Here is a 926,388-nt window from a genome sequence, read left to right as displayed (position 1 = left end):
TGCACCCATTAAGCAATAACTCCATCTTCCCCTCCACTCCTTCATCCGCAGCCTCCACCCCTGCTAACCTATAATTTACTGTCTGTCCCTATGAAATCCGCTTCTTCTACGTAGTTTGTACAAGTGAGATCATACAATATTTGTCCTTTTTTGCCAGGCTTATTTCACTCAAAATGAAGTCTTCAAGTTTCATTCATGTTGTAGGATATATCTGAACTTTATTCCTTTTTACAGCTGAATAATTTTCCACTGTGAGTATATACTGCATTTTGCTTATCCATTCATCTGTTGCTGGACAGTTGGGTTGCTTCCACCTTTTGGCAATTGTGAATAATGCTGCTACAAAAACTGCTATGGAAATATCTGTTTGAGTCCCTGCTTTCAGTTTTTTGGTGGAATATACCAAAAAGTGGGATTGCCAGATCATGTGGTAATTCTATTTTTAACTTTCTAAGGAACTGCCTACTGTCACTTGCTCAGGCACCCAGGATTCCATCTCTTGTTTCAATAAGGAAATCACGTCTGGTTTAGGAATGGAGGATCCCCCTGTGGCCGCTCCTATGGTCCTCTAACAGCACATCTTAGAGCAAACACTCTGAACAGGGGCCACCAAGCCCTGTTTGAGAGGCCCCCAGGAGGAAATGTAGATGGCACGAGAGGCAACTCTAGGTGCCAGGTCCCTTATGGTTATTGTTTCCTTGATCCTCATAACAGCCCTGTGAGACAGGTCTCAGATGAAAAAGAATTAAGCCCAGAAACATGGAGGGACTTCCCCACACAGCTGGAAACAGGATTAAAAGTCTGCCAAGCTTTCTCTCTCTAAGCCCAACTCGGCAAATACATTCATTAACCTCCCCCCACCCCCCACAAGGGACATGCCTCCCAAGGGAATGAATCTTCCAGGCAAGGTGGGACATGATTCCCAAGAATGATCCTGGCACTGGCAGTGAAGGATTGAAAATGCCTCCGTGACCAAAAGGGGGTGAGAAAAAAAGAAAGGTCACAAGCTGAGGTTACAGTGGCTGAGAAATCCCAAATAGAGTCAAGAGGCTATCCTGAAGGTTTCTCTTATGCAAGCTCCAGCTAGACATCCCAAATGGCCACAGTATGCCATGCCCTTACCAAAAGTAGTCCCCAAATACCTAGGTCCCTACCTGAGATTCTATAAAAGATGCACTCACTAAGTTTTATCTCTCAGAAACTTAAATCCACCAGTGTTCCTATACTAGACAAGTCCTAAAACCCAGAAGGAACAGCCTTTTTAAGATCAACAATCAGATGCAGCCCCCTTCTCCACACTGTTGACACCCCCTTTCAATATGAACAAGTTACGGTGCTCACTGCTTAGACACCCCTGAAGATGGAGAAAGAGATTAAGTGAGGGGAAGGGGTAGCAGCAAACAAGATAAGATTAAACAAAGGTCTATGAATACTGAAACTTTGTATAGTTACATATATTTTTTTGGATGCTGGGGTGTTGGAATGGCTGGAAGGAGGTAAATGACGTGGTGGAACTGTGGCCTATAGCATCCTTTGGGATTTGCTCTATGGCTGCTCGTTGAATTGTTCCTTGAAGGTCTTCACCTCTCTGTATATGCCTTGTGTGCCAGTTCGATGTATTATGTCCCCCAAAATGCCATTATCTTTGATGCAATCTTGGGTGGGCAGATATATTAGTGTTGATTAGATTTTAGAATCCTTTGGGTGTTTCCATGGAGATGTGATTTAATCAACTGTGGACAAGACCTTTGGTTGGATAATTTCCATGGAGGTAGGGAGGTGTTGCCCTACCCATTCAGGGTGGGTCTGAATCAAATTACTGGAGCACTATATAAGCTCACACAGAAGGAGCAATCTGCTACTGCCAAGGGGGACACCTTGAAGAATGCACAGGATTTGAGAGAGGAACTGCAGTTCACAGAGACATTTTGGAGATGGCCTTTGAAAGCAGACTTTTGCTCTAGAGAAGCTTAGAGAGGACTAATGCCCCAAGAGCAACTGAGAGAGACATTTTGGAGAGAAGCTGAAGCCTAGAGAGGAACGTCCTGGGAGAAAACCATTCTGAAACCAGAACTCTGCAGCAGATGCCAGCCACACGCCTTCCCAGCTAACAGAGGTTTTCCAGACACCATTAGCCATCCTCCAGTGAAGCATTAGCAAACCGGAACACCTTGTATTGCATAATAAGGAAAGAACTGAAACTGTGGAACTGTAGCCCATAACAATTGTTGAAATTACCTATATGGCTGCTTGCTGAGCTGTACATTGAGAGATGGCACCTTTCTGTGTGTATGTTATATTTTACAATTAATGGAAATGGCTGAAGTTGTGGAATTTTAACCCATGACATTCTTTGAGATTTGCTCTCTAACTACAGTTATGAAATTGTACTTTGCAAGTTATCACTGTTATGTATATAGGTTAAAGTTCACAATAAAAAAAAATTTTTTAAGTCTGCCAAGCTCCCAACCCCATGCCCAGTTCTCTTTCTTAGACATCACGAAGACCGTTCTTGACATATTCCTAAACTGCCTCTAATGATATGCAAACACCAGAAGGTGTTGGAAAGCAGCTGCCATGAAAACTATGAGTAAAAAGCAATGAAAACAAGCCCATGAATTTAAGCCAAATTTCTCTTCCTCTAAAGGAAATAATGCCAAGAACATGTGCAAAGATGCCCATATGGGTTTCCTAGAGGAAGTGAAATAAGTGTGTCCCTCCACATCAAAATAAGGCCCAAGCTATTTGGCAGACTCCAGCAGGCTCTGAACTGCAAACTGGGGCCCAACAAAACACAGAATTCGAGGAGTGGGGGAAAACCTAAGAAGACAGCCAGCCCCACTGTCTTCTTAAGGACCCAAGAGATGCTGGGACCTGATTGCTCCCCTAGTTCTACCAATGGAGCCCATGACCTATGCTAAGCCAGTCACCACCATCCATGCCACTGCACATTGATTACGTAACGGGTAGGTTTAAGATCTAAACCAATCCAAACAGCATGAATTTTAAGGCTATTGCTGAGCACAGTTAAACAAAATTGTTCATTTTGCTACTGGTCATGAAGGAAAAAGCATGCAGCCTTAAGACCTACTGCTACTGGCAAAACTATTTTGGAACCTGGAGGAAAGCTAACCTATAGAGGAGCATAATGCCACAGAAGTAAAGACAGGGATGAAAAAAACTGACTTTTTGATAACTTCATTGAATTGCTGGATCAAGCTTCACTTTGAAGCTACATTTACCTCTAGTATTTTTTTGTTGAATGTATCAATACATTCACTTTTTTTTATTTAATACAGTTTGAATTGAACTTTCTGTAAGTTGCAGTTTAACACATGCTAACTGACCCACACACACACACAAATGGCCAGTGGGGCAATCTAAGCACACAGCTGCACAGCTGTGTAGTAGCACAACTGAGACCAGAAACTCAGTCTAGTGCTGTATCTACCATACTGCTCTGCCACTTACTTTACAACCATGATTAATAATTGTAGTAGTATTAATAATAATAGAATCAATTATCATTTACTGAGCACTTACTATGTGTTAAATATTTCACATGTATTTACTCCATTCAATCCTCACTACTCTGAAGTTGGCTCTATTATTATTCTCATTTACTAATGAAGAAACGGGCTCAGAGAGGTTAAGGAATTTGAACGTGATCAAACAGCTAGTAAGTAGTAGAGTAGCAATCTGAACCCAGAACTTTCTGACTGCTGCACTTAAGAACAAAGCCAGGGACTGCCAAGTTAAATGTGTATGTGGAGCCAAGTAGAATAAAGAAATGTGTGAAGCTAAGGAAGAACTATGGCAAACCAAAGAATACATGCCCAGTCTAGAGGAAGCAACTATGTCACAACTCTAGAGATTGCTACCATATAGTGGGAATCTGGGTCCAGTAGAATTAGACCTAACTCTTTTCCAAGAAAAGTTGAAAATCCGAACTTGTATGTGAAATCTCCCAATTTTTATTCTGTGAAAACTAGTTAAATATTTAATAGACACCATGCAGGCCAAATCAAACAAGACTTATCTGCTGGATTTGGCCCAGGGGTCACCTATGTGCAACCTCTCCACTAAATTCTTTACTGATTTTCCCCATTAGCAAATGGCAGGCTAGTGCCTGGAATATTATGCTGCATGAAGGCCATCTGCTACTGAGATATAATAGCTAAGTTTGTAATTACACAATTTATTAATTTGCTGCTCAAATGTCTAAGCCTACCTGCAATGGTTTTGAAGATACCACTAAATTAGAATTGAGGAGTATAATGGTGGCTTGCAAAATACAGCTGAAATGGGTCATCACTACAGATCCTACAAACACTTAAAGGGTGATAAGGAGAGACTATGAACAACTTTATATTAATAAATTCAACGACTTAGATAAAATGGACAAATACCTTGAAAAAACACAACATATCAAAACTGCTGTATCAAGAAATAGAAAAAACTGTAAGCCCAAGTGACTTCATTGATGAACTCTGTGCAGTATTTCAAGAAAAATAAAACTAATCCTACATAAGTTCTTTCATAAGATAGAAGAGAAAAGAACACTTTCCAAATCATTTTTATGAGGTCATAATTTCCCTGTTAGTACAATCAGACAAGGACATTATAAAAAATAAAATTGGAGACAAATATCTCTGATGAATGTAAATGCAAAAATATTAGCAACTCAAATACAGCAACATATAAAAGTCCTGACCAAGTAGGGTTTATCCCAGGAATGCAAGTTGGTTTAGCATCGAAATAATCAATACAATTCAGTACATTAGCAGAATAAGGGAGAAAACCAATATGATCATTTCAGTAGATGCAGAAACAGCATTTGAAAATAAAATCCAATGTTCTTTAACAATAAAAACTGCCTACAAACTAGAAATAGGAATGAATGTCCATAATCTGATAAAGGACATCTGCCCAAATCCCACAGCTAACATCATACTTAATAGTAAAAGACTGACTGTTTTCCCCTAAGATCAGGAACAAATATAAGGATGTCAAGTCTTACCACTTCTATTCAGCATTGTACTGGGGGTCTTTGTCATGCAAGAAAGAGAAATAAGAGTCATCCATATTAGAAAGGAAGATATAAAGCTGTCTTCTTTTAGATAATATGATTGTCTATGTAGAAAATCCAATGGAATCTACCAGAATAGTACTACTACAACTAATAAGTGAGTTTAGCAAGGTCACAGGATTCAAGACCAATAGATAAAAATCAGTTGTATTTTGTTATGCTATTAATGAACAATCAGAAATTGAAATTACAAAAGCAAAGCCGAGGCGGGGCAAGATGGCAGACTGGTGAGCTGTATGTTTTAATTACTCCTCCAGGAAAGTAGGTAGAAAGCCAGGAACTGCGTGGACTGGACACCACAGAGCAATCTGACTTTGGGCATACTTCATACAACACTCATGAAAACGTGGAACTGCTGAGATCAGCGAAATCTGTAAGTTTTTGCGGCCAGGGGACCCGCGCCCCTCCCTGCCAGGCTCAGTCCCGTGGGAGGAGGGGCTGTCAGCTCCAGGGAGGAGAAGGGAGAACTGCAGTGGCAGCCCTTATCAGAAACTCATTCTACTGATCCAAACTCCAACCATAGATAGACTGAGACCAGACACCAGAGAATCTGAGAGCAGCCAGCCCAGCAGAGAGGAGACAGGCATAGAAAAAAAACAACACGAAAAACTCCAAAATAAAAGCGGAGGATTTTTGGAGTTCTGGTGAACATAGAAAGGGGAAGGGCAGAGCCCAGGCCCGAGCTCAGGCCCTGAGACGAATATGCAAATCCCGAAGAAAAGCTGATCTCTCTGCCCTGTGGACCTTTCCTTAATGGCCCTGGTTGCTTTGTCTCTTAGCATTTCAATAACCCATTAGATCTCTGAGGAGGGCCCTTTTTTTTTTTTTTAATCATTTTTTCTTTTTCTAAAACAATTACTCTAAGAAGTCCAATACAGAAAGCTTCAAAGACCTGCAATTTGGGCAGGTCAAGTCAAGAGCAGAACTAGGAGAGCTCTGAGACAAAAGGCAATAATCCAGTGGCTGAGAAAATTCACTAAACACCACAACTTCCCAAGAAAAGGGGGGTGTCCGCTCACAGCCACCATCCTGGTGGACAGGAAACACTCCTGCCCATCGCCAGCCCCATAGCCCAGAACTGCCCCAGACAATCCAGTGTGACAGAAGTGCTTCAAATAACAGACACACACCACAAAACTGGGCATGGACATTAGCCTTCCCTGCAACCTCAGCTGATTGTCCCAGAGTTGGGAAGGTAGAGCAGGGTGAATTAACAAAGCCCCATTCAGCCATCATTTCAGCAGACTGGGAGCCTCCCTACACAGCCCAGCAGCCCAGAACTGCCCTGGGGGGACGGCACTCACCTGTGACATAGCACAGTCATCCCTCAACAGAGGACCCGGGGTGCACGGCCTGAAAGAGGGGCCCACTTGCAAGTCTCAGGAGCCATACGCCAATACCAAGGACTTGTGGGTCAGTGGCAGAGACAAACTGTGGCAGGACTGAACTGAAGGATTAGACTATTGCAGCAGCTTTAAAACTCTAGGATCACCAGGGAGATTTGATTGTTAGAGCCACCCCCCCCCCCTCCCTGACTGCCCAGAAACATGCCCCATATACAGGGCAGGCAACACCAACTACACACGCAAGCTTGGTACACCAATTGGACCCCACAAGACTCACTCCCCCACTCACCAAAAAGGCTAAGCAGGGGAGAACTGGCTTGTGGAGAACAGGTGGCTCGTGGATGACACGTGCTGGTTAGTTAGAGAAAGTGTACTCCACGAAGCTGTAGATCTGATAAATTAGAGATAAGGACTTCAATTGGTCTACAAATCCTAAAAGAACCCTATCAAGCTCAGCAAATGCCACGAGGCCAAAAACAGCAGAAAATTATAAAGCATATGAAAAAAACAGACGATATGGATAACCCAAGCCCAAGCACCCAAATCAAAAGACCAGAAGAGACACAGCACCTAGAGCAGCTACTCAAAGAACTAAAGATGAACAATGAGACCATAGTACGGGAGACAAAGGAAATAAAGAAGACCCTAGAAGAGCATAAAGAAGACATTGCAAGACTAAATAAAAAATGGATGATCTTATGGAAATTAAAGAAACTGTTGACCAAATTAAAAAGATTCTGGACACTCATAGTACAAGACTAGAGGAAGTTGAACAATGAATCAGTGACCTCGAAGATGACAGAATGGAAAATGAAAGCATAAAAGAAAGAATGGGGAAAAAAACTGAAAAAATCGAAATGGACCTCAGGGATATGATAGATAATATGAAACGTCCAAATATAAGACTCATTGGTGTCCCAGAAGGGGAAGAAAAGGGTAAAGGTCTAGGAAGAGTATTCAAAGAAATTGTTGGGGAAAACTTCCCAAATCTTCTAAACAACATAAATACACAAATCATAAATGCTCAGCGAACCCCAAATAGAATAAATCCAAATAAACCCACTCCGAGACATATACTGATCACACTGTCAAACACAGAAGAGAAGGAGCAAGTCCTGAAAGCAGCAAGAGAAAAGCAATTAACCGCATACAAAGGAAACAGCATAAGACTAAGTAGTGACTACTCAGCAGCCACCATGGAGGCGAGAAGGCAGTGGCACGATATATTTAAAATTCTGAGTGAGAAAAACTTCCAGCCAAGAATACTTTATCTAGCAAAGCTCTCCTTCAAATTTGAGGGAGAGCTTAAATTTTTCACAGACAAACAAATGCTGAGAGAATTTGCTAACAAGAGACCTGCCCTACTGGAGATACTAAAGGGAGCCCTACAGACAGAGAAAGAAAGGACAGAGAGACTTGGAGAAAGGTTCAGTACTAAAGAGATTTGGTATGGGTACAATAAAGGATATTAATAGACAGAGGGGAAAAACATGACAAACATAAACCAAAGGATAAGATGGCTGATTCAAGAAATGCCTTCACGGTTATAACGTTGAATGTAAATGGATTAAACTCCCCAATTAAAAGATATAGATTTGCAGAATGCATCATAAAAAATGAACCATCAATATGTTGCATACAAGAGACTCATCTTAGACACAGGGACACAAAGAAACTGAAAGTGAAAGGATGGAAAAAAATATTTCATGCAAGCTACAGCCAAAAGAAAGCAGGTGTAGCAATATTAATCTCAGATAAAATAGACTTCAAATGCAGGGATGTTTTCAGAGACAAAGAAGGCCACTACATACTAATAAAAGGGGCAATTCAGCAAGAAGAAATAACAATCGTAAATGTCTATGCACCCAATCAAGGTGCCACAAAATACATGAGAGAAACACTGGCAAAACTAAAGGAAGCAATTGATGTTTCCACAATCATTGTGGGAGACTTCAACACATCACTCTCTCCTATAGATAGATCAACCAGACAGAAGACCAATAAGGAAATTGAAAACCTAAACAATCTGATAAATGAATTAGATTTAACAGACATATACAGGACATTACATCCCAAATCACCAGGATACACATACTTTTCTAGTGCTCACGGAACTTTCTCCAGAATAGATCATATGCTGGGACATAAAACAAGCCTCAATAAATTTAAAAAGATTGAAATTATTCAAAGCACATTCTCTGACCACAATGGAATACAATTAGAAGTCAATAACCATCAGAGACTTAGAAAATTCACAAATACCTGGAGGTTAAACAACACACTCCTAAACAATCAGTGGGTTAAGGAAGAAATAGCAAGAGAAATTGCTAAATATATAGAGACGAATGAAAATGAGAACACAACATACCAAAACCTATGGGATGCAGCAAAAGCAGTGCTAAGGGGGAAATTTATAGCACTAAACGCATATATTAAAAAGGAAGAAAGAGCCAAAATCAAAGAACTAATGGATCAACTGAAGAAGCTAGAAAATGAACAGCAAACCAATCCTAAACCAAATACAAGAAAAGAAATAACAAGGATTAAAGCAGAAATAAATGACATAGAGAACAAAAAAACAATAGAGAGGATAAATATCACCAAAAGTTGGTTCTTTGAGAAGATCAACAAGATTGACAAGCCCCTAGCTAGACTGACAAAATCAAAAAGAGAGAAGACCCATATAAACAAAATAATGAATGAAAAAAGGTGACATAATTGCAGATCCTGAAGAAATTAAAAAAATTATAAGAGGATACTATGAACAACTGTATGGCAACAAACTGGATAATGTAGAGGAAATGGACAATTTCCTGGAAACATATGAACAACCTAGACTGACCAGAGAAGAAATAGAAGACCTCAACCAACCCATCACAAGCAAAGAGATCCAATCAGTCATCAAAAATCTTCCCACAAATAAATGCCCAGGGCCAGATGGCTTCACAGGGGAATTCTACCAAACTTTCCAGAAAGAACTGACACCAATCTTACTCAAACTCTTTCAAAACATTGAAGAAAATGGAACACTACCTAACTCATTTTATGAAGCTAACATCAATCTAATACCAAAACCAGGCAAAGATGCTACAAAAAAGGAAAACTACCGGCCAATCTCCCTAATGAATATAGATGCAAAAATCCTCAACAAAATACTTGCAAATAGAATCCAAAGACACATTAAAAAAATCATACACCATGACCAAGTGGGGTTTATTCCAGGCATGCAAGGACGGTTCAACATAAGAAAATCAATCAATGTATTACAACACATTAACAAGTCAAAAGGGAAAAATCAATTGATCATCTCAATAGATGCTGAAAAAGCATTTGACAAAATGCAACATCCCTTTTTGATAAAAACACTTCAAAAGGTAGGAATTGAAGGAAACTTCCTCAACATGATAAAGAGCATATATGAAAAACCCACAGCCAGCATAGTACTCAATCGTGAGAGACTGAAAGCCTTCCCCCTAAGATCAGGAACAAGACATGGATGCCCGCTGTCACCACTGTTATTCAACATTGTGCTGGAAGTGCTAGCCAGGGCAATCCGGCAAGACAAAGAAATAAAAGGCATCCAAATTGGAAAAGAAGAAGTAAAACTGTCATTGTTTGCAGACGATATGATCTTATATCTAGAAAACCCTGAGAAATCGACGATACAGCTACTAGAGCTAATAAACAAATTTAGCAAAGTAGCGGGATACAAGATTAATGCACATAAGTCAGTAATGTTTCTATATGCTAGAAATGAACAAACTGAAGAGACGCTCAAGAAAAAGATACCATTTTCAATAGCAACTAAAAAAATCAAGTACCTAGGAATAAACTTAACCAAAGATGTAAAAGACCTGTACAAAGAAAACTACATAACTCTACTAAAAGAAATAGAAGGGGACCTTAAAAGATGGAAAAATATTCCATGTTCATGGATAGGAAGGCTAAATGTCATTAAGATGTCAATTCTACCCAAACTCATCTACAGATTCAATGCAATCCCAATCAAAATTCCAACAACCTACTTTGCAGACTTGGAAAAGCTAGTTATCAAATTTATTTGGAAAGGGAAGATGCCTCGAATTGCTAAAGACACTCTAAAAAAGAAAAACGAAGTGGGAGGACTTACACTCCCTGACTTTGAAGCTTATTATAAAGCCACAGTTGCCAAAACAGCATGGTACTGGCACAAAGATAGACATATAGATCAATGGAATCGAATTGAGAATTCAGAGATAGACCCTCAGATCTATGGCCGACTGATCTTTGATAAGGCCCCCAAAGTCACTGAACTGAGCCATAATGGTCTTTTCAACAAATGGGGCTGGGAGAGTTGGATATCCATATCCAAAAGAATGAAAGAGGACCCCTACCTCACATCTTACACAAAAATTAACTCAAAATGGAACAAAGATCTCAATATAAAAAAAGCACCATAAAACTCCTAGAAGATAATGTAGGAAAACATCTTCAAGACCTTGTATTAGGCGGCCACTTCCTAGACTTTACACCCAAAGCACAAGCAACAAAAGAGAAAATAGATAAATGGGAACTCCTCAAGCTTAGAAGTTTCTGCACCTCAAAGGAATTTCTCAAAAAGGTAAAGAGGCAGCCAACTCAATGGGAAAAAATTTTTGGAAACCATGTATCTGACAAAAGACTGATATCTTGCATATATAAAGAAATCCTACAACTCAATGACAATAGTACAGATGGCCCAATTATAAAATGGGCAAAAGATATGAAAAGACAGTTCTCTGAAGAGGAAATACAAATGGCCAAGAAACACATGAAAAAATGTTCAGCTTCACTAGCTATTAGAGAGATGCAAATTAAGACCACAATGAGATACCATCTAACACCGGTTAGAATGGCTGCCATTAAACAAACAGGAAACTACAAATGCTGGAGGCGATGTGGAGAAATTGGAACTCTTATTCATTGTTGGTGGGACTGTATAATGGTTCAGCCACTCTGGAAGTCAGTCTGGCAGTTCCTTAGAAAACTAGATATAGAGTTACCATTCGATCCAGCGATTGCACTTCTCGGTATATACCCGGAAGATCGGAAAGCAGTGACACGAACAGATACCTGCACGCCAATGTTCATAGCAGCATTATTCACAATTGCCAAGAGATGGAAACAACCCAAATGTCCTTCAACAGATGAGTGGATAAATAAAATGTGGTATATACACACGATGGAATACTACGCGGCAGTAAGAAGGAACGATCTCGTGAAACATATGACAACATGGATGAACCTTGAAGACATAATGCTGAGCGAAATAAGTCAGGCACAAAAAGAGAAATATTATATGCTACCACTAATGTGAACTTTGAAAAATGTAAAACAAATGGTTTATAATGTAGAATGTAGGGGAACTAGCAACAGAGAGCAATTAAGGAAGGGGGAACAATAATCCAAGAAGAACAGATAAGCTATTTAACGTTCTGGGGATGCCCAGGAATGACTATGGTCTGTTAATTTCTGAGGGATATAGTAAGAACAAGTTCACAGAAATGTTGCTATATTATGTAACTTTCTTGGGGTAAAGTAGGAACATGTTGGAAGTTAAGCAGTTATCTTAGGTTAGTTGTCTTTTTCTTACTCCTTTGTTATGGTCTCTTTGAAATGTTCTTTTATTGTATGTTTGTTTTCTTTTTAACTTTTTTTTCATACAGTTGATTTAAAAAAGAAGGGAAAGTTAAAAAAAAGAAAAGAAAAACAAGGAAAAAAAAAAGATGTAGTGCCCCCTTGAGGAGCCTGTGGAGAATGCAGGGGTATTCGCCTACCCCACCTCCATAGTTGCTAACATGACCACAGACATAGGGGACTGGTGGTTTGATGGGTTGAGCCCTCTACCACAGGTTTTACCCTTGGGAAGACGGTTGCTGCAAAGGAGAGGCTAGGCCTCCCTATGGTTGTGCCTAAGAGCCTCCTCCCGAATGCCTCTTTGTTGCTCAGATGTGGCCCTCTCTCTCTGGCTAAGCCAACTTGAAAGGTGAAATCACTGCCCTCCCCCCTACGTGGGATCAGACACCCAGGGGAGTGAATCTTCCTGGCAACGTGGAATATGACTCCCGGGGAGGAATGTAGACCTGGCATCGTGGGACGGAGAACATCTTCTTGACCAAAAGGGGGATGTGAAAGGAAATGAAATAAGCTTCAGTGGCAGAGAGATTCCAAAAGGAGCCGAGAGGTCACTCTGGTGGGCACTCTTATGCACACTTTAGACAACCCTTTTTTAGGTTCTAAAGAATAGGGGTAGCTGGTGGTGGATACCTGAAACTATCAAACTACAACCCAGAACACATGAATCTCGAAGACAGTTGTATAAAAATGTAGCTTATGAGGGGTGACAATGGGATTGGGAAAGCCATAAGGACCACACTCCACTTTGTCTAGTTTATGGATGGATGAGTAGAAAAATAGGGGAAGGAAACAAACAGACAAAGGTACCCAGTGTTCTTTTTTACTTCAATTGCTCTTTTCACTCTAATTATTATTCTTGTTATTTTTGTGTGTGTGCTAATGAAGGTGTCAGGGATTGATTTGGGTGATGAATGTACCACTATGTAATGGTACTGTAAACAATCGAAAGTACGATTTGTTTTGTATGACTGCGTGGTATGTGAATATATCTCAATAAAATGAAGATTTAAAAAAAAAAAAAAGGGTATGGAACAAATGAAATAAAATTACATGCAAAAAAAAAAAAAAAGCAAAGCCACATATATTTACTATCAAAGGAAAAAAAGCAATGCCATCTACAAGAGCATCAAAATATTAAGCATTCAGGAATAAATCTGACAAAAGACGTAAAAGTCTTCTACACTGAATATCATTAAACATCACCGAGAGAAATTTAAAGAAGACTTAAATAAATGGGGAGACAGTGTTCATGGATCAGAAGACTCAATCTTTTAAAGTGTCAATTCTCCCCAAATTGATCAATAGATTCAATGCCAATCAAAATCACAGAAGGGTTTTGTTTATTTAGAATTGAGAACTGATTCTAAAATTCATATGGAAATGAAAAGGACCTACTATAGCTAAAACAACTTTGTAAAAGAAGAATAAAATTGGAGGACTAACACCACCCGATTTTGAATCATATTATAAAACTACAATAAACAAGACAGTGTAGTATTGACATAAAGATAGACAAATAGACCAATGGGATAAAATATAAACAGTGCTGGAACAATTGGATATCCATATGTAAAAAGAAATAAAAAGAACTTGGTACCATACTTCAAAGCATATATAAAAATTACCTCAAAATAGATCTTAGACCTAAATGTAAAACCTGAAACTATTAAATTTCTAAAAGAAAATATAGGAGAAAACTTTTATGACCTTGGGTTAGGTAAAAATTTCTTAAATAGTATTACCCTAAAAGTACAAATTGATAAATTAGACTTTATCAAAATTAAAAACTTCTGCTCTTTGAAAGAGTAACCATTAAGAGAATGAAACGACAAGCCAGAGAATGAGAAAAAAATATTTGCAGAGTTTATATTTGATGTAGAACTTGTACCCAGAATATATAAAGAATTCTCAAACCTCAGTAATAAAGAAATAAACAAACCATTTATAAATAAGCAAAGATTTGAACAGACACTTCACCAAAGAATAGATGCTCAACATTATTAGTCATTAGGGAAATGCAAATTAATTCCACAATGAGATACCACTATACACCTTTTTAAATGGCTAAAATTAAAATGTCTAACTATACCATGTGTTGGCAAATATTATCAGTCAGGGTTCTCCAGAGAAACAGAAATAGGATGCACACACACACACACACACACACACACACACACATTTTAAAAAGAGATTAATTTTAAGGCATTGTGGTGGCTGGCAAATCCAAAATCCATTGGGCAAACTGGCAGGCTGGAAATTCAGAAAAGAGTTTTATCCTGTAGTTTTGAGGCAGAATTTCTTCCTCTCTGAGAAAGCTCTGTTTTTTGCTCTTAAGGACTTCAGTTGATTGGATGAGGCCCACCACATTATCGAGGGTTATCTTCACTTATAGTAAACTGATTGTAGAAGCTAACCGCATCCACAGAATACCTTCATAGCAACATCTAGATGGTGTTTGGTTAAAGAACTGAATACTATAGCCTAGCCAAGTTGACACATGAAATTAACCATCACAATGAGGATATGGAGGAACTGGGATTCTCACTCACTGCTAGTGAGAATGCAAAATGGAACAACTATTTTCAAAAAGTTTCACAGTTCCTTAAGAAGTTTTACATACACTTACCACATTATCCAGCCATTTCACTCCATTTCAAGAGAAATGAAAGTATATGCCCATACAAAGACATGTACACAAATGTTCACAGAAGCTTTATCTGTAACAGCCCCAAACTGAAAACAACCCAAATGTCCAAAGAAAGGTGAATGGATACACAAAGTGTGACATGGCCATTGTTTTCATTTCCTAGGCTGCTCCAAGCAGATACCATGAAATGGCTTGGCTTAAAAAATGGGATTTATTCACTTACAGTTAGAATCCGGGAAAATGTCCAAATCAAGGCATGATCAAGGTGATGCTTTCTTCCAGAAGACCGGCTGCCAGCGATCCCTGGCTCCTCTGCCACGTGGCCAGGCATGTGGCGGCATCTCCTGGTCTTTCCCTTCTGTTCTGGGTTCCATTTCAGCAGTTTGCTCCCTGTGGCCCTTCTCTTTCCCCCTCCCCCTCTCCCTCTCCTTCTCTCTGTATTTATTATTCCATTTATAAAGGACTCCAGTCATAGGAATAAGACCCATCCTGAATGAGGTGGGCCACACCTTAACTGAAATAGCCTCTTCTAAAGGTCCTATTGACAATGGGTTCATGCCCACTGGAATGGATTAAGTTTAAGAACATGTTTTTCTGTGGTACATACAGCTCCAAACCACCACAGCCAGAGAGGAATACTACTCAGCAACACAAAGGAATGAATTATTAATACACACAATAGCATACCTGAATCTCAGAATAATTACTCTGCATGAAAGAAGCCAGACAAAAAAAGAATGAGTAGTGTAGGATTCCATTTATATAAAATTCTAGAAAATGCAAGCTAATCTACATAGTGCTAGAAAGTGGATAGGTAAGTGGTTGCTTAAGATGAGGCAGGGGGAAGTGAGGCATGTATAGGGTGGAGAGGAGGCATAAAAGAGATCACCAAGGGGCAAGAGGAAACTTTAGGGGTGCTGGATGTGCTTATTATTTTGATTGTGTGATGGTACCACAGCTGTGTACATGTGTCAAACATATCAAATTGTACACTTTAAACATGTGCAGTTGATTGTATGCCAATTATATCTCAATGAAGCTGTTTTCAAAAGTTGGATCTGGGGTCCCAGAACATACCACCGATACCTTTCCTTGGTGACACCTCTGAGACCTACCCTTCTCAAGAAGTACTTTCAGTTAATAAGCCTTATCATCTTACCCTCCCAGGTCTTTCTCTGGCCAGCTCATTCCCACCCAGCATTCTCCAGCTACATCCCATCACCCCCCAGCCCCACCTGGCACACACTCACCCTTAAGCCAGGTCAGGCCCATCCTGCTCAAACTTTCCCTCCACCATGAGCCATATTCAGCAGGTGTTGAACCACGGGAACACCTGAAGGGGACAAGAATTTTGTGGGTGAGGGGTTGGAAATTAAAAATCCAATTCTCCATCCACCTAGCCCCGACTCCCTGTCCAATCCAAGAGGCCAAAAACCCTTACTTTTAATGCTGACACAGGATAGGCAAATGCTCAGGGAGAGGTTGAGAGACAGACTATTGCAGATTCTACTGGGGAAAGCAACAGAGGGCCAGGAGAGAAAGCAAAATAGGGAGAGAAGAAAGCAGGGGGCATAGGGGGAGGTAGAGGAGGAATGAAATAAATGAGCTTATAAAATCCTTACATGATAAATGTTAGCCCATTCAAACCAATCTGTGTCCTTCAGGAGGTTAATGTTCAGTTGGGGAAACACAGGGCAGAGGTAAAATACAACTGTAACAAAATTAAATAATTTTGGAGAACCAAGAAGGACCTGTGAAAGGGGGCGTTCTGATGAGTGGCCAGAGCAGGACGTGAAGGGAGAGGACCAGCATTTTTTAAACTCCTCCTCCTACCCACCCAGCACGTTTAGGACAGAGCCTCACTGAATGTCAAGACGGTCCTCTGTGCCAGGAATTTAAATAACATCCCCATTTTCCATATGGAGACAGCTCAACGAGGTGAATTCACTTGCCCAGTCACACTGACAGTAACGAATAGATACAGAATTTAATACTGATAATAAGGGGTGAATGAGTGGGCCGTGACTGGGTGGGGACCAATGTGGGAGACCCTGGAGGACAATGTTGAGGATATGGTAATCGTCGGGAGATGAAAGAGGAAATCGAAGACGGCAGGTATGACGCAGAAGCTCCGTCCCTCCACGTCCTTTCAGAAAACAGCACAGGAGAGTTCCGGCCGGCCAAGGGGGCAGCGGCTGGGGAAGGGTGTGGGCGGCGTGTGCCGTTCGCCTACGCGCCGCTAGATGGCGCAGGCGCCCTGCCGAATGCGCCGCTGGATCCGCGGCGTGGGCTTCCCTAGGGGCCAGGAACGAGCCGCTCTAGGAGAGCACAGCCCACTAGCCGGGACCAGGGGAAGGTTGACTCCACTGCTCCTAACCCCTCGGCCCGCACTTGCTTCCTGGGCCTGAGATCTGTGCACTCCCAAGGCCCCGCGCTTGGAAGGGCCCCGCGCTTGGAAGGGCCTGGCGCGTGGCTTAATGTTCTGCTGCCACCGTCCTGAAATTCTTAATTTCTTGACAAGGAGACCCCCATGTTCAGTTTTTGCACCAAGCTCTGCAAATTATGTAGCAGGTCCTGCCCGGGGTGGGGGTGGGGGGCTTTATTTTAGTGCACTTTTCCATCGGGACTCATTTATGCTTCCTTCGCTGTATCGCGTGGGGCTGGAGATCTGATCGATCCCGTTTTACAGATCGAGAAACCGAGGCTCAAAGAGATGAAAAAGACCTGTCCAGGCTCGCACGCTGCGCCTTTATGGACGCGAAGCAGCGTCTCTGACTCCAAGCGCAGCGTTTTTTCCTGCCCATCTCAGTGGCTACCGCGGCCGGCAGGGCCTCGCCCAAGATGCCGCCAGCCGGGCGGAGAGACTCCTTGAGGACCTCCAGTAATGGCGGGGAGTGTGTGGCTCGGCTGCTGTCACTCAGAGGCCGGGGAGGGGCTGGTGTGAAAGAGCAGGTGGCAGAGGTATCCCCAGGCTCTCAATTTCTTTTTTTCCTTAGGAATTCCTGGGCAGCCTGGAGGAGGAGACAGCCCTCCCAGCCCAAGTCTGGCTTCTGCCTCCTGGACAGACAGGCAGCCACAGTCTCCGGCCATCCCAAGCAAGGATCTGCCCTCAGAGCAGCACCTCTGCAAAAGAGCAGGGGAGTGGTGCGGAGTGGGAAGGTGGAAGGGGGAAGGGGGAAGGGGTCTGGCTGGAGGGAGTGAGACAGACCAGAGCTGGAACCTGCCTCCCTTCTTTCCAACTGCGTGACTTTAGGCAAGTGGTCACTCTCAGCCTCCCCTTCAAGGTCAGGAAAATGAGGGTAAGATTCTCAAGGTTGCCATGAGGATAAAATATTTAAAGTGCCTGGTGACCAGTGGGGGCTCAGTAAATGTTTCTTGATTTACATTTGGTTTTTGTCACAAAGGCGGCTGGGGAGTGTCTGCTGTGGAATCTCTGCGGCGGGGCAATAGGCCAGGCCTGTGGCTTTGAACGTCTTGAAGGAGGGCTGGGGGGGGGGGGACTGAGGAATGTGGTCCGTTGGGTCACCGGACCAGCCCCCTCAGGGCTGGCTACAGAGACCTGCACAGCTGCCTTCCATGCTGGTGGGAGCCGCAGGGAGGCAGATGGGCAGAGGCCAGGCCACAGGGGGGAAGGGAAACAACAAAACGTAATATTTCCACTGTCCTCACATGATGGTACAGCCCTGGGCTGTTTTCGGAGCCTTTTCACATCCTTTACCTCATTTGATTCTCCACCCAGGGCCCCCCATCCCAGGAAGCCAACAGAGCAGGCTCATCACCCCACTTTACAAATGAGGGTGGTGAGTGATTTGTCATGGTCGCAAAGGTGACACAGCCCGGGCCAGGAACTTGACCCAGTCTCCTGGCTCTTGATTCAGCGTTCACCTCACTGCTGCAGAGACAGGGTTCCAAGGACCTGGGGTAAAGGGTCAGGAAGGGCAGAGCAACCCCTTTTGTTTCTCCATCTGCCAGACCCACAAAGGAGTGAGCGTTGGAGTTGGGGATTTGGAACTGGAGAGCGAAAGAATCCCCTAATTCTAGAGCCTGTGCCCTCCTCCAACTGCAGGCACTTAGCTGAACCAGAATGAGAGTGGTCTCCAACCTCACTGCTGCCATATACTTGCTGTGTGACCTCAGGCAAGCAACCCCACCTCTCTGAACCTGTTTCCTCATCTATAAAACAGAAATAATACTTACCTCACAAGAGTAGTATAGGATGGGGGAAGGCACATGGGTTTTGCAGTCAGACTCAGTTCACATTCCAGCTCTGCCAGTTACTTGCTGTATGATCTTGAGCAAGAGTCTAAGTCTTGGTTTCCTCATCTAAACAGTGGGGATAAGACATCCTGCTTAAGGTTGTTGTAAAGATGAGATAATAGCTATAGACAACCAGGCACCTGGCTGTTATAGGGGTCTCTACTAGTCAGGGTTCTCTAGGGAAACAGAACCAACAGGAGATATCTGTAAATATGAGATTTACAAAAGTGTCTCATGAAACTGGCGATGTACAAGTCTGAATTCCATAGGGCAGGCTGCGAGCTGGCAACTCCAGTGAAGGTCTGTGATGAACTCCCCAGGAGAGGCTGGCTGGCTGAAGAAAAAATGAAAGTTCTCTCTTCTCCCCTAAAAGTCTTCAACTGATTGGATTAAATCCAACTGATTGGATTCTCTCGTTGCAAAAGACACTCCCTTGGTTGATTGTAGATATAATCAGCCAAAGATGCAATTAATTGACTGATGATTTAATAAACCAGCCTTCTGGTTTATTAACCAGCCACAAAATGTCCCCGCAGTTAACGGTTAGGCCAGTGCTTCAGTGCTTCCTTCACCAGACAGCTGGGCACCATCACCTGGCCAAGTTGACCCATGGACCCAACCATCACAGGGTCGATAACATTAAAGCCTCATCCCACCCCCAGAAGAGGAGGCTGGGAGGTGGCTGCTGCTGCATTTTGCTACAAAGGCTACCCCAGGACCAGGCCTGGTGCCTGCCCTGCACCCAACTACCCCAAGGCCCAGGCAAATCTGGTGCCGATCTTCCTGTGCCTTCATTTCCTCATCTGTAAAGTGGGGCTAATGATAGTGCCTATCCAAGTGGGTTGTTTTCATGATTAATATATTAATTCATGAAAAGCCCTCAAAGTGCTTGCTACATAGGAAGCACTTGGTTATAAAAATAGAAAAATAATTATTATAATGATCATCATTGATGGGTCCATTCTGTTCAGCTGTAAAAGAGTGATCCCACCTGCCCTATGTAATAAAATCCCAACTCCTTAGTCAGGCATAGGAGGCCTTTCATGACCTGGTTCTCACCTCCAGCTCATTAGGATCTGCTGACACTTCTTCCCTAGGATCCTGTATTCAGCTAAACTCAACTACAGGCTTCTCTCTTTGATGTCAACAGTGTTTCCTAAGCCCATACCCTTGCACATACTGCTCCCCCTTCTTGGAATGCTCTTTCACCTTGCCCATAGGCAAACATCAACCCACCCTTCAAGACCCTAGATAGTGTCGCTGCTACTGAGAATCCTTCCCGACCTCAAGCATGGCTGACTTCTCCTTTCTTCCATCTCTCCCATGCACTGAACACCCCCATCCAAGCTCATGCCCCACTGCTGCCATGTCCATGTCCCATGGGACCATGAGCTCCTAAGGGAGAAGATCCTTCTTGTGTATATCTCCCACACACCCACCCAGTATGTGGGTTTCCCAGTGTCTCTGAACAGTTCTAGGAAACAACTCTACTGGAACACCACCATCACCATGTTTAGAGACTTGCTTGTTCGTTCTGTCCCTTTTAATGTTGTGTGCCCTCAGGGGTCCTCTGCTAGGAGGGGGAATGAGATCAGGAAATGGCATTTATAGAGCACCTGCTATGAGCTAGCCAGTCTTCTAGGTATTTCACATACTTTAATCTCAAATTTGCCCACAGGTCTACGGCTATTACGTAACAGGTACACGATCAGGTATATGTTCATATACATATACAACAGTTCTCTACCCTAAAAAACAAACATAATCTTATGGGCCTACAGGATGACCTGATGGTTAAGAGGGTAACTTTGGCATCAGGCCGGCTCTGGTGCCAGCTCTGTCCCTAATTAGTTGTGAGACCTTGGACAAGCTGCTTAAGCTCTCTGTGCCTCAGTTTTTGCATCTGCAAAATGGGGACAAGGTAGCCATGGAGATGAGTTGCTGAGACCTCCTTCAAGAGAACCTACTATGGGGAGCATAGTTGTCTGAGTAGTCCATGAAGAGGGTTCAGAGTGGGGGGAAATGACATTAATGTGACCACCCCACATGAGCCTACGAGAGAAAAATGCTAGAAGTGGCAGCTGCTGGAGGAAGGATCCCGCGATCTCCCAGGCTGTACCCAGTCAACAACTGAGCACCAAGTGAGTGTGACTGCAGGCCCAACCCCTGCCCGACACAGAATCCCTCTAATGAGCAACTTTTGCAAATGTCACCTTCCCATCAACCTGGCTGTGATTTTCTCAGAAGTGCACTGCTGTCAGAGGCTTTTCCTACCCAATCTTTCCTGCCCTTTTACAGCTGTTGGACCTTCCTCACCCTCCCCCTTTATCCTTCACAAACATTCTGCTGTATAAATCTCTTGCACATCTAATCCATCTTGGCATCTGCTTCTTAAAGGACCCTAACTAACACATGAAATAGTAATAGTGAGTGGGTTGAATTATGTACCCTGACAAAAATATGTTCTTAATCTTAATCTACCTCCCTGTGGGTGTGACCCCATTGTAAATAGGACCTCTTGAAGATGTTATTTTTAGTTAAGGTATTGCCTGCTGAATGAGGGTGGGTCTTAATCTGGATTACTGGAGGCCTTATAAAAAGAACCCAGAAGTCATTGAAGCAGGAAAGGTGAGGACATTGCCATGTGATGGGAGGCAGGGATTCAAGACAAGGAACCCCAAAGATTGATGGCCGCTAGCACCAGAACATAAAGACTTCGGGGAAACAATCTTGCTGGTATCTTGACTTGGGATTTCTTCTAGCCTCAAAACCATGAACCAATAAATGCTTGTCATTTGAGTCAAAACCAGTTTGTGGTATTTGTGATAGCAGCTCAGGCAAACTAAGACAAGTGCTTTCACCAGAGGCTCATTGTGAGAAATAAACTAGCTACTCAATGTAAAGTGCTCAGAACACATAGTGAGCACAAGTGTAGCTATTATCATCACTACAAACAATATCCACTCACAGATTTCTCTGCTGGCAGAGGGGATTTCTCTGATGCTCCCTTAGAGACCTAAGGAAAATGTAATCTTTGCCAAAGGTGTCATTTCTCATTCCCCATAAGCCAGTTTCATACAGGCTACCAGAATCTCCTCCCTCAGACACAAATATTTGCAGGATGTCAGAGAGAATATATTCAAGGATTAGCTCATACCTTTGCACAAAGAGACATTGGCTGAATCAACAAATCATACAACCCAACCTAAGTGTGGGCATTTTTCCTCTCTGGGCTTTGGTTTCCTTGTTGATGGGTGACAGGGTGTGCCAGTTTGAATGTATTATGTCCCCCCAAATGCCATTATCTTTGATGTAATCTTGTGTGGGCAGACCTATCAGTGTTAATTAGATTGTAATTCTTTGAGTGTTTCCATGGAGATGCACCCCACCCAAATGTGGGTGATGACTCTGATTGAATAATTTCCATGGAGGTGTTGGCCCGCCCATTCAGGGTGGGTCTGAATTCAATTACCGGAGCCATACAAATGACCTGGCAAACACAAGGAACTCAGTGCAGCTGAGAGTGACATTTTGAAGAGGAGCTACAGCCAAGAGGGACACTTTGAAGAAAGCACAGGAGCTGCAGATGAGAGACAGTTTGAAGACGGCCGTTGAAAGCAGACTCTTGCTCCGGAGAAGCTAAGAGAGGACAAATGCCCCAGGAGCAACTAAGAGTGACATTTCTGAGGAGCTGCAGCCTAGAGAGGAATGTCCTGGGAGAAAGCCATTTTGAAACCAGAACTGTGGAGCAGATGCCAGCCATGTGACTTCCAAGCTAACAGAGGTTTTCCGGACACCATTGGCCATCCTCCAGTGAAGGTACCCAATTGCTGATGTGTTACCTAGGACACTTTATGGCCTTAAGACTGTAACTGTGTAACCAAATAAACCCCCTTTTATAAAAGCCAATCCATCTCTGGTGTTTTGCATTCTGGCAGCATTAGCAAACTAGAACACAGGGATTGGGGGAGATGATATCTAAGGTCCCATCTGACTGTAGCATTCCAGGAGGAGGACATCTGTTTGCCTCTGTCTGCTGTCTGTCACCTCAGTCACAACCAGCCCTCATCTCTCCTTCTCCCAGCTGTGCCTTTTCGTGCCGCCCACTCTGTTCTGAGTGAGGTGGTCCCAGGTGTATGAAGACCACAAGCCATGCAGGGCTGGGCTCAGCCAACTTTCCTTTCCTCTGGGGTTGGCACTCCACAGACAGACAAGGTCAGGAATGGTGGTTTGTAGAAGGAAGGAAAGGCAAGCCATTGGTCACTTACTTTGTCCTTGTAATTTACATCATGAACACCTGGAAAAACTTCCCCATTTGATAGAAAGTTTTCCTTCAGGTTCCTCTTCCTCCCCTCCAGAATAAGCATCCCTGACCTCAGGGATGCTCATATGGGGCCAGACACAAAACTCTTCTTTCCAGTGCATTCCCTGACATCAGCACTCCGAGGGGACTCCATAAGAGAAGTGCCTGGATCTCCACCTTCCTCCGAGTCCCTCTACTCCCCAAACTGAATTTCCCACTCTCAGGGGCAGCTTACTCTGGATGACTGTTCCAAGTGTCAACCACCTAACCCCTCTCTTCATCCCCAAGGGACCATCCCACATGGACCACCTGCCTGGATTGCTACCACCTCCACCCTGACACCAAACTCTGCACATCTTCCAGGACTTCCTCCCATCACTTATAGCCAAAGACATCTCCCCCAGATGCATCTATAATTTGGACCATCTCTCTGCCTCCTGAGCACCCGTTGCTACAGTGTCAACCAGTGGAGGTTTTAGTCTACACAAGCCTATGGAACTGCTGTTAATGAAAAGTGTGGTGTTAATTATTTCTGAAAATTTTAAGCCCCAAGAAACATAAGAAGGCTCTAGATGGCTCATAACATGAAGGAAAGCCGTCCCCATTTTTTTCTGGCTGAAAGTTAAAACTTCTTATTGAAAGAAGGTCAGTGTTAAATGACAGCTGTCATAGTGCCAGCCATGAATCTTTCTGTCTTTGCTGTGGTCTTAAATGCCCATGAGCAGCCAAATCCTCAGGTCAATAGAAGGACAGACTGCCAGTAGAACCACTACCAGCACGTCAGCTATCTGATCCGAATGCTGCCAGTGTGGTGTGGGGTGTTGGGGATGAAGAATTTGTAGTTAACCTTTACAAATTGCCACACAATCAATTATGACAGTTCTTTAGATATATCCAAACAATTATACAATCAATAGGTCTTAAATAACAATCCCTCTTCTGTTAAAAAAAACTGACCATCTCAACCAATAGGAAGGGGTGAAGGGTCACGGGGGAATAATGGGCTTTTCAAACAGACCCAGTGCTGAACTCTGAGTCATTGCTTACCGGTTAAGACCTAGGCAAGTTGCATAACCTCCCTTAACCTGCTTCCTTGGCTGGGAAATAAAAGTGGTGATACTTGCCTCCCAGGGTAAATGAATAAACACAAGGCAAACCCTAAGGTGGAGGTTGACACCCAGCAGGTACCAAGAAATGTTAATTTCTCTTCCTCCCACCCTCCCATCACCCCCCACCCACACTTTGCCCAGAACCCAGGAGGTTTCTAAGTAAACCTGCGGAATTTAAGGTACCGATAACAACCAGCATGGTGATGCCCTTTCCCTCTTCTCTGCTCGGTGCTAAGTACTCTGGGTGAGTGTTATTGGCTCATCTAATCTTCCCAATAGCCCTGAGAGATAAGTGTAAGATAATCATATCCTCATCTTAAGGAGGGTGAAATTAAGGCAGAGAGAGGTGGAGACACTTGCCTGATGTCACCCAGCTAGGTAATGGTGAAGTCAACCCTTGAACCCAAGCCACTGGGCTCTAAAGCATGTGTAACTATCTTGCTATCCCACCCCCTGAGCCCCAAGACAGTGGAGGTTAGACATCCAAGCTCAATCATTCAAAACAAAAGTAGCTAAGCCGAGAAGGTGCAGCATCCCAGAAGCTCACATAAGAGGGCAGAAACTGACCTTCCTCACCAGAGGAACAGAACTGACACAGCCTGTAGTTGAAGCATGTCCATCCTGAGAGGCTTGCTTCCCAGACAGAGAATTGGGAGGCAGAAGCACAAGGTCTGGGGGCCCCATTGTAAGACAGGGCCTGGAACCAAGGCAACTTAATGAAATGCCTCATCAAAGGCTGAGACAGGCCCGTGGTCTCCCAGAGATGTGGGACGCTGAGCAAATCCACTTTTTAGGATATGTGGGTGCACAATGGAAGGCTCCAAGTAAGAAATAACTGCTTACATTTTTTGTGCATCTACTGGGTCCCTGGCATGCATTCTCTCATTTAAGGCTCACAATGACTCAATGATGGAGGCATTATCCACTTTTACTGGCAAGGAGGTGAGGGCTCATTGAGGTAAAGGGATTCACCCAACTCATAGGGCCACAGGAGGCAAGTCCATTCTGCCTCCAGATCTCACTCTCCTCTGCCAAATGACACTAGTGCACTGGTTCCAGAATCCATCTTTGAAGGCAGCCAGATGTCTCCTGCACCTACCTGCCCCTTTCATTCCCACTCACCCCAACCCAGACACACTGGTGCACAGTCCTGACCCCAAGGAGCAGGCTCTCCCGTGGGGTCAGGTTGCTTTGGAAATTCCTTCGAGAGTGGCGCCTTGCGAGGGAGGCAGACAGACATCTGCAGGGGTCATATTTGCACACAGACAGAGCATTGCCAGGAGGAAGCCACATGCCTCACCTCCCAGCTCATCTACTCCCAGCTCATCTAATTGTAGCCAGACACAGCCAGATGCAGTCACTATTGTGTCCCAAAAGCCCTCGGGGGCTGATGGAAGCTCTCACAACAGCTGCTACAGCGCAGGCCATCTGCAAGGGTCTCTCTTTGCAGAACACTTAACCCTTCTGAGGACCCTCAGGGCTAAGGGATGCCACACCCCCGGTGAGAGAGATATTCCAGAAAAGAGGGCCTCTCGGGAGAGCTGGATGAGTCAGAGCACTTTCCCCTACTCCATTGTGCTTCGCAGGGAATGTGGGAAGGTGGGAGAGCATGAACCTCTTCACTCTTCGGCACAAACAAAGGAACACACCCAACACCTACAATACACCCCCAAGCAAGAAAAGCCTCAGTCCCAATGGCATGGGTGAAGGCCCAGCAGACCCCTCAAGGCTAAAGGAGGAGGCAAAGCTGCAGGGCCCCAGCCTGCAATGAGCGTGCAGCACCTGGACCCACCTTCTCTCAGGAGGGGCTGTGAGTTCCCAGGAAATGAACAAAAGGCTCACACAGCCATCCCGGAGGTGAGATGTCCCCTGGCAGCTGCCTCTGACCAGAGGCCTTTCATGAGTTCCCGCTCAGTCACAACCCCCCAGATGGCCCAGGGGGTATTGGCAGCTGACAAGATTTTCACCCAAAGACAGGTTGTGGTTTCACTGGAGAAAAAGAAACCCGAGTCGGCTGACTTCCCGGGCATTCTGCCTGAGGCTTCATCCGAGTAAACGAGGCTGTCGGAGGTGGCATGCAGGTGGCCCAGCCTGCTGCACCGGAAGCTGCCCCGCGTGGGGGTGCCGTAGTGCCCCAGACACCACTTTAGCAAGAGAGGACCTCCCACGGCCAGGGTCCTGGCTGACAGGCCACCCCATGACAACACCTGGCACCCTTCCTCCACTTGCAGCCCCTCTCCCTCCTGCTTCAGGACTGAGGGCAGGACTCCTGCTCCCTTTTCTCTGCCCTAACAGGGTTCCTGCACCCAAGGGCCTAGCTAAACACAGTCTGAGGGCCACATGGGTGACTGGCTTCCCTCCCACTTGGGGTGCTAGGTACAGAACACATGGCAGCCATCACATCCCTGCTCTGTGACCTCAGACAGGTGATGAGCTTTTCTGAGCTGCAGCCTCTTCATCTGTAAAATGGGAATAATTATCTACATCAAAAGATGATCATGCATATAAGGAATAGGCAACTCCATAAAGACAGAGAGCAGAGTAGTGGTGACCAGGGGCTGGGGGGAAATAGAGTGAGGCAGTGACTGTCTAATGGGTACAGGGTTTCTATTTGGGGTGATTCAAAATAAAAATAAATTTGTTTTAAATTAAAAATCTAGTACTAGATACTGGTGATGGTTGCTCAGTTTTGGGAATGCACTAACTGCCACTGGATTGTAGACTTTAAAATCGTTATAATGGTCAATTTTATGTTGTGTGTATTTTGCAACAGGAGGAAAGAAAAAAAGTTATTGTGAGATTCCATGAGATAAAGGTTGAAAAAAATGTTGATCACAGAGCCTGGTACATAGTGGGTCCTTAATGGATTTTGCTTTTCTTTCCTCCCTCAGACCATCAAACTAAATTGTATACAACACACCCCTCTAGACCTACCCAGGGTTTACCTACACAGATTGCCTTGCTATTTGGCTACCTGCTCTGAGCTGCTAATACTATGACTCCAGAGGGGTTTTATAAAGCAAAGCTTTTATTATTAGGAGAGAGTGTCAGATTCTGCCACCACTACCCTCCTGCTGGTAATGACATTTACCTGCTTCACTGGTCAGGTCCAGAGAGCCATATCCCAGGGCTGAATCCAGCCAGAGGAGGGTAAAAGTTTGCCTTGGTATCAAGGCCAAGTACTTCTCTCAGTATCTTCTTCTCAGTGTTTGCACAACAAAAGTTGTCATCCTAAAATAACAAAAGTGATCATTATCGGGAAGCAGTTCTCCATGCGTCTCACGTTCCAGCACATCTTGTGAACAGAGATACCGCCTTGGTTTTAGACTACTTTTCAAGAACGTCATATGGTGAACAGCCTTGGAAGATAGCAATACTTGTCTCCCTCCAAAGCAAACGGCAGGCATGCTTACCATCTGTTATAAAAGATCAGGGTTCCTTAAGCTCAGGGTTCTTCTCCTTAGCACAGTCCATGGCCCTCTTTGGGTCACCCCATGGGAACTAGGGCTCAGGGAACTGGCACAAAATGCATTGCACGTAACAAGGGCTCAGTTAGTGTTTGTAATCATCATGACTTGCCTCTCACTCCCACTAGGTTCTAAGCTCCTTGAGTGTAGGCAGCGTGTTTTATTTGTCTTTGACTCTTCATGGAATAAATACTACTAAGTAGTTGCTGAATGAATTAATGAGTGGATGGATGGATGCATGGATGGATGGATGAATGGAGAGAGCCTCCCCTTCTCCCCATCTAGCAGTATTACCATATCCTTCCCCTTCCATTCCAGCGGCTTTCCTAGCTCTTGACACCATACCTAGTATTTTAACCACTTACATTGCCAGCTATTTGCCTGGCTCTCAGCCATCTGATGTAGATGATAAGACCCAAATACTCTGGCTTGAATCTGATTGTCTGGGGATCCTGGTTCCTTTCCCAGGACTGCATACTTCCCAAACCAGCCCTGTCCTGCCCCAGCATGTCTTATACTCAGCCTCTTTCCCATCTTCATGATCCATAGTTCTAACGTTCACAATAAGACATCCATTAAGGTTGCCAAACCACAAATTGCTGGTTACCACTGAGCCAGCCAGGAGGGATGTCTGTTTCTCAGGTTCGTTCCTGTTAGGCCAAAGGGGGGTCATAGTACTGGGCACATAAGAGATGCTCTGTTTATATATATTGAATGAATGAATCAATGAATGAGCACTAAATTAAGACCGCCTTCTTACACTGTTTAAGTCAGCCTCCTTTGCAATAGGACTCATAAATATAACCAGAAGGAGAAGAACGTGAAGTATCACTCCAGACATTCCTTTTGGCTCAGCATCGACCTGGCAAATGAAATCTCCAAAACGGAACAGCAATGACATTCAATGTGACAGCTGGCCCTCACCTAACGTGCAAGCCCCCGCCTCTGTGTACAGCTCCATCACACACTATATAAGATGTGTAAGATGATTACAAAAGTGTACCTGCTTTATATGCACTTGCAGCTGCAAACAGCTACTGACCTTATCTATAGCAGTGAAGAAAGGTTAGCCAGTTAGTGTCTCATCAAGGGAAGCCAGAGTGAATAGCTACTCAAGGTAAAGGCTTTGGGGCCTGTTTTTCACATGGCTGAGAGAAAATTTGGAACATGCAGTAGGCAAACTGAAGTGCTAAATCGATGGTCGTGGTCCTGGGTTCTTTGGTCATTCTATATTGCATCAGTTCACCTGAGGAGGACTAATTTTGTTGTTGTTGTTTTGGGCATGGAGTAGTTCAGAACAGTATTTAACTGGGTATCATCCACCATTAGATGCTTAGTGTTTAACAATGCATTTGTCTGTTTCTATATACCTCCCTTCATTTTAAAAGAGATTTGTGTCCACCTGTAAGAATTCATACGATAGGATAGAAGGGCCCTGCAAAAACACAGGCAGGGAAGTAAAACAAAATCAGGCATAGTTAAAAACCCCCAAACTGATTGCCTATTTGGACAAGGACATTGCAGTTCAAGAGAGCTCGGAAACATTGCTCTGGCCAGCTGTTGAACTGGGCCCCCCGAAATGGAAGGATTTGGTGTGGTTGCCACGTTTGAGGGCCTGGCCTCCCACATTTCAAGTCCAACAACTTGATTTGGCTAATGCCCTGAGAGCTGGCCAGTCTTTGAGAGACCGATGTCACTACCCAAACTCACAAGAGGCCATGCACAAATCAGAATGGCATCCATTTTGCTAATTGATTTTGAGAAATAGATCTACAAAAAGGAGGGGGGGGGGAGAGCAAGATGAAGGAGGAGGAGGAAGGAAGGAAGGGAGGGAGAGAGGGAAAGAGGGAGGGAGAGAGGGAGGGGAATTAAAGAAAAAATAGGTAATGATAGTTTCAATGGATAGATGATAGATAAAGGGTTACATGATAGATAGTTGATAGATGTCACTCTTAGTTGCACTTGGGGTATCTGTCCTCTCTTAGCTTCTCCAGAGCAAGAGTCTGCTTTCAACGGCCATCTTCAAACTGTCTCTCATCTGCAGCTCCTGTGCTTTCTTCAAAGCGTCCCTCTTGGCTGTAGCTCCTCTTCAAAACGTCACTCACAGCTGCACTGAGTTCCTTCCCTTTGTCAGCCCATTTATATGGCTCCACTGATCAAGGCCCACCCTGAATGGATAGGGTCACACCTCCATGGAAATTATCCAATCAGAGTTATCACCCACAGTTGGGTGGGGCACATTTCCATGGAAACAACCCAATCCAAACATTCTGACTTAATCCCCACTAATATGTCTGCCCCCACAACTCTGCATCAAAGAATATGGTCTTTCCTGGGGGACATAATGTATACAAACTGGTACAGGTAGGTAGGTAGATAGATAGGATAGAAAGATAAATGATTGATACATGATGGAAGGAGGAAGGAAGGAAGGAGGGAAGGAAGGAAGAAAGGAAGGAAGGAAGGAAAGAAGGAAGGAATGAACGAACGAGAGAGGGAGGGAGGGAGGGAGGGAAGGAAGGAGGAAACCAGAATAGTTATGCTACATGGTCAGTACTGAATCCTTATTCACTTTTTTTTTTCCATTTCATAGGTAAATTTATTGACCACTTAGTAAATAAGTTTAGTTTACTATAATCTTTAACATGACCAGTATCATTTTGCATATGATTTAATACTGAAGAGATATTGTCAGATTTATCTGGTACCTGTATGTGCAGTGCTTAATACTAATCAATGCACAAGTTTTTTTCCTGAACTGCATTGGGTGTTAAGCTTACAATACCATACATGCTATCCCTACATAGGATCAGGCCTTCGTGCTAATTGCTTATTCACTTTCAAGCAAATCCAAAAGGGAAGCCAAATATAAACAGAGCATCACTTGGGATGAAATCAAAGCCAAAGGAAGTGAGATGGGAGGAGAAGGGCATCACCTGGAACTGTGTTGAAGCCTCATGAACTACCCTACCCCACAAGAGACGACACCTTTCCAGTAACCTGAAAGCACACTCCCCTTGGAAGGTGCTGGATATACACCACCCAGTTCTTGCTATGAGTTCCCCTTGTGAAGGATCCAGGCTGACCACTCCACTGGCTATCTCGGACACTCTTCCGAGAGAATGAGATTCTACTGAGGACATGCCACCCTACTCAGGCCTCTCCCCTAGAGACATTGGAGGAGTCCGAGGCTTTCAAAAAATACTTCCAGCACCCTCTTGAGTGATGGCTGTAGAGGATTTCTTTCATTTTTTGCCATGTTGTCTCTCTCTTAGTTCTAAATGGTTGCAGGCATGTGTCTGTATGTGTGTGTGTCTGTGTGAGAACATCCACTCCCTCCGGTGTGAACAGTGTATTTATAGGTCCAAACACTAAAGATACTATTTAAAGAGCAGGGGCAGGCGCTAGCCTCAAGCAGGTGTTTTACATGGCTTAATTATGCCGTAATTGTCATAAGCATCAAAACAGTCCAGTGAAAAGTGCAAGTATTTAGTGAGATAGGCTGAGGTAGCAGCCAGTGACTATTGTTTTTCACTAATCCAATCCATTCAGTCAAAAGAAGGAACTAGCATCATGCACAAGCACTGCTAATGATTAGTCATCAGAAATACCAATATTTGGACTCAGTTTCCCACTCTTCTGGAAATGCAGACATCTGAAGTTCCCAGGCATAAGTGTCTCTGACCAATTATTTTAACAAAATCCAAGCAGATCACCATAACAAAAACAAGTACAAGCAATTGCTCTCTGACCAGAGAAAATGGATATAAGGCCATTCTCCTTCTGGAAGGAGTCAGGTTGCTAGATAAAATACGGGATGCCCAATTAAACTTAAATTTCAGATAAGCAACAAATAATACAATATTGGGGACATGCTTATTCTCAAAAAGTATCTGTTGTTTATCAGAAATTCAAATTTAACTGGGTGCCCTGTGTTTTTATTTGCCAAATCTGGCAACCTTGAGTAGGAGTGTGAAAGGAAAATTTAAGTTCATCCTTTTTAGTGAGTTACCCGTAAAACATACCTGCAGAGATGCCACAAACACAATAGTAAAAGATCCACACTGAAGAAGCAGCCAAGAGGCTGAGCAGGTAATCCGAGCTCTGAGGGGGTCAGAATAGCTATCACCCTGTTTTGTAAACTTCTCTGGCATGAAAGAGCAGCTCTGTGGTGGTTTGGAGCTGTATGTACCCTGGATAATGTGTTTTCAAACTCAATCCATTCCTGTGGGTGTGAGCCCATTGATGAGGTTGCTTCAGTTAAGGTGTAGCCCACCTTAAACAGGAGGAGCTTAATCCTATTACTGGAGTCCTTTGTAAGGGAATGAAATACAGAGGGAGAGAGAAAGCCACAGAAGGAGGAGCCAGAAGCTGAACAGCAAGGGAACCTGGAAGAGAAGTTCCACATGCCTTGCCATGTGACAAGCTAAGCACCAAGGATCACAGGCAGCCAGCCCCAGAATGTTACAATCTCTGGAAAGAAAACATTGCCTTGATGATACCTTGATGTGAATTTTCTTTTAGCCTCGAAACCTTGAGCCATTAAATCCCCATTGTTTAAGCTATCCTTTTGCCTGGTATGTGCTTGAGCAGCCAAGGAAACTAAAATGATCCCCCCACTAAGATGCTCTGAGCAAAAAGCCTGGCTTGGGGCCTCGTCTGTCTCCTTGGATGGTACAGGCAGCAGTGCAAGAAGGGAAGAGGGGCTTTCTCCACTCCTCCCACCTTCTGTTACCCTTTCCTAGGATGTGAAGACAAATCTTGCAGATGCTGGGAAAACATGGGTGACAAATCAACGGCCTGTGTCCTGGGGACCCAGATCATTCAGGTGGGCATCTGCACCAGTGCTTCCTCACCCACAGGTGCTCCATGGATAGACCATTCCATCCTCCAAGGACTCCCACTGCCCCATGTCTCCATGAGATCCAACACCAGCTCTGCCACTGGCCACAAGTAGGATCTGGAGTGATTTGCTTAAATTTGGGGGACCCCAGTTTTCCCACTGTGAAAACAAAGGAAAGTCTTTGATAGTTAGAAAAGTAGGAGGAAGAGGAGGTGAGTTAGGAGTCCCAGAACAGACTAGAAAAATAAAATTTAATGAAAGGATGGTATGGTGGGTAGAATTGTGTCATTCCCCTCCCCCCCCCCGACCTTATTTCAAAGTAGGGTCTTTGCAGATGTAATCACATTAAGGTGGGATCATACTGGATTAGGGTGGGCTCTAAATCCAATGACTGGTGTCCTTTTTAAGAAGAGGGAAATTTGCACACAGATACACACAAATGCAGAAAGTGGAGCAACGCAGCTATAAGCCAAAGAACGCCAAGGATTGTCATCCAGCAGCATAAGCCAGGAGAGAGTCATGGGACAGGCTCTCCCCCTAGAACCTCCAGCTCTGGTACCTTGATTTCCAACTTCTGACCTCCAGAACTGTGAGATCAGTTCAACAAAATAAATTTCTTTTGTTTCAAGCCACCCAGTATTATAAGCACTTTGTTACCGCAGCCCCAGGAAACAAAGATGGGTGGGATTAGGATGTTCCAGCTCTAGACATCTATGAATCTGTATCTGCATTTTGATATTGGCTGGAGAACTAAGAATTTCTTCCTATTAACTATTGCACACAGTCCATATGGAGCAAAAGGTATGTTCTGCACTGCTTTTCTTTCCAGCAGTGGGGAGTGAGGTTCGCTGAGGCTTCTACACTTTCTTAAAAGATCTACAGAGTTTATCATAAAACGGGGAAATGGGCAGCCGTCATTAGTCTGTAGCTGTGGCAGAGAGGTTTTCCCCACCTAAATCTTCCTGCCTGTCAGGTACCAATCATATACCTTCTCCAAATTGGGGCTGTTCTCTAACTGATGCACCATTTCCATGCTAAATATGCCAAACGGGTAGCTCTACCAATCAAATTCTCTATTGGCTCCAGGTTTTTTGCCCGATAAAGTCCAAACTTCTGGGCTTCTCCAAATGGGTCCCTCTTGATGCTCCCCTGATGTCCCCTACCCTGCATGTGTTCCTGGGACACACTGCCTCCCTCACAGCCTCTGGCCTTTTGCACAAACTGTTCTCTCTGCCCAGAAGGGCTTTGTGCTGTGGAGTGCAAGGAACGACACTGTCAATACTCCTTGGGTGGGGGCAAGGCACCTGCTTCCATTCTGGGCTCCAATCTACCTGTCAGAGACGAGGTTCCAGGTCTTTCTGTCAGGGTCGATGGTGCTGAGTCATCCTGGTGGAGGTTGGGGAAAGGGGAGGTGAGTCATTCGATTGTCCCCAGTCAGAGTCCCCCACTGTGCTGCTGAGCACAGTGGGAGAAGGTGGGGGAGGGAGCTGGTACTCTGCTCCGGTGACTGTCCCTGCCCCGTGGCCTTTTGCCAGCTCCCAGTGCACTTTCCCGAAAACCTGAGATGCTGCTCCAAACAGCATGACTCATGAGAAAATGGAATAAATCACTTTGCCCAAGAGCTGCTCAAACCGGGGCCCCGAGGTAGGGGGTAAGTGAGGGGTGTGGGGGGTGGGAAAGAGGCAGCCCAAATGGCTTATGTAACAGGCGCTCGCCAAGGGTAAGGAAGATTTAGTGCAGACGGCACCATTGGTGCCACCAGGCATGAGCGCCCAGAGAGCCACACTGATGACTCCAGGAAAACAGTCCAGAGAACCACGCCGGAAAGGGCTCGGTCTGCGCTCCTGAGAGACACCTCTCCCCCATTCCCACCCCCACCCCCCACAAAAACAGCCTGTGAGCCATCTCACTCCTCAAAGAGTTTGGGGGCACACTACGGGGGCCCTCAAGATGATTATCATCAGTTTCCCTCCATTGCCTTCCCCTCAAATAAATGACCCTGACTGCTCCCCACCCCCTGCCTGATTTTCTTGAGCTCAGTACCTATTTACAGGTGAGATAAGCCCAGACAGACACAAAACAGTCTAGATATGGAGACAACATCTCCCACTTCCCAGGGTCAACGTAACCTTCTCCAGATCTTTCCCTCCCAAACTTCCCATTGTTTACCCACAACTCCTCTGCTGGGACCCAGTGGAACCCAGAGCCATTCACGGTGCCCCTGGCTGCACCCACATCTGCTGCCAGTTCACGGGGCCATTTCCCTCCACACTGTCCTCAAACTCCCAGGGTGGGGCACAGAAAGAGCATGTACCTGCCTGAGGGACAGGGGGTCCTCAGTTCAAATCTCACCTCAGTCAGGGCTTTCTGTGTGACCTTGGGTTAGTTACTTGAACTTTGGACTATGTGGACTCACCTGTCAAATGGGGATACTATTACCTAGTAACAAAGCAGCCGGGCACCTGGGAGATAGTCAGCGTGAATTCCCTTTTATTTCCTCCACACCGGATGCCTGGATGCTTTTTGGCTTTCTAGTTTCCTGACCAAGGATCTGTGGGAGGAAAGAGTGTGGGCAGAGTTGGGGTTTGGAGAGGGAACTTATACACATGCCTTTTATGGCTATTTAACTTCTATAAACAAGAGCATCCAATATCCTAAAACAATCCACTCCCAGAAGCAGAGAGGGGCCAGGCCTACCATCCAGCTTTGGTTTTTAATAACTCTCCCCTCTCCTTGCTTCTCCTCCCTCTCCCCTTCCGTGCTCAACTACACCCAGGGGCTCTAAGATACCAGACATTACTCAGGGAGGCCAATGACCAATTCAAAATTACTCCATCCATTCAACGAACATTTACTGAGCCTGTGCCAGACGCTGGGCTTGGCTCTGGGGACTCAGGATGAACATGAGGGGCTCCCTGACCTCCCAAATTTCCCCACCTAGTGGCTTTTTGGCGGGGGAGTGACATATGTATAGGGGTGGGGGTGCAGATACAGACATGCAGGAGTGCACATAAATCATTACAATGTAACGTGATAAATGCTACAATGGACATGAATTCCAAGTACCGTGCTGGCACAAAGGAGGGAGGACACAAGTGCAGGAAGGTTGCACAGAGAGGAACTGGAGCTTACATGGTGGGGAGCACTTCACCAGGAGGCCTGGGGTTGAGCAGATGTATCTGTGGGGTTGTTCTCTTAGAATTGGCCATCTGTTGTGGGATTCAGGGTCGGGAATCAGAAGTAGTGACTGGTGCCGACTCCAGGAGAGCGATGCAGGAGAGGGATGTGATGGGGTGCAGGGCACACTGAACCCAGCACAGGGAGGCCTTGAACCCCACCTCAGAGCCACCACTGACAGCCACGAAGCCTCAGCTGCACACTCCACTCATCTGCGTTCCAGCAGCTCGTACAAAATGTGTTCCATACACATTTTTTGAATGAATGAATGAACAAATGAATGAACATTCTCATCTCTAAAATGGGATTGATGACATTTCCTCTAGTCATCCCACAGGATTATTGGTGGAGTGAATTGACACTATGCAATGGAAACCTCTATAAACTGTAAAGTGCTCTACAGATACAAGATTATCACGTGGACTGTTACAGTTAGTTGTCAGGGACAAAAACCACCTGAGGAAGCAGCTGGTGACAGTGCAGTGACTTCTTCCAGCTTTAGTTGAAGCTCTTAAGGGAAATCACCTCTGTGCAGAGTCACATTATTAGGATATTGGGCCTGTTATTGGAGAATTCTTTTACATGGTAGACTGGAACAAATCAGATGAGATTTTAGGTGGTAAGAACAGCAGCAGGATTGAGTGTATAGATAGTTGGGGTGGGGCAGATACAGAAGACTTATCCCATCTTGGTCTAACCCCACACCTTATGAGAAAGGGAAACCAAGGCCCAGAGAGGGCATAGTTTCACCAGGCTCAAGTAATAGCCATAACAGCTCACTTTATTGAGTGTGGCACTGTGACTAAGCATCTGCACACACACTAGGTTATTCACCCCTTACGACAACCCTGGAGGTAGGTGTTCTGATTACTTCCATTTTATGTATAAGAAAACGGAGATTCGCATAAGCCAAGCAGCTTGTCCCAGTCCACGTGGTAGGGGAGGGTTAGAAACCAAACCTCCTCAGATACGGATCTCTTTGTGGGAAGAAATGTGTTGTTTAATTTATTTGGAGAGAGAGAAGGTTTGACTAAAATGAAGATTATTGATGGTAGACATGGAGCATGGGAAAACCTGCGCTGATGTCTCTTACCTGGGAGTGAAAACATGTACAATTCAGTCTTGGGGCTCAAAAGCCTGTTAGCCCTGGCTCAGCTCATCCTCTGGAGAAAGGAATGCAGTTAGAGGTGCCATAATTCCTAGTCCTGCTCCCTCTCTGTCATTTGCTGACACCATCAATTCAGGGTTAATGCATGCCAGGACTGAGAGCTAATTATTCCACCATTACAGACATAAATTTCCCCTGGAGAACAGCCAGAGATGGGAGCTGGAGAGAAGAGAACGAGACAGAGGAAGGAAAGAGGCCACCTGGCTCTTGCAAATGGGAAAATAATACGGCATCATCTGGGGCAGACTCTCCCACCACTGGGTCACACTCTCCAGGAAATCTCAGCGTCTTTGGTGTTGTAGTGTCATGCCCCTCTTTGCCTGGCTGGGGAGGTTCTCCAGAAACATAAACCCCCCACTCACATCTGTCAGCATTAATGGTTTCTGAAAGAACTTATAGATAATCCTTCAATTCCACAATTTATTTAGTCCCTAGCCTGTGCCAAGCACTTGGATACAGGGAAGGGGGAGGGAGGTCAACCACAAGGATGAGTAATGCACAGTCCCTGCCTTCAGGGAGCTTTCAAATATTGGGGAAGACAAAAATGTGTCTAGTTACTTCTAGCTCATAGTTATATTATAGGGGCAAAGCACTATGGAACAGAGAGATTCATTCCAATCAGAAGGTTTGGGGAAAGGAAAGGCATTTGAGGTGTGTCTTGAAAGATAACTAAGGTTTTGAAGGGGGAAGATGGAAAAGGAAAGATATTCTAGTTGCAGAAAACCGCAAAAGCAAAAATGCAGAAATAAGGAAAAGATGGACTATGTTTGGTACTGCCTGGGATGTAGGGTGCAGCATGTTGAGAATAAGCTTGTAATAAGAACAATGTTTAAGAAAGCCAATTCAAAGAGACCACAGAGAGCCTGAAATGCATAGTATGAAATTTAGAATTCTCTACGAGAGGCAATGGGGAGCCACTGAAGGCTCCTGAGGAAGGGAGTGACATGATCAGATCTGCATTTGAGAAAGATGGCTATGGCAGTGCAGGCAAGATGGGAGCAAGTGGAGGCAAGACAACCAAGGTGGCAGCTCTTGAAGGACTCTACTTGGAAGAAATGGGAATTTTAATTGGTGGACATGTTGGTGACTTCATAAAGATCCTTTGAGTATAAGAGAAGCTTTTATCCTTCCATCTGAATTCATTTAGTGTCCCTTTTACTTGAAGACTGGTGGAGCTGGGAGATGTCTAGCAAATCATTTTTGCCTAAGCATTTCTGTTTTTGCCTTCCAAGTAGCAGGTAGCAAGAAGGGTGAACTGTGTTGTTAGGCCTGGAGCCTTCCAAGGTGAGTGATGGAAGGATTTGTCCTTTGGGAGAGATTGAGTTTGCAGGCAGAGAGGCTGCAGGCGGATAGACCACAGACAATGAGCCCCAGGGTGAGCGTCAAGAACTCGGCTGGGAAAGGGAGGTGGGTATGGTCTGCTCAGCCTTCAGCAGCCCCCTCAGCTCAGCTGCCAACCAGAAGTTCTGCCCACCAAGGGCAAGGAAGCAGAGCCGGACGAGCAGGACAGTGAGGTGGGGTGCAGCGACCAGGATGGATGGCCTGTCTCTGCAGGCCCTGGCAGCTTGGAAGGAAAGCTGTGCTCTGAGCAGCCCCCAGATAGGGTCTGGGTCAAGTGGACCCCTACTGTTGTACCCTTACCTATAGGGGAGAGATCAGCCCATTCCAGGCAAGAAGAGCCAGGCCATACTGGGTGGGCCGCTCTCCATCCAGCCTCTTTTCTGGGCCGTGGCTCTTTGGCAGGCTGCCTGGGGAGCCCTCGTGGGTTTTGTGAATGCCAGAAGCAAGCAGCAAAATGCCCACACCCAGAGACGCTCAGCACTCAAAAGCATCCCTCACGTTCCCCTCCGAAATGTTCTTGACCTTTTTTTGTCCAAACAACAATAATAGATTCCCATAAAAGCTACAACTAGGCAGAACAATACTGTGGGGAGAGGGGGGAAATTCCACTTTTGGTTGTGGGCCTTTTGGGCCTTTCATGTTATTTTTGGCTCATGAATATAAAGATGTCAGCTCAGAAACATGTTTTCAGATGAAAAGGCTGTGCCTGCAAATAGGGATGCACCTACTATCTTCTTTCTGAAATTCAAACTAGAGGGAAACAGAGGAAAGAATACAGATGTATGCATGCTTACACACATACACACGTGTGTGCACACACACAGTCTCTGAGGAGTGTTTTACACATTGAGGACTGAAGCAGCCAGTTAAGCAGAGAGGTACATATATGCAAAGTGGGGCAATTGAAGAGGATGATGGACTCAGAACCCCAACTTATACACACATGTAGTTCAAAGAGGAAGACCACTAGTGGAACAGATACACTTCTGAAGTCAAGATATCAGTGTGGTAGATTGAATCATGTATCCCAACAAAAGACATGTTCTTAATCTGAAGCTGAATTCCTGTGGATGTGAACCCACTGGAAATAGGACCCTTATAAGATGCCGTATCAGTTAAGGTGTGGACTCATTTGTGGACAGGATCTTCCACCATCCTATTTAGGTGCAAATACATTGAATGGAGGTGGGCCTTAATTTGTATTACAGGAGGCCTTACGGAGAGAAGCCAGAAGTCAGAGAAAGCCACAAGAAGAAGCCAAGAGTCAGCAGAAACAGGAAGAGCAGACTCAAGGAGAAAGAAAGAGTGCCATGTGATGGGGGGCAGAGATGCAAGCCAAGGAACCCCAAGGTTTGAGGCAAGCTGGCACCAGAACTCTGCAGACTTTGGGGAGAAAATGTGGCCTGGCCAACACCTTGGTGTTCAACGTCTAGCCTCTGAAATTGTGAGACAATAAATTCCGTTGTTAAGCCAACCCATTATGTGGTATTTGTCAGAGCAAAGCGGAGCAGCACTGGCAAACCAAGATAGCCAGGGAGATGCTAGGAGGAAGATCCTGGGAAGATCATGACAAAAGGAAAACGTGAAATTTGTTTGCTGTGAGTCCAGCAGGCTCCTCTGGAACTCCACTGGATCAGGCACCTTGCACGTGCCCAGTGATGCAGCCAGATGCTTTGCATGTTGCCAATGCTCACAACATAATTTCCCCCTTTTACAGGTGACAAAACAGAGGTTCAGAGAGGATGAAGTGGCTATCCATGTTTACACACTTGGGAAGTGGTGGAGTTGAGCTTTTAAAGTTCAATTCTTTTCTTGACACCAGGGTTTCTCAAAAGTGGTGCTATTAAAATGAGACAAAATAGTTTCAGTGGCTGAGAGATTTCAAATTGAGTCGAGAGGTCACTCTGGTGGACATTCTTATGCACTATATAGATAACACCTCTTAGGTTTTAATGTATTGGAATAGCTAAAAGTGAATACCTGAAACTACCAAACTCCAACCCAGCAGTCTGGACTCCTGAAGACAATGATATAATAATGTAGATTACAAGGGGTGACAGTGTGATTGTGAAGACCTTGTGGATCACACCCCCTTTATCTAGTGTATGGATGAGTAGAAAAATGGGGATAAAAACTAAAGGACAAATGGGGTGGGATGGGGGGATGATTTGGGTGTTCTTTTTCACTTTTATTTTTTATTCTTGTTCTGGTTCTTTCTGATGTAAGGAAAATGTTCAGAGATTGATTGTGGTGATGAACGCATAACTATGTTATCATACTGTGGACAGTGGATTGTATACCATGGATGATTGTATGGTGTGTGAATGTATTTCAATAAAACTGAATTTAATTAAAAAAAAAAAAGTGGTGCTATTAACCCTTTCGGCTGGATAATTCATTGCAGTGGAGATTGTTCTGTGCATTGTAGGATATTTAGCAGCATCCACAGCCTGTACCCACCAGATGCCAGGAGCACCCCTCCCTCCAGTAAGGACAAGCAAATACGTCTCCAGACATTGGCAAATATCTCCTGGAGAGCAAAGTTGGCCCTGTTGAGAACCATTGCTCTACATTCTGCTGCCTCCTCAACCAAACGCTGTCTTGATTCCCATCCCAGCCAATCCACAAACCTTACCAAGTGACCTACCTCTTTCCCTACATAACTAGTTCAACCCATGGGGCCTGGGGAATTTCCTCAGCAGCACCTCATTTGTGCAACATGGCAGCTCTGTGAGGCAGGCTCAGTCCACACCATCAAACTCAGGACTCAAGGGCCCTGGCCTACTAGCTAGAGATGGGAGCCTGGCTTGCTAGCTGGAGGCGGGATCCTAGCCTGCTAGCTGGAGATGGGATCCTGGCCTGCTAGACGGAGGTGAAATCTAAATCCTACTATTCTGACCGTCCTCCCATACCCCTCAGACTCTTTAACCATCAGGTATGCCTAGGTCCAAGCTCAGAGGAAAGCGAGGGAGAATGGATGGGCAAGGCTCATGCAGCTGTATTGGGTACTAAAACATTGAAACACAAAACTCATGGCCTGAACATCCTCTCTCCCCACTGGCCTTTGGCCTCCCCTTTCCTGGCTCCACCTCCATGACCCAGCAGCTACAAAGTAGTGCCTGGCACAGCAGAGAACATCCCAGATCCAGCTCTCAGGTTAAGGGAGGCTCCAAGCTGAACAGCACCACTGCTGTTCCAGTTGGTATCACTCCTGGTCCCAGGGGTCCAAAGTGACTCCAGGCGGAGGTGCCCCATGGGACTAAGAAAATGTAAAGGCCTCATAGTCCCTAGCTCCAAGCACCTTCTTGTCCTAGACCCTCTGACTATGTCAAACAGGTATCCCTGGAAATAATCTCATAAATAGTCCTGAACTCCCTGGGATCTGGGTGGGTCTTTGGATGTCCAAAGTCAGGGATTCATTCTTCCTTTGTACTTTGGCTGAAATACTCTCTGCTCCCACTTTCCCTAACTCAAAGAAAGCCAAAGTCTAGATTGACAGAGGTCCCGGGGAGAATAACTGAACTCCAGTAAGTTCATTGTGACTCCAGGTAAGTCATCATAGCCACGGTAAATTGGTGCCCCAGGCACTTCCACGTACAGGTACAGACCCACCACAGCCCGGGCCTCCCCCACTGCATTCTGCTGCCCAGCTGCCAGGATTCCACGTTGATCACACACAGCTTGCACAATAGATGCTCAGAATGTCTACAGGATTAAAATGGATTAAACTGGATTGAAAGGGCATATTAAGCCATGTGGCTCTTCCCCCAGCCTGACCAGCTTCCTGGGACTCATTTCCTTGAGCAAACTTCAAGGAGCAGTTTTCCAAAACAAGGATGAGGAGCCTGGGAGGAAGGGGACCCAGCTCTGCCAGGGTCCAGGGCCCAAGTTGTTCAGCACATTCCTGATCAAGAATCTGGCAATGTCCCCTAGTGGGATCTGCTCTGCGCAAACCACTGCCATGTCAGAGAATTGGAGGCCACTCAATGTGGTAGGAAGAGTCTGGAGAAGAGTCAGGGATCCCCATCTCTGACAGATGATTCACCTGAAGGTCACCTGGCCCTCTGTTTCCTCAACTCTAAAATAAGAACCACAGTCATAAAATCACTTTGAAAAAGATAAACTGCAATAAAAGCAAAAGTGGCAGTTATTGCCTGGGAAAGGTCTCAGTTGGCACAGCTCATGGAGAGGTGGCTCTTGGAAGAGCTGTACCAGCTTCCCACAGCAGCTCCCTGCCCTACTCTAAGAGTCATGGTGGAGGCAGGATAAGCAGGGACAGAAAGGGGCATCTGAAAACCCTGACAGTTCATCCATAAAGGCAGACACAGTGGGCGAGAATAAATCTGCAAATCCACCACAAGGACTCAACATTCTCTGTGTCAGAAACAGGCTTCAGCCATATGATATAAAGAAAGAATATGCCTGATAGGAAAAATCCCCTCTAGGAATTTATCCTGAAAAATACTTGAATATGTACACTAAATGATTTAACTTGTACGGTTAGTTAATTCAAACACCATAATCACATGGAACTTTGAATAGGAAGTGAGATCTGGTAGGTTTATACAGATTTGCATGAAATAGCAACACATCCCAAAGTAATTTGGGGAGAGAATAAAAGTATATATGCAGGGCCCCCCTGAGGAGCTGGGGGAAAATGCGGAAAAGTTGGACTTCCTCACCTGGGTTATTACTGATATTCTTACAAACATTGAGAACTGACAGCTTGTATGCCAAGCCCTCTATTTTGGTACTTACCCTTATGAAGCTTGTTACTGCAAAGGAGAGGCTAAGTCTATTTATAAGTGTGCCTAAGAATCTCCCCCAGAGTACCTCTTTGTTGCTCAGATGTGGCCTTCTCTCTCTAGCTAGGCCAACTCAGCAGGTGAACTCACTGCCCTCCCCCCTACATGGGACCTGACTCCCAGGGGTGTAAATCTCCCTGGCAATGCAGGATATGACTCCCAGAGATGAACCTGGACCCAGTATTGTGGGATTGAGAACATCTTCTTGACCAAAAGGGGGAAGTGGAATGAAACAAAATGTTTCAGTGGCTGAGAGATTTCAAATGGAGTAGAGAGGTCACTCTGGTGGACATTCTTATGCACTATATAGATAACCCTTTTTAGTTTTTAGTGTATTGGAATAGCTATAAGTAAATACCTGAAACTACCAAACTCCAACCCAGTAGCCTTGACTCTTGAAGATGATTGTATAACTATGTAGATTACAAGGGATGACAGTGTGATTGTGAAAACCTTGTGGATCGCACTCCCTTTAACCAGTATATGGATGGATGAGCAGAAAAATGGGGACAAATGGGGGGGGGATGATTTGGGTGTTCTTTTTTTATTTTTATTTTTTATTCTGATTCTGATTCTTTCTTGTGTAAGGAAAATGTTCAAGAATGGATTGGGGTGATGAATGCACAACTATAAGATGGTACTGTGAACAGTTGATTGTACACCATGGATGATTATATGGTATGTGGATATATCTCAATAAAATTGAATTTAAAAAAATACTTGCATATGTGCACAAAAATATATGTAAATATGAGGATGTCCATTATAGCACAATTTATAATGTGACAGGAAGCATCTAAACATCCATCGATAGGGGACAAGTGAAATAAGTTATGGCATATACAATCAATGAAATATTCTCCAATTGTTAAAAAAGAAAAGAGTAGGTCTATGGATTAGGATTCTCCAGAGACACACACACACACACACACATATATATATATATATATATATATACACACACACACATATATACAGGAGAAGCTGGAGGGCTAAAGTCAAGAGAGAAATTCTTCTGACTGCTGAAATCTTTTGTACATCCTTTAAAGCCTCCAATTAATTGGATGAGGAAACTCCTCTCTTTGCTTAAGATAGTCTCTTTGTTGATTGTAGATGCAATCAGTCATAGATGCAATCTACTGACTAAAGATGTAACTCCATCTACAAAATACCCTCACAGTAACAATCAGGCCAGGCTTTGCATGGCCAAACAACTGGACACCATAACCTAGACAAGTAGACACATGAAATCAGCCATCAGAGTCTATAAGTGTCAATATGGAGGGACAGGCAAGATATATTATGAAATAAATAACATAGGGCAGAACAGAATGTATGCTATCCCTCCATTTGTACAAAAAGATATAGACATATACATGCCTCATTCTAGGAACTTTCTGGGCATGTAAAAATACATATATACACACAAACACACACACATACACACATAAAACCATAAATTTTCTAAGGCAAAAGAAGGAATTGTTAACAGCAGTTTCTCTTGAGTAGAAAGACTGAGGATTGGAAGGAGAAAGGGAATTTTGATTTTTTTTTTTTTTTACTCCTTTCCCTCCTGAGCCATTGGAGTTTTTGTAATATGCTTGTATTGCTTTTATAATTAAAAAAAACTGATTAAGAATAACGTGTCAGTGTGTAAGGTGTCAGGTGTACATGAGTGAGGAGAGAGATGGCAGTTCTCAGAAGCTCTGCCCGTGCAGGGTAGGGGTATCTAAGCCGGGGACTTGGCCCACCCCGTCTGCTTCTCTTGGCATGGGCAGCACTGTGGTGGAGACAGAGGCGCTGTCCCAGCAGAACCCAGGGCCACTAAAAACCATAATAGTTCTATTGACTCCTTGGCTCCAGGACCAGTACATTATTTGTAAGGACCAGTGGAAAATGAAAATGTGGGTTCCCTTGTTCAAAAAATTATTAAGAATTTCAAGATGGTGACAGTGGAGCATTAAATCAAGCATAGGGCATGCGCCAGTTTGGATGTATTATGTCCCCCAAAACACCATGTTCTTTGATTCAATCTTGTGGGGCAGACATATAGGTGTTGATTAGATTGGAATCCTTTGATTATTTTCACTCAATCAACGGAGTGAAAAGTTTGACTGGATAATTTCCATGGAGGTGTGACTCCGCCCATTCAGAGTGGGTCTTGATTAGTTTACTGGAGCCTTATAAAAGCTCACAAACAGAAGGACCTCAGAGCAGCTGAAGCTTAGAAAGACATTTTGGAGAATGACACTTTGAAACAACATGGGAGCAAGCAGACACCAGCAACCTGCCTTCCCAACTAACAGAGCTTTCCCAGAGGCCATCGGCCATCCTTCAGTGAAGGTGCCCTACTGCTGATGCCTTTGTTTGGAGATTTGCATGGCCATAAGACTGTAACTTTGCAACCAGATAAAACCCCTTTATAAAAGCCAATCCATTTCTGGTATTTTGCGTAACAGCAGCATCAGCAAACCAGAGCAGGGCCCTTCTGAGCACAGGCCCTGTATGAGCACAAGTCACATGCCCATGAAGCTGCCCTGCCTGGCTCTGATTCCTCCCAGACCTGCTGAGGGTTAACCACCTCCCCACATAGCTCTGTCGCCAGGGTGTGAGTGTAGAGTCCCTTTGACAATTCTGTTTCCTTCACCAGCGTGTTTTCCTTGTTGACTAATTGCTGCCTATGTGCTGAAGTCTTTCAATCTAGACTTTGGCTTCCCCTGAATTAGAGAAGGCAGGCAGAAAATGCATGCAGCAACAATTGATTTGGACACTGTCCCTGCCCTCATGGAGCTTACATTCTAGTGGAGATAGTCAACAAACAGGTAAATACAGAATGCAAGTGGCTAGGGGAAAAGTAAACAAGGTAAGGGAATTTAAGAGTGCCAGAGAAGTGGATGGCTGGCATTCGGGTTTATACATCATCTCTTATGGGCTTGATTAATGTGAGTCTTTCTTTGAAAGAGGGATCTACAAACAGTATGCTGAATAAAGCACATTTCTCCCCTCCAGACAGTGGAAAAGGGTGAATTCCCCAAGGTAAATAGTGTCTGGCAGGCCTACCAAGAGCAGACAGCTGACTTCCCTGGGGACTTCTTAACCTGCCTGACATCTGCTTCCCACCTCACCTATTCATCATTTGGCCATTGCTGTAGTTGGTCAGCTCTGCCCAGTTTCATCAGGGTGGCCCACTCAGACTCCTCTACCAACTCCTGAATCTGCACGGGCCTCCTGAATCCAGGCATCAGAGAGTCTCAGGAACTAGTGCTTTATTTACCCTGTGGACCAGTGCTGGCTGGGGCATGGAAGGCAAAACTAACCCAGCTCTTGGAATGACTACCCTAATTGAGCCAAGATCAGTCATCCTCAGAAGGTGGTGTGGTGTTCCTACGGTGACTGCTCTTTCTGGAACAGGTTTGAGGGTCACTGATGGCAGGAGAGGTGCCACAGCCCATGCTGTCCAGCTAAGCAAGGCTTTCTGGAGGAGGCAGGGTTAAGGTGGATTCTGAAGTAGAGTTGACTCGGTAGCAGTGGGAATAAGGGTCTAGGGCCAGAAAGGCTGACTAGGCTGGAGTGACAAGAGGATGACAGAGGAGAGGGCAGGCTTTCTCCAGGCCACCAAGAGCAGGATGTGGCAGTCACAGAACCACCAAGAGTCAGAGCAGGAAGGGACCTAACTAAGGCTTTGCCTTCACTGTGCAGACAGGACGTGGAGAGGCAGCAGTGAAAATGCTGCAGCTGTGAGGTCAGGAGCTTCGTCCTGGAGGTGGCCCTGCTATGTGAACTGGGCCATTCACTTTCCTTCTCTGGGCCATTCCTTCAAACTCTGAAAAACAAGGGGCTGACAGTAGTTCTTAACAAAGGGTGCTTATCAGGGGAGTCATTTTATCATTTCTTGTTGGTTTGTTTATTTTTGGTTTTCAAAGTAAAGATGCCCTCATCCAACCCTGACTCTACTGAACCAAAACCTGTGTGCTGAATGGGGTGTTAGGAGCTGTGGCTCCGGCGGGGCCCTTGGTGGAGGAGCAGGGAGTGAACACACCCCAGCACGGTGCAAGGTCTGCCAAGAGAGGTCTGCACAGGCCAGGGCACAGGGAGAAGGGGGCGGGCTGCAGAGTTGTTTGGTGGGGAAGAGCATGCAGGGGATGGGCGTGTGTGCAGGGAACGGGGGGTAGTGAGCGTGTGTCTGTGTAAGAGTGGGATATTTGGAAGGGTGTGTGTATGAGGGGGAAGGGACAATATATATACGTGTGTATATTATGTGTCTCTGTATATGTGTGCATCTGTGCATGTGCATCCATGTGAAGTGTGTATGTGTCTGTGTGTAAAGAGTGTGTGTGTATTTGTGCCTTTGTGTGTGTGTGCCTGTGTATGCAGGATGTGTGTATGTGAGCACATATGTGAAGAGTGTGCATGCAGATATGTGTATATGCAGGTGTGTCTGTGTCTTTGTATGTGCACATGTGGAAAGTGTGTGTGTGTGTGTGTGTGTGTGTGTGTGTGTGTGTGTGTGTGGACAGTCTTTCTGTGCATCAGTCTGTGTTTGTGGAGGGGCAGAGAGGACAGCACTGGGTCTGGCTCTTGAGGAATGAGGAACAATTCAGTGGGTGGAAAATATTCTGGAAATGAGTGATGCCACGTGCAAAAGGCCTGGCTGGAGACATCAGCCCTGGGAAGGATTCTAAGTGGGAGCATCAATCTTTTGGGGAGCTGGTGGCAGCAAGAGGATGGTGCATCTGGGGAAGCCCAGGTAGGGGGACTAGGGAGACCACACCTGAAACGGCTGCACAAATGTTCCCAAGGCAGGTGCACGGTGGTGAGATTAGGGACCTGTGTTCTTAGGCTGTGCTTGGGATGGCATTTCCATAATATTCAGGGAAAGAGGGCACAGGAAAAGTCCAGAAACATTCCAGCAAAAAAAAAAAAAAAAAAAGGAATGGTTGATTTGTCTAACCTCAGAGGACCACGAGGCACCTCCAGAGTTGGCTGCCTGGTGCAAGCCTCGCCTCTCTGCTGAACTGTGTCCCTGCCTCTCCTGCACTCTCTTGTCCCCCAAATCCCTAGGCCAAGAGTCTCCAACATCTGTATTCTTAATGTGAGGGAATTCAGCTCAGTCTACCAATGCCATCGCCAGATTCGATGCCTCTTCTGCCTCAAGGCTCTAGCGAGGGCAGATCTCCTTGGCCCCAGGGTTCTGCCTCTTCCACCTGGAGGAAGGGGTGCTGAGCAGGACACAGAGGGAGTTCAGTCGTGGGAAGGGGCTGTGGAGCACGCAGGCGGGAGATCCCCCTCCACGCACCTTCTGCTGTGGGCTTGCCTGGCTGATAGAAAGGATGTGGACAGGGCAATCAGCCGCTTGCTGGTTTGCGTCTCTGGGCAAGATACTTCACTCCTCTGCCTCTCTGTTCCCTAAGATAAGAATCCTAAAATGCCAACAGCATGAATCACTGTGATTCATTCAACAAGTTTACAAAGTATGTTCTGGGTGCTGGAACATATCAGGGAATCCTACATCAGATATAGACACTTGCCTACACACAGCTGAGAGGAGAGATCAATAGATAAACAAGCAACATAATAAATGACTAATTATGGAATGTAGTAGAAGGAGATAAGATATGGGGAAAAAAAGAGCAGGGCCAGGGGGATGGAAAGGCCGGAATATGCAATATGGTTGTTGGGTAGAAGCACTTAGGAAGATACACTGCCCACCAGGTAGGAGATGGTATGGCTGAGCCCAGAATTGGGTGTGGGTAGATTCCATGACATAGCTGGGTCTGGCACTGTGGTGGTTTGGAGTTGTATGGACCCTAGAAAAACATGTTCTTAAATCTAATCCATTTCTGTAGGTGCGAACCCATTGTGAGTAGGACCTTTTGATGCGGTTACTTCAGATAAGATGTGACTCAACTCATTCAGGATGGGCCTTAATCATATTACTGAGGTCCTTTATAAGAGAGTGAAATTCAGACAAAGGAGGGAAAGAAAGCCACAGGAAGCAAGAAGCTGAAACAGAACCTAGAACAGAAAGAAGAAACCAGCAGATGCCGCCATGTGCCTTGCCATGTGGAAGAGGAGCCAAGGATTGCTGGCAGCATCTTCAGGATGAAAGCATTGCCTTGATCGTGCCTTGATTTGGACATTTTCACAGCCTCAAAACTGTAAACGAATCAATTGCCATTGTTTAAACCCAACCCATTTCATGGTGTTTGCTTGGAGCAGCCTAGGAGACTAAAATGTGGTGCTCAGAGGGTTGTGAGCAGTTCAGAATAGTCATCCTCTTTCTAACTGGCTGCTCAGCCTTCCAGCCTGGCCTGAGAGTGTCTCAGCAACAGGATCTGAATCTCATAGGTAATTTGGGACCTGTGTCTCCAGCCACCCTGCAACCCTCCTGGTGTCTGACTGTGGTCCCAGAGATCTCCCTGTATTGCCCACTGGGAAGGGTCTTGTGCTGGAATATGGCAGCTTAGAGACCAAGGCATCAGGCCTGGGGCATCCACCATCCCAGGGATCAGCAGGTTCAGATGCTTTCCCTGTTGAAAATAGCCAGGCACGCCACGCCCCTCGGTGACCCCAGGTCCAACACTGCCAATGTTCTGCTGCGGGTGGCATGAGCCCTGGGAGTTTGTCCTGAATTTCAACTTTACCCTGAGACTGAGAATGCAACTCCCCACTGCAGAGGGGAGCATGGCTTGATTTCACAAAGCTTCATGAAGGCAAAACTTAAAAGAGGACATGTGGTTCAGTAAAAAGAACACTAAGTGTGAATTCAGAGACCTAATCAATTAGCTGTGAACTTGGACAAGCAAATCAACCTCTCAGAAGTCAACTGACTTGATCAGTGGTTTTCAAAGTCCTTCCCCATCCCACTTCCATCTGAACCAGTCCACATTTACCTGTCTTACCTGCTGTGCTCCTAAGTAAGATTTATTTTTGGAAAATGAGAAGTAGGTTTTTTTACTAAAAATAGTTCAAAAACCCTTGAATGGGACAAGACGTTTATTTGGTGCGGGATATATATCTTCTACAGGTCACTAAATAATTTAATATGTACAGTCAGTTTATTCAAATACCACAATTACATGGAACTTTGAATAGGAAGTGAGATCTGGTAGGCTTGTAAAAGTTACTGTGAAATAGCAATATATCCCAAAGTAATTTGGACAGAGAATAAAATATATATGCAGGGCCCCCTAAGGAGCTTGGGAAAATGCAGAAATTTTGGACTTCCCCACCTGGGTTATTTCTGATATTCTTGCAAACATTGAGGACTAACAGTTTAGTAGGCTGAGCTCTCAATCTTGGGACTTGCCCTTATGAAGTTTGTTACTGCAAAGGAGAGGCTAAACCTGCTTATAATTGTGCCTAAGAATCTCCCTGAGTGCCTCCTTGTTGCTCAGATGTGGCCTTCTCTCTCTCTAGCTAACGCAACTCAGCAGGTGAACTCACTGCCCTCCCCTCTTTGTGGCACCTGACTCCCAGGGGTGTAAATCTCCCTGGCAATGCAGGATATGACTCCCGAGGATGAATCTGAATCTGGAAGAACATCTTCTTGACCAAAAGGGCAAAGCGAAATGAAACAGAATAATGTTTCAGTGGCCAAGAGATTTCTAATGGAGTCAAGAGGTCACTCTGGTGGGCATTCTTATGCGCTATATACATATCTCTTTTTATGTTTTAGTGAATTGGAATAGCTAGAAATAAATACCTTAAACTATCAAACTGCAACCCAGTAGCTGTGACTCTTGAAGATGATTGTATAACAATGTACCTTACATGGAGTAACGGTGTGATTGTGAAAACCTTGTGGATCGCAGTCCCTTTATCCAGTGTATGGATGGATGAGTAGAAAAATGGGGACAAAAACTAAATGAAAAATAGGGCGGGATGTGGGGATGATTTTGGAGTTCTTTTTTACTTTTATTTTTTATTCTTATTTTTATTCTTTCTGGTGTAAGGAAAATGTTCAAAAATTGATTCTGGTAATGAATGCATAACTAGATGATGGTACTGTGAACAGTTGAGTGTACACCATGGATGATTGTATGGTATGTGAATATATCTCAATAAAACTGAATGTAAAAAAAAAAAAAAAAAAAAAAAAACACCTTGAATAATAGATCCCAGAGGGCTTTTCCAGCTCTAAGATTCTATGATGCTGACTCTGGCACTTGGTTAGAAAGAGAAGAAAAATATCATCCTAGGGACAAGACCACTACACTATGTGTTGGGAACAATGAGAAGACAATTTCTACCTGAGAGTGGTAGTAGGGTAATGGGAGATCAAATTGTCTAAGTGGCATAAATCCTGACTAAAAATGGATTAAACAACAGATGCTTCATGGTTGACCAGCTCTTTACGTTTATCAGTGCCTTTGATCTTCACAACAACCCTTCAGTATTTTTCTCATTTTGCAGAGAAGGAAAACCAAAGCCCAGAAAGCTAGAGCTGTTCCAGGAGCCCAGGGCTTCTAACATCAAGTCCTGGACTCTCTCCCAAAGCCTAGAGGTACTTAAAGACTTTGCATCTTTGGAGGTGCTTGGCGGGGAACAAGGGAGGAAAGAATGGACTGAAGCAGTAACCTCTGAGGGATAGCTGGGAGAAGTGACAGGTCTCAGGTCCTACTACTTGGTTGAGGCCCTCATCAGAGCATGCCTGGACCACTGCCTCAGTTTCCTGCCTGGGCCCCTTTTCCACCAAATAGCTACCAGAGTGATCTTTCTAAAGCACTTTCTAAATTTGATCATATCACTTCCCTGTTTTAACTCCCTAATACCCAAAATATAAAGTCCCAACTCTTGGGCACAGCATTCAGAGATGATCATTGTTTTAGTTGCCCAGCTGCTAAAACAAATACCATGCAATGGGTTGGCTTCAACAATGAGAATGCATTGGCTCACAGTTTTGAGGTTAGCAGAAGTTCAAAATCGAGGCATCAGCAAGGCGATGCTTTCTCCCCAAAGACTGTGGTGTTCTGGAACTGGCTGCTGGCGATCCTTCATCCTTGGCTTTTCTGTCACAGGGCAATGCACATGGCGGCATCTTCTCCTTTCTCTTTAGGTTCCATTGACTTCCAGCTTCTGGCTGCTCCCTGTGGATCCTTTTTTTGTGTGTGTCCAATTTCCTTTTCTCATAAGAACTTCAGCTGTATGGGGTTAAGGTCCACCCTCATTCTGTTTGGATACAACTAATACCATCATCAAAGGTCCTACTTCCAAACAGGTTCACACCCATAGGGCTACAGGTTAAGCCCTGAACATGTCTTTCGTGGGGAACATGATTCCATCCCCAACAACCACGATGCCCCTGCCTAATTCTCCAACCTTGCCCAAGCCATGCTGAACTACAGCATCACACCCCCAGTACTCACAGTCTTCCCTCCACTGGGAATGCCCTCCCTCCCTCTGACTGCCTAGGAAGCCAACTCATCTTTCACAATCCAGATCAAGCAATCACCTCTTCTGTAAATTTCCATGATCCCCCTAACTCTCATCCCAGATAGAATCAAGCATCTCTACTTTGTGTCCAACTGCCTTTACTTCTATCCCTCAAACATATTGCCTCTATTTTTGTTGAGCTGGGCAGCATTTTAGCTAGTTTTTTGTAATTTATTTGACATAAAATTAACCATTTTAAAATGAACAACTCTGTGGCATTAATATATTCACAATGTTGTGCAACCACCACCTCTATCAGGTTCCAAAACATTTTTCATCATCCCAAAAGGAAACCCATTAAGCAGTCATTCCCTTTTCTTCTCTATCCCCTGCCCCTGGCAACCACTAATCTGCTTTCAGTCTCTATGGATTTGCCTATCCTAAATATTTCATATAAATGGAATCATACAATATGTGGTCTTTGGCATCTGGCATCTTTTATTTAGCATGTTTTCAAAGTTCACTGACATTGTAGCTTGTATCAGTACTTCATTCCTTTTTATGGCTAATATCCCATTGCATGGGATACACCATATTTTGTTCACAGGTTCTTCAGTTGATGGACATTTGGGTCATTTTCACTTTGGGGCTATTATCAAGAATACTATTATGAATGTCTGTGTACATTTTTTTATGCAAGCACATGTGTTTGGGATATATCCCTAGGGGTAGAATGATTGGATCATATGGTAATTCTATGTTTAATTTTTTGAGGAATACTTAGTTCCTATTAATCAAAAATATTTTCTTAGGGCTCATGTTACTTCATTTACTTAAGGAGTCATGTACTTCTCAGTTCCCATGTGTTAATGTTTCACAGAATCTCAGTTTTAGGCAGTAGAAGGATGAAGCAGTTGCAGAATGTACACTAATCATAGTTGGTAAATTATGGAAAGTCCTCCCCAGAGTCTGTTTTTGTAAATAAAGTTTTGTTGGAACACAACCATGTCCATTCATTTGACTTCAGTCTATGACTGCTTTTGAGCTACAAGAGCAGAGTTGAGTAGTTGCAACAGAAACTATATGGCCTGCAAAGATGAAAATATTTACTGACACCTGGATTAAATGGAAAGCTCAAAGGACAAGGACCGTGTCTGTTTTGCATCAGAACATAAGAGGCCCCTAACAAATAATTTTGAATGAATGAATGATGTGCATGTTCTTCCTTCAGAAAGGGGGTTAAAAAATTGGGTAAGACCAGTTATGGAAGCCACGTCAGAACCCTGGATGTGGGTTTTGGGAAAGAACTAGAGAGATTGGCAGTGTGTGTTATGGGAGGGGGCATGGATTAGCCCAGGTGTCCTCCACTTCTCTGGTAAGGGGAAAGTAGTTGTCTGACCTCTAAAAGGAGATGGAGTCCACATCCAGTGAAGACAGAGCAACCTCCCCTTGCCCCAAGCCAGGCTTGGATTTGCAATGCATCTTGGCCCACCAAGCCTTGAGAGCCAAGAGATGGAAGCCAACTGCCTCTTCCGCTGTGGAAGCAACTTCAAGAGGAAGTGCTGAAAGCTTGGGCTAGGTGTCATCCGTGGTACAAAGGGGAAGTGTCTACCCTGAGACTGCATCATCTGGGAGGCAGAAAAAGGGGCAAAGGAAGAAACAGGAAAGATAATTGAAGGGCCTAGAGGGTCTGATGGGAAACTTTATTAAGGAAAAAGAAAGAGGGAACAGGTGTTTACCTGGAGGGGAAAATTACAGAAATGAATTCCATTTTCAAAATGCTTAATTTCAAAGGACACCTTATCAGCACAGATGCACAGGGCTTTGGGCACCTGCACAGGTTCCTGAGTTAACAGTAGTCTAGAGCAGGGGTCAACAAACTCCAGACAGCTGGCCAAGTCCCACCCAACACCTGTTTTTGTAAATAAAGTTTTATTGGAACATTGCCTCACTGATTCATGTGCATATACCCTCAGCTCCTGGCACAGTCTTCTAAAGGTGTCAATGACTTAGGAGCTCAGAAGAAAAGACTGACTAAGAGAAGAAGAACAAAGCAGCAAAGGCTACAGAAACGCCAAGAGCCTCCAGGAGCCAGTGGGTGCAGCCCCAACCTCCATCAACCCACCCCCACCCCTTTAAGAAATCTCAGACTGTGGGGGTCTGGCTGACCCCGAGGACATGTGAAGTGGTCAAAGTCTAACCTAGGACATATGTTACTGTAGACACTGGAGGAGCTTGCAGACCAACCCTCCGCTGCTCCTCCAATCAGAACTCATTCCCTAGAGGAGGTGTTCCCACAAGGGGTTCCCTGAGCCCAAGGAGTTCCCCACCCCTGAACCCCCTATCCCTACCCCCCACCCCCACCGCTGTCCTCTACACACAGCTAACTCCTTCGCATCCTCCAGGAATCACCCTAAACATCATCTCTCAAAGGTGACTTTCCCAGGTCACTCCATCTAATCTGTCATTATCCTCTCTGCCGTTAACCTCTATTGTTGCACTCTGTTTATTTCCTTCAGAAAGGAAACTTTTATCACAAGTTGTAGCTAAATATCTGGGTATTTTATTTATTTACTGTCTGTCTCCACCTCGAAACTGTAAGCTCCAAAAGGGGAAGGACCAGGTAAGACTGAGTCAACAATTTTCCACCAGCCCTTAGTACAGTGCCTGGCATGGAATGGGTTGGTCCTCAGCTACATTAGTAACTGCATCAATGAATGAATGAAATGGGAAAGCATTCATCACAGCAGCAGTCCTGAAATTTCAGAATGTATAAGAATCATCCACAGTGTGTATGAATATTCAGATTCCTGGGCCTCACCTCTAGAGATTCTGGTTCCATAGGTCTGTGGAGAGGACTGGGAATGTGTGTTTTGAACAAGTATCCCTGGTGATTCCGATACAGGCACCACTGTGCAGGCCACACTTCGGGAACCACTGAATTTACTGCATGGTTTCTCTCCACTGCAGACATTGCCAAGAATGTTGCTTTTGCAACCTGCTGCTCTTCTTACCCCAATCTTTAAAGCACATAGAGTCTGAAAGTTTACACCTTGGAGCTGAGGGGAGGGCAGAGAGGGGGCAAAGGGTGAAAAGAGAAGGTAGGCATTTATTATTGTTAGAAATTAGAAGCAAATACTAGAGCTGATACACTGCTGTTACCCGAGTGTGCCATGCCAATGGTTGCATTCATTCATTGGCTCAATAGAATTGGAGGGGACCCACTATGTGACTGAGGTGGTGACCTTGGTATTGGGGATGAATCACTCAATAAAACAAAGTACCTGACCTTGGGAGCACTCAGCTCAGTGATGGAGTCAGGCAGGTCAATGATGTGCTGCACACAGGATGTGATGTCAGAACCAGGCTGAGTTTGACTAAAGTTACTTGGCCAGAAAGAGGGAAAATTACAGGGTATGATGGTTAAGTTCATGTATCAACTTGGCTTGGTAATGATATCCAGTTGTTTGGTCAAGTAAGCACTGGCCTGATTATTACTGTGAGAGTATTTTGTGGATTTAATTCATTAGTCAGTTGATTGCATCTATGGCTGATTGCATCTACAATCAACACAGGAGACTGCCTTCAGCAGAGAAGTCTCATCTAATCAGTTGAAGGTCTTAAAGGGAGAACTGATGATTTCAGCAGTTGGAAAGAAGAATTTCTCTCTCTATTTCAGCCAGACAGCTTCTCCCGGGGAATTCACTGAAAGCTTCATCAGGATTCCCAGCTTGTGGCCTGCCCTACGGAATTCAGATTTGCCAAGTCATGTTAGCCAATTCCTATAACACATCTCATAATATTTACCATATATATCTCCTGTCGGTCCTGTCAGTTCTGTTTCCCTGGAGAACTGTGACTAATACAAAGACAAAGACCAGTGCAAATTAGAAATGACCGCAATGTAGAAAGTATGTGGGAAGATGCAGCAAGAGATCTGTCCAGGAGAGATGGACAGTGTTTGCCAAGGAAACCAAGTTTAGTCTTGATCTGGTTAGAAATTACAACTGGCAGTTCACAAATGGGCTTAATTCCCTTGGCTGCCCAAGCAAATGCCATGAAATGGGTTGGCTTAAACATCGGGAATTTATTAGCTCCCAGTATTGAGGCTAAAAGAAAGCCCAAATTAAGTCATCATCAAGGCAATCCTTTCTTCCTGAAGACTGGAATCCTTGGTCCTTGGTCCTTTGTCTCTCACATGACAATGCACCTGGTCGTCTCTCCTGCAGGTTCCATTGAATTTCAGCCTTTTGCTTCCTGTGGCTCTCTCTCTCTCTCTCTCTCTCTCTTTCTCTGAGTTTCATTCCACTTATATACCAGTAATAGGATTAAGACCCAACCTGACTGAGGTGGGACACACCTTAACTGAAGTAACCTCATCAAAAGGTCCTACTTATAAGTCCACACCCACAGGAATGGATTAAGTTTAAGAACTTGTTTTTCTGGGACAGTACAGCTCTGAACCACCCAGGCATTTAGGCTGACTCCTTTTCTAGGAGAAGCTGCCTCACCAGAGAACTGAAATCAGAGAAGTAACTAGATGCCCTCTGAATTTTTACTATATCAGTCTGGTGATGTGTGGACGGTGGACAAGAGGAGAATGCAAAATTGGAGGCAAAAAGAACAGTCAGGGCCATCCTCAACAGTCTGATCCAAAGACATCATCACAAATACTAACATTTGTAGTGAGTGCAATGTAGGTGATATGTTTTATTATGTCTGTATATCTTCATGTTAACATTTTGCAGTACAACATTTAGAAGGTCGGGGTTTAAGTTTAAATTATTTTGATATTTGATTCTAATAACTCTCAGAATTGAAAAAAAGATACCTCAGTAAGGTGCAGGGATCCAAACAGACTTACTAAATCGCTGCATTAATTGTCCAGTCCTACTCACCAATTATGCGAAGGCTTTTGTTTAAATTTAGCTATACATTTCCATCTTCTCTGACGTCCATCTGTTGTTCTTGCAAACTCATCAACTGCATTTTTTTCATAAGAGTCTGAGAACCACTAAACTCTTCATTTGGAAGGTAAGGCAGGCGAAGTGTCAGCTCTACCATTTTCCTCTTTTTTGCATTATTAGTGTGATCTTCTGTCTGTTTCCCACCCCCCTACCCCTACCCCCCAACCCCCCGGCCCCAGGACTCTCTTTAAGTCCTTTTTCCATTTCTTTCAGGTTAATTTAGTTCAAACAAAGCATAAATCCATTTACCCTGGCCCCCGTGAACGACAGAAAGTCAAGTCATGCTGGAAGCAAAGACATGCATGGAGAGGCCAAGCCCCCCACGGCTGATGCCCCTGCTCCATCCTCCAGCAAGCATGGTATGTCCCAGCCCCTCTATATGTGACCTCAGACAGTTGGTCACGCAGACTAGGGACAGGCCAGTCTCCACCCACATAGTAAATACTGGTAAAATACCACGTCTTTTCCACTGTCTGAAGTCACAGACGTGCTAGTATTTTCTTCCCCCACCCAGAGGCTTGTCTTGGGCAGGGCCTGGTGTTGCTCGCCTCTCTTGGGAGTCGCTGTCTCAGAGGGGAGGAGATGTGAGCCATGGCATTGGCAGATGAGACAGGATGAGAAGGATGTCTCAGTTGGGGTTCAATCAGCAGCTGAGCAGAGGACGGGGGAAAATGAGGCAAAGTTGCCCCCAGAATTCCCAGCTGGAGAGAGTCACTAGGTGGGGTGTCCGGTTCTGACAGGCAGCATTTCTTGGAAGCATGGCTGCTGGATAGTCTTGTCCCACTGTGGTCCCCCAGATGACCCTTCTTTCCTTGAATTCTGTTCCTCTGAACTCCCCACCACCACTGAGAGGGTGTGGCTGATGGGAATCCTAACTCCTGGTTCCTCTTAGTGCTAGCTCTACACTTAGTGGCCCTGTGGCTCTGGGTACAGCTTCCTTGACTGCAAAATGAGAATAAAGGACATAATGCTTCATAGGATTATTATGTGGCTCAAATAAGATAAGGCACATCCACATGAAAAGACTCTGAAAACTGCAAAGCACTCTGTAAATGCACAGTATTATTATGACCTGCTATTATCCTGGAGGCATTTGTGATTTAGTCACGTGGAGAGGCATACCTGCTCTCTCTGACCTTTGTTTTTCTGGAACACATTCTAGGAGGGTGGGTATTCTTTTTTTACGCAGAGACTGGGGTGAGTCATGCGTGGGCAGTGCTTCTGGTAGTTGAATATCCTGAAATACCGCAGAGCTCAGGCATCCCAGGATCAGAGGTTATGCTGTGGAAACCAGGCAGCCCTGGACAGAGTAGAGGTGGTGAGCGCTCAGGAACCAAGGAGCAAGGCTGCCTGGGACCACCGGAGGGGAAGTGGGTTACCCTGGAAACTCCCCACTCTGGGCATTTCTTCAGTAGATGGGAAGGAAATCTAAGTAGAGGCTGGCACTAGACTGAAGCATTGTTTGGAACTCAGAGATAAGACCACTTATCACACCTTTATTAACTTGAGGTGTGGTTTGCTCTGGTCCCAGGTATAATCAACCTATTGACTTATTTACTGAGTCCCCCATGGAAGTACAATGCAAGTCCCTGCAATGAAAATGCTAACAATCTGATTGGGAGAGCTAAATAGAGGATAGATAGATAGATAGATAGATAGATAGATAGATAGATAGATCGAGAGATAGAGAGATAGATAGATGGATAAATCGATAAAGATAGATACTTAGATAGATTCTTGGATGGATGGTTAGATGGATAATTACAAACATGAGACGATCCTAACAACATCAGGAGAAAAAGAACAATAATTTAATGGCACATTTTATTGAGCATCTACAATGTGCCAGGTGCTTTCACAGATGCTATCACATCTGTCCTTCCTTTATCCTTGCGGCAACACTGTGAGAAATCATCATTCCCATTTTTCAGATAGGGAAACTGAGGTTAAGTAACTTGCCCAAAGCCATCCGATTAGCCAGTTGGAGGACACCCTCTTCCACTTCCACCTCCCAATTCTGAATTGTCATCGTTATTCTTGAGCCTTTGTTTTGTGTAAGGACATCCTGGAAATTCTGAGGAAAGTCTCAAACCACTTTCCATTCATTGGGAACTTGATTGTGATGGTTTGAAGCTATATGTACCCCAGAAAAGGTCATGTTCTTTTAACCCATTCCTGTGGGTGGGGACCTATTGGTGGGACCTTTTGATTGGGTTATTTCAATGGACATGAGACCCACCTAATTCAAGATGGGTCTTAATCCTCCTACTGGAGTCCTTTATAAGAGGATAAAGGACACACGGAAAACAGAGGGAAGCACACAGAGAAGCTGAAAGAGAAAAGCCAGAAGCTGAAGGCAATGAGACCGAGGAAAGAAGGACCACAAGACGTGGCCATGTGCCTTCCCATGTGACAGGAGCCCCAGATGCCAGCAGCCTTTTGTCAGGAAGAAGGTATCATCCTGTTGCTGCCTGGAGTGGGACATTCTCATGGCCTCAGAACTGTAAACTTGTAAGTTAATAAATCCCCATTGTAAAAGCCAACCCATTTCTGTTATATTACATTTCCTCAGCTTTGGCAAACTGAAAAACTGATCCTGGCTCCCCGGCCATTCCAGTTCCAGCCACCTTGCAGGTACCCAGGTGAAAGTGGGGCCTCTCAGGAGAAATGAAAGAGTTTTCTCCTCAGATTCCCAGGCCCTACCAACCAGCACAGAAATGTTTACAAGGCTAGCCCAGGTCCAGAGGAACAATAAGGAAGGTAGTTGGAGCCTGAGGCCTCTATGGGGTATTGTATGGGGAGATCCTTCCCCTCCTTCTACCACTCTTTTTTTTTTTTTTTTAGTCTTTTATCAATACTCATTTTATTTTTAATGCAATTTTATTGAGATATAGTCACATACCATACAATTATCCAAAGTATACAATCAATTGTTCACATTATCATCATATAGTTGTGCATTCATCACCACAATCAATTTTCGAACATTTTCATGACTCCAAACAATAAAAATAGAAGTAAAAGAATACCCAAAAACACCCCATACCCCTCTACCCCCCTATTATTCATTTACTTTTTGTCCCCATTTTTTTACTCATCTGTCCATACACTGGATAAAGGGAGTGGGAGCCCCAAGGTTTTCACAATCATACAAAGAATCGAGTATACTGGGTTGCAGTTCCACAGTTTCAGGTATTTCCTTCTAGCTATTCTAATACACTAAGAACTAAAAAGGGATATCTATATAATGTATAAGAATAACCTCCAGAATTACCTTTTGACTCCATTTGAAATCTCTCAGTCACTGAAACTTTATTTTGTTTCACTTCTCTTCCTCTTTTTGGTCAACAAGGCTTTCTCAATCCCACAATGCTGGGTCCAGGCTCCTCCGTGGGAGTCATGTCCCACATTGCCCAGGAGACTTACACCCCTAGGAGTCATGTCCCAAGTAGGGGAGGAGGGCAGTGAGCCCACATGCCGAGTTGGCTTAGAAAGCTTCTCACCCTCTTTTACCTCCTGCAGCTCCATCCCCCGGCCTCCCCACCCTCACCTGCCTCCCACCTCTTTTCCCCACCCCTGTCCCGGGGGGGATGGCAGAGATCTGGCAGGAGCTTGGCCATGCTTATCAGGAGGGAGGGAGGTGCCACTGAGCATCTTGCCACAGCCTCAGCTCTCTCCCAGGTCCCTCACTGCTTCCCACCTCTCTCGGGGTGCAATGTCAAGCCTCCAGGGAATTCCTTGTCCTTCCCACGAGGCTGGGGCCATGAGTGAGTTTCGGGGCCTCTGGCTATAGCGAGGGGGAGGACTTGGGGCTCAGCAAGTCACAGCACTTCTGTTAGGAGGTTCAACAGGCCACTGAGGAAGGAGGCCTCCATCTCTGGTGTGCTCGTCAAGGGGCTTTGCAGAGCATAAAAGAACCTTCTTTGGAAGGGACAGGGATTCTAGAAATCTAGCCAAATTTCTCCCAGACTCTCTCCCACCTCTTCCTCCATTGACCAGCCAAGCATCATTTTGGCCTGTAAATCTCTTTTTGAAACTTCCCAGTGTGGAAAACACTAGGTCCTGGGACCCGCCAATCTAAAGCATCTATAGATCCCAAAGAAGCTCTTAAAATGCACAACCAGGATTCAGTTCTAGAAATGCTCAAGTTCTCCAGGGAAGCTGAAAACCAGGGAGGTGAACTGCCTTTCGCAAGGTTAGACAGCTCACTCACATTCCAGTCCACCAGGATGGAGGCGTGTCCTCCAAATTCAGCACCTGGGGCTCATCTTCCAGGCATGGTGGGTGGAGTCATCCTCTTTACCTGACTCTTACAGGTCTTTGGGCTCGTGAGTCTTTTATGGCTAGGATCCAGGAGCACAGCTGAGACACGAACTCGGAATCAAATCCCCGGCAGCCTGCAGCCTGCAGCCACCGCCGACAGAAGATTCCCACAGAGCAGGTCAGAGCTCCGCCCAAGGGAGGAGCTGCAGAGGCTCCGCCCACCCCAAGTCTCAGCCCAGTCGGGTTCAGCAGCTGGGTCAACCCCGCAGACGGCTACTTCAGCAGCCAGCAGAGAGTGCCCCTGTGCCTGCATCCGGGGGGATCAGGGCTGAGGATGGGGAGAACCCTGGGGGCCCAGGAGATCATTCCCTTCCCGAAAGCTCAGCCCAAAGGCTGGAAGAATCTGCCTTAACGGAGCCCCCTGCAGCTGCCTGGTAAGGGAACTATTGGGCCCTCCTGGTTTTGGGGGGAGCATAAGGGAGGAGATCCTAAAACAAGTCCTGGTGGGACTGTGGGAAGGAGGCAGGGCCGAGAATTTGCTGATCCCCTACTTTGCACCGGGCACGGGTACCCTCTTGACATTGTGTGAAGAACCACTGGTGACTATCCCATTTTACAGGGGGGAAAACTGAGTCTCAGGGAGAAGTAACATGATCTCAAGCAAGTGGCTGAACCAAGAGTAGAGGCTCCTCTGTCTGACACTAGAGCCTGCAGGTGTTGCCCTCTGCTGCTGCCAACCAGCCAAGCCTGGTAGACATAGGGCACACGGGACAAGTTTATCTTCTGTGATTTTTCCTGAGGTGGACCCGCGGTAATCATGTTTTTCCTCCCCTCAACCTAACTGAGGCTCTACTTCTGCTCCCCAGCAAATGGTTCTGTCCACACCTAAGCAGCTGAGGATGGAAACTAAGGAGGCGGCTAGAGTGTGGCGAGTTTGGGATCCATAGTATTTACATGATGGAGATTCTGGGAACAGGAGTGGAATCCAACGCATATTGAAACGACACTGTTTCTCAGCCAGTCCAGGGAAAGGTGTTATCAGCCACCTAGGTGACCGTGTCCCAAACTGAGCACCCTAAATTCAAAACTACAGCTGGCTCACAGCCCGGGTGGCAGCATGGGGCCTTAATATAAAGAGCTTGAGCTTTGGATTCAGACACACCTGAGTCATTTAACTTCTCCAAGCCTCAGTTTTCCTATCTGTCAAATGGGTGTTAACAGCCCTCAATCTCTCTCCCTCCCATATCTTCCCGGGCTTCAGTGATTCCACTATGAAGGTGAGAATCCAGCCCTGTAAGTTGAGGATGGATTTGAGCTAGAGATCCCCTTAGGGTAAAGTAAGAGCACAATGTCTGCCCCTACTCAGGAGCTTCCTGGAGCCTGACAATCTGCTGCAGATGCTGATGGCTGCACAATCCCAGCCACAATCTCCACTGTGTTGGTGGTGCAAGGACAACCCTCAGGGTACTGCCCTTCAGTAACTCAGAGCATGGCTCCCCTAAATGCCATGTCCAGCATCTGTATCAGACCTGAGCCTCCCTTCAGGCTGTCTGAAACTCGGAGATTGGTCTCTCTAACACTTGGGGGGCTGGCACCAGTGGCACCCCTTAAGACATGCTGTAGATGCCCAGAGATGAGTTTGCTGTAAGAATCACCAAGACCAAGTGGAATCCAGTCCAGTTTGGAGATGTGGAGGCACGACTCCCAGATGCAGGGCAAAGAGCAGGGACCTGGAAGACCTGGATTCAAATCTCATCATGGCCACTTAGTTGCTGTGTGACCTCGGCCAAATCACTTCACCAATTTGAGCCTCAGCTATATAAGTTAACACCTACTGGGCAAGGTGGTCATGAGGATTAAATGAAATTAAACACTGATCATGGCACCTGGCACATAGCAGCCGTTCAAAGGACGTTCATTGCTTTCCCTGTTTCTTTCTTCTTCTGTTACAAAACAAGACATGCTCGGAAAACTAAGGAGAGCAGGCAGGGTGGAATAGCATCATATTTCTGGTTCTCCCAGCATGAGACTTCTTGGAGGAGGTTCGGAGGCCCAGAAGCTTCTCTCTTTCTAATGTACACTTGACCATAGCAAAAGCACTATCCAATAGGCGTCTTAGAGCCGAATCTTGATGGTTTCCCAGTGCACTTGACCCAGGGCAATTTCCTATAGGAGGATGAAAAGTTGAGAAATATTCCAAAATGAAGACAGAGCTAATTCAGGCCTGTAGGACAGGAAGGAAGAAGCCACAGAAGGGCCATGGGCTGGAGGGGAAGAAACTGAGCATAGCTAATAGGAGACTGCCTTGGGCAAGCCTCCATACCTGTGCCCACTTGGCAAATGCAACATCATCTTCAAGATTGAAATGACCCCCTCTATGACTTCCATCCTGACCCTGTCCCCTTGGAGTTGACCACTCATTCCTTTGCACACTGAGTATCTTTTTGCCCCTGTCCCTGTTAAAGGACAGGAAACGTCACTTTGTCGCTTGCACACCTCTTTCCTCCACTAGGCTGGAGCCATGGGGGTGCCTCATATGAGTTTGGTCCCTGGGAGGAGCTCATTAAACCTTTGGAAAATTGAAGTCGTGGGAGCTGTACCATGGGACCATCTTAAACTTGATGCTGGAGGCAGGGAAAGGACAGGGGCTGGGGAGATGGACTAAAGGAAGATGAGAACATGATCATTGATGGATAGATAAAGTTGATTTTATGGCTGAGTGATGAGTGAGAAGGAAAGCTTTGAGGGAGAGAAACATGAAAGTGCAGAATTATAGGAACTTAGCTATGTTCAAGGATGTTCGTTACTGATTGTTTAACAGTAAAAATTTGGAAATAACCTTGTACCCATAAATAGGACATCTGTTATATAAATGTTGGTACATTCATTTTATTAAATATCTTGCAGCCATTAAAGAGAATGAGGCAGATCTATATGAACTTCTCTGGAAAGGTGTTGTGATATTGGGAAGCAGTATGGGGCAGTGATTAAGAGTGCTTGGGTCATCTTACCTGGATTCAATTCTGTCCTTCACTTGCTGTATAATTTGGGGAACATTTCTTATCCTCTCTGAGCCTCAGTTTTCTCATTTGTAAAATGAAGAGACTAATAGTAACAACTTTAAAGAGTTGTGAGGATTCGGGAGGATGCAAGCATGTATTAAGTATTCAGTAAATACTTGTTATTATTGAGAAGTGAAAAAAGTAAGAAGCAGAAAATATGCATGCCATCTCCCCACTTTTCCTTTTTAATATTTTTCTTCCTGCAGAGATATATGTGTATATAAACATATATGCATGGAAAAGCCAAACTGTTAACAGTGTTTATCTCTGAGGTGTGAGATGGAGAGAAGAAATGAGGGAGGGACTTATGCTTTTAGCTTTATACACTTCTGTCTTGTTTTCATTTTTACCATGAGCATGTATTGGCTTTGTAATTAAAATAATATTTATTTAATTAATTGCTGACTTGCACCCTGAGCCCCAGAATGGATGTGGCTGGTTTACGGAGGAGGATACACTCCACCCTGGGGCTGCCTGGGAGGGCACCTCCCCCCATGCCTGGGAACCCTCACTGCACTGTCACCTGCATGATGAGCCCCAGGCCTACCTGCCTGGCTGCCCACCTGGTTTTTCAAAGTAGTATCTGTCAGCCCCTCCCAAACCGGAGGCAGCCAGGCCCGGGCCAGGCCTCCCTGAGGTCCTTGGGCACCCACGATGCTCACCCACAGCAGCTCCAAGGCTTAAAACCCCCCAGGAATCAGGTCTGGGCATGTCCTCATGCTGACAAAACACAGACCTTTAGCCAGTCCTGAGGGAAGAGAGCACCAGGCAGCGAGGCAGCCAGCTCCGGATTCCAAGTCTCCTCTGACATTCTCCAGCATGCCGTTCTTTCCTGAGTTTCTGTTTCATTTGTGAGGCAGGAGTTATCCTGCCCGCCCCACAGACCATTGTGAGGATGGAGTGAGAAGATCATCTGTGGGAAAACACCTAATGCATTACTTGGCACATGGAAGGTTCTCAGGAAGTTTTTATTTCCTGCCTACATAACCTGCTTAACAGGCATAGACCCCTGGGATAAATAGGAGGCTAGCAGGATCAGTCAGCGTGAGTGCAGAGTTGTGTCTTTCTTGGCAAAGTCACCACATTCCACGGCAAGCACAGTCTCGGGGCTCCCCAATTATGCAGCACAGAGGGGACTGGCTGCACTTCTGGTGCTGGTGAGCCACTCCCCAAACGAGACCTCAGCCTCTATTTAGGGTGGGCTTAAAGTGTAATCTGAAAAATGAAGTCACCCCCAGGTGATTGCAGGGAGCAGAATCTTTAACCAAAAGGGGTAGGAAGAGGCTGCTCCCCACAGGTGCTGAATAAATGCGGCGACTGATGAGCCTCGGGAGAGAGAAGCCGGGAGGGAGTAGGTGAGCCCTTTGGATTGTCTGCTCCCACCCTGCCTGATCTGTTTCCCCAGGTGATTCCTACTTTAAACCTCTGTGTGAGCGGCAACTCAACATGAGCTCCAGTCTACCCTTGATCTTCCTGTGTCTAAGTCTCTTCACTCAAAGGTGAGCTTTGCTACCCCAAAGTGGCCTTGGTCTGAATTGCTTTGTATATGGGTGCACAGCGGGAGGGGTGGAAGCTCTTCCTACTTATCTGGTCCATGCACCTCCCCAAAGCTCCTGGAAGCTTCCTGCTATTTAATCCCATCTAGACAACTCGAACTTCCAAAATGTCACAGATGGAAGAACCACCCCCCCATCTCTGTTGAGAGACAGTTAGGAGGTTCCCGAATTACCATGACATTCTGATTTATGGCAAATGGGTGGTGAAACAGAGTAGTGTCAGGATGTAAAATCAGCAGCTGAAAATTAGAAATTTTTCTTTGGGAAAGTCACCTCTGGTACAAGGACACAACACACCACACACACAAACACACACACACACACACACACACACACGTCCATGCAAACACAAGCTCCAGTTTATGTGTCGGCATGTTTCTGCATTCGTAAGCCAGCATGGGCAGTGAAATCCACTTTCTTTTCCAGGATGTGCGTCCAGGGGAGTCACTTTAACATCGAGGTCAGCAGAAGTGACAAGCTTTCCCTGCCTGGCTTTGAGAACCTCACAGCAGGATACAACAAATTTCTCAGGCCCAATTTTGGTGGTAGGTTATCCTTTTTGCCCAGGACCTCAATTCAAAAGGACAGGAATGGAGACTCTCTGAAGTGCAGGGTTTCAGGAAGTTTCAGGTGACTCTGTTTTCTGATCTGCAGCCTGCTTAATGATAATGGACGCTGCCAATGATTTTTCATGCTACCTTGGAGAAGGTGCTTTGTCTCTCTGCCAGCAGGATAAGGAAATACTTTTCCCCTTTGAGAGGGTTATAAGAACCTCCTAAGAACCTTTCTTGCAATGTCTTCCTTCTACCCCCACTTCCAGTGTCTATTCAAGGAACTCATAGTGTCCCACCCATCCCGACTCCCCCACCTGATCTTCCTGTCTCTAGCCTGCCCGCTCCAGGCTAACACTCCACCCTGCCACCTGAATGGCCCACCTGGGTCATTTGCCTGCTCAGAACACTTGAATACACTCCAACATCCTCAGGATAGAGTCCAGAGTGCTTTGCATGGCCCTTCCCAGCCCATCCTCACTCTGTCTTCCAGTCTCACTTTTCCCCCCCTTCCCCAAAATGCCTCCCCCCCCCCCCACACACACAATGTACCAGACTGGGCCCCAAAAGCTCTCTGATCTCCCTGGCCTCCATACCTGTGCAGAGGCTGTTTATTCACCTGGAACTGCTCCTTCCAACTTGCCCCCTGGCAAGATGCCAATCTTCCTTCACATCTCATAGCAAAGGCTGCCTCCTCTGGGAAGCCTCCCCTGATTCCTCCAAGCTCCATCCCTTTCTTTCACACTATTTTGAACACACCTCCAAATTATAGCCATTACCTTATTACTTTATGCCTGTAACTGGATCTGTGCCTGTCTCAGCGCTAGGCTGCAAACCCCTTGAAGGAGTCTTGCTTCATTTACCTCACTAATCCCAGCAGCAGCTCAGTGCTCCGCATATGGCAAGTTGTCAATAAATATTTGTTGAAAAGGATGAGAGATGGATGGAGGGAATGAGGTCAACTACATACCTCTTCACAGGGCCCCAGTCTCTCTACTTACAAAATGATAGATTGAACCAAGGTGTTCTCTAAAGCCTCGTTCTGTGGAGCAGAAAGTACTGGAAAGAGCCTTGGAGTTGAACAAACCTAAATTTGGTTCCTAGCTCTGCTGCAGGTGCCTTCACTTTTCTGAGCCTCAGTTTTGCTTTCTGTAAAATGGGGCTAATACCTTCTACCTCATGGGGAGGATTATATGAGGTGATGGGCAGAAGCATGAAGCACAGTACCAGCCACATTGTTGGGGTGCAGTCTATTTTAACCCCTTTCCCTTCCTGCCCCTCCTTTCAGATGATAAAATTCTCTGGTCATATCTGAGTGTTAGTTTGGGTCCTCTAAGGAGCAGATGTCAAGAGGGGATTTGGGGAAGCAAGATATTTCTTGAGGCCATGGCTGTGAGGGGAAATGGGCAGGAGGAAGGGTTGCTGGAAGAACTGTCGGGCTGTGACACAGGTCTGGCCCCTGGGCAAGGAGAGACGGAAGGAAGGAAGGAAGGAAGGAAGAAAGGAAGGAAGGTAGGAAGAAAGGAAGGAAGGTTGGGTGTGAGTGTCTTAGACTGCAGTACAGTTTTAAGTGTGTTCAGAAGGGAGTCCTTGAGCCCAATCACCCATCAGAGGAATCTGCTGTCTCTGCGCCTCCCAGGAACAGGCCTGCCTTAGTTTCCCTGCTCGAGCTCAGTCACTGGTTGGACGCAGAACATGGGAACAGAGGCCTCAGAGCAGATAAGATGATAGATTTCAGAACACAGCATATGGGGCCCTCAGGCAATCACACCCCTTCATCAGTTGGAGATCCAGCGATGCATTTTCATGGCATCCTATTAAAACTTGGGGTCTTTTGTTATGGGACCTATGGAAGGTTCAGATTACCCTGATCTTCCCAGGCCTTATTGAACGCTAATGACAAGCATCTGAGTCTGCACAGCTTGGTCAGCTCCACTCAACAATTTCTCTTGTGTGGCAAATCCCAAACCATTAGGCCAAGACGCTGGCCTTCTTGTTCACCTGTTCACTGACCACAAGATGCAGGGCCCTTGGGCAAGGTGCTCATTCCGAGAACAGGGAGCTAGGGGCAGACCCAAGGGGTTTGGGGAGCAGGACCAGCTGGAATGAAAATGGGGCTAAGGCTCCTCAGTCAGAAAGAGGGAATGGCACCACGCCCACACCCCTTGTTACAGACCTCCTGCCACTCTGCCTCTTAAAGAAGCCTACATCTGTGCAGTAGCCTGGAGGCCCATGGAGGGGCCATTGCTCTATATGATATCTGTTCATCCAGGTCCTTAAAACACAAGACCTCCATAGGATTTCTCAGAGACTAAGCCCAAAAGAGCAGTTTTGCAAGCAGCCACCAGAGAACACCTTCCAAGAATTGACATTGACCTCTTTCCCAGCAGAAAGCTGCCCTCTGGTGGTACAGCTTAATTTTATAACTCAAGGGGAAGAAAGAGCAAGCACTGGGCCTTAGAAAAGCCAGTTGAAGCACAGCCTGCACTAGACTGTCTAGAAACAAACTGAAAAAAAAGAAAAAAAAATGGGCTGGAGTTTTATGTGCTTTCCTTTCTCCACATTCCTCAGGGAGGACAACTAATACTCACCAACTCAAAACGGATCTTGCAACCTACCTAACACAGCCCCTGTTGGTAGGCACTAATAGCCCTATTTTATGGGTGAGAACACTGTAGAACAGAGAGGTTTAGCAACTCACTGAAGGTCACACAGCTAGGAAGTAACCAGCATGGGATTCAAATACCTCTTTCTGACCCCAAGCTCCTCTTTTTGACACTGCACCATGCTGCTTATAAGAGCAGAAAGCCACATAGCTCCACACTTCAGTACCTTCCAGCATCTGCCGTCAAAGACCTTCCCCTTTTCCACCAAGTATTAACACTTAATTATTTTTTAATTGCGTCAGCTCTAAAACTCCACTTCCAAATGTCTTATCTACAGTCCCTGGCTTGGTTTCCTTGATTATAATTAGGTAACTTTGTCTGATTCCTACCAATTAGATGCTTCTAAGCTTCTTTTAATTCCACCCCTCCTCTTCCTGGTTAATGCATTGTCACAGCCGCCTGCGGCACTGCCGGTAATTTTCAGCAAGAGAATGCTATTGCATCTATTAACCTGGTGAGTACAGTTGTTCCTTTTCCAAAAATAGTAAGACTATGGAAGAGAGAAGAAAATGACGGGAAATGCCATTTATTGAGTCCCTGTTGTTATCTGAGAGACACAGTGCTGGGAACTTTGTACAGATAACTATGTTTATGAGCACCTTCTAGATGCCCGTCTCAGCAGGCACTGCTCATACATTCCCTCTTGCTGCCACTGTGCAAAGAAGCGGTCATTTAACCTTCACCGTGACCTGTGTTCCAGTTTGCTAATGCTGCCATTTTGCAAAACACCAGAAATGGATCGGCTTTTATAAAGGGGGTTTATTTGGTTACAAAGTTACAGTCTTAAGGCCATAAAGTGTCCAAGACAAGGCATCAACAATAGGGTTCCTTCACGGAAGGATGACCAATGGCATCTGGAAAACCTCTGTTAGCTGGGAAGGCACATGGCTGGCATCCACTTGTTCCCAGGTTGCGTTTCAAAATGGCGTTCTCCAAAATGTTGCTCTTGGGGCGTTTTGTCCTCTCTTAGCTGCAGCTCCTCTTCAAAATGTCACTCTCAGTTGCTCTCAGTTCTTTCAGTTTGTCAGCTCCTTTATATGGCTCCAGTTATTTAATTAAGACCTACCCTGAATGAGTAGTACCTTGGAAATACATTGCAAGTATTTCCAAGGTAACACCTCCTTGGAAATATCCAAAGTCTTTCCCATACTTGATTGAGTCACATCTCCATGGAAACATTCAATCAATGGATTCCAACCTAATCAACACTAATACGTCTGCCCCCACAAGATTGCATCAAAGAGCATGGTGTTTTGGAGGACATAATACATCCAAACCAGCACACTCTGTGAGGTCCTTAGTGTGACCCCCACTTGCAGGAAACAAACTGTAGCTCTGAAAGATTTGGTAACTCTTCCAAGATCACAGAGCCGGGATGTGACAGAGCTGAGATTTAAATGCACATCTTTCTGACTCCTGGGCTTCCTTTCACATCACCGGCCTAAGGCAGAGCAGACTTCACTGGCAGGCTTCCGAGAATGGCAGCCCCAGGCCTCTGTCTTGAGAGCTAAAAAGACGGGTGCTTTCTGGAGTTTGGCCCACCTGCTGAGCCTCCAGGTTTGAGGCCTGTACCTGGGCCCAAGTAGGAAGGGTTCTGGAATTCTGAATGGTTCAAGGTTGCTGGAGAGTAAAGGAAGAGGAGGAAAATGTCAGGAGGTAGGTGAGAGCTCAATCAGGAGCAACCTCAAAAGCTGTCTTGTGGTAAATGTAGTTGCTAGAGCGAAAGGAAAAAAAAAAAACAATCTGTGCACAATCACTCCAAATCCCTTTTAAATTTCTAAATGATTAGTCCCTTGCAAATACCGCCTGTAAGAAATAGTAAATATTTCACCCCTGAGGGCTTTAAAGTATGCACTAATGACATACAGTGTGTTCTCTTTCATGTATTAGAATTGCTTTTTATTTTTGCACATTTTTCATAGAAAAGAAAGGAACACTACACACCTTGGCTACTCTGAGAGGGAGAAGGATAGAATTTAACCTTTACTTTATATACTTTACATTACTTAAAAATTTTCCACCAAGCAGTTCTTACTTCTGTAATTTACGTAAGCCATTCTTGTTTTCTCTTCATTCTCAGGAGAACCAGTTCAGATAGCACTAACTCTCGACATTGCAAGTATTTCCAGCATTTCAGAGAGTAACATGGTAAGTGTTATCTTTTTAGATTCCTCCTGAGGAGCTGCTCTGCTTTTTAGTGGAGATACTATCGAGCTACTCAAACACAGAAATTTCTAGAAAGACTGTCAGCCCTCCTCCATTCTGAATGGCAGAAGCTGGAAACCTATCCCTCAAATCCAGACAGTGAGAGATCTTATTATACAGAGCGTCTGACTATCAGGAGGAATTTGGATTTGAAGGCCAAGAGAAGGGAAACCAGGGAGTGGAGTGGTGCATTCGGTGAGGGATAAAAATTGAGGAAAAGAATGAAAGTGTGGTGGGGAAGCCTGGATACTTTCAACAATCATCTCACTTAAGAAAGCATGTTAAAGACAAGGTGGAACTAAAGGCAGTTAGCCAAGAGGGCCGCTGTGCATTCTGGATAAATCGTGGATCACCCAAGCACTGAGCCCACCAAGACTTCCACAGTTTGGTGGAGACTTTGTGACTTGGGACAAGAGAAGCTTTCAGACCATGTAAATTTAGGCATCAAGCACGGTCCTATGGGGTCTCCTTTGGCCACTGGGAATTATCTAGAATGAATGAAGTGGGCATGTTCTCTTATTCCTACCAGCTACCACCCTGAAACATAACCTTCTCCACGAATGTCTACTCTTGGTCTAAGTGGAGGTAGGGACAGAGAGTAAGACCTGACCCCCTTTCCTTCCATTTTTGGGGCGCTTCTGCCCCAACCCCTGATCCATTCCACTCCCACACCCTCAGGACTACACAGCCACCATATACCTCCGACAGCGCTGGACGGATCCGCGGCTGGTGTTCGAAGGCAACAAAAGCTTCACTCTGGACGCGCGCCTCGTTGAGTTCCTCTGGGTCCCCGACACGTACATCGTGGAATCCAAGACGTCCTTCCTCCATGAAGTCACTGTGGGAAACAGGCTCATCCGCCTCTTCTCCAATGGCACAGTCCTCTATGCTCTTCGGTAAGGGGGCACCTGCCACCACAGGGTTGGAGGGTGCATGACTGGAAGACAAGGCATAGATACATCTTGGACAGTTCTGACCAGCACTGTAATAGCCACTATGAGGCCTGACTCTCCCGTCACCCTGCTTCTTTGGCCCCCTTAGCAGAAGGGCACCCTCTCAACCCTGTTCAGTTCATGCATCTACCAAATGCCTTCTCTGTGCCAGGCTCTGTGCTGGACAGAGAGCTGAATATGACATTGTCCTGTCCCCAGGGACACAGACATACAAACAAAGGAATGCCAGGGAGTTAGGTGCCCCAAGTCAGGGATGGGGCTAGTGGTTTGGGGTGATGTTAGAGGATGCTTTCAGAGGATTCCGAGCTGGATCTTAAAATGTAAATGGGAGTTGGCAAGGGAAGAAGTGAATGAGGCAGCAAGAACAGGTAGAGGGGCCTGTGAGGAGCTTTCCTTTCGTGGGGCTCAGTGGAGCTGGGCTAGCTCCAAAATACACCTCAACTCATCTGTGCCATTTTAGTACAGGCAGAGGATCTAGATGCAGTGCCCCAAGGCCTCTGCCACCTGCAGCCACGGGCTCCCCTCTGTCCCCTCCCCAAATCCCTGAGGACAAAAGTCCTTCCAGCCAATCATTGGCTGGAACAGGAGAGGTGCCCCTTAGTAAGGTGCCACCCGGGGCAGCTCTTGGCAGAGGGCAAATTTCTGCCTCTCAAGACTCTGCAATCCTAACACACCCAGAGGCCTCAGGGAAAGGACCAGGAACCAGATATTCCCAGGGTGGATCTTTAATCCCATGTAAAACAGTCAGAGACTGACATTTTAAAACAAGGGTGGAGCTAATCAGTAAACTGAATTGTTCATCTGACACTCCTGAGATGCACCCAACACTCTTTTAAGAAGCCTAAGCAGATGTCTCCCTTGATCCCCCATCCCCACCCCATTACAGTCAAAATTAACGAATCCTTTCCAAGCATTCCCACAGCATATATGTGTGTGTACATGTGCCTCTGTCTATATCAGGGCACATTACATAGACTATCTTGTGTAAGAATTACAAATCATGGATGATGGCTGATATACTGGGTCTAGAGTCAGACAGGTTTGGGTACAAGTCCCTGCTCTGCCTCTCGGCAGCTCGGTGATCTTAGGCAAGTTACTCAACAACCCTTGCTTCTCCCAACAGCAAAATGAGAATAATAACATTTTCCATTTTACAGAGCAGTTGTAAAAATCCAGAGGGATCGTGCATATGAAGCACTTAGCCCAGGAACTGGTCCACGGTCAGCACTCAGTAAATGGCAGCTGTCATCATTCTCTGTCTCCCCCTAAGGGAGTGTGAGCTTGATCAATGTGAGAGTGATGACATAATCACGTCCACTTCCCCCAGGTACCTAGCACAGTGCCTAATAATTAAGAGGTGCTTAGTAAAAATGCGCAACATTGAAGAAAAAGGAAAATTAACATCTGTTGATTGGAATCTCCAGTGTGAGGGCTTAACTCACATTTAATTGAGCTTCTTGGGTCTGAGCCCCAAGAATCAGTGTCCAGTGCCCTCTGCCACTCTCCACTTCCTCTGCAACTTGGTCCCCTAAAGGAGAGGAACCTGTGAGCCCAGCACCGCCAGGACACCTGCACTGCAGTCCCACTTCTGCCACAAAGAGCTCTTTGAACCTAAGCAAATCTCTTGTCAAATGGTCACAACAGTGACAGTGATAGCTGTCTAGCTCTTCACAGGTTTTTCATGAGGATGAAATAAAAAACTAGATGTGAGAGCATCTCAAGCCAATACCTAATTCTGTTCAACAGTGTTATTGGAACTTTTGCCTCTGACTTGAAAGCATTCCAGCTTCCACCACCTGGACCCCAGGTTTTTAACACCGCAAACCCCAAGGATGCTCTGAACACAGGCTCCAAACCACACATCCACTTTAAGAGTCAAAAGGAAAGTCTTCTTGGGGTGGACCTTGGAATGGAGCATATACTTTCTATAGCATCCCCATAACACTCTTCTCGAACCCATTTTTCCTTTTTTAGAATCACAACAACGGTTGCATGCAACATGGACCTTTCTAAATACCCCATGGACACACAGACATGCAAGTTGCAGCTGGAAAGCTGTGAGTATATGTCCCCCAGATCCCTGAGACGGATTTCATGGGTAATTAGATCTGTATATTCATGAAGAGTATCTATATATAGTGGCCTATCTGCTCTTGATGTGGATTCATAATGGGTTCAGCCCTTCTGCCTGTGTTACAGAAAGATTTAGAGTGCTCAAAGAAAAACCTCCTAGTGTTACATTTTGGGAGGTAGGACTATTGTGAAGTGTTACCAAATATTTCCACCTTAAAGTGTCATTCCTGACAACCAAAGGAAATGCTTTGATGAGGTTAATGGCCTAGGCCAGGGGTCAGCAAACTCTAGCCTGTGGGCCAAATCCCAGCCACCACCTGTTTCTGTAAATAGTTTTATTGCAACACAGCCATGCCTATTTGTTTACATATTGTCTATTGCTGCTTTCAGCTTACAATGACAGACTTGAGTAATAGAGACTGTAGGACACACAAAGCCTAAAATATTAGCATTCTTCTTTGCTGCAGAGCTTCCAAGAGCTTTTAATAAACAAATGACATGAAATTCCAAGAGGGAGTGGTAGCATGTCTCAGACTTCTTTAACAGGGAATCTCGTTTCATGGAGTATTTTGTGCGACAACTGTTTTATAGAAAGCACTTGGTGATGAAAACTGATCTAGACTAGCCCGAATACCTAAACTTTTAATGTTTTATTTATGCCTATCCAGCTACGATCCTCAAAGATCCTATGAGTCCAGGTGAATTTGTGATGAATCACTCATGACCGTGATCATCACCCACCCCTCCCACTCTTTCCCCACCACAGATCGAATCAGCTACCCAACGCCATAGGAGCTGATGAAGAGGTTGTGGTCCTTTCATCAGTGCCCCTTTTCATTTGTCAGCAGATGCGTCCAGGGCTCCTTTCTTAGCTCCAGGAAGGAAAAGTACTGTCATTTCTAGAAAAACCTCACTGTCCTTCTCGGAGTAAGTGGAGAGGCTAATGGGGAAAGACTTCTAGGAAGAAGTAACAAATGTATTATATTACCTCAATCTGCTCTTCTCCTGGTCTCCTTGACAAAACAGGTTTTCATTAAAAAATAAGCTAATAATAGCAAAAGATCTTTTCCTGATAAATATGATAGCATCCATCTATTGAGTGTTTACTACAGGCCAGGCACTGTACTGGATGCCTTCCTCAGAGTTTTGTGAGTAGATATTGGTTTTCCCATCTCACAGATAAAGAAACTGAGGTTCATTATGATTTGGTACCTTTCCCAAAGTAGCGACACTGAGTCTTGAACCCAGACAGGCTGAGTTCAAAGTCTTTGCCCCAGCCTCTGACAGCTCTTCCACTGGGCTGGTGAGTCACATAGGGATTTTGTTCCAGTGGCTGGTTGGTGATCTGAGTTATCCATTTGTTCCTGAGTGTACTATAAAGTGCTTTTAAACAGCAATATGGAGATAATAAAAAGCTGTGAATAACTCCTTTCCAGTTTTTTCATCATTTTTCACCAAATTGAGTAACCACATGATGTTTCTTTCGGAGTTCTCTAATCCTGCTGGAATGGTAGATTGATTTACAATGTGATTAGCACACTGTGGATCCCCAAATATTCCTGTATCAGTTCCTTTCCACTACTTAGGACCAAGGCTAATGTTTTTCCTTTCTTGTATGTTCTAAAAACATTTCTTCATGAAAAGTCTTTCACCTTATCCCAACACCTTAGTTCTACACATTGTCCCACTAAAGTCTCCAGATAGTCTGGGTGGCTGGTTGAGTTCCCTCTGTCTGCACTCATTTGAATGCATTCGATTCATCCATTCAATTTAATGCCTATTTTGGGTTAGACCCTGTGGTAGATGTCTGCTGTGTGTGTGTGTATGTGTGTGTGTATCAATGTTTCAGTCCTCAAGAAGTCTACTGTCTAATGGAAGGGATACAACTTTAAATAATTATGATAGGATAAACGATAGCAATAAAAAGTTATGCTATTATGGAAGCCTGCGGGAGTCAGAGATTTCCTAGGAGAGGTGTCACTTGAAAATGAGACTTAGGAGATCAGTGGAAGCTGGCCAGGAGAGGTCAAGAGGTGGGACTCAGAATCTGTTAAGGAAGCAATAAAGAACACAGCAAAGGTGAGAAATGGCAAATAACACAAATGAATCATTGACATTTATCATGCAATGGCTTCCAGCTTTTAAAAGAAGTTACCTGATATATTTAAAGCTTAATATTGTAATGTCGGTAAATGGGCATCTAAACTGCTGTCTGGGATTTGCTCATGGTGAGGAACAAGAATTTATTCTGAGTTGGCATGTACCAAATTAATTCCCTGACATTGGTCAGTCGTCTCCATCAGTCCTAAGTAAACCACCCTGAGTTATCCACCAAAGTTGGGGAAGTGACACCTGTGACAGGTATCCAGGAAAAACAATTCCAAAATGTGATTTATGAAGGCATCAGACATATGGTTTGTGCAAGGGGAGAACTAGAGTCAAGAGCTGGAGACCAGTGGGCACTCCTTACTTAAGGACACAAGCACGCCAATATCCGAGAAGCACAACCATTAGGCAGCAGTGGTCATTTTTCAGAGGTAGACATTTAATTAAAGACTCAGGCAGACAGATTAATTATCTTATTGATTAAATGCATGCATACCCTTCTTGAAGCAATGCAGCTGTTTGGTGACTGAATAAAACTTGAGGTTATAAAAAAGAGAACTCATTTTCAGCCCCATGTGGAAAAGGCAGTTGCCCTTCATGGATTCTGATTGCGCACATCTCAAATCCCAGGAGCGAGATTCTCCTGGAAACGTCAGCACTCTGCTTGCACAAATACTGTCCCCAGGGAGCAGGGGATGCCTTCACTGAATGTTTACCGGCAGTTATTTGGGTACATAGCCCTCACCAGGGGTTTATTTGTTTGTTTGTTTTAACACCATCCCTATAAAAGAATTGATACTGGGCCACCCTTGCCATAGCCACCCAGGGACAGAACCATGATAAAGTAATGATTGCGAGCATTTACTAGTTGTAAAAGCAAAGTGCCCAACTAGGAACTCATATGACTCATTTTATAGGTTTATTTTTTATTTTTTTTGGTATACTAGGCCTATTTGGACAGCTAGCTTCATTACATTTTTTGTATTTCCAAGGGAAAGCTCATGGATCCTTTTTTTTTTTTCCTGGAAATCTCCAAAATCTACCCTAAGGGCTGGGAAATAACTCCTGCTGGATAGTGGATCCAATTAGCCAAGACTTTAACAAAATATTAGTCCTAACACTAACATCACATTTTCTAGCAGCCTTTGAAAATGAAGGCAGTAGAGTTTCGTATTTAATATCACAGGTACTGGGATAACTTGAGTTTTTCTCATCATTAACCATGTGAACCTTGGTGAGTAACAAACCTCTCTGGGCCTCAGTTTCTTCATCAGTGAAGTGGGCAAAATACTAGTATCTGATTCAAGGAGTTAATTTTTAACAACTTTATTGAGGTTTACTTTATATGCCATAGAATCCACCTGTTTTATGTGTGCAATTCAGTAATTTTTAGTAAATTTACAGAGTTGTGCAACCATCAACAATCCAGTTTTAGAATATTCCCATCACACCAAAGAAAGTCCTCATGCCCATTAGCAGTTGCTCTCCTTTCCCCCTTCTTCCCAGCCCCTGGTAACCACTAATCTTACTTTCTGTCTCCATGAATTTGCCTTTCTGGACATTTCATGTCATTGGAATTCTATATGTGGTCTTTTGTGTCAGGCTTCTTTCACTTAGCCTAATGTTTTTTTTTGTTTTGTTTTGTTTTTCATTTTTATTGAGATTGTTCAGATACCATACAATTATCCAAAGATCCAAAGTGTACAATCACTTGCCCCTGGGTACCCTCATACAGCTGTGCATCCATCACACTTAATTTTTGTTCAATTTTTAGAAACTTTTAGAAACAGACAAGAAATAAAGTGAAATATGAAAAAAGAAAAAAAGAAAAGGAAACTCTAAACCTCCCCTATCCCTAACCAACCCCCCTCAATTGTTGACTCCTAGTATTGATACAGTACATTTGTTACTGTTTATGAAAAAATGTTGAAATACTACTAACTGTAGTATATAGTTTGTAATAGGTATATAGTTCTTCCCTATATGCCCCTCTATTATTAACTTCTAATTGTATTGTCATACATTTGTTCTGGTTCATGAAGTGATTTCTAGTATTTGTACAGTTGATCATGGACATTGCCCACCATAGGATTCAGTTTTATACATTTCCATCTTTTGACCTCCAACTTTCCTTCTGGTGACATATATGACTCTGAGCTTCCCCTTTCCACCTCATTCACACACCATTTGGCGCTGTTAGTTATTCTCACATCTTGCTACCAACACCTCTGTTCATTTCCAAACATTTAAGTTCATCCTAATTGAACATTCTGCTCATACTAAGCAAGAGCATCTACATTTCTTCCACAAGGCAGGAGGGAGAGTCAAAGAAGGTAGAGAGGCAAAAGAAAGAGGAAAAAAAAAATGACAGCTAGGAAGCAGCAAAAGGAAAAATAACCTTAAATCAAAGTAGAATAAAGAATCAGACAATACCACCAATGTCAAGTGTCTAACATGCCTCCCCTATCCCCCCCTCTTATCTGCATTCACCTTGGTATATCACCTTTGTTACATTAAAGGAAGCACAATACAATGATTCTATTAGTTACAGTCTCTAGTTTATGCTGATTGCATCCCTCCCCCAATGCCTCCCCATTTTTAACACCTTGCAAGGTTGACATTTGCTTGTTCTCCCTCGTAAAAGAACATATTTGTACATTTTATCACAATTGTTGAATACTCTAGATTTCACCAAGTTACACAGTCCCAGTCGTTATCTTTCCTCCTTTCTTGTGGTGTCTCACATGCTCCCCATCTTCCTCTCTCAACCGTATTCATAGTTACCTTTGTTCAGTGTACTTACATTGTTGTGCTACCATCTCCCAAAATTGTGTTCCAAACCACACATTCCTGTCTTCTATCACCCTGTAGTGCTCCCTTTAGTATTTCCTGTGGGGCAGGTGTCTTGTTCACAAAGTCTCTCATTGTCTGTTTGTCAGAAAATATTTTGAGCTCTCCCTCATATTTGAAGGACAGCTTTGCTGGATACAGGATTCTTGGTTGGTGGTTTTTCTCTTTCAGTATCTTAAATATATCACACCACTTCCTTCTTGCCTCCATGGTTTCTGCTGAGAAATCCACACATAGTCTTATTAAGCTTCCTTTGTATGTAATGGATTGCTTTTCTCTTGCTGCTTTCAGGATTCTCTCTTTGTCTTTGACATTTGATAATCTGATTAGTAAGTGTCTTGGCGTAGGCCTATTCATATCTCTTCTGTTTGGAGTACGCTGCGCTTCTTGGATCTGTAATTTTATGTCTTTCATAAGAGATGGGAAATTTTCATTAATTATTTCCTCTATTATTGCTTCTGCCCCCTTTCCCTTCTCTTCTCCTTCTGGGACACCAATGATACGTACATTATTGTACTTTCTTTCATCCTTGAGTTCCCGGAGATGTTGCTCATATTTTTTCATTCTTTTCTCCATCTGCTCCTTTGCGTGTAGGCTTTCAGGTATTTTGTTCTCCAGTTCCTGAGTGTTTTCTTCTGCCTCTTGAGATCTGCTGCTGTATGTTTCCATTGTGTCTTTCATCTCTTGTGTTGTGCCTTTCATTTCCATAGTTTCTACTAGTAGGTTTTTTGAACTTTTGATTTCTGCCGTATACATGTCCAGTGCTTCCTTTACAGCCTCTATCTCTTTTGCAATATCTTCTCTAAACTTTTTGAATTGATTTAGCATTAGTTGTTTAAATTCCTGTATCTCAGTTGAAGTGTACGTTTGTTCCTTTGACTAGGCCATAACTTTGTTTTTCTTAGTGTAGGTTGTAATTTTCTGTTGTCTAGGCATGGTTTCCTTGGTTATCCAAATCGGGTTTTCTCAGACCAGAACAGGCTCAGGTCCCAGAGGGAAAAAATATTCAGTATCTGGTTTCCCTGCTGCTGTGTCTTAGAAAATTGCTCCACCCTTTGATGCCTCGGGTCACTGTGCTTTTCTGCCCAGCAGGTGACACCTGTTAACCTGTAATTCTTGACTGGTGTGAGGAGGTATGGCCGTGTTGCCCCAGGCTCTGGGGTCTGGTTCTGAATGGAAAGGGTCCCACCCCTTTCCTCCTAGAGAAGACAGACCCCTCAGGTGGAGGTCATTAGCATTTCAATGGTCTCACTCTGCTTGTGGTGTCTCCACCCTTCCCAGAGTCACAGCCCTGGAAACTAAAAATGACTGGGGCTTTCTCCACTGAGCCAAAAACTAAACAGATAGTCCCCTTCAGACCCAGTCCAAGACAACCCTCTGGCTCTCCCAGGTCAGTCGTCACCCAAAGCCTCTGTCTGTTTTTTGGGGCTGTGTACCTGTAGTGAGCAGTTCACACTCGCTACTTAAAACCCCAGTTGGAGCTCAGCTGAGCTGTATTCGCTTGCTGGGAGAGAGCTTCTCTGTGGCACCACGAGGCTTTGCAGCTCGGGCTATGGGGGAGGGGGTCTCCCGACCTGGTTCCACAGGTTTTACTTACAGATTTTATGCTGTGTTCTCAGGCATTCCTCCCAATTCAGGTTGGTGTATGATGAATGGATGGTCTCGTTTGTCCCCCCGCAGTTATTCTGGATTATTTACTAGTTGTTTCTGGTTTTTTGTAGTTGTTCCAGGGGGACTACTTAGCTTCCACTCCTCTCTATGCCGCCATCTTGCCTGAGTCCCAGCCTAATGTTTTTGAAGGTCATCCTCGTTGTAGCATGAACTAGTACTTCGTTCCTGTTTGTTGCTGAGTAGTATTCCTTTGTATGGATAGACAACATTTTATTTATCCATTAGTGATTGGAGGACATTTGGATTGTTTCTGCCTTTTGGCTATTACGAATAATGCTGTTTGAACATTCGGGTAAGAGTCTTGGTGTGGAATATAATTTTATTTATCTTGGGAAGATACCTAGAAGTAGAATTCTAGGTCACATGGCAAGTTTACATTTAAGTTTTTAGGGAACTGCCAAACTGTTTTCCAAAGTGTTTGAACCATTTTATGTTCCCACCAGCAATGAATGACCATTCCAGTTTCTCCACATCCTTGCCATTTGATAACGTCTGTCTTTTTTATTATAGTCATTCTAATGGGTACAAAGTAGTATCTTATTGTGTGGTTTTGATTTGTGTTTCCCTGATGACTAATGATGTTGAGCATCTTTTCATGTGCTTATTAGCTATTCATATGTTTTCTCAAAAAGATATTTTGAGGATTAAATCAGATGATGCTCTTATAAAGTGCCAATAAATGTAATTGCTCACTAAAAATAAATGTTATTATTATCATCATCATCACCATCACTGCATCATCATCATCATCCACAGGTCTTGGGATTAAAACTTCCTGAGTTATGATCCTGGTTCTGTTTTGTGCTTGCATTGTTATCTTGAGCAAGATACTTCCCCTCTCTGAATCTAAGCATTTTCACCTATAAAATGGGTAATACAATTCCTCAATTCTAAGGCACAAGCACAGGTTGAATCATTTTTTAGGAAAAAAGTAAGCTCTATTTTAAATATATAAATCAATTGTAAGACCTACCATGATTTTAGAAAATATGAAAAAATGTCCATTTTAGAATTGAAGAAATATAGAAATGTCTACCTTGCAAATATGTGAAAACATTAGGTATAATGTATAAAATATTTAACATAAATGTTTAATAAAAGATAGCTGTTATTATTATCAACTATACTCATAAAGCTGCATTGAGCGTCATCAAAAGCATGTGTTTTACAGACACCAATAAAGTGGCTGTGAGTTTTTTGTTTTTTTGTTTTTTTTTTTCATTTATGCCAATATGGAAATAAGAACAGACCAGTTTTAAAATGTCTGAGGTCACTATCAAAGCTGTTAGACTGTACTGAAAGGCAATATCTAGCATAGGCCTCTGTGTATTCATAGATATGTGTTCAATAAATACTTATTTAATGAAGGAGGCTGCTTCTGCAGGCTCGTCATCTACCAGGTCTATACTACCAGGTCTTAGCATAGGACCAGTTCTTGACTGAAGACAAATAGTCCTAGCAGTTCACATCTTTCTAAATAGACATCACAATTATGCTTGAGAGATCTTGCCAAATTTTGCATGGAATCATACTTAGACTTATCATTTAGACAGAGCTCGTGCTGCCTCCATTTCATAGCATTTTCCAGACCAGTCAATCTGTGGCATCCTTGCACTGACAATGGCACCATTTTATTTGCCAGGGGGCTATGATGGAAATGATGTGGAGTTCACCTGGCTGAGAGGGAACGACTCCGTGCGCGGGCTAGAAAACCTGAGGCTCGCTCAGTACACCATACAACGGTACTTCACCTTAGTCACCAGATCGCAGCAGGAGACAGGTAACTCGTAGGACAGAGTGTACAAAATACAAATAACCGAGGTGGAGGGTTGCACTTTGTCAGAAATATCATCTCCTCTCCTTTTCAGGAACCCCTCAGTAGGGTGATGGGAGGAGCAGGGATTGGGCTTGGTGCTTTTTTTTTTTTTTAACTGTTTTACTTTGAAATACATTTCAAACTTACAGAACATTTGCAAAAATAATACAAACCCCATACAGAGAACTCCAACATACTCCTCACCCAAATACCCAGACCCACCAACTTTTAACATTTTGCCACATTTTCCATATCACCATCCATCCATCCATCCATCCATCCATCCATCCATCCATCCATGTATTTTCTAAACATTTGAGAATAGGTTTATACATCATGCTTCTTGAACACTTAAGTCTTCCATGTACTTTCTCTAAGAACAAGGATATTCACTTATGTATCCACCTTAAGTACATTTATCAAGTTCAAGAAATTTAACCTTGATAGGCTTGGCACTTTTACCTGTACTGCACCCCATATTAAAACGGTTCACTGAGCAGCAGAGCTCTCAACCAGTTCTGAGACCCGGTCCTCTTTATCTCCAGATATTTTCTAATGATTGCTCAAATTCCATGGCTCCCCATGCATAAAACGTTTTAGCATTTCTAACTGTAGAACTGGTTCTCCACCACTCAAGGAAAAAAAATTAAGAACACAGTTCACAAATGAAGAAGACGTCTGTGCCTGACAACAGCACAGACACCCTAATTATTCTAAGCTTGGCAGGCAGGAATTACTTGTTAACTTTATTTGCCATTGGATCTCTTAATCTTAAGGATTTTTAAGTAGATATTTTCAAAAAGAGGTATGATTTAAATATAAGCCATTGGCTTTTTCTTCTCTGTTCCTCCTGATATTATTAAGAATGTTTATTCTCATCCATATTTGCACCCTTGAAAAGTACTATGTGTTTTAATTGAGCCTGAATTACATTAAAATCGTACATACAGCCAAATGATGACTACATAAAAAATAGAAACTGAAGACTGCATAAAGAAAAGACTGGAAAGAAAGTCGGTTTTTCGTATTTTTCTTATTTTCTGAAATTTAAGTAATTACCATATATTATTTTTTGTAATGGACAAGCTAATTTAATATGCTTTATTTAAAAAAAAAAAAAAACGAGTTCATAAATTGGAGTTACGCTATCATATATTTTACCAAATATGGATTCCTGGTTTTGGTTGTTGCAAAAATAGTTTTTATCTTTCAGAATTAATTTCAGATAAAACCTATCTACTTAAGATATGAAAGAAGGTCATTATTTGGTCAAATATTGATTCTAAGTGTTTTTTGTAACATTGACTTTCATCAAGGGAATGAAGCAAACATGTTGAATAATAGACAATCTCCGGACCAGAGAGCATAAAACGTGGTTTTCAATTTGGCTCTGCCATTAACTGTGGGTCTTTAGACAAGTCACTTAAAGTCTCTGTGCATCAGTTTCCCCACCTACAAAGTAAAATAGCAGATGCTCTCTAGGGTCCCATAAACCCCCCAAATTATATATTTTTTTATTCAAGCCCATATCTCTCGAGAGACATTTCTGTTGTTTTAGCTATTTAGGGGTATAATTGTAAACTCCACACTTTAACTGGGGGGGTTGGAAAGGTGAAGGGTTTGCACCCATTATTATTCCTGTCTTCCCAACTCCACTCTGAGTCAGACTTCTATTCCCAGAGGACAACCCTTTTGCCCTTCCATCCAGCCTACGCTGGCCATGACCATTCTCTCTACAGTTTGCTCACCTCCCCTTAATGGAAGCACTACAGGAGCATAGCTTGGTACTCTAACCCATGGGCATAAGTTTTGTGCTATGGTAGTCTATTTGCCACACAGAATACCATTAATGATAGCTCTCCATTACTTACATTCCCCACGTGGGAATATATTGATAGTTTCCTAAGGATTGCCCTGAAGTATTAGGGCAATCTGGATCTGGAGAGCTCCTGAAATCATCAAAAATTGAATTCCATGCATTAACATTTTGACATCAGATCTATTTCATGATATTCTTGGAAAATGGATCGCCACCTATAGGCTTTATTCAGCAGGTATTTATTGAACTACTACTTTGTGCCTGCAGGACTGAAAAGACTCAGGGTTTGCTTCCATGGGGCTCACCATTTAGTAGGAGTACTATGACAGAGAGAGGCACAGATGGGGGATATGAGTGAGAGGCATCAGCACCCCTAGAAATCTTGTTCTGTGCCTGTAACCATGATGTTCTATTTTGCTGAATAGCAGAAGGCTTGAATGTGAATATAGCTATGTTAAACATTCCATAGGGAAACCATCCTGCTTTGTGAGAAGACATTACTTCACATATCTTGTTTACCTTATCAGGAAACTATACACGATTGGTCTTGCAATTTGAGCTTCGGAGGAATGTCTTGTATTTCATTTTGGAAACCTATGTTCCTTCCACTTTCCTGGTGGTGTTATCCTGGGTTTCATTTTGGATCTCTTTGGATTCAGTTCCTGCAAGAACCTGCATTGGTAAGCAGCTCCAACAGGAAGTTTCCAAGTTCTGGCTTATCAGGTCTTTTTTTTTTTTTTTTCCTTCTACCATCGGTTTCAATGATTTTCACAAAGAAGTTCCAGGAGTTGGTTTCTTGAGAGTTTCCTTTACAAATTACAGAGAGAAAGAGGGAGGGAAAGAGACTGATTTTAGGAGTAGTGTTTTTTTTTTTTTTTCCATTTTTCTAATTTTAAATTCAGTTTTACTGAGATATATTCATATACCATACAATCATCCGTGGTGTACAATCAGCTGTTCACAGTACCATCATATAGTTGTGCATTCATCATCCCAATCTATTGTTGAACATTTTCCTTATACCAGAAAGAATCAGAATAAGAATAGAAAATAAAAATAAAAAAGAACACCCAAATCATCCCCACCTTCCCACCCTATTTTTTTCATTTAGTTTTTGTCCCCATTTATCTACTCATCCATCCATATACTGGATAAAGGGAATGCAATCCACAAGGTTTACACAATCACATTGTCACCCCTTGTAATCTAAATTGTTATACAGTCGTCTTCAAGAGTCAAGGCTACTGGATTGGAGTTTGGTAGCTTCAGGTATTTACTTGTAGCTATTCCAATACAATAAAACCTATAAAGTGTTATCTATATAGTGCATAAGAATGTCCACCAGAGTGACCTCTCGACTCCATTTGAAACCTCTCAGCCACTGAAGCTTTATTTCATTTCATTTTGCATCCCCCTTTTGATAAGAAGATGTTCTCAATCCCACGATGCCAGGTCCAGATTCATCCCCAGGAGTCATATCCTGCATTGCCAGGGAGATTTACACCCCTGGGAGTCAGGTCCCACATGGGGGGGAGGGCAGTGAGATCACCCACCAAGGTGGCTTAGTTAGAGAGAGAGGGCCACATCTGAACAACAAAGAGGCACTCAAGGGGAGACTCTTAGGGACAATTATAAGCAGGTTTAGCCTCTCCTTTGCAGTAACAAGCTTCATAGGGGCAAGCTCCAAGACAGAGGGCTCAGCACGTCAAGCTGTCAGTCCCCAGTGTTTGTGAGAACAGGAGTAGTATATTTTTAAAACTTAAGTTTTGCAACAACATATAGGGGAAAATATGATTAGATAGTTTTGCATACTGACCTCCCTCCAAGGAGAATACAGAAGGTAAAACACTTAGAAAATCACCTTTCTCAGAGCTATACAAAATGGAGAAGGAAACCCTATTCCAGAAGGTTACAGATCTCTCAAAATGTGGTATGTTTTATTCCTGCATCCTGTGCCCAGCCTGCCAACTCCTGAATGGAGACCATCTGCCAGTTAATGGTGGAAGATTAATTGGGCCCTGGCCATGGGAACATTTCCTGCCTGTTTTCCCAGGAGTGACCACTGTATTGTCCATGACCACACTGATGATAGGGGCCCGCACTTCTCTTCCCAACACCAACTGCTTCATAAAGGCCATCGACGTGTACCTGGGGATCTGCTTTAGCTTCGTGTTTGGGGCTCTACTGGAATATGCAATTGCCCACTACAGCTCCTTACAGCAGATGGCAGCCAAAGACAGGGTAAGAATTTTGCAGGCCTTGTACATCATTCACCCCACGTGCCATGTGCTGGTCAGTAGAGATGAACCAGACCTGGTTCCTGCCCTTGAGTGACTAAATTTGCTCCAGTGGTTCTTAACTTTGCTCAGGTGGGAGCATCTGGAAGTCATATCACCCCTTGAAACACATCATTCTTTTTGCCGAATGCAATGAGATACTAATATGTTTAATTTTCCAGCAGAAAATAACTGCTATCTGCATGCAACATAAAATCGCAACCACAAGAACAAGCATTCATGAAAAACCCGATATCAAACAAGATATGATCAACTAAATTCACAAGTGTTCAGACTAATAATACTTAGTCTTTAATCTTAGTGTTGCTTTCTAGTATTCTGAAGTAATTCAGGTAGTGGATTAGTGGAAAATGTATGGAAAAATTAAATGGCAACAAATTTCTTGATTAGAATATTTTTCTGCTAATTGGAAAAGATGGTCATTATTTGATGTGGTAGTAGAACACCTGGTCTAGCTCTCAGAGTAATAATAATGGCTATAATTCATTGAGAATTTACATGCACCAGGCACAGTAACAAACCCTTTGCAAATATTATGTCATTGAAAATGCTCCTAACAACCCAGTAAGGTTGTTAGTTCCACGTTATAGTTTCAGAATCTGAAGAATAAGAAGGGTGAGTGACTTCCCAGGGGGCAAACAGGAAGAGGTAGAGCTGGGATTCGAACCTAAGTCTCATTTACTCCAGAACCTGAACATGTATCTGTTAGTCCCACTTGCAGTGGGCAATGAGGCATGCTCTTAACTTTCACTCATCACAGGCCCATGGAATCCTGAGATTCTTCAGAAGCACAGTTTAAGAGACATTGGCATACTGAAGCTCATGCTAACAAGCCAAGAAAATGATAGGGATCCGATACAGAAGAGGTGCCCTTCTCAGCAAAGTGCCAGGAACCTACATGGTCAAAGAGTGAGGAAATTAAGAATCAGAGCAGCCAAATACCCACCAGCCTTTTCCTGTGTGTTTGACTATTGTGAACAATATTTCATGTGATATGTTACCCAAGTCCTAAAGGCAAATGACTGTGTGCTGGCCAAAGAGCAATGCAGATTTCATTTATTTTATTTGCTGTAGGCGTCCTTCAGGGGACAATGATTAATTACCCAAGATAACCCTGGATTTGTTGGATTGGCAATGTATTGTTGTGAGAGTAATAATAGGTGTGATACAAGACATTTACTTATAGAATGTCCTAGACACTTTATCAAGTCTCATTTAGTCAACCCAGCAACCCTCTCAGATGGGTACCATATTGTCCCAGTTTTACTGTTAAGAGGAATCTGCCACTCAGAAAGGTGAGGTAGCTCATCCAAGACCCCACACCTAGGAAGTGGCCTGGCCGAGGGTACACACCGCACCCCCTCTGACTTCACCATATTCACCACATGCTGTGCTGTTCCAACCATGTGGGAGAATGGCAACTCCCTGGAATTGCGGGGAACATCCCTATTTCTGTTTGAGTGGCAACGGACTTAAAATACTTCTCTTCTCTCTCATTTCTGTTCTCTCTCATAATCAATGAACCCCATCCTCCCGGGATAGAATGGAATGCATCAAACACCTCAGTCTCACGAGGTAGGTATTACATCACCATTTTGCAGGCAAGGAAATCAAGTCTTAAAGGGATTCACCTGACTAAAGTCATGTAATAGTGGATTTGAACCCAAGCCTGAGCATTAGCCATTTTCCTGCTCTGTATATCCAGAATGGACAAATGGTTATTCTTCCCGTTTTACATGCTGGTGACCTAGAGATAGATGGCTACAAACAAGATGACTCCCAAGTCTGGCTTGCCAGCCAATTTCCAAAGCACTGAATGCCACTCTTTATTAAATCTAATTATTCAATACTTAGGCCTCTAAACTTTTTATTAGCTGAGTATCCACTTATTTATTTTACTGAGTTGAGTCCTTCAGAAGCTAACTGCATTGTCTATGAACTAGGGGAAGGCAAAAGAAGTGGAGGAAGTCAATATTACCAACATCATCAACAGCTCCATCTCCAGCTTCAAACGAAAGATCAGCTTTGCTGGCATTGAAATCTCCGGTGATAATGTGGATTACAGCAACTTGACAATGAAAACCAGTGACAAGTTCAAGTTCGTCTTCAGGGACAAAATGGGCAGGATTGTTGATTATTTCACGATTCAAAACCCTAGTAATGTTGATCGATATTCCAAATTACTGTTTCCTTTGATTTTTATGCTGGCCAATGTATTTTACTGGGCATATTACATGTATTTTTGAGACTTGTACCTTGAATTTTGGATATATCATAGATCTTCGATAGGATAAGGCAATGATGAAATGGCATGCTAATCCAAGTGTGTTCACTAGCCTAATGGTGCTACAAGTGACTATATTAATATCTAAGCATTTCTCCACAAACACAAAAAATGGACCTCCAACCATTTCCCTGAGCTGTGTAGAAGTGCTAGCATTACAGAATCCTGTGATGAAAAAATCAGCCCATTCCTGTTTTATCTTTATGAAGGACATCCCTGTGGAGCCTGAGATTACAGAACTTCTCAGAGCTAACGATTTGCTCACTGGTTCCCTGGTCTGCATTTTTGACTTATACAAAAAATGAGAAGACCATTGCATATATTGGGTAACCCTCAAGTGCCATGGGTTGTTTCTAAATTAATAATACATGATATTTACTGAATCTCTGCAATGCTTATAAAATGCCTTGTTGCTTTTTTAGGGAGCAACATTTTTTACTTTTTATTTTTGATTAAAATGAAATGTGGCCCTAAGTCAATTCACTTAAGTCACTGCACTAACTTGATACTAAAATGAGTATTTATTATTTTTGTCCCCCAAAATCACCCCCAAATTCTGCTAAGTCCTCCCCTTGAAAAATCAAATGTAAGTGAAGAAAAATTATGTTTTTAATCTCAAACATAAATTTCTTGCTTCCAAGAAATAATGGATTCCCCAAACTGGAAGGACCCTGGGGTTTCAGCCCCTACTATATGTATCTTATCATTTTGCTATTATATGCACCAGTCCTACACAATGCTAAAGCTCTTTCCCCACATCAGGGATAAAAATGGAAGAAAAAAATTTTTTTTTTACTTATACTAGGCGTTTTAATATGAGCTATTTCATGAAGACTCTCAAAATCGAGTCCATTTCCTAGTTGCCTTTACTTGCATACTGGTGAAGTGCTAAAAGTACTGGGTTGACACATTCAGAGAGTCCCCTGTCATTTCTACTACGCTGACATTGAGCAACACTTTCCCCAGCAGCAAGATCCCTGCATCCTTCCAAGAGGAGCATTTATTCCTGTGTTATAATCATCAGGAGTGATGCTTAGCAGGTAATGAGCTGTATTATCCAGGAAAATTGACTTAGCTGAAGTAAGCTGGTCTTTGATCAGATCCCTGATCCTCCTGGCTGGACTGCTTTGAGTGACTCATCATTGCAAGAGCTGGAGAATGTGCCCCTGGGTGCAGAACTTTCTTAGTAATAATGGGACATGTTATAGAACCCATGTTCAGACTGAAGATGGGGTATCTTCTCATTTTAATATAAGAAGAAGCACAATTATACATCTCCCTCATGCTCTTCGGCCAAGCTCAGCCAACAGCACCACAACTGGTGATTTGTGAGTGTGTCATGGTGGAAAGCGTCCAGATCAGCCTCAATCATTTTAAAGAATCTTGCCATCTTCGACTCTTTTGCTCCCTTTTCTAGCAAATGCATGTCTTTAGCCTTCCTTTCAGCAATAAACCATTGCTTTGGAAGACCATTTCTCTTCTGTAGGTCCCTATATCCACAGGCTCTCATTCTTTTTCCTTTATGATAACGTCTCACAATTCAGTTTCTATGGATTTGATTATCTGAGTTTTTAGCAGTAAAATGTTTCAAATGGGGATGTGGAGGGGGGGAGTTTAAAAGAGGTGGAATGTAGTTTTAGAGTTCAATTGTATTTGTGATTTTTTTTAAGGCCTAATAGGAAATATTTCCTCTCTGAAATCCCACTCAAGCAGTATATAAACAAAAATGTAAAGATGTGAAACTGTGAAATAAATACACCATATGAGTTACCCACCAAATCAAGTAATCATCTATGGAATGAGTGTTGTACAATAACATATGGAAAAAATACATTATAGTGCAAATTCAGTGGGCTCACACTTTTCTATCCTCATGTTCCCCCCACCTGCGATAGTACACATAGACATTTGTGCCCATGCACACATGAGCGCACACATATTCACATTCCTTACTATTTCCCAATTTTTCAGTTGGCTAAAGCTGTCGGAATGCAATATACTAGAAATGGGTTGGTTTTTTCAACTGAGGACTTATTAAGTTGCAGATGTACAGTTCTAAGGCCATGAAAATGCCCAAATTAAGGCATCAAGAGGTTGATCCCTTCTCTGAGGAAAGGCTGATAGCATCTGGGGTTCCTCTGTCACATATGAAGGAAGGCACATGGCTGGCTCTGCTGAGTCTTCTCTCTGAGGTTTAGCTTCTGGTTTCTGTGGTTTTCTCCAAAATGTCTCTGGGCTTCCATCTCAGCTTCTCTGAGCACTCTCAAAATGTCTCTTCCTTTTATTCTCTCACAGAGGACTCCAGCAAGGAGAGTAAGACCCACCTTGAATGAGCAGGGTCACATCTCCGTGGAAACAACCTAATCAAAAGGTCCCACCATGGTAGGTCTGCCCCCACAAGATTGGATTAAAAGAACACAGTCTTTTCTGGGGTACATAACAGATCCAAACCAGCACACCTACCAAGGAAGATCAACACTGGTGACACCGTTGATGTTTTCATTTGACATAATTGCACCACAGCACTTGCCTCATAGTTAAACAACTAGGCCTGGAGATATTGAAAGATCCAATTCCCAGAAAATGTCACAAATTTCCTTCTATGTTGTTGCGTAATATTTTCATAGTTTGAGAATACACTTTGGGAAAAAACATTGTATCACTCTGGGCTTTATGTAAACTACAAATAGATCTGCCCATATATCCTACCTAAGATTCACTTTATTCACACATTTATTTCTTGGATGAAAATATCAAGACTAACCTCAGCATGTTTCCCAAGGACATGAAACTAAGAGGGGTTGGAAATATTCAGAGTCAAGGAAATACAAATTTAAGCTACCTTGTAACAGAGAATAATCAGTCCTATCAATATAGGAAGACACTCAATAACAATTATATGGCAGAGGTTTACCTTCAAATGAAACAGAAGCGGAAATGGAGAGATGAACATAGCAGAAAAGAGCTTGAACATCCAGTAGACCGTGAGCTGCAAATGATTACATGGTGCAGGGGAGAACCATTAGGAGAAAAAGTACAGTATGGGCTTCCAATGCCATGCAAGCACAGTGACAATCTGTAGTTAGGGGGAGTTTAATGTCCAGGGTCAAGATATGATCCTTCTTCAATGCTATGCATCACTCTTACACATACAGGGCATTCTTTTCAGCTGCTGACCTGTAGGAGGTGCTCATCAGCCCATAATACATTTACTGCCAGAGGCCCTTGCTTCTTTTTTTGTTTTTAATTTAATAAATTTCATTTTAAAATAAACTCAATTTTACAGGAAGAGTTGTAAAAACAGTACAAACCCCATACATAGAACTCCAGCATACCCCGACCCCCCTCCCCCGATACCCTGATCTACCACCTTTAACATCCTGTCACACCACCATTTCTTTCTTTCCCTCCCTCTCTCCCTCCCTCCCTCCCTATCATCCATCATCTATTGCTTTGTCCTCTGAACATATGAGAGCAAGCTGCACATATCTTTGAACAGACAATATAATTCACATATACCTTTCCCATGGACAAGAACATTCTTTTATGCAATCTCATTAAGTGCAGCTAAGAAGTTCAAGAAATTCAACATTGATACAAAGCTTACATTCTATGTTTCCTTTTGTGTGTATGTGTGTGTGTTCCATCTGTGTCCCTTTGAGCCTCCTCTCCTCCATCCTCAGATCCCATCCAGGATCATCCTTGGCATTTAATTATCATCTATTTAGACTGTCTATTTTTTTTTTCAATTGTGGAAACATTTATATAGCCTAGATCTTCCCATTCTACCCCCTCCCTAGCATTCCATTAGTGGGATTAATCACATTTAGAATGTTGCAATGCTATCACCTTCCTGCCATCCCTTTCTAGAAGTTTCCCTTCACCCCAAACAGAAACCCTACTCTCATTTCTTAACTCCCCATTGCCCCTTCCCCCACTTCTTGTAACCCATACTCTACTTTTCATCTCTATGGTCATATTCTCTGATACTTTCTTTGTGTTTATTGTGGGGCTTAAATTTAATATCTTAAATCTATAACAATCTTGTTTTTCTTTGATACCAACTTAACTTCAATAGGACACATAAACTATGTTCCTATACTCCATCATTCCCCCACCTTTATGTAGTTCTTGTCAAAAATTACATATTTTACATTGAGTCCAAAACCACTGATTTAGCATTATAGTTTATGTATTTTAGATCCTGTAGGAAGTAAACAGTGGAGTTATAAATCAGAATACAGTGGTATTGGTATTTATATTTACCATGTGATCTTTACTGGAAATCTTTATTTCTTCATGTAGTTTCAGTCAATTGTTTAGTGTCCCTTCCTTTCAGCCTGCTCAACTCCCTTTAGCATTTCTTATAGGACTGATTACTGGTGATGAAGTCCCTCAGCTTTTGATTATCCAGGAATGTTTTTACCTCCCCCTCATTTTTATCTTCCAGGTATTTGTGAATTCTCCAAGTCTCTGATGATTATTGACTTCTATTTGTATTCCATTGTGGTCAGAGAATGTGCTTTGAACAAATTCATTTTTTTTTTTTTTATTTATTGAGGCTTGTTTTTATGTCCCAGCATATGGTCCATTCTGGAGAAAGATCCGTGATCACTGGAGAAGAATGTGTGTCCCGGTGACCTGGGATGTAATATTCTATATATGTCTGTTAAAATTTTCTCTCTCTCTCTCTCCTTTCTTTGTTTCTCTGTTGGTAGGGCTCCCTTTAGTATCTGAAGTAAGGCAGGTCTTTTATTAGCAAAATCTCTCAGCATTTGTTTGTCTGTGAAAAATTTAAGCTCTCCTTCAAATTTGAAGGAAAGTTTTGCTGGATAAAGTATTCTTGGTTGGAAATTTTTCTCTCTCAGAATTTTAAATATGTCATGCCACTGCCTTCTCGCCTCCATGGTGGCCACTGAGTAGTCACTACTTAGTCTTACGTTGTTTCCTTTGTATGTGGTGAATTGCTTTTCTCTTGCTGCTTTCAGAACTTGCTCCTTCTCTTCAGTATTTGACAGTCTGATCAGAATATGTCTTGGAGTGGGTTTATTTGGATTTATTCTATTTGGAGGTTGCTGGGCATTTATGCTTTGTGTATTTATATTGTGTATAAGGTTTGGGAAGTTTTCCCCAACAATTTCTTTGAATACTCTTTCTAGACCTTTACCCTTCTCTTCCCCTTCTGGGACACCAATGAGTCTTAAATTAGGATGTTTTATTTTATTTATCATATCCCCAAGATCCATTTCGATTTTTTCAATTTTTTTCCCCATTCTTTCTTTTGTTCTTTCATTTTCTGTTCTGTGGTCCTCGAAGAGGCTGAGTTGTTGTTCAACTTCCTCTAATCTTGTATTATGAGTATCCAGAGTCTTTTTAATTTGGCCTACAATTTCTTTCATTTCCATAAGATCTTCTATTTTTTTATTTACTCTTGCAGTTTCTTCTTTATGCTTTTCTAGGGTCTTCTTTATGTCTTTTATATCCTGTGCCATGCTCTTCTTCATGTCCTTTATATCCTGTGCCATGCTTTCATTGCCTGTCTGTAGTTCTTTGATTAATTGCGCCAAGTACTGTGTGTCTTCTGATCTTTTGGTTTGGGTGTTTAGGTTTGTGTTCTCCATATCATCTGGTTTTATCATATGCTTTAAGATTTTCTGTTGTTTTTGGCCTCTTGGCCTTTGCTTTACTTGATCTCTAATATGTCAGAACTGCAGCTTGGTGGTGTACACTTTATCTATCTAACCAGCAGATGTTGTCCATGAGTCACCTATTCCCTTCAAGTCAGTTCTCCCTAACTTTGTCTTTGTGCTGTGTGGGAATCTGACTCTTTTGGGGTCCAACTGGTGCACTTAATTTGGGTGTGTTTTTGGTGCTGTCTGCCCTGAATGAGGGGCACGCGTCTGAGCAGTTAGGGAAGAAGGGCAGTTTTAATAATCAAACCTCAGGTGTTCCCAGAGATTTAAGGCTGTTCTCTGCCACTGACCCACAAGTCGTTGGTATTGGCATAGGTTCCCAGGGATTTCCAAGTGGTTCCCCCTTCCCTGCTGTGCTCTTCCAGGACTCTGCTGAGGGAGGGCCGCACCATGTCACAAGTGTGCGCCGGCCTCCAGGGAAGCCCTGGGACACCGGGCCATGCAGGGGTGCTCCCAGCCCACTTCAAAGATGGTTGAATGGAGCGCATTAACTTCCCCTTTTCCGCACGGCACCACCCTCCCAGATCCAGGACAATCAGCCGTGGGTGTATTAAAGCTCACTGTCCACAGCCGACACTGTGGTGTGTGCGCGGTGCTGCAGGAAAGACTCCCCATCACACTGGGCTTCCCAGCGCGACTCTGGGCTGTGGGTCCGGCCCTGGGCAGGAGTGTCCCCTGCCCACCGGGGAGATGGCTGCAAGTCATGCAGTCCTTTCTCCCTTTGGCTCCCCTTTGCTCCCCTGGGCCTGAGACAATCAGCAGCTGGTGTGGGAAGGGGTATCCTCCATGCCAGATACCAAGGCATTAGCCCAGCCCACTCCCACCATGCTTCACTGCACGGCTCTCCCTGTCATATCTGCAGCTGCTCCCGGGATTTTTTTTTTTTTTTTTAAAGAATTAGTCCGTCTCCAAACGCCAGCCCACCATTTCCCCACACTGCAGCATGGCCGAGGGACTTCAGCTGACTCACTCACTCGTTTCAGAATGCAGACTCCTGTTTTCACCAAATGCACGGTCCCTGTAGATTTAGCAGACCTTGTCTGGCTGGTGCTACTCTGAAACAGGTGTTCTGGGTCACTTTCTGGTTTTTATCTACTATTTTTCACAGAGGTGTTTTTTTGCCCTGTCTCACCTAGCTGCCATCTTAGGTTCTCCCCCCTTGCTGCTTAAAACATATACGGTTTTTTAAATGGACTTAAAAGACAAGGGGATTACACTACAATATATGGCCAATGTGATTTGTGTTTTGTACCAATGACTTTTTTTTTTTTTTTTTAATCATCATTTTATTAAGATATATTCACATACCACGCAGTCATACAAAACAAATTGTACTTTCGATTGTTTACAGTACCATTACATAGTTGTACATTCATCACCTAAATCAATCCCTGACACCTTCATTAGCACACACACAAAAATAACAAGAATAATAATTAGAGTGAAAAAGAGCAATTGAAGTAAAAAAGAACACTTGTACCAATGACTTTTTAAAATGAATGAAAGAATATTTAGATACATATTTCATCTGGTTTTGAACAATTTATTATACCTGTATACACACATATAAAATGCATGTAATTTTCAATGGATTTTGTAGAGAATTTAGATATCTAACAGATTGTGATACAGTGGTATATTGGGGTAGAAAAACATTGAGTCCAGTTTTGGTCACCACACTTTTAAGAAGGATGTACAAAATAGGAAAAGAGAGAAAAGTGATAGAGAGTGATTAAAATCATGAAACACAGGTGCAATAAGAAGGAACTTTTGTATCTTGAAAGCAAGACTGAGTGATAATGACTGTCATTACTATGTTCGAGAAAGGTTTTGTACAAGGGACATGCTGTTCCACAATGCCCATGAATAAATGAACTGAATAAAAGTAAATAGACTAAATGAACTTAAGAGAAAGTCAAATTGTTTAGAGAAAGAAAATGTGCAAGTTGAATATGCAATGCTCTGATAAACTTCCAGTCCCCATCTGGAAATTTCCCACGAGAATAAACAATCGTCTCCTTTGATTTTGCCACCCGTCTGCCTGAAAGCAGACAACTCTATTCTACCAGGTAATCTTGGGAGGTTGTAGATGCAGGGAGATGCCTCTGGCCACAGAAAATTAAAGTGTCACACAAAGTATTGCTAACATAAAATGCATGCCTAAGACCATTCCTGGCTGCTCATGAGGTTGATCTCTAAAATTATGGGGTTTTTTCACTGGGGACTTTAGGAGGAGTCATGTGATTCACAGCCTTCAGTGACTTGGATGTGGGATAGGCCTTGACCATCCAGTCTCATTACTTAAAATTGTGCCTTTCCAGAAATTAGAGACACAATACCATTTGGAAAACTGGAAAGGAGAACAAAGCATAAAAAGTGAGTTGCTGCATGATGGTCCAAAGTCCCTGTGATGTTTGAAGACATCGGCATCTACAAACTAGCTCTCTCTCCTGCTTAAGCCCAAACTAGAGCCAGGAACTAGAAAGGTCTTGAAGAATCAGGTGGTCCATATCCTGCATTCGTGGCCCAATTCCTGATTAAGCCAGGGCATCTTATTGTTAAAATCCTCAAGGAATAGGATGTCATACATCATCAGCTGAATATTCAATTTCATCTGGAAGTTTCTCCTCCTACCCAATACAGAAACTTGGGTAATGTGCTGTGTAGAAAAGGGTTAGCATAGCCGGCGTGACTGCTATCTTTAGAAAAGCCTGCTTGCAAGGTTGGCCTTGGCCAGAGTCTTGGAATTTGGATTTTGAGAGGGTCTCCCCACATCACCAACTGATAAGAGTGGCTCACTGTACCTAAACTGTTTGTACAAACAATGCAGTTTATGCTGAACATCTACTTTCCTTCTGGGAGTCTGGAATTTCGATATGTGCCAGGCAGAGGGTGACTACATGAACAGTCCCCAATAAAAACCTTGGGTACTGAGTCATTAGGAGCTCCCCTGGTAAACAGCATTTCACACATATTGTCATAATTCAATGCTGGAAGATTTAAGCATGTCCTGTGTGACCCCTAGGAGAAGACCCTTGGAAGCTTGCCCCTGGTTTCCTCCAAACTTTCCCCATGAATCTTTTCCATGAGCTCATTTTGCTTTGTATCCATTTACTTCAATATATATCATAGCCATGAGTATCACTATATGCTAAGTCCAGTGAGTCCCCCTAGTGAATGATCAAACCTAGGGATGGCCTTAGGGACCCCTGACACACTTGCCTTGGAGAAGTGTTTCCCAAACCAGGCTGCACATAAGAGTCACCGGTGGAGATGGATAACTGACAGGTCCCTGGGCCTCATTCCAGAACTATGAACTCAAGGTCTGAACTTTTCCAAGCTCTCCAGATGTTTCTGGCATGCAGCCAGATGGGAAGAAATATGCCAAATGGTGGGAAAAGAGAACAGCTGTATACAGACTATATTTTCTAGGAAAAAATAATATAGTGTGCCTGCCACATGGAGGGAGACAGTCCAACTGAATATGATTATTGAATATGAATAATGAATGGAGCATCCAGAAAGCAAATTTTCTCTTTGTCTCATTGAATCTTACAATTTAGTGCTAGGAAGGAACGGGACAACTTTTATCTCTGATATGAACTCAGCATGACAGAAAGGTGTCCAGTAATAAAGGGACAGGCAGGTGGATGGGGATGCAGTAGTGCTTCGCTGCACCCTCCCAGGAAAGCAAAAGTTAGATCACAGGAACCAAAGAGTTTGGCTTCTTCAGTGGGTAGGAGGGTTGGTTGGTTTGAATAATGCTTCTGAGGCAGCTCTCACAGAGGTCTGGGGTATGACCCCAAAGTCTCATTAAGAACTCTCAGCCTGACAAAGGGAGAAGACTTGGCTGACAAATGCAGGAACATCAGAGCAATGAGATAAAAGGGATTCTCCCCTCTTGGACTCCTTTCTCATTCTTACTATCTCTTTCTCTCCGTCCCACCAACTCAATCTACATCTACACCCAAGGCAGAGGCCTTGCAAGTTTAGCCAGAACTTGAATTACATTATGCTTATTTTCTTGATACTTGTTTAATTTCCAAATTTTAAGAGAAGTCTTGGAGCTGGCTTTTTAGGTGAACATTTTTATGAGCTCATTTAAACAAAATGTGGATATGAACATACAGAAACGTGGCATGACTGATGAATAAGCAGTTGGTCTCTATGAGAGACTTTTTTTTTTTAGAGGAAGTAGGCAAATATGTCCCTGATGAATTTTGCTTTTCAATAACAAGTTATTGAACCAATCCACCAAACTATATCTTGAAGAATCAAAAAGCTCTCATTCATAAATCAAATCGTATCTACAGAGCAAAACAAAAGAAATGAGAGAGGATGACAGTGGAAAGTGATAACCACAAATATCACCAATAAAAGTTAGACTCAGATGCCATGGCATTTAAAGCCACAAACCTTGGAATGTAATAATAAAGTAAATTTTTGGAGTGTAAAGAAGTCCCAGGAAAAATTACCCATCTAAAAGAATATGAGCTTTACCTTTTCTGGGTTTGTATATTTCTTGAATCCTAACAAAACATTCTAATCTATTTCACAGAGGGATTCAAAGTCAACTTCTCAACAAGAGAAATAGGACTTTATATATATTCTTGCAGTAATTTAACATAAACTATCAAGTTATTTTTTTCACACTTCACACTTATACCAAAAGACTAACCCAGTTTAGTTTCGTGCGGGAGCCCAGGAAAGACAGGGCAGAGACTGAGGCAATGCCATTAACTTAATCTCTATTTGCCTAAATTTCTTATTATGTCAAGTGTAATAAAAATATTTACTCTTCTGACTCACAGCGTTGTAGTAAGGTTAAAATTGAGATTATAAATGTGAAAGTATTTTGGAAATGTGTGATATAAATAGGTCCTAATTAATTTGACACCTGATTAGGCACTTCACAGACCTCTAGAACATTAGAATCTGGTCGGATCTAGGATATCATGAAGTCCAACCAGTGGATATGATAGATTCGTAGATCAGGATCACAGATGTCAAAGATGCATCCGACATCAAGCACAGGGTACAGCCAGGAATGGAACTCACATCTCCTAAGCCCAGCGTTCTTTCTGTTGATACCATCAGCAACTCAAATGTTTCTTTGCAGGTGATCTCATACTCTGTCTGTGCAGAAGCAGCACTGCCAGATTATAGCATCTACAGTATATCAAAAAGCCCCAACCCCATCAATATTTAATGGCTACCTGCGGCTTATGTCACGAAGATCTCAATCTGCCAGGGCCATTCTACCCCCTAATTTTGGAGGCAGTGGTATCTCTGGAATATTTGCCACAAAATCAGATCAGATCATTCTTCCCCAGAAAGGACTTAAAAAAAAAAAAAATCATTCTTTAGCCTTCAGGACCCAGCTTTTCACCCCTTCCTTCCCTCTAAAAGCCTCTGCAGCAGAGATCACAAAAGTTGGCATCCTGCCCCCAAAACATACCTCTGACCTGGTCAGTTGCTCCACGAACGCACTTAGCAAGAAAATCCTATTTCATTTCCACAGGGCCAAAAGATCTCTGATCATGAATCCTTTCGGCACTACCCAGGTGGATTGTTTTAAAAATGCATTTGTATGTATAAGCAATGCCTTCCATTGCCATGAATCTTTTGCATTTTTAAAGGTAAGTTGTATGTTCTGACACTATAAATGATAGTAAAGGTATTTCAAATTATCTCCCATTTGCTTACTGTATTAACCAAGAGCGCACATAAGGGCAATAAAGTTATATCTTTATCAGAAAAGCATACAGTGCTTCAGTAAGCACTGCACTATCACAGAACTTGTTGTCGGCTCAAAGTTTTATAATGTTTTCCAAATAGAACATAGGCATACAATAACTTTTATTCAGTTTGCTGCAGGAAAAGTGTTAAGAATAATCACCACAAGACAGTCTATCAGTGGTTTCCTCATTTTGCTTCTTCCCAGATATTTTAGAAAGAGTTGAGGTTATGAGTTGAATCCAAGGACCAGTTAACAGGCACAATTAATTATCAACTATGCACTAGGCATCTGTGCCAGTTTGGAGGTATTATGTCCCCCAAAACACCATTATCTTTGACGCAGTCCTGTGTGGGCAAATGTTTTAGCGTTGATTAGATTGGAATTCTTTGACTGAGTGTTTCCATGAAGATGTGACCCACCCAAGTGTTGGTGATGGCTCTGATTGGATAATTTCCATGGAGGTGTGGCCCCGCCCATTCAGTGTGGGCCTTGAATAGTTCACTGGAGCACTATGAAAGCTCAGACAGAAGGAGAAAGCTTGCTACAGCCAAGAGGTACAGTTTGAAGAAGGCACAGGAGCTGAGAGAGGAGCTTCAGCTTACAGTGACATTTTGGAGATGGCCTTTGGAAGCAGAGTTTTGCTCCGGAGAAGCTAAGAAAGGACAAATACCCCAAGAGCAACTCAGAGTGACATTTTTGAGGAGCTGAAGCTTAGGGAGGAACATCCTGGGAGAAAGCCATTTTGGAACTAGAACTCTGGAGCAGACGCCAGCTACGTGCCTTCCCAGGTAACAGAGGTTTTCCGGACACCACTGGCCATCCTCCAGTGAAGGTACCCAATTGTTGATGTGTTACCTTGGACACTTTATGGCCTTAAGACTGTAACTGTGTAACCAAATAAACCCCTGGCAGCATTAGCAAACCAGAACAGCATCTAACCTACCCTGTCTCTCATCCTGACAACAATCCTGTAAGATAAATATTATTAATCCATTTTGCAGATGAGAAAAGTGCTTCCATGAGATTAAGTGGCTGGTTCAAGGTTATACAGTTGTTAAGTGGCAGAACTGGGATTTGAACCCAGTTCTATTTGGCCTCAAGACCCCTGGTTCAGCCACAACACCATACTGTCTCCCACTTACAAGTTGTTAGAAGTCTCCAGAATCTGGATCTGCAAACAGTAATAAGAACATACTACCTTCAACTTCCAACCTTGGAAATATGCCCCGAATTTTCCATCTCCAAAACCAACTCACATGAGGGGTGAGAAAAAGCAAACTGATGCTGTGAGAAATTCCAACAGTGTACTGGAAAGGTTAAGAGCTGTGGCTTTGGCCTGAGTCAGCTTGGGTCTGAGCCCTGGCTCTGCCTGTGACTGGTTAGTTGCGTGACCTGACTTAACCTCTTTGAACCTTAAATCCTTCTCTGTAAAACAGGAAAAACAACCTCATAGTCTTGAATGATACAGTGTGTGCAAAGCACTTACAGTGCCTGGCATATTGTTGCATGCTCAATAAATGTTAGCTATATTTTATTGGAACTTCGGCTGTTAAGTTGCTATATAAAAATAAAAGACACATTATGGGTAAAAACTCACAGTCCTGGTTTAACTGCTTTTCCTTGGCACTTCCTGGCTCCACGCCCCTTGGTTTAAGAGTGCCTTAAAAACAAAGAGTGGGTATAAGCACTGGGTTTCTATTTTTAAGAACAGAAGCTCTTGCTCACTTTCTGCTAAAAATGAAGTCTAGGCAGATGGTCCCAAATAAATCCCATTAGATAGATTTCCCCTGCCAGTTTAAGTCAGAAATCGGTGCTGCTGAGAGGGTGAAGTTAGAGTCTACAGAATTTCTAATTAATACATTAGTCCCTGAAATGCAGACTCCACTTGTTGTGGGTTGAATTGTGTTCCCCCAAAAGATATGTTGAAGTCATAACCCCCCAGGGCCTCAGAATGTAAACTGGTTAGGAGATAGGACCATTACAGATGGAATTAGTTAAGATCAGGGCATGCTGCAGTAGGGTGGGCCTTACATCCGATATGGTGGCCTTACAAGAAAGGAGATAGAGAGAGAGAAGGTGGCTGAGTGAAGACAGAGGCTGAGATTGGAGAGTTGCAGCCACTATCCAAGGAAAGCCTGGGGCCACCAGAAGTTGGAAGAGCAAGGAAGGATCCTCCCCCTGCCAATATTGTTTTTTAAAAGCAGTTTTACTGAGATATATTCACATACCATCCAATCCATCCAGACTGTACAATCATTGGCTTTTAATATATTCACACAGTTGTGCATTCATCACCGCCATCAATTTTAGAACATTTTCATCACTCCAAAAAGAAAAACCCTATACCCCTCAGCAGTCGCTTGTCAATCCCTCTATCCTTCCCAGCCCTACACAACCACTAATCTATTCCTGTCTCTATAGATTTATTTATATTTACATTTTATATAAATGGAATTATACGATATTTAGTAATTTGTGTCTGTTTTCTTTCACATTTGCAAAATGTTTTTTAAAATTATCACTATTATTTTAAGTAGAGAAGTTGTAGGTTTACAGAAAAGTCATGTAAAAAATGCAGCATTCCCATATATCCCCCTACTGTTAACACTTTGCATTGGTGTGGTACCTTTTTACAGTTGATGAAAGAATATTAAAATAGTACAATTAACTATAGTGCATAGTTTACATTTAGTGTATTTCTACCATATAGCATCCTTTATTAACACTTTGTATTAGTGTCATACAATTGTTATAATTCATGAAAGAACATTCTTATACTTGTACTATTAACCCCAGGCTATCATCCACAACAGGGTTTACTGTGTTATGCAGTCCCATGTTTTATCTTCTAACATTCATTTTAGTAACACTCAAGACCCAAAAATTCCCCTTTCAACCACATTCACATTCATAATTAAGTGCTGCTAATTACACTCATGATAATGTGCTACCATCATCATCATCCTTTTCCAAACTTTTGCAATCAACCTAAATAAAAATTCTGTACAAATTAAGCATCAGCTCCCCATTCCCTACCCCCAATCTATCCTCTGGTAACCTATATTCTAGATTCTAACACTATGAGTTTACTTATTATAATCAGTTCATAGTAGTGAGATCATACAATATTTGTCATTTTGTGTCTGGCTTATTTCACTCAGCATAATGTTCTCAAGGTTCATCCATGTTGTTGCATGCTTCAGAACTTCATTCCTTTTTATAGCTGAATAATATTCCATCATATGTATATACGTTTTCTTTATCCATTCATGGGTTGATGGACATTCGGGTTGCTTCCATCTTTTGGCAATGGTGATTAATGCCACTATGAACATCAGTGTGCAAATGTATGTTCACATCTCTGCTCTCAATTCTTCTGAGTATACATCTAGTAGCAGGATTGCCAGGCCATAAGGTAATTCATTATTTAGCTTCCTGAGAACTGTCAAACTGTCTTCCACAGTGGCTGCACCATTTTACATTCCCACCAACAATGAATGAGTGTTCCTGTTTCTCTACATCCTCTCCAACACTTTAGTTTCTTGGTTTTTTTAACAGTAGCATTCTGATGGGTGTGAAATGATGTCACATCGTGGTTTTGATTTGCATTTCCCTAATAGCTAGTGATATTGAGCATCTTTTCATGTGATTTTTAGCCATTTGTATATCCTCTTTGCAGGAATGTCTACTCAAGTTTTTGCTCATTTTTAAATTGGATTTTTGTCTTCTTATTGTTGAGTTGTAGGATTTCTTTATATATTGTAGATATTAAACCCTTACCAAATATGTGGTTTCCAAATATTTTCTCCCATTGTGTAGGTTGTCTTTTCACTTCATGACAAAGTCCTTGGATACACAAAAGTTTTCAATTTTGAGGAGGTCCCATTTATCTATTTTTTCTTTCATTGCTTGTGCTCTGGGTATAAAGGCTAAGAAACCACTGCTTAACAAGATCCTGAAGATGCTGCCCTACATTTTCTTCTAGGAGATTTATAGTCCTGGCTATTATATTTAGGTTTATGATCCATTTTGAGTTAATTTTTGTATATGGTGTGAGATAGGATTTTTCTTTTGTATGTGGCTATCCAGTTCTCCCAGCACCATTTATAGAAGAGACTATTCTTTCCCCACTGAGTAGACTTAGCAGCCTTGTCCAAAATCAATTGACCAGCTTCAGGCCCATGTGCAATTGAAAGCAGAGGCATCCTTGAACTTTAAAGCATTGAACAAACTGGAAAATGCAACATACCACATACTGACATGAAAGAAAGAAGTCTATGTTTTTTAAAGAAAAGTTTTCAAAAAAAAAAAAAAATTCAGGTTGATTAAAGGAAAAAAAAAAGGCTCCGGTTTGTTTTATAGGTCTTAAAGTTCTGCTGTGCGTTCAATCGCCTTGTGTAACCGCTTCTCGCCTTCAGGCCAGATTCTTTTTTTTTCCGAAAGTCCATTTTACTTGCCTGGGATTTTAAAGCTCTTCTGGCTCACAACTCACAAGAAGTTTTCTGTGGTTTGTGACAAACAGAGATTGAATGAATATGTATTTAAAAAGGAATAAAATAAAACCATAACAGTCTACATCTGAATTGAGCTTTTTAATTTAGAAGCAATACTTACTTTAAAAAAAAAAAAACTGTAAAAAATTGTGGCTTTCCAACTTCCCTTCCATATCCCTCAGGCCTCCATGTTCAGAGAAGGCAAAAAGAATATGCATCCCTTCTCTATTTGTCCAAAGGTTCTTGAGAGTCTCACTTCTAAATAAAACAATGCAACATTTCATTCTGAGTTTTCCACTAAAATTTCCTTGATTATATGGCTAGAGGTATATAGTTAGGAATGTCTCCTTAACTTTCTAAGAACCCTAGTGCTCCATCATATTAACTGTCAGTATTTTTTGGGCATTGGGTTAATTGCCTAGGTACAAGTAGGACTTTGGGACAGGTCTCCTTGTGCTGTATTATAACATTTAGCTATATACTTGTCACTCTCTTTCTCTGTAGGTCCGCACACAATTCTTTACAGGGCACTTTTTTTTAATTAAATTCAGTTTTATTGAAATATATTCACATACCATGCAATCATCCATGGTGTACAATCAACTGTTCACAATATCATCATACAGTTATGCATTCATCACCCCAATCCATTTTTGAACATTTTCCTTACATCAGAAAGAATAAAAATAAGAATAAAAGTAAAAGTAAAAAAGAACACCCCAAATCATCCCATCCCCCATCCCACCCTATTTTTCATTTAGATTCTGTCCCCATTTTTCTATTCATCCATCCATACACTGGATAAAGGGAATGCGATCCACAAGGTTTCACTATCACACCATCACCCCTTATAATCCACATTGTTATACAATCATCTTCAAGAATCACAGTTACTGGGTTGGAGTTTGGTAGTTTCAGGTATTTACTTCTAGCTATTCCAATACATTAAAACCTAAGATTGCCCACCAGAGTGACCTCTCAACTCCATTTGAAATCTCTCAGTCACTGAAGGTTTATTTCATTTAATTTCGCATCCCCCTTTTGGTCAAGAAGATGTTTTCAATCCGACGATGCCAGATCCAGATTCATCCCCAGGAGTCATATCCTGCATTGCCAGGGAGATTTACACCCCTGGGAGTCAGGTCCCACAATGGAGGAGGGCAGTGAGTTCACCTGCCGAGTTGGCTTAGCTAGAGAGAGAGAGACTTGCCACCTTTTAAAAAAATATTTTTAAAAAATCAATTGGCCATAGGTGTGAGGGTCTATTTGTGAACTCTCAACTCAATTCCATTGGTCAATATATCTATGCTTGGGCCAGGACCATGCTGTTTTGACCACTGTAGCCTTGTAATATGCCTTAAAGTCAGGAAGTGTGAGTCCTACAACTTTGTTCTTCCTTTTCAAGATATTTTTGGCAATTCAAGATCCCTTACTCTTCCAAGTAAATTTGATAATTGGATTTTCCATTTCTGCAAAATAGGCTGTTGGAATTTTGATTGGGATTGTGTTGAATCTGTAAATCATTTGGGTAGGATTGACATCTTAATGCTATTTAGTCTTCCAATCCACAAACACAGCATATCCTTCCATTTACTTAGGTCTTCTTTGATTTCTTTTAGCACTGTTTTGTAGTTTTCTGGGTACGCATCCTTCAAGGCTCAGTTAAATCTATTCCTAGAAATTTGATTCTTTTATTTCCTATTGTAAAATAAATTTTTTTTCTTGATTTCCTTCTCACCTTGCTCATTATTAGTGTATTGAAACACGACTGACTTTCGGATGCTCATCTTGTTCCCTGCCGCTTTGCTGAATTTGTTTTTTAGCTCTAGTAGGTTTGTTATGGTTTTTCAGGACTTTCTATATAAAGGATCATGTGATCTGCAAATAGTGAAAGTTTTACTTCTTCCTTTCCAAATTGGATGCCTTTTATTTCTTTTTCTTACCTTATAGCTCTGGCTAGGACTTCTAGGTCAATGTTGAATAAGACTGGTGACAGGTGGAATCCTTGTCTTGTTCCTGATCTTAGAGAGAAAGCTTTCAATCTCTCACCATTTAGTACATTGTTAGCTGTGTGTTTTTTTCTTATATGCCCTTTATCATGTTGAGGAAGTTTCCTTCAATTCCTATCTTTCTAAATGTTTTTATCAAGAACGGATGCTGAATTTTGTCAAATGCCTTTTCTGTATCAATTGAGATTATCATGTGTCTCTCCCCATCATTTTGTTCATGTGATGTTTTACATTAATTGATTTTCTTATGTTGAACCACCCTTGCGTATCTGGGATAAAAACCAATTTGATACACACATGGTGTATAATTCTTTTGAAGTACTGTCGGATTCAACTTGCAAGTTCTTTTTGGGGATTTTTGCATCTGTATTCACAAGAGAAATTTTCTTTTCTTGTAGTATCTTTACCTGCATTTGGTATTAGGGTGATGTTGGCCTCATAGAATGAGATGATAGTGTTCTGCTCTCTTCACTTTTTTGAAGAGTTTGAGCAGGATTGGTATTAATTCTTGGAATGATTGGTAGAATTCACCTGGAATACAATCTCATCCTGGGTTTTATATGTTGGGAAGTTTTCAATCTCTTTGCTCATAATTGGTCTTCGAGGTTTTCTACTCTTGTAGAGTCAGTGTAGGTTGTTAGTGTGTTTCTAGGACTTTGTCCATTTCATCTAGGATTATCTAATTTGTTAACATACGGTTGTTCATAATGTCCTCTTATGATCTTTTTAAGTGGTGTCAATAGTAATGCCCCTCCCCCCATTTCTGATTTTATTTGCATCTGCTCTCTTTTTTCCTTTGTCAGTCTATCTAAGGGTTGGTCAATTTCATTGATCTTTTAAAAAAACCAACTTTTGACTTTGTTAATTCTATCATTTTTTAATTCTCAATTTCATTTATTTCTGCTCTAATCTTTGTTATTTTTTTCCTTCTGCTTACTTTGGGATTATTTTGCTGTTCTTTTTCTGGTCCCTCCAGGTGTACAGTTAGATCTTCACTTTTAGCTCTTTCTTCTTTTTTCATGTAAGCATTTAGGGCTATAATTTTCCCTGTAAGCATTGCCTTCACTACATACCATAAGTTTGATATGTTGTGTTCTCATTTTTGTTCATCTCAAGATATTTACTGATTTCCCTTGAAATTTCTTCTTTGACCCATTGATCGTTTAAGAAACCATTCTTCAACTTTCAAATATTTGTAGATTTTTCCAGTTCTCCACTTGTTATTGGTTTCCAGCCTCATTCCATTATGGTCAGAGAAGATGCTTTGTATGATTTCAATCTTCCCAAAATTATTGAGACTTGTTTTGTGACCCAACAAGTGGACTATCCTGGCAAACAATCCATGTGCACTTGAGAAGAATGTATATCCTGTATATCCTGCTGTTCTGGGGTGCAATGTTCCCTATATGCCTATTAGGTTAATTCATTTATCATATCATTCAAATTCTCTTTTTCCTTATTGATCTTCTGTCTAAATGTTCTATCTAATGATGATAAGTGGTGTATTGAAGTCTCCCACAATTGTTGTGGAGATGTCTATTTCTCCCTTCAGTTTTGCCAGTGTTTGTCTCATGTATTTTGTGGCACCTTGATTGGGTTCATAAATATTTATGATTGTCATTTCTTCTTGGTGGATTGTCTCTTTTATTAATATATACTGCCCTTTGTCTCATAACAGTTTTTGGCTTAACGTCTATTTTGTCTGATATTAGTAAACTACCCCAGTTCTTGTCTGGTTACTATTTGCATGGAATATCTTTTTCCACCCTTTCACTTTTTTTTTTTTTTTTTTGGTGTTTATTTATTGTATTTTTTTAAATTTTATTTTGAAATAAATTCAAAGTTATAGGAACAGTTGCAAAAACAATACAAACCCCATACACAGAATTCCAGCATTCCCTGACTCCCTCCCCCGATACCCCAATCCACTAACTTTAACATGTTGTCACACCGCTGTTTCTTTCCCTCCCTCCCTCCCTCCCTCCCTCTCTTCCTATCTATCATCCATCAACTATTGCTCTGTCTTCTGAACACATGAGAGCAAGCTGCACACATCCTTGAACAAACACTATAATTCACATATACAATTCCCATGAACAAGAACATTCTTTTATGCAATCCCATTAAGCACAGCTAAGAAGTACAAGAGATTCAACAATGATACGAAGCTTATATTCTATATTTCCTTTTCTTTATGTCTCAACTGTGTCCCTTTGAGCCTCCTGTCCTCCATCCTCAGATCCCATCCAAGGTCATCCTTGGCATTCAATTGTCATCTATTTAGACTGTCTTTTTTTTTTTTTTCCCCTCAATTGTGGAAACATATATACAGCCTAAATCTTCCCATTCCACCCCCTCCCTAGCATTCCATTAGTGGGATTAATCACATTTAGAATGTTGTAATGCTATCACCTTCCCACCATCCATTACTCGAAATTTCCCTTCACCTCAAACAGCAACCCTACACTCATTTCTTAACTCTCCATTGCCCCTTCCCCCATTTCTCTTAACCTATACTCTACTTTTCATTTCTGTGGTCATATTCTCTGATAATTTCTTTATGTATACTGTGGGGCTTAAAATTAAACTCTTAAATCTGTAACAATCTTGTTTTTCTTTGATACCAACTTAATTTCAATAGGACACATAAACTATGTACCTATACTCCTCTGTTCCCACACCTTTATATAGTTCTTGTCAAAAATTACATATTTTACATTGAGTTCAAAACCATTGATTTGTCATTAGAATTTGTGTATTTTGTATCATGTAGGAAGTAAACAGTGGAGTTACAATTCAAAAATTATTGACTTCTATTTGTATTCCATTGTGGTCAGAGATTGTGCTTTGAATATGTTCAATGGTGGTTATTTGTTTGTTTGTTTTAATTTATTGAGGCTTGTTTTATGTCCCAGCATATGGTCCATTCTGGAGAAAGATCCGTGATCACTAGAGAAAAATGAGTGTCCTGATGATTTGGGATGTAAGGTTCTATACGTGTCTGTTAAAATTCTCTATATCTCTTTCTCCTTTCTTTGTTTCTCTGTCAGTAGGGCTCCCTTTATTATCTGAAGTAGGGCAGGTCTTTTATTAGCAAACTCTCTCAGCATTTGTTTGTCTGTGAAAAATTTAAGCTCTCCCTCAAATTTGAAGGAGAGTTTTGCTGGATAAAGTATTCTTGGTTGGAAATTTTTCTCTCTCAGAGTTTTAAATATGTCATGCCACTGCCTTCTCGCCTCCATGGTGGCTGTTGAGTAGTCACAACTTAGTCTTATGTTGTTTCCTTTGTATGTGGTGAATTGCTTTTCTTTTTCTGCTTTCAGAAGTTGCTCCTTCTCTTCAGTATTTGCAAGTTTGATCAGAATATGTCTTGGAGTGGGTTTATTTGGATTTACTCTATTTGGAGTTTGCTGGGCATTTATGCTTTGTGTATTTATATTGTGTAGAAAGTTGGGGAAGTTTTCCCCAACAATTTCTTTGAATACTCTTTCTAGACCTTTACCCTTCTCTTCCCCTTCTGGGACACCAAAGAGTCTTAAATTTGGAAGTTTTGTTTTGTCTATCGTATCCCTGAAATCCTTTTCAATTTTTTCAATTTTTTTCTCCATTCTTTCTTTTGTTCTTTCATTTTCTGTTCTGTGGACCTCTAGGACACTGAGTCATTGTTCAACTTCCTCTAATCTTGTATTATGAGTATCCAGAATCTTTTTAGTTTGGCCAACAATTTCTTTTATTTCCATAAGAGCTTCTTTTTTTATTTAATCTTGCAATTTCTTCTTTATGCTCTTCTAGGTTCTTCTGTATGTCCCTTTTATCCGGTTCCATGGTCTTCTTCATGTCTTTTTTATCCTGTGCCATGTTTTCGTTCCTCGATTGTGATTGTTTGATTAATTGTGCCAAGTACAGTGTCTCTTCTGATATTTTGATTTGGGTGTTTGGGTTTGGGTTCTCCATATCATCTGGCTTTATCATATGCATTAAGATTTTCTGTTGTTTTTGGCCTCTTGGCATTTGCTTTGCTTGATAGGGTTCTTTCAAGTTGTAAAAAAAAAAAAAATACCAATCTAATTTTTCAGAAATACAATATGGTGGCATACACTTTCTCCAACTAACCAGCAGATGGCATCTGCGAGTCACCTATACCCCTCAAGTCAGTTCTCCCCAACTCTGTCTCTGTGGTGTGTGGGGAAATGATTTTTGTGGGTTTCAGTTGGTGAACTCAGTTTGGGTTTGTTGTTGGGGCTGTCTGCCCTGAATGTGGTGTGTGTGTCTGGGTGGTCAGAGAGGCAGGGCAGCTTTAATATTCAAACCTCCCAGGTGTTCCCGGAGTTTCAATGCTGTTGCAAGAGTCTAAGACTTCATTTCAGTTTTGTTCCAGATTTTCTCTGTCGCTGATCCACAAACCACCAGCATTGATGTAGCATCCCTGGGTTTTCCGAGCGGGCCCCCCTTCTCAGCTGTGATCTTCCAGGACCTCTGTTGAGGGAAGGATGTGCTATATCACTAGTGCGCATCATCCCTCAAGGGAAGCCCTGGGCTGCCGGACCGTGCAGGGGCGCTCTCTGCCTGATGCAAAGATTAGCCTATAATTCTTGACTGGTGTAAATTCTCAATGAAAGGCAGGTAGTAGAGCTGGGCCCCACCCCTTTCCTCTTAGAGAAGATAGATGCCCTAGGGGGAGGTCATTAGCATTTCAGTGGTCTCTCTCTGCCTGTGCTATACCCCTGTCTGGGTCACAGAACTGGGAACTGAAAATGGCTGATGCTTTCTCCACTGAGTCGAAAAAGGAACAGAGCTAGTCCGAGGCAACCCTCCAGCTCTCAAGGTTAGTCATCACCCAAAGCCTCTGTCTACTGGTTGGGGATTCGTACCTTGTAGTGAGCAGTTCACACTCACTAATTAAAACCCCAGTTGGAGCTCAGCTGAGCTATATTTGCTTGCTGGGAGAAAGCTTCTCTCTGGTACCACGAGGCTTTGTAGCTCAGGCTGTGGGGGAGGGGTCTCCCAATTTGACTCCACAGTTTTTACTTACAGATTTTATGCTGTGATCTCGGGCATTCCTCCCAATTCAGATTGGTGTATGATGAGTGGACGGTCACATCTGTCCCCTGCAGTTATTCCAGGTTATTTACTAGTTGTTTCTGGTTTTTTTTAGTTGTTCCAGGGGGACTACTTAGCTTCCACTCCTCTCTATGCTGCCATCTAGATCCTCTCCTCCACACTTTCACTTTTAACATAATTGTGTCTTTGGGTCTAAGGTGAGTCTCTGGTAAACAACATACAGTGATATGATGCTTCTTGATCCATTCTGCCAACCTGTGTCTTTTGATTGAGGAGTTTAATACATTATCATTCAGTGTTATTACTGTGAAAGCAGTACTTACTTCAGCCATTTTGTCCTTTGATTTTTTATATGTCATGTATTTTTTGTCTTTCTTTTCCTTTATTGCAACCTCCTTTTCTGTGTAGTTGATCTTTTGTATTGTATTTGCCTGATCCCTTTCTTGTTTCAGTTTCTGTATATATTTTAAATACTTGATTTGTGGTTACCCTTTGTTTCATATTACACAACCTACATCTATAACCTACTAATTTGAAAAGATGACAATTAACTTCAATAACATACATGTTCTCTGCTCCCATATCTCTCTGTTTCCCCTCTTTATATTGTTTTTGTCCCACTTTATCACTTTATGTTTTGCACATCTGTTATCAGGAAATAACGCCTTTTCCTTGTTCGATTGTATTCTGATTCTTATATGAATTAAAGAGTAGATTTGTAAATTGTGGATAAAGTACTATTGGGTTTTGCATTTACCTTTTTAGTTACCTTTACTGATGATCTTCATTTCTTCACATTACTCCAAGCCACTCTCTCCTGTCTTTTCGTTTCAACTTGCAGAACTCCCTTTAGTAATTCTTTTTTTAACTTTATTTATCAAAAAATTAAAAAACAAACAATAAAGAAACATTTCAAACAAAACAAAACAAAGAATAAAGAAAAACAAATAACCTAAAGTAGCTACTTTGCTTCCAACATGTTCCTACCATACCCCCCAAAAATTAAACCATAGTCGTTCCTGAGCATTCCCATAATATTAAGATTACCCTCCATAACTTATCTGTTCATATTAGATTATTGTTCCCTCTTTACTAGTTGCTGTCTATCGCTAGGTCCCAGACATTCTACAATGTAAAACATTTATTTTACATTTTTCACACCTTTATATATATAAATAAAATATATATATATATATATATATATATATATATATATATATATATATATATATATAATTCTTATATGGCAATTTTCTTGTTGATGAACTCTTTCAGTTTCTGTTTATCTGTGAATATTTTAAAACTCTCCCTCATTTTTGAAGGATAGTTATGCTGGATAAAGCATTTTTAGTGGGCCACTTTTATCTTTCAGTACCTTAAATACATCATCACTGCCTTCTCACCTCCATGGCTTCTGATGAGAAATGGACACTTAGTCTTCTTGAGAATCCCTTGTGTGTGGTGAATTGCTTTTCTCTTGCTGCTTTCAGAATTCTCTCTTTATCTTTGGAATTTGACATTTTGATTTGCCTTTACAAATATATCCTACTGTTTTAACAGTATTATATTTCTTGAAATACCACTTTGGCTAGATGATCTAGGGATAAAAAGGCATTTTGAAGACACTGGAATATATAAAGTTAAAGGGCTTCCCTTGCTGGCGTACTTCTCTGAGCTTTTAATACGCTAGTGAACAATATGAATATCTAAGGTAGTCAAAGTACACAGGGTTTTGTTTCCCTAACTTATTGAGAGTAGAACCCTTTTTGAGAGAAAAATCTATTAGAGTATCAAACAGATATTTTATGGAACACACCTGGAAATGCTGAATTGGGTTCTTTAGAAGCAAAATAGCAAAAAATAGAATTTGGAATCAAATATTTTTCAATATTGTAACTATTGAAAAATGCTGGCTATTATAAAGTAGTCTTTTAAAAACCTAATTAGTAAGGCATAAAACACATGAAAAACAGACCTGTCCTTAAACTCTTAGATGCCAACATTTTACTTGGGTCAACTTAACAGACCCCTGTCTCACCCGAGTGCATTCTATAGCTGAAGCCTAATGCAGTTTGTAGAAGAGTCCGGGTACAAGAAATGGAAGCTGGTGGAAACAACCCAAGTGGCCATCATGATCTATTCATCATCATGAATAGATAAACAAAATGTGGAATAATATTCAACCATACAAAGGAATGAAGTACTGAGGCAGGCTAAAATAGGGATGAACCTTGAAAACATTATGCTAAGTGAAAGAAGCCAGAAGCAAAAGGCCACTTGGTATATGATTCCATTTATATGACATATCCAGAATAGGCAAATCTATAGGGACAGAAAGCAGATTAGTGGAAAAAAGATTGGGTTCCGGAGGGAGTTGGTGAATGATAAAAGTGAGTGATAAGGAGTGATGAAAATGGTCTAGAACTAGATAGTGGTTTTGGTTGCACAACATTGTGAGTGTACTAAATGCCACTGAATTGTATACTTTAAAATGGTTGAAATGGTGAATTTTATGTAATGTGTATTTTCCAGTGAAAAAGTGGTGAAATGTAGAAAGAGGGAGCATGAGAGAGAGTGAGAGTGAGAGAGAGCAAGAGAGAAGAAAGAGAGAAGGAGGGAGGGAGGGAGGGAGGAAAGAAAGAAGGAAGGAAGGAGGGAAGGAAGGATAGTTGGAGTTCCCATTTAATGGTGTGTACTTTGAAAAAAGGTACACACTATATGTGGTGATATATACAGTTACAAATTAGACTCTGCTCTTCTTTTCCTTTTTCCCAAATAACTTAGCCTGGCATAAATCCTCTCACTGTCCTAGTAGAAAGAGGGGTTGCTACATTTCCTGCATCACAAATATACACAAAAAATATTAAAGCCCTCTGTTATCTGTCACCCTGGTTTCATGCCTAACTTTTCCCCAACCATTTTATCTTTTATTCTGTTTCCCCCAGACTACAGAGTTCCCATGGCTCTTGTCCTTTTATGCCATTCATCTGTGCTTGGAGAAAAGCTGCCAAGGCAAGGTGCTTCCCTGCTGTGCCGGTTTGAATATATTATGTCCCCTAAAAGACCATTTTCTTTGAAGTAATCTTGTGTGGGCAGACATATCAGTGTTGATTAGATGGTAATTCTATTGGTTGAGTGTTTCCATGGAGATGTGACTCAATCAACTGTGGACAAGAACTTGATTGGATAATTTCCATGCAGGTGTGACCCCATCCATTCAGGGTGGGTCTGAATTAGTTTGCTGGAGCACTATATAAGCTCAGACAGAAGGAGCAAGCTTGCTACAGCCAAAAGGGACACTTTGAAGAAGGCACAGAAGCTGAGAATGTAGCTGCAGATGAGAGACAGTTTGAAGATGGCTGTTGAAAGCAGACTCTCGCTCCGGAGAAGCTAAGAGAGGACAAATACCCCAAGAGCAACTAAGAGTGACATTTTTGAGGAACTGCAGCCTAGAGAGGAACTTCCTGGGAGAAAGCCATTTTGAAACCAGAACTTTGGAGCAGACGCCAGCCACGTGCCTTCCCAGCTAACAGAGTAACAGAGGTTTTCCGGACACCATTGGCCATCCTCCAGTGAAGGTACCCGGTTGTTGATGCATTACCTTGGACACTTTATGACCTTAAGACTGTAACTGTGTAGCCAAATAAACCCCCTTTTATAAAAGCCAATCCACTTTTTGTGTTTTGCATTCCAGAGCACTAGCAAACTAGAACACCTGCCTATTGCTGCATCCATCCTTAAAGAATCTTTGTGCCTTTCTTCTACCCATTCATCTTTTCCAGACCTGTGGAACTTCCTCATCTGCCAAAGATCCTCCATCACATTACAAAGATTTGAGATCCACAGAACACCAAGTGGTGTTCCAATGGGGGCAGTCTTTTATCACATCCGGGAAAACGGAGGATTTAACATGATTTGTTGATGATTTACAGGACTGGGAGCAGCGCCAAGTCAGCAGAGGCCTGAAAACCGCACACAGCAAAGACTTTTGTCCTGGAACGGGGGTGGGGGTGGGGTGGGGAATGGACTGCACCAGCTCACCTCAGAGCTGGGACCTAGCTGGAGGGCATGGCAAGGTGTTTGGTTTCTGAAATGGAAAGGAGACTTTTTTTCCTTTTTAATTACCTTGTTATGTGATAGAAGTCATAAGGTGAAAGAAAAGTATGAAAAGTTGCTTTTTTTATATACCTGACCTTCTGATTGCCTATATGTTTTAGAGACAGATAACTTCCTAATGAGACTTTTTATAATAAAGCTTTCATTGCTTTGAAAAATATTAACTTCTCCAGTTCTTCCAGGTAGATCAAACAGACTCTGAAGTTATGGTTACAATAGCCTAAAGATTTAGCTTCTCAGTAATAACAGGTAAGAGCTTTAGCATTGCCAGGGGCCAAAGCTATATTATTTGAAATGAAACCTCTCATAAATATCCGACTATAAAGTCACTATCTATCAACTACTGTTACATAAACAGGACAGAGCTAAATCTCCTCTGCCAATATCAGACCTGTTGTGATTTTGTGTCCAGAGCTCAAATATTAAACAAGCTCTTGCTCCATCGGCCAATTCAGGGAGCCACATTTGGTTTGGGGAAGCCACCGAGTAGGAGGGTCCAAGTAAGGAAGCCTGTTAAGGTCTGAATTCTTCATGCATTTCTCTCTTGCCAACAGCTTAGACCTCCTGGGTGTTGTAAAAGACGTGACCAACTCTTAAGAAAGAACACTGTAGTTCCTGGTCCCACTTCCTACCTCTCCTTTTCCACAGCATTCTCCATACTCTTGTGACAGAGTCAAGACTTGGATTTCTAGAGCCAAGCTGGGGCTCCACTTTCCTGAGAAACTGTTCTATGTTGCCCTCACTTGGCTCTGAGCATTTGTGGCCTGGTTCACTGCAGCTTTGTTCAGCACCGTGAATGCTGACGTGGAGTCTGTGGACCATACTTTGAGAAACACTGCCTGAAGCATGGGCAGCCATCAGAAGAATACCCTTCTAAGAGCAGGGATTGCTTTTATTGATCTTTTCACATCTTTTGTTCCAGGGCCTGGAACGTGATAGTCACATAGTAAACATACAGTCATCTAAACTCAAGCCAAGATTCCTTTTTCAAGCCAAAGGTTTTTAAGTTGGGAAGTAACATGAGTTTGGTTTTAGAAAGTGAACAGTAGTAGCTTAGAAGTTAGAGAGAAGGGAGTAGCGGCCAAAATCAACGAAGCTGTTAGACATTTTGCCTCCTCTAATTAGAATAAAAAAATACATTACACTAATAGCCACCAAATTGAGGTAATATTTATATGCCAGACACTGATGTAAAAGTTTTTCTTACGTTAACTCCTTTAATCCTCTCAACAACCTAAGAGGTAGGAGCTATTATTATCCTCATTCAAAGGTAAGGAAACAGAGACCCAGAGAAGTTAAGTCACTTACCCAACATCACTTGGCTAGTTAGTGGGAGGTATGATTCCAACCAGTCCATCTGGTTTCCAAGTTCAGAGTGCAAATCTCTTCCATGTGTATTATTTCAGTTAAGCCCCCCACCCTACCCCACCTGTGAGCTAGTGGCCAGTGTGGTGTCTTTCCTTGCTAGCCTGCTGTGCCAGTTTGGATGTATTATGTCCCCCAAAATGCCATGTTCTTTAATATAGTCTTGTGGGGCGATGTATTAGTGTTGATTAGGTTAGAATCTTTGGATTAGGCTGTTTCCATGGAAATGTGACCCACCCAACTGTGGGTAATACCTTTGATTAGATTATTTCCACAGAGATGTGGCCCCACCCATTCAACGTGGGTCTTGATTAGTTCACTGGAGCCCTATAAAAGCTCACCAACAGAAGGACCTTGGAGCAGCTGCAGCTAAGAGAGACATTTTGGAGAATGCCATTTTGAAATGCAACCTGGGAGCAAGCAGACACCAACCACGTGCCTTCCAAGGCTAACAGAGGTTTTCCAGATGCCAATGGTCTTTCTCCAGTGAAGGTATACTCGTGTTTATGCCTTGGTTTGGACACTTTTATGGCTGTAGAACTGTAAATTTGTAACCAAATAAATGCTCTTTATAAAAGCCAATCCATTTCTGGTATTTTGCATAACAGCAGCATTAGCAAACTGGAACACCTGCCTCCCTAACTTTGCCAAGGCTCTGGCCTACAATTAGAGGCTCACCAAGACCAAAACTTACTTGACATTTGTCTCATTCCCATGGGCTCACTGGGTCCATTTATTGGCTTTGGTAGTTTCACGTGTTGCCCATGCCAGGATGACACATTCATTCTTTCAACCAACATGCAAAGAGCCCCCACCCACTATGGGCCAGGCACTGTGCTGGGTGCAGGGCATAGAGCAGTCAACACACTTTCAAGGGCTCACTATCAAGGGGAAGACAGACAATAGAGAAATAAAGACATAAATGAATTAAATAATTACAGATCCTGCTTGGTGTCATTAAAGCTAATAAAAAGAGAATGTCATCTATAGGACAATGACCCAAAGGAATATTTCTTTGGTCCTGAGAATTTCAGGTGCTGTGACAAGTCACATAAGGAAGATATTTTGGAGCAACAATGTTTTTTTTCCATTGGGCACCTACATAAACCACTTCTTTTAAAAAGCAAATCTGATCTCACCGTTCCCCAGCATAGCATCTGTCAGTGGTTCCCTCCAGCCTTCTTCAGGATAAAGCCCTGCCCACCTGCCATTCTCAACATTATGTTAGGCCCTTCTCCTGCCTCCTTGTACACTACACTCCAGCTATTCTCAAGGCTAAGGGGTACTCATTGCCCTCCCCACCTGGAGGGCCTAACACCTTTTCCCCACCTTTTACCTGAATAACTCCTCTTTATCTTTCAAGCCTCAGACTAGATTCACCCCTTCAAGAAGCCATACCCACCCTAGACTGTGCTGGGTGCGTATCCTTAGCGATCCCTTGGCATCACCTCACTAGCTAAGGAAGTGAAATTGCAAGTCAAGGAACCTCATTTTTTTTTTTTTTAACCTTTGCACCTCCAGAATTGAGCTCAGGACCGGGCACTTGGTAAACCCTAAGTGTTTGCCGAATGAACAAAGGAATGAATGAACCACTTATTCTGCTTGTGTGGAGGGCATCCTCAGGGCAATGTTACTTTGAAAACTGGAAAGCAACGTGGAATCGTGCAACCATCTCAGAAAATGCTTGGCTCGCTCTGAGGGGAGGAAACTAGCCTGACTGCTCCCTCTGCGGCAATCAAGATTCGAAAAAGCAAAAGTTACAGAGGCAACCCCTGCAGCACAGATCAGTGGTATTTCCCAGGTCTTGCAAACACATTTAATTGCACACATGGAAAAGCATAGCATCATTATTTAATCCAAAATACAATAACAATAGATTGCGCATAGGGGTGCATAAGTCCCCTGTAGAGTATTTAATATGTATGTTGCCTTTACCCACATATATATACAGCCAAGGCAGCATGAATGGGGCCAGCCCGCTCTTGTGGCTTGGAAGAGAGAACGTGGATGCCTATGATTGTTATAACAGCAAATGGGGGGCAAACAAAAGAAAGCCCAAGGGTATAACCGTGACTCCATTTAAGACTAATGCATATCCTCATTTTAGTCCTCGGCAATAATCCCAAGAAATATCTGATGCTGTTGAAAGACCGCTGTCATCCCTGGTAGATACTCATCAATTATTATTAAGTATTGCACGGTTCAGGTCAAGATATAATATGTCTGAGAAAAACTGTGGCACCTCCTTTTAATCTTGCGTAGAAAACAATTAAAGTATATAAAGCACATTATTAAAATATGTAAAATTTATAATTTAATTATAAGATTGCATAGCTTTATGATCTAATAGTTCTGCTGTATTTTGCATATTAGTGAACAATTGCTTTCTTAAAGCACACAGTAGAATCATTTACTTGATGCTGAAGAATAAGTTAATTATGGATTCCCTGTATATGACTAATGGATTTAATAATCACTTTACTGTAGAATTAACTTATACTTCCCTGTGCTTATAGCACTAATGATGATATTCATAAAAGATGTATTTTAAAAAAAAACAAAACGTAAGATTGGCACAAAAAGAGAAGCCAATGTACAACTTGGTTTTGGAGCCAGCGGTTCTAAATAGATAGTTCCATGCCATCAAGGTCCTCTGCTTGGCTTGTAATAAATCATACACACCCTCTCTGCCCCCCACCTCCGCCACCAACCCTGCCTCCATTGCCTTTATTAAGGGAATTTATTTTATTTAAGGGAAGACGAAATGCTTGCCAGATGCATTTAGTGAAGCTCCTGATTTTTTTTTAGCTCTGTTGTGGGTTTTGATGAGGATTCCTCACTTCCGTCCTCTGCGTGGAGCACTAGGAAGCCCCTTATGTGGGACGGTCACGTTAGGATGCTCCAATCCCTCGTTTTGTCCTCAGTTTCAGCCTCCTGAAGCCACTCAGGTTTCTCCTTCAGGCAAAATGAACACTAGGGATGGGAAGAGAAGCAGGAGTTTCCTTTGTTTAAGGAGAATTCCTGGCACTGCGTTTCTCATCTTTGTACCCTTCCTTATCACCACCACCACCACCATCATCATCATCTAGTTACTCATTCTCATGGAGTTAGGCAATGGAAGACCTGAGCTTTATTCCCAGCTCTGCTGATTTACTAGAGGAAGTGACTTGGGCAAGTCACAAAACCTCTCCAAACTTGTTTCAATGGCTCTAAAATGGGAAAACAGGTTACCTCCCCCCAACTCTGAATGCACTTGGTCCATTGTCAACTCCTAACTCCGGTATCATTACAAGCCCCCTCCTGCCCAAACATGCATCACCCACAGCTGTATAAAATACTCTGGCATTTCTGGCATGGAGATTTTTAGATCCAGGAAGAAAAGAATCATGGCTTACACAAAAAAAGAATTATGACGTGCTGCACAGAACCGCTTACAAAGTATATGCTTACTAAACACATGTTCATGAGTTAAATACAGTGTAGATTCTTCATTCATGCCCTGAGGTCCCAAGGGATGGCAGTTTTCTTTAGGACAGGGACCACAGCTATGGCAGTGTGTCGTTCCAAATCTCTGTCTCTTGGCCTCACTCTACCACCAATCACTCCCAGCATAATACTCTGCCGACAGTGCAAAGGTTATAAATGGTGATGACAGACTGCCAGAAAATATGGTCTAGCCCTTAAGTGGAACTCAGGGGACCTAATAGCACCTTCTCTGGTCCCACTTGTGGTTTCTTCACTGTGCAGAAGCAAGGTATCGGATCCAATGTCCTGCCTCTGCAGTACACTAAAGGAGTTAACTAAACTTCTTTAAAATAAATATTTAAAATAAGTATTTGTAAAATACTGAGATGCTGTTACAAGACAGAGTTTCACAAAGTTTCACTTTTGTTTTATTCATAACACATAGAACATATTAGAAGAATTTTTTCTCATAAAAAAATATGTAACCCCCAAGCCCTTTGCCCAACTTCATGCTTTTTTCTCTTCCTCCACAACCTTTAGCTTTTGACCCTGTAACAATGTTTCTGAGTCTTTCATGTGTATGCCAATCACCGGGGATCTTGTTGAAATTTACACCCTGACTTGGCAGGGTCAGTGGGGCCTGAGATTCTGCATTTCTAACAAGCTCCCAGGTGAGGCTAAAGCTGCCATCCTAGAGCACACTCAGAATAGAAAGAAGTTGAACTTTCTGTGGATCACTCTCTGGAAATTATTTCTCTTTAATTTTATACCTGGAAAAAATGATAGTATACTTGTGTAATTTTTAATGCAAGAAACAAATGTTTAAATGCAGCAATTTCTACCACTCAGAAGTATTTTTATTATGTTTTCTCTTGAAATACTAAAACTACACTTTTTTTGGAGAATAAAATTGCTTCTTTTATTTCAAAATATGTAGGGGTGGGAAAGCAACATGAGAAAAATTGAGATCAGTTCCCCATGGATTTCTTCTGCCTGTGGGAAAACTACCCACCTTTGATCTCTATTTCACCTCCATGTCAGCTTCATAGGCCCTTCTCAATTCTCAACCTGCTCCACACACAGAAAGCAAACTAAATATATTGAGTGTTATTCAAATATAGCTGCTTCTGTGATTTCCCATTGTCTTTTGCCTTCCAAATGTAAAAAACATGGAGCCATGACTTGGATTTACATGCTACTTTATGCCTTACCTGGGGCTCGCGTGCACCTATTTCATAAAAGTAAGTTTATATTTGGGAAGAGAGAGAATTGCATAGTGAGAAGCAGATGGGCTTTGGAGTGAGACTCACCTGGGTACAAATCCTACTCTGCTAAGCATTCAATCTTGGGCAACATCTTTCACCTCTTTGCTTCAATTTTCTCATCAGTCAAATGGGGGAATCAGGTAGCTGTTTAAGGTTAGGGTTGTGTGGTTTCAAACGTAACTGACTAGTCCAACACTTGGAACACAAATAGAGGACACTTAATGTTTATTGTCTTCCATGCTCATGTCCAGACTGCACCTACTCCATCATTCCAGTATCTCTTGATTCCCGCTCCACCCCACCCACCCCTGTCCTGCCAGAGGTGTTCTCCAGCATGGCAACTAGCATCAGACCTTACCTCTTCCTTTCCTTTCTATCTCCCAAATCTTTCAAATTCCTCTGTAAAATCTGCTTTTTTGGCGAAGTCTGCATCTGGTATTTGACACCTAGATTTCAAGTGATCAAACAAGACACAATGACAAATCCAAGAAAAATGACACCGGCCTTTGAAGGAAACCAAAATCAATTCCCTTTCTGCCCTCTTCCTTGAGCTCCCTTCTTTTTCTGCTGTTATCTTACCTCATCTATCATACTTAGACAGAAATCCATATGTCTAGTTTAAATCACTGTTTCTCAGGCAACAGTGGGCCACTTAGCAAGAGTCTAAAGCAAGACAATGTAATATTCTGCCCAGAGTAATATTTGGTCAAAGGTTACTGTGTCAGAGTAGGTTAATTATTCTAAGCGGACTTATTTTCACTATAATTATTGATTGCCATCAATGAAAGAAAAAAAAAGCTGCTATTTATTAAGTGCCTTCTATTTCCCCTAGATGCTTATCCATACAGATCTTATTTCATCCTCATCAGAACACTGCAATAGTTTTTCTAATATTAAGGAAATTTTAAGATCAAGTCAGTGAAATTACTTCCCCAAGGTCATAAGCTGCTGAGAGACAGAGCCAAGATTCAAATCAGTGACTGATTATCTGCTTATGTTTTGTTACCGTTACTTTTTCAAAAAATTTTTATTGTGGTAACATATAAAACTAACATAAAATATGCCATTTTATGCATTTTTAAGTGTACAGTTCAGTGGTGTTAATTATATTCACACTGTTGTGCAACCATCACCACTATCCATTACCCAAACTATATCATCACCGCAAATAACAGCTCTGCTCCCATTAAGCAAAGTGCCCTCACCTTCTCCTGGTAACCTCATATCTACTTCCTGTCTTTATGATTTTACCTACTCAAGATATTTCATATAAGTAGAATCATACAAAATTTGACCCTTTGTGTCTGACTTATTTCACTCAACATGGTGTCTTCAAGGTTTATCCATGTTCTAGATGGCATCAGAACGTCATTCCTTTTAATCCCATTGTATGTATTATTACTAAAACTTTAATTTCACATTTAAAGTTAACCAATTAATACCTGCATATAATATTAAAAAGAGTCCCACAAGATTTAGAGCAAACAGCGGCAGTCCCTTGCCCCACCCCTCCCCACTGCTGATTCCCATTCCCCAAAGGAAAAGCTATTTCAACTCACTTAGCTGCTTTTTCTATTTACCTCTATATTTCATTTTAAATATGATTAATTGCATTTTCTTGATTTTTCAATTTTAGAATTGTGATTGACTCACTACTGTGAAAAAAAGTACTTAACACCTCTCAACCACCATGCACCTTCCCTCTTCCCTCCTAATATAGTAATATATGAATTTTTGGTTTGCATTGTTTTAGACATACAAGTATTATTCACAGCTGAATAAAAAAATAGCTGTATACCTTGATAATACTTCATTTCTTATACAACAGTTTTCCCTAGAATTAATAAGTGCATCACCATTTCATTTCTTTAGTATTTTATGTTTCCATTACTAATTCATCCTTAGCTCTCTGCTAGAGCCATAAAATACTAAATATCATCAAATGCTTCAAGTGATGTATCATTTTTCTGTATTTATATGTGCTTTCCACGCCCACCTCCACCCCAACATCCATCCTGGAGCCCTGAACTCCCCCCAGTCTGCACTGATCACTCTTGAGGTCTACATTACATTGAGCTGGGTTCCTGGTAGGCACTTTCGGACTGGAGATTCTTATCCTTCTGTTCTGGAAATTTTTCCTGTATGTTTTCTTTGATAATTTCTCTGTTCTCTATTTCTGTAACTTCTATTGGTTAGCTGTTGAACCTCTTGAATAGATCTTCTGTCTCAACTTTTCTTGCCCATCTTTTTGCCATTCTGGGCTACAGTTATAGATGCTTTCATCAACTTTTCTTTCCAACTAGTACATTTCTTATTTGTCGTGTTGCATTTTTCATTTCCAAGGTCTATTTCTTATTCTCTGAAAGTTTCTTTATTATTGAATCCTATCCTTGTTTTAGGAAAGCAAAATTTTATTTTCTCTCTCTAAGGATATCAATTAGTTTTTTTTTTTTTTTCTTAAGTTTTCTTCTGCTCTCCAAGTTTTCTGTTTCCATGCAGTGGTTTTCTATTTGCTTATTTGTACCTCATCTTTCATATGAGGAGACTTTCTTCAAATATTTGGTGATGCTTGGCTGTATCACTCTGTGGCATTCTTAATTATGAAACAGGAAACTCTGTGCATGGGCAGAACATGCAACTAGTGGACTTCTAAAAAGGGTGATAAAATAAGAGGGTGATGAAGTGGTGAGTCAGCTTTTACACTGGTTGATACCCAAAGTCATCATCCAAAGGTCATGTTTCCTGACTAGGTCAGTTTTCCCAGAGAAGAATGCCCCAGTTTCTTACTTGGAAGGTATAAACCTGCTTCCAGCATTTTGAGAGCCCAGAGAGAAAATGAGCTTGAGGCCTTGCTGTTCGGTATGTTGATTTTCACTTAATCTCCTTGCCCAGCATTTTATCCCTAGTCACAATTGAGCAAATCTTTCAGGAAATTAAATTCCTAATCTTTATATTTTAACATTTATTTTAGTTTGCTAAAGTTGCTGAAATGCAATGTATCAGAAATGGGTTGTCTTTTACAATGGGGATTTATTAACTTACAAGTTTACTGTTCTGAGACCATGAAAATATCCAAATCGAAGCATCAACAAGATGCTATCTTCTCCCCAAAGATCAGCTACCCGCAATCCTCAGCCCTTCTGTCACATGGTCAAGCACATGGCAATGTCTGCTGGTCTCTCCCTTCTTTCCCAGGTTTTGTTGCTTCCAGCTTCTGGCTTCGGTGGCTTCCTCTCTGTTTTTTGTGTGTCCTCTCTCAGCTTCTCTGGCTTTTTTCTGTGTCTTCTTTCTGTCTTTTATCCTCTCATAAAGGATTCCAGTAAGAGGATTAAGACCCACCCTGAATGAGATGGGTCACATCTCAACTTAAGATCCTACTCACAATGTGTCCACACCTATGGGAATTGATTAGCTTAAGAACATGATCTTTTCTGGGGTACATATAGCTTCAAACCATCACAACACCTACCTGGGAAGAGATCTTAGTGTTCTATACTTTAACTTTCCCAAAACATACCCCTATTTTCAGTCCCGCTCCACAGCCCTGTTTTCAGAGATTCATTTTGTTTTTAAGTTTTGACATTCTGGGGTTCTGCACTGCAACATGGCTAGCTTTTCCCACTGCAGATATCTAGGTTTCCACCTGCTCATTTGCTTTCCAGTTTCCAACATTGTGTTGATTTCTCTCATTTAATATTGAGCCCTCTCCTGTTCTCTTTGTGAGCTTCTGTTTTTTATCTTTTTACTCTCATTTTAGTGGGATTTGGGGAGAGATCAGTAATACATGCAAGAACTCATTTTACCACATTTAACCAGCAAACCCATTCTTTATTATTTTTAGCATGTATTTTAGAATCATAATGTTGTTAAATAATTGTCTAGAAATTCACTTGACCCTCAAATAAATGGAGACCTATTGGTTGGGACATAGATACTTTCTGGTATTCCATATATTATTAGCCTTGACTTATTGAACATGGTAGCCTAACTCTGATCATTATGACTAAAACAGACAGAGAGGAAGGAAGAGAGGGATGGAAGGAGGAAGAAAAAAGGAAGGGAGGGAGAAAAAAGAAAGGAAAGGAGGAAAGGGAGGAAGGAGAGAAGGAGAAAGGAAGTAAAGAAGGAAAAAAGGAAGGAAGGAAGGAAAGAAGGGGAAAGGAGGGAGGGAGGGAAGAAAGGATAGAAGGCAGGCAGGCAGACAAGCAGAAAGGAAAGAAGAAAGAACTGGAAGGCCTTTCCCTAAAATAAAATTTTAACTCACGCATGATAATGAGCTTTATACTTCATACAATTTTTCTTCATTAATATTTCTTGGGCTTCATATTAAGTTGTATAAAACAATTCTATTCTTATACAATAACTGTTTGGGGATTTGGCTTCCAGAACCTAAAGGAGGCAAAAACTACCATTCTACTGTCAAGGGTATGGTTCGTTTCCAACCCAAAGGCTGTCCTTATAAAAAGCGCATCCCAGAAGAGCATTTCTGGATTTTGAAATATTCTGTGTATCTTTTCTAGACTTGGAATCTGATGTCCATATTGGCTTGAAATCTCCCGGGGCAGATTTGTAATTTCCGGGGGGAGGAAAAGAGGAAACAAAAAGAAGAAGTAATGGGTACTTTTTTTTTTCTGTTGGCTTAAAACCAAAGATTCAAGGCTCATGTTCACTGCCTTTGCAACGACGCCTCTGATCAGCATGGTGGTATTTGCATCCCAGCCACATGGATTGCAAAGTCTCTGCACTTTGTTTCATGAGAGCTGGCTGAGATTATTCAGGGAAGGTGATGTGTGTAGAAATATGATTTAGAATGCTGCTCCCTGCCTGCAAATTGCCTAGCCAGGATTGTGTTGGATCAACGTGGCTGTGCATGGAATGTGGGAATGCAGACAGTCAACTCTGTGATTTGGACCGAAATGGATATTTCTAGTTCAGTGTGGGCACAATCTGTCATGGATCCAGGATGCAGAAGTGCTGATGGATGGAGAAATCCCCGAGCCACGATGGTCTGTGTGAACCAGAAATGCATCTGCGTGTCCGAAAGAAAAGCCAGTCAGAATGCCTGCAAGTTCAAGGAGCTATACGGGCAGAAGAGCACCAAAATTCGAATGAAACACAACCTTGTGAACCAGGTACTGCAACATTCTCACACTGACATTCACTGGAATTTTTTTTTTAAGAATAAAGGATATAGATTTCTGCATATGTTTCTCTATTTTCTAACATTGACTTTGTGTGTTGAAATGAGATATCATTTTATGACCATTATCAACAATATCTCAGTTATTAGATGTCTGGCAGTTCTAAAAGTCTCAGGGATGAGACAGTAGCTGCCCTGAGCTTGGTTTGGTGCTTCCTAGATAAAATTATACAAGGATCAAAAAATTAACCATAGTAGAGTTCAACTGTGTGCCTTCACTGAGTTCTAGCAAATGTTTCTATGTTTATATGTTTTGTAGCAATAATAACAGAATTTTCTATGTCTCCTCTACAGTTATCACATAAAATCAATTAAGTTTTTATTAAATGATGTTTAGATGGAATTAAAAAGAATAATAGGAAGGAATAAAGTTAAAATACTTTAATAAATAAGCGTGTATTTGTGTGGGCTCCAACACTTTTTTGAAAGCATGGACATGACAAATATGGCTGAAATTTTATTTCAGTGTGAGTCAGATTTATATAATTTGAAAGAGCTACGTGGAGGTAGACTGTAAATCTACATTACTAGGTAAGTAAATAGAAAAGACTTCCTGTCAATGGGAAATCATTTGCATTTATTCTGGTGCACTTAAGAGCCATGACAGGACACAATAACGTTTTTACAAGATTGCATTTTCCAAGATAGGATGAAGAAGCCAATGTAAACATAAAACTACTATACTGAATGGAAAAGATGAAGAAGAATAAAACAATTACAACAGCAACTTTTACAGAGATAGTTTTACAGCCCTGTATTAATATTATTCATTCTTCAAAAATGAGTGGCTCCAATTTCTTACAGATTTTTAAATGTCCTGATACATGCTCTTCAGAGCTCTAAATTGCTCATTAAACAATTTGAAGTATAATTCTGGAGATAGCTATTAATGAAATAGGGTAAGCCCAACAGTTCCTTCGGTATCTAGAAGCCACTCTGCTCTATCACATGCACACACTAAACACACATACTTCAGAATATAATTACTCCAATTAGTTTTTAAGAGTTCATTGGTGCAATTTTCCCTATTACATTTGTTTCTAACAAGCAAAAATTTGGGATCTCAAGAAACCAGAATGAAATACGGCTTAACCAGCACTGTCCCCTGAAGTGTGATAATGTCGGTACATTCTAATGCAGTGTTAGAATTGCCAATACAGATGCAGAGTTTACAGAACATTGCAGTACTGGATGTACTGAAACTCTAGACTCCTGAGAACTATGTAATTTAGCAATGAGAATGTTTTCTTGTAAGACCCACATGTTCAAAATAATATCTCCAATCAGCTGTATTCTGATAGTATGTATGTGTTGTGTTGTAAATGAGAAATAATAGGCATTTTTTCCCAGAGTAATGGAACTACACTGACATGTGAGGTAAGTTCAGCAATCCTGATATCATTATCAAATTTATTACTGATGATTATTTATTCATGACATTCGACTTTCCAACATCCACTATTTTTTTTTAAGCATTTTAAATTAGATAGCTCACTTTTAAGGCCATCCAGGTTAGTTTTCATAAATCATCATCATCACTTCTAATCATTGATTCACAACTTCTCTGTGGCATCTGAGCTTCCTAGGGTGATGCCAACATTTTGGGATTACAAAACCTTACCCTCTCCAGACTATAATCTCTACATGGATAATATCACTACTTGAAGGTAAAGTATAATAAAAGGAGTTCAGTGAGTTGGATTCTTTCTGAATCTTATAAGCCTTGAAAAAAATCACTATATTTGCGAAAACAGTTAGCCATTACTATGTTAATTTATATGAATACCTTCCTGTAATGGTCTAAATTCATGTGCTTTGCAAAATGACCAATTTACCAACATAATTACGATTTTCCTACATTCATAAGAGATAATTTCTGGTTATTTTAACATTCTGATAAATACACTTTGGCAGGAACAACAAGCTGAAATCCTTCAAAATATTTCCAAGTCTGCATCTTACTTAAGTCTGACTCAATGTTCTTCACCTAAATAGTACAAACCTAATGTGGTTTAACAGTCCATTGGGTACAATTTTCTTCAGGGTTTTGGCAGATAATATGATGAATTGAGTTTGAACTTTGATCATGCTGGGGATGTGGAAAGTCTGTGAGACCTTTTGAGGACAAGACAGGTAGATTTATCATGAGTGATTTTAGCGCAGGTTATTGTGGGTATATTAAGTTTGTAATATACAGGGAAATTAAAGGGTCAGCCCCACTGATTAATATGTGACATTAGCGGGAACAATGAAGTCAGTATCAGAGTTTCCGTTAGCCAAGAATAGAGTAATTGATCTGTGGACAATTCAGGATATAACCTAAATAGCTTTAATTCATTTAAGCCCGAGAAAAGTCTATTATTGTTAGCAATCATAAAGTATCCCCAAAACAGGAAAAAGAAAAAAAGAAAAGTATCACCAAATATTGGGAGCTTTTAGCACAAGCCAGGACAGAAATTTGGTGGTTGGGAGATCTAAGCTAACTCATCCATTCTTTATGAGTTTCTTGATATAAAATGTACTCCCTAATGTGGAGAAGCAACAATTCAACACCAGTCCACTTTGTTGTTTTATTTCTTATCCCATTTATTTTTGATTGGATGCCGACAAATGAATACTTCCAAGGGCCACATAGAGTAGCATTGTCCTTGGAAGGGGAATTTATGTGATTTCTGGTTTTTTATTTGGTGCCCTTGGCATTAACATTCCTGCTTACTCAGGGCAAAAAGAAAAATTACTTTAATGTTAAATTGACTGATGGCCCATTCAGATTACCTGAGATTACTTCTAATGAAAAAACACTTAATATTAAAAAATAGATGCTATGGAATATAAAATTTATAAAAGCTATCTGCTTTTATAAGACCATATCAGCCATTAAATAATTACAGTGTCAGCTTGTATGAATTGCCATGGAGACTGCAACAAATACATAGTTAAGTAAATGAGCAAGGCAATTCACAGAGCTGCATTAAAGATGGCTTGATTTTTTACCCGGGGCCATAACAGAGTCAATTTCCAAGATGTTGCATCATTTAAGATAAAACTGAGCAATGCAACAATGGTATTGTACTATTTTTCAGGAAGGATTTTTAGTGTACATAATTAAATATTAATTAAATGTATTTTAAAATTTTTATCCTCTAAATGGATAAAAATGCCCTCTGAAGCAACCGGTAGAAATTTAAGAATTTTTATGTGATTTTTTTAAAATAAAAATAACACAAATAGGGTTTACCATATTTCTTAGATGTCGTATTTCATTTCTGAATAAAGGATCTGTTTTAGATTTAGCTCCATTATGAAAATAAAGTCATAAAGCTAGTTATAATACAGAGACCAAATGGTGTAATGGAAAGAAAATATTTACTTTGTAGATAGACAAATCTCGTTTAAATCTGGGCTCTGCCATTTAATGATGTGACTGACTTTGAATAAGATGCTTAATTTCTTTGAAGCTACCTGCCAAATGAGAAAATATCTACCTCACCAACTGACATTGTGTGAGTCTTGCACAATGCTTGGTACATAAGTGTTCAAAAACAGTTACGCCTTTCTCTCACCCACAAAGTGAAAATTAGATCCTAGAGCATAGACTACTTTTTATCCCATATATTACCTTACAAAGAAAATCTTTCTATTTTTTTGATGTGGTGCTTTTTTTGGTTAACAGCTTTATTGAGATATAATTCATATACCGTACAATTCATCCATTTAAAGTATACAATTCAATGGCTTTTAGCATATTTACAGAGTTCTGCGACCATCATTACAATCAATTTTAGGACATTTTCATCACCCCAAAAAGGAGCTTGTTCCCGAACCCTTAGCCATCATCCTCAATCACCCCCTAACTCCCAGCCCTAGATAACCATCAATTCGCTTTCTGGCTCTGTGGATTTGCCTATTCTGGACATTTCAAATAATGGAATCATACGATACGTGGTCCTTTGCGATGAGCTTCTTTTACTCAGCATAATATTTTCAAGTTTTATCCATGTTATAGCGTGTATCAGACACTCATTCCTTTTCATGGTTGAATGTATATACAATATCCATTGTATGGATATACCACAATTTATTTACCCCATTCATCATTTGATAGGCATTTACGTATTTTCCACTTTTTGGCTATTTGTGAATGATGTTGCTATGAACATTCGTGTACAACTTTTTATATGAACATGTATTCACTTCTCTTGGGTATATACTTAAGAGTGGAATTGCTGAACTATATAATAACTTTTTGTTTAACAATTTGAGGAAGTACCAGAAAGCAGTTGCACCATTTTTCATCCCCACCAGCAGTTCCAATTTTTCCATATCCTCACTAACACTTTTATTTTCTGTTTTTTTTGTTGTTGTTGTTTGTTTAAAATTACAACCAATCTAGCGGGGAAGGATTAATATGTCATTGTGGTTTTGATTTGCATTTCCCAGATGGTTAATAATGATGAGCATCTTTTCATGTGTTTATTGGCTACTTATAGATCTTCTTTGGAGAAATGTATGTTTAGATCCTCTGCCCATGTTTTAATTAGGTTATTTGTTTTTTTTTATTTTTGAGTTGTAATAGTTCTTTATACACTTTATACATTCTGATACAAGTCCCTTACTAGATGCAAGGTTACTTTTTTCCCTCATTATTTCCTATTTTTAACTTCCCTACCCCTGTATAAGGGTCTAACTTACTCCAACACCTCTACTTGGCTTTCATTTTTACCAAGGTTTTCGGAAATTTTAACAAAATGCTTTTTCTATTCAAAATAGGCCATATGCAATTAATAGCAAGCACCTCTGAATAGGTTTATAACACACAGTTTCTTTGTTGTTGGGATTCTGCTTTTCGTGCTGTGTAAATACTTCCTATTTTCATAATAATTTTGGCTAGAAGTCTACTTACTATTTATGAGTACTGAGAAAACACCTTAATTACTTGTGCCAACTGCCTTTACACATGCTCAAACTATTTCAAAAAATATTTCTTTAGACACTAGGGTCGTTTTTGAGATATTTCTGACAAATTTTCTCTCTTACAGCTTCTATTATTTCTTTGCCGTCTATTGTAGTTTGCTAATGCTGCCATTTTGCAAAACAGCAGAAATGGATTGGCTTTTATAAAGGGGGTTTATTTGGTTACAAAGTTACAGTCTTCAGGCCATAAAGTGTCCAAGGTAAGGCATCAACAACTGGGTACCTTCACTGAAGGAAGGCCGATGGCATCCGAAAACCTCTGTTAGCTGGGTAGGCACGTGGCTGGCATCTGCTTGCTCCCAGGTTGTGTTTCAAAATGGCCTTTTCCAAATGTCAGTGTCAGCTTCCAATGGCCATCTTCAAAATGTGTCTCTCAGCTGCAGCTGCTCTCCAAAATGTCACTCTCAGTTGCTCTCTCTTGGCTGTAGCTCTGAGCTCCTTCTGTCTGAGCATTTGTGTAGGGCTCTAGTAAACTAATCAAGGTCCATGCTGAATGGGTGGAGCCACACCTCCATGGGAATTACCTAATCAGAGTTATCACCTACAGTTGGGTGGGTCATATCTCCATGGAAACAACCTAATCCTAAGGCTCCAACTTAATCAACACCAATACATCTGCCCCCACAAGGTTGCATCAAAGAACATGGCTTTTTCTTGGGGGATGTACCATACATACAAACTGGTACAACACCTTAAGATACAGAGAACTGCACTGGAAATAATGCCATTTTTGGTTGTGAAATGCTAGCCTACCCAATACCACCTCTGGAGTGGAAGAAAAAGGCAGACACAAACTATTCCTTAATGTGATGATATGTATATTTCAGTTTAAGTATGTCAGTTATTTGCCTAGCACACACAAGCACTCAATATATTTATTGATGCTATTAATGAATTTCCTTCCTGAGATCACATTTTATAATGTAAGTTTCAAATATTAAAATATTTCCATTTTAACTGTATCAGGCAATATAATAATTCCTTACATATTCAAGGTATTAGATGATTTACAAAATCAGTTCATATATATGATCTCATCAATTTGGCCTAAGAGTCTGCATGGGGTGATAGAGGAAAGAGGACTGTGCTGGTTTGAATGTATTATGTCCCCCAGAAAAAGCCATATTCTTTGATGCAATCTTGTGGGGCAGACATATTAGTGGAGATTAAGTTGGAACATTTGGATTAGGTTGTTTGCATGTGCCCCATGAAACTCTGATGAGATATTTCCATGGAGGCGTGGCCCCACCCATTCAGGGTGGGCCTTGATCTGTGGAGCCATATAAATAAGCTGACAAACAGAAGGAACTCAGTGCAGCTGCAGCTGTGAGTGACGTTTTGAAGAGGAGCTACAGCCAAGAGAGACACTTTGAAGAAAGCACAGGAGCTACAGGTGAGAGACAGTTTGAAGACGGCTGTTGAAAGCAGGTTCTTGCCCCGGAGAAACTGAGAGAGGACAAATATCCCAAGTGCAACTCAGAGTGACATTTCTGAGGAACTGCAGCCTGAAGAGGAATGTCCTGGGAGAAACACACTTTGAAACCACACCTTTGGAGCAGACTCCAGCCACGTGCCTTCCCAGCTAACAGACGTTTTCTGGACACCATTGGCCATCCTCCAGTGAAGGTACTCTACTGCTGATGTGTTACCTTGGATACTTTATGGCCTTAAGATTGTAACTGTGTAACCAAATAAACCCCCTTTATAAAAGCCAATCCATTTCTGGTGTTTTGCATTCCAGCAGCATTAGCAAACTAGAACAAGGATGAAAGGGGGTTATAGAAAGCTGTGGTGCAGAATTTTTCAAAGTGCGGCTCAAAGACTACTTGTTTCAGGGCCATCTTGACACCCTGGTGAAATGCCCAACTGCAGGACCCAACTGCAGCCATAAAGAATCAGGATTTCAGTGGACATGCTTCATGAATCTGCGTTTTTAAATAATTGTTCCAGATGACCCTCTAAGGACTTGACACTCTAAAGATTGACAACCACTAGTGCAGTAAAAATAAATAAGTAAATAAATAAATAACATAATATGCTTCAGGATGAATTAGACTGTGAGCATATTACCTTATTTGTATGTTCCTACCTTCTCACCTTTTCAGGGTTGTCTCTGAATTATTTAATAACAAATGTATGTCAAGGGCCCAACATATTGTGTTGCCCAGAGTAGGTATCCAACAAATGGCATTTATTATTAGGAGTCATTTTAACAATGTCTCTGGCATTATTCTCACAATAATGGATGGAGAAGCCATTTAAATGGAGGAAACAGTGTAAGCAAAGCCATGAGTGAGGACAATTGTGGTACAAAATACCGTAGTCTTTCACTATACCTGTGTAGACTATGAACGAGGCAGATTAATAGGTAAATCTGGAAAACTAAGATTGGGTTATATAAGAGGACCCTGAAATTCAGAGTACAGAGTTTGAATTTTTCACAGTAATCTGTGAAGACATTGAAAGGTTATTTATTTTATTTTCCTTTATATTTTACTTTCTATTTTGAAATATACTTTCAATCTTACAGGACAGTTAAAAAAAATAATGTAAACCCCATACAGAGAACTCCAACATAACCCAATCACTGCAGATATTGAGATCCACCAATTCTAACATTTTTTCACTTTTCCATGTCATTCTATCTCTATCTATCTGTCTTCTGTCTATTTTTCAATCCATTTTCTGAATACTTGAGTGTAGTTTGTGTACATCATGCTCCTTGAGCATACTGTATTCTTCAGCTTTGTTGGTTCCTTTTCATAATTTCCATCTCTCTATTGATAGTCTCTTTGTGTTCATCTGTTTTCTTGATTTCTTTTCGTTCTTTGTCTATGTTTTCCTTTAGCCCTTTGAGCATATTTAGGACCATTTTTTAAAGTTTTTGACTGGTACAACCCATGATCTGATCCTCCTCATTGATGGTTTCTAATGCTTTAATCTTCTCCTTTTCCTGGGCCATTGCCTCTTACTTCTTTGTATGTTTTGTAATCTTCTGTTGCAACATGGACTTTTTGATATGTTAATGTGTAATTACTGGAATTTAGACTGAGGTGTCTGTTCCTTAGCTTGTATCCTTAGCTGATGTTATGACAGAGCATTCCTTAAATGCCCGAAGCTAACCAAAAGAAAAGGGGGGGAAAGAAAATATCTTTTTCAGTCTTTGCAGATTGACCTGTGTAAGTGCTCTTCATCAGAGCTTACCTATATAATGAGTTTAGAGAGTAGCTCCAGGCCAAAGCACAGGGGCCTCCCTGATCCTTTCTGCTTCTGTGTCTTAACTTGGGCATGGGTGTGTGGCCCTAGGAATTCCCCCATTTACATGGTTCTTAATGTCCCTTCTACTCTAGGAAATAATTTCCTCATGGTCCTGGGCACCGCACTGTATGTCCTACAGCCAGCAACCCCTTGCCCTAGGCAGCATGACTTGTCTGACCTCCCACAGTATTCTGCAAGCAAGCTTTGTGAGCTGCCTTCTCCATACAGGACAACTTCCACAATGGTGATTCCCTCAAGCCACTATCAGACATATTGGGCCAGATATACATGCTTCCATTATGTGCATTAGGGTTACTCTGCTCTCTTTGGTACTGGTCCCAAGGAGCATGGGCCAGTTCTATGCTGAGCTGGTGAAGGGCTGAGGGAGGGGCTAGCCAGGGAGCCCTGATGTCCTACCACTTTTAAGTAGATTTTCCTTGATTCAGTGTTCATCCTGTCACTGCAGTCTTTAACTGTTTCCTGGAACTTTGAGAAAGATGTTTCTGCCAGTTGTTGCTGATTTTTCAAAGCTTCTGTGGAGGGACAGACCCTGAATCATCTCATTCCATCATCTTAATAATAAGGCCTCTGCATTATTATTATTTTTTTAAATTTTATTTTGAAATAAATTCAAAGTTATAGGAACAGTTGCAAAAACAATACAAAACCCTTACACAGAACTCCAGCATTCCCTGACCCCCCTCCCCTGATACCCCGATCCACTAACTTTAACATGTTGTCACACCACTATTTCTTTCCCTCCCTCCCTATCATCCATCATCTATTGCTCTGTCTTCTGAACATATGAGAGCTAGCTGCACACATCCTTGAACAAACCTTGTAATTCACATATACAATTCCCATGAACAAGAACATTCTTTTATGCAATCCCATTAAGCGCAGCTAAGAAGTACAAGAGATTCAATAATGATACAAAGCTTACATTCTATATTTCCTTTTCCTTATGTCTCAACTGTGTCCCTTTGAGCCTCCTGTCCTCCATCCTCAGATCCCATCCAGGGTCATCCTTGGCATTCAGTTGTCATCTATTTAGACTTTTTTTTTTTCCTCAATTGTGGAAGCATATATATAGCCTAAATCTTCCCATTCTACCCTCTCCCTAGCCTTCCATTAGTGGGATTAATCACATTTAGAATGTTGTAATGCTCTTTCCCACCATCCATTACTAGAAATTTCCCTTCACCTCAAACAGCAACCCTACACTCATTTCTTAACTCCCCATTGCCCCTTCCCCCATTTCTCTTAACCTATATTCTACTTTTCATCTCTATGGTCATATTCTCTGATAATTTCCTTGTGTGTAGTGTGGGGCTTAAAATTAAACTTTTAAATCCATAACAATCTTGTTTTTCTTTGATACCAGCTTAATTTCAATAGGACACATAAACTATGTACCTGTACTCCTCCATTCCCCCACCTTTATATAGTCTTGTCAAAAATTATATATTTTACATTGAGTTCAAACTCTAATGACTGATTTGTCATTAGAGTTTGTGTATTTTATATCATGTAGGAAGTAAATAGTGGAGTTGCAATTCAAAAATTATTGACTTCTATTTGTATTCCATTGTGGTCAGAGATTGTGCTTTGAATATGTTCAATTGTTTTTGTTTTTTTTCTTTTTTTTTTTAATTTATTAGGCTTGTTTTATGTCCCAGCATATGGTCCATTCTAGAGAAAGATCTGTGATCACTAGAGAAAAATGAGTGTCCTGGTGATTTGGGATGTAAGGTTCTATATATGTCTGTTAAAATTCTCTATATCTCTTTCTCCTTTCTTTGTTTCTCTGTTGGTAGGGCTCCCTTTAGTATCTGAAGTAGGGCAGGTCTTTTATTAGCAAAATCTCTCAGCATTTGTTTGTCTGTGAAAAATTTAAGCTCTCCCTCAAATTTGAAGGAGAGTTTTGCTGGATAAAGTATTCTTGGTTGGAAATTTTTCTCTCTCAGAATTTTAAATATGTCATGCCACTGCCTTCTTGCCTCCATGGTGGCCACTGAGTAGTCACAACTTAGTCTTATGTTGTTTCCTTTGTTTGTGGTGAATTGCTTTTCTCTTGCTGCTTTCAGAACTTGCTCCTTCTCTTCAGTATTTGACAGTCTGATCAGAATATGTCTCAGAGTGGGTTTATTTGGATTTATTCTATTTGGAGTTCGCTGGGCATTTATGCTTTGTGTGTTTATATTGTGTAGAAGGTTTGGGAAGTTTTCCCCAACAATTTCTTTGAATACTCTTTCTAGACCTTTACCCTTCTCTTCCCCTTCTGGGACACCAATGAGTCTTATATTTATACATTTTACCTATAGTATCCCTGAGATCCTTTTTGATTTTTTCAATTTTTTTTCTCCATTCTTTCTTTTGTTCTTTCATTTTCTGTTCTGTGGACCTCTAGGACACTGAGTCATTGTTCAACTTCCTCTAATCTTGTATTATGAGTATGCAGAATCTTTTTAATTTGGCCCCAAATTTCTTTTATTTCCATAAGATCTTCTATTTTTTTATTTAATATTGCAATTTCTTCTTTATGCTCTTCTAGGGTCTTCTTTTTGTCCCTTTTATCCTGTTCCATGGTCTTCTTCATGTCTTTTATATCCTGTGCCATGTTTATGTTCCTCCATTGTAGTTGTTTGATTAATTGTGCCAAGTATTGTGTCTCTTCTGATATTTTGATTTGGGTGTTTGCGATTGGGTTCTCCATATCGTCCAGTTTTATCTTATGCATTAAGATTTTCTGTTGTTTTTGGCCTCTTGGCATTTGCTTTGCTTGATAGGGTTCTTTCCAGTTGTAAAAAAAATACCAATCTAATTTTTCAGAAATACAAGTTGGTGGCATACACTTTCTCCAACTAACCAGCAGATGGCGTCTGCAAGTCACCTATATCCCCCAAGTCAGTTCTCCCCAACTCTGTCTGTGGTGTGTGGGGAAATGATTTTTATGGGGTTCAGTTGGTGAACTTAGTTTGCGTTTGTTGTTGGAGCTGTCCACCCTGAACGTGGTGTGTGTGTCTGGGTGGTCAGGGAGGCAGGGCAGCTTTAATATTCAAACCCCCTCAGGTGTTCCTGGAGATTCAAGGCTGTTGCAAGAGTCTAAGCCTTCATTTCAGTTTTGCCCCAGGTTTTCTCTGTCGCTGACCCACAAACCACTGGCATTGACATAGCGTCCCTGGGTTTTCTGAGTGGGCCTCCCTTCTCAGCTGTGATCTTCTAGGACCTCTGCTGAGGGAAGGCTGTGCTACGTCATTAGTGCATGTCATCCCTCAAGGGAAGTCCCGGGCCACCAGTCCATGCAGGGGCACTCCCAGCCTGATGCAAAGATTAGCCTATAATTCTTGCCTGGTGTAAGTTCTGAATGAAAGGCTGGTGGTAGAACTGGACCCCACCCCTTTCCTCTTAGAGAAGATAGATGCCTTAGGAGGAGGTCATTAACATTTCAATGGTCCCTCTCTGCCTATGCTATACCCTTGTCTGGGACACAGAACTGGGAACTGAAAATGGCCGAGGCTTTCTCCACTGAGTTGAAAAAGGAACAGAGCTAGTCCGAGGAGACCGTCCGGCTCTCCAAGGTCAGTCGTCACCCAAAGCCTCTGTCTACTTGTTGGGGATTCGTGCCTCGTAGTGAGCAGTTCACACTCACTAATTAAAACCCCAGTTGGAGCTCAGCTGAGCTATATTCGCTTGCTGGGAGAAAGCTTCTCTCTGGCACCACGAGGCTCTGTAGCTTGGGCTGTGGGGGAGGGGTCTCCCAATTTGGATCTGCAGTTTTTACTTACAGATTTTATGCTGTGATCTCGGGCATTCCTCCCAATTCAGGTTGGTGTATGATGAGTGGATGGTCACGTTTGTCCCCCTGCAGTTATTCTGGATTATTTACTAGTTGTTTCTGTTTTTTTTTAGTCATTCCAAGGGGACTACTTAGCTTCCACTCCTCTCTATGCCGCCATCTGCATTATTTTTGTTATAAAATTTTCAAGCTTACTCAAAAGTAAAGAGATTAGTATATTGAACCTCTATATACCCATCACCCAGATTCAACAATTATCAGAATTGCTACATTAATTCATCTATCCCTTTTCATTTTACTGTTTTCTTTGCCAAAATATCTTAAGCCAATTCCCAGGTTTCATGTTATTTCACCCTGCATCGCTCAGCATGCATCTGTAGAATATATAAACACCTTCTTACGTGATTATCATACCTAAGAAGATTAACAATATTTACTTATCATTATCCATCCCATAATCAAATCCCCCCAAATGTCCAAAAAATGTTCTTTCACTGTTTGTTTTATGAATTAGTCTTCAGATACAGTCCACACATTACAGTTGGTTAGTTTGTCTCTCAAGTGTCTTTAATCTAGAGAATTAAAGACCCCTTTTTATGTCATTGGCTTACTGCAGAAATCAGGTGATTTGCTCCTTTAGCATACTCCACATTATGGATTCATCTGTGGCCTTCTTGTTTTTCTGTTCTCTCAAATTTCCTAAATGTGGGTGCTTGTTCTGGAAGCTTATTTACCTTCAGGCTCAGCTTTTTGGGCAAAGGTCCTTCATAGGTGGTGCTATGAGCTTCGTATTGCATCACAGTAGAAGTCCAACCTGGGCTGGCAGTCCCACTTTTAGTGATGCTAATGTTGGCCGCTTGTTTTAGGAGGTAAAAGCCTGATCCCTCCATTGTAAAGTTCCCCATCACCTTTCAACTGATGATTAGTGACTGAATCAATACTTTCATTAGTGTAAAATGACAATCTAATTCTAGCATTCTATCCATGATTATGGGCTGGAATTCTTTTGTACAGAATTTTTCCTCATCAACTAGGGCTATTTAGTAAACTTCAAACACAATACTTATAGGAAAGGAAGGATAAATGCTAAATTCCTTCCTATTGCCAGTTTTCAGAGTGAAGAGTTAGTGTCCTAGTTGCTTTCAGTGGGTTCCAGTGAATTGTATTGCTGTTGTTTTGTCTTTTTTCCACTGTCATTATAAACTCACATTTTAAATATATAATGTGTTTTAATCAATTTAATTCCTTATTTTTCTTAAACTCTTTTTTAATATAAATTAAAACATAAGGACAGTTGCAAAAATAATACAAACCCCATATAAACAACTTCAACATACCTCCTCCCAGAAACAGATACACAAATTTTAACATTTGACGTATCATTCTATATACCCTTCTATCTATCAATCCATCATCTATTATCTACCATTGCCTACATATCTATCTATCTATCTATCTATCTATCTATCTATCTATCTATCTGTCTTCTAAACATTTAGAAGTAGGTTAAATATATCATACTCCCTGAGCACATAATATTTTCATGTACATTGCTTACAAACAAAGATATTCACATATGTAACCACTTTAAGAGCATTTCTCCAGTTAAAGAAATTTAGCTTTGAAATAAAACTTACAGTCTATTTTCCAATTTTTTTCATATGCCCCAATAATGTCCTTTTGAGCCTTTTTCTCCTCCATTATTAGATCCAGTCCAGGATCAAGTATTGTATTTAATTGTCATTGTCTCTTTAGTTGCTTTTTTAAAAAAAAAAAATTGTGGAAACATATATACAACATAAACTTTTCCACCTCAATGATTCACAAGCATACCATTCAATGGGATTAATCACATTTACAGTATTGTGGTACCCACACCACCATCCATTCCTGGAACATTTCCATCACCCCAAACAGAAACCCTACACCCATTAAGTATTAAGTCCCCATTCCCCTTTCTTCCCACCCTTGCTCCCCTCTAATCTATTTTCTGTTTCTATAAATTTGCATTTTCTAGCTATTTCATATAACTGGAATCAAAGCATATCCATTGCTTTGTGTCTGACATTTCACTCAACCTGATGTCTTCAAGGTTTGTGTAGTGGCATGTATCAGAACTTCATTCCTTTTTGTGGCTTCATTCATTTATTGATGTACGCTTGAATTGTTTTCACCTTTTGGCTATTCTGAATACTGCTGCTATGAACATTGTTTACAAATATCTGGGTCCATGCTTTTGATTCTTTCGAGTATATACCTAGAAGTTGGACTGCCGGTCATATGGTTATTCTATGTTTAACGTTTTGAGGAAACATCAAACTGTTTCCACAGTAGCTACACTATTCTACATTCCCACCAACAATGTACTATTGTTCCTGATTCCTTGCTTCCTCGCCAGCACATATTTTCCATTTTTTTAAATAACAGCCATTCTAGTGGGATGGGTAACATCTCAGAGTAGTTTTGATTTGCTTGTCCCTAATGGCTAATGATGTTGAGCCTCTTTTCAATGTGCTTATTGACTGTTTGTGTATCTTCTTTGGAGAAATGCCTGCACAAGTCCTTTGTCCATTTTTAAATTGGGTTGTAATTTTGTTGTTGAGCATTTCTTATTTTTTGATGCTTAATTCTTCCACTTTGGGCCAGTGATTGCCTGTTAAGATTTTTTTGGAAGAGCTGTAAGTGATATGCTCAAAGTGGTCATTTCAGATGATTTGCCCAGCAGCAGGTTGAGGTGTATTGAAGAAAGAAGAGACTGCAGGCATGTGGGACAAAAAGGGTGCCATGATAAGAGTTTTGGTCTGAGGAAAAAAGGCCCTGAACTCCAGAGGCAGCAGTATAAATGGAGAGAAAGTGTTGATTCAGGGGACATCAGGATTTACAGGTCTTAGCAACCAACAAGATATAGGATATGAAGGAGATGACGTGACCACACAATATCTAGATGGAGATTTCTAACAGGCAGGAAGAATTTTGAAACTGAAACTTTTTGAGAGGGTTTGGGCTGAAGATAAAGATTTTAAAGTTTTATAAAAATGGTAGCTGAAAAAATACAAGAAAAGCAGAATATAAGACCAAGATGAGTGCTAATAATAATCAGATCATTAATTTTCCTGTATGGAGTCAAACTGTGAGTACCTAGAAATTTAATACATCATTGCCAAAGAGGCAGAAGAATATGTATAACATGCTACCTTTAACCTAAGTTAGGATGCAAATAAAAAAAATAGTGGAAGGATAAAAACAAAAACGAATGGAAAATTTGACCTATGGGGGAGGAAGGGAACATAAATAAGATTTTACAAATATTTTATATAATAATAGAAACCCAAATTAAGGAAAAAGGGAAAAAGCAATCCTTAAAAATTGAAAACAAAATGAAATAAATTACCTAACTATATATCAAGCTGATGACTTTAATAACTCAAAGAAGACTTATTTCAAATGACTTTAAAACACAATAATTATATGATATATCCCTAGTGGGATATACCCTAAGGACAATAGGACAGAAAGAAATATTCAGTAATTATAATGTTCATAAAGTTATTGGTGTTTCAATTTTAAAACTATTAAATATACATTGTATGGTAAGTCAAATAATTATGTTAGTGTCATTCGAAACCAAGATTTGGGGCATTAAGGAAAAGAAATAAAAATAGAAAATAAAGAATTTAAGTAAAAATACTATAACTTAAATTTCAATTGGAAATAGTATAAACTCATGATGTATTTTTGTCTTTAAAACAAAGCAAAACTATTTCCTAGGTCTGAGCAATGAAAAGGCCTAGAAGAAATAGCCAACCCTACAGTAATTATCCAATTATAACAAGCATCCTTAGCACTTAGATTTTGGGCTCTATATATAATTTTCCACTAAGTGGATCTAGTGGGCTCTTTGGAGAAATGGCTGTTCCAGGTCTGGGGCAGGAGTGCAGAAATTGAGCCTGGAACATCTTGTCACACCAGAAAGTAAAGAAATTATCTGACTATTAGGGTCTTATCAACAGGACATAGGAATTAACTCAAAGGCCAAAAATAGGACAATTTAAGCATCAGAAAGTATAATGACTACAGTGGATTGTAATACATGAAATAGATTAAAAATTCATGTATTGATAATAATACTAAGAAAAACTCATTGGAGAGTTGTAATCACCCAAATCTGAAATGTGGGCAATTCAACAGTACAAGTAGCTTGCTTTCTTCAATAAATAAATGGCAAGGGAAATAAAAGCAGAGGGGAAATGAGTATAGGTTAAAAGAGACTAGAGAGTCATATCAACCAAGTGTAATATGTGGCCTTGTTTGGATCTTGACCAAAGAAACCAGATATAAAGATAAATGTGAGCTAATTGAGGAAACTTGAACACTGACTAGTCATTAGATGATATTAAGGAATTGTAAACAATTATAGGGGCTATAACAGAATTGCCAAAGGTGCCTGGCCATGGTAGTCCTTTTGTGAAATGTCTCTGCTATAGGCCATGTGCAAATGACCTGGTTTCAAACTGGGCCTTTGGTGACACTACACATTCTTTCCCAGTTTCAAATGTGCTGGGTCTGATAAACCATCTAGAAATAACCATTCCCATGTGGCCCACCTGCCAAATGGATCCTATCATCACCTTGTAAGTGAGTCCCTCCAGAGAAGGCTGTATCACTATACACAGTGGTCCACCTTTGTTCAATGCTCATGTTTAGCATAATCACATCATCACCTCCCTTCTAGGCAGGGTGACCAATGCTATACCCAGCCATGCTCTCCTCTGAATACTCTAAAATTTAGTTGTACATCCATCACTCACACAGGTTCTCCTGGCCTTCTAAGGAAGGTCAATATTTTTACTTTCCAGATTATCCAATGGGACCTTATTAGTTAGTTCATGGTAAGTGTTACTAGCATGTTTTCCCAGATAAAACTGCAAACTAAGGATGATGGTTAGGTTCATGTGTCAACTTGGCCAGGTGATGGTGCCCAGGTGTCTGGTCAAGCAAGCACTGGTCTAACCATTACTGCAAGGACATTTGTGGCTGGATAATAAACTAGAAGGCTGGTTTATCAAATCTTCAGTCAATTGACTGCAGCTGTGACTGATTACATCAACGAAGGATGTGACTTCCTCAATGAGAGAATTTAATCAGCGGGATTTAATCCAATAAGTTGAAGACTTTTAAGGGAGAAAGAGAGAGGACCTTCACTTTTTTGGCTAGCCAGCAAAGCATTTCCTGAGGAGTTCATTGAAAACCTTCATCGGAGTTGCCAGTTCGCTGCCTGCCCTACGGAATTTGGATTCATGCATCCTGCCCTGTGGAATTTGGACAGTTGCATGAGACACTTTTATAAAATCATATATTTACAGATATCCCTTGTTGCTTGTGTTTTTCTAGAGAACCCTGACTAATATAAGTGCAACACTAATGATGCCGACATGATGGGCATAGCTGTTAGTCCTCTTTGGTAAAGACAGTGTCTCAGAGGTTAAATTTTTTCAAAATGACTTCTGCTATTACAAGGAATCAGTCCTGGAAATCTCAGCATGGTTTTGCAGATTTTTTTTCTCTCTAGCCAGAGCAGGCAACTGCTAAAAGGATGTGGTTTCAATGATAATCAAAATTACCATTGACTAAATTTCTTCAAATGTAAGGACACGTCAATTGTTAGAAGTACAATTGCTTTACATGCCACAAAGAAAGACAATCTCTGACTATGTATAAATTAGAATTCTATTATGTACTTATAGAAAGATATCTTTTGGACTTATTTAGATTGTATGCTTATTCATTCTTGTGCATACATAAAGAGGAAGCTGAAGTGAAATGAATTGATTAAGATATCCCTAAAACTTTACATACAGAGTCTGAATCTCCTGAATCACTTTCAACTTAGGATTGTTGTTGTCTGTTTTTCCACTGAATATTGTCTGCTTGTCAGGTAGCAATTTTTAAAAAGAGGGCTCCACTATAGTCACTGATGCCCATTCTGCAATTTCTGAAGATGGCATCTTCTTGATCTTACCAGAAGCAGTCAACAGAAGGTTTTCCATCAAAAACCAAGACTCCTGTTCATTCCTCAAATGGTCCTAAGATGCTTCATAGACTGAAACACTGAAGGGTTGCATGTTTCTGGTCAGGCCACCAGAAACAATATCCAGGTTTACAAACATGCAGACATTGACCACTGTGTCTAGACCATCTCTGGTTCTTCATGACTCTAAAAGGTTACCCATTGTAAGATGAATCTTGACTTCAGAAATAATAATGTGAAAAAAATTTTGTATCAGGAATCAATAAAATACAGCATTATCCACTGTGTGATGGACACTAAACTTTCACACAGTATCAGATGTTTAAAACAACCTTGCGGGGAGGCGGGGCAAGATGGCAGACTGGTGAGCTGTATGTTGTAGTTACTCCTCCAGGAAAGTAGGTAAAAAGCCAGGAACTGCGTGGACTGGACACCACAGAGCAATCTGTCTTTGGGCATACTTCATACAACACTCATGAAAACGTGGAACTGCTGAGATCAGCGAAATCTGTAAGTTTTTGCGGCCAGGGGACCCGCGCCCCTCCCTGCCAGGCTCAGTCCCGGGGGAGGAGGGGCTGTCAGCTCCAGGAAGGAGAAGGGAGAATTGCAGTGGCTGCTCTTATCGGAAACTCATTCTACTGATTCAAACTCCAACCATAGATAGACTGAGGCCAGACACCAGAGACTCTGAGAGCAGCCAGCCCAGCAGAGAGGAGACGGGCATAGAAGGAAAACAACACGAGAAGCTCTAAAGTAAAAGCAGAGGATTTTTGGAGTTCTGGTGAACACAGAAAGGGGAAGGGCGGAGATCAGGCCTTGAGGCGCATATGCAAATCCCGAAGCAAGGCTGATCTCTCTGCCCTGTGGACCTTTCCTTAATGACCCTGGTTGCTTTGTCTATTAGCATTTCAATAACCCATTAGATCTCTGAGGAGGGCCGGTTTTTTTTTTGTTTTTTTTTTTTAAATCCTTTTTGCTTTTTCTAAAACAATTACTCTAAGAAGCTCAATACAGAAAGCTTCAAAGAATTGAAATTTGGGCACGTCAAGTCAAGAGCAGAACTAAGAGAGCTCTGAGACAAAAGGCAATAATCCAGTGGCTGAGAAAATTCACTAAACAACACAACTTCCCAAGAAAAGGGGGGTGTCCGCTCACAGCCACCATCCTGGTGGACAGGAAACACTCCTGCCCATCGCCAGCCCCATAGCCCAGAGCTGCCCCAGACAACCCAGTGTGACGGAAGTGCTTCAAATAACAGGCACACACCACAAAACTGGGCGTGGACATTAGCCTTCCCTGCAACCTCAGCTGAATGTCCCAGAGCTGGGAAGGGGGAGCAGTGTGAATTAACAGAGCCCCATTCAGCCATCATTTCAGCAGACTGGGAGCCTCCCAACACAGCCCAGCAGCCCAGAACTGCCCTGGGGGGACGGCACTCACTTGTGACATAGCACAGTCATCCCTCAACAGAGGACCCGGGGTGCACAGCCTGGAAGAGGGGCCCACTTGCAAGTCTCAGGAGCCATACGCCAATACCAAAGACTTGTGGGTCAGTGGCAGAGACAAACTGTGGCAGGACTGAACTGAAGGATTAGACTATTGCAGTAGCTTTAAAACTCTAGGATCATCAGGGAGATTTGATTGTTAGGGCCACCCCCCCTCCCCGACTGCCCAGAAACACGCCCCACATACAGGGCAGGCAATACCAACTACACACGCAAGCTTGGGACACCAATTGGGCCCCACAAGACTCACTCCCCCACTCACCAAAAAGGCTAAGCAGGGGAGATCTGGCTTGTGGAGAACAGGTGGCTCGTGGTCGCCACCTGCTGGTTAGTTAGAGAAAGTGTACTCCACGAAGCTGTAGATCTGATAAATTAGAGATAAGGACTTCAACTGGTCTACAAACCCTAAAAGAACCCTATCAAGGTCAGCAAATGCCACGAGGCCAAAAACAACAGAAAATTATAAAGCATATGAAAAAACCAGACGATATGGATAACCCAAGCCCAAGCACCCAAATCAAAAGACCAGAAGAGACACACCTAGAGGAGCTACTCAAAGAACTAAAGATGAACAATGAGACCCTAGTACGGGATATGAAGGAAATCAAGAAGACCCTAGAAGAGCATAAAGAAGACATTGCAAGTCTAAATAAAAAAATGGATGATCTTATGGAAATTAAAGAAACTGTTGACCAAATTAAAAAGATTCTGGACACTCATAGTACAAGACTAGAGGAAGTTGAACAACGAATCAGTGACCTGGAAGATGACAGAATGGAAAATGAAAGCATAAAAGAAAGAATGGGGAAAAAAATTGAAAAACTCGAAATGGACCTCAGGGATATGATAGATAATATGAAACGTCCGAATATAAGACTCATTGGTGTCCCAGAAGGGGAAGAAAAGGGTAAAGGTCTAGGAAGAGTATTCAAAGAAATTGTTGGGGAAAACTTCCCAAATCTTCTAAACAACATAAATACACAAATCATAAATGCTCAGCGAACTCCAAATAGAATAAATCCAAAAAAACCCACTCCGAGACATATACTGATCACACTGTCAAACATAGAAGAGAAGGAGCAAGTTCTGAAAGCAGCAAGAGAAAAGCAATTCACCACATACAAAGGAAACAGCATAAGACTAAGTAGTGACTACTCAGCAGCCACCATGGAGGCAAGAAGGCAGTGGCACGATATATTTAAAATTCTGAGAGAGAGGAATTTCCAGCCAAGAATACTTTATCCAGCAAAGCTCTCCTTCAAATTTGAGGGAGAGCTTAAATTTTTCACAGACAAACAAATGCTGAGAGAATTTGCTAACAAGAGACCTGCCCTACTGGAGATACTAAAGGGAGCCCTACAGACAGAGAAACAAAGACAGGACAGAGAGACTTGGAGAAAGGTTCAGTACTAAAGAGATTCGGTATGGGTACAATAAAGGATATTAATAGAGAGAGGGAAAAATATGGCAAACATAATCCAAAGGATAAGATGGCCGATTCAAGAAATGCCTTCACGGTTTTAACATTGAATGTAAATGGATTAAACTCCCCAATTAAAAGATATAGATTCGCAGAATGGATCAAAAAAAATGAACCATCAATATGTTGCATACAAGAGACTCATCTTAGACACAGGGACACAAAGAAACTGAAAGTGAAAGGATGGAAAAAAATATTTCATGCAAGCTACAGCCAAAAGAAAGCAGGTGTAGCAATATTAATCTCAGATAAAATAGACTTCAAATGCAGGGATGTTTTGAGAGACAAAGAAGGCCACTACATACTAATAAAAGGGGCAATTCAGCAAGAAGAAATAACAATCGTAAATGTCTATGCACCCAATCAAGGTGCCACAAAATACATGAGAGAAACATTGGCAAAACTAAAGGAAGCAATTGATGTTTCCACAATCATTGTGGGAGACTTCAACACATCACTCTCTCCTATAGATAGATCAACCAGACAGAAGACCAATAAGGAAATTGAAAACCTAAACAATCTGATAAATGAATTAGATTTAACAGACATCTACAGGACATTACATCCCAAATCACCAGGATACACATACTTTTCTAGTGCTCACGGAACTTTCTCCAGAATAGATCATATGCTGGGACATAAAACAAGCCTCAATAAATTGAAAAAGATTGAAATTATTCAAAGCACATTCTCTGACCACAATGGAATACAATTAGAAGTCAATAACCATCAGAGACTTAGAAAATTCACAAATACCTGGAGGTTAAACAACACACTCCTAAACAATCAGTGGGTTAAAGAAGAAATAGCAAGAGAAATTGCTAAATATATAGAGACGAATGAAAATGAGAACACAACATACCAAAACCTATGGGATGCAGCAAAAGCAGTGCTAAGGGGGAAATTTATAGCACTAAACGCATATATTAAAAAGGAAGAAAGAGCCAAAATCAAAGAACTAATGGATCAACTGAAGAAGCTAGAAAATGAACAGCAAACCAGTCCTAAACCAAGTACAAGAAAAGAAATAACAAGGATTAAAGCAGAAATAAATGACATAGAGAACAAAAAAACAATAGAAAGGATAAATATCACCAAAAGTTGGTTCTTTGAGAAGATCAACAAGATTGACAAGCCCCTAGCTAGACTGACAAAATCAAAAAGAGAGAAGACCCATATAAACAAAATAATGAATGAAAAAGGTGACATAACTGCAGATCCTGAAGAAATTAAAAAAATTATAAGAGGATATTATGAACAACTGTATGGCAACAAACTGGATAATGTAGAAGAAATGGACAATTTCCTGGAAACATATGAACAACCTAGACTGACCAGAGAAGAAATAGAAGACCTCAACCAACCCATCACAAGCAAAGAGATCCAATCAGTCATCAAAAATCTTCCCACAAATAAATGCCCAGGGCCAGATGGCTTCACAGGGGAATTCTACCAAACTTTCCAGAAAGAACTGACACCAATCTTACTCAAACTCTTTCAAAACATTGAAAAAAATGGAACACTACCTAACTCATTTTATGAAGCTAACATCAATCTAATACCAAAACCAGGCAAAGATGCTACAAAAAAGGAAAACTACCGGCCAATTTCCCTAATGAATATAGATGCAAAAATCCTCAACAAAATACTTGCAAATCGAATCCAAAGACACATTAAAAAAATCATACACCATGACCAAGTGGGGTTCATTCCAGGCATGCAAGGCTGGTTCAACATAAGAAAAACAATCAATGTATTACAACACATTAAAAACTCGAAAGGGAAAAATCAATTGATCATCTCAATAGATGCTGAAAAAGCATTTGACAAAATCCAACATCCCTTTTTGATAAAAACACTTCAAAAGGTAGGAATTGAAGGAAACTTCCTCAACATCATAAAGAGCATATATGAAAAACCCACAGCCAGCATAGTACTCAATGGTGAGAGACTGAAAGCCTTCCCTCTAAGATCAGGAACAAGACAAGGATGCCCGCTGTCACCACTGTTATTCAACATTGTGCTGGAAGTGCTAGCCAGGGCAATCCGGCAACACAAAGAAATAAAAGGCATCCAAATTGGAAAAGAAGAAGTACAACTGTCATTGTTTGCAGATGATATGATCTTATATCTAGAAAACCCTGAGAAATCAACGATACAGCTACTAGAGCTAATAAACAAATTTAGCAAAGTAGCGGGATACAAGATTAATGCACATAAGTCAGTAATGTTTCTATATGCTAGAAATGAACAAACTGAAGAGACACTCAAGAAAAAGATACCATTTTCAATAGCAACTAAAAAAATCAAGTACCTAGGAATAAACTTAACCAAAGATGTAAAAGACCTATACAAAGAAAACTACATAACTCTACTAAAAGAAATAGAAGGGGACCTTAAAAGATGGAAAAATATTCCATGTTCATGGATAGGAAGGCTAAATGTCATTAAGATGTCAATTCTACCCAAACTCATCTACAGATTCAATGCAATCCCAATCAAAATTCCAACAACCTACTTTGCAGACTTGGAAAAGCTAGTTATCAAATTTATTTGGAAAGGGAAGATGCCTCGAATTGCTAAAGACACTCTAAAAAAGAAAAACGAAGTGGGAGGACTTACACTCCCTGACTTTGAAGCTTATTATAAAGCCACAGTTGCCAAAACAGCATGGTACTGGCACAAAGATAGACATATAGATCAATGGAATCGAATTGAGAATTCAGAGATAGACCCTCAGATCTATGGCCGACTGATCTTTGATAAGGCCCCCAAAGTCACCGAACTGAGCCATAATGGTCTTTTCAACAAATGGGGCTGGGAGAGTTGGATATCCATATCCAAAAGAATGAAAGAGGACCCCTACCTCACCCCCTACACAAAAATTAACTCAAAATGGACCAAAGATCTCAATATAAAAGAAAGTACCATAAAACTCCTAGAAGATAATGTAGGAAAACATCTTCAAGACCTTGTATTAGGCGGCCACTTCCTAGACTTTACACCCAAAGCACAAGCAACAAAAGAGAAAATAGATAAATGGGAACTCCTCAAGCTTAGAAGTTTCTGCACCTCAAAGGAATTTCTCAAAAAGGTAAAGAGGCAGCCAACTCAATGGGAAAAAATTTTTGGAAACCATGTATCTGACAAAAGACTGATATCTTGCATATACAAAGAAATCCTACAACTCAATGACAATAGTACAGACAGCCCAATTATAAGATGGGCAAAAGATATGAAAAGACAGTTCTCTGAAGAGGAAATACAAATGGCCAAGAAACACATGAAAAAATGTTCAGCTTCACTAGCTATTAGAGAGATGCAAATTAAGACCACAATGAGATACCATCTAACACCGGTTAGAATGGCTGCCATTAAACAAACAGGAAACTACAAATGCTGGAGGGGATGTGGAGAAATTGGAACTCTTATTCATTGTTGGTGGGACTGTATAATGGTTCAGCCACTCTGGAAGTCAGTCTGGCAGTTCCTTAGAAAACTAGATATAGAGCTACCATTCGATCCAGCGATTGCACTCCTCGGTATATACCCGGAAGATCGGAAAGCAGTGACACGAACAGATATCTGCACGCCAATGTTCATAGCAGCATTATTCACAATTGCCAAGAGATGGAAACAACCCAAATGTCCTTCAACAGATGAGTGGATAAATAAAATGTGGTATATACACACGATGGAATACTACGCGGCAGTAAGAAGGAACGATCTGGTGAAACATATGACAACATGGATGAACCTTGAAGACATAATGCTGAGCGAAATAAGCCAGGCACAAAAAGAGAAATATTATATGCTACCACTAATGTGAACTTTGAAAAATGTAAAACAAATGGTTTATAATGTAGAATGTAGGGGAACTAGCAGTAGAGAGCAATTAAGGAAGGGGGAACAATAATCCAAGAAGAACAGATAAGCTATTTAACGTTCTGGGGATGCCCAGAAATGACTATGGTCTGTTAATTTCTGATGGATGTAGTAGGAACAAGTTCACTGAAATGTTGCTATATTATGTAACTTTCTTGGGGTAAAGTAGGAACATGTTGGAAGTTAAGCAGTTATCTTAGGTTAGTTGTCTTTTTCTTACTCCCTTGCTATGGTCTCTTTGAAATGTTCTTTTGTTGTATGTTTGTTTTCTTTTTAACTTTTTTTTTCATACAGGTGATTTGAAAAAAGAAGGGAAAGTTAAAAAAAAAAAAAAGAAAAAAAAAAAAGAAAAAAGACAAACAAGGGAAAAAAAAAAAAAAAAGAGTTAGTGCCCCCTTGAGGAGCCTGTGGAGAATGCAGGGGTAGTCGCCTACCCCACCTCCATGGTTGCTAACATGACCACAGACATAGGGGACTGGTGGTTTGATGGGTTGAGCCCTCTACCATAAGTTTTACCCTTGGGAAGACGGTTGCTGCAAAGGAGAGGCTAGGCCTCCCTGTATTTGTGCCTAAGAGTCTCCTCCTGAATGCCTCTTTGTTGCTCAGATGTGGCCCTCTCTCTCTGGCTAAGCCAACTTGAAAGGTGAAATCACTGCCCTCCCCCCTACGTGGGATCAGACACCCAGGGAAGTGAATCTCCCTGGCAACGTGGAATATGACTCCCGGGGAGGAATGTAGACCCGGCATCGTGGGATGGAGAACATCTTCTTGACCAAAAGGGGGATGTGAAAGGAAATGAAATAAGCTTCAGTGGCAGAGAGATTCCAAAACGAGCCGAGAGATCACTCTGGTGGGCACTCTTACGCACACTTTAGACAACCTTTTTTAGGTTCTAAAGAATTGGGGTAGCTGGTGGTGGATACCTGAAACTATTAAACTACAACCCAGAACCCATGAATCTCGAAGACAGTTGTATAAAAATGTAGCTTATGAGGGGTGACAGTGGGATTGGGAATGCCATAAGGACCAAACTCCACTTTGTCTAGTTTATGGATGGATGTGTAGAAAAGTAGGGGAAGCAAACAAACAGACAAAGGTACATAGTGTTCTTTTTTACTTCAATTGCTCTTTTTCACTCTAATTATTATTCTTGTTATTTTTGTGTGTGTGCTAATGAAGGTGTCAGGGATTGATTTAGGTGATGAATGTACAACTATGTAATGGTACTGTAAACAATCGAAAGTACAATTTGTTTTGTATGACTGCGTGGTATGTGAATATATCTCAATAAAATGATGATTAAAAAAAAAAAAAAAAAAAAAAAGAAAAAAAAAAAAAAAAAAACAACCTTGCAGGATGCTTGGCATTGTATTTCTAAAGTTCTGAGAGATTAAGTCATTTCCTTGGGTTAGTGAAGAAGGGGTGTGTGATGGTTAAGTTCATGTGTCAACTTGTCTAGGTTGTGGTATCCAATTGTTTGGCCAAAGGAGTACTGGCCTGATAGCTACTGTGAGCATATTTCATGGATTTAAATCATCAGCACATTGATTGCATGAACCAATGATTATATCTACAATCAACAAAGGAGATTGCCTTCAACAATGAGACAAGTTTCATCCAATCAGTTGAAGGCCGTGAAAGAAGAACTGATGATTTCAGATGTCAGAAGGGAGAATTCTAAGTTTACTTCAGCCAACCAGCTTCTCCTAGGGAATTCATCAAAACCTTCATCAGAGTCCCTAGCTTGCGGCCTGCCCTACAGAATTTGGCTTGCCCATCCCCACAGTTGTGACAGCCAATTCCTATTTAAAAAACCTCATAATATTATATTAATATATATAAATATTCCATTGTATGTATATTCTACATTTTATTTATCTATTCATATATATCTTTTCGGTTCTGTTTCCCTAGAGAACTCTGACTAATACAAGGATTCAGAATGCAAAGCCATATGTGACTCCACAGTTCCCTATAAATCATTCTGGGAAGGTCCCCATTAGTCTCAAATGATGGCTTCATAAGTTCTTGTAACAGATGATAAATCCTTTTATTCCACAAAAACAAAGGCTTACCACTTTAGCTGACACCTTAACACCTTGGTGCAATTTTAGGTAAATATGTTTGCTCTTGAAGGGGTATTTGATATTTAAGCCTATCTTTAAGTTAGGTGTCTGTAATACCAAAGTTTGTCTAGAGCAATCCTTGTTTATACCTGTTGATCCAGTGTAATTATTATTTTTTATTAGAGAAGTTTTGGTTTAACAGAACAATCATACATAAAATACAAGATTCTCATACACCACCCCACCACCACTTTGCATTGGTGTGGAACATTTGTTATAATTGATGACAGCATATTTTTATAATTGTACTATTAATTAAAGTCTGTGGTTTAACTTAGGGTTCACTGTTAGTGTAGCTCCATGGATTTTTTAAATTCATTTTTATTGAGATATATTCACATATCATACAGTCATCCAAAGTGTACAATCAATTGTTCAAAGTACTATCATATAGTTGTGCATTCATTACACCAATCAGTTTTTTGAACATTTTCCTTGTGCCAGAAAGAATTAAAATAAGAATAAAAAATAAAAGTAAAAAAGAACACCCAAATCATCCCCCCCCATCCCACCCTATTTTTCATTTAGCTTTTTTCTCCACTTTTCTACTCATCCATCCATACACTAGATAAAGGGAGTGTGATCCACAGGGTTTTCACAATCACACTGTCACCCCTTGTAAACCTACATTGTTATACAATCGTCTTCAAGAGTCAAGGTTATAGGGTTGGAGTTTGATACTTTCAGGTATTTACTTCTAGCTATTCCAATGCATTAAAACCTAAAAAGGGTTATCTATATAGTGCGAAAGAATGCCCACCAGAGTGACCTCTTGACTCCATTTGGAATCTCTCAGCCACTGAAACTTTGTTTCATTTCTCCATGAATTTGAAAAAAATTTTTTTATTCTCTTACCCTATATGCAATCTAACATCCCCCCCTTTTATCATATTCAGATATATACTTCAGGGCTGTTGACTGCATTCACAATGTTGTGCTACCATCACCATCATCCATTATCAAAATGTTTCTATCATTCCAACTAGGACCCCTATGCATTTTAAGCCTTAACTTCCCATTCTCTCTCCCCATCCCCTCCCCCGGTAACCCAAATTGTAGATTCTGACTCTGTGAGTTTGCTTATTCTAATTGTTTCAAATCAGTAAGAGCATAGAATATTTGTCCTTTTGTGTCTGGCTTATTTCCTTCGACATGATGTCTTCCAGGTTCATCCATGTTGTCATATGTATCAGGACTTCATTCCTTTTTGTGGCTGAATAATATTCTATTGTATGTATATACCACATATTATTTATCTGTTCACCAGTTGACGGACACTTGAGTTGCTTCCATTGTTTGGCAATTGTGAACAATGCCACTATGAGCATCGCTGTGCAGATATATGTTCAAGTCCCTGCTTTCAAGTCTTTGGGTATATACCTCATAGTGAGATTGCCAGGTCATATGGTAGATCTATAGCTAGCTTTCTGAGGAACTGCCACACTGTCTTCCACAGTGGCTGCACCATTTTACATTCCCACCAGCAATGAATGAGTGTTCCTATTTGTCTGCATCCTCTCCAACACTTGTTATTTTCCATTTTTAAAATAGCAGTCACCCTAATGGGTATAAAATAGGATCTCATTTGGTTTTGATTTGCAGTTCCCTAATGGTTAATTGTGTTGAGCATCTTTTCATGATTTTTCTGGACATCTGTATATCTTCTTTGGAGAGATGTCTATTCTTTCATCCATTTTAAATTTGGTTGTTTGTCTTTTTGTTGATAGGTATTTTTAAATAACTTTATTTTGCAGAAAACTTGCAGAAAAGTTTTAAGTACATTTGAAAGTTTTAAGTACGTTAAGGATGGCCTGATGACATCATCTCCAAATACATTAGCGTGCATTTCCTACAAACCAGGAAATTCTCTTACATAACTTCAATACTCCCATGAAATCAGAAAGTTAACATTGGTACATTACTGTCTTCTAATTCTCAGATCTCATTCAAGTTTTGCCAGGTATCCCAGAAATGTCATTTACAGCAGAAGGATCCAGTTCAGAATCATGAATTACATTTAATCATTGTTATCTCTTTAGTTTCCTTAGTCTGAGACGGTTCTTCAGTCTTTCCTTGATTTTCATCATCTTGACATTTGTGATGACTACAGGTCAATTTGTAGACTGTCTCTCAGGTTGGGTTCTCCTGATGTTTCCTCATGATTAGAGTCACAGTACGCATCTTTAGTGGGATAATCACAGAGGTGGCGCTGTGTTCTTATTGCATTTATCAGGTGGCATGGGGTTTAGGTTTGTCCCATTACCAATGTTATTCACATTAATCACTCAATTAAGGTGGTGTATGTCAGACTTCCCCACTGAAAAGTTACTCATTTTTGCTTTGTAATTGATAATTATTTTGTGAGAAACTACTTTGAGACTATGTAACTATTTCATTCTTTATCAAACTTTCAATTTACTCATTTATTTATATTGGGTTCCTATTTTATTCAAATGATTATAAATGTTTACCATCGTATGCTCAAATTGTCTTAGATTTGGCAAGCTGATCCTTCAAGCTGGCTCCTGGGTCCTTTTGATATGCCCCCTTTATTCTTTGAGGATCTCCTTGCTTTCAGTTCCTCCAAGGTGTTCCAGGCTTATCCTGTACGTTACATGCCCTGCTGTGAAATCAGCCATTTCTCCAAGGAACCCTAGTTCCTGTGAGTGGAAAATAGTATTTAGAAGTAAAGTTCTGTGTGCTCATTTTTACTGAAGTATAAACTCTCCCAGGCATTCTCAATAGGGATGTGTGTTGGTGCACCCACAAGCACACACACATGCCCCCCCCATACCTCTAAATTTATTTCTATTTTTAACTCTGTATTTTGAAATCCATGTTTTCATTGATACTGCCAATTCCAATCCAACACCACAGGGCTCCAGTTTTCTCCCTTTCCATATTTGTAAGTCCCTTCTGCAATGAGAAATCTGGATCCCATTCTTCTTTTTTTTTTTTTTTTCAGTGCTTTCTCAATCTCATTTGGTAAATACAGTAAAAGGAAGATTTAGTTTGCTCAACTAAGCCTAGCATAGACCTGATATGATTCAAATCTTTTGAAAGTCAGATGTCTCCATGAAAACACAGTGAATGGTTTCCTATAGGAAGTGTCCATGTGCGATACAGGGGAAGTTTTAACTTACTAATATTCATACATAGGACACAACTGTAGAAAAAAAGAGATACAATTTCATGATGAGATTTTAAGAATGTGTAAGTTAGGGGGTTGATCCCTAGTTTGTGCAATATATAACTTTTTGGAATGTTTAACAGACATATATCATGACTTGATTTGTGACTTGGGTTGTGGGTTCTTTTTCTGGGCATCTTTTGCTTGGCAGAGTTCCGGCAGAGCTCAATTCCTGGAGTTTAACAATCCTCTTCTGCCAGCTTGTCAGTCTATCTTGGATGTCAGCGTGAGTATTGACGATACTTGGAAGATCTGGGGGAGAGTGTTACTAAGTTGATAAAACATTTCTTCAGAAACACTCTGTGGTACCAGAAATTGCACTGTCCTAGAAATTCCTCCATCCATGAAGCCATTTCCTTCATGAAACCTTTGACACACTTAAACACCAGTTCTGCTCTCCTTAAGCACCAAGGAATAGTCTTTTCCTCTGACATATCATGCACCAACAAGAGAGGAATGCTTATTGTTGTGATGTCATGGGTACAGCAAACCTTGAGTATATTTCGGAGCCCCATAATGGCAGGATCACGAGCAGCGATATTTCCTGATTTCACATTGTCATCCACACACAGATGGAAAGCAACATGGATTTCTGAGAGATTAGAATGCCGTATAATATAAAATTCTCCACGTAAAATATTTCAGTAGTTTCTTTCAGAATTCTTAGTCTTATCATCACTTCCTCCTTTTCGGTTTCTGGAATCATGTGATTCTTTCAACTTATTCCTGCACTGTGTTCTAGCATAAAGAACCACCTGCTGGACAACTTCCAGTTGCTCTTCAATTCGGGGAAAATGGAAGTCAGTGCATTCTTAGCAAATGGTGGCAAAATTTCTTTTAATACCACTATATGAACTGATTCAATTATCTACTAGTAAAACCAAGCCACATAGAGATGTGGAGTAAAGTGACAGTGCTGGCTGGAGCCAATGGGGTTTCACACCACTTAGATGATTTCATTCCTGTTTACAGAAGTCTAGCATATCCGCTCTCAGCAGTCTCAAATTATGCATGTTCTTCAACTGGGCTCTAAGTAAATGGTAAAACTTTCTTCTAACTTTCTCTGTTCCTCATAAATCCTTCCATTTGCTTCTACAGATTCTCTGAACTTACTTGGCTGAACTTTAATTTCCTCACTGAGGGAGCTGTTGTTGGGGTTTTTTTAGAACTTGATGAAGTTTTATCACCCATTCCTGATACTCTTGCTTTTGGAAGGCAGTTGATTGTTTTAATTCATTCATCCACTTATTCTCTAAGTCTTGCTGGGATTCAAAATGCTGAGCAGCCAGTGAATTTACATCTTGATCTGTCAGTGATTTTCCCAATTCCTGCATCACTTTTTCCATTTCAATACCTCGTCTCTTCGCGTAATTTTTTCAGCTCCACATCTCTTTCACCAATCAGTTCTGATATACTAACAAAGTAATTATGTTCCCAATTTAGGAGAGTTTCAGAGGTGGGAGAATGGATTAGGTCATGGTACACTCTGCAAAATCTTCATCCCAGCTTCCGGCCTTGCATGCCCTAATGTGGTCTCAGCATACACTTTGGCCCATGTATTTGCCAACTGATGTAAATCTACTTCACCTGATTTCACAGATTCCAGTGATGCTTCAGCATTTCTATCATAATCTCTGAGGGATTCTTCTTTTATAAACTGGCTCAGAGCTTCTTTTAAGTCCTTTTCTATAAAGCAGGGTAAATTGTGAAGCAGCATCAGATGTCCATGCAAATGACTGGCATTCTCTTGAAAAGGAAATTGGAGGGGCACCCTCAGTTCAAAGCACTGACTTCCTACTTTGAATTTATATAGGAATTCCCTCTCTCTGTTGCAGAATCTTTCCCTGTTTTTCTTCATCTTTGGCAGGATTTCTCACCTAGCTCTGAAGTCCTAAGTGATCTGCCCTATTATTCTTACTATATTTATTTATTTGATCAATTCCCTGATATGTAACCAATTTCCCAATTCCATTGCCAGTCCCTCTCCTGCATGGACACCCTCTTCTCCTCACTTGGGCCCTGAAACCCCTCGTCATCCCCCCTCCAAAATTAACACTCTCCCCACCCTGCTCAGGTTCTGACCCCCTCATGCCTTGTATGTTGGTTTGAAGCTGTTATGTACCCCAGAAAAGGCCATCTTCTTTTAATCCATTCCTGTGGGTGCAGACCTATTATAGGTGGGACCTTTTGATTAGGTCATTTCAATTGAGATGTGACCCACCTCATTCAAGGTGGGTCTTAATCCTTTTTCTGGAGTCTTTTATGAGGCTAAAATACATAGAGAAGACCTGACTTGACATTTTAATCCAAATTATTTTTACTGACAATTCAACAGCATTGCTCTCGTTGATAAGACCTAAATGTATTTTATAGAAATCTTTTAGAAGACAGCACCAGAGAGCTCAGACAAAAAGCCCCCAGGGGAGTTGAGAGAGGAAGTCACTGAAGCCAGAAGCTGAAAGCAATGAAACCTGGGTGAAAAGGACAAGCAGGCACCAGCCATTTGCCTTCCCTTGAGGTGTCCCAGATGCCGACAGCCTTTCTTCAGAGAAGATATCGTCCTGTTGATGCCTTAATTGGGACATTTTCATGGTCTTAGAACTGTAAATTTTTAACTAATAAACCCCCATTGTAAAAGCCAACCCATTTCTGGTATATTGCATTCCGGCAGCTTTAGCAAACTGAAACACCTAGCTAACTCCCCTCCCATCCTGCATGGACACCCTTCTCATGCTCCTCGGATCCAAAATCCTGTACCAGGTCACCCCATTCCCCATGCATGGATATCCTCTTCACCCCAATGCCCTCCTCCCCTGCTTAATCTCTGACAGGCCAAGAAGGACCACCCTCATATATGGATGCCTTCCTCCCCTCACTCAGGCTCTGACAGCCTGTGCCAACCAGCCCTCCTACAGAGATGTCCTCTTCACCCTGCTTGGGCTCTGATACTTTGTGCTGGGCCACAGTGGCACCCATAATCCTCTTCTGCCACAGCTGGTTTGGGCCTTGCTCTACCCTACCTGATGGCTTTAGGGCTAGCCCAGACTAAGCATCAATATCTCCCTCTTTCTCACTTAATAGAGTTCTGGGTGACTGATACATTATAGGGTCAACCTATGTAAAGTCAACCTGGGAAAGAGTTTCTGAAAGCAATTTTCTTTTAAAATATGCCCTGAGGGCTAAATTTTGCTTTTTCTGCCTTCCCTATTTGCAGTGAACACTGGTAGTTCACTCACCATTGCTGCTATAAGCATTATTATAATAGTGAAAAAATAAGAAAAACCTAAATGTCTATCCATAGAGGATTCATTAAGTACATTATGGTATGCTTACACAGTGGAATATGATGGGGTTCTTGAAAGAAATGAGGTAGGTCTATAAAACTGATAATGAAAGACATGTACAATATTTTGCAAGGTGCAAAACAATATTATAGCATGATCTCATTTGTAAAAAGGAAAAAAAAAATGCCCACATAAGTACATGCAGAGACAAAGATCTGAAAGGATATATACTACCATATTAAGATTGGTTATATTTGACGGGTGCCATTCTTGGCAACATTTATTTTTGATTTTATACAACTCTACACAATTACAGATTTCTACAAAGAGCATGGCTTTCTTCTATAATCATGGAAAATGAAGGAATATTCATTTTAAATAAGTCACTGCAATTGAAAAGGGCCTAACGTGGACATCAGTATTAAATGATCTTCCCTAAGCTCCTCAGTATGATCTAAGCTAACCACGGGGATGGTGAGAGTGTGTGTTGGGACCAGGGAGTTTGGGAGTCAGAAGAAGAAAGGAGAAAAAAGAAATTTGAAGACATAGTTTTCCTTGAGGCATTCTTAGACTCTTTCATTTTTCGTTATGATAAGAGACTTGCCTGGTCAACTGGGTATCCTTACAGTAAATTTAAAGCATAACTCTTAGTAAAAAGAAAATGTTGAACCTTAAGGAAAGGACTTCCTTTCCTTGTATGAAATGGCATAGCTTTGGCCTGCTTGAAGTAATAATAATATGTGAGAGACCTGACTTTACATTTTAATCCAAATTATTTTTACTGGCAATTAAACAGCATTGCTCTCATTGATAAGACCTAAATGTATTTTATAGAAATCTTTCAGAAGACAGCACTTGAGATGCAGACATGGTCTATTACTGGGAAACAGCTGTGTACATAAAATGGGCTATGACTAGGGATAGCACTTTAACTGCACTATTCCTCTAGCATTTACACATTTTATGCTATCCATTTCTGTTTAAGACCACATTATTTAAAAAAATTAAATATATATTTATAAATTATTTTTAATAAATAAAATTATAATAAATAAAATTATTATATATATATAATTATATATACCTAAGTAATAAAATTATATAAAATATTTATAAATATATATGTAATATATTGTGCTGGTTTGGATGTATTATGTCCCCCAAAACACCATGTTCTTTGATGCAATCTTGTGGGGGCAAATTTATTAGTGTTGATTAGATTAGAATTCTTTGAGTGTTTCTGTGGAGATGTGACTCAATCAACTGTGAGTGAAATACTTGATTGGCTAATTTCCCTGGAGGTGTTACCCTGCCCATTCAGGGTGGGTGTTAATTGGATCACTGGAGTCCTATAAAGGAATTCACAAACAGAAGGACCACAGAGCAGCTAAGAGTGATATTTTGAAGAGCAGCTGCAGCTAAGAAAGGACAAAATGCCCCAAGGGCAACATTTTGGAGAACGCCATTTTGAAAAATCACCTGGGAGCAAGCAAACGCCAGCCATGTGCCTTCCGTACTAACGGAGGTTTTCCGGATGCCAATGGCCTTTCACCAGTGAAGGTGCCCTATTGTTGATGCCTTACCTTGGACACTTTATGGCTTTAAGACTGTAACTTTGTAACCAAATAAACCCCCTTTATAAAAGCCAATCCATTTCTGGCATTTTGCATAAGGGCAGTATTAGCAAACTGGAACATATATATATAATTTGCCTTATTCCAAAAAGGTAGCATTTGCCTGGTCAAGTTCATCTTCTCTAATTGGCCTTTCCCCACCATGTACACACTTATCTACCTGCTTTTTTAATGAGCATATCTTTGAGTCATCTCTTACACTTTAGGTCTGCTTCTTCATTATACAACAAGTGTTTTTTTTTTTTGTTTGTTTGTTTGTTTGTATTTTTTGCCGTTTATTCTTTTTTTTTTTAATCATCATTTTATTGAGATATATTCACATACCACGCAGTCATACAAAACAAATCGTACTTTCCATTGTTTACAATACCATTACATAGTTGTACATTCATCACCTAAATCAATCCCTGACACCTTCATTAGCACACACACAAAAATAACAAGAATAATAATTAGAGTGAAAAAGAGCAATTGAAGTAAAAAAGAACACTGGGTACCTTTGTCTGTTTGTTTCCTTCCCCTATTTTTCTACTCATCCATCCATAAACTAGAAAAAGTGGAGTGTGGTCCTTATGGCTTTCCCAATCCCATTGTCACCCCTCATAAGCTACATTTTTATACAACTGTCTTCGAGATTCATGGGTTCTGGGTTGTAGTTTGATAGTTTCAGGTATCCACCACCAGCTACCCCAATTCTTTAGAACCTAAAAAGGGTTGTCTAAAGTGTGCGTAAGAGTGCCCACCAGAGTGACCTCTCGGCTCGTTTTGGAATCTCTCTGCCACTGAAGCTTATTTCATTTCCTTTCACATCCCCCTTTTGGTCAAGAAGATGTTCTCCGTCCCACGATGCCGGGTCTACATTCCTCCCCGGGAGTCATATTCCACGTTGCCAGGGAGATTCACTCCCCTGGGTGTCTGATCCCACATAGGGGGAGGGCAGTGATTTCACCTTTCAAGTTGGCTTAGCCAGAGAGAGAGGGCCACATCTGAGCAACAAAGAGGCATTCGGGAGGAGGCTCTTAGGCACAAATATAGGGAGGCCTAGCCTCTCCTTTGCAGCAACCGTCTTCCCAAGGGTAAAACTTATGGTAGAGGGCTCAACCCATCAAACCACCAGTCCCCTATGTCTGTGGTCATGTTAGCAACCATGGAGGTGGGGTAGGCAAATACCCCTGCATTCTCCACAGGCTCCTCAAGGGGGCACTATATCTTTTTTTTTTTCCTTGTTTTTCTTTTTTTTTTTTTTTAACTTTCCCTTCTTTTTTAAATCAACTGTATGAAAAAAAAGTTAAAAAGAAAACAAACATACAATAAAAGAACATTTCAAAGAGACCATAACAAGGGAGTAAGAAAAAGACAACTAACCTAAGATAACTGCTTAACTTCCAACATGTTCCTACTTTACCCCAAGAAAGTTACATAATATAGCAACATTTCTGTGAACTTGTTCCTACTATATCCATCAGAAATTAACAGACCATAGTCATTTCTGGGCATCCCCAGAACGTTAAATAGCTTATTTGTTCTTCTTGGATTATTGTTCCCCCTTCCTTAATTGCTCTCTACTGCTAGTTCCCCTACATTCTACATTATAAACCATTTGTTTTACATTTTTCAAAGTTCACATTAGTGGTAGCATATAATATTTCTCTTTTTGTGCCTGGCTTATTTCGCTCAGCATTATGTCTTCAAGGTTCATCCATGTTGTCATATGTTTCACCAGATCGTTCCTTCTTACTGCCGCGTAGTATTCCATCGTGTGTATATACCACATTTTATTTATCCACTCATCTGTTGAAGGACATTTGGGTTGTTTCCATCTCTTGGCAATTGTGAATAATGCTGCTATGAACATTGGCGTGCAGATATCTGTTCGTGTCACTGCTTTCCGATCTTCCGGGTATATACCGAGAAGTGCAATCGCTGGATCGAATGGTAGCTCTATATCTAGTTTTCTAAGGAACTGCCAGACTGACTTCCAGAGTGGCTGAACCATTATACAGTCCCACCAACAATGAATAAGAGTTCCAATTTCTCCACATCCCCTCCAGCATTTGTAGTTTCCTGTTTGTTTAATGGCAGCCATTCTAATCGGTGTTAGATGGTATCTCATTGTGGTCTTAATTTGCATCTCTCTAATAGCTAGTGAAGCTGAACATTTTTTCATGTGTTTCTTGGCCATTTGTATTTCCTCTTCAGAGAACTGTCTTTTCATATCTTTTGCCCATTTTATAATTGGGCTGTCTGTACTATTGTCATTGAGTTGTAGGATTTCTTTGTATATGCAAGATATCAGTCTTTTGTCAGATACATGGTTTCCAAAAATTTTTTCCCATTGAGTTAGCTGCCTCTTTACCTTTTTGAGAAATTCCTTTGAGGTGCAGAAACTTCTAAGCTTGAGGAGTTCCCATTTATCTATTTTCTCTTTTGTTGCTTGTGCTTTGGGTGTAAAGTCTAGGAAGTGGCCGCCTAATACAAGGTCTTGAAGATGTTTTCCTACATTATCTTCTAGGAGTTTTATGCTACTTTCTTATATATTGAGATCTTTGGTCCATTTTGAGTTAATTTTTGTGTAGGGTGTGAGGTAGGGGTCCTCTTTCATTCTTTTGGATATGGATATCCAACTCTCCCAGCCCCATTTGTTGAAAAGACCATTATGACTCAGTTCAGTGACTTTGGGGGCCTTATCAAAGATCAGTCGGCCATAGATCTGAGGGTCTATCTCTGAATTCTCAATTCGATTCCATTGATCTATATGTCTGTCTTTGTGCCAGTACCATGATGTTTTGGCAACTGTGGCTTTATAATAAGCTTCAAAGTCAGGGAGTGTAAGTCCTCCCACTTCGTTTTTCTTTTTTAGAGTGTCTTTAGCAATTCGAGGCATCTTCCCTTTCCAAATAAATTTGATAACTAGCTTTTCCAAGTCTGCAAAGTAGGTTGTTGGAATTTTGATTGGGATTGCATTGAATCTGTAGATGAGTTTGGGTAGAATTGACATCTTAATGACATTTAGCCTTCCTATCCATGAACATGGAATATTTTTCCATCTTTTAAGGTCCCCTTCTATTTCTTTTAGTAGAGTTATGTAGTTTTCTTTGTATAGGTCTTTTACATCTTTGGTTAAGTTTATTCCTAGGTACTTGATTTTTTTAGTTGCTATTGAAAATGGTATCTTTTTCTTGAGTATCTCTTCAGTTTGTTCATTTCTAGCATATAGAAACATTACTGACTTATGTGCATTAATCTTGTATCCCGCTACTTTGCTAAATTTGTTTATTAGCTCTAGTAGGTGTATCGTTGATTTCTCAGGGTTTTCTAGATATAAGATCATATCATCTGCAAACAATGACAGTTTTACTTCTTCTTTTCCAATTTGGATGCCTTTTATTTCTTTGTCTTGCCGGATTGCCCTGGCTAGCACTTCCAGCACAATGTTGAATAACAGTGGTGACAGCGGGCATCCTTGTCTTGTTCCTGATCTTAGAGGGAAGGCTTTCAGTCTCTCACCGTTGAGTACTATGCTGGCTGTGGGTTTTTCATATATGCTCTTTATCATGTTGAGGAAGTTTCCTTCAATTCCTACCTTTTGAAGTGTTTTTATCAAAAAGGGATGTTGGATTTTGTCAAATGCTTTTTCAGCATCTATTGAGATGATCAATTGATTTTTCCCTTTCGAGTTTTTAATGTGTTGTAATACACTGATTGTTTTTCTTTTTTTTTTTTATTTATTTTTATTTTATTTTGAAATAGATTCAAAGTTATAGGAACAGTTGCAAAAACAATACTAACCCCATACAATGAATTCCATCATACCCTGACCCCCCTCCCCCGATAGCTCAATCCACCAACCTTAACATGCTGTCACATCGCTATTTCTTTCCCTCCCTCCCTCCCTCCCTGTCTATCATCCATCATCTATTGCTCTGTCTTCTGAACATATGAGAACTAACTGCACACATCCTTGAACATACACTATAATTCACGTATACACTTCTCATGAACAAGAACATTCTTTTATGCAATGTAATCCCATTAAGTGCAGCTAAGAAGTACAACAGGATCAACAATGATACAAAGCTTACATTCTATATTTCCTTTACCTTATGTCTCAACTGTGTCCCTTTGAGCCACCTGTCCTCTATCCTCTAATTCCATCCAAGTTCATCCTTGGCATTCAATCACCTATTTAGACTGTCTTTTTTTTTTTTTAATTGTGGGAACATATATACAGCCTAAATCTTCCCATTCCACCCCCTCCCTAGCCTTCCACTAGTGGGATTAATCACCTTTAGAATGTTGAAATGCTCTTTCCCACCATCCATTACTAGAAATTTCCTTTCACCTCAAACAGCAACTCCACCCTCATTTCTTAACTCCCCATTGCACCGTCCCCCATTTCTCTTAACCCGAACTCTACAATTCATCTCTATGGTTACATTCTCTGATAGTTTCTTTGTGTTTGCTGTGGGGGTTAAAATTAACCTCATATCCATAACAATCTTGTTTTTCTTTGATACCACCTCCACTTCAATAGGACACATAAACTATGTTCCTATACTCCTCCATTCCCCTACCTTTATATAGTTGTATAAAATTACATATTTTACACTGAGTTCAAAACCACTGATTTGTCATTAGGGTTTGTGTAATTTATATCATGTAGGAAGTAAATAGTGGAGTTATAGTTCAAAAATTATTGACTTCTATTTCTATTCCATTGTGGTTGGAGAATGTGCTTTGAGTATATTCAGTTTTTTTTTTTTGTTTTTTTTTTTAATTTCTTGAGGCTTGTTTTATGTCCCAGCTTATGGTCCCTTCTGGAGAAAGATCTGTGATCACTAGAGAAAAATGAGTGTCCTGGTGCTTTGAGATGTAAGGTACTATATATTTCTGTTAAAATTCTCTATATCTCTTTCTTCTTTCTGTTGTTTCTCTGTTGGTAGGGTTCCCTTTAGAATCTGAAGTAGGGCAGGTCTTTTATTGGCAAAGTCTCTCAGGATTTGTTTGTCTGTGAAAAATTTAAGCTCTCCCTCAAATTTGAAGGAGAGTTTTGCTGGATAAAGTATTCTTGGTTGGAAATTTTTGTCTCTCAGTATTTTCAATATGTCATGCCACTGCCTTCTCGCAACTTAGTCTTATGTTGTTTCCTTTGTATGTAGTGAATTGCTTTTCTCTTGCTGCTTTCAGAACTTGCTCCTTCTCTTCAGTATTTGACAGTCTGATCAGAATATGTCTTGGAGTGGGTTATTTGGATTCATTCTATTTGGAGTTCACTGGGCATTTATGCTTTGTGTATTTATATTGTGTAGAAGGTTGGGGAAGTTTTCCCCAACAATTTCTTTGAATACTCTTTCTAGACCTTTACCCTTCCCTTCCCCTTCTGGGACACCAATGAGTCTTAAGTTTGGACGTTTTATTTTATCTATCGTTTCCCTGAGATCCATTTCGATTTTTTCGATTTTTTTCTCCATTCTTTTGTTCTTTCATTTTCTGTTCTGTGGACTTCTAGGACACTGAGATGTTGTTCAGCTTTCTCTAGTCTTGTATTGTGAATATCCAGAGTCTTTTTAATTTGGCCAACAGTTTCTTTTATTTCCATAAGATCTTCTATTTTTTTTATTTAGCCTTGCAATGTCTTCTTTATGCTCTTCTAGGGTCTTCTTTATGTAGCTTATATCCTGGGCCATGGTCTTCTTGATGTCTTTTAAATCATTTGCCATGCTTTTGTTCCTTGATTGTATTTCTTTGATTAATTCTGCGAGGAACTTCGTTTCTTCTGATAATTTGATTTGTGTGTTTGGATTGGATTCCCCATGTCATCTGGTTTTGTCATATGCATTGAGATTTTCTGTTGTTTTTGGCCTCTTGGCATTTGCTCTGCTCGACAGGGTTCTTTTAATTTGTAAAAAAAAAAAAAAAAAAAAACCTATCTAATTTTTCAGAAACACTGTTTGGTGACATACACTTTCTCTAACTAACCAGCAGATGGCGTCTGTGAGTCACCTATACCTCTCAAGTCAGTTCTCCACCTTGTCCCCACGTTATATGGGGAAACGATTCTTGTGGGGTCCCGCCGGAGAACTCAGCCTGGGTGTGTTGCTGGAGCTGTCCGCCCTGAATGCGGGGCACTTGTATGGGTCATCAGGGAGGAAGGACAGCCTCAATATTCAAATCCCCCTGGTTCCTGGAGATTCAAGGCCGCCACAAGAGTCCAAGCCTTCATTTCATTTCAGCCCCACCCCCTCTCTCTCGATGTCTCACAAACCACCGGACTTGGTGTAGTGTCTCTGGGATCTCCGAGCAGGTCCCCCTGCCCAGCCGCAATCTTCCAGGACCTCTGCCGAGGGAATGCTGTGCTACGTCATCAGCGTGCGCCGTCCCTCAAGGGAAGCCCCGGGCCGCCGGCTCGCCTTCAGTCTTATGCAAAAATGTCCGAACGGGGCGTCTCCACACCTCCCTCCTTGCACAGTTCCTCCTTCCCAGCTTCAGGACAACTGGCGGGGCTCTGGGCTGTGGGCACGGCCCCAGGTAGGAGTTTATCCAGCCCTCCCAGGAGCAAGCTGCTAGCCGCGGGGATTCTTTTGGCTTCTGGCTCTCCATTCTGTTCCTCTGGCCCCAGGGATATCTGCAGTGGGCTATCTTCCAGGCCAGACACCAAGAGGCTGGCCCAGCCCCCTCTTGCCGTGTTTTACTGTATGTTTCCCACGATTGTAGCTGCAGCCGATCATACCTGCAGCCGCTCCTGGCTTTTCCCCCTTTTTCTTTTTCTTTTTTTTATTAAAAGAGCCCATCGGTCTCCAGACGCCAAACCCTGGCTTCCCCAGATCGCCGCATGGCTGCAGGTCTTCCAGCCAGCTTACTCACTCATTTCAGAATGCAGACTCCCAGTTTCACCAAGTATACAGCCCCTGGGAACTAGCAGATCTTGTTCACCTGGCACATCGCTGTAACCGGTATTCTGGGTCACTCTCTGGTCCTTATCTAGTATTTTCCACGGAGGTGTTCCTTAGCCCTGTCTCACCTAGCCGCCATCTTGGTTTCTCCCCTGATTGTTTTTCTTATGTTGAACCATCCTTGCATGCCTGGAATGAACCCCACTTGGTCATGGTGTATGATTTTTTTAATGTGTCTTTGGATTCGATTTGCAAGTATTTTGTTGAGGATTTTTGCATCTATATTCATTAGGGAGATTGGCCGGTAGTTTTCCTTTTTTGTGGCATCTTTGCCTGGTTTTGGTATTAGATTGATGTTAGCTTCATAAAATGAATTAGGTAGTGTTCCATTTTCTTCAATGTTTTGAAAGAGTTTGAGTAAGATTGGTTTCAGTTCTTTCTGAAAAGTTTGGTAGAATTCCCCTGTGAAGCCATCTGGCCCTGGGCATTTATTTGTGGGAAGATTTTTGATGACTGATTGGATCTCTTTGCTTGTGATGGGTTGGTTGAGGTCTTCTATTTCTTCTCTGGTCAGTCTAGGTTGTTCATATGTTTCCAGGAAATTGTCCATTTCTTCCACATTATCCAGTTTGTTGCCATACAGTTGTTCATAATATCCTCTTATAATTTTTTTAATTTCTTCAGGATCTGCAGTTATGGCACCTTTTTCATTCATTATTTTGTTTATATGGGTCTTCTCTCTTTTTGATTTTGTCAGTCTAGCTAGGGGCTTGTCAATCTTGTTGATCTTCTCAAAGAACCAACTTTTGGTGATATTTATCCTCTCTATTGTTTTTTTGTTCTCTATGTCATTTATTTCTGCTTTAATCCTTGTTATTTCTTTTCTTGTACTTGGTTTGGGATTGGTTTGCTGTTCATTTTCTAGCTTCTTCAGTTCATCCATTAGTTCCTTGATTTTGGCTCTTTCTTCTTTTTTAATATATGCGTTTAGTGCTATAAATTTCCCCCTTAGCACTGCTTTTGCTGCATCCCATAGGTTTTGGTATGTTGTGTTCTCATTTTCATTCGTCTCTATATATTTAGCAATTTCTCTTGCTATTTCTTCTTTAACCCACTGATTGTTTAGGAGTGTGTTGTTTAACCTCCAGGTATTTGTGAATTTTCTAAGTCTCTGATGGTTATTGACTTCTAATTGTATTCCATTGTGGTCAGAGAATGTGCTTTGAATAATTTCAATCTTTTTAAATTTATTGAGGCTTGTTTTATGTCCCAGCATATGATCTATTCTGGAGAAAGTTCCGTGAGCACTAGAAAAGTATGTGTATCCTGGTGATTTGGGATGTAATGTCCTGTATATGTCTGTTAAATCTAATTCATTTATCAGATTGTTTAGGTTTTCAATTTCCTTATTGGTCTTCTGTCTGGTTGATCTATCTATAGGAGAGAGTGATGTGTTGAAGTCTCCCACAATGATTGTGGAAACATCAATTGCTTCCTTTAGTTTTGCCAGTGTTTCTCTCATGTATTTTGTGGCACCTTGATTGGGTGCATAGACATTTACGATTGTTATTTCTTCTTGCTGAATTGCCCCTTTTATTAGTATGTAGTGGCCTTCTTTGTCTCTCAAAACATCCCTGCATTTGAAGTCTATTTTATCTGAGATTAATGTTTCTACACCTGCTTTCTTTTGGCTGTAGCTTGCATGAAATATTTTTTTCCATCCTTTCACTTTCAGTTTCTTTGTGTCCCTGTGTCTAAGATGAGACTCTTGTATGCAACATATTGATGGTTCATTTTTTTTGATCCATTCTGCGAATCTATATCTTTTAATTGGGGAGTTTAATCCATTTACATTCAACGTTATAACCGTGAAGGCATTTCTTGAATCAGCCATCTTATCCTTTGGTTTATGTTTGCCATATTTTTCCCTCTCTCTATTAATGTCCTTTATTGTACCCATACTGAATCTCTTTAGTACTGAACTTTTCTCCAAGTCTCTCTGTCCTGTCTTTGTTTCTCTGTCTGTAGGGCTCCCTTGAGTATCTCCAGTAGGGCAGGTCTCTTGTTAGCAAATTCTCTCAGCATTTGTTTGTCTGTGAAAAATTTAAGCTCTCCCTCAAATTTGAAGGAGAGCTTTGCTGGATAAAGTATTCTTGGCTGGAAATTTTTCTCACTCAGTATTTTAAATATATCGTGCCACTGCCTTCTTGCCTCCATGGTGGCTGCTGAGTAGTCACTACTTAGTCTTATGCTGTTTCCTTTGTATGTGGTGAATTGCTTTTCTCTTGCTGCTTTCAGAACTTGCTCCTTCTCTTCTGTGTTTGACAGTGTGATCAGTATATGTCTCGGAGTGGGTTTATTTGGATTTATTCTATTTGGAGTTTGCTGAGCATTTATGATTTGTGTATTTATGTTGTTTAGAAGATTTGGGAAGTTTTCCCCAACAATTTCTTTGAATACTCTTCCTAGACCTTTACCTTTTTCTTCCCCTTCTGGGACACCAATGAGTCTTATATTTGGACGTTTCATATTATCTATCATATCCCTGAGGTCCATTTCGATTTTTTCAATTTTTTTCCCCATTCTTTCTTTTATGCTTTCATTTTCCATTCTGTCATCTTCCAGGTCACTGATTCGTTGTTCAACTTCCTCTAGTCTTGTACTATGAGTGTCCAGAATCTTTTTAATTTGGTCAACAGTTTCTTTAATTTCCATAAGATCATCCATTTTTTTTATTTAGTCTTGCAATGTCTTCTTTATGCTCTTCTAGAGTCTTCTTGATTTCCTTCATATCCCATACTATGGTCTCATTGTTCATCTTTAGTTCTTTGAGTAGTTGCTCTAGGTGCTGTGTCTCTTCCGGTATTTTGATTTGGGTGCTTGGGCTTGGGTTATCCATATCGTCTGGTTTTTTCATATGCTTTATAATTTTCTGTTGTTTTTCGCCTCGTGGTATTTGCTGAACTTGATAGGGTTCTTTTAGGGTTTGTAGACCTATTTAAGTCCTTATCTCTAATTTATCAGATCTACAGCTTCGTGGAGTACACTTTCTCTAACTAACCAGCAGGTGGCGTCCACGAGCCACCTGTTCTCCACAAGCCAGTTCTCCCCTGCTTAGCCTTTTTGGTGAGTGGGGGAGTGAGTCCTGTGGGGTCCAATTGGTGTACCAAGCTTGCGTGTGTAGTTGGTGTTGCCCGCCCTGTATGTGGGGCGTGTTTCTGGGCAGTCGGGGAGGTGGGGTGGCCCTAACAATCAAATCTCCCTGGTGATCCTAGAGTTTTAAAGCTGCTGCAATAGTCTAATCCTTCAGTTCAGTCCTGCCGCAGTTTGTCTCTGTCACTGACCCACTAGTCCTTGGTATTGGCGTATGGCTCCTGAGACTTGCAAGTGGGCCCCTCTTCCAGGCTGTGCACCCCGGGTCCTCTGTTGAGGGATGACTGTGCTATGTCACAGGTGAGTGCCATCCCCCCAGGGCAGTTCTGGGCTGCTGGGCTGTGTAGGGAGGCTCCCAGTCTGCTGAAATGATGGCTGAATGGGGCTTTGTTAATTCACACTGCTCCACCTTCCCAACTCTGGGACAATCAGGTGAGGTTGCAGGGAAGGCTAATGTCCACGCCCAGTTTTGTGGTGTGTGCCTGTTATTTGAAGCACTTCTGTCACACTGGGTTGTCTGGGGCAGCTCTGGGCTATGGGGCTGGCGATGGGCAGGAGTGTTTCCTGTCCACCAGGATGGTGGCTGTGAGCGGACACCCCCCTTTTCTTGGGAAGTTGTGGTGTTTAGTGAATTTTCTCAGCCACTGGATTATTGCCTTTTGTCTCAGAGCTCTCTTAGTTCTGCTCTTGACTTGACATGCCCAAATTGCAATTCTTTGAAGCTTTCGGTATTGGGCTTCTTAGAGTAATTGTTTTAGAAAAAGAAAAAAGGATTAAAAAAAAAAAAATGGCCCTCATCAGCGATCTAATGGGTTATTGAAATGCTAACAGACAAAGCAGCCAGGGCCATTAAGGAAAGGTCCACAGGGCAGAGAGATCAGCTTTTCTTCGGGATTTGCATATGCGCCTCAAGGCCTGAGCTCCGCCCTTCCCCTTTCTGTGTTCACCAGAACTCCAAAAATCGTCTGCTTTTATTTTGGAGTTTTTCGTGTTGTTTTTTTTTTCTATGCCTGTCTCCTCTCTGCTGGGCTGGCTGCTCTCAGATTCTCTGGTGTCTGGTCTCAGTCTATCTATGGTTGGAGTTTGGATCAGTAGAATGAGTTTCTGATAAGGGCTGCCACTGCAGTTCTCCCTTCTCCTTCCTGGAGCTGACAGCCCCTCCTCCCACGGGACTGAGCCTGGCAGGGAGGGGCGCGGGTCCCCTGGCCGCAAAAACTTACAGATTTCGCTGATCTCAGCAGTTCGACATTTTCATGAGTGTTGTATGAAGTATGCCCAAAGACAGATTGCTCTGTGGTGTCCAGTCCACGCAGTTCCTGGCTTTCTACCTACTTTCCTGGAGGAGTAACTAAAACATACAGCTCACCAGTCTGCCATCTTGCCCCGCCTCTTGCCCCACAAGTGTTTTTAATTATAAAAATGAACAATGTACACCCTTAGAAAATCGTGAAAATGCAGAAATATTATGAAGAAAAAAGTCACTCATTAATTCTACCATTCATAAGATGCCATTGTTCACATTTGTTTGTGTTCTGTTCCATTCTGTTTTTTCTATGCCTTCTATTGTCACTTGACTGAACAATATATGTTTGCTTCTTACTTATTGTACAAAACCTTATAATATGGCATTTCCCATGTTTTTATAAAGCTATCCATAAACATAATTCTTAATGACTGTGTAGCATTCTGTCATTTGCTGCACCATAATTTACTTAACCTTTTCAGCTTTTCCCTATTATAAATCATTCTAAAATAAACACCTTTGTGTATAAATACATTTTGTTTCTTTTCCAATTTGGATTTTCCCTTATGACCACTTTCTAGAAGTTGGGTGAAGAGAATGAACTTTTTTGAGGTTCTTGATATATATTACCAAATTGCTTTCCGGAAAGGCTATGTGACTTTTTAATCTAATAGCATTGTATGTCTAGTGATATTTGGTCATATTCCTGCTTAGCTCTAACTTTAAAGTTTCATATTAACAGAATATTACTATTTTGTTTATATAATCAATGCCTTAAACTATTTGTTATTATTTGAAGGCACTTACATGAAAATAATATAAGGCAATATATGGAATAACATTTTACTGTCTTATTATTTGTGAAAATACTGGCATTATTAACATATAATAATTTACCTTTACTATTGCCAGTATGTTATTTAAATGTTAAAAGTATAAAACTAACTAAAGTATGTATAACATCCAGTATATATGTAATAATCAAGATTATGAAATAACTTATATCCGTATCACCAGTGTAGAATTTTTTTGTTGCTACTCTGGTTTCCCACTGGATATTTCAATAAGTGATGCTTAAGTTTAATGACGTGACAAGACAAAAACACAATTGAAATCATCCAACGTGAAAGAGAAACATTTATTCAATCGTTGTGTTTTGGAGATTTATGTAAGTTTTAATTTTGGGGGTGCATTCTACTATCTCTCTTACCTACCTGCCCCTCTGCTGGATTCTCAAAACTGACTGAGGTATTAAGTAATTTGGCTATGTGTAGACAATGAAACTGTATTTGTAGTGTAAGTTAAGGGATATGTGCACAAATGTTTTTCATGTTTTGTTTAAATGTACTAATGAAGTAAATGATTATCATAGGTTTTACATTTTACATATTGATAAAATAAGAATTTCAGTTAGATATTTAGAAGTTTCAGTCCTGCAATTTATGAAAACATGAACTAGAAATGCTGCTAATTTAGGTAATGTCACTGTCTTTCAAAACTCCCCAGAATGAAAAGGAGCAAAGAAATACCCAGCTTGATGGTTGTTTTAGTTTCCTAGGCTGCTTATAGCAGATACCACAAAATGTGTTGGATTTAACAGTGGGAATTTATTAACTTATAAGCTTACAGTGTTGAAGATGTTAAATGTCTAAATCCGGGCATCACCAAGATGATGCTTTCTTCCCAAAGAGTAGCTGCAGGCAATTCTTGGCTCCTCTGCCACATGGCAAGGCATATGGCAGCTTCTACCGGTTTCTCCTTTCTCTTCTGGGTTTTGTCTTGTGTCCGTGGTGCGTGCTCTCTCTCTCTCTCTCTCTCTCTCTCATTTCCCCCCCCCCACCCCCATACTCATTTCATTTATAAAGGACTCTGGTAATGGGATTAAGTCCCATCCTGAATTAGGTGTGTCACACCTCAACTGAAATAGCCTCATCCTATTTATAATGTGTTTACACCCACAAGAATGGATTAGATTTATGAACATGTTTTTCTGGGGTACACACAGTTTCAAACCACCACAACGGTAAATTTGCAAACTGAAAAGTCCTAGAATAATTTACTCTGATTAAAATTATAACCTAATTTCATGAAAATATCATTTTAAATATTATATTCAGAGAATGTTAAACTTGTTTGATAAAATAACAATTAGCATTTATTTAGCACTTATTTGTCAGGCACTAAGGACTTCATACATTATTAACTCATTTAATCATCACAATAATCCTATGAGGTAGGTACTATTATATGCCCATTTACAATGAGGAAACCATGACATAGAGAGATGAAGTAACTTTACCAAATTTACCAGCTAGAGTCTGTGTCCCTAAACCTTGAGTTCTACTGTCTTATATCATGCTATTTCTTATAAAATTCTATTAAGTATGGACTTACTGTCTCCTGATCTTAGAAATTACAAATCAAAACTTAGAGAAGTTAAATAACTTTCCTAAGGCACCAGAATTAGAAATGTTAACTGAATCCCTTGAAAAGGTATACAGATTAAAGAGCCATCTGTCTTTTCTAGAAGGCTAGTTACCATAAAAGAAGATAACTTTGTAATTCCTGAGGGCTCTAAATGTCCTTCCTTTAATTGAGTTTTATAATAGAAATGAATTATTTGATGACCTAAAGCATCTTCTGTGCTAATTTTAATAGCTGTAGTGACATAATTCTATCTTAAATATTATTAATTGACAAAAATGATTTGGAGTTGTAGGAATATTTTGTTGATAGAAAAGGATGGAAGAAAAGGTTAATTGAAAACAGAAATCTTAAGCAGTCACCTAAATTTAAGGGAAAAAACAATTCAATTTTCATTTCCAGAATTACCTGGTGAATGCACAGAACAGTTAGTATCCTCTGCTGTTCTTATCACAACTTTATATTTGTGCCAAGGATATTCTGGGGAAAAAACAAGGTCAGATGACCACACCCCAAAAATTGTTCCTCCCCAAGAACCCCGAGTTTGAGGTGACAGAAACGTCACCTTAAAACAGTAGTTTTAACACGGGATCTGACTCCCAAGGGTGTAAATCTCCCTGGCAACGCAGGATATGACTCCTGAGGATAAATCTGGACCCGACATTGGGGGATTGAGAACATCTTCTTGACCAAGAGGGGGATGCAAAATGAAATGAAATAAAGCTTCAGTGGCTGAGAGATTCCAAATGGAGTCAAGAGGTCACTCTGGGTTCATTCTTACGCACTATATAGATAACCCTTTTTGGGTTTAAGGTATTGGAATAGCTAGAAGTAAATATCTGAAACTATCAAACTGCAACCCAGTAGCCTTGACTTTTCTTTTTTAATTAAATTCAGTTTTATTGAGATATATTCACATACCATACAATCATCCATGGTGTACAATCAGCTATTCACAGTGCCATCATATATTTATGCATTCATCACTCCAATCTATTTTTGAACATTTTCCTTACACCAGAAATAATCAGAATAAGAACAAAAAATAAAAATAAAAAAGAACACCCAAATCATTCCCCCATCCCACCCTATTTTTCTTTTAGTTTTTGTCCCCAGTGTTCTACTCAAAGCTACTGGGTTAGAGTTTGATAGTTTCAGGTATTTGCTTCTAGCTATTCCAATACCTTAAACCTAAAAAGGTTATCTATACCATGCATAAGAATGTCCACCAGAGTGACCTCTCGACTCCATTTGAAATCTCTCAGCCAGTGAAACTTTATTTTGTTTCATTTTGCATACCCCTTTTGGTCAGGAAGATGTTCTCAATCCCACAATGCCAGGTCCAGATTCATCCCCAGGAGTCGTATCCTGTGTTGCTGGGGAGATGTACACCCCTGGGAGAGCCTTGACTCTTGAAGAAAATTGTATAACAATGTAGCTTACAAGGGGTGACTCTGTGATTGTGAAAGCCTTGTGGATCACACTCCCTTTATCCAGTGTATGGATGGATGAGTAGAAAAATGGGGATAAAAACTAAATGAAAAATAGGGTGGGATGGGGGGGGATTATTTGGGTGTTCTTTTTTTACTTTTATTTTTTATTCTTATTTTTATTCTTTCTGGTGGAAGAAAAATGTTCAAAAAATAGATTGGGGTGATGAATGCACAACTATGTGATGGAACTGTGAGCAGTTGATTGTACACCGTGGATGACTGTATGATATGTGAATATATCTCAATAAAACTGAATTAAAAAAAACACAAAACACAAAAACCAAACAAACAAAACAACAGTTTTAAGAGGCGGTTGAAGTTTAGAAGTTAGGCAAAGGCAAATGGCAGTTGAAATAATAGATGGTGGCAATTATGATAGGGAGGTCAGAAATTATCATTGGTGGTTGGGATGTGAGAAACACAGTTGAGACTGGACATCAAAATCTTCGGTGACCTTTGGTATGTGGGACATAGAAATAGATGTCATATAAAGAAAGGAGTCAGGAACTTGGTATATGGGAGTCAAAAATGGCAAGATGAGGCCACTGGGAATTTTAAGGTTTAGGAGTTGAGCTATGAGAAAGAGAGTTCATGGTATGTGGATAAGCCATGAAAATCAGTGGTCAGAATGGAAGTTGCAAACAGTCTGGTCATAATGGAGTAGCTTTTGTTAGATTAGTCCTCCCACTGAAAACAATGATAAAAATAGGATAAACGTATATAAAAACTCCTTTAAGCACTAGAGAACAACAAATGAATGCAGGACTTGAGTGGTCACAATCCTTGAGAGAATGAAAGGAGGAGAACTGAGATCCAAATTTACCTTAGCTTTTTCCCTGAGAGCACTTTCAAATTGGCAGCAAGGCATAACAGAACTAAATAGAAAGCAGCAGTCTCAGTAGGCTAGGAGCAGAGCTTGGAATTTGAGAATGAAAGCAGCTGAGATATGAAGGAAAAAATTCTAGAGGGGAGGTAATTATAGAGGTGTGAGTTCAAAAATCCATGCACAAATTCCCCTCAAATCATCAGCTGATTCCTAATATGTACATGTGCATAGAGAGACTCCAAGAAACCCAGAAGAGCAGCAGCACCTAAAGAGTTGAATGGAGATTTCAGCAGTTGCACAGTGCTGGGGAGGCAGACATTGGAGTTAAACTCCTACCAAGGTGACGGAGTCTTGGTAACCATCCCAGGTTTTTTAGTTGTAAGACCTAGTTAGGACTACAAGCTAGCAGTAAGGGCAAAACTGAAATAGATCAGCATTAAAAAGCCTAAAACCAAGCCTCAACAGGATTCACTGATCCACTGGTACTCTATCTGTCTACTAAAATAAGGAAACTTAACCGTCTTTGGAGAAAGATCACATCCATAGCCTCTACAATTTTTCTTCCACACTATCTGACATTCAGTAAGAAACTATGAGGCTTGTTAAAAATAAAGAGGACCAAATACCAAAAATCAGAAGGACCAGAAGTGATTCAGATATCAGAGTTATCAGATAGAGACTTTTAATGATATAATCAAAATGTATGTTCAAGAAAACAGAGGAAAGAGAAAGAATTTCAACCTGGGCCTTGGAATCTTTTTTTTTTTTAATGGTAGGGGAGGGGTCAAATGGAAATTCTGGAGCAGAAAATGTTATAACTAAAATAAGAATTTAATACATGGGTTGTATAGAAGCTCAGACAAAACAGAACAGAGTTGCTACTGAATGGGCGACTGCTCAGTAGAGAGTATCCAGATGAAAGCACAAAGAAAAAAAAAAAGACAAAAAATACAGCCAAGAATGTAAGAGACACATAGAATATAGCAAAAAGGTCTAACATACATGAAATTGGAGTTCCAGAAAGCCAGAAGACAGAAAAGGGGAAAGAAGCAATATTTAAATATTAGCTGAGAATTTTCAAAAATGAATGAAAAATATCAGATTCATATTTGGAAGCTTTATGAATCACAAGAGTGATACAGTCAAGGAACACAATCCTTAGTAACATCAGACTCAAACTGCTGAAGACTAAGGAGAAAGAAAAAATCTTAAAGCAGCTGGGGGGAAAGGGTGGGAAGACATATTACTTTAAAAGGAGCAACAATCAGACTGATGACTGACTTCTCAACAGAAGCAATGGAAACCAGAAGACAACAGAAAGACATCTTTAAAATGCTGAGATATTTAAAAACAAACAAACAAAAAGCATGTAATTCTATACCCAGCAAAACTAACCTTTCAAAAAATGAAGGTGAAATAAAGATGTTTTCATGTTACCAAAAGCTGGGAGAATTTGCCACTAGCAGACCTGAACTATAAGTACAAAAGGGAGATTTTCAGGCTAAAGGATGATGATCCCAAATGGAAGTGTGGCCCTTCAAGAAGAAATGAAGAGCACTAGAAAGACGTGACTTTGATCCACTTCTGCTCAAAGACATTCTCATTTGGATGCAATCATTTGGTGCAAAACACAAGTGCACATTCAATGAAACACACCCAAGGAGTAAGAGCTTGAGTTAGAATTTTTGCAACTTAACACTAGGTAAACACCGACAGTTTAATTTTAGCCCAAATAAAGTTAAATATTTTTAGAAATAATGGAAGCTGGGCTCTGGGAGTCAGGGGGCGGAGGCAGCAGTTAGCATTGGGGAGTCAAAAGTTATGACTCGCTGTTTGTGTCAATGGCACACAGGTACTATTTGCGGAGATGTGTGAGTCTGCAGGCATGATATGGATGCTGGGAGAGTAAGGAGTCAAGAAAGTCTGCGGGCAATTCAAAAATCAGGGATCATGGCTGACAGTTGGGCTGCCGTGGTTGTGTCAAAGAACATGTGCCAGGGGTCACGACCTACTGAGGTGGCGGTTGAAACCTCAGTTTCCCTAAAGCGGTTGGGATCCCTACGCCCAGGAGAATCCGTCGCTCTATGTCCCCGTCGCCCCGCCCCTTCCCTTCAAGCCCCGCCCCATTCGGCGCTTCAGGCGCTAAGGCCGCGCGTCGCGGAGGCGAAGAGCCAGCGGCGCAGGGACCCCGCGGGCGGCTGAGGCTTCGGCGTCGCCCTCTGAGGCCCCCGCCTCCGATCTCTTCCCTCCAGCGCTCGGGCCGGCCAGCCGGCGCCGCTCCCGGGAAGATGGCGCTGCACTTTCAGGTCAGTGCGCTCTGCGCCGCATTTACCCCGCTTCGCCGCCCCGGGACCCCGGCAGGACGCTGGGGTATGAGCACTGAGGGGCGAGGACCGCAGCACAGGCCTGTGGGCTGCGAGGCAGCGTCCCGGAACCCCTTCCCCTGCCCTCATCTCGGATTGGGGACCTGGAGGCACCATCTCGGGCTGCAGACTCCGAACCCGGCCTCGTGGAAGGGGCGGCCCGAGCCTGGGGGTGGTGGGCGGAGGGAGCAGGGGTCGGGCTCCGAACTCGCTCCTCCCTGGACGTGCGGATGCTGAGGACCCGCCAGGCTGGAGCCGGCGCTCCCGGGCGCCTCGGAACAGGCGGAAACAGCGTCTTTGGTGGCTCCCGGGCAGGTGGGAGCCCGAGCCGGGTGGGCTTTTGGCGCACCTCAGGTGGCCGCCGAGCGCCCGGGACCAGCCTGCCAGCCTTCCCGCCGCGTCGCCGGCCTCGGGTCTGTCGTCAGCTTTCCACAGTTGGAACCGAGCTCGAGGGGGGCCTGGGGTTCTCCGAGAGAACGGCGGCGGGCTGCTGGACTTCAATTGGCTAGCGGCGGCAGGGGCTGTATCTGGGGAGTTGCGAAGGGCTCCGCAGCAGCCTCATTGGAGGAGGAAACGAAGGCAGAGCGCGCGAGAGGGAATCGCAGAGATAATAAAGATAATAATACGCGTGCTTCAAGAGAAAGGCCAGTGTACTCTAGGGCTGCACTGTCATAGTCATTCAGTTATTCATTCAACAAACATTTATTGAACCCCCCCACTGTGTTTCAAGCACTGTGCAAAGTTCTGGGGATAGAGGATTGCAACAGTTTACTATCCTGGCTCTCATAGGGTTCACTGATAATTACAGTACATGTGAAAAATGTTATGATAGAATTATGCACAGGGTATCATGGGAGCATAGAAAACAGCAGTTACCCCAGTGTGTGTGTGTGTGTGTGTGTGTGTGTGTGTGTGTGTGTGTGTGTGTGGAAGGAGTGAGACAGAGCTGCTGTGCGTCTCAGACAAGGGATGCTTTGAGCTCCTTGCGTTTGTCCACTTATTTATTGGGTACCTTCTATGCTAGGCACCAAAGATAACAGCTATGAGCAAGAGAGTAGAGATCACGATCTCTAAGGGAACTTGTAAGTCTAGTAGATCTTGAAATAATTATTAGGAGTTGGTCAGGTGAAAAGGAACAGAAGGGAATAGAAGCAGAGGGACAGTATTATCCAAGACAAAGAATGTGGAAGAACATGGCACAGTGCTCTGGCTGGAGCATAAGGTTCATAAAAGAGGGAAGAGAGCAGGGGGAGGCTGTGGGTGACAGATGACATAGGAGAGGTAAGCAAATTCTTAATATGGTGACAGTGTGCACAAATCTAGATGTCACATTCCCCTTGTAGACTTCTTTGGACCCCCTGTGGTCACATTCCATTTATTTATGGATTCTCCAAAAGGGTCTTTTCTTTCCCACCAACCACTCTTCTGTTAGGTAATTGACAGCTCCAGGATGTTAGGGGCCAGGAGGCAGTGAGCCCCACAATTACATTTTGACTCCTTGCCATTTCTGAGGGTCCCCAGGTCAAAATAATGTTTTTATTGCCACTTTAGTAAATATGTCCTCTGGGAAATTTTCACAGAATGAGTCTCAAGGGAGGATTTAGAGAGTGTAAATAAGTAATCAGCTTTTCATAGTTCAGGTGTCTTGTGAGTCAATTAAAACAAAGGTGGAACTTTGGAGCTTTTTCAGCCTTGGACAGTTGATAATAATAAACCACCCGGTCCTGGAAGACTTCATTTTTAGGTGCAGTGTAGGAAAAATTAAAGGATGATGCCCAAACTATCATCCCATCCTGGTTTCCCAGAAATGAATTTCACAGCAGTTATGGACCAATGTAAGTCAGCCTAAAAGTGGAGTTGGACAGATAAAAGATAGGACAGTTTTGGGGTCCAGGAAAAGCTCTGAAACTTCTCAGTTTGAATTCTTTTTGGTGTGTGGGATCATATTGTTACATAGTTAAGAAGCGTTTGCTCGTTGTCATAACCAGTATTAGCATTTGTGTTTTCACAAGCTTATTGCAGATTTTGAACCCCACAGCTGTCTTCAGAGGTATGCATATATGCATTTTATTCCCAAAGACACTGAATCTGAGAACAGTTGTGACTTGCCCAAAGTTACAGGGTTAGAGTAGGCCCAATAACTCTAAAGTTCTGTTTTCTTTCTATTACCTATATTTTAATGGCACATACCCAGCAGAGTAGATTGTCATAAAGTATGCCATCAAGGTGGTTAGTAAAGAAGCTGATTTGTATAGAGTGAGGTTAGGGCACTGCTCTGCAATCTTTTTTTTTTTTTTAATTTCATGACATGCATAAAAAAGATAATTGGGTGGCTAATTGAGGTAAACTTCTTGTTCCAAGCTCTGCCTGGCTGACGGGTTGCTTGGTGGGCAAGGAAATCAGGATCCCAGACATACCTTTGTCCCATACAAGGCACATGAATTCTGGTTAGGAAGATGTGAGTTAGGGTATCTTGTCCCAAAGGATCTGGATTATCTGAGAGAAGGCAGTCCAGATGTGGGGACAGAGTGACAAAAGATATAGAAACAAGCAAGATGTAGTCACTTTAGATAGAACAGAAGGACATTGATGAGGATCAAGAGAAAATGTTAGGGAAAATTTAGGGGACCCAGTTGGTTGAGCATTTTTTGCTCTCAGGATTGATACAGATAGAGAAACAGGGACTGTAGCCTTGCTTTTTAATCCCCAGCCAGGTTACCTGATTTGATATAGATGTGAATGGAAACTGTTATTTTTTAGTGTGTTAGTAACATGATGAAAAGGAATTTGGGAAAGACCATCCTGACAATATGAATTTGAATGGGAAAAACTATAGACCAAGGCCAATATGGTCTTTTATAATTATCATTATCACTTATTATGAATCTGCTGTGTGCTACACCATGGGTTAGGCTTTCTTCCATCTTTTCTATTTTAATCCTCACAATTATTTTGGAAGATGGATATTTATTTGCAGTTTCAACAGTGAGGCTTAGAAAGGTTAAATAATTTGCCTAAGATTACTTAATAAGTGAGTGGCAGATTCCAAAGCTTGTGTCCACTCCATTGGACTGGTGGTTTTTCAATCTAACCATGATTCTTTCGAATCTAACCATGATTTTTCTAAGATCCTCTGAAGACAAGCAGGGCACTAGGTTGAAAATACTGTTCTATTGCTTTGATTTTCTTGTGAAAATCATGTGGAGGTGTTGAAGCTGAGTCTTGATAGGAAAAAGAATTGATAGGATTTTATGATAAATTAGGAATGGACTAAGGAAAGGGAGGAGCTGAAGATAACATCAAAGTTGTCAATCTAGATCCTAACCAAGAACAATGAAACCACTGAAAATAATGGGACAATTGAATGGAGACTTGTGGGAAATAGGTTCAATTCAGTTTCTGACAATTTGGGGTGTTTCTTTTCTTTTTTTTTTTTTTTGGCATCTTTCTGAATTTCTAAGTGGAAGAAATTTGTAGATAAAAAGATGGTGAACAGACACAGACAGAGTTGAAAGTGTCATCTGTAGGTAGAAGATGACTGAAGTAACAGGTGGCAAAATGGCATAGTATATGACTCAAAACTGACCATTTACTGTATGTTTGGTTTTGAACAACTTACATGTTTGATCTCTGAGCCTTAGTTTTTTCATCTGTAAAATGAGTTAGCTGAAAATACGTATTTTGTAGGTGTCTGTTGTTGAGGGTTGGTTTACCAAAAAAAATGGAAATGCTTTGTAAACTATAAATCATGAAAACAAGTATCCAGTTCATTGTAGAAGGAAGAATTCCAAGAGGCCCAGGAATAAGTCTTCAGAGATGCTCAGGAAAATGTAGTGAGGGGAGAAGCAACAAAGAGTATGTGGGAAATGAATGGTTTTGAGATGAAGGCAGTGTTTATTAATGATAATAAAGACATTCAATTCCAGAACAGGAAAGATATAGGGAAGTAACTGAAAAGAGCTTTAAGTTCAGTCAAGGGGGAATTTTTGTGGCTAATTTATTTATTTATTTTAATTGTTAGGAACAAAGCCTTATTCTTTTGCTCCCACTTTATTGAGGTATAATTGACATAAATAAACTGCACATATTTAATCTGTGTAGTTGGGTATGTTTTGATACACATACATGCATGAACACACACCTGTGAAACCATCTCCAAAATCAAGATAATCAGCATAGTAATTGGCCCCCAGTAGTAAATTTGCCCTTTTGTAATCCCTCCTTTTCCCCCTCCCTCTCTTCAGCCAGGAAACCACGATCTGCTTTCTGACCATATAGATTAGTTTACAATTTCTAGAATTTTATATAATAGAACCATACAATATACTCTTTTTGTCCACTTCCTTTCACTCGGCATTCGTATGTTGATAGATAGCCCTTAGCAGCATATGAAGAGCATGACAGAGATGTGTAGGAATTGCTGTATAGAAAGAAGCTACATCATTTTAGGGCCAGTTGTAGGTCAAGTACCAAGATCAGAGATGATGAGTTCAGGATAATTTGGAAGAGTCTTATTTATACTGTAGGCAGGATTACGTCCTTGCCTCCTAGTGTATGCAGGTTGCAAGGTGTTTGTTGATAATTACTCTATGGGAGGTAAGTGATGTCCAGTTCTCCTTGTTCCAGCTATTAGTTATTTATATGGGCTTCTGATAATTATTTTTGAAAGCTTTCAAAACCAGTTGGTATTATCCTTTAACACTTTGAGACTTACTGTGTCACACAGTTTGCTTGACACAGTTCATGTGTTTAGTCCATGCAGTGACCCTTACAAGGGTATTAGTATTAAGCCTTGTAGAAGCTTTAATAATGCAAACCTGATTTATCAACAAACCAAGAAGGGACTCATTTCTATGACATTATCATATTAACCAAATTCTCATAAATCAATATATAAAACTAAGATGCCAGCTTATCAGTTTACTGTGAAAAATATAATCTCTACTTATTGGCAGAATCTCTGGAAAGTCACCTACTGAACAGGAGATTGCTTGGTCAGTCAGCAATAGCCTCATTGTGAGTTTGTTAAATCTTTTGTATATTTAGATAATGCCTTTCCATTAGGGTAAGGGTTTTAGTGTATGTATCCTTTTCTCTAAAAAAGGCATGTGTTTCTCTAAATAGATCTAAATACAGTTGAGAATGACTTGATTTCCCCCCTCGTCTCAGTTTTTGTAAGAGAAAGTTCAAATATTTCCCCTTTATCACACACTACCTTTCATTTATTAATAATTTGAAATATATTTGGAAAAAAAGATTAAATGGTGACATTGTTGATTTAAACAAATACTATTTGAATACACTACTGACTTGTTCTCTCTTGAGGGTCTTTAAATCAGTATAGCAAAATAGACAATGATTTCCAGAACTTTTCCAGAATTCTTTCCAAATAGGTTTACTTGGATGGCATTGAATTTATTATTGCTAATATTTGTACTAATTTCCTAGGGCTGACATCATAAACTTGGTGCTTAAAATAATAGAAATTTAATCTCACAGTTCTACTGGCCAGAAGTCCAAAATCTAGGTGTTGGCAGAGTTGGTTCTTTCTGGAGCCTCTCAGGGAGTATCTCTTCTGTGCCTCTGTTTCTGGTGGCTGCTGGCAATCCTTGGTGTTCCTTGGCTTGCAGCTGCATCACTTCATTCTCTGCCTCTGTTTTCACATGGCATTCTCTGTGTCTGTGCTTGTGTTTCTGTGTCTCTGTGTTTTCTGCATCTCAGAGAATAACAACTAGCCTTTATAGTATGTATTGTGCCTGAAGTTACATGGCACTAACTCATTTAATCCTCCAAACAAATCTATAAGGTAGGCACCATTTTAGTCTCATTTTTGCTTCCTTTTGTTTTGTAAATAGTTAGGTTTTATCACTATCTCTGGTCCAGTTGTTTGCAGTCAGAGTCTACTTCTTCAAAGACTATTAGACACAAATGCATGAGGCAGGATCATTTTATCATTGAATTGTTTTAGGTTTTATCAGTTCTAAAATTCAGTCCTTCACATTAATTAGATGAAGGAAAATACTTCTGAGAATGATCATGAGAGGGAAAAAGGTAGCCCTTCTCTTTTTTGTATTTCTTGGAGGAAATATGAGACTTGAAATGTATTCATGAACTATAAATTTTCTATGCATTTTAGTATCATGTACAGTATTTAGTAGTACTGTCTGGGTGGGGGCAAAAGTTTAAATTGTGGCTCATTTGAGGTCATCTATCTTAATTCATCCACTTGAAACTTTTCTCTTGGACTTTTATTTTCACTCCAGCAAAAAATTCCCAAGTCTGGGATGCTGGATTAAACGTGAAGAGGGAAGTGGAAAATGCCAGAAAGCAGCAAAGAAGGAGAAAGGAGAGAAAAGAATAAAGGGAGCTAGAGGAAGCCTCATTTCAGTGTTACTTGAGTTATTTCTCATTGGAGAAGGTGTATTCATTTGAGGGAGTGTTTGAACTAGTGTAGCTGTAAGTCTGCCACTTAAGAATTCAGGCCAGAAAGAACAAAACATCACATTTCTTTAGAAATATCCTGACATTGAAGTCTGTCAATTTTTTGTCTGCCACTGAGTAATTCTCTAGTTCAGGTTCTAAAGGAAGTAAGTATTTTCTGTTGTTGTACTCATGCCTTCCACCTCCTTTTAAATCTTTTCTTTAGTTTTAGTAAGAGGCCTTTAGCAAGAATGCTTTTTAAGCAGTTCTTAAAAGCAAGAATTCTTTTAAGCAAAAAAAGATGCATTTTTTCCCTTCTTTCAGATTATATCCATGTGCCCTGTATCTTCAGATGAAATTATATTTATAAACAGAATGAATTATTCTTTCTGCTTATAAAATGGGGGCCTACAATAAGGCAGCTAGTTATTACATTGCTAGAAATAGTATGGGGTCAGTCACAGTTCCTGAAAATCATGATATAGTTGGCCTGCAGCATAAGTCGTTAGTTCAGAAGCCCCAAATCAGCTATATTTATAACTATCATTTCTTTTTTGAAGTCGGAGCAATTGAAATTTTTACAGTTTGAGAAAGAATGTGATTGGAATAGTATCTGCAATGCATGATCATTTCCTCACCTTCTCTCTAGCCTTATCTGGCATCTCTTCTTTGCTATCTATATGCCAGCCACACTAAACTTTCATTTCCTTGAAATGACTAAAACTTCAATCTGTGGTTATATTTTCTTTATTTTTTTTTTTCCACTCAAGTAAAATGTTATTACTTTTTTTCCTTCTCAAGAGTTTGGCTGAATTGGAAGTATTATGTACTCACCTTTACGTAGGGACTGATCTTACACAAAGGATAGAGGCTGAGAAAGCCCTTCTGGAACTTATCGACAGCCCAGAATGCCTCAGCAAGTGTCAACTTTTACTAGAACAAGGAACAGTAAGTATTTGATAATAGTGATTAACCATGAAAGATTACTAGATAACATGTTAGGGTTAACGAACTGGTGTGTATTCGCAATGATAACTGATAATGTCACATGCCTTCTTTCTGTAGTTTATCTCACTGGCAAAGAGATTAATTAGGGAAAGAATTGAAAAGTGTGGAGAGCAAACTTAGGCAACTTAAGGGAAAAGCCCAGGAGGTACATGTAGAAATGCCTTTTGTGTCTCATATCAGTGGACAAAAGTTACATTTTTAGAATGTCAACTAACACCTTTAAAAAAACATCTAGAAGGAAGAGGCAGGTTGTAATTAACTCTGCCATGTGAAGCAATGATTCGGAGTAATGCTAACTACTTCTTGCCTGTCTCCCTTTTATAAGTTCATAGCCATTCATTCAGCAATTATCTAGCAAATACTTAAATGTAAAACCAGGCACTATACTGTCTACTTGGGTTATGTACCTGCCTTATAGTAGCTCATGAAAATGATATGGTAAGCACTACAGTAAGAGATTGCATGGAGGTCAGCAAACTTCTTCTATAAAGAGCTGGATAGTAAATATTTTAGGCTTTGTGGGCTGAGAGGCAAAATCAAGGATGTTTTGTAGGCACTTCTATAATAAGAGAGAAACCAAATTTCCACAAGATTTTATTGACAATTCAAAATATAATAATAACTGAGAATAATTTTTTGTAATACAGGTCTAATGAGAAGAGTGGAATTATTTTCTGGGGGATAACATTTTATTTAAATGGGGTTTAAAGGTAGTGTTCCCTGTCATCAGTATTGATTGTAAATGTTCAGATGTTAATGCTGTTCTGTAATAAGATTTTATGTATTTCATCTTTGAAAATGCCATTTTTCAAAGATAGGTACTGTCAGATACTGATACCAAGCCATGAGCATATGGTTTAATTGAGCATATTTATCACTTAGAAGTCATTTATAGAGTTCTGTTAAATCTTCTCTAGATATTTACACTGAAAATTAATCACTTCCAGTTGAAGGTTAGGTGGAAGCTCTTCAGTTGCACAGTTAAATGGATTTTGAGGTCTGGAAATTTCATTTGCAGTTGTATCAGGGTCTAAGAAACATTACTGGAATTGTCGTATGAGCTCAGAAAATATATCTGCTACAAATTTGTGTGGTATTGAAGATTTAGCTACCTGTTTTAACTTTTTCCAACATAGGGAGTGCATAAAGCAGCTTGACATTACTTGTGATATAAACAGTGTTAGTTGTTATGGAAATGACTTTATTGCAGTATTAAGTTTCACATATAAGCACTAAACATTCTTTGTCTTTTAGGAAATTTTGTAATTTTAAGTGGAATTCATTAAGAAACATTATCAAATTTGCATCAAAAGCTAATTTACAAAGCTATTTAGTAATGGTGGTTGAAGGTAGTTTTTCTCATTTAGAAAAATTTCAGCCTCATCTGAGCTAAAAAAATTGCAATAAATTTTACCACTGTTAAGCTGTTGAATCACTGTATGGTCGGGAAAGGATATTCAACTTCTATTTCTGAAAGAAATTTGCAGAACTAAAGATAAAGTCCACAGAAGTGAATGAAGTCCATTGTTACCACTACAGGTTCATTAACACACGATAGATTTAAGTATTTTCTACAAAGTACCTGCTGATAAATAGAGTGAATAACCCTAGGCTTTTAATTTCTTACATTTTCACAAACTTTGTAAATTTTTCCAAATGAGTCCTTTTCTGCTTCACATGTTATTACCACCATCAGTTGTAACACTTCTTAGAAGATTCTACTTCAGGTGTCTTCTCAATTTATTTGAAAATAATCTAGCCTGTAGTTCATACACACTATTCATAGAGGATAAATCTACAGTCACTTCAAACTGGGCATTGACTTTTGGAATAAACAGTATTGGTAACAGTAACAATATGAACAATTTTATCAAGATCTGTCTACTCATCAAGAACCAAAGAAAACTCCAAATGATTTCCCTTGTTTTTTTTTTTTTAAGTTCATTTTTATTGAGATATATTCACATACCATGCAGTCATACAAAGCGTACATTCAGTTCACAGTACCATTATATAGTTGTGCATTCATCACCAAAATTAATTTTTGAACATTTTGATTACCACATACACAAAAATAATAAAGAATAAAAATTAAAGTGAAAAAGAACAATTAAAGTGAAAAAGAACACTGGGTGCCTTTTTTTTTTTGGCCCCCATTTTTCTACTCATTCATCCATACACTGGACAAAGGGGAGTGTGGTCCATTTGGCTTTCCCAGTCACATTGTCACCCCTCATAAGCTACATTTTTATACAATGGTCTTCAAGATTCATGGGTTCTGGGTTGTAGTTTGATAGTTTCAGGTATTTACTGCTAGCTATTCCAATTCATTAGAACCTAAAAAGGGTTGTCTATATTGTGCATAAAAGTGCCCACCAGAGTGGCCTCTCGGCTCCTTCTGGAATCTCTCAGCCACTGAAACTTATTTCATTTCATTTCACACCCCTCTTTTGGTCAAGAAGATGTTCTCCATCCGACGATGCCAGGTCTACATTCCTCCCCCGGAGTCATATTCCACATTGCCAGGGAGATTCACTCCCCTGGGTGTCAGATCCCACGTAGAGAGGAGGACAATGATTTCACCTGCTAAGTTGATTTGCCTTGTTTTTAAATTCACCTTTGATATTGAGCCAGAGTCCTCAACTCTTTGAGCATTTGTTTTTACCAAAAGGCTAGTAATCATGAACGATTTTATATTCTCAGCACATGTAACTTTGTCTGCTGTAATAAAGTGATGGCAATTTAATTAACTCAGTATTGTTAAACCACTTTCCTTGCTTGGCTAACAAATGAGCCACTTGGAGATTTAACTTTGGTTGCAGCCTCATTTTCATTTTTAATTTTTGTGATGTAAATCTGCTGTGATAAGGTGCCTCATTTTTTCTTTTCTTTTTTTTTTTTTTTTTACAACTCAGGAATAGATGTAATTGATATAAGAGCTTACAATCTAAGAACCTTTACCATAAGCCTTCCCCTGATAAAAAATACTCTCAAATTCAATTCTGAGTTTGCAAATTATAGTTAGTCCATATTAGTGAGGCACAATGTTTGCTCATTTCTGGTTTATGTCACTCAATGTACTATTCTCAAGGTCTATTCAACTAGTTGCATACCTCACAACTTCATTCCTTCTTGTAGCTGCTCAATGTTCTACTGTATGTATATGCCGCAATTTGCCATTCCATTCATCAGTTGATGTACATTTAGTCCACCTACATCTATTGCAAATCTTTTATAATGCTACAGTAAGTACTAGGGAGCAAATGTCCTTTCAGGTCCCTGCTCTGAGTTCTTCCAAGTATATACCAAGTAATGGGGTTGCAGGACCATATGGCAACACAATAATTAGCTTCCTGTGGAACCACCACACTCCCTTCCAGATGGGCTACAACATTCTACTTCCCCACCAACAGTGATTAGGTACTTCTCCATCTCCACATTTACTCCAGCCCTTGTATCCCTCTGTTTATTTGTTAAACAGTTTTGTTCACATACCACACGTTTCATGCTAAGTAAACAATCAAGGATTCCCAGTATAATCACATAGTTATGCATTCACCACCACAATCTATATGAGGACAATGCCATTTCTTCCATAAAGAAAGAAGAAGTGGGGGGCAAAGGAAAAAGAAAAAAAGACAAATGAAAAAATAAAAATATAATAAAATACAATAAAAACTCAGACATAAATACAGCACCAAGTATCACATACCCCTCCCTTATATCCACTTCTTACAGATACTATACTGAGTGCTACAGTTAATGGAAAGATATTATGTTACTGATAACTCTAAACTCTAGTTTGCATTGATTGTATTTTTCCAAAATACTATCCTGTTTTCAACACCTTGCAAAGTTGGAACTCATTTTTCCTCCCTCAAGGCAAAAATTCCTGTATTTGTGTATTTAATCACCATCAATTACCACTTTACATTTTACTAAGTTATACAGTCCCAGTCTTTATCTTCTGTCTTTCCTTTTGATGTCATACATGCCCCTAGCCTTCCTCTTTCAACTGTGCTCACAGTCATCTTTATTCAATGTACTTACAATACTGTGACTCCATCACAGTATTGTGCTATCCATTTCTGGATCTGTACACTCAATCCCGTTGTACATGGTATATTCCTTCAGCACCAAATGCCCAATCCCTACCCCTTTCTATGCCCTGATAACCTGTGTTCTCAGATTTAACTCTCAAAATTTACTCATTAAGGTCTGTTCATATTAGTGAGACCATACAGTATTTGTCCTTTTGCTTCTGGCTAATTTCACCAAACTAACATTCTCAAGGTGCATCCATGTTGTTATATGCTCCATGACTTTATTCTGTCTTACAGCTGTGCAATATTCCATCGAATGTATTCACCATAGTTTGTTTATTCACTTGTCTGCTGATGGACATTTGAGCTGTTGCCTTTGTTGGCAATTGTAAATACCACTGTAAACTTTGCTTTCCAAATGTCCATTTGTGTCCTAACTTACAGTTCCTACAAGTATAAAACTGTTAATGGGATTGCTGCATCATATTGTTATTTTATACTTAGCTTCCTGAGGATCTGCTGCACTGCCTTCCACTGTGGTTGAACCATTCTACATTCCCACCAACAGTAAAAGTGTGCCTCTTTCTCCACATCCTCTGCAACACTTGTAATTTTCTGTTTTTTTTTTTAATGGCCATTCCAGCAGGTGTGAGATGATATCTCATTGTGGTTTTGATTGGCATTTCCCTAAAACAAAGGTATTGGGTATAGTTTCATATTTTTTAAGCCATTAGACTTTCCTCTTCAGACAAGGGTCTGTGCATGCCTTTTGCCCCTTTTTATTTGGGTTGTCTTTTTGTTGTTGAGTTGTAGGATCTCTTTATATATTCTGGATATTAAACCCTTATCTGATATGTAGTTTCCAAATATTGCCTCCCATTGTATAGGCTCCTTTTCTTTTTCTTTTTTGAGAAAGTCTTTTGATGCACAAAATGTTCAATATTGAGGAGATCCTATTTATTTCTACTTTCATTGCTGGTGCTTTGGGCGCAAGATCTTGAAAACCACCCCGTTATCACAATACCTTTAAGATATTTCCCTACATTTCCTTCTAAAAGTTTTTGGTATTAGATCTAATTTTCAGGTCTTTGATACATTTTGAGCCAATTTTTGTATACAGCATGAGATAGAAGTCCACATTAATTCGTTTGGATATGGATATCCAGTCCTTCAAGCACCATTTGTTGAAGAGGCTGTTCTGCCCCAGTTGCCTTGGCTCAACTGCTTTATCAAAGATCAGTTGTCTGTAGATGAGAGGGTCTATTTCTGAACACTCAATTATATTCCATTGGTCAGTATATGTCTTTAGGCCAGACCATGCTGTTTTGACCACTGTAGCTTTGTAATATGCTTTAAAGTCAGGTAGTGTAAGACCTCCCATTTCTTTCTTCTTTCTCAAGATGCTTTTCACTATTTGGGGTATCCTGCCTATCCAAATAAATTTGATTATTGTTTTTTTTTCTTTCTGCAAAGTGTTGCCATTTTAATTGGTATTGCATTGAATCTAGAAATCAATATAGATATACTTGACATTTTAACTATATTTAGTCTTCCAATCCATGAACCCAGTATTTCTTCCTCTGATTTCCTTAAGCAATTTCTTGTAGTTTTCTGTGTATAAGTCTTTTACAGCCTTTGTTTAGTTAATTCCTAAATATTTGACTCATTTAGTTGCTATTGTAAATGGATATTTTTTCCTGATTTCTTCCTCATGTTGCTCATTACTTATTTATAGGGATACTGCTGATTTCTGGATGTTGATCTTGTACCATGCCACTTTGCTGTATTCATTTATTAGCTCTAGCAGCTTTGCTGTAGATTTTTTTGGATTTTCTAGGATCATGTCACCTGTAAACAGTGAGAGTTTTACTTCTTCCTCTCCAATTTGGATACCTTTTTTATTTCTTTTCCTTGCCTAATTGCTGTAGCTATAATTTCCAGCACAATGGTGAATAACAGTGGTGACAGTGGGCATGCTTGCCTTGTTCCTGATCTTAGAGAGAAAGCTTTCAGTTTTTCCCCACTAAGTATGATGTTAGCCATGGGTTTTTCATAGATTGCCTTCATCATATTGAGGAGAGATGGTCCCTTTTATTCCTATCCTTGTGACTGTTTTCATCGAGAAAGGATGCTGAATTTTGTCAAATGCCTTTTGTGCATCAATTGAGATGATCATATGGTTTTCCCCTTTGATTTACTGATGTGGTATATTACACTAATTGATTTTCCTATGTTGAACCACCCTTGCATATCTGGAATAAATCCCTCTTGGTCATGGTGTATAATTCTTTTAATGTGCTGATGTATTTGATTTGCAAGTATTTGTTGAGAATTTCTGTATCTATATTCATTAAAGACATTGGTCTATAATTTTCTTATAATATCTTTGGCTTTGGGATTTGGATGACATTGGTTTTGTAGAAGGAGTTAAGTGGCTTTCTTTCCTCTTCAACTTTTTGAGGAGTTTGAGCAGGACTGACGCTAATTCTTTCTTTAATGCATGGTAGAATTAACATGTAAAGCAATGTGGTCTTGGACTTTTCCTTCTTGGGAGCTTTTTGATGACTGATCCAATCTCATTACTTCTGATTAATTTGTTATGGCCATCTATTTCTTCTCAAGTCAATGTTGGTTGTTCATGCTTTCTATGAAGTTCCCATTTCATCTAAGTTGTCTAATTTAGTAGCATATAATTGCCCATAGAATCCTGTCATTATCTTCTTTATTTCTGTGGGGTCAGTAGTTATGTTCCCTTTCCCAATTCTGAATTTATTTATTTGTATCCTCTATTTTTTTGTTAGCCCAGCTAAGAGACCATTGATTTTTCTTTTATTTTCTCAAAGAACTGACTTCTGGTTTTGTTGATTATCTCTATTACTTTCCTGTTCTTAATTTCATTACATTTGAAGTCTAATTTTTCTGACATTAATATAACTAGCCCCACAATTTTATGATTGTGTTCATGAAATATCTTTTTCCAACCTTTAACTTTCAACCTATTTTTGTTCTTATGTCTAAAATGAGTCTTGTGTAGACAGCATGCAGTTGGATCATATTTTTAAATTCATTCTGCCAATCTATGTCTTTTTTTGGGGAGTTTATCCACTACCAGTTTAAATATTATTACTCTATGGACAGTAATTTCTTATAGCATTTTGTTTTCTGGACTTTCTGTGTCATATCTTATTTTTTTCTTTCTCTACTTTTACCCTTCCTGACAGTCTTCATTTCTACACTTTTCTCCAAACCTCTCTCTCTTCTTTTCCTATCAGCCTGTAGCCCTCCCTTTAGTATTTCTCATAGGGCAGGTCTCTTGTTCACAAACTCTCTCAGTGTCCATCTGAAAATATTCCAAACTCTCCCTCATTTCTGAAGAACAGTTTTGCCAGATGGATTGCTGTTCTCTTGCTGCTTTCAGAATTCTTTGTCTTTGACATTGGACAATCTGATTAGAAAGTGTCTTGGAGAAGGTCTATTTGGATCTATCCTGTTTGGGGTACTATGCACTTCTTGGACTTATAATTTTATGTATTTGATAAGAGTTGGAAAATTTTCAGAGATTATTTCCTCCATTATTCCTGCTTCCCCAAACACACAACCAGATTTCATCCTAAATGCCTTCATGATTCTCAAGATCATTTGATTGTAATCATTGCATGCATGTCACTGCCACCTCCCTGATCTTGCCAAATGGCAACAATGGATTTTACTCATCCATCCTCCTACCTCCTTGAAGTTCCTCTTGGGGGAAGACCACCCCTTTTTTGTGTAAATATGCCTCCCATGACTGACTGCTGTCTTTAGCATGCATACATCAATTCACTGACCAGCCATATATGCAAGCACTTGACAGATCACTGAAATACACATATATATATAAATATATATTTATATATATGTGTGTGTGTATATGTGTGTGTGTTTATATTGAAATATATATGTGTATCAAGGTAATTGAAACACACTCGATCATATAAGGGCTTCATGCTATGGAATGACAAATGGGCTCCACTGAAAGCTACTACAGAAGAAAAAAGGTGGGCTGGCTGGGGCATCCATCCTTCTTTCCAGGACACATGGCCCTAAGGCAACAAGAAGAAAGAAGGCCCCACCACCAGGACCTCACTGACCACCTCCACTCTCTTGGGCAGTGCCTCTGCACTCTGCACATGGTCCTCCAGGGTATTTAATCAGGCCATCTTCAGATCCAGGTAGTGGAGCAGCTCCATCCAGCATGACCACACTTCCTTGTGTAGTCCTCTCCTCCACTGCACCAGGGTTTCCTCCACTACACCAGGGTTGGCCCAGAGTGAGCCGGAGAGCAAGAGCAGCAGGAGGAGCACGCAGGAGCCTGTGGTCATCTTCCCTGTGGCGCCATGCCCAAGCACATGCCTGGTGCCCGGGGCCTCCAGCCTGGCTGCGTCTGCCACGCTCGCCGTCCAGGCTCCCCGGAGACAGGCCCAGTGGGGACGGTGGCGCGCTCCATTGGGACCGTAAGTCCGCCGGGCTCGTAGCCGCCCGTGCCTCTATTCCGCGGGATCCCAGTGGCAGGAGAAGCCTCGCAGCCACCCCCTCAGGTGCTCCGTTTTTAATCTTTTTTTATTTTTGTGATGTAAATCTGCTGAGACAAGTTACTTCGTTTTAATTTTTCTACTCTGTTGATTTCTTGTGAGTTGGGAAGATTATGATGAGTGCTTAGTCTGCTATTGTCAACATGTATTCTTTTAGGACAGCTATAGTGTCATTGTATAAAATGCTCAATGCTTTGCCATACTATTAATTAGTAATACTATACTATTAGTGTAGTAAGATGCATACTCCACTGTGCCTTAAAAGTCAGATAGTTGATGTCCACTAAATTTTTTTGTCTTGACATGTTGGATATGCACTGTATTCTGGTTTGCTAAAGCTGCCATTAAGCAAAATACCAGAAATGGATTGGCTTTTATAAAGGGGGTTTATTTGGTTACAAAGTTACAGTCTTAACTCCATAAAGTGTCCAAGGTAAGGGGTTACCTTCACTGAAGGATGGCCAGTGGTGTCCGGAAAACCTCTTTTAGCTGGGAAGGCACGTGGCTGGTGTCTGCTCCAGAATTCTGGTTTCAAAATGGCTTTCTCCCAGGATGTACCTCTCTAGGCTGCAGTTCCTCAAAAATTTCACTCTTAATTGTTCTTGAGGCATTTGTCCTCTCGTAGCTTCTCTGGAGCAGAAGTCTGCTTTCAAAGGGCATCTCCAAAATGTGTCTGTAAGCTGCAGCTCCTCTCTCAGCTCCTGTGCATTCTTCAGAGTGTCCCTCTTGGCTGTAGCAAGCTTGCTCCTTCTGTCTGAGCTTATGTAGTGCTCTAGTAAACTAATCAAGGCCCAAACTGAATGTGTAGGGCCATGCCTCAATGGAAATTATTTGATCAGAGTTATCACCTACAGTTGGGTGGGTCGCATCTCCATGTGTTCCAGTTTGCTAATGCTGCCTTTTCGCAAAACACCAGAAATGGATCGGTTTTTATAAAGGGGGTTTATTTGGTTACAAAGTTACAGTCTTAAGGCCATAAAGTGTCCTGGGTAAGGGGATACCTTCACTGAAGGATGGCCGTTGGTGTCCGGAAAACCTCTGTTAGCTCGGAAGGCTCTTGGCTGGTGTCCGCTTGCTCCTAGGTTATGTTTCAAAACGGCATTCTCCAAAATGTTGCTCTGGAGGCATTTTGTCCTCTTAGCTGCAGCTCCTCTTCAAAATGTCACCCTCAGTTGCTCTCAGCCTCTGTGTTTTCTTCCAAGTGTCCCTCGTGGCTGTAGCAAGCTCACTCCTTCTGTCTGAGCTTATGTACTGCTCTAGTAAACTAATCAAGACCCATGCTGAATGGGCAGGGCCACACCTCCATGGAAATTACCCAGAGTTATCACCCACAGTTGGGTAGGTCACATCTCCATGGAAACACTCAATCAAAGAATTACAATCTAATCAACACTAATACGTCTGCCCAAACAAGATTGCATCAAAGATAATGGTGTTTTGAAGGACATAATACATTCAAACTGGCACACACTGGTAATAAAAAGTACATATCATGTCACAGTGATAGCCATGGCATGACATCACAGCAGTTTATGGTGCACTGCATAGCAGTTGGAAGTGATGAGAGCACCACATATGGTCTCAGTCTCAGCTACTCAACTCTGCCATTGGAGTGCAGAAAGCAGCCACAGACAATATGTAAATGAATGAGCGTGGTTGTGTTCCAAATAAACTTTATTTATGGACACTGAAGTTTTGATTTCATATAATTTTCACATGTCAGAAAATAATTCTTCTGTTTTTTTTTTTTCTAACCATTTAAAACTGTAAAAACTATTCTTAGCTCATGGATAGGATAAAAACAGGTGGTGGGCAGGATTTGGTCCACAGGCCATTGTTTGTTGACCCCGGGTCTAGAGAGACAAAAAGAGTCTTTGCACGGAATTGCTGAGCATGGAATGAAGAGCTGAACTGAATTTGAAGGATGAACTGTGTTTAGAGCATGTTAGTTCAGTATTAAGAAAATTGGTGGCCAGAGAGGATACTGTAAGACAGGGGTGTGAAAAATTGGGGATGGGGAAGACATTGAAAGAACTGAAAGAAGGTTTTTGTGGCTAGAGAGTAGCGAGAGTGGAGGCAAATGAATTTGAAGGGATAGTCAGAAGCCAGATTATGCAGGACTCTGTAGAGTATGGTAAAGAGAATTTGATTTGAACTTGCTCATAGTCAGTTATTTTTCTGATTGCTTGTTGTAATTCGAGGAGTCTGTCTACACTTCCCTTATTCCCTTAACTACTGATCCCTTATGAGGGATTTTGTGTGTGTGTGTGTGTGTGTGTGTGTGTGTGTGTGAGAGAGAAAGAGAGTGAGAGAGAAAGAGGATTGTTAATTAATTAATTATAACCATTGTAAATCTGCCAGTTTGGAAAACTGGAAAATTTCCTATCACTGTTTAGGAAATGTTTCCATCATGGTATTTTGATTATTCTAATTCCATCTGTGATAATAATAAATAAAAATTTATTGTTCTTTACAGACATCCTATGCTCAGCTCCTTGCAGCAACGTGTCTTTCAAAACTTGTTAGTCGAGACTGTCCTTTACCTGTTGAACAGAGGATAGATATCCGTAAGTGGTTTATTATGCTTTTATAAAATTGCACTTTAAAAATAAACTCTTCCTTTTAAAATATGCTAGACTGTTACCAGATATTTTAGTTCACAAAATCTGCTGAAATGCAATATACCAGAAATGAGCTGGCTTTTAACAATGGGAAATTATTAGTTTACAACCTTACAGTTCTGAAGTCGTGAAAATGTCCAAATCGTGGCATCAGCAGGCAATGTGACAATCCTGGACTCTTCTGTCATGTGGCAAGGCACATGGTGACATCTGCTGGTCCTTCTCTCCCAGGTTTTGTTGCTTTCAGCTTATGTCTCTTCGTTCTGTCTGTGGCTTTTTCTGAGCTTTTGTGTCTTTTTCTCTGTTACCTTCTGGGTCTTTCTTTTTGTCTTCTTCATCTTTTTATAAAGGAATCCAGTAAGAGGATCGAGACCCACCTGGAGCATGCATCAACTGCGATAACCTAATCAAAAGGTCCCACCCATGATAGTTTTACAGCTACAGGAATGAAGAGCTTTAAGAACATGGTCTTTTCTGGGGTACATAACAACTCAAACCATTACACCAGGCATGCAGATTATTTGATTCTGACTTTTTTTTTTTAAGATGAGTAGTCTCATAAGTAAGTTTCCTTTCTCCATCCAATGATGAACACTGATGTGAGTTATGCAAAGCAATGTGAAATTTAAAAAAAATTGTGTATTTTAATAATAAAGAGCAATTGGTATTTTATAGTGTATATTTGCTAGGATTTGCACTATCTCATTTTATCCTCCAAACTTAGGAGGTGAGCACTGTTGTTATCCTCATTTTACGATGGAGAAAGTTAGATTTGGATGGGCTCTGTAACTTGCCCAAGGTAGTAGAGCTGTGGTTCAAAGCCTGGCAATCTGTGTGGCATACATGCTTTTAAAAGCCTTTGTCTTATCCACACATGCAAATAAATGACAGTAAATAAGTTAACTTTCCAGTGTTTCTTAGGGCGCTATATCAGAATCATTTAAGTCTTGTTTGCCTCATATGTTTGGCAGGTATAGAGAAGGATTTATCCATGCACTTAGGAACCTGTGTGCATAAGAATGCAAAAGGGAGAAATTTATGGTTTCAAAAATGAGAGTTCAAGCAGTGTAAATCTTAAGTCATAAAACATTGTGGTTTTGTGTATTTGTCTTATTTATGTTTCTAAAATGGGTACTCATTTAAAAAAAAGGGAATACTCATATAAGGAAATTTGGAAAAAAGAGGAAAGTAGAAACCTACAACGTGGGTATATCAACTTAAAACAAGTTTTGCATGTGAAAGTAGAAACTGTATTTTGATTGATTGTCCCAAACAAAGGTCCATAAACCAATATGCCCATTTGATATTTTCTTTGTATATATGGCACAGATCTGTGATTTCTGATCAAGACAGTGAGTTGGTATGCTTTAATAAGAACAGAACATTGCCAAAAATTTCAAACAAGAAAGGATGTGTTTCCTTTATGAGTTTCTTTTGTTTGACTTACCACTCTTGTTTCTATAAGCAGATTAGAATGTTTGTCATGACATGATATGTCTAAGAGACATGTGTCAGTAGAATAAGTGATATGTCAGATAAAATGGAAAATGCAGAGAATTGCCTCAGCAGTCACATTACCTTTATCAATTCCAAAATTCACTGTCCTTCCTGATATAGTCCCACTCTACATATCCTGTTATATCCCTACATAAACTCTATTGCCTCTGTGTGTCAACCACACTACCTTTATTAGTCTAATCTAAAATGGCTTGCTCATCCAGTTAAATACCATTCCCTAAGCCTTCTATTGAAGTCTCCTCATGATCTTGTCATTGAAGGGCCATCCTTAACTCAGATAGCCTTGTATCTTCGTTGGTACTAGCCTTAATTGTGCCAGGAAGTCTTCCCCTCATGCCACATTGTCCCTGCCTCTCTGCCTTTTCTTAGCTCGGAATGCTATCCTTTTCATCTTTGTTCAAATGAGAGTGTAGCAGTATGTTCACATTGCTTGGGAAGCACTTTGTAATTTCTAACATGCTTTATAAAACTCTGGGTATTGTTGTTACTGGCACATAGGCCTTTGACTCTCAGAGGGCCTCTAGTGCATAGTTTTCCAACTTGCTGTTAACTCTTAGCTGAGAGTTTTTCCAGCTGTTTGTGTTTTTTTATGCCCCCTGTGTCTTACTGAACATTTCCTCCTCTTCTTGGTGTGGCTTTTCCCTGTTGTCTTGGGGTGGTGAAGATGAGATTGCTATTGTGTTGCTTGATTGTTATCATTGGCATTCACTAAACTGGCACGATCTTGTAGTACATTTGAAAAGCATACCGTGAGAATATTTTATATAAAACATTTGGCTGAAATGGCAGAAATGAATTTTTTCCCACCTTAGATACAATGATTAGCCAGTACCTTTGGTTGAGCATTCTGAGAAGGTGTGCTTATTGGTACCTAGCTGTAGATATGAAACTTGAATTGGCTCCTATTTGGTTGTTTTATGATTGTGAGGTTGCCCTCCTAGTGGTTACCACTACTGATGTATGGGTTCCCCTCTACCCCCAAGTAAAAAATGTTCAAGATATTAGACATAAAAATGTAATTGATGATATGGGAATGGTTAGGTGTGACTATGACTCTTTAATGGGATTAAAAGTATCAGTGATGCATTAAAGGTGAACATGTTCGTAAGTGGTTGTTTAAAGGCATGCTACCCACAGAGTAGCACCACAAACCTAAATAAGCATTAGTATGATATACTTATAAGGTATGAGACTAGTGCAGAAGGTTAACAACAGAGTGGTATGGAAAAACTACCCGTTATGTATTAATGACTGTATTTAGTAGGAGTATCTTACCAACTCTACACTAATACTAAGGATGAATAATTAGCAACTGATAAGAGCTCTGGGATGTATTATGTTATGATAATTGTTTAAAGTTGAGATTGATGATGTTTGTACAACTAAGTGAAGATAATGTGAGAAACTGACTGTTTATCTTAGGATAGAATATATATTAAGTGAAGTTAGGAACCCATTACTTAATAAATCAAGCCCTTGACTTGAGACTTGCTCTTGTGAAATTTAGGGTTGTAAGTAGAAGGTTGAACCTTCCTATAATTATGCGTAAGAGGCACCTTCAGGAAACCTCTTTTGTTGCTCAGATGTGGCCTTTCTCTCTCTAAGCCCAAATTCATTCATTTCCCCCTCACAAGGGACATAAATCCCAGGGGAATGAATCTCCCTGGAGACATGGGACATGATTCCCAGGAATGAGCATGACCCTGGCAGCAAGGGATTGAAAATACCTACTTGACCAAAAGGGGGTAAATAAGAATGGTCACAAACTGAGGTCATAGTGGCTGAGAGATCCCAGATAGAGCCAAGAGGCTATCCTGAAGGTTTCTCTTATGCAAGCTCCAGCTAGACATTGCAAAATGGCCACAGTATGCCATGCCCTTACCAAAAGTAGTCCCCAAATACCTAGGTCCCTACATGAGATTCTATAAAAGATGCACTCACTAAGTTTTGTCTTTCAGAAACTTAAATCCACCAGACTGTTTTTATACCAGACAAGTCCTAAAACCCAGAGGCAGTAGCCTATTTAAGATCAACTATCAGATGCAGCCCCCATCCCCATACCATTGACACCCCCTTTCAATATGAACAAGTTAGGGTGCTCACTGCCTAGACATCCCTGAAGGTGGGGAAAGAGATGAAGTGAAAGGAAGGGGTAGCAACAAACAAGATTTAATAAAGGTCTATGAATACTGAAACTTTATATAATTTATATATATATATGTGTAGATAGATAGATAGATATAGATGCTGGGGTGTTGGAATGGCTGGAAGGAGGTAAATGACGTGGTGGAACTGTAGCCTATAGCATCCTTTGGGATTTGCTCTATAGCTGCTCATTGAATTGTGTCTTGAAGGTCTTCCCTTTCTGTGTACAAGGAAAGAACTGAAACTGTAGAACTGTAACCCATAACAATTTTTGAAATTACCTGTATGACTGCTTGTTGAGTGTATATTGAGAGATGACATCTTTCTGTATGTTATGTTATATTTTATGATAATGGAAATGGCTGAAGTTGTGGAAATGTGATCCATGACATTCTTTGAAATTTGCTCTCCAACCAGTCATGAAATTGTACTTTGAAAGTTATCACTGTTATGTATATATATTAAAATTCACAATAAAGAAAAAGAACTAAAAAGAAAGAGAAATATATTGTATAATGGCTTTGTATCCAGCAACCTTGCTAAAGTTACTTCTTCTAATGTGCCAGTTTGGTTGTATTATGTCCACCAAAATGCCATGTTCTTTGATGCAGTCTTGTGGGGGCAGACATATTAGTGTTGATTAGGTTAGAATCCTTTGATTGAGTTTCCATGGAGATGTGACTCAGTCAACTGTGGACAAGACCTTTGATTGGATAATTTCCATGGAAGTGTTGCCCTACCCATTCAGGGTGTGTCTTAATTCAGTCACTGGAGGTCCTATAAAAGTATTCACAGACAGAAGAACCTCAGAGCTGCAGCTTACAGAGGCATTTTGAAGATGGCCATTGAAAGTTGATGCTAACACTTTGGAGAAAGCCATTTTGAAGCCAGAACAGATTTTGGTACCAGGAGTGGGGTGCTGCTGAGTTTACAAATACCAGACATGTTGGAACAGCTATTTAAATGGATAAGGGGAAGACTCTGGAAGAATTGTGAGGAGCTTGATGGAAAAGGCCTAAATTGCTGTGAAGAGACTGTTTGTGGAAATATGAACTCTAAAGATACCTCTGATGAGTCCTTCAGCAGAAATGATGAATATGTCATTGTCAACTGGAAGAAAGGCAATCCTTGTTTTAAAATGGCAGCGAATTGGGCAAAACTATGTCCTGGTATCAGATGGAAGGCAGAATTTGAAAGCAACTAGATGTAATACTTAGGAGATCTCCAGACTATTTTTGGAGGATGTAGCCTGACTTCTCCTTGCAGCTTATAGTAAAATGTGACAGGACAGAGATAAACTGAAAAATGAACTCTTGAGTATGAACAAACCAGAAACTGATAGTTTGGAAAATTCTGGGCTTCCAAAAAATGAGACCCCAGAGGCTACAGCCCCACGTGAGGATTTAACCAAACATGGAACCTGACTGCCATTTTGACACAAGCCAGGATTGGAGATGGAGTTATCCAGAAAGGATTTGTGGAAGGTCCTATTGTCTGAAAGTTTTGACCCCTGTAAACTTCATGCCAAGCCAACAAGATTTTTGCAGGATCTGTATAGACAGATCCACTGCTGGTCTGGACTGGAGGGGATGGAGAAAGAACAAATCGAAGGAAAAGTTTCTTCAAAGACAGAGCCATGGAGATTGAGGTCTGGAGTCAAGAGGTTGTGGGCAGGGAGAGCAGAGCGGTTTGTCCCAGAGGCAGAGTGTGGGCTTTACACCTTGATGTTCAGGAAGAGTGCTGCCACCCCAGGCCTCGAAGAGGATGGAGCACATTCCCTGGGGATTGGGGAGAGCCTGGCCACCACCCTACTGTTACGAGAGGGGAGAGCCTTTGCTCTGGAGAGGCAGAGTCTGGGTGGCACCCTGATGTTTGAGGAGGATGGGGCTGAGAAGGTGGTCTCCCCAATGTGTGGATATGTTGAAGCACCCACCCCAGCATTTGGAGAGAAAAGGGCTGCCACAAAGGCCCTTAGAAAGGGTTAAACTCTTGCTCTCTCAAGCCCCAAGGATAAAACAGCGTTCTATAAATGACTCTCAGACTTTGCAATCTACTGAAATTTTCCCTGCAGGTTTTAGGAATTATTTTGGTCTTGTGAACCCTGTTTTCCTTTCGATTTCTCCTTATGGCAGTAGGAATGTTTATCCTATGACTGTCCCTCCTTTGTATATTGGAAGCAGATAACTTGTTCTAGGTTTCAGAGGTCCACAACTAGAGGGGAATTTTGCTTTAGGACAAGACCACACCTGTGACTGATTTTGATGGGATCTTATACTTACCTATTGTTACTGAAGTGATATGTGTGGGGATGAATGTATATTGTATAATGGAAAGATACATCATTTTGGGGTCCAGGGGGTAGAATATGCCAGTTTGGATGTATTATGTCCCCCAGAATGCCATGTTCTTTGATGCAATCTTGTGGGGGCAGACATATTAGTATTGATTAGGTTGGAATCCTTTGATTCAGTGTTTCCATGGAGATGTGACTCAATCACCTGTGGGCGAGACCTTTGATTGGATAATTTCCATGGAGGTGTTACCCCAGCCATTCAGGGTGGGTCTTAAATGAATCACTGGACTCCTATAAAAGTGTTCACAGACAGAAGGAGAAGCTGCAGCCAAGAGAGACACTTTGAAGAATGCACAGGAGCTGAGAGTGGAGCTGGAACACAACCTGGGATCAGCAGATGCCATCCATATGCCTTCCCAGCTAACAGAGGTTTTCTGGATGCCATTGGCCTTCGTTCAGTGAAGGTACCCTGTTGTTGATGCCTTACCTTGGACACCTTACGACCTTAAGACTGTAACTTTGTAACCAACTAAACCCCCTTTATAAAAGCCAATCCATTTCTGGTATTTTGCATAACGACAGCATTAGCAAACCGGAACACCTACACTCTGTGGTAGATTTCCTGTTTTTCTACAGAAGCAATCAGATAGTTTGTGAATAAAAAGTTTTTTCTTTCTCCCCCCTCCCCCACATAATGTAATTGAAGTAAGTCAACCAGATTTTATTTTATATTCAGGAAGCAGTGTCATCTTTTTAAGTTTTGTTATTGAAATAAAAGAATTCATGTGATAAACCTTAGGAGAATCATGCTATGATCAATAGAAGAAACCTCTCCAGGTCTTAATGCTAGGAAAATCTATGCTCCTTTTTAAAATATATTTTTATCTTATTTTTTGATTTGTGTAGCTGTATATGTTTTAATATTCATAAAAATTAAGGTTGAAATATGATAATTATGAGAACATTTTTATTATCAAATATTTTGCTTAATTGTCAAGAACAATTGTTGAAAGTGTTCTTGGATTGTGGAGTTGTTTCCATGAAAGCATTTTTAGTTAAATATTGAGGTATTTACTATGTACTGTGTCTTTTCTTTTTCCCAAATGGTATGCTGGCCTTTGGACTCAAAGTAGTAATTGAAAACTTCTTCCTTTTTATATATTCTTCTTGTATGTTTCCTGATAGACTTTATAGTGTATTAGTTAACTGACCTCAATTATCAATTCAGAGCTGAATTCACTACCCACTTTTACCAATTTTGGTATATTAATTTTATTACAAACTTTGCTCTTCTATTCTTACTTTCTTTGATTTCTGTACTTTAAAAAATCATATTATGCTATTTGTATTTTTGTATGCTGCTTAAACAGTACAGCGTACAGTCAGTTTCACCGTAATATGACCTATGTGTTCCTAAAAGAGACCATGGTATACACTGCTGTGGAATAAAAACCACAGGGCTCATGAGAGAACAGGGTTATGGATATGACGTTCAAAAACTTTGTCAGTGGCAAATTAAAAAAAAAAGGAATCGTATGGAAGTGTTAGCATAGTTTTGTAACTGTGATAAGAAATACATAAACACTACAATAAATATGATGTTTTATCTTGAAAAAGACTTTTTTGTTTGTGGAAGTGGACTTTAGAAGGGCTGTAGCTTGTGAGTTACTAAGAAGCAGTGGAAGAGAGATTATCTGAAATAGGATGGAAAATTACAGCACTGAATGAGGATGAGTATGCGGCTCATAGCACTTGGGGTGTACTACTGAGGTAACTGGTAGAAGTTGTGTTTTGTTTTGTTTCCATTTTCATTCACCTGAAGCTATTTCTTAGTTTCCCTTGTGATTTCTTCTTTGACCCATTGGTTATTTGAGTTGTTTAATTTCCAAATATTTGTGACTTTTCCAGTTCTCCCTTGTATTGATTTGTAGCTTCATTCTGTTATGGAATGGATATGATACACTGTATGATATAAATATTTTTGATTTATTGAGATTTGTTTTGAGACCTAACATTGAAGAATGACTCATGTGACCTAGAGGAGAATGTGTATTCTGCTGCTGTTGGGGTAAAGTGTTCTGTATGTGTGTGTATGTGTGTGTGTGTGTGTGTGTGTGTGTGTGTGTGTGTGTGATAAGTATAGTTGGTTAACAATATTGTTAAAATCTTCTATTTCCTTATGGATCTTCTGTCTAGCTGTTCTATCCATTATTGAAAATGGTTTACTGATGTCTCCTACTATTAATATAGAACCATCTATTTCTCCCTTCAAGTCTGTCAGTATTGCTTTACATATTTTGGGGCCCTGCCATTACGTGCATTTGTATTTATAATTGTTATTTTTTCTTGTCGAATTGATATCTTGACCGGTATATAGTGACCTTCTTTGTTCTTATAACAGTTTTTGATTTAAAGTTTATTTTATCTGATATTAGTGTTACTACCCTAGCTGTCTTTTGGTTACTATTTGTTTTTTTTTTTTTTTTTACATCCTTTTGCTTTCATTCTACTTGTGTCTTTGAATTTAAGGTGAGTCTCTTGTATACAGCATTATTGTAGGGTTATGCTTTTTTTAATCCGTTCTGCCAATCTCTTTCATTTGAATAGGGAGTTTAATCCCTTTACATTTAAAGTAACTACTGAATATGCAGGATTTTCTTCTGCAATTTTGCTATTTGGGCTTTGTAAATCTTATACCTTTTTTGTTCATCAGTTTTTCCATTAATGCCTACTTTCATATTTATTTGATCTTTTGTATTGTACTGTTTTGGTACCATCTCATTTCTTTCTGTATGTATTTTTCATTTATTTGCTTTGTTACCATGGGGCTAAACTTGAACATTTGAAACGTTTAACAATCACATTTGATTTGATATCGACTTACCATCAGTAGCCTACACATACACTTCCTGTACCCCTCTGCTCCCCCCACCATTTTGTTGTACTTGTTAAAAATTGTATCTTTATACATTGTATGTCTAAAACCATAGATTTATCATTAATTTTTATAGATTTGCATTTTAGAACCTTTGCTGGAGTTCTTTATTTCTTTATGCTGTGTCAGTCTTCTTTCTGGTGTTCTTTCCTTTTGTCTGAAGAACTCCCTTTAGCAGTGTTTGTAGGGCAGTCTACTGGAGATGAACTCCCTCAGGTTTGTTTATCTGGGAATATCTTAATCTCTCCCTCATTTTTTGAAAGACAGTCTTGATGGATACAAGATTTTTGGTTGGCAGTTTTCTTTCAGCACTTTAAATATTTCATCCTACTCCCTTCTTGGATCTATAGTTTCTGATGAGAAGTTGGAACTTATTATTATTGGGACTCCCTTGTACCTAACATGCTGCTTTTCTCTTGTAGCTTTCAGAATTCCTTTCTTGTCTTTGGCATTTGACAGTTTGACTGCTGTGTATCTGGGTGTGGTTCTCTTCAAGTTTATTCTATTTGGGGTTCATTGCGTTTCCTGAGTGTGCATATTCATGTCTTTCATTAAATTTGGGGAGTTTTCTGTCATTATTTCTTTGAATATTCCTTCTGCCCCTTTCTGTCTTCTCATTCTGGGACTCCTGTAATGCTATAGATTGGTACACTTGATGGTATCCCACAGGTCTCTTAGGACTCTATTAATTTTTTTAAATCTCTTTTCTTTTTGCTTCCCAGCCTGCATCATTTCAATTATCTTGTCTTTGAGTTCATTGATTCTTTCTTCTGCCAGCTTCAATCTGTTGTGGAAGGCTCTAGGGAATTTTTCATTTCAGTTATTGTGGTCTTTAACTCCAGTATTTCTGTTTGGTTCCTTTTTAATATTTCTGTCTCTTAATTGAGATTCTCCTATTGTTCATTCATCATTTTCCTTAGTTCTTTCTCTGTGTTTTCCTTTATCTCCTTAAGCATACTGAGGATCTTTTTTTTTTTTTTTTTTTTTTTTAAGTCTTGTTCTGGTATGTCCAAAATCTGGTCTTCATTGATGGTTTCTGAATTTTTAGTTTGATCCTGTAGATGGGCCATTACTTCCTATTTCTTTGTTGGTCCTGTAATCTTTTGATGCACAGTGTACATTTTAATATTTTCAAGTATTAACTCTGGGATTTAGTTCCTGAGCTGTCTTTTCCATATGTTTGTATTCAGCTAATGATATTACAGATTTCCTTGAGTGCCAGGAGCTAACAAAAGCAAACAAACCAACATGCAAGTACCTTTCACAGTCTTTGCAAATTGGCTTTACATTGACTGGTGCTCTCCTTTAGAGCTTAGCCATCCTATCAAGATCAGCCCAAGGTGAATGTGAGGTGCAGGGTCCTCTTCATCATTTCTGAGCTTGTCTCTTGTGCTTCCTGGTAGCCTTAGGATTTCTCCCGTTTACAGGAATTTGAATGTACTCTCTACTCCCTATGAAATAGACTTTCCCTCTGGGTGCTCTATTGTATGACTTAAAGCAGGTAATCCTTTGTCCCAGGCCACTTTGATTTAGTTGTTTCTTACACAGCTTTAGCTGTTGTCAGGCTTTCTTCTGCCTACAAGACAGATCTGGAAGGGCAAGCCAGAGATGAATTTCCTGATTCAGTCTTTCAGTATGCCACCTGATCGAGTGGCACTGATATACAGGCACCCCAGATTGTGCATAGGGGTTAGTTTGTTCCCTCCAGAATAGGGTCGGAGACTCACAATGGGAGTGTAGGCTGGCACCAGCTGTGCTGAGAAGGAGATCAGGAGAGGGCCAGCAAGGGTGCCACAAGCGTCTGCTACTGTTTTTCCAGTTGCTTTTTTCTTGATGCAGCCCTCACCCAGATACTGCAGTCTTTTAACTGTTCCAGAGTTTTAAGGAAGATGGTTCTGCCAGTTTTGCTGGTTGTTGAAAGACTCTTTGGGGGCATAGTACTCTGGACTGTCTTATACCACCATCTTGTTTGGCTAGAAAGCTGGTAGATAGATGTTTGAGATGTATGTATTTTGTGAATTCTTACATGATTTGGTTCAGTTGGTCTGGTTGCAGTTTTCTTTGTTCACCTAGCATTTTTTTTAATGGATGGAATCATGTAAAAAGAATAGCAACATTCACAGTCAGTATTGTTATATGCAGATTATACCCTAATAAATCAGTTGCATTGGAACACATTTGCATTTTCACAATAAACCTTATAACAGAATTGATTGTATAAGTATGTCCATATCTTGGGTAAAAGGATTAACTTTTTGCCAAAGAGCATATCACTGACTCCTGTTTTTGTTCACATGATTTACATTTTGTTAGTGAAAAGTTCATATGATCACAGAATATTTTCTTTATAGGAAACTACATCCTGAATTATGTGGCATCCCAACCCAGGCTGGCTCCCTTTGTCATCCAAGCTCTTGTTCAAGTCATTGCTAAAATCACTAAGTTGGGATGGTTTGAGGTTGAGAAAGATCATTTTGTTTTCAGAGAAATTATTGCTGATGTGAAGAAGTTTCTACAGGTAAGAAGGCATTATTGTTCTGGAACATTGCTACTTGCTTTCTTTGGTTTAGAATATTGCTTATCTTAAAGCTTTTGCTGTGTGGCTACCAGTCCCATATTAATTATGAACTATTCTTTGTCTTCAGATTCCTTTCTCTTTTATTGTTAGTAAAGAAGATCATTACTATAATTGTATAATTTCCAAACCAGAAGAATGCAAAATACAAGTTTCTAATTTCAAATATATGTTCTTTCATTTGTGAAATGTGTGTATTTCTATGTATTGCATGTATAAAAAACATGGATATAGTGCTTTTCATTTATCTGATTATACTCATTACAACACTGTGAAGTAGATTTTGTTTTGTAAATGAGAAAACCAAGGCTTAGAAAGTTCGTAATTTGCGTAAGATTGTATGAGCACCTAATAAAGCATAGAGATGTCAGTAAGTCTCCTAACTTAAGATTTGTATTTTTACATTTATACCACATTGACTGTCAGTTTCTCAAGATTATTTTCAACCTAACTAATAAAAATAATGTCCGACATACATATTTAATTTACACATTTTCAGGTATTTGGAGTCTGCCCACAAAAGGGCGGAGTGGGGCAAGGGGAAACTAATTTTAAATTGTGCCAGTGAACCTACTTGCTATCCACACAGTGATGATATGTTCTGGGGTGTGTGTGATATGGAAAACCAAAATGTGTTGTTGGTTCCTGCATGCTTCTTTCTAAGGAAGACCATTGCTCCCTGCTTAGTATGATTCTAATATTTAAAGATTTTTTCATACAAACATGATCCCTAATTGCAAGACAGCTACTTTAGTCAGTACTCAGCTGAAGAAGCAGAGACCTGTTAAAATTCTAGAGAAGAAACTGGAAGTGTTGGATTAATTGAGAGATTGTTCAGTATTGGTTTATTGGCAATTAGGGGTTATTTTGATTCTCTGAGATTTTACCCCTTACCTGGTAACTTTAAAAATTACTGCTATGTAAGATATAACTCCATTTATAGCACAATGCTGGAAACTTCAGAATATGAAATACTAGACTATACTGTTTCTCTTTTATTAATGTTGTTAACACCTTGGTTAACAGATATTTGATTTTCTCAACTTCACAGGATTAAGTACAATTTTAGCCCCGAGGAGATCAGTGTACACTGGGGAAAAGGCATAGTTCATTCAGAGACAGATGAGTTTCTTGCTTCAGAGTTGGTGCTTGTAATTTTGGCTAACACAATAGCATCCTCCTCTTGTCATTTACTAAGGTGCACATAGTTCATCAAGAGTCATTAAAGTAGGTAAGAATACACTTCAGAGTTCTTTTAAAATAACATCAGGGTTGAAACTGAACGGAATGGAATCATTCTTGATGGTGAACATTTCTCAGGCTCCCTCTTCAGTGGCTGCTGCATTCTCTTAAGTTGGGCTCTAGTGCTTAGTTTTGGAAGCTCAGAAGAAACAAAAATGTTTCATCTTCGAAGTTCATTATAGTATCACAAATATTTATCAGTTGCTTTCTGGGTATATGACTTGACCAAACCTTAAGTCATGAGAGAGGCAATTGACTTTAATATTTTAGTACCCTAAAATAGTATCACATCAATCCTGTGTCTCACACTCCCTTTATCCAGTGTATGGACAGATGAGTAGAAAAATGGGGACAAAAAGTAAATGAATAATAGGGGTGGAGGTGGGGGTTATGGAATGTTTTGGGTGTTCTTTTTTACTTTTATGTTTATTTTTTGGAGTAATGAAAATGTTCAAAAATTGATTGTGGTGATGAATGTACAACTATATGTTGATACTAGGAACAATTGATTGTATACTTTGGATGGTTGTATAATATGTGAATATATCTCAGTAAAATTGCATTAAAAAAAGGAAAGAAAACCACTATCACTTGGTTCCTTTGGGTATTAGCAGCTTCTGTGAGTATTGTCCTAAAAATTATTTTAAGGTGTGTAAAATCATTAATGGCCTGGAGTTTCAGGCATCTTCCTTTCTCTGTTATTTCAGTCTTATTGCTACCACACTCCAAACTTGTTTACGTGCTTCTTTTCTATTTATGTACCAAGGAGATGCTTTTGTCATCTAGGACAATGCTATTGAAATCGCTGGTCTACCAGGAGATAAGGAGCTTGGGTCAGAATGTAAATCAACATGATGCTTCCTTCTCTGAAAACGATTTGCTATGAAAAAAATGCCAGCCATGCTTAACAGTGTGCTTATTGACTTAGCTGTTTTATATTCTCGTGTAAGCTCCTAATCTTGTTACAGACTGGGTCCAAGCCATTCTCAGATTAGAAGCAACTGAGTTTACAGACTCCCAGCAGGTTCATGGACCAACAGTTGGTCAGTGAACCACAGTTTGAGTAACATTGATTTAGAGCACATACAGGATGTTTCAGTGAGTAGGAAATCGGTAGCTCAGTTCAGACATTGACTGTCCTGATGGGCCATACAGAACTAAAATACAAAAATTCTTGGACATTTCTTTGTTCATTTTTTTCGTTCTGAAATAATTTGAACTTAATTACACCTAGTGACCTAGTGTTAGTGGAATTCTGTGACAGAAGGAATGGCAAACTGTAAAATTAGGATTTGAAAAGTGTGTCATCTGTATTATTCATTTTAAAATGATTGTACTGAAATTGAATGTCACATTTACTATTTTCATAATTCCAGTGTGATTTTGTAATAGGGTAACTTGTTAGTAATGTGCATATGAAATCTGAATTTTGATTTGAAAGAAGATTTTGAGATTAAATTGGAAGCTGATTAAATTAAAAACTTTATGGATGGTATGAAACTATACTATGTTGATAGTCATGTATTTACTCCAGTGCATGGGGTACTTTAGATGCTTTCATTATAAATACATAATAAATGCATACACATGTACTATTAAATAATATTAAAAGGGCCTAAGTGATCTTATCTGAAATTAGATCCAAGGATTTGAATTAGGTACTAAGCTATTTATTAATTATTTAGTGAATGCAGCTATCTAAGTAGCCTTCAAGCATATTTATAGAGCTAGAAAGTATCTTTTGCTCATTCTTATTCATGATCTTATGAAAAATATTAAACTCAACTTTTATATTTTGAGACTTAGTTTATTAGAAGTCCAAGGTGCTGAAAACATTTTATAGAGCTTTTTCCCACTCAACTCTGTGTACCTAAATTTGTCCTTCAAAAATATGAGCTTTAAATTCTTTTCTTTTGTAGAACTCATAGTGATTTTTCTATATATTTAATAGATGTTGTGATATTTCCATATTTAATTATTTGTAAATATTGCCCAATTTACTCATTAAGAAACAATCTTATGTCTCCACTTATGCTAAACTTGGTTATTTTCTCAAAAGGGTACTGTGGAACACTGCATAATAGGAGTAATGATCCTTTCAGAATTGACTCAGGAAATGAACCTGGTAAGCCTTTCCATCTAATGGGGACATGAAATTTACTTTAGTAATACTATTTCTTTGCTGGATTTACTTGTGGCAAAATGTACAATCTTCTTTCTGTGGCATAAAACTCTGAATAATTTTTTTGGTCTGCTTTTTAGATGGGGTAGTTAAGTACTGGAACACTTCATTGTTGTTGAAAATATCAGCAATAGTATAAAGTACTGCAGAGAACAAAGAATTAGACATGGTTCTTGGTCCATGGGCAATTGGACAATTGTCCTTTTATTCTCTGTATATGTATTAGTATACTAGCCATAAGAAAGAAATTATATGCAAAAGAGAAATAAAGCTTTATTCACTTACAGATAAAAGACAGGCAATTTTATGAATTGATTCTCAACAGTGGGTTACTTAGCAGGACTCATCAAAGAAGAGGCCACTTGGCACTTTGCCATTTGCTGGCATGGGTTTTCACCCTGTACAAGAAGAATTTTCAGAAGCTACACCTACCCCCAACAGTCCTTTTATGAGCTCATCAGCTGAGCACATTATCACCTGCTTCTGTTCCCTTTAACACTTAACATGGTCATAAACAGAACAAAAACAGAAGTTGGGTCACATACAGAATAATCTTATAATTAAGGGAAGTGCAGTATTTTCATTAAAAACTATCACCATCCTGAGTGGTTTGTGTTTGCATGTGTGTGTGCGCCTATGTATTCATATACATATGTATGTATGTATATACAGAAAGAGCATGTATAACCAGGACCGCTTGCCAGCTTCCTTTGGAGTGATAGTATAGTTAATATGCACAAGAAAATATTCAGAAAAACTATTTTCTGCTTGTGTTCAATCAGGAATTAGAAAATGTTTCTAGGTTTATAGGAAGAATTTCTAAAATTTAAAGTGCTCTGTTATTTAACCACAACTCATCCACCCCAGAGTATGTGAAGATTTCTCTGCCTTATGTAGTATGTATGAATGTATGTATCTCCAGAACTAGTAATAGTACCTGCAACATAGTTATTTACTATGTTGTAAGGGATGTTATGATAGGGACCATGGCTGGAAACACTAATGCCTGCTTGTTTATTTGAAACATGGCTCTAATCCTGCCAGACTTTATAAATATGTCTAAAGAACTGTAACTTTCTTTTTTAAAAAATATAGTTTGAATAATATTGATATGGAAACTTAGTATGGAAATTTAAACTTCTAAAAGTAAAGAAAGTTGTCTTAAGAGCCCCCTGTACCTATTACCCAGCTTTTATAACCATCAGCTTTTTGCCAGTCTTAGAACTAGCAATTTTATTTAATTCCTACTTTACAGCTTACGTTTGCTGTGTTTAGGTTGTTGCTGAGAGAAAACTGGTTAATATGGAATTCTTAAATAAAAATGTAGTTTGAGAGTAGCCAAGTATCTTTTTAAAAATTATATAAACCATCTTAAACTTAAAAAAAGTTGTGACTAGGATAGAAAGGAGTTTCTCCCTCAGCCATTTGATGCTAGGTTACCAACGTGATTTCCCACCACCCTTGAGTACTTTAGTGTATATTTCCTACATACAAGGACATTCTCCTAGAAAACCACAATATCACCGTTAAAATGAGGAAGATAACACTGACATAATACTACCATTTAATCATCAGACCTATTCAAGTTTCACCAGTTGTCTCAAAAATGCCCTTTATAGCAAAAAGAACCAGTGTAGAATCATGCATCCCATTTAATTGTCATTTTTTTTTAGACTCAAACTGGAAAAATTCTTTAATCTTTGTTTTACTTCCACGACCTTGACACTTGTGATGATTACAGGCTAATTGTTCTGTAAAATATCCCTCAATTTAGGACTGTATGTATTTGGGATTGAAATGATACTGTGGGTTTCTCGTATCTATCAGGAAGTTTATTATTTGACTTGTCACATCACTGATGAAGTTCACTTTGATCAATTGATTAAGCTGGTCTGTGCCAGGTTTCTTCATTGTAGATTTGTCCTTTTCCCCTTTGTAATTAATGCATATTTGATGGAGGAGTACTTTAAGAATCTGAAAATACCATGTTCCTCATCAAACTTGCAGTATATTCATTTATTTTAACCAGTAGGGATTCCTGGTTTCCTGTTTTATTTAATAAATTATAATTCGTTACTAACATTTCGACGCTCCAATTTTCCCGATTTGACCAGTAGGAACCCTTTCAAGCTGACTTCTGTGTCTTTCTGACTTTTTTGTTGCCATTCTTTGAATACTTTCTTACATTCTGGTACAGCAAGATGTTCGAGTCTTATCTTGTATGTGACCAAGTGTCTTTTAAAGAAAGCTCCAAAGGCTGAAGTGTGACTTTGTATGGTGAAAATATATGACTTTTTGGAGACATTTTACTCAGCCTAATTTTATTACATTTACAATTTCAGCCAACATTTATTAAGTGCTTCTGAAGTAGGCAATAAGAAGATATATATTACATGATGAAAATCAAATATTATGGCTTTCAGATGTGATCCAGGTAAATTCAGGTAGCATCAATAACAGAATCTTTTAGGAAGACGATCTAAACTTGAGATTTCCTTCAAGTAAACAGGATTGTATAAATTGTCCTGCTTTCTTTGAAGCTAAATCTACTTTTCCTGGAGCATATTTAATATATAATCATCAGGAAGTAAAGTATCTGTGCCTACCTGATAGAGGCAGAGGAAGGCAGTCCAAATAGAGACATGGTCTGTCTTCTCAAAAAAAACCTTTTTTCATCAGTTGTAATGAATGTATCATCATACCAGTGCAAGGTATTAATAATAGGGCAGTATATGGGAATCATGTATTTTATGCATGATTTTTGTGTAAACCCTAACTTCTCTAATAAAAGAAAAACTAAAAATCTGGATTTTAAATGAATAACTCACGTAAAATAAGCATACTGGCCTTGTAGATAGCTCTGGCATCAGATGAGGATTTGTGTTTTAGTTCTGTCACCAACTTTGTGCAACGTCTTAACTTCTTTAAACTTAAATCCTCATCTGTAAAGTGAGAATGATATCTGCTCACATGGATCTTGTTAAAATTAGATAAGCTGCTAGTACAGGGTCTAGTGTGCAGAATGTGCTCAGCAAACATAAATTTCCTCTTTCCTTTTGCAGACATGGTGGTATTTAGAGGGCTGTCTATAAATACCAATTTTCTCATCTGTAAAAAGATTACCTCATGTATTAGTTATGAGGTTTAAGTGAAATAATGCAAGAAGCGTTATATTATTAATTTACATTAAGGCAAAACATTTTTAATGAATCAAGGGAAGTATTGTAGGAGAGACAGTCTTTGAAGTTTGATTTAAAAGAAGGGAGGAATGCTAGAAATGCTAATTTGAATCTTACATATTAGATAATAGCTTACAGTAACCACTTTCTATAATTGCTTCGGACTTCTTTTATGTTTCATGTTTCTATAAGTAAATGTGGCATTTTAAATATAGTCTAAATTGTATGTTGGAGTCCAGGGAATGTCAGATAATCAATTTTGAGCTCACTACTTTCCTCAAATCTATAAATAAATATCAGCAAGGGAAATGGTTTATTTTCTTCTTCCAAATAGCAAAAGGAAAAAACAGTAATGCTATAGCAACTGTAGACCATAGTGGTAATGATCATTTGGATATCAGACTTCTGATTTGTTTGCTTGCTTCCTTTTGATAATCAGGTATTAATAGTATAGTTCTGACCAGATTTTAAGTTAGAGGCTCAAAAGCTAGTCTTAATAATTTTGTTCCTAAAAACTATTTATCATTATCTAATAAAATATTCAGGGGGAATATACTACCATTTATGTAGTAAATCAGATTTCTTATTATAATTTTTCAGAATACCAAAGATACATGAACCAGTGAATCACACATGGTGTATATAGAACTATTTTTCTCATATAGTAGAATTTTTCTGTAACTAATTCAATTTGTTGATGTAGATCCTCGGAAAAAAATTCAAAATTATTTTAGAAATTACTCATTTTACAGAGATTGAAAAAGGAACAACTTCTCTGTTCCGTTTTCAAAAGTTGTTACCTGTCTAATGTGAAATACGGTGCATGGTTCAGGAGTTGATAGTCTTATTATCTCTTAATAATTTTATAATCTGTGAAATTATATTGCCTCTGTAAATGTGGTCAACTCTAGCTTTTAATTTTGGGGCCAGTATGATTTGTAGAAAGAACGTTGACTTGAAACAATCTAGAAATTTGCATTCTAATCCTGGCTCTGCCATTAACTCTTAGAGTAGCTGTGAGAAAATGGTTAGCCCAGTAGATTTTTAAAAGCTCTTTTAACTCTGTGCTTTATGATTCTTTAGTCATTATTTCCATTCATTTTCTTATTCATTAAATTTTGCTTTGCTCTTTTGTAGGTTTGGTTAAACAAATTCATCTTGATCTTTTTTAGGTTGATTATTCTAGACCTTCAGCAAAACACAGGAAAATATCTACCTCATTTCGTGACACTTCTCTCAAAGACATTTTAATGCTAGCATGCTCCCTTTTAAAAGAGGTAAGTTACCTTAGAATACTTAGTTAATTTTAAGATCTTCAAAATAATTTTTCAAATAGGTTTTTTTCTATTCTATCTTTTGAAGAGTTATTGCGGACTATCTTAATTTAAGTATAGTAGATGTGCACAAATTTGTAAGAGGTTCCGAAAAATCCTCTTTTACTCACTGGGGATATGATAAAGTAAAATCCGAAGGGAATTTAGTAACTTGTCTTTAGGTAGTAGTTTCATTGCCTTTCTAAAGGGTTTCCTTGTCAAATAAGGAAACCAAGGTAAATAGATTATTTCTCTGAAGGACTTCTGAAAGCCTTTAATATGCTAATGGCTATTGTGCTTTGCCAGGAGAGGGATAGAATAGTGTTCAGTAGAACACAATTTGTGAAACGCATGTAAGGTATGCTCAAATGATTTTAAAATTATTTTTCGTTTTTATTCACTTGTTTTAATTCTGTGAGATAGTAACATGATAACTGCCACACTGGGTCAGACCGAAAGACCCTCTGTTATCTTAAAAAATGTTCTTTTTTATTATGGAAAATTTTAACGGATAAAATGTAGTTACCTGTGAACTAATCAGGCATTTGACAACTCGTGGCCAATCTTGTTTCATCTTTATCCCTGTCTACCCATTTTATTTCTTTTTGTTTCATTTGTGAAGCAGGATCCCAAACTTCATGTCATTTCCTCCAGAAATATTTCACCATGTATCTCTAAAAGGTATAATCTTTTTTGGTTGTCAATTTGGACATTTTTGGGGATCAGGCTTTGCTCTCCAGAAGCTTTTTGAAGGAGGATTTTCTCTCCTTCCACATTCGGACAGTTCTGATAACCTTTGTTAGCTGAATATGGATCTTTTATTCATGAAGTTACCCCAGTTTTTCTTGAAGAAAATGATGCTTCCAGTTTATTCCAAGCACACTTTGAGCTGATGAATCCCATACCTTTGTACAGTTGTATAATGCAAAGTATTTGGCTCTTACAACTTTAGAAGGTGACCCTAAAGCATAAAAATTTTTATTCCCGTTTTACAAAATTAAATTTGAAAATAGTTTTACTGGAGAAATTTGTGGATAGTGATTTTACATTTTTTCTAATACACACAAACTCAGCTTTACCAATTTTTATTTGGCATTGAAGAATTATTTAAATTAGTGATGTGGAAATTTGTTTATTGAAATACTTTATAATGTTTTATTTGACTTTGAATTTTTTTTCAGGTGTTGGCTAAGCCTTTAAATCTTCAGGATCAGTGTCAACAAAATCTTGTAATGCAGGTTTTGAAACTGGTCCTTAACTGCCTTAACTTTGACTTCATTGGCAGTGCAGCAGACGAATCTGCAGATGATCTTTGCACAGTGCAGATTCCAACTACTTGGAGAACAAGTAAGGAAAAGTTCAGTATGAGGACTGGTCAAAATAAAAGGCACAGAATTAAGCAATGCAGTTACCCTATGCACAGTTATCTCTCTTTTTACTAGACAGTCGAAAGAGAGCTCAGAAAGATTTGTAACCCAAGGTCGCTGCTGATACCCAATTTTGAAATGTTTTCCCTGGTTCATATCCTAGTAACTTCCATATTTTGATTTTGAAAGAAAGAAAAGACATGGCTCTAGAGCTAGTGGGAGAAGCCAATCTGGGAGGAAAAATCTAGAGTTCTGTTTCGAAATTTCCAAATAAACAGAGTGGGAGAGGATGCAGCAGTTGGTAAGAGATGTCAACATGTTTTTCAAAGTTATAAACAGAGTGAATTAGAGTAACTGACTTAGAGTTGTAGCTTACATTCTTCCAGAGAAGGATACCAAGATAAAGCTAGCTGATTTGACTACACATATCCCAGAAAGATGATGGCCCTATGGTATCCCTGAAGTCAAGGGTGAGGAATGGGACTGAAGAGGCTTGGTAAGAAATTCTGTATTCTAGATAAATCTGTCAAGATGGAATACAGATTGCAGATTAGGGTTACCAGGGGCTGGGGGAAGGAGCAATGGAAGGAACCGCTTAATGTGTATAGTGTTTCATTTTGGAGTGAAGAAAATGTTTTGGATTTAGAAATGTACTAAATGCCACTGAATTGTTCACTTTAAAATTTATATTATGTGATGTTCACCTCAATCAGTTGTTTAAAGAAAATATTCTGAACAGACTCCCTAGGATCTTTATCACCTGTGCAGCTAGGTGACTACTTTTTCCCCTCTCTTCCCTGATTGCATTTCCTCCTTGCTTTCCAAGATGAGGGCTTTTTTCCTTTCGGAATTAAACTGGAGAGGCTTTAGATTCAGGGATACCTGGTATAGTAGAAGAATACCAGGGATTTAATTAAAACTAATATGGAAATCAGGGACGAATACAAATAATAGAGTAGCACTTAGTGTTCTATATCTTGGTGGATACATGAACTAATACATGTAATAATTGCATAGAAGTAAATATGCATCCATACACACACATTCACAAATGGGTACATGTAAAACTGGGAAATCTGAATAAGATTGATGGATTGTATCAATGTCATTGTCCTGGTTGTGATATTGTACTGTAGTTTTTTAAGAAATTATCATTGTGGGCAAGTGGGGAAAAGGGTACATGGGATCTCTCTGTATTATTACTTGCAACTTCATATGAATCTACAAGTATCACAAAAGTCTAATTTTTAAAAAATGGAACTTAGTAGGAGCAGTGACAAGGTGAGGAGTAGATGAAAATTCAAAAAGATATAATTAATATCCCCAGAGAGATAAAAAAGAAATGTATCCCTGAAACAAGAGCATGATACTGTTTTTTTTTTTTTTTAATTCAGTTTTATTGAAATATATTCACAAACCATACAGTCATCCATGGTATACAATCAACTGTTCACAGTATGATCATATAGTTATGCGTTCATCACCACAATCTATTTCTGAACATTTTCCTTACATCAGAAAGAATCAGAATAAGAATAAAAAATAAAAGTGAAAAGAGAATACCCAAACCATCCCCCCATCCCACCCTATTTGTCATTTAGTTTTTACTCCCATTTTTCTACTGATTTTTTTTTCAATTTTTTAACTTTGTTTATCAAAAAATTAAAAACAAGCAGGCAAACAACAACCAAAAGAACCCCACAACATTTCAAACAAAGCAATGGATTAAGGAAAACAAATAACCTAAAATAACTACTTTGCTTCCAATATGTTCCTACCATACCCCAAGAAAATTAATAAACCATGTCCAAACAGAGGAATAAGAAAAACAAATAATCTAAAATAACTACATTGCTTCCAACATGTTCCTACCATACGCCAAGAAAATTAACAACCCCTAAGAAAACAAAGGAATAAGAGAAAAAAAAACCTAAAATAACTCTAATGCTTCCAACATGATCTTACTATATCCAAGAAAGTTTACAAACCATAATCATTCCTGAGCATTCCCATAACATTCAGATTACCCTCCATAGTTTATCTGTTCTTATTAGATTATCATTCCCCCTCCACTAATTGGTATCTCTAGGTCCCCTACATTCTACAGTATAAAACATTGTACATTTTTCACAGAATTCACATTAGTGGTGACATACAATATCTCTCTTTTTGTGCCTGGCTTATTTTGCTCAGGATTATGTCTTTTTTTTTTTTTTTAATCTTCATTTTATTGAGATGTATTCATATACCACGCAGTCATACAAAACAAATCGTACTTTCGATTGTTCACAGTACCATTACATAGTTGTACATTCATCACCCAAATCAATCCCTGACATCTTCATTAGCACACACACAAGAATAACAAGAATAATAATTAGAGTGAAAAGGAGCAATTGAAGTAAAAAAGAACACTGGGTACCTTTGTCTGTTTGTTTCCTTCCCCTATTTTTCTACTCACCCATCCATAAACTAGACAAAGTGGAGTGTGGTCCTTATGGCTTTCCCAATCCCCTTGTCACCCCTCATAAGCTACATTTTTATACAACCGTCTTTGAGATTCATGGGTTCTGGGTTGTAGTTTGATAGTTTCAGGTATCCACCACCAGCTACCCCAATTCGTTAGAACCTAAAAAGGGTTGTCTAAAGTGTGCGTAAGAGTGCCCACCAGAGTGACCTCTCGGCTCCTTTTGGATTCTCTCTGCCACTGAAGCTTATTTCATTTCCTTTCACATCCCCCTTTTGGTCAAGAAGATGTTCTCCATCCCACGATGCCAGGTCTACATTCCTCCCCGGGAGTCATATTCCACGTTGCCAGGGAGATTCACTCCCCTGGGTGTCTGATCCCACGTAGGGGGGAGGGCAGTGATTTCACCTTTCAAGTTGGCTTAGCTAGAGAGACAGGGCCACATCTGAGCAACAAAGAGGCATTTGGGAGGAGGCTCTTAGGCACAACCATAGGGAGGCCTAGCCTCTCCTTTGCAGCAACCATCTTCCCAAGGGTAAAACCTGTGGTAGAGGGCTCAACCCATCAAACCACCAGTCCCCTATGTCTGTGGTCATGTTAGCAACCATGGAGGTGGGGTAGGCGAATACCCCTGCATTCTCCACAGGCTCCTCAAGGGGGCACTGCATCTTTTTTTTTTCCTTGTTTTTTTTTTTTTTTTTAACTTTCCCTTCTTTTTTAAATCAACTGTATGAAAAAAAAGTTAAAAAGAAAACAAACATACAATAAAAGAACATTTCAAAGAGACCATAACAAGGGAGTAAGAAAAAGACAACTAACCTAAGATAACTGCTTAACTTCCAACATGTTCCTACTTTACCCCAAGAAGGTTACCTAATATAGCAACATTTCTGTGAACTTGCTCCTACTATATCCATCAGAAATTAACAGACCATAGTCATTCCTGGGCATCCCCAGAACGTTAAATAGCTTATCTGTTCTTCTTGGATTATTGTTCCCCCTTCCTTAATTGCTCTCTATTGCTAGTTCCCCTACATTCTACATTATAAACCATTTGTTTTACATTTTTCAGAGTTCACATTAGTGGTAGCATATAATATTTCTCTTTTTGTGCCTGGCTTATTTCGCTTAGCATTATGTCTTCAAGGTTCATCCATGTTGTCATATGTTTCACGAGATCGTTCCTTCTTACTGCCGCGTAGTATTCCATCGTGTGTATATTCCACATTTTATTTATCCACTCATCTGTTGAAGGACATTTGGGTTGTTTCCATCTTTTGGCAATTGTGAATAATGCTGCTATGAACATTGGCGTGCAGATATCTGTTCGTGTCACTGCTTTCCGATCTTCCGGGTATATACCGAGAAGTGCAATCGCTGGATCGAATGGTAGCTCTATATCTAGTTTCTAAGGAACTGCCAGACTGACTTCCAGAGTGGCTGAACCATTATACAGTCCCACCAACAATGAATAAGAGTTCCAATTTCTCCACATCCCCTCCAGCATTTGTAGTTTCCTGTTTGTTTAATGGCAGCCATTCTAATCGGTGTTAGATGGTATCTCATTGTGGTCTTAATTTGCATCTCTCTAATAGCTAGTGAAGCTGAACATTTTTTTCATGTGTTTCTTGGCCATTTGTATTTCCTCTTCAGAGAACTGTCTTTTCATATCTTCTGCCCATTTTATAATTGGGCTGTCTGTACTATTGTCATTGAGTTGTAGGATTTCTTTGTATATGCAAGATATCAGTCTTTTGTCAGATACATGGTTTCCAAAAATTTTTTCCCATTGAGTTGGCTGCCTCTTTACCTTTTTGAGAAATTCCTTTGAGGTGCAGAAACTTCTAAGCTTGAGGAGTTCCCATTTATCTATTTTCTCTTTTGTTGCTTGTGCTTTGGGTGTAAAGTCTAGGAAGTGGCCTCCTAATACAAGGTCTTGAAGATGTTTTCCTACATTATCTTCTAGGAATTTAATGGTACTTTCTTTTATATTGAGATCTTTGGTCCATTTTGAGTTAATTTTTGTGTAGGGGGTGAGGTAGGGGTCCTCTTTCATTCTTTTGGATATGGATATCCAACTCTCCCAGCCCCATTTGTTGAAAAGACCATTATGACTCAGTTCAGTGACTTTGGGGGCCTTATCAAAGATCAGTTGGCCATAGATCTGAGGGTCTATCTCCGAATTCTCAGTTCGATTCCATTGATCTATATGTCTATCTTTGTGCCAGTACCATGCTGTTTTGGCAACCGTGGCTTTATAATAAGCTTCAAAGTCAGGGAGTGTAAGTCCTCCCACTTCGTTTTTCTTTTTTAGAGTGTCTTTAGCAATTCGAGGCATCTTCCCTTTCCAAATAAATTTGATAACTAGCTTTTCCAAGTCTGCAAAGTAGGTTGTTGGAATTTTGATTGGGATTGCATTGAATCTGTAGATGAGTTTGGGTAGAATTGACATCTTAATGACATTTAGCCTTCCTATCCATGAACATGGAATATTTTTCCATCTTTTAAGGTCCCCTTCTATTTCTTTTAGTAGAGTTATGTAGTTTTCTTTGTATAGGTCTTCTACTTCTTTGGTTAAATTTATTCCTAGGTACTTGATTTTTTTAGTTGCTATTGAAAATGGTATCTTTTTCTTGAGTGTCTCTTCAGTTTGTTCATTTCTAGCATATAGAAACATTACTGACTTATGTGCATTAACCTTGTATCCCGCTACTTTGCTAAATTTATTAGCTCTAGTAGCTGTATCGTCGATTTCTGAGGGTTTTCTAGATATAAGATCATATCATCTGCAAACAATGACAGTTTTACTTCTTCTTTTCCAATTTGGATGCCTTTTATTTCTTTGTCTTGCCGGATTGCCCTGGCTAGCACTTCCAGCACAATGTTGAATAACAGTGGTGACAGCGGGCATCCTTGTCTTGTTCCTGATCTTAGAGGGAAGGCTTTCAGTCTCTCACCATTGAGTACTATGCTGGCTGTGGGTTTTTCATATATGCTCTTTATGATGTTGAGGAAGTTTCCTTCAATTCCTACCTTTTGAAGTGTTTTTATCAAAAAGGGATGTTGGATTTTGTCAGATGCTTTTTCAGCATCTATTGAGATGATCAATTGATTTTTCCCTTTTGACTTGTTAATGTGTTGTAATACATTGATTGATTTTCTTATGTTGAACCATCCTTGCATGCCCAGAATGAACCCCACTTGGTCATGGTGTATGATTTTTTTAATGTGTCTTTGGATTCGATTTGCAAGTATTTTGTTGAGGATTTTTGCGTCTGTATTCATTAGGGAGATTGGCCGGTAGTTTTCCTTTTTTGTAACATCTTTGTCTGGTTTTGGTATTAGATTGATGTTAGCTTCATAAAATGAGTTAGGTAGTGTTCCATTTTCTCCAATGTTTTGAAAGAGTTTGAGTAAGATTGGTGTCAGTTCTTTCTGTAAAGTTTGGTAGAATTCCCCTGTGAAGCCATCTGGCCCTGGGCATTTATTTGTGGGAAGATTTTTGATGACTGATTGGATCTCTTTGCTTGTGATGGGTTGGTTGAGGTCTTCTATTTCTTCTCTGGTCAGTCTAGGTTGTTCATATGTTTCCAGGAAATTGTCCATTTCCTCTACATTATCCAGTTTGTTGCCATACAGTTGTTCATAGTATCCTCTTATAATTTTTTTAATTTCTTCAGGATCTGCAGTTATGTCACCTTTTTCATTCATTATTTTGTTTATATGGGTCTTCTCTCTTTTTGATTTTGTCAGTCTAGCTAGGGGCTTGTCAATCTTGTTGATCTTCTCAAAGAACCAACTTTTGGTGATATTTATCCTCTCTATTGTTTTTTTGTTCTCGATGTCATTTATTTCTGCTTTAATCCTTCTTATTTCTTTTCTTGTATTTGGTTTAGGATTGGTTTGCTGTTCATTTTCTAGCTTCTTCAGTTGATCCATTAGTTCTTTGATTTTGGCTCTTTCTTCCTTTTTAATATATGCGTTTAGTGCTATAAATTTCCCCCTTAGCACTGCTTTTGCTGCATCCCATAGGTTTTGGTATGTTGTGTTCTCATTTTCATTCGTCTGTATATATTTAGCAATTTCTCTTGCTATTTCTTCTTTAACCCACTGATTGTTTAGGAGTATGTTGTTTAACCTCCAGGTATTTGTGAATTTTCTAAGTCTCTGATGGTTATTGACTTCTAATTGTATTCCACTGTGGTCAGAGAATGTGCTTTGAATAATTTCAATCTTTTTAAATTTATTGAGGCTTGTTTTATGTCCCAGCATATGATCTATTCTGGAGAAAGTTCCATGAGCACTAGAAAAGTATGTGTATCCTGGTGATTTGGGATGTAATGTCTTGTATATGTCTGTTAAATCTAATTCATTTATCAGATTGTTTAGGTTTTCAGTTTCCTTATTGGTCTTCTGTCTGGTTGATCTATCTATAGGAGAGAGTGATGTGTTGAAGTCTCCCACAATTATTGTGGAAACATCAGTTGCTTCCTTTAGTTTTGCCAGTGTTTCTCTCATGTATTTTGTGGCACCTTGATTGGGTGCATAGACATTTACGATTGTTATTTCTTCTTGCTGAATTGCCCCTTTTATTAGTATGTAGTGGCCTTCTTTGTCTCTCAAAACATCCCTGCATTTGAAGTCTATTTTATCTGAGGTTAATATTGCTACACCTGCTTTCTTTTGGCTGTAGCTTGCATGAAATATTTTTTTCCATCCTTTCACTTTCAGTTTCTTTGTGTCCCTGTGTCTAAGATGAGTCTCTTGTATGCAACATATTGATGGTTCATTTTTTTTGATCCATTCTGCGAATCTATATCTTTTAATTGGGGAGTTTAATCCATTTACATTCAACGTTATAACCGTGAAGGCATTTCTTGAATCAGCCATCTTATCCTTTGGTTTATGTTTGTCATATTTTTCCCCTCTCTCAATTAATATCCTTTATTGTACACATACCGAATCTCTTTAGTACTGAACCTTTCTCCAAGTCTCTCTGTCCTTTCTTTGTTTCTCTGTCTGTAGGGCTCCCTTGAGTATCTCCAGTAGGGCAGGTCTCTTGTTAGCAAATTCTCTCAGCATTTGTTTGTCTGTGAAAAATTTAAGCTCTCCCTCAAATTTGAAGGAGAGCTTTGCTGGATAAAGTATTCTTGGCTGGAAATTTTTCTCACTCAGAAGTTTAAATATATCGTGCCACTGCCTTCTTGCCTCCATGGTGGCTGCTGAGTAGTCACTACTTAGTCTTATGCTGTTTCCTTTGTATGTGGTGAATTGCTTTTCTCTTCCTGCTTTCAGAACTTGCTCCTTCTCTTCTGTGTTTGATAGTGTGATCAGTATATATCTCGGAGTGGGTTTATTTGGATTTATTCTATTTGGAGTTCGCTGAGCATTTATGATTTGTGTATTTATGTTGTTTAGAAGATTTGGGAAGTTTTCCCCAACAATTTCTTTGAATACTCTTCCTAGACCTTTACCCTTTTCTTCCCCTTCTGGGACACCAATGAATCTTATATTTGGACGTTTCATATTATCTATCATATCCCTGAGGTCCATTTCGATTTTTTCAATTTTTTTCCCCATTCTTTCTTTTATGCTTTCATTTTGCATTCTGTCATCTTCCAGGTCACTGATTCGTTGTTCAACTTCCTCTAGTCTTATACTATGAGTGTCCAGAATCTTTTTAATTTGGTCAACAGTTTCTTTAATTTCCATAAGATCATCCATTTTTGTATTTAGTCTTGCAATGTCTTCTTTATGCTCTTCTAGGGTCTTCTTGATTTCCTTTATCTCCCGTACTATGGTCTCATTGTTCATCTTTAGTTCTTTGAGTAGCTGCTCTAGGTGCTGTGTCTCTTCTGGTCTTTTGATTTGGGTGCTTGGGCTTGGGTTATCCATATCGTCTGTTTTTTTCATATGCTTTATAATTTTCTGTTGTTTTTGGCCTCGTGGCATTTGCTGAACTTGATAGGGTTCTTTTAGGATTTGTAGACCAATTGAAGTCCTTATCTCTAATTTCTCAGATCTACAGCTTCGTGGAGTACACTTTCTCTAACTAAGCAGCAGGTGGCGTCCACGAGCCACCTGTTCTCCACAAGCCAGTTCTCCCCTGCTTAGCCTTTTTGGTGAGTGGGGGAGTGAGTCTTGTGGGGTCCAATTGGTGTACCAAGCTTGCGTGTGTAGTTGGTGTTGCCTGCCCTGTATATAGGGCGTGTTTCTGGGCAGTCAGGGAGGGGGGGTGGCCCTAACAATCAAATCTCCCTTATGATCCTAGAGTTTTAAAGCTGCTGCAATAGTATAATCCTTCAGTTCAGTCCTGCCACAGTTTGTCTGTGTCACTGACCCACAAGTCCTTGGTATTGGCGTATGGCTCCTGAGACTTGCAAGTGGGCCCCTCTTCCAGGTCGTGCACCCCGGGTCCTCTGTTGAGAGATGACTGTGCTATGTCACAGATGAGTGCCGTCCCCCCAGGGCAGTTCTGGGCTGCTGGGCTGTGTAGGGAGGCTCCCAGTCTGCTGAAATGATGGCTGAATGGGGCTTTGTTAATTCACACTGCTCTACCTTCCCAACTCTGGGACAATCAGCTGGGGTTGCAGGGAAGGCTAATGTCCACGCCCAGTTTTGTGGTGTGTGCCTGTTATTTGAAGCACTTCCGTCACACTGGGTTGTCTGGGGCAGCTCTGGGCTATGGGCCTGGCGATGGGCAGGAGTGTTTCCTGTCCACCAGGATGATGGCTGTGAGCGGACACCCCCCTTTTCTTGGGAAGTTGTGGTGTTTAGTGAATTTTCTCAGCCACTGGATTATTGCGTTTTGTCTCAGAGCTCTCCTAGTTCTGCTCTTGACTTGACCTGCCCAAATAGTAAGTCTTTGAAGCTTTATGTATTGGGCTTCTTAGAGTAAGTGTTTTAGAATAAGAAAAAAAGGATTAAAAAAAAAAAACAACAACAACAACAAAAAAAACGGTCCCTCCTCAGAGATCTAATGGGTTATTGAAATCCTAAGAGACAAAGCAACCAGGGCCATTAAGGAAAGGTCCACAGGGTAGAGAGATCAGCTTTGCTTAGGGATTTGCATATGTCCCTCAGGGCCCTTCCCCTTTCTATGTTCACCAGAACTCCAAAAATCCTCCGCTTTTATTTTGGAGTTTTTCGTGTTGTTTTTTTTCTATGCCTGTCTCCTCTCTGCTGGGCTGGCTGCTCTCAGATTCTCTGGTGTCTGGTCTCAGTCTATCTATCGTTGGAGTTTGTATCAGTAGAATGAGTTTCCAATAAGGGCTGGCACTGCAGTTCTCCCTTTTCCTTCCCGGAGCTGACAGCCCCTCCTCCCCCGGGACTGAATGTGGCAGGGAGGGGCGCGGGTCCCCTGGCCGCAAAAACTTACAGATTTCACTGATCTCAGCAGTTCCACGTTTTCATGAGTGTTGTATGGAGTATGCCCAAAGTCAGATTGCTCTGTGGTGTCCAGTCCACGCAGTTCCTGGCTTTCTACCTACTTTCCTGGAGGAGTAACTAAAACATACAGCTCACCAGTCTGCCATCTTGCCCCGCCTCTATGATACTGTTTTAAAAAGGAAGGTTGGGAGAATGTTCCAAACATGGTAGCCCAAGTAGAATATTCAGTTGGAGAGTTGGAAGATAAAGTTAAGGAAATCTCCCAGAAATTAGAACAAAAAAGCAAGGAGAGGTTTGATAAAAAAAAAAATACAAGAAAATTAGAGGATGAAGTTGGCATCTGTTAGGAATTTAGAGGATAGAGAAAACAGAAGGAAATTTGCAAACAAATGATGCCAAAAAAGTTCTCAGCCCTGAAGAACATAAATTTTCAGATTGAAAGGTCCCACCAGATACCCAGCATAACCAACTAAAAAAGATATACACTAAGCCCCATAATCATGACATTTCAGAATAATGAGGATCAAGCGAAGATCTTAAAATCTTCCAGAGAGAACAAGGTAATTCATCTACAAAGGTTTCGGATCAAAAATGGCAAAACTTACTTTGTGGCAGCATTAGAAGCTAGAAAACAATGGAGTAATATCCTCAGACATTTGAGGAAAAATTATTTCAAACTAGATCTAAATTACCAAATATAAGATGTAATAAAAACATGCAGACATGCAAGTCCTTCCCAAAATTTATTCCTTAAGTACCTTCTCTTAGGAAAGTACTTAGTATACAAGCTAACAAAGTAGTAGATAAGGAATCTGGGAAAAGAGGGCTTCAACACAAGATGACCTTAAATAGGTGTACAAAGAAGACAGTTGTGTAACAAATTTAGGGAAAAAGAGTCCAAGTTGAAGACTCAGGGAGATGGGGGTGGAAGAATGGAAATTTTGGATTATTTGATGCTATTGATCCTGTGAAAAATTGCATGAAGAAAATTTTGCAAATCTGTCAGCATTTGGAAAGAATTAGTGACAGATGTGCAACTAAGCACGGCATAGAGGTCTATGATGAAATCCAGGCAATGTTCAAAATGTGATATGATCATAATGTTCTCCTTGGCTCAGCTGTTAACATCATTTATGTAGTCGTAATAAGTGTAAACACTGAGAATTGATTTAACCTCAAAGTGTGATATAGTGAGTAGAGTTTTTTTTTCACTTTTTATTTTTGGACATCTGTATTTATTTAGATGTACAGCTTCTCGTATTACAGATACATGTTTGATTCTTCCATTTATTGTAGTAATGTTTCGTCATTTAAACTAAACAGTAAGAAGTCAAGACATTGTAGTCTTTTAGTAGCAAAAATTATGTGGAAGTGCTTTATTTATTTTAGCCAGTAAGAGGTGCATATTAGATTAAATAGTATAACTGTTGTTTTTCTTCCATACAAATAAAACTAGAAAATTCAATTCTGTTTAATTCTTTTGTTCTTAAGCTCTATGAGAACTCGCTGCATTTTGAACTTTCCTTACAGTGATAATTTTTTTTTATTATTCATTTTATTGAGATATATTCACATACCATGCAGTCATACAAAACAAATCGTACATTTGATTGTTCACAGTACCATTACGTAGTTGTACATTCATTACCAAAATCAATCCCTGACATCCTCATTACCACACACACAAAAATAACCAGAATAATAATTAAAGTGAAAAGGAGCAACTAAAGTAAAAAAAGAACACTGGGCGCCCTTGTCTGTCTGTTTGTTTGTTTCCTTCCCCCACCTTTCTACTCATCCATCCACAAACTAGACAAACGGGAATGTGATCCCTATGCCCCCCTCCCCAATCCCACTGTCCCCCCTCATAAGCCACATTTTTATACAGTTGTCTTCCAGACTCATGGGTTCTGGGTTGTAGTTTGATAGTTTCAGGTATCCACCACCAGCTACCCCAATTCATTAGAATCTAAAAAGGGTTGTCTATATTGTGCGTAAGAGTGCCCACCAGAGTGACCTCTTGGCTCCTTTTGGAATCTCTCTGCCACTGAAGCTTATTTCATTTTCTTTCACATCCCCCTTTTGGTCAAGAAGATGTTCTCCATCCCACGATGCCAGGTCTACATTCCTCCCCGGGAGTTATATTCCACGTTGCCAGGGGGATTCACTCCCCTGGGTGTCTGATCCCATGTAGCGGGGAGGACAGTGATTTCACCTTTCAAGTTGGCTTAGCTAGAGAGAGAGGGCCACATCTGAGCAACAAAGAGGCATTCGGGAGGAGGCTCTTAGGCACAATTATAGGGAGGCCTAGCCTCTCCTTTGCAGCAACGGTCTTCTCAAGGGCAAATTCCGTGGTAGAGGGCTCAATCCATCAAACCACCAATCCCCTATGTCTGTGGGCATGGTAGCAACCATCGAGGTAGGGCAGGCGAATACCCCTGCATTCTCCACAGGCTCCTCAAGGGGGCTCTGCATATTTTTTCCCTTGTTCTTTTTTTTAACTTTTTTTTTTTCTTAATCAGCTGTATGAAAAATAAAAAAAATAAAAAGAAACATGCGATAAAAGAACGTTTCGAAGAGACCATAACAAGGGAGTAAGAAAAAGACAACTAACCTAAGATAACTACTTTACTTTCAACGTTTTCTTACTCTACCCCAAGAAAGTAACCTAATATAGCAACGTTTCTCTGAACTTGGTCCTACTATACCCATCAGAAATTAACACACTATAGTCATTCCTGGGCATTCCCAGAACATTAAATTTATCCATGATAGCTTATCTGTTCTTCTTGGATTATTGTTCCCCCTTCCTTAATTGCTCTCTATTGCTAGTTCCCCTACATTCTACATTATAAACCATTTGTTTTACATTTTTCAAAGTTCACATTAGTGGTAGCATATAATATTTGTCTTTTTGTGCCTGGCTTATTTCGCTCAGCATTATGTCTTCAAGGTTCATCCATGTTGTCATATGTTTCACGACATCGTTCCTTCTTACTACCATGTAGTATTCCATCATGTGTATATACCACATTTTATTTATCCACTCATCTGTTGAAAGACATTTGGGTTGTTTCCATCTCTTGGCAATTGTGAATAATGCTGCTATGAACATTGGCGTGCAGATATCTGTTCGTGTCACTGCTCTCCGATCTTCTGGGTATATACCGAGAAGTGCAATTGCTGGATTGAAGGGTATCTCTATATCTAGTTCTCTAAGGAACTGCCAGACTGACTTCCAGAGTGGCTGAACCATTATACAGTCCCACCAACAATTAATAAGAGCTCCAATTTCTCCACATCCCCTCCAGCATTTGTGGTTTCCTGTTTGTTTAATGGCAGCCATTCTAATCGGTGTGAGATGGTATCTCATTGTGGTCTTAATTTGCGTCTCTCTAATAGCTAGTGAAGCTGAACATTTTTTCATGTGTTTCTTGACCATTTGTATTTCCTCTTCAGAGAACTGTCTTTTCATATCTTTTGCCCATTTTATAATTGGCCTGTCTGTACTATTGTCATTGAGTTGTAGGATTTCTTTATATATGCAAGATATCAGTCTTTTGTCAGATACATGGTTTCCAAAAATTTTATCCCATTGAGTTGGCTGCCTCTTTATCTTTTTGAGAAATTCCTTTGAGGTGCAGAAACTTCTAAGCTTGAGGAGTTCCCATTTATCTATTTTTTCTTTTGTTGCTTGTGCTTTGGGTGTAAAGTCTAGGAATTGGCCACCTAATACAAGGTCTTGAAGATGTTTTCCTACATTATCTTCTAGGAGTTTTATGGTGCTTTCTTTTATATTGAGATCTTTGGTCCATTTTGAGTTAATTTTTGTGTAGGGTGTGAGGTAGGGGTCCTCTTTCATTCTTTTGGATATAGATATCCAACTCTCCCAGCCCCATTTGTTGAAAAGACCATTATGACCCAGTTCAGTGACTTTGGGGGCCTTATCAAAGATCAGTCAGCCATAGATCTGGGGGTCTATCTCCGAATTCTCAATTCGATTCCATTGATCTATATGTCTATCTTTGTGCCAATACCATGCTGTTTTGACAACTGTGGCTTTATAATAAGCTTCAAAGTCAGGGAGTGTAAGTCCTCCCACTTCGTTTTTCTTTTTTAGAGTGTCTTTAGCAATTCGAGGCATCATCCCTTTCCAAATAAATTTGAAAACTAGCTTTTCCAAGTCTGCAAAGTAGGTTGATGGAATTTTGATTGGGATTGCATTGAATCTGTAGGTGAGTTTGGGTAGAATTGACATCTTAATGACATTTAGCCTTCCTATCCATGAACATGGAATGTTTTTCCATCTTTTAAGGTCCCCTTCTATTTCTTTCAATAGAGTTATGTAGTTTTCTTTGCATAGGCCTTTTACATCTTTGGTTAAGTTTATTCCTAGATACTTGATTTATTTAGTTGCTATTGAAAATGGTATCTTTTTCTTGAGTGTCTCTTCAGTTTGTTCATTTCTAGCATATAGAAACATTACTGACTTGTGTGCATTAATCTTGTATCCTGCTACTTTGCTAAATTTCTTTATTAGCTCTAGTATCTGTATCGTCGATTTCTCGGGGTTTTCCATATATAAGATCATATCATCTGCAAACAATGACAGTTTTACTTCTTCCTTTCCAATATGGATGCCTTTTATTTCTTTGTCTTGCCGGATTGCCCTGGCTAGCACTTCCAGCACAATGTTGAATAACAGTGGTGATAGCGGCCATCCTTGTCTTGTTCCTGATCTTAGGGGGAAGGCTTTCAGTCTCTCACCATTGAGTACTATGCTGGCTGTGGGTTTTTCATATATGCTCTTTATCATATTGAGGAAGTTTCCTTCAATTCCTGCCTTTTGAAGTGTTTTTATCAAAAAGGGATGTTGGACTTTGTCGAATGCTTTTTCAGCATCTATTGAGATGATCATTTGATTTTTCTCTTTTGATTTGTTAATGTGTTGTAATACATTGATTGATTTTCTTATGTTGAACCATCCTTGCATGCCTGGAATGAACCCCACTTGGTCATGGTGCATGATTTTTTAATGTGTCTTTGGATTCGATTTGCAAGTATTTTGTTGAGGATTTTTGCATCTATATTCATTAGGGAGATTGGCCGGTAGTTTTCCTTTTTTGTAGCATCTTTGCCTGGTTTTGGTATTAGATTGATGTTAGCTTCATAAAATGAGTTAGGTAGTGTTCCATTTTCTTCAATGTTTTGAAAGAGTTTGAGTAAGATTGGTGTCAGTTCTTTCTGGAAAGTTTGGTAGAATTCTCCTGTGAAGCCACCTGGCCCTGGGCATTTATTTGTGGGAAGCTTTTTGATGACTGATTGGATCTCTTTGATTGTGATTGGTTGGTTGAGGTTTTCTGTTTCTTCTCTGGTCAGTCTAGGTTGTTCATATGTTTCCAGGAAATTGTCCATTTCCTCTACATTATCCAGTTTGTTGCCATACAGTTGTTCATAGTACCCTCTTATAATTTTTTTAATTTCCTCGGGATCTGTAGTAATGTCACCTTTCTCATTCATTATTTTGTTTATATGGGTCTTCTCTCTTTTTGATTTTGTCAGTCTAGCTAGGGGCTTGTCAATCTTGTTGGTCTTCTGAAAGAGCCAACTTTTGGTGTTATTTATCCTCTCTATTGTTTTTTTGTTCTCTATGTCATTTATTTTGGCTTTAATCCTTGTTATTTCTTTTCTTGTGCTTGGTTTAGGATTGGTTTGCTGTTCATTTTCTAGCTTTTTCAGTTGATCCATTAGTCCTTTGATTTTGGCTCTTTTTTCCTTTTTAATATATGCGTTTAGTGCTATAAATTTCCCCCTCAGTACCACTTTTGTTGCATCCCATAGGTTTTGGTATGCTGTGTTCTCATTTTCATTCGTCTCTATATATTTAGCAATTTCTCTTGCTATTTGTTCTTTAACCCACTGATTGTTTAGGAGTATGTTGTTTAACTTCCAGGTATTTGTGAATTTTCTAAGTCTCTGATGGTTATTGACTTCTAATTGTATTCCATTGTGGTCAGAGAATGTGCTTTGAATAATTTCAATCTTTTTAAATTTATTGAGGCTTGTTTTATGTCCCAGCATATGATTTATTCTGGAGAAAGTCCCGTGAGCACTAGAGAAGTATGTGTATCCTGGTGATTTGGGATGTAATATTCTATATATGTCTGTTAAATCCAATTCATTTATCAGATTGTTTAGGTTTTCAATTTCCTTATTGGTCTTCTGTCTGGTTGATCTATCTATAGGAGAGAGTGATGTGTTGAAGTCTCCCACAATTATTGTGGAAACATCAATTGCTTCCTTCAGTTTTGCCAGTGTTTCTCTCATGTATTTTGTGGCACCTTGATTGGGTGCATAAACATTTATGATTGTTATTTCTTCTTGTTGAATTGCCCCTTTTATTAGTGTGTAGTGACCTTCTTTGTCTCTCAAAATATCCCTGCATTTAAAGTCTATTTTATCTGAGATTAATGTTTCTACACCTGCTTTCTTTTGGCTGTAGCTGGCATGAAATATTTTTTTTCCATCCTTTCACTTTCAATTTCTTTGTGTCCCTGTGTCTGAGATGAGTCTCTTTTATGCAGCATATTGATGGTTCATTTTTTTGATCCATTCTGCAAATCTATACCTTTTAATTGGTGAGTTTAATCCATTTACATTCAATGTTATAACTGTGAAGGCATTTCTTGAATCAGCCATCTTATCCTTTGGTTTATGTTTGTTGTATATATTTTTCCCTCTCTCTATTAATATCCTTTAATGTACCCATACCGAATCTCTTTAGTACTGAACCTTTCTCCATGTCTCTCTCTCCTTTCTTTGTTTCTCTGTCTGTAGGGCTCCCTTTAGTATCTCCAGTAGGGCAGGCCTCTTGTTAGCAAACTCTCTCAGCATTTGTTTGTCTGTGAAAAATTTAAGCTCTCCCTCAAATTTGAAGGAGAGCTTTGCTGGATAAAGTATTCTTGGTTGGAAATTTTTCTCACTCAGAATTTTAAATATGTCATCCCACTGCCTTCTTGCCTCCATGGTGGCTGCTGAGTAGTCACTACTTAGTCTTATGCTGTTTCCTTTGTATGTGGTGAATTGCTTTTCTCTTGCTCCTTTCAGAACTTGCTCCTTCTCTTCCGTATTTGACAGTGTCATCTGAATATGTCTTGGAGTGGGTTTATTTGGATTTATTCTATTTGGAGTTCACTGGGCATTTATGATTTATGTATTTATGGTGTTTAGAAGATTTGGGAAGTTTTCCCCAACAATTTCTTTGAATACTCTTCCTAGACCTTTACGCTTTTCTTCTCCTTCTGGAACACCAATGAGTCTTATATTTGGACATTTTATATTATCTATCAAATCCCTGAGATCCATTTTGATTTTTTCGATTTTTTTCCCCATTCTTTCTTTTGTGCTTTCATTTTCCATTCTGTCATCTTCCAGGTCACTGATTCGTTGTTCAGCTTCCTCTAGTCTTGTACTATGAGTTTCCAGATTCTTTTTAATTTGGTCAACAGTTTCTTTAATTTCCATAAGATCATCTGTTTTTTTATTTAGTCTTGCAATGTCTTCTTTATGCTCTTCTAGGGTCTTCTTGATGCTTTATATCCTGTTCCATGCTCTTCTTGATGTCCTTTATATCCTGTGCCATGGTCTCATCGTTCATCTTTAGTTCTTTGAGTAGCTGCTCTAAGTACTGTATTTCTTCTGATCTTTTGATTTGGGTGCTTGGGCTTGGATTATCCATATCTTCCGGTTTTTTCATATGCTTTATAATTTTCTGTTGTTTTTGGCCTCTTGGCATTTGCTTAACTTGATAGTGTTCTTTTAGGATTTGTAGACCAATTGAAGTCCTTATCTCTAATTTATCAGGTCTACAGCTTCGTGGAGTACACTTTCTCTAACTAACCAGCAGGTGGCGTCCACGAGCCACCTGTTCTCCACAAGCCAGTTCTCCCCTGCTTTGCCTCTGTGGTGAGTCGGGGAGTAAGTCTTGTGGGGTCCAGTTTGTGTACTAAGCTTGCGTGTCTAGTTGGTGTTGCCCGTCCTGTATAAGGGGCGTGTGTCTGGGCAGTCAGGGAGGGGGGCGGCTCTAACAAACAAATCTCCCTGGTGTTCATGGAGTTTTAAAGCTGTTGCAATAGTCTAATCCTTCAGTTCAGTCCTGCCAAGTTTGTCTCTGCCACTGACCCACAAGTCCTTGGTTTTGGCGTGTGGCCCCTGAGACTTGTGAATGGATCCCTCTTCCAGGCCTTGCAACCCCTGATCCTCTGTTGAGGGATGACTGTGCTATGTCACAGGTGAGTGCCGTTCCCCCCAGGGTGGTTCTGGGCTGCCGGTCTGTGTAGGGAGGCTCCCAGTCTGCTGAAATGATGGCTGAATGGGGCTTGTTAATTCCCAGTGCTCCACCTTCCCAAGTCTGGGACAACCAGCTGAGGGTGCAGGGAAGGCTAATGTCCACGCCCAGTTTTGTGGTGTGTACCTATTATTTGAAGCACTTCCGTCACACTGGGTTGTCTGGGGCAGCTCTGGGCTATGGGCCTGGCGATGGGCAGGAGTGTTTCCTGTCCACCAGGATGATGGCTGTGAGCGGACACCCCCCTTTTCTTGGGAAGTTGTGGTGTTTAGTGAATTTTCTCAGCCACTGGATTATTGCCTTTTGTCTCAGAGCCCTCAGTTCTCCTCTTGTCTTGACCTGCCCAAATTGCAAGTCTTTGAGGCTTTCTGTATTGGGCTTCTTAGAGTAATTGTTTTAGAAAATGAAAAAAAGTTTTAAAAAAAGAAAAAAAAAAGGGCCCTACTGGCAGATCTAACGCGTTATTGAAATGCTAAGAGACAAAGCCATTAGGGCTATTAAGGAAAGATCCAGGGGGCAGAGAGATCAGTTTTTCTTCGGGTTTTGCAAATGAGCCTGCGGGGCCTGAGCTCTGCCCTTCCCCTTTCTATGTTCACCAGAACTCCAAAAAGCATCCGCTTTTATTTTTGAGTTTGTCTTGCTGTTTTTTTGCTATGCCTGTCTCCTCTCTGCTGGGCTGGCTGCTCTCAGATTCTCTGGTGTCTGGTCTCAGTCTATCTATGGTTGGAGTTTGGATCAGTAGAATGATTTTCCGATAAGAGCTGCCGCTGCAGTTCTCCCTTCTCCTTCCCGGCGCTGACAGCCCCTTCTCCCATGGGACTGAGCCTGGCAGGGAGGGGCGCGGGTCCCCTGGCCACAAAAACTTACAGATTTCGCTGATCTCAGCAGTTCACGTTTTCATGAGTGTTGTATGAAGCATGCCCAAAGTCAGATTGCTCTGTGGTGTCCAGTCCACGCAGTTCCTGGCTTTCTACCTACTTCCCTGGAGGAGTAACTAAAACATACACCTCACCAATCCACCATCTTGCCCCGCCTTGTGAGTAGATTTTTTAAGAGAGGATGGATCATGTGGAGAGTGGTGGCAGTCGTAGGGTTGAGGGTTGAGTAGAGAGCTAAAGCCCAGCATATTGTCATATACTGTCATAAGAATTTAGTTGATATCTAAAATAAAAATGTCAGATCAAGGAATAGTAGTATTGCCTGTTATTTGGGAACTGGACATAAATATAGCTAAAACAGTTGAAGGGTATAGCTGGAATGAATTAGGGTACAGCTATTGTTTTTGTTATAGGCCTTTTAGTACCATTTGCTTTTTAAACACTGTTTAGATTATTTTGATACAATTGAAAATAGTAAGAAGATTCTCCCAGTAAGAACTACAGATGCTATATAGAAATGAGGAACATCATAGCTAGTTAATTCCTGTCTCTGTATATTTCTTCTTTCAAAGGAAAATCATTAGGAATTAAAAATTGTCCTAACTGAAAAGAGTGAACACCTGTGGAAGTTTTGAAATTCTAGGTTTGTTTGAACTGAAAATAATGGTATTAAAAAAAAATTTTTTTTTCCAGCTTTCCTAGAACCAGAAATATTGGATCTTTTCTTCAATTTGTATCATTCACTTCCACCTCTACTGTCTCAATTAGTAAGTAAAAATCATTCATTACTTTATTAAAGAATACCAGTGATCTTTATCTAATTGAAGTAAGGGGTGGTATCTATTTACTAAAAAGAAAAAATTCTATTATATGCTTGGTTGGGTTTTTCCACATTTCGTTATTACTTTCACAATAAGTTCTTAAATCTTCTGGGATGTATATTGCCTAAGCTTTTTGTCAGATTATATTTATGTAATATATATAGTGAATAGTCCTTCCATTTCAGGGCTTAGACCCAGAACCAGTAACTGTTGATTTAGCCCCTGCCCCGAGCCAGGACAACCTGCCATCCTCTGAGTGTATCTTCCTTCCTACTCAGACCCCTTCCCTTCTCTGGGCCTTAGTCTGGCAGTCTGCCATTCCACCTGGACTTTCCCTTCCCTTCTCTCCAACTCTTTCTTGAACCCCACCTAGTTCACGTCTTAGGCTTGACAGGCAGCCCCCATCAGATATCCTTGATTGAGAAACAAAAGAGATCTACTCACTTGATTTTGTGTTCATCACTCTGGTGGTTCATTTATTTTTTTAATCAAATTCTATTGTATGCACACCCCCCCCCCCCAAATTCTTGAAACTCTTTGTTTATTCACAATTTTGAGAATATAAGCCCCAACTTTGTGGAATCTAAAACAGACAAGGCAAGATTAAAAAAGAAAAATGTCACCAGTCTAGTATGTTGGTTTGTACAGGTAAATGAAGAAATTCTGTATGGCCATTTGCTGAGAAAAGATGTTCCAGATTTGAAGTATATACATCAGCAGTATCTTTGTGTATATATGTTATTCCCTAGGATGGAGGAACAGGTTCACAAAAATACCCTTTTTTTAAAGAATATGTCTGCTATTGAATCTTGGGTTTTAAAGTGGTGGTTTTCAAACTGAGTTTCACAGGGCACTAATGTTCCAAATGGTGACAACAGAGCTCCAGCCTTCTGTCATTTCACTATAAAAGTCTTGCTTTTAGTTGTTTAAATACCACGGTTTCTTGTACGATTATATTTTGGAATAAAGCAAAAAAGGTACTGGTGCTTAAAACATGAAATGGAAGATAGCTATTTTAAGAGAAAGTGAATAACATTTATTAGGCATGCCCTCTTTGTTGGTGCTTATCTCATTTAATCTTCAAAATGGCCTGCAAGATAAGTATTATTACCATGACTATATAGACAGAAAACAACTCCAACTGGCTAAGTGATTTTCCCCAGGGCAGCAAAGTAAATATGGGATCTGAGATTCAAATCCAGGTCTTTTTGGCCCAGTAGCCCTGGCAGTTTTTAATATTCTAGTGATTCTCAAGTCATCTGGCCATCAGAATTGCCTAGTGAGGTATTTGAATTTTTTGTTTTTGTTTTTAATAGTAGGGGCTGTGGCAAACTGGAGAGCATCTAAAAACGCCACCCTCTGATTTTTGTCCCTGTTGTCATCCTTGCCAAGAAAGCCAGTCATTTTTTATGTGTGAAATCTCCTAATTTAAATATTGATGACCAATTCTAATTAAAAAAAGAAAAATAGGTGGGCAAACAAACCTGTGGACCTAAACAAAACATATAAGGGCCACTTTCATAATTGGCCTGAAAGTTGCGAATTTGGGTCCTCTCATTTAGTGATCAGGCAGACTTCAGAGAGTACAATAGTAGAATTAAGAACATAAGAAGTAAAATAGCCTGTTAAAATACTCAACTTTAGAAAGGCAAGTAGGCCACAGATTCTCTTTAGGAGTTTTTAAAGAATATCTAATTCTTCCTTCAGTATTTTCTAAAGTAAAAATGTTCCATGTTCAAATAAATTTGGGACAAGCTGGATTAAGTAAAGTTATAGAATTTTTCCCCTCCTTGTAGGATACCACAGTGTATACTGTGCAGTGTGTTTCAAACAAAACTGGACATCAGAAGCATTTGGGTGCCTTTTGAATATACAAGTGAATAGGCCATGTCCTGGTAGATTTGTTATATAGGGAAATATTAGAGGGGAATACACACAAATAGCAATTTAGTGGTGAGGTAAAAGGGTGGTGGTGCTGGGGGTGGTTGATGATATTTAGCTTTTATTATTTTTAGATTCTATAATGCTTTTTATTATTACAAAATAAAATACACTTTTTATGGAAAGTCTAGTAATTGTTACATGTGGCCATAGTTGCTTTTAAAATTGAAATAATATTGTTGTTGTTTTTAGGCACTTTCATGTTTAGTTCAGTTTGCTTCTACAAGAAGGTCCTTATTTAGCAGTCCTGAACGTGCCAAGTACCTTGGTAATTTAATTAAAGGAGTAAAAAGGATACTTGAAAACCCTCAGGTATTTATGAAGTATTTTTTAATACTTAGCATATAGAAATGTAGCTCCTCTGCCAAAAGGTGAATAAATAAACTCATGAGGAATTTATTATGCTTCTAGAAGAAAATATGAAATATCATATTCATCTTCTTAGGTCTCATTTGTGCTAGAAATTGGCAATTTTTAAAAATGGATGTTTTCCTGACAGACTTTTTGTGTTCCCCTTCTTTTTATTTTTTTCATTCTTTTAGTTGAATATGAATAGAGGTATTATATCTTATTTTGCTTCTGCCCTTTATCATTATATTGAATTTCTTTGCTTGCCCTTCTTAAATTACTGAGCTGATTAATTCAGAGTTACATCCACCTTCTGAACTAGAAAACTTAAAATATATCTGAATGTTAATACTGGAATAAGTGGCTTTAAAATATGAAAGAAAATCAGTTTGCCCTCTTGTGGACAGGTCAGTTTATAGATTTTTAAATCTATTTTGTATTAACAGTGGAGCATAGAAGGCAGTATTTACTTCAGAGAATTGCAAAGCTGTTATTAATGAGTGACTTTGGGTGTCTAGATATGAATATCTTGGGTTTCACTTTCTATTTTTTTTTCTGGTTTAAAATAGCCATAATTAAAGTACAGATTTTAAAAGAGTAAATGATTGAGTGACATTTATCTAAGTCTCTTTGTTATTAATAACTTTGTGGGGGGATATATAATATCTTTGTACAGAAAGAAAATGTGCTTGCTCTAAAAAAATTACTTTTGCAGGTTACTCTCAGGAGGATTTTATGTTTTGCTTTGTTTATTTTACCTTTTCAATGTTAGTATAGCTCTGGAGTTTAACTGTTTTGCTGATAAATAGGATTTTACCAATAAACGTTTTTAGTTGTTTAATTCATTGTCATCAGCCAATATGTGGAAGATATGATGTTAACTGTCAGGTAATTCTTTTTATTGATTTTCCACTATTCTAAAGTTAGTGTTACATGCCTGTAAAAATAAGCTTTCATTTTATATTAATTATTTTAGAATTACAAACATATGAAAAGGCCTATGAGTCCAAAATATCTTTCTGAAATTTGTCCTTAATAATTAGACAGTATTTTATGGTTTCATAGAGTTCAGAAGAATCAAATTTCTTAGAAACTTTTTTCTTCATTATTAAATAAATATTTTTTGAATTAAGTTTTGTGCCAGGTACAATGCATACTTCAAAGTGCTCAAACTAGAGAGGTAATATAACACATGTGCCCTGTCTTCAAGGAGCCTGCAGACAACTAGGGACACCTTTCTGGGATTTCTGTTTAGAGTATTCTCTCCCAAAAATTACCTCTGTATCTTGTAGGTACTTTTGCTAAACTTTGGACATTGTAGCAATTTGTTTGAATGACTTTCCACTTAGAGACAGGGAGCTTCTTGAGGGCACAGTGCCTCTAGGTACTTAGTGTTTGTTGAATTAAAAGAAATTTCTATTATTTGTGTGTGCACACAAACCATTTAACTTAAGCCCTGTTTTTACTGTTCTTTTTTTACAGTGTTTCAAGAGCCCTTTCTTATTTTTTCATCTTAAATATTTTGTCAAGTCTGTTTAAGCCACAATACAGACACACACTCTCCCTCTCTCTCTCTCTCTCTCTCTCTCTCTCTCTCTCTCAAACACATGCACATTTCTTGGTGTAATATAAGTCCTCAAACATTATAATTTAGTCATTGTGGTACAAAACTTCCTCCAAAGTCTGTACCCTGGATTTCCTGTAATTAATGATTGATGACAACATTAAGTCTAGCAGGAATCACTTGTTTTTTTTCATTGATATCTACCTGACACAAAGTACCTAAGTATCCAAGAAGGCTGAGAGACTTAAAATACTGTTGGAATTTTATTGATGGTGTAATAGGTCAATAGCTAGGTCTGTTTTAAGTTTTTTTTTTAAAGCCTTTCTTTTTTGTCTTGTAATTTAGGGTTTGTCTGATCCAGGTAATTATCATGAGTTCTGTCGATTTTTGGCCCGTTTAAAAACAAATTATCAGCTGGGAGAATTAGTTATAGTGAAGGAGTATCCTGAAGTTATCAGATTGATAGCTAATTTTACCATTACTAGCCTCCAGGTAAGTAAAAAATCTAATTGAGGTTAAAATGTAGGTAGTTATAAACATTTCTGGGTAGGGGTTAGTGGGGTGTTTTGTTTTTATTTTTTGGTCTGTTAATTTGAGTATTTTGCTAGAAATGTTTACAGCAAATTTTTGGTAACAAAAGTTCATTGCAGTGTTTATAATTATAATTTAGAAACCACTTAAATATCTAATAATTGAAGAAAGTCTAAGAAACTAGTAAATCCATGCGAAGAAATAAAACAATTTTTATAGATTGTATTATCTTGGGAAATTTCTTTTCATAAGTCTAAGGGAGAGGTTATAAAATCATATTTTCCATATGATGTCAGCTCTGAAAAAATATGCATAAAAAAAGATTAGAAGGAAATACAGTAACAATTTAGGAGTGATCATCTCTGGGTGATGGAATATTGAGAGATTATTGGTTTCTTCTTTATACTATTTTGCACTTATGAAACTTGCTATTCATAGCAAGTTCATAGTTAAGTAATCAGAAGAAAAGTTCATTTAAAAATGTATGTTTAGTAATTTTGCCCCTCTAATTCTTATTCTAGGAAGACAGATGTCATTAAATAACTTTGCTTTATTTCTTTATAGCATTGGGAATTTGCTCCCAACAGTGTTCATTATTTATTAACTCTGTGGCGAAGGATGGTAGCATCGGTTCCCTTCGTGAAATCAACTGAACCCCATCTATTAGACACTTATGCACCAGAAATCACGAAGGCCTTTATCACTTCTCGGTTGGAATCTGTTGCCATAGTCGTGAGGTATTGAAAAACTAAATGTTTGTTTTCTTTGTATCTTTTGCATCTTAGAATTTTGTAAAATTGAGGTAGAATTTACCTACCATAAAGTTCATCCTTTTTACTGTAATGTTCTGTGAGTTTTGACAAGTGTATATACAGTTGTATAACTACTGTAAAAATAAAAAAATAGAGTAGCTCCATTACCCCAGAAAGTTTTTTTTGGTTGCTTTGTAGTCAGCCCTCTCCTGACTCTCAGTCCCTGGCAACTGCTTAGTGTTTTAGCTTTCTATGGTTTTTGCCTTTTCCAGAATGTTGTATAAATGAAATCTTATGGGATGTAGCCCTTTAGTTTGATTTCTTTCACTTAGCATAATGCATTTGAGATTCCTCCATGTTGTATCAGTAGTCCTTTCCTTTTCATTGATGAGTAGTATTCCATTTTATGGATATATCACACTTTATTTATCCATTCACCTGTTGATGGACATTTGAGTTGTTTCCGTTTTTGGCAGTTACGAATCTGCATTCCTATATAGATTTTTATATAATCGAAGTTTTCATTTCTCTTGAGTGAATATCAAGGAGTGGGATTCCTGGGATGCATGGAAAATGTGTGTTTTACTGCCAAACTTTTCTGAAGTGGCTGTATTGTTTTGCACTTCTGCCAGCAATGTATGAAAGATCCAGTTGCTCTGCTCTGGGTTCTTTTCAGCACTTGATATTGATAGTTTTTGGTTTTGATTTTTGCCATTCTTACTGGTGTGTAGTGGTACCTCTTTGTGGTTTTAATTTGGATTTCCGTAATGGCTAATGATATTAAGCATCTTTTCATGTGCTTATTTACCACCAGTATGTATTCTTTGGCAGAGTGGCTGTCAAAACTGTTGTCCACTTTTTATTGGATTGTTTTCATCTTGAGATCTGAGAGGTCTATATATTTTGGTCCCAAGTTTTTTTCATATGTTTGTTCCGCAAATATTTTCTTTCAGTCCATACCTTGCCTTTTTTAAAATAATTTTTTAAGGTTTTTGTTTGAAAATTTCAAACATACAGAGCAGTTGCAAAAATAATACAAACCCCATACAGAGAACTCCTGCATAACCCCAGCCCACCAGATGCCAAGATCCACCAATTTTAACATCTTGCCACCTTTGCCATATCATTTCATCTTTCTATCATATCGTATCTTATCGTATCATATCATGTCATATCATATCATCTATATCTGTATCTATCTATCTGCCTATCTACCTACGTACCTACCTGTTATCTATCTATTTTTTGAACGTTTGAGAACAGGTTGTACATATCTTAATCCTTGAACACATAATACTTCCATGCGTATTCACTATGGAAAAGGATATTCAGTTGTGTAATCACCATCAAGAGTTTTAACATCGATATAAAGCTTATGTGCCATATTCCACGTGTGCTAAGCTATACTTAGCTTCCTGAGGAACCACCAAACTGCCTTAGAAAGCAGCTGCACCATTCTACATTCCAACCCACAGTGAATAAATGGAGAACAAATACATCTTCTCCAATACTTTTACTTTTCTGTTTGTTTGATAATGGCCATTCTAGTAGGTGTGAAACTATCTCATTGTAATTTTGATTTGCATTTTCTTGGTAGTGATGTTGAGCATCTTTTCATGTGCTTTTTTAGCCATCTGTATTTCCTCTTTGGAAAAATGTCTATTCGGGTCTTTTGCCCATTTTTAAATTGGGTGGTTTGTCTGTTTAGTAGTCTTCCTTTTCACTTTTTTTGACAAAGTCCTTTGATGCACAAAACTATTCTCTTTTATTGAGGAGGTCCCATTTATCTATTTTTCCTTTTGTTGCTTATGCTTGGGTGTAAGATCTAAGAAGCCTCTGCCTACCACAAGATCTTGAAGATGCTTCCTTACATTTTCTTCCAGAAGTTTTATTTGACTGACTCTTATATTTAGGTCTTTGATCCATTTTGAGTTAATTTTTGTATAGTGTGAGATAGGGGTCCTCTTTCATTTTGGATATGCATATTCAGTTCTCTAAGCAGCATATATTGAAGAGACTATTCTGTCCCAGTTGAGTGGACTTGGCTGTCTTGTCGAAAATCAATTGACTGTAAATGCCTGGGTCTGTTTCTGTACTCCGAATTTGACAGGTCAGAAAAGTGAAGTCAGTGTTCCACCATTCTACGCGGAGAGAGAGAGTCGAGTGCCAAGGGGTGGGGGAGACCTTATAAAGGTTGGTGACAGTGGAGTTTCTCATGAGATTTGGTTGCAGACAGTGATTAGGGGAGGAAAGTTTTAATGCTTCCTCCCCTGGGGGAGGAGGAGCCTGTTGCCTGGTCATGTAGGTGGCCGCATGTATCATACTGGGTAGAGGGTGGGGCCCTGGGACCTCACACCTGGTATTTACAGATTAACCTGTAGTAGTATTTTCCTTCAGAGATTATTCATATGATGAGCTCAGAGAAGAGCTCTAGTCCTATTCAAAGCATAGGTGCCTCTCTTACCCTTAATGCATGTGCATCTTGTCTTGGGCATGCATGTTTGGCCCTAGAAATTCCATTTACACTGTTCCTAATGTGCCCTCTTCTCTCTGCAAGTTTCCTCACTGTTCTGGGCACTGCACTGTATGTCTGTGCTGGTTTGAATGTATTATGTCCTCCTGAAAGGCCATATTCTTTGATGCAATCTTGTGGGGCAGACATATTAGTGGGGATTAAGTTGGAACGTTTGGATTAGGTTGTTTGCATGGAAATGTGCCCCATCCAACTGTAGGTGATTACTCTGATGAGCTATTTCCATGGAGGTGTGGCCCCACTCATTCAGGGTGGGCCTTGATCAGTGGAGCCATATAAATGAGCTGACAAACAGAAGGAACTCAGTGCAGCTGTGAGTGACGTTTTGAAGAGGAGCTACAGCCAAGAGGGACACTTTGAAGAAAGCACAGGAGCTGCAGATGGGAGACAGTTTGGAGAAGGCCATTGAAGGCAGACTCTTGCTCTGGAGAAGCTGAGAGAAGACAGATATCCCAAGTGCAACTAAGAGTGACATTTTTGAGGAACTGCAGCCTAGAGAGGAACGTCCTGGGAGAAAGCCATTCTGAAACCAGAACTTTGGAGCAGACGCCAGCCACGTGCCTTCCCAGCTAACAGAGGTTTCTTGGCCATCCTCCAGTGAAGTTACCCGATTGCTGATGTGCTACCTTGGACACTTTGTGGCCTTAAGACTGTAACTGTGTAACCAAATAAACCCCCTTTATAAAAGCCAGTCCATTCCTGGTGTTTTGCATTTTGGCAGCAGTAGCAAACTAGAACAATGTCCTACAGCCAGCAATCTCTTGGCAAGATAGCTCTGTGAACTGTCGTCTACATGCAAGGTAACTTCTGGATCAACAAGTTCCTCAGGCCACCACCAGACAAAATTGGGCTAGACATACATCCTCACAATATGTGCATGAGGGTTACTCTGCTCCCTCTGGAACCAGGTTCAGGGATGCACACTAGGATCATGGCAAGCCAGTGAAGTGTGGGGTAGGGGTCAGCCAGGGGACCACAAGATCATGCCTCTTTTAAGTAACCTTTTTCTTTATTTGGTGCTCACACTGATACTGCAGTCCTTTAGCTGTATTCTGGAGCTTTGAAAATGATGGCTGCCAGGTCTTTTTGGCTGTTTAAAGCTTCTGTGGGAGCCCTGAGGCTTTTCACTCTGTCATCTTGGAGTGGGCCACAGTATTGTTTTTCCATAGCTTGCTTTTTCATTTCCTTAACAGAATATTTGAGGAGCAGAAGTTTTAAGTTTTGGTGAAGTCTAATTTGTCATTTTCTCTTTCACTGATTGTACTTTTGGTCTCATATCTAAAAGATATTTGCCTAACTCAAGGTCAAAAGAGATTTTCTTTTACGTCTTCTTCTAGAAAGTTTATGTATTTAGGATTTACATTTAGATTTATGATCCATTTCAAGATAATTTTTATATAGATATTAGGTAAGGGTTGAGATTCATTTTTTTTTGCATGAATGTCCAATTATTCCAATACTGTTTGTTGAAATGACTATCCTTTCTCTATTGAGTTATCAGAAATTAATTGACACGTATGTGTGGCTCTATTTCTGGACTCCCTATTCTCATTAATCTGTGTCTGTCTTAGTTTCCTAAGGCTGCAAGGCTGTCATAACAAAGTACGACAAACTGGGTGGCTTAAAATAACAGACATATTGTCTCACAGTTCTGGGTGCCAGAAGTCCAAAATCAAAGTGTCAGCAGAGCGATGCGTCCTTCAAAGTCTGTAGGGAAGAATCTATTCCATGCCTCTGAGCTTCTGGTTATGACTTGCTGGCAAACAATGGTGCATTCTGCCTTGGTCTGTCTGTGGACAAATTTCCTCTTCTGATAAGGACATCTGTTAGAGTAAGAGCCCACCCTGTTCCAGTGTGACTTCATTTTAACATGTCTAATTCCATCTACAGTGACCTTATTTCCAAATAAGGTCACATTCTGTGGTATTGAGGAGTAGGACTTAAACATGTTTTTTTGCAGAATGTAATTCAGTCTTTACTCCAGTTCCCTGTCTTTGATTACTATAGATTTATAGCAAGCATCGAAATAAGGAGATGTGAGTCCTCTAATTGTTCTTCTTTTTTCAAAGTTGATTTGGCTATTCTAGTTCTATTTTCCATGTAAATTTTAGAATTGGCTTCTCAACATCTATAAAAATCTACTGGGAGGGTGGGGCAAAGTGGTGGCATAGGGAGGTGTGGAATTTCTTTTGTCCTCTAGGGCAGTTGGTAAATAGCTAGGAACTGTCTGGAACAACTGTTTGGAGGACTTCTGTGACCAGATACACATTGTACACCAGTCTAGAGGAATTTCTTTTGTCCTCTAGGGCAGTTGGTAAATAGCTAGGAACTGTCTGGAACAACTGTTTGGAGGACTTCTGTGACCAGATACACATTGTACACCAGTCTAGAATGGGTAGAAGGGCCAAAATCACAGCGCAGAACTTTAAGCAAGTCTCCCAAGCTGTGGAGGCTGGCTCCCCTCCCCCACTGGCATTGCAGACTAAGCTGGAACTCTCCCATGGGAAAAAGAACCAGTCTCTACTAGGAGTGAGAGAAGGTAGCTCAACCAAGCTCCAACTGCAGATTTAATTAACAAATCTGGACAGCTGAATACAAGCCCAAGCACAGATAAACCTGGAGGAAGCACAAAAGGAACCCAGAGGTTTCTCCTAGCAGAGAAGAGGCGGGGAAAAAACAAAACAAAACAAAAAAAAGAGGTGTTTGGAATTGGCTGAGTGCAGAATACTAGAAAAGGGCTGTTCCCAAGAAAAGGGGCGCATGGAGCTGGGTACCAACTCTGGCTCTGATTGGTGAAGCAGTGGGCTGGGGATGAGGTCTGAAAAGGAGTTTTTATTGTTGTTGTTTTAGCATAAAGAAGGCAGCAGACTTTTTCAGTTGTCAGCACTGCCCCAACTGTTGAGAAATATCTAAGAGTCAAAATAAATAGTTGGGTGAAGAAGATAATTCCCTGAAGGATGTATCTTCCTTAAGAAAGGGGGTTGGGCAGGGCTGAGCACAAGTGATGGCTCTCATCCAGAGAATTCAGACCCCAGGGGCTGGAAAACAGACACAGTTTAAGGCCACCCTCTGCCTCAGCCTCTGTCTCAACCATGCCCCTGGCAGGGGCAGGGTTGCTAGGAATTAAAGGCACCGTACCATGTTATGCCTCTGGGGAGCTGCGGCTGACAAGCACCATCTGCTGGGCAGGATAGAAAAAGCTCAGAATCAAGAGGCTCCACAGGATAGACTGGCAACCTGCTGAGTTTCATCCCCAGGGAAACTTGATATTGATTATACCCTTTTCTTGAGTCCTGGGCCTGTCCTGTCTGGGAAAATCTGATTGGGGTCCATCATATCTGGGGAGACCCTCCTCAAAAACAAAAAACAACTCCCATATAGGCAGGGCAAGAACCAAAAAAAACAAGAGCTGAAAAATTCTGGTCAGCTAAACAGAAGCTATGCTAGAGGTCTAGAAAAAATTGAACTGAATGCCAAAGAATACATAGAGAACAAAGCCAGCCAACAAGAAAACCCTAGGTAAAAGAAAAAATGACCTCCAGAATAAACAAATCAGGGAACTCAGATGCCTAGATGTCAGCAAAAAATCATGAGTCATACCAGGAAGCATGAAGATGTGGTTCAGTCAAAAGGAACAAATAAACACTCCAAATGAGATACAGGATTTGAAACAACTAATTAAAGATGTTCAAACATATCTTCTAAATCAAATCAGTGAGTTGAAGGAAAATGTGGCAAAAAAGATGAAGGATATAAAGAAGACACTGAGTGATCATACAGAAGAATTCAAAAGCTTGGAAAACAAAGAACTTACAGAAGTGAAAGGCAAAATAGAAGAGATTAAAAAAACACAGTGGAGTCATAGAATAGCAGGTTTGGAAAGACAGAAGAAAGGATTAGTGGCCTATGGGATACTGCATCTGAAGTCCTACAGACAAAGAACAGATAGGGAAAAGAATGGAAAAATATGAGCAGGGTCTTAGAGAATTTAACGACAACACGAAGTACACAAATATACGGGTTATGGGTGTCTCAGAAGGGGAAGAGAAGGGAAAAGAGGCAAAAAGAATAGTGACTAATCACTGAAAATTTTCCAACTCTTATGAAAGATGTAAAATTATAGATCCAAGAAGTGCAACGTACCCCAAACAGTACAGATCCAAATAAACCTACTCCAATATACTTACTAATAAGATTGTCATGTGACAAAAACAAACAGAATTCTGAAAGCACCAAGAGAAAAGTGATCATCACAAACAAAGGAAGCTCGATAACACTATGTGCACATTTCTTAGCAGAAACCATGCAGGCAAGAAGGCAGTGGTATGACGTATTGAAGATACTGAAAGAGAAAAACTAACAACCAATAATTCTATATCCTGCAAAACTGTCCTTCAAAAATGAGGTAGAGAGGATCTGAGATGGCGGCATAGAGAGGAGTGGAAGCTAGTTAGTCCCCCTGGAACAACTAATAAAAAACCTGGAACAACTAGTAAATAATCCAGAATAACTGGGGGGTGGGGGTGGGGGGACAAACATGACCATCCACTCATCATACACCAACCTGAATTGGGAGGAATGCTCGAGATCAGAGCATAAAATCTATAAGTAAAAACTGCGGATCCAAGCCGGGAGACCCCTCCCCCCACAGTCCAAGCTGCAAAGCCTCATGGTGCTAGAGAGAAGCTCTCTCCCAGCAAGTGAATATAGCTCAGCTGAGCTCCAGCTGGGGTTTTAATTAGTGAGTACAGATTGCTCACTATGAGCTACGAATCCCCAACAAGCAGGCAGAGGCTTTGGATGACGATTGACCTTAGAGAGGTGGAGGGTCGCTGCAGACTACCCCTGAATGGGACTTTCTGTCCCTGTTTCGGCTCAGTGGAGAAAGCCTCAGCCATTTTCAGTTCCTAGTGCTCTGACCCAGACAAGGGTGGAGTTAGCACAGGAAGAGAGAAACCATTGAAATGCTAATGACCTCTCCCTAGGGGGTCTATCTTCTCTAAGAGGAAAGGAGTAGGGCCCAGTTCTACTACCTGCCTTCCATTCGGAACCAGACCCCAGAGCTTGGGGGAAAACAGCCATGGGCCACACCTTCTTAAACCAGTCTGGAGATACAGGCTGACAGGCACCACCTGCTGGGCAGAAAAGCACAGTGACCTGAGGCATCACAGGGTGCACCAATTTTCTAAGACACACCCTCAGAGAAACTGGATACTGAATATTTCTTCCTTCTGGAACCTGAGCCCGTTCTGGTCTTGGAAAACCTGATTGGGATAACCAAGGAAACCATGCTTAGACAACAGAAAACTACAACTGACACTAAGAAAAATGAAGTTATGGTCCGGTCAAAGGGACAAACTTACACTTCAACTGAGATACTGGAATTGAAACAACTGATAATAAGTCAATTCAAAAAGTTTAGGGAAGATATGGCAAAAGAGCTGAAATGTATAATGAAAACACTGGATATACATAAGGTAGAAATTGAAAGTTCAAGAAACCAACTGGCAGAATCTATGGAAATGAAAGGCACAGCACAAGAGATGAAAGACACATTGGAAACATACAACAGCATATCTCAAGAGGCAGAAGAAAACACTCAGGAACTGGAGAACAAGGCACCTGAAAGCCTACACACAAAAGAACAGATGGAGAAAAGAATGGAAAAATATGAGCAATGTCTCTGGGAACTTAAGGATAAAACGAAAAGCAAGAATGTACATGTCATTGGTGTCCTAGAAGGAGAAGAGAAGGGAAAAGGGCAGAAGCAGTAACAGAGGAAATAATCAATGAAAATTTCCCATCTCTTATGGAAGACATGAAATTACGGATCCAAGAAACGTGGCGTATACCCCAAACAGAATAGATCTGAATAAGACTACACCAAGATACTTAATAACCAGATTATCAAATGTCAAAGATAAAGAAAGAATCCTGAAAGCAGCAAGAGAAAAGCAATCCATCACATACAAAGGAAGCTTGATAAGGCTATGTGCAGATTTCTCAGTAGAAACCATGGAGGCAAGAAGAAAACGGTGTGATACATTTAAGATACTGAAAGAGAAAAACCACCAACCAAGAATCCTATATCTGGCAAAACTATCCTTCAGATATGAGGGAGAGCTTAAAATGTTCTCTGACAAACAGGCAGTGACAGAGTTTATGAACAAGATACCTGCTCTACAGGAAACACTAAAGGAAGCACTGCAGACAGAAAGGAAAAGACAGGAGTGAGATGTTTGGAAAACAGTTTTGGGAGATAGTAGCACAGCAATGTAAGTACACTGAACAAAGATAACTCAGGGAAACCTAGGGTGCTCAATGATTGTAATAAAAGGTACAAAATATGTTTTTACATGAGGTAGAACAAATGAATGTCAACATTGCAAGGTGTTAAAAATAGGGTGGGATTGGGGCGAGAATACAATCAATGCAAACTAGAGACTATAATTTATGGAAGCATTGTATTATGCTTCCTTTAATATAGCAAAGGCAATATACCAAAGCTAAATGCTTATTGGCAGGTGGGGAATAGGGGAAGGGTATGGGATTCCTGGCATTGTTGATACTGTCTGACTATATTCTACTATATGTTAATGCTGTCTTTCCTTTTGTTGCTTTCTAGCTATCAAGTTTTGTTTTTTGTTTGTTTTTTTTGTTTTTTCTCTTTCTCTTTTCTTTTTCTTTTGCCTCTCTACCTTCTTTGACTCTTCCTCCGTCTTTGTGGAAGAAATGGAGATGTCCTTATATATATAGTGGCGATGGTGCTGAATACATAAATACGTGACTATACAGGGAGCCAACGATTGTTTATTTATTTAGGACAGAATGTATGGTGTGTGAACAAAACCATCTTAAAAGAAATTGGTTGATGAAGAAACCTTGAGGGCACCATATTGAGTGAAGTAAGATACGTAAAGGCAAATATTGCAGGGTCTCACTGATACGAACTAATTATAATATGTAAACTAGTAGACGTGAAGTATAAGTTACCAGGATATAGAATGAGGTTAAAGAATGGGGAGCGGTTGCTTATCATGAGCGAAATGTTCAACCAAGGTGAACTTAAATGTTTGGAAATGGACAGGGATGATGGTAGCATGTTGTGAGAATAACTAACAGTGCTGAAAGGTGTGTGACTGTGGTGGAAAGGGTAAGCTCAGGGTCATGCATGTTACCAGAGGAAAGTTGGAGGTTAAAATGTGGGAATGTATAAAACAGTGAATCTTGTGGTCGACAATGTCCATGATTAACTGTACAAATATTAGAAATCCCTCTCATGAACTAGAAGAAATGCATGACACTATAACTAGAAGTTAATAATAGAGAGGCATTTAGGGAAAAAATATATACCTATTGCAAACTATATACTATAGTTAGTAGTATTTTAACATTCTTTCATCAACAGTAACTAATTTACTATACCAAAACTATGAATCAGTACTGGAGGGGGGCATGGTTAGGGGTGTGAGAAAATCTGAGTTTCCTTTTTTTTTGTCTTTATTTATTTTCTGGAGTAATGAAAATGTTCTAAAAATTGAAAAAAAATTAATTGTGGTGATAGATGCACAACTGTATGATGGTATCATGGGCAACTGATTGTATACTTTGGATCTTTGGGTAGTGTATGGTTGTGAACAATCTCAATAAAAAATATATATTAAAAAAATGAGAGAGATTTTAAAATATTTTCAGGCAGACACTGAGAGAGTTTGTGAACAAGAGACCGGCTCTATAAGAAATACTAAAGGGAGCATTACAGGCAGATAGGAAAAAAGAGGAGAGAGAGGTTTGGAGAGGAGTGTAGAAATGAAGATTGTCAGTAAGGGTAAAAAGAGAGAGGGAAAAAAAAGATATGATATAAAATCCAAAAGACCAAATTGTAGAAGAAAGTATTGCCTTTATAGTAAAAAGATGAAATGATAATGGATTAAACTCCTGAATCAAAAGACATAGACTGGCAGAATAGACTGAAAAACAGGACCTAGCTATATGCTGGCTACAGAAGACACGCTTTAGACCCAAGTACAAAAATAGGTTGAAAGTGAAAGGCTGGAAAAATACTTCACACAAACAAGAACAACAAATACTTCACACAAACAACAAGAAAAGAGTGGGGGTAGCTTTACTTATATCAGACAAATTGGACTTAAAATGTAAAGCAATTCAAGAGATAAAGAAGAGCACTATACATTAATAAAAGGAACAATTCATCAAGAATACATAGCAATCATAAATATTTATGCACTGAGCCAGGTGCCCCAAAATACACAAGGCAAACACTGTACGACATTGAAGGGAGAAATAGACATCTCTATAGTAATAGTCTGAGACTTCAATACACTACTCTCATCAACAGTTAGAATATCTAGACAGAGGATTAATAAGGAAACAGATTTTGAACAGTATGATAAATGAACTATACTTAACAGACATTTACAGGACATTCTACCCCGAAACAGCAGCATACTCATTTTTCTCAAGTGCTCATGATCATTCTTAATGATAGATCACATGTTGGGTCACAAAGCAAGTCTCAATAAATTTAAAAAGATCAAAATAATACAAATACTTTCTTGAATCATTATGAAATGAAGGTTCGAATCAGTAACAGGCAGAAGGCTGGAAAATTCACAAATATATGGAGGCTAAACAACAGATTCTTAAACAACCAGTGTGTCAAGGAAGAAATACAGGAGAAGTCAGTTAATATCTCAAGGCAAATGAAAATGAGAACCCAACATATAAAACTTCTAGAATGCAACAAAGACAGTGCTGAGGGGGAAATTTATTGCCCTAAATGCCTATATTAAAGATGGAAGAGCAAAAATCAAGTACTTAACTGCTCACCTGGAGAAACTAGAGAAAGAACGGCAAACTAACCCAAAAGCAAAAAGAAGGAAATAACAAAGATTAGAGCAGAAAACAGTGAAATTGAGAACATGAAAACAATAGAGATAATCAATAAAACCAGAAGTTGGTTGTTTGAGAAAATCAATAAAATCGATGGACCTTTAGCTAGGCTGACAAAGAAAAGGAGAGAGGGTGTAAATAAATAAAATCAGAAATGGGAGGGGGTGTAACTACTGACCCCAAAGAAATAAAGGAGATAATGAGAGGATATTATGAACAAATATATGCTAACAAACTAGATAACTTAGATGAAATGGACAACTTCCTAGAAAAGAAAGACCAGCCAACATTGACTTGAGAAGAAATAGAAGACCTCAACAAACCAATCACAAGTAAAGAGATTGAATGGGTCATCAAAAACTCCTAAAAAAGAAAAGGCCAGGACCAGATAGCTTCACTTGTGAATTCTACCAAGCATTCAAGAAAGGATTAGTACCAATCTTGGTCAAACTCTTCAAAAAAATTGAAGAGGATGGAAAGCTACCTAACTCATTCTGTGAAGCCAACATCACCCTAATACCAAAGCTAGACAAAGATACAAGAAAAGAAAATTACTGACTAATCTCTTTAATGAATATAGATTCAAAAATCCTCAACAAAATACTTGCAAATCGAATTCAGCAGCACATTAAAAGAATTATACACCATGACCCAGTGGGTTTTATTCCAGGTATACAAGGGTGTTTCAACACAAGAAAAACAATTAATGTAATACACCACATCAGTAAATCAAAGGAAAAAAACCACATGATCATCTTGATTGATGCAGAAAAGTCATTTGACAAAATTCAACAACCTTTCTTGATGAAAACGTTTCAAAGGATAGGAATAGTAGGAAGATTCCTCAACATGATAAAGGGAATATATGAAAAACCCACCGCTTACATCATACTCAATGAGGGAAGACTGAAAGCTTTCTCTCTAAGATTAGGAACAAGACAAGGATGCTCACTGTCACCATTGTTTTTCAACATTGTGCTGAAAGTTCTAGCTAGAGCAATTAGGCAAGAAAAAAGAAATAATAGGCGACCAAATTGGAAAGGAAGAATTAAAAATTTCAGTGTTTGCAGATGATATGATCCTATATGTAGAAAATCCCCAAAACTCTTCAGTAAAGCTACGAGAACTAATAAATGAGTACAGCAAAGTGGCAGGATACAAGTTCAAAACACAAAAATCAGTTGTGTTTCTATACACCAGTAAGGAGCAGTATGAGGGGGAAATAAAAAATATTCCATTTGTAATACTACCAAAAGAAACAAATATTTAGAATAAATTTAACCAAGGACATAAAAGATATATACACAGAACACTATAAAAAATTGCTTAAAGAAATAAAGGAAGACCTAAAAAATGGAAGAACATAAAATTTTCATGGATTGGAAGACTAAATATAGTTAAGATTTCAATTCTAACCAAATTGATTAATAGATTCAATGTAATTAAAATCTTAGCAACTTACTTTGCGGAAATAGAAAATCCAATAATCAAATTTATTTGGAATGGCAAGGTGCCCCAGATAGCTAGAAATATCTTGAGAAAAAAAAAAAAAATGAAGTGGGATGTCTCACACTACCTGACTTTGAAGCATATTACAAACCTACAGTGGTCAAAACAGCATGATAGTGGCATAAAGATAGGTATACTGACCAATGGAATTGAAGTGAGTGTTCAGAAATGGACCCTCTCATCTACTGACAATTGATCTTTGATAAGGTGGTCAAGTTGCTTCAACTGGGACAGAGCAGTTTCTTCAACAAATGGTGCTTGAAGAACTGAATATCCATATCCAGAAGAATAAAAGAGGAACCCTATCTCATACCTTATACAAAAATTAAACCAAAGTGGATCAAAGTCCTAAACATTAGAGCTGAGAACATAAAACTTTTAGAAGAAAATAAAGGGAAATATCTTGATCTTGTGATAGGTGGTTTCCTAGACCTTACACTCAAAGCCTGAGCAATAAAAGAAGAAATAGATAAATGGGATCTCCTCAAAACTGAATACTTTTGTGCATCAAAGGACTTTGTCAGGAAAGTAAGAAGCAGCCAATGTAATAGACAATATTTGGAAACCAAATATCAGATAAGCATTTAATGTCTAGAATATATAGAGATATCCTCCAAATCAACAACAAAAAGACAAACAACCTACTTTAAAAATGGGCACATGACATGCACAGACACTTCCAAAGAGGAAAAACTAATAGCTCAAAAACATGAAAAGATGCTCAACTTAACCATTAGGGAAATGCAAATCAAAACCACAGTGAGACATCACCTCACACCTACTAGAGTGGCCATTATCAAAAAAAACAGAAAACTGCAAGTGTAGGAGAGGATGTGGAGAAAGAGGTACACTTATTCACTGTTGTGGAAATGTAGAATGCTGCAACCACTGTGGAAGGAAGTTTGGCAGTTCCCTCAGGAAGCTCAGTATAGTATTGTCATATGATCCAGCAATCCCTTTACTAGGTATATGCTTGGAGGAACTGAAGGCTAGGACACAAATGGACATTTGTACACCAATGTTTATTGCAGCACTATTCATGATTGCCAAGACATGGAAACAGCCCAAAGGTGCATCAGCAGATGGGTGGATAAACAAACTGTGGTATATACATACAATGGAATATTAATGCATCTGCAATGCAGAATAAAGTCGTGATGCATGCAACAACATAGATCAATCTTGAGGCATTGTGTTGAGCGAAATTATCCAGAAATAAAAGGACAAATAATATATGGTCTTACTAATATGAACTAACTATAATGAGCAAACTCAGAATTAAAGTTAAGAACACAGGTTTCAGAAGGTAGAAAGAGGGTGGAGATCGGACATTTGATGCTGAAGGAGTACAGAATGTCAACAGGAAAGACTGAAAAGACCCAGAAATGGATAGCACAATACTGCATGAAGGTAGCACAATATTGTAAGAATACTGAACAAAGCTGAGTGTGAGTTTGGTTGAAAGGGGAAAGCTAAGGGGATGTATGACACCAGAAGGAATGCCATGATAAAAACTGGGACTGTGTAACTTAGCAAATCCTAGAGTGGACAATGTGGTGGTGATTAAATGTTGAAATATAAGAAAGTTTTCACATGAGGAAGAACAAGTGAATATGAACATTGCAAGGTATTGAAAATGGGATGGTATATGCAAAAAAATACAGTCAATGCAAAGTAGGGTCTATACTTAACAGTAACATTGTATTCTTCCATTAATTGTAACAAAGGTAATATAACAAGGCTAATAGATGGGGATATAAGGGAGGAGTATAGGATTCTTGTTATTGTTTCTCCTTTTTTATTTTTTTATTCTTTATTTTTTTCCACCTTCCTCATTCTTTGCAGAAAAAAATGGAATGTTCTCATATGGATTGTGGTGGTGAATGCATAACTGTGATTATACGGGGAGCTATTGATTATTCATTTAGGATAGATTGTATGGTGTGTGAATAAAAGTGTTTAAAAAATAAACAGAAAGATGGATGCAGGTGCTGGAGAAGATGGAGAGAGAGAGAGATACCTATTTATTCACGGTTATTAAGGAAGTAGAATGGTGCAGCCCCTCTGGAGGGTATTGTGATGGTACCACAGGAGGCTAAATATAGGGTTGCCATATGATCTTGCAACCCTGTTATTTGGCATATACTTGGAAGACCTGAAAGCAGGGACATGAATAGGAATTTGCACCCTGGTGTTTAAGGCGGCAGTATCCATGATCTGCAATGGACAGAAGTGGCCTGTGGGCACATTGACAGGTAAGTGGAAGGGCGAACTGTGGTATATATATATAATGGAATATTGAGTAGCTGCAGGAAGGAATGACATTGTGAGGCATGCAACTAGGTGAATGAACCTTGAGTACATTGTGTTGAGTGAAATAAGCCAGAAATGTAAGGACAAATAATGTAAGGCCTCACTAACATAAACTAGCTATAATGAGCAAATGCTGAGAATTGAATTCAAGAGTAGAGGTTATTGGGATAGAACATGGGCAGAGATTGGACAGTCAACGATGCAGGCGTACAGAATGTTCAGTAAGGCTTATTGCAAAGGTTCCTAGATTGTAAGGTCTTAGGGGAGTCACATCTATTCCTGAGTTTTAACTGTGATTTAAGAGATGTTTATTTGGTACAAAATTTATATTTTCTTTAGCACACTGTCTAATTTAACATGTACGGTCAGTTTATTTCAACAACATAGTTACATGGAACCTAGAAATGGGAATAAGATCTTGCTATTCTCTACAGGTTAATGTAATACCCCAATACATTCCAGAGTATTTTGGGCAAAAAATCAAAAAGTATTTGCAAAGTCCCCTTGACGGACTGGGGGAAAATATGAAAATATTAAACTTCCCTACCTGGGGACTTTCTGATATTCTCGCAAGCATTTGGGACTCCCAGTTTAGTAAGTCAAGCCCTTGATCTTGAGGCTTACCCTTACGAAACTTATTCCTGCAAAGGAGAAGCTAAGCCTACGTATAGTTACGCCTAAGAGTCACCCCCAGAGAATCTCTTTTGTTGCTCAAATGTGGCTTCTCTCCATCAATTCTGCAGATAAACTCACTACCCTCTCCCCTACGTGGGACATGACTCTCAGGGGTGTAAGTCTCCCTGGTAACATGGGATAGGACTCCCAGGGATGAGCCTGGCCCTGTCATCATGGGATTGAGAATGCCTTTTTGACCAAAAGGGTGGAAAGAAATGAAACAAAATAGTTCCCATGGCTAAGAGATTTCAAATAGAGTTGAGAGGTCATTCTGGAGGTTATTCTTATGCATTATATAGATTTTTCTTTTTAGTTTCTAGTGTATTTGAATAGCTAGATGGAAATACCTGAATCTGTTGAACTGTAATTCAGTAGTCTTGATTGTTGATGATGATTTTATAACTATATAGCTTTTGTCGTGTGACCATGTGATTGTGGAAACCTTGTGACTGGCACTCCCTTTATACAGTGTATGGGCAGATGGGTAATAAAATAAAGACAAAAAATTACATAAATAACAGGGAGATTAAGTGGATAGGATGTTTTGGGTGTTCTTTTTTTATTTTTATTTTTTTCTTTATTTTGGACTAATGAAATGTTCTAAAATTTTTTATAGCAATGAATGCACAACTATATTATGATACTGTGAGACATTGTATACTTTGAATGGATTTTATGATGTTTGAATATATCTTAATAAAATGGTATTAAAAATAATTCTGGATTGCATTGAATGTATACATTAGTTTGGGGGGACATCTCAACAATACTGAGTCTTTCAGTTCATAAACATCTCTGTCTCCATTTATTTGAATATTCTTTGACTTCCTTCATCAGTGTCATAATTTTCAGAATTCATATCCCACGTGCATTTAGATTTTATTAGATTTCATGTTTCCTTGTGCCTTTGTATGATACTGTTTTTTAAATTTCAATTTCCAATTGTTCATTGCTAGTATACAGAAATATAATTGAATTTTGTATATTGACATGTATCCTGTAACCTTGATAAGCTAATCTGTTAGTTTTAGTAGCTTTTTTGTTTTTTTCAGTATTTCTTTTTTTTTTTTTTTAATTTTTACTGAGATTGTTCAGATACCATACAATTATCCAGAGATCCAAAGTGTACAATCAGTTGCCCGTGGTACCCTCATACAGCTGTGCAGCCATCACCACACTTAATTTTTGTTCAATTTTTAGAACCTTTTCATTACTCCATACAGGAAATAAAGTGAAAGATGAAAAAGGGAAAAAAAAAAAAAAAAAGGAAACTCAAATCCTCCCATATCCCTAACCAACCCCCCTCAATTGTTGACTCGTGGTGTTGGTATAGTACATTTGTTTCTGTTTATGAAAGAACATTTAAATACTACTAACTGTAGTATATACTTTGCAATAGGTATGTATTTCTTTCCTATATGCCCCTCTATTATTAACTTCTAATTGTATTGTCATCTCTAGTATTTCTTATTTAGATAAATATGTCATCTTCAAATATAGACAGTTTTATTTCTTCCTTTTCAATCCATTTCTTTTATTTCTTTATCTGTCATAGAGTTTTTTAACAGAGTAAAGTTAATTTGTGATGAAAAAGGAACATTATACTCTAATGTTACTGTAAACTTGGTCTTATGTTTGTAGAGATAATTTAGATGATCCACTGGATGATACTGCTACTGTGTTCCAGCAGCTTGAGCAGTTGTTCACTGTCAGCAGATGTGAATATGAAAAGACATGCACTCTTCTTGTACAGTTGTTTGACCAAAATGCACAGAATTACCAAAAACTTCTACACTCAGCTTCTGGTAGAACTGTGGATATGGCAATTCAGGAAGGTCAGTGAATTTTATATGGCTATTATGTGAGTATTATGTTGAAATTTAACTAGCATCATTAATCATTTCATTTTATAATTTTACTCCAGATCATTTTTTATGTATTTCCCCCCACTTCTGGGCCCTTATGAAGTATTAATTTTATTAACCTTCTGGGTATTTTGGTGCGTTAGTGGTTTATGTTCAGATCCCCTTTAAAAGATTTAACAGGAAATATTTCTCTCTAGAATCATTTTTAAGAAAAGCTGATAATGATCCTTAAGCAGATGTTTTGTTAACTTGTAACTACCTTTTCACTAATTATGTTTCCTTCTTTGCTGTAGCTGACTGAAGATTAAGAGCCAAATTTCAGCCTAGTTAAAAATTGAATAAGATCTCATCATTTTTCATTTGTATTAATCTTTATGGTCTTATTTGATTATTATTTTTTAATTTCTCAATTTCTTCATCTTTTTTCTCTTTATCTATTATTGAGAAAGTAGGTATTTATTTCTGAATATACCTTTAAATTTTTTCAGGTACATAGTAATATGTAAATATTGTAAATAAATATATTTTTTAGAATTTTTTTTTAGATGACTTATGGGATTAGAAATAGCTTTTAATATTTTCAATAGGAGGCACTTTATGCTTCTAGAATTTTTTTTTCCATATTTGTTTTTTTTTTCTTGTGTTGGAATGTGAGTTTGGTAGGCAATGATAATCATATTTTTTATTTATTTATTTATTTATTTATTTATTTATTTTTAATCATCATTTTATTGAGATATATTCACATACCACGCAGTCATACAAAACAAATTGTACTTTCGATTGTTTACAGTACCATTACATTGTTGTACATTCATCACCTAAATCAATCCCTGACACCTTCATTAGCACACACACAAAAATAACAAGAATAATAATTAGAGTGAAAAAGAGCAATTGAAGTAAAAAAGAACACTGGGTACCTTTGTCTGTTTGTTTCCTTCCCCTACTTTTCTACACATCCATCCATAAACTAGACAAAGTGGAGTTTGGTCCTTATGGCATTCCCAATCCCACTGTCACCCCTCATAAGCTACATTTTTATACAACTGTCTTCGAGATTCATGGGTTCTGGGTTGTAGTTTAATAGTTTCAGGTATCCACCACCAGCTACCCCAATTCTTTAGAACCTAAAAAAGGTTGTCTAAAGTGTGCGTAAGAGTGCCCACCAGAGTGATCTCTCGGCTCGTTTTGGAATCTCTCTGCCACTGAAGCTTATTTCATTTCCTTTCACATCCCCCTTTTGGTCAAGAAGATGTTCTCCATCCCACGATGCCGGGTCTACATTCCTCCCCGGGAGTCATATTCCACATTGCCAGGGAGATTCACTTCCTTGGGTGTCTGATCCCACGTAGGGGGGAGGGCAGTGATTTCACCTTTCAAGTTGGCTTGGCCAGAGAGAGAGGGCCACATCTGAGCAACAAAGAGGCATTCAGGAGGAGACTCTTAGGCACAAATACAGGGAGGCCTAGCCTCTCCTTTGCAGCAACCGTCTTCCCGAGGGTAAAACTTATGGTAGAGGGCTCAACCCATCAAACCACCAGTCCCCTATGTCTGTGGTCATGTTAGCAACCATGGAGGTGGGGTAGACGAATACCCCTGCATTCTCCACAGGCTCCTCAAGGGGGCACTACATCTTTTTTTATTTTTTTCCTTGTTTGTCTTTTTTCTTTTTTTTTTTTTTTTTTAACTTTACCTTCTTTTTTTTTAAACATCCCATTCCCCTCCCCCACATTGTTCATTTACTTTTTTTTTTTTTTTTTTATTTTATTGAGATATATTCACATACCACGCAGTCATACAAAACAAATTGTACTTTCGATTGTTTACAGTACCATTACATAGTTGTACATTCATCACCTAAATCAATCCCTGACACCTTCATTAGCACACACACAAAAATAACAAGAATAATAATTAGAGTGAAAAAGAGCAATTGAAGTAAAAAAGAACACTGGGTACCTTTGTCTGTTTGTTTCCTTCCCCTACTTTTCTACACATCCATCCATAAACTAGACAAAGTGGTGTTTGGTCCTTATGGCTTTCCCAATCCCATTGTCACCCCTCATAAGCTACATTTTTATACAACTGTCTTCGAGATTCATGGGTTCTGGGTTGTAGTTTGATAGTTTCAGGTATCCACCACCAGCTACCCCAATTCTTTAGAACCTAAAAAGGGTTGTCTAAAGTGTGCATAAGAGTGCCCACCAGAGTGACCTCTCGGCTCCTTTTGGAATCTCTCTGCCACTGAAGCTTATTTCATTTCCTTTCACATCCCCCTTTTGGTCAAGAAGATGTTCTCCGTCCCATGGTGCCAGGTCTACATTCCTCCCTGGGAGTCATATTCCACATTGCCAGGGAGATTCACTTCCCTGGGTGTCTGATCCCACGTAGGGGGGAGGGCAGTGATTTCACCTTTCAAGTTGGCTTAGCCAGAGAGAGAGGGCCACATCTGAGCAACAAAGAGGCATTCAGGAGGAGACTCTTAGGCACAAATACAGGGAGGCCTAGCCTCTCCTTTGCAGCAACCGTCTTCCCGAGGGTAAAACTTATGGTAGAGGGCTCAACCCATCAAACCACCAGTCCCCTATGTCTGTGGTCATGTTAGCAACCATGGAGGTGGGGTAGGCGAATACCCCTGCATTCTCCACAGGCTCCTCAAGGGGGCACTACATCTTTTTTTTTTTTTTCCTTGTTTGTCTTTTTTCTTTTTTTTTTTTTTTTTTAACTTTCCCTTCTTTTTTAAATCAACTGTATGAAAAAAAAAGTTAAAAAGAAAACAAACATACAATAAAAGAACATTTCAAAGAGACCATAACAAGGGAGTAAGAAAAAGACAACTAACCTAAGATAACTGCTTAACTTCCAACATGTTCCTACTTTACCCCAAGAAAGTTACATAATATAGCAACATTTCAGTGAACTTGTTCCTACTACATCCATCAGAAATTAACAGACCATAGTCATTTCTGGGCATCCCCAGAACGTTAAATAGCTTATTTGTTCTTCTTGGATTATTGTTCCCCCTTCCTTAATTGCTCTCTACTGCTAGTTCCCCTACATTCTACATTATAAACCATTTGTTTTACATTTTTCAAAGTTCACATTAGTGGTAGCATATAATATTTCTCTTTTTGTGCCTGGCTTATTTCGCTCAGCATTATGTCTTCAAGGTTCATCCATGTTGTCATATGTTTCACCAGATCGTTCCTTCTTACTGCCGCGTAGTATTCCATCGTGTGTATATACCACATTTTATTTATCCACTCATCTGTTGAAGGACATTTGGGTTGTTTCCATCTCTTGGCAATTGTGAATAATGCTGCTATGAACATTGGCGTGCAGATATCTGTTCGTGTCACTGCTTTCTGATCTTCCGGGTATATACCGAGAAGTGCAATCGCTGGATCGAATGGTAGCTCTATATCTAGTTTTCTAAGGAACTGCCAGACTGACTTCCAGAGTGGCTGAACCATTATACAGTCCCACCAACAATGAATAAGAGTTCCAATTTCTCCACATCCCCTCCAGCATTTGTAGTTTCCTGTTTGTTTAATGGCAGCCATTCTAACCGGTGTTAGATGGTATCTCATTGTGGTCTTAATTTGCATCTCTCTAATAGCTAGTGAAGCTGAACATTTTTTCATGTGTTTCTTGGCCATTTGTATTTCCTCTTCAGAGAACTGTCTTTTCATATCTTTTGCCCATTTTATAATTGGGCTGTCTGTACTATTGTCATTGAGTTGTAGGATTTCTTTGTATATGCAAGATATCAGTCTTTTGTCAGATACATGGTTTCCAAAAATTTTTTCCCATTGAGTTGGCTGCCTCTTTACCTTTTTGAGAAATTCCTTTGAGGTGCAGAAACTTCTAAGCTTGAGGAGTTCCCATTTATCTATTTTCTCTTTTATTGCTTGTGCTTTGGGTGTAAAGTCTAGGAAGTGGCCTCCTAATACAAGGTCTTGAAGATGTTTTCCTACATTATCTTCTAGGAGTTTAATGGTACTTTCTTTTATATTGAGATCTTTGGTCCATTTTGAGTTAATTTTTGTGTAGGGGGTGAGGTAGGGGTCCTCTTTCATTCTTTTGGATATGGATATCCAACTCTCCCAGCCCCATTTGTTGAAAAGACCATTATGGCTCAGTTCGGTGACTTTGGGGGCCTTATCAAAGATCAGTCGGCCATAGATCTGAGGGTCTATCTCTGAATTCTCAATTCGATTCCATTGATCTATATGTCTATCTTTGTGCCAGTACCATGCTGTTTTGGCAACCGTGGCTTTATAATAAGCTTCAAAGTCAGGGAGTGTAAGTCCTCCCACTTCGTTTTTCTTTTTTAGAGTGTCTTTAGCAATTCGAGGCATCTTCCCTTTCCAAATAAATTTGATAACTAGCTTTTCCAAGTCTGCAAAGTAGGTTGTTGGAATTTTGATTGGGATTGCATAGAATCTGTAGATGAGTTTGGGTAGAATTGACATCTTAATGACATTTAGCCTTCCTATCCATGAACATGGAATATTTTTCCATCTTTTAAGGTCCCCTTCTATTTCTTTTAGTAGAGTTATGTAGTTTTCTTTGTATAGGTCTTTTACATCTTTGGTTAAGTTTATTCCTAGGTACTTGATTTTTTTAGTTGCTATTGAAAATGGTATCTTTTTCTTGAGTGTCTCTTCAGTTTGTTCATTTCTAGCATATAGAAACATTACTGACTTATGTGCGTTAATCTTGTATCCTGCTACTTTGCTAAATTTGTTTATTAGCTCTAGTAGGTGTATCGTTGATTTCTCAGGGTTTTCTAGATATAAGATCATATCATCTGCAAACAATGACAGTTTTACTTCTTCTTTTCCAATTTGGATGCCTTTTATTTCTTTGTCTTGCCGGATTGCCCTGGCTAGCACTTCCAGCACAATGTTGAATAACAGTGGTGACAGCGGGCATCCTTGTCTTGTTCCTGATCTTAGAGGGAAGGCTTTCAGTCTCTCACCATTGAGTACTATGCTGGCTGTGGGTTTTTCATATATGCTCTTTATCATGTTGAGGAAGTTTCCTTCAATTCCTACCTTTTGAAGTGTTTTTATCAAAAAGGGATGTTGGATTTTGTCAAATGCTTTTTCAGCATCTATTGAGATGATCAATTGATTTTTCCCTTTCGAGTTTTTAATGTGTTGTAATACATTGATTGTTTTTCTTATGTTGAACCATCCTTGCATGCCTGGAATGAACCCCACTTGGTCATGGTGTATGATTTTTTTAATGTGTCTTTGGATTCTATTTGCAAGTATTTTGTTGAGGATTTTTGCATCTATATTCATTAGGGAGATTGGCCGGTAGTTTTCCTTTTTTGTAGCATCTTTGCCTGGTTTTGGTATTAGATTGATGTTAGCTTCATAAAATGAGTTAGGCAGTGTTCCATTTTCTTCAATGTTTTGAAAGAGTTTGAGTAAGATTGGTGTCAGTTCTTTCTGGAAAGTTTGGTAGAATTCCCCTGTGAAGCCGTCTGGCCCTGGGCATTTATTTGTGGGAAGATTTTTGATGACTGATTGGATCTCTTTGCTTGTGATGGGTTGGTTGAGGTCTTCTATTTCTTCTCTGGTCAGTCTAGGTTGTTCATATGTTTCCAGGAAATTGTCCATTTCTTCTACATTATCCAGTTTGTTGCCATACAGTTGTTCATAATATCCTCTTATAATTTTTTTAATTTCTTCAGGATCTGCAGTTATGTCACCTTTTTCATTCATTATTTTGTTTATATGGGTCTTCTCTCTTTTTGATTTTGTCAGTCTAGCTAGGGGCTTGTCAATCTTGTTGATCTTCTCAAAGAACCAACTTTTGGTGATATTTATCCTCTCTATTGTTTTTTTGTTCTCTATGTCATTTATTTCTGCTTGAATCCTTGTTATTTCTTTTCTTGTAGTTGGTTTAGGATTGGTTTGCTGTTCATTTTCTAGCTTCTTCAGTTGATCCATTAGTTCTTTGATTTTGGCTCTTTCTTCCTTTTTAATATATGCGTTTAGTGCTATAAATTTCCCCCTTAGCACTGCTTTTGCTACATCCCATAGGTTTTGGTATGTTGTGTTCTCATTTTCATTCGTCTCTATATATTTAGCAATTTCTCTTGCTATTTCTTCTTTAACCCACTGATTGTTTAGGAGTGTGTTGTTTAACCTCCAGGTATTTGTGAATTTTCTAAGTCTCTGATGGTTATTGACTTCTAATTGTATTCCATTGTGGTCAGAGAATGTGCTTTGAATAATTTCAATCTTTTTAAATTTATTGAGGCTTGTTTTATGTCCCAGCATATGATCTATTCTGGAGAAAGTTCCGTGAGCACTAGAAAAGTATGTGTATCCTGGTGATTTGGGATGTAATGTCCTGTAGATGTCTGTTAAATCTAATTCATTTATCAGATTGTTTAGGTTTTCAATTTCCTTATTGGTCTTCTGTCTGGTTGATCTATCTATAGGAGAGAGTGATGTGTTGAAGTCTCCCACAATTATTGTGGAAACATCAATTGCTTCCTTTAGTTTTGCCAGTGTTTCTCTCATGTATTTTGTGGCACCTTGATTGGGTGCATAGACATTTACGATTGTTATTTCTTCTTGCTGAATTGCCCCTTTTATTAGTATGTAGTGGCCTTCTTTGTCTCTCAAAACATCCCTGCATTTGAAGTCTATTTTATCTGAGATTAATATTGCTACACCTGCTTTCTTTTGGCTGTAGCTTGCATGAAATATTTTTTTCCATCCTTTCACTTTCAGTTTCTTTGTGTCCCTGTGTCTAAGATGAGTCTCTTGTATGCAACATATTGATGGTTCATTTTTTTTGATCCATTCTGCGAATCTATATCTTTTAATTGGGGAGTTTAATCCATTTACATTCAACGTTAAAACCGTGAAGGCATTTCTTGAATCGGCCATCTTATCCTTTGGATTATGTTTGCCATATTTTTCCCTCTCTCTATTAATATCCTTTATTGTACCCATACCGAATCTCTTTAGTACTGAACCTTTCTCCAAGTCTCTCTGTCCTGTCTTTGTTTCTCTGTCTGTAGGGCTCCCTTTAGTATCTCCAGTAGGGCAGGTCTCTTGTTAGCAAATTCTCTCAGCATTTCTTTGTCTGTGAAAAATTTAAGCTCTCCCTCAAATTTGAAGGAGAGCTTTGCTGGATAAACTATTCTTGGCTGGAAATTCCTCTCACTCAGAATTTTAAATATATCGTGCCACTGCCTTCTTGCCTCCATGGTGGCTGCTGAGTAGTCACTACTTAGTCTTATGCTGTTTCCTTTGTATGTGGTGAATTGCTTTTCTCTTGCTGCTTTCAGAACTTGCTCCTTCTCTTCTATGTTTGACAGTGTGATCAGTATATGTCTCGGAGTGGGTTTTTTTTGGATTTATTCTATTTGGAGTTCACTGAGCATTTATGATTTGTGTATTTATGTTGTTTAGAAGATTTGGGAAGTTTTCCCCAACAATTTCTTTGAATATTCTTCCTAGACCTTTACCCTTTTCTTCCCCTTCTGGGACACCAATGAGTCTTATATTTGGACGTTTCATATTATCTATCATATCCCTGAGGTCCATTTCGAGTTATTAAATTTTTTTCCCCATTCTTTCTTTTATGCTTTCATTTTCCATTCTGTCATCTTCCAGGTCACTGATTCGTTGTTCAACTTCCTCTAGTCTTGTACTATGAGTGTCCAGAATCTTTTTAATTTGGTCAACAGTTTCTTTAATTTCCATAAGATCATCCATTTTTTTATTTACTCTTGCAATGTCTTCTTTATGCTCTTCTAGGGTCTTCTTGATTTCCTTCATATCCCGTACTATGGTCTCATTGTTCATCTTTAGTTCTTTGAGTAGCTGCTCTAGGTGCTGTGTCTCTTCTGGTCTTTTGATTTGGGTGCTTGGGCTTGGGTTATCCATATCATCTGGTTTTTTCATATGCTTTATAATTTTCTGTTGTTTTTGGCCTCGTGGCATTTGCTGAACTTGATAGGGTTCTTTTAGGGTTTGTAGACCTATTGAAGTCCTTATCTCTAATTTATCAGATCTACAGCTTCGTGGAGTACACTTTCTCTAACTAACCAGCAGGTGGCGTCCACGAGCCACCTGTTCTCCACAAGCCAGATCTCCCCTGCTTAGCCTTTTTGGTGAGTGGGGGAGTGAGTCTTGTGGGGCCCAATTGTTGTACCAAGCTTGCGTGTGTAGTTGGTGTTGCCTGCCCTGTATGTGGGGCGTGTTTCTGGGCAGTCGGGGAGGTGGGGTGGCCCTAACAATCAAATCTCCCTGATGATCCTAGAGTTTTAAAGCTGCTGCAATAGTCTAATCCTTCAGTTCAGTCCTGCCACAGTTTGTCTCTGCCACTGACCCACAAGTCTTTGGTATTGGCGTATGGCTCCTGAAACTTGCAAGTGGGCCCCTCTTCCAGGCTGTGCACCCCGGGTCCTCTGTTGAGGGATGACTGTGCTATGTCACAGGTGAGTGCCGTCCCCCCAGGGCAGTTCTGGGCTGCTGGGCTGTGTAGGGAGGCTCCCAGTCTGCTCAAATGGTGGCTGAATGGGGCTTTGTTAATTCACACTGCTCCACCTTCCCAGCTCTGGGACATTCAGCTGAGGTTGCAGGGAAGGCTAATGTCCACGCCCAGTTTTGTGGTGTGTGCCTGTTATTTGAAGCACTTCCGTCACACTGGGTTGTCTGGGGCAGCTCTGGGCTATGGGGCTGGCGATGGGCAGGAGTGTTTCCTGTCCACCAGGATGGTGGCTGTGAGCGGACACCCCCCTTTTCTTGGGAAGTTGTGTTGTTTAGTGAATTTTCTCAGCCACTGGATTATTGCCTTTTGTCTCAGAGCTCTCTTAGTTCTGCTCTTGACTTGACGTGCCCAAACTGCAATTCTTTGAAGCTTTCTGTGTTGAGCTTCTTAGAGTAATTGTTTTAGAAAAAGCAAAAAGGATTTAAAAAAAAAACAAAAAAAAAAACACGGCCCTCCTCAGAGATCTAATGGGTTATTGAAATGCTAATAGACAAAGCAACCAGGGCCATTAAGGAAAGGTGCACAGGGCAGAGAGATCAGCTTTGCTTCGGGATTTGCATATGCGCCTCAAGGCCTGAGCTCCGCCCTTCCCCTTTCTGTGTTCACCAGAACTCCAAAAATCCTCTGCTTTTATTTTGGAGTTTTTCGTGTTGTTTTTTTTCTATGCCTGTCTCCTCTCTGCTGGGCTGGCTGCTCTCAGAGTCTCTGGTGTCTGGTCTCAGTCTATCTATGGTTGGAGTTTGAATCAGTAGAATGAGTTTTCGATAAGAGCAGCCACTGCAGTTCTCCCTTCTCCTTCCCGGAGCTGACAGCCCCTCCTCCCCCGGGACTGAGCCTGGCAGGGAGGGGCGCGGGTCCCCTGGCCGCAAAAACTTACAGATTTCGCTGATCTCAGTAGTTCCACGTTTTTATGAGTGTTGTATGAAGTATGCCCAAAGACAGATTGCTCTGTGGTGTCCAGTCCACGCAGTTCCTGGCTTTTTACCTACTTTCCTGGAGGAGTAACTAAAACTTACAGCTCACCAGTCTGCCATCTTGCCCCGCCAATGATAATCATATTTACTTCCAAATATTTCCCATCTTAACTCTTTAAAAAAACTTCATAAAAAAGATCTTCCTCACATTTGCATAATACCATCCTAAAATGCCTTTGATTATCTATCTTCTATCATCTTTTTTGCTTTCTATCTATTTATTTATCTATCCTTTTTTGAGTTACACAACATTGCTGAGAGGCTAGATTGTGGAATAGTTAACCTTCTCTACTTTAAATGTTCTCTCTCTTTTATTGGAATCTCATTATTTATAAATTCAGTGGGAGAGAAATATTTCCTGTGGCGTTTACTCTATTCATGATTGACTTCTTTTTTTAGTAGAGTTTTGAAAATTATTAAGTATCAAATACATACAAAAAAGATATGTGTGTATATATGTGTATATATATATATAGTGAGAGAGAGAGAAAGTGAGACATAGAGAACACCAGTAACAAACACCATCATCTAGCTTAAAGAATAAATCAGTACCAGTAATTTTTAATCTTTCTTTGTCCTCATTCCAAAACTATCCCCTTTCTTACCAGAAGATGGTGACTACAGTCTTGAATTTTGAGTTTATCAATTTATACCTTTTCTCGATAGTTTACTACATATGCATATATTGTATAAATATTATACAGTTTTCCATATTTCTGAACTTTATACAAGTGAAACCATACTGGATTTATTCCTCTACAACTTGATTTATTTTTTTCTTTCTATTGCATTTTTGCAAGTTAATATTGATAGTTCATTCATTTTCACTCCCATGCACTATTCTGTTTGAATATACCACAATTTATTTGTACGTTCTCATCAGCATGTGTTTGTGGTTTTTTTTTTTTTTTTTGGTTTTTGCTAATATAATCAGTACCACTGTAAAAATTGGAATATATTTCCCCTACGTCTTCACCTTTAGCAGCTAATCCCCAAATTATTTTACAAAACATTGTGCTACTTTATATTCCCGCTACCAGTATTCAAGAGTTCTCATCTATCTCCATCAGGAATTGGCAAACTTTTTCTTAAAGTATCACATAGTAGATGTTTGAGACTTGTGAGTCATACATGTTGTAACTTCTCAACTGTGCCATTGTAGCTACATGTTAGCTTATAAATTAATGGACTTGGCTCTGTTCCAGTAAAACTTTATTTATAATTATAGGCAGCTGGCCAACAAGCCTTAGATTGCTGACCTCTGATCTACATCCTTGTCAACAGCTCTCTAATATTATACTTAAATTTTGGTCAGTCTAGTTGAGGTAATATCTCATGGGAATTACAATTTGCACTTCCCTATTACTAGTGAAATTTTGCATTGTTTCAAGTTTTTTGACTGTTACTTGTGTCATAGGTGAAATGTATGTTTGTGTCTTTTTTTCATTTTCCCCAACCATTGAATTATTTGTCTTTTTCTTACCATTTTGTAGGAACTCACTAATTTTTTAATACTAATCCTTTAATTATCTGAGTTTTAAATACCATCTCAAAGTTTGTGACATCATTTAGTGTGTCTTCTGATCAGCAGAAATTCTTAGTTCTTTTCACATCAAATTTTATTTTAATTAATTTACCTAATTTATTTGAAGAGGGAATATATTTCCATTGTCAAAGAATAAAAAATAAGAAATGTGTTCTGTCCCAATCCTATACTATGTCCTTCCATTCTTCACCCCAACAAGTAGCTATATTTACTACTTTTCATGTCTTTCCAGAGTTCCTATATGAATATACAATTATAAATATATAAATTCTTATCACTCCTTATTTTCATAGAATGTGGCATACCACAGTCACTGTTCTTCTACTCCTTTTTTTTTAATTTAACAATGTATTAATGTATTTTTTAGTTATTTCCAAATCAGACAATAGAAAATTCTTTTTTTAAATAAATGCATATTATTTTATTGTTTGAAGGTATCATAATTTATTTACCCATTCCTTCCACTATTTGTATACATTTGAGTTCTTTGCAATCTTCTGCTTCTAAAACTATTTCTGTACGTTGGGAAAGAATAGTCTCTTCAACAAACACTGCTGGGAAAACTAGATTCCCACATGTAAAACAATGCAGTTGGAGTCTACATCACATCGTATATGAATGTTAACCCAAAATGGATCAGTGACCTGATATGAGTTAAAAAAATAAAACTTAAAATGTAGGAGGATGGTTATAACTTTGAATTTGGCGATGGATTCTTAGTTGTGTTACCAAAAATATGGTCAACAAAAGAAAAGATGGGTACTTAGACTTCAAAAAATTAAAAACTTTTGTGTATCAAAGGACATTATCAAGAAAGTGAAAAGAACCGATAGGGTAGGAAAAATAGATGCAGATCTTATAACTGGTAAGAGTTTAATATCCAGAATATATAAAATATTCTTGCAACACAAGAAAAAGACAGTCCAATTCTAAAATGGACAAAGGGCTTGAATAGACATTTCTCCAAAGAAAATACACAAATGGCCAATAAGCACATGAAAACAAGCCCAACATCATTAGGCGTTAGGGAAGTACAAATCAAAACCACAGTGAGGTACCACCTCAGATGCAATAGTGTGGCTGTTATTAACATAAAAATGAAAACAAGTATTGGAGAGGATGGGGGAAATTGGAACCCTCATGCATTACTGATGGGAATATAAAATGGTACAGCCACTGTGGAAAACAGTAATTCAAATAGTTAAACATAGAATTACCATATGATCCAGTAGTTTCTCACCTAGATATATACCCCAAGAATTGAAAACGGGGACTCAAACAGATACTTGTATACCAATGTTTATAGCAGTATTATTCACGATAGCCAGAAGGTAGAAACAACTCAAGTGTCTATCAGCAGGTGAATGGATAAGCAAAATGTGATGTTTGTACACACTAACACATGCAGTAGGATATTATTCATCCATAAAAAGGAATGAAGTTTTGATACATGCTGCAACTTGGATGAACCTTGAAATCTTTATGTTGCGTGAAATAAGCCTGACACAAAAGTTCAAATATTGTATGATTCCACATATATAAAATATCTAGAATAAAAAAAATTCATGGAGGCGAAGTAGATGAGAGGTTATCATGGGACAGGGGACATTTAAAATGGGGAATTATTGTTTCATAGGTATCGAGTTTCTGGGGTAATGGATACTAGCGATGGTGGCACAACATTGTGAATATAATTAATGCCACTGAATTGTACACTTAAAAACAGTTAAGATGACAAATTTTATGCTCTATATATGTTACCATATTAAAGTTTCAAGAAAAAACAGGTTGTGCATAACAGCCCATATAAAAAAATACACTTAAAAAAAACAAAAAAAAAGCTGATGCTGTACAGATTAACTTTATACGTGCCATTTTACATGTATGGAAATATAGCTATAAGTTTCCTTAAGTGCCATTTCTGTGGGGTGAAAGGATAAATGTTTCTAATTTTTGTAAATACTGCCTAGTTGCTCTTTGTAAGGGCAATACCAATTCCTTGCCTGCCACTGATCTGTGAGAGTGTTCACATACTGACTTCACAGGACAACATTACCAAGCTTTCGAATCTTGCCAATCCTGTAGGTGAAAAAATGGTTTCTCAGTGTAGTTTAACGTTTGCATTTCTTCTATCCATGTGGTTAAACATTGTTTAAATTTATTTAACGGCTATTCAGTCTTCCTTTTCTGTGAATGAACTGTTCATTCCTTTGCTCATTGTTCTCTTGGGTTGTTGTTTTGTTGTTTTTTTTTTTCCTCATTGATATCTTAGAGCTCTTTATATTTTAGGAATATTAGCCCTTTGTGATGAGTAGCAGTTATCTTTTTTCTTCCTTTTTTTAAGTGTACATTTTGATGAATTTAGCAGTTATGGGCAGTCATGTAACCACCACCACAATCAAGATAGAGAACATTTCCTTCATCCTAAGTAGTTTTCTCATGCTCTTTGATCCACTCACCCAATCCTTGGCCCAAGCAACCATTAGCCTGATTTCTGTCACTATGGTTTTGTCTTTTTTTTTTTTTTTTTGTAATGTAAGTGAAATCATATGATAAGTAGTCTTTCTGTTTGACTGTGTTTGCTTATGATAATGTTTTTGATATTCAAATGTTTTGTTTCTTTTTATTTCTGTGTGGTATCCCATAGAATGATTTTACCACAGTTTTTTTTTTTGTTGTTGTTGTTGTTGTTTTTTAATCTAGTCACTAGTTGATGGACATTAGAGTTACACTTCCAGTTTTTGGCTACTATGAATAATGGTGCTATGAATAGTTGCTTACAAGTCTTTGTATGTACTTAGGTTTTCATTTCTCTTGGGTAAATACTTAAGACTGGAATTGCTGGGTAATATGTTCGGTGTATGTTTTATGTTGTTAAATACTACTATATTGTTTTACAAAATGTCTGTATCATTTTTCCTTCCCCTTAATGTCTGAGTTCCATTTCCATTTGCATTTCCATGGTGATTAATGATGTTGAGCATCTTTCATGTGCTTTTGTACCATTCATATATCTTCTTTTGCAAAATGCTGTTCAAATCTTTTGCCAATTTTTAAATTGGGTTGATTTTCATTTTTAAAATAGTCTTAATATGGAATTGTAGGGTTGCTTTATATAGTCTATATACCAGACCTTTTTTACAAATGTGTTTTGCAAATATTTTCTCCTGGTCTATGGTTTGCTTTCTTAACTGTGTCTTTCAAAGGATGCAAGTTTTAAATTTTGATGAAGTCTACTTTTCCAACCTCTTTTTTCTTTTGTGGCTTATACTTTTTTGTTCATGGAATCTTGCCTAATCCAATGTTACATTAGCTTTCTTCTTTATTTTCTTCTAGAAATTTAATAATTTTAGCATTATGTTTAGGTCCATGATCATTTCAGGTTAAGTTTTTTGTGAATATGAGGTAAGAGTCAAAGTGTTTCTCCCCCCACTGCAGTTATCCAATTGTTCAAGTACCATTTGCTGAAAAGATTGTCTTTTCTCCATTTAGTTATTGTGATACTTTTTTCAAAAATAAATTGACATAGAAGAGTACGGTCTATTACTGGGCTCTGTTCTTTACCATCGATCTATGTGTCTTTCCTTATGCCAATACTGGACTCTCTTGGTTACCATAGATTTATAACACATCTCCAAATCAGTAGTGTAAATCCTCCAATCTTGTTCTTCTTTTTCAAAATAGTTTCGGCTGTTCTAGGTTTGTTTTATTTTGTTTTGTTTTGTTTTGCTTTTCTGTATTAATTTTAGCATCAGTTTATTAATTTCTTCAAAAAAGCTTGCTAGTATTTGGATTGAGAACATTGCATTCCCGGAGTATATCCTAGTTGGTCACGATATAGTGTTCTTTTGTAAAGTGTTAGATTAAATTTGCTAAATTTTTGTTATTTTATATTCATGAATGATACTGGTCTTTCGTTTTCTTCTCTTGTGATGAATTTGATTTTGGTTACAGGGTAATAGCTTTTTCATCATTTCATAAAATGATTTGAGAATTGTCCTCCTCTTGTATTTTCTTTAAGTGTTTGTGTTGATATTGATATTGATATTATCTCTTCCTTAAGAGTTTGATAGAATTCACCATTGAAAGAAACCCCTGGTCCTGGAGAATTTATTTAATTATTAATTCAATTTCTTTAATTGATGTAAGACTATTCAGTTCTCTAGGGTCAGTATTAGTCATTTGTATCTCAGAAGGAATTTGCCCTTTTGTTAAATTTGTTGGAATAAAGTTATTCCTAATAGTTCCTTATTATTCTTTTAATGTTTATAGAATCTGAAATGATTTGCCTTCTTTCATTCTTGATATTGATAGTTTTTTTTTGTTTTTTTTTTATTAAATTCAGTTTTATTGAAATACATTCACACACCATACAATCATCCATGATATACAGTCCACTGTCCACATTATGATAACATAGTTATGCGTTCATCACCACAATCTATCTCTGAACATTTTCCTTACATCAGAAAGAACCAGAACAAGAATAAAAAATGAAAGTGAAAAAAGAACACCCAAATCATCCCCCCATCCCACCCCATTTGTCCTTTAGTTTTGATCCCCATTTCTCCACTCATCCATACACTGGATAAAGGGGGTGTGATCCACAAGGTCTTCACAATCACACTGTCACCCCTTGTAATGATATTGATAGTTTTTGTGTTTTTTTCCTTGATTGGCCTAGTTAGATATCTATCAATTTTGTTGATCTTTTCAAAGAAAGAGCTTTTAGTTTCATTGATTTTCTCTATTTGTTCATTTTCTATTTCATTGCTTTTATTCTTCTTTATTATTTTCTGCCTTCTACTTACTTTGGAATTTAATTGATTTTTTTTTTTTTTTTTTTGTCTTTCTAATTTTGGATAGAGACTGCAGATCTTTGGTTTTTAGAAATTTTCTTTTCTAATATAAACATTTAAAGCTGTAAATGTCCTTCTAAGCATTGCTTTAGGTGTTGCTCACAAATTTTGGTGTTTTATTTTCATTATCACTTAGTTAAAACTGTTTTCTAATTTTGATCATTATTTCTTTGTTTATTCATGGATTATTTAGATGTGCTTTTTATTTCCAAATGATAGGGATTTTTAATTATCTTATTGTTTTTGAATGCTGATTTATTCTACCTTTGTCACAGACCTTTTTTGTATAGTTCCTGTCTTGTTAAATTTATTGAGAATTATTTTATGGCCTAGCATAAAATATGGTCTCTCCTGATAATATAACAAGTACACTTGAAAAGAATATATATTTTGCCATTGTTGTGTATAGTATTCTATAAATAGCAACTAAGTCAAGGCAGTTGATAGTGTTACTCCTGTGTCTATTATTTGCTGAAAGAAGATTGTTTAAATCTTCAAATATGATTCTGGAATTGTCTATGCTCCCTTTAATTTTGTCAGTTTTTGCTCTAGGTAGACATTTATAATTGTTATGTCTTCCTTATTAATTGACTCTTTTTTCACTACAAAATGCCGTTGATTATTTCTGGTAATACTTTTTATCTTGAAATTTAATTTATCTGATATTACTGTAGTCATTGCCTTCTTATACTTACTGTTTGCATGGTGTATCTTGTTTTATTCTTTTACTTTCAATCTATGCTCAGTCTTTATTTTTAAAGTTGTATCTCTTATAGACAGCATATAATTGGTTCTTCCTTTTTAAAACCCATCCTGACCATCTCTGTCTTTTACTTGGATTGTTTAGTCCATTAACTAAATAGGGGTGGGGGCTATCAACTCAAAGCTATTTATTTCCTTAGAATGAGGTTTTGCACATCACACTGGTAGTCTGTGTTTAGGCCGCGAATCATGTAACACCTGATTTGAGGCCCCTCAGCCTCCACCCCTTCTACCTAGCACTAAAGTCAAGTCAGAGAAGTTTCTGTGTTGTCTTTCTCTCCCAGGGCATATTTTTTCCCATTTCACTTGTTCAGTAAGCATACAGCTCTTTGAAATCCAGGTTTATGCAGGGGTTTTCTTCTGGACTTCTCAAATCGGGCAACCTCTAAACTTTGTCTCGTTGCCATCAGAGAAGAAGCTCAAGCTCTCAAGTTATTTCTGTGCTTGAGTCTCCGAATTTCAGACTTCACATCATTTTTGGTCTTTGAGGGTTTATTTTACTTTCTTCCTAATTCCATAGTACATTTTGGTACCTTTGTGTAAATTAGAAAAAGGCTCCCCTTCTTCCAGGTAGACTCAGCACTATGCCAGGGTGCAAAGATTGGTGAGAATAGTTTGGGCTGGATTTTAGTCCTTAGTTGTCCCTTCAGCTTGGTATTTCTTTGTAGATATATGGTGACCTCTGTAAACTTGTGTTGTACTGTTTTTGTTTTTGTTTTGCCCAATGACACAATGACAGCCTTATGTAGTATCTCTTCAGATTTGTATTCTATTTTTAAATATTAATTTGGATTATGTTGTTAGTGCTAGTATAACCAGCTTTTTTTGTTGTTGTTGGTATCAAGACAATTAGAGTGTGTTTCTTTAAAAGTAAAGAATTAGTAGTAACTCCCACTTCAAGTGCAGGCAACTAGATCCACTGAATGACCTTTCAGCTACAAAAAATCAAATCCTGAATAAAATTTTTAATATATTGCTGGGCTTGCAGTAAATACATGAAATTTCTGAGGTTTCTTCTCCCCTAGTTCTCTGCACACCCCCCCACTCCCCACCCACTTCCCTCTCAAATAGTGAACTTTAACCAGAGCAGGACTGGTCAGCGGCCAAGGGCAAAAGGTAGGGTTATACTCAAAGACAGATACCAGTATCATTGATGAAATGGTACCAAAGCCTTAGTTCAGTAGCAGGGTTGGGGTGCTGAACCCGAGATTCTTACATGAGATTGGACCCTTGAATGGAGAAAAAGTAGTCCGAAATTGGTTGAGCACCCTGGCTTCCCTGCAGAGGCAAATTAAAATCTTCTCTGAAGGACAGCAACCATAATTTAGGGCCCCAGTATTCCTACAGATTAAGATCAACCCAATAAGTATTCATAATAAAAGGCAGGCAACAGACAAAAAATGGAAGAAGTTACCATGAATGTGCACAAACAAAAACAATGATCTATTTGATTTAGACCCCCAAGGAGTTAAAATATTAGAATTAACAAATATAACATAAGTTTGCATGACATGTTTATAGAAATAAAAAATAGAATCACAAATGAGCAAGCAACAATAATATGATAAATGACTAGGCAGATTTGAAAGTCTCACAACTTTTTATAGAAAAATAATTTTTGAGATCTAATTTTTAACAGATATGTTAAATAGGAAATTAGACTCTGCTGGGGAAAGAATTGGCTAACTGGTAGTTAGATCTGAAGAAATTTTTTTAAATGCAGAGAAAGAAGAGGGGTGAAAATATTAAAAGAAAGAGGATGGAATGAGAAAGTCAAATATGTCAAATTGAATCCCAGGAAGATGGAATAGAGGATGAATCAGAGGTAATAACTGAAGAGACTCTGTCTGAGAGTTGTTCAGGATGAATGGAAGACATGAATCCATCAATTTAAGAAACCCAACATAATTTCAGTCAAAATAAATAAAAAGAAAATAACATTTTAAGCCAAACCATATATGGTTTTAACCTCAAAGACAGAGAAAATTCTAAAAGCATCCAGAGAAGAAAGGTCACTTACAAAAGAGTGAAAAACAGACTGGTAATGTACTTTTCAATAGTAAAAATAGAAGCCAGCAGATGGTGGAATATTATTCTCAAAGAATTGAGCGAAAATACAAAAATAACTGCTAACCTCCAGTTGCATATTAGCGAAATGTCTTTCAAGAACAAGGTTGAACAAAAGACATTTTCAGATGTATGAAAACAAAATGTTTACTTCCAGTACATCTTTACCGAGCTCTTCATTAAAGGTTTTCACTAACCATTCTAAAGATTATTTTTCAGGAAGAAGGGAAGTGATCCCAGAAGGAAGGAAATAGTAAACACACAGATGAATCTAACAGACATGGTTTGTTTAAAAACGATTGCATTTAATTTGTCAAATTAAAAAACAAAAGGCACAATAAAAATATTAGAAAATAGTAGCATGTAAGTAGAGAGTGGAGTGATGAGAATTTAAGTTTTTTTTGTTTGTTTGTTTGTTTTTTGTTTTTGTTTTTGTTTTTTTTTGTTTTTTTTTGAGTCCTTATCTTATTTGGAATAGGAATTAAGATGGTAACATTTCAAGGGTAACAACTAAAATAGTAGAAATCATTTGATTATTTTCTGTACCCCAGAAGAGGGAGAAAAAATAAAATAGGAAAACAAGCAAACTCAATTTTTTTAGAAAGCCAAGAAAGGAGAAAAAAGAAAAAACAAGATAAAAATAAATTACACTTGGGAGGCGGGGCAAGATGGCAGACTGGTGAGCTGTAAGTTTTAGTTACTCCTCCAGGAAAGTAGGTAAAAAGCCAGGAACTGCGTGGACTGGACACCACAGAGCAATCTGACTTTGGGCATACTTCATACAACACTCATGAAAACGTGGAACTGCTGAGATCAGCGAAATCTGTAAGTTTTTGCGGCCAGGGGACCCGCGCCCCTCCCTGCCAGGCTCAGTCCCGGAGGAGGAGGGGCTGTCAGCTCCGGGAAGGAGAAGGGAGAACTGCAGCGGCTGCTCTAATCGAAAACTCATTCTACTGATTCAAACTCCAACCATAGATAGACTGAGACCAGACACCAGAGACTCTGAGAGCAGCCAGCCCAGCAGAGAGGAGACAGGCATAGAAAAAAAACAACACGAAAAACTCCAAAATAAAAGCAGAGGATTTTTGGAGTTCTGGTGAACACAGAAAGGGGAAGGGCGGAGCTCAGGCCTTGAGGCGCATATGCAAATCCCGAAGCAAAGCTGATCTCTCTGCCCTGTGCACCTTTCCTTAATGGCCCTGGTTGCTTTGTCTATTAGCATTTCAATAACCCATTAGATCTCTGAGTAGGGCCGTTTTTTTTTTTTTTTTTTTTTTTTTTTTAAATCCTTTTTGCTTTTTCTAAAACAATTACTCTAAGAAGCTCAATACAGAAAGCTTCAAAGAATTGCAATTTGGGCACGTCAAGAGCAGAACTAAGAGAGCTCTGAGACAAAAGGCAATAATCCAGTGGCTGAGAAAATTCACTAAACAACACAACTTCCCAAGAAAAGGGGGGTGTCCGCTCACAGCCACCATCCTGGTGGACAGGAAACACTCCTGCCCATCGCCAGCCCCATAGCCCAGAGCTGCCCCAGACAACCCAGTGTGACGGAAGTGCTTCAAATAACAGGCACACACCACAAAACTGGGCGTGGACATTAGCCTTCCCTGCAACCTCAGCTGAATGTCCCAGAGCTGGGAAGGTGGAGCAGTGTGAATTAACAAAGCCCCATTCAGCCACCATTTGAGCAGACTGGGAGCCTCCCTACACAGCCCAGCAGCCCAGAACTGCCCTGGGGGGACGGCACTCACCTGTGACATAGCACAGTCATCCCTCAACAGAGGACCCGGGGTGCACAGCCTGGAAGAGGGGCCCACTTGCAAGTCTCAGGAGCCATACGCCAATACCAAAGACTTGTGGGTCAGTGGCAGAGACAAACTGTGGCAGGACTGAACTGAAGGATTAGACTATTGCAGCAGCTTTAAAACTCTAGGATCATCAGGGAGATTTGATTGTTAGGGCCACCCCCCCTCCCCGACTGCCCAGAAACACGCCCCACATACAGGGCAGGCAACACCAACTATCACGCAAGCTTGGTACACCAATTGGGCCCCACAAGACTCACTCCCCCACTCACCAAAAAGGCTAAGCGGGGGAGATCTGGCTTGTGGAGAACAGGTGGCTCGTGGACGCCACCTGCTGGTTAGTTAGAGAAAGGGTACTCCACGAAGCTGTAGATCTGATAAATTAGAGATAAGGACTTCAATAGGTCTACAAACCCTAAAAGAACCCTATCAAGTTCAGCAAATGCCACGAGGCCAAAAACAACAGAAAATTATAAAGCATATGAAAAAACCAGACGATATGGATAACCCAAGCCCAAGCACCCAAATCAAAAGACCAGAAGAGACACAGCACCTAGAGCAGCTACTCAAAGAACTAAAGATGAACAATGAGACCATAGTACGGGATATGAAGGAAATCAAGAAGACCCTAGAAGAGCATAAAGAAGACATTGCAAGACTAAATAAAAAAATGGATGATCTTATGGAAATTAAAGAAACTGTTGACCAAATTAAAAAGATTCTGGACACTCATAGTACAAGACTAGAGGAAGTTGAACAACGAATCAGTGACCTGGAAGATGACAGAATGGAAAATGAAAGCATAAAAGAAAGAATGGGGAAAAAATTGAAAAACTCGAAATGGACCTCAGGGATATGATAGATAATATGAAACGTCCAAATATAAGACTCATTGGTGTCCCAGAAGGGGAAGAAAAGGGTAAAGGTCTAGGAAGAGTATTCAAAGAAATTGTTGGGGAAAACTTCCCAAATCTTCTAAACAACATAAATACACAAATCATAAATGCTCAGTGAACTCCAAATAGAATAAATCCAAAAAAACCCACTCCGAGACATATACTGATCACACTGTCAAACACGGAACAGAAGGAGCAAGTTCTGAAAGCAGCAAGAGAAAAGCAATTCACCACATACAAAGGAAACAGCATAAGACTAAGTAGTGACTACTCAGCAGCCACCATGGAGGCAAGAAGGCAGTGGCACGATATATTTAAAATTCTGAGTGAGAGGAATTTCCAGCCAAGAATACTTTACCCAGCAAAGCTCTCCTTCAAATTTGAGGGAGAGCTTAAATTTTTCACAGACAAAGAAATGCTGAGAGAATTTGCTAACAAGAGACCTGCCCTACTGGAGATACTAAAGGGAGCCCTACAGACAGAGAAACAAAGACAGGACAGAGAGACTTGGAGAAAGGTTCAGTACTAAAGAGATTCGGTATGGGTACAATAAAGGATATTAATAGAGAGAGGGAAAAATGTGGCAAACATAATCTAAAGGATAAGATGGCCGATTCAAGAAATGCCTTCACGGTTTTAACGTTGAATGTAAATGGATTAAACTCCCCAATTAAAAGATATAGATTCGCAGAATGGATCAAAAAAAATGAACCATCAATATGTTGCATACAAGAGACTCATCTTAGACACAGGGACACAAAGAAACTGAAAGTGAAAGGATGGAAAAAAATATTTCATGCAAGCTACAGCCAAAAGAAAGCAGGTGTAGCAATATTAATCTCAGATAAAATAGACTTCAAATGCAGGGATGTTTTGAGAGACAAAGAAGGCCACTACATACTAATAAAAGGGGCAATTCAGCAAGAAGAAATAACAATCGTAAATGTCTATGCACCCAATCAAGGTGCCACAAAATACATGAGAGAAACACTGGCAAAACTGAAGGAAGCAATTGATGTTTCCACAATAATTGTGGGAGACTTCAACACATCACTCTCTCCTATAGATAGATCAACCAGACAGAAGACCAATAAGGAAATTGAAAACCTAAACAATCTGATAAATGAATTAGATTTAACAGACATCTACAGGACATTACATCCCAAATCACCAGGATACACATACTTTTCTAGTGCTCACGGAACTTTCTCCAGAATAGATCATATGCTCGGACATAAAACAAGCCTCAATAAATTTAAAAAGATTGAAATTATTCAAAGCACATTCTCTGACCACAATGGAATACAATTGGAAGTCAATAACCATCAGAGACTTAGAAAATACACAAATACCTGGAGGTTAAACAACACACTCCTAAACAATCAGTGGGTTAAAGAAGAAATAGCAAGAGAAATTGCTAAATATATAGAGACGAATGAAAATGAGAACACAACATACCAAAACCTATGGGATGCAGCAAAAGCAGTGCTAAGGGGGAAATTTATAGCACTAAATGCATATATTAAAAAGGAAGAAAGAGCCAAAATCAAAGAACTAATGGATCAACTGAAGAAGCTAGAAAATGAACAGCAAACCAATCCTAAACCAAGTACAAGAAAAGAAATAACAAGGATTAAAGCAGAAATAAATGACATAGAGAACAAAAAAACAATAGAGAGGATAAATATCACCAAAAGTTGGTTCTTTGAGAAGATCAACAAGATTGACAAGCCCCTAGCTAGACTGACAAAATCAAAAAGAGAGAAGACCCATATAAACAAAATAATGAATGAAAAAGGTGACATAACTGCAGATCCTGAAGAAATTAAAAAAATTATAAGAGGATATTATGAACAACTGTATGGCAACAAACTGGACAATGTAGAAGAAATGGACAATTTCCTGGAAACATATGAACAACCTAGACTGACCAGAGAAGAAATAGAAGACCTCAACCAACCCATCACAAGCAAAGAGATCCAATCAGTCATCAAAAATCTTCCCACAAATAAATGCCCAGGGCCAGACGGCTTCACAGGGGAATTCTACCAAACTTTCCAGAAAGAACTGACACCAATCTTACTCAAACTCTTTCGAAACATTGAAAAAAATGGAACACTACCTAACTCATTTTATGAAGCTAACATCAATCTAATACCAAAACCAGGCAAAGATGCTACAAAAAAGGAAAACTACCGGCCAATCTCCCTAATGAATATAGATGCAAAAATCCTCAACAAAATACTTGCAAATCGAATCCAAAGACACATTAAAAAAATCATACACCATGACCAAGTGGGGTTCATTCCAGGCATGCAAGGATGGTTCAACATAAGAAAAACAATCAATGTATTACAACACATTAAAAACTCGAAAGGGAAAAATCAATTGATCATCTCAATAGATGCTGAAAAAGCATTTGACAAAATCCAACATCCCTTTTTGATAAAAACACTTCAAAAGGTAGGAATTGAAGGAAACTTCCTCAACATCATAAAGAGCATATATGAAAAACCCACAGCCAGCATAGTACTCAATGGTGAGAGACTGAAAGCCTTCCCTCTAAGATCAGGAACAAGACAAGGATGCCCGCTGTCACCACTGTTATTCAACATTGTGCTGGAAGTGCTAGCCAGGGCAATCCGGCAAGACAAAGAAATGCATCCAAATTGGAAAAGAAGAAGTAAAACTGTCATTGTTTGCAGATGATATGATCTTATATCTAGAAAACCCTGAGAAATCAACGATACACCTACTAGAGCTAATAAACAAATTTAGCAAAGTAGCGGGATACAAGATTAATGCACATAAGTCAGTAATGTTTCTATATGCTAGAAATGAACAAACGGAAGAGACACTCAAGAAAAAGATACCATTTTCAATAGCAACTAAAAAAATCAAGTACCTAGGAATAAACTTAACCAAAGATGTAAAAGACCTATACAAAGAAAACTACATAACTCTACTAAAAGAAATAGAAGGGGACCTTAAAAGATGGAAAAATATTCCATTTTCATGGATAGGAAGGCTAAATGTCATTAAGATGTCAATTCTACCCAAACTCATCTACAGATTCAATGCAATCCCAATCAAAATTCCAACAACCTACTTTGCAGACTTGGAAAAGCTAGTTATCAAATTTATTTGGAAAGGGAAGATGCCTCGAATTGCTAAAGACACTCTAAAAAAGAAAAACGAAGTGGGAGGACTTACACTCCCTGACTTTGAAGCTTATTATAAAGCCACGGTTGCCAAAACAGCATGGTACTGGCACAAAGATAGACATATAGATCAATGGAATCGAATTGAGAATTCGGAGATAGACCCTCAGATCTATGGCCGACTGATCTTTGATAAGGCCCCCAAAGTCACCGAACTGAGCCATAATGTTCTTTTCAACAAATGGGGCTGGGAGAGTTGGATATCCATATCCAAAAGAATGAAAGAGGACCCCTACCTCACCCCCTACACAAAAATTAACTCAAAATGGACCAAAGATCTCAATATAAAAGAAAGTACCATTAAATTCCTAGAAGATAATGTAGGAAAACATCTTCAAGACCTTGTATTAGGAGGCCACTTCCTAGACTTTACACCCAAAGCACAAGCAACAAAAGAGAAAATAGATAAATGGGAACTCCTCAAGCTTAGAAGTTTCTGCACCTCAAAGGAATTTCTCAAAAAGGTAAAGAGGCAGCCAACTCAATGGGAAAAAATTTTTGGAAACCATGTATCTGACAAAAGACTGATATCTTGCATATACAAAGAAATCCTACAACTCAATGACAATAGTACAGACAGCCCAATTATAAAATGGGCAAAAGATATGAAAAGACAGTTCTCTGAAGAGGAAATACAAATGGCCAAGAAACACATGAAAAAATGTTCAGCTTCACTAGCTATTAGAGAGATGCAAATTAAGACCACAATGAGATACCATCTAACACCGATTAGAATGGCTGCCATTAAACAAACAGGAAACTACAAATGCTGGAGGGGATGTGGAGAAATTGGAACTCTTATTCATTGTTGGTGGGACTGTATAATGGTTCAGCCACTCTGGAAGTCAGTCTGGCAGTTCCTTAGAAAACTAGATATAGAGCTACCATTCGATCCAGCGATTGCACTTCTCGGTATATACCCGGAAGATCGGAAAGCAGTGACACGAACAGATATCTGCACGCCAATGTTCATAGCAGCATTATTCACAATTGCCAAGAGATGGAAACAACCCAAATGTCCTTCAACAGATGAGTGGATAAATAAAATGTGGTATATACACACGATGGAATACTACGCGGCAGTAAGAAGGAACGATCTGGTGAAACATATGACAACATGGATGAACCTTGAAGACATAATGCTAAGCGAAATAAGCCAGGCACAAAAAGAGAAATATTATATGCTACCACTAATGTGAACTTTGAAAAATGTAAAACAAATGGTTTATAATGTAGAATGTAGGGGAACTAGCAATAGAGAGCAATTAAGGAAGGGGGAACAATAATCCAAGAAGAACAGATAAGCTATTTAACGTTCTGGGGATGCCCAGAAATGACTATGGTCTGTTAATTTCTGATGGATGTAGTAGGAACAAGTTCACTGAAATGTTGCTATATTATGTAACTTTCTTGGGGTAAAGTAGGAACATGTTGGAAGTTAAGCAATTATCTTTGGTTAGTTGTCTTTTTCTTACTCCCTTGTTATGGTCTCTTTGAAATGTTCTTTTATTGTATGTTTGTTTTCTTTTTAACTTTTTTTTTCGTACAGTTGATTTAAAAAAGAAGGGAAAGTTAAAAAAAAAAAAAAAAAGAAAAAAGACAAACAAGGAAAATAAAGAAAGATGTAGTGCCCCCTTGAGGAGCCTGTGGAGAATGCAGGGGTATTCGCCTACCCCACCTCCATGGTTGCTAACATGACCACAGACATAGGGGACTGGTGGTTTGATGGGTTGAGCCCTCTACCATAAGTTTTACCCTTGGGAAGACGGTTGCTGCAAAGGAGAGGCTAGGCCTCCCTGTATTTGTGCCTAAGAGTCTCCTCCTGAATGCCTCTTTGTTGCTCAGATGTGGCCCTCTCTCTCTGGCTAAGCCAACTTGAAAGGTGAAATCACTGCCCTCCCCCCTACGTGGGATCAGACACCCAGGGAAGTGAATCTCCCTGGCAACGTGGAATATGACTCCCAGGGAGGAATGTAGACCCGGCATCGTGGGATGGAGAACATCTTCTTGACCAAAAGGGGGATGTGAAAGGAAATGAAATAAGCTTCAGTGGCAGAGAGATTCCAAAACGAGCCGAGAGATCACTCTGGTGGGCACTCTTACGCACACTTTAGACAACCCTTTTTAGGTTCTAAAGAATTGGGGTGGCTGGTGGTGGATACCTGAAATTATCAAACTACAACCCAGAACCCATGAATCTCGAAGATAGTTGTATAAAAATGTAGCTTATGAGGGGTGACAGTGGGATTGGGAAAGCCATAAGGACCAAACTCCACTTTGTCTAGTTTATGGATGGATGTGTAGAAAAGTAGGGGAAGGAAACAAACAGACAAAGGTACCCAGTGTTCTTTTTTACTTCAATTGCTCTTTTTCACTCTAATTATTATTCTTGTTATTTTTGTGTGTGTGCTAATGAAGGTGTCAGGGATTGATTTAGGTGATGAATGTACAACTATGTAATGGTACTGTAAACAATCGAAAGTACAATTTGTTTTGTATGACTGCGTGGTATGTGAATATATCTCAATAAAATGATGATTAAAAAAATAAATTACACTTAATTTTTGTATATGTTACATATATTCTTTCATTTATATCAAATATTACCTTAAAATGTAAAAAGATTCAGTTGTATAATGAAAGAAAAGGCTGTTTTCCTTCAAATGGGTATTGGATGAAAGTATAGAGGTTCTTAGATATATGTGAATGGGATTAACTGAAATGTAATAATTCAATAATGTTAGATAGGTATTGAATAAAATAAGTCAGACCTGACTCTTGATTAATATAAATTCAAGGAATTTGTATAGTTGGGTGTGCTATATAGTTTTAGTACAATGACACTTCAAAGTTTTTAATATAATGCCTGTTATATAGAAGCCTTTTAATAAATACTTGTTTCCTTCTAGTCGAAAGTTCAGTGGGAAGGAAGAATCTGTCTGCCTTATAGAGATCTGTGGTCTGTTAAAAAATGATTGTTTTATAGTATGAAAAATGCCTAATGTGGTTTTAGTTGGAACTGCTGTGTGTAGTAGTATTCAGTTTCTTTTGTGCAGACTAAACACTTCAGTTAATGTTGAACAAAGAAAATTGTATGCCCTCGTTATGCATGCTTTAATTTAGATGCTTAATGGCTTTTAATGTTACAAAATAAGTTATTATTATATTATGATCTCATTTGTATTATATTGTCTTGCTCTTCCGTATTTGTGGTGATATGGTTATGGTTTACAAAAACAATAATCCCTAAGAAATAGGTCATTAACAGTAGTTAACGATTACTTGTGATCTATGGTAATGACTGATTTCTTTGGGATTATTGCAGTTATAAACCATAATTACAGATTATTACAGCAATAATTATTTTGTTAAGGAAAAAATAAGCTGTACTTGAACAGCTGCTAAAACAAGTGCCCTGAACATTTCAGGATAAATAGAAAAATGGAAAATTATAATGGAAGTTTAGTCTTATTATAAAATGAGATTTTTAAAAAATTATAGATAAATTTATGCATTGGATTTTTTTCTAAATGCAGTTTAGATTTATGAATTTACATGGTTCTTTAAACTTTGTGGATGTAATTCCTGTAACCAGAGTAACTTCTTGATGTTGACTGTTTTGAAAACTATCAATCTAAGATTGTTGAGGTTTAGGGAAAGATTTAAGGTTTATGAGAAATATTGCTTATTATTCAGATAAATATGAAAATTGGATTTGACAGTGTAATAATGACGCATATATTTCATTGTTCATTTCTAACCCTAATCCTAACTCAGTCAGTACTTGTTAAACTTGTAAGGGTTGAGAAATGACTGCTTTTCTGATTTTCTTACAATAAAACATCAGTCATTCCTTTCTGAAGCAAGGAAAGAATAAATATGCATTTTATTTTTCTGAATGAATAAACTCTTCAAAATTTACCATAATTTTAGGAAAAAATGCTCACAGTTAATCAAACGTTATCATTACATGGCATTCTTTGATATAAAAGATTAACAGTCATAGAATAAAATGAATTAAAGAATAAAGAATTTAAAGTTTGAGAAATTCATGTCCTATATTTTGTATCTTAAGCCTTTCTGTTATTAGACAGTGATGCTTATCATGCTGCATTGTAAAATTCTTTGGTGTTTTTTCCTTACCTATCTCCCTCACTAGACTGAATTACTTGGGCACAGGTCTCTCTCTTTCCATGTCTGCATACATGTGCATGTTTAGTTATATGTCCCTACCACAAAACATAATATATAGTAGGTAGTCAGCAAATGTTTTTCTAATGTCTTTTTTTTTTTTTTTTTTTTTGCTGGCCCCTGTTTTTATTTTTTTATTTTTTATCAGAGAAGTTGTGGGTTTAGAAAACTATCATGCATAAAATACAGAAATCCCATGTACCACCCCACCGCCAACACTTGCATTGGTGTGGAAAATTTGTTACAATTGATGATAACATTGTTTTGGTAATTCTTTTTTTTTTTAACAGTAGTTACCTTTGTTACAATTGATGAAAGATTATTAAAATAATAGTATAACTATTTTCCATAGTTTATGTAGGGATATTTTTCCCCCATATTTCCAACCTATTATTTTTTCATGCATGTCTCAATTTTATTACTCATCTGCCCATACACTAGATCAAGGGAGTGTCAGAGACAGTTTTTACAATCACATGGTCACATGATAAAAGCTATATAGTTACACAGTCATTATCAAAGAGCAAGGCTAATAGATGATAGTTCAACAATTTCAGTTGTTTCCTTTTGGCTATTCTGATACATCAGAAACTAAAAAGAAATATCTGTATAATGGGTCAGTAGTCATAATCATTTGTTAAATTCTAATTTCTCAGTTATACCTCCTCCCTCTCATTCTGAATGTCTTTAATAGCAGATTTTTTTTTTCAGTTTTTGTTTGTTTTACAAAGAACATTAGGAAAGTGTATATGACTAATTGTAACTAGCTTTAATTGTAACAAGCCTTTTTGGTGGAGAGGAAAGGACTTAAAAAATTTTGATATTGTGTGACTTAATGTTCCTTGATTAGCTTCTTAAATATAGCTCAGAATGAACATATACCAAATGTTACATATTGGTATACTTTATGATTTTTTCTAGGTACAATATAGAAGAACCATTGTAAAGGGGCTACTTTTTATCTAATAATAATAGTAATAATAGCCAACATTTATTGAGCACCTGTTTTGCAGTTGGCATTATTATGAGTTCTTTATATGCAAAATACCATTTAATCATTGTCACAACCCTGTACCCCATAATTGTTTTTTTTTTCTTTTTTTTTTGTAAATACAATTTTATTGAAGCATGTGTTGTTTTTTTTTTAACTTTTTATTTTGAAATAAATTCAAACTTACAGGATAGTTGCAAAAATAATACAAACTCCATACACAGAACTCCACCCAACCCCTACCCCCCTCCACCAATACCCAGATCTACCAACTTTAATATTTTGTCACTTTACCATGTCTTTCTTTCCCTCCCTATCTATCATTCATCATCTATTGTTCTTTCTCATATGTTCTTTCTGAACATGTGAGAGCAAGTTGCACACATCCTTGAACAAATAATATAATTCACATATACATTTCCTATGAACAAGAATATTCATTTATGTTATCACGTTAAATGTAGTTAAGAGATTCAAGAAATTTAACATTGATATAAAGCTTACATTCTATGTTTGGTTTTTTTCATATGTCCCAATTGTGTCCTTTTGAGCCTATTCTCCTGTATTCTTAGATCTCATCCAGGATCATCAATGGCATTTAATTCTCATTATCTACTTAGACTGTCTTTTTTTTTCAATTGTGGAAACATATATACAGCATAAATCTTCCCATTCCAACCCCTCCCAAGCATTCCATTTAGTGGGATGAATCACATTCACAATGTTGCAATGCCATCAACTTCCCACCATCCATTACTAGAAATTTCCCTTCACCCCAAACAGAAACCCTACACTCATTTCTTACTAACTCCTCATTGCCCCTTCCTCCACTTCTCGTAACCCATACTCCACTTTTCATCTCTATGATCATATTCTCTGATACTTTCTTTGTGTTTACCATGGGGCTTAAATTTAACATCCTAAATGTATAACAATCTTGTTTTCTTTGATACCAACTTAACTTCAATAGGACACATAAACTATGTTCCTGTAGTTCTCCATTCCCCCACCTGATGTAGTTCTTGTCAAAAATTACATATTGTCATATTACATATTGAGTCCAAAACCACTGGTTTATCATTACACTTGATGTATTTTAGATCCTGTAGGAAGTAAATAGTGGAGTTACATATCAAAAATACAGTAGTATTGATATTTATATTTACCAGGTGATCCTTACTGGAAATCTTTATTTCTTCATGTGGTTTCAGCCAATTGTTTAGTGTCCCTTCCTTCCAGCCTGCACAGTTGCCTCTAGCATTTCTTATAGGATTGATCTACTGATGATGAAGTCCCTCAGCTTTTGATTATCTGGGAATATTTTCATCTCCCCTCATTTTTACCCCCCAGGTGTTTGTGAATTTTCTAAGTCTTTGATGGTTATTGACTTCTAATTGTATTCCATTGTGGTTAGAGAATGTGCTTTGAATAATTTCATTTTTTTTTTTAATTTATTGAGGCTTGTTTTATGTCCCAGCATATGGTCTATTCTGGAGAAAGTTCCGTGATCACTAGAGAAGAATGTGTATCCTGGTGTTTTGGGATGTAATGTTCTCTATTTGTCTGTTAAATCCAATTCGTTTATCAGATTGTTTAGGATGTCAGTTTCCTTATTGGTCTTCTGTCTGGTTGATCTGTCTGTAGGAGAGAGTGATGTGTTGAAGTCTCCCACAATTATTGTGGAGCCATCCATTGCTTCCTTTAGTTTTGCCAGTGTTTGTCTCATGTATTTTGTGACACCATGATTGAGTGCATAAACATTTATGATTGTTCTTTCTTCTTGTTGAATTGCCCCTTTTATTAGTATGTAGTGGCCACCTTTGACTCTCATAACATCCTTGCATATAAAATCTATTTTATCTGAGATTAATATTGCTACCCCTGCTTTCTTTTGGCTGTAGCTTGCACGAAATATTTTTTCCTTCCTTTCACTTTAAATTTCTTTGTGTCCTTGTGTCTACGATGAATCTCTTTCATGCAACATACTGATGATTCATATTTTTTGATCCATTCTGCGAATCTATATCTTTTAATTGGGGAGTTTAATCCATTTACATTCAACGTTATTACTGTGAAGGCATTTCTTGAATCAGCCATCTATCCTTTGGTTTATGTTTGTCGGAAGTATTTTTTTCCTCTCTCTTATTGTCCTTCAATGAACCAATATTGATTCTCTTTAGTACTGAACCTTTCTCTATATATCTCTCTCCTTTCTTTGTTTCTCTGTTGGTAGGGCTCCCTTTAGTATCTGAAGTAGGGCAGGTCTTTTATTAGCAAAATCTCTCAGCATTTTTCTGTCTGTGAAAAATTTATACTCTCCCTCAAATTTGAAGGAGAACTTTGCTGGGTAAAGTATTCTTGGTTGGAAATTTTTCTCTCTCAGAATTTTAAATATGTCATGCCACCGCCTTCTCGCTTCCATGGTGGCCGCTGTGTAGTCACTACTTAGTCTTAGGTTGTTTCCTTTGTATGTGGTGAATTGCTTTTCTCTTGCTGCTTCCAGAACTTGCTCCTTCTCTTCAGTATTTGACAGTCTGATCAGAATATGTCTTGGAGTGGGTTTATTTGGATTTATTCTATTTGGAGTTCACTTGGCATTTATGCTTTGTATATTCATATTGTGTAGAAGGTTTGGGAAGTTTTCCCCAATAATTTCTTTGAATACTCTTTCTAGACCTTTACCCTTCTCATCCCTTTCTGGGGTACCAATAAGTCTTATATTTGTATGTTTTATTTTATCTATCATATCCCTGAGGTCCATTTTGATTTTTTCGATTTTTTTCCCCATTCTTTCTTTTGTTTTTTCATTTTCTGTTCTCTGTTTCTTGAGGTCACTGAGTCGTTGTTCAGCTTCCTCTAGTCTTGTACTATGAGTATCCAGAATCTTTTTAATTTGGTCAGCAGTTTCTTTTATTTCCATAAGATCATCTATTTTTTTTATTTACTCTTACAATATTTTTATGCTCTTCTAGGGTCTTCTCCATGTCCTTTATATCCTGTACCATGCTCTCGTTGTTTGCCTTTAGTTCTTTGTAATTGGTCCAAGTACTGTGTCCCCTCTGATCTTTTGATTTGGGTGTTTGGGTTTGGGTTATCCATAGTGTCTGGTTTTTTCATATGCTTTAAAATTTTCTTTTGTTTTTGGCCTCTTGGCATTTGCTTTACTTGATAGGGCTGTTTTAGGATATGTAGAATTATTCAAAGGCTAATCTCTAATTTGTCAGATCTACAGCTTGGTGGCGTACACTTTAACTAACTAACCAGCAGATGGCATCTGCATGTCACCTATTCCTCTCAAGTCAGTTCTCCCCAACTTTGTCTTTGTGGTGTGTGAGCATCTGATTCTTATGGGGTCCAGTTGGTGCACCAAGTTTGGGTGTGTTTTTGGTGTTGTCTGCCCTGAATGTGAGGCGTGTATCTGAGCGGTTAGGGAGGGAGGGCAGCTTTAATAATCAAACCTCCCAGGTGTTCCTGGAGATTTAAGGCTGTTGCAAGAGTCTAAGCCTTCATTTCAGTCTTGCCACAGATTGTCTCTGCCACTGACCCACAAGTCCCTGGTTTTGGCGAATGGACTCTGGGATTTCCAAGTGGGTCCCTCTTCCAAGCCATGCCCTTCTAGGGCCTCTGCTGAGGGAAGGTTGTGCTACATCGCAAGTGCACGCTGTCTCTCAAGGGAAGTCTGGGCCACCGGGCCATGTAGGGGCATTCCCAGCCTGCTGTAAGGATGGCTGAATGGGGTGTGTTAATTCCCACCCCCCTTTTCGCACAGCTCCGCCTTCCAAGCTCCCGGGACAATTAACTGTGGGTGCGCAAAAGGCTATTGTCCGTGCCCAATATTGTGGCATGTGCGTGTGTTGCTGGAAACACTTCCTGTCACACTGGGTTTTTTGGCGTGGCTCTGGGATGCAGCGCTTGCACCGGGCAGGAGTGTTCCCATCCCACCGGGAAGATGGCTGCAAGGGGCATGGTTTCTTTTCCCCCTTTTGACTCGCCTCTGCCTTCGTCACTCCGAGACAGTTAGCAGCAGGTGTGCGAAAGGCTTTCTTCCACACCAGATACTGAGGCGCTCGCACAGCCCGTTCCTGCCACATTTCGCTGTGCGGTTCTCACTGCTGTATCTGCAGCCACTTTTGAGTTTTTTAAAAAACAACTAGTCCACTTCCAAACGCCAACCCAGTTTCCCCACACTGCAGCGTGACTGCCAGTTATTCAGCAAGCTTACTCATTCATTTCAGAACGCAGACTCCTGGTTTCACCAAGTGCATGGTCCCTGTGGATTTAGCAGACCTTATCCAGCTGGTGCATTGCTGGAATTGGTGTTCTGGGTCACTTTCTGGCTTTTATCTAGTATTTTTCACGGAGGTGTTTTTTTGCCCTATCTCTCCTAGCCACCATCTTAGGTTCTCCGCCATAATTGTTTTCATAAACCAAAAAGTTAAAGCCAAGGAAAGTAAGTATATAACGTGCCTAATAAGTAGCAGCAACAAGATTTGAACTCAGGCTGTGTCCTTGGTAGCTAAATTATACTGCCTCTGTTATTTTTGATATTGACTCTCCAACAGAGAAATGTAAAAATTACAATGTATGGTGAATTCTTTATTTTCAGATAGGCTCTTTATCAAGAGCTGGTAGGCAGATGTCTTTGTGTTTACATTAATGGTAAGCTCCCAAAGTAAGTTTGCCTGTTTTTAAACTCAGCTGTTCAACAAACATTCATTTCATGTATCTTATGTACTCAGTTTTTTTGAGTGCTTTGGTAATCAAAAGAAGTGTGATACACCATAGAAATGACCACAGAGTCATATGCAATCTCATCTGCATTTTGGATTCAGGAGATAGGTAGATGATAGTCCAGGATTAGGAATCAAAATATGTTAAATAAACATTTAAGAGATTGTTGGATCATAAGAGATGACTGGATCATCAAGATCTTTCCAGCTAATTGACAACTGTCATCTGAGAATTCCCTTTCATCAGTCTGTTGAGAGGAAGTGTAACAGTTATAAGAATGGACTCGAACTACGTTACCTAGATTTAAATCATGGCTCTGTACTTTTTAGTAGGGATTTTTGACAATTAAATGACTATAGATTTAGATAATAGATAAAATGGTTAGAACAGTGCCTAGTACATAGTAAGCGCTATATAATTGTTTGCTATTATTATATGTAATAGTAAAACTTGCCTGAAGAAACATGGGTATCTAAAAATCTAAATTGGTAAAACATAAAAAGGAGGTAATTATTTACATTTAAATAATATTTTCATTTAAGAAGTAATTTATGATAGGATATTTTAAAAGTGATTCCCACAGGGCAGACAAAACATTACAGTACATTCACTAAAAATTGTTTGCCATGTTTCATATTCATATCCATTATATAAAGTATGTAAACACATACACAGGTGGAGCATAGTCTATTAATAATCTCTTTTGTAAGATTCTGAGAAATATTTCATCTTTTGTTAAATATGCCTTGAGAAGAATTGTTTGCATTTTATTTAAGCAGTAGAAGTATAACATTTATTTTCAGTAATGGCTACATTTTAATAATTTTGCTAAGTTATAACAACTTAGCAACTTTTTCTTTCCTGCTTATATTCATATTTTGTGCTTGATGCTATGTTTCCTGTGCAATGATTTTTCTTAATTCAGGAACCCAGGTCTTTCAATAACTTACATACTATGTACCAGGCACTGTTTTAGGCCCTGGAGATGCAGTCAAGAATTAAACAGACAAAAATACCTCCTCTTGTGTGTTTACATTTTATTCAGATAGGTAATAAGGCAAGATAAACCAGTGAAAAATTTATTATATTTGAAAATGTTAAGTGCTAAAATTTTTAAAAATGAAGCCAGTAAGAGGAATAGGAAATGTTGGGGGATTGTGTTCTTCTTATCTGTCACCAAAACTTAGTGGCTTAAAACAATGTTCATTTTATTTTTTCTTTCAATGTTCTGAGGATTGAAAAGTTTTGGCTGGGTGGTTCTCCCTTTGGGATCTTCCATGCATTGTAATCATATGACAGCTGGGCTGAAGTCATCGAAATATTTCTTTTCTTAAAAGTCTGATGTCTTGAGGTGGAATGCTTGGAGCATGGGGCTTCATGGACATCTCTCTCCATGTAGTCTTTCTGTGTGGCTAGCATGCATTTCCTAACAATATGATGGTCTCAGGGTATGTGTTCTAACATGGTTGCTGGCTTCCCCAGAGCAAACATTTCCTGAGAGATTAGAGGAGGCTGTCATTTCTCTTAAAGACTAGACACATAACTGTTTTTGTGTCACTTCCACCATATGCATAGGTCAGAGCATTCAGTTCAGCCCACATGTTCTAGTTTGCTAATGCTGCCGGAATGCAAAACACCAGAAATGGATTGGCTTTTATAAAAGGGGGTTTATTTGGTTACACAGTTACAGTCTTAAAGCCATAAGGTGTCCAAGGTAACACATCAGCAATTGGGTACCTTCAATGGAGGATGGCCAATGGTGTCCGGAAAACCTCTGTTAGCTGGGAAGGCACGTGGCTGGCATCTACTCCAAAGTTCTGGTTTCAAAATGGCTTTCTCCCAGGACGTTCCTCTCTAGGCTGCAGTTCCTCAAAAATGTCACTTTTAGTTGTGCTTGGGTTATTTGTCCTCTCTCAGCTTCTCCAGAGCAAGAATCTGTTTCAGTGGCCATCTTCAAACTGTCTCCCATCTGCAGCTCCTGTGCTTTCTTCAAAGTGCCCCTCTTGGCTATAGCTCCTCTTCAAAATGTCACTCACTGAGTTCCTTCTGTTATGTCAGCTCATTTATATGGCTCCACTGATCAACTTAGACCCGCCCCTGAATGGGCGGAGCAACACCTCCATGGAAATTATCCAATCAGAGTCATCACCCACAGCTGGGTGGGGCACATTCCAAAGAAACACTCAAAGAATTACAATGTAATCAACACTGATAACGTCTGCCCACACAAGATTACATCAAAGATAATGGTGTTTGGGGGACACAATATATTCAAAGTGGCACACCACATTTATAAAGATTTGGAAGAATAGACTCCACCTCTTGATGGCATGTGCATTTATGGAGGGAAGGAATTGATGATGGCTATTGAAGACATGTTCCCACTCTAGGTATTAAAGTTTTAGGTAGAATACCTGAGTGAGAAGGTGCATGCAAAGTGAGGTTAGTTGTCATGGCTTTATCTTTCTCCAGCTATGTTAAGATGAGTGTGTATAGGCAAAGAGAAGGTGGAAAATTGGATTTAAACAATGATAGTATTTTAAGGTGAGTATGTTAGAGCAAGAGAGGAGTTGAAGATGTATGCAAGGGAGAGATTATAATAACTGATCATAAAATTGAAGCTAGCTAAAGAGGACAGAGAAGATACGTAGGGAATAAGAACTAGTAAAAGTGGTAGTTCCCAAAACTGTTAGACCTAATAAAAGAGTTCAGCAAAGTGTCACAATACAAGATCAATTTACTGAAATCAATTGTATTTTTATATACATGCAATGAACAATCTGAAAATGAAATTAAGAAGACAATTCCACTTAAATAGCATTAAAAAGAAGACTTAGGTATCATTTAACAAAAGAAGTGCAAGATTTCTATACTGAAACTGTAAAACTGTTGAAAGAAATTAAAGATCTAAATAAATGGAAAGGCATTCAATGGTCATGGTTACTTAATAATACTTAATATTGTTAAGATTTTAATATGCCCCAAATTTATCTGCACAGCACAATCCCCACAAAATCCCAGCTGGTTTTTTTTGCAGGAATTCACAAGCTGATCCTAAAGAACCAAGCTGGAAGATTCACTTCCTGATTTCAAACAATAATCAAGATAGTGTGGTGCTGGCATAAAAGTGCTGGCATACATGTAATAATGAAATGTAATTTAGAGTCCAGATATAAAATCTTACATTTATAGCAAACTGATTTTTGATAAGGGTGCCAAGACAATTCAATGGGGAAAGAATAGTCTTCTCAACAAATGGTGCTGGGACAACTGGATATCCACATGCAAAAAAAATGAAGTTTGGGCCTTACTTCACACCATAAGCATAAATTAAATAAAAATGAAACAGACCAAAATTTAAGAATTAAAACCATAAAACTCTTAGAAGATAGCATAGGATTAAATGTTCATGACTTTGGATTAGCCAGTAGTTTCTTAGATACAACACCAAAAACACAAATGAGGAAAGAAGAATTAGATTAAATGGGTACATAAGAATTGAAAATTTTGTGCGGCAAATTATACCACCAAGAAAGTGAAAAGACAACTCACTGGATGGGAAAAAATAGTTGTTTATCATATATCTGATAAGTGTTTAATATCCGGAATATATAAGAACTCATATAAATAATACCCAGAATACATAAAGAACTCATAGGATGCAACAACAAAAAGAAAAACTGCCCAATTAAAACATGAGCAAAGGATTTGAATAGACATTTCTATAAAGAAAACATACAGTAAATGTGTGAAAGAATGTTCAGTATTTTTAGTCATTTGGGAAATGCATATGAAAATTAGAGTGAGACCAATATGGACTAACTACAATGTGTAAACTCAGAATTGAATCTTAAAACATAGCCTAACGTGGACATAATAATTGTAACAGTCCCTAGATTGTAAGCTCTTAGAGCAGTTAACTCTATCCCTGAATTGTAATGCCTATCTCTAAACTTTGAGATGCTGATCCCCTAGTGTATAACCTGATTGGTCCCTGGAACAATGCATATCTCTGAGACACCTGAAACTCAGAGCTAGAGCTCGGCAGATATGAATGTCAGTATTAGTGCATACAGCTACTGTCAAAAAAAAAAAAAAAAAAAAAAAAAACTGAAAAAGAGCCCAGACTTCAATTAGTGATATGAATGAAGCAGGTCTGGTTAAGACCAGGGCAAGCCAGGCCAAAGGGTAAAGGTTGAAACTCATTGTGTTTTAAAACTTCAACTTCTATATGAGACCAAGGGAAGAGATATCTATTTAGTACAGGATCTAAATTTTCTAAACAGTACAACTCTACAGTCGATTTGTTCAAACACCACAATTGCCTGGAACTTTGAATAGGAAGTGAGATATGGTAGGTTAGTATAGGCTGGAGTGAAATAGTGACACATCCCAGAGTAGTTTGGGCAGATAATAAAAAATATATTTACAGCCTCCCGCTCCCCAGCCCCGAGGATCTGGGGGAAGGTGCGGATGTGTTGGACATCCTCACCTTGACTGGTGTTGATGTTGTCACAAACATTGGGACTGGCGATTTGATGTGCTGAGCCCTCGATCATGGGACTTGCCCTTATGAAGCTGGTTACTGCAAAGGAGAGGCTAAACTTGCATGTAATTGTGCCTAAGAGTCTCCCCCTGAGTACCTCTTTGTTGCTCAGATGTGGCCCTCTCTCTCTCTAACTGAGCCATCTCGACACGTGAACTCGCTGCCCTCCCCCCTACGTGGGACCCGACTCCCAGGGTTGTAAATCTCCCTGGCAATGCAGAATATGACTCCCGGGGATGAATGTGGACCCAGCATCGTGGGACTGAGAGTATCTTCTTGACCAAAAGGGGGATGCAAAATGAGACGAAATAGTTTCAGTGGCTGAGAGATTTCAAATTGAGTCGAGAGGTCACTCTGGTGGACATTCTTATGCACTATATAGATAACACCTCTTAGGTTTTAATGTATTGGAATAGCTAAAAGTGAATACCTGAAACTACCAAACTCCAACCCAGCAGTCTGGACTCCTGAAGACAATGATATAATAATGTAGATTACAAGGGGTGACAGTGTGATTGTGAAGACCTTGTGGATCACACCCCCTTTATCTAGTGTATGGATGAGTAGAAAAATGGGGATAAAAACTAAAGGACAAATGGGGTGGGATGGGGGATGATTTGGGTGTTCTTTTTTCACTTTTATTTTTTATTTTTGCTCTGGTTCTTTCTGATGTAAGGAAAATGTTGAGAGATAGATTGTGGTGATGAACGCATAACTATGTTATACTGTGGACAGTGGTTTGTATTCCATGGATGATTGTATGGTGTGTGAATGTATTTCAGTAAGACTGAATTTAATAAAAAAAAAAAATTAGAGTGAGAAAACGACTTCACATTCACTATGGCTATAATGAAAAAGATAATAAGTGTTGTCAAGGATGTGGAGATAGTGGAATCTTTATGCATTCCTAGTGGTAATGTAAGTGTGCAGTTGCTTTGGAAAGCAGTTTGGTAGTTCCTCAAAATGTTTATTATAGAGTTCCCATATGTGTTAGCAGTTCCACTCATAGGTGTACCTGAAAGAAATGAAAATAAGTCCGTATGAATGTTTATAGCCTCATTATTTATAGTAGCCAAAGAGTGGAAACAACTCAGATACTCATCTACAGATGTATGAATAAATAAAATGTGGTGTATCCAAGTAATGCAATATTTTTCAGTCATTAAAAGTAATGAAATACTGATCCATGCCACAACATGGATGAACTTGAAAACATAATGCTAAGAGAACGAAGCTGATCACAAAGACCATATATTGTATGATTTCATTTATATGAAATGTCTGGAATGGGAAAATCTAAAGTAATACAGAGCAGATTAGTGATTGCTTAGGGCTAGGGAGGTGGGTTGCAAAGTTTCTGCTGGTGAATATGGGATTTCTTTTAAGGGGGATGAAAATGTTCTAAAATTGATAGTGATGATGGTTGCAATATTTTTTTAAAAAAATATTGAATTGTATATTTTGGATGAATTATATGGTATGTGAATTACATATCAGTTAAGCTGTTTTTGTAGTTGTTGTTTTTTAAATTGTTAGATTCATGGATCGACATTCCCTAGTAGGACAAAGGATTGTTTTAGTTGGAAGATTCATCCTTGTAGATATTGAAACACTAATGATTATGATAGAAATACTCTTGGAAAAAGGGACAGTGAGCCAGGAACTAATGTCTTCAAAAAATAAAGGGAAATAATTGAGGGAGAATAGATAATTATAAAAAGGAGGTGTAACATAGTTTTATGACATAAGATAGAAATCTGAGTGCTTTTATGATGGAGAAGACAGAATATTCTGAAAATGGAAATGAGGAACATGAACAACACCTCTCTGTCCAAGGCTCAGGATGCAAGAGGTGTGGATGGGAAAGCAGCTGCCACTTGAGAAGGCCCACAGGCAAAGCAGATTCATCAGGGGAGAGTATATTTTATCAACTTTTATATTGCTCATGAAATACTTTTGTAGTACTTAAGATCACTTTCTGAATACCTATGTGAGCTTTTATTTTCTGTTATGTTTTCCACTAATTATGCCTTTCTTGAAGATTGAGTGTTTTTGTGATGATTACTTGATCAAGTTAGTGTTCCTGTTCTCCTATTTAATTTGTTTCACATTTCTAATGTACAAGGCTGCATAATTGGTCCATTCTGGTTTACACATTGTTACTTGTAATAGAATAAGGGATGCAGATATTGCCAGATTATGTTTCTAATTTACAGGATGTTTGCTACCTCAATAGGCTAAGGTCTGGATCCCAGAACTTATGAGGGAGTTGTTGGTTAGTTGTTGTGTAATAATGACTGTGAGTATCCTCGGGAAAATAAGAGGAATATTCTTTTTCTACATTTATTTATTCTTCCTAACTCTTCAAAAAACACAAACATCTTTCATGGCTATTTGATTCAATGCCTTTTTTTAAAATTTATTTTATTTTGAAATAAATTCAAAGTTATATGAACAGTTACAAAAACAATACTAGCCCCATACACAGAATTCCATCATACCCTGACCCCCGTGCCCCAGTAGCTCAATCCACCAGCTTTAACTTGCTGTCACATTGCTATTTCTTTCCCTCCCTCCTTCCCTCCCTCCCTGTCATCCATCATCTATTGCTCTGTCATCTGAACATATGAGAGTTAGCTGCACACATCCTTGAGCATTCACTGTAATTCATGTATACACTTCCCATGAACAAGAACATTCTTTCATGCAATCCCATTAAGCGCAGCTAAGAAGTACAATAGATTCAACAATGATAAAAAGCTTACATTCTGTATTTCCTTTTCCTTATGTCTCAACTGTGTCCCTTTGAGCCACCTGTCCTGTATCCTCCTGTCCCATCCAAGTTCATCCTTAGTATTCAATTGTCATCTAGTTAGACTGACTTTTTTTTTTTTTCAGTTGTGGAAACATATATACAACCTAAATCTTCCCATTCCACTCCCTCCCTAGCCTTTCATTAGTGGGATTAATCACGTTTAGAATGTTGTAATGCTCTTTCCCACCATCCATTACTAGAAATTTCCCTTCACCTCAAACAGCAACCCTACACTCATTTCTTAACTCCCCATTGCCCCTTCCCCCATTTCTCTTAACCCAAACTCTGCTTTTCGTCTCTATGGTTATATTCTCTGATAATTTCTTTGTGTTTACTGTGGGGCTTAAAATTAACCTCTTAAATCCATATCAATCTTGTTTTTCTTTGATACCACCTTCACATCAATAGGACACATAAACTATGTTCCTATACTCCATCATTCCCCCACCTTTATATAGTTGTCTAAAATTACATATTTTACATTGAGTTCAAAACCACTGATTTGTCCTTAGAGTTTGTGTATTTTATGTCATGTAGGAAGTAACTAGTGGAATTACAGTTCAAAAATTATTGACTTCTATTTGTATTCCATTGTGGTTGGAGAATGTTGCTTTAAGTACATTCAATGTTTTTTTTAAATTTCTTGAGGCTTGTTTTATGTCCCAGCTTATGATCCCTTCTCAAGAAAGATCTGTGGTCACTAGAGAAAAGTGAGTGTCCTGGTGATTTGGGATGTAAGGTACTATATATGTCTGTTAAAATTCTCTATATCTCTTTCTCCTTTCCCTGTCTCTCCTCCGGCAGGGCTCTCCTCAGAATCTGAAGTAGGGCAGGTCTTTCATTGGCAAAGTCTCTCAGCATTTGTTTGTCTGAAAAATTTAAGCTCTCCCTCAAATTTGAAGGAGAGTTTTGCTGGATAAAGTATTCTTGGTTGGAAATTTTTCTCTCTTTCAGAACTTGCTCCTTCTCTTCAGTATTTGACAGTCTGATCAGAATATGTCTTGGAGTGGGTTTATTTGGATTTATTCTATTTAGAGTTCGCTGGGCATTTATGCTTTGTGTATTTATATTGTGTAGAAGGTTGGGGAGGTTTTCCCCAACAATTTCTTTGAATACTCTTTCTAGACCTTTACCCTTCTCTTCCCCTTCTGGGACACCAATAAGTCTTAAGTTTGAACGTTTTATTTTATCTATCATATCCCTGAGATCCGTTGCGATTTTTTTTTATTTTTTTCTCCATTCTTTCTTTTGTTCTTTCATTTTCTGTTCTGTGGGCTTCTAGGACACTGAGATGTTGTTCAGCTTCCTCTAATCTTGTATTGTGAATATCCAGAGCCTTTTTAATTTGGCCAACAGTTTCTTTTATTTCCATAAGATCTTCTATTTTTTTATTTACTCTTGCTATGTCTTCTTTATGCTCTTCTAGAGTCTTCTTTATGTAGTTTATATCCTGGGCCATGGTCTTCTTGATGTCCTGTAAATCCTTTGCCATGTTTTCGTTCCTCGATTGTAGATCTTTGATTAATTTTGCGAGGTATACTGTATTTTCTGATATTTTGGTTTGTGTGTTTGGAGTTGGATTCTCCATATCTTCTGGTTTTATCATATGCATTAAGATTTTCTGTTGTTTTTGGCCTCTTGGCATTTGTTTTGCTTGATAGGGCTCTTTCAAGTTGTAAAGAAAAAGGGATATCGATCTAATTTTTCAGGAACACAGTTTGGTGATTTACACTTTCTCTAACTAACCAGCAGATGGCGTCTGTGAGTCATCTATATCCCTCGAGTCAGTTCTCAACCTTTTTTCTGCTTTGTGTGGGGAAATGATTCTTGTGGGTTCAGTTGGAGAACTCAGTTTGGGTGTGTTGCTGGAGCTGTCCGCCCTGAGTGTGGGGCGTGTGTACGGATCACCAGGGAGGAAGGGCAGTTCTAATGTTCATATCCCCCAGGATCCCGGAGATTCAAGGCTGCCCCAAGAGTCGAAGCCTTCGTTTCAGTTCAGCCCTAGCCTCTCTCTCGCGCTGATCCATAAACCACGGGACTTGGCGTAGCGTCCCTGGGTTCTCTGAGCGGATCCCCCCTCCCAGCCGCGCTCTTCCAGTAGCTTATCCGAGGGAAGGCTGTGCTACGTCACCAGTGCACGCTGTCCCTCAAGGGAAGCCCTGGGCCGCCGGGCCATGCGGTGGCGCACTCCCAGCCCAAAGCAAAGATGGCCGAGCGGGGCGTCTCAGCCCCCTCCTCCTCGCACCGTTCCTCCTTCCCAGCTCTGGGACAAGTGGTGGTGCTTTGGGCTGTGGGCACGGCCCCAGGCAGGAGTTTATCCAGCCCTCCGGGAGCCAGCTGCGAGCTGTGGGGTTTCTTTCAGCTTCCGCTCTCTCCTCTGTTCCCCCGAACCCAAGGGTATCTGCTACGGGCTATCTTCCTGGCCAGACAGCAAGAGGCCGGCCCAGCCCCCTCTTGCTGTGTTTTACTGCGTGGTTCCCATAATTGCTATTCCAGCCGCTCCTTTTTTTTTTTTTTATTTTTTTTTATTTTAAACAGCCAGCTGGTCTCCAAACGCTGAACCCTGGCTTCCCCAGCCTGCCGCGCAGCTGCGGGTCTTCCAGCTAGCTTACTCACTCGCTTCAGAATGCCAACTCCGGGTTTCACCAAGTATACGGCCCCTCTGGAGCTAGGAGCCCTCATCCAGTTGGCGCATCTCTGTAACCGGTATTCTAGGTCACTTTCTGGTTTTTAGCTAATGTTTTTCACGGAGGCGTTTTCTTCACCCTGTCTCAGCTAGCCGCCATCTTAGTTCCAATTCAATGCCTTTTTTAAAAGCACTAAGTTCACTTGAAAAGGTTTTTCAACACTGAAACAAAAGTGATTTCAATATTATGAAATAGCATGCTCATCTTGGAAATATCAGTCCCCAAGAATAGCACAGAATTTATTTTTAGCAAGATAATTGGTAAGCTGTTCATTATTCAGGAAGGTCGCAGAAATTTTGGAGAATCTGATACCTAGATTGATGAATTCACAGAGGTAAAATAATATGCATTATACAAAAATCATTCAGTAAATGTCTGCATTTCTGAATTAGTCAGTTTTAGCTGTCCAAAATAAGATTTGTGAAAACTGTAGATGTTGCTGTTTGTGCCACTGTTGTAAAATTATTTAACCCCTTTGCTATTACTGGCCATTAATTTAACTCGATTGTCCAACAGTGTGAGTTGCATAGCTTTTAAAAAAAGTCACACTTGAAAATACAAAGGGAATAAATTTATTAGCATCTACTATGTTCCAAGCAGGGACAAGATATAAAATGATCACACTGATATTATCACATATCAACCATTCAGGAGATACTAGTCATTGGATCATAGTAGCACTTAATAACAGCCCTGATTTTAGGTATTGCATTTGGTATTTTGTTATCACATGTAGTTTTAATAGTTAGTCTTCATGGTAGATACTGCTTTTTCCATTTTGTAAATGAAAACACTTAAGACTTTAAAGAGGTTACGTAACTTATGCATGATCACATAGCTAATTGGTAGAGCCAGGATTCAAGCATGGCTCTCTAACTGGCTCTAAAATTTGTCATTTCCACTGTAAGGGCTTGATAAACAAAATCCAACTCTCTGTTCTTATCTGTTGGGAACTTGGTTGACAATAGTTTATCACTTGTTTGGAAGACTCTGGAATTTTCTAAAAAATAAGCTTTGTTTCTATTAATACTTCCTAAATTTTTTCTTTCTTGTTATATATTAGGACGTCTTGCATGGCTGGTATACTTAGTTGGTACAGTTGTAGGAGGAAGATTAACATATACCAGTACAGATGAACATGATGCTATGGATGGAGAATTATCCTGTCGGTAAGTAATGGTCATGTAATTTACAGAAATTGACTAAGCAGTTGAGAAATTTAGTTATTGAGCTGGTATTATGAACTAAAGCATTTTTCACTTGACTTATCAAGGAAGGTATTCATTCTCTTTTTGTAAGAGAGAAAACCAAGACTTAGAGATTAAGTGGTTATAAACATCAAATTTCTAATTAGTAGTAAAGTCAAATTTTTTTTAAACATTTGTGCAGGTCGTGTGTTGTAGATTTAGGTTCTTTTTTATTTCTTAGGAACTGATAAAGTATGCAAAATTGGTGTGTATAGGATGGCATAAATCTGGTGAAAAAGTAATAGTTAGTAAGTAACCCAGCATCGGCCTTGTTTATGATTGTTGACTAGAATTTTCACCTAATGATCACAGCCTTAGTAAGAAGCAACTGAATTATTATCACGTTTCTATTCCAAACCGAGAAAAATTCCTGCCTATGAATAAAGTCAGAGAGTTTTCCATATATTCTGATTTGTATCTAATAATGTCTTTCCTTATTTACAACCTAGTACATGTTTTTATTGAAGAATTAAAAAATTAAAATGAGAAGTAAAGTTATATATTAATCTTGGAATAACTACCACTCATTTTGGTAAAGACCCTTTAAGTCTGCGTGATAATCACCACGTGAATTTTTCAACTTTTTTCAAACAGAAGTTATGTCATTATAATATTGTTCCTAAGAATTGCATAGCTGCTCAAAGGGTATATGGCATTTTAAAGACTTTAAATACATATTACCAAATGATCCTCTGGAAAAGTTATATCAGCTTGTTCTCCCAACCAAAAGATACGACCTTTTTTTCTTTTTTCTTTTTTTTTTTTTCCAAACACTAGGTAATAGGATCATTGTCTTTGCTAGAGTATAGCTAACAAAATGCCTTGTTTTAATTTGTATTTCTTTGGTCACTAGTTGTGTCAAGCATTCATTTCCATCAATATTTTTGACATTTGTATTTCTTCTTTGTGATTTTCATATCTATACTGATTGTGTCATTTACCTGTTCTTTCCTTTTGTGATATTTTTTTATCTTCATTTTATTGAGATATATTCACATACCACACAGTCATACAAAACAAATCGTACTTTCGATTGTTTACAATACCATTACATAGTTGTACATTCATCACCTAAATCAATCCCTGACACCTTCATTAGCACACACACAAAAATAACAAGAATAATAATTAGAGTGAAAAAGAGCAATTGAAGTAAAAAAGAACACTGGGTACCTTTGTCTGTTTGTTTCCTTCCCCTATTTTTCTACTCATCCATCCATAAACTAGACAAAGTGGAGTGTGGTCCTTATGGCTTTCCCAATCCCATTGTCACCCCTCATAAGCTACATTTTTATACAACTCTCTTCGAGATTCATGGGTTCTGGGTTGTAGTTTGATAGTTTCAGGTATCCACCACCAGCTACCCCAATTCTTTGGAACCTAAAAAGGGTTGTCTAAAGTGTGTGTAAGAGTGCCCACCAGAGTGACCTCTTGGCTCCTTTTGGAATCTCTCTGCCACTGAAGCTTATTTCATTTCCTTTCACATCCCCCTTTTGATCAAGAAGATGTTCTCCGTCCCACGATGCCGGGTCTACATTCCTCCCCGGGAGTCATATTCCACGTTGCCAGGGAGATTCACTCCCCTGGGTGTCTGAACCCACGTAGCGGGGAGGGAAGTGATTTCACCTTTCAAGTTGGCTTAGCCAGAGAGAGAGGGCCACATCTGAGCAACAAAGAGGCATTCAGGAGGAGGCTCTTAGGCACAACCATAGGGAGGCCTAGCCTCTCCTTTGCAGCAACCGTCTTCCCAAGGGTAAAACTTATGATAGAGGGCTCAACCCATCAAACCACCAGTCCCCTATGTCTGTGGTCATGTTAGCAACCATGGAGGTGGGGTAGGCGAATACCCCTGCATTCTCCACAGGCTCCTCAAGGGGGCTCTACATCTTTTTTTTTCCTTGTTTTTCTTTTATTTATTTATTTTTTTTTTACCTTTCCCTTCTTTTTTAAATCAACTGTATGAAAAAAAAGTTAAAAAGAAAACAAACATACAATAAAAGAACATTTCAAAGAGACCATAACAACGGAGTAAGAAAAAGACAACTAACCTAAGATAACTGCTTAACTTCCAACATGTGCCTACTTTACCCCAAGAAAGTTACATAATATAGCAACATTTCTGTGAACTTTTTCCTACTATATCCATCAGAAATTAACAGACCATAGTCATTCCTGGGCATCCCCAGAACGTTAAATAGCTTATTTGTTCTTCTTGGATTATTGTTCCCCCTTCCTTAATTGCTCTCTATTGCTAGTTCCCCTACATTCTACATTATAAACCATTTGTTTTACATTTTTCAAAGTTCACATCAGTGGTAGCATATAATATTTCTCTTTTTGTGCCTGGCTTATTTCGCTCAGCATTATGTCTTCAAGGTTCATCCATGTTGTCATATGTTTCACGAAATCGTTCCTTCTTACTGCCGCGTAGTATTCCATTGTGTGTATATACCACATTTTATTTATCCACTCATCTGTTGAAGGACATTTGGGTTGTTTCCATCTCTTGGCAATTGTGAGTAATGCTGCTATGAACACTGGCGTGCAGATATCTGTTCGTGTCACTGCTTTCTGACCTTCCGGGTATATACCGAGAAGTGCAATCGCTGGATCGAATGGTAACTCTATATCTAGTTTTCTAAGGAACTGCCAGACTGACTTCCAGAGTGGCTGAACCATTATACAGTCCCACCAACAATGAATAAGAGTTCCAATTTCTCCACATCCCCTCCAGCATTTGTAGTTTCCTGTTTGTTTAATGGCAGCCATTCTAACCGGTGTTAGATGGTATCTCATTGTGGTCTTAATTTGTATCTCTCTAATAGCTAGTGAAGCTGAACATTTTTTCATGTGTTTCTTGGCCATTTGTATTTCCTCTTCAGAGAACTGTCTTTTCATATCTGTTGCCCATTTTATAATTGGGCTGTCTGTACTATTGTCATTGAGTTGTAGGATTTCTTTATATATGCAAGATATCAGTCTTTTGTCAGATACATGGTTTCCAAAAACTTTTCCCATTGAGTTGGCTGCCTCTTTACCTTTTTGAGAAATTCCTTTGAGGTGCAGAGACTTCTAAGCTTGAGGAGTTCCCATTTATCTATTTTCTCTTTTATTGCTTATGCTTTGGGTGTAAAGTCTAGGAAGTGGCCGCCTAATACAAGGTCTTGAAGATGTTTTCCTACATTATCTTCTAGGAGTTTTATGGTACTTTCTTTTATATTGAGATCTTTGGTCCATTTTGAGTTAATTTTTGTGTAGGGGGTGAGGTAGGGGTCCTCTTTCATTCTTTTGGATATGGATATCCAACTCTCCCAGCCCCATTTGTTGAAAAGACCATTATGACTCAGTTCAGTGACTTTGGGGGCCTTATCAAAGATCAGTCGGCCATAGATCTGAGGGTCTGTCTCCGAATTCTCAATTCGATTCCATTGATCTATATGTCTATCTTTGTGCCAGTACCATGCTGTTTTGGCAACTGTGGCTTTATAATAAGCTTCAAAGTCAGGGAGTGTAAGTCCTCCCACTTCCTTTTTCTTTTTTAGAGTGTCTTTAGCAATTCGAGGCATCTTCCCTTTCCAAATAAATTTGATAACTAGCTTTTCCAAGTCTGCAAAGTAGGTTGTTGGAATTTTGATTGGGATTGCATTGAATCTGTAGATGAGTTTGGGTAGAATTGACATCTTAATGACATTTAGCCTTCCTATCCATGAACATGGAATATTTTTCCATCTTTTAAGGTCCCCTTCTATTTCTTTTAGTAGGGTTGTGTAGTTTTCTTTGTATAGGTCTTTTACATCTTTGGTTAAGTTTATTCCTAGGCACTTGATTTTTTTAGTTGCTATTAAAAATGGTATCTTTTTCTTGAGTGTCCCTTCAGTTTGTTCATTTCTAGCATATAGAAACATTACTGACTTATGTGCATAAATCTTGTATCCTGCTACTTTGCTAAATTTGTTTATTAGCTCTAGTAGCTGTATCGTCGATTTCTCAGGGTTTTCTAGATATAAGATCATATCATCTGCAAACAATGACAGTTTTACTTCTTGTTTTCCAATTTGGATGCCTTTTATTTCTTTGTCTTGCCGGATTGCCCTGGCTAGCACTTCCAGCACAATGTTGAATAACAGTGGTGACAGCGGGCATCCTTGTCTTGTTCCTGATCTTAGAGGGAAGGCTTTCAGTCTCTCACCATTGAGTACTATGCTGGCTGTGGGTTTTTCATATATGCTCTTTATCATGTTGAGGAAGTTTCCTTCAATTCCTACCTTTTGAAGTGTTTTTATCAAAAAGGGATGTTGGATTTTGTCAAATGCTTTCTCAGCATCTATTGAGATGATCAATTGATTTTTCCCTTTCGAGTTTTTAATGTGTTGTAATACATTGATTGTTTTTCTTATGTTGAACCATCCTTGCATGCCTGGAATGAACCCCACTTGGTCATGGTGTATGATTTTTTTAATGTGTCTTTGGATTCGATTTGCAAGTATTTTGTTGAGGATTTTTGCATCTATATTCATTAGGGAGATTGGCCGGTAGTTTTCCTTTTTTGTAGCATCTTTGCCTGGTTTTGGTATTAGATTGATGTTAGCTTCATAAAATGAGTTAGGTAGTGTTCCATTTTCTTCAGTGTATTGAAAGAGTTTGAGTAAGATTGGTGTCAGTTCTTTCTGGAAAGTTTGGTAGAATTCCCCTGTGAAGCCATCTGGCCCTGGGCATTTATTTGTGGGAAGATTTTTGATGACTGATTGGATCTCTTTGCTTGTGATGGGTTGGTTGAGGTCTTCTATTTCTTCTCTGGTCAGTCTAGGTTGTTCATATGTTTCCAGGAAATTGTCCATTTCTTCTACATTATCCAGTTTGTTGCCATACAGTTGTTCATAGTATCCTCTTATAATTTTTTTAATTTCTTCAGGATCTGCAGTTATGTCACCTTTTTCATTCATTATTTTGTTTATATGGGTCTTCTCTCTTTTTGATTTTGTCAGTCTATCTAGGGGCTTGTCAATCTTGTTGATCTTCTCAAAGAACCAACTTTTGGTGATATTTATCCTCTATTGTTTTTTTGTTCTCTATGTCATTTATTTCTGCTTTAATCCTTGTTATTTCTTTTCTTGTACTTGGTTTAGGATTGGTTTGCTGTTCATTTTCTAGCTTCTTCAGTTGATCCATTAGTTCTTTGATTTTGGCTCTTTCTTCCTTTTTAATATATGCGTTTAGTGCTATAAATTTCCCCCTTAGCACTGCTTTTGCTGCATCCCATAGGTTTTGGTATGTTGTGTTCTCATTTTCATTCGTCTCTATATATTTAGCAATTTCTCTTGCTATTTCTTCTTTAACCCACTGATTGTTTAGGAGTATGTTGTTTAACCTCCAGGTATTTGTGAATTTTCTAAGTCTCTGATGGTTATTGACTTCTAATTGTATTCCATTGTGGTCTAGAGAATGTGCTTTGAATAATTTCAATCTTTTTAAATTTATTGAGGCTTGTTTTGTGTCCCAGCATATGATCTATTCTGGAGAAAGTTCCATGAGCACTAGAAAAGTATGTGTATCCTGGTGATTTGGGATGTAATGTCCTGTATATGTCTGTTAAATCTAATTCATTTATCAGATTGTTTAGGTTTTCAGTTTCCTTATTGGTCTTCTGTCTGGTTGATCTATCTATAGGAGAGAGTGATGTGTTGAAGTCTCCCACAATTATTGTGGAAACATCAATTGCTTCCTTAAGTTTTGCCAGTGTTTCTCTCATGTATTTTGTGACACCTTGATTGGGTACATAGACATTTACGATTGTTATTTCTTCTTGCTGAATTGCCCCTTTTATTAGTATGTAGTGGCCTTCTTTGTCTCTCAAAACATCCCTGCATTTGAAGTCTATTTTATCTGAGATTAATATTGCTACACCTGCTTTCTTTTGGCTGTAGCTTGCATGAAATATTTTCTCCATCCTTTCACTTTCAGTTTCTTTGTGTCCCTGTGTCTAAGATGAGTCTCTTGTATGCAACATATTGATGGTTCATTTTTTTTGATCCATTCTGCGAATCTATATCTTTTAGTTGGGGAGTTTAATCCATTTACATTCAACGTTATAACCGTGAAGGCATTTCTTGAATCGGCCATCTTATCCTTTGGTTTATGTTTGTCATATTTTTCCCCTCTCTCTATTAATATCCTTTATTGTACCCATACCAAATCTCTTTAGTACTGATCCTTTCTCCAAGTCTCTCTGTCCTTTCTTTGTTTCTCTGTCTGTAGGGCTCCGTTTAGTATCTCCAGTAGGGCAGGTCTCTTGTTAGCAAATTCTCTCAGCATTTGTTTGTCTGTGAAAAATTTAAGCTCTCCCTCAAATTTGAAGGAGAGCTTTCCTGGATAAAGTATTCTTGGCTGGAAATTTTTCTCACTCAGTATTTTAAATATATCGTGCCACTGCCTTCTCTCCTCCATGGTGGCTGCTGAGTAGTCACTACTTAGTCTTATGCTGTTTCCTTTGTATGTGGTGAATTGCTTTTCTCTTGCTGCTTTCAGAACTTGCTCCTTCTCTTCTGTGTTTGACAGTGTGATCAGTATATGTCTCGGAGTGAGTTTATTTGGATTTATTGTATTTGGAGTTCGCTGAGCATTTATGATTTGTGTATTTATGTTGTTTAGAAGATTTGGGAAGTTTTCCCCAACAATTTCTTTGAATACTCTTCCTAGACCTTTACCCTTTTCTTCCCCTTCTGGGACACCAATGAGTCTTATATTTGGACGTTTCATATTATCTATCATATCCCTGAGGTCCATTTCGATTTTTTCAATTTTTTTCCCCATTCTTTCTTTTATGCTTTCATTTTCCATTCTGTCATCTGCCAGGTCACTGATTCGTTGTTCAACTTCCTCTAGTCTTGTACTATGAGTTTCCAGAATCTTTTTAATTTGGTCAACAGTTTCTTTAATTTCCATAAGATCATCCATTTTTTTATTTCATCTTGCAATGTCTTCTTTATGCTCTTCTAGGGTCTTCTTGATTTCCTTTGTATCCCATACTGTGGTCTCATTGTTCATCTTTAGTTCTTTGAGTAGCTGCTCTAGGTGCTGTGTCTCTTCTGATCTTTTGATTTGGGTGCTTGGGCTTGGGTTATCCATATCATCTGGTTTTTTCATATGCTTTATAATTTTCTGTTGTTTTTGGCCTCGTGGCATTTGCTGAACTTGATAAGGTTGTTTTAGGATTTGTAGACCAATTGAAGTCCTTATCTCTAATTTATCAGATCTACAGCTTCGTGGAGTACACTTTCTCTAACTAACCAGCAGGTGGCGTCCACGAGCCACCTGTTCTCCACAAGCCATTTCTCCCCTGCTTAGCCTTTTTGGTGAGTGGGGGAGTGAGTCTTGTGGGGTCCAATTGGTGTACCAAGCTTGCGTGTGTAGTTGGTGTTGCCTGCCCTGTATATGGGGCGAGTTTCTGGGCAGTCAGGGAGGGGGGGGGGTGGCTGTAACAATCAAATCTCCCTGGTGATCGTAGAGTTTTAAAGCTGCTGCAATAGTCTAATCCTTCAGTTCAGTCCTGCCACAGTTTGTCTCTGCCACTGACCCACAAGTCCTTGGTATTGGCGTATGGCTCCTGAGACTTGCAAGTGGGCTCCTCTTCCAGGCTGTGCACCCCGGGTCCTCTGTTGAGGGATGACTGTGCTATGTCACCGGTGAGTGCTGACCCCCCAGGGTGGTTCTGGGCTGCTGGGCTGTGTAGGGAGGCTCCCAGTCTGCTGAAATGATGGCTGAATGGGCTTTGTTAATTCACACTGGTCCACCTTCCCAACTCTGGGACAATCAGGTGAGGTTGCAGGGAAGGCTAATTTCCACGCCCAGTTTTGTGGTGTGTGCCTGTTATTTGAAGCACTTCCGTCACACTGGGTTGTCTGGGGCAGCTCTGGGCTGTGGGGCTGGCGATGGGCAGGAGTGTTTCCTGTCCACCAGGATGATGGCTGTGAACCGACACCCCCCTTTTCTTGGGAAGTTGTGGTGTTTAGTGAATTTTCTCAGCCACTGGATTATTGCCTTTTGTCTCAGAGCTCTCTTAGTTCTGCTCTTGACTTGACCTGCCCAAATTGCAAGTCTTTGAAGCTTTCTGTATTGAGTTTCTTAGAGTAATTGTTTTAGAAAAAGAAAAAAGGATTAAAAAAAAAAATGGGCCTTCCTCAGAGATCTAATGGGTTATTGAAATGCTAAGAGACAAAGCAACCAGGGTCATTAAGGAAAGGTCCACAGGGCAGAGAGATCAGCTTTTTCTTCGGGATTTGCATATGCGCCTCAGGGCCTGAGCTCTGCCCTTCCCCTTTCTATGTTCACCAGAACTCCAAAAATCCTCCGTTTTTATTTTGGAGTTTTTCGTGTTGTTTTTTTTCTATGCCTGTCTCCTCTTTGCTGGGCTGGCTGCTCTCAGATTCTCTGGTGTCTGGTCTCAGCCTATCTATGGTTGGAGTCTGGATCAGTAGAATGAGTTTCCGATAAGGGCTGCCACTGCAGTTCTCCCTTCTTCCCGGAGCTGACAGCCCCTCCTCCCACGGGACTGAGCCTGGCAGGGAGGGGCGCGGGTCCCCTGGCTGCAGAAACCCACAGATTTCGCTCATCTCAGCAGTTCCACGTTTTCATGAGTGTTGTATGAAGTATGCCCAAAGTCAGATTGCTCTGTGGTGTCCAGTCCACGCAGTTCCTGGCCCTCTACCCACCTTCCTGGAGGAGTAACTAAAACATACAGCTCACCAGTCCGCCATCTTGCCCCCCCTTTTGTGATATTTGTGATATCTTTTCTGATTTATTAGAACTCTTTATGTATAAAATATCTTAATATTTTTGTATTTATTTTGAAAATATACTCTCCATGTTTTTAATTTGTTTTAGAAATTTCTTTTTTACTGACTTTTAATATTTATGTAATTGAGACCTATGCATTTTTTTCCTTTATATTTTCTTTATTGCTCCTGCTAGTTTTCCTAAGTGTTTAATAAATTTACTTCAATTTTGAATAGAAATTTTCCTTTCATTCCTTACCCTTTTCAGCCTTTTAACTGTGTCTTAATGAAATTTTAATGCAAATGGGACAAGAATATTTTTAGGTTTTTTATTATTTATTATTTCCAATATCAGGGTAATCAATTGAAAACATGAATAATAGGTGTCTGGGGGCCTTCTTAAAATGGTTTGATTAATTTTAAACCAAGTGTATAATTTGAGTGTAGTATCTTATCAGTTTGCCATTGCATTTTTAATAAAGTGGAAATTAAGTATACTTTGTTTATGGTTAGTTTGATTTTTGTAAATTTTCATCATCAGGTAGGGAAATGACACACTGACACTATTTTCCTGAGAAAATATATCATAGGAAATAACAAAAAGAGTGTATGTTTCATAAGTAGAAAATTTTCATTTTTTTTAAAACAGCAATCAGATTTAACTTGAAATAAGATTTATTTTGTGTTTTAGCTTTCATTCCATAGAAAACGAAGTCTGAGGTGAAGCTTATGGGCTAATGCTTTATTGGGGGCTGGGAGTGTATATGTCTTGCTTACTGGATATATTCTGAGCACCTAATACATTCCTGGCATGTAATAGGCTCTCATATATTTGGTGACTGAAGGAATACTACTTCAATTTAATTGGATATCCAGGATAATCCAGAACAATTGAGAGTACAGATTTTGTTTCTTTGTATTTGAAGTGGTATGATTAAACTTGGATCAAAATATTTAGTGATATATTTATCTATTTCTTCATTCCATGCTTTTTACCGAAAACTATTTAAGATAAAGGGAAACTAAATGTAGGACAATAAACTGAAGCTGGTAGTGAAGATTATATATTTAATACAAGCCTTGGTCTCATGCACTTTGTAGAGCTGGCTACAAATCTGTGAAGGGCACTAGTTGTCCCCCAGTGTCTTCTTCTCTAGTAATAGAATACTTGCTTGTTTTGTTGGGCACATAGTTTTGTTGGGCACATAAAGACTAGATTTATTAGATTCTCTTGCACCTGGGTACAATTAAGTGATTATGTTCTAGGTAATTGGATGTAAGTGAAAGTAGCATATGCAGATTCTGGGATGTGTTTTTAAAAAGAAGCAGCATCCACTTGCTGGCTGACTGTGGACATAAGGGGTAGAGCTTGAAGAAGACATCTTAGACCATGAGATGCTTGTGGGAATGGAGTAGAATGTAATAAGAAGATACAAGGAACGTGGGTCCCTGACAAACCATGGAGCACCAACTATCTCTGGAGTACTGCTTTAGATTTTTGCTTGAGAAAGAAATAAATTTTAGCTGTTAAAGCCAGTGTTATTTTGTATTTCAGGTACTTGCACCTGAACCTAATTTTATCTGTTAACTAATACAACCATAAAACTTCTTTGACAAATGGGTCACATCCTGCTTGGAACTCTTTCCTACTCCCTTGGTGGGGATATCATTGCTTCTTATGCAAATAAAAATCACCAACTTAGTATAAGTGAGAAAGGTGCCTGAACAAGCCATCTTTTTGTTTCACTTATTCCCTGGCCAAAAAAAATGTATGCTATAAAAAGGAAATAAAAGTACACAAAAGAAAGGAAACAAGAGCAGGTAAATAGAGTCAACAAAGAACTTGAATGGAAGGGAGATCCTACTCAATAAATAATTTAAAAGCAAGATATACCTTATTTAAGTCACTTGATCAATCAGCTGGATCCAGAGATAGTTTGATGTACGTATCTATTTATTTAACTTAAAATCACTTCAGCAGTCTGCTAATTCATCAATATACAGACTTTAAGCTTTTGTTTCTTTTCTCAAAATTAGAGAATAAACACATCTTTTTAGGAGGAGGGAAAAACAAACCCTGGTGACAGTAATTTAATTCTTAAATTTCATCTTTGGGAAGTTCTCCTTCATAAATTTTAGAGGTGTTGAGGGTATTTAATAAGTGGAGGGTTCTTCTAGATAAGCAGCTTAATATATAAATATAGGAAATAATTTAAAAATTGTTTTCAGAGTACTGTTTCTTAACACTTAAGTGCCAAGGTTTTTTTTTAAAGAAGTTCATGTGCCTGTGACCCAGACATTTCATGTCTAGAAATCTTTAGGGGTTGGGGAGGGGCAGTAGGTATGTTTCACTTGGAAATATGTATTTATATTCAAGATGAGACAATGATAAAATTCTAACATAGCCTTAAGATTAATCCACCATTAAAAATAGTGCTTTGAAAATTATTTAGTGATACAAAAAAGTAATTGGCCAAGAGATATTAACTGAGATAGATCAGTGGAATAAAAGTCCAGTAAGTAATCCAAATATGTACTTGAATCTAGTATATGTGATAACAGGTACTTCAAAATGGTGAGCAAAAGATGGACCATGCAAGAAAGAAATGGTGCTGAAACACCTTTGCTGGATTCATGTCTCTCACAGTATATAATGAGATAAATTCGAACATAGAAGTAAATGTAAAAAACAAATGAAACCTAAAAATACTTCAGATTCAGGTAGGATCTTGCTATTGTGCAACATCTATAACAGGAAAAATTGATAACATTTTCTGAATAAGAAAAGCAGCAACAACAGCAAAGAAGAATGTTTGAAAAAATTATGATACATTCATATAATGGAATGTTAAACAGCTTCAAGAGAGAGCAAGGAAGCTCTTTATACCTGACATGAAAAGGTCTCTAAGATACATAGCTAAGTGGAAACAGCTAGGTTTTTGTGCCTGACATGGAAGAATCTCCAAGATACATTGTTAAATGAAATGCTAGATTTAGAACCATGTGTATAGTACACTCCATGTGTTTAAAAGGGTTGGGAGGAGAATGTATAGTGGTATTTGCCTGTACATACATTAAAGAATTTCTGGAAGGACACAAACTATTAACAGTGGTTGTTTTTATGAGTGAGTATATTTTCATGTGTGCATACATGGAAGGAACTGGATAAATCAGGCTGGGTACATTTGCCTTTGTGCAAATTAGAAAAGGGTGCTGCTTCAAGACCCTCCATTTCTATCTTCAAAAAATTATTATACTGATTTTTTTAGGACAAGGCAGTTTTGCAACCATTCACTAGAAATTTTTATTGAAAATAGATGTTGAAAATTTTATTTTTTGAAATTCTAAACTTCATTATATTGAGTTATGCTTTTTTCTCTGGAAATTTTAACTTAAGTTTCCATTATTTATGGTTTTCTGATAATAGTTATATACTAATGTTAAAAATATTTGATTTTGTTTAGAGCATCTTGTAACTTATTACTGGTAAAATTTTCATTACTCTTTAAGAAAATGAGGTAACTTTATGGATGTATCTCTTGATATTTTTTTGGATTTTGAATCATGTGATTCCAAAATGTTTAATTTTTTAAAAATATAGTTAAATGAAAAACATGCAGAACACACATTCTCAATATATTCTTTTTTTTACTAAAATTTATATATGAATAGAATAAGTAAATATATTTATGTATAAATATTTACTTCTATGTAGGTAGTAGTATTTATATATCATGTATTTTTATATATGAATTTTTCATAAAATAATATGTGCATATGTGTATATATGTTTGTATATACATGTATGTCTTAGGAAAAAACCACTAGAAGGAATTAGTCAAATTGTGGTTACCTCTTAGTGGTAGGATTTCAGATGATTAAAAAATAATCTTTTATATGCTGTTGTATTTTCTCCCTTTTTGCAGCAGTTATATATTACATTGATGATAAATGTTTTAATGCTGTTTCTCTAAGAAATTGTACTGAAGCTATTTTTTTCCTTCGTAAAGAGTTTTTCAGCTTATATCTTTAATGGATACCAGATTGCCTCAGTGTTCTAATGAGAAAATAGAGCTTGCAATTCTGTGGTTCTTGGATCAGTTTCGTAAAACGTATGTTGGTGATCAACTGCAAAGAACCTCAAAGGTAGGTTTTTACTGGAGATTAAAAAAAAAAATGTTATTGGAGATGAATTTGGCCTTAAGCCAAATGATGTATTCAGAAATTTATACATAAGAAATATAATTGATCAATTGATAATGAAGATGATGTGAAATTAATTTCCTCAGCTGTCATCTGGATTTACCATTTTTCTTGAAGGTTGATGGACAGAGAGGTAGTGAATTTTTTAAATTGCATACTGATAGAAAGTTAATATTATTTTGAACTCTTTAATAGATTTTTGCTTTATTGTATTCTATTTCAAGACTGTGAACATAAGGTTTATTCTTTTAATAGTTCTGGGTTTTTTGGATGCTTATTTATTTATGTGGTTTCCAGTATATTTCTTTCATTACTTTGCATTTTTACATAATAAATAGTGAGGACTAGGACAGTTACACATGTCCTTGAGAATTTGCAGTTAAATCACCTTAATGTAGGGGATACTCATGCTATCATCATTGGAGGTATAGCATCAGCAAGTTTAGATTAATTGATTTTGAGCCATAATGAGGGCTTATTGAGGGCATTTGTGTGACCTTTAAGCAGATATTTAGCAGTACTTATGACACTGAGTAAAATCTTTAAGATATTTTTTTTCTTCTTCCTGGAGTAGTAACTCTTCCCAAAACCTTCTATGGTAAGAAATTCTGAGGATATGCTTATGTTCTTTGGATTTATAAGTTGTGTTAGTAATGTTGAAGGATTTTTTATTTGAAAATTCCAGAATAACCTTTTTATTATATTGAATTGAGCTTTTTTCCTAGGAAATTTATCTTAAACTTCAGTTCATTTATGGTTTTCTGAGGATAATAGTGTCAGAAATATTTGTTAGGTTTGTTGAGATCATCCTTTATTTCAGGTAAAATTTTCTTCACTCTTTAAGAAGGTGATGTAGCTTGATACTTCCTTTGTCAAATATATGGCAATATTTTATTGCCATTTAGGGTTAATAACAGTAGAATTTTCTTAGAATTTAGCTGCAGTTGAATGAGAACATTAGGAAGGAAAAGGAATAGCTAGACATAAGTGTTTTAGGTTGTCAGTGAAACAGATTAGAATCAGACAGAAATTACATGGTATTTATTATACATGTACCTCTCTTTAAATCTCAGATGTATTGCTCAAAGATGGATTATAAATTATGATAAATTATCTTGTTGAAATGTACTCAGTAAATACTCTTGAAACGTTACTAATCTGGTACTCATTTGGTCTGGGTTATAAATCTCAGCAGTGTAATCTGGAGTAGAAAAGACTTCAATTTATTATGTTTAAAGTGCTTGGGAAGAAATATGTAACATGAGATTAGTTGTTTTAGGCTAATGGAATTTGAGATTTGTTTTTCAAAATTTTTATTGGATATATATATATAATTTCAATTTAAGGTATTTGTGAGAAAAATGAATTATGGAAGATCTTTTTTTTAAAAGTTTTACATAGTTGAAAACAGTAGACACTTCATCAGACTATTGTTGATTCATTTGTTTGAACTTTACCATTTTTTGGCACATGCATCTTAACCTATTATCAAAGGGAGTTCAGTACTAAAGTGTCTTTATTTCTAAGGCATGCCTATCACATAATCCCAAAGTGAAGCTAAAGCTTCCTCATTTTCTATTTCTCTGGCTTGTCTGATGACTTACCTTAATACCTTAAGAGAAACCTTTTTTTGGCTTGTTCTTAATTTGTTTTCTAGGAACTCTTCACATTCTCTTTAGTCCTTACAACAAGCCTGCAGTGTTGGTGTTATTGTTGCCACTTTTCAGATTAAGGAACAGAGTCTCTAAGGCATTTATTAAATACTATAATCTGCTATTTTTCATGCAAACGACTAAGGAAGACTAGGTGGAAAATATTTTTTGGTGGATGTAATGTCGAATTCCAAATTGTGGCTAAAAAGGGGGGGTATATTAGATAATAAATGAATAATGTTTAACAATTAGTGGGTACTTATTTTGTACCAGGAACTGTGATAAGTTAGTCTTAAGCATTGTCTCATTTAATTGGATCATAAAGTATGTGATACAAAAGGTTCTCCGCAGTCTCTCTTCTACTTATGTCATCAGCTTCATGCCTCTGAGCCCATACCTTGCACTCATACTTTATTTGTTCTGAACTTTTTTCAGTTTCTTGCACCATCTGTGTTTTCTATCAATTCTGGATGTTTGCTCTGCTTAGGACACTGTTTCTTCTATATCCAACTTCTACCTTCACACTTTACCCTGCTACTCCTACTTATCTTTCAGACACCCCATCCTTTGGGATGCTCTTCTTAACTCTCAAATTCTGGGAGAGTTCCTTTTCGCTGTGTTCTATAGCATCCTTATGTATCCTATTTTAGCATTTATTACAATGCATTTTTAATATTTTTTGGCAGAACATTTATAGACTGTAAACTTGGTTAGGACTGTTTCTGCCTTGTTTACTGTTATCTTCCCTAAATACCTGGCATAATTGCTTTTTTGTGTATGGTATAGTCTAGGTAACTGTTGAGTGTATATCTTTAGAAGAATTCCATAAGGATTTGCCTGAATCCGCTGTATCAGACTTTCAGATAATAAAAGGTATGTTTTTAATTTTGAAAATATGCTGACATGAGTGAAATTGTTCAGCAGTTTTAAATAAGGTATAATATTAAGCATCTTGAAAATTTTAAAAAGCTTGCATCCACAACCTAATATTATTTATAGAAATAAGTGATTCAGGAACCAAGGTGGAATCACTGAAAATCTCAAATGATGTATGTAATAGAAGTATGTCATAGAATGAGAAAGAAGAGTAGTAATAATAGCTGTAGGCGTTTACTGAGCAATTATTCTGTACCAAATCCTTTGCTCAGCACTTGACAGGTGTTATCTAATTTCATTCTCACAAAATCTCTGTGGAAATAATTACTCTTATTAATATCCCCCACCCCCTTTTACGTTATGGAAACTGAGGCTTGGAGAGAGAAGTTGATTTGCCTAAGTGGTTGAACCTGGATTTGAAACCAGGACACCTGACTTCAGAGCCTATGCTGCTAACCACTTTGATATACTGCCTCCATTGGATCTTTCCATTAGGATATCCAACTGACCTTTCAAGCTCAAAAGGTTCCAGAAAGGAACTCACTGTCTTCTAAAATCCTCTCTTCTGACGGTGGGCGGGGCAAGATGGCAGACTGGTGAGCTGTATGTTTTAGTTACTCCTCCAGGAAAGGAGGTAGAAAGCCAGGAACTGCGTGGACTGGACACCACAGAGCAATCTGACTTTGGGCATACTTCATATAACACTCATGAAAACGTGGAACTGCTGAGATGAGTGAAATCTGTGGGTTTCTGCAGCCAGGGGACCCGCGCCCCTCCCTGCCTGGCTCAGTCCCGTGGGAGGAGGGGCTGTCAGCTCCGGGAAGGACAAGGGAGAACTGCAGTGGCAGCCCTTATCGGAAACTCATTCTACTGATCCAGACTCCAACCATAGATAGACTGAGACCAGACACCAGAGAATCTGAGAGCAGCCAGCCCAGCAGAGAGGAGACAGGCATAGAAAAAAAACAACACGAAAAACTCCAAAATAAACTCGGAGGACTTTTGGAGTTCTGGTGAACATAGAAAGGGGAAGGGCAGAGCTCAGGCCCTGAGGCACATATGCAAATCCCGAAGAAAAGTTGATCTCTCTGCCCTGTGGACCTTTCCTTAATGGCCCTGGTTGCTTTGTCTCTTAGCATTTCAATAGCCCATTAGATCTCGGAGGAGGGCCCTTTTTTTTTTTTTTTTTTTTAAATCCTTTTTTCTTTTCCTAAACCAATTACTCTAAGAAGCCCAATACAGAAAGCTTCAAAGACCTGCAATTTGGGCAGGTCAAGTCAAGAGCAGAACTAGGAGAGCTCTGAGACAAAAGGCAATAATCCAGTGGCTGAGAAAATTCACTAAACACCACAACTTCCCAAGAAAAGGGCGGTGTCCGCTCACAGCCATCATCCTGGTGGACAGGAAACACTCCTGCCCATCGCCAGCCCCATAGCCCAGAACTGCCCCAGACAACCCAGTGTGACGGAAGTGCTTCAAATAACAGGCACACACCACAAAACTGGGTGTGGACATTAGCCTTCCCTGCAACCTCACCTGATTGTCCCAAAGTTGGGAAGGTAGAGCAGTGTGAATTAACAAAGCCCCATTCAGCCATCATTTCAGCAGACTGGGAGCCTCCCTACACAGCCCAGCAGCCCAGAACTGCCCTGGGGGGACGGCACTCACCTGTGACATAGCACAGTCATCCCTCAACAGAGGACCAGGGGGTGCACGGCCTGGAAGAGGGGCCCACTTGCAAGTCCTCAGGAGCCATACGCCAATACCAAGGACTTGTGGGTCAGTGGCAGAGGACAAAACTGTGGCAGGACTGAACTGAAGGATTAGACTATTGCAGCAGCCTTAAAACTCTAGGATCACCAGGGAGATTTGATTGTTAGAGCCACCCCCCCCCTCCCTGACTGCCCAGAAACTCGCCCCATATACAGGGCAGGCAACACCAACTACACACGCAAGCTTGGTACACCAATTGGACCCCACAAGACTCACTCCCCCACTCACCAAAAAGGCTAAGCAGGGGAGAACTGGCTTGTGGAGAACAGGTGGCTCGTGGACGCCACCTGCTGGTTAGTTAGAGAAAGTGTACTCCACGAAGCTGTAGATCTGATAAATTAGAGATAAGGACTTCAATTGGTCTACAAATCCTAAAAGAACCCTATCAAGTTCAGCAAATGCCACGAGGCCAAAAACAACAGAAAATTATAAAGCATATGAAAAAACCAGACGATATGGATAACCCAAGCCCAAGCACCCAAATCAAAAGATCAGAAGAGACACAGCACCTAGAGCAGCTACTCAAAGAACTAAAGATGAACAATGAGATCATAGTACGGGAGACAAAGGAAATCAAGAAGACCCTAGAAGAGCATAAAGAAGACATTGCAAGACTAAATAAAAAAATGGGTGATCTTATGGAAATTAAAGAAACTGTTGACCAAATTAAAAAGATTCTGGATACTCATAGTACAAGACTAGAGGAAGTTGAACAACGAATCAGTGACCTGGAAGATGACAGAATGGAAAATGAGAGCATAAAAGAAAGAATGGGGAAAAAAATTGAAAAACTCGAAATGGACCTCAGGGATATGATAGATAATATGAAACGTCCAAATATAAGACTCATTGGTGTCCCAGAAGGGGAAGAAAAGGGTAAAGGTCTAGGAAGAGTATTCAAAGAAATTGTTGGGGAAAACTTCACAAATCTTCTAAACAACATAAATACACAAATCATAAATGCTCAGTGAACCCCAAATAGAATAAATCCAAATAAACCCACTCCGAGACATATACTGATCACACTGTCAAACACTGAAGAGAAGGAGCAAGTTCTGAAAGCAGCAAGAGAAAAGCAATTCACCACATACAAAGGAAACAGCATAAGACTAAGTAGTGACTACTCAGGTGCCACCATGGAGGCAAGAAGGCAGTGGCACGATATATTTAAAATTCTGAGTGAGGAAAATTTCCAGCCAAGAATACTTTATCCAGCAAAGCTCTCCTTCAAATTTGAGGGAGAGCTTAAATTTTTCACAGACAAACAAATGCTGAGAGAATATGCTAACAAGAGACCTGCCCTACTGGAGATACTAAAGGGAGCCCTACAGACAGAGAAACAAAGAAAGGACAGAGAGTCTTGGAGAAAGGTTCAGTACTAAAGAGATTCGGTATGGGTACAATAAAGGATATTAATAGAGAGAGGGGAAAAATATGACAAACATAAACCAAAGGATAAGATGGCTGATTCAAGAAATGCCTTCACGGTTATAACGTTGAATGTAAATGGATTAAACTCCCCAATTAAAAGATATACATTCGCAGAATGGATCAAAAAAAATGAATCATCAATATGTTGCATACAAGAGACTCATCTTAGACACAGGGACACAAAGAAACTGAAAGTGAAAGGATGGAAAAAAATATTTCATGCAAGCTACAGCCAAAAGAAAGCAGGTGTAGCAATATTAATCTCAGATAAAATAGACTTCAAATGCAGGGATGTTTTGAGAGACAAAGAAGGCCACTACATACTAATAAAAGGGGCAATTCAGCAAGAAGAAATAACAATCGTAAATGTCTATGTACCAATCAGGGTGTCACAAAATACATGAGAGAAACACTGGCAAAACTAAAGGAAGCAATTGATGTTTCCACAATAATTGTGGGAGACTTCAACACATCACTCTCTCCTTTAGATAGATCAACCAGACAGAGGACCAATAAGGAAATTGAAAACCTAAACAATCTGATAAATGAATTAGATTTAACAGACATATACAGGACATTACATCCCAAATCACCAGGATACACATACTTTTCTAGTGCTCATGGAACTTTCTCCAGAATAGATCATATGCTGGGACATAAAACAAGCCTCAATAAATTTAAAAAGATTGAAATTATTCAAAGCACATTCTCTGACCACAATGGAATACAATTAGAAGTCAATAACCATCAGAGACTTAGAAAATTCACAAATACCTGGAGGTTAAACAACACACTCCTAAACAATCAGTGGGTTAAAGAAGAAATAGCAAGAGAAATTGCTAAATATATAGAGACGAATGAAAATGAGAACACAACATACCAAAACCTATGGGATGCAGCAAAAGCAGTGCTAAGGGGGAAATTTATAGCACTAAATGCATATATTAAAAAGGAAGAAAGAGCCAAAATCAAAGAACTAATGGATCAACTGAAGAAGCTAGAAAATGAACAGCAAACCAATCCTAAACCAAGTACAAGAAAAGAAATAACAAGGATTAAAGCAGAAATAAATGACATAGAGAACAAAAAAAAACAATAGAGAGGATAAATATCACCAAAAGTTGGTTCTTTGAGAAGATCAACAAGATTGACAAGCCCCTAACTAGACTGACAAAATCAAAAAGAGAGAAGACCCATATAAACAAAATAATGAATGAAAAAGGTGACATAACTGCAGATCCTGAAGAAATTAAAAAAATTATAAGAGGATACTATGAACAACTGTATGGCAACAAACTGGATAATGTAGAGGAAATGGACAATTTCCTGGAAACATATGAACAACCTAGACTGACCAGAGAAGAAATAGAAGACCTCAACCAACCCATCACAAACAAAGAGATCCAATCAGTCATCAAAAATCTTCCCACAAATAAATGCCCAGGGCCAGATGGCTTCACAGGGGAATTCTACCAAACTTTCCAGAAAGAACTGACACCAATCTTACTCAAACTCTTTCAAAACATTGAAGAAAATGGAACACTACCTAACTCATTTTATGAAGCTAACATCAATCTAATACCAAAACCAGGCAAGATGCTACAAAAAAGGAAAACTACCGGCCAATCTCCCTAATGAATATAGATGCAAAATCCTCAACAAAATACTTGCAAATCGAATCCAAAGACACATTAAAAAAAATCATACACCATGACCAAGTGGGGTTCATTCCAGGCATGCAAGGATGGTTCAGCATAAGAAAAACAATCAATGTATTACAACACATTAAAAACTCGAAAGGGAAAAATCAATTGATCATCTCAATAGATGCTGAAAAAGCATTTGACAAAATCCAACATCCCTTTTTGATAAAAACACTTCCAAAGGTAGGAATTGAAGGAAACTTCCTCAACATGATAAAGAGCATATATGAAAAACCCACAGCCAGCATAGTACTCAATGGTGAGAGACTGAAAGCCTTCCCTCTAAGATCAGGAACAAGACAAGGATGCCCGCTGTCACCACTGTTATTCAACATTGTGCTGGAAGTGCTAGCCAGGGCAATCCGGCAAGACAAAGAAATAAAAGGCATCCAAATTGGAAAACAAGAAGTAAAACTGTCATTGTTTGCAGATGATATGATCTTATATCTAGAAAACCCTGAGAAATCGACGATACAGCTACTAGAGCTAATAAACAAATTTAGCAAAGTAGCAGGATACAAGATTTATGCACATAAGTCAGTAATGTTTCTATATGCTAGAAATGAACAAACTGAAGAGACACTCAAGAAAAAGATACCATTTTCAATAGCAACTAAAAAAATCAAGTACCTAGGAATCAACTTAACCAAAGATGTAAAAGACCTATACAAAGAAAACTACATAACTCTACTAAAAGAAATAGAAGGGGACCTTAAAAGATGGAAAAATATTCCATGTTCATGGATAGGAAGACTAAATGTCATTAAGATGTCAATTCTACCCAAACTCATCTACAGATTCAATGCAATCCCAATCAAAATTCCAACAACCTACTTTGCAGACTTGGAAAAGCTAGTTATCAAATTTATTTGGAAAGGGAAGATGCCTCGAATTGCTAAAGACACTCTAAAAAAGAAAAAGGAAGTGGGAGGACTTACACTCCCTGACTTTGAAGCTTATTATAAAGCCACAGTTGCCAAAACAGCATGGTACTGGCACAAAGATAGACATATAGATCAATGGAATCGAATTGAGAATTCAGAGATACACTCTCAGATCTATGGCCGACTGATCTTTGATAAGGCCCCCAAAGTCACTGAACTGAGTCATAATGGTCTTTTCAACAAATGGGGTTGGGAGAGTTGGATATCCGTATCCAAAAGAATGAAAGAGGACCCCTACCTCACCCCCTACACAAAAATTAACTCAAAATGGACCAAAGATCTCAATATAAAAGAAAGTACCATAAAACTCCTAGAAGATAATGTAGGAAAACATCTTCAAGACCTTGTATTAGGCGGCCACTTCCTAGACTTTACACCCAAAGCATAAGCAACAAAAGAGAAAATAGATAAATGGGAACTCCTCAAGCTTAGAAGTCTCTGCACCTCAAAGGAATTTCTCAAAAAGGTAAAGAGGCAGCCAACTCAATGGGAAAAAATTTTTGGAAACCATGTATCTGACAAAAGACTGATATCTTGCATATATAAAGAAATCCTATAACTCAATGACATTAGTACAGTCGGCCCAATTTTAAAATGGGCAAAAGATATGAAAAGACAGTTCTCTGAAGAGGAAATACAAATGGCCAAGAAACACATGAAAAAATGTTCAGCTTCACTAGCTATTAGAGAGATGCAAATTAAGACCACAATGAGATACCATCTAACACCGGTTAGAATGGCTGCCATTAAACAAACAGGAAACTGCAAATGCTGGAGGGGATGTGGAGAAATTGGAACTCTTATTCATTGTTGGTGGGACTGTATAATGGTTCAGCCACTCTGGAATTCAGTCTGGCAGTTCCTTAGAAAACTAGATATAGAGTTACCATTCGATCCAGCGATTGCACTTCTCGGTATATACCAGAAGATCGGAAAGCAGTGACACGAACAGATATCTGCACGCCAATGTTCATAGCAGCATTATTCACAATTGCCAAGAGATGGAAACAACCCAAATGTCCTTCAACAGATGAGTGGATAAATAAAATGTGGAATATACACACGATGGAATACTACGCGGCAGTAAGAAGGAACGATCTCGTGAAACATATGACAACATGGATGAACCTTGAAGACATAATGCTGAGCGAAATAAGCCAGGCACAAAAAGAGAAATATTATATGCTACCACTAATGTGAACTTTGAAAAATGTAAAACAAATGGTTTATAATGTAGAATGTAGGGGAACTAGCAATAGAGAGCAATTAAGGAAGGGGGAACAATAATCCAAGAAGAACAGATAAGCTATTTAACGTTCTGGGGATGCCCAGGAATGACTATGGTCTGTTAATTTCTGATGGATATAGTAGGAGCAAGTTCACAGAAATGTTGCTATATTAGGTAACTTTCTTGGGGTAAAGTAGGCACATGTTGGAAGTTAAGCAGTTATCTTAGGTTAGTTGTCTTTTTCTTACTCCCTTGTTATGGTCTCTTTGAAATGTTCTTTTATTGTATGTTTGTTTCCTTTTTAACTTTTTTTTTCATACAGTTGATTTAAAAAAGAAGGGAAAGTTAAAAAAAAAAAAAAAAAGAAAAACAAGGAAAAAAAAAAGATGTAGTGCCCCCTTGAGGAGCCTGTGGAGAATGCAGGGGTATTCGCCTACCCCACCTCCATGGTTGCTAACATGACCACAGACATAGGGGACTGGTGGTTTGATGGGTTGAGCCCTCCACCACAGGTTTTACCCTTGGGAAGACGGTTGCTGCAAAGGAGAGGCTAGGCCTCCCTATGATCGTGCCTAAGAGCCTCCTCCCGAATGCCTCTTTGTTGCTCAGATGTGGCCCTGTCTCTCTAGCTAAGCCAACTTGAAAGGTGAAATCACTGCCCTCCCCCCTACGTGGGATCAGACACCCAGGGGAGTGAATCTCCCTGGCAACGTGGAATATGACTCCCGGGGAGGAATGTAGACCCGGCATCGTGGGACGGAGAACATCTTCTTGACCAAAAGGGGGATGTGAAAGGAAATGAAATAAGCTTCAGTGGCAGAGAGATTCCAAAAGGAGCCGAGAGGTCAATCTGGTGGGCACTCTTATGCACACTTTAGACAACCCTTTTTAGGTTCTAAAGAATTGGGGTAGCTGGTGGTGGATACCTGAAACTATCAAACTACAACCCAGAACCCATGAATCTCGAAGACAGTTGTATAAAAATGTAGCTTATGAGGGGTGACAATGGGATTGGGAAAGCCATAAGGACCACACTCCACTTTGTCTAGTTTATGGATGGATGAGTAGAAAAATAGGGGAAGGAAACAAACAGACAAAGGTACCCAGTGTTCTTTTTTACTTCAATTGCTCTTTTTCACTCTAATTATTATTCTTGTTATTTTTGTGTGTGTGCTAATGAAGGTGTCAGGGATTGATTTGGGTGATGAATGTACCACTATGTAATGGTACTGTAAACAATCGAAAGTACGATTTGTTTTGTATGACTGTGTGGTATGTGAATATATCTCAATAAAATGAAGATTAAAAAAAAAAAATCCTCTCTTCCTATTTGCTTTTTTAAGGAAAAGTGACAGTGAGACAAAAATTTCCCCTTTCACTTCTTATATTGGCTCTGTCAGCTAATCTTGCTGATTTTACTTTCTAAACAACTCTCAAGTCCTCTCCTTCTTGTCCTCCCTTTTTATCCTCATTGTCACTGATGTCAATTTTCATTGCATTTCAAAAGTATTCTAATGCTCTTCTTGTTTCCTTTTTGACTCTTCCCCAGACCATTTTCCCTACTGTCAACAGAGTACTCTCTTCTTCATTAGAAAACCAGAGCGAATAGTGTAATGAGCACCCTTATGTCCATTATCCTGCTTTGTCAAATTTAATGTTTTGCCATATCTGCTTCAGATCTGTGTGTTTTTAAATTAAACATGAAAGATTTTGTTGCTGCTCTGATTCTATTCCTTCCCCTTCTTGTCCAAAAGTAGCCACTGTCCTAAATTAAGTGTTATTCTCCTGCATGATTATATTATTTTTCCACATTTCTATTTATTTCTAAACAAAACATGTTACTATTAGCTTTATATAAATACAATATTATATTATCCAGTTAGAATCCTTCAGCAACTTGCCTGTTTTGTTCAGCGTTGTTTGTGAGATGTAGCCATGATGATACATATAATTCTTCTTAATTTAATTATTATATGGTATTACAGTTTATTACTATACCATTATATATTGCCTTTTTTTCCTTGGTATGTATTAGGGTGTTTCTAATTTTTCAATTTTACAAACACAACTGCAGTAATAATAGTCTTACACCTTCTCATGCATGTAAATTTCTCAAAGGTAAATAGTAGGTGTTGAATTGCTGGCCAATAGAATGTACCTGTCTTCAACTTTACTAAATGTTGTCAAGCTGTCCTCTTCAGAGTTATAACAGTTTTGGTATCCCTCCGCAGCAGGTTAGTTATGTGTTTCCAGTTCTCTATATTGTCACAATACTTGCTTTTGTGAGACTTAAAATAGTGCCAATCTTTAGGAAACACATTTCTTCCTGTGACATTTTTCTGCTTAAAATTTTTTATTAACTTCCCATTATTTACAAAATACGTACTTCTCTTGATGGCTAAACTTTGCCTATCTTTCCAACCTTTTCTTTTGACATTCTCCATGTATTTTATGACATGATTTGTATCTGCTACTGCTTCTTTATTCAGAGTTGACTTAAGTGAACTAATTGAATGATGCATCTCCCCAGTAAGTTTTAGTTAAAGAGGAAGATGGGCAAGTAAAGAAAAAGTTATAAAATTTACCCACTTATACACTGAAATAGTATACAACAAAATACGGGAAAGAGACAGATTGTTGAATAAATGCTGTTGGGACATTTTATTTTTCCTATGTAAAAATTTGGATTACTACTTCATGTCATATAAAAATCAATTCTAAGTAGACTAGAGGACTCTTAAGTGTGAAAAGCAGGAGATTATCTTTATGATCTAGGGGTAGGGAAGGGGTTTTTTTTTTTAAGAAATAAAAAGCCCAAATTTAAATCCAGAGGTTTTTGAATTCTCTCTCATTAAAAATAAAATTTCCTGTGAACCAAAAGACAATAAACAAAGTAAAAGTCAAGCCATAGACTGGGGTAATGAATCTGCAATGTATGTAACTTAAAGACAGTCTGTATTCAATTATATAAACACTTTCTACACATCAAAGGAAAAAAAAACCCAGTAGTAAAATGCGTGAAAGATATGACTAAACAATTCACCGAAGAGGAAATCACAAAAGCCAATAAACATGGAAAAAACATTCTTCCTTACTAGGAATCAGGGAAATACAAACTAAAGCTATATTGAAATACCGTGTCACACGTATTAGCTAGAATAAATTAAAATCTGATAATACTAAATATTAGTGAGGAAGTAAAATAATGAGTACTCCTGTACACCGTTGTGGGATCTAAATTGGCAAAAACTCTTCAGGAAACAGTTTAGCAATATCTAGGAATGTTGAGCATACATTTGACCAAGAAATACAAATTCTAACAATATACCTTAAAGAACCTCATATATGCACAAAGACATATTTAAGAATATTTTTGGCATAGAAATTGGAAAATGAAATAATAATAAAAGATGTATAAGACCTGTACATTGAAAGCTCCAACTACTGTTGAAAGAAATTAAATAAGTCCTCAATAAATGGATATATATGCCATGTTCATGAATTAAAAGACTTGATATTGTTAATATTGTTAAGATGTCACCTTTCTCCAAACTGATCTTTAGATTCTGTACAATCACAGTAAAAATTATAGCAGGATTTTTGCTGGAAATTGACAAGCTAATTCTAAATGCAAAGGAGATAGAATGGCTAAAACAATGTTGAAGAAGAACAGCAAAATTGGAAAATTTGCACTAGCAGATATTAAGACATACTGTAAAGCTACACTAATTAATAGAGTATGGAATTGGTGCAAGAATAGAACACATAGGCTAGTAGAGCAAAATAGAGTCCAGAAATAGACCCACTTGTAAATCTGATACAGTATTACATCCATGGTGCTTTTGCAATCTAGTGTGTAAAATTTGATCTTTTCCCTAAATTCTGCTGGCTATCTCTATGGATGAAAGACCTAAATATGATATTTAAAGCAGTAAAGTCTCTAGGAACAAAAATATAGGAGAATATCTTCATGAATATCTTGTAAAAGTTCATTTTCCTATTTGTATGCCAAAAATATTCTTAAATATGTCTTTGTGCATATATGAGGATCTACATTAGGCACAGTACACTCAGAATAGTGGGGTCCCAATCACCCTTACCTCACCTCATTCATAGGATTTTGTCATTGTTCACCATAATTAACTTTTTAAGGATATTTATGTGATTGTAAATAATATCCTGGTATTTGTTACAGTGTTTATTTTGTCATTTGATACATATACAATAAAAATTAAGCAATTGTAAAAATAAATAGTTTTTCAGTTGGTGTATGTTGGCTTTATTTTATACTGCTAATAAAGGCACATTATGTTCAAGCATTGCAATTATCATTGAAATGTGTATCCATTAACTGAAACATTAGGCTGAGTATATAATTACTGTCTAGAGCCAATATCTTTGTGAAGCTGCATCTACAATGCTATTAAGCTATAAGCAATATTTGTAAACTAATATTTAAATGATTCAGAATTGATACCATCTCTTGCAAACTTAAAAATGGATACTGTTTACATTCAGTTTGAATATGCATTCAGAATACATATTCTCAGAAAAATATGATAGGAATTCTCATAGGATTTTGATTCCACACCAGGAGAGGCAAGCTAAGAAGACCACAGGCTACAAAGCCATACCATCTAAAGCAGAGGTGTCACACAGTGAAGAGAGCCACTTTCTACTTTCCCTGCCCTCCCCCATCCCCAGCTCTAGAACATTGTTCCAGAGATTTTGCCCAGATGGAAAGACAGGCTGTGTAACAGAGAGCTTTAAAGTTTTACCTCAAAGTCACTAACTGACTTTATTTGAAACAGTGTGTGGCAGTTCAAGCTTAAGGGCATTACTCAAAAGCAATGGAGGTTTTGGTGGAAGCAATTAAGAAGAGGCTGGTAACTTCATGAAAGATACAAATTAAACCATGTCAGCTAGTTTACCAGAGATTATCAGGGAAAGAAGCAGCTAAGAAGGGCCCTCATGGGGTCAGAACAAACCTCAAACACTGGCCTCAAAACTACCCCAGCAGAGGAGTGTGAATATATTTGGATAAGACCTGTGGAGCAATTTATGCTGCAGGGCATTGTCAAAAACAATAGAGGAATCAGCTAGCCATCAGTGGAGACTAACAGCTAGGTGTCATAGGGAAAGAGAAAAAGAGAGCTCAGCTAAAACTGTCATTCAGCGTAATCGTGTACATGCCCAAAGCTGTGCCCTCTTAGGAACAAAATTAGAGTCTTCAAATTAGGAGAAATAGACATCACTAAAATAGTCTAGCCAGTCAATAAACAAAAAGCAAATGACAGTAGCAAGTCTTGAATGGGTGGGGAGAGGGGACCAGTATCCAGAGTTGTTGCAATATATAATCTTACATGTCGAATTTTCAACAAAAAAATTATAAGACATGTCAAGAAACAAGATAGTGTGTCCCATACAGGATGAAATTGCCTGTGAGGGGACCAGATGTAAGATTTAACAGAGAAAGACTTCAAAATAGCCGTATGAGTATGTTAAAAGTACTAGAGGAAACTATGCTTAAAGAAGTAAAGGAAGGTATGATGAAAATGTCTCATCAAATAGAGAATACTATAAAGAGATGGAAATATTTTTAAAAGAATCGAATAGAAATTGTATGCAGTTGAAAAGTAAAGTAACTAAACTGCAAAATTTATTGGAGGTGTTCAACAGTAGATTTGAATTGGCAGAAGAAAGAATTAGTGTATGTGAAGATGGATTGATAAAGATCACACAATTCAAAGAATAGAGAGAGATAAGAATGAAGAAAAATGAACAGAGGCTCATAGAAATGTGAGACACTATTAAGTGCAGCAACATAAGCCTAATATAAGTACCAGAAATTTTGAGCGGAAAAAAACATTTAGAGGGATAATGGCTGAAAACTTCCCAAATTTTATGAAAAAACATTAATGTACACATCCAAGAACCTCAACAAACTCCAATTAGTATTAACACAAAGCCTCCATACAAAGGTATCATAGTAACACTGCTCAATGAAACAATCCTGAAAGAAGCAAGAGTAAAATGATTTGTAAAATACAAGGAAACCTTATTAAGAGTAACAGCTGACTTCCCTTTAGAAACGGTGGATGCCAGGTAGCAGTTGGATGATATATTCAGAGTACTGAAAGAAAAAAAAAACTGGCAACCAAGAATTATTTAGTCAACAAAACTGTCTTTCAGAAATGAAGATGAAATAAAGCCATTCCCAAATAAAAACAGAGACTTTATTGCTAGTAGAGCCACCTTACCAGAAATAATGAAGGAAGTTCTTCAGACTAAAAGCAAGTATGCCCAGATGAATTCACATGAATCCACATAAAAACTAAAACAAAACAAAAAAAGAGCACTAGTGAAAGTAATTGTGTAATTATAAAAGATAGTATAAATGCATATTTCCCCTCCTTCTGATTTAAAAAGCAATTGTATTAAACAACTTTTATGTAACTATTGATGGGCCTATAAAAGTAATGTATTTGTTGTATTTCCCTAATAGCAGTACAAGGCAATTAGGCTGGAGCAACATTGTATTGGACTAACAAAATTATATCAGATGATAATTCATATCCACAGGCACAAATGAAGAGAACCAGAAGTGGTAAATAAGAAGGTTAATACAGCAAACACTATATATATAAACTTTCTCTCCTTTTTTCTCTCAGCTTCTTTAAAAAGCATTGGATAAAGTAATAATTATAGCAGCATAATGTAGGGTTGGTAACTTATGGATGTACTGTGTATAACATGTGCCAGTTTGAGTGTATTATGTCCCCCCAAACACCATTATCTTTGATGTAATCTTGTGTGGGCAGGCCTATCAGTGTTGATTAGATTGTAATTCTTTGAATGTTTCCATGGAGATGCGCCCCACCCAACTGTGTGGGTGATGACACTGATTGGATAATTTCCATGGAGGTGTTGGCCTGCCCATTCAGGGTGGGTCTGAATTAAATTACTGGAGCACTATATAAGATCAGACAGGAGGAGCAAACTGCTACAGCCAGGAGGGGCACTTTGAAGAAAGCACAGGAGTTGCACATGAGAGACAGTTTGAAGATGGCCATTGAAAGCAGACTCTTGCTCCGGAGAAGCTAAGAGAGGACAGATACCCCAAGTGCAACTAAGAGTGACATTTTTGAGGAATTGCAGCCTAAAGAGGAATGTCCTGGGAGAAAGCCATTTTGAAACCAGAACTTTGGAGCAGACGCTAGCCACGTGCCTTCCCAGCTAACAGAGGTTTTCCGGACACCATTGGCCATCTTCCAGTGAAGGTACCCGATTGCTGATGTGTTACCTTGGACACTTTATGGCCTTAAAACTGTACCTGTGTAACCAAATAAACCCCCTTTATAAAAGTCAATCCATTTCTGGTGTTTTGCATTCTGGCAGTATTAGCAAACTAGAACATAACATAATATCACAAATGGAAAACAAGTAAAAGAGCTATATAAGACTAATATTTTTATATGTCATTGGAATGAAGCTTGTATAAATCTGAAGTAGATGCTGATAAGATGTATGTGGTAAGTTGTAGAGAAACCATTAATAAATATAACTCAAAAATACAGTGCAAAAATCATTAAAGGTATTAAAATGTTACACTAGAAAATATTCTCTTAATATAAAAGAAAGTGGTAAGGGGGGTAAGCAAAAAGATATGAGATGTGTGCAACATAAAAACTAAAATGCCAGGTGTAGATCTATATGAGTAACATTATATGTGAACGGATCAGAAAAAAGAAGGAAAAATACAGAGGCTTTTAGAGATGACTGACCTTACAGAGCCAGAAAACACCTGTGCCCTGGGAAAGGGAGCCCTGAAGAACAGGTGCTCTCTTTGACTGATGGATGAAACTGGGAGGCCGTGAACTGGCTCTGAGAGGGGGCTTTCTTTCCCTTTTTCTCTCAACCTGAATGGCTCGGTGGAGAGAGCCTCAGCCATTTTCAGTTCGCGGCACTCTGACCTAGACAGGTGTAGAGTTAGATGAGTCAGAGAGACAAAGAAGCAATTCAAATGCAGAAAATAACTCCCTAGGGGGTGTATCTTCCCTAAGAGGAAGGAGGTGGAGCCCAGCTCTAGTGCTGGCCTTCCCTTCAGAATTCAGATCCCAGGGCCTTGGGGATAACAGCCAAAATAGAAGCAACCTAAGCTGAGAACTAAAGGGGCCACACCTCCTTATACTGGTCGGGAGCGACAGGCTGGCAGGAGCCACCTGCTGGGCAGGTTAGGAAAAGCACAGTGGCTAGAGGCCTCGCAGGAAAGTCTGTCAGTCTTCTAAGATACACCCTCAGGGAAACTTGAAACTGAATATAACCTCATTCTGAGACCTGAACCCATTCTTGTCTGGGAAAATCTGATTGGGGTAACCAAGGAAACCAGATGCCTAGACAACAGAAAACAACAAATTACACTACAAAAAAGGAAGATTTGGCCCAATCAAAGGAACAAAGTTACACCTCAATTAAAATACAGTTCAGCTGTTGTTTCACTTTAATGAAACAATCAATCAAAGATTTTCAAAGAAATATGCTGAATCAGTTCAAAAACCAAATCAACAAGTTCAGGGAAGGTATGGCAAAAGAGATGAAGGATATAAAGAAAACACTGGGCGAACATAAGGTTGAAATGAAAAGTTTGAAAAAACAACTGGTAGAATCTATGGAAATGAAGGGCACAACACAATAAATGAAAAACACAATGGAGACATACAACAGCAGATTTCAACAGGCAGAAGAAAATGCTCAGGAACTGATGAACAAGACACCTAAAATCCTACACACAAAAGAACAGATAGGGAAAAGAATGGAAGAATATGAGCAACATCTCAGGGAATTAAATGACAACATGAAGCACATGAATGTATGTATCGTGCATGTTCCAGAAGGAGAAGAGAAGGGAAAAGGGGCAGAAGCAATAATAGAGGAAATAATCAATGAAAATTTCCCATTTTTTATGAAAGACATAAAATTACAGATCCAAGAAGCACAGCGTACCCCAAACAGAATAGATCTGAATAGACCTATGCCAAGACACTTAATAATCAGATTGCCAAACGTCAAAGAGAAAGAGAGAATCCTGAAAGCAGCAAGAGAAAAGCAATCCATCACAGACAAGGGAAGCTTGGTAAGACTATGTGCAGATTTCTCAGAAGAATCCATGGAGACAAGAAGGAAGTTGTGTAATATATTTAAGATACTGAAAGATAAAAACCACCAACCAAGTATCCTGTATCCGGCAAAACTGTCCTTCAAATTTGAGGGCGAGTTTAAAATATTCTCTGACAAACAGACAATGAGAGAGTTTGTGAACAAGATACCTGCTCTACAGGAAATAACTAAAGGGAGCACTATAGACAGATAGGAAAAGACAGGAGTGAGAGGTTTGGAATGCAATTTTGGGTGATGGTAGCACAACAATATAAGTACACTGAACAAAGATGACTGTGATTATGGTTGAAAGAGGAAGGTTAGGAGCATGTGGGACACCAGAAGGAAAGATGAAAGATGAAGACTGGGGCTGTATAACTCAGTGAAACCTGGAGTGCTCAACAATTGTGATAAAATGTACAAATACGATTTTACATGTGGGAGAACAAATGAATGTCAACCTTGCAAGGTATTAAAAATGTGTGGTAGTGGGGAAAAATACAATCAGTGCAAACTGAAGACTATAGTTAACAACAACAACAAAAAAACAGCTAACTATATGCTTTCCATAGGAGACACACTTCTGCTTGAAAGATACACATAGGTTGAAAGTAAAAGGATGACAGAGAATATGTCATGCAAATAGCAGCCAAAAGATAGTTGCAATAGCTATACTAATGTCTGACCAAACAGACTTCAAAATTTTAAAAAAGTCGCTGTAGGTAAAGATGGAAATTTTATGACAAACGGGTCAGTCTAGCCAAAAGATATAACAATTATAAATATATATGTACCAAACAACAGAACTCCGAAATAGATGAAGCAAAAACTGATGGCAATGAAGGGAAAAATGGAAAATTAAAATAATAATAGTTGGAGACTGCAGTGCTGTACTTTCCATGAAGGACAGAACAATGAGGCAGAAGATCTATAAGAAACAGAAGATTAAAATAACACTTTAAACCAACTAGAACTATATACATCATGGAACACTCCACCCAACAACAGCAGAATATCCCTTATTTTCAGGTACCCACAAAACATTCCCCAGGATAGGTGATATGCTAGGCCATACAATGAACTGTAATACATTTAAAAGAGTTGAAATAATAAAAGTATGTTCCCTGACCACATGGAATTAGAAGTGAACGAAAGAGGGAAAACTGGTCAATTCACAAATACATTGAAATTAACATACTTGTGCCAGTTTGAATGTATTATGTCTCCCAGAAAAGGCCATATTCTTTGATGCAATCTTGTGGGGCAGACATATTAGTGGGGATTAAGTTGAAATGTTTGGATTAGTTTGTTTGCATGGAATGTGCCCCACCCAACTGTAGGTGATAACTCTGATGAGGTATTTCCATGGAGGTGTGGCCCCATCCATTCAGGGTGGGCCTTGATCAATGGAGCCATACAAATGAGCTGAGGGGCAGAGGGAACTCAGTGCAGCTGAGAGTGGCATTTTGAAGAGGAGCTACAGCCAAGAGGGACACTTTGAAGAAAGCACAGGAGCTGCAGATGAGAGACAGTTTGAAAATGGCCGTTGAAAGCAGACTCTTGCTCTGGAGAAGCTGAGAGAGGACAAATATGCCAAGTGCAACTAAGAGTGACATTTTTGAGGAACTGCAGCCTAGAGAGGAATGTCCTGGGAGAAAGCCATTTTGAAACCAGAACTTTGGAACAGACGCTAGCCACGTGCCTTCCCAGCTAACAGAGTTTTCCGGACACCATTGGCCATCCTCCAGTGAAGGTACCCAATTGCTGATGTGTTACCTTGGACACTTTATGGCCTTAAGACTGTAACTGTGTAACCAAATAAACTCCCCTTTTATAAAAGTCAGTCCATTTCTGATGTTTTGCATTCCAGCAGCATTAGCAAACTAGAACACCTTCCTAGGCAGTCAGAGGGAGGATGTGCAGTAGCAAACTAGAACAACACTCTTAAATTACCAATGGGTCAAAGAAGAAATCATAAGAGATTTTAGAAAATACTTTTCATTGAAGGAAAGTGAAGACACACCATACCAAATGGGATGCAGCTAAAGTAGTACTTAGGGGGAAATTTATAACTGTAAATACCTAAGTTAGAAAAGAAGAAAGATCTTAATAACTTGCAACTTGACACCCTAGGGAAAGAAGAAGAAATAAAATCTAAAATAAGCGGAAGGAGGGATATAGTAAAGATCAGAGTGGAAATTATTGAAATAGAGATTTAAAAAACAGTAGAGGAAATCAATGAAACCCATAGTTAGTTCTTCAAAAAGATCAACAAAGTTTACCTTTAGCTAGACTGACCAGAAATAAAGAAGAGAAGACTCAAATTACTGAAATCGGAAATTAAAGGGGGGACATTAAACTTACAGAAATAAAAAGGATTATAAAAAAATACTGTGAATAGCTGTATGCCAATAAATTGCAAAAATGAAATGGACAAATTCCTAGAAAGACAAACTACCAAAACTGACTCACGAAGAAATAGAAAATCTGAATGGACATATAAGAACTAAAGAGATAGATGCAGTAACCAAAAAACTACCCACAAAGGAAAACCCAGGCCCAGATGGCTTCCCTTGTAAGTTCTGCCAAAATTTAAAGAAGAATTAAAACCAATTCTTAAACTCTTCCAAAAATTTAAGAGGATGGAACAGTTCCCACCCTGCTCTCTGAGAACACTATTACCCTGATACCAAAACCATACAGATTCATCTCAAAAGAAACTACAAACCTATATATCTTATAAATACTGATGCAGAAATACTTAACAAAATATGGGCAAACAAATCCAACAACTTAATAAAAATGTATATATTTATATAATGTTTCAGTATTCCTAGACCTTTGTTAAATCTTTATCTTGTTTGTTGCTACCCCTTCTTCTCACTTTATCTCTTTCTCCATCTTCAGGAGTGTCTAGGCAGAGACCACTCTTAACTTTTTCATATGGAAAGAAGGTGTCAATAGTAGGGCAAAGAGGCCTGCATCTGATTGTTCTTAAAGAGGCTGTTGCATCTGGGTTTAATACTTGTCTGACATAGGAACACTCGGCTGGATTTAAGTTTCTGAGAGATAAAACTTAGCGAGTGAATATTTTATAGACTCTCTGGTAAGGACCTAGGTTTTGGGGGATTGCTTTTGGTAAGGGCATGGCATACTGTGGCCATTTGTGGTGTTTGGCTGGAGCCTGCATAAGAGAAACCTCCTCCAAGATAGCCTCTTGACTCTATTTGGGATCTCTCAGCAACTGTGACATCAGCTTGTTACCTTTCTTTTTTTTTTTTTATGGTCAACTGATTTTTGATAAAGGGGCAAAGACCACTCAATTGGGAAAGAATTGTCTTTTCAACAAATATTGCTTGGAAAACTGTAGCACCATTTGCAAAAAAAAAAGAGGAGAACCCCTTCTTCACACCATGTACAAAAATCTACTCAAAATGTGTCAAAGACCTAAGTATAAGAGCCAGAACTATCAAACTCCTAGATCAAACTTAGGTAAGCATCTTCAGGATCTTGTGTTACATAATGGTTTCTTCGACTTCACATCCAAAGCACAAGCAACAAAAATAAAAATAGATAAATGGGACCTCATCAAAATTAAAAACTTTTGTGCCTCAAAGGACTTTATTATGAGACTAAAACAGTGACCTACCCAGTGGGAGAAAATATTTGGAAACCACCTGTCTGATAAGGGTTTAATATCCAGAATATATAAAGAAGTCCTTCAACTTAAGACCAAAAAAGCGAACAACCTAACTGAAAAATGGGCAAAAGAGTTGAGTAGACATTTCTCTAATGAAGAGATACAGATGGCCAGAAAGATGCTTAACATCATTAGCCATCAGGGAAATGCAAATCAAAACCAGAATGAGATACCATTTGACACCTATTAGAATGGCTGCTATTTAAAAAAATTGAAAATAACAAGTGTTAGAGAGGATGCAGAAAAATAGGAACACAGTCTTTGCTGGTGACAATGTAAAATGGAGCAGCCACTGTGAAAGACAGTTTGGTGGTTCCTCAAAAAACTATGTATAGAATTACCATATGATCATTAATCCCACTACTATATAAACACTGACAAGAATTGAAAGCAAGGACTCGAACAGATAACTGCACACTGATGTTCATAGCGGCATTGTTCACAGCTGTCAAAAGATGTAAGTAACCAAAGTGTCCATCAACTGGTGAATGGATAAATAAAATGTGATATATACAACCAGTGGAATATTATTCAGCTGTGAAAAGGAATGAAGTCCTGATACATGTGACAACACGAATGAACCTGGAGACCATTTTGAGTGAAATAAGCCATTTACAAAGGGACAAATATTGTACCATATATTGATTTGAAAGAATTAGAGTAAACAAACTTGTAGAGTCAGAATCTAGAATATAGGTTACCAGGGTATGAGGTGGGGATAGGGAATGGAAATTAAGGCTTAAAAGGTACAGGGTTCCTTCCTAATATTCATACAATATAGTAATACGCAGCAGTAAAAAATTAACAAATTACATTATGGGCAAAAATTTGGATGAATTTAAGAGCCATGATGAATGAAAAATGTTAGCTGCAGAAAATACCTGCTTTATGAGTCTGCTTATGAATTTCAATAACTATTCATTTGAGGTGATAGAAATCAGAATGATGGGGACAGTGTAATGACTAGGAAAGTGAATGAGGGAGCCTAATGGGGACCTGGAAATATTTTTATCTTGTTGGGAATTGCTTGATTGTGTGTGTGTGTGTGTGTGTGTGTATACGTATATATATATATGTATATATAAAAATTCATTAAGATTATAATTGTACTATACTGTATATATATTTTACCTCAATAAAAATGTTTTTTCAAAATATTATTCATAGAAACCTGATGCATACTTGTGGGGGAAAAAAGCAAGCTTGTCAATAGGAGAATGAATAAATAAATTATAGAATATTCATAAGTGGAATCCTGTATAGCAGTGTTCTGGTTAGCTAAAGCTGCAAAATACCAGAAATGGATTGGCATTTATAAAGGGGATTTATTAGGTTACAAATTTACACTTCTAAGTCCATAAAAGTGTCCAAACTAAGTCATCAACAAGAGGATACGCCAGTGGCATCTGGAACACCTGTCAGCTGCAAAGGCACTTGGCCAGCATCTGCTGGTCCTTTGCTCCCGGGTTGCATTTAAGAATGGCTTTCTCCAAAATGTCATTGGACTTCAGTCTCTCTTAGCTTCTCTCAGCTTGGTTCTCCTGGGGAGTTTCTCAGCATCTGGGGGTCCTCTCTTAGCTTCTCCAGGGCAAACTCTGGACTTCATCTCTTAGCTTAGCATCTTCAAACATCCTTCTGTCTGCATCTCCCAGCATCTCCAAGCATCTGGGCCTGTGTCGGCTCTTACCTTCTCTACAAAAGGTCTATCTCGGCTTCTCTTAAAGGACTCTATCATCATGACCCACCCTGAATGGGCGGGTAACACCTCCATGGAATTAATCTACTCAAAAAGTCTTGCCCACATTGGGTGAGTCACATCTCCATGGAAACAACCTAGTCAAAAGACTCCTCTCTAATCAAAAGACTAATAAGTCTGCCCCCACAAGATTGAATTAAAGAACATGGCTTTTGTGGGGGACACAATAGATTGCACAAGTAGTTAAAATGAATGCTCTAAAGCTACATTTGTTTTTGGCTAAATTTAAAAACAAAGCAAAGAAAGCAAAAAAACCTTCCATAATGTCGTAAGGAAGAAGTTGTTGAAGGATACATTCTGTATCAAATATGTTAATATTTTATGTTCATGAATTCTATATGTAGTAAATTCTATATATAATAAAAAATATAAAGATGTTTTTGGGATGGGTTAACTCTAAATTCAGGATAATGGCTATGTCTGGTGAAGAAGAGGAATGGGATTAGGGAAGACAATACCAGAAACTTCAGGTAAATCTGTAATGTTTTATTTCTTATCTGAATGGTGAATGCACATGGGTGTTTATTATATTTTAGACCTTTTTGAATATTTGAAATATTTAATAATTTACAAAAAAATAGAGGAACTCTAGTTAAACATAAAAATTTTTTCCCACCCACCCACCCCCTCGAAATGCTACTATGACAGTAAATGACTTAATGAGAAATATACTTAAAAGAATAAAAATGGGAGAGTTGCTATAAGATGAAAGACTTGAAGCTGGCAACCAGTTGTATAAGTAGTATCTCTCTTAATATACCAGAAAGAGTCGAACTTGAAATATTTTCAGTGGAGAAAGGCAGTAATCGGCCAGATGTTTTGCTCTAAGAACCCTGGAAGAGCTCAGAACGTGGAGACACTAGATATCTTTGAAGGCTAGGATTCAGCATGTGGCTGAAAATAGAATATTTTATTTAAAGTGTCAGTAACGATGCCAGAGCCCCTACCTACTTCAGCACTGCCAGAAAACTCATCTCCTCAATTCTTATAGGAGATAAGAAGTTTCTATGGGACTTTAAACAGCTGGAAAAGAGAATGAGACACAGGACTGAAAAGTCTCTTTTGCCATCAGAACCCTGTTATCCAGGCTTAAAACCCCAGAGTAGGGCATTGCTGAAATTCTTTTAGAATTAAGAAACTTATTTAAGACACCTACAGGTACAAATAATGTGGGATCCCCAGTTTAAAAATCAGCCTAACTGCCTTATGACCCTACAGTGAAGCTTACTGGGTGTCAAGTCCTGTTGTGAACCAATAGCTTCAATTTAGCTTTTAGTCACTCATTCTGATATGTGAACTGATGGTTGATGACTGCTAGGTTTTTTTAAGAAAGGCACGTATGTGAAAAACAGAGGGCAAAACCAACAGAAAATAGGAAATTGGAAGAAAACAAAACAAGGTATTAGTACTGCAACCATGAAGCAAGAACAGGATTCTATAAAAAGGATAATTCAGAGAAGAAAGACATCCTTGAAATTTAAGACACAATAACAGAAATTAAAATTTAGTGGTTGTGTTTGTGCCCTTCCCCCCGACATGGGACATGACTCCCAGGGCTGTAAATTTCCCTGACATCGTGGGACATGACTCACAGGGATGAGCCTGGACCTGGCATCGTGGGATTGAGCAAGCCTTGACCAAAAGGGGGAAGAGAAATGAAACAAAATAAAGTTTCAGTGGCTGAGAGATTTCAAATAGAGTTAAGAGATCATTCTGTATCATATCTATCTATGCATTATATAGGTAGCCCTTTTTAATTTTCAGTTTATTAGAATAGCTAGAAGGCAATACCTGAAACTGCTGAACTGTGATCCAGTAACCTTGATTCTTGAAGATGATTGTATAGCTGTATAGCTTTTATGGTATGACTGTGTAATTGTGGAAACCTTGTGACTGACACTCCCTTTATCCTGTGTATGGACAAATGAGTAAGAAAATAAAGACAAAAAAATAAATAATAGGAGGGGGATTAATGGGTATAGGTTGTTTTGGGTGATCTTTTTAATTTTAATTCTTGTTTTTTTTATTTTGTGGGTATTGAAAATGTTAAAAAATTGATTGTCGTGATGAATGCACAACTATACGATGATACCGTGAACCACTGATTGTACACTTTGGATGATTATCTGGTATGTGAATATGTCAATAAAATTGCATTAAAAAAGTTCAGTGGAAGAGTTGGATGATACAGTAGCAGATATCACCCAGAAAGTAGAATAGAAAGTTAAAATAAAAATGGACAATAGGAAAAAAAAATAGGAAAATTAGTTGATCAATCCAGGAGGTACAACATCAGATTTATAGGAGTTCTAGTAAGAATACTGGAATCCTAGTAGACATTTTTCTGTAATGATGTATATGTGAGTTCTGTATTGAAAAGGACTACTCAGGGGTCCTGCAAAGTGAGTGAAAGAAGAGCCATATCAAGGCATGTCATTGTGAAATTCATTTCTCCAGAGAGGGAAAAAGAGAAGATTCTAAAAGCTCTCAGAAAGATAAGATAGGTCACATTAAAAGGATTTGGAATAACAGTTATATTGGCCTTATCAGCTACAACAATAGAAACAAGACAGTGGAACAATGTCCTCAAAATTGTGAAAAAAAAATTATTTCCACTAAAAATTTTATGTACAGCAAAACTGTTAAACAAGTATGAAGGTAGAATAAAGACATTTTCGATCTTAGTCTGAAATTTTGCTTCCCTTACATCCTTTACCAGGAAACTGCTGGAGACTGTTCCACCAAATTAAGAGAAAAACCCAGAAAGAAAGTAGAAGGAAAGCATTGGGACCCAAGAAACTGGAAATCCAATACCAAAGAGAGGCAAAGGGAGTTTCCAGCTTGATGACAAAAGGAAGCTCTATCTAGTATGACAGCTATGCCTCAAATGTGGAGCAGGGGGGGTGGGTCTTTGGTTTTTTCTTTTCTTTTCTCCTACGGGATTGATAGATAACTTCATGTGGTCCACACTGAGAGTAGTTTTGCATATCTGGAATAGAGTTTGAGAATCAGTTAGTAATAGGAACATAGAAAACTTAGGTAAATGAAAAAGTAAGTCAATCCAAATATTTGTACAATACAGAAAATCCAATCACAGTATTATATAACTATGTGGTGAATGAATTACATTATCATAAATATGTAGGGGAATCAAAAGACCATGTCTAAAATTCAAAAATCAAGAAATAACTATGTCAGCATGTTATTTAGAAGAATGGGTGAAAATAATAAAAGAAATAGCTAAAATGTTGAAAGTATTAGAATCAGGTGTTTGGAGAAATATGTCAGAAAGGCACCTTTTCATTACTACTATTTGACTTTTTAATGAATTGTATGATTTTAATAGAAATACAAATTAAATTGGTGAAGTATGATATAGTTTTAGACACGCAATGATAATGGTAAGCCTATGGTGCCATGAGAACACAGGAAACAGGGTATTTAGCCCAGATTTGAGAATCAGAGAAAGCTTCTGGGAGAGAGAATTCCTAAACAGACACCTGAAGAATTAATAGAAACTATCAGGAAAGAAAGGAAAGGGGGCTACATATTGTAGAGGTAGGAGCAGAATGTGTAAAGCCTCCAGGCTTCTACATTGGAAGAAATCCAAGGAGATTAGTATAACCAGGGTTGCAGTGTCCCCAGCGACCACACATAGCTTAACATATGGTAAATTCTCAGTAAATGTTTGCTGAATGAATGAGAACATGGTTGATGTACGGAAAGGGTTTAAGAGTGAGATGTCTTATGAGCATATGACTGTCATGTGCTACAGCAAGAGCTGTAGCAAAGTCAGGCCTCTACAAGCTGATCAATTGTCATCCAACCGTGTGGGTTGTTTCTGAAATAATATAAATTATCTGCTCTGAAATTCAGCAGCATATACTTATAATAATCCAGCATGCTCAGGGAATAAGATACGCTAATCAAAAGTGTGGCTAATAGTTACTTTTACGTGGGTAGAAGATCACCCACATAAAATACTAGGATATAATTTAAAACATTAAAGTATCCTAAAGATAATAAGATCATTCTTAGGGTTGTCAGAGTTTTGCAGTATTTCTTCCTTATTTTTGTGTCCACTGTTACCATTACCTGCCTTTTATATGGAAGATGCCACCATTTACCAAAATTAAAAATTGCCTCAGTTTATTGAGAACAATTTTAAGTATTACATTATTGTACTAGATGTCCACTTATTTGGTAGAAAAATGTCAGTTTTAATTTTTAATCCTATTAAAATTGGATTTTAATTTTTAAAATTAGATAAGAAAGAGCCTTATTAAAATACACATCTACATACACACACACAGACATAGTGCTTGGCTTTTGAATATCTACCAAAGGGTGAAAGTCTTGAACTTTGGTCCCAAATTCCTTTATTTATTCAATAAATAAATTCAACATTGCCATAACCATCAGTTTTGCCTATATGTTCATAAGTTTTGAAAGCTTACCAGTGATTGAAATTCTGAAAGTTAGTTAAAAATGATTGTTTAGATCTTGGACTGTATTTTCTTTTAGAAGTAGACCCACACAGAGCTATTCAAACTTGCCTGAATTCTGGCCTCCTAAAACAAGGTACTAACTAATAACTGATTAGAAAGCCAGTTCCCTTTTCCTTTTAGGTTTTGAATTTGAAATAGAAAGTTTGTCTTGGAGATTTTTCTCTCCCTTTCTTCAGACTTTCTTTTGTTAACCTGTTCAGTCTGTCCCCTACAACGGGGTTTCATCCTCTAAAATGGCCTATCTATACCTCTCTTTTCTCCATCATCACAATGACACACAGTCATAAACCTTCCCAAATTTGCTTTGTTTCCAAGCAGCTAGTCTCTGACAGGGTAACCAGCAAAGCTTTCTGATTAAAGCATGTCACGCTGATACATGAATGAATTCTCCTAGAAAGGATTTGCCTTTTCTAAAGAAGGTGTTTTTTTGTGCCACAGACTTTCAGATGGTATTACAAAGTGAAATAAAAAAATCAGACTATGTCAAGGTAACTGCTTGGGTAGGGACACCATCTACTCCGGGAGTACACACCTGTGCTATTTTCCTATGGTTTTTGTTTGTTTTTGCCTTTGTTCTCATGAATCTGACTTTTCTAAAAATTCCTAAATTGCTTTTCGTGAAGGCTGTCAAGACATTGGGAAGGTTCTCAAGCTAGAGGGAATGAAATCAGGACGGTAATTTATAACTTGGCTGACCATACATCCAGATTTGCCTAGGATAGTTCCAGTTCCCACTTGTTGTCCTGGGATAATTATTAATAATAGATCCACCTTTCATTCTCAAAAGTGTCCCAATTTGGATGGTAACTCGTAAACGTGGCATAAATAACTTATCTATGTCATGTTTATAAGTCAAAGATTGTAATAATTCATAAATAGGAAATACTTTTGTTATACCTAGCCAGTTCCTTCTCACTCTCTGGCTCTCAGTACTAGAGTAAAGCCTGGTTTGTAAGCATCATGAACCAGTGATATATAAGCATGTGGTATCATTGTAATTCTGTGGAATGTTTTGGCGTTTGCATAACTAAGTGCCCATTAGTGTATTTTCATATCAGCCAAAATAGGAATGGGAATTACACCATTTCAACTTTCAAGCACAATCTCTATGTATAGATTGCTGAATTGTTTTATATAATCGTGCTACCTGTTATCCAACTTTTTTCCCACCGTTGAGTACACATACGAAGCAGCAGATGGCATTCTCTCCCTACAATTGTTAGGTCTTCCTGTAGGGTATGTTGCTAACAGTTGCTGGCAAATTGAGTAGGAGAGTACTTGAATAATCAAACAGAAAAACCTATCATAACTTCAAAGTACTGCTCTAAGTGTAATCCAGTGTTTAAATAATGTACTTGCTGCTCTGTTTCCAGGTACTTGAATATATGTCAGTTGTTGACAAAATGTATCTTTGTATTTGTTATACAATTTTAGTGAAAAGTGTTTAGAAAAGTCAGTCACAAGAAAGCTGTTTTGAGCTTGGAATTTAAATATCTTGAAAGTTTTAAATGTTCTAGTGTACCAAATAGACCATGCAGGTTATAGGGAAAAAATACCTGATATAGTATTATCTTTGAAACTTGAGAATAACATGCTTAATGACATTTGGGGTTTTCTCTGTTAAGGGTTTTAAAACTTTTTGAACTTTAATTGTGGACTGCTTTCTGACTGTTATTTGAGGTAATTAGATTTTCCTACTTGGTGAATGGTTTATACCTATAGTCCAAGTTAATGTTTATAGTGTTAGGTTGTTTTATTACTCAGGGATTTGTTCTTTCAATTGTCATGTAATAATTCCAATACTTACATAATATATATAATACATCAATGTGCAGATAGGCTCTATTTTTAAAGATGATTTCTCTGTTCCCCTTCCCACTTAATTCATCCGACATGATAATGTTTATTAACTGTTAAAAAACAAACACATTCTATACCCCTGCCTAACAGAAGGTTTTGAATTTACAAAGCAGACTGAAGGAATAATTATTTCATTTAAAAATGGGTCTTTGCTGTATAAATAGATTTGGCATGTTGCACCTTTAAATATGAAATCTCTAAGTGCACTTAAGTGCTGATTCAAGACTGTTAAATATTAGAGAAGGAGGTCTAGAGCAGGAAAACTTAAGGTTAAAATCTTGGCAGCTGCTGGGGTCATTGAAATTATGATGTAAGTTACAGAAATACAGGACAAATTGGAGGAATATGGGTTTAGATTTTTTTTTTAAAGCTAACTCATTATTTTTAGTTTATTACATCAAATCAAATATAGCATTACTTGGTATAAAATCCTATGTGAATTATATGTAATTCTTTATACATACATTCATCAGGCACTTAATATCTACCATGTGCTATATACTATGTCAGACCCTGGGAGAATACAAAGATGATGAGTCTTTTTGTTTGCTTGATAAGATGCATGTTACATACAGAGTATTTTAAATATATGTTTTCTTCTCACTTTTTTCCATTTTATTTTAATGATTATAAATTTTTATTTTAATGATTATAAATTCCAAAGCATTTTAAAATTTTGAGATGTATGGGGAAATGCACAAAGTAAAACTCTATGTTCAGTCTCAGATTATACATGACATTTTTTGGATTGTTCTCTTAAGTAATTAGAGTTTGATAGCCAACAATTTAAAAAATTAAGGTAGGTTTGTTAAGTTTTCTGCTTCAGGTATATTTATTCCAACTTACCTTCTGAGGTATGAAATTTTTCTAATGATCCTAAGAAACTGAGGTGATAAAAATAATAAATGAAATATGTGGTATGTGACTAAAATGTATCTTTGAAGAGTTTTCAGCACTAAAGAACATTCTAAATGTAATGAGGTTTAGTTATTGAGTTTTACAGTTCTGAAATTCCTTCTTCCTGTTACAGTGTGTGGTTTTTCTTAATAGTCATTGGGTCTTGTGGAAATCAAACACAAACTATCTTACCCCACAAATCAAAAGGTGAGGCATACAAAATAGAATCTTTTCCCTGAGAAAGGATTTCCCATAATTAAAATTTTGTTCTCAGTTCGGGATATATACATGATCTCTGCAGTTATTTGATAATTCTGGCTTTTTAGGATATCAGGATGTTGTCCTTGGAAATTCAGAGAATGTGCCAAATACCTCAAATGACCAGTTTTTAAGATGGAGATGGGAAATCTTCTTGACATGGAATCTGCTGTTTTAAAAATATTCAAGTTGCTTGAATGAAAGTTCTGTGTGAATGTGTGTCATTAACTCTGGCATTTCAGTGATAGAGACACTTGCAAATCTACTGAAATTTTACTAGAAATGTGTTCAACTGTGAAGCTAGTGCTAAAATTGGTTATCTTTCTCATTATGTACTATCAAAATACTTATCAATGAGAATTTCATACTCCCTCCCTGAAAGTATTTTCTTTCTTCTGCACATAATTGCTATAAGTACTTGCTTGAAAGAGAATCAGATGAGATAGTATCCATCCTATTTCTGTTGCAGAAACCCTGAAGCTACTCTGTGTAAATAATCCATCCCACTTCTTTGTTTCTTCTTACTTCAAGGACTGCTTAACACCTATTATGTATTATGAAGATTTAATGATCAACTGGAAAGATAAAAATGTCATATTAACTACAAATTTATAAATAAGTACCTCTGGAATGTTTCCAAAAAAGTTTTTGCATCAAGACAGTGATGCCTAGGTGTCAAATGATTTCTGTAAAACTGAATGAGGAATATTATGGGTCATTTTTCATTTTTAATCATTTATTTTATAATTTTAAAAAAGTTCCTGTATTAATTGTTTAATCATTTGTGTACTAGTAGGTTGTACTTTTCTTGTAGGATAAGAATAAGAAAGAAATCTTAGGATATTATTGTCAAGGCATATAGTGTTTGAAGAAACATTAGTGTTTGAAGAATAGTTAGGCTTAGCCTGACAGCCTGAACTAGGTAAACATTTTAATATTTCAGAGTATGTGTGTGTGTTTGTATTTTTTTCTCAGGTATTTACTGTTTATTGCCAATTCATGTTCTTATCTAACATCCAGGAAGAGAAATTAACAAATTAGGCTTATTGAAAAATATACATGATTGTTAAGCCAGAATCACAGACTGTTAACTTACATGCACATAGTATGATTACAGTTATGTAAAATAAACAATAAAAAGTGTTTAGAGTATTAGAAAAAAATGATAAAATTTTAATTTTTGTCTTTAGGTATTAAAATGATTGCTTTCTATTTTTTTATATTTTCAAATTTTCTCTACTGTTATATAAATATATTTAAATGAGTCTTTGAATATATATTTTATATATTTGGTAAATCCATTAAAGTTCAATTAAAATTTCTTACCTATGGTTTCCTTTGTTCAGATGATATGTTTAAGCAGTGGTAGTAGGCATTTTAATGAATGAACATGTTTAAATGTGTTCTCCAAAATTTTCCTCCAATTATGCTATGTCATAAGTCTTACACATTTAGATTCCACTACGCATAGATGGATACACTGTGCATTTATTTGATTCCCACTGATTTCAAAGAAAATTCGGTGCTTATTATATTTCTGCCTGCTTTATCAACTAGCTGCTTCTATGTTATGTAATGTAAAGCCTCTTACCACCATGTGGCAGTAGACCAGATAAATAGGAGCCTTGGTAGAGTGGGATATAATAGTGTTTATATTCCATCTGGTACATGTATTTTTTTCATTCCTGTGAAAAGGCCAAAAATGTTTTTTTAGCTTAAGCAAAGAATAAATGAGCATTCTGAATAAGTCTCCTTTACTGTCCTAATGATTAATGATCACTGAACACTTTTGAAAGATTAGCATTTTTCACAGCTGCTAAAAAATATACTGTTTTATTTAATTACAAGAAAGTAAAGGCTCTTCACACTGACAGGTGGTGGAAATTAGCAGGCAGTTTTGAAATTGTGCTGTGCACGAGAAATTAGATCTCATTTTAATTCTGCTTTTCTCAACTAGCAAATGAGGTTAATGCCATACATATTCAGCCGATATGGATGAAGAAATTGATATAAAGTAGATCAACATAGCTACAGGGCTAGATTAATTTATAGGTAAAGAGGCAGTGATAAATGAAAGTAATGTGGTAGTGGTCACTAAACTCCTCTGCCATGAGGGATTCAATAGCGTTAGTTGCTCATTAAAGGCATTGTCAGGTGCATCAAATAGAAATTTGAAAAGGAATAGCCAACTAACCCCTAATTATCAAAATACAGAAAATACTAATTATGCCTTAATTAGCTTTTCTTTTAATGTACTGAAATTTGTTACTTTTTGTGTGGCACAAATGGATAGTTATATCAACAATAAATAGGTTGTTTTAATAACTTTCTTTTACCTCTGGGAAAACTACACTCCAATTTTTAATATGCAATAATGCTTCTCTCTAGCCTGTAGGAGATGAAAATTATTAAGTAGCTTTATTTTTTTGAAGATTTTACAGTAGCTTTGGGAAGAATTATTTCACCATGCATCAATTACTTTTAATTGAACTGAATATTTTTCAGATTGTACGAAATGCCTCTCATTTAAGTTTAGCAGTTAGGGTTTAAGAAAGTATCATAATGAGAATTGCATATAACCTCTGTCATAATAAGACAAGAATGATTATTTATTTTGAATTTTAAAAAGTGACCCAAGGTAGGAGTTTAGATAGTCACCTTATTTATTTATGGTAGGTATTCTGGAGAAATAGAGGCTGAATATTCTAGAAACTTGACCAATTTTTTTTTCTCAAAATAAGGTAATCAACCATCTAAGTAATAAAGGACTCACCTATTTAGTATAAAGGTTCAGTGCTGTAGTGGGAAGCAGCTTGAGGTTTTAGACAGACCTTAGACTTCCTCTAGGCTTTTCTTAACTAGCTCTTACTATGCTTGGCAGATCTTTTAACTTTTCTGATTCTCAGTTTCCTCACCTGTCGACTGGAGAGATACCCTTGCAGAGTTGTTAGGAGAATTAAGGAAGATATGTGTCAAGCATAGAACCTAGCACAGAATTTAATACAATGCAGATGCACCAAAAAAAACCACAAAGGTAGCTGCTGTTATTAGTAAGAATAAGATAGGTCTAATTTTTTTTTTTATCCCCCTGTAAATCTAATGTAATGGGAACATTCTCTTTGAAAGAATTGCATGTAAACTAGGATGTAGAAGATCTGATGTAATTCTTGATACATATTGGAAATCAACTGGTTTATCACAAATTAATTTTTTTTTAATGGAGAATTTGGAAACAGTTTGTTTTGGGGGCAAGTATTTACAGTGATTTGTAATATCAGCAGATAATCTAAATTCATGTTGCCTCCTAATGCCAGGCATAACTGGGAATTAAAACCAGACAATCTGATTCTGAATCCAGGACTCCAGAAATAGACAAAAATGTGACTTCTGACCTAATCAAATCTGTAATTTTTTAAAAACCACTATTTTTTCAATCTCTTTTGCTTTTGATGATTATATTGGATCTGTTTTTCCCCTCTTTCTCCTCTTTTGCTTCTCTTCTGTTATCCTGTTTGGGAGTAGTAATTATGTGGTACACTGGCCATTAGCTCGCTCATTGACACTAAACCTCTCCAGGTTAGTTCTTCTCATCAGTAAAATAAAAATGATAATAGTCATTGCCTTTTTTAGTAATGCCTTGTACCAGTGTATTAGGCCAACATCCTTTCATCAATTACATTATATTTTTTATCAGAAGAATCAGATGAACAACACAAACATAAACAAAGGTATGGGCCTCCAGAAGGAAAGAGAGGAGGAAGGGCATTTTACAGTTTATCAAGATATGACTACTAGTGCCGCCTTAAAAAATAAGCACTGCCCTGTCTACTTTACAGTATTATAAATGGTAAATAGGGTAAATATTTGTGAAAGTAAGTTGTAAACTATGAAATATTGTATGTCTCCACATTACATGTACAATGAGAATACTACCTTTCACCTGCTTACAAACTTAATCAAAAAGAACAATTAAAGCAGTGATTCTTAGGAAAAAGGAAATAAATAGGTTTGTTTCCTTGGAGGGTATAGGAGAGAGAGAATGTGAGAATGGAAGAAAAAAAGGAGGTACGATTTGCATGCTCATCAGAAGAGGATGGGGTTTTAAAAGGTTAAGTGTTTCATCCCAAAGTAATTTGGGGCAGAGAATAAAAATATATATGCAGGCCCCCCCTGAGGAGCTGAGGGAAAATGCAGAAGTTTTGGACTTCTTCACCTGGATTGTTACTGATGTTCTCACAAACATTGAAGACTGACAGTTTGGTATGTCGAGCCCTTTGTTTTGGGGATTGCCCTTGTGAAGCTTGTTACTGCAAAGGAGAGGCTAAACCTGCTTAAAATTGTGCTCAAGAGTCTCCCCCTAAGTACCTCTTTGTTGCTCAGATGTGGCCTTCTAACGCAACTTGGCAGGTGAACTCACTTCCCTCTCTCTACGTGGGATCTGACTCTGAGGGGTGTAAATCTCCCTGGCAACGCAAGATACAACTCCTGAGGATGAATCTGGACCCGATATCATGGGATTGAGAACATCTTCTTGACCAAAAGGGGGGTGCAAAATGAAACAAAATAGTTTCAGTGGCTCAGAGATTTCAAATGGAGTTGAGAGGTCACTCTGGTGGGCATTCTTACGCACTATATGGATAACCCTTTTTAGGTTTTAATGTACTGGAATAGCTGGAAGTAAATACCTGAAACTATCAAACTGCAACCCAGTAGCCTTGACTCTTGAAGACAGCTGTATAATAATGTAGCTTACAAGGGGTGACAGTGTGATTGTGAATACCTTGTGACTCACACTCACTCTGTTTATCCAGTGTATGGATGGATGAGTAGAAAAGTGGGGACAAAAACTAAATGACAGGTGGGAGGAGTAGATGATTTGGGTGTTCTTTTTTACTTTTATTTTTTATTTTTGTTTTAACTTTTTCTGGTACAAGGAAAATGTTCAAAAAATAGATTGCATAGCTATCTGATGGTATTGTGAACAGCTGATGGTACATCACGGATGATTGTATGATGTTTGAGTATATCTCAATAAAACTGAATTAAAAAAAAAAAGGTTAGATGTTGGATTAGAGCAGTGGTGTCCAAACAAGGCTTCAGATGAGCAGCATTAATCCACCTGGAAGCTTGGTAGGAATGCATATTCTTGGGCCCTACTCAGACCTACTGAATCAGAAGCTCTGAGGGTGAGGCTTGGCCCTCTGTTTTAACGAACGCCTTAGGTGATTCTGAAGCTCACTAAAGTTTAAGAACCACTGAATTATGTACTCCAAGGCAGATGTTCTGTTTTATTTCTTTTCATCATTACAAGAAACTAGGGTTTTTTATTTGCGTGTCCTCACCTTTTTAATTTGAATGTTCTTTCCTTTCTAGTATTTATTTTAACCTAAGCTCTAGAGAAGGATAGGGGGAAAATGGCCACTTGTCCATGATGATAAACATTGTGCTAAAATACTTTAGGGAAATGTATATTGAGATCTCGGTTCTCCTCTCCCAATAACTAAAATGTTAATGGTTATACAGGGTATATATATATATAATAAACTGTGAGCTAGCCCTATTTTTCAACAATGATTTGAATGAGTGGAAACTTAGTTCTGATATGCACAATGGCAAGGAAGGAGGAATGGGAGATAATTCTAATATAGTGCGTTTCATGTTTGCCTGATTGTTAAGAGAATTGATGGTGCTTGTTAAAAATAGAGATTCTCAGACTCCTGTCCCTAGAATTGTGATTTATAGATGTCTTAGCTTGCTGGGGTGGCTGTAACAAAGTACCACAAATTCAGTGGCTTAAAACAACAGACATTTATTGTCTCACAGTTCTGGAGGCTAGATGTCCAAAACCAAGTTGTTGGAAGGGGCACGTTCCCTTTCAGGAAGATTCTGTTCCATCCTCTCTCCTGGCTTCTGGCATGGCCGGCAAGCATTGGCATTGCTAGGCTTGTAGATGCATCTCTGCCTCTGGCTCCACATGGCATCTTTCTTGTCTGCATCTTCACACAGTGTTCTGCTCCTCTGTTTCCTCTCTCTTTCTTATAAGAACACCAGTCATATTGAGTTAGAGCACACCATAATACAGTTTGGCCCCATATTAACCAAAAATGTCTTCAAAAACTGTATCGGATATGATCACATTCACAGGACCTGGGTTAGGACTTGAGCATGTCGTCTTAGGGGCACAATTCAACCCATGAAAATAGGTATGAGGTGGGTGATCATTGCTAAGTCATATATGAAAGTATCTAGAATTTAGATCTAGAGATAGATCTTTATAAAATTGTAAGAATCTTGTAATCCTGACTAGGTAACTAGTGTTATCTTTCTACATTGACAGAAAGGTGCCAAAAATATACCAGATTCTGTGGTAAGCACAGCTAAACCCCTTATGTACACTCACATCTTAAGGTCATGTATGTGTGGAAAAGAAAGAGACAGATTTATTTGCTTATTTGTTGCCTTCCTTTCAAATACCCTATAATGGCCATGATCTGAAACAGGTACAGAAATCTGTCTACTTAAGCTATGGGGGTCATTCAAATCTATACATTTTAATTAATGAAAGCTATATTAATAATTTCTTTTTTTTATAAATCATTGACTCATTAAATTCGGTTTTCATTTTTTGACCAGGACTCTTTTGGACTCCTCTTAAAGGGGTAGGAATGCCTAGAAATCTAGGTATTCTTCTGTCAGAAAGCATCTAAGAATTACTACATGGAAAATTTTCATAACATTTGGAGTAATAGCATAGCCTTCATAGCTGATACCTATTCAAGTCCTATGAAGACAGTAAGAATTCCGAATGAAATGAGAATTAATTTTGGTGGATGTTAAAATGTCTACTTTTAAGTAAATATTCATAGTTAAATCAACCAATGGTAGGATGTCAAGCTGGCATTATGTGGCAGATGTAAATGTATATAAACTATATACTGCCATAACCAAGGATTTTTTATGATCTTATGCAGGAATTTTATGCATTATAATTGAAATATTTCTGAAATTTGCTGTATATATATGTTTTCTTTAAGGTCTTTAAATCTGTGGCTAACCTGCATGCAAATTTTTGCCTCTTACCTTTTTTTCTTTATTAGAGAAGTTGTGAGTTTACAGAATAATCATGCATAAATACAGAATTACCAATTACCACCCTGTTATTAACACCTTGCATTGGTGTGGAATATTTGTTACAATTGATGAGAGCACATTTTTATAATTGTACTATTAACTGTAGGCCATGGTTTAACTTAGGGTTCACTGTGTAGTGTAGTTCCATGGATTTTTAAAAAAATTTTTATTCTATTACCATGTGTACAATCTAGCATTTCCTCTATTACAAGCTATAAATTAGGATGGACTCTCCAGGTATAGATTGAAGGCGTGTTTATAAAATTTTGACTTTCAAAGTTATAATTGTTATCTTTTGTTCTCTGACTTCTTTTGTAACCTATTGTTCCTTTATATTTTGAGTTGAGAGAAACCAATCTAAATAAAATATAATTTCAAAATCCTTAAAAATGTTCGTATCTGTTGACCCAGTATTTCATGTCTGGAAGTCTAGCCTGAGGAAGTAATTTGAGTAATTTGAAATGCAGACAAAGCTTTGTGTATCAAGGTATTCATCCTAGTGATATTTAAAAGAGTAAAAGATGGATTAAATAAATTATGATACAGCTAAATGATGAAAATATTAGGTAAACAATAATTTGTTTCAACATGTAAAAAGTTTTTAGTTTTACCACCTCGTACTTTTTTGCTTTCTAGATCTGGCCACTGTATCATTCCAGACTTTTTACTTTTATGCAAAAATTTCATCGACCTAATATGATGCTTTTAGTATAATGTTACATTAAAAAAAGGAGACAACAAGTTATAAACATATAAATGTTTTAAAAGTCACCAAAAATGGCTGGAAGAAAATATATTAAAATGTTAATAATGCTTATCTCTGGGTTGTGCTTTTCCTAGTCCCCCCAAAATTTTATTTTTTCAAAAACTCATGGATAGATAATCAAAGGATTACCATTCTGCATTGAAAAGACTAGGAATCTAAAAATCCGATGGAGAGGATGCTTAATGTGCCTCTCCTTTCTCATTATTACTAAATTTAGATGTTAATTAAAACTGTTTTTTCCCAAAAAGCAGGGCAGTGCATGAAAAAGATAAGGACATAAGTATGACAGTGATGTCAGTGAAATGAAAGATGAGGGGGGTGGTAGAAAAATTGTTTATGGAAATCTGATTGGATGGAGTGATTATTATATTACCTGAAATGGACTTTAGAGGAAGTGAAAGTGATCTTCATGAGTGTATCTGTTTCCTAGCTTCTAAAACAAATGCCGTACCATGGAGTGGCTTAACAATAGGAATTTATTGGCTCATGGTTTCAGGGACTAGAAGGCTTGCTTTCTCCTGGGATCCATATCTTCTGGCTGGCTGGCAATCCTTAGAGTTTCCAAAGATTTCCCAATTTCCTCAGCCTATAAGGACTTCAGCCATATTGAATTAAGGCTTACCATCCATTCAGTTTGGGCACACCTTAACTAATAACAGCTTCAAATGTCCTGTTTACAAATGGGCTCAAACCCACAGGACCAGGGGTTGGGACCTGAACATGCCTTTTATGGGAAACATGATTCATTCTCCAACAACAAGATTGGTTATTTTGACCATTTGAAATCAGGAATGTGTTTCATGCATACTGTGCTAAACAGGTTTTCAATCACAATAGTAGGTGACTATGAAGAAAGTTTTCTCTTCTGGAAGATTCTGATCTTGCAGTTATAACATATGAAAAACTTTTCATAGATAAAAAATGGTGGAGACAGAATTCAGACCCAGGTTGGTCAGACTCCGAAGCTCTTGCTCTATATGTGGGTCATATTTAGGATTCTAATTTGTCCCTAAGACGTGCCTTTATGATAGTAGCAATAAAAGATGTAACGATTTATGTTAAGTAATCATTATTATTTTTCTTATTGGAAAGGGATAATTTATCTTTCTCTAACATTACCAAAAAGAATAAGATTTCTCTGTTTTTCTGTGTTCCTGTTTGTATTGCAGTGTTTTCTGAAACATTGAAGAGTAGATTGCTAATCAAAAGAAAAACATTGCAGTTACGTTCCAAAAACTGCATATAACTTCAAATCCTCAAAATAATGTGTCTAGAAAACTGGTTCCTTGAACTGTGGTATACATAAGAATCTTCTGTGGAATTTGTTAAATGCAGATTCTTGTACCTTCCAGAGATTCTGACATGATAGATCTGGGGTAGGACCCAGAAATCTATATTTTAACAAACTCTCCTAGTAATTTTTATATGGATTGTCCCTGAACCAGACTTTGAAAAACACTGGTCTAGAAGTTCTAGCTCCCAGTTCACATACTAGATGACTATCAAGGAGGGAAGGATGACTTTATAAGTTCCCTCACAAAGTATTTCTGGCATCCTTGATTTATATTGCTGTTTTCATATTTGGCTTAGTCAAGTCCCACATACCCATTCTAGTGCCAAATAAATGCTAGTTGACTAAATGGTTATTTGATATCTTTGGGCCTTTTATTCTAAACTGTTAGAACAGCATATACTAATCCAATATTTTTTGTAAGATATTTATTTTCAGTAAATGTTAGGAGCCATAAAAATGTGCATACTCTTTCATACAGTAATGCCCATGTCTAGAAATTTATTATGAAATTATTAATCCGAACTTTATTGGCATTTTTACTAAATTTAGTATAAACAGACTAATATCTATTAATATGGGAATTCTTGGAATGACTTGAGAAAATGTGCATATTATGACAACAGAAAACAGTGCACACTATTAAAAATGTAATATGATCTCAACTATCTGAAAAAATGAAGGAAAAAAAGGACCATAAGGAAATGAACCAAAATAAATCATTTTCTTTATCAGAGTTAGAGCATTTTTTTCTTTGACTCTTCTGTATTTTCCAGTATTTTATTAAAACATGAAATTCATATATAACTTGATTATGTAGATGAAAGTCTAAGGATTTTCAGATTACTTTTTATCATACATTGATTGACAGTATGCTGTGAAGTCTGCCAAATGCATGTCAGTTTGCTGTTCATAGTAAATTTGCCATTTTAAATTTTATGCTGTTCATCATTTTTTAGTTCTTCATTGATTTTGGAGGATTTTATTGTCAAGTGCATAACTTATCTTCTAAATTTTGGCAAAATGTATAACAAAACTTGCCATTTTAGCATTTTTGTTTAGTGTACAATACAGTAGCATTAATTACATTCACAATGTTGTACTACCAATAACACTATTTCTAAAACTTTTTCATTATCCCAAAGATAAACTCTGTACCCATTAAGCAATAGCTCCGTTTTCCCCTTCCTCCCAGCCCCTCGTATTTTTCTAATCTATTTTCTGCCCCTCTTATTTTGCCCATCCTAGGTATATCATTTCAGTGGAATCATTAAATATTTGTTTAGGTTATTTCACTTAACCTAATGTTTTCAAGGTTCATCCATTTTGTAGTATGGATCAGAACTTCGTTCCTTTTTAATGGCTGAATAATATTTCACTCCGTGTGTGTGTTTGTGTGTGTATGTGTGTGTGCCTTTCGTTTATCCATTCACCTGTTTATGAACACTTGGGTTGTTTCTAACTTTTGGCTATTGTGAATAATTCTGCTGCCAATATTGTTGTACAAGTATCTATTTGAGTCCCTGTTTTCAGTTCTTTTGGATATGTACACAGGAGTGGAATTTTTAGGTCATGTGGTAATTCCATGTTTAGTAATTCTCAGCAGCAATGTACAAGGGTTCCAGTTGTTTTACATCATCACCACCACTTGTTTGTTTGTTTGGTATATAACCATACTAGTTGGTGTGACGTGGTATCTCATTGTGATATTGATTTTCATTTCCCTAATGACTAATGATGTTGAACATCTTTTCATGTGCTTATTAGCCATTTGTATGTCTTCTTTGCAGAAAGGTTTATACAAGTTATTTGCCCATTTTAAAAAAAATAGAGCAACTGTAGGTTTACAGAAAAATCATGCAAATAGTATGAGTATTTTTTTTCATGAAAGGGTGTCAAATTTTGTGAAATGCTTTTTCTGCATCAATTCAAATGGTCATGCTTTTTTTTCCTTTGTTCTATTAATGTGGTATATTATTTTGAGTGATTTTCATATGTTGAACCTCCCTTGTATTCTTGGGATAAATCCCACTTGGCTGTGGTGTATACTCTCTTAACTCTGCTTTAGAATTTGGTTTGGAGGTATTGTTGAGGATTATCTCATCTATAATCATAAAGGATATTGGTCTGTAGTTGTTTTTTTTTTTTGTAGTATCTTTGTGTGACTTCAGTATCGGGTAATGCTGGCTTCATAGAATCAGTTAGAAAATGTTCCCTCCTCTTTAGTTTCTTGGAAGAGTTTGAGAAGGATTGGTGTTAATTCTTTTTAACTGCTTGGTAGAATTCACTTGTGAAGCTGTCTGGCCCGATGCTTTTCTTTATTGGGAGGTGTTTTATTACTGATTCAGTCTTCTTACTTGTCATAAGTCTATTCAGACTTTCTGTTTCTTCTTGAGTCAGTTTTGACAGTTTGTGTGTTTCTATGAATGTATCAGTTTCATCTAGGTTATCCAATTTTGTGATATACAATTATTCAAAGTAATCTCTTATAATATTTTTTTATTTCTGTAAAGCCATTAATAATGTCCCCTCTTTCATACCTGATTTTAGTCCTTTCTTGCTCTCTCTCTTTTTTTTTTTTAGTAAATCTAGCTAAGAATTTGTCAAGTTTGTTGATTCTTTTTTAAAGAACAAACTTTTAGTTTTCACTGATTTTATCTATTATTTTTCTGTTCTCTCTTTCATTTACCTCCACTCTGATTTTTATTATTTCCTTCCTTCTGCTAGCTTTGGATTCAATTTGTTCTTTTCCTTGTTCCTGAAGGTATACAATTAAGTAATTGATTTGAGATTTTTCTTCTTTTTTAATATAGGCACTTACAGCAATAACTGTTAGCACCATTAAGTGTTATCACTTAAGTTTAGTTTTGTTGTGTTTTCATTTTCATTTGTCTAAAGTATTTTCGAATTTCCCTTATTTCATCATTGGCCAATTAAGTGTTTAAGAATATGTTGTTGAATTTCTACATATTTGTGAGTTTTTCAATTTTTCTCTGTTATTGACTTCTAGTTTCTTTCCATTGGGGTTGGAAAAGATACTTTGTATGATTTTAATCTTTTAAAAATTTATTACAGCCTTGTTATATGACCTAAGATATGGTCTATCCACGAATTGTCCATGTGCACTTGAGAAGAATGTGTATTCAGATGTTTGGGTGAAGTGTTCTGTATTGTTGTGTTAGATCTAATTTGTTTATAATTTGTCCATATCCTGTATTTCCTTATTGATTTTCTGAGTAGATGTTCTCTATTCCACTTATTGAAAGTGGGATATTGAAGTCTCCAGCAATTACTGTAGAACTGTCTATTTCTTCCTTTAATTCTTTCAGTGTTGGCTTTAAATACTGTGAGTTTTTCTTGTTATAACTTTTTTTTTAACTTAAAATCTACTTTTTCTATCATAATATAGCCACTCCAGCACTCTTTAGGTTCCTGTTTGAATGGAATGTCTTTTTCCATCCATTTTCCTCAGCCTCTGTGTGTCCTTATTTAAGGTGAGTCTCTTGTAGAGAGCATATACATGGAACATTTCTTTTTAATCCAGTCTGCCAATCTCTGCCTTTTAGTAGATGTATTTAATCCATTTACACTTAATTACTGATAAAGAAGGCCTTACTTCTGCCATTCATCTCTGTTTACTGCATGTCATATGTTTTTGGTTCTCAGTTCCTCCATTACTGCCCCTTTTTTTGAAGCGTACCATAAATAGTTCCTCTTTAAAAGGAAATATCTTTCAGTTTTTTTTTTTATTGATTACCTTGGGGATTACAGTTTACATTTTAAACTACTTTTAACAATACCGACTTTGTTTCCATAGTATATAAGTGCTGTCTATATAAATACTCTGCTCCTCTACATCTCCTTTCCCCCCATTTGTATTGTTATTGTCGCAGATTACTTTATACATTGTGTGCCCCTTAACACAGATTTATAATTATGGTTTTATGTATCTGCCTTTTAAATCATATAAGAAAAAAAGAGTTACAAACCAAAAGTACAGTGATACTGGCTTTTATATTTACCTACGTAGTTACCATTACCTGTTTTCCTTATTTCTTTGTAAAACTTTGAGTTACTATCTAGTATCCTTTCATTTCTGCCTGCAGAGCTCCCTTTATAATTTCTTATAGAGTAGAATTACTAGTAACAAACTTGCTTAGTTTTTTTTTTTATTAATCTGGGAATAATTTAATTTCTCCTTCATTCTTGAAGGATAGTTTTGCCAGATATAGAATTGTTGAGTGAGTTTTTTCTTCAGCACTTTAAATATGTCATCCCGCTGCCTTTTGCCCTCCATGGTTTCTGATGAGAAATCAGCTCCTGTTCTTGTTGAAGATCTCTAGTATATGACTAGTAGCTTCTCTTTTTCTGCTTTGAAAAGTCTTTCTTTGTCTTTTGACAGTTTGGCTGTAGAGTATCTCAGAACATTTTTTTTTTTAATCCAGTATGCCAATTTCTGCCTTTTAGTAGTACACTTAATTACAGATAAAGTGGGTCCATTTGAGTTTATCCTACTTGGAATTCATGAAGCTTCTTGGATGTGTATATTCATGTCTTTCATCAAATTTGGGAAATTTTCAACTATTATTTATTCAAATACTTTTCTGTCTCTTTCTCTTTCGCTTCTGGAATCCCCATAAGCCCTATGTTAGTACATTTGATGATGGTCCCTAAGTTTCTGATCATTTTTCTTCATTCTTTTTTCTGCTTCTCAAAATGGATAATTTCAGTTCCCTTATCTTCAAGTTCACAAATACTTCTGACTGCTCAAATATGCTGTTGAACCCCTCTAGTGAATTTTTAAAATTTCAACTATTGTACCTCAGCTTCAGAATTTCTATTTGGTTCCATTTTATAATTTCTGTCTCTATTGACATTCCATATTTGTTCAAACATTTTCTCCTTATTCTCTTTAGTTCTCTGTGTATGGTTTCCTTTCCATCATTGAGCCTTTTTAGGACAGTTTATTTAATAATCTCTTTAACTAGTAATTCCAGTATTTGGGCTTACTCATGCATAGTTTCCGTCAAATTCTTTTTTTCCTGTGAATAAGTCATATTTTCCTGTTTCTTTGTATGCTTTGTAATTTTTTGTTGACAACTGGACATTTTGAGTATTATAATGTGGTAACTCTGGAATTAGGTTTTCTCCCTCCTCAGGGATTGCTGTTTTTTTTTTGTTTGTTTGTTTTTGTTTTTGGAAGTGAAAAATATTAAGAATATCTTATTGTGAAAGTCATGTAGTATTTAAACTACACATCCAATGGTAGGATAAAATAATAAACAAAGACTACACAGGAAGCAGTTAATTGTGATACCTTAAAATTTACATTACTATCTAAAGTTAGAATAAATGTAATTTACTTCCTTTAACTATTTAAACATGTTAAGATTTCATTTCTTAAATATACAAAATTGTAATTATTTGAATTTATTGGGTAACATACTCAATTTTTGAAATCTGTTCAAGCTCTGAGGTAGTATTTTAATTTCTAGATAAGCATCTGCTATAATGAGTGATTTGTCAATTAATTCGTTAAAAAAAACTTTTGAGCCCCCAAATATGCCAGATACTATGGACCAAATATCAATAAAAGCGTGATCCGTATCTTTGAGTAACTTACTATCTTTTTAGCAAGTGGGGCAGGAAGGGATCCAATATCATGCATAAATCTTTCAATGACATTCAATTTTAGGTTAATTATTATACCCAATAGTTCTAACAGATTTTCAATTTATTTTCTTTAGTGTCCCAGATAGACTAGGATGTTCTCTGTAATAAAGGTACTTAGACTCTTCTCTGACGGTTGGATAACTTTATTTCCTCGTCTTTCCTGGTCACTTTACTGGCTAGAACTGAAGCATTACCATTTGATTGGTGAAGCAGTAAGGATTTACATAAAGCACCTAGTACAGTATCTGGAATATAAAAGGTGGTTATCCCTGCCTTTGCCATGACATTTTTAATACTTAAAAAATATGTGATCAATTGCTTGTCTTACGAAGATTATACTGGATTGTCCACAACTATATAGTAAGAGATTCGTACCATTCATCCAAGTATTGGTTTCTAAATAGAATCTAGTCCATGGATATGCCAATATTAGTCCCTCATCATAAAAATTTCATACAAATACACTAGAAGTCAATCAAAATGCTAAAAATAGTTTAAAAATATTTTTAAAAGAACATTTGCCTAGCATAAACATGGATCCAGAGTGTGAATTTAAAGAGAAAAGAAATCTTTCATTCTGGAATAGTCCAAGTTTTGAATAATAGGAATGACATTATGATCACCTTGTTGTTGGTACATTATTGCAGTAGCTGTGGCCCTTGGATAAGACAACTGAGTCCAAATCCTAAATCTAGTAATTACTAGCTATAAGCACACATGTCAGTTAACCTTTGTGATGACTCACCAATTTCCTCATTTGTAAAATGGTGATAATCCTAACTCCTTCAGAAGTTTGAGGTTGAATAATATGATGTATGTTAAGGTGCTTACTAGAGAGCTCAGTACACAGAAAACACATTTTTTTTGAGTCTATCTACTTTGAACCCCTGCTTTTCTAGTATTAACATTTGGATTCTTTATAAGTTTATTTTAAAAATTAAGATAGAGAAAATTGATGTTGGGTGTATGATTCTATGACTATTACCAAACATAGAGATCTGTGTAACAATCACCACGATCAAGCTACAGAAGAGATCCATCACCCCACAAAACTCACTCGTGTTGCCTCTCTGTAGTCAAACCACCTTCTCCCTTATTCTTTTTTTTAATGCAATTTTATTGAGATATAGTCACATACCATGCAATCATCCAAAGTGTACAGTCAGTTGTTCACAGTATCATCATATAGTTGTGCATTCATTACCACAATCAATTTTTTGAAAATTTTCATTACTCCAAGAAATAAAAATGAAAACGAGAATAAAAATAAAAATAAAAGTACATAAGTACACCCAAAACATCTCACACTTCTCTCCCCCTCCCGCCCTCCCATCATTCATTTCTTTTGGTCCCCTGTTTTTCTACTCATCTGTCCATACACTGGATAAGGGGAGTGTGAGCCACAATGTTTTCACAATCACACAGTCACACTATATAAGCTATATAGTCATACAGTTGTCTTCAAGAATCAAGGGTATTGGAATGTATCAGGGCTTCATGCTAACCTGAACAAACCAACCAGATCTCACCCCTTATTCAAGGTTCCATGTAACTGTGTTTGAATAACCTGACCATACAAGTTAAATTATATAGCTTGCTACAGAAAATAATAGATTTTCCCCCAAATGAACATCTCTTCCTTTGGTCTCACATAGTAGTTGAAGTTTAAAATCACAGTCAATATCATCGTTTTCCCTTTAGTCTGGTTTACCTTAGTCCTAACCAAGTCCATTTTATTCATATCTCTAATTAAAGTCTGATCTCTTTTTCAGCTTCTTAAACATTTGCTACATGGGGTAATGCTGACAGTCATAGCTGCCAAACTCTGGCTCTGAGTCTCAGGTGTCACACAGTTCCAGGGACTGACCAGGTTATACACAAACAGCTCATCATCTCAGAATTTATTTAACCATTTTAACTCATGAACAGATGTGACTGCTGTAAGAGCTTACAATCTAGGAACCTTTACCATAGGCCTTCCCCTGGTAACCTGTGCTCTCAGATTCAATTCTCAATTTGCACATTATAGTTAGTCCATATTAGTGAGGCATTATAATGTTTTATCTTTTCAATTCTGGCTGATTTCACTCAACATACTGTCCTCAAGGTCCATTCACCTAGTTGCATACCTCATGACTTCATTCCTCTTTGTCACTGCTTAAATATTCCATTGTTTGTATACACCACAGTGCACCATTCTGTGTATTGGTTGATGTACCCTTAGGTCACCTCCATTCATTGTGTATCATGAATACTGCTACCATAAACACCAGTGTGCAATTTCTATTCATGTCCCTACCCTTAGTTCTTCCAAGTATATACCCAATAACAGGGTTGCAGGACCATATAGCAACCCCATAGTTAGCTTCCTGTGGGATAACCACACTGCCTTCCAGATGGGCTGCCTCATTCTACTTCCCTACCAACAGTGAATAGGTACATCCCTCCCTCGTGCCACATTTTCTCCAGCACTTGTATCCATCTGTTTATTTTTTAGTTTTATTCACACACCATGCAATCCAATCTAAGTAAACAATCAATGATTCCTGGTATAATCACATAATTATGTGTTCACCACCACAATCTATATGAGGACATTTCCATTTATTCTGCAAAGAAAGAGGAAAAGGAGAAAAAAAAAATGAAGAAAAAAATATAAAAGATAGAAGAAAAATAAAAACAAAATAAAATACAATGAAGAGGTTAGATAACACCACCACCACCACCAAGAATCCCATATCACTCCCTTATATCCCCCTATTATAGACATTTAGCTTTTGTATATTGCTTTTATTGTATTCATGGAAGCATCTTGCAATATTACCATTGACTATAGACTCTAGTTTGCACTGATTGTATTTTTTCCCTATACCATCCAATTTTCAACACTTTGCAATGACATTCATTTGTTCTCCCTCTTTAAAAATGTTCCTATATTTGTACATTTAATCACCATCATTGACCACTCTAGGTTTTGCTAACTTATACAATTCCAGTTTTTATCTCATTTCCTTCTGGTGTCATACATGCCCCTAGCCTTCCTCTTTCGACTGTACTCACACTCATCTTTGTTCAGAGTGCTTACAATATTGTGCTACCATCACACAGAATTATGCCATCCATTTCTGGATCTATACCATCAATCCTGTTTACCCTTATGTACTCCTTCAGTATCAAATGCCCAATTTCTAACCTCTTTCTATCTCCTGATAACCTGTGTTCTCAACATGAACCATCAAATTTTGTTCATCAATGTTATTTCATATTAGTGAAATATAGTGCCCGTCCTTTTGTTTCTGGCTAATTTCACTCTATGTAATGTCTATTGTCTACCATTTTGACTTTTGGAATTTATATGTCATATCTTATTTTATTTTCCCTCTCTCTCCCTTTTTACTTTCACTGACAGTCTTCATTTCTTCTTCCCCAAACCTCTCTGTCCTGTCTTTTCCTATCTGTCTGTAGTTCTCTCTTTTCTGTTTCTTTTAGAGCAGGTCTTTTGTTCACAAGCTCTCTCAGTGTCTGTCTGTCTGAAAATATTTTAAATTCTCCCTCATTTTTGAAGGACAGTTTTACCAGATGTAGAATTCTTGATGTTCTAGTTTGCTAACGCTACCAGCATGCAAAATACCAGAAATGGATTGGCTTTTATAAAGGGGGTTTATTTGGTTACACTTACAGTCTTAAGGCCATAAAGTGTCCAAGGTAACACATCAGCAATCAGGTACCTTCACTAGAGGATGGCCAGTGGTGTCCGGAAAACCTCTGTTAGCTGGGAAGGCACATGGCTGGTGTCCGCTCCGGAGTTCTGGTTTCAAAATGGCTCTCTCCCAGGATGTTCCTCTCTAGGGTTCAGCTCCTCTCCAGAATGTCACTCTCAGTTGTTCTTGGGGCATTTGTCCTCTCATAGCTTCTCTGGAGCAAAAGTCTGCTTTCAAAGGCTATCTCCAAAATGTCTCTGTAGACTGCAGTTCCACTCTCAGCTCCTGTGTGTTCTTCAAAATGTCCCTCTTGGCTGTATCAAGCTCTCTCCTTCTGTCTGGGCTTATATAGTGCTCTAGTAAACTAATCAAGGCCCATGCTGAATGGGCAGGGCCACACCTCCCTGGAAACTATCCAATCAGAGTCATCACCCACAGTTGGGTGGGTATCATCTCCATGGAAACACTCAAAAGAATTACAGTCTAATCAACACTGATATGTCTGCCCATACAAGATTACATCAAAGATAATGATATTTTGGGGGACATAATACATTCAAACCAGCACAATTGGTTAGCAGTTTTTCTCTTTCATTGTCTTAATTATATTATACCACTGCCTTCTCACCCCCTTGGTTTCTACTGAGAAATCTGCATATAGTCTTATAGAGCTTCCTTTGTATGTGATGGATCGGTTTTCTCTTGCTGCTTTCAGAATTCTCTCTTTGTCTTTGACATTTGATAATCTGATTATTAAGTGTGTTGGAGTAGGTCTATTCAGATCTATTCTGTTTAGCATATGCTACATTTCTTGGATCTGCAATTTTATGTCTTTCATAAGAGATGGGAAATTTTCAGTGATTATTTCCTCCATTATTGCTTCTGCCCCCTTTTCCTTCTCTTCTCCTTTAGGGACACCCATGACATATATTCATGCACTTCATGTTGTCATTCAGTTCCCTGAGGCCCTGCTTATATTTTTCCATTCTTTTCCCTATCTGTTCCTTTGTGTGTAGGATTTCAGAAGTCCCATCCTCTAGTTCCTGAATCCTTTCTTCTGCCCCTTCAAATCTGCTCTCATATGTCTCTATTGTGTTTTTCATTTCTTCTATCATGCCTTTCATTCCCTTAAGTTCTGCCAATTGTTTTCTCAAACTTTCAAGTTCTTCCTTAATGTTCACCTAATGTCTTCTTTATGTCTGTCTCTTTTGCCATATCTTCCCTCAACTTGTTGATTTGATTTTTGAATTGATTTAGCATATTTGTTTGAAGATCTTTAGTTTTTTCAACTCCTGTATCTCATTTTTTCCTTTGACTGGGCCATATCTTTGTTTCTTCTGGTGTGATTCATAATTTTTTGTTGTCTAGACATCTGGTTTCCTTGATTACCCAAATCAGATTTTCCCAGACCAGACAGGCTCAGGTCTCAGGAGGAGGGTGTAATCAGTATCAAGTTTCCCTGAGGATGAGACCCAGCAGATTGTCAGACTTTCCTTTGAGGCCTCTAGACTCTGTGCTTTTCCTGTCCTGCCCAGCAGGTGGCACTTGTCAACCACAGTTCCCCTCCGGCATAAAGAGGTGTGTTGTCTTTGATTCTCAGTAGACCTTGTCTGTGCCAGGAGCTGAGAGCTATTTCTGCTGTTTTTTTTTTGTTTTTGTTTTTGCTTTTTCTTTTTCCCCAGACCTAGGGTCCGAGTTCTCTGAGGTAAGACAGCCAGTTGAGCTGGGCCTGCTTCCCCCTTTTCTTAGCCCTTTAGAGTTTAGCTCCTACATTTTCTGTCAGCCCTGCCTCTTCTTTGCTGAGAGAAATCTCCAGGTTCCTTTCCTGCTTGTTCCATGTTTATTTGTGCTCATAGCTTGTATTCAGTAGTCCAAATTCATTAATTAGAACTGCAGTTGGAGCTTGGTTGAGCTACCTTCTCTTCCTCCTAGTAGACTGCTGCTTTTTCCTACAGGGAAGTGTTTCAGCTCAGCCTGCCATGCTGGTGGGGGAGGGGTGCCAGCTCCGCAGTTTGGGGAGCTTTAGTTGGAGTTCTTATGCTGCTATCTCAGCTGTTCCCCCCATTCTTGACTAGTGTACAATGTGTTTCCAGTCACAGATGTCCCCCAACAGTTGTTTCAGGCTATTTACTAGTTGTTCCTGGCTTATGCTAGTTATTCCACAGGACTGACTAAATTCCACACCTCCCCAAGCCACCATCTTCAGGGATTACTTTTTGAAGGTTACAGTTGTCTGTGTTATTTGGTGACTTTTCCAAACTACTTTTGCAAAGACTATATTCCGTTTTACGAGTGGTCACTGAAGTTTGTGTTCCATTGTCTCTGCAGCCAGGCTGTGACCAGACATTTTATGAAATGTTTGGATCCAAAAAAAACCAGAGAGAAAGAAAGAAAAAGGTTTGTATGTCTCTCTAAATCTTTGGATAGATGCTGCTGGGGAAGATGCTGCCTTGTGACAAATGCAGGCAGGTCCCTCAAGGAACTACTAGACTGACCGAATCAAAAATATGTAACCCCCAATTTTTGGAGGACAAGTTCCTTACTTTCCATTCTGGCACCAGGCAGCTACTCCAGGAAAGCAGGCCACCATCCCTTCAGCCATGGTGGGATTGAGGAACAGAGTACAGTGGCTGGTTTACACATATCACTCTCTTGCAAAAATTCAGTAGCTTTCAACTTCATCAGGCACTTCCCTGGTTGCTGTAAATATCTGATCAGGTCCCAGAGTTACAAAATAGTTGATTTTGATAGTTTTTTCCTACTTAATGGTTATTGCAGTGGAGACATCAATCCCTGGAGCATCCTACTCTGCCATTTCTATGATGTCTAATTGCCTTTTTGAATACAACACTTTAAACGTGATTTTCAGTTTGGAGCAATTTCTATTTCAAGTATTTAGGAACACACAGGCCATTTATGGGGTGCTGTTTGTTAGAACATTTAGAAGCCCATTTATAAAACTTCTGTGTTTTTTTGTGTGTGCTTGCTTTCATTCTTAAGTATATCCTAGTAAAATTGTCAAAAAGATTATAGTTAGAATCTACATTGTCACAGTATTTAAATATATACAATGTGAAAAATGTATACACACACAAAATAATATCACTACCAAAATTAGTTGTGGGCTTTGATAGCAACATTAATCTAATGTTAAATCCTTTTTATTCAACAGTTTAATAGTCTTGTTGATATCTTTGAGGCATTTTTAGCACTGCTAATTAGAAATGGACCTACTGACATCTCTTTTATTGTTCTTTACATGTGTCTTGGATCTCTGTCCAGATGCTTTTACCGATGAGAATTTAAATCATCTATTACAGTTTCAATGAGGAAAAAGTATGTCAGAAGTGTGCAGGTCTCAGGGCTATGGTTTTAAACTTGTATAAAATATATATTTTTTTATTTTGGAATGGAAATTCCAGATTTTTGTGTTAATTTGTCATTTGATAGTGTTTTTTTTTTTTTTCTAGATATATAATGGGAATGTTTATGAACCTAGGTAGAATACCATCTTTTAGGATACTTTATTTTCATATTTTTATTTTACATTTATATACTATGATAGCATTATAAAGGCTAGAACTAGACGACAAATCAGCTATTATCTTGAGATAGCTAAAACCCTATTTTAACCCTAGTTAAAAACTGACGTTCAGTGAGGTTAAGTGACTTGCCCAAGATCTCATAGCTACTAAGTGTTAGAGAGAAAAGTAGAAACTAAGATATATTTTCTTAATGTAATGTTCTCATCTAATTATTTTCTTGGATCATTACATTAATACACTTTTCACAAATACAGCTTTTGTCATTGTTCACCATCATTAACTTTTTAAGGATATATCTGTAATTGTAAATAATATCCTGGTATTTGTTACAGTGTTTATTTTGCCATTGATACTTATACAATAAAAATTAAGCAATTGTAAAAATAAATAGTTTTTCAGTTGGTATATGTTGGCTTTATTTTATACTGCTAATAAAGGCACATTATGTTCAAGCATTGCAATTATCATTGAAATGCGTGTCCATTAACTGAAACATTAGGCTGAGTATATAATTACTGTCTAGAGCCAATATCTTTGTGAAGCTGCATCTACAATACTATTAAGCTATAAGCAATATTTGTAAACTAATATTTAAATGATTCAGAATTGATACCATCTCTTGCAAACTTAAAAATGAATACTGTTTACATTCAGTTTGATTGGTTTCTTATATTCTCAGAAAAATATGATAGGAATTCTCAAAGATGATTGGAATATGTGACTTGAGATAGAAGAATTTTAATATGGTTGTTGTAACCTAATACATATCAATCTTACTGAAGTGTTTTATCTATAAAAAATAAAATACATGTAAATTCCTTTCACAGTTAAACTGAAGCGGCTGTAACCAAGCTTTTTAACTTAGATAGTCTTTTTAGGCCTCTCAATGCAAAATTGCTTTTAAATCTGACTATATTGACTCTTGAAATCTACCTGAAGTTATAGGATGTCACTATTTACTCTTTCCAGTAAGGGGTACCACTTTTCATTACTGTTATCACATTTGGAAGGGTGTTTTGACAGCCATTGCATATAGATACTTTACAGTTTCCTACAATATATTTTTATAATTTATACAATTTACATGTTACTATATGATTATACTTAATTTATATTGCATTGCTAAATTCTTACTTCAGTGCCATGGCTGGGGCCTACATATCCAAACCATATAAAGAGGAGGACAGAGTCAAGAGGCTTGCTGCCTAATTTGGTCTCTGCCACTAATACCACATTTTTTGGTAGAAAATATTTTAGTTTTGGAATCTGATTAACTTGATTTCAGAGCCAGTCTTCATCATAGTAGGTCTGTGGCTTTGGGCAATTTACCTGACTTCTTGGGCCTCAGTTTTCCTAAATGAAACCATTTTGCAGGGTTGTTAGGAGGGTTAGAAATAATAGATATAAAGTACTTCACACAAGAGTGGTACTCTTTAAATACAGCTATTAACATTGCTGTAGTGATGTAACCTTTGTAGATTATTTACAGTCTAATTCTCAGATTTACCCCATTCAAAATGAAGATGTTGAACTGGATTGGGAGAAGTGGGTCCTAGGATCCTGAAAATAACATGCAACTATTTTTATTATGCATGCTTCTATGAGAAGATTTGTAGTATTTATCAAATTCTTCAAGTGGTCTTTGAATCCACAAAATGGATAAACACTAATCTGCATGAACTCCCAAGTTCTTTTCTAGTGACAAAATTTCATGATTATATGCTGCACAGTCAGCCTAATTGTAGCCAGAATTAGGGAAATTATTTCTCATATTTTTTTTTTAAATCAAGACCTTACAGTGTAACTGTTTGCTGCTGTCAAAAGGTAATCATGGTAGTCTTCTGGCTTCTGGTTATGAGGGAGTAGTTTGTATCAAATAACCTCTTTCTGATACAAATTAAAATCCCTGGACAAAGGTTTTAAAAATAGTTTTAAAAACACTATTTGAAGGCACTGTAGAGTGACTAAAAAATAGGTAGAACTTGGAGGTTATATGAACCTTGCAAGAAAGGAATCAAACGGGTTGAGATCCACATTTATCTAGCTTTTCCCATGAAGAAACCCACAAGTGTGTGCAGTACAAGAAACACAGCCCAAGAATAAAGCAGCGCTCTTTTTAAAAAGCTAGAGGGTAGGTGAAATTCAGCTTTTTAAAAAGCTAGAGGGTGAAATTAAGGGCTGTATGAGAAGTTACAAATTGAGAGGGATTCTGGAAAGGAAGTGGGCAACCCCAAAATTTGTATACAAATGTGTCCCAAATTCTTGCAAGGAAAGATTCCAAAGAACTTAGTGGGGAAATAATATTTGGAAAGTTGGAAGAGCTAAGCAGAGATCTCAGCCGTAGTTGGGGATACAGTTTATAGTTCAAATCCTGTCACGTTAGAGGAACTTGGTAAACATCTGAAACTTACTTTTGAAGACCTAGAATGGCCATACTTTAAGATTACGGATCACATCCTAGGATTAAGGTCTTTGCAATAGGACTAATGTCAAATCAATATAGACTGTCCTAACAAAGCCTGAAACAAGCCTTTATAAAAATCAGGGTAATCCTCTACTGATTCAGTTGTCTGCAAAAAATAGAACTCATTATTCTTGAGAGGAAACTTAATACAATACAGAATTCAGAGATTATTTGTAGAGTACAATAAAAAATTAATAGATGTGATAAGACAGGAAAAGGTGACCCATGGTCAGGAAAAAATAATCTATAGAAAGAGACCAGCAGATGACCTAGGTGTTGGAGTTAGTAGACAAGGACTTTAAAACAACTATGATGACCATCTATATGGAAAGAAACAAATAATAGGTAAAGGAATGAGGAATTTTAGAACGAATGTGAAAATTAAAAAAAAGGAACAAAACAAAAAAAATGGAAATCCTAAAATAGAACATTTCAATTTCCAAAATAAAATTCATTAAGTGGAATTATCAGGATATTAGATTCAAAAGAAGTAAGGCTCAGTGACCTTGTGGACAGATCAATAGAAATCATTAAAACCAAAACACAGGGAAAAGATGAAGAAAAAAAAAATGAACAGTCTTAATGACCCAGGAGACAGTGTCAAGCATTCTAATACAAATGTAACTGGAGTTCCAAAAAGGGGTGGAAAGAATATAAACATTTTAATAGTGACCAAGTTTATTCTAGATTTGATAGAAAAACATCATCCTTAAATCTGGAAGATTCTACCATCCCCAAATATTTTGGACATTTGTAGAACACTATACTCAACATTTGAAGAATATACCTATTATTTAAGTGCACATAGAAAACAAGGTAGACTAAAAATCAAGTCTCAATACATTTATGGGATGCAGCTGAAGTAATGCTTTTGTTATAAAAGAAGAAAAGTTTAAAAGCAACTTAAAAGTGAAATTCTACAATTTTTAAATTCCTTGTTTCTTCAGTTTCTATGCCTTTGATGAATAACCTGCTTCCTAGAATTTGAATTTTACAGTTATTGCTTTAAATTTTACTAGGATATCTTTGAGAAAACTATTTTTGATCAGGATTTTGACTGTTACTAAGAGGGAAGAAACACTGGGCCAGGTATCTGGACAGCTTTTGGGAAGTGTGCCTCTCATAAGTGAGAGTAGAAATTGTGAAACGGCCAGATAGTAAATATTTTAGCCTTTGCAGGCCATGCAATCTCTGTCATAGCTGCTCAATTCTGTCATTGTAGTGTGAAAGCAGCCATAGACGTTAGATAAATGAATAGGCATGGCTATGGTCTAAATTTGAATTTATAATTTTTCATGTTCATGAAATATTATTATTTTTAAAACTTTTTTCCCAACCTTTTAAAAATGTAAAAATCATTATTGAATCACAGACCATAAAGAATTAAGTGGCAGGCTAGATTTGACCCATGGTCTGTAGTTTATCAACTTCTGGTTTAGACCATTATTATTATTTTTTAATTCATTTTATTGAGATATATTCACATACCATGCAGTCATACAAAACAAAGCGTACATTTGTTTGTTCACAGTACCATTACATAATTTGCATTCATCACCAAAATCAATCCCTGACACCTTCATTACCACACACACAAAAATAACAAGAACAAAAATTAAAGTGAAAAAGAGCAATTAAAGTAAAAAAGAACACTGGATGCCTTTGTTTGTTTGTTTGTTTCCTTCCCCTATTTTTCTACTCATCCATCCATAAACAAGACAAAGGGGAGTGTGATCCATATGGCTTTCCCAATCACATTGTCACCCCTCATAAGCTACATTTTTATACAATCGTCTTCAAGATTCATGGGTTCTGGGTTGTAGTTTGATGGTTTCAGGTATTTACTGCTAGCTACTCCAATTCACTAGAACCTAAAAAGGGTTGTCTATATTGTGCGTAAGAGTGCCCACCCGAGTGACCTCTCGGCTCCTTTTGGAATCTCTCTGCCACTGTAGCTTATTTCATTTCCTTTCACATTCCCCTTTTGGTCAAGAAGATGTTCTCCATCCCACAATGCCGGCTCTAGATTCCTCCCTGGGAGTCATATTCTGTGTTGCCAGGGAGAGTCACTCCCCTGGGTGTCTGATCCCACATAGGGAGAAGGGCAGTGGTTTCACCTGCCAAGTTGGCTTAGCTAGAGAGACAGGGCCACATCTGAGCAACAAAGAGGCATTCGGGAGGAGGCTCTTAGGCACAATTATAAGGAGGCCTAGCCTTCCTTTGCAGCAGCACTCTTCCCAAGGGCAAGTCCTGTGGTAGAGGGCTCAACCCATCAAACCACCAGTCCACTACGTCTGTGAACACTTCAGCAACGATTGAGGTGGGGAAGCCCAATACACCTGCATTCTCCACCAGCTCCTCAATGGGGCTCTGCATATTTTTTTTCATTTTTTTTTTAAATTAACTTTTTTTTAAGTCAACTATATAAAAAAAAATTAAAAAAAAAAACATACAATAAAAAAACATTTCAAACAAACCATAACTAGGGAATAAGAAAAAGACAACTAACCTAAGATAACTACTTTACTTCCAACATGTTCCTACTCTACCCCAAGAAAATAACCTAATATAGCAACATTTCTGGGAACTTGTTCCTACCATACCCATCAGAAATTAACAGACTATAGTCATTCCTGGGCATTCCCAGAATGTTACATTTACCCTCAATAGCTTCTCTGTTCTTACTGGGTTATAATTCCCCCTTCCTTAATTGCTCTCTAATGCTAGTTCTACATTCTACATTATAAACCATTTGTTTTACATTTTTCAATGTTCACATTAGTGGTAGCATATAATATTTGTCTTTTTGTGCCTGGCGTATTTCGTTCAGCATTATGTCTTCAAGGTTCATCCATGTTGTCATATGTTTCACAACATCGTTCCTTCTTACTGCCGTGTAGTATTCCATTGTGTGTATATACCACATTTTATTTATCCACTCATCTGTTGAAGGACATTTGGGTTGTTTCCATCTCTTGGCAATTGTGAATAATGCTGCTATGAACATTGGCGTGCAGATATCTGTTCGTGTCACTGCTTTCAGATCTTCCAGGTATATACCGAGAGGTGCAATAGCTGGATCGAAGGGTAACTCTATATCTATTTTTCTGAGAACTGCCAGACTGACTTCCAGAGTTGTTGAACCATTATACAGTCCCACCAACAATGAATAAGAGTTCCAATTTCTCCACGTCCTCTCCAGCATTTGTAGTTTCCTGTTTGTTTAATGGCAGCCATTCTAATCAGTGTGAGATGGTATCTCATTGTGGTCTTAATTTGCGTCTCTCTAATAGCTAGTGAAGCTGAACATTTTTTCATGTGTTTCTTGGCCATTTGTATTCCTTCTTCAGAGAACTGTCTTTTCATATCTTTTGCCCGTTTTATAATTGGGCTGTCTGTACTTGTCATTGAGTTATAGGATTTCTTTGTGTATGCAAGATATCGGTCTTGTGTCAGATACATGGTTTCCAAAAATTTTTTCCCATTGAGTTGACTGCCTCTTACCTTTTTGAGAAATTCCTTTGAGGTACAGAAACTTCTAAGCTTGAGGAGTTCCCATTTATCTATTTTTTTCTTTTGTTGCTTGTGCTTTGGGTGTAAAGTCTAGGAAGTAGCCACCTAATACAAGGTCTTGAAGCTGTTTCCCTACATTATCTTCTGGGAGTTTTATGGTACTGTCTTTTATATTGAGATCTTTGATCCACTTTGAGTTAATTTTTGTGTAGGGTGTGAGGTAGGGGTCCTCTTTCATTCTTTTGGATATGAATATCCAACTCTCCCAGCCCCATTTGTTGATAAGACTGTTATGTCCCAGTTCAGTGGCTTTGGGGGTCTTATCAAAGATCAGTCAGCCATAGATCTGTGGGTCTATCTCTGAATTCTCAATTCAATATTGATCAATATTTCTATCTTTGTGCCAGTACCATGCTGTTTTGACAACTGTGGCTTTATAATAAGCTTCAGAGTCAAGGAGTGTAAGTCCTCCCACTTCGTTTTTCTTTTTTAGAGTGTCTTTAGGAATTTGAGGCGTCTTTCCTTTCCAAATAAATTACTAGCTTTTCCAAGTCTTCAAAGTAGGTTGTTGGAATTTTGATTGGAATTGCATTGAATCTGTAGATGAGTTTGGGTAGAATTGACATCTTAATGACATTCATCCTTCCTATCCATGTACATGGAATATTTTTCCATCTTTTAAGGTCCCCTTCTATTTCTTTTAGTAGAGTTATGTAGTTTTCTTTGTATAGTTCTTTTACATCTTTGGTTAAGTTTATTCCTAGGTACTTCATTTTTTTAGTTGCTATTGAAAATGGTATCTTTTTCTTGAGTGTCTCTTCAATTTGTTCATTTCTAGCATATAGAGACATTACTGACTTATGTGCATTAATCTTGTATCCCGCTACTTTGCTAAATTTGTTTATTAGCTCTAGTAGGTGTATCGTTGATTTCTCAGGGTTTTCTAGATATAAGATCATATCATCTGCAAACAATGACAGTTTTACTTCTTCTTTTCCAATTTGGATGCCTTTTATTTCTTTGTCTTGCCGGATTGCCCTGGCTAGCACTTCCAGCACAATGTTGAATAACAGTGGTGACAGCGGGCATCCTTGTCTTGTTCCTGATCTTAGAGGGAAGGCTTTCAGTCTCTCACCATTGAGTACTATGCTGGCTGTGGGTTTTTCATATATGCTCTTTATCATGTTGAGGAAGTTTCCTTCAATTCCTACCTTTTGAAGTGTTTTTATGAAAAAGGGATGTTGGATTTTGTCAAATGCTTTTTCAGCATCTACTGAGATGATCAATTGATTTTTCCCTTTCGAGTTTTTAATGTGTTGTAATACATTGATTGTTTTTCTTATATTGAACCATCCTTGCATGCCTGGAATGAACCCCACTTGGTCATGGTGTATGATTTTTTTAATGTGTCTTTGGATTCGATTTGCATGTATTTTGTTGAGGATTTTTGCATCTATATTCATTAGGGAGATTGGCCGGTAGTTTTCCTTTTTTGTAGCATCTTTGCCTGGTTTTGGTATTAGATTGATGTTAGCTTCATAAAATGAGTTAGGTAGTGTTCCATTTTTTTCAATGTTTTGAAAGAGTTTGAGTAAGATTGGTGTCAGTTCTTTCTGGAAAGTTTGGTAGAATTCCCCTGTGAAGCCATCTGGCCCTGGGCATTTATTTGTGGGAAGATTTTTGATGACTGATTGGATCTCTTTGCTTGTGATGGGTTGGTTGAGGTCTTCTATTTCTTCTCTGGTCAGTCTAGGTTGTTCATATGTTTCCAGGAAATTGTCATTTCTTCTACATTATCCAGTTTGTTGCCATACAGTTGTTCATAATATCCTCTTATAATTTTTTTAATCTCTTCAGGATCTGCAGTTATGTCACCTTTTTCATTCATTATTTTGTTTATATGGGTCTTCTCTCTTTTTGATTTTGTCAGTCTAGCTAGGGGCTTGTCAATCTTGTTGATCTTCTCAAAGAACCAACTTTTGGTGATATTTATCCTTTCTATTGTTTTTTTTGTTCTCTATGTCATTTATTTCTGCTTTAATCCTTGTTATTTCTTTTCTTGTACTTGGTTTAGGATTGGTTTGCTGTTCATTTTCTAGCTTCTTCAGTTGATCCATTAGTTCTTTGATTTTGGCTCTTTCTTCCTTTTTAATATATGCGTTTAGTGCTATAAATTTCCCCCTTAGCACTGCTTTTGCTGCATCCCATAGGTTTTGGTATGTTGTGTTCTCATTTTCATTCATCTCTATATATTTAGCAATTTCTCTTGCTATTTCTTCTTTAACCCACTGATTGTTTAGGAGTGTGTTGTTTAACCTCCAGGTATTTGTGAATTTTCTAAGTCTCTGATGGTTATTGACTTCTAATTGTATTCCATTGTGGTCAGAGAATGTGCTTTGAATAATTTCAATCTTTTTAAATTTATTGAGGCTTGTTTTATGTCCCAGCATATGATCTATTCTGGAGAAAGTTCTGTGAGCACTAGAAAAGTGTGTGTATCCTGGTGATTTGGGATGTAATGTCCTGTAGATGTCTGTTAAATCTAATTCATTTATCAGATTGTTTAGGTTTTCAATTTCCTTATTGGTCTTCTGTCTGGTTGATCTATCTATAGGAGAGAGTGATGTGTTGAAGTCTCCCACAATTATTGTGGAAACATCAATTGCTTCCTTTAGTTTTGCCAGTGTTTCTCTCATGTATTTTGTGGCACCTTGATTGGGTGCATAGACATTTACGATTGTTATTTCTTCTTGCTGAATTGCCCCTTTTATTAGTATGTAGTGGCCTTCTTTGTCTCTCAAAACATCCCTGTATTTGAAGTCTATTTTATCTGAGATTAATATTGCTACACCTGCTTTCTTTTGGCTGTAGCTTGCATGAAATATTTTTTTCCATCCTTTCACTTTCAGTTTCTTTGTGTCCCTGTGTCTAAGATGAGTCTCTTGTATGCAACATATTGATGGTTCATTTTTTTTGATCCATTCTGCGAATCTATATCTTTTAATTGGGGAGTTTAATCCATTTACATTCAACGTTAAAACCGTGAAGGCATTTCTTGAATCGGCCATCTTATCCTTTGGTTTATGTTTGCCATATTTTTCCCTCTCTCTATTAATATCCTTTATTGTACCCATACCGAATCTCTTTAGTACTGAACCTTTCTCCAAGTCTCTCTGTCCTGTCTTTGTTTCTCTGTCTGTAGGGCTTCCTTTAGTATCTCCAGTAGGGCAGGTCTCTTGTTAGCAAATTCTCTCAGCATTTCTTTGTCTGTGAAAAATTTAAGCTCTCCCTCAAATTTGAAGGAGAGCTTTGCTGGATAAAGTATTCTTGGCTGGAAATTCCTCTCACTCAGAATTTTAAATATATCGTGCCACTGCCTTCTCGCCTCCATGGTGGCTGCTGAGTAGTCACTACTTAGTCTTATGCTGTTTCCTTTGTATGTGGTGAATTGCTTTTCTCTTGCTGCTTTCAGAACTTGCTCCTTCTCTTCTATGTTTGACAGTGTGATCAGTATATGTCTCGGAGTGGGTTTTTTTGGATTTATTCTATTTGGAGTTCGCTGAGCATTTATGATTTGTGTGTTTATGTTGTTTAGAAGATTTGGGAAGTTTTCCCCAACAATTTCTTTGAATACTCTTCCTAGACCTTTACCCTTTTCTTCCCCTTCTGGGACACCAATGAGTCTTATATTCGGACGTTTCATATTATCTATCATATCCCTGAGGTCCATTTCGATTTTTTCAATTTTTTTCCCCATTCTTTCTTTTATGCTTTCATTTTCCATTCTGTCATCTTCCAGGTCACTGATTCGTTGTTCAACTTCCTCTAGTCTTGTACTATGAGTGTCCAGAATCTTTTTAATTTGGTCAACAGTTTCTTTAATTTCCATCAGATCATCCATTTTTTTATTTAGTCTTGCAATGTCTTCTTTATGCTCTTCTAGGGTCTTCTTGATTTCCTTCATATCCCGTACTAGGGTCTCATTGTTCATCTTTAGTTCTTTGAGTAGCTGCTCTAGGTGCTGTGTCTCTTCTGGTCTTTTGATTTGGGTGCTTGGGCTTGGGTTATCCATATCGTCTGGTTTTTTCATATGCTTTATAATTTTCTGTTGTTTTTGGCCTCGTGGCATTTGCTGAACTTGATAGGGTTCTTTTAGGGTTTGTAGACCAGTTGAAGTCCTTATCTCTAATTTATCAGATCTACAGCTTCGTGGAGTACACTTTCTCTAACTAACCAGCAGGTGGCGTCCACGAGCCACCTGTTCTCCACAAGCCAGATCTCCCCTGCTTAGCCTTTTTGGTGAGTGGGGGAGTGAGTCTTGTGGGGCCCAATTGGTGTACCAAGCTTGCGTGTGTAGTTGGTGTTGCCTGCCCTGTATGTGGGGCGTGTTTCTGGGCAGTCGGGGAGGGGGGGTGGCCCTAACAATCAAATCTCCCTGATGATCCTAGAGTTTTAAAGCTGCTGCAATAGTCTAATCCTTCAGTTCAGTTCTGCCACAGTTTGTCTCTGCCACTGACCCACAAGTCTTTGGTATTGGCGTATGGCTCCTGAGACTTGCAAGTGGGCCCCTCTTCCAGGCTGTGCACCCCGGGTCCTCTGTTGAGGGATGACTGTGCTATGTCACAGGTGAGTGCCGTCCCCCCAGGGCAGTTCTGGGCTGCTGGGCTGTGTTGGGAGGCTCCCAGTCTGCTGAAATGATGGCTGAATGGGGCTTTGTTAATTCACACTGCTCCCCCTTCCCAGCTCTGGGACATTCAGCTGAGGTTGCAGGGAAGGCTAATGTCCACGCCCAGTTTTGTGGTGTGTGCCTGTTATTTGAAGCACTTCCGTCACACTGGGTTGTCTGGGGCAGCTCTGGGCTATGGGGCTGGCGATGGGCAGGAGTGTTTCCTGTCCACCAGGATGGTGGCTGTGAGCGGACACCCCCCTTTTCTTGGGAAGTTGTGTTGTTTAGTGAATTTTCTCAGCCACTGGATTATTGCCTTTTGTCTCAGAGCTCTCTTAGTTCTGCTCTTGACTTGACGTGCCCAAATTTCAATTCTTTGAAGCTTTCTGTATTGAGCTTCTTACAGTAATTGTTTTAGAAAAAGCAAAAAGGATTTAAAAAAAAAAAAAAAAAAAAAACACGGCCCTCCTCAGAGATCTAATGGGTTATTGAAATGCTAATAGACAAAGCAACCAGGGCCATTAAGGAAAGGTGCACAGGGCAGAGAGATCAGCTTTGCTTCGGGATTTGCATATGCGCCTCAAGGCCTGATCTCCGCCCTTCCCCTTTCTGTGTTCACCAGAACTCCAAAAATCCTCTGCTTTTATTTTGGATTTTTTCGTGTTGTTTTTTTTCTATGCCTGTCTCCTCTCTGCTGGGCTGGCTGCTCTCAGAGTCTCTGGTGTCTGGTCTCAGTCTATCTATGGTTGAAGTTTGAATCAGTAGAATGAGTTTCCGATAAGAGCAGCCACTGCAATTCTCCCTTCTCCTTCCCGGAGCTGACAGCCCCTCCTCCCCCGGGACTGAGCCTGGCAGGGAGGGGCGCGGGTCCCCTGGCCGCAAAAACTTACAGATTTCGCTGATCTCAGCAGTTCCACGTTTTCATGAGTGTTGTATGAAGTATGCCCAAAGACAGATTGCTCTGTGGTGTCCAGTCCACGCAGTTCCTGGCTTTTTACCTACTTTCCTGGAGGAGTAACTAAAACATACAGCTCACCAGTCTGCCATCTTGCCCCGCCTCCAGCCTTAGATTTTTAAAGTTTCCTGGTCCCCAGAGACACACACAATTCATCTGTCCATTAATTCTAGGACACCTAACTATTAATGATTGAATCACATCATTAGAAAATTTTCTTTGATGTAAAGTATGATAATTTTCAGGGTCCTTGCATATCTTAAATTCTGGAAATCTTAAAGGAGTATGTGTATGTGGTGAGAGAAAGAAAGAGATACTGAAATAGATAAGTATTTCTAGTTGCAATTTTAATACTGATCCGTACTACTTTATTTGAACTAATAGAAATTTAAAACTACTTAAAATCAGTCTACCATGTGTGATTTTGGACCCTTGTAATTTTAATATCTTTTGACTGTGTTTATAGATATCTTGAAACCAGAAGTAGATTCTCAGTATTGGAGCTAATATGCATCCAAGGTCTTTTGTTAGGTTGCCATGGATTCTTTCATTTAGTGTCCAAATTATTAAGGGTTGAGCTAAGAATTTCCCTGTTCTGTACCCAACTTCCATGTGGTAGTTAAAAGAAGAAACTTTTGATTGCTCCTCAGGCAAGTCATCTTAGCTAATTGAAATCTGGCTTTGCACCTTGATGCTGTCTTATAACTTGGAAGGTGAATTAGGTTTGTGGTTATCAGGCTATTTTCTAGACAACTTATTTTTCAAAAGCTTTTTCTTTATTGGAAAAAAAATCTGCCTTGCGTTCTGAAATTCACTGTCTACCTTTCAAAATGCACTTGTTCGTTATGCGTAATTTGTATCATAGGTGACCCTCAATATGCCACAGTAAATGTATTGTCAATCTTATAAAATATTAATGTTTTATCACAGTAATGACACTGTATGCATTTAATTGTGAAGAAAACAAAAGTAGTTCTTCTCTAATATACCTTATCTCTGCCTTTGCCATCACATACATAGGAATAAATTGGGCTTTTATTTCATCCTATTGGCAAATTCTCCAAATGACTCATAAATTATGAACTGAAATTAATATACTTCAGTGAATTTGCTATCAGAAAAGAGTGACTCCTAATCACTAGGAAGAGGAGAGATTGTATCCTTCTCAAGGAAATTTTGCAATCCATAAACCTAAATGATTGTATCACCTTTTGCTATTGGTCTCTTCTGCTACATTGTTTTCTGTTTATTATTCAAAAATGTCAGTGCTAGCTTTAAGCAAAGAACCTTTTTTTGGATGGAAAAGCAGCTTTTCCAAACATGCTTTGTTAGGAACCACCTGATATTTTACCATGGAACGTAAATAAAGTAGTTGTTTTCTTGGTTCTATATCAGTACTATTAAGTTAGCGTGGACTTAGACAAAGAATTTGTTGAGTACAAATCCCCTGTTTTTATCCCCTGATGTTTAGTGTATTGCATGCAGAAAAACAAAATATTTATTATATATTTTAAAATGTTTCCATTGATATCTCTCTTGAATAGGATAGTTATTTATTTAACTCTGCCTCAGATTCTAATAGAAAGTTATTTCCCACTAGATCATAACTGTTTAAGATGGTTAGATTCCTATATGTGCATTGTGTGAGTATGTAACCATATCCTAACCCAATCATATAAATATATAAAGTAATTTAAATATTTAGAAACTCAAATTACATTACTAAACTAGGAATGTCATCCACATTAAAATGTTTATTAAATATTATAGTCTGCATTGTAATGAATGCAGTGGGCATGTTTTGAAGGCTTCATAAGTAGCACAGATTTCCCATGGTGTTCTTGGGCTTGGACAAGTAAACTAAATTGTTGAAGGGTTGTAATTTCAAAGAAATTAGCAAACTATGAATGACAGGAGTCCTGTATTTGATGATTTGGAAAGTACTTATATATCTAAAAGTGCAGTAAGATAACCTTTCCTATTTTTATCCTTCTCATATAATGGCCTTTCTTTTACTTTTGTAACCAGTAGTTTTTTGGATAGATACATACGTGAACTTTAGACATTTCCATATTTATAACCAGGAAGTCCTTATAAATTGTTTCAATAAATGAATGGAAATAAAATTTAGAGACTTAATTGGGGCCCTTAAAACATCATAGTGGGATCAGCTCTTAATTATCTATACAGAGATTTATAGCTTTTTAGATATGTGGATTATAGATTACCTATAATAGCATTTCTGTTCTTGACCAGTTAACACGTTTCAGAGACCACTCACTTCCCCTGCCTTGTGTGTTGCAATAAGGGTCATGCTAGCTGATTTTATCTTATTATAAGAAAAAACTAGAAAGACAGATTTGCTTAGAAAGGTAAGAAATTGATACATTTTGAAGCCAAATATGTGACTTTTGGATTTTTCCATGTGTAGAAAGGATTGGTCTGCCTTTTCCAGTAGAAGGGCATGCTGCTGTTCCTCCATAAGCTTCCGGTTTCCATTTTAGTAAAATATATTAGATTTGGAATAAAGCATAGCCTAGAACCAGGTATTTTGGAGATGCCAACCTGCTAATGGTGATTCCTTACCTCATTCTCCCTTCCCAGTTAAGATTTAATTACATTACTATAATAAGCATTAACAGTAAAATCATGGTTTTGTATTTCTTCCTGTCCCATTCCATCTACTGTATCCTCTGTAGGACAAAAAAAGAACAATGAATGTTGTTTCTTCTAAGAATCTCTTTTAATGCACCCAAGATGCCAGAAACTATCCCATCATACCTCTGAATAGTGGCAGCATGCAGTTATATAAGCATACTCTATCTAGCTTTTCTTTTGGTGATGTCTTACTGTTAACCCATAGAAATGTGTATCCTCCTATTATCTGTACCATATCTTCAAGTCATTGATTAGTTTGCCTGATGGCTACAAATATCTCAAGTTTATAATCATAGATTATTTTTAAAAGGTGGTGCCTGCTTCATAAACTGTATCTGTGGCTGCCAAAATCTTATTTGGCTTGAAATAACTAAATTTAGTTGACTCTAAAATTGTATATTGTTAGAATATGCTACTTAAAACAAACAAACTATGATTTACTTTCAGTTCTGAAAATATTCAGAAGGATTTGTTATCTCTTGCAGACCTTTCTGCAAACTACTAATGGGATGAACACAGTATATCACTTTTATAATAGTGAGCTATTAAAGGCAAGCATAAAGCAGTCTGAAGCCCATAAGTGCTGCCAACAGCTCCTGCTTTAATGAATTCCCTTTTAGATGTCCATTAAATGCTCGTGGCAAATGTACTCATAATGGAAATGGCAAATCTAAATGGGTAGATATGAATAATCCATGGAGTTTAAATTCTGTTTATGATCATCTTCACATTTAGTTTTCAAGACAACGCAGTTTAGTTTTCATTACAGTTTGGAATAAAGAGGACAGGGAGTAATTGATTGCTTCAAGCAGATTAAAATCAATGGTTTTCTTTTCAAAGAACCAGTTCAATGCAGTAATTCCAACTTTAAACATTGATTTAGGGTACTCAACACAAACTGTTTTGTGCTGTGTGAACTTTTATATAGAAAGACTAATATTAATTTTATTTCCCTATATATCTATATAGTGAAATATAGAGGTTGTTAGTAGCATGTGCATGACTTAATAGTGATCTATATTAAGACATTTTGATATTATTGCAGTCATATAATGAATCAATGAGATTCCCGTCATCACTGTAATACTGTTTGTAACCCATTAGCACAGAGAAATTATAGCCCATCATATATCATTACTGTGATTGAGGCTTTATTACCATATTCTCAAATTGCTTGCTTGCTATAAAACTAAATAGACACAAGACAACTATAGGTGGAGTATAGACTATGCTTTATTTTACTATAGTAATGAGGGATCATTGTTACCATAATGGGGTGAAACTTATGAGGAAAATAAACTTAGCAGTAATAGAAAATTGGAGACTCTTTTTATGTTTGTTTTTATTACTTTAAAGGTCAAATATATTTGTTATGCTCAGGTTATTGTTTATGTATTTCATGAATCATAGCCTCTTAATATTTTGTAAAGGTCTTTTTTTTTATTTTTCCAGTTGTATCCTTTCAAAGTCTGTAGTCTAATCCCCTTCGAATGCTTAGGAGTAGACTTGGAATCTGCATTTTGCTACTCTAGAGATTCAGCATTTTATTGCTGCTAAGTCTGACATTTTTGAAGGTGGCTAACTTTAGGATATTTTTCAGGACTCTGTACATTTTATTAACAATGTTAATAGGTCAATGGTCTTCTGGCTCTTAAGTTGAAATAATAAGACTATGAATGCAGCAATTCTATGCAATGAACAATAATAAAATATGGAACAATTGGTTTGAGCCTAATTGTAAAGGACTTTTGATGTCTCAAAGAGGGAAGTAGTAGAACTATGTTTCCTCTATATTAAAAAAAAGAATTCCTACAACACTAGAACATGTTACATAAATTGTGCATATGTTCATTACTCTCTGTTGAGTCTTATTATGAGTTATAACATTAAGAGCATTATTTAGAACAGTAAAAAGCCCAGTACACTGACTTTTGAGCTGAGGTCACTGCTTGGGTTCAGAGCTCTACCCAGTGCAGAGTGGCATGATTGTCTCATGACAATTTAAATAGCAAATAACAATGTAAAATAAAAATCAGAAGCTAGCATAAAATATATTTATGATTATAAAGTATTTTACATATAAATTCATAGCCAAAGCAGTAATAGCCACCTGCAGCATTAGAAAAGGCAATATAGTTAGTCTTCCAAAAGAGGACACCTTGATTTCTGGTTATAATACCCAAAACACTTAAGCATTACTCTTATGCTTACCATGATTTAATTACCACCTCTTTGCAAAGTGTGTCTTTTATTTATAACACATAAAGTGGTTTCAGTGGAATAAAACCTGAACACTTATCAAAGCATTTTCTTGCAACAATAAGAAATGCTATGTGAAAGACGAGTTCAGAATTGACTGAGGGGTCTGTGCCTGCCAATTTGTATATATTATGCCCCCAGAAAAGACCATATTCTTTAATGCAATCTTGTGGGGGCAGATTGATTAATCTTTTTGATTAGGGTGTGACCTCTTGATTAAATTATTTCCATGGAGATATGGGCCCCGCCCATTCACGGTGAGTGTTAATTAAATCACTGAGGTCCTAGAAGAGCTCACAGACAGAGCTCAGGAAAGCTGAGAGAGACATTTTTGAGACAGCTGTTGAAAACAGATGCTTGCTAGCGCTTTGAAATGCTAGCCCAGTGTTTGCCCCAGGATATGCTAAGAGAGGACTTCCAGATGCTTTGAAAGAAATGCCCTGGGAGAAAGAAGAAAGGACACAGGAGCTGGGAGAGAGGAGCTGAAACACAACCAGGGACCAGCAGCTGCCAGCCACGTGCCTTCCCAGCTGACAGAGGTGTTCCAGAAGCCATTGGCCATTCCACAATGAAGGTAGCATCTTGTTGATGCCTTGGTTTGGACACTTTAATGACCTTAGGACTGTAACTTTGTAACCAAATAAACTGTCTTTATAAAAGCCAATCCTTTTCTGGTATTTTGCACAACAGCAGCATTAACACACCAGAACAGGGACATAGGCCTAAACTGTGCCTCACCCAACTCCAACAAGTGTGTTCCTAAAACGTAAGAAACTGTGAAACCTCATTAAATTCAGTCCATACTTGCCAGAGTAGACAGCCATTTTGACCTATGTGTTTTTGGTGAGTTTTCTTGATTCATTCCATCCTTTCTCATGAGCATTTTGCATTTAAAAGCAAATAGAGGAAGTTATGAAAGACGGAAATGCCAGGAATAATAAAGACAAAGTTTGGAGACCCTAGAAAGATGCATTTTAAATCTTTAAAATCACCTATGGCTCTTATTGCACGTATAATTTCAAGCAGGAATAGAAGTTGTACTGGATTTGTTACCTGCCTCAAAATTTTTGGAGAATATGAAGAAATTAAAAGGTTTCTTTTTAAAACAATCTAATTGGAGAGCTAGCAATAAATAAATAATAAAAATAACAAACAGTGAGTAAGTAAAGTAATTTTAAAATAACTGCCAAGAAGAAAAATAAAATGGGATATGGAGGGCAGGAATTGCTGGGTGGGATTGGTTTATATATGATATTTATAGACATTCTTTCTAATGAGATAATATTTGAGCAAAAATCTGAATAAAGTATAGAAGAAAGCCATAATGGTACCTGTGGTAAAAGTATCCTAAGAGCAGTGAATGCAGAGGTTCTGAGACAAAAGCATGTTTGGTGTATCTGCAGAACAGCAAGGCCAGTGTGACTAAGTAGATTAAAGAAAGTAAGGAATTAAAAATAACATTAAATATGTTTTGTTTGGTTAGTTTTTTGCTATTAAAGAGGTAGCTCAAAGTCAAATAATGCTTCTACTAGCTTTTTTTTTAAAAAATATGCAAACTAATTTATATCTTTTATGGAGATCTAGGTGTTTATTTTTGATCAGTTGTGGCAGAAAGTCTCAGAGTGAGGGCCACGGACTTTCCTTTATACTTTTAGAATTTGTAAGTGGGAAATGTCTCTATTTCTACTGCTAGTGTAGGTTTTCAGTTTATTTCTAATATGTAGTAAAAACATTTCATTTAATGGCCCTTTCAGAGAAGTTGCATAGCTCCATTAAAGCTTGTGACTTCTTATTTTATTTATTTGGGTTGCTGAAATGGAAATATGTGTAAAGATCTTTAATCTTGTAAAAGGGATCATTGAATTGGAAAAAAAGTTTGAGAACCAATTGCCACCTTCTAAGTGAGGAGGTAAGGGGCAGTGGATCCAATTACAGGAAAACTAAGGTAGAAAGAAAACCTTCAGAGAAGTCTGAGATTCAAAGTGAGCGAAGAAACTAAAATGTATAGACGTTATGTTTTTTTTTCTACACAAACTTTTTTTATGCAATTTTATTGAGATATATTCACATAACAAACAATCCTCCAAAGTGTACAGTTGTTCGCAGTGTCATCATATAGTTGTGCATTCATCACTACAATATTTGAACATTTTCATTACTCCAAAAAATAAAAATTAAAATAAAAAAGAATGTCCAAAACTTCCCATTCCCCCCCAATGTTCATTTACTTTTTTAATAGTTTTATTGAGATATATTTACATACCCTACAGTCATCCACAGTGTACAGTTATTCACAGTACCATCATACAATTGTTCATTCATAGCCAGAATCAATTTTTGAACCTTTTCCTTATTCCAAAATAAAAATAAAAGCAAAAAAGAACACCTAAAATTTTCCATCCCATCCATCCCACCCTATTCTTTATCTAATTTTAGACATTACGTTTTGACACAGAGATGAGGAAGCTGCTGATGAAGGAATCCTTCCTGGTTGCTTGCTGTATAACAGATTGTCCCCCAAATTTGGCAGTTTCAACAACAAACACTGTTTCACAGGGTTCCTGAGGGTCAGGAATCTAGGAACAGCTTAGCTGTGTGGTTCTGGCTCAGGGAATCTCATGAGATTTCAGTCATGATGTTCAGCCAAGGCTGTAGTCTCTGAGAACTTGACTGGAGTTGGAAGATCCACTTGCTTTTGGCAGGAGCCTCATCTGTTGTTGACAGGATGCCTCACTTCCTTGCCATATGGAGCTTTCCATAGGGCTGCTGTAGTGTCCTCATGAGATGGTAACCAACTTCCCCAAATCAGGTGATCCAGGAGAGAGAGCAGGAAGCTGCAATACTTTTTATGGCCTCCTCTCAGAAGTGACATATTGTTTCTTCTGCAATATTCTTTTGCTTAGAAGTGATTTACTGCATCCAGCCCACACTCAAGGAGAGGGCGAATTAAGTTCCGTCTCCTGAAACAAGGGGTATCAAAGAATTTATGGACATATGTTAAAACCACTACACTTACCCATACCACTATTAGCTATGCTGATCTAATGCAGGCTCTGACTCAGTGTTCTGCGACCATTATTCTATAATTAAGAGGAGATGTAGACATTCTTCCTTAAGCTTTCTTAATCCCCTCCCCCTAAACCTAGAATGTGGGCTTTTCTTGGATTTTGACTTTCCCAGCCTTATGTCACTATTAAGCAGTAGGATCTTAAGGGTCAAATTTAGGGAGTAAGAAGTAGACCTAAGAAGTAGAAGACTTTACAGCTTATGTGTGGTCTAGCGTAGTTCACTAGGATTCTAACAGGGATTTATGACAAACTCTGTCTAAAAGTGTGATCTTTTCTGAGTATGCACTTTGCATTATCTCTTTCTGAAACTTGCAGTTACGGTGTTGAAAGAGTTTTGAGCTTCAGGAGCACATCTTAGATGGAACCAACGTACATGTAATTACTAAAATCTTTCATGAATCTAGGAGTTTAAGAAACCCTTATAACTGATGTAATAACGAATGGATAGAGGGATAGCAAGATATGTAATAATGCAAATATAGGAAAAAAATTATAGGAATCTAGAGTGGGTTTATGGATGTTCATTGTATAATTTCTTTCAGAAATATTTTATGTTTGAAAATTCTCATAATTAAATGTTGGGGGAATAAAACCCTTAATGCTTATAACACTACTCCAAGCTACTGCTTTTCCAAATGAATGCCTAACAGTAGTGGCAGAAAATTGGTACCTTTGTTTTTTCAACCTGAACAACTTACACAAAATTGTTATTGATGGTTGGGCATTCTAGCAAGCTTGGTATCATCTAGCTCTTTCTGCTAATATAATGTGCTTCTTGTTAAAAAAGACAATGATTTCAACTCTGGTCATTCTCCTTTATATCATGAGGTCCTGAATTTACAAAGCACATTCCAACCACAGAATATCCATTACATAATAGCAGCTACCAATTATTGCGTGTCTGCAGCACTGTATTGAGCACTTCTGTTATCACCATAATCCATAGTACAATCCAAAATTATAGGTAATTCACAGACCAGGAAACTATGCTATAATACTTTTGCTTTTCAATGATGGTCCTAGTAAAAGTCTTTTTAGTATTCAAAATCACTTATATTATTGAATTCTAGCATGTAATTATTATTCAGTAGCATAATCTATGAAATTTGCCTAGATATGTGCAGTAGCACATGCCCATGGATTGTGACATGCAAAATAATTGTGGTGTAGTTGAAAGAGTCACATCAACCGGAGTTAGAAAGCCATGTTTTTGGTCATAGTTGTATCACTTAAAAGCTTTGTGACCACATAGGGAATCTGAGTGAAGCATATTTAAGAATTGTTTGTAACTGTATTTGTAAGTACTCTAAGTCTGAAATTATTTAAAGTTAAAACATAAAAATTAAATAGCTTTATCACCTCTCTGAGCTTCTGTGTACTATTTTTAAAATAAGGAATAATAATATCTACCATCAGAGGGACATTGAAAACCTAAAGTAAGAATGCAAATACATATATCTTATACAGTTGTCATGCATTTTATAGGTACTCAGTATTTTCATGCATAGTTAAATATGCTATATGTGTTCATTAAGAGGGGCAATATGATCTTGTGAGAAAATCCTTTATCTTGAGGAATTAGTTTAAATCCTTATTCTCCTCTGGATAATCTTAAACTATTGACCGAGTCCTGTCATGCCTTAGTTTCTCCTAGAATGGTATGTGATAGTGACAAGTATTCACTATCTAAAGGCTTTTGAATTATCCTAAAGAAAGCTACTATGAAAATTCAAGGTCAGAGTGTATAATATTTATTAAGCAAAAAGCGTATCAGTAGTTGATTTCACTCATTTTCTTCATTTATATTGTAATTTCTCAATATTTTTGAGTCATCACATTGGCACAGAACAACAAATCTTGCAAAACCAAGAAGCCAAACCACTAAAACTCCTTCCCTATCTAACATGATAAAATGCCAAAATATATTTGTACTTGTTGAAGGAAGTCCTGTATATCTCAGTTGAAATAATATTTTAAAGAACCTCATTATAGGCAGATGCTATTCTTAAATACTGTACGTTTGTTGTTTTCATTGTTAATGAAATATTTGTGGTGAAAGAGATGATTAATTAATGCTGGTGAATTGTTTTGAATCCAAGAGGAATTCTCCGTTTACTAATTTCTTGAGGATGATCAGGAACGATTTTACCATAGCAGCATTCACATTTGAATCATCTTTGGATTAAAAGGTTCTAAATAGGGGCCTTTTTGCATTGCTTTCCTTAATTATAACCATAAATCAAAAACATGCAAAACTACACTGGGCTAAATGTTTTGTAAGAACCATTTAATGATTGCAATAACCCACTCTAGAGGGGGGGCATCATCTTTTTTGTCTGGGAAACCAAGTTGACAGAAAAAACCCTACTCATTTAAATTTATGCTTTGCATAAAGGGAATAGAGAGATAGTTACATAAAGTCTATTCTGCAGTATTTTAAAAGAGGTTATAGTAATTTGCTTTAAAATAAATAAATAATGAGAATTTACTTAATAGGCACAGAAATGGATGAATATGGGAAGACTCCAGAAAAAAGAGATATTGCTGATGTTATATATTGACTGGTGACTGCTTTCCTGTACTTAATGTTAAGCAGTTTGTACCATGCAGATATCGAGCTCTATCAAGTGACTGATTACAGTATTTTTCATGAAGATGTTCTTGTAATTACTTTTGTAATAAGTAATTATTTTTAAAAATAAACTCTTTTATCTTAAAATATTTTATCTGAAGATTCCAGGAATATACAGAAGATAACATAGCGGTTTCAAACTGGTTTACAACCAGAGGAATTGTTTCTTCGAATAAAATTTTGCACAGAAGCAAATGGCCCCATTTGAGGTTGGAGTTGGGGGTGGCAGGGAGCCAGATGTTCCAGTGGCTCAATCCTTTCCTTAACTCTGTGTGTGTTTTCCCTGAGGTGTCACTCTGGCATCCTAAGCCTCTGAGAAGTACATTTTAAGAACTGTAGACATATGTAGGAATTTATAATTCATGGGCCATGTCTTATTCATCTGGCTATTACATGATGCTGCCTCAGTGTCACTGTTAGATATATTGCATATAAAGGCTGTTGTGCCTCAACATGTTTGTCTAATCAATACTGAGGTGTGATGTGCGGTCAGGTACTTCTGGCTCCCAGTTTCTTTGTATGTATGCAATGGACTAGGTCAAATCAGAAGCTCTTCTAGCGCCTACCATTCTATCATTCTGATAGTAAATATTTATTGAACATAGTTAAAGAGCCTAGAATTTTCCTGTTAAGAGGTAAAGAAAAATGATTAAGTCATGGTCCAGAACTCTGAAGAACTTAAATTCAGGTTAGTGAGATAAAACTAGTCAGCATCAAACTATTAGAGACAATCTATAACAAAGTATTAATAAATTATTTTGTTTTGGACTCCAGGACCCAAATTTACAGGCAAAACTGTGAATAGATAGGCTCTATTTTAAGGCCCTTAGATTAAAAAAAAAGTCTCTGGGATTTCATCTAATTTGGTGAACTAACAATTAATGCATTTCCTACAAAGAACTAGAAATCAATCCTACAGCTCTAATACAATCTAAAATATGGTGTTCCAAGCAGGCATCGAGATATGTTAGTATTTTCTGGTGCTGTCTATAAATAAATACTAATATATATGACATTTTTATTTTAATGCTTCCTGTGAAATCTGTATTCTTAGAAATCTGATGAGCCAGACAATGGCTTTAACAGCTCATATAAACTGAATTGGCATATGGCTTGAACATTAAGATAAAAGTGACAATTTTTCCTGGTTGCTTGTCAGTACAAATTAATTTTTTCCTAAGACCATTCTTAAAATGAATTTTTAATATAACTTTAAAGTCATGTAGATATATTTCAGCATATTGAAGAAATATTTTAATAAAGATTTATGTTGAAATTTTATTTTAGTTTATTAGCAATTTTAATTCATCGAGGCTTATTTTTCCTTTTCTAATAATACTGTATTTTCAAACCATTATTAAGTTGTACAGAATTTTATATTTATTTGATGTTTGAATATAATACCTGGATTGGATTTTTCTTTGCTCACAAAGGTAAAGAGAATTCCAAATTTACTCATAATAAAAGTATTAGAGAAACTGTCAATAAATTTACTGTTATAATTGAATCATATGATATCTAAATTGTTGATAATATGATCTGCTCATTAAACAATAGTGTCTGGAGAAAATGATGGATTAATTGACTGATGGCTAAAGTTTCCCTCAAATATAATGGTTTACCCCAGTTTGATTTGATTTGTGTAAAATAACTTTCTCTAATAAACAATTTGCTCAGAGGCAATCGAAGAAATGAATGGTTATCAAACCAAACTTAATTAGTCTATCATAGATTGATATTACTTGGGGAGTCTTCGTTTTAATTGTAGAGGGCTGGATACAAAGAGTTTGGTTCATTATTTTTTCCTGTATAAACACTATTGTGTAACTACCTATGGAATAATAACATGTGAATTCATTTTAATAAATGCTTGTAAAGTGAATTAGCTAATTATGCTGGGCTAAAAATGATTCCTTTAATTATTTTGGATATTTAACTGGTACTTCAATTTTATTATTGTTAGTCTGTAAATGTGATTTGTATTAGCTCTGCCAAACTAATTATAATGTATAACTTAACAAACAATTTGAACAGTTTGTAATGTTTATAATGTTCTCTTGTGCGAAAGAAAACATTATTTCTGGTTTACATGAAGATAAAGGTTTGGCACAGATTCAGACCAAACGGATGACAATTTCTGTCTAATTAGAGAAGAAAAACCTCTCATTATCCATTGTAGTACTTGACATAATGGTGTTTGAGAAGAATGAACACATTTCATTCAGGAGAAGATAAAACCGTGACTCATTACTTTATCTTAAAATGATTTTCAGTTGGCACTTGAAGATATGATGTAGCGAAAGAAATTTAACTCATTCTCATTTTACACACTGTGAGAATTTTCTTCATGCCCTTACTCTAGTGGAGTAAACTCTATCCTTATTTTCAAGCAGGAAAGTTTATATTAATAACTCATTGTGCATGTCAAAAACACTATGCTTCTTAAGCACTTCCACTTAACAGACCACTCTAATTCTCATTGTCTTTGAATCAGAAATGAATGAGAACAAAGGCTTCAATATTAGAAACAAATATAGCATGCTAAGTTAGTCTTTCGGGTGGCGGCGGTGGGGGTGGGGGGGAGCAAAATAGCCTCCAAAAGAATGTGCATCCTAAAGCATTCTTCTTTTTTTGTTTTTAAACATTCTGTAAAATTCACTGTGTGTCTGTGTGTATGTACAGGTCTGAGTTTTAAAACAACTATTGATTCATATATTCACTTCCACAATCATATACAGAATAGTTCCATCACCTAAAATAAATGTCCCTCATGCTCACACACCTTCCCCTATCCCTGACCCTTGGCAACATCATTATAGTTTTGCCTTTTTCCAGAATGTCATATAAATGGAATCGTGCAATGTATGATATTTTTGAAACTGGCTTCTTTCACTCAGCTTAATGCCTTTGAGTGTCAGCTATGGTTTTGTACATATCAATGGTTTGTTTTCTATCTGCCCCTCCCTCACGAATTGAATATAGAAATACTAATGCTAGCTTTCCTAGTTAATATAAATAATCTGACCTATATGGAGACTTAGTTTCTCCTTCATAGTTCCCTATCATAATTAGGGCTTGTTTTTTACCCTTATTCACACATATACTATCTTTTTTAATGACTACATTGTAATGCATTTTATAGATGCATCATACTTTGTTTAACCTATTGCTAACATATAAGCTTTGATTTTTAAAAAGATTACATTAATTGATTCAGTAAACATTCTTGTACATATCTATTCTGCAAGTATATCTGCAAACAATTCCTAGAAATGAAATTGTTAAATGAAAGGAATTCCAATTTACTTTCCCGGAAGAACAAACCAGTTTATGCCTCGCTCAGTGACTTTGCCATTGTTATCCTTCTTTGTTATCTCTGTAAGTGTAGTAACTGAAAAAATCTTACTTTTATTTTAATTTGTATTTTATTAAATATTAGTGCAGTTGAACTCAGTATTGTTAATATGTCACTTCTCCCCAATTTGCTGTATATATTCAACACAATTATCATTTAAAAAAAAAAAAATCCCAGTAGGTTTTTTTTTTTTTAATCATCATTTTATTGAGATATATTCACATACCACGCAGTCATACAAAACAAATTGTACTTTCGATTGTTTACAGTACCATTACATAGTTGTACATTCATCACCTAAATCAATCCCTGACACCTTCATTAGCACACACACAAAAATAACAAGAATAATAATTAGAGTGAAAAAGAGCAATTGAAGTAAAAAAAGAACACTGGGTACCTTTGTCTGTTTGTTTCCTTCCCCTACTTTCTACACATCCATCCATAAACTAGATAAAGTGGAGTTTGGTCCTTATGGGCATTCCCAATCCCATTGTCACCCCCTCATAAGCTACATTTTTATACAACTGTCTTCGAGATTCATGGGTTCTGGGTTGTAGTTTAATAGTTTCAGGTATCCACCACCAGCTACCCCAATTCTTTAGAACCTAAAAAAGGTTGTCTAAAGTGTGCGTAAGAGTGCCCACCAGAGTGATCTCTCGGGTCGTTTTGGAATCTCTTTGCCACTGAAGCTTATTTCATTTCCTTTCACATCCCCCTTTTGGTCAAGAAGATGTTCTCCATCCCACAATGCCGGGTCTACATTCCTCTCTGGGAGTCATATTCCATGTTGCCAGGGAGATTCACTCCCTGGGTGTCTGACCCACGTAGGGGGGAGGGCAGTGATTTCACCTTTCAAGTTGGCTTAGCCAGAGAGAGAGGGCCACATCTGAGCAACAAAGAGGCATTCAGGAGGAGACTCTTAGGCACAAATATAGGGAGGCCTAGCCTCTCCTTTGCAGCAACCGTCTTCCCAAGGGTAAAACTTATGGTAGAGGGCTCAACCCATCAAACCACCAGTCCACTATGTCTGTGGTCATGTTAGCAACCATGGTGGTGGGGTAGGCGAATACCCCTGCATTCTCCACAGGCTCCTCAAGGGGGCACTACATCTTTTTTTTTTTTTCCTTGTTTGTCTTTTTTCTTTTCTTTTTTTTTTTTTTAACTTTCCCTTCTTTTTTAAATCAACTGTATGAAAAAAAAAGTTAAAAAGAAAACAAACATACAATAAAAGAACATTTCAAAGAGACCATAACAAGGGAGTAAGAAAAAGACAACTAACCTAAGATAACTGCTTAACTTCCAACATGTTCCTACTTTACCCCAAGAAAGTTACATAATATAGCAACATTTCAGTGAACTTGTTCCTACTACATCCATCAGAAATTAACAGACCATAGTCATTTCTGGGCATCCCCAGAACGTTAAATAGCTTATCTGTTCTTCTTGGATTATTGTTCCCCCTTCCTTAATTGCTCTCTACTGCTAGTTCCCCTACATTCTACATTATAAACCATTTGTTTTACATTTTTCAAAGTTCACATTAGTGGTAGCATATAATATTTCTCTTTTTGTGCCTGGCTTATTTCGCTCAGCATTATGTCTTCAAGGTTCATCCATGTTGTCATATGTTTCACCAGATCGTTCCTTCTTACTGCCGCGTAGTATTCCCTCGTGTGTATATACCACATTTTATTTATCCACTCATCTGTTGAAGAACATTTGGGTTGTTTCCATCTCTTGGCAATTGTGAATATTGCTGCTATGAACATTGGCGTGCAGATATCTGTTCGTGTCACTGCTTTCCGATCTTCCGGGTATATACCGAGAATTGCCATCGCTGGATCGAATGGTAGCTCTATATCTAGTTTTCTAAGGAAGTGCCAGACTGACTTCCAGAGTGGCTGAACCATTATACAGTCCCACCAACAATGAATAAGTGTTCCAATTTCTCCACATCCCCTCCAGCATTTGTAGTTTCCTGTTTGTTTAATGGCAGCCATTCTAACCGGTGTTAGATGGTATCTCATTGTGGTCTTAATTTGCATCTCTCTAATAGCTAGTGAAGCTGAACATTTTTTCATGTGTTTCTTGGCCATTTGTATTTCCTCTTCAGAGAACTGTCTTTTCATATCTTTTGCCCATTTTATAATTGGGCTGTCTGTACTATTGTCATTGAGTTGTAGGATTTCTTTGTATATGCAAGATATCAGTCTTTTGTCAGATACATGGTTTCCAAAAATTTTTTCCCATTGAGTTGGCTGCCTCTTTACCTTTTTGAGAAATTCCTTTGAGGTGCAGAAACTTCTAAGCTTGAGGAGTTCCCATTTATCTATTTTCTCTTTTGTTGCTTGTGCTTTGGGTGTAAAGTCTAGGAAGTGGCCGCCTAATACAAGGTCTTGAAGATGTTTTCCTACATTATCTTCTAGGAGTTTTATGGTACTTTCTTTTATATTGAGATCTTTGGTCCATTTTGAGTTAATTTTTGTGTAGGGGGTGAGGTAGGGGTCCTCTTTCATTCTTTTGGATATGGATATCCAACTCTCCCAGCCCCATTTGTTGAAAAGACCATTATGGCTCAGTTCGGTGACTTTCAAGGCCTTATCAAAGATTAGTCGGCCATAGATCTGAGGGTCTATCTCTGAATTCTCAATTCGATTCCATTGATCTATATGTCTATCTTTGTGCCAGTACCATGCTGTTTTGGCAACTGTGGCTTTATAATAAGCTTCAAAGTCAGGGAGTGTAAGTCCTCCCACTTCCTTTTTCTTTTTTAGAGTGTCTTTAGCAATTCGAGGCATCTTCCCTTTCCAAATAAATTTGATAACTAGCTTTTCCAAGTCTGCAAAGTAGGTTGTTGGAATTTTGATTGGGATTGCATTGAATCTGTAGATGAGTTTGGGTAGAATTGACATCTTAATGACATTTAGCCTTCCTATCCATGAAAATGGAATATTTTTCCATCTTTTAAGGTCCCCTTCTATTTCTTTTAGTAGAGTTATGTAGTTTTCTTTGTATAGGTCTTTTACATCTTTGGTTAAGCTTATTCCTAGGTACTTGATTTTTTTTAGTTGCTATTGAAAATGGTATCTTTTTCTTGAGTGTCACTTCCGTTTGTTCATTTCTAGCATATAGAAACATTACTGACTTATGTGCATTAATCTTGTATCCCGCTACTTTGCTAAATTTGTTTATTAGCTCTAGTAGCTGTATCGTTGATTTCTCAGGGTTTTCTAGATATAAGATCATATCATCTGCAAACAATGACAGTTTTACTTCTTCTTTTCCAATATGGATGCCTTTTATTTCTTTGTCTTGCCGGATTGCCCTGGCTAGCACTTCCAGCACAATGTTGAATAACAGTGGTGACAGCGGGCATCCTTGTCTTGTTTCCTGATCTTAGAGGGAAGGCTTTCAGTCTCTCACCATTGAGTACTATGCTGGCTGTGGGTTTTTCATATATGCTCTTTATCATGTTGAGGAAGTTTCCTTCAATTCCTACCTTTGGAAGTGTTTTTATCAAAAAGGGATGTTGGATTTTGTCAAATGCTTTTTCAGCATCTATTGAGATGATCAATTGATTTTTCCCTTTCGAGTTTTTAATGTGTTGTAATACATTGATTGTTTTTCTTATGTTGAACCATCCTTGCATGCCTGGAATGAACCCCACTTGGTCATGGTGTATGATTTTTTTAATGTGTCTTTGGATTCGATTTGCAAGTATTTTGTTGAGGATTTTTGCATCTATATTCATTAGGGAGATTGGCCGGTAGTTTTCCTTTTTTGTAGCATCTTTGCCTGGTTTTGGTATTAGATTGATGTTAGCTTCATAAAATGAGTTAGGTAGTGTTCCATTTTTTTCAATGTTTTGAAAGAATTTGAGTAAGATTGGTGTCAGTTCTTTCTGGAAAGTTTGGTAGAATTCCCCTGTGAAGCCATCTGGCCCTGGGCATTTATTTGTGGGAAGATTTTTGATGACTGATTGGATCTCTTTGCTTGTGATGGGTTGGTTGAGGTCTTCTATTTCTTCTCTGGTCAGTCTAGGTTGTTCATATGTTTCCAGGAAATTGTCCATTTCTTCTACGTTATCCAGTTTGTTGCCATACAGTTGTTCATAATATCCTCTTATAATTTTTTTAATTTCTTCAGGATCTGCAGTTATGTCACCTTTTTCATTCATTATTTTGTTTATATGGGTCTTCTCTCTTTTTGATTTTGTCAGTCTAGCTAGGGGCTTGTCAATCTTGTTGATCTTCTCAAAGAACCAACTTTTGGTGATATTTATCCTCTCTATTGTTTTTTTTGTTCTCTATGTCATTTATTTCTGCTTTAATCCTTGTTATTTCTTTTCTTCTACTTGGTTTAGGATTGGTTTGCTGTTCATTTTCTAGCTTCTTCAGTTGATCCATTAGTTCTTTGATTTTGGCTCTTTCTTCCTTTTTAATATATGCGTTTAGTGCTATAAATTTCCCCCTTAGCACTGCTTTTGTTGCATCCCATAAGTTTTGGTATGTTGTGTTCTCATTTTCATTCGTCTCTATATATTTAGCAATTTCTCTTGCTATTTCTTCTTTAACCCACTGATTGTTTAGGAGTGTGTTGTTTAACCTCCAGGTATTTGTGAATTTTCTAAGTCTCTGATGGTTATTGACTTCTAATTGTATTCCATTGTGGTCAGAGAATGTGCTTTGAATAATTTCAATCTTTTTAAATTTATTGAGGCTTGTTTTATGTCCCAGCATATGATCTATTCTGGAGAAAGTTCCGTGAGCACTAGAAAAGTATGTGTATCCTGGTGATTTGGGATGTAATGTCCTGTAGATGTCTGTTAAATCTAATTCATTTATCAGATTGTTTAGGTTTTCAATTTCCTTATTGGTCTTCTGTCTGGTTGATCTATCTATAGGAGAGAGTGATGTGTTGAAGTCTCCCACAATTATTGTGGAAACATCAATTGCTTCCTTTAGTTTTGCCAGTGTTTCTCTCATGTATTTTGTGGCACCTTGATTGGGTGCATAGACATTTACGATTGTTATTTCTTCTTGCTGAATTGCCCCTTTTATTAGTATGTAGTGGCCTTCTTTGTCTCTCAAAACATCCCTGTATTTGAAGTCTATTTTATCTGAGATTAATATTGCTACACCTGCTTTTTCTTTGGCTGTAGCTTGCATGAAATATTTTTTTCCATCCTTTCACTTTCAGTTTCTTTGTGTCCTTGTGTCTAAGATGAGTCTCTTGTATGCAACCTATTGATGGTTCATTTTTTTTGATCCATTCTGCGAATCTATATCTTTTAATTGGGGAGTTTAATCCATTTACATTCAACGTTAAAACCGTGAAGGCATTTCTTGAATCGGCCATCTTATCCTTTGGTTTATGTTTGCCATATTTTTCCCTCTCTCTATTAATATCCTTTATTGTACCCATACCGAATCTCTTTAGTACTGAACCTTTCTCCAAGTCTCTCTGTCCTGTCTTTGTTTCTCTGTCTGTAGGGCTCCCTTTAGTATCTCCAGTAGGGCAGGTCTCTTGTTAGCAAATTCTCTCAGCATTTGTTTGTCTGTGAAAAATTTAAGCTCTCCCTCAAATTTGAAGGAGAGCTTTGCTGGATAAAGTATTCTTGGCTGGAAATTCCTCTCACTCAGAATTTTAAATATATCGTGCCACTGCCTTCTTGCCTCCATGGTGGCTGCTGAGTAGTCACTACTTAGTCTTATGCTGTTTCCTTTGTATGTGGTGAATTGCTTTTCTCTTGCTGCTTTCAGAACTTGCTCCTTCTCTTCTATGTTTGACAGTTGTGATCAGTATATGTCTCGGAGTGGGTTTTTTTGGATTTAGTTCTATTTGGAGTTCGCCGAGCATTTATGATTTGTGTATTTATGTTGTTTAGAAGATTTGGGAAGTTTTCCCCAACAATTTCTTTGAATACTCTTCCTAGGACCTTTACCCTTTTCTTCCCCTTCTGGGACACCAATGAGTCTTATATTTGGATGTTTCATATTATCTATCATATCCCTGAGGTCCATTTCGATTTTTTCAATTTTTTTCCCCATTCTTTCTTTTATGCTCTCATTTTCCATTCTGTCATCTTCCAGGTCACTGATTCGTTGTTCAACTTCCTCTAGTCTTGTAGTATGAGTGTCCAGAATCTTTTTAATTTGGTCAACAGTTTCTTTAATTTCCATAAGATCATCCATTTTTTTATTTAGTCTTGCAATGTCTTCTTTATGCTCTTCTAGGGTCTTCTTGATTTCCTTCATATCCCGTACTATGGTCTCATTGTTCATCTTTAGTTCTTTGAGTAGCTGCTCTAGGTGCTGTGTCTCTTCTGGTCTATTGATTTGGGTGCTTGGGCTTGGGTTATCCATATCATCTGGTTTTTTCATATGCTTTATAATTTTCTGTTGTTTTTGGCCTCGTGGCATTTGCTGAACTTGATAGGGTTCTTTTAGGGTTTGTAGACCTACTGAAGTCCTTATCTCTAATTTATCAGATGTACAGCTTCGTGTAGTACACTTTCTCTAACTAACCAGCAGGTGGCGTCCACGAGCCACCTGTTCTCCACAAGCCAGTTCTCCCCTGCTTAGCCTTTTTGGTGAGTGGGGGAGTGAGTCTTGTGGGGCCCCTATTGGTGTGTACCAAGCTTGCATGTGTAGTTGGTGTTGCCTGCCCTGTATGTGGGGCGTTGTTTCTGGGCAGTCGGGGAGGGGGGGGTGGCCCTAACAATCAAATCTCCCTGATGATCCTAGAGTTTTAAAGCTGCTGCAATAGTCTAATCCTTCAGTTCAGTCCTGCCACAGTTTGTCTCTGCCACTGACCCACAAGTCTTTGGTATTGGCGTATGGGCTCCTGAGACTTGCAAGTGGGCCCCTCTTCCAGGCTGTGCCACCCCGGGTCCTCTGTTGAGGGATGACTGTGCTATGTCACAGGTGAGTGCCGTCCCCCCAGGGCAGTTCTGGGCTGCTGGGCTGTGTAGGGAGGCTCCCAGTCTGCTCAAATGATGGCTGAATGGGGCTTTGTTAATTCACACTGCTCCACCTTCCCAACTCTGGGACATTCAGCTGAGGTTGCAGGGAAGGCTAATGTCCACGCCCAGTTTTGTGGTGTGTGCCTGTTATTTGAAGCACTTCCGTCACACTGGGTTGTCTGGGGCAGCTCTGGGCTATGGGGCTGGCGATGGGCAGGAGTGTTTCCTGTCCACCAGGATGGTGGCTGTGAGCGGACACCCCCCTTTTCTTGGGAAGTTGTGTTGTTTATTGAATTTTCTCAGCCACTGGATTATTGCCCTTTGTCTCAGAGCTCTCTTAGTTCTGCTCTTGACTTGACGTGCCCAAATTGCAATTCTTTGAAGCTTTCTGTATTGGGCTTCTTAGAGTAATTGTTTTAGAAAAAGAAAAAAGGATTTAAAAAAAAAAAACAAAAAAAAACGGCCCTCCTCAGAGATCTAATGGGTTATTGAAATGCTAATAGACAAAGCAACCAGGGTCATTAAGGAAAGGTCCACAGGGCAGAGAGATCAGCTTTTCTTCGGGATTTGCATATGCGCCTCAGGGCCTGAGCTCGGGCTTGAGCTCTGCCCTTCCCCCTTCTATGTTCACCAGAACTCCAAAAATCTTCCGCTTTTATTTTGGAGTTTTTCGTGTTGTTTTTTTTCTATGCCTGTCTCCTCTCTGCTGGGCTGGCTGCTCTCAGAGTCTCTGGTGTCTGGTCTCAGTCTATCTATGGTTGGAGTTTGAATCAGTAGAATGAGTTTCCGATAAGAGCAGCCACTGCAGTTCTCCCTTCTCCTTCCCGGAGCTGACAGCCCCTCCTCCCCCGGGACTGAGCCTGGCAGGGAGGGGCGCTGGTCCCCTGGCCGCAAAATCTTACAGATTTCGCTGATCTCAGCAGTTCCACGTTTTCATGAGTGTTGTATGAAGTATGCCCAAAGTCAGATTGCTCTGTGGTGTCCAGTCCACGCAGTTCCTGGCTTTTTACCTACTTTCCTGGAGGAGTAACTAAAACTTACAGCTCACCAGTCTGCCATCTTGCCCCGCCTCTGTATCGATTTTCCCAGTAGGTTTTTTTGGTGTGTTTTTTTCTTTCCATTCTAATAGGAGTGTAGTGCTATCTCATCCTGGTTTTAATTTGCGTTTTCTTAAGGGGTAATGTTGTTGAAATTTTTTTTTCGTGTAATTAATTGCCTCTGTATATCTTCTTTGGAAAAGTGTCTGTTCTTTTGACCACTTTAAAATTAGATTGTTTGTTTTCTTAGTTTTCAGAGTAATTTATATGTTTTAGATACAGTTCCTTTGTTGGATATGTGATTTGCAAATATTTTCCTTCAGTGTGCATCTTGCCTTTCATTTTCTTAACAGTTTCCTTTACAGAGAAGAAGTTTGTTATTTGTGTCTTTTGATTGATTTATTTAGACCATTTATACTTATTGATGTTTGGACAAGGTCTACCCTTTTCTTTCTTGTTTTGGTTTGCTCCCTCTGCTTTTAATCCCTCTGTTTTCATTTAAAAAAATTTTTTAGTATTCTATTTTATTTTATCTATTGATTTTTTTTACTGTGAAAAATGTTTTATGAAAAGAAGAATGAAGTGGGAGAACTCACTCTTCCTGACTTTAAAGCATATTGTAAAGATACAGTGGTCAAAACAGCATGGTACTGGTATAAAGAGAGACATATTGATCAATGGAATTGATTTGAGAGTTCAGAAATAGACCCTTAGATCTATGGTCACTTAATTTTTTATGCAATTTTATTGAGTTATATGCATATCCCATTCAGTCATCCAAAGTGTACAATCCGTTGTTCATAATATCATCATATAGCTGTGCATTCATTACCACAATTTTTGAACATTTTCATTACTCCAAAAAATAAACATAAGAATAAGAATAAAAATACAAGTAAAAAGAACACCCAAAACATCCCATACCCTCCATTCCCCCCATTATTCATTTTCTTTTTGTCCTCATTTTTCTACTCACCTGTCCATACACTGAATAAAGGGAGTGTGAGTCACAAGGTTTTCACAATCATATGGTCATACTGTATAAGCAATGTAGTTATGCAGACTTCTTCAAGAATCAAGGCTACTGGATTGCAGCTCAACAGTTTCAGGTATTTCCTTCTAGCTATTCCAATAAAGTAAAAACTAAAAAGGGATGTCTATATAATGCATAAGAATAACCTCCACAATGACCTCTCAACTCCATTTGAAATCTCTCAGCCACTGAAACTTTATTTTGTTTCATTTCTCTTCCCCCTTTTGGTTAGGAAGGCTTTCTCAATCCTATGATGTCAGGTCCAGGCTCATCCCTGGGAGTCATGTCCCACATCACTAGGGAAATTTACACCCCTGAGAGTCATGTCCCATGTAGGGGGGAGGGAAGTGAGTCCACCTGCTGATTTGGCTTAGAAAGGCCACATATGAGCAACAAAAGAGGTTCTCTTAGGCAAAATTATAAGTAGGCTTAGCCTCTCCTTTGCAGTAAAAGCTTCATAAGGGCAAGCCCCAAACTTGTGGACTCAGCCTACTAAACTGGTAGTCCCCAGTGCTTGCAAGAATATCAGAGTATCCCCACATGGGAAAGTTTAATATTTCCACATTTTTCCCCAGTCCCTCAAGGGGGCTTCACCAATATATTTTTAGTCTTTGCCCAAATTACTCTGGGATGTATTAGGGCTTCATGCTAACCTGTACAAACCAACCAGATCTCACTCCCTATCCAAGGTTCCATGTAATTATGGAGGTTGAATAAACTGATATGGTCAATTAATTTTTAACAAGATTCTCAAGTCCACTCAACTGGGACAGAACACTTTTCAATAAATGGTACTGAGAGAACTGGATATCCATATCAAAAAGAATGAAAGAGGACCCCTACTTCACACCGTATGCAAAACTTAACTCAAAATGGATTGAAGACAAATATAAGAGCCAGTACCATAAAAATCCTAAAAGAAAACGTAGGGAGGAATCTTCAAGATCTAGTGATAGGGTGTAGTTTCTTAGACCTTACAACTAAAGCACAAGCAGTGAAAGAAAAAATTGATAAGTGGGACCTTCTCAAATTTGAATACTTTTGTGCTTCAAAGGAATTTGTTAGAAAGGTGTAAAGGCAGCTGATTCAATGGGAGAAAATATTGGGAAACCATATATCTGATAAGAGTTTGATATCCAGAATATATAAATAAATCCTACAACTCAACAATTAAAAAGACAAAGAACCCAGTTGAAAATTGGGCAAAAGATATGAATAGACATTTTTCCAAAGAGGAAATAGAAATGACTAAAAAGCTCATGAAAAGATGGTGAACTTCATGAGCTATTAGGGAAATGCAAATCAAAACCACAATGAGCTATCATTTCACACCTACTAGAATGGCCGCTACTAAACAAACAGAAAAGCACAAGTGTTGGAGAGGCTGTGGAGAAATAGGAACATTTATTCAATTCTAGTGGGAATGCAAAATGATACAGATGCTGTGGAAGACAGTTTGGCAGTTCCTCGGAAAGCTTAAGTATAGTTTCCTTATGACCCAGCATTCCCACTACTCGGTTTAGACCTAAAAGAACTAAAAGCAGGGACATGACCAGACACTTGCACATTGATGTTCGTAGCGGCATTTACAATGGCCAAAAGATGGAAACAACCCAAGTGTCCATCAACTGATAAATGGATAAACAAAATGTGATATATACATACAATGGAATATTATTCAGCAGTAAGAAGGAATGAAGTCCTGTAGCATGCTACAGCATGGATGAAATTTGAGGACATTATATGGAGTGAAATAAGTAAGATGCAAAAGGACAAATATTGTATGATCTCACTAATATGAACTAATTATAATATGTAAACTCATAGATAAAACATCTAAAATATAGGTTAGCAGGAGGTAGAAAAAGGCTAGAGAATGGGAGTGGTTGCTTTATATGTGCAGAGTATTTAACTGGGTTGAATTTAAATGTTTGGAAATGGATAGAGGTGATGGTGGAACATTACAGTGAGTGTAATTAGCAGCAGTGCATTAGGCATGTGATTGTGGTTCAAAGGGGAAATATAAAGTCATGTATGTCACTAGAAGGAAAGCTCGAGGTTAAAACAGGACTGTATAACAGTGTGTCTTGTAGTGGATGATGACTGTGCTTAACAGTAAAAAATCTTAAAAAGTTCTTTCCTGAACTAGAACAAATGTACATCACTAGTACAAGGAGTTAATAATAGAGTGGTATATGGGGAAAATGCACCTATTCCAGACTATGGACTACAGTTAACAGTAATATTTTAACGTCTTTCATCAACAGTAACAAATGTATCACACCAATACTGGGGGAGGAATATGGGTATTAGATGTTTTGGTTTGTTGTTGTTGTTATTTTTGAGTAATGAAAATGCTCCAAAATTGATTGCAGTGATGAAAACCTATGTGATGATACTGCAAGCCATTGTATACTTGAGATGGATTGTATAATATGTGAATATATCTCAATAAAATTGCATTTAAAAAGGCATGCATTTAAAAATGTTTCATGGTTGCTCTAGGGATTAAAATTACATAATTAACTTTTCACATTCTATTTAGACTTATATTTTACCACTGAATGTGGAATGTAGGTCCCTTTTCCTCACTCTATATTGCAGCTGCATTATCTGTTACGTCTACTTACATTGAAATCCCCTCAGACAATATTATAGCTTTTGCTTTCAACCATTATACATATTTTAAAGAATGTAAGAGGAGAATAATATTCTATTACATTTACCTAGATATTTACCATTTCTGTTTCTCTTCTTTCATTCCTGATATGTTCCAAGTTTTCCTCTTATATAATTTGTTTTCTTTCTGAATAACTTCTTTTAGCATTTCTTATAGAGCAGGTCTACCGATAATGAAGTCTCTGTTTTCTTTCATCTGACAATGTCTTTGCTTAACCTTTATTCATAAAGAATGAGTTCACTGGGCATAAAATTCTGAGTTGACAGTTCTTTGCTTTCAGTACTTTAAAAAGTTGTTCCACTTCCTCTGGCCACATAGTTTCGAATGAAAATTCCATAGTAATTCGAATTATTGTCTTCCACTATTTTATATGCTATTTTTCCTTGGCTACTTTCAAGAATTTTTTTTCTTTGCCTTTAGTTTTCAGCACTTTGATTATAATTGTGTTGGCATACAGTTCTTTGTGTTTAACCTTCGTGGGTCTTTAATTTTATATATATACATTTTGCCAGATTTGGGTCATTTTCCGCCATTATTTCTTAATGATTTTTTCTGCACTACACTCCTTCTTTACTCCTTCTGGAACTCCAATGACATGAATGTTAGACCTTCTGTTATTTTCCCACAGGTCCCTGAGACTTTGGTTATATTTTTAAAATTATTTTCCTCTGTTGTTCAAATTAGATAATTTCTATTGATCTGTCTTCAATTTCATTGACTCTTGCCTCAGTCGTTGTCTTTCTTCTATTGAGCCCATCAATAACTTTTTAATTTCAGTTATTGTATCTTCTGATACATTTAGTTTAGTTCGTCTTTGTATCTTTTGTTTATCTTAGTGAGAATTTCTATCTTTCCATTAATTTCAAGAGTGTTCCTTACTTTTTGGAACAGGATTCTAATAATTACTTTTAAATCATGGTAATTACAACATCTGTGTCATCTCAGAATTGTCATCATTTATTTTCTTTTTCCTTGAGATTTGAGATTTTCTTTGTTCTTTGTGAGCCAGGTGATCTTGGAGTGTTTTCCTGGTCATTTTGAATATTATGTGATGAGCCTCTGGCTCTTATTTAAATCCTTAGGAGATTGTTAAATTTTTTCTTGGTTTTAACAGGCACACAACCTGGTCAGGTTCAGGACATTGGATGATTCCTGAAACTGCTTTTATGAACTGATTCCAATAGCAGTTTAGTTTCCAAAGTCATTGGAGTGCTATTAAGACCTGTCTTCTGTCTGTATCACCCAGTGGGACATTTGGGACCTGGGCAGTGTCTAGCCCAGTAGTTCAATTCTCAAAGCTTATAATATGCTGTTTAGTGTTAGATTTACGCATGCATGGATCATTGTTGAGCTCAGGTGTTCATAAAACACTTTATGGAATAGCTCTCTTGAACTCCCTCCTTTTTGGGATATTCTGACACTTTACTGTTCCTGGGGCCTCTTTGTGTAGTCCACTGGCTAGAAAGTTAGAACCTTAGTTTTTCCACTGTGCCACACGCTTCTGCAACTGTGTCTATATCCAGGGCCAAGAGGCAGGAGAACAGAAAAAGGGGGAGAAAAGCAATGAGGATTCATCTTACCCTGTTAAAAATACCATACATAGCTCCTCTGGTAAGACTTTTAATAGCACTCCCAGTCTGTGCTGCCACTGTACTGCCTTGAGATTGTCTGGGAGCTTGGCTGAAGAGAATCAATAAAAGATAAATGGGATCTCCCCTCTCACTCAATCTTATCAGTCCTCTTTCTCACCTCTTGGGCTAGAAAACAAGGGCTTCTCTTGAAGTTCTTTCTTTACACTCCACTGCATATGTCCTGGTTTTGGGTTGCCTCTGAGTCCAAACTGGGCAATACTGGAGGAAAAAAACAGTGGGAAACTTACCACCAGTTTGGTGGTACTTTGAATTCTGGTCTCCTTTACCTGTCTTCCCACTACCATTTAGTTTTCGGAATCCTCAGATAGCTTCTCCATGCATTCCTCTAGAGTTCGTATTAGCACTCAGTAGGAGCAACAGGGTGGAATTTGCTTACTTGGTCTTGCTTGGATCTAGAACTCTCTTCATCACTCTTATTTGGAATTAGGCTTTTAAGTCCCCCTGCTCTAGGGGGAAAAAAACAAAACAAAAAACAACTACAAAAAACACTTGATTTTTCCAGACTATTGGCCACATAGTGTATGCTCATTAAGTATTTACTGATTGACTATCCTACCCAGTTGTTAGTAGCATATGGTGTTAATAAAATAAGAGATTGGTAATTAAAAAAAAGAAGTAATACATAACATTCTAGATTTCTTTTGAGGTGAGCCTCTTTACTTGCATGTATGGGTATGTGTGGGTGTATTTCAGTGTGTTTGTAACAATATATTCCATGTAGATTTAGAAGTATTTTATCATTATACTGTATATACTTTCTTCTAAGAACTAAAAAATAGCCTTAAGATTTTTGTAGGGAACCTAGAGGTAGACAGCAGCTAGTGAAGGGGGAACAATAATGTAATAAGAACAGATAAGATATTGAGGATAATCTTAAGGATATGGGAATGCTCAGGAATGACTATGGTTCATTAATTTTCTTGTGGTGTGGTAGGAGCATATTGGAAGCAATGAAGTTATTTCAGGATATTTGTTTTTCTTATTCCTTTGCTATATTTTATCTGGTGTTTTTTATTTTTTGATAAAGTTAATAAAAAATTTTTAAAAGATTTTTATGAGTAATAACTATTGGAAATATTATTTGATGTTTAGTAAAAATGAATCACCTTGAAATTAGTGTGCTAACAATAAACAGTGACCATTTACAGTTTATTTTTCATTTGATTAAGCACTTTAAAAGTTTAATCTGAGAGTTCATTATGTTAAAGAAATTGTGTGTACATATTTGTCTCGGACAGAAAATAATTTAAAATATTTTGTGACTATTTGTAAAGGGTTAGGTAATTTTTTATAAAGCATAAAAATGTTATGGGAATTTACACACAAGTTATAAATTAATGCTAAAAGTTATTTGGATTAAGAATTTAAGTGTTACCTCAAGGAAAACCAGGAACTGGGATCGAAGAAGAAATATATTCTGTAGTGTTTGCTTAAGAAATTGACACATTTTGTTCAGTGTGATATTCTAAAAGGTTTTACAAATTTTAAGTCTATAATCTTAAAATTAGTTTGCTCATAAGGAAGATGTGGAAACATGCAGAAACCATTCAGATAGTTGTAGAAACTTGACATGGAATCATCCTGAGAAATCCCTTAGGATCTGGTACCAAGTCAGGGATCTTCCCTTGGTCTGCTATTCCATTAATGCTTAAATTTAGCATTTTGATGTTGTAAGTGATAAGTTTCTTAACCTTCCCCAAAAGACTCTTCATAATTCAATATATTTTCCTCATATAAAGTTTTCTCTAATAAAACTCTTGATTATTGAGAAAACAGATTTGTTTAGGAATTTTTTTCTTGTTCTCCTCTAACTCCAGATTACCACTGAGATGTTTCACAGTTTCTTGGCACTGCCATTAAAGGTGTAATCCAAACTACCGTATTCCGGCTCAGTTTGGTTAAGCTCAGCCTTTATTGGGCTCTCATTGTGTGTCAAGTCCTGTGCTTTAGACACCAGTTAAATAGAGTAAGATTTCATAAGTGTTCTTGAGGAAATCTGGTTGATAAGTGAGACAAGCACAGAAGCAGTTATAAATACAGAATACAGAAACAATACTTTTAAGATAGGATATTGCACAGAGGAGAGCTTGATTTATTCTGCCTGGGTCAGGGATGGGGGGTGAGTTTCTGACTTAAATTCTGAAAAGCCACAGAAGAAAATGGAAATAAAGCCAAAGTACAAAGTAGTTTTGAAGAAATATCAGGGTGATATAGTGATGAGATCAGAATCTACCTACTATTGTAGGTAGATATACCATAATATATTGATGCTTAAGCTTTTAAAAAGGCCTACTAAACATGGATCTACCCCTGCTTATAAAAGAAGTAAAAAGTGGCAATATTTTTTTCAAAAATATAAAATAATCACGAGGAAAAATCTTGAAACTTATTAGATAGGCACAGTTTCTCAAAGATGACTTTAAAGGCTGAGCCTGTTGCTATTTCTCCTTTCTGTCTTTACAGAAAAAAAATAACCATTCTGTGTCAAATCAAACAAAATATTTATTTGAAACCAAATGTCAATAGGATGGATTATTTAGAATGTTCTTATTTGTAGAGGACTTTAAACGAAATAAGGTTTGTTCAGTCTCTTAATTTTATTAGGTGAAGAAGCCAAGATCCAATGAGATTAATTACCCCCAAAGAAATCACTTGGTTTCTACATACCATTTTCCGATTAAAGAAACCAGGGCTCCTTAGAGAAAGAGTTGATTCAAGGATTGGGATGGGGAAGATACAAGATGATCCTGGAGCATCTTGTAGTGTCAGAAAGTAAAGAGGTACTTAAAAAAAAAAAAAAGAATGAGATCACATTAAAGGGAGCTAATGTGAAAGAACCCCCAATGGCCAAAGCCAGAACAATTTGAGCAGAGAAATGCGTATGTACATATGAGTCCAAAATTGAATTAATAAGTGGAAGATGAGACAAATCTTCCTTATAGAAGAATTCCAAATAATATATATAAATATTAGCCCCTTCAGGAGGTGAAAGTTAGTCCTCCTCTCCTTGAGTGTTGGCTGGACTTAATTACTGACTTGCTTCCAAAAAGTAGAACATGGAAAAGGAAAATTAGTTATTTTCTAGAAGAGAAACGAGGCAGATACCACCTTAATCAGTTGATCAAGGTTAAAATTGCCACTAATAAATCATGGAGTAGCCCATCACTCGGTGGTCCTCTTCCCCAGAAGCCTGAACTTCAGTTTAATCATGAGAAAAGACCAGACAAACCCAAATGGAAGGAAATTCTATGAAATACCTGACCAAGACTTTTCAGAAGTGTGAAGAACTCCAAAAACAGGGAAAGATGTCAGATGACATAATACATTCTAATTGTTCATGTCTATCCCCCTTCCAGACTGAGCTCCATTAAAGAATGGCCTGTGTTTCTTATAAATCTGTATGGGCAGCACTTCAGGTTAAGTGTTAGACTACTTTTTAGATGACAGAGCGAAGTTAGATAGGGAGAGAGAAAATCATATGGTCTTGATAATCTCAGCCAAATGGAAGGTAGTTGTCCACTGAAAATGAAGAACACCAGGCTAGAGTAAGGCACTGAGCAAAGTGCAGAAGTTTTAGAATAGCAACTCTGGGAAATTCAACAACAAAGTAAACTAGAAATTAAAAAAAAAAAATAAAATGCGAGTAGTAGTTAGGGCCCAACTGAGGTTAGAGAGCACTAATGAAACACTCAAGCCCATTTTGGAGCTGAGTGTCTGAATAATGTAAGAATAATATCAGAATAATGATTGTTGCTATACCTCAGGAGATAATTGTGGCTTTTACTGCTAAACATACCATCAGATTGTTTTTTATTTATAAATTGTTGCCCTCTGTCCTTGAAGGTAATCTATTGATGGTGATGCTATCTCTGTGAGGGTACAGCTGATGAGATCATATATAAGCAGAATTCCCCATTTGTTCCTTACAGTTCACCTAACAAGATTATTTTTGGTTCATGACTGTGAGACCTGCAGTGTGATTTAGGGTTCATTCAGTCAGCATTTAGTACTCTGATATAATCTGTCTGGCACTGGGTTAGCACTGGCACAGGATGCTAACCCTCTAGGAGCTGACAGTCTGGTGTGGAAAGCACCAAATATATAAATAGTTGCAATATTACCTAAGAAGTGCCCTCAGTAGTATTTTATTTTAAAAGCATGTGGTGCCTAACCAAAGGCACTGAATCTCTATTGCTGGAATACCAAGAAATTCATGAAGTACTGCTGGGCAGCCCCAGTGATTAGTGTTACCTGTTCTTGGACTTCATATAAATGGAAACATACGGCCTGTACTCTTTCGTATCTGGAAAGATCTATTGTATAGATCTACAATAAATTATTTAACCTGTTGTCTTCCATTAATGGACAATCAAGTTGTTTCCTTTCTTTTGCTCTTAAAAATATTTCTGCAGTGAACATCCTTATATGTTTGCTCAGTATATAAATACTTTAAAATAACTTTGAGAGGAATTGCTAGGTCAAAGAGTACATACATTTAAATTTTTGATAGAAATTGCCAAATTGTTTTCTGGAAATGTTGTATTAAAGCAAACAACATTGTCCTTTCTAAGCTTACCGTAACATTTTAGGGTTGTTTTCTCATATGTGATTGCAGAGACTTTCATCTGTTTATAGTTTACTCACATTTGTGGAAGACCGCCAACTATATCTGTGAGGTTTTATTTCCACACAGCCTGACCAACGTTAGGTCACCTTTTTCATTTTTGCCCATCTTACAGGTGAAAAATGTTATCTCACTGATGTTTTACTTTGCGTTGCTATGGTTATTAATATGGTCAAACACTAGTTTAGTAGTGTTTTAGCTTTTTATTGTATAACATATATACAATTCAAATTTTCCCATTTTAGAAACTTTCAGGTGTGCAATTCACTGGTATTAATTATATTCACAGTATTGTGCTACCATCTCCAACATCGATTACCCCAAGGGGTAAACATCTTTTTTTTAAATTCAATTTTATTGAGATATATTCACAAACTATACAGTCATCCACAGTGTACAATCAATTTGAACATCTTTTTATATCTAGTTTCCATTTGGTTTTAATTATCTATAACCTACTTACTTGTATTCTCTGCTTATTTTTCTACCTGATTTTTCATATTGATTCTTAAGAATTCTTTGTCTAATAAGAGAATTAACTTTGTCATATGTTGTAGTAGTTGTTTTTCCTAGTTTATTGTTTGCATCTTCACTTCATGGTTTTTTTTGTTTTTTGTTTTTTTTTGTTTTTTTTTTTAAGTAAATGTCCTCTGGTTCCTCAGTGGCATTTACATTTTTTAAAAATAGGATGGTATTTAACACAAAAGAATAATTGTTTAATTGAAATTTAGAACTCTAACAGTTGATAGAGAAAAATGTTTTGGTTGGCTGGAGAGATACAAAGAAGTCTTCTGGGATTTTCTGCTTAGATGAAAACTGCCTTCAAAATCAGTCCCGTCAAAAAGAATATTTGACATACCTTTTTTTTTTAATGCTCTGAGATAAAAATGTGTCTTTGCTTTAGTTCCATTATGTTACAGTACATAAATGTAAGGTGCTTTTCCTGTAATGGTGCAATTGGTTATTTTGTCATTTGCAGTGTTACGAATCTGTCAGTCACTTATATTGATAGTATTCTTTGCATGGCTAATGACCTCAGAGAATTGTAATATCCTAGAACCCTAGAAGGGTTCTCATCTTGGCGTTCAGTGCAATTAAGAAAGTATCTACTAGGTTCAGCCATCACAACACACCAATAGAGACTTTTAAATACTTGATAAGTAGAATACACTCTTAATTTAACCTAGATGTTGTCAGTGCTTTGTTTTTACTCTTGAATATTTTCTGCTACTGTGGGTAAGATCTTATCTGCAGGGACATGAGACCAAACAACCTCGATGATTTAACAGGAGATCTGCTTCCTGGGGGCTTATCACACAATGGACATAACACTGAGTTACTAATCAACACATTTTCTAGTCAGTCCAATTCTACAAGTACCTTTCAGTGAGTAATTACTATGAGTTAGACATAAATCTAGGGGCTTTACCTATGCAATTTATTCTCTGCAAGGTAGGTCCTACCAGCCCTATTTTATAGCTGAGGAAGTGAGGCACCAAGAAGCAAAGTGTCTTGCCCAAAGCCACCACCAAGTGACAGCCGAAATCTCCTATTTGTCTCATCATTGAATAACCCTGTTTATAGTCATATACTAATTTCTTTTATCAGTTAATTACCATGCTGTCTCCTCTTTTCTTATTCCTGGAAAATCAACCCCATTTCCTGGCTTAGGCCTGGCCAGTTGAATCATTGTATACCCCTGACCAAAATTTCTGGTTTAGTATAGGCCCATGAACAAGCCAGGTCCAGGTCAGTAAGATTTAATTCTGAGACCTGTTGAAACCATTTGGGAAAAGAAGCTGTTTCCATTGAATTTGTAGCTGGGAAAATGTAATTCTTGAACTGCTATGGCTACTGTGTTCAGAGAGCCAACTTGAGGGTGACAAGAAAGCAGAGAAAAGAACAATAGGACTGAGAGAGACCAAAATTATCATAACATTGTTTGAGCCCCCTTTGCCAACCATACCTACAAGAAGACCTAGCGATGGTGATTTCAGACACTGGGCAAATATTCCCTCTACCCTTGTTCCCTGCTTTAAAACAAAAGACCATGCTGAGTGTATAGAACCAAGTGGCTGCTAATGGTTTGGAATGATACTGGTGATGACTGGCAGGTTCCTCCCACACTCCTCCTCCCCTCTTTCTCACACACAGACACAAACGTGACTGGAATCCAGCAGGGCCTACTAATTCTAAAATAGGAAATGATGGTTAAGATGCCAGGAGGAAGGGAAGTGTTATGATCTGTTGCCAAGCCTTTTTTTCCCACATCTACACTGCACCGAGATTCTGTAATGGTCACTGCAACCCTTTTTTGTGAACTGTTTACATGTCTGACTTCTTGTTTGGATTTTACTTGGTGATTTGATATGAATTTTTAATGTGAAAGCACTTAGCATTAGGAGTTTGACATTTTGTCTGACCTTAATCACCAGGAGGATCATGAGAGGTTTATTCAGTGGGAAGAGAACTGTTACAGCTCTGACAGAAATGATGGGAAATAAGTAAACAGCCTTTTAAATCCTCACCAGAAATCAATAGGGTTTAAAGATGATGGACGTTGGTGATTTTTGCTGCTTAAGGACTTCAACCTTTTACGGGAAAATCACTTCTCAGCGTGTCAGCAGTTTTTTCCATACACACAATGAATCACTGCTGCAAATAGAACATTCTGCGTAGAACACTCTTCGTCGTTATTATAAGGAAGAAATTGTATATGACTGGCCGTGGTAATGTAGAGCCTTTTGGGGCATTTTGTTTGAAAAAACAGGGCCATTTCTCACAATTATGTTTTTGTCTTTTGTGTAATTTACATGCCAAACTTTTTCCTTAATACAATAATAACAATTGTTACATATTAAGCACCCATATTGCCCTGGACATTGGGCTGTGTCCTGTGTTCTGGCAGATGATATGACTCCATTTTATAGATGATAAAATTGAGGCCCTGAGGCTGTCCAAGGTCACCTAACTAGTGGTAGAACTGTTATTTAAAACCCCAGTCCAGTGACTCCCAGTGGTGTAAAATCTCCCTGGCAATGTGGGACATGACTCCTGGGGATGAGCCTGAACCTGGCATTGTGGGATTGAGAAAATCTTCTTGACTAAAAGGGGGATGCAAAATGAAACAAAATAATGTTTCAGTGGCTGAGAGATTTCAAATGGAGTCTAGAGGTCACTCTGGAGGACATTCTTATGTACTATATATATATATCCTTTTTCAGTTTTTAGTGTATTGGAATAATAACTAGAAGGAAATACCTGAAACTGTTGAACTGCAACCCAGTAGCCTTGATTCTTGAAGACGAGTGCATAACTATGTAGCTTACGTGGTGTGACTGTGTGATTGTGAAAACCTTGTGGCTCACGCTCCCTTTATCCAGTGAATGAACAGATGAGTAGAAAAATGGGAACAAAAGCTAAATGAAAAATAGGGTGGGATGGGGGAGTGGAATGCTTTGGGTGTTCTTTTATACTTTTTTTTTTTTTTCCTTTTGGAGTAAGGAAAATACTAAAAATTGATTGGGGTGATGAGTGCACAACTATATATGTTACTGTGAACAGTTGATTATACACAATGGATGAATGTGAATATATCTCAATAAAACTGAATTTAAAAAAAAATAAAATCCTGGTCCATCTGAGTTTGAAGCTTATGATTTTTCAACTCTCCCAAGTACATCTCTGAGGACAGGCACTCAGTAGATGTTCTCACCTTTAACTCTATTTTTTCAGTAGTGCTATCTCTTATTTTCTTTCTTTCCTCTTTTTTCCCCAGACAGTAAAACTGACTTAAGTGACATATCTCCATATCACTTAATAACAGAGGAAAAGAGCTATACCATGGTCATTGAATAAAGGTATATAGGTTGAGAACTGCTTCCCAATATTCTCTGCAGATTTGTTTTTCATGAATGATTTATGAGATATTAAATTGATATTGCATTTAGCAGTATGTTCACAATCTGCAATCTGATGCAAGTGTTCAGATATGTCATGTAGTATCCTTTGTTTTAAGATATAGAATTATGAATTTCATTGTTTTAAAAATGTTTTTAATATTTAAATAGTTCAAAACATGGTAACTTTGCTCTTACAGACCAGTTGACTTTCCAATTGTTCAATTAATTCATAGGTGTCATTTTACAGCTATTGTCCTGGAGAAAGTAGGGTATTTATTTTGTGATTTGGAAATATTCCTTGTAATTCAAACTAAGACTATAACTCCAGTTTTATGATAATAAATAATCATAGAACATATACTGGTGAATAAAAATTTTCACATAAGATCACTTGATTTGATATGATTTTAGATTTAAGGACACATTTCTTTAGTTAATTGGAATTTTTAAAAAGCATATATGGACTAGCTCTTTACCAGTTTATTGTAATTCATATTAGATATGTTGAATGCAAATATTACCAGAGGATAGTATTATTACTCCATTGTTACTCCAGGCATTTATATGTGTTAAAGAATGATTGATCAACTATTTTCTTATGTTCTCTGGGAGCCTGAAGTTTTCAGGTACATGATGATGAATTCTTTTGATGTATGACCTCATGTTCTTATGCTGTAATTTTTGGGGTGTGACCAGCTATAACTTAAAAAAAAAAAAAAAAAAAAAGGTGCTCCTGAGTTTATTCACTTTTTTAGTTTTTATTTTGAAATATTTTCTATCCTACAGGACAGTTACAAAATAATATAAATCCCAGACAGAGAATTCCAGCATACCTCTCCCCCTCCTGCCAATATCCAAATCCACCAATTTTAATATTTTGTCACATTTTCCATATTATTCTGTCCATCTGCCTATCTGACTATTTATCAATCCATTTTCTGAGCACTTAAATGTAGGTTGTATGCACCATGCTCCTTGAACACTTAGTACTGCCATGTACATTTCCAAAGAACAAGGATATTCACTTATATAATCACCTTAAGTGCAGTTATCAAGTTCAAGAAATTTAATGATGATATAAAGCTTATAGTCTATATTACAGTTTTTTTTATGTCCCAGTAATTTCCCTTTTTTAAAAAAAAAAAAAGAAGTTTTAGGCTTACAAAAACACATGGAAAAAAATACAGAGTTCCCATATAATAATCTTCTCCTCCTACCCCATTATAAACACTTTGCATTACTGTGGTACCTTTGTTACAATTGATGGAAGAATATTGTTATAATAGTACTATTAGCTATAGTCCATAGTTTACATTATGGTATTGTACAGTTCTATGTTTTTTAAATTTTTTATTCCAGTAACATTTCCCCTTTTAACCACATTCAAATATATTCTTAAGTGATATTATTTTCACAATGTTGCTTGACCATCACCATCATCCATTACCAAAACTCTTCTGTCACCCCAATCACCCCAAACAGAAGCTCTATACCAATTAAACAATAACTTCCCTTTCCCTATCCCCATTCTGGCCCCTAATAACCTGTATTCTAGTTACTGACTAAGAATTTGCTTATTCTAATTATTTCATATATGTAAGATCATACAATATTTGCCCTTTTGTGTCTGGCTTATTTTACTCAACATGATGTCCTCAAAGTTCATCCATTTATAGCCTGCATCGGAATTTCATTCCTTTTTAGAGCGGAATAATATTCCGTTGTATATATATACCACATTTTGTTTATCCATTCATCTGTTGATGGACACTTGGGTTGTTTTCATCTCTCAGCGATTATGGATAATGCCACAGTGAACATCAGTGTGCAAATATCTGTTTGAATCCCTGTTTTCAACTCTTTCGGGTATATACCTAGAAGTGGGATTTTTGGGTCATATGGTAATTCTATACTTAACTTTCTGAGGAACTGCCAAACTGTTTTCTATAGTGGCTGCACCATTTTACACCTATAGAATAGTTCTAGGCCAAAGCATAAGGGCCTGATCCTTTCTGTGCATGTTTCTCATCTTGCACATGCATGCGTGGCCCTAGGAATTTCAGTTTACAACGTTCCATATTTCCCTTCTTCTCTAGGAAATAGTTTTCTTACAGTTCAAGGCACTTCACTATATGTCCTACAGCCAGCAATCCCTTGCCCTCAGTAGCACGACTTGACGGTTCTCCTACAGCGCACTGTAGGGAGAGCCCTGTGAACTGCTTTCTACATGCCCTGCGAGCCCCTAGGCTGTCACCAGACGATTGTGCTAGACATACACATTCCCAGTATATGCTCAAAGGTTACCCTGCTCCCTCTGGAACCAGGACCAGGGATCTGTACCAGGAGTGTGGGTTGGCTCCATGTCTAACTGGTAAGGGGTGGCAGAGCAGCCAGTGCAGGCTGCCAGGAGATCCTTCTACTTTCAAGTAGCCTTTTTCTTGATTCAGCACTTGTCTCATTAGTACAGTCCTTTAACTATTTTCTGGAACTTTGAGAAAGATGTTTCTTCTAATTTTTGCTGGTTTTTCAAAGCTTCTCTTGGTGGATAGTTCCCTGAAGTGTCTCACTCCACTCTCTTGATTGGGGTGGGCCTGCTGCTACAATTTTCATAAACCATTAAGTATTCTGTTTTTAAAATGACATAGGAATTTATTTGTTATTTTCAATTTACGTTTTATATAGCCTAGCAATGTAGTCAGACTAAGTATGCATGTGTACACATACTTTTTCACTTGTAGCAGTAATCCCCTATTTATATCTGTCTAATTTAATGGTTTGGGCAATGGAATAAAGCAGACTAAATCAAAGCTGGACTTGAACCAAGATGATGACTTGGAAAGATCCCTGGCTTTGTAATCAGATAGGTCTGGATCCCATTAATTGAGGCAATATATATAAGACACTGAACATAGTGCCTGCTGGTGATAAGTTGCTCTGTAAACGGTGGCTAATTTATTTTAGTTTTAAAAGTACATTGTTAAAAACAGTCGGTGTGAAAAAAAGATTTTAAAGGAGTGAAGTCTGTTGCCCTGAAAGTACAGCTTACCAGCATGCAATAAATCTCGCATATGTTAGTTGTACAGAAACATGCCTTTCTAGAAAGGAGACAGGTTCTATAACAGTACAAGGAGTGAAAGAACCAACTTGCTCTTTACCAAGGCCTTGTGCTTTCTTTATTTAATGAGAGATAATAGTCTTCAGACTGAGGCAGGGTCTGGATGGTGGCATCCAACAGATGTATCATTAGATGATAAGAGATTTCTGCTTTAGGCAAGTCACTGAGTGCTAGGTAAGCTCAACTCCAAGGTTATGTTTTCTTTAGTGAAATTAAGGCCAATAAAACATGTCTTGCAAAGTAATGATGAGAATTAGTGATGTGTCTTCAATATGCACAGCCCAGTGCCTGATGCCACCGTGTAATTGCTTCCATAAATTGACCCTTTTGTTTTTATTGTTGTTCTTATTGTCATTGCTACCATTGTCATCATTGCCAACATCATCAATCATCTTTATATAACCATCTATGTATTTGGTGGATTTGTGCCTTTGTAGATCTTTCCAATATTTCTTTGTTTTTAAGAACAGATCTTTTGAATAGCCATAGAAACTCTCGAGGCACCTGAGAGCAGAAATGCTTCTCTAGACTTTTAACTTTTCACTGTTCTTATCGGGTCTGTTGCCTAACACTGATTCTTCTAACTTTTCAGAACTGTGTTCTATTCACTCAGAGGAACTATGGAAGAGTTTACTATCTGGCTGACCTTGGCATATGGCAATATTTGCAATTTATCCAAGATGAGTGCATTCATTTTGTGCAGTCTTTATCGGGTCATCAGGCCTACTTTACTCATATTGGCAAATTTTCTGTATTCTGTTCCTGCTTTTCTTTTTCTTGTGATAATTTCATTTAATTTTACTTCCCTTTGTTATCTTTCAGAATTTGTTAATCCCTAATCAGGTCAGTTGTGTGAATTCCAAATCCATTCTCACTAAATAGTACATGATGCCATGGAGGTTTGTTATTTTGTTCCTTCTTGTTTCTTCTCTCTCCCCTTAATGTACTTGTTGTGATGACCTTAATCACGTTTTCGAGTGGTTCATGGAGAAGAGAAGGTTATGACAGGAACAAAAATGGACTGTAGACTTTGTATGGTTCTGTGAGTCTTTCCTGTTTCATCATCTTGGAGTTGAACTTATCTAGTATTTTGCCAGCTACTATATAGAAATTAAATGAAAAGGAAGCACAGTTCTTTCCTTCTGATATTAGGTTTGCAGCCTACCAAAGGAAATCCATTATTGATGCTGAAAAAACAAATGTGTAGAAATTCAGAAGGGTTTTAGTAGTTTAATGATCTTTGCCAGGTCATAAGCTTTCTGAGCTTCAATTTTCTACAATACAAATGGACATATAACTGCCCTTTCTTTTTTAGCAGATTGTGTGAATATCAGATGAAATAATGTGAAATTCGTATAAAAAAGCTTGTCCATTATTAAACAAGTGTTTGCTTTTTGTGATTATAAAGTGTTAGTGGCCTTTAATTTTTTCAGAAAAGAGACCAAGTGTTGGTATATTATATTTAATTAACTTATTTATGCCTGTCTTCTTCCAAAAAGGATTTGAAGCAGAGGTCACTAGTAAAGTCATCAAATTGACAAGGTGTTGTTATCAGCAATGGGGGATGGGGGGAGGCGGTGAAGTGAGAGGCAACCTGGGGAGGAAAATGTTTTGTAAGAATGTTGAATTAGTTTGCTATATAGGCAATAAATGTTTAGCTGGCATATCTTCATAGGTAGAATGAAATGGGCAAATTGGATTGTTATTGGCAGACAAGAGTTATTTTTAAGAGGGAAGTAAGATGCAGATATAGAGGGGGTATTTTCTATAAGAAAATGTAGGTCTTAAGGAGAAGAGGTAAAAATTAGGATAAAAATTACAAATTAATAAGAAAAATTACAGAAAATTACAAATTGGAAGAAATGTTGCAATTTACTAGGAAGAATAATTTAGGAAAATAATAATGTAACCTGGATAGGATCTAAATTTTGCCTCTCTAAAGAAGGGACTAAGTTCTCACTAACTTTTTTTGAAGATCACTGTCTACTTTAAAAGCTGATTTCTCAGAGGAGGAATGTTTATGAAGTATTTCTGAGATCCTAGTGAAAATTATAAGGATTTGGTAAAACTTTTAGAAATTGATACATTGGTACTAAGGAATTATGATGGTTTTAGATAAAGTTATGAAGCACTAATTGTCATGTAATTGAAGTGTGTGATTCTTGACTTTATCTGATTTCTAAGTTTGTTTTATAAAAGGATTCAATTATTGCTTTCTGCTTCAAGGAGCTACTGAAGTAATTTTCCTTAGTGATTTTCTAAATTCAGTACTGAAATTGTTCCAGGCCATGAGTAAGCAGTAGAGGGAATGAATCAGAATCATGTTAGTGTCTTCATTTTCAGTTTCTATCTCTCTTTAGCTTTTTCCTCCTTCTATCCAAAGTGTCTTTTATATTTATAAAGGTTGAAAATCCTATATCCCTATAATTATCTATACGCTATATAATCCCACTAAAAAGCCATAGGAGAAGGAAGAATAGAATGATTGAATGGTCATTGAGTGCTTCCTATGTGTAAAATTCTGGAGATATTTATCTCATTTAATCTTCAAAACGCTCTACTAGACTTCTTAGAGTGCAACTTGGGTCTCCATCTACACCATCCCTGGCATTACCTATGCTCTCAATAAGTGTATGTAGTTATGTAGACAGATGGATGAATAGATGAATGAATGTATAAACAAATGAATGAATGAATGAAGAAGCCTATGAATTATTATCTTTATTAAAAAGGAAAAGAATGGAAGTTCTGAGACATTAAGTTTATCAATGGCCCTGTAGCAAATAATTAACAAAACCTAGAGTTTAATGTACTCTTTAATTATCTGACAGAGCTAATAAGTTAATTATGGGCTTGATTTTCAGCACTCCACTATTCATTCATTCAGAAGAAATGTAAATACAGTGATCAAATTAATTTTTATATTGAGGATGAAATTAAAAAGAGACTTGATTCATTGGGCTTTGAAAACCATTCAGAATGTTGCCTTTTCATTTCTACTTCATTGTTGCATTAAATCAGTGGATGAGTGACAGCTGTATCTATGAATTATCTTCCACAGTACCAAGATGAGCTGTTAGTAGGATTATCTTTGCTTTTGAATGATAATGTTAGTGGTCAGAAGCTTGGACTTGAGAGTCAGACAAACTGAGTCCCTGTGTTGCTACTTCTTATTACCTCTTTTTCTTTAGACAAGTTGCTTAAGCTCCCTAAGCTTCAGTTTCCTTATAAAATGGGGATAATGAAGCCTACCTTGTAGGGCTAATGTGAGGATTGAGATAATATTCTTAGCACAGTAACTGGCATCATAGAAAGTCCTCTTGAAGGATTAGCTGCAGCTGTTGTTATTGTTGCTACTGTTATTGCAATGGTTATTGTGATCTTTGAATACAGTTATTAGTTTTTCCCAGCGGTCCCCTAAATCAAAGAAAAAATCGTTGGGGAACAATCATAGGGGATGTATTTATATACGTGGTGTCCATGTGTTATAAATTACAGGTCAATAAACTGTGTTTCTTACATATTCTGAGTATCTTTAAACTAAATCTTCTGGAGAAAAAATGTGGGCAGCCAATTCAGCACCCGGCAGTCGGCCTAGTGGCATGGTCCCCGGGCCTTCAGTACATGTCGTGGTGACCGTTCCGCAAGGCGGAGCGTCGAGTGGCACCTATGACTCCTGCCTAAAAGGAATTTGTTTCTTATGCTGTTTCTTATATGTTTCTTATATTCATACTGCCTCTTTTTCTCATTTGACGTCTTTTGGGCTCTGTGGTGGTGGAATGCTCCCACACCTAGCTACATTAATGAGCCAGCAGCTTACCCTGCATTAGCGTCAGCGTAGTGAAAATGCCTGCTCCTTTCTTAGAAAACAATAGGTCACCCTTTCTCCTCAAAATCCCCCTTCCCAAGCTTTGAAAGAGTTAGCTAGAAGAAACAAAAAGGTAATGATTAGCAGACTCTAAAACATGAACACAAAAAATAGTTATAGGTTGCTTGGTACTAAATAATAGGAACTGTTATGCCTGTGCCCAAACACTGTGTCTTGCTACACTTCAAGGAATCTGTCCCTGCAAACCCATTGATCACTGTGTAAGAATAAATAATGTCTAAAATTTAGCCAAACTATTCTAGTATTGCTTGCCTAAATGCTAGTGCATATGTTACAGAAAATTATAAAAATAAAGCTCTGATGCTCTGCTTGGTCGGAGATCTCATCTTCGTACCCGGACACAACAAGGTGTCTGTCTCGTTTTCTCGCCGACTCCAGCCCCCCTATCAGGACCCTGCCCGTTGCTGAGGGTTAGGCCAGCCCTCAGCAAAAAAAGAAACATTTTCTTTTTTTAAAAGTATCCCCTCCCTCCTTTTTTTGTCTTTGAACAGCAAAAACTTGAATGCAAAATTCAGAATAAGTCTCTTCTAGACCTTAGCCTGATACAGAAACCAGGATTCTCTGCAGCAGAGAATTCTGATATTGGGGGTATTTGCTGGAAAAAAAGTGATTAGCATTCATTGTACATTCTTATATTTCTCTGTATTTTATCTATTAAGCAGTCACCCCTACTTGTTGACCTTTGGGCAGTCAATTGAGGTGCAGCTGCAAGGGGTGAATTGTTCTATACATTAGTAAGCTGGTGAGCAAACTGTTAAAGCATACCTAATTTGGTCCCTAGAGAAAGTGTCTGGCCTACATTTTTTGAAGATTCAAATTTTCATATATTGAGTGCCTTACATGGACGAGACTCATTGTGAAATAATTAACTACCCTTAAGAATCCTATATTTAGTGGTGAGACTGATAAGAAACAGTACGGTGTTATAATGCTATCTCTGAGGTAAATACAGGGCTGCGGAGGGGCACCTCCCAAGGCTTGAGGAGCAAGACAGGAAGAGTAGTCAGAGGCCTCCACGGTGCTCATGTCTGCTCAGGGTCTTGAAGATCTAATGGCCAGGTAGATGGGCCGGGGGTAGAGTAGGTAAACTTTTCCAGGTTGAAGGAGCAACATATTTGAAGAAATGTAAGATGGGAAGTAAGGATGAAAACATTGGGCATTAAGGGAGGAATGAGATTTTTCTCGCTTGGCCTTTTTGCATCATATAGCCTGTCAGTTGGAGGGTCTGTTTTGTAAAAGAATTAGTCGGTTCAGAGAGGGGAAAGGATTGAAATGTTATTAACTGAAATAATTATTTTATTCGGTTGACTTGATCAGTCAGTATCTGTCAAAATGCTTGAGCCTAATATTCCATTTGGGCATGAATTTGTATTTTGTTTTTTTTCCTTGGAAAGTAATATTTTAATGTACGGTAATGTTTTTATATTAAATTTTCACAAATATTAGTAAAAGGAATAGTAAACCACATATTCTTTCACTCAAAATGTGGAAAACTGAAACAGTAAAACAAGAAAACTGACAAGGATATGGTTGGTTTGTGCTGGATTTTTTTTAATACAAGTAGTTACTTTCATTATATACTGCATAAATTTGAGGGTGTAAGAAATGTCTTTTTCTTAATTGCCCAAAACTTGTCCTTGCAAAATAATTCAAATGTATGTAAACCTTTGAAATGCAGTTCTCTAAGAACATTTTCACGATGACTATGAAGTGAATCAAAAGCATTTTTCAAATTTTCAAGTGGAAGGATCAGGGGAAAGCAGGATGATAGGTGACTAAGATTCGGAGTTAGGTGACTAGGCAAGGTCATCCAGTTGGCAGGTTACAGAGTTGTGTGTGAGCATGTGGGACCCAGGCTTTTTCTTGGTGGAAAATGCTGCAGAATCTGGAAATGTTAGTGTGTTCAAGATGAAGAGGAAGAACGTCTAATTGCAGTTCAGATCATTTTATACTAGAAAACAATTATAAAAACTAACTTTAAGTTTTCAAAACTCAGTTAGGTGTGTGTATGGTCCATTGGTATGCAGCTTCAACACCTGCCTGTTTCCTAAGTGCCATGTTCCACCACAACCCCAGCTTCAGCACACTTGCTGTTAGCAACTAATTCTTTTTCACAGAGAGTCACAAATTGGGAATAAATCTCTAACCCTTCTTTTCCAGAGTTAGAGTGGTACTACATGCTTCTTCCTTTTACTTTCCCCTCAAGGTTGGCTTGAGGGATGGTAAGAATGTCAACAGGTAGATCCAATATAGAGATGTGCTTGCTATTTTCTGTCTCACTTAATTTCATATTTAACAGTGTACTAACCATTTTGGGAAGTTGTTTATCAACTCCCTTGAAACAGCATACGTAGATCACTAATCCTGTCTGAACCTCCACCCACCGGGCCGCTGCATCCCCCTCTGCTGGGTGTACTTGCAGTTGGGTGTGCAGGCAGTGCTGCAGGAGCACCTGGGCCTGCGTTGTCCTACCACCCTCAGCCATGGCTGGAGCCCACTCAGCTATCTGCATGAATTTGTTTTTATTGCTTACCCCAGTATTTTGAAAATAGGTCCTCAATACTGGCTGAACAGTATAATTATATGGGGAGGCTTTTTTTAAAAAAATATGTCAATGTGGAGTTGCTTTAAAATATTCCCAACAGAAATATTTAAAATATTGGTGGGGGGGACAGATGATACTAGATTTGCAATATATTGATAAAAATGGAAGACTGGTAATGGGTACTTGGGGCGTATTAAGGTATTCGCATTACATTTGTGTATGTTTGACCATTTTCATAATAAAAAGAAAGTTTAAAAAGTAAAATTAAAGTTTTCCTGACTAACCACCACTAAAAATTACTAGTGCCTGGACCCCACCCTAGACCAATTAAATCAGAATTTCAAGTTTGACATGGTTCCAGTGTTTAGTTGTGGTTGAAACCCTCTGCCTTGTGAGTCGAGCAAAGCAGGAATTATTCTTCTATCTTAAAAGTAAAGAAACTGAGACTCAGAAAGGCTGTTTTTGTTAAAATATCACACAGACAGTAAAGAACATAGCCATTACATAATCAGCCTTGTAATCCAGTGCTCATTTTATTATACTACTCTGCTTGTCTTTTGCACACCATCAAAGGAATGACTAGTTACTGTCGCATGGTATGTTCAGAAACGATGCTATATTGAAGATATCGTACTCCGTACAACTCTATTCTAGAGCATCTCTAGTTGCTTTTTCTTCCTCAAACTGGCAGTGAATGTTGAGTGCAAGCCATGAAGTTTGCTAAATTGTTTGTATCTGTGAGTGGATGCTCATAATTCAGCCTGCCATTTGCTATTCTTAGCCTATAAATAAGAAGAAGGGTGATTGGTGTAAATGCCTGTTGGAAAGAAAAAATGCTGATATTCAGTGCCGTGTGGACTGGGACAGTAAATCTACATGGAAATTAAATATTTCAGTGACAAACAGTATCTCTCATTATCACTTCAATCTGTTCTTAACTTTCCTGGGTATTGTTAATTCATAACATAATTTGAATTGACTTACCATTATTGATTCCTGTGTTCATTAGAATGAAAAGGGAAATCTTGTCTTTGCAAGGGAAATACAGTTATCAGATGCTTTCTTTGCTATAGAATAAAAAGACCTGGTGGGATATAAACTGTGAGATGACAGTTAAATTGACATGTTGAAGGTTAATGCTTGCTTGCTACGTTGATGTTGGAGGTCCCAATCACTTGTCAGTATGCTCCTATAATACAGGCAGTACATCTTCATTAGGAAGGCATATAGCAATCAGTTTTAGGTTTCCGGATGAGCCTATGGCCAAGCCATAATTAACCTTTTGAACCTGGAGTTGAAACAGAATGTACTATTGGCTTAGGTTATCAATTATGGTCAGAGTCAATTGATACTTACTCAGAAAGGGCTTATTGGTGATGGATATTACAATTCCCTGATTTTCTCATTGTGTGATTAAAAAAAAAGTTGTCATGGCAAAGTATTATATTTCTTACTTTGGGGAGGGAAATTTTTGTAAGTCAGATGCCTTACCAAACACTTATATAAGGAGCAGTTTTCAGTCTCAATTTTCAGTATTGTTTTCAATTTCATCAGTATGAAGCAGTATAGTTACTAAGGGGATTTTTAGAACTACATGATATGTCAAATTGTAATAGAAACAAAAGACTCATACATAGCATGTCAGCATACTTTAAACATAAATTTAAAAGATAAATTTCAGGTGAAAGTCTATAGTTAACTTTTTTTAGTGTCTTATACTACTTTTCCTGTATAATATTTCACTCAAGTAACATTGTCAGAAAAATGGCTAAAAGAATTTCACTTCCCTTGGGGTAAAATTGATAAAATGTGTATTAATCAAATAAAACTGAAAATATTCACTGCCAATTCAAATTAAGATAACTGCTCAAATTACAGTTATTTTTTGTTTAGCTATATTTCTCATGTTATTTTTATTGTATTAGTTGTTAAGTAAAATTTTTATTAAAATAAAACAATGTTAATATATTTTAGAAATTATTTCTGGAAAAAAGTAACATGGGTTTTATTTATAACTTTTATACATTGATGCCTGACTATACATGTTGTTTTGAAATTATTATCTACATTTCAGTCTTCAGAGAATTTGTTTTTAAAGTAATTATGTACAGAAATAAAATTATGTGCAAAGATGTATATTTCAATATTTTTATAAAAGTGAGAAACTGGTAACATAAATTTCCAACACTAAGACATTGACTGACTATACTGTGTACTCTCTTCCACACAAAGTACACATTGTGTTCCTCTCTTTGAAGAAATAATTTTACCATGACAATAGGACAGAAATATTAATAACCCAAGGAAATAGTTATGTTATCTTAAATTTTTTAAAGTAGGCTATAAAATTACATATTCAGCCATGGGGAAGGTTATTGAAAAATGACTGGGAGGCGGGGCAAGATGGCAGACTGGTGAGCTGTATGTTTTAGTTACTCCTCCAGGAAAGTAGGTAGAAAGCCAGGAACTGCGTAGACTGGACACCACAGAGCAATCTGACTTTGGGCATACTTCATACAATACTCATGAAAACGTGAAACTGCTGAGATCAGCGAAATCTGTAAGTTTTTGCGGCCAGGGGACCCGCGCCCCTCCCTGCCAGGCTCAGTCCCGGGGGAGGAGGGGCTGTCAGCTCCGGGAAGGAGAAGGGAGAACTGCAGTGGCAGCCCTTATCGGAAACTCATTCTACTGATTCAAACTCCAACCATAGATAGACTGAGACCAGACACCAGAGAATCTGAGAGCAGCCAGCCCAGCAGAGAGGAGACAGGCATAGAAAAAAAACAACACGAAAAACTCCAAAATAAAAGCGGAGGATTTTTGGAGTTCTGGTGAACATAGAAAGGGGAAGGGCCCTGAGGCGCATATGCAAATCCTGAAGAAAAGCTGATCTCTCTGCCCTGTGGACCTTTCCTTAATGGCCCTGGTTGCTTTGTCTCTTAGCATTTCAATAACCCATTAGATCTCTGAGGAGGGCCCGTTTTTTTTTGTTTGTTTGTTTGTTTGTTTGTTTGTTTTTTTAATCCTTTTTTCTTTTTCTAAAACAATTACTCTAAGAAGCTCAATACAGAAAGCTTCAAAGACTTGCTATTTGGGCAGGTCAAGTCAAGAGCAGAACTAGGAGAGCTCTGAGACAAACCGCAATAATCCAGTGGCTGAGAAAATTCACTAAACACCACAACTTCCCAAGAAAAGGGCGGTGTCCGCTCACAGCCATCATCCTGGTGGACAGGAAACACTCCTGCCCATCACCAGCCCCATAGCCCAGAACTGCCCCAGACAACCCAGTGTGACGGAAGTACTTCAAATAACAGGCACACACCACAAAACTGGGCGTGGACATTAGCCTTCCCTGCAACCTCAGCTGATTGTCCCAGAGTTGGGAAGGTAGAGCAGTGTGAATTAACAAAGCCCCATTCAGCCATCATTTCAGCAGACTGGGAGCCTCCCTACACAGCCCAGCAGCCCAGAACTGCCCTGGGGGGACGGCACTCATCTGTGACATAGCACAGTCATCCCTCAACAGAGGACCCAGGGTGCACGGCCTGGAAGAGGGGCCCACTTGCAAGTCTCAGGAGCCATACGCCAATACCAAAGACTTGTGGGTCAGTGGCAGAGACAAACTGTGGCAGGACTGAACTGAAGGATTAGACTATTGCAGCAGCTTTAAAACTCTAGGATCACAAGGGAGATTTGATTGTTAGAGCCACCCCCCCCCCCGACTGCCCAGAAACACGCCCCATATACAGGGCAGGCAACACCAACTACACACGCAAGCTTGGTACACCAATTGGACCCCACAAGACTCACTCCCCCACTCACCAAAAAGGCTAAGCAGGGGAGAACTGGCTTGTGGAGAACAGGTGGCTCGTGGACGCCACCTGCTGGTTAGTTAGAGAAAGTGTACTCCACGAAGCTGTAGATCTGACAAATTAGAGATAAGGACTTCAATTGGTCTACAAATCCTAAAAGAACCCTATCAAGTTCAGCAAATGCCACGAGGCCAAAAACAACAGAAAATTATAAAGCATATGAAAAAACCAGACGATATGAATAACCCAAGCCCAAGCACCCAAATCAAAATACCAGAAGAGACACAGCACCTAGAGCAACTACTCAAAGAACTAAAGATGAACAATGAGACCATAGTACGGGAGATAAAGGAAATCAAGAAGACCCTAGAAGAGCATAAAGAAGACATTGCAAGACTAAATAAAAAAATGGATGATCTTATGGAAATTAAAGAAACTGTTGACCAAATTAAAAAGATTCTGGACACTCATAGTACAAGACTAGAGGAAGTTGAACAACGAATCAGTGACCTGGAAGATGACAGAATGGAAAATGAAAGCATAAAAGAAAGAATGGGGAAAAAATTGAAAAAATCGAAATGGACCTCAGGGATATGATAGATGATATGAAACGTCCAAATATAAGACTCATTGGTGTTCCAGAAGGGGAAGAAAAGGGTAAAGGTCTAGGAAGAGTATTCAAAGAAATTGTTGGGGAAAACTTCCCAAATCTTCTAAACAACATAAATACACAAATCATAAAGGCTCTGCGAACTCCAAATAGAATAAATCCAAAAAAACCCACTCCGAGACATATACTGATCACACTATCAAACACAGAAGAGAAGGAGCAAGTTCTGAAAGCAGCAAGAGAAAAGCAATTCACCACATACAAAGGAAACAGCATAAGACTAAGTAGTGACTACTCAGCAGCCACCATGGAGGCAAGAAGGCAGTGGCACGATATATTTAATATTCTGAGTGAGAAAAATTTCCAGCCAAGAATACTTTATCCAGCAAAGCTCTCCTTCATATTTGAGGGAGAGCTTAAATTTTTCACAGACAAACAAATGCTGAGAGAATTTGCTAACAAGAGACCTGCCCTACTGGAGATACTCAAGGGAGCCCTACAGACAGAGAAACAAAGAAAGGACAGAGAGACTTGGAGAAAGGTTCAGTACTAAAGAGATTCGGTATGGGTGCAATAAAGGATATTAATAGACAGAGGGGAAAAATATGACAAACATAAACCAAAGGATAAGATGGCTGATTCAAGAATTGCCTTCACGGTTATAACGTTGAATGTAAATGGATTAAACTCCCCAATTAAAAGATATAGATTCGCAGAATGGATCAAAAAAAATGAACCATCAATATGTTGCATACAAGAGACTCATCTTAGACACAGGGACACAAAGAAACTGAAAGTAAAAGGATGGAAAAAAATATTTCATGCAAGCTACAGCCAAAAGAAAGCAGGTGTAGCAATATTAATCTCAGATAAAATAGACTTCAAATGCAGGGATGTTTTGAGAGACAAAGAAGGCCACTACGTACTAATAAAAGGGGCAATTCAGCAAGAAGAAATAACAATCGTAAATGTCTATGCACCCAACCAAGGTGCCACAAAATACATGAGAGAAACACTGGCAAAACTAAAGGAAGCAATTGATGTTTCCACAATAATTGTGGGAGACTTCAACACATCACTCTCTCCTATAGATAGATCAACCAGACAGAAGACCAATAAGGAAATTGAAAACCTAAACAATCTGATAAATGAATTAGATCTAACAGACATATACAGGACATTACATCCCAAATCACCAGGATACACATACTTTTCTAGTGCTCACGGAACTTTCTCCAGAATAGATCATATGCTGGGACATAAAACAAGCCTCAATAAATTTAAAAAGATTGAAATTATTCAAAGCACATTCTCTGACCACAATGGAATACAATTAGAAGTCAATAACCATCAGAGACTTAGAAAATTCACAAATACCTGGAGGTTAAACAAAACACTCCTAAACAATCAGTGGGTTAAAGAAGAAATAGCAAGAGAAATTGCTAAATATATAGAGACGAATGAAAATGAGAACACAACATACCAAAACTTATGGGATGCAGCAAAAGCAGTGCTAAGGGGGAAATTTATAGCAGTAAACGCATATATTAAAAAGGAAGAAAGAGCCAAAATCAAAGAACTAATGGATCAACTGAAGAAGCTAGAAAATGAACAGCAAACCAATCCTAAACCAAGTACAAGAAAAGAAATAACAAGGATTAAAGCAGAAATAAATGACATAGAGAACAAAAAAACAATAGAGAGGATAAATATCACCAAAAGTTGGTTCTTTGAGAAGATCAACAAGATTGACAAGCCCCTAGCTAGACTGACAAAATCAAAAAGAGAGAAGACCCATATAAACAAAATAATGAATGAAAAAGGTGACATAACTGCAGATCCTGAAGAAATTAAAAAAATTATAAGAGGATACTATGAACAACTGTATGGCAACAAACTGGATAATGTAGAGGAAATGGACAATTTCCTGGAAACATATGAACAACCTAGACTGACCAGAGAAGAAACAGAAGACCTCAACCAACCGATCACAAGCAAAGAGATCCAATCAGTCATCAAAAATCTTCCCACAAATAAATGCCCAGGGCCAGATGGCTTCACAGGGGAATTCTACCAAACTTTCCAGAAAGAACTGACACCAATCTTACTCAAACTCTTTCAAAACATTGAAGAAAATGGAACACTACCTAACTCATTTTATGAAGCTAACATCAATCTAATACCAAAACCAGGCAAAGATGCTACAAAAAAGGAAAACTACCGGCCAATCTCCCTGATGAATATAGATGCAAAAATCCTCAACAAAACACTTGCAAATCGAATCCAAAGACACATTAAAAAAATCATACACCATGACCAAGTGGGGTTCATTCCAGGCATGCAAGGATGGTTCAACATAAGAAAATCAATCAATGTATTACAACACATTAACAAGTCAAAAGGGAAAAATCAATTGATCATCTCAATAGATGCTGAAAAAGCATTTGACAAAATCCAACATCCCTTTTTGATAAAAACACTTCAAAAGGTAGGAATTGAAGGAAACTTCCTCAACATGATAAAGAGCATATATGAAAAACCCACAGCCAGCATAGTACTCAATGGTGAGAGACTGAAAGCCTTCCCTCTAAGATCAGGAACAAGACAAGGATGCCCGCTATCACCACTGTTATTCAACATTGTGCTGGAAGTGCTAGCCAGGGCAATCCGGCAAGACAAAGAAATAAAAGGCATCCAAATTGGAAAAGAAGAAGTAAAACTGTCATTGTTTGCAGAGGATATGATCTTATATCTAGAAAACCCTCAGAAATCGACGATACAGCTACTAGAGCTAATAAACAAATTTAGCAAAGTAGCGGGATACAAGGTGAATGCACATAAGTCAGTAATGTTTCTATATGCTAGAAATGAACAAACTGAAGAGACACTCAAGAAAAAGATACCATTTTTAATAGCAACTAAAAAAATCAAGTACTTAGGAATCAACTTAACCAAAGATGTAAAAGACCTATATAAAGAAAACTACATAACTCTACTAAAAGAAATAGAAGGGGACCTTAAAAGATGGAAAAATATTCCATGTTCATGGATAGGAAGACTAAATGTCATTAAGAAGTCAATTCTACCCAAACTCATCTGCAGATTCAATGCAATCCCAATCAAAATTCCAACAACCTACTTTGCAGACTTGGAAAAGCTAGTTATCAAATTTATTTGGAAAGGGAAGATGCCTCGAATTGCTAAAGACACTCTAAAAAAGAAAAAGGAAGTGGGAGGACTTACACTCCCTGACTTTGAAGCTTATTATAAAGCCACAGTTGCCAAAACAGCATGGTACTGGCACAAAGATAGACATATAGATCAATGGAATCGAATTGAGAATTCGGAGACAGACCCTCAGATCTATGGTCGACTGATCTTTGATAAGGCCCCCAAAGTCACTGAACTGAGTCATAATGGTCTTTTCAACAAATGGGGCTGGGAGAGTTGGATATCCATATCCAAAAGAATGAAAGAGGACCCCTACCTCACCCCCTACACAAAAATTAACTCAAAATGGACCAAAGATCTCAATATAAAAGAAAGGACCATAAAACTCCTAGAAGATAATGTAGGAAAACATCTTCAAGACCTTGTATTAGGCGGCCACTTCCTAGACTTTACACCCAAAGCACAAGCAACAAAAGAGAAAATAGATAAATGGGAACTCCTCAAGCTTAGAAGTTTCTGCACCTCAAAGGAATTTCTCAAAAAGGTAAAGAGGCAGCCAACTCAATGGGAAAAAATTTTTGGAAACCATGTATCTGACAAAAGACTGATATCTTGCATATATAAAGAAATCCTACAACTCAATGACAATAGTACAGTCGGCCCAATTATAAAATGGGCAAAAGATATGAAAAGACAGTTCTCTGAAGAGGAAATACAAATGGCCAAGAAACACATGAAAAAATGTTCAGCTTCACTAGCTATTAGAGAGATGCAAATTAAGACCACAATGAGATACCGTCTAACACCGGTTAGAATGGCTGCCATTAAACAAACAGGAAACTACAAATGCTGGAGGGGATGTGGAGAAATTGGAACTCTTATTCATTGTTGGTGGGACTGTATAATGGTTCAGCCACTCTGGAAGTCAGTCTGGCAGTTCCTTAGAAAACTAGATATAGAGTTACCATTCGATCCAGCGATTGCACTTCTCGGTATATACCCGGAAGATCGGAAAGCAGTGACACGAACAGATATCTGCACGCCAATGTTCATAGCAGCATTACTCACAATTGCCAAGAGATGGAAACAACCCAAATGTCCTTCAACAGATGAGTGGATAAATAAAATGTGGTATATACACACGATGGAATACTACGCGGCAGTAAGAAGGAACGATCTCGTGAAACATATGACAACATGGATGAACCTTGAGGACATAATGCTAAGCGAAATAAGCCAGGCACAAAAAGAGAAATATTATATGCTACCACTAATGTGAACTTTGAAAAATGTAAAACAAATGGTTTATAATGTAGAATGTAGGGGAACTAGCAATAGAGACCAATTATGGAAGGGGGAACAATAATCCAAGAAGAACAGATAAGCTATTTAACGTTCTGGGGATGCCCAGGAATGACTATGGTCTGTTAATTTCTGATGGATATAGTAGGAGCAAGTTCACAGAAATGTTGCTATATTAGGTAACTTTCTTGGGGTAAAGTAGGAACATGTTGGAAGTTAAGCAGATATCTTAGGTTAGTTGTCTTTTTCTTACTCCCTTGTTATGGTCTCTTTGAAATGTTCTTTTATTGTATGTTTGTTTTCTTTTTAACTTTTTTTTCATACAGTTGATTTAAAAAAGAAGGGAAAGTTAAAAAAAAAAAAAAAAAAGAAAGATGTAGTGCCCCCTTGAGGAGCCTGTGGAGAATGCAGGGATATTCGCCTACCCCACCTCCATGGTTGCTAACATGACGACAGACATAGGGGACTGGTGGTTTGATGGGTTGGACCCTCTACCACAGGTTTTACCCTTGGGAAGACGGTTGCTGCAAAGGAGAGGCTAGGCCTCCCTATGGTTGTGCCTAAGAGCCTCCTCCCGAATGCCCCTTTGTTGCTCAGATGTGGCCCTGTCTCTCTAGCTAAGCCAACTTGAAAGGTGAAATCACTGCCCTCCCCCCTACGTGGGATCAGACACCCAGGGGAGTGAATCTCCCTGGCAACGTGGAATATGACTCCCGGGAGGAATGTAGACCTGGCATCTTGGGATGGAGAACATCTTCTTGACCAAAAGGGGAATGTGAAAGGAAATGAAATAAGCTTCAGTGGCAGAGAGATTCCAAAAGGAGCCGAGAGGTCACTCTGGTGGGCACTCTTATGCACACTTTAGACAACCCTTTTTAGGTTCTAAAGAATTGGGGTAGCTGGTGGTGGATACCTGAAACTATCAAACTACAACCCAGAACCCATGAATGTCGAAGACAGTTGTATAAAAATGTAGCTTATGAGGGGTGACAAGGGGATTGGGAAAGCCATAAGGACCACACTCCACTTCGTCTAGTTTATGGATGGATGAGTAGAAAAATAGGGGAAGGAAACAAACAGACAAAGGTACCCAGTGTTCTTTTTTACTTCAATTGCTCTTTTTCACTCTAATTATTATTCTTGTTATTCTTGTGTGTGTGCTAATGAAGGTGTCAGGGATTGATTTGGGTGATGAATATACAACTATGTAATGGTACTGTGAACAATCAAAAGTACAATTTGTTTTGTATGACTGCGTGGTATATGAATATATCTCAATAAAATGAAGATTAAAAAAAAAAAAAAAAAAAAAAAAAGACATAATGCTGAGCAAAATAAGCCAGGCACAAAAAGAGAGATATTATATGTTACCACTAATGTGAATTCTGTGAGAAATGTACAATGTTTTATACTGTAGAATGTAGGGGACCTAGAGATACCAATTAGTGGAGGGGGAATGATAATCTAATAAGAACAGATAAACTATGGAGGGTAATCTCAATGTTATGGGAATGCTCAGGAATGATTATGGTTTGTAAACTTTCTTGGATATAGTAAGATCATGTTGGAAGCATTAGAGTTATTTTAGGTTTTTTTTTCTCTTATTCCTTTGTTTTCTTAGGGGTTGTTAATTTTCTTGGGGTATGGTAGGAACATGTTGGAAGCAATGTAGTTATTTTAGATTATTTGTTTTTCTTATTCCTCTGTTTGGACATGGTTTATTAATTTTCTTGGGGTATGGTAGGAACATATTGGAAGCAAAGTAGTTATTTTAGGTTATTTGTTTTCCTTAATCCATTGCTTTGTTTGAAATATCGTGGGGTTTTTTTGGTTGTTGTTTGCCTGTTTGTTTTTAATTTTTTGATAAACAAAGTTAAAAAATTGAAAAAAAATCAGTAGAAAAATGGGAGTAAAAACTAAATGACAAATAGGGTGGGATGGGGGGATGGTTTGGGTATTCTCTTTTCACTTTTATTTTTTATTCTTTTTCTGATTCTTTCTGATGTAAGGAAAATGTTCAGAAATAGATTGTGGTGATGAACGCATAACTATATGATCATACTGTGAACAGTTGATTGTATACCATGGATGACTGTATGGTTTATGAATGTATTTCAATAAAACTGAATTAAAAAAAAAAAAAAAAAAAGCACCTTCAAACTACTACCATATCCATCACCAAGTACAATGATTTTTTAACCTAATCACTGTTTGAAGTTCAATTTTGCCTTGTTTTAAGCTATGATGTCTGTAAAAGTAAGTGTTGTATTCATTATATACAGTTTTTTTCTAAGACGCAAATATTAAAATAAAAGATATGCATCCCAAAAAAAAAAAAAAAAAAATGACTGGAAGGAAACATAATAAAATGTGAACAATGGTTGCCTTGAGGTGGTACTATTATATGCCTTTTTTTGTATTTATACATTTGTTAAAATTATCTCCAGATATTATTGCTCTTATTATCAGAAAAAAATGAGGTTAAAAATTAATTACAGGTTTCTAAAAATAATATTTTTCTAATCAATTTGTCAGTATCATGATATAGTATATAAGACATGATGCCTTTAAATTCCAACTGAGTAACTTCCTAATTGTATGACTTTGGACAAATGTTTTTACCTCTTTATGCTTCTGTTTCCTCATCTCTAAAATAAGGATAATAAAGTAGTCATCTCCTAGGGATGATATGAAGATTAAGCTAGTTAATACCCATGAAGTTATAAAATAAGTAAACACATAATCACATAATGACGTGAGCGCCATCGTTGTGCCCTCTCTCTTCTTGGCATAGCTTTTTTAGTGCTGTGGCAGAACATGTAGTCCATTGCTTTACTGCTGGCTTTTTACCAGCCCTTTGGCTTTCATATCTATCTTCCTTCTCGTTATCTCCACCTGTATGAATAATGGACTCCTTCAAACTCTTCATTTCTAAGATTTAATCATTCATCTTCCACTTCTCCCCCTCCTGCTAAGTGAGTATCATCCTCTCCTTATAAGATATGGAGATCATTTGGACTGTTCTTCTATCTTCAAAACTTCTTTTTTTTGGCTCTGCCTTGATTCAGATCATCATTATTTTCCATCTTCCTCTTAATAGGTCCCCATAATTCCAGTCTTGACTCTCCATTCCTAAACATTCTACACAAAGTTAATAGAATAGTCTTTCTGAGAGTCAGTCCTTCAATGACTCCCCATACTTTCTTTTTTTTATTATTTAAATACAATTTTATTGAGATATTTTCACATAACATACAGTCCTTCAAAGTGTACAGTTTTTCATAGTGTCTTCATATAGCTGTGCATTCATCACCACAATCGATCTCTGAACTTTTTCATTACTGCAAAAAATAAATTAAAATTAAAAAAGAACATCCAAAATATTCCATTCCCCTCCTCCCTCCATTTTTCATTTAGTTTTTTTGACACTCATTCATTGTTTTTTTTAAACTTTATCACAATATTAAAAAACAAATAATAAAAAATACATTTCAAACAAAACCAAAACAAAGAAATAAGAAAAAACAACCTAAAATAACTACATTGCTTCCAACATGTTCCTATCATACCCCAAGAAAATTAAACCATAACCAAACAAAGAAATAAGAAAAACAACCTAAAATAAATACGTTGCTTCCAACATGTTCCTACCCTACCCCAAGAAAATAAACAAACTATAACCCAACAAAGGAATAAGAAAAACAAGTAACCTAAAATAACTACAGTTCTGCGAACTTATTCCTACCATACTCCCAGAAATTAACAAACCATAGTAGTTCCTGAGCATTCCCAGAACATCAAATTTACCCTCCATAACTTATCTGTTCTTATTAGATTATCATTCCCCCTTCACTGTTTGCTGTCTATTGCTAGGTCCCCTACATGCTACAATATAAGCCATTTGTTTTACATTTTACAGAGTTCACATTAGTGGTAATACAATATCTCTCTTTTTGTGCCTGGCTTATTTCGCTCAACAGTATGTCTTCAGGGTTCATCTGTGTTGTTATATGTTTCATGATCTCGTTTCTTCTTACTGCCGTATAGTATTCTGTTGTGTGTATATACCACATTTTGTTTATCCATTCATCTGTTGAAAGATATTTGGATTATTTCCATCTCTTGGCAATTGTGAATAATGCTGCTGTGAACATTGATGTGCAAATATCTGTCTGTGTCACTGCTTTCAGATCTTCTGAGTATATACTGAGAAATGCAATTGCTGGATCTAAGGGTAGCTCTATATCTCATTTTCTAAGAAACCACCAGACTGTCTTCCAGAGTGGCTGAACCATTATATAGTCCCACCAACAATGAATAAGAGTTCCAGTTTCTCTGCATCCTCTCCAACATTTGTAGTTTCCTGTTTGTTTAATGGCAGCCAATCTGATTGGTGTGAGATGATATCTCATTGTAGTCTTAATTTGCATCTCCCTAATAGCCAGTGAAGACAAACATTTTTTCCTGTGTTTTTTGGCATTTGTATTTCTCTTCAGAAAAATGTCTTTCCATATCTTTTGCCCATTTTATAATTTCGCTGTTTGTACTATTGTCGTTGAGTTGTAGGATTTCTTTATATATGTAAGATATCAGTCTTTTGTCAGATGCATGGCTTCCAAATGTTTTTTCCCGTTGAGTTGGCTGCCTCTTCACCTTTTTGACAAATTCCTTTGAGGTACAGAAGCTTTTAAGTTTGAAGAGTCCCCATTTATCTGTTTTTTCTTTTGTTGCTTGTGCTTTGGGTGTAAAGTCTAAGAAGTGACCTCCTAATACAAGGTCTTGAAGATGTTTCCCTACATTATATTCTAGGAGATTTATGGTATTGTCTCTTATGTCGAGGTGTTTAATCCATTTTGAGTTAATTTTTGTGTAGGGTGTAAGGTAGGGGTCCTCTTTCGTTCTTTTTGATATGGATATCCAGCTCTCCTAGCCCCATTTGTTGAAGAGACTGTTATGTCCCAGTCAGTGGTTTTGGGTGCTGTCCTAGTTTGCGAATGCTGCAGAATGCAAAACACCAGAGATGGATAGGCTTTTATAAAACGGGGGTTTATTTCATTACACAGTTATGGTCTTAAGGCCACAAAGCATCCAAGGTAACACCTCAGCAATCGGGTACCTTCACCAGAGGATGGCCAATGGCGTCCAGAAAACCTCTGTTAGCTGGGAAGGCAGCTGGCGTCTGCTCCAAAGCTCCGGCCTCAAAACGGCTTTCTCCCAGGACACTCCTCTCTAGCAAGCTTTCTCCTCTTCAAAACATCACTCCCAGCTGCACTCAGTTTCCTCTCTTTGAGTCAGCTCATTTATATAGCTCCATCGATCAAGGCCCACCCCAAATGGGCGGGGCCACGCCTCCATGGGAAGAGCTCATCAGAATCATCTCCCACAGCTGGGTGGGGCACATTCCAAGCAAATCCAACCAGCACCAAAAACTTCTGCCCCACAAGACTACAAAGATAATGGCATTTGGGGGACACAATACACTCAAACTGGCGCAGGTGCCTTATCAAAGATCAGTCAACCATAGCTATGGGGGTTCATCTCCAAATTCTTGATTCAATTTCCATTGATCAGTATGTCTATGTTGTGCCAGTACCATGTTGTTTTGACTACTGTGACTTTATAATAAGCTTCGAAGTCAGGGAGTGTAAGTCTTCCCACTTCGTTTTTTCTTTTTTAGAATGTTTTTAGCAATTCAAGGCATCTTTCCCTTCCAAAAAATTTGATAACTAGCTTTTCCAAGTCTGCAAAGTAGGTTGTTGCATTGAATTTTTAGATGAGTTTGGGTAGAATTGGTATCTCAATGACATTTAGCCTTCCTATCCATGAACATGAAATATTTTTCCATATTTTTAGGGCCCCTTCTATTTCTTTTAGTAAAGCTATGTAGTTTTCTATGTATAGGTCTTTTACATCCTTGGTTAAGTTTCTTCCTAGGTACTTGATTTTTTTAGTTGCTGTTGAGAATGGAATCTTTTTCTTGAGTGTCTTTTCAGTTTGGTCATTTCTAGTATATAGGAGCATTGCTGACTTATGTGCATTAATCTTGTATCCCGCTACTTTGCTAAATTTGCTTATTAGCTCAAGTAGCTGTGTTATTGATTTCTCAGGGTTTTCCAGACATAAGATCATATCATCTACAAATAATGACAGTTTTACTTCTTCTTTTCCAATTTGGATGCCTTTTATTTCTTTGTCTTGACGGACTGCTCTGGCTGACACTTCTAGCACAATGTTGAATAACAGTCTTGTTCCTGATCTTAGAGGGAAAGCTTTCGGTCTTTTGCCATTGAGTACTATGCTGACTATGGGTTTCTCATATATGCTCTTTATCATATTGAGGAAGTTTCCTTCAATTCCTATCTTTTGTAGTGTTTTTATCAAAAAAGGCTGCTGGATTTTGTCAAATGCTTTTCAGCATCTATTGAGATGATCATTTGATTTTTCCCTTTTGATTTTATTGTATTACCTTGATTGATTTTCTTATATTGAACCATCCTTGCATGGCTGGAATGAACCCCACTTGGTCATGGTGTATGATTTTTTTAATATGTCTTTGGATTCGATTTGCAAGTATTTTGTTGAGAATTTTTGCATCTATATTCATTAGGGAGATTGGCCTGTAGTTTTCCTTTTTTGTAGCATCTTTACCTGGTTTTGTTATTAGAATGATGTTAGCTTCATAAAATGAGTTAGGTAGTATTCCATTTTCTTCATTGTTTTTAAAGAGTTTAAGTAAGATGGATGTTAGTTCTTTTTGGAAAATTTGGTAGAATTCCCCTGTGAAGCCACCTGGCCCTGGGCATTTGTTTGTGGGAAGCTTTTTGATGACTGATTGGATCTCTTTGCTTGTGATTAGTTTGTTGAGGTCTTCTGTTTCTTCTCTGGTCAGTCTAGGTTGTTCATGTGTTTCCAGGAAATTGTCCATTTCCTCTACATTATCTGGTTTGTTGGCAAACAGTTGTTCATAGTACCCTCTTATATTTTTTTTAATTTCTGAAATCCACAGTAATGTCACCTCTCTCATTTATTATTTTGTTTATTTGGGTCTTCTCTCTTTTTTATTTTGTCAGTCTAGCTAGGGGCTTGTGATGGTTAGGTTCATGTGTCAACTTGGCCAGGTGATAGTACCCAGCTGTCTGGTCAAGCAAACACTGGCCTAACAATTGCTGCGAGGATGTTTGCGGCTGGTTAATAAACCAGCAGGGTGGTTTATTAAATCATCAGTCAGTTGACTGCAGCTGTGGCTGATGATTCACCAAAGGGTGTGTTTTCCACAATGAGAGAATGCAATTGGCTGGATTTAATCCAATTAATCAGTTGAAGACTTACAAGCGAGACAGATAGAGGACCTTCACTTCTTCGACTGCCCAGTGAAGCATTTCCTGAGAAGTTCGTCGAAGTTGCCGGTTTGTATCCTGAGGAGTTCATCGAACTCGTTCATAGAAGATCCCAGTTCATTTCCTGATGAGTTTGTCGAAGTTGCCGGTTCGTTTCCTGAGGAGTTCATCGGACATCTTCCTTGGAGTTGACAGTTTGCTGACTGCCCTACAGAATTTGGGCTCATGCATACCCACAGTTGCGTGAGTCACTTTTATAACTTTTATAGCCAGAGACACTTCTCATTGATTCTGTTTCCCTAGAGAACCCTAACTAATACAGGGCTTGTCAATCTTGTTGATCTTTTTAAAGAATCAACTTTTGGTGTTATTTATTCTCTCTATTGTTTTTTTGTTCTCCATGTCAGTTATTTCCACTTTAATTCTTGTTATTTCTTTTCTTCTACTTGGTTTCGAATTAGTTTGCTGTTCATTTTCTAGCTTCTTCAGTTGTTTCATTAGTTCTTTGATTTTAGCTCTTTCTTCCTTTTTAATATATGCGTTTAGAGCTATAAATTTCCTCTTCAATACCGCCTTCACTGCATCGCATAAGTTTTAATATGTTGTGCTCTCATTTTCATTTGTCTCTCTATATTTAGCATTTTCGCTTGCTATTTCTTCTTTAACCCACTGATTGCTTAGGTGTGTGTTGTTTAACCTCCAGATAGTTGTGAATGTTCTAAATCTCTGATGGTTATTGACTTCTAATTGTATTCCATTGTGATCAGAGAATGTGCTTTGAATAATTTCTGTCTTTTTAAACTTATTGAGGCTCATTTTATGGCCCAGCATATTATCTATTCTGCAGAAAGTTCCATGAGCACTAGAGAAGAATGTGTATCCTGGTGATTTGGGATGTAATGTTCTATATATGTCTGTTAATTCAAATTCTTTTATCAGATCATTTAGGCTTTCAGTTTCCTTATTGATCTTCTGTCTGATTGATCTATCTACAGAAGAGAGTGAAGTATTGAAGTCTCTCCCACAATTATTGTGGAAACATCTATTGCTTCCTTCAGTTTTGTCAATGTTTCTCTCATGTACTTTGGGGCACCCTGACTGGGTGCACAGACATTTGTAATTGTTATTTCTTCTTACTGAATTGTCCATTTTATTAGCATATAGAAACCTTCTTTGTCTCTTATAACATCCTTGCATTTATAGTCTATTTTATCTGGGAATAATATTTCTTGAATCAGCCATCCTCTCCTTTGGTTTTTATTTGTCAGATATATATTTTTTCCCTCTCTCTATTTATTTCCTTTAATGTACCCTTACTAAAACTCTTTAGTTCTGGACCCTTCTCCATACTTGTCTCTCCTTTCTTTTTTTCTCTGCCAGTAAGGCTCCCTTTAGTATCTCTTGGTAGCAGATTCTCTCAACATTTGTTTGTCTCTAAAGATTCTTGCTGGATAAAGAATTCTTGGTTGGCAATTTTTCTCTTTCAGAATTTTGAATATGTCATAGCACTGCCTTCTCGCCTCCATGGTGGCTGCTGAGTAGTCATTACTTAGTCTTATGTTGTTTCCCTTGTATGTGGTGAATTGCTTCTCTCTTGCTGCTTTCAGAACTTGCTCCTTCTCTTCAGCATTTGACAACCTAATCAGAATATGTCTTAGAGTGGATTTATTTGGATTTATTCTACTTGGAGTTCATTGAGTGTCTGTGATTTGCATATTTATGTCACTTAGAAGAGTTGGGAAGTTTTCCCCAACAATGTCTTTGAATACTATTCCTAGACCTTTACCCTTCTCTTCCCCTTCTGGAACACCAATGCTTCTTATATTGGTGCACTTCATGTTGTCCATCATATTGCTGAGTCCATTTCAAATTTTCCGATTTTTTTCTCCATTCATTCTTTTGTACTTTCACTCTCCAGAACGTTTTCTTCAAGTTTGCCAATTCGTTCTTCAAGTTCTTCTAACCTGCTGCTATGTGTTTCCAAGGTCTTTTTAATTTGATCACCAGTTTCTTTTATTTCCATAAGCTCATCTGTTTTTTATTTACTCTTGCAGATTCTTCTTTTTGCTCTTCTAGGGTCTTCTTCATGTCCTTTATATCCTGAGCCATGATCTTGTGGTTTGTGATTACTTCTTTGATTAATTGCTCCAAGTACTTTGTCTCCTCTGATCTTTTGATTTGGGTGTTTGGATTATCCATATCTTCTGGTTTCTTCAGATACTTTAAAAGGTTACATATTGTATGATCCCATTTCTATGAAATATTTGAAATATCTATGGAGACAGAATACCGATTCATGGTTGCCAGGGGCTGGGGGAGGCAGCAATAGGGAACAACTGCTTAATGAGCATGGGATTTCTTTTTGGGGTGATGAAAATGTTTTGGAATTAGATTGAAGTGATGTACAACATTGTGAATATACTAAATACCACTGAATTGTTGACTTTAAAATGGTCAATTTTATGTTATTTGAATTTGACCTAAATAAAATTTTAAAATTTTTTAAGAAGGTAAAAAAGAAATGACAGATGGGACATTACTACTGACCCTACAGAAATAAAATATATATATATATAAAAGAATACTCTGAACAATTGTACACTAACAAATTAGATAAATTAGATGAAATGGACAAATTCCTAGAAAGACATAAACTACTGAAATTGACTCAAGAAGAAATAGACAATCTGAATAGATCTATAATAAGTGATTGAAGTAGTAATCAAAAAAAATACTCATAAATAAAGCTCAGGTCCAGATGGCTTCACTGTTAAATTCTACCAAACATTTAAAGAAGAATTAATAAAATTCTTTGCAAACTCTTCCCAAAAAACAAGAGGGAACACCTCCCAACCATTTTATGAGGCCACTATTACACTGATAACAAAAACAGACAAAAGCAAGAAAGGAAAACAACAGACCAATAACAATTATGAATGTGGATATAAAAATCTTCAACAAAATACTAGCATACCAGCTCCAGCAGCATATAAAAAGAATTACACATCATGACCAAGTAGGATTTATCCCAGAAATGCAAGGGTGATTCAATATCTGAAAATCAATTAAGGTAATACATCATATCAATAGAATAAAAATAAATAAATCACATGATTATCTCAGTGGGTGCAGAAAAAGCTTTTGACAAAATCCGTCACCCTTTCATGGTAGAAAGACTTACACTAAGAACAGAAGGGAATTTCCTCAACCTATTAAAGGGCTTCTACAAAAAAACATCAGCTAACATCATATCATACTCCCTGGTAAAAGAATGGGTGCTTTCCTCCCAAGATCCGAAACAAGGCAAGGATATCTGCTTTTGCCACTTCTGTTCAACATTGTGCCAGAATAGCCAGAGCAAAAAAATAGGGGTAGCAGGAATAGCAAGAAATAGAAATAAAAGGCATGCAGATTAAAGAGGAAGAAGGCCTGCAGATTAGAGAGGATGAAGTAAACTTTCTCTGTTCACAGTTGACATGATCATATATAGAAAATCTGAAGAAATCCACTAATATACTACAGGCGTACCTTGTTTTATGACACTTCACTTTATTGCGCTTTGCAGATATTGCATTTTTTACACATTGAAGGTTTGTGGCAATCCTGCATTGAACAAGTAGACAGACTCCATTTTGCCAAGAACATATGCTCACTTCATGTCCCTGGGTCACATTTTGGTAATTCTCACAATCTTTAAAACTTTTTCTTTATTATTGTATGTGTTATGGTGATATGTGGTCTGTAATTTTGATGTTACTATTGTAATGGTTTTGGGACACCATGAACCGCACCCAAATAAGATGGCAAAATTAATTGATAAACGTGTGTGTTCTGACTACTCCAATTGTAAACCTTCTAGCATTCTAGATGCCATTAAGAACATACGTGATTCAGGGGGAAGATCAAAATATCGACATTAACAGGAGTATGGGAGAAGTCAGTTCTACCCTTATTCATGACTTTGAGGGTTCAAGACTTCAATGGAAGAAGTAACCACAGATGTGGTAGAAATAGCAAGAGCACTGGCATTAAAGTGGAGCCTGAAGATGTGACTGAATTGCTGCAATGTCATGATAAAATTTTAATGGATGAGGAGTTGCTTCTTATGGATGAGCAAACAATGTGGTTTCTAGAGATGGCGTCTACTGGTAAAAATGCTGTGAACATTGTGGAAATGACAACAAAGGATTTAGAACATTACATCAACTTTATTGGTAAAGCAGTGGCAGGGTCTGAGAGGATTGACTCCAATTTTAAAAGACATTCCAATATGGGGAAAATGCTCTCAAACAGCATCACATGCTACAGAGAAATCTTTCATGACAGGAAGAGTTAATTGTTCTGGCAGACTTCTTTTTTGTCTTATTTTAAGAAATTGCCACAGCCACCCCAACCTTTAGCAACCAACTTGATCAATCAGCAGGCATCAACATCAAGGCAAGACCCTCCACCACCAAAAGATTATGACTCACTGAAGGCTCAGATGATAGTTAGCATTTTTTGGCAATAAAGTATTTTTAAATTAAGATACGTACATTGATTTTTTAGATGTAATGCTATTGCACAAGTTATAGACTAGAGTGTAGTGTAAACAACTTTTATATGCACTAGGAAACCAAAAAGTTACTCTTTTTATTGCGATGTTGACTTTATTGCTGTGGTCTGGAACCAAACCTGCAATATCTCTGAGGAATGCCTGTATAGAACTAATAAACAAGTTCAGCAAGATTATAGAAATACAAGAGCAGTATACAAAAAACTATTATATTTCTATATACTTGCAATGAACAATCCAAAAATGAAATTAAAAAAACAATTCCATTAAGAATAGCATTAAAAATAATAAAATACTTAGGAATAAATTTAACAAAAGAATTGAAAAACTTATACTCTGAAAATACAAAACATTCTTGAACGAAATTAAAGAAGATCTATGTTATTGGGAAAACATTTCATGTTCATGGATCGGAAGACTTAACATTGTTAAAATGGCAATATTCTCTGTGGTGGTTTGAATCTGTTATATACCCCCAGAAAAGGCCATGTTCTTTTAATCCCTTCTGTGGGTGTAGACCTATTGTGGGTGAGAACTTTTGATTAGGTTGTTTCAATTGAGTAATTGCCCAAGATGGGTCTTATTCCTTTTACTGGAGTCCTTTATAAGAGATGAAATTAAGGAAGCTCATGGAGAAAAGCCCCAAAGAAGCTAAGAGAGGTCCCACAGAAACCCAGAGACAAAGCCACTGGAACCAGAAGCTGAAAGTAATGAAACCCAGGAACGAAGAGCCAGCAGACACCGTCCATGTACCTTCCCATGTGACAGAGGTGTCCTGGATGCCTGCAGCCTGTCTTCAGAGTCCAGGTATTGTATCATCCTGTTGATGCCTTGAGTTGGACATTTTCATGGCCCAAGAGCTGTAAGTTTAAACTTAATAAGTCCCCATTGTAAAAACCATACCATTTCTGTTATATTGCATTCTGGCAGCTTTAGCAAACTGAAACACTCCCCAAATTGATCTACACATTCAATGCAATCCCCATCAGAATCCCAGCTGACTTCTTTGTCAAAATTAACAAGCTGATTCTAAAATTCATAGGGAATCACAAGGAACCCAGAATAGTCAAAACAGCTTTGAGAAGAACAAAGTAAGAGGGCTCACACTTCTTGATTTCGAAACTTATTACAAAGCTACAGTAATCAAAACAGTGTATACCGGCACAGGGATAGCCATATAGATCAATGGACTAGAACTGGAATCTGGAAATAAACCCACACATCTGTGGCCAATTGGTTTTCGACAAGTGTGCCATGACTATCCAATGGGGGAAAGAATAGTCTTTTAAACAAATGATGCTGGGACAATTGGAGAGCCACATGCAAAGAATGAAGTTGGGCCCTTACCTCACACCATACATAAAAATTAACTCAAAATGGATCATAGACCTAAATATGAGATCTAAAACTATAAAACTCTTGGAAGAGTTTTATAGAAGAATCATACGGGTAAATAAATCTTCATGATTAGACATGACACATCTTAGCTATGACTCCAAAAACACAAACAACAAAAGAAAACATACATAAATTGGATTTATAAAAATTTAAAAGTTTTTTGCTTCAAAGGACACTGTTAAGAAAGTAAAAAGACAACCCACAGAATGGGAGAAAATATTTACAAATCATGTATCTAGTATAGGAGACTTGTATCCAGAATATATTAAAAATTCTTACAACTCAATAATAAAAGTCAAATAACCCAGTTATAAAAAGGGAAAGGATCTGAAAAAACATTTCTCCAGAAAAGATACACAAGTGGCCAATAAGTACATGAAAAAGATGCTCAACATCATTAGTCATCAGGGAAATGCAAATCAAAGCCACAATGACATAACACTTCACACTTACTAAGATGACTAAATATCAGATAATAACAGGTGTTAGTGAGGCTGTGGAGAAATTAGAGAAATCAAAACCTTCACAGTATGGGAATGTAGAATTGTGCAGCTGCTTTCAAAATCTATCTGGCAGTTCCTCAAATGGTTAAGCATAGAGTTACTATATGACTCAGCAATTCCACTCCTAGGTATATACCCAAGAGAAATGAAAACATTTATCCATACAGAAACATGTACACAGATGGCCATAGCAGTATTAATCCTAGAGCCAAAAGATGGTAACAACCCAAATGTCCATTAGCAAATGAATGAATAAATTAAATGAGGTATATGCATGTAATGGAATATTATTCATCAATAAAAAGAAATGCAGTATTGATACATGCTACAACATGGATGAAACTTGAAATCATTATGCTAAGTGAAAGAAGCCTGTGACAAAAGACCACATATTATATGATTCCGTTTATAAAAAGTGTTCAGAATGGGGAAATCTATAGAGACCGAAAGTAGATTTGTGTTTGTTTAGGTTTTGGGGGAAGGATGGGGACACAGGGGGTTGATAGCTGAAGGTTTCCTTTTGAGGTGATTTAAATGTTCTAAAACTTACTGTGATGATTGTTGCACATATAGGTGAATATATTAAAAATATACTAAATACCACTGTACACTTTAAATGGGCAGATTGTACAGTAAATGAATTATATCTCAGTAAAGCTGTTAAGAAAAATAAAACTCATTCTTGCCTCCTTGTTCATAATTGTGAACCATGGTGAACACTCTGAGTTAGAAAGATTAGTAATGTAATACTTGCTGAACAGGGATAATGATGGTCCTCAAATGACCGCTCATCTCTAAAGCAAAGTTAAAGTTAAAAGCCTGTCTCATACTGCTTGCTGTTCCTTCCCCAACTGTCATTCTGCACTTCCTTTTTCGTGACTCCAGGCTTTCTGAAGGTGACATATACATCTTTTAAAGAGTTCATATAGCAGAAATGTTGTGGGTTCTGGTGACTAGTGACCTGATTACTGGATAGCAGTCTTTTGTTTCCGTCTTGTGGTTTTACTTTCCTTTAATTATCACCAACTTGGCATTGGATACAAGCTGCCCTCTTCATTCTGTAAATGAGTTTATTGAACATATATAGTTTGCAAGGAATTGGAACTCTTGAAAAATGTTTAAAGACATTGCAAGAAGCAGCACAAGCAGGAAAAATACAGGCTATTCTTGGTATGCAGTGTCAAGCTAACCTAGATCAATATCTGAACCCTAGCCTAACCAGTCAGATTATACAGGATTTCTAAGGCTCAGTAAAATGAACTCCAATGAAGAAATACATTTGACTGAAATTGTGGCTTTAATAGGAATTTTTAAATGCCATGTGAACTGTAGTCAATTTTACTAATTTCTTACAGGGAGAATTACAGGGTGAGCAGGTTTAACATTTCTTGGCTTAGTCTTACTGTTTATTGCAGGAGGAAGGAAGTATAGTTAGAAAAATATTCAAAATCATATTCCTAGTTTTTGGAAAAAAATTTTTAATGTCTTCTGAAACACTGAATACCCAAAGAGAAGCTCAATAAAATCTTCTTGACTGATGAAGCTACTGTCATTTTTCTCTGGGGGAGAGGCGAATCCTCCCCTTCCCCTCCATTAAGAGGAACTTAGTCTCTGAGGTGATCTGAAAAGTTCATGTTTATCAAAGTGGTGATGGATGTGGGGAGAAAAGTGTAGCAAACATGGGAATGAAAAGATTGCTAACCCTAGTATGGTGGCCATAGTGAATTCCATTTTTTGAAATTCAAGAAAAAAGGTGAAAGTGTATTGTGACAAAGAAAATTCTGACCTCTAAACTCATAAATGACAAGGAATAGCATATTTGTTTACTCTGTCAACAGATACTTATTTATGAAAGATACCAAAATAAGTTAATTAGCTCTGGCCCTGGGTGAACTCCTCAAGGACAAATGTATCCTGTCTCTCTCACTGTCCCTGTTCTTTAGCACAGAGCCTGTCCTGTGTCTTAAAGACTTTTTAAATCATTAAGCACATGGTGGTGGGGAAGGGGGAAGAGGGAGGAATTGGGAGAGAAACATAAAGGTACAAGCCTAGCAATCCTTGTTTCTGAAAATCAGTCAAAATGAAAATGCAATTTTATCAATTTCACCTCTGAAATTACAATGTAGTTCAGTAGCAATCAATTCATAACAATTCCATTGCCACTCATTTATTACAAAAATGATGTCTAGCTGTACTTACTCCTGACTCGGATGGTATTTCAGATAACTGGGTCATTGTTAAGAAAAGGAAAGCTGTGTGGGCTTTCAATTTAGAGGAGAGTTTCTATTCCCTCGCCTCCTATGCCCCCTAACCGTGTCTTTATCTCCACTAGTTGCTTCAATCTAGCCCTGCAGTTGAGCCCAGAGCGCCGTCTAGGGACTGGGGATGGTCATGGAGGGCACTAGTCCTGTGCCTACGCATTCCTCCAAAGCTTGCAACTCCAGCTGTTTCAGAACTCTTCTCCCCATTTCCAAAGCATGTCTAATGGTACTGAGGTAGCCAGTGGCTACCACCAAATGTGGTTAACCATTTTGTAAAATATTATCGGAGAAATAAATTAAGATGAGATTTATGGAGTATTTTTCCCCTTGACAATCTAAGAGAAAGCAAGTTTATACACATGGCAGAAGACAGTATTATACAGTGAGTATTATTGTACAAACATTGTCCCAAACTGGCCTTGGTTCACATCCACCCTCTGGACTTCAGTTTCTTCATCTATAAGATATATATGATAATACCTAACTTGTAGGGGTCAGTGGTTTTACTATTATTTGTAAAAGTGCTTGGGACATAGTAGGCCTCCAAGAAGGTGGTGATATGTTTCAGAATCAGATGGGGCCAGAAAAGGGTCATAATTCTACAAAAATATTGAGACTTGCTTTTTCAACATTAGGAAAATAGATGACCATTAAATCTATTCGGGATCAGGGATCTATTTTTTAAAGAATCACGGGCTGTGATATACATACCTGGGATGGACTTAAATTCACATTAATAAGAATTCTGGTTACAACATGGTAGAACTATATCATTGGGAAAGTAAAATTGACTGAGATTTCAATGTGTGATTGAATCATCCTTTGGACAAAAGCATTAAAACAACAATTCTTGGAACAATCTCCTCTGCCATCCCTTGCTGCTCACCAGACCACAAGAAGCCAATAAGAAACACCATCCTCTTTTTGGAATAAGCAGAGAAAAATCTGCAAACGTTATAAGAAAATATCATCCATCGTTTTCATTTTCTTTGGAAATAGTGCATTTCTTCCTGAATATACCATTCATTGTATTTCTTTCCTTTTCCTTGCACTTTTAAAATATGCTCAATCAAAATACTTAAAAAAAATACTTTTTTTTGCATGTAAAAACACCATTTTATTTTGTAAACATATCATGTGCTTTTCAGTATGAACCACTTTGGGAATACATATACATCAACATGAGCAACTGTTAACTTGACACAAATACATTACAGGTTATGTTGTGAAATTGCAAAGCTCATTTTCCATCTAGCTGTTTCTTTTAGTGAAATGGAAATTAGCAGTTTGATACCATTTTATTTATACTGGAAATATAGCATATATTTGTTTATTCATAGAAAATTTTTGAGAAATCTTTTGTGTTTCATATGTTCATATACTTTTGTCTTCAAAATATCACTTTACCAGTGATAACAGCATAAACTTTTCTGTTATATAGACTTGAGTTCAAACATGGTTTTACTACTTAGTGGCCTTTGGGAAAATTTCTTAAACTCTCATATCCTTGGCTTTCTTGTCTCTAATATTCAGATAATAATACCTAACTTACAAGGCTATTTTAAGGATTAAAAGAGATTATACATAACTTACAAGGCTATTTTAAGGATTAAAAGAGATTATACATATTAAGAGCTCAAAAAATATTAGTTTTTTCACCTATAAAATATTACCTATTAAATGTTAGAGTGTGTATTAAATTAAATGTAGGCATTAGAAGTGGCTGTAATTCGTAGCTGCTACTTTTGCTTTTCAGATTCAGGAATAGCTTTCAAATAATGATGTTCCTTTAAATGGAACAACTTTAATTTATCTAGCAAACTGCTACTGTACTGTACAACTTGGAAAAATGTGCTGTTTTTGCAGTCTGTTCATTCAAATGGTTTATGAATTAAAAGCAGAAGCCTATCACGTTCTAAGATCCTGTAGTTCATTATTGCAAAATAAAGTATCCATTTATTAGGCAAGGATTGTCTACAATGTCTGCAAGAGTAAACAGACCCACTCTTAAGAGTAAGTGTTCCCTTCAAATTCGTCCTGAGGTATGCTGAAAAACACGTATACTATAGCTGTGATAATGAGCAGTACAGTAGACAGAGGTGATTTATGATACCTGTTTCTGACAGCTATAGTGCTGAGATTCCCAGGGTATCTGATCATGGCATTAGCATGCTGACAGCTCAGCATTTAGAACATTATGGTAATTTATCCTGCCTATGCTGTCACCTGCACTGTCAGAGTTTCTTTTTAATGATGGTATAACTATTTTGTTTGTTTGTACTGCATTCTTTTCATTTGGCTAATGCTTTCTCATTAGATTGAACCTAGTAAATGAGAGTAATTAAGTGCTTCCTATAGCTCAGATGCAATGATTAAGTTGCAGAGCTGCTACTGATTATGTTTTGTCATTTATCTCTATTAATCTGAGAATAATCCAGATGATAAACACATGTAATTTTTTGCTAATGTTCAGTAGATGAAATTTATAGTTTCTCAATGGAGCCAAGCTGTAAGTGTATATTCATGTATAAATAGTAAGTGATTAGGCTTGAATCTGCTTTAAATAAACATACAGGTTACAACTAAAGTTAATATGAAGGAAAAGATAATTTTGTCACACTGAATTTATACTTTTCTGGAATGTCCATCTTTCTTCAAAAAAAAAAAAAAACTTCAATTCCTTATTGTGGAGCAGGTTGTTTCTCTGGTTTTTCTTTGCTTTGGGACATCTGCAGGGACAAAACTAAAATTTATTTTAACATAGTGTATTTAAAGTTCTTTCAGTCAACCTATTCTGAGTATTTTTCAACTTTTCTTATGTACTCTCATTTTCTAAACTATAATAATTTATAATAATTCCAGAAAAAAATACACTTCAACTAAATTGTTCATTAAATAACTTGTAGGACTAATCAGAGTTTTAGATTTAAAAAAAAATTAAGCTAAAATGTGCAAAAAATAATATGGAATACATATTCCAAAAGAAAATATGTTCCAACTAAATTATTCATTAAATAACTTATAGAATTAATCAGTTTTGCCTTTTAAAAAATTAAGCTAAAATTTGGAAAAATGTGAAATTACATAATTTTTTTTGAAAAATAATGTGGCATTATGTATTTTTTTATATCTGACAATATTTGCTGTTAAGAAGACATATAGTTTTGAGAACTCTGCTGTGAATATTATAGTTAATTAATCCTACCAGCTTTTTAAATTTTCTATAAATAGAGCCAAACCAATTGATACATGTTGGTTGCAGTTAGAGTCAGCATATGTCATGTTCATGCATTTTAATTTAATTATTTTGTAAGATTCATTCCTGACTTTTCAAAAAAATTATTTATAAGTGACAGTTCCAATTTTAGAATATGCTAAGAGAAAGTGGAGGATAGTTTTTAGGAAATTACATTTTTGTGACACTATTTTCATAAATGCTTAAAAGATCATAGAATTCCTCAATCACTAAATATCTGTGTACGTGAGGCTACCCCGCATCTTCAGCTTATGTCTAAATGCTGGGAAAATTGAGGGAAACCTAGTTATTGTATTTAACTGTGCTTAACTATGTGACCAGGAATCTGTTGAGTGTGATTCATCAAACACTTGTAATAAGAACATTAACAGTTCTTATTTTTGGAAAAGAGCAGTGTTTTGCCTGAGCTTTTAGCTTGTTTCTGTGCATTTCAGTGCAGTAGGAACTGCTTTTACATTTCATTTAAGAAGAAGGTCTTTTAAACATCTACACATGTAATGCCTTTATTTGCACATTTGGATTGTTTGCACAATTTTGTCCTGTGAACAGGTGGTGTCATCGAAAATTAAATGCTTGTTAGGCCTACCTCAGTCAATTTTAATGGAATATTAGTTTTTGAAAATGAAGATTTACTACATAAATCCAAAGTGGACTTTGATATTTTTAGTTTTTGTTCATGTATTATTTGGGTTCCTTTCTAAAAGAATAAGTTATTTTTAAAAGGTAGATTTAGGCTACCCAGTGAAGTCTTCTTCTCCTCTAGGTGTAGAAATTTCTTTAGTGCACACTAATGGAGGCTATTGTAAAAATTAGGGTTTTATTAAATTCTCTAGCAGTCTATTCAAATTGTTTTTACCTACAATTTTAGAAGATTTAATGTTAGTTTAATAGAAATTAAGTTACCTTTCTTGGATATCAAATTTTCAATACTATACTTAAGGCTAGAGTGAAGAAGTATTTTGTTGAAATTATCAGGTTTTATATGAAATGAGGGTTTGTTAATGATAGTATAATAGAAAAATTCATGTTTTTGAAATGTGGAAAGTATCTGTGATAAGCTTTGTTAGTTAAGTAAGTGACCAAAAAGCAGAAAGTCCTAAATTCTAATTCAGATGTTGTTCCCTAATAGTTATTTCATCAAATAAATCTTTCTCTTTCTTCTGCACACTGAGATATTAGGATGAATAATGGTGAGTGTAAGGCCAGTGTAATGCTCTTTAAATGTTAAATTATAAAATCAGAAGCCTCAAAAGGAATAAGCCTAAAAAGTTATGACAGGTTTCCTATCATTGTGCCCTGATTTTTTGAAGGAAAAAAAAAAAAACAGCAAAAATTGGATATTGCTTTAGGATGGAATGTTAACTAATCTAGAAGATATTCTTTTCAGTATTTTTAAAGATGGTAATGATAGTTATGATAAACTGGGGCATTTTGTTACCTGAGCCTGTAAGAAGTTTTTCCTTATTGAGTATTTATGTACTGTTTCTGTATTCCTGCATATCAGTTCCTAAATGTCCTTTCTTAAGATTCTGTTTTAAAGCCTGGAATTCTTAATTACCTCCCGCCACCCCATCCCCACAACAAACAAACAAAGTCTGAGTTGTTAATGTTGAAATCACAAGTTTTAACAGTTCCTTTGTCCTTGGTTAGAAAATAATTATATAAATGGGGTAAAGAGAAAATTCTTTTTTGTCTCTGTTGGTCAGTTCTGTAGAAGTAATTTAAAATAGCGTATATTGAATTCTTTGATCATTTCTCCTGGGTGGATTGGGAAAGAAGTCAACGCTGAGGCAATTGCTTCTGGGCTCGCTCTTTCTGTGTGCCTGGTAAATGAAACACAAGGAACCTCACCAAACTACATGACTAATGGCAACCTCCAGTGCCGCCTGCAATCAAAGATTAATTTGCTTTATCAAGTTTAAAGAATACCGGGTGATAAATCATGTCGAAAAGAAATAATCAGTCAAAGGCTGATGTTCTTTTCTACATGTGAGGACAGGTGCTATGAGGCATGCATTTGCCGTATACAGTTAATTTTGTTCTTATATATTTATGTTCATCTTAATTTCTATTTAGTTGATGCTTGGATCTAATAATTACTCTTATTAAGACCAACTAGCATCCCAACCAACTGAAAGGCTGCAGAATTACAGATCCAAAGTAACATTCTTTCCCTTTAATTTGTATATTATCAAATGAGTATTATTAATAAATGCATATTTTTCAAACATGAGTTAGCCAATGCCAAATGGGAAGTGAAATTATTTTATCCATGTTAAGATGCCCAAGGTTATTAACTGGGCATTTATATTTATAATAGATGTCCAAGTATAGTTTATTCTACATATTTATATAAAATCTTCATTTTACTCAAATCTCCCTCCTTTCTCCTGTTCTTTTCCTTTCTTTTTTTTGTTCTTTTTTTAAAGAGAGTTGGAGTCTCTCTCTAATTCTGTCTCCTGAGTTCATAATACAGGATCCATTTTAGGTAAGATTGCATTATAAAGAGGTGGCCTTCCCAGCACTTTGAGTAGCAAACACTTTTTGAACAGTATCTAAAACCAATCTTATGTTTTTCAGAGGCAGTGCTGTTAGGGCTCTTAACATAAGATTCAGAGCATCATTTTAGGAGAGTTTTTTATTCCTAGTTAAAATGTGCATCTGGAGCTTGTTTAAATGGTTTTGGCATATGTAGACATATATTACTTCCTAACCTAACCTAAATCTTTATAGCTCATTCTGCCTTCAAATCAGTGCCTGATTAAAAATTGAGAAATTATTAATTTTCCATTTGACATACAAAATTAAATAAAAATTCCTCACAGACCGTAAAAGAAACTTGGAGCTGTGAAGTTATATAATTTGAGCAATTGTAGAAAACCTTATCCTTATAGTGACACTTCATTTTCTTTCTCTTCATGGTTTCTCCTAGTCTTTCTCTCCAGTTTTACCTCTGACTCTAAGAAATTACTTGGCAACACAAGAAAGCTGGTGGCAGGTTTTTGTTTTCCTTTTCTTTTGCTTCTTATTTCTAGAAATTATTTTAAAACATTTATTAAGTTCCATTATTGGCACCAATAGCATATTAAAGAATTTCTTGCCTGATTGGGTGGGTTTTTCTTTTTAAATTGTGTAGGAATTTAAATTGCCTATACTTACTTAGAATCTTCACAAGAAAGTATTTACCACGATCTGTTTCCTCATTTCTAAAATGAGATGATGGGCAGGTTGATAAGGTCCTTTCCAATCTGAGTTGTGTAACCCAGGACATGTTTATTTTGACAGTAACTCAGTCATCAGTGATCCTTAGTAGTTGCATAACAGCAGTCAATCCAAATGAATTGCTTGTAGTATAGACCTATAGTGGAGTAAAAATGGGTTTAGATTTGAAGATTTCCATCTGAGATCTAACTCCAACATTTGTATAAAACCCAGTAACTGTATATGCTTCAGGGGTGCTGTTGAGGGTATTGTTCATTGTATTTCTCAGTGATCCCTATATGAAGCCAAGTGAGAAAAATTTCTTTTTAAAATTAATTGCTAGGATATGCTTTTATTTGCTTAAGAAATAATTTATATCCCCTTAATAGATAATAAAAACTCTGAAATAAGCACCACAAGCACTGAATTATATATTTGAATATGGTTAAAAGGGGAAATTTCAGGTTGTATATCTGTTACTAGAATAACAGAAAAAAGAACAACTCTGGAATCTTTCCCTTTACACTTTGGACATCTGGAAATTTGGCACCAGTTTATGTCTCAACCTTAAATTTGTGTGGAAACTTATAACCTGCTCTTATGAATTTTGATCATCCTCCCCTCCATCTACACTCTTACTCAACTTTATATTATACCAGATTTTCATTTTTTATTTTGATTCATCTTTTAATTTTGTATGTCTGAATTTCCTATATGCCACTCCCAATACTGTATAAATAAGTAAAATTGCCCTGGCTCTATCACTAAATAACTTCAGTCAATTCTTTTCTTTTGGAACCTCAGTTTTCTCATTTGTAAAATAAGGGAATTGAACTAGATTGCCTCTGAAACCCTTTTGTCTCCAATTCTAGGATTAAAAACAAGAAAGGACCTCCACTTTCTGCTTGAGGCTATAGAAAGCTGGAAAGGGCGTCACTCCACCTTTACAACAAGAAAGCTGAGCAAACTTCAAGTTTATGACTTTTCTTGAATCTCAGAGAGCTGAGGTCACAGGCCAACTAAATAGCCAAAAGTCAAAAAGAGATAGGTGACTACAGAAGAAGGGACATGAGCACTTTCTTACCTGAGGCAGATGCAAGTGCACCAGTAAGAATAATTTGGCTATGGTATAGTTAATGAATTGGTAAAGACTGGTGCAGGCTGTTGAAAGAAAGTGGAGCCCCAGGGAGCCACAATATATAGATTTTTCACTCCCTCTTGCAAGCTCTTTCTCCATAGACCCCACCAGGCAGTCAAGGAAAAAAAAAAAAAAAAAGAGGCAAGAGATCTGAGAAAACATCCCTCACAGTGTAGGCCTGGGGGAAGGAAACAGCTGTGAGAGGGGCACAAAACTCCATCTGAACAACCCTTTCCCCTGTCTCCTCTACTGCGGAAAAAGAAAAGTGTTCATATGCAGAACAGGAAAGGCAACCAATGAAAACCACTGCCCAGAGTGTTGGGAGAGGTGGGGTGGTCAGGAATATGTGCTGGGCCCAGAACTACAGCTGCAGGAGGAGCAGGAACACTAAGAAGGCCCAATCCCTGAGACCCTGATACACAGTTCTTACCTAAGACAAAGGCTTAATCATAACAACAGAGACCACTCTCCTCCACTCCCCATCACCAGGCCAACAAGCATCAAGTAACAATTAATAATATAATAATGGAATACTGCTGGTAGAATTCTTAAAGAATTGAGACATATCCTCTTTGTGGTACAGCACAAATGAGGGAGACCTAATGCTTAGAGTAGAACACAGAAAAATCGTCTTGCAGACCAGTTCCCACCTGAACCAGAAGATATCAGTAGAGTAATTTGAAGCCTGTGGTGCATAGGAGGTACCCATACAACAAAGAAATCACAAGGCCAATCCAACTCCCAACTATTAACTCAACCCCCCCCCACACTAAAGTCCTAACAGGAAGAAAGGCATGCTCAGTTCCAGAAGTAAAACCCATTTATCTAAGTCTACACAAGATGTCTGGCTTTCAGTAAGAAATTGCAAGGCATACAGAAAGGAGGAAAAAAAAAAAAAACAACACATTGTCAGGAGACAAAGCAAATAACAGAACCAGATATGACACATATGTTAGAACTATATGACAGGGAATTTCAAATAACTGAAGAATACATTAAAGACTCTTAACAGTAAAGGTGGACAACATGCAAGATCAGATGGATAATTACGGCAGAGTCAGGTATTATAAGAAAGATACATGGTACAAATGGAAAGCAAAGTAACAGAGATGAAGAATACCTTCAAAGGCCTCATCAATACACTTGACACAGCTGAGAAAAGAATCAGTGAACTTAAAAATAGGTCGAGAGAAATTAAGCAAACTGAAGAAAAAAGAATGGAAAAAAATAGACCATCACATATGTAACATACAACATACAACGCGTGTAAGTCTGTGGAAAACTTGAATGATGCCATCAACCAGTTTGAACACTATTCCCAACAGCAGCAGAATATACATTCTTTTCATGTGCACATGGAACATTTACCAAGATAGACCATATTCTGGGCCATAAAACAACATTAACAGGGTGATTTGGGTGTTCTATTTTTATTTTTATTTTTATTTTGTATTCTGATTCTGATTCTTTCTGGTGTAAGGAAAATGTTCAAAAATAGATTGGGGTGATGAATGCACAACTATAAGATGGTACTGTGAACAGTTGATTGTACAACATGGATGACTGTATGGTATGTGAATATATCTCAATAAAACTGAATTTTAAAAAAAATTAACAAATTTTAAAGTAGAAATCCTTTAAAGTGTGTTCTCAGTTCATAACAATTAAACTCAAATAACAGAAAGCTATCTGAAAAATCTCCAAATATTTGGAAATTAGACAACTATTTCTAAATAATCCAGGGATCAAAGAGGAAGTCTCAAGTTAAATAAAAATATATTTTGAACTGAATGACAATATATCATTTGTGGGATACTGCTAAAGTGCTTAAATTAAAGTTATAGCATTAAATGGTCACTACATTAGAGTAAAGAAGAAAAACTACATGATAATCTCAGTAGATGCAGAAAAAGTTTTTAGCATCCATTCATGGTAAAAACTCAGTAAAGCAGGAATGGAAGGGACTTCCCTTAACCTAATAAATGCTATCTGTAAAAGCCCAACATCATACTTATGGTGAAATACTAAAAGCTTTCCCTCTAAGATAAATAACAATGCAAGGATATCTTATCTCACCACTCCTAGTAAACATCGTACTAGAAATCCTATCTGAGTCAATGAGGCAAAAAGAGAAATAAATATACAAACTGGAAAGGAAGAAATAAAACTGTCTATTCCCAGATGATAGGATTATGTAGAAAATGCCAAAAAAGTTCCTGGAACTAATAAGTAAGCTTAGCTAGGTTATAGGATACAGGGTTAGTATGCAAAATTCTATTGCGTTTCTGTTTACTAGCATGAAAATTGGAATTTGATTTTTTTAAAAAAAGAACACCAAAAAAAGTTAAATACTTAAGTATAAATCTAACAAAATATATTTAGGATCTATATGCTAAAAATCACAAAGCACTGGTGAAAGAAAGACCTAAAAATAAATAGAGATAGATACCATGTTCATAGATCAGAAGAGTCAATATTGTTAAGATGTCCATTCTCCCCAAATTGATCTAAATATTCAATGCAATCCCAATCAGAATCCCAGCAGGGGTTTCTGTAAATATTGATAAGCTGATTCTAAAATTTATTTAGGAAGGTAAAGAAGCAAGATTATCCAAAACAATTTTAGAAAAGAACAAAATAATCAGGACAGTATAGTACTGGCAAAGATTAGACACATAGATTAATGGAACATAATAGCAAGGCAGAAATAGACCCACACAAATACGGTCTGTTGATTTTTCACAAAAACACAAAAGAAATTCAGTGGAGAAAAGAAAAGAGAACTCCTACTCTAAAATTCTAAAAGGATAATACCAACTATAGCTAATAAGAGCCAGTTTCTCACTGTTGGAGAAAAAAAAAAGAGTTATAAATAAGGAATGGGAAAAGGCTAGAAAGAACCCTGTGGTTCTGGATCAGAATTGGAGGTATCAGTATGATACTCATGATTTCATGGTAGGCACCCAATAATATTTCTTGAAATAAACCTGATCTTCTTCCACTGTTACATCTCTTGGTGAATGGTACCATTTTAGCATAAGCCACATTACATCTCTTCCTAACTCTCCTCACCAAATCCTACTGATTTTTTTTTAGCCTCCAAGATATCTTACCAATATATCCATTTCTCTATATATCCCTACTCCCAGTTACCGTCTCTTTTACTTGGACTATTTATTACATTACCTTTCTAACTTGAGTCCTCACTCTTTTCTTACTCTCCACCCCTACCCAGTGCCTTCATCACATCCTATACATTGTAGCCAGAGTAATCTTTTCAAAAAATAATTCTGATTCTGTCTTTCCACCTGCTTAAATGTCTTCCCATTGTTTTTAGAGAAAAACCCAACTTTTCATAGCCTACGTGACCTTTACTGATCTAGCCCCAACCTAATCTTTAACTTCGTGTAATCCCCATTCTCCAAACCAGCCCACTGTCCTACTTTAAGACCTTCAGAAGCACTGAACTCTTTTAAAACTCTAGGCTTTTTTTGCACGTGCCACTTCTATTGCCTGAATCATTGTTTGCTGTTTCTCCCAGCCCTCCCCTTTCACCCAATAAATGTCTGTTCACCCCTCAGCTCTCAGCTTATATATCACTTCCTCATCATCTCCCCAGACCAGGTTAGGGTTACCTTTTTATGTATTATAGAGCACCTTATGCTTTTACATTATAGCAGCTCTGACAGTTTGTAATAATGTTTACTTGTGGAAATACAGTATATACAAAACCAGGTGGGTATGAAAGAGCATGATGTGATCAACCCATATCAGAGGGCTTGGTGGGTTAGAAATCTGGGAGATACACTGGAGGTTAGGGGAAAGATTGTCACTGTAGTTGGGAAGGGCCATATGAGAAAGAATGCTCTACAGCAAGTTAAGGAAAAAAGGTTTTATCCTATAGAAAATAGGGAACCATTTTTAATTAGGTAAGAGAAGTGATTTATTTGTTATGTATTTCAAAAAAAGTTTTCTGCTGGCAGTGCTTAGTTATGGAGGAAAAAATACAAGCTATAGGTTGCCCTTCATCCATCTTAGTTAGCCTCATTCACTTGTTGGTGTCTGCAAATGGTGCCTCTCCCCATCTTCAGTGGCAACAAGTGTCCATTGTGCCTGCTTGTTTCAGTAACAGTGTTTTGTCCTTTATAGTGTCTGTCTGCTGCAACAGAGCATAGATCAGATATGGAGGACCTTTTAAAACTGGGTTTTGACTCTCTGAAATCCCTTTTTGTGTTTTGCTTCATTTGAAATGACATTATGAGTTACTGGTGAGACAGAATAATTTGTAGTTTTCTTTTGTCACCATCTTCTTAGGATGTCACAAACCATGGAGTGCTCAGCACTGGTTCAGAGGAATTGGGAATGGGAAGGACACATGATTTTTATATTATTATTTCTCTTGAGTATTCCTGCTTGTGATGGATTTCCGCTGCAGGCATAAAGATATATGGTGAAGCAGCCTGCTGGGAGAGCATTTTATGTTTCACTTGGCTTTTCTGTGACTAACTACAGTTTTAAATGATTTGTGTTGTACTTGCATAATATTATATTGAAAGGGCTATTGTTTTATCAAAGGTACTTTAATATGCTGCGAAGACTAGACATTAAATACCAGAGTTTTTGGGTGTAAAGAAAAGTAATTGCTTAGCTTGAATTACTTTAGTTAGTAACCTTAGTAGTGACTCTTAAGAAACCTAAGGCTTGCTTTCTCATGCAAAGCCCAAAACAGGTGGTCTTGGGAGCCATTTTCCTGCCTTTATGTTGAGCTCAGCCAGCATCTTACCATCATGTCTCTTAGCCTGTATTCATCACTTAGATCACTTGTGCTTTAAAGAAAAATCTGTATTTCACCTAGTCCTAAGCAGGAGTTGTTTGTTCATCTCTAATAAAACACAGTGAAAGAATAGAAATTTTCATTGGTATAGATTTCTAGGGAAAATTCATATTATAAAATTCCTAGTAGTTAACATGCCATTACTTCCACCCACATATCCTCTGCTCCCTGGTCCTCCATACTTTTCTCAGTAGCCCTTTTGAGGATTTCCAAATATTTTGATACTAGCAAAAATAAACACCTTTTTATAAGAGTAATAAGGATTACATAAAATAACAAGTCATAACCACTTATACAGTTTGTAGAAGTCTCACACCAAAAGTTGCTCTTTACAGTCATGACGTAAATGGGAATAGGCCCAATGTACATATCCTCTCTGTTCTCCTGAACATAGTGGCTCTATCCTTCATTCCCTAGAAAGAGTGTTCCCATGAGCTTGGTTAATGCCTTACATTTCCTTAAAAAACTAACAAGCAAAAAAAAAAGTATGGAAAAAGCATGCTCACTTTAGTTATTGAGGTGAGTTTTTAGGTACTCAAAAGGCCGCATTTCGGAAGAAACCCCATATTATGTGTAATAGGCCCAGAAGGAGGAATAAACTTGTACTAGTCACCTACAATATTCAATGCCAAATATTTTACATGAATTTACCCTGTTCTTTGCAATGATCCCATAATATTCTACCTCTAACATTGTTAAGGAAATGCATCCAAGGAGATTTGCCTTCTCTTGCTTCCCTTTTACCTTCCACCTTGGGTGTTAGGGTGAGTGAGTGAATAGTAACAGCAGCTAACAAATAAGGCTAAAATCCAAATTTGTCTAACATGTATAAAAGGGTTGAAGGGAGAAATATAGATGACGCTTAACAAGCTCTAAAGACCTGGGGCATATTCAAAAGTGGATGAGGCTTTCTTTTGTGGATAGGGCAGAACCAGAAAATAAAATTATCAAGGTGGGAAATGCCATTTGTTTGTAACTTGTTCATGCCAGTACTCTGCTAGGTGCTTTACACATATAATCACTTTAAACTTGAGAACAATCATGTAGGGTAAGTGCTCTTCTCATTTTAAAAAGGGGAACCTGCAGGTCAACATAGTTAAGTCATGCAGATGGTTAAGTGTGGGATATGGATTAAAATCAGGTTTGCATTTATAATAACCCCCATCACCAAAAAAAGAAAAATAAAATGTTGTATACATACAAATGAGGGGGTCAATATCTTTGATCACATTCACAAAGGATTTTATGACCTCCCCCCAAAAGTTAGGAAATTCTTCTATATTACGCCACCTTAAGATAAGAGAGGCAGGATAGGAAAAAATGGAGCTATGTGAGCCTTGTTTTCTATTCCCCTTTTAAACTTTTTCCCAAGTAACTGCAGTGAGTTAAACCAGGAAAAAAAATTCTCCGAGTTCCTTTAGGGTTGAGAAACTTAACTTTATTTTGTTTGTGAACGAGTATAGGGTAGTGGGTAACAGTACAGGAATGGAGTCAGATTGCTTAAATTTAAATCTTAAGTCTACCAGTTACTTGTTCTGTTGCCGCAGATAATGTACCTAATATCTCTATGTCTCAAATTCCTCATCTGTAAAACTGAATAATAATAGTACCTTCCTCATAGTAGATGTAAGCATTAAATTCTTAAGTATATGTAAATTGCTCAGTCCACTAGTTCTTTCCAGGGATGGTTTTACCTCCCAGAGAACATTTGTCATTGTCCCTGTCACTGGAACCTCTGTGCTTGCAAGTGGCGGGGTAAAAAATTGAAGGGCCAACTAGAAGGCTGATTACACACAAAGTACAGCTGACCATGGGTTCTGTAAGTACAGCTGGCCATGGGTTCTGTACCTACCACATACAAGCCATCTTACTTCACATGCTGCCTTCAGCAATTCCATGAAGTTATCTCACCTCTAGCCGCTCTAGATTGGTATCTACCAACCTCCACTCTCAGCATCCCTTTTGGAGATATGCTGGGTCTTTTACCCTGTTCCTTTTATTGAGGTATGAGTTATGCTCATTTTCCAGAAATGTACTTTAAAGTGACAAGTGACTTTAAAGTAGTTAAATAGCTTTTTCAAAATCCCATATCACACCAATAAGGGAATCTGAAAGGGAAGAACTCTGTTCTTCCTATCTGGGTTCTCTCACTATATAACTTAATTTTATTGTTTTAACTTTCTGTGTTTTCTGCCTTCTTCTAAATTATAATCTCCTTTGAAATTCCTAGTTTAGTTTGTTCAGAGGTGAAACAAAAGTATGAAGGTTTTGTTGGAAACAATGTATAGTATGGTGCTGCATATGATAAAGAGACTGCTGTCATTGCTTTCTGTTTCTAGAAGCTAATTTATGGTAATGTCTTTTATTGTATTTGAGCAGTATTGTGTGAAATCTATAGTCATGGTCTAAGTTTTGAGTTAGTTTTCACCTATCTATATTAATGTGTTCCATAAGCTAGGCATTAATACCCCTTTAGTATATCCTTTAAAAAATAATCCTCTTAAAGCTGAAGAGTGTATGCCCTAATTATGAAGAAAGATATTTTTTCCATTAAAATAGTGAGAGAACCTGCAAAGAGGAAATCCCATTTTAAACAACACGGAGATCTCTTTCTCAGTAGGCTCTTGATTTGCAGGTTGCTACTCTTCATACTTGAAAGTATCAACCTGAGCACCTGTGAGCAGATGTGGGCTTGGGGTGAGAGGCAAAGGGGTATGGAAGCAGAAAGCAGCAGTGTGGGCAAATTGGCAAACACTTCTGTTATGCTAAGCACCTGCTTTTTTTGTATTCAGACTGTCCAAACTGTATACTTTTATATTCTCTTTGCCTACAGTTAGCCATTTTGGAATTTTTAAAGCTTTTAAAGTGCTTGAGAATTTTTCACAGTAAGCTAGGAATCTTTACCAGTCTTTAAAAACCTTGTGCTTTTAGGGTTTCCCCATTTAATCCTTAAGAGAATTGTTACTTTTTGATTGAGGTGCAGTGTGTGATTTATTACATAATTAAAATGTTTTTCTCCCTTCTTAATGGCTTACTCTCAGACATCAATATATAAATTGTCTAAATAGATGCTTGCCTTAGTGTGATACACTAACCACACATACATAGTGATTGAATATAAATGATTGTTTACCTATCCCTTCTCATTTAAAAAAAAAAAAAAAGAGCATTGCACAATTTAATGAAAAGGCCTAATTCGTTATAAGGTTGATTATTTCCTAAATATGCAACTGATGTTCTTAATAAAAATAGTATTTATAAAGTACCTATTATATACCAGTAATGTTGCTGGGCATTTTGTCTGCATTATTGCTAATCCTCTCTACAGCCTTACAAGTTAGCTATTAATATCTTCATTGTGTAGGTCAAGAAACTGATTCTCAAAGAAGCTGAGAAAATTGTTCTGGGTCACTCTTGAGACTGAGGATTTGAGCACTGGATTTTCCAGCTCTTCTACACTGCCCTTTAAAAACGTTGTCACATCAAATGGGATTTTTCAGTACGTGATAGAAGGTTTCTGCTTAAGGAATCAGGGATGGTATATTTTATTTAGTTGGGAATGAGCATATTTCGTTTGGTTTGTGAAGTTCTTTGCTCTTTCTATCCTTTGATAGGCATTTTATTTTCTTCATTGAGAAATATTTTTGGCAATTGGTCTTCTGCATCTGCTTTTTTCAAGGTTTTTTGAAAATGCTTTTATTTTTTTTTAAAAGAAAAGGAACAAGGTGTGGCCTGTTTCTAAAATTTTATAAGAACTAACTTGTTTTTCATAAAGGTTTCTATCTTTGTCAACATCACTCAGATCACTCGTAGCCTTACAAGAATGTAGTCAGAATTGAATGGCTATGTTCTTCTATGTTTTTGACCTTCATCACTGACAAAGATGGGGGTCTCATACTTCTCAATTTCAAAACTTACTACAAAGCCACAGTAATCAAAACACAGTAATCAAAGTGATACTGGCATGAAGATAGTCATAGAGACCAATGGAATAGAATTGAGAGTTCAGAAATAAACCCACACATCTGTGGCTGTCTATGGCAAGGGGAAAGAATGGTCTCTTCAACAAATTATATTGGGAAAATTGGATATCCACATGAAAGAGAATGAAGTTGGACCCTGATCTGGTTTGCTAATGCTGCCATTATGCAAAATACCAGAAATGGATTGGCTTTTACAAAGGGGATTTGTTTGGTTACAAATTTATAGTCCTAAGGCCATGAAAGTGTCCAAACTAAGGCATCAACAAGAGGATACCTACACTGAGAAATGGCAGGTGGCATCCGGAACACCTCTGTTAGCTGGGAAGGCACATGGCTGGCATCAGCTGGTCCTTTGCTCCCAGGTTGCTCTGCTGATTCCAGTGATTTTCTCTCTAAGTGTCTGGGAGCCCTATCTTAGCTTCTCCGAGGCAAACTCTGGGCTTCATCTCGTAGCCTGGCATCTCCAGATGTCTTTCTGTCTGCATCTCACAGCATCACCAAGTGCCAGCAAGTATCTGGGTCTGTGTAGGCTCTTAGCTTCTCTCTTAAATACTTCAGTGAACTAATCAAGACCCACCCTAAATGGGCAGGGCCACAGCTCCAGGGAAATAATCTAATCAAAGGTATCACCCACAGTTGGGTGAGTCCCATCTCCATGGAAACATTCAATCAAAAGTTTCCACCCTAATCAAAAGACTAATAAATCTGCCCCCACAAGATTGCACCAAAGAACATGGCTTTTTGGGGTACATAATATCCCCCTCATACCATATACAAAAATTAACTCTAAAGGGCTCAAGGATCTAAACATTAGAGCCAAATCCATAAAACTCTTAGAAAAAAACTTAGGAGGAAACCTTCATAACCATAGATTTGGCAGTGATTTCTTTGATATGACACCAAAAGTACAAGCAACAAAAGAAAAAAATAGATAAAATCGACTTCATAAACATTAAAAATTAAAAACTTTTGTATATCGAAGGATATTATCAAGAAAGTGAAAAGACAACTTACAGAATGGGAGAAAATAATTGCTAAACATATATTTAATAAGGGTTTAATTTCCAGAATATATAAAGAACTGCTACAACTCAACAAGACAAATAACCCAATAAAAAAATGGGTGAAAGACTTGAATAGACCTTTCCCTAAAGAAGAGATACAAATGGCCAATAAACACATGAAAAGATGCTCAACTTCATTGGTCATCAGGGAAATGCAAATCAAAACCACAATGAGATAAGACTTTACACCCACTAGGATAACTATTAATTAAAAAATAAATAAATAAACAGAAAATAACAAATGTGGGAGTATATCTGGAGAAATTAGAACCCCTATACATTGTTCGTGGGATTGCAAATGTTGTCTCTGCTATGCTGCTATGGATAACAGTTTGGCAGTTCCTCAGAAAGTTAAGTATAGAATTACCATATGACCAGACAATCCCACTTCTTGATATATACCCAAAAGAATTGAAAGCAAGGACTCAAGCAGATATTTGTACACCAGTATTCATAGCAGCATTATTCACAGTAGCCAAAAGGTAGAAGCAACCCAAGTGTCCATCAGTGGATTAGTAAATAAACAAAATGTAGTATATACACACAATGGAATATTACTTAGCCACAAAAAGGAATGAAGTTCTGATAAATGCTACAACAGGGATGAATCTCAAGAACATCATGTTTAGTGAAATAAGCCAGACACAAAAAGACAAGTATTGTATGATCTTACTCATATGAAATACCTAGAATAAGCAAATTCATAGACACAGAAAAGTAGATTTCAGGTTAATGGGCCAGGGATTGAGGGGAATGGAGAGTCATTCCTCAATAGGCTGCAGTTTCTGTTTTAGGTGATGAAAAAGTGGATAATGGGTGTTGCTTATGGTAGCCACAATATTGTGAATGTGATTAATACCACTGAATTGTATACTTGAAAGTGCTTAAAATGGAAAGTATTGAGTTGTATATTCATTAGTTGCTATAATAAAAAGTTAAAAAAAAAAAAGTCTGTGCAAGACAGACCCCAAAGATACAGTAAGTGGAGGCTCAGTTCAAGTGATTTAAAAGCAAAGTATTAATGGCCTTGATCTGTATTCATATCGTTCTTTTGTAAAGCAAAGCTCATGTGTTTACCATAAAAATCAACATTATGAAAACATTAGGTCTTTTCAGCCTAGAATGTTACTTAAATACCTAAGAGGGAGGAAAAGGTTTGGGGTTTGGGTTTGGGGTTTGGGTTTTTTTTTTTTAATACAGAATATTGGTAGACTTGAAAATTTCAGAAATATTTAAATATAAGAATCCCCTTAAAGCCTACATGAAATTCAGGGAAAATGTAAGGAAATTCTACTTTCTATGGTAGATAATAAATTTATGAAACTCATTTTTCTAAGCACTGGCACAAATTAAAAATACAAATAGATGTGATGAGTACATGAATGAAAGATGCCCAGCTAGTTATTAAGGAAAGACAAAAGTATCTGGAGCTGCATATCTGACCTTTTGAGGTTAATGGTCAACTTTGGAGGGTAGTTCACTGGCACCTTTGTCTGAGCCAGTAATGAAAGTAGATGAACCCATTATTCATGTATAATTAACATGGGCAGCCATGATCTCCTCCTTCAAGCTCCCAGCCTACCTCAGACCTTCCTCTAGTTCAAGGAAAGAAAGCCAAAATTGCCAGAATTTTGCTACCTTGGCATTTCTTTTCAATTCCCAACCATACTATTTTTATAAGTTTTCTTCAGAAATACAATTGAGGCAGAGGAGTTTCTTTTTCATATTTAGTACTGACTTTGGATATGGTGGATTTAGAGTCATTTGGTACATATTTAATTGCACTCTTGGGAGCAGATGAACTTCCCCAAGGAACTGAATGTATGGAGGATGGAGGGTACTCTCAGTTCAAGGATGTGGAGAATGAAAATTTCTAACTGAACATAAAGAATTAGAGAAATGAGAAACCAAAGACTAGCGTGTCCATAAAAGCTCAGAATATCAAAGAGAGTGAACACATATTGTGATTGCTTGGAGACTTTATGGACCCCAAAAAAGTATGTTCTTAAGTTAATCCATTCCTGTGGGTATAGACTTATTGTGGGTGGGACCTTTTGGTTAACTTATTTCAGTTGAGCACACCCCAGGTGGTTCTTAATCCTCTTACTGGAGTCCTTTATAAGAGGCTAAAAGACAGACAGAACACACAGATAAAAGCCCTATGACAAGAAGCTAAGAGAAAGAGAAAGGCACAGAAGCTCAGAGAGAAAAACCACAGACAGAAGCCAGAAGCTGAAGCAACAAAACCAGGGAGAGAAGGACCAGCAGATGCTGACCATGTGCATCACCATGTGACAGAGAAGTCCAGATATCATCTGATGATGCCTTGATATGGACATTCTCAGGGCTTCAGAACTGTAAACTTGTAAGTTTAAAAATCCCCATTGCAAAAGCCAACCTGTTTCTAGTATATTGCATTTCGTCAGCTTTAGCAAACTGAAACACATGGTATAAAAGATAACAAAGGGTCCCAGTAGGATAAAAATTTGATCTCTCTGACAAATCTTAAATACCACTTTCATCGTAGGGCTCCTCATTGTTGCCTACTACATCAAGCCCAGCACTCCTTGGCTTTCAAGGTTCTCCATAATCTAGCTCTACCTGCTGGCCAATTTTAGCTCCCATAGCCCCCCTCTATCATGCTGACTCTCAGGATCTCTGTCATGGATTATATAGTCTTTTTTTCCTTCTGCTCACCCACATGATCGCCATCCTTCAATGTTCTGTTCAAGGCTCACCTCTTATATAAAGCCTTTTCTGCCTACCCATCTTCCCTGAGCTTCCTTTCTATGCACTCTTACTGGACTTAATACCTGGATCAATTTGTTAAAATTTAGTTAAATAATAATGGTTAGAACAATGCTAACACTTATTTATTGTTTATTGTATGTCAAGCACTATGATAATAAGAATTTTACTAGGCTTGTAGACGTCAAAATAATCTTATAATGAAGGTGCTATTAATTCTAGTTCAGCAATGAAGACTATATAGCATATATATAGCATATATAGCATAGATAAGATTTGACCTTAGGTCTGTATAACTCTAAATCCATTAAATGTTGAGCTGTAATTCGTAGTCTTGCTCCTTAAGCATTGCTGTTCTGTGTCCTCATTTTCTTAACAGGGTTTGAGATTTTTGAGGACAGGAACAATGTCTTTTAAATATCTTGTATTTGTCAATACAGCTAGGACAAGGCTAGATTATCAACTATTTTCTTATTGATTGATTGGATATGGATTAGGTAGAGTGAGAGGGAGGTATTTCACAGGGACAAAAGCAGAGAAATTGTATTCTGATCCTAACCATTTATTTTGAAGTACATGTTATTAAATGGAATAGTATTTTATTAGGTTATATTGGATTGGAACCATCCTGTGCTAAATTTTTAAGGAGTGTAAATTAGAAAAGGATCTTTGCAATAGCTATAAAAAGGTTACTTGGAGCCAGATCAGCACCACTCTTTTATTCTTTCATTTATTATACAAATAGTTATTATTGCAAATTTTTTTAATTGCCTACTATGTGCTAAACAATGGGACATAATATTGACTAGAGAGAGTCCCTGCCATCAAAGACTGGTAGAGCCGACAGACAAGTTGTCTTTGTCCAATACAATGAGGCCCATGATTGATATGCAGAGAACCAGTGGGAGCATATAGGAAGACACCTAATGAAACCTGGGGGAAGTCAGTGAATAGTTGGAATTTCTGTTAGTCTCATTCAGTTTCTGTGTATAACTTTAACAGTTAAGTAAGATAGAAATATGAGATGCATATTGGTGCAAAGAGACCAGAAGAGTTCAACTTCATGTTCTCCACTCGCCTGTTTCAAGGTTGCAAAACAAGACCAACAAATCTCAGTATCATTGCACTTCAGATTGTTTACCAAATTAAGGAGGCTGATGAAAAAGTGAACGTTCCGTCTCTCCTAAGAAAGTGCCTAATAAAACAAATGGGTTTGTCCTACCCGTCTCAGTTGGCGCCGAGAACCACCCACCACTCCAACTGTGTCAGAGAGGTGTCACATATAAGTCAAGATTACGTTCCATTCATTGAATGAGATAGCACTCAGTAGGTTTGATTTGTATTTACTAGAATAAATGTCAGTGAATACATATTTTTCTCTAATATCTAGGAAGCAGCATTGTCAAATAATGAGAACCTTGAACAGGAAGTTGGAGAAGCTATTTTACTGTTAACCTTGAGAAATCTCCAAACCATTATTTGATTTTCACCATCTGAAAAAGGAGATTAATGATACTTGGCCTTACCTGCTTTGAATATACGTTGTTAGTGATCCGAGAGAGAATACAATGAATGAGCCCTTCTCCAGCAAAAAAAAAAAAAAAAAGTATAATCTATGTAATTAAAGATTAAAAATAAAATTTTATCAATGAGACTTTGGAGCAAGAAAAGGAGGGCATAAGAAACTAAATATTTTGTCAGCTAATTTTCTTGGTTCCTAATTCAGAATTTTATTATGTTAAATCAGCTACAGTATAGTGAAAGGTTGTGATTTCAACAAATGTATGAACATTTACTATAAAAAGGAGTAAAAGCTAAGTTGGGAAATATACCAGGGTCCATTAAATATATAGAGAGATGGCTTATAGAATATTATTAATTATGCCTATAATGATTCTCCTGTAAAAATATCTGTGAAGATGAAATTAAATTATTTTGTTGAGCTCATCAGAAAAGATACATTCCACAAATTCCTAATATTTAATCGTAATAATCAAGCTGATTTCAAAAGAGAGGGAGAAAAAGTAGATCTGAATAGAGAAATGAAGTGCTACAGAACATAGATGTTTTATTCATTTGTATACTGGATTGTCAGCTTAAAGTTAAAATGAAAGAGTTGTTTGTGCTTTGAAAATTGAAGCAGCATTCATCATGCATAATTGAACGAAGTTGAAACTTTGTAGGTATGAAACCAAAAAAAAAAAAAAAAGTAAAAGGCGAATATCAAAGCCACAACTATGATAGCTATTACAGGAAATGGAGGAAATTAATAATGAAAGACAATACACTGCTTCATAAATACATGCTCATCATGAGATTAGAGGATGAGAGCATTAAGCAAATACCCTGATTAATTTAACAGTTTAATCATGGAATTGAAGTACAGATATTCCAGAATTCATTTGTATGTAGACAGACCAGAGAAACAAAATAAATAACTTACTTTCATTAAGTAGGGTTTTTAAAACAGTTCTTGGGGCTATGTGAAGATATTCTTTTAAAGGAAAGATTTTAACCAAGTAAAACATTTGATCTGAATATTTCTGTATCTTTCTAAAAATACAGCAGTTGAGGAAATTCAACAGATTTGGAGCATTTTATCTTATAACCCGTGAACGTGCCTTTTATAATTTGTTGTAAGTAGTTGCTAGGAGTAATGATTGTTAAACAGACGGCATGATATGAGGAACATAAATTTGAAGGAAAAAAAAAAAAGCTGCTTTCTTAGTTCTCAGTATTCACTGAGTAAAATTTAAATTAATCCTGATTAGAATATCCTTAAATACCTTTAGGGAGCAGAAAATAATGTATCAAGACATTTTTTAATAAATTTTGGAAGATTTTTAGAAAGTACAAATATCTTGAGTAGTTTTCTTGAATAGCTTTTATTTTAGATCAGGTAGACATTTGTGGATCACTTTTTTTTGCAACAGCTATTTGGTAAAAGTCCACAGTTTGCCAAAATGGTTAATAGGAAACAAATATAGACATTTCATGTGATGTACCATGTAAATGTAAACCTTTGTAGTTACATGTTTTTGTAGCAAGAGAATTGTTTTAAAAGGCATGTAATTTATTAGCTATCGGTAGCTTCTTTATTGCCTTGCCGCACTGCAGTAATAAATAAAAGAAAGTGAACTGATTTTACAAATGGCACACAAGGTGCACATTTTGTGGAAAAAAAGTCTTTTTTTTAAAGAATTGGCATTAAATCCTTTTTTTGTGATGACAAAGAGGCTAAGAGTGCAAACTGTATTTTCTGTTTATCGAAAACAGTCTTTTTTTCTCGGGGGCATTTTTTCCTATGATCATCAAGGGATTTCAAAAGCAATAAAGTGTGGAATCATTGTTCGACTTGAACAGTATTAAAACTTAGGTTTTAATTTCAGTGAAGTAATAAGATTTGAACCTGTCTCACATTACAGCACTGTAAGGCATTTAGCAATTGTATTTTAAAGGAGGTTTTTAAAATGCAGCTCACTTGTAAGCTAACTGTCTGTCAGTAATTAATAGTTTTTCTTCAGCATAGGCTGTTGTGATCAGACCAGGAAATATCTGGGTTTTTAGTAACACGTTATGATAATTCTGAGAGTGTTTATTCCTAATTAGTGTAAATGTCTAATAATTTTCAGCTTGCTTCTTGGGCTGCTTAAAAGAGAAAGAGAGATGTTTAAAGCTACAGTGTGTCTGGGCTTTCAGAAATATGAATGTGCATGTATATTTCAGTGTTTTATACCTTGAAAGATTATATGTCATTTGACTCATTCATTAACCAAGTATTTTATTCTTCAATATCATTTCCTAGTTTTTAGACATTACACTATTTGTATACATAAAAAATATTGCCAGATAAGGTACTGTATGTGAGGCTAAACCCAAACCGACAATCTGGATTCTTCAGTACTCACAGCAAAATGTATCTTTACTTCTCAAAAAAGGCTTTAAAATATGAGTATTTCTATTAGATCTATGTGGCAACATACTTGCTGATGAAAGATTGTATTTACCATTTTGAATTGCTATTGAAAATAATTGCCCGTACAAAAGGAAACATCTGTACAATAGCGCATGGTTAAAGCTGCCATCAATTTTTAACATTTGAGGGTTGAGCTATGACCTTTTATGATGACTGTGAACAGTAACTGCCTCCATTAGCCATAAGTTTTGTTTCTTTATTTTAGTAGATGGCCTAGACTGTAAATATTAGAGAATCTAAAATAAATCAACATATTATCCTAAGGATACAAAATGTAAGAGCTATTTGTGGTTGGGAACCTTTGACAGATAGTTTGGATGAAGCAGATGATTGCCTGCCTAGCGTATCTGGTCTCCATTGCTATGCCTGCAGGCAGTTTAGTGCTATGGTTGTATATTGATGTCAGGGTTAGTACTGAGTGGCTAGCGGTGACAGATGTCTATAATTACAGGCAATGCTTCCAGTATTTCTGAAAAGCCAGCCTATGTTGAACAATTATCTTATTTCTGCCTTACCAAAGAGCATGTTCCAATTGCTAGTATTAGCAGTGGTGAATATAGCACTTCATCTGCTGCCTTGGGACAAATGTGGGAAACGCACTTGGTTATAAAATGTAAATGCAAAATATTTTTTCAACACTTTGAATTAAAATTCAAAGTTAAGTTCAGTGTTTTCCTAATTTTTATCTCCCCAGAATGTTTCTGTTGAAGGAAACTTTAAATATAAAAGCACATTTGGCATTCTTATTAGGATTTTGTTTTCCCCTAGGCCTGTGTGGCTCCCCAGTGCCAGTATCCCTTACTTTACTGAATAGATGTATTTAAGCACAGTTGGCTTTGAAACAAGTTTCTCCAGTGTGAATTACATTTTCTCATTGACTCCCATTACAAAATTGGAAATGCACTTCCGTGGAAAATCTCCCATATTCCATAAGTTTAGTTGGAAACTTTTGATTAGGGAAATTGTAAAATGATAGACAATGCTGTGTAATGTGCTGGACACTTGAAAACACTGGGGGCTCTGCATTTGCTAAGAATTGAAGTTCTCAATTTTTGTTTTAACTCACTCTTTTTAGCCTATTGACCACTCTTTTATTGTCCTTTCCTATTTCCAAATTTTCATGGCCACTTCATTCCATGTTTCCTCTTGGCTCATTTTTCTGGCTCTTATGAAATATTTTCATGCTTGGTGGTTCCAGTTCTCAACTTTCCTTCTTTTTATCTGGTCATTGAGTTTATGAGTTATTGGCTGTAAGAGCACACTCCCCAGCAGGTGCAGCTGCCTAACACATAATACTCTCTAACCTTCACATTCCTCAAGTTCCTAAAGTTCAAAGCATTGAGTATTGAAATGTGATTCATGCTGTAAGTTACCTGTTAAGTGCTTTCAGATAATGTAGAATGAGAAATGCCTAGGAAATAACATTTGAGAATGAGTTTCATCTCCAACCTTAATCTAACCTGTATTGGGCTTCTACTTTATGCTAACCATTTTTCTGAGTTATTTGTTACATTTTGTCGTTTAGTCTTCTCAGCATTATTCTATTTAGTAAGTATGATTATCTCCATTTTACAGAATATGAAGCAGCATTTCAGAAAGGTTAAAAACTTGTCACTGCAGGCCCTGGGTTCAACCAAATCATCTTACTGTAAACCCAATTTGCTTTCTCTGCATCACATTGTCTAAGTATGTAGTTAGGCCTGAGTCCAGGTTTAATCAGTTTTAGAATATGATGACTGGTAAGAACAACATCACAAGTTTCATCCTTAAATGAGCTGTTTTGTTTCCCAAGGGAAAAACTCCCTTTTACAACCTCAGATTAGACCTCTAGTCCTGGTTAGCCATCAATCACGAGAACTAAGCTAGGTCTTAGATACTCAGTATAATCCATTCTACTGTAGGAGTAGCGACTCAGAACCTATAATCTAGTGTCAGAGATCAATAATATTATATTCATATATAAAAGGCATACCCTTTCTGTTCTCATTGTGAAAGAATGCTCCTTTGGGGCCTATCACATGAAAACTCTTTTGATATTTAAAACTCTAATGGTGGGGTTTTGAAACCTCTGTATGCGTGCATTAAGTTAGCACAGAAAAAGTGGAGAATTGGATGGAATCATTGATCTGAATTGAGAAGACTTTGATAGTTTATTGGACACAGGGGATGGCAGTCATCTACTTACCCAGTAAACTGGGACACTGCCTTGGATATAGAAAGCAAGAACTTGTGATGACTCTAAAAAAGGGGGATGAGGACTGTGAAACTGGGAATTTAGGTAATGTAGATGAGCTCTTAAGATAAAACATTACCAACCAAATGCCACAGTCCATTTTCCCCTTGTCTCCTTTCCTATCCCTTTTCCTACTCTTCCTTCTATTGCTTTGCAAAACTCAAAAACTAGACCATTATGTGAGATTAAGAGTTATGCTGCCTTTCATTAGGGCTCTCTTATCCCTCTTTTTCAACCACTGTTAAAGCTACTCACATACCAAGCTACAACATACTTCTGTTTTCCAGCATCTAGTCCAGTTAAAGCACAAAAGTAAAGTGTCTGTCATCTTGATGTATACCTCATAATCTTAATGTCAGACTAGTATTTGACTATATATTAGTTAATAATAGTGGTCATTTATTGACTGCCAATTCTAATGGCCAATAACTAATAGGTGTTTTGTGCCTACTGTGTTCGAAAAACTTTTTGAGTGTTCCTAACACTGTACTGGTAATGCTACATATAATATAACATGTGATGACAATTATAATAATAGCTTGTGCTTAGGGAAATTTTACTATGTGCCAGGAGTGTTCCAAGTGCTTTACATAAATTAACTATTTTAACCCTCCCCAAAATTCCGTAAATTAGGTCTTACTAGCATCCTTCTTTTATATTTGAGGAAACGAAAGTTTTGAGTGTTAGTAACTTGTTCAAAATCACTCAGTAAGTGGCAGAATCCAACTAGTCTTGGCCTTCCAAGTTCATCCTTAACCACCTCATATACTACCTCTTAATTTGTGATATTATTCTTTCCATTTTACAGATGAAGAAACTAAAGTTCAGAAAGTTATTTCATTAGATAATAATTATTTATTTGGTGCCTATGATCTGCCAAGCAGTGTTCTAGGCCAGCAAATAGCAGAATCTCACTCAAAACCCCATATATATTATATTACATTACACATTACATTCTGTGTTTCCTCCTAGCAATAAACTTGCTCATTTATGTCATGTTACTGAGAGAATAATGTGCTTCCTGGACAACTGTATATTGTTTTTGTCTACCAACTGGGCTTTTGCATATGTTGTGGCTAATTTTCAACATAATAGTATTCAGTGGGAAGAGTAAGATGGAACCATGGAAGCAAGACTTGGCATAATGCTGTAGATATTGCCTCTTCAGAGTTAAAACCAGATATTAGTGTTTGAAGGAGTTAATGGGCCTTCAGAAGGTAAACTCTGACCCACTGCATAAGAGAAACAGAAGCCCAGAGACATTTTGAAGAAAGCCATTTTGAAACGCATCCCAGGAACAAAGGGCCAGCAGACGCCAGCCATGTCCCTTCCCAGCTGACAGAGGTGTTCCAGATGCCACTGGCCTTTCTTCAGTGAACATATCCTCTTGTTGATGCCTTAGTCTAGACACTTTTATGACCTTAGAACTGTAAATTTTTAACTTAATAAATCCCCTTTATAAAAGCCAATCCATTTCTGGTATTTTGTATAACAGCAGCATTAGCAAACTGAAACAAGAGAGTAGTAAAAATATGGATGATTTTATTGAAACTTCTCTTTTTCTCCCTGGGCCATCATTTTTCTCCTCTTCATGTCAGGCTGTTCTTCCCAGATGGATAGCAGGGAGAGTATCTCTTATGAGGAAGGTAAAGATGTGCTTTTGGATGTAGAAAATAGGACATGATTTCAGAAAGGCAATGTGGAAGTAGAAATAGAATTACTTTAATAAGAAACATGTAAGTAAAGATGTTAGAAGTACAGATGGGGACCTGGTAAAGGTCTGAACACTCAATGAAACTAATTGTGTGTACCTTTAGAGGATTGGGGAGGGAGTGCAGGAATTAGATCAAGTGGTGGAAGATTCAATATGATTTACTTACCTTTTGAACGGCTGTAAAAATGAGTTCTGTTTATTAAAGATCTGTTTTTACCCATCAGAAAGTGACTTGAACTACTTAAATCATTAGCCCCAATTGTCACACTTGGACAATAATCATTAACCCCAGTTGTCACACTTGCACGTTTCATAGGAAACAACAATACTAAGAGATCCTTTAAAATATTTACTTCAAGTATTATTTATAATTTGTTCTTTTAGGACTAGCCTTTAGTAATTGGTTTCTGGAATTATTCCATTGAAGTAAATTGTTATCTGTGTAATCACACTCAGACTGGACAGAACTTTACCACTACTCTGCTCATGGGCTCCAGGATAAAATCAAAGTCCCAAGAATATTTGATCCTGAACCACTTTCTTCCTTTATCTGAAATTGGGATGGCCGCCTGTTCCTCACTTATTTCTGTCACTGGGTGGCAGGTCCTTAAACCATACTTTTTAGGTTGTATACGTGAGGAGTGATGTGTCCACAATTCCAGAGAAGGCTTGGAAAATAGTTAAGGTGAATTGAGTTGCTAGTAATGGTGGTGGTTCACCAGTCTATCTCACACAGTCCCCAGATTCTTGTTACTAAAATTAGCCTTTGCTCACAGTGATAAGCACAAGGGTGCATTGTCTTGGTTCCCTTTTTTATGCCCTATATAATCGTATAGCATGCATGCTTTACAGCCAAATATTCAGTAGTCAGCTAATGAGCAGTATTAACCGCAAAGATTGTGTTTAGTAGAATTGCATAGTGTGAATGCATCCTAGGTTTCTTTATTGTAACATTTCTGAGTGACCAGTTCTAATCAGTTATTTATACCTAAAAGGAGAAAGTTGTTTGGCTACATTGAACGGCATCTGTTTTTGGACAGTGTCTAGAGCACATGTATCCCTTGTGCCAGAGTATGTTTCTGGTGAGCACCTTTGAAAGGGATGTAGAATTAGAGTAAACTAGAATCTTTTATTTCTCAGTTCCCCACCTCCACCATCTCCCTCTCACAAACTTCATCCAGCATCAACTTCTTTGCTCTAAAATCTAATCATGTCATTCCTGTAAATTTCCTCTTGCAAAGAATTATAAATAGTTCTTTAAATGTCTGAAATGTGCCTTCAAACCATGCTTTTAAAATCCCGTACCAAAATTAGTCAGGCCTCCTTCCAGTAGTCTTGTGCCATAGCCAGGGTTAGCTTCTTCTTATAGGAGGCAGGGGATAATATTCTCACCCAGAGCTTTACCATGCCTTTATCCACAGAAGACTAGTTTAACAGAAGCTTGGCCCCAGACATGGTGAGTTGGCAGCCGGCAGGAGCAAAGCTGTGTCAGGACAAATGTACACTCACCATCTTCTCTGGTTGGCTTTCAGCTGGTTGCTCCACAGGAGTCTTTCTATGAGCTGTGTATCCTGTGACCAGTAACTGGTGCACTCGACCCTGGTCCCTCTTGGCTAGTGAAGGCCTGTCGGGAGGCATTAGGTTCATGCTGGTGGAGATCCTTAGTCAGTGGCTCCCTGAAGGAAAATGAGGCAAGCAGCCAGCTTCTGTTGAACAGGTGGTAGTTAGACCTTAGATCTGGTGGGGGGTGGGAGGGAAAGAATCTCTTCAAAATTACCAATAAGGTTGATTTTCACACTGTACCTGTGCTCCTCTTTCTCATAAATGATGGTTTAGAAACTAATCTAAAAAAAGCTCCAGCAGCATCTGGAGTCTTCTAACTTCTCCACCTACCTTAGCAGTCTGGATTCGGGCCCAAGTTAGGAATGGAAACCCCACTGGGGTGCAAGCAAAAGAGGAAGCATGTTCTTATCCATGCATCAGTGGAGGCCCCTACTGGGAGAGCGGATTATCACAAGGCAGCAGGCAGCCCTGCACCCCAGCCTGCTGAGTTCATGCTTTGTGCCACAGGATGTGGAGCAAAGGAAATGTGAGGCCAAAGTGGTCGCTCCAACTTTTCTTATACAATAGCTTATTCAAGCAGATTGGGAATGCCTCATAGGAGATTTGTTAGGTTCATGTCCCCTTAGCAAGATGGCCACCACAGATGGTGGGTTCAGAAATTCTAATTGAAATAAATACTTAAAATGCATATTTTTTATACTTCCATAGCCAGCTTTTCTTTGTCTGATGTCATTCTGTATTCGACCTAACAAGGCAAGCAGATTCCTAACCTTTCACCAGTTGGTTTCCATCATAAATTATGGGTTTAAAATTAAATTCTGGCAAAGATTTTTCTATCTAATTTCAGTCTTATATTTAGAGATGTTATTGTAAATAGTATGGAAAAAATTAGTCAGCCAAGATTAATGTATCACTAAGTGTGTGTTTAATGTGCACCAATGATGTTTGTAGCATTAACTCTCTTGATGTGTTGATAAATTATGATAAGCATATTTTATTCTGCTTTGAATGTTAATAAAAGAGCTCAATATCTTTAGTTCCAAATGGTTTAGATCCAAGTCATTAAATGCTCTATTAGTTCTATCTTATACCTTTCCTCCTTCTCTCTCTCCTACCAACACCTTTCACCTTGATAGGGTCTCTTATAGGAAACACTACATTGATCTCAAAACTTGAAGTCTAAAACAAAAATATGAGAGTTGGTTTCTTAGTCGTAATAAGTGAATACATGTTCAGTTCCCAAATTCTCTTCCTAGGCAACATTAATACTTTCATTACACTGAATTGTTTCTGGTGACAGGCTTTGTTTTACTAAATTACAACCAGTTAAAAACTGTGATTGATTAGTCTTTTCAGTAGATTGAAACAATACGATAAAATTCACAACAGTTGCAGGTTTCTTTTTAATCTTGTGGTATCAATTTTGTGTTATTGAATATGAATTTTTGAGAATAAATTATTTCAAGGAAAGTGTATCTGGTGGCAGAGTTCTTTGTTGTTTATTTCCATAGCACTGCTCATTTTCTTCATTCATCCTACTTACAATGTACTGATGAAGCTCTTTGAGAAGTTATAACATCTTAAACATTTATAGAAGGCCTAAGGGTATTAACTTACTATAATTTTCTCAAGATTCATTATCCAAAATCTTAATTCATTAGAGCAACTCTTATGAAAACCTATAGAACCAGTGTTTTCTCTGATTTTCTTATTTGCACAGAATGAGAGACTCATAGTTCTTTTTAATTTGTTTCATGTGGTGCTTTTGAGTACATTTCCTAGAGGGCTGTTATTGAATTTCTGTGACTGTCATTATATATCCATACAACCTTTAGGAACTAATATCTTGGGTTTCCCAGTTCTGTAATCTACTTCAAATTTAAGGATTGACATAATTAGTTTCTTCAAAGTTATAACCAGAATATTAGAGACAAAGCTGCAGATACCCAGGACCAAAGTTAGGATTGGAATCAACAAAGCAGTTTTAAAAATTATCTCAGTACAGGCTTTTATTCTTTATTAAATTAAATTTACAACGCAAATCCTATTGCTATTTGTACGTTTATTCCCTTGTCTGTTTTTCTTATCTGGTTCCTCTTTTTAAAACCATATTTAAGATCATTTAAGTCACCTGCAAATGCACAGTCAGTATCTCTATTTGATTGAGAAGTTCGAGAGTGAATTGGGTCACTGAAGCATTGCATAGCTACCCAAATGCTCTTTCTTTTCTGAATTATAAGAACCTTCACAGTAAATAAAGAGGGATAAGAACACAAAATAATATATAAACAGGTTTTTTAGGAGCATGCCTTCTCAATTCTGTAATAATGGTGATTTCTTATATTTTTAACTACTTACTGTATTTTAAAAGCTAGAGGAATGGGTGACTGGTTAAAATGAGTAATTTTTATAGGCTTCTAAGACATAACATTTGGAAACAAAAGAATTTGGTTTTGTATCATGAAATTTTGAAGCAATTGTTTTATGCCTTTAACAAGTGCAGTTCTGACTGTTTCGGACTAAAATAGTTCATTGACTGTACATACATGTAGAGATTCCATAGTTATTAATACAAATTTTAAGGTTTTGTCTGAACCCTCTTTGTACCCTGTGAAACTCAAGATAAGCACCATCTTAGTTTTCTGTTATTTTTTATTTGATGGGCCTTCTCCAAGAAGGTATTAGCTGATAATTCTAGCACTTAATATGGAGAAGAGTCCATGAAAGGGGTTTGGAAAAGAGGTAGCATTTGATCAGTAACTACAAAATTCCAGGCTCTGTGTTAGGCCTCATCATTTAATCTTCCCAAAGGCCCACAAAATGGGGCTTCCGGTTGAGCAAGATAGCTATGTGAGACACACCAGGAGCTGTTCCCCCACAGAATCTTCAAATAAGTAGCAAAAACTGACAGAGCCATTTTCCTCAAAACTCCAGAAAACATTTAAAGGGTTGCAGGGATTTGTTGAGTGCCAAATCAAGAAAACAACTTTAAAAACAGTAGGAGAAGCTCTTGGTGCCTTTGCTGGCCCTTCCCCCACCTCAGAGTAGGGGAAGAGTTGCTCTGTGTAGAGCTGCTCTGTGCTCCCATTGTGGATCCCTGGCCCTGTTCTGGAGGGAGCAGAGTAATCCCAATGTACATACTAGGGTTCCTGTATGTTGGTACCAGGATGCTTCTCCCTGGCTTGCTCTCCCAAAACTTGCCCTATAGGCAGAAACAGCTTACAGACAGCTAAAGGAGTATAAGAAACAATTAAGTAAAAGCAGGCTGGAGCAAAGGATTGCCAGCTTTAAGACAAGCAGTAGAGCACCCAAGAGGGAAGAACATTCAGATTCCTGTAAATTGGGGAGTTCCTAAGGTCTTGAACAAGCACAAGCTCAGGGCATGAAGCATGCTACGCACATGCTCAAATAAGATAGACCCTGCATTTTGCATTCGCCTTGAGCTGATCTTGATAGGAAGGCTAAACTGTGAAGGAGAATACCAACCAAAGCAAAGCCAATCCTCAAAGGCTGTGAAAGGTGCTTTTGGCCTTGGTTAATTTGTTTTTGTTAGCTCCTGACACTCAAGGTAATCTCTGTCATATCATTAGCTGGATACAAATGTAAGTAACAGACAGCTCAGGGATTAAATGCCAGAATTAACACTTTAAAATACTAAAAGTACAGTGTGCAATAAAAAATTACAAGACAAACAAAGAAACAGGAAATGATGGCCCACCCAAAGGAAAAAGGTAAAAATCCATAAACCATCAGTGAAGATCAGACTTTGGACATACTGGATAAAAGCCTTTTAAAAAATAATCCTCAATATGCTTAAGGACCTAAAGGGAAACAGAGAGAAAGAACTAATGGATATCAGGAAAACATGAATCAACAATATGAGAATCTCAATAAAGAGATGGAAATTTTTAAAAAGGAACCAAACAGAAGTACTGGAGTTGAAGACCACAATAACTGAAATGAAAAATACCCTAGTGGGTTTCAGCAGAAGTGGAAACTGGCGGAAGAAAGAATCAGTGAACTTGATGACAAGACGATGACATGATTCAGTCTGGGGAGCAGAAAGAAAAAAGAATTTTAAGAAGTGAACAGAGCCTAAAGAGAACTGTGGGACACCATCAAGCATACCAATATGTTCAATATGGGAGTCCCAAAGGAAAAGAAAGACAGGAGTGGAAGGAGTATTTGTTCCAGTTTGGATGTATTATGTCCCCCAAAATTCCATGTTCTTTGATGCAACTTATAGGGGCAGACAAATTAGTGTTGATTAGACTGGAACCTATTGGTTCAGTGTTTCCATGGAGATGTGACTCAATCAACTGTGGGTGAGACCTTTCATTGGATTACTTCCATGGAGGTGTTGCCCCACCCATTCAGGGTGGGTCTTTATTGGATCTCTGGAGTAATTTAAAAAGAACCACACAGGCCAAGATGCAGAGCAACTGAGAGTGACATTTTGGAAGAGCTGCAGCTAAGAGAAGACAAAGTGCCCCAAGAGTGACATTTGGAGTATGTCATTTTGAAACACAACCTGGGAGCAAGCAGGTGCCAGCCACATGCCTTCCCAGCTTACAGAGGTTTTACAGACTCCAGTGGCCTTTCTCCAGTGAAGGTCTCTGTTGTTGATGCCTTACCTTGGACACTTTATGGCCTTAAGACTGTAACTTTGTAACCAAATAAACCCCCTTTATAAAAGCCAATCCATTTCTGGTATTTTTCATAACAGAGCATTAGCAAACCGGAACAGTATTCAGAGAAGTAATGGTAGAAAACTTCCCAAATTTAACAAAAGACAGGAACATGCACATTCAAGAAGCCCAGCGAAACCCAAAAATGATAAACTCAAAGAAAACCACACCTGGACACATAGCAGTCAATTGAATGCCAAGGACAAGGAGAGAACTCTGAAAGTTGCAAGAGAAAAACAGCACACTCCAGTGAGATTAAGTGCTGATTTCGCATCAGAAACCATGGAAGCAAGAAGGCAGTGTGATGGAATATTTAAAGTGCTGAAAGGGAACAGTCACCAACCTAGAATTTTAAACCTAGTGAGACTGTCTTTCCAAATGAGGGAGAAAGTAAAACATTTCCAGATAAACAAAACTTGAGGAAGTTCATCACCACTAGACGTTTCCTGTAAGCAGTACTAAAGGGAGTTCTTCAGACTGCAAAGAATGGAAACTAGACAGTGGATCAAAGTTTCATAAAGAAATAAAGACTTCCAGTAAAGGTAATCGTAAGGTAAATAAATGCTACTGCTATTGTACTTTTTAGTATGTAACTTCACAAAGAAAATCCCAGAACCAGATGTCTTCGCCGGTGAATTTTGCCAAACATTCCAAAAAAAAAAATTAACACCAACCCTGCTCAAACCTTCAAAAGAAAAAAAAAAAGATTGAAGAGGAGGTACACTCCCTAACTCATTCTGTGAAGCCACCATTTCCCTAATACAAAGCTAATAAAGATACCACAAGAAAAGAAAATTACAGACCAATATCCCTTATAAATGTAAATGCAGAAGTCCTCAACATAATAGTAGTACACTGAATCCAACAACACATTAAAAGAATTATACACTGGTCAAGTGGGGTTTATCCAAGGCATGCAAGGATGACTCAGCATAAGAAAATCAATTAATATAATACACCACATTAATGGAATGAAGAAAACAAACCTCATGAAATCTCAATTGAAGCAGTAAAGATGTTTAACAAAATCCAGCACCCCTTCTTGATAAAAACACTTAGAAACCATAAATAGAAGGAAAATTCCTCAACATGATAAAGAATATATATGAAAACCTACAATTAGCATCATGTTCAGTGGTGAAAGGCTGAAAACTTTCTGCCTAAGATCAGGAATAAGATGAGGATGCCAACTGTCACCATTGCTATTCAACATAGTACTAAAAGTTCTAGCCAGAGCAGTTAGGCAAGAAAAAGAGATAAAAGGTATCCAAATTGGAAAGGAAGAAATAAAATTTTCCCTCTTTGCAGATTACGTGATACTGTATGTAGAAAATCCTCAAAAATCTACAACAGAGCTACTAGAGCTAATAAACAAATTCAGCAAAGTGTCAGGGTACAAGAGCAACAAAATAAAAATCAGTAGTGTTTCTGTACACCAGTATTGAACAATCTGATGAGGAAATCAAGAAAAAAAAATTCCATTTACAATAACAACTAAAAGAATCAAATCTCTAGGAATAAATTTATCCAAAAATATAAAGGACTTATACAAAAGAGAACTATAAAACATTATTTAAAAAAATCAAAGAATACCTAAATAAAGGGAAGGACATTCCATGCTCATGGATTGAAAGACTAAATATTGTCAGTTCTACCCAAAGTGATTTACAGATTCAATACGATCCCAATCAAAATTCCAATAGCCTTCTTTGAAAAAATGGAAAAGCCAATCATGAAATTTATATGGAAGTGTAAGGGGCCTCAAATAGCCAAAACCATCCTTAAAAAGCAGAATGAAGTTGAAGAACTCAAACTTCTTACAAAGCTACATTGGTCAAAACAGCATGGGACTGGCACAGGAGAGACATACAGACCAATAGAATCTAATTGAGAGTTTAGAAATAGACCCTTACATCTATGACCAATTGATTTTTGACAAGGGTGCCAATTCCACTCAGTGGGACTGGGAATGGTACTGGGAAAACTGGATATCCTTATGCAAAAAAATGAAGATGGACTCATACCTCACGCCATATACAAAAATCAACACAAAATGAGAAGAAAACATAGGTAAGCATCATCAGGACCTTGTGTTAGACAATGGTTTCTTAGACTTTATACCAAAAGCCTGAGCAACAAAAGAAAAAATAGGTAAATGAGACTTAAAATGTAAAACTTTTGTGCATCAAAGGACTTTTTCATGAAAGTTAAAAAGGCAACCTAAAAAATGGAAGAAAATATTTGGAAACTGCATATAAATAAGGGCTAATGTCCAGAATACATGAAGAAATTATACAACTCAACAACAAAAAGACAACCCAATTTAAAAATGAGCAAAAGCTTTGAATAGATATTTCTTCAAAGAAGATATATGAATGGTCAATAGGTACATGAAAAGATATTCAGCATCATTAGCCATTAGGAAAATGTAAATCAAAACCACAATGATATATTATTTCACACCCACTAGAATGGTGACGATTTAAAAAAAAAAGAAAAGAAGTAGTTGGAGAGGATATGGAGGAATAGGATCATTCACTAATTGTTGGTAGGAATGTGAAATGGTACAACTACTGTGGGAAATAGTTTAGTGGTTCCTCAGAAAGTTAAGTATAGTATTACCATATGACCCAGCAATCCCACCTCTAGGTTTACACCCAAAAGAATTGAACTAGGGACTTGAAAAGATATTTGCACACCAGTGTTCACAGTGGCATTCACAATTATTTTCACAATTGCTTAAACATAGAAGCAGCCCAAGTGTCCATCAACAGAAGAATGGATAAACAAAATGTGGTATATATATATATATATATATATATATACACACACACACACACACACACACAGTGGAATATTTTTCAGCTCTAAAAAGGGATCGAATTCCAATGCATGCTATAACATGGATGAACTTTGAAGACATCATGTTGAGTGAAATAAGCCAGACACAAAAGGACAAATATTGTATGATCTCACAGTTATGAAATAATTAGAATAAGCAAATTCTTAGAGTTAAAATCTACAATACAGGTTATCAGGGACCAGGATGGGGATAGGGAATGGAGAATTACTCCTTAAATGGTACCAAGTTTCTGCTTGGGGTGATGGAAAAGTTATGGCAATCTATTGTGATGATGATAGGACAATAATGTGAATATAATTAACAATTAACACTATTGAATTATTTTATTATTTGTATATTGGTTAAAAGTGGAAATTTTAGGTTGTATACATGTTACTAGAACAAAAAACTTTTACAAACCATAGAACTGTACAACACAGTGAACCATAATATAAACTATGGACTAGAGTTAAAAGTATAATTATAATAATATTTTTCATCAGTTGTAACAAAGGTACCACACTAATGCAAAGTATTAATAATAGAGAACACTCTGTGTGTGAGTGGGGAACAGGTATATGAGAACTTTGTTGTTTCTACATGATTTTTCTATAAACTTCCAACTTTTCTAATAAAAAAATGTTTTTAAGCCCATAAAGCAAACATTGTTATTATTTCTCTTTTACAGATACAAAACCAAGTTTCAGAGATTTAAAATAACACCTAATTAACAGTGGATCCAGAATTCATTTCCAGATGTTTTGAGGGCCAAAGCCAGTATTCCAAGTAATCCTGGAGATGCCAAGAAGTAGACATTTTCCATACCCTCAGGGAGCACATGCTCAAACTAAAGAAAGTGGGGGACATATATGCACGTGGAAAATTAATTCCTACTGCAACATGATCATAACCTATTACATAGTATGAAAAATGCCATTGACCAGGTGGCATGGTGTATGCTTTGGGGATTCAAAGGAGGAGAGGGCTCTTCTCACTCAGTCTTTAGGGAGCTCTTTTCCCAAAAATATTATTTAAACATTGAAACTACACCTTTTTAAATAACACAATTTTATCAGTGGTCATCCCTGGTGAGTAGGATTATGGGAATGTTATTCTTAGAGGGGAAAAAAAGTTCTTTTTAGAAAACATACCTTTTTGGGTTGTTTTCCTTTTGTTAAAAATTATGAATGAAATGGAATTTGCCAAAATGTACATTTTGACATTACATTCTCTTTGTTCATTTAACAAACACTTTTTTGAGTATCAGGAATGGGAAATACAAGACAGAGCATCATCTCTGTCCTTAGAAAGCCTGTAGTCTACTAGAGAGATGCAGGCATATAAAAAAGATGGAGGGAAGGAGGGCAGAGGCAACAATTGGTCACAATTTGTGCATCTCTGGCTGTGTGAAGCACATAACCAAAAAGCATCGTCATTTATTCACCTTCACTGTATTGCCCATCCTTCTCTGAGAGACAACACAAAAAGACTTAGTCTCTTATTTCTTAGATTTTTGCTCATTAATTTTTCATTCTGATCAAAATCTTCATTGATTCTGAGATAAAAAGATTAGGAATCTATGAACTAAATGTGAGATTTTATTTTCTTTCATTCCTATGTCATCTCTAACATCCTTCCTTAAAATTGGGGTATTGTGGCATGTGGCAAGACTTGCTCTAATAAAATTTATTTTTGGTGAAATGATGAAAGCTTTGGAAAATGTTGATAAACCCCAAACATTGTGGTAGAATTTTTTTCTTTAGAAAACTTTCATTGATTTGTGCTATATGATACACAATTTTGTAGATAATTCCTCACCCCCAAATTATTCAATAAAGGTGTTAGTCTATGATATAATTAAATTCCAAATGTTTGGAGACATTTTCATATGCTCTTTTCATGTTCTCTGAATGATAAGGTGCCTTAGAAAATGTGAGACAGTCTTTTAAAAGAAATGCTGTAATCATACATTGATTTTAAATGACCCTGTCACATGTGAAAACAAATCAGATTGTTGCTCTTAATGAGCTTTTCAATTTACTATTCAGTAGATCAGATAAGTGGATTTAAGAGGTAATGATCCTCTTTAGTACTCAAGCTTGACTGTCAGATGCTAGTAGTGGAGAGAAATCCCCAGGGACAAAAGCGTTGACACAGTTCTATATGGGATAATGGGAATCAAAGCTAATGGATGATAAAAGGAATGGTGCAAGTTACAAGGATAATTGTGGATTAAAGCACTGCCATGTGTCAATGTTGACTGTTTTCTCTAGTATCCTATTGGGTCAAATCTGATGCCTTGAGAAAGTGTTTTGACAGCAGAGTAAAACAGACCTGCCTGCCTAGCTTTCTCTTCTCTTGAATTGAACACCAGGAACACAAGAAAACTTTTCCTTCTAAGATTCATCAATAAAAAAGGATATATTTATTAATGTTAAAAATCATCTTTTAGTTCTTTTATTCATTGTGGCATAGTTGAAAATTAATTCTGAGCATTTATAAAGTCTTGAAAATGTAAAATTTGATTTTGAAGAAATTTAGTGTAGTCATCCTATTGTCCAAAACAAGAAAATTAACCTTTTTTTTGGGGGGGGGGGTCAGGTAGTGAAAGAAAAATGTAAACACAATAAAAGTCAGTTAGGCTAGTCGGGATAATATCATAGTCATGTCCTTTCCAAAAACCAATATGCAAAAACATGGAATTTATTATTAAGTTTATCTATAAAGAAGATCCCTTACATCATCAGGAGAATTTGTGCTTTGAGTTGTAGTAGAGCCAGTTTAAAATAACCCATACATGCTTTTATCTTTGTTACATGAAAGAAGCCTTTAAAATTCCAGTTAGTTAAGTGCACAGTCTGTGACCATGAAACAGAGCGAAGTGGGGAGAACAGGGAAAACAGTAGAATGTCAAGTCCCCACTGTTATGATTTTATAAATTAGACTTATTGAAAGATTTCATATGATAAAAGTACTACTAAATAAAGTTGAAAGACATTGCTACAATCAACTGTTAGATGTTCATAGGTTAAAAATAGTAATATAAGCTATTCTCCCTAACTTCCCTTTTCTGTTGTAATTTATGATCCTGTGTCTTTTGTCCATGGACACCCTTATATACTTAATAGAGAAGATCTTTATTTTTCATTGTTTTAGGTAATATTTGCATTATTATATAGTCCTAGTGGATCCAGATCATGATTCGCACCTTCACATATTAAATATTCAGGTATTATTCTCTTGACAAGTATTGTATTAGGTACTAAGACACAAAGAATAAGGCAAGATACCAGCCCTCGAAGATTTCCTAATGTAGTGAGGGAAATGGACACCCAAACAATTACAACATGAAAAGCACAATGATGGAGGAATGGACCAGAAACTTCGAGAACATAAAGGAGAGTTCAACTCACTCTGCCTTAGAAGTCAAGGGGGAGGCTTCAGAGAAGATGACTTTGGGATAGAAATCAGGGGAAGAGGAAGAAGCAAGCAAGCTGATTCGGGCAAAATGAACAGCACGTGAATACACAGAGAAGCCTCCATTATCCATCAGCATTTCAGTGTGACTTGAGGTTGAGGGACATGGTGGAAGATGTGGTCATTTGGAGCCATGTTGGGAAGGGCTTCGTGTGCCATTAATCACAATATCAGATTATCAAAGGGGCCCAGTTGATTCCCATCCAGGAAAGAGGTTTTGGAGCGTGGTGAGATAAGGGAAATTCCCCTATCTACATTCCATTTTTCCTTTGAGCCCTCTATTTGTGTAATGATTTCTGATCATTGAGGATTAGTGGTAACTTCATTAGGTTCTCTTTCTCTAGTTCCCTCTTCCCCTCAAACATCCTAAAAGCCAAAGTGACAGCTTGAGTATTACGAGATGATGCCTTACCCTCATTGGCAAAGTCATAGGTACAGTAATCAAAATGCTTTTCTGTAGGGCCCAGCAGTTAGCAGAAGGGGTGTCCTAGTTTGCGAATGCTGCAGAATGCAAAACACCAGAGATGGATTGGCTTTTATAAAACGGGGGTTTATTTCACTACACAGTTACAGTCTTAAGGCCACAAAGCATCCCAGGTAACACCTCAGCAATCGGGTACCTTCACCGGAGGATGGCCAATGGCATCCGGAAAACCTCTGTTAGCTGGGAAGGCAGCTGGCATCTGCTCCAAAGCTCCGGCCTCAAAACGGCTTTCTCCCAGGATGTTCCTCTCTAGCAAGCTTGCTCCTCTTCAAAACATCACTCCCAGCTGCACTCCGTTCCCTCCCCCTGAGTCAGCTCATTTATATAGCTCCACCGATCAAGGCCCACCCTGAATAGGCGGGGCCATGCCTCCATGGGAACATCTCATCAGAATCATTACCCACAGCTGGGTGGGGCACATTCCAAGCAAATCCAGCCATCACCAAAACTTCTGCCCCACAGGACTACAAAGATAATGGCATTTGGGGAACACAATTCAACAGGAATTTGAATCTATTTTCCTTTCTTTCCCTTTCTCTCCCCTAGCCTCTCTTCCACACTTTTGCCCCTTTTCTCCTTTGGCCCTCTTCCCTTTCCTCCTCCTTCTCTCACCCTTTCTCTTCTGATCAACTCTACCAGCCTGAGGAGCCTTCTGGACATAGGACTTAGATTGAAGCCCTGGCATACAAGCTTCCAGTTTGAACGGTGTTTAAAGCCCAATAATGAGCTTTCTGCAATGAACAGCTTTTCTCCCTTATATAGCCCTATAACTCTGAGTGATTTGTTGTACTCTGTGATTTTTATCTTACCTTCAGACCCATGGCAGTACATTAGGCTGGTGTTTACGTATGAAAACAGAAGGCAAAGGAATTGGAAGCTAAGTTGCCATATAGGAAAGGGACAGATCAGGAAAAAGTGAGAGAACCCAATCCCAGGGGATCCAATCACAGAGGATAAACCACCCTACAGCTGGTGTCTGGCAGGAATAAACTGGAATCACACCAGAGCATCAGGGAGTATGGAGGTGTCAACCCACCTCTTAGCTTTGCCAGGCTACTGGGGAACATTCCATTGGCTGTCGATGACATTCTCCCACTTGGAGTGGAATATGTGTCTATAAGCTCACTGTGGCTTGGGCTGGAACTGAAAGGTGGCACCCCAAACTCTGCAACCAACACTCCCTAATTGGAAATTCAGTGGATTCCCAGGCCCTGATGTTTTCAGTGAAGAATCCCTGAACTTGGGATTTCAGTTTCTGCATGAAAGTAAGACCTACCTCTATATTTGGGGGAGCTTAATTAGGGGATATTTGAGAAGCATGTCTATAAATTATTTAACTTTTTTTTTTAATCCATATTTTTACAACTTCCTAACATCATCCTGAATTAGTTGGTGTTTTGCTGAAATCTGGAATAGATGGAGATTATTTAAATGTTAGGACATTCTGTTGAAGCACTGCATTTTATAGCCCATTGCATGCCTACCTCCATCTTTGAGAAAGGGATGGTTTACTAGTTGAAGGAAAAAAAATATTTTTGTAAATATATATTGATGTGGTGTTTTGGGAGTAAAATGGGTGTGTGTATGTGTATGAATTTCAAAACAAGGGAGGTACTTCCTGCAAGAAAATGTTAGTAAATTATAAAATTATAAAATTTGTTTTATAATCCTTCATTTGTTCTCTCCAGCCACTCCTTTCTTTAGCATAGCTGCAACCATACATTTAACCTTACATTTGTTTAATTTGAATTTTGAAAATCTATATTAATGATAAAGCTTTTGACAATGAAATGTGTTCATGCAGGTATATGCACGTATGTCAGAAGTCTTAGGAATAACAGATGACAACCATGTTCTAGAAACATTCATGACGAAAATGTGAGTTCCTTCTTTGATTCTTTGTTTTTTTTATTTTGCTGTTGTTTTAAATCAAATAGATCTCTTTAATGTTTGTAAATCTTACAGATAGTGTTTTAAATAAAACATTTGTAAATTATGCTTTAATTCTTGGAATGTTAGCATTGTAAGCTAATTTCACATATTTAAAACTCAAATACCATCTGAAAGATATTGTAATTTGTCAAGGTGTGGATATACAACTAGCAATGTGCAATATAGAAACATGGTTTAAAAATATTTACTGATGACTGTTAAGGTAAATTGGGCAGCATTTTTTTTCTAATTAAAAAAAAAAAACCCAATTTCAAAGGCCAACTGAAAAGATTATTGCAAATTAGAATTACTGAGAGGTCTGATTGCTCACAGGAGGACATTCATTGATTCCAACAGATACCTCTGTCTTTTGGAGAGGTATTCATGGAAGGTTATCCTTCAATTAGCCATATAATTAGCAGAATTAACTAGTTTCTAGTCATCAGCATGACTTTGCATACTTAGCCTAAACTTGTATGCCTCCACTTGGCATTCCACTGTAATGGATTCCCTTTAACAAACAGACAGCATTGTTTTGCTGCAGAGAACAAATCTAGATAAATAATCATGATCCTAAGAAATGAGCCTTGGAGCCACAAGTTTATGGTTCATTTCTTGGCAATAACTGTAAGCCTTTATTTGACTCTCTTTGGAACGCCTATTTTCCCTCCCTAATATACCTGATTTGAATACAGACTTAATGTTTCTTCTGTGATACACTTAAGCAGCTTTTTATTTTACGAAACTAAATTTATAGAATTATACACCATTTGGAGAGTGATGTTCATTATAGATTGATGGTAAATAATTTTGAATGCGCTATAAAAAGAATAGAATAGAAAATGTTCCTTTGGTATTTGAAATTGCTTTTCACTTTGTGAGATATTTGTGATTTAGGTCATCAAACTTACATAAATATGTTTTTGTATTTCCATGGTTCTCCCTACTCAAGCAAATATGTTACTCATAATTAAAACCTTTTTTTTTTTTTTCTGTACTTAGTGTTACAAACCTTAAATACTGGGGAAGATGTGAACCTGTAATTTCAAGGACTCTTCAGTTCCTAAATGACCTTTCTGTTGGATATCCTTTTCACTATATATATGATATTGTCTATAAACAGTCCAACAAGCTCATTCTATTGGCCAGGTATTTTCCTTGTTTATAATTTTTGCAAGTTTTTAAAAATTTAATAAAAAGCCATTTTGTTTAGCTTTATCTGTAACTGTAGGTTTATATTAGCTGTATGCTGTGAAGCACTTACTCAGAGTCACAATTGAATTTATATGGATATGTAGATTCCTAATTAGTTAGTTATATTTATACCTACCCAGGTTAATAAATAGTTACATAAGAAAGTATGCAACCCAAATGTGTTTCAGCCCATGATTTTCCATAATTGTCAGGAAGTTCTTGTTCTAAAAGAAAATGTGTAACTAATTTTAAGAAGGTCAAAATGTTATAAAAAATATTACCCTTTAAAAACTGAATTCCTGAGTAAATATATTTAAAATATCCTTCATTTGAAAAGAATGTTATTTTCATTAGTAGAGAGGAGCAAAAGAGTAATAGGAAGAACATTTCAAGCTTTTGGACAGCTCCTTTGATTATTGGACCCACCAATGTACTCTAAAATAAGATTTCCCTTTATACATTAAATGTTTAAAACAAGAATCGTCTAATCTTATTAGATTGTAGTTGATACTGTTGTCATGTTTCTACCAATGAGAGAAAAGCATGTGGATTGTCTTTTATATGTCAGCTATCAAATATATAGGAGTTGTGAAAAATTAAGTGTTGGTTTCGTTAACCATTATGATTAGCTGATATTTTAATATAAGAACAACTTTCTGAAAATGGGTGGGGTTAGACAGAAGAAAGTTCACTCCAGGAATATGTTTGTATTAGTTAAGTTTAAAATTGTGTTCCCTAGCAAACCATAAAAGATTTCAAAAGTATTAAACACCCACTTTTGTGCTGGAATTTAATATGCAACTTTTTATTGGAAAATAATCGTCCTTGTCTGGCAAAATCCACCATGCAATATTTCTGTTAGTAGGTATAATGCAATAAAGACAGGGAGGGCTATTTATCACTACAAATTTTGAGGATTTCAGGATTCTTTTTATTATTTTAATATATTTCTTTGATATTAAATCAGAAAAATGATAAATTACACCTGTCCAGGCTGTTTTTCCTTTTTACTGGAAAGTGATGTACAACCCAATTCCAGTGGTCATTTGGCTTTTAAAGATATGTATTTTTTCTTATTAAAAAAAACTCAACCTGTATTTTTTTTTTTTTTAAATAATAATGCTGAAATACTCTTTATTTCTAACATATGAAGTGGTTTATAAGTACTTCGTAGTATTGCAAACTCCGGCCTTTTCACAATGAATTACTTTGAAAGCACGTTATCTAGAAAGAAGCCTATGTTATTTTTATAGCACATATCTATTGTTTAGATTTATCCTATTTTCTATTTTGAAATTAAAATTTAATATACAATTAATTGGATAAGTATTCTTTCTAGTATAATTTATATAATGCCTAATTTATTTGTATCTGCTCTTTAAGATACTTTTCCTATCATATTCTGTTAAGTATTGTTTAATCTTAAAATTATAACCTTTTATTTTTCAAGCTGTTTATTGCTCATGAGCACTAATTCTGAAGTTAATTAAAAAATTGTATATTCAGAAAACTTGTTAAATAAAAGTTTAAAAGCTGTAATATTTTAAACTAGGGATACAAGTTATTTCAACATAAATACATTTATTTATTTTTTTTAACAATTATTTCAGGTTTGCATATTTAGAAATATATATTAGCTCAATTTGATTTCAGTGCTCAGTTATTTGAATTATAAATCATTATGTCCCTTCTAGCTGATCAGTCATGAAATATCTTTGAATTCATTTACGTAGTGAAATATGTGAGTGGTGTATCTCAGTGCAGTTGCTGCTTACCTAATGCATGTTTTGTTGTTTGCAATATGTTTCTTTATCATAATGTGTTTCTTAATCTTGATTTTAAAGCAATACATTATTTCTGTGTTAAAAATAAGATGGCACTCTTCAGCAATAGAACGATAATGCAAGATAAAAATCATCAGCTATTGGCATATTAATGGAAATCTGTTAGTATATTAATATTCAAATAGTTTTATTTAAAATATGAAACCCAAAGGCTTATTTTCTTACTATAAAATAAAGTTTTTGTATATTTATTATTGTATAAAGTAGGTCTTCAGATATCTAGGGTTTTGTGTTTTTTTTTCTATTTTATCTGCTTCAGAGTGAAGCTAACTCAGTGTTTATGGTGCTCAAAATCATTCTGTGAACCTTGATATTCTGACCACTTGTTTGGAAATTGAAATCACAAAAGAGCCTCTTTTTTAGGAAGTGTAAAAAGTCTTCTGTTCAGTTTTCTTAAAGAGTGGTCTCAAATTTTAGGAGCATGAGAATCACCTAGAAGTCTTATTAAAATGCAAATTGCTGGGCCCCACCCCCAGAGTTTCTGTTTTGAGAAGTCTCTGGCTGAGGCCTGATAATTTCCATTTCTAAGAAGGTTCAAGTGATGCTGATGCTGGGACCATACTTTGAGAACTGCAGCCTGAACTAATTAGAAAATGGAGCTGGATTGTGTCTTGAACAGAAAGGCAGTATTTCTCCCACATACACTTCTCCACAGGACTCTGTCCTCACTAGGGAAAAGCAGACATGACATTTTTAGAGATAGCCTAGTTCCCTAAAAAATAATTTACAGGGAGGCTGCCATTACATAGGTCCCTAGATTGTAACTGTGGATAGCATGTTACATTTTAACCCAGGTTGCTGTTTGCCAAATTTGAAACTTTCCCAATTGGTAAGACGATTGTAATTTTAAAATGCAGTAACCCCTTTGAGAGGAAGTTTATGTTTTCCTATCAGATTCATTACATGGGCATATATAAAGCATTTAGCAAATACATTTGAATAACTTTAATTTGCTCTTTAAATTTTCAAGACTAAATTTTAGGAATTCCTGGGTCTAAATAGCTTCTGTGACATGTACAGAGCTGGAAGGGCTCCGTCCAGGGCCAGTCCTCTAGAGTCAGGTGCATACTTGGGGATCCTTCCTCCTCTTCAAAATGTTTTCTGGTCAGAAATTCTGATTTGTATCTAAATGGGAAAGGGATGAGGTTGTTCACGTGGTTAGAACAAAGAAGCTGCTGGGGAAACTGGAGAAAGAATAAAGATCATGCAAAGTAATCAAATAAACTTATTTTAAATGCTGAGGAAGAGGGAGAAAAGTTTTACATTTCCTCCAAAATTCTTTGTTCATTAATCATTACTTCAATTTCTTTCCTTTGAAAAACAATTGATCAATTTTTGTACTGTAATTCATCGTCTACTCAGATTTACTACAGACACGTATGTCTCTCACTTTGGGTTTCAGATAATAAAAAAGGAAATTTCATTCTCTATCAGGCCCTCTGTTGGCAGTTGCCCTGTATTACATCATCCTGAAAGGTTTGAGAAAACCTGAAATATCTTTGGCTTTTTAAAAGCAGACCCCATAAAATTCATAAACTCCATCCAAACTTTTTACCCTTTTGATATTGTTAACTTCAACAATTCTTAGAATTAATGACTCCATGTTGTAGGACCACCTACATAATTCATGGGGCCCAGCGTAAAAGGAAAATGTGGTATTCCTTGTTCAAACAGTATTAAAAATTTAAAGTCTTACCAGCAGAGCATTGGCTCTTCTAAGCACGGGACCCTACGTGTGTTGCCCAGGTCCACTCACATAAAGCTGGCCCTGGTTTTCTGTCACATAAGTGTCGGAAATAAAGCGGTACCTGTAAGGGAATAAACGTTCACTCGGTTCTGGAGGAGAAAAGAATTTATTTACGATCTTGCAAGATAGGGCGTCCAGCCAAACACGTAGAAGGCTGGCGCGCCAGAGGAAGAGAATGGCGATTTTTAAATCTCCTACTCCTAATTCGCAAGTCCCTCCCGTTTTCTCATTGACTGGGTACTACAGAGGTTACAGCCTATCCGAGAACACTAACTAATTCATCTTTTGAGATTTTAATTTGTACAGCCAATCCCAGAGAGCCAACTAGCTCATTATTGAGATTTTGAACTGATCAGCCTATCCCCCCCAATTTTTTTTTTTTTTTTTTTTTTTTTTTTTTTTTTTTTTTTTTTTTGCTGTGAGTTCCCGCCTCTGATTTTACCTCATATTTCTTTACATTCCAGTAACTGTGGTTACTTTTCCATATAAGAAGCAGGCAGATTCTCTCTTCTCTTTGTCTGGGGCTTGTTTAAACTGGTTTTGCCTCCATTTCCCTTATTCCATGCTGTTTCTGTGAAAACTAAACTTATTCCTTTCTTACATAAGGACATGGTAATGCCTTCCCTTTGCCTTCAGGCCAGCTCGCTAAGGCTTTTTATACTATTCCCCTTAGTTCCTCTACACTGGAATTTGGTGAATATAATTCCTATCCACATGCATCATAAATCTCTTTATCTATTAGTATATTTCAGTTGTTTTAGTTTACAATCCAAAGAGTATTTTCTGTCAAAGTCACTTAGTCACCATAATTTGTACTTTTCAACCCCTAACCTTTTCCAGCTTCATTTATCTTTGTTTCTAAGTGCATAAAGGAGAGCTATACCCTTAACTTTGAGTAAAAATAAAATAGTGATTTTTAAATTAAATTCCATACTTATCTTAATAATTTATGTTATTTTATTAGCCTCTTTTCAATACAGCAAATATTTCTTAAGCATTTGCTAAGTATTGGGCAAAGGACAAATGAGACACAGACCCCACCCTCAAGTGTTTTAAATTCTACCAGAATTGAGGCTGACTCTGAACTTCCTTTCCTGTATTTCTTCTAACAGCTCAAAGTCTGTTATTTTATTAGCATAGTTTCTTTTTCTGTTTTTAATCTTAATTCAAATAAATTACATATAATTTTCTGAAAATCTGCACATTAAAAATAATCTAGGTATGTGACATTTTTGATGTGGCTGCTTCCAGAGATCCTTTTTTATTCAAGGGCATTTAAAGACATAGCTTAAATACAAAGCTTTAGAGAAACAGTTTTTTAAATTACCAAGAAATATGGAAATCAGACATCCTTACCCAATCACTGATCTTCCCACCATTGAGCTGTGAATCCTGAATGAGGTGGGGATCAAGAAAAAGTAGAGGATGAGGAACTAAGGTCTAGAATGAAATATGGGTAAAGAATGGAAGTAAAATTGGGCATGTCTGTTACAGGAAATATGTAGTATCAAACAGTAGTGTTTCTGCTTTTGTGTAATAGTACCAAAATATATGGCTTTATTTCAGTGAATACCGGCATCTCCAGATGGTTTGTGAGAATGTTAAATAAAGCTAGGATCAGCATAATTCCCTCAGGCATACTTCTATAAACATTTCTCACCCAAAGAAATGTTGATTCATTTCTTTGTTTTCTGTCTCTATCATTCAATGTAAAAGTCATCCTGTAATTTATCTGCTCTATTTGTTTCTGTATTGGAATCAGATATGAGAGTCATCTCTACTCTTCTTCTGTAACCCCCTTATTCGGACCTCCACCAGGTTCTTTAGATTCTTGCTTCCTCTTCCCAGAAGCTCGGAATCACTTCCACTTCCTTCTCAAGTCAAAGTAAAATTCTTGATTTGAACTTGAGGCCTTTAACAGTACTTGATTTACTGAGTTCCCATAACTAATTTCCTGACCCACCACTCAATTTTACTTTATACATGAGCCAAGGAAATTTATTTTACCTTCGCCTTGACACCTTTCATAATCTTTCACTGAATCACCACATATGCCATTCTTCTTTTGGCAGACTCATTCAGTTGGGTCTCTTTCATACTTTCAGTTCTTGCTAAAGATTCACTTCCTTAGTAAAGTCATCCTGAAATAATTGTAATCATTAGTTACTATCTTAGCCAAAAGAACATGGACAAGTCATTTCATTTCTCTGAGCCTCAGTTTCTTCAACTGTAGAAAGGGAATATTATCTATCTCTTAGGGTTTTGTAAAGATTAAATAAAATAATAAATATATAATTATATTTATGTTATCTAATAATAATAATAAAGCACCTAGTACTACTGAACTACTGACCCTGACACATTGTAGGCACTCACTAAATATTCTTTTCACTTTCTTTGCTATCATCTTTTATTTTGCTTAGTATTCCTGAATACCTAGTTCTTATCTGTATATCCTAGGTATAAGTAATTAGTAGTACCCCTTAAGATTTTTCATCCTGAGTATACCTGTTTGGATTTTTTTTAGTTTGGTAGGGTTTATGAGCATAATCCTACTTTTGGAATAACTAAATGTATGTATCAGTAGCTTTACTTTGTACCCATCGTCTATCTACAGTAATTGCCCACATGAAATATTCTTACCTGTGAACTTTCTTTTATTATCAGGATCTAATTCTATCTGCAAAAACTCTTTGTAAACATGTACGGCTTTTAAATATTTGCCTAGATCAGCACCATCACCCACCCACTTACACTTAGCAAATATCGTATATCAAATACTACGCTGATTCTAAAACAGAGTTTTTTTCAGATTTTAACACCTCTGTAAATAGAAAATGTCTTACAATTGATGGAACTTTAAAGCACTTTTTCTTTCTTGGTGGTATGATCAGTGGTGTTTTAGATTTGACAAAATGAAAAAATCTTAGTCAAGCCTGACACCATGAATGGAATTCCTACTTGATGCACTCTGCCCATCAGCTACTAAAGTGTGTGGTATTTCTGTAACTTAAAAAACCAGCTTATTCTCAATTTATCCTCCTCTTGACAGGATACAGATTTTCAGAATTTTCATCCATGTACAAAATATACCATTCTGTCTTCCTTTTTTTGCCATTCCCTATCTGTCATACTAACTGTCAGTAAGACCGTCTTCCCCTTCTTCAGTATTTTTATAATCACGTGGATGCAGACAGAAATTTTGTTTAGTGAGTTACCATTGGCCGGACTATGGAGTTTGCTTCATCCTGGATGTGATAGCTCGTTAATGAATTGGTCCCTCCTGAAAGAAGAGGTTTCAGGAACCCTGTGCCTTCTGAGACCAGGTTCCAGTTTCGGTATTTCAAGAAGATAGTGATCTCTGTAGGAACATTATCCTCTTTAAAAATAAGATGGATATGACATAACCTAGTAAAAAGAACTTGCACGTACTTTAGAGTCAGACAGACCTGGATCTTAACCTTGGCTGTACCACATCCACACTCCATGTTTGACTTTTACTCAGCTGTCTTACTCACTGCTCTGGACTCCCACCACTGTTACTGTTGCTGCTATCACCATTACCACAATTACCACTCTGAACTATTCTGAAAGGGCCTCTGAAATCTAACTTGATATCAACATAATTTATCTAGTGCTCCCACCAAATCAAAATGGCACAACTTGTAAGAACCCTAGTCCCTTAGAGAAGAATAAGATGAAAGTATAAAGATCATGAAGATGATATGCCCATTTGCCTTTTTTTGTTTGTTTTTTTACATTACAGACCCTCTTAAGGACCATAACTAGCTTTCAATTGAATTTCTATAAGGGAATATAATATTCAGATGAATATTTTTTCTTTATTTTTTTCTTTATTGAAAAAAATAAAACTTCATTCTTAACTATTTTTTTTCTTTAGAATGTAATTAAGAGGTAGTGAGGCTCTCTCTCTAGCTAAGCCAACTCAGCAGGTGAACTCACTGCCCTCCTCCCTACGTGGGACCTGACTCCCAGGAGTGTAAATCTCCCTGTCAACACAGGATATAACTCCCGGGGATGAATCTGGACCCAGCATCGTGGGATTGAGAACATCTTGACTGAAAGGGGGATGCGAAATGAAACGAGATAGTTTCAGTGGCTGAGAGATTTCAAATGGAGTCGAGAGGTCACTCTGGTGGGCATTCTTATACACTGTATAGACAACCCTTTTTAGGATTTGATATATTGGAGTAGCTAGAAGTAAATACCTGGAACTACCAAACTCCAGCCCAGTACTCTGGACTCTTGAAGATGATTGTATAACAATGTAGATTACAAGGGGTGACAGTGTGATTGTGAAAACCTTGAGGATCACACTCCCTTTATCCAGTGTATGGATGGATGAGTAGATAAGTGGGGACAAAAACTAAATGAAAAATAAGGTGGGATGGGGGGATGCTTTGGGTGTTCTTTTTTACTTTTATTTTTTATTCTTTCTGGTGTAAGGGAAATGTTCAAAAATAGATTGGGGTGATGAATGCACAACTATAAGATGGTATTGTGAACAATTGATTGTATACCATGGATGATTGTATGGTATGTGAATATATCTCAATAAAACTGAATTTAATTTAAAAAAAAAAAAAAAAAAAAAGGTAGTGAGGCTCACCTTTTTATAGAGTGCCCAGATGCAGTTCTGCAGAAAATGTGTCTTTGGCAGATGAGATTCTTCCTGTGAATGTTCTGTTATTGCTGCTGTAAATATTCTCTTGTCAAAACATGACTTGTTGCTTATTAACAGACCTGATAGGAAAATTCTTATTAATGGCAACATTCTTATTGCCCATAGACCCTGTCACTGTTAACTCTGCAATTTTAAGAGAATTGTATTTGGTAATTACTTAAAATATTTCTTACTTTATTGATTTCCACCCCCACTTAACTGAATGACATTTGAATAGCAGTTCTGCTCAGTGATTGACACTGGGGGAAATCATCAAATCTGCATCTTTTGTAGGCAGAGAAGGACCTGCTACCTGTCAGCCCTGCTTTTCTTGTTCTTGAGTCTGCCAGAAAGACAGTCCATTGAGCACCCACTGAGAACATTACACTGAGGAAAATGCGTAGGTGGTGTCCCTGCCCTTAGAAAGTTTACGGTCTTATATGGAGGTCAGCCAATTACACATGCTTAATGTGCAACTAGAATGGCTACTTGGGAGTCAGAAGGACTTCTTGCATCTAAGTTATACTAATTGGTTGTGTTTTGACACATTATTTAATGTTTTGAGTTTTTTTCCCCATCTGAAAATTAGAAGTCGTACTACCTATCTCATGGAATTAAGAAAATTAACATTTGCAGGTTGTAAACTTTCCTTAAATGATGATTCTCTGCATCTTCATGCCTTCCTCCCTGATTTATAATTAGCAAAGGCATTTTCATCATCTGATCCTCACAACAATCCTGTGGGGTAGTTTAGGCATAGATTACATCTTCATTTGTTGAACAGGGAAACTAAGGCTCAGATGGGCTGAATTTATTACTCAGACTTGTCCAGCTGATTCAATGGTACAATCAGGCCTAGAGCCCAGGTTTCCTGATTCCTGTTCCAATGTGTTTTCCACTTTTTCATAACCACACTGAGTGACTAAAATTAAAATTAGATGTATCGGTGTATTAGTTAGGGTTCTCCTTGGAAACAGAATCAATGAGAGATGTCTCTTATTATCAAATTGTAAAAGTGACTCACGCAACTGCGGGAGTGCACGAGTCCAAATTCTGCAGAGCCGTCAACAAGCTGTCAACTCCAAGGAAGACGTCCGACGAACTCCTCGGGAAACGAACCGACAACTTTGACGAACTCCTCAGGAAACGAACTGGCAACTTTGACGAGCTCCCCAGGAAAAGCTTCACTGAGCAGCTGAAGAAGAAGTGAAGGTCTCTCTAACCATCCGGCTTATAAGCCTCCAACTGATCACCCGGACCAAATCCAGCCAATTGCATTCTCTCACTGTGGAAGCATGCCCCTTGATGAGTCATCAGTCAGCTGCAGTCAATTGACTGATGATCTGACAAACCAGCCCGTTGGTTTATTAACCAGCCTCAAATAGCCTCACAGCAATCGTCAGGCCAGTGCCCGCTTGACCAGACAGCTAGGCCACCTAGCCAAGTTGACACATGAACCCAACCATCACAATTGGTATCACTGTACAGAGACATATACAAAGTTCTATATTGAGAAATGATGTGAAGGAAAGGAAGGGAGCCAGTGTTTTCATTTGCACATGAATGGAGCCATTTAAAATTATTATAGCCTGCAAAAAGGCATGAATAAGTATCTAGGGAATGGCCAAAAGATGTCTTGGCTACAGTAGAAAATACACATGACCAAGATAAAGAGAAGAGGGTATTGGCATACTGCTAGACATTCTTAGATGACATCATTTGATGTCAGCATTTGATGACAGCATTTTTCAGAAATGATTTAGGCCTTGCGATCATGTTTATGATTTGTCAAGTTTATTCTCGTTCTGAATTGAACTGCTCAGGTGAGAATGTGATGCAATGGAAAGCACAGTCTGGAGTCAAACTATCAGTCCATAGTTGTGTAATCTCGGGGTGAGCTTCTGTTTCCTTATCTATGGAACAGGAATAATAAACCATATTTAACAGTGCAATTATGAAGAGTCAGTGAGTTAACATATGTAAAATGTCTTACACATGGTAGGTACTTGAGAAATATTAGTTCTTTTAAGCCCGTCCTTCAATATTTGGTGACATGCGATCTGCTACAAATTCCTAATTATGGTCAGATCTTTTTCATCAAAAGCAGAACTTCCTTAGTTTTCTCCTAACTGGGCTCATTGTTTCTTAGAATTGAATAATTTTCTCTTTCTTGATAGCCAATTATGGGCCTTTTATAATTATTTTATTATGAAATAATGTTAAGTAAAAAGAAATTCTCAAGTTACACCCAAAATGTAAAAAAGGGTCAGTTTTAATTTTCCACTATCCAGACTTTAATACTAAAGGAGTTCTTATCTTAATTATAAAATTCATTTTTCCTTTCCATAACTAGAATATGTATAAGATATGAAAAGTAATTGCACTGGTTAATAATGGATTTTTGTTCTTAACAAAATGAAAGACATTTCTATAGGTATACTCTCTAAAAATAATATTTGTTCTTCATAAGTAGAAACTTAGGCCAGTACATTTGTGTTATTTTGTGATTTATTACAATATTAAAAAGATAATTATATTTCTCCAGATTCCTTAACTTATAGTACCTATATCCTTTTAAAAAAACTTGTGAAGATAGATGCTGTGAAATTCATGCTAAAAAACCACACGGTAAGTCTTATTTCCCTAATTGATGACTAGAATTTTCCTGATAGTATAGGTGTAAAGCATTAGTAACTTTGGGTGCTCTTTTGCTTTCATTAGAGTGAACACTTCCCCTTTCTTGGCATCAGTGACAGTTACAGTCTCAGTGACTTCAGGTGCCGAACCACCTTCTACACAGCCCTCACTCGCCTTCTGATGGTAGATCTAGGTAAGGTTAAGAATTTGAGCTTAAGTGATAAGGCATCAACGGTATACTTGTATGAATAAAGAAGTGTAATACCAGTGAGCACAATATCTGTTTTATTAGAATTTGCCATGTTTGACAGCTTTCTACAACTTTCTAAGATTTGAGTGTTCACTTGTTAGCATTAGAGCCCAAAGAAAAGTCTTTATACTTAATATAGTATTTTTCACTTCAAATTGCAATTGCACTGATTCTTTACCTCAAAATTTCTTTTCCGGATGTCCTTTGACCCATTAATTTTATTGCTATGAATCTAGGAATAAACTTAAATACAGAAAAGCTTTACACGCAAAGATTTTCTTTGTAGTGGCATTTAAACTAGAGAAAAAGTGGGAACAATGTAAATATCCAACAACAGGGAATTGTAAAATTCCACTTACTTGATGAAATAGTATGTAGTCATTAAAAATAATAATTTGAAGATAATATAATACATGAAATTTTGTATTATAATATTAAGTGAAAGAGCAAGGTGTTAAACTGTGCAAATGGCATAATCATACCTATTGGGGAAAAAACAATGCATCCAAAAGGCTGCAATGAAATTCTTCAAAAATGCTAAATGCTTGTCTTTGGGCAACGGACTATAGGCAATTTTTCCCCAATTCTGATTATTTTACATTTTTCTTTAATATATTCCTTTTGTAATGGGAACAGTTAACTTATTTTAAAATTTTTTACATTGAGAAGCCAAAGTTAGAAGTATCCATGGGATGGGCTCTGAAGCTTCTCTGTGGTGATCATGTCACTCTGTATTCCCATTTCCCCCATATTTGAATACTGCAGATTAAATTAATCTGTTATAGTCATGTGAAGAGGATTAAGTCAATGACAATATCATCCTTAGAGAGTATAATACTGATAATACTTTTATCTTCCTTTATCTTGCAATGTATTGATTGATCCATCACCTTAAATATGAATTTTTTAATAACATGATCATACAAAAGGAAAGAAGATAACTTCATTTTGCACATAAAAGGCACTAAACTTTGGAATGGAAAAGTGACTAAACCCCTTTGTGCTCCACACCTGTATTATTTTCATGCATTTCGACAGAATGAATTACCAGAAAGACAAACAGCCAAAAGTTAAGAGAAATGCAACTAGAATGATTAAGAAGCTTAGCACGGGATTGATTTCTAAGGAAAGATTAAAAGAACCATGTATGTATAACTTGGCTATTTGACAACTAGGGCTGGAGGCAAAGAGAACTGTCTATAAATATTTGAAGAGTGTAAACCAGGCATGCAAAACCTAATCATCTGCTACCTTAGGCAAGTGGGAGATCTGAGTGACAGCTTTGCATACTGCACACTAGCCCATATTACCTCTTGGCTGCTGCCTTCAAAAGAAGAGCAGCAGCCCTAGACTCTTTGTTATTGTTTTTGACAGTCATTTAGAGTACACTGTACACTGTCCTCTGAGGGCAGGACAAAGAGGAATCAGCATACTGGCCCCTTGTCCTCAAGAAGCTTGCCTTCTTTCCCCTGTTGTCCAAGCATTAAAGAAGAGCTTGAAACCCCTGTCTACCTGAACGTATTCTTTAATGACCATGTCAGACAGAGTGAAAGAAGTGGGGGACCAAAGTTAAAGAGAAATATCTGGAAGAGGTTTTCTAAAGCTAGATCCATGCCATTCACATCCTCAGAACTTCAAGGTGTCCTTTGTCATATGGTCATCACAGACAAAGGAACCTACCATATATCTGCTGTAGCTTAAAGAACGGAATAACACTATCAGAGCCTGAGCTGTGTTCAGCTGTATTCACAGCACCACTGCACTTATCATTGCATTAATAATTGATATTCATGATGATACCCAGAAAGACCCTGCATTGCTCCCTGCCTTTTTGAAGACAAATTTACTTTTATTTAGTATTGCTTATTGTAAAGAGGAAGGTATGAGAAACTGAAGTAAACATATATAATTTGAATAACTAATAGAATTTTATTAGGTTTCCCAGGACTAGATCTCTTTGATATATTTAACTTGTAATAATAAAAAGGATAAATCGGTATATTTTAGTTCAAAGTTAAAGAGAAAATAAGGGTAAATTTCTGTTACATTGCAAGCCCTTTATTAGACACCTTGGGAGAAACAGAAGATATGCTATATGAAAATGCCTGGTGCACAGTAGGTACTCAGTATAAGTAAATCAAATCTGGATGCGGCTTCCCTCATGGAACTTTTACGTTGTTTAAAAAGAAACCCCTTCTTTATTTATCAGTGGTTTTCATTTTTTAAATAATTATATGTATATTATAAGCATCAAGTGATGATTTGTGATATATATTACCAGAGCTTCTTTCCCTTGTTAAGAATCAAAGTTGCTTTTCTTCCCAAAATATGTTGAGTTCCTTCAGGGCATGGACTTTGCCTTTTACATGTTTTTGTTTCTAGCACCAAGCTCAGTGTCTCTACATTGTAGATGCTCAGTAAATACTTGTTGAATGAATGACGGTCAAGCACACTGTTACTAAGATGCTATCATTGTGGCACATGGAATCAGCTCTGCCTGCCAGGTCCTCTCTGGATGTAGCTTTGATCATTGGCCTCTCCAAGGCAAAACAAATCAAATGGCTGATTGCTTTCACAAGTGATTAGCTATACTTGGCCACTTTTATGACCAATTAGTTGCTTGTAGCTTTCTGTTCAAAGTAGATTACTTTAGAGAGGATCATTTTTTGAGTGTTGTTGAACACAGTTTCTATTATTTGAAGCCTTGTCTCACAAACAAACTGGTTTGACAGGAATGTTATTTCCTATTGTGTGTTTACTGTCATGGAAACAAGGGAGAAAGAGATAGTGCTGTTGTCAAGAGATGCATAGATCCATGTATTAAATAAATTAAAGTATTAGGTAATGAGAATCCTTCTCAAATTAAAACAAAAAAAAATGTGGAGGGTGTCTTTTTTATATCACTGGTTTTTTTTAAGAATCAAAAATAAATTTCATCTGGCCAAACTGCTTGCAAAGCATTGGATGTGATTCTTGGATTGAAATATAAAACATATTCTAATTGAATCCTACAAAATACGTTGTTTGTTTTGTGTATAAGCCATGCACACTGGAATGATTAGAAAAGGGGAAAGAAATTGGGTGTCATATTAATTGGTATTTACTTTGAAGTGCATTTTGGTTTCTCTTCAATAATTTGTACTTTGTATGAATTTAATTAGATGCTATGTGCCCCAGGTTGTATTTGAGATGAAAATGGGAGGTTTTGTGTGTGTGTGTGTGTCAATAAACAGTTGTTCTGTTTTATCCAATTGTTCCTCAGCTAAACTAAATGAAATGTTCACTTGTATAAAGAACAGAATTGAACACAGTTCATCATCAGAATATTTTCCCTTTCCAAGCAATGTATTTTTTGTATTATAAGAAATTGTAAAAATGAATGCCAAAAAAAATCCCTTCACAAGGTAGCACACGTGCAGGAAAAGATCGGTGGCCAACCATAAGTGCATATGTATTGGCCCTTCCTAGAACTCTTAAAGTTCCCTAGATTATTTTTAAATTAGCTTTGTCAAAATAATAAGCTAACAGAAAGATAGTATTACCCAAGCCAGTAAATGGAGAATCTCTAGAGAGGTGTTCAGCATAAAATACTTGAATAAATTAAAAATCCTTCTTTTTGTTTAATATGAATGGAGGTGAATTCAATTGACAGATATCAGAAAGGGGAAGTACAGAAAAGAACTATAACAAAGCTTATCATTTTGTTGAGAGCCAAGTATTATTATTTGCAATAATAAGTTGTTAACAAACTCAGATTGAGAATTGCACCTGATATTGAACTACTCAAATGAGAAGCATGTCAATAGGATTTGAATAAATAGTGTTTTCCTCAGATGTTCAGACTCTAAAAAGCAGTCTTATTTTTTAATAATCACAAGGATACTAACATGAAAATGGTGTTTATGGCCGTTAAGAGATAGTTCTTTCTTTAGGGGTAAGGCTAGTACAATGTCCAACTACCTCTGTGGCTTATAACAGGTAATTGGCACCTGATGATATCTCTAGCTTAACTTTGAGAAATTTTAAATAGTAAGCAAATGACTTGGGTAAAAAGAGAAGAGTGTTTTAGAAATAGCTATTAAAGATGAAAGTAAAAATACACCAAGGAAGGAAACTTTCCTTTCTTGTTAATAATGACTAATATTTGTTTACAAATTTATAGTTTGCAAACCTCTTTCATATACATTATCCTATTCGATCTCCACAATAGTCCCATGAAATAGGTATTATTCCATTATTTATCTGTTAGAAAACTGAAGTTCAGAGAGATTAAATGATGTGCCCAGTCATATAACTGGTAGTTCTCTGACCATACATTCTCATTCACTTTTGTTAAGTTGCTGCTTCACCTTCCATCTTCTCAATCAGTTGGAAAATGTAACTTTCTCTGCTTCATTTTTATTTGAACTATTTGGATCAGATGATTGATTTGGGGTTTGAGGGCAGTTAGAGGAAGAGAGAAGGGATCCTTTTCCAAGCTACTATGAAATAAACAGCCAGATTCATGTTTGTTATTTGCTCCATATAGGTATATTACAGTTCTATGGTCATTGAAAGTCAAATGTAATTTTCAGAATCTGTTCTGTGTCTCATAATTGGCCAAAGCATATCTCTTCTTGCAACTAAAGGAACACAGGGAGTAAATATTCTGGGAAGATTTAGCAAGTGAGGGACTTGATCAGAAATAGCTAATGTTCCTAATAGACAAGAAGAATGCATCAATGTATCATTTGTGTCTATGACTTGGCAGAGACTATCTAGAAAATAGACATGGATGGGGGAGGGAGGGCCAGTAAGGGGTTAAAGAAGCAGCTGGAAATACTTAGCATCTATAATGAGATAATTAAGACTAATTAGCTGGCCCTGTAGGCAGAAAGCAGCCCATTATGTCCAGATCCAGTTTTAATAACTTACCTGGTTTTGAGGGTAGAGTCCAGAGCACCCCAGAGAATGAGATGCTTCAGGGATGAAACTTGGAGAGTAGTTTCTAGAAAAACAGTGGAAAGTATATTTTTCTTCTAGGAAGTAAACAGTTCTGGTGCCCTGGAGAGAATAACTATACGGAACCTCAGTTTTCTCATCTATTAAATGGAAATTATGGTTTTTGAGGAGTTGTTGCATGGTGTAAATAAGATGAAGATATATGAAAGGGCCTAAAGCAATTCCTATCACAAAATAAGTGCTGTATTAAGGGCACTGAACTTGCCTCATTTTGAGGTCCTAGTGACAGACAGTGCCTCTAACAGTGCACTCAATAAAATTTGTTTCCTAACTGAATATTTACTGAGCACTTATTTTGTGATAATTAGACAACTCAGATGAAATGGACAATGTGCCGGTTTGAATGTATTATGTCCCCCAGAAAAAGCCATATTCTTTGATGCAATCTTGTGGGGCAGACATAATAGTGGGGATTAAGTTGGAATGTTTGGATTCGGAGATACTCCCCACCCAACTGTAGATGATAACTGATGGGATATTTCCATGGAGGTGTGGTCCCGCCCATTCGGGGTGGGCCTTGATCAGTGGAGCCATATAAAACATGCTGACTCAAAGAGACTGAAAGAGAGTGCAGCTGGGAGTGATGTTTTGAAGAGAAGCAAGCTTGCTAGAGAGGAACGTCCTGGGAGAAAGCCGTTTTGAGGCCGGAGCTTTGGAGCAGATGCCAGCTGCCTTCCTAGCTAACAGAGGTTTTCCGGAGGCCATTGGCCATCCTCCGGTGAGGGTACCCGATTGCTGATGTGTTGCCTTGGACGCTTTGTGGCCTTAAGACTGTAACTGTGTAGCGAAATAAATCCCCGTTTTATAAAAGCCAATCCATCTCTGGTGTTTTGCATTCTGCAGCATTAGCAAACTAAGACAGACAATTTTCTAGAAACCCAAGAACAACCTAAACTGACTCAAGAAGAAATAGAAGACCTCAACAAGCCAGTCACAAGTAAAGAGAGTGAATCAGTCATCAAAACCCTCCCAACAAAGAAAAACTCAGGACCTCATAGCTTCACAAGTGAATTCTACCCCACATTCCAAGAAGAATTAATACCAGTCCTGCTCAAACTCTTCCAAAAAATTGAACAGGAGAGAACGTTACCTAACTTATTCTTTAAGACTAACATCACCCTAATTCCAAAGCCAAATAAAGATACTACAAGAAAAAAAAAAAAAACTCCAGTCCAATCTCTAATGAATATAGAAACAAAAACCTTCAACAAAATACTTGCAAGTCAAATCCAATAGCACATCATAAGAATTACACACCATAATAAATTGGGATTTATCCCAGGTATGCAAAGGTGATTCAATCAAGAAAAGCAACTAATGTAATATACCATGTTAACAAATCGAAGGGGTAAAACCACATGATCATCTTAATTGACAACAGGAAAGGCATTTGACAAAATCCAACATCCTTTCTTGATAAAAACACTTTGGGGGAAAAATACACTTTGAAAAACAGAAATCAAAGGAAACATCCTCAACATGATAAAGGGTATATATGAAAATCCCACCACTAATATCTTACTCAATGGTGACAGACTGAAAGCTTTCCCTCTAAGATCGGGAACAAGACAAGGATGCCCAGGTCACCACTGCTATTCAACACTGTGATAGAAGTTCTAACTAAAGCAATAATTAGGCAAGAAAAAGAAATATAGCCATCCAGATTGGAAAGGAACAAGTAAAATTGTCACTGTTTGCAGATGACATGGTCCTATATTTAGAAAATCCAGAAAAAAATGACAGCAAAGCTACTTAAGCTAATAAGCAAGTTCAGCAAAGTGGCAGGATACAAGATCAACATGCAAAAATCAGTAGTATTTTTATGCACTAGTAATGAGCTATCCAAGGAGTAAATTAAAAAAAAAAAAATCCATTGACAATAACAACCAAAAGAATCAAGTATCTAGGAATAAACAAAGAATGTGAAGAGCCTATATTCAGAAAACTATAAAACATTGCTAAAAGAAATTAAAGAAGACCTAAATAAATGGAAGGACATTCTGTGTTTAATGATTGGAAGGCTAAATGTTGTTAAGATGTTAATTCTGCCCAAATTGATTTCTGGATTCAATGCAATCCCAATCCACATTCCAACAGCCTACTTTGCAGAAATGGAAAAGCCAATTATCAAATTTATTTGGGAGGGTAAGGGGCCCTGAATTGCCAAAAACATCTTGAAAAGAAGAACAAAGTTGGAGGACGCACACTTTCTGACTTTAAAGCATATTACAAAGCTACAGTGGTCAGAACAGCATGGTATTGGCACAAGGATAGATATTGTGGACCAATGGACTCAGATTGAGAGTTCAGAAATAGACCCTGACAACATGGTCAAATGATTTTTGCCAAGGCTGCCAAGTCTACTCAACTGGGACAGAACGGTCTCTCCAACAAATGGTGCTGGGAGAACTGGATATCCATATACAAAAGAGTAAACAAGAACCCCTATCTCACAGTTTATACAAAAATAACTCAAAAATGTATGAAAACCTTAAATATGAGATCCAGGACCGTAAAACGCCTAGAAGAAGAAGTGGTGAAGCATCTTCCAATCTTGTGGTAGGTGGTGGTTTCTTAGACCTTATACCCAAAGCATGAGCAACAAAAGAAAAAATAGATAAATGGGACCTCCTCAAAATTGAATACTTTTGTGTTTCAAAGGACTTTGTCAAGAAGGTGAAGAAGCAGTCTACTCAATGGGAGAAAATATTTGGAAACCATCTATCTGATAAGGGTTTAATATCCAGAATACCTAAAGACATTCTACAATTCAACAATAAACAAATAACACAATTTAAAAATGGACAAAAGACGTGAATTGACATTTTTCTAAAGAGGAAATACAAATTACTAAAAAGCACATGAAAAAAATTCTGAACTTCACTAGCTATTAGGGAAATGCAAATCAAAACCACAATGAGATATCATTTCGCACCTCCTAGAATGGCCACTATTAAACAAACAGAAAACTACTACAAGCGTTTGAAGAGTATTTGGAGAAAAATGAGTATTTGGAGGAAAAGGAACACTCATTCACTGCTAGTGGAAATGTAAAATGGTATAGCCACCATGGAAGACAGTGTGGCAGTTCCTCAGGAAGCTAAGTATAGAACTGCTATATGATCTGCATACCCATTATTGAGTATATACTCAGAAGAACTGAAAACAGGGACATGAAAAGACATTTGCACACCAATGTTCATAGTATTGTTATTCACAATTGCCAAAAGATGGAAGCAACCCAAGTGTCCATCAACCGATGAATGGATAAACAAATTTTGGTATTTACACGTAAAGGAATATTCAGCTGTAAGAAGGAATGATGTCCTGTTGCATGTGACAACTTGGATGAACCTTGAGTACGTTACATTGAGTGAAATAAGCCAAACACAAAAGGACAAATATGGTATAATCCCATGATTTAATATGAACTAAATTTAATAAGCAAACTCATGGCATTAATATCTAGAATATGGGTTACCAGAAGATAAAATGTGGATAGAGAATGGGGAAACTTATGCTTAATTTGTGCAGAATTTTTTATAAGCCTGATTGCAAATGTTTAGAAATGGATAAAGGTGATGGTAGCACATTATCATGTGTGTAAATAACAGCTCTGAATCATATATGTGTGATTGTGGCTGAAAGGAAAACTTCAGGGTCATGTATATCACTAGAAGGAAAAGTAGAGGATAAAACAAGGGACTGTATAACATAGTGAACCCTGTTGTGAATGATGAATCTGGTTAACAGTACAAATACAGAATGTTCTTCCAAGAATTAGAACAAATGTACGTCACAACTACAAGGTACTAATAATAGGATGGTATATGGGAAGAATACATCTAATGCAAACTATGGACTGTGGTTAACAATAATATCTTAAATGTTCTTTCTTCAGTTTTAACAAAGGAGCAACACCGATGCCAAGTGTTAATAATACGGGTGTATAAGGGGCATGGGGTTTCTCTTTTTTGGAGCTATGAAAATGTTCTAAAATTAATTGTGGCGATGAAAGCAAAGCTTTGTTATTACACTGAGAGCCATTGATTGTACACTTTGGATGGATTGTGTGGTGAGTAAATAAAACTGTTTTGAGGGGGAAAGAAAAAAACACTCAAGTGGTTGCTTATGAATTCCTTTCTCCTCGCCAGAACCAAGCTGATTTTTCTTCATTCTCTTCTGACTTCATGCATGTCCAAACTCGGGATTCTGTGCCACTGACTTCAGGTCCCAACTCTGTTGCCTTCCACCCCCACACAGGGAAGAGCATAAGCTTGGGATTAAAGCACGTAAGCATGGGTATCCTAGCTCACTGACATATACTAGCTGTATGATGTGGGCAAGCTACTTAACTCTTTTGAGCCCTTCTTTTTTCACATATAAAATGAAGTAAGCCACACAACTTCATAGGATTGTTATGACCATTAATGACTTGCTACAGTGAGGTGTAGTACATAGTAAATACTACAAAATCTTTGTTAAATAAATTAAGTTCTAAATTCATTGCCTGCACATTATAAGCATTCAGCAAACAAATGCTGTTATTTCGTCATTCCATAAGTGTTTCTTGAGCACTAGGCCCTATTGTAGATGCTGGAGAAATAGCAGTGAGCAAAACAGACTAAGTTCTCTCCCCAGGGACCTTACATTCTAGTAGAGGAGACAAACAATAAATGAATAAATATGGAAATTAATAGCCAGTCATAGTAAGTCCCATAAGAAAAGCAGGTTATGGAGTTAGAAAGTCACCAGGGGTGTTATGGGTGCTGTTATAAGTAAGGGAAAGGCCTCTCAGGAAGTGACATTTACGTAGAATTGCTGCCCACATTATTCTTATTAGTATTTGCTTCTTGACTTCTCCCTACACATTTTGGTGGCTTGTTTCTTGTGTTCCTGGTATCCCTGTTTGCCTCAGGCAGTCAAATTTTGATTGAAAAAGTGGTAAAGTCAGGAAATTTTGGGATCTGTGGCTGAGTAAAGTAGGTGAGGGGTTGAAATATTCAAGTTTTAGATTTATCTTTGTTCTGAGTGGACATCCTTACCTTGTAAAAGCTTTACTCCCAGAGGAAGGGTGGTCATGTTTTATTTGATTGCCATAGTCACTGAAGTCCATGTTAAATTCAAGACAATAAAAATGATAATGGCTGTCATTTATTAAGTTCCAGGCATAAAAAGAGGGGCTTTACAGATGTTTTCTCATTTAATCCTCACAGCTAACTTTATGATGTAAATATTATGTTTCTTAATTACAGATGAGGACACTAAGGCTTATGTAAGTGAAGTAACTTTACTCAAAAGTAGGCAACTAACAGTAGCAGAGCCAGAAAACTTAGAGTTTTCTGACTCAAAGCATCTACTTCCCAGCACCTTTATCTGCCTGCATTGATAATTATCACTGCTTTTTAACAGTTCCCCATTGAGAAAATACTTTATCTTAGAGGAATAAGATTACATGGCTGGGAGAAACTAAGATGGCAGCTAGGTGAGACAGGGCAAAAAAACACCTCTGTGAGAAACACTAGATAAAAACCAGAAAGTGACCCAGAATACCGGTTACAGCAATGCACCAGCTGGACGAGGTCTCCTAGTTTCACAGGGACCGTATACTTGGTGAAACTGGGAGTCTGCATTCTGAGACGAGTGAGTAAGCTGGCTGGAAGACCTGCAGCTGCGCGGCGGTCTGGGGAAGCCAGGGTTTGGCGTTTGGAGACCAACTGGCTCTTTTAAAAAAAAAGGAAAAACCCAGAAGCGGCTGCAGTTGTGATAGTGGGAACCACGCAGTAAAACACAGCAAGAGGGGTCTGGGCTGGCCTCTCGGTGTCTGGCCTGGAAGATAGCCCGCTGCAGATACCCTCGGGGCCGGGGGAATGGAGGGGCGAGCCGGAAGCAGAAAGAAACCCCACGGCTAATAGCTGGCTCCCCGAGGGCTGGATAAACTCCTGCCCGGGGCCATGCCCGCAGCCCAGAGCCCCGCCAGTTGTTCCGGAGCTGGGAAAGAGGAACTGTGCAAGGAAGGGGGTGTTAAAATGCCCCATTCAGCCATCTTTGCATCAAGCTGAAAGCGCCTTGGCACGGCCCGGTGGCCCGCGGCTTCCCTTGAGGGATGGCGTGCACTGGTGATGTAGCATGGCATTCCCTCGGCAGAGGTCCTGGAGGATTGTGGCTGGGCAGGGGGACCCGCTTGGAGAACCCAGGGACACTACGCCAAGTCCGGTGGTTTGTGGGACAGTGAGAGAGAGGGTCTGGGGCTAAAATGAAATGAAGGCTCAGACTCTTGCGGCAGCCTCGAATCTCCAGGAACCTGGGGGATTTGAATATTAAAGCTGTCCTTCCTCCCTGGCCACCTGTACACACGCCCCACATTCAGGGCAGATGGCTCCAGCAACACACCCAAACTGAGTTCTCCAGCTGAACCCCACAAGAATCATTTTCCCACACACCGAGGGAACAAGGTAGAGAACTGACTTGAGGGGTATAGGTGACTCACAGTCGCCATCTGCTGGTTGGTTAGAGAAAGTGCACGCCACCAAACTGTGTTTCTGAAAAATTAGATAGGTATTTTTTTTTACAACTTGAAAGAACCCTATCAAGCAAAGCAAATGCCAAGAGGCCAAAAACAACAGAAAATCTTAATGCATATGATAAAACCAGACGATATGGAGAATCCAACTCCAAACACACAAATCAAGATATCAGAAGAGACACAGTACCTTGCACAATTAATCAAAGAACTGCAATCAAGAAACAAAAACATGGCAAAGCATTTAAAGGACATCAAGAAGACCATGACCCAGGATATAAGCGACATAAAGAAGACCCTAGAAGAGCATAAAGAAGACATTGCAAGAGTAAATAAAAAAATAGAAGATCTTATGGAAATAAAAGAAACTGTTGGCCAAATTAAAAAGACTCTGGATATTCACAATACAAGACTAGAGGAAGCTGAACAACGTCTCAGTGTCCTAGAAGTCCACAGAACAGAAAATGAAAGAAGAAAGAATGGAGAAAAAAATCAAAAAAATCGAAATGGATCTCAGGGATACGGTAGATAGAATAAAACATCCAAACTTAAGACTTATTGGTGTCCCAGAAGGGGAAGAGAAGGGTAAAGGTCTAGAAAGAGTATTCAAAGAAATTGTTGGGGAAAACTTCCCCAACCTTCTACACAATATAAGTACACAAAGCATAAATGCCCAGCAAATTCCAAATAGAATAAATCCAAATAAACCCACTCCAAGACATATTCTGATCAGACTGTCAAATACTGAAGAGAAGGAGAAAGTTCTGAAAGCAGCAAGAGAAAAGCAGTTCACCACATACAAAGGAAACAGCGTAAGACTAAGTTGTGACTACTCAGCAGCCACCGTGGAGGCCAGAAGGCAGTGGCATGACATATTTAAAATTCTGAGAGAGAAAAACTTCCAACCAAGAATACTTTATCCAACAAAACTCTCCTTCAAATTTGAGGGAGAGCTTAAATTTTTCACAGACAAACAAACGCTGAGTTTGCCAATAAAAGACCTGCCCTACTTCAGATACTAAAGGGAGTCCTACCAACAGAGAAACAAAGAAAGGGGAAAGAGATATAGAGAATTTTAACAGACATATATAGTACCTTACATCCCAAATCACCAGGACACTCATTTTTCTCTAGTGATCACAGATGTTTCTTCAGAAGGGATCATAAGCTGGGACATAAAACAAGCCTCAAGAAATTAAAAAAAAAAAAATTGAATATACTCAAAGCACATTCTCCAACCATAATGGAATACAAATAGAAGTCAATAATTTTTGAACTGTAACTCCACTATTTACTTCCTACATGATATAAAATACACAAACTCTAATGACAAATCAGTGGTTTTGAACTCAATGTAATATGTAATTTTAGACAACTATATAAAGGTGGGGGAATGGAGGAGTATAGGAACATAGTTTATGTGTCCTATTGAAGTGAAGGTGGTATCAAAGAAAAACAAGATTGATATGGATTTAAGAGGTTAATTTTAAGCCCCACAGTAAACACAAAGAAATTATCAGAGAATATAACCATAGAGATGAAAAGTAGAGTTTGGGTTAAGAGAAATGGGGGAAGGGGCAGTGGGGAGTTAAGAAATGAGTGTAGGGTTGCTCTTTGAGCTGAAGGGAAACTTCTAGTAATGGATAGTGGGAAAGAGCATTACAACATTCTGAATGTGATTAATCCCACTAATGGAAGGCTAGGGAGGAGGTGGAATGGGAAAATTTAGGCTGTATATATGTTTCCACAACTGAAAAAAAAAAAAAAAACAGTCTAAATAGATGACAATTGAATGCCAAGGATGAACTTGGATGGGATTGGAGGATAGAGGACAGGTGGCTCAAAGGGACACAGTTGAGACATAAGGAAAAGGGAATATAGAATGTAAGCTTTGTATCATTGTTGAATCTCTTATACTTCTTAGCTGCGCTTAATGGGATTGCATAAAAGAATGTTCTTGTTCATGGGAAGTGTATACGTGAATTATAGTGTATGTTCAAGGATGTGTGCAGCTAGCTCTCATATGTTCAGAAGACAGAGCAATAGATGTTGGATGATAGGGAGGGAGGGAGGGAGGGAAAGAAATAAATAGCGATGTGACAGCATGTTAAAGTTGGTGGATTGAGCTATCGGGGGAGGGAGGTCAGGGTATGATGAAATTCTGTGTATGGGGTTAGTATTGTTTTTGCAACTGTTCCTATAACTTTGAATTTATTTCAGAATTTAAAAAAAAAAGATTACATGGCTTCAGCAAAATGTACATAAATGTTATATATTTAAGGATTTGGTCATGTTTACTTCAATTATTTACTGTATTATTCTGTATCAGACGTAATAAAATAAGGACTCTTAAAAATTCACCTTTATTGAGCATCTCCTTTCATTTTCCCTAATATTTGCCAAGCACAGTTCTTAGGTGCTAAATACTCTAATACTAGTACTACCACTCCTATTTAACAGTTAATCTTCACAATAACCTTCAAAGATAGGTATTTTTATCCTTATTTTGTAGATGAGGACATTGAGACTCAGAGCAATTAGTAAAATATCCAAAGTTAAATATGATGTGGTAGAGCCAGACACCAAGTCTGTGACTGCACAGCCCTACATCATTCTTCATGGAAAAACACAAAGATACACCGGCTCAGGTCTCCAGGAGCTAAGCCAGAGATACTATCAGTGGAGGCTGATAGGAATAATTTACATTCACACATTATAAATTTTATCTCATTTGCCACAGTAACCCTTATCAAATGATGATAATGGTAATATGCTATAGGTGGTATTATTCGTGTTACTCCTGGATATATGCTTAAACATTTGTAATTCAAGGCAGACTGATGAGCACTAACTATAGTAAAGAGTCAGATTAAAATGCTGTGGGATTCCAAAGGGAGATGTGAGATTACTTGCTATGGAACCGGGCTGAGTTAGCTCAGACACTGGGGAAGATATAAGTTGACCTGGGTCTCAAAAGATAGGAATGGTTTCTGTGTAAATGTCTAATGTTATCACCAGTTGACAGAAGGCATATCTAAGAGGAATAGCTTGGTAGCATAGCCAGTCCCTGACAGAGCAAGGATTAGAATTTGGTTTACATTACCCTTTACCTAAAACCCTGACCTTTATCTAGGACAACATACCAGGAAAGACTCCTTGGCCTTAGCTTTTTGACATCTCTGTGAACAAAGGTAAGTCCCTGAATCTTTAGGACTTCTGAAACAAACTATGTGAGGTTGAGGGGGAGAAAGAAGTCACAAAGGAACAGGGTGTGCCGAATCAGCCATTCCTTAGGAGTCAAAGGATATTGGCTCTGTCATTGATATTCTGTGTGCGTGGCCTTGTACGTCAGTTCTTTATCTGCAAAATGACACATAGGTCAGTGTTTCTCAAACTTCTACATGTCACTTTTAGGGCTTGTTAAAACAAAGATTGCTGGCCCCCACTCGCAGATTTTCTGCTTCAGTAGATCTGGAGTGGAACCTGGGCATATGCATGTGCTGGTTTGAATCTGTTATGTACCCCAGAAAAGACCATGTTCTTTTAACCCATTCTTGTCGATACAGACCTATTGTGGGTGGGACCTTTTGATTAGGCTGTTTCAATTGAGATGTGACCTAGCCCATTCAAGGTGGGTCTTAATTGTTTACTGGAGTCCTTTATGAGAGGATAAAAGGCAGAGACATTTGGAGAGAGTTGAGAGAGAGAAACGGCCTGGAGATATCAAGAGAGAACCCACAAAGCTTGGAAAGAAAGCCACTGGAATCAGAAGCTGAAAGCAACAAAACCTGGGAGCAAAGGACCAGAAGATGCTGGCCATGTTCCTTGCTATCTGACAGAGGAACCCTGGATGCCAGTAGCCTTTCTTCAGAGAAGGTATCCTCTTGTTGATGCCTTAATTTGGACATATTCACAGCCTTAGAATTGTAACTTGTAAGTTAATAAATACCCATTGTTAAAAGCCAACCCATTTCTTGTATATTGCATTTCGGCAGCTTTATCAAACCAAAACAGTGCATGTAGCAAGTTCCCAGGTGTTGATGTTGCCTCTATTTGGGAACCCAAATTTGAGAACTACTGGTCTAGATCATTTCTGAGATCTTGTTTCCTCACCAATCCTCTATTTAAAAAAGCTCTATTAATAGTATAGAAATAAGTACCATAGTATGTAGATCTGAACCGAATAGTTCCACCTCCAATTTAGTACGCCACCTTGAGCAAGTCACTTAGCCTTTCTTTGTATATCCTCTTCAGTACAGTGGGGTTTTATGGAAGTGAATGAGGTCCATACTTCCCTACAGCACAGGACAAATGAAAGGATCAAATCTCTCATTTAAAAGAAACACCTTCTGAAAAGAATTCTGTATAAATTATCAATTGCACATATCCATGTGTGAAATGAAGTTTTCACTTGGGCAGAATCCTTGAGGAAACTAGAGTCTACTGCCTTTAAAGTGAAAAAGTTAATAGAAAAAGTCTCCTCTTTTCCCTCTTCCTTATTTAAAATATGGAAACTTGTACTAAGTACCATGGAGAATGTACTTAAAATCCAGATGATCCATGAAGGACCCTGTCCTATTTGGCAGATAAAGAAAAGTTTCCCTGCCATCTATTTAACAAATTAATAAAATGGAACATAAATAAAAGAGAATAATAACTTGGAGCTATCTGGGCACCTGAGTCTGGGAGCCCTTTAGGCCTTGGCACCCAAAGAGAAGGGCGAAATAAAGACCCTTATCTCCGAGGTTTTAAAATTGGCCTTCCTTGAGGCATTAGGGAAGCACCAGGAGCCCTAAGAACTGAAGAGCTGTGATGCCTGGGGCATGAATCTGTTTGATACAATAAAGAGCCCGAGAAAAAAAAAATTACTGGTAAGTAATTTTGCGATTTTATTTGGCGCAAAAGAGAAGGCGAAACACCAGAATATTCAATGAGCCAAAGCATAAAGTGTGACATGGGTGTGAATGCAGCGCGACCCCTTCTCAGGAACATTTCTAAGCCTGAATGAAGCACTCACTGCCGAGGCTAATATACAATAGCATGCATTTTAAACCCTGGTGACCCTTTTGTTTCTCTGATAGGGGAAGATGAGGACGAATTTGAGAATTTCATGCTGCCTCTTACAGTCTCTTTTGAAACGGTATTACATATATTCAACAACAACTTCAAACAAGAAGATGTAAAGGTAGGTTTGTTTCCAAACCTAAGGAAAGACAGTTTTGCTGTTTATAGAATATCTAGATGCAGAAAAGTGTTTTACATACCTGCGTATGCTCTATGCCTCATCAGTCCTGTTTTCCCAGCTTTTGTTTTGAGTTGTACTTTTCATATAAGCATTTTTCTTGTTTCTCATAAAAAATCAACTTTGAGGTCAGTGAATGATTTTGGACAGTCAGTTTGTGATTTGCCTCTTGTGGCAGTACTATCTTTAATAGAACATTCTTGTAGGTAAACCACTCTAAACCTCCCTATTCCCTCATCTACCCTGCACTGTATGTTTCAATATCTTTATATGGAGGAATGCACACATATACACATGCTAAAACACTACATCTCTAAATATTTTTTTAAACAAGAATTTATATAAATCAAGACTTTATTAAATGGCTAGGCATATATGTATAAATAGGAGCTGGTCTTGAAGTATGGCATTCTTAAACTGAACAAAGTGATTAGGATAACTGATAGCTAAATAAGGTTTTTATGTGCCTGTGGGAGCCATATTAGGATTGATTTGACAAGTCAGTTCAGCTGTGGCAACAGTCATACTATCTAAGACAACATTATGTTTTATTAGTAAAATCCTTAAGTGTAGCAAGCTGTTTGTGACAAAACAGCCCCATATTTTAAGGTGGGGGGTGGGGAGCACAAGATTTGCTATGTAGATATAGCACATCCTGAAATTGTAATGTATCAGCGTTATGTTAAATAGATTGACACTGATTATTATTTTTAAAAGACTAATAAATGCACTCCAGAGGATGTAGGCACCTTTGTTGATGATGCTTGAATCATATTTTGAAGTATGTTGGAAATAATAACCGTCATTTTATATGGCTCCTCTTTCCTTCACAAAAAAAAAAAAAAAAAAAAAAAGGCAGTAAGAAGCCAAATAGAAAACCAGTGGCTTTTGATGATTATTTTAGTGTAATTTTCTACCAAAAGATAATTAGCCAAATGCTATACCTTTTACTTTAAAGTACAGTTTCTGAAATGAATGTTTATCAGCATGCCTTAGTCATAGAATTTTAAAACCAAAAAAGGATCTTAGAGCTTCTCTTTATGTTTATAATCTTGCTGAAATTCTTCACCAGTTTCCTTCCACTCAGGTTAGCTATAATTTTTTTTTTAAATGTCTGCAGATATTTTCAATGACTAACAAAATCTTAGCAGCTTTAAGGTGGCTGAAACTGGCCCTTACCAAAAAGAAGCTGTGAAGTTGAAAAGCACCATCTTTATAAAAATTACATTTGTCTCATTTGAAGATTTCATTATACTCCAAGCCCGTTTTGATGTAATCCCATCTAGTTTGATAGAAACCATCTTTCTGGAGTCATTTTTAATGGAGTTCCAGTGATATATCCCTAAACCAGCAAGTTCTTAACGACCCTGGAAAGTGACTGCTTGATTACATTTTAACGGTATTTGCAAATAAAATCACAAGTAATTAAGGGGAAATCTCCAGGCTTTTGAGCAAGTTTGATGCATGATAACTGCCTGATTCAGCTTCATCTAGAGTAATGCTGTGTAGGCAACAGCTACTGAGATCAATAGCAACGTAATGATAGTGGCAGAATTAAGTGAGTAACCTGAGAACTGTGCCTCAGAATGCATGCAGCTGCCACGAACCAAGGCCACACAGTGCACTCCGTGCTTCCGTCCTAAATGTTCATCAAAAGACGCCCTGCAGGAAAATGGAGTTAGATGCTCTTTATTGCTGATCGTGTCTCTTGCCACATTTATCAGGGAAATTGGATTAGCAGTTGGCAGCTGCAGGTAGACAAGATTCTGCAGTGATTAAATATGCAGCTTGGCTGCATTTGTTGTGACAGACCTTTAGTAAATTCTACTGTAAGCACCATCTGTCTAATTTGTATAAAGAAAACTTGGTGCTTTAAGCTACCGATAAAGAACTAAATCTGTTACTTTATCATAAACAAAACTTTTGCACTAAATGCTTTAAAATGTAATTTATTAGGTTAAGGCTATTTTTCTATCATGATGAATAAATAATACATGCAAAAGTGCTTTCAGGTACTTCATTTTGCAAGTACTAGAGATAAAAACAGTTCTGTTTTGTTCTTCAGTAAAGTATTTAGTATTCCAATCCACAGGAGGTGATGCTGTTAAAATATCTCTATGAAAATGCCGCAGGACTGCCAAATTCATTTAATTTGCAACCCTTACCAGGATTTTCTAACTCCCTATTTATAGATATTTTTCAAACACAGACTTCAGGTTGAACGTAAACATTAATGACCTATGTTGCCAAATTGAAATGTGGTTGTGAAGGGAGGAAGTACTGCAAAACTCTTAAATTTATAGCTGTATTTTTTTGTTTTAAATTTATAGCTTTATTTTTTTGTTTTGTTTTACTTAGTCCTAATGAAACTGACAAGAACATTGAGTTTTTGTCTTGGGTTTTTCTCTTCAAAGTAAAGAGGAAAGGAAAGAAAATGCTGTGACAGATCCTGGCTCTAGAGCATTATTTCAAAATTTTTCTTTTCCCCTAAAATTGTATCCATAGAAAATATAATCCAATACTTCTCTGACTCATGCATCATTTTTGATTTGGCTATGACGTCATCGTTATTAAGGAAAATGAATGAAAACTTCTGGGAGGAAGAGGAGCAGTTAAATAGGCAACTGCTATCTTTAGTCCCTTCGTAAAAACTCCACAATGTTAAATTATTTAAAATCCTTGATTTTCAGCATGCGCACATTAAAAGTTTTCTCACTAAGTGCCAAATGTTGCAAACAGCACTTTAACAGAATGATTTTGCTTTGATCCCTGTAGCAGTTCCTGAATAATTTATCACAGGTTATTGCCTTAATTCTGGAGAGGGATAGAGCAATAAAGGCAGATGAAAACACTCCAGTTGAAACACCTTGGGGCCTGCTCATTCCTCTGACACGGCTCTTTTGTTGGAACTATTTAGAGGTTATTAAGATGTGTCTCCAGAATTAAGAGTATGCTGTAAGGATGAAGACAGCCATCTTAATTCTAAAGACAAAGCACAATGACCCTTCACCTTCTTTTTCTTTGTTGTTATTATATAGTAGAATTATGAGGATAATATTATAGCTGCCCCCAGTAGTGCCACTACAGTAAAGGGTCTGTCAGACTTTCCATTAGAAACCCTGTTTTGGGGGTCAGGGTGGAAGGAGCCGCATTTCAGCTGTTCCCCAGCCCATCCGTCTCACACTTGGCACTCAGACAACTGTTCACCATACAGTGGGCTGAAGCACTCAGCAGTTTCTCCTTGAACTAATCCGAAAAGGAATCCGTAGGCTTATATACCCCAGAACCTACCCCACTCCCCCAGGCAGCCTCGCTTAATAGATAGGTGCCTCTCACTTTTCAAATCAATCAAGTGTCAACCAACTGTAGTATAGAAGAGGAGAAAGGCAATTTGAAATACACCTCTTTTTATGATTTTAAATGAGATGGTAATTGTGGCTCCTCCTACCCTAAATTTCAGTCAGATCACCTCTCACTCTCTTGCATTGTTTAGTAGCCTGGTTGAGCTTCCAGTTAACAGTTTTCCTGTCTCTTAACAGAACTGGGTATTTTTCAGCTTTCAAGAAAGTACCCTGTTAGTGTTGTTTGTGTTTCAGTGTAGATGATTACAGTACTCACTGCTGCTTAAAGATAAGAGGTATTGTGTGAGCATTAGAAATCTGTTTCTTACATTAACACTGCATCCTACAACTCATTTCACTCTATTTAAAACATACATTTGATTATTAAATTGTTGTATGCTTCCTCTGCTCTGTAATAGCGCTTTCTAATTTAAAATATTGGTATAAATTCCATTGCCACATTTTACTGTGTTGAAAAAAAAACAAAAAACGCTATACATTCCCTGTCAATTGCAGCACTTTTTTTAACTTGGCATCTGTTAAGGAAGGAAATCTGGGATAAAATAAAAATCAACCTTTTTAATGTAGTGAAAATAGACTAAAGTAATATTTTATTAAGAGCCCTTTGTACTAGGCACAAAGAAAGTAAAACTCATGGCTCCTATTGACTAATTTGAAGAGTAGTCTGTAAGTGTACATAATAAAAATAAACAAAAAAAAGCTGTTTTAATAGGAAGAGTGCAAAGCTAAGTAGTTAGAATAGAATTGTTCGAAGGCTTCTTAGAAGATGTATTTTGTTCTAAAGGCTATAAGGAATGTGGAAAGCTGATAAAGAGGGAAACAGGTTTGAAGTGGTGAAAATACGTTATGTAAAAGGCAAGATGTTTTTTTAAAAAAATAGCTGGAGCTGCAAGGGGGCCAACTGGTTATAGAAAAACAAGGATGAGTGAGATTATGAGGAAAGAAAGAATAAGTCATTTTAAAAAGCAGAAACAAATTCACAGTTGTCAGATTCAGAAATTCAGATAACAATCATTCTCTAAACTGTTAGGCAGTGTAGAAACTGAGTAGTCTTACAAGCATCCTGTTATACTTAGTCACCTTTTAGGTGAGGGGAAGGAGGGTGAGAAATTCCAAATACTTCTGAGAGTTAGATAAACTATTATTTGCTGCTTTGAAATGTTATTCAGCCATTAAGAAGAGGGTCAGGATTCCCTTCCTCCTTAATGATAATTATAAGTAAACTTCCTAAAGAAGTTTTCATTTATTACCAGAATGGGAGGTAAGAGAAAAGTTCAGAGACCTTTTTTCCGACAGAATGTTTCTACTGAAACATATTTTCAAAATCACAGTTGCGTATCTCAGTTATCCCATCCCCTTGTTTTACAATTATGTTTATTTGTGCTCTTTGTTCTGACATTCTGGCATCTGTTCCTGAATTTTCTTTTTCTCTTCCCCAGCTTCATCCTAAGGATAGTTAAATTGAGTCCAAGCGTACAAGTCAGATCTCTTTCATTAAAGAATCAAGGGTCTGTGGGTTTTTTTCCTCTAAAAGTAAATACTTATGGAACACATAGTATGTGGTAGGCATTTTTACATAATTTTATTAAATTTATTCCTCATAACCTGTGAGAAAGTGGCATTATTCGCCCCTTTTATGTATGAGAAGACTGAGACTGATAAAATGCTTTGCCTTAAGTCTTAAAATTAAGAGCTAGGATTCAATTCAGGTCTTCTGACATTATATATAGAACTATTTTCCTACATCTCTTCTTTGCTTTGGGAATGCATCTACCATTCTGGATTTGTCTTAGTATCAGTAGGTCACCTGGTCAGTTTTATTTTGTCCTAAGTTATTAAAGATGTTCATTGGGAATCTTTAAATGCCAATATGTTTGCAAGATAGACTCCAAATTGCATGGTGGTACTGATTTCATGCAAGCCGATGTGGTTAAGATTTGCTATTATTAAATAATGTCTAGACTGTGCATTTATGTTTTGTGGAATTATCAATCCTGGTCTTTTTTTTTTTCCTAATTTGGCATTATTCAGAAATACAATATATTAAGAATCTAAATGTTCCCAAGCAACTGGCATTATGACTTAGCTCAATTTATAAGAAGTGGAGTAGAACTGGTCAGCAGATTTGATGGTGTTCATTTAAAGAGTCTATGGGTTTTCTATAGAAAGGGATCTGAGCGAGACATTTTAGCTAATGAATCAAAATCAGATATGTGGTCATTATTGCCTGATTATTACTCCATCTGCTCTGCGCTAACGTGAAAATCAATTACTGTGTCTCTTTCCCACTGACAGCGTATGTTGATCGGGCTGGCAAGAGATCTTCAAGGGATTGCCTTTGCGCTGAACACAAAGACCAGCTACACCATGCTGTTTGACTGGATGTATCCTTATTACACTGTGACAATACCAGCTCTGTGCACAGAGGGATGCCAGGCCCCTTGCTTTCTTTTAATAGTATGGCACAGTAGGGAAGAGGAAACAAAGCTAAATGAACTAATGTGTAATCAGCTAAAAATTACAGCACAGAGGCAGCAGTGCAGATAACTGAGCACAGCATTTGGAGACCCAGCTCAGACAGGTCACTTTTTTTGGTGTCATTAAAAATTGACAATTTAAAAATCACATCCCCAAGTGATTATTTATGTTGGGATTGCAGGGATATCTGGCTAACATCTTTAACTCAGGATCAATGACTCCTACCATTTGGCATTTTCTCAGTGAGCCTCTTTGAAGCTTAACTCGTCATGCTCCACTTTTTCATCAGCATGAAAATATTAATGGACCTGAAAAGAGGGAAATAAATGGTCAGGATTTTTCATTTGGTATAAAATTTGAATTTAATTTTGCCAGGGTTCAGGACAGATAACAAACAAACAAACAAAAAAATACACATTCCACATGGAAATGCCTCATCATTTAAAACTGAAAAGAGCGTGGCCTTTGGTGTCAGGCAGACCAGGCTTTGACATCCCAGCTCTCCATTTACTGTGTAGAACTGGGAAAGTCACTTCATTTCTCTGAGTCTCAATTTCCTCATCTAAAAAGGGAGGTAATCCAGTATCATGGCTTGTTATGAGTATTAAAATGGGTAATGCACTTTGTACAATGTCTGGCACATATTCAGTGGTCCTAAATAGTTATTATTAATATTGTTTTAATAGTTATTAGTATATAAATCATCATTGATCCTTATAGGAAGTATACTTTATATGAATCATGAGTGTAATATAATGATTTTGTGCCTTTTGTACATGAAACCATCAGAACACATAAGAAAATTTTTGTGGTCTGAAAAGTAATTCATTTTTTAAATTACACTATTTTTCAGGTGCTCTCTTCAAATCCTTTCTATTCAAACTTTTCTTGTAAATTAATTTGCAAAAGAAACTTCTGAAAGTTAATCTTCAACTACTGATGCCACAATTATGGCCAAAGACAAACAGGGAATCTGAGCATGTTTTAAGGAAAACTCTGCACACTAAAAATATTTTTAAATATTCATTTGAGTAGTGAACATATTTTTAGTTATTAAGACCTACTTCATCAGACTACTGTGCCCATAGAAGGGTTAGAGATAAGAATTTTCCATATTTTTGAAGAATCGTGTGTCTTTATATCAGCCTATAATGTACATGTACAGAGATAGTAAGTTTTAAGTCAGATAATTCTTTCAACTAGGAAGGATAAACTAGAATTACATATGGTCCTTTTATTTCTCTAAACATAAATAATGGCTAGCTTTCTCCCAAAGTGAAGTCTTTATTTATTTGAAAAAATCATAAAAATCTAGTGTTGGTACTTTGGAATTGATGGTGACGTTGAAACCAAGCTAGAACTCGAGGATGTTGAACACATAAAGTTCATGTTTTCCTCTTCTACAGTTTTAACCTAGTCAAGTTCAGAACCTTTCCCCTGAGTGTCTAGGAATAGAAATACCTGCCATGATTGATACAGTCTGAAATTTAGAGAAGATATTGTAATTTAAGTTTTTTGTTAAGTCTGTTTTCCATTTCCTCACTCAGCTTTTTTCTTTTTGGCACCCCTCTGAAATGAAACTTGTGTCCAGCAGATGGCAGAAAATAGCAAACAGAAAACCTCAGGACTTAATGTTTTGTTTTGGACTGCAAACCATTGTCTCCTCCATTTGACCATAGGTGCTGATGTTATCAGGGTCAGGTGCGGAGGGTGAAGTGTCACTTGTACGGGAAGCCGTGGTAGATTGCCAAACAAGGTGGTTTGGTACTAGCCATGCTTATAATAATTGGGTTTCAGTATCAAATCAGCTTCCTTGGGAAAAGGCCAAAAGCTTTTCGTAATTGTATTGACAACAAAATGAATATGATAAATGGTGTTCATTCAGTTGAGACAAGATTTATAGTTTTCCTTTGGGCAAGGGATGAAGAGCAAATATTTATAATAATAGTAAAATTTGTTTAAAAGTTACGTTATCGGATAATTCAAAAAGCTTTATTAAAATATTTTGAAATACTTTAAGCAGTTTCAGGTGATAAAGTACAGATTCTTTCCAAAATATTCAAGTAATGCAAAAATGAATAAGTATATGCTAAAAAAAACATGGATATGAAAGTCATTTATTCTTTCTGAAATATTGATATGTCAAGCGGTCAGTGATGATTCGCACATTACTGTTGGGGAAAGTTTATTTGCCTTTTATTCATATAAATGCATGTTCTTTAATTTGTTATACAGTCCTTAGTATGCAGAGGAAACATCCTATAAGAGCATGTTACTTAAAGTCAAAATGCATTTTATTTATGGTGATTATTTGATAAAATGCTATTTTAGTGGTTAGGTATTTAATTCAAAAACATTTTTATAAACATTGACTGCATTAACTGCTACACAAACTACATTGCTTATCACTCCATCCTTCCAAAACTAAATTGCCTGAAACTGCATAGCAACCATCTTGATAAATTGTTTCCACTCCCGGAGAATTGAAGGAAGATCACTGATATCTGTCTTTGCCCCTACTGTGAGAACACTACATAAGAAAGCACCTTACCTTACAGTGTATTTAATTGCCTTGTTTAAACTTTTCCCAGATCATACTTAGATTGAAGTATCAAAAATCCAGAGGGAAATTGAAAAAAACTAAAGGAATGTGTATGACACTGTTTCTCACCCTCAGTCTCTTAATTCTCATAATGTGATCTTTGAGTCCACTGTCTTAGTCAGGCTATCAGTGCTGAATATTGAGGGCCATATCGCATGCATAAACAAATTATATAAAGACAAGGCAGAACAATCAGTTATATAGAAAAGCACAAACTTTGGACTAGGGTACTCTTACTTTCCAGGCCTGGTTTTACCACTTAGCAACCTGTGAAGTCTTGGGTAAGTTACTTAGTGTCTCAGAATCACAGTTTTCTCTCCCATTAAACAAGGCTAATAACAGCTAATTCATGGGTTTGTTGTAAGAAGTGAGTGGACTGACATAGGCAAAGGACCTACAATAGCGTCTGGCACAAAGTACATACTCTACCATTGTAGTTAGTTCATCTTCTAGTGTAGCATGAGGCAAAGGAATCTCATTTGCTCACTAATTCAGTATGTTGGGCTAAGGACCGTGCCAGGTCTCATGAAGGATGTAGATTACTAGGGCACAAATTCTACCCCAAAATGAGCTTACAGTTTGAGTCAGATACCTACATAGATGACTATAATAAAATATAGAAGTGATAAGTACCATAACAAAGATAAGAATAAGAGAGTGATTGCAGTTGGGAGGGGAATAAGGGAAGGCTTTGTAAAGGTGAAGATGTTGTCCTGAATCTTACCAAGTAAGTATGATTGGACCATGTGGAAATAGAAAGAATGATAGATTTTCAGTTGGCCTAAGCTCCAAGTTTAGGAAGGCGGGTAGTGGAGATGAAGATGTACCATTATAGATACTACTTATTTCATGGGTGGAAATGTAGGTTGTCTGGGACCTTTGAATATTAGGCTAAGGAATTTAGACCCTTATTCTGTAGGTAATATAAAGCAATTGATGGTTTTGAGTGGCTAACAAAATCAGAATTGTAGCTCAAGAAGAGAGTAATTGGCAGTATCATGTTGGCCAAATAGGAAAGAAAGTATACCTTAGAAATCACTGTTTGCTCACCACACATTTTTCAAGTGTTTTCTCTGTGCCAGGCACTAGGAATATAAGAATGAATAAAACAGATTGCTCTTCAGAAGCTCGCAGTCTAGTGGATATACAGATTAACTAATAAACAACTATCAGTGTGTTTTAACAAAGATGCATACAAATGGATCACATGAACATATATGAGGAAGAGATTTTTGGATTGGTTGGTTTGTTGACAAAATAGGGAAAGCTGTTCCCCCGGGGGCAGTGAATTTGGGCTAGGTGTTGAAAGATGGATAGGCATTTGCTGGACCAAGTTGAGGAGAAAGGCCTTCCAGCAGTAGTTGCCTTCATGAACAAAGGTACAGCTGTATGTAGCATTCATGGAACACCTTTAAAATAAACTCTGAACTGGCAGGCTATTTCAGTGCTGGAAACACATCCTAACATCCCTATCTCCAAACAGTTTTAACAGAAGTTCTTCTGTTGCCTTCTAGTGTATTGTGATGCTTTCTCTACTGTGAACTCCCAGAGGGAAGGAATTATATTGTACTCATTTCTGTTTTCTTGGGGTCCAGCACATAGTAAATATAGGTAACTACTGGATGGATGGGTGATTGGATGGATGAATGGGTGCGTGACTGGCTGGCTGTTGTCAAGAAGCAAACTTGAAGCTTTTCAGTTTTTCATGTATTGTTACCTTGTAAGGCAATGCCATATCATTAATGCCTTTGATTTTTTAATTTATCTGATCTGGACCTTAGGAATTCATTGAGAAAATGTCAGTAAAAGCAAACAGCTCTGTGCCTCTTCTTCCTAAGGGCCCCCACTCTTTTCTTCATATATATATATAGTTCTCACAAGGCCACTGGAAAATTAAACTCCTAGAGTTGATTCTGATTCCCACCCTATAATCTGAGTCTGGCTCTCACTCTGAAGCCCTTTTAACCTCCCTGCTTAGTAGACCTCTACTCTGCTTTCCAGTAATCACTCATTTTCTCTGTGGCAGTCACCTCTGTCAGAAGCATATTAGAATTGGCACCACTCTTATTCCACAAAGAAAAGGGAGCATCCCTTCATATCCCCCAGCCTTATCCCATAGTGAATGCAATGTGCACTGAAAAATATGATGTCCCTAATGCTTTCTAGAATGCTTTGCAAAGGGGCTTGTGTGTGCCTATGTTATTCTCAGGTTCTGAGATTTAGGTCTTTTTCAGTTTTCTGATAAGTCTTCCAGATGCTTTCCCAATAGTGATCACTAGACTTGTGCTCAGTAGATCTCTTGGTGGACTGTTTTCTCACCTGTGCTCCTCTGGGACTGCTTTGGAATTTTGGTACTCAGAGTATCCCTATTGTGTGTATGCCATCCAGACTGTAGCATGAACCCCTAAGAATAGAAGCTGCATCTTACTGATCTCTGGAATCCCAGCCCTAGCATGGTACAAAGAGCATAGTATCTACCATCTATCAAAAATAACAGATTTTTCTAGTCCAGTAGGCAAAATAGAGTTAATCAAATTCATTGATTTTATTTTTTCTGTTTTCATCAACTAGAACCCCAAACACACATACATTCACTCCTTATGCTCTTTCTCTGCTTTATTTTTCTTTGTAATACTTTTTAACATATTATGTACTTATTTTGTTCATTTTCTGCCTTTTCTTATTAGAATATAAATTCTCCAAGGGCACAGATTTTTTTAATGTTTTATTCACTGGTGTGTCCAGAAAATCTAAAACAGTGCTTTTTATAAAGTAGGCCCTCAGTAAATACTTGATAAATAGTTGTTTCAGTATCCACAAATTCATCCTTAACTTGATCTCTCTAGGGGAAAAAATTTTACTTTGGCACTTTTGAGGGGCATTTCACTATTAAGTGTTTAGGAGGCTTATTTTCATTGAATCTTATATGAATTATTTCATGATGCTTCAAAATGAAATGTGTAATTAAGAATTAAGTAGGTAGTTCTAATCAAATATGCTATATTTCATTTTTAGGTTGGCAGGTTTACAGCACACATATTTATTGAGTATCTATTTTGTGCCAGGCCCATGTACCTAGTTCCTGTCTTCAAAGAGGTTATAATATAAAAAGAAGAGATAGACAAATGCCATCATAATGCTAACATAGGGTACCCACATGCTAGGTTAGACATATTTAACCTCCCCTCCCCCAATCCAGAGTTGGGGGGTACGAGAATGGAAGTTGTCAGGGAGGGTTTCCTGGAATAACTCACGTCTACGTTGAAATCTGAAGGACAAATAGGAATGAGCAGGGAAACAAAATTCTCTGCCCTTTAGAAACTTACTGTCTAAAGGGACAGGCAGATATCACAAGCAACCAACCCTAATACTGTGTGTTATAAGAGAGATGTGGTCAGTGTGGTCATTGAGCATAAACGAGGAAGGGGCTGATGCTTTTGACAATATAGAGAAAGCATCCCAGGGGAGGTTTAATAAAAAACAAAAAAATTGGACTGGGTGTTGAAACATGGTTAGGAATGTGCCAGGCAAAAGAAGGCCGCAAACAGAGTGATGGAGACCAGAGAGAATTGATTGGCATTGCAGGGAATTTTGTATGACTGAAGCATAGATAGAGCAGAAGTACTCAAGAGAAGAAGCTGAAATTAGAGGCCATATCTTAAAGGCCATAAATGCCATGCTAAGGAATTTGAAATATATTCTAAGCAGCAAAGGAAACCGTGCTGACCTTTCTTACCATGGACTTCCCTAGCCATACCACTATACCACTATAGAGAAGGAACACCATTAAGTGATTCAGTAAAGCACACTCACCTGAAACAAAAGACAAGTACATTGGAAAACATCAGAAAAGAGACTTTGGGATTTGGGAAAAAAGAAGAGGGAAATGAAGGCAGTGACAGAATAAGAGATCTTCTGCTACATAAATTTTAGGCTTTAATCCTCTATTTCTGAATCTATTTGGCAAGGTGGAGATTAAAGAACTGGTGGAGCTGAGTCAGAGTTTTCTAGATTCTAATGGTCTCTGGCATGGACTTATCAGAGGCATGCACTCCTGAGTATTGATGAAAATGTTTAAGAATTTCTCCTTGGATACACATATGGGATCTACCTTTTAGTGATACTGATCTTGAATAAATTAAAAGTTACTCAAAGCTTCTCTTTGAGCTAACATTCCAGATATTCCTTGGAGCTACAAGTCAACAACTTTAACAAAAAAAAAAAAGTATATATAAAATTTTGAAGCTGGGAGGTACATTCATTGGGGTTTATTACGCATTACTCTCTACTCTTATGTATTACAAAAAAATTCATAATAAAAATGTTTTTTTAAGTGTTTTGGTCCCCAAGAAACCCTGGTGGTAAAAGTTCAAAGAGGTTTTTATCCACATCAGCTAAATTTATTTTCTTTTCCTACAGTATTAAACATAATTATTTCAATGTTTCTTATACTTTAAAAGTGTGTCTTTTATTTATAGACAGTAGGCCAAGAATAAAGCAATGTAATGTATGGGATGTCACCAATAATAGCAAAACATTTGCGTGCGCATGCGCGTGCACACACACACAAAAGAGTATACCTGTGCAGGTCAGGGAGAACAATTTATAAAGCTGCCACTCTATACTAAATATAGAACAAACACAGATTCCCTTTTTTCTATTTAAGTGGCACTAATTTTCAGAAACAATATTTATTTTGTCCCTTAAATTCTTTAACAAGCTTTATAAAAGGTACCCAACATATCTTCCCATTCTTCAAAGGGCTGTTGAGCGGTGGTATGGAGAGCCAGTGTGTACAACTCCCATCTTAAAACTTATGGCAGAACTGATGCAAAACAGGTAAGCAAGGTGATAGAGGAGTGAAAACACAATCTGCTAATGGCAGAAGACTCCAAAGGTCAGACTCGCCTGTCTACTGTGGATATATTCAAGGCTTAGCAAGAGCCCAGGACCCAAAACTTAAGGTGATTGAAAAAAATATACTGAATTACAGAGATAAGGTTTAGGCCTTTTGAGAGAAAGAAGTATAGTATACTTAGATATGTATTTGGGAACTGGAAAAAAGTGAAAGGCTACACACCACCATTACTTAAAATATTCTATATTCAAATAGTTCACCATTTAATTACAATTCTGTAGAATTTTAAAGCAGGAAAGAACTTTAGAGATCTCTTGAGTTGAGATGCTTCATTTTATGGATAGGGAAACAGACCCAGAACAATTCATGGCTATGTGGTTGTTTGTCCCAGGAGCCCTAGTGATTGTGCCTGCTTTGACTTCTAATTGATGCTTCTTCCTCTATGCCAAGATTCACGTATTTGGATGGTTTATGCACTCAAATTTTTCATTTAAATAGCAGCTATAATACTTCTCAGGAATTGCCTAGCTGACCTAATAATTTTCATAGACCAGCAGAGATTTAGGTATTCTTCATGTGAATATTAACGAAAAGGTAGCTGAAAGAAAAAAAAACGCAATAAGCTAATTGGTTTTACCCCTTTAAAATATGTCATTGTGAATATGGCTTAGCACCAAATTACCTGTCACATAGCCATCCAGTTTCATCAATTCCTCTTTGTAAACTGTGTGTTAGAAGGGAGATGTACAGACAAGGAATGAGTATAGGCTGCAGCTCTAATTTCACCTCTGGTGCTGAGTTTTTCACAACAATACTTTTAAATTTTTACTTTAAAACGAGGGGAGAACCACCTAGCAAATAAAGAAATGTAAGTATCTTTCCTTTGAAAGTTGTTAATTTTTTAGAAACCATTCTCCTAGGTATGTTAAATATTAAAGGAAGGGTGACTATATGTTTTATGTTAGAAATGTAGTTTTTTATTAAATTCCAATTTTTTCCATGAAATAATTGATATTATGTATTACTGATAATGTTACTATTTAATATTAAAGGAAAAAATCATTGCACTGTATATTGTAAAGTATTTTATGTCTGTGGTAGACAGATAATTCATATTTAGCACAATTGTCCTGAGAACTACCTCATGAAAATCTGTTACCTCAGAAAATATATTATCTTTTCTATATTTCTCCAGAATTTAATGTGAATTATATGTGCATTTCTTTATTAGGATTTGTATGCCAACAATTGGATGTTCGTAATAGTATTTCTAATACATTATACACTTAATTCCAAACATTTTGAAAAAGCATGGAGAAGCAACAATTCATTCTATTCCACTGCAAATAGACTTTAGCATGTCTTTGCTTTTTGATGTTTCTTTACTATGACCTAGTTCCATATATTTTGCTAATCCTTTTTTTAAAATGCCATTATTTCTTGAAAGCACAGGCAACAAAGCATATCAGGCCAGTTAAACCAAGGTATATTTTAAAAACATACATTATGTCATAATGACATGTCATTCCTTTGTCTTGTTCATTCTGTTTTCCATCCCCTGTCAGGAACCAGGGAAATGGAATTGTTCTGAGAGCTTCTGAGATTTGTTTCTCTTTACTTGAGCTATATGCCGTGAAAACTGCAGTCTGTAATGTAATTTAATGTGTTTAAAATATGCTTAAACTATCAGATGATTCATTATGCATATGTACAATAGTAGAGGGATCTGAATTTCCTCTATCACTTTAGAATTTGTTTTTAAAATATATAATAGGCACTACAGGAAATTGCAAATAAATATGGAAGGAATATGTGTGTTCTCATTCATATAGATAACTATATCCAAGCATTTATATAAACATACATACATACACCTCATTTTTATTGTTTTTATTTTGTACCACCTACTTTGCATGCATTTTAGCTAAAAGATAAACAAAATCCTCCTGGTAAGGGATCCCTAAGGTTTGTCAGCCCTCTGAAATTAACTGCAAAATATTATTGTGTACATGCATTTTTATATGGAGAGTCTGTAGCCTCCATCAGTTTCTCAAGAGCAGTAGTAACCCAAGTAATTAAAAGCAATCTCTCTAGGTGACAATGGCTTAAAAGGGTGTTCTCGGATACACTTATTAGAATATCTTTTAAAGGGAAAACAGATTTTCCCATCTAAAGATAGGTATTGATGTGTTTTTATGTATTTTAAGTGCAATTGCCTTGCCTTCCAATTTATAATAAGTTGTTTCAGTTTTTTTAATAAGAACAATGTATGGCTATAATTTTTGACACAAGGCAGCATGGCCTACTAAAAGGAACTCTAGTTTTGGATCTAACAGACCTGTGTTTGAATCCTGGCTCCTCTACTTAGTAACTATGTGACCTTGGATGAGTACTGACTTCTCTAAGCCTTCATTTCCATGAAATGGAGAAGATAACACTTACCTCATAAGGTTATTGTGAGGAATAAATGTGATAATATATATAAGGTTCCTGGCAAATACCAAATAATCCATTAAATAGTGGTGACAGGTGGTGGTGGATGTAGTTGTTGTCACTTTGAAGTTATAGGTAAGAAAAAAATCAAATGAGTCATGTGTTGAGGGTTCTTTAAAATGATTTCTGTCATCATAATTAAATAGGAAAGATTCAAAGATGGAGGCAAACTGACTAAATTTGAAAGGTGGGATGTCAGGATGCATTTTGATGGGAGTTGTGTAAGACAAGGAATGAGCTCTTTGGATCAGCAAATAAATGAAAATGACTCCTTAATTTTCCTACGATCTTTATAGTGAGAAAATTAGCATATATTTTATCCTCACTAGTTTGACAGAATGGCACTTTTAAAATGGTATAACTGTACTGTTGCTAGTTCTAGTACGTGAAACTGTTCAATGTTTTAAACTTATATTTGGTTTTTTTATCTGCACAAGTGGTCTGATTTTTTGCTATATGTCTTAGATCCCAGCGTTTGAATTTTGATGTATCATCTCCGAATGGAATTCTTCTCTTCAGAGAAGCTAGTAAAATGATTTGTACTTATGGTGAGTACTTTTTCCATATTTGTCTCTGCAATATAACTTTTTCTCCTTGAAGGAAACAAAGATGTTATTTATTTTGTTCTTTTGAATTTTCATATCTGTTTGAATTTATGAAGTGGGTAATAGGAGCACAGAAATCCAGGTAGCTATCATAATGGCATCAGGAAAAGCAGGAGCATACCTTTGACTACAAATCATGCCTGACTGACTTGATGAATTTCTTTTGGTAAAAATTGCAGTGTCAGTAGGCAAAAGGAATATGCTTGGTAGAATATTGAAAAGTTAGAGCATATTCAAAATTTCTCATTTACATCAGGGCATTTGGTGTCTTGGGTCAAGGAATGCTTAGACCATTATGTCACCAAAACTGAATTTTGAAAAAATACCCTTGTAAAGAACAGTCAACTTTTTTTATTATAGGGATGTATTTATCACTGAACCCATAGAAGCAGAGCTCTACAGTAAAGATTGTCCTGTTCAATTATAGTGTAAACATTTTAGAACTTGGTTAGCATTTTGGGCCTTAGCTCTACCATAATCCCTAATACTTGCCAATTCTGACAACTGCATCAGTGAAATTCTCAACTCTCTGAGACCTTTCTCTTACCAGGGAATGGGAATAGGAGGCTAAGAATCCTCTGTAATCTAATTTGGCACACACTGACTGAATGACAACTATGAGCTGGACTCTGTGCAATGCACTTTTTCCTGAGAGATGTTTCTCTGTGTTCTCTTTTTCTTTATCCTCTTCTTTTTTGCCTGTCCTCACTTTCAGCAGCCAACTCTTAAGTATGTTTGGTCTCAGAAATTGCTTGTGATTCTCAATTATCTTTTTTTTTTTTTTACTTTTATAAAGGGGGTTTATTTGGTTACAAAATTACAGTCTTTAGGCCATAAAAGTGTCCATGCTAAGGCGTTACCAATAGGGTGCCTTCACTGAAGGATGACTAATGGCATCTGGAAAACCTGTTATTTGGAAAGACACGTGACTGGCATCTGCTGATCCTGGGTTGTGTTCCAGCTCCTCTCTCAGCTCTTGTGCATTCTTGGTTCTTTCTCCTAGGATGTTTCCTGGGTCAAGTATCTTTTTGAATGCCTAGAAACTGCTTTTACAAAATTTTGTAAGACCTCTATTTTAACTCTGTGTGTGTGTGTGTGTATGTGTGTGTGTGTGTATAGGAACAGCCATAAAAATCCTAGTACTTTGCTAAAAAGAAGAAAAGTAGATGTTTATAATTGTTTTTACTCCAGTTGAAAACAACATTCTGGGGCTCATGTTTGTATGCACTGTAGACCTCTGTTAAAAGATGCTTAGTTTTAATTGTACATTTGATTTGTAGAGTTTGAGATTGTAGGTATATGGAGACTACAGAAAGTACCTATTTAAAACAGTAAACTTATACACTGTTTTATTTTCCTCTGTACCAGCAAGTACATTGCCACAACTTTTGTATCTGTTTGAAATAGACACATTACGATGATATAAAGTAGAATCAACAAAACCAAAAGTTGGTTCTTTGAAAAGATCAATAAAATTGACAATGATATTAAGTAGAAATACTTAGCCTCCTAAAGACACAAATGAGCCCCTTTTTAAATATTCTAAATATGGTTTGCCTCACTTTTAGTGTATATCTAATTCCTTTTATGTCTTATCATGCTAAGATATGTGTCTGGACCTTTTTACGAAAACAGCATGTTATTTTAGGAAAAGCAAAAGTTTTGGAGATTAAAAGATCTGAGTTTGAATCCTAGTATGAACCCTTACCACTCCATGACCCTTGGCTGAGACACTGCATTTCTTTCTGCCTAGTTTTCTCATGTATAAAATTAAGAATAATAAATACCTACTGACCTACCTGCCTAGTTAGAAATAGAGGGGCCTGGCGTAAGATATGACATGGAAGAGATACTTACTGATGTACCTTTCCTTGATCCAAAGTCTTTTTCTTGCATTCACCAAACCAGCCTTCCTCAGATGGGTGTGCACTGACCTACATCACTTTTTTGTTCAGGGATGCCTGTCCTGCTTCCTCCTGCCTGTGACCAGTGCTGAGTTTCTATTTCCTCACTTTTTGAAAGAAAACAATAATTCCCATCATGAAACAACACATATATAATAATCTCTTAGTAACAGATAAGGATTTAGCTATGCAAATGTTAGGTCCCTAATTGCCAATCACAAGTCTATCTTTCCTGCCCCTTTTCCTGAATCTAGCTTCTTTTACTAGAAGTCGTTTTACCTTTGGGGCTTACTCACTATACAGTGGAACTGATAGGAGCAGTAACCTCTTTCTCTTCCAGTATCACTGGATCTCTTGGACAGAATGTATTCCCAGCAAATAACACTGAAAGAAATCTCGTAGAACAATGCCATCCAGTCCCGTATTGGGTTGTCTGACATAGACAAAGGCATTGCGGCAAATTTAAGAAAAATAACTACGTGAGGATTACATTGGAGAAGAAAGAAGAGAAGACAGAGGGAGAGGGGAGGGAGGGAAGGAAGAGGAGAAGAGAGGAAGAGCAGGAAAAAGAAAACACTTTCAAAACATTCTTGGGAAGAAAAGCCAGTGGAGTTTTCTGGTACTGAAGAAAGACCAAGAGTTATGAGTAAGGCTCTCCTCCTAAAATTGGAAGAATAATAATAGTAGTTTTCATTTTTTAAATCAGCTCTTATCTTTCTGCTTCTATACCAGGCCATTTAACATTCGTTAGCCCAGTGAATCATCTCAAGAGCCCTGCAATGTCGGTATTATCCGGTTGCTTAGGCTTTCTGTGTGTCTGCTTTCTGTTAACAGAGAAAATAACACCTATCTTATAAGGTAGGGGGAGGGGATTCTATTAGATAATATATGTGAAGCCCCTGGCCAGTTAGTTGCAGTGATTACCATTATGAAGAAATTGAAGCTCAAAAAGGTTGAGACTTGCTAAATACTACATAGTTAGCAAGTAGTTGAATTGGAATTTCATTCAATGTCTGTCTTCCCATCTTCCTTACTGCCTCTTGGAAATTGCTACAGGAAGATTGTACCTTGGATGTTTATGATGAAGCACTCTTCCTGAAAGTATAGTGATTTCTATCCCAAAACTTCAGAGAAATCAAGTTTCAGTGGGAAAAATACCCTTTAACTGTGTCACCAGTTATTTTTGACACTGCACTTTGCATAGAATAACAGAAAAATGTCTCTCAACCCACTGATTCCCATGCCAAGGTAATTTTGTCAATCTTTACCTTCTGTAATGTTTTATTACCCATGCTTTTGCCTCTGGAAATTCTCATATGCTTATTGGAGGGAGATCCTGTGGTGGTTGTCCAGGAGTCTGGAAGACAAGGGAAAGAATGACTAGGAGGACACAGAAGAGCCAGCATTATTTATTTCTTTGGTAAGCCAAATTGAAGGAGGGGGAAGCCTGTGGAGGAAAGAGGCCAGAACATTCTGTGATCCTGCTTGTCCCCATCCCACAAGATTTCTGCTCTGCTCACCTCTCATGGGCAGTATTTGGGTGGTCATTGATTTGGGTAGTGCACAGAGGGAAGGACTCATTTACAAATGTACCTGGTTTGCTATATGTTTTGTAGAATACCTCCACCTCACTGCTCTGTGAGACTGGCATAAAAATAATACTTTTGATATGCTGTTTTATTTGTCTACATTCTGTCATGATATACTTTGATGTAAGTTTTTAATTTTGCTTCAGCTCTCAGCTGCTCTCCCAGTTACAGCTCAGGGTCAGCAATGAGGTTAGCCACAGTAGCACAAAACAATTTCCTGTTTGTACAGCCCAGGTAACATTTGGATGAGGATTAAATTTTACCACATTTTCTACTAGCTCAAGCCTATTATTTCTAATGAGTTTTAAATTGCTTCAAGAACATGTATTTCAAAACTTAGTGCTATGATCCATTCAGCCTGAGCAACTTAATAAAAGAAATTTCTTTCCTAAATTTTTGGTTAAAATGTTGCATGCAGTGTAATAAATGTTATTACTTTGGAAACCTACTTCTCATTTTTAAGAACTGGATGTTTTTTATGCTCAATTTCCATTTGTCTAATCTTTTCTTTCCTGTGCCTCTGGGTGCTGGTATCTTTAGTGACATCTGTTGGTTGAAGAGTGCACAGAAGGGAGAAATAGTGATTGTTTTTATAAAGCTGGCCAAAATGGAAGAGCTTTTTCCATAGGTACTCAATGCGTGAAAATGTAAACTTTAAAAATGAATAGAACAGGCTATGATTATTCATTATACGTAAGAATTTACATCAGAGTTCTTTTAAGTAGTTAGTATATGCTCCAGGTACATTTTAGGTATAACTTAATAATATGAATAAATTGAATTTGTAAAGTGTTGTAAAAGACACTGTTACTTATTGTGACCTAGTTAAAAGAGCAGTGGTTTTCAAACTGTTGTTTTGTGGAGCCCAGACGACTATGAAAGTGCCATGGAGGTCCTCCAGGGGGTAGAGGAGAGGGGACCCGGCTGCCACTTTGACAAAAACCATCCAGCTATAGAGTTGTACTAGACTTGTTTGTAAAAGGGATCAAATGTTAAAATTTTTCTAAAAAACTTGAAAATTGCTGGCATGTACTGTTAGAAGCATTATAAGAATGAGAGATTATGATTGCAAACTTATGTTAAAATGGTTACAGGAAAATGGCTAAAGAATGCATTGTCTTAAATAACTGGTCAGTTAATAAAATGTCACCAAGAAATAACAGTTCTTAAAAACAGATTAGCTAAAAGACATGATATGGTCTTAGAGCTTATCAGAAACTTGGCTGGGGACATATGATAGCAAATTAATGCCATAAAGCTCCCAAAAGCCTTGTGAAGGCAGTAGAGTAATCAATACCTTGAGAATCCCAAAACCAGGATCAGATGGCTTACAAAGGCAAGGTCTTGAGGAATACATTCCATAAGAACACAGGAAGCTGTTGGTCACAGTCTCCTTATATCGCCACACATGTGGCACCTAATGAATGCAGGCCAAAAAAAAATACTAAATAAACCGATAAGTAAGTAAGTAAGTGAGGGTGATTTCTGAACAAGGGCTTAGAATTCAATGGATTCTTTCATCTGTGCAGCTGACATTTATTGAGCATTTACTATTTGTCTGGTACTGTGAGAGTTAAAAGGGATAGGAAGGTAAATAAGACACAAGCTCCTACTGATTCTCCCCTTAAGGAACTTGAGTTCAGTAGGGGATTACAACAAGTAAACTAAGAATTATAATGTGTTACGCTTACTGTTATGCTAGAGAAGTATAAAGAGTGTTATGGAAGCCCAGAAGAGGCTTCTCGCTCAAACTAAGGGGTCAGAGAAGGCAGTATTTCTTAAAGAAATAAGAGAAGGGCCCAAAAGTTTGAGAAGGACATTCCAAGCAGAGTATAGCTTATACACAAGCACATAAATATAAAACAACATCTTCATTAGGGAACTATCAGATTTCAAAATTGCTGGAGGAAGAGCAAATATTAGGGAGTTTTAGGGGATAAAGTTAGAGAGAAAGAAGGACCAATTATGAAGTGACTTCTTTGTCAAAGTAAGGAATTAGAACTTTATCCTTAAGAATATACTTTCCTTAAAGAAAATCCTGACCTGTTTTAAACAAAGTGGTATGATCATATTTGTGTTTTTGAAAAATCACTTTGATAGGGTTGTGGTAGGTTGGATCATCGAATGCAAACCTAGAAGAGAGGGGAGCCACAATTAGTCATTTAGATTAGCATACCAAGCTAGCAATAATTTGTCAACCCTCCCTCCCCTGTCAAAACATGATTCTCTCTTATATAATAATATAATATAAAATGTCTTTTATTACCTAAAGAAAAATATACCAATTCTTGGGAATTTGTAGAATAATGTTTACTCTTTTTACACCAAATACTTCTCCAAGAATACACATAGGATCCTTGACATATTCAAACAATAATTTTCTTTTTGTAGCTTTTCAGCCTGGGACCAGACTTGCCCCAACACAGTTTGTACATGAGATCACTCAAGAAGTGGTTATATCTGAGAGACTAGATAATCCAGAAGTAGGTTTTATTAACAGCTGTCAGCTAGTGATTGCACATTTAGTTAAAATTTCCTTCAACTAAAAAGAAAAAAATACAATTACAAAATAAACTTTCTAAGCTTTCAATATTGGGAATTCCTTCATTTTTCTCTGTTTTCTTTCAGCTGCTTGATATGGCTCAATGGAATAGCAAGAACCATAAAAATATTCATACCCTTTGTGAACCCACATTTCTGTTTTCTCCTAAGGAAATGAATAATCCAAAAATAGAGAGCAACTAACTACTTAAAGACCATTGTTGTAGCATTATTCATAATTGTGAAAAATTGAAAAACAATGTGCCTCAAAATAGTAAAATGCTTGAGGATATATTAGCTCAGTGGAATAATTGGGAGCCATTAACAATTATATTTTAAGATTACCAAGCTTATGGGAAATGCTTATATATAATGCTATTTAAACACAGAATTCAAAATTGTATCTATGCTGTAGGTAATATAAAACTTTTATATGCATGGTAGTATTTTAAAGAAACCACGGAAAAATTGAAATCATTTGATATATTAAGACTGTAAGTTAATATCTTTAAATATTTTGATCTCCACTAATTGCTTATAAAATAACCTATGTAGAATCTGTTATTCAAAAAAGGCAAAGAAGTATCCTTAAATTTGTAATTAAATTATTGGACAGCATTACTTTGAAAGTTCTGAAGCCAAATTACTTGTTTATCAATGCTGAAATTCTGTCTCCTTTATCACTGACTCATGCTGTCAAGTTAGGGAAGGTTTGTAACCCCAGCAGGAGGGAATCACCCTAGGCATATAACTCGGGTCCGTTTGTACTACCACATCCTTTTCTATCATATTTTTCCATAACAATCATTTTCCTTGTCATCATTTTTCTGCCAAGATAGAAATTTCTTTATTTTTGTTTTTTTCAAATTATAAAATAACAGAACACCCTTATGAGGAAAACTATCTAGTGATATCAACTGTCAAAAGTAGAAAGTGAAAATCCCCCATTCTTCCATTACCCAAAGATAACCATTGTTAACAGTTAGTGTGTACCCTTCCATACTTTTTTATGTATGTATATACATATATTTTTCCAAAAGTGGCATCATAATAGTCTTCCTATTCTGTGATTTGATTTTTTAACTTATATCATGGCCTTCTGTCCTTGCTAATGTATGTATAAACCTACCTCATATTTTTAAATAGCTGTAAAATATTCTGTTTTATAGTTATACTTTAGTTCATTTATTTCTCTTTTGATGAACATTTAAGTTGTTACTAATATTTTACTATCATACACAGTGTTTCAGCAAAAAACCTTGTACATTAGACTTTCTGAACTTTATTCACTCATTTAACAAATGTATTTGAGAGCAGCTGGAGCTGTTCTACACTCTCTGGATACTTCAGTGAGCAAAACAGGAAAATAAATTATCTACTGTGTTAAAAGGTATAATTGCTATAGGGAAAACAAGCAAAAAAAAAAAAAAAGAAAGTAGGTCAAGCTGTAGGGCATCAGATGTACCAGGCAGATTGGGGAACATGTTCCAGTATTAAATAGAGTGGTCAAAGATAGACCTCATAAAGAAAATGACGTTGGAGCAAAGACTTGAAGAAGATGAAGGAGTTAGTCATTCAGGTATCTAGGGGAAGAGCATTCCCTACCAAAGGAGCAGCAAGTGTTAGGGTCCTGAGGCAGGAGTATATATGGCATGTCTGAAGGACATCAAAGAGTCCAGAATGGACAGAGTGAACAAAAGGAAGAATTACAACAAGCAATGTCATTTAAGGCCTGTAGACCATTATCAGGACTTGGACTTTAACTTTGAGTGAAAGAGAAGGCCATTAGAATGTTTTGAGCAGAGGAGTGGCGTGATCTGAATTAAGTTTTTAAAGGACAATTCTTGCTGCTGTGTTAGATTATAGAAGATTAAAGGTAAAAGCATGGAGATCAGGTAGGGGAATATTGCAATCATCCAGGCAAAATATGATGTTGGCTTTGATCAGTGATTGTAGTGGGTGTGATGAGAAGTGGTTGGATTCTGGATATATTTTGAAGGCAACACCAATCAAATTTCCTGAAGGATTGGATGTATAGTATGAAAGAGAGTAGTTGGGGGGGCAGAGGTTGGCATAAGTCAACTGGTAGGATAAAGTTGCCAAAAACTGAGTTAGGAAAGGATACAGATGGATGTAGGGGGCGGGGATCAAAATTCCATTTTGGTTATGTCAAGCTTGAAACATTGATTAGACATCCAAGTGAAGATGTTTAGCATGGAGTTGGATATACAAGTCTAGAGTTTGGAAGAGATGTCTTTAATACAGAAACAGATATGGGAGTCATTGACCTTTAAATGGTATTTAAAGCCATGAAACTAGATAAGATCATGAAGGGGGGTAACAATAAATAGAGAAGAAGACTTAGGATAGAACCCCCGGGATACTCAGTGTTAGGAAAAGAGAAGCAACCAGAAAAGGAGAGTGAGAAGGAGCAAAGAAAACCATGAGATTGTGGTGTTCTGGAAGACAAGAGAGAGTAGCTGATCAGCTGTGTCAAAAGCTGCCAGTGGGAGGAGGGGCAAGATGGAGGCATAGAGAAGCGTGGAATTTAGTCAGTCCCCTGGAACAACTAATAAACAACAAGGAACAAGTAGTAAATAATCTGAAATAACTGCTGGGGGACAACTGTGACTGTCCACACATCATACACCAACCTTGATTGGGAAGAATGCCTGAGATCACAGCACAGAATCTGTAAGTAAAAGCTGTGGAACCGTGCCGGGAGCACTCTCCCCTGAAGACAGGCTTTGCTGCAAAACCTCACTGTGGTAGAGAGCAGCATGGCACTCTCTGAGCAAGCAAATATAGCTCAGCTGAGTCCCAACTGGGGTTTTAATTAACAAGTATAGACTGCTGAATACAAGCTACAAACCCCCAACAAGCAGACAGAGACTTTTAGTGATGACTGACCTTAAAGAACCAGAAGACTCATCTGTACTAGGAGGGGGAGCCCAGAAGACCGGGTGTTACCTCTGGCTGACAAGTGAAACTGGAGGGCCGTGCACTGGCTCCAAAGGGGGGCTTTCTGTCCCTTTTTCTCTCTCTGAATCTCAGGGGCTCAGAAGAGAGAGCTGCAGCCATTTTCTGTTCTCAGTGCTCTGAACCAGATGGGTAGAGATAACAGAGTCAAAGAGACAATTCAAATACAGATGATAAATCCCTAGGGGGTGTATCTTCCCTAAGAGTAAGGAAGTGGGGCCCAGCTTTCCCTTCAGAACCAGACCCCAGAGGCTGGGGAAAAACAGCCAAAACAGAAACTGAAACCAAAACACATCTCCTTACACCAGTCGGGAGCAACAGGCTGACAGGTACCACCTGCTGGGCAGGTTAGGAAAGGCACAGTGACTGGAAACCTCACAGGAAAGTCTGTCGTTCTTCTAAGATACACCCTGAATATAACCCCATTCTGAGACCTGAACCTGTTCTGGCCTGGGAAAATCTGACTGGAGTAACCAAGGAAACCAGATGCCTAGTCACGGAAAATTACAATCCATACTAGAAAAAACGAAGATATGGCCCAGTCAGAGGAACAAATTTACACCGCAGTCAAGATGCAGTTGAAATATTGTTTCACTTTAATGAAACAATCTGTTAAAGATTTTCAAAAAGATGTGCTAAATCAAATCAAAAACCAAATCAGTGAGTTCAGGGAAGATATAACAAAAGAGACAAAGGCTATAAAGAAAACAGTGGGCGAACATAAGGTAGAAATATAAAGTTTGAAAAAACTGGAAGAATCTATGGAAATGAAAGGGACGACACAAGAGGTGAAAAACACAATGGAGACATACAACAGCAGATCTCAAGAGGCAGAAGATAACACACAGGAACTGGAGAACAAGACACCTGAAAGCCTACACACAAAAGAACAGATAGGGAGGCGGGGCAAGATGGCAGACTGGTGAGCTGTATGTTTTAGTTACTCCTCCAGGAAAGTAGGTAAAAAGCCAGGAACTGCGTGGACTGGACACCACAGAGCAATCTGTCTTTGGGCATACTTCATACAACACTCATGAAAACGTGGAACTGCTGAAATCAGCGAAATCTGTAAGTTTTTGCGGCCAGGGGACCCGCGCCCCTCCCTGCCAGGCTCAGTCCCGGGGGAGGAGGGGCTGTCAGCTCCGGGAAGGAGAAGGGAGAATTGCAGTGGCTGCTCTTATCGGAAACTCATTCTACTGATTCAAACTCCAACCATAGATAGACTGAGACCAGACACCAGAGACTCTGAGAGCAGCCAGCCCAGCAGAGAGGAGACAGGCATAGAAAAAAAACAACACGAAAAACTCCAAAATAAAAGCAGAGGATTTTTGGAGTTCTGGTGAACACAGAAAGGGGAAGGGCGGAGATCAGGCCTTGAGGCGCATATGCAAATCCCGAAGCAAGGCTGATCTCTCTGCCCTGTGCACCTTTCCTTAATGGCCCTGGTTGCTTTGTCTATTAGCATTTCAATAACCCATTAGATCTCTGAGGAGGGCCGTTTTTTTTTTTTTTTTTTTTTTTTAAATCCTTTTTGCTTTTTCTAAAACAATTACTCTAAGAAGCTCAATACAGAAAGCTTCAAAGAATTGAAATTTGGGCACGTCAAGTCAAGAGCAGAACTAAGAGAGCTCTGAGACAAAAGGCAATAATCCAGTGGCTGAGAAAATTCACTAAACAACACAACTTCCCAAGAAAAGGGGGGTGTCCGCTCACAGCCACCATCCTGGTGGACAGGAAACACTCCTGCCCATCGCCAGCCCCATAGCCCAGAGCTGCCCCAGACAACCCAGTGTGATGGAAGTGCTTCAAATAACAGGCACACACCACAAAACTGGGCGTGGACATTAGCCTTCCCTGCAACCTCAGCTGAATGTCCCAGAGCTGGGAAGGGGGAGCAGTGTGAATTAACAGAGCCCCATTCAGCCATCATTTGAGCAGACTCGGAGCCTCCCAACACAGCCCAGCAGCCCAGAACTGCCCTGGGGGGACGGCACTCACCTGTGACATAGCACAGTCATCCCTCAACAGAGGACTCAGGGTGCACAGCCTGGAAGAGGGGCCCACTTGCAAGTCTCAGGAGCCATACGCCAATACCAAAGACTTGTGGGTCAGTGGCAGAGACAAACTGTGGCAGGACTGAACTGAAGGATTAGACTATTGCAGTAGCTTTAAAACTCTAGGATCATCAGGGAGATTTGATTGTTAGGGCCACCCCCCCTCCCCGACTGCCCAGAAACACGCCCCACATACAGGGCAGGCAACACCAACTACACACGCAAGCTTGGTACACCAATTGGGCCCCACAAGACTCACTCCCCCACTCACAAAAAAGGCTAAGCAGGGGAGATCTGGCTTGTGGAGAACAGGTGGCTCGTGGACGCCACCTGCTGGTTAGTTAGAGAAAGTGTACTCCACGAAGCTGTAGATCTGATAAATTAGAGATAAGGACTTCAACTGGTCTACAAACCCTAAAAGAACCCTATCAAGTTCAGCAAATGCCACGAGGCCAAAAACAACAGAAAATTATAAAGCATATGAAAAAACCAGACGATATGGATAACCCAAGCCCAAGCACCCAAATCAAAAGACCAGAAGAGACACACCTAGAGCAGCTACTCAAAGAACTAAAGATGAACAATGAGACCATAGTACGGGATATGAAGGAAATCAAGAAGACCCTAGAAGAGCATAAAGAAGACATTGCAAGACTAATAAAAAAATGGATGATCTTATGGAAATTAAAGAAACTGTTGACCAAATTAAAAAGATTCTGGACACTCATAGTACAAGACTAGAGGAAGTTGAACAACGAATCAGTGACCTGGAAGATGACAGAATGGAAAATGAAAGCATAAAAGAAAGAATGGGGAAAAAAATTGAAAAACTCGAAATGGACCTCAGGGATATGATAGATAATATGAAACGTCCGAATATAAGACTCATTGGTGTCCCAGAAGGGGAAGAAAAGGGTAAAGGTCTAGGAAGAGTATTCAAAGAAATTGTTGGGGAAAACTTCCCAAATCTTCTAAACAACATAAATACACAAATCATAAATGCTCAGCGAACTCCAAATAGAATAAATCCAAAAAAACCCACTCCGAGACATATACTGATCACACTGTCAAACATAGAAGAGAAGGAGCAAGTTCTGAAAGCAGCAAGAGAAAAGCAATTCACCACATACAAAGGAAACAGCATAAGACTAAGTAGTGACTACTCAGCAGCCACCATGGAGGCGAGAAGGCAGTGGCACGATATATTTAAAATTCTGAGTGAGAGGAATTTCCAGCCAAGAATACTTTATCCAGCAAAGCTCTCCTTCAAATTTGAGGGAGAGCTTAATTTTTCACAGACAAAGAAATGCTGAGAGAATTTGCTAACAAGAGACCTGCCCTACTGGAGATACTAAAGGGAGCCCTACAGACAGAGAAACAAAGACAGGACAGAGAGACTTGGAGAAAGGTTCAGTACTAAAGAGATTCGGTATGGGTACAATAAAGGATATTAATAGAGAGAGGGAAAAATATGGCAAACATAATCCAAAGGATAAGATGGCCGATTCAAGAAATGCCTTCACGGTTTTAACGTTGAATGTAAATGGATTAAACTCCCCAATTAAAAGATATAGATTCGCAGAATGGATCAAAAAAAATGAACCATCAATATGTTGCATACAAGAGACTCATCTTAGACACAGGGACACAAAGAAACTGAAAGTGAAAGGATGGAAAAAAATATTTCATGCAAGCTACAGCCAAAAGAAAGCAGGTGTAGCAATATTAATCTCAGATAAAATAGACTTCAAATGCAGGGATGTTTTGAGAGACAAAGAAGGCCCCTACATACTAATAAAAGGGGCAATTCAGCAAGAAGAAATAACAATCGTAAATGTCTATGCACCCAATCAAGGTGCCACAAAATACATGAGAGAAACATTGGCAAAACTAAAGGAAGCAATTGATGTTTCCACAATAATTGTGGGAGACTTCAACACATCACTCTCTCCTATAGATAGATCAACCAGACAGAAGACCAATAAGGAAATTGAAAACCTAAACAATCTGATAAATGAATTAGATTTAACAGACATCTACAGGACATTACATCCCAAATCACCAGGATACACATACTTTTCTAGTGCTCACGGAACTTTCTCCAGAATAGATCATATGCTGGGACATAAAACAAGCCTCAATAAATTTAAAAAGATTGAAATTATTCAAAGCACATTCTCTGACCACAATGGAATACAATTAGAAGTCAATAACCATCAGAGACTTAGAAAATTCACAAATACCTGGAGGTTAAACAACACACTCCTAAACAATCAGTGGGTTAAAGAAGAAATAGCAAGAGAAATTGCTAAATATATAGAGACGAATGAAAATGAGAATACAACATACCAAAACCTATGGGATGCAGCAAAAGCAGTGCTAAGGGGGAAATTTATAGCACTAAACGCATATATTAAAAAGGAAGAAAGAGCCAAAATCAAAGAACTAATGGATCAACTGAAGAAGCTAGAAAATGAACAGCAAACCAATCCTAAACCAAGTACAAGAAAAGAAATAACAAGGATTAAAGCAGAAATAAATGACATAGAGAACAAAAAAACAATAGAAAGGATAAATATCACCAAAAGTTGGTTCTTTGAGAAGATCAACAAGATTGACAAGCCCCTAGCTAGACTGACAAAATCAAAAAGAGAGAAGACCCATATAAACAAAATAATGAATGAAAAAGGTGACATAACTGCAGATCCTGAAGAAATTAAAAAAATTATAAGAGGATATTATGAACAACTGTATGGCAACAAACTGGATAATGTAGAAGAAATGGACAATTTCCTGGAAACATATGAACAACCTAGACTGACCAGAGAAGAAATAGAAGACCTCAACCAACCCATCACAAGCAAAGAGATCCAATCAGTCATCAAAAATCTTCCCACAAATAAATGCCCAGGGCCAGATGGCTTCACAGGGGAATTCTACCAAACTTTCCAGAAAGAACTGACACCAATCTTACTCAAACTCTTTCAAAACATTGAAAAAAATGGAATACTACCTAACTCATTTTATGAAGCTAACATCAATCTAATACCAAAACCAGGCAAAGATGCTACAAAAAAGGAAAACTACCGGCCAATCTCCCTAATGAATATAGATGCAAAAATCCTCAACAAAATACTTGCAAATCGAATCCAAAGACACATTAAAAAAATCATACACCATGACCAAGTGGGGTTCATTCCAGGCATGCAAGGATGGTTCAACATAGGAAAAACAATCAATGTATTACAACACATTAAAAACTCGAAAGGGAAAAATCAATTGATCATCTCAATAGATGCTGAAAAAGCATTTGACAAAATCCAACATCCCTTTTTGATAAAAACACTTCAAAAGGTAGGAATTGAAGGAAACTTCCTCAACATGATAAAGAGCATATATGAAAAACCCACAGCCAGCATAGTACTCAATGGTGAGAGACTGAAAGCCTTCTCTCTAAGATCAGGAACAAGACAAGGATGCCCGCTGTCACCACTGTTATTCAACATTGTGCTGGAAGTGCTAGCCAGGGCAATCCGGCAAGACAAAGAAATAAAAGGCATCCAAATTGGAAAAGAAGAAGTAAAACTGTCATTGTTTGCAGATGATATGATCTTATATCTAGAAAACCCTGAGAAATCGACGATACAGCTACTAGAGCTAATAAACAAATTTAGCAAAGTAGCGGGATACAAGATTAATGCACATAAGTCAGTAATGTTTCTATATGCTAGAAATGAACAAACTGAAGAGACACTCAAGAAAAAGATACCATTTTCAATAGCAACTAAAAAAATCAAGTACCTAGGAATCAACTTAACCAAAGATGTAAAAGACCTATACAAAGAAAACTACACAACTCTACTAAAAGAAATAGAAGGGGACCTTAAAAGATGGAAAAATATTCCATGTTCATGGATAGGAAGGCTAAATGTCATTAAGATGTCAATTCTACCCAAACTCATCTACAGATTCAATGCAATCCCAATCAAAATTCCAACAACCTACTTTGCAGACTTGGAAAAGCTAGTTATCAAATTTATTTGGAAAGGGAAGATGCCTCGAATTGCTAAAGACACTCTAAAAAAGAAAAGCGAAGTGGGAGGACTTACACTCCCTGACTTTGAAGCTTATTATAAAGCCACAGTTGCCAAAACAGCATGGTACTGGCACAAAGATAGACATATAGATCAATGGAATCGAATTGAGAATTCAGAGATAGACCCTCAGATCTATGGCCGACTCATCTTTGATAAGGCCCCCAAAGTCACCGAACTGAGCCATAATGGTCTTTTCAACAAATGGGGCTGGGAGAGTTGGATATCCATATCCAAAAGAATGAAAGAGGACCCCTACCTCACCCCCTACACAAAAATTAACTCAAAATGGACCAAAGATCTCAATATAAAAGAAAGTACCATAAAACTCCTAGAAGATAATGTAGGAAAACATCTTCAAGACCTTGTATTAGGAGGCCACTTCCTAGACTTTACACCCAAAGCACAAGCAACAAAAGAGAAAATAGATAAATGGGAACTCCTCAAGCTTAGAAGTTTCTGCACCTCAAAGGAATTTCTCAAAAAGGTAAAGAGGCAGCCAACTCAATGGGAAAAAATTTTTGGAAACCATGTATCTGACAAAAGACTGATATCTTGCATATACAAAGAAATCCTACAACTCAATGACAATAGTACAGACAGCCCAATTATAAAATGGGCAAAAGATATGAAAAGACAGTTCTCTGAAGAGGAAATACAAATGGCCAAGATACACATGAAAAAATGTTCAGCTTCACTAGCTATTAGAGAGATGCAAATTAAGACCACAATGAGATACCATCTAACACCGGTTAGAATGGCTGCCATTAAACAAACAGGAAACTACAAATGCTGGAGGGGATGTGGAGAAATTGGAACTCTTATTCATTGTTGGTGGGACTGTATAATGGTTCAGCCACTCTGGAAGTCAGTCTGGCAGTTCCTTAGAAAACTAGATATAGAGTTACCATTCGATCCAGCGATTGCACTTCTCGGTATATACCCGGAAGATCGGAAAGCAGTGACACGAACAGATATCTGCACGCCAATGTTCATAGCAGCATTATTCACAATTGCCAAGAGATGGAAACAACCCAAATGTCCTTCAACAGATGAGTGGATAAATAAAATGTGGTATATACACACGATGGAATACTACGTGGCAGTAAGAAGGAACGATCTGGTGAAACATATGACAACATGGATGAACCTTGAAGACATAATGCTGAGCGAAATAAGCCAGGCACAAAAAGAGAAATATTATATGCTACCACTAATGTGAACTTTGAAAAATGTAAAACAAATGGTTTATAATGTAGAATGTAGGGGAACTAGCAGTAGAGAGCAATTAAGGAAGGGGGAACAATAATCCAAGAAGAACAGATAAGCTGTTTAACGTTCTGGGGATGCCCAGAAATGACTATGGTCTGTTAATTTCTGATGGATGTAGTAGGAACAAGTTTCACTGAAATGTTGCTATATTATGTAACTTTCTTGGGGTAAAGTAGGAACATGTTGGAAGTTAAGCAGTTATCTTAGGTTAGTTGTCTTTTTCTTACTCCCTTGCTATGGTCTCTTTGAAATGTTCTTTTATTGTATGTTTGTTTTCTTTTTAACTTTTTTTTTCATGCAGTTGATTTGAAAAAAGAAGGGAAAGTTAAAAAAAAAAAAGAAAGAAAAAAGACAAACAAGGAAAAAAAAAAAAAGATGTAGTGCCCCCTTGAGGAGCCTGTGGAGAATGCAGGGGTATTCGCCTACCCCACCTCCATGGTTGCTAACATGACCACAGACATAGGGGACTGGTGGTTTGATGGGTTGAGCCCTCTACCATAAGTTTTACCCTTGGGAAGACGGTTGCTGCAAAGGAGAGGCTAGGCCTCCCTGTATTTGTGCCTAAGAGTCTCCTCCTGAATGCCTCTTTGTTGCTCAGATGTGGCCCTCTCTCTCTGGCTAAGCCAACTTGAAAGGTGAAATCACTGCCCTCCCCCCTACGTGGGATCAGACACCCAGGGAAGTGAATCTCCCTGGCAACGTGGAATATGACTCCCGGGGAGGAATGTAGACCCGGCATCGTGGGATGGAGAACATCTTCTTGACCAAAAGGGGGATGTGAAAGGAAATGAAATAAGCTTCAGTGGCAGAGAGATTCCAAAACGAGCCAAGAGATCACTCTGGCGGGCACTCTTACGCACACTTTAGACAACCTTTTTTAGGTTCTAAAGAATTGGGGTAGCTGATGGTGGATACCTGAAACTATTAAACTACAACCCAGAACCCATGAATCTCGAAGACAGTTGTATAAAAATGTAGCTTATGAGGGGTGACAGTGGGATTGGGAATGCCATAAGGACCAAACTCCACTTTGTCTAGTTTATGGATGGATGTGTAGAAAAGTAGGGGAAGCAAACAAACAGACAAAGGTACCTAGTGTTCTTTTTTACTTCAATTGCTCTTTTTCACTCTAATTATTATTCTTGTTATTTTTGTGTGTGTGCTAATGAAGGTGTCAGGGATTGATTTAGGTGATGAATGTACAACTATGTAATGGTACTGTAAACAATCGAAAGTACAATTTGTTTTGTATGACTGCGTGGTATGTGAATATATCTCAATAAAATGATGATTAAAAAAAAAAAAGAACAGATAGGGAAAAGAATGGAAAAATATGAGCAATGTCTCAGGGAATTGAATGACAACATGAAGCACACCAATATACATGTCATGGAGGGGTCCCAGAAGGAGAAGAGAAGGGACAAGGGGCAGAAGCAATAATAGAGGAAATACTCAATGAAAATTTCCCGTCTCTTACGAAAGACATAAAACTACAGATCCAAGAAGTGCAGTGTACCCCAAACAGAATAGATCTGAATAGACTTATGCCAAGACACTTAATAATCAGATTTTCAAACATCTAAGACAGAATCCTGAAAGCAGCAAGAGAAAAGTGATCCATCACATACAAAGGAAGCTTGATAAGACTACATGCAGATTTCTCATTAGAAACCGTGGAGGCAAGAAGGATGTGGTGTGATATATTTATGATAGTGAAAGAGAAAAACCGCCAACCAAGATTCCTATATGCGGCAAAACTGTCCTTCAAATATGAGGGAGAGTTTAAAATATTCTCTGAAAAACAGACAATGAGAGAATTTGTGAACAAGATACTTGTCCTAAGGGAAATACTAAAGGGAACATTAAAGACAGATAGGAAAAGACAAGAGTGAGAAGTTTGGAATACAGTTTTGGGTGATGGTAGCACAGCAATGTAAGTACACTAATCAAAGTGACTGTGACTGTGGTTGAAAGAGGAAGGTTAGGAGCATGTGGGACACCAGAAGGAAAGAAGAAAGATAAAGACTGGGACTCTATTACTCAGTGAAACCTGGAGTGCTCAACAATTGTGATAAGATGCACAAATATGTTTTTACGTGAGGGAGAACAAATGAATGTCAACCTTGCAAAGTGTTAAAAATATGGTGGTATTGGGGGAAAAAATACAGTCAATGCAAACTAGAGACTATAGTTAACAGAAACTTTGTATTATGCTTCCTTTAATATAACAAAGGCAATATACCAAAGCTAAATGCCTGTAAGAGGGGGACATAAGGGAGGGGTATGGGACTCTTGGCATTGGTGATGTAACTATACAGGAAACCATTGATTGTTTACATAGGATGGAAAGTATGGTGGGTGAACAAAACCATCTTAAAAAAATAACGGGTTGGTGAAGAAACCTTGAGAGCACTACATTGAGTGAAATAAGTCAGACATGTAAGGGCAAATATTGCATGGTCTCACTGATATGAACTAATTATAATATGTAAACACATGTAAGTTAACAGGATATAGAACGAGGCTAAAGAATGGGGAGCAGTTGCTTATTTTGAGCAGAATGTTCAACTAGGTTGAACCTAAGTGTTTGGAAGTGGACAGAGGTGACGGTAGCACGTTATTGTGAGAATAACTTAGTGCTGAATGGTGTGTGAATGTAGTGGAAAGGGGAAGCTTAGAGTCACATTTGTCACCAGAAGCAAAGTTAGAGGTTAAAAGATGGGAATGTATAAAACAATGAATCTTGTGGTGGACATTTCCATTATTAACTGTACAAATATTAGAAATCTCTTTCATGAATTAGAACAAATGTATGACACTATAACTAGAAGCTAATAATAGAGGAGTATATAGGGAAAAAAATATATACCTACTGCAAACTATATACAATGTTAACAGTATTTTAACATTCTTTCATCAACAGTAACAAAGGTACTATACCAATACTATGAGTCAACAATGGCAGGGGGTGGTTAGGGGTAGAGGAGGAACTGAGTTTTCTTTTTTGTCTTTATTTCTTTTCTGGAGTAATGAAAATGTTCTAAAAATTGGGGAAAAAATAATTGTGGTGATGGATGCACCACTGTATGATGGTATTTTAGGCAATTGACTGTGCACTTTGGATCTTTAGATAATTGTATGGTATGTGAACAATCTCAATAAAATTAAAAAAAATAAAAGGACAGCCCCTTGTATGCATGCATCTCCATCTTCACTCAATGGCTGTAATTATAATTATGGAGACTTACAAAGGAGTATTAAATAGTGGCTCTCTTTACAAAAAAAGCTGTCAATGAATGAGGTAAGATGAAGACTAAGTCAACCATTATATTTGGTAACAGGAGGTAACTAGCAACCTTCAAAAGAGCAGTTTCAGTGGAGCAGGTTTAAAGAGAATCAGAGGAATGTAGCTTGCACAGTGTGACTGCGTGACTGTATGACTGGAAAACCTTGTGGCTCGCACTCCCTTTATCCAGTTTATGGACAAATGAGTGGAAAAATGGGGACAAAAATTAAATGAAAAATAGGGTAGGATGGAGGGGATGGAAGAATTTAGGTGTTCTTTTTTGCTTTTATTTTATTTTGGAAAAGGTTCAAAAATTGATTCTGGTGATGAATGTATGATGGTGCTGTGGATGACTGTAGGGTATGTGAATATATCTCAAACTGTATTTTTAAAAAGTAAATGGACAATGAGGGGAGGAGGGGAATGGGATGTTTTGGATGTTCTTTTTTATTTTAATTTTTATTTTATTTTTTGGAGTAATGAAAATGTTCGAAGTTTGTGGATGACAGCACAACTGTATGCCGATACTGTGAACAACTGATTGTACACTTTGATTGATTCTATGTTATGTGATTGTATCTCAATAAAATTGCATACAAAAGATAAAAAAGAGAATCAGAGGAAAGGAAAAGAAGACAGTGAAAATAAACAATTCTTTCAAGGAACTTTGTTACAAAGGGGAAGAATATCTAGCAGGGAAAGTAGGGTCAAGAGAAGGTTTGGTTTGGTTGTGTTTTGTTTTGTTTTGTTTTGTTTTGTTTTGGAAGAAATGATAGCATGACTTGTATGCTGATGAGAATGATTTAATAATGTTTTAGTTTCCCAGCCCCTAAAACAAATACCATACAAATGGGTTGACTCAACCCAACGGGAATTTGTTGGCTCACAGTTTTGAGGCTAGAAGTCCAAAATCAAGGCATCAGTAAGGGGATGCTTTCTTCCCAAAGTCTGACAGCTGGCTGTCCTTGGTCCCTTGGCTTTTCTGTCACATGGCAATGCACATGGCGGCCCCTCCTGGCTCACTGGGTTCTGTTGACTTCCAGCTTCTTCGCATGGCTTTCTCTGTGTGTGTCTGAGAGAAACACGCAGAGAGTGTGTTTATAAACTCGTAAAGGACTCCAGTAATAAGATTTAAGACTGTGCTGATCCATTTGAGTCACATCTTAACTGAAGTAAGCTAATCAAAAGGTCCTATTTAACTAATTTTTCTGTACTTATTATCATTTTACGATAATAGAAAGCTTTGGCTTGTTGATTTTTTATTTATGCATGTATTTATTTGTATTCAAATGGATTTTTTATTCCTATATTATTCAATAGATTATAATCCCCTATCGTCGCTATTTATTTCAATGATCAAATTGTTCGACATTCCACCAGTAGGAGCCCTTTTCAAGCTGGCTTTTGACTTTTGATAGCTCCAGTCTTCCTTTGAGTATATACTTACAGGCCTAACAATATATTCCAGGTTTATCTGTTCATTTTCTTCATATGGATACCCAGTTTTCTGTGATCATTTGGTGAAAAACTGCTTTTCCCATTAAATCACATTTATGTATCTTTCAAAGAACAAATGTTCATGTAAATATTTTTCAATTCCTTAACTCTCTGATTTATTCTATCTAGTGTTATCCTCTTGCCAATTCCATGATAAATTATGATTGTACCTTTATGGTATATTTTGATATCAGTCAAAGTCTTCCAACTTTGGTTTTTGGTCAGGATTTTGGGGGCTGTAACCTGTGGGTTATAATTTCTTTTTATTTCCAAAAAAGTGTTACAATTAGTGTGCCAATTTCTTTACAAAAGTTTACTAGACATATGATTGTAATGGCAGTGAATCTGAGATTAGGTTTAGGAATAATTACCCTATTATATCTTCCTTTCCTGGAAAATAAAATAACTCCATGTTTTTAGGTATTCTTCAATGTCTCCTATCAGTATTATGTGATTTTTAATGAAGATGTATTGCCTGTGTTTTTATTAAATTTGCCCTTAAGTATTATATATTTTGAAACTATTGTAAATGGAATTTCCATTTCATTTTTTCCCTGGTTTTGTTTTTTTGTGTATGTGTGCTAACAAATACAGTTGAATTTAAAAAAAAAAAAAAAGGGTGCTATTTACAATGTGTTCTAATCCCCAAAAAGACATGATCTTTCCACATGCAAAATACATTCATTCCATCACAACATCCCAAAAGTTTTAAGTCATTTCAGTAACAATGCTAAAAACAAAGTCTCATCAAAATCAGTTATAGGTGTGGTCTGTCCTGGAGAACAGTTCCCCTCTGTCTGTGGACCTCTGAAACCTAGAAAACAAGTTAGCTGATTGTGTGAAAAGAAATGGCTATTTAAAGACATATTTACAGAATGTAAGCTAAGGATCAGAAGTTAGAAATTTTATGCCATATATATCCATTACCTCGAAATTTGACATGTTAGTCATTTGGCTTTATTATAAAATGAAAAATGTGTCCAGCATTTTTCAAAGCTCTTTTTTAATTAGAATCTTTACTAAATCAATCTCAAAAAGCAATCCCACAGTCCAAATGTTGGTTTTACTCTATCACCAACTTAGGCTTCCAGTTGATTTTGTCTTAAGATTTCTGATGATTTACACCATTAAGGTGTAGAATTACTTAAATTTGCTTCCATTTGAGTGTAGACTGAACACATAACTGATCATTAATTATTATAATTTGAGAACCATTTGATATGTACAATTGCCAGTTTTTGTTATTTCAACATTTGTAACTATGTACATTTTACCAAAACATTAAAGCACGCCTCTTGTTATTTTTGCTAAATATTTTTTTTTGGTTATTTCTTTTAATTCATTTTTATTGAGATATATTCACATACCATACAGTCATACAAAGTATACATTCACTTGTTCACAGTATCATTATATAGTTGTGCGTTCATCACCAAAGTTAATTTTTGAACATTTTCATTACCACACACACACAAATAATAAGAATAAAAATTAAAGTGAAAAAGAACAATTAAAGTAAAAAAGAACACTAGGTGCCTTTTTTTTTTTTTTTTTTTTTTTTGCCCCCATTTTTCTACTCATCTGTCCATACACTGGACAAAGGGGAGTGTGGTCTATATGGCTTTCCCAATCACATTGTCACCCCTCATAAGCTACATTTTTATACAATCATCTTCAAGATTCATGGTTTCTGGGTTGTAGTTTGATAGTTTCAGGTATTTACTGCTTTGCTAATTATTATTTAATACAATGGAAAAATGAAAAATTGGGTTCAGTGTGTCTGAGGAATAGGTGACCCTCTCACTGATTTTAATGACTGTGCCAAATTTTTCTCAGAAGCACATGGAAAAACACTGAAGTATGATTTCAAAAAAAGTAATTTAGCAATCATCTTCTGAGTAGAATTTTCTTTTTAACACATCCTGTTTTTTCGTATGCTATATATTACGGAACGTGAAACAAGTATTATTATTATTATTATTACCTCTTGCTACCAAGGAACTATTTATATAATAAAAAAGTCAGCTTTTAAAGCAAGAAGTCCTGAAGCACTAAAATAAATCACATTTTCTATAATTTTTGCCACTTTTTTCAAGACGAATGAAATAAAGTCACACAAACATGTTCATACGAGTAATATCTATTCCTCTTTATTTGTATAAATTTTACTAGTTAGGATTTATGATGTCTGTTATATAATAATTGATGGTAATAAAGGGTAGAAATCAGGTTTAATCCTTTTAGACCCTTTAATATGCATAATAATGATATAAATGAAATTGATAAAATAAATAGTTGTTTGAGTATAATAGTTTACATTTGATCAATATTTTACAATTTTCAAAACACTTGCGTGCCCATTATCTCATTTTATCTTTACAACTACTCTCTGAGAAAGATAAGAAAGATATTAAAATTTCTCTTTTACATGAAGCCAAACCCATGGCCAGAGAGTTAAGCAACCTGGCAAAGATCATCAAGTTAGTGATTGATTTAAGGATAGAACTACTCATTTTTTACACTAAACAAAACAAATTACACTGGAATTTGACAAAAGTATATTCCAGAGAATTATATAAAAATATATAAAATAATTTCTAAGCAAATGGTAGTTGTCATATTTATATTTTAGAATGTTCTCAATTTATCTGCTCCTCACAACTGATTCTTATATAAAATCCCTAAGAGATTTCAGATTTGCTCAGCTTGACTTTGGTGTTTCTTATAAGTGTTTATTCATAAGAAATATCTAAAGTGTTTTTTCAAAGTAGTTGTGCTGTTGTACATCCTTAGCAACAATGTATGAGAAATCTAGTTTTTTTCACAACCTTGCAACACTTGGTATTGTCAGTATTTTCTAATTTTAGCCACGTAAATTGGTTTGTAGTCTTATCTCTTATAGTTTTGACTTGAATTTCCCTGAAATGTAATGATGTTGAGCATATTTTCATGTATTTATTTGCCCCCTGTATATTATCTTTTGTGAAGTGTCTAAAATTCTTCAGCAAAATTTTTAAATTGTGATGTTTCTCTTCCTATTATTGAGTTACAAGTGTTCTTTATATATTATTGATGCAAGTACTTTGTAATGTATGTATTAAGAATATTTTATTTCAGTCTGTGGCTTATCTTTTCATTTTGTAATAGTATATATCAAAGAGCAGAATCTTTAATTTGCTTAAATATGATTTCTCTTTTAAAACAAAAGAAAACAAGTTATGTGCTTCTAATATACAATCAAAGGACAGTCGTAAGATAAACATTCCCACTCCAAGAGGGAGATATTGGAAGGAAAATAGGGGTCACCGGTCCCAAACAAGTTAAGATTAAGAACATGTTTTTCTAGGGTATATAACTCTAAGCCACCACAAATAGATAGCAAAAAATGATTGAATAGGAGAGAAAACTGTTGGTACTTTGTCCTTAAGCAGGTAAGAGGAGATGATATCTAGTTGAATGTGTCAAGGGATTGGCTTTTACAGAAGACAGTGTATGTGAGTGCAGAGATAATAGATTGATATAGTAACAAAAGTCTCATTTTAGACTATATTCCCAGAAGTGGATTTACACATATCTTTAAGATTTTTTAATAAATATTAGCAAATGACCCTCCAGAAAAGTTATACTAATTCACATTCCCAGCAATTTGCTTAACTTACCACATACTTATCAATACTGCATCATTTAAATCTTTTTTAATCTGAAAGGCAAATATATTCCCTTCCAGGATTCATAGCTTCAAATCTGTCCCAAACCATTTACATCGAGGGGGCCTTGGCTGATTTGCAGAGACACAGAGTGGTTGAGTGACCTAAAGTAAAGTAATGTCAGCAAGCTTGCAGTTCTCTTCCCATAACGGTTCTGAAGATGAATGAAGACATTCAGCCTGTAGAGCTGTCAGCTAAATATCAAATTCACCTTAAAATTTTAGAGATTAAAAGGGAAACAGAAAGATAATCAATGTAATAGATGGCTTCGTAAGCCAGGAAATAAGATTGTTCATATTGTTGGTTCCTACTGTATATCTTGTCCTTACACCGTTTTTCCAAGTATTCATTTGAGAGCATAGAGAATTGATAAGATCTTGGTAAACGGCCTAACCACATCTAATTCTCTACTGAAGGAGCAAAGGGAAGTCAATCCAAATAATATAGTCTTGACTTTACTTTGAATTATGTAAAGGAAGTCACATCATTCTACATCACACACACCTAGCTTTGTTTTCTCCTCTTGTCCAAACCAAAGCTCCTTCAAGAATGAACTTACAAGCTATTAGATTGGAAAAAGAAATATATTACATTTATAGAGCAGTGTGCCAGTTACTATGGTGAGCACTTTACATATGCTGTCTTCTTTACTCCACATAGAAGCCTTGTGAGTTATAGGATCTGTTGTTATCCTTATTTTATAGATGAGGAAACTGACTAACAAAGGTTAAGTAATCTACTCAGACACCCTGGTAGTAAACAAAGATCTAGGACTCAAACCCAGGTCATTATGACTCAGAACCCCACACTGTCAATCACTACTTTATGCACTATTATCTTTCTCTCCTGTTAGAATAGTATCTTACTATATAGTTCTCCAGCTGAGGCCTGTGAAGAAAGACCACCTCTCTTTGGGTGTAGGGAGTCTCTTCTGGAAAAAAAAAAAAATAGGCCTGAAAATGGATCTCAGATGAACAGGAGAGGAGATTTTGCTTCTCTCTCCCCTCTGTGTGTATGTGTGTCCGTATCCTGCATGCTGGAAGTAAATAAATACATACATACATACATATATACATACATATATACACACATACACATACATATACATACATACCTGCATACATACCTCACCAAGAAGAATAGAGAGTAAAGGTTAAGAGAAAATCAAGCAATTAATATAAACCAGTAATGAAGAAGATATTTCTAATAAGCCAAATTATCTAGATCAAAGGTCCTCTGTACTTATTTCCCAGTTGTTTTCCCTTATTATTTAGTGAAATTTATTTTACTGTTATAGCATGTACAGGAGTAAGAATGGCAACTCCATAATCCTCATGCCCCCATTCCTCAGTTACGGCCTTTGGCCAAATTACCCAGTCAGTTCACAGCATTCTTTTCCCTTGAGCCCCAACATAGCCTCGGTATCCATTTTATCCAGATTAAGAATGTCACAGCACCTCTTCTCCCTGCTTCCAGATATGGCAGATTTATTCAGTTGGAAATAACTAGAGATTTTCCTTTTAGTGCTAACCTTTGAAAGTCTGTTTTATTTCATTAAGGAAAGTATTGTTTCCTTTTGTGCTGCTAGTAGTAGCCAAGTGGCAACTCTTAGTGGTTTCAGTGGCTGCCAACCTGGCAATGCCATCACCTCACCTCCCTGCTGTCCATCATTGCAATATAGATCTCCCTCTTAGGAAGGAAGTGCTAGAAAGGAAGGAGTTGGGACTTTCCAAGGATGGAGTGGAGCAGGGGTGGGCAAGGAGAGTTGTCAAAACCAAACCAAATCTCAACCTTATCACTTTTTTTTTTTAGGCTTTTTTTTTAAATTCAATTTTATTGAGATATATTCACATACCATGCAGTCATACAAAGTGTACGTTCCATTGTTCACAGTACCATTATATAGTTGTGCGTTCATCACCAAAATTAATTTTTGAGCATTTTCATTACTACACACACAAAAATAATAAGAATAAAAATTAAAGTGAAAAAGAACAATTAAAGTAAAAAAGAACACTGGGGACCTTTTTTTTTTCTTTGCCCCTATTTTTCTAGTCATCCAGCCATACACTGGACAAAGGGGAGTGTGGTCCATATGGCTTTCCCAATCACATTGTCATTCCTCATAAGCTACATTTTTATACAATCGTCTTCAAGATTCAACCTTATCACTTTTATTGACAGTGAGTCTGAGTGCTAGGTTTTAAGTTTTTGAGGGCAAAACTTCCAATATCAGTAGGTATTATTGAATAGTACATATTGAATAAAGCTAAATTGGAGTGAATAAATGATGCCTTGGCCAAACCTCTTCTGTATTCTTTTATAGCCACGCTGGAATATAGCGGTCAACATATTAGCTGAGGCACTTAGCAAAACAAGATATAGTTTCCTATTTCAAAAGTATTAGTATTAAGCATTCTACTGTTGCAAAGTCATAATGGTGTAGTAATTACTATTTTAATTACTACAGATGTGTCTGATATAGTCCAAAAGGCAAGACATATCTGCCAAATAACAATTTTAATATAGAGATAAAAGTTGTGATTCTAAATAACTAATCCTTTTTGATGATAGATTATCCATTTGTTACAATCAGATTTTTTCCCCATCACAGTTCTTCATCTGCCTGTTCCATCTTTTGCTATGGAATATAGGACCTTTACTTCCCCCATAAAGACATCAGCATAAAAATGCCCCAAAAGATGACCCAGCCTGCTTCCTTGACCCTGACCTCTCCAACAAACCCAAAATGTGTAAACAGCCCCTCTCCAGGCTCTTTCCATCACATGGAAGCAGTGCTGTTGTTCAGTGGGTAAGGGTAAGGAGGAGGTCTGCCTTTGTTTAAATTGAATTTGAGGCAAAGGTAGAAAACATGGTTGAGAACTGTCTTCTCATGCAGTATCCTGCTCTCCTAGACCTCCATGCATATGTACTTATTCTTTTCTAACTTTGTCAAAAAAATTAAAAATAAAAACATTTCAAACCAAACAAAACAAAGGAATTAGAAAAACAAATATCCTAAAATAACTACAATGCTTCCAATATGCTCCTACCATACCCCAAGAAAATTAACAAACCATAGTCATTCCTGAGCATTCCCATAGCTTTAAGATTACCCTCAATATCTTATCTGTTCTTATTAGATTATAGTTCCCCCTTCACTAGTTCACTAATGTGAACTCTGTGAAAAACATAATAAAACAAGTGTCTTCTTATATTGGAGCATATAGAGGACCTAGAAACATTACCTTCCTTCCCAAGCAGCATAAATCTATTTTTCTATTCTCATAACATCTTGACCTGCCTCTCTGATAGCATTTGTCACGTTGTCTTGTAATTTATTATTATGTATGATTTCTTTACAAATCCATTTCCCTCACCAGACTGAGCTCCCTCAGAGCAGAGATTTTTTTTTTCGTTTGTTTATCCCAGCATCTCACACATAGTAGCTGTTAAATAAACATTTTCCTGTTGAACTGAATCTTTATGGAGCTTACCATATCTCTAAGGCAAGTTAGGGTGAAGTCATGACAGAGGGTACAGAATTTGGTACTGAATAAATTCCAAGATATGCTACAGTCTTCCAGACAATGGATTTGTCATTCAGATGTGTAAATTATAAGCAAAGCCACATGGGCTTCTAAGGATGCAAAGAAGAAAACGTGTGTATAGAAATCTTTCACTAAGGCAGATCAAGGAAAAGAAGCCTTCACCCTTGGCTGTTCCTGTCTTTCATGTTCTGCTGGACGTATTAGTCCTTCTTAACCTGTTAGTACTCATGAGATTACCATAATATATGTATCGGTCAGAATTCAACAGAGAAAAAGAAACGCTATGATACTTATGGAATGAATAACTTTAGGAATTAGACCTTGTACAATTATGGTCAAAGATGGGGAAATAGATCTGAAGGGGAGAGTTGGAGGTTTGGAAAAACAATCGCTCATCAGCCCTCCTGAAGCATTCATATTAACGGAAAAATTGGAGCTTACAGGGAAATCTGTAGGCTAGGCACATCCAGCTGCTGGAGTGGGACCATGAAAGGTGAGGGATATGGGGTGGGGGGTGGTATAGTTGTATGGAAGATTGTGAAAGGCTATTGCCTCTGCATAACTGCTGTGTCTGTGATTTTGCTGCCAAGTGAGTGGTAGTGGGCTGCAGTCATTGGTCAGCAGGGCCAGCATTTCTAGAAGCAAGGACAAACTGGTGCCCACTGGCATTTCTTCTTACTTGGACCACTTCTAACCTTCAGAAAGTCGTGGCTGCTACTTCATTTCCATCTTCCAAATCTTGCAAAAATTTCTCATATGGCCAATTCTAGCCCACAACCGTACAGTAAAATAGGTTTGGGAAACTTAATTCTTGTTTCAAGAAGTTGACATAATACAAAATTACCACAATATACCTATAAACTTTGTAAATAGAATTCACTTTCAATTTCAGGAGCAGTACTCTGTTGAACAGGATAAAGTAAAGCTAAGAAATATGTATGACTACGTTTTTTATAAAAGCATTCTTGGGTGCTACCTAGTTACATGTCTTACTAACACACATTTCAGAAACAGAAAATGTTTGTAAATGCTTACTACAGAAAATTTTAAGGTGGTTATATAAACATTGCTTTATCTTTCAATGGACGGCACAGAACTTAAGTACAATTGTTTTTAAAAACAATCAACTCTTGCGATCTTCTGAAAAAGAAGCTAAGGAGAAAAAGGAAGCAATATTTATTGTGCACTGTGCTGAAAACTTATGTGTCTTATTTCATTTAATTAATATTCCAAAACTGCAAGTTTCCTAAATGTGATATAATTGAAGATCAAGTTCATATAATAAGGTTGAAAATTCACCCAAGTTTAGAATAATTTACATCTCAGTCTACATTATCTTTTTTCTCAACTAAAATGTTGACTATTTTCTTCTACTTTTTAAAACTTTTATTGAGGTATAAAATATATACATTAAAGTATATAAAATGAACTAATCTTTAGAGTACTACTCAGTGAATTGTTACACATCTGTGTATACATTTATGTAATCACTATCCAGATAAAAACGTAGCACTTTCCAATGCCCTTGATTTGTTTTCCTTGGGCCTTTTGTATTTATAAGGTAAACCACCTTATATATTTACATTTTCATTACAATGGATGGTACAGTCCTTGGAACAATGGTGGAAGGAAGTGAACATTCACAGTAAAGTGAAAATGTTAAATAGTGTGCCCCATAACTGCTTTGAATTACATCTGCTTATGTCACTTTCTCTTTCTGCTTTAACCCTAAAACAGGTAATCAGATCCTGTCCCTTGGGAGCCTCTCAAAAGATCAGATTTATCCAGTGAAACTCAAGGGCATCTCCATCTGCTATTCGGCTCTCAAATCTGCCTTGTGTGGAAATTATGTCAGCTTTGGCGTCTTCAAGTTGTATGGGGACAACCATTTTGACAATGTACTCCAGGCCTTTGTCAAAATGCTGCTGTCAGTGTCTCACAGTGACTTGCTAGTAAGCAGTTGTGTATCATGGGAGTCTTTTTTGTGAAATATGAAGAAATACCACCACAGACTTGGAATGGTTATAATGAAGTCAAGGAAGTTAGACTAGCACCAGAATATTTTATGTTTTAAAACAGCATACTTGATTTAATTTACAGAATTTGGACAGCTATAGCGACTGTATTTATATAATTAAATGTGCATTTTAAAATGGTGCAGCCACCACCTTCTGACAAATTGGTCATCTAGAGGTTCTTCATCTAGAGAAAATATAATTAGCAGTTTCAACTAATTGCTTATAATAATACTCAAATACTCAAAATTCAAAATAGTCTGTGTTTACTTGAGAGGAAAATGCAAGATTATCTGCAGAATCTTCCTTTTCCTTCTGTGCTACTCTTTCTACTCCCCTGCTGTTTGACCTTCCTTTCTGTTAAAATTCTGGGGTAGTGAATGGAGTGCGGAAATGAAAGTTGAGGAACCTAGTTTATAGTATCAGCTCTGCCAATCACTAGTCATTTACTTAATTCATTTACTCTATTCCTGCAGGCTTCAATTTATTCATCTTTAATATGAGATTAGAGTAAGTGATCTCTAGGTCCTTCTTCTGTTCTGCCATTCTGATTCCATGATTTATTTTAGAGGCCCATCAGAATCACCTGGGATGCTTGCTGGAAATTCAAATTTCCAAGCCCCATTATGAAACTTTTTTAATATCTCTGCCTGAGAAGCCAGTATGTGCTCAACATGGTTGCAATAATTGCTTGTATAACACAACCCAAATTCATGCTTAAGGCTTCCTTACCTGCTCCTTGGTAGTAGTCAGCCTGTGTGAGAAATGTTCCTTGATCTTCTGATGGACTAGTGGCACCCTCTTCTACTTTTCCAATGTAATCTTAATAGAACCTTGGAAAGTCCCTTGTAGTAGAATGGAATGCTTATTGAAAGCTATGCCTGCATGATGGAAGTGTCTAAGTAGAAACTCGATTCCGATCAACCATGTGTTACAGCCGCCTCATTGCAGGGATTTTTCCCTACAGTTTAGGTCTACCTCGACTGTGGTAGTTCCAGAAAATTTTCTCTCACCTTTTTTCTAATAAAACAAGGAAACTCTTTTTCAGTGATTCTCAAACTTGAGTGTACATAAGACTGTTTTAGTGTAAATGTTAGAAATGCACATTTCAGGGCCTCACTCCAGAGCTTTCATGTAGTGAATCTAGAGTGAAGCTCAGGAAACGGCATTTTTAACAAGTACTCCAAGTGATTCCTCTGGAGGTGATCTCAATCGCACTTTAAGAAATGCTGCTCTGTTTATCTTTCTTGTGAGTGTTGTACTTCTCTGATATTGGCTTGGGCTGCACTTGAGGTTTTCCAGGAATCTTTCTCAAGTATTTAGATTTTTCTTGTAGTGTAAGTTAAATATTACACATAAATACAGCAGACTATGATGCCAAATCTTATTATAACCACAAATTTCTTTGTGTTAAAAGATTGCCTAGCTGTTAAGCATTGTTCAGTATTACTGTATTCCAGTCCAGAAAAATAATTCACATAGTCTGTTAAATTTCATACTGCAGAGATTTTAACTTGTGTTTAAGTGTTAGCTGTATAAAGTAAAATTGAAGTAACATACTATGCTATAGCTTCAAATTAGGATTTCTAGAAATCAAAAGATTCCCATTAGAACTCCTTTAAATGCTGAATTGGGAACCATTATGTCATTTGTTCTATATATTTAATGACTTAGTGTTTAAGTAAGTTTACAGTTTCTGATACTATAAATGGCAGTTTCCACTGGACTATAATGTGTCTGTCTTTGTTTCCTGTGGCTTGACATTAAGCATATCTCTGTGTTGTAGCAATATCGGAAATTGAGCCAGTCTTTTTACCCACTCCTGGAATGTCTCACCCAGGACCACATGAGCTTCATCACCAACTTAGAGCCTCCAGTACTCCTGTATGTTCTCACGTCTATCTCAGAGGGACTCACAACTCTTGGTAAGGATCGTGGAGAACACTGTTTCCAGAAGAAACACTTGATTGTGTTCTGGATGCACTTATTGAGATTATGATCCTACAAAAGGGAAAAAGCTATTGTGAGCTTAAACTGGAAGATTTTTATAGCCTTAGTTGCAAGTGGGAAAATGCCCCCTTTTAATATTTTGGTATTCATAGTTTATTTCTTTAATCAGCTTTAATGAGATATAATTTACATACAATGAAATTCATTGATTTTAAGTGAACAATTCAATAAGTCCTGGAAAATGTATACACAGTCATGGAACCACCACAGTCAAGATATAGAACATTTTCATTACCACAGAAAGCTAACTCATGCCCCCTTCTAATCAATCCCTTTCCCCTACCCCCAACACCAGGCAACCACTGTCTTCTCTCGCTATAGTTTTGCCTCTTACAGAATCTCAGATAATTGGAACCATATAATATATAGTCTTTTGAGTCTTGCTTCTTTGATTTAACCTAGTGCCTTTGAGATTCATCCATGTTTCTTTGCAAATCAGTAGTTTGTTCCTTTTTATTGATGAGTATTTTTCCGTTGTATGAATTACCACAATTAGTTTATTCATTCACCAACTGATGAACATTTAGGTGGTTTTCAGTATTTAGCTATTTTGAATAAAGTTACTATGAAAATTCATTTACAAGTCTTTATATGCACAGATGTTTTATTTCTCTTGGATAAATAACTAGGAGTAGGATTCGGTTATTAAATATACTAGGTGTATTTGTAACATTATAAGAAACTGTCAAATTAAAAGTAACTGTACCATTTTGTGTCCACCAGCAATGTGTGGTTCCAGTTGCTCCACATCCTGACACGTGCTATTATCAGTCTTCTTAATTTTAGCCGTGCTAGTGTATATGAAGTGGAATTGCATTGTGGTTTTAATTTGCATTTCACTAATGAATAATGATGTTGAACATCTTTTCATGGGCTTATTTGCCATTCACATATTTTCTTGGTGACATATCTGTTCAAATCTTTTACCCATTTTTAAACCATATTATCTTGTTACTGAGTTGTAAGAGTTTGCTATATATTTCGGATACAAATCTTTTATCAAATATATGCTTTGCAACTACTTTCTTAGACTTTTCATTTTCTTAACAGTATCTTTCAGAGAACAAAAGTTTTCAAATTTAAGGAAATCCAACTTTTTTTCCTTGTATGATTCATGTTTTCTGGTTCCTATTCTAAGATATCTTTGCTCAGCCCAAGGCCATAAAGTTTTCTCATTTGTTTTCTTCTAGAACTTTCATAGCTTTAACACTTAGATTTAGGTCTATAATCCATTGCAGTTTAGTTTTTATATATGGTGTGAGGTAAATGCTGAGAATATTTTTTTAACATTTGGATATTTACTTGTTTCAGTGCTTTTTGTTGAAGAATACCCTTTCCCCATTGGATTACCTTGACATCTTTTTAGAAAATCAATTGGCCATATATGTTTTGATTCATTTCTGGACTCTATTCTGCTTATCCTTATGCCAATACTACACTGTCCTGTTTCGTAAGTCCTAAAATCAGGTAGCGTAAGCCCTCTAATTCCATTTTTCTCTCTTAAAATTATCTTAACTTTGCTAGGGTTTTGACATTTTTATATAAATTTTGGAATCAGTTTGTGATTTTCTATTTAAAAAAATGGAAGACTAGTGGAAATTTGATGGGGCTTGCATTGAGTCTGTAGCCTAATTTGGGAATAAATAATATGTTAACATTATGCAGTGTTTCATTTCCTGAAAATGGTGTTTCTCTCCATTTATTTAATTCTTTAACTTTTCTCAGGAGTGTTTTGTAGTTTTGAATGTATGAGTCTTATATTTTATTAAATTTATAACTAATTATCTTATGTTTTAATGCTATTGTAAATTGTATTATATTTCAGTTTCCTGTATTCTTCGCTAGCATATATTGATTTTTATATATTGACTTTGTATCCTGCATCTTTGTAAACTCATTTGTTAGTTCTAGTAGCTTCTTATAGATTTCTTAGGATTTTTGACATTGATGTGTCTGCAAATACAATTTTACCTCTTCCTTTCCAAACTGTATGGTGTTTTTTTTTTTTACTTGCCATATCACACTGGCTAGAACCTACAGTACAGTGTTGAATAGAAGTGATGATAGTGAACGTCGTTGCCTTGCCTCCAATGTTAAGAGGAAAGCATTCAGTCTTTCACCATTTAGTATGATGTTAGATGCAGATTTTTCAATAGATGCTCATCATCCTGTTGAAGAAATTCCTTTCTGTTCACAGTTTGCTGAGTGTTATCATGAATTGGTGTTGAATTTTATCAAATGGCTTTTCTGCATCTACTGAGATGATCATATGGTTTTTCCTTTTTGGTGTGTTAATATGTTAGATTACATTGATTGATATTTGAATGTTCAACCAACTTTGCATTCCACTCGGTTATTATGCATTATCACTTTTAATATATTATTGGATTCAATTTGCTATAATTTTGATACAGATTTTTGCATCCATGTTCATCATGTGTATTGATCTGTTTTTCTACATAGTTCTCCTAGAATTTTCTGTTCTTCTAATATCTTTGCATTTTTGTAGTGTAAGTATAGTGGCCTCATAAAATGAGTTTGGAAATATACCTTCTTCTATTTTATCAAAAAGTTTGTGTAAATTTATTATTATTTCTTCCTTAAATGTTTGATAGAATATCTTGGTGAAACCATCCAGGCCTAGAGTTCTCTTGGTTGGAAGGTTTTTAACTACAAATTAAGTTTCTTTAATAGGTATAAGGCTATTTAGGTTATCTCTTTCATCTTAAGTGCCATTTGGTAGTTTGTGTCTTTAAGGGAATTTGTCCATTTCATCTACAGTTTTTTTTAACATAAAGTTGTTCATAGTATTCCCTTGTTGTCCAATTTAATTTCTGTAGTACCCCTGATATTGGCAGTTTTTGACTTCTCTCTTTTTCTTGATCAGTTTGGTTGATAGTTCATCAATAGCAAAGAACCAGCTTTTGGAGTCATTGATTTTTCTTTTACTTTTCTATTTTTATTTCATTGATTTCAAGTGTGATCTTTCTTAATCCTTTCGTTTATTTTCTTTACTCTTCCTTTCCTAGTTTTTTTTTTTCAGGTGGAAGCTTTGATCATTAGTTTAGACCTTTTCTTCTTTTCTAATATACACATTTAATGCTTTAATCCAAGTGCTGCTGAAGCTATACCTCACAAATTTGATATGATTTGTTTTTTATTTTTATTGAATCCAAAAATATTTTCTTATTTCCCTGCTGATTTCTTCTTTGACTAATGGAATATTGAGAAGCATGTCATTTAATTTCCATATATTTAATGATATTCCTGATACTTTTCTCATACTGATTCCAGTTTAATTTTATTGTGGGCATAGAATTTACTGTATGATTTTTATACTTTTTAAATTTATCAATAATTTTCATGGCCCAAAATATGGTGAATATTCCATGGGTCCTTGAAATGAATGTGTATTCCATTGTTGTTGAAATAAGTATCCCGTAATTATCAGGTCTAGTTGACTGATAATGATCAGATATTCTATATTCTTACAGGATTTTCTGTTTATTGTCTGTTTGTTCTTTTAACTGCCATATGTGGTTGTTTGGAGTTATGTACTCCAGAAAAACCTGTTCTTAAATTTAATGCATTCCTGTAGGTGTGAACTCATTGTAAGTAGGACCTTTTGATGAGGTACTTTTGTTAACATGTAGCACAACTCAGTCAGAATGGGTCTTAATCATATTATTGGAGTTCTTTATAAGCAAAGTGAAATTCAGACAGAGAAAGAGAAACCCACAGGAAACAAGAAATTGAAGGTCAACAGAACCAAGAAGAGAAGTGAGAGGCCAGGAGAGGCTGCCATGTGCATTGCCATGTGACAGAGGAGCCCAGAACCAAGGACCACTGGCAGCCATCCCCAGAACACCAGTCTTCAGGAAGAAAGCATTGCATTGATGGCACCTTGATTTGGACTTCTTCCTACCCTCAAAACTGTGAGCTTATAAATTTCCATTATTTAAGCTAACCCATTGCATGTTATTTGCTTGAGCAGTCAACTAAATCAGATTTTGGTACCAGGAGTGGGGTGCTGCTATTGAAAATACCAAAAAAAAAAAAAAAAATGTGGAGACAACTTTGGAATTTGGTAGTGGGTGGAGGCTAGAAAAATTGTGAAATGCTTGAAAGAAAAAACCTAGACGGCTTTGAAGAGAGTGTTTATACAAATATAGATGCTAAAGGTACTTCTGATGAGGCCTTAGAAGGATATGATGAATATGTTATTGCAAACTGGAGGAAAGGTAATCCTTGTTTTAAAATGGAGAACACTTGACAAAATTGAGTTCTGATGTTGGAAGGAAGGCAGAACTTGAAAGCGATGAACTTGGATATTTAGGTGAGGAGATTTCAAAGAGAAAATCTATGTTAGAGGAAAGTGATAAGCTGAGAACTGAACTCCTGGGCACAAGGACACCGGAAATTGATGGCTTAGAAATTTATGACCTATCCAGATAGTGTGCTCTGAGACTAAGGCCAGAAGTGGCTTTATCAGGGACGTCCCAGAGCTTCTGGAAAGCAAATCCCTGGATAACATGAGAGAGTTTAACTGAATCCAGTCAGCCATTTCAGTGGAAGTCAGGATTGGAAATGCAGTTATACAGGAAAGATCTGTGGAAAGTCCTTTAGTCTGATGGTTTGGATCCCTGGGAACTGGATGCAAAGCCTACAGGTTTTTTTGCTAAATTTGTATGAGCAGAACCACTGCCACCCTGGACTAAAAGTGACAGAGAAGGTATGGATTGAAGGAAGAATGACTTTACAGATGCTGGGGTCTGGACCAAAGAAATCTCAGGCCAAGAGAGCAGGCCCACCCATGTGTGTGGAAAGGGTGGGTCCACCCCTGTGCTTGGAGTGGGCAGGCCTTTGCACCCAGTTATACAGGAAGAATGCTTCCACCCCACTGCTCAGAGTTGGTGGGGTCTGTGCCCCAGGGTTTGCAGAGAGCCTGGCCACCACCCTGACACTTGGAGAGTGTGGGCTTGTGTCCCAGGACTTGCAGAGAGCCTGGCCACCATCCTCATGCTTGGAGAAGGTGGAATACTACATTGGTGACAGCTTGATTTGGTCTTCTTCCTAGCCTCAAAATTGTGAGCTGATAAATTCTTATTGTTTAAGCCAACCCATTGCATGGTATTTGCTTGAGCCACTAAAGAATCTAAAATACCCAAGTCTCTAATTATGATTATAGATTTGTCTGTTTCTTCTTTCAGTTCTATCAGTTTTTGCCTCAAGTATTTTGAAGCTCTATTGTTAGGTACCTAAATATTTAACTATTTGGGATTTTATTTCATCATTACAATATAACCTTCTTTATCTCTGATAACATTCTTTCCTCTGAAATATACTTTATCTGCTATTACTAGCCACTCCAGATTTCTTTTAATTAGGGTTGGCATGTTTTTCCATCCTTTCACTTTTAATCTTTCTGTCTTTTATAGTTTAAGTTGGTTTCTTGTAGACTGCATGCATTAGTTTTCTATTGCCATACAAATTCATTATTTTATATTTTTGTAGGTCAGAAGTCCAGCATGGGTCTGACTGGGCTAAAATCAAAATGTCAGCAGGACTGCCTTCTTTATGGGGGGCTGTAGGGATGAATTTATTTTTTCTATATTTAGAGAGCACCCACATTCCTTGGCTGATAGTTCCCTTTTGCCATCTTCAAAGCCAATAATATTGCATCTCTTTGATCGTTCTTCCATAGACACATCTCCCTCTGACTCTAGTTTCTCTTCCCTCTCTCTTTCACTTTTAAGGACCCTCATGATTGCATTTGTCTCTCCCATATAATCCAGGATAATCTCTGTATTTTCTCTCTGCAACTTTAATTCCCCTTAGCCATGTAACCCAACATATTCGGAGATTCTGGAATTTAGGTCATGGACATATTTGCCTAACACAGAATATAGTCAGGGCATACTTTTTTTTTTTTTAATATTGTATTTTATTTTGAAATAAATTCAAAGTTACATGAATAATTGCAAAAACAATGCTAGCCCCATACACAGAATCCCATCATACCCTGACCCCCCTCCCCCAATAGCTTAATCCACCAACTTTAACATGCTGTCACATCATTATTTCTTTCCCTCCCTCCCTCCCTATGTATCATTCATCATATATTTCTCTGTTTTCTGAATATATGAGAGTTAGCTGCATACATCCTTGAACATCCACTATAATTCACGTATGTACTCCCCATGAACAAGAACATTCTTTTATGTAATTCCATTAAGCCCAGCTAAGAAGTATAAGAGATTCAACAATGATACAATGCTTACATTCTATATTTCCTTTTCCTTATGTCTAAACTGTGTCCCTTCGATCCACCTGTCCTCCACCCTCCAATCCCATCCAAGTTCATCCTTAGCATTCAATTGTCGTCTAGTTAGACTTTTTTTTTTCTCTTTTTTCAATTGTGGAAACATATACAGCCTAAATCTTCCCATTCCGCCCCTTTCCTAGCCTTCCATTAATGGGATTAATCACATTTAGAATCATGTTATGCTGTTTCCCACCATCCATTACTAGAAATTTCCCTTCACCACAAATAGCAACCCTACACTCCTTTCTTAACTTCCATTGCCCCTTCCCCCATTTCTCTTAATCCAGACTCTACTTTTCATCTCTATGGTTATATTCTCTGATAATTTCTTTGTGTTTACTGTGGGGCTTAAAATTAACCTCTTAAATCCGTATCAGTCTTGTTTTTCTTTGATACCACCTTCACTTCAATAGGGCACATAAACTATGTTCCTATACTCCTTCATTCTCCCACCTTTATATAGTTGTCTAAAATTACATATTTTACATTGAGTTCAAAAACCATTGATTTGTCCTTAGAGTTTGTTTATTTTTTATCATGTAGGAAGTAAATAGTGGAGTTATAGTTCAAAAATTATTGACTTCTATTTGTATTCCATTGTGTTTGGAGAATGTTCTTTGAGTATATTCAATTTTTTTCTTTTTTTCAAATTTCTTGAGGCTTGTTTTATGTCTCAGCTTATGGTCCCTTCTGGGGAAAGATCTGTGATCACTACAGAAGAATGAGTGTCCTGGTGATTTGGGATGTAAGGTACTATATATGTCTGTTAAAATTCTCTATATCTCTTTCTCCTTTCTTTGTCTCTCTGTTGGTAGGGCTTCCTTTAGAATCTGAAGTAGGGCAGGTCTTTTATTGGCAAAGTCTCTCAGCATTTGTTTGTCTGTGAAAAATTTAAGCTCTCCCTCAAATTTGAAGGAGAATTTTGCTGGATAAAGTATTCTTGGCTGGAAATTTTTCTCTCTCAGAATTTCAAATATGTCATGCCACTGCCTTCTCACCTCCATAGTGGCCACTGAGTAGTCACTACTTAGTCTTATATTGTTTCCTTTGTATGTGGTGAATTGCTTTTCTCTTGCTGCTTTCAGAACTTGCTCCTTCTCTTCAGTATTTGACAGTCTGATCAGAATATGTCTTGGGGTGGGTTTATTTGGATTTATTCTATTTGGAGTTCCCTGGGCATTTATGCTTTGTGTGTTTATATTGTGTAGAAGGTTGGGGAAGTTTTCCCCAACAATTTCTTTGAATACTCTTTCTAGACCTTTACCCTTCTCTTCCCCTTCTGGGACACCAATGAGTCTTAAGTTTGGACGTTTTATTTTGTCTATCGTATCCCTGAGATCCATTGCAATTTTTTCAATTTTTTTCTCCATTCTTTCTTTTGTTCTTTCGTTTTCTGTTCTGTGGTTTTCTAGGACACTGAGCTGTTGTTCAGCTTCCTCTAGTCTTGAATTGTGAATATCCAGAGTCTTTTTGATTTGGCCAACGGTTTCTTTTATTTCCATGAGATCTTCTATTTTTTTATTTACTCTTGCAATGTCTTCTTTATGCTCTTCTAGGGTCTTTTTTATGGCGCTTATATCCTGGGCCATGGTCCTCTTGATGTCCTTTAAATCCTTTGCCATGTTTTCGTTCTTTGATTGTACCTCTTTAATTAATTTTGCGAGGAATAACGTTTCTTCCGAAATCTTGATTTGTGTGTTTGGAGCTGGATTCTCCATATCATCTGGTTTTATCATATACATTAAGATTTTCTGTTGTTTTTGGCCTCGTGGCATTTGTTTTGCTTGATAGGGTTCTTAAAGGATATAGATCTAATTTTTCAGAGACACAGCTTGGTGACATCCACTTTCTCTAGGTAACCAGCAGATGGCTGCTGTGAGCCATCTATATCCCTCCAGTCAGTAGTGTGGGGAAATGATTCTTGTATGTTCAGTTGGGGAGCTCAGCCTGGGCGCGCCGCTGGAGTCGCCCGCCCTGAATGTGGGGCGCGCGCACGGGTGGTCAGGGATGAGGGGCAGCTCTCTCTCGGTGTCCCGTAAACCACCAGACTTGGCGTAGCACCTCTGGGTTCTCTGAGCGGATCCCGCCTCCCAGCCGCGATCCTCCCTCAGCCGAGAGAAAATGCCGTGCAACGTCATCAGTGTGTGCCGTCCCACGTCATCAGTGTGTGCCGTCCCTCTAGGGAAGCCCTGGGCCGCTTGGCTGTGCCGCGGGGCTCTCAGCTCGCCTCAGAATGCAGATTGTGTGAGGCCGTCTCCACTGCAACTCCTTGTGGGCTGAGAGCAGCTGAGGTTTTCTCCACAGAGAGAGAGCGAGAGACAGAATATTTCCCCTGATTCTCCCAAGGTCAGCCGTCACCAAAAGCCTCTGCTTGTTGAGGATTCGCTGTCTGTATTGAGCTGTTATCACTAAAACCTCACTTGGGGCTGGGCTGAGAAAGTGCACGGCGCGGCTTCCATGAGGGAGGGGCTCCCGGCTCTAGGTTCTCGGCTCTCAGCGCAGGTCCGCAGTTTTACTTACAGATTTTATGCTGTGATCTCGGGCATTCCTCCCAATTCATGTCGGTGGATGTTGAATGTACAGTCACATTTGTCTCCCCACTACCATTCCAGGTTATTTACTGGTTTTTTGTTCATTTATGAATTGTTCTGGGGGAGACTAGGTCTTCCACCTCTTTCTATGCCGCCATCTTCCCAGAATCCCCAGTCAGGGCATACTTTTATATCAAATCTAACAAATTCTGCCTTTTAGCTAGTGTTTTAAATATTTACATGTAATGTATCTACCATTATGTTTCGGTGTAAATCTACAATATAGCTGTTTGTTTTCTCTTTATTCCATCTAGTCTTTGTTCCTTTTATTTTATTTTATTTTACCTGCTTTCTTCTGGTTTAGAATAATTTGAGTTTTTTTTTATGAGTCTATTTTATATCCATTATGGATATATTAACTATATTGCTTTATTTTTTAGTGGTTGCTCTAAGGTTTACAATCTGTATCTTCAAATAAAATTTCACAGTTTGTCTTCAAATAATCACAGTCTGGCTCTCTCCCTCTATCCTTACTCCTTCTGAAACTCTGCACGTGTGTTATGACTCTTGCTGTTGTCCTATAGCTTATTGGTACTCTGTTCATTGTTTTTTGTTTTGTTTTGTTTTTTTATCATCATTTTATTGAGATATACTCACATACCACGCACTCATACAAAACAAATTGTACTTTCGATTGTTTACAGTACCACTACATAGTTGTACATTCATCACCTAAATCAATCCCTGACACCTTCATTAGCACACACACAAAAATAACAAGAATAAAAATTAGAGTGAAAAAGAGCAATTGAAGTAAAAAAGAACACTGGGTACCTTTGTCTGTTTGTTTGCTTCCCCTACTTTTCTACACATCCATCCATAAACTAGACAAAGTGGAGTGTGGTCCTTATGGCATTCCCAATCCCATTGTCACCCCTCATAAGCTACATTTTTATACAACTGTCTTCGAGATTCATGGGTTCTGGGTTGTAGTTTAATAGTTTCAGGTATCCACCACCAGCTACCCCAATTCTTTAGAACCTAAAAAAGGTTGTCTAAAGTGTGCGTAAGAGTGCCCACCAGAGTGATCTCTCGGCTCGTTTTGGAATCTCTCTGCCACTGAAGCTTATTTCATTTCCCTTCACATCCCCCTTTTGGTCAAGAAGATGTTCTCCATCCCACGATGCCGGGTCTACATTCCTCCCCGGGAGTCATATTCCACGCTGCCAGGGAGATTCACTCCCCTGGGTGTCTGATCCCACGCAGAGGGGAGGGCAGTGATTTCACCTTTCAAGTTGGCTTAGCCAGAGAGAGAGGGCCACATCTGAGCAACAAAGAGGCATTCAGGAGGAGACTCCTAGGCACAAATACAGGGAGGCCTAGCCTCTCCTTTGCAGCAACCATCTTCCCAAGGGTAAAACCTATGGTAGAGGGCTCAACCCATCAAACCACCAGTCCCCTATGTCTGTGGTCATGTTAGCAACCATGGAGGTGGGGTAGGCGAATACACCTGCATTCTCCACAGGCTCCTCCAGGGGGCACTACATCTTTTTTTTTTTTTTCCTTGTTTGTCTTTTTTCTTTTTTTTTTTTTTTTAACTTTCCCTTCTTTTTTAAATCAACTCTATGAAAAAAAAAGTTAAAAAGAAAACAAACATACAATAAAAGAACATTTCAAAGAGACCATAACAAGGGAGTAAGAAAAAGACAACTAACCTAAGATAACTGCTTAACTTCCAACATGTTCCTACTTTACCCCAAGAAAGTTACATAATATAGCAACATTTCAGTGAACTTGTTCCTACTACATCCATCAGAAATTAACAGACCATAGTCATTTCTGGGCATCCCCAGAACGTTAAATAGCTTATCTGTTCTTCTTGGATTATTGTTCCCCCTTCCTTAATTGCTCTCTACTGCTAGTTCCCCTACATTCTACATTATAAACCATTTGTTTTACATTTTTCAAAGTTCACATTAGTGGTAGCATGTAATATTTCTCTTTTTGTGCCTGGCTTATTTCGCTCAGCATTATGTCTTCAAGGTTCATCCATGTTGTCATATGTTTCACCAGATCGTTCCTTCTTACTGCCACGTAGTATTCCATCGTGTGTATATACCACATTTTATTTATCCACTCATCTGTTGAAGGACATTTGGGTTGTTTCCATCTCTTGGCAATTGTGAATAATGCTGCTATGAACATTGGCGTGCAGATATCTGTTCGTGTCACTGCTTTCCGATCTTCCGGGTATATACCGAGAAGTGCAATCGCTGGATCGAATGGTAGCTCTATATCTAGTTTTCTAAGGAACTGCCAGACTGACTTCCAGAGTGGCTGAACCATTATACAGTCCCACCAACAATGAATAAGAGTTCCAATTTCTCCACATCCCCTCCAGCATTTGTAGTTTCCTGTTTGTTTAATGGCAGCCATTCTAACCGGTGTTAGACGGTATCTCATTGTGGTCTTAATTTGCATCTCTCTAATAGCTAGTGAAGCTGAACATTTTTTCATGTGTTTCTTGGCCATTTGTATTTCCTCTTCAGAGAACTGTCTTTTCATATCTTTTGCCCATTTTATAATTGGGCTGTCTGTACTATTGTCATTGAGTTGTAGGATTTCTTTGTATATGCAAGATATCAGTCTTTTGTCAGATACATGGTTTCCAAAAATTTTTTCCCATTGAGTTGGCTGCCTCTTTACCTTTTTGAGAAATTCCTTTGAGGTGCAGAAACTTCTAAGCTTGAGGAGTTCCCATTTATCTATTTTCTCTTTTGTTGCTTGTGCTTTGGGTGTAAAGTCTAGGAAGTGGCCTCCTAATACAAGGTCTTGAAGATGTTTTCCTACATTATTTTCTAGGAGTTTTATGGTACTTTCTTTTATATTGAGATCTTTGGTCCATTTTGAGTTAATTTTTGTGTAGGGGGTGAGGTAGGGGTCCTCTTTCATTCTTTTGGATATGGATATCCAACTCTCCCAGCCCCATTTGTTGAAAAGACCATTATGGCTCAGTTCGGTGACTTTGGGGGCCTTATCAAAGATCAGTCGGCCATAGATCTGAGGGTCTATCTCTGAATTCTCAATTCGATTCCATTGATCTATATGTCTATCTTTGTGCCAGTACCATGCTGTTTTGGCAACTGTGGCTTTATAATAAGCTTCAAAGTCAGGGAGTGTAAGTCCTCCCACTTCGTTTTTCTTTTTTAGAGTGTCTTTAGCAATTCGAGGCATCTTCCCTTTCCAAATAAATTTGATAACTAGCTTATCCAAGTCTGCAAAGTAGGTTGTTGGAATTTTGATTGGGATTGCATTGAATCTCTAGATGAGTTTGGGTAGAATTGACATCTTAATGACATTTAGCCTTCCTATCCATGAACATGGAATATTTTTCCATCTTTTCAGGTCCCCTTCTATTTCTTTTAGTAGAGTTATGTAGTTTTCTTTGTATAGGTCTTTTACATCTTTGGTTAAGTTTATTCCTAGGTACTTGATTTTTTTAGTTGCTATTGAAAATGGTATCTTTTTCTTGAGTGTCTCTTCAGTTTGTTCATTTCTAGCATATAGAAACATTACTGACTTATGTGCATTAATCTTGTATCCCGCTACTTTGCTAAATTTGTTTATTAGCTCTAGTAGGTGTATCGTTGATTTCTCAGGGTTTTCTAGATATAAGATCATATCATCTGCAAACAATGACAGTTTTACTTCTTCTTTTCCAATTTGGATGCCTTTTATTTCTTTGTCTTGCTGGATTGCCCTGGCTAGCACTTCCAGCACAATGTTGAATAACAGTGGTGACAGCGGGCATCCTTGTCTTGTTCCTGATCTTAGAGGGAAGGCTTTCAGTCTCTCACCATTGAGTTCTATGCTGGCTGTGGGTTTTTCATATATGCTCTTTATCATGTTGAGGAAGTTTCCTTCAATTCCTACCTTTTGAAGTGTTTTTATCAAAAAGGGATGTTGGATTTTGTCAAATGCTTTTTCAGCATCTATTGAGATGATCAATTGATTTTTCCCTTTTGACTTGTTAATGTGTTGTAATACATTGATTGTTTTTCTTATGTTGAACCATCCTTGCATGCCTGGAATGAACCCCACTTGGTCATGGTGTATGATTTTTTTAATGTGTCTTTGGATTCGATTTGCAAGTATTTTGTTGAGGATTTTTGCATCTATATTCATCAGGGAGATTGGCCGGTAGTTTTCCTTTTTTGTAGCATCTTTGCCTGGTTTTGGTATTAGATTGATGTTAGCTTCATAAAATGAGTTAGGTAGTGTTCCATTTTTTTCAATGTTTTGAAAGAGTTTGAGTAAGATTGGTGTCAGTTCTTTCTGGAAAGTTTGGTAGAATTCCCCTGTGAAGCCATCTGGCCCTGGGCATTTATTTGTGGGAAGATTTTTGATGACTGATTGGATCTCTTTGCTTGTGATGGGTTGGTTGAGGTCTTCTATTTCTTCTCTGGTCAGTCTAGGTTGTTCATATGTTTCCAGGAAATTGTCCATTTCCTCTACATTATCCAGTTTGTTGCCATACAGTTGTTCATAATATCCTCTTATAATTTTTTTAATTTCTTCAGGATCTGCAGTTATGTCACCTTTTTCATTCATTATTTTGTTGATATGGGTCTTCTCTCTTTTTGATTTTGTCAGTCTAGCTAGGGGCTTGTCAATCTTGTTGATCTTCTCAAAGAACCAACTTTTGGTGATATTTATCCTCTCTATTGTTTTTTTGTTCTCTATGTCATTTATTTCTGCTTTAATCCTTGTTATTTCTTTTCTTCTACTTGGTTTAGGATTGGTTTGCTGTTCATTTTCTAGCTTCTTCAGTTGATCCATTAGTTCTTTGATTTTGGCTCTTTCTTCCTTTTTAATATATGCGTTTAGTGCTATAAATTTCCCCCTTAGCACTGCTTTTGCTGCATCCCATAGGTTTTGGTATGTTGTGTTCTCATTTTTGTTCATCTCTATATATTTAGCAATTTCTCTTGCTATTTCTTCTTTAACCCACTGATTGTTTAGGAGTGTGTTGTTTAACCTCCAGGTATTTGTGAATTTTCTAAGTCTCTGATGGTTATTGACTTCTAATTGTATTCCATTGTGGTCAGAGAATGTGCTTTGAATAATTTCAATCTTTTTAAATTTATTGAGGCTTGTTTTATGTCCCAGCATATGATCTATTCTGGAGAAAGTTCCGTGAGCACTAGAAAAGTATGTGTATCCTGGTGATTTGGGATGTAATGTCCTGTATATGTCTGTTAAATCTAATTCATTTATCAGATTGTTTAGGTTTTCAGTTTCCTTATTGGTCTTCTGTCTGGTTGATCTATCTATAGGAGAGAGTGATGTGTTGAAGTCTCCCACAATTATTGTGGAAACATCAATTGCTTCCTTTAGTTTTGCCAGTGTTTCTCTCATGTATTTTGTGGCACCTTGATTGGGTACATAGACATTTATGATTGTTATTTCTTCTTGCTGAATTGCCCCTTTTATTAGTATGTAGTGGCCTTCTTTGTCTCTCGAAACATCCCTGCATTTGAAGTCTATTTTATCTGAGATTAATATTGCTACACCTGCTTTCTTTTGGCTGTAGCTTGCATGAAATATTTTTTTCCATCCTTTCACTTTCAGTTTCTTTGTGTCCCTGTGTCTAAGATGAGTCTCTTGTATGCAACATATTGATGGTTCATTTTTTTTGATCCATTCTGCGAATCTATATCTTTTAATTGGGGAGTTTAATCCATTTACATTCAACGTTAAAACCGTGAAGGCATTTCTTGAATTGGCCATCTTATCCTTTGGATTATGTTTGCCATATTTTTCCCTCTCTCTATTAATATCCTTTATTGTACCCATACCGAATCTCTTTAGTACTGAACCTTTCTCCAAGTCTCTCTGTCCTGTCTTTGTTTCTCTGTCTGTAGGGCTCCCTTGAGTATCTCCAGTAGGGCAGGTCTCTTGTTAGCAAATTCTCTCAACATTTCTTTGTCTGTGAAAAAGTTAAGCTCTCCCTCAAATTTGAAGGAGAGCTTTGCTGGATAAAGTATTCTTGGCTGGAAATTCCTCTCACTCAGAATTTTAAATATATCGTGCCACTGCCTTCTTGCCTCCATGGTGGCTGCTGAGTAGTCACTACTTAGTCTTATGCTGTTTCCTTTGTATGTGGTGAATTGCTTTTCTCTTGCTGCTTTCAGAACTTGCTCCTTCTCTTCTATGTTTGACATTGTGATCAGTATATGTCTCGGAGTGGGTTTTTTTGGATTTATTCTATTTGGAGTTCGCTGAGCATTTATGATTTGTGTATTTATGTTGTTTAGAAGATTTGGGAAGTTTTCCCCAACAATTTCTTTGAATACTCTTCCTAGACCTTTACCCTTTTCTTCCCCTTCTGGGACACCAATGAGTCTTATATTCGGACGTTTCATATCATCTATCATATCCCTGAGGTCCATTTCGAGTTTTTCAATTTTTTTCCCCATTCTTTCTTTTATGCTTTCATTTTCCATTCTGTCATCTTCCAGGTCACTGATTCGTTGTTCAACTTCCTCTAGTCTTGTACTATGAGTGTCCAGAATCTTTTTAATTTGGTCAGCAGTTTCTTTAATTTCCATAAGATCATCCATTTTTTTATTTAGTCTTGCAATGTCTTCTTTATGCTCTTCTAGGGTCTTCTTGATTTCCTTCATATCCCGTACTATGGTCTCATTGTTCATCTTTAGTTCTTTGAGTAGCTGCTCTAGGTGCTGTGTCTCTTCCGGTATTTTGATTTGGGTGCTTGGGCTTGGGTTATCCATATCGTCTGGTTTTTTCATATGCTTTATAATTTTCTGTTGTTTTTGGCCTCGTGGCATTTGCGGAACTTGATAGGGTTCTTTTAGGGTTTGTAGACCAATTGAAGTCCTTATCTCTAATTTATCAGATGTACAGCTTCGTGTAGTACACTTTCTCTAACTAACCAGCAGGTGGCGTCCACGAGCCACCTGTTCTCCACAAGCCAGTTCTCCCCTGCTTAGCCTTTTTGGTGATTGGGGGAGTGAGTCTTGTGGGGCCCAATTGGTGTACCAAGCTTGCGTGTGTAGTTGGTGTTGCCTGCCCTGTATGTGGGGCGTGTTTCTGGGCAGTCGGGGAGGGGGGGTGGCCCTAACAATCAAATCTCCCTGATGATCCTAGAGTTTTAAAGCTGCTGCAATAGTCTAATCCTTCAGTTCAGTCCTGCCACAGTTTGTCTCTGCCACTGACCCACAAGTCTTTGGTATTGGCGTATGGCTCCTGAGAGTTGCAAGTGGGCCCCTCTTCCAGGCTGTGCACCCCGGGTCCTCTGTTGAGGGATGACTGTGCTATGTCACAGGTGAGTGCCGTCCCCCCAGAGCAGTTCTGGGCTGCTGTGCTGTGTAGGGAGGCTCCCAGTCTGCTCAAATGATGGCTGAATGGGGCTTTGTTAATTCACACTGCTCCACCTTCCCAGCTCTAGGACATTCAGCTGAGGTTGCAGGGAAGGCTAATGTCCACGCCCAGTTTTGTGGTGTGTGCCTGTTATTTGAAGCACTTCCGTCACACTGGGTTGTCTGGGGCAGCTCTGGGCTATGGGGCTGGCGATGGGCAGGAGTGTTTCCTGTCCACCAGGATGGTGGCTGTGAGCGGACACCCCCCTTTTCTTGGGAAGTTGTGTTGTTTAGTGAATTTTCTCAGCCACTGGATTATTGCCTTTTGTCTCAGAGCTCTCTTAGTTCTGCTCTTGACTTGACGTGACCAAATTGCAATTCTTTGAAGCTTTCTGTATTGGGCTTCTAGAGTAATTGTTTTAGAAAAAGAAAAAAGGATTTAAAAAAAAAAAAAAAAAAACGGCCCTCCTCAGAGATCTAATGGGTTATTGAAATGCTAATAGACAAAGCAACCAGGGCCATTAAGGAAAGGTCCACAGGGCAGAGAGATCAGCTTTGCTTCGGGATTTGCATATGCGCCTCAAGGCCTGAGCTCCGCCCTTCCCTGTGTTCACCAGAACTCCAAAAATCCTCTGCTTTTATTTTGGAGTTTTTCGTGTTGTTTTTTTTCTATGCCTGTCTCCTCTCTGCTGGGCTGGCTGCTCTCAGAGTCTCTGGTGTCTGGTCTCAGTCTATCTATGGTTGGAGTTTGAATCAGTAGAATGAGTTTCCGATAAGAGCAGCCACTGCAGTTCTCCCTTCTCCTTCCCGGAGCTGACAGCCCCTCCTCCCCCGGGACTGAGCCTGGCAGGGAGGGGCGCGGGTCCCCTGGCCGCAAAAACTTACAGATTTCGCTGATCTCAGCAGTTCCACGTTTTCATGAGTGTTGTATGAAGTTTGCCCAAAGTCAGATTGCTCTGTGGTGTCCAGTCCACGCAGTTCCTGGCTTTTTACCTACTTTCCTGGAGGAGTAACTAAAACTTACAGCTCACCAGTCTGCCATCTTGCCCCGCCCTCCTGTTCATTGTTTTTTATACATTTTTATCTGTGTGCTTCACTTTGAGTAGTTTCTATAGCTATATCTTCAAGTTCACTGATCATTTTTTCTACATATCTAATCTGCTATTAACCCCATATATTTTTTCATTTCAGTTATTGTATTTTTATTCTCTAGAAGTTCCATTTTGTTCTTTTTTATATCTTCCATTTTATCCTCCTCAGGTTTGTGTTTTCCTTTAATCTTGAGCATATGTATAAGATTTTAAGGTCCTTGTCTACTAATGTCGCTTCTGGCTCTGTTTCTATTGATTTATTTTTCTCTTTGCTATAGATCATATTTTCTTATTTATTCATGCCTGTTATTTTTGATTGGATACCAGAGATTGTGAATTTTAATTGTTCAGTGCTGGATTTTGATATATTCTTTTTAAAAGTTTTCAGTTTTGTTCTGGCCTGCAGTTCACTGCTGGCATAGATTTAACTACTGGCATGCAGTAATTTCTGGATAAGTTTGACCCATTTGAGATCAAATTGCAGTCTTTATTTGGAGTAATTTAGCCCCACTACTAAGGTGCAATCCCTCTGAGGACTCTAGTGTTCCATGTATTATGAAGTTCTTCCACAGCCTATTCCCAGCTCTGTGTAATCTTCAGGAATTATTTGGCCTACTCCGTTTCAGTGGTTCTTTCTCCAACCTTGAGGTGTTTTTCTCACATATGCACAGATCATGTTCAAAGATTAGAGAAGACCAATTTTCAGATCTCTACAGGCATACCTCATTTTATTGAATTTCACTTTATTGCACTTTGCAGATATTGTATTTTTTTATAAATTAAAAGTTGTGGCAATTCTACATCGAAAAAGTCTATTGGTGCCATTTTTCCAACAGCAGTTGCTCACTTCTTGTCTCTGTCACATTTTAATTAAGGTATGTACATTAATTTTTAGACATAATGCTATTGCAAACTTAATAAACTACAGAATAGGGTAAATGTAGTTTTTATATGCGCTGAGAAACCAAAAAACTCTTGTGGCTTGCTTTATTGTGATACTCACTTTATTGTGGTGGTCTGGAACTGAATGCGCAGTATCTCCAAGTTATGCCTGTAGAACTCTTTCTTTGTACAGCTCTTACTCTCTAGTATTCTTGTCCCACAAGTTCTAGCTGCCTCAGTCTCCACAAACTCCAGTCTATTACTCTTTAATGCAGTGAGACCACTTGACTTTCTTTTGATTCCCCCTCGTAGCCTACAGCATGGAAACTGCTTCTGAGCAACAAGCTTGATCACTTATAGTTATTGCCTTATCTATTTCCCTCATCTCTAGTTTAATAGAGCTGTCTGTTGTCTGATAATTGAGAACCTTTGTTTCATACATTTTGTCCTGTTTTCTAGTTGTTTGTGTCAGGAAGGCAATACTCATAGCAGTTAATTCTTCATGGGCAGAAGTGGAAGTCTTGTTATCTTTTATTATTACAGTTTGGCTTGACATTCTTTTGTCTCACATCATACTAGTACTTCAATGGTTTGAATTGTTGTAGCTCAAAATATGGTCTTGGTCAGACCTGCCATCCATATTCTTAATGAGGCTCTCAGGGGAGTCTTGACAAAGTGGCATTACAGAAGGAATACTTAACTTGAATTTAAGTCGCAGTGCTGCCACTTACTAAGTGTGTGACTGTGGACACCTAGTATGGGCCTGATGCTGTCAGATGTTTTCATATGTATTCTTTGCTCATTTCATTCCCAGAATTGCCTCGCATACCAGAACTGGGTTATATGCTCTAATAGTAATGTCTGCCCTTATTTCCTCCATGATTGCAAACTTCTGAAGGACAAGAACTATGTCTTTTTTTATTATTAGAGAAGTTATATACTTACAGAAAAGTCATGCATAAAATTCATACAATATAGAGTTCCTATATACACCCCCATCATCAACACCTTGCACCAATGTGGTACCTCTATTACAATTCGTGAAACAACCGTTCTTAAAGTTGTGCTATTAACCACAGTCCATCATTTACAATAGGGTCCACTGCTTGTCTTGTACAGCCCCATATTTCTTTTTTTTAATTCTATTCTAGTAACATATATAAAACATAAACTTTCCCCTTTTAACCACATTCACATTTAGAATTCAGTGCTGTTAATTATATTCACAATGTTGTGCTACCATCACCACCATCCATTACCAAAACTTTAATATCAACCCAAATAGAAACTCTGTACAATTTAATCATTAACTCACCATTCCCTACCCACAACCTGGCCCTGTAACCTATATTCTAGATTGTGAGTTTGCTTATTCTAATTGTTTCCTATCAGTGAGATCTTTGTCCTTTTGTGTTTGGATTATTTTAATCAATATGATCTCTTTAAGGTTCAATCCATGTTGTCACATGTATATACCACATTTTATTTATGCATTCATTGGTTAATGGACACTTGGGTTGCTTCCATCTTTTGGCAATAGTGGATAATGACTCTGTGAACATCAGTGTGAAAATATCTGTTCAAGTCCCTCCTTTCAATTTGGGATATATATACCTGGAAGTGGGGTTGCCAGGTCATATGGTAATTCTATACTCAACTTTCTGAGGAACTGCCAAACTGTCTTCCACAGCAACTGCACCATTTTACATTCCCACCAGCAATGAATGAGTGTTCCTATTTTTTCATGTCCTCTCCAACACTTGTAATTTTCTCTTTTTTAATAGTAACCATTCTATGGATGTGAAGTAGTATCTCATTGTGGTTTTGATTTGCATTTCCGTAATAGCTAATGATGTTGAGCATCTTTTCATGTGCCTTCTGGCCACATGTATATTCTCTTTGGAGAAATGTCTGTTCATTTCTTTGCCCGTTCTTTAATTGTGTTGTCTTTTTATTGTTGAGTTGTAGAATTTATTTATATATTCTGGATTTTAAACCCTTATCAGATATGTGTTTTCCAAATGTTTTCTCCCATTGTAGGTTGTCTTTCCACTTTCATGATAAAGTCATTTGAAGCAAAAAGTTTTTAATTTTGATGAGGTCCCATTTACCTATTATTTCTTTTGTTGCTTGTGCTTTGGGTGTAAAGTCTAAGAAACAATTGTCTAACACAAGATCCTGAAGATACTTCCCTACATTTTCATCTATGAATTTTATAGTCATGGTCCTCATATTTAGGTCTTTGATCCATTTTGATTGCAAATGGTGTGAGATAGGGGTATTCCTTCATTCTTTTGCATAAGGATATTCAGTTCTTCCAGCAGTATTTGTTAAAGAGATTATTCTTTCCCAATTGAGTGGACTTGGCAGCCTTGTCTAAAATCAATTGACCATAGATGTGAGGATCTGTATCTGAACTCTCAATTTTTTTCCATTGGTCTATAATATCTGTCCTTGTGCCAGTACCATGATGTTTTGTCCACTGTAGCTTTGTAATAAGTTTTAAAGTCAGTAAGTGTGATTCCTCCAACTTCGTTCTTTTTTTTCAAGATATTTTTGGCTATTCAGTGCCCCTTACCCTTCCAAATAAATTTGATGATTGGCTTTTCCATTTCTACAAAGAAGACTGTTGGAATTTTGATAGGGATTGTGTTGAATCTGTAAATCATTTTGAGCGGAATTGACATCTTAACAATATTTGGTCTTCCAGTTCATGAGCATGGAACATCCTTCAATTTATTAAGGTCTTTTATTTCTTATAACAAAGCTTTGTAGTTTTCCATGTATAAGTCCTTTACATTCTTGGTTAAATTTAGTCCTACATATTTGATTCTTTTGGTTGCTATAGTAAATAGAATTTTTTCTTGAGATCCTCCTCAGATTACTCATTACTAGTGAAAAGAAACACTACTGATTTTTTGTGGTGATCTTGTACACCACCACTTTGCTGAATTCGTTGATTAGCTCTAGGTGCTTTGTTATAGATTTTTCAGAACTTTCTATATATAGGATCATGTGATCTGCAAATAGAGTTTTACATCTTCCTTCCAGATGCCTTTTATTTCTTTTACTTGCCTAATTGTTCTGTCAAGAACTTACAGTACAATGTTGAATAACAGTGGTGCCAGTGCGTATCCTGGTCTTGTTCCAGATCTTAGAGGGAAAGCTTTCAGTCTGTCACCATTGGGTATGATGTTAGCAGTGAGTTTTCATATTCGCCGTTTATGATATTGAGGAAGTGTCCTTCTATTCCTACTTTTCTAAGTGTTTTTATCAAGAAAGGGTGCTGGATTTTGTCAGATGCCTTTTCTGTTTCAATTGAGATAATCATGTGTTTCTTTTTCTCCTTCATTCTGTTTATATAGTGTATTGCATTAATTGGTTTTCTTATGTTGAATCACCCTTGCATACCTAAGATAAATCCCACTTGATCATGGTCTGTAATTTTTTTAATATGCTATTGGATTTGATTTACTAGTATTTTCTTGAGAATTTTTGCATTTATATTCATAAGAAAAATGGGTCTGTAATTTTCTTTTCTTGTAGTATCCTTATCTGGCTTTGGTTTTAGGTTGATGTTGGTTGGCTTCATAGAATGAGTTAGGTAGTGTTCCCTCATGTTCAGTTTTTTTGATGAGTTTTGGGCTTTGTTGCGAGATTTTTGATGACTGATTCAATCTCTTTATTTGTAATTGGTGTTTTGAGATCTTCTATTTCTTCTAGAGTCAGTGTAGGTTGCTTGTGTGTGTTTCTAGGAATTTTTCTGTTTCATCTAGGTTGTCTAATTTGTTGGCATACAGTTGTTCATAGTATCCTCTAATGATCCTTTTTATTTCTGTGGGGTAAGTAATAATGTTCTCCCTCTCATTTCTGATTTTATTTATTTGCAGCCTCTTTTTTTCTTTTCAGTCTACTAAAGATTTGTCAATTAATTATTGATATTTTCAAAGAATCAACTTTTCATTTTCTTAAAACTATTTTTTTGTTCTCTATTTCATTTATTTCTACTCTAAGATTTGTTATTTCTTTCCTCCTCTTTGCTTTGGGATTAGTTTTCTGATGTCTCAGGTGTGCATTAGGTCCTTGATTTTAGCTCTTTCTTCGTTTTTAATGTAAGCATTTAGGATTATAAATTTTACTCTCATCACTGCCTTTGCTGCATCCCATAGGTTTGATATGTTGTGTTCTCATTTACATTCATCTCACGCTATTTACTGATTTCCCTTGTAATTTCTTCCTTGACCCACTGATCATTTGAGAGTCTATTATTTAACTTCCATATATTATGGATTTTCCAGTTCTCTGCCTGTTATTGATTTCCAGCTTTATTCCATTGTAGTCAGAGAAAATGCTTTGTGTAATTTCAGTCTTTTTAAATTTATTGAGACTTGTTTTGTGACCCAACATGTAGTCTCTCCTGTAGAATGATCCATGTGGACTTGAGAAAAATGTGTATCCTGCTGTTTTGGGTTGCAATTATATATGTGTGTGTGTGTGTGTGTGTGTGTGTGTGTGTGTGTGTGTGTGTGTGTGTGTGTGTGTGTTAGGTCTAGTTCATTTACCATATTGTTCAAGTTCTCTGTTTCCTTATTGATCTTCTGTCTATATTTTTATCTATTGATAGAGTGTTGTACTGAAGTCTCCAGCTATTATTGTAGGGGTGTCTATTTCTCCCTTCAGTTTTGCCAGTGTTTGTTTGCCTCATATATTTTGGGGCACCATGGTTAGGTGCATAAATATGTATGATTATTTCTTCTTGGTGGATTGACCCTTTTATAAATATATAGGTCCTTCTTTGTCCTTTGTAACAGCTTTTTTACTTAATTCTATTTTGTCCAATATTAGTAGAGATAATCCAGCTCTCTTTTGGTTACTATTTGCATAGATTATCTTTTTCCATCCTTTCACTTTCAACCCATTTGTCTTTGGGTCTAAGGTGAGTCTCTTGTAAATAACCTATAGTTGGTTCCTGCTTTTTATCCATTCTGCCTATCTGTGTCTTTTGATTGGGAAGTTTAATCCATTAACATTCAGTGTTATTACTGTAAAGGCAGTACTTCCTTCAGCCCTTTTGTTCTTTGGTTTTTATCTGTCTTGTGTCTTTTATCTCTCATTTCCTTTATTGCAGCCTCCTTTTCTGTATAGTTGACCTTTTGTGATGTATCTGGCTGAATCCTTTCTCATTTCTGTTTCTGTATATTCTTTAGATACTTTCTTTGTGGTTACCCTGGGCTTTGTATTACACAACCAATGTGTATAACCTACTACTTTGGAAAGATACTAACTTAACTTCAATAGCATACATGTTCTCTGCTTCCATATCCCTCTGTCTCCCTTCTTTACCTTGTTTTTTGTACCACATCTCCTCTTTATGTTTGCCTGTCCATTATCAAGAAATATGACTTTTTCTTATTCTAACTCTTACAGGAATTAAAGAATAGAGTTAGATATTGAGAATACGGTGCTATTGGGTTTTGTATTTACCCATTTAGTTACCTTTACTGAAAATCTTCACTTCTTCATGAGCTCCAAGCCACTCTCTCCTGTCTTTTCTTTTCAACCTGAAGAACTCTTTTTTAACCATTCTTACAGGGAAGGTCTTTTGGTGATGAACTGTCTCAGTTTCTGTTTATCTGTGACTATTTTTAACTCACCTTATTTTTGAAGGACAGTTTTGCCGGATAAAGAATTTGGGGCTGGCAGTTTTTCTCTTTCAGTACCTTAAAGATATACCACTGCCTCCTCGCCTCCAAGGTTTCTGATGAGAAATTGGCACTTAGTCCTATTGTGGATGCCTTGTATGTGACAAATCACTTTTCCCTTGCTGCTTTCAGAATTCATTCTTTATCTTTGGTGTTTGTCATTCTGCTAAGTATATGTCTCGAATTGGGTCCATTAGGGTGTATTCTGTTTGTAGTACGTTGCTCTTCTTGGACATGTGTATTTATGTTTTTCGTAGGAGGTGGGAAATTTTCAGCCATTATTTCTTCAAATATCCTTTCTGCCCCTTTTCCCTTCTCTTCTCCTTATGGGACACCCGTGATGATGCAAATGTTTGTATGCTTCATGCTGTCACTCAGATCCCTTAGACACTACTTGATTTCTTCTACTCTGCTCTATCTGTTCTTCTGACTGTATGATTTCAATTGTCCTGTCTTCTAGTTCACTGAGTCTTTCTTCTGCCTGTTCAAATATACTGTTATGTGCATCTAGTGTATTTTTAATCTCCATTATTGTGCATTTTATCCCCATTTCCATTATGCTTCTTTTCACACTTTCTAATTCTTCTTTTTGTTCATACATTGTCTTCTTAATATTCTTCAGTTCCACATTCACCATTAGTTTATTTCTGTCATATTTTCCTTCATCTTCTTGAATTGATTTAGGAGATTTGTTTGAACTCCTTTGATTAGTTGCTCCCAAGTCTGTGTCTCCTCTGAAGTTTTAATTTGTTCCCTTTACTGAGCCATATCTTCCTGTTTCTTATAATGGCATGTAATTTTTTGCTGATGTATGGGCATCCGATTATTTCGATGTGCTAACTCTGAAAATCAGTTTCTCCATCTTGCCCAGAATTTTATTTTAGATTGTCTATGTGTTAGGGCTCTTCTTTGATACTTGCTTCAACTTATACTGGACAAGAGTAGCCCATGTTTGTTCAAGTTTCCTCAGGTTTCTGCATTTGATTCTTGTCCTAGATATGCAGTACAACTTTCGAGATTACCCTTTTATGTGCAATTGTTTCACCTCCAAAAGAAAGCTTCCTTTCCTCTGTTCCTTCTGTGGGAATCCTGAGCTTTTCTGTTTCTTTCTGTGCAGAATTTTCTCCCCAGCTCCTGGGATTTGTTTAACTTGTCTTCCTTACTCAGTGCCCTCTTTTCACTACACTTTTCAGTCTGGGACCGGTCCTGACTTACGGCAGTTCAGTTGCCCCCCCCCCTTTTTTTTTTTCTATGAATGTTTTCTGCCTCCACTTACTTCCCCATTAAGGTATCCCACCCCAGGAAGCCAGATGGGGGTCAATCCAAAAAGATCCATTTTTTGGTTAAGTGTGCCAGCAATCAGAGTCTGGGTTGAGTGTGTGCACCTCTTGCCAACAGTTCTGCCTGGTTCTCTTTTATTTCCTGGAAGCGCTTTTGTTTGTGGCTCTCACTTGTGTTCCATCCTGTTCTCTGCAGACTTGGGTCCCTGAGCCTGGATATGCATGGAGTTCTAACTCGCTGCTGTCAGTGGTTCCATGGTCCATATCCACAGCAGGAGAAACCCGGGTTGTGCTGCCGCTGTGTGACTTTTAAACCACACAGAATTGAGTGAGAGGGAAGTGTCCAGACTGGCAGGTCCAGTTCATAAATCTCCTACACTTACTCAGTGTTTTTTTCCTCCTTTTTCTTTGATTTTGCATTTGTTGAGTCCTTCTCCTGTCTCTCTCATATGCCAGCATGCCAAGCGAGTAAGGTTTGTCCTTTTATTAGTTGTATCTGAGGAGAGACTTTTCCAGAGGATATCTTATGTCACCTTGTTGACAATGTCACTCATGAACTATATCTTGATCACCACTTTATTCCTAGTGCCTAGCAAATAGTAAGTACTCAATAAATATTTTTTGAGTGAATTAATTAGGTAATATTATTTCATTATACAGATGAGTAAGCTGTGACTTAGAACTGAAACAGCTTGCCTAAGGTCAAACAACTACAGGTATACCTTGGAAATATTGTAGGTTCAATTCCAGACACCAGATACCACAATAAAGCAAATATCACAATAGAGTGAGTCACACAAATTTTTTGGTTTTCCAGTGCATGTAAAAGTTATGTTTACACTATAGTAAGTGTGTAACAGCATTATGTCTAAAAAACAATGTACATAATTTAATTTAAAAATGCTTTATTGCTATAAAATGCTGACCATCATCTGGCAAGTTGTAATCTTTTTGCTGGTGGAGGGTCTTGCCTCGATGTTGATGGCTGCTGACTGATCAGGGTGGTGGTTGCTGGAGGTTGGGGTGGCTGTGGCAATTTCTTAAAATAAGACAGCAATGAAGTTGGCCACATACTGACTTTTTCTGTCACAAAAGATTTCTCTGTACCATGTGATGCTGTTTGATAGCATTTTACCCATAGTAGAACTTCTTTTCAAAATTGGAGTCAGTCCTCTGAAACTCTGCTGCTGCTTTATCAACTGCGTTTATGTAATATCCTAAATCCTTTATTTTCATTTCGACAATGTTCACAGCATCTCCACCAGGAGTAGATTCCATCTCAAGAAACCACTATTTATTTATCTATAAGAAGCAACTCCTTATCCATTAAAGTTTATCATGAGATTGCAGCAATTCTGTCACATCTTCAGGCTCCACTTAATGCTAATGCTCTTCCTGTTTCCACCACGTCTGCAGTTACTTCCTCCACTGAGCTCTTGAACCTCTCAAAGTCATCCATAATGGTTGGAATCAACTTCTTCCAGACTCCTCTTAATATCGATATTTCAGTCTCCTCCCATGAATCACAAATGTTTTTAATACTGTCTAGTATGGTGAATCCTTTCCAGAAGGTTTTCAATTGACTTTGTTCAGATCCATCAGAGGAATCGCTATCTATGGCAGCTATAGCCTTACAAAATGTATTTCTTAAATAATAAGACTTGAAAGTCAAAATTACTCCTTGATCTATGGGCTGCAGAATGGATGTTGTGTTAGCAGGCATGAAAACATTAATCTCATTGTGCTGTACATCTCCATCAGAGCTCTTGGGAGGCTAGGTATATTGTCAATGAGCAATAATGTTTTGAAAGGAATATTTTTTTCTGAGCAGTGGGTCTCAACAATGGGCTTAAAATATTCAGTAAACCATGTTGTAAACAGATACACTGTCATCCAGGCTTTACTGTTCCATTAATAGAACACAGACAGAGTAAATGTAGCATAATTCTTAAAAGCACTAGGATTTTTGGAATGGTAAATGAGCCTTGGCTTCAACTTAAGTCACCAACTGTGTTAGCCCTTAACAAGAGAGTTAGTCTGTCCTTTCAAGCTTTGAAGCCAGGCATTGACTTCTATCTAGCTATGAAAGTCCTTCTTCCAATAGAAGGCTGTTTCATCTACATTGAAAATCTGTTGTTTAGGGTAGCCACTTTCATCAGTGATCTTAACTGGATCTTCTGGATAACTTGCTGCAGTTTCTACATCAGTACTTGCTGCTTCACCTTGCACTTGTATGTTATGTCAACAACTTCTTTCCTTAAACTTCGTGAACCAATCTCTGCTAGCTTCCAGCTTTTCCTCTGCAACTATTCATCACCATTTTCAGCCTTCATAGAATTGAAGAGAGTTAGGGCCTTGCTCTACATTGGGCTTTGGTTTGAGGGAATGTTGTGGCTGGTTTGAGCTTCTATCCAGACCACTAAAACTTTCTTTATCTCAGCAGTGAGGCTGTTTTGCTTTCTTATGATTCATGTGTTCACTGGAGTAGCATCTTTAATTTTCTTCAAGAACTTTTCCTTTGCACTCACAGCTTGGCTAACTGGGTGGAAGAGGCCTAACTTTTGGTCTGCCTTGGCTTTAAACATGCCTTCTTCACTTAACGTAATCTTTTCTAGCTTCTGATTTGAAGTGAGGGACGTGCAACTCTTCCTTTCAGTTGAACACTTAGGGGCCATTGAGGGTTTTAATTGGCCTAATTTAAATATGTTGCAACGCAGAGAATAGGGAGGCCTGAAGATGGGGAGAGAGACAGGGGAATGGCCAGTTGGTGAAGCAGTCAGAACATACACAACATTTAATGATTAAGTTTGCTGTCTATATGGGCACAGTCCATGGCACCCCAAAGCAGTCACTGATAACAGATCACTATAACAGATATAATAATAATGAAAAAGTTTGAAATGTTGCAAGAATTACCAAAATGTGACACAAAGACACGAAGTAAGCACATGCCCTTGGAAGAATGGCACCAGTAGACCAATAGACTTGCTCAACACAGGGTTGCCACAAACTTTAATTTGTAAAAAAAAAAAAAAAGCAATATCTGCAAAGTGCAGTAAAACAAAAGTATGCTTGTCCTAAATTCCTGATCTATGAGTCTCTAACTCCAAAAGCCATTCTTCTCTACCACAGTACTCTGCTAGATCTACCTGATATAGGTTACAACTTTGATGGTTCAATGCCTGGTAAAAATGGTTTCCCTTGTAGCTGTGATTTTATCTTCAGCCTCTAGTATTATTGCAAATTGGCATTGTAACCATTGGATAACTCTGTCAGGTAAATTGTCCCTGAGTATTAAAGAAAGAGGATTGTTTAGAATGTTAAAAGTATCCCCTTTGATTTATATTTTTCTAACAATGATAAATTTGCAAAAAAAAAAAAGGGATATTTATAGATATTGTTTGGGTTGTAGGCAAGTTTCAGTTCTGCTGTAGCCTCAGTGAAAATCTGAGACAGAGGTACAGAGAAGATGAATCAGTGCTAGAGTGGTGACTAGCATAATATATTAACATGGCATAAAAAATTATTTAATCATCATTCATTATCATTTTAGTTCATGCCAGGAAAAAGGTGAATAGAAACAGGATTATATTTTCAATCTTTTCAATCACCCATTCACCCCACCTCCCACACACACAGGCACACACACACCATACTCTTATACAGAGACTAAACCCAGGGCTTAGAAAAAGCTGCTCTTAGTAATGACTCTCAACTCATTCATTCAACAAATATCAATTGTGCTGGGTACCATTCTAGACCTTGGCATTACCGCCGGGAACAAGACAGGTAAGTTCCCCATTCACAGGAACCTTGTATTCTAGTAAGAGATAAAACAGTGAGTAACTCAGTAAATAAACAGGCAAACAAATGAGAAATACCAAGTAGAGATAGGTGCTAAATAAAGAATTAAAGCAGGGCAGAGGATACAGAGTGACCACGTGTGACTTTTTTAGAAGTGATCAGGGAAGGCCTCTGAAGATCAGTCAAGGTGGGGACAGAGATGCGTTCCATGCAGAAGGAAAGGATAGTAGGAAAGAACATGTCCAAGAACTAGGACAAAATAAGAAAATTAATTACTTCTGCCTATCCTTCTATGTCAGGAGGGTTTCATTATTTGAATCTAACACAATAGCTTAAGATTTGAATACAAATAACCAATAATAGTACTATTCATTCTGTTTTTTACCAAATGCCCCTTGATCTTTGTGATTCCACACTTTTAAACCTACACTGAAATAACATTTATCCTTTTCAAAGACCCAACCATAAATCAGCCATAATGGAAGCTCTTCTCCTTGCTTTTATTTCAAGGATATATGCTCCAGTCTTCATGTCTGAAGTGTTTACCTGGCTTTTCCACAGCTGACTCAGAGAATTGGAACCTTTTAATGCAACCTGCATGGCATGGGGTCGCCAAATCTACGTGAACTCTTTATCGTTTTTGAATGATTGATAGCATATTGCTCCTCACTGATGAGGAAAACTGTACATATTTCCTGCTTGCTTCCTTTTGTAGATGTTAAGTTACTTAATCTATTTACTTTCATGATTATACTTCCGAAGGTAGGAATGTGAAGGAAAAGAGAAAAGTAGCCAAGCTCAACAAGTCTCTGTCTGACTTCTGGGCTTGTATGTTTTCCGATACACTGTGGTGTCTCCCAGGATTCTAAAGCCAAAGTTCCCTTTTCTACAAGATAACCCAGTTACCTCTCACCTCAAATACCATAGATTTAGGAAATAAGAAAGCTCCTTTCTTTGAAGCTGTATAGCTTTTCAGTTTTTCTAAAACTATTTTCCATGCCAGTCTTTTAGACCTTCACTCAATCCTTGATGATCCTGTATCAGCTATCATTATCCTCCACTTTAAATGTTATTTGTCTGTGTTTCAAAACTTGTCCCCAAACCTCCCTCTTTTTATTTACCATGACATTTCTGAAATGACATATGTGAAAGAGTTTTTAAATTGTAGTGTTATATCAATCCTAGGTACTAGTGCTAAAACTCAAGAATTTCCTCTCTGGAAAACCTTCTCGGTTTATCTTTGTTGACCAATTCTTCAATTAATTCAGCTAATATTTCACCTCTAATCTATGATGAACATACATGTGTCTCAGAGCCTCAGAAATGAATAAGATGAATAAGAAGCTATTTATTCCCTTAGGGAATTTATGATCTACTGGTTCCCAACCCTGCTCTCCCAGTCTGCTTCTTCCCCTCTTCTGAGTCTACCATATTTGCCATTTTTAGTTGTTTCTCTTGGTCATATCATAAACTCCCAGGGATGGTATCCAAATGTTACCAATAGCCAAAAAATCTGGGCAGGGTCATATAATGAATCAAAGCTATGGCCTTTGGGTAAGCTACTTAATCTTTGAGCTTCTGTTTTTTCTTTATATGGTATACCTACCATATAAAGTAGTTGCTAGAGGTAAACGAGATGATGATTTTTGTGTACAAAGGAGATCCTCAACAAATGGTTGCTCTGTCATGTCACTTACTCGCTCAGAAATCCTTCAATAATACCTCTCTTGCCTTCCAAATGTAAATGTCTCAGCCCAGTCTTGGATGCCCCTGATAAGACGCCTACCTAAGTTGTCAACCTGTTCTCATATGACTCTCCTACACATTCTTTCTCTCAAACCAAAAGGCCTACTCCTGAACACACCCTCTTCTCTTCACTACTGAAGTCAAATCAGTATTAACTACCATTTTTTGAGTGCCCATCATGTTTTAAGACTTCTGGTTGTATATAATTACATATATTTTTGCTTAATACCTAATTTTAATGTGCGGTCGAGGTTAGAAATTCAGAGTCCAACTCCTTGTTTATTTTAATACAATGGCTCTACTATCTTCCATCTGTTTGACACTGGACAAGTCAATTGATCTCTGTAAGCCTCAGTGTCCTCAACTGTAAAATGGAGATGATAATAGTAACTATTATAATTCTGTTGTGAAGAAAAAATGTAATAGTCAATGTAAAGCATCCCAAGGCAATAACTAACACATAATAACCTCTCAATAAATATCAGCTATTTTTATTACTGATGTATTTCTCATTGTTTTTTTCTCATATAACTCTGCAAGGTATTTTACAAATGATGAGAAAGATTAAGTGACTTTTTCAAAATAACACTACAGCAAGTAATTGGGAAAGATAGGATTTGAAACCAGAGCTGTCTGACTTCAAACTCCATGCTTTTCCTGCTACACAATGTTACCTCATGTTAATGTATCTCTACTGAAAAAATATACTTCCTTATGTCTCACTGAAATCATCTTTCAGAGCCCATGACAGGTGCTGCCTCCTCCACCAAACTCTCCTTGATCCCCATCCAAATTATCTCTCCCTTGAAATCCTCACAGCATTGTCACTCATTTTTATAAAGCAATGTGCTACAGTTTCTTGTATACTAACCTATGAGCTCTAGTACACCAAAGTAGACGTTGAACCCCTGAAGCAGAGCACTTTGCATCAAGTAGATGCTTAATAAACCATCACTTGCCTTGAATAAAGGTCATAATTTAAAGTCACAAATTGAGGAATCATTACTTACTAATATGTCTCTATGTCAGGCCCTGTGGTAGACACTGGGTTTAAGGAGATTAAAAAAAAAAAAAAAGCAAAATCTCTACCCTCAAGGAATTTATAGTTTGACAAAAGTGCTTTGAAACCAGAAAGTCATTTTTAATAGAAGCATTATAATTAATCAGGTGAAGCAAACACTTCAGTAATGATAATGAATTCTCATTTTTTGTTTGTGCAGATACAGTTGTTTTCTCCAGCTGCTGTACCAGTTTAGACTACATTGTCACCTACCTCTTCAAGCACATAGCGAAAGAGGGCAAGAAGCCACTTCGATGCAGAGAGGCTACCCAAGCCGGTCAGAGACTATTACACTTTATGCAGCAAAACCCAGATGTCTTGCAGCAGGTAACAGAGTTTTCCCGAAACCATCCTGGACACTGGGTATCTCTAAGAACAACTGGTCTTGCCAAGAACTCTATACCAGTTATTCTTTAGGATTATTTTCCCTGAAAGTGGGATAGTACACTGGCCTCAACGTTTACCCACCCTTGAGAAATCCCTAGATTCATTGAAGCCGGAATTCTAAAAGAGGATAGCTCTTTCAGAGGCCTGAGAGAAATAAATACAGAGCCAGGCTGGAACTGAAAACACTAAACCTCTGATTTCTTTCCTGGAGGCTCTAATAATGTTATCTTAGGTTTGCCTTGTGAGTACTCTGGCTTATTGGGAAACTACCATTTGCTGGGCTTCTAGTCCAGGCAACGTAGGACTTTTAACTAGGAATTTTTCACTCATCATGGTATTTTTCCCATTTTAAGATAAGAAATCAAGGTTCAGATAGGTTAGGTAATGTTCCCAAGAGCATTTAACTAATAAATAATAGAGCCACAGTTTATTTTTCTTTATTTACAGATGTGTTTTCTATCTGCCTACCATGGGTTAGGTTCATGTTTAATATTGTTTTTAAAAAGTCATTTCTGAAAACCATAATAACAGCATGCATAAAAAGTAAATATACATCCCAGAAATATTTCAGAGAATAATACCATTTTTCTATGGAGATACCATCACTGTGATACTTTTTCAGTCCCCTAAATTTAGAAGATAGTATCATCACACTGATTTTAGTTATTTTGTTTTGCCAACTCATATCCACAACAGCCTGTGGTTTGCAAATATAAACACTTCAACAGTGTCTCATAGCATGATCATTAGCCAGGTAATAAGTTGCCTGCAATCGGCAGAAAAATGTCACTCTGAGTAGACAAATGATGAAAATAGAACAAGACAGCCATGGAAGAGGTTTCCTTCCTGGTTGTCATTTTTTGCTAATATTTAAATGAAAGTATGTAAATGTCACTTGTGGTGATGTTTCAGTTACCAATTACTTTCCTGGGGAGGTAAGCAGTGATTACGATTTTGTGTAACTAGGCAAGGGGCTATAGGCGTAGAACTGTTATTTCACATTGGAGTTATGGTAAAGGGAAGAGGAAGGTAACTTACAATTATTTATTTATCGAGGACTTGGTATATGCTAGAGCCATTAAGACTTGAGAGACATAATTTTCTCTCCTTAAAAGTTTCTTGTCAGGTGAGACAGAGAGACAAGATTAATTAATCAACAGAGAGTGTCACAAGGCAGGGGAGGAATTGTCAGTAAAATTTTCTTATTTAGTGCCCACCAACCCTAAAATGTGGATATCATCATCCCCATTTTACATGTGAATAAAGTGAGGTGCGGAGAGATTAACTGTGAAGTGATGGCGTTGGGATTTGAACGAGGCAGGGTCTATCAGGCCCAAAATCCTAAATCCTTACCATTCATGCCATTGATTTCTCAAGGGAACAGCTGATGAGGATAACATCTCAGATTCATCTAGAAGGTCTTCTCAAAATATACATGCTATCAAGATTCAGGTGACCCTCCTCCCACCTCTAAAGCAGTAGCCATGGTTACTGTTGGGAGTGTGTCATTGTCCTCAGGTGTTTTAGCATGCAAAAGGTTGAAAACCACTGGCTTAGAGCATGCAGCCCCTGGAGAAAATAAATAGCTGTGGATTGGCCAGGAATTAGACTCACCCCCACCGCACCATGGCAAGCATAAGTCTACCACCAAATCACTCCTGCCAGCGCTCAGCCATAATCACAGTATTATCTCATAACTTTGGCAGAAACTTTAAGTTGATAGAAAATTTTAGCAAAAATAATAGGCCATGGTCCTAGACAAAATACCGTCAGACTGTGCAGGGCAAATGATGTGATGGTAGACGAGACGATCAAGTTTGTCTCTACTCAGAATTACCATGCGTTTGTTGGTTTAAGTAACTTCTGTGTGCTAATAATACTTGGTAATCCTTCACTTTATAGCAAATGACTAAGTAGTAATATATCTTTATTAACAGTGGAAAACATTCTATTTATTTGGAATGTAGGCTTTCAGAAAGCATTTTAAATATTAATGACTGGTCTCTGGTAGTCAGCATAAATATGATTTGCATTAGCACTAGGTTATATCATCTTGAGTGCCTCTGATGTCAGCTATTGGGTAGAGTAATATCTGACATCATCTCCTTAGGTCACTGACAACTTTGACCTCTATTCTTATGCACAGTTTCTATCGTCTCAAAAGCTCTTTTGAATTGATTTGAAATTTTGACTCTTCCCTTTATGAGGCAGTAAAATTGATAATTATTCAGATGGGAACTGAGCGCTGAGTGAAAAATCAATTCCACCCGCTCTCTGCTGCGTATAAAATTACTTCTGAGTCGGCTGGACTGAACGGATGGCCAGAGTAAAAGCAGCAGGCAGGAGCAGTGGGAAGAATTAGCTGGTCAGAGCTAATAGCCTGAAGGGATAGACTTGGAAAAGAGGGAGCGAGCCAGTTGGGGGTTATTATGAGCAGGGATGGGTCCCATTGATCATCTGTTTACATCAGCTTTCCAAGACCTTATAAATCAGCACTGAAGAGCAGCAGAACCCAAGACTGGGCCATTTACCAGAGGGACTCTGTATTAGATTATTCTCATTTTCACACTCAGATGAAAAGTGAGCCATTGATTATTCATTGGTTGCCCATTAAACGCTGTTTTTATAGATGATTTGCCTATCACGGAAAGTAATGAACAAGGTTGCTGCTTCATAACTTGAGGTTTCAATTTTCAAGGCATCTGTGTCGTTAAGTAATGCCTAACCCTATTAAAAGGAATGGGTTACAAATTGCTTAACAGTGCTGAAAAACTAGACCCTAATGACTAATTGTTCTTCGAGTTTAGAGAGGGTTTGTCAGCTCTTTAAGCTAAACTGATGCAATGATACTGCAATTATTTACTAGTTTGATCTGTTCCCCCCCACCCCACTCCAACCTGGACCCATTTTGCTGGAAGCATAATTGCATGAAGAGTGTCATTTCCAAATTGCAAAAGTTACCTCCTCAAGCTTCTTCAGTTAATCAACCATGAACCTATAAAAAGGATTTTTGACCATGCTTAATAAGCCTTTCCATTTGTATGCAGCCACCTGGGAAAGACATTTTTAGTGCCTCTCACCTGGAAATGTGTTTATTATGACTTGACATGTGGATTTAGATTGTCAGTATTTTTAAAAACATTCTCCAAATAAGCCATCTCCATATTTTGCAAACAAGTCTAACTTTGTGAGCATAAAAATTTAGTACATTTGAAGACTCATTGTAATTAAATGAATCTATTTCAAGTAAGAATTATTGTCTTGGCAGCATTACTTTGACTTAACAATTGAAAAAACCCAGTTACATAAATTAAGGTAGAAAAATTCCCCAAGTGATTTTATATCATTATGAAGATGAACTGAAAATTTAAGAACAGGCCAACAGGAACAGTGATTAGACACTGATCTGTTATAGTGATTTGATTTGGAAGATAAAATTTGTATGTGAATTTTTTTCAATTTCATCATTGATCATATTAAGTGTTTTCATAGATCAGCATTCATTTAGATGTATACCAGAGTGGAAGATGTGCCCAAATTCAATAAAGGGCATTATCTTATAGAATTAGAGGTGCATTTCAGAGATGTGACTAATTCTTTTTGAGATTAGAATAGGGCAGTGATGCTGAATGCTGCTCTAAATCAGAATTTCAACTAAAACTAAAAGCTCTGGATAGAATAGCACCTTCCACAAAAGTAGAACAAAAACTGTATGTACAGTATTACTGATTAGATTATGCATTTAACTTATTAACAGGGTATTTTAGCAATTGTAGGTCTGTGAAAACTAAATACATTGAATGGAGAAATTAAAGCTTTAGGTTAGAATTTATCTTTTAATCTGTTTATCTATTTTGGCTCAAGCCAGCTGTACTAAAAACCCAAAAAATTATAATTACCATTCTCTCTCTTTCTTTTTCTTTCTTCCTAACATAGCATTTAACTACAAATTGTGAAGAGCTGTCAGGAGCTATAAGAATCATACTTCAGTAGGGGCATAAGCTGAAAGAACATTCACCCTTTTCCTCAATCAGTCAGTCAATCAATGAAAATTGCTTTTGTATAGTGCTCTTCATGACATGCATCCCAAAGTGAATTACAGCAAAAGGGAAATCAGCTGCTCTTTTTTCATTTCTGTGTTTAGATTGAAATGATATTGCTCAACATTTTGACATACTATACAAGACATCTTTCATACTTAAGATCCCATTCCATAATACTAAGTAGGAGAAAGTGCAGTCACTTATTTAACTGATGTTGAGACTTTAGCCTGTAGAATCTTAGCCAGTCTCTCACAGTGAGAAACACTTAAGCAGGTAAGATATATTCACATCTCTTATCCTCTTTAAAAAAAAAAAAAAATCTGTGACATCTACTAACATTAATAAACACATTTTTAGTTATTCTTAAATAGAAAATGTGCCCTCAACATAACCCATTAGCTCAGTCTGGTTGGTTTGCAACTTTATTATCAACAATATAGCAGTAGATAGATAATCAAAAACACAAGCTGAAAGAACATTCACAATTAAATCAAAGTATAACATGGATTGAAAGGGTAGTTAGAATCTAGGGATACATCATTAGACACAGAAATAGAAAATAGGAACTCATTGCAAGGCAGAACTGTTTCTTGCACATGCTGCTGTGATCTTGGTCTTTTTCATGGCAATCCATGCATATACTCTGTATATATTTCTAAGAAAAGGAATATATATTGAAAAAAAATGAAGTGCTTACCATGTGCAGGCACTTAAGCTTATGCATTATAAGATTTAATCATCGCAGTGTCCCTATAAAGCTGTGGTATTATCACTGTTTTACAGATAGAGAAACTGAGGCACAAAAAGATTGAGTAACTTTCCCAAGGTCACATATTAGTAAGCGGAAGAGCTAAAATTTTAGCATAGGTCCAGAGTTCACATGCTTAACCACGAAGCGATCTGCTCTTTAGTCTGTTTGGTAGCTGCTAATCTGAAGAAGTGTATATGTTTTGAGCACTTACAACAAGGCAAGTTCAGCCTCCAAAAAGTCCCACTGGGGCCATTCTTAGGGATGATTAACAGCAGTTACCCTATACCCCAACTTTGTGCTGCAGCAGGAAAGAAACAGATGGGCAGTGACCCAAGGAGGTAGTGGGCAAGGGAGAGGGAGGTTGCTTTGCCAGCTGGTGCAGGAAAAGCACTGTGGATCCCACCATCACTAAGGCAGTGCTAACAGAACTTCCTCTCTCTTATTCTACACCCATACCATTCAATAATTCTATAGCCAGGCATTGAAGGTACAAAATTTAACAGGACGTGTATCTTGAAGAGGTCAGAATCTAATAGTATAGCTGTCTCATGGCATTCTTTTGTGTCTTTTATTTAATTCCTTTGAGGTAGCTCTTGAGGTTTACTTTAACCTGATTCTCTACAGTAGATCAATATGGCAGCTGTAGAATGAAGGTAGGGAAGCAACATGTGCTTTGCATTCATCCCCCATAGCTAGCACGTATATAAACTTCATCCTGACTCTCACTGCTGATTCCTCAATAGAGAATGCTATCATTCACCCCTTTCTAGTTGTAAACAGCTTTTTTTCTCTAAGGAAAGCCCCTAATGAGTACTGTTAGCTCTACTGATGTTCATTCTTAAGGGCATCTCACATTGGTAACTATGAATCTGGCATACGGGTTCCTTTGAGAGTCTCTCTCCCTCTCCTATCCATTATACAAGGTATCACAAACTAAATGTCTATAGGGGCAAAAGAAAAAACTTAACTGAATGAGGTAGACTGAAAGAAACCTAAAGTTGAATACGCATGCCCTGCCTAAAGGGAGCAGCCTCTACATAGCTCCAGCTAATTGTTGCCCTATAGAAAGGGGAGACCCAGTGTTGTCAGTTACAATGAGATTTTCCCCCCAAGAGAAGCCAGAAATGCAGATTTTCAAATGTTGGCCACTGATTGAAAATGAAAATCAAAACAAAGAAAAACAAAAAATCACTCTGCAGGCCAACTCTGTATATAATGGCTATCGGTTTGCCACCTCTGTTTTATGTAATCTTGGGAAATTTCAGAGGTAAGATCTCCCAGTGCATGATCCCTTGTATTTCTCACAGCTATGTATGGCAGCACTGCTACAGCAATATTTTTATATCCCTCTGATCTTTTTGATAATTTTTGAAGCCAATCTTTTTGGCTAGTTGTTTCAAAAGGATGTGATTATTTTACTGTAAACACACCTCTATACTTAACTCTCTACTAAAACTTAAAGGGACTTGTTATCACATTGGGTCATGTCTTTGCATACTGAAGGGATTCATTGAACAGGCAATGAAACTCAGTTAACTCAGTTAACACTTTCCAAACATTTTTTTTTATTTTCAAAATAAACATGTTTGTTTGAGGCAAAACATAAAGTTCAGATGTGTCAGGTGTGTGCGTGCATGCTTGTATGTGTGTATATGTATTTACATACAATCTAATTACTAAGGAACAAATCAGAGTATCTAAGAGGACCAGGGCTAGACAAAGTATCTGGGTAACAACCAGGTAATAAAAGTTCAGAAGGCATAAAATCCTTAGGAACAAAGAATTTATGGCCACCATCCCCAAAGATCAGTGTAGAAAGTTAATGTTGTAGTTTAAAAATGAGGGAAACAGTAGACTTTTTATTATAAAGGCATTTTACCCATGGTGTTATAAAATTATTTGTGTCCATCCATCTTTTGAAGGATGATTCTAGTCCAAATCCTTTATTGTTCACCATATCTTTCCCATTTTGATTTGGTTTTTATATGTTATATAAATATTTGTTGAATGACAGTTCCAACTGTAACCTAAAGGTGGTAGTTGGAAACAGGAAAACCAGTTAAAATATAAATCTATTCTTTATTTATAAATTATCAAATTAATATTATAACCATAATAATACCTGTTTTTTCAGAGTGCCTTTTTCCCCCCAAAATCACCTCCATCTTGATACTTGCCCCAGCACCTAGCAGAGCCTAAACCTTATGATGGTCAATAAATGTCTGCAAAACAAACCAAAAACTAAATTAATTTGCAGAAGTGCAGTCAGCCAGACTTTAGGTATTAAATCTAACATGGTTATAAACTACTACATAATAAAACAAATGGTAATGCTAACATAAGATTGTATCATAATATACTGTAAAATAACCCTGCCGATATTCTCTAAAGAAAATTTCATTGTAAACATGGGTGAAGAGAGAAAAAGTATTTCGCATGTTGTTTCAAAGGGATAACAGAACATAGGGGTTTGTTTTTTTTTCACTAGGACATGTGTTTTCCTACCTCTAAGCACAGTTTAAGGATGTAATCCATTGGTAGCATAACTTGCCTTATTGATTGAAAGGGATGGAAATCCACCAGATGTAGCCCAAACCAGCAGAGAATTGGGTGACTAAGCAACAGCAAAGACACCATATTGAGTGAGCCAGAATCCAGTCTCCAAGTCATTTATTTCAACCGGTGACAATACATTTAAACTCCTGTGCCTCAGCATTGATTGATGGTTTAATATCATATATAATTTTTTTAATGAAGGAAAAACATTTAAATATGTTACCATTTGCACTGGTATTCTCCCATGTACATAACTGCATTTAATCATTATGGGGATTGTTTCTGTACTTGTGTAATTTGTATCTAAGAAATAACTGTCAAAGCCATCTCTTGCTGTTGGTGGAAATGGTACAGTGTGCTTCCTACCTGAATAGACTCATTCTTCCCTGCACGTAATTAAGAGTGGTGGAGCCTTCACTGCCACCACAGAGGAATTCCATGTTTACATTTCTGAGAATGAAAAATTAGTTGCAGCAAGCTTTTTCGGGTTCCCATTTTCTGAGGCTATGATATTTAAGTACCTTAGTTCTGTCCTAGTGTATGATTTGAAGAGTTTGATTTTAAGACTTTTAATATTAAAATACATAATAAAATTTTATTATCTCATTACAAGAGGGTTTAGCCTCTTATTAAAGTTGCTAAATCAGGCCCAGATTAGCATCATAATGGCACAGTTTGGCATGGAATACTCAAAAGTCAAGTTCAGAGGGAGGAGTGGGGTTTTTTTTGTTTGGGGGGCGGTTCTCCTACCCCCACCCTCTGCACAAAATCACAAGGGTGAAATGCATGTATGAAAACAAACAAGGAGCAATTTGGGACGCTGGAGAAGGAGTGGAGGTGTCAGCCTAGGATGGTACCCTTAGGCAAGGCAGCTGGTATATGTAGCCTTTTGTTTATCTGCTACTGGTTTATGTAGCCTTTAGGCCAGCACCAGAAACAATCACTCCTACAGGGTCAGCTGCTGGTCAGAAGCAAAGTAAGAAAAGATTTTGCGTTCAAATGCAGCAGCCATAATTTCTGTACAGCTGGCACCTGCTACTGGTACACAGCGTGAAGGTGAAAGGTCAAAGAGGCAGTTGTTCAAAACTCAAGAATGGCTTAAAGGGACTTGTAGATTAATCTGCTTTATTAACTTCTGTATATTAGATAACTATTGCTGTGAATGACAGTACATCTTTTTGAATAAGTCGCATCTCTTTCTCTTTTAAATTAGCTTTTGAGTAATGAATATTAAATAGAAGGCATTTCAGGGGTAATTAAATGAAAACAGAATGATGTCATTTTACAATTATATTTGTATGTTTATAGAATAGGAGAATTATAATATTTTCCAAGAAATGGGTGGGGGGGAGGCCAGCCCTTCATGAAGAAGGATTTGGAATAAATAAGTCACATGTCCCTTAGCTTTTGTCTTTAAAGAATAAGATGTAGTTTGCGACTTAGCATGAAGTCATTGGGTGCCAGTGGCTTGGTTTGGCATTCCCAGGGGTCTTGAGTGTTTTGGTTTTGAATTAAAGTGAAGGCAATCTGTCATCGTTCTTTTACCTACAGTTTAGATAGTCAGTTTTGCTATTAGTCTGCAGCAAATGTTCTCAGAATAGCAACAGAGTTGTGAAAAATGAACAACAGCCAGAACATTTCCTAAGAAAAGAAAGCACAGAGTCGTACACAGGTTTTGTACAATAATAATTAGGCAAGCTTTATAGCGGTCTCTCACCCAGGGTGGCAAATGGCAAGCAAGATGGTTTTTAGCCTCTTCATTAGTAGTGATTGGCATTATTGGCTATCATTATAAATTAAGAATAAAAAGAATCCACTAAATGTATCCTTTTCTAAACCCTCTGCAATGAAATTTTCTAACATGTAGATTAAATGCTGATGCCAACCCAGGAAGGTGCTTAACAGTCTGTGTTCAAAGGGATGATCTTGTCTTGCTGACTGTTAGTTTTCATTTTTTTGTTTTTATTTTGTTAAGAACTCTGAGAAAAAGAGCACTGCAGATGACGTCTATATTTTTATGCTGACTCAGCACAGGTAGCAACATTTATCCATCTTTCACAAGCAGAAGTTACTTGGAGTTTCATCTGCACTCCGAGTTTTGACACAAGTGCAGTCTACTCTGAGCAGTGTTTCTGTGATATAGACAGGTGGCACCTCAGGTCCCCTTCCTGCATCAGGCCCAAGTGAGTGCAGGATTCAGCAGCAGAATCCTAAGCTTGTGCAGCTTAGACTGGCTGCCGTGGCCGGAAAGGATTTGGTGAGGAGCATTTCCTTCCCCTGCTGCTCCAAAATGGAAGAACCTGCACACTTCCTCCTTGAAGATCTATACTTTTCCTCCATTATATAACAGAAGCCTTTTTTCCTGTAGTGTTGCTTACCGCTAAGAGGGGAATCTCAGAGTCAAGCAGAGAATTAGGATGTTGAATGATAAAGAGCACAATTATCATGTGCTAGGCTCTGTGCTAATATATATGTGTGCTTTACATACATGCATATATACACATATACATGCACACACACACACACACACACACACACATATATATGTAAGTTATATATAGTTCTATTTAAATCCCATTACTTTGTGAGGTAGGTATTTTTAATCTCCATTTTATAATCAAAATACCATAATTGAAGCTCTAAAGAATTTAGGAAACTCACCTAATATTATATATCACTAATAAATAACAGAACCTGTGCTCTCAACCACTGAACAACACTGCTTTAAATGACCTAGAAACAGGATTGGAGGGGACGGAGAGGTGGCCAGGGGGAGACACAGAGCATTCACTCATTCATAAATCCTTGGTTGAGCCTACAACCCCTATCTTTGAGAACTGATTGAACAAGGGGTAGGGAAGCTTGACCCAAGCTTGTTCAGTTAGAGTCTTCCTCCCGGGATTTGGAAAATGAGACTTAAAAGTTTCTGGCCAACCTCTCATTTTCACCTGAATTGAAGACCTGAAAACTCGAGAGCCGTGGGACAGCCATTCTCTGCCATTGCTCAGAGAAGTAGCCAGTCTGCAGGGAGAGAAAAAAAGACATAAATATGCAGATATGCTGAGAGGAGCTCAGATGAGAGACCCAGTGAGAGAACATGAAAGAAAGAGCCTTCCAGCCTTCTTGTCCCTGGTTCCAAACCCTTCAAAGTCCTGACTGCACTGCCTACTCTAGGGGTCCTCAAGTCACCCCTTTAGGCCTCAGTTTTATCTGAGATGGTGGCAATTCTCACTGCAAAAAGATTCTTGAGTCTGGCAGGGAAGTTGTGAGGACAAAATGAGCCAGTGAGTATAGACTCATCTAGTACAAAGGTGTTCAATAAATATGCAAAATTAGACTTCACTTTGAAAAATGATGTCACTTTTTTATGTCCTTCGGGGGAAATATCCCTGCCATTCATACCTATAAATGTAAAAAGTATCCTTTCAGGAAATCCCAAGCCCATGACTTCATTTCACAGGATTATTTGATTTTTAAGGCAGTGACTTCAGCCAGATCACTAGGTCTTCTGTAGTCCCATCCATGTGTTTTACCTTTCCTGGTGCTCTTTCGTTGACAAGCTTTCTCAGGATCACAAACATTTACTGGATTGTATGAGGGCACAGTGTGGTGTGGGTTTGATTCTTGACCCCAAGCTGACTTCATCTTATTCCTCTTGTAGGCATCTCCTTGCAATAGCAAGAATTCAAAGAACCTCTTGACTCTTCCCATTTATCTAGTGTCTTCGTAGCTAATGTCTCTTCTAATTCTCACAACAACCCTAATGGGCAAATAGGGCCAATATGCATATATTTTTAACTCGAGTTTGTAGGTATATCAACAAATTTAATCCCACAGAACTCTATGGGAGAGGTGTGCAGAGCTTCAGAGAGGTCAAGTAACTTGCCCAAAGTTACGTAATCAGTAAATAGCAGTGCCCAGATTTTAACTAAGGCTTTCTTGTCTCCAAATCTCAAACAGTTTTCACCATACAAGGCTTTGGGCCTTAACCTACCTTTCCTTACTGGCATTCCTTCTTATCCCTTCATCCCTGTCCAAGGGAGACAGTAAGATAAATGACAACTCTATTTTATAGAACAGAAACCCAAGACAGGATTTCTGCTGCCTTTATTTCCCTGAGTGTTATTGTGAATGGTATAAGAAGCTCTTTGAATTTCTTGAAAGAAATGCCCAGTATAAAGTGGGAGTTTGCATAATGATGGTATGAGTTATTCAGTGTACAATCATGACTGATTTTTCACATACTTGAAGGGTAAATTACATGAAATTCTCCCAAAGTATATTAGTGTGCTGGAGATGTAAATCCAACCTTTGTCTTTATTTCTGTCTGAACTCTCTCAGCAGCAGCCATAGATGTGGCTGGGAGCTTATATAGTATGCTAAGGAAGACCCTTGTTTGACTGCCATCTGATTACTACTTGAAGAACAAGTCAGAGGTTCCCTAATCCTCTGATCTTTTAAAAATTAGTGCTGCCTCAAAGACTTTGCAACCCAGAGGGACTCTTGCTTATTAATTCAGTTTCCCTTGTCATGCTTAGAATATAGACTGAGTGCTTTCAGACTGCCATAATTCCATCCTTCTTTCAAATGTTTAATTGCAAATTATCTATATTTGTTGAGGACTTTCTAATTGACAGCAAACACAGTAGACAGTGGGAAAAGGATGGATTTTGCAGTCAACATACCTGGCTCTGTATCCCAGTTAAGCTACTTCCTAACTATGTGACCATGGGATAGTTCCTTCACCTCTTTGAGGATAACATCTCAGCCCAGAGAATGCTCGAGTTTACGTGAACCAGCCTCCGGGATCTGACCTCCTGTGGTCTCGTGCCCAGACTTCCCAAAACTTTAGCTAAGACTCACTTTCTTAGAGTCTTTCCAATTTGTCACTCCCTTAGCCTACTCCATAACTCAATACACAAGTTTCAAGGAAAAGAAAACATTAGAGTGCATACTTAGTCAAGGTCATGTGAACAAACATCAAGTAAGCTGGCAAGAAGGATAGCGATGGAAAGTACAAGGCCTGAAGAGAAATCTCTTAGGCCCTGAGGAGACCCACCAGAAAAAAAACCCTAAGCAAGAGCTCTGTGTTAATGCCCATACTTAATGTGGCATCTCATTTAAGATGAGACAAAGAAGTTCCACTCAGGAAACTAAAAGCGTCAATTAGAGATAAGTGCATTTAGGAATGATTTCTCTGAGATCCTTAAGATTATAAGGAAACAAATTGATATGTGGGCTGTAAGAGATTAATAAATTCTTTAGGCTGCATGAGCTCCTTAAGGCCACAGTGACCACATTTTATTCGATTCCATATCCTGACACATAGTAGGACCTCAGTAATTCTTTGAGCAGTGAATTAGTGGGAGAAATAGGAAGAGGGAGGGAAAAAGAAAGGAAAAGTCCCTTGCACAGTACCTGGCAGAGTAGTTACTCAATAAGCATGTGTTGGTTGTGTATACCTATCGCATAAGAACTAACAATAGAATATTATGGACTTGAAGTTTGTATGAGTGAAAGAAATGTAGTAGATAACAAGAGGGACTCAGCCCCTTCAGAGGCCTGGCCTGTTTTGGAGACTGCACTGTAAGGGCAGAACTTCCGCCCTAGGAAAATGATGTGCTCTTATCCCACGGAGGGAGCAAGCCTGCCCTCCCTCCCCATCTTTTTCTTGAGCCCCCTTCATTACAGAGAAGCAGGAAACAAATTGGCAGAAACCTGGAGGAAAGTAAACTCAAGTGATTTAGGAGAATGGAAGGGCTGGCTTATGGGGCCAGATTAAAGAAGCTAAATATGTATAGCTTGCCTAAGTGACAACTAAATGGGGCATTTGATAAGTCTATAAATACTTGGAAGACATAAATGCCAAGGAGGAAAGGGAATTACTTAGCATGGCACAGTGGAGTATTGGCATAATGGGATAATATTAAGAAAGGGAAAATGAAGGTTGAACATCAATAAAAAGCTTCCTGACAAAGAGAACCATTCCTGACAGGGGACACTATTAAGTTATGTGCTGTGGGCCAAACGAAGTAATGGCTGTGCCATTTCTCGGGTACTGGCAATGGAACCAGCAAGGCAGGAGCTGAGAAATATCCTGACAGGAGCCAAGGAAGTAACCTCCTGGGTCTGTGGCCTCCCAATCCTAGAACAGGAAGGGGGTGGGCTGGGAAGCAGCATCCTCTTGGGAGAAGTCAGATAGCTGGGACAGGCTTCGTAAAGTCCCAGGCCCTGTGGAGAGTGTTTCTACCAAGAGTCCTGCCTTTTACCTCACTGCCAGAAAGATTCATGCGGCTTTAATTGCACCTCATTCCCTACAGGAAAAAGCCCACATTCTCTAGCATGCATTACCAGGTCCATCACAAGATCTGACCCCTGCCTACCTAGTCCAGCTCATCTGCCACCACCATTCCCCACACACCCACTCCAGTCCCACAGAACTGCCCATCACTTCCCCAGACACTTCTCCAAACCTTTGCCCTTGCTTGCCCTTCTTCCCACCCAACTGCCTGTCATACTTTGCTTATTCTCTCTCTACAACAGCTCCAAATGCCACCTTCTCTAGGAAGTCTTCCCTGCCAGCCTGCCACCCTGGGCAGAGTCAGCCTCCTGTTCAGGCTTCTGCTTTTCATTGTTTATATACTGTGTACCTCCTCCCCTACTAGACTGTGAGCTCTTTGAGGGCTGAGCCAGGGCCTTGTTCATCTCTGCATCCCCAGGGTCTGACACAGAGCCTGGCACAAATAGGTTGTCAGTAAACGTTTGAACAAATCGAGAAAGGAGTTTCTATTCCCAGCACTTTTAGTCACTATCATTCCTGAGGCCCACTAGGTAATTATTAGGGAGGAAAAAACTCCCATATCTCAGCAACATCTTTGAATAATCTCCCCGGCCTCTCGGCCAGCACTTTCTACTCCATTTAGACATCTATAAATAAAATCCCCTCAAATCCGAAAGGCATTGGGCCATCCTCTGAGGTTTAAATATAAACTCTAGGCTAATCTTTAATGGAAAATGCTTCTAAGGGGCCCTGTGAATTTTCCACAAAAATGCTTTTTCCTCCACATGAAAACATTTTGAACATAAGTAAAATAATCCTCCACTGTGGTTATGAGGAATTTTAGGGCCATCTAACCAAATCTCTTCAGGAAATCAGGGAGAATGTAGTGACAGATGAGAGGCAATGAAACTTTGAACCTCCTACTGTAGGGATAATATATTTATTGTGAAATACAATATTCATTGCACTCTGCTTTGATGACTGCATGAGATGCCCTCGTGCCATTATGCCTTATGTTGTTCTGTTGTGAAATATGATATTCATTGGGAAATGTTGTGATGACTGTTCAATAAAGCAGCATGCTGTTTCCCCACTCCTATCCCTGGTATTGAGTGGCCTCAGAGTTTGCTTTGTCACTGAATATTTAATGTAAACATGTGCTTATAGTCATCTCTGTCATGCAAAAATATTTGTACTGTCTAGGGTTCATTTCATTGCTACTTATTCCCAAAGTAAATAGTTTGTTTGTATTATGGGACTGCTAAACAGCAGCCACCTCTCCACTAGATGTAGCTTTGCTGGGGCAGTCTGACATCCAAACCCTTCTCTCCATTGGCCATCTTGGATTTGAGGCCCTGTTCTTAAAGCTCTGAATTTATCCGTAGCTTCAATATCAGATTCTACTCCTTGGGAAGAAATCATTGACTGGGAAGAAAACGGAGTATGCAGTCAAGGGTTCTCACCATTCCTCTCCTCTGCCACCACAACTTTGGTTGAGGCCCTCCTCATTTCTCCACTGAAGTTTTTGCAATAGTACTTAAACTCATGACCTTGCCCCAGTACCTGCTCTTCATTGCCATTCTCCAGAACCCCCATCCATTACTGTTCTGAATCACAGATCTTATCATGTCACTTCCTCCTTAAAAATCCCTTGAAGACTACCTTTATTTACTGGCCCTAACTTAATTCTGCATTTAGCATGGCATAGAAGACCTTTTATAGCCTGCACCCAGCCCAGTCTTCTGCCTCTCACCCTCAGCTCTATTCCCTTCTGTTCAAAAGAAGGTCTCTCAAAAGCCTCCTGCACCAGGGCTGTTCATTTCCCAGACATGCCAAGCCCTGTCTCCTGTACCACCTCACATTCTGTTTCTTCTTTCTAGTTTATCCTTCTTCTCTGATGATGTCATATGCATCTTTTAAGATTCAACTTAAATATCGCCTAATTTAGGCAGAAAGGTTATTCTCTTTAGACAGTATCATTGTGCCTTTGTTAGTCTCTCTTGAGCATGTACTCATATATTTGCTAATTTGGAGATACAACACCCCCCCACACACACACGTACACACACACATACACTCCAGAGGCTGGGATAGGCCTTTAGAGGTTCTAGAACCTGACTATTTAGCTGTCATTCTGGCAGTACCATGAACTGGAAATAAGTGTCACTCAAGTAAAAGTTAGGGGAAAATGACTTTGGGGGTGCAAGCTATTCCTTTACCTGCCAAAAGAATGAGGAACCACCTTACCTCTTCCCAACATCCCTACCCTAATGTAAAGGATGTTTTTGACAAGTGATGCTTAATTTTTACATTAAATCAAAAAGTGTTCGTTTGATGTAGGCAAGAAAAGAATGAAAAAGGGTTTCCCAAATAGTGCTGAGTGGCAAACCCTGCAGCCTTCCAGTGCCCCAGGTTTTCTGGTTTTATTTTAATGCAGCAAGCTGCTTTATGAGATCTGCAGCCACTTGAAATATGATTTACTACTCGTAAAAAGTTTCAAATGGATAATGAAGATTCAAGAATGAGACAGTGTAGTGTAGTCAATTTTGTTGCTGTTGCTCTCCAGTACATCTCTGCCATTGAAATGAATTATTTATTATAATTTATTTCAACCATGGAAAATAAAACTGTTTTCATTGTGATGTGTGCTGTAACATTCAGAATAGACACATTACATGCAGTACTCTCAATTAATTAATCCTGAAGTTTCATTCTAACTTTATCTTCTTTCTTATAAGCTAGGAGACTGGCAGGTAATTTGTTCCCCAATAAACTATGATTAAAATGAATGTTTTGAGAACTAGGGGTAATGTTGGTAATGGAGAAAATTGAAACGACAGCAAAACTAGGCTGTGTTTTTCCTTAGATTTTACATGGATGGAAGAGTTTTTAAATATTCCAGGCAATTTATCACTTGGAGAAAAGCATCTCTTAACTTTCTGTGAGGAGGGGTGATGGAGAAAGATGCTATTAGTTTAGATATGGAACATGCAGTGCTAATATATGACCAAAGTCAGCTGAGTTTAGCAGCCCTGCAGTGCCTTCACTGGTAGGAATGGTTTTTTTATTGTTGGTTTTGTTTTTTAAAAGCAAGGCTAGCATTGTATAAAGGCCAAGTAAGCAGAGCTCCCAAATGATTTTCCAGGGGAGAATGGGTCACCCATAATTGATTGCAATCTTGTTTCTTTTTTAAAAAAGAGGCTTACCTCATCCTGTATTTTGTTTGATTTTTTTTTTTTTTTTTTCATTTAAAGTGCTAGGTACCTGCTTTTATTGTGAGGCTGCAAAGACACTGTAAGCTCTTAGGAATGTACTTAATTTATACATATGTTAAAGATTTAACATAACTTAGATTGTGGGTCTTAGTTAATCCAGGCAAGACAATACAACCAAATGTATGCTCATTTGTCCATTATGTTCATTTTTCATAACATTCCGCTAATATCATATAGGTAGACAGCAGACAAAGAGAACAGTTGATTCCTTTTCCCTAAAGATGACTAGCATCTAATTTGAGCAGGATCATATTTCAATATCTGTTGTGCACGTGGCCTCAGGAACAGTCCTTCGTAATGGCAGCAACTCTCTTACTTTCACAAGCACTGGACATCTGAAAACTTTTCCTCCTCTGGCAGCCTTCCGGTTCTTCCAGATCCTGGATCTGCCAGCAGGGCATGGGGCTCTGGAGAAATTGCTGTGCAGATGGGTGTGTACATGGTTTCCTCTGCTTTTTCAAATCCTACTCCACTATTCAGGCAACCTGTTTTTGTTTTTTGTTTGTTTTTTTGGGGGGGCAGGGGTTTTTATTTTTGTTTTGTTTTGTTTTTTATTGTTGTTAAAACCAACCTCCTCCCTCCTGTCTTACTGGCCTTCTGAAAGGCCAATTACTATACCAGAGGTATTCCTGAAACTCAGAAGCAACGCTTAAGAGTTTGATGCATTTATTATTCCTCAAAATATCAACTCAGTTGTCCCCTCAAAATCAGGGACAATCTAGTTAGGCCACAAATACAGATAATTTTGGGTCCTACCCCTATTCCCATTAAGGCCTCCACCTAAAAGATTGAGGCCCCCCATTCTGCAGGACATACCCCTATAGGACCAGGGTTCATGTCACTTCAGGTTCAGTTCAGTCTTTATGATACAGATGGGGAGCAGGAGAGAGGGGCTTGAATTTTTTCACCTGTTTCTTAGAACTTTATGGATTTTTTTAATTAGAGTAGTTGTGGGTTTACAGAAATATCATGCAGAAAATACAGACTTTGTGGAATGTTTTCTATTATTTTCAGTATGCTCGTGGAACCTAAAGATGCAATATTATTTGGTATGCCTGAGGAACCTTAACAATGAAAAGTGTTCATTTTAAAGAGAGTGTTATAACTCAAAGGAAATTAGCTTAATGTCCGAATGTTTTCTATGATGTTAATTTAAATTGCTGTGTACAGGGTACTCTTGGAGGGAGGGAAACCATTATTTTTAGAAAGATGTGCAATGGACCATTTTCTAAAGACACTCTTAATTATGCCTACTATTGTTCATCTTGAGGGTTTGAAAATACGTTAATCAGATTTATAAAAACTTTAAGTGGGAGTCAGGAAGGTCTGCTGAGAACACTCAGGAAGGACTGCCTGGGATTCTAATCCCAGAAATTTCAGGGCCTGCCTGACCCATCAGCAGGTATCAGAGTGGCCAAATAGTAGATACGCCTGGACAACATTATCTGTGAAGTACTTTAAAGTTGGAAGAAGACACTATGCCCCAAAATGAGCCTTTCCTCTCATACCATAAATCCTCCAGATGTCTGCAGTAGGAGCCAGAAACACTGCCTCTCTGCCCACTGCTGGCAGTCCCGGTCCTCACTCACAGCCTGAGGATGGCTGGCAGGCAGCAGGCTGGTAGGACAGAAGACAGAGCCTCTGGCATCAGGCAGCCTGTGCACAGATCCTGGTTCATCTCCACATCCTGAGAGCCACAGCCTTGAGCAAGTTACTTTCTCTCTCAGGCTCCCTCAGATCCTTAGTCTGTAAAATGGGGATGATACTCCCCAGGGTTAGTTGAGGATTAGAGATAATGTATGCAAGTGCCCAGCAGAGTATTGAGCACAGAGAAGGCTCTCCATAAATTATTATTCTCTCCACTCTTTTCGTTAGGCAGTGAGAAGAGCCATCAGGCACAGCTTACTCTTAGGTAGATGTCCTTGTTATTAGAAAAGACAGCACCGAGGTCTTCTGCCTTTGTAACCTGAAAGTCGCTGCTCCCTCTCCCCACTGGCCCTCGGCCCCTGGCCCTTGCTGGGAACTGCTGGCCATGGAAACACAGTGGCTCAGAGGAGTTCTCTGGCTCAACACTCAAGAGCAAGATCCTTGGCAATGGACAGTGTATCAATTTAGATATTTATTCATTTCAGGTTTTAGCCATAAGTTGAGGCCAGAATTCTGTTTTCTATATAATCTTCCCCTTTTAGCTCTTGACACTGCACTCATCCTTTCCCAGTCATTCATTTATTCATTTATGTATTAACTCATTCAGTAGATATTTCTGAAGCCTCTGATGTGCGCTAGGTCCCATGCATGGCCCTGAGGATACAGAGAAGAGTCCCACCCGGTCCCAGAACACCTGGAGTTTGCAGACTCGTTTTCCCACCCTGTCCCTGTTGCAGTAAGCACCCTATACTCACTCAAGCCAGATTTTCCATTCTCTCAGCTTCTACCCCCACTTAACCTCCAGTCACATCTCTCCCTCCACCCTGCTCTCTGAGCCTCCAGCTTCCTTAGTAAGAAATACGTACTCACCATCTAGCAGTAAAGCATCCAACACAAACCAGGAATTTGCTTATTCTACAACAGGAGATAGAACAGGAAGTATTTGAAGTGAGAGCATTTAATTACCACCTTGGTGTAGGGAAAGTGTGAACCAGCATATTTGGATAGGAAAGTCTGCTTTGCTTTGCTCTTTCCTTACATGCATCTGAGAAATGATTCTCCCTATCCCATATTAGAGTAGAAAAATAGGAGAGGAATTGGGGAGTGAACAGAAATGTAGATAACATAACATTTTTTGTTTCATTTTCCCAGGTCAGATATTTGTAGAGTAGCTTCATGTTTTATTTAGATGGTTACAAGTTTTCAGAACATCAGAAACACTCTCATTCAAAATCTATACCAATACTTGTGCCAGACCAAATAGGGATGCTTTTTTGGACTGGTTCCTATTTTACGTTATTTTTCTGACCTCAACTTTCAGTGAAGTTAAATAATTGTGAGGAGACTATAATTTCATTTGTCTGTTTCTAATCAAGATATTAAATGGGGTGTTTCCTTGAGCCATGAAATTACATTGGGTCAGGCCGGGGGAGGTGGGTAACCACAGTTGGAGTAGAGGAATACTAGTATTCGTTGAGTGGCCAGCACAGGTCAAAATGCTGATTCTGTATGGGTTCACTCAGCCCTCACAGCAGCCCTTCAAAGTAGTTGTTGTAATCCCCATTTTATAATTATGAAATAAAGGCTCAGAAAAGTGAAATGATTTGCCCAAGTTAAGTAAGTGACAGGCCAGATTTGGGACTCCAAAGCCTGTCTCTACCACACATTTCTCATTGAGAGAAATTTCCTACAAACTCAAGCCAAAGCCTGTGGGAAGGGGGAAGGAGAATGAGAGAGCACCTGAGGCGGTGGGGAGTGTGGTCTTCCTAAATGGACCGAGCCACACGGCTCCCCTTCCCAAAATGGTCTCTTCACTGGTTTGGCAGAAGAGCTGCGTGGAATAATGCAGTGGGATAATGTATGTGTTTTAGGGCACAGGCCCTAGAAAATGTTGCCTGGATTGGGCAAATTTGAAATGTCCATTCCAGCCATCCTTAGAGCAGCGTTAGAGGTGAGTGAAAGCTGGGGAAGTGGCACCTCAGTTTACACGACTATTCCTTGTAGGGAATATTGATGGGGTGGGGTTGGGGCAGTGCAGAGCTGCCATGGACTCCCTCCATTCATTCTTTACTTATTTGTATCTTTAACCAGCAAACCTCCCACCAGGGATTTCACATTACCTGGTACAGGATTCTGTACTTAAGCATTCCACCCATTTTTCTTCCACATGGGGGCCCTTCTTCAAAAAAATGTGTCCTCTTAGTTGGGCTGTTTCCCCCATACCCTACTCTAGATAGGCCCCTGGATTATTAGAAAAAAGGGATTCTGGAAATGGGCTGCCATGTCAATACCATTTGAGCAGATTTGCTCACTAATTTCCATTTTTCCAGAAGAGTAAAAAGAAAAAAGAAATCATCCATGTTAGCCAACTTTATTTTTAGAAAAGTATTTTATTCAAACATCCCTTTACTTATTACAGACATAAATACATGCATTCAGACAAATGAATCCACGAGAGAACCGTATAAAGTAATTGGCACATCACTTCAGGATGCTTTGTCAGTTACTAGAGGAGTTTGGTGCTTCTAACTTTAATCTTTTCCATTAAAATATCCATTCTGCCTTCAAATTGTGAAGCCCATAATATTTTAGACTGTCTCCATGGATCTGTTAGTTTTGCTTGTCAATTTAATTTGTGGCTCTATGACTTGGGGTGGCTTGTTAGATTGTACATGGAGACATGTGATCTGCAAATGATGTTCAACATGCCAGGTTTAAGACCTAGCCTCTCCCAGAGAGTCTGGACATACAGTAAATATGGAATTGGCAGATTTCATATGCAACCTGTCTAACTGTCATGATGATGATGATGTATGGAATGGCAGATGTTTAGAGTTGCAGTGAAGCTCATTACAGTTACTATATACCTTAAATGTTTATAGCACTTTTTACTCTTTGCAGTGTTTTTTATATGTACCATCTCATTTGATTCTCATAGCTTCCTTATGCTGGATTATTATTTCCCTCTTTATAGCTAATGAAACTGAGACAGAGAGAGGGCTTGTAACTCGCCTGAGATGGCAGGGTAAATTGCAATTCTAGAGGACAAGATCAAATGTGTCCCAAAGTGAGCCAGGCCACCAAACCCTAGTTTGGAATTGGTGAGGGGGGAGTGCTCTTTATTCCATGTGAGGCAGAGTTCAGAACACATAATTGCCATTTACCCCACCCTCCTGTGGGGAAAGGAACTCTGAAGCTACGGGAGAGGAGGGGCTAAAGGAGGTAAAGACTTCAAGAAGCAGAAAGTGTATCATCAGTTCCACATAGTGACTGAGGGCTGCTTCACCACCGCTTGCCTAAACTGTTGCAGCAGCTTCATCCCCTTCCTCCCACTCCCTGTTCAGGACACCTTCCCCATCCCCAGAGGGCTCTTTCTTACATGCAGACTGAGCCTGTCCCTCCTTTGCTGCAAACCCACCAGCAGCTCCCTACTGCTGTCAGAATGAAGTCCACACTCCGCAGCATGGTCCTCCAGGTTGGCACTGGGGTCTCGCTTCTAGCCCACCTCTCATCTCTCCTGCCACCCTGAGGTCCTTAACCGTTGCAGCACCCACTGTGTGCATTCCCAGCTTCCTTTCTTGCTGCTTCCTCTGCTCAGAACACATTTATGGTGAACTCTTTAAATGTTACCTTCTCTGTGGCATCTTCTCTGGCCTCTCCTCAAGGACCCAGAGGCACCCCATCCTCCTCTGAGTCCCCACAGTCCTGTTTCCTACTATCTATCTGCTGGGTACACCCCCTCCCAGGAGATTTCAAGCTCCTCAAGGGCAGAGGTTGTGGTGGAAGCCTGTGTTTTCTTACCTCCTCTAGGTGCCTTGCAGACTTTGAATTTAAGAGAATGGGTGAGTATGTGAATGAAGGAGTGTGTGAATGAATGAGTGAGTTAGTGAATGCTAAATGAATGAAAAGACTTTAACAACCTGAGCCAGCAGGAAAGATGACTTTCCAAGGTCACCTGGAATGCTTCCCCATTCCTCTCTCTGAGAGGGGCCACAGAGACCTTGCTCCTCCACAACAGTTGACCTCTGTTGGTGAAATGAGAGGCAGAAGGGAAGGTGAGCTGGGCATTTGCCCATGACCCAGAAGAAAGGAAAACATAGAAGGGATGTAAGGGGGGGATTGATCCCCTTGTCCCTGTGGCCTCTGACTTCTCCACACCCAGAAGGTTCTCACCAAAACTCTTGATGGTAGAAACTCTTCCTCAGGGAGCCAGGGTCTTTGCCAAGGGTTCTTCCAGGCAGCATTACAGGCTGTCAGAGTCAAAGCTGTTTGTCCGGAAGGAGCCCGTGTTAGCAAAATAGGGGGGCGGAAGGTGAGTACATAAAAGGCCTAAGAGGAGGAGGAACTCTGAGCCAAGGCATCAGTGTCTTCTTATGACTCTGTCTTCTAGATGATGTCAGTCCTCATGAACACCATCATCTTCGAAGACTGTCAGAACCAGTGGTCAGTGTCCAGGCCTCTCCTGGGGCTCATCCTGCTCAACGAGAAGGTGAGTTTAACGTCAGGAAAGGCCACAGGAGCTGGTCCCTGGGAGGAGAGACAATGCTAGAGAGGCTGTATGCCAGGACAAGCTGCAGCAAGGCAAGGCAGAGGAGCAGAGCCAGCTGAGCTTGAACTGGGCCCTTAAGAACCCCGAGACAAGGGCGCCTTCCCCAAGAAGGCCTTTCCCCAAGGCCTCGGATCTTTTTCAGTTAAGCAGAGTCCTCCAGATGAGCTCTTCTGGAACCCAGAGCCACCAAACACTGAGTAGTGCTGCCAGCCTGCCCTCACTCCCCAGTCTAGGGGAGTTCTGAGCAGCCACCTCTGCTGCCTCTTCCCTTGGCCTCCTTTTCCATCTGGGATCCCACTGCCCTAGATGAGCAGCAGCCCCTCAGGGATTCATCTGCAGAGCCATCACCCTCTGCCCAGCTCTTAAGTGCATCCGCCACCCTGGGCTGGCTCCTGTGCCTCCCCAGCTTCCTCCTGAACCCACCCCTATGTTCCCAGCAGTCAGTAGGAACAGTGCATCACCGCTTTGGAGAATGAATTGTCTATACAATAAGATAGAACTGGGGAAAAAGACAGTGAGATTAGAGGCAGCCGCATACATTAAAATTCAAACTGAAATCCCAGCCTTGGAAGGAAACTAATAGAAGAAGAAAATATATCAAAAAGAGGAGAGCTGTCTCATCATTCACCTGTGCTGAAGTATCCAATTTTAGCCACATTCAATAGCACTGTCATTCATCTTCCCTCAGTGTTATTGTGATTTAAATCCAAGCTCTATAAAAGAGAGCAGTTCTTTTAAAATGATTGAGAGGGAATAAGGGCAAATTCAGTGTTTGGAAAAAGCTTATGACATCACAATATTATACTTTCCTGATGGAGGCAATATTTCATGGTTTGGGATGAAAAACTAATAATTTTCTATTTGGTGTGAGTCACTGCATCATTATAAAAGGGAAAAATAAGTAGTTTTGTGCATTCCCAATCTTGTTCAGGAAGACATTGTGGTTTAAGTGTTATGCCTCTGATATATAGTATGTAAGTATTAGTCTGACTACCTATTAATTATGTGTGTTTTTGATGTGAGCTGTTTTAGTGTATGATGGAAATTAAATATCACACTGTTTGGGCTTGGAAGAATAAACACATGACTGGCAAATGTTGTCATTTTGCTGAAATTAGGCTGTTTCCAGTGATTAGGAGCTTCTGTTTGTATGAAAGCCCACAAACTCCAGCAGAGAAAGGGCTGTGCATTAGTGACTAAAGATGACAGATAATTTTCTGAGTGCCAGAAAGCTCTCCCAGAACTTAACAAGCCCCTCCAGTACCCCACCTCAACAAAGCAGACTTGTCCTAGCCCACAAGGACGAGAAACTTGGAGAAAGGCTGGGGGCGAGGGGGGGGTTCCCTCGGCCTTGCCTTCAGTCACCCAAACTGCCCCCTGGATTTTTGGTTGAGTTCCTCCCCTCAGCATGAGGGGCCCTTTGTCTTTCAGCCTATCTGTGATTAGTGGAGACAAGAGGTCCCCCACAGAGGAGGCACGGACCCCTTCAGCCTGAGCAGTGACAATAAAACAATTTCAGCAAGAGATTTTAATGGGATGGAATCATACAATTTAGACCTAAGAATGTCTCTCTTAGACTTTGGTTTTCTATTACAGCTTAAAGTTCCAGGTGGACCTGGACAAAACTCCTGTGGTAATTACTCAATTGATCAGAGCTAGCCTGACCCTATCCAGGTCTGGACTCTGACACTAGTCCTGTTTCCCAACAGTATTTCAGTGAACTGAGGGCAAGTCTGATCAACAGCCAACCTCTCCCCAAGCAGGAGGTTCTTGCCCAGTGCTTCAGGAACCTGATGGAAGGAGTGGAACAGAACCTGTCCATCAAGAACAGAGACAGGTGAGCATTGCCCAAGAAGCTCAGCCTCTCTCGAGGAGGTGGACATTTCAGGTTGATGGAAAATAACTGGCTTGTGCTTAACACGGCTCACATATAGACGTGGCTTTTCTATTACAAACCTTGCAGTCCTAGATTCAGTTCAAGTCCATTTAGTAAGTGTTAACTGGATATTTGCTTTATCCCAAGAATCAGGCTAGGTCCTATGCAAGGATACAAAGCGCAGCCTTTGCCCTTAAGCAGTTTATAATCCAACAGGAGAGAGATAAAATATCAATGTGATGGAGAAGGTCAAAGAGAGAAAGCATAGGTCTGCTTCAGAGAGCAAGGAAAGGCTTCCTGGTGAGTAAGGCAGTTAATTTCACTGATCTTCAGTTTTTTCAACAGTGAAGTGAGATGATAAGAGTTGGCTGTGATGCTTAAATGACAGACTGTTAAAGCACGGTACCTGAGACAAAAGATCCACAGTAAATATTAGCTGTTTCCTCTGTCTGTCCTCTAGGAGTGACTGGTATTGTAGTTGCCAAAGAGAACTAAATGAGAGGAACCTGAACTTATCAGCTATGTCTGAATTCATGCTTCATGCATTCATTCATTCAGTTCACAAAATTTTACTGAGAATCTGCTTTGTGCCAGGCACTGGGATACCAGTGGTGAACTAATTGCTCAAGGTTCCTGCCCTCATGGAGCTTACATTCAGGGGAAGTAGACATACAATAACGAATGATGGAAAAAGAAAATGTGCTCAGGAAAAAAAACCGCCTGCACCATTAGCATTCAAATGCTACCCCACTTGAAATGCAAATCGCCAGTCATCCCAGTCCCCATGGTGTGTGGTGGAGTCACCCGTCTGGGCTTGGGCAGTACACAGCCAACTTGGATGGGCTCTACTGACATGAGCCCTTGACTGCTGGTTTCACACCAGGGTCCTCCAGCTGGTGGAGAGGGGCCAACTCAGAAGCCAGCAGCAGAAGCAACTTGATGAATATGGGAACCTTAGGTGCCCCAAAGGGGGGAATGGCTTCCCTCTAAGGCTTGGCAGTTTGATTCCCTCCTCCTGAGCCACTCTGTGAAGTGGGCATCCCATAGACCTCCTTGCTGAGTAGCCAACTTGGGCTGGACGTTTCCCACATGCCGGGAACCATAGGCATTGCCTGGGTTGACTCAGGGAGTTCTCACTCCTACTCCTGAGTAGTAGCTGCTCCAAGTAGGCACTAAGAGCTTAAGTAATTCACCCAAGAGGTTAACTCACTCAGTTTTCTCATCTGTAAAATGGGGATACTAAGACATACCTTGGGGAAGAATGGGAGTGATTAAATAAGTCATATGTAAAACATATACTCAATCCAGTGCCTGGCACATAAGCTCTGGTTCTTTTCCTTATAATCCTTACCATCTTTTTGTAATTTGACTTTTAAAAAAATTAAATAGTAGAACCATAAAACGCACCCCTCGAAACGTTCAGCATGGATTCAGTGGTAACCGTTGTTTTCCAGGAGGGGACGGTGGGGCGGGTGTGTGGCAGGGATGGCAGAGAAAGTGAGGAAGAAGGGGGACCCTGCCAGGATCCTGAGTCCACCTCCAGGAGAGGCCCTCTTCAAGGTCCTGAACTCCAAAGCGGCTTTCCCATCCCTCGGCCTGGCCACTGCCCTCCACCTTTTGTTCCTCTTCCTGCAGGTTCACCCAGAACCTGTCAGTCTTCAGAAGAGATGTGGCAGAGGCCCTGCGCAGTGATGGCAGCACCGAGCTGGGCAGTCTGGACATGATGAGCTGACCCAGCTCCTCTCACCCTTATCAAGGGACTCTTGTAGGTCTGGGTCCCAGGACAGTGGCTTTGGCTAGCCCAGGGGAATCTATTTTTTGAAACAAACAAACCACAACAACAACAAAACAAACAAAAAAGCTACCTTTTTGTAAGTCTGGCATAATTGTAAAAATTTAAATAACACAATGTAAACTCATTCTTCGCGCTGAAAAAGGAAAAGGCGTGTTTTCAGTCTTTCAAATATCATTGCCTTTTTGTTCTTGTAACACTCTGAAGGGATATAGAAACAGTATTTAACCAAAGAACATAATAAGCCAGGTTTGCAGCTAAGTGTGTACTAGTTAATGGATCTGTGATCAGGGTTGTGAATTTGTTGGAGATGCATCCTTCAACACAGACCCTGGATTGAGACAAATGCCGTTTGAACCTGTTAAATTGGTCGTTTTTATGAGCCTGGAATAAGCAGCACTAGGGACCCTAAGCTGTGGGCATTTAGAAGGAGCCTGGGAGCTCTACAAAGCATCCCACAGGACGGCACGCAGGCTGCTCTGCCTTAGCAGCATCTGATAAAGTTGAGAGACGGTAACTCAATTAAATGACTTACAAACAATGTTTGCTTTTCACTGGCATAAATCTGAAGTGGTGCAGTCTAGAAGAATTAAGCCATGCAATTACTTCCTGCAGAGATACCTCTTCAGAAGGGGTCAAGTAGCCCCAGTAGAAAGTTCTGGGTGGTGCCTGCACCTTGTCCTTCTGCCTCCATTTAATTTTAAGAGAAGCTAAAGGTATCTAATTCAACTATAATGTTTGAAGAATCTCTTCTTTTTTGGGCCACCCAAAACAAGTCTAGGTGCTAAAGTTCAGAGTCATAGTGATAGAAATTTTCAAAGAGTGAAGAAAAGCTGGTTTCCATCCCTCCACAACAACTCATTACTGTTGAGATTGTGGTAGAAGATGCAATCTAATGACTTAACCCAAATCCAGAACATGAAGGAGGCCTTTACAGTTTGTAATATACTACAACTGGACTATTAATTTGAGATTGCCACTGTCAAATGGTTTTTGTATCTCATGTCTCTGTCTTCATGGTCCAGGCTTGTAATAAGTATTGTGCCCGTTATTTCTGATAAGACATGAAAGGTTGGCCTTACTGTTGAACAAGAAGTAACACGGGCTTCTGTTATCTTGTTTCTCATACTAGTGTTTTCTGAAACCTTTCTTGATAGTTTTGCAACAGGCTTGTCATATAAAAGCCATCATCCAAGTTTATCTCAAAATGTTTGTCTTCCATGTGTGAGCCCAGGAATCAGGAAATACTGTGTTCCAGGTGGGATCACTTCTGGTATTTAATGGATAAGTAAGGCCTTGGCCTTACACTGTATTTCATGAGGAGGCAGAAAATAATTTTCCTTGAGAAAGCAAATTCTGAACTCTACATAACATCAACTGTTCCCAGAAGTTTGACATGAGAATTTCTGTTTCTCATGGGCTGATTACTGTACACTCATCCCACAAAAAAAATGCTTCCTATTCTGGCACTGTTTTTTTTGCAGAAGTCTAGGACCTAAAAGCTTCATATCGTTTTGCATTAAAATGCTCATAAAAAAAAATGACAGTGTGCACTCGCTTTTCTTTGCCACGTTGCCAAAGATCACCTGGTAGTTCACGTTGCCAGGGAAGGAGGAGGACCCATCAGGCCTACCCCCATGGCTGATGTCAAGCAGGGCCTGCCTGCGGTGCTGGATCTGCAAAGCACCCTGGAAGGCAGCACGCACAGGCCAGCTACCAGATTCACAAACATCAACGGAGCCTCCTCCATGCCCTTTACATACATCGTCTCCCATTGTCTTCACAACAACCCCCTAAAGGTGGACACTATCACTACCATTTTTCAGATGTGGTAAATAGCTTATACAGGGTCTACACAGCCAGGCTTTGAACCCAGATCTGTCTCATCTTGAAGTAATCCCTGGTCTCTTCCAAGGAAAATCTATATTTCAGAATGGTGAGTTGAATCCAGTCAATATTTAGGTCCATTTCCATTTACTTTTCAGAACTCGTGTGCTGGTTATCCATTGCTGTGTAACAAATTACCCCAAAACTTAGTAGCTTAAGACAAAATTTATTATCTGATGGTTTCTGTGGGTCAGGAATCGTAGCTGGGTCCTCTGCTTCAGGCTCTCCCCCAGGCTGCATTCAAGGCTGTAGGCCTGTACTGCGGTCACCTCCAGGCCCGACTGGGGAAGATCAGCCTCCAAGCTCATGGTTTGTTGGACTGAGGGCCTCCGCTCTTTGCTGACCGTTGGCTGGAGGCCACCCTGGGTTTGTTACCACATGGGTGTCTCCATAGGACAGCTCCCAACATGGCATCTGGCTTCCTCAGAGCGACCAAGAGCAGAGGGGGTGCAGCAAGCCAGCAGTTTCCTGTAACCTGATCTCGGAAGTGGCATCCCAACACTTCTGCCGTGGTCTGTTTATCAGGAGTAAATCACTAGCCCACCCCAGACACCAGGCAAGGGGATCACCCAAAGGCACAAACACCAGCAGGTGGGATCTCTGGGAGCCATTTGCGACACTCTCTACCACAACCATCTCAGCTGGCCTTTGCTGTCAGGTTGAGTTTGGCTAGAGGTTTCTCCCTTGAAACCTGGAAAGGAATCCTGATTTTCCTTAAGGGCATCCTGAGCCCTTCCTCATGGAGGGGGGAAGCTGGGATATCTAAGAAACACATTATACTGTGCACTCATCCCACAATGGATAGGAACCCACTTTGGAACTGTGGGGGCCCCCAATCCTGCCAACATCTGCCTTGGTGAGGGATAGTAGGGACTCGCGGACAAAGCTGGAGCCCCCCGCCGCCCGAGAGGGTGTCCCCTCTGCAGGGACGTCCTATTGCCAAGACAAAACAAGAATTCAGGAACACACCCAAACCTGTGGACACCACACAAGAGAATTAGTGGAACTTTCATATGGTACAGTCATAGCACAGGTGTATCTAACTTACTCAGATTCAGCAACAGGAAAAAATAAATAGTGCTGGTGATTCCATAGCACCTACCACTAAACAATTGTCTGCCCCCGAGTGAGCATGAGAGGAAGGCACAGGCCACCACACAGCCCACCCTTATGTGCTTCTAGTGCACAAACATGCACCTTGTCAGACAATGTGAGGCTCTAAGTCAAGCTGCCTGCTTGATTAGCTCATGCTCAAGCAAGAAACAGTTTGAAGGTATTCTGACTTCACTCAAGTGTACCTTCTACACTGACTTCAGAACCTAACTCCTGAGAAAGCTGTATCCTGACTGTGTTCTAAATGACCCTGGTTTTCTCTACGCTTTCCAGTTGGGTCTCACCAGGACAGGAAGAAAAGGGAGGCTAGGGTTGCTGCACCTGAGCAGTCCAGAAAAAGCCCTCCTGGCCCCCGGCCTCCCTTCTGCTGGCCCTGCCAAGCTACAGGTGCCTTTGGGTTATGGTACAAGAGGCCCCTTTCAAAAATGCAAAACTGGCCTGGAGGGCCAGGTGCATAGCCATTAGCTGAGATCAGCAGCCAGACTGGCTAACTGTCAGCCGAGTTCCGAGCATGAGAACAAAGCACAGGACAGGTTTGGGGAGAGAAACTGGCGAAAGTGAAAGATCTGGGGCATGGGAACCTTATCTGGATGGAGGCTGGTCCAGCAGTGTGGGAGAAGTAGCATTTGAGAGAACTTAGCTCCTTAAGTGAGGAGGGAAAGGAGTACCTGAAGAGATGAGCAGGATAGGGTGGAAAGGGAGAAAGTGGAAGTTTCAAGACAAACATAAAATCATCACAACCGCTGTTATTTATTGAGCACTTGTTCAGCCTTGTAAATTGCTCTCATTCAGTATCTCCCAATAAAAATGTCAGGTAATTATTATTCTCCCCATTCTAGAGATGAGAAAACTGAGACTAAAACACTCAACCCAGGGCCAGACAGTAGACAAGCCAGGATTCAAAGTCAGGTCTGCCTAACTCTAAAAGTCATCCATTTTTTTTCCACTATACTCCCGTAAACTAGGTAGTCCACAACTGAATTTCTGAAACACTGGGGGGAGGGATGGATATGGAACCCTCTGGGACCCCCAGATGGGGCTGGGCACTCCCCAAAAAAGGCCAGTCCAATACCTGGCCCTTGTGTGTTGTGTCTGTGTGTTCTGCCACTGATTCATCCTCCTCCCTGAACTTTATAAAATCATTCTTGAGACTTCGTAATGTTTTATTGAGGTGCAAGTTTATGATGACAGCAAACCTTTCAAACTACAGCAAGAGTAACCTGCCTCCTTGGCATATTAAAAAATAATGTTAGTGTTGGTTTTTACGTCCCATAGTTTGGATTGCTGATAAGAGCGCTTCCTTGACAAGATTCTTTTTGAGGTTTACAGAAAGTGTAATAAAATATGTAAGTTACATTTCCACAAACAAAAGCTATAACATAAGTTATTTATAAGCGTGAGATACAAACAGTATCACGATAAATAAACCATAAAGGGTACCTGCAACATCCATCTTAATATAATTTACCCAACGAAAGTGTAGAAACAAAGTCAAATTTAGTAGAGGAATCTGTCAGGAAGGGAGGAAAGTTACAGAACACAAGATGGGGGGAATGGCTCATGAGCGGGGGGAAGGAAACAAGGGCATGAGGTCAGGTTTGGAGGTGCCTGCCCCATGAGCCTGTGTGCCCTGACCAGCCCCAGCCCGCCCTGTACACGCTGCCATCTGCACACCGTGGCTGCCCATGCGCCCCTCAGCATCCACAACCAGCCCCCAGCTCCCACCCCAACCCCAAGGGAAAGGGATCTTGCCTCCCCCTCTACCTTGTCTTACACCCTCTATTCTAACCCCCAGCCCTGTGCCAGCCTCACTGCCACTCTGGGCCCTCTTCAAGGCCAGGGCCTGGGTCTCACCCAACACAAGGATCCTGGAAATCATTCATTCACTCATTCATTCACCTACCATAGATAAAGCAGTGAGTGAGAAAGACCCAGTGTCAGCCTTCATGGAGCTGGTGAGGGAGAGAAATAAGACCAGTTCAGAGAGTGACAAGCAAATGATGAAAACAAACAGAGAGAGAATGGGGAGAGAGGGTGCTGCTTTGGAGGTGGAGCAGAGAAGTGATAGCAGAACCGAATGGCACCAGCCATGGTGAGAGCTGGGGGAGGTGAATGCTGAACGGAGCACAAATTCCCACCCCTTTTTCCTTATCCCCTCACCTGACCTTGCTGTGTGTGATTCAGTTTAATACCACAAACTCCTGATGATGATCCTCCAGTGGCCCAGGGTGGGCCCAGCTCCAGGACATGGAATTGGATGTCACCAACTATGTCCTGCCTTGGAGGAGGTGGAAGTGAGCCCTGCCATGGCCAGCCCCCACCCCCCACCCTTCTCCTGAGCTCCTTCACCCAGACCCTCCTCCACTGCTTTCCCCTCCCCACCCAGTCCCGACACTTAGAACATTTACTACCCGCTCCCAGAGTGGAAATGCCATGCACAGTAAAGGGAAAAGCATGGGCTTTGTAGTCAAGTCAGTCTGGGCCTCAAATCCCAGCTCCACCCTTCTCAGCTGCATGCCCTCAAGCAATCCCTTCCTAAGCCAACCCTGCTTCAAGCCTCCTGACCTACAGAAGGGGATGGACAAGAAGACTACTGAACCCGCACCTGGTGGCCTTTCCTTCTGCTGGCAGAGGCCTGGGCCCTTTCATGTCTCTCCAGGAAGGTGCATCCTCCAACTGCATCACTCCCATTGTCATATGGGAGAAACTGAGGCCCAAAGTTGGAGCACTGTCCAGAAAATTTGAATAGGTGCTCAGTAAACAATTGTTGAATGAATGGATCAGTGGATAAATTTGGCCAGTGTGAAATCTTCCATTTTGAGAACAGGAATGGCCTCTAGAGGCTCCTAAGGTAGGTGAACCAAGAATGGTGGGCAGGCAGGTCAGCCAGGTTACATGCTTGTGACTCTTCCTTTGGAAGTAGCCCATAATATTTTCACCAGTCTCTTAAAGGGGTTTGCTGACCCCAATTCAATCTCTGCCCCATTTTGCAGACTGAGAAACTGAGTCCCACTTCACACAGAAGTCAGTGGCAGAGTGAGCCTAGAAGCTGCCTCTGGGCTCATGAACAGTTGGAAATCCCAGCATCCTGCCTCTCAGCCCTGAGGCCCCACCCTCTCCTGTAAGACCCCCACCAAGGCCTCCACCAGCTCTGCCCTTTCCTCCCAACTTCTCAACATCTAGAAGAGTATAGAGGAAGTGCTGCATCCTGGAAATCTTTCTGGGCCCAGGAGTCCTGGTCCCACACATCCCCAATTCTTAGAATTCTCATTTTCTAATCTCTGTCTGTGTGCATGTATGTGTCTGTGTGTGTGTGTGTGTGTGTGTGTGTGTGTGTGTCATCGTTCAGTTGAAAGCAGGGGAGAAGGGGCAACAGAAATTACAATCTGAGGAACACCAAATGCATATCAAAACATTTGGCTGAAATGGTGCTAAAAGGAAAATTTATGGCCTTAAATGTATTTATTTTTACAAGAATGACAAAAATTACATTTTCACCTCAACAAAGTAGAAAAGTAAAAATTAAATTAAAAATTTGTGAAACATGGGGTAGCATGCACAACTATGTGTTGATACTGTGAGCCAGTGATAGTATAGTTTTGGATGGTTCGTATGGTATGTGACTAGCTCTCAATAAAACTGCAAAAAAAAATTTGTGAAACAGATGATAAAAAAAATTGGTGAAACAGACAAAATCAAAGATTTTTCTTTAAGACCAATAAAATAGACAAACCTTTGGCAAGAACGATGAAGCAGAGGCACAAATGAGTAACACCAAGAATAAAAAACAAGAGATGTTAACACAGATTCGGATGAGTGTTTTAAATTATAAGAGAGTCTTCCACAATTTTATAACAATAAATTTGAAAACTTGGATAAAATGGGCAATATTCTAGGGCACTGTTTTCCAAACTTAAGCAAGCATCAGCATCACCTGGAAGGCTTGTGACACGGATTGCCAGCCCAACCCCCAGAATTTCTGACTCAAAGATCTGGGCTGGGATCCAAAATTTTGCATTTCTAATAAACTCCCAGGTGATGCAGGCACTGCTGGTCCAGGCAACTTACTTGGAGAACCACTGTCTTACGGACCATTAAAAAGCCACCTGCCTCAATTTATTCCCCTTCCTAGGTGCCAAGCAGCTCTCTTCTCTCAGGACTGGGAACGAAAGGCGGTTCGTGATCAATGGCTCAAAGCCCCAATGGCCTGATGACCAAGACAGCAGGGATCTTAAGAAGCTGGGGCCCAAGCAGTGAGGTGGAGCCCATGCCAGGCATTGTGCTTAATGCTTTTATCTAGATGCACTCCTTTAAGCCCATAAGGCAGGTTCTGTTGCTTTACTCATTGAGGAAACTGAGGCACAAAGAGGATGAGTAATTCCCCCAGTCCAGTTCTTAAGCACAGCCTGGGCCACCCACATGCCCTGGGAACTATGCTGGCTACTCACCCACGGCCACGGCCACCTTAATTCTGTGCTCACATAACTCTGTGGGGTGGGCCTCCTGATCCCCATCCAACAGCGCTGGGAAGTGGCACAGGCAGGCCGGGAATCTAGGGGTTCTGGAAACCAGAAGGAAAGTGGTGTTGGTGAGGAGCCCTCCTGGAGGGGATGGGGGGCTGTGGGGTGCTGAGACACCTGAGTTATCCAAGCCTGAGTTCCCTCATCAACATGTTAAAGCTTGGGGTCCATATAGGGTTGTTATGAGGAATAAATGCTTCCCCAGTGCTTGGCACAACTAAAGTCCACCCAAAGTAGCTTTACTGTTGTTGAGGTTGTTATATAATCGCCAGAATTTCTTGCAGGCGCTTCCATAGACATTATCTCATTTCCTTCTCACAGTCACCCTGGGGGTAGCTATGATCCTTTTTGTTTTTACAAAGAGGGAAAAGAAGACTCCAAGAGGTACAAAAAGGGACCCAATAGCCCCCAGATGTTAGTGGCTGAACCCGAAAGCCCAAATTTGAAGCAGGAGGCATCTGAGCCAGAGCCCTGGCCCCATCTCTCCCGTCTGGGGGGTCCTCCTCCTGGGAATGCGCTGAAGGAGCAGGTGCCCAGACCCCAGGCGCCCGGAGCTCCTCTTGGCCTCTCCACCAGCAGCCTCGTTCTCCCCACCCGACACAGAGATTCTGCAAGGGCCAGCGACTTGCCCAAGGTCACGCAGCAGACAAGCGATCTAACTCTGCAGCCAGGCCTGAAGGCTGCAAATCCTCAGGGGCCTCGACGACTGGGGATAGAGAGGAAGAATACGAACCTGCCTGCTGCCACCTGCCCTTCTCACCCTCTGGGGCTAGCACCACTGGTGGGTGGACAGATATGCACCTTTCTCCCCAGGGCACTGAGCCTCTGCAAATAAAGTAAAACTGCAAACAAAATAAGCAAGAACCGTAACAATAGCCGTCATGCCTGGGGCGGGGGAAGGGGGAGAACCGCCGCTGAGGGCCACTGTGCGCCCAGGTCCTGGGCTCTGCGCTCCCTTTATCTCTCACTGCAGCTCACCACAACCCCGCGATACACGCATTATTTCCCTTTTTACGAGTTAGAAACCCACAGCCTAAAGATAATGGAGTCGCTTGCTCAAGGTCACTCAGCTAGGAAGTGGCCAGCCCAAATTCGATCCCACTTCTGACCAACGGCAGGGCCTGACCAACGGCAGGGCCAGCTGCGCTCTGACTTCTGTCCGCAAGACACCCGAGATCGAGCAAGGGGCCCAGCCCGGGCAGCAGCAGTTAAGAGTTTGCACCTAACGATTTCAGAATTCGCAGGGAGAAAACGAATCCGTACGTCCCCCACCAGGAGAGAACTGTGGCGGGGAGAAGTTCACCGCCTCGCGTGCCTTGGGCCCGGCCTGTCCATGGGGCCTCTTGGTGTCGGTGTCTCTCGGCCCCTTGGACACTCCTCGGGGACACGAGCACAGGCTGCAGTGAACAGGAGGGGCGGGGGGCTCGCTGCACCCAACACCCCGAGAAAACCCGCTATTTGCTCTAAATTTGAGCCGTCCCCGCCCTTGCCCCTCGGAAACCCGAGGTCCCCTGTCCTGCCACGCTGCAAGTCTCCACGCGCGACCACAGCCCCGTCCATAGGGCAACGAATTTCGAGGGGCTGGATCCCCGCTCCCCACACGGCGACCCGAGGTCCCTAGCCCAGTCGGGCCCCGCACGAGTGGGCACCTGCGAGTCGCGCCTCGGTCCCCCTGGCGGGAGCCAGGGAATGTCTCCAAAGTGGCCGCGACGTCGCGGCCGAAGGCGAGGAGGGGGCGAATTCTCCCCACGCGGGTCCATGTCCTCGAGAGCGCGGGCTATGCTCGCGTGCGCCCCTTACCCCCCGTGCAGTGAACGCCGAGCTTGCGCCTGGAGGTGCGCGCCTTTCGTTGCCTCTGCCCGGGTGGAGTGTCCAAGACGCTTCCGCGGATTCTTCAGGGTCGTCCCGGGCTTGCAACTCCATTGTAATTGAAAGAATTCATTTGGTTTGGTTTTTGCTCAGAATAAAAAATTTGGAGGGAAACGAAAAAACTCACAACAATCTCACCAGCAGAGCGCCCTGCCCACCTCGCGCTGTGGCCGGGAAGCCGCCCCGGCCGGGAGGAGCGGGGAACGTCTGCTAATTGCAGCTTCGTTAAGATTTCGGGTTTGGGAGGCTGCGGTTCGGGCGCTAATATCTGCCGCCCATTATCCCGGCTAATAAATTTGACCTATTGTTCGTTTGTTAAAATGATGTCACCTTGGAACAGTCCCTAAGCTCCTATTTCCATGAATTAGGCCTTTATTGAAAGCCGGGAGCCAATGGGAGGAGAGAGGCTTGTTGATCGCAGCCAATGGCTGCGGCGGGAGAGGAATTAGCAGCGGAAACTCCAGGTTCGGTTCAAGAAAGATGACACAGAGCCTGTCGGGCCCGCGCACTCTTGGCAAAGTTTCAGTGCGACGAGAGGCGCCGGGCGCTCCATGGCCGCGCCGTAACGGGGACCCAGCCGCCTCCCCGCCCAGCCCAGCCCAGCCCTTCCGCCCGCCCAGAATGGAGGCGCCCGCCAGCGCGCAGACCCCGCACCCGCATGAGCCCATCAGCTTCGGCATCGACCAGATCCTCAACAGCCCGGACCAGGAGAGCGCACCTGCCCCGCGGGGCCCCGACGGCGCCAGCTACCTGGGAGGGCCCCCCGGGGGCCGTCCGGGCGCCGCATACCCGTCCCTGCCCGCCTCCTTTGCTGGCCTTGGCGCGCCCTTCGAGGACGCGGGATCTTACAGTGTCAACCTGAGCCTGGCGCCCGCTGGCGTGATCCGGGTGCCGGCGCACAGGCCGCTGCCCGGGGCCGTGCCGCCGCCTTTGCCTAGCGCTCTGCCCGCCATGCCCTCTGTGCCCACGGTCTCTAGCCTGGGCGGCCTTAATTTCCCCTGGATGGAGAGCAGCCGCCGCTTCGTGAAAGATCGTTTCACAGGTGAGCAGGGCGGGCGAACAGGCGCTGGGCCTCGGCCCTCCCGGGGCCAGAGGCGCCGCTCCCAATGCGCTCCACTCCCGGAAAAGATTCCCGAGGCCCTAGCCCGGCAGAGGCCTCAGCGCCCAGTGCCCCGGGCAGGTGTAAGGGGAGGGGGGTGGGAATCGCGGAGCTCAGGGAAATAAGACTGTGCCCTGGGGAAGGGAGGGTCTCTCGACCAGCTTGGTGTCACTGGCGACGCGCGGAAATAGGGGAGCACCCTGCGCCTCACCGGGCTGCACTGGGTCGGCGCTGGGCGTGAACGGCGGCCGAGCCGGGCTGGGCTTCAGGGGGCTCGCGTATCTCCGCAGCAGCGGCGGCTCTCACGCCCTTCACGGTGACCCGGCGCATCGGCCACCCCTACCAGAACCGGACACCGCCCAAGCGCAAGAAGCCGCGCACATCCTTTTCTCGGGTGCAGATCTGCGAGCTGGAAAAGCGCTTCCACCGCCAAAAGTACCTGGCCTCTGCCGAGAGGGCGGCGCTCGCCAAGTCCCTCAAAATGACGGACGCGCAGGTCAAGACCTGGTTCCAAAATCGGAGGACCAAGTGGCGGTGAGAGAGGCCCGGCCAGCAGGCCCCGCACTTGCCCCGCGTTCCGGCCTCGCGCTCTCCCCACCTTTGTGCTACCCGCTATCCTCAAACCACCCCACCCCCCCAGGAGTGCGCCAACCCCTTCCGTCCTGAATTTTGTCTCTTCCTTTCTGTTGTTCCCGCCGGCCAGTTTACCCATCTCTCCTGCGCCTCGGCTTCTCCTCCATTCCCATCCCTGTTTCGCTCTCGTGAGCCTCTTCAACTCTCTCCTTGTTTTGCTCGTCTCCTGCGCTCGCTCGGTTTCTCTCATTGCCCCTCACCCCCACCCCCGACATACACACACCCCAGGCCTCTCGCACTGTTCTTTTCCAGCCAGCTTTCCAGCTCGCACTCTCGGATTTCCGACCATCCGCGCAGGCTCTGGGTCCTCCCTCTAGCTCCCTGTCCTGACTCCAGCCCCGTTTTCCCAGGCTCAGTCCAACTCGTGGTAGCCAAAGCGATCGCGTACTGGAAGGGGGTAGCGAGACAGGGCCTGGAGAAATGGAGGAGGCTGACCCGGGCTCAGGGTCGCGGTCGCGGGAGGTGTAGAGTTAACCCACCCACCCGCGGCCCCCAGTGACCCCTCTGTCCTCAGGGCCGAGTCAGTTGCACATAGGCCCTTGTTATCCCGCAAAAGAAACAATCTTTGTTGTTGGCGAAGCCACAATACCCAGGCGTGCAGGTGGGCGGCGGGCGGGGCTCCCTCCCTGCGACCCCAGGGTGCACAATAAAAACAAACGATCCCTACCCACCCCGGGACGCGCGGGCCTTGGGCGCACAGCGCGGGACGGGAGGCAGACGGGCTCTGAGCCCCGAGGTTCCTGGCTGATCTGGGATCCTTCCCCGGCTGGGGGCCCGCTGGCGGCCCCGGGTTGCCGGGTGTATGACGGTACTGTCCCTCTCCCTCCCTCGGTGCAGGCGGCAGACGGCGGAGGAGCGGGAGGCGGAGCGGCAGCAGGCGAGCCGGCTCATGCTGCAGCTGCAACATGACGCCTTCCAAAAGAGCCTCAACGACTCCATCCAGCCGGACCCGCTCTGTCTGCACAACTCGTCGCTCTTCGCTCTGCAGAATCTGCAGCCCTGGGAGGAGGATAGTTCCAAGGTCCCCGCGGTCACCTCGCTGGTGTGAGCCATCCGCACACAACGTCTCCACGGACCTCCGCCCCCACCCGGCGGGGCGCCCCGGGCCCCCAGCCGGGCTGGGGGGAATCAGGGCTGAGAGGGAAAGGGACCGCCAAGCTCCAGGAGGTTCCGGGGCGGGGCTGCATCCCCCCGGCCGCGGAGGGGGGCTGGGCCCGGGCTCCGCGCGGCTGCACAATCCGAGCCCCCGCCCCGCGCCCTGTCCCGCCCCAGGCCCGGGCCTGACAAAGAAAGCGCCTTACGTTTCTCCGCCCCCCGCCCGCACCTCCCGGGCCGGGCGCCTGTATTATACTTTGTACTTTTGCCCAAACATGTAAATAATAAAAGTTTTGGCTTTTTTCTTTAGAAATCGGCCACCTGCTTCCCCCGAGAGGGCCGCTGGAGGAGGGACGGCCGACCGGGGGTTAGGGGGAGCGCCAGGGGGCGGGGGCACCTTGAGTTTAGGCTGGGTCCCCTCCTCTCCTTTTCCGTTCCTTTTATTTAAGTCGTTTTATTTAATAATAAAAAAAGTTAGCTATTTCACTTAACGCCGCTTTTATTTCGTTTCGGTTCTGATGATTCTCGGCGACCCCCGACCCTGCACCTCACCCTTACGGCGGTAGAGGCCGAGCAGCGGTGTGCGGGGGTGCGGTCTCTTCTCCAAGCTTCGTCCATAGTGGCCCCAGCTCGAATCCGGGTCCCCGGTCCCGCGGAGGATCCGCAACGCAGGTCAGTGCGTGCGGGACGCCCGTAGGCTGGGTGTCCGCGGGATGCGGGGTGGAAGCGGGAAGGGCGCTCTAGGCCGGGAGACCACAGACCAGCGCAAGGGAGAGCTGGAGAGCGAAAGGCCGGACCTGGGCCAGTACCTAGGCCAGTCACCAGGTCAAACTGAAGTGGAGAGTGATAGGCACGGCGGCCTCGAACTCTTTGGAACGCAAGCGAAAACGCGGACCACCACCCCCACCCCCCGACCCGCTTTCCATTTTTTGTTCCAGCGAGACCTCAGAGAGTCCCAGGGCCCGGCCCCTGGACCTGGCTTTCCGGAATCTGGGCGCACTGGGCCGGGTGTGTGTTCTGGGTCTCCAAACGCTCTGCGCCTGGGGAGCAAGTACCGCGCACAATCCCAGGACCCCGGCATCCCCTCGGGTTGGCGTGGGACGCCAGGTGTCGCGTGACGTCATGTGACATCAGTGCAGCCTTGGCGGCGTCACTGGCCAGGAGGAGGCCAGAGCGCCCACAGGCCCGGGGGCTGAAAGCAGCGAGGCCCAGTGCACCCAGCTTAAGAGCTGGAAGTTTGGGGATCCGGAGCGGGTGGCCTCTTTCAACAGGGGCAAACTCAAACTCGAAGAGTCCTGTAAACATTTCCTCTTGCTTCTTGATTGTTCTTTTAGCATTCTTCATTTTAAAACTTTTCTTTTCTGACCTCTCCACTTCTTTCTCCATAATTTTCTCTATTTTTCCCTCTATTTGCTTCTTGGTTTCTGTTACTATGTTTTTTCCCTTCTTAATTCTACGTTTCTCTACATAATTCTTTTCTGTTGCTTTTAGTTGCCCTGATTCTCTATATCTGCTTCTTTTTCATATCCTATATTTCCCCCCTTCCTCTCCGCATTACTCTCTTCCTGTGTGTGTGTGTCTTTCTCTGGGTTTTTCTTTGTCTCCCTTCTACCTTCCTTCCTCTCTTTTTGTCTTTATTTTTCTTCTTCACCTCTCACTCTTTCTCTCTCTCTTTCTCTCCCTCCTCCCCCCACCCCCAGCCGGGCTCCCAGTGACTCCCTGAGACTAAACTTTCGGGGGCTGTATCCACAGACCCCCGAGCACTCCTCCTCTCCCCCATCCCCACCCCACTGGGACCCTCGGGCCATTCGCCACCCTGCAGGCTCTGGTGCTTCAGCGTCTTCGCTACAAGCGGGCAGCGGGATCGTCTGCGCTTGCAGGGCTCGGGGAAAAGGCGGGCCTCAGAGACACACACCCGGCCTCCCGGCGCTCCTGCCTTCACCTCCACCCCCAGGCCCTACGAATTCTGCATCCACGCCGCCAGGGACATGGAAACACCCCTGGGAGGGACTCGCGTGATTATAGGGCATCTTTTCTTGAAAAGCTTCTATTTTCTCTGCCCAAAAGCCCGGTGAACGCTGGACGGAAAGGCTGGCCCTTCGGCTAGGAGCCTGAACATATAAGAACGACAGGGACCTTCTGATTTTGCCTTTTGCTGGCCGAGCAGGCCCTTCCCCGGCACTGCCGTCGCTTTCCAGTCTCCCCTCCGTTTTATTCTATTTCTCCATCATTAGGCTTAGTTAGTATTTTTGTTTTTCTGAGTTCTTTTTTGTGGTTTTGTCAGGGTAATCCTCGTTTCTTGGGCCTCTTTGAGAACGGGCGCACACGCGCGCACACACACACTTCATCCGTTTTTATTTTTTCTCTGGCGCTTCGTCCTACGCACAGGGCCTCCGGCCGAGAAGCCCGCCCCGGGTCGGCGTTCAGGCAGGCTCGAGGATGGGGAGCTGGGGCCGCCTGGCTTTCCGTTCGCCGTCTCGGAGCGCTTTTTACCCCTTTCAAGCCTTGCCGAGCCACAGATCGCCTGGGGAGGGGGGGGGGGGCCTCATCGAGGAAGGGGGCTGAGCCCACTCTTGTGGGGCCGGGTGGGTTCGGTCTCTCGCCTTCACCCACCCAGAGCAGTGTGGGCGCCCCCAGTGGGTGGGAGCGACTGCGGAGCTGAGGCAGCGCGTTCTGCCCTTTACCCCACGCTTCCGACGTGCAAAGCCGCGAGGCGTTTCCACGGTGGCTGCGCGGGATCAAAGCCCAGGAACGTCCCGTAAGGGACATAAGTCCCTTTCCCCCCACCATAAGGGCTGGGTCGTAATCGCAGGCGGAGTCCGGGTGCAGTAATTTCCGGCTCAGGCAGGCTTCCCTCAGTCTGGTTTACCGAAAGAGAATATGGAGCAGGCTAGAAGGTCCTATGTGTACGTCTCCTTCACCAGCGCAGGCCCCACCTCGGCCGCGGAAGCGGGTGTAGACGCCCTTCCGAGCCGTGGAGTGGGTTTAAGACGAGAGCTGCGCAGGTCGGCTCGCCGTCCTTCCCAGTGGCTTTCCGTAGCCTTGGTTCGCCGCGTCTCTAAAGCCGCGTCCATTTTACAGATGCAGGAGAGCGAGGCGTGAGGAAGCTGCGCGGCCGGAGCCCCGAGACTCAAGTGGGGAGGCCTGGGCGGGAGGCGTCCACAAGCAGAGCCAGGCTGCAGGGCCGCGCCGGGAGGTAGGCTGAGTTCTGATCTCCCCTGGAGTCTCCGCAGCTGAAGGAGGCTGGATTTGGGGGAGGAACGGTGGTCAGGATGTGTGAGAGCCCACGAGAGACCGCGCCGAAAATTCTGGGGTGGCCGCTCGCTTCCCCTTGAAAGAAATGGGGAAGACTCATCTTCGGCCGCTCTCTGCACAGTGCCGGCGGTAGGCCAGGAGCTTTGCTTGCGATGTGTGATTTACGGTATCTCGCACAGCATCCCGGCAAGGTTTGGATGCTCCTCCCCACTTTGCAGAAAGAGAAACTAAGGCTCCAGAAGTTCAGAAATTATTTCTGGGTAGCTCAGCAGCAGATCGGTCTGCTGAGTAGGTATTCCGCGCTCTCGCTCCCTAAACCATGCGCTCTCTTCTAATGCTTGGCAGGAAACAGGGGCTTTGTCTAGTGAGGATTCGTCTCAGTAGGAAAGAACGAACCTGTGCGCTCGGAGTTCCAAGGGCGCCCAGCGCCTCTCGGCTCCCAGCTTTGCGCGCGGGCCGCGGTTTGCCGTCGGTGCAGAAGCGGGGAGACTTGGCCTCGGCCTCCCGGCCTCCCGCGCTCAGCGATGGGACCCGGAGGCCCCACTGCGCCTCTGGGCCGGGTAATCTTCTCCCGCCCGCCTCGGCAGCTCAGCGAAGTATGGCGCAAAATTGGGGGCTGGGGCGCTTCTCGTGCACCTGCAGCGGAAGGACGCGGCTTTGCCCAGGCGGGTGGGGCCGCACGTGCGCGTTTCGGCCCCGGCCAGGGCTGCAGCAGGCAGTGCGCGCTCTGTTCCGCTGCCGCCGTGTCAGGCGCTCCGAGTTAAGGGCCGCGGAACGTGGCCTCCAACTTCCCGCCGACACCGCCGGGCCCGGGGCTGGACCACCGGTTGCGACCGAGCTGAGGGTTGCTGGGAGCCTTCGCCAAATCCCAACCTGCGACCTCGGCGCAACCCAAACCCGTGTATGTGAAGCCGGAGTGCGGCGGCTGTGGTGCAGGCGCCTGCGTTCTGGCATAGTTAAGGTTTATCATCACCGAAGGCAGATTTTCTTGTGAGAAAGCGGTGCTACCCTCCTTGTCTTAGCGTCCGCTCTGCACGGGCATCGCCGCTCAGCGTCGGTACCGGGCCCAGACGCACGGTTTCTCGGTTCAGACTTGGAAAAGCCTTGCGGAATTGAAGTGGTGATCGGTGCCCAGCCGCTGGCGGCACGGGTTCTCTGCTCAGTTCTGTTGCTCCCTTTCTGTGTGACCCTGAGTGAGTGACTTCACCTCTCTGGGCCTTGGTTTCCTTATCTGTAAAATTAGGGCTACATAGTTATTAAGGACTCATCCAGGGAAAGGAAAGAACCATGGATTATGGTACAGTGGGTTACCAATTTATTATGAGACTGATAAAGTACTTAAACATGTATTTATGCATAGCAAATCTAATCCAGTGCCTACCAATAATGCAGGGATTTAATCAGAGGTGCTGTTATTTTGGAGGAAGCCCACAAATGGGCAATGTCCTCTACTGGAGTCACTTCCCAGGCCACTCTGGGACGATGGTAAAAGAAATCGACTGGGAAACCGGGCCGTGTTCCGGTTTGATGGGAAGTGGTCTGTTTCAGGCTGTTACACTGAGGTCAGAGATCTTATGTGCCCCTCCCTTTAGTTGAAATGATGTGACAATGTTGTTCTTGTAAGTATCAATTAATAAGTTAATTATTAAACCCCTCTGATACGCTCCCAGTTGGCGTGGAGAGGAGATTAGGAGCGGAGAAGACAAAATATTTGAGAACAGAATATTTCACTGTTTTTCCACCTTCCACCATCCCATTAAATCCCCAGAATATTCCTGTGAGTTCCCATGCTAGAAATTAGGAAAGGGAGTAGCAGAGAGGGCAGGTGACCTATCCAAGTTCACCCTGCACCTTAATTCGGCTCTGAGTCAAAGGCCCAGGTCTGCCGGACCCCTGGCTGCGGGACCTGGCCAGGCTGTGTCCTGACCCAGGCACAAATCGCAGCCTGGAAAAGCTCTACCGGCCTCGGGGTCATTAGAGAGATTTGTGCTGACCCAGACTCCCCCGACTTTAAAGAAGCCAAATCCTCCACGGAGTGAGAGTCTTAGACTGTCTTTAGTGAGAGTCTTAGGTTGGCTTTAAAAGCCTCCAGACCTCGTGCTCAGTCCCACGCTGGCTGGCTACCTGGAATGTATTGGCTTTGCTATCAAGCCCTAGTGATCCATGGACTTATCCGTGAAGCGCTGAAACTCTTCAGGGCCTGGAGCCTGGGACGGCAGCGCACCCTTGGCCTCCTTCTATCCCCATCTAGGAGAAATCCACTCCTTCCTCCTGCCTGCATAGACGCAGCCAGCGCGAGGGATCAGAACGCTCAGGAAAAGCCCCCGCCCTCCCTCGGCCGGGCTGGGAAGGTGTGCCCTCGCAGGTACCAGTGGACAAGGACCCCGGAGACTCTGGGGCTGGAGGAGGTGGTGGTGGGCTCAGAGGGGTGCCAGCGAGTATCCAGTATGCTAAACAGCCGTGTCTTTGCATCTGCTCTTTGGGCGGCCCCAGCTGGGGCACTTTTGTTCCTAGGACCTAGCGAGACTAAGGGGGAGGAGACTGAGGAGAGCAGAAGGAAGCCGAGAGGACCCTGGGTAAGGGGCGACTTTATTAACAACCCAGTTTCAAGTTTGAATGTGGGCAGGATCGATGGGCCCCTCTGAGCAGGGAGGGGGCCCTGCACCCAGTCTCCAAGTCCCGGAGCCCCCTCTGAGCTGCGCCCGTCTGTACCTTTCCTTGGTGGGTCCCAGAACCGCGGCTCTGGATGCTCAGCAGCTGCCATGTGTTCAAGGCATCTGCAGCGATCTCATGGAATCCACACCGCTCCCCTAGGGAATGGTACTATTGCAAAGCCTATTTTACAGATGAGGAAACAGAGACTCAGGCGAGTGAACCACAACTGCCCCAGCGCCACCGGTTTAGAAAATGTGGGTGACAGGGCTCGAAGGGAAGCAGACTGGCTCCAGCTCAGGGGGCTTTTATCACCCAAGCCCCTCAAACCTTATTATTAAAGGCTAGGTCTTCACTGAAGGCCCGAGGGAGTTCTGGTCAGTTCCAATACCTAAATTCCAGTACCTTATTCCAGTCCCTAAACCACATCAGGCAAGTCCTGGGTTGTTTTGAAAACATTCTTGTTGTTGCTCCTTCTACCATTTCTATCCCGTTATTCCTTTTGAACTTCCTGAAGGTGGTAGGAAGGTGATAGTTCTTGTGATTTATCTAAGGGATTCTGGGGGCTTCCGCTCCCACCCAGAAGCCCTGTGCATGGCGGAGAGCCTCTGATGCTGGACTCGAGGACTTCGGGCTCTAGGGAAGGAAGATGGCACATCAGTGTGGTTTGCCTACTGCACCAGTATGTCCAAAACATGCATGAGGCCCTGAAAGGCCTCAGTTAAACTCCGAGCTTCACCACTCACTGCACTGTGTGGTCTTGGGCAAGTCACTTTACCTCTCTGAGCCTCAAGATAGATCTTCCTCAGGAAGTTGCTTGAGGATTAAATGACATAATCCGTTGAGCACTTCGCCCCCTGACGCACAGAAAGCACTAGGTTACATTTACTGTCCTTATTAAATGACTTACAGCTAGTTTGAAAGTTCACAAGATAAGAATTGTCGTTGTTCTGTGGGGAGAAGGAAGCAAACACAAAGATGAGTAACTTGCTCATGGTCAGAAGTTAAACAATGGAGCTGGAATTCAAACCCAGTTATGTCTGAATTTAGAGCTCTGACTCATCTTGGTCTAAATACCAGCTCCCCCACAGAGGCTCTTCTAGAAACAGTTGTTGATAGATTGCCAAAAATCCAGATTACTAGAAGTAAATGTAAGCAGATGCTCTGCTGTCTTCCGGGGCTTCAGTTTACATTGGTTGCTGATATTCGGCATCCTGCAGGCGCTCAGTACACGTTTATTAAATGATAATAATAGTGAGTTGCATTTATAGAGCATCTACTGTGGACCAGGCGATAGGCTGAACATTTTACGCAGGGGATATCTTTGAACTCTGAAAACAAACCTAAGAAGTAGACACTGATATCCCATTTTACAGAGGAGAATTTGAGGTGGAGGAAAGCCAGATAACTTCTCAACACCACACAGAGTATGGATTGGAATCCAGGTGTTCTGACTCCAGAAAGAGAAGAAACCTAGTGTGTGTTAAGCACCTACTATGTGCCAAGTGCTATACTCAGGCCCATCGGGTATATGTTCTCATCCAGTCCTCCCAATTATCCTATAAAACACTTTTGGAGCCCCACTTTATGGATGAGAAGACAAAGGCTCAGTGACTTGAAAGTTTATTTGCTCAAGGCCCCATAGCTGTCTGAATACAACAGTCCTCTGCCTCCGGATGCTCCAATCTGTTGTGAAAGCTGCCCTGAATATCTTCAACCAAAGTTGGGTGTGTTCTGTGGAGATGGGGCGGACATGGTTAGGGCAGGTGTCGTCCTCACACAAAATGTGGCTTCTGCCACGAGGACGCCAGGCTCCCTCTGAAGAAGGCAATGCCACTGATATTTAGGGACCAGAGGGTGATGGAGCGTCTGGGGGCAAGAGGGACACCAAGAGATACGTCAGGGTAGAGGTCCCTCTGCCCGTGGAGGGACAGCAAAGGAACCTCCCCTGGGAGCCACCCCTCCTCACCCTCACCCTGTGCTCTCTCCACTCTCCTCTCCTTGCCTCCTTCTCCACCCTATTCAGCTCAGTCCCTGCCTACTTCCAGAAAGAGAGGTCTTTGATGGAAATCCCAGGCCTTTTACATAGTTCATGTTCAAAAGCAGGGGAGGGGAGGGCATCTGTGTTACTCAGCTGCATCCAAGTGGATCATTTGATTTGTCATCAGGTGAGAAGCAAAGATGCTGAACTTCCTGTTACTGTATCTTGAAGGGCGTGGTGTGGGCTGACAGTTTGAATCCGTTCCTTCCTCATAAGCCGGGGTTCACCACCAGCTGCACCAGCCACCTTCTCCGGAGGCCCCATGATGAAGGGTGCTGAGTGCTTAGTAGGAGGCTCAGCAAGTTCTGGGGGCCAGTTGACCCACAGCTGCAAGGCCTGTCCCTGCTTGGGAAGTCGAGGCCAAGGGCCCAGGTTTCCCTGCAGACAGGTCGCTTGGGTACCCTAAAGAGAAAGTTGAACCTGCACTTTACATAGGTTTAAAAATGATTTGTCAGTGGCAACAATTTACCAAAATACATTCCTGTAGCGGCATCTCCCAATCGCCGGGATTTATGGCTTCATCTCCCCGATTTGAAAGCACACACGCATGCTCCAGCAAATAGGAAAATGTATGAACAATTTGTTGGCTTTTTTTTTTTTTTTATCAAGTTTCCCCAAATATGTAAACTCGGCGAGCGCCTTATTCTTTTTAAATGATCATTCATTTGTCTCCAGACTCTATCTTTTGGCACAATTTATTATTCTCTATTTCAAAAAACTTAAATGCATTTTGCATATTAGCACGTAACTCTTGTTCCTGTCCCCTCAGTTGTGGAAAGGGTTGGATTGCTTTTATAAAGAAAAAAATGGCTAATAAAATTGGCCTCAGCACCATCACTCTGCAATTCTTATGAACAGTAAAGTGGTACTTACCATCATTGATGTTAAAAGCTATTTCTAAATTATGGTGCCATTTATTATCTCTACTGTCCAAAGTAAGTTTAAATGATGCTTATAATTCATGTTTTACCAAATTTCCTTTTCCCCCCGAGGATACCTCTGATTAACTTATGCACATTAAAGCGCTTTTTAAATTCTTCTTTTATTGCCATTATGCTCTGAAAATCTCAGCGATTCTCAAAAATGGGTAATAAACTTGAGATAAAATGCTGCAGTTTGAGATCAATGCTGACATATCACTGTGGTGATTTCTACAGAGCTAAAGTGATAATGCTTCATATTTACGGAATATATACTAGGTTATTACTACAGTATTACCATTTTGTTCTAAGATGAAATGAGTAATTTACCAATTTATTAAACAGTTACATTTAAGTATTGCTTAGGACATTACCACCCCAATCTGTTTACTTAGCTTGAAGAGTTACCATTAAGATACCCTGTTTATTTAGGTAAAATTTGTAATCATCATGCCTTCCATTAACCAACTTATTTTTCTGCAAGGCTAATTGTCTGGAAATGAGTTTCTTCTTATTTACTGTGCTACATTCTGCTTAGCTGGCTAAAAATGTCACCCCAGCAAGAAGTGCTGGGGAAATTAATAATACATACAGAGAACAGTTTTAATTAGTATAATACCAAATGTTAATAAAAGATTTATGACACCGTTAGAAAGTTCTAACAGAAGAGATCTTAATGGCTTCAGGCTCAATTTGTCAGGAGAGCACAACCGTGGGCAGCCTTTGGTGGGAGACCAGATTTGGGGAGTCTCAGGAGCTGTGGGGCTCTCTGGAGCATCGACTGGAGGTGGGAAAATCTCCCTTTAAAAAAGGTTTGCTTGGAGCCAAAGAGAGAGCTCACACTTTGAGGGGCGTGGGGATGGGGAGTTTCAGGAAACACGGCTTCTCACTTGAAAGGCCCCAGGTTTTCCACAGAGTAGGAGGGGAACACAGACCCTCCCCTGACAGTTTCCTGGGGTGCCAGTTGTCCTTACGGCTGGATGGGAACAGTTCTCTGAGAGGCTAGACTGCTTTTAGTTCATTTTCCGTGGGAAAAGGGGGTCAACACGAAGCTGGGGAAGGCAAGAATGATATTCACTGAATATCTATTATGTGTCATTTGCTTAGACACATCGTCTATTGGAGCCTTAAGGAAGTGAGGCCCTAGAGGGTAAGGCCTGTGCCTGAGGTTACACGGCTAGTGAGTGGAGCAGGATTTGAATCCAGGTGTCCTGTGCCGCCTTTTCAGGCCCCGGGAGCCATCTTTGGGTCTCTCTTGTAGGTACAGAAGTTGCCTGGTTACTTTGAGGCCTGTTTAGTGAGGCCTTCCAGAAAGCCCTGGAGTGAGGTGAGCCTCCCGATGCCCTGACCCTATAGCTCGCTCTGAGTGCCACCGAGGCCACCGAGAAGGACCACGTGACTCACACCCGTGCTCTGGAAACCTCGGAGCCAGTGGCATGACCGGGGCCAGGAGCTGGGGACGCCATCACTCATCTGCATGCTTCATCCTCGAGGTGCCAGACAACTGGGCGTCCATATGGGTGCAGGGGGAAAGACCCAACAAGCCCCTGGAGGTTTCCATTGTCCTTTGGGTGGCCCGGGAGCTGCCATCCTTCTCTGGTCCTGCTCACCCCAAAGAGGCAGCGTTATGTCTTCAGGTGTCCATCTGCCCTACTGTTACAAGGGCTCACACAGGTAGGGGCCATTCCTTACCTTCTTGAGGTACTGTGTGCCAGGCACATAGTAGGTGCTTTAAAAAAAGATTTAAGGGATGAAAGGAAGAAAGAAGTGAAAAAGACAGACAAATCCAGCTTCCATGTGCAATATGTGGGAGAAATACTGACGATGGATAAATATATTGTGTTATATTACAGGAAGGTGCCCCCTGCCCCCAGCCCACACAACACTGGCTGAAGTATAAGGGGTTATTATTGTTGCCATTTTTTCTGGTCCCCGTGGGCCAGGGCTTAGGAGCAGAGGGGATCCTTTGTACAGCGAGCTGACTCTTTCCTTAGCACACGTAATGAAAACTGACCAAACCAGTTACTTTCCTAACATTCTCTCCGATTTGAGAAATTCCATATCACGAGGCACTTGAGGGCTGATGGCTATTTTATCCTACTCTAGATTAAAAGAGAGAGGAAAAAAACAGTAACGACAACAAAACTTCGTGGACAGAATTCTGTGGAATTTGTGGCAAAACAGTCTGGGCTGCTTCTGGAATGAGGAACATAATGTCTGAGACCAGGGCCTCTTGCCAGGGGCTTGAGGCTCACCTGAGAACACCTGAGAAGGCAGTTCCCTCTGGAAAGGAATTTTAGGGATACTCATATAAGCGTTCAAAGCTACATGTACCTGGGCTTCATTGCTACAGAGCCCAGAAGCAAGAAAACCTGGGAATAACCATATGCCCATCCTTTAGAGGTTGGTCAAATAAAATAAGTCATCCATACCACAGAATGAGATGTAGACATCAAGAAGAACGGGGAAAATGGATAGGACGTGGAAAGACGGCCTATGATGCCTTATTAAGTGAAACAACTGAGTTGTTTATTATATCTCATTAAAAAAATCCAGACCACATATAGGCATAGGAAAAAAGTCTGGAAGGAAAGACACAAAACTAATGATTTCCCCAGGTTACCACGGAGGAAAGGATGCTAGAGTGGGAGGGGACTTTTAATTTTTATTCTATATACTTCATCATTTGCAGAAATTAAAGATTTTCTTGAAAATAAGAATAGATTTTGAATGAAGTAAAAACTTATAATATTGTGTACAATGCATAAGGGTAGTGAGGAAAAAAGAAAATGACCCATAGGCAGGTCACCAGAAACTTGGTTTTTCCCACTTAAATGGCTCCAATAATTTTTTGTGTTTTTTTAACACATAGAATGCCAAGATTTTTAAAAATAGCACTAAAAAAGAAAACCTGTAAGATATCAAAAGATGAAACTTTAGACTAAGCAAGGCCTTACTTGCCCTGCCTGACATCTCTTTTCTTCTGACGCTGTCTCAGCACCATCCCTCAAAAGTAATAGGAACTCGGTAAGTCCTCAAACCCCCAGTTTTTTTTAAAGATTTAAAAATTCACTGCAATTTCCTACAATTTTCAAAATCCAGAATGGAGATGTTGAACAGAAAATGTTTATGAGACAAAATGGCTGTCAGCATGTGCAAAGTGCAAGGGGAGGATTTGGTTAAGCAACTCTTGCTGACTAACGCCCTGGGAAACCTTTTTATCTCAGTTATTGGGACGCTTCAGAAGGTATTTTTACCCTGAGTGATTTGGATAATTATCTCAATCTTTCACTTTGTTTTGACTAGCTCTGCCAATTGATTTGAGTTTAGAAGTCACTTCAGCCAAATATTTGTTCAAATTCCTAACACCAAGTCGTGTTTTTTTTTGTTTGATTTTCAATGGCTTTTCTCAACACAGTCAACATTTTAATTTTTGCCATTTTACCTCTTTTCAAAAGGTAGCATTCTTGGAATCTGAAGACTGGGAATCAAAGCGCTGAATGGACCTGAGTGTTTGTTTCTGCGTGTGTGTGTGTGCATGTGTGTGTGTTTGTGTTGGTGTATGTGCATGTGTTGGTGTGTGTGTACTTGTGCTGTGATGGCCCCCAAGTCAGATTTTCGGAACAGAAGAGACAGAGCTAATTTTTCTCTATTATTTTCAGCCTATCATTTTCTGTGGGTTGTAAATAATTGATAAGGAGGCCCCTTTCATAATTAAAATGGATGTCCCTACATGTCAACACCGATAGCTTTTCCAGTAATGAGTGACTTGAGATACACGTGAAGTACAGGTTGTATTTACTCACTGATGATGGGTTTCAATGCAGTGTGCTGGGTGCGGACTGGGGAGTGGTGGGTGACACAAGGCAAATTTCAGTGGAGATGAGAAGAGAGTGGGAAGGACAGAAGCCAGGGGGATTAGCTGGAGTAAAAGGCCCTGACTGCTCCCAAGGTCAAACTTGGACAAGTGAATTCGCTTCTTGGGGCTGCTGTGACAGATTACCACGTGCTGGCTGGCCTAAAACAGCAGACATGTTTATTCTCATGGGTTTGGAAGCTAGAAGTCCAAAACTGAGGTGTCAGGAGGACTATGCTCTCTCTGAAGGCTCTAGGGAAGAATATTTCTCTGCCAACTCCTCTTCTGGCTGTTGGTGAGTGCCTGCCATCCTTGGCTTGTGGCTGTGTAACTCCAGGCTCTGTCACCATCTGTGAACATGGCCTTCTCCTGCCTGTGTGTCTCCAAATCTCTCTCCTTGTAAGGACACCAGTCATATTGGATTAGGACCCACCCTAACTCAGTGTGACATCTTAACTTGATGCAAAGATCCTATCTCCAATAAGGTGACAGTAACAGGGGTGGAAGAGGGAGGTTAGAACTTCGACATCTTTTTGGTGGGACACAACTCAGCTCACAACAGGGAACCAGGCACAAAAAGGCAATGTCGGGGCAGGAGGGCTGAAGACTTGGTGCCCATTGGAATTTATTTTTTGTTGTTGTTGTTATTGTTGTTGTCTTTTCTTACAGCCCTTAGTGCTTTCCCAGCCTTTCACCTCCCGAGTGACATCTCCCCAGTTGCCTCCTTCCTTTATCAAAACCTATATCAAAGCCTTCCTCTGCAGAGGGGGATTAGTTGAAACCTTTCTAGGTGTAGTGAACTTCTCACAAATACCAGAAATCAACTCATTCCGCTATGGATTCAACAGACACGTCCTGATCACCTCCGGGGCCCCGACTCTGGCTGGTGCTGGGTGCACTACAATACAAAAGACCCCTGCCCCGGAGCGGCTCCCGGTGGGGGGCTGGGCAGACAGATGTTGACCGTCAGGGGGCAGAGGAAACACGCAGAAAAGAAGGTTCACCTCCGGGGTCGGCGGCTCGCGTCAAGGGCGGGCGGAGAGGAGGAATCCTGGGGAGGCGCGGGGAGAAGCCGCCACGAGGATGGGGAGTGGGGCGGGCGCTGCGGGCGGCGGGACGACGGGTGAGAGCGAGGAGGGGGCCGCGCAGGCGGGTGGGCGGGGCCTCTGGAGGTCACGGGGGAGGAGCGACTGGAGGTGAGACTTGGCAGCAGGACCAGAGAGCCAGACTGTAAAGGAGGGGTTCCCGGAAGGGGGAGGGAGCCCAGCGCCGGCCCCCGGAAACCTCCGCCAGCGAGAGGCATCTCTGCGGCGTGAGCGGGAAGTGTGCCTTGGCCGCCCTGGGGGATCGTGGGAGGCAGGAGGCGGCCCGAGGCACTGAGCGATGGGCAGCCCACACCTTCCTGAGCACTCTGTCACCCCGGACAAAGAGGCAGGGGGCAGGGGCGAGAAAGTGAGATCTGGCAGGTTCAAAGCTTAGCTGCCCTCCCCCTGACGGCTCGGCGACCTAGGCCAAATTCCTTAACCTCTGGGAAGCGGCGTCTCTTCCCCTGGAATTTAGGCAAAACCATACCCTCTTTGCAAAGTTGTCCTGAGGATTTACCAGGATCTACCCAGCACATCCTAGATGTTCAGTGCCTAGTGGGGATGCTTAATATCTAACGGGATCGGTGCTCCAAATGCACTTGCAGGGCGAGAGGCAGTGACACCGATGCGCTCGGGGCTGAGGCTGCGTGGAGTCGATCGCGGACACCCTCCTGAACGGGACACTTTGGGACAGGGGAAAAGACACAGACCAGTCTGGGTGCATTTCAAGAAGACTCTTGTGACGGCAAAGGAAAAAAAAAAAAAAAAAGGCGGCCGAGTGTCAGTTCTGGCAGAAATACCAAGACCACAGGTGCATTTGCCCGCCTGCCCCGCTGTCTCTCTCCCTCTGGCCTCCTTCATTTGGTCTTGGCTGTGACACCACCAGCTGACTCCAGAGAGGCAACAGGCCACGCAGAGCTGCTGACACCAGGGAAGGAGCCAGTGGGTAACACTGGAAAAGAATCTTCATTCTCAGATATTACCAAGTCCTCCGCTCCTAAGAACAGACGGGACCGTCGTTGCAGATCCAAACTTTCGGAAGTTTTAAAAAGCAGCCTTGCGGATAGGTAAAAGACACCCATCTTTTTGGTTGATTTAGTTAAATGTGTTCAATGCTCAAAGGGCCCTTGAAAGAGGTTTCCAATTAAAAAAAAAAATCACTATTTACGACTAAATCCAACACCCAATACTTCCTTTAAGGAAAAAGCCAAAGAACTTCTTGCCCCGGCTCCCAAAAATGGGCCTTTGGGGAACTGCAGGGGCTGGCAACGAGATGGGGCACATCCCCCCAGAGAAAGCTGGCAGGAGCGGGGGGCGGGGGTGGGGTGGGGGGGTGGCGGTTTAGGATGGGCAGATTATACTCATTGAGAAGTCCGTCTATCAACTCTGAGAAATAAGTTCTTTCAGCTAGTGGGACACAAGTGTGTTTTGTCTCAAAAGAGAAACGACAATCAAGGGGGGCCCCTTCACCTCCACATTGTTCGTAATATACGGCCTACCTGCAAAATACTACGAAAGAAGTCTGGCGACGGCGCCTTCATTTCCCAAGACCCCAAGCGACTCCTCCCCTCCATTTTCAAGTTTACGGACCCTTTAGCCTGAAGTCAGCAGCCCTTGCTCCCAGGAGGTTGCCTTTCAGAGGGCAGAGCTGACTCTATTTACTGAGGACTTAGCTTCCCGGGCAAACCAAGGGAGAGGACATTCATGCTGATTCGGTCCGTTGGTGGCGGAAGTAGGCACTACTTTCTGCATGAGTTTATTTGTATCTGTTGTGGTGGAACCTTTCAGGTCGGAGGCGATTTGTGGATCCCAAGGAGTAGGGGCTTGTAGCAGAGCTGCTGGTGTCCCGCCCACACCCAGATCCCCTCGGGGTTCACCCCTTCACCCCGCTATAAACACCTCAGGGCTTAGGCCTTAGGGTTTTTGTCTTGGGAGCGTTGTCCTCTCCTGCCCCACCTGCAGGGCCGGCTGGAAGGGTCGGAGAGTTACTGTTTACTGCCCTGAGCCCATCATGGGCAGGGAGCTGGTGGATAAATACCCCCAGCTACCTTGCCCTGAGTTGAGAGGTGTACTCTCCCAGTCTCCAAGAGGTCCCCAATGAGACTATGCCCCAGTTGCCCACAGTGGGAACCAGTGGGAAAACCCATCTTTAATTGGCTGCCTTCCCTTCTGTCTCCCCTCCCCACCCTCCTACCAGTGCCTCCTGGCACTGGTGCTTCCCATCCCTGCCAAATGAATGCTTGCACCCAACCCCTCCTCTCAAGGTCTGCTTAAAAGCCGCCATGCTGTTTCTCACCCTTCCCCTGGTACTGCCATTGTAAGGTCCCAAGTGACAATTCTTTAGAAATTCAGAGCAAAAGAAAACCTCTTTATTTCTTTTGATGAATTTGCATGTTTTCTCCCTGTTGAAAATAAGAATTATGGAGTGATTGTGTCTCCCTTTGGCTGCCAAGAAGCTTAGAGACAAATTCTAAACTCAATTATATGTTAGTCATGTGGACTGTATGTTAAATGCTTTCCTATTCTCTGCATTTGATTTTCTACTTCCATTACATTTTTACATTTTCTTTGTCCCTGATTCTCTATATCTTAATATATGATTGATTTTATTGAATATGGACTAAGATAATATTTTGGATTTTTAATAATATTTTTTCCTTCCTGGTTTTTTTTTTTTTTTTTTTTTTTGTACCTCTGCTCTGTCTTCTCCCTCTTTCCCGCCACTCGACCCCCAGCTCCCATTCAGTCAGCAGGACCAGGTGGCATCCTTGCCTCAGGGAGGGGATGTCACAGTAGAAGGATGAGAAAAAGCTTTTGACTTACAAAAGCCCAGGCCCTGAGGGACTATGGGTCTGAGAGGTAGATTTGGAAGAGGAAGTAATGAGTGGAAGCTGGCTGAAGCTTTTCAGGCTGAAGGAGAAGGGAGCAAAAGGAGGTTGTGGATGAGGAAACAGAAAACCCAATTTCCTGAGAGAAATCTGTCCCAGAGGGAGCCTGTGCCCTGATCCCTACTCAGAGCACACAATACAATGTTGGTAGAAATGGCTGTGTGGTTAGGCAGATGGGTCTGAGACAGGCTTCCAGAGTGTCCCACACCCACAAGGCATGGGAGCTAATGTAAAATGACTTCCATATGCCCAAGCAGGGGATCTGGAATTGCTCAGAGAGTGTATGTGTAGGGGCCTGTAGTTGAACATGAGGACAACATGGCGGCATCTTTCATGCAAACAAAACCAAGAGTAGAGGATGGCCATCACCCCAGACGCCAGCACGCATGGACAGTGGCTATGTACAAGTGTTTGACTTACCTTGATGCCTCGTAGCACCCCCTACCCCACCCCCAGAATGGAGATAAACTCAGGGAAACCCTGGCTTGACTGAGATTAACTCTCTGCCACATGGCAGAATGGTGCCCAAAAAGGAAACTGAGTTGCCTTATAGAGAAATAGTTCTGTATGTTGTAAACATGAGTTTGCAAGGTCTCGATTTTGTGAACCCCTAAGTGGAATGAAATGGGGCTACAAATTTAGAGACCAGCAAAGAGCCTTATCCTAAAATAAATCCTTTCCAGACCGTTTCATAATAGAGAATCCCAAGACCAACTGCACCCTTAGGAACCCTAGGATGGTCCCTCTGATAAGAGCAGAATTTTCATGCTAGGCACACAACAAGATTGATCTCCTATATTTTAATGGGCCAGAAAGCAATCTGATGATCTGACTCACAAAACACTTTTTCCCACGTGCATCAGGAAAGAAGTGGCATTGGGACTGTGATTTTTGGCCTTTATAACTAAAGTCAGCCTTAAATACTTTTTGGAATAGCAAAGTAATGCTTATCTGATGCTGAGAGTCTTTGCTAACTACACTCCCAAGCTTTATGATTTCACTGATTGACTTTAGCAAGTTGTTTTATCAGTCCAGTCCTTTACCTGTCTTTCAAAGGAGCATAAGAATATTTTCCTCATGGGGGACTGCTGCTGAACAGATGTTTCCCAAGCCCCTTAGGATCACTGTGACAAGCCCCTCAGAAGGACTGAGATGGTTGTTATGTAATAATTTTTCCTTCTAGTTTTGATTAAAAAAAATGATACATGTGCATCCACCTACTCAAATGTGTCAATGCTAATGGAGACAAATATCAGAGACAGATTGTACATATCAGAATATTAGGAGAGTGTCCCCAAAGCAGTCTCCTTTACGGCACCATATTTATTACAAAAACAAAATAATCGAAAAAAAATATCCGTTTGAAAATGGGGAGGCCCCTGACCTTTGCCTGCTAAGCATTTGGGGTGCGCTGCTCCGTTGGACACTGCAATGAGCTGTATCGTCGTTTCCAGCTCTCTCTAACTTCTGAGCAGTAGCTTCTAGTGCCCTCTGCTGTAATTTGGGAAACAAACGCTACTTCAGGGAGCCATAAATGTCTACCGCAAGGAAGGAAAACAAGCTACTCTCTACTGCTCAAAAGTTTCCACCTGATTTTGGCCCCATTACTGTTCTGAGTTTTATTGGGTTGGGGGCCAGGATTCCCCTGCAGAGCCCGGGGTGTCCTGTTCCATCAGTCTCGGGGTTCCTCCAGGAGATGGAACCAAGGCATCTTGGGACCCCAGAAAAGGAAACTAACCAAATAGTAGGATTCCCAGGGACAGAAGGGGAGTGTCCAAGGCTTCTGGGAAGTTATTTTGAAAGATGGTAATCTCGGCCTCGGCTATTGTGTTCCAAGGTTATTTATTCATTTTTAAATTTAAATTTTATGTTTTGTCACACTGAAAGGGTTGGCTTTGGCCTGAAGCATGGGGTTCTTTCTTGGATTTGTCACCCCCGTCCCACCCCCGTGCCACCATGGGTGCATTTTTGCCGCACCTGGGTAGGACTCAAAGCTGGACTGTTCATTGACTCTCTAAGTGAAAAGGATATTTGCCCATTAATTCAACCCCAGTGCTCCCAGCCCTGTATAAGGCATGGTTAATATAATCTCACTTCAGATGACACTCGGAGGAGCAGGAAGACAATTTGTGGGGGGAAAGGAATAAGAGGAGCGTACATTTAAGGGGAATGTTAATATTTACTCGTTGCCGCATTTGGTATCTGGGCGGCTGCAGAGCCACTGCGTGAGGATTACATCTTCAATTAAGTAGTGGTAGCGAGGGAGTTAGTGATGTTTCACAGAGGGAAACTGCCGAAATCATACTTTAAGGAGAATAATTTTTTAAAAGCTACAAAAAAATTGAAATAAAAGCCCGAGGGAAAAAAAATACAGGGAACATTCCTGTTTAGGGAATCTTAATATTTTGGCTGAACACATTATGTAAAATTAAATACTATTTTAAACCAAGGAGATATAATATCTAATTAAGTTTTTGCAGTTGATGGGCTTAGAGAGGATTGTGAACGTTGCATCCAATGGACCGAAAGAAGTAGAAAAATTAAATAACACTGTTCTGTAGTCACTTTCACGCAGACATACAATCAGGCTTCCATATTCCGCTTTGCCTCTGCCCCCTACCTAGAACTCACCGAAGAGGAGGAGAGAGAAAATGAGAACGTGTGGATGATCTCATTAAGCGTGTAACGACCCCAATGGGCAGGTATCAAGAGTTGTTAGCCTCATTTCCAAGCTGTGACCACGGGCTCCGAGAGGCCGAGGGACTGTCATCCAAGGTCATCCAGAGAGTCTGAGTGGAGAAAGAATGGAATCACCATCTTCCAACTGCATGTGGAAGTGGTTCTGCTCCGAAATATTCTCTGCTCTCCAGTTAGAAGAAGGTCAAGCTTTGGGAACGGGAGGTATCTGTTGCCATCACAGGATGAAGCACTAAGATTTTTAAGGGTAGATTTGGAACGTCCATGGAATTTTCATGGGAGGCGTGTAGACAGCAGAGATGATCAGATGGGTTTTAAAAGGACATTGACGATATGATGGTACTGTGAACAGTTGATTGTACACCATGGATGATTGTATGGTATGTGAATATATCTCAATAAAACTGAATTTAAAAAAAGGACATTGACAATAAATAAAGTATATGTGTGTATATATATATTATATAACAGGTGAATGAAAACAGAAAAAAGGACATTGACTTTTTAAAAATTTTAATGCAATTTTATTGAGATATAATCACATAACATACAATCATTCAAAGCGTACAATCAGTTGTTCACAGTATCATCATATAGTTGTGCTTTCATCACCACAATCAAACTTTGAACAGGGATATTGACTTTAAGACTGATTATTACATTGAGGCATTTTCAAGTTACTTTATAAAGTAATGTTTAAGGATAGTAGATTTGCAATTTTTAATGATTCAGCTTCAATAATAGGTTTCTTAAACCAAACAAAATAGAAATATCTAAACATATCGGAAGGCAAGTGAGAAGAGGGAGAGGGGAATGGGGAGAAAGTGCTGAATGGGTATGAGGTTTACTTTGGAGTGTTTGGGAACTAGATCGGGGTGGTGGTTGCACAACATTGTGAAGGTACGAAATGCCACTGAATTGTTCACTTTAAAACGGTTAAGTTTGTATTATGTGAGTTTCACCTCAATAATGTTTTCTTAAAAGGCAACATGGATAAGGCAAATACTCCAAGTGCAAAGACTGAATGTTTCAATCATATTTCATTGGTTTTCCCTTTCTAAAACACTTTTTATTTTGAAATAATTTCAAACTTACAGGACAGTTGCAAAAATAGTACAAAACCCATACAGAGAACTCCAACATACCACCACCCAGATACCCAGATCCACCAACTTTTAACATTTTGCTGCATTTGCCACATTATTCCATCTATTTATCAACCAATCATCTTTTAAACATTTGTGAGTAGGCTGTATACACCATCACCCTTGAACACTTAATACTTACATGTATACTTAAGAACAAAGATATTCACTTATGTAACCACGGTAAGTACAGCTATCAAGTTCAAGAAATTTAACATTGATATAAAATTTATAGTCAAATTTCAGTTTTTTCATATGTCCCAATAATTTCCTTTTGGGCCTTTTCTCTTCCACTATTAGATCCAGTCCAGGGTCATATATTACATTTAATTGTTTTCCCTTTAAATCTATATTTTTGTCTCTTCCGCTTTCCCCAAACATTTTTCTTTTGGGAAAAATTTCCTGTTAGATTAGAGATGGACAACAAAAGAACTAACCCACCATTTTAAAGAGTTCAAACTTTAGTAATAACTATTTGGTCTTATAGTTCCTGGGATAAATTAAGCCATTTCACATTTAATATTTGAAAAAAAAAAATCTCAGGACATCTTCATTCAGAGTTGAAAGAAATTTGGTCAGAAGGCTATATGAAATTAGAATATTCAAATTATAATTTGGCAATAAGGGAGTAGTTTAAATAATTGAAAATGAGGAATGAGCTACAAGAAGTTGCTCTTTGGTGGTCATTTTGTTTCAATTGCCACCAGCAAGAAGTAGGCTTTAAAAATAGATCAGCAGGGCAGAACAAGTGTCTCTGGCAGGCACTTGGAGGCAGGATTCTAGAAATTCCAATCATTTAACAAATTGCACCATTAAAAGTCATAATAGGTCTAAAAGCCCTTCTTAAAAGAACTTACTAAGTAATTTGACCTACATAATCATCTTGTTAAATTCATTTGATATCATGAGACAGTTAGTGAAATATGCATAGTACATCATATTAAAGAGAAAAGTACCCTTCAATTGGTATCTGATGTGCACTTTGCAGTAGCAGCTATTAGTTGTCTATAAAACTCCTAGACATGATTTGATTTGATTTGATTACTGTTACATCATTTTACTTTGTAACATATAGGGTTAGAGATTACAGGTCTGCTATTGCTTACTACGAAATATTTAACTCAGGATGCTTTATTTATTAGCATAAAGAGACACAGCGGATTATTGGGTGATTAAAGTGATGATCTGGCTGCCATACTTGTCAGAAACATGGCTCTAATTCAATAGCAAGGCGACAGTCAGTCGCTGGGTGATCTATGCCTAAGCAAACTGGCTCTGAAAGCAGGACATTGCCCACTTAAAAGGAACTTTGTAGATTTCTATAATTGCACATTATCAAAAACAAACAGCAACAACAAACCCACAGGGTTATTTCTCAACTGTAAGCTTACTTTCTATCTGCCCTGAGCCCCTGCATTTTATCTTTTGCATTCCTAACATCCCAAATCAATAACAGAGTATGAGATTTAGTTACTAATCTCTGTGGGAAACACAATATTTTTATAAGAAGTAAATTGCGAAGAGAATTCAACAAGGAGAGCAAAGGAAGACAGGAACCAGCATTTCTTGAATGACTGCCATGTGCCAGGAACGGTGCTATGCATTTCACAAATGCCATGAGGCAATCTCATTTAGTCCTGTATGAAGTTGCAAAGTGAATGAGGAAATAAATTTATTTTTAAATTTTAATGTGCACACATATTTACCATTTTGTCCTTTGTTTTCCTTTGGTTCATGATCTTTAAGTCCTACAGGTAACCTGTGAAGGGAAAAGTTGTTAATATCGCTTGTCAGTGAACACGGTTCTTGCCATTACGGTGTGTCTATTTTATCTAGTCTTAACTCTTAAAAGAGAATATTTGATCAGAATTTTACTCTGCACATAGTTAGGCATAAAATATATCCTCCCTAAAAGACCTGCTCTTTGCTAATCATTGTGACTTTAAAGAAATCGCATGAGAGCATAAACCACACCATGTCAATATTCAACTTATTCTTTAATATTTGTTATGTATATTATCTGCATCCCAGGAGATATTTGGTGACATTTCAAGATAAAATATTACAGATTCTGTATAATTTTAAGTGAAAAGCCAAGCCATGGTATAGGCTCTTTCTCAATTATTTTAGCATGTTATATGCTGAAATCAGATCCAATGCGTCCTAAACCTTGCAGTGCTCTAGGACCACTTTTGTTTCCCAGCGCCCTCTGCTGTTTCTCGGTCAGATTATCACTCTATTCTAACTCGACGAGAGAGCAAAGGCACTGCTCGGGAAGGGGTCACCACAGGATCTCAGCCTTTAGGGTCAGAACTTGAATGCTGACACGAAACCAAATCTGAGCAGATTCAGGGAGATGTTGTGCACAAACTGAACTCCAGGAATTCTCTTTTCAGCCCTGTCCTTTCCCCTGAGCTCCTGTAGGAGCTACATCCCATTGCCTCAGCAGTATGTGACAGGCATTTCACATTTAGCATCTCCAAAACGGATTTGCTGATTTCACCCTCCCAGCCCAAACCTGATTTACCCCCTGGTCTTCTATTAATCTATTAATGGACCACAATTCACTCAGCCCCCAAACCTAGGAGTTGTCTGTGTTTTCTCTCTTTCCCTCACCCGGCACAAAGGAAGCCCTTCATAAATTCCTGGTGAATGAATTGAATAAGGGAAGAGAAGTAGGAAGGAGAATGCCAGCGTATTAGTTTACCATGAAAAATAGAAGAGCATTTCTCCAAAGAAGACATACAGAAGGACATCAAGCCGTTGAAAAGATGCACGATATCATTGGTTGTTAGGGAAATGCAAATCAAAACCACCATGAGATACCACTTCGCACCCATGAGGATGATTGTAATAATGATTAAAAAAACAACAACAAAACAAAAACCAGAAAATAAGTGTCGGCCAGGGTGTGAAGAAATTGGAGAAACTGGAGCCCTTGTACATTACCGGTGGGAATGTAAAATGGTGTAGCCTCTGGAAAACATGGTGGTTCCTCATGAGTTAAACATAGAACTGTCATGTGACCCGGCGATCCCACCCTTATGTATATACCCAACAGAATCGAAAACAGGTTTTCAAACAAATCCTTCTACTCGAATGTTCATGGCTGCATTGTTAAAAATAAATTTTTAAAATGTGGTGTATAAATAGAATATTATTCGACCCTAAAAACAATGAAGCTATGATACATGCTACAGCATGGATGAACCTTGAAGACATCGTGCGGAGTGAAAGAAGCCAGACAAAAAAGCAAAAAAGGTCACATTTTGTATGATTCTACTTATATGAAACATCCAGAATATGTAAATTCATAGAGACAGGATGCAGATTGATGGTTGCCAGGGACTAGGAGAAGAGCTGAACATACTGCTCCATGGGTTGGGGGTTTCCTTGTAGGGTGGTAACAATGAATTGGAACTAGATAGAGGTGTGGTTGCACAATACTGGGAAGGTACTAAAAGTCACTCCTTAAAATGGTTAATGTTATGTGAACTTCACCTCAATAAAATAAATAAAAGAGCGGATTCTTTCATGAGTGTGTCATTTCCAGTAGGTAACCCTACGCGGAGAGAGGTCAGTTTCTATTTTCATGGACTCGCCTTATACAGGCAGGATCTGAGCATCCCTTTTGAGTCCCACTATTCCGTCAGGGGAGGGAACAAAGGATCTGGTTTCTTAGTTATAATCCCATTCCATTCCTAGCTCTCTGAAATGGTGGTTCCCTTGGGTTGGAACTGGGTCATCCTCGACCTGCCAGTCTCCACTGATGGACCCTCTCATGATGTGTTGCACATCCTCAGGTGGCTTGTCTGTGCCGTAGTGCATGGAGGCTCACCAGTGTCATTCACTTTGTCCTTGTTCTGGGAAACCTTTACATGGCCCCTTTGTACTGACCACTAATTGCTATCTGTCAAACTTGCTAATCAAAATTTGGCATCAGCAAAAAATATTTTCTAAATTATATTGGACAGTTTGATTTGAACAGATATCTTTGATTTCAGACATAGACTACTCAAAATACACATTTTGGTAGTACAGATACAATTTGAAAAATTGACCACGTGCATAATCCCACCACTTGGGTATAACTTCTATTAATGTTTTGGTGTATTTTTTAGTTTTTCTATGCATATGTGTATATTATTCCAAAGTTGGACACATACTATATATGCAATGCTATTTCCCATTTTCTTTTTCTTTCTTTTTTAACTTTATATTATGGAAAATTTCAAATATACATAAAAGTGGAAAGAAAAATAAACATAATATACCCAACACCTGGCTTTAATAATTACCAACATTTTGCCAATTGCATTTCCTCTATTCTCCCATCCCACTCCCCCTTTTTTCTGGAGTATCTTAAAAACAAATCCAAAACATCATTCGATTTTATTGATAATATTGAAATATGCACGTATGTAGCCTGCTTTTTTCCACTGAACATGACATCAAGAATATTTTTCCATGTCATAGTTACTATGTTTTTTAAATTTATTGTAGTAAAATATATATATAACATAAAATTTCCCATTTTGTCCATTTTTAAGTGTACAATTCAGAGACATTAAGTACATCCACAATATTGTGCAACCATCACACTATCTATTTCCAAAACTTTTTTATCACCCTGTTCTGGTTTGCTAATGCTGCCATTAAGCCAAATACCAGAAATGGATTGGCTTTTATAAAGGGGGTTTATTTGGTTACAAATTTACAGTCTGAAGGCCATGAAAATGTCCAAATTAAGGCATCAGCATGAGTATACCTTCACTGAAGGAAAGCCAATGGTGTCTGGAAAATCTCTGTTAGCTGGAAAGGCACATGGCTGGCATCTGCTGATCCTGGGTTGTATCCAGCTCCTCTCTCAGCTCTTGTGCATTCTCCAAAATGTTGCTCTTGGGGCATTTGTTCTCTCTTAGCTTCTCTGGAGCAAACTCTGTGCTAGCATCTTCAAAGTTTCAGCAAAAGTCTACTTTCAGTGGCCATCTCCAAAATGTCTCTCTCAGCTGCTCCCCAAAACATCACTCTCAGCTGCTCTGAGCTCCTTCTGTTTGTGAGCTCTTTTATAGGACTCCAGTAATTAAATCAAGACCACCCTGAATGGGCGAGGTCCATATCGCCATGGAAGTAATTTAATCAAACTTTTCACCCACAGTTGATTGAGTCACATCTCCATGGAAACACTGCATCAAAAGATTCCAACCTAATCAACACTAACATGTCTGCCCCTACAAGAATGCATTAAAGGGGCCTTCTAGCGACAGCGACGCAAGATGCCGGCCACCATGGGCTCGGGAGTAAAAGTCCCTCGCAATTTCCGACTGTTGGAAGAACTCGAAGAAGGCCAGAAAGGAGTAGGAGATGGCACAGTTAGCTGGGGTCTAGAAGATGACGAAGACATGACACTTACAAGATGGACAGGGATGATAATTGGGCCTCCAAGAACAATTTATGAAAACCGAATATACAGCCTTAAAATAGAATGTGGACCTAAATACCCAGAAGCACCCCCCTTTGTAAGATTTGTAACAAAAATTAATATGAATGGAGTTAATAGTTCTAATGGAGTGGTGGACCCAAGAGCCATATCAGTGCTAGCAAAATGGCAGAATTCATATAGCATCAAAGTTGTCCTGCAAGAACTTCGGCGCCTAATGATGTCTAAAGAAAATATGAAACTCCCTCAGCCGCCTGAAGGACAGTGTTACAGCAATTAATCAAAAAGAAAAACCACAGGCCCTCCCCCCATCCCATTCAATTTAAGCAGTCTTCATTTTCCACAGTAGTAAATTTTCTAGATACGTCTTGTAGACCTCAAAGTACTGGAAAAGAAGCTCCCCTTCAAAGGCATTTTATCTTAAGATACTGTAAATGATAACTAATTTTTTGTCCATTTGAAATATATAAGTTGTGCGATAACAAATCATACTGTCAAGTGTAACCACTGTCCATGTAGTTGAACTTCTGGGATCAAGAAAGTATATTTAAATTGGTTCCCATCATAACTGGTGGGGCACATCTAACTCAACTGTGAAGAGACACATCACACAGTCACCTTGCTGCTGATTACATGGCCTGGGGTCTCTGCCTCTCCCCCTTTCCCTCCCCCTACCTTCCTCCTTCCTTCTCCCCCTACAACAGCCCTCCAGATTGGGGTGGCGTATTAGAATAGATGTGAAGGTTTCAGGTCGCAGCCTGTGGGACTACTGCTGGGTGTGTGTGGGTGCTTCATCTGCACCCCCCCAGTTTCTTTTTTTAAGTCTTAAATGACTACCCCCTTCCAAGCCATCATCCTCTCCCCACTCTCCACTGCCACCCTTGGCCGAAGAATAGATTGTAACCCCCTCTGCTCCCCTCTGAAATTGGCCTTTGATGAGGAATTCTTTCAGGGCTCTCCCCATATCTCCTCCCCACCCCCACCCCCCACCCCCAATTGAGGGGTGCTGCTTTTTCCTTCCTCCTCCTGAAGTCCCTTTCTGCACCTTCACCATCCAACACTTTCCATGACACTTCCTTGCTTTGTCCAGAAGCCATCAGGTAAGGTTGGAAAGAGTCTCTGACCTCCCTTATTTAGTTTTGGAACCACATTTCTTTACTCTCCACCAGCCTGGGAAATGAAAATTAGGTCCTCAGCCCTGCCACCCTCTGCTGTCATCGTCAGCTGATGAATTTTTTTAGCTCAGGTTTTGATACAGTGAAAAGAACACTCACCAGGGTTTCTCAGACCTGCCAGCTCTCAAAGTCCTTGGTGGTTAAACTTGGAGAAAGGCCACATGAAGACACTTGTAAGCACACACAATCCCTCTGAATGAATTGTTTTCTTATAATTGCTTTTGCTTTTAAAAATTGAAGACATTTAAACAGGGCTCTCATTTGGTCATCCTTGCAATCCATTTGGGTCTAGTTTGGACTCTGACAACTGGAACAAAAAGAACCTTGAATTCGGGGCACACTTCGGTTTTGGTGCTGCTGCCTCTGACGAGCCTCAGCAGGGGAACTCGGTGTGCACAGCAGATCCTGAAATTGGCGGGCTTGACTTCCTGACAAATTGCTGCGTTTTCCCACTTTTCTGTTCAGGACCACTAAATGCTAAAATTTGGATGCATACCGAAATAAAAGCAAGTCATTGTGTCCTAAAGGTTTTTTTTTTTTCTTTTCTTTTTTAATTTAGTATTTGTGTAAAACCACCTTCCGAAGCAGCAGATATCAAGTCTGAAAAACGATTGATGTTTCCATTAATCTTTTTTTTTCTGGGGAAAGCGTTAGTTCTAAGGATTTAACATCCTGTAAGTAAAGTTTAACAGTATTCCATAAGCAGCCTTTTTATTGTCAGACCATTGCCTGATTTTAATATAATAAAAAAAAAGTGTGCATTACTATTTAAAAAAAAAAAAAAAAAAAGAATGCATTAAAGAACACTGCATTTTGGGAGCCATAATACATCCAAACCGGCACACACCCCAAACAGAAACTCTGTACCCAATTAAGCAATAACTCTCCATTTCCCTTCCCCAGCCCAACCTCTGGTAACCTCTAATCTACTTTCTGCCTCTATGATTTTGTCTATTCCAGATATTTCACATAAGTGGAAACATACAATATTTGTCCTTTTGTGTCTGGCTGCTTTCACTTAGCACACTGTTTTCAAGATTTGTCCATGTCATAGTAGGTATTCCTTTTCATGGTTGAATAATAGTGCACAGTATGGATATGCCATGTTTTGTTTATCCACTCATTTGTTGATGGGCACTTGGGTTGTCTCCACTTTTTGGCTATTGTGAATAATACCACTATGAACATTGGTGTACAGATTTCTGTTTGACATTTACTATATTTTCAAACAGTATTTTTAACAACTGCCAAATAATGTCATTGCTATATGTATTGCAAACCTTTGAGTGCATCTCTGACTATTTTCTTAGGATACATCTCTAGAAGTAAATTACAGGATCTAAGGGATAAGTGTTTTAAAGACCCAAGAAACATCACAATGAAAATTGTATCAATTTATAATCCATCCAGTGGGATGCAAAAGTGTCTGTTTCCCCTAACTTTCATGAACTCTGTACTTGTCAGGGTTCCATTGCAGATAACAGGATCCACTCTAGCTGAAAGCTGAAGGAGATTTATTACCAATTATTATGAAATCATTAGAAGATTTAGAGGAGCCAGTTGAGCTCCCAAGAATAAGTCCCATTCTTGGGACTGGTGAACTGGTTCACCAACGGAGCTGCCTCTGCCACAGCCAGAAAGCGAGGAATCAGAAAGTATACAAAAAGAGTACATACTGTTTGAGTCCATTTATATGAAATTCAAAGGCACAGGTAAAACTAGCAAATGATGAAAGAAGTCAGAATAGTGGTTACCTTCTCCAAGAGCTATTGACTGAGAAGGGCCTTCAGGATACTGGAGTTCTGTATCAAGAGCTGGTTGCTTGGTTCATGGATGTAAACTTATGTGAACATTTATCGAGCTACATAGTCAAGGTTAGTGTACTTTACTTTCCATTATTCCTTGATTAGGTTGCCAGATTTAGCAAATAAAAATACAGGACACAGAGTTAAAACTGAATTTCAGATAAACAATGATTAATTTTTAGTATAAGTGTGTTTGAAATCTATAGGGTTAGGGTCATGGCCAGGATTATTGTTTATTGGTACAGTGAAGTTCTGGAAGGGGACAGTTAGAGGATCAGAGAAAAGTCATTAGTGAGGGGCCACGAAGAGTAGTCCTTGCAGACGCCTCTGCAAGGCTGTTGTTTTTGCATCTGGTGGTTGGTCTGAAGTTGCTGACGGTTACCAGGGCTGGTGGTTGGGAATTAAAATTTTATGTGAAGCCAGGAAGAATGAGGAAAAATTGGAACCCATGAAGAATTATTGGAAGACCCCATGGTTTTCTGAGCCTCCAACCCTGATGACATGGTGCCCTTTGTCACAGAGCTGCACATTTACCTGACCCAGAAATCAGAGCACCTGAAGGAAAAGCTGCAGTGAGGAGGAGCCGTGGGCTGCAGTCCCCACAGGAGAGCTGGCAGATCAGGGACAGCATGGACGGGCACCCGTGGAGCCCTACCCTGGTCTTTAGGACCCAAGACCTACTGTTTCACTCCCATCTTCCAAATCTCATGCAAATTTTTCTTGTGGTCAACCATAATGTGGGAGTTAAAGAAAAGGAATTCCAGGTAATAGACTTCCAGTTTAGCCAGTCTGACACAGGATAAAACAATCACAGTTTGCTCCCATCTCTATTAACAATATTTAATTTCCAAATAAAGACAATAGCAAAATCATGCTTGTGGCTAACATGTTGCAACTGTCTCTCCTACAATTAAAAAAGCACGCTCACTCTCTTCCAAAAAAGAGAATACACAGTCCCATAAGTCACTTTATCCATCCTTTGGCTTACTTCTTCTAGCTGAGTCACTTCACCTTTGATATCCTGTAATCCAAATACTCAGTTATTGGGTTGTTGTAGGTTCTCATTAAGCTTTATCATAGGACGTGGGAGTACTAAAATGAATCCCAGGTAATTGCCTGCATTTTAAACACATTCCTTCTTACCCCCATCATGCATTAGTAACCCAGTTTCCCTTTGAGAGTCAGGATCTACCACCCTGGTTGGTGAAGAAACCTCCATTTGTCCAGGGAGTCCACAGTGTCCAGGCAACAGTCTCAATTTTCAGTTCAACAGAACCATTGCTATTCTCTCTGGTGGAAACATTCCCTCCTTGGGAACTAAGACCCCTAGATCAGTAGAACCCAAAGCTAAGCGAACGGGAAGCACAAAGCTTGCTAGTGGATCACTAGGGTGGAAAGGGCGGTGGCTCTCATGATTCCCATTCCTGTTTTCACTCCTTGATGTCTGTGAATCCTGGCTATGTATTAGTCTTTCATTTGGAGTGTACACTGTATTCTGGAGGACATTCTTCAAGCCCAAAAAGGTGTTGCTATGTAGCCAGTAGCTAGGTAACTGAATTTCCACAAATCTATGCCTCCATTCTATGAGGCCATATTCTTCAGGGGGATGGAGAACATGGAAAAACCAGGGAATTCCAATGGCACGAACCCATTGTCACACTTCATTTGATGACAGATAAGTTCTCGGTCAGAAGCAACACACTGTGGAATGCAATGACAGTGAAGATGGCATTCTGTAAGCCCATGGATGGTGGTTTATGCAGAAATATCATTGCCAGGAAGGCAAATCTATGAAAGTAAGTGTCTCTTCCAATGAGAACAAAGTGCTATCCTTTGCAATATGGAAGTGACCCAATGAAAACAATCTAACACCATATGTCTGGCTGATCCTTCTAGGGAAGGGGTCACATTGGAAGCTCAGTGTTGTCTGCTGTTGGCAAGTTGGGCACCCAACAGTGTCTGTGGAAGTCCGTGTTGTAAGACCATGCATAACCTCCTTTTCTGCCTTTTCAGCCATTTGCTCATAAGCCCTTTGGCCAAGGACAGGGGTCACTAGAGAACAAGGTTAAATTATATTCACAGAATAGGTCTTCTTGTCCATATAGTGATTAAGATTCTTCCCTGCTGAGATTACCCTTTTATAAACCTTCCTGTGAAATTCAAATATCTTCATATTCTCTGCCCATTCAGAGAGGTCCATTTACATACCTGTTCCCCAGACCTCCTTGACCACTAATTTTCTAATCATGCCCCTTCCAAGTCCATGACCACCCAGCCAAACAGGGAGTGACTCCCCCTGAATCACCATTGATCTCTACCCCATATCTTTCTCTAGGTGGAATAAACAACCAGGTGCACTGCTCAGAGTTCTGCTCACTGAGAGGACATCCTCTGTCTGCTGTCCTTCAGGGTTGTAGATGAATGCATCAGTTATCTTTTCCTGTGTAACTAACCACTTCAAAACTTAGTGGTTTAAAACATCAGTTTATTTTGCATATGAACCTGCAATGTGGGAAAGGTTCAGCAGGGATGGCTCATTTCTGTTCTGTATGGTGTCAACTGGGAAACTTGACTGGGGTCTGAAGGACCCACTTCCAGTCTGGCTCCTTCACAAGGCTGAAGAGTTGGTGCTGCCTGCTGGCTGGGACTCAGCCAGGACTGGGGGCAAGGTCTCTATTCTTCTCCATGTAGGTCTCTCACAGGCTGCTCGGGCTTTCTCACAGCATGGTAGCTAGGTATTTTTTTTTTCAATAAAAGACATTGTTTATGGTTTATAAAAAAATTAAAGCAAAATAAGTTGCTGAAGGGGTAGCATTTAGTGAATTAAATAATACACATTTTCCAAAATATATACATTTATACATAAAATGAACTGAAAAAGAAACTGCTTGTTTTAGGGCAGATTTACATACAATAACCAATTAATAGAAAAACACAAAAAAGTTTCTACGTGATTCCACCAGAGTTTTCCTTGATCTTAACATAACTAAATTTTTTAGAGGTTAGGGCTATTAAGTTTACAGAAGCACAAACAACAAAAAATTTTAAGTAAAAGTATTTTTTTAAGGGAAGAAAGTATGTTTCTATTCTTGGCATAAATTTTAATTTTTTCCAGTGGAACCAAAACCTCCTGAACCCCTTTCAGTGACATCCAAAACTTGAACTTCTCTATTTCTGGGTAAAAAAATGTGCTCACAAATCAGCTGTGCAAGTCGATCACCCTTTTTCACTTCAAACTTTTCTTTGCCAAAATTAAATAGCACAACATCAACATTTCCTTTATAGTCATCCTCTATAACACCAGTTCCTACATCTATGAAGTGTTTTGCAGCCAAGCCAGAATGTGGAGCTACTCTTCCATAACATCCCGAAGGAAGAGCTATCTGAAGGTCTATTTTCACAAGGGCATTCTCCATGGGTGGTACTGTATAGTCACAGGCACTGTACAGGTCGTAGCCTGCCGCCGCGTGGACCCCTTAGTCGGCAGCATGGTGTGTTCTGAGAGCCGGGCAAAGCTGATACGCACGCACGCCGCCATCCTCTGCAGATTCGGCGCGCTAGCTGGGGGAGGTGGCGGGGGTCGCTTCAGAGCAAGGCATTGCAGTGCAAAGAGTGGAAACCGGAGCCGAAGAGAGGGCAGAGAACCGAAGCAGGATGAGGCCCATAGCCGGGAAGACCAAATTCTCGGTGGCTAGGTTTTAAGAGTGAGCATGGCATTTTTATTACCTAATCTTGGAAATCAAATAACATCACTTCTGCCTTACTCTATTGGTCGAGGCACAGATTCAAGGGGAGGAGACATGGAATCCACTTCCTGATGGGGGAGTAGCAAGGTTCTGGAACGGCACATGGGACAAGAGATATTATTGCAGCCTTCATTGGAAAAGACAATCATGCCACACTGCATGTACGGAGAGAGGAGGCAATGTAACAGGAGTAGGGGAATACAGGCATCTCTGTCCCTTGCTCATGAAATTTATTTGTGTCTTCTGGATTTACTTGAGCCCGGTTTCACATATACCACTTCCACCTGAAATTAAAGTGCTGCTGTGAGTGCCTGAGTTTATGACTGGATGGTGCTCAGTTCATGATGGGCAGTTCAGGTCACATGGTAACTTGACATTCCATAGTCAAGTGTTTAGTCCCACAAGTGCCCAGAAGAAAGCCATAAGCTGTTTATCAAAAGAATAGTTATCTATTCCATAGGGAATGACATAGCTTTGTTCCAAAATCCTAAATGTCTGAGCAGTGATTCATTTGTAGGGGTCTGCCAAGTTTCCATACAGCATCTCTATATCTCACAGACACTTCAAGCAACATGGGATCTTCTGGGCCAAATGGCCCAAGTGGTGGAGCAGCGTGATAGCCTGGACTTGTTATAGAATTTTCACTTGTTCTTGGCCCTGTTGAAACCTGGCAGCCTGCTGAGTTACTCAGTAAATATGTTGGAATAGCATGACCAAATGAGATATATATTGCCTCCAGAATCCAAAGAGGCTTACTAAGCATTGTGTTCTTTCTTGGTGGTAGGCTGGACAAGATTCAGAAACTTGGTCCTTCATCTTGGGAAGGATATCCCAAAATGTCCTGGACAAGTGGACCCTGAGCAATTTCATTGAGGTGGCAGGCCCCTGAAGGTGTGTGGGATTTATTTCCCATGCTTTGGCATGCAAGTGTCTTACCAAGTTATCTAGAGTAGTTGCCATTTCCTGCTCACCAGGTCCAATCAGCATGACATCATCAATGTAGCTGAATACAAGGTCAGAAGATGTGCTGGCTTACTCCAGAAATGAAACCCTATTTGGAAGAGCAATGCAAGAGATGTTGCCATTGATAAGTTTATAATAATCCATTGTCATTCTCCAATATTCATCTGTTTTCTGCACAGGCCCAAAAGGCGAGTTGAAGGGAGGGGCTTTGATAGCATCTTTCAAGTCCTCAATGGTGGCACTAATCTCTTTAATCCTTCTAGGAAAGCAGTATTCCTTTTGGTTTACTGTTTTTGTAGACAGAGGAAGTTATGGTGGCTTCTACTTGGCCTTTCTTACTGTAATAGCTCTCAGTCCATAGATCAGGGAACCAGTGTGGGGACTCTGCCAGCTGAATTTATCTATTCCAGTTACTCAATGTGAAGAAAGAAATGCCCTGGTGGGAGGGCAGAGTAGGTGGAAATACTTCCATCAGGCAGTAAATGTTCTACTGAATTCATGGTTATGGCTGCCACCTGGTCATTTTGGCCTTCTTGTCCCAGAAGACGAGCAGACAAACAAAGGAGTTATATTGTCAGGAGCCACTGACCTTCTTCATCTTATAAGGAGGTAGAGTTGTTCAACATGGTGGAAGAAGGGAGGAGCATGTCAGGAACTCAGGGGCTCCACCAGGGCATCTCTTGCTGCTTCCATGCCTGGTTTTATCTGCAAATGGACAATTCAGGAACCACAGCTTAACAAGCACCATGTAGCCAGAGATGCAAGCATCTCAGAATGAAAGTCTGGATCACCTCATCACCCAAGTAACCAAGACCAACAGAAGTGCTAGCTGAGACAAAGAGGAATCTAGAAAACAGGTGGGTGGTAGGGGAAGGAAACAATAAATATCAGTTATAGCCTCAGGGCCAACTATAGCAGCAGGCATTGTAGCTCATCTCACTACCTCTCCTTTTGTAAGTCTCTGTTATCTAGATATTGTGACAAGCAGATGTTCTCGATATTCTCCCCATATCTTCTCAGTTCCCTTTACCATTTTTGGGCACACCTGTTCCCTTGCACTTTTTCTTCCAATAGCCAGCACCTGCATCTGTGTGCAAAGGGTTGCCTTCAGGCTGCTGGAACCATTGTGCCTCTGGGCACAGAGGATCAAAAGTGCCTCGGGATTTACAATTCCCACTCCCTGCCACACCCACACCCACATATGCTGCCCAGCACAGCAGCTTCTGGGCTCCGCATCAGGATGGTGTAAGTCTTTTCAAGAGCTCTCCTGTGGAACTGAGCCAAAGTTACTCTCCATGGAACTTTGCTTGATAGTGCACCTTTGCTTGGCCTCCTTCCCTTCCTGTCCATTTCCCCACACCCTCACCTGTTTCCCCTGCAAGCACTTCCTAATAAATTACTCTCATATGGATCCTTGTCTTAGGGCCTGCTCCTAGGACCCAACCAAAGCATACTATTAGGAGGCTGGAATAGGGTGCAGGGTCCAGTGAGCTAATCTGCCATATTTGTCACCTTCATTATACATATTGACTTTTTTGTGGCTTCTAAACTTTAGTGATCCAATCCTCATTACCATATTTCATAAGCCCTAATAAAAGATTTGAAGTTAAACAGTTTTTATGCATGCTACAATTCTCCATGCCCACCAATTCTATTTCTATCTCACCCTCCCCCAAAAGAAGATAATGATTTTTTAAAAGACAATATTCATGAAAAGGTGTTAGCCTGTGGATGCTATTATTGATTATTCTAATTATTGTCATATGATATACTAGAAAACCCAGAAAAAAATAATCTGACAGAAAATAGAGGATTCAAGTAGCTTGAGCTGCCCTAGTACAATCCTAATGTAGTGACATTAATATTTCCTTGTTTTTCATTCATTCATTCATTGGGGTGCATGGATTAGGGGTGGACACAAAAACAAAACTAGTTCCCTGCTCTCAAGGGACTCACTGTGAGAAAGGCAGTCATATAAATACAATAAAACATGGAAAAGTTTAATAGTGAAGGACAATGGAAGGGAAGTCCTTTCTTCAAACTGACTTGAGTTTCAACTGCAGAAAAGTCCTCCACCCAGATGGAAGCTGTTTGAGCACATTTGGAAAGTTATAGCCCATCCCTGTCACTTAATTGTCACCCATACCCCTGGTGGCCCTTACATTGTCTCTCATTAAACTGTGTTCTCTCCTCTCCAAAGGTGGAAAACTCAAGCAAGGGCATGATGAGAGGATGAACATAAAATATCTGATAATACTAGAGGGGAAGCTGGCAATTTAGGTTCATTCTTAGAGCTAGCCTCCAAATTTACATTGCACATTCTTTGCATGGCATCTTATTCAAAGAAACATTAGTTCAACAAAATAATAAATGAAAGCAATTCAGATTTTCATTAACTCTCTTAAGATAATGCCAAAGTGATGTAGTGGGAAGTACATTCTTAATTTGAAGAAAAGTTTTTCAAAATCCTCTTTGGGGCAGGTTGACTGGGCTGTGTAGGGTGTAGGGGCGGCTGTGAGTAGTCATAAATCAACTGTATCTCTACTATAGTAGGGATAAAAATAAAATTATCTTTCTTCATTTCCAATAGGTGACTATGGAAGAGAAGTATGTGTTCAGTTAAATGAAGAGGTAAGCACAGGGGCTTCAGAGCTGGGCAGACCTGAGGTTGAGATCTGTCTCCCTCTTATTAGCTATGGGTTTTGGGAAGATTACTTAACCTGTGTAAGCCTGTTTTCACATCTGCAAAATGGGGATAAAAATGTTGCCAGCCTCATCGAGGTGTGGAGAAGATTAACTGAGATGATGTATAGGAAGTGCTTAATATGGTGATTGGCATGTGGAAAGCCCTTGAGAACTGGTTGCTATTATTATTGTTATATATATTTAGTTATTATTATTTTTGTTTAGGATAGAGCAAAAATAAACTCAGTGCTGACTGGGGCACTGTGTTCTCTCGCTGACCTTCTAGAGGTCACTGCCCAACTCATCTTTGAGCATCAATATGAGTTGATATGGAATGATTTCCAGGATGAAAAAAGGCAAAGTATAAAAGAGTACATATGGTATGCTACAGTGATCATTAATTTTGTGTGTCATAAAACAACACATAGCTCATTTCACTATAAGAAATGTGAAAGGAAGATAGAAATCTGGAGAACACAGAAAATGGTAAATACGTGGATAAGTATGAAATAATTTTTCTTGTATGTAAAATCACTTTAGAAGCTGTCAAAAGCTAAAATAATCACAATCCATTTTGAGATTTATAACAAATGTAGAAGGAAAATGTTTGACAACAACTGCACAAAGGCTGGGAGGGGGAAATGGAAATGCAATGTTGTAATGCTTTAATGTAATATGTAATGTGTTATATTATTACTCTAAGGTAGACTGTGCTAAGTTAAAAATGTATACTGAAAACAATAAATCACCTGCTAAAAAGCAGACAAACATACTACAAGAAAAGAAATCAACATATCAATATATTTTATTAACACAGAAAAATTCTAAACAATATATTAGAACATCAGATCATAAAAATTAAAAAAGATAATATACTATGGTAATGGAATTTATCCCAGGAATTCAAGGCTGGTTCAACATTTGAAAATGAATCCATACAATTTACTGTATCAACAGATTAGAAAAAAGAAAAACTACGTGGTCATCTCAATAGATACAGAAAAGGCATTTGGAGATTCAACATCCATTCTTGATTAAAAACTCTTAGTAAACTATAAAAAAGGTTACTTCCTCAACTTGATAAAGGATATCCATAAAATACTTAGAGCTCACATCATATTTAATGGTAAAAGACTGGATGCTCTCCCCAAAAGATTTAGAACAAGACAAAGATAGCTACTCTCACTACACCTATTCAGCATTATACTGGGGCTTCAGGCTAGTCCAATAAGGCAAGAAAAGAAATAAAAGACATACAGATTGGAAATGAAGAAATAAAATTACACACACACACACACACACACACACACATGCAAGTGACATGAATGTCTACATGGAAAATCCTAAAAATCTACAGAAAGTTTCCAAAGCAAACAAGTGAGTTTATCAAGGTCTCAAGATACAGGGCCAATGTACAAAAATTAACTATATTTCTATATACTAGCAATGAATAATTTGAAATTAAAATTTTAAAGAGTGCCATTTACAATAGCATCAAAAATGTGAAATACCTTGGTGTCAGTCTAACAAAACATGGGAATATCTCTATGATTAAAATTATAAAACACTGATGAAAGAAGTCAAAGATGACTTTAATAAATGGAGATATATTTTGTTCATTGACTCAAAGACGTATGTCAGTTCTCCCGAAATAAATCTATAGATTCACTGCTATCACAAGCAAAATAGCAGCAGGATATATTTGGTGGAAATTGACAAATTTACACCAGAATTCATATGGAAAGCCAAAGGAACTAGAATAACCAAAACAATATTGGAAAAGAAGAAAGTTGGAGGACTCATACTATCTGATTTCAAGAGTTACTATAAAGGTACAATAATTAAGACAGTGTGGTATTGGTGAAAGGATAGAACAGAATAGAGAACCCAGAAATAGACCCACATTACATGGTCAATTCATTCTTAAAAACGGTGCAAAGGCAAATTCACCAGAGACAGAACAGTCTTTTCTACAAATAGTACTTTAATAATTGGTTATCCATAAGAAAAAAGCAGAAAACTTAATCTGTGACTCACACCATATACAAAAACTAACTTAGAATGGACCTAAATGTAAAAGCTAAACTATAAAACTTCTAGAAGACATGGGGAAAAATATTTCCATCCTTTGGTTAGGCAAACTTTTTTTTTAATACTACATCAAAAGCATGATCTACATAAGAAAAAAGGTTGATAAACGGGACTCATCAAAATAATAATTAAAAAAAAACCCTCTGCTCTTTAAAGGATACCATTACAGGAATGGAAAGACAAATCACAGACTGGGAGAAAATATTTGCAGATCACATATAAGATAAAAGACATGTTCAGAATATATAAAGAAATATCAAAACTCAATAAGAAACATACAATGCAATTTAAAATTAGGCAAAAGATTTAAATGGACACTTCACCAAAGAAGATATATGGATAACAAATAAACACATGAAAACATGCTCAACATCATTAGGTATTAGGGAAAAGCAAATTAAAATTACAGTTAGATGGAGGCGGGGCAAGATGGCGGACTGGTGAGCTGTATGTTTTAGTTACTCCTCCAGGAAAGTAGGTAGAAAGCCAGGAACTGCGTGGACTGGACACCACAGAGCAATCTGACTTTGGGCAAACTTCATACAACACTCATGAAAACGTGGAACTGCTGAGATCAGCGAAATCTGTAAGTTTTTCCCTGCCAGGCTCAGTCCCGTGGGAGGAGGGGCTGTCAGCTCCGGGAAGGAGAAGGGAGAACTGCAGTGGCAGCCCTTATCGGAAACTCATTCTACTGATCCAAACTCCAACCATAGATAGACTGAGACCAGACACCAGAGAATCTGAGAGCAGCCAGCCCAGCAGAGAGGAGACAGGCATAGGAAAAAAACAACACGAAAAACTCCAAAATAAAAGTGGAGGATTTTTGGAGTTCTGGTGAACATAGAAAGGGGAAGGGCAGAGCTCAGGCCCTGAGGCTCAAATGCAAATCCCGAAGAAAAGCTGATCTCTCTGCCCTGTGGACCTTTCCTTAATGGCCCTGGTTGCTTTGTCTCTTAGCATTTCAATAACCCATTAGATCTCTGAGGAGGGCCCCCCCTTTTTTTTTTTTAATCCTTTTTTCTTTTTCTAAAACAATTACTCTAAGAAGCCCAATACAGAAAGCTTCAAAGACTTGCAATTTGGGCAGCTCAAGTCAAGAGCAGAACTAAGAGAGCTCTGAGACAAAAAGCAATAATCCAGTGGCTGGGAAAATTCACTAAACACCACAACTTCCCAAGAAAAGGGGGGTGTCCGCTCACAGCCATCATCCTGGTGGACAGGAAACACTCCTGCCCATCGCCAGCCCCATAGCCCAGAGCTGCGCCAGACAACCCAGTGTGACAGAAGTGCTTCAAATAACAGGCACACACCACAAAACTGGGCGTGGACATTAGCCTTCCCTGCAACCTCAGCTAATTGTTCCAGAGTTGGGAGGGTGGAGCAGTATGAATTAACAAAGCCCCATTCAGCCATCATTTCTGCAGACTGGGAGCCTCCCTACACAGCCCAGCAGCCCAGAACTGCCCTGGGGGAACTGCACTCACCTGTGACATAGCACAGTCATCCCTCAACAGAGGACCCGGGGTGCACAGCCTGGAAGAGAGGCCCACTTGCAAGTCTCAGGAGCCATACGCCAATACCAAGGACTTGTGGGTCAGTGGCAGAGACAAACTGTGGCAGGACTGAACTGAAGGATTAGACTATTGCAGCAGCTTTAAAACTCTAGGATCACCAGGGAGATTTGATTGTTAGGGCCAACCCCCTCCCTGACTGCCCAGAAACACGCCCCATATACAGGGCAGGCAACACCAACCACACACGCAAGCTTGGCACACCAATTGGACCCCACAAGACTCACTCCCCCACTCACCAAAAAGGCTAAGCAGGGGAAAACTGGCTTGTGGAGAACAGGTGGCTCGTGGACGCCACCTGCTGGTTAGTTAGAGAAAGTGTACCCCACGAAGCTGTAGATCTGATAAATTAGAGATAAGGACTTCAATTGGTTTACAAATCCTAAAAGAACCCTATTAAGTTCAGCAAATGCCAAGAGGCCAAAAACAACAGAAAATTATAAAGCATATGAAAAAACCAGACGATATGGATAACCCAAGCCCATGCACCCAAATCAAAAGATCAGAAGAGACACAGCACCTAGACCAGCTACTCAAAGAACTAAAGATGAACAATGAGACCATAGTACGGGATACAAAGGAAATCAAGAAGACCCTAGAAGAGCATAAAGAAGACATTGCAAGACTAAATAAAAAAATGGATGATCTTATGGAAATTAAAGAAACTGCTGACCAAATTAAAAAGATCCTGGACACTCATAGTACAAGACTAGATGAAGTTGAACAATGAATCAGTGACCTGGAAGATGACAGAATGGAAAATGAAAGCATAAAAGAAAGAATGGGGAAAAAAATTGAAAAAATCGAAATGGACCTCAGGGATGTGATAGATAATATGAAACGTCCAAATATAAGACTCATTGGTGTCCCAGAAGGAGAAGAAAAGGGTAAAGGTCTAGGAAGAGTATTCAAAGAAATTGTTGGGGAAAACTTCCCAAATCTTCTAAACAACATAAATACACAAATCATAAATGCTCAGCGAACTCCAAATAGAATAAATCCAAATAAACCCACTCCGAGACATATACTGATCACACTGTCAAACACAGAAGAGAAGGAGCAAGTTCTGAAAGCAGCAAGAGAAAAGCAATTCACCACATACAAAGGAAACAGCATAAGACTAAGTAGTGACTACTCAGCAGCCACCATGGAGGCAAGAAGGAAGTGGCACGATATATTTAAAATTCTGAGTGAGAAAAATTTCCAGCCAAGAATACTTTATCCAGCAAAGCTCTCCTTCAAATTTGAGGGAGAGCTTAAATTTTTCACAGACAAACAAATGCTGAGAGAATTTGCTAACAAGAGACCTGCCCTACTGGAGATACTAAAGGGAGCCCTACAGACAGAGAAACAAAGGACAGAGAGACTTGGAGAAAGGTTCAGTACTAAAGAGATTCGGTATGGGTACAATAAAGGATATTAATAGACAGAGGAGAAAAATACGACAAACATAAACCAAAGGATAAGATGGCTGATTCAAGAAATGCCTTCACAGTTATAACGTTGAATGTAAATGGATTAAACTCCCCAATTAAATGATACAGATTCGCAGAATGGATCAAAAAAAATGAACCATCAATATGTTGCATACAAGAGACTCATCTTAGACACAGGGACACAAAGAAACTGAAAGTGAAAGGATGGAAAAAAATATTTCATGCAAGCTACAGCCAAAAGAAAGCAGGTGTAGCAATATTAATCTCAGATAAAATAGACTTCAAATGCAGGGATGTTTTGAGAGACAAAGAAGGTCACTACATACTAATAAAAGGGGCAATTCACCAAGAAGAAATAACAATCGTAAATGTCTATGCACCCAACCAAGGTGCCACAAAATACATGAGAGAAACACTGGCAAAACTAAAGGGAGCAATTGATGTTTCCATGATAATTGTGGGAGACTTCAACACATCACTCTCTCCTATAGATAGATCAACCAGACAGAAGACCAATAAGGAAATTGAAAACCTAAACAATCTGATAAATGAATTAGATTTAACCGACATATACAGGACATTACATCCCAAATCACCAGGATACACATACTTTTCTAGTGCTCATGGAACTTTCTCCAGAATAGATCATATGCTGGGACATAAAACAAGCCTCAATAAATTTAAAAAGATTGAAATTATTCAAAGCACATTCTCTGACCACAATGGAATACAACTAGAAGTCAATAACCATCAGAGACTTAGAAAATTCACAAATACCTGGAGGTTAAACAACACACTCCTAAACAATCAGTGGGTTAAAGAAGAAATAGCAAGAGAAATTGCTAAATATATAGAGACGAATGAAAATGAGAACACAACATACCAAAACCTATGGGATGCAGCAAAAGCAGTGCTAAGGGGGAAATTTATAGCACTAAACGCATATATTAAAAAGGAAGAAAGAGCCAAAATCAAAGAACTAATGGATCAACTGAAGAAGCTAGAAAATGAACAGCAAACCAATCCTAAACCAAGTAGAAGAAAAGAAATAACAAGGATTAAAGCAGAAATAAATGACATAGAGAACAAAAAAACAATAGAGAGGATAAATATCACCAAAAGTTGGTTCTTTGAGAAGATCAACAAGATTGACAAGCCCCTAGCTAGACTGACAAAATCAAAAAGAGAGAAGACCCATATCAACAAAATAATTAATGAAAAAGGTGACATAACTGCAGATCCTGAAGAAATTAAAAAAATTATAAGAGGATACTATGAACAACTGTATGGCAACAAACTGGATAACGTAGAAGAAATGGACAATTTCCTGGAAAGATATGAACAACCAAGACTGACCAGAGAAGAAATAGAAGACCTCAACCAACCCATCACAAGCAAAGAGATCCAATCAGTCATCAAAAATCTTCCCACAAATAAATGCCCAGGGCCAGATGGCTTCACAGGGGAATTCTACCAAACTTTCCAGAAAGAACTGACACCAATCTTACTCAAACTCTTTCAAAACATTGAAGAAAATGGAACACTACCTAACTCATTTTATGAAGCTAACATCAATCTAATACCAAAACCAGGCAAAGATGATACAAAAAAGGAAAACTACCGGCCAATCTCCCTAATGAATATAGATGCAAAAATCCTCAACAAAATACTTGCAAATCGAATCCAAAGACACATTAAAAAGATCATACACCATGACCAAGTGGGGTTCATTCCAGGCATGCAAGGATGGTTCAACATAAGAAAAACAATCAATGTATTACAACACATTAAAAACTCGAAAGGGAAAAATCAATTGATCATCTCAATAGATGCTGAGAAAGCATTTGACAAAATCCAACATCCCTTTTTGATAAAAACACTTCAAAAGGTAGGAATTGAAGGAAACTTCCTCAACATGATAAAGAGCATATATGAAAAACCCACAGCCAGCATAGTACTCAATGGTGAGAGACTGAAAGCCTTCCCTCTAAGATCAGGAACAAGACAAGGATGCCCGCTGTCACCACTGTTATTCAACATTGTGCTGGAAGTGCTAGCCAGGGCAATCCGGCAAGACAAAGAAATAAAAGGCATCCAAATTGGTAAAGAAGAAGTAAAACTGTCATAGTTTGCAGATGATATGATCTTATATCTAGAAAACCCTGAGAAATCAACGACACAGCTACTAGAGCTAATAAACAAATTTAGCAAAGTAGCGGGATACAAGATTAATGCACATAAGTCAGTAATGTTTCTATATGCTAGAAATGAACAAACTGAAGAGACACTCAAGAAAAAGATACCATTTTTAATAGCAACTAAAAAAATCAACTACCTAGGAATAAACTTAAGCAAAGATGTAAAAGACCTATACAAAGAAAACTACATAACTCTACTAAAAGAAATAGAAGGAGACCTTAAAAGATGGAAAAATATTCCATGTTCATGGATAGGAAGGCTAAATGTCATTAAGATGTCAATTCTACCCAAACTCATCTACAGATTCAATGCAATCCCAATCAAAATTCCAACAACCTACTTTGCAGACTTGGAAAAGCTAGTTATCAAATTTATTTGGAAAGGGAAGATGCCTCGAATTGCTAAAGACACTCTAAAAAAGAAAAACGAAGTGGGAGGACTTACACTCCCTGACTTTGAAGCTTATTATAAAGCCACAGTTGCCAAAACAGCATGGTACTGGCACAAAGATAGACATATAGATCAATGGAATCGAATTGAGAATTCAGAGATAGACCCTCAGATCTATGGCCGACTCATCTTTGATAAGGCCCCCAAAGTCACTGAACTGAGTCATAATGGTCTTTTCAACAAATGGGGCTGGGAGAGTTGGATATCCATATCCAAAACAATGAAAGAGGACCCCTACCTCACCCCCTACACAAAAATTAACTCAAAATGGACCAAAGATCTCAATATAAAAGAAAGTACCATAAAACTCCTAGAAGATAATGTAGGAAAACATCTTCAAGACCTTGTATTAGGCGGCCACTTCCTAGACTTTACACCCAAAGCACAAGCAACAAAAGAGAAAATAGATAAATGGGAACTCCTCAAGCTTAGAAGTTTCTGCACCTCAAAGGAATTTCTCAAAAAGGTAAAGAGGCAGCCAACTCAATGGGAAAAAATTTTTGGAAACCATGTATCTGACAAAAGACTGATATCTTGCATATACAAAGAAATCCTACAACTCAATGACAGTAGTACAGACAGCCCAATTATAAAATGGGCAAAAGATATGAAAAGACAGTTCTCTGAAGAGGAAATACAAATGGCCAAGAAACACATGAAAAAATGTTCAGCTTCACTAGCTATTAGAGAGATGCAAATTAAGACCACAATGAGATACCATCTAACACCGGTTAGAATGGCTGCCATTAAACAAACAGGAAACTACAAATGCTGGAGGGGATGTGGAGAAATTGGAACTCTTATTCACTGTTGGTGGGACTGTATAATGGTTCAGCCACTCTGGAAGTCAGTCTGGCAGTTCCTTAGAAAACTAGATATAGAGTTACCATTCGATCCAGCGATTGCACTTCTCGGTATATACCCGGAAGATCGGAAAGCAGTGACACGAACAGATATCTGCACGCCAATGCTCATAGCAGCATTATTCACAATTGCCAAGAGATGGAAACAACCCAAATGTCCTTCAACAGATGAGTGGATAAATAAAATGTGGTATATACACACGATGGAATACTACGCGGCAGTAAGAAGGAACGATCTCGTGAAACATATGACAACATGGATGAACCTTGAAGACATAATGCTGAGCGAAATAAGCCAGGCACAAAAAGAGAAATATTATATGCTACGACTAATGTGAACTTTGAAAAATGTAAAACAAATGGTTTATAATGTAGAATGTAGGGGAACTAGCAGTAGAGAGCAATTAAGGAAGGGGGAACAATAATCCAAGAAGAACAGATAAGCTATTTAACGTTCTGGGGATGCCCAGGAATGACTATGGTCTGTTAATTTCTGATGGATATAGTAGGAACAAGTTCACAGAAATGTTGCTATATTATGTAACTTTCTTGGGGTAAAGTAGGAACATGTTGGAAGTTAAGCAGTTATCTTAGGTTAGTTGTCTTTTTCTTACTCCCTTGTTATGGTCTCTTTGAAATGTTCTTTTATTGTATGTTTGTTTTCTTTTTAACCTTTTTTTCATACAGTTGATTTAAAAAAGAAGGGAAAGTTAAAAAAAAAAAAAGAAAAACAAGGGAAAAAAGATGTAGTGCCCCCTTGAGGAGCCTGTGGAGAATGCAGGGGTATTCGCCTACCCCACCTCGATGGTTGCTAACATGACCACAGACATAGAGGACTGGTGGTTGGATGGGTTGAGCCCACTACCATAAGTTTTACCCTTGGGAAGACAGTTGCTGCAAAGGAGAGGCTAGGCCTCCCTATGGTTGTGCCTAAGAGCCTCCTCCTGAATGCCTCTTTGTTGCTCAGATGTGGCCCTCTCTCTCTGGCTAAGCCAACTTGAAAGGTGAAATCACTGCCCTCCCCCCTACGTGGGATCAGACACCCAGGGGAGTGAATCTCCCTGGCAACGTGGAATATGACTCCCGGGGAGGAATGTAGACCCGGCATTGTGGGACGGAGAACATCTTCTTGACCAAAAGGGGGATGTGAGAGGAAATGAAATAAGCTTCAGTGGCAGAGAGATTCCAAAAGGAGCCGAGAGGTCACTCTGGTGGGCAGTCTTACGCACACTTTAGACAACCCTTTTTAGGTTCTAAAGAATTGGGGTAGCTGGTGGTGGATACCTGAAACTATCAAACTACAACCCAGAACCCATGAATCTCGAAGACAGTTGTATAAAAATGTAGCTTATGAGGGGTGACAATGGGATTGGGAAAGCCATAAGGACCACACTCCACTTTGTCTAGTTTATGGATGGATGAGTAGAAAAATAGGGGAAGGAAACAAACAGACAAAGGTACCCAGTGTTCTTTTTTACTTCAATTGCTCTTTTTCACTCTAATTATTATTCTTGTTATTTTTGTGTGTGTGCTAATGAAGGTGTCAGGGATTGATTTAGGTGATGAATGTACAACTATGTAATGGTACTGTAAACAATCGAAAGTACGATTTGTTTTGTATGACTGCGTGGTATGTGAATATATCTCAATAAAATGAAGATTAAAAAAAATTACAGTTAGATAACTCTACAGACTTACTAGAATGTCTAAAATTTAAAGTGCTGGCAAGGAAATAAAGACTCATACATTGCTGGTGGCAATATAAAATGATAACAACTTTGGAAAACAGTTTAGCAATTTCTTAAGAATTTAAACATAGACCTACCATACGACCTACTACAGCTTTCCACTGCTATGTATTTATCCAAGAGAAATGAAAGCATATGCCTATACAAGACTTGTCCATAAATGTTCATAGCTTTTTCTAATTGCCTATGAATGGAAACAACCCAAGTGTCTATCAGCAGGTGTGCCAATTTGGATGTGTTATGGCCCCCAAAACACAATCTTTGATGCAGTGTTGTGGAGGCAGATGTATTAGTGTTGATTAGATTGGAATCCTTTGAGTGTTTCCATGGAGATGTGACTCAATCAACTGTGAGTGAAATGTTTGATTGGATAATTTCCATGGAGGTGTTGCCCCACCCATTCAGGGTAGGTCTTTATTGGATCACTGGAGTACTTTATTTTTTTTTTTTAATCATCATTTTATTGAGATATATTCACATACCACGCAGTCATACAAAACAAATCGTACTTTCGATTGTTTACAGTACCATTACATAGTTGTACATTCATCACCTAAATCAATCCCTGACACCTTCATTAGCACACACACAAAAATAACAAGAATAATAATTAGGGTGAAAAAGAGCAATTGAAGTAAAAAAGAACACTGGGTACCTTTGTCTGTTTGTTTCCTTCCCCTACTTTTCTACACATCCATCCATAAACTAGACAAAGTGGAGTTTGGTCCTTATGGCTTTCCCAATCCCATTGTCACCCCTCATAAGCTACATTTTTATACAACTGTCTTCGAGATTCATGGGTTCTGGGTTGTAGTTTGATAGTTTCAGGTATCCACCACCAGCTACCCCAATTCTTTAGAACCTAAAAAGGGTTGTCTAAAGTGTGCGTAAGAGTGCCCACCAGAATGACCTCTCGGCTCGTTTTGGAATCTCTCTGCCACTGAAGCTTATTTCATTTCCTTTCACATCCCCCTTTTGGTCAAGAAGATGTTCTCCGTCCCACGATGCCGGGTCTACATTCCTCCCCGGGAGTCATATTCCACGTTGCCAGGGAGATTCACTCCCCTGGGTGTCTGATCCCACGTAGGGGGGAGGGCAGTGATTTCACCTTTCAAGTTGGCTTAGCCAGAGAGAGAGGGCCACATCTGAGCAACAAAGAGGCATTCAGGAGGAGACTCTTAGGCACAAATATAGGGAGGCCTAGCCTCTCCTTTGCAGCAACCGTCTTCCCAAGGGTAAAACTTATGGTAGAGGGCTCAACCCATCAAACAACCAGTCCCCTATGTCTGTGGTCATGTTAGCAACCATGGAGGTGGGGTAGGCGAATACCCCTGCATTCTCCACAGGCTCCTCAAGGGGGCACTACATCTTTTTTTTTTTTCCTTGTTTTTCTTTTTCTTTTTTTTTTTTTTAACTTTCCCTTCTTTTTTTAAATCAACTGTATGAAAAAAAAAGTTAAAAAGAAAACAAACATACAATAAAAGAACATTTTAAAGAGACCATAACAAGGGAGTAAGAAAAAGACAACTAACCTAAGATAACTGCTTAACTTCCAACATGTTCCTACTTTACCCCAGGAAAGTTACATGATATAGCAACATTTCTCTGAACTTGTTCCTACTATATCCATCAGAAATTAACAGACCATAGTCATTTCTGGGCATCCCCAGAACATGAAATAGCTTATCTGTTCTTCTTGGATTATTGTTCCCCCTTCCTTAGTTGCTCTCTACTGCTAGTTCCCCTACATTCTACATTATAAACCATTTGTTTTACATTTTTCAAAGTTCACATTAGTGGTAGCATATAATATTTCTCTTTTTGTGCCTGGCTTATTTCACTCAGCATTATGTCTTCAAGGTTCATCCATGTTGTCATATGTTTCACCAGATCGTTCCTTCTTACTGCCGCGTAGTATTCCATCGTGTGTATATACCACATTTTATTTATCCACTCATCTCTTGAAGGACATTTGGGTTGTTTCCATCTCTTGGCAATTGTGAATAATGCTGCTATGAACATTGGCGTGCAGATATCTGTTCGTGTCACTGCTTTCCGATCTTCCGGGTATATACCGAGAAGTGCAATCGCTGGATCGAATGGTAGCTCTATATCTAGTTTTCTAAGGAACTGCCAGACTGACTTCCAGAGTGGCTGAACCATTATACAGTCCCACCAACAATGAATAAGAGTCCCAATTTCTCCACATCCCCTCCAGCATTTGTAGTTTCCTGTTTGTTTAATGGCAGCCATTCTAACCGGTGTTAGATGGTATCTCATTGTGGTCTTAATTTGCATCTCTCTAATAGCTAGTGAAGCTGAACATTTTTCATGTGTTTCTTGGCCATTTGTATTTCCTCTTCAGAGAACTGTCTTTTCATATCTTTTGCCCATTTTATAATTGGGCTGTCTGTACTATTGTCATTGAGTTGTAGGATTTCTTTGTATATGCAAGATATCAGTCTTTTGTCAGATACATGGTTTCCAAAAATTTTTTCCCATTGAGTTGGCTGCCTCTTTACCTTTTTGAGAAATTCCTTTGAGGTGCAGAAACTTCTAAGCTTGAGGAGTTCCCATTTATCTATTTTCTCTTTTGTTGCTTGTGCTTTGGGTGTAAAGTCTAGGAAGTGGCCGCCTAATACAAGGTCTTGAAGATGTTTTCCTACATTATCTTCTAGGAATTTTATGGTACTTTCTTTTATATTGAGATCTTTGGTCCATTTTGAGTTAATTTTTGTGTAGGGGGTGAGGTAGGGGTCCTCTTTCATTCTTTTGGATATGGATATCCAACTCTCCCAGCCCCATTTGTTGAAAAGACCATTATGACTCAGTTCAGTGACTTTGGGGGCCTTATCAAAGATGAGTCGGCCATAGATCTGAGGGTCTATCTCTGAATTCTCAATTCGATTCCATTGATCTATATGTCTATCTTTGTGCCAGTACCATGCTGTTTGGGCAACTGTGGCTTTATAATAAGCTTCAAAGTCAGGGAGTGTAAGTCCTCCCACTTCGTTTTTCTTTTTTAGAGTGTCTTTAGCAATTCGAGGCATCTTCCCTTTCCAAATAAATTTGATAACTAGCTTTTCCAAGTCTGCAAAGTAGGTTGTTGGAATTTTGATTGGGATTGCATTGAATCTGTAGATGAGTTTGGGTAGAATTGACATCTTAATGACATTTAGCCTTCCTATCCATGAACATGGAATATTTTTCCATCTTTTAAGGTCTCCTTCTATTTCTTTTAGTAGAGTTATGTAGTTTTCTTTGTATAGGTCTTTTACATCTTTGCTTAAGTTTATTCCTAGGTACTTGATTTTTTTAGTTGCTATTGAAAACGGTATCTTTTTCTTGAGTGTCTCTTCAGTTTGTTCATTTCTAGCATATAGAAACATTACTGACTTATGTGCATTAATCTTGTATCCCGCTACTTTGCTAAATTTGTTTATTAGCTCTAGTAGATGTATCGTTGATTTCCCAGGGTTTTCTAGATATAAGATCATATCATCTGCAAACAATGACAGTTTTACTTCTTCTCTTCCAATTTGGATGCCTTTTATTTCTTTGTCTTGCCGGATTGCCCTGGCTAGCACTTCCAGCACAATGTTGAATAACAGTGGTGACAGCGGGCATCCTTGTCTTGTTCCTGATCTTAGAGGGAAGGCTTTCAGTCTCTCACCATTGAGTACTATGCTGGCTGTGGGTTTTTCATATATGCTCTTTATCATGTTGAGGAAGTTTCCTTCAATTCCTACCTTTTGAAGTGTTTTTATCAAAAAGGGATGTTGGATTTTGTCAAATGCTTTTTCAGCATCTATTGAGATGATCAATTGATTTTTCCCTTTCGAGTTTTTAATGTGTTGTAATACATTGATTGTTTTTCTTATGTTGAACCATCCTTGCATGCCTGGAATGAACCCCACTTGGTCATGGTGTATGATTTTTTTAATGTGTCTTTGGATTCGATTTGCAAGTATTTTGTTGAGGATTTTTGCATCTATATTCATCAGGGAGATTGGCCAGTAGTTTTCCTTTTTTGTAGCATCTTTGCCTGGTTTTGGTATTAGATTGATGTTAGCTTCATAAAATGAGTTAGGTAGTGTTCCATTTTCTTCAATGTTTTGAAAGAGTTTGAGTAAGATTGGTGTCAGTTCTTTCTGGAAAGTTTGGTAGAATTCCCCTGTGAAGCCATCTGGCCCTGGGCATTTATTTGTGGGAAGATTTTTGATGACTGATTGGATCTCTTTGCTTGTGATGGGTTGGTTGAGGTCTTCTATTTCTTCTCTGGTCAGTCTAGGTTGTTCATATGTTTCCAGGAAATTGTCCATTTCTTCTACATTATCCAGTTTGTTGCCATACAGTTGTTCATAATATCCTCTTATAATTTTTTTAATTTCTTCAGGATCTGCAGTTATGTCACCTTTTTCATTAATTATTTTGTTGATATGGGTCTTCTCTCTTTTTGATTTTGTCAGTCTAGCTAGGGGCTTGTCAATCTTGTTGATCTTCTCAAAGAACCAACTTTTGGTGATATTTATCCTCTCTATTGTTTTTTTGTTCTCTATGTCATTTATTTCTGCTTTAATCCTTGTTATTTCTTTTCTTCTACTTGGTTTAGGATTGGTTTGCTGTTCATTTTCTAGCTTCTTCAGTTGATCCATTAGTTCTTTGATTTTGGTTCTTTCTTCCTTTTTAATATATGCGTTTAGTGCTATAAATTTCCCCCTTAGCACTGCTTTTGCTGCATCCCATAGGTTTTGGTATGTTGTGTTCTCATTTTCATTCGTCTGTATATATTTAGCAATTTCTCTTGCTATTTCTTCTTTAACCCACTGATTGTTTAGGAGTGTGTTGTTTAACCTCCAGGTATTTGTGAATTTTCTAAGTCTCTGATGGTTATTGACTTCTAGTTGTATTCCATTGTGGTCAGAGAATGTGCTTTGAATAATTTCAATCTTTTTAAATTTATTGAGGCTTGTTTTATGTCCCAGCATATGATCTATTCTGGAGAAAGTTCCATGAGCACTAGAAAAGTATGTGTATCCTGGTGATTTGGGATGTAATGTCCTGTATATGTCTGTTAAATCTAATTCATTTATCAGATTGTTTAGGTTTTCAATTTCCTTATTGGTCTTCTGTCTGGTTGATCTATCTATAGGAGAGAGTGATGTGTTGAAGTCTCCCACAATTATTGTGGAAACATCAATTGCTTCCTTTAGTTTTGCCAGTGTTTCTCTCATGTATTTTGTGGCACCTTGATTGGGTGCATAGACATTTACGATTGTTATTTCTTCTTGCTGAATTGCCCCTTTTATTAGTATGTAGTGGCCTTCTTTGTCTCTCAAAACATCCCTGCATTTGAAGTCTATTTTATCTGAGATTAATATTGCTACACCTGCTTTCTTTTGGCTGTAGCTTGCATGAAATATTTTTTTCCATCCTTTCACTTTCAGTTTCTTTGTGTCCCTGTGTCTAAGATGAGTCTCTTGTATGCAACATATTGATGGTTCATTTTTTTTGATCCATTCTGCGAATCTATATCTTTTAATTGGGGAGTTTAATCCATTTACATTCAACGTTAAAACCGTGAAGGCATTTCTTGAATCGGCCATCTTATCCTTTGGTTTATGATTGCCATATTTTTCCCTCTCTCTATTAATATCCTTTATTGTACCCATACCAAATCTCTTTAGTACTGAACCTTTCCCCAAGTCTCTCTGTCCTGTCTTTGTTTCTCTGTCTGTAGGGCTCCCTTTAGTATCTCCAGTAGGGCAGGTCTCTTGTTAGCAAATTCTCTCAGCATTTGTTTGTCTGTGAAAAATTTAAGCTCTCCCTCAAATTTGAAGGAGAGCTTTGCTGAATAAATTATTCTTGGCTGGAAATTTTTCTCACTCAGAATTTTAAATATATCATGCCACTGCCTTCTCGCCTCCATGGTGGCTGCTGTGTAGTCACTACTTAGTCTTATGCTGTTTCCTTTGTATGTGGTGAATTGCTTTTCTCTTGCTGCTTTCAGAACTTGCTCCTTCTCTTCTGTGTTTGACAGTGTGATCAGTATATGTCTCGGAGTGGGTTTATTTGGATTTATTCTATTTGGGGTTTGCTGAGCATTTATGGTTTGTGTATTTATGTTGCTTAGAAGATTTGGGAAGTTTTCCCCAACAATTTCTTTGAATACTCTTCCTAGACCTTTACCCTTTTCTTCCCCTTCTGGAACACCAATGAGTCTTATATTTGGACGTTTCATATCATCTATCATATCCCTGAGGTCCATTTCGATTTTTTCAAATTTTTTCCCCATTCTTTCTTTTATGCTTTCATTTTCCATTCTGTCATCTTCCAGGTCACTGATTCGTTGTTCAACTTCCTCTAGTCTTGTACTATGAGTGTCCAGAATCGTTTTAATTTGGTCAACAGTTTCTTTAATTTCCATAAGATCATCCATTTTTTTATTTAGTCTTGCAATGTCTTCTTTATGCTCTTCTAGAGTCTTCTTGATTTCCTTCATATCCCGTACTACGGTCTCATTGTTCATCTTTAGTTCTTTGAGTAGCTGCTCTAGGTGCTGTGTCTCTTCTGGTATTTTGATTTGGGTGCTTGGGCTTGGGTTATCCATATCGTCTGGTTTTTTCATATGCTTTATAATTTTCTGTTGTTTTTGGCCTCGTGGCATTTGCTGAACTTGATAGGGTTCTTTTAGGGTTTGTAGACCAATTGAAGTCCTTATCTCTAATTTATCAGATGTACAGCTTCGTGTAGTACACTTTCTCTAACTAACCAGCAGGTGGCGTCCATGAGCCACCTGTTCTCCACAAGCCAGTTCTCCCCTGCTTAGCCTTTTTGGTGAGTGGGGGAGTGAGTCTTGTGGGGCCCAATTGGTGTACCAAGCTTGCGTGTGTAGTTGGTATTGCCTGCCCTGTATGTGGGGCGTGTTTCTGGGCAGTCGGGGAGGGGGGGTGGCCCTAACAATCAAATCTCCCTGATGATCCTAGAGTTTTAAAGCTGCTGCAATAGTCTAATCCTTCAGTTCAGTCCTGCCACAGTTTGTCTCTGCCACTGACCCACAAGTCCTTGGTATTGGCGTATGGCTCCTGAGACTTGCAAGTGGGCCCCTCTTCCAGGCTGTGCACCCCGGGTCCTCTGTTGAGGGATGACTGTGCTATGTCACAGGTGAGTGCCGTCCCCCCAGGGCAGTTCTGGGCTGCTGGGCTGTGTAGTGAGGCTCTCAGTCTGCTCAAATGATGGCTGAATGGGGCTTTGTTAATTCACACTGCTCCACCTTCCCAACTCTGGGACAATCAGCTGAGGTTGCAGGGAAGGCTAATGTCCACGCCCAGTTTTGTGGTGTGTGCCTGTTATTTGAAGCACTTCCATCACACTGGGTTGTCTGGGGCAGCTCTGGGCTATGGGGCTGGCGATGGGCAGGAGTGTTTCCTGTCCACCAGGATGGTGGCTGTGAGCGGACACCCCCCTTTTCTTGGGAAGTTGTGGTGTTTAGTGAATTTTCTCAGCCACTGGATTATTGCCTTTTGTCTCAGAGCTCTCTTAGTTCTGCTCTTGACTTGAGCTGCCCAAATTGCAATTCTTTGAAGCTTTCTGTATTGGGCTTCTTAGAGTAATTGTTTTAGAAGAAGAAAAAAGGATTAAAAAAAAAAAAAAAAAAAAAAAAAGGCCCTCCTCAGAGATCTGATAGGTTATTGAAATGCTAATAGACAAAGCAACCAGGGCCATTAAGGAAAGGTCCACAGGGCAGAGAGATCAGCTTTTCTTCGGGATTTGCATATGCGCCTCAAGGCCTGAGCTCTCCCCTTCCCCTTTCTGTGTTCACCAGAACTCCAAAAATCCTCTGCTTTTATTTTGGAGTTTTTCGTGTTATTTTTTTTTTTTTTCTATGCCTGTCTCCTCTCTGCTGGGCTGGCAGCTCTCAGAGTCTCTGGTGTCTGGTCTCAGTCTATCTATGGTTGGAGTCTGGATCAGTAGAATGAGTTTCCGATAAGAGCAGCCACTGCAGTTCTCCCTTCTCCTTCCCGGAGCTGGCAGCCCCTCCTCCCACGGGACTGAGCCTGGCAGGGAGGGGCGCGGGTCCCCTGGCCGCAAAAACTTACAGATTTCGCTGATCTCAGCAGTTCGACATTTTCATGAGTGTTGTATGAAGTATGCCCAAAGACAGATTGCTCTGTGGTGTCCAGTCCACGCAGTTCCTGGCTTTTTACCTACTTTCCTGGAGGAGTAACTAAAACTTACAGCTCACCAGTCTGCCATCTTGCCCCGCCTGTGGAGTACTTTAAAAAGAGCCACACAGGCCCAGATGCAGAGCAGCTGTGAGTAACATTTTGGAGAGCTACTGAGAGTGACATTTTGAAGAAGAGCTGCAGCTAAGAAAGGACAAAAGACCCCAAGAGCAACTTTGAATGCCACTTTAAAATGCCACTTGGGAGCAAGCGGATGCCAACCACGTGCCTTCTGTGCTAACAGAGGTTTTCCGGACGCCAATTGCCATCCTTCAGTGAAGGTACCTATTGTTGATGCCTTACCTTGGACACTTTATGGCCTTAAGACTGTAACTGTGTAACCAAATAAACCCCCTTTATAAAAGCCAATCCATTTCTGGTATTTTGCATAACGGCAGCATCAGCAAACCAGAACTACAGGGGAGTAGATAAGCAAATTGTGGTACATCCATACAATGAATACTAGCCAGCAATAAAGAGAAATGAATTACTGATACAAGCCACAACATGGATGAATCTAAAAATAATTATTCTGTGTGTGAAAGAAGCCAGAAAAAAAGGATACATTGTGTATGATTCCATTGATATAAAATTCTAGAAAATACATACTAATCTATAGTGATGGAACATAGATCAGTGGTTGCCTGGGGATGTTGGAAAGAGCAGCAAGAAGGAACAGGAAGAAGGCATGACAAAGGGGCATAAGGAAACTCTTGGAGTGACTAATACATTTATTTTCTTGATTGTAGTAATGCTTTCAAGGGTATATACATATGTTAACATTTATCAGTTTGTACACATTTAACATGTATAGTTTATTGACATCAATTATACCTCAATAAAGTTTTTATTAAAAAAACAAAAAGAAGTGATAGTAGCTGTTTCAGTTTGCTAAAGCTGTCGGAATGCAATATAACAGAAATGGGTTGGCTTTTACAATGGGGATTTATTAGCTTACAAATTTACCATTCTAAGGCCATGAAAATGTCCAAATTAAGGTTCCAAGGCCATTAAAATGTCCAAATTAAGGCATCAACAGGATGACATCTTCTCTGAAGAAAGGCAGCCAGCATCTGGGACACCTCTGTCACATGGGAAGGCACAAAGCTAGCATCTGTTCATACTTCTCTCCCAGGTTTTGTTGCTTTCAGCTTCTGGTTCCAGTGGTTTCCTCTGTGATTCCCCTCTTAGCTTCTTTCAGGCTTTTCTCTCTAAGCTCTCTTGGCTTTTTCTGTCCTTTATCCTCTCATAAAGGTCTACAGTAAAAGGACTAAGACCCACCTTGAATGGGGTGGGTCACATCTTAATTGAAATAACCCAACCAAAAGGTCTCACTCACAATAGGTCTGCACCCACAGGAATGGATTAAAAGAACATGGCATTTTCTGAGGTACATAACTGCTTCAAACCAGCACAGTAGCATCCGCTGATGAGGATGTGGAACAACTAGAATTCTCAAACACTGATGGTAGAAATGTAAACTGCTACAGCCACTATGGAAAACAGTTTGGGAGTTTCTTATAAAGTTAAAGATAAGATTATGAACTTATTAAGATTCTGATTTTAAGATTATGACTCAGAAATCCCAATCCTAGCAATATGAAATGAAAACTCATATTTACACAGAAATCAGTAAGAGAATGTTTTTAGTGGCTTTATTTGTATATGCTAAAAACCAGAAACAACCCATATATCCTTCAACTGGTGACTGGATAAACAAATTGTGGTATATCCACATAACATAATACTATTTAGCAATAAAAATACTAAACTATGGATACGTGGATGAATCTGGAATGCATTATCCTAAGTGAAAGAAGCCAAACTCAAAAGTCAACACAATGTATGGTTCCATTCATATGACAATTTGGTAGAAACAAAACTATAGGGACAGTACCCAGACAAGCAAGGGACTACTGCTTGGGGAGAGGGTGACTACAAAGAGACCTGGGGGATTTTGGGGGAATGATGAAGCTATTCTTCATTTTTATTTTATACACTTGTTAAAATCTGCAGAACTGTATCCTAAAAAGGGTAAATTTTATTGTATATAAATTATCTCTTAAAAAAATAAAACAGAACACCAAATGGTATTGACCTGGAGATTTAACTTTAAGGAATCATGTATGTTGAAAGATGTTTATTATTTTATGGTTCCTAGCAGTGAAAAATTACAAATAAACCAAATGTTCAACAACAGAGAAGTAGTTAAATAGGGTATAAGAAAAATGCAAATTAAATTTACACCAAAATAACATTTCTCATCTATAAGATTGGCAAAAATTCAGAAGTCTGGCAATATACTTTATTATAGCTAATACTGTAAGGAAGCTGGTCCTCTTGTCCACTGGTGGTGAGAATGCAAAATTTTACATCCCATATTAAGGGTAATGGGCAACATTTCTCAAAAACCATATGCATCGTGAGAGCTGGTTAAATAGTCTCTATAAGATTGTTGTCTTCACATCTGATATTGCAGTTTGGAGTTCACAGGGCAGGCAGTTGGGAAGGGCAGATGGATGTAAAGTGGGAAAGAGGACAAGCTAATCTCCATGAAAAGGACAGACCCAAACCCTGTCAGTTCTCACTGTCTCCAACCTTTGTGAGCTGGGCATTTTGCAGGAAAGTGGTGGCCTTGTCACTGAACCAAACACATACTGGGCCCAGGAGTTGCGGAAGCTGAGCAAGGAGCCAAGGGAAGGTGGAGCAGTTGCACGCCTGGATGCTGCCCCCTGCCAAGTAGGTGAGCCAGCAAATAAGCCACCATGTGTGTGAGCCATAGAAGCACCTGCCCTGACCTTCTGGGCATAAAAAACAAAACAGCTGCAGCCTCCTTGTGCCTATCAAATGTCCCATGAAAATGACCCTTACTGTAAACATAAAGGGAAGGAAATTCTGGGAAACATAGTTCAGTCTAGCCATGTTGACACATTATAAAGCCACCAAAGACTGGTAAAAATACAAAATGATACAAGCACAAAGCTATTTAATACTGTAGTATATGTAGTAACAAAAGATGGGAAATAACCCAAATCTCCATCAGTAGGGAATTGGTTAAATAAACTAGGGTCATCCACAATCTGCAGATGTGAAAACAAAATTCTTTATATGGTGCCAGAGAGTGGTGACCAGAGCATGTTGCTTAAGTGGTTAAAAAAAAAAAAAAAGATGAAAAACAGTGAGTATAGTATATTACCTTTTATCTAAGGAAGTATTTCCTAGATCTGTCCATTGAAAAGTCCTAGAAACAATAATCAACTCAATAGCATGAGCACTTTTCACAACCAGAATGTGGTCTCTCATACCATTTCCCACTAAAGGAACCAGAAAATGTCTGAATCTAGGTCAGGGGCAGGAAATATAGAAGGTGAGCCTGAAATATTTTATCATACTAGAAAGTAAGAAAGCTATCAAAGATGACTGAAGACATATCGCAAACATATATTGCAAAGACATTGAAGCCAACTTGAAGCGACTTCCACTGCCAAAGATGGGCCATTTTGAGCACCATAAAATCACTATTGAAATAAATGGAAACACTAGCTACCATAAAATTATGTGTACATAAAGATAATTTTTATTATATATTTATTGGTTATTTTCTTAACTGATTACAGTAGGGTTATTTATTTACATTGTCACTCCTCAAAGCATGAGCAAAGGCACTATGGTGACTAGGTGTCATGTTATATTGAAACAAGGGGAAAGCCACGTGGCAGGATTTGAGGGAGTGTTGGGAGTGGTGATTTTACACCAGAACATGCAGGGCCTTTTAAGACTTTAGCTTTGACTATGGGTAGGATGGGATCCATTTTAAGAGTTTTGGGCAGGGGAGAGGCATGATTTGGCTGAGGTTTATGGTTGTTGTGTATATTTCTATTCAAGTTTATTCTCAGCTTATTTATTTATCCATTTATTTTTTATTGTGTGATTGATTGATTGATTACAATAGGGTTGTTTAATCATACTGGCAGCCCTCAAAGCTTTGGCACAGGCCCTTGCTGAGCAGGTCTGGTGTACTTGGGAAAAAGTAAGTAAGCTATGGAAGGAGTGGAAGGAGCACTGGGAGTGTTAAACGTACACCAGATCATGCAGGGCCCATAAAGAAAATTTTAAAAAATTAGCCACCTCTGGAGACTGTTAAGGTTCCACCTTGTAATTCTGAGAAAAGGTAAAGACTCATCCATTTTCCTGCCTTCTATTTTCAGGGTAACCCAACAACTCCCAAGCATACCAGTGGGATTAATCACATTCACAGTGTTGTGCTTCTCTCACCATCATCCATTACCAGAATTCTCCTATCACCTCAAACCCAAACCCTACAGCCATATCAGCAGCTCCCACTCCCCCCACCCCCCCACTGGCACTCTACTTTCTGTCTACATGCATATTCTAGCTATTTCATATAAGTGGAATCATATAATCTGTCTCTTTGTGTCTGATTTATTTCACTAAATATGATGTCTTCAAGGTTCATCCATGTAGTGGCATTATCAGAACTTCATTCCTTTCTAAGGCTGAATAATATTCCATTGTAGGTACACCCCATTGTATTTATCCATTCATCTGTGGATGGACACATGGGTTGCTTCTACCTTCCGGCTATTTTGAATAATGCTGCTATGACCACTGGTGAACAAATACCTCTCTAAGCCCCTGCTTTCATTCTTTTGGGTATACACCTAGAAGTGGGATTGCTGGGTCATATAGTAGTTCTATGTTTAATTTTTTGAGGGATTGCAAAACTGTTTTCTACACTGGCTGCACCATTTTACATTCTAACCAACAATGTATGAAGGTTTCTATTTTTCTGCCTCCTCATCAGCACTTACTATTTTCCATTTAAAAAATAATAATGGCCATTCTAGTGGGTGTGAGGACATAGGATCTGAATTATTTTAAATTTAAATAGCCATGTGTAATTACTGGCTACCACATTGGAGAGTGTAGCTCTATATCTAATACTAACTTTCAGAAAATACAGGGATAAAGGAACATGTTAAAGGACACCTTGTCTCAGAGTAGCGTGTTATACCTTGTTTGGATCTTTATTCAAACAAACCAACTGTTAGGAGACAATTGTGCAAATTCAAACTGGATAATTCATATTAGGAATTAGTTAAAATTATGATTTGTATCACAATGGTATTATATTTAGGTTTTAAAAATTGTTCTTATCTCTTAAAGATACGTACTGAGGTATTTCTAGATGAACTGATAAATGTCTTGGATTTTCTGTAAAGAGTCCAATGAAGGTGGAGGGGGATGGAGAAGGTATTTATGAAATAAGATTCTGTATGTTGAAGTTGGGTGATGGGTTTTTATCATAGCAGTCTTTCTATTTTTATGTATTTGAATATTTCCATCATAAATGTGTTAAAATGAAGAAATAAATAAAACTTAGAATTTAAAAAACAGACATGTTCATCCTATGGAATACTACGAAACTCATAAAAATAATGTAGTGGGACTCAACAATATGGAAACATAGCTAAGCCACATGAAGTGAAGAGGGAAAGTTGCAGAACAATATACAAATATATGAAGTGAAGAGGGAAAGTTGCAGAACAATATACAAATATATGAAGTGTGAATTTATTTATGTAAACAATAAAAAGATGCATTTAATGTACATATGTTCATAAGTAAATACCTGCCCTTCTACCATGCAAGTCCATTTTTAGAATATATTCTGCAGAAGTATTTTCAGACATTCATAATGATATATGCATAAAGATTTTTACTAAGAAACTATTTCTTATAGCAAAATTATGGAGACAACTTCAATGCCCATCAATGGAGGAATGGAGAGTTAAATTATAACACAACCATATTATGTACTAATGTGAATAAATGTCCAAAATACATTTTTGACTATAGAAAGTGAATTGAAGAATATGTGGATTACCCCACATTAAAAAAAACAAAAACAAAATCCAACTATATAATCTCCCTCTCTCCCTCATTCTCTCTCTCTCTTTCTAAAACATAAAGAATTGTTTGGAAGGATACTCGCACAACTATTAACAGTGGTTATTCCTAGGAAATGGGAATGGGAAGATGGAAAGAACGCCACTTGTGCTTTTTTCACTTCATATAGGCCTATGTCATTCTTTTTTTAAAAGAAAATGAGCATTCATTACATTTGTAAATCCGAAAAATGCAATAAGTGGGTTTTTTAACTGCTCAACTCTATGAGATCATATCCAGACTAGGTGCCTGAAATATTAAGACAATAAATGTATTTATATTCATGAATCACAGCTCACACCTGGTTCAGGCTCTGTACAGGGTTGCAGATATCATTATCAAATGATAATGGTTCTGAATCCAGGAAGAAATTACAAAGTAATTTCAACTTTTACCTGAGTGGGCTCAAAGAACATTAACACCTCCTCCTCCACTCTCCTATAGCTCCTCCTGAGACTGTCTCATTCTAAATGCCAAACTCTCCTCAACAGGTGTTACTCTACTGTTTCTCCACCTTTTTCAGTTTCTTACACAGATATCCTTTCAAGTTTCAGGGTTTCTCTAGCAATTAAGTCATATTCTGTATCTCAAAAGATCCAAGAAGCAGGCTAGTGAAGACTTCTTTAGTTGGGGTTGGGGAAAAAGGGGGGAACAGTTTGGCCCCTTTCACATATTGGTATTATCTGATTTGTCTTTTTATATCATATAAGGATTCTCTAAGTTTAGGATTTGGAATCTGTTAATTAATAATTGGTTTATCTATATTACAGCTGATCTTCCCAACTAGATTGTATTTGGAGAAAAGGGGGGACGGGCATCGATAACACTATATTCAGTTCTAACAGTATTTCCTAAATTTGTTTCATCTGCTGAGGCAAAAAAAGATAATTAGGGGACCCTAAATTATCCTCAGTGCTTGTCAAGGTGTTGTTTAAGATGCTAATTCTCAGGCTCACTCCCAAAGATTCTAGTTAAGTTTACCTATTTCTTACAAGTCCTACTAATTAAGTTTACCCATTTCTTGTAAGTCCTACGCCTTCTTTCCTCAGGCATGCAAAAGATTAAGAACTGCACTGCCTCAGGCACTGGATTCTCAAAGCTCTTTTCGAAGGATGTAGCATTGGGCTGACGTGGAGCTAAAGACCCAGTTCCCCGTCTCACCACTTTCTCCGTTTGGGCAAGTTACTTCACATCTCTCGGCCCGTTGCCTGGGCTACAAATTGGGGACAGTCACATCTGCCTCATAGGGCCTTTTGCGGACATACTGTGCATACACAGTCCTGTAAAAACCTTCTGGGAAAACCACTCAGACATGGATCCTGCCTTGCTCGGTGGAGAAGGTTCACAGTCCCATTTTGGCCCCAGAACGACACAACGACTTCAACTTCGGCGAAAGAACAATTATAAAGACGTAGTGAATAAGTTCGGCCAGTAGCTAAATCTTTTCTTCCCAACTCAACTCAACAAAAAAGTTGTAGTCCACTAGGTCTGGCACCTTTAGCTTTTAACTTTGGGAAAACAATTAACTGCGAGCCCAGGCCTTCCGGCAAGTAAAAAATCCTGAAGTGGTTGTGCTTGTTTGGAGGCCTGCGGGACAGGAGACGGAAAACGGAGAACCGAGCTGCTCTCTGCACCATTTACAACAGGCTCGCCCTCCTACCTAACAGAGCTGAGGGATTCCGTCGCCATTTTGCACGGTGGGCTGCGTAAGAGCTTGGCGCGAGACCGGCGCGACTGAGCGGGAGGGGACGTGGACGAGTTGAAGGTGGGGATGTGGAACAAGGGGCAACACGCGTGCGCACAGGAGACCGCCGGGACCGGAGGGGTGGGGCTGGGCTACGAGTGCGCGTGCTCGGCGGGAGCCCGCGAAGTACCTGGAGGAGGTGGGGGGGTGAGGTAAAAAGAAGAGGGTTTAAAGAGCGCTTGCGCGGGAGGGCGACTGTACAGGGAGGGGGCTCCCGAGCACGCGCGCGGAGGCGGGACTTGGGAAGATCTCGCGATATCTACGGGGAGCTATATAAATGCGCGGGGGAACCTGCGTCCTTTCCCTGGTGTGATTCCGTCCTGCGCGACTGTTCCTTGGAACAGTGGTCGTCTATATCCGTCCGCCTTCTCTGTTACCTGAGTGCGTGCCACCACCCCATGGAAGATTCGATGGACATGGACATGAGCCCCCTGAGGCCTCAGAACTATCTTTTCGGTAACTGCTGTGGGGGTTGGAGCGAGGCCGAGAAGGGCCTGGTGGCTTTGAGGTGGGGGGTGGGGGGAGTGAGTGGCGGAAATCCCACTGAGGCTTGGCCTGGTGGAGATAGCTAAGCGGGCCCGAGTGTGTGGTAGGGGAGCTGTGGGAGACAACGGAGCCCGAGGGATGGGGAGCGAGGGAGACTGATGCCGGGGCTTGGAAGGGCCTGCGGCAAGAAGGGGTGGAGTGGGAGCGGCCTGGTGCCTGAGGGTCTGAGGCCTAGGGCGTGAGGCGACGTAGAACCGACCGGCCGAAGGTTCGGATTTGCTTTGGTGTGCGGTGGAGCTCTGGCCGTTTTTTTTTGCCTAGAGACGTGGGAGTTAGTAGGTTTTTGATTGCAGGCCGGTGTGTTTGTTGCTGGGTGCCTAGGTGTTGGTCCAGAAGGTCTTGTGGGTTCGTGGTGAGGTATGGCCCTATTTTCCTGCAGAAGAGGCTAGATACAGCCTGGAGTTGAGCGCTTCGGTCGGTCTCCTGGCCTCAGCGTCCAGGGCTGTAGTACTGAGACTCAGCCTGGGTGCCTCGGCCGGTTACAGGCGAGAGGAGGTGCGGCGGGGTGTGAGGGGGCCGCAATCGCTGGCAGCACGTGGTTGCCACGTGGTTGGGGGAAGGAGGCGGGTGCGGGCTGTACATCCGGGGCTTGTTAGTGTCTGTCAACCCCGAGCCTGGGATGCTGTGGTGTAATTGAAGTTGTTGGGCGGGAAATGCCAGGTGAAGTTGGCTGGAAGCGCCAGGGTTCTTGAGGTCTTTGTTAAGTTCTTTGCACCTGTAGTGGTGGTAATAATCTTTTGTAGGGTCCTTTTTCTATATCACTGGGTTCGATGGAATTAGCCCCCATTTTGCAGATGGTGATACCGATGCTCAGGAGTAAAGTGACAACGTAGGTTGCCAACGCTTGTAGGTAAATGGAGACTAGAACCGATCCAAGACTGTTTTCCTACACTGGTGTCGTATAAACGAGGTGTTTGGTTTTTTTTTGGTGGCGTGGGGACGGTGGAGGTGGCCCTCTGGCGTGGGATAACACTATTCCTTCCCCGCCTCCCTGCTTTTGCCTCCCCCCAGACTTCAGTACTGAAAGAGAGGCCTACTTTGGTTTTCAGTCTTAGGAAACTTAATTTGCTGAAGGCTTCCTTGTTAGGCCGTATCCAAGGTTTAACTTTGGAGTAAGTGCAAATCCTGCCCCAAATTTTATTGTTTGTTTGCCATACTGAGACTTGTTTACTGAGCAATAGTATTTAAGCATGTATGTCCAGTCACTGTTAAATGGTTATTAAATGAAGTCTGTTCTGACAGTATTAAAACAATTTGCCTATTCATGAAATGTGAGTATTTAACACTGTAGACGTTCATCTATTAAGACATTATCCCTAGACATTTGGATAGCTTAAGTTGCCGACCAGTTTATAAAAATACTTCTGTTAATTCTTTTTGTTGGAGACATTCCTAGAGAATATCCTATTCTTGCTTTAAAAATAATAACTGAATATAATTTAATGTACAACACTTTCTGTTACTTAAAGGTAACTGAAAGTTTCTTGTTTTTGTTCTGTATGTATGTAGTAAAGAACCAAACTTTATTATCGGTGTTTGGGCAGCCATTTTCCTCATTGTTAATTTGCCGCTTTTAGTGGGCAGTTTAGAGAGGTAATATAAGTGGGAGATTATCAGCATTTACATTAGGTTTGGCCCCAAATAACTTTCAGTTACAGATTTAATAAATCTTTGAGCTGGTTATTATCTACAGAATGGTGATAATACCTGTCTGCCTGTCTAGTGGGATAGTCGAGAATGAATTGGGATAATGGAAAAGTAGTATTTATGAAGCCCTGTATGGTTGTTATTTGATTTTTATAGAATTTTGTGTTCAAGAAATCAAGAAGAGGTCATTCTGCCTTGCTCTCTGGTAGCTAGAATAGTAAAATCTGAAAAACTAGTTTGCAAATTAGCCTTTACCTTTTTGGTTACCCCAACTTTAGTTTCAATGTTATTTTTCTCATGTTACTTTTTTCTTCATTTGCAGGTTGTGAACTAAAGGCTGACAAAGATTATCACTTCAAGGTGGATAATGATGAAAATGAGCACCAGTTATCTTTAAGAACGGTACTTAAACTTTGAAAATAAACTACTTAACCTTTCTTGATTTCAGTCTTTTGGTTCCTGTTTATCTGGCTTATGACTTTTCATTTGTTTCCCTTACTGCTTATAAGATAATAGCATCTTTATAATTGGATGTTAAAAGCACTGGATAATATGTACACCTGTGATAGAGAAAGTATTTGGCATCACTTGGTATAGTTACATTACTGTTCTGCTTTCCATATTTATACACTTGTCTTCTTCAAAATCATTTGTTCCCCATAGAGACAAGCCTAATGCTCAATTTGTAGTAGGTGCTTAGTTAATATTTGTTAAGCAGTCCATACCATGTTTATGCATTTTTATGTATTTCTTCAGATTCACTGAATATGAGAACTTTAGGGTGCACACATAAAACTTTTAACACTTACATTGTGCATAAATTGAAGATTAGTTTTCCATCAGTGGTGATGATAGGTTTATAATTAGCTTTTCAAAAACTTAGCAGATTTGGGGGAAGATTGTAAAATAGCAGAAACTTGAGGTTGAAGTACTATTTTTTCGTTCACAGGTCAGTTTAGGGGCTGGTGCAAAGGATGAATTGCACATTGTTGAAGCAGAGGCAATGAATTATGAAGGCAGTCCGATTAAAGTAACACTGGCAACTTTGAAAATGTCTGTCCAGCCAACGGTAAGTGCACTTAAATTCTGTTGTGTTGAAGTAGTGTCATTTAGGTTTAAATCAAGAAGGTGGAAAGGGGGGTATTTTATTTGGCAGTTCTTTTCTCCCAGTAGTCACTGGCTGCATCCACTGTTGTTGGGTGGGGTGCCGAGGAGTTGCATGGTCAATTCTTGAACATGGTGGCTGCTGCTTGTTTACCAGAGGTGGAAAAAACTGGTTCACTGGCTTGTTCATTGGTTTATGGATTTGCCTGTAATACCTGTTCTAACAGCTGTGTTTGTAAGTCAGTTATGAACAGGTTTTATAGTAAACATTTAACCTTTCATTGTTTTCTTCAGTGTTTGGTGACAAAAATTTTTCCCTTTTAGGTTTCCCTTGGAGGCTTTGAAATAACACCACCTGTGGTCTTACGGTTGAAGTGTGGTTCAGGGCCTGTGCATATTAGTGGACAGCACTTAGTAGGTGTGTTATTTTTATATATTCAGGTATTCCTTTTAATGCAGTTATTTGGCTCCAGATTTGGACTTCTTAAAGCATGCTTGGTTTTAGTGCTATCTTTTAGAATAGGTTCAATTGTGAATCTAGTAATTGATAATTAGAAAATGAGCATGTAAGGTCTAAAACTTTTTTAAAAATTACTGTTCTTAAATTTTCTTCCTCATTTGCTGTTTTTCCAGTGGAACCTCAGTTTTTTATACTGTATGTTATAATGTTCTGCTTTTGCATTCTTGCTGCTTTGGTTGAGTTTTAATCGTTGCTAATAAAGAATTTGATTTTAGCGGTGGAGGAAGATGCAGAGTCAGAAGATGAAGAGGAGGATGATGTGAAACTCTTAAGTATATCTGGAAAGCGATCTGCCCCTGGAAGTGGTAGCAAGGTTCCACAGGTAGAGATTTCGTCTTATTACATCTTACTACAGATCTTTGATTAGGATCCACTCTTGCTCATGAGTATGTTTTCCTTTAAGAAAAAAGTAAAACTTGCTGCTGATGAAGATGAGGACGATGATGATGAAGATGAAGATGATGATGAAGAGTAAGTATAATGTGCTCTTACGAATTTTACATAGTCTGGTGTATGAGGGAATTACGAAAACACTGTTAACCCAACGTTCTGTGGAATTGAGTAATAGCTGGTAGTTAAATAAAGGGCAGATGGTCAGTAGCTGCTAGTTTGAGCTGAATGAGCTAAGTTAAATGGTAATTATTGGGACCTCTGAGACTTTTGAATGGCACTGTGCTTTGTGAATCTTCAGAAGCATGGAGTGTACAGCATTTCTCAAATGCGCTTGACCAGATACCTTTCTCCTGAGGAAGACTTAGTGGACATGTTACTATAGCTTATTAAGTATGGTGCTTTCTGTAGTGAACAGTTGATAATGGATTGGGTAGAAAGGAGGAGAGAATCTGAGCTGATAGTTTAAAAAAAGTCCATTGAACATGACAGTGAAGGCAGAAAACACAGGGAAAGGTCAAAAGAATTGAAAATTCAGAGTACCTATACAATTTATGAATGAACTAAACATAGTAACTGATGCTTAGCAGTCATTCTTTTAAAAATATTCCTTAATGAGATTTAAAATAATATATGTCATCAGGAGAATGTGAAATGGGCTAAGAACAAAAATGAGAAATATGGATGTATGTGTACTTAAGGTTTGGATTTAGCATTTGATTACAAGTTATTGTGACAAAGATTTACAAATGTTCTATAGTATATTCACCAAAACTTACATTGACAAAATCAGGGCTTGTATTTACATGTTGTTATACATAGATACTTGCTCTAGTTCTAACAACAAATTTTCTTTCCAGTATTGGAATAGATGGGTGTTTCCTTAAGCGTACATGAGATTACTACTGTTTTGTATTTAGAGGCCATGTAGTATGGAAAAGAAATACATTTTGGCCAGTACATGTTGTTGAACTTGTGAATTAAATGGTAGCATGAACCAGATCCCCGCTCTTTATTAATACATACTTCTGTGGACTTTCCCTCCAATAAATGGAGTTTTCCCACTTTTCTCAACTTTAAATAGCCTTATTGAGAGATGAAGTCACATACCATGCAATTCACCCAATTGAAATATACAATTAAAATGTATGATTCGTTAGTTTTTAATATATCAGGGTTGTGCAGTCAATTTTAGAACATTTCATACCCCAAAAGGAAACACCCTGTACCCTTTAGATATCACCCTTTCCAAAGCCCCCAGCTCTGGGCAACCAATAATGTGCTTCCTGTCTAGATTTGCCTCTATACTGGATATTTCATATAAATGGAATCATGTGGTCTTGTGAGTGTCTTCTTTCACTTAGCATAATGCTTTCAAGGTTCAGCCATTGTTTTAGCATGTATGTGTACTTCATTCCTTTTTATGGCCAAATAATCCATTGTTGAATGTATAACATTAGTTGATGAGCATTTGGGTTGTTTTAATATTTTTGACTCTCAATGAACAATTCTGCTATGAACATTTCATGCACAGGTTTTTGTGGGGACAAGTTTTCATTTCTCTTGAAGAATGTGTATTCAAATGCTTTACCCATTTTTAAATTGGGTTATTATTTGCCTTTTTATTACTGTGTTTTTAAGAGTTCTTTGTTTCGGGAGCAAGTCCCTTTTCAGATATACAGTTTGCGGATAGTTTCTCCCATTCTGTGGGAGATGAAGTCCAATTTTTTTCTTTGCTTTTGTCACACCCTAGGTCAAGTAAATTGATCCATGTTTTCCTCTAGTAGTTTTATAGTTTTAACTCATAAGTCTTTGGTCCATTTTGGGTTAGCTTTTGTATATTGTATGAGATATGAATCCAACTTCATTCTTTTGCATGTGGGTATCCAGTTTTCCCACTGGCATTTGTTGAAGACTGTTTATTCCCTGTTACTTGGCACCCTTGTTGAAACAGTTGCCATAGATAAGCCCATTTTTGTTCTCTGTTCTCTTCCATTGATCTTTGTGTCTATCCTTATGCCAGTACCACACTGTCTTAATTTCTGTTGCTTCATGGTAAGTTTTGAAGTTGGGAAGTGTAAGTCCTCCAATTTTTCCAAGATTGTTTTGACTATTACAGATTTTAAGATCAGCTTATCAATATTTTTATGAAGTCAGCTGGGATTCTTGCAGGGATTGCTTTAAATCTGTAGATCAGTTTTGGGGGGATTATTGTTATCTTAGTGATATTAAGTCTTCTGATCCATGAAGACATGATGTATTTTATTTAGATCTTTTAAGTTTTAACTTCTCAAACTTAAATTCTTTTATAGCCTCACCCAGTTTCTAGCTAGGTTTGAGAGTGTATTGATAAGTAATAATGACTTATTTCATTTGTAGTGATGATGATGATTTTGATGATGAGGAAACGGAAGAAAAAGCTCCAGTGAAGAAAGTAAGTAGGTGCAACCTCACACAGTTGTTAGAAACAGCTAGTAGCAGAAGTGATGGAAATTTTATTAGTGCAATTCATTTGTTTTATAGTTAATGAAAGCTGGCTTGGGAGGAGATGATCTTATGCTTAAAATTGCTGCTGAGGAGGGCTGTACTGAAAATTTTCCTAATAGTGGGGAATGTATTTTCTTTACCCATGTGACCTTTTTCCTCAATTCTTTGGCTTTTTTGCAGTCTGTTGTCAAAATAGTTTCTTCTTAGCCTGACTGCTTCTTGGCTTAGAGCAGTTTTAACTTTGCACTGATACACCTTTTATGTAGGGGGAGCACTGATTCAGATTAATTTCTGATTGCAGTCTGTACGAGATACCCCAGCCAAAAATGCACAGAAATCAAATCAGAATGGAAAAGACTCAAAACCATCAACACCAAGATCAAAAGTAAGTGACAACATTGATATGAAACAATTAGAATAAGCAAATTCATGCAGTCAGAAACTTGAATATGGTTTACCAGTGTGAGGGGAGGGCTTAGGAAGAGGGGGAGTTAAGGCTTAATTGGTGCAGAAGTTTTATTGGGGATGATGGAAAAGGTGTGGTAATGAATGGTGGTGATGGTAGCACAACATTGTGAATGTAATTAACACCACTGAATTATATATCTGAATGTGGTTATGGGGGAAATTTTAGGCTGTGTGTATGTTACTAAATAATTAAATTAAAAAAAGTAACAACAAATATACAAATCTGGGTTTCATTCACGTAATTAGAAAGTTAAAGGTTCTGTTGTGGAAGAAATTTTTGATAAGCTCTTAAGACGCTACAGATTTTCTCCAAAGAGCTGAAGTGTTCTCCAAAGAGCTAAACCATTGAGATGAGGTTGCTAGAGTTCCAGTGGGGGAAGAAGCCAGCAGGTTTTTATGGAGAGGTAAACATTTGTATCCTCTAAGGAATCTTGTTTATTGCCCTGGGATATGCCCCAGGCATTAAGCTTTCTTGCTTAATTCTTGAAGGTTTTGTGATTTCATTTTCGATGTTACCCTGTAAGTGTGGAACAGCTTTGACTATTGAAGATAAGCGCAGGCTCAGATTATTCCTATTCCTTCCTTCAGGAATGATTTTAAGAAAAAAAGAATAATTGTACAGACATGAATTTATAGTAACAACTTTGGTTGTATGCTTGGTTTTACAAGGGAAGATTTAAGAATATATTTATGGAGAAAATCCAACTCTTGATTGGTCTAGGAGTTGATGACCTTTTGAAATTCAACTTTTTTTCAGGGTCAAGAATCCTTCAAAAAACAAGAAAAAACTCCTAAAACACCAAAAGGACCTAGTTCTGTAGAAGACATTAAAGCAAAAATGCAAGCAAGTATAGAAAAAGTGAGTAAAATTGTCTTGAAAAAACTTAGGGTTTCCCTTTTCCAAATTGTACATTTTTGGTGCAGTAAGATATGCTACAGTACCAGCAGAGGGCGTATGAGTCTTCAGTAACATTGCAAACAGCTGGAAGGAAGTCTTTGGCTGCTTGGCTTTATAAGTTTAAAAAGGAATTAATTATAATTGACAGTAGTTTAAAATAAAGTCTTTTCTGGAAAATTGTTTTACACCAAGGTGTCACCAGTTAATACATGTGGTAGTATCTTGAATTTGTGCCCATGCTTGCATCTAGTCTTTTTGTCTTTCATAGAGGAATCATGAGAAGATTTATGATTGGGGGGCTAAGACTACACTTTATGTAGTGAACTCGAGGCCTGTAGAATACAGAATAGGTTTAAATGGGAGAAACATTTGAAAGAAGGTAGTACATTTAGATTTCAAATACTATGAATAAATGGGCAGCAAATGAGGGAAAAGTGCTGACTCCTTTCCCCATATTTTTCCTGTGCTCTCTAGGCTCTTCATTGCTCCAGTAGATTCCTTGAGCAGTGATGAGTGAATGGGAAAATGAAATAACATTTTAGAATCAGGATGTATTTTTTTAAATTTTGCTTGATTTGCACTGTAAATCTTCTAGCCATCATGGTATCACTGCTTTATTTTTATCCCTGCATACAGTGCTGAAATGACATTTTTAAGATGCCTCCCCCTCCCCAATTTTAAAGTGGTCCTATCTCCTTGGTTTAATTGCAGGAGCATTGAACAGTCCTGGGCACTACTGGTAAATTAAGCCCAAAGATGGGGAGAGGAAAAGGAGACATATATAGTCCATCAACAATCCAGACTGAAGTCTTCTATTTTAATCTCAATCCCCTTTCCTAATTTGCCTCCTACCCATGTCCCCTTCCAGGCTGAAAGCAATCTCTTGATTTCCTAAAGCACTTTTTGACTGCTGGGATTCGGTGAATCATAATCTGCTTTCTATTACTTGTGCATTTGACTCACATCTTTGACCATGTTTTATCTGTCATTGTATTTCCCTAGCTGCTGAATAAATATTTGAATGAATCAAGTAAGAATGTATGTGACAATAATTTAAATGAAAATTTGAGTGAGGTTTATTTGCTAGGTATTACAGGCAGTTAAGTATTTTACATGTCTAATTCTTAACCTTTCTTGTACCATGGTCCCTCTGGCATTCTGAAGCCTACTCAATGTTTGTGAGATTCATAAAAGATAGGGATTATAAGGAAAACCAATTAAAGTTTAGTTAATACATAAAACAAGATTGATAGTGCATTAAATAAGATTATATCAAAGTAGGGAATATAGATATTTCCAGGTAACTTGGAACAATTGTAATAGTTTGAAAATATTTTTGACAGTCACAGGTATTGCTAAATCCATCATTGAAAGAAATGCCAAATTTTAGTTAGAGGTTAAGGAAATGAAATTACTACAATTTACTGTAATTTTTTTCCTTATCAATTTAATAGGTACCCTGAATTGATGCCTGGGTTGGCACTGTGCTGGATCTGGGTTCCTAGTAAATAATTATTGAGTGTTCCTTTAATAGTTGTGAAAGTTTGTTTTGTATTTGGTTCTAGGGTTGGTAGGGGGTGGTGATAAAATTGACTTGCTAAATAAAACACAATAGACAGCCAAGTTGTCATAATTAAGTGCTGGAAGACCCTTAGGTTTAGTTTATACTTTTTGTATTCAAACATTCAGAAAAATCTGTCAATATAGGTGACTGCTTAGAAAGACCTAGGTCCTGATAAATTATTCACTAATGTATTGGGTCTTTCTGGACATTAAAAAAAACAGCAACAAAAAAAAAACTCATTCCATATTCTTAATTGAAAGTGTTGAAAGGACAAGGGATGAACCGATCCTCGTAAAATAGCATATGTCGTGTTTGAGAAATATACTAAGGATGTATCTCTGAAAAACAGGTTATTTCTGTACTTATCCTTAATAATGGTTTTCTCTCAACAGGGTGGTTCTCTTCCCAAAGTGGAAGCCAAATTCATCAATTATGTGAAGAATTGCTTCCGGATGACTGACCAGGAGGTAACTGAATTTTCTAGGGAGATGACCAAATCCAACATTTTTATTGTGATTTATTATGATTATTCTTTTTACTCTTAGTTTCTAAATATTGGCTTCTTTTTAAAAGTTTCTTAACCACAAATAATGCTGCAGATGAAATACAGGGAAATTCTTTAAGAATTTAGTTGGCAGAGATTGAGAAGATAACTTAGTACATTTTTCCCAGCTTTTATATAGTTGGTACATTATCTCTTGGTCACTAAACCCAGCTTTACTTTTGGCACTATTGGATGAGGAAATGAGCTGTGGTTTTCGTTGTTGCTGCATTTGGCTACTCAGGAGTCTAGTCTTAGTTTTCTTAGGAATTGGTGAGGAGACCATTTCCTCTGCAGATCTTATGGAAAGCATATTTTGCTGAAATCAGCAAAAAGGGTAAAATCTGGAAGCAGCCACCTAAGTGTAGTTATACTCAGTATATATCCTTAGAACTGTTGAATTTTGTAGTCCTTACATATGAAAGAATTTTGTCGATATAAGAAAATTCACAATAAATTTAGTCTTATGTCCACACAGGTTGTAAGAAAAATTTAAAAGCAGTTAAATTGGGTTGCCTAGGTGTCCTGTATTCAGTTTTTTCAATAAATTACAAAAATTTAGTCAATTGGCGCTGTTTTTCCTCTACAATAATTAGCGCTTTAGTCTCTTAATGTCAGCACTACTTTTATGTGTACATTTGAACCCCCAAATGCCGAAATGGAAGTATGGTTTTGTGAATTTTCTCAACAGTGGGTATTTATCAAACGAAAATGTCCTTTTGAAACTCCTTGAAGTAGCTTGCAGTTGTTCATTCATTATTAAAAATGGTGGATAGTCAGGTGGCAATAAGCATATACTAATAGCTAGGCATAAGAGGTGTATGATTTCTTGAACCTAGTACTAAAGTGATAGAACAATTTTTTTGATTAAGAAAATTCAGATTAGGAAGATAAAGTAATCTCAGAGAAGTTGTGATGACCATCACAACACCAATCTTTCAGCTCAATTGACTGACCATACTGATTACAACATTGAAAGCGTATTTTTAAGCCAGAATGAAATTTCTACAATAATAGCTCTTTTTCTCTCTAACCTTTTTTTTTTTTTTTTTTTTTTGAAATACAACTTTAGTGTGATTCTAAACGAAAAGGAATGGGTATGACAGTAACAAACAAGACTTCACCACTGAATATTGTGATGTGACTGTAGCAGTCTTATATTTGAAACTCAAAAAGGAAACAACTGTGTTCCAAAACAGCTAATATGCAGGTCCAAAAAATGAAGGTTTTTTTTTTTTAACTGCCACATTCACTCCGAAGCCCATTCATCTCCTTCAGCATCCCCAAGATTAAGTACATGTTCTGCTTAGCTGTCTAATAAAGTGGCAAACACGCTGCACCACTGACATCACAGGACAGTTGCCTATAAAACTAGACTTCTGACGCTGGGCTCCAGCTTCACTTTCTCACAGGTCATCATCCTCATCTGGCAAAGCAGTTGTCTGAGCAACCTCTAAGTCATGTTCATACTGTGCTGCCAAAGCTGGGTCCATGACAACCTCTGCTGGGGCAAGAGCAGGCATAGCCACAAACTCCAAGTTAGGGTCTCCAATCAGTTTTCTAGCAAGCCAAAGGAAGGGCTTTTCAAAGTTGTAGTTACTTCTGGCAGAAATGTACTGAAGATTCTTCTTTCGGTGGAAGACGATGGATTTTGCCTTAACTTTCTTGTCCTTAATATCCACTTCGTTGCCACACAACACGATGGGGATGTTTTCACATACTCGTACCAAATCTCTATGCCAGTTAGGCACATTCTTGTAAGTAACTCTTGATGTTACATCAAACATTATAATGGCACACTGGGCTTGGATGTAATAGCCATCTCTTAGGCCACCGAATTTCTCCTGACCAGCCGTGTCCCACACATTGAATTTAATAGGCCCTCTGTTGGTATGGAACACAAGGGGATGGACTTCCACGCCCAAGGTGGCTACATACTTCTCAAATTCACCAGTCAAATGACATTTCACAAATGTAGTTTTTCAGTACCCCCATCGCCAACCAATACAAGTTTAAACTGAACTTGGGGTTCTCCTTGGGCGGCCATCACTATAGTTCTTCCAGAAGCGTCTCTGTCCCCCGTCTGACTCTCTCTAACCTTTTTATAGCCTAGTCAGGGATGCAAGCAGTCACAAAGCATAAAATTTCTCTTGGCTTGTGCATTATTTTTCTCATGTTAAACACTTGTTTATGAGGCTTTTATGAGTAAAATACCTTCCAGATGGATCTTCAGTAGCAAATTCTGGCAGAAACTCTTGGGATAGGCACTAATGAAAAATAGTGTACTGCTTTTGGGGGCGAGAATACAAATACAAATTTTGGTGGTGGTTTCCTTAAACAATGCTTTTTCAAACTTTTAAGCAAAGCATATGAATGATTCTATGGAAGGTTTTGGCTGTCCTGTCCATATTCTACATATGTTGGAAAAGCAGCATATGATGTTTCTTTTGGCATTGAAGTAATTGTTATGAAATTGTTCTCTTCAGCATTTATATTGTTTAACTATGTGATTAGATGTTTGCTGATATTCAATATTTGTTCTCATGTTTGAAGCCTGTTGACTAACAAATGTATTTTATTTGAATCCTGTTTATTTGAAATACTGAAATCATATTTCTGAAAAGCTCCCCCCCCCAAATTTTCGATGACATTTTTAATCCATTGAATGAAGTTTACTTATTTTGTAAGTTAACCAGTGTTCTTTAGCAATAGGATTATGCAAATCAAACTAGAACAGTGCCATTGAACTGTTCCACTTGTAAGTGGATAATTAGGGATGATTATTACCATATTTACCATGACTGTCATTTGAAATGGACTTCATACCTTGAAGGATTTGATTCTTTTACATGGATGTTACTAAATATGCTTCCAGCAAGAGAAAAATGTCAGACATTTTTAAAAGTCTCTGATGAAGAGATGTGGTATATTCCTCAAGAATGGAAAAATAGTTTGTCATGAAAGAAGGAAATACATGCTTTAACAAATCAGAATTGAAAAACAAGTCTGGGTTGTTAACTTTATAGCAGCACATGTTCATTAGATCTGCTCATGATACTGTTGAGTATGTTTTCTCATTAGTGAATGCTCCGTGGAAAAAAGAACAGAACACATAGGATGTGATTACTATAGAAGCTATGTTAAATGTTAATGGAACATAGTCTGTAACTAAAGAATTTTATAACCAAGTACTGTGAAATAAACTGTTAAGATGAATCAGAGCCTGAAAATATAAAGAGGAATAAAATTTAGATGATTAAAATTTTAGACAACCAACATAATTTTATTATGTGTCTGGAACATTGTTGCTTCAGTGTTTATATATGCGTAGGCAGTTAGGAATAATTTAACTGATTTTGTATTTTTTTTTTTTGCTAAATCTGGCAACCTTAAAGCTGATTTCAGGGCAGATGAAGTTTAGGCCACTGGGTGTCCTTGATTTCCTTTAAAAAATCTCTTGTTTTGTAAGTTTAGTGTATATTAGTGTAATTGATTCTCTTTGCTAAGAATTGCATGATTTGATGTCTGAATTAATGTATTCAAAATTAAGTTATATCTAGTAAATTTCCCTGAAATCAGTTCTTAATTATCTAAAATGTGAACCTTTTTGGTGGTAGAATGAAAAATAGGTATGTTGAACTGTGCAGAGAAGCGTGGTTTAATTTCTTGATTGCTGTGCAGTATTGTTCTTTGACCACATTTCTTTCTCCTTTTTTTCCAGGCTATTCAAGATCTCTGGCAGTGGAGGAAGTCTCTTTAAGAAAAGAGTTTAAACAGTTTGTTAACATTTTCCATCTTATTTCATTTCTGTAACAGTTGATATCTGGCTGTCCTTTTTATAATGCAGAGTGAGAATTTTCCCTGCCATGTCTGATAATGTTGTCCAGGTTCCTTTGCCAAGAATGTGTTGTCCAAAATGCCTGTTTAGTTTTTAAAGATGGAACTCCACCCTTTGCTTGGTTTTAAGTATGTATGGAATGTTATGATAGGACATAGTAGTAGTAGTGGTTAGACAAATGGAAATGGTGGGGAGACAAAAATATACATGTGAAATAAACTCAGTATTTTAATAAAGTAGCACTTTTTCTCTTTCTGTTCACTTATTTACCCTCTATACTTTGTCAAAGAAATTAATGTGTTTTGGTTAAAATATCAAAATAGTATCTTAAAAACCAGTGAGAAACAATCCCTGCCCTATCCTTCCAGATAGCTCTGCTTCCCAGAGTTAACCAATCTATTTAGCAGATTTTTATTAATTTTATGAACACCTTGATCTTGCCAAAGATTGAGGATTTAGCGCTCATTCATTTCCTCCTGATAATATTGAACAGTAATTATTCTTAAGCAAACATGTTTCTAATTGTTCCATCAGACACTCCCCCACACACACACCTGCCTACCCTAGCCTGCTCACTTGCAAAGAACCCAGCATGTTACCACAATCTAGAGCAGTCTTTCAATCTGGGTCCCTCATGTGAACCAGGACAGAACTATCTTTTTTCAGTATTTTCTCAGTTCACCCACAAATAGTACATGAAATAGGTACATTTTAGATCTGTGGGAGAGAAGGTAATTTAATATGTGCATGAGGACATCCAGGGGCTAATTACTAGAACCCCCTTTCTATTCTACTTTGAACTAATTGCATGATGATGGGACTTGGTTTGGATAATGCTGTTCCTATTCCTATTCTGACTTGTTTTGCTGCAGTATATTCTCCAGCAGTTTTTAAAAGGGCATGTGGGGGAAACCTTAACTGATTTCTTGTATATCTGGAAATGTCAGCTTTTAGACTGAAAGACTTTTATCTCTGAATTTCAAATTATACCTTTTTTCTGCCTAGTCCAATGCCATTTTCACTTATTTTATGACCTGTTTTTCTGAGCTACTCAAGATTGCTTTATTCTGGTGCTATGAAGTCTAAGTAATGTGCCTTTGTGGTGGTTTGTTCTGGGCCTCGTGTGGACTATAGGTCTGTATACGTGTGTTCTCTATTGTGTTCTCTAGTTCATATCTGTTTTCTTGGGAGATTTGAGTCTCCCACTTAACTCCCAGTTGTTTGGCTTTCTGTTTGATTCTCTTGGATGCTTTTCTTCATTTCTTAGGGAAGAGATTAGTTTCCGACTTTTCAAATTTGTGTTATATTTTTAACCTCCAGGTGTTCTTCCTAGGTTCCTTCAGGATGCTGTGTCTGAGGTATGATTCTGTAGAAATGGATTATCATCATTTTGAAATGGTCTGGTCTTTTCTCATTCCATGCGTTGTTTGCTCATTTTTTCCTTTTTCTTCTGACCCTGTTTTAGTCTTTCATATTAGATTTGGAAGGGTGGCGCTTGTCTGCTGGGCTTTTAAACTACCATTCACTTGGAGGCCTGCAGATCTCTGGAGTTCTCCGAGGGAATCTCATTTTGGAAGGCAGGGAGAAGGGACTGGGAGTTGTACTCTTTTGTCTCATCCCAGTTCCCAGGTATCGGGTGCCTTTTCTTGTCATTTTACTTTAGTTTGTGGTTTCCTTTATTGGTTTTGGTTTTGGTCAGTTTCCTCTTTCAGGATATTTCTTTCCTTGTGGTTTCACTTTATATACCTTTATTTTAATAGGGGCTTAATAGGAGACAAATGTTTGATCTACTTTCTTTTCACTATATAACTTGAAGCTTGAAAGATCATCTACTTTAAAATTGAAAGAAGAATTCAAACATTAAATATTTGATTTAAAGGTTACCGGTATTCAAATGGTATCACAGATGCTCCCAGGAACTGTGTTCAACTCAGAATCACTCCCTAGTTGTTGCACATTAACAGCAGTATGTGATATATGGACTATGGTAGGTAGTTTAGTATCAGTTAACAGTTCAGAAGTGTGATTATATGCTAATGTCTTGATTAAATTGTAGGTCAGTATTTGAGTTGCTTTGCATCTATGGTTAAACTTATTTTTGGTTCAGCTAAAGGACACTATGTGGCAGGAAGTAATAGGACTTCCCATACATTCTGAGGGAAAGCAATTGGCCTCACTGGTTGTCTTGTTCGTTTGTGCTGTGCCCCCCACCCTCCCCCCAGTGAAGCTAATCAGATCCATCATTGAAAAAGGTTCCAGGGCTTGGTTTTTTTCATGGAAGGGCAGGGATGGGGGTTTCTTGTATTAGGTTGTGATTTAGGAAATTGCTCCTTTAAAAACAGCCTTATGGAAAGCAAAGTTAATTCATTAGCAGATACTAAAAAAAAAAGGCAAACTCCACCCCCATTTAAAATCAATTATCACTTAATGCTGTGATTAAAAAAGCAATAGAAATCTTACTTTGTGTTTTCCGTAAGTTTCCTTAATTATATTTGTTATCAGCAATTAAACTAGTGTTCACTTCCAAAGAGGGTCAGTCCCACTTAGCAAAGTTTCCATTGTCCAAAGAAAAATGTTTTTTTTTTAATTATGCAATTGTATTGAGATACAACCACACAACATACAAAGTGTACAAGTTGTCCACAGCATTGTCACAGCCATGCTTTCATCACCACAAACTTAGAACATTTCTATCACTCCAAAATATAAAACAAAAAAAAAAACATCCAAAACATCCCATTCCCTTCCCCCATTGTTCATTTACCTTTTTAAATACAATTTAAGATATATTCACACACCCTAAAGTCATCCGGTGTATAATTATTTACAACACCATCATACAGTGTATGTTCATCACCAGAATCACTTTTTGAATATTTTCCTTACTCCAAAATAAAAATAAAAGCAAAAAGAGCACCTAAATCTTCCCATCCCCTCCATCCCACCTTATTCAATCTAATTTTTGTCTCCATTTTTCCCCTTATCTGTCCATATGCTAGATAAAGGGAGACTCGGCAGCTTTTAAAAACAAACCGGATCTTGTCTCTTAGTTTAAAAGCTCTTGATGGGTAAACTGCTGGACAAATTGTGGTATATCCATACTATTGAGTACTACTTAGCCCTAAAAAGGAACAACTACTGGAAAACTCCACAGTAGATCAATCTCAGAAACATGCTAAATGAAAGAAGCTACACGCAAGAGCACATACCATGTGGTTCCATTTAAATGAAACCAGAAAAGAATCTGGCGCCAGCAGTTCAGTGATTGCTTCGGGCCAGTGATGCTGTGTGTTGGTGGGGGTGGGTTGGGTGAGAAGAAGCATAAGGGAACATTTTGGGGTGATGGGAACTTAATTGGTTATGTGGATATATTTGTCAAAATTCTTTGAACTGCACACCTAATTGGATATGTTTAAAAATAGTAAATAATTTTTTAAATTGTAAATAATATTAAAAAAAACTATTTGTTGGCTATCCATTGCACCTAAAATCCAAACTCCTTTTGATGGTCTACAGGTCATGATCAAGCATTTGTCTGTTTTCACCCTCATCTCTTGCTGCTCCTGGTTGACCTGCCAGTCACCTAGCTTTTTTCCACCGCAGGTCACTTGACAGCTATTTTGCATTAAACGTTCTTTTACGTGGCTGGCTCCTCCATCTTTCGGTGTTAGCCTAAATGTTACTAAGAGGTCTTCTGTGACTACTACATCCCTCTACTGTTTTCCACCATAACATCACATCCTATTTATTTTCCTCAAAGCACTGTTTTGCAAGCTTTCCTGATTTATTTGCTGATTGTCCATCTTCCCTAGGAGAAGCTTAAGTGCTTTTAGTGCAGAAACCTTATCTATCTGGTTCACTCAATACCCGACACAGTAGGATCTCAATAAAAAGTGATTTGAATGAATTGGTGAGAAGTGACTACCAAATTAGTGGCGCATAATAAGCTAAACAAAGCTGTCAAATTCAGAAACAAACATCCATGTGTATGGTAAACAGGTACGTGAAAACGGTTTGAGGATGCGAATAGTGCGAAAAAGGAATAATGTGACAAGATGACGATTTGAAGTTAGAAGATCCTGTCTCCCTATTTAATGAAATTGTGAAGATAAAAATAATGTGGTACAAAATAACCTGAAAACCCTAATTATGGTTACTAGTTAGATACCTAGAACTTTTGGAGCCTTTGTTATATGCCAGGCTCTGGATTATCTCATTCACAACTCGTGAGAGCTGTTACAGTTCCTAGCCATGTTTTGCAGATAAGGAATCAGTCTCAGAGACTTGTTGCTGAAATTTATCAGTAAATGTTAGAGGCAGTATTCAAATCCAGGTCATCTGACTGATGAGTTTATACTCCTAATTTATTCAGAACTGTTCTCTTGACTGAATTTTTTGGTCAGTCTTATTTTTGTGACAGGTAAGATCAACAAATGTACTTTTTCTGAGCACTGAAAGAAGTTGCGAGCCTTTAAAATGGGAAGTAGTTGTATATACCCTTTCCGCTCAAAAGTTATAGAAAATAGTAACAGAAAATGGGAAATATGATTCTGAGCCATGACATACTTAAAAAGCACCATTCTAGCTGGTGGTAAGCTAAAATCACCTCTTGCCTAGGTCTGCCAGAAGTCTTCATGTAAAGCAAATCAAGAATGGTGGCCATGAGGTCCAGTGCAGGCATTTCTGTCCCTTTCTTTGTGGTTGGTAATTATATCCTGTCTTGGGATTGGTTCATTTCCTCCAGACTATGAGAAGTTACCAGCCCAAAACTTCCTGGCCTCTTTAAGAGGCTAATTCTAGCAGTCAGAATGTCCACATAAATTCAGTCCTGCAGCCTCAGGCAAGAACTTCCACCACGTAGCACCTGATTTTGAAAAGGATTTCTGCATTTGTATCCCGTGCTGTGAAACTAGAGTCTAAGATAGCCTCAGCTTTGGGAGGGAAAGCTGATTAGTTGAGCTTAAAATAGTTTGCAGAGAGGCCTGATTATTTGGAACAATCACTACTTAATATTCTAGGAGCTGTTTGCACCATTGGACAGCACCTGCCTGAATTTATGCCCTTGTGAAATAAGAAAATCAACCTAAGCCAACAAAAATGGTGGCTTTTAACCAAATAATCTGGATTCCTGGGTTTTGCTTTTTGAGCTTGTTGTCCAGTTTTGTTCCCACTATTACCTTGCTTCCTTTAGCATAGGGCAAAGCAGGGTCCCGCTCACAGTGAAGCAGCTGCGTGTGACAAGAACACCTGTATTTTGGGGTTAGTGGGAAAGACTGAATTATGTCTCTGGAAGGAGGGACGGAATGTCTTAAGAGGGTTCTGGTCAAAGGAGCCAAGTTCTTGCTCAGTGTGCAAATAGAAGTGAATCTCAGCCGGGCTGAGAAGTCGGAGGGGGCCGGAAGAGGGCCTAGAGTAGTCGCTGACCAGAGTCCTGCTGGCTCCTCCCTGACGTGTAGCTCTCCCGGGCTGGGGTTGCAGTGACATTTCGGGAACGCTAGGTGGCAGCCGTGCATTTCCAAAGCTGGCTTTCCTATAGGAGAGCCGGGCTGAGATCCAGAGAACCCACCCCGGTGTCCCGAGAGGTGGGTAAGGGAGAGAGGTGCCTGGGAGTCCCCTCACTCGCCACCCCAGCGGGGCAGGGACGGAGAGAGAAAGGGGATCTCACTTAGTGTGGCCAGCCAGCCGGGAGGGTTTGGAAAACGCCACAATCCGTGGAGCCACAGGGTGGATAAAAGCGACTCCCCTTCAGTGGAGCCACCTTGGGAACTGGGCCTGACACGCCCCCTCCCCGCTCCCCACTCCCCACTCAAGCGCTGGTAGGTGTGCGTGTGAGTATCGAGTGTGGGCGAGTGAGGACGCTCGGTACCTAACTGCGTTCTTGGGACCAGCTGCCCGTCCAGTTACTGCAGCATTTGCGTCGTGGCGCGGGTCACTGCGCCCGGGCGCAAAGCACCGACGGCTTCCAGTGCTCAGCAGTTCCAGCTTCTGGGGCTCTGCCCCTCCGGAGCTGCCGGTCCCGTCGCCGAGTGTCAAAGATTCCCCTCCAACCCGGAGCCGCCAGAAGGAGGAGGAGGCTGTGGAGAGGCCGCGGCAGGCAGGCAAGCAGGCAGGGCCGCCTTTGATGTGGGCGCGGCGCACCCAGGCGAGCTGAGCGCCCGTCCAGCCGCGCCCCGAGGGGGGAGTCCCCGGACCCCGCATCCTCATTGTGCCGGCTCGGGCCCGGGCCCGCCCCCGGCCCCCCGCCCCCTCGCCGCCCGCGCGTAGAAAACGCCCCGGCTGCCGCCAGCGGTGGGAGGCGGCGATGCGCACGGCCGGAGAGACGCGGAGGAGGAGACATGAGCCGGCGGGCGCCCAGACGGAGCGGCCGTGACGCGTTCGCGCTGCAGCCGCGCGCCCCGGCGCCGGAGCTCTGACCCCTGGCCCCGCGCAGCTCTGTGTCCCGGCGGGTGAGAGCGCCCCTGCTTCAGCCCCGACTCGAATGCTGCCCCAGGAGTGAGATAGGCAGCCAGCCTCCCGCGGACGCCCGGACGGCCGGCAGTGAACAAGCTTTCCTGCACCGGTCGGGTGCCCCCTGCCCAGAGGCGGCCACCCCGCAGCCCCCGCGCCAGCCCGGAGGGCGCAGCGCTCGGGAGGAGCCGCGCGGGGCGCTGATGCCGCAGGGCGCGCCGCGGAGCGCCCCGGAGCAGCAGAGTCTGCAGCAGCAGCCGGCGAGGAGGGAGCAGCAGCAGCGGCGGCGGCGGCGGCGGCGGCGGCGGAGGCGCCCGGTCCTGGCCGCGCGGAGCGGACATGTGCAGGCTGGGCTAGGAGCCGCCGCCTCCCCCCCTCCCAGCGATGTATTCAGCGCCCTCCGCCTGCACTTGCCTGTAAGTGCCCGTGCGCGGGGCTGCCCGCCCTGTCTGGCCGTCTATGTGCCTGTGGCTCTGTCTGCCCGCCGGTCCGTTCATCTGACTTTCCGACTGCGTCTCTGTCTCCGCGCGCCCCCCTCTCTCAAGTCCTACTGACCGCCTCTTCATCTCTCTCCCGCAGGTGTTTACACTTCCTGCTGCTGTGCTTCCAGGTACAGGTACGTGGGCTCCTGCCTCTGGCCTCCCTCCCGCCCCTGTCTCGCAGTAGATGCGGACCCCCCTCCTTTGGGCCGCGCCTCATCCCTGTGCCCCACCCCTCCTGGGCGCCGAGCCCAGTGCACCTGTTCCCAGGGCGCAGAAGGGCGGCTCCGCGCGCGCCCTGCGCCGGCCGGGGACCCACCAAGGGCAAAGGGGCTCCGCCGGGAGGACACAGGCCAGCGTGGGCTCTCGCGGCCTCGCTCGGCCTCGGCTGGCTGAAGATCCCTAGAGCAGGCAGGCTCAGCCAGCCGCAGCAGTGTGCCGGGTCCCAAGCCCCTTGTTCACAGCCAGTGAGGAGTTGGAACCTAGGGTTTTTCTCCGCCAGCCGTCCCTTAACATCGTCTCTCGCTCTTCCAAACAAAAAGGCTCCTTTCAGCCGAGTGGATTTCGAGTCCAGGGAGAAAGCTTCAGTTGTAAACTACTCTGTGGTTTCAAAGGCGTTTGCAGCATTGACAGAGAGGGAGAAGGAGAGAGGTAAAAGCGGAACGAGGGGGACGCGAAGCGACAGGACGGAGCCAAGCGAGGGGCCATTGCCCTCGAGGCCGCTCCAGGACGGGCCGCGCTCCGCACGCCCTCACCCAAGGTGATGCAGCCCTCGGCTGGTTACCCGCCTCGCTCCCCGCTAGCTCGCTCTCCGTGAATCAGAAGAGGGCTTGGCGCTCAGCCTGGAAAGCACTTGCTAAAATCTGATCTGTTACTTCAGCAGCTTTCAGACTCGGGAAGGTCTTGGCACGCAGACAGTTGGAACGCTCTGGCTTCCAAAGCCGTGGAAATGAAGGAAAAAGGACAGGGGGAGGGAGAGAGGGAGGGAAAGAGGGAGCCGACTTCATCCCCGATTAGAACCAGACCAGAACTGCCTCAGCTCGGGGGTGGGGGTGGTTGGGGAGTGACAGGCAAAGGGAATAGGAAGGGCCAGCTGCCCGAACCCCCCACCCACCTAGAGCTGCAAGGGAGGGTCCCTTGGTGGAGCAGGACTCAAGACAAAAGAGGATTATCTGTCTCATCCTTCTCTCAGTTGAAGGCAGGTGTCCTCCCGGGGTTAGGAAAGAGAATGCTTAGGAGGTTTTTGCCTGCTGGATCTGCATATGCCCATAGAGACCCTTGAGCAGGGGTGTTACATGGGTTGATTGTGAATGAAACTCAGCAGCCTCTTGCAGTGGTGGGTGGTGGTGGTGGGATCTGTTTGTCTCCTTTCCCACTCATGTAGGAGGATCATTTGTCATCATGATGGACATTTCACTGGGGCAGCCAATTGTGGGCTGTGGGATGGAAGGATGGATGGATGGATGGACAAACTGATGGATTCTTTCCTTCTTTCGGGTAGGCTGGGATCCCCAGTGACTCCTTGAATCAATACAACTGGAGTCAGTAACTTAAGACTGGCTGTTTGCCAAAGCAGATGTGACCCTGTGTGGTGATGAGGGTGGGAGGTGGGGAGAACGGCTGGTGTCAGAGAGAGGCCAGTGCCAGGCATGGCCTGCCTGGTCTGCAGCTGAGTCCCCAAGCAGAGGGCAGGCTCCGGGTCACTCCAGGGTGTCTGCTTGTCTGACCTGGGTGAGAGAGCTCATCTCTTGAGTGCTGAGCCTGGGGGTGGGGGTGAAGGGGTGACAAGATGAGCAGGTGGATCTTGCGGCACCCCCTGGGTTCTTCTTGAAGTGGGGCCCAGGAGGGGCTGCTGTGTGATCTTTGTGTTCTCTGGTGGAGTGTGAGGGAGGGATCCCTGATTCTTCATTCCACCTCCACTTCTTGGCCGGAGCTAGAGCCAGCCCCTTGGGGGAGAGTTGGGTGGTCTGCCTGGGTCAGGCTCAGAGGCAGCTGCCAAGCAGGTGAGGGCACAGCAACCTCCTGGCCTCCTCCCCCACCTGTCCCTTCCCCTGTCCTTGCCCCTTTGTCCCTCTCAGCCTTTCCCCATCCCAAACTGCCATAGGACTGATGTTTTGAACCTGTGGTCTGTGGACCCCTAGGTATCTAAGTATGAGGTTATAGGGGGTGGGTGGGTATTCCTGAAACATTTTATGCAAAATGGTGCCTAGGTGGGCTTGTATCTGGGAGGGGTTTCTTGGCTCCCCACAGATTATCAAAAGCACGCAGGATCCCTGAAAGAAATGCTACCCTAGGGGATTATTGGCAAGATTGGCAGGCTCATGTCCCCATGTGCACTCCACAGAGAAAGATGGGGTGGCATTGGTGGCAGAACTGAGAATAGGCCTGGACTCCAGGAGAGCAGCTGCTAGGAGTCTTAGTTTCCTTGTTTGTGGTGTGGTGGCTGTGAGGCTGAAGAGAGAGATGTTAGGGATGGAAGAAGCTTTGCAAATTCTCATATGCCTAGAAAGGCATATAGCTTTGCTGGGAAATGGATACACCTAAGCCCTCCCTCCCCCACCTCCATGTTTTGGGGGAACTGATCCAGTCTTATCAATGAGGTTAGGGGCACCTCCCCTTTCCCTCCCTCAGCCCCCAGGCCCAGAAGGGGCCCCTCCGCCCCCAGCCACGTTTCCCTGAGCACATTCAATGCCAGACACTGCCCTGCCCCCTCCACGGGGTGAGCTCCGCCCTCACTGGCCGGCCACCCCAGGAAGCGGGAAGCTGGGAATTTAATAAAATCTCCTCTCCACAAGGCTTGGGACACCGCGGATAAGCTCGAATCGGAAGAATTTTAAAAATTTCCGCGGGGAGCATGCGGCGTGACCAGTAAATTGCTTTTCTGCACTTGGCTGAGCTCTGACAATGACACCGGGCTGGGCTTTTCACGCAGCTTGGGCCGGCACCTGCTTGACATTGTTCCCGCCGCCAGGCTGGGCCAGGGCCCGGCTCTCCCCAGACAGGCCGGGCGAGAGGCGGGCCGGGGCAGGGGGAGGGGGCTGCCGCCGGCCCCCGGGCCCTCCCGCAGCGCCGCTTCCTCCCTCGCCAAACGAGGTGCTCAAGTTGGGAAGTTCCCGTCCACGCCCCCTGTCCTCTCGGCCTGAGCTCCCCCACACCCAGCCTCCTCCAGGAGATCGTCGTCCCATTAAGCTGGCTAGGATGGGGGAAACCCGGAGAGCGTGAGCTTTGGGAAGCCGCCCTAATTGGCTGGAACTTGTAATTTCTTAAAGCAACAGCCTCATCCGTCTGTCCATTCAGTCAGGTGATCTGGACCAGGAGCCTGCTTCTTGTTGGCGGTGAGAAAAAGACCTAATCAGTGCCTGGCCTCAAGGAGCTCCCAGTTAAGAAGAAGAGAGTGAACAGGAGTTGGTTTAAGCATGCCCACTCCACCCCGCCCCCTGCAAGTATAGTGAGGGCGGTGCATCCCCTCCCATTTAACAGAGGAGGAAACGGAGGTTTGGGAGGAGTGACTTGCCCAAGGTAAAAAGAAAGTTCTGCTTGTAAGAATTTCAAAGCTTTTTTTTTTGTTCAAATCAGGAAGCTTGTTTTTGTTCTTCTCACCGTTCTGCAGAGAGCCTTGGGAGAGAGGGTAACTTTCCTATTTCACAGATGGAGGAACTGAGGCATGGAGCTGGGAAGGGACTTATTCCACGCCATGACTAAGCCCCAGGACTCTGAATTCAAAATCTTGAATTTTTCTACCACGACAAACTAACTTTTTCAGAAGGGATATGTCAGGTGGGAAAACTGAGCTCAAGAGGCGAGTTGGGGTTGGCAGTGAGAGATCCTTGTTGGATGGCCATGGTGTTGGTAGGGGGATGGGTGATCAGAGCCCAGGTAGGTGTCTCTGGGGTTGAGGGTATTTGGCTGGGAGTCTGCAGGTTCGGATTTGCTGGAATGTGCTGATCTGAAAGTGTTCTAGAGTTGGGGGTGGAAGTTTGGGGGGGTGAGGTGTGAGGGTCCATCATAACTGCCCATGGAAGATTCTCTTCCAATGTGAAACGGGAGTGAGGTGCCCTGCCAGCGTTTGTTTTTTTTTTTTTTAGCTTTATGACAAGGATTTTAATTTATGACATGGTATTACAAACCTTACTGTAAATTGTAGCATTCTCATTTATATTTTAAAAGCTGTGATGAATAATATGCTAAAAAAAGGGAGAAAGGCAGATAACAGCCCTGTATTAAAACTGACCTCCTCTTTCAATAGCATTACATTGATGCCTGCCAGCATTCTTTTAGCCCAGGAGTGTCACTCTCTGCGAGATAAGGAGGTGGACTTTAAAAATTTCTTGTCATTGACACGGCCAGTGTCAACCTGCTTGGGCCATGTTGGGGGAACAGCTCAGCCAGCACATCAGGCCTCTTAGGGAGACTGGAGGGGGACAGGGAGTTCCTTAGCAGGACCTTTTGGTTCTAAGCTAGTCCTCTGGCAGGAAAGCTGTGGGTGTAGAGTCTGGGTGCAGCTCCTGAGACAAACACCATCAGCAGTCTTCGTGGCAGCTGCCATGTAGGGAGTGCTCATTGGGTCATGGAGCTAAGCATCACAATCGGCCTGAAATTAGGGGTTACTTTCCCCATTCTGCAGGTGGAGAAAGTGAGGCTCAGAAATGAAGTAACCTGCTTTGGGACACACAGAGAGAGGCAGAGCTGGGATTCAACTCTGAGTGTTCCCAGCTATAGTACCCAGGCTTATTAAAAGGCAATACGAGAGCTCTGGAGTCCACTGCCTAATTCAGATGGTCACTGTTCACTCTGCCACGTGGTTGCTGTGTGACCTTGGGCAAGTTACTTAACCTGTCTGGGCCTTAGCTTCTTCAAATATAAAATGGGATAAAAACAGTCTCCACTTTCTAAGTTTGCTAGGCAGGTTGTAAGTGTGTAGTTTAGGGCCCAGCAGAGAGTGAACACTAACTAGAGGCCACCTGTTGTCGTTATGCTGTTACTACTATTCCACTGTCTCAGGATTGGGGTCCTTCCACCCAGGGGCCTCGGACATGACAGCCTTTGTGAGCTGGCCTCTCCAGCCTCAACTACTCCCTCCCCTCCACCCTTGCCCTGCTCACTAAAACTGCAGACACTGCTAAGCCTTCAGTCTCTTCTCCTGTCTGGTCTGCTGGGTGAACTCTTGTTTACTTTTCTAGACCTACCTTCCATGCCTCTTGCTCTGGGAAGTTTTCCTCACTCTCACCCCCTGGCTATGGACTGCCACTTCCTGGTCTCTGGAAAGAGGGTGTCTGGAAAGAGGGCAAGTGCTGGTCTGATGAACCTGTGTGTGTGCCGTATTTTCTTGCTGCCTTCCACTGACAAGGACCCAGGGGAAGGGCAGTGCCAAGGGCCCAGGCGGTGCAGCCAGGGTCTGGGGAGAGCCATCCAGCCCTAGAAGGGACGTCGGCCTGCTGCCCACGGTTTGGGCCTGAGTATGGGGATTTATTCTGGAACATCACAATGTTCACACATAGGTAGGCCCCTTTGGCTTTAGTCAGGCTTCCTGGTAGGAGCTGGGAGATGATTGGGCTTCATTTGCTCAGATATCTAAGTGGCATAAGGTCTTAGGCCCATTTAAAGTGCTGCCATGCCAAGGACAGGGCCAAGGACAAGCCTCCTGTGGACCACACCGCAGACAGCTCTCAGGCTCCATCACTGACTCACTGTGGGACTTCTCGCCCCGTGCCTCCGTTTACCCAGCTGCTTATCAGTAAGTTGATTTAGGTGGCTTCTGCGGCCTTAAATGCATGAGCCTTGGCATAGAAGAGATCTGGGTTTGCATCTTAGCCATGCTGCTCACCAGCTGTTAAGCAATTTCCTTAACCTTCAATCCTGTGCCCCTCGGTTTTTGTCATCTGTAAAATGGGGTAATGGAAAGTACCTACTTCCTAACAGCAATTGTGAGGACTAAATGGGATAATGCATACCAAGTACCTACCACAGTGTTTATTCTTAAGAAGTAATTGAGTAATAGTAAAAAGCGCTCAATAAAGTATATGCTTATATGTGTGCCAGGTATGTTACATGCTGCAGGGTGTGGAGAAAGCTAGGAAGGCCACGTTTCTTGGGTCACAGGACATCAGGCCTCCTCCAGGCTGACTGGGGAACACAGGCTTTCGACTTGAGTCTGCATTTAATCCACATTCCACCACTCCCAGGCTGTGTGACCTTAGTCAAGTTTCCTAACCTCTCTGAGGCTCTGATTCTTCTTCGTGTTTGAAATAGGCCTAATAATACCACTCCCCAGGCCTGTTGGGGGGAATAATTGAGGCCATGTCCCTGGGTCTGGTAGGCGGTAGGCACTCAATAATGGTGCTGCTCCTCCTTAGCAACCAGCAAACATTTATGGGACATCTGCTGAATGTCTGGTCCTGGACTAGGTTTTGAGGGGGAATGGATAAGCCATCTAAGGCTTCAGCTTTTTTTCTCAAAGTGTTCCTGCTTATAGAGATGGCAGACTTGGGGCAGCTTTATCTACCACCCTCTGTCACTCCATCCCGAAGTCTGCCTTGGAATCCCATAGTACTTTGTCCCCATCCTGTGACCCAGTGTGTTCTCTGCTGGGACTCCCAGAGGGACAGATAGGAGCACAGGCTCAGGATCCAAACCACCAGGCTCCCACCGCGCCCTGGCTGCCTGGTGGCTGTGTGATTGGGCATGGGGCGTGACCTCTCAGCAGTTCATCCTCAAACTTCCCTCTGGGGGTTGCTGGAAAGGTGAACTGCAGCCCCTGCCCCGGGGAGCGCTCAGAACAGTGGAGCAGCATCTTCTGCATTTCCTCTAGTGTGTCTTAAGTCCCCCTTGTCCACCAGCTCAAAGGTTCTTGGAAATCAGGGGGAGGTTGGACCCATCCCGCAGGCCCTCTGCACCTGGCACAGAACCTGGCATGCCGGGTGCGTGTTGGCTCAGGGAGTGCAGCGGTTGGCAGAAGAGGTCCTCTGGGGCCAGGTACCTGGACTGAGTGCCCCCCCCTCCATATTCCCTGGTGTTGGGCACTGGGTTGCAGGAGCTCAGGACCGAGTTTAGTCCTCAGAGACCTGACAGATGTCTGAAGGATACCTGCTGGAGGACAGGGGCTCGAGGTACAGCAGGTGCGCAATGAAGGGCTCTGAAACCAGACTCTGGGCAAGAGGTTGTGGCCAGGGAAGATGCCCAGTTTCAATCTTGAAATAGGAGCAAGCCAGGCGAAGAGGACACTGTGTATGTGTGAATGTTTGCAAGTGTGTGTGTGTGTGTGTGTGTGAATGCATATGTGTGTCAGGGTTTGTGTTAGCGTGGGTGTATATGTAAAAGCCACTGCAGGCACACAGAACAGCTCTACAATGAAGCAGGGAGCAGCCTGGTGTGCTCAGGGCACCCCAATCTGTTGGGTGGCTGGAGCATCACGTTCGGGAATGGGGGTGATGGAAAAGACCAGGTCAGAAAAGTGGGCAGAGCCCCCATTGTGGTGGGCATTGAATACCAGAATAAAGGGCTTGTTTATTATCTCCTAGGCATCACTGTCTCCATCCCAAAAAGGTTTTAAGGGAGATGGAATTGAAATGAAGTTTGGAGGGAAGGGGAAAGGAGGGAAAAGTGAGGGCATGGGCCTTTTGGGGTCCTGCTCCCCCACCCCCAGGCTGGCTCCAGGATTGACCAGCCACAGGGGCACCCATATCGACGATCTATACAGAGAAGGCTGATGTATGGGGATGGGGCAGCTGAGGCTCCGTGCCCACCCCCCCCATCCCCATGCTTTTGCTCAGTCCTGCCAATCAATACATTGATAGCCCTGGGAGCTTAATGGACAGGCTGGGGGTGGGGAAGGCCCTTTGTGGTGTCATTCTCTGTCCTGGCTGAGTTGGGTGCAGGGTGGGCCTGGTCTTCCACTGCCTCTTTCTATCAAGGGGTGCCAGCTAGGGGAAAGACAGGTGTTTCGCAGCCAGAGATGGGTTCAAATTCTGCCTCTGCCGCTTCCTATACAACTTGAGCAAGGTCCTTGGCCTCTTCATGTCTCCACTTCCTAACATGGGGGTAGTCACAGTTCCAACCTGCGCAGGCTGTGTGAGGAGGAAGGAGTAGGGGCCTGGCACAGAGCAGGGCCTAGTACATGGGAGCCAATGTTGGCTTCACCCTCAATAATAATGAAAACCCTCAGAGCCCTGTGGCTGCGGTCACAGTTGATTCGTCTGGGGGGGGGGGGTGGCGGCCGGTTGCTAAATCCTAGGCTCCCAGGATTGCTCGGAGGGTACCGGCAGCGGGGGCTCTTTCCCGGAGGCGAAGGCGAGGCGGGGGACTTGGCCAGGTCCCCGGCGGGGTGGCGTGCAAAGTATGGAGGGCGGCGAGAAAGGAACAGGCGGGACACGGTTCTTTTAGGGTGAAGAAGCCAAGAGAGTTTATTAGGGGAGAGTACAAGCTTATATCGGGCGTTTAGAGGGCGGGGTAGCTGTAGAGGTTAAAGGCTTGGATTGGTTCTGAGAGGGCGAGGAGGTTGATTGAAAAGGGGCGAGAGTTGCTCCGGTAACGGTGTCTGGCAACAATGTATGCGCACTGGTGGTGATGGGAGTTGCACTGGCAACGGGGAGTGTCCGGGCAAGATAAGGGGGTGGGGAAAAGGCGGTTCCCTCCGGCAAGCCTCCCCTAACAGTGGTATTTTGGGTGAGGAAATGGGGCCTGCCTCCGGCCTCACTTTCCCAGGCCCGGGGGGCTGCGGAGGGCGCTGTCGCCCGTGCCCACCACCCTCCCCAGGGGCTGATCAGGTCCCCCAGCCCAGGCCCGCCAAGTTGAAGCACGTAATCAGTGTCCCGCATGTGGCTAGCAGCAGCTCCCGGGCCTGCGTCCAGCCAGCTCTCGAGGAAGAGTTTGGGAAACTGACTTCTTGCGGGGTGGAGAGGGGGGCTGACTTTACCAGGGCCCACCCCTGGTGGGGGGTGCTGGTCTCAGACTTTAGTCCAGAATTGGAGGAGCTCTGAAGGCCCTTGGCTTGGCAGCCTGGTGCTGCTGCCAGTGTGGCTGGAAGTCTGTGGGCTGCCCCCTGGATGGGGAGACCATCCCATGTGGGCAGGCTGCTTGGGGACGGGGGCACGGCTCGCAGGACGTCTCAAGGAGCGGGGACCTGGGTGGGAGGATGGCCTGACTCCTCCTCCTCTGTTGGGTGGGGGAGTGAGCACGAGACCCCCAGCCCTTCCACTCCCCACTCCCCATCCAACGACTAGTGGCCAGACCGATTGCTGTCCGGAAATAGGGAAGAGGGAGGTAGGTGAGGGAGAGAAGGGAGACTGGATGTAGGTGAGGGTGAATGGTGGCAAGCTTGGGTTCTAGAACGAGGGGAAACTGAGTTTGAGTCTTGATTCCTTGGCTCTCCAGTTCTGTGACTTGGACACGTATGATTTAATCTCTCCAAGTCTCAGTCTCTTCATCTGTAAAATGGGGATAATAATCGTACCAACTCATAGGGTTGTTCTGGGGATTGTGTGGGATAATGACCCCAACTGGTTCTTAGCACAGGGGAAGTGTTAAACAAGTGCTGAGAGATCGAAACAAAACCCACACACACAAAAAGAGAGAAAAGTACTATAAAGTACTTGTAAAGTAATATAATCTTTTTCAGAGATAAATGTCATAAACAATCCTTGTTTTGCTCATGCGATATAGCTGAGGCGTAAAGAAGTTAAATAAGTTGGAGCCAGATCATGCATAAGGTCATTAAGTGCTAGTTATTGTGTTGTTGAATGTGGTGTGTGTGTTTACGTATTGACTATACATAGGTGAGCTGTCCTGTGTCTGGGGGAGATGGAAATGTGGCCCGGAAACAAATAGGAGACCCCACAAACATGCCTTTCCGAGTCATGAGTGGGTCTGTGAGGCTGAAATTGTAGAGCAGGAGGGGATGACAGTGGCTGTTGGAGGCCCCGGTGGGAGGAGGCTACCTGGAGGGATGTCTGGAAGCTGCCCCCGGGTTGGGGGCTCACCAGGCCCTTTGCATCTGTGTTAGTTTTCTGTGGCTGCCGTAACAAATTACCACAAACCGGGTGGCTTCAAACAACTGTAGTTTATTCTCTCACAGCTCTAGGGTTTAGAAGTCAAGGTGACTGCCAGGCCCTGCTCCCTCTGAGCCCTGTTGGGGAAACCCCATCCTTGCCTCTTCCTGCTTCCGGTGGTCGACAAGCACTCCTTGGCGTTCCTTCACTTGCCGCGACATCACTGCAGCCTCACCTCTGTCTTCACGTGGCCGTCTTCTCTCTTGTGTCTGTCTGTCCCTGTGTCCAAGTTTCCCTCTTCTTTTACAGACACCCGGCCACAGTGGTTCTAGGGCTCATCCTAATTCAGTTTGACCTCATTTTAACTCGTTCCATCTGCAATGACCCTATTTCCAAGTAAAGTCACATTCTGAGCTGTGGAGGGGGGGGGTAGGAGCTTCACTTATATTTTGGGGGGACACAGTTCAATGCATAACATCCCTGCATAGCAAGTTCCCTCCGAAGTGCCTGAGAGGGGAGCTTGCAAGGCAGACGGGCTGATGGTAAAGGACGGTGCTGGGGTGTTATCCTCTGGGTGGTGGGGTTGCTGGGGAGGGGTTTCAAGCAGGGAAGGGGCCTTGCGGTGTGCGTTAGAGGCGCACCCTAAAGAGGCTGAGATTGTAGGCGGAGTCTGCTCGGACCCACGGGGCAACTTGTCCCCGCCCTGGCAGACCAGGGAGAGTTTTGAACCTCCCCTTGCCCCTGGGCAGTCCCAGGCTTGGGGAGGGGCGGTGAATATTTCCACCAGGACTAAAGCCCTGGGCAGGGGCTGGGGCTGGATGGGTGGGTGGCTGGGGGTGTTGGGGGCCTCTGTCAGGCTGCAGGGGAACCCCACCGTGGACCTCCCCACTGTGGGAAAAGCTGCTCGACCCAAAGATAGTTCGTGCATATGCGGTGGTGGTGGTGGGGAAGCCCCAGAGACAAAAGGCCTCTTCCCTTCTGCCGAGGAGGCATGCTTTATGGGCCAGCCCTTTCACCTGCCTTGCCAGAGTGACAGCAATTTGATTTTTTTCACACAGCAGGTTTTTTGTTTGTCTGTGGTATTTACCAGATCAGACGTTATTCTGATTTTAAAGTACATCTCAGTAAATTTCAAATGATTGAAATAAAATGATATGGTATTTGTTCTTTGACTACAGAGAAATTAAATTATAGCTGAATAACAAAAAGATAAAAAATTTCCAAGAATTTCAGAATTTAGTATCATAAAAAACCGATCAGTCTTGCAAAAAGTCATAGCACATTTTTGAGCAATGGCAGATTTTTTTTTTTGTAATAAGGACACAAACTTCAGAAGTGATACATTTAAATTGGGGCAGTGCCCATAGATAGTTTAAAAAAAAAACGCTGATTGTCTGAATAACTATTCACCAGATACCATAATGTATCTAACCATTTTCCTATTCCTATCCAATTTTTACTTTAGCAAAAAGTTCTCTGATGAACATTTTTGTTCACACCGCTTTCATTGGCATTTCTGGTAATACATATCAGAGTTTAGGACCTAGGCTTCTATAGAATGTTTTGATCAAAAGAGTTGTACTACTTGATACAACTTAATATATTTTGCACACGGCAGGTTTTAAACGCCTTTGATAGATGTGCACCTGGAGGGGCGATAGCCAGGATGAAAGCACCTCTGACTCTTCTGGAACGGCCTGGAGGAGCGGGTGCTCCATGGGGCAGCTCTGCTCTGCGTGAGCCCTGGGGGTGGACCCTGGGAACCCCGGGGCTCCGGCCCCCCTCATTCCAGCTCTGAGGCCCTCAGAGCTCTGATCTGTGAAATGGGCTGTAACCAGTGCCCTCTCCAGGAGTGGCTGAGGGAATTAGACGAGGTGCTGCGTCTGCAGCGCTTCTTAGTACAATGCCTGGGACAGAGGGACGCTCAGCAGTCGGTAGCTGTAAAAACATCACAGGCCATCCCTCCACAGGGCGCTTTGCTTCTCTGCCCAGTGGGGGGTGGGTGGGGTGGGGGTGGCTGATCTTGGCATCCAGGGTCCCTGTTCTGAGCCTCAGTCATTTGACACACGTTTGCTGAGTGCCACCACGGGGCAGGGCAGGAGATCTAGGGACGAGCCAGACTAGCTGTCTGCTGTCCAGGGACCTGCAGAGCCCGGAGGCCCTAACCCAGCCTGGGGGTGGGGCAGGAAAGGCTTCTGGATGAGGCACCTGAAGGCAGGTGTCAGCTAGGCAGAAGGCGCAGACTGTCCGGCCCGTGCAAGGGCCCAGAGCCCACCAGGGGCTGGTCCAGGAAGCCCAGGCTTACTGCAGCCTTTTCCATGAAGACGGACCTGGACCCTATCGGAGGCCACTCCCCGCTACCTCCCTCGGGGTTGATCTGGCCACAGAGTGTGGCTTACGTGGTGGGAGCCAGGCAAGATGGATTGTCTCCTCTCCACCTCCTGGGATAGGGCCACCCAATAGCCCCTGCTGACCTTGGGTCACCCATGCTGCCTCTGTCCGGTGGACCAGGGAGAAAATCATTACTGGGAGGCTAGCTTCTGGGCAGGGCAGCTCCCCTTGGGGCCCCGGGGTTAGGAGATTGGTTTGACCCCTGGTCGATAAGGTTTCCTGTGAGCAGGAGGAGAGGTGGAGGGTGGGGAGGGACGCTGGGGGCCTGCCCTAGGGGTGGGCTGGGGAAGGGAGAGGGCCAGGCCGCCTCTGCCTCCGGGTGTGGTGACAGGAATGTTGGGGCCTGTGGCGGGGGTCTTGAAGACAGATGCCCACCATGTGTGGGGCTCAGGGGTGCTAGGGCTCTTTCCTCCCCAAGGATCGGGCTGTGCAATGAGGAGAGTCCCAGGCACAAGATCCAGGCTGTGACTGATGGTCTGGGCTGCCGTCAAGGGACAGTGGGAGAGAAGAGGATACACACTGGGGACCAGCAGGCCATTCTCCGCTGCACCAGCCCGGGAGGCTCAGAGCAGCCGACATAACTTATCTGAGCCTCCGTTTCTGCATCTGTTCAATGGAGGCGATGAGCCCTCCCACATTATGGGGTTGTTGGGAGCCTCAAAGTTATAGCATCTTCCTAAACTGTCCTCTGGGCCTGTGTGAGGGTGTGGTAGGCTTGGGTCGTGGAGAGCCTTCTGGTTTTCAGGGCTTCACGTAGTGCTTCTTATAGGGGCTCCCTGACACGAAACGAGCAGTTACCCTTTGTGAGCGCTTACTCAGTGCTAGCTGCTGTTCTCAGCACTTTGTATGTTGCTTTATGTGTTTAGTCTCCACAGCAACCCCTGGGGCAGGCAGCATCATCATCTCCCTTGTTTCATAGGTGGGGAAACTGAGGCACAGGGCAGTTAGTAACTCCTCTGAGGTCCCTTAGCTAGGGGGTGGTGTCCCTGGGTTTTGAACCTGGGGCTGGCGCTCCTGGTCATCACAGTATTTGGCACCAGGGAGGCAGGCGGGGCCCTGCATGATGGGGCTAAGGAATAGGGCTGAGGTCGGGGGCAGTGGGGCCACGAAGGCCTGGCTTTAACTCTGCCATTTGCCCCACACCTTGACCTTGCCAGGTAAGCTTCAGAGCCTCAGTTTCCTCATCGGCAACGTGGGAAGATGCTTCTACCCTGAGGATTCTTGGGAGAGTTAAATAAAACAGTCCAGCCATTGGGCCTCGGAGGCCCACATTGGGGTGGGAGCACATGTGCAGGTCAGCTTGGGGACATTGATGCGGGTGGGTGTGGGGCTGTGGCCTGGAGGAGGACACGTTCCCTGCCTGTGGGAGCTCACCGTTGAGGGGTGAATCAGATGCATGGGCAGCCAAGGTTCCAGGGGCTCTACTGTGGGCTGGGCAGGGCCGTGCTCTCAGGGGAACAGGGTCCTGTAGGGCCTCCCGTGTGCCTGGCGCTGTGCTCTAGACTTGGTGAGTGTGCAGAACAGAACCAGAGCTCCATTCAGTTTTATGGTTCAGATGGGATGGAACAGGGAGACAATTAGTGGGTCATAGGATAACCTCCTTTAAACATCCTAAATGGTAGGATAGTACTACAAGTCTTTCCAAAATTCATTTGTTCATTCATTCATTCATTCAAGAAATGTTTGCGTTTCTACTGTACTAGGTGCTGGAGATATAACAGCAAACATGCAAGCTACAGCTCCAACTTTCATGGCACTGCCAGTCTAGTTGGGGGGAGAGAGAATAAACAGGTAAATATAAGCTGTGTCAGGTTGGAAAGAAAAACAAAGCATGGTGGGTGAAGGGGTGGAAAGTGATGGAGGTGGGAGCTGTCGCAGAAAGGCAGTCAAGGAAGGCCTGCCTGAGGAGGTGACATTCGAGCCGAGACCCGAATGAAGTAGAGGGGCCAGAACATAAAGATCTGGGGAAAAGCATCGAGGCCAAGGGAACAGCAAGTGCAAGGGCCCTGAGGCAGAAGTGTGTTTAGGATGTTCACAGGCTTAGTGAGGCAGCCAGAGAACCTGGAGGGGAGAGAGTGGGAGGAGATGAGGGCAGAAACACAGTCAGGGGCTCACCATGCAAGGCTTTGAGGCTGTGGGAAGCAGGAGGCTGCTGAGGAGGTGGGTGCAAGTGGTCCATTGCCGGACGATGGTTGTGAACCAGGAGACTGAACATATGTGTTGGCCTAAGCAGAGAAGGCTTCCCGGAGGAAGCGGACAGAAACGAGCTAAACCTTGAGGGCTGCAGGAGATCTTGATGGGGATGCAAAATGAGGCCTCCCCAATAGGGGCCCAGGATGTGGGCATATGCTTGGTGGTAGGGATGAGAGTGAGAGTTCTTGGGGGTGGGAGGAGACCCCCCCAGAGCCTCGGCTCCCTGAGAAGAAACCGCACTGGGCACTGGCCCATTCATTCCCAAGGGAGATTCTCCCACCGTGGACCCAAACAGTTATATATGCCCCATCCCTCTCTGGTCTCCATATCGGTTTTGGTACTTTGTTTCCTGTTGGCTTTCTTTATTCTCGAAACCGTCGTGGGGTGTAATCAGGGCTCTGCCGTACCACTTTACTGAGAAGGAATCTGGGATAGAACCAACCTCATGCCCAAGGTCACACAAGAAAGTGGCATTCCAATCCTGCATGCTTTAACTCTGGGTTGTAGTGAAAAGATAACAAGATATGTTGTCAAATAAGCCCGATTCTTAGCATTGCCACTCCCTGACAGGGCCCCCTCAGGTACTTGCTCCCTTTCTCCGTGCCTCCGTTGCCTCCTCTGTAAAATGGGGAGGTGACAGGTGGTTATGAGTGTGCCCCAGAGTAGGCACAGAGGAGGCCCCTGTTCTTGGCTGTGAGCATTGCTGGCTCCTACGGAAGGGGTCCCAGGGGTTCCAGGCGGCTCACTGTCTCCGCTATCCCTGCCCAGGTGCTGGTGGCCGAGGAGAACGTGGACTTCCGCATCCACGTGGAGAACCAGACACGGGCTCGGGACGATGTGAGCCGTAAGCAGCTGCGTCTGTACCAGCTCTACAGCCGGACCAGCGGGAAACACATCCAGGTCCTGGGCCGCAGGATCAGTGCCCGCGGCGAGGACGGGGACAAGTATGGTACGTGCCAACCCCTCCACCTGTAGACACCTTCTCCCGGCCTCGGAGACCATAGGTCCAAATCCCAGCTCTGCTGTGTCCTGGCTGTGTGACCTTAGGTCTGTGACTCAGTGTTTCTGGGCGTCAGTTTCTTCATCTGTAAGATGGGGATGCAGCAGTGTGTGCTTGAGGACATGAATAAAAAGCGCTTTGCTGCTGCTCCCCATGCCATTGCCTCACCCACCCCAGGTTCAGATGCTCCCAGGGTGGTGCCTCTGGATAATGCTTTTTGGATGCTGCTTCTGGTGGTTGAAATCCAGCCTGATGCAAGTATGCATGTGTGTGCAGGCATGCAGGTATATGCATGTATGTGCATGTTGCAGGTATATGCACGTGTGCACGTGTATACATGTGCAGATGTGTGCATGTATGTGTGTGCATATATGCAGGTGTAATGTGTGCAGGTATGTGCATGTTTGTGCGTGTGTGTGCCTATATGCATGTGTGTGCACGTGCAGGTGTATGTGCATGTGCAGGTGTGTGTGCAGGCATGTGTGTGTTTGTGCATGTGTGTACCTGTATGCATCTGTGTGCATGTGTGCATGCTGATGTATGCATATGTATGCATGTGCAGGTGTATGCATGTTTGTGTGAGTGTGCATTGCATGTGCACATATGCAGGTATTTGCATATATATGCATGTGTGCAGGTATGTGTGTATGTGTGTGTGTGTGCTCCAAGCTTGAGTCTGTGCACCTCTCAGCCCTGGGCATTCACCTTGGCCACAGCTTCTTTTGACCTACCCTTGACCCTGGAAATGCCCAGCCTTCCTCAGGGTATTTGGAACCATCATTCTCAGGCTGCCTCTGCAGAGAGGGTTGGGAGGAGGGAGACACCCTGACTCCCCTGACTCCCCAAGCCCCCAAAGACCTCAGCAGTAAAGCAAAGCAGCCATGACTCTACCCTCCCAGAGCTCAGGGGGCAGCTGGCAGAGACAGACATTGAGCAAATATCACCATGCACATTATTTATTTAAAATTGCCAGGAAGGAAAAGCAGAGGCTGCCGTGAGGCCTCCTGGTCCTCCGCCCTCTCGGGGAAAGCACCTGCGCTACCCACCACCCCCACCCCACACCGCCCCCAGTTCCTGCTTCTCCCAGCCAGGGCTGGGGGGCCTGGTTCTGCACTTGCGGCTGCTGAGCCTGCCAGCTCGGGCTCTTCTGGGATGATGCCCCTCCGGCCCCTGCCCAGTGCAGTCAGAATGTGACAACAAGACAAATAATTTCTTGGACCTTTTATCTTGGACACCATTTATTTTCCCTGAGCCCCGGGGCAGGACTGACCTCATGGAAGGGCCGAGTGTGGCAGCTGCACCGTCACTGGGGGCTGGGCTGGGCCGAGCCAGGCAGGGCAGGGCTGGGCCCCAGCAGGCCCCAGCATCTCTCCAGGCCACCTGCCTCCCTCCTTCCTCCCTGCCCACTTGCTCTGTGCAGCCTCCCTTCCCCTCCCTCTCTCTTTCCCCTTCTTGTCCTTTCTTCGTCTTGCTGTCTCTCCTTTTATCTGGGTGACTCCTTCTCTCCTCCTTCCTGGTTCTCACTCCTTCTCCCTCTTTGTTTCTGTCCCTCTCGCCATCTCCCTCTTCCCACATCTCTGTCCTGCTCTCTCTGACCATGGCATCCCTTCCCGCCTCCCGTCTCTGCCGGCCCTCTGCTGGTTGCCTCTCTGGGCCCCTGACTCTCTGTGTCCCCCGTCTGCCCTCCCAGGATGCCTGGCTGTGCTGGGCAGACCCAGGTGGCAGTTTTCCCTGGAAGTTGTTGGCCAATTGCTGCCAGGGAAGGGGCAGCTGGCTGGCCGGGGTGGGCGGGAGGTGCCCTCCTGGGGAGCCCCTGGAGCTCCTGCAGGCCCCTCCAGGCTAGTAGAGTACAGGGGGATCAGAGCGTGGTCTGAACCATCTGTCCACACCCTGAGAGCAGAGACAGGAGCTTGGGAGAGTGAGGAGCCCAGAAGCCACTGGCCTTCACTCCAGAAGCCACTTGCCCTCTCATTTCCTCTGCCTGTACTGGGGAGTCAGGAGCTCTCCCTTGCTGTGTGACCTCGGGCAGGCCCGTTGCCTTCTCTGGGCCTCAGTTAAACACAAGAGTTGGACTAGAATGGTGTTTCTTCAAAGTTCATTGGAATCACCCAGGGATCTTGTCAAAATGCTGCTTCTGATTCGGTAGGTCTGTGGCGGGGTCGAGCTTCTGCATTTCTAATAAGCTCCCAGGTAGGGCTAATGGGCCATGCTTTGAGTGTGAGGGGACTGGGCGACTGTGGCTTCTCCCTAAACTTCAGGATTTAATAATCCTCCCTTGAGGAATATTTTTTTGCACCCCCTCAATCTCCCCCCGCACCCAGGGCGACTGGGCCTTGCTGGCTGCTGCTGCTCCATTTAAATGTCGCATTAGAAAACGCAGATGAGGCGAAGGGACCCCATCTGTGAGCCCTGGGAAAGGAAGTGAGACAATGGAGCCAATTGAGGCTTCCAATCTAGATAATCAATACAAATATTATTGGGAGTGTGATTTATGTGGCCTGGCTGGGGCAGGAGGCTGAGGCTGCCCAGTCTGTGCAGCAGGGGCCTGGCCTGTCCCCGCGGGGGAGGGGTCGCGGTCACACAGCCCGGCTCAGGCCTGGGGGCCCAGGATGGTCCAGGAATGGAAAGTGCCCCCACCCCCTTTCTTTGGGCTGAAAGAATCATGGAATTGGAGACTTTTAATACATACTTAGAACCACATAATTTTGTAATATGCAGTCTCAGAATTTCAGTAAATGCCAAGTATAAATGGAATCCCTACCTGCAATCTGGAATTCCCACAAACACTTGGGATCTCAGAGTATCAATAAATAACCCCGAGTCTGTAAGAGCAAGGCATCCTGAGGCCCTAGACTGCCTGGGAGGGCTCTAGGTGCAGGCCCACCTTTGGCAGGAGCTCCCAGTGGCTTTGTGGCAGTGGGTGCCCTTGGTGGGATCTGCAGAGATGTGGGTGGGGCTCCAGCCCCTTGGTGTTCTGCAGGAGGGTCTCCCCGTGGGCCCCCTCGCGCTTTTCTGAGAACTCAGGGAGCTCCAAGGTTGTATATGCCAGGGAGGAGGGGCCTGTCTTAGCTTGGGGCTGCGCTGCAGAGGCAGAGGACTGCTGGCTAGAGGGTTGGGGGCTTAGGCAGAGTTACACCCGAGGTGGGGGAGGGAGAGCTGCCCTGCACACCTGGGATTGCATCAGCCCACCCCTTCCTGCCCCGCGGTCTTGGAATGAGCAGGTCCTGCAGCCACCTGGAAAAAAAAACAGGAGAAAGGACCCCGGGTTCCAGCTGCAGATCTGCTACCCAGCAGCCTGCAGAGCCTGGGACCAGCGATTCTGGCTCTGGGCTCCATTTCTTCATCTGCCTATTTGGAGCCAGAAGGTCCCCCTCTGCCTGCTTGATGCACTTCAGCCCGGGATGCAAAGGCATCAGCTCCTCCCGGCTGCTGGAAGCTGGGCTGCTGGGTGCTGGGGGCTTGAGTCCTAGAGAGGAACCAGCACTTGGAGAGCCTGGGTCCAGCCAAGCCCCGGCTTAGGTTGCTGTCAGGGGCCCCCGGTCTGATCTCCTTTGAGAACAGGGTTTCTCTACTTGAGACGAAAGTGATTTAAAAAACCGTGTTGCAGTAATCTGGCCTCCTAGGAAGGACAGCGCCCTAAAGAGCCTCAGGAGGGACCGAGTCAGCCAGGGAGGTGGCATTTTGAGGTGCTGAGCATGATGTAGAAGCTGGAGTCCAACAGGGTTTGAACCTCGGCTCCACCACCAGAAGAACGTGGTTCTGTGTGTGATAAGCCTCCCTGATCCTGTTTCCTCTACTATGAAATGGGTTCATTGAGATGCAAGAACATCTTATGCCCAAAAGTTACATTATTATTAAAACAAGAATATTAATATTAACTACCTGATCTTATTACCGTTGCAGGGGTGGAGAGAGGGGCATGGCCATGGGCTCAGGCATTGCTTCCTGGGGCTTCCAGAAGGGACCCTTGGGGAGAAGGGGAGCTACCTCTGTCCCACGGGCGGGACCTTGGCATATCCGATGCAGGTAGAAGGGGCTCCTTCAGCACGATCCCGGGGAGCAGGGTCAAGGGGACCGACACTGGCCGCTGTCTCACACCCAATCTTGCTGGGTGTGGTTTAGCCTTCCTGGTCCCAGGCTCTGCTCCTCTGGGAAGCCTTCCTGAGCCCCAGGCTGGGTGGGATACCCCCAACTCCCCATGCTCAACCTTGTCACAGCCAGAATCTTGCTGTGGTGGCATTTCTGGGGATGCACTTGGCTCCCCTCCAAGAACACGAGCTCCTAGAAAGCAGTGACCCTGCCTCGCTCTCTGCTGTGCCCGCACAGGTGGCACAAGGCCTGGCCAGGGCAGCCCCCTTTAAAGGTTGCTGGATGAATGAACGAAATTTTTATGAGGCAACTTGAAGCTGACTTGTCTGGTTCACTCCAGAAGGATGTGAGCTGTGACAAGGATGGGAGGGGGTTCTCTCATGCCTGTGCCTCTCATCCTAGTGTGCCTGCCTGCTGGAGGGCAGTGTTTGAGCAAGGAGCAAGGAGCAAGGTCCTTTGGGCTGGCTGTTGTGGGACTGAGGCAGCAGGGACCCTGACTTTCTGCATCTGATCCCCCCACCCCCACCCCAACTTCCCTGCATAGGCCACTCTCCACTCAACAGTCCAAAATGTGAGATGTGCCAAACATTCTCTTCCCACTTAAAATAAAATCCACAGCATGGCCTGGCTCCTGACGATGCTCCAATCCAGATTCTGCTGCCCTCCTTTTTGCTCACTCTGCTCCAGCCACAGAGCCTCCTTGCTCCACAGAGCCACCTTGCTGTCCCTTAAACACGCCAGGCACGCTCCTGTCTTAGGGCCTTTGCACATGCTGTTTCCTCAACCTGAGATTGCTCCTCTCCCTGACACCCTCATGAACCGCTCTCTCGCTGCACTTAGGCTTTTGTTCAACTGTCCCTTTAGCTGGGAGTCCCCCACTCTGTCCCCCTATGGCTATATTTTTCTTTCTAGCACTTACGATGACCTGACTTTATATGATGTATTTAGTTATTCACTGTCTGTCTCTTTGGTTAGAGTGCAAACTCCTGGAGGGAGGGTCTTTGTTTTGTTCACTGCTGAATCCCCAGTGCAGGGAGCCCACCACATAGACTTGAGAAAGTGAATGAATGACCATGCATGCATCTGGAGTGTGGACAGGGGAGCATTCCCCCCTGGGGCATCAAGGCAAAGAAGCTTCTCTTTATGCTGGGGAGAAGGGGTGCCTGGCACAGAGCTCAGCACACAGCAGGTACTTTGCAAGTCCCCCTGCCCTCCGTCTCTCCTTCACTCCCTCCGTCTATGGGGGCCGACCTGCAGTGTGCGATGGGGATGCAGGGATAAACAGACCCAGCTTCCCCTAGGGAAGGGGCAAATAATCTCAGACTAAACGCCCTGCCCTCTGAGCTCATGTCCCACAACTTCTGTCCCCAGTGAGGAGTGGCCACCATGCCTCGCTCACCCCACAGCTGAAATGGCCACACTAGAGCTACGGCTAGGATTAAATATAGCTCCTGATCAATCCTATTGATTTTTTTTTTCCTTTTCCTTTCCGGTGAGCCCACGTGGCCTGCGACCCTCAGGGGCCTTTGGTGGAAGGGGAACTGTGAGCTTCTTTGGAGAGAAGGCCACAGCATGTGTGCACACGTGCGTGTGCGTGTGTGTGCATGTGTGCGCGTGTTTTTAGTAGTGATGGGGAAACGTTTACAGAAAAGATTCCTTCTGCTCCCACCCCCCACTTCTCTCTCCCTTGTTCTTGGCCTGGCCCCACATTCAGAGGGTAGGAAGGGAGTACTGATTTGGTGTGGCCTCCAAGCTTCTTTTGTGGCATCCTTGCTGCCAGCAGCACTGTCAGCACTGGAATCGAAGTGTTTGCCTGCAGCCACCCTGGGCTTGGCCCTAGATCGGGGGTGGGGGGTGGGGTGGGGCAGCTCTGCCCAGCCTCTGCCTGGTTCCTGGTCCCCCACTTCTCTCACAGGTCTGTGGGGCATTTGCCTCCAGGCTTGGGGAGAAGAAGCCCATCTCCAGTTTTGTTCTCTCTGGGTCCTGTTTCCTGTGTCTATCACTTTAGTCCATCTCTCTTCGTGCTCTGCCTCTCTCTGGTTTTTCTGGCTGCCTATCTGTGTCTTTCCCTGCTGTTTCTACCCTTTAAACCAGAGGTCTTCAAAGTGAGGCCCTGGATCACCCTCCTGGGAAGACCAGCTGGGGGATCACACCAGTATCCATTCATCCGTCCGTCCATCCGTCCATCCATCCATCCATCCATCCATCCATCCTCCCATCCATCCATCTCACTTTCTCTTCTCTGTCATCTCCAGCTTGCAGGATGTCTGTCCCCTAATGTCTGCATGCCTCTGTCTGAATTTCTTTCTGTTTCTGACTAGCTTTGGAGTTACTCTGCCTGTGTTCATATCCTGGTCTCACCATTGGCTGCCTGTGTGACTCTGGGCAAGTAACTTAACTTCTCAGTACCTCAGTCTCTTTATCTGTAAAATGGGCATAATGGTTCCTACCTCAAAGGGTTGACACAAAGATCAAATGAGATAATCCAGGTCCAGACCCTGGCATGTGGTAAGTGCTCAAATAAGTATTAGCTGCTATTTTATTATTAATTATTGTCATTGTTATTCCCAGGTATTTAAGAGATACTGGAAAAAAAGACAGCATTGTTTTTTTTTCTTCTGCTTTTGTTTGTTTTTATGGAAAGGGCTTTCCTTCCTGCTCCTTTTTCTTCCACTCCTTCTTTCCCCCTTTCTGCTTCCCTCTGAATGCTGGAGAAGGGAGTGGGTGCCCTGGAGCTCTTTCCCTCCCGTCCCCCTCCCTGACCCCAGCTGTGGGCAGGCACGTGGCTCCTGCTGGACTCTCCTTTTGGGGAGAGGACTGTGGCAGGGGGCACCACATCCTGCACTTGCTCCCCCTCTGGTTCTAGGCAGCCTTTCCTTCCCTCGCCAGGCTCTGAGACCAGATGGAGGTGGGACCTGCCTCTTGGGGTGTGGTCTAAGCCCAGCCTTAGGGGCTCCTAAGGGTACCCCCCACCTCCCAGGATCAGCTCCAAGGTATCTTCCTGGGGGTGGCTCTAGGTGCCGCCTCCTACCTCAAGGTTGTTTGGGAGTGGAGCAGGGAGGGATGGGTCCCAACTTTCAGCCCTGTGGGCACCTCTATCTACTGACCTCTATCCCAAGAATTTTAGGCCAAAGAGAAGGCGGTCCCTCCCCACCTTTAGGGTTCACTCTCTCACTCCTCCAGGAAGGAGAAGTGAGCAGTGGGATAGACAGGCCAAAGACCAAGGATTCTGGGTCAGCCTGCCTGGGTTTAAATCTTAGCTCCCTCACTGCTCCACCTTGGGACTCAGTTTTCTCCCCTGTAAAATGAGGATAATAATAATAGTTCTAAGTGGTAAGGATTAAATGAGATAATGCATGTAAGGTAGTAGGAATATCGTAAGCTCTAAATAAATGTGAGTTACCAATGCTTCCCAGAGGGGCAGAACTGAAAGAGACCTCAGGACTCACCTAGTCCTGGCCCAGAGAAGGACAGGGTTTTTCTCTTGGTCACACAGCAAGTCAGGATGTGCTGAGGCTGAGCCCAGGGTTCTAGCGAGTGGCTTGAGTAATGCAGGCCAGAGATTGCTGTGGCTGGGAGGGAGCAGAGTGGTAAAGAACATGGACTGTGGGATCAGAGAACAGGGTTCAAACTCTTACCCTGCTCTTACTAGCTGCGTGACCTAGGGCAAGTCCCTTCACCTCTCTGAATCTCATTTTCTTTAACTCTAAGACGGTGTTGGTCATACCTACCTACAAGGCTGTCTGTGTATTTATTAAAAATTGTTTATTGATCATTTACTATGAGCCAAGCATGTGCCAGGTGCTGGAGATCACAGTGGTGAACGGAACAGATAAGTCCTGCTCTTGTGGAGCTTAGCTTCCGAAGGGTGGAGACAGACAATTTAAAAAGTAACAAGTAAGATGACTGTGGAGAAGAGCTCCAAGGATTATAGAGCAGGGGAAAGGGGTGGAGCTGCACTGGGGAAGGTGGTGCTGACACTAGACAACACAGTCAAAGAAGGCCTCCCTGAGCAGGTGACATTTGCATTAGAACCTGGGAGAAGAGAAGCCATGCTGGGAAGATCTGGGCAACGTGATCTCTAGGCAGAGGGATCCAGGCAACGTGATCTCCAGGCGAGCACAAAGACCCTGTGGCGGGAGTGTCTAGCTTTTCTTTCCAGTGGGTTGGGGATCCTAGGAGGCTTTTGGCAGGGAAGAGATATAATGTCCTCCTGGATGGAGGACAGATTGGTTGGAGGTGGGGGCAAGAGAGGCAGCAGCGGGGGAGGCTGTTGAGTTCTGTAGGCTGGAGGTGATTGTGGCCCTGCCAGGGTGGTAAATAGGAATTGAACAAGACAGTGCCATAAAGTATTCCCTCCTGGCTTGGTACAGGCCCCGTGAATTGTATTGAGGTGAGATGAGGGTTCTAGCTCCTGAGAGATGCATTTTGGGGGTTAGGGGATGTGGGAGCTGGGAATGTGGTGCTGAGGGCCAGGAAGGCTCTGGAGGCAAACCTGGCCTGATGTCTTTCTCTCTCTCTCTGTCTCTGAGAACTGCTGCTGCTATTGCTCCCCAAAGACTTTACATAATTCTGGCCCAGCTCCCTCCTCATTATGTCATGCACTGAATGGAGGCTGGGTCACTCCACTGCATGCTGCAGTCGGTGGAAGAACGGAATTCTGGCTCCCCTGGTGCAGCAGCCTGGCACAGACCCTCCCATGCTGGGTAGGGGTGCTCGGCTTGCGGGGTGGGGACGGGGGCAGTTGAGCCCCGGCCCCAGGCCTATTTGGCCTGCTCAGACAAAGGCTGAGGCTTTCCGCAGTGGGATCTGGCTGATGAACATTAGGGGTGTGTGTGTATTTGGGGGCACATCTCCCTGGAACCGAGGGCCCGTCCCCTGGAGCCCAGGCCCCCAGCAGAAAGATGCCGGCTGATCTGATGTCTGATGTGAACCTCTGTTGCTGGGTTGCCTCTCAGAGCCTCAGTTTCCTACTCTGTAAAATGGGGACAAGGATGGCGACCACCTTGGGGATGTGTACCTTCAGTGGGCTCATAGTGGAAGCAGTTCTGGGGACAGAGGCTCAGGAGTGTGCTGGGAGAGAGCAAGGAAAGAAGAGTTTCCCCCTAGGACTCAACTTGGGGTTGCCTGGGCTGTAGAACGGAGGCCTCACCCCCTTCCTCCAGTCCCCCATTTGTACCCTTGTCCTAGACCCTGCTCCCCACTCCCAGAGAGAACCAGAAGAGGGTCGATTTTCTCACTCCCACCCTTCCCTTGGCACAGGTGAAGAAACGGAGTCTCAGAGGGCAACGTGGCTTGCTTAAGGTCATACAGGCCAGATATGGAATCAGACCCCATGAGTCCCAACCCAGGGGGCTTTCTGAGGCACCTCATGGTGACCCTGGAGGACAGTGGGCAGTTCAGGTCAGAGGCTGGGGCTTAGGGAGGCAAGCCCTGCTCCACTTCTAACCTTAAACATACTTGCTTTTTTCTACTATTTTTTTCCCCCAGGGAAACTGTTTGGTTGTATAATTATTAGGAATTTTCAACAACAGTCACTGAGTTTTCCCTGCCCAAACTCTGAGAACAGAGTGCTAGACTCTTTTACAGCATCATTTTGTATATTCCTCACAGTGACTCTTGAAGCCTAGGGATGGTTATACCCATTTTAGAGGTGAAAAAACTGAAGCCCAAGGTCCTGTGGACGCCAGGTGGGGCCAGGGATTCCTATCCAGTTCTGTGAGCTCCAGAGCTTACACCTTTTCCCTTACCAGCAGAAGAAGCTCCTGGGAGCTGGAGACCCCCCAGATCTCCCCACTCAACCCCGTGTGGGGCCTGAGCTAGGTGGGGAGATGGAGAAAGCAAGTCCCAGAGCTGCTGTGATGCTGGATTGTGCAGGACCAAGCAAACAGGGCAAATTATAGGGAGTTTGAATGGAAGGGGATCAGGGAGGATTCAAGGCTTGTACCCCCACCCCCATCTTGGCGTGGGTTTATATTCCTGACTCAGTGTTTACTAGGGATGGGGGGAAGGTGGAGAGAAGAATGTACCTCCCCTTGTTTCTAGAATTACTGAATTCTTGTTAGATCTTTAAATTTTATGTAAATTCTTCTTCTCTTTTTTTTTTCCCCCTGGAAAGGTGGGTATCATATTTTAATTAGTAGTGGTGTCAAAGGAGGGCTAGATTAATTACTGGAAATCTCAAGTTCCAGATGGTTTTAATTTTCACAGCAGGGGACCAAGGTATATATTTTTAAAATTTTTATTAAAATCATTCCCAGTATATTTTAGGGGCACTGAGGTACACTCACTGTGGCTCCAAGGATACTATACTCAGGAATTTGGGGCTGTGATTTTTATTATGGAGAAGCAGGTCCCTTGTCACTGAAATTAAAATTATGTGGGTGAGGGAGGGGCAGGTGCTAGGAAGCAAAGGGTCAGGGGAGGGAGTGTGAGAATGGGGGGTGGCACAGAACAGTGGAGAATGATGAAAGGCAAAAGGGAGCAGGGTCAGGCGCAAGGGTTCAAGACTAGAGAGGAGAGCTCAGAGAGGGTGCATGGCCTACTCAAAGTCACACAGCACCCCAGTGGGGAGAAATTGTGTACTGGCAGGGAGACAGGGAGGGGTCTGGACACAGCATGCTTAGTCAAGGGTCAGTCATTGTTTGGTCACTTGATGTCCTTGTTCAGTGAGGGCTTTGGACACTCTGTCTGGACACTCCCATCCTGAGGGAGGCTCTGTGGAGCATAGTTGATCTTACGTGGGGTCTCCCACCCATGGATCAGGGGATATTGGGGCCTTTTTGGGATACCTGGGATCCTGGGAGTTAGTCACCCCCCAGCCTTAGTGGCCCGGATAGAGGGAAGTGGATATGCTGAATATAGCCTGCCTTCTGCTGGGGCTTGCACCTCCCCTCCCCCACTTCAAAAGGCCAGGATAAAGGTGCAGAGGAAGGACTAGAGGGGTTCCAGTTGTTTGCCCTGGGGGGTGGGGTCCTCTGACCTATCTTACAGGGGAAGTAGTTTGAAGGCAAAGTGTATGTGTGTGTACGCGTGTGTGTGCATGTGCACCTGTGTGTGCATGTGTGCATGCACACCCTCAGTCCCCTTAGTTCCCACACTGCTGCTGTCTGGCTATTTGTATGGCTGCCTGTCCTGCTTTGGGGAATGGAAGTGAGGGGCTGAGGGAGGTGAACGACGTGGAGGAGGGAAAGGGCAATCGTTATTTAGCCACAAGGGGCAGAATTTGTCTCAGAATGGAGCCATCTGGGTCCCAAGTGGAGCCAAGAGAAGCTGGAGGGTGGGGGACAAGTGATGGACGGCTGCCATCTCCCTGGCTGAGGGGCAGGGTGCTCTGATGGGACTGTCAGAGGCCTCCACCACACCTGATGGTGGGGGATAGGGGACAAGGGATAGGGTCAGGGACCGCAGTAGCTGAGCCTTTAAGCCAACCCATTGCCCCTGGTAAAAAACATGTCTTGTTCCCCTTCTGCCTTCCCAAGCCCAGCTCCTAGTGGAGACAGACACCTTCGGTAGTCAAGTCCGGATCAAGGGCAAGGAGACGGAATTCTACCTGTGTATGAACCGGAAAGGCAAGCTCGTGGGGAAGGTGAGTGATGGCCCGGAAACCCGGCTGTGTCCAGGGTTCTGTCAGCCCCAAATGGAAAACAGGCCTTGCGTGAGTGTGTATGTGTGTTGTGAGTCCCCCTGTAATCTCTTCCTTTCACCCCAGCCTCCTTCTTTCTCTCTGCCCCCAGCACTCCCAGCATGCCAGGCTGAGGTTTCCGTGGCTGGGACTTTGGGGTGCATGTAGGGCCCTGAATCTCCTGCTGGATGTGGAGCTCTGGCTTCCTTGGTAGTGGTGGGAGCGCCTTCGAGGTGCCCGCGGTCCCGCCTGCGTGTACCTGACGTCTGGGAACGGGACCCGGCGGCCAAGGGCGGTGGCTGTAGGGATTGTTTTAACAATCACCAAGGGTTTCCGCGTGGCAGCAGCGCCTCCGGAACCCGGCCTGGCCGTCTCCTCAGCGCCGGGCCTCACGGTTCTAGCATTTCAGGAAGATTTTATTACTTTGGAACCGGCAAGAGAGCCGCATGTAACGAATTAAGGTGGGGGTGGGGTGGGGGTGGGGGTGGGGAGGAGGTAGACCCACGTGCCGGCGGCTCTGGGCTTCCACCGATGCTGCTCCTGGGTGCCCCCCTTTTTTCCCTGGGTGCGCTTGTTTGTGAGGTTCCCACACTTGCTTCCTCTGGGTGTTCAGATGGTGGGTGTCACCAGCCAAGTAGCTCTATGGTAGAGTCACGCTCTGCGTTCCCTCTTCTCTCTGCAGGGACCCTCCTTCCTCACCCCTATCTCCAGCTTGTACATTGGGGGGAAGGGGCCTGTCTGAACAGGTGGTGTGAGAGGTGGAGGGCAGACCCAGATTCGTTTTTTGCACCTTGTTTGGGGGTGTGGGTGTGACCACAGTCTTGTTTAAGTGGTGCTTTTGATTTCTCCAATCCCCTAACTCCCATCCCTTCCCACCTCCCATACTCCAGTGGCCGGGTCCAGTGTAACATGCCAGGGCCCTGACCCAGGCTTTTGTTGCATTAACAATACAGGGACCATCAGCCTCCATTAATTGAGCACCTACTTTCTGCTAGACACTGCGAAGAAGAAAAAGTTCACAACTAATCCCATGAGGTTACTACCATTACATTCTCCATTTTACAGATGGGAAAGCTGAGGCTTGGCCGTGCCCGGGGCCCTTGTCCCAAGTCCCACACTAGAGCTTGGCGAGATTCGAACGAAGCCCTATTTGGAAGGAAAAGATTCCAGCCGCCCTGCCCATACCAATTTAAGCTTCCCAAAGAGCAAAATAATAGTAATCCGCATAGCGCGTCTTCTTGATGCTGAGGAGTGGTTTTAATTAGTGATTCACTTTCCGCCGTCCGAGGCCGGGGTGGATGGGGGTAGGGGTGGTGGTGGTGGCTGTTGTCGGGCTGGGGGTCGGGGACCGCGGGCGCGGGCCCAGTGGGCGGGGGCGCTGCAGCTCCGGGGCGTGGGCGCCGGGTCCTCCTGGCCGTCCGTTTCCTCTGGCGCTGCGGCCCAGGGCTTTGTTCTCCTGCCCGCCTGGGCCGCCTCCCAGGCCCAACCTGCTTTGAGTTTTAGGCTTGGTTTTCTTTCTTTCTTTTTTCTTTTTAAAGGAGGAGGCTGGCGTCCCCCCCGCCTGTGCCAGTGCCCACGCCGGCCTCTGCGCGGAGCGCACCCCTCCCCGTCTGCGCACGCTTCCCGGCATGTTGACCCCAGGAGGGCCATCCCGGTGTCAAAAGAGCAGCCCCATCCCCTCGCGCCGCTCCCCGCTACCCCCCACCCGCCTCCCGTCCGCCCTCCCGCCCGCCGGCTGGCCGCTGAGTCACCGCTTCCACAGGAGCCGGCTCCGATTTCCTGCCCCCTCGCCCTCTCTCCCGTCATTAATATTGGTGACGGTTCAGCTGGCGCGCGGCGCGGCGCAGCGGGGGGAGCCCCCCCCCAGCCGGCAGCCTCCCTCCCCTCCTTCCCACCTCTCACGCCCGCCCCCTCGTTGCAGCTCCCCAATCCCCTTCCAATCTCCTTTCCTCTAGGGGCACCAAGTGAAGCCCCCAAATCCACCTGTACTGACTTTTCCTGGGGCAGGACCCCTTTTGGGATGGGAGCTCCCCTCATCCTCTCTGGCTCCTGAAGCTGGCGTCTCAGGCTCTTAGGTTGCTGTCCTACCTGCGGCTGCACGTCGGTCCCTGGTCTTGGCATCATTACCCCCTGGTAGCTGGGTGGGAGCCTCCTCTGTGCCGACCTCAGACCTTCGTGGGAATTGCCTGCCTCATTGCCTGGGTTCCAGGCTCAGGTCTCCTGTCTCCCCACCCCCAGGCCTTTCCCCACAGCCCCACCCTCAGCTTTCTGAAGCACAAATAAGATCAAGTCTCTCCTGCCCCTCACCCCCTCCCACCCTCCGGCTCAGAACTGGTCCAGGGGTTCCCATCACCTATTGGAGAAAAGCCACACTCCTTGGTGGGACGCTCCAGGCCTTGGGATCTCTTTGTCCTCTTGGCCCCTGCTGCTTGCCCTCCCACTCCTATGCCAGACACCTGGCACTGCCAGCCACAGACCGCCCTTCCTTGGATGGGACCCTCAGGTTCTGTGCATTCTGTTCCCCCCCGGTCAGGACTGCCCTTCCCTCTGTTCATATGCCTTGAGTCCTCACTCATCCTTCAAGAGCCTCTAGCCTTCCCAGATCCCTCAGTCAGCCCACCCACCCCAGAGCCCACAGCCCCCCTGCATGGTCCTCTGCTGCCTGGCTGCTGACCGGGATCGTCACTGTCTGTCTTCATGTCTGCCTCCCCCACTAGACTGGGAGCTCATTGAGGGCCAATTCTGGTCCATCCATCCTTACTCCGTGTACTCGACTAAAGGGCTGCAAAAACACCAAAAAAAAAAAAAAAAAAAAAAAAATAGAAATATGGTTCTTGGTTTCTAAGGGATTGACTCTTGACCTAAGGCCAGAATTTATGACATCAGGCCAGGGAGTCACAGTGCCCTGACCTCGCCAAGCCTCAGGTTCTTGTCTACAAAATGGGTATGATGTGCTGTGAGAGCATGTGAGTTAAGCACTACTCTTAGTAGGTACTTGATAAATATTAGTTCCCTTCCCCTTTGAAGCCAGGTCACAAAGTCACCTGGGGGAACCCCTGGCCTCAGCTCAGACTCTGGCTGCTTTGCAGTGGCTGAGAGGCTCAATCGGAAGCTTCCTTGAGCTGTCGTGACATGGAGTACCAGCCTTGCACATCCTCTGGCCACAGCAGGGCACATGTATTGCACTCCAGCAGAGCCTTTCCGGATGCTCTGGGCCCTTGGCCGTAGTTACTCCCTCTGCTGTGTTGTACCAATCATATGCCAGAGCCCCACTCCTAGGTGCCCCCAAATCCCTCCTTCTCCCTGCCACACATCCATCACGCCCAGGAATAACACTTCCTTTCACTCTGTAAATAGTTGTTGAGTGCCTACTATGTGCTAGGCTTTTCCCCCCATTCCGGAAACTCAACCCAGACAGGATTTTCCTCATCTGCCCCCGCCTCTGTGATCACTGGATCACTGGCAAGTCCTCTTTGGGGATGGGGGCATAGGGCCACAGACCTCTCACTGCAGGGGGTACACTACCCACAACCATGTGTTTGGTAAGACTGCTTTGGTTGCAAGTGACTGAAACATAATCCAAAACACCTTCAGCAGAAAGGGAATTTTTTGGCTTATATAACTCAAAAGTCCAGGGGTAGTTCTGGCTGCAGGTAAGCCTGGCTCAAGCAGCCTAAATGATGTCATCAGGAGTCAGTCTTCAGATGAAATAGAAGGAACAGGACACCAGTTGGGAAAGAAGGAGTTTGGAAGTGGTAGTGGGGGAGAGGGTATGATCAAATTCCACCAAATCATCAAGGTGCTGGGTGCCTCTCTGAATACAGATGCTTCTGCCTTGTCTGATCCAAATGAGTCAGAATTTCCAGGGTTGGGGCTTGGGCAAAGGGAGTTTTTAAATCTCTGCAGGTGATGAGCAGAATTATAGAGCTAGTCAGGAGCAGAGCATGTGCCAAAGCCGGGGGGTGTGCCCTTAGCTACTTATCCACTGTCATGCCCCAAGTTCATGGTGGGGACCTTGTGATCCTCAGAGGTCCCACGGCTGGCTCCCAGGTGGCTCCCTAGCTCTAGGGTGTTGGGACATTCAGTGTGCAGCCCAGCCCAAGCATTAAGGGTGTTTACTGGGAACTGTGCTGGCCCCTTGCACATCTAGAACCTTGCTTTATGCCGAGGGTGGCAGTGTGGGCCTGGGGGAGGTGAGGGGTTTGGATGGGCAGCCCCTACTCCTCCACGTTCTTTCTCCCTGTGGACCTGTCTGGAATGCACAGAGGAGAAGCAAGCTGCCGCAGCAAAGCCAGGTTCATATCCTCTGTCACTCACAAGCTCCATGACCTTGGGCAAGCCCCATTTGCCTCTTTGAGCTCTATTTTCTTCCACCAGGTAGAGTCTACCTCAACGAGTTAAGAGGATTAAATGAAATAATGGATGGGAAAATGTCTGGCTTAGAGTAGGCAATCAGTAAGTGTTGAATGAATGAGTGAATAAATGAGTAGGGAAGGAGACCAAGTGGGCCAGTCAGAGCACTCAGGCCCTCTGCCTGCTCTTTACCCCTTCTCAGCCACCTACCCCAGGAGAGCCTCTTAGAGCTCATGACTATCTCCAGGATCCAGAGACAGAATCTGTTTTCTTTTAAAAGAAAACTCTTTCATATGTCACTTTTACCCCAGGGAACCTCTCCTCCCTTGCACCGCAGATGCTCTCTGGGCATCCCTGTCTCGGGCTAAGGCTTTTGCTGAGCTGTGACAGGCCTAAGGAGCAGCCCCAACCTCACAGAGCTCTTGGGCCCATGAGGAGGCAGGAAGACCAGAATTGCTCTGTTGGGAGGAGGGAGTGGGCAAATTGGTGCCAGGGGGTTCAGAAGATGGAACACATGAGCCCAGTAAAGCTTGATGCTTGAATGGAGTCTTGAAGGAAGAGGAGGGATTGCCCAGGGAGAAAAGTGGCAGTCAGGGAAGACTTCCCAGAGGAGGCAGTTACTGCACTGTGTCTTGAAGAATGAAAGTAGTTTTCCAGGCAGTGGCAGGAGTTCTGGGGAGGGGCAAGAGCATGGCATGGCCTTCTTACATTTTGCTCTGATTCTTCAGGTGAGACTTTAGGTTGGACAGGCAGTTTCCAGAATTATTGGGGGTTGGGGGATGGGGGTGGGGGGCAGAACCCAGGGACCACTCCCTTCTCTCCCATTTTGCACTTATGCCCTGGCTTCCTCCACATATGATCACCCCACCCAGAATGTCCTCTGAGTCCTGCATATGTCTCCCAGGCCCAGTCCCTGCCCACTCTGCAGTCTGCTTGAAAGATCTCATCTTCTGAAGCGTGTTTTCTTACCCTGCCTGTCCCTTTCTGCAAAGTTCAGCACTTTGTCTGTAGGACTCAAGCTTGCCCTCCACTCAAAGGTGAATGTTCCTGGAAGCTTCAGCCCGTTTTCCACTTCAAACAAAAGGCTGGAACTCACACCTCAGTCTCCACACAGGGCCAGACCGCTGGGCTTCCAACTTGGCCGGGCATCTGTCCGTAACGAGGAGTGGGCCTGGCCTACATTTGGAGATGTTAGCTGGAAACTGGAGTGCTGCTAATTCAGGCCTTCCAACACTGTGTGTTTCCCACTCTTCCACCTCAAGCAATTGGGCTGCATCGGGGAGGAGATTCAAAACCCTGCCTCCCCACTATCCTTTGTCCAGACCAGACCCAAGGGAGGGAGATCAGGCCCGTCAGAGCCACCTGCTCTTCACAAACAATCTAGCAAGTTCCTACAGTGCATCAGACTCGTTTATAAGCATCATTCTGCCTGGCCCTCACGTCTCTCTGATGCAGAAGTCATTGTCCCTGTTTTGTAGACAAGGAATCTGAGAGTTAGAGAGCATGGAATTAACTTGCCTGAAATCACACAAGAAAGCATCAGAGCTGGTCCAGTTTCTGAGTCTGAGTCAAGTGCTCTTTACCCAGCACCCCTGGTCTCCCAGGGAGATCACACATCCACCCAGAAGACTGAAACTCAGAACCAAAGACACAGGCTAAGGAGTTTGGCCATCGTAAAGCTCTTATTTTTGGAGGTTCCTTCTCCATGTCACACCAACATTAAAATGCACTCACATTCCACATTAAATATGATTTATATTTAACTCTGTAACAGTGGAATTGAGCTGTAGTTGAGTCACTGACTTCATGCACATCTGTCAAGACTTCTTTCTGTTGCAAGTGATAGAGCCTGATCTCAACTGATTTATAGGAAATGACGTATTATTAGCCCACAAAACTGTGAGGGAACTTGAGCTTCAGATGTGGCTTGATATGGAGCCCAAGTGATGTGACTGGGACAAGATCTCTCTCCTTCTCTTCCTCTTGGCATTGCTTGCTCTGGGTTGGCTTTGTGTCAGACAGGTTTTCTCCTCATGGTGGTAAAGTGGCTGCCTCAGCTTCAGCTTTACCTACTCCTCAAGCTGAAATCTGCCTAGAGATTGCTGATACCAACATCTCAGAGGCCACTCTGATTGGACAGCCGGAGTCACATGCCAGGCCCTGATGCAGTCACCAAGGTCTAGGGGAAATAATGGGCTATGTCTGGGTGTCTGGGTGGAGCATCCCCCAGCTCCAATGGGAGGTTGAGGAGGGATGCAGGGGGAGCCAATAGAAGACTCCACTCCACCTTTCCAGGAAGTGAAATTGCTGATGCCACAGCTTAGTTTTGTGTATATGACGCCAACCTCAGGCCCTCTCAACCCTGCTGCCCAGAGCCCTGGCCACCCCCACAGTGTCTCCACATGGCTCTCTCCTCCCTGCCTCCTGCTTCACCCCTTCTCACCACCTCCTCCTCTCTCCCCCTGCAGCCGGATGGCTCCAGCAAGGAGTGTGTGTTCATCGAGAAGGTCCTGGAGAACAACTACACAGCCCTGATGTCAGCCAAGTACTCCGGCTGGTACGTGGGATTCACCAAGAAGGGGAGGCCGCGGAAGGGCCCCAAGACCCGGGAGAACCAGCAGGACGTGCACTTCATGAAGCGCTACCCCAAGGGGCAGGCGGAGCTGCAGAAGCCCTTCAAGTACACAACAGTGACCAAGAGGTCCCGGCGAATCCGTCCCACGCACCCCGGCTAGGCGGGCTCTCCGCGGCCACTGCCCACACTCACACTCAACACAGAACTGTATCAGAGGAATATTTTTACATGAAAAAATAAGGAAGAAGCTCTATTTTTGTACATTGTGTTTAAAAGAAGACAAAAAACTGAACCAAAACTCTTGGGGGTGGGGATGGCAATAAGGATTTTATTGTTGACTTGAAACCCCCTATGATGACTTGTGTAAAGGGACTGGTGTCAACCCACAGGTGCTTGTCTCTGTCTAGGAACAGACAACTCTAAACTTGTCCCCAGAGGAGGACTTGAATGAGGAAACCAACACGACACTCTGAGAAACCAAAGTCCTTTTTCCCAAAGGTTCTGAAAGAAAGAAAGAAAGAAAGAAGCCAAAAAGGGAGAAAACAGAAAGAGAAAGTGGTACCACCCACCAACCCCCTCCCTCCCTTTTCCAAACTCCCATCCCTGCCCCGAACTTCAACAAAAATCGCTCTCTGGTTTGCAGTCATTTATTTATTGTCCGCTGCAAGCTGTCCCAAGACACCGCGCAGGGAAGGCGTGCCCTTTGGAATTCTCCGCGCCTCGACCTTCCGACGACGACACGACGACAGACGGCCTCGTCCAATCATGGTGACCCTGCATTGCTCGCAGTTCTGGGGGATGCTGCTATCGACCTTCCGTGACTCACGTGACCTAATATGCCAATGATAAGGGAATATTTTAAAACCAGCTATATTATATATATTATATATATATAAGCTATTTATTTCACCTCTCTGTATATTGCAGTTTCATGAACCAAGTATTACTGCCTCAACAATTAAAAACAACCAACAAGTTATTTAAAAAACCATGAGGCGAGTGGTGGCGAGGGGCGGGGTGGGGACTCAGGCAGAGCGGCCCCTCCGTGTTTCATTCCTTGGGGTCTTTGGTCTTTGCACTGAAAGCTGGGGCTTCGGCCATGCATTCATTCACTGATTTATTCTCCACCCACTATGCACCGGGCACTATTAGGCCTGGAGAATGCAGGCTTAAACAAAACGTATGGAAATCTTTGCCGTCTGGGAGAGTACATTCTAATGAGTCATCAATGCAGTGATTGAATCTATCATTCATTCACACATAGTTACTGGGCACCTCCCAAGTGGCAAATCTCTATTCTAGGCATTGGGAATTTATCAAAGAACAGAAGGAAAAAAAAATTCTTGCCTGCAGAGAACTTCACTTCTAGTAATTCATTGATTCATTGCTTCATTCACTGATTTATTGATGGAGTCATCCACTCGATATCTATTTATTAAGCACTTACTAAGTGCCAGGCACTGTAGTAGGTGCTGAGAATTTATCGAAGAACAAAATGGACAAAAAGACCTTATGCAGCTTGCAGTTAAGGGATTGATTGGGTCATTAGTTATTATCTTCCACATACTTGTTTTGCAAGGCACAGGCTGAGCAAGTCAGTGATGGTCCTCATTTTTTCAGTGGAGGAGTCAGAAGGTCTGGGTGAGGTTGGCAGCTGGTGTTTCATGATAAGGACATTTAGTATCTCCTTTTTTTCTGTTTGTCCAAAAGATAAAGTGGGCCCCAAGTGTAGAATGAACAGCAGCTCAGTGGCGTTATCAGGGATTCAGGTTCTTTGTTAATTTCCAGGGACCGTTGCTTCTAGACCTTTCCAAGGGCTATCCCCAGGATGTTGGGAGAGGCCAGGTTAGTCTTGGGATTGAAAGCTCTGGAGTGCCCTGACTGAGGGTGGGTTAGGCTGAGTGAGCCTGAGCAAACAGGCAAGGGTGGGGTGGGGGTGGATGTGGGCGGTGGCAGGGCAGGTGAGTACTGTTTCTGGTCCTTTCCCATCTCCTGGTTTCCAAGCAGAGCCTCTTCCTTGGGCAAACTGCGTATCCCCCTCCTACCAGGTCAGACTGGAGGCTGGATGAGAGGGTGTCCTCTCTTCGAGTCCTGCTGCTACCCCTGCCCTTGGAAATGTCTCCTGACAAGATTGGTGGGGAGGGGAGGTGTCCCGGCAAGGGGCAAGGACAACTGCAGACTCCTGGCTGGGGAAGGGGCTGGGCTTCTGCGACCTGCCTTGGAGCTCAGAGCCAAAGGCAAATCTTGGTGCTACCCTCCCTTTCTCCTCCTTCATGGGTCCCGTCCCGTGTGTCTGTGGTTTGTCCTTCCGCCCATCACAGCACATTTCCTTAGAGTTAAACTCATTGCATCCTCAGGACAACCCAAGGAAGGTACTATCCTTATCCCCATTTTATAGATGAGGAGACTGAAGCTTAGGAACTTTAAGCCTTTTTCCCAACACCACAGAATAAGAAAGTGGTGGGGCCTGTATTCAAATCCTAGACTCTCTAGGATCAAAGAGTTGTCATTTGGCGAGTGCCTACTTGTCAGATCTGCTGCTAGGCTTTATGTACACTGCTGGGCATCCACCCAACGACCCTGTGAGGGAGACAGGTACTCCTAACACCCACTTTTTTTTTTCAATTATTTTTTCAATTAAGTTTTTTGAGCAGTTACAGGTTTACAGAAAAAATCATGCAGAAAATCCGGAATTCCCATATACCACCCCCTCACACACACAGTTTTCCCTGTTAACTAACATTTTGCATTAGTGTGTACCTTTGTTAAAATTGATGAAGAGATAAAATTATAATTATATTACTAACTAAAGTCCATAGTGTGCATTAAGGTTCACTCTTTGTGTTGTAGAGTTCCATGGGTTGTTAGAAAAGATTTTATTGTGGTGACACATGCACAACATAAAACTTCCCGTTTTAACTGCTTTTGAGTATACTATTCACTGGTATTAATTGCATACACAATGTTGTGCTGCTGTCACCACCATCCATTACCAGAACTTTCCCATCACCCCAAATACCCTAATTAAGCTTTACCTCCCCATTCCCCATCCCCACCCTTGCCCCTGTAATGGTATTCTAATTTCTAACTGTGAATTTGCATATTCTAGTTATTTCATACAAGCTAACACCCTCATTTGACAGGGGAACAGACTGAGGCTAGAGACATCGCTGACTTGTTCGAGACCTCACCACGAGCAGGTGCTTGAGCTCGAGAATCTTGGTAATAATAATAGTGACACTATTACGTGTCAGCTCCTTTCACGATCTCTACGCTCTTTTATTTAATTGAAATGATAACCCTATGAGATGGGTGTCTGCTATTTTTTGCACTGGAAGTTTCAGAGAAGTGAAATGACCTGCCCAAAGCCATACAAGCTACATGATTTGTGGAGTCTCCATTCATTCATTCATTCATTCATTCATTTATTCATTCAATAAATACGTATTGTGTCTACTCTGTGCCAGGGGCTGGAGATACAAGGGTGAACTGAACAAAGCACCTACGCTCTTAGAGCTTATCTTCTGTTGGGGGGAGATCAACAATTAACCAAATACCTATAAAATATATAATGCGAGGTAGTGGTGAGTCAGATAGAGGGTGAGGGGATAGAGGGTGATGGGGCTGCTATTTTAGACAGGGTGCTCAGGGAGGGCCTGTGTAGAAGGGATTTTTGAGCAGGACTTGAAGTGAGAGAGGACCTGTGCAAACACAGAGGGGAAGAGCATTCCAGGCAGAGGGAACAGAGAGCGCTAAGGCCCTGAGGCCTGTCAAGAAACATTGAGGCTGGAGCAGGGTGGATGGAGTGTTGGAGGGAGGCAGACCATGTAGGGCATCCAAGGCCATTGCAAGGACTTGAGCTGGAATTCAGAGTGAGATGAGGAGCCAAAGATAATGTGTCTTACCTTTCAAGGGACCACACTGGCTGCACAGTGGGGAAGGGCAGGCAGAGTCCAGCCTGGGGCTGCCTAAGGCAGTAACCTCGACTCTCCCTACTCCCCTGCACTGCCTTCTCCTGCTAGTTCTCACTACCTGCCCTCCACCCCTCTCCTGCACATCCCTGGGCCTGGATCCTGGGCCTGCAGGCTGCTGGCATCTTCCACACCCAGGACCTTTCCTTTGCTTCCTCATAGAGGAAGTGGGACTAGTGGTTATTTCCTTTTGCCTGCCCCTCTAGAGACTCCCTGACTTTAGAAGATGTGGGCCTAGCTTCTGTATACTACAGACAGAGCTTTCTGGATCTTTCCTGAGCTATGAGAAATATGTTAACGATAAGCACAGTGGGTTGGCAGGAAGATTTCCCAGCCCCAGGTGGTATCTTTTTAGGAACACTAGCTTGAGGGAGGAGGCTAGCAAGGGTTTCCCAGGTCTGGCTGGGTCGGAACCTGAGTACTAACAGCTCCCAGTTTTGGAGCACCTACTGTGTGCCAAGCAGGATCTTATTGAATCCGCCCAACCAGCTTTTGGGGCAGGTGTTTCTAGCCCCACTTTCTAGAAGAGGCTCAGAGGGTGGAGTTACTTGCCTGAGGTCACACAGCTAGTAAACAGAAGAGCTGGGATTTGAACCCAGGTCTATCTGTGCCCAGAGCTGTGGCATGACCCAAGACTGGGCATCTGTTCAGGGTGACAGTCCTTACCCCCCACACCCACTTCCCACTCCTACCTAGATGTGCATCATGTCCCAACCTACCAGAGGGAGGAGGCAGGTAGAGACCATATTCCCAGGTGCCTGGTGAAAGCCCTTCTCTGACCCTCTGGGCTTTCTCCAGGATGCCAATGACACAGAGATCTGGGCCCTCGGGGATCTGGGCTTGATTTTGGCTTACCACTCTGCCAGCTGTGTGACCTTGGGCAAGTCACAGTTTTCTATGAGCTCTGTCTCTCATTAACCCACTTGTTTCTACCTTGTGGGGTCAATCTAATGTGCAAAAGATATAACAGAGCACATAATTGAGGATTATTTCTTCCCAGTAAGAACTGGTGGGAACCCATGCAGGTATTTTATTCTCCCAATCTCCCCTCTCCATCTACCTTCAATCTCATCACTTTACAGGGGAGGCAACGGAGACCCAGAGAGGGGAAGTGACTTGCTCCAGGTCTCTGAGCAAGTAAATGACAGAGCCCTTTACATGACCAATTCATGGTCATTGGCCATGGACATAGTGGGATATGGCAAAAGGAGGTGAGTTGGGGCTCTCAGTGAGTTCAGGGGTTGGGAAACCCTCAGTGGCCACTAGGCCCCTCCCAAATTTGCTTCTCTGATCCAAAGAAACTGGGAGGAGAGGGGTGAGGTTCCCAGGAGGAGCCTCTTGGTCTGGGACCTGCTGCCCCCAACATCTGCCCCTCTGATGGACCTGTGTGACTGGGAGCCCAAAGTGAGTAAAAACAGACTCTTGTTCCAGCATTTTGAGGTGGTGCACGCAGACACCCAGCATTTTTTGGTGTACACAGACACCCAGCATTTTTTGGTGTACACAGACACCCAGCATTTTGAGATGCATGCAGAAATCCAGTGTTTTGAGGAGCAAGCAGATAAGAATGGCAGAATGGATTCCTGGCATCCAGAAGACAAGTGGGCTGAAGGAAGAGGGTGCCCTCTCCACCTCCCCACCCTTGGACCTTGTTTGAATGAAGTGTCTCCTCCCTCTAAGGCCACTCCTCCCCAACCACTGATGTCCATCCAGCGCCTCCTCTGTATTGACCCTTAGGATCACAGGGATGTGCTCACATTCTGTTCAAAACTGTTCTGGTGCACAGTAAGATCCTGGTACCTTAGCTATTTCTGGGATCTCATGTGATTCACACAAATTCCTAGCAAGATAGATGGTAGAATATCCCTTTTGAAGCTGGGGAGACTGAGGCCCAGAAAAGAAGGTGATTTACCCCAGATCCCACTGCACAGAGATGAAATCCGAACCCAGGCCTCCCTGTTTCCACATTTCATAGCACCCCTTTTCCTCTCCTTCCTGACCTTGACTGGGGGTAAAGGGGGCAAGAAAGCCCCAAAGCTAGGGGAAGAAGAGCAAGGTGCCCCTGTTGGGGTGGATGGGGAAGATGCTCACAAAACCGGGAAAGGTCCAATTTCAGAGTATCCCACCAACCAGGTCAGCTGTGCGGGTGGGGCAGGGAGGGGGGATGTTGCAGCCCCAGGCCATGTGCAGGAAGTCCAAGGGGATGCCCTCCTGGCTGGCTGCCCAGCTGGAGCCTAACGAGGCTCTGGCTGGGATGCCAGGGGCTTGAAAGCCCCATGAATGGGCCTGAGTTCCTCCCTCACCAGCCGGGGTGGAGGTGGGGGATCGGGACGGGGGCTTCCAAAGAAACAATAGTGAATTAGGTGCTAAAGATGTGAAAGCTGCTCGCAGCCCTTGCAATTAGGTAGCGGGTCTGTTACAAACATTAGGCAGCGAGTTGGGGACCAGATGGCGGCGGGGCTTCCCCTCCTGAGCAGGCACCGCCTCACTTCCGGCCCCAGGTTTCCAGCTCGAGCCAGGACGACAGGCAGCAGGTAGCTCCGGTGTGCGGCCCCCTGCGGAGCAAGCCAGTAATTAATCAGCGTTCTGTCCCCGCCCCCAGGAGCTTCCTGGACCCAATTAGCACTTGCTAGAATTTCTCCCCAGCTCCTCTGCTCGTAGAAGGAGCAGCTCGATGTTCCTGGGGCTGGGGCTGACCACTCTGCAGCTGCAGGTCCCGCGTCGCCGTCTGGGACAGGCTGAATTTATAAAGACCCTCCAGACTTGCGTCTCATCCCCAGAACGCACGCAGGGCGAATTTTCCCCTGTTGAGCTCCAACCTTGTGCCAGGTATTTCTATTTCTACCAGATTTTTATCTGCTTCTTACCAACGAGGAAACTGAGGCTCAGAGAAGGGAGGTCACTTGTTCAAGGTCATCTGTCCACCCCCTCACCCCCTCCCCCAACCCCCGATCCAGCACTTAACTATTATGCCACCGAGCACTCTTCCAGGGAGGTGGTGCTATCCGTTTTACAAAGGATGAAGGATCAGAGAGGCAAAGTGACTTGCTCAAAGTCACACAGTTGTTATTTGGTGAAGCCAGGATTTGAAAAACTAGGTCTATCAGGTTCTAGAACTGTACTTTTCCTCACCTCCCCTCCCTTTTCTTCTCCTCATTCCCCTCCACTTGTGACCCTCTGTGATTCAGGATACTTTTGGCTACAAGTGACAGAAACACATGAAAACTGACTTAAATCAATAAGGAAATCTGTCTCTTCAGACATAGCTGGATCCAGGTGCTCAGATCCCTCTCCCTCCTTTCTCCTGAGTTGGCTTCATTCTCAGGAAGGCTCTTGCTATAGTTCCAAGCTTACATTCTGCTGGTTTAATAACTAAAGCAGAAAGCAAACATATCTTTCCCAGTGACTCCAGTAAAAGTCCCAGGTCTGACTCTGATTGGATGATCAATTCTATCTCTTGCATATCCTTGAAGCAATCACTGTGATCAGGGAGAGACAATAGTTCAAGGAACCAGGTGTCCATCATGGGCTGTCCAGGGAGCTGGGGTGGGGGAGGGACAGACTATAACAACTGAAAATGGGAGAAGGTGCTTTTTCAAAGAAGTGTGGAAGTGTTATTACTGGAAGAAGGAGGGAAAAGCAAGAAAAGCAAGTGGCTCCCACACTTGAGTGTGCATCAGAGGACTTGTTACACAGATTGCTTGGTCCCACCCCTAACGGTTCTGCTTCAGTGGGTCTGGGTGGGGCCAGATAATTTGCAAGTCTAACAAGTTTTGGGGAGAGGCTGATGCTGTTGATCTGCAGGCTGTGCTTTGAGAATCACTAGTCTGCACCTTTGCATCCATCCATCCATCCATCCATCCATCCATCCATTTAACTATTTATTTTCTCTTTTTCTCGTCTCCTTCTCACCCTCATTGTATACTCTTGCCATAGGGGAGGGTTCCCATCCATCCAGGGCCTTCAGACTCAGACATACACGCCTCAGGGTACATGATGACTTTCCAAGGATACGGGTACAATAATCTTATGGGATTTGATATACAGTTCCTCAACTTTCCCAAGTGCTCTTTCCTAATCTGATCTGCCAGACAATGCTCCTTGTGTCGACTGGCTCCCCTGCCCACTTCCCTTTTCACAGGGACCCTCCTCCACTTCACGATGGAAAGGTACACCTCTCCCCCACCCTGCGTCTCACCAGGTGCACAGCTCTGAGGTGCAGACCACCCCAGATCACAGATGAAAGGATGGCATCCGTGTGGGGAGCATTCTTTAATCATGGCACTGTGAACTTGGGGTAAGGCTGCCTGCATTTCCCTGTCTTAGATGCTAATCTGTTCTGTAAGGACAAAATGTGGTTCTTGTTTTGGTCCATGTTGTTGGACAAAACATCTGAATTCAGGTGATGTTCAAGTGGGATGGTGGGAGTATTGACAATTTTTTTCTTTTATTTCCCTATTTGTCCTTGAATGTATTCACTCCTGAGGGAGGGTTGTGTGAAAGCAAGAGGAATATTGACAGTGGAAGTAACAATTTATTCAGGGGACATAAACTCATGAAAAAGTTCCATGCCCTTCTCTCTCTCTCTGTGTCTCTGTCTCTCTCTCTCTACCCATACCTGTCTATCTAATCATCTATCTTTTCTATCAATATCTGCCTATAGTCTGTCATTTCTCTTATCTATCTATTCCTCCATCCATCCATCCATTTCTATTTTTCATCCATCCATCCAGCCAGCCAGCCATTCATCCACCTGTTTTTCTATCTAATCACCCATCCATCCATCCATCCATCCATCATCTATCTATCTCCATCATCTATCTACCAATCATATATATGTTTATCTACATCCATCATCTATCTATCCATCTATCCACCTCTGTCCATCTGTCTATCTAATCTATCATTTTTCATCTATCTCTATGTCTGTCTTTCAATTATCTATCTCTACCTACCCACCTACCATCCCATCTTAGAATTACAATATTTAAGATATGGAAAAACATTCTGGGAAATACTAGTCTGGGTGAAGTGCATCCGACTGTGTTTTCCCTGTTCTCAGTGATGAGAAAGAGCCTGGTTTGTTTTCTCATCGTCCCTTTCTTGGTCTGTGTCTCCATGGAATATTCTGCTTGCATTCAAGGAGGAAGAGGTGAAATGCCACTTACTACCTACCAATCATCTTTGAGTGAAAGATCCCATATCAGAAGGAAGTTAGCTTTTTATATTTTCTTGAACACCTATTCAGGCTTGTAGGGAAATATTTTCATTTGACTTTTGCAAAAAGGTTATTGGCTGCTGTAAATCCACATTCATTTTTTACTAGGGTGCACATCTCTTATTTGCTGTCACTTGTCACTGCTCATTTGTTCATTTTCACTGTGTACTTATTAGATTTAGATGAACTTAATTGCCTGTGATATGAACTCTACTGAAAATATATAATTTCCAAAATTTTTTAGGGGGTTTATGAGCAAGAAAATCTGATGACCTCATGCTAGATCAGTCCTCACATTGTACACCCTATGCCCAAACAAAGACATACAGTCTCAGTCCAGCAGACGTCTTCCTAGGCACCTGCCACTTGCTGTCCTCCACAGCTGGCCTCAGCATGGTTCCTGTAGCCTTCAGGGAGCTCATAGTTGAAGGCTGGAGCTGGACTTGTAAACAGTGAACTGCAAGGCAGCAGGAGAAGAGCGTGTAGATGGAAGCCACAAAGCTTTGGGTGCATAGAGGATGAGGTGAGTAACAGAGAAGGGGGTGAGGGCAAGGAGATCAGAGAATGAGATGAGTAAACAGACTCTAGAAGCCTCAGTAGAAGTTAAACCGTGGAAAGAGCAAGAGGGAGAGAGCAGCCCAGGTAGAAGCAAAATGGTAAGGTTTACAGAAATAGGGCATGTCAAGAGCCTGGGGGCATGGGGTGCAGTGATGGGTGATGAAGCTGGGAGGGCAGGGTGGGTCAGATAGTCAAGGCTGTTGCTTTAGTAGTCCCCCCACCACCACCATATTTGCCTGGCATCCCCACACCATATACATACACCCATATCCACCCACTCAGCTCATGCATGGATGGTCATGCTCTGATGCTCATATGATGCATACACCAATGCTAGAGTTGCATAAAATTGTGTCTCCCTTTTCTTTCTTCTTTCCTTCCTGCTGTCAAGATTTGGAGTGTTTCCTCTACACAGGTTCCTTGGAGATAGAGACATCAATCTGTTGCAGTTAATGCCACTGGGGGTCTTGTTGAGTAGACAAGTAACAACGACCACACACTGTAACAAGTGCCACAGTGGGCAAAGATGGGAACAAAGCTGGAGTCCAGGAAGACTTCCTGGAGGAAGAGGCATCAAGCTGAACCCTGAAGAAGGAAGAGGTGTTGGCAGGAGTAATAGGGGGATAGGAGGAGTGAAGCATTCTAGGTAGAAGAAGCAGCATGTGCAAAGACCTGGCTAAGAGAGAGTATAGCCTGTAGAAGAGACAAAAAAGGGGGATAGCAAAAGATTTATGATTTCAGTATAGGGGCAGCAGCCTGGCTGGAAATCATGGGGGTGGTATTGCCAGGGAACTTGCCTTGGGTTTCTGTTTCTTTGAGGTGGCTTGCGGGCAGGGCTGATGGAGATTGATGGTGGTGGTGAGCACTAAACTTTACTCAAGCACACTTTGGGGCCGTTTCTGTGTCAGATGTGGTTCCATTCCTCATTAGCTTTCATCTAATGGGTTTAGTGACCATTGGGGATTGGGTCCTAGATCCAGTGGTTCTCACCCCCTGGCACATTTGGAGCGTGTAGAGGCACAGTGGTGGTGGTGGTGGGAGATGGGGTGTACTATTGGCATTTAGTGGGTAGAGTCCAAGGATGCTGCTATACATTCTACAATGGTAGGACAGACTCCCCCACCCCAGCCCCCCAGAAATCTCTGGCCTAAAATATCAATTGTGTCAAGGTGGAGAAACCCCAGCCTAGATCCATTATTTCGGGAGGGTGGCAAAGTAGTGATTTTCTAATTCTGCCATCTCTTCTGCATTTATAAGCTGGAATTCTTCTATAAATGAGAACTTTCTTCCATTGACTATTCGGTTATCCCAAGATAGAATTCATAGAGGAAAGACAGGACAAGTGCCTCATTTGTATTCTTTATTTAACAGTTTTTAGAATGAGTTAGTTCACTCGCATCCTCCAAAGATGACCGATGCATCTGTGTTAGTATCACCATGAACTTTGGGATTATTTAACTTTATTTAATGTGTTTTAGTCCATGGCAGCCATTATTCCTCCTGGAGTTCAAATAATTCCCTCCTTGGGCAGTGGGAGCCCTTTCAGTTTGGCCCCTGGGTCCTGCATCATAGCCTGAGTTCTCTGATGGCATTTTTGCTTCCTGGCCTGATGAGATGTCCCAGGTTCATCATGTACCTTTCCCACCCCCAACCTACTTCTTCCAGAGCCCTGGTTCATTTTAATGGAGGACATCAGGGCTTATTGAGGGTTAAAAGAGATGATTCCTACAAAGCTCTGAGCACAATGCCTGGCACATAGAAGATGCCCATTTGGTGCTAAATGTGATTCCATTAAGGGCAGTGTTCCAGTTTGCTAACACTGCTGTAATGCAGAAATGGATTGGCTTTTATAAAGGGGATTTAATAGGTGTTCTAGTTTGCCAATGCTGCCGGGATGCAAAATACAAGAAATGGATTGGCTTTTATAAAAGGGGGTTTATTTGGTTACACAGTTACAGTCTTAAGGCCATAAAGTGTCCAAGGTAACACATCAGCAATTGGGTACCTTCACTGGAGGATGGCCAATGGCGTCCGGAAAACCTCTGTTAGCTGGGAAGGCACGTGGCTGGTGTCTGCTCCAGAGTTCTGATTTCAAAATGGCTTTCTCCCAGGATGTTCCTTTCTAGGCCGCAGCTCCTCTTCAAAATGTCACTCTCAGTTGCTCTTGGGGCATTTGTCCTCTCTTAGCTTCTCCAGAGCAAAAGTCTGCTTTCAAAGGCTGTCTCCAAAATGTCTCTGTGAGCTGAAGCCCCTTTCTCACTGCCTGTGCGTTCTTCAAAGTGTCCCCCTTGGCTGTAGCAAGCTCGATCCTTCTTTCTGAGCTTTTATAGGGCTCCGGTGAACCAATCAAGGCTCATGCTGAATGGGCAGGGACACAACCTCCGTGGAAAATATCCAGCCAGAGTCATTACCCACAGTTGGGTGGGTCACATCTCCATGGAAACACTCAAAGAATTACAGTCTAATCAACACTGATACATCTGCCCACACAAGATTACATCAAAGATAATGGCATTTGGGGGGACATAATACATTCAAGCCAGCACAATAGGTTACAAGTTTAAAGTTCTAAGGCCATAAAAGTGTCCAAACTAAGGCATCAGCAGGAGGATATCTTCACTAAAGAAAGGCCAATGATCTAGAACACCTCTGTCAGCTGGGAAGGCACATGGCTGGCGTCTTCTAGTCCTTTGCTCCTGGGTTGTGTTTCGAAATGACTTTCTCCAAAATGTCTCTGGGCTTCTGTTTTAGCTCCTCTCTCTCAGCTCCTGTGCGTCCTTGCTTTCTCCCATAATGTTTCTCTCTAAGTGTCTGGAGGTCCTCTCTTAGCTTCTCTGGGGCAAACTCTGGGCTTCATCTCTTAGCTTAGCATCTCCAAACGTCCTTCTGTCTGCATCTCCAAGCATGTCCAAGTGTCAGCATCTGCGTCAGCTCTTGAGCTCTCATAAGTACTCCAGTGAACCAATCAAGACCCACCCTGAATGGGCGAGATCCACACCTCCATGGAAATAATTCAGTCAGAGTTCTCACCCACAGTTGAGTGGGTCACGTCTCCATGGAAACAATCAAAAGTTCTACCTAAGAAGATTGGGTTAAAAGATCATGGCTCTTCTGGGGTCCCTAACAGTTTCAAACCGGCACAGGCAGAAACCAAACTCACCCGAGTTGCCTCCACTCCCTTCTATCCCCCAACTTCAAGTGCATCACCACACTTCCTGTACCTCCGTACAGTCTGGGGAGGGGCTGGGATGTAATGAGGGCTCTGGTTAGCAAGGAAATGGTTGGAAATACTGGCTTTGTTGGGTAGAGCCAGCCAAGGGAGCGCATCCATTAGAAATGAAGCCAGGGAACAACCCTCAGAGGACGGGAGCAATTAGCTAATCCAGGAGTCAAGACCTTGCTTTTATTTTCACTGTCATTTTAATCCGGCAATAACCTTTGACCTGTGCCTTGGGGCAATTAGTGCCTGCTAGGGAAGTGGTGGTGCATTTGAACTTCTGCCTTCCTCCTCAGCTGAGTCAATGCCTTTGTATCCTATTACATGTGATCCAGGTAAGAGGGCTTATTCGAGCCAACACATGATTATTTTCCACAATAGAATCTCCATCCCAGTTAGCAAATCGGCTCCTGGAGGCGTCCTATGTTTTGTCTTCAGCCAAAGCCTGTATTTTATTTACTGCTTTGTCCTCTCTCTCTTTCTTCCTTGCTTCTCTCTCCCTCTTCCAACTCCCGCCCTTTGCCCTCATAGTTCAATTCCGTAAATTCAGTGTAACCAGCATTCATCCAGCACCTACTCTGGGCCAGCCTGTCCACGAGGCGCCAGGCAGCTTAGATCCCAGTAAAATTCTGGCCCATCCCAGAAGGACCTTATGATCTAGTGACAGAGACAGACTTGTAACCAGATAAATTGTAAATTATACTGCAGTGTGATAAGTGCAACATAATTCAACAAGTCTAGACAAAAGAGAAAGATAACGTCTTTGTGCATAAGAGTTTAGAAAGGAAGACAAGAGTAGAAACAGTCAAACCATTAGACATGAGGCTTCCAGGGACCAATTTTTTTTTTTTTTGCTTTTTTTTTTAATTCAGTTTTATTGAGATATACTCACATATCACATAATCACCCATGGTGTACAATCAGCTGTTCACAGTGCCATCATATAGCTGTGCATTCATTACCCCAATCCATCTTTGAACATTTTCTTTATACCATAAAGAACAAAAATGAGAATAAAAAACAAGTAAAAAAGAACACCCGAATCTCCCCCCCATCCCCCTCCATTCTTCATTTGGTCCCTGTCCCCATTTTTCTACTCATCCATCCATACACTGGATAAAGGGAGTGCAATCCATAAGGTTTTCACCATCACACCCCTTGTAAGCTACATAGTTGTACAATTGTCTTTAAGAGTCAAGGCCACTGGGTTGCAGTTTGATAGTTTCAGGTATTTACTTCTAGCTATTCCAGTACATTAAAACCTAAAAAGGGTTATCTATATAGTGCCCACCAGAGTGACCTCTTGACTCCATTTGAAATCCTCAGCCATTGAAACTTTATTTTGTTTCATTCCGCTTCCCCCTTTTGGTCAAGAAGATGAACTCAGTCCCGTGATGTCAGGTCCAAGTTCATCCCCGGAAGTCATATCCTGTGTTGCCAGGGAGATTTACACCCCTGGGAAGTCAGGTCCAGGGACCAATTTTATCCAAGAGGCCTGAAGGGTAGGAATTTAAAGGGGACGTATTTAAAAGGATTGGCAGGCTTCCTATGCTTCCTTGTGGGGTCATGTACTTCAGAGAAGCCTCACCCAATCCTCATCCTCAGAAAGTGAGTCTTGATTCATCAAAGCCGATCATTGCTAACTTCATTCCCTGTGGCAGTGATTGACTTCAAAAGGGCATGTGACCACATTTTGGTCAATGAGCTATGAGGGGAAGTCTGTGGGGTGGTAGTGGGAAGAAATTTTCTTAACTCTTAAAAACAGACACAAAGAAGTCATGATCTTTTTCTGACTCATGATTTTGGTGAGGATGTGATGGCTGGAGCACTCATAGCCATCATGTAACACTGAGGAGAGCGCTGAGTATGGCAGAGCAAGGAGATGGAAAGAACCTGGGTCCTTGAGGACATTGTTCAGCTGTGAATTAACCTATATTAGGCCTGCCTGCTTTGGAAATTCTCATTGTCTGAGAGAACATTTTCTTGTATGTCAGTCTTTTTCAGTTGGATTTTCTGTTACGTGTTGTTGAAAGCTTCCCAAGTATCCAGAAGAGGAGGTAGAACTTGGAGAATGAATTGTGAAGTGAAGGGAGAGAATTTCCCAGGAGGGGGATACAGTCCAGACAGAGGTGCTAAGGAAGCAGGAAAAGTGCATGGGAGGACAGTAATCCCTGGAAGGTCTCGTTCTGAGATGTGAAGGCGGACGGGTTCAGGCAGATTAGACAGAGCCCTCCTCCCCTTTCCCCTCTCTCTCTGCCTCCCCTGTTCCTCCATCCCTCCTGAGGGGCTCTTCTCCATCCTCCTTTCCAAATGACCTGAGAGGGGGAGATGTAGGTAGCAGCAATCTTAGCCCAGATAAAAAATATTTACTGAGGACCCACTCTGTTTCAGAGCCTGTGCTGGGCTGGAATGAATGAGATGTCATCCCCTCTGAACAGGGCACCCAGTTTAGGGACGGGAGGTGGAAACTTAAAACAGGGTTTCTAAATACATGATCAGTTTTTGGTGAGAAGGTTTTAGATGGCTCATGGACTAACATTTACTTTTATTTTAAACAGCGATACACTTATTTTGATGGTCAATTTCTATATATGTTAGAATTATAAATTTGGTATAAATTATAAATGGGATAGAATTTTACATTATAAGCAAAAAAGTTAATTTAAGGAAAACTTTTAGTTGTTAACATTGCAGTTGTACATGGATATGGTGAAACTGGTACAATGAGAAAAAAATGTATGTGTGATTGTGTGTGAGTGTGAGTGTGTATGAGTTTGTGTGTGTGTGTATGTGTGTATGTGAGTGACCTGTTTTCAGTCCCCATCCCCATCATACAAGAAGAGACTTGTTTTAGGACACCTGTTGTTCCACTGGGAGATGCCGTGTACATGTATGACTGCCGCACCACCACTGCAGTGGGTTGCTCCAGAATTTTTCCTTGGCATTTTTCAAACAGGAAAAGTCCCTTTTTATTGGTAGAAACTGTGAGGCATGAGGCTTGGGAGCTGTTTGCAGCCATGCTCCTTGTCCTATTAAGGACACTGAACTGGAGTGAGAGAGAAGGAGAAGAGAGAGAGAGGGAGGGAGGGAGAGAGAGAGAGAGAGAGCACATGTGGGAGAGAGAGAGAGCACTAGCTCTGATGGGGTTTCAGTTTCACTGGCTCCCTGCTCTTTTCATGGTTTAACTAACAAAATTTTTGTTTGAATATATACTTTTTTTTTTTGCTTAAGCAGGTACAATTGGAGTTCTGTTGCTTGCAACCAAAAGAGTTCTGACTTCGTATATAAAGCCCTGGCACATAGTAGGTCCTCAGGAAATCTGAATCCCTTCCTTCCTTCATAGAATGTAGGGTTAGCTAAAGGTAACTAAGGAATGAGTGTTGTAGGGCATGGCAGTGGGGAAGAGGAGGGCTTTATAATTTTTTTTTTTTTTAATGGGAGGAGGTAATATGCTTCCAATTCTTCTCTTCATCCCTAACAGCAGCAGTCACTTCTTGCCATGTTCCAGTGCAGATGGAAAAGTCACTGAATTATAAACCCAGTTGCAAGCTATTTTTGGTGGAGTTGTGTGTGTGCGTAATGTACGCATTGGGATTCTTGGCCACTGCCTCTGTTTGTATCAGCTGTCAGCAAATCAGAGGCACCATCCACGTTTGTCATAATTCATTACATTAATTAACCATGTTTGAGAGCTGGGTGCGGGCCAGAGGAGATGCGAGGGAGGGAAGCCTCCTCATTGTTGTGTCTGAACCTCCCGGGTCAGAATTTCCACGGTTTGATGGGCTGCCATCATCTGCACACGTGTCCCCAAAACGCGGACCTTGATGAAATCATCGTGTTTACATCTTTGAATATTCTCTGCAGTCGATGCCTGTGGCACAAAGCCAGAGGTGGAGAGCATCACAGAACTTGGCTCTGGAGGCCCATCTCTCTACCCAAAAGAGCTTGGAATTACCCTGATGTCTGATATACCAAACTGGGCACCCTTCTCTAGCTCATCCCTCCTCCAGCCAGTTCCCTGGGCAGGTAACCTGCCCCAGGCCTTCTGCCGGACACAAGGAGCCAGCTGAACCACACCATGCCCCCAAGACCCAGAGGGGTGAGCCATCCTTTCTCCATGTTCCCCATCTTTCCTGCTGGTTGCATCCAGAGGGATTTTTCTAAAATGCAAATAGAAGCATGTTACTTCCCTACTTAAATTTCCTACTGACCTCCTGACAATGGAAACTACTTTCTATGGCTTAAAAGGCCCTTACTGACCTGACCCTGCCAATTCTTAATTCCTATCCATTTCAAGCCAAATTCACCAGGCTTTCTGTCAGTCTTCCCAATCAATTTCTTTTGCTTTAGTTAGTTTCTGTTGCATATAACCAAAGGACCCTGATACTGGAATCATCAAAGTTAATCTTTATTCTGCATGTTAGGTTAAGGGCCATTTTGTTTATTTTCTCAACACAAATATCCTTGGTACTTACCATGTGCTCAGTAATGGGGTCACTGGTTGATGTTCAGCCACAGGGTCTTTGGTGCCTAGAAGCGAGGTCCTTGGTGACATCATTTAAACTACTGGATCGAACCTTAACTGAAGCTGGTGCCAATATTTTCCAGTGTCTTGAGTCAACAAATTCTCCTTATTGACTAAGCCAGTTTGAATTAGTTTTCTATGACTTGCAACTTGACACAGACATGGAATCACAAACTGTTTTTGGACAAGGACAAAGCCTGACCCTCATTATCTGCTAGGGTAAGTTTGTTGTTTGTATTATTCAGCCTCTTCTCTGCCTTGGTGATGAGAATAATTACCCTCTGCACATCACTTGTAGTTTATAAAGCACTTGCACTTCCCTTTTCTCATTGAAACCTGTGAACAACCCTGGAAAGTCAGTGTAATTGTGGGTGTAATTACTTTTGTCAATGAGGAAAATGAGGCTCAGTGAGGTAACAGGCTTGCTGAGTGTCACATGGCTACTGAGAAGCAGAGCTAGTATGTAAATCCTGTTCTTTGATCCAGAACTTAGATGCTTTCTTCTATTCATCCATCAGTTTATTCATTCAAGAACAACAAAAATTGTTGAATGCCTACTACATGCAGACAGCTTGCTAGGCTTTGGTAATACAGCAGTGAACAAGACAGGGTCCCTGTCCTTAAGGAACTTACTGTCTAGCAGGCAACAGACAGTTGCAATGTGTGTGACAATATCTCTGATGGGTGCACCTCTTCAATCACAGCCACAACAGATGGTCTAGCAAGCCGCCACTGGAATGGATGGGTCTCCACCTTTCCAGTCTCTTTGTTCTTCTGCCTAAGATTCAAATTTCAGGCTTGGGTGGAGTGGGAGGAAGGTTACAATCAATGCAACAGACTATATGCAGTGGAGAACAGGCAGTTTTTCAAGAGGAAAAGGGCACGCTGTTAGGAAGAAGAAATAACAACCAGAAACATCTACTATAATTCAGGACACGTGAACCACTTACTGGACTGAGGGTGATAGTGCCTGGATGATGGTTAAGGGTTATAGCTGCTGTAGCGTCTACACTCTAGCTTTTGTTAAGTGATTTCACAACTTTGGACATTTGGTTTCTGTCTCAAATCCTTTTGACTTTTGTTGGCACCATCTTCTGTGAAAGTTGCTAAGCCTTTCAGGGAGAAGGTAAGGATGTTAAGGACTATTGATGTATCTTCTCATCTTCTACTGCAGTAATGTAAATACCTGGTTATTAGTTAGGGTTCTCTAGGGAAACAGAATCAATGAGAGGTGTCTCTGACTATCAAATTGTAAAAGTGACTCATGCAACTGTGGGTATGCACAAGTCCAAATTCTGTAGAGCCGTCAGCAAACTGTCAACTCCGAGGAAGATGTCCAATGAACTCCTCAGGAAACGGACCGGCAACTTCGACAAACTCCTCAGGAAATGCCTCACTGGGCAGCCGAAGAAGAAGTGAAGGTCCTCTATCTGTCTGGCTTATAAATCTTCAACTGATTAATTGGATTAAATCCAGCCAATTGCATTCTCTCATTGTGGAAGGCATGCCCTTTGGTGAGTCATCAGTTACAGCTGCAGTCAATTGACTGATGATTTAATAAACCAGCCTGTTGGTTTATTAACCAGCCTCAAACGTCCTCACAGCAATTGTTAGGCCAGTGTTTGCTTGACCAGACAGCTGGGTCTTCTGGCCAAGTTGACACATGAACCTAACCATCACACCTGGCAAATGAGTCTATATTCTTCCAACCCTCACCTATGGCAGAGTGATTAATCGATCCTGGCACTTATTTTCATTGAGCCCAGATAAAGTCCCAGATGTCTTATCATAGCCCTACAGGTAGCCACAACCAAAAGACCAGAGTTGGCAGATAAGATGAAACCTACTTGCCAATCCAAGGTTTGGGACTGTGGCATCTTGGGAAAATTTCTTCTTGTCTCTGGGCCTCGGTTTCCCCATCTGTTAAATTATGGCCTGGAGGATCTGTCAGATGCCTTCTGGCTCTGACACCTGGGGACTGGAAGATCTTTAAGTTGCTGGGTGGAAAGGCATCTCTTGGCAAAGGCTTCCAGGCTCTGATTTTCCCTCCCCATCTCTCTTGGGCCTTCAGAACTAGGAAGTGGGTAGGAAACAGATCATGTGCTCGAGGACAGATTATTTTCCTCACAATCTGTGCAGGTAACAATGCTAGAGACCATGTGGGGGCTAAGGTATGTATTCGAGGAGCAACTGTGAACAGGAGAGTCACCACTTATTGAGCACCTACTGTGTATGCCTGGCCCCACCGCTAATCTTCAGTGCAACCCTCCAAGTTATTGTCCTGGTCCCTATTTAACAGATGGGGACACTGTTTTTGGAGCCAGGATTAGGTCTCAGGTTTTCTGGGTGCTGATCTCTTTCCCTAATTCCTCCTGCCTCCAGTTAGAGAGGCCCTGGGGATGGGTCTTTGTAATTAATTGTGATTTGCCAAACCCCAGCCCCACTCCAGGACACCCTCCCCCTTCTGTATTGGACATTGTCATTGCTCTCCCAGATCCCCTTGCCCCCTTTCCTGTTTCTCAGTGCCCCTCCCCAGGCTTTGATGTCACATAAGGCTGGCTCCTGCACTCTTTTCATAGGGTTGCTAGGATGGAAGATGCGTCACCCAGATGCCAAGACCTGGAAGCTTATGTTCTCCTCCCACCCTGCACTGGGGCGGTCCTTGGCCAGTGACTGGTCTTGGAGTATGAAAGCTCAGCGCCCTTGCCTCAAGCCTGCATAAACTCTGAGGGGTAACTTACACCCCAGATTTTCCCTGTGGGATTGGGCTGAGGTCAGCTTTTGTCTGAGATCACACCCTTGCTTGGCGTCTTTCCCTTCTCCCTTTTCCTTCTTCCACCCCCTTACTGAAAGCACTTCCTTAATAAATTACTTGCCTTTGAATCCTCAGCTCAGAGTCAGCTCTGGGCAGCTCAACCTAACACGCCTTCCTTCCCTCTGTTTCTTAGGAAATTACTTAATCATAATAATTAAGATGTATTGCATTTGTTGCAAAGTGTTTTTGGATAGATGCTCTTACACAGTTCTTTGCATGTGCCTGGAATGTGCCTCTGCCTGGAATGCCCTCCACAGCCCCCCTTCACTGCTGGATCCAGTTCAATCATCACGTCGTCTGGGGAGCTTTTCTACCCAACCTGTAGAGGGTTAGTTAACTTCTCCTTGGTCTTCCTCATTGTGGCAGATATTGCTAGATACTCATCAATACTATTTCCTCAGTTCTCAGCCCCCTTTGCAGTTAGGTTGGAGTGATGTGACGGGTTCTGGCCAATGGCATATGAGCAAGTGAGGTACATCATTTCTGGACCAGGCCATAAAATGTTCCATGTAATCCTCATCGACCTTTCTCTCTTGCTGTTGACTGACATCAGGAGAGGATCCTAGGGAGGCCCGGATCTCATCATGATTGAATGGCGCAGAAGCCCAGCCTACCACATTGCACCCTGATGTCTTGAGATGCTGGGGTTATTTGTTAAAGCAGCTAGCATTAAACACCCTGACTAATACACCCAGCATCTTATAATTCACCTATTGTAAAACACTGCATTATAATGGGTTACTTATCTCTCTCATCCACTGGCTTGGAAGCTCCTTGAGAGCAGGAACAAGACTTTATCCCTCTGTGACCAGTACCTAACACAAGAAGATGTTCAGTATCTGCTTGGCCAGTGAATGCATTACCACCCTATGAGATGCAGCATAATACATACTAGTGAAGTCTGCAGGCTCAGAGTTACTGTGTTGGAATCCTTTGCTCTTTCCCCTGTTGCTTGAGTCACCTTCGGCAAGTTAACCTCTCAGAGCTTAGTTTCTTAATCTTTCAAATGGCAACAGTAGAAGCATCTACTCTAAAGAATTGCCATAAGGATTAAATGAGGTCATGTGTTTAGCTAGGGCCTGGCAAGTAGCAAGCACTCAATAAATACAATTATTCTTATTATCGTAGCTATGTTGTCCCCATTTACACTGAAGTTCAGTAGGTTACTTGACTGACCCAAGATCACTCAAGTAGGGGCAGAGAAGGCACATGCATTCAGAGAAGGCCCTGCCTGCTGTGCATTGAGGCAGAGAGGCACAAGTAAGGAGAATTTTGTCTGCAGGGAGAGAAGTAAGTAGCGAGCTTGCCTGCCTTCTTGGTCCCTGTTCCGGTTTGCTAATGCTTCTGGGATGCAAAATACCAGAAATGGATTGGCTTTTATAAAGGGGGGTTATTTGGTTACAAAGTTACTGTCTTAAGGCCATAAAGTATCCAAGATAAGGCATCAACAATAGGGTACCTTCACCGAAGGATGGCCATTGGCATCCGGCAAACCTCTGTTAGCTCTGAAAGCATGTGGCTGGCATCTGCTTGCTCCCAGCTTGTGTTTCAAAATGGCATTCTCCAAAATGTTGCTCTTGGGGCATTTTGCCCTCTCTTAGCTGCAGCTTCTCTTCAAAATGTCACTCTCAGTTGCTCTCAGCTCTCTGTGCATTCTTCAAAGTGTCCTTCTTGGCTGTAGCAAGCTCACTCCTTCTGTCTGAGCTTATATAGTGCTCTAGTAAACTAATCAAGGCCCACACTGAATGGGCGGGGCCACACCTCCATGGAAATTATCTAATCAGAGTTATCACCTACACTTGGGTGGGTCGCATCACCATGGAAACACTCAATCCAAGAATTACAATCTCATCAACACTAATACATCTGTCCACACAAGATTGCATTTTGGGGGACATAATACTTTCAAACCGGCAAATCCCTTCCCTTTGGAGGTCTGGGTGATAGCCAGTGTCCCCAACAGGAGTGCTGACCAGGGTTTTGTATGCTTTTAGGTGCTAAGTTGAGTGGAAGGGGTTGAAGGGTTTCCCCGGGGGTTTCACCCTGCATTTTCCACACCCTCTTCCCCTCCCCCTCAAATTTCTATCTCTCCTTCTCCTTTGACTTCAGAAAAATACCCAGCAGTTTTCGAGCTGCTTTGGCAGTCTCTGAGCTTGAATTTCAAGACCCTGCAGCCTCTGAGGTCGGGAGCCCAGAGAAAAGTTTTAGATCTGTGACCCAGACAGCAGGAAGCACTAGGGTTTCCTGAGGAGTGGGGGACCTAGGGGGCAATCTAGGGTTTCCCCTAGCAGCATGGTGGGGGCCCCAGCTGGAGTCTTGGAGGCAAGAGCTGGAGAGAAAAGGCCCGCAGGGAATGCTGGGGAATTCCAGAGGATCCTGGCTCAGTGGTGGGGGCCACAGCAGCCCCTGGGGGCCCAGAGGAGGGCCCTGCTGGGGGCAGAGGTTAGCCTGTTCTGGGGTGGATGAATCCCATCCCTTTTCTGGGAAAACACACCTGCTCTTCCCTCCTCCCCTCCAAATGCCACTTTCCCTGCTGGGGTCACTTCCTGGACTGCCCTCTCTTCCCCCTTCTCTGCCCAGGGCCCTCCACTCACCTTTCCAGATCCCCAGCTTCTCTGTGATGCCCTGGAAGGATCCACTGGCCTCCTGCAGCTGAGCCCTGGCAGAGGGATTTGAGACTGTTTGAGGAAAGCACTTGAGAACTCCTTGAGGGTCAAGTCTCTGGTTTTTCACCTTTGGGTGAGTGCATCAGGGAGTGAATGAATGAACCAGCAAGGGAATGAATGAGTGAGTGACTGAATGAACGGGAAGGTGACTGCCTGTGTTAATGAATGAACCAGTGATTGAGGGAATGATTGCAGGAGGGAAGGAATGAACTTGCCTGGGCTAGGGAGTGGGTGAGCTAGGGGTTCCTGGGGACGGAAGCGGCAGTCGCAGCAGGAAAGGAGGTTGTGACTGGCTGGAGAAAGGGCAGCCTCGGCTCTTTGTCGGGGCAGGACCCTTGCCCCCAGCTCTGTGCTCCCTGCTGCCGGCTCCTGTGGCCCCCCCCTCAGGCTCCCGTCCTTGGCCACGCTCAGAGGAGAGCCCTCCTGGCCCCCTCCCTTGGGTTTTTTTGGCAGGATCCTCCTTGGAGGCTGTTTCTCTTGGATGAAGCCTCTCCCTGACACCCCTCCCCTCCCCAAGTCCCCATAAAATGTTCAAAGTATTTTCTTTTACTCAACAAAGCAAAGGCGAGGGCAGCCTCCAGCCCTGAATATGCATCCCCCTTTGGCTTTGCTCAGTGGAGGCTCCAAACCACCCTCATGCCAGCGTCTTTGGGGATCCTCCGGTCCACCCCACCTCATGGACAGGGAACACAAGGCTCGGAAGGGCAGAGCGCCACTCTGCTGATGAGCAGCAGACACAGACTTGACCTTGGGCCTTCCAACTCAGACCCGTGGCCCCTGTCAGGCTCCCTTCAATTCCGGTGGGTGTCAGTGCCGGCGAGGCCTTGGGCTGGATCCCGGGGAGCCCCGGTGGGAAGAGTCTGGGGTTCTGTGTGCAAGAGGCTGTGTGCATCCCCAGCTGAGCATCTGGTGGCAGAGCCGAGGGGAAGGAGTTGCCCACTGCGGATGAAGCTTGGGAATCCCCACTTGAGGCTCCCCAGGGACCAACGGGGTGGGGGTGGGGTGCAGGGGGCAGGCAGAGAAAGCAGCTTGGATTCCTGGAGGAGGAGGCACATCACCTGCGCACGCTTGAAGGCCCGTGAGCTGGGTGCTGTTATCGCCATTTTACAGATGGGGAAACTGAGAGACAGAGAGGGGATCTGCCTTGTTTGTGGTCACACAGGGAATAAGTGGTAGAGCCAGTATTTGAACCCAGCAGCCGTCAGGCTCCGAAACCCAGGTTCTAAGTTGTTCTGCTACTTGGGTGAGAGCTTGAGGTGGGAAGGGGGGCAGGGGCAGGTGTGGAGTGGGGTCAGGCTCAGAGCAGGTGCTGGCCTGTCTGGGTGCTCGGGGGCCTTCCTCTGATGGAACGCCAAGCCTGCCCAGGCAGATGGGGTCTTTCTGCTCCTGAAAGAGCTGGGTAACCCTTGGTTAATCAGTTCTTCTAGAAACCTAGCCACTTGCTTCAGTCTTCCATGGAGATGGATGCCCTGCAGCTCTTTACTCCACATCCCTGTGGTGGGAGGAGCTAGCTTCTTAAGAAAGGGGGTTCCCTCTAGACAGCCCTGCCCTCCACCCTACCCCACTTTCTACTCGCTGGCCTCGGCCAGTCCCCTGGGCCTCCGCTCAAGAACAGACACTCACCCCTTTGCCAAGCACGGAGTGGGAAGGGAAGGGCTGCAGCAGCCCCAGCCAGGAGCCCCAGCCAGGGAACGGGTTCAAGAGCAGATGGGATGACTGGGGCTGTCGAGGGGCCAGTGGGGACCTAGGCACAGGGAACTGGGGCTGGGGCGGGCCGAGGGGTAGCTGCGAGGTCAAGGGAGGAGCTGGGTGGGGGTGGGGGGTCTCCCTGTCCCCAGCCTGGGTATGAAAGTCAGGAGCCCTGCAGCTGCAGCTGGAGGGGCACAGGGTGGGAAAAAGCCTCATCCCAGCTCTTTTCTTAAAGGGCCAGACCTCTAAGCCTTTGGCAGCTCCAGGGCTGGGAAACAGGCAAAGGGCAGATCTCAGCCTTTAGCCCTGGGGTCAGAGCCGAGAGCCTTTCCACAAGACAGGGGGCCCCTTGGATGGTAGAGATGCCCTGGTTTCCTGCCTTCTCACCATAACAGAGTCCTGCTGGGCCTGCTCCCCCTTGGGGAGGCCGTGGGTGGGGCCCCTTGGCTGCATCGAGAAGGGCCTCAATAATTACTGCGCAGTGGATGAGTTTGGTAAGGGGGCGAGGTCAGAGCTGCAAGGTGGGACTCCAGACTCCAGCCAGGCTCCTTCCCTGACTCAGTTTCCTCTTGGTCTCCAAGACCCAGCACATTTACTTGGCCCACATAGATCCCGGCAGGGATGGGCACTCCCTGTCCGATCTGTCCTCTGAGCCCTCACTTCCTGCCTTCTGGCTATATCACCTCCTCCAAATCCAAAGTTTCCAGCCCCATAGCTCATCTGTCATCCATGAGGGGCTTTTCCTACATGATAAATGGACAGTGTGGCTTAGTGTTTAAGGCACCAGACGGCCTGAGTTCAAATCCTCGCTCTGCCTTTTCCCAGTTGTCTAGCTCTCTATAAACGGAGCCATCAGTAACCCTACATCAAAGGCCTGTTGAAAGCATTAGATCAGTTAATGCAGCTACAGTGATTAGAACATCTGATCCAAAAGGCTACAACAAATGGGTGCTGTTATTGCTTTTACCATAAATACCCTGTGCAGAGAGGATACTGTGCCCATTTTTCAGTTCAGGAAACTGGGTAGCTGAGATTTACATGACATGGCCAAGGTCACAGAAGCAAATATATGGTGGAGCCAGGATTTGAACTTGGGTCCAGCTGGGGCCAAAGTCTGCTTTCTTCCCATCATCACGTGCTACCTCCTTCCACATCTAGCCCTGGGATTGTATACTTTTTGGGAGCCGGTGGCTGGTGAGTGCAGGGGTCAGGACTAGTGTCTCAACAGGGTCCTGGAAACCAGCAGCCTTCTCTCAATGAGGAGAATCCACTCCCTTCTTGACCTGGCCCAGTTCTGCAGATCCCCAGATGCCAAAGGGGGATGATGGATAATCATACTGTGCAGAGATGGCCCTCTAGCTCCCCCACTGTCCCTTCCCCCTATGGAGACTCAGCTTCCCTATCTGTACCCTGGGATGATCTGATGGAGACGCTGAGTCTCAACTAGCTGTAACGGGTGAGAAAGCTTTCAGGACACAGTGGGTGAGGCCTCCTAGGTTGGAGGCCCTTTCGAGCTGTGGGGAAGTGAGCTGGCTGTGTCCACAGCCTCCGGACCTCGACCTCAGTCCGCAGCTGGGCCTGGACTCCTGCTCATGGCCGCTCCCTCTCCTGGGCCTTTGGGGATGTCTCTGCTCCAGGCTGACCCCTTCCTTGCTGATGATGAGCCTTCTGCTGCTCATCCTGAGGGGACAGCTGCACATTCCTGGTGCACCTTCTTTGCGGGGCCTGGTGGCTCTGTGTGTGCGGGAAGCTGGGGGGTATCCTGAGCGCGTGCTGTGTCCTCACGCTTGGTTGCAACTCCCATGGTGTCAGCCTGGGCCGCCGGCTCAGCATCCTTCCCGGAGCCTCTGCAGCTTTCCTGGCTGCCGCTGCAGACAGATTCCCGGCGAATGGGGCTCCTGAGACCTCCACTGGCCCAGGCTGCGTCATTCCCGCCCTCCCTGAGCCCTGGGACCAGTCTGGCTGGGCTCCAGCTCTGGGAACTCCGCCTGCTGTTTTTTTTTTCCTTCTTCGAAGCTTCACTCTATGATTCAATGAAACATCCTTTGCTCCCCATCGCCTAGTTTGGCCAAGATGACCTTGCGGTGTAGGGCAAAGAGCACTGGGCTCAGAGTCCAGGCCATATAAGTCTGTGCTCAGCCATGGATGTGACCTCGGGTTGGGGTTGGGGGGGGGGGTCCCTTCATCTCCTTGGGCCTCAGTTTCTCCATCTGTAGAATGGAGTGGGGGATGGTGGAGAGGCTGCATTTAGTAATAGAAGGAGGAAGAAAGAGAACTTTTGTTGTATCCATTCATCCTGTTCCCTAGCTCCGTGGTCGGCATTGTTCTTTCTTTGGTCTAAGTTGGACCCCTCTACTCTGTTCTCCCAGCAATACCAGCTTACAGATCCCTCCATGGTGGCCTGGGATTGAGACTCACCCCCATTCTCAAGACGGTCCACCTCTGAGATTTAGGCCTCAACTGTCCCCCCTCCGCTACCCTCCTATCCCCAGGCTGAATGCTAAGGCAACCCCACCCTGTGGGGCTCCACCACTGGAGGGCACCTGCCAACCCCCAAAACGTGATTAAACAAAAACAAAAACAAAAATGCTCATCCAATGAATCTTCATGATAACAGACACCATTTATTGAATCCTTACTATGTGTCAGGTGCTGTGCTAAGCCAATCCCCACAATATCCCGAGGAGGGAGATGTTGGCATTATTCCCATTTAACAGATGGGGAAACTGAGGCCCTGGAGAAGGGAACTGACTCACCCAAGGCCACCAGCTGGTAGGTGACAGAGCTGGGAGCAGCATCCACATCTAACCAAGGTCAATCCTAGGCCCAGAGATGGTAGCCCAGTGGGTGCTGAGGCAGGGGCTGATGGCTGGGATGGGAACTAGAGTTGGGAGGGAGCCAGGACTGATGATCAGAGACCATCAAAACAAATGGTTGCCCCCACCCAAAATTCCATAGATTATTTTAATAATCATAATAGTAGATAATCTCTGGGGCCCTCACTATATGTCAGACACCATGTCACGTGTTCAACTTCTGTGATGTCATCTACTATTCCAAACAACCCAATGGGGACGTGTTGTAGTATCATTCCCATTTTACAGGTTGGGAAACTGAGGCTTGATGAAATAATCTGACTTGCCTAGGCTTACTTATTTGAACCTAGGCCTATCTGCCTCCAGAGCTTGTGACTCTTAACTTCTACACTACATTGCCTCCCTTCCTTTAAATGAATCTTATCTGGAATCCCAGTACTTAAGAGATAAAAGTGGGTGGCAGGGAGGATTGTGGGAAGATGGCGGAGTAGGGAGATCCAGGACTCAGTCCTTCCACTAAAACTACTATTAAACAGGTAGGGACTGCCTGAAACAACTATTTTGAAACTCCAGAGGCCAGAAGAATACGGTACAGTATCCAGGGAAGAGCAGGAGGAAGAGGCTGATAAATTACAGTAAAGAACAGTAAATTGCTCTTTCTTTGTGGTGGCTACTGGCCACCCTTGTGGCAGGCCACTGAGGGATCCAACCCCTGGCTAGCTTGCTGATGACAGAAAAGGACATAAAAATCCTATGCCCCAAGAACAGGGGTAGACTGGATAGATCACTGATCATGACTTTTGATTAGCCTGGCTCTGAGGGCAGTGATTGTTTCAACCCTCTCCAGGCAGGGGCTGCAGCTGCAGGGATGGAGATTTAAAGATGCTTGGCTTCCTCAGGGCTGTAGGGGACAGTTAGCTGAAGGGCTGCATTTGCTGGGCAGGCCAAGAGAGCTCAGTTTTGGGACCCCTGGGAGAAGCTCTTGGTGCCTGTTCCAGTTTGCTAAATGCTGCCATTATGCAAAATACCAGAAGTGAATTGACTTTTATAAAGGGGTTTATTTGGTTACAAAGTTATAGTCCTAAGGCTATAAAGTGTCGAAACTAAGGCTTCAACAATAGGCTACTTTCACTGAAGAACACCGATGGCTCCGGAAAAGCTCTGTCAGCTGGGAAGGCACAGGCATGTGGCTGGCATCTGCTCCGGGGTTCTGGGTTCAAAATGGATTTCTCCCAGGATGTTTCTCTGTAGGCATCTGGGGCTATTCTGTTAGTTTCTCCCAGGCAAACTCTGGACTAGCAAAAGTCTGCTTTTAATGGCCATCTCCAAAATGTCTCTCTAAGCTGCAGCTAATATCAGGGGTCTGCAACTCCAAGCATGTCTACACATCAGCGTCAGCAGCATCTGGGCCTGTGTGGCTCTCTTGAAAAGTACTCCAGTGATTAAATCAAGACCCACATTGAATGGATGGGGCCACACCTCCATGGAAATAATCTAATCAAAGGTATTACCTACAGTTGGGTGAGTCACATCTCCATGGAAACAACCTAATTCAAAGATTCCAACCTAATCAACATTAATACATTGGCCCCCACATGACTGCATCAAAGAACATGGTGTTTTGGGGGACATAACATATCCAAACCAGCACACCCACTAAAACCACTGTTATTCAACATTGCACTGGAAGTTCTTGCCAGAGCAATTAGGCAAGAAAATAAATAAAAGCCATCTGAACTGGAAAGGAAAGAGCAACACTTTCCATATTTGCAGATGAAAAGTCCACAACAAAGCAAAGTAGCAGGGTACAAGATCAACACCCCAAAATCAGTATTGTTTCTAAACACAAGTAATGAACAATCAGAAGAAGAAATAAATAAAAATTCCATTCACAGTAGCAATTAAAAGAATCAAATATCTAGGAATAAATCTAACCAAGAATATGGAGGATTTGTACACAAAAAACTACAAAACATTGCTAAAAGAAATCAAAGAAGACCCAAATAAATGGAAAGACATTCCATGTTCATGGATTGGAGGACTAAATATCAATAAGATGCCAATCCTGCCCAAAGCAGTTTATAGATCCACTGCAATCCCAATCAAAATTCCAACAACCTTCTTTGCAGAAATGCAAAAGCCAACCATCTAGTTTATATGGAAGGGTAAGGGTCCCTGAATAGCTAAAGTCATTTTAAAAAAGAAGAAAGAAGTTGAAGGACTCACATTTCTCAATCTTAAAATGTATTACAGACTCACAGTAATCAAAACATCATGGTCCTTGCACCAGGACAAATGTATGTACTAGTGGAATTGAATTGAGGGCTCAGAAGTCAACCCTCATATTTATGGCCAACTGATTTTTGACACAGGGGTAAAGACCATTCAGTTCGGAAAGAATGGTCTCTTTAACAAATGGTTCTGGGAAAAACTGGATCTTCACTGGCAAAAAATAAAAATAAAAATAAAAAGTGGGTCCTACTTCACACCATATACAAAATCAACTCAGAATAGATCAAAGACTTAAATATAAGAGCTAGAGCTATTAAATTCTTAGAAGAAAATGTAGGTAAGAATCTTCAGAACCTTCTGTTAAGCAATGTTTTCTTAGAATTTATGTACAAAGCACAAGCAACAAATGAAAAAATAGATAAATGGGACCTCATCAAAATTAAAAATCTTTGAGCCTGAAATGATTTTATCACGAAAATAAAAAGATAACCCACAATGGGAGAAAATAGTTTGAAACCACATATGTGATAAGGGTTCAGTATCCAGAATATATAAAGAAATCCTTCGAGGAGAACCTAAGATGGCGGCTAGGAGAGACAGGGCAAAAAAACACCTCCATGAAAAATACTAGATAAAAGCCAGAAAGTGACCCAGAACACCAGTTCCAGTGATGCACCAGCTGCACAAGGTCTACTAAATCCACAGGGACCGTGCACTTGGTGAAACCGGGAGTCTGCATTCTGAAATGATTACTCCTCCAGGAAAGTAGGTAAAAAGCCAGGAACTGCGTGGACTGGACACCACAGAGCAATCTGTCTTTGGGCATACTTCATACAACACTCATGAAAACGTGGAACTGCTGAGATCAGCGAAATCTATAGACTGAGGCCAGACACCAGAGACTCTGAGAGCAGCCAGCCCAGCAGAGAGGAGACGGGCATAGAAGGAAAACAACACGAGAAGCTCCAAAGTAAAAGCAGAGGATTTTTGGAGTTCTGGTGAACACAGAAAGGGGAAGGGCGGAGATCAGGCCTTGAGGCGCATATGCAAATCCCGAAGCAAGGCTGATCTCTCTGCCCAGGGCACCTTTCCTTAATGGCCCTGGTTGCTTTGTCTATTAGCATTTCAATAACCCATTAGATCTCTGTGGTGGGCCGTTTTTTTTTTTTTTTTTTTTTTAAATCCTTTTTGCTTTTTCTAAAACAATTACTCTAAGAAGCTCAATACAGAAAGCTTCAAAGAATTGAAATTTGGGCACGTCAAGTCAAGAGCAGAACTAAGAGAGCTCTGAGACAAAAGGCAATAATCCAGTGGCTGAGAAAATTCACTAAACAACACAACTTCCCAAGAAAAGGGGGGTGTCCGCTCACAGCCACCATCCTGGTGGACAGGAAACACTCCTGCCCATCGCCAGCCCCATAGCCCAGAGCTGCCCCAGACAACCCAGTGTGACGGAAGTGCTTCAAATAACAGGCACACACCACAAAACTGGGCGTGGACATTAGCCTTCCCTGCAACCTCAGCTGAATGTCCCAGAGCTGGGAAGGGGGAGCAGTGTGAATTAACAGAGCCCCATTCAGCCATCATTTGAGCAGACTGGGAGCCTCCCAACACAGCCCAGCAGCCCAGAACTGCCCTGGGGGGACGGCACTCACCTGCGACATAGCACAGTCATCCCTCAACAGAGGACCCGTGGTGCACAGCCTGGAAGAGGGGCCCACTTGCAAGTCTCAGGAGCCATACGCCAATACCAAAGACTTGTGGGTCAGTGGCAGAGACAAACTGTGGCAGGACTGAACTGAAGGATTAGACTATTGCAGTAGCTTTAAAACTCTAGGATCATCAGGGAGATTTGATTGTTAGGGCCACCCCCCCTCCCCGACTGCCCAGAAACACGCCCCACATACAGGGCAGGCAACACCAACTACACACGCAAGCTTGGGACACCAATTGGGCCCCACAAGACTCACTCCCCCACTCACCAAAAAGGCTAAGCAGGGGAGATCTGGCTTGTGGAGAACAGGTGGCTCGTGGACGCCACCTGCTGGTTAGTTAGAGAAAGTGTACTCCACGAAGCTGTAGATCTGATAAATTAGAGATAAGGACTTCAACTGGTCTACAAACCCTAAAAGAACCCTATCAAGGACAGCAAATGCCACGAGGCCAAAAACAACAGAAAATTATAAAGCATATGAAAAAACCAGACGATATGGATAACCCAAGCCCAAGCACCCAAATCAAAAGACCAGAAGAGACACACCTAGAGCAGCTACTCAAAGATCTAAAGATGAACAATGAGACCCTAGTACGGGATATGAAGGAAATCAAGAAGACCCTAGAAGAGCATAAAGAAGACATTGCAAGACTAAATAAAAAAATGGATGATCTTATGGAAATTAAAGAAACTGTTGACCAAATTAAAAGATTCTGGACACTCATAGTACAAGACTAGAGGAAGTTGAACAACGAATCAGTGACCTGGAAGATGACAGAATGGAAAATGAAAGCATAAAAGAAAGAATGGGGAAAAAAATTGAAAAACTCGAAATGGACCTCAGGGATATGATAGATAATATGAAACGTCCGAATATAAGACTCATTGGTGTCCCAGAAGGGGAAGAAAAGGGTAAAGGTCTAGGAAGAGTATTCAAAGAAATTGTTGGGGAAAACTTCCCAAATCTTCTAAACAACATAAATACACAAATCATAAATGCTCAGCGAACTCCAAATAGAATAAATCCAAAAAAACCCACTCCGAGACATATACTGATCACACTGTCAAACATAGAAGAGAAGGAGCAAGTTCTGAAAGCAGCAAGAGAAAAGCAATTCACCACATACAAAGGAAACAGCATAAGACTAAGTAGTGACTACTCAGCAGCCACCATGGAGGCGAGAAGGCAATGGCACGATATATTTAAAATTCTGAGAGAGAGGAATTTCCAGCCAAGAATACTTTATCCAGCAAAGCTCTCCTTCAAATTTGAGGGAGAGCTTAAATTTTTCACAGACAAAGAAATGCTGAGAGAATTTGCTAACAAGAGACCTGCCCTACTGGAGATACTAAAGGGAGCCCTACAGACAGAGAAACAAAGACAGGACAGAGAGACTTGGAGAAAGGTTCAGTACTAAAGAGATTCGGTATGGGTACAATAAAGGATATTAATAGAGAGAGGGAAAAATATGGCAAACATAATCCAAAGGATAAGATGGCCGATTCAAGAAATGCCTTCACGGTTTTAACGTTGAATGTAAATGGATTAAACTCCCCAATTAAAAGATATAGATTTGCAGAATGGATCAAAAAAAATGAACCATCAATATGTTGCATACAAGAGACTCATCTTAGACACAGGGACACAAAGAAATTGAAAGTGAAAGGATGGAAAAAAATATTTCATGCAAGCTACAGCCAAAAGAAAGCAGGTGTAGCAATATTAATCTCAGATAAAATAGACTTCAAATGCAGGGATGTTTTGAGAGACAAAGAAGGCCACTACATACTAATAAAAGGGGCAATTCAGCAAGAAGAAATAACAATCGTAAATGTCTATGCACCCAATCAAGGTGCCACAAAATACATGAGAGAAACATTGGCAAAACTAAAGGAAGCAATTGATGTTTCCACAATAATTGTGGGAGACTTCAACACATCACTCTCTCCTATAGATAGATCAACCAGACAGAAGACCAATAAGGAAATTGAAAACCTAAACAATCTGATAAATGAATTAGATTTAACAGACATCTACAGGACATTACATCCCAAATCACCAGGATACACATACTTTTCTAGTGCTCACGGAACTTTCTCCAGAATAGATCATATGCTGGGACATAAAACAAGCCTCAATAAATTTAAAAGATTGAAATTATTCAAAGCACATTCTCTGACCACAATGGAATACAATTAGAAGTCAATAACCATCAGAGACTTAGAAAATTCACAAATACCTGGAGGTTAAACAACACACTCCTAAACAATCAGTGGGTTAAAGAAGAAATAGCAAGAGAAATTGCTAAATATATAGAGACGAATGAAAATGAGAACACAACATACCAAAACCTATGGGATGCAGCAAAAGCAGTGCTAAGGGGGAAATTTATAGCACTAAACGCATATATTAAAAAGGAAGAAAGAGCCAAAATCAAAGAACTAATGGATCAACTGAAGAAGCTAGAAAATGAACAGCAAACCAATCCTAAACCAAGTAGAAGAAAAGAAATAACAAGGATTAAAGCAGAAATAAATGACATAGAGAACAAAAAAACAATAGAAAGGATAAATATCACCAAAAGTTGGTTCTTTGAGAAGATCAACAAGATTGACAAGCCCCTAGCTAGACTGACAAAATCAAAAAGAGAGAAGACCCATATAAACAAAATAATGAATGAAAAAGGTGACATAACTGCAGATCCTGAAGAAATTAAAAAAATTATAAGAGGATATTATGAACAACTGTATGGCAACAAACTGGATAATGTAGAAGAAATGGACAATTTCCTGGAAAAAAAAAAAAAAAAAAAAAAAAAAAAAAAGAAATCCTTCAATCTAACAACAAAACAACCCAATTTAAAAATGGGCAAAAGACTTGAATAGACATCTCTCCAAAGACTATAAACAAATGGACAGGAAGCACATGAAAAGATGCCCAAAATAATTAGACATCAGGGAAATGCAAACAGAACCACAAGGAGATACCATTTGATACCCATTGGGATGGCTGCTATTAAAAAAATGGAAAATAACAAGTGTTAGAGAGGATGTGGGGAAATAGGAATGTTTGTTCACTGATGATGGCAATGTAAAACGGTGCTGCCTCTGTGGGAGACAGTTTCGCAGTTTCTTAGGAAGCTAAGTATGGAATTATCACATGACTGGCAATCCCACTATTAGGTATATACTCAAAGGAATAGAAAGCAGGGACTGAAACAGATATTTGCACACCTGTGTTCATAGTGGCATTATTCACAATTGCGAAAAGATGGGAGCAGCCTGAATGTCCATTAATCAATGAATGGATAAACAAAATGTGGTATATACTGTCAATGGAATACTATTTGCTGTAAAAAGCAATGAAGTCTTGATACATGCAATAACATGGATGAAGCTTGAAGACATCATGTTTAGTAAAATAAGCCAGAAACAGAAGGACAAATACTTTTTTATGCCCCAGAATATTGACTTGAAACTAGAATAAGGAAATTCATAGAGTCAGAATCAAGAATATGGGTTAGCAGGGAATGGGATGGGGATAGGGAATGGGAAGTTAAGGTTTAAAATGTACAGGGTTCCTATTGGAATGATGGGAATATTTTTGTAATGGGTGGTGGTGATGGTAGCACATCATGAATGCAAATAACAGGACTGAAATATGTATCTGAATATAACTAAAAGGGGAAATGTCAGATTGTACATATGGTAACAGAATAAAAAATTAAAAAAAAATCCAGGGAATTACCCTACACAGTCCACCTTAACTTAAACCATGGACTTTACTTAACATACAATTATAAAAATGTGCTATCATCATTTGTGACAAATGTTCCACATCGTTGCAGGCTGTCGGTAGTGGATTGGTGTATGGGAATCCGGTATTTTATGCATGATTGTTCTGTAAACCCACAACTTCTCTAATAAAGAAATACTTAAAAAATTAAATAAAATTAAAAATTCACTTCCTCAAAAAAAAAAAAAAAAAAAAAGCGGGTGGAAGTAGAGGTGGGTTCCCCAGGCCTCAGTTTGAAAACCCCTGATCGAATGCATCCCTCTCTGGATCCCAGGTAGGAGCAAGGACTTACCCAGTGTCACAGAGCTAGTTAGGGCAGAGCAGAATAACCTGGTCCTCTTAGTATCCAGTCCACTGCTTGCTCATGCTACATGCTGCAATGACTTGGGGACAAGGTCCGGGTCCTCTCTGGATCCAGGGTGGATGGCCTCAGTGACTGGGCAGTGAGAGTCTTTCCCCTGGTGAGGAGACCCCAGCCCTGTCTGCAGAACCTCAGGCATGTGGGCTGCCATAGGGTGGCAAGTGGCCTCCAAAGGGTGGCTTGGGGGGAGGAGGGTGGTGGGGAGGACAGGATTTGGGCCCTGGGATGGTTAATTTTATGTGTCAAGTTGGCTAGGTCATGGTGTTCAGTTATTTGGTCAAACACTGACCTAGATGTTGCCATGAAGATATTTTATAGATGTAAATAGCATCTATAGTCAATTGACTTGAAATAAAAGTGATTACCCCTGATAATGTGGATGGGTCTCATCCCGTCAGTGGAAGGACTTAAGAGCAAGAGCTGTGGTTTCCAGAAGAAGAAATTCTGCCTTGAGACTATACCCTCTCTTCCTCTGTACGTTTCCAGCCTATTGACCTCCCTATGGATTTCAGACTCAAGACTCCAATGTCACTCTTATAGGAATTGCCAGCCTGCCAGCCTGCCTTATGGAATTCAGACTTATCAGCCCCTACAATTACATGACACAATTCCCTAAAATAAATCTCTTAGAATATATCCTGTTGGTTCTGTCTATCACAGGCCCCATAATCTCTATTAGTCCCTCCCATAAGTCCTACCAAACACAGAACCCCTATCTTACCTCTGACCAGAGTGTACCCCCTACCCTCTTCCTGGGTAAGATGCCAGAGTGGCCTGAATCAATGATTTCATGTTAGCTTGTCCTCGGGAGCCCCAGGGTGGGATATAGTCCTTGCCCAGGGTTAGACTTTCTCTCCATATAGCAGGGTGACTGCTGAATCCCAGGTCCTATGTGGGCCCCCATCTATTCCTTTGTAGGAGTTGAATTTCTGGAACTTTCCAACTTCTGCTGTGCTATTGGAGTTATTAATATCAGCTACAGTATGTACAACAAATCTCCTGCAGCTAGGAAGAGCTGTCTGGTGGGTCAGGCTGGATCTGTGGGCACAGAAACTAATAAGGTATGTTGAGCACTTTTTTGGGACCAGGCTCAGTGTTAAGAATGACTGCACTGAAGCCTCACAACAACCCTGTGAGGTAGGTGCTCTTGTGCTTTTGCCCTTATATGTGGAAGAGAAAATATAGGCTCAGAGAGGTTAAGTGACATGTATATGTTTGCACAGCTGGTGTCAGATCTAGGATTTGCACCCTGGTCAGCAGGGCACAAAAGTCCTGCACCATTTGACTATGCCTTGCTGGAACCTGTTAGATTGGCTCATGGAGCATCTCTCCCAGTATCTACTCTTGTGTAGTCCCCTCCCACAATGACCCTGGGCTTGGCCATCTGACTTGCTTTGGTCAATGGGACATTAGCAAGTATGATGCAATCAAAGACTTGATAAACACTTGCACACTGGGGCTTGTCCTCTTGGGACCCTCGTTCTTGGAGGTACTGTATAAAATGTCTGGCTACCCTGCTGGACAGGCCACATGGAGAGAGGGAGAGAGGCCCTATGGTCCCCAGCTGTTCCACCATCCTAGCCAAGGTGGCATACATGTGAGTGAAAAAGCCATTTTGGACCTTCCAGCCTGTGCAGACACCCTGTGGAGGAGAAGAACAGCCCAGCTGAGCCCAGCCCAGATTGTCATTTTAAGACACCAAGTTTGGGGGTGATTTGTCATGCAGCAGTAGATAGTTGAAACAGCACCTATGAGAAATCATGTAGGAAGGCGGGGGGCTGGAATTAGAAAGCCATTTCCTTCTTGGCTTCTTGCTCTTGAAGGATCTAGTTTCCAAGAGTTTGGAGCACTTCCTAGGATTCCTTCTGAGCAGAAGAGATAGAAAGGAGGACTTGGCAGAGACCAGCAAGATGTTCCTCCATTTCCATGCTCTCTCTTCTTCCTGGCCACCCAGCTAGTTGCTCTTCCATTTCTTCCTTCCAATTGGATTTCTAGGCTGTAGAATGTGACCTGGGCCACTTCTGGCTTGGTCCATAAAAACTTCCCATGAGTGCCTCCTCCTTCCTCACTGATTGACTGAAAGAGGAGGAGTCTGAGGGTCTAGAGGGGACAGAGCACAAGTGGAAAGAGGCTGGGTCCCCTAATGACCATATGGAAGACTGTTTGGCCAGAAGCACCTGCACCGGACCATGATGTGAATGAAAAACCAACTCTCATTGTTTTAAGCCCCTGAGAAGTCTGTGTTATCTGTTACTGAGACTAGCTTTCCCTAACCAATAGAGAGGCCTTGCCTAGAAGAGACAGGATCTGGGCCTTCCAGCATCCATGGGGAACCAGGATAAAGAGTGGAGAGATGTGCCCCCTTGGCCTTTAGGGGCTACAGATACATTGTCTTAGCCTCTGGGGAAGGGAGGCTTTGAGATGTCTTCTCGACAAATCATTGGTTGAGCACCAGCTATGAGCCAGGGTCTGTCTTGGTCCTGGAAAGGCAGAAATGGGTGCAGCTCTGCCTTCATGGAGCTCACAGTTTGGTTAGAGAGACAAAGGCAGATCAGGGATAGATGATGCCAACAGCATGGGGTCACCAGCCCACATGATACAGGGCAAGGTGGGAAAGATAAATAAGTGTGTGTGTGTGTGGGGGGGTGGTCCAAGTATAAGGCAATAGGGAGTGGTGGGGATTGCAGTGAAACTTCAGTGGCACACCAGGGGGTGGGGTAATGGTGGCTGCTATCAGCTTTACTCACTTGTCATGTGGTCATGTGGGTCCACTGTGGTCAGAACTTCTAATTTTTAAAGTGAAATCAGAAGTCTTGATATTCACTTGACTTCTCCCATTTTCCAAAAACTTGCAAATGAATTTAAATGTCCTTAAAATATTAAATATCTTTAAAAAACAAAACAAAACAACAACAACAACAAAAACAGGATAAGCAAACCTGTGGACCAAATCAGCCATTGGTCTACAACCTCTGTGATAATATATTTTAAAGGCCCCTTAGGATCCTTGAGGTAGGGCCCCCAACTCAGCCTGAGAAGGGTCCACATGAGAGGGAAAACCTAACTTGAGACTTGAAGGGTAAGGAGAGATTAGGAAGGGGGAGAAGAAAAAGGAGGAAGGATGAATTTGCCAGTGGGGACAGCACAAGTGAAGTCTGGAAGAGAGGAACTGCAAGCAATTTGGTTTTTGACCACACTAGAAATATCAGGTGCTGGTGCTACCATGTCCTAATAAGGGAAACTGCCATTATGGGTTGGCTCTGAAGTAGGAGTTTTGGTTTTTTGGAGTAAAATGAGAAGGAGAGGAAGGATTCCCAAGAAATAGGCCAGGGATTCCCTTTGACAGGGTCCTGGAGGGCCAGCGAACTCTTGGGACAGATAATCTTTCCTCCAGTTTAAAGTTCAGTTTTGATCTCTGCAGCAATATTCCTCTGTCATGGCCAAAAGCTTTGTGCATGGAGTCCTTTGGGGGAATGAAGGAGAGTAGGCTCTGTCTAGGCGTGGTGGAGAGAGGAACCAGTTGCTGGTGGCTGGGGTGAACAGATAGGCAGAAGCAACTAAAAAACAGCGGGCTGTAAGATTTTGGAGCAGGAGATAGAAAATTGGGGAGGTGGACATCTTTAGGAGGGCACCGTGCTTCCTGCAGGCATGTGTGGGTGGGGCTCGCATAACCATGTCTAGAGAGGAAAGAGAAGGGATTCTAGATGCTGCATGATGTAAGAGAGCTACACTTCACACCCCCAGGTTCGTTACCTGCAAGGGAAATGGGTTTGACAATCCTAACTGCTTTCTCCCTGATTGCCCGTGGCTTTGCATTAATAAGAATTTCAGGCATATAGGGGTTCAGCAAGAAAGAATGTCAAGATAGATTAATGATGTCTGCCAAGGGTGCAGAGGAGGGAATAGAAGCGTGGGCCACACACAGTACCCGTTTCTGGCCAGGCGTTTGCTCCCACCTCCAAAAATCTTTGAAAGAAAAAGTTCTTACCTTCGCCCTCAAGTTTCCTTGACCCAGGCTGTCCCTTCCTCCATAACTCTAGACAATTTCTTCCTCGCAGGGCCTGATGGATGTGTGACCTACTCCCTTCTCTGGGACCTGATTTCCACCAGCACATATCCTTCCACATATCCTTCCAGAATATTTTATAAAATTATCTGTCTACTTTTCATTAATTAATTAATTGATTAATTTTCATACATTAATAATGTATATTAATTAATATACATTAATTAATGTTTACAGGCACTGGAAACTTTTCTAACCTTGCTTCTTATTTTTTTTGCCTTAGCTATATTTCATTGTCACTAATTTCCTCTTTTTTCTTCATTGGATGCATTATTGTACCATAATTGAATGAATCCTTTCTTGAAGGTCATTTGTATTATTTCCAATGTCTTGTTATTAGAAATGCCACATTATTCTGATCTTTGTGTGTGTGCGTGAGTTTTTCTTTCAGGTAAATTCTAGATGTGAACTTGCTCAACTCTCTTCCAAAGACATTTCAATTTGCTTTCCCACTCACGGTATATGAAAGGGTTTGGCGTCTTATAGTCACAGTGCTGATATCAACCTTTTAAATATTTACCAGAAGACAACAAACAAACAAACAAACAACAAAAACTTTAAATTTGGAGTTTTACAGTTGCTGGTAAGATGACGAATTTTTTAAAAAACATATTCAATGTCCATTTCTAGCTCTTCTGTGTATTACCTTTAAATATCATTTCACATTGAGTCTTCCCTCAGTATCATCGCCTTGGTATTGTATCTCATTTAATTATCTGCTGAGAGCTCGGCACAGCATTTACTGCACAACAAGTGAGTGAGCGAGTGAATGAATAAATGAAAAAGCGCTGCCAGGTCAGGTTTCAGAAGTGCAGGGGGTGGAGAAATTCCCCATTTGCTTTCACGGTTCAAAAGTGACTCTCCAAAAATTAATTTTGGTTATGAATGCACAACTATATAATGGTACTGTAAACAACTGAATGTACGCTTTGTTTTGTATGACTGCATGGTATGTGAATATATCTCAATAAAATGAATTTAAAAAAAAAACAGCGACTCTCCCTGCGCGCGGCCAGAGGGGAGCTCGGCAGGGGCAAGTGCCCGATTGCACGGAAAGGAAGAGGCTCCTTACGTGGGCAGGCGCCTTGTGCGGGGACCCCAAGCCCACCCTCCTGCCTAACGTGAGAATATGGAACTCGGCATCATCGCACGCAAGAGCGTTCCCAGGTCGGTAACCCTAGTGCCGTCGTACCACAACATTTACGCATTTCGTAAGAGCAGATGTGTATTGGAGGAATTTATCTGCAGAAATCTCAGAGCCGGACATTGGTGAGATTTCCTGAAAAAGATAAAAACAATAACCCAAGCCACAGTATGACATCACAATCCAAGAAATTACTGCCGAGTGAGCGCAGGAGTACAGGCCACGCCCACTCCCATTCCAACCAATCAGGACACTCAGAGTCCCGACTCATTCGGCCAATCAGAGCGCAGCATTCCTGTGACGCAGAATCTGGCAGGCGCTGCTAGCTGGCGAGTTCTGCCAGTGACAGAAAGTTGGGGACTCAGTTGGAGACGTGGTTGATGAGGGCATTTTCCAAGCATTACAAATCAATTGAAAAAGTAAAGGCCACACGATTAATAAAGTAATAACTCATATTTATTGAGGACTTACACGTGGATCACATTCAAACTTCTTGACAACCCTGTGAGGTTGGTATTAGGACCATCTCCTTTTACAGGCAGGGAAACTCCCTTCAGGGAGGTTAAGCAGTCTACCTGAGGCCACACAGTAAGTGGTGGGGAGTCCTTGCCCCTCGCTGCTCTAGTACCTCTGTGAAATAGTAATGATCAGCACTGATATTCAACGAGTGCTTCCTGGGTGCCAGGGACTGGGATAAGAACTTTAGATGTGAACTGCACCGAAAAATTCTATGAGCTGGGTCACACTACCACTCCATTTTATATAGTGACTGATAATGAAATAAAAAATATGAAACCTATCCTAAACATGTCTCCTCTTGGGAGAGAATTTGACAAAGGCAGGAAATGTGAATCTTGAGTCTTCGTGCAAAACTGACCAACCAAACGAGTCCCAAAGGCTAACCCATGTAGTCATTGAATCGATATTCATGGAATGATGAATATGTAGAGAAATGGAAAGCTACAGGGAGACCCAATGGGGAACCAGCAGTGATAGATGACAGTGTGTGGTAGGTCCCAGTTAACGTTTGCTGAATGTCTGAATGAAAGGACAAAGGGCTGTGCCTGATGATGATCCAAGGCAGAAGATGCAAGAAAGGGATTGCATTGCCCTTCCCTGTCCTAACTGCCCACCCATTCCTCAGAATGGTCGTAGTCAGTTCCGGTAGCTCCAGGTGGCTCAAAGCACACAAAGAATGCCCACACCTACACACAGGGGCTCAGCACCATCAGGACACACATGGACAGGGTCATCAGTGGTTGATATCCACACATGGATATCTGTGCCCATAATCCCAGAGACACCCACAAGTGGACAAATGCACACAACACACACACACACACACACACCCCTTCTTCGAGGATCTTGGGGAAATCCTAGAAAAGGAATGCCTTCCCTGCATGCCTTTCTGTTGTTGTTTTGATCATTCACTTACTCACCCACATTTTTTGGGCACATACAGTGTGCCCAGCACTGTGCTGAACCCCAGGGCCTGTCCTCATGGACCAGGAGGGAGTGGCCCCAGCTCAGCAATCAGGAGGATTACAGATGAAGGAAAAAAACAAAAAAAAAAACACAAGTGTTGGTAAATCCACTGTGTTGCTGGTGGGCCTGTTTGGGAAAGCTTGTCAGAAAAGCTACGGGGAGCTGGCTCTGGTTCAGACATCTTCCAGGAACACAGAAAACAACCACATTTTACTAATTATAGCAAAGGAAAACATGCTGCGATTACAGCTAAATTACATTAAGACATAACTTGCTGGCCCGGCCTCGGCTGTATCTCTCCAGCTCAGGTTTCAGCCAGGCTAGGCTGTGACACAGGCAGGCAGGCGAGGCCTGGGCCAGGGGAGGGCCCTGTATCCCCATTTCCCATGGGGTCGTGACAGGGGTGACAAGGGGGAGTTCCAGGGCCAGTCTAGCTTGTGTGACTGGCATGTTTCCTCCCTGCAAGGGGCTTCCCCAGGCCCCTTGTGCTGGAACAAACTCTGCAGAAAGGGCGGCTGAGTCATCCAGCCCCCCTGCCCCACTGCCCCCCTGCCCCCTTCGCCTTTCCCTCCCAGAGCTGAGGCTCAGAGAACTTCAGGCCGTAAGGAAGGTCTTGGGGCCGGAGCTTTAGTAGTTTTGAACGTAACACGACTGGGTCGTTTTCCTAAACCCTCTCTCCTGTTGTGGCCACAAACTCTGTCTTTGCTTTTGAGGTCCAGGTCTGCACCTGCCAGGAAGGGCTTGGCACCTGTTTGGGGAGAGGAGGGTGGGGATGGGGTTGGACCCTCTAACCCATATTCCCTATGTAATTAATATTCCCAGAGGACCCGTGTCTGATTAATGCCCCACAGAGGTAAGAAGGAAGGAAGAGTGGGAAAGAGGAAGGAAGAAAGGAAGAGGAGGAGGAAGAGGGGAGAGAGGGAGGGAGGGAGGAAATGAGACAGGAGGTAATTAACATAGGAAAGACAACTTATTGAGTGCTTGCCCGATGCCAGGCGCGGTGCATTCAGTATCTCCTTGAATCTTTATAACAACCCAGAAGACAAGAATCCAGCCTTATTCCTCCATGGTCTCTAGAGCTGTACACAATGTAGGTGCTCGATAATGATTTCAAAAATTTCTTGAGCGAACAAGAGAGGCCAGTGAGGTAGGTAGTAACCTTGTTTCACAAATAGGACTCCTGGGCACAGCTGGGGCAGTGACAAGGCCAAGGCCACACGACTCTGACGTCACAGGGCTGGGGTTTGAATCTGGCTCTGGTTGGCTCCAAACCTGCTTGCTTGCCTGGGCAACAGTGCTGTTCACCTCTGAGTGGATGAAAGTGGTCACTCTGGTTACCCCACAGCCCCCAGGTATGGTGGGGCCTCAGTCTCCAGCCTCAATCTTGACGGAGGGTGTGTGAAGGATCAGTCCCACCTTTTATCCTGCCAGGCACCAGGCTAAGTGCTTACCTCCTTTACGCATCTCACCACGATCTGGGGCAAGGGGACACTTATTTTTTTTTTTTTTTTTAAATAACAGCTTTATTAGGATATAATTCACCTAACATACAGTTCACCTGTTTAAAGTATATAATCCAGTGTTTTTTTAGTATATTCAGCATTGTGCAATCACCACCTAATAAATTTTAAAACATTTTCTTCACTTCTGCCCCCAAAAAACTCCCCCACCCTCCAGCCATAGGCCACAGCTAATCTATTTTCTGTCTCTACAGATTTGCCTGTTCTGGACATTTTGTGTAAATGAAATCATACAATAGATAGTCTTTGTGACTGGCCTCTTTCACTTAGCTAGCATAATGTTTACAGGATTCATTCATGTTGTAGCATGTATCAGTACTTCATTTTCATTGCCCAATAATATTCCATTGTATGGATATACCACATTTTATTTATCTGTTCATCAGGTGATGAACATTGTGGTTGTTTTTACTTTTTGGCTACTATGAATAATGCTGCTATGAACATGTGTGTATAAGTTTCTGTGTGTACGTATGTTTTCATTTCTTTTGGGTACATACCCAAGAGTGGAATTATTTGGGTCATACGAGAGAAACTGTCAGATGATTTTCCAAAAATTTCCAAAGCAGCTGCACCATTTACATTCCTACCAGCAGTGCATGAGAGGTCTAATAATCTCCATATTCTCACCTACACTTACTATTTTTTTCAACAGCTTTATTTACACACCATACAATCCATCCCAAGTGTACAATCAATGGCTCTTGGTATAATCACATAGTTATGCCTTCACCACTACAGTTAATATTAAGAACATTCTCATTTCTTCCAAAGAAAAAAAATCCCATGCCCCTTGTATCCCCCTATTATTGACATTTAACTTTGGTATAGTGCCTTTGTTACAATTAGCGCAAGAATATTACAATGTTACTGTTCCCTATAGACCTTAGTTTACATTAATTGTGTTTTTCCCCATACACCATCCTATTGTTAACACCTTTTAATAGTGACATACATTTGTTCTAGTTCATGTAAGAACTTTACCACCAACATTGTCCACTCTAGGTTTTGCTAAGTTATACAATCCCAGCTTTTATCCTCCAGCTTTCCTTCTGGTGACACACACGACCCTCGCCTTCCTCTTCCAACCATCCTCACACTCTGCTTTGTTAATTACAGTTACAGTATTGTAATAGCCTCACTTTTTGGATGAGGACCCTGGGGCTCAGAGAGGTGATGTGCTTGCCCCAAACTCACACAGCTGCTATATGCGGTGGGGAAAGGGAGGCCCTCTCTCCTCCAAGCCCCAACCCTGTCAGCTCTTCCCAGGCCTTCTCGCTATGGGGGCAGGGTTTGGCCAGGTCCCCAGCTCAGCTCTGGAAAAACATGCCAGTCTGTGCCCGGCGCCTGCAGAACTGGGTCCCTCCCAGGGCCAGGGGCAGCAGGTGGCAGGGCCACTGGCATGAAGGGCAGCTGGGCTGTGGTCTGCTGGCCACTGAGTTCTGGCCAGTTGTGCTGGTGTTTACAGTCCCCATTTTAAATAATCTGATGTTATGTTTGGCCCTAGATTCCTTCTGCAGGGCCGCTTAAGGCTGGCCTCCGAGATGGTCTTCTAGTTCTGTCCAACTCCTGCTCTGAAATGAGCTGGGGAGAGAGAGACACCTAGAAAGAGACAAAGGCTGGGGGGCAAAGGTGGGGACCAGGAAGGGGGAGGATGACACCTGACATTTCTGGAGATGCTCCACGTGCACTTCCTATGTAGTTTTATCTCATCCTCTCAGCAAGCCAGGATGGCATAGATTCCCCATCAGTTTATGAATAAAACTGAGACCAAAAGGCTGAAGTTGCTGCCCAAGGTCACACATAAGGTTGTGGGCAAGACTGTTGTTTGAACTCAGGTCCGTCCAGCTCTGGAGCCTGTGTCTTTCCCACTGTGCTTGTTGAGCTAGAGGTACAGCTGGGAATGTGGCTCTCCTATGAGGACTCATCTGCTCTGAATTTGCCCTTTCTCCCAGCGAAAGACAACACTTTCATACCAAGTTTGAGGGCAGTGATCAATGGTTATTCTGGGGGATAGAAACATCCAGGCCTTGGGCAACCCCTTTCCTCTCCTATGCAAGTCAATCTTCAGCACAGTCTGCACCAGCCCCAGCCTGGGATGGCAGCATACATCAGCCTTGCAGCTAAAGGCAGGGTTTCCAGCCTGCCCTCCTGCCAGCATGGGCTGGCTCCATTGAGTCTGAACAGCAAGGTCGGGCCTTTCTTTTTATGACAATTTCCAGTGTGGAGCCAGGCCTGGTGGAAGGTATGCAATGACCTCGATCTCCAGCTCTGTCCTTTATCTTGTCTTTTATTCCTCTCTGACATAGTGGAATGAACAGTGAAATCAGGTCCCAGCACCATCACTCATTAGCTGTATGAATTAGGTAAAAGTAATAATAGTAACAATTATGGTCAGCAATTGTCTTTTGGAGACTGGACTGATACTTTCCATCTTTCTCACTGAATCCTCACCACAGCCATTTGAAGTAGGTGAGGTTATTGTTCCCATCTTACAGATGAGGGCTTTTCCTGTGGCTGCACAGCCAGAGCCCATGCTCCTAACTGCCACATCACACTGCTTTTATCACAGTGGCTCTGAGCCTTAATTCCCTCATCTATAAAGTGGGACTGCTAGTTCCAGCCTCAAAGGCCTGCCATGACAATGAAATGAGAAAAGAGGGTAAAGTGCTTAGGACATAGTAAGTGCTTAAAAAATATTAGTTGTGTCCATCTATCAGTCATTCAACAAATGTTTAGTAGGTTCCTTCCTGTGTCAGGCACTGGGGACGCAGCAGGGAATACCCAGAAGAATGGGCTTGTGGCCCATTGGGGAAGACCAGAACTAAGCAAATAATTATGCATCACTGATTGGATGGTTTCAACCATGCCCTGCACTGCCAGGGAGAAGTACAGGGTCAGGCAAGGCCTGGAAACAGGTTGGGGCAATGCCTGGGGGAAACTGAGGTCAGGAAGCCTCTGTACCCCATGGCTCATGGGAGGGTTCCCGTCCAGGGCAGTGGGAGGAGTCCTTGGGGCTGAGGATATTTGAGGAGGCAGAGTAGTTCTCTCCCATCTCCTCCCCTGTAGCCAGGAAAACCCTGGGTGGTCCGATCCCAGCAGCCCAACCTGGAAACAATTGCTGAAAGTCATATTCCTGACCCAGGTGAAAAACGTCCCAGTTCTGCAGGCAAGTGTCACCTGCCGGGCAGCTGGGAGCTTACTCAGCTGATGGGTGTCTCCTGTCTGAGGTCTCTGGAGGCCAAAAGGCAGCCTAGTTTGCATGTTATGAGCCCGGCTGTGTGGAGCAGCTTACCCCTGTTGTTGAGAAGCCCGCAAGCCAGCACCGCTGGTTCAAATCCCATCTCGGCTGCTTATTCCCTGTGAGCAATGCCACCTCTTGGAGCCTTAGTTCATCTGGTCTGTGAAATGGGGACCTTAATATCCACCTCTCCAGGGTGTGAAATGGGGACCTTAATATCCACCTCTCCAGGATAGTGAGGATTTAATGGAAGATGAACATGACACTGGGATTAGTTATTCAACTTTGCTGATGTTTACAGAGATCACATTCATTGCCAGGCACTGTGTGAAGCATTTGGCTCTCATTGGTTCATGTAATCCACATCGTAAACCCCCGAAGAAGGTGTCATCATTATCCCCATGTTACAGATGGAGAAACTAAGGCTCAGGAAAAGTTAAGAAACTTGGCCAAGGTCACACAACTGGAGACAGAGTTTATCAAGGGAGCATAAAACACATCAAGAAACTGCAAATGAATAAAAACAACTACAATTTATCAAGTACCCATTAAATGCCAGGCAATTTATATAGGAACCTTCATCTGTCTACTTCAAAGCTAACTTTTCCACTTTGGCTCCAGGGTCTATGTGGGGTGGCTCTGGGGGTTCGGGGACACCAGTTGCATTTGCCATGACCTCATCATCAAGCTGCAGATGTAGACTTTCAGTGGTCTTTTCAGGTGAGATTACACATGCTGCTAGGGCGGCATGGTTGAGCAAATAAACATACAGGATGTCCAGGTAAATCTAAATAAACAAAAAATAATTTTTTAGTGTAAGTGTGTTCCAAATAGTGTATGTGATCTATTAAAACATTACTTGTCATTTATCTGAAATTTGAATTTAACCAGGCATCCTTTATTTTTATCTGGCAATCCTCCATAATTCCCCAGAGCTCCCCTGGGATAGGATCAGGAGAAGATAAGGCTCACTCCACAACTTGAAATCTGTGTCCTGTTATGAAACCGCCCTACCTGTAGTGCTATATGGATTGATATCTTTAAAAAATCCTGAAATTATCTTGGAAATATCTCGCACTGTGGGGGGGGGGGTAAAAATCTTTGATTTGTTCAGTGTTAGTATTTAAAACAGGCTACTTTTTTTTTTTTTTTTTTTTTTTAAATAATATGACTTTGACTTTTGTGTTGGCAGACTACAGCTCACCAGGCCAAATCCAGTCCAAAATAAAATATATTTTATTTGTAAAAATAAAGTTTTGTTGGAACACAGCCTCATCCATTCATTTACATATTATCTATGGCTGCTTTCGCATTACACTGGCAGGGCTGAGCAGTTGTGATAGAGACCATATGGACTGCGAGCCTAAAATATTTACTATCTGGCTCTTTTCAGAAAAAAATTGGCGACCCCTCTGCTGTGTATCAGTCCATCACTGTTATTATCCTTATTGATTAGAGACTGTACTCTTAACCAGTAGCCGGTATACAGGGGGTACTTTATCCGGATGGCTGGAGCTTGGGCCACACTGAGATGCTATTTTTAAATCTCTCAGCATCACACTTGACACATGGTGGGTGTCCAGTGGGAGGAGCCCCTCCCCCTACCTTTTTTCTCCAATTCCCTCCACCTTCTCCTCTTGGAAAGGGAGCCCCGCAGCCACCCCCACACCTCCTCTCCCATGGGGGTCTGCTGTGTAAATGCAAAGCAGATTTCTGCTGCATTTTGAGCCCCGTCTGCTTTACACACGGTTCACCTGGCTAAAAATAGTCCTGTGTAAAATCGCGCGATTAAAGTCTTCAGCCACGGAGGGAGGTCTGAGCCCTGGTCCCGGGCAGCCCTCCATCTCTCCTCTTGACAACTCCATCTGCCTGTCGGTCGGGCGCAGAACTCGTCGCGTTCCCATCCCCGAGGCGTGTGGTTCAGCTGGGTTTAATCGCAGCCCTCCTTGGAGAAGGTCAGCGTGTAGATTGGAAACAGGGGAAATCCTGGGTCAGGCAGCAGCATCTGGGAATTCACCCATCACCTCCTGCTCCATACCTGCCTCCCTTCCCCAGACCTGGGAGAGACAAGGGATCACCTCTCCTGCCGGAGAGGAGTCCTTTTCTTTCTTCATGCATCTATCCACAGATCCATCTGTCAATCCAAATATCCATTTCAGAGCCTGTTCTCCAGGGAACCCGACCGTAGACATGCTCTCTATATTCAAATAATCTGTTGTCAAAAGCTGTAAAGGGTCTGAAACTTGATTGTAGTTGTAAGTTAACAAGTTAGCCTGCTCTGTTCATGGATGCTAGCAGAAGACACAAGACTCCTGGGTCAGAGACAAAGGATATTATTACTCATGGCACAGCGAGCAGCAGGAGCTTTACCCTGGGGGTGAAGTGGAGGTGCCCAGATGGGGGCTGCATGTGCAGTGGACTGAAGAACCCCAAGTTAAGGGAGCTGAATTCTTTATAATGGCAGTAAGCCTGCAACACTTTTACCCCAGAGGAAGACATTTTCTTGATTACACTGGACAGCAGACAAACCTGCCCCTTTCTCTAGAAGGAGACCCTATCTATATTCCGGGGCTGTTCATTATGCAAACATCCTTGAAAAGTCAGTCAGTGCCTCTGTTCCCAAAATGCACAGAAAAAGCGAGAGACCTGTAGAGAACTTTATTTATTGAAAAATTAAAACAGACAAACAACAACAAAACACCACATTTCAAACAAAACAAAGCAAAGGATTAAGAAAAACAAATAACCTAAAATAACTACATTGCTTCCAACACGTTCCTCCCTACCCGAAGAAAATTAATAAGCCATATCCAAACAAAGGAATAAGAAAAACACGTAATTTAAAATAACTACATTGCTTCCAACATGTTCCTACCATACCCCAAGAAAATTAACAAACCGTAATCAAACAATTGTACAAGAAAAGCCAAATAACCTAAAATAACTACATTGAATGAGTTTTCTTAATAACTGTTTTTACACATAAAATTCACAACATCCGCTATTGTCATTAATGACTGCAGGCTTTTATGATTGCAACAATATATTACCCTTTGACTGATAACATAAAAATCCCACAAGGCAATTTCCACTCCAAGTTATATTTAGAATGATTACTTATGTTTGAAAAATACATATGCAGATGTTGACAATAAGTTTAAATGGTGTGTCTTGTAAGTATTACTGATGTGATTATGGTGGTTAGATATGATTTGTTTGTCCTACATGGTTTAGGGGTGCCTGAAATGACAGTGAAACTGGCATTTGTCTTTTGGCTTTCCAAAGCTGAGACCAACACTGAAAACAAATAGCAGATTTTGTCTGAATTCTGAGGCTGAAGTTGAATGTTGATACATCCCAATCTGTAATACAGAGTGATATTATGATGTCATTCCATTCATTCAGAATGAAGTAGCTGCGGGAAAAGATGAGCGGGGCTGCTCAACCCACTCTCTGGCGACCATGAATGTGCTTCCTGGGAGAGAGAAAACCTAAGGTCGGGCCCTGAAGTATGGGTAGGAGTTAGCTAGGTGGGGCTAGGGAAAGAGTGTTTCAGGCTGAAGTCCAGCCTGTGCTAAGGCTCAGAGGAGAGAAATTGAGTGCCAGATGTGTTCTGGAAACTGAAAGAAGTTCAGAGTGTCTGGAGAATAGAGAGCAAGGTATGTGTGGAGGGGCCTGGGGGTGGGGGAACAGGGTTGGGGGTGATGGAAAATGGGGTGAAAAGGAAGATGGGGCTCATGATCATGGTGAATTGTGCTGCCTTCTGAAGGGTTTGGACTTTACCTTTACAACAGTGACAAGATGACCACCCTGGGACAGGCAGGACGGAGAATGGGTTGGAGAGGGCCAGTTGTAGGCAGGGAGACCAGTAGGCCGATGTCTTCCAGAGGAGAGGGAGCAGAACAAGCCTCCCAGGCCCCATGGCTGGCAGGAGCGGGAGTGGAGGCCAGAGAGGGCTCTCCCTCCAGCCCTGGTGGCCCCTTTCTCTCTGTTGAGGGCCGAGACACCAAAGCCTATCCCCCCTCCCTCACCTCCTCTGACGGTAAAGGTCACAATTCCAAATCCCTGTTTTCCAGCCTGTCCATCAGTCCTGCCCCATGTTCTTTCTGGGTCTTCCCATTGCTGGCATCTCTGAGTTATAATGACTGAACTGGGGGGCCGGAGTCAGAATAAGAGTGATGTCAAATGATATGAGTCCTTGCTACACAGCAGGCATTATGCTTACCATGCATTATCTCATCCTGATTCTGTATTGTTGAGGGGTGGTTGAAGGAATCAGTGCACATTAAGCCCAGTACCTGGCTGAGGAAGCCAAGGTTATGGTTCAGTGACTTGCCCAAGGTGACAGCTAAGAAAGGGCAGAGGCTGGATTTCAACCAAGGCCATCTAAATTCCGCACCCACATGCTGAACCACTATGGTGAACTGCCAAACAAATGGAAGCATTCTAAACCAGGAAAGTGTTCAAGCAAGAGAAGTGAATAACAGAAAGAACAGATGGACTCATCAGAGTGGCTATGGGCTGGGAGTACTGGAAACACTGGCTGAGCGGCAGGTATGAGCAGAGGCTTCTGAGCACTTAACTATGTGCCAGGCATAAGGACTGTTCTGGAGGGAGATATAAAGAAAGAGGAGGTATCATGTTGGCCTCCCTGCTCATCTGGCTAATTGTACCCCAAATCCGTTTTCTCTTCTCCCTGGGTTCACACCATGAACTGAGACCTGGCCAATGGAGTGTGAGTGGAAACAATGTGTGCCATTTCTAGGCCCTACAACCTCCTGCCAGATCCTTCATGCTCCCTCCTCTTCCATTTCCTGGCCATTTGTTGAAAATCCAGTGGAGAGCCCCAAGGCCCTAAGAGATACTGGAGCCACAGGATGGAAATGTCCTGTGTCCCTGAGTGACAACGTGGAGCAGAGCTGCCAAACCATCACCATTACCGGACTTTGCATGAATGCGAATGTAACTTGTATTTGGTTAAGTCACAGTATGCAAAAATGCTTGTTTTTACAGTATCTAGGGTCACTTACCCTGACTTTAGCAGCCCGCCCAGGCCAGTCTAGATGTTGATTCCCCAGCCCTCAGCTCACAGGCAACATTCACTGGAACCACAGAAGCTGCTTCCTTCCCGTCCTCTGTTTCTCTCCATTCTGAGCTGTGCTGTGATTGCTGAGGTTTCCCTGCTGTAGTTGTGAGATGGGGTCTTCTCTCTTTCCCTGGGTTCAATGCCATTTGTTGTTATCTCTTGGGTGGTGCAATGGAAAGAACCTTTGGCCCAAGCCTGGGTTTGAATCTCAGGCCTGCCATTTATAGTCACTCAGAGAACACTTATCATGAGCCAGGCACTACTCTGCGTGCGTTATGGGAATTAACTCCCTCCAGCCACCTTCGAGGTAAGGCACCATTACCATCCCCACTTACACCTAAGGCCACAGAGACATAAACGATGGAACCAGGATTCCTACCAAGTCAGTCTGGCTCCAGAGCCCAGGATCACAGCCACTGCCTCCCTTCCTAGCTCACTTCCCATGCCTAAACTTTGCTATCACCCCCATCTCCCCCCTGCAATGTTGTGAATAAGAAATATGTCAATGACAGTGTAATGCATTGAGCTGGTACCTGGTACTTAGTAGGTGCTCAGTAAGTTCTGGTTGAATATTTACCTGAATTCTTTCCACTTTTCTAATGCTAACTCTTATTGCTAATCTTATTTTTTAACCTCTGGCCTAGGATAGACAACCCCCTCCTTAATCACTTTATTAACATGATAGTTTATGACAACAATCTGCATTTGTTCCCTGCACATGGATTGTTGTTACCCCAGACCGTGCCTGGTGCTAGGATGGGGGACCCGGAGATGAATAAGATTTGGTCCCTACTCTGAAGGAGCTCACAGTCCAGTGGGACAGAAGGACAGGTTGGCAGACAACCACTGCCTACTACCAGGTGCGATCTGGTGTGGGTCTTTATGGCACCCTGGAAAGTACAGAGAACGTTCTAACATGACTGGGAATCAGAGAGAGCTTCCCAGAGGAGGTGATGTCCAACAGGTCTTGAAGGATACGTAGGAGTGTTCTATGTATAGAAGAGGTGAAAGGATGCTCCAGACAAAGGGAAATGTCACTTGCAAAGGCCCAGAGATTTGGGGGGATTCTCCAAAAGGTCTAAATGGCTAGAATATCTGGGGTGGGAGAGTGTGGAAGGAAAGGTGGCTGGGGAGGGGGCAGGGGGTTGTGAATGCCAGGTGAAGTGGGTTGAGTGATGGCTCCTCAAAAGATACGCTTATGTCTTAACCCCCAGCATTTGTGAAGGTGCCCTTATGTGGAAAAAAGGTCTTTGCAGATGTAATTAACTTAAGGTTCTTGAGATGCGATCATCCTGGATTATCTGGGTGGTCCCTAAATCCAATGAGAAAATGACCTTTTAAGAGGGACGGACATACACACATGGGGAAGAGAGGAGAAGGCCATGTAAAGACAGGGGCAGAGATTGGGGGTGATGCAGCCACAAGCCAGGGAACACCTGGAGCTGCCAGAACCCAGAAGAGACAAAGATGGATTCTCCCCTTACAGCCTTCAGAAGGAGTGTGGCCCTGCTGACACCTGGGTTTTGGACTTCTGACTCCAAAACTTTGAGGAAATAAATTCCTGTTGTTTATTTATTCATTTAATTTTTATTTATTTATTTAATTATTTATTTACTTTATTTATATTTATTTATTTACTTATTTTAAAATATTTATTTATTTATTTATTTATTTTCTGTGTGAAAATAAATTTCTGTTGTTTTGAGCCACACAATCTTTGGTAATTTTCTACTGCAACACCAGGAAATTAACACAGACCCTGTAGCCACTGAGGGCCTTCAGAGATTGTTGAGAGCTTGGAAATTGTTGAGATGCCACAATGACTCAGATATCCTCTTATTTCCAGGGTGCAGGTTAAATTGCTTAGGAGCTACTCACATGCATGGGAGATGCTGTGCGTAAATGCTATTTGCTGTAGCATCATTTGTGCTAGCAGAAGTTTGGAAGCAACCCCAAAGCCACCGGTAGCTGACTATTTAAGTAAATAATGACATATCTGTATGCAACTCTGGAAAATAATGAGGCAGATCTTTATTGATATGGAAGACTCTCCAAGAATTATTGTTACGTGCATAAAAGCAAGGCATGGAAGAGTGCTTGTAATACATGGCCACTCATACAAAACAAAAAAACACACATGCAGATCTGTCTTTCTATCATCTAGCTATCATCACACACATATGCATATATATTTATATAAATACATTTTATATATATATTTGATGGGACATATATTTTGTATTGCATTATAGCAGATGCTTTTGGTACATGGTGTCACATCCCCTCAGCTTACCTCTGATTTTGGTCACAGCCATTGGGGGCCATTCTATGTGCATGGACAGTGTCCCACCTCTAGCTATCTCTCTTTACTTTGTGGCCACAATGCGTTCTCCAAAGTGGGCACGGCTTGGTGGTGTGGGGAAGTTAATGCCCCAGGGCTGGCAGCAAACCCTCAGCCAATGAGGGATGGGAGTCGATAGATTCCCCTGCCCCCAGGACTACAGATGGACAGTTCTGGGAGGCATCTGTGTCAGGTTGGGTTCACCAGGAAATAGACACTGAGAGGGAGATTTGTGCTCAGAAAGTTAACTGGGGTGTATCTTCAGCCACCACACCTGGGAGGAAGGGAAGGAAGCAAAGTTGAGCAGAGGGAGAAGTCAGACTGTGATGTAGTTGCAACTGAGACCTCAGCCAACCCTATGGGGAGCTCAGATGTAAGCACGACCCTGAATTGATGCTAGGGACGAGGACTCTGTATCCCTGCATCTCCGGTCATTGGAGGTGGCTGCTCCCAGGATGGGGGCGTAGACTGATGAGGCACTTCCATTCTGCAGAGCAATTCCCAGAGAGACTCAGCCGTGAGCTGCCAACAGGCAACACACCTGGAAGATTGTTCTGAATTGGTGAGATGGGGGTGGGAGGGAATCTGTGCCACGTATCACAATGGCTTCCACTATAGTCTATCCTTAGAGCTGCTTGGATCCACTTGCTTCCTATAGTAAATTCACCCTCCAAGATTCTGTTTTTGGATGATCCTGTGGAAAACATACAAAAGGAAACTTAGTGGAACAAATTGTGACCCACACCATTGTAGCTGGTTTTTGGACTGCCACTGATACTCACCATTGCCTTCCTGTACTACCAAGCATGGTTTCCCTTTACCCACAGCCAGCACCTCCACCAGTCCAGGTGAATTCTCTAGTGGTGTGACCCAGTCCTTCATCCATTAGAGGTCTAAGCACTTTAGAACTGTGGTGTCTAGAGCACAATTTCCCCAGGTAGGTTACTGAGGGTCATGGTTCTACATCTTGGTTCTTGGATCCATGCAGTCTACTTAGCGGAGACACCACACCATGTCACGGTTGTTGATTTAGGGTTTACACTTAATAGTATCACCTTGAATGCTCCTCTCAGTGTCCCATCTACAAGTTGGTGCCTCAGCTGCACCTTCAGAAGATCATTCTATCGCTCTATCAGGACAGCAACTTGTGAGGGGTGTGGTGTATGATAGGAAAGTGGATCTCATTGTCACTTGCCCACCACTGTTCCTCCTTTGTTGTGAAGTGGGTTCCTTTGTCTGAGGTGATGTTAGTCAGGATCCTGAGTCATTGAAGCAAGCACACTATAAACTGAATGGGTAATGGTGGTGCTGGCTGAGACCCTGTGGGAAAGACAGGCAACCCACACCTGTATTATGTGTCGATTCTAGTCAAGATGATTTACTGCCCCTTCCAGGAAGAAGGTGTCCAGTGTAATCAATTTGCCACCAAGGGGAAGTTGGTCTTCTTGGGGGATGGTGCCATGTTGAGGATTCAGTGTTAGTCTCTGTTGTTGGCAGGTTGGACATTCAGCAGTGGCACTAGCTAGATCAGTCTTGTTGAGTGGAATTTCCTGCTGTTGGGTCCATGCATAGCTTCCATCCCTGACTCATTGGTTGGCCATGACAGGCTGGTAGGAGTCATTCCTACTTGGTCATTTATTGATTCCTCCATTATGGCTGCCCTTTGGTGGAAGTGATACAAAGATCTTCATACTTCATGCCCACTCTTAAATCAATCCACAAATCTCTCCCTCAAATACCCTTGTCCCTGATCTTCCAATTTTTTCTTCTTCCAGACCCTTGGCTAACCAGCTAAGCCATCTGTCATAGCCATGAGTCTGTCTATAGTCTAACATTGGGCCACTCCTCTTAACACGCAAAATTGGTGACTGTTCTAGTTTTGCTAATGCTGGTGGAATGCAAAACACCAGAAATGGATCGGCTTTTACAGAGGGGGTTTATCTGGTTACAAAGTTACAGTTTTAAGGCCACAAAGTCTCCAAGACAATGCATCAACAATCGAGTACCTTCACTGGAGGATGGCCAGTGGTATCCAGAAAATCTCTGTTAGCTGGGAAGTCACGTGGTTGGCGTCTGCTCCAAAGTTCTGCTTTCAAAATGGCTTTCTCTTGGAACGTTCCTCTCTAGGTTGCAGTTCCTCAAAAATGTCGCTTAGTTGTTCTTGTGGCATTTTTCCTCTCTTAGCTTCTCTGGAGCAAAAGTCTGCTTTCAAAGGCTGTCTTCAAACTGTCTCTCTTCTGCAACTCCTTTCTTAGGTCCTGTGCGTTCTTCAAAGTGTCCCTTTTGGCTGTAGCTCCTCTTCAAAATGTCACTCTCAGTGGCACTGAGTTCCTTCTGTTTGTCAGCTCATTTATATGGCTCCAGTGATTTAATTTAGAACCACCCTGAATGGGTGGGGTAACACCTCCATGGAAATTATCACATCAGAGTCATCACCCACAGTTGGGTGGGTCGCATCTCCACGGAAACACTCAAAGAATTAGAATCTAGTCAACACTGATATGTTTGCCCACACAAGATTACATCAAAGATAATGGTGTTTTGGGGGACGTAATACATTCAAACTGGCACAGTGACCAAGTATAACTTCTGTAGCTCTGTCCGTGGGAAGGAGTTCCCTTCATTTCTATTTTTTAGAAAATTATAACCATTACAGTGGGTTGTACTGCAGTGGCAGTCCATTGTTATCTGACACTTCCATGCTGAAGTGATCCATATTTGAATCAAGTTTGGCCTTTATAATTTTCCTTCAGTTGGTCATAATAGACTCTCCCAGCATGTGATCATATGTGTGAGCTCAGGGAAAGACACTAATGTGTCTAATGACAGTGGTGGATGATGTGCGTGTTTTGCTCACCTGCTTTCGAAGCTTACTTTTGCCCTCTAGCCCTGCTCTTGCTGAATCCTGGATGTATTATGGCTTGCTGGGCCCTTCTGACTTTATGAGTGGGTGGGTCTGAAGGACATGGTTTATGATGTGCATTTCCATCCTCACGGTCATTTGTTATCCTATGATCTGACTCCCATCTCTACCAGAGCCCAGCAGCACACAAGGAGCTGTTTTTTTTTGTTTGTTTGTTTTTTGTTTTTTTTTTTTTTTAAATAGATGCCACTTTCTGCTGGAGATGGCATGTCTTTGCTCTGGAACCCTAGGGGCCTATATTTTCCTTTAATATTGAGGCTTACCTAAAAGTTGCTACATGGCATCTTTTTTCCTACCCAATACATTAAAAGCCTAGAACCTGTAGGGTCATCTGACACAAGTGGCAGAGCTACTCGACTAGCCTGGACCTCCCTCAGAGCCCTTTCTGCTCTGGCCCCACTCAAAGCTGGCACTTCTGTGTCACTTGGTAAATGGGACAGAACAGTATTTCCAGGTGTGAAATATGCTGCCTCTAGAATCCAAAGAGCCCTACCAGCATTGTACTTCCTTCTTCGTAATGGATGTGTGAGATACAATAAATTGTTTGCTTTAGAGAGGGTTGACTCAGCATGCCTCAGACTATTGGACCCTTAGAAACTTCACTGATATGGCAGGCCCATGAATCTTTGTGTAGCTTTTCTCCTGCCTTCTGGAAAGCACATGCCTTACCAAGGTCTCCAACATACTTACCTCCTCTTGTTCATCTGATCCAGTTAATGTTCTGTAGCTTTTCAATATAATGGCCTGATGTGATAGTCTGTGGAATGTCCAGATTGTCTACATCTCTTCAGACTGCATTGGGTGGGAGAGTTGAGACAGTCCAGTGGCAAAGGTTCCCCATATGAATGTGAACTGCTTCTGGTTCTCCCTTTTAATGAGGATAGAAATGAAAGCGTTCACCAGAGCAATGGCCACATACCATCATCTAACGCCATGTTAATCTGCTCTAGCAAAGAGACCACATCTGACATGGGAGCTACAATTGGAACTACTACTGGGTTGATTTACGAGTCAACATAGGGTGCCCTGTTATTTTATCTTAGCAAGCCAAGCACTTCCCTGCTGGTTATGTCATGGCTTAATCTTATTGATTGGTTTGGCAGCTAGGAAGGTAGATGAAGGTAGATTTTGAGTGAGGTATATCCTGTCTTGCAACTTAGAGACCTCTGCATCATTTTCAAACAAAAGAGAAGTACTATCCTTTAACAGGGAGTGGGGGGCCACTTCTGCCCACACAAAGAGTTCAGGGAATCCAGGGATACAAGACTTTTAAGGGCATTGGCCAAGATGTCCCCATACCAATTTTCAGGGTCCCATTGTTTTCCAACCAGGACCATGACTTTGACCTAGCAGACTTGTTGGGGATGAGAAGTTAGTCTTCTCTGAAGCTCCACTTTTAACTCTGGGCTTGATCTTCAGCTTTCTCTGACCTCTCCTTCAGAAGATAGGAATCTCTTTTCATGTTGTCAAGGAGACCTTCTGGCTTTCACACTTCACCTTCAGTTCATAATCAATAGGTTCCAACCTAATCAACACTAATACATCAGCCCCCGCAAGATTGCATCAAGGAACATGGAGTTTTGGAGGACATAAAACATTCAAACCAGCACACCATGCTTCCCAGGTGAGTCCCTATTGTCCACTGCCATCTATCTATATCATCTATCCAGCCATCTACCCATCTATCATCTATCCCTCCATCCATCCATCATCTATCTATCTATCTATATCTACTTATATCTATATGCATGCATGTATGCATATATATGAGCACCACAGCATCCTCTACACATTCTCCATGCTTCCCAGGTGAGTCTCTATTGTCCACTGTCATCTATCTACATCATCTGTCCACCCATCCATCCATTCGTCCATCCATCCATCTATCCCTCCCTCCATCCATCATCTATGTGTCTATATATCTATCTACATATACATATATGCATGCATAGATGCATATATATGAAGACTAATATATATGTATATATGTATATATGAAGAATACACTAAAATGTTAATAATGTTTGGGAACTAGGTAGCTGGAATATGTGTATGTGAAGTTGACTTACTTTTCATTTATACATTTTTAGTTTTGTACCATGTGCTTTTGTACACATGCATAGGTAAAATACATACATAATAATCTTAGGAAAATTGAGCACAACTGAAAAATATGTCACTTCCGAGACAAATCATGAATTCATTAGTAACCACATTTATCTTAGCCATCAAAGTGTTATATAACCATTTTTGCATACTTCAAATATTTTTACAAAGGGACACCCACATGTTTTTCTTTCAAAATGCTTTACTATAAAGCATTAGGTATTTTATGTGCAGCATCTCATTTTATTTGCACAATCCCTTGAGACAGATCTTATCAGTACCCTAATTGTATCAATGAGGAAACTGAGGCCCAGAGAAGTTGAATAATGGTGGCGCCTGCCCACTTTCCTCTTATTTATGGTAACCTCAGAGGCAAGGTTGGATTCTCAAAGATAATTTGTTAATGAAGAAACAGAGGTACAAATAAGGGAAATTGATCTTAGGAGGAATCAGGACATTGTTGGGTCTTGGACCAGGGCCTCTGACTCCCAGGCAAGAACTGTGTCCCTCAGTGTTAGGCCATGAGCCTGGGCTTGTGAGGCCTTGGAAGGAGCAATAGGGTGACTGGGTGACCTGCCCTCAGTTTCTCACACCAGCTAAGGGGTCAGGGGGGAAGGGACTTTATGGCCAAGGGGATTTATGGCAGAGACAACAGTTTGTTCTCTGAGCTGCCCGACCTGAGCCACCCAGGGAGTGGTTTACACACACCCCTGCAGCCCCCAAATGGGGTTTCCAGCTGGAGCTCTGGGGCCCACCTCTAGGCTGGAGCCTGAGATGGCCCCATTTCCCATCTGTGCAGGAGCCCTACGGGGCCTGTCTGCTCCTGTGAACCCTCCATGAACCCCAGAGAAAGGAGCGGCTTGGAGGGCCCCCTGATAGGGACCAAATTCCAACCAGGGGCTCAGAGCAGGGGGAGGTCAGGACCCCGGCCAGGAGAGCAAGAAGCCTTCTGGGATCCCCTCACTGCCTCCCCCTACAGAGGTCTGTTCATGGCTCTTCCAACTCACCTCTATTTCTTAAGCTTCAGGCACTCATACCTCCCCACCCACTGAATGTTCCATGAGACCCACAGGAATCACCAACAGAACATGCCCAAACATGAACTGCCCACTTGCTTGCCCTTCCTCTCTTACTTCTTGAATCTTGGGCAATGGTTCCTCCGTTTACCTCATCTCCCCATGCCAGAAACCTGACATCATCCTTGACTCCATCATCTACTGCTATTGATTCAACCCAAGCCCTGGCAATGCTACTTAAAAAATTTCTCCCAAATCTATCCACCTCTGTCTGTTGCCACCACTCCACCTTATTCCAAGCAGACTCCAACTTTCCTAGCAACTGACTTCTGAACATGTCATTCTGTAGTTTAAACCTCTTCAGTTTCTCCTTGTCACCTATAGCTGTGCTCCTCAAAGTTGATGCCTATTGGACTTTCATGGGGATATGGAGAGTCATAAGCAAACACGAGGAATCTCCCTAAAGTAAGAATTTACTTGAGAAATTTGAAGAAAACAGTATTTTTATATTCAAACAAATATAGTATTTTATGGAGTAGTATAGAAGTTCTCTAGAAATTTAAAGATAGATGGGTGGTATTGATGGTTTGGATAGATGATTGGTTTGGGGTATGTATGCATTTATGTATTTTTGTATATATGGAATGTGGATGTTTGGATGGTTGAGTGATGGATGAGTGAATGAGTGGGTGATTGGATGCATAGATAGAATGATGGATAGTATGTGGTTGGTTATGTGTTTGTATGGAAGGGTGAATGAACAAATGGACAGATGGATGAATTAGTTGAGTGGTAAATGTGTGGATGTGTGGACTGATAGGTAGTTGAATGATTGGTTGGGTGGTTGGATGTTGTCTAGTAGGGCCTGTGGTTGGATGAGGTACTGATGGATACATATATGTTTGCATTGGTGGGTGGCTGTGTGAGTGGATGAGTTGATGGATGGATAATTAAATGATGGAGTGTATAGCTGTAGGTATGAATGGATGGAAGGTTGGGTGAATGAATGGATTTGTGTGTGTGTGTGTGTGTGTGTGTTTGTGTGTGTGTGTGTGAATAGATGGGCTGTGTATTGGGAAAATGCTAAGTTGGGAAAATGGTAAAGTCAGCAAGGCTTGTTTTATGGGAGAAGAGTTGATAAAAGGAAAGCAACATGTCACGAACCGGTTATGTGATTTATAAAAGTTCCTTAACTTCTTTGAGCCTTCTTCTGAAAAAGGGAAATAAAATACTATCTACCTGGAAGAGTGCCATGGGGCTCAAGTGAGATATGTGGGCACGCATCTGGCACAGTGCCCTGAATATTGTTAAGTCCTCAAAAATGTCAGTTTTCTGTGTTCCTCTGCCTCCCTCCTGCCTTCTTCCTTATACTTGGGTGGCAGGTTAGGGTGTACAGGGTGGAGCCATACTGAGGTCTTACCCTTGCCCCAACATCAATAGAAACACATCCCTGACATTGCTGAGCTGACCCCCTGAGCCCCACACCTGGGCATGGAACAGCCCCTCACACCTTCTCTCACCCAATGGGACGTGGTTGGTTGAGCCTCCGACTTCAGCTGGGATGATTGCTTTTTCCTCAGTAGACCAGAGACAACATCTAGGCCTGGCTACTGCTATTCCTTGGATCTTCTCTTGACTCTCAAAAATGAGGAGAAACACATTTGGTCCCCTTGGCAGCAGCAACACTTTCTCCGTGCGAGATGGGAGAATGTACACCCCCAGGCAGGCTTCCCCCTCACCCTACACTCTTGCACAGAGTTTCTACAGGGGCCCTGGGTTGGGAGGAAGTTTGTGGTATAGCTTAGGAGTCTGAGAAACTTGGGTTCAAATCCTGGCTCTGCCATCTTTGGGCTCTGCCCTTTTCTGAGACTCAGTGCCCTTATCTGTAAAATGGGAATAGTAATGGCCACCTCACAGAGCCTTTGTGAGGAAGGATTGAAAAAATCACTGACAAAATGTCTGGTACAGAGTAGGCACTAAATAAGTGCCAATTCCAGTTTTCATTGGGAAAAGGGCTGGCTGGGAAAGAGAAACCTGAAGTGTGCAAATTTGTATTCATTCACTAAAGTTTCTTTTTTTAAAAATCAATTTTATTGTATGTAAAACTTACATACAATAAACTGCATCCACTTAAAGTGTACAGACTGATGTGTGTGCTGGTTTGAATCTGTTATGTACCCCATAAAAGACGATGTTCTTTTAATCCACTTTTCTGGGGGCAGATCTATTACGAGTGGGATTTTTTGATTACATTGTTTCCATGGAGAAGTGACCCACCCAGTTGTGGGTGGGAACTTTTGCTTAGATTATTTCCACAGAGATGTGATACTGCTCATTCAACGTGGGTCTTAATTATTGTTCACTGGAGTCCTTAAGAGAGCTCAGGGAGAGAGAACGAGAGCTCAGAGCCAACACAGACCCACACACTTGGAGATGCACAGAAAAAGACATTTGGAGATGTTAAGCTAAGAGATGCTAAGCCCAGTGTTTGCCCCAGAGAAGCTAAGAGAGGACCCCCAGATGCTTACAGAGAAAGCCACCGGAATCAGAAACTGAAGGCAATGCAACCCAGGAGCAAAGGACCAGCAGACGCCAGCCCCATGCCTTCCCAGCTGACAGAGGTGTTCCGGACACCATCAGCTTTTCTTCAGTGATGGTATCCTCTTGTTGATGTCTTAATTTGGACACTTTTATAGCCTTAAAACTGTAAATTTGTAACTTAATAAATCCCCTTTATAAAAGCCAATCCATTTCTGGTATATTGCTTTCTGACAGCTTTAGCAAACCGAAACAATGAGTTTTGACAGATATATGTACCTGGAAAACCACTGTCACAACCAAGATACAGAACATTTCCCATCACTCCCAAAAGATTCTTCATACTTTTTTGTAGTCCATCCCTTCTTCCCACCCCATTCACAGGCAACAACTGATCTGTATTCTGTCACTATAGATCAGTTTGCATTTTCTAGACTTTTGTATAAATGGAATAATAATGTATTCATTCTTTTGTGTCTGGCATTTGTCGGGGATTCATCCACGTTGCCACACGAAATCAGTGCTTCATTCCTTTATATTGCGGAATTGTATGGATATACCATCTTTTATTTATTGCTAACATATTTATTTATTAATTTATACACCCATTACTAACACACTTGTATATCTGTTCATTCACCGATTTGTTCATGCACTCATTCATTCATTCATTCATTCATCCATTGCACAAATATTTCTGGAGCGCCTCCTCCATGCCAAGTACTGCTCTAGGTGCTGGGGATAAAGCAGCAAAAACAGCAGAGAAATGCCTTCACAGAGGAGGATTATATTCTAGAAGATATAAACAAGAACATATATACCATGACAAGCTGTGATAAATGATATTCAAAGAAATAAAGCAGGTTCATGGGGAAGGTGGTTTTGGAGTTGTTTGTTACTTTACATAAAAAGGTTTAAGAAGGTGTCTTGGAGCCAGCTCTGCTGATATTTGGGGAACAAGTTTACAGAATGAGAGTAGTAAAGTGCAAAGATTGTGATGTAGGTGCATGTCGGGGATATTCAAAGAGCAGCAAATCTGAAGAAGCACGTTTGGGAGCAGTTGATGTGTAGAGAGGATATTTAAAGAAGCAGGACTGATGAGCTCCCTAAAGGAGTCAGTGGACACGGAGAAGAGTCCACGCCTGAGCGCTGAGCCCTGAGATACTCCAAAATTCAGGGGGAAGTGGGATGACCAGCAGTCAGCCAAGGCAGCTGGGAAGGAGTGACTGGAGGGCTGGAGGAGGAATGAAGAGAGAGTGGGGTCCAGAAACCAAGTGCAAAGAAGATTTCAAGGAGGAGGGAGGGATGACCCGTGTCACACGTTGCTGGTAGCTTGGGGAGGATGGGCACTGCCACTTAACCCCTGGGGTGGCCACTGGATCTTAGGTGTACCACCTCACCAAGGGTTTCAGAAATGCGGGTAGTCATGGCAGGTGGCAGTGAGTAAGGTGGGTTCAGGGAGATTGGGAGGAGAGGAAATGGAGATGGAAAGTGCTGACGACTCTTTCAAGGTATTGTGTCTTATAGGGAGAAGAAAGGTGGGTGATGACTGGAGGGGTGTGGGAGTTCAAGGAAGATTTTTATTTTTAGAATGGGGAGTATTTGGCATATTTTGATGCTGCTCAATCAGTTCAGCATTTAGTGAAGGCTTTCTCTTTCCAGGCACAGTGCTGTTTACCCTACTCTTACTTGTATTCATTTCAAGAATTTTGTCCCTCCCTTCTCTTTTAAGCAATTGCTTTTCTGTAGCAGGAGGGGGATCCAAGAACCAGAGTAGGATGGGGAGAAGGTGGAGATGAGCAAAGGGGAGACAGAGTTGGGGAGAGGGGAAGATATTTAAGCCAGTCTGGATAGCTTTTCCCTCTTGCACCCCAAAGGGGCCTAGCTGGCATGGGGGAGGATGCAGAACTCCGTCCTCTCGAATTCCTGGCTGGACTGAGAAAAGCATCACCTCATCCCTGCCTGGAGAGGGGGCAGGAGATCAGAGAAGGGAGTGGGCCAAGGCAAGAACCTGCCCCTCGGCTGTGACTTGGGCTGGCTCTGGGGACGAGGTGAGCCTAGTACCTGCTCTGAGGTCACCTCCCTGGCCCTGGCCTCCAGCCAGCCCCTCCTCATCTCCATTTCCTCCAGCCTGCAGGCCTTTGGGGACTGGGAGGGCCGGGACAAGCAGCCAGGAGGGGCTTCCCTGCCTTTGGAGAGGATCCCACTTGGACCCAGCTTCTTTCTTTCCTTTGGAGGCTGCTAGGGAGGGTGGTTGTGGAGTCTGATGGATGTGGGTGTGAATCTGGTTCCACTACATTTTTGAGGGAAGACCAGGGTGACCAACTTGTCCCGATTTGCCCTGGATTTCCTAGTTTTAGCACTGAAAACCTCACACCCTAGGAAACCGCTCAGGCAAACGTCCAGGCAACCCAGGATAGCTGGTCACCCTAGAAATAAGCAGCTGACTGTGCCTGAGAGATACTCAAGCAAGTGTTTATTGACTGACTGACTGAATGATTGAATGAATGACTTTGGAAGGAGTGTTTATAAGGTGCTGTGGGTGCCCAGAGGAAAGAGACTAATTCTACTTAGTGGAACTAGAAGAAATTATCACAGAGAGGGTAATGCTTGACCTGAATGTTACAGGTTAAGTGGGAGTTTTCTAGTTAGACAAGGGTGAGGGAAAGGTATCCCAGGCAGAGGGAAGTGCTTGTGCAAAGGCACAGAGGTGTGAATGAGCACGATTGCATTGCTTTCCTTCCCCCCTCAGGCACAAGATGGTATTAAACACAGTACATAGTAGCTGCTCAGTAAAAATTTGTTGCTCTTCTCTCTGCAATTGCATCTGTGCTACGTGCTTTATGTGAATTATCTTATTTAATCTCTACTATTATTAGCCCCCATTTTAAAGAGGAGAAAAGAGAGGTGTGAAATAAATGAGTTGCTCTAGCAGGGTCGAGTCAGTGGAAGAGCTGGCCTTCAAGCCAGTGAGGTCTGTCTCCAGAGCCAAGCTTTGAACACCTCCCTCACATTATTTCATTTACTTCTTATTAAATGGCACCTCTGGCTACAGGTCAAAGAATAGGAGGGGGTGGGTTGAACTCTTGACTCTCCAATTCCTTGCTGGTGAGGAGAGTAACTCTATTCAACTCAACTCGATAAACAAGTAGGGGGTACCTGCTCCCCTGGGAGGCTGGGTACTGTGAAGATCGCATGTGGGCCATGGGGGCAGGCTGCTGGGGGTCATACCTGGCTCTTTGCTCAGTAGTAGTGTGATCCTGGGCAAGTTACTGCTCCTCTCTGGGACTCAGCTTCCTGTCCCATAAAATGGGCTTAATCCTACTGTTGGGAGAATTACATGAGGCACCTCATCTAAGGTACTTGGAGCAGTTCCTGGCATGTGGCTAGCATTCCCTGGGTGATAGCTGCTACTATAGCCAAGTTCATTATTATAGAGACCCAGGCCCTCTGTAGCCATTGGACAGTGGGGACACAGAATGGAGTACCATGTGGCCATGACCTGGCAGAGCTCATGGAATAGCAGAGAGGCCAGCTCAGAGGAAAGGACGGGCTGCAGACCTACTTTTGGGAGTTACCAGCACATGGATCTTTATCTAAATCTTCAGGGCTAGGAGACAATACCTGGGGCAGGTATGCAGAGTGGGGAGAACAGCTGGTTGAAGACCGACCTCTGGGAACTCAATATGGGCAGAGAAGGGGGTACCCCAAATAGGATGGCCAACTGTCCCTCAGCCCTGGATGAACTGGGACATTTGGCCATCCTAGTCCCAAACGGTGATGAAGGAGCAGCCAGAGATAGGGAGAAAATGAAGGGAGTGGGGAGAGGGTTTGAAGAAGGCGGGGGGCAGTTAACTGCCACTGCTGCAGAGGGGCCAGATATGATGAAGACAGAGATGCAGCCCCTGGGTTTGGCCAAGTGCAGTTGTTGGCAGACTGGATGAGAACAACCTCTGGGGAGTGGTGAGCTGAAAGTTGGATTGCAAAGGGTAGAAGAGTGAAAGGGAGGTGGGGAGGGCAGAGTAGATAATGTAGATAACTCTTCTGAGAGACTTGGTTGAGGAGGGCGAGGAAGTCCAAGGCATTTTTCTCCTCTTTAGAGACTGGAACATTTAAAAATGTTTATGGGAGCAATACAGCCAAGGAGGAGAAAATGGAGAGTCAGGAGAAAGGGAATTGATGGGAGTAGGATTGTCAGAGGAGATGGACCAGGAGGACCTGGGGACAAGGACTGGCCTCGGATGGCAGCTGGGCCACCATCTCCATGGCAAGGGGTAAGAGGAAGGAGGAGAGAAAGGGGTGCAGGACGGGGTGGTGGTAGAGACTCAAGGATTGCCACCTGACTGCTCCCATTGTCTTTATGAAGGTCATGACAAGACCACTTCTTTAGGGAAAGGGGAAGGGGCTTGGGTGAGGGCGAGGGTGAGCAAGAGAGGTCAGAAAGTCGAGGGGAGGAACGGAGCCACAAAATAGCCATGTGGAGAGGAAGAACACAAACTGGTGGAAGCAGTGGAGAGAGCCTGCTGGACAACGTTGGGTCATCCAGTGGAGACTGGAGATTGCGAAGTCCAAGACCTTCTGCTCACTGGGTTATTTCTTCAGCTGAGCCAGCTGTTTGGGGTAGATACAGAGGAGGTGGGTCTGGGGCTCAGCTAGGTTTTTGGCTCAGTTAGCTAAGGTGATGGAAGCAGAGTGGGCAGGAAAAGGAGGGTTTCTAGGATGTGACCTCAGGGAGAAGGTGAGAGCTAGAGGATGCTGGAGCCCGTGGATGCCTTTGAGAACTGATCTTGGGGGTTGTATGTGAGTACATGCACCATGAGGACAGGGGTTGTAGTGGAGATGCAAAATTTGAACTCTTGGTCCAAGAGTTTGTGTATTTCTGTTGATGATGTGTTATGGTGGGGGATCTGGGGTGGAGGAAGGGGCATTGGTGCTGAGGAAGTCAAAGAACAGAGTCAGAGTGTGGGTTGGGTTGTCCATGGGGGCAAGGGTTGGAGTGGGGGGTATTCAGTGAGTGAAGAGGGAACAGGAGGCTGGTGACAACAGTGATGGGGATGGGATACCGACAGACAGCCTGGGCTCAAAGGAAGAGGTGGAGCAGAGGAGGTCAGAAATTGGCCATGAGGGGCAAAGCGGTCTCGATGGTGTGGAGGCTGAGAGGAGGAACAAGCTCTGTGTGTGTGTGTGTGTGTGTGTGTGTGTGTGGTGGGGAGAGGAAGGTGCCATCACTCTCCATGGAGCTGGGGTTCTGGGAAGGAAGGAGTTGAGTCAGGGGAGACTGTGCAGAGCAGAATGGGGATGCGAGTTTGCCAAGTGACACGTGATGGGATGAGGCTTCCTTCAGGGATGTGTGGCCTTGCCCTGGGCCCTTCCGGTGACTTGGAGAAGGGCAAACACCTGGGCCCAACAGAATTCAACTGAGGCCTGGAAGTGTGACCAGAAGCTACAAGGGGTGTGTTTAGGGGTTGGGGGCGTTGTGTGGAGCTCCGTGGATGAGGTGGAGGGGCCTTTATGCCTGGAGGGGGGCCTGAGTCCTCGGCTGGGCCCAGCAGGCTCTGGGAGGGAGCCACCCCCCCCCCCACCCCATGACCCCTGGGTCAGGGGCCTGTCTTCTCAGGAGCTGGGAGTTTGTGGCTGGCCTGAGCCAGCTGTTTGGAGGGGGGGAAGTCCGTGCAATGGCCAGTTCTTTCACACCCCAAGGAAAAACAAGCCCATCTGCAAAAACCCAGAGGTGCGAGGTGGGGGCTTGGCAAACGGTGGCTGTGAGGGAGGAGCCTCCGGGTTTTCCCGCTGAGACAGTGTGGGAAGGCTGGACAGCCATGCCTCACAGATCCAGCCTCCTCCCTCCATGGGGCCTCGGGCAGAGCCATATGGGGCTGGGAAGGTCTCGGAAGCACCTGGAGAAGCAGGAATCCCCGGGGACACTTTGCAGCTCAGAGGGCTGGCAGAGAATGAGCACTATGCAGGGAGTCAGGAGACCTCGGTTCCCCCACCCCCAGACTCCTGAGTGTCCTGGGGCTGTCGAGAGCCCCCCCTGCCCCCGCCCAACTCGCGTCCTCAGTTTCCCCAGCTGTCCAGCTGCTGATCTCCATGGCCCAGGATGCTCTCTCTGGCTGGGAAGGGTGCTTAGGCCCCTCCCTCTCTGGACGGAAGAGGCCGAGGCTGAAGGCCTGAGTGCCCACCCGCCCTCCCTCTCTGGGCACTGGAGCCGGCTTGAGTTCCATTCCTGAATATCAATGAGCAGGCAGGAATGTCTACCACACAGCTGGCTGTGGGCAGGAGGGCGGGGCGGGAAGGGAGGAAATGGCCCGGCCTGGCCCTCCCAGACCCACCTGCCCCTGCAACTGCAGGCTGAGCTTGCAGGCAGGCCCGGCAGCCTCTGCCCTGGGCAGAGACAAACAAGGCCTGAGGCTGCAGGGGAGGGTGGGCTGACCTTCTGAAGCCCAGTCACCCCAGGCGCCTTTCTGGCTTCACATATTTAAGTCTCATGCCTTGTCCCTTTCCTTGTACAGCCAAGAAAGGAAAGTCATTGGAAAAGTGACTTGCCCAGTGTCACCCAGCTGGGAGTGGGCAGAGCTAGGATTCCACCCCAGGCCTCCTCAGCTCCCAGCCTGTGATATTTGCATTTTGTTGCCCCCGGGAAGGGGAAAGCTGCAAATCTGAACTGCTGGGAGGTTGCTGAGCTGAGAGCTGCCCTCATTGGCGTCTTCATTCCCCGAAGAATTGTGTGCCAGGCAGATACTTGGTGCTGAGGCTGTGGACAAGCTAGGGAGGTTCTAGGGACCAGGAAACTAGTGTGAAACAAGGCCCCCTCATCTACCCACCACCACCCCCAGCCCCTCAGAGGTCATCTTGAATCGTGTGTCATGGCATGCTTTCCTCTGAGTTACGGGAGAGCCACCCAACTTAGCAAGAACATTGAAAAGCTAATCACATCCCAAGACTGGACCAGGTCATTGGGGAAGAGATAAAGCCTTCTGGGTATGGGGAGCAATCAGTTGTGGACTCCCCAATACATCAGCCCTGGGATTGGCTCAGGGACTGGACCAATATCAGGGTTATTTGACAGGGTGTCTGTCACAAGGAGCTCCTAGACCTGCCAGGGAGGTGACCTGTAACCAGGCCATCCTGGAAAAGAGCTGGGAAGGAGAACAGGGAGGAGCCAGGGAGGAAGAAAGGCTCAGCTGCGGGGACATTTGAGCTGGGCACCCTTAGAGCAGTGGGAAGTTCTCAAAGGGCATTCCAGCAGGAGGGATGGCACCTGCATTGCCGGAATGTTGACAGGGTTTCTGAAGCTGGGAGATGCACCTCGACTCAGAGAAGGGTGCTCAGACTGCCAGGGTGAGGTGACCTAAGGAATAGCCCAGCCACTCTCCCTGCCCTAGGAACCATCACTGGTGTGTATCATCGTATCTGGGACGCCTATCAGGGCTGCCTATGAAGCAAGAGCTTATCTCAAGGCAGACCAGCTGTTCCTCCAGAGGCCCTCGAGCTGTGCCAGGACCACAAACACCTCTACCTACAAAGAGGGAGCTGTCATAGTGTATCCGTGGTAGAGGATCCCTAGTAGCTGCTGGGCCTCAGCTGCTTGGGCAGGAAACAGTGTCTGAAGCTCTTGCCACCCAGACCAAGCTCAACCCCAGGATCCAAGTCTGTGTGACATCAACAAGTCCCTTTCCTTCTCTGGTCCCCAGTTTACCTATGATTTCAGGGGTATTCTCCAACTTTCTAATTCTGAGGTCTCAAGGAGAGATGAAGTGGGGTGGCCACATAGAAGGTAGCTGGAGAACTAGATTTAATTAGCTAAGGCTGTCGTTTCTGATCCCTGATCCCTCTGGGAGGCAGCAAAGGTGCAGGGACTGAGAGCTGCTTGAGCTGGTTGTGATGATTTCAGTAAGGGTCTAGCTGCTGGGAGAGGCCACACACCTGAACTCCCAAGCTGGCTCCTGGAACCCCTGGGGTTTAGACCCTTGTCTAGACTTGGTGTGTGGAGTAAGAGGCAGAATTGGGATTTTGGTCCCTGTTATCCAGAGAGACAAAGATTCATAGCCCAGCTCTGAGATTCATCCATCCTTCTGTTCAATCACCTATCCATCCATCCATCCATCCATCCATCCATCCATCCATCCATCCTTCCTTCCTTCCATCTATCCACCCATCCACCTATCTACTCATTATCCATCATCCATCATCCATCATCCATCCATCCATCTATCCATCTATCCATCTATTTCTTCCTCCCTCCCTCCACCACCCATCCATCCACCCATCCATCCATCCACTTAATAAGCCTCCAGCTAACTGTGGCAGGACTGGCCCTTGGGAAGTAGAGGAAACAGAGTGATGGGGTTCAGCAGACCTGGCCACATCTTTGCCATGTGACAGCAGGCCAATCTTTTAGTTTCTTTCTGCAAATCCATATTTGTAAATCAGTGATAAGGATTCCCACCTTGCCAGCTTGAGGTGAAGATGCAAGGGACAATAGAGGCAGTCTTGATGTGTTATATCCGAGGTGCATGCTGAATGTTAGCCTCCTTCTACTTCCCCTTCTCTGAGGGGCTGGACTGGGCATTCATAACTCCAGAGGGCTATTGACATAGGCCTGGGAGCCCCTTGGTTCATCCACAAGCCATTGGGGAAGCCCTGTGCAGGGTGCTTGGGATGCAGTGATGGATAAGACAGTCAAGATCACTGCTCTAGTGGAGCAGACTGGGGGCAGGGGCAGAGCAAAGAATAGCCAAGTAAACGGCATTCTTTGTAGTAAGTTCTCTGAAGGGAAACTACAGGGAGCTGTGATACCTGCTTGAGATGGGGGAGTCAAGGAAAGCCTGAAGAACAGGAAGAAGCCAGATGTTCCACAACTGGGCAAAGAGGGCACGGCAAGTTCAAAGGCCCTGGTGTTGCAAAGACTTAGAAGGTTTGAGAAAGCCAAGGAGGCCATACTTGCAGGGAGTTTCATGCATAATGGGAAGAGTGTTAGAGATTCACTTCAAAGTCAGGTAGAGGCCAGATCAGACAGGAAGATTAATTTATGTAGATGACAATGACTCCTATTTCCCAACTGAGAAAACTGAGGACTCAGAAAGGTTAAGCAGCATGCCCGAAGTCACATTGGCGAGAGATGGAGCCCAGATGGGTCTCCAGTGTCAAACTCTGTTGGGAGGCAAGGTGCTCTGAGGTCCCCCTGCCCTAGGAGGGGCCCAGCCTAGAAGAGAGAACATTGTGTCTGTGGGAGAGAGGCAAGCAGAAGCAGCAGCCTAAACACACGACAGACCCTGGCCAGCCTCGGCTGCCAGCACAACTGCTTGTGTGGCTGCCAAGGAGCCAGATGCTGCTTCTGGAAAAAATATCTTGCTGGCTTGGCACTCCCTGGCCAGCCTGCCTGCCATGCAAGGGGAGGTGAGGGTTGCCGAGTGAGGACTGCTGCGTAGCACCCCAGAACGGAGCTGCTGTGCCTTTGAAGCCAGGGCAGGAACCGGGAAGGGAGGGGGCAGGGAGGATGCAAGCAAAATATTTTTGCTAAAAATATTCTGGTCCAGGAGAAGATCTTTTTTCTTTTTTTCCCCTACTCTTGCTGGAAAACCGAAGTCTTATTAAAACAACACCAGAATATTTCATGTTGATATCAATTAGGCGAAGGAGAAAGAATCTCGAATTTTCCTCCCTGCCAGTTTCACAGAAAAGGAATATTCTCCCAGAGGCCAAAGGATGAAGGTTTTTATTTTTTTTCCCCTCTCTAAAAAAAAGTCCTGCAATGTGGATGGAAAGTTCCTCAAGTCTGAGAGCTTCCTGAGAAGTTGGGGCTCTGGACACTGGAGCCAAGTTCTCCCCACGAAGCCGAGTGGGGCAGGGCAGGTGGCTGGGGCCTGAAGAGGGCCCTATGAACCTGTCAGGATGGGCAGCAGCAGTCAACGGGGACCAGCCCCACTTGTGCGCTCTCACAAGGCCCCTGGCCAGCTGGACCACAGAGCCGGTGGCCAGGAGATCAGCAGATATGTTCGGCCTCTGCCTCCAACATCTCTCACCAAAGCTTCTTGGGCAGCGTCATGACCCAGTGCCAGCTCTGAGGAGCCAAACCTGGCTGTGGCTCCTCTCTCTGGTTTGGGTCTTTCATAACCATGACAGTAGCACCATTTCTGAACACCTACTGTGTGCCACACACTTTAAAATATATGTCCATCTAACATCTCATTTAGTTCTCACAATGAGCACAAGAGATAAGGACTATATTATTCCCAATTCCCTTCAGAAAATTGGGGCTTAGTGGCATATAGCTAATAAGCTTCAGTGGCAAGGTTTGAACCCAGGTCCTTCTACCCACAAAATCCATGCTTTGTCCTCAGTCATGAGCTGCCTCTCACATGACCCATTGGCTCAAAGTATGGTTTCCCATGGAATATTTGGTAAGTGAGTGGAGCTCTCCTGTCCTTGGTATTTTCTCAATCTTCCAACTGCAGATCAGAACTTCAGGAAACAATCCTTTCAGCAGTATTTCCTTTCCCTTTACACCAATTCTCAGCCTTCTGTTTCCTTTATTTATGTAATTCATTTATTAATTTATTCCTTCATTCATCCATCCATCCATCCATCCTTCCATCCATTCACCCCTTTAACCCATTCATACATGCATCCACCCTTCTCTCCATCCACCCATCCTTTCATCCATCCATCCACCCTTCTCTCCATCCATTCATGCGCCCTTCCACCTATCCATATGCCCATCCTTTCATCCATCCTTCCACTCATCCATCTACCCATCCATCCATCTCTCCATCCATGCATCCATCCACCCCCCACTTCAATCCACTCATCCATCCCATATATACTAAATGCCAGGAACCAGGGATGTAGCAATGACTAGAAGATGGCCCCTGCTCAAGTCCCATTCAGATTCATAAAATATTTGAGGTGGAAGGAACCTTGGAAAGTACATAATCCCATCCCCACTCTGATGTAAGTTGGGTGGGAGGAAGTACCCTTATTTTACAGTCGATGAAACCGCAGACTGGAGAAAGCAATGAGAGTTGCTGGGAAATTGAGCTTTGTAGTGGAAAAATTGAGAGCCTTGAAGCCAAAACAGACGTGAGTTCTAGCCCTGGTTCTTTCCCTTACTAGCTTGGTGACTTTGTGGAAGTTGCTGAAATCTTGTGAGTGAAAGAGGGAGAACTAAGCGAGGTCAGAGAGTTAACAGGCACCAGGTCATGCAGGGCTTTCTAGGCTATTGTTAAGGACTCTGGCATTCACTGAGTAAGAGGGGTGCCAATGCAGGGTTTTGAGCAGAGGAGGGATATGATCTGACTTACGTTTAAAAAGGATTCTTGTGTAGAGAATAGCCTGTTGGGGGGTGAGGGTATAAGCAGGGTGATGCCCTGTTGAGAAGCATTGCAATAATCCAGGTGAGAGATGATGGTGGCTTGGACCACTCTGGTGGCAGGGGAGATGATGAGCACCATCCATGTTGGATGTAAGGTGTGGGAGAAAGAGGCATTAAGGAAGTCTTTGCAGTTTTATGCCTGAACAACCAGAAGGATGGATCTGCTGTCGTCCAAAGGGGAAGTTTGTGGGTAGACCAGTTTTAGGGGGAAGATCAGAGTTCATGTGCTTGGACATGATGAGTCTGACATGTCCATTAGAGATATCTAGTTGGAGGTGTTGAGTGGGCGGTTGGATAAATATAGTCTGGGGTTAGGAGCAGATCTGGGCTGGGGGTAGGAATTTGGAAGCCATCGGTGTATGAAAGGTGTTTAAAGCCTTGAGACTGGATGAGATCACAAAGCCAGTGAGTATAGCCAGAGAAGAAAAGAGGACCAAGGACTGAGCCCAGGGCCTGCCCTCATCGAGAGATTTTCCTAATATATCTTAAGCGCTCTGGGTGCAGCTGTGAAGAAAACATGGTCACTGCCCTTGCAGAGGATGCATTCTAAAGAGGCAGCAGACATGGGAAGAACCAGCAAGTTCTCTAGGCCAACAAGCTGTGGGAAAGCTCCAGCCCACAGACTATGGGAGCAGAGAGATGGTGTCTCCCCCAGTGTAGGGGCCACCTACAGACTTGGTCTTTCACGTCCTGGCTTGTTCCAATCCCACCCTCACAGACGATGCCTGGCCTGGGGCCCTGAGTGACCACTAGCATCCCCTGAACCTATTCTGTTCCACAGTGTAATTTTCTCTGTAGCCCTATGAGGTAAGTACTATTCACACTCCCATTTTAAGGGTGAGGAAACTGAGGCTCAGAGGGGGAAGCCACGGGTCTCAGGCAGGTTACTCTGACTTTAAAGACCACGTGCTTAACCTTGGAAAGAGACAGAAGTGGATGCAGAAGGATGCTGAAAAAGTGGGGCTCCAAGTCTTCACATTAAGACATGGATCCCTCTCCTGAGAGAGAACTCCCAGGCCTGTCAGAATCCAAACTGAGGTGCTTACAGGGCCTGGGCAGGGGGCGTCAATGAGGGATGCGGGCTAGGGGGCAGGGAGCAGAGAGGACACGCGTCATCAAAAGGACGCCACTGCTAGGCAGCCCAGCCAACTGTGGTCCTGCTGAACCATGGGCTCCACAATGCCAGATCTGGTTGCTAAAAAGAAGCAGGAAATCTGGATTTTTATGCGAAATTTCCCACTTTTTAAAACAGTGTTGGGTCCAAACAAAACATGTCTGCATGCTGAGTGGACCTCATGGGCCATCAGTTCCTGGTTTTGGCCTTTTGGACTGGTGGTGAAAAGCATGGGCTTTATTTAGGATTAGGTGGACCCAGGTTCGACTCACCAATCCCTCCCTTACTGGCTGTGTGATCTTGGGCAAGTGAGTTCACCTCCCTGGGCCTCAGTTTCCTCGTTTGTCAAATGGGAATGGTGATCCCCCTGTCTCGGGGCTGGGTAAGGAGCACATGAGGCAGCATTTGTAGAGCCCCTCGTCCACCACTAGGTACCTCACTGATGACTGACTGGCCTCACTCATGGCTCCTGGGAGCTGGGGAGCCCCTTCCCTTCCAAACCCCTCTTTCAAGCACTCCCTCTGGGCCACTTACGGTCTTCCTGGGCAGCGGTGGCCTCCAGCCCTGAACTTCCCTCACCAGCCTGGCTCCCCCCACCCTCCACCTCTCAGCTGCACAGGGGAGCTGTGGGGATGTCTGGATTCCAGAGGGGATGTTTTCCACATTTCTGGAAAACCACTGTGGTTTGGTTTTCCACGGTGAAGGCCTTGGCAGGGGCTCAGCCCAGTGGAATGGCAGGTGGATGGGAGAGTCCAGAGACAAGGAGACTTTTATGGAGTGCAAACCGTGTACCAGGCTGGGGGTTCACAGATGCTTAAAATCCCCTGACTCTCCAAGAACTTCACTAACTTGTTATAGATGTGGAATTGAAGCATGAGAAGTTAAAAACAGACCTTAAAACCAAAATCCTTGTGTCTCAAGCCAGGAACCTACCCCCCTGGCTTCCTCCTTCCCCTTGCCCATCAGACACTAGGTTCTGCCGATTCACCCTCCTTAGTCCTCTAATCTCTTGAATGCCCCCTTCCCTCTGCTTCTGTGTCAAGACCCTACTTTGGGTCACCCTTGCCCCCTGGACTCCCCACCTCCAGCCAACCCTCTTGTTCAATCCTTCTCCACAGGGTCACCAAAAGGTCTTTCTGAAACCCGAATCTACTCATGTGACTTCTCCATCTTCAGCCCTCAATGACCTCCAGATAGAGTCCAAACTCCTCATGCTGGCGCTCAAGGCCTCACAGGACCACCCCCTGCTGACCTCAACCACCTCATCTCTCTCCAGGTCTCCCCTCCATCTCAGTCTTTCAGCCACTGGCCTTCTTGAAGTTCCCGGATGCTTTCTGCTTTCCCTTAGCTCTGGGCCTTCCCATCCACTGCTCTCGCTTCCTAGTATACTTTCCACCATCAAATTCATTGAGCTTAAATGCTACTTCCTCCAGGAAGTCTTCCCCACCCACTCCCATCTCCAGGCTGGATTAGGTGTTTTTGTTCTATAGCTCCTGTGCTTTGCTTATGGAAATACTAATGCTAATGCTTATCCCAAAGCTAACCCTAAACCTAACCCCAATGCTGTAAATGCTAATGCTAAGTCTAAAAATAATACTGCTATTAGCACTAATGCTAATGCTAATTCTGACAGTAACTAGTGCTAATGCTAATGCTAAAGCTAATACTAATGCTAATCCTAAAGCTCGTGCAAATGCCAATACTAACACCAGTACTAACTAACTCTATTGCTAATGTGAATACTAATACTGATAGTAGTTGATACCAATATAAAAGCAAGCCCTTCTATAGCACCCATATGGCACTGTTCTTAGTGCTCTATACATATTACCTCATATTATCCTCTCAACTACCCTCTGAGGTGGGAGCTGTTTTACAGGTGAGAAAACTGAGGTTCAGGGAGGTTGAGCCACTTGTCCAAAGTCACGTGGTTCATGGATGGTGATGCTGGGATCCGATAAGGCTCATACATCAGTGTGAACTGCAATGACCCGTTTTCCGGTCCATCTTCCTCCCGAGACTATAAAGTCCCAGAGGACAAGGACTGCATCTGCGTTGTCTACAGCTGTGTCTCCAGCACCCAGCATGGCACCTAGCACATAGTAGGCACTCACTGAATTCCTGTCCATTGAAGGAAGGCCTGCCCGAGTGCAGGGAGTTGGACCAAAGGACCTATTTCAGACTCTTGTTAGTTACGGTCTAGCATTCAGGGTGCAGACTTTTATCTAAAATCGTTTTGCCAAGGGGAAGTGAACCAGAATTTGTAAAATCCACGCACTGTTTACATTGCTATCCTATTACTGATTGCTTAAGATAATGCAGGGAAAGCACTGGCTCAGAGGGAATGCCTAACAGGTAAGTGTGAATGAGCAGCGACTCCTGCAGCAACCCACAAGGACAGCACGCCTATCCCCGTTTTACAGACTCAGCAACTGAGTCTCGAGGGAGAGAAGTGACTTACAAAGTTCAGCCAGCCAGAGGGTGGAGATGGTTCCCTATCTACTGGGGCCAGCAGCCTCCCTTTGCCCATCACCAAATTCACAGAGAAATTGGATTTATCAAATTTACATCTCTTTTGAGATAAGAGTATTTCAACCCCCTTGAGATATTTTTTTTTTCTGCCTTTAAGAGTGTTTTTCAATTTTGGCCATTTTCATCATTTCTGGAATTTTCTTTTAAGGCCAGGTCAGCGCTTATTTTTGCATTTCTATAGGTCGATGGTGCTTCCTATATGGTTGAATAGATTTATCCCCTTAGTGCATTCTTGCCTTCTTTTTCCTTCTGTCTGGGTTTGCTGACTTCTGTGCACTAGGTGAAATTGTGGAGCTTATTGGCCCACACCCCAAGTCCATTATAACAGGGAAGGTTTGACTACTTCAGGGCAAGGAGATAGAACGAATGTGTCAGCAATGAACTTGTCTTCATTGTACTATATTATTTATGATACAGAAATTGCAGAGTATTTGAAACACATCTCTCTTTTTTTTGCCTGTCAAAATACTTTTTCTTCATCATCAAGTGCTATATTGTCATTGAAGAAGCTTTAGATGATAAGATAAGTGAGAAGAAAAAAAACAGAAATCACTAATGGTTCCAATCATTCCCAATCAATTTTTATATTTTGGGCTGTTTCTCTCTTGCTTTTTAATTCTCTGTTTAATTTTTACTTTTACAAAGTGTGGATTCTACTACATATGCAGTTTTGCTCCTGTTGATTCTTCACTGAAGATTACGTGGTGAGCATTTTATATGCTTTGTGTTTCTTTATTAATATGCCTTTATAAACCATCTTAAATCTTCAAAATATTATTTTGAGTGAATGTCACCATCTATTTAATCATTACAATATTGCTCATGCTTTAAATTGTTTTAACTTGTAACCACCATAAATTATGCTGCAATTACATTTTCACAAGATTTTTTTTTTTAAGATTGCTTTCCCAAGATAGATTCTCAAAAATAGAATTGCTGGGTGAAAGGTCTTAAATACTCTTAAAAACTTCTGTTATATATTGTGATTTTCCAAAATGTGTATCAGCTCACATATCCACATGTAAGTATTGAGAATGCGCATCTCACTCCATCCCCATCAGATGGGGTGTTACATATTTTAACACTTTAAAGCTGTTGTTAATTTGTCAACAGAAGCATCATAAGAAAACCAGGAAACAGAGGAAAAGAAAATAAAAATGCTCTGCATTTTCACCACCCAGTTATTACTACTGTTAACATCTTGTGGTATAATCCTCTGATTGTTTCCATGTGCCATGTGCGCATATACCTATGCACAAAGATTTTATAGAAGCGGAATCAAAATACGTATATAAAATATAACCTAGCTGGCAATATACTGTGAGCAAGCTTCCATGTCAATACACACAGTCCTTTTCTATCATTTTTAATAACTGTATAGTACTCCATTATGTGGTTGCACCGTAATTGAATGAAACCAGTAATCCAGAGGTGAGGGGCAGGGATGTGGGGGTAGGAGAAGGATGGGGAGCATGGTCAGAAGGTTTGGGGGGCCAAAGTGGACAAGAGTTACTGAAGCCAAGTCCGGACAGACTTTTAAGGTGCTTTACATTGTGAGAGGCCATGGAGGGATTTGGATGGATGAGAAAGAGCCACTGGCTTTCGAGGGAAGTGGGCCACTGGCAGCCTTAAAAAGGGTTGGAATTCTTATTCATATTCATTCATTCATTCACTCAATAAATATTTACTGAGAATTTACTATGCACCAGATACTGTACGAGTGATACTGCAATGAACAAGATAGACACAGCTCCTGCTTTCAAGGAGCTTATAGTCTAAACAAATAAAATAACTGCATATTGAGAGAAGTGCTAAGAAAGAAAATGAACAGGGAGAAGATGGTGCATAGAGAGATGCTGAGGGTGGGGTGGTGGAGCTTCTTGGATTAGGTAATCGGAAACGGCATCTCTGAGAAGGGGATATTTGAGCTGAGCCCTGAATAAGTCTGGGGAAGAAAATTCTAGGCAGAGGGACCAGCAAGTGAAGTTAGTAAATGCAACCCCAAGTTTGAAACGTTTCATTCATTCAACAGAACTGCATTGAGCTCTTCCTTTGTTGACTAGAAAAAGTTAAATCAGATGATGCTCCTCTCTCAAGGACTAGCATAGTGGGAGAGACACATCATTCACTTCATTCATTCATTCATACACTCACTTATTCAAACACCTTCTGAGTCCCTATTATGTGCCAGACCTTAAAAAGGAAACAAATAAGAGTAAGAACTAGTTCTTCTCCTCCAGGGTGTTTGTAGGCAAAAGCAGGGAGGATGAGAGACAAAGCCCAGAGAGAGAGGAGGTGGCTGGCTCAGGGTCACACAGCTGGTAAGTGTCACAGGTAGGACTAGAAGGAGGTTTCTTGACTCCCAACCAGAGTGTTGTGCACCATGTTTTCCTGTGACCCTCCTCTCCTACATGAGGCCTCTGTTAATCCAAAGTTCATACACATGCCCCTCCAACCCAGTCCACATCTGGAAAAAGCATTAAACATTTATATCATTGTAGACCCTCAGATTAAGTCTATAAATGGTTCTGATTGCAGTTCTCTCATGTTCTCTAGATGTCATAAAAATGGCTCAGTGCAAACAAGGCACTATTCCCTTTAACAGCTGAGTATTATGACTACCTTTTTTTGAAAGCAGTAGAACCGTGTCTGGGTATCCCCCAAATAGCAAACTAGAAACCATCATCTAGTTGGCTGCAACTGTAATGGAACCAGCCAGTCAACAATGTGGGGTTCCATCCACACTTGGGGTGACCAGGTACAGCCCAGATGGTTGTGTGTAGTTGGCCAATGGAAGATTCAGGAATGTGAATAAGATGAGCTCCAGGGTAGACATCCCTCACCTGCTATCATGGTATTGTGGAAAGACCCTACGTCTGGAATATCTTGACTTGGGTTTGAAACCTATTTCTGGGCATTTCACTTACACTCTCTGGGTCTCTCTTTCATCATTTGTAACACAGGCATGTGGCAGTCACTGTTAGTTGCCCACCAAATAGTTATTATCCCCATCTTCCTTGATAACAGAGTCCTGGATTCATCCATGTGGCAATGTGTCTGCACTGGGGATGCTTCATATCTGGTCTAAGTCAGTGACTGGTTCAGGGGTTGGGATGTGCCCAAGTTCTGATCAATAGGAACACTGATTGGAGGTTTATGGAAAACATTTTCCCTTCCTTCCTTTCCTTCCTCAAATTCATTTGTGCAAAGATGTGATAGTTGTGGCTGAAGCAATCGTCTTACAACTGTAAGGCAATGAGCCTATTTATAAAAGCCCATACACTGGGGAAGGATAAAAAGATCCTGGAAGACAACACTGAGCTGTTGCACCCAACTTGAGACCCCTCGTTACAGGAGGTAATTAAGTCTTTGTTAGTCTTTGGGTGTTCTGTTACTCGCACCTGAACCATCCCTAACTGACACAAGGGATAATGAAAGCTACTTTCTAGAGCCCTTGGGGAATTAAATGACATAATGTATACTGCTTTAGGAATATAGTTGCCACTCCTCTTCCCTAATCCCCATTGTATACAGTATGATCACTTCTTCAAGTTTGGAGACGCCACGTTGGACGAGTGACATCTTGGTGTGGCATCTGCCGGATAGCTGGTAGTCTCTAGAAATACTCAGAGGGGCATAACATGGTAAAACATGATTCAGAATAATTGTCAATAGATGCCACCGTCAGACCTCCTCTTGAACTGAAAATTTATCAAACGGATGTGTAGTGCAGAAGGATTCTTTTAATAGAGATTGTCCCGAGTATATGGGACACTGAAGTTGGTTGGCTCCCTAATACATATTGCATCCAAGGTAGTTAGTCTATGGGAATTAACAGAATGTCACACACCTTGCTCGTGATTGGTTCAGGAATGGCCATGTGATCTGATTCCGGCCAATGAGATGTGAGGGGAAGATGCTGTGGGCTTTTGGGACGAGTTTCCCCTCTTCTAAGAGATAGGTGCAGAAAGTGAGGGTCTCACCCTCTCCTCTGGATGTTGTGGCATCTGATTATGACATCTGGAACCATTGTGGCCACATTTCTACCAGGATGAGGATGAAACCCACTCTGAGGCACAGAGAATTGCTGGAAGGAGCCTGCTCTTTGACGGCAATGCTGAGCTGATGAATTAGCCAGTTCTGGAGCCTGCCTTACCCCTGGACATTCTAATACCTGAGATAAATGTCTACTTATAGCTCATGAGTTGGGGGTTTCTGGAATTTGTTGCTGAAAGCATCCTGCCTGGTACCCTGAGTTTACTGAAGAGATTTCAGTGTATGCAAAGGGAACTCAGACATACACCCAGTTTTAAGGATCCAAGCTCCTGCAGGTCATAAGGTAGGGCTGTGGTGAGGTAGGCATTGCCATACTGATTGCTGTGGATTGGCCAAGAGGAACCCCCGTGCCCATGCCAGGCAAGTCAAAGCTGGGGATTGGTAAGGGGATCGAGGTGTGCCTACCATAATGAGGAAGTGATCTCACCAAGCACTTGGCAAATGGATGCTAAAAGATGCACTTGGTTAGAATCCTCAGGAACAATTCATAATTTATGATCATCCCATCCAGAAACTCATAATTTCATTGTTCTGTCATTACTCCTGTTCAGGGCTGTGTGCTTCTTCCCCGGCCAACTACCCTTGGTTGGCATCTTACCTCTGTCTCTCCCCACTTCCAGCATCCTCCACCCTAATTGTGCCATCACAAGGGTTCCAGTTCAGACACTTTCAATGGCTTCCGCTTTAAAACACAACGGATACTATAGGTGTTTCACATATGTTGACTCTTACTGTATCTGTCCTTTTGTGTCTGGCTTCTTTCACTCAACATGACGTCTTTCAGGTTCATCCATGTCGTAGCATGGGTCCTAACTTCATTCCTTTTTATGGTTGAATAATATTCCATTATATGGAAATACCACATTCTGCTTACCCATTCATCCATTGGTGGACACTTGAATTGTTTCCACATTTTGGCTATTGTAAATTATGCAAATCTGTAGAGACAGAAAGAAGATTAGAGGTTACCAGGGGCTGAGGTGGGGTGGGGGATGGGGAGTTACTGCTTAATAGGTACAGGGTTTCTGTTTGGAGTGATGGAAAAATTTTGGTAATGGATGGTGGTGATGGTGGCACAATCTTGTGAATTTAATATCATTCAGTTAGGTACTACTTGAAAGCGGTTAAAATGGGAAATTTTGAGTTGTATATATGTTACCAAATAAAAATTAAAAATCTAAAAACAAAAAATAAAAAACAACAGAAAAACTCCGGAAGGGAATTTTTTGCCTGGCATTTGAGGCCCTTGACGATGACGGTTCAACGTGTTCTCCTGTGGCTTCCCACGTGCAGCTCCAATTGCCCTTCCCCCAATGCCTCCTCATTTTTCTGCCTCACTGTACCCTTTGCTCCTGCTGTCCCCTTCATCTAGAGCAGTGGGTTCTCCGGCCTGATTTCACATTAGTATCACCCAGGGAGTTTAAGGAAATGCAGATGCCGGGCCCCATCCCAGGCCAATTGAACCAGACTCTCTGGGAGTAGAGGAAGACAGATGCACTGCACCGTTTGAGTATTCAGTGTGTCCCTCTTTTCACTAAGTACTCAACTCAAGTCCCCAAAAGAAAATAAACGCTCAGAGATAAACATATCTCCTAGGGCAGTTTCTTCTCCCCTCCCCAGGAACATGGCTGGGAAGGTTTCTAGAGAAGGGAAAATGGGTCCCAAATGGCTGAGTCATTTGACATATGACAAGCAAATGGTCAGGGCTCTCAGGGAGGGAGTGGAGAGCAGTGTTCATGGCTATCTGCATGCGTGGCCTGCACGGCCCAGTCTCATCTCCGGAGATGCCAGCTGTCACACCCGAGATCCTCGGACGCTCCATGGGCCCTCACTCCACACTTGCAGAACCTGGCTACGGATGCACCGGATCCTGAGCTGGGCTAGAGCTACACCCCAGACTGGGAACTGAGCTCTGTTCCAGCCTCTGCCCTGCTTGGCTGATGCAGTTCTGCCTTTGCTCCCAAGTCTGGCCAAGCCCCGGTTGGGGCTAGAGCTGGGAAGAGAGGTAGAGAATCAGGCAGTGAAAGGAGTCACCACTGTAGGCCATGGCCTTCACCAGACTGCCACGGGTATCCCCGTTTTATAGATGAGGAGACTGAGGTGTGCCGAGGCTAAGGGGCTCATGAAAGATCACACAGGCAGGAAGAGATGGAGCCAAAAGCGGAGCCCCACACTGTTGGTTTCTGAAGGCTACCTTTTCCTTTCTGCTGCAGGTTAATATCTATGGTGGTGGTGGTGGTTCAGCTCTTCTTTTGCTCCTGGGTTACCTTTGCCAAATCATTTTAAAGAAAGAAAGAAGAAGGAGGAGGGTAGATATTTTTGGCCAAAGGCAGTCTTTCCTCTACTGAAACTGGATTTGGATGCAATAAGCAAGACAGGTGGCTTTCACTTTAGGGGTGAATAGTGTTGACTGAGCCTGGATCCTTGTCTGCAGTCTCTGCGCTGGGCACTTGGGAAACAGCTGTGAATGGGACAGATGTGGGCCTTGCCTTCATGAAGTCCACAGTCTAGGTCTGCCTATAGTTTGACCCCAATCGAGCTGGCACTTGGTACCCAGGCCTCTAGAATCCCATGTTGCTTGACCTAATGTCTAGAGCTCTTGGTCCTAGGTGGGACTAGATTGGGAAGGGCAGGGCAGAAGAAAGAGGAAGAGTGGAGAGTTAACTAGCCAGAACATATTGGGACAGGGTCACCAGGGGCTTTTGTAAAACAAGGGGGTTGAGGGGAGGAGGGATGCATATTTAGAAATAAAAGTCAGACCAATTCAGTGAAGAGAAGAAGGGGGAAAAAAAGCCCGAGTCCCCGAGGTAACCTGTGTGCATGAACTGCCTAATTTAGCAGAAAATCACACACACTAGTTCTGGCATGGGTTGGTGGAAGGTATTTCCTCCCCAGCCTGGGTCAAGTTTCATTCATAGGTACTGTCTAAAATTAGACCCTCTGCTTTCATTCTGGTCCAAACTCCCTGCCTAGTGTAATATTTGGGAGAAATAGGAAGCACTCCATTAAAACGGTGCCTTCATCCCCACGGCCCCTGGCCTGGGAAGGGCTGGGCCCAGTCTTCAGCTGGCGGCCGCTGCGGCTCATAAACCTGGGTCTAAATTCAAAGCATCCGCTCCGACTGGTGACCTCAGGCTCCTGGGCTGAGCCTATGCCTCCTCCTCCAGCTCCCACCCAAGGCCTGGGCAGGTCATTGGGAGGGACCCATTTCAGGCCTGTGATCTTCTGTTAAAGGGAGAATGTTGGTGATTCCCCAGAGAAGGAAGAGGGGCTGGGAGGAGGTGCAGGACGGGCCTGGGGCCATGGCAACTGGGGCCTCCTGCTGGGGCGTATCTTCTCTCCTGGGCTCAAGGAGCCTGCCAGCTGGGTGGGCTTGTTTTACTGTTATCATCATTATCACTATCAAGGAAAGTCTCAGGGAGACAGAGGAAGCAGCACCAAGTTTGGACAGATTCATTCATTTAATAAATACATACTGAGCATCTTGTATTTGAGGTCTTTGGGTTGTACCAGAAATGAGAGGGATATGGCGGGGGGGTCCTGCACTCCATGCTGGGGGTGGGTTGGAACCAGGGTTGGGAGCCTGGCAGGGAACCCAGGAAGTGCTTTCTCTTCATCTTTCACCTCTATTTCTCTCCCAGAAGTGGCTTCAGCTCTTCTCTGACATCTAGTTGGCCTTCCTGCTCCTCCATCTGCATGGCAAAATGTGGCTCCTCTTTCATTTGGTCTCAGCTAGAGGCATCTGCACAGAGACCTGCTCTTTTTCCTTGGTTCCAAGTCTAAAGTCCCAGGGAAGGTTTCTGATTGGCTTATCTTGTATGGAGTGCCCACCTCTAGACCAATCAATAGCAACCAGGGGTGGGGCCATGAACTAGCCTGGCAGGTTCTGCTGTAACCATGTGAATGGCCTCAGGAAGAGACATTCCCACAAGACACAGTTTTAACACTCTGCAGTCATTGCTCTGGGAATGGCCCGAGAAGCACAGAAAAGGGCCTTAACCCAGCTTTGGCAGTTTTGGGAAGGCTTCCTGGAAGAGGTGACCTCTAAGCTGGGACCTGAGGGGGAAGAGTGGAGAAGGTTGTTCAAAGAAGGGCACAGGCAAAGGCCTTAAGGCAGGATCCTACCAGGTAGGAATCCTGGCACCAACATTTACTGTGCTGACCTTGGGCAAGTCATGTTGCTCTCTGAGCCTCAGTTTCCTCATCTGTAAATGGGAGTCATGACACCTTCTTCCAGGGGTTCTGAGGGTTAAATGAGATAAGGTATGCAGGAGTGCCTGTCACGTGGGGTAGCCTCAGTGTGTGTCAGCTGAATCGTTTAACCTTGGTGGCAGGGGGTCCCTTTCTGGGCACGTCCTTCTCATCCTTCTGGACTCAATCCAGCCATCACCACCTCAGGGAAGCCCTCCCTGACCAGCTTTCAAAGTGGGTTTCTCTTTTAGTTCCTAATATATCATCTCGTTTCCTTCATCATACTCTTCTCAGTTTGCAGTTATTCGGTTTACCTTCTTGTTTATAGCCTGCTTTTGTCTGAGACTGCAAGGTCCATGAAGGAAAGGACCATGCCTGTTTTGTCCTCTGCTGTATCTGCGGTGATATTCAGAGTGCCCAGCATCTAGCAGATGCTCTATCAATATTTATTGAATCAATGAATGAATAAATGAGTAATTTTGGAATCTGCTACATAGGAATCAAATAAGACAGGGAGAGCCCTTGGATAGAGTGGAAGGAGCTTGCAGTTGGTATTCTGGGTCAATGTGCAAGGAAATGAAATGAATGAAGAAATGAATCAGAGAATGTAGCACTGAAGTCTTGGCAGCCACACCTGGGTCGAGGTGGATTTTCGTGGACGGGTGCTTCCAGGCTTCCTCTGCAAGTTACGCTCTCTTGGCAGCTACTTGAGCCCTGCCCTCCCTGACGAGGACCCCTCCCCACACTCCAATTCAAAGCCTTTGGTGCTTGGGCCTGCCACCCAGATCCAACATGGAATCCCAGCTGTCCTCTTCTCCAAGGCTCCTGCAACCAGGTACTTTAAGTTGGGAATGGGAAAGGGCTTGGGCCTGGGGCCCTTGCTCTGTCCATGGCCTTCCTGGGACTCTGGGCCTGAGAGAGGCTTCCAGATAGGGCCAGCATGGAGGCATCCCACCTTCCATATTTATTCATCCTCTCAGGGATGAGCTGTGTCCCACAGAGAAGCAGGCTGAAGGTGAGAGAGAGGTAAGAGCAGAGCCTGGCCTGTGCAGCCCCGTAACTGCCAGTGGGTTCAAATCTTGTTATCCGATCCCCCATGGAAAGGCTGAAACCCACTCCCCATTGCTCCAACCTTATGCCCTCCCTCCCTTCCTTCCTCCCTCCCCAACCATTCTCTTCCTTCACTGATCTCCTGCTAATTCCTAGAAACCCCCTCTCTTGTCTGAATTTGGTCCCCCCATAGCTGACCCTGAAAGGAGGATGTGAGTATAAGGAGTTAACTTGGAAGAAGATTCTAGAAAGTGCTGGTGAGGGGAATGGTGGTGGTGGTGGTGGTGGAGTATGAGACAGGGCAGGGAAAGAAGCCAATACTGGGTGTATTACCAAGAAGTTACCAGCGTGGGCAACTGAGGCTCAATCCTGCTGGCAGCCCTGGGATGGAGCACATACCTGAGAATCATCCCAGGGGTGAGGGAGTGAGGGTGTTTATACACCAAGTCCCTGCAGCCATTGGTGGACGGGCTTTCCCAAGGCATGTCACCTCCCCAGTTCCTGGCCTGCCCCTTCTGTAGGAAGCCTTCAGACAGAGTTGTAAGAGTTTCCAGTTGGTGCCCTTTGGATCAAAGTGCAAAGGAATGGTGAATGCCCAGGGCATTTGGGCAGGAACTGACAGTATCTGGTGTCTTTAGCCACCCTGGGCTTCCCCCTGATTCTTCCTTTACCCTTCACCCCAAGAACCCCTCCCTGACCCCGGATGGTTGCCTTCTCACTGACTCATCCACCCACCATGAATCCCTCAACTCCCAGTGATTTTTATCCCTTGTTGAACCTCCCACTGACCCTGTCCCCTGGCTCAACCTTCTCCCTCACCCCTGTATGGGGTCTGGGGCTGTGGGTGGGATTGGGCTAGATGTCTTTGCTGAAGCAACAGGAGGGCTGGTCCATTTCCCGAATGTCTCCTCCTGGGAACTTCTGTGGCCGACAGAGTGAGTCACGTCCTCCGCCTCCCCAGTCCGGCCCCCTCCTCGTCTCTCAGGGAGGGACTGGCTCCCGCCCTGGCCCTGCCTGCTTCCTCTCATTTCCCCACAGAGGGACAGGGCGGTGGTGAGGCCTGGGGACAATGGGGTTCAGCCCGGATTATCCAAGGGGCCCTATAGCTGTGCTCAGTTGCCCGGCCCTCACATAGGCCCCCTTGTCTAAGGACACGCACCGGGATTTTCTGTGTGGCTCACCAGGTCCTTGAAGCCTCACTCCAGGGTGGCTTAAATTTCTTGTGCCCTGGACAAGGAAGGGAAAACAGGACATTGCCGAGGGCAGGCTGGGTCCCATCTTGGGGGCACTGTACCTGCATCAGTGCTCTCTGGGAGAGCTTGTCTATACTTTACAGAAGAGAAAACAGAGGCTCAGAGAAGGCCTGTGATTCAGAAGCCCGGCATTGTATTCTGATTAACAGAAAGACTGAGCAGGCCTTGTGCATTCACTACAAGAGATGCAGGGTGGGATAGCGCCCACTCCCATCCTCACAGAGCTTTGAGGGGAGCAGAGAGGTGACATGGGACTCAGTCTATCACCTTCACTCACCTGGACCGCTGATACAGCCGCCATGCCCACCGTCCTGCTTCCATTCATTCCCTCTCTGGTCTGCTCACCACAGAGGGAGCAGCCAGAGGGAGCTTAAGAAAAATAACTCTGATCTTGCATCCTCCTCTGCTCATGACCTTCCAATGGCTCTCATGGCACTGAGAAGGAAATCTGAATTTTCAAGAAGGCTTGCAAGGCATCCTTGACCTGGCTGGGGGCCTCTGTCTCCAATCTCATCTCCTGGGCTCAAAGCCTTGCCTGTTACTCCCCATCCCCGGGTCTCCCAGGTGCCTCCAGACAGCCTTAGTTCCTTCCCAGTAATTGCCTCCACTTGGAATGCATCTCATCCACTGTCCAGAAGCCTGCTCTGACATTTAAGACATCTCCCAATCTCATTTCCATGTATCGTGTCACCTGATCTTATTTTCTGCATAACAGTTCTCACTACCTCATGTACTTTCTCATTTAGTCAATGATTTACTTGTTACTGTGACTCTCACCCCGCTAGAACATGGGCTCCATGGGGACAGACACTTGTCTGTGTTTCTCACTACTGTATTCCTAGGGCTGGGGAGCATCTGGCACTCGGTAGGGACTCAAGTCAACAGGCATTGGTTGAACAAAGGTCTCTTGGTTTCAGTGCTTGGAGCATGGTCAGGTCAGTGGGGTACAGGGTAGGACTGAAGGCAGCATGCAGGCAGACACATATGCACATACATGCACATATGCATGTGTCCACAGCCATGCACAGGTGGGGCTCTGGGAGAACACTCAGGCCCCATCCAGTGAGCTCCAGCTTCTCCTGGTTTCAGGTCCAGGGAAGACTTGGTGGAGTTTGTCATCATTGTCAACATGCTGTTTCCAGCATCTCAGAACCACTTCCAGGAATGCCCCACTGGCCTTCTTTGCCACCCCAATTTGTCTTTTTATGTGGGAATAAGGCACATCCTTGGCCTTACAAACATATCTGGTGGGACTTGCTTGACTGGATGACGCAATGGCATTTTGTTGAATCTTTTTCTAAGTGTCTTTCTGGGGATGCTCCTGAGTCTGTTTCTGTTTCAGTACTCTGTCTATGTCTCCCTTGATCTCTCTTTCTATACCTTTCCCATTATTTTGTTATTAGTAAAATTGACCCTCACATCCAGCAATCTGTGCCTCCAAAGAGAAGTTCCCAAGTTTCCCTTCCACTAAGGGTTCATCTCCCTTTGATAGCGTGTTAGCAAGGGGAGGCTAACTACATCAACAGGCAATTGCCACATCTCAGGGACTTAATACAATGGAGGCTATTTGCTGCTTCATTTCACAGTCCAGCAGGTCAGCAGGGGAGTGGGAGGCTCTGTCCACACAGTCAGTCAGGAGCTCTGACACATCTCAAGGCCCTGGATTCCTCCACTGGGTCTTCTGCATTGGTTAATGCACAGAGGAAGATGGAGGAGGTAGGGAATTGACTAGGAAGTTTTACAGGCAAGACCTCGCGGTCATGGACATCTCTGTTGTCCACAGCCCATTGACCAAACCCTAGTCACATGACTTCAGCCAACTGCAAGGGAGTCTGGGAAATGTAGTCTGTTAAGAGGAGAACATGGATCTGGGTGAACACAGTGGTGTCTGCCTCAAGTTGATTTGTGGAAAGCAGAGGCAGGGCCTCCTTTCTGCTCCCCAGGTGACCACTTGCCTGTTCTCTTCCACCTTTCATGGTCCTCCAAACTGGTGTCTGTTCTTCTGAGAACCACAGCTCAGCTTGCTGCCACCCACATCCTGGGATCCTGGGACTGCAGCCTCCCACTTCTTTTTATGCCTTGGCCCCTTTCTTCCTCCACCATGGCTCTTAGTTGTGGGGGTGCACCACTCTCAACTTACTAATGGGAATTATCATGTGAGAAGGAAAGGAAAGTCCCTTGCCTGAAGGACAAACCCCTCGTTGAGATCCCCTTATGTTCGCACCACTTCTCCTCTACTCTCAGGAGGTTGATCTTTCTGAGAGGGTTCCCTTCTTTGACTCTGTCCATTCAAAATCTCCAGTGGGTTTCAGAAAATTACTGTGCTGATCTATAAGTGTTGATTTTGCCTTGAGGCCCATCCTTCTTTTCTGCAGCAGGGCATTCCCATAAATCTAATTCACCTGGGCTAGAAATGGTGCCGTGGGGGTCCAAGGCCCACAGGACATGACAGGGTGGGGCTAAGACTGGCCATGCCCTGCGGGTGCTGTCCAGGATGATGTGGGGCCTCCCAGTCTTGCTCCTTTAGGGGTTCTCCACCACTGTGAATTGTGGGGAACTCTTTATTCTTCTGACTGCTTATTCAGAGATTAACTGCTGTCTCTCTTTCTGTTTCTCTTTCTCTTTCACACACTCACACTCACACCTACACCCACACCCACACACCCACACACACACACACACACACACCCCATTCACGTCCATCAGACATTCATTCTCAGAGACGATCCTGTCTTCTCCAAGGAGGTCAAATTTCAAATGCATGCAGTGGTCAGGAGGGAATATCAGTGAGTGTTTTGGGCCGGTTGCAAGATGAGAAATGGGACCCTTGGGGTCAGGAGACATGAGCGAGCAGGAGCAGTAACAGACTGGAGAGCCCTTGACCCACCTCAAGGGAGGCTGCCCTGTAGCTCCAGGTGACCGCTGCTGTATGGGCCATCAGCTCACTTGGTCAGATCTTCTCTTTCTTCCAGAGAAGGCAGAAAACCATTTCACCTAAAATCTTTTCTTTAAAAATGTGGATAAATCCAAATTTAAAACACTATATGGGTGAAACATAATATGTCTGCCAGTCTGAGATGTCAGCCTGAAATCTGTAAAAGGAGGATTTTGTGTTGTGAGTGGGTGTGGGTATGTGAAAGTGTGTGTGAGTGTATGTATGTGTGTTGCGAGTGTGTATGTTTGGAGGAGGAAGGTGAAGCTGTTTCATTCACTTGCAAATGGAATGTACTTTCTTGTACAATTGCACTAACTAATATTATCTCCTTACAAAAATGGCAATCCCAAAGGAGAGATGACTGGGCCCCTTTGGACGTTGCCTCTGAAACCTAGAAATACCCAGCTCACCAGATGTTTGCCAGCATGATATCCTGCATTCTGTGGGCACCTGAATTTCCAGGATCTGATCTAATGACCCCATAGGTCCACAATTGCACTTGTCAGATCATGGAGATTGTTTTTGGCTTAAAAGACATCACTATAGTTGCAGGAAACCAAACTGTCCTCTTCTTTCCTTTTTGATTTTATTTCTCATATCCACTTACCTTGAGCTGGTTGGGGTGGGAAGATGAAAAGAAAGTAAATGCAGTCAAAAAGGAGGCAGAGTGGGGGGTAGGGGGTAGGAGATAATTTCTCAAGATAAACATATCTCTACACCTGGAATCTTCGTTTATGCTGGGCAGATAGATTCGAGAATGTTCTGGGCCCAAGTTTCTCAAGGCTGGTTGCCCATTAGAATCAATTGGGAGTGTTTTAAAAATTACTGGTGGCTGCGTCCCACCCCCAAAGATTCTGATTTAATTGTTTGGGATGCATCCTGGGCATTGGGATTTTAAGCTTTCCAGAAGATCCTAACAGTCAGACAAGGTTCAGAGCCACCGGTCTGGGGTAGGATTAACTGATTGTAGTCACCCATTTCTTTTTTTTCCTTCTCCTTTATTTTTCCATCCTAGAAAGTTCCGGGTGAAATAGAGATGCTGTGTTCTTAAATTATATTGATTAACAGAGTGGTGAGTGCTGCCTTCCTTTTAAACAGGGAAAGTTCTCTAAAGAAGCTACTTTTAAGATACTACTGCTCCCAAATTTTGGCAATAATCAGGTCTACGCTGAGCCATCTCCAGGCTGGGACCATTTTAGCCTTGTGGTTAGCTATTAGCCTAATTTCCGCTCAGACTAGGGCTCCCTCTTTGAAGGTTGAAAGAGGCCAGATCTTTCATATCTCAGGAGAGACTAGATTTGGAGTCTGTCATTATAATTATGGAAGCTACATTCACACACGCTCTTGATGGGTCCTCCCTAATGGACAATTACTTTGACTTTCTTACCCTTTCCCTGTGGAGAATCTCGGAGAGCCCAGTCCTTTTGGGAATGTTGTTGGGTGAGTCAGGTTCAGGAAGAGGAAAGCTCACTTTTCCAACAACCTGTATGAATTCCAGGGAAATAAATTCGACAGAATGTTTTGGTTTTTTAAAATTAAATTTTTTGGGTTAAAAATATTCTTTTGTAAGTAATACTTGTTATGGTTGAAAATGAGAAAACGTAGGCAACCAAATGGAAGGAGAAAAGTAATTGCACCATCGATGACCATTTTTAACATTTTGGCAAATATCCTTTTGGTTTTATTCGTGCAATACCAGTATATCTATTTTTTTAAAAATCACTTTATGTATACTGTTTTGTGACCTGATTTTTTACACTGATCAAATTATGGCTATCTCATGCCTACTGTTCTTTTCCTGTTTGATTCTGTCAAGCTTTTCTCTGCCGCATGGACTTTGCACTTCTTGTTCCCACTTCCTGGAAAGCTGTCGGCTGGAATTTGTGGCAGTTGCGTAGTTTCCTTGGTCCTTAGAAAAACTTGCCTCTTTGACATCTTGTTCTTGTGTTTGAATGTCAAGGCTCAAACGAAAGGGTTAGTAACTACCTCTTGCTTCTTCATCTAATCTCCAATATGCATAAAAGGACATTTCCTTCCCATATAGAGGAAAAGGGGAAACCAACATTAAATACATGGGAATGACATTTTCTCCTTCATGACTGACATGCTAATGGGTGTAGGATTTCTTTTTGGAATGGTGGACATGTTCTGGAATTAGATAGTGGTGATAGTTGCATAACTCTCTGAATAGACTAATCATCGCTGAGTTGTACATTTTAAAAGGGCACATTTTATGGTGCATAAATTGCATCTCAATAAAATTAAATTTAAAAGACCCAAGTTGACTTAAGTTATTTGCCTTTGCCATGTAGCACGCATGCAGGCGGGGACCTGGAATCTCCCACTGCTGAGCTGCCCCTCCCTGAATCTGGGCCAAGGCTCACTCCACAAATGGCTCAGGCAATGCAGGGAGCCCCGTCAGCCCATGGGCCACTCCTGCAGGAGGGTGGGTTTATGGCTTGGAGGCCCCTCAAGTGGAAACGAGTGTGGGATGGGGCCAGTGGGTTGCTACATGGGTAACCGGTAACTGGAATTGAGAATGTTTTCTTTTCTAACTCCTGGAGACAAATGGGCAGAGTAGACCTAAATGAAGAAGGAAGAGATACCTATATTCTTAATTTGGTGGCTGAAAGAAATCATTGAAATGATTCTAAGTCACAGAATGGAAGTCATTTTTATTATAACTGGGGTCCTGCTAAATCTATCTTTGATTTTTTTTTTTTGAAAAAAACCTTGGTTCAGAATAATTTGGCTTCGTTATCATTTTAAACTGAGACCCTTGAATCCTCTGAGGTCAGAGATCATGCTGGCCCACACTCACCTCTCTGCAACAGGTGGAAGTATGATGAGGGATCTTATTCTTAGCTAGGCATGGCTCCTTTTCACGTTCTCTAATTAGGAGGGGAGAGCATGGTAGGACACATTACAAATATTATTTGTATTTATAATATTTGTAATATTTATAAATATTTATAAATATTACAAGTATTATCAAATGATAAATACTTTGAACTGTTAAGCATTTTGAGGATACTTTATCCTTGGTATAATGGAATTCCTCAAAATTTTTTTTTTGAACAGCATTTAATCCGTGTACAAGTTTGGGGCATTTCTATTTAAGTTTCAGAAGCCCAACTCAAACTGGCTTAAATAATAGAGTTTATTGACTCATGTAAACTGATGCAGGTAGGGCTTCAGGCATGGCTTGATCAAGGGCACTGAAGAAGATCATCGGGACCCAGTTTCATTTTCTGCATTTCTTGGCTCTGCTTCTAGTGTGCTGGCTCCACCTTCAGAATGAATCTCCCCTTGTGGTGGCAAGATGGCCACCAGCAGTGCCAGCATTCATGTCTTCCCAGGTTTAAGTCCCAACAAAGGTCTTACTGCATCTCATCAATTCTGGCTGGGTCATCCCATACTCACCCCCAAACCAATTACCATGGCCAGGGGAATGTGATGTCAGAATTGGCCAAACCTACGTCACATCCACATTACTGGAGTAAGGATGGAACACCACATGAGCCATGTTTACAATGGTGTCATTCTTTAGAGGAAAATCATTGCATGTTTGCTAGGAGAGAGCAGATATTGGGTGGTAAGAACAACAGATGCCAACAATACCCAGGGACAGCGCATTATACAGATTAAGAGCCTGGACAGCTGCTGCCTGAGATCAAACCCTAGCCCTGCCATTATCAGTCATATGACTTGCCCAAGTTCAAATTTTTCATTTGGAAAATGGGGATAGTAGTAGTACCTCCCACATAGGGTTATGAGGATTAAATGAGATAATACAAGCAAAACACTTAGCACAGTGCCTGAACACAGTCGATGCTCCTTAAATGATGACTACTGTTATCGTGCATTAATTTGCATCCAATGAAAAAGGTTTTTTTTTTCTTTGTTAGAGAATCTATGGGTTTACAGAACAACCATTCTTAAATACCGGATTCCCATATACCACCCTACTATTAACTCCTTGCATTGATGTGGAATGCACATCATTGTTATAACTGATGAAAGCACATTTTTATAATTGTACTATTAACTATAATCCTTGGTTTAACTTAGGGTTCACTGTGTAGTGCAGTTTGATGGATTTCTTTTTTTAAATTTTATTCTGTTACCATACATACAACCTAATATTTCCCCTTTTAATGACATTCAGATATATTTCAGTTATATTCATATATATATGTCTGTTAATTATGTTCACAACATTGTACTACCATCACCACCATCCATTATCAAAATGTTTCCATTGTTCCAGATAGGAACCCCGGACATTTTAAGCCTTAACTTCCCATTCCTTATCTCCAATTTATCCCCTGGTAACCTATATTCTAGATTCTGACTCTATGAGTTTGATTATTCTAATTAGTTCATATCAGTGAGGCCATACACTATTTATCCTTTTGTAGCTGGCTTATTTCACCCAACATGATGTCTTCAAGTTTCATCCATGTTGTCACAGGTATCAGAACTTCATTCCTTTTTATGGCCAAATAATATTCCATTGTATGTATATACCACATTTCATTTATCCATCTGTCAGTTGATGGGCACTTGCATTTATCAGGAAAGTAAAATAACAACCTACACAATGGGAGAAAATATTTGAAAACCAACTATCTGATAAAGGTTTAATATCCAAAATATATAAAGAAATCCTTCAACTTAACAACAAAAAGACAAACCAATTAAAAATAGGCAAAAGTCTTGAATTGACATTTCTCCAAAGAAGATATACAAATGGCCAGAAGGCACCTGAAAAGATGCTCAACATCATTAGCCATCAGGGAAATGCAAATCAAAACCATAATGAGATATCATTTCATACCTATTAGAATAGCTGCTATTAAAAAAATAGAAAATTAGAATGTTGGAGAGGATGCGGAGATATAGGAACACATATTCATTGCTGGTGGGAATAGAAAATGGTGCAGCTTCTGTGGAAGATGATTTTGCAATTTCCTCAGAAAATTAAGTGTAGAATTACCATATGACCCAGCAATCTCATTACTAGATATATACCAAACAGAACTGAAAGCAGGGACTCAAACAGATATTTGCACACCGATGTTCACAGCAGCATTATTCACAATTGCCAAAAGATGGAAGCAACCCAAGTGTTCATCAACCAAAAAGTGCCTTTTAAAGATAAACCTCAATAAACAAAGAAGTGTTTTTCTTTCTTTCTTTCTTTTTTAAAGAAAGCCCCAGAAACACATATGTAGGTGGAAAACTACAAAGAAAAACAGAGAAGTGATTATCAGGAGAGTTAGTAGAGTTTTGAAACTTCCCAGGAAAGGGGGCCATTGTGATGCAGGAGGGACACAGGTTTCTGGATGTGTGATCTGGCAGATGGATTCGTGCAGGTGTGCTTTATAAGTACTCTTCAGCATGTGTCCTCAGGTTTTGAGGCTGTCTAGCTGTTTCCTCTTCCTCTTGGAAACATACACACACAGAGACTGCATTTCCCAGCATTCCCAGCACTGACTGTGGCCATGTGACAGGTTCTGGCCAATGGAATGTGGGAGGAAGTGATATAGAACCACTTCCAGGCCAGGCCCATCAAACCTCTCGCGGGAGTCTCCATTCTTCCCTCACTACTGCCTGGATGCTGACCCCTGAGGTAATCTTGGAACCCCCTTGAATGTGGTGGAGACTCCATCATTCTGGGTCCCTGAATGACTCCTGGAGCAGAGCCCTCCCCACCCTGCTCCCACTGCTGTTCAGAGACACCAGTTTTGACTTTACAAAGAAATACACTTCTTTTGTGTGAAGCCATGGAAATTTGGGGGTTTAGTTAACCTACCTAAATTAATAGAGTGCATAATGTTTTATATACTTTTCAGTGTATATGATAGAGCTTACAATTTAAAAAAAAAGAAAGAACAAAGGGAAAAAGAAAATTAAGGCCACAGAGACCATAGGCATAATAGGCAAACTTCCCACACTCAAGAGGTTTATAATTCTTACTTCTGGAGTAGGTTATACAGCTTTAGGGGCAGAACCCAGGGGCTGGCTTGGGTACCCAGGTTTTCCTGATCCTTTCTCATTGACCCAGAAATCTTTCTGAATTGCTTTCCCAGGGCATTGTGGGACTGAAAAGGAAGGCACACAGTAGTAATGATAAGGACACTAGCAAGAGCTGCTGCATATTTAGGGTTTTAGACTGTGGGACACCCTGCTAAGTTGCAAACCTTTGGCATCTCATTATGTAAGAAAAGGTTAAGTTTAGCTTCCACATAAAGGCAACGTGGAGTAGGGAAAATGGAAACTAAACAAGACTGGCTCAAACGGGCTCCATGGTTAAAGGGAAGGAGAGAGCCCCTGACGTAAGCCCAGAATTGGCACTAGCTATAATCAAGGTGGGCACTCTCAGTGGGAAATTTAAACTGGATGTGCAATCTCGGATAAGCTGTACAATTTAAAATCCCAAAGGTGGACTAGTTAGCTCTCTTGGATAGGCTGTACCCTCTGGAGTATCCAAACAATGGAGAAACCCGGGAGGGGCTTGAGTGTTAGTATATAAAATGTTGCTGTATTCTATTGTTCCGCGCACCTGCCACATTTCTTTGGTGGTGCACCCGCTCTTGCAAGATCATGAATAAATTCTTTTCTCCTCCGCAATTGGGTGAGCATTTTTAGGTATAGTGCTTGTTTCTAACAATTGGATACTCGAGCAACTTTCAAGGAGATATCCTTGCTCCTGAGGGTAGATCTGGCAAGCGGAGGGGACTGGAATTCTAGCGCTCTGCCCTTTACCTCTCTGCCAGGCTGATAAATTTAAGTGGAACTCTGTGCCAAGGGGGTGTCTGATGATCTGTGACATCTGCCTGGAAGTGGACGTCGAAGTGGGGAGCGGCGGTGTGAGGCTGCCACACAGCACGTAGCTCGATACTGGGGACCTTTTCCGCCTTCCAATAGATGAAGGAGTCCAAGCCAGGAGGGCGGCCCTGTGAGAGCTGAACTCATCCACCCTCTCCAGACTTTCCAGTTCTTATTGTTAGCTCAGACTCTGGATGAATTCCGTATTTCTGTTTCCCTGTGACCCTCACCCAGGCAGTTCCAGTCTACATTATCTGCCTCAGCTCTCAGAAGAGTCTATTTTACCGCCTTCTTGAAAAGTTTTGCTTAAAAAATAAAGATTGGAGGCCTACCACTTCCCTCCACTAATCCTGCTTCAGCAGCAGAAAAAGAGTACCCAGAGATGCCTGTGAGGTCCCCTCTGAGGGCTTGAAGCAAACCAGGCACCCAAGGGAGCTTTCCACACTCCAGGGCCCAGGGGAAGGGGCTTGGTTCACGGCAGAGGCATTCAAAGCCATCCTTTCCCCCAGAGATGCACCTCCTCTTGAACACGACAGCCCTTTCTTGGTCTCTCTTCTGACACTCCATTTAAGAATGGATCTCTTTCTCAGACTGGGGAGACAGGCTGGATTGCCACGTCCAGATGCTATGGGCTCTTTGATTCATTTGAGATTTGGTTACAGGGAGGAAGGAGGTGGGCAAGATTTTTATGCTGAAGAAAGCATATGATTTCATATGGCCCAGTCCCCTTCATATTTCACCCAGGACTATTTCACTATTAGGGCTGAAGAAATCTCATCTCCAGCTCGACTCTGGAGGCTGCTGGAGTGGGTGGGAAGTGTCAGGGAGGAAACTTGACTCCAAAATGACAGGATGTTGCTTCCGTCTGAGTTCCACCCATTCTAGGCTACTCTGGGGAGAAGTTGCTGTACTTTAGCACTGCTGAGAGAGAAGAAAGCCAAAGGCTCACCACAGGACAGAGTGATTTTATTTATTTTTTTCTTGGAGGAAAGATATTTCTGACGAGACAAGCCAGCATCAAAATTCCACTGAGTCTCCCAGGCTCATTCATCACAAATAGTGTTTACCACCTCTGGCCTCTTGGGAAGCAGCAGTGGGAAGCCCTGTACTCCAGGACTGAGAGCAAGTCTCTGGAGATACTCAGACCTAGCTCCAGATACCTGCTTCCTAGATGTGTGACCACGGGCAGGTCACTTAACCCCTCTGGGCCTCAGATATCCCACGAAGTTGCTGTGAGGATTAACAGAGCTATACAGAGATGGTTTAGTACAGGGTTTGACACGCTTGCAAGTTTATGTACAGAAGTTTGGTCTGTAGTATTCTAGAAGTCTCTGGGGTCCTTGGGATGGAGTCTGGAAGCTGAGGAGACCAGCAAGATGGGGAAGCCTAGAGAGAAGGAAGGAGAAGTGGGGAGAAGAGGAAGAAGAACGGGGATGGGGAGGGGGAAGGAGCAAGCCTCCAGGGTCCCATTTCTAGGGATCCCCTAATACAGAGGTAATCCCCCCCACTCCCGGGAACACGTATCTCATTGCCACTGTTCAGGGTATGCCATACAGCTTTGCAGAGGCAGAATCCTGATTTCTCTGCACATTGAGAACGGAACTGTGCCTCAGGATGGGCTCACACTGCCCAGTCCCATGGTACAGAGGATTTCAAGGACACCGAGTCATAACCAGAAGGTGGCTTAGAGAGCATGAACTCAGAAGCAAGGGCGGAGGAACTGAATTACCAGTGGTCCCCAAATTTGTTGGCCCTGTGAGGAAGCAGGTCAGCCTGGGCTTCCAGGGCTGGACAACCCCTCTGAATGGTGTATTCCTTCTTCCTCCTCTTCTTTCCGCTCCTTCTGCTCCCGTCTCCAGCCCCTACTCCCCTCCTTCCTCCCCCCACCCTGCTTCTTCTACTCCTTTTGCTCCTTTTCTTCCTGCTCCTTCTAGTCTCCCTCCACCCTCCACCCTCCTCCTTTCTGTACTCTCCCTCCTTTGCTTCCTCCCCTCCCTTCTTTCCCCTCCTCAATATCATTCTCCCCCATCCTTTCCCTTCTCCTTCTCCTTCTAATACTCCTTCCCATCTTCCCCTCCCCTCTTTCTCCTCCTCCCCTTCTCATTATACTTCTCCCTTCTCCTCCTCCTCCTTCCTCCTCCCTTCACTCCTACCTTCTTCCTTCCCTCCTTCCTCCTCCTACCCCTTCCTCTCTGCCTCCTTCTGCTCCCCCCTTCTTCTCTTTCCCCACCACTCTTACTCCCCTTACTTTTCTTCCTCTCCCTCCATTTCTTCTTCCTCCTCCCCCTTCACTGCTCTTCCTCTTCTACTCTATACATACATAAAATACCCATAAGAAGTGCAAATTTTGCAAAAGGGTATATTGCAAAAGGAATCTCTCTCTCATTTCCAATTCCCAGTACCCCAGTTTACCTGCCCAGTAACCACCATTTATAAGCATATGTGTCTAAGGGTGGGGGATTGTGAATATTTGTTTTTTAGCATGCCATTTACATTTTCCATACTATGCTTTTCTCACCTAACACTATCTTTGAGATGGTTTCACATACATCTATCTTATTCATTTTAACAGTCACATAATATTCCATTGTATGGATGCCCTATAATTTATATTTAATCAGACCATAACTGAACATTCAGGGTGTTTCTAGTCTTTTGAGTCTTACAAAAAATGCAACAACTACTATTATGATGACTACACATTTGTTGAGCTCTTAACAAGTGCTAGGCACTGTTTTATGCACTTTCCTCTATTAAGTCATTTAATTTTCACAGTAAATGTAGATTGCAGGTATTATTGTTATCATTTCATAGATGAGGAAACCAAGGCACAGAGAGATTAAATAACTTTTAAAATCTTTGCCTTTTTGGTTGTTGTTATAAAAGGGATTTTTAAAATTATATTTTGTAAAATGATATCAATTGTTGAATAATGACTTTGTATTCAGCAATCTTTTAAAACTATCTTGTTAATTTCTAATCTATCTGTAGATTATTCAGATTTTCTACCTAGACAACCCTCTCACCTGTGAATAATGATACTTTGATTTATTTATTTCAAATCTTTGAGTCCTTTATTTCTTCCTCTTGTCTTATTGAACTGGTTGGAACATCCAGGATAATGTCAAATAAAAGTGATGGTAGTGGGCATGCGTGCCTTGTTCTTGATAAAAGGAATGCTTTCACCATTGAATATGACAGTTTTCTGGAGACGTTTTTTGAAAATGCTTTTTATCAGGCTAAGAAAGTGTCCATTTAGTCCTAGTTTGCTAAGAGGGTTTAAAAAATATTTTATTAATTTCACTTACAAACATTCCATATCCTCCAATCATACACTCCACCCCACCCCCCCAACCCTACCATTCCCAGCCCTGATAATCTCTAATCTACTCTCTGCCTCTGTGAATTTGCTATTTCTGAGCATCTCTTATAAGTGATACCATGTAATATTTGTCCTGTGTCTTGCTTATTTTACTGGGCATAGTTTTCAAGGTTCTTCCATGTTGTTACATGTCTCAGAACTCCATTCTTTTTTATGCCAAATAATATTCCATTGTGTGTATGTACCATATTTTGTTCATCTATTCACTTGGATTGTTTCCACCTTTTGGCTATTGTGAGCAATGCTGCTATAAACATCAGTATGCAAGTATCCGTTTGAGACCTTGTTTTCACTTTCTTTGAGTATATACCTAGAAGTGGAATTGTTGGGTCATATGGTAATTCTATATTTAACTTTGTGAGGAACTGCTGTATTGCTTTCCACAGTGACTGCATCATTTTACATTCCCACCAACAATGCACTAGAGTTTCAATTTCTTTGCTTCTTCTCCAACACCTGTTATTTTCCATTTAAAAAATAATAGCCATCTTTGTAGGTGTGAAGTGGTATCTCATTGTGGTTTTGATTTGTATTTCCCTAATGGCTAATGATGTTGAACATCATTTCATATGCTTATTAGCCATTTGTAGATCCCCTTTGGAGAAATGTCTATTCAAGTTCTTTGCCCATTTTTTAAAAAATTCAATTTTGTTGAGATATTTTCACAAACCATACAGTTATCCACAGTGTACAATCAGTTGTTCACAGTACCATTATACAGTTGTGCATTCATCACCACCACCGATTGTTGAACATTTTCATTACCACATACAAAAAAGAATAAGAATAAAAATTAAAGTAAAAAAGAATGCCCAAACATCCCATACCCCCCATCCCTTCCTATTATCATTAACTTTTAGTCCTCATTTTTCTATTCATCTATCCATACACTGGATAAAGGGAGTGGGAACCACAAAGTTTTCACAATCACATGGTCACACAGTGTAAGCTATATAGTTATACAGTCATCTTCAAAATCAAGGCTACTGGGCTGCAGTTCAACCGTTTCAGGTATTTCCTTCTAGCTATTCCAATGCACTAAGAACTAAAAAGGGATATCTATGTAATGCATAAGAATAACCTCCAGAATGACCTTCCAACTCTATTTGAAATCTCTCAGCCAATGAAACTTTATTTTGTTTCATTTCTCTTCCCTCTTTTGGTCCAAGAAGGCTTTCTCAATACCATGATGCCAGGGCCAAGTTCATCCCTGTGAATCATGTCCCATGTTGCCAGGGAGGTTTGCACCCCTGGGAGTCATGTCCCATGTAGGAGGGAGGGCAGTGAGTTTACTTGCAGATTTGGCTTAGAGAGAGAGGCCATATCTGAGGAACAAAAGTTCTCTGGGGGTGATTCAGGCACAGTTTTAAGTAGGCTTAGCCTCTCCTTTGCAGTAATAAACTTCATAAGGGTAAGTCCCAAGATCAAGGGCTCAGCCTTCTAATTGGTAGCCACCAATGCTTATGAGAATACCATTAATTCCCCAGGTGGGGAAGTTTAATATTTCCACATTTTCTCCCAGTCCCTCAAGGAGACTTCGCAAATACATTTTTATTCTCTGCCCAAATTCTTCTGGGATGCATCAGCCCATTGACCATTTTTAAATTGGGTTGTTTGTTTTTTTGTTGTTGCATTGTAAGATTTCTTTATATATTCTGGATAGTAAGTCTTTTTCCAGTGTATATTTTGCCACTATTTTTTCCATTCTGTAGGTTGTTATGCTGGTTTGAATGTATTATGTCCCCCAAAATGCCATTATCTTTGATGTAATCTTGTGTGGGCAGATGTATCAGTGTTAATTAGATTGTAACTCTTTGAGTGTTTCCATGGAGATGTGACCCACCCAACTGTGGGTGATGACTCTACTGGGATAGTTTCCATGGAGGTGTGGCCCTGCCCATTTGGCATGAGCCTTGATTAGTTCACTGGAGCACTATATAAGCTCATACAGAAGGAGTGAGCTTGCTACAGCCAAGAGGGACACTTTGAAGAATGCACAGGAGCTGAGAGAGTAGCTGCAGCTGAGAGACAGTTTGAAGATGGCCGTTGAAAGCAGACTTTTGCTCTGGAGAAGCTAAGAGAGGAAAAATGCCCCAAGAGTAACTAAGAGTGACATGTTTGAGGAACTGCAGCCTAGAGAGGAATGTCCTGGGAGAAAGCCATTTTGAAACCAGAACTCTGGAGCAGACACCAGCCATGTGCCTTCCCAGCTAACAGGTTTTCCAGACACCATTGGCCATCCTCCAGTGAAGGTACCTGATTGTTGATGCATTGCCTTGGACGTTTTATGGCATTAAGACTGTAACTGTGTAACCAAATAAATCCCCTTTATAAAAGCCAATCCATTTCTGGTGTTTTGCATTCCAGCAGCATTAGCAAACTCGAACAGTTGTCTTTTCACTTTCTTGGTGATGTCCTTTGATGCACAAAAGTTTAAAATTCTGATGAAGTCAAATTTATCTATTGTTTCTTCAGTTGCTTGTACCTTAGGTGTCATATCTAAGAATCCATTACTGAATTCCAGATGATGAAGATTTACCCCTATGTTATTTTCCAAGAGTTTTATAGTTTTCATTCTTATATTTAGGTCCTTCAAGATATTTTTGTATCTGATATGAGGTAGGTTTCTAATTTCTTCTTTTGCATGTGGACATCCAGTTTTCCCAACACCATTGCCAAGAGACTCTTCTTTCCCCATTGCAAATACTTAGTACCCTTGAAGAAAATCAGTTGGCCACTGATGTGTTTGTCTGTTTCTGGACTTTCAATTCTGCCCCACCGGTCTACGTATCTGTCTTCAGGCCAGTAACACACTGTTTTGATTACTGTAGCTCTATAGCACAATTTGAAATTGGCAAATGTGAGTCCTCCAACTTTGTTCTTCTTTTTCAAAATTGTTTTGGCTATTCAGGCTCCCTTGCAGTTTCATATAATTTCCATTTCTGTAAAAATGGCTCCCAGAATTTTGATAGGAATAGCATCAAATTTGTAGATTGCTTTGGTAATATTGACATCTTAACAATATTGTTTTCTAATCCATGAAACATTGGATGTCTTGCCATTTATTTAGGTCTTCTTTAATTTCTTTCAGTAGTGTTTTGTAGTTTTCAGTGTACAAGTCTTTGATATCCTTTGTTAAATTTATTCCTGGATATTTTATTCTTTTTGATGCTATTATAATTGGAATTGTTTTCAATTTCCTTCTTGGATTGTTTCATTACTAGTATACAGAAACACAAATGATTTATGTATATTAATATTGTATCCTGTCCCTTTACTGAAATTGTTTATTAGCTCTAGTAGTATATTTGTAGATTCCTTTGGATTTTCTATGTATAAGATCATGTCATCTGCAAATAAACTTTGTTTTACTTCTTACTTTCCAATTTGCATACCTTTTATTTCTTTTCCTTTTTTTTCTTGCCTAATTTCTCTGGTTAAAATTTCTAGTGCAATACTGAACAACAGTGATGAAAGTGGGCATCCTTGAAGGAGAAGACTTCAAGTCTTTCACCATTGAGTATGATGTTAACTGTGGGTTTTTAATAAATGGCTTTATCATGTTGAAAAAGTTCCCCTCTAATTCTAGTGTTCTTAGTGTTTTCTATGAAGAAAAGATGTTGGATATTGTTAAATGTCTTTTCTTTGTCTATTAAGATAATCATGTGTTTTTTTCCCTTTTGTTCTATTTATGTGACGCATTTCATTGACTGCTTTTTGTATGTTGAACAACCCTTGCATTCGTAGGATAAATCCCGCTTGGATATGGTGATTAATCTTTTTAATATGCTGTTGGATTTGATTTGCTAGTATTTTGTTGAGGATTTTTTGCATCTATATTCATAAGGGAAATTGATGTGTAATTTTCTTTTCCTGTGATTTCTTTATCAGGCTTTAGTATCAGGGTATTGCTGGCCTCATATACTGAATTTGGAGGTGTTTCCGCCTCTTGAATTCTTTGGAGAGTTTGAGAAGGACTGATGTTAATTCTTCTTTAAATATTTGATAGAATTCACCAGTGAAGCCATCTGGTCCCGGATTTTTCTTTGGTAGAAGGTTTTTGATTATTAATTCAATCTTTGTACTTGTTATAGGTCTGTTGAGGTTTTCTATTTCTTGAGTCAATTTAGTTAATTTGTGTATTTCTAGGATTTTTTTCCATTTCATCTAGATTATCTAATTTGTTGGCATACAACTGTTGCTTGTATTCTCTTATCATCCTTTTTATTTCTGTAAAGTCCACAGTGATATCATAGTTTCCATTTTTAATTTTGGTTATTTATGCCTTTTCTCTTTTATTTCTTGTCAATCTGGCTAAAAGTTTGCCAATTTTATTGATCTTTTTTCAAAGAACTAACCTCTTGTGATTCTCTTGATTGTTTTTCAATTCTCTGTTTCATTTTTCTCCACTCTAATCTTAATAATTTCCTTCCCTCCTTAACCTTTGGGTTTACTTAACTCTTCTTTTTCTAGTTCCTCAAGATGTGAAGCTAGGTTATTAAGGAGATCCTTTTTTCTTTCTTAATATAGGCATTCAATGCTGTAAATTTTCCTCTGGGCACTGCCTTTGTTGCATAGCAGGTTTTGGTATGTTGTGTCTTTGTTTTCATTCCTCTGTAGGTATTTTCTGATTTCCCCTGTAATTTTCTTCTTTAATACATTGGTTATATAAGAGTATGTTGTTTAATTTCTGCATATTTGTAAAATTTCCATTTTTCCCTTTGTTATTGATTTCTAGCTTAGGTGCACTCCATTTTGGTCAGAGTTACTTTGTATGATTTAAATATTTAAAATGTACAAAGACTTTTTCTGTGCCATAACATATGGTCAATCCTGCAGAATGATCTGCACTTGAAAAATGTGTATTTTGCTGTTATTGGGGGAAGTGTTCTATATATGTCAGACCCAGTTGCTCTGTAGTGTTGTTCAGATACTCTATTTCCTTGTTGCTCTTCTGTCTAAATGTCTATCCGGTATTAAAAGTGGTGTATTGAAATTTCCAGCTATTATCATATACTGTCTATTTCTTCCTTCAATTCTGTAAATGTTTGCTTCATTTACTTAGAGGCCCTGTTGTTAGGTGCACATATATTTGTAATTGTTATATCTTCTTGTTGGATTGATCCACTTATTGATGTGTAATGTTCTTCTTTGTCTCTTGTAGCAGTTTTTTATTTAAAGTCTATTTTGTCTGATATTAGTATAGCCACCCAGTTCTCTTTTGATTACTATTTGTGTAGAATATTTTTTCCATCCTTTCACTTTCAACATGTATTTGTCTTTGGCTTTAAGGTGGGTCTTTTGTAAACAGCATATATAGTTGGGTCATGCTTCTTTATCCATTCTGCCAATTTCTGCCTTTTGATTAGAAGGTTTAATCCATTTTTGTTTAAGGTGATTACTGATAAGGCAAGACTTACTTCTGCCATTTTGCAAATTGTTTTTTGTAAGCCTAATACTTTTATTGTCCCTCCTTTCCTCCATTACTTTTTTGTTGAGAGGATGTTTTATCATGAGCCATTTTGAATCACATTTCTTTTTGTGTAAATTTTAAAAAATATGTTCTTCATGGTTACCATGGGGAATACATTTAACATCTTAAATCTATTATAATTTAGTTTATAGTGATACTTAACTATAATAGTCTCCACATACTCTGTTTCTATATCCCTTGGTCCCTCCCCTTTATGTTGTTTTGGTCACAAATTACATCTTTATACATTGTGGGCCCAGTATCAAGGGTCTGTGCTTGTTTTTTATGCGTTTTAATTTTAAGCCACATAAGCAGTAAAAAACAGCATTACAAATGAAAATGTAATAATACTGACATTTACATTTTCCCATTTACCATTTTACCATGGTAGGTGGAATATGTACCTCAGAAAAACACATGTCCTTTGTCTTAGTCTGCATTCCTTTGGGTGTGAGCCCATTGCAAATGGGCTCTCTTAAAGATGTTGTTTTAGTTAGGTTGTGGTCTGACTGGATTAGGATGGGCCTTACTCTGATTACTGGAGTCCTTTAAAGCAGAAGAAATTCAAAGCTGAAGCTGGAAGTCAATGGGAACCTGGAAAAAAAAAGGAGAGGACACGGTCATGTGACTGGAAAACAAAATAACCCAAGGATTACCAGACAGACAGAACCCTGCTGACCCGGGGAGGAAGCAAGCCTTCCAGCCTCTGAAACCATGAGAAATAAATTCTCATTGTTCAAACCAACCTAATGTATGTTATTTATCATAGTAGCCTGGAAACAAAGACAGTTATCTATACTGGAGGTCTTTATTTATTCATACCACTTTAGGTTACTATGTAGTGTCCTTTCCTTTCAACATGAATGACTCCCATTAGCATTTCTTATAAGGTGGGTCTAGTGGTAATGAACTTCCTCAGCTATTGTTTTCCTGAAAATGTTTTCATTTCTCCCTCATTTTTTTCAGGACAAATTTCCAGGTAGTATTCGATAACAGTTTTTTTCCTACAGCACTTTAAATGTATCCTATCACTGCCTTCTGACCTCCATGGTGACTGAAAAATCAGATGTAAATCTTATTATGGATCCCTTGTATGTGACCTGTTGCTTCTCTCTTGCTGTTTTCAAGATTCTGTCATTGTCCTTGGCATTCAACTGTTTTATTACAGTGTGTGTCAATGTAGATTTCTTTGGGTTCATCCTGCTTGGCATTTGTTAAACTTCTTGGATTTGCATGTTCATATCTTTCATCATATGTGGGAAGTTTTCAGCCATTATTTCTTTGAATATTTTTCTGTCCCTTTATCTCTCTTTTCTCCTGTGACTCCTATCATGCGTATATGGGTATGCTTGATGGTGTCCCACAGGTTTCTCTGTCAATTGTTTTTCTTTCTTTTTTCTTTCTGCTCCTTAGACTGTCCGATTTCAATGCTCTTATCCTCAAGTTTGCTGATCCTTTCTTCTGCCTTCTCCAATCTGCCTTTGAATCCATTGAATTTTTTCTTTCAGTTATTGTACTTTTCAGCTCCAGAGTTTATGTTCATTTCTTCTTTATAATTTCTATCTCATTATTAAAATTCTTATTTTGTTCATATATTATTTTCTTGATTTCCTGTAGTTCTTTGTCCATATTTTCCCTTAGTTCATTAATCTGATTTAAGAGAGTTGAACTGATTACTTTCATTAGTAATTTCACAGGCTGAGCTTCCTTGGGAATAGTTTCTGCTGAATTATTTTTTCCTATGGCTGGGCCATACTTTCCTGTCTCCTTGTATGTTTTGTATTTTTGTTGTTGTTGAGAACTGGACATTGTGAATATTATATTGTAACTATAGAAATCTAGTTTTCCCACTCCTCAGTCCACTAGACCAAGAACAAGAATAAAAGACAGAAAAAAAAAACAAGGAAAGAAAAAGAGATAGAGAGAAAAGAAAAATAAATCCTAACAAACAGACAAAACACCCTAGTAAAAGGTGCACTGCCTCTCCAAGTCTCTCAGTAGATGTCTGTCAGAAGTAGGAAGCTGCTGCTCTTGAGGCAACAACTGAGACCAGCATCTACCCTCATCCCTTAGGGATCTGCCAGAGCAAACATCACAAGCAAGAGAAAGAAAGAAACCCAATAACAGCAAAAAATGTGCACTGGCTCTTTAAGCTGCTGATGTCCAGAGGGCCAAACCTTAGGTTGATGTCTGTTCTGGTCACTCAGGAATCCACAAGACAAAGAAACACCCATAAAAGAAAGAAAACCAATATTAAAAAATGTTTCACTGTTTATTTTCATCCTGGTGAATACTGTTGTAAAGCCAGAAGATGCTGCTGCCCAGAGGGCTAAAACAGGATATTTGCTCTGGGCCCTCAAGGATCCATTAGATCAAGGAACACCCATAGACAAAAGAAAGGAAACTAGTGAAAAAAATGTTCACTGGCTCTTTATGTCCCATGGATGCTGGTGGGTGGCCAGAAGCTGCTGCTGCTAAGATGGTTGAACTGAGGCCAGCTTCTGCATTTGGCCCCCAGGGTCAGCCAGACCAAGAAACACCTACATACAGAAGAAAAAAACAACAACAAAAGAAGGTGCACTGGCTCTTCATGTCTCAGTGGATGTTGATGGGAGGCTGGAAGCTACTGCTGCCCAGAGGGCCAAAACTTGGGCCAGTATCTGTACTGATCCCCCAGGGATCCCCCAGACCAATCTCATCCTTCAACCCCAATGATTGGATGACAAGGTTTTCTCCTCCTGTCCTGAGCCTAGCAGGCTGCTCCCAGAATCCAGGCCATGTTTCCTCAGCTTCCCATCATGTTCCTAGCCACTGCTGGGGGCCAAGGAATGGGGTTGGTCACTGGTTTCAAACTTTTGCTTAAAAAAGCTGAACTTTGAGAATCTTCTCCCTTCATCCAGCACTCCCAATTGGTTGTCACAGTTGTTCTAAATGTCCCTTATGGTTCCAGGTTTACCATCTAGTCAGTTTCACTCCTTCTTCCTGCTCATTTATTTTTGTGGTGAAGGGAGTGATCTGTAAAACTTCCTACTCCACCATTTTGCATCTGTGCTCTCTGTGTTGAGTTTTGATTATGAATAAATGTTGAGCAGATCATATGGCTTTTCTTCTTAATTATGTTTATAAGATAAATAACATTAATATATTTGCTAATATTGAACTGAACTTGCATCCCTAGGATAGATCCAGTTTGGTGAAGTTGGGTTTTTTAAGTTTTTATGCATGGCTGGAATCTTTGCTAACATTTTCCTTAGGGCTTTTGCCTCTATCTCCAAAAAAGAAATAGGTCTGTATTTTATTTTAATTGTGCTATCATTTCCTGATTTTCTAATCAAGACCATGTTAAACTCATAAAATATTCTTTTTCTGCTCTATAGTCTGAAAAAAATTTAAGATTAAATTATCTGGTTGGTAGAATACTTACGAAGACATCTTGTAAAGATGTTTGGGTCTGAGTTTTCTTTGTAGAAAGATTATTTAAACTACTGATTCAATTCTTTTATGGTCATTGGGCTACTTAGGCTTTTTACTTTTTCTTGCATCCATTTTGATGAGTTATATTTTCTGAGGAATTTGTCCTTTTGTCTACATTTTCAAATAAATTGCCAAAGTTTTTCACAATATTTTATGTAGTCTGTTTAATACCTGCAGCATTGATGGTTATGTCTCTTGTTTCATTCTTAATATTATTTAGTGCTTTCTTTTTTTGATTAGTCATGATAGAGATTCTTTTATTTTATTAGTCTTTTCCAAAAGAAAAAATTGGCCTTGCCAATTCTTTTTATTATATGCTTTATTTTTCAATAATTTCTCCTCTTATTACTATATTTGCTCTTCTATTTTCTTGGGTTTTTGCTGCTGCATGCTTAGGTTATTAATGTTGAGTCTTTTTTCTTTTCAAATATAAGCAATTAAGGCTATATATTTCTCTAAACATTTAATGGTAGCTATATTGTGCAAGTTTTGATATGTAAAAATTTTATTGTTATTCAACTTTATGTGTTTAAATGCTTTACTATATCACTGCTTCTTAGAACAATGAGTTATTTAGAAATGTGTTTTAATTTTACAATTGCTTGCTTCAGAAATTTTGGCTTTCATATTGAACTTAATAAGATAGAAAGTTAATTAATATATCTGCCTTCCTACTGAACAATAAATCTCCAAATGCTCCAATTCCGATTTGTCCTCCTAAAATGTGTTATTCTGGTCATTTTCTGATTTTATTTTTCCCTGGATATTATTGTGTTTGTTTTAAAAATCTGTGTGTTTAGATTTAGCCTATATTTACCTTTCCCTTTGTTTTCCTTTCCTACTCACATTTAAAAATTTTCTCCTGCGATAGTTATCATTTTGCCAGAAATCCATCCTTTGGAACTCACTTGATGGTACGTTATCCCAGTTATTGTGTATGAAAATGTATTATTTTTCCCTGTCTGTGTGTTCGTATTTAGAGTTGCTTGCTTATAGCATATAATTTGGGTCCAATTAAAAGTAATGTAATGAACAATATCAACCTTTTAAAAATGAGTTCATTGAAGTATCATTAACACATAATAAAAGTGCACAAATTGAACATACCCATTATTTTTGGAAGTTTTGTCATGCACTTTTTGATCTCGCTCTCCCACTTCTCCCCCCACCCATTATTATCCAGGCAGCCACTGGAATGGCTGGGTCATATAGTATCTCTGTTTAACTTTTTAAGAAACTGCCAAATTCTTTTCCAAAGTGTTTGTACCTTTTTATATAACCAATGGCATTGTATCAGATTGCTATTATTGCTCCAAATACTTGTCAACTCTTAGCATGGGTGGTATTTTTAATTTCATCCATTCCAAGATGCATCTCATTGTGGTTTTAATTTATGTCTCCGCAATCACTTTTTATGATGTCAAGCATCTTTTCATGTGCTTATTTGCATTTTTATTTCTACTTTGGTGAAATATCTTTTCATATCTTTTGCCCATTTAAAAAAAGTAATTGGGATGCTTATTTTCTTATTATTGAGTTTTGAGGATTCTTTTTATATTCTGGATACAGGTCCTTTATTATATGTATTTTTTTGCAAATATTGTCTCCCAGTGTGTGACATGTCTTTTGATTCCCTTAGTGTTTTTGAAGTTCAGGAAAAGTTTTAAATTTTGATAAAGTCCAACTTAGCAGGTTGATCTCCTATGCTTTGTTCTTTTGAAGTCATATCTAAAAAACTCTTCATCGAAGATTTTTCTCCAATGTTTACCTCTAAAATTACTGTATTCTTAAATTTTACAATTAGGTCTGTGATACATTTTGAGATATTTTATATGATATGAGTTTATGTATTAAAATTCATTTTTGGGCATATTTTCAACACCATTGTTGAAAAGACCATCCTTTCTCTACTGAATTGCTTTTACATTTTTGTCAAAAATCTGTTGTTCGGCTTAAACAGGCTCTGTGGTAAAGGGAAGGAGAGAGAGAAAGCCATGACATAAGTCTAGAATCAGTGCCAGCTCCTTATATGGGAAAAATAATTAGGGTTACTGGAATGCAAAGGGATATGGGGTATAACCAAAAGTGGGAACTCTCGGCAGGAAATTTAAACTAGTTAACTCTCTCTGATAGGCTGTACAATTCAAAATTTCAAAGGCAGGCTAGTTAGCTCTCTCGGATAGGCTGTAACCTCTGGAGTACCCAGCCAATGGGGAAACAGGGGAGGGACTTGCGTTTTAGGGGTAGAATATAACTTTTGCCATGTTCATTTTCTGGTGTGCCTGCCATGTGTCTGGCTATGCATCTGTTCTTGCAAGATCGTGAATAAATTCTTTTCTCCTCCTCCTCCAAAAAAAAAAAAAATCTGTTGCTCTATTTATGTGTAGATTTATTTCTAGACTCCCTCTTCTGTTTCATTGATGCAGTTTTTCTGTCTTTCCACCAAAACCACACTGCACTGATGCCTATAACTTTATAGTAAATCATGAAGCCAGGTAGTATTAGTCCTCCAATTTTATTCTTCTTTCTCAAAGTTGTTTTGGATATTCTAGGACATTTGAATTTCCATGTGAGTTTAAGAATCAGTTTGTAAATTTCTACAAAAAAGCCTGCTGGGATTTTTTTTTTATTCATTTTATTGAGATATATTCACATACCATGCAGTCATACAAAACAAATCGTACATTCGATTGTTCACAGTACCATTACATGGTTGTACATTCATCACCAAAATCAATCCCTGACACCTTCATTACCACACACACAAAAATAACAAGAATAATAATTAAAGTGAAAAAGAGCAATTAAAGTAAAAAAGAACACTGGGTCCCTTTGTTTGTTTGTTTCCTTCCCCTATTTTTCTACTCATCCATCATAAACTAGACAAAGGGGAGTGTGGTCCTTATGGCTTTCCCAATTCCATTGTCACCCCTCATAAGCTACATTGTTATACAATCGTCTTCAAGATTCATGGGTTCTGGGTTGTAGTTTGATAGTTTCAGGTATCTACCACCAGCTACCCCAATTCATTAGAACCTAAAAAGGGTTGTCTATATTGTGCATAAGAGTGCCCACCAGAGTGACCTCTCGGCTGGTTTTAGAATCTCTCTGCCACTGAAGCTTATTTCATTTCCTTTCATTTCCCCCTTTTGGTCAAGAAGATGTTCTCTATCCCATGATACCAGGTCTACATTCCTCCCCAAGAGTCATATTCCACGTTGCCAGGGAGATTCACTCCCCTGGGTGTCTGATCCCACATAGTGGGGAGGGCAGTGATTTCACCTGCCAAGTTGGCTTAGCTAGAGAGAGAGGGGGCCACATCTGAGCAACAAAGAGGCATTCAGGAGGAGGCTCTTAGGCACAATTATAGGCAGGCCTAGCCTCTCCTTTGCAGCAACAGTCTTCCCAAGGGCAAGTCCTGTGGTAGAGGGCTCAACCCATCAAACCACCAGTCCCCTATGTCTGTGCCTGCTGGGATTTTGATTGACACTGTGTTTCATCTGCAGATCAATTTGGAAGAACTGAATCTTAATATTAATCCTCTGATCCATGAACACATTATGTTTTTCCATTTATTCAAATCTTTTTTTACTTTCAGCAATATTTGGTAGTTTTTAGTGTACAGGTCATGAACATCTTTTGTCAGATTTATCTCTAAGTATTTCAAAGTTTTGATGTTATAGTAAGTGGTTTTGGTTTTTTTTAATTGCAGTTTTAAATTGTTCATTCCTAGCATATAGAAACACACTGATTTTTGTGTATTGATCTTGTATCCTGCAACCTTGCTAAACTCACGTTAGTTCTAGTAGATTCTTTTTGGGATTCCTTGGGTTTCTACATAGAATATCAAGTTGTTTGTGAAAAAAGACAGCTTTACTTCTATTATAGTTCTACTTTTGCAGATCTATTTGATTGATCATATGGTTTTTCTTTTTAGTTTTTATTATGGGGAATGATATTGATTTTTGAATATTGAACCACCCTTGCATTCCTGAGATAAACCCTACTTGATCATGATGTAATGTATTATCCTTTCTATTTATTGGTTGGATTTCAGGTACTAAAATTTTGCTTAGAGTTTTTGCGTCTATTGTCCATGAGTGATAATGGACTATAGTTTCTTTTCTTGTAATTTATTTGTCTGTCTTTGGTGTCAGGGTAATGCTAGTTTCACAGAATGAGTAATGAAATATTCTCTCCTCTTCAATTTTTTGAAAAAGTTTATGCAGAATGGATATCATTTCTTCCATAAATATTTGGTAGTATTCACCAATAAAGCCATTTGAGTCCAGAGGTTTGTTTGGGGGATTATCTTTAACTATGAATTCAATTTCTTTAATAGTTTCAGGGATAGACTCTATAGTAATGTCACTTGTTTGTCTGATATTGGTAATTTGTATAATCTCTCCTGTTTTCATGATCAGTCAAGCTAGACATTTTTCAATCTTCATTGATGTTTTTAAGGAGGCAGCTTCAGATTTTATGAATTTTTTTATATTATTTTTCTGTTTTATATTTCATTGATTTCTGTTCTAATCTTTCTTATTTTCTCTCTTTTCCTTTTTTTTTGGAGGGGATTTAATTTTCTGTTTTCTCTAGTTTCTTAAGGTACAAGGTGAGGTCATTAATTTGAGATCTTCTTTCTTTCTAAAATAGGCATTTAGTGCTATAAATTCCCCTAAAAGTATTGATTTAATGGCATCCCACAAATTTTGATATGTTGTGCTTTCATTTCCATTCAGAAATATTTTCTGATTCCCCTTTTGATTTTTTTGTTGACCCCCTAAGTTATTTAAAAATGTGTTATTTTTGTTTAAAATATTTGTACATTTTCAGGTATTTTTATATTATTTCTTTGTAATTTCATATCATCGGGGTCAGAAAGCATATTTTATATGATTAGAATTATTTTAAATTAACTGAGACTTATGTTATGGTCCAAAATATATTCCTTATGCTATTGCTGGGTGGGGTGTTTATAAATGCTAATTAGGTCCAGTTGGTTAATAGTGTTGTTCAAGTCTTCTATATTCTTATGGATTTTCTGTTACTTATCCTGTCTCCTCTTTTTTTCTCTGTCTATCTTGAAAATAGGGTATTGAAATCTTTGGCTATAATGATGGATTTGTCTATTTCTCCCTGTGCTTCAATTCAATCAGCTTCTGTTTCATGTATTTTGAAGCTTTGTTATTAGGTGAATAAACATTTAGGGTTCTTATGTCTTGATGAATTGACCCTTTATCATTATTATATGATCTTTTTAGTCCCTGGTAATGTTCTTTGCTTTGAAATATATTTCCCCTGATAATTCTTATAGCCATTCCAGCTTTCTTTTGATTAGGGATAACATATTGCTTTATTGAAAAAAAAAAAGAAATCTAACGTCATTGTTATTTTTATACCTTTGAAATACTGTGTCTTTTTTCTCTGGCTATTCTTAAGATTTTCTCTTTATCATTAGTTTTGAGCAATTTGATTATTATATGCCTTGTTGATTATTCATGCCTTGTGTGGCTTTCTTCACGTTTATTAAGATGGAAGTTTGTTGAGCTTCTTAGATCTTTGGATTTATAGTTTTTACCAAATCTGTAAAGTTTGTGGCCACAATGTCTTCAAATATCTCTTCTGTTCCCCATTGCTTCTTTGAGGACTCTAATTATATGCATATTATAGCACTTGAAATTGTTCCACAGTTCACTGATGCTCTTTTCAGTTGTTAAATGATTTTTCCTCTCTGTTTTATTGTGGATAGTTTCTATTGCTGTCTTTAAGGGTACTGTTGTTTCTTTCTGCAATGTCACCTTTAATCTCATACAATGTATTTTTTTCTCATGCACTGTTTTTTTCATTTCTACAAGTTTGTGCCTTTTTATATCTTTAATGCCTTTACTTAACTTTTTGGACATCTGGAATACAGTTATAGTAATTAATTTAATGTCCTTGTCTGCTAATTCTAACATTCATGTCAGTTCTGGGTCAGTTTTGATTGAGTTTTCTTCTCATTATGAATCATATTTTCTTGCTTCTTGGAATGCCTGTTAATTTTTTGCTGGATACCAGACCCATGAATTTTACCTTGTTGGTTGCTGGATATTTTTGTATTCCTATAAATATTCTTGGATTTTTTTCTTAGATGTAGTTTAATTACTTGGAAATGGTTTGGTGCTTTTAGGTCTTACTTTCATGATTTATAATAAAAGAACTGAACAGCATTTTTTCTAAGGTTGTTTATTCCCCCTATTTCCCATCCCCTCACTGAGGAAAGACCCTTTTGAGTACTCTATCGAATACCCTTTGAATTATGAGTTTTTTTCAATCTGGCTGGAGGGAACAGTCACTATTCCTGGTTTTTTTTTAGCTCTGTGTGCTGTTTCCTCTAATGTCTTTGAGTGGTTCTTTCTCGTGTCTCAAGTAATTTCCCCAGACACACATATTTATCAGTACTCTGTGGAGGACATGAGGAGCATCCTCTGTAGATTCTGGAGTTCTCTTTTTTATAATTCTTCTTTCCAATATTCCATCCATCAAATTTGATCTACTTTTGCTTGGTCTCTAAGCTCTATCTCCTTAACTCAGGGAAGCCGCTGGGCTTTGTCTGACTTCCTCCTTTCTGTACTGTGGCCTGGAAAACTCTTCCAAGGCAGTAAACTGGGAAACTGTAGGGCTTACCCTGTACATTCCCCACCACTATTGCCTGATGCCCAGTGTCTCGAAACCAGTTTTCATCTATTGTGTCTGTTCTTTTTGTTGTTTGAGCAGGTAGGTAAATTTCAGTCTTGGCCAAACACAGAAGAGCAATATCTGCCTTTTAATTGGAGTGTTTAACCCATTTACATTTGATGTAATTATTAATATGGTTGGGCTTAAATGTAACATCTTGTTATTTCTTTTCTATTTACTCCATCTGTTTTTTGTTTGTTTTTCCTTTCCTGCCTTTAAAAATTAATCAGGTATTTATTCCTTTAAATATCTTATATTGACTTTTGAACTCTACCTTTTTATGTTTTTTTAATGTTTGCTTTCTGGGGATTGAAACATGCATTTTTAACTTATCACTGTAATCTTGAATTAATAGCATAAACCTATGTATTAAATAAAAAGCTTACATAAGTATACTTCCATTTACCCTCTCTGCCCTCTATATTATTATGTTCATATATATATATACACTTCTATTATATATTATAAATCCCACAATACATCACTGTTAATTTAAACTGTAAACTGTCTTTAAAAAATTAGAAAAAGAAAAACTGCTTTTTTTATATTTACCTACATATTTATATTTTCTGACACTTTCTGTTCCTTCTTATTGATCCAGCTTTCCATATAATAACATTTCTCTTCAGCCTAGAAGACTTCCTTTAGCAATTTAATTTTTTGCATGTTAATTAAGGTTAAGTTTTAATTAATTAAGGTTTAATTTCTGTGAGCTAAAAATTGAGGTACAATTTCTGTGAGCTACGAATTCTCTCACTTTTTGTTTATCCAAAAATGTCATTATTTTTCTTTTTGTTTTGAAGAATATTTTCTCTGGATATAGAAGTTGATAGTTTTTTTCACCTGAGTACTTTGAAGATGTTGTTCAGTTTCCTTAATACTTATATTGTTTCTGATGACAAGTAAATCATCATTCTTATTGTATTCCTTTGAATGTAACATATTTCTTTACCTCTGGCTGCTTTTAAGATTTCTCTTTATCTTCATTTTTCAGGCATTTGACTATGGTATGCCTACTTTTTTTTTTGTTTTTTTTAATCTTCCTTGTTGAGCTTCTTGGATTTGTGAGTTGATAATTTTCATCAAATTTGGAAAAGTATTGGCCATTAATTCTTCAAATTAATTAATTTTTCTTATCTCTCCTCTCCTTCTGGGACTTGAATTACACATATGTTAGAATGCTTTATGTTATTTAATCAGTTGTTGATGTTCCGTTTATTTTTATGCCATCATTTTTTCTCTCTCTACTTCAGTCTGGATATCTTCAATTTACCTTTCTTTAAGTTCACTGATGTTTTTTCCCTGCATTGACCTACCTACTGTTAAGTTCATCCAATTAATTTTTTAAAACTTCAAATTTTATTGTAATATATTCACACACCATATAATCCATCCAAAGTATGCAACCAGTGTTTCACCATATCATCACCTCATCATCCAATTAATTTTTGATTTCACATTTTTGGTTCCAGAATTTACATTTTGTAATTTCTTTAAAGTTTACTTTAGGATTTTCCCTAGAAATGCCAAATCTCTTCACCTATTTTATATTTCTTTATGTCTACAATTTTAAACCTATTTATTGTAGTCTTTATTTGTGAATTCCAAAAACTGGGTCCTTTGTGAATCTGCTTTTATTTATTGTTTTCTCTTGATTACAGTCATTTTCCCTGTGTTTCTTCAGACACATCATAATTTTTAATTGTATTTCAGACTTTACGTATAAAGAACAGTGAAGATGGAAATATATTTTTCTTTTGTTCTGGGTATTTTCCTGAGAGTGAAAGCCCTTTCTTATGACTAATGGTTAAGATGAGAACATGATCCTTACATTTTCCCTTGAGTCAAGTTGAGATGAGACTGGGTTGCAGCTTCAAGGAGATTGAGTTAATCTGTGATTGGCCCAACCTTCAACCTCTCAAGCTCCTGCTTTTTTTTTTTCTCTTGTCAGAACTTGAGCTAGAAAGTGGTTGGCTGAAGTTTCAATTATTTCTGGTTTACTTTTAGATTCAACCCTATTAAAGTCCTGGAATCTTATTACATGAGAATGCGTGAGATTATACTCTGTTTATCAATCTTTTCTTCACTGCTGCTTTCTCAGGGAGATGGGAGCATGTGGGGCAGGAAAATATTTGTGGTGAGTGTTCTGTCCTTGTTTTTGGAGCTCTTTCAGACTCCTGCCAGTTCACACTGTCACCCAGGACACAGCTGGTTTCCCTTGTCCCCTCAAAGTCTCTCCATCTGTGACAAACCTGCTTATACTTATACCAGGTACCTTTGCCCAGGTATAGGTGTTATGGGCTGTTTTTTTCTCTAGAATTAAGCTCATCAAAGCTTTCTTGCATTCACCACTCTTTGCTAGTCCTATGGAAGCTTGCAATTTTTATTTTTTCCAAGTTTTTCTGGTTATTCCCATGGGACCAAAAGTATTTCCTATCCTTCTATACCCTAATAGGAAGTGGGAGGCCACAGGTGTGATTCTTAGTTTCTTTTTCGCTGATTCTTGCTAATGGGGGTCTTATTTTCTCATGTGGTCAGTTTTTCTGCCTTAAAATTTTTACTGAGAGCTCATGTTATCTTGGAAATTGTTTGAGGCTTTGGTTCAAAAGTTTATTCCACCAAGGAATTTGCTTCTATTAGTCATCTGGGACACTACCAATATGAGACCATTAAAAATAAAATTTTTGTCTTGGGTTTTCAGGTTATATAGGTCATGTGACTTAGTCCCCAGGTCCATTTGAGGACAGTCCCCTTATGGTTAAAAACTTTCATGGGAGATTTTTTCCTTTTTGCTACTCCATTCAAAGCCAAGGTGGGTCAGACAAGGATACCCACTGTCTCTGCTGTCAGATGGCCTATCAGAGCTTTATGCAGAGGAGTCTGACTTCCCACTTGTGAAGGCCTCAGGTTTTGCCTTCTGTCACCAAGTGTGCAGCCAATTAAAATCAAAGCTCTGGGCCACTGTCTATCCCATTTAGCTCAAAAAGATAGCTGAGGGATAATACTGGCTTCCATGCTGCTGATACCTCTGGATTCAAGGTTTCACATGACTTTTGTCTTCTGTGGTTTGCTTCTGCTTTCTCACCAGCTCAGTCATGTATTTAAAAATGGTTCTTAATATTTTATCTAGCAGTTTTTGTTGTTTACACTAAGAAAGTTTCTCTGTATATCTAATCCATCACATTGCCAGGAATCAGGGTCCATTATCTCTTTCGCTCTTTGAGCCAAGTCTTACAGGTTCTAGTTGGGAATCACCTAGTTTTATTTAGATAACTTTGTATCTCTGCTCTGATCCATTATATATTGATCTTACAGTTCAACACACAGAGGACAGTTTTATTGCCGTGTTTTTTTTTTTATGTTCTTAAGGATGCCACAGTGAAACACCCAATACTGGTAATATTCCTCACCTCATTCCCATATAGTTCCTTGAGGGTAGTTGGATGTGCCTCAGGGAGCTTTGGACCAGTAGACAGGAGAAGGGCCAACTTTGTTGTTAGAATCCAAGTGTGTTGAGGCTTTTAAACATAGAAATAGGCTTTAACATTTCCTTTCTGTTATATCCCCTCCAGCCTCCAAAGTGAAAGTGGGGGACTGCTTCTCTGTCCTCCCTGCTCCACCAGAGCCTTTAAGCTGTTTTTTTGTTTTATTTTGTTTTTCAGCCAGAAGCCCTATGGTGCAAGGGAGAAATTTGGTTGGAAAAGAAGGTATGGAATTCAGTTTTGGGTCCCCCATTGCAAATGACCACTAGGAACCTCTGGGGGCGGGGCAGGCAGATAGAAATAAATCCTCCTTCTCTCAAGAAGCAGATGATGCTTCTGGACCCAGCAGGAAGCTCATGTGGGGATGTCCTGCATAACAATTGCAAAGGCAACAATTTTTCATACTCACTCTGCACTCTAAGCTTAACAAAGCATGTTCCTGCCCATGGATCTGCTTTGATTCTCAAACAACACAGTTTTCTTGAGAGAGAACACTGGGAAGGTCCCATGGGCCAGATTGGGAGTAGCCTTGAAAGTCAGCCTAAAGACTTTGAACTTCCTTCCGTAGCCTACCAACTCTGTAATCTGAATCACTCTAATGGCCTCATTACATGTTTCCATGCCTCCGGGCCTGATCCCTCCAGTCCATCCATCACACAGAGTGGGCAATCTAAAAGGCAAATCTTTCCTTGACATCCTTCTGCTTTATATTCTTCAGTGGCTCCCCAGTGTCATCAGGACAAATCTACATGGCCCTTGAAGTCTGGCATCTTTCTCCTCCTCCCACTCCTCACTCCAGCCACACTAAACTTCAGTGGCTGTGCTTCAGTTCCTTCATCGGGTCTTACTCCTTCAGGCAAACATTCATGCTGTTCCCTTTGTCTGTTCCCCCCAACCTTATTACACACACACTCTCACCTCTGCTCATCCTTCAGGTCATGGCTGCAGAGCCACATCTTCCTACCTGACTCCTGAGCCTGGGTGAGGTATACCTCCTGTGGGCCCACAGACCCTGGAGCTCCCTTCCATCAGGAAAACCTGGCTCACTGTGCTATGATGGCGCCATCACTTTGCAGTGAGGACAGGGACTATGTCACCATTGTGTCTCTAGCACTGAGTATAGAGTCGGCACATAATAAGTCCTCAATAAATATTCATTGACTTGAATAGGACCCAGGAAGCTTTGGACTGCTTGTTTTGCTCTATTTCCAGCCAGTGGTTTAAAGAGTCTGTTCACTAGTATTTATTGTCTCTCATAGCCTAGCTCTGGGCTTGACCCTGAAGGGCAGGATGGTGGGGTGCTCAAATATAATACTGGTAGAAGCTAACATTTATTGAGTGCTTTACATGCACAGCCCCCTGTAATCCTCATAACAACCCTATGTATTTGGTACTATTATCATCCCTACTTTACAGATGAGAAAACTGAGGCACAGAGAGGTGAAGCAACTTGTCCAAGATCACAAAGCTTAAAAGTAGTGGCTCTGGGGTTCAATCCAGGCAGTGTGATACAAGAGATGTGCACTTCTAACTGCTATACAGCCCTGACCTACTAAAGCTCCCAAGTTGGTTCTTGAGACAAGATGGAGATGTGGGCATGAGATCCCAAGGGCAGTGGCAGGGCAGAGAAGGGAGAGATGAGAGGTGAGAGGGACCCACTGCAGTCTCAGAAACCCCGGGGAGCGGAGGAGTTCTGGGAGGGCAGTGTGGGGGTTTTAAGGATACCCTGGTTACTCCAGGTCTCCAGAGAAGGGCTTGGAGCCCCTTCTTCTAATTTCCCTGTGACCTCAGAGCAGGAGGTGATGCTGGATCCAGGCTGGAATTGTGGGCCAGAGACTCCTGAGAACCTGGGGTGGAAAAGAACGCAGCTAAATGTCAGAGTTTAGGGCCCCAGCCAGGCCTGGCTGCTCTGTGCTGAGTTCTATCATCCTGCCCTGGGAGGAAGAGCAGGGAGAGAATCCACAAGATACCTCAGAAGAGCTTCCGAAAAGGGCCCCCAAGCCAAGGAGTGGGGAGCAGTGAGCTCTCTGGTGGCCAGGTCAGGGCGGGGCAGCCTGGGTCTGTGTGGGGCAGCGGCAGCCCGGCCACCCGGAAACCTCTGACAGGCAATTTCCAATTTCCTATGGAATTAAACTGTAAAAGCAGAGAGTCCGTCACTGTCTGCTGCCTCCCTGGGAGGGGAGAGAGTTACTACTGCAGTTTTGAAAAAGCCGAGCTGTCTTTGCCCAAACAAAACAGCAACCAAAGAAGTTGGTGTTTGAAGGATGGTTTCAGAGCCCTGAGCTGGAAGTTAGGACACCTGCATCCTTGGTCTCTAGCTGTTTGGGTGACCTTGGGCAAGTCCCTTTCTCTCTCTGGGCCTCAGTTTCTTCATCTATGCCACTAAGGCATTGAAAGGGATGATGCTGGAGCCCCTTTCCAGCTCTGAAATGCTAGCATTCTGTAAGAAAGTTGGGTGTGGGAAAAGATGAGGTCTAGGGGGAATGGGGGAAGGGGCTGGAACCATCCTTTGTTGGAACTGTTAAAGGAACCTCTGTTCAGCCCCAGCCCCAAGGCTCCCAAATCCAGCAGCAGAACTGGGATCCACCCAACCAAAATCAGAGAGGGGAAGCCAAAAGCATGAGTAAGGAGAGGTTGGGCCATAAACATGTCATCTGCACAAACATCCAGCCCCCTCTGGGGTCCCATTGGCCCTGCTGGGGGAGGAGACTGCTGTTGGGGCCCCCCTTCAGCCCCAAACCCAAGCTTACTTGCTTGGCCCAAGATTTCAGGGTGGAGGCCTGGCCGCCTAGGAGGGAAACCTGACTGTGGACGTGCCCCGAGGAGCTGTCAGGAAGGGGGTGGGTGAGGCAAGGGCCCTTCCAAGGGAGGCCTTCCATCGTGATGTAACACAGGGTTTTGGGGGATGGTCTCCATTTTAGATCTGCTGAGCCTCCTGCTTCTCCCACCCTGACCAATCTCCAAAGTTCCAGAAAACCAGCAGCCTGCTGGGCCTTGCTCTGTGGATTTCCACAGGCATGTCAAACTTAACATTCCCAAAACACAATCTTTGGGTCTCTTCAAATTGTCTTCTTCCTGTAGAGTTCCCCTGGTTTAGAGACGGCACCCCCATCACCGAGTCACCCAAACCAGTGTTCCGGAAATGATCCTTGTTTCTCTCTCTTCTTCCCCTCCCACATGCAAGAGGGTCACACATCCTCACCTTCTGACCCTTTGTGTGGCCTGTATTGGCCCACTCCTTTCAAAACCTCCCTTCCTCTTTCTGGACGTTGGGTATACAAAATTTGTTCATAATTTAGTTTTTCATATGGTCCCCTTTTAAATTTTTTCACTTTTAATAATGAAAACAGAAGCCAGGATGATGACAACAACCTGCATTCAGATGTGTGATTCCCCCATCCCATCCCCTTGCCTTCTGCATCGGAGGGAGCCATCATCCTACATCCCATGTTCATTGTCTGTTGCTTGTTGCTTCTTCTTCTTTTTTTAAAATAAAATCTTACTTCACCTATCTGCACTCCTAAAGTATAACATAAAATTTTAGCTGCTTTTAACTTTTAAAAAGGGTATCATTTTGTATGGAGTGAACTTTCTTCTCTTACTGTTAGCTTGCAAAGCATGGTAGATTGTTTGCAAACATGGTTGTAATTGTTCCCCTTGCTACATCCATACCCTTCTGCACTGTGATTTTGAAGATTCTTCCATCAAGAGGTGGAGTTTGTTTCCCCATCACTTAGTTTGGGCTGGCCTGATGGCTTTGTTTTGACTAATGTAATGTGGCAGCGGTGGCATTTTTCTGAGCTTAGTTCTTAAGGGGCTTTGGGTTGTTCCTCATCCTCCTGGAACCCTTCCACGGCCATGTGAACCAGCTGGGCTTGCTTGCTAGATAACAAGAGACATGTGGCCCGATTGCCATGGTCATCCCAGCCAACAGCAGCCGGTCCTCAGCCGCAGAGACTCCCAGCTGCCTCTCTGCTTCCTCTAAACTCATGAGGAAGCCCAGTTGAGACCATAGCCTAACTTGCCTCCCCATTGAATTGTGAGTTAAATAAATAGTTGTTGTTTTAAGCCATTAAGTTTGGGATGGTTTTTTACATGGTGGTCACCAACTGATACATCAAGATTCATCCATATTGTTTCATGTTGCTGTGTATGGTTCATTAATTTTTAGTGCTGTGTATATATAGCAGTTTATTCATTCACTCTTCTATGGGCCGACATTTGTGTTTTTGCAATTGTGGAAAATGCTTCCACGAACATTCTCATTCATGTCCTCTGTTGAGCATGTGCAGGAGTTTACTCTCCTCTCTAAACTCACAGCTACAGCCAGAATGCCAGGCCATGAGGACTTCTTATCTGGACTGTTTCTCACTTCCTCACTGGGTGTTCTGTTCCCAGGTGGGATCTCTCAAGTCCATTCTCCTCCCTGTGCCAGAAGGAGCTATCAAAAATGGAAAACAGATCAGCTCATTCCCCTGAGCAAGCTCCTTCCAGGACCCTCCTTTGCCTTTACCTGCTGTGTAAGGCCCTCCAGGCCCTGGCTGGTGCTGGCATCTGTAGACTTATCTCCTCTCTGCTATGAGAACTTGGACAAATGACTTCACCGCTCTGTGCCTCAGTTCCCTCTTCTGAAAAATGGGGCCAATAATAGACTGAGTCATAGGGTAGTTGAGGGATTAAATGAGGTAATACACACAAAGATCTAGAACAGGGCCTGGCCCCAAAGCACTCCATAAATGTTTGCTATTATTGTGGTTGTTGTTAATGTAACCAAATGGTGTGGTTGTTTCCCACAGCATATCACACCTCAGGGCTGTTGCCCATGTTGGTCCCTCTGCCTAGAAAGCTGTTCTCTCCTTGTTTACCTGGTGAACGTGCCTCGGCATCACTCAGTTTGGAACTTTTCTTGTGTGCCTCCCCATACCGCAGTACGGTTATTCTGACCCTTTCTCTAGGCCCCCACAGACCCCTTTAGACACCAGTCACTGCCCATGTCTATGCACTGGACCTCCTTGCACAAGGACTATGTCCCATTTATTTCATATCCTGGGGCCCCGCAGAGCCTGGCACAGAGCAGATTCACAATAAATCTATAATGAATGAATAAATGAATTAGTGAGTTACTAACCCTGTTTCCCCTATGCAATCATTCATTCATCATTCATCCATTTACTGAATCCTGCTCCATGCATCGTGAAGATGAGATCGTGCCCTCAAAAATCCCCTAGTCTGATGGAGGGAGACAACCCCCTCCATGCAAGGCCATAGCTCAGGGTGGTCTGGGTTGCAATGTGCAATCCCCCTACAGGGGCCAGTGGAGGGAGGGGCTTGCCCTCAAGGAGCCTACCATCCAAGGAGGGAAATAAAGACAAGTGGATAAGATAAAGCAGCCCGAGCATTCAGTGTAATTGGTGATTCCAGTTATACATAGGATGGGAATTCAGAGAGCACAGAAATGCATGAGGGGAGCCAGAAGCCCCCTGGGTGCAAGCTCCATGAGCGTCAGAGCCATCTCATTCCTCCTATGTCCCTAGGCCTGGCCAAGTTCTGGTACAGAGGTGGTGTTCAACATAAATATTTGTGGAATAAATGATAAATGAGGAGAGGGAATCTAAAAAATAAGAACTGCATTCCAGTCCCACTCTGCCACTATTGGCCGGTGACTATGGCCAGGTCACGCCCCCTCTCTGGCCTCAGATACTTTCCAAGATCCCATCCAACTCTCATATCCTATGACAATAGAGACAAATATATGCCTTCAGGCTGCTCCTTGACTGACTCTGTATGTGTGTGTGTGTGTGTGCCCATTCCAGAGCAGGCTTGGAAGTGGCAATAACAACAACAACTACAACAACAGCAACAACTATCCTTTTGGGGACACTTGCTCTGCAAAAGGCACTGAATGCAAAGTTCTAAGTGCTTTGCATGCATTATCTCATTTTACCCTTACACAAACCCCACGAAGTAAGTGATGTTAATGCACCCATTTTACAGAAAGGGAAATTGAGGTTCTTGAAGTGGAATAAATGGTCCCAGAGCTGGTACATAGCAGATGTGGGATTCAAAGCAAGAGATGTGTGACTCCAGGGTTCAAGCTCTTGACCACTCCATGTCCCCCCATGAAGGGCCTGTCCTCTGGCTCCTGGGCACATACATGCACTTCTGCCACTTGCAAGCAGCTTTTGGTGACTGAATCTGGCTGAGAATCTGGAGATGACTGAGGTCAAGTTTGGGGAGGGGGAGATCCTGGGGGTCAGCAAAGAGAGAGCGTTCAGCCTCACTGCCTCTCCAAACCTCAGCTAGCTGGAGCCTACCTCCCCATGCGAAAGCTCTGACTGGGACACTTCAGGGCTTGCATGCGAGTTTTTGCTTTGCTCAACCAAAGGGCTTCCCGCCGTGTTCTGGTCTGTTCCTTTCTGGCCTGGCTCAGGGAGGGCAGAGGTCAGCAGAGGCCCTGCCTTTGGCTCACCCTCCCCAAGGGAGGATCCCCGGCCAGCCGAGAGATCCTGAAATGGCCTCTCTGCACTCCGGTGGGTGTGCCAGGACTTCGCGGCGCTCAGACACAGCTCCTTCTCTCCACGTGCCTCAGGGACACTAGGAAAAGACCATTCCACAAGGCCCCAGCCACACAAGGCTGTTACGGGTTGGCCTTTGAAAGGTGTTCTCTCATTTTTAATGCTGAGGGAAGAAAGAAAGCAAGAAAGCAAGAAAGCAAGAAAGGAGAGAAAAATTGACTAGGTCAGGGGCCTGCTCTGTTGGCTCAACTTTCCTGACCCACATATCCCTAGTTAGGTTCATGCTCCTGGAGTGGAGGCTGATGTGGGGCTGTTCTTGCAAATGTACTTAATGGACAGATGGTGGCCTCATCTGCAGCTGCAGGCTCCCCATTCCAAGGTCCCAACTCAACAGGTCTGATGGAAGGTCTTGGATTCCGGTTCCAAATCGAGTCACCTGGCAAGGAGGGCCGTTCGGGGCCCCTGGGGAAAGATTTGGATGGTGGGGTCCTAAGAGCCTGCAGCTGATGTGTCTCCCCTTCCAGGGAGGGGAGGGGAGAGTAAGCAAGCAGCAGAGGCCTTCCTCGCAGGGCAGGGGTTTGCCAAGAGAGCATCTCCCAGCTCTTCAGGGACTGTCCTTGGAAGTGACCTGAACGCCTGTGCCTCAGGCCAGAAGCAGTCTCCACCATGATTTCTGCACACACCCCTGCCCCTCCAGTGAGGTCTGGGGGAGGGTGGGGGAAAGGCTTGCTCATCCAGGCCTTCGGAAACATCCCAACACACTTTCCTCCAGTCCGGCCGAAGTCACTTTCCAAGTATTTCACTTTCCGTTCCTTCTCCAGATCTGTTAACAGGGTGTTCCTGCCCTCTTCCCCTTGCTGACCTTTCTGCCTGGGCCCTGCCCCTGCTGCGTTTCATCAAGTCGACACGCTCTGAGACTTGAGGCCAAATCTGTGCTCAGCCCTGTGGAAGGTGCAGCTGTGGGCACTGGGCCCCACCTGGCCTGCAGAAGCTTACAGTCGAGCCTGAAAGATGGACAGATGGACGGAAGGAGAAAGCAGTCACGAGGTGGCTCAGTGGGGCACAGGCCTTGAAGTCTGACCTGTCTGGCTGCCAAGCCCAGCTCCAGCATTTTCTAGCCAGCAGTGTCACTGTGGGAGAAGATCTTGAGTCTTTGCATCCTGGCACTCCCGTCTATGGAAAGGGGGGATTCCTGTCTGCCTTGGATGGCTGGGAGGTTGAAGCAAGATAGTGAACACGTACAAGTGCATGACTGGCTTAATAGATGATATCTGATGTGATTTGAACTTACTGAGGCCAATTGCCAGAACTCTCTTCCCGGGGTACCCCCTTCTATGTCTTCATCAGCAGGCGGAAACAAGCCCACGCAGCAGAATCTGACAGTGGAATTTGAATTCTTGTCACACTGCATCCCAGCTGTGTGACCTCGAACAACTCACTCCATCTCTCACCCCAGTTTTGTCATTTATAAATGGTGGCTAAAAATGCCACCTTCCTCAAGGGGCTGAGAGCTGGGGTAAAGGAGACAATGCAAAGCCCTCGGCATCGGTGTGGCTTGAGCGACGGTAGCCAATCGCGGCCATTCTTTGGGATCAGGGTGATAATGTGGTCTCCAGTGCTTCTTCCTGTGAGGTTCTCAACTGGGAAGCCAACTGTTTCCTCTAGGAGGAGGAAGATGCTAAATGTCTCGTTCTCACTCATCCCCTTCCACTCACGACCATCATTTTTTGTGCCCAGGCCACATGATCTTTGCAGAGCAGATCCAGAATGCAAGGAATGAAAAAAAAGGAAAAGAGGAGTCTGAAGCCAGAGGGGGCGTAGTGCAAGAGGCTCTAGAGCTGCAGACAGTTGCAGCATGGCTACAATGTGCAGCGAGAAACGTCCCAGATCTCCCAAGCAGAGCTCCGGCCTACTTTGAAGTGTTGACAAGACATAAAATTAAAAGCATCACAATGAGAATTATCACGTTGTTTTTTTCCACTTTGATAGCTTCAACAAAGCATTTTCTACTGATGAATCAATACAAATGTCTCTTTTTACAAGGACAACAGGAACACATTTTTTTATTACTTTTTTTTTTGCCTGAGGAGAAACCAACTAAACTAACAAAAAGATTTTAGCGCTGGCTTGCACGCTAGCTCTGGGTAACACAGAGTTTGGTCCCTCCTTTTAAACAGTGGTCTTGGAAGTCACTGACACTCACTTGCTTGGGTCACATCGTCCAGCTCCCAGATGAAGGTTCTGCCAGCAGCACAAGATGAGAAATTCAGTTGCAACTGCACTGCTATTGTCTTATGACTGCATATATGCAAGCATGTGTCTAAGAACGTATGTGGTGCATATATATATGTATGTATATGTATGTATATGCATGTATTTATGTCTATACCTATATACGTGTATATATGTATATTTTGTGGTTTGAGAAAATAAAGCTTGCAAATTAGGATTAATTTATAACTCAGTCGTTGGCTGGGACTCCCTTTATGTTAGAGCAGATGGACTTTTGCGTGAAATATTTTCCCTGAGTTGCTATAGAGACGTGCCAACATCTTTCTGCTGAAGTGATTCCCTGCAGGCCTGTTTGTTGCTGTGCCTGACCGAGAAGCCTGATTCACTTGCAGCCCTCCCAGAGGCTGATTAAAGAGCCTGGGGGCCCTGGGAGTCTCGGGCCACTCAGCTACTGCCACCAGGGACAGGCTGTGAAAGTCGTTAGGGCTGGATTGGGGGTGGGGTGCTGGGCTGGGGAGTGGAGGTGTTGCCCCGGTGAGCCTGGCAGCTGCTGGAGAGAGGGTGACTGTAGGACAGGAAAATGACTGGGGCTCACCAAGGACCTACTGTGTGCTAATATGGTTTGAGGAACAGATCCAACTCTTATCTTGTTTGGTCCCTAAAGCAATGCTACAAGGAGGGTCCTGTTATAACCATTTTGCAGGTGGGGAAAATGAGGCACAGAGGAGTTAAGTGATTCACTCAAGCAATGACTCCAGCATTCAAACCCTGGTCTCTCTGAATCCGTGATCTTACCATTAATGTCTTCCTCAACTGGGGATGGGGTGGGATAGATGGGTGGGCATTTTGGACTTAGGATCTTGGATCAACTGATAAGTCCCAGGTTGGGCAGGGTGGCCCTATTCAGCCCTCTGCCAGTTTCTCTGACTGTCGGAGGATCCTTAGACAAAACCTCCACCCTCCACCATGCAACTCACAGTCCATTTGGGCAGACACACTCAGGCCTGTCTGAGCAGCAACATAAACATGGCCAAGCATGGAGACGCTGTGGGTCCAAACTCCTGAGTCAGAGGTCCTGTATGGGAGCCCCCGCCTCCCCTTCCCATCTCAGGCAAAGATGCAAAGTGGGCGACGTTTCCAGAAAGCAGCGTTTACAAGGAGGCGGCCAGGAGTGCTGACAAGGGCATGGGCTTTGAAGTCATACAGACTCAAGTTGGAATCTTGAGTCCACCCTTGTCTAGTGGTGTGACTTTGGGCAACTCTTCTCTGAGTTGTGATTTTCCTCTTCTGTATAAAGTGTCTACTACTACCTCTCTGACAGAAGTTGAGCCAGCTCTCCCACCAGGACAGATGCTCCCTAGCACAGTGCCTGGCACATGGCAGGCCTTGATAAATACATGTTGAATAAATAGTGTTCTAGTAGGCCCGGCACATAATAGTAGGTTCTTAATAAGTGATAGAAATGATTTTAACCCATCATGTCTTAGATTTTTGGAGCCCCTTTTCCCCTTCATATTCTTGCCTTCTCTGGGCAGAGTTTCAAGAAGATTCCTTAGTCCCCAAGTCTCCTCCCCAGCCTTTTTGAAACCACTACAGACAGGATTCTTGGAGAATACAAAGGCCCAATACATTAACAAGTACCTCAGCCTGTGGAAATCTCTTCCTATGAGGGGACATTCGTCAGGTCTGTATAGATTGCAAGGATGGAAACCTAATTCAAGCTGTCTTCAGTTAACAAAGGAACTTATTGACAGAAATAGAGACAGCTTCAGATATGGTTGGATGCAGATGCCCAGCCAATCTCCAACCAGTTCTTGGCTTTACTCTCTTCCAGTGTGGCTTCGTCGTCAGGCAGGCTCTGTCCTCATGATGGCAGGATGGCCATCTAACTCCAGGACTAACTTTCAGCAGCTCAACACCTTGGCAAAGCAGGCTTCTCCTTCCCAAGGGTTCAAATGAAAGGCCTCAGACTGAATCTTATGGGCTGGACATGGATTGTGTGCCAAGCCTGATCACATTTCTATCCCTGAAGCCTAGAAGCTTCAGTCAGCCCCACCTGAGTCAGCCTGGCCTGGGAGTGGTGGGGGAGACTTCCCACGGGTAAAGCGGATGCTGTTGCCAGAAGGGCAGAGAGGATGCTGAGCAGGCAAAACCTTTAGTCGCATGACAATCCTGAAAGTTTTGCAGTGGGTCTTGAACTAGCCTTTGGAGTATGGGTGAGGGGTACAGATGGTCCTGGAATCATAACCCTGGCAAGGGGAAGCTTCTGGGCCCATGCAGGGCTATTTGTGACTTTTGCACTGTTTGTGCCAACATTTAGATGAGCAGGGGCTTTCCTTTCTTCATCTTTCTAAATTTCCAAGGGATATATATACATACATGTTTTTTGTTTTGTTTTGTTTTTTACATAGATACCATTTATTTGGTTCATAAGTATAGTTGTATTTGAGTTTTACAAAGCATCAAATATAAATAACCTGAAACTGTAACAATACACAAAAATTGGCTTCTTACACAGACATACCAGGCAGTATGTGCTGAAAACATAAATTAACCATTGTTTTACGGTAATATACGTAGTGCCAGTTCATGTTTAAAAACAAATTTCAATGCATAGCACTTGATATTGTTTTGAATCTGTGTCAAAGTATGAAAATGGTTAGATCTAAGCTAAAACTAATTCTTCTAACCAAAAATAAAGGCATAATATTTATACCCAGGTATCAACTTTACCAAACCATATTTTAAAACTATTAAATGATACCAAAGGGTATTTACATTAAAAGGCAACATGCAGGTGTTGTTTCATCTCATGACTGTTTAGTCACTCACTTCGTTCAAAGGATTTTAAAACTATACTCCTACTTTCGATAAAGAATACTGCAATGTTTCTAATAGATCTAGCAAAATGAATGCTTTCAAAAGGAGCAGAGTTGTTTTCAAGTCATAGGTGTACATTTTTTTTCCTTTGGAATAAAGGACATAAATAATCTGGTTCTGCCCAGATGACCTAATGAAATCAGAGGGTTCTGTTTCAGAGGCATTTCTGTTCAGTCAAATGCTATAACATCATCAAGTTCTTTTGTCTGTTCTAAACATGACCTCTTTGCACTAACATTCTCTTTCTCATCTAATTTCCTCTTGCAACTTCTCTCTTCTTCATTAACATCAGCATTATTTGAAGAGCCTTCTTCATCTGAATCAACTATAAGCATGCCATCTTGTTCTTGTGCAGATTTAGAAGACTGAGCTTTGTCATCACTGTCTTTGGGTATGCTTTTGACAGCACCTTCTGGTTGTTTGGGCCCGACTTTTTCTGGGGCATCACCGACAACTTCAAATTCAACATCCTTTCCTAGGTCTTCACTATGAAGGATGTTGAGCAATAATGTGTAGCCCTGAAGAAAGTCATCTGCTTGAAGTTGGCTGCCATTTCTAATTCTAAATTCTTACAGTTATTTTATGATTATTAGCTTCTGTCTGTCCCTTTTCTGAAGATATTAAGATTGTTCCTTTCCCATCTTTGGTTTGGACATCTGGTGCTACGATAGCAAATTTTTCTTTCACTATTTTATCTTGTCGCTTTATGGACTTTCAGTCATACAGTCACCTCTGGCTTGCTGTCACAGACATAACTATTGGTGTTGGGAGGATCCTATGTACCAGGCACAAGGAGCTCCTTTCTTGGATTTGGTTGTTTATTTAAAAACAAACAAACAAACAAAAAAACTCATTCTACACTGGTCTGTTTTTCCTGATAGAATCTTAAATCCTTCCAAAACTATCAACCCAGTAATTTCTGCATTGGTAATAGTGTTAGCAGGAATAATGTTTCCTGCCACTGATTTTATATAATATCTGCTCTTCATATTCATACTGAAGATATGCATCCTGAGGTTTGTAGCAGAGGTGACAAAATCCATGGCAGATGGGTTATCCTTTTCCCATATGAGCTCAGCTCCATCCTCTTTTTCTGCTATATGAACTCTCAAAGTCTCAATGCTCTTTTTTTTTTTTTTTTTTTAGGGTTGTGTCTCCTCAATGTCTCTTTTTTTTTTTTTTCTTCATTTTTATTGAGATTGTTCAGATACCATACAATTATCCAAAGATCCAAAGCGTACAATCCCTTGCCCCTGGGTGCCCTCATACAGCTGTGCATCCATCACACTTAATTTTTGTTCAATTTTTAGAAACTTTTCATTACTCCAGACAAGAAATAAAGTGAAAGATGAAAAAAGAAAAAAAGAAAAGGAAACTCTAAACCTCCCCTAGCCCTAACCAACCCCCCTCAATTGTTGACTCCTAGTATTGATATAGTATGTTTGTTACTGTTTATGAAAAAATGTTGAAATACTACTAACTGTAGTATATAGTTTCTAATAGGTATATAGTTCTTCCCTATATGCCCCTCTATTATTAACTTCTAATTGTATTGTCATACATTTGTTCTGGTTCATGAAGTGATTTCTAGTATTTGTACAGTTGATCATGGACATTGCCCACCATAGGATTCAGTTTTATACATTTCCATCTTTTGACCTCCAACTTTCCTTCTGGTGACATATATGACTCTGAGCTTCCCCTTTCCACCTCATTCACACACCATTTGGCGCTGTTAGTTATTCTCACATCTTGCTACCAACACCCCTGTTCATTTCCAAACATTTAAGTTCATCCTAATTGAACATTCTGCTCATACTAAGCAAGAGCATCTACATTTCTTCCACAAGGCAGGAGGGAGACTCAAAGAAGGTAGAGAGGCAAAAGAAAGAGGAAACAAAAAAATGACAGCTAGGAAGCAGCAAAAGAAAAAATAACCTTAAATCAAAGTAGAATAAAGAATCAGACAATACCACCAATGTCAAGTGTCTAACATGCCTCCCCTATCCCCCATCTTATCTGCATTCACCTTGGTATATCACCTTTGTTACATTAAAGGAAGCACAATACAATGATTCTATTAGTTACAGTCTCTAGTTTATGCTGATTGCATCCCTCCCCCAATGCCTCCCCATTTTTAACACCTTGCAAGGTTGACATTTGCTTGCTCTCCCTCGTAAAAGAACATATTTGTACATTTTATCACAATTGTTGAATACTCTAGATTTCACCAAGTTACACAGTCCCAGTCGTTATCTTTCCTCCTTTCTTGTGGTGTCTCACATGCTCCCCATCTTCCTCTCTCAACCGTATTCATAGTTACCTTTGTTCAGTGTACTTACATTGTTGTGCTACCATCTCCCAAAATTGTGTTCCAAACCACGCACTCCTGTCTTCTATCACCCTGTAGTGCTCCCTTTAGTATTTCCTGTAGGGCAGGTGTCTTGTTCACAAAGTCTCTCATTGTCTGTTTGTCAGAAAATATTTTGAGCTCTCCCTCATATTTGAAGGACAGCTTTGCTGGATACAGGATTCTTGGTTGGTGGTTTTTCTCTTTCAGTATCTTAAATATATCACACTACTTCCTTCTTGCCTCCATGGTTTCTGCTGAGAGATCCACACATAGTCTTATTAAGCTTCCTTTGTATGTAATGGATTGCTTTTCTCTTGCTGCTTTCAGGATTCTCTCTTTGTCTTTGACATTTGATAATCTGATTATTAAGTGTCTTGGCGTAGGCCTATTCATATCTCTTCTGTTTGGAGTATGCTGCGCTTCTTGGATCTGTAATTTTATGTCTTTCATAAGAGATGGGAAATTTTCATTAATTATTTCCTCTATTATTGCTTCTGCCACCTTTCCCTTCTCTTCTCCTTCTGGGACACCAATGATACGTACATTATTGTACTTTCTTTCATCTTTGAGTTCCCGGAGATGTTGCTCAAATTTTTTCATTTTTTTCTCCATCTGCTCCTTTGCGTGTAGGCTTTCAGGTATTTTGTTCTCCAGTTCCTGAGTGTTTTCTTCTGCCTCTTGAGATCTGCTGTTGTATGTTTCCATTGTGTCTTTCATCTCTTGTGTTGTGCCTTTCATTTCCATAGTTTCTACTAGTAGGTTTTTTGAACTTTTGATTTCTGCCGTATACATGTCCAGTGCTTCTTTTACAGCCTCTATCTCTTTTGCAATATCTTCTCTAAACTTTTTGAATTGATTTAGCATTAGTTGTTTAAATTCCTGTATCTCAGTTGAAGTGTACGTTTGTTCCTTTGACTGGGCCATAACTTTGTTTTTCTTAGTGTAGGTTGTAATTTTCTGTTGTCTAGGCATGGTTTCCTTGGTTATCCAAATCAGGTTTTCCCAGACCAGAACAGGCTCAGGTCCCAGAGGGAAGAAATTTTCAGTATCTGGTTTCCCTGCGGGTGTGTCTTAGAAAATTGCTCCACCCTTTGATGCCTCGGGTCACTGTGCTTTTCTGCCCAGCAGGTGATGCCTGTTAGCCTATAATTCTTTACTGGTGTGAGGAGGTGTGGCCATGTTCCCCCAGGCTCTGGGGTCTGGTTCTGAATGGAAAGGGCCCCACCCCTTTCCTCCTAGAGAAGACAGACCCCTCAGGTGGAGGTCATTAGCATTTCAATGGTCTCGCTCTCTGCTTGTGGTGTCTCCACCCTTCCCAGAGTCACAGCCCTGGAAACTGAAAATGACTGGGGCTTTCTCCACTGAGCCAAAAAAGAAACAGATAGTCCCCTTCAGACCCAGTCCAAGACAACCCTCCGGCTCTCCCAGGTCAGTCGTCACCCAAAGCCTCTGTCTGTTTTTTGGGGCTGCGTACTTGTAGTGAGCAGTTCACACTCGCTACTTAAAACCCCAGTTGGAGCTCAGCTGAGCTGTATTCGCTTGCTGGGAGAGAGCTTCTCTCTGGCACCACGAGGCTCCGCAGCTCGGGCTATAGGGGAGGGGTCTCCTGACCTGGTTCCGCAGGTTTTACTTACAGATTTTATGCTGTGTTCTCAGGCATTCCTCCCAATTCAGGTTGGTGTATGATGAATGGATGGTCTCGTTTGTCCCCCCGCAGTTATTCTGGATTATTTACTAGTTGTTTCTGGTTTTTTGTAGTTGTTCCAGGGGGACTACTTAGCTTCCACTCCTCTCTATGCCGCCATCTTGCCCGAGTCCTCTCAATGCTCTTTGAAAAAAGACTTGCATCGCTCTTTACATTTCATTTTGTTGATCTGTTGCATTGGTTTCTTCACCTTGGCTTTGTACTTCAGCCCAGTCCAATGGAACTGGAGTTTCCTTTTCTGCCAAAGAATGGCCATTGTCAACAGATGCCTGATATCATCATTAAAAAGCTTGGTAAAAAGTTTAACTAGGTCATATCCGGTTGACTTAGCCCATTTCTTAGTGGAAATACATTTAATGTCACCATCTTCATTAGATGCTCTAGCTCTGGCTTCAGCTTCCATTGGTTCTGAGGCAGCTTCAGGATAAGCTCTGTCAGGAGATACTTCATGATCAGCATCTTCTTCCCAAAACAATTGGCAGAACAAACACTTTGCCCAAACAATGCAATGGATAGGTTCTGAAGGTGTGTTACAAATTATAAAGCCAGGAAAAGTTCTTTGGGTTGGTTTAGGATGACATTCATAAAACGCAGTTGCACCCTGTTAAATAATAGTTACTTGTACAAGATAACTGGCAGTTCCACTCTCACTAAAAGGGACATCAGCTGCTAGACACATCTTATTTACATGGTTGCAGGCAGCTCTGTTATCTAAAGCATTCATAACCAATATAAATTGTTGAAAAAGTTCCACATTATAGTTGGGGTTCATGATGCTGTCATGGTAGGCTATGAAATTAGCTTTCAGATAAAACTGCAGTACACGCTCCTTGGCAACCTGTGCCTTTGATCTTCCAGCAGGCTCTTCTGAAACAAAAACCGCATGTTGAGGTTGCTGACATCAAAGCATCCAGATCAAACCCACAGAGAGGGGTGCAAGATCCAAAAGAGTCCTGCTCTTGCTTCGTAGGGAAAGTTACTAAACTCCATTGCATCTCACTGTCCTCATCAGGTCTTTGTGGGAGAAGCCGGTGAGCACAAGGTTCTTGAAGAGCTCACAGCCAGTGCTGCCCACATCCACAACCAGCACCCAGCACCCAGCCCCCAGCCATGGCCTCACTAGCTCCCAGGGAAGCCCTTGCACAGTTCCGTGGCAGGACAGCCATCAGCAGAGGTGGAGGTGGAGGTGGGAGAACATCCAAGGCAGATATATTTTTAAAGTTTGAGACTCTTGCAAGCATTTTACTTTTTACTTGGTTGTCTCGAGTCAGAAATAATTTTAGTTTGGGATTATCAAGAATCCTATTTTTAAGCATTTTCTTTTGCAAGCTCCTTGGTGGCTCTCTTGTTTCGGAGAAGGTCCCTACATTTCATGTCTTCTTTTCCCGATAGAACTAGGATCTTCTAAGAAGCAATTGGGTGGGTATATTTCAAGTCAGTTCTAAATACCTGTGCTGGTGCTGTTGTTCCCTCCTCTCCTTACCCATTTCCGGCCCTCATTCATTTGGTCCCATAACATCTTTGAAGGCCACCCTGAGAGAGTCAAACCTGTGCCTTTCTCCTTTGTCCAACTACTTTGGCTCTTAAACCCAAAAAAGCCTTATAGAATCTGGACGGGGTCCCAGTTGCCTGAACTCATAAGTTACCCCTTGAATTCATCTGTAGAACCTTCCACCCTTCAAGAACTGGTTCCAAATAAGGTTTGCAAGGGACTTTATAAACTGTAATGCAATATATATTGTAGAGATTATGAAATTTAAAATATGAATATTTTAAATTCTCTCTTACCCTCACCAGTCTCTTGATTTCTTTTTCAGTAAGCTCCATGAAGGGGTACATCATGACTGTCTTCTTCACCATCCTATTCCCAGCACATGGTATAGCCCTGTGTGTAGAGTAGATGCTCAATAAATTTTTGCAAAATGAATGAATGAGTGACAATGAGTGAGTGAGTGGATGAGTGAGTGGATAGGTGAAAAACATAGTCTGGCATCCCCAACCAGAAAGGCATCAGAGTTAGGCACTCCTGGTTTCAAATCACAGCTCTGTTGTTTCCTAGCAATGTGATCTTGGGTAAATAACCTCACTTGACCTCTCTGTGTTTCAGTTTCCTCATCTATAATATGGAGATCATTCCATATTTCATTGAGAACACTATAAAATCACCTGTGTGAATTCAATATTTGGCATAGTAAGAGTTCAGTAAACATCCATAGCCTTTTCCCTTCCCTTCTCCCAGATTTTACAGTATCTACAGTACAGGGCAAGCATTGGGTGTTTTAAGTAAATACTTGATGGATGCAGGGATGGATTCATTAGTGATGGCCACAAATTGGGTGTCAGAGTTCTATCCTCAGACAGACTGAGAGAAAAGTCTGAGATGTGTCTAGAATTCAGAGAGACCCTGAGGAGGGAAGTTAGAATTGGGGGGTGGGGCTAGTAGGGTCCCTGCGCATGTGTGTGCACACAGCATGTGTGTGTGTGTGTTTGTGTGGATATGGGTCGATGTATGCAAGGAGAGAGAGCTAGTTATTCAAAGTCCTCTGATTCTTAGTTAAAAAGTTTAAACTTATAATCAAACTGGTACCTTGCAGATCCTGGGCATTCTTAAGGAAGAATATGATGAATTTCTTTTAGCATCTGTATGAAGGACAGATTTGAACAGGGAGAGGCTGGTGGCATGGAGACCAGAATGAAGGCTGTTTTAGTAATCTAGGAAAAATGGACAAAGGATTAGTAGGTATTTAATAATTAAATTAAGGAGAGACAAGCCTTGCAGACTCCTTGGATTCAAGAAATATTTATAGGGTATGGGGTAACAGAGAAGAAGGGACCAAAGATGACCTCAAATTTGGTTTAGTTTACCTTCTAAAATTATAAATGTGAATTTTTCCATTGCAATATAATATAGCTACACTACTGGATATAATTAGAAAGTGAAAGGAAAAATAATCACCTATAATCCTACAACCCGAACACCACCATGACTGCATTTTATGACCCCAAATCTATTACCTTAGCAGAATGAATGAGCCTGCTGTGTTCATGATGGGTATGTTGGAAGAGAGTCAGAAGGATGTTAAAGAGAGGCCATTGCTGAACTCACTTGCTCATCTGCTAATTTGATTCAGCCACCACAAGGAGGTTGACCTAAAAGTAGCAATAACCACATCTTGACATTGTGTTGGAATCTCCCAATCTCTTTTTACAACCCTGGACATCAGTAGTATTGGGTCACCTCCAATCTGGTCACTGGGGTCCCCTTCCTTCCATACCGTGTATTGGGCATTTTAGTTTTGTTTTGTTTTGTTTTTTTATCTCCTCCACTTTCCTCATTGTGCCTTATCTTCCTTTTGGGGCATTCCTCATTATGTGTAGGCATTGTGTGTATTTTGGCAATTTGAGTTCTTTCTGACAGCTGTGGAGGTCTGCAGCTGCTTAACAGCTGATCCACTCACTGGATACCCCTGTCCTTTCCACATTCTTCTGTCAACCTATTTGGGTAGGTTGGTTCATCAAACTGTTGGTCACTTGGTCATCTGGTTTAAAATGATCCGTCAGCCAGTCAGTTGGTCTGTTTGCTGGTCATTAGTCCATCTGTCTATCAATTGGGCAGTCAGTCTGTTTACTGGTTTCTGGAGAGTTGGTGTATCAGCCACTGCATTGGCTCATCCATCACTTGATTATTTCACCAGTCTGTCAGGCTGTCAGTCAGTCTCTCCATTAGTCTGTTGGTCAGTTAGTGCTTCATCAGTCAGTAAGTCGGTTAGTTGCCAGTGAGTCGATTGGGCCACACCCCTGATGAGCCCCCCCAGCTGGTGATCTCAGGCCTCACCTGAGGCGGGGGGCATGGAGGGAGAAGCTCATTTCCTCCCTGGTGAGGTCCTTTGAACTACTCAGTCAACCCTTGGAAACTTTAAATCAAAAGTTATTTATGAGGTACCAAAGTGAAAACAGCCTCATCATTATAAATTACTAGCAGCTAGCTTCTTGCTTTCAAAAATTAAAAAAAATCAGAGCCATAGTTCTCTTCTTGCCCCCACTCCGCTCCCTTGGCCTGCCTCCTCCTTCTCTTGTTGGTTGGGAGATTGGTTTTCAGGAGCATGTGACTTCATCAGCTGCCCCCGCTGCCAACCAGAGTTGCCAAGGTCCATGAAGAGATGAGTCACCGTCCCGGAGGGGAGGCTTGTGGGGAGCCAGGCTGGTTCCCACACCCTGGGTCCTGGGCCTTGAGGTACTGTGCAGGGGCTTGTGACCCCAAGATTGAGGCATTTGGCCAGCCTGTGAAGCCATTTTCCACTTGGAGGCCCACTGGGTCTGCAAGAATGATTTACCAAGGTGGGCCCTAGCAAAGGGGAGTACAAGAGCTGTTTCACTCTTGGTTCTCCTTTCTTTCTGGGAGTGGGGGGTATAAGCTCTTTAATATTCTGAGAAGGTTTCCCACTGCTTTAGAGAGCAGGCAGCATGCTGGGTGCCAGGACTCCTGGGTTCTTGGCCAGCTCACAGCCAAGAGCAGACGAAGAAGCTGGCTCTTGGCCATCTCCTGCCTCTCCACTGAGTCACTCTATTTCCAGGTTGCTTATAACCACTTCTGTCCCCAGCCCCAGCCTAATCTCCAAAAGCAGACCCTGTGCATGGGATTGAACTGTCAACTTCAAGTCTGACATCAGGCATTCATTGAGTGCTTACTGGGGTCAGGATCTCCTGCTTGCTCCTATCCAGGGGCATATGCTTTCATTTATTTATGCAACAGATGTTATTGAATACTTGCTGCCTTCAAAGCACTGGGCTATGTGTGGAGATACAGCATTAAAAAAAAAAAAAGAGAAATGGTCCCTGCCCTCATGGAGATTAGAGTCTAAACAGATTCAGACGTTAATTAATGACACAAGAGCGTTTGCTAAGATAGTTGCTTGAAAGGAAAACACAAGTGGTCTTTGAGAGAGACTAACAGGGCCTGATTGTATGGTGATGGTGGCAATGGGGAGCTTCCCCAAGTAAGTGACTGATGTATGAAGATTAAGAATTACTCATGGGGGGAAGGATCATCTCAAGTAGCAGTGACAGCATGTGACAAGGCCCTGTGGTAGGAGGGTTGAGGAACCTAAAAAAGACCCCTTACAGATGGTGCCAGAAAGGATGAAAAATATGCTAAGATAAGTGTATTCATTCAGCAAATAATTAATGAATGCCTGCTCTGTGTCCGCCTTTTTGTCAGTTAAGAGCTCACTGGTTGTGAACAACAGAAACCAGTTGACTAAGTGTACTGGCTGGGTAGCCTTTGGAAGGATGTTGAAGGACCATAGTATTAGTTGGATGTGGAAGGACCAGACTTAGAAATGGAAGGTTGTCTGACGTCTCTGGGCATCTCTGGGAGCCATAGCAACTATCTTGTAGCAGGTCCTGTCAGATCAGCAACTGCTAAATTGATGAATGTCCCTTAGCCATTCTCCTTTCCTTGTGAGGTCAAGACCAAAGCCCTGGTAAAGAGTTCAGTCTGGCTACCTACCCTACCAGGTCTAAGAGAGAGAAAGGATATAGTTCCTTGGCTTTCTAAGTGGTGGACAAACCTCTGGATTTACTATTTGACCAAGACTCCATACAATGGGGGAGCAGTTATTCTCTGAGAGGGATTTGGATTGTTATTAGGGAGGATAAATTGATGTGGGGCAGCCCTAAGTTATCAACTATCCATTACACCTTCAAATCCTAAAGGTCAAGCTATGAGCTGCCATAGCCTTCCTGGCAATGGTTCTCCCTTGGAATTCTGGAATTCTGAGTACCATGTTGGTGGATGGACATGCAGCTTGTCAAAGCCTTCGCTTCTCCATCTATGAAATGGGCCTCCAGATCCAACCCCTTTTGGCACCACTCAGTATTGAGGTGAGAATAAAGCAAGTAGATATCTGTTGAAAATCTTTCAGAAGGTCAAAGCTCTTTATTTCCGTAGAATAAAAATCCCGTGAATGCAGAGGTTGAAGATAGTTGATGAAGGTTTTGTCCTCTGGGTTAGTAGAGGGTAGGGGATGGGGCAGTAATGAGGCAGAAGAATCTCCCACTGGGGAATATGGCCATGGTATGGGGATGAAGGAGAGACGGTCCTTCCCTTTTGAGAACCAGAGGTAGGGAGGTACTACTTAGTGAGTTTTTGTCCCAGTGTGAGAGGGATAATTCCACCTCGTGACTGTGCCAATCCTCAAAAGTTAGTTTATTTGTTAAATCACACAAGTGAACATGTATATATACATATGTGCTTGTATGCAGGTGGACATTCCTGGGGATCTTTGCATTGGCGGGGTTATTTTACTAGACAACCTGGGAGCAACTCATTTTATATGGGCATCTATACTTACTGACCCACTACTACTTGTCAGGCATTTTCTCCTACATTGTCTCCTCCATGACACTTTCTCTAACTTTCTCATATCACTTCTTTCACTTCCTCTGACCTGAGAGAGAAGCTGTAATTGTTTAGTTTTCACAAATGTAAGTGATATCACAATGAACATTCTTGGACATGCTTTGGAAAATATTTATCGAGCATCTACTTTATGTCAGACTTATGTTTCTTTGAAATATTAGTTAAAGTTTGAATTAACTTGTCTTAACATTGCAAACCAAGTGATTGGACTTTAACTTTGAATCCTCCCTAAATTATTGTCCCTAGTAGGTGCATAATGAACACCAAATGAATGAATGGATCAACCAATAAAAATAATGAGCTATCTGTATACCCAAAGTGTGGGCTTCAAAGGGGAGCTATAGTTTGATTCCTACAGGTGTACTAATTCCCATCTCTTACCCAGCCCTTGCTGGAGTGTCCTGGTCTCCAAATTTGGGGATTTTTTGTTTTTTCAAAGCTTTGACATTTGCTCCCTGCTCTGCACTCTGTACCCAGCCTCATTAAAGGCCTGGAAGTTAGGAAGGGCAGTGGGGAGGGGCATACATACAATGGCAGCCATGAGGGCCTGGGAACAGATCTCAGCATCTTAGATAGTACTCCCACTGAGCGCAAAGCTGCTGGCCTACTGAATTGCCTCCCATCTAGCTGCAGGCTCTGCACTCTCACACCTCCAAGAGCCTTTTTGAGGGCCATTCTCTTGGCTTGGAACACCCTTTGCCTACTCAGGCATCCATTGGACCACCTTGGCCGTCACCTTCCAAAAACATTTCTCCATACTTCCTGCCAGGCAGAACCAATCAATCCAGCATTCTGCTCCTGCACAGTTTGCGCATCTCTGCTGCAGCACTTCCCATGTTATACTGGCTGCCTTACCCGAGGATGGCAAATAGATTTGCCCGCTCTGATGGATTAGCAGTGTCTGCCCAGAGTGCTCTGCCTAGGGTACCTGCTGCCCAATATAGTAGCAGGAGACATGTGTTGTGATTTTAAATTTTCCAGTTGCTACATTCCAACAATAAAGAGAAAATTAATTTTAATAGTATCGCTTATTAACCTAATGTATCCAAATCTTATTTCAACATACAATCAATATAAAAACTATCACATCTCAATTCAAAAATTAATTAAAATTGAAAATTCAATTTTTCAGGGGCACCAGCCACCTTTCAAGGGCTCATGAGCCACATGGGGCTAGTGACTCCAGAGATGGGTGGGCAGGTCCAGAGGGATCTGAAGCTGCAGAACTCTGTCATCAGGTAGCAGTGCTGCCTGGGCTGCATGGTTGGGGAATGAGTGAACCTGTGCCTCATTTTGCCATTCCTGCTTTATCTCTTCATCTCCAGCTCCCAGTGGAACTCTATCAATGTTGGGAAGGAGGGGCTGCATGGATATTTCAGCTGAGAGTTGTCACACTCTGAGCTTTCTTACACTGGGAGAAACGGTGAGAGGAGGTCCGTCCGCAAAGTTTTCTAAGAGGGGAAGGACAGGATTGGGGCTAGCTTGTGAAGAATATGGTGTTGCTGGGAGAACAGACCAGAAGGTGCAAGCCTGGGGGTTAGAAAAGTGGGCAGGGAGGAAGCATTGCCATTATCAACTAGGAGACAGACATGGGTAGTTAAAGCCCCAATCAAGACACAGGCTCCTGCTGCTCCTGGAAGGAAAAAAACCAAAGAACAGGTAATTGTCCTGGGGAAGGGTTCCCCTGCATTGTTACTGAATTTTTATTGCCCTTGTTAGTGCTGCCCTCAGCTGGGGGGCCATATGACCCCACCTCTCTGTGGCTGTTTTCTCAGAGAGACCAGTAAATGCTCCTCGCAGTGTTGTGTGTGTACGTAACCATGTCTGTTCCTGATCTGGTCCATAGCAATAATAAGGGCTATTAGTCTTATCGTTCACATGTGAACATCTACAATTTGTTTTAAATGCAAGGATTGAGATTAGAGAGGATGCAACACAGTGTGGAGACTCTCACATGACCCCAGGACAACACGGACTGGACATGGGTGCCTCCCAAGACAGTGGCCTTGGGGAAATGTCTCTCAGCACAGTGAGGATATGGCAGGGTCTAGCAGAAGGTTCCAATCATGGGCACTGAAGCTGGTTCGCCTGGTTGAATCCAGGTCTACCACTTGGTAGCTGGGCCTCAGTTTCCTTGTCTGTAAAAGGGGGATCATGATAGTTCCCTCCTCAGTAAAAGTGCTGTTGTGTTGGTATTATTTTTATCACTCTTCTGTGGGCAGGAGCGTAGTCTTTGGCTCTCACCTGCCCCAGCGAGGCCCTCTTCCCCAGCCAGTCCGATGGAGACAGGGAGAAGGGACAAGGTAAGGATCCACCCACCTTAAGGTGGGAGATATAGGGGGTTCCTTCCCTTGCTCTTCTAAGTTACTTCAATGTAGAGAACAAGACTCCATATGAAAGTGGCTGATGGGTTTGCAAGGGACATCGCAGAGCTAAAAACAAGTGCTCACAGGGGCACAGGATGGGGAATGTGAGGAACAGCTGAGGTTAACCGGGAACACATGACCAGAAGCTAAGTCATCTTGGCAATGACAGATTTACCAACAGGAATCAGATCAGGTTTAGATCAGTGTCTCCCCAATGCTGAAGCAGCAGACTGGCTGCACTGGAATCGCCTGGGAAGGTTTCTAAAAAGTACAGATTCCTAGGACCTGTTTGAGACCTACTGACTCTGGATCTCCAGGGGTGCGGGGCTTCCCTCTGGGAGATTTTGAAGCACAGCCAGGCTTGGGAGCCAGTGGCCTAGATCTGCATGCGCTCTCGGCTCTGAAATGGGAGTCGGTACAAGAATTAATATAAGGCCAACAAAACAAGCCCAATGATGTGGTAAAAAAAAAAAAAAAAAAAAAAAAAGAGAGAGACCTGCTCCCCAGAGTCCTCGGCTATATTAAGAGACTCTCAAACCCCAGCCTCCAGGGTTAATCAACACTAAAGAGTGTGGCAGAGCATATTGCCATGTGATTCTGTATTGGTGGCTTCCCTTTTCTAGAATGCCCCTCACTTACCTTTCTGTCATCACAACTTCTCTTTCTTTAAGTCCCACTCAAATCCTATTTATGAAGTTCTCTTTAATTGTACCCTTTAGAAAGGAGCACAGGGAGCATAGAATAGGTATTGTAAAGTGTTAAAATCAGCCTAACTAAGGAATTCCACTTTTAGAGAAATACCAGAGTTCTCAAGGAAATATGACAAAGAAGTTTATCAAAGCACTGTTTGTGGTAGCAAAAACCAGAAACAGCTGCCCACCAATGGGTAAATGGATAAACAACCTGGCATTATTTATACACTTGAGCATTATTTGGTAGTTAAAATTGATGCAGGACATCTACACGTCTCAAAATGTATAATTCTCAAAATAAGCATGTTGAAAAAGCATAACTATTATGTGATATTTTAAAATACATTCTAAAAATACACTAAACCATTCCATATATGGTTTTTGGATACATTATTAAGCTTGTGTGGAAATTCTGCACACCATCTTCAATAGAGATTACCTCTGGGAGGGAAAGGAGAGCGGACAATATGAATGAGACTTCAGAGAGTGGTCTGAAACAAATATGGCAAAATGTGGGCATCTATTAAATCTCAGTGGTAGATCTATGGGTGTCTATATTACATTATTTTCCACACTTTTAAGTGTTTTGAAGTATCTGATAATAAAAATAGAGCAAGTTGACCCTGGAACAATTAGAGATATAAAAGTCCATGTAGACTGGGAAGGAGAGGATTGACTCCTGGAAGATTTGGGATTTGGTGTGGGTGCATTTTGAAAACTTGTGAGGAAAAAAAGAAAGGCCTTGTTTGTAGATATGAGGCTGAAAGTCTTTGTCTTTTGATGGAGGCATTTAACCCATTTATGTTTACTACATAGCTGATGTAGTTGGTCTTACTTCTGTCATTTAAAAATGTTTCTTTGTTTTGGGTATATAGCTCTGGAGGTTGAGATGAAAGGGCCAGTCTCATAAAACACATACTTGAGCCATAACTCAATAGTCACTAACCCCACCCATGCCCATGACGTGTAAACAGAAGATTTGAGTCTGCAAGTCTCCCTCATATGGACAATGAAAGCTGTGCTAATGCCATGCCCTTCAATCAGATTAATCTGAAATATACATGGAATTTAAAATGAAAAAAACCAATATCCAGACGTGGGTGTTGTATCTCAACTTGTGAACCTATCAAATGTAATGTTAAAGGACATTTCACAGTGAGAAGCAGGGAGGCATGGTGGAAGGAGCATAGGTTTAGAGTTGGTCACAAAACAGTGCCACATATAGTATGTCACAGTCTGGCACTTGCTTTTTCCTGGGCGAGCTCTCAACCCCAACCAGGAGGCAGACTGAGAGTTAGACTGCCCTGAGTTTGAGGTCCATCTCTTACCCTTCTGAGCTTCAGCCCCTCGTCATAAAATGAAGACACCCATATCTACCTATGGGTGCTGTTGGTGAAATTTGAATGAGATAACTAACTGACAGGTAGCAGGCCCTTGGTAGATTTTATTTTCTCCTCTCCCTGCTCTTGGGTATACTTGCCATACGCCATCTCATTTCATCCTTCCCGGAAGGGAGGCAGAGATGTGAATCCCAGAGCAGCTTTGCTGCTGACCCTACAGTGGGTGGATCCCACTGGCTGCTGGGTTGTTATTGTCTGTGGTTTCCTGACCAGTCGGTCGATAATGGCTCGATCAGGGAAGGCAGGGGGTTGCTGGCCCTGGCCGTTCAGGGGAAGAGAGGACCCCTTTCTCTCCCACCCCCAGCCCCCATCCGGGGAATGTCGAGCCCGGGCCTCCAGCTGCTGCCAGATCTCCTTCTGAGCTTGCATCAGTGGCAAAGTGCAGCATGCTGAGGCCTGGCTGGGCCGGCTCCACGCTCCATGCGCCTGGCCCCCATACACCATTTGTCGAGCAGCAGAACAGAATTTCCTCATAAATAAACAAGATCTTGGGTTTCACATTGGGGAGGCGATGACAGAAGAGGGCCTGGGGCTCTTGACGTTATCTGCACCCTGGCCCTGCCAACTCCTCGCTGCCTGAAAGGGCTGAGAGGAGAGAGGAAGGAGACCCTGGCCAAGAGCACATTTTTTGGACTTTGAGTCACTGCCTGGCGGCTGGCTGCAGCTCCTCTCATTTCCCGCGACGTCCCTCTCACTGGCCACCGGGGACTCGGGGGCTCAGCAACTACCAGTGCCTCTGCCTGGCCAAGTTGGAGCACATGAAGTCTGTTGGTAGGGAGGTGAGTTGGAGGGGTGATCAGAGCCTGGGAGAGGTCAGATGGGCATATAGTTGTTTCTAGTCTAGATCACCTGTCCTTTCCTGGGTGAATTCTCAGCTCTACCCAACTCAGCCAAAAATGGGGCTTGTTTGCTTCTGTGCCAAGCCCTGTGCTGGCTGTAGGGGAAACTGAGGCCAATCCCATCCTGTCTCTAGGAGGCAATGTGCACTATGTCCACACAGTGATTTGTGAACATCACCAATCAGATAGGAAACAGAAAACAACCCACCTTCCCAGCACTGGGAGAGTGGAAGAAATGGAATACTACATAACCATGAAAAAGAGTGGATGGCTGCTACAAGCAACAACATGGATGAATCATGCACACATCGTGTTGAGTGAAAGAAACCTGCCAAAAAGAATATATACTGGATGGCCTCACTTTTATGAAGTTCAAAAACAGCGAAAGTTAACCTATGATGATAAAAAATCAGAATAGTGTCACTTTGGGGAGCAGGGCATTGACTCAGAAGGGGCACGAGGAAGGTTCTGGGTGATGTGGCAGTGTTCTGTAACTTGATCAGGGTGTTGGTACATATGGAAAAGGACATTAAGCCATCCCTAAGATGAGGTATATTATACTTCAATGAAATTTTTTTTTTGGTTTAAAAAAAATGTCCTAAAAACTCAAAACAAATCAGATCATATCCTTCCCTAATTGAAACCTTACAGTGGCTGTCCATTGCTTGGAAGATAAAATTCCACTCCTCTCCAAGACCCTCCCTGATCTGGCCCCCACAACCCCTTCAACCTCACCTTGGGCTACGCTCCCTGCTGTGCCTTTTTCTGTTCATGAACTCACAAAACACATTCCCACCTCAGGGCCTTTGCGCTTGCTGTTCTTACTGCCAGAAATGCTTCCTTATCCCAGCTCTTGGAACAGATGATTTCTTCTTATTATTCAGGTCTCAGCTCAAATGTCCCCTCCTCAGAGGGGCCTCCCCTTGGCACCTGTTTGGATTAGCCTCACCCCATTTGCCCTGACTGCCCTGCCTTGTGTTTAAGGTCATTTAGCAATTATCACTGTCCAGGTCAACTAATTTATATGCTTGCCTATTCTTGTGTTGTTAGCCTGCCTCCACTTGAATGTAAGCTCCTCAAGGGCCTCATAGAGTTTTCACATCTCAGGATTCTAGTGCCAGCATTTGGGAGGGTAGTGGGCATTTGGTGCCTGCCTTTCCAGCATTTAATCCCTCCTTCTCATTTAACCTGGGGCTCCACCTTTCCTCCACTCTCAGATCATGTGGTCTGGGTGTCATTTCTGCAGAAGAATTTTGATCCTTCTTGCTGGACTTGAACCTGAATGGATGTGAGGCTGGGGCTACTGCTAGCATTGCTTCTATGTGGGGGAGGGAAAAGGTGAAAGAAGCTGGGAGACTAGATCTTGGAAATATCACTTGAGGCCTGGATCACGCTGCATCAAAACCCAGACCTACACCTGGACTTTCCAGTTACATGAATCATAGACTCTCATTTTCTAAAGCACATTTGGCTGGGTTTTCTGCCCCTTGCAACCAAATGAGTCTGTTCTGTGCCAAGCCCTGTGCTGGCAATAGAGGAAACTGAGGACAACACCACCCAGTCTGTGAGGGACAGTGTGCACTGAGTCCACATCGGATGAAGATCAGATCATTAACAGAAACAAACCTGCCTTCCCAACAGTGAGAGAGTACACATGGCTGTTCAAAATATTCACTGCATGAATACATGGATGGATGGATGGATGGATGATGGATGGATGGCTGGATGGATGGATGGATGGGTGGAAGGGTGGGTGGGTGGAAGGATGGATGGGTGGATGTACGTATGGACAGGAAGAAGGGTGGGTGGATGGACAGACGGATGGATGGATGGATGGATGGATGGATGGATGAATGGACAGATGGGTGGATGGAAGGATGTCTGCTCATTTGGCAGAAAACCCAGCCAAATGTTCTTTAGCATCATTACAAAGCAGCAGAGGTGGGAATCGTCTTTAGATGCTTGAGAGACTCACAGGCAGGAGAGGTCACCAAATCTGGAGGGCATCACAGAGGAGGTGGGGCTTGTGTTGGGTATATTGGGAGAAGGTTAGGAACTGACAACCAACATTTCTACATACTTTCACATCTTTAAATCTCAAGCAACCCCACAAGGTTGGTACAATCCCTTCCATTTTGAAGATGAGGAAACTGAGGCTCAGAGAGGTGTAGTGACCAGCCTGATGTTTCAGAGCCAGGAAGCGGCAGCAGGGATGAAATGCCAGGCCTGGCTGATGATGCCAAAGCCCCTCTGTATGCTTTCCTCCCAGCCTGCTGCCTGGACACCTCCATCTGCAGTGTCAGAAAATGAACTGAGAGGATGGCAGTCTTAAAGCCCCAGCCTGGCGATGCTCGGAGCCCCCTGGGAGGCCCAGGCCGGATCTTCCCCACCCCTCGGAAACTCATGTCAGCGGCCTGACAGCTGTATTCCACTGGCGGCCACAGCTGCCACTGAGGCCCTTGTTCCCAATGCAGAATGTTCCACCACTTTTTCCTGGCACCCCAGGCCTGACGGCCACTCAGGAAAGCTACTGTACTTGTGAGAAAAGTGAGGTCAGTGCATGTTTCCATTTACTAGGAGAAGGAAAACAAAAACAAATATTCTCGCTACTGAATGTGCTTTTTATTCAGCAGGATCCATCCCCCAGAAGGCTTAATTTCTGGTTCAACCATGTGTCCTTGAGTATATTTACCAGGGGACATCGTGGGGAAGACTGGAGGGTCCTGTGGCCCCTGCTGCCTCTGGCAGGGACTTTAGGTCCTCACTAAACAAAGGGGCCAGAGGGCAACAGAGAGAAGAGGGTGGGTGGGGATCATGGAGAGTGGGGGTGAGGCATGGGGGCATATCGAGGATAGTGAGAAGGGATGGCTACCTGCATCTCTGCTTTGCACATGCTGTTCTGCTGCCTGGAACACCGTTCCCTTTCTTTTCAGTCTGGTAAACTTCTATTCACTCTTCAAAGCCCAGCCCAATCCTTCCCTGAATGTCCAGGCAGAGTTTGCCCTCCCACCTCGGAGCCTGCTGATTGCCATGGTCATCTATCATGGCACAGGGACCACTTGGCACCGCCCCCTCTGGACCAGGGAGCTCGTTGGCAGGAATCATGGCCCAGCCCAGCCCAGGGCATGACACAGAGGAAGTTCTCAGTGAGTGACAACGGAATGGGAGAGTGAGAGGGCAGGCCCAGGGTGGGAAAAACTGTGGGCTACAGAGTAAGGCTGGTGGAGTCTCTGGGGGCCCTGTGGGATGGATGGGCTGAAGGAACAGTTTGGCAGAGTCGGGGATGGGGCTTGTGTGACATTTGGGACCAGGCTCAGGAGGTGGGCTTTGATGGTGGGGGAGGAAGGCATGGTTGAGATGGGGCGGGGACAGCTGGAAAGCCCCCTCCAGATGCAGGTTACTTTACTGATATCCAGGCCTACCCCTCATTTCATGGGGATGGACACAAGCCCCAGCAGAGCTTGTCTACCCAACATGAGCCTGAAAGCTGCCTCTGTGTCCCCCTGAGTTTCCCACTCCGGCCTGAGGGTAGATTCTAGAGACATTGAAGGCCCAAGTTGGGGCCTTCAAAGGAGGGAGAGGGGAAAGAGAATGCCCCAGTGAGGCCTGGATTGTAATGGTTGGTGCTTTTCATTCAACAGAGAGGAAACTAAGTCCTGGAGAAAGCAGGAGACTTTTGCCTCGGGGTGCACAGCTGAGGCCTAAGTGGCAGTATGGGGGCCCTGTTGGCCTGAGCTGAAGCCCACTGAAGCTCTTTCTTACCCACTGCACCATTTTCACCCCCAGATCCTCAGTTGCACCCCAACCTGCTCCAGGCTCCTGCCTCTGCCCTCTCCCTCTCTTTTCCCAGGACCCAGGAGTTCCACATTCCGCATGTGGTCAAGCCCATCAAACTGGCAGCTCTGGATGCCACCCCTCCTACCATCCTCTACTCCCCCTGAGCCTCAGTTTCCTTCTGACATTAAGGTGGCAACAGCCACCTCATTGGTCATAACTGAGATTTGCAATGTGAAGCACTTGGTGGAGAGCCCTAATTGGGTGCTTCCTCCTTCCCCTAATCACTCCCCCCACCCACCCAGCAAAGGGCTGTCCACCCTGGAGTCTTAGTGGCCACTGATGGGGCGTGCCCCCCGCTGAACATCCACTGCAGCCTCAAGACCCTCAGGATGTATGGCTGGGGCCTGGCTGGTGTCAGCTGGCTGCCCGCCCCATCCCCTCGCCCCCTCCAGATGAGAAGGGCTGGGAAACTTGACTTCATTTATTTTCACACACGAGAGAGAGGGAGAGATGGCAGCCACGGTGGAGGGGCAAGAGGGGCAGGGAGAACAGGGAAGGACCTCGGGGCCCTTGGGCCCCCTCTTGTCTCCTGGCCGCCTAGGTCTGGCTCCACGCCAGGGGCCAGGGCAAACCGCAGCTTTGCCAAAACACTGACAGACTCACACCACCAGTGCAGAAGCCATCCCAGGAGCTTCAGAAACCATGCCAGCCACTCACAGCTGTAGTACTCCTCCTCCTCCTCCTCCTCCTCCACCACCACCACCTCTTCCTCCTCTGCGAGCTTCATCTCTGGCGGCTGGGGAAACGTCACCTATAAATTACTCTCCTCCACAGACAGTGCGTTTTTCTTTATGAATCATGCAGGATCCGCCTCCGGTTTCAGTGTGTGTAAAACAACAAATCAGGAGAAATTTGACTTGACCCAAGCAGGGAAATTTCCATCCATCACAAGAGGAAAATGTTGGAGCAGCAGGGAGAGGCCCAGAGCTGGTGACAGCACCGTGGGCAGGGGGCGGAGGGCAGGGAAGGGGGCCCAGCCGGGGCCTCTCATGGGCTGGGGTCAGGTGGGAGATCCCGGCAGTTTCCAGCAACAGGGGTTCTGGGGCAGCCATAATTCCCCAGCCCCACTGTTTCCCCCCAGCCTTCCCTCTGTCTCCTCAAAGCCCCCCAGGCCACTTGGATAAAGTCACCCTTTCTACCTGGCTCTCCCTGCTCCTCCAGATGGAGCACCTCATAGCTCTCCAAGCACTCTGCATGACTTCACACCTCTGTATCTTTGCACATGCAATTCCCTCAGCTCAGGTGCCATTCCTCTCTTCCAAAACCTGACTCACAGGTATGCCCACGGCGATGCTTTCTCTGACCCCTGTGACCAAGCTGACCGTGCCTTCCCAGGTGCCATTACTCTCTTTAGTCACTGGAGCTATTTTCCAAGTCTCAGTCCAGCCCTGTCCCATGCAGGCCCTTATGGCCCTGCATGTCTGAATGGCAGCTCCATGAGAGCAGGGATCGCACCTGGCTTGTTCTTGGCATTATCCCCAGCACATCGCACACAGTAGGTGCTCAAAGAATAATTGTTGGTGCATCCCTGAATCCCTGCATAGGTGTCTGGGGAATGTCCCATGTGCTCAGCAGTCAGATCTGCCAGCGGCCCTCTCAGGGCATGAAAGATGCCGGGGGCTATAAACGTGAGCTAGAACTGAAGAGAGGTGAGCGTTCCCTTCCTTCTGCTGGTGGAAGCGTTGGGCCCTGGCTCCGTGCTTGGACCCAGAAAACCAGCTGACCTGGTAGCGTTCAGCCTCCCCAGCTCACTGCCTGGCCCATTGTCTGGGCCCAGCCTGCCTGCTCTCAGTTAAAGACTCGTGCCCTTTCCCAGGTTAGCTGGCCCACACCCCTCCATAGCTCAAGGAGCAGGTTCTCAGTTTTCAAGTTCCCTCTTGCATCTCTGAAGAAAGACACACAACCCTTTACCCTTGACACAAGCCCCCTCGCCCACCACCCTGAAGGCCCCGCTTGACCTCAGAGAGCAGAGGGGAAGGTGGGAAATCAGAGAGAACACCAGGGCAAGGAGATGGGACAGCTCAGAGGACTTGCTCCAGCATCTCCTGAGGAGTCGGCCAATGACTGTTTGGAAGATGTGATGTCGGCCCTGTTCCATAAGGCCCCAAGCACATCTTCAGCCAGAGGCCACGGTGCAAAGAGCACAGGATGGCAAGTCAGGTCCTGGTGTTGGCATCGAATTGCTATGTGGCCTCAGAGAAGTCCCTATTGCTTTCCAGGCCTCCATGTTCGTGGTTTTGAAAAATAATAATTCTAGCTGCTGCTGATTCCAGGATTTCTTCACACCAGCCCCTTTTGACATTTAACTCAATCTATCTGATTTTTGTGTATGGTATGAGGTAGAGGTCTAGTTTTAGTTCTTATATATGAATACCCAATTTTTTTTTTAATCATCATTTTATTGAGATATATTCACATACCACGCAGTCATACAAAACAAATCGTACTTTCCATTGTTTACAGTACCATTACATAGTTGTACATTCATCACCTAAATCAATCCCTGACACCTTCATTAGCACACACACAAAAATAACAAGAATAATAATTAGAGTTAAAAAGAGCAATTGAAGTAAAAAAGAAAAACTGGGTACCTTTGTCTGTTTGTTTCCTTCCCCTATTTTTCTACTCATCCATCCATAAACTAGACAAAGTGGAGTGTGGTCCTTATGGCTTTCCCAATCCCATTGTCACCCCTCATAAGCTACATTTTTATACAACTGTCTTCGAGATTCATGGGTTCTGGGTTGTAGTTTGATAGTTTTAGGTATCCACCACCAGCTACCCCAGTTCTTTAGAACCTAAAAAGGGTTGTCTAAAGTGTGCGTAAGAGTGCCCACCAGAGTGACCTCTTGGCTCGTTTTGGAATCTCTCTGCCACTGAAGCTTATTTCATTTCCTTTCACATCCCCCTTTTGGTCAAGAAGATGTTCTCCATCCCACGATGCCAGGTCTACATTCCTCCCCGGGAGTCATATTCTACGTTGCCAGGGAGATTCACTCCCCTGGGTATCTGATCCCATGTAGGGGGGAGTGAATACCCAATTTTTCCACCTCCATTTATGGAAGCGTTTTTCTTTCCCTACCAATATTCCATGTCATCTCCACCAAATGGCAAAATTCTATCATTAGGATTTTCTACATAAATGCTCATGTTGCCTGCAGATAGACAGTTTTACTCCAGCCTTTCCTTCGTATGCCTTTGATTTCTTTTTCTGCCTAGGATCTTCAAAACAGCACATTGAGTAGAAAGGGTCAGAGCAGAAATCCTTTCCTTGTTCTAGATCTTACAAAGAATGATTTTTACTAATAAGCATTATCTTAGCTGTAGGTTTCTCAGAGAGACTGTTTATCAGTTTGAAGACATTTTCTTCTATTCCTATTTTGCTGAGAGATTTCTGTTTCTTGCATGAGTGCTGAATTTTGTCAAATGTTTTTTCTTCCTTTGTTGAGTTATTTTCTTTTTGGTCTGTTAATAATGATGAAACACATTGGCTTTCAAATATTAAACCACCTTTTCATTCTTGGGATAAACCCTGCTTGATCATGGTGTATAGCTTTTTGGATTCAATTTACTAAAACTTTGTTACGAATTTTTTTGCATCTATGTTTTTGAGGGATATTTATCTTCTTTTTCTTGGTTTGTAAGGTGGAAACTCAGATCGTTAATTTGGAAATTTTCATCTTTTCAAATAATAACATCTAATGCTACAAATTTCCCTCTCATTGCTGCTTTAGCTTCATCCCTTAAATTTTAATATGTTGTGTTTTCCTTTGCAATCAGTTTAAGATATTTTCTACTTTCTCTTGTGATTACTTCTTTGACCTAAGTGTTACTTAGAAGTTGGTTGTTTAATTTCAGAATATTCAGGATTTTTCAGGTGTCTTTCTGTTATTGATTTCAACTTTAATTCTTTTGTGAACAGGGAACATACTTTAATTTTTGATTTACATTAACATTTGCTTTTTTAATTTTGAACTAATTTTAGGCTTTCCAAAATGTTGCAAAAATTGTATAGAGAGATTCTATGTATTGCTTACTCAGATTCCTCTAATGTTAACATTTTACATAAGTGTAGTACAAGTGTCAGAACCAGGGGATTAGTATTGTTACTATCTATTAACTGAAGACCATGTTCTTATTTTACTGGTTCTCCTGCTAATTTTGTTCTGTTCCAGATCATTTCCTATCACAGATAGTTGTTATTTTTCCTTAGCTACCTACAATCTAACAAGTCTCCAGTCTTCCCCTGTGTACCAGGATCTTTACATTTTCAGAGTTATCAATCCTCAATTTTGTCACATGTCCCTCAGTTTGAGTTTGTTTGACATTTTATCATGACTGGACTTAGATTTTGTATTTTGGGCAAGAATGTAGGGAAATTAAGTTGACTTCTTCTCAGTGCATCCTGTGATGGAGTTAAGGGGGTTGGCATGTCTTGTTAACTGATGATGTTGACCTTGATCTCTTGGTGAAGGAGTTTCTGCCAGCCTTTTTGCTGTGAAGTTAACAAATATCTTGGGGGAAGATACTCTGAGACTAGGCAAATTCTGTTTCTCCTCAAATTTTCACCTCTAATTTTAGCATCCATAAGTGGATTTTATGGATTTTATCTGCAATAATTAGTGTAGTATTTGTCTAATGGTAATTTTTCTATTTTCCTTCTTCCTTCTACATTTATTAATTGGAATTCTACTGTATGGAAGAGCAGCACCTTCTCCCCTATTATTCAATCACTTGAATATCCATGTGGACTTGTGCACATTCACTTTATTCTACAGATTATAATCCAATACCATCATTACTTGTTTTGTTACTCCAATTGTTCCAGCTCTGGACAATTTGGCTCCTGTTCTTTTTTTTTTTTTTTAATTTTATTTTGAAATAAATTCAAACTTACAGGAACAGTTGCAAAAACAATACAAACCCCATACACAAAACTCCAGCATACCCCGACCCCCCTCCCCCGATACCCCGATCCACCAACTTGAACATCCCATCACACTACCATTTCTTTCTTTCCCTCCCTCCCTCCCTATCATCCATCATCTATTGCTCTGTCTTCTGAACACGAGAGCAAGCTGCATACATCCTTGAACAAACAATATAATTCACATAAATATTTCCCATGAACAAGAACATTCTTTTATGCAACCCCATTAAGTGCAGCTAAGAAATTCAAGAAATTCAACATTGATACAAAGCTTACAGTCTATATTTCCTTTTTTTTTTCTTTTGTCCCAACTGTGTCCCTTTGAGCCTCCTCTCCTCCATCCTCAGATCCCATCCAGGATCATCCTTGGCATTTAATTGTCATTATCTATTTGGACTTTTTTTTTTCAATTGTGGAAACATATATACAGCCTAAATCTTCCCATTCCAACTCCTCCCTAGCATTCCATTAGTGGGATTAATCACATTTAGAATGTTGCAATGCTATCACCTTTCCACCATCCATTACTAGAAATTTCCCTTCACCCCAAACAGAAACCCTACACTCATTTCTTAACTCCCCAT

At 40.5% G+C, this 926,388-nt stretch overlaps 6 protein-coding genes and 5 pseudogenes across 9 annotated transcripts; 6 read left to right on the top strand and 5 right to left on the bottom strand.

The window, feature by feature from the left end:
- The first annotated feature begins 62,046 nt into the window (after window positions 1-62,046).
- On the top strand, window positions 62,047-91,491 carry LOC119506335 (gamma-aminobutyric acid type A receptor subunit pi). Of its 3 annotated transcripts, XM_037799337.1 has the most exons (11): window positions 62,047-62,246; window positions 66,280-66,373; window positions 66,857-66,975; window positions 71,728-71,795; window positions 72,531-72,748; window positions 74,780-74,862; window positions 83,148-83,285; window positions 85,668-85,820; window positions 87,194-87,381; window positions 88,980-89,012; window positions 89,381-91,491. In XM_037799337.1, exons 2-11 carry the CDS (start codon window positions 66,321-66,323, stop codon window positions 89,681-89,683), a joined length of 1,356 nt encoding a protein of 451 aa, XP_037655265.1. In that variant the 5' UTR covers window positions 62,047-62,246; window positions 66,280-66,320; the 3' UTR covers window positions 89,684-91,491. The 3 variants fall into 3 exon arrangements, with proteins under 3 accessions (XP_037655265.1, XP_037655267.1, XP_037655266.1); XM_037799339.1 differs by lacking the exon at window positions 88,980-89,012 and having other exon boundaries at window positions 62,048-62,246; XM_037799338.1 differs by lacking the exon at window positions 62,047-62,246 and having other exon boundaries at window positions 62,258-66,373.
- Window positions 91,492-158,577: 67,086 nt separating this feature from the next.
- LOC119506531 lies at window positions 158,578-160,231 on the bottom strand (annotated as a pseudogene).
- Window positions 160,232-181,568: 21,337 nt separating this feature from the next.
- On the top strand, window positions 181,569-640,220 carry RANBP17 (RAN binding protein 17). Of its 2 annotated transcripts, XM_037799251.1 has the most exons (28): window positions 181,596-181,629; window positions 188,908-189,054; window positions 200,205-200,295; window positions 211,592-211,758; window positions 215,117-215,182; window positions 219,591-219,695; window positions 220,913-221,078; window positions 240,873-240,946; window positions 243,134-243,253; window positions 245,199-245,345; window positions 245,949-246,121; window positions 263,721-263,914; window positions 309,634-309,739; window positions 322,599-322,734; window positions 501,609-501,682; window positions 502,739-502,819; window positions 513,770-513,833; window positions 513,927-514,035; window positions 530,698-530,801; window positions 536,516-536,604; window positions 544,032-544,139; window positions 547,117-547,199; window positions 577,468-577,682; window positions 579,532-579,670; window positions 611,719-611,885; window positions 634,888-634,986; window positions 636,756-636,883; window positions 638,558-640,220. In XM_037799251.1, exons 1-28 carry the CDS (start codon window positions 181,612-181,614, stop codon window positions 638,652-638,654), a joined length of 3,267 nt encoding a protein of 1,088 aa, XP_037655179.1. In that variant the 5' UTR covers window positions 181,596-181,611; the 3' UTR covers window positions 638,655-640,220. The 2 variants fall into 2 exon arrangements, with proteins under 2 accessions (XP_037655180.1, XP_037655179.1); XM_037799252.1 differs by lacking the exon at window positions 188,908-189,054 and having other exon boundaries at window positions 181,569-181,629.
- On the bottom strand, window positions 433,095-433,594 carry LOC119506267 (annotated as a pseudogene).
- Window positions 640,221-648,724: 8,504 nt separating the features above from the next.
- TLX3 (T cell leukemia homeobox 3) lies at window positions 648,725-650,883 on the top strand. The gene is made up of 3 exons (XM_037799446.1): window positions 648,725-649,145; window positions 649,493-649,736; window positions 650,673-650,883. Exons 1-3 carry the CDS (start codon window positions 648,725-648,727, stop codon window positions 650,881-650,883), a joined length of 876 nt encoding a protein of 291 aa, XP_037655374.1.
- Window positions 650,884-676,745: 25,862 nt separating this feature from the next.
- Window positions 676,746-678,848, top strand: LOC119506163 (ubiquitin-conjugating enzyme E2 variant 1-like). The gene has a single exon (XM_037799127.1). It carries the CDS (start codon window positions 676,746-676,748, stop codon window positions 677,187-677,189), a length of 444 nt encoding a protein of 147 aa, XP_037655055.1. The 3' UTR covers window positions 677,190-678,848.
- A 4,142-nt stretch (window positions 678,849-682,990) lies between these two features.
- On the bottom strand, window positions 682,991-683,488 carry LOC119506437 (annotated as a pseudogene).
- A 30,380-nt stretch (window positions 683,489-713,868) lies between these two features.
- On the top strand, window positions 713,869-727,838 carry NPM1 (nucleophosmin 1). Its single transcript, XM_037799241.1, has 11 exons — window positions 713,869-714,036; window positions 716,096-716,175; window positions 716,723-716,842; window positions 717,202-717,295; window positions 717,613-717,719; window positions 717,801-717,868; window positions 720,167-720,221; window positions 720,576-720,659; window positions 721,500-721,601; window positions 723,597-723,671; window positions 727,467-727,838. Exons 1-11 carry the CDS (start codon window positions 713,979-713,981, stop codon window positions 727,503-727,505), a joined length of 882 nt encoding a protein of 293 aa, XP_037655169.1. The 5' UTR covers window positions 713,869-713,978; the 3' UTR covers window positions 727,506-727,838.
- On the bottom strand, window positions 725,152-725,792 carry LOC119506252 (annotated as a pseudogene).
- A 6,576-nt stretch (window positions 727,839-734,414) lies between the features above and the next one.
- FGF18 (fibroblast growth factor 18) lies at window positions 734,415-769,626 on the top strand. Its single transcript, XM_037799560.1, has 5 exons — window positions 734,415-734,446; window positions 734,610-734,646; window positions 749,845-750,025; window positions 761,647-761,753; window positions 768,611-769,626. Exons 1-5 carry the CDS (start codon window positions 734,415-734,417, stop codon window positions 768,875-768,877), a joined length of 624 nt encoding a protein of 207 aa, XP_037655488.1. The 3' UTR covers window positions 768,878-769,626.
- A 131,802-nt stretch (window positions 769,627-901,428) lies between these two features.
- On the bottom strand, window positions 901,429-906,400 carry LOC119506470 (annotated as a pseudogene).
- Between the last annotated feature and the right edge of the window lie 19,988 nt (window positions 906,401-926,388).

This window comes from Choloepus didactylus, chromosome 11 (assembly GCF_015220235.1).
Source record: "Choloepus didactylus isolate mChoDid1 chromosome 11, mChoDid1.pri, whole genome shotgun sequence".
NCBI lineage: Eukaryota > Metazoa > Chordata > Mammalia > Pilosa > Megalonychidae > Choloepus > Choloepus didactylus.
The sequence above is the reverse complement of the archived record's forward strand: the minus strand, read 5'-3'. Positions and strand labels throughout refer to the sequence as shown.

Coding starts and splice junctions, on each gene's coding strand:
- FGF18 (XM_037799560.1), top strand. CDS start 734,415: ATGTATTCAGCGCCCTCCGCCTGCACTTGCCT. Junction 750,026..761,646: donor CGAGGACGGGGACAAGTATG/GTACGTGCCAAC, acceptor TGCCTTCCCAAG/CCCAGCTCCTAGTGGAGACA. Junction 761,754..768,610: donor AAGGCAAGCTCGTGGGGAAG/GTGAGTGATGGC, acceptor CTCCCCCTGCAG/CCGGATGGCTCCAGCAAGGA.
- LOC119506163 (XM_037799127.1), top strand. CDS start 676,746: ATGCCGGCCACCATGGGCTCGGGAGTAAAAGTCCCTCGCAATTTCCGA.
- LOC119506335 (XM_037799337.1), top strand. CDS start 66,321: ATGAGCTCCAGTCTACCCTTGATCTTCCTGTGTCTAAGTCTCTTCACT. Junction 83,286..85,667: donor CAGATCGCAGCAGGAGACAG/GTAACTCGTAGG, acceptor TTACCTTATCAG/GAAACTATACACGATTGGTC. Junction 89,013..89,380: donor AAACACCTCAGTCTCACGAG/GTAGGTATTACA, acceptor TCTATGAACTAG/GGGAAGGCAAAAGAAGTGGA.
- TLX3 (XM_037799446.1), top strand. CDS start 648,725: ATGGAGGCGCCCGCCAGCGCGCAGACCCCGCACCCGCATGAGCCCATC. Junction 649,146..649,492: donor CGTGAAAGATCGTTTCACAG/GTGAGCAGGGCG, acceptor GTATCTCCGCAG/CAGCGGCGGCTCTCACGCCC. Junction 649,737..650,672: donor AATCGGAGGACCAAGTGGCG/GTGAGAGAGGCC, acceptor CCCTCGGTGCAG/GCGGCAGACGGCGGAGGAGC.
- RANBP17 (XM_037799251.1), top strand. Junction 245,346..245,948: donor TTACCATTACTAGCCTCCAG/GTAAGTAAAAAA, acceptor ATTTCTTTATAG/CATTGGGAATTTGCTCCCAA. Junction 322,735..501,608: donor AACTGCAAAGAACCTCAAAG/GTAGGTTTTTAC, acceptor GTGTTCATGCAG/GTATATGCACGTATGTCAGA.
- NPM1 (XM_037799241.1), top strand. CDS start 713,979: ATGGAAGATTCGATGGACATGGACATGAGCCCCCTGAGGCCTCAGAAC. Junction 721,602..723,596: donor TGCAAGCAAGTATAGAAAAA/GTGAGTAAAATT, acceptor TTCTCTCAACAG/GGTGGTTCTCTTCCCAAAGT. Junction 723,672..727,466: donor TCCGGATGACTGACCAGGAG/GTAACTGAATTT, acceptor CTTTTTTTCCAG/GCTATTCAAGATCTCTGGCA.